Source organism: Ciona robusta, chromosome 4 (genome assembly GCF_009617815.1).
Source record: "Ciona robusta chromosome 4, ASM961781v2".
Taxonomy (NCBI): Eukaryota; Metazoa; Chordata; class Ascidiacea; order Phlebobranchia; family Cionidae; genus Ciona; species Ciona robusta.
Window position 1 is genome coordinate 5,418,141 of NC_143238.1, and position 1,116,356 is coordinate 6,534,496.

Here is a 1,116,356-nt window from a genome sequence, read left to right on the forward strand (position 1 = left end):
CTCAGCCTTTCTCTAACTGACACATGTAGTAACATGCACTGGCCTAATGATGCACAGAACAGGACATTTAATCTGAAATCCACCTTTCGTGCGTTCTACATGCTATGCTACTGGATTGTGGCGTGTTTGTCGAGAGATGATGCAATCACACAACAACGGGGTTAATCAGTTGAAAACGTAAAGCGAGGAATATAAATTACTTTGAAAAACTTACAGAGCCTCAGAACAGACTTTAAAGCGAGGGCGGCAAACCGGCACTAATCGGAGAAAATAGTCTTAACTACAAATCATAGCGACTAGGCATAAGTTATTCTGTATGTATAGGCTAAAATATAAATCATCTAAAACGATAAACAGCTTCCGATAACCTTGACCTTTATAATACTGAGTAGCCTATGCAGGAACTTGCTTTCTAGAATTGCATGCTTCGTTGGTCAAGCCCGTCGCATAACTATATGCCCTTACACCTTACGCAGGTCGAGAAGTTGTTTACTCGTGTTGTTACTTCCTTTTTTTAATAAATAAACCAATATTTTTGCAAAAACAACAGTGATAAATATTAATCAACATTTATTTCGGAAAAAAGCTCAAACAAAAACACAATATAGCAGGGTGGGGGAAGACAGGACACTTTTCGCATAGGCCATAGAGTATCTAAAAATACTAATGGTGTTTTTAACAATTAAGGATGGTCTATGTAAGTCGTGAAGATACAATTTTTTATAACTTTCTAAATGTTCTTTGTTTACTACAAAATGGTAATAAAAGGGGTCTCATCTTCCTCCATTCTACTATACAACAATCTGTACAGCTGAAATATATTTTAAATCTACATAGTGATACGTAAACACGACATTGCTCTGTTATTAATTGCAGCTTAAAAAAACGATGTTAGTTTGGCGTAAATAGTACGAATGAGCGAAGTTGCGAAGTTGAATATTTGCTGCATGTCCAATAACCGGTTCCTGACGATGTCACAACCGACCAATATTTTAGTGTGAGTGTGGTCGACTCGCCAATAAAATACAACAACCGCATCTTTCGTGACCGTCGTCATTTCTTCTTTGGAGAGCATTCCGTCCAGGTTGCTGTCGAACTCCTGTGTACGGTAGTTCTTGTAATGGAATAAACTAAGGTGGGTAGGGTGGGGGAGATGGGTCACCTTTTCATTCTATTTTCTCGTCCCATGTGGTTGTAAGCAAAGAACAATCAAAGAATTATAAAATCGTATCCTCTCACAGACCATTGGTAATTGTTTCAAACAAAATCCGGATGTTCAAATATTTAATGCTAAATGTGTCCCGTCTTCCCCCCTACTATATTACACTAGTGGTAACTCGCCAGCGAGTACGGTGTGCGGCATGAAACAGAACACTCATATTATAACAACTGACTTTGACCGACCACACGAGGAAGAAAAAGTTACATTCATTCCATTATTAAATAGCAGATAGTTAGTAAGTTCACCTCTAACATAATTGGAAATCCCTCGACATTCGGCATTACGAACTCAGGAAGGTTATCCCAGTCATATTCCTCGATTTGGGGTAAAATACCTGAAACAATACAGCAGCCAAATATATACACGCTTATACTATGATACAAACATCGCTACTGGCTCATTTTACAGCAAAAAAACTATGAACTACCACTCATACAGCGAACTACTACCATTCTGTGTGGTCAAGAATACTCGCAGTCTGCCAGCTGCTTCATCTGCTGTTAAAAGTCCATCAGAATTCCGGTCCAGGTGGTTAAAGAACGGCGTGGCATGAGCAGCATAGGATGGGTACACGCTTTCCAAGTTGGCACCTAAACTCGTAAAAAATTTTAACCTTAGTCAATAATTGATAATTAACAATCCTATGTACCTCCAGCAGCGGATATGAATCCAATCAGAAGAAACACATTCTTTACAATATTCATGAGGTCCGTTCAGCACAGACTGCTCAACTGTCTAAGAAAGTTAATAGACGATCTATAGAACCATACGCTGAATGATAACAGAACTCCTGTTAGTTATATGTGTAACTGCATCTGTTATTGCGGTGAGACTGGCGGGCGTACAGTGATGTGCAGTTATAGCTGAACTTGCATTTCTCAACTAAGCAAACGCGACATCGAACCCAGCCAGTAAACAAGGCATTAATAGATTACTAATGCAAGATAACTGGGTCATATAATCTGTTTACATGCATACGTCATTTCGAATTCACCGGGCTTATATATATTTGATGTGTAAAGTACGAAATGAAGTTCAGTGCACTATAAAGATAGTAAGATACAACAACTAACATGATAAATTGAATACATAATGATACAAATGATGTGTGCGATTAAAGGCGATTTAAGGTCACAGTACAAAAACAATATATTTAAGAGCATTAAAATACTACAACAGCTTTAGCAACAAACAGATTAAAATATTTAAAAGCATTAACATGGTACAGCATACTTTATATTGTAATTTAAACCACCAGTATAATAAAAAAACTAAGGCCTAAATCCCAAGACCCCTGGCGTGTCTCACTGTAGGACCTCACCCATACAAGATTAGAAACATAAAACATTATATCATAGTTATATATCAGCATTCACTTTCATTAGGGCAAGATTCTTTTTCTGTCTCGAGCGGTTTTGCTTCTGAAAATTAAGCTGTAGGTAATTCACTTTGTAATTTATGTATAGGTTGAACTAAAAATGTCTTGCAAATTATAAAAAAACTAAATTATATAGTAGGGTGGGGGAAGACGGGACACCTTTAGCACATAATATCCAAATATCCCGATTGTGTTTTAAACAGTTAACAATGGTCTATGGGAGTCGTGAGGATGCAGTTTTAAAATTCTTTGAAGGTTCTTGGTTTACTACCAAATGAAACAAGAAATTCTTCCCCACCCTATTATAAATATGTTTTTACCTTGAATTAGATTTTGAGTGGTGCTTGCTGGTGAAACCTCATTATCAATATCAGATAAAAGAAGAAACAAATCTTTCTCCCTATTTTTTCTCTCTCTTGTCAACACAGCAAGTCGTTGCTCAAATGATGCTCCACCAATATTTTCTAAGGAACACAAATTTGAATAATAAAAATTTAAGTCTAATGATTTTTAACTGACCTTGTATCACTGAAGGGGAAACCCCAGATGACGTTTGCTTGTCCGCCTTGACTGAATCTGTTCACAAACATTTCCAAATATTTTCAAAATTAGACCAAGTTACATACATTGAGCAATATTACCAAATAGCCCGAAATATGAATGCATAAGTTGCATCGCATTTATACCTGTTCTTTCTTTTGATGTTTTCGCAATTTTGTTAAGACTTTTTACTACGAGTGAAAGTCTTGAAACTTCCAACAGAAATCGCTGATGCAAGAACATAACATGACTCAGCACAAATGCATTTTTTGCACGTAATTCAGTGTTAGATAGTCTGCAAAAAAACATATTTAAAATTGTTAAAATAATTTTTTCAAACTAAATGCAAGTATTTTTTTAAGCTTTGTCGCTATATTCTGTCTTTTCGATTTAAATATTGCTAAACCTTAGCTACCGTAACCGAAGAGACAAATAAAGTTATTATTAATAATATTATTATAAAGTTTTTGTATAACAGAAACATATGTTGGAAAAATGATTTGCAAACACACAAATTACATGACAGTGAGCCAAACACTCACTTTTCCCCTCGTTGATTTTCAAGAAACTCCAAACCTTTCTCGATGCTTGAACATGTTATTTCTATTCTGCTAACAACTTTACGAAGCTGAAATTTTAAATAAAGGAAAAATAAACAGATTGTATATCATATTGAATATGATACACATTACATACAATATACTTACACAAAATCCCTATGGTACACTCATAACCCAAAACAAAATCGCTATGTTAATCTCATAACCCAATATATCACGTTTAAAGAGAAAGCAAACCTTGGATAATTCATCTGGTTCCAAAGAAGAAGAATTCATCACTTGGTCCGTCTTCCTCAATGTTGAGTTCTTTAAACTGTGGATCTTCCTTCGATAATCTTCACTATCGCTACTACACAGGTTCGAGATAGGAAGATCTATTTTACGAATCCCAAGCACCATGTATGTGACTGTGTCAACTTGCGATGATAACTTGTGCAACTGGTGTATGAAAAATAGGTATGAGGTTTACTACACTTTATACATATAGCATATAGGATATAGAAAGTTATGAAATATTTATGTATTTTTAAGGTTGAATTTTGGTGACAGACTGATAGGCATAACCAACAAAAAACTTTTTCAAAAGTGCTTCTTTTTCCAACATTTTTTTGCCCTAAAATCACATTATGTTAGACATTAACAGTAATCAAAGAGTAATAACACATACTTTTGCAGAGCAGGCAACACACAAAACATGAATCCAAGAAATTTCAACTTGATTAGTTTCATGTTTGATGTCTGTTTTCTCAATCCTTTTTTGCAGATCCTAAAAATAGTTTAGGTCTTTTACCTTTTTTACAAATATATATTTTTTATTTTTTACAGTTTAGGACGTTTACCTTTTATTACAAAAATATTTTTTTTAGAAAAAATAGTTGAGCTCTTTAACCATTTTTACATTTTTTTTTGTTTTTTACAAAAATTTCTGCGTCTTTTAATGCTTTATAATAAATTTCACCTTTCTGGTAGCTGTAACATCAGATGAAACATTCCTGCATTCTGTGAGGAGTTTCTGCACTTTATCCCCAACCTCACTTGATGTGGATTCACAATCAGAATTGTGGGGCAAACTTTTTGCGTTTGCCTTGTTGTAAAGATACACTACGTCGTTGAGGAGAACTCGTAGCGTTTCAGTGGTACGTATGAACATTACTAACCCTTCGTTAGGCTTAAGTAGTGGGGTCTTGTTTTCTTTGATTGTATCACAAGTTACATCTCCAGAAAGTGAGAAATAACGCTTGAAGAAAGTAGCTTGAAGTGGGAAAATTTTCAGTGCTGCCCCAAGTATTGCATGAGCAGCATTGGACCAAGCAAAACATGGGGAAGATAAACTTGATTTGTCAACACTGTCACCTTCATTTAGGTCAAAGTGGACTTGGATAATGCTTAGTGATTCATTAAGAGATTCCTTCCATAGCAGTATGGCTTTATGTAGGGGTGTACTGCTTGAAGTGGACTGAAAATAAGAAACAAGGCATCACTGTGCATACAGTCCAGTTTTCAGATGGAATTTCGGACAAAATAACAAAACAATTACACAGCCTAAATGAATTAGATTATTACCTAAATATTTTAACATAAGGAGAAATTAAGTAATACAGGCATGTAGAAACACTTTAAGGGCAGATATTAACCAAGCTGAACATATTGGCGATCTCAATATATCATTAGACACCAAACTTACATCATCTGTAAAAGAAGGTGATTTTTCCACGTTTTCAACTTGTAATGTAGAAGCTTGGGAACAAGATGCTGAAGATGAAGCAATTTCATCAACAACTTGATGCATTGCTTCTAGCTGTGGATAGATTTTAAAGTCATAAAAAAGCATTATATATGTAAAAATATTGAGAAGTCTGGGCACATCAGGATTGCTGCTGCAGCCCAGAAGATATGAGTTTAAGGCTCGAGACTGCTACCATTGTAGATATGGAAATAACTTGAACAAGACACCCATCGAAAGATGACATACTCTGATTATATATCAATATAGGGTGGACGAAACATGGATCTATTTAGAATCAAAAATATTAGATTGCCAGTTCTCTTTCAGACTCTAAGTGTACCTGGCAGCAAGAGCATATATAACATATTAGTAATGTTAATTAATCACCTGTTTTAAAATATCTGTATGTTTATCATCTTTTTTATATTGGGTTAACAAATCTTCAGCTAAAGGTAGCAATCCATTACCAAATGAAACAAGGTCAGTTGATTCTTTGGCTTTAGCAGTTGGTATATCTACATCAGGCCTGTTTAAAATGTAGTATTTATCAGAATACACTATGATATGATTGTGTATGGAAAGGTGTAAAAAAGCATTTTCAGTAAAGTTGGCACAACACTTTAGTTTCTAATTAACAAGACAATATTGTCCGTCTCTATAATCCATGATATGCAAACTTAAATATAAGTAAAATACAACTGCTTCAGATGAGCAACTTTGAGGTCGTACGAAGTTATTAGTGGTTATTATTTCCTACCCTGAAGTTGCAAGCAGGTCATCAACATCATGAAAAGATGAATCTTTTTCTGTTTGATCATTCATGAATCTTATTGGGGAAGTCTCTGCTTCAAAACCCAGTGCTGCCAGTTTACTGTTGAGCATGTGCATGTTGCTAATCATTCCTAGAAAATTAAAGATTGTGAAACACTAAACCCAAAAACTACTTAAACTGCATATTATTGCATGAATAAATGAATGTAACCTGCTTTATCTTCGCCTGGCCGGAAGATGACAGTCGTTAAAGCACAGGTCCTGTTTTATACACCTTGTGTCAGCTTAAAGGTTACCATGTATGTTACTTTGTGGGTGATTATTCTTTTGGGATTTTTTTTCAATTGTTTTTTGGGAGATAATTTGAATAACCTATTAGTGACAGCTGGGTTGAGGCAGTTAATACATTCAGGGTATAAATAAACAGTATGAATTCCATCAAAAACACAATATTTTTTCGAAAAGACTTACCGCACAAATCAGACTTGTTTGAAAAATCTCTGAGTCCCAATCTATCATAGCTTGTTATATCGGGGTGGTTAGTTTCAGTTAAAAGCGCAATTTTCGTGGCAGAAATACGTGATTTTAACACAGATGCTGAAGCCAGGAATGCCTCTTGAGAAGATAGACAAGCCATATCTACAATAAGTTGATTGCTGCTTGCTGTGAATTGAGCAATGCCCTGTAACACATTAATGTATTTGAAGTCCTGTTTGACCACACCTTTTCTTGGTTTTGTCTTGTCACTTTTTTTGATGTAAAGCAAGTCTCATTTAAAATATTTTAAAATGAATAAGCGCTTAACGAATTAATAAACATGAAATTTTACACAGGATAAGTCTTTTTCCCATGTCATAGGCATAGGCGCATAGCTATGTGGTTCTTGCCTATATTGTAACTGAGAATACCAGATTTTATTCGAGATACCGATGGCCTATATCTCAGGTCCTATAGCATGAAATGTGTTGCAGGACCTTACCCTATAAAATTCGATTCTATTCTATGTGGATGAGATCCCACAATGTGGCACGCCATGGGTCCTAGAATGTACGCCAGTAAAACTCGTATAAGATTAACTAAATAATAATACTACCTCTCCTAGTTGTTTAACATGTGCAAGTACACCGTTCCTATACAAAGGTTTGGTGCTGTCTTCCACAACAGATTGGGCAACTAACAGAAGAAACTTAGACTTGCCGGTGATAAAAATAGCATGCTTGGACAACATTATATCATCTAAGTTCACAATGTCTTCATTACACCTGTCAAAATCCCTACAAAAATATAAAAAATTATATGATGCAAAAATTATATGATGCTTAAAAACCTAATGTTGTAAAAAAATACCTGAACACATTGTTTTCTATAGAGTTTGTGAGTTCAGTAAGACTGAGTGCTTTTGCGCATGATTTGACTACAAATTTCACGGCTTCAATCCAGTCTGCTTCAAGTGAGGTGATGGTTTCACCAACATTGTCCCTCTTCCGATCATGTATCAGAGAAGTCAATTTTTCAGTTGCCAACTGAAATGAAGAAACTGCATGTTGTAGCTGCTGATATAAATAAGCACTTGATGCGGAAAAGCTAGCAAACTTTGCAGCTTCCATCACTTCATTACAATGAACATTAAAAGCTTCCAGTGATGCCTCCAGTGTGTTTAGATCAAATCCCCAACCCCTATTTTCGGTCAACACTTGAACCAGCTTTTGAACAGGTTCTGTGGTCATTGCGAATGCAAGTACACACAAGGAGGATACAGAGGACTCCACAGATCTTCTCAAGCTTTTCAACTTCCCTCTCACGATCCGACAAACTGCTCCAAACTCGGAAGAATCCTCTTCACTAACATCGGATGCAAAACTTGACGAAAGGGAAGATGAGAGCTTGCTGATTACACAACTCAATTCAATAAACTTCTTACTTTCTTCAACAAGGTGATCAGAGCTTTTACTAAGTTCTGGAAATCTATATTTAGAAAAATCTTTAGGTAATTCAGTAATCAGCACAGTATTACAGTAAAATGTCTTTTTACAAGTTTATGATAATCTACTGCTATATAGTGTATAGCAGATATGAAAAAACTTATGAATTACTGATAAAACCTTTAGGAATATTTAAAAATGTCACCAAAGGTGGTTTATTTAGCTATTTCTAGCAATTATAAATTTAGTAATTGCATAAAAATGAGCAAACCCAAAGCAAAACTCAAGATGAACTACTTTAATACTACTTAAGATTTTAACCATATACCATCAATATTAATTCAACTAAATAGAAAATAATAACCAATAAATTTCAACACACTTACTGCACTAAATATGAAGATAGTAGCATAATATGATGGACCAAAGATTGAACAGTGGTTTCCAGCTCAAGGCAGACCAACTCATTCCTGTTCTCAGGTCGAAGCATTTTGTCAAGTGATTGTACGTGAGCAATAAACAAACCAATTTCTTCCCCCTCAGATAAAACATGGCCAGGCCTTGCTTTTATTATCTCCACTATATCATGGATACTTTTGCGAACCTAATGTAAACAGACATGATTTAATGTTGTTTAGTTACCGCATACAACAGAATGGTGGAGCAGCATCAGATAAATTTTATTTATCTCTTTAAATACAGTACCAAGAATCCAATTATTGAAATTAATAAAACAATAAAATTGGAGTTAGCGGCAAAACGATAGTGGTTAAAAATAGGCTATTGCTAATCGTAAAAATTACTTTTAAAAAAACTTTAGACAAAAGTAAAGCTGCTTAACCAACATCAATACATAAGAAAACACACTGACATAATTTTGGGGAATGTATTCTGTAAGTCCTACCTACTTAGGTTTTGGAAAATCTTTACCTGAACAACTGCAAATTCCTTTGCAGAAACAGCTTCATCATTATGTGGGTACTTGATAGCCATGTTAAGTGCTGTAGCAAGCATGGGCATGGAATGCTTTAATGCAGATACAGAACGTTGCATTTTTGTTCGGGATTTAGAAGAAACAAGATCAGAACATCGTTTGTTTGCAGCAGCGTGTAGTTCGACAACAGAAGAAGAAAATTTTTCGAAGTTTTCTGGCATTAAAACATGGTTTATTGCACTAACACCAAACAACTGTATAGTTCAGTCTTCAGTTATTGAGTTGTTGGGTGATAGGTTAAGGTTTTATGTCCTCTTTTGGCAAGAATTTTTAATTGTAAGGATCTTAACTAAGACTGACCCTTTTTTATCTAAAAAAAACACCCAATGAGCTATTACATAAATAGATCTTCCAGAGAAGCATAAACAATCATTTTTAAAATAGTTAGCTTTGATCAAATAATAGTTAGCTAACATGAATAAACCATTAATCTTACTTACCAACTAGTTGTTCCATTGATTTAGCAGCAGCAAGGTTATGCAGCAATATATTGGTTTCATTTGACTTGTGAATGATTTTCCTCACAGCAGCATTATCAACACATAGCAGTAGGATCACTAGACACTACAAATTTAAACATATATTAACACACACATATATGATTCTATTTGAAGAAGAGACTGACGATGTCATTTAGGCAAAATAGATATCTTTTATACAACAATAGGTTGGACTTGATTTTTGTCTGGTAAGTTTTCGTAGCACCAGTTCCTTACGCCTACAAATGTTTACTTCCGTTACCGGTATTACAGTTTATAAATTCATCTAAATTAATATTATATTACACTGATAAAAGCATACCTGAAAGCACTTTGTTACAGAATCAGTTATGCTTAACTGAGGATTGGAAGAGTTTTCTGAGAGAAAAGTCTGCAAAACAATAGTTTTTATGCTAAACTATTGAAAAAGTATTCTGTTACCTATGCTACTAGGCATGTAAATAACTACCATCCAGCAAAACTTTATCAGATAATTATTTTTTCATACAAGATGAGACGTTCAAAGAATATTTATTGAAAAATTGCAACAATTAATGTATTTACAGGAACTTGGCAAGTTAAAAGCATTTTCTCCCCAGCAATTAACAAGTTCTGACCAGCCTGATCTATTTCTTCCAACACACCATGGTCACCTCCATAAACCTTTTCGGTTGTTTTATTTGTCACCTACAATAAAGTGTTTGTTTAGGTATTGGCTCAAGAAGCAATGGGATTTTGTAAACAAGAGACATTTTTATACTGAAATTTTATTCTGCAGTGCATCATTTTTTTCATGATGCCCCAATTATAAAGCATGAAATAATATCAATGCTAGGCAATGGTGACTCTATTGCAATTGTTATTTTATAAAAATGGTCATGAAGCTTTATAAAATGTTAAGGTGGTTTAACTACAAACGTTTCATTATACAACACAATTATTGAAAAACTGTATAACACATACCTGAACAAGTTTCTGCAAAGCTGTAAGTGTTTCTTTTGCAAATACAACAGTATCTGCAGAACTTGGATCTTCTGAATTCGAGTGATGGCTAAATGTTGTTTTATTTGAATATGAACCAATCAAGAGCTGTGTCACCTGTGTGTTTGGGAATATTTAGTTCTTGTTATCCTTTTGCATATTGGGCACTGCATGTTTTTGTAGGCAATCTTGGGGCACACATTTTTGTCTACTTTGCACACCTTTTCAGTATATTGACATAATATTATAAAAGGTTCGTACAACAAATGAACGTTTACCTATGTATGTTAAAAAGTTTGTTACAAACCTTCGTAGCAATTGAAGTTACGATTCTCTGCATTGACGCCGTTGGTAAAACCACTGTGCCGATATTAAAAGATTTTCCATGATTCGGTATTATATGTTTCAGGTAAGACACGTCCGAATTCATTCTGTTGCAGCGTTTACAGCTTAAAAACTGCTCAAACGCGACCAAGAAATTATTTTGAACGTGTTTACTCAGCACCGGCGAACCAACTAAGCGTTGGAAATTACTGGGACAACCAAACTCACTATAGCGTGACGACTATTTATCGGGGACAATATTTGCGTTTGTAAAGTGTTTTAGCAGAAGCACATTTTATATGCTATGTTTAAACAATAATCGGAAAGGAACCATAGCCTGCATTATAAACTTCTTAATAAAAGGCTAAAAACTCTCTTTTTAGGGAAAACCAAACCAAGAACAAATGTACAGATATAACCTTTATTGAATTTTGAACACATCAATTTTTGTTTTATGAAATAAAGAGAATGAAAACAAAATTTGATCAATCAAGACTCATCACGTTTCACACCTGAAAGAAATGTAAAAAACGAATCAAATGGGTTTAATGCAGCAAAGGACTTGGCATTTTAAATTGGGTGAAATATTTTACATTCTAATGCATGTGTGGTTTGTGGTTATCAACACATGACAGGGGAATTAAAGACATTATATTACTACTTAATGTTATCACAGTTTATTTATCAATGAACAAAAGGTATACTTTCGAGATGTTTATCAATACTTTTGGAATTTGGGCCCACTGTTTTTACTTACAATACTCTCATAGTACAATATCCCAAGGTTTTGCTAATGCGAGCATATTTAGTCATAACTCAACGGGCATTGTTTAACCTTTTGACTACCATTATTTATGTTTAGCTGGTCTTGTTAAGAAACAGTCTTACTAAATTTAGAAAGAAAATGGTATCTCATACATACACTGCTGATTTTATAAAGTCTATAATAAATAATACAAAACAAATTTACTTGGGTAATAAACTTCAGTATTAAGCCTTTGATGACAAGTCTTTCTTCTTCTTTGGTAACTGTCTGTGTGGAACCAGGCATACCACAGAAATATGGGAGCTAAGAGTTTAACATAATATAAAGGTCTGTGCAGAAAAGTATATTGACTTGTAAACTAAGTTAAAAGTTCAAGATGTTATGTTGATTATGTCGTTAAGTTAGTGTCCCTACAACAAGTTATTTGTAATATAATTACCATAACCTTGATTAAGTAGACCACTTTACAAATGCATAATAATAAAGCACATGAAAAAAACATATTTACTGAGCCCAATCAATCCAAATGCGACAATTTTTTCTCCATCTGTGTACAACGACTGTCTCACAAACTTGCTCCATTCTAATTAGGTGGAACAACAAGTTAGAAAACTCAAGGCAGAAAGTAGATCATAGCTTGCAACATTAAAAAATGGAATTCTTGTAGAACTTGTGAAATTACATACGAATATGCAGCCGATGTAATAAACTAATAATAATCATATTAAATTACCATGTGGTTTAGCTGGCCCCCCTGCAAAGTTTGGTTTGATCCAATCAGCATATCCTCTTACTCTTGTGATGATTGGCTTCTTCAATAAGGCTGTAAAAGTATGTAGTGTATAACATGCAGTATTAGTATAATTATGTTTCAGTTTACTGTCATATTACATTTTATATACTTACCATGAGTTCGTGCCCATAAGAGACGTGGGACAAACGACATGATGTCTTACAAGACTTAACTCACGTCTGTAAAACGGTTACGATATCATTATCATGAACCGATTTTAAGTCAAACCACACGAACATTTTTTTTTAAATTTAATAACAATATGAGTTAAATATTAAAATAATTTAATTAACAAACTGATGACGCATAACCTCAACTTAAATATCAAAATAAACAAGTGAACATGTATATGAACTACATTCTAACTGCAATTACTTAACACCTTGGTACCATTTGTAATTGTTCCTTGGAATTCGTCGCGATATTTGACCCCTATTATTTTCTACTTTCTTCCTGCGTTTTCTCTCGATTGCCTTTTTCTACCTACAAGGGAGATAGCAAAAAGAGCGACTGCAACTTCTTTATTTTAGCTCCATGCAGGGTCTCTACTTTTTAAATACATAATTACGAATTGGTTTATTGGATCCTAATTTATGTGTTCATTCACAAAACTTTAAATTAAAGTTTCGTGCTTATCCTTGCACGTGTGAATGGGAACGGATAATTAACTCTTTTTATTTGGTATGGCACCATACTATAACATAGGCTACCTAAATAAATACACCTCAAACACCAATCTAGAACACACCTTAAATTGTAACATATGTCTCTATTTGTTGACAATTACAAAACCAACATTATTTTATCTCTTACAATACACTTTCTAAGTCAACTGCATGATTACAAAACATTAAAAACAACAACATGAAGAAATAGCAAATACAAATAAATTGCACAGACAACACACTTGAAAAACTACAATAAAATATTGCACTACACTAAGTTCTTTGCAAAGAAACACAGAATTCGGAATTTACAGGACGGAACAACACAGAACTAAACAGGGTGCAGCACCCATAATGAGTTTCAGAATATAAAGTAAAAAAGTGCAAGGAAAACTGCATCTTAGAAAATCTTGGCAGCAGTATTTGATAATAATCTGTGTATAAATTTGATCTTGGTGCAACACCTGATAAAAATTTCCAGCAGAAAATCGAAAGCATTTACAAAACTGTACCAACCACAGAATATTTGGTCTTGAAAAAAAATGCATAGTTTATTCAACTGCATCATGCGCGGTCAAAATTTGGCACAAATCGCCTACTCTGAGCAACCAAGTGTGAAACATACTACCAATCTCTGTACTACTACTATTGGGGGATTGTGAGTCCTTGGAATTGGTGGCTAATGTCGCAAGAGGTTGGTACAAAACTGGAAGCAATTTGCTGAGAACAGAATCAGGGGCAGAGATCAGTAACCGCAAAGTTGCTATGACAGTATTGGTCCACATCTGTGAAAAAAGTGTAATCATGTAATATGTATAAATAAATATATATATATATATAGATATAGATATACATTTAATCCTAACACAACACACCTTAAACTGATAAAAAAAAGAAATAATTTAGCACAAAGTTACATACATGGTAACAGTAGGCATGAGGTTTGTAAAACAGAACACCCTTGTAATAATGAATGTTGTTGCCTGCCATATAAGAATAAAATAAGTTACATCTATTCACCTCGTGTTCAACAGATTTATTATCAGCAGGCAAAGTTAGAGTAGAAAAGCTTTCATCTAATTGGTGTTCAATTGTTGCATTATTGTTGCTATGGTTACTAGACACTGGGTTCTGCAAAAACATTAATAAAATTATTAGTGTCACTCTACTTACAAGTAGGGTTATTGAATAAAGGTTGTTAAAATGGATATATATAACTACCTGATTAATTATAGTAGTTGCTCCTTGCTTTTGCTTGTGTTTCTTATATGCACTCACTAACAAACCAATGGTTTTCTGGCCGGCAACTTTATAAACACGTTTGTCCATCCATGATTGTGTAAGTGGCTGTAAGAATAAATGAATATAATACCGGTTTAATATTGATTAACAGCAGTATAAACTGTACTAACCTGCTTTGGAAGCCCAGTGCTACTTGTATCTGCAGAAAAAAAATAGATGATAATTGCAGTTTCCGTTTATGGAAAATATTAAAACACATTCTTACCTTTGATGTCAGATTTTTTAACATAGGTCATGTAATCAAAGTTGATTGCATTTTCTTCGGTGTCAGGTTTCACTGATTCCTTAACTGGGCTCTGTATTTCTTCAGTATCACTGCTTGAAACATTGGAAACCGTTGATTTGGTTGGCGATTGTTGCAATAGCAGCAAAGAGTCGTTGCTTGGTGAGGTTACATTAGCACATGCAATCCAAGGTTGGCATATCTCAAGCAATAAGCAATACAAAGCTTCATATGGCCATTTGTTGCTAAAATATTGGCCAGAGTCAGAAGCAGTGTTCATGGAATCACTTTTAAGCTCATTGTAGAGTCTCAGTTTGCTGTTACCGGAGCTTGGAAGAATGTTTTCCACTTGAAGAAGAGAGTTGGATTTGCGAACAAAGCAAGAAGCAGGGGAGGGAGTGAACTTAGTGGAATCAATGCTGTGTGTTGTAAGGGATTGGCAACATATGGATAAGATGATACGTAGGTATGTCTTGAACGTGCTGGAAGTGAACTGAAAATAACAACGTAACTTGTTAATGCTCTGTTACTTCTGCTACCGGGCGTAATGTAATAATCTTTCAACGTCTCATCTGGTATGAAAAAAAGTAGTGTATTATGGATGTTTTGTCTGCCATCTAACAGGTAACTTGTTAAATCTTGGAAGTTAAGATTAAAAGTCTTAATACAAACGCTGCAGTTACAAGAGCTTGCAGAAATCTGTCACCTTTGGTACAATTAACATGCACAGCATAAGAAACTGTACCACATACAGCTTCTTATGCTGTTATAATATCAAATTTACCTGGTATAAATGAGCAGGAGTATAAAACTTTGCAAGTTTCTGCACAAGACGTTGTAAAGTAGGAATCGAGTCAAAGTTTCGAGCAGAAATATAAACTTTTGCGACAATGCTGGTCAGTTCATGCACCTGAAAAGATTTACATGAAAGGGGCATATCAACAAATTATGAAAATATGTATGTAGATAGAGATGCTCAAATGTGATCTAAAGGGTACCACTAAAGTTTCAATAAAGAAACAGCTTCTTTTTTGAGCATTTCTTTCAATACACAAACTTTAATTTTCGTTGGTATTTTCTTTCAACCTTCGCTTTTTAGTCACAAGTGTTATTTTACCTGTGTTGAAGTCATATAGTAGAGCAAGCTTTGATTATTCTTTCTATCAGTTTTTTCATTACAATTTGGTGCGTCACCTTCAGTAGTTGAATGTAGAGATGTGGTGCCTGGGTGTATTTGAAATATTAAAGTATTATTATATATAGAATAATTAAGTTGTTGTACTTAATTAAATATCCTGATTGTGTTTTAAACAAATAACAACAGTCTATGGTAGCCATGAGGATACGGTTTTATAATGCTTTGAATGTTCTTTGTTTACGACCAAATGGGACGAGAATATAGAATGAAAAGATGTCTCTTTTCACCCCACTATATTATATTCCTTCATACCTGATGCAGCATGTTGGTTACTTGCAGAGGTTGCTGTCACACTTGATGCAGACTCCCACACTACTTTTTCATCACCAAGTAATAATAGTTCAATGCATTGAGTTAATAGTTGAGTGGATGAGATATCGCATGCTAGTTCACAAAGTGGTGTTCTGAAAAATGTAAAAACAAAAAAATGCAAAAAGTTATATGCTTTCTAATACTGAACAGATTGGTGTAATAGACCAATTCTGGCCTAAATCTCATGTTCTTTACATGTCACGCTGCAAGACCTCACTCACATAGAAAACAACATTGAAGATTTTGTATATTTATAAGTAAGATATAAATAACCTAAACACTCACTTATGTTGTTCATCAGATGATTGGTTGATAATTGTAACTTCTTGGTGTTTAAACTTTTGAGATGGAGCAATATTTGAACAAGCCTGGAATATCTGTTCAAAAGTTCAAAATGGTAATATTTTAAGAAAAAAGAACTAACGGTTTCAAATGTCAGTGTACCAACAAGATTACAGAAAAAACACCCAATTTGGTTATAAAAAAACACATTTTAATCAATAATCCCCAAAGCTGAACCATAAAATATACTGATAGAATTAAAAAAAAACATAAAAACTACTGAGATGTTCTATATTACCCTAGATAGCAAAGAACCATCACAGAACTGTGTCCCAGTGTCCTGTACTTCAACTGTCATTGCATCCAGCACCCCACTACTACCTTCATACATGGATGTAATATTGTTAAGATGAGCAAGACATTCATTCACTGCATGTGGTAAACTGGTGCATAGATCGTCGATCATGCGTGAAGTCATGTGACTGGAGTTGCTGCTGATCATGTGACTGTAGGAAACAATGATCCCTACATTAGTATTTCTGGCAAAAAGATGCTTTTTATGGAAGAAATGTTCTACATAAAATAATTTTCTAAATTGAAAACATAAAAATGATTTTCAGCATTACATAACATATAATCATGTTACAGTATTACATAAACACACAAATACTTTTTGCACAATACATAAAACAGTTAACACACACATCATACTTACCGTAAACACGAACAACCTAATTTAGCAAGAGGTTCTTTCTTAGTTCTAATACAAGCATAACAAAGATTCAAATAAGCAATCCATGTGTTCTCCATAACTTTATTGATTGGACTTGAATTTTTATCTTCCATTTCTTGGTTGTCAGGTGATTTCAAAAACCTGATTGATAACATTGTTTTATTTTCATTTAATTTTTGATAGCAGCGCTTGGCTTAAACTTAAAATCGTTTGGCAACAGTAAAAAAGCAGAAGAGCAATCATGTAATAGCGGAAACAAAAAAATACTAAATTGTAATACTGTATTAGTATTTGAATAGTTTGATCGTAGGATCGACTGCATATTTCTTAAGGGTGATTAATTTTTTCACAACTTTATACAATTTTAACACATTACACATAATTTTGTTCTTGTTCTATACAAAACACATAACATACATGGATATATAGTTTGCTGCCATCTCCATAATTGTTCCAAACATAAGTTTATAATTCATGAGGATTCCACTTGATGATAAAGTTGTGTTATTGTCAATAGATACAAGTCTGTTCATCCACATGTATAAGGTTGGTATACATGAGTGGAGAAGTATGTGGAAGCAATGCATGGGACCTACGAGTGGGAGAAAAGGTTAAATAATGTAGATTTAATTGTAACATGGACAGTTTAAATTACTAATGAATTATTAATGGATACACTTTTCTTAGCATGCAAGTAATATTACACAATACAAGCAGTGGAGATTCGCTCTAACTTGGATTTGATAATAGGGACAGTTTTACTTGGGACTTACTCTTCGGTACGAATATAAATTAGGTTTTTTCCGAATTTGTTAACTAAAATTAGGGATGCACATTACAGAATAATTAGGTATTCTAGGATATCCTAGAATACTTTATTTCGAATCTAGAATTCCGAGTCTAGAATTTCGAATCTTTTTATATTTATAGAAAAAAATAATTTTACCTACAAAAGTCAGTTTATTGACTCTTTCATAGCAGCCTTGTAGGATCATGAGCTGTAAAATGATCAAAAGTTGTACTATTGGGTAGTTTTTGCGTCATGAAACATATAGCAGTCTATGAAAAGACAGTACGAAACGTTTACCTCGAAAGTCCCACAAACACAAATTTTTTTTTTCAAAATTAATAAGTTTCAAAAATTGTTAATATTGTATGTGAGATGACGTGTAATTACGTCATTAAACAGAATACCGAATCCCGTAATTAGATTCGGATACAAAAGGATTCGAATCTCATGGATTCGAAATTCTGTAATGTGCATCCCTAACTAAAATCATTCAAGAGTTAGGAACAATTGCAATCATCGACCAAGCAATAATTCCACATACCTGGTTCTTTCCAACATTTCTCCAGTTGTTTACAAAGTAATTGAAGCACATATGCTTGTATTGATTGTTGGCTGGTTAGTACACTGGTTGTTAACCCATCCATTAATGCAAACCAAACATGTAATAAACCTGTATCATCCACAAGTGTGTGGGGTGGTGGGGTAGGCTTCAATACATTATCTGTAAAATGTGGTTCATTAAATTGCAGCCATTTTTATTATTGCTTGCAATAAATAATTTAAAATGAAACATACACCTATAGGCACCCAAGATCACAGTATATAAATGCTATTGTTTTAATATCTTACTTAATAGCGACACACAGAACTAGATAAACAGGTGATATTGTATCAATTACAGCTTACTAGATATATTTATGATTCATTTTGTCTTTCTAACATATAAAAATTTTCTGGTGAAAAAAAATCCATTTATTAAACAACATACCTGAAGTCACTTCTGAACTTTTAGTTGGGAAACACTTTTCAGTTACATTACACAAAGCTGTTATTTTATCTTCTATAAAAGCTTCCCAGCATGGTGTGGTTAATGCTGACCAAACTGACCCATCACCTGTATAAGACCATTATGTTTATATAGGAAACTTGACATTGTACTGTTATAGGCATATGTGTTGTGGGCAAAATATATGTAGGCAATTACTCCAACATAGTGTATCTTATAGGTTGTTCAAATTGTCAGTTATACTTAAAAAAAAAAAACACAAAATAGCTACCCACTGTATTTGACCTAACTAAACAAGTCAGGTATTTACGTGTAAGTTATAGTGTTAAAACTTAGACCTGTTAGAGCTATGGTTGTACAACAGCATTTTATTAGTATCATGAGCAAGACAATTTTATGTCTAATTAAACAATACAGTCAAGGTGTTATTGTTGTTACCTGAACAAGATGGCGTCACATCAATTTTTGAGTTTTGAAACATTTCTGAACTTTTATTGTTGTGCATTCGTATCAAGATGTCTGCTACTTCTTCTAAGTATCTGAACAAAAATGTTTCAAATTACATTCAGACTGCCTATTATATTAGACTTCCACTTTTTCAATGACTAGTAATCAAAGTTTTACATTCAAGACTAGCCCAGGGTTGCAGCCAAGCATTACATACACAGCAACCCATGTTATACAGTTTCAACATTACATTACTAACACTTATTTTGCACTAATAATATTTTAAAAGACCCACCACTTCATGAGGGCTATGGCACAATACATACATAAAATATATTAAAAAATACTAACTGCAAAATGGGGCTAGCAGATGTCACTGTCATTTTCCGGGATCCATTTTCTGCAAAATAAAAGCATAACATAATTAAAATTCAAACAAAATAACTAAACATTTCGACTTAAAAAACACCAAACACATTAAAGAAGAAGCCTTTAGTTAGATACCTTCATTTGTGGTAAGTATTTTCATCAAGCATTTGATGCAATCATGAGCTGCGTATGCGAATATAGATGCTTGCTTTGAAGCAAGGAAGAATGAATGCAAAACATCAAGCACAGGAGAGTGTTGCTGTAGATCAAATTATTAGGGTTAAAACTAAATTATTTATTGGGGTTAAAATTAACAAAATCAAATCTTCATGGAGTATAATCAGGATGGAAATTTCAAACTCATGAGCATATTATTTAAAAATAAATTAGACATAAAATTCTTATAAGGTAAATGCAAAAATATGGGCAAATGACCAAATCTGGCCTAAATCTCAGGTTGTCGACAAGGACCTCACCCATAAAAACGAAAAGAATGCTAAAAGTAGGACTTGTGTGTTTTAAATAAATAAAGAAAAAAGAAAAGTTTATTTAACTTACCGCAGATCGCTGATGTGGAACATTTGCATTACGTAATGCATTAAAGAGAGGTCGCCAACCGGAACATAACTGGTTTGAACAGGATTCAACCAGCTGGCTGATGCAGCTGATGATCTAAGGGGGCATAAATGTCATAATAAAATAATGGTATTATCAGGCAATCAAGGTAGCGACAATGTTTTGACACATTTAGAGATAGTTTTAACACTATTTTTGATGAATGAAAGAAAAAGAAATCAGGATTAAACGAGATAAAGGTAGTAAGTAGAAAAAGTAATTTTAATTTTAATTAAATATGTATACTATATACTAACTCTTAAGGTTCTTATAGTATTTAAAAATCATGCGAATAAAATCTTAGATACCTGATCTTGGATGACAGCATCACAGTTCTCGAGTTGCATCGATCTTTCAAAAGGACGAAGAAGAGCCTCGCTGAAGTAAAAGTACTTTGGCTCCTGGATCTTCCAAAGAGTGAGAGGATGCGGGGATGTTGTGGGATCAGATGAAGAGAGGATGGAGAGAATTGCATCGTGGATGAAAGATACAGATTGTTTTGCAATCGCTGTTTCAGGGTGGCATGTTGCCTGTATATTGGGATATATTAGAATGGCCATGTACTAGACTTTTAAAACATAGTACACAAGTAAGATGTATCAGCTGTTCGCTAAATACTATAAGACTAAAATTAGGCAGTGGTTAATGACAGCAACAGTCAGTATCATGGTAACTAATTTCAACAATTTTCAGTAATGGCTTCAAAAACCTGCAATTAAGTAATTTTGTATTTCAGGAGGCTGAACAAAGCAATTTGTGAATTAATTTAGTTTAAATTCAAATACTTACATTAGACAGATGTGGTGCAGCAAAGTGCCAAACATTAGTAATATGAAGTAGAGGTCTTGTAGATGACTTAGTGCATCTAAGTAAACATTCACCCAATCTGTATAATAATGGGGTGCCACGACTTTCTTTTACTGTGGAGAAAAAGTTAATTATGATTTATTAAAACAAAACACGTTGATTCTAATGGTAATTATAATAACTTTATGTGTCTCTCCGATTACGGTAGCAGAGATTTAGGAATATTTTAAACGAAACATAGATATAGCGACTTCTTAAGTCTCTATTTAAATAAACAACCGTGAAACTTCACTTGAAAGTTTGAGCAACATCTATCGTATGTCACAGTAAGCAAAAATTTGATTGCAATTCTTTTATAGTTTTTATTCATTGTTTATTTACAATAACATTTAAATAATTTCAAAGACCAAATAAAAGATACAAAATATGCTATACATATTACAGCACAACCCACCATTTTGAACAACTTTTCCACCAGCAGGGAACAGTTGATGATTAGATGCTTGGCATAGATGCCATATAAAATCAGTGAGAGTTCGTAAGTTTAGCTGTTCAGCAGCCTAAACAACAATATGTTATTATAATAGGTCATTAAGTCATTTAATATAATATTATAATATATGTCAGTCTGAACAGCAATATGCTATCATAATAAGACCTTTTAAAATAATATGATAACATATCTCAGCCGAAACCATTACAGTAGGTGTATACTAACAACTAACATACATATTTAATTACAACTTTATAACAAATTTCTGTAAAACCACTGTATTGATTTATCTATTTGTGAATGCATTACCTGCATGTAAGCTACTTTTTATGCTTGCCTAAAATAAGATACATTTTGTTAGCAATACATATTACATACAATTACTTTTTATAGCAATATATATCTCTAATACAAATGTTTACCTGTTCCAATAGTTTTTCAATTTTAGCCGACAAAGAACAAACAGCTTGCACTGTACGAATAGGTGTCAAGAATCCAAGACTTGTAGATTTAGCTGCTCCAGATGCCAATGTATCCCATGATAACTCACAACTGTTTTCCTGAAAAATAACAAGAAAATTCTTATAAATTTGCTGATAACAATATATTTATAACTTAAAAAATCAAAAATCCTTTTGATAATTATGCATACTGTGTTAAAACCACATTGTGCTTAAAATTTGTGCGTAAAATATATATTATACCTTTCACATATATTTAAATAAAAAGGTATGTCACAACTCACAAGCATTTATGTAATTTAATTACCAAGTGAAACATAGAGTTTAAAGGTATTTAAATATATATATATATAGGGAGAGAGAGAGATTTATATAACTATATATAGGTATATAGATAATGGTTACGAGGCTTACCTCAACCAAGGTTTGAATATCAGTATCATTCAACAATGAACTTCTTGAAGGTCCAACATCACGGTTGAAACTTGATGCTTTTGGATTGTTGAAGCAAACATGATCTAAATATGCTATGTATGCTACAACTCTGTGGGATGATACAGGAGTTACATATATGGTTTAACAAAATGCAGAAGGATACTGTGTTTAAAGATAAGTAAAAAAAGACAGTGGTTTTTAGAGCAAGACAAACATGGTCTAAATATGCTATGTATGCTCCCACTCTGTGGGATGATATATGAGTTATACATACATGATGTATTATTTCGATGTATCAATTGACATTAATTTTGTTTTATTTTATTCTATATGGGTAAGTTCTTATAACAAGACACATCAGGAAACCTAAATGTAGATAGCTGGCATATTGCTCATATCTATGTTGCTATGTTGCTATGTGTGATATATTTATGTTGCTAATTAACTTTTTTTTAAATACGAAACATACTTAAAGAAAGCTTCCCAACATTGTGGTGAATGACTTGCCACTTGTAATGCAACGTCCAACACAGCATCCATACATAACACATGGCAGATGTGGAGTTGTAACTCATCACTGTCATCAGGATCTGTAGTTGACACAAAAGGTTACGACTAATTAACAGATATACATTTGTTTTAAGAGCCGTGGTTGGAATTAATGCCATACATCATATATTGACTACTTTTTAATTCAGAGAAGAGAATATGCTTTGAAACTTGAATATTTTTAAAAACAGCAAATTTCGGAATATATATAGATTTTTCATTCAGTCCACACAAAATATATAGTTCTTTTAATTTTTATATAGAGTTACTCTGATGCTATAACAGTTTATGGTTAAAATATTGTGTCCATCTACATTAAAAGCCATGGAGAACTACCTGTTGTTTTGTTGAAGTAATTAAGTGGAACGCAAGCTTCTACCATCTGTGTGAATACAACACCAGCATATGAATACAGCTCTGTTAAAAATATAAAAGAAATAATAAAAACAGTGGATATAGCATTTATAAACAGAATTTAAGTCATTCTCTATATTTCTGGCCAGTTTAAGATCTATACAATTATACAAGCAAATTAAATGGTTTTAAACTTAAGAACCTAAACATGTCTTTAATATAAAGTTGCTATCTAATTACAGCTCTGACTTAGACAGACATCTCTCTCTTCTAGAAGAGCCTTAACTTTACCTTTTTCACACAAAACTCTCATTTACTTTACAAACAGAGACCTTACCTAACTGTGAGCTAAGTTTGACTGCACATCTTAATCCTTGTAAAGCAGCATCGATAGATTCTCGCTCGTATTCGCTCCTGCACCTCAAAGATGATGGGGAGAGGATGAGGAAGAGAGATGTTGCGATCCCATCCTGATCCCTGCAGCTGCGGAGAGGTTGACGAAGGATTTTGAGGATTTTATTCCAAATGACGACAGATACTTGACGACCAAACTCAGATCCTGTGAAAATAATGTAGTTAATAATAAATTGTTTAAAGTCATCAATTTATAAAAAAATGTATGTATTTATTAATTCATACAAAAAAGGTTAAAAAGTAGCATACATTTTTTTTAAATACCTACTACAAAAATAAACCACAATGTGTTTAAATTATGTGTTTAAGTGTATAAGTATAATCACCTGCTTGTTTCGCAATGTTCTTTTTACTATTTGAATCTGTGTTATTGATATTTTTCTCACTTGAGTCAACTTCCAATCCATCTATATCTGAAACATAACATAGGTTAAGTAAGTAATATGACATACTGACATCTCAACTGATCAGAAACATTTAAGTGTAACAGCATCATTTAAGGAGGGGAGACAGGGATAGTTAGACACATTCCTATGAAACACATTTACCTTATTGGTTCCAATGTTTATTGATTAATGCAGTGTAGAAAATTTTAGGGCATACCTGCCTATTCTGCCACCCCAGGTTTGGCGCCTTTGTAAAAGTTATAATTATTGGTCCATCTTAATAAATATACAGAAAATCTGAATGAAAAACAAGCAATAGTAAAATATGTTTATCAAATCACCTGTTAACACACATACAAGCATCGGTGCAGTGTTTGTGATATATCCAGCATCACCAAGTAGATCAGTGGTTATGATTAAGTTGAAAGTTTCCGACAACCAAGAAGCGCTGAGGTAAGCCCCACTTGATTGTTGGTAGCCAACCCATTGGCTCTGTGGAATATATTTAATATTTTAAAACTTTATTGGTTTAAAATTTAAAAGAGCATTGCATTTTGGAAAACGCTGCAACTTTTAGGGGTTATGGATAAAAGGCAAACTCTGGTCTAAATTCTAAATATCATGTAAATACTCTTTTAGCGGCACATCTGGTAAAACCGTATTGCAAATATCAGATGATTCATTAAAAGATTATTTACATTATGCCTGTTAGCAGAAGTAACAGAATATTATATAGTTTTTTAATTACCTTTACACATGGCAGGGTTTCATTTGTTCCATCATAATACCCATTCAACTTTAATCGTAGTGAGAGAAGTAAGATTGAATATGAGAGTGTATATAAACTATCTGCTTGTACATACATTGGTTTAATATGCCAACTTCCATACATATCTGTTGGGAACAAAAAATTTATTACAGTGCTGAGGTGATAACCGTGATATGCTATACCAAGTTTTATTCTGAAATGAGATGCAATAATTTGCCAGTTTCTATTTTAAAACCACTAAATTTACACTTAAAAATATTGTTAGCGTAAAACCAAAGGCAACATTTTTCTGTTATAAGGGTTACAGAAACTGCTAAGAATCTTTAATAATAATATTATTAAATATGAAGTAAAATAAACAAGTTTTTTCATTCCAGTTCCAACTCACCACAGCAAAAATGGGAAGCTGCTTTTTGTAGAATTTGGTCGACAGAAGCAACATCTGGACAATCCAGTAGTTGTGGCAATAATTTCACCAATGAATTAATGTGACGTTGGGATAATATGCGATTCCTTTCTTCTTCAGCTGAATCTAGAACTAAAGGGAGGTTACTTGTAATGAATTCCGCCAATCTGACCCTAGTGCTCATAGAGTTGAACGTTTCTTGTACAGTGAAAACATAGTAAGAATCTGGTGCTTTGAAAATGTAACAGACAAAAATCAAGTCTAATCAATAGCACCAGATCTTTAAAAAAGGAGGTATATGAATATTGAAGGGGAAAAGTTCCCAAATAGGTACATACAGGCACCAACAACCTTTTTAAACAATTGTTATTCCATATGGTTTTTAAAACAAATTTGTTGCATTTGCACCAATTTTTTCACTAGTATATATAACAATTTTGAAGAAAGAATAAACAGCAATAGCTTACGCTGGCTATCCACTGCATTTTCCATGGGTAGAACTGTATCTTCAATATATTTATCAATATTCTCTTCATTGTCTAAATCCTGCTGGAATGCATTTTAATAGTTTTTACACAATTACACTACCTTTATAAGAAAAGTTAATTACTAGCAAAACACCTTTAGAATAATTTATATGTTTACCCACAAAATTTCTGGCAAGAATATTACAAGACAAAAATCATTTTAGTTGTTAATATTTTAGTTATTATATATTTTTATTTTTTATGGGTGAGGTCTTCGTCCCTGGGATGTAGACCACATTTGGCCAATTACCCCAACACCTGAAAAGCACATTTATGCGCGACCGGTGCCGCGACACAGCACTGCACTGCACTTAGACGCGTATAATTTTTTGGTTAGCATTTTACCTGTTCTTCCTGCACAATAGATGTGGTTGGTGTAGTGCTAGCACTTGTGTGTTTGTTGTAAGATAATGGGGAATGAGTGAAGTATCTCATCATGCGGTAAAGCTTAGATGTGGGAGGTGTGCCTGATGTAAACAAAGAATTACAATACAGTATAATGTATACAAAGCTAATGATCTAATTACACGGTAAAGCTTAGGAAGTAGGCACTGTGTCTGATGTGGTAATGTTAACACCAAACCCTAACTTTTTTAAACAAAATCCAATAAACAATATTGTTTTTATTTAATTATTTTTTCTAGATGCAGTTATAAGCCAGGTGGTGTGATTCTATTCTATTCTAAAAAAGTGAGACCTTACAATGAAGCCCTAAAACGTTGATACTGAGTGTAATAGTAAGTTATAATAACAACAGTGCTCTGATTGTAACACTGAAATAATCTTTGTTCACTACCAAATACGACGTGAAAATAGAATAAAAATATGTCCCATATTTCCCCACCCGACTATTTATAAAAAAATTACGGCCAACATCATTATTCTACCTGATGATTGAAGATCTTCTTGATCCTCAGCTGCAGATAGATAACAAGGTGATGATGGAAGACGTAAATCCTCAGATGACACCCAGATGTCGCCTTCTTCTGATAAATAGTTTTCCAATTCATCACTTGCGATACTATCCTCATGGGATTGGGAAATCTTAAAAAGTAAATAGGTAATATCGGTACAGAAAATACAAATATATTAATACAATAAATAGGTTTTACAAAAAGTTATTTATTGATATTTCTATATTTGCATAAAGAGTACTACAAATGTTAAAATTCAATTTGCAATGGCTTTCTATCTTTCCAATCATTTTTTCAATACATAAAAATTTCTCAAAGCATAATTTGAAATTACTTCTGCTTCCTCTTCATTCCCATCCATACACTCCTCTTCAACATCTTGATCCCCGCATCCATCTTCCTGATCCGTGTCTTCCTGTATAGGAGAAACAACCTCCTCATCATTTCCACTCAACTCATCATCAGATAATTCACTTTCCCACTTGCGCTCAGAAAAATGAGTCACCTGGAAAAAATCAACTATCAATGTAAAATGTGACTTTTTCTCTCGAAATATTATCACTCAAACTTTGGACATATTTACCACAGTAATGGTAGAAAATTAAATGTTTTATTGACAAATTCAAAACAAACAACAGAAAAGTTTTAATTATACAAAAAAAATACGACAATACTTGTAAGAAATCACTACAGTAGTACTTATAAAAGTTAATATAATGCGGATACTGTTGTAATAATTAAAAAATACACATAAATTGTAATAATGGTATAACATTGCAGTTTGGATTATGACAGATTCAATGGTGCATATAATCAATGTTATTAAACCCACTTGTTCAGTTCTTAATCCCTCTCCCTTCCTAGCTCTTTCAATGGTGGATAGCAGTCGATTCACGCTTGAAACACACAACTGAATATTCTCCATTTGTGTGCTGTTTTCACGTCTAACGATGCTTGACAAAAGTAACGCTTGGATGATTCTGTTGAATAATTAGGTTCAAGGTAACATGGCAACAAATGCTTAGAAAAGTGTTCAGGATTAAGTTATACAATTTTAGAATGGCACACTAATGTGACTATTTATAAATTACTTCATTTTAATTGAAACACAGTTTCTTAACACAAGTGTGTTTCACACTGCCCTAATGAGTGAGATACAATTTAAGCAATTGACTCAAGAAAAAAATATATATTCTGCTAATATAATCTACATGAAATGTGTGATAAAGTTTTCTTCTTTTTTTAATAAGCATTAATTAGACATACATTAAAAACTTTGATATTCAGTTAAGTGGCAAATATTTTACAAAGAATGTATTACTATGTTATTGGACTAAGTATAACCACATACTGGAGATCCTATTGTTTACCATACAACCTACAATAGCTTCCATATTTACCCTTCATTCAATAACGAAAAACCTATTTGTTCATGTCAAGGGTGTGGTTAATAAATTGAGACACTACAACAAATAAGCTTTAAAAACTGAAGTCTGAACACGAACAGTGAATTCCACTGTGATACTATCACTGGAAATTTTAACATGATTTGCCGTAGAATGTTACCCATATAGAATGGAATATTCTTTACTTACATTTGAAGAATAATTTGTTGGTTTTGTTTTCCCTTCATGTCATGAACCAAGAAAGGGCCAGCAAGGTCATACAATACATCTGGTGACGTCCATAACTGGAAAGACACATATTAACTCGAGAAAAGACATGCACACTTAGCATTAGGTTTTGGGAAATAATAAAAAAAACAAGGTAAATGGGCATAGCCATTAGAGATTTTAGGTTGCAGCATTTCCCTTTGAAAAGTTAGTCAACAGTTTTAATATCACGTCTGTGTTTAGTTTTACTATAGTTTAATCTGGCTGTTATATACACTGTTTGGTCTTGATACACTTTTTGTGATGGCACAGCTTTATATATTTATTCCACACCTGGTTTATTATTGTATATGGAAATCCGTGTCTTCTACACGCAGGTGGTGACAACAGGTGGGTGAATATGACGGCTATGTGAGGTCTCATGGAAGCCACACAACCCAACAAACGAACAAGTTCAACACATAACATTGCTACTTTACGATGCACCATCAGGGAAGGAGTTACATAGAAGTCTGTATGGAAAACATGGGTTATTAGGTATAGTTTAACCCAAAGAAATTAAGAATGCCTGGTGACACTGACACGATATGCTATGCTGACTTTTGAAACAAATGTGACAAACATTATATGTTTTTGCACCACTTTAAATCTAGTTTACGACACTGTAAATCTTATATATTAATTTCACCCCTAAAATGATTAAAATGTTTAAAATGTGATACCTAGGGATATGTGGTTCAGTTATACATGGGTTAAAATCACCACATTTGTATGCTTGACATGCTTAAACCTAAATAATTAATTCTAATGACTAACATGTTTAAATATTAAACAGTTTGCCTAATAAAACACTGGTTCTGATTCAAATGGCAGGGACAAATGAATGAATAACGCCCTAAAATTTGCTTACTTTTCATTTTTCGCCGTTTTGACTTCTTTATTTTGCCAACTTTTCGTTTGCTTGAAATGCTTAGAACAGATGTCAAGCATGGGCACAAGATGTGACTGGAAATAAATAAAATCAAACATTACCACTGTATAACCGCAACTGACAACTGTGTAACACTATTTTAATATCTTAGTCTGTTATCCACAGTCTAGAAAATAAATCAATACTTTGTACATTAAATACAGATTAACGGCTTTCAGTTTGTCATTGCAGTTTTATTTTATACTTTTTTATACTTCTTTTAAAGGGGGGAGGACCACAAAGTCCTTCTTCACAGCTGCACCACTGCCTGTGTTATACAGAGCCTTTACATATAACTTTATTTTGTGACATACCTCACATAATGACAAAAAGTTGAGTTGGTTCGAACATAATTCGACCGCAAAGTTTTCAGCACCGATAACAAACACTCGAGGTGTAATGCTTGTTGAGACTCGAACTCAGAACGCTCAATTTGTTGAGCAAAGAACTTTGCTAATCCTGTTACATCCACTAAGTTGTTTACTGTAAAATAGAAACTAAAGTTAATACATGTGTTGTCCTAAATAGAAAATAAAACAGGTTTTCCATTCAAAGCCATGTAACTGTATAGATAATTTTTTGTATACACAACCAATCCACCATTAAACTCTGCTTTCAAACAAGTTAAAATATCTATCATAACATTATCCCAACATACCCTGGTTTCCCTTTGTATTAACATCATTTATTGCAAGTTTTTCCACAGCACGACTTGATAGAGATTCAGCCGCACACATCACACCACTGTCAACATTCTTACCACTACAACTTGATGTACAGAACTGTAAAGTAAGTTTGCAATAAATATGAAATTTGAACTATTTAAACATGATAAAAATTTACATTGTATAAATTCATAAAACGAAAAATATTATCTTTGTAAGTTCTGTGTGATAGAAAAAAATATGGAAAGATTATGTAATTCTATAAGAGTGTATAAGGTAAGAAGTGATTAACAGTTAAAAGTGAGAACTTCACTCAAGCACTGTGCTGCATTCACCTGCTGTAGTATACCACCACCATTTAAATTCAAATTGATTATAATAATAAGTAACCTTTAACTAACTTCTGCACCAATACATGTTATATATATATACGATAATTTGATTTTATTATTAAAGAATTAACATGAACATAGAAATCACCGAATTAAAAAGAAATGAAAATATTCAAGAGAAGAATTTGCAGCAGTGGGAAAATACCATAGCTGCTAACAACTTGCCATTTTATGATTGCTTGTTTTAAAAACATATGAGTTTTTTTGATTGATTAGGAGATTATATAACATAGTATTGATCAGTTTAAGATTACGAGAATAACGAAGTATTTTTACATTAAGCTCTTTGCCAGAAACTGTTAATCATAGTGTTGGGCATTTTTTGATTAAGAATTTTCATCAAATCACTGTAAAAATTCAAAATTCAAGTCCTACAAAAAATGCATTTTCTTGCAAATTACTGCAACCTAAAGCTACTTTCCCACCCCTGCTTTATATCTAATCTCACACCTTTTGTGTGTGGAGTGTGTATGCAGCACAGAGCTGGAGCATAGCAGAATGAACCATTGGCTTGTCCTTGTGCCAGCATGCAAGGCACATCTGTACCACGAAAGAAGGAACAAACTTGTGTTAATACAAACTAGACATGACGGTGAATTATCTAAATGATACAGTAAAAGTGAAATCAATTTAAGAGGTAAAAAAATTAAATGAGTGAAAACTGAGTAGAATAAACACACATGAATAAATATAGAACTATGACATTGATTTTTTAAATGAGGGACAAATGTCACAATTCAGTTGATAAATTATCGCTAATCTTAGTCACACATTGGACCACAAAAGTGAGAGTAAACACAAACAAAAATATAAAACCACACAAAAATAAGGAAAGTCAAGAAAAACCAAAAGAAACTAAAATAAATTATATAGCTACCTGGACGATTTTAATGATTAGTTCACCATCAAAACTTGGTACAAAGTCACAACAAAGTCCAAGTAAGATTTTAATCCCATGGACTTGCTGTTCTGCATTCAACAGTGGTAAGCATTTCAAGGAATCCAGAACCTGGACATCATAAATAATTTAAAACCACATAGTAAGATAAATCAAATACAAAGGTCACAGATTATCTATTGATTTTCGAACCTGTAAAACAAATATTCTTGCATCCATAGCATCCAGTTCTTCTTCTCCAGTGATGCCATCCAGGTAAGGATGGAAAACAACATGCTGGAAATAACAATACATATTACAACACAGCTTATCACCTGGTAAACATTGTTTTTTTAAATTAAAATGTTAATTGCATTTTGATAGGTATATTATATATTATAAAAAAGGCTGATTAGTGAATATATATACGATCTCGTAGTATTTTTTTGAAGATCTGTTTCAGACTATGTCTATGAGGTAGTATATAAAACATGTTTGTTTGTAAAGTGTCATGTCAATCAGTCTGAAATTGGAATTCACATATTAACCATGGTGTTTAATATATAAATACGAAATTTGCATTTAACTACAAACCGTGCACAAACAGTCAAACAGTAATCACCTCTAATCCTTGAAGAGCAATTTTGCTTAAGTTTGGATTATGGCTCTCCAATGCATCTTTAAACACAGACACACATTTTTCCCTGTAATGTAACTTGGTATAAGCATAAGGAATAATATACGTATATATGTTTGTAGATAACACGCCAGCATTTAAACATGAAATACTATGCAAACAATTAATGTTATATATACAGAGTTTGGATTATACAAACAAAACACAGCAACAAAATTGCCTTTAACGGTTCACACAATGAGAGACGTGGTAAATTGATTTGACTATTCGTTCGCCCAATAAAAAACGATCACTTTTTCCAGCAGTGACACGTTTGATTGTATATTTGTATATGAGAATGAACAACACACTTTTAATCTCACCTTATTTGCCAGCCTTTGAATGCATACGATAACTTCTGCGTGTCTAAAGTATCAAGAGTGAGTTGCACGTTTTCGTATATGGGGCGGTAACGTTGAGAACTGGTGCTCTGCGCAAGGATTTTTAAGTGATTTTCAATTGATAATCCTGCCATTTTAGCACCTATGAATTATTTCCATCTGATAATAAAACGAAGACAGACTCAATTATAAAGACTGCTTGCCGAATCAATTCCTTTCAACGTATTTTCACGCTTCACAAACACACAGCTGTTCTGTGTTTACATGTTACATTAAATCATGTAGAACTTAAGGTTACATTCTGTTAAAAAATCGATACTGGCAGTGCTGCCGTTCAAATAAGTTTTCACAGTTGACGTCGGCCAGATTTTAAAGCGCCAAGTTGGACTGCTGCATGAATGGATTGACCCCCTATCGCTACCTAATAAACAACATTTATCCATGAAAACAGACAAACGTCATATCAACAATTACAAATTATTCAAACAAGTGGTCAGCGGAATCTTGTGCGTTGAATTATACTACGCACGCGCAGTAGCGTCTCGGCGCGTGCGCAGAAGCTCCCGGAACAAATATATCAATCGGAACGAATATATCATGACACCGGAGCTATATGATACCGCTTGCTTCGTAACTGCAGCCTGCTGTTGCCAGTTTCGAAGAACCTACCGGTGTGGGCGCGAGTACCATTAAGGGCAGTAACTCATGGGTTGCTCATCCTACTAACTTAATATAAACCTTTTGGAACAAAACTTTAATCAAATGATGGTATATTGGTATACAAATATATTCAACACACATCTGTTATGGAGAAAGTAGCATGCATGAAAGTTATGTATATGATAAGATTATAAATCATAGTTTCTGCCACGTTGATATATTGCACTGTTAGTTATTCATTATTGCACTACAGTAAAAGCCAAATTATTCAAATATTTATACAAATAGTTAGTATTGCTATAGATTCAAATTTGTTTAGTTGTTATATTCTTTATGGGATGAAAATTTTGTTGTTTGGGGTGATTGTGGTTGTATACATATTATATGGTGTAAATTTTATAGACTGATTGAAGTCCCTATATCACTATGCTAGGTAAGCCCATTAAAACTAAAAATGCAAAAAAACAAAGAATTTGGTATAAATACATTATAACATAATACACTGGTTATATGAAATACATAATAATTCACGAATTTTTGAGAATTTAAATAAAAAAACATTTGGCAAGTTGGGTAATATACTGCAATAAAGGATGGAATCATGCAAGCATAAAACACAAGTTAGTAGTTGTTTTATGTAATGCCTAACTTGGCGGAGCACATCATGTTAAATTAATTCAAAAATAGATTCATTTTGAAAACTATAGATGTAACATTTCTTTAAAAAACATTGGTTTTTATTAACCAAACCTCATCCTATGTAGTGCATGGAGCAACAGAAGAGGAGACAATAAACATGAGGCTCATGAAGCACTCATGATCATGAGTCATGAGTCGAACCAATTATGATCATGAAACAGTCATGTCCATGAAACAATCACGATCATGAGTCCTCATCACTATCAGCATCAGCATCCTGTACATTCTTCCTCACACTCACAAATCCTCGCCGAAGATTTTCCAACTCCCGAAGTTCGGCGTTCACTTTTTCGAGGTGCAACGCACGAAGGCGGTGAATCTTACGCATCGGGAAATGGTTAAGAGTTTGGAAGGCGATCTGAGTCAATGACCTGAATGATATACTGTTTGTCATGTATTTGGTTGTGTAAGTCAAATAAAACATATTTTAGAGGTATCTTGATTATACAAAATATATTAGCTTAAGATTTTATTCAACAAACATAGATTATACAAACGAATGTAACATTTTTAATAGAAATTCAATATTTGTCATCCCATATAAGTATAACTAAGAATTTGCTACAAGTTGTTAAATTTGAGCGGTAACCTCTACGATAGATTGCAAAATACACTTGGTAATATAATCATTATATACCTGACATCATGCATGCGGTGAGACATAACACGAAGGAAGTTAAAAATAGCGATGTAGTCGTTCAATTGAAGAATCTCTTCTTCCACTGATTTGAAAAACGCAAGACCAAATCGGAATAAGACCTAAGATAAAATCATTTAAACGAAAATAAAAATGTAAAAAAAATTAAATAGGTAAAAGGTAGCAGAATATTTATTTTGCAGTATTGCACACTGTTTTACCCAAGTTCTTGGCACTGGTAATAGGATTAAATACTTATAGTTGCAAGATTTAAAAAGCAAGTGATGCTCTTAAAATAAGATGTGATTTTTAAATTACTCTGAAATAATCATTGTATTCTAATAATGGCACATCTTGGCATACACCAATGTAATATGCCTTTCATGTAATACATCTGGCATTTACGAAAATCTCGTATTAACAATTCCTGTAGTATTGTACACATATTAAATTATACACAGATAAAACATAAATATACACAGACAAATATAAATCACCTTGCTTCCTTCATATAGCAACACATCCCATACGTGAAGCATGGTCTCAGCTGGTATATTATCACAATATATGCAGAGGAACCAGTTGAAAGTAATAAGTGAAGTGTCCACATTTGCTGCTTCAAAATGTCGATGCAACCGTGGTAGTTTCTCAGCTAATAAGTCACGGAAAACTCTCTGATCAGCCTGAGAGGGATTTAGGAAATTATTAAGTATAGGTATTTAGACTTTTAAGTTGATGCTGGTTTAAGTAAAGGGGTATGCAACCTAAAAGGTGTGTACTACCATTTTTCTATATGGCTACCTTCCTGCAAGTTACTAACAGATACTCAATACTTCATTGGAATTGTTTCTGTTATTAATGTCATAATACCTGTGAAGTTATTTAGGCAAAACCATTTTTCAAACAAGGTACAGTATACAAAAAAATATTTTGGATTGTTTTGGATTAAAAACAATTGTGGCTTATAGAAGTATATAAGGGTATTTAGGACATTTATGATCACATATCATTTTACTTTATTCTACTTTCTGATTTTGATCATTTTGACTTATGTTTTGGAAATACAAGTCTAATATGCCTAGAAGCAACAGTACATACAATATCATATCATTTTACAATTAATTTTCAACCTGTGAAGCAGTGAGAGTCATGCTGTAATAATCCGGTGGCATAATCTGTTCCACCACGGCCACCAGACACCAGAATGCATCTTCCTCACACAGGTAGAGTAACGCTACAGCTGCTACACGGTTAAGACCTTGGCAATACCTGTGTATATTGGTAAGTATTACTGTTTTTTCAGAATTTTATATTATAAATTGGTAAAGGTGATTTTTTAGAGTAAAACTGCTGGAGGCGCAGCAAGGGGGGTAAAAAAGTCGCACCCCCTTCTTTTTTTAAATTGAAAATTTATATAAAAATTAAAAACAAAATTTTTTTAGAACTTTTATTTTTTATGACTGTGCCACTAGGCAGGTACTGCATTTAAAAAGCTGTGGACACTTTGAAATTGGGACACTCACCCAATACTTGGGTTATGAACACTGTACGCTCGCAGAACTCTCCTCAGCTGTTCCACTCCACTGCACGCCATGGATGCAAAATGACGATTGTTGGGAAGAGTTCGAAGCAGGTCAAGTTCAATTTGTTTGGAAGGTAGTTGCGCTTCTTTGCTTTCTACTAACTGGGAGTAATATGAACCACCAGAGTCCAAGCGATGCCTGGAAAAATATTTCATAAAAAAAAATTAATAAAACAAGTTTATTCAAAAAATCATAAAAAAAACATCAAAAGTAAAAAAATAGATGAAACAGAAGATTTGTTGAAAAAATACATTTAATATTTATGTATACTTATTTGCACAACATATTTATTAAAAACCTGAGTTGAGAAATCCTTCGTTCCACCATCCAGCTCCACACTTGTGGGCGTAACTCGTGTGGAATTCCCATTCGAATCAACATTTTAAGTTCTTGATTTCCTTGAAGCTCTCTGTGTGGAAAAATGACATGAACTTATTTTGCACTTTAAAGGCTGTTTATAACTTTTGCTATATTTTTCTATACTTATCCTAATTTTGGATGCTGATGCTGATTTTGAATGGCATATAACTTCTGCCATGATTTTAGATGTGAACTTGATGAAGTGAATATTTTACATATCTACCCACTTGTTGATTGACAGGTAGTTCTGCCACTTGATGGCAATAGAGGCTTTATGCTGACTCAGCGAATATAGAATATCTGAAGATCTCTTCTGTAACCTGGATGCAGTTGAGAGGAGAGAAGTTTCCGTTTCATCTTCAAGAGATCGACTGAATCCAAATTCATCCCATTTACTTTCTCTGCGTCAATAGAAATAAGTATAGAGATGTGTAATATATATATTTATGAGTTTTTAATTTGAATTTTACTCTTTTTAATTTCTATAGTAAAAGTATTATAAAGTTGGAAATAACTAAACACACGTTTATGGAAAGAAAGTGTACACAATTGTCAATTATCTAGAAAACCTATTTATTCTTTTCTGTAAAATATAAACATGAAACTACATAAACATTAGAGAAGGTCTAATTCTTTGATAACGATTTTAAAACCAGCTTTTCTTTGCTTACTTCTGATCCTCCTTGGTTGAGTTTTCCGCAGCATCATCCAGCGCTTCACTTATCAAGATCTTCATCATTTCTTTCCGATCCGCATCCGAGGATCCGGCGATCTTTGTGCCAGAAACTGTGAGTCCTAAACTCTCTGTTCTCGGTTTGTTCATCTCCGAGAGTAGAACGAGGTATTTGCTGTGAAGCTGACAATATTCTGCTTCTTGTTGTGAGCACTGTAAGCAAAGTAACCAGTGTTTGCTTAGATTCCTTTTTTGTGGCTATTATAAATTATTAACAAAGCATTGGTTTTAAACTTTTAATCTTTACCCAATGTTGTCACAAAACACACAGAAACATTTCACATTTGGCTTTGGTAACCAACTTTTATAACCAATAATATTTTTGTGGCTCACTAGTTATAGGTGACCCAGCAAAATCAATGACCCCATTCAAGTCTCACTGTATTAAATCAAAGCATTCGTCATCACATTGTTGATTGAAAAATAATTAGCAAACCATCATATTTTTCTATACATAGCCTGTCAACAATACAATAGTTCATTTAACTAAGGCATTCCAAAATAAAACATAACAAGACAAATGCCATACGTGCTTTAAGAGTATACAACTTGGAATATAAGTATTTTTACTCACTCTGTCTCTTAACATTTTTATTTTCCGAGTATCGAGTTGTCTCAGGTTTGCCAGCTCTAGTATCTCCATGTTCAAGAACTTGTTCTGAACTGTATATCCTTCAAGTGTGTCCTGTATATCGTGTTGATAATACATAGTCGCAAAACACTTTTTACAGGAAGATTACAAAAATGTTCATTTCGATGCAAATGTACATTACAGGAAGATTACACGAAATGGAAATAAAATTTATATTATTTTACAACTTTATCCAAAGCTGGAATAGTTAAATCTTTTGACCAAGCATACACTTATGTCATAGGCGTTTTATGATAATATTGTAACCTATTTTTAAATAAAGGCTATATAAAACATAGGGTACATAGTATATAGTTACATAAATCGATGGTTTAGAAACATAACAAATGACCTAATTCAAATGAATTTTTTATTAAACTGATAGTTAATTTATTAAACACATGGTTTCCCACTTTAAGTAAATCCACATCTTCTGCAACAGGAGCAACCATGACAAATTCCTCACTTTTGTTTTCTTTTAATGTTGAGTTCTCATTTAACAGGGACTTGTAAGAAGATTCAAGTTCATATACCTGAAACACACAGAAAACTGTGAGTGAAACAATTTTAACACTTGTACATTAAAATATATAAACGGTTTAAAAGTAAGCTTTTGTAACCATTAAAGATTGGCTAAATTGAAACAACCTATGCATCACAGTTTAAATATATTTCTTGAATGCAAATTTCCAATGATTAAAACACTCTATATTTTAACCATTAAAGATCGGATTAAGCATTTTAAGCTGCCAATAAGTTACCCACCTCATTACTTAGTTGAACTAAAACTTGATCCTTTGCTGTTATCATTTCATGCAACATACATATCTGTTCGGTCAGTTCAGTCTCCTTTTCTTTGGATTCATTCAAATTTTGTTGAAGACTTTCATTTTTCATTCTGATCTTGATCAGTTCAGATCTTAGATTGCTGGTAGATTTTGTGCCACATGTGTCTAAAGAAGAAATACCTTTCCGTGAATACTAAGAAAGAGTTAGGGGTACATTAACTTTGTTATCCTCACATAAAATGACACAGACCAAAAAAAGGGGAGGCTGCACCACTGTTCCCATACATGGCTTCTCAGTAAAAACTTAGAGAGAGCGGTAGTGTGACATGTGCAAATTCATAAAACCCAGTCTAAGTTACCAAATACTAAATATTTAAAATTGTAAGTTTTTGTTTTTCTTTTTCAAAAAAGAAAGAGAACTTGATAGTTGAAAACCACAAGAACTTAATAACTAATCAAATAAATAGTCTTTCACTTACTTGGGTTTGGATTACTTTCTTTTTCTTGTAAAGCCAATTTCAAAACTTGAACAGTTTCCTAATAGAACATGCATGTCATAAACTTGAAATATGAAACACCAAATCATTTTTTTAACACGATGACAAACCTCTTTCGTTTGAAGACTATTTTTCAACAGCTCCAGTTCTTCATTGAGACAATCATTTTTATTTTGCAAACTTTCAACTTGTGTTTGAATGTTGGGTGTTTTATTCTCACTACTATTTATGCCTTGTCGAATGTCAGTCAATGAACCTATGAAAATTTAAACAATAACTAGACTTTCCTTTTGTAATACAGTATTACTTGCACACGCAATATGCAAAAATAGAAAATATGACAACAAAATATTAGTTGTTAAAATATGGTTCCAATGTTTACTGACCAATGTATTGTAGAAAATTTTTCAAATAATTGTTTACCAGATAATGAGTTCTTTAAACCAAGATCTACTTTGTCTGATCCTCGAACAGAAAAAGTTGGAGCTCGTAGTCGACTTGCACTGCTTCTCAAACCTTTCATTGCAACTTCACCTTTTAAATGAAAATAATATACAATAGAATGAATTACCCTAAAGGGGCATACTAATGTAAAACCAAACTTTGTATATGGATAGAGATGGCCAAATGTAATGTAAGGGTACCACCAAAGTTTTAAAAGACACTACTGACTAAAATAACTAGTTATGGACCATTTTAAATACACTATCAAGAAATATGTCCACATAACAGACATGCAGTTACAAAAGACAAATTAGTCCGTACTTGCATTAGAGATAGCTGCATTTAAACTTGGCATCCGAGCGCTTAAACTAGCCAGGCTACTGTTGGACAAGACATTTAATGATGGTTGTCGTTTCGGAGACGCAGCCGTACCAACCACAGTATCTGGTGGTTGGTCAATATGGGGAAGAATGTTCAAGTTTAAACCTCCATCATCAGCTGAAAGCAAATATATTGGTCATAGATACATTTAGACTCGTATTTACAATATGTGCAATTAAAAAAATGAATAAATGTAACTTAGTGAATCCTAGTGTGGCTGGAAAACGACAGTCATTATAACACAAGTGTTTTAATCTGTTTTATACACCTCATGCCAGCTTGCGAGTTACCATGTAGGTTACTTTCTATATGAATATTTTTTATTTTTTTATATGGATTTTAATTTGGACAACCCATTAGTGATCACTAGGCTGGAGTAATTGCCATTAAGTGTCTTGCTCAAGAAACCAGTAAATAGCAGAAAATTACATACTTACAAGCCAAACCCAATGTACATGCAATGTTAGCATAACATGGGTAATTATGCGGCAATGTTTCAACAGGAAACAATTAAAGCTGATGTCAATACACCTCCTGCATATTTTAACAATAGCGCAACTTATTTATTTTAAAGGCTTTGTGAAATATTTGGTATATTTAAACCATTTTAACTAATTTCAGCCTAGTTATGTAAAAATAAAACATCTTATTTTAATTTCTGTGTAATCCCTAATTAGTTTAATTGTACAAGTATAAAGTAAGTCCAATGATTACATTATATAGGCTTGCTTTGGCTTAAAGTGAAAGCAGTGTACACCTCATTTCCTGTTAGTGTTACACATTCATACACCTAATCATTTATTTATTAATATGCCTAATTAACGGATTTTTACCTTGTTACGCTTATTTAATGCTTTTGATATAAAACAGAGCATTTAAACATGAACTGATATTAGCAAAAACACAACAGTTACTTCACATACTACTATACTTTCTCATTTTCATTTTTCAGCAAGTTTTAGCTTAACAAACGATTTAAAAAAATAAAGAATTTTGAAAAAAAAAAAAACATTTCAAAATATTTTTCTTAAAATATCGCAAAACAGTTTCACTTACTTTGTCTTTTTTTAGCAGGTCCAACAGTAAGTAACCCTTTACAAGTATCAGTGGTGTTGGGAACCCAGAAGACGCTTGAGCCTAATAAAGTTCCGTGCCATTCTGTTTTATCATCTGTGTCGAAAGAATGATTTGTGTTGAATACACGTCGATGAGATTGTAACTCCTGCAGCCACCATAACAATGCTTTGCGGTCACTTGCCTGTAATGAATAATATAACATAATTAAACTGTAACATTTCATCTTTTAGTTGAAATATTCCAGGTTGTACATTTTAAGATTCAATCAGTTGTCTTCAGGTTTTTGTAAAGTATTTATATAGGTATAATTTTTATTTATCTTTTCGAAAACGATAGCGAAGATCATTTTATTTAAAAAACGAAGCGAAGGGAATCAACAGTTAGTAAAAAAAAATGTTCTCATGCATAAAATTGTAACCACGAACCTGCAACCTATGTGTCACATTCTCAGCAGTGATTGTAAATATATTGTCTTGCAGTTCAGGAGCTGTGACGCTAAATGAAGCTTGTCGTAATGGAATCTTACCCAGTGAAGTATTATTAGCAATATCACTGTCAGATGATCTGTAGTAAGCCAACTCACAAGTCTCAGGGGCATAAATAAACCATCTTGATTTCATTGCTATATGAAACAATGTTAAAACATGAAAACTTTGACTTAATGGAATCAGATTTAATTTTTAATAAAATATTTTAACTTTAAACTACGGGTTTAGTAATTTTCTGTTTGCTCTTTTTAAGTCAGTATATAATAAAAATGACCAAACGTGCCTAATTCTCCTATACTTTTAACACAAACCTTAATTTATTACCCAATATCTTTTAAATTGACAAATAATATATATATTAACACAACACCTAGTACAGATTTACATATTGAAACTTATGCCTTCAAACACTCATACTTACTTTTCATTAGTCCAGTGGTTGATATTTTGGTTAAATAGCCGCATAGTTTGCCTTTTTTATTTCCGGATTCACTTGATGAAACAACAGAAGTCAATGAGGAATTTACTTCAATGGAGTTGGTAGATTCTGGTACCTATAACAGAAAAGTAAAAAATATTTTTGTATCATTAATAGTAAAACAGAGTAAATGTGTGGCATTAATGAAGAATCTACGTTACAGATTAGGTTGGTGAAAAGTAGGTCATGGGCTATTGGTTATACGGGTTAGCGGTTATAGCACACCAATTTAAACATGATCCAATCTGTTAAGCCAAGAATACTTTAAACAACATGATCTTTGCTATCGTTTTAAAGAGATACATAGTAATTATGGTATTTAATACTGGAAGTTAAGGTATTTATCAAAAACGTTACCGGTACATTCTGTGTAGTATTTTTATCATTGGATTGCTCACTGTTGGTAAAATCTATCAATACACCAGTTGGGCAGGACATCGTTATACTGGTTCAGTTGGCCGACGCAAAATTTCAAAAATACTGATCTTACTACATTGAATTTTATCTAGAACTTCAGAACTCCGAACTACGGTATTTTTTGCAACTTTCAATTGCAAATATTTGATATACGTGGCATGAATAACAAATGTAAGAAATCCCAAATCGTGCCCAACTGTTCCGGTTTCAGCGCTCACGAGACAGCAACACCTTCTGGTTATTCCCCAAATTAATGATTCACCGATATCTCAAAGTTACCTCGTTTAAATGTCTTACAATAAACACTTCTTGGCAATTAAACTATGCCGTGGCGACCACGAACTTAAATGCTCAAGCATTGTCGTCGGATAATATTACTCAAAATACATATTAACAGGCTAATAAGTTTTGACACAAAAGCAATGAATCATAGATTCTAATGTATTTACAATGTTACATTGCACATGAATATAGGAAATCGTGTGTATAAGAGAAGTAATTAAACAGTTAAATATGCAGCTGTCGGTGTTGTTTTAACATCAATTAGAAATGAACAGATCAAGAGAAATGTTTTGCCAATCTCGCTGATCTATAATCTGAGCGTAGTTGAACGAATGTATGAAGCACAGCTCGATCCAGATTAGCAAACTGATCTCCAGAACAGACCTGAATAAGATATACAAAACTCAAATGTAAAAAAAAACAATTAAAATATATACAAAAAATCTACAAAACATGATTTAATCATAAAATGTACATTGTAAAGTCATGTTTAAATTTCACCTGTCGCAAATTTTCTGGAGCAACAACTAATAGATTGCAAAGAGAATGAAGACTTTCAAACAAAGAGTTCACGAACGGCACCTGTAGCTGTTGGGCACATTTTCTGCGGGAAGTATATTATTTCAAGATTGAGTGAACTAAATAATTTTTTTACAAAAACACTTGCAAAACATTATTGAATCTCAAAGAAAAAAGGATGGAACGTTACAACTAAACCAGAAAATGTGATACAGTTAAATTCTTTAAAAGAAACAAAGCAATTTTTCATACCCGTATTCATTGACATCACATATTGCCATCATACCACCCATAGAACTGAAGGAATATTGCTGCAGATGATCGTATACTAATCTGTATATAATATTCAAATTGAATGTAAAAGCATTAAACATCAATCTATAATACATGCTACTGATAGATACCGGCAACATACTGTTGCAGATTCCTAATTTCAAGGTTTGTTTAGCTTTAAGTGTTTCTTAAGTATTTTTCCAGTTATATCAATATCTTGTTTTATTACAATTATATCAATATCTTATATATACATACATATATAAAAAATAAATCTTATATATATACATAAATATATTTATAATGCTAACTAGTGAGCACTGACTGGTATAGCAGTACCTGTGATATCTGGTCCCGAATTCTTTCAACACAGCATCTACATTATTTCCATCAAGTGATGTCCTCATGGTGTCAATCACTTTCTTCACATACTTGCATAGCTGTAGTAACAACACACAGATAACTAACTTTAGCTTTTAACGCTAAATGTTCAAGTAAAAATAAAAATTGTTATATCTTATATAAATTTAACAGTACTCAACATTACGGAACAATTAAATTATTATTTATAGAATATCACAAAAAAATGCCAAAATTCTTCATCAGGTGTTTAAAGAACCTTACCATTTGACAAGCATTGGTGTATTGTTGTTGGGGTGGCTGGTCGGTGGAAAAATCAGACTTTTTCTGCTCCGTCCTCATAATATGCCTCATCCATCCGATCACGGAGGATAAACATTTATCGATCCCTGTATCTAACTGAACCTCCATCCTCTCCCGGACTTTTTTCTTCCTCTGTACACATTCACTGGGAAGAAAAATCATTGTTAGTTAAAATATGAGGAAACTAAACGGAAATGCATAAAATGTAGTGTTGTTTTCAACCTAGCCTATTCTAATTGAAGTTTTAACTTGAAGTGCTTAGGTAGTAACTGAAGCTCAAATTGTAATTGATAAGTGCAATTAGCTCTATTTAATTAGAACTTGTAATCCAAACTAGAAAACAGTGATTGTACTAACTGCATTAATTTCATGTAACTAGTCATCATAAAGTAGCACAAAAGTAGATACCTATAGCTTGGAGATGCACTAACTAATGGTAGCAATGGGTCGGCAAACTGCTTCTCAAATAGATGGAACACTGTGTTGGTTTGTTGCACAATATCAAGGAAATATATGTTGGGTTCAGTCTGTAAATAAAATTTATTCAGTATTTAACTCAACTTAAAAAAAGAAAAGTTGTTGATCAGCTTACAAGTTAAAGTACATGTGTTGGTATATATATTATGTAAACAAAGTATAAATACATTTTTTTCTAGCCTGTACTTTAATTTTGACCACAAACTTTTGTAAAAGCATAAATGTTTTTTCAAACTTTTTATAAGAGCTAAATTTTTACCACATTCGTTTTTATTAAGGTTCAATCCATTAGTTATAATTATGAAACCTACCTTTGGATCCGATGGTGGGACAGCCATCAACCCTAAATCAATGGCATACTCAATGTGTTGCTTGCATAGGAACTCAAGTAATAAATTGAATATGCGAGTTGCATTAGCAGCCAACTTGGATTGCGAAGAAAGAGTTTTACAACGACCAAATCCCATTTTTGTTTCCTGTAAATGAGTAGTATGAAAGAAAATAAAAACATGATACAAAGTTTTATATCATACAAATTTAGGTAAAATTTTTATTTATATATAAATTAATGTCAATACCTTAACATAGACTTTGCACTATTCAGATAATCATTAGATTCCATATTTTAAGCTGTTTCTATTCGTTAAATGATTTCTCTAAACAAAAGTGTGCAAACCTGTAGCAGATTTATAGCAAGTTCTTGAGACAAATAAGTTTCCCTTGTATTGCTGTCTGTTGAACTGCTGCCCAATCCAAAACGAATGCTCGTTTTATCAGAAATTACAGCTTTCAAGTCCTGAATACCTGTAAGAAACCACAAAGTTACATACGTGATATCATGTAAGTGGGCACAAGCCACAGCCCACAAGGTGTATTAAACAGTACACCTGTGTTATAACGATGGTCATTGCCTGCCACATAAGAATAAAACACGTTCCAGTTAAGGTAATATTGTAGTGATAGAGAAGGTATTAATGTCTATGTAGATACCTGTGTGGAGTTGTTTCTTGGTGTGATTCTTTGAATCATAAAACCTCTGTGATATGAGCATTGCTTTCTCTTTAAGAAAGCTTTCCTCTACTTCTATGTAAGTTTGTAGAAAGGTCTAAGGAAAGATAATGGTTCAAGTGGGTGAGGTACTACAGTGTGGCACGACATGGAACCTGAGATTTAGCCGTGAGTTGCCCATCTACCTCTAAATCTAAATATATACACTGAGTCTGACTGTTGACATTTGAAAAGTTACAGCTTAGTATCTATTGCCTAAAATGACATATTGATAAAACTAATTTTTTGTTTTGTTTATAACTATGAACTAACATGGCAAGTCTAAGAATGTCTTAAACCTAATGTTTTGTAATCTTTGCACGTTTATATTACACCAACCTTAAATATTGACTTTGTCAACTTATTGAGAAAATTTGAATCAGAGCCCAGTTTATATTGAGACAACTTTCCAGAGAGCTCAACAGTTTGTCCATAAAGTTTATGAAGATGCTGAAGGTACCTAAATACATTTTATTCATAATTTAAAACAATGACACAGCAATAACATACTTCTCTTCTAAAAACATTGAAATATTACCAATATAAACGATTTTATTCCTATTTAGCACTACTAAAAGAAAATAATTGATTGTATATTGAAATAATGAAACAACATACACCTCACTTAAAAACATTGTCAAAAAAATATGACAAATAAATAATAATCGGAAACAAAATGTAATTGATAATACATTAAGTAATAAAATGTATTTTTCCAAACAGGTAACTAAACATCTTTAGAACAGGTTTGTGTAATGACTATTATACCTGGCTGTTTTTAGTGTAAATATCATATGCTTAACATTTCAACTTACTTTTCAGGGTCTGTGCTTCTGTGTTCCCTTAGTTTACCACTAACATGTTCACTTAGTTTTGTTTGATAGATTTTCGCAACCAGTTTGCCCATCACTTGCTCTGGAGAGCTGAACACGCTCAAAATCACCTGCAATAAATTACTTTATTGGAATTGATTGAATAAATATGATTTAGACTTCAAGCAGTTATTTATTTTTTTACCAAAATTTAGTATAGTATATGTACACTGAAGTTTTAGTTTATTTGCTACAACTTAACATATTCAATAAACAGCCAAATGTCCGAAATACACTATGGTCTTTCATGCAAGATGAGTGAGTGAAGTAATATTAAAGTAAGATATGTTAAAAGTCATTCACCTTGTGGACCTTTGCACACAGGTTGCCAACTTCAGAAAATATTTCATTGCGATTGTAAAATGAATTTTGAATGCTCTCCTCAATGAAAGCATCAATGCAGTATTGATAACCTTCAAGAACAAAAACAACTCAATAAATATATATATATATAAAATATATATAGTTATATTTACACACACAAAACAAAAAATTGAACATAAAACAAATCCTAGTACTTTCAATATTAAGCTATCTTGTATTTACCTTTGAAATGAGACAGAGTAGAAGCCAATTCCTTCATCTTAGCAACTTCATTATTTTTATGAGCTTCTCGAAACTCATTCAATAATTCACTCTCGATAGTGTGGTACTTCGACACTATGCTTGCTTTCACCTAAAAATAACAGTTTTTATACGACTGTTTTATACAGCAAGGATCTGGTGCTACGAAAACTAACCAACTGTATAATAAAAATATACATATTTCGCCTATATGACATCGTCAGTTTCTGCAAAAGAAGCATAAAACAAAACAGAAGAGTAATAAAATATAGAAACAAATCACAGCATCAGCAACTGCAATCAAAAAAAGCAACTGGGTTGCTTTTGTGTATTATATACTTTTTCCTTTGGGTTTTGTAAGGTTGAAAATTGTATTTCATATATTTATATATATACAGCAACAACATATATATTTTTTATATCAGGTTAAAAATTAATTGTATACCGGTGCAAATCGATCATAAGGTAACTCCTGAGCAATTAGATGAAGTTTATGAACAATATCAGCAGCATCGTGAACTCTATATGGGTTGACAAATGCTTCCGATGTAAATTCATCAGACAGAAACTCATCAAAGTACCTGGAAAATAAGTTGTAAAAAAAACAAGAACACCAATTGGCTGTATAGGCGCCAATTTTTTTTAAATGCAGTGGAGGCAGCGATAGTAAGACATACATTCCCAAAATCAAATTCAAACTTTTTGGTCATAATGTTTACTGATTAATGCAGTGAAGAAATTTCAGTGTAGGTTTGTCTACCATGCCACCCCAGGTATAGTGACTATGAATGACGGTATACAGTTTAAAATTATAAATTTCCTACTTACTTCATTAATTTTAATGCTTCAGCAGCATGAGCACGTGGTGTGTTCACTCCTTCCAGCTGATCACCAAGATGAACAACTTTAGTTGCCACATAGTTGATTCGGTCATCCAATGACTGAAATTGAACATTAGGATATTGGTACCATATAGGATTTAGTGTGTATGTGCATTCGGTGACATGGTTTTAGCTAGTTTGGAGACAAATTAAAATATAACAAATTAACATCAAACAATATAAGAAATTTTACATAACATTAACAACAGCCCCTCCAAATAAAGTAAACAAATACATAAAAATTAACAAACTTGAAAATGGCTGAAAGCAACTTGGTGACTTTTCTGTAGATCAGCAACTTTCTCAACATGAGCTCTGGCCTCTCTTTGTAATGTTGTTTCCAATCGTTCAACTTTTCTTTGTATTCTTGTATCTAAATTCTTTAACTCCGTGATGTGAGCGACAAATTCATCGTGTAATTGCTATAAAAGAAAGACAATGTTAATAAATTTTAAACCAAAAGAGAGTGCAATACACGATGAGGTACGAAGAATTGGCACTAGAGAAGAATCTTATGTTTGTTACAGATTAGGCTGGTGGAAAGTGTTTGAGGTTGGTAGTTGAGGTAACAAGTAATTAGTGGGCAGGGGCTAGTGGTTGGTTGATACGATTAGCGGTTAACAGATGCAGTAGGAGAGGATTTCTAACCAAATTGTTAAGCAATACGGGAGTCAATGAGGTATGATGAAATATAGATACCTGCGGATTAAAACCTTGTGCGCCTCCTTTAGTTCCCCCTCCAGGCGTTCTCCATGCTAATCTTTCAACATATTCAACGGGATCGAAAGGATCTTCGAATAACTCAGCGGAAGCCATGATTTTATTAATTAATTGACGTAACTTACTTCATCATTTAATAACAATTCATTATCGTATTAGCCGAGTTTCTGCCAAAAAATATCTAAAAAAAAATTGTGACATCATAAAAAGTGTTCCCGTAAAATATTTTATATCGGGGTGGATTTCCTTTTACTGAACAAATTCTCTGTAGAATGTTCATACTATGAGCAAAATATTTACTTTTACAATAAACATTGCGCATTAGTTTATTTTTTAACGCCGTGAGTGTAATTACATTTGCACGTCCCGATTACGTCATTCGTGTTTATGGCGCGTAGTCACTATTTACGTTTGTTGTTTTGCATGTTGCTTTCTGAACGATACAACTATATACTCTCACGAAGAAGATAGCAAACGTTGTGAGTCTGGTATGAGCACAATTGATTTGGTGAGCAATAAACTATTCGAAGAAATAAAACAAGAATATGACAAATACGGCGAGTGTAAGTAGTATAACCGTGTGTATTCGCATTTCATTCTTAATAATATTGTGTTATAATGGATCTTATTTTGCAGTGTCGGACAGCCACCTTTCAGCGTGAGTATTTACTGTTTTGCTTTAGTTTTTTATTTAAATATTAACAACTCTGCAAATGTAAACATTAAACAATGCATTACCATTCAAGCGTGCCTGCGTATGCTATGTGTAATAATAATGAACTAATGCGTAATGTGTTGTTTGCTAATTACGTCATGTTGGTTTTTACCATTGCAGCATAAAGTGCATGTTTATATAGAAATAGCTTTATTGATATATTTCCTGTTATGGCAGATTAAACTGTATGTTTGGTCAACCTTTACTTGCTGCACTTGATTTAGTTGATAACTCAGCTGTCACTCATATTGTATCTCCAACTGAGAAAGAGGTTTATCAGGTAACTTGCACTGTTATCAATAATGTAGTGATATAGGTAGCATCCCAACTTTTTTCCTAAGGTATAACTTCATGAGATAAGAAACATTCAAAATAGCTCACTTAACTTTTTTGATCAGGTGGAAAATAACATTTAAATAAATATAAATGTTGGAGTACAAAAACATAACATTATTAGGAGATTTATTGTTTTAGGTGTGCAGTAATTCAGGAAGAATATACACCTGTCCTGCGTCCTTGCAGTTTTGTCCATGTATGTCCTTTGCTTTCGGTGTTATTAAGCGTGGAGAACTAATCACTGTGAGTTGTCATATATTGAGTCATAGCATTTGTAAGCACATGGCGGCCATTTATTACTAAGTATTCTATTGCAGTGTAAACATGTTTTAGCAATTTTACTGAGCAAAGCAATGGGCCTATGCACTGTGGTTGAAAAAAGTGATGAGGAAATATCAATTATATTGTTTCAACAGGAATATTGAATTCTGTACAACAAGCTGTTAAAATGTTAGTATATTTCAGAAAGACATTGCACTGTTTTTATGCCTAGTTGTAATCTGTTTTTGTTGCAGCTAAATTTATGATGGAAAAATCAACTTTAAGTGTGATTGCTGTTGTGTTTTTTGTGGTGTTATACCAAGTGGCTGTATGGCCCCTGCTGTTCACTGTCAGTGTTTTCTGTGTTGTTACTTCTACTGGACTGTATATGCTTGTTGCTAATGGCACATTATTGCCAACTGAAGGGATTATCATGGATCTATACTCAAAGGGTAACGCATAGCATAGGTTTAACAATAATAGATTAGAATTTAAATTGAATTCTTTTTTAGTGTCGGGCAACAATTTACCAAGCCAAGATTCAAAAGAAGAAGTCTTACAAGAGAATTTAAATGACACACCATCTAAATATGATGATGAAATAACTCGTAAACTGCGTGAGCTTACGGGTCATATTGTGAGAGATTTCATTCTTGATTGGTAAGCACTTGTACAGGAAATGATTAAAATGTGTGTGATTGCACTGAGTGATATTTTGCATTGTTGCAAATGTACATATATTCACAGATCCCAAATACAAATTACAAATTAACATTGCAGGTACAACACTGTGAGTGACAATGTTGAATTTGTCCAAGAAGCTTTTGAAGTATTCGAACACGTTCTTACTGAAGTGCGGTCACGAGTTACTGCTATTAATTCTCATACATTCGTCCGTGTTTTATTGTATCGTTTAAAGCGACATTATACCTGCTACAAGCAAGCAGTGGACTATGCACAGTCTGTTAATAACTCTGACTCAACAAGGTAAGGATTGCTGACAACGTTAAACCTATTCTAATTTGCATACAAATGAGTGAATGTAACCTGCTTTATACTCGCGTGGCTGGAAAAGGACAGGCTCAAACATGAGTGTTCTGTTTTATTCTCCCCAAGCCAGCTTATGAGTTCCCATGTATGTTACTTTTTGGGACAACTCATAAGTGACCACTGGGTTGGACTTGGAGCAATATACAGCGTGTTATTCCTGTTCTATTGAATTTCAGAAAAGAACAAACAGTGGTAGTAACTTATGAAAAGCTTAACGGCCATCTTGCCATGTCAAACTTACCTGACACTGAATCTGATCATCTTCGTTCCCTCACTGCTATTCTTCTCAAAGGATTGCTACCTTCAGATTATAAGTTAACAGGGACATCAATGTATCTCGTACGTGAACTTATATCTAGTAATGTCATGCTTGCTGTGGTTGACATGGCAACTAAGCCGGACTGGATCAACACAATGATCATCCGTGTCCTTGAAGATGATGTTGAAGATGAAAGTGGATCTTCCACTTACTCTTCAAGTTCTGAGAGCGTGGAAACATTGGAAGCAGAGGATGATACTCGGAACTGTATAGTACTTCCTCCTATTCCTGAGAGCAGTGTTCACGAGGAACAGCCAGCCACATTCCAACCGACTGAACCCTCTGTTCGATACTCAGTGTCAATGGATAAAAATACAGTGGAGATTGATTTACCAATTCACACTTATACTGATACTGACAATGTAAATACGTTAGAGTTTCAATCGGAACATTTGAATACAATGCAAGATGATCAAGAAGGCTCTGAGTCAATAGAAGTCGACACAGAGTTGGTTCATTTCTCAGACAGTGGGGAAGGGCGTGACAAAAATGTGGATAAAAATTTCAACAAACATACAAAGCTACCAACTGTGGCTTCAGATGATTTTAATTTGCCGGCATTTCCTCCAAGAAGGTACAGTTATATCTTGGTACCAATGCATATAATGTTTGAATTTTACATTTGCTGATTCTCATATACAGTTTAGTTGAGTATGACATGATAAACAGTATTATGGTTATGACATAATGCATTGTTTTTTGTATTGAATCACCAGACATCGGTGCTCTGACTTAATAGCATTGAGCTGTAACTACAGTGAAGATGTGTTATAAGCCTGAAAACTAATCCCAATTCAAGCAGCGAATATTGGATAGTGTATTATTATTAGCAAACAGGAAGATAAATTTCTATAAATTGAAAAACGATAGGTTGAAAAACCTGACCATTTTCCTATTAATTAAAACAACTTTGTTTATATCTTTCAGACCTCGTTATTTTCGCCATATTCGAATCCATGAAGCAGTTACTGTGGATGAGGCATTTGAAGGTGGTGGAAGATACACGTTGTATAAGATAACATACTTTGCACCACCTCATAAACAAATTAATAAAAGGAGGACATCGAATTTTAATCTTTCTAATTCCTCTTCTAATACCATGGAAGCTGATCTTAAGGAGTTTCAGGTTAGATTAATTTAGTATTCTGTTTGATAATTATATTATTAAATCTTTTTAACTTGAAACACACACTGAAATCTGCATAATAGTGAAATGTTGCAAATATTTTGTATCACCTGATTTTCCTTTAAAATGCATAATACTGTCATCTTATCCAATCAATACTAAAACTAATTTGAATTAATAATTCAAAGGTACAAAGAAGATTTCGGGAGTTTCTGACTCTTCAGGATCGATTAAATGAGAAGCAAAAGATCCGGAAGTTGATGACGAAGATCAGAGGACCTTCCAGGATGTTCCCTATGCCCATTGGTAACCTCGACAAGCAATACATTGAAAAAAGAAGAAAACTTCTTCAAGCTTTCATGCGTGAGGTGTGTGAATATGTAGGAGTATTCTATATTGTATATGGGTGAAGTATTTCTCAGATAACCTAGGGTTTTGGGCAGAATTTTAGCCAATAACCCATCACCTACACTAGAGAAATGTAGCCTTTATCTTGCTGTTATGATGTGAAGACCTAACCATTGGGCCATAGTGCTGGTTAAGTATTAAAGTAAACTAAGTCAACGTGCAGTAATTTAAATGACAATTTCCATTTCCAGCTTTGTTCGTATCCAGAGATCAGTGAAACAGTTGAACTACGTCAATTCCTCGCGTACACAACTGATCCACGAATTGCATTTGTAAGGAAGTCTTCAGAATATATACCAAGGTATATATCTAATGTTTAGTAAGGCTGCTCAACCTTTTATGTTTGTTTTATTTTACTGTTATTAAATAGGGAGCAACTAAATCTGGATGTCAGACAAAAATGGTTGATAAAAAAAATGTTGCAGTATTGTAGATATCATTGTGTAATCAAACAATTTTTCGTTTAGATTCGACAAAATGTTCAAGAATGCATTTAATGAATTGATCGGTGCGGCAAGCAACAAACTCAGCGATAAATTCTCCCTTGAACAAGATGATGTTTACATCCAACCACACACACAAATATCTGCCTCTAAATCAATGCCCATTCTCAATGAGTCAAAACCCTCATGTAGCTCCCATAGATCAGCCCACACAAAACACAAAGGACCAGTTACAAGGTTCAAGAACATAATGCTGGGCAAGACTCTTGATTCCGACAAGTATGAGGACGTAGTTCGAGATTACTCCCCATTTACTGGACCTAGAAACCCAAACCTTGTCACATTTGGAAGAAAATGGAGAAGTCCCGAGAATCTTCTAACCAACCGAACTCGATTCTGTGCATCTTCCATGGGAGGACGGAGAACACAGGGTGATGGGTGCGATAATGTTATAAGCTTAGAACAACACGGCAACGGCTTGCTTGGTGATTGTATCTTAGCAGGTAATACAAATGGGGGTAAATGGTGTAGAATGCTACATTATCTTAAGGTATTGGACCTGCACATGGTGTAGCTCTATCCCTAATTGTTCAGTGTATAAAAGGTGGTTTATGCAAGTACCATCCCAGGTCTACCCACTCAAAAGGAAAATGTTTTATTTTGTTAGGTCAAGTATTCCGAGTTGCGAAGATAATCTGGAACATTCCTCTTGGTAAACATTCCTTATCTGTTGTTTGTGTTGCACGATTTGTACAGCAGTATATGGAAATCAAAATTCAACAACTACTTCAAAAAGATAAATGGATGCATTATTTAAAGGTAGGATGTGATTTCATTTTACATCAAGTTTTACATTTTTCCCCTTATTTATCATTTGGGTTCTTTATGTAATTGTTGCAATTTTTTGCAGACATTCCAAAACTCACTGTGGCCTAGTGGCGTATGGGGCGAAACTGACACGAAAGAAAACAAAGATCCGAAAGAAAATTACGACAAAGCTCAGCTGGTGCTTGAAGACACATTTCCTGATGTGTTGAGGCTTTTAGTTGGGGATGCAGAATATAAACAGGGAGTTTCATCCTTGCTGGAGTCCTTCCAACATCCAGTGATAAATCGTCATCTTATTTATCATCTCCTAGACTCCTCACTCCAACTTCTCTTCCCAGATTTTCAAAACATTTTAGCAAAGCGACGGAATATCTCAATTTAGTGGTTCTACCTAGTTCTTAACATTCTTATTTATTAGATAGCGCATCAACATGTAGCACAACTAGTGTAGTATTTATTTAGCAAAATATCTTTGTGTCTCACCAGTTCCTTTCAATGCAACTTGTGTTATTTTCATATCTGCCTGCTTTCATGACATAAAATTCAACTCATCGTTACAACTGTGTCCCTCCTTTGCCCTGAAGAGCAGCAGCCTTACTGTAGTGTAGCATCATGTACAGTATGTAGGTTCATCAGTCTTCAATTTTACTGTCATCCACTGTCCTACTAGCTGGGTAGTAAACTTTAAAACAGTAATCTCCAGATGAGAAAGAACCCTGTTGGAAAGGAGTAGAATAATATTAAATATCTTCATCAAAAACTAATAGAACTATAGGGTAAGATGGGTACATTTAGCACATATTCCTGATAGACTGGTCTATCGGAATTATATGAGGATACAGTTTTATAATTCTTTGAATGCTCTTTGTTTACTACCAAATGAAATAAAAAAGTGCCCCATTTTCCCCTAATATACTATATATATATAGCACTGAGCCACTGACTTACAGGGTTCAAACACTTGCAGTCGATTTGGGTGATGTCAAAAGGTTCTGTGTGTCTGTCACTAAACACGATTACATCTGGTACCGGGTAGAGACTCAGTGCATGATCATGTGACCAATACACAGGGTTGATGTGGATGGGGAGAGGTGATAGATGGCCTTGGGATAAAACGCTCTTCACAAACTGAAAATAAATAATAATGAACTCCATTCATTCATAATACACAATAACACTAAAAAATATATATATTTAATGTTAGATTTAAACAGAAAGACTTACAGTTTAAGCAAGCAGGTATTCTTATGACAAAGTGTAAAATTTATAACAGTTGGTGGCATATACTGCATTGAGGTAGCAATAAAACAAGTACTCAACATGTTTAAACTGTTTATATTTCTACAGCATTAAGTATGCTAGCATGGATGTTGCATGTTATATATTTTGTAGTTTTAAAACAACAGCTGCGAACTTTTAGAATTAATAAAGTTTTAGAAACTGACCTGTTCATTTATATCAGTAGTTGGCCCACGAATTGAGTTTTTGCACATTTTCTTTACAATGTCATCTCTGTAGATGATCATTTCTTGTGTGCAGTATTGAATTCTGCCAAAAACCTTTATTAATGCTTTGTTGTACATATACAAGGTCGGCTAATTACAAAAAAAATAAAAGTATTCAAAAATTATTGTTTTGTTGTTCATATTAAATTTCCTACTCCTAATGCTAAACTGTTAATTTAACTTTAACCCTTGGACATATAGAAAAAGATGAATTGCAGATAAATTAAGAAAGAAACGAAAGACCCTTTCAATGTTTAACCTATTTTTTTAACATAAAATGCAATCTTTCAAACCTGCAAGGGTTTGAGGCAAAAATAGCATTTGGAACTTTTGCACAAAACTCATCTGTTGCTACATCAGGTATGGCAGGCCTTGGTAGAATTTGACCCAAACCATAATCTTCAGGTGATGGGACAAACACCATTTTACTTCTGTTGAATACAAGTGGAAAAAAAATAAAACGATTTTGTGTTGTTTTTTTAACGATTTTGTTTTTTAGGCAAATCTCAGTGCTTTTAAACTTAATCTAAAAATAATTCGCATGCTATTACCTTTAATTAGTGCATTATTAATAAGTTAACTGTTATTATGTTTTCCTAGATTATTTACATGGGTTATCATATCAACTCCAGGGCATACATGCAAACCCATGTTAGGTGCCTATGATTTTATGGTAATTATAATTAAATGTCTTACTGTGCCAGTATAGAAGGAAAGCGTTTCAAAACTTTTGCCAAAGCTTTTAGTCCATCTTCCAAGTTTGTTCTATGCGAGAGTCCGTATGGTTGGGAACAAAATGAACCACAGAAGACAAAACAAACTGGAGGAAAATCTTGAAATCCAATGAACAAAGTTTCCAACTTCTTTATCACTTTTTCCTAAACACAAGAAAAAAGTTGCTTGTTGTATATTTAAGTACTAGAACTTAGTGTAAGTTGATTCTTATAAAGTTTAAAAGCCACACTCTTTAACCAATATTTTATTACAGCTTGACACAACAACGACCATCATAATATTCATTCACATTTCTTCACTAGGTTAGTTATAACTAATATATACTTTGTCAAATACAAACTATTTTCCATGCCTTATGTTATACAATATTTATAAACACAGTTGAACAGACACAAATAAGAAATAATATTTATTTTAATTACCTGGTCTAAAAATACGTCAGATAGAAACACAAACATTGCATCGCTTCTCTCTTGTTCAAATTTCAAGAGTTTTGTAGATGACTTGACACTCGTATGTGAAGATCCTCCAAAAAAATTAAGGTTTCCATAATATGCCCTGTACAATATAGACCATCTTAAATACTATGTTACAATTAACTTATACATGTACACTTGTACAGATTTTGATTTAATTTTTATGAAAGAAATGGAGATTTCATTTAAATAATATATAAGAGGTGTAGTAGGCAATGAGCCAGCTTAAAATAGGTAATAGGCTATCCTACAGCTATGGTGTAATCATGTAATGAACCTATTTTGTGAACCTAGTTGATCCTTACTCTTATAGAAGAGTGGATTTGAAAGTAAATGATTTTCAAATACCAAATACTGTATTATAACAAGGTGACAAAACTTCCAAGTTTTACCTTGTTGTTTTTGCTGACTCGAGAGGAGGAAACCCAAAAGCACTAATATGAAACACTTGTTCATCATACCAACCCTCAGCAAGGACAAAACTATTCTCAGTAAAGAGTCCTGAGTGAAATTTCTATAGTTGCATGGTTAAGGCTTTGATATGTAAGTGTAATTTGATCAACTATGAAAGGAACGGCATTTTAACAGCGTCACCCAATATTAATAAATAAAAAACAATATTAATAAAAAGGATACAGCATTTGTAAGATCCATTTCAACAGCTCCAGTTAAATCTTCAAGATAATATTTGCCCTGAAAGGTAAAATATACATAATTATAGACAATTACGTTACAACTGTCACTAATATTATTTAATATTGCGTAATTTAGAATAGGTTTCTGCCTCATCCTCCAATATAGCCTATAACACATTCATACACAGCAATGTAAAAGCTGCAAATAAGTCTTACCTCTTTCAGTTGAGCAATCATACCAAGCACAATAATGTCTTTTAACTTGGAGGTACAACCGAGTAAATATTCTACGTTTTTCAGCTGAAATTTCTTTGAATTAACTTCATCCAATCCTGTGTTTAAAAAATAGTTTATGTTAAATATATTTATATATATAGCGTATTAAACATTAAATTTACTGCGAAAAAAAAAACACTTCAAGACTTTTTCATTAACTCTCATGCATCAGTAAACATATAGAAACTGGATTTTATTTACATGGTACTAAAATAACATAATTGTCCTTTTTAAATTATAAATAATATAAGGATATTCATAAAAATATACCTGGAATAGGAGGTGTAAACAATCTGTGACGAATTGTCCGCTGATAAAGTACGAGGTAACGATTCCGAAATAGTTCTCCTTTTTCCTCAGCTGATCCAAATAATGAAGGTTTTCCCAAACCAAGTTCATCATTGCTAGGTATGGTTATGTTAAATTAGATTAACTTGTATGGATATATATATTTAAATATAAATATATATACACATTGGCCTATTTTATTTTAGACCATTTTTAGTGAAATTTAACTAACACAGCAATACCCATATAAGATTATATTTTTCACAAGGAAATTTTTTTATTTTTTGTTTTTTTTTTGTGGGGGATTTTCGTGTGAATAAAAAACAGCTTAATAACACAATAAATACTGATTATCAACAGTATGTGCTGTGTATTTCACATCATTTTCAAAAATATATATAAAATAATGTATATAATACCTTAAAAACTTCTTTCTTTCTTTACTGTAAATAAACTTTGGAACTTCAAAAGCATCAATTACTGAGAAGGTCTGACCACTGGGAAATAGTAAGAAAAAAAGGGTCAATTTAATTAGTGCATGTTAAATTTGTCCGCTGAGGGGTGGGTTTTAAGAGTTTTGACCAATATAACAAATCGGAAATAGTGTCCATACCAGACATAACAGACATGCACCCCCCAAAGAAAACAACTTGTAAATAAACACCATGTACATCATATATCATATACACTGTATGACAAACCTGTCCTCTTCATGTGTTCCACAATCTTTAACTGCAAGTTCAAGAACATCACGCTCAATAATATCACTCTCCACTGAAACCAAAACATGCATAAGAAAGTTTGAAAAACTGAAATGTTAAATGTTACAGTTTTGTTTTTGGATTGATTCCAATAGTTTGTCAATGAAGTCTTCTCTTTCAATTTCGTTTATAGGTGCCAGTACTTCAGTTAAAAAGGCGCTTCCTTCACTGTAAGGTTTAAACTTTGTGTTATAATAATAACAAATACCCTAATTTAGAATTGTAGACTAACACATACAATATTACCTTCTTAATGTAAATCCGTTCATCTTAAAAACTTTGACCACAAACGACTTGATTTTCTGAGCCATGTCTGCACATATAGGTCTTATGGAATAACAGAAGCTAAAACGAGGTTAGGAAATATCAGGGAAAACACCACTAGGAATAACGTGCCTTGAATAGTAATTTTAGGAAGACATATAACTTACAAGTATTTAAACAGTAAGCATTGGATTTTATTTTATTTAGGTGAATCCCCTAGTTTTCCCGCGTTATAACTCCATAGAAATCGTATTTCATTCTTGTATATTAAAATACTGGGGACAAATTATAGCAATGTTAGATTGAACATACATCATTCCCCTAATACACGTTATCATTAGAACATAAAAATTATTGTATGATACAAATACTTTAGTTTGGACTTCCCATTACTTTCTTCTACAAGAGCCTTGAAAGACAGCTAGTATTTCTTGAACTGTCTTCTACTACTGTCTATGGTTTTGCATTGAACTTGTAAGCCTACTTTAGCTGTGCCTGTTTTTCTAAACTTATCCAAAGAAAACGCATTCATTTCACTAGCATCATTATATTGTATGATTCTGGACAGTATGCGAAAAAAGCTCTCGTACGTCGAAGTATAAGACGACAGCAAAAACACGACAGCTCGGTGAAAATAAGTTAAAAAAGTATTGCAAGAGATAGCTGTAAGCGGTGCGTGCAAAACGACGAACTCGTTTACTCCCAATAATAATGGTGGTGGTAATGTTTATTTGGATCGTCTAAGTTTTCTAATCAACTGCAGTGCATAATGTTGTAATCAGGATACATTAAACATAGTCCAAGCTAATGATTGTAAAAAGCGAGATGTTCTTTTAAAACCACACTGAGCTAAAAGAAAATGATGGGCATGGTAAAAAAGGAAAAAAGAAATTCTTTTGATTTCCAAGCGAGAAGAAATCTAATTGATCGAAGTCGAGACATTATGCTGCGTTTACATTGAATTAAGTAAGTGCTCAAATCATACGTGGGGTTCAAACCACGCAAAGGTCAATATTGTAGCTCGTGGTATCATAAGTAAAGTTCGGAGTTGCTCTGTGAGTTGCGTTTTGAATCCCCTGCGCTCGTTTTCTCTTTCGATAAAAAGTTTTTGAAGATTGGAGAAGGAGAGCGATTGTTGGAGGACCTGCTAGGGACTTGAAGGCTGCTCCCATGATCCGACTTCTTCGTCTGAGAGGTCCGGAGCTTGCTGGAGTTTGTTGCTGTGAAGTAAGGGGGACTTTAAGAAGAAGCTATTGTGGATTTGGGAAGAACATGCTTGTAAGATGTAACATGTAGTTTTTACATGATATGTAAAAAATTCATGAAAATAAAACGTAAGAGCGAATGTTTCTTAAAAAGAATATTCAATAGGAAATTTATTATTATGATTTGGGAATACTTATCAGATGGAAGATATTTATGAAAACATATGATGTATGGGAGTATGAACACAAGCTGTCATGTGAAGTTCAAAGTTTTGTTTGATTGACAGGTAGATGCAAGTCATGCAAGGTTCATCGTGGGCAACATCGTGCTACTCTGCCCACGTTCATTTATTTCTTGATGCTAACTTACTTCTATACAATATGTAGCCTCTTACTGGACACATGTTGGCCCGATTGACCTGAGGCGAGCTTGGTCAATTTGCTTGGTATCATCTGGTGCATTAAACCAGATTTGCTTTCACCAGAAGTCATTGGTTTACCTTTCGTGCTCGAAGCAAGTTTGGATAACTTGGAAGGAAACTCTTGATGTCTTGGGGCCTGGAAATGACATTGATGAGAAACAAGCTTAAGTAATTCCAAAAAAGTTGTAAGGAAAAGAAAAAGTCGTTTTCTAAAACATTGTTTTTACTTTGGGCAAAAAAGTTTATAAAACTAAGCAAAAAGTATTTTTTGTTATTTACCTGCAATGCTGATAACTGGTTTGTTGCGCTATACTGAAGATGAAGAGGAAGTTGGGAGGTGGATGGTGCAGGAGCGCTCCCGGAGTCTCGTTTTGATCCCGGGAAGGTCCTCGGATAATCTGCTGCAGAAGCGTACGTGGGTGAGGGAGGACCTTTCGTCCCAACATCCGAGGAGGAGTGGAGACTTGAGTGGGACTTGCTGGAGGAAAGAGTCTTCCCGTCTCCGGAAGAAAGACGAAGATCTGTGACATCCGCTCCATTATTGCTATTGTTCCGATTGACAGTGGATGTTGGTAGGGAGGATGTGGAGGAAGAAATATGAATATCATGATGGGATCTTCGCTGAAGATCCCGGAGACGAGCCATCTCTCGTTGATAATCCTCCTTCGCTCGATGAATTTCATCTCTCTGTCTCTCATTCTCCAACTTTTCTTGATGTATCTTCGCTTTTTCAGCCTCAAGTTCTTGTTTCTCAGCAGCCATTGACTTCTGGAATCTTTCGTTCGTTCGATGCCATTGCTCACGCTCAATTTTTAATTGATGCTGAAAAATAAATTCACAGATAAAAAAACAACAAAAAAATCTTAAAACTTTTTTGGGGGAAAACCAAATCACGGAATTAATTTTAATTTTTTTTTTTGATAACAAAATTTCTTAAATATATTAAATTCAAACCAAACTAAATGTTATACCTGTTGTTTTCTAAGATCATCAAGTTGTTCTTGTTGTTTAATATGATTTCTCTTTAATTCAACCTCCTGTAAATTTCCTCCTCGTTTCTTGGAGTTTTTATCTTGAACGAGGAGCAACTGCTGTTGTAGTCTGCAACAAATCAACAAATTTTAAATTTATTTTGAAGAAACACTTTTGTTTAGTATTTGCTAAGAAATAGATTAATAGCAACTGTTTATTGCACAAAACAGAGAGTTTATACAAAACAAGAATTACAGCTTAACAGCATAAAAAAAATCACTATATAATAAATTTAAATTTTCCACTTATTTTTTACACAGCTTAGAGCCTTAGACCTAATAAACTAATAACAGATGTATTTGACTTACTTTTCCATGTGTGTGTCCTGTTGTGTAGATATAGACATGTATGAATGTAGTAGATGACTGAGGTTGGTGATGGTGAGGATTTGATCCGATGTTGGAGGAATGTAAGAGTCACCACTTGTGGATGCGGTGGGAGATGGAGTGGGACTTCCCGATGGTTCGTTTATGCCCTGAAAGATGGGAAATTTTCTTTAATATTTGTATAATTTTTTTTCTCAACATGAAAAAGTTTAAGATGTTTTAAAAATAGAAAATAGAATTTAAAGGAGTTTTATCATTTGTTGGAATTATTGTTTATATCAAGTGTGGTTTTATTTCCGGGAAAGGTGAAATTTTAAATCTTCTTTATTTATTATTAACATGGAATGTTTTGACATGACTAAGAATTGTTTTAGAACAAACACTTTTTCCAATAACATTTAAGAACAACATGTTTAAACACTAAAAAAATGTTGACTTAACTTTTCTAAATTTTTTAACATTTTAATAACAGCTTTTTACCAATGAGAAACTTTTCCATTTTTTTTAAACAGCTAAGTATTGTTGACTAAGTTGACTCACCCATGCCTCCTTGTGGATGCTTCCCTGAGAATCAACTCTTCGAACGAGGACGTCAGAATCAACCAATCCAGAATCACGTTTTGATTCTGATGTCATAGTGGTTTGACTGTTTTGCTCAATAAGTTTTCCCTCGCTTTGTGAATTGTTCATCCATTTGCCTGGTGCCGGAAATTAAAGTGTTTAATTTTATACTTTTCTTAAAAATAAAGTAAAAAATATTATAACAAAAAAATGATAAAATCTGACTTGTAAACAAAAAAAAAAAGTAAATAAAAAATCATTAAAAAAGTTTAAAATGTAATAGTTTGCTCACCTCTAGGGGAAGAAGGTTCCTTTCCGTTATCGAATCCACCAAATGTATCGGAACGTTTAGGTAAGATCGATGGTGATCGTGATCCACTTTCATGTTCACCTACACTGGAGGGTTGGCGGGACAAACCACCTGATCCGCAGAATGCATGCGACATCTTTCTCACTGTGGGAAGGGGGTTGGGTTTAATATTTATTTATTTAGGAATCTTTAGAATTTGTTAATGCAGAATTTTTAAAAAATGGGAAAAAATAAACCCAAATTTAAAAAAGAATAAAATAATTAATTGTTTTTGGAAATGTTTTACAAATATTTTCTACAAAATAGAAATGTTTACAATAAATTACAAGGTTGAAGATAGCTTACCTTGCTCAATAGCTTTCAGCAGAACTGGGGTACCCGGTGGTAATGTTAACTTGTTGTTGTTGCTTGATTCATCTTCGGTGGAAAGGAAATAAGTTGGGTAGTTGAAACTCATGTGTGCTGTTGGGAGGAGGGGGTAAATGTAATATTTTAAATGACAGAAATATACATTTTAAAGAAAAACTGCTCAAAACAATAAAGTATAATTGAAAATAGGAACATACATGTAAATAGAGAAAAATTACTTGGATTTTAAAAAACAACTCCGATTTAAACAATTTTGGTCAGACAAATAAATAATTAAAACAAATTAAAATATTTATCAAATAAAAATTATTTGTCAAAACTTACAAATTGCTGTTCCCCGTTCAACAGATTCAGCTAACGATCGGAAAACTTCCATCTTCTGTTTAAGAAGTCGATTTATCGCGTCATCTTTTTGCTCGAGTAAATCGATCATCCGACGAGCTTTATCCAACTTTTGCTCCTGAAGCTTCCGCTCCTCTTCGTCTTCAGAGGGGATTCCTTCATCTAGGAATAAAATTTAGTGTAAAATTTTGGGAGAAAAAAATCATAAAAAAGTTTTTACTGATTTTTTTACAAACAGAGCAGTAATTTAAATTTCACAAAATCTGCCTTAAATTTTTACTAAAATTATGATAACAAATTTTAAAACATCACGACAGAAAAAAGTTCTCTTTTTTCCTAAACACTTTCAAATCACACTTGACCAGTGTCTTACCCTCTTCTGTGCAGTTTCCCACAGCAGACCTCACAACTTGCATGATGGTTTTACAATCATCAGCTTTATCCACTTTTAATTCGTACATCTGTGAGTTGGCCGTACTGATGAGATATAAACCTTTCTCATCATTTGCCACTTCTCGAACAATCAATCTCATCAAGGGAACTGCTGCAGGCTGTATGAACAAATAGATTTAATACTTTCCAAATTTTACACGGTTTTCAGCATTCTTTTTAACTATTTTACATTAACACAAAAAAATAAACTAAGATGGATTTCACTTTTACAAGATTTATACTCGATTTTCAGCTTTTTTAACTTTTTTCCTTGTTCAGTGCAAATATTACCTGTAAATAAATAGCAAAGCTTTGTCTGCTCAATTTTTTAACTAACTTTTAAAGTCACACACAATGTAGGAGTTTAGGAAGCACTAACAATAATTTTAATCTAAAATATATTTCTAAAGTTGTGATTTAATCCCTAATGCATTTAATTGAATTAATAAACACAATCAAACGCATTCCTACCTGTCCAGAAGGAAATGTATATTTTCCATTATTTTCTTGCAGTAAAACAAAACAGTCGGACAACAATAAGAAGAAAGTTTCTGTAGAGGATAACAAAGTTAGAAATAATTACCCGTACTTCCTATATAAGCTTTATAAATACCAGAAAAAACCTTACCTGTAAACTTCTTTGAATTCGATATTTTCCACTGCACTGCGTTGGAACTGTACAAAAGTTTGCGGTTTCTTTTTAACAAGTCTTTTCTTGCAAATTTGCGTCCTTCTGCAATAAAATACAGGATAAAATAATGTAACCCAAAACAGTAAGGCTGATGTTATCCAAAACAAAAAATATTTAATTTTCATTTAAAAAGTCAGAAACTTTCAAACAATTTTTGGTTACTTTTTCTAATGGGATATAAGTAATTTACTACCAAGCCAAATACTAATATTTTATTTTTTATTCTCACCTTTGAAAGCGGTTGTAGTTTTTGTATCAGTTTTTTCATAGATTTCATACAACAGTTGCTCACGCTCATGAGCTTGTACTTGCTCATCTACATCCTTGGCGATCTCCCGTGATAAATCAAGCGCTCGCTCCAACTCAGCGTAATCCTCTGTGTGGTCTGCGTAGATAAAACCACAAATTAAAACCCATTAATAATTATAAATGTAAGTCTATTTGTCTGGTGTGGAAAACATTTTTGATTGATGTATGAAATTTGTGAAAACTACTATGCAGAAATATGAAATACTTTGCTAAAAAATGTGTTTTAACATAAAAGAAAGTAATTTAACATAAAAAAAAAACAATAAAATGTAACATTGTGTCGGCGTTTAACTGCTTCCTTTAATTTACTGTTTTAAATAGGCTGATCATTACTGAAACAAGTAAAAAATTACGTTATTGCAAAAATGTGTTCTCAGAAATTCCCCTAACTGTCTCCACATTACGTAATACATCTAAACGACGTTGTGACGTAATACTATGAGCGCAAGGATTGCTTTCATCATCGAACAACAACATTAACCGACGTTCAACTTTAAAGCTCTAAAAAAGATCTACCTTTTGCGGGTAACGCGCAGTAACAAACAAAGTAACGTATTTATAACGAACTAACATGCATTCCTACCTTTTTTATTTGAATTTTCCAAAAGCGTCTGCAGCATGATCGGATACTTCGTAACACGCTGAGTGACGAGTAACGCGCACTCGGGAATTCCCTGTCTACGTGTCAGTGGGTTCTTATCACATTTCTGCAACGATTGAAAAGTTAGCGATACATTCGGTTGTCACTCGCCAAGCCTGATAAAGTTTCGGTAAAATTCCGTTGAAAATAACAACGGCAAGGCCCAAGGGAGTGAATAGTTTCGAAACACGCGTATGTGTGCTAGTTGTCAAGGCTGCAATACCCACTGTAGCAGTTTATAAACAAACATTGCGTCCATAGGCCAAAAATAGTTCAGGAAAAATAGGCAATTATTTCTTGGAAATTTTATACAAAACACTTTACAATTGCCCTTTACAATGAAATGAACTCTACACAATACATACCTTGATAAACGTGCTGAACTTTTTATCAGTTTTATAAAGTTCCTTATGAGTTGCCACAATCTCGTTTTGCTTGCAACAGAAATCACCGAACACTCGTTTCATGTTGTTACCGCTCGTGCCCGACCATTGGGCCACGCATATATCGCCTATACCGTCCACAACCTAAAGTAAAGGCAATGTATTATTACTTAGATTAATTATATCAATGCTTTATAAAGTTAGCAACGTTTATATAGCGTATATAATAACAAGTACCAAAACATCAATGTAGTTAGGAAATACCAACCAAACAAATGGTATGCAAGCTTTATGCAAGTATAGCTAACTCTAACTCGTATTTTAGTAGCTATGATACATTGTGCATTCTATTTCAAAACAACTATTGTGGTATTCTGGTATTTATAGGCAACGTGGTATAAGTGCGGCAACTTCTACAACCGTGGGCATACCACACCGTATTAAATTCTAAGATTTGTCCTTATTTTCAATGTCTACATCTTATTGAATAGAATTGTCAATATTTCTAAGAAACGTCTTTAGTTTGTCTTATTTATAACAAAGCAGCAAGTGTAAATGCAAACCATCAGATATGCAGCATCGAAATTTCTTGCTAACAAACTTTAGCAACAAAAACAATAAATATTGAAGCAAATATTGTGCTAGAATAATTACATTATTTTTTAACTAACATTTTTTAAAAATGGATGTTTATTATTCGTAGTTTTTCGACATTAATTTCTCCCATAACCAGACCCCCTTATTCAACTATATACACACCTTTCCCTCGACTTGACGGTCGCTCAATTTCGCTACGAAGTTCGCCACGTAATCTACATGCTCGTCAATTGAGGGAAACAATTTTTCCACAACTTCTGGGTCGATGTGTGCTTCTTTGACCAAACCCCTGGCGAATATCTTTTGCATTATCTTTAAAGTCGTGAGGTAATTCCTCTCCGTCTGAATGAACTCTGTAAAACCGGGAGTGTTTGTTTATTTTACTGTCTGTGGGCGTGAGGATAAACTCGGGTAGGAAAAACAATTGCAAATGCTGCAATTGAGCCGCATGTATTATGCTATACATATAGTATGGTTGGACACCTTTAGCACATAATATCCAAATATTCTAATCGTGTTTTAAACAATTAACAACAGTCTATGGGATTCGTGAGGACACGGTTTTACAATTCTTTAAATGTTCTTTGTTTACTACCAAATGGGACGAGAAAATAGAATGAAAGATTGACATATCTTTCCCAACCTACTGTACATATAGTATATTGAGTAAATCTATCGTATAGATTGTTTACTGCAGGTCGCTACATTGGTTTGGAAATAAACGGGAAACAAACATTCGATTCGTGGATTTCCAACCCATAATTTCTGCGGAAATTCACCCAGGTGCTATTTATACGTTTAGGTGGTCAGAGGTCACTACTGATATAGCGTATACAAGATACAGTATAGAGACTATGGAGTGTGGGAAGATGAAACACCATCATTCCATTTTCTCGTCTCATTTGGTAGTAAACAAGCAACTTTCAAAGAATTATAAAACCGTATCCTCACGACTTCCATAGACCGTTGTTAATTGTATAAAATGATATTTGGATATGTGCTAAAGGTGTCCTATCTTACTCTACGGTACATAAACGTAGCTCCTAACCGAATATATTATCTTGTCGTTTCACATCTTTCTTTGACATCTTTTTCAAGGTTTTCCTGTCCGCCTTTACACTCCATGCCTCGGGCTCAGCCGTTTTAAGGGCTAGATCCGGATCCTTTTCGAGTTCAGCAATGTCCAATGCAGCTATATAAACCGAATGCACAAATTAGGTGACTAGAAATCTATATTTATTTAGTGTCGGGCACCAAACTATTCTAATACTGTTATATATATATTTATGTTTATTTATACACTGCATAATGCGTAGCAAACTATATGACGTGCTTACCTTCGTCAAGGGATTCAAAAGAGGCAGAAATAACGTCTTTCATGCTGCGGAAACAAAACGTTATTTAAAACACTACATCTGGTTGCATTACACAAGCTACACTGTGTAGTTTTTCACAGTGAACATGACATAACTTGGTCATGAGTTACTGCAGCTTTAGTCACACATAATATCATTGCATATTTTTAATGCTGTTGTTGCTTTAACCGATTGACACTTACTGACGTCACATTACGAAAACATTCAAATACTACTTGTAGGTTTATGATGTGAATTGTTGGTACAGCAGGCAACTGTTTCCAATTCCAGAGTTTTTATGACGTGTTATTGTCGTTTTTCCCATGTGTTATTGTCGTTTTTGTGTGAGTAGTTGTCATTTTTGTGAGTTTGTGAGTTGTGAGTTTTTTGGATATTATTGTTGTTGTTTTATGTGTTATTATTGTTTTAAATGGTGCTATTTTTTGTATGTTATGGTTGTTTTGGCATTTTAGTTATAATTTAAAAAGCCAGACTTACTTGTTCATGTATGATACATTGGGGGGCGTCCGGCTGCCTTCGTCGTCATCGTAGTAACTCGATCTACAACGAACACAGTTTAGTTTGTTGTTTATCACAATTAAAATGATTGACCAATTACCTGTTGCTACCACTGCGGTCCTTTGGTACGGTAAGATCGGACGAGTTTGAACCTGTGTTTCTGCGTGAGTGAGGTCCTCCAATAGTCTGTAACACAATAGATGGTGACCTTGTTTCTCTTATGATTAAGGTGATGTCATTTGCGACTTACCGAAATAGGTCGACTCCGGCCTGGTTGTTGGGCATAGTTTGCTGTCGGTGGGTTCCCAACTGTAGATGTATATATGACGTTAATTTAAGAACGCGTGGGTTATATATGTAGATAAAGTTGCGTTTCTAATTCAGTTATGTTACGTACCTGAGTATTGTGATGGCCTGTTTAACATCATACTCTGGGGCCGTTGTATGATCGACGGACGCTGTAAAAGGGTAAAGGGTTACATAATGCTGAAGAAACTGCTTATTTGGTGTTGTATAGCAACACGATAATATGAAATAATCCAACGCGCACGACGCAAGTCAACGTCCCGGTCGTCACGAATGACATTTCTTCTTTGGTTTTAAGCCGAGAACGACATAAGGAGATTTTATTAAATCTTAGATGGCGGTACATTGCTTGAGCAATAGGCGACTTAACGATTACACTTACATGACCAACCTTCTTTCTGAGTCTGACCCTGGACGTAATATCATCTTTACGCGGTGATGACGTGGCCACGACTGAATTACCGTGAGGCATATTTTGTGCTGAATATGCAAGACTGGTATCACCTCATAACTAAGCAATTCAAAGCACGTAATGTTAATATGCCAAACGTGCCCTCGCTAATACGAAAACGGCTTGTCCTGCCAGCTATGTGACAAAGAATCTATTACCTAGCCTTTGTGGAAGTCCTACAATTGCCTGTTTTTAAGCAAGTCTTGTATTATTGAAGGAGCACACTATGAAACTGCCTTTACTTCCGCTAATAGTTTAGCTTTAGCCCACAAGAACCGTGTCACATCGGTACAACAATAGACCGCACAAGCTACTGGCTAACTTAATTCTTATCAAGAAAAATCATAAACTTTTCTCAGCCAATTAAAATGGTAGCTGCCAAGATGGGCAACGCTTGCACCTGTTCTGGGCTGAAAACGCAAGTTACTAGGAAACATTGGGCGGGCGAAAACGAGGGCGCTTAACTTCAAACAATTATAGATCTGAGGACATACGAGAAGACAACACATCAATGCAACTGCGAACGCGTACTGTCCGAACACGCATAGATAAAGTAACGATCAATTAGATCAGGCGGCCAGTCATTGGTAGTTTCCTGGTGACGTATGCTTCTTGTGTAGGAGCGAAGGCATGTGTTTCGTCACAACAAGCAACATGCAATGTACTTCCGGGCAGAGGACGCGTCGATTGGAAGCAAAATAAATAATGTTGTATTGCGTATTATCTAACACATAATAACTCATACAACAAGAAACGGTGAAACTTCGGCGAAAGGGGTAATTTGCGTTGTCACCCTATACCAAAACGTGACTAAAAGCGTTTAGGGAACAATGGTTTCTCATTACATCGCTTAACATATTGAGAAGCCTTAAAATAACTGTGAAGTATTTATACAGGCGCTACGAAGACGTAACTCGGGGAGTAGGCGCAATTAAAGAGAGCATATGATTTGAATAATAACGTTGTTTGTTAGAAGTATGTGACGCATTGCGTTGTGCTTAACCTACAGTGATTGTAACCTACACACGGTCATATAGTTGTAAGGGGACACAGCTGGCCAAGTTTCGGATTATTTCCTAAACCAACTAATTCTGGATATAAACATGGAGAAAGGCATTGTTATTTCTGGCTGCTACTACCGGACGGAAGGCAGTAGCAATTTAAACTCTGTTTGATTGTTAATCGATGAATTAAAGTGCATTGTTGGGTGCTGGGGCTGGCATTGTGCTTATATAAATATACAGTCATATTCTAATGCATACTTGTTCATTATCATTGTTGTTTTGACTTGGATTCGCACTATTATTTCGGATCATATATTTTTACTGTATTCGAGTCACGAGATAAAAAAACTGTTTTTTTTGTATGTATGCACGTCATATTATATTGCATTGTTACGTACAGCATAGACTAGAGGTTGTACTGAGGTCACGGTTATAAACGGGGAATATAAAACATGGTTAAAATACCTTGTTAAAGACAAATACAACGTCGCTTGATTAAACATAGTTCTAATTGAATGTCGTTAAATCCCTGTAATGTCTAGACAGGTTTGGATTTAAGGCTTGGTGTGGTGACACACGGTAAGCTATTGTGTATATGCTAACTTTAATAACTTGCCTACGTTGCCTCCCACAACGTTATAAATTCTACAAGAGCTCTTCGCGTTGGTTTATCTGACACAACACCTCGTCATAGCATCAACAAATAGACCTGTTGTCCACCAGGCAAGATAACATACATGTTTTGCTTACCTGCCCTTTACGTCGTCGGATAGTGTGCAATTCATTTGCTTTAAAAGGCGTAGGCGATAGACTGTACCATATACTCTGGTTTGAAACGACAGCTGTGTCGTCTACTGATTGGTAACTATGATGGGTCGATCTACGTTGTTGTTTCTTTTCTTCCATAATTTAACTTTTGTAACTCTCTTCATGCACTGGGAACAGTGGAAAACTCGCTGCCTAAGCGATCCTGTCAATTTCACTCGCAACCGGTAGCCACCGCTTTGTCTATCGTTATTGTTTACTAAATACACGACTCTCTGCTAGCTGGGCTGAGGCAGTCGCAGTAGAACAGGATGTGGTGACGTCATTGAAATCACGCTAAGACAAACCAACTGCAAAACTTTCTCACTTTTTCTAGAAATTTTCCCCACCGAAACTGACATTCTAAACATACTTTCCAAGCTGGGTTGTAGAAGTATACATAGGTTAATTCACAAGGGGTGTATACGTCATTTTGAACGGGTAAGAGTTGTAAGGTGGCGTATTGACGTAAAGCGTCAAACAGTTTAAGAGGAATTTGTAAGGGCGAAGAGCTTGACCTGACAAGGTAACGACAAATTTAACATTGTTGGAAAGCGTGCACACCTGACGCACTTAAAGAGCGCTAATGTCGTTAGAAATAACTTGCTAACACAACAGCGTGGACCGCGGCACGTATTTTGACGTCACAATGGAATCGAATTTGAAATGGAAGTAATTAGAAACACAGAATGACGTACATTGTGTGCGATTAGACAATATATCAAAAATATGGTTGAATCTTTTTTCGATTTACATATTAACCTGGCACGAACAGACGTACAATCGCTGCAAAATATGAAGCGTTTCGATAATAGTTATTCGCGTGCGGTGCATTAGTTGTTACGGAATTCGTCCAAAACTAGGAATGCCAAGTTGCAACCCAAGCAGCTAATTGAAGCTGCTTCGATCGCAGATAGTGCAATGAATGGCCCGTACCTTGTACCGTTGCCGTAAACATATTTACCGATCGTTATAAATAGAAGAGTAATTGCTGCGGTAAATTAATTACTTTATATGGAGTAATGGGGGCGACTGACCGTTCGGGGAATCGAATGAGTCGATCTAGTAATATACTGCATGAGCATATTAATGCAAATAGAGACATAGCTCTTTGGCGGCACCACGTGAGCGACGTGAAGGTAATTAGACAGCAACTAAATCGGCTTACACGACGACGAGCGTTTATTCTCGCTTACCAAAACAACACTCACCTTATTCGACTTGTTCTTGGAAGTGTTGTTCTCTTTTATTGCATCGGTTGACTCGTATGTTTCTGCAAAGTAAAGGCAGTTTGTTTATGAACACGGCGAGCATGAAACCTTGTTTTCTTTGTTAAAAAACATATAGGTCGAAGTAAATGTGTTGCGACATGAGCGTGGCCTTTAGCTTACCTTTAATTCTGCTAAGACAACAAACAGCGTTGGTAATATGCTAATTAATATACAATACTAATCACTATGATTGTCGTAGCTCTGAAAACAACAAGCCAACTTAATAAATTAAAAGAAAAAACACAATAGTACCAAGAAACAAGAACTAATATAATAATACTCTCAATCTCACAGCTACTATACACTTATACCTCAGAAGGTTAAAATTCACTGTTGCAACCATAGCACTGACCACTATGTCCATAACAACCTTATACAATCGTTCACTTTTATAACTACGTCGTCGTACGTCATACTACATACGGTGGCATTGTGACGTCACTTGTAAATAATGTAACGACGCTGTATTCCATGGAGGCCAATTAAATATTGATGGTACACAGAGCAAGTAGGGACGATCCAGCGCCAGTGGTTTCAAGTGATTTTCTCTTTACCGTATAGTCAGCTGCCTTTGCAATTAACTCTGATAAAACATGAATGCGTCGCTGATTCAACTGAGCAGTTTCTGAGTTTTAATCAAATTTACCATATTACTAATATTAAATTAGCGGTGGTTGTATAGCCTGCTTTCAGGTTTACTTGGAACTAAATGTGTTGTGGACATACACCCGTATGAAGATAATCCTGCAATTAGATCCCTGGAACAGCGAAAACACGACGTGTATAAACACAAGCAGCGCTCGTGTCGCCAGTATCTACAACAAAGATGGCACCATACCTAACCACTCGTCTTGTACCGATTGCGCAAGTCTCTTGAGTAAACAATATATGTCGATTATGCTTGTACCAACTCGCATTAAACCCTGTGACACTCGTATACTTGTCAGACAGGCACATGGTGGGGGGGAAGATGGGACAAACTTGGTAGTAAACAAAACAATTTTAAAAATTTATAAAACCATTTCCTCACGACTTCCATAGAGCTTTGTTAGTTGAACACGATCAGGGTATTCGGATATTATGTTCTAAAGGTGTCCCGCCTCCCCCCACCCTATTATATAACTTAACTGATCTGCAAAATCATACAACTGCTTTTTTGCTAATCATTATAAGTGTAACTTACGCAGTTCTGTCTTAAACACAAAGCAGCACTTTCTAATTCATTTTTTCCACTGTTTTGTTTTACAGGCGCAGATGTGGGAACGAAAAGCAAACACAGTAAGCCTGGTATCAGGTATGCGCTACAGAAGCGTTAAAATCGAATTACTTTCTCAAGGTTAACTGTGAGTCTTATCACGAGGGCGAGACGAAGAAGGGAATAATAAACTACTTTTTGGTTGGGAAAGTAAGATACAGGTGTTAGTTAATCACGTGTAACGTTGGTTTCTATATTGGGAAACACTCGTTTTTTTACGAGGCCTTGTCACGCGTTTATTTCGGTAAATAATACAATAAATCAATAAAGCCGCGGGAAGAGTCTAAAATAGTTTCAGAATTCCATAAATGTAGATTGACGTGTCGTTACATTGTAAAGGCATCGCTTAACATGGTCGCGACATCGTTACGAATTCCTGACTCTACAGATATTAAATGAATACAATTCGGCCTGGAATTTCAGCAACTTTGCCAGACAGGGAGAAATGTGGGCGATAACGGTGGAATTTCAATTAGATTCAAACTGAATTGACGTCAAGTCGTTTTGACAGCTCTGCTAACAGTGCTGCACCGTTGAAAAATACCGAAAAAGATTCTACGAAATCGCGACTTTTTCTGTATGTACATTGTACTGAAGGATTGCAACTCTGTTTGATAGAAGTCTACATAGAAATACAACGAATAAGGGAGCCCTGACTGAGCTAGTGACGTCAACTGTCAATCACTTCGAGAACATGTTAAATGTCGGTTTACTAAGAACTGCAGCGCATCTGTAATTTCCCTGACGATGAAACAAGAAAAATACCCGACGTTGAGTGATACAACGTTCTATGGAAAACGGTGAAAGTATGTTAGCTTCTCTTGCATTTTTTCTCGGTGTAATGTGGCTTTGAAATAATAAACAAACAGCGAAATAATTCGGAAGATATCGGGGTCCAATGTGTACCGGTATTGCGGGAATTCGATTATCAATAGTCATGAAATATCCGGGCACTTGTGGCGCCGAACTTGTTGGTTTACCTTTTTGCCTACCAAGTTTACTAAAAGGAAACTGATGCGACAAACCCTAGGTTCCCACGCTTGCATACTGACAGACTGCATGCTGTCGTGGCAGAGCGAGTCGATTTCTGAAGCAATACTTGCACGGCGTCGTTTACAAGGACGCTGTGTCATAACGTCTGAAGCGGAGATCGGGTTTCCTATACTTGAGATAGCAATTTGATTCGACCTGACGTGAACCTTGGTACTTTTCAATCAACACAACCTCACGGTGAGGTAAAGCAAACACGCTATTGATTCGTCAGCGAATTGGAAACTGCTGAACGTGTCTGATGCTCAAATGCCCTGGGCTAAAAGCGAGCTGCCTCTAACTGGTATTATTATCCCTCGTTAAATTTGCGAGCAAAACTGGCTGGTATTGACGAAATGAACAGATCTCGACGCCCTCTGTTCCTTTGTGGTCGTAACCGCAGTTTGAAGGCTCTGTACTCGCTCCAGATAACCGACAGTGTATCCTTACCAGCAAGCATTTGTGGCACCAATGTACGAAGAGAGAGTCAATATTTGCACAGAGCAATCGGCGCGCCCATTACCCGAGCACACACGACCGCACGGATCGTCATATTTTACAACCGTATTGGCATTAGAATAATGAATAAAAGCGCGATCCAGCCACAAAATACACGGAATCGTAACAACGAAAAACAACGCTGCACAAGGAAAAACCGCGAGAAACTGAAGGTAAATTTGCGCGAGAAACTGAAGGTAAATTTCACAAGTCTGACAAAAACAGACCGTGCACATTGTATTTACCAATCAACCATTAATACGGTTTCTAGGAAACTGAATGCTTGCACACATGAGCCATATATTGCTTAAAGGTTGATCATTTACACTGAGTTAACAAGAAGGCGAACTTCGTTGCCTGTGTTAACAGAACTTACTTTACAAGGTCACTCTCTACATAGTTCACAAATACTGTTTTCAGTGTTTTCCCTACACATTGTTAAACTAAGTCTATCCTTATTTGAATTTGATGCAACCTTATTTCTGCAATACCTCCTAAATCACACATACAAACGCAGCAACTATAATTCTACCATGAATTACACAGTGCACGAAACTTTTAAGTTCCATATAGTCAGTACCAGACATGATAGAAAACCAGCCATGCCGGATGCGGCGATGGGTGTAAACACGAAGACTATGTCGTTGACGCACATGAAATTTAGCCCGGCTTGCCATATAAGGCTGAATTACCATTTCGATCCGCAAAAGGAGCAAACAACAGCGACTGCGCTATTTCTGTTTGCTTCATGCCCCTATGTGACTGTAGACCGCGATTCAAAAGATACGGAATGTCTGCCTTGAGCACACTTACTAATAACGTTGAATGGGCTTCTACGAGCTTTTAAAGCCAATAAAGAATAGGTTAGCTATGTTGAGCACCGCATTCAATTCAGCTCGGTCTCTACTCTAACGTTCTGTAAACGAACTAAAACTCTGAAGTCAACTGCAACCTAGAAGTACTTAGCAAAGTGTGCGTAGACTATACGTAATCCTGCCTTTCCGTATTGAAACTATGTTTCTTATGAGGCAACCTTTGTCCGAATTGCGGTCGAGATAGAATGATCAAGTATTGACATGGGAGTCGAAAATGAGTACGGTTACATTACGTCATAGTTTACATATCCACAGTCACGTGTTACGCGCTGTGGTGCGACATTCTTCTTACTCATTACAGTTCTCTTTATACCATCTGTTTCTCTACAACTGCTCTCACATGTAAGTGCTACTGAGTACTGGTTTGATTACATCATGACATAATATATATAAATATAAGGGCGACTACTTTGTAAAACATTAGTTTTTTTTCCTATACAACAGCTGAACAGTTAAAAAGCACCGAGCTACAGACCTCGTGCTGTTAAAATCCATTAAGCTGTGTGCTACTTTTTCTCACCAACGTTGCTATGACGACTGCTGCGAGGTCAAATACCTTTCCCGGCTCATGCTGAGAAACCAGACGTTTGATTACTGGTTATTAAGCGATCAAACAGTGGTGGTGACGGACGTGGTATCGAATGGAATTTCCCCATTACAAGCAGGCGATAAATAACTGACATTGAGAAGGCGGGAGTTTTACACGCGAAGCATCTTTCGTAGCCGCCAATTATGAAGTATCGAATACGGTGACGGACGCTTCTCGGAACCAGCTACCGTTACGTGCGTGGAACATATTATGACGTCAAGCGAGTATAGGCGTGAGCGACACGGCCCCATGACGCCCTAAAGGTTATTATAAGCGCCTGGCTAAATAAAACAAGAATAGACCGAGTACATGAAAGGTGGTTCGATCACACAATACATGTTATATAATGGAGCTTTATGCCTTTGATGGATCAGAGGCGGTCTAAACCTGTTTGGGAGGGAATTGTGGGCGACAAATCCACAAAAAAAAAACCTGACAAAGTTGGTCAATAAGTTTAACATAAAATCAAACCATATACTGGAAGCGACGGAACATTTTATTTATTTGTTTATAGACGTTGTTCTAGAGAAATGGAAATTAAAATAAAATTTCAATAAGTTTTAAGTAGAAGCTCATTATATTATATTAGACCTGGCCTGACTACAAGCTGAAAATATAACAGTTTCACTAAATTTAGAACGGAGCTGAATAAGTATACACAACTCGCCTATAAGAACTTCACACTTGACTGGTTTCTGACTCATATTCTTATAATATCGAAGGTTATTTATAGACTAACAAAAAAGTACCAACTATAGTAGGGTGGGGGGAGACACCTTTTTATTCCATGTGAACAAAGAACATTCAAAGAATTAAAAAAAAACGTATTTTCACGACTCCAATATACTGTTGTTATTTGCTTAAAACACGATTAGAGTATCTCTTTATTTTGTGCTGCAGGTGTCCCCTCTTATCCCACTATACTCTATATGATCAGTAAAAAACTGCTTACAGAATACGTTCATGCTGATCTGTGGGTTCGTAACCAAGAACAATTACAGGGTAATTAAAACAATTAGAAACAACGCGAGGTTATACGAGCATTTTAATTGTTTAAGACCGCACTGTGGTTATCATTGTCAACATAGACCGATTAAGCCAGTGCAAGGGTTACGTTAATCAATAGACTGAAATGTAAACGGAAATCGACCTTTAACAGTTCAAAGGTTCATTTTAAGTTAAAATTTGACGAAACTGAATTAATGATCATAGTTTTGCTATAAGGACTCCCCTTTTTCTTGTAAAGTTTCCTCTCTATTTCTGGCTTAACTACAAATAAAATATTACTTCACGTTTATATAAGACTGATTTCAGATAAACTTTCTCTGGTACATACTTTCTAGAATACACAACACCTTGTATGTAAATCCTGCGGGCAAAGCTTTTAGAAAACGTTCTACCTACTTGGTTCCGCTGTAATTCTCCTCTGAACAATACAGAAAACAGAAGTGAACTAAACGGCTACCTGGCTGTGGTGCCTTGCGCAACAGCCGTATAGGTAAGATCCTATTTCAGTGGTCGGCGTGGTCGCCCCGTTTGCTAGCACGTAATACCATCTTGAAAAAGCGGCGTCTACGGCCAAGGAAAACCGGAGGCGTGGTTCACCGCTGGCCATTACAGTACACGGGAGAATATAGATTCATATTGGCGGGCTATGGTGGCCAGCAAGCGATAATTAGATGCTATCTGGCGACAAAGCTTGCGTCATGTCTGTTTAACTACATTTAATTGGGAAAGGCCGATTCATTTTGGCCGTGCCCGCACTTCGCTACAGGTCTGTGTGAATCGTCGTGCTTGGTGGATTACATCCATGCATATGTTCGATTACGTAGTTCATGGTATCTTAATTTACACCACAATGCTTGACTAGCGGCTGCACGGTTATTGCAGCCAAAAAAAGGGTTCCGATATGCATTCTGCGCACGGTAGTTCAACAACAAATAAACTATATTTTGTATACCAGCCAAACAAAAGATGCATTCAAATTGTTATCTACATTGGCGGGGTAACTGTTGCAAAACAAGCAGTCTGAAACCGAATCCCATAAGAAAGCTCCTGCAGTTAAAATTGCTTTGTGTCAACAACGAACTTAAACAGTCAAAAGGTGCCGGGTTTCCGAGAGAAAACAAAAAAAAAACTTCAAAAAATATGTCGCCGGTGCCGAAGGGATTAGAGACAACAATGAAGATGGGTGTGTGCTGCCGAAGCTTGCCGGCTTTACAAATAAATGAACTCACCTAGTCCAAAACAACGGCCGGGACTTTCAACACAGTAAGACGATTCGCTAAGCGGCGCAAATCGGGCGGAGTTAATGTTACATCCACCTGAAGTATAATATCGCATGATAGCCGTTTCTAGAATTGACTGCTGGGTAATTCGACCGAACACGAATTCGGAATTACGTTTCAGACAAAACTGATTGCGTGATAGGGAAATCCTCTTACCGAGAAGCAAGGCTAAACATTAAATTTAGCCTAAAACGTTTTTCTTCTAATAACTGTAATCACAATTCTTTTGTCTACCAGTACATACTCTGTCTTAATAAACGTGCATTAAGCTGCCATGTCTGAAGTGTTGTCAAAACGCAGCTAAAATGCAGGAAACGTCTCGAAACTGTCTCCGGTAATTTTAACGAGTTGGGTCAACCCTCAACTAAAACTTGGCTTCTACACAGGATGTGTGAGCGGTTTTCGGCCGACACAGTTAACATAACAAATCGAATACATAACCTAAAGGTCGCGACGAAAGTTTGCAATGGACCGACGTAAAACAATATCCATGTTGCTACGAAACCTACCTTGAGTTTAGCCATTACACACCAAACTCAAACCAATGGCGGCAACTAAAGAAATGTCGTTTGAGTTCGCGTTTGATCAACAACGTTACAGTGTTTCCGGTCTCATTTACTTGTAATTTATACAATATATTTGAAATAGTAATGGTCAACACTGAACGGTTTTATGTTATACAAGAAAAAGGGTTTTGGGTGAATTTTAAGTCTGGAAACACTGAAAAACACCGGACGGCCAGGTTTACTGTCATGCTCGGTTGATTTCACCATTCGTACGGGCACATTATTTTCCATGATCGGTAAATGTTACGCTGCACCTACACGCATATTGCAACCTGCGTGGTAACTAAACGAATATTTATTAATTAATAATTCTAATTTGACATTACATACACAGTGGGGTGGAGAAAGGCGGGACACCTTTAGCACATAATAGCCAAGTATCCTGATCGCATTTAAACAATTAACAACGGTCTGTTTGGGTCATGAGTAAACAATTTTATATTTTTTCAATGTTCTTTTTTACTCCCAAATAGGACGAGAAAATAGAATGAAAAGGTATCATATCTTCCCCAATCCTACTATATACGTGTGTATAAGGAAACATACGTTTTGTTCAAGACCTAAATATTAGCAAACTACGCTTATTTCGTAAGCAAATCAACAACCAAACAACAAGCTTGTTATGCAACAAGAGGCAAACTAAAAGACGCATTTGCATCAGGTATACAGTCACGCTTATTGCGTGTTGTTTGTTTTTACATTAATAACACGACGAAATTAAACGTATTCCGTGTACGAATGATCGTTATCTAATACGAAGACCGTGACGCTATTCATAGAGCTAATTACTTTGCGCAAAAATAGGAAATTATATCAGAATACGTAGAGCTACGTAGACGTGTATATTAGCTTGAGGGGCGGCGATGGTTAAATTACGTATTTCGGAGAATTGACGACCAGGTATACGTGACGTTTTAACGGTCGTGTGTGGCCTCATTCCCCGTTGAAAGATACCCATAGCGGGAATTATAATGATGCTACGTGACAATACTTCGCTCTTTTACAAATTTTACAAAACGCCGCCACACCCGAGAGAGTTATTGGGCAAATAACAGAACTGCCCATACACAATATGAATTACGGATAAAAAACCACGACATTCCTGTAACTAAACTCATTCTGTGCATCATGCGCTTTGAACTTTTGAATTGTTGAATGGTCTCAGTCTTACCTTTCTTGGTTCGTGGTAAGGTGGAAGCATGCTGATGGTGATCCCAGTTTGTGAATACATCTTCGTTATTGTCGTCTGACAAAGGAGAATCTACATTATCCTCGTCCGAGTTAGAAGACGTCAATGTCTCCTGGCGCGCCTTGATCAGCTCGTCGCGTTCGGCGATCTCACGAGCCCGGCGCGATTTACGGCGACCGTGCGGCGACAGAGTCGAGCTGATCCGGCGGAAGAAACGAGGAGAGTCCTTAGCCGGGGAATAGGGCGGTCGGTTGGGGCTTGGGGGCATTGGGTTGGACGAAATTCTGGACGCAATGCTCGGGTTTCGAGATAGCGCAGATTTCTGCTTCCCTTCCCCGCTGCCAACGCTCATATGGTCGTTATCTGATGATTCGACCGAGTTTCTATGATTGTTTGGGTCGCAGTTTATCTCAATGAACTCGGAGTTGTCGGTTTCGCTGGAGAATAGACCGACGAAGGAAGGTTGCCGAGTATCAGCTGCTTTTGGTTCAACAGGGTCAGATAAGTTGGCTTGCTCAAAGGCAAAGTTGGTTAGCTTTGCACGTCGAGCCCGAGTTCGACGGCCTAAAGTCATGGTCGCGAAACCGTTGGATATTTTCGAGGAGATGTTTTCGTTCACATCATTAACCGGCTCCTGCAGCTCGCTTATATTAGGCGGGGGGTTGCGACGTAAACTCCAAGTGTGAAAATTGTTCTTCTTTTTCGGTGGTTTGAAGTCTTGATTGCATTCTGGGTAGCCCCAATGTGGTGAAAGCAAACCGCTCGTGTCAAAGTCCGAACTGGAGCTGCTGTTCAGACGTTTCCTTCGAATAAAATCAAGCAATCCAGACGAAGAGCTTCGACGCTCATGTTCCGATTCCGACTTCTTCTGGAAGACGTTTAGGAACGCGAGGCTGTTTTTCTTTCTTCTTAATCCAGTCTGGGATAATCCGTTTAAGTTTCCACTCGACAAGCGTCTAGTAAACGGCCGCTGATTCTCAGTATCCGTCATTACAACCATAAGTTTCTACTTTATATCACTTGCACTTGATCACTTTAGTTTATGGTGGAAAAGCAACAAATATTAATGATTTCTAACCGAATATGACAAAATGATTGCATAAAACTAAACGTATAGCGTCTGTCTAGAAACCGGTCGTCGCCAGGTAATTTAATAATTATGTAAAACCTACATAACGACAATTAAACCGCTTGTTTTGTAAGATTAGAGCAATCACACTACACGACACACGTCTTCGAGATGTGACGCACGGGCAGTGTGGTTCGAAAACCAATTACATAATCACTCAAAATATTACATAGTGAAAAACAAGAGGGTCGAAAAGACGAGGCCACTGGCCCAGACACAAATGCGTGCGACGGATTCAGAGCATCACCGGTCACTTGGTGAACGATGAAAGGCAGTATTAAAATGCCCGGCTACTCGGGTGCGCAGTAAAACGTATAGTTTTGTTTGACCTTGCAATTTAAGGTCACTTTACGAGCAGCACTCGCGCACGCAATGGGCAGAGGGAAGGCGGGTCGGCGAAATGCTATACTTCTAATTCTACCTATCCACGTTTGTAGCACTGTAGCTATGCATACATTAACTTCTGTTCTACACACTAGTCAACAAGATAAATGATGCCTCTGCTTCGAAAACTTAGTTATTTCAATCACACTTCGATATACTGGATCACGGTCTCTGAAAACTATCGTTTCTCTAAAACGTCTGAAGCTCAAAATCAATAATATTCTTATGAAAACGAAACTGTCGCGTTGTACATTCGTCAATGGAACTTTTTGTTGACTCAATAATAAAAAAACACCCCCTACTTTAATTGCACAATACCGTGGAGTGTGTTATTCATAATAGCTGTAAACATACACCACACGCAGCGTGGACAGAAGTTGACGAAAAAGGCAAAAAAACTCGTCCGTCGTATTTCGTCACTCCAAATTGGATGAGTGGTATGACGTCACTTTTCCTAGCATATTAAAACTGAGTAGCCACGGGCCAAGATTTAACTTGCTAAGGCGCGTTAACACGCCGGACAACAGTAATCCAGCAGAATAGCCGAACTCCGAACCAAATACGAAAGTCAGAAGCTAACAATTTAGTCGATATTGATTCCCTTCGATTTTTCTTCGGATCCATAACTAAGTTGCGGTAGCTGAGTTTCTTTCTCATCTAAAGTTTCCACTACGACCTGGTATAGTAGACTGGTATCGCAGGCTCATAGACACGAGAGAGACGTGGGATTAAAATCAAGGCGGCTTGATCAGAAACGCTAACGGCAATCTCCGTAATAGCTCACTCGAGATGGGCGTACTCCTCTAGCACCTGCAATTGAGGTCCGGCAATAAACCATTCCGATTTGAAAACCGCTTTAAAGTCGCAAAGCAACCGATTTCATTATAAATCGGAATAGTTGAGCGCTTGAATTTGCTGCACCCTCATAAGCAATTACTCTGACGTTTATAACACGCGGAAGCAAGGCTGACTTATTTGACGCAATCAGTAAAACGACCTAATGCATCACTGAGCACCATCGGTACATTTCCGGAACATACGTTTTTAACACAGTCTATGCTATATCTCGTTAAGTGTCCTCTGCGACAGTCTACGGAAACCACACACATTTAACCTTCGAATAAATCGTAAGCTTTGACTGTGACAACGTTCTAATGAATAAAACATACGCTGACTGTCATTGAATCTCGATTGATTTTGTTACTTGGCCCCTGGAGCCAGAAATTTTAAATAACATCATTAACATATCAATAATTCAGGGCTTACAAGTAAATTGACTGCGGTTGGCGGCAGAACGAGGCAGATAAGTAGGACTAACTGACCTGACGCCCTCACTAGCGATGAAGCAAATAACTTGGCGTGGCAAATTGAAGTTTCATTAACGACCTCTGTGATCGACGACGCCTTCCCCGCCTCGCACTGTTAAAATAATATCGAACAGCGCGCTTTGTTTTGACGAAAAGCCGGAGCGAGAAAATCGGCCACGCTCAACTTCTAACAGACGTGTTTAACACTCTATCCTCAAATGAAGCGAAACACGCAAAGTTCACACGCGTAGGTCCCTCCTTGCTATATGAGTATATGGTAATACGTCTCTATTTCATAGAAATGCGCAAACACTTTTAATAGCCAGACGGTAACATGAGCAATGAGAGATAGCGGCAATTGAGGCTGCAATCAAAGTGGTGGAACCACAGACAGTCACCGCACGAACCGGGCCAATATATGACAACGCAAGGAAAAACAAATCTATTTCTAGTTTTGCTGAACTGCGAGTGGCCGTTGGGGAGCGCAGGTTTGGTAAAAACTAGTCTTGGATTGCAAACGACTCTGCATGCGCCTCGGAAGCTATCAGGGACTAATAATAGTGAAGCGGCAATGCAACAGGCCAGTACTCGGACCGAGTGCGACGCTCGGCGCAAAACGAACGGAAACAATCGACCAACACGAGCTCGCAGTGCGTCAGTGGAGATTGTAAAGAACGACACTGACATACGGCAACCACTATGCTGCTTGTACTGATATACACACTTTCTAAATACTCGAACAAAGGCTCAAGTCGAGGAAACAAAACTATACCAACGTCTTGGTTTATTATTCATATTAAGCCTACAGAATCTACAATAAGCTTTAATAGTCGACACAAAGAAATAACTACCGCCCTGCTAATTCTACGTACGCTACACCGACTGTACTGTTGGTAATTAAATCACTTTTACACGCCATATAAACAACAATAACAAGCGTAAACCCCTAATAACTAACACTACGCCATCATTCAATCATATCCGCTTACAGCTGCTTATACACAGTAGATTCGCGATGCAATTTCTGCTTATGAAAAGCGTTTGGCAGTGCAGCTGTCCGGTTACTGCACTCTATAGCCTAGTGCAGCGAAATGCTTGCGTGTAAATAATACGTGTGGTGCCGAACAAGGCTTCCTGTTGCGATAGAGCTTCTAATCTGTTTACAAATAATTAAACACTGTCATTACATAACTAAAGTCAGAGTACAGTACCATGCCCGGTTTTAGGCATGCATGTGCTATCTATTATGAAAACCTATTACTACCCGGTAAAAAAAGGGGAAAAAATGCATTCGCATCAGTATTAAAGGGCACGTTCGTTTTCTACAAATTCTTCGCGTGCGTGCTAATAGTTTGCTAATAATAAAAGCAATGCAATAACTTGGCAAGCAAAGAGGGGAAATACGTTCTGAAGCATGACTCACTACTGACAACGTCTTCACGTAAAATATGCATCGTCATATATTAAATACCGAACCACCTAATGACGCACGAAACTAAAAATAAATCTCTTTGCTGCCAAAGTTGCTACATTAAATAACAGTTAAACGAACTCCTATGTAAGAGCTGTTAATCCTGAGGCAGTAACATAAACTGGCTGTCTGCAACATGTAAGAACACGAGCTATGCTTAATGGTGGCGCAGTTGGAAGGAACCAAACTTCGTTAAACGATCGATGTACCTAACCACGTTATCACAACACGACCGAATTCTGCGTCTCAAGGAAATAAAACTTGACATCCCGAAACGGGACTTGAAAGGGCATAAAGAAGAATGAACGCTGGCAGAGGTTTATTGAGTATGTTTTGTATTGTGTTCAAAGGTGTTTAGAATAGTTAAATGGCGATAATACGCTGTGTTTACTCTGTAATGGTTTATAATAGGGCCGTAAAAGTCCCCGTGGGACGTGGACCGATAACCAAGTTCGTATTTCGTTTCGTTATAAACGTAGATAACCAAGAGTGATTTCGACCTTTGGGAGAACATGTGTAAAAGATACGAATTAACTCTAACCTCGATATTGTATTTACATTCCCACTAAAAGATGATGTAAGCGAAAGTGTACCAGAGTAAAAGTCGGAGATTGAGCGATAGGCGATTAAACGTAGCCATGGGAAAGTTTTGATACTCTCATAACACGACGCAGTTTCCCAACATTTGTGTATCTTGTGTCAGAGATCAGACGTATATCAGAGGGGGGAAACATGGAAAATATACCACAGTTCAATGATCTGTGAGCCTCAAGACCTTTGTCTGACACTTACAGACACGCACTGAACAAATAAAAGCGAAAAAGAGTCGAAAACGTTAAGTGCCTCTACTGTAATACAACCACTGTTCAAAATTGATCATTTGATACAAAAATATCAACTTTACAATTCCCACTTTGTGGTATGCTGTTGAATAGAAGTAGAGTGACATAAAGCGTATAATGTGACCACTCTGTAGGTTTAATTGTGCGGTTTTCAGCGTCGGGCGGCTGTATAAGCAACTGAGTAATAGCATTGCTATTGTGTAGGCGTGTTTCGGTTAATTTCGCTGCACTTTCCAACAACAATAGAACGGAAAGCAGCGGTTGAAACACAACGCTGACTGGTCTAAAAAAGCTGCCGCTAAACAAAGACAAAAACAGAAGCTATTTATACGAGAATTTGACATACATTAACAAAGAACCCGACGCTTGGAATATCCCTATGAACTATATTAGAATACTATGCTCTGAACGCAAATATTGTTCCTAATAAATCTACAAAAGAAAACACTCCACAAACAACAATTACCGCCTACATCGCAGTCACTGGGCTCAAAAGCTACTTAAAAATACGACAGATAATTGATCATTTGTCACTAAATAGCCAACAATTAAATATAACCGACCTTCCTCCTCTAATTGTCTGCTGCTTATCCCGAATTTCAATTCCGCTAGTTGCTTCACTTTGACCTAATGAATGAAAATATGCCATTCGTTTTAGTGCGGATTATATAAACAATTTAGAGGTATGTAAAGAATGTACAAATACCAAAAGTTTTGAATGGATTTACATTTAACATACAAAACTAATTATCGCTGTTCTCCTAAAGTTCAATATTCGTTTTACACTTTTTTTTTCTAGAAAAAAACATAATCCGGATTGACGTTCTGTATATATACCTTCGGTTTGTTCTTTGTGCTGTTGCGCATTTTTTCTAGAAAACTCATTTTCCGAGTGAGAAGCTTCTTGCTTGCGGGTTTAGGGGGCACTGGGGGTGGGTGCTGGGAGTTTCCCTTATCCGAGAAAGGAGCAGGGCTGACGTATGAAGAAGTTTTAATTGGAAAGTCAGGTTAAGAGTTAGAGGTCAGAAGAGACAGAACGAGAGTTAGTGACTACCACCCAAAAACTGTTACTAAAACACGGTGCAAAGAACTGCTTAGTTAAGGTAAGTGAATAGGAATAAACAAAAGTGAATGGGAATAAACAAAGACGTGTGGACATGCATTTGTCATAAGACATGTAGCATCAAACACGGCACACCGAGATGCATGCATGACTCACGCAGACAGAAACTCAGCTAAAGTGAGTTGTGGATTCGGGAGGTCGAACCGTTGTGAGTTTATCGGTTCCGGGTCGTCCGGCTCACTGCACGGAGCCAGCGGAGAAGAAAAGATAAATTAGTGGAGGTTTGGACGTTAGATGGAGGTTAACTACATAGCAGGTGATGTGTATGAACTCTACGTTTGTATATGGATGGATGAAAATGACCGTACAGTGATATTATGACAAATGAAAATGTGAAAAATCATGACGCGCCGATGAAAAATTGTAAATTGAAAGAAAAGTTTGTTTAATAATTCAGTCAAAAGATTGCGTATAATTATCAGTATATTGCTATATAAATATTTACGTACTCGTGTTTCCGAAGCACCTCCTTCAGTGCTAGCATTGAACTCCGGTGTTCGCTGAATCGCCGAAGAAAGGAATTAAAAAGAAATTACATTGAAGTCACTGCACCCATTATAATTATGGTACACACATGTGGGGAAATAAAGACAGTGGTTTGTGCTGCGTGTTTTAATTGGTATACGGTTCATGTCTTACTGCGGGGGAAGATGGGACACCTTAGCAAATAATATCCAAATATCCTGATCGTTTTTTTAAACAACTAACAACGGTCTGTGGAAGTCGTGAGGATACAGTTTTATAATGCTTTAAACGTTTCTTATTTACTACCAAAAAGGACGATAAAATAGAATGAAAAGGTGTCCCATCTCCCCCAACGGCCCTAACCACTATATATATGTGTGTTGATCATGTGTTGATAAAATGGTGTTTCGATGGTTGAGTATGGTTGACATTATATGTACTTGCTTATGGAATAATGAAGAACGTTGAAACCAAACACCAATGTTAAATGAAATAGCAGCTACATTATACGGGACTACAAGTTAAAAGTTATATTTTTCATCAACTAACATAGCATTCAATACAAGGGCAGGTAATTATAGGCCTTTCTTGGGGTATAAGTTTTGACCTGTAGTCCCCTATGAGATGCACAAACACAGCATGTATGGTAGGGTGGGGAAAACGAGGCACTTTTAGAACATAATATCCAAATATCCTGAAAGTGTTTTAAACAATAGGATTTCTAACTCTTTGAATATTCTTTGTTTACTACCAAATGGGATGAGATAGGAGATAACATATTAAAAAAGTCTCCTATCTTCCCCACCCTAATATACCAATAAAAGCACCGATTCTAATTCGGTTTAATTGCATGAAACGAGTTATATGAAGTATCTACGCTAACCACAGCAGCCATTTATTGCGTTATTGCGCCACCTTACGTTCAAGCATAAGAGCAGCTTGTAATATAGTAAGCATGCACACGCAGCAGTTGCTACTTACTCGGTAATGATGCCTTCAGCGATGGTGAAACGACGATCTAAATATATTGGCTTGTATAGGTATTAATAAGTAACACATGTAGTTAAAAACATATGTATATATGTATAAATTTTATTTAAATGTAATCCATAAATAATCTTTGTATCTTTTTTTCTAAATAAAACATTTTTTAAAGCTGATCAAGAAATGATCTATACGGCATATCTGACTTCATCGCGGGCCATTATTTTTCTATTTATATAAGTTACAATGGTTTAGTTAACATAGTTTTACCTGGTGGCTTCCCCATATCCCCAAGTCCACCAACGTTATTGCTGTTGTTTTCGGAGATGCTTTTTGGTCGTTGTTTGATCGGCTGCAAGATTGATGAAAAATATTGTTTTTAAGTAAAATGTTACTTAACTACTTCTACTACCAAGCATGACGTAAAAAGTATTTTTCAAACCCTTATTTAGTATAAAAAAACGTCCCGCATACCGTTCGAGAAGACTTTGTCGTGGTTTTAATTTTTAACATACTTAATGTATAATTGTAAAATAACACCAACTTACCACTTTTAATGAAGTATCACTTTGTAACGATTGAGCTGTGGATAAAGGTAATGACCGTGAATTACATTAATATATATTAGGTTGGGGTAAGATGGTTTAATGTATAAGATTGTACAAGCAGTTAACATATGTTATTCATGCTAAGTATACGAGAGTCACTAGTAAGCTGTGTATGAGGTTAGTGAACGATAGCCAATGTTTTTACAATCCATTATCTTCCCAATTGGTAGTAAAGAAAGAGCATTTACAAAAATATATAACGGTATCCTCACGACGTTAAAAGAAGGTTATTGATTGCTAAAAAAATCGAAAACTATCACACAACATAATGAACGATTTAAACAGCAATTATTTTTTAACATAAGAAACCGTATACCGTTTGATAAAATTTATCTATAGTATAAAAAAGTGTACTGTGTAACTAAGTGTAAAAGACCCATTGCAATGCAATGGATGAGGTTACGGTTAAAGAAGGTTATGCATGCAATGCGTTATGATAAATAATCGTTAGTGTAAGTTGTACCTTGAGTGACTGTTACTGAAGGAGCGACGACGGAAAACATCGTCATATTATTCTTCTCTGCTCGTCGTACTACGGTAGGCGACACCATGGACGTTGGCGGCTGATGGAATAAATATTGTTGTAAAAGGATGAATAATAACCAAGGTTTTTATGCCAATTAAGATAACAGTTATAAAAAATGCGCTGGCAGACTATATTTTGTTGTTGAAATCACAAAACAGATACTCTTGCATGTTACAATTCAATCATCTTTTTTTATAAACAGCGTAGTAGTTCTAGTAAATTTAAAGCTATACGATTCGTATCCAGCATATATCCACGCAGTGTAAAGACGCACTGTAATACCTATATGTTGCTTGGGATAAAAAAACGTAATTACAACGTAAATGATAAAATAGATAATATAATACCTACGCATTTGAACGTGTAAAGTTACATTAAAACGTGGGGAATTACATTAACAGTGAAAATGTCAGTATTAAGTATATGTTGCTTAACGTAAATTATAAAACAAGTAATATATAATATCTACGTAATTTGAAATTGGAAACGAAAAATGATTGAAAATCAGTGAAAATTACATCCACATTTTAGCTCTACTTTAAGGAAGATATAACCGTTTGGAAATCGACACTAAGATTTTAATCTGTCAGACTTAAGCTGTGAAAGCAACCTGTTCGTTTAGTTGCGGTGTATAGATCTACCACAAGTATAAAATAGCATCTTCGTGACTAAGACAGCTAAACAGCGACAAACAAAAAGTAGGAGAAAATAAATTTACAATTGTTGAATATAAAATATATTCCTATATGGCTACATATGATATAAACCCGCTACATTATTTATAAAGAAAGAGAACTCACTTCTGTTTCTTCGGTCTTGCTTAGTTCTTCGTTAGAGTCGTGCTGAAAACTGAATCTGAAACGAAAATTAAATATTTGTTTAAAGAAAAACGTCAAGAGACAATTTAAAACAAAACTAAAATACCAAAAGAGTTTCTTGTATTCGTCTTACAACTCACATATTCGGAATGTGTAAAAAAAAAATTTGCCAAGTTTTTAACTTAAATTAAGCGTATAATAAACAGTACACTTAAAAACAAACTATTTTAATTTTACCTTCTTTGGAGCCCTGGTGACGTTACATCCTGATCCGGAAGACTTTCCGATGAATGCCAACTGTGTCTTCTGTGGAGACCTGAAGGTGAAGGAAGATCTTCTGTTGCTTCTACATCCTGTAACGCAGGTATACGGGTAAGTTAAAGTAAGATTTTAATGACTTTATGTGTGAGTCATAAAGATTGCGATGCTATACAAGTATACATCATTACGTTCGTGAGATACGCAAAGGTCGCCTTTGTTTATGGGAAGCTGCTCAATTTAAAAGGTTTTGTGGGTTTTCGAAATGGAAATTCGTAAAATTACGATTTTTTTAAATAAATTTAAAATTGTATTATCCGACCTGGGGTTCCAGGAATTCCTCAGCTATACCAGGAGGTAGAGCTCGTCGATTTCTTGGCATCACTGGGGTGGGAGGAGCGTAGACGTCGTCCAATGTTTCATCTGAAATATGTATGTAAGAATATAGCTAGCTTTATCCTCGCGTGGCCGAAAAACGACAGTCGTTATAACACGGTGGTCGTACAACTTATGCCAGCTTAGGAGTTACCATGTATGTTACTTTATGCGTGATTATATTATGTATTAATGTGACAGATGCGATGGTATAAGAACGGCTGGGTTATATTGCCTGTGGTTTTCTGTGTTTACATTCGTCTACTGTATTAAAACCACGAACAAATTGCCGTGGAAAACGCCTAGAGAGATAATGTAATAACTTGCGGCAAGGCCGGACGTAAGTGTGGCTTCTGAGACGTGTTACGAATGATATTAGATGTAGAGGTATTACCGCGCGTTGTATAACGAATTGAGGTCACATTAACCGATGTGGAAACCAGTTTTATGTAAACACCATTTTACCGAGATCTTGGGTATCAGGAATTGAATAGAACGTGGGTTAAATCAAGACGGCAAAGCTTTTTGAAGAAGCTCTACTTTACGAGCAACTAACAATGAAGGCCGAGTCACATTCACACTGTGGAACCAATATAAAGGTGTTGTGGCTATCCGGTGGCACACAAGTGCTACTCATAAAGAACCGTTCGTGGGCCAGTGGCCTAGCGGTCTATATTTCCGCAGCGGAGTTTCGGTTCTAAAGCGTGGGCCGCTTGAATGAATCTGCTGTGTGTACACAGGGTCAAATGGAGATAGAGCGACGCGAATTAAAAGCTGGGCGGCAGGGACAAAGGTGAACGAGGAAAGAACGAGGTGCGACGAGACGAAGCAACCAGCCATAAAGCGAGCAAGATGAGCTCTCCCGGCGAAGCGGTTGAGGCGTGAATAATTAATATTATGTAAAAGAAAAACGGGATGCGTTTGCAGGGGTGGTCTAGCAGGGTAAAAGTGCTACTAACAGCTGGACATGAGGATAACCTGTTTAAACACATGAGCAAATTGCGTACACACAGAAAACTGTGTGTTTTTTTACATAGTATTGTATAGTTTACACCATATATAGACGTTTCAAAATACAATGCCAAATTAGAGTTTTTTTTTCCTGTTTGTCCAAATAGCAACTTGATACACTGACTAACGTTGATACAATTATGAATTATGCGAACATTGTTTAAGGTAAACATACAAATAAAAGCTAACCATTTATATTTAAATTTTCTTATTCTGTGTGCATTGGTGGTAAAAGCTAAATAAAGCTTAAATATTTAAATTTTTTCATATTGGCAAAAATTTAAAGTGAAAGTATAATATGGCTTAGTTCATAAATGTAGGCACCTCATGGGAAGGGTAATAAATGCATTGAATTTAATTTTATGACCTTCATCTGTTAAACTATAGTGAAGCAGTAAAGACTTCTTGTACATTTATTTAAGCTGTATTCAAATTGATTTCAATTCTACTGATAGTGTGTATATTTATATCCACAGCACAGACCAATCCAATGTTTTGACTAGACTATAAGAAGGTACACACACTAAAGCAAGCAAAAGTATAAGTACAAGGTACAATAAGGTATGGCCAATATAATAACCCATCAAAGCATTGAGACATAGCAATTAAGTCTTTATACGTAATTACACATTGGTGCTTACCTCCTACTAGTGCTGAGTGCTCTTGTGCTAAATCAGGACACGAGTTGCTTAGTCGTGCTACATCGTTTGGTCCTGCCTGTATATTATAATACACGTTAACAACAACATATTGTTTAAAACAGGGAATCCAAAACATTTTTGCTTCTAACTTAGTTTGTTCTTCTAAAAATGCGATTCTTACAGTTAATACTATATACATGTATGCAATAATTTGTGTAAAATTTATATTCTCTGTGAGACCCCAGAAGTTTGTTAAGACCTTAGTTTTGTAAGCTTTTGTTTCAAACATATTGTTTAAATGACTTACATGTCTCAGTCGTTCAATATCTTTATGACGCAAGTATTGAATTTCTTCACTGATCTCCTGCAAGTGTTTCAAGTTTCCAGCTGCAAATAAAACACAGCTGTTGAAATATTGTGGGCATATTTGAGGACAAACATGTAAGACCGTAATATAGGGCACAGCAAGTAAAACTGTGCCTCAAAACACACAGTACCTTGCTCCGAATAGTTAACAGATTTGACTATTAAAAGATGACAATAAATCTAAACTAAACTTTGCTTAAACTAAAGCCCTAAAACACACAGAAAGTTTTAAATAGTTACTACTTGGACCACGTTTTGCAGACATTTTTTTGATTTGCAGTCAATCAATAAAACATGACAATGGATCTAAACTTACCAAGAACCTCATTACTACTGGTGCTCTCTAACTCCCTTGTTCTGTGCGTATCCTTTAATTTTTGCCGATAATCCGGTTCAAAGCTAGGTGGGAACAAAGAATCTGGCGAAGCGAACTCAGAATCGTAGCTCTCGCTATGAAACATGGACTGTGTACGAGAGGACGGACTTTCTTCTAATGCCTCATCCCAAGTTGAATTCATATTGTATCGTAATGGAAGACTGCTCGACGGCGGGAGAGAGGTTGCAGTAAGAGCCTCAATTTCCTTTTCTAAGTTTTGATTAAAATGTAAATAAAATGGTGTGATGTTTTGCAATGATACTTTAGTGTTATTTACCCTAATAAAGACAACCTGTATGGGATGTCAAAAATGGGTCGCAAATAAATGCTACCAGAGTCATTTTACAAACAAGTGTAATATGACTTACAGCAGCAACTATATATATATATGACAGGATGACATCATAAAGGTTTTATTACTATTTTTACAGAAACCTAACACACAAGGAAAAACAGGAAATTTAAAACTATTTCAGAATAACAAAGCATTGGTATAATTTCAACAATTTGAAAAACATGTGTAAATACTATGTTAACAAGACCGTATTGTAACTTAAGGTTCTTAGAAAAATCTTTAACAGCCATGTTGTAATACCATACATGAAATATGTTTAAGAAATTCTAAAGTGGTTATTTATAGCGAATTAACTCATACATTACCTATAGGGGGCCAGGTATCCAGATAAGGATGTGAAGAAGTAGATATGGTCCCAAAACTATGTTGTTTTAGCACTGTGGTTGGTCCTATTTGTTCTTTGCTTTCCCACCGAATTACACCATGTGCGTGCGGACTGTAAAGTTGGAATGTTTGGTCAATTTTGCGGGCATTTTAGGTAATGAATATATAATATTAGAATGCAGGATGGCAATTGTATCCATTTGCTAAAACCAACTAAAACTTTACACCTATTTGTTGTTTAACTTTTTTCTCTGTACTTCAACAAAATTAGGAAAATTTGATACATTTTTGTGTTTACCGCTAAATCAGTAAAAATTAGACACCCATGACAACTTGAAATATTCTGTGGGAGTAAATGAGAATTGATGATAGTTTGCAAGGTTATAAGACCGTTTTAAACTTATCATTCTATGGGTTGTCCTTCACTAAAAAGCTGTTTTTAATGTTTGGAACCAAACTAAAACTTGCAAACAATAAATTCAAAAAGGGACTTTTTATAGTTAATAGGACTATCTGTTAGTCTGTGTGTAGCTAGCCCATTTTTGGATACCAACGGTATTTCTGATTTGACAAAGCGAAAGAAAATGTTCAAGGCACGTACACACAAACAGGTCGGTGGAAGGTGATTGAATATAATGTGGCACAAAAGAATTCCGCAGACAATGGTTTAAAGGCCACTCATTGAACCTTACAGTTTTCAAGAGCACTTACTCTCCACTGTGATTGCATGGGGTGAAAAAGTTACAACTTAATTTTACTCTAGGAATGATAAATTTAGCTGGACTCTAATACTACATTGCTACACGTAGTATTTGCACTCTTTTTTTTCCATGAGCAGTAAGATAAAAAAAAATAGCAAAAAATAATTTTTTAAAATCTTTTTTTCAACAGGCTATGCTCAATACCAAATAACAGAGGAATGATTACACTTCATTTGTGTGCAGTGAAGCATGCAACTTTTAACAACCAACTGGCTAGAGAACGAAGCAACTGCCACTAATGTTTAGGAATGGCACATTTTGGCTGCTACAATTACTCTAGGGAGTCTTGAGAAGCAATAACACATATACATGGCAACCACAATAGAATATGTTTCTTTAAGAAATTTTGTAAAAAAAAAGAGATTTGTAAAATGTAGATTTTGCAAAATACATTTTGTATCTTTACAGCATAACAGTTCAGGTGATATTCATATTAGATTTAAACCAATTCATTTTGTCAACATACAGACATCAAAATGGAATGTGGAAATGGAAACATGAATTGCAAGTCCTATTAGCTTGTAAAAGCGACAAATATTTCCTCTATTGCGCTGTTAATCACGAAATGTAAGCCTGGGGCAAGCATCGTCTGGAGTGGGAGACACTCAATCACTCAAACTACATATACACAGATGGGCTTTCGTTTCTACATGTTGTATTTATTGTAAGCGAACCAGTAACCGCAACCATACCGTTCAAATGCGTTTTAAACATTATTAAATACAGATACTTATTAATTTCAAATGGGTGAAAGCATAGGGATGATCCAGTAATACATTGTAAGTTTTACAACACTGGTGTATCTTGAATATATAGTGAAAAGTTTAATCTTATTGGAAAAGTCTAAATAAACAAAGCACCTGAGATTGAAGTTCATTCATACATCATTATAAAATTATGTATTCGCTACTTGCTGCAAAGGCTTAAACTATGACATCTACAAATCGCTAAAATCAAACTGTTTTTCACCTAAGCTGCTGTATTATCTAACTACAAACACATAGCATAAAGTAGATTGTATCAGCCAAGCATAAGTCATTCGCAGATAAAGAGTAATAGCTTTTCCTACCTTTTGCTATCTCTGTTCCCACTTATCACCTCACCACTAAATCTCACTCAATACATTTCCAACTAATCCAAGTACAGAGAGTAGTTCTAACTTGGCAAAGTCATAATACAAGGTCAAGTTAGTCACGCTACACAAATAGACAAGGAAAAACTAAATCCTTTACCAAAAACTAAAAAAAAATATTACTAGACCTTTTCCGTGATATCACTATAGACTTGTATCAAAATAATCAAAAAATTAAATATTGAAAGGTAAATAAAGGTCAGGCATAATTTACATCCTATAGGACAAATAACATAGCACTTAATTAGTTATAAGAAGCTTGTATCAATATAATCAAAAAATAAAATATTGTGAGTTAAATGAAAGTTGTTACATGCACAACTTACATCATATATTAAGCAAATAGCACAACACTTACTCTGTTATAAGATCAGCAAGTCCCTCAAATCCTCGCTCCCTAGCAATCGATTCTGCAAGTTCGTTGTGTCTATTCCTCAACGCCAAACACTCCTGTGCTCCGTTTTTTTCCAGAAGAAGAGTAACGAAGGTGGATAAACCAAGACGAGCGGCGAAATGAAAAAGGGTTTCACGCGGAATCAGTTCATCTGTCATAAAATTTTAAAGAACGGTTATTTATAAGAGGTTATAAAATAAATTATACCATAATATCCCTAGCTGGAAAATCCAGTCGTAAACAATGTTGCCTCATTAAAAACAATTGACAGCATAAAAATTTTTTGACAGTTTGATATGAAAATCAATGAACAGTAAATAATGCTGTTGTTTGTGCGTACCGTGGTCACCAAGCAGGTTCCAATCCAAGGGTAGAATTAGATGTTGGAAGGCACTGGTAAGCCTTTCATCTAAGGTAGAAAAATCCTCTTGTTCCAATGAAAAGTTGGGTCCTTGTATGTAATCCCAATCTTCTAAGCTTTCCAGATTATGCACACTACAATCAATAAGTAAGTAAAGGATTAATCTTAAAAGAAGTGCTGCTGTGAAAATAAAAAGGATTCAAAATATATTGAAAGAAAATACAATAAAATATGTAATTATAAATATATACTAGGTTGGTAACAGGCCAACTCATGCCTAAATCCGTAGCGTGCCTCGCAGTAAAACCTCAGCCAAATCAGTCCTTACATAACATAAATCATTACATAAGTCAAAAATGTTTCACTGTACCTGGCAGCCAAGTAGCGAGCAAGATAACAGGTTTGATCAAGGTAATAAGTAAATCGCTCGCTGGCAATGGTATCCCCTTCACCAGAGGGTAGTTGAATATACACAGATACTTCTACTTCTTCTGGTGGCTCATGATCTGAAGGAACAGATTAAAAACTTATTTGGCAAATTTAAACTTATTATTACACCTTTCAAAACTTTTACTGCTACACGACTAAAACTTTGGTTATATAAAAAATGAATTGGTTTGTTAAAGATTAAAGAGGAACTGTACATTATTACAAAGGGAAGAGCAATGGACTTTTTTTTATATTGTAACAGCCTAAATAAGCAAATAAAAATTATAATTGATGCAACAATGAAAATTATTGAAATAAAATGTAAAAAAAAACTCAATAGGCCTCAATTTTCTTCACTTAAATCCTTTTAAACCTTTGCAATAAATATATAAAATGTACATTCAATTTTAACAGCCCTTTCAATCCCAACCTCGCTACAGATATAAATAATATCTATACTGACTAATTCATATTTTGGTCTGGCTCAAACAAATATGTGCTTTTCTAATCAAGCAAACATTGGCCCATATATTAACTAGCCAATATTCACATTCTCTATTACCAATACCAAGGACCTTCCTCTGCCAAAGATCAATCGCTCTGTTAGCCGGAATTGACAGCCATGTGACAAGATGTGTGTCCACTCAATTGATGTTTACTTAACAAACACTAACTGATGAACCATCGCGTAAACATGCATATAATACACTTTAGGTATATGGGTATTTCCTGCACCACACACATAAATATAATAGTACTTTTATGTTCTGTTGTACACCACTGTTAAATAAGGCTAATGCAATTTTCATTGTAAAGTCGGGTTATTAAAACTTTGCTGCTAAAATATGAAATGAATCGTAATGTAAAGTAAACAATAAAACCGTGCAGATAGTTCAAATACATCTGCCTTGTAAAACTATGTTTCTTTAGTTGCATTTAACAACATAGGCCGACTGACAAAACACAAAATGCATATGAAAACTACTGCAACATATATAGGCAGATTACTTCAGCAGAACTGAAAGTCTTTCTGTTATGGCTGTAAACCTCACTGACATCTCATCTGAAGTAATTAATGTTTAATAGGAACCTAAGTGTTTGGCAATTTAATAATTGAAAAAGTCAATAACCTTTTCTGTTTCCGAAATAAACATCCACATGAGGAGAGAACTTTTACTCTTACAGTTTCCGTTATCTTAAACAAATAGAGCTCAGCCCCGGTGGTACATAAGCTTTATACAAGGTAATCTAACTTAATACACCGCTACACGAACTGCACTGACACAAGAGAATGGTGTGCCACTTGGAGACAATTGAAGAGACATTGTCTCCTAGGTACACCTGCCACAGGGTAAGCATCAACACAAAAGAAGATGTTTTTAACACACACAACTAATAAGATGATAAAGTCTCATGTTCACCAGGAGGTTGGGTAAGATGACGAGAATAAGACAAAAATAGAAGCATGAATTTGAGAATCAAATATTTAAGTAATCCTCTGGTTACTTTAATTTACCAATTGGCTTAACGAATTTAACTTTCAGAAACTATTCCTTTAGCAACAATGCAGAAATTTTATTATAAAGTAATTGAAATCATACTAAAACTATACACAATATTAATAGCCTATATAGTGTAGGTTAAGGTGACTTGTTAACAATTGGGTTAACGGATTTATCTCTGGAAAAATATTTATTCTGCAACAATGGTTAACAGAAAAAAAAAATGCAGAAATTGTATTATAAAGTAATTGTGAATACACTAAACCTACGCCTAATATCAAAATATAAATTTTACATACCAAATTAGCCTCATAGAATTAACTGTGTCAATTCTAGCTTTTAACAACAACCTATGAAACATAACAAACAACTTTCTGTCTATAGAAAAAAATTGTCACCCAAAGGAAAGAATATGTAATAGATTGCCACATCATATGAAACATCTCACTTCAAGCATGCACTTAAGAGGAATACACTTCATCTAGTAATAAGTTTACTACATCAGTTTCAACTGCCTACTTACACATTGAAGTTCAGCATAAGAGCGGTAATAGTAAATTTAAAACAACCTCATTGCTAATATCGATATGCCTACTAAAATATTTAGTTTTCTGCTATCTAGATACTACACTTACTGTAAAAATCAACAAAAAATGAACTTTTTTTTTAAACTAAGCTGGGAGAATAAAGTTTCCGGAAAAAATATGCCTGGTTCCGGTACAATGAGCAATCAGGAAAATATTTACATTATTAGACCATTATTTTTTCTATAAGAAATTAGGCATTGATATTGGTTTGGTGCAAGATTGTCCAAAAACATCAATCAATACAAACAGGTTTACCTGGTATAACTGCATGGAAAGCATTGTCTTCAACAGAGACCCTAGCTTCAGTTAGCTGTCGTTGCTTGCTGCCCTTAAAGATGGCAAATGCACGAATATTCTCAGGTAAAACATAATCTTCAGGTAGAAATGCGACTATAAGACCACCTCCCTAATGAAAACGATATCAGTTAAGAAATTAAATATACCAAACTATAATCCCAACATTTAAACTTTTTAAAAACTTTTAGACAAGTCCAATATAGGTGAAATAATGTGTAAAATGTAATTTAAACTTACGTAAACAGGTGCTAAAGTAGGAAGAAGCTCCATCTTAATTGTTCGATTATTCATTGAATTGATCAAAGCATAATTGACAATATTGCTACGCTTGCTTTGCTGCTTAACGGTGTCTAAAAAAGTTAAAGTATGTATACTTTCAAAATGCGCTAAAGCTACTCTACGTCACGCATATAAATACAATGAAAGTTTGAAATTTATGTTGGGGAATACTAAGTACGAAGCGTAGCAACTTCAAGCTGAATCGTACATCATAGACATCCCGTGAAGAATTCATGTATAAACCTTCGGTGGTTTTGAACCTTCACAAAGTTCTTTGTACGTTTCGTTATCAAGAATAGTTGAGGAGACAGCAAATATGCCTTTGACATACGATGTATTGACAAATGTTAAACAAATATTAAGTTATTCTTTAATATATCGCAGAATAACGTGGATAAACTGGCAATGTTTATTGCTATTCAGCGTTTTAAAATCTGCAGGAATTTAAAATTGTTTACAGGTTAAAATCAGATTTTTAACTTTAACAAATCATATCAATTGAAGCTTTTTATTAGTTAAAAACATAACTTAAAATGTGTTAGTTTAATAATAAAGTTTATTCCTAAAGCTTTATAACATACAAGTGGTCCCCGATTTAAACGCGAAAATGTATATGATATCTATAGTCTGGTTTTAACTTTAACGTTTAAGTTGTTGTAACCTTTAAACAGACTAAATTTGTAAAAAAATATGCAAAATAAATAAAATTTCATACATATCTCCAGATACATACTGCTATTATGTAAACGATACATACAAAACACACAAGATAAATTATTTCCCATAATATTTTGATGTGATTTGCTGTTACGCAAACCGAAATGTTAAAGTACCTATTTATTATATAAATCTGCAGCAATCTTTAATTTGGACTTGCTGTTTCCTACTTCCCGGATAAGATTGGTTTGTTTTTATTGACAAGGATTTGTTATTGTTGTGAACTGCAAAACTTAGGCATTAGTACAAATTTAGGGAAACTAATATACTATTTAGAGCAATATAATAACATCGCGTTAGCTGCCGTGTCAATCCAACTGCGCATATTATGGCAAGTGATAAGAATTCGACCAGATACGACACGCTAGAAAATCTTCGCAAAGAAGCGGAACAGCTACGCAAAAAGTTGCAAGCAGATCGAAGGAATTTAAATGATGCCGAATGTGAGTTGCTGTTTATATTTGTTGTTAGTTTAACTCATATCCTATAATAAAGACTTCGGGCAACTGTTTGTTTACTTTTTTAAAGTACATTTGTTATACATATGTCACATTTACGGTTTTAAGTAATGGACAAAGTTAAGACGATATTTGTAACATGTTTTTAGGTGCAATATTTATAACTAAAGTTAAAACTTTAAATGTTTACTTACAAAAACAGTGTTTGTTATGGGGAAAAAGGCAGGAGGTTCACCATCCATTCAAGTGAGATGCCGTCGTATACTTAAAGGACATACTGGCAAAGTACTGGACATGGATTGGTCTCTTGATAAACGTAGAATTGTCAGTTCATCACAGGTAATACAAACAAGCATATGTTACTGTCTCATTAAAAAAATGACCTTTTGGGGGCAAATTCTGACAAGCCAATTTCTCGTAAAAAAGCATTGTAATTTTCAATTTGAGGTTTTAGTAGTTAGAATTGCTATTTTATTGATAAAAGATTGTTTAAATATGAAATCACTCCTGTTTATTTTGACGTTACATTTTACTTCTTACAGGATGGAAAAATCTTAGTTTGGGATGGATTCACTACAAATAAGGCAAGTTTCCTCATTAAGTTTTAATTGTACTTCCTACGGGTCAATACTTAACTGGATTAACTAAACTTGGTTTTCTAACAGGAGCAAGCAATTAGCCTTCCAACCACATGGGTCAATGCTTGTGCTTACGCTCCTTCTGGAGGATCCATTGCTTGCGGGTAAGCTCATGCATTATTAACTGATTGGGAATGATAAACATACTTCAAGGTTGGATAAACTGGCACAAGCAAATACTTGGACTAGTTTTATATATATATAGACTTTGTTCTGCTTGTGGTAGAGGCCTAAACACCAAAAATGGGATAACAAAAGTTGAACCTTTTAATGCAGAGAAAAGATTTAGGCAGTTTAATGCAGAGCAACTTTCTTTTACAGTGGCTTGGATAACAAATGTTCCGTGTTCCCATTAAATTCTTCTTCTAATTCATCAACGCTGTCAGTAAGCAACAAACAAAACCCAGTGTCATCTGGACCTGCAGACACTGGGGCAGGAACTATTATGCAACAAAGAAAAGTGGTTGCTATGCACACAAGTTACATATCTGCATGCACTTTTACCCATTCAGATTACCAGGTACATTGCCAAAATTTTAATTGTTTTACTAATGCATCACTTGCATTTGCAGAACAAATAGGCCATGGGTGCTGCATAGTTGTGTATGCATTCTACACAAAATATGAAATTTTAATTGTAAAAAATGAATTATTCAGTAATAGGTTGAGATATCTCTATTTTTCCAACCCAGATCTTAACAGCTTCAGGAGATAGCACATGCGCGTTATGGGATGTGGAAAGTGGACAATTATTACAGAGTTTCCACGGTCATCAATCTGATGTAATGGATGCAGCATTGTCGCCATGTGAGACTGGGAACTTGTTTATATCAGGGGTAGGTTGCAACAAAAACAAAACAAATTTCTCTTTTTTTTTTCCATATAATTATATTAACTTTTTTTTCTTTTTAATTAGGTTATCAAGAAATATTAAAAATTGAAAAGACAGGATATATATCGACAAAACAACAGTTGTTAAAACACGCTTATAAACAAATTTACATTTAATTGGAAGAAAATAATGTTATAAAAACAGAGCTAAATATGTTTTGTAATGTGTCATTGGTTCTGCAATAGTTATTTGTAAATTGTATTCAAAAAATAGACTTTTTGTATATGTAACCATAAGCAGGTCTTTTAACCCTTTTGTGGTTGGGACTATAATGAAAAAATATATAAATATTTTGATATTGTTGCAGGGTTGTGACAAGAATGCTTGTGTATGGGACATGAGAACCGCAAAGTGTATTCAATCCTTTCAAACACATAACTCTGACATCAACACAGTCAAGTATGCTATATACATCTATATATAGTTTCATGAATCTAACTTATTTTAATATTTCTTCAGGTGGTTTCCTACTGGTGAAGCTTTTGCAACAGGTTCTGATGACGGCACGGTAAATGAATAATATTGTTTCAATTTTTCTTATATAGCCTATATAAATAAAGTATGTTCTCAACCAAATTTTACATGTTTTCAGTAACCATAAAACTCTAATAAAATTTACAGAGTAACAAGTAAAGACTTGATGCATAAATGTTTAAACAATAAGCGGTTTTATACATATCATTCACATGAGGTTTCATCTGCTTAGTAGCTATTCAATTAATACATTTTGTTTCTGCTTAACAACATCGATATAGTTATCTTCAAAATTTGTTGCGAATTTAAATTAAAACAGCTTTTAAGCGGAAATCTGAATTGATTTTATTTATTTTTCAGATTAAAATGTATGACTTGCGCGCCGACCGTGAGATAGCTTGTTATGAACGACCAAATGTCTTGTTTGGAGTAAATTCTGTGGATTTCTCTGTCAGTGGTAAGACAACATCACCAGCTGCATGTGTTTGTTATTTTATTTTTTTCTTTGTGGGAGGGGTCTTAAAGCCAATGCGCCTTGGGAACAGATTTAGGCTACAGTTGGCCCATTGTCTCAACATAGGCAAACCTTTAACAGAGAACGTTAAACGATTTTTTACAATGAGTATCTTTTATTTACAATGACCATGAGTATTTTTTTTCTATTAAATAAGAAAAAATTAAAGGAGAAAAAAACATTGAGTATATTTCAGGTCGGATTGTACTTGGTGGTTACAATGACTACCTCGTGCATGTGTGGGACACAATTACCGGGGAGAAGCTGACAGCGTTGTTCGGCCACGAAAATCGTATCAGCTGCTTAAAGATGTCTCCTGATGGCACAAGCTTCTGTACTGGAAGTTGGGATACAACTTTAAGAGTAAGAATCACTTTTTAACATGTTTTACATAAAATTAGCTTTAAAACAAAAGCACACATGTATATCTGTAATAAACTCCATCAATCTGACCCTGATCTGGTGGTCATAGAATTGAACAATTCTTGTCCAACCAATTGATATAAGAGATATATATTTCAAATAAATGGCTTTGTCAGTGCAATGATTTCGTAGACTTTACACAGGTAGATTAATACACATGTATATTGGCGTATGAAAAAAATAGAATGTTTTTCTTAATTTTTTTTCAGTTTTTAAAGAAACGTGTCTCTAAATTGTAATTCACTACCGCCCTGATTGCTTGCCATTCAGTTAATCCTTATGTAATATTAAAGATTGTAATCTCCCTTATCCTCATTCATTGATTCTTTCATATTGATTAAAATTTAAAACCGAGTCTTTCCTTTACAGATATGGGCCTAAGTCCAAACCTGCCATAGATACATGAAAGACAAACTGTTGCTTCAATTTTTGTCACCAATTAATCAAAGGTAGACCATTTTCTTTACGTTGTTTCGAATGTTTCCCAGTGTTCACTGTGGTTGAAAGATATTGCGTACTGACAGTACAGTGACTACACAATCTCTACCACCTTTATTTTCAACTCTTGCCAGTGTCAGTGTACCAGTATACCACTTGTAGTTAACTCGAGCATGAGATTACGTTTTTTTCCAAAGTCTAAAGCCCACTGCTAAATCATCTTCAATTTTCATTAAAATTTTACGATTTTTTATCTATCCTCAGATACAGGAACCTTTTTTTTGATTCCTTACTGTTTTTGCTGTCTTCTTATCAAAATGTTGCGTAAATACATTATCCCTTTGTTTTTTATGTTGTGCAACGCCATTTTTTATGTTGTGTACCACTTCGAGTAGGGGTATACCTTTTCAAGACTATTTTTCAAATGTTTAATCAGTTGTTTACTTTATATGATAATTATAATCTTTTCTGTCATAGCAACAGTTTTTTCTAAGCAACATAAAAACAACACTAAATACGTAACTTATAACTAAAGTAAAACTGACACTAAATCTCAATTTATCCCCCACTTGTATTTTTCCGTCCGTCTCGATTTAATTCCAAACCAATGTAAAAGCTGATATCGCCTGGGCTTGCCAACCACATAAAGGACTTTGCACCCATACACCATAACCCAGTAACCTTCAACAAGCTTACACAGCATTAAGTTGCTCCAAAAATCAAAGCTTGCCGTTTTATACGTTGTACTGAGTTCTATTATTTATTTTGTCGTTTGTTCCGTTTATATTGGCTATATATAATTAGCAAGGTAAAGATTCCTTTGTTAAAAAATCGCTTATTATTGTAACTTGCCCGTCAATGACACGTCAGGAAAACATGATTTAATGGACCTAGTTTCTTTCTAAATTACACAAGGTTTTTCTACGTTCAGCACATTGCAGAAGTGTTACTGAGCACACACATGGCGTTTCGTGATATCTTGTGTTCGTGTTTTTATTTGTGGGTATCATCAAGCTTTGTTCCCGTGCAATATATACTCACCACATTCACCGATTAGCGATCTCTTTGAGCGTCAATAAAATCAGCGATTAAATTTGTTCTCTGAATCAAAAAGCTAAGATATCAAGTTATCTAGATTGGTTTGAGTCGCAGGCTACCGTAGCTCGTTTTTCGAGAGCATATACGAAGCCAAATATTAGGCAAATATAAAAGAGCATTTATTAGACATTTTCAGGTGCCATGGCATTACAGTTAGCTTGAGGCTCGACGCTCCTACCATTGTGAGCGTGTGTGTTCTTGGTTAAGACAATTAACATAAATTGCTCCAACCCAGTGGCCACAGATGGGTTGTCTGAATTAGCACTAGCAGCCATGCTAAAAGAAACCAATGCCGTGGTAACTCAAACAGGCATATGGTATGAAATAGGACACCGGTGTTATAACGATTTTGTCCTACCGCGAGAAGATACGGTACATAGTACATACATAGTACTACGGTACTTTCGTCCCTATTTAATCGCTAAGATAAGAGACAATTAATCGCCGTGTGTTAGGTAGAAATGTAAACAGACTTGGGAGACCTTCTAAGTACTTTAAACGATGGTTATTCAAAACTGGATGCTTCAATATAAGATTGTTTGCTCAGACTGAAGGCTATAGTTTTACACAGACTAGAGGATAGAGTTTTATAGTGCTACTTGTAGTAGTCTTTACACCTCAGATATTTATTAGAAACGATGGCGTTTACTGGAACATGGGTCCAAACATCAGCGGAAAATGCAGATGGTGTTTTGAGATATGTAGGTAATAAATCACATTGTTTTATTTATTATGCGGTGACTGTTCAATATAAAGTGTAGGCTATACGGCTATAGGAGTTCGAACTGCATATTCACCATATACCATATGTTGGATATTTATGCTTTATGTACTTATGGTGTAATATTAACTACATCACGTGAAACTGGTAAACGGTATCTGAATGAATCTGTAAATGCACGAAAGTAAACGGCGTTGGCAAAACCGCTTCACTGTAACATACATGTTTACTTCTTTATTCTGGCGGAATTACACTTCGTGCTTGCTTGATGTGAGTTACCATGTGGGGCTGGTTTAAAGGTAACCTGACTGGCGATTTGGACAACCCATTACTTTGAAGTTAAGTACCCTGTAGCCTATATACCCAAGGGCACACGCCGACAATGGAAACAAGGCGCAAATCTATAAATATCATTCAGTTACGAAACGCGATCTTTAACTGCTGTGTAATACAACGCTACACGACATGATTTCATATGTCCTTTGCGGTTACAAAGTTTGTAGTCGTATAATAACGCCTTTTACCTAAATTTACATTTACACATGTAGGCATGCCAGTGGAACAAATCAAAGAGATGACAAGTCTTCCGGTAACCGTTGAATTAAAACAAGACGGTGATAAATTTTTTGAGAAGTTTACCGTCGGCACAAATGTTATGGATGTATTTTTTCATGTTGGAAAAGAATCTCTCATACCTCTTATAACAGGCGGGGAAGTTAAGGTGATAGGGAATAATTTAAAATCGACTTTACTAGTTTAGCTTTATATTTTGTAGGGTGGGGGAAGACGGGACAACTTTTATTCTATTTTCTCGTCTCATTTGGTAGTAAACACAGAACATTTAAGAAGTTATAAAACCGTATCCTCACGACTCCAATTGACCGCTGTTCTTCTCCCACCCTACTATGTCCCATATTCTCCCACCCTATTATAACATGGTTTCTATATTGTATCGCTAATAAAAGTTACATTTAACAGACAGTTCCAAGGTACGATGGTCCGAACAAAACCGTAGCTGAATATGACCACAGAGGTGTCCATTACTACGGGTATCGTGAACTGTTAAGCCCAACAGAATTCGTGGACGTAAGTAGTCTAGTCTACCAGATATATCAGAAAGCACATTTCAGTTTATATTGCTGATTCACATTTGATAATTATTAAATACAGCAACCTACATGCTGTTTAACAGAAATACACGTAAATATTTTTGCATTCCGACTAACATTTTAAGGCCACTCAATAACGCGTTGAACTGTTCATGACTACATGACACGAGGCGTATTATACACCATTCCTTCAATAAATTTAAACTAATACGTTTTTTTCTGTTGTATTTTCATCGATATTTTTAAATAATTATGCTATGTTTTAAAAATTGTTTAAAACAAGATTTGGTTGCAGCATATGGATCTAGACCACGGAAAATGCATCACCAGATATTTCTTTACTAAGCAAGCATGAATCTGGAAGTCATGGTGTAAAGTGTATTACTCTATTTGAATGTACGTTTACATTTACGTTTATAATGGTAGCTTCGTCATGTGAATATTAGCCAATAAAACAGAAGAAAAATATTTTGTTAAAGAGTTGTAACATCTTATTTTATTATGTGGATGAAGCAGATAAGCAGCTTACCCTAAAAATCTGACTTTCAATCTAATATACCAAGTATGTTTAAACAGTATATCAATGCTTTTCTATACCCAAAACAAATATATACATTAAAAATGTCAATATTAGTTTCCGTTAGGCATAATAAATGAACAAAAACGCCCATATGGAAAAGTATTGAATGGAATCGAACAATTTCAAAGCATGACGTAAGCTGGGTAAACATATTAAACAAATGCACAAACCAAATAAAAGCATGGAAGATGACTAGACCGTGAGTTTGCACAAAGCTAAAACTAGAAAATCGAAAAGATTATTCCCGCTTTTTTGAAGATGTGTTTTACGTATATGAACGTGACTGGTAATCGGGTGTTCGGTGCAGAAAACGGTGAGGAGTCAACGGCTGTGGTTGCGTGGTGTGAGCAACAATTTCAAATTAAAAGCGCACTTGAGTCTAGGAGTTGGAACAAAACTAAAAACAGAGCAAAAGCTACAATTTGTTTTCTGTGTAGTGAGATTATTTTTGACAGTGTAGATAAGTTCTTACAAATAAGACTAAAGATATAGAACCAAAGCCCATAAAAATCATTGAATAGACAAGCTTAACCGAATATGGTTACAAAATCTTAAGTAAAATAAACACAGATTACATAATGCGAAAACACGCTTGTCCAAGGTTCGATTATACCAGGCACGTACGATCTACAACCAAAGCTGAGCAATTAAAGCGTGTAGTTAATTTATAACCTACTGCGATTTTTTCCTAATCAACGTAGGTTAAATAGTGCGAACCTGCAGCGTTAGGTTTACTCTTATACAGAACACTTGAACCAGAGCAATGGCTTTCACAGGAACCTGGACACGAAAATCAGTTGAAAATGGATTGGCCGTCCTACAGCATATTGGTGAGCGAAAGTAGTTATCTGAGCATATAGTTTACCAAATGAGATAACAAAAGAGAATGAAAACATGTCCCATCTTACCCCAACATTTTCTATTTTACACTTAAAACATAAGAGCAAAAATGCAAAAACAATATATTGTTTTTTGTTTTTCAGGCTTTCCACAAGAGAAGATCGATGCAATTAAAGACACCAAAGTTGTGATCGAAATTAAACAAGACGGAGACAAGTTTGTCGAAAAGATGACACTTGGAACAATTGTGTCGAATACTGAAATGGAAGTTGGCAAAGAATCGGAATTCAAACTTTTAACTGGTGGTTCTGTGAAGGTGAGGAAAAAGTTTTTCGTGACTTAATTTTTAAAGACGTGCTGGTGTATAGGTGTTCTTGTCTGTGGTGTTAATTTATTAAGTGAAACGTAGGTTTGTCGAAATCATTATTCAATTGACGACTTAACGAATTACGAACGAAGAAACCTATATACGACAAAATAAAAAAAGGAAACTACATACGCCAAAACCGGCGCATTAGTTCGGGCACCTTGAACCTACACTGACCCAGAAAAAAATCGGTAAAATTAATCTCAAATTTAATTTCAATTGTACGTTTAACATCAGGCGGTACCAGTATATGATGGTACAAACAAAATCACGGCACAATATGAACACAAAGGAATTCATTATTCCGGCTACAGACAACTGACGAGTCCAACCGAGTTCACGGACGTGAGTAGTTTTATTGAAGCAAGTCTAACGTAGTGTTTGTTTAGTATAGGAAATTTCCACTTCAGTTGCTGATTTATGAGCGTGTATATTGGTAATAGAGATTACATGACACTGGGTGTAATTTAATACTTTACTAGGTGCGGAAATTAATAATTACAGAATGTGACGAAGCACTTACAAACCACACTGTAAATATTTAGGAGTTTAAAAACTAATCGGAGTAGAATTTGGACTTTTACGGATATTTTAACAATTAAAAGTAATAGAAAACACTCTTGCTGGATGTACAGCTATAGTATACGAATCATATTAGTATCGTATGCAGCTACAGCAATTTTTTGTCAGCGATTTAACTTTTTGATACTTTACAGTACGTCGACTTGGACCATGGAAAAGTTATCGCAAAGTTTATCTACACCAAGTCGGGATAAAAACTCTTACTAGCTATGTCGCAGAACTGAACTCTTCTCGAAAATAAAAAAACTACTGAAAAATAAAATAACTTGCATATTTTTTTCGTTGCGTGTAAAGAAAGATGTTCTAATGTTGTCCTGCGTCGTGGTGCACATGGTTACGGACTCCTAGGCACCTCACTGCAGTTGTGGGCATATACATTTCCTAAGACACGGTTGCTGGAACCCAGTGGTTCCTTTTTGGGTTGGCTAAATGTTAATTTATCCGTATTCTCAAGACTCCCATAGACCGTTTAAAACCCGGTCAGGATATGTGGATACTATGTGCTAAAAGTGTCCCGTCTTCTCCTATATTACAAAGTGAACTGCTATACTTACTGTAGATATAGTTCTACGGAAAATGCAAAAATAGAAAACCCAATTACCAACAACGTTACGCATGTAGTAACTCGTAAACGGGCTCGAGGTGCATGTAAAAACACACGAGTTGTTACAACGGTGGTTATTTGCTCCGTCGTGCGAGCGTAAGAGCTATGTTCGTTCATTGAATATTTGACCTTGACAAGGCACCATCTGTAGCCTATTTTATTAACGTGACTGTCGCACTGCGGAGAAGGTTTTGCGAAAAGGAAACGCAAAGCCAAATAAACGGCTGTAATCAATTTTATTTTAACTGAGAAACATCTTGCTTCTGCTGGTCTGCTTCGATTCGCTTTTGTTTTCCACTTTGTATAGCCAGTTGAAATAGCCTACAATAATTGTGTTATTGATGTTCACATAACAAACTGGATTGCTATACTTACTGCAGATATAATCCTACGGACTCTGGGCTGTCGTCGTTTCCAGGAACAGGGTAAGTTATCATGGTAGGGTTAACGTTACTATCTACAATACCAACTGTCGCTATTTTCAGTTTTCCGCATTCAGCAACTGCCGGGTGCTCTTGGTTCATTACGTCTTGCAAAGAAAGAAAAATGCAGATATCGGGCAACCTTACCGACCGATGCTGTGAATGAATGAATAAATGTAACTTGTAACTTGCTTTATCCTCGCGCGGCCAAAAAACAACAGTCCAAAGCACGAGTGTTCTGTTTCACACACCTCTTGCCAGCTTACGAGTTTCCTCTTTATGTTACTTTGTGGGTGTACACAAAGTATGTGATTACGGCAACGTATGTAAACACAGTGTATACTACAGCCCCACCTTTTGACCCATATTAAGTAAAAGACCTTGTTGCCATTCCCTTGTATGCGCGTATTCACCACAGGCTTTCGCAGCCAATTCAACAGCGTGACCATGTTGTTGTGACCTCATAATGAACAGAATAATTCCCTTTAAATACGCGATGTGTGCTACGAAGTTAAGCGCTCTGTGCATGTGCTCTAAAGTTTGGTCGAGGTCAAATATATCAACTCCAAGACGATTTCCGTACAGGTATGGTTGCATGTGCCTGGTACAGATCAAATATTACACACGATACTAAAATAAATATACTGAAAAATAGTCATGTATGCGTACACTTTTGTACAAGCACCCACACTTTAAGTTAACTTTTTAATGGCCTAACATTTTGAATTAGCTGTTGCTAACCTAACATTTTGAATTGTTGCTACTTATAAGTCTGGCTATGTAAGAAAAATATTGCCATATCTCATTTAGACTAATTTTAAATGTATGTTACCTCAATCTGCATACCTTTATATGCGTCTTAGGACAGGTGTTACTTTATATGTTCAACATTTTGAATTAGCTGTTACTGCCACATAAATGTTTGACTATGTAGATAATAAATTACCGGATCTCATTTACTTATTAGACTTATTTTAAATGTATGTAACTGACAATCTGCTATCAAAGAGATCGTTTATATGGAAATTTGACTTACTCGTTTCTTGATCCTTTTTTGTGTCCAAAATAAACTCGAGAAAAAAATAACTTCTTCATTGTGACAAGGTTCTTTACTCCAAAGAAATCTGGATGTTGAAGAGGATCTGTGATCAGTTGCCTTTTCTCCTTGTGTAAGATGGGTGAAGGATCTTTACCAGTTTGTTGGGGTAGAACGGTGGAGAAATGTTGGCAGTTTTTATGTAAAGTGTTCATTTGAGACACACATGTATTGCTATGGTATGCGTTTGGCACTCTGGTAAAGCCTCTCCATGCTTTGTTCAACATTAAACAATGTTTCATTATTTATATGAACTATAAAATCTGGAGAAATAAAAAAAAGGTTTTGAAATTCAAAATTTAAGGACAGTTGGACAAAATATTGTGTTTCAGTCAATATTTTTGCATTTGCTGAGTGTGTCTAAATCCACATAAAATAAAACCTATAACAGGATGAATCAAAATTTTCAACATGGTAACATAAAACTGAATTAAATGCAAATGGTACAATATCTAAATAAAGCAAAAGATATTGCAGTGTGTGTAAAATGATGGGTGGAGTTTCAAGGAAATTAAATAGAAACAAAGTATTTTTGAAAAGGGATTGAGTCATTGAGTCACAGAGAAAAGTCTTCAGTACCAACACTGTCCTGCAGCAACATAGAATTGTGATGATAATTTTATATTCATAGGAAAGATTTCATGAATCATTCATTAAGTTGTTTAATGAGCACATCACGATCACGAAGAGCTTTCCATGCAAGGTCTTTCTCTTTCTTTAAGAGACTTCTCTTCTTTTGACGAGCAGCCATTACCCTTCTGTAGTGTTCCATAACCTGTATAAACGTAAAAATTATGAATTAAATCATATGAATAACTTTTATAAACACTTAATGAACATTCATATAATTTAACGTATAAAAACACACATTTTACATACAAAAAACTGTTTTTTTAACTGTATATTGGCTACACATGAAAAATCACAAATAATATATATACATAAAAAGCACTGTGAAGATTAAAACAACATTTTGCCTTATCTATATACAACAGATGAACCTCACTTCAGTATTAGCAGATTCAATCTTCTTTTGTATTTCCTGTTTCTTTAATTCTTCCTTAGCAGCCAGTAGTAGTTGGTTAAGAACATCTTTGTTACGATTGCTCACAACTTTTAACTCATGTTGACACCTCATCAGCTCAGTGAGGATCTCATCTTCTTTCTTCGAATCTGCTGCATCAGCTTCAAGTATTCCTGGGACAAGGGATTCAAACAATGTAGAAAATCCCATTATTAATATTATTTGCAAGTTAAAGAACTAGTGTATGATAATGCATGGTCAGTATCTTTATGAGTTTTGTAAATTTAGAAACTTCAAAAAAAAAAGACAAGCAGTCTTATATATGCGTGCCGCGTGGCCCATCTTGTATGAGAGTTTTATGAACATAAGCATTTTAAATTAAAACATAGAAAAAGCAGTAGGACTCTAAGATAAAAGAGGGTAAGTTACCACTTTAAGCTATGTAAAAATCACAAAAATGTAGTACATGACAACCTGTTCTTTAGCATAAACTATGTCTAAACATGCTTTGGGTATTATGTTTTTGTTAAATCCTAGTTTTAAGAGGCAGGAATGCCTAATGCAGCTGACTGAGCTACTCATACAGCAGTGCATTCAGTAATGGTGATTCCGACTGCATAGTACATGGTATTACTATTTTGCATTAACCGAATTAGGCTAGTAGCACCTATACTAACGTACCATAGAATAAATGAATAAACTTACCTTGCTCAATTAACTCCATTCTGATTCTTGATTCTAACTTATGAGCATGTGGTATTGGGGGGAGAGATTTCATTGGTTTGGAATAATTTCCACCTTCAGTTGCGTCTAATGATCGTACTGTAAACAGAGTAGTGATTGAAAGATATTTTATTGAGTTTCTACAAGATTTTGGTAATTAGTAATAAAATTAAGCAAAAATATGAGGTAATTGACCAAATCTGGCCTAAATCCATAAGGATTAAAAAGCAAAAATATGAGTCATATTCTATGCTGTATAGGTATATAGCAGGGTATATTTCTGGTAATGCAAGAACACATCGTTAAAACGTGTTAAAACATATCAGTAAATACCATTTTACAAATAAATGGGCCAAGAATGCAAACAGTTGTTACACCAATAATGCTGGTATAATTTACAAAGGGTATATTCGAACAACTTAAGTACCTGAATCTAACATTGATTCATGATCAGGAGGTGCCATGATATTCTCATCAACAAATGCTGATATTAATCTCTTAGTAAGTGATCCAAATGGCTCTGAATGACTTTGTTCCCTGAAATGACACAAATCCAACTAATTCTACTTGCAACAAAGTAAAACAAAAAATCTTATTACACATATCTGGGTAATTCTTTGTGCCAAAAGTAAAAAACACTGTTTTATATATCTGTATTTTTTCTTACATGAACTGGTTTGCTTTTTTTAGAACAGCTTCAACGTTTGATTCTGGTTTTTCATGAGTTTTCACGTTTGCTCGGTTTCCTTCACTTTGTTCCTCTTTCATGTCCTCTATCGCCCACCGCTGGCTAAAGTGAGTGCCCAAAGCAGGTACCTGGGTTTCAAATATAAATATACTTTGTTCATTGTATGCCTTATCATACAGAATCACCCATACATATATAAAAAATATTCATTACAGTATCTTGTCCAGGTGGGCCAGAAAAGTGACTACAATAGTCTAAATGATGTGAAACAGTCAACTCCTATAGTAAAATTAATTATATATTCTATTTTCTATGCGCAAGAACAGCGCCAAGCATTAAACCCAGTACAGTTACGATACCTAAACCACTGAGCCTCGGCACAGGACAACAAACCAATAATAAACCTTAGACAATTCCATACATACATTGTAGTAATCGTTGTCATCATCTTGTTTAATCATTTCCTCCAGCAATCTCACAGACTCATGGTTGATTGGTGAACAATATGGTTCAATTGACTTCCAAAATCGACTTGGTGTGTCATTTATTGGGACCCTGGGTGGTTGGACCATCTGTTGCTCTTCGTATTCATACTCGTATTCAGATACCTTTGGCTGTAATTGATATATGCTTGTATTAATGGAACACATGCTATAAGACCTATATAATGTTACGAATTTTTTTTAGTTTTGCAAAAAAAAAAATTATATAGAATATAGGTATGGCAAAAAAAAGTTTTTAATTTAAAAGAAAATGTATAGGCCTATATAGCCTAACTGATTTCTTAAATGAAATTATCTCGAATAAACAGCACACACATTATTTTTTATTTAAAAAAATAAAAACATGAAATAAAGGCTAAAAAACATTTTGTTTACCGGCAACTCTTTAACTTTGATTCTAACCACCCCAGCAGTATTACTACTGGATCCAGGTGTAGTGGGAACGATGTTGTATCTTGATTGAGAAGGAGAGTCTGAGGACTTGAGTTTCTTGGCTGGTTTATCCTCAGAATGACGTGAACGTTTCAAATCAGTATCTTTCTATATTGAACATATATATGGTGAAAATTAGTATTTTGGTTTTAAACCGACATTCAAAGTTGAACAATTTAAATGGATTAAGCAAAATCTTAGATTTAAAATAAAGATGCTAATATTTTGCTTTACCCAGCTAATAACATTAGGATTGAAGATTAGGAAGTTTTACTTTTGTGTATTGAAGGTTTTTTTTTAATTTGCTGCAGAAATATATATGTAGATTTAGTGGAGTTTAAAGTGGCATTACTGACTACTTGGTTTTATAACATGATGCATAAAATGACAATGATAAAAAAACCGGCAAAAAACGAATATTGCTATTAGCCTACATTACCAATTTATGAATTTTTTTATCCTTTTTGTTGTCATTCATATCAGACAAAACAAGAATCTCGGCTTGGAGCAATCTCATCCTGCGGGTGGCAGCAGCAAGCAAAGTTTCGAGATCGATTTGTAAACCGTCGATTTCTTCAACTTGAATGGGGTCGTCTTCATCTCGAGTTAAAACTGCATTAACGCTTTTATTAAAAGATTTAACAAAATAACATTTTGCTAACAGCCATAACGTAGTAATTAAGTAAATGGTTTTTCTGGTAATAGTCTAAATTTTATTATACTATTGTTTCGATTTGTATTTTAATGAACAAATTGCGTTTAAGTAAATCATTGTTTGTTTTATTATTGGTAAATTTGATTTACACCAAGAATCCAATAATTAAGCACATTTCTTGATTGATAAAGAATTGTAAAATTTCCCTTGTGTCGGTTTTGCTGAGAATTCGCTCACCGTTAGTATACTGTTGACAATGCCTTGGGTGATCAATCGGAGCTATGTCAGGAAATTTTAGACCGTCTTTCTGATCGCTCATCTTTTTATAATTTTTATAAATTAAACTGACTAATTAGATAACAGAATCTTTTACATAATAACTTGCGTCTGTTTTAACAAAATGTGATTTTGGAAAAAAATCCCCCAAACTGTTAACGTACGGATAATTTAAAATAGAAATATCATATTTCTAAATTTATTGGGTATTTAGGAATGACAAACAAGTTATTGTAACAAAGAAATAACGCCAAATAAATAAATATGACACTACTGCAACGACACATCACAAATTTACAAAAGACACAATAAAGTATTCCAATATATCATGATCATCATATACACTTTAAATAGAAAAAATAACAAACGAACTTTTAAACTTGTGGTAGATAAATTAATGTAGACTGTACTTGAAATATGTACAAATATATATTGATCCGTAGTTACGTAACGCCAATGAGTAATGTTTACAAACACCCACACCCCCCTCACGTGATCATCACAAGAGCAAAGCCAGCCAATGAAATTGTCGGATTCCGCGGTTCAATTACCTGTTGCCTGAAAAGTCAAGTTTCCCATATAGTAAAGTTCATCGGTGTAAAATTATTTTAAGATTATAATAAAGTATGTATTTGACAGAATAGTATTTGTAGAAAAATGTATTTCATTTAAGACAATTTGTAAAGGTAGTCCTACGAATGTATTGTAACTATATAGTTTATAGGCCCTTAATCATTGTATTAACTTATTATTTATGTTTTACAGTGGTTTATTTTCTTATGTTTGATTATGTAATAGGTTATTAACACACTACACTGCCTGCACCCAGGCGCTTACTGTTATAATATGCTGTGTGTATCGATACATCAGAGCCGAAGTGTTTCAAACAGCTGGAAAAAATCGTCATCCTGTACGTTATATACTACTGGTACTAAGCAAAACACTGCGGTTAACCCGCCAAGTTATGCTGGAGCTGCAAGGTATGGAAATACGGCATGTCTTTGCTATTCACCACAACTGTTATCTAATTCTGCCAAGTCGGCGTATGTAGCAATGCGCACAAAATGCCATCAATGCCTCAATTCGGTGTCGGCTATTCCAACCAGGTTTATAAGTTACAAGCGGCCCTGGGACTCTTTGTTTAACAACACAAATACACAAACAAATAAGGCAATATCTGCCCTATATGAGAAGCCAGATACTGCCAACCACAAGATCATCCATGAGGATTATGTAATGAACTACGCCTCACACACTCTTGGTAATCATACAGGGCGTAGCTCTAATCAATCATTTTCTACTGCCCCTACAAAGCAGAATATTGTTTTGCCTCAATATAGCTTTTCAAGCAACATGTCTCTGCCCTCTGAAAATGATTTCAAAGATGATAAATTTAAGTTACCAGAAAACCTAAATGACGAAGAAGAGACTGAAACTTTATCTCAAAAAGAAAGTGATGTAGAGAATCCCATAGTGAAACATTCACAATATGACCATCTTATTTCATCAGTTAAAAAGCAACAAGAAGCAGAGCAAGCATTTGAAAACACGATACTTAGTTCTTTGAAAAGTATGGTTGAAGCGCCAATGAACAGTTTTATCAGTCTGTTATCTCGGGCAAATCTTTTTGAACGTGCTGATGAAAAAAAAGCGAATCAAAAAAAGGGTCAAGGTGAATTGGAAGGTTCTGCTGTTGTACACAGCAGTGGAAATAAGATTAAAAATGAAACAATCCCAAAAGAGGAAACTCCACTTTCCTTACTAGATAGCTTGTATCAGTACGTTCCTTATGTTTTTTCTAGTTCCGCCACAAGTGCTGTAGCCCAAGACAAGGAAGCTCAAAAGAAAACATCTAATATTCAAGTAAGTGTCATAAATACTTTTCACTTAGTTTTAATATACCAATTTCAGTGTAATATAATTTGTATGTTGTTATTTTAAATAGGCGGATAGAAATCAGCTAGGACAGCGAGTTAGTATCAACAATCGCACCAGATATCTTATTCAATGCATAAAAGACACCAACAGCATGCTCACGTTATCCCAGCGTGTGGAAGAACTAAAAGATCATCTGATGCGATTTCCTGACACAAGGATTACAGCTGTAAAGGTGATGTAAACAGAAAAAATGGTCAATATGAATGAATGTAACTTATTTATCCTTCATGGCAGGGCAAAGACGGGCGTTTTATATTAGAAGTTGTAAATTTAATAGTTTCATGCCTAGTTTACAATTCCAACGAATGTGTTATTCTGCTTCTCTTACTATGGGACACAGTGTGATATATAAATTGGCTTCTCTGGTATAAAAACAATGGTATAACAATATTTTTTTTACATTTGTTCGTTTAAATTAAACCTAAGGAACCAACTGTTATATGTTAAACACTTTATTTTAATATTTAACAGGAAAATGCAATCCGAGAGATCATGCACATATACAGAACCACTTATGACAAAGACTTGATACCGGTGTTAAGAGTAACATTGGCAATGTTGGGTGCGGTGGATCCTCCCAAAAGAAAAGGAATTCGTATTCTAACTATAGATGGTGGTGGTTGCAGGTAAATATGCATAAATATATATAGTACTGTCTGTGGAATAAGATAGGACATCTTTAGCACATAGTATTTAAATATTCTAATTGTGTTTTAAAAAATAAGAAAGTAGAATAAATGAAATGGTGCCCCATCTTCCCTCGCCCTACTCTATGTATAATTAAAATTGTGTTAGTGTTTTCATATTTTTTTAGTTTATATAATGTTACCGGGCTAACATTATGCCTAAATTCAATTTACTGTGAAGCGATTTGTTTACTACTTTTTTGTTTTCAGAGGTGTTTTGTCAGTAGAGATATTCCGTCGCTTGGTTGAGTTGAGTGGTCAACCAATACATGAGATGTTTGATTATATATGCGGTGTAAGCACTGGTGCTATACTTGGCTTCCTGTTGGGCCTGAAAAAAGTACCAATTGACTCACTGGGTCCTATGTACAGGTTAGTAAAAGGAAAATATGGTCTCCAAGTAGTTAGGAAATAGTAATCTAAAACAATCACCCACAAAGTTACATACGTGGTAATCTGTAAGTGGGCACAAGGTGTATGAAATAGAAAAATCGTTACATCGACTGTCATTGCTCCACCAATCCATTAATGAATATATTGTATATGCCTTGTGTTTTTATTGTAACATTTGTTAGCTGTATGCTACAAAACAATATTTGTTATACAGATCATTCAGCTCACAAGTATTTGACCAGAATAGACTGGTTGGAACTGGCAAACTTGTTATATCACATGCATTCTACAACACAGAAACCTATCAAAAAGTTCTCAAAGAGACAATGGGTAAGCATTGAATGGATGTGTTTAGTAATATTAAGTAAACTACCTACTTTCCAGTTTGCAATAGAACCAAACTCTTTTAGAATAATATATAAGCTAGGTAGGTACACTTAACTAGTGTAAAGCAATGTTTGTGTTTGTGTTTTACTATGGCAGCTTTTGTTATTGAGGAAAACGTAACAGACAACATCCTGTTTTGTTTATATAGGTAGTACAGTGCTTATTGAGACTGCTGGTTATGAAGATACACCAAAGTGTGCTGCTGTATCAACACTGGTCAACAGAATGGTTCTCAAACCATATGTGTGGAGGAATTACAGGTTCTCACGTTTTACTCTTGTATTATTTATTAAACAACTTTCAAAAGCCATAACATAAGCTTTTATTACAAATATGACAGGTTGACAGCTCATATGTAAAATGCTATTTTCAACTCGAATGTTTCACTTTTAAAAACTAAACCCATCTTTAGTGATATAAAACAAAGCTTTTATTAAACATTAACTCATTTTATGATGTAGAAAAAAATATTTTATTAAACAATTACCATTTTTATTAACTACTTTTTAAGCGTCTATACCTATTTTTCATGAAGTAGAATTGTATTAAACAATAACCAAGTATTTTAATTTTTTCCCAGCATTGTTCCTGGCACCCGACACACACATTGGCCAGGTACATGCAGAGGTAAAGTGTGGGAAGCTGTACGAGCTTCTTCTGCAGCTCCCGGCTATTTTGAAGAGTTTAAGAAAGGTCCAAACATTCACCAGGTTAACTTTAGTACTTTGTATATTATCTAATATTATCTAAGGCTGGTTCAATTTGTACCATACTTAGAAACAGTAATCCTCTTTCAAGCTGTTCTGTTAAATGTAGTTCATACAATTGTAACCCACAAATAAAGTTTAGCCTGTTTTGTTCAGCTTGCATAATGTGAAGTTGTTTTGTATTACTTATACTTACAAAATTTACCCGCAGCTGCATGGTTTATCTCTTACACTACTGAGATAATACAATTATATCTTCTATATGACCCTCATATTCATATTACAGGACGGAGGGTTATTAACAAACAACCCGACTGGAGTGGCATTGAATGAATGTAGTTTGTTGTGGCCACATTCCCCCATACAATGTGTGGTGTCAGTTGGTACCGGGAGATATGAACCAACAGTTGGACCAACTGGTGATCATTTTCTTAGTCTGAAAGATAAGTTGCTTAAAGTGGTGGACAGTGCAACTAGTGTATCAGGTACTTAACATACTGATTACTGCATGTATGCTCTGATAAGGTATATCTTCGTCTCTCTTTTTTTTATAATAATGGGATGGGCTTTTAGTTATTACTGCCACATTCATAATTACCATACGTTATCACTCTGTTCTTCCCATGCTAATCAAAAAAGTCACTGTCAAGTTGCAATTTTTATCTATTAAAACATTAATTTGAAATTTCACTATAGCTGTGATTGTCTATTGGCCTGTTTATGATCACACAGTTAACATGGTTTATATTTATCAGTAATAAATCTATAACAGAGGTCCACACCGTGATGTACGACCTGCTTCCCCCTCATACTTATTTTCGATTCAATCCATTTATGAGAGGTAAGGGAACCTGTAAGACCTTTGTTTAAGGAAGTTGTAAGACCTTTGTTTGATAACTTAATAATAGTTGTCACATGTGTTTGGATAAAGTCATTGTAACACAGGTGCTCTGTTTCATACACATCATGCTGGCATACGAGATACCTATATGTCACTTTGTGGGTGTTTTATTATTATTTTTAATAGTGTATTATTATTTGGTAACAGTGTCGAGCTACGAACCCATAACCTCTGGGTTAAAAACACACACCAACCATTGTCTGACACTTCTCTAATTAATGTGAATGAATGTAACTTACTTTACCCTGGCATGGCTTGAAAACGACAGTGCCATCGTACGAGTTCGTTGCCATGTATGTTACTTTTTGTATTTTTTGAATTATATGGTTTCCATAGAGCCACTGTTGTTGGACGACTATCACCCTGATAAATTGGACTTGTTAGTTGAAGATGCACACGAGTACATTGCACGTAACGAACATAAGTTTCAAGCATGCGTTGATACTTTATTGGGAAAAAAAGCCCACAAGACAAGATGACGAACATTCGATGCAGTTTTACCTCATACTTCTTATTTGGTATTGTGGGCTATGTTGTGTTACTTTGCACTTTTATAAAATGCTGAATTAATTTATGACGCAGATTTATGTTGTATGTAAGATTTATATACCTAAAAAGTTGTATGCTTTCTTTTTGTTTGCTGTTTTACTCATTGGCAATATATTACAAATTCTTAACGTGGGATTGTCTGAAAGCAATCTAGTACATTAATATTTTTTTGAGTTAGCTCAGTATGAACTAGACAGGATTAAAAACAATTACTTTCAAGTAGTAACTATAACCAGAATATTAGCTGGACTTAAATACGCCGGGTGATGCATAGTAGGGTGGGGGGAAGATGAGACCCCTTTCTATTTTCTCGTCTCATATGATAGTAAACAACGAAGATTCGAACAGTTATAAAACCGTATCTTCGCAACGCTCATGGATCGTTGCTAATTGTTTAATTTAAAGCATGATCAAGATATTTGGATGTTATGTTCTAAAGGTTCTCGGCTTCTCCCACCCTACTATGAATTAGTAAACAACAAATTAACATTCTTTCGCTGGTTAAAAAGATTAACAAATATTTCGTAAATAAGAGCCGATAAACCAATGCTTTGGGTGGGCCATCCGAAACTCAAGTGATCCTCACTTTAATTAAAAACACTCATACCGAGTAATCGATACACGAAGTAGCGTTTTAATAAGTTCAGCGCGCAAAGTATCTCTCGGTAAATCAACAGGTATTGATCGAACCCAGGGCATAAGTGATGATTTATCAAAATCTTAATAATAAAAGCCAAATCAAAGCGGAAACGCATTCCGACGGTGAGTGGTTAACTAGTTTTTGGATGAGATAGCGTTGGACAGTAGGCTAATGTTTTGGCTTGCAGTGCGAAAAGGATTGTGCTATATAGGATTATAAATTTTAAACTTAAAATATCATTTTGTGGCAGTAGTTACCAGGTGTTGTTGTTTCAATTGAACAGAAGACTTGTATACCTTGCCTATTTTAAAAGTGCGACTAACCCATTAACATTAGTCTTCTTAGCAAAAGCGCATACGCGCCAATATTTAGTTTGGTTAGTTGTATTGTTCTACATGGGTGGGGCTGCAGCGTGGGGCGCTTATTACTCGGTTCATTACCCCATTAGCACCTAAGGTACAACCGCATAAACCTCGGCACCTGTTGAAATCTGTCACTGGTTTATATAGTTAATACGATAAAACTTGCCGTCACTAAATTAGATTTATTTTTTCAGCGCTTTCCTCATAGCCTACACCATTTGGTCGGGCGACGAACTGGTCGTACTAAACTTTAACTGCTATTTGACCCAAATATCTATACATCGAATCATAGAATATGGGAGATCGTGAACGTCGTTCGTCGTCATCAGATTCATCGAGCAGTTCAGAAGGAAAAAAATCACCGAATAGAAACCAACGACTAAACCAAACAAGAAAGTTTCGAATACCTTCTCATGCTGATGCTGTTTTACAGGTTGGTGGAAGTACATGGGGCGTGTAGTGTCTGTTTTTATATATATAGACACGTAAACACAGACATAAATGTGCCCGTGGCGATTATGAAATCTGCTTAAGAGAATGAGAAACGAAAATATTGACTTTATATAAAATACGTAGAACAATTAACACGTTTCTGAGGGACGTTAAATATCCAGTAATCTTGTTTCAGGATATTAATTTGTCTCTGAAACGCAACTATATTCTAAATTTCATAATCTACAAGTTCATTCACGCTTGCTCTACAATATCATTAAAACTCTTTATTTTTTTCCAGGCGTTGAACCATCAAAGAACACAAGGAGAATTTTGTGATATAACTGTTCTTGTAGAACACCAACGCTTTATGGCACACAAGTGTGTTTTATCTGCGAGCAGTGACTACTTCAAAGGTCTGTTATCCAGTGATAACGACGGTGTATTCCTCCGCCACATTACTGCTGAAAGTTTTCGGGCTATTTTAGATTTCATGTACACGTCGCATCTTCAATTGGAACCAGGTCACGTACAAGACATTCTAACGGCAGCAAAGTTTCTCCAAGTAAAAGGAGTTGTGTCGATTTGTTGCAGGTAAGAATATAATACAATCTTTCACTATACTGCTTGGTTCATGAATGAACGCAGCTTGTTGTATCCTCACATGGGGGAAACGACAACCGTTATAAAACGGGCGTTCTGCCTACCAGCATCGTCAGTTATTTGAATAAAAAAATAATTTGTTATGTTTCCGTCGCGGGGCAACTCAAAGTTAAGACGATATCCCATTCTCATGAACCTAATAAATGTTTCAAATCAATCCATTTTTTCGTAACCTGACGTCAGTCATAGACCATTGTTAGTTCTTTATAAAACGATCCTGATGTTTGGATATTACGTGCTAAGGTGTCCCGTCTTCTCCCCACTCATTCTCACTTACAAGTTACAAAGTACATGTCATGCACCTTTGTATAGGCAACTGCATTTTGTATTATAAGTATGTATGGTATGTTTGCAGGTATCTGGAATCACAGATTAAAAATCTTTCCCGTGACTTAGACGAATACACGAGCAGACACCGAGACCCACCTTTGCTTTCAATCGATGGACAACTCTTTAAAAACAAGGATGCTTCATTCCCATCGCAACCACACATCACATATGACCCTGCGACTGGAACCTTCGCCCCTGATATATCGATGGTATCACAACCTGTCAATCTCTCACCACAGAAACCAATTTTCCAGTTCCAACCGACAACCCAACAACTACCTACATACGGCATCCCCCAACCAGCACAACAAGCAATACCAGTTGTCCCAATGACCGGAGCAACAAACCGTTACTCAACTAACGGTATGCAGTTCGACCCGGCTATGAGTTACTCTCTCAACGACCCAAATTTCGCTAGTTGTCCTCCAATTATATCCAACGCACCAGCAATGAATCCCAAGTTACAACAACAACCGTATATGCCAAACCAAATTTCAGTACCGCCATGGACAAGTTCAAAGTATACACCTTCGTTCTACCCCTGCCAAAACATGAAGAGCAGACGTACACCATTAGACCCTGGAGTCACCAACCCGTTTAACCAAGTTTCATCTCACCCTGTCCGTCTTCCACCAAAACCAAGCACCAACAACAAGCCGGCAAATAATATGTTCTCGTCCCAGTCAACTGGTGGCAAAGGACGACGACTTCCCACGCACTCACGCCGCAAGCCAAACCACGCTGCTGTAAGTGACAAGCTAGAATCTAGACCTAAATTTCAAAATCCAAACCTTAAGAAACCGCCGCAAACCGGCGAGACAGCCTCACAAACTCCTCTTACGAGTAACGTGGTACTTCTGTCTTCAACAAGAGCACCGAAAAGCGCGAAACGACAAACTGCGACGCCCGACACTATGTTTGATGTCGAAGCAGAAGACAGATATTGGGATTCTCTGTCAGTTCTAAAAACTTTTAGCAAGACATAGCTGTCTTGATTTTGCATCTAATTGCTATACAGCTTTGCTGATTTGAATGTATCACTGCCTTTATAGTTTAAGCAATCAAATCCATTATATCACACTGCTTCAAGTAAAAGATAGCCATATACCCCTTTTCATGTATCACAACTTTTATAGCTTAAGCCGAACCCATTATATTATACTACCTGAAGTAACATATGTGTAGATTCAGCTATTTTTTTATAATGTTGCCATCATAAGTTACTAAGATGCTTCTTATTATAGGCATCCACTGATTACGTGCCAACATGCTATCGTCGTCGATGAACGCATTAAATGGGGAGCGCAGAGCAAGATTTGAGTCACTGAGAAGAGATAGGAGTCTTAACCTGCTTGCAATAGGCGCTATTAGACTGTACGTAGCGAAGAGTAGGCTACGCTACGAATGTAGTTGCCAGAATTGTTGCATATATTTACTATCTTAAAACAGCTTTTGAAATTTGAAAAATCGTTGATATCATATACAAAGTAAAATCTGAACAAATAATTAAAGTTTTTTTTTGTTTTGGAATGGCAAAAATCAGTGCATTCCTAGATATAATTTGCCAAGCTACAGCAGAAAAAAAAGCGTAAGGCGAAAAAGTATTAAATCACAGCCTACCGATATACTATAGGAAAATAGATATTGACTAAGTGCAAAATAAAGTCTAGAATACGTGTGGCCTCAGTGCTCATAAAAAGGTGCATGTATTAAAGCTAATAAAAAGTCCCTAAACGGGACAAAGAATAGCAAAGTGCAAAATAGTTTCAAAATACAACTATCATGCAAACATCTGCTTGGCATAAAGCTGTGTGATAAGGCCTAAAAACATCTGGTAGAAATGTTCACACAACTGCGCATGTAGACGATCTTATTTTTAAAGTTTTGTTTTGAGAAGACAGGGCAACATTACCCAAACTGCTGTTTTCAGGTCTGTCTCCCACTGGTACTCTGGGTATCAACAAATAGTTTTGGATGATATAACCAAAGTCGGTGGTTAAGATAATGTTGGCGTCATTCACTGCAACAATGTCGGTGACAGTAGCGTACACATATTGTGAAGCAACTAGTTCGCCTGTAAATATTTTTTTTTAACAATTTTGCAAAAAAATATAACATTATTGGGACTAAGGGGTAAAAACAGATTTTGTGAGACTGGATGAATATTATTTGTTGTTTGTAACAAAACGTCATAGTAAACGTAATAATCAAATGCACTATCATGTATTATGACGTAAATATATTCAAATCGGAGACCTGGATTTGCCTAAGAAAATCTTTTAAGAAAATATTGTATTTAGGATTCAGTTTCAGGTTTGCATTTTTTTTCGAAAATGGAAACCGCTTCGAAAGCTCCGCTGTCATCTATTGAAGAAGACGAGTTGCACGATATGTTTGCAACCGACGCCCCGACTACCAAAGTTGGAGCCAGAAAAACAACGAAGGTAACCATATTGCGAATAGCAGACCATGCGTTAGTTTTTTGCCTGAAATGATCTTAAATAGAAAAGTGGGCTTTCGGCATCACTTTCGAGGCAGTCGCTTGCTTCGAGAGGAAAGTCTCGGATGCGACTGCCCTCGGATAGAGGGGGAAATACGGAAGAAAATTTAGGAGGATTAAAATTAATGCTGAAGAAAACAGAATCTATAACACAACAAGAGACGCACAGGCCATTGACTTCGGAAAAGGTAAAAAATAAGTTTTGTTCAATAGAAACGAATGTTAGCATGTCAAAATAAGTATGATTAATTTATTGAATCATAACAAGGGTTCTCTATTTTAAATCCCATGTCCGCCCTACGAATTATACCACGTGCTACTATAAGGAAAGACACGTCAACATGATAGTTTTCGCACACACTGCCTGTCTATAATATTAACACCAGCGTTTAAGATAACCCATTGATTATTTTGAAACACTTTGGACCAAAAACGGTTTATCTTTATTTTTATATCCAGTCTAAACTTCCTCCCATCGGACATAAATATGTGGTTGGAGATCAAGATCTTTCGATATCTGGTGTACATGACGATAGCTCGACTGTGCACAGGGTACGCCCATCAAGCCAGAGGTAAAAATGGCCCTTTTTCGCTGTAGAAAAACTGTCAAGAAAAAAGGAAAAACATTTATACATGAGAAAATGTTCTTTAGTAGTTTAGAAACCAAAAACGGTCAAAGTTTAGTGACACTTTTTCGTATGGAAAATCTTAGACATCGTCGAACGTGCTTATTAATCTACCGGTTCGGTTCACTCGATTTTTAAAGAAGGTTTCATTTATATGGGATTATTATTTTTCTAAGCAGAGGTGGACCTCATTTGGTATTCGACCAAGATAAATGTTCATTCGTTGTAACCGTCGACCCGGATGATGCAGCATTATCTAAAGATATCGCAGAACTACTGAAAATTCATTCGCTGGGAATCCCAATAGAAGTAAGTGCAAAGTGAGGAAAATACGATTTAAAAGCGAATAATAAAGAAAAGAAGACCAACTTAAAAATGCAAATACGTAAATCGTTTTACGGACAATAAATACAACGTACTTTTACATATTTTTAGATTTCATTCTACCCAAGCGATTACCGTAAAGGCACAACGCCCGGTGTTCGAGGTGTCTTCCACTGCAGTCATTGCCTGGCACATTGGCAAAGAACAGGGGTGCTGCGACCGTCCTGCCATAAGGTATATACACTATAAGACCAGACTCTAAATCTTCTATTTTTTTTTATATTGACAACCTTCTTTATATATTTTTTTTATTGAGACAACATTTTATATAGGTTAGTTTTTTTTGAAAACGAAATAAGATGGTAAGTTTCACGGGTTCCAGCTCATTGTGATTAATATGTAAACACACAGCCAGCAGATTTAACGAGAGGCCCAAGGATTGAGATGAATACGAGTGATGCAGCAAAGTTTCTTCAGTCGCTTAAATATAAGAAGAAGTTCTTGTCGAACGAAGAGCTAGAGAAAATTCTGCCACTGCTCGGTAAAGCGAAAAGCGACGAAGAGAGACGACGTATATTAAAATCACTGTCTGAAAAAACGGACCACGGTAAGTTCTATAGGTCTTCTGTCATTTAATTGTATTTTTAAGTTGCGGTATGTTTAGAGAGTAATGAGGACGGTGGCGGCAAAGAGAATAAGAATAGTAAGACGAGTGAGCAAAAGAAAAAACGTAGTAAACAACTAACCGCACGGGTCTGCCAATCGATGAGGCAAAGGCTCTTCAATTCAGGAAAAACTGACAAGACCTCCACGCGCGAAACTAACGTGGAAAGGGAGAGTGACAGTGCCCAATCTGGACAAAGCCTGCAGAACAATATAGACGGTTCTGTGGCTGCAAGGGACGATGGACAGGGGTTAATTTCTAGTTCAGATACACATTCTACAGTGCAGAATCAGGAGTCTGCGGAACAGTATAACCGCGACGTTGATAATACCATCAAATCAGTTGGTCTAAAAAACAAGGATGGCTCATTTTATCCGGGATTTTTCTCCAAAGTTGAGAAAGAAATATCTGATGGGAATAATGCAGATGGCGGAACTCCGTTTCTCGCAGAAGGACGAATAGATGACGATGGATGCTACCATGAATTAAGCGAACGGGAGTTAAAGGAACAAAACTTGCCGACTTTAGAAGAAATTGCTCGAAAACAGGAGCATACTGCTTCAGAATCTACCAATCAAGAAGAATCCACCACCAGTCGACAGGAAAATACGTCGGTTGACGTTTCTGAGCGATTTAAGCTTGCGTTTCAGGATGGACCAGAGTTAAATTTAAAGGAGGCCATGGGCAGTGGTATATGGCACACACAACAAGGGAACGAGTATTATCTTCCCGGAGTTTTCAACGAAGACGGTCAGTTCATGGCTTCATCCGCTATTACTATTGATGGGCATGTAGTACCTGGAGCGCGGAATACCAAAGGGATGTTCGTTCCATTTGGAAGTTACGATGAAAACGGGGATTTCATTGAACAAGATCCTGACCCTAATTTGTCGCCGGAACTGCTGGAGGTTGCTAGGAAGATGAAGAGATCAACTGTGTGTCCGGATGCGGATCGTATAGATGCGAATGAGTGGAAATGTGTCAAAGAAGGAGTGACGGTGGAGGACCCGCGTCAAATCACGGTTTACTCGACTCCGGGGCAGGACGAGACTTCGCAAGACGCCGATGACGAATACAGTGTGTTCGTGGGAGGTGAAATCGGACCAGATGGAAACTTTTATCCTTATGGAAGATATGACGAAGCTGGGAATTTTATACCAGGTAATTTTGATTATAAAACTATCCATAGATAGTAAATGTAATAGGCCAATCCTGGCCTAAATTCCAAGCCCAGCGCAGGGCGTGCCACGCTGCATCCAGGTACAATAAAAGGTACAGATAGTTTAAAAAAGTATTTAAAAAAGTATTAACAGTGGGAATCATTTCAGGGAGTGAACCGATTTCGCATAATGGCAAAGTGAAGCAACTATCCGATACTCAGCGTGATACGGACAACTTGGACGATTTCTTAAGCAATCTTGGGATACAGATTCGTGAGAAAACCGACGTAGAAGTTTCACATCCTGCTAACAATGACCAGAAAGGGAATGTGGAAGCATTTAAGCGAACGTCTTCGGTGATAGAAGCAACCAAATCTGTTATGGATCACAAGGAGGTATAAAGAAATTTCAACAGATATCTTAAAACATGTTGGTTTATCTTTTAGAAATAACACTATGAAAAAGGGGTATTGCATTATAAACAGTACGTACGTCTTTTATAGCGAAGCACGGAAAGAGAATTTAGTGAGAATGGCTCCAGTCTCCAAGAAAGTAAATCAACCGGGTCAGTCGGAAAAGGCAGGGAATTAAAAACTCGGGGATCAGAAAAAAGCAATTCTCGTCAGCTTAACACCTCGTCCTCGAGGAGTCTGAGATCGCAGAATTCGTCTCGTATTTACAACAGGTTTGGGCAGAGACATGTCATCTCTCAAGTCAACCAGTTTCCCAAACGGATTGACTCTAAACTGCCTTAAATTTCAGAAACTCAGGCGAATTATGCAGAACACCAAGTGTAGCATTCATTCAAGAAAAAAGTTTGGAAGAACTGGACAAAACAACTTCCGCTTTAAAACGTCCACCAAGCGCTGCCAGCAAGAACAAAGAGGCCCTTAATCCTTTAGTTAAAAATCGAACGGGAAAACCAAACACAAGGGCAGGGTCTCTCGCTGAGAACTTAATAGGTGAGTTTGATTTCACAAGCAAAGTACATTTAGACTAAATCTTTTGGACGATTTCCCCCTTACAATTTAAATACAGGTACGCCAGGAGACAGCGAAACCTCGCAACTAATAGCAGGCTCCCAGACTGCCTTTCTTCGAGAACAAACGACCAGACCACAGGTTTCAGATCCTACAAAAAGCAAAGACGCGATTGGAACTCGGACAAGTTCATACGGGAACAATGTAAGTCCACACTAACACATGTCATCTTTTATCCGATGGACTATTGAGCTACGTGTTATAACCAATCGAATGAGTATGAAGACGAGGATGGGGAAAGACGGGACACCTTAGCACATAATGTACAAATGTTCCTTAAATGTGCAAACCCTGGTCCTTTTTTAAAAAAGTAACAACGGTCTATGGGAGTTGTAATGATACGAATTTATAATTCTTTGATTTTTTTGGTTTTAATACCAAATAGGACGAGAAAATAGAATGAAAAGGTATCCCATCTTCCCCACCCTACCGTATGTTTGAACATTCAGGAAGGGATTTGTAACGAACATAGTGTTAAAACTGTGGTTGTTAGTTGACGTCGTTATTGTTAAGTCATCACAAACCGGCAATAACTTCCCGTTACAGCCTTTGACTGACCGGAACAAAGTATCCCGATCGAGCATGGATAAAACTCGTAGCGTGGAAACTGTAACTAGAAGAGTGAGCCAACTTTCAACATCGGATAGAAAAAATATTATCACTCCAGATAGGAGGAGAAGTTCTCAATTAAACATGGATGGTATGTCATAGATCATTTTAACCCTACCCAACGTGTTAGCCCATATGTGCTGTTTCATAGGGCCAAAGATGAACACCCCTGCTACGGTAGCGAGACAACGTGAAATTGAGAAAAAGACTCGCAAAGAGAAAGCAGAAGTAAAGGCCAAATATCAAAACGCAGCACATCACAGTGCATTAAGCAGCGGCGGTGCTGAACAAGACCAGGCAAGTTTATTAAATGTACAACTAAGGGAAAACTACGCCACACGCAATGCTACTACACACTTTTAATACGTTAGGCTATGTAAGAGGGTACAAAGCCTTGATTTTGCAAACATAAAAGCGGGAAATATCTCATCGTTGTCTACTTCCTAAAACTCCTTACCTCAAAGCTCTCTACTTCAGGTGTAAGTTTCTGTTTAAAATGGCCGATAGTTCAATGGTCTGTAGGCTATTATATTGGCTACATTATAACTGGATTTGAAATTTAAACACAACATAAAAACTCAAACAATCTTTATATTCTATCTCCGTACACATTACTCAATTAATTTCATACAGCTGGCCCTCGGCGGCACTAAAACTACGAGCAAAAGCACTCTGAACGCTGGGCAGACGTTAAACAGCTATCTTCCTCGTCAAACAAGCACAACAGAACGACTTCACAAGATGCGTTCAACGACGGGCAGCAGATTCAACATGGCGGGTAGAACGACTTCTAAAGGTCGAATGCGACAGAGACCATCGTCCAAATTTCTTAGAGATCTACCAACGATCGACCCGCTGGCGGATGAACCACAAGGAGCAGAAGCAACACAGGCAAGTTTCTTGTGTAATTAGAAAAACTATAAATCTTATACTTTACATTTTATTAATTACTGTTTTGATAATCTGACACTATTGCATAACTAACAGAGGCTTAAAATGTAAGCAAACGATATAACTAAACAAGTATGTTGCAACTTGCAAAAATAACAATTTACTGTTTTTGGTAAACTGGTTAATCAACTATGTACCTTTTTTTATTTAACTCTGCACTTAAATGTAAATATATTGGAGCAGACCAGTGATGCTAAAAAAGAATCAGATGAAAAGATGCCCGTATTCAGTGATGATGATGATGAGTTCGATTTTTCCGACGTTTCAACTTTCTCGGAAGAGGAAGCAGAAGACTTTACAAATTCAAAGAAAAAAAGTTTCTACTTTCCGTTTCTTGGCGAGTTCACGATTCTAAACTTTACAGAGAACTTTAGATTCTCGTATTTTGCTGTGCCTGGCTACGTGAAGGATCATAACCAGAAAGTAAAAAAGGGGATACTCAAACTGCCGGTCATTAGTGAGAAAAAAAATGAAAAAACTAAACCCAGACAGCCGAAAGAGAAGAAGAGAAACAACCTGCTTAAGCGTATAGAAAAGCTTAACCAGATGGGGACAGAATGACAGACCTGTAATAGTTCTATGCTCTTATTATTCAAATATCTGTAACTCATGTATGAGTTGGTGGTGTTAGTTTCATAGTTTGTGCTTCAAATTACATTCTACTAACCTGTGTTTGTGTTCCAAACCTTAATTGACCGTTCCTGGGATCCAGTAATAACATAGGAATCAGATATGAATGCAGAACATGTAACTCCAGTGTTGAGTAGGGAATCAAATAACATTTCTTGGTGCAACTTCCATTCTCCAGACTAAAAAATAAAAACACATTTATAAACTGTTCACTAAGATAAAAATCTAACTTAAATCAAGCAAAGATTAGTAAAAGAGCACAATTTTAAATTCCTTAGTAAAAGAGCACAATTAAATTGAACCACAAATTACTTGTGTAGTTGGAAAAAGTGCACAAATATTTACCTTAAATTTCCATATTCGCCTAGTAGCCCCTTCAGAGCCTGAAAACAGCATCTGCCGATCACTTGACAAAGTTAAATTTGTAACTTTGCTCTTGTGTTCTTTCAATATGACTTGTAAAGTTACTTTGGGAGAAGAACTAGCTGCTAAATGCACGGAAACAACACTAATTATGCCTGAATTTACTCCAATAAATGCAGTTATATAACCAGAGTTTTCTGGGGAAAGTGAAACAGCAGTGACAGCATCTTCTATACCAATACTACAGGTGAGACATTCCATAACTGGTTCAAACCCTTCTGTTTTCATAAAATGCAGTGTTTCCATATCACCATTTCCAGTTACAGCAAGCAGTTGACTACCATCACTACTCAGTGCTAAAAGGGAAACACTGGAATTTGAGATTGATGTTGTTTGCATTACTTGATGGTCAACACAATGAACAAGCTCTAAATCGCCTTTAACCGTGGCACAAACTATGTAGCAAGAATCTGGTGTAAACTTCATGCATGTGATCTCACTCTTCCCAGCTCTCATTACTTTTACATTGCTTTTTAATTCAAGATCATGAATAATGAGATCCTCATAAAAATAGCAGATGTACTTTCCACAACTACTAATTACATGATTTCCTAATTGAAATGGAAAGGATGGTGGATCCTTTACTACTTTGGTGCGATTCAGGTTCCAAAGTTTCACATAGAAAACCTAAAATAAAATTTTACATTTACGTTTTAACATTTTTTTCTAATAAATATGTGGGTGAGGTCCTTGTCGAGGATCTGGGATTTAGGCCAGATTTAACCTATTGCCCACAAAATACAAAAATGGCAAAAAAAGATTAAACAAACTATTTTCTATTTTTTTGCTATAGGCCTATACTATACGTTAAGGCCCTGCCGTTCATTGCTCCAATCTAGTGGTCACTAACGAGTTTGTATTAAATGGACAGCCATGTTATAACAACCGTTGTTGCACTTCCATGGAATAATTGGTAAATGACTTTCATTTATAAAACACAGTATCACTCACATTTTTAGATGAGCTTGCCACAATGTTTCCAGACAACACAACATGATCTACAGGAGCTCCCATGCCACTCATGTTATCAGCAAGTGTGATCCCATCCTTGCCAATGGTCCAACATAGCAGTGTATGATCCCTACCACCACATACCAATATATCACCAGTTTTATTGAAATTCAATGTAGATACAGAATCATGATGGTGTTGCAAGACACTTGTTTTCTGTTTAAAATAATATTTATTAAATAATTTTAAAAAATAAGTATATATAAAACAATGAAATATTATAAATAAACAGACTTTTTTGCTTTCATTCAACTTTATTTGCACTAGATGAAGGCCAGATTTTCAGAATTTATTTACAAAATATCTCGGATATTTTCGTACAAACCTTTAATTCCTGTCCTTCTATTTTCCAAACATGTATTTCTTTTCCACAACTGAATGCAACATAACCTCCTGCACAAGCGGACACCTCTATATTGGTATCAACATCATATGAGCTTATCAAGACACCTGAGCTACTGTTGTAAAGATCAACTGTCCCATTATTGAATAAAGACATTAACTTGTCTTGAATCAGAAAATTTGCCACAGAAAAAATGCCTGAATTTTCATTTTTCGTTCCATTATTACCTGTCGTGGTGTCATACATAGTGTTCCCTGTTAAAAACTTCATGTTATTGACACAAAAAATAAAGCAATTCTTAGTTACATACCTGTTTCTAAAGACCAAGACATAATAGCACCGTTCTTATACCCTGCTATAACAGCTTGACCACAAAGTAAAATATTACATGAGAGATAATTTGATTCTTTTATGGAGTGCTGGATACTTGAAGAAGACACATCCCAAATATTGATCTAGAAATAATAATGAAAGTAGTATATATACCTTTACTGTTATTAAATATGCTTTTTAAAAATAGAACTCTAAATTTAAAATTTAAGTGTCTATAGCCAATTACAACTGAAAGAGTATGTTGTGTGTTTTTTTTTACTATTTTGTTTGTGGCATTACACTACTTGCCGGATGGCATACGAAACATGAGAAACACACTACGTTTTTTATACTAGATGAGCCGCTAAAATTGTACACATCCTACCTGTTTACCACATGCAGATACAAGTACGGTACCATCATCATTCAATGCAAGGTTACAATGATAGGTATGTTCTGTGTGATCCTCCACCATGGAAGCTACAATGCTTCCTGTATCCCAATTCAATACTTGCAATGTATTATCAGCGGATGAGGAAGCCAATCTTAAACCTGGGGTTGTATAAATTAATACATTACTATGTATAAGTTTATAAAGTTTCAGTTTTACAAATTAAGTAAAAAGTTATTAATGAGAATATACGGAACAGCAGAATATCTGAAAATACAGAAAGGCATGATGGCTTACCTAAATTGCAAACAAAAAACTTCTGAAGATATAACTACATCATTTTGTAAAAAAATTCTTACCTCTTGTCTACAACTTTCAGAGAAGTTACAAGCTTCAATATCTGGTGGGGTCTATGTAGTAACACCCAGGGAGTAGTAAGGTAATAGGCCAATGGCCAACCCTTATGCAATGTTCTTATGTATATCCCTGGTGTTACCGCATGGACCTCACCAGATATTGAAGCGTGCCACTTCCCGGGACCCATCACGTGCAACGCTGTGGAACCTAACAAACATAAAATAGGATTATATCCTACCTGCAATGGCAAAGCAGAGCACTGTATCCTTATGTAGATGTATTGTGTGTAATACTTCATCCACACCTAGTTCCCATATCATGATTGTCCCATCACGGGAGCCGGCAAACAATGCAGATGCATCACATGAAACTTCCATGCATGTGACAGACTTGCTGAAACCTGTGAGTGTGGTACGCAGTGGACCACCTACAAGAAAAACAAATACAAGATAATACAACAGACATAAATATAACTAATACAAAAATGGTTGGTAATTACAGATTTACTCTTTTGAACGAATGAATGTAACTTGCCTGACCCCCGCGTGGCCGGAAAACGACAGTCCTTATATATATATTTTTTTATTCTTTATGGGTGAGGTCCTTGTCAAGGACCTGGGACTTAGGCCACTAAAAACAGAACACCTGTTGTTTAACAGTCGTTATAACACGGGTGTTCTGTTTCATACACCTTATGATAGCTTATGAGTTACCAAAAATGTGACTTTAGAAAAACTTGTTTTTATTAAATTTTACCACTGACTTGTCAGTATGGCTAACATTTTTGACGTCTACTAATGTGCCATCAGCGCTAGTCTCTAAAGTGCAATTAGGACATTACAAATTTATTCCACAAAATCCTTACCAGGTGGGGGAAATGAACCACATAAAGGGATCAAACACATCTTGTTCATTCTCTTCAGGAGCTGTTCGGACTCCGTTACTAGCTTCCCAACTAATCGTGGGAAATCTTTGGTGAAGTAAGCCAACCTACCAATCATTTCACTACATACATGGTTCGTAACTTTACCTGCAAGCAAAATTATGAATGTAAAAATATTTTTGACAGTATGATTCGTGAGAGACTGATTTCTTTTTAGGTAATTTGAACCACATCTGATATCGGTGTTACTTTTATTATTTTTTATTTACTATTTTTCTAAATTGCCCATATTAAACACTAACACTGTTAAAAATATCTAGCATATACAGATATCTATATACCTGGAAATTCCAGGGTTGGCTTAGCAAGTTTTAAAGCATTTCTGATCAATGTGATTTCAGTGTCTGGTTTCTTTGAAAGTATCATATCATAATCTTGAAGCATTTCTGTAAAATCATTGTATGAAAAAATATTTGCTAAATTTTGTATTCTAGTAATCTATATGAATAAGGTCCTTGTTGAGGACTTGGGAATTAGGTCAGATTTGGCCTATAATCCCAATAACTTACTGTAAATATTTTTCACATTTTCCTACCTTTGATTGAAAAAGCTTCGATTTTGTGTGTTAGCCAGTCTGCGCTAGAGACTACCACATCATTTAATTCTTGCCACATGCCGGCGCTTAAGAGTTGAAAAGGGAGTTCATCCAGTTTCCGAAAGTTGAAAATTTTCTCAGTAAATTTTAGCGGCTTTAAAACAAAGTTACAATGTAAGCTAAAGTTACAAACTGCAAAAATAGACTTTAAAACAAAACAATAACAAGTGAGGCTAAGCTACAAAGTGTAAAAACAAACTTTCATACAAAATGACAATTTAAGCTAAGTCACAGGGTGTAAAATTGGACTATGATACAAAAATTAACAAGTTAAGCTAAGCCACATAGTGTAAAAATGGACTTTTCTCTTACACACCTGTGTTGCAACATTCCTGTTGGCTTTCATTTCTTTGTTTTTCCAAATATTTAATTTCAAAGACTTCTTCTTTCCATCAGACCACTTCCCAAGAAAGTACTCCGCGATATTTTGGTGAACTTTTTCTTTGACATCACTACCAAGATATCTTTGCCTCGCTACTTCTATAAATTGTCTAAAAATATTCATAAACATAATAAATTTTAGGAAATACAAAGTTTTTTTGTGTGGTAAAAATTATCAATAACAGGACAAAAAAAACACCATTAAAAATAAAAATGTAATTAAAATTGCATTGTGGCTAAAATAATTTCTGTTAAAAATTAATTGTTCATACCTTTTAAGCTTAACAACACCAGTAGCCTACATAAAGAATTATACCATAACCTACCTATGATAAAGTGCAAGCACAGTGTAACCAGTTGACTGTCTTTCCACAATATCAGCTCCCAAGTCATTTCTTAGTCTTGTCCACAACAATGTTGGAATACGAACCACATTATGCGATGGTGGGGACCAATGTCGGTATGAGCAATCTAATACTTCATTATCGAGTGAAAGCAAATCATTTAACTCTGCTTCACCCAGACCATTTCTAAAAAAAAATGTTAAATTTTATGTTAAGCTGATTTTTTTGTCTTGTGCATTTAAAAAATATGGTAAATTTTATATAAAACTGACATTTTTTAAGTGATGTCGTGGCACAGTGATAAGTGTGTCTGCCTCTAGCCAAAGGGTACTGGTTCGAAGCTCGACACTGCCACCATTGTTTTGTGGGCATGTATGTTCTTGGACAAGACGCTTCATGGCAATTACTCCATTCCAGAGATCCCTAATGGGTTGTCTGAATTTTCAGCCATACATTAGTGTATGTGGGGTGTGTGAAATAGAAAACCGGTGTTATACCTACTATCCTTACCCCGCCACTCAAACATAAAAGTTGTATCATTCAAAGAGTTTCAGTGTACTCAGAAACATACAGTTCACAAATTTCCAACCTGGATGCCACAAGATAGCCAATGGACCTTGCTACAAAGAGTTCTCCGTGTGTATTCTCAAGTCGTTTAAAGAAAAGAGAAATTGCCTCCTTTGCCGACTTCCCAAGATAAAGAGAAGATACGTCAGTATATGATTTCCATAACCTTGCTTCATCAAAGGCAAGCTGTAAGGGGAAATAATTTTTTTTTTAAGTAGTTGGTGACAAAAATATCACTTTTATCTTAATTGGAAAAATCATTACAAAACTAATGTATAAAATATATATAAAATGGGTGTTATACCGAGCAAAAAACCTGAACTTGTAATCTGTACAGCAGTACAGGGGTATATGAAGAAAAGGAATATTTGGGAAACAGAAATATGTTGTTATTGGGACAAAACTATAAAAGACAGAAATATTACGTTTTACTTTAATTGGAAAAATGATAACGAACTTCCCCTAACACTTAAAATGTAGAAGACACAATTTTTACTGACATAAACCCCTAACACATATGGGTATGTTAAAAATCATTTACCTTTAAATAAAGTGGTTGTGGAGATTTCACAAAAGCGTCCATCACAAAATCATGTTGTGGTTGAGTCAGTGTTCTTCCCGAATCTTTCAACCAAGTGTTTAATATCTCACACCCTGTCTCTCTATCAAGGTCTGTCACTTCAGTGAAGTTAGAGCTGGGCAGTGTTCGATGTAAGGTGTCCAGTATACCAAGATTAGGATCAGGTAGTGTGGAAAGTATGATGTGAACATGAGGTGGCAGATGTTTGGGCAACCAGTTCAATCTGTTATCACATAAAAATCTATAATAAAAAAACTGCTTATTTGTTAAGTTTATGCTGAGTTAAATGGAATACATTTTATATGAGACAACTATAACAGGCTATTATTTATTAATAATGATATCTTATCATGCAGTCCAATCCTTAACAGGTGAGGATAAATAGGTGTATATCATTCATTTATATATCCTCACTATTCTATAATATGTTCGTCCTATTTCGTATATCCAAACCAACTTACAAGTTACCAGAATAGAAATGTACTGATTAAAAAGGTATAAGGTGTATTTAGACATATTTCAACAGCTCTCTAAATACCTGTGTGCACCATCAAGTTCTGACAGCTGGTCCAATGAATCAAGGAAAATATTAAGTTTTTCTCCTAGATGTGTTTGAGTGTCTCCTCTGCTTATTACAGCAGATGCAGTGGCCAAGACTTCATTAAACTTCATAACAAGTGACGTAAAGTTTTGCAGCTCATGGTAAAGAGGTGGAGGTGTTGGTATTAACTCGCATATTTGCAAGGTAATGGACTGAAATTAGATAACTTGTGTGTAAAACGTGGAAAAAATAAATTAAAAGTTTGTTGAAAATTAATTTTACAACAGTCACGATTCGGTATTAAGATTTGCGTCTAAATTAAGTTAGTTTAAAAAGAATTTAGTAATTTTGACAATTCTAAACTGATTTTCTATTGGGATTTTTTATAAAACAGCATCCACTTATGTTGGCAATCTCATAAGGAACCGGGTACAAAATATAGCCCAACCTGTAAAACACTGTGTATGTTTGATGAATGTGGAGAAGTTCCCAAAAACCGATAAACCAAGGATTCATTTGAAGACATGTTTCGTCTTGAATCGACCAGTTTTGCCATCAGTGCAGTTTTACCACGTCCTGATTCACCAAATGCTACAACTGGGTGGCTGGAAGTATCACCATCAAGCTTGCTCAAAATAGTTTCTAAAAGCATGAAGTAAATCAAGTTCTATATCATCGTTCATGATTTTGACTGGGTTTTATAATGTACACTAGATACAGAAGATTTGGTAGATAGTGAAATTAAACATTTCCTTTCAAAAATATCACACACAAGGTAACTGGCACGAAAACAGAATATTCGTGTTATAAAGACTGTTGTTTCCGTCCACATGAGGATAAGGCAAGCTACAATTATTTATAATGTATACACACCAATAAGTTGGGACCTTCCACAAAAAGACTTTAGTTTTGTCTGAGCAAAAGCTGCATGATGTATCACTTCATCGAAAAGTAAGTCAGATTTTTCCGCTGCCTTTTCTTCTTGTTTACCCGAGTTAGATACAGCTTGTGAAATAGCAGTTTTGAAGTCAGTGACAAAATCATGACAAAATTTTGTAAGATATGCAGAATGACTTTTAGACTTCTCGGTAATGCCTGAAAACCCAAATAAGAACATCATACATAAATGTTCATTAGGAAGCACTCAAGCATATGTAACAAGTATAAGAAGTTCTCTTACCCTTTCCTGCAACCCATTTGACTTTGTAGGTTTTCACCAAGCTGGAATTGCCCTTTGTTTGACCAAGTTGGGTGACTTCAGCCTTCAGGTTATTTAAGAGATTCTGAAAAAACAAATTTAGGAAAAGATACATACAAATTCCATGGCTAATGCTATTGTAACACCAACCTATTAATGCTGCATATATATATACCTGTGCTTCAAGATCTACTTCTGTATTTCCACTCAGATCAACAAAATTACGAGCAGCTGTGTCAGAGATATTATGTTGCAGGTCACTTATTTCTCTTTCGTATAAATATGTAGCAGATCCAGCGCTGGAGAAGAGACCTTCCTTTATTTCAAGTTCTGTGACTGCAAAAACAAAGGAATAGTAAGACAGAATTAATATGTTTGTATATACATATATATAAAACATATTTCACAATATAAAGGACAGATTTCATAATAAAGGCGGAATTTTACAGTAAACACATTGTTTTGATTATTACAATATTTTATAATTGGTAATACTCTTTTGAGTTGAACTTATTGTATCCATCCTTTAAATACAGTAATGATACTAGAAAGCTGTATTGCAAAAGTGTACCAGATTCAAAGAAGTGTTCTCCTTTGATTTTAACAAGCAGTTTTCTTCTCCTGGCTTCACTCGCACATTTACGAATAACATCCGCAAGTTGCTGTGATGTATCCGACCATTTCTGCCTCTGAATATTTCTTTCTTTCTCATACTTTACATCATCATCGTTAAAATGAGGATATTCCGAGGTAATGGGCTGAAGAACATAGTGTACTGGAACAGCATTTGCGTCTTTTTGGTACCTGAGGGTATTTATCACATTTTATGCGAATATTTTTTACACAATTTTGGGCTAATTGGGCATTATAAAATGGTAAAGCTTTGTGAATTAAAAACACATATACCATTTAGTCAGAAGATTGGAGGATGTGTAGCCTTTCTCATTAGCAATAACCTCGAATTTATCAAAGTTTTGAACAGAAATAGTAGAAGGCACTGGCCGGTAACCATATCTGTTCCCCAAGAATGCCTAAAAAGGGTGATGAAAATAAAGGTAAACATATATCAGAAAAAAAATTGAACAATATATAAAATAGATTGCAAATGTTGTAAAATTTGATTGTAATTAATTACCACAAAAAATGGTCCAATAGACAATCTCTTGCAGGTTTTTATTTCATCAAGGCAGAGCTCACATATTGAGTGATCAATCATTGCTGAATCCTGTATACCCCATCTCATGTCCATTGCCTGTTAAACAAACTTATTATAAAAATACTATTTATCTCTTCCAAAAAACGATAGCAAAGATTAGGTATTTGAAGAACGTAGAGAAGGAAATCAACAGGAAAATAATATTTTTTAAAACGCTCTATGGATAAAATGTGTGGGAAAGGGTGTCAATTCAAAAGCGTGACTGCTGTTAAATGTGTGTTATGATAGGTATAGAAACATCATTATTTAAATGCTATTACTGTACCTGGAAATCTAGACCAAGTTTTTGGCAAAAGCTCCGCAGGTCTGGGTAAGCTTTTTCAAGCAAAGTATTGCGTTCGACCCTCATGTCTGTTATTTAAAAAAAAGTTATACATTATCTAGAGCGACATATACATTATCTAAATTAGCAAACTATAGGTACAAATACAGACAAATATATTAAACACCTAAAAATGAAAAAGGTTGACAAAACATTGTTTATCTAAAGTGTCCTAAACTAACATTTTTATGAATGCAGATAAACATATTATAAACTTAACATGTAAAACTTTATGTGGCATTAATGGATTTGATTATGAATGTTGCTATTTATGGTCCAACTTACCAGAAAATGTTGAACTGACAAATATGCGCACAACATTCGTTTGTTCCAGTCTGTTCAAGTTAACTTTTCTACCTTGAATCAAAATAATTCTTTCCTCATTAGCATCTTTGGTGTATTTTGTGTCGTCCAAAAGTTTCGGCATGATGAAATATAATAGCACAACTCTTAAATCATGAGTACGTCAAACTTGCGCTTCCCATCATACACTATTGAAGCAAGTAGGAAAGTAAGCTAAAATATTGTTTACGGATCGGGTGACGATCTATTGTTGTCTTTTGTATTATGAAGGTAGGGTCTACTTCTACCGTCACAATAGAATAGGGCAATCGGCTGTAAGCGTATTGTGGTTTTCGCTACGAATACGAACATTTTGGTAATACGTACCGATGCGTTCATACTGGTAATGGAATTTCGCGCCAGACACACATAGCATGAAAGCGTGCTTCCAAACGGTCCAACGGTTGGCTGATTACCTTCCGACGTCGAATACCACCCGATTCGACTCGTGATTAGCCTTAGACATGAGAGAAAGTTCGACAAATATTAGCGCATGAATGGGCGCAAAATAATACTTTCATACCATAGCGGTACGCGATTAACGCTATATATGGTTAAGTGCGTGATGTTGATTATAAAGCGAAAACGTTAGGCATTTAAATTATGACATTGGCAAAACAGTTAATTAGGGTTACCGTGTCCGTAGGTATTTGCAGTGAATTGTAGACTTGAAAAAGGTAAAAAGCATTAGTTTGGCAACATATTCTTGCTTTGTTTTAAGTTATTAATAGAGTACCAATTACCAGATTTGGTTCATTCAGTGCACCTTTTAGGCTTTTTATTCCATCCAAAAGATGCAGATTGTACTAAAGAACGTAAATTTGTGCCAAAAGTAGCCCTGCTGTATATTTAAACATTCCCCAGTCAATCTTAATAGCAATTGACACATTCATAATTCAGTCTGTAATTGCTTAAAAACAGGTTGAGCGTTACCTTTTTTATATTTGTGTTTAGGTACCGGCTACTTCCCCTCCGTGACTATTCACCCCGCTACTTCCCCTGCGTAACTATTCACCCCGGTTACTTCCCCTCCATAACTAACTAACTATTCACCCCAGCTACTTTCCCTCCGTGACAATTCCCCCTGGCTACTTCCCCCCATGACCATCCCCCCGGCTACTTCCCCCCCATGACCATTCCCCCCGGCTACTTCCCCTCCGTGACTATTCCCCCGCTACTTTCCCCAATGACCATTCCCTCGGCTACTTCCCCCTCATGACCATTCCCCCGGCTACTTCCCCTTCGTGACTATTCCCCCTTGCTACTTTCCCCTGTGACAATTTCCCCGGCTACTTCCCGCCATGACTATTCCCCCCGGCTACTTCCCCTCCGTGACTTTCCACCCGGCTACTTCCCCTCCGTGACTTTTCACCCGGCTACTTCCCCTTCGTGACTATTCCCCCGGCTTTTTTCCTTCCATGACTATCCACCCTGGCTACTTCCCCTCATGGCCGTTCCCCCCGGCTACTTACCCCATAGCCGTTACCCCCGGCTACTTCCCCCCATCACTATTTCCCCCGACTACTTCCCCTCCGTAACTATTCACCCGGCTATTTTCCCCATGACTATTTCGCCCGGCTACTTCCCCCCATCCCCATTCCCCCCGGCTACTTCCCCCCATCACCATTCCCCGCGGCTACTTCCCCTCATGATCATTCCCCCCGGCTACTTCCCCTCGGTGACTATTCCCCCTCTGTGACTATTTCCCCCCGGCTACTTCCACGGTTCCACCCATGACTATTCCCCCCAGCTACTTACCCCATGGCCGTTACCCCCGGCTACTTCCCCCCATGACTATTTCACCCGGCTACTTCCCCCATGACCGTTCCCCCGGCTATTTCTCCCCATGACCATTCCCCCGGCTACTTCCCCTCATGACTATTTCACCCGGCTACTTCCCCCCATGACCGTTCCCCCGGCTATTTCTCCCCATGACCATTCCCCCCGGCTACTTCCCCTCGGTGACTATTCCCCCTGTCTGTCCCACATGAACCAATATCCGGTGTGTTCACGTTTAAACATCTTTTGTTTATTCGAAAAACCAGTACTCCTGCTCAATTGATACCTTTCATTTAAAAAAAAACTATAATAGCTATATAATAAAATATTAATACCAAATTTAGCTCTCCGCTTTATGTGACTTAATGTGTCTATTCCACAAGAAAAAGAGAATAAGCACGAAGTGCTAGGAAAACTTAAAACAGAGGTTCGAAAAATCTACAATGAAAAATATTATGAGTAATTATTTAAACTGTTATATTGCTGTCAAGATTTTGTATTGCAGTTTCTAATACTTAAAATTTAATCTTTACAGCAGAAGCTGTTGGGCAAACAGCAAGAATGCCATATTCGAAAATCTATGAGTTTTGATTGAAAATGAATGGTTTGCCCGGTGGGATACCATTTAAATGCCCGTCCGGATATGGCCCAGCAGCATGCAAGAAATTGATTCAATATAAAGAAAATTTGAAACTTTTGCTGCACCAGTAAGTGTTTAGATTTTTGGAAATAAGTATACTGTGAGGCTGTGAGCCATGGGTTTGGAAACTTTTTGGCTAAGATTACATTTTGCAAATATATCTTGGTAAACAAGTACAAGCAATCAAAATAATTGTCACCTGGCATTTCCTAGCATGCTTGTTACGATTGGATTATTTTAGTTGATTGTTGTTACAAATGGATTGTTATGTTATGGAAAGTCACGAAAAAAGTTGTAACAATCATGCCAAGATTGAATTTATCCTATATCTGGATTCACATAGGTTCCTCGTTCCAGACCCATGGTTTAAGAAAGCAATAATACATGCATATACATAGGTATGCTTTAAAGGTTAAACTATGTTTTGGTAATGAATTAGGAAAAAAGCTTTTTCGATAGTACTTTGATTTACACTTTTAGTGTGTCTTTTGTTTGTGGACATGTACTCAGTTTACATTCACTTTTATTCTTGTTATCATATAATAAAGGGGTTTGAAATAGTAGTATTTAATTTTTTTCAGAGAAATTCATATAGAATGCAACCAAATAAAGATTGTGATGGAAGAAAATAATGATTGGCTGAATTCCAAGAAGAATTGGACACGGCCATGCAGGAAAATTAAGTTTATATAGTAGAGTGGGGCGGTGGAGTACGATAGTTCTTCTTTCCATTGTGTATTTAAACAATTCTTTCTACTGTGTATTTAAAAAAAATTTCTACTGTGTATCTAAACATTTTTTTCTACTGTGTTTCTAAACAATTTTTTTTACTGTGTATTTAAACAATTCTTTTTACTCTGTTGAACTGTGATTATGCCAAAACTATTACAACATATTTTTATTCTGATCGTAATAAAGGATATTTTATATACATATTATTGTAGTAAGTCATCTGAAACATACCTGAATCCTTATTACGCACACATATCTGTACAAAGTATAATACAACTGCACAGGCGGACATAGTTTTTAAAATCTCCAACAGCAGATTACTCATGAAATTTCGCAATTTTGTGCTACAGTAGGGTGGCGCTGCAGAGCACTTATGCTTAGCCTGTTATCGAGCGTATATCTTCGCGCAACAGATGGAAGTTGCGGTAAATTTGTGTGTTTATGAAATGTATACCCCGGACTCGTGTTCCTAACTTACTTCGATGTTCGAATCACCGCCGCACGTTCGCGTTTTACCCGACCTAAGTTCGATGTTGGAAATCACCGCCGCACGTTTGCATCTCACCCGACCTGAATTCGATGTTCGAATCACCGCCGCATGTTCGCATCTCACCCGACCTGAATTCGATGTTGGAAATCACCGCCGCACGTTCGCATCTCACCCGACCTGAATTCGATGTTCGAATCACCGCCGCACGTTCGCATTTCACCCGACCTGAATTCGATGTCCGAAATCACCGCCGCACGTTCGCATTTCACCCGACATGAATTCGATGTTCGAATCACCGCCGCAAGTTCGCATCTCACCCGACCTGAATTCGATGTTCGAAATCACCGCCGCACGTTCGCATTTCACCCGACATGAATTCGATGTTCGAATCACCGCCGCACGTTCGCATCTCACCCGACCTGAATTCGATGTTCAAATCACCGCCGCACGTTCGCATCTCACCCGACCTGAATTCGATGTTCGAATCACCGCCGCACGTTCGCATCTCACCCGACCTGAATTCGATGTTCGAAATCACCGCCGCACGTTCGCATTTCACCCGACATGAATTCGATGTTCGAATCACCGCCGCACGTTCGCATCTCACCCGACCTGAATTCGATGTTCGAATTCACCGCCGCACGTTCGCATTTCACCCGACCTGAATTCGATGTTGAAATCACCGCCGCACGTTCGCATCTCACCCGACCTGAATTCGATGTTCGAAATCACCGCCGCACGTTCGCATCTCACCCGACCTGAATTCGATGTTCAAATCACCGCCGCACGTTCGCATCTCACCCGACCTGAATTCGATGTTCGAATCACCGCCGCACGTTCGCATCTCACCCGACCTGAATTCGATGTTCGAATCACCGCCGCACGTTCGCATTTCACCCGACATGAATTCGATGTTCGAATCACCGCCGCACGTTCGCATCTCACCCGACCTGAATTCGATGTTCGAAGTCACCGCCGCACGTTCGCATCTCACCCGACATGAATTCGATGTTCGAATCACCGCCGCACGTTCGCATCTCACCCGACCTGAATTCGATGTTCGAATCACCGCCGCACGTTCGCATCTCACCCGACCTGAATTCGATGTTCGAATCATCGTCGCACGTTCGCATCTCACCCGACATGAATTCGATGTTCGAATCACCGCCGCACGTTCGCATTTCACCCGACCTGAATTCGATGTTCGAATCACCGCCGCACGTTCGCATCTCACCCGACCTGAATTCGATGTTCGAATCATCGTCGCACGTTCGCATCTCACCCGACCTGAATTCGATGTTCGAATCACCGCCGCACGTTCGCATTTCACCCGACCTGAATTCGATGTTCGAATCACCGCCGCACGTTCGCATCTCACCCGACCTGAATTCGTTGTTCGAATCACCACCGTACGCGTTCGCATTTCACCCGACCTGAATTCGATGTTCGAATCACCGCCGCACGTTCGCATTTCACCCGACCTGAATTCGATATTGGAAATCACCGCCGCACGTTTGCATCTCACCCGACCTGAATTCGATGTTCGAATCACCGCCGCACGTTTACATTTCACCATTTGCATTTTTCCTATAGCATTCTTAGTTTTTAATAGGGCCAATAGTTCAACTTCTATCTGTTGCGTGAAGTGATACACTTGATAACAGGCCAAGCATAAGTGCTCTGCAGCGCCACCTTACTGTAGCACAAAATTGCGAAATTTCATGAGTAATCTGCTGTTGAAGATTTTAAAACCTATGTACGCCTGTGCAGTTGTATTATACTTTGTACAGATATGTGTGCGTAATAAGGATTCAGGTATGTTTCAGATGACTTACTACACTAATATGTATATAAAATATCCTTTATTACAATCTTTTATTCATTATTATTTGAATTTTGAAGGCATCTGTTACCAGTTAAAATATCTCTCTCTCTCTCTCTTTTTATTTATAGTAGGGTGGGGTAAGATAGAACATGATTTTATTCTCTTTCCTCCTCCCATTTGGTGATAAACAAACATAAAAATTTTTTTTTTTCTTGCCTACGCTATGCCATCTTATTCCACCATACTATAGTTTATAAGGGACTTAATGGTTGACTGTTTTAATACAACCGCCAAATGTTGTGCACCGTCCGACACTTCTTCAACTTTACACTTGATAGAATAGAAGCTACGTTTTAAGACTTCTTGATCTTACAACACAGAGAATTTTAGATAAAATCAGTTTTACATAATGTTTTATTCACATTCATCATCATCATCATCATCACTTTCATTAGTAACAGAGTCCAGTGCCTCATTTTATTCACTTCAATTAGATCACACATAAAATCCACATAAGAATTCTTTGTAATTAAAGGCGTTCGTGGCTCTGTATCAACAGTAATTTGGCTCCAGCTCTCTCCAGCATTTTGATAAACCCATTCGTTTTTCCTTGTATGTCTTTGAATCTAATATCAAAATACAAATTAAAAATGAGTCAATTTTGAAAAAAGTTCATTGGGTACAAAGGTATAACCTGTGTCATTTCTCTCCATATCATTTATGATACCAGTTGCAGAGAAATCACTGGTGCATGACTTTAACTTGTTGGTATGTGAACATGAAGGTGTGTGTGAACATGAAAGGGGGGTATGATTTAACGTTTGTGCCAGCTAAGTAGAATGTGTCATACAACAACGATGTAGATTTTTTTCTTTTACCCGGAACTTTAACTTTAAATGGACCACATCGTATCTTTATTCTGTAAAAGAATGTTATTTAATATTTACATAATAGGCCTCGCCCATCATTCTATCATAGGTTAGTTATCATTAAACTATAAACACTACAACGTTAAAATATAAATAGAACTCATTTCAATCTCATCATTCTAACTTTTACTTACACATTACACCAATTGTACAGAGGGTAACTGGTAAAGCGACGGAGGGAAATAGTTACAGAGGGGAAGTAGCCGTGGGGAATGGTCATGGGGGGAAGTAGCCGAGGGGAATGGTCACCGAGGGGATGTAACCGGGGGGAATGGTCATGGGGGGGGAAGTAGCCGAGGGGAATGGTCACCGAGGGGATGTAACCGGGGGAATGCTCATGGGGGGAAGTAGCCGAGGGGAATGGTCACCGAGGGGAAGTAACCCGGGGGAATAGTCACGGAGGGGAAGTAGTCGGGGGGAAGTAGCCGAGGGGAAAAGTCACGGAGGGGATGTAACCGGGGGGGATGGTCATGGGGAGGAAGTAGCCGAGGGGATGTAACCGGGGGGAATAGTCACGGAGGGGAAGTAGCCGGGGGGAATGGTCACCGAGGGGAAGTAGCCGAGGGGAATGGTCATGGGGAGAAATAGCCGGGGGAATGGTCATGGGGGGAAGTAGCCGGGTGAAATAGTCATGGGGGGGAATAGTCACGGGGGAAAGTAGCGGGGGGAATGGTCATGGGGAAATTAGCCGGGTGAATAGTCACGGAGGGGAAGTAGCGGGGTGCATAGACACGGAGGGGAAGTAGCCGGGGAGAATAGTCATGGAGGAATTAGCCGGGGGGGAATAGTCATGAGGGGAAGTAGCCGGGGGAATAGTCATGGGGGAAGTCAGGGTGAATAGTCATGGGGGAAGTAGCTGGGTGAATAGTCACGGAGGGAAAGTAGTGGGGGGGAATGGTCATGGGGGAAATTAGCTGGGTGAATAGTCACGGAGGGGAAGTAGCTGGGGAGAATAGTCATGGAGGGGAAGTAGCCGGGGGGAATAGTCATGGGGGAAAGTAGCCGGGTGAATAGTCACGGAGGGGAAGTAGCCGGGGAATGGTCACGGAGGGGAATAGTCATGGGGGAAGTAGCCGGGAGGAATGGTCATGGGGGAAGTAGCCAGGAGGAATGGTCATGGAGTAAGTAGCGGGGGGGAATGGTCATGGGGTAAGTAGCCGGGGGAATGGTCATGGTGGGGAAGTAGCCGGGAGGAATGGTCATGGGGGGAAGTAGCTGGGGGGAAAGGTCATGGGGGAAGTAGCCGGGGGGAAAGGTCATGCGGGGAGTAGCCAGGAGGAATGGTAATGGGGGGAAGTAGCCGGAAGGAATGGTCATGGGGGAAGTAGCCGGGAGGAATGGTCATGGGGGAGAAGTAGCCGGGGTGAATAGTTACGGAGGGGAAGTAGCCGGGGGGAATGGTCATGGGGGGAAGTAGCTGGGGGGAAAGGTCATGGGGGAAGTAGCTGGGGGGAAAGGTCATGGGGGGAAGTAGCCGGGGGAAAGGTCATGGGGGGAAGTAGCCGGGGGGAAAGGTCATGGGGGGGAAGTAGCCGGGGGGAATAGTTACAGAGGGGAAGTATGAAAAACAAATATGAAAAAGGAGACCCTCAACCTGTGTTAAGATTGACTGGAGAATGTTTAAATATACAGCAGGGCTACTTTTGGCACAAATCTACGTTCTTTAGTACAATCTGCATCGTTTGGATGGAATAAAAAGCTTAAAAGGCGCACTGAATGAACCAAATCTGGTAATTGGTACTCTATTAATAACCTAAAACAAAGCAAGAATATGTTGCCAAACTAATGCTTTTTACCTTTTTCAATTCTACAATTCACTGCAAATACCTACAGACACGGTAACCCTAATTAACTGTTTTGCCAATGTCATAATTTAAATGCCTCACGTTTTCGCTTTATATTCAACATCACGCACTTAACCATATATAGCGTTAATCGCGTACCGCTATGGTATGAAAGTATTATTTTGCGCCCATTCATGCGCTAATATTTGTCGAACTTTCTCTCATGTCTAAGGCTAATCACGGGTCGAATCGGGTGCGAATACTCAAAGTACACATGACGTAGAACTTTAAAGTCCACAGATTGGACATTTGCTTATGCTAAAAGTTGAAGTTTACGATGCAAACATTTCATTACCAAGAAATTTGTAATTAGGCTGTTTATTTCGATTTCAGAAGAAAGAATTTAGAACATTGATATACGACTAGGCCACTTTAGTAAACTGTCAGTATGGGTACCTGGCCGCGCGTTATACTATTCGGAGATTCTTTAACCCAGCATGGTTACGAGGGTTTAGGTTGGGCAGTGCGGATAAGTAGCCTTTTGCAGCGAAAATGTGACGTCATGAACAGGGGATATTCTGGTTACAATACTAATTTCGCGGTTAAAGTGCTGGACAAGGCTTTGGATCAATCTCTTTTGCAGGTAAGTGTTGAGTGTTGACACAGATGAAAATTTAAATGTACAATAAATTTACAAGAAATTATAAAGATAAAAACAATATATTGTTATAATATACGATATATTATACACATGACTTTATACACAGATAAAACATTATATTATTATGACTAAGACTATACTGTAGTGTATATAACACACACTTTTTTATTTAGAATGTTGCAGTAATCACCATATTCTTTGGGGCAAATGACGCTAGCTTGGAGGACATGAATAAATGGCAGCATGTTCCATTGAATGATTATGAAGACAACCTGAAGAAAATGATCAAACATTGTGTTGATCATGGTGTTTCTAAAGAAAAAATAATATTTATATCCCCACCACCAGTAGATGAAGCTGTGAGTTCTTTTGTTGTATTGCATTACAGTGTTATTCTGTTAAAAAAGTGTGTATTGATCCTGTTTCACGTTACTTTTCAGTTGTGGTTAATAAAAATGAAGGAAATGGGGTTACCATATGACACATCAGATCGAAAATTGAAAGTGACAGAAAAGTATGCTGAAGTCTGCAAAAAGGTTAAAGTTGTTTCAACTTCAGACCTATATACTATAAATTACAGTAGCCAATAATACTATTTTTAGGCATTGGTACAGCATGGATTCATGGTTCATTACTAACATAAACTTAATGTTTTGCTAATTAAATGTATAGTTGAACGTTTTCTTTCTCTTTTTCTAGGTTGCCAATACGGCTGGCTGCAAATATATTGACTTATGGAGTGCCCTGATGAACACTGCAGACCTAAAGAAATATCTATCTGATGGTTTGCATCTAAATGATACAGGCAGTCTATTATTAGCAGATTGCATTACCCCTGTTATCCAAGAATTGACCAGTCATTTACCTATGCAATTACCTGCTTGGGATGTGTTTGATTTATAGGCGAATAAGTAGTATATGTGAACAGGTTTATTTCTACTTAAAATATTGAAGTAATTCTTGCATATAACCATGCATAACTTACACTACAGCATATGTTCGGTGGTGATATTCGTATATTACTTTCTTGTGGTATAACCATGTATGGTTTAACTTAAAGAAAAGTTCATCCACATATACATACAGTACACTATTGATGAAAACAAAAATAAAAAGCTTAGGTTGTATAGTTTAAATATACCTTTAAAAATAACGATATAAATACAAGTTTTATCATCCAGCACAGATTAACCAGGAAGCAGAATACATAATAAATAAAGTTGTTAAAGAACCTTACGGCATGCTTTTTATGCTGCACCGCTTAAAAGCATTTGTGAAGTTCAAACTGTTTGCGTAGTTGTACAATTATTGCACAATCTAGACTGCCATATTTAACCCCAATGGATTACAAAGGTGGTGTTACAGAAACCAATTTAAAAGGAAGATGATTATCTGCTTCCAGCTTCAGATGAAGGTGGAGGGACTGATGGTGTTGTATAATCACGTATGGATGCCACATCACTAACATCAGATGCTGCTATGGATCCATTATTTGAATTCAAAACCTCACTTTTGGTTGATTGTTGTGAAGTATCTCTGCACAAATAAAGTTTAATTAGGAACTTTGATAAAATAGAAGTCACATTAAAAGTTTTACAAATTGGGATGACATAATACGTTTTACCACCTAAAGTTTACACCATAATTTAGTTTTTTCTTGCTGTTCTATGTCTAAACAAATAAGCTAGGCTAAATTATAACAAGTACAGGATAAACGGTAATGATAAACATTTAAAAACCCCTAATAACTTACAAAACTGTGTCAATGTGTTTGATTACATCTGATGCAGAAGTCTCTGCATTTTCTGCCACAGAGTTTTCATTCTCTCCTGCAACCTCTACTCCATAACTGACATCATCTTCCTCTGTTCCATCATCAGGATTGACATACACAGCTTCCAGGGTTACTGATTCAACCTGTCATAGTTATTGAATAATTAACAATAGTACAGATAAAACTTGGCTGTCAGTTCTTATGTTGGTTATAACTTTAATAGTGATCAGGATTTGTTTATGAAACAGTCACAAATAGGATTGGAAAACCAAAACAAAATTTTAATTTTGCTTGATTTGCTACAAAGTTGATGTGCATAAAATATACACAAATCATTGTGCGCAGTGTGTACACAACAGATGCATTACATCATCTTGCACTCAGTTTTAGACATGACAGTTGGTAATGGTACTGTTGTATTGAGTATTGCCATATCTCATTTGCATTGTAATGGATGCAAATATGGTTTAAACCACAAAATTACATTGACCTATCTGAACAAACATACTACCTGTTGAGATAATGCATCCACAGCATCTTGATGTTTAGCATGGCGTAGGTCCACCCCATTTACAGATAGGATAGCATCCCCTACATACAAACCACCTGTCCTATCTACAATTGCCCCTTCGTGAATTTCAGAAACAAGAATCGGTACTCCATGTTCACGACCGCCCTGTGTTAAGACAAGTTGTAAAGTTCGTGTGTTTTGAGTCCGTACAGTTTGTTAACATAAAATAGCTATTAAGATGTGTGGAAAGCCAATTTTACAGCAGTAATGCAAACATGATTTTTTTATTACACTGAAATAGTTTACGACATTAGTAAATACTGGTTAACATGCTTACAGTGATGGAAATGCCTAATCCTTCTTCATGTGATTTTTGAATTGTAAGTTTCCTCACTTCTCCAACACCATGGTTACTGACTGGCACAGGTTGCTTGAAGAATAAATATGGATTAATAGTTTGTCCACGCAGAATCCCACTATACAGTTACAGCCTACACCTCATAACATAATTTTAATTTATCTTTTCAAAAATGATAGCGCAGATCTTTATGTTTAAAGAACAATTAGAAGGAAATCAGCAGCAAATTACCGGTTGTTAAAACACACTATAAATAAATTGTGTGGGAAAAAATTAAATTAAAAAGCGTGGATGTTACTTGCACCCAACACTAAACAAACAAAGTAGCACTCCAGTACCACAGTACCTGCTGTTTAAGCTGGCTTGGTTGTTTAGTGGCTCCTCTGCATGCACGTATAACTGTTTTGTGTCGATGTAGGTGAATTTCAGCCTCTAATTGATGCCACATCTTCTCAAAGTTAGGAGGTTTAATGTTCCTGCCAAGAAGTTGGATCTGCTGTATTCTGTAATACAAGTGTTGAATAATTTATTAAACAGCTTTCGTTATGCCAAAGTAGAATACATAAACTTATTTACCTGGCCCTATTTCAAGTGTTGCTAAGTTTTAACAAAACTTATAAAAACAAATTTACTACTTGGAAAATAAACAGCATTATCATGACGGTAAAACAAGCAGAAGAAAGTTTACAAAGCTTTAAAAGACCTGTTGTTCTGTAATATAACAAACACAATAAAAGAAGCATGATTGTAGTATACAGGTATTCATTGTGTTAGCAACAGGTATGACTGTGAACAGAAGCTCCCACCTTCCTGCCAGCTCTTTATCCAAATACTTGGCAGCCAATCTTGCGCCATATAATTCGCTTTCCAAAGCTGCAACTTTTTTGGTTATCGCGTAGTTATCTTGTTTCAGATTATTAATTTCTTCTGAATACCTTGCTTCTTTTCTTGCATTCATACGAAATGCCTCTAATTCAGTATCCTATTAAAAAAAAAAAAAAAACTGTTATTTATTTAAACTGTAATTCCTACAAGCACTTATAAAAATAAGAAAAGAAAAAGGTTTAATAAATCTATTTGTGAAAGTGTTAAATAATTTCAGTTTAATTAAAAAAAAACAATTATTTTTTAATAGATTTTCCTACTTACAAGTTTATCAGTGATAGTTTTTGGGTTAAAATTTGCGTCTGCCGATGTCGCCGTGTGTAGTTGAAGTTGTAATGTGTGTAGTTGACGGACGAGGCTTGAAGTTTCAACCTTACTTGCTTCAAAATTTGCTTGTGCAGTAATCAACTCTGTTTTAGTATTCACTGCATCTGCCTGCAACAATTACTCCTGGTTTTAAAATATTGTTGTATCTTGTTTACGGTGTACATAGTAGTAGTACATTAAAATTATAGTTAACAATTATGCAACACCTTTATATCAGTACAGGACTTCGGTACCTGTACATGAAACACAGATTTCTAGACAGTTTCAGTACAAATATTACAGCCCATAAATATGACACAATTGTCTTTATTTTAAATGTTTCGGTTTCAAAATTATCCTCAGACATCAGAGAAGATTATAGATTTAAACAAATGAGTACAGGACTAATTTGAGTAAGAGTGCAATTAGAATGAGTCTTACAAAAAAAAGAAATCGTGCAAATTAGTCAAAAAGTACTCAAATTAAACATAAAAATAAAACATAAATATGCTACCTCCAGTTTTGCATTGGTCTGTGCTGTAGTTTGTGTTTTGTGGCAAAGCTGAGAGAAACATGAACTCAAAGTATTCATCTTTTCACGAGCCTCCACTATAACCTCATCGCTCTCGTCAAATTCTACTTCCCCGAGCAATACATCAAGGTCAACAAACGCTTTATCGAATTCCTTTTCCAATACTTCCAAGCAGTGAAACGTGGCCGCAGTATTAGACATTTTTAAGCACTGTTGTATTGCTGTATACCTACTATATAGCGTCCACGTCACAATACTGACGTATTCTGTGCTTCACCGCATACCTTTTGCATATAACAAAATTATAAATAAATGCACAAAAAGAAACTTCCCACTTCAGCTACAACGGCCAATACACAACATGACGCTTACAGTTACAAGTAATAGTCAATACAACTGTGTTTATTTAAATAAAACGTTTGAAGCCTGGCCACAAATTTCGTGAAACCCGAGTCGTGACGTCACAAAATCCCGACTGGTGTAATTTTTCAAGAGAGCGATGCTTGAAAAACATACTGTACAAAACAAATTGACGAAGCGAATATTTTAGCTTGTATAAGATCGTCTCGCTAGCGAAATAAACACCTTAACACTGTAAGTTAGGAATATTAAATGTTTGTTTTACAAAACAGAGAGAGTAAACTAAGATCTAAAAGTGAATATTTCCTGCCTTTTTCCAAAGCATGTATACTAATTATTATATATGCTTTGCTTTTTCTTACGTTAGAATCAGTCATGCGTACAAATAACATAAAAAGAACTTCTCTCTTATTTTCGCGCTCTCTCTTCTCCATTTCGGCGAGTAAAGCTGTGTTTATAGGCAGAAAACTTTCGGTAAAGTGAAAGTTACTTTTCTGGTAAAGCAGAGAGAGTATTTTAACATACATTCACACCTTTAAGTTATTTTAAATGTGTGTAGATTATTATTGAATCATTTTTAATGTTGTTTTGTTTTCAGAGACTGTTCTCTTTTAATAACATGCGGCGTATGCAGAAGTACTTTCTGTTGCTGTGTACCGTCCCTGTACCAATCCTTTTGTGTATAGCATACAACCCCACATTTTGCTGCAAAGAGGTTGAAAACAAGCCTGAAAAAGGATGGTTTTTCAGCAGAAGTATGGACTCTATTGCTCTTCAATTACATGTCCATAAAGAAGCAGATAATGATAAAAGATTGAGCAATATTTCAAAGTCTGTCGTAAACATGGTATGTTTTTCTACTTTCATATGTTTTTTTAATATAACAAATGTAATAAGTCACACAAGTTTATCATTGCACTAACATAGGGTATCATTATAGGATTATTTTGATTTTTTAACCTTTTTACGAATCTCTAAATATTTTGTTTCTAGGATTCGGGAGTCAATCACAAAGCTGTACGGAGGAGCTTAACTACCATATGTAACCAACGTCATAACTTTCCTTTTACTTTAAATAACCTCACGAAAAAGCAGCGTCATATAACCTTAACCCACTTGATTGTAAATGACAAATATAAGTTTTTATATTGCTACACACCAAAGGTTAGTTATAAAACATTATTTTTATAAAACATTCTACTACCTAGCTAATGTTATTCTCATTATGCAAAGGTGTGGCTTTTTTATGTGGTCAGTAAATGTCTGCCTAACGGTATTCCTATTTTTTAAATATTCGAAACGAAAAGGTATTGCATAAACCACTAATTGGGTAAATAGCATCCTTAACACTAACGGTTATTGCAACAAAAATATTGAAGTCACCTGGTCTAATTATCACTTAGCATGCTTGTTAATGGATTGTCACATTTTACAAAATTTAAATAGGTCCACTCTAAATAATAAGCCTACTCTTGTAATAAATAAATATTCAGCCTAGACAAGATGGCAGGTCATATTTAGTGTCAAGTTTGATTTTGTCCGGGGTTAGATTAACATTACGTTGTGTCTGGAGTGGTGGTTTAATGGTTTAGTCGCTTGCATTGTAACCGAACGTTACCGTGTCAACGCTCAACACTGCTAATATTGTCGCGTATGTTTCCTTTGACAAGACACTTAACGAACGTTGCTCCAAACCAGTGGTCACTAATAGGTTGTCCAAATTAACAGTCATCTGGAAAAAACAAAAACTGTGAAGTGTCCTGCAAAGTTACAACGGATTTTAACAAAAACCTTTTAAATTACCTTCTTAAGTCCTGGTCATCTACTGCCTAGTGGCCCCATTAGTATTGACTGATGGCCTGCTGAGTATATATTTTTTCACCACATGTTAGTATGTTATCACTCTCTAATCCTGCACTGCATGCATCAATCCTTTAATATTGTATTGAATGCTAGGTGGCATGCTCTAACTGGAAAAAAGTTATAAAGGTGTTGTATGGAGAAGTGGATTCTGCTGACAAAGTGCACCAGCTCGACCATGTGCATGGGTTCAAGTATCTTTCTGATTATAACAGGACTGAAATACAGGAACGACTTGAAACTTATTATAAATTTATGTTCGTTCGAAATCCCGTAGAACGCGCGCTGTCCGTGTACAGGAACAAATTCAATGAAATTGAAGCGTTTCATAAACTTTATGGAAGCAAAATCTCCAGCATGTATCATCAACCAGAACAAGTAAGAAAATTGAAAATTTTAAATGCTAATCTAATCAGCCACCTCAGGCTATAACATGTTACAACTAATACTGTTTAAATAGGATTTTAGAATATGTAATGTTTATAAAAAGTTTGACGCTAATATTAATTACAATAGAATAAAGATTTGGTGGTACGAAAACATAGCAGGCAAAAATCAATTCAAACTAATTTATAACAAAATACATATATTTTGCCTAAATGGCATTGTCAGTCTTTTATTTAAATTGAATGCATTAATTACACCACATTATCATTAGATCAAATTCTACACTGTGTGTAGTGCATAATAATAATATTTGTTGCATATTTTTAAAATTTTAGTACCGTGGAAAAGTTCCTGGTGATGATGTTACGTTTGTTGATTTTTTAAAATATATTTCAACTGGTATTGATGAAACTGATATGAATGAACATTGGATGCCAATGTCCACGTTATGTCAGCCTTGTGCAATTTCCTATGATTTTATTGGAACATATAACAACATAGAAGAAGAGGCAGAGGTGAGATCTTTTACACTATAAGACTAATATCACTACACAGTGGCACAGCCAAAGATTTATGAAAAATATTTTTATCTTGTTGCGGCACTGTCTGAAAAAAAAAATATATATATATATCTTTTTTCTGAAAAATTGGTTGGAGGAGATTTTTGTCGGTTACGTTTTAAGCACCAGATTCCAACATCATTTGCTTATTTGGTCCTTAGATTGTTCTTCGAGCAATAAACGCCCCAAAAAATCTTCATTTTCCTCACCGTCAGCCTTGGTACAAGCCTACCTCACATAACTACATTCAGCATTACTTCTCGTTGATACAACCTTCACTATTCCGACAATTTGTTGAGAAATACATAACTGATTTCAAAATGTTCTCATATCCCTTGCCAAGCAACCTGACATCAGTTATTAACCATACAGTTTCCAAAAGCCATTACTGATTATAAAATGGAGATAGTATTTCATCATTTCCATTTGTTTCAAGATTTTTTTGTATTTTTAAATGAACATTCAACTGTTTAACCCATGAAACATTTATCATAAAAGTTCAATTGGTTCTTTATAGACAAACTTTCATTTATAATGGTACGTTTAGTTACTACATGTTTCAATTTGGTTGTGTGAACTGTGAACCATATTTAAAGTATTTAATATACTTTTAGTTTTGCACTTTTTAATGGTTATAGCATTTTTTGTGGTAGGGGTTTTGTTGCAAGATAGTAATTTTTGTAAGTAAATCCGTTCTCAATACTGCATGCCTTTGTATGCAAAACACACAAAGATCTGTTTGTCTTTACATACATTTATTCCGAGAATACAGTATTATTTTACAATTCTTTATTCTGTATATATATACATACATGTATAAATGTGTATATACATGTATATATTATTTCCAATTACTTTTTCATTTTCACACACAGCTATGACAACCCCACAATCAGGTTGTATCCCATAATTCACACCTATATTGAGGTCAAGCAAACACAAAATAACAGGATGTCTACAATAGCACCCTATTTTGCAGGATTACTCTGTCTCTGTTTTTTTCCAGAATTCCACGATTATCATTTTACACAAGAGTTTAATTTTAAAACCTGTTTTTATGTTCTTGGTTATGATACTTAATTCTTTGTAAAGTGCCTAATTTGCTTATTTTTTTATTGTCTTATTGATGACTTAACTTGTTTTTTTTTGTTCATTTATACGACTGCCGAACCGACATAAACTGCTTCACATCAGAACACATCAATGTCCAGCATCATGTGTTTACTTTAGTTTATAAGCTGCCAGTATGTTACATACTTTTGCTGCTGTATTATGCATTCCATATAGCTTTTTCTGTTTTTAAAAAAATCATTGTACAGTAATATGTTGAACGTAATTGTTTTTAACACCTGAAATGATTTTATAGTCAGTATCCCGCCATTGCATGTATAAGCTAATTCTTCTTTGTAAAAATCTTTGTCTTTCTTTGTAAAAAGTGTTTAGTATGGTAGAAAAAGATGGGACACCATTCTGTTATCTCGTCCTATTTGGTAGTAAACAAGGAACTTTCAATTTCAAAACTTTACGACTTCCATAGACCATTGTTAATTGTTTTAAACACAATCAAGATTGTTGGATATTATGTGCTAAAGGTGTCCCGTCTTCTTCGCCTTACCACAATATTAGTAGCGTGTTATTCTATTTTTTTCATATTTTACCTCAAGTATTTAAATGCAGCATACAACTTAGAGCAGTCCACAGCTTTTAAAATCAATGTTTACCGAAATGGTACCATTCTGTGTAAAACCTTTTTCTTATTTTATAGAAAATTTTAGTGATTAGATATAATTTTGGTTAAAAGCAGCTTAAAGTTTTGAACTGCAAGCTTTTGATTTAAACTGAACATGCTACTGTAAAAGAGGTGAATCTACATTTCAATGGAGAAATTATCCTCACACTGGTTAGTGCATTCATTATAGTATATAAGTGGGGTGTTACTTCTTCTACCAGACTTAATGTAAATAATATTTTTAACAGCGCATCTGGATAAAACGCAGTGTATTTAAAAAATTCTATTGAAAATCTTGCGGGATGACATTCGAAACGTTGGAAAAACACTACGTTTTTTGACCAAATGAGCCACAAAAAGTTTTTTAATTGAGTGGTTATTAAATAAAATATTGTACTGATTAGGTTTGGTTTCCTTTAAATTTTTATACAGTGGTTATTCAAATAGTTGCAATCATAGGATTGTGATAGAAAATATGGCTTTTGGACAATCAAAAGCTTTTCTACTATTTATTTAAGACCTAATGTAAAAATATATAGTAAATTTTACACCAACAATTTTTTTTTAAATTTCTAATTTAGGTGACGAAAAGTGCTGAGTCGTGGCGATGTCCCACACTGATGATTACTCAGCAAAACACACGGTGTCGCCAGAGGTCAAAAGTATCTCTGCTAAACGACTGTACCGGTAAGTCTTTTAAAAACTTGTTTTCCTTATAGATAGGTCTTTGTCAAGGACTTGAGATTTAGGCCTTCCTCTCACTACCCTCAACACCCAGGATTTTGGGAGGTTTTAAGATAACCCTATAGTATTTTTTATTTTATTATTTGGCTCTTCTATTGAATTCTAATTTAATCAAGTTTAACTTTTTATTTCAGTCGAGTTGTAGAATGTGTTCGAAAACTGGACCTTGGGCGTCAACACAGAAGAAGTTTGATCAGTCTTTTTCACCCTGAACAAGTGAAATTAAGGTTTGAACTATTTTAAATTAATAACACTACATTCCATTACTTCCAGGCATAAATACCCTGATAAAGTCTTGTCAAATGGCAGATGTATGCTGGAATAAATTTACAGTTTTTATCCTGGACAGGCCAAAAAAATCTATAACAACCATAATAACATTATAATTTCAGTTTACAATTTTGTTTCACTACTTTCACATACACTTGTCCTGCTGCAACCAGAGGTGTTAAAACACATTTTAAGTATTTACAAGTATTCCATAACATTTGTAAACTATCTTTATTTTTGTTTCAGGCACAAATTACGAGAAGCATGCGAGAGATTAATGTTCACGTATTCCAGTGATTATGGAAGGAAAGCCGAGGAATTGTTATGGAGGAAAGTGTATTATGATGTCATACATGCTGTTAAAAGTGGAAGAAAGGTGACTATGATGTCATAACCTGTTTTAGCATCTGTTAACGTTAAAATTATTTTAAAAGGATTTATTTAAAACAATCAGGTGTGTATAATAGTAATAAAATTCAAATTACATAACATTAAAAAAAGTCCTAAACCTACAGAAAGTTAAACTATAGAAAGTCTAAAAAGTTGGGTGTTCCTTACTTTACAGAAGCTTAGCCGTCACTCAAAACTTTTTTTCCTAAGTCTAACTTATTATTTTGCTCAGTTTCAGTCGAATGCTCCAGGAGCATTACAGCAGCATCACCTGCAACCTCATTTTCGTCAGTTCCTCTACTCTGCTGTTGGTTATTATCATTATCTTCTGCTACGTCTGCAGTCCAAGGTGAAGACAGATTTGGTTTGTATAGATCTTCCTCTTGCTGATAAACCTCTTCAGAGAACTACAAGAAGGAAAAATAAAGAGGATGCTAAAACTCAGGTAATTATAAACAAATAAGTGAAATTTATTTTGTCTCTTCGGTCCCGATAACTAAGAACAAAGTTTACTTCTGCTAGCAAATATAATATATATATGTAAGAACCAAAAAAATCTATTTCATTATTTTTAGATTTTTTAAATGAGCAAAAATACTGTATTTAGGATACAGAAGAGAAGGAGATTGAATTGTGGGTGAAAGCAACAAGTTATAAGATACTGGTGTGCCTTGGTGATCTGAGTGAGTATCAGTTTAAATGCAATAACATGAAAATAATTTATAAATATTGTAAAAATAGTCAACAAAATAGTCATATGGTGGTTCAGTTTTTTTCAATCCCTTTTTTCTCAGGTCGTTATCAGATGGAATTTGGAGGTTTAAAATCGCGTCCGAACAGATTCTATCAACTTGCCTTACTTACTAAACCTGGGATGGGAATGCCACATAATCAGTTAGCTACGTTGGCTGGCCATCAGTCTTGGTGGGGCCTGACTGCCACTTACCATTACTGCCGATCGTAAGTTGATTTTCCGTATTATTGAATATTATACTGCTGTTACTTAACTTTTTACTATATTAGGTGCAACAACCACCCTTTTAACTGACACTCTGTCCCACAGTTTTTATCCGTAGCATATTTTAACGACTGTCGATTTGCTGTACATTTCCTTTTCTTCGTTATTTAAATAACATGATCTTCCCTATTGTTTTAAGAGAAGACATAAAAAAATTATATTATGTTATATTCACTGACTTTTGTGACATAACTTAACCCTTTACTCTATTCATTGAGCATTAAACTTTTAATTCTATAACTTAACCATTTCAGGCTTTACGCTGAGCAAAGCTTTGGAGGGGCTGAGGGAAACTTGCAGAAACTTTTGGATCGAAATAAGAAGTTGTTTTACCAGCTACCAACTGATGCTTTGGATGGAATTGTCGCAACTAAAGTTTACAGGTACTTTGGGATTTTATGACAAACTCTTTTGTGTATAAAATGTACATCTTTACAACAGAAAAGAACACACAAGGATATTCATCATTTCATTTCTTTACCTGTGTGACTTACTCAGACCGAAAACTTACTCAACAGATGTGGAAATATCAGGTAATCATAAACTTCATCCACATAGTCTAATTCTGCATTATATTATAGGTGTAGCAACCACGCTTTTACTTTCAATTAAATGTAAATATGTTTTTAACTGTAAGGGTGTTTTAACAACTTGTTTTGTCACTCCAGCCTGGATTTTCGTTTAATCTTTTTAATCTTTACTACTGTAATCGAAGAAATAAATAAAACCATTAAACTATTTACTATTATAATGGTATTATATAAATACCACACGAAGGCATACCAACTAATATATTTATTTGTCCAGGTCTTTGCAAAAGATTAATCGATGCCCTACATGTTTGTCTCAACAATATGAACTTGGAAACTGACTTTATTGAAGAGGATTTATTTGAAGGTGATTTTAGTGTTGAATATATACAGAACATTCAGTAGTAAAGTCTTGTCCTATGACAGTAGAAATATTTGAAAAACGTTTTTTTTATAGTTTTTTACATTATGCCTGGTAGCATAAGTAAGAGAATATACAGAACTCTTTCATTTGAATCGAAAGTTGTTTTATTTGAGATTCTCTGTAATGGGATGTGTGTATTGAGATAATTTAATTGTAGCAACATTGGATGGTATACTTAAGGGAATAGAATGTGGTTTGTAATCTAGTTATTAAATGTAAAGGTATAACTTGCCAACATTTATTTATGACTGAGTAAGTAGTTCTTGCATAAAGTTCAACTTTTTGCTCTGCAAATTACTGGGCCTAATTTAATTATAGAGGCATTATGCTTATACTATAAAAGGATACAGTTTTCATATATATATTTATGTCATGCTGTTTTTCCTCATGTAAGTGGCTGTTGGGTAATATGGTACATTATATTTTTATACAGCATTACCTATTAATAGTAACATTGTATTTTCATACAGCATTACCAAATGGTGACATTGGCCAAGGGCTGGGCTCCAGCAAACAAAAATCAGGAGACAATAGGTACGACTATGTTACCTGCTGAAAAAATATTCAACTAAATTTTAAACTTTTTTTACCCCAGACACTCCAACAAGTCCGGCACATCAGTTAATGTTGTAGCAAAGGCAGCTGATCACAGGAAACAACAGAATTTACAACACCGTTTAAATGGGGACATTGTGTTTAAAATCTGTGTGTTGTGTTTGATGAATGTACATGATCTTCAGGTAAAACAAATTGGCTGTTAATTACTGTGTTTAGCTGAGTTAGTTATTACCCTGAAAATAAAATAATGTATGTTTTCTTTAGTTTTTTATAATAATTTTAAGTGCAGTAACAGTGTGTCTTTTCAATTCTTGCTGTACTGTTCTATATACCAATGAACCAGTCACTATTTTATGAGGAAATACCATGTTATTGTTGTTTATTAAACTGTAAACGGTCCCCGTCAAATATAACATTGTGACAGCGAATGCTGAGATCTAATATTCCTACTAACCACTGCTTACCACAGGCTTGTAGATCTAATAGATCTTCAGCAGCAATAGCGTTTGCTTTAGCTTTCTTTTCTCATGTTCTTGGACATGTCTGCCAACAAATAACAAGTGATATAAAAGGTAGGGCAGTACTACATCTATTAAGATTCCCAATTTTTTCTTTTACGCAACTAAATTTTTACTCATTTTATGTTCAAATGTTAAGCAGTTCTATTCTATGTGGGTGTCAATGGCCTGGAATTCATTTCAGATATACCCCCATTTTCAATAGTTGGAAATTATTAATGCACTCTTTACTACGTTATTCAATAATTCAAGTGTTTGTTCATTAGAAACCGAAAAACAGAAAAGTGAAAACCTTCCAAATGGTTGCACCGACACCCAGGCTGATGGTAAGAAATTGTTTCTAGAATTTACTATATCTCAAAACCCAAAATAATAAAAAATTTGTTTTCCTGCAGGTGACCACTGGTCTGCGGCACCGAAGAGCAAGAAGAACAAATCCCGAATGTTGACCAGGAGAAGAAGAAGAGTCTCGGGAGCGGAGGATGGTAATCTGAGTGAAGGAGAAGACTCGATCGCAGCAGGAGATCATGGTATTTATCTTCAACCAAAATATTATTTTTATTAATATTTTAACTGAATGTGCACTCCACTTTTTACAGTATGTGTGGCTTGTTTTTAGCACCCATTTTTTGCTACATTTATATAAATTTGTTTGCTATTTATCTAAGCTGCAACAAAGGAAATGAAATTGGGCCTCATACACAATACTTTTATTACCATTTGGTGGATCAGAAAATAAACTCATTTTACTTACATTAAAATATATAACATGTAGTTTGTAGAAGGTTCCAATCTCCACCTTTTATTTGTAATTTGTCTTTGATGATAAAAACATCATCTTTTCCTCCAGCATCCGATTCTGATCCGATTGATTCAAGTTCCGAGGATGACTCTTCCTATACCAGCTCCAGTGGATCAGGGACTCGATTGAGTCAGGAGGACCTCTCCTCCCAAGATGAGGAAGATCAGTTTAAAACAGATGAGAACAAGGTTCGCGGAAGAAGTGAGAAAATAGAGGTTCAACCTCCACAGCCAACTCTGGCAGTTGCAAGTTTACAAGATCTTTCAAACAAAATGTTTCAGGTGAAAAGAAAATGTTTTGTGACATAGTTTGCATTTTCGTTAAAATAAATGTTTTTGAAGATATTTTTACCTGAAAATATGAATTATACTCCTAAGTGTGCTATAATGTAGCATTATGCTTTAATTAGCTCTTCAGCAATTTTTATTAATTTTCTGCCATCATTTGTCTGCCAATTTTTCAGCATTTCCTTCTGTCTCATCAGATAGCAGACGAAACATTAGTACAATATAATTCAAAATTATGACATCACAGCAGTTTTATATATCTATTACACTATTATCACATTTTTGTAACATATATTTATATTTTGATTAAGCTTTATTTATAATTTGGACCATATTTAGGCTTTTATTTAATCATTTCAACCCAACTATGAAACAATAGTACAATATAATTCATCATTTTACCATAACAACTTTTACTACCTGTTGTATTATTATCAAATTACTTTTATTTGCGTTTAGCTTTATTTTAAATATCTTTTCAACCAAACTAATGTTAGAATTCCCTTCACAGCCAACCAACCGCCATAAGATAACACTCGCCCCTTCATTCTTACAACACCTCACTCCAGCAACCCCTGCTATTAAACCAACCCCACCCGTTGAGGTAACCCAACCAAAGATAAATGAGATAATAAATGAAGAAATCAAAGTTGAAACAGGAAGTAACGATATTCAAGATGATTCTATAACCGACAAACCAGAAGTAATGGATTCTAATGAAGGTAAAGTTCATCTATACTCGCTATTCACGCATTTTACTACATTATTTTTTAAAGGTTGGATGATTATTTAATCTATTCCTATTTTTTGTAAAAAATTTTCTGGGCCAGTGGTTAGGCACTTGCATTGCAACCGAAGTATACCTGGTTTAATGCTCAATGTTAATACTACTGATGGTTTGTGTAACCTTGGGCAAAACACTTAACAGACATTGCTCCAACCCAGTGGTCACTAATTGCTTGTAGAACCCACAGAAAGCCACCCTGTATGACTTCACAATGGAATAATATTCCTGGACTAGTGTTTTGGTTGTATTATTAAATTTCCACTTTCATCTATTTTTTCCCTACAGGGTTTCGAATCTTACAAGTGATGTCACAATACCATTGTCTTACCTCTGTGCTCAAACTGCTTGCTGATTGGCTGTCAGCAAATGAGGGTGTAGTGGGGGCGTGTGCCAAGAGCTCTCGTGCTTTATGGAACCGATTAGTTCAATTAGTGGAAGTTTTACCCACAGAAAAACTAATGTTACAAATTGGTGAGTTCAAACAGTTATATCAAAGCAATGTTTCAATGTTAATCCTAAATATTGATCTGACTCGAACTTGATGTGAATTATATGAAGTGTACACTTGACAAAGAGCACATGAGTGCATTTAATGATTAATAATCAAATGTTTGATTAGCAATTAGAGTTATAATGGTAGCTTGACATAAACCTACAACACATTAATTCTATTTTATCTTCACTTACTTTTTATCATAGATTATAAATAAATACCCACCAACTCAAGTTATTTATTTTAGATGAGCTTCAAAATGACAAGATATCAAATAATTTTCTTATGCAAGTTATTGACACCTCAAGTCCAACAGAAAGTAAACCTGTTGAAAATGGTAAGAACTTAACATGTTTCGACAACAACTGTATTCTTTAATCATTATTTTCATCTTTTCAGGCAAAACTGATGAAACTGAACCTGCTCGAAAAGAGAAAGGTAAATCGAAATACTCTCAACTTATTTTCATTTTGTATTTAAAATCTGTTTACTTATTTTTTATAATTTTTACAATTTAAACGACCCCTTAACACAAAAAAGTGTTTCCCCTCATTTAATTACAGATTTTTTGAAGTCAGTTTTTTATAAATAATTATTTTTTTTATAAATTTTTTTTATAAATAATTATTTTTATTTAAACTGCATTTCGCCACCCACCGCTACATACTGTTTTTTATTCTTGCTTCTTAACATTTTAACATTTCCTCGTTACTTCCCAGCCCCCTACCCCAAACCCAGCCCATGGAGACAGACCATACCCCTTCCTGAAGATTACGTAATAGCAAAGATGAATGCTATAAAGGATCCAAGCTCCAAGTCATTCATAGACACAACTTTACCCTATCAAAGTCTTACCAATTTACAGCAGGTAAGCTTGCTTTTTGTTATATTTATGATTATTTATTTTGTTCCATTGTTATCTGGGTAAAATCTGGCTTTATGTTTTTAAACTAAAGTATTTATATTTTTTTAAGAACATGTCAAATAGGCAAGCTTTTATCAATTAATACCTGTTTATAAGAAGTATGAAACATTACATTTTTAATCCAATCTTTTTTTGTTACAAATAAAAGTAATACCTTTGAGCTTTTTTAATATGATTATAAAGCAGACTTTAACCATCAATGCTACTATTTTTATATCTATTAAAATTTTTTTTTTTTAGTGCATGATTCGTACATGCCGATTACGTCACTTATGTCGCACCCTCGCTTCTATGGATGACGTTGAAGTTGACGTCATCAACTCTGACGTCACGATCGGCGACGAGCATTTCGCTGCCCCTGAGGAGGAAACGGTTGACCCCCAGATGGAGCTAGAGGTGCGTGACTTTTGAATACACAAATATTCTCTGGAAAGTGGATTCTACGTAACGACATTTGGCGCGCGATATTCGGGAAAACAAACATGACGTCACACATAAGAATCCTAAAAACAGGGCGCAATCGTCAATAGATTTTAATATCCCTCCCCCAATATTTGCACCGGCAACAACTACCAGGAACCGCCTGTGGTAAATACGGAGCGCATGTGTTTGCCGAGCAATGTGTGCACTTACACAACATAACCGCATGAGTGCAGAGGTTTCCCAGATGCTATTACCTGTACGTTGTTGTCGCCTCGCTATATCGCATACCCGGATTCTATTTAACGCCTTGTGACCAGGATACCTGGCTTGAGCTATTCTGCGCCTTTTAGTTTAATTGCTTTGTTTTCCGAGCAATCCCCCGAGACTTAACAAACACGGGCGATGTCCTACGAAGTTAGTTCACAAATATTGACTGACTGGCGTAATGCTTTCCCTCCGTACCGCGCCCGGGCTGTACTAGTGTGAAGGGCTGCCCGTTATGAACATGGCTTAGTTTACCCAACAATATTTACTTACCGTCGAATACATGAGCCATATCACCCACATACGTTGCGCGAATTTGCTTCTTTTATTATGAAATTTTGTTACACCGTAAATCACAAAGAAAAAGTAACTCTAACTGACAAATGGTTAAATTTAAAAATCTACAGTATTTCTTATGAAGTAAAAGATACGTGAATGCGGTATAAAATGTTCTGCTATCTCATGTTAAACTATACGAGATAAATATCGCCAGAAACATCAGACTTCTTTCCAGTTTCCAGCTGCTGATGTTTACAGACAGATATCAATGTTGTTCCATTGCCAGCCATCCCAGGCCAACGATAACGAATCACTTAACAAGCTCCAATATACATGTTCGTTACGAATAGCAGCTCAGTTTAGTCCCTAATGTACAACATATATGTAGCAGGATATTTACTTACACGAAACCGACCCCAAGGTTCAGTGACTCGCAAATATTTATTTTGTGTAGCATTCGAACCTACTGCGTTCGCCGAGTCATTGCGAAACATAATTTGTCATTAGTTTGCTTAAACCTTCGGTACAAGGCCATACACACATACCCTCTGTTCCATACTACGTGTATGCACCGCGACGGTAAACAACATTGATACCCAACGCTACCACACTGGGTGATAATCGATCTAGTTTCGCCCTTACTTGTTTACCTTGCAAGCTTAGTGTGCCATCAGTAGCCAATTTATCAATGCCACAGATTGGTTAATCATACAACTCAAACATTACACTTGTTAGCTGCCTGTGGCTTCTTGTTTAATGGCCTTCTAACATATCCGCAATACATGTCGAACACGGGAGTATGGAGTCGGAACTACAAGCTTATAAATGCGATGTTTGCGCTTGTATATTTACAAATCCTTTCCGTAGTTTAAAACTTTACATATAATGGTAATCTGATCTTGTAGGCTGTTAATGGGTTTAATTAAAACACAATCACTATAACCGACGCATGCTACTGATTATGTACCAATCAACGTATGCCACGTCTACGGTACACCTATATATAACAATAACATACGGTACTGTGTGGGAAGAAGGATACCGTTGGCACATGTATTCCACGTTTTTTTGTCATGCTTTTAACAAATTAAAACTCTGGTTTAGAAACGTGAGGAAATGGTTATATAATTCTGTAAATATTATTTGTTTACCATCTCAAATGCGACGATAAAGGAGAATGAAATCATGGACCATCTTACCCCAACCTACTATATATCACAACACAGGCTGTTGAATTAATGGTTCACCTATATAACAAATACATAATACATTGTTACACAGGCTGTAGAAGCAATGCGTAAAGCGCGTATGATGAAAGACATGGCGGCATCGAGACTCCGAAACGAAGTTCAACTTCTAGAAACTTCTCTCGGTGCTCCCAAGTCACGTGACTCTGCACTCTGTCTCTACCTAGTGGTTGATACGTCATCAATGTCACTGGAACTCCCCCACATACGTCGTCTTGTCGCCAGCGGTCGATTTCTGGTCGTGATTCCAAAAACAGGTGACGTCATCGTGGATTACGTCATCATACATCATAGTGCTCTTTTTAACGTGTATATTATGTTCAGTTATCGATGGCTTGGACGCGATAAAGAAGGAATCCCAGGGCGCGCGAGACGCGATACGTTATCTGGAGAGCGAATTAAAGAAAGGTAACCGGTAAGTGAACCGATGTTGTGTTTATTATTCTGCGGCCGATACGAGGCGCTGGTTTATATTTAGATTATCGCTCGTTTCTCGCGCTGTTTCCGTCCCCGACCTTTCATTCCAATAACTGATTAGTCACGGTGCTCGATCATCGTCCAACTTGGTTTCGCACCCGCGGCTCATGGCCTCGATGCGGTGCGGTCACACCGGAACAAATAAGCGATAATCTGCGGCTAATCGAGCGAACAGCGTCCCGCCAGATGCGAGTTGTTTACCGTCGGTGCAATCTTGCTGCCCACACTGTCTTCCGTCACCGCATTGGCTGTTTTAGAAAGGAGCCGCCTCCCTTGTTCGTTTATATCCAACTCAATTTTGAGACATGTTTTTCGCAACCAACAGGGACGCTATCGTAACCGCTATCTACGATGGCCGTTCGCCGCCGCCGCAACCCCGCACGGTTCCCATTTAGTCGCTCGTTTTTCACCACTTGTTTAGACCACACACTCGTCTCCTTATCTCTCGCCCTGTGTTTGTTTTCCATCTTGCTCGGACGGTAATATGTTGTCCCACGCAGGGGAACGACCGTAATCCGAGTATTGATCCGTAAAAAGCACTCGCTCGCCCGCGCAACCACCTCTAGCCGGTAATTTGTTGCAAATCCCTAAAACCGTTGATTACTGTGAGCGCACCGGCACACCGAATTACCGTTTAATGAGCCGTGCCCTCCGACTCGCAGACAACACAGTAGCGCAACAATGGCTCTTAACAACGAGTAAATTCCAAGCCTATACAGCATAATATTGTGTTAGAAGACTTCTGCGAGTCGCATTAAGTCGAATAACGCTGCTCAAATCTACCTATTGAGTCATCTCGATTGCGATAACACTTAATTGCTATTCGCAGGTTCATCCGGGCGCAAAGTAAAGACGAGCAAGTGCCTGGTGTGGATGGGGAGCCGCCCAAGCTTCGTCGTGACGACGTTGACGCATGGTAGGTCAACAGAGACTGCTGGTGTAAAAAACGACATCGATTATACAATTTATCTTTTCCAGGCGTTTCTACCGCATCGTGGAATGCTGTCGTTTTCTTATCCAAGCCGAAGCAAGGAAGTCAGGCACTGAAGAAAAAGATCACGGCGGTAATAGGATTTACTCAGTCCCGGCCATTATACTTAAAAACGGCTACAAAACAGTCATCTAAAAAAAATACTCACAACGTAACATACATGGTAACTTGTAACCTGGCACGAGTGTTTGAAACTGAGCAACCGTGTTATAACGACTGTCGTGTTCCGGTCACGCTAGGATAAATCAAGTTACATTTATTTTTACATTTAACTTTATTCCAATTCTTTCCAGATCTTGTGACCATTTTAACATGCAGTAGGGAGCAGCCAACGCCTCGAAAATCGACCGCCATTGCCGCTGCCAAAGCACATGGCATACAGGTGCTTATACATCTCAATCAACTATACATGTGCTTATACCTACACTATTCAAGTTTTAACTTACGTGCGTTATCTTTCCCGGTATGCTAATCTATACAAATGACTCTATACGCGGATAACTCTTAGCTCTAAATTAACACCGCCCGTATCATGTTTAACCTAATACCAACTGACAGGTGAAAAGCGCCACCGTCTTCAGCAAATCTCGAGCGAAAGCCTCAAACCATCCTCAACATTGAAACCGACACGTTAAAGAGAGGAACTTTACCGCCACACTTCTAGTAACAGGACCCCTCATTACAAAAGAGAATCTTACACTTTCGGATTTTTTAATTTTTCCTGCTGATTTTAGCGAACAATTTCCACACGCGAGAATATAATAAAGATTAATCAATGAGTTGCATCCTTTAATAATGGAGATCAGTAATTATTGGTAATATCCCGAACCGACCAGTTGCTTCCGTTCTTGTTTATCAAGGGGTATTACGTTGCAAATTTTACAAACAGCATATAATGTATGGGTCTAGTTAGAAAAAAACTGACTGTATGTTTCAATTGAAATTAGCTCCATAGAAAAGCAGCGTGTGAAGTTTCAATATATAGTGTATATGGTCAGCTTATAGAAACTGTTTCAACGTTGTTTTGCGGGGTATTCAGGTTTTTGCATTCAACGTTGAATCAGCTACAGACCGTCACAGCATCCTACTCATATCACGTATACCCGCTTACCGAACTATCGGGCTGTGATCCAGATTATTGCTGTCATGAACACGCGACGGCCCTGACAGGTTTACTCGTTCATTTATTTGCTGTAAGAATTTAGAATCCGGATGCTATAGTTCAATGCGCGCCAATCGATCTCGGTATTGGATGCTTTTGCCAGGTTTTGTTGGTTTAAACAGCCCGTGACGCAGCGGTCAGGTCACAACGATCCGATACGGGTAACACAAAGGGCCGTATTAGCGCGGACGGCGTGGATTCGAAGTCTTCACGATGCAACGCGTTGTTCTTCGCGACTATCTTCAACAGCTGGCGGGCACTTCCTCGCATCTCGCGCAGTTAACAATTAACGAATGAGAACTGACCTACGAGCGCTACATTGTTTTCAGGCAACCCGCTGATTGCTTCTTCGGAGAAATGGGGCAGAAACGGCTTGCCAATCACCGGTCCAGGCGCACAAAGCGCAGGCTCGCTTGATGGAATGTTAATAATCATTACACGCCGACAACCCTTCTGTAATCCAGTGGTTATTGAATCAACCCGTATCGGCGCGGTCGCCTCCCAGTTCGTTGTTGGCTAATCAAGCCCTTGGGCCGCTTCACTCAGAGAGAATTTTAAGCGGCCGTTTGAAATTACAGCGCCATGCTCGAATTTCCTCACATTCGTCATCACCGCCGTTTCACCTGTCAGTTTAAACGACGCGAAACGGAGGCAACAGGAAAGCCTAACCGCCTGCCTCGTTTCAAAATGGTCGGTTTCGTATGGCGTGTTGGATAGACGACACTTTAATATGTTAAGATTAAAGGCCCGTTGACAGTGACGCTTTTGTAGGATATAACAAATGACGCATTCGTCTACCCAACGTTCTAAAATGTTTTTCTTTACAAAATGTGCGTAAACCCTACCAGTCATGATGTTACGCTTGTGTAGATAATTGTGTCTCGCCGTATTTGGCACAACTGCCACTCCTAATTTCACGAACTGCGAAACAAAGCGCAGATTGCTGTTTCCCCGAGTCTCCCTGCGGCTACGCCAACGCAGTCAATACCGACCGATCCGAGCTCCACGTGGAGTTGATTGACAGCGCGCTGCGGCCAAAGCAGCCGCCCGATGATTAGTCTGGAGCGATTCTCCACGTGGAGCACTAAACCACAGAATTTAAAGAAACGAAAGAGCGGAGAGCGCGGTGGCGAAACGCCTCGTGTTAGGTTTGCGGTGCGAGGGAGAAGGCGGCATTATTTAGGATAAACCTAAACGTACAGACAAGCCAACGTTTCAAGCTTTAGTAGTAATGTAGTAAGGTATATAGATTATTTTTTAATGTTGACTAGTTACAGCCAAAGGTTTATACAGGTTTTAGTACTGTTTATGTTTAAGAGTGGCTTCGTTCAAAGATATGGTAAAGGATTCTGTTTCCCGCTAATTTTGTAAATGTCAGTGGGACTAGGGGTGGGATTTGTTAAACTGATAAGGTTCAGTTGTTCCAGTTATTTTGATTGATGAATGTGGTTTTTACAATCTCCCGTGTTTTTACAATCGGATTGACGTGTGTTCATAACTCGGTGTATGTTTTCAGTCGGCCGGCTTTTGCTGCTCGTTTTCCCGCGGATGAGCGAACTTATTCCTGATCTCTGCTTAGCGAATTCTTATTACTGTAGCACCTTTTATAGTAACAGTAGTGATTGATCTATGACTACTTCTCTTTGGTAACCTGTGCGTCGAATAACTGAAGCGCAAAGACGGAAATAATTTCGAATAACCAACAAAGAAACCGGAAAGACGAAGGATTTACCTCGAACACGGGACATGTTCCCAAACAGACCCCAAGTAAGTTCTCATTAATCATTTTTTTATGAATACAGTAAAACCAAACGTGAAATATCAATTTATATCAATGGTTATACAAGCAGGTGGGAGGAGATGGTTATCGTTTCATTCCATATTCTCGTCCCATTTGGTAGTAAACAAAGAACATTCGAAAAGTTGTCCCGTCTTCACCCGCCCTACCATATATTAATTGCAGTTACAACCCAGTACGATTAGTGTTAGTATAGTCTTTGTGTGTGTTTTAAACAGAAACGTATGGTCAGCCCGAAAACGTGGTTTATTATCATTCTCGTCATGATTTATGTGTTTGGGTTTCCGTAGAGCGAAACTGGTTTTAGCGGCGTGTATTTGACGATAAACCGCAATCTTCGTTTACACAGGCGCCTCCTGGGCCCGGCCAACCATTTGGCAACATGATTGCTGAAACATGCGACCGAATCAAGGAAGAATTCAATTATTTGCAAGCTCAACACCACAAGTATGTATGCATTGTGTCCCGGGGTATTTTACAATGAACTATAATTTTACGCTTTGGAAGCTCGGGAATTTTTATGCGTCAAAGCCTCGTATCAGTATAAAGACTTGGCGGGGCCTTAAATAGTGTTTACGCTGCTCTCGGCCGAGTAATGGGCACCGTTAGAGTTCAACCGTTTACTTTTCGCTTGTGGGCAATGGCGGTATGCTCAAACGAGCTTAACGAGGCGGTCGATGCCAAATTGAACTGAGCAACCTTTATGCAAAACACACAATTTAGGTAATTTTCGCAATGAAAGATATTTATTAGCTTCCTCCGTGGCGGCGGCATCGTATTTTAGTATCGAGTATCGCATCGCTGCGGCTCTTATTTGCTTGTAACTCTATCAGCTCGGATATACCGCAGCCTGTTTCAACAAGCTCGTAATAAAAGTGAAGTAGAGATGCACATATGGCGGTCTTTATGTAACAGCCAGCACCCCTCATGCCCTGTCCGTGCCCTCGACCCTATATGCTCGTAAATGACGCCATTAATAATACATTACAGCCTCAAGCTAGATCGGGAAAAACTGGCATCGGAAAAGACGGAAATGCAACGCCACTATGTGATGGTAAATGCAAGAATTAAATTGGCTCTAAACCAGCTGCTGTTTAAAATCAGGGAAACTCTAACCGATTCTTTGTTTCAGTACTACGAGATGTCTTACGGATTGAACATTGAAATGCATAAGCAGGTGTGAATACGTTTTTATTATACGAATAATTATACATCCAACTATATGTACAGTATTGGCGTGTCTATTCCATCATCATGATACGGATAAACAGCAGCAGTTAAACCACATCTGCGTTTAATCTGTCAACGTCCTTTGTTTGTGGCTTAGCGTGTGTTTTTAAATCAAGTCCTCCACAAATAGCTTTACCATTTATTTTATTCAGACGGAAATAGCAAAGCGATTGCACGCCATCATATTGCAAGTGATGCATTACCTGTCACAAGAGGTAAGTCTAAATTACAGCAGAAAGTTTTTCGTTTAACTGGGTGTTTCCCTGATCTGGTAATAGGTCGAAGCTGGCACCGCTTTAACAGAAATTAATAAAAAACGACTTGGCCAAGATGCCCCCTTCCGCCTCGCCGTCGCTTGTGGCAGGCCTCTTATTGCTTCGACCTACCATAAATTAGATTTCCAGATACGAAATAACTTGAGCATCGATTGCCCGCCACTGACTGCTATTCACGGCCGCTGTATTAAAGGATTAAATTTCTGAGCCCATTAAAGATCGGTCGCCGCGACCGCGCGCATGGTGATGCGGGTTGCTTTCGTGCAGCCAGTCGATTAGTGCGACACGCTGCTTGGAAATCGATCCAGCCTCGAGAGGCTGCTCCGCCAAACGAAGCGTAAAGTTGGAACGCATCGAACCCCAGTTCGATCGATGCCGAAGAACCCGTGCCCGCTATACAACGAGGTTTTGGTATCGTTAGCGCACCCAGACGTCTCAGAGAAGCAGTTTCTCCCATCGTAATGGATTCTCATCGATCCCAGTCTCCTGCGACCAAAGTGATCGGCCACCACACAGCGCAACTTTTGCCCAAGACGGCATAAATATTCCCCGTTTTGGCCATAGCTCTCTCCATGACATCCATTAGGAGTGCTTCGATCGGGCTTTTGAATTCCCGAAAGGCGTTGCGACCACACAATAATTGTCCAGGAGGTCGAGAATCCATGGCCGATCCCGCCATATCGATATTCGATTTTACATCATCTTTATCAAAGCCGGCAGACACCTTTCAACGCGTCGACGTTTATTATCGCCCGAACTATTTAGTATGTGCGGGCGCGCGCTCATCAATCAGCGTTTATTTTAATCGAAACGATTAAGATTTTAAACTGACGTTCGAATTCCAATTTTCAGCAACAACAACAAGTCGCATCTGCCGTGGACCGCGCAAAACAAGTTACGATGCCCGAACTCAATCAAGTCATTGGCGTAAGTGGAACATTATGAGATTAGGACTTCAATTGCATGCCATCATAGCTATTATACGTTGTTTCCAACATAGCAGGCTCAACAAGGGCAATTCCAGCTCCACCACCCGACAGCTCCCATACCCGGTATGCCCCACCCTCCAGGACTCCCTCCTCCCCCACATCTTCCCTCCTCCTCCGCAGCCGGACTCCTTGCGCTCTCCCAGGCTGCTCTGGGCGGAGTGCAACCTCCTCATCCGTTAAACGCGGCAGCTGTTGCCGCCGTTGCAGCCGCAAAAGAGGAAATGCGAGGCACTGATACCGCTGCCGGTAAGTTATTCCACCCCTACACCTCGCGCGTTTGAAGTCTGCTGATGCGCTAATTAGGGAATGGCTGGCGGCCACTAATTGGTGCTTTGGTAGATTTAGCGGTCGGCGTGTTACGGCTCATGATTACAAAGATTGTAAAATCGATTCGTGTTGTAAGATTGGAGGTTAGACTCGCGCAGTTATGAGCATACCATGATTTAATTACGCAACCACATGCAAAGGTAGTTATAGCTGCCCGCATGTTCTGTTTCCCGGGACGGATTTGCCGCCATGTATTTTTAGATCGAATCACACCGGTATCCAGTTTCGATCAGATTGCGCAGGCTGCTTATTTCATTCTGTATAATTGCTTCGCATTATAAACCCATATGCTAAACATTGATTTAGTTATCGTTTTATATTGACTGTCATATTTGTATTGAAACTACCCAAAAAAATCTATGATTTAAACACCTATAGGTGTAATTTTTGTAAGAAACTCGTCTTTAATTTTTTTAACACAGTTCTAAAAATGTATTGCTTTGAACTACCGGTAATTCCTATCTTAAATTTTCTGTGTATAGTATATTACATATAGTTTAAATTGCTGTTTCATCCACAGCTGCTGCGTTTGCTTCTTCCTCAGCAAGAGATCGGGAACGTGATCGGGAACGGGAGCGAGAAGGGAGACATGTGAGTAGTAGCTGTTATCATCGCTTGATGAATAAGCCGCCGTGCTGTGCGTACCGCGTGCTTTGATTTAGTGGTCCATGGGTCTCTGGTATATCTTCCGCCGTTTAGCGCGGCTCATGTTCCCGTTCCTGTGACGTTTTGTTTCCGCAAGTCATTCAACGCCGATTCAACAGACCGCGTACACACAAGTATTCGATTGTTGCAAAACGATTTTCGAGTGTTCCAATGTCCCGACTGGATCGTCACAAAACGTGACGTCATTCCTTCTGTGTTCGGTGATCTGCTACCTGAGATCCTCGCTTTGTGCTCACGCGTCGTTCCCATAGGCTCTATGCCCACCAACGGTCTAGATAGATTTAATTATAAGGTGTAATTATGGGCCCTCAAAGTTTAAAAAATACGGCGTGATTTTAAAAGTCAGCTTGGCGAATTAACTTTTCTTTGGTTGTTTTCGTCGAAATAGCTTCACAGCTGCACGTATAACATGCGGGATAACACGCCCGATTTTCCTGTTATTCAACAAGCGGATTACGCATAAGGGAAATTATATTCGGATGTCGTAGAAAGTGATTGATGCCAGGAAGTCGAACTACTCTACTGGATATCACTGGCAGACTACTGCCGTGCTGTAAGATGAATGGTAAACACGAGAACGCTCAAATACAGACAACCTGACCTTAAAATGCTTCCGATATCGACTTCGTTCTCAACCGCGCACCCACTTTAACTCAATTTTACGAGAGTGAGCCTCATATTCGGCAATAAATTGGCAATCGAAGCTATTTCAATACAAAAACGTCTTGGGCCTAAATATAGCGAATATGTTCTCAACAATCTTGCCATGAACAACAGAACAATTTCCCAGCAATACTGGCGATATTACTTCAACTAATCATCCTCGTGTTGCTAGCTGGCTTGTTCTGTATTGAGGAAATAGGAAACGATTAATTTTCGTATCCGAGTACACACGGTATAACTGAAATGCACTCAGACACCCTTACAGACCATTGTAGCATAACGATGATTACCTGATATTGTTCATTCTAATCTCGTCGCAATTTCGTCATTTTCATAAACGTTCGTCCCGAGTTTCCAAAACAGGCGAAACACAATACCAATACAAGACGTGGCGATAGCACTTATACTACGTTTAGGTTGCACTGTATTATATGCAACCGTATAGTGTTGTTGATTCTTTAGAATATGAGTGTCTTGCGTGGCGTAAACACTCACTGCTGTGGTATAATTTATTTACTCGCAAATAAACACACTCCGGCAAAGCGGGATTGCGGAAACATAGAGGTTTTTAAGCGCATTGAATGATTGATGTATAGGGGCACGACCTGACCAATTGCCGTTAACCACGAATTTGAAGTACGTTGGTATTCGTTTCATCCGGAACTATAACAACCACAGTTTGAAAACTCCCGAAGTGCTCGTACAGAAAAGTACGCCCTTTATTTGCTCGATCGATTTCGCCTCTCCGGGCCTGGTCGTCGGGTGGTCTGTCAGCAGCGCGTGATTACCTTAGGGTTAGACTCAAACTCAATTAACCGTGGCGTGGAGCCGGGGATGAAATATTTATGTTCGTTTTCAAGAAGCGACTTTAATCACAGCGAACGATCGCGTGTTTCTCTCCGTGCGCTTGTCAGAGCTCTGGTGCGATGTGGCCCTTGTATTGACGTAACAAAATAAACACCAGTTCGGCCATTGTTGATTGAGAAGTGCGGCGACGAGACCGTGTGTGCCTGTGTTTTATTGGACCTCAATGGGCGGCCACACCTGGGTGACTACTTCGGGAAATAATTAGTTTTGCTACTGCGAATTCAGAAGCGCGATTCAGTAACCCGGCAGCTGGTTTGAACGAGGAAACCCAGTTAACAAAGGAGCTCTAAATCTCGTTGCTGTTCAATACAAAGCACGGATATAGAGATTCATAAACGCCCGCACCGCTGGCTTGCGGCCTTTCATCGCTAGATCCATTCACTCAGCTGCCAATAGCGTTGGTGGCCAAATGTTTGGATAAACGGATAACTCGGCGTGACTCTTTCAGTTCCGGACCACGGGCAACCAAGAAGCCGTGAACTGAAAGCAGCTTGGCTCAATACAGCATGGCGCCGCACGTCCGCGTATATCCAGCACGCCGACCCTCAAATGCTCATGCACAATATGTATATAGCAGGTTGGACAGAGTAATCCTTACAGAAACGGCTCTTGTATCTATAGTTAAACATAAGCACGCACGCGTTCACCCGTTGCAACGTTGCCATACGACTCCAGTTACCAAGTACCTTAACCCACTCGCCGAAACTGGAGTGGTATCGGTTGCTTTAGACTGCAAATGCTCGTGGGAAGTTCTGCTGTTTGCTTCGATTGAGCTCGTTTGGAGCGAGACCAGATACGGTCGGTATAGCACAACAAAACAACCTTTCCTCGCATGCTGTGTCCGGGGGGCGTCGCCGAACAAACTGACGAAAAGTTTCACGGCGTCTTGCGAGTATTGACGTTAAGTGCACGTGAACGGGGCGGAACGCAACCCGAGATTAAAAACAGCGCTGAAAAATGACTTGGTCCGCCCCTATCAGACGTCTTTCAGATCCTGTTTCTAAATTCATGTTTGATGTGGTGGAGTTTAACAGCTCACAATCCATCAAAACCGTCGGCGCTTTTTTATTGTTTTCAACGCCGAAGTGGTGAGCCATTTACTTAATGTTAAGTGTCGTCGACGCCCCGCCGATTACTGTAATCGAAATTTCTCTTCAACCACAAACTGTCACTGACCGGTTAACAACACCATCATCGACCCGGAATAAAAGACGTATGCTCCGTCACGAGCGGGCAGTTAGCGGTCTGGCGTATAAAAAAACATTATAAGGTGACATTTGACGCACAAATTAAAATCGCGGAACGAATGAGTGTGGAAACGAGACACGTCGCTCGACGGCACCATGTTAAGCCAATTCGTGATATTGTGACTCAAGCCTTGGTGTGCCTCGTGGTCGATCAAGTATCTAAATGACGGCGCGGCGTGGAACCATTTCTTTACCGTTTTCAATGAAAATCTGCACCAGTGTTTGTACTTACGTGTACATAAGTCGTGTTGTTGCAAGTAATCATGTCCGAAAAGCTAATCTCTTTCAGGGACGTCATTTAAGATCAAAGTTTAGCAAAGGCTTGTTATTATGTTTACTAACGCAGTTTTCAGCCATCTTAAATGGGTCTGAAACCTGCGTGTTATAAAATACTATCTGTCGCTTTCCCACACCAACACGCGGATAATAAACCGCAGAAGTATCTCTTCTTCATCTAATCCACCACTCGCGTAAAATCGAGACGTCCGTGAGCAGGAATGGCGTCGCGTTCTTGGTTACATCGCTGGAGTTCGTGGTTTATTTTAGACGGTAATTGAAACCGCCAGACGAATAAAGAAATTCTTAACAACGGTAGCCACAGGTTTTAAGTGATCTGAAACCACCACGGTGCTATGCTGCGACTGAGCACCGCGCAAGTGTGCGTTTAATAACCGTGCACTTAATTCGCCACGCCGTTGTGAAGTAGCGGCCTCTCCGCAAGCACTCTGGGCGATTATAAGCCAGTCCGACGTACCCATGCACTCGAGAAGTGAGCAGACAGCTATTGGTTCCGTGGTAACCGCAATTCCGGATACTTGGCGCTGTAAAACTCGACAACCAACGCCAGACTAATCCTTTCTTTAGTCTTAGTAATCTTGAGCCTAAAACTTCCAATGTAAAGTGAGAACCGTCGTATAACATCCGTTTTGTTTCCAGCCATCGGTGTCCCCTGCTGCGATGAACGGTTTTCCCCGAAGAGAGGACTTCCCATCTCACAGCTCCGCTTCCCATCCACCTCATCCTTCCTCTACAGCGAACTCCCGTCCTCCCATCGCCCACCATCACCATGGTAACAACCACCATCACGATTCGGACACACCAAACAAAAGAAGGAAACTCGAAAAAGAGGTTTGTGTTAAGCGGTTTAATCGGCACTTTATGTAGCAGGGCTTACGAAGACACCTTTAGCACATAGTATCTAAATATCCTGACCGTGTTTTAAACAATTAACAACGGTCTATATGGGAGTCGTAAGGATACGGTTTATATAGTTTTAAAATGTTCTTTTGTTCGCTACTAAATGGGACTAGAAAATATAGAATGAAAAGGTGTTCTATCTTACCCCACCCTACTATATGTACAATATGATTTCCTATTCCGCCCGTTTTTATAATGTAGTCAATATTTAAGGAATGTTCAAAATTTATATCAGTCGACACGAACGGATTGAATAAGGCGATAAATTTACCTCGCGTTTTCTTGTTAACATAGCAGTATACGCACGTTTTGGGTTATATTAGTCTTTGTGGTGAATGAGCGTGATTATAATTTATTTCGACTTTCATTACAGCAAATCGTAAAGCGCCGTTTATGTTGTAATCAAATGTCACAGTTTATTGTAGGCTAGCTAGAGCGAAACACGTAAATGATGTCGGCAATTGACGTTTATATTGCTATTACTGTGTACGTTGTTCACACAGTTGGCATTTACAAAACAAATATCAACGGAGGCAAATTACCTCTTAGTGATATTTTGATATTGCTCGATCCCACGCTTATTATGCTTTGCTAAATCAACTGTCTGTTTGTTTGCCAAAACGACAAACTAATGCGGCGCAATTTACCCTGCGAACCCATAACTGCCTAACGTCCTGTTAACGTTTTCTGAGCAGCCAAACTTTCTCCGTGTAATTTAGTCCAAAACATGACAGACACATAAATCAAACAACCACACACGATCCGAGTAAAGAGAAAGGGAAACAAATTGAGTTACACCTTTCCCGCTTTCCGCATACATACATAAAGAGGCGTTAATGTTGTGACTTGTTTTCAGGATTCGGACGCCGAAAAAAGCGACCACGAACTAGTTGTGGATGTCTCCAACGACGTAAGTAGAAACATTCTAACACTTGATTGTTTATATTTATACCGAATACTGTTGTCAAACCATACGAACTGGAAATAGTGTAATTTTACCCAACATCGTCGGGTTCCGTTTGCGCTTTCACCCAGCATTGATTACTAAGAATAGGTGCAAAGCACTCGGCCAATAACGCGTTTATGTACGCAATAATAGCTCCTGTAAATTCGATCTTTACGATCGAACATCCCGTCACGTTCGTTTTCCGGCGCCTCAAATCGATATCTCGAATTTAAGGAGCCGTGACCGGCAAGGGCGGGTCATACCTTTCAATCGATCCTTGTTGATGAGAAATTTCTCATTACAGCGCGTTATAGTGACATATTTCAGATTCGCGGTGTCTTTAGTCTGAGTAGGCTTAACGATGTCGCGGCTCACTCTCAAACAATACACTCCTGAGCGTAATACCACTTCGTGTTGGCTGTTAACCGTTTTAGTACATCGTGTTTGAGGTTAGGTCACTATCCAATTTTCCGCTACAGTGATTGCCAAATAGCAGCTTATGGGAATCGTATCCATTTCACACGTTGACACTTCAACTCTTGTCCTAAGTTCCATGTTTTACCTCCTGTTCTGTTACATCATCGCGGTTGTGTTTCCCAGCGCTGTTAGAAATCAAGGGAGTCGAACTCTACAATTGTCGTATTCAACCCACGCAACAAAACACGCGGCTGTTAAAATTAACTTTCTCCCTCAGTCTCGGTTCACGGAAAACGCTGTGGGCGCGTACAGTGACGTGGTTAGCTCCGAACAAGGAAAATCGCGAAGCGCGAAGCTCCTGTTTCGTTTGTATCGTCGTGTGTATTTATCGTGAATAGAGAGCCACGTCACGCAATGGCCTGGCCTTTTATCTGAAGCTAGACAACAAACATGGAACGCTCTCGGCGAGTCGCTGTCATCTTAGTCGGCCTTATTTTGCGATGAATGTGCTCTGTAAACACAGCCATCGTACGACAACGGCTTAATGGCTATCGTAGCTAACGACCACTGCCTTGTGATACGACGAAGACGAAATCGCCTTAACAAAGCGAACCGATCTAAAGAGAAAGTGTTTATTTTTGCTCGTTAAGTACCGAAAATATCTAAATTTCCGCCCTTTGTGTGCCGGCTTCGGGAGCCATTGTCGCTTTGTTGCTCAACGATCGTGCTTTCGTACAAGTGGATGGCTATTGAAACGAACAGTTATAGAAACCTTATCGATTACCAACACTTAATTGCTGTCAGTCTCTACGGAATGAAACTGCAGGCCCTCTATTATGTCTAATTTCAATCGAAATTGAATTACAGGCTTTGCCAATTCGTGTCATTTCGCCTTTAATTTGATTTAACTCCTGATTGGTTGGCTTACAGGAACGAAACAGCCCTCTTAATGTCGACCGACACTCGCCTCGTGAAAATGGCATAAGCGAGCCGTCTAGCGGTCACCCACAGCCAACCAACAACCACCAGATGCCACCAAGGAGTGTTGCGGCGTTCCCCCACAAGAAAGAGGTTTCAGGCAATCACACGGGACCAGGGAGTCCAGCTTCGGTCGGCTCATCTGGCAGTGGACATTCAAGACAATTTCAGTAAGTCCTCAAATCGGTATTTAAGTTTAGTGAATTTAAACCGATTTAAACCCGAGTATGAATGAACGTAACCTATTTATCCTCGTGCTGTTAATAACACAAGTGTCCTGTTTTACACGCATTGTGCCCTTATATATAAGTAAGTTGCAATAAGACAAAAAGAAACTAAAACTCATATATCTTTAAATGTTTTCACACGATCACTAAACGAATGACATGTATATGTATCATTGATGATTCATATTCCATCAGACCTAAACAAGAATTAGTTCATCGCGAGCAATCTTCGAAATCCGTGAGTCCCCAAGCCCGTCCATCAAGCATGCATAGTGCTTCAGGTAGCCCCAACCTGCCAAGACAACCTAATGGTCCTCCCCGTTCTATGTCTGATGCCATGGGTTAGTATTATAACTTGTGGATTTACCATTGCGTATACAAAAGGCCTCCCTTTTCTTCCTGTGTTTGCATTTTTCAAGGGGCAATATAGCAGGCTGTGATTTTATGCAACATGTTTTCATTTTTTTGTCCCATTTGGTATAGTAAACAAAGAACACTTTCAGAATCATATAACCATATCCCAATATCTGTAAAATATCGTTCTTGATTTTTAAAACACGATCAGAAATAATATGCGCTATAACAGTTTTATATATATGTTATTTTAGAGTGATTGGTATCTTTAAGCGTAATGTACACTAAATTTTATTAATGCCTCTTGACATTTTATTTCCATAGTTCGACCACCAGTATCGTTAGCTTACGGACCAGCAGGATACCCTGGCATGGTCCACCCTGGTATGCCACAAGGCCACGGGTTGTATGATAACCTACATGGACTTCCACCCAACGTTAACCCAGCACTTGCAGCAGCTGCAGCTCACTACAGGTAAGAAACAGACACTTATAGCTTTATCAATATCCATATAGTAGGGCGGGAAAAGATGGGACATCTTTTCATTCTATTTTCTCGTTGCATTTGGTAGTAACGAAAAACATTCAAAGATGTAATAAACCGTATCCTCACAACTTCCATAGACCGTTGTTAATTGTTTAAAATGTGACGATTAGGATAAATGGGTATTATGGCTAATATGCGTCTCGTCCTCCCCACCCTATACTATGCACCATTGAATCTCTTTATACTCACTCATGGGTATTAAAATAACTTAAATTTTCACACAGTTCACGGTTTTTGTTAAAGTTTATTGTAAATGTAAAGGAATGTTGTAAAACACCTACTGCTTGACATTCCAGTGTAATGGATAGGAAGTAACAATACGTTTAATGTTATAGGAACCCAATTGCCGGGTACGATGCACGAGGAGGAATACCACCACACGTTATGCAACATATGACTAAACCGTAAGTGTATATTACAAGAAAGTTAATTTTATGTTGTTTGAACAAAGGTTGTTCTTGTGTATAGAGGAGTTAATTTCTTAAGTAATCGTATGGCTAATTGGGTGATTTTCCTACTCTATTTATACTGCAAAATCATACACACACCAGCAACAACTTTAGTGTTTTATTAAAATCTCCTAGGTTTCGCCAAAGCGTAGTATGCTGTTTTTATTAATTGTCAAGTTTAAAAAAAACAACCGCTGTTTTGCTTTTCAAAGGGGTGTTTCATTCCATGTCAGTGGAGAAGGGCAACCTCCACAGCCAGTCCAGTTCCCAGCTGATGCTCTGATTGGACCGGGTATTCCTCGTGGAGCAAGACCCCTCCTAAGTTTGTTGCATGGTGAAGTTGTTTGTGCTGTGACAGTGAGCAACCCGACACGACACGTCTACACTGGTGGCAAAGGATGCGTCAAGATTTGGGATATGAACACATCTAATGGTGTTACGGGTGGTCCAGTCATCAAACAGACACCAGTGTCGCAACTAGACTGTCTTCAACGTGACAGTTACATTAGATCTTGTAAACTATTGCCTGACGGTCGTACGTTGTTAGTCGGTGGAGAAGCAAGCACGTTATCAATTTGGGATTTAGCAGCTCCAACACCATGCATAAAGGTTAGTAAATTAAACTATCAGCAATTGTGGTTTACTTCCTTCGCAAATGATCAACAATGTTAATGTTTTTAGGGAGAACTGACATCCGGTGCGTTAGCCTGTTACGCTCTCGCTATCAGTCCAGATTCGAAACTGTGTTTCAGTTGTTGCAGTGATGGAAACATTGCTGTATGGGATCTTCACAATCAGAAGGTTATTCGGTAAGTTGCATTGGAATTAGAGCATCATTCGTTTGTTTGCTATAAGGGGGTCTAACAAAACGCTTTCTTCAGGCAATTTCAAGGTCACACGGACGGTGCAAGTTGCATTGATATTTCTCCTGATGGTACAAAGTTATGGACCGGTGGTTTGGACAATACAGTTCGATCATGGAATCTAACTGCTGGAAAACAACTTGATCAATACGATTTCCCGTCGCAAATCTTTTCGCTTGGATATTGTCCGTCGGGCGAATGGCTCACCGTCGGGTACGTCTCTTGACATTAATATGACTTAGACTGCTATTCAGTCAAAGCTGATCGACTTGTTATTATTTAGAATGGAGAACAGCACAGTTGAAGTGTTGCACGACACTAAACCAGAGAAATATCAGCTCCATCTCCACGAAAGCTGCGTCCTTTCCCTCAAGTTCGCTCACTCAGGCAAATGGTTTATCAGCACAGGGAAGGACAATATGCTCAACTCATGGCGCACACCATACGGTGCAAGTATTTTTCAGGTATGCATATTTATAGCAGGGTAGGGGAAGATGGAACACCTTCTCAATCCATTTTCTCGTCTCATTTGGTAGTAGGGTATAAACAAAGAACATTCAATAAATTAGAAAACCGTATTTTTACGACTCCCGTATTATATATCACATAATCTAACCTCATCATATCTATTGCAGCACAAAGAATCCTCGTCTGTCCTTAGCTGTGACATTTCGCTTGATGATCGATACATCGTCACCGGCTCTGGTGATAAAAAGGCAACAGTTTACGAAGTTATGGCATAGTGGGGAGTTGTATTTTCGTCCCAATGCCCACGAATACGATGCCCTTTCTATCTAGTCTACATTTCTGATCGAAAGTTCTTATTCTTTCGAAAAGTTAAAAATAAGCTGGAAAACGTGTGCATGTTGGAATTGGTGAACTTGTGGTGTTTATTTATTTTTCTGTTTCTTACAGTCGTCCTTTTGTCACGTGTACTGCAGCTGCGACCTTCTAGGTTTAGGCTTTTCTCTTTTGTACAGGTTTCAGTTCAGTTGTGTTTAATTTAAAAACTTCAGAATGCGAATTTGTTTCTAACTCACCCTTGTTGTACATATTTCGCCAGCGATTTCGACCTGTAACGTGCATCGATTTAAAGTCTGCGTACTACCGAACGCGCAGAGAAATGCAGGAATTGATTTTATGTTTACGATGTCTCTGCTTGTGTTTCGTCACGAATCGACCATATGAAAATAAAGGCACGCAAAAATGAACTACTATGTTGACACAGACTTATTTCTAATTTATTCTGTAGCATTATCTTTGGCCATTGACTTCTCCAGTTCGGCAGTCTCCTCTTCAAATTCCTTTTGCATTTTAACTGCGGCAACTGACATTTCTTTGGCCTTTTTTAGGTTAAGTTTCTTATCCAACTCCGTGGCTTGCAAGGTTAACTCCATCTGAACAGTTTTCGCTCGTATGGTCGTCTCGATATATTTTTCCTGTTAAGCGAGTACGTTTATAACACTTTAATTGCAAACCCGGGGGAAGTAAGTCGCCGTGACTTGGTCACCCAACACTTTTCAGTTCTTTTGGGCTGCCAGAATTGATACTCACATAAATAAAACAAAATTCTTTACCTGATTCTTCAACAGTTCATCTTGCAGTGCGTCTGTTTCCACGTACAAGTCATCCAAGTTGATTTGGCTACACCGAATCCCGTCCATAATGATTTTTTGACGGCTTAGAACAAATTAAGCTAAAAGTCTTTATGTAAAAAGTCACTGATGGTGCAAAACGCTAATTTACAATTTCAGTTGTGTAATATTAAATTCTTTTACTGAAAGCTATAATCCAGAACCAATTATGACGTCACATATCAGGGGTTTATTATCCATCGAAAACGACTACATGCACATTAATACATAAATTTCCTCGATTAAATTATATTTACTTGTTTCACATCATAAAACCAACAGATTAAATTACTTTGTTATACTCGCTTTAGAAAGCGAGGACGCAGTGCATAAAGTTAAAATTAATATTTTTTGATAGAATATTTCTATGAGTTTCTGATCTCAAATTAATATTATGTTTATGAGTGTTTGTTTATTTTAGCTTAAACATGCAGCAAACGTTGTGTTTTGTCGTCTATTTTGGGTTTTTCTGATTGCGTAAAACGATTAACTGCAAAGATATTGGTGCTAGTGAGGAATCCTCCCCCCCTTGACCACAACATGTCGGATATGGATGATGGTGACTTTATGTGTGATAGCGATGTAGATTACGACTTGGTAAGTAACGTAAATGATTCTTCACAAATTATGATGTTAGTGACCCCCCTACGTTATCTGCTATACTTGCTAAACGTAACAACCAACCACTAACTCGTTTAACCTGTAAAACCTCATTTCCACTAGCCTCTAATCAATAACCCCTAACAACTACCCTCCTTAACACTTTTCCTCGGTCTGATCTGTAACATAAAGGATTTTTTACTAGTGCGTAAGCTCTTATACTTTATGCATATAACTCACTGGTGTAGTTCACAGTTACATTTTATTTGCAGGAATATTCAGAAGACGATAACTCAGAACCTGATGTTGACTTGGAAAACCAATATTATAATTCAAAAGCTCTTAAAGAGGATGATGCTGCTTTGGCACTTGAGAGTTTTCAAAGGGTATTTTGGTGCTAGTGAAGAGTCTTCCTCCCCTACCTTATTTGCTAACCACTAACCCCTAAAACCACTAACTACTAACCCCTATAACCACTCACCCCCTAACCATCAACACCTAACCCCTTAACCTAGGGGTTAGGGGTTGGTGGTTAGCAAATAAGGTGGGGGTGGGAAGATTCTTCACTAGCACCGGTATTTTGAGCTTTTACTTTGATGCTGTTTCTATTTTATGCAAACATAGGTGTCAATTATATTAGGTTTGTAGTAGTGACAATAATAATGTATTAGTTTTGGTTAAAAAACAGCTTTACTGTATTGCATTCTTGTTGCATTTGCTATATAGTAGGGATGCACATTACAGAATTTCGAATCCGTGAGATTCGAATCCTTTTGTATTCGAATCTAATTACGGGATTCGGTATTCTGTTTAATGACGTCATTACACGTCATCTCATATACTATATTAACAATTTTTGAAAGTTATTAATTTTGAAACAAAATATTTTTGTGTTTGTGGGACTTTTGGGAGTAAACGTTTCGCAACGTCTTTTTATAGCCTGCTATACGTTTCATGACGCAAAAACTACCCAATAGAACAATTTTTGATCATTCTACAGCTCATGACCCAACAAGGCTGCTATGAAAGGGTCAATAAACTGACTTTTGTGGGTAACATTTTTTTTCCTATAAATATAAAAAGATTCGAAATTCTAGATTCGGAATTCTAGATTCGAATTAAAGTATTCTAGGATATCCTAGAATACCTAATTATTCTGTAATGTGCATCCCTACTATATAGTTTTTAATTGGTGTAATCTCGAACTAATATACATGAGTAAAGTCCTACAATGCAACTGTGCTGCCTTGTTTTTGCTTACTATATCTAATAAACACATTGTACCAGGTGCTCGACTTAGAGGAACAAAAGGGAGAATGGGGGTTTAAGGCTTTAAAACAAATGTCAAAAATCAATTTCAAGCTTGGTAGATATGAAGAAATGATGAGTAGATATAAGCAGCTTTTAACGTACATAAAGGTGACATAGAAACACAAATGTGTGTTTTAGTTATAAAAATGTTTTAGCTGTAATATTATAAAGACACAAATACTGTGTATTTTTTAGATTTCTGTTGCAGTGATCAGCCAAAAAGCTGAAAATATTTCTGAAAATTGTTTATATATATCGGCTATAGACATGTTATAAAATAGTTTAATTTCAAATTTATTAACACACAGAGCGCTGTGACGAGAAATTATTCTGAAAAATCAATTAACTCCATTCTTGATTACATTTCAACATCAAAACAAATGGACTTGCTTCAACATTTTTATGAAACTACACTTGAAGCATTGAAGGGTATGAAACACCATGCTTGGTTTATTTCTAAACTAACAACTGTTGTGTTTTAGATGCAAAGAATGATCGCTTGTGGTTTAAAACGAATACTAAACTTGGGAAGTTGTATTTTGATAGAGATGAATATAATAAATTAGCAAAGATACTGAAGCAGTTACATCAATCCTGCACAGTAAATATTTGTTACATGGTTTTGGAATGCTACTATAAACTTTTTACTCTACTGTTGCAAATACAGTACTGATTTGCAAATATAACAGAACCAAATAAAGTTGCTGCAATTATAATAGAGTATCACATTCAGAAACAATTGTGTGTGTGTGCAGTGGAATTTGTATCCACCTGTGTCAAACTAGATTTTAATGCCCGTGTCAACTACATATGTATAGGTCTTGTAGACATTGCATGTTATAAGATTTTATTTCTTCTTTTTTTAAGACACAAGATGGCGGTGATGATATGAAGAAAGGAACTCAACTGCTGGAAGTTTATGCTCTTGAAATACAAATGTACACGGCACAGAAAAACAACAAGAAACTCAAACATGTTTATGAACAATCTCTTCACATCAAATCCGCAATACCCCATCCTTTTACAATGGGTGTGATACGGGGTAATGTTTATTCTTTTAGTAGAGAACAATAGATCCGTGTTTTATTTACGGCGATCTTTTATAACTGTTACTTATATTTTATATGTCATTTCACATATTTAGGTTTTGACAGGCCCAGTTTATTGTTTTGTGTTGTAAATTTACACCATTTATTCAATTAGTCTACATTTTAAATTTTAACTGTTTTTCTTGTGTAATATTTTATGACCTGGTGTCTCATATGCATTGTTTAGACTAGTTAAAATTTCCACATGTTTTTTTAGAGTGTGGTGGCAAAATGCATTTAAGAGAGGGAGAGTATGACAAAGCACATACTGACTTTTTTGAGGCATTCAAGGTAACTTTAGACCTTCACTATGTTTATTAGTTACCAGTTAGTATACTCTTGTATTTAAACCTTGCATGCTTTTAGAACTACGATGAGTCTGGTAGCCCAAGAAGAACGACATGTTTGAAGTATTTGGTGCTAGCTAACATGCTTATGAAGTCTGGTATCAATCCATTTGACTCTCAAGAAGCAAAACCTTATAAAAATGATCCAGATATATTAGCTATGACAAATCTTGTCAGGTGAGAATACCATATTATAGAACGTACAAACTAACATGGCTTACTTTGACATTTAAAAATAATCTTTAATGTGTAAAATTGTATTCGACTGTTATTTTTTTGCAGTGCTTACCAAAACAATGATATTGCTGCCTTTGAGTCTATCGTTGCAGCCAACAGAGCAAGTATAATGCAGGATCCTTTCATTCGTGAACATATAGAAGATCTTTTACGTAATGTTCGAACACAAGTGTTATGTAAACTTATACGACCTTATACAAGAATTAGGATTCCGTTTATATCAAAGGTATGAGTCAGACATTACGTTGCTATTGCGTTAATGTGTAGGAGTTCGTTAATCATTACCTTAATGACAGATTAGTCATTTCTAACTTTAAACAACGGAATAAACATACTCTGTGCACTGAAATTTACTGTGCATACAAATTCCCTACAAACAAAGTGCCTACAAATTTTAATGTATAATGAAATATTTTCCAATTCGATTTATAACCAAAATGTTTTTTACCAGGAACTTAATATTGATACAGATGAAGTGGAGAGTCTGTTGGTTTCTTGTATATTAGATGGGTAAGTGGCTTATACATCAGGTTTGTAGTTTGGTACGATATTTGCATTATCAAGAAATCAAATAATATTTACAGATTATGATAAATCTGTGTTTAACCTTCATCTAAGCCCACCATAAAACATTTAATTTCTTGAAACATAAAAAATGCTTTCCTGGATTTAACACACAATTCCTTGCTTATTCACAGAACAATACAGGGTCGTATTGATCAAGTAGAACAGGTCCTTGTAATTGATCAACACAATGCTGCGCTGGCGTCACGCTACCATGCCATTGATAGGTGGACGGAACAATTGTCTACGTTACACCTCGCTGTAGCAAACCGATTGTTCTGAAAGAAAGGGTTGTAATATTTATCCTTATTTCGACAATCCTCAAGTGAATATGGGAGTGGTGAAACACAATCGTGATGGATTCTATGCCTTGTTGTGTAATTTATACAACCAAAAGTTCAGATCACCATATTTAAACCCACACCAATTGAAGTTACACTGATTATATATTTATGGAAAAATGTCACAGTCACAAAAATATAAATGTGGCTCACATTTGGTGCTTTCGATTTCTTAAGCAATAAATCATTTGATTTCTCATAATATAAACGGAGTTCTTTTGGCTTTGACCAAAATATCGTTTTTGTTTTTGAAAATACAGTATTTATACTCTGCGCGGTTTTTGATTTCAGCAGTAGGCTATGCTATTTGCATACAGTCTGACGTACGCGTAAGCTCCGTTTGTACAGTACAGTTGCCAAAGAGAAAGGCAAGGTAGGTAAGCAACCTGACGGTGCTTGTATTTTTTCGCTGCCAAGCTGTGTAAGTTAGGGTGTTGGTGTTAATTTTAGTTCAGCTTTATGTCAATCTACAGTGGTAATTGGATGACATCTAACAAGGCTTTCATGGAAGAAGGCAACGATTCGGACGTGTGAGTATTGTAACTTTAAATTTAAGCCACGGGACTGCCTTGGTGATGAATTATTAAGAATTCAGAAACTGTAGTTGATAAATTAAGTAAAATGAATTTCTAAGTGTACCACTTGCTTACAAAACTTGTATTAAGAACTCGCACGGAAGAGCATGTTGCCTCAATAGTTCTACCACAACAGGACAGCTTAGACAGGCGTCGTAGTTCGGTATCTTCTTTTCCATCAACAATTCCAGTGCGACAAGAAACACAAGATGAACATGATCAGGTAAATGCTAACTAGCCCTTATTTACTTGATTGCTGTATTATTAAACGAAAAACTTCCTTTTAGTCGGAACGAGCGTTTCGATCAGAATCAAACAGAGCATGTTGTTCTGACACAACTAATTTTGCAATGACCATCCCTGAAGTACCTACAACAGATACATGTGATGATGATTATGAAAATTCATTTTGTAAATCTCCAGAACATAATGTTCATTGGCAGAGACATATAGCTGAGGTATTTGTATTACCGCAATATTGTCTTTGTCTACCCTAACTGAAAATCAAATTAGGTAAAATCGATTATTATCATTGGGGATGATTTAGAAGAATTAAACAGTTTAAAACTTATCTGTCATCTTCGAAGAAATAAAATTATTTTCATCCTAGGTGCATGCTGTTGTTATGCGAAATCAAGGAACATCAAAAGAATCAGAAAGCTATGCAAATGATGAAGGCACAGTCTATGAACATGTAGAAGATTTAAAAAATGGTTCTGAAGGTTCTTTTGTCAGCAAGTATCGGTAAGTAAGCTAAAATTCCAAAGTGTGCTTTTTCTATATTTTTTACAGCTATAAATCCTAACATGACAGTTGCAATTTAGCACAGCATGCCATCGTAAACATTAAGGGCAATACTAAAGACAATAGAAATGATGGGTCATGGATGCGCTACATAGGCTATACATAAAAATGTTTAAAAAAAAGCTAAAATAAAAATATATCTGTAAATTTTATATTATCTACTCTTTACAGAGTAAAAGAAAAACAAACAGGCGAAACAATTAGGTTTGTTGCTGGTAAACGAATGGATAAGAAATTTTATCCTAACTTTGAAAAGGAAATTAAAATTGTAAAAGATTTGGATAAATACAGTCATCCCAATATTGCTCGATTTGAAGCATTCGGTGTAAGTGCTATATTCTAATTGTATTTTTTTACTCATTATTATATCAAATTTCATTAGCCTGTTTTTGCAGAAAGGCAATGATAAATTTGCTGTCCTTTTTACCGAACTGTGTGATTTCTCATTAGAGGAGGTAAGTTGTTTATTACTAACGCATTTAGTTAATCCTATGGTGATTCCAGGATTTAAAACTTTGAACATTTAATAGATTATTAGGAGTTAGTGGTTGGAAGCTTTTTAAGTTATATTAATTTTATTTATTATTCTGTTAGTACATCAGCGGAAAACCAAAATTAGAGGATTGTTGTACAATGCCAGATTCCTCCCAGATTTTGAAGTATGCAGGGCGAGCGATTAAATATTTACATGGGATGCATATCTGTGAGTTTAACAACAACTACTTTTGTATATCAATATCATAGTATAATAACTATTTTCCATAAAGTTTGTTGTATAACTGCAGTGCACTTGGATATAAAGCCAAGCAATATGCTCTTCAAAAAGGGATCGCTAAAAGATGGAAAGCATTGCTATGTTTTGAAGATCATTGACTTTGGCTTGAGCAAAAAGATAGATCCTGACAGATCTTGCGCATCAACTTGTGATGTTATGGGCACAAGGAGTTACATGTCACCAGAGCACCATAATCAAACTCCTTTTAAACCAGTAGTTGTTGTATATTTAAATTAAATAACTTCTGTTCATACTACAATATTATATTAGACAAAGGCAACCGACATGTTCTCACTAGGGTTGTTGTTTTATTATGTATTAACAAAGGGAAAACATCCATTTGGAGCCAAAGAAAATGCAATTGCATTTCATATAGAAGAATATATGGAGCAGCCCTCTTTGGAAGGATTGGTTTTAGGTAAGGTTAAAGAAATAATACTTACTAACATACTAATATGTACTTTAACTGGGATATGTTTGGTAAAGACAACAAAGAGGATGAAGTTCTGGCAAGAGATTTGATTTTAAGAATGATACAAAAGCTTCCTGAGGACAGACCAACAATTGAAGAGGTTGAAATACATCCTTACTTTTGGAGTTCTCACAAGAAAAAAATCTTTTACATGGTAGATACTTCCTTTATGTTTATTCACTCTCATTGTATATAAATATTTTAAAAATATGCAAGTTTGCTTTGTCATAGTAGCTATTATACAAATTTATTTTTTCAGGCTTCAAATGATGTCATACAAAAACGCACAGATGATGCAAAGTTTCTGAAATCTTTGAATGAAGTAAGAAAGAAGAATCAGGATGGCCAACTAGAAGATATGACAATAGAAGATTTAAACCTTCCCAAAGAATGCTTATATTCTCCTAAAAAAACAGACAAAGATCAACAATCCCCAAAATACAGCAATGTTGAGACATATATATTGTTTTTGCGCAACTGGGTAATTAATCATTTACAATCTATGTAATTTTATTATTACTTATTTGACCCTTGCAAGAATCCATCGCTACTTTTTACATTTAGCTTTTTCTGACTCTTTAATATACTTTTTAGCTTGTACATTGTCGACCTGATGAATCAAAACAGCTTGAACGACAAAAATCAAGAGAAGCTCAGCGTGAACATCTAACTGATGATGTTGAGATAAGACTACCAAAGTTGACAAAGCCTTATCCACGACTTTTGCATCATCTCTATTACTTACTACAGAAAGAGAAGAGTTTCAGAGATGCATTTAAAAAAGATGCCAAGTATGTTAATATAGTGGGAGTAAGACCGTTTTATTTTGTTTTTAGACATATTTCCCTAATTTATAGATTCAAAACTTTCTGATAAAGTGTGGGTAAAGTGCACACAGTAAAATCATGTACAAGTACGAGACATTAAGGTAATTTTTACCTTTAGAATCGACCTTACAAAAGTGACTTCGGTGATTTGGGACCCAAAAGTGAAAGCTACAGCATGATGTGTTTCTGCTGAGTACTATCAAAATAATGCATTATTGAGAATTCGATCAAATATGAGTTATATTTCATGTGGTGAATTATGCAATCATGAAATATCTTTTAATGTTTTTTTAGGTATGTGATTATACTTCAACTGCACTAATTTTTACATATTCACCGTTTTATTTGCCTTTTACATAGTTGTTTTGGTATAAATAATGATATTTGATATTTTGTATGAGTAACATAAAACAACAGCTACACTACATACCATTACCCAGACATACAACTACTGAGTGTAATGTTAACATTGCCAATTATGCATATAGTACAAAGTTACGACACCCTTGGCTGGGTCTAAACACTCTCCTTGGTCTGTTGGACACCCATGGTCTGTTGGACACCCTTGGCTGGGTCTAAACACTCTCCTTGGTCTGTTGGACACCCATGGTCTGTTTTCCACCCTTGGCTGAGTGCAAACACTCTACTGTTAGAAAAAGAGCACAGGTGGATGTTCGCTCTTACGCACTTCTTATGAGCATTACTAAGCCTATTAAGTGTTTTGAAAGTTTAATGTGTAGTTTGCTTGATTAATAAATCGATGGCGTCCAACACCAAAGCCTTCGAAGATAGTAGCAAGCATAATAACACCGCAAGGTAAGTAATTTATATACTTTCTGTGTAGCAGGAATAGTTTCGAAAATTAACTTTTTAAAAGTGCTTTGTCACCTTATCTCCAAATTTACGTTTGACATTATTACGTCGATGTAGATGTCGTCTTACGAGTTGCTTTTTCTATAATAAAATTATAAACTAAACAATGAAGGAAAAGGTACGCAGCCGGCAGCTCTATGACATATGTTTTTTAACACAATGGAACGATGACCATCAGCAAACAAACAAGAACATTTGTGATGCGAAAGGCTTGAACCCAACGTTTAATTATGACATAATTACCCGCGTTCAATATTAAAACGCAGTAATATTACAGATACATTATGCCTAAAATTTTCACTTTTAGGTAGGCTACTGTTATAGGATTGTGAAGCACAACTATACCTTATGTTGATTTTTTCACCTAAACAGCGGCTATTAGTTTATTACGAATACCGAAGGGCGAGGACACATTTTGACCAGATAGTTCCTATTGTTTATTTTAACGTTAAAAACTAAACTTTCTCTGTTTGTGTAAAAATGACTTATTTTAAGACTGTTTTTGAATAATTTTTTTGGTTAACTAGTTGCTGTTCCTCTTCCGAATATGGTTCTACTGACGATCCTGCGGCCAGTGATGCCACCGTTTCTGGGCACGATCGTACGGACATTACACCTTCATTAGAAGCTAATTTGACACAGACATTTGGGAATAATGACTGTAGGTTTATTTGGATTGGTGTTTTTTTTAATTCTGGTGCAGTTGCTTAATTAAATATTTGTAGACGTTGCAATAGTTGATTAATAAATAATAATTGTATAAACATTTTTTAAGGTACCAACTCTACACCCTTAAGGCATCCTTGGTAAGTATCTTGTATGAACAAAACATTAGTAACTGTAACTAACTATATTTTCTTGCTATATGTATACTTGTAGGAGTATACCTCTAACAGATGATCAATATCATGATGTACGTCCTGTGGATCTGCAATTGAAAGGCAGTTCGGTATGCCTGTATGTTTTGTTGGACTGCTAAAATAAAATTACGTTGTTTTGTAATAAAGTGGTTCTAATAAAATTTCTGTTGTTTTTAGACCACAATTGTTACTTTGCGAATAACCAATGGTGAACGCGTCTATGTAAACGAAACTCTTGGATTCGGTATAGAACCCATATGTTCTTTAAAACAGGGCTCTGAAGGTTGTAGAGTCATGATTTATGGGTAAGTGATTTTAATACATATAGTGGATGGGGAAAGATGGTACACCTTTTCATTCTATTTACTGGTCAAATTTGGTAGAATATTCAAAGAATTATAAAACCACATCCTCATGACTCCCATGGACCGTTGTTAATTGTTTAAAAGGCGATCTAGATATTTGGAAATTATACGCTAAAGGTGTCCTATCTTCCCCCACTCTACTATATTTTTAATAAAAATATCCTCCTCTTACTAATTTGCAGATATAAGGAGAGAGACACCAACATAAACAAGTTTGTTGCTGGTAAACGGATGGATAAGCAATGCTATCCCAGATTCCAGAAGGAAATTGACACTGTGGCAAAATTTAGTGATCATGATAATATTGCTCGATATGATGCACACTCCTGTGTATGTCCCATAGTGTAGTTAGTATTTGTATTCTTGTTCCTTTTTCATTAAAATCAAATGTTTATTAAAAAAATATATTTTGAAACATGATAATATTATATTTTACAGTCAGACAAGGAGTTTGCCGTTCTTTTTACTGAGCTGTGTGATTTCTCATTACAAGAGGTTAGTTGTTTTTAGATAATAAGGGTTCAAGACTGTTACCTTGTAGACCTACGTGTCCTTGGGAAACACACTTGATGACAATTGCTTCTAGCTGGTCATCTCAACAAGCTGTAATAAAATGAAAAAAAAATATATATATATATCACCCACAAAAAGATGTTGTGCTAGTTTGTTGTTTTCATAAGTTAGTTGTATTTAACCCCAAACTGAATTTCTACTAATTTTGTTGTTTATTTAGTTCTGTGAGGAAACCTTGAAAACCGAGAAATCTTGTCCAATGCTGAAACCAAAGGAAATGCTGAAGCAAGCAATACAAGCTATTAAGTACTTGCATGGCCATAATGTTGGTCAGTTCATTTAACAAACAGATTTTACATTGAAAATGTATTCATGTTTTTTTGTTTAAATACAGTACATATGGATATAAAACCGAGCAATATCCTGTTTAAAAAACGAAGACTAAGTGCCAGTAAGGAATGCTATGTTCTAAAGCTGATTGACTTTGGATTGAGCAAACATCTTAATCCGGACAGTTCGACATCAGTATCGCGTGATGCTGTAGGCACAAGAAGTTATATGTCACCTGAGCATTATAAAGATGGTTTTAAACCGGTAATTAATTTATAATTAAACTTCGGATTCCTTTTACCTATCTCACATTTTTTTAATTAGAATCCTCGAACAGACATCTTCTCACTGGGGTTGTTGTTTTATTATGTTTTAACAAAAGGAAAACATCCATTTGGTCCCAATGAAACTGAGATTGCTTGTAAAATATTCAAATACAAGAAGCAGCCCTCTTTGGAAGGATTGGTTTTAGGTAAGGTTAAAGAAATAATACTTACTAACATACTAATATGTACTTTAACTGGGATATGTTTGGTAAAGACAACAAAGAGGATGAAGTTCTGGCAAAAGATTTGATTTTAAGAATGATACAAAAGCTTCCTGAGGACAGACCAACAATTGAAGAGGTTGAAATACATCCTTACTTTTGGGATGCCGGAAAAAAAGACTCCTTTTACAGGGTAAAATCATTTTGTTACCTGTAGTACATAAATGTTAAAAATTTTTTCTTTACCGATCATTCAAGGCTGCCGATAAGATTATTAATCTCGACAATCCATATGGGAAAAAAGAAGTGAAAGTGGAAGGTAACGATTTTTTGGCATCATTGAATAATTCGAGGACAAACATGAAAATAGATGATCTTAACTTACCCCACACCCCGAAGTATGAAGGAAAGCGAAACAAACAAACCGGGGAGCTTCCGGATATGTATTACAAGAATGTTCAAACCTATGTTAGGTTTGTAAGGAACACTGTAAGTTAAACTCATTTTATGAATCAGTATATTCTTACAATTACCGGAGTTGTAAATTTATAGCTGGAACATTGGGATGATTGTTTCGCACATTTGAAAAAAGAAGAAAAGGATAAGCTTCCTAAGAAAATCGAAGATAGATTACGAATGTTGACTTCGGCATACCCTGATATATTGCGTGATCTCTACTATAAACTGGTCACGGATGCAAACTTCCAAGATAAGTTTGGAGAACTGGCCAAGTATGTTTTCATATAACATTAATCATAATTTATAAGTTCTTTTAATATTAGCACATTGCACTAAGTATTTTTGATGTTTATATTATAACAATAATATTTTTTTTATTAATTAATTGGTATGGAGTGTTGTTTTTTTATCTGGAACACTTCTGTTGTTTAGTATTTGCAATTTAGAAACATGTCTACTGGGCTAGTAAGTAAAAATGATTGTATTTTATAGAATTGACTTAACAAAGGTGAAATCAAAAATCCAGGATCCAAAGAAAGATGGCGCAGTATAAGCCTACCAGATGATTTTAGTATTTCCTTTAATTTTTATGCAATTGTGATATTTTATACTTTTACCAACATTATGATTTGAGGATATCCTTCAATTAACATCACTTTATATGCAATTGTGGTATTTTATACTTTGACTAACATTCAATTAGAAGTTCCACTGCACTAACTTGCACTTGGTAATGTTTCAATCAGCTTGTATACATTACATTTTAACATCAATAATATTGTATATAAGGTTTTGCGTAGTTTTTACCAATAGAGATAGTAAACTGTATACCCAGGGCTGCTTTGTTGTTGTTTTTAATGATATTTAATATTGCGTATGAGCGACAAGGAACAACAGCTAGACTACATAACAGTACCCAGACATACAACTACGGTAACAACAGATTCGTATTTTAGTATATGATACTGAAGGAGCTGCTGCCATGTTTTATCTTCATAAGTTTGAGTACCAAGTTAACCTGGTTATTGACCAGAACACTATGTGAAAATTCATGTACCTATGTTTAGTACAAATGCAAGTTTCAAGCAGGAATTGGTGGTTTGGGAGTGCAAATATAATTGGAGCAGCACAGAGTAAACAGCTCTCAGTGGAAACAACAAGTAAAAGCTGCTGTTCAACAAAATTATGTGAAGAGTAAAAATTAAAAACGCGTCTGGTAGCAAATTAAAACGGGCAAAGGATAAAATATAAATCAAGTATGCTATGTACAGATTATTGCGCATTGAGCGAGAACAATTAAATCAACATTGGCATGAAACTTTATGGTATTTGGTTTGCTCTTACAACTTTTTAGTTATGAGCAAGAGTTAAGTCATCAAAAAACTTCGTATAACGTGGCTTTCTTATCTCCTGATCCTGTTACGATGTATTTATCATCAGAGGAGATATCACAACTTAAAACTGATGAAGATTCCTTGGTCTGATGATAAAAACAAACAATGTTAACATGTGACAGTACTGAATTTCAAAAAGAATATATATACTTAAAAAACACTACATTTCCTGAACGGTGTACCACAGTGCATTCTAAACAAGGAAAGGACCTTTACAAAGCTGTAAGAATAACTAAATGTACCTGGAAAACACTAGCACCGTATGGTGTGCGCCATGAGTTGAGCATATTGTCCTTCCCTGTGCTGATAAACCATTTGCCTGAGTGAGCGAACTTGAGGGAAAGAACGCAGCTTTCGTGGAGATGGAGCTGATATTTCTCTGGTTTAGAGTCGTGCAACACTTCAACTGTGCTGTTCTCCATTCTAAATAATAACAAGTCGATTAGCTTTGGCTGAATAACAGAGTAGCTTATATATTAATGTCAAGAGACGTACCCGACAGTGAGCCATTCGCCCGACAGACAATATCCAAACAAAAATATAAGTATTTCTTTATAACTTAACGATTATAAGATATTATACCTAATTTTGTTTCACACTTACCCAACTGCAAGCCAGTCTTCTGTGGGACAATATCCAAGGGAAAATATTTGTGAAGTAAAATCGTATTGATCAAGTTGTTTCCCGGCAGTTAGGTTCCATGATCGAACTGTATTGTCCAAACCACCAGTCCATAACTTTGTACCATCAGGAGAAATATCAATGCAACTTGCACCGTCCGTGTGACCTTGGAATTGCCTGAAAAAAATACCAAATTTTGCAAATGTTTTTTTGAATGACATGTAACTTTTGGTTAATCAGAGATTTATTATCTGCATATAACTTATATTTACCTCACTATCGTATGATTGTGAAGATCCCATACAGCAATGTTACCATCACTGCAACAACTGAAGCATAATTTCGAATCTGGACTGATAGCGAGAGCATAACATGCAGGTGCTTGGCATGGCAACTCTGCCTGTAATTAAACTAAATAAGTTTCCTATACATTTAAATCCTAAATGATGATACCTTAATTCGAGGTGAACCAGTAAGATCCCATATTGATAACGTGCTTGCTTCTCCACCAACCAACAGCGTTCTTCTGTCTGGTAATAGTTTACAAGATCTTATGTAACTGTCACGTTGAAGACAGTCTAGTTGCGACACTGGTGTCTGTTTGATGACTGGACCACCCGTAACACCATTAGATGTGTTCATATCCCAAATCTTGACACATCCTTTGCCACCAGTGTAGACGTGTCGTGTCGGGTTGCTCACTGTCACAGCACAAACAACTTCACCATGCAACAAACTTAGGAGGGGTCTTGCTCCACGAGGAATACCCGGTCCAATCAGAGCATCAGCTGGGAACTGGACTGGCTGCGGAGGTTGACCTTCTCCACTGACATGGAATGAGTGGCTACTGCAATGTAAAAGTTCGATAATCAGTCAATTTTATCTCTAAAAAAGATATAGTGAAAACATGATATTGTTGGTATCAATCCCTTTTAAAAATGTTGATATTTACTGTTTTCAGCACTTACTCTTTTGTGTGGCCGGGCACCGCAGGTGGAAGCACCCCTGTTGAGTTTCTCATCATTTGGTTGTGGATGTCGTAAACTGAACCTGGTGGGTGACTTCTCGCTGCTTGAAAGGCAGCTTGTGGGTTGGCATGGATGTTAAGAGCAGCTGGATCAACTGGAGGATGGGAGCCAGGGATTGGCATGTGGGAAGGACCGAAAGGAGGGAAGGGAAGACCAAATGATCCAGGAGGTCTTGGATGAACTATTGAAAAAAAAAAATTATTATTCTAATATTTTTACAAGTTGAAATATAGAATTTCTGTAATGAAGGTTATCACTTTTTGCAACTTCGGGTTGAGATTTCTAATTCGCCAAATATTTTCTTCTGATTGTTAAATAATCATTGAAACCTACCAAGATCATCACTTCTTGCTGGAAGTAAAGGAGGACATGGCTGTGATCTCGGACTCAAGGATCGTCTTCTTACATGGCCCACCAGAGATGATGGGGTGGGACTTCCTGATGTCTTTGACTTTGGACTGTTGGATTTATCACTCTGAAGAAACAGTAATGTTTAAACATGCAGAAGTTAAAACAGTTCATATCACAAAGTGGAATTGTGCTTTCTTTATTTAGTTATGAATTCCACATAAGTGATGTTTTGATACTATATAAACCTAACTATATTAGATAATAAAGAGAATACTATATCTGATTTGTCCAATTTGAAACTAATCTGACATACAAGAGCATTATCCTTGCTACGAGAAGTAGTGGTGGAAGAAGCTTCTTTCTTCACTGAGTTGTAATTACTATTCACTGAACCATTGGTTGATGGTGTGTTGGTTGAAGGGCTTGTTGTTCCACTTCTACTTGCAAGTTGTGTGCTGGAAGATACAACATTCTCTCGTGGCGATCTGAAAATATTGTTGATTTTAAGCAAGTCATAAAAAGTGACTTAAACCCCTAAAGAGATTTGGTAACACAATATACTAAGCTAAAGTATAGCATCTAAGGTAATTATAAAAAGAGAATTTAAAACCTCCTAAGACACTAAGTAACAACATATGAAAATATACTTTGTTCTAAGGTATAACATCTGAAGTAATTCAACGGATATGTAAACAATATTTCAATGGCTCTTCTGCACGACTTCGTCAGATATGTTCCAAATTTCTTACCTTCTGTCCTCATTTGTTGCTGTGTCACGTGACCTAGGTGTGGGTGATTTAGCACGAGCGTTGTTGCTCGATTCATCGGGTGAAATGTCATCATCAACCACTACGTTTGTGTCGCTCTGGTCACTGTTCTCCTAGGTGGTGGGATAATGAACAGTTATGACATGTAAAGAAGAATATTTAGTATAGGTACTCTTAAATTCGCTCTTCAGACTCTTATCTCTGTCAACATAATTTCAATTTATAATACACTGATAGACATCTGAGAATGACGTCACTGGTGCAGTATCGTTTAGAGTAGAAAAAAACTGTAGATTCCGCTCAGTAATGAATTGAACATCTATACACCAATAATGAAATTCGACTTCAGTTCCCAAATAAGGTTTTGTGTTCATGCTTTTAATGTATTAAGAACTCACAAGTTTAGTTTGTTTCTCTTGGTCTGGTTTGTGTCGTTTATTATTCGGGGTATGACTCCCTTGGTCAGATAAACGATGTTTCTCTGTTGAAGTTATTGCTGGTGATGATGAAGAATTCTGTGAGAAATCAATTGTAATTATATTTGGTGAATAGGGAGAGATAAGTAAGCAATTATGTTACTGTTTCTATAGGAATGTCCAGTTGCATAACATTGTGTGAAAGATAAATAGTGTACTTCATTATGGAAGTGGTTCAAGATCTGTCGTGTTATTTGTAAAGCAATCGTGGGCGGTTCCGTGTTGAAGCTATTTTTAATTTCAAGCCGTAAGTGGCGACTTTGATCGCTGCCTCATTTAATTGGCTCATTTGGAACGGAAAGTCGCGTGAATGGTCGTAATAATTTACGGTATTTCGGTCGTTTAAATGAACCAACGAACGGTGAGGGTGCTTAAAGCCCGAGCTGTAATCGTAAACGTTGCTTCAAGTGCCACTTGTTCTTAGCTGCGCTTCGTTCAATGGCTCGCTGTCTGCAGTTTGAAGAGGCCTTTTACAAATTGAACAAACCCGCTCGGCAATCTCGTGGCCTTTTAATCTGCCAGAACGAAGGACGTTTTCAGGGGCGATGGGGTCGCAATGGATACTTACGCGCGGCGATCTCCGTTGATCGTTATTTATTCGTCGTTCCTACGCAATTGTGACGTAACAAGTGGCGATGGAGAGCTATTCGGCCGTGATGTTGAGGTACTCGTGTGAAGTGGTTTCACTCGAGCGGGTAAAGCGTCCTCGGGCGGCTTAGCGCTCGACGGCAGCTGATACAGCAAAGTCGTTGTTGATGTAGTGCACGGTTACACGGGGAATCCGGATGAAGTTTCAACGTTGACGGAATTAGCGGTGCGCAGTTGGCAAAACAAGGCGCTTTGTAAGATTTCGGCTCACTGACGCTACGTGTGTTGGGTGTTGTGTCGGTTTGATTGGGGCATTAAAAAGTCAACTCGTCATTTATTACTATTTTCAGCTCACTAATGGTGGCATTTAAATAAGCAATTTCAAAACAATTACAGCTTTCATCACCACGCTGTGCTGGGCGAAGGCGAGATGTACTTCCTCGTAGAGAAACTAAAACTGTTACATCTCTAGGGAGCACTCTGCGGGCGGCGCAAAGGAAAGATAAGACGAGCCGAGACTTGATTTGATTACATGGGACTGATTCGACAATTACCCATCCGGGCCGACTAACATCATACGACAAAACAACTGTCGTTATCCGTTCCCTTGGGGGCTGTAACAGCTGCCGGGTTCGCCTCGCGGCCCAATCTGGCATGTTTAATTGCCGAAAACGCCCTTCGCCTTAGTGGCGTTGATATCGCGATCAAATTGCGGTTTCAGCGGTGTGTGTTTGAAATAGTTTTGCTGTTAAATTACCTCCGAGATTTGAAATTGACGAATATAATTTTGTTCGGGCTACGTCCCATGAGATGCGCACGTTTGAACTCGGTGAGGGCGGGGTCGCACTAAGAGCACGGTCAGTGAAAATGTTTTCTGCGCTCTACGCTTACCACATACCATATACGGTCTGCGGCGGTACATGCGTCAAGATTAAGTGGGATTTGTTAAACAATCTGTGGTTAGCTTTAAGTGTCTCGTTTTTCCCGATTGTTTGGTGTTTTCTGGTCGTGTTTGGAAGGATATTGTGGTTGTCGTGTTATTGCATGGCTCGGAGACTATTATGGGAAAGATAAACAAAGGGGACGAGAACTCGCGTACGAAGCTGCAAGCTAAATGGATATACACGAGCCGTTCATGCAATATTCACGACGTGGGAATATAATCTGACGGTTAGTCGGCGGTAGCGTGAATTATTCAAGGCCCAATAATGAAGCGTCAGCCGCGCCGCCGCGAGCCGTCTTCAGCGAATTTGGCGTTTGCGATTGCGTATTTTACACCAGTAAGTGAATAATTTATTACCAAGGATCTCGCTGCAACAGGATCGAACCCGGAAAGCCAAAAGTGTTCGCGTCGCGTATACCACATATCGTATATTTTAAGATAGCCATTGAATAAGTCGTGGGGTATCATTGCCACACAACTACTGGTGGCTAGGTCGTGATGTGGCCGGAGATAACGACTTGAATTGGTTTTAAAATGACCCACGATTACTTAACGTACACCTGATACTTTAATAGGCGAATTACGAATTGCAAGGAATAGACCTCGTAGAAATGTCAATAAAGAACATGTTAAAATCAATGCATCATTTTGCGGTAAAGGTCGATGTGCAAATAAGATAAAGTTTGTCGCAAAACGTCGGCTTTTCAATCATTGTTTGATAAGAAGGCAAAAGTGACGGACGTTTGGTCGGGAATCGAACGATTTCTCCGATAAACCTGATTTGGATCGGCAACCTGCTGGGCGGGGTCCAGGTTTTATCAACTCAATTAGGACAAAATGAGTAATTTGGGGCCGAACGAGGCGAGAAGAAATAAGCGTTATCGGATTAGCGGGAGCGAGGCGACCTAATCCTGCTGCCCGGATCGATTGAAAGTGATTAGGCGCTGGGCGACAGATTGTATTACTCGACTCCCTTGGGACTCCACGCTGAATGTAAAGCGAAAATTGAGATTGAAAAGGCCGCTTTGATGTGATATTATTCACAGAATCCAGCTTACTGCGCGATTTAGTGATGGGGGAGGATTTGTTCGGATAATCCTCGAGCAGAAGGGAGATTTTCGAGGCTTTTAGGTTTGGAGGTTTAATTGCGCCGAGGAAGATTCAATGTCGAGGCGCTTTTTAAATCTCCTTTAATTTCTTCCGATGGGTGTAAGGAATATCCGAGCAGGCGTGTGAGATCAATACTGCGCGGAAAATTTCCGTTCCGTCAAAATCGTGATGGGACTTGACGCCTATGTTGTGTAATACTTCGACTGGGAGTCTTTAGCCTGGATCGGGACCGACTCCCCGGGGAGCGCGATCGATGCGAGCCGCTGATGGAAATATAATCCCGATCACGCAACATTAACACGCTGTTTCCCTCGCTTGTTAGTTTCCTCTAGCATACCGAGGAAGGCGAAGTTTAAATTGACTATAAGCTGGGATCCGGTGACTGATGGCAGCTTGGCGGTATTTATTTGGAATCTTTTCCCGACCGTGGTTGACCTTAGGACGCGTGGGAATTGGGGAGTGAAGGTTTAAGACACAATCACAACAAATTGATGAATTTTGGCCAGTCCAAAGTAAAAATTAAACACAATTGACACTTTTAAGGTTTAAAGTTACTAATCATCAAGAACAGTTATATCTTTTGATGATTCTCCACATTTGAAGTTGTTAAAAGAATTATTATACTTTGTATCCTAATGCTTGGTGCATAAATTATATTAAATCTATATTGTGTACAACTCACCTGACGGCTGGTAGCTCTTTCACGTTCCCTTTCTGTTTCAATTCCGTTCCAAACCGAGCGTAATTTGGGAAAAAGGGATAAAATAATTAGAACTATATAACGATAGAAGCCTAGATTAAGGTATGCCAGTCTTAAGCCAAGATATCAATTATACATAGGAAACGCCACCTCTTGCATTATTCATTGTTATACTCACAGTTTAAGTCAGCAAAGAGTCGACTAACTTAATCGGTGCAAGGTGGCGTCGATAGTTGTGAATATTGCAACGAATGTTGTTTTGAAAGGATATAGAAAACTCAGGCAGATAAAATGCCTATCATGACATGCACCTCAATTTTACGGGAACGGGGAACTGTTATTTTAAGGATAGTGTACTGCATTCTAAAGGCATACCATCTAGGCTTTGCATAGATGACGTACCTTGTTCTCCTGGTCGTCTAGTTTCGTCTTTGTTGCCTAATGAGCCCATTAGGACACCACCGGGCCCGCTGTGCCCACTGCTTCCTCTCATACCAACATGTACAGAATGGTGGTTAAGGAGCATTGGGTGAAGTGCTAGAAGGTTGGCGTTTGCCACTGACGTTACTGGGAGGACCCCGGGTACGAATCCCGACGCTGAGTGTGGCGGTAGACCGGACGGTGGCATTCCATTAGCCGCGAATGCGGCGGCCATCGCTGCGTGGGCGGACATTGACGTTGGGTGAGATGAACCGTGACCAGCGCCACCAGAGTGCGCCATTAGGCTCTGGACTTGGAGTTGTTGCTGCGTTAAATCGAATTACATTAGAAGCTGTGATTAGGCTATAACGAACGAGTTTTTAGGCTACGTCTCTACGGAATAAACCTCATTGCCGCAGCATTTAGACATATAGGAAGCAGAAATCACATTAATGGCACTATTTGAGTTGGTGTCCTATATCTTACCCCGATAATTTGATTAAGCTCGGGCATTGTGACTTGCTTGGCGCGTTCGACGGCAGAAGCAACTTGTTGCTGGTGCTACAAGGTGAATGCAAAGGTTAAATATCGAGCGCTTTGCTGTGAAGATCAATTACAACACGACTTACCTCCTGGGACAGAAGCGGAATGATCTGGGCACATATAATACCAAGTCGTTTTGCTATCTCCGACTGTTGGTGGAAAATAAATTGATTAAATCGGTTGAAGCATGAAATATGGACGCTCTTGGGAGAGAGATTGGAACTACGCTAATTTTCGCGTGACTACGGGTATACTGGTAATTAGGGTTTGGACGACGGATCTTGCGTCTTATGAAGTATTGCATATCGTGTTATTAGAGTACATCAAGGAGTAATACGAGACAGGTGGCCGAGCACTATACACACTAAATCAACATATGGGTAAAGCTGTTGTCGCTGAATATCGAAGTAAACAGTCCATACGTTGAATACACGCGCTGTTTCTTCTACGTAACGATGTCAACTTAAGGTCCTGTAAGGTTTATTCGTTATGCAACAGCATTAATAAAGCCCACAAATTTTACACTAATGAAAGCGCCGGGCATTTACTCTCAGAAACAGTTAAACTGGAAAATCCGGGACGTTCAAATTGAAAATACATGGTTTCAACTTATTATTTTTAAAGAAGGTATTATAACCGTCCGCACAATGACATCTCGGGCGTTGGTTTGTGGATAAGAAGGCCACAAAACAGGAACCCGAGTAATAGGATTAGTTTGACTTAAGTTATTGTTTGGTGCGGTTTCAGCAAGACGCTGGAGTGGGCATAAGAAAACAGAGATAAGTGGATTGGATTGGAAGATTCACTTTGTGGTGGTTATTAACACGAAACGTTGCTGGTTGACTTTAAAAAATGCTCCCAATTTAAACGTTATGTTGAAATTGAAACTACATTTTGATATGAAATAACCTGATTTTTAAAACAGCAAATGATTTTTGAAACAGTATGGCAAGTTTGAAATGAAAGTGTTGTATGTGTGCGTTGTTAAGGAAATTTAACCCGGAACTAAAACACAATCCCGTTTAGGAAAAACGCGTCACAACCGCCGATCGGCACAACCGTAAAACGGCCACTTAAGCGAATGAAGAAAAAGCGATTTGGGTTGTTTCGTAAACACGGGCCCGCTGTTGAGCAGATCGCAACCATGTCGACATCGTAAACACGCGCAGTGTTGCGAAGACTTCCCCTGCTATTGTGACACGGTAGAACTGCGGATTTAATTTCTGTTGGGTGGTAAAGCTGATTTATGTTTGCTGTGTGCCAAGCGAAGCGAATTGTGGTAATTTGGCGAATATACGCGATTCCTTGGCCTGCTGCTGTGTATCATGGTCAACTAGGAAAGTAGCGATGCGTAGAAATCTTTGTATAGGTGGGGCGGAAGAAGGGACTGTTTAAATAAGCTGGGCGGATCGGCGACTGCTCGTCGACAATAGCCGTGTTGACAAAATTTGTTCTTTATCTTCAAACAAAAGGTTTTATTATCTCGTGCTTGCTTTGAACAGTTTGCGCGGTAACCGGGGTTCGAAAGCTGTGAAATAATATGACGGCTTTAATATGTACGAATTGTAACAAATGACAACACACCTAGATTCCTTTGTTAACTTGACATTCAAGTATGATTCGTCGACATTTCTCAGCCACCATTGGGACAGGAGAGAAGCATTATATATACACAAACACAAGGGATATATCCCTATAGGTGTGGCAACTTACACAACGCAGATTTGTTTCTATAGATGTGGTGTGCGACAAGAGGCGTGAGCTACGATTCATGAGTGAGAAAGCGTTACGGGCGTAAGTGAGTCGGAACGTAACGACCAAGAAGTTATTTATCCCAATGTAAAGGCGTGTCTCTGATTTACATTATATTGGATAACACCGCATATATGCAGCTCTTAGGGGTCTATTGACGTGTCTGTTAGACTTGGTTTGAAATCAGAGGTTTGGGACGTATTACAAATAAATACCGGAGGGGCAGCTGCGCAAATACCGCTACATATTTAACATCAGGATAGCAAGAATTTGTGCGGATAAGATGTCCTGATAAGCACAATGTTTCCAAACATACATGCCAACTGTCTTGCCGATAGGTGAGCAATTTAATTAGCAGTCAATCATGACACAGCGAGCGTGCCCAGAGGCCGAGATTAGGCGGAAGTCGTGCGGCAGAAACCATAAGCAGGTAACACTGCTAAAGCACATTTCCACAACATGGCTACGAGCTTTGTCGGCCACCTAGGTGCTGCACCTTTTAACAGATCGTGGCTGCTATCTGATAATCTGCTGAGCAAATGCGTCTAATTTTGAGCCAGTTGTCGACCAACACACAGCGCATTGTGCTGCTAACCGCTAATTCTTTAACCAAAACAAACTGCAGTGGGATCGTATTTTAGCCAGGCTTTGGACACAGTTTCGACGTTAATTTGGAAAATCGTCGGCTTGACATTTTTCCCGGAACAGTTTTATGTACGGACTGATTTATATCCATAGAAACACGGTGTTTTTAAACGAAACACGAGAAAAATTTATTAGCATACCAGAAACGGCACTTACAACGAGGCTAAACAAACAAACGGTTTCGGATCTAGTTATTAAATAATGGGACGATGGAGTGGCTGTTGCAAAGTTTGTGTTGCGTCAACAAATCCATTGTAGGATTAAGCGATGTTGTTTGAGTGTGCAGCACGGGATTGTATGCAAGGTACGCGGAAGGATTTTGACAACGATTGGTGACTATGCGGTGAAGGAAATTCAACACAGAAGCATGGATATGTGTCAACGGGGTGGTGGCTAAAAGCCATCGGTGAGCAAACCCGTTTCACGCATGACTTCGTACTAGTATGTAACCCGATAACAACGACAAGCACGAGAATAATGTATGTGTGTGGTAGTTGCTTGAAGGGTCTCAGATAAGGCTCGCTAAGTCGCACAGTCACGGTAGGTTGGGATTCGTTCACATTTCGATTTCTTGCGGTGGCTAAGTTTGGTTAAGCGCAGCCATACAGCGTGTTCTGCTATGCCATAGACACTGATTTTGAGATAATTGATTTTCTCTTAAACAGAAGGCCGGGGAGCCGGTGGGGGCCGAGGCGATTGAGAAAATTTTTGGTTTGCTTAAGCAGTGTTTACATGCTGGTGTTTTCTTTCTATCTTATCTTACATGGGTTGGCGCGTTCCTGACGCGGCCACACTAGACGTTAGGGCTCTCTGGGCGACGCCAGCCACCGCCTTAGAGTAATTACAAGATAAGCGTCTTGCTGGAAATCCAGAGGGGTCTTCAACCACTCGAGCGGCAGCTTACGAGAATGGAAATACGAAACACGCACACACGCACTTCAAACGAACGCCAGCCAAAGTTTCTTGAGAAGCACAGACCGCAGACAGGCCACAAGCAGCCTTTGCGGTGAGCGCGTTGGACGACTTTAACGACTCTAATTGAATTAAACGCGGGTATAAAGAAGACCTGAAACCAATTAAAGTTAAGTCAGAGCAAGCCTTAAATAACCGCATACGGAATTTCCTGTTATCTTATTTAGTTGTTCCGAATCGAAACTGCAATATATAGGTTGTGTCTTGGAGAATTGAATCGAGGACAAAAGGATGACGTGTGTTATACCAGGCAAATGAACACGTAATATTCGGTTATGAAGAAACGGCTGTCCAAACAATAAGCGAACGGTTCTTCCGCTGTTGAGTGAATTTTGGTACTCTTGAGCGTCGGCACTCCTTTGTGGAATAGGCGACGATTTGTACTCGACATAACGCTGAACCACTTGAAAATCTTGAGCGTTAACAACAGGTAAGCGAAGCGACACAATTCTGCAATTGCGTTGCTGAGGTGTTGGACACTCGAGGCCAAACGGAAGTTTTTGCTTGGGTGTGTTGGTAGGACCATATATGTCTGCGCATGCGAGCACGCCGGGTTATTTTTAGCCAAGAGTGGTGCTTACGATAATAGTAAAGGGTCGCGTCTAATTGAAGAACGAACTTGGTTAAGTTGCGCAGAGATTAGCGCATTAGATTGACAGTAATCTGCTAATCACAGAAGATCGGACTTCGTGGTGGTTTTAAACACGATCATTAACATCATTATGTATGCGGTGTAAACTACATCGCAATATACCTACAAGGATTAATATTTAATGCACAAATATGCAGACGCGAATGTAGGACTGCCGAACAAATTAAAACAGATGTCAATCAAATAAAACACATTACCTGCTTATGCATTTCGACGTTCAAACCGTACGACATCTCGTAGTACTGTAAAGGAAAAGCGTGGGTTAGAGCAGAGTCTTGTGCCACCGTTCCGCCGAAAACCAGTGGGCTGTTAATTTTTTGTCGTGGTTTGTGTAGTAACACGGAAAAGCATTCTATGTGGGTTAGGCAGCTGTTAAGCGTTGCCTAAGCAGTAAACGACAGTGTTGTGTTACAGCGCGCAACGTTTGTGCTATAACTTCCTGCAAGGCAGCACGTAGAGTGTCATCAAACAAACAGAAGCAGTCGCAGGGGATATATAATGGATTTGACCCGGCAGCTTGATTACTATGATACAAATTATTTATTTGGAATAAAATCACATAAAGCTCAAATATGCGCGCATACTCTTTTCGGCGTATAGGGGCTCGTCTGTCGTATGGCAGTTAACAGAAAAAAAATAGGGTAATAGTTTCGTCACCCTGTCATAGTCCAATCAAGCTGTATTGATTAACGAATAAAGCGGCTGGTAGCTCTGGTGATCGGTGGCAATTGTGGCAGAAGGAAGGAAACAATAAATCAGGAATTGCCTCAGCAGTACGGACAGCATTGCCCACTCTATTCAGCTTAACGTAATTACAGGCAAATGTGGAGGGTATAACATGCGGGAAGTCGCATGGTTTGTTAAGCATTGAAACCTGGCTGGTGCTTACCATTACATATTGACGCTGTGTTTCTGTCTTCTCTGTGGCAAGTTTTTCACACTCCATCTTTAGACTAGTGGGAATAAATGACATTTATAAATACAGAGTTAAATTAGTTCATGCCTTATGTGGTTATTGTTAAATGAATGTTAAATATACCAAAGCATTTCAACACACTAGCACAAGTGGGTACCATCCATCAGCTTAAGTATTTTAAAAGGTAACAAGCCATTCTGTTGAATAAGTACACAGGTTGGCTAACATTGGTACCTTAGCAAACATAAAGCCTTTGCTTGCACAAGGGAAAATGGATCAGCAAACAATTAAATAAACTATAGGGACCTATTGTGAACCATATTTGACTCACTACAAAGAGGAATGACATAAGGCCCACTTTACAAGCATTTACAGAAACGAATTATTCCAATTTATATAACAAATTGTGTTAATAATTTAATTGGAATTGTACATTAAAGCTTTGGTACTAATATTAATTAATAGGATTCAAAGAACAAATTAAATGCCGAGGGGAAAAATAATATACACATGTTCTTGGTAAAACAGAGACAATTTGAATGCAACAACACTGTTTGGATCATTATGAGTTTTATTGCCTATTGACACAGTACCTATGGTTGTGTGCTTGAAGATAACTAAAATCTTCTTTAATCCGATCACAAAACTCTGATATGCTCGTCTTAAATGGCTGAGCAGAGCCAGGGCCCTGTTTGAAAAACAACATCATAAATAGATATTGTGAAACATTGCAGCGTGTGACTGCACTGTGTACTTGGGTTTAATCATTAAGAACTTTAATTAGATGACAAGTTTAAACTAAATAGTTTTAAACAATGATCAAATTTGCTTTATAGAAGCTTTTCCACTGGGTTGGTCCACAGACATATCCCATCATTTCTATTTGTTGGTAGAGGTAACTGCTCACCCTTGAATAGGAGGCGTTAAGTCAACAGCTTATACACACAGCGACAGGACTGTGCTACACACACACACACACAGTAAATTTGCCAAAGCATGATACAACAATGATTCTTTCACTCTTGTTTGATGAGAGACACATACTGTATGGCTTTCGGAATAGGAAATTAAACGGTTAAACCTCTAAAACAGATGGAAAATATATTGCTAATGTGATATAATAATGTTACCTATTTTAAATTTTAGAATGCGATCAGATAAAAACTCCTTGAAGACTAATACAATTTTTATAGTTTTATGTTTTTATAAAACTTCAACTTACTGGTGGCCGATTAGGAAACATATTCTATCTTTAACTTGAAACTTCTTTTTATAACTTTTTAAGTGGCTTCAGTTGTTTATTCCATGAACAAAAACCTACTGATGATTAATATTAATAAGAACCTGAAAATAATGTAAAAATGTGTGGGTCCCATTGAAATTTTAAAACACTTTTATACATACAGTACCTAATATACTAAAATTGAGTTAGGTGTAGGTCAATATATTTAAAAGGGTAGTAAAAATTACCATATGCAAAATCAAGTTTAAAGGTTCACAAACAAATAAAAGAACAGTTTAAGTACCAAATAACACTGTATAAGATAGTCTGGATTTTACAAGATACTTTCTTTCTGGTTAAATACAGAATTAGGCGATGTATTTCATCAAATTTACATGTTATTTATAAACATACAAACTGTTACCACTCATAAGTAATTGTGAAACAAAGCTGGAAATGGTTCCCAAGCTACCACACAATTTGTGCCCCACTTAAACAACGATTGAAATAGAGACTGTTTTGAAGAGTTAAAAGTGTTTTGATTCCCCTTGAAATGCAATACTTGAGCACCAAGCATCCACCTCACAACAAGAGTGTCTTTAAGACCTAAGAGAGGTAGAGACACTGGCATAACTAAGATAAAAACCCACTTCATTCCTGTACAGGAATAATAGGCAACCTCTGCATTCTTTATTTAGAAAGGATGTCATAAACACTAAGAAGTTGCTAGCTTTAGTTGTAAAGATCCGGGTTTGAATAATTTATGACAACAAAGAACATAAATAGTGTGACTTCTTTTTTGACATATTAACAATCATTTGTAAGCTTGTATATTATATCTAATCTTGTTTAAGACTATAATCGACACCGAATAAAAAGTACAAACAACAACAAGGCATACTTTTGTAACAAAATACAGTAAACTAGGATTATAATGTAGTCTATATTAACAATAATGTCTTCCTACACATACCACAGTCTTACTGCGCTGACTTATTAATAAATTCGACACAGCAAACAAGCACATTACAGTGGAGACAACAACATTAATCATCAAGACAGTTCAAAACCCATAAGATAAGAAGAGTTACCTCTATAATCAATTATATTTATATGAATACTGCTCACTTCCTCAGGAGATGCATTAGTTTCAATTAATCAATAGTCATTACCTATAGGTTTAAATATAAACTCAAAATAAAAAATTCTACAAACTTTTACTAAGAATATGCCAACTTAATTAGAATTTCAACATACACGCATTAGCGCATACTAAAACACCCACGCTCGTTTTAAATTGTTACTAGACAAAAAGAAAACCACAATATGACACATACGTCTTTTATCTTAAAATCAAAGTGCTTGAACCAGTTGGCGTAATCGCTTTGTTATCAAATTCAAGCTGTTTCCTTGTCGAGCTATCGAGCCCAAGCGACATATTTCTAGTGGCTGTAAGTGGATGAAACAGCGTTTATACGCGATCGGAAATACCAGTTATTATCAATCTAACACTTCAGCGTAACAGCACGTACAATTTATAATGCGATAACATACCAGTTCAATCTAGCACAATTTTAAATTAACAATACTATATTCTTCTTTTTAGGCAGTCTTACATTTATTGTAACTGTATAAACGCCCAACTACACTGCTACCTGCTGTCTTTCCCAATTTAGAACACTTATAAAGTCTACTTGCGCTGTTGTGTTTGCAACTATACAACACCGAAACCTGGATCAGCAACCACATGGTACGCCAACCTAGACACCGCAGCGAAGCGGGCGAAGAAGAATTCTGTTCCCTCGTTGAAATAACATGCAGAGACAAAAAAGGCAACGCAACGTGGAGCTCTCAGTTTCACGAATGAAATCCTGTCTGGTAAGTCGGAACTGTCAATCAACTCCACGTGGACTACAAAGTATTGACACTGTTGGCAGGCAAGTAGCTGTTACAGGCTTTACCTATGAACTATTAACATAATACCCAAAGAAACTTTGTACACACGTATGTATGTGATTACAAAGTTCATTTAAACATTATGCAAGTACACAGAAATCGCGTAGCTTTCACAGGGTTATATTTCTTGTACCGTAGCGACGCAATCAAGGTCATTAATATACCAAGGTAGGTACATATTACCTAATATGTATGCTAATGCCTAATCACAGTGTAAACAGAACATATATTTATAGCGATACCGCAGAATGTGTTAAAACATTTAGTGTATATGATTTGTTAACGCATTGTTTGCCAAAGCTCGCATTTGTTGATCTGCCAAACTGCATCGACCAGGAAAGGCATTCGGTGTGTGCGAAGTCGATAATTCGCTACGGTCAATACTGCTTTGAAACCAAAGTTGTGTGAATGTATAGGCCTACTTACTATGTTGCAGACAACTCATAATTTTCAAGCGTAAACTGAATGCATCGGATGCGCTTTTATGTCTGTATGAGATATTGTTTTGTATTATGGGGCTAACAAACAAGTGACGAGCGTTTGACATGAAGTACCTTTGTTTTTTCTTCTATGGTTGCTATGTAAAATAATATGTTATTTCATTTATGCATAAAGTAGGCTGTAGAAAGATGAGACATCTTTTTATTCTATTTTCTCATCGCGTTTGGTAGTAGGCCTAAACAAAGAACATTCAAAGAATTATAGATTCGTACGTATCCTTACGGCTCCCATAGACCGTTGTTAATAGTTTAAAATACGATCAGGATATTTAAATATCATGTGCTAAGGTGTCTCATCTCCCCCACCCTACGATATCAAACATGTAAAAGTATAAGTGGCAGCATAATGTAGGCTACAATGCATTAAATAAGGCAATTCTACGCAATGCACAAAACTTTCCACTACTCTTTTTTCGCCAAGTGATGTGTTTAATATCCATATTTTCACTCTTTTTAAAAAGTGGAAATTACCAATTGTACATTGCTATTTACTTATTGATAGGTAAAGAAAATATTTTATTTCCAGAAAATGTAATACACTCTGTACGTATTCGGACTCTAGTCCAATGTCCATATATAAACGTCAAACGGACTTTTCTCTAATGTTTACGTATCAGAGTCCGCATATAAACATGTTTATACACAGACTCTGGTTTACACCAGAGCCATAGAAGTGTTTATACGACTCTGGTTTACACCAGAGTCGTATAAACACCGAGTAGTCCAACTGCCGTCTATGTGTGTCCAAAATAGAGCAAAAGTGGTGACTTTGACAATGGGTTTAAACGAACTTGTTAAGTTTTGTTTGTGTTTTCCTATTGTGGGAAGGTGTAAAACAGCTTCTATTTACCTTACCAAACATTTTTTAGAAAAAATGTATAAATTTAGCCGCATTAAATGACTAAAATGTCGCAAATCAACCGCTTCTAATTCTAATTTTTGACTTTTTTTGACACAGAAAACAAATAACACATGTTTTTTACATTTTTCAACCTTTAAATTTGTTTTTAGGCCCAAGTTTTTCTGTAATTTACCGAAAAACAGACATTCTCCCTATACCTACTGTGTTATTTTGGACCCAAATTGCCGTTCAATTTGTGTTTTACGTAACAATGGGTTGGACTACTCGGTATTTCTATGGCTCTGGTTTACACGAGGAAAAAATATCAATCACGATTTTCCTAACTGCACACCACAACTTGACATTGGACAAAACAAGGTTTGAGATAAAATTTCGTTAATTTTGCTAATAGGCTATCCCGATTTCTTAAAACTTGAAACTTGTTGAACATAGTACTCCCCAAATAGTTGCTCCCCGTTTTACATTGTTTACAAGTAGACGATGTCTATTGTTCAGTCACGTGATCTTTTTTTTTTATCTATTGCGCGCGTTTAATTTCAGATATTTGTTCAATGTTATGGTATGTTTATGCGAGTTTTTCTTTTTACTGGAGCACATTATAATCAATTATACGAAGGAATACAGTTATTCAATGTTTTATATCGCAGTATTTATTTGCAGCAGGCAACTTGTGTGGGTATACGGCAAAGTTATTGGACGCAAATTCGGTACCAAGTTAAAATAGATGCCACGTTGTACTGCATATAATTGTACACACATCACTCGCCGCACCAATGCTGGTGACAATGGGGGGGTATCATTATTCAAGTTCCCCAAAAAGGAAAAGCTTTGCCAGCTGTGGATTCAAGCCTTGGGAAGAGATGATTTGAATGGGTTTACCAGCAGTCAACTAAAAAGTCTTGGTTTAAGAGTTTGTCAATTACACTTCAAAAAAGACGATGTCTATGAAAAGGTAGGCTGATTGAATTTTCAAGTATTGAAGTTTTTTGTATTTATATAAAAAATATGTAGTATTATATAGGTTTTAATAGCAAAAAAGTGTAGACTATTCTTATGTATACAGTATACTGTAATACTTTTATTGTTATGCACCTTTCTTTAAGGAATCTAAGCATTTTTTAAGGAAGAATGCTGTTCCAATAACAACGTCGAAAAATAGAAAACCGAAACTGAATGTAAATGAAAAAAAAGGTAAAAATCATTTATTGTTATATTTAAAATACATATATGTGTTAAAGTTGTACTAAATATAACATGGAGTGTGTTTGATAATAGTATTTGTCCTGGCCATATATTAAATATTTGTAAACTCAATGTTAATCTTGTTGTTTTATTTACAGTAACTGATGAATTGCCACAAGAAAACTTTGTAGATGAAACTACTAAAGAATTGGGACCTGCAACCCCTGTTAATCCGTTAAGCAGGTTATCTGTACAGGTAAAACTATGGAGTGATAATAGGGTTTCACATAATGATGTCTATAATCCCTTATGTATAGGAGTTGCGGGACTCACTTTGTGATGTTGATACAATATGGTATTGTGCTGTACCCATGTGCAACAATAATTCAAGGCAGCATCCACATCTTGGGTTCCATTCACTGAATTCGAACCAATTATCAAAGATTCCTACGTGCAATGAAAAACGAGTCATATATGAATGGAAATATTTCTTGGAGGAAACAATGAAATTGTGGAAATTTGAACTAAAAAACCAAGTATGATATGTAACATATACTAGGATGGGGAAAGATGGGACACCTTTAGCACATTATATTTAATTATCCCGGTCGTTTTTTAAATAATTAATAGTGGTCTATGGAAGTCGCGAGAATACAGTTTTATAATTCTTCGAATGTTCTTTGTTTACTACTAAATTGAACGAAACAATAGAATGAACAGGTGTCCTATCTTTCACCACCCTGCCATATACGGTAGTATGGGCAAACACAAATAACAAAACCCAAAACACAAATAACAAAAAAAAAACAAGTATGATATGTAACATATACTAGGATGGGGAAAGATGGGACACCTTTAGCACAAAATATCTAAATATCGGGTACCCTCAAACGATTAACAAGGGTCTATGGGAGTCGTGAGAATACAGTTTTATAATTCTTTGAATGTTCTTTGTTTACTACCAAATGTGTTGTAAAGTATGGAAATGTATCTTCTCTAACCCTATTATACATTATTAATTATATACAATACACCCTGTTACTGTAATGTTGGTTACCTAAACATCTTTCCATTACTGTAATACCCCATACTAATCTTTTATTGTTATCTTGAAATAATATAGCTTTAATAAAGTGTTTATGACAGCTTTATTTTTAGATAATAACCAGTCAAGAATATAAAATTTGCTCCGTTCATTTTAAATCAAGCTTATTTGACATTCAACCGGATTTAAATAGACCTGGCAAAGACGTTAAACTTAAAATCTCAGCATCTCCATGTTATGATCCAGTGTATTCAAGTTATGTTCATGCTAAAAGAAGGTAATTGTTTTGTTTTTGTTATTTTAGTATAATGGTGGTTCATTCTTATAGATATAGAACTTTGGCATGACAAAATTGTCTTTCACATCGGCATGTAGAAGGTTTATGGGAACATTTGAGCATGTTTTAAAATTTATTGAAACAAATGTTTTTATGTTTACTTTTTTCATAATATGTCTTAATTATTTCTTTAGGCTTGACACAAAGAGGCCTCTGGTCCCGCTAAAATTTATCCGGGAAAATCAATCCACGGTAATGTTTTACTTTCTAACTAGATCAAAAGCATTAGTTAATGGACTTTTTTATTATTAAAATGTAGATCGTGGCATTAAGTTCCTTTAACCATGTATTATTTTTTGTTTAAATCTTCAGTGCCAAGATTCAACAGCTGCAACTAGTAATAGTTTGGTGATACCATACTCTACTAATGAAGACTTTTTCCCTCCTTCAAACACTGAGATGTTTCAACATTCTGAAGACACTCAGAGTTTAGAGGCTACATACACAGAACACTTAAAGTTCATAAAAACTTTAGATCTACCTCAAAAGCCTTCCTTTAGTACATTTTGTAAAATGAAACGAAAATTAGCAAAAAGCAACGTAGCACCAACTTCTGCATACACTTCTCAATCTTTCCTCCAACCTAGTAAGAACTCAGTTGGAAATACCCAGTTTGTTTTTATGCCAAAAAATGGCCAAATGAAACATCAACAATCTTGCCTAAATTCTTCACACACATCATCTTTCAGCAGTGATTTCCCAAGTATTAAAAAGTTAAAATTCGTACAGGCTCACGAATTACCAAACTAACCTTGGCTTTGAACTTTTAACATTGCATGAAGCTTGGTAATGGTGTGACTTCTTAAAGGATGGAACTACACAGACCAAGGTTCTTTTCAATATAGTTTTCTATAGGAGTTATACAGCTTGTTAATAAATTTTTAATAGGTTCAGAGTTTTTTTTGTTAAAGATGGTATTATTCTGGAGTGATTTATATTTTACAGACAAAAAGTTTGTTCAGCTAGTGATAAAGTATTTATTACTGTGCAAAGTTATAAAATAAATTTAGTTTATGTTACTCAGTGTGAGTTATTTTAACACTGTTTACTTTTTTTTTATTTTCGATGAGGTTTTGTTTAAATTGGAAGTAGTTGTGTGGATAGGGATTTTTAGCTTGTTTAGGTCTCAGTCCGAAGATACCTTTTGTTCTCTGGACAAATTGAAGATTTCGTCTGCGACACCAAGTTATTTTTTGCACCAAGGGTACTGGTTTTACTGCTGCAGTTGAAGTATTTGTTCACATTTCCAGTATTCAAAAACTAAATAGTGTCCGCCATATTCGATCTCTATGCACGTCTAGTGGACTTTCTTTACCACGAAAGGTTCTTGGGAATGCATGTTTTGGATTGTTTGTATTTTTACGAGCTCGTTTTTAGTGAAAAACTTTACGATTAACCTATGTTGAATATACCAGAAAGACGTGTAATTTAGCTAAACGTAGGTTTAATTGATCCTGCAAACATGGCGGGGGTGTACGACTCCGATGAAGGAGACGATGTAGAAGGTTTTAACATTACAAACGATGATTTGATGAACGAATTCAATCCAAATCGTCCGAGATTCCGACAAACGAAGGAAGATTCCCTATACGGTATATGGGCTGATCAAGAAAAAAGCGGTTGGAGGTAAAAACAAAAGCTACCAGTTGTATTTGAATGCTGTAATATAATAGCGTATTAGTTTAAGCAGAAAATTAACTCTCAATTGCTTTTTTATACCAATAGTCTTCCAATTACATAAATAAGCTGTATTAAGCTAAAGTTGTCAGTTCTTTGTAGATAGTAACTCTGTAACTTATATATAAGGTGCATCAGCTATATTTCAAAAACTTGTTAGGATTTATTAAACACTTTATTTGTACCTTTTATTTCCAGTAAATTCAAGAAGAAAAGCAGTAAGTATTCTGAACCTGTCAGTTTTGTAAGTGGTGGTCTTAAAGATGAAGATGGACCTCCTATTCCTGAAGATAAAATGTCCCAGGAAGATACTGAAGAAGTTATAACAAAAGAAAGGTAACCGTTCATACTTAGTGGTCAAATTTTTGTCTATTAGGTTTTTATAGCACTAGAACTGTTTTTTGGTTCTTAAAAAAATATTTTTATTATGTATATTCTTATAGCAATAGCAGCGGTAAACTTTTATTTCCAGTAGTGGGTCGTTCAAAAAATCATCAAAAACATTTCAAACTACGTCACAAAAGACTTCAAAAACAAATGACAGCAGTGGAAGCTACAGTCTTGCTACAAAAGGGAAAAAAGAAAAGGTTGATTCACAGTTTGCTAGTTTTGAACGACATACAAGGGGGATAGGTAGGGTATTTAAGACTTTTGTGTAAAACTTCTTGGTTTGTATTCCAAAGATGTGGGTTTGGTTAAGTCAATGTTGAGTGGTTATGACTTATCCACTAAAGATTTGTGGTTATGTCTGTATACATGTGCGCCATAGCACATTGGTTAGCGTGCCTGCCTCTAACCCAGAGGTTGTGGGTTAAGTAATTTTCTGGCCACCCAAGAATAAAAAAATTACATTCATTCATTCATAATTCATTTGGCATTTCTAATTCCAACACAACCCTATTTTTAAAAATGCATTCACTTTTAACACTTCTTTCCATAGGTATGAAGCTGCTGACAAAGATGGGATATAAACATGGGAAAGGTCTTGGCAAAGGCAACCAAGGAATCATAAATCCTATTGAAGCGCTCAAAAGAACAAAGAAAGCTGGTCTTGGAGCTGCAGGCACAGAAAGAACAAAACAATCTTACATTCATTTCCCAATGCAAGATTCAGAGGGAGAAGAAGAAGAAGAGTTTAAGGTAGGTCCTCTATTACAGCATCTTTCAACCCCAATTAAGTTACCAAAAACTCAATGCAATAAACTAATCTTTTGGAACACCAAAAGATATTTTATATTAATAACATAAAGTAAATTTGGACCGTGTTCTATGAACAAACTAAACACAAGGCTATTACAGCTGTTTTAAAGTATAAAGTTTCTAGATTATTAAACTGATAAGTTAATGCTGATGGAAAAAGTTGATTTCTTTCATCTTCTTGTAGTCGGAATTAGCCCAATGGCGAAAAGGCTCTGAACCAAAGACAAAGAAACCAAAATACAAATACAAAACAGTGGAAGAGCTGACTAAATCTGGGAAATCAGTAAAAAAGAAAAAAGATTCTCCAGAAAGGGGGCAGTCTATTCCTAACCATGTAGCTAATGTTAAAGTCATTGATATGACAGGGAAGGAAAAGAAAGTATTCACAGGGTAAGTTAAAAATCCTGGGGGAAAATGGAACATCTTTTTATTCTGTTTTCTCGTCCCATTTGGTAGTAAACAAACAACATTTAAAGAATTATAAAACCATACCCTCACAAATCCTATAGACTGTTGGTAATTGTTTAAAACACGATCAGGATATTTGGATATTATATGCCAAAGAAATATCATCTTCTATATATAATTACTTCTCATATTGATGATCATTACCAGTTATCATGCGATTGCTGGAAGAGTAGCCACTGGATCGGATGTTGAGAGCATAGACGAAGATGAATATGAGGAGGAAATGAGGAAACGAGATATCTTCTCATGTCCGGAACTTCTTCATAATCTCGATACGCTCATTGAAGACACAGAGCAGAAAATTTTACTCGTAAGTTTGTAGAAGAAAGTGTTTTTTATTTGCTAGCAAATATGGCGCTAGTTTCTATAAGAAATACCTAGTTAATATTTTTGGTAATTTAATAATATGAGTATTTACAATAAATTAATCAAGTTTTATAAAAATATGGAAACTTTTTAGGCGGATCGTCAGAAACGTTATGAAAGTGATCGTTCTGTGAGTCTTGAACATCAGAAGACTAAACTTCAAGAAACTTTAACAAAAGAAGAAGCAGAAATTAATAGAATTGAGGTTAGTTTGTTAGTTGTCCACTTGTCCTGTGGTATAAATTAACAATAAATAATAGATGTTTTTGATTTCCAAGTGCAATACAACAGGCTGTTTGTAACAGTAGTAGCACAGCGGCGACATAGCCTTATAATAAATCAAAATTCCCATTGCCCACAAATATATTGGTAAACAATACCTCTGGGGCTGTGGCACAAGTTTTGTCCACACTTCACGTAACTTTTGTTGCACGTAACAAAACCCCAACTTTAGGTTTTTGCTTAAAGGTAAATTTCTAACAGCTATAACTTTACTATAAAACTAAACCTTTCTTTCCACCAGACTGTCCTACGTACAATATCTCAATGTGAGGAAAGGTTAAAATTGGATGAAAATTGTGAGGTTCTGCTCAACCATTTCGCTGAAGTGTTCGCTGAATTACAAGTTAGTATTCTGCTATAATTTTCATCTGTATTATCTGATATGTATGTCTGCATATAATGAATAATAAACTTTGTTTTTCCACAATTGTTTTTTTTTGATAAACAACACCTCAACTGTAATTACGTCCATCACGAAAAATCCATACCTATACAATACCTCAGCTTATTGTTGTACTATGAATGTGCCACAGTACTTTTATCCAAAAGTAATTCAACCATTCATTAAAATTTTATTTCCAGGAGAAATATTTTGCTGAATATCGAATGTTTGAACTTTCTGACCTTGCTTCTGTGATGGTTTACCCGTTAATAACAAAGTACCTTGCAAAGTAAGTAGAGAAGAAATGATTGGACATTATTTTTTTGTAAAATTTTGGATTCTAATCTCACCTAGAAGGTGTCAAAATTCTTTGAACAAGTTTCAATAAATATAAATAATGCTATTACCAATGACATTGAGAATCAGGTTCTAAGAAAACGTAACAGAGAAAATTTATGTCTCCCATTCAAACATTGACAGTGTGTTTTAAATATTTTTTACACAGCTAGCTGAGTTTCTGTTTTCTGCTGCAAATTGTAAAAGTCTGTTCAAACTAATGTCATACACGCACATATGTTTCTCATATGCACACAAATGTCATATGAGCACATATAATATACACGGTAATACACCCAAATATAAACTTCCCTAATATAGTTGGAATCCACTTAACAAGCCAACATATGGAATAAATGAAATGAAAAGATGGAAATTACTTTTGGAACTTGACAAATCTTCATTTTCTATGCAGGTTCTTAACCTTAACGCAGTATATTAGTTGGTAGTATGTTATGCAACTTATAAAGTATTTACAGTTCTTTTTAAAAAAAAAACAGTATGCTCTTGATTGGTTCGTTAACAAATTAAAGAGTCAGTTATTTTTTCCGTTTGGCCTAATTTCCAGCCCCATTGCCTGCCCCACTGTAGGTGCTCATCCTTACAGAAATTGTATGCTAGATTTCAGAGTAACATGTATATGTTGCTCAAGCCAGTATATTCCTTATAGAGTGTCTAAATTGTCAATCATACATTCCAAAAACATCTCTCTCGGAATCCCTACTTTCAAAGTTGCATACATGGGAACTCGTAAGCTGGCTCGATATGTATGAAACAGAACAGCTGTGTTGTAACGACTGGCATTGGCCTGCTAGGCAAAAAGAATTAAGTTAAATACATGGTAACTTGTAGGCACGAGCTGTTAACAACCGTCGTTATTTTTAGAATGTATCTGAAGAGACTGACGTATACCAACACATGATGTGGGACGTATGGATGCCACATGTCAGGTCTTCCATCTTATCATGGGATCCTCATGATGCAGATCCAGTCCTTAACCTCATAGAGAGTTGGATGCCACTCCTCCCAACCTGGATGATGGAAAACCTCCTTACTCAACTGGTGGAAGATTTGAATCACTTGAATTTCATAATTCCTATATACTTTTTTCTATTTCTTAGCATAGTACACTTTAATTGCAATTAAACAAGGGTCTGAAAACAATGTATGACGTGCAATACAAGAATATTACCCTACTTTTTTTGGTTTCTCTGCGACATTTTATACTTTCAGTTAAATTTTTTTTTTAGTTATTATTTTAAAGTTTAAATCAAAACAACCCCCTTTTAAACAGGTCTAACATGTTCAAATCACAAAAGTTGAGTTTTTAAAAAGTAACTCATATGTTTACACTGTTCCTTGATCCAGGTGCTTCCACAACTACAGAAAGAGGTGGATTGTTGGAATCCACTTACAGATCCCATTCCTTTACATTCCTGGATCCATCCTTGGCTGCCACATATGCAGGAACGACTTGAACCATTGTAAGATGGGGTAACTATGATTGCTACAGCATCTAATAAGCAGTGGTTCCCAACCTTTTTTAGGTTAAAGTCCTCTGATTTAAATACATATATATATATTTTTTTAAACAAAGTCAATGGTCACGCCCCCACAAAACCCAAATAACCACCAGGTTGGAAACCACTGTTGTAGGATGTAACTGTTGATACAAGGCAGAAGTATCCCTCAAATCAGAAGAAACTGCTGCCCAAAAATTTGTTACTTTTCAGTTTTCCCACATTTAGTTTACTGTTTTATGTAGAGAATTTTTGTATACACACATAAGCTTTTGTTACCTTTTTCTATATTTCTATATCCACACATAACACATTACATAAACACTTTGCGTTAGCATTAGTAATAAACCGACCCTATTAGTAACAACCACATTCCCTAACAAAGCAAGTTTCTTACTTACCAATGCCCCCATTTTAAACCCTACCCTCCACAGATACGGCCCTATTCGTCATAAACTGTCCCTTGCATTGCAAATGTGGCATCCACGTGATCCGTCAGCAAGAATCATACTTGAGCCATGGCACAAAGTATTTTCAAGGGGAAGTTGGGACGCTTTTATTATTAAGACAATTCTACCCAAACTTGGTAAATATTTACTTTGTATTTAAATTTCAATCATGTATGAATGTAAGTTATTCAAGGACAGTCCTTCGACTCCTTATAGCAAGGTGTTTTGTATTATACACCATGTGCCCGCTCATGAGTTACAATGTATGTGACTTTGTACCTGATTATTTTTTTGGATTTTTTATTGATTGTCTTGTTTTGTAACATGCATGTTTTCTTATAAATGTTGGAATGTTAGGTTAGATTATAGTTACAGATTTAATGCATTAGAATGTAATCTAAAGATAGAGTATAATGTAAAAATAGATATATACTATATACGTATATAATATTATCTTTTGTTGTAGCCAAATGCATGGAAGAATTTATAGTTGATCCCCGTAAGCAAGATCTAAGTGACATGGAATGTGTTTTATCATGGAAGGTAAATATGAATTAAACTATTGCTATTATATCATATTCCAAGTTCTTCAGTAAACAAACGATTCAATTTTAATCATGGTAGTGTATATATTCCAATATAGATGTATTACAAAAATGCATTCTTAATAAAACTAAACCACTGAACTGCTGTTTTTTGTCCTCAATAATGAGCTCATTCATATAGAATATGGCTGTTTCAGTTTGCCTTTTTTTTCTAACTAAACCATATACCTTTTTAGAGCCATAAGTGGCACGAGGTGTGTGAGGCTAACATTTGTGTTATAATAAATATCGTTGCCCCAAAATGCAGAGATAAATACGTTACAACTATTCATTCACCTTCCTAGAACCTTGTACCCACTGCCAGTATGGTTGGAATACTTGAGAAACATTTCTTTAACAAATGGTTGAAGGCATTGAGTGCTTGGCTAAATGGTTCACCTGATTTTGATGAAGTCACACAATGGTATCTTGGATGGAAATCAGTTTTCCCGGAGCCAATTATTTCCAATTCATTTGTGAAGGTAAGTGCATGATACATTTTTTATTCTATATTTTATTTAAATTGCGATTTTTTACTGTATTGGTATATGGATAATTTATATTGTAAATTCATGTAACCTAATAAAATTGTGTGTTTTATTGTGTCTGTATATTGTATTATTGCTTGTATGGTTCTTTTTGGAAATAAATTACAATGATATTTTCTACATAATAATATTTTTTGCAGCCTTTTATTAAGTTTTCAATTTTCTATGTTGGTAATCGACTTGGTATAATGGCTAATAGGTGGCTAGGCCAACATTCAAGGTCTCATGATGTGCTTTGTCGCATAGGACCTCATCCATACAAAATAACTATCTACATTTATATGCCAATTACACACAGGATCGATTAAAACAAGCATTGGAGATGATGAACAGAGCAGCAAGTGGTCAACATAGGAACCATGATTATCATCATGAAACATATGAACAACAAGACACAACTCCAGTAAGACATACTTTAAATTTTGCTTGTAAAGTATACTATACAAAAACACTTGAATGCAAATACCATGATTTTAGATAACGTTGGTCTTTTAGTTGTTTATGCTTACCTGGGTCGTAAGTACAGTATATTGTAAGTCTGCTGTGTAAAATACATAAACGCGGATATTTAGCTATGAACAAACTTTTTATACACTTCATCATTTTGATCAAATATTGCCCACAAAGCCGAGATAATATGTGTGAATCAACCTTTTACACTTCTTTTGTCTGCTGTACAAGACACAGAATAGTGAACATTTAGCTATGAATAAACTTTATACATCTTCATCATTTTCCTTATTTGCCAAGTCTGCTGTATAAAACACAGAATAGTTTATATAATAGTTATGAATAAAATTTTTATACATCTTTATTAATTTGTTCATTTATCACTAAGGCCCCTCCTCCCAAGATTGCGGCTTCCTCCGCCTCCTATTCCGCCATCCCATCCAGTTTCAAGGATCTTATTCAAAAAAGAGCAGAGGAAAGAGGTCTTCTATTCCTCCAACTTCCGAGGAGTAGAGATGGGCAAACTCTTTATAAACTTGGAGGAAAAACTATTTATATCGATAAACAAGTTGTATTCATGAAAATGGAAAATACTTTTATTCCTGTTTCGTTGCAAGAACTGTTCGACAAATACTAAGAATCCGTTGGGGTTTCATGAAGAGTTTTGCTGCCAAGTTATAGTGATAAGAAGAGGACCTGTTATTAGAACCTACGTTTTAAAGACTGGGCTCTAATATAGATATATAAACAAGCAAAGGCCATACAAGTTTTACTATCATGCCAACTTCATGTTACAAATTGGTTGTTTTTCAATATGTCTTTTATTGAAAATAAAGTCACTTAGACTGTTTAATAAACCTGCTGTCAGGACTTTGCTATTTTTTAAAATAGTTCCTGGATTGTTTAAAAGTGAAAATTCAAGCTGCAGGCAATTTTTGTGAAAAGCTTGTAGTGTAATGTTATATGCATTACGATAACACAAGAATAAAATGAACAGTACAGTAAAAATATAACATCATTTTGATGTTATATGCGTCAGTTGGCAAACTAGTGATGCTGAATATGTTAAGTGCCCAAGTGGTAAAACATGCCAGAAATATGAAAACGGAACACAATTTGGCAATATGTATGAAAAATCGGATAAAAACTACTAGTGCGTCTAGTACTGTCATAAAACAATGCACAACTGATGTAATTAAATAGGTTTGTAATTGACTAAAGAACAACTTTGTATTTTTACTCCAACGACCGTGGCCTGGAAGCTGCATGCTGTGTTCACCATTCACTGGTGTAGGTTTGTGTGTGTTCACTTCTCCCTTCTTCCTCTTTCTGTGGTTTCAAAGTCTGTGTTGTCTCCACGCCCGACTGGAGAGTTCTGAAGATGACACCGCAGGATTAGAAAAGCAGACTGACGGATAGAGCTTAACTTACCCTGCGGTTAAAAAGAGGTGGGGTGGGCTCCGCTGGCTGGCTCTCCGGGTTAAACACGTCAGGAACAACAACATTCTCAATGTTATCTCCTGGTAAATCATAAGTCTTGGATAAACATTATCAGTTAAAAGCAAAATGATACGCTACTCATCATCATTAGTTAAATTTGAGCATAACGTAAACAGAATGCCTTTTACTTATCGTTTCTACTGAGACAGTGATTTACAACGTTCTTAACTTATCTTATAGCTTGCAATTCAACTGTGTTTTGTGTTATTATTTTCTATTTTGAAAGTGAATTACTATAAACTTTAACTGACAATATAAATAAATTGACGGAATTTTATCAGATGAGTCTTTTAATGTGTAGTTATATATTTTAGCTTACAATTCAACTGAGTGTTTTATGTGTTTTTTTCTATTTTGACAGTGATTTATTGAAATTTTATAACTGATATTTTAAATAAATATATGAGAAATAAAAAAATTAGCGGATAAGTCTTTAATGTGTAGTTATATTTTAAGTTTAATTCAATACCTTCTACTACGCTCAATATGCCATTCAGCAATTCTTGCTCCAAAACCAAAATTCGTGAACTTAATCTTTCTATCGTGGCTTTCATTTCAGTGACATCTTCAGCAATCTGTCATGTGATCATTGTGTAATCATGCGTATACATTATGTGCAAGTTCAATGCAAACATGCCTATAGCGTGAAGCAACAGTGTTTCATAATGCTTGCAAACTCACATCACCCTATGTTTATATTTTTACATTCTTATGAAGTTTGGCCAGCATTTGTGTATTGTGTTTTATTCACCATTTGGAACCCATGTACCAGAAACTGTGGCAGTATTGCTTTTATCATTGCTGTACAGCTGAGTAGATCTCTCAAGGGAACTTACACGTTCCCTTAGATCAAACAAAATAATGTTCATCCTCACAAAACAAGATTTAACTTTTCCCTTCAGTTTCTTAACTGTTTTCTAATACATAAACTCTTATTATACACAGGGTGTTAGGTTGAACGTATTTACAAATTCAGTATGCTTACCGCAAGTGCAGCTGTTCTGGTTGCCGCCTGTTCAAAATCGAAGCATTAATTACAGATCATAACAAGGCAAGTATAATGCTATTTACAAATTTAATATCATTGGAAATAGCACACCCTACCTTTGGAATAACACCAGGTGTTCCAGGTGGACCAGCTGGACCTTCTGGCCCTCTTTCTCCTGGTGGACCAGGTGGACCAGCGATTACTTCTCTTGGAGCAGTTATTGATTGAACTGTTATAAAAATACAGGATCAATTATTACTTGTAGTCAAAGTACATGCATAGTTACCAATTAACTGGTATTTACTGCATTGAATTGTCTTTTTTTGTACAGTTTTACTTCTAATAGATATGCATACCGATTCTGTTATTACTTATAGTGTACACATGTAATATACAAATAATAATTACCAACCAAGCAACGATCATTGCATTTACTTTTGTTTATTTTTATACAGTTTTACTCCTAATTAATAGCCTACATATGAAGATTGCTTTTTTCTTAAATGTGTGTATTTACCTTCATTTTGTTGACTTGTTGTTACAGTAAAGTTAAAACCTTCCCCACCACAAGCCGCTTGACACTCCTCTGGAGCCATGAAGTTGTTCTGGTTACCACGACAACCACCGTACACAAACACAGAGCACAGTTGAGTCTCGCTGTTGAAGTAGTAACGATAAAGTGACGCCCGGCATGGCCCTTCTTCCATGGGAGTTGCGCAAAACTCAGCAGGAACCACTGTAAGTAATAGATGTGATTTATCTTTTATTGATGGAAGCTTGAATTTAGCTATACAGTTTACTTTGTATTTTTTATATTTTTTTTACAATGTGGGGCACCACCATAAAACCTAGCATTTAGGCCAGGGTTATCCCATTACTCCAACACTAAGAGTGCCACAGCAGAGTGTTTACTGTTTGGACAATAATGGCCTTCTATGTATGTACCTAACTACGGTTTCTATGTATGTACCTAACTAAAGTAACTACGGTTTTAAGTGACCGACAGTTAAGGTTTTATCAGGTAGTTTTGCATATCCTTTTGCAGGTAGCATATGAATAAAAATAATAGCACTAGCACATACTTGGTGGTTCTGATGAAGTAAGTGTATTAGATCTTGTTCGAGCAGTTTCTCCTGTGTTTCTTTCATATTCAAAACTGACATCCCCTCCACAAAGTGCTTGGCATTGTCTTGGTGTTTCGAAATTGTTATCATTTCCAGCACACCCGCCGTACACAAATATTTGGCATCTGTTTGTAGTTGGGTTGTAGTAGAAGCGAGGTATGCTGCCTTTGCATGGGCCTCTTACTTTTGGCAAGTGACAGGCTGTAGTAGGATCTAAAAAGTCAAGTGTGTAGCCATCAGAAACAGGTATCTTCAAACTGTTTTCCATACATAATAAACAAAAGATTTTTAAAATCAGCGAAAGATTTCAATTAGGTTTGTAATTTTATTTCGCAGAGAATATTTAAATGGAAATATAGTTTGGTAGAATTTAAAGTTACAATACCTGAGGCCTCTTCAGTATAAACAGGTTCTGCGCCGCCACATGTATCCCTACATGCCCACGGTGTCAAGAAACGATTTTCGTTTCCCCTGCAACCCCCATAAGTAAAAAGTCGGCACCGACCAGCGTTGGTATCAAAGTAAAACCGAGGCATTCTTGCCTTGCAAGGTCCAACTAATTTCTCTTCTCTGCATCTTCCTGCTTGTCGTGGCCGAATATCATCATCTATGAATTCATAGCAGTTTTAAATTGAGTTCTTCATGTAGTAACAAGATCTTTTTGATTGTTACGAATATTTCAGAATAATTGTTTTATTTTTTCTCAAAATGCAATACTGCTTTTTTGGAAATTATACTACAAATGCAAGACTATTCGTTATGAATATTTCAGAATATTTATTGTTAAGTAGTTTGAAGTATTTGTAAATGTTTAGGTTTGCTTTTTATTAGTTTAACAGTATTTTCATGCTTCCTCATACACTATGCACCATACATTGTATCTCTTCAGCTTATCTACTAAACTGTTAGCGTAGTGAGAGTGACACCACTAGTTTTACTTCTAGGTAAAAGCATTATAACGTATCGGCACAATGCTTTTACATTAAGTGAGTTAGGTGGGAGTTAATTGGAAATGAAAAATAAATGGAATGAGACTGTGTGAGTAAAAGGGAGACATGCTTGAGCGATTTTAACCCACCTATGGATACCAAACTTTCTGGGGGCGGGGCTTTAGTACCTAAACCTGGGTATACAGGTTTACCCCCACAAACTCGTTTGCATTCAGTGGGGTCGAAAAAGCGGTTTTCGTTCCCCCCGCATCCGCCGTATGTAAATAGGTGGCACATACCGGTGCCCGAATCGTAGTAAAATCGGGGATTTGAACCCCTGCAATCGCCAGCCATTACCGGGTGGTAACAACGACTAGGTAGATTCGAATCTATAAATTATTTTATATATGTCACACCAGAAACAACTTTCCAAAATTAGTAAGAATATAAACAATGGGCCCCTTTGTAAGAATATATTTTATTTTACAATTTGTCTATTTTAACCTCAGTGCACTATAAGGTACATCTTTTTCTGATCACCTAAACACCACTCGTTTATGGGGTACTTAGGTGAAATATATTGCCTAATTATCTATGCTTAAATGCACACGACCTAACCAGTTATGCATTTACTCACTTCCATTTCTTGGTGGAGAACGATTTGGATTTGCAGCGTCAACACACAATCTTCTACAATCGTCTGGAGAATCGAAATTGTTTGCATTTCCTTCGCAACCTCCGTACGTAAACTGACGGCAACTTCTCGTTCTTTTATCGAAGTAAAACTTAGTAAATCTTCCCCTGCATGGTCCTGTGTCTTTTCGTAGTTTGCAAACAGCATCAATATCTGGTAAACATAGATTATTAGTTACTTGCATAAAACAAGCGTGATATTTAAAAAAACTCTGGTAAACATATATTAGTTCCTTACAGTCTTACATAAAATGAGCGAGATATTAAAAAGCCTTAACCAAGAACATTATCTTAATTTTTATATACAAGAATATTTGTTTTTATACAAAAATATACATATAGCCAAAAGATAAAATAAAAACACAGTATACAGATTGACCAATAAATGAACAAACAACAACACAGCCTAAACTGTAGAGTTGTTTGTATTTTTATGTAATTTCTTAAAATTACTGTATTGGTGCATTCGAGTGTAGAAAACGAAGTTCTTTTTAAAAATTCACATTTAAAATTCACAAAAGTTAAGTTAAACCTTTAATGTGCTGAAGCATTTATTCAGATTGTGTAAATGTCCTGACTTGTTTAAATGCCATAAATTTTGTCAGAAGTTGCCGCTATTATAGGATGGGCTATCTCAAGTGTTTTAAAATAGATAACTAAAATAAAAACGGATAACGCGTAAGTTGATCCTGGGCGTGAAATAAATTTCATTATTTAAAAGGTTAAGGAGCTGGGCCAATACCACTTCAAGGATTTAATAATAGACTTGACTGTTTTAAAAAGTTAATAATTACATCATTTGTTATGTGATAAGTTTGCCTGCCATTTACTATTGTCACTTCACATTAGTGCGATACTGACTTTGTTTGGTCTTCCTGGGTGGCATCATTATAACAGACCCCCCTTATCTTAATGGTTTTGACAAACAACAGTTGTTTGAGATATTGAGTCCTTTGTTTTATCGTTACACACTTCATCTGTAACTTGACTCCAAAATGTTTTGTTTCAATTTACCAACTGTCAAACAAAACTTTATGACTTGCAGAAAATTGGTCAATTCTTTAACAGTGATTTTATCAAGAGTACTATTATAATTGATTGCAGACACACAATGCATTCTGTTCAATAGACCCTTTGAGAAAAGGATTGTGTGCAAAAGAGTTTATTACCATTCGCTTATGGCTGTGAAGTTTTTTAAGACTTCCCTTATTGAAAATTCTTTGTGTATTGTAGAAATATATGACATTCTTTGTAAAGCAAGCCTTAACTATCCACGTATTCTGCTGTCAGTCACTCAGAATATATTATTTGAATTTGAGGGTCCTGATAAACATTGTGGTGAGCAAATAAACACATGCTGCGTCAATTTATTATCACCTTAAACACAGTCATAAAAGTTTGACATTCTATATAATCCTATGTGGTTGAATGAATAAACAAACCAAGGATTACAAAGACCCCTGGATATTAATATCATTGTCACCAACAATGGACCCCCCATGCTGATAAAGACATTGCTATACATCCATTCTTCTTTACTTTTCTCTTTTAGGTGTCATTTTGGAAATAAACGTTGTTTTTGTTTATCAATTTTTTTTAATGTGAAATGTAAATTTTAATGTGCTATGCAGCTATGGAACTGAAAAAATTACATTTGCACCAGTAGAAATAAAACAAGTAGCGGTAAAAATAAAACAACCTGTTTTAAAAGAAAATGATCAGTATACTAAATCTGTTAATTACAAATTCTTAAAAGTACCGGCAAAATAAAACAACATAATTTAATATAAGATTATTAGTTTTAAAACTTACTTGTGCTTGTCCTTGGTTGTGGAGCGATGGGACATCCAAGAATATCCATTCTCATCTCGGTGGTTGGTGCTGGAGTATCTGTCTCATATGTTGGGTAAGTTGAATAAAGCTCATTTTCATCTATTTCACTTGTGTTGTATTCTGTATTATCATCAGAACCATCGGTGTAAATATCTCCACTGCTTTCTGTAATCAAAAATGAACTAAATTTACTTTTGGGCTTGTAATAAATTCTTCTCTTTCAATATACAAGGATTTTATTTTGCAAGATGAAAAATTAAAGCAGATCATATTGCTTTCTGTCAACCACTGCCTTCTGTGTTCAAAAATGAATTGCATTTACTTTTCACCTTGGAATAAAATCTTCTTTTTCAAAGGCATGGCCATCAAACTGTTGTATTCACAGAATATTTAAAACATTTCAATTGAAAAACCCTATTATTAGATACGGCAAGACAGTGATGGCTTTATGCACTATGCGCCTGAAGTTACTAAATATATGTAACTTTATATGTGATTGATTTTTAACTTTTTTGCCAATTTTGCCAATCATTTAGTTTTGCTTACCGGTAACAAAATCAACTTCTTGGTTTGGGCAACAAACTTTACAACAATACCCGACTGGTTTGTACGTAAAACGACATGCGATTGTTGGGCAAAGAATTTCAAAGCAAGTGACAACTCCATCTTGGCATAAACATTCTTGACAATCTTCAGACTTCCATAGCTCGTTGTTGGATCTTTGCTGCCCTTGGTACATACAAGAGTTTGAACCTGCCAAATAAATGGAACAATTTAAATACTAGATTTATTCAAAAACAGAGCAGGGTTAACAAAACGTATCTACAGCTAAATGATTTGTTTCGATCAAAGGTTTCAAACAGATTTCTAACTAAAACATCTACTAAAATCATCAAAATCAATAGAGTTTTTCAGTGTGCTGGTATTTCTAAATCTACCAAAAGCTTGTTCATGCTTGACAAATTAGGAGCATGACTTTACATAAAAAATATAAATTATAACGGCATGCGAATGATCACCACAGTTTAAATAGCACACAAAACATGCAGTTGACAAATTATTAACACCTTTAGGAAAGCAATGCAGAGGAGAGGTGACATGTGGAAACTGAAAATGAGAAAAAATCACCGATAGTTAATATTTTTGATAAAAATGACATGAAAAAACAGAACTTTACATTTTCTGCTAATTTTTTTCTAATTTACATCTCAGAGAGGCAACAGCAAAACACAGCAAAGCAAAAGCACACGGGTAACATGAATTAAAACAAACACAGCAAACAGAAACCATATTACTTTGGCGCATACAAATTACTGCACCGGCACAACGATTAAATGAGCAACAAAACAAACAAAATCGTTGATTAATTGGGTTATTCACGCTAATGACAAGATTACGAAACGTGGATGATATAGCTACTTGCACCAACATGACCGCTACCTGGAATTAACACCAATTACAGTGGGCACTTTGTTAAAAACATTTACATATTTTGACCAGTTTGATTTTAAGCTTTTTGTCGGGATTGTAAAGTTTAATTCTGTTTTATAGAATCATGTTTTTTTTCCTTTTTTTAAAATTTTTTTACTATGATTTTTTGATTAATACCAAAGAGCCCACATGTGGTGTTACTACCAGCTACCCTACTCCAAGATGCAGCGCTAACTCACCGCACTCGGAAAATATCACGTCATCCACAGCAAGTAACTCCAGACCACCAGAGCCCGGTCTTGCCTCCAGGATCACCCGGTATGGCCTCTTATAATCTGGTAGTGGGACGACAGCTCGAAGCCATACATTGGTGAGGTTGTTTGGTGTTGCAGTGAGGTTAAGAACTGGGAATTTATAAGCAGAATTGCAGGGCAGAAGGTAGACCAACAGTCCAGCATCTGATAGACTGTGTCCACGCACAAGATACCGGAAAGTCATACAAATCCCATGAAGATCGTTTGAGAAAAATGGACTTGCAAGCTGAGCTATATTTGCCTGATGATTTCTTGGGTTGTGAGAGGTAGGTCTTCGGTATATGAGAAAAAAATCGTCTGGTAAACTTTCACCATTGACTGGTGCTTGAGGTAGAATAGGTCCCTCATTTTCCTGAGGTATATCAGCAGAGTCTTCTGGAGATGTTGTACTCCAGTAATCTTCTCGTAAGAAGTCCATCGCATTTTCAAGCGTCCATTCTCCCCCCGGAGGCCGAGGAGAGGATTCAAACAAACAAAACGTGCCACCTTTTCTCCCAGGACCATTTCCTCCCTCCAACCCTTCTCCCCTCCTGAATCTTCTTCCAGGAAGTGAAAGCGTGTTCTCTTTATCAAAATCACAGCTCAATTCAGTAACTCGTCTCCTCCAAAGTTGACTTGCACAAAAATCAACCAACAAAGGGCCAGTCCAGCTTGCAGTTGATTTTCCAGATTGAAGATTTGCCGTCAACTCTTCTGCATTCAATTAATTAAGAAGAGCCAAGCAGATTCATACAGAAAGCAAAGATAATCATGCATTATGACAACACAATAATAAAAGCTAATCAAATCAACTGAAATAACAAAAATTCTAACCAAATTTTACATTAAATTAAAGAACAGATGTTTAACAATATGAAAGCTTGCCAAGCAAAAGCAAGAGCGAATGTGATTGAACAGAAAATGTGAAATTGGCAGCTGTGTGGAGATGGACATCAAACAGCCGATATAACTGCAGTACAGGCAACCACTATTCTCATTTCACAACAAACACACAAACCTATTATCTGAACCCCCTCCACTTTTCTTGGGTAAGCTGCAGAGACTAAAAAGTACTTTACTTAACACAGAACACATGGGACCCACACAGACATTACTGCGCAACGAATATAAAAAAGAAGTGCTTTTGGTGCATTTAAATAATTGTGTAAACATATTATATTCCCGTAAACCTGTTCACACATACAATTCTGTGCTTTCGCATAATAATACTAAGAAAACTCCGGGTGTGCAATTAATATGACACATAATGCAAACAGTGTTTTTGTCAAGAAATTGTGATCAAAGCAAAGACAACATAGATTTCAAACAGTGTTTATTTTGGCAGATCAAAAACCGCATTCTCCCACCACAGTGCCTGATAACATCTAAACTAGTATCGTTTCACGCCAAGAAAAACTTTATGATTATTAGTCAGCAAACAGAACGTGACTCAAATAATAAGGTGACATAAAATGGCTTTAGGGTACCTAAAATAAAGATTACAAAGACACCTGTAGACTGTATTGCACATGCTACTTATACTGATTAGGTTTCATTTCTGTGGTTTAGAATTATATCAAAACCGAGAATTAAGCTGTTTCTTAATTCGTGTGACTGAGTAAATTATAGAGTGAAACACCCTATGAGGTAATTAACCTTGCAAAAAGCTATTAGTGTGACTTACTTGGTTCAGTTGGAGGGGGTTGGGTTATTATATTGTTCGGCCCACACGTGCACACTCCTGGTGGGCCTGGTGGCCCTTGTGGCCCAACTGCTCCCGAAATGCCCGGTGTTCCACTAATTCCTGCCGGACCCTGTATGCCTTGTGGACCAGTGTTTCCTGTTTCACCAGCCGCACCCTTTTCTCCAGTGTTGCCTATGATTTTAAATGAAGATGTTTAAAACCACTAAAGTTTAATGTTACCATCTTATGACATTCAATAAATGCAAGAAAGTTTTCTTCTTAGTAGGGGTTTTCCCAATGTATATTCCCCTACAAGTCAACTTTTAATCAACGTTCTTTTTTGGACCTTGGTTTTCTGTATTTTTAAACATTAAATACAACATTAAAGGAATATTAAACCCGGAAAATCGAAATTGTTCTCGTCATTCGTATATGGCATAATACAAACGCCGTTTAATACGTTTTATGGTTTAATCGTAATTTCCTGGAACAACGCAATTATGGTAGTTTAAACCAGAAGTAGTTTTAAACATCTATAATGGCAACGACTTTATTAGTTGTTTGTCCGTTGGATTTGTCGTCATCGTTGTTTTAAAGCTTAAGTGCAGGACCACACTTGTGTTTTGTTTGAACAGCAGCGGAGTACAAGTTGTACGAAGTGGTTTGTAAACTCAAGGTTAATTAATAGCCGCTAAGAGTTATTTGCATCGCAATTGGGTCAATTTCTTTATCGTTTGATCTAATTCTAAAAACACCTTGAAACGACGTTCCCCATTCAGCGATATACTCTCTGCCTATCGAGGGTTGGTGTAAATGTATACCAATGATGTTTATGTCGCGTAGCTATGTTCAAAGGACCAAGGACCACTGGTGGTGTGACGGGAAACAATCAAGTATATCATTCACTCACTCATTCAAGTATTTAAAGATGGTTAAATTATAAATACCTCTTTCTCCCTTCGTCCCGGCATCGCCCGTTTCCCCGCGCGGTCCCGGAGCACCTGTAAAATTATTTCTTTTACATGCAATCAATTTATATACGTTGTTAAATGTTTAAAACACGATTAGGATATTTGTATATTATGTGCTAAAGATGTCTCATCTTACCCCACAGTACGATATTAGAATAGGTCTCTTGAATGCTCACCTGGTAAACCAATTTCTCCTTGTGGTCCTTCCGCTCCTGACGCCCCCTTCGCTCCACGACGACCCTGTCGACCATCTGCTCCATTACGCCCGGGCAGTCCTTGTTCACCTTTGCGACCAGGAGTGCCTGAAGCACCAGGGGGTCCAACACGCCCGGGTGGTCCACGAGGGCCTGCAGGTCCTTCTGGACCACGTGATACGACGCCACCAGAAGTTTGGGAATTTCCAGCTTCTGAATTACCAGATATCTAAATTTTGAAAGAAGTTTTAACTATCGTGTAAACAGATTTGTGATTTTTTTCGTAGAATGTTACCCACGTTAATATAAAACAACATATAGTAGGATGGGGGAAGATTGGACACCTTTTCGGTCTATTTTCTCGTCCCATTGGGTAGTAAACAAAGAACATTCAAAAAATTATAGAACTGTATCCTCACGACTCCCATAAACCGTTGTTAATTGTAAAAACACGATCAGGATATTTGGATATTATGTTCTAAAGGTGTCCCGTCTTCCCCCACCCTACTATACTAAATTAACGCGCTATCTTTGTTTCTGCGTTTATTCCACACTATTACCGATGAAAAATACTAAAAACACGATAATATATTTCCCTTTACGCAGGTTTTAACATACAGCGTCTAAAACAAGCTGGCGCGGAATTCTACATCCGTGTTTGCGGACGAAATGTCTACAGATTTGCTTGTATAATGTTCCTACCACGGCCAAGTGACACATGACAAGAGGATCAACACGCCAGGTGCGGATTGTATTTGTACATGAGGTGTATATATCATGTGGTGAAAACGACTTGACATGTTAGACTCAGATAAATGACGTGTCTTGATGGAGTTTAGCTGTTCTGCTCATATTTTATGGCTGTTCCATCAAGTTTGTGTGTTAACATAACATTCCAGCGCATCTCTAGGCCACAGTATAGTGCGGGAAATTCGCACATCTTATACGGTTTACATTTTCAATTTCTAGGGTGTGGTTTTAGCAATAGTTTACACAAAACTTTACCATATTGTTTTTAAGACCGCAAAGTTTTTTTGGAAGAATATATCAAACGCAGCATTTGTTTGCTTCTGTTTATTGTTAAGTGTCAACTACTTACCCCACGAATACGATTTCCTCACTTACTTGAAGACCCTTATCAATATAACGCATCTATAGCTGCCCAGGTAGTTTACAAACCCGTCACCTTTTATTCCGGTGAATTCAAAAAAGTCAAACGAGAAAATGGGAAAAAAATTTGTCACGCTATGACGTAGGGTCGGAAGGTCATTTTATAAATCTGCCCTTTGCCATACTGCTATTCTTTCGCGGCCTTTTATCTGAAACTAAGTCGCTGAAGGCTAAAGATTATTTTCAACGAAAAAAAAAAACTTTAAAACTTTTTATTCACAAAAGGCTAAGTTGACCATTTTGTGAGTGTTATTCCTATGAAACACTATACATTAGTGTGGGGAAAGATGGAACACCCATTAACTCGATTTGCAAGTCCCCTTTGGTAGTAAACAAAGAACATTCAAATAATTATGAAACTATATCCTCACAAACCCGATAGAGCGTTGTTAATTGTTTAAAACACGATTAGGATATTTGGATATTATGTGCTAAAGGTGTCCCATCTTCCCCCACCCTACTATACATTTTTGAAAATTCAAACTAAAAAATGCAGCCCCACATACCTGTTGTGATAGGAGATCGATTTGCTCCTGCAAGTTGCTCAAGCTGCTGCAGTTGTAGCATGCTGAAAAATAAAATAAAAACTTATATTCCACAATTTGTGACTTACAGTTTCCTGTATTTTAAAATATTGGCGATCGCGAAGTAATTAAGAATGACGACACTTCCTTTGATTTGTCGCTTGGGAAGCGCTTTCTGACTAATTCAATGTTTTTAGTCGTTTAAAATTCACGAGGGCTTTAAAAATTTAAGGGTTGGGGGTTTGAGTAATTTTTCTCTGCTGCGTAAACATCTGATGCGCTGCGGTACCCCAGCTTTGATAAAAACCTAGCGTAACCGTTTTGTGACGACATATTAGAAGCTTCTGCGTGACATCGCCGGATTCACGCTAATTGAAAAGCGACAAAGGCGCCCAGCTGCATAGAATAATGACGTCAAGCTAAATAAACGAAGCGTGACCGACGCAGAAAAAAGCAACAAGACGAACCGAGATTTTCCCGGATCGGTAAATTAGTGTTATTAAGTCCTTATGATCGCATTAGAAGATCACAATTCTAAAACTAATTCGCAATTATGTTCCGTGAGTTTAACAGCTTATGGTAAAAATAGACAATATGTCATTATGCCCTACAGGCCCCAACCGACAATTCTGGACGTTTTGAGAACTCGCTAAACCGCGAAAGAGATGGTGCATAAGTCTGAATGCATTTTGCAGTTTATAGGCTTTCAGTAATGGTTATAATATGCGCTGCTACTTAACCCGCCTGCCACTCAGACCACCCGGCACTCAAAATAGAATTTGCGTTATTCCGCGGTTCTATAGTGTAAAGTGCGGTTCGGAAATCGCTTTATGTTTCGACAAGCAGTTGCTCCGCCGATACCACGTGACTTGGAAATCACTCAACCGTGGGAGTATGCAGACGGGCGCGACAGGTTCGTGGAGCTTCCGATTTGATCTGCTACCCGTTTACTTAAGGCATATAAAACATTACGCAGCCACCCTAGATAGATCAGTTCCTACATAAAAACTGCTTTCAACATAAAATTGTCTTTACGTTTAAGTTATACAAACAAAGTGTGAATAATTTCGTTTCGTTTCCGTAAATTTACAGCTACTGTCTTGTAGCTGTACACTTGCCCACACCAGGATATGAATCACGTACTAAACAAAGTCTGTTGTGCCAGACAGGGAGAATGTAACATACTGCTTACAAAGGGGCTTTATATTTCGTCGAAGGGTCGAATGCTAAACATATTACGTTGTGTTTGTGTGATAACAAACAGCAAATCGTATCAATGTTGGTCTAACTCCATACAGTGCAGATTTAAGACCCGAATATCGTAATCCTAACATCCACTGTTAGTAAGAGATGACTCATGAACGCACCCCGTATTTTAAACCGCAGATGCCGCTTTCAAGTGGCAATTAGCGCAAAATATTAGTAATTACACAGACCCTTTGTAAAAGGAAGAACTCTCTTTGTATCCTTAAGACGGTACTTAAAATGGACAACGGTTTCCGAGATACACAAAGTCTACATCCGCTGCGGCGAGATAGACAATATCCAAACCGAAATTGAAGGTAATCAAATATATTACCAATGTATTCCAATGTATTTGGCTGTGACAGGAAAGGTTTTGTCTACCTCCATTTCCTTGAGGATATTTCGATTTAGAAAATTGGATCAAAAACCACAGAAACAATAACTCTAACGGTTTTCAATCTCCCGCTGCGTGCCGAAATGTAAACGCAAATGTTTTTGTAATTTTTGCTCGTTCCGAAGTGACCGATGAGTGTACAGTGGTGTAAACAACGCTGTTTAATTCAGCGCAGAAATATAAGCATACACCGCGTATGACCTGCTGTACTGCAACATTGTAAATTAGAAAATAAAGAGACAATGATGAAATTTCTATTCCCATAAGCCTTAAACATACGACTCAAACAAAGGCGGAGAAAACGCAAAGAACAAGTTACGTCACCGTGTGTTTAAACTTACGGTGATTATCCTATTTACGTAAATAAGCTCAACCAATCCGTTATCAGCACTGACAGCATAAAACCATAGTATACTGAAGTGATAGTACGCTAACGAGACCACGTGACCACTTTTCACGCATGAGTGCACAGTTGCACATCGCCCGACAGTTCAGCCAGACAGTGCAGTATAACAGTGCAAGGCAGAGTCCGTATATAAGCATTTTTATATGTTTATATACGGAAAAGGATCGCGAAAATTGTTGTATAATGTACAGTGACACATTTTTAATAGTTAAGCGAATTTGACTGATCGTTTGCGAAAAGAAATTACATTTGTAGCCAGATTGGAAATAATCATCATAGAATAGCTATAGCTTATAATATACAATGGCCTCTGCTTCATCCAGTACTGCACAGTGTTCTAAAGATATTAATGTCCAAGAAGAGTTGAACGAAAGTTTTCTGGACGACCTATTTGCTGATTCTCTGACAGGCAGCACCAGATATAAGGACTTTACATGTAAAAATATCAGAACTTATGCATTGAGTTCTGATCCAGCAGATATTGAACCTACTGATTTCGGAAAAAATTTTAATTCTTTTTGTAAAAGAGTCTGTGAAAAGGAACTGTCCAATGATGGTGAACGTATCATTTCTAATATTATGGCTGAATTTGCAATGAGCGGGTTCAAGAACCGGGACAAAGTTATAGCTAAATTTCCACAACATTGCAACAACGCATGCAGTTTATTCAAATCGGAAAATAAAAATTCAATTGCTGCCCACAACTTGTTAAAAATTTTAAAAGAAATAATGCAATACAAACCCCCTGTTGTAAACCCTGATGGTTGTGAATCTATTGAAACTGAAATTACTCCATATGTCTTTTCAACCATTGAACATTTAGGAGGTTACACTATAAAAAAAGCTTTGAGTTTTTTTCCATCAAAAACCAAAATGGTGTTACTACTCCAAGGTGACGAGCGACGAGGGTCTCTTATTGACATGATGGAGAAAGTGCCTGGACTGCTTAAATGCCCATCTGCAGACTACCTGTATGTGCTCCAGCAAATTTACGTCCTTGCTGTGAAGGAAACACACAAAAATCCAAGGGAAATTGATTTTAATGCAGTGTTTCATAAAATATGGAAAACAACATTTATGAAAATATTTATCGATCATTTGCTGGATATACATGGTGATAGGGATGAAGAGGAGGAGTTAAAGAAGATTTTGGTTTATACAGCGGCCTTATTTATTAGATGCATATCGTACTGTTTTTCACGAAAGCTTTTGGAAAAAATCAAGAATCAGGCTGTTAACAGGTCTTCTGGTTTCAGAGGTCACATGAAAAAGACATTTAAGTCTGTACCAAAATAACGATGGGCCACCGGTGTGAGATTTTTGAACATTTAATTTTATTTTTTTATCCTATAATCCTAATATTGATCTCAAGGAAGGGCCGCTGTCCTGCTTCATCAAAAAAAAACCCTTGATAAATGATGTATTGGGTAGGGATAGCAGGACACAGTCATACATCGACACCGTTGTTTTAATCCTATAATTCTAATATTGATCTCAAGGAAGGGCCTCTGTCCTGCTTTATCAAAAAAAAACCTTGAGAAATGATGTATTGGGTAGGGATAGCAGGACAGATCGACACAGTCGAGGCAAAAGGCTAATTAAATTTATGGATAAATACTGTGTACACTAAATACAGTGTACACTATTTTATTAGTTTAGCGGACTTCGTTTACCTAAATTACATTTACAGCCAGTATTAAAATGTCTGCAACACACTGTGCTGTACCGAATTGTCACTGGACTCGACGAAAGTCAAGAAAGTTGAACGTGAGGTGGGGACTCTTCACCGTATATAGGCCTGATTTAACCTGTGATGAAGCTGAAAGGAACCACCGACAGAATCTGACAGATTTTTTATTAAGTATGCGGGAAAAGAACAAAGAAAAAATAAAGCAATGTGTTAAAATAAAATATAAGCGTTCATATATTTACAAATGTGTGCCGGGAAAACGACAGTCGTTATAATACAGGTGTTCTGTTTCATACACCTCGTGACCATTCTCGATAATTCTGTTATTTATAATTTTATATGCTCCTGTTTAGTTAAAAATACTACATTAACTGCTGTCCTCTTCATCCCTATCACCATGTATATCCAGCAAATGATCGATAAATATTTTCACAAATGTTGTTTTCCATATTTTATGAAACACTGCATTAAAATCAATTTCCCTTGGATTTTTGTGTGTTTCCTTCACAGCAAGAACGTAGATTTGCTGGAGCACATACAGGTAGTCTGCATATGGGCATTTCAGCAGTCCAGGCACTTTCTCCATCATGTCAATAATTGCATTAGAATTGTTTCCGAAATCTTCAATAATTACAGTGGGTTGAATATCTGCCAGATCAGAACTCAATGCATAAGTTCTGAGATTTTTACTTGTAAAGTTCTTATATCTGGTGCTACCTGTGGTTAGTGAATCAGCAAATAGGTCGTCCAGAAAACTTTCGTTTAAGCAGAGGCCATTGTATATATGCTACTCTATGATGATTATTACCAATCTGGCTACAAATGTAATTTCTTTACGCAAACGATCAGTCAAATTCGCTAAACTATTAAAAATGTGTCACTGTACATTATACAACAATTTTCGCGATCCTTTCCGTATATAAACATAAAAAAATGCTTATATACGGACTCTGCCTTGCACTGTTATACTGCACTGTCTGGCTGAACTGTCGGGCGAAGTGCAACTGTGCACTCATGCGTGAAAAGTGGTCACGTGGTCTCGTTAGCGTACTATCACTTCAGTATACTATGATAAAACGCTCTGTGACCAAATAAAAAATGCGAGTTTTAACGATCGAGGTGACCTTACGTCCAGCACGTAATAACTAAGCAAATAAACTTTCAAAGCCGCTAATTTCGACCGACCAAGCTTCGATCTCGTTAGGTAAACAGCCGGAGTCTTTCTACTTTTGAATTTGCCGTCATTTGTATTTTTAGCGCCGGCAATCAACGTCCGAGTACAACTACTTTCCCTTGTGGTTTCCGAAATCGTAAAAAAAACGATTAGGTCAACGTTTGATTTAACAAATGCCGCGTCTAGACGAGCAAAACCAAACTTATCTCCGCTAAATAGGAATCAGAGGTAAAAACGAGTAATTCCCACAAAATTAGCCTGTCTATATAAAAAATGGTTGCGCTAAAATTGTGGAAATTTCAGACAGCTCATACGAAGCATGACAATTTAAAGGACGTCTGACAACGCTGGGAACTATACTAGAACTGCGGTCACTATTATTCATTAGATTATAGGCCTACATCAAATCCCCAACAGGTTTATGTTTTGGACCAAAATAAGACAAAGTAAATTCTCGATGATCCTAAAACCAATACTCTTGTTTGGTATTTACATTTCACGCTAAATGTTTCGAAACGAAGCATGAAGTATAAGCGGTTCAGAGCGAAAGCTGCTTTCACTGCAAATACGCATACGAGCTGTATTGGTTTGCATGACATGAATTATTGGCATACCGCAACATAACTACTTTGTTTCCGCCCAGATCTAACTATAACACATGTGTCAGCTATTGCTATTTTTGAAAACTTGTTGACCTGACTTGAATAAAATGTTAGTGGTTTTGTGAGAATTTCGTAATTTTCGGATCGCGTACAGCTGTATAGAACAATGAGAAATGAACTATTAAATATGGGTGAACACTAATTTTAATCATTTTCCCTGTGTATGACACAATTTTGTATATTTCCTACTTTTTTAACAGTTAATTATTTTTAGAGTCGCTGGGTACGGTTGTATAATGCTTAAATGCTGCTTGTTAACTGCCAAATAAGACGGTAAAAGAGAATAAAATATGGGTCATATTACCCCAACCACCCATATACACATTATACACAAAAAAAACTTTACACAATAATTTATGTACGAAGAAAATCATTTTTTAAACAATGATGATTTTGGGCCAAAGTGGAGACCCCCAAGTCAATGATGGGGCGTTTTACGGTACCAATATGCGGTCTTGTCTAAATTTATTCTATACACGAAAGCGTTTGTGGTACTATGTAACATGATGTGTTGCTAACTTACCGTTTTCACAGTTATCGCCAGAGAAACCAGGACAGCATTTCCACTCGTCAGTTGTTACACTTTGCAGACGGACAGAGTAAGTATATCTGCTTGCTACAACGTAACTGAAATTACAAAATGCAGTTTAACAAATTTGAAATATATACAGTTTTTATCCAGAAATAGACAGACGTCTTTAAAAATCGGAACCTTAATTACCTCACAAGGGTATTTGAATAAATTTAAAAAAAATCAGTAAAGCGCCCCCTCCCCCCAAAAATGTGAATAAAACATAAAAAAATGTGGAACATAACAAATATTAATGCTGCAGGTTTTAACCACATCAAGCCGCCAGGAGCTTTTCAGCATTTTTGTCAATACAGTTGCCTACCTGACTTTAGGATTACAATATAGTGATGACCACGGGCACTGGGACACCACGCGTTTGAGGTAGGTCTGAGTCCCATTCTTAAATCTTTGGGGAACAAGTTTTACTGAGGGGTAGGAACAAAATCTCCCGCTGTATACGTTTCTCTCTGCACCCCGAGGAGTATGAATGCTTGATCTGAACATAATAAGGTTTCAATACAGAATGTTGCGTTTTTTGTTGACTTTTATGAAGTCTGATACGAAATGCTAAACATGCTGCTAATTTTCGAATTGATGGCATGACAACAAGAGAATTAAAGATTAATTTGGGCATCTTCTCCAAATTAGTGGTGACAATTTATAGGAATATGAAAGATATTACGATCAGTGTAAAATGTCCCAAATAAGAAACAATAGTTCGTAATTAAGAACTCGGGCTTAGCTTAATATTGTAGCCTACTCCACATGGGCGAAGTCCTATGTGATAAAACCGCTGGGAGATCTAGGATTTGCAGAGCCAGCATGCGATGTGTGATGTGGGGGAAAGCTGGGACACGTATAGCACATAATATACAAACATTCTGATCGTGTTTTAAACAATTATTAACGGTCCATAAGAGTCGTAAGAATACGTTTTTATATTTCTTTGAATGTTCTTAGTTTACTACCAAATGGGACGAGAAAATAGAATGTAAGTGTCCCATGTGACTAATATAACACGTATGATGCTTAAGTACAACGTGGAAAAATAGGAAAGTCGTTAAGGGTGGTGGGGTGTTTGGTATGTGAAAGCTTTAAGTTAGAAAGTAAACAGTTCAAGGTGAAAGTTACCTCACTTTGACGTCATAAGGCAAGAATGTGGTTTAAAAACGTTAACTATGCTGTATTTCGTGTTCTACTTAACATATTGCGTAACCATATATAGACTGTATATAGGCGAAAAAAAGATTTTATTCAATTTAATGTTACTCCAAAAATCACATTTGTTATACGCGGGTTATCTACACACAAATCTAAAATTGTTTATTTTATATCAACTTGTATTTTTTTACAAAGAAATGTGTGTTCTGTAAGTCGTTAAAACCGAACACAAAACGTGTAAAATCCTAAAATTGAGTCTGAAATCCGCGTGAAAACGAAATCTGATGATGGTTACGATATTCAGATAACGGGTATCAAATGTCGTCAAGGGTCCGCAAAATGTGGCGACCTTAACCTACAGCAAGTGGAAATTGTCGCACAAAGAGAGGTGCGAAAGCTCGCGCCAGCTTAACTACGATAATTGTTTCCTGTTGGAAAGGTTGCGTCTTGAGAAAAATTGCCAGTTTGCAAACGAAAAAGGTCAAAAAGAAATGTTACAATTATCATGCAAATTAATCCAAGTGCGCTCGCATGCAAAATATTCAACATGCATTAAAGATACCATGCGTGAAATATGTTCCATGCAATCCGCATCTGTGACATAGTTACGCTGTGTTTTAAAAGCGTTCATTTATTGTATTCGGTGACGAAGTTTGTGGGAATTGCGTGAAATAATGTATCATACGCATGCAATTGTCGGTTTTAAACATGCGTCATTGCATACATAGTAATTTGCACACACAGTTAGGTTGGTTTATATGTGTGTGTGTACCTTGCTGAATTGCGTTGGCTATATACACCGTAGGAAGGCCTATGCAAAGAATAGAGGCTAGAGGAATACGGTCCGTATGCATATCTAAAGCAAAACACAAAAGAATTAGCCAAAGCATAATTTATCTACCATTACACTCACATACACAGTTTCGTCGGTAAATTGCACATAATGTTAAACAGGTTAATTTGGCTTATATATTACTTGTACAGTTATTGGCAGTTAGGCTTACTTAGTTTGCAACAAGCACAATACACCAACACACCGCGATATTTATTACTAAGTATAGTAGAGTGGGGGAGACGGGACACCTTTGGCACATAATAACCAAATATCTCGATCTTGTTTTAAACAATTAACGGCGTTCTATGGGAATCGTGAGGATACGGTTTTATAATTCTTTAAACGTTCTTTGTATACCACCAAATGGAACGAGAAAATAGAATGAAAGGTGTCCCATCTTTTCCCATCCTACTATATATTACAGTCTCTCTATATTAGAAACAACAAACGTTCAATTTACAAGTTCTGTAAAACCAACTTTTACATTGCAAACGTGATTTGCTCCAATAAGCTTTCTTTGATGCGGTCCGTAACATAGGCGGTCCCAGGTTTAAAGAGACCATTCCGACTGATACGGTATCTGCACCGCTGGGTTATGTCTCAATTTACAAACCAGACAGCAATTAGGGCATGACAATCAAGAAATGAACTATTGGCTTATTCAGTTTCTTATATCAAAGCCCGACGCATAGTGTGACCTTGTATTTGTACAAATCAAAGGCAGCCAAGTAATACGACATTAATTGGGTAGTTTGATAAGGGAAATAACAGAGCAGAGCTTCCGTTTTGACGTTTCCCGTCTAGTGTTCTGAACAATACAGAAAATTGTCGAGTCTCGACGTGTTTCGACATCTGTTCCAAAACTTTAATTTCGGAAATCGGTAGCTACGCCTTTGAAACGGCGACCCGCCACTCGTACAATGCGTTATGTTTGTTTTTGTATAACCAGTCAGTCGTCTGCCTTTATAGATGTGACTCTAACTCGTTTGGTAAAAGTCAACATACCAAAGCTCAAGTGTGCTGATAAGATAACCTTGGTTATGCTGCGTTCACTCATACTGTACTGTCAGTTATAGTTATGCCAGTGCAAGTTTAAATAGACCGTTTATTGAATGCTCTGTAAACGCGTATATACATTCTTAGCAGGGGTTAAGCGGGTTCTATAAAACTTAATTGCGCACGTGTGAAATAGCTTCGACATTTTTTGCATTCTGCAATTTCTTTATTACGCGGTCGCCTTACTTTAGTTCGTGTAAAAGATCTTTATTTATTACGTAACTTAACCAAACAATGGGACCAGAGCGGTGGAACTCCCTATAAATACGTCATTCAAATTCGATGTTGCGTATTAAATTAAACTTTTTGACACAGGTTGCTGCCTTGTACTGTCAATTCAATACCACACAACCACGTGAATTAGATACCTACACCACATACTTAGGATTTATTATGTCACGTCGGCAAGATTGCGGCCTTAGCAACATGTATTTGCCATAAACAGGTATTTGCCGCACAATCCGGTGCCGGATACAGTTACGGAAGTTATGCGTGTAGCTAAGCTAGCATTATACACACAAGACGTACATTACCAAGTCCTGTTGGGCAGAACAATATTCTGTAAGTATGTGTCACTGTGGTTAGGGCAAAAACGGCGCCAATTTTGGTAAGTTTATAGAATTCACAAATTTGAGCTTTGTATAACGACGTTTGGACTTACCGCTGTAAGTTTTACCGAGAACTCTGCTGTTTTCGAGTTCTTAACAATGTTTTGATTTAAGATAAATCGGGCCAAGATGGAAGTGCAATTAAACATGATGAAGGGACAGACATATCCGGATATACGCGCAATTATTTAGCGCTGTAAACTTAACAAAGGGGCTCGTTGAGCCGCCGAGTCCCCGCGAGCTAGTGCAGTTCTGTAGTCCGCATAACTCTACTTGTTTGCACTACAAACACGAAGCAGTATGATCGACACGCTATTGTACGCACAAAACCGAAATAAAACCGAGATTCGTGCTAAATTTCGGTTTAAGTAGATTGCGCATACCGCAACCGGAAATGTACATTTAAAAGTATAAACTTGAAAGTTATTTTTGTCGTTCTGCTAGATTTGCTTACGGAATAAGTCTAATTAAACAAAATTGAAAGTATATGCCAGAACTCGGTCAATAGCGGTGATAAATTATGGCCAATTACTCTAACCAGCTTTTCACCCGTCGCCAGGTTCGTGCGAAATGTGCTTTTCTTCGTTTTCCCACATATTCATATCGTGAGCGGGGTTTTATTAAACTATTCGAACAGGGAGTGCTCGCTAAAGACCACTTGCTCGGAATAAGCTTTTGTTGTGGTACTTGAGACAGGGTTTTCTCTTAATATACTTGGCAGAACGTACCACCGCACTCTTTTAACAGCAGTGCTTCGCTATGCGAGCTGATTTTCAAACCAATATTGCATATATATCCATTACTTAAACTCGGTGGGCATTTTTTCAACTGCGAGTGTAATACTAATAAATCTTTTATGTGCTGTAATGAAATTTGTTCCAACTTACCCATTGCTGCGTGTAACCCTCGATTTAACTGCTGCTTGTTCGGAAGGCACTGATGCTAGCAAGATAAGCACAGCGATGATATATTGGGGCTTTTTCATCGTGATCTTAACCTTCAAGCCTTATAATTTACTAGCCTATCTAAAATTTAAATCGCTAACGTATATCACTACTGTATGAACAAAGGCATCATAAGAGTCAATTTCGAGTGGGTTTTAATAACACGCTGTCAACTTAAACAACAGTTTGGTCAATTCGTTTCTATTCTCTAATCTCCAAAATCTAGTTACTGTTGTAGTAATGGTATTAAAACCCTTTCTTACGCCTATATCTGTACACATTACCTAAACTCGCGTTGTGTCCTTAGCTGTCGTTCGCCAACAATCTATGTTTTAACTGCTGGTGTGCGCACATAACCGACAGAAAACGACGAAAGAAACTTTTTCTCTTCGGTTTCAGACTAAGCAAAGGTTTAAACTTTTTCGTGGCGGCAACGCAAGAGGGTAAGCGCGCGCTTGTATTACAGGCAAACAAGCTTTATTTACTTTCGGCAAACCACACTGCCCTGGAACAGAATATAAATCGGAGGGTGCCTTACTGCTGCTATATAAAGCTGAACACTCTTATTTTTTTCACCCACCGGTCATACCTTTTAAGGTTAGCAGTATAAAGGCCAAACATGTAGCTGTGTGATTGATATTACTATTTCTACCCATACCTTTTTGTATCAAGTGGTATAAAAGTTCATGACCTAGATATTCAATGCAATGGCTAGGCCTTGCATTGAAGGGAAGTGATCGTAGTTTAATTTGTTCTAATTTATTCATTGCTCGGCCTCCAGAACGGTATTCAATTGCAACGTTGCTAGCGTACGTGATAAATCAGCATGTATTACAAATTTCCGAATACGCTATTGCAGTGACTCATTATCACCGATGAAATATTGGTCTTTATATAAGGAGGCGAATTGCAAATTATGCCAAGCGTTGCTCTTTATCATTACGTGGAATGTTTAAATTAAAACGAATTGGTTTGAACAATGTGTATTGCTAAGTAAGGGGGTTAAGCCTAAGATGGAAGAATTAAAAACTTCCTTTGTTTTAAATTCAGCAAATATTATTCTTGCACTGCGTTGTTTGGTAACTCTTTTAAATAAAACAAAATATATTGTAATCAAGCGTTTTGACATTTTGATTACACTCTGGTTTATAAACACCGTTATTTACTTTCCTTGTACTCTAGTGTTAGTTTAAAATAACCAGTGACGAATGAATTTACCTTATTTATCCTATCTTGCATCGAAGTTCGCCATAACACGAGTGTTCTGTTTAATCCAGCTGTTTCCTTTCCATCGCTTGTTTTGCTGCCAAATTTCTAAAATCGTTATCCGAATACGTCACGTATTTATCGACGCCAATACATAGACGTTCATCAAAGCTAAGGGTCTTGAATTTCAATTCCCGACGGTGTCAATCCAAAGGCTGTACGGAAACAACTGTGGGATAAAACAACAACAACAAATTGGTGGAATGATGACACCAAATCAGGAAATTATAAGGATCAAGAAGTTTACATGGGAGCCTGTGGTTAATATAGTAGAGTGGGGAAAGACAGGCACATGACATCGTGTTTTAAACAATTAACAACGGTCTATATGGTATAGTAGTGAGGATACGGTTTTATATTTCTTTAAATGTTCTGTGTTTACTACCAAATGGGACGAGAAAATAGGATGAAAAGGTGTCCCATATTTCCCCATCCCACTATATATAGTGTAGCAGTGTGTTTGTGTCCATAAGAATCCGCCTCGCTAAGTTTCAAAGAACAGACTGTCATTTAATCTCACAGTCGCACCTGCTGCACAGCGTGATGAATTGTACCGGCGGTTAAAATAGAAACCCGAACCGGAAAACCAGTAAACTTTGCGTCCGTCAGGTCAAGGGTTTGAGGGAATGCATGTGACGTCACTCGGGAGAAACGCACATCCGAAAACTTCCGAATTCGTCCGGAGAATAAATTGTGATTCATGCCGCTTGGCGGGAACCATGATCACGTGTTATGACGTACGGCATCGTTCGATTACATGTGAACCCCCTACCGCGTGAGGATAATATTTCCCCTTATTTAGAGTTCCAGGAACCTGAACACGTGGGCGGAAAAAATAAACTGAATATGCTAAAATTTCCAAACTACATATACATAAGTATTGAGAAAAAGTATGTTGCGTTATTTCGCCTACGTCACAAATTATGCTAAGTAAGCATGTCGTTTAACCTGTCATCTGCATCGCTGATATTTTCTCATATCTACACCCTGTGTATAGGTAAACTAGTTCGTTAAGTATTTTTATTTTGACATTGATGAATGCATTGGTTTTTGGTGAGAAACCAAGCAGAAAGCGCTTCTGTTTTTAAAGAGGGTTTCTTCATTTAAAATGTTAATATTTTACTAAGTTGGAATTTTATATTTGAAATAAACAACCTGTTATAATTTCCCGTCTTGTCGGAAATTGCGTAACTACGAAAATTTTACCGGAAACTACGTAACTACGTTGGTCAATGGTTTCTGTTACGTCATAATTCAATGGTTGTCAATGAGTTTTAATGATGCTGACGTCCTTTATTTGGTAGTGCAGGTGTTTAGCGTATATGTAGTCACGTAATTCGTTCACACGCATGCAACGTGATACTACCCGGTTTAATGCATGTGTTGCTTGGTGTCCAATATGCCCACCATTCAAATCGCCCCGATACACTTCGGTTATACGTTAGTTTTTTGCGACTAGGTTGATATAGTTTTAAAACGTATATCGTATTCCTATATAAATACGTTAGGCAACCGAAACAAATGACCTTAAAAGGGCTACGTTGCAAGGGGTTGAGTGCGTCTACTCTTTGTGTTTCATATCATACAGTAGAGAGGGATAGGACACCTTTAGCAACCATTATCTTATGAGAAAAGTGATACATTGCCGAAGTATATTTTCCAGATTATTGCGGACATTATCGTGACACGCGTTGTGCGATAGTTTAGTAACTGTTCTTATTGCTAAGATTCAAACTATATTTACTTTTATCATTTAACTCTGTGTCTCCCCTAGCGTTCATTTACAAAAACCGTCGTTGAAGTCCCATGGGGATATGCGTGTGCTGCTCAGCGGTCAGAACACGCTGATTTATTGGAATAATCTTGTTGTTATGCATGTGACAGCCATGACAGACGTTCATATTATATACTTACAGCCAAGACAGCTTCGTCGAGATATGCCCAGGGGAAAAGCGAAACCGATTTATTGGTTTTGGTTAATTTAACCTTTGAATAGAAAGGTTATTTAATGCTTAAATTATTCATTTGCACTACTCGCATGTCCGTGTGATGTTACGCCTTATCATTAAACAAAATAACCCCAATTTGCATCCGTTTTGCTTTAAGGTGTATGCACAACGGTACACGTCAAATTGGGGTCAGATTTTTTATCGTGCACTATCAGTACAGGAATGAAATATGCATAAGCATGAGTCACGGTGCTTGCCTCACGACCCTGTAATATTGCAGCCCACTTCAGTTCAAGGACAACACTCTAAAACCGCGTTTTGGCGTTTATTTTTCCCTATAACTCCCGAACTAATACCTTAACCTCAACTATAGTTGGGTGGGGGAAGATGGGACATCATTTCAACATTCTAAGTTTTATAAAATCATATTCTCACGACTTTCCTAGACCATTCTTCATCGTTTAAAACACGATCAGGGTATTTGGATATTATGTGCTAAAGGTATCCCGTCTTTCCTCACCCTACTATAACAACTAAATCCCATACCTTGCGACCTGTCAGCTCCGTTTTCAAAATACATTTTACATTTTGCTTTTGCTTTATTTATTTAATTATAGCAACTTTTATCACAACACATAAACATGAAAATGGAATTCTTAATAACGACTAATAGTGAACCCAGTTGATGGTGATGATTAGTCTATAGTTTCATATGTACATTGTTTCTCCAGCAGAACTTTACATTTCTGACATACTGTCCATAACTTGATCGTTGCGAGACAGTATGCAACGAAGCATTCTTGGACCGAGCAGTCCACTCTCTGAAACAGAATGAATGGTTTAATAAAATCTACATACAGCTTTAGACTTTATTCTTATTTATCCGGTTAGTAGTCAAAATATCAAACTTTATGATAAGTATATACACAAATAAGTGCCTTCCAAAAACATGTCGCATTTTCTTGATATAAAGAGCGTATAGTTATTATAGCGTATAGTTATATCGAGCGTATAGTTATTACCACTAATGATGAATTTCAAAGAAATAATAGGGTATGTATATGCAAATACACACAAATAAGGACCAATTACTTCAAGTATGACTGACGAGTTATTAAAATTTCGAAAGTATGCCATGAGTTAATTAAAATATAGAAAATATTTTGAAGTATTTTAATTGATATAGTAGCTTGGGGGAAGATGGAACACCTTTTGTACATAATATTGAAACATCCTGATCATGTTTTAAACAATTAACAACAGTCTATTGGAGTCGTAAGGATAAGTTTTATATTTCTTTGAATGTTCTTTGTTTACTACTATATGCAGTAGGAAAATATAATGAAAAGATGTCCCATCTTACCCCGTTCTATACTATATGGCCAGTGAAATTTAACATCTGTCGAATACAGCTGCGGCTTTGACGTACAATTTGTAAATATAGTAGTATATTTTAATAGGCAAGAATCAATAGCACAATTTTCCATTCAAAATACCTGGTCAGATTTCCGAAGGGTTTCAGATTCACACCTAATTTAACTCACCATAGACAACTTTGTGCACCAAATTGTATTTACTTATACGGTTATCGTGTCGAAATATAAAAAAAACAAATTAGGTAAACATTGTTTTCACCTTTTACTTCGAGAAACAAGGCAAAATCTTTAGCAAGGTTTTCCATTTCTTCGTTGTCAAGTGGCATTGATTCAACATCTAATAAAGTAAGTTTAACGCATGTTAGAAGTTTGAAGTTAACGAAAAAACTTCAATTTAGGAATAACAGTTGCTATTGGTTGTCGATATACCCTGTTTATCAGGATGGCAAAGGATTCTGTAAGGTTATTGCGATTAACACCCAATATTCGACCTTAAAATGTGTTACTTATTTTCGATTATCGTTCAATTAAAATTCCATTATTCATAAATCTATACTGCGCATGCAAAAGTGTCTTTATTGGTTTGTAATTATGACTTAAGTAGTCGATAATGAAATCTAGTTGCGAGTAACCGAATTAAAAAGAATTCTGGTGGCAAATGTTAAAACTTACCTAGAGAAGAACCGTCCCTCTTTTCGAACAGTTTTCGCAGCGCTCCTGAAATTTATTGTTATAAGTTTTAATTTTGAGATAAAAATCCAAGTCTTGCTAGTAGTATTCCGCCCTTATAAGTCTCATATTGAAGAATACTGTATCTAGAAAAATACTTATTACGTAATTTCGGACTCTTTGTCAGAATTTTATAAATCATGAACGGTTGTAAGGAATGGCAGAAAATGTATTAATTTGTCGTTTTACCTAGTCCTGCGTTGTATCCAACGCTGTTAAGTGTCCATCCTCCCTGCCCACGAAACGGGCGTTTCGCGGTAGCCGCCTGAAGAAAATGTATGCAATTTAGCATATATAGCTATACAAAAGAAACCGACTAAACCACGTTACGTAAACCTTTAATTTCACGTTTAGTATTATCCGAATAAATTTTGTTTGATCTATTTGCTGACGGTAACGAATCTCGCAGTTATATGAAAAGACAAAAAGACGGGGAGTAACGGTGAAATAACAGTTGCTACATATGACACTCTCAAGGTAAGAAAATAAACCTAAAACCTTATTTTAGACAAAAAATTAAAAGGCGTTGGTCGTTACACGCAACAAACAATATATCGCGTTAGATAAAATTAAATCAAAACTAATGTTTTAACTGAAGAAAATGGGAAACTAAAAAACGTATCTACATAACACACTGAATTATTTTATAAGCAACATCTTACCTCAGAGTTCTCAGCGCACAGAACAATGCTAATATAAAGGACAACAGCGAGGCTGAAAGTATATCTTCCGAAACTGTTCATTTTTCTTGATCTGAAAATATGTTTTTTTTATAATTTTTTGACCTTTTTATTCCTTGCTAAAATACCATAAAAAATATTAATGTTTATATCTAAGTTAAGAAAATAAATCTGAAAAAAAAACATTTAAATCTAAGTTTAAATAACTTGTAGGAAAACAACGCCGCAAAATTTACCTGTTAAGGTTGCAAACCGGCTTCTTAGTTCGATAGTGATCGTTTCTTAGGTTGGTGTGCCAAATATTGAAAATACGCGGTTTATATAACCGACCTGGGAGATGGCTCATTTTTTTCTTTTTGTCCCAAGGCCACCGTTGTCGTATTCCAATCTCTGACGTCAGTGGCATATAGGCGTCACGCATGAATTAGCAGAACTGATTTGTGGAGATATTTTAAATAATGCATTTTCTGTTTTTGCTTAAAATTCCGAACGTGTTAGTTCGTTTTATCGCCTTGTCAAAGTTCACGACTTTAAGTTTTTTTCCGCGTCGATAAATAATTTATTGCAGTCTTTAAAAGCATGTTGACAACACCCCGTATGATCAACTGCACTGCACGCCAAAATATAATTATAGTAGCATTTTGAAATGTCTTAAATTGGCGCTATTTCTACATCACTGCTAAGGGTTTGTTCAAAGTAGCGCGGGGTAAGACAGAACACCTTTAGTACATAATTTTCAAATATCTCAATCTTATTTTAGGCAATTAACAAGGGTCTATGGGAGTCGTGAGGATACGTTTTGATAATTCTTTGAATGTTCTTTTATTACTACCCAATGAGAAGAGAAAATAAAATGAAAAAGTGTCCCACTTTCCCCACCTTACTACACTATTTAAACTGTCCTACTATTTATTCATACGCCACAGACGGCATATAATATGACGAACTGATAAAGAATGACAGATTTATTGGATCTGAATGTTGTATAAATAAGTTACAAATCACATGGGGTGGGTTCTCAAGGTCTGTTTTCTTTACGTGGAAATAGAACAAACCGATTTAGCAAATAAAAGGTCGCGTGTTCGGGACATATGTCGTTTATGCTTGGCCGGAAATACAAATAGCGATATTCCACACATCTGTTATGTTTATGTAGCTACGGCCTTGGCACAATGCCACGAATTATAATTACTGAGGCGTTCAATGCTAAACTTATTACGGTTATCGTGTGGAAATATTCAAAACAAAATTGGTTAAACGTCGTAAAAATTATACGTGTTTATAACGAGACAAAGAAAAAATTGCTCTGACCGATTCTTATCTGTTCCACTATATTCTATAAAATACGTTTGCTCCCCACAAAAGTTAATTACACAAACCATTCTTACTTTTTATAAATAAGTAGTCTTCTTTAGATTTTGTTTGTTGGATTTTAAACTTGCCGTGTAAACATAAAAACGTAAACTTGAGAAAATGTTTAAGCAGTAAAAGTTTTAGATCTCTGATACAAATTATTATTATTATTAATCGATTGTATAATCTTGTATCTTCTGTGAATTGATTATGTGCTTTACTTTAGGTAGATTAATTGATTTGCAACTATTAGTATCTGAATACTGCAGCAATGGAAGTTAACATATATATATAGTAGGGTGGGGTAAGATAGGCATTTTTCATTCTTTTTTTCTGTACCATTTGGTAGTAAACAAAGAGCATTCAAAGAATCATAAAACTGTATCCTTACGACTCCCATAGACCGTTGTTAATGGTTTAAAACACGATCAAAATATTTAAATATTGTGTGTTAAAGGTGTCCTGTCTTCCTTAATCCTGCTATGTAGTAGCATGGCCTACTCAATACATTGAGTAGGCCATGGTAGTAGGGTGGGGTAAGATGGGCATGTTTGCATTTTTATTCCTTGTACCATTTGGTAGTAAACAAAGAATATTTACAAAATTATAAAAATGTATCCTCACGACTTGACATTTAGTAATAAACAAAGAATATTTACAAAAGCATAAAATGTATCCTCGTAAGTGTTAACGGGATCCCATCTTACCCAATAGCACTGTGGCTTCAAATAATGAACCAAACTTTAAATAACGCGTAGTTTATTCTGGCTACAGCAGGCTGCACAGTTGGTGCGTAAAACGCAAACGACATTGGTATAAACATACATCAGGATTATCCAAAAACAGCGTATACGCAGCAGCTGTTTTAAACAGATAAAAGTCGGTGGACGCCATACCACATGCGGTTAAACGCAACGTTGGTTTTCACATTTCAGTATACAATTTTTAGAATTTTCTGCTTTTTCAATAATATACAATTATGTTTTTTAATAATAACCAATTTCCCATTTTTCAATAATATACAATTATCTGTTTTCAATAATATATATTTTTCTATTTTTAATAATATACAATTTTGTATTTTTCAATAACACAATTTTCTGTTGACGTGTAAAGAACTGTTGTTTTGATCGTCGCAATAACAAGAATAGTAATGCGTGAATACCCTTGAGTAAAATGTTAATAACGTCTTGTTTGTGTATTGACGTACTATGCAATTACTATATAGTAGGGTGGGGAAAGATGGGACATCTTTTTTTCTATTTTCTTGTCACATTTGGTAGCAAACAAAGAACATTAAAAGAATTAAAACAATACATCCTCACGACGCTCATAAACCGTTGTTAATTGTTTAAAACACGATCAGAATATTTAGATATCATAGTATTCCATCTTACCCCACAGTATTAAATGTACAAATAAAATCAATTTGTCTTTTTGGGAATGTTTTGCCAAATGATAGAACTGTGACTGTGCTTGTGGAGTGCCCAATTTATCAAAACTGTCAACTTTGCGGTGGCATATATGACGTATTATGCCACTTATTCCTTCACGGCATATACCGTATTGATTACAAAATAATTAGACCACTGCATGCAGGATTAAGTAACCTCGTTGGTGGAAAGTGGTGTGGTATAGCTACTTCTTATTAAAAACAGATTTATACGGTTGCGGGTTACCACATGCGTTATGGGCCACTTCTGGGTAATATTGCCCAAAGCTTTGTGGTTAATTTAGTTCTCTAAATGTTCATATTTTGACAGTAGAGTCATTAACGTATTCGTTGCAAAAATTAGGATTTTACTATTACGTTATGGAATTTTTAAACGTAGCTACGATGGGCAATGGGTTTCTTTATCCCCTTTGTGGTTAATTAAATGCCTAAATAGAAATTAAGGTGTTTTCCCAGTAAGACTATGTCACGAAATAAAAAAGAGCAAATTTCCATCGTGTTTACGTTTAGATGTATAGATTAATCTACATACAATATTATGACACCGTTTTAAAGATGTTCTGTTTTTATATACAGTCTATTTTGACCTCATTACGTCAACTACAAATACCTTGATTGTAGTTTCTATAAGTTTACAGCTTCAAGCGCCGATTTTAAAACTATTCGTATCTTTAATCCTGCTGCTGGAGCAAAACACAACACCTCGCTTTGAGCGTTGCCTTAGATGGGGAGCAGTGTTCCCTGTGCCGTTAGCGTCTGCTGGTCAAATATTATAGTAAAGGAAGAGTATATAAAAATTAGGAAACACTTAAAAAAATTCATTTCGACCCGCAAACAATGTTAATTACCCTCCCCGCTTTTCTTGATTTACCGCACTTCTGTAACTTTAACATTTTAACTTGCTGCAGTTGCAGGACGTGTCACTTCAGATGAAGCTCGTTGTAAACCATGCTGGTTGGATTATTTGTTTCTCCTGCAAGACATAAGTTAAGTAGTATATTATCAAACTAGTTGAATGAATGAATGTAGTTTTGTTTGCTTATGCAAATATTACTATTCCAATATTCTATGTTTAAAATAAGTTATTATAGCTATAATGTTATTATACAGTATATAGTATTGTGCCTTGTGTTTATATTATTCTTATTTTATTATTACTTTATTTCTGATTGACAACTTTTTTTCGGAATCGACGTCGCTTATTTTTCCGTAACTAAATACGTCACTCGTGGCTTGAAATCGTTTACATAATTTATCCGTTCGTAATACGTCACTCAAATGACAACGTGTCTTAACCGTGCGTCGTATTCGCTTACGCTCGCAATAACACGTCATAGTTACGCTCTACTGCGCGCTTGCGACGTTACGTTTCGTTTTTTTTGTACGCATGCGTTATGCGACGTTTTTGATTTCATGTGCCCCCATGCGCGTTTTGCGTCTTTCCAAGGCACATTACTAGCATATCATATCTTCGCGTTATAAGCGCTCATCATATGTATGTGTTATAAGCGCTCCAGCGATGTAGGAAGAACAAAGAATTGGTAAGTTAATTCATATTACGCATTGTTACGTACACCATGCTATTTTCTAGAATTTGAGATGTGACGTCTTGAAGTGGTGATGACGTAACAGAACAACCAACTTCGTAAGTTGTTTGTTTTTGTCCTCAACTAGCTTTTATGTGACAGGCTATTATTTTTAGAATATGATATATATGTGACGTCACAGAGGATTAAGCGGACCATCGCACATAAAGAAGAATGAAGGTGATAATGACATAATAATACATAAACAGACAATTACCGATTATATTTTTGCAGAAATATCGGCACTAAGCTGCAGAAGAAAAGCACAAGGTAAATGAATTATCATTATTGTTTATCATTAGAATATCCTATTTATACTCGCCTCGGGGGTAGCGGGGCATCTTCAGTCTTTACCCGTGGTGTGTTCTGTTTCATGCACATGGTGCCCGCTAACGAGTTACCACATACGTAACCGTAGTCTAATAATACAACTTCTTTATTAAACTATGATGTATCTTTGAAGGTGATTTTTTCATATTTTTGTGTATGGCTGGCAGTGTATAAAATCCGTAAGGAGACCATTAATTGCAGCCTGGGACGTTGCTGCTAAACAAATAAATAAATAAATGTTTTTTACCGTAAAATGTTTTATTTTTCATGCTGAACTTTATAGGAATGTATATGCTATAGTATAGGGTGAGGGAAGATGGGACACCTTTTCATTCTGTTTTCTCGTCCAATTTGGTAGTTAACAGCAAGGATAATGCAAAGAAATATATAACCGTATCCTTACGACTCCCACAAACCGTTGTTAATTGTTTAAAGCACAATCAAGGTAATTGGATATTATGAGCTAAAGGTGTCTCATCTTCCCCCACCTTACTATATGACGTTTTTTCAATTTGTATCGTAACTATTTTGTTTTATTGTTTAGCCGAAGAACAAAGACGAAAACGCCATTGAAGGAAATATGGTTTGAGGTTTTTAGTTTTGTGTTATGTGTGTTTGATTGCGCTGTTGTGTTGTCAGCTATATTTCTGCTAGAGCTAATTTTGCCAGCTTTTTTTAGTCAGTTACTACACAGTGCATTTTGCATATCAGTGAAATATATACAATGAAACTGTGGCGAACATCTTGCTGGATCGGATTTTGTTCTTGTACACCCTATTCAGTGTTTCTTCTGCAAAGATCGAATCTTTCTGCGATTCTGTATGTTCCTAATTAGTTGGTAAGAACGACATGTTGGTACACAAATACTCGAGTAATTTTAACGCGCAGTATAATATCAACGCATGAATGTAATTCAATTTACCTAAAATTTCAAATTCCTGATGTAACGTCTCTATTAACGATATAGTTTATAATATAGTATAAACTCAACGTCAAGTAGCGTAATTGGGAGGATGGCCACGTCACAATTATGCTATGACGTCGATACGGTGGGTCAGAGCATTGTCCTGACCCTGCGTTCGGCGCGGTTACGTCATCTCGATTGAGTTACGTCACGCTTAGGTTGTTGCGCTGTAAATATTTAGGTCACTGTCAATGCGGTTCGTAGCAATCTGACGCAGTTTCGTAACGGTCGATGTTGTGCGTAATATCCGGGCGATTAATATACTGTGTGAAGATACGGCGAGAGTATCGCGGTATCAACATGGCGACTTAACATTTGATTTGGGACATGCGGAGCTGTTGTTGGCTTCGACCCCTTGTGGTCGAACATTCAATATGGTGTACACTGCGTATGATTATCCTTCAGGATTTGAACCCCATTTCTTTGTTCATGTTTCAATGATATGTCCGCGATAAATGTAGATATTTTTGTCCCCCTATTTTTGGTATGAGTGAGCTGTTCTGTGTGTTGCATGTTTTATCACTTTTTATATTTGTGCGCATTGTTGTACTTTTTTTAATCTTTTTGTTGCGCACATTTTTGTTGCGCACATTGTCTATGTGCATTCGTCGTGCCATTTTTATCTATGCGGTTTCTTTAACCTGAGAGGACAGTAACATCCCGCAAGGGTTTCTCACCTAAGTAGAAACCCACTAGCATTGGCTGGGGGCTTGTCGTGCCGTAGTGGCTTTCCACCAACGCCAGTCACATAAACAATGAGGGTATATTAATCTTGTTATTATTTTACAGAAGGCAATTTTATAGAGGATCTTACGAATATGATGTTTATAATCTATCTGTTGTCTTAGACTGATTGGCTCTCAGTTTTTTAATTGTAATGTTACAACTTTTTCTTTGAATGCATGTACTAGATGTAATGCTAAATAAATTGATGTACAGTTTAGGCATTTATTCTTTTATTCTTACAAACAAATTTGCGAATGCGAAGAATAAACTCGTTTAAATCTTTCCGCATGTAGGCAGTAGAGATTCGTAAAAAGTTAACTATTGTCCTTCTTTTGTATTAAACTAAACTTTGGATTTGTTGTTTAGTATAACGGAAGCATTCGTCGACCCTTTTGAAACGCCGTTTTGGCGTTTACAAAAATATATTGAAAAATTCACGAAATATTATTTGTAGGTTTTTATTCAATACTTGGTGTACAGCGGATAGCGGATTAATTCTGAACGCTTTTCTTTAATAATTCAAAGCCCAGATGGTAGCCTAATAATTGCGTCGCAGCTGCGTTGTCACTTTATTACTTTCTTTCGAGACAGCCATGTGATTTTCGTGAGACAACCAGCAGTTTGACAGTAGCCAGCAGTTTGCAATTGATTAAAATCAAAGGACGGTTAAACATGGACAGCGAGTTTAGGGCGTTTTAAAGGCGTGTGCGTATTGTTTTTTTACTAAGGGAGTAGGCTTTTCACTATTGCGTTCAGTTTAACTTTATGGATTTGTTACTAGATATATTGTAAAGCTGCCAATAGTGGATACACCTATAAATAGTATTATTCCAATTTCAAATAAGATCAACAGAATGTCGGAGACCGAAAATCCGACGAGTCAGCAAAGCGAACCTGGTACGTAAGACAACACGTGTGTTTTGTTTACTCTTGTTTTTGCTGAACAATTTTGACGTCGTTTTTCAATATATAACACAATATTAATTTATATTCCAATAAATACATCATATTTGCTTTTAAACTGCCGAATAAAAAACTTCTATACTTTTGAATATTTTAATTTATAAATAATAATATATTTTCTGTAATTTACATACACAGAAGAGTTGAAATTAAAAAGACAAGTTGGATTAGTTGGCGGCATCAGTCTTATAGTTGGGACAATTATTGGATCTGGAATTTTCATATCCCCCAAGGGAGTATTCCTCAATGCTGGTTCCGTGGGAGCTGGATTACTTGTAAGTTATGTAGTTTATTTGGGTGTCAGTGAAGAATCCTTCCCTACACTAAATATAACCACTAGCCCCTGCCCTCCAAAATCATAATGCCTAACCACCAACCTCTAACCCACCAGCCTAATATAATATGTAGCGTACTGGAGGATTCTTCACTAGTGGCCCCCATTTGTTATACAACATAAAGTGCCCCCATATTGATATAAATCCTTGCCTTATTACCTAAGGATACTAGGTGTGTAGCGTGATAATGGTACCATTATGGGTGTGTGTGTCTTCAGGACATAAAACACATTGTTTTATCAGTGTGACAAAACTTCAAGTTATATTATATAATATATATTTCGAATCAACTTTCAAATTTAAATTGACCAATCAGGTTAATAATGTGCACCAACATTTTAATCTTTGCAAATATGTTTAGATATGGTTTTTCTGCGGAGTTCTTTCAACATTTGGAGCTTTGTGCTATGCCGAACTTGGAACCATGATCCCAAAGTCTGGCGGAGAATTCCCTATCTTATTAGAAGCATTTGGTCCCATACCTGCTTATCTATTCGCTTGGACAGCTACAGTTGTTCTCAAGCCTTCATCATTGTGCCTTTTATCGCTTACTTTTGCAAAGTATGCGCTAACACCTGCTTATGGTGGGAAGTGACATTATTTTTTATCTTTAATTTAGTAAAAAATAGTAAATATGATTTATGTAATTTTAAAAACGAAATCTATAAAATCAAAGATAAACATGACATGATGTACATTCTACAGTTTTACATTGTAAGACACAAAGAATGAAATAGGGACACCTAAATATGCGTCAAGAAACAGTATGATATATGTTACCTTAAATTTAGTTAATATACAGATGTATTTTTGATTTTTTGGTTTCGTTTACTGTGGTTTCAAAAGGGGATATGTAAAATTGAATACCATATAGGATATAGCCTTCTATAGTTTACAGTTTTACAACAATGTGTGTTGGGGATAGAATTGGTATATGTATACATAACATTCATATTGCTACTCGATCATACAGAGGAAGTTGAATTGATGGTAATCAGGAAATACTGTATTACCAAATACAATGGCTTGGTGCACTGTTTCACAGTATACTACAATATTTTGTAATAAATTTACTAAAATTAACAAGTATTTTAATATCATGAAAATGTCACTTTCAGGCAACTGTGACAGCGTCCCAGAATCCGCCACAAAACTTGTGGCCGCTTGTTTGATTCTCATAGTTGTTTTTATAAACTGTGCAAGTGTGAAGCTATCAACAAAAGTCGTCACTTTTTTCGGCATTGGAAAAATTCTAAGCTTGATTATTATAATTATTGCTGGAATCGTACGACTTGGTCAAGGTAAGGAGGCTTTGTTCCCAGGCAGTAATTTGAATTTTATGTTTTTTTTCTTAATTTACAAAAAAAAGTAAAAGTAATGTAATGTTATGTTTTCTTAATTTACAAAAAAAACCTAACATTAAATTGCAGGTTACACACAAAACTTCCAGAGTTCATTTGAAGGGACCACACCTGGTGTACGTGAAGTAACACTTGCATTCTATCAAGGTCTATGGGCTTTTGACGGTTGGAATCAACTTAACTATGTAGTAGAAGAATTAAAGGTACAAAGTACAGTTTCAGGCTAATATGTAGAAGATAGAATAGGTATGCATACAACTAAAGGTCAAAAGCACAGTTTTATCATGTATTTCCACCTTTTTAGTTTTTTAACTTTACTTTTTTTACTGATTCACTGTTTTTGTGTAAACACAATGTTTGATTTACTGTTTTTGTTGCTTTAGAGTTTAGAGTAAACTTGGCCAGTATTATGAGCTTTTGATTTTAATGTAATGATTTTTTTAAAGTATTTTTTTAATACGCTAACAAACGAATTGCGATTTACAGAATCCTTACAAGACCCTACCTCGAGCTCTTGTTGCCTCCATGTTAATTGTAACCGGTCTCTACCTCTTAACCAACGTCTCCTATCTTACTGTGATGTCATTAGATGAAATTTTGTCGTCAAATGCTGTTGCAGCTGTGAGTACAATTTGCGTCATTGCGTGATGTATATATATTAATATTGAAGCCCTAACTGTTAAAAAAAAATTTAAAAAAATAATCGCAAATAAAACATGTTAACAAAAAAAGTAAAAAAAATACTCCAAAAATTACCTACCAAGCGGGTAAAAGTATAAAACAGAATGGCTGTGTTATAAGGATTGTTGTTGTCCTACCATGTGAGGACAAATAAGTTACATTCATTTATCTCAACGCTTTGGATTGCTTACAAGTACACATATGCGTTTCAGAGCTTTGGCGAAGTTGTCTTAGGTTTCATGGTTTGGATTATCCCGTTCTCAGTTGCAGCATCTGTGTTTGGAACATGTGTTGGTTCTTGCTTCACAGCTGGTAAAGTTGATTTGAGCAGCTGTGGTTTTCATTTCCAATATTGCAGTTGCTAAATTAAATTCTTTGAAATGCAGTTGACAGTCTAAACACTATACTATAGTTTGATTTTTTTCTTTTTTGTTTGGTATTTTGTATTAGTTTGTTGTACTTGTCGCATAATAATTCAAATGCTCTCTTGTTTAACTTGTTATAAATGACTGTGTCTTTTACTGTAAGCCATCTGGAAATGATAGTATTTGTTGCCTACTTGCTAAATTTTCTAGTCCAGAATCACAACCATCAATGCATCAAAATGACCACTTACCCTTAGATAACTATTGTCATATTAATTAACACTTGCGTGTAAATGGTGCAGGTCGTATATCGTATGCTGCCGCAAGAGAAGGACATTTCAATCAAGTTTTAGCAATGGTTCATATTAAACATTTCACCCCAGCACCTGCAGTTATTCTGAATGTAAGTTCATATTCAAATACTTGTAATATAATATAGTAGGTGAGGGAAAGATAGGACAACTTTAGCAAAAAATATCCAAATATCCTTATTGTGTTTTTAACAAATAACAATGGTCCATGGGAGCCGTTAGGACAGGGTTATATAATTTTTTGAATGTTTTTTTGTTTACTACTAAATGGGACGAAAAATAGGATAAATGGTGTCCCATCTACCCCATCCTACTATACAATAATAACTTTATTTGTCCCTTTGATTACAGTAGCGAAGATGTAGAAGTATTTTAAATGAAAAGACAGGATATAGTGACAAAACCACAGTTGTTTACAGTTACAAACATATTATTATTTAATTGAAAGAAAATAAGCGTGGTTGCTGGTCAAAATCAAGGAGATTTTTAATGCACATTTTTTTTGCAGGGCACAATTGCATTGCTAATGGTGATTCCAAATGACTTTGATAGCTTGGTGAACTACTATAGTTTTGCAACATGGGCATTCTACTTCACCACTTGCATCACTGTTTTGTACTTTAGATACAAAATGCCAGATCGACCTAGACCAGTTAAGGTAAAACTCCTAATTGTTTGTTATAAGTATTATTAAAGTAAAACTACTAAAATATTTAATAAAAGTCCTCAGTCCTGTGTTACATTACATACATAAAATTTGCTGGTTTATCCAACATTTAAAAAAACACTGGTTTTATATTTAAATATATTTAAATTAGCATTATTGAACAAATCAAATATTGCCAATGAATTGTGCATATTTCTTTTAATTGCATTGAGCCAAGGGAATAATTAAACTACAGTTTTAAACATTAAATTTTTACCAACTGGATCAATATGAATAAAATCACAACAATCCATTGTTTGACTGTATAATTAATGCAATTAATCTTAATGTTAATTTGAATGGGCCATTAGATTCCACCTACAATGTTTTCTTTTTGATTAAGTTTTATTATAAAGTTAATGATTAATTTAATTAAGTTAATGGTTGAATGAATGTATCTAATTTGTTATCTTCTCATGGCGGGACAACTACGATCTTTATAACATGAATGTTCTGTTTTCTATACTTCGTGCCCGTTTATGAGTTGTAATTATGTGGGTGAATATAGTGTTTTTTATGTCGGGCTGACGATTTGAACAACCTATTAGTGACCACTGGGTTGCAGCAACTGCCACTAATTGTCTTGCACAAGCACAAGGACAAATCAACAACGGTAGCAGCGCCTAGTACGCCCTTGCAGTCCGGGGTGTTGGTGGTCAAATCTGGTCTAAATCCCAGATGCTTCATAAGGACCTCACCCACAAAAAATTAAAATAGAGTACGCCCTACAATTGTTCCACGGGGCCAGGATGGTTAATTTAACTTTAATTCACATATATCTAATACACATTCACTTTATCCTTAGGTGCCATTACCCATTCCGATCATATTTTCTCTGTCTTCCTTGTGCTTAGTGCTTGCCCCAATAATAGATGACCCACAAATACAATATCTAATTGCTGTGGTTACAATCTTACTTGGACTTGTGTTTTACTTTCCATTTGTGCATTTTAAGTTGAAAAGCCAAGCAATAAGTAAGTATGTTTAAAAACAAACTGTTTAATTGTTAAATAGAGAATTTCTAATGATTTTTTGAATGGTTTTGTTTTAAGTGTAAAGTTTTAACGAAAACCTTTTTTTTACAAAATATGAACACATTTTTACAGAAGATTTGTTTTGAATGAAAAGTTTTGATGATAATCTTTTTTTTTCAGGAAATTTCAACATATTTTTGCAGAAGACATTAATGGTTTCCTTACCTGAAGAAACTACCGTCTGAGATAAAAGTTTTATATTTCGGTACAAACTGTAAAAGTTTTATTAACTTTCGTTAAGAGATTGTCTAAATGGATCTCATGCTATATGATATGCGTTCTAGCCAGCTTTTAAGTTACTTAATGTTGTAACGGCTAGTGTACTACAAGACATTGTGAAAAGTCTTTTGATGTTTTGAAATTATAGTTGTGATTAGCAGTAGCACTGTATGTATTATTGTATTTTCATTTAATACTCTCTCTGTGACATTCTAAAACTAACTGAGTATTGTATTTATATGGATCTGACCAATTCATTTAATAATATTTATGTGATATTTCATTCTAAAACAGACTTAAAATTTGTGTAATGTGTTTTATATTTTGTCTGATCAAGTTTCTATCTTCCAATCTCCCAAAGCACTATCTTTACTCACTGTATTAACTGTTTAAACGCAAAATACTTCAATGTGTGGATGTTTTTCTTTATCGATTCTTCAGCGGATTATTTTAAACTCAACTGTTATTTTTAAATGACATTGTGCTATGCGTATGTTAAAATACAATAAATAATGTGGTATCTATAACTCGTGACATAGAACTGCTAGATTGTTGATCTCATCTGTTAAAATATCAAAATCATTGTTTTATTTGATAGGAAATAAAAAACTTCACAGTTGTAAATTAAGAAATATGAATAAATTAGTGATCAAGAGAAAGCTGCTTGAAATCTGATGCACTGCATTCAACCTGGGAATAAAAATTTATGAAAAACTTTCGGAATTAAGGTAAAAATCCTTTATATTATATGTGTGTTAGGGGCTACAGTATGGGACACGGTATGGGGACCAGAGTTTGCCCATAACCCCAACATCATATATGCACATTCTGTTATATGTGGATGAGGTTCTCAGTGTTGCACGCCATAGGTCTTAGGATTTAGGCCAGAATTTGCCCATTGCCATTACCCCTAGTTTTTTAAACTATATAGCCTTGAATAAGTTTTACCTTTATGTCTGCTACACAGAGACTTGCAGCACGCTTTGGTTTCACTTGCACTTTATTTGAATTTTTTGATTCATTTTCTAATTGTTTTGGTTTTACGTACACTACAGTTGTGGGCGGACAAGACGATTTTCGTTTCATTATACCGTGTTGTGTATCTGGAAAAAATGTTTGTAGTTGGTTATTCCAACCTTAAACAAGTATTTTCCGAGTTTTTGATTGTTTAGTAAATAGTTTTAATCTTTTATTATTTGAAACATCATTAAATCAATTTTGTGAAAATTATATTTCTAATATATGTTTATTCCTGCCTGTTTTATAATAAGGGATAGCTTGTGTTGTACATAGTAGTATATAGTAGGATCTGTGTTGTTTTATTACTTCTAGTTTAACCAGGGATGGCATACTCGGCTACCGACTAAACTAGTCGCCGCCTAAATTTGATTTTGCTTATTTAGTCGCTCGACTAAAATTTTAGTCGGCCGATTTTGACCGACTAACTTCTGTAATGAGTAATTCACAGAAACTTAGTCGGCCGACTAAATGTGAAAAACCACCAACCAAATTTTATTTTTTAGTCTGCCGACTAAAAAAACGCGGTAACCAATAGTTACCGCAACCGACTCGTTTAGTCGGTAGCCGAGTATCCCAGGTTGGGTAACATGTCTAAGTTGAAGAAAATTATGCCAGCTAAAAGTATAAAAATGTCAAAATATTTTGTTTGTTCATTTAACAACTATTGTAGTGATCAACAATATACCATTTTTTGTTTTAGACTACTATGTGTTATGTTATAATGTAGATACGCTTGACAAAGGTATTAAAATATGCAAAGAATCCGACTTACTGGTTATATCTATGGCTGATGTAGATGGAACTTTAGTTTGTGACGATAGAACTTTTTTTAGATCTCGCACCCACTCTTGTTTGGTGGTTAGTGTTGGGGCTTGCAGAGTATAAACATGTTCTCGTCCTTCTGACCATATTTCGAATTTTCGTGCATCGCTTTTTATAGTGTCAGACATCCCAGCACTTCCCATCTAATCATGTTTAATGAAAGAGAAATGTGGCAGTTTGGAAAAAGTTAAATTTCATATATTTCGAAAATTGATTTTTTGTTTTGATATCTATGTGTTTTCTGTTTATACAAATGGTACTTTTTTGTACAGCAGTTGTAATGTTAAAATAATGGTTACCTTGTTGTTTTGGTATACATATTTATGCCCTCTGTTGAAAGACTGTAAACATGTATATTCTAATTTAATAGACCATTTAAGCAATGCTTAATGTGAAAGATTGAAATAGTATTCACCTTAATTGAGTTTTTATACAAATATTGCAATCCTTTAACTTTTGCAACTGGGGATATATTTGGGTTGGTCGTCTTGCTGTGTTCATCATCTAAATTCTCAGCTGTTTGAGCTTTACAAATAAGTACCTCATCATCGTAGAGAAATAAATGACGTTGGATTAGTTTGCTGCGAATAATTTAGTTTATTTATATACCTGAGACTATATAACAAAAATATACGTAAGACAAACTCAAAAATTATGTTTTTCGACAAAAAACTGTCTTGTAACTTGTAAAGCATTTACCGAAAGTTTTATTTTTATTTGTTTTACCTGAAAGGCTGAAACTATACCAAAAATAAATAAAATAAATAAAAATTCTGTTTTTTTAATGAAAGACTATATTGTAAGCATTTACCTAAACCGTGGCCTTTTTAGACTCTTTACTCTTGATTTCTTATGATCAACTTGCATTGTAAACTGCCCTTGTAGATGCAACTTCCCAAGTAATGTTAGATCACCCTATAAAAGTATTGCTGTTTAATGAAAAAATATATCTTTAATTACAATAACAAAAGTCATATTAATTAGCATGTTATAATTGTTTTTATAAAATATCTTTGATTATAAAAACGCTATCAGAACATACCAATGAGATGGGAAGTAGTAGAAAACAACAGTCATTATAACACGATAAGGATAAAAGAAATAAAATTGTATTATTTAAAAGTGTGGCTGTTAAATAAAAGAGTTGTGTTGCCCTTACTTTGTAACCAGTGATCATAACTTGATGCATTCCATCATTTACTGATTTAAGAACTTCTAACATAGCTTGGACGGCTGCCTGGAGTTCTTTTAAGTGTGTGCTGCTGTACTTTAGCATTTGCTGTAAATGAATAAGACAAAAATAACTAGAAAATGTACACTATGCTGAAAACAATGTTTTATGAAACGAGAATATAGCCAGAATTTTTGCTTTAATTAAATTTATAACTCAATGCAAATGGAGATAAAGAAGCTTTAAATGAAGTTTTCTAGGGCTTAAAGAACCTGTAATAAAAGTTGGTATTTCGTCACTCTTTGAACTGGCTTCAGTAGGAATGCACTCAATGATAAACGGTGTCCCAAATTCTTCTGGCATTGTACAAAGAATGGATGTTGTTCACCCACTAGATTACGAAGATGCTCAGATTTGATGCTGTTCTGGCAATACTCGGAGTAGATCTCAAAATTTTCTTTCTGTATTTGAAAGATTTTGTCAAGAGTCTGACTTTTTTTCAAGGTTTTTGCTCCATTAATTTACCTTATCCAAGAAGCACTTTCCAACACTAGATGGACAATCCATGCATTCATCTAATAATGCAAGAAATACATTGCCATGGAAATCATATATATCTCCCATGTTGCCTAGCAACACTTTTGATTTTCCTTGCAATACAACAGGAACATCTGAGCGTTCAAGATCATCTATGGGTTGTCCGTAACCCTGAATATATCAAGTAATTAAAATTGGCAACATTTTATAACCCTGAATCAAAAAACATCCCAGAATCAGTGAATAGCCCTGAATCATAAAAACACGAGTATTTAAAACTGGAAACTTTCACTTAAAAAAGATAAAAAGAACAGCAACTATAAATATACCAAGTACTAAACACTGGCAACTTTTTAAAAGAGGGAGCAGCCATCAATCACAACACGACACATAGTCTTACCTCTACAATGCTCTTGAGTTCTGTGATGTATGTTCTCTCAGTTGACACCAATTCTTTCATAACATGCCTAAAAATTGATTGAACAAGTTCATGAAATAGTTTATCTATGCTTGAAGTTAAACTCCCTAAAGCATCATTTTGAAGCTGTCCTAAATCTGTTCTTAAAATTAATTAAATGCATGAAATAGGAATACATGCTTGTAGCTGAACAATGCTTGTAGCTGAACAATATAAAGCAATTTTATAAAGTTATTCCCAACTTTTACTTACTGTTGCTTCAAAAAAAGATTTTCAGATTGTTTTTCAACCTTAGGATGGTGTGTCTTACGAGTTGATGGTGGAGATGATGAGACTTGATTGTCTTCAAGTTTGGTAATCTATAAAATGTCCCAGCAAGTTTGTTTTTCGTAATGTAATGTTTCATAACGATAACTCTACTGTTCATCATAATGTTAAATAGATACAGTTGTTTAATATTCTCATACACCGAATAAGCCATTAAAAGATTATTTACATTATTCCCGGTGGCAGAGCTAACAGAAGATACAGATGTTTGGTAAAGCAGTGATTATTAGATATAAAAATGAAATACATTTAGAATTCTTACCACCAATCGTGAGTTTCTTTTTGTTCCCCTCTTATAGTTTGCCAAAAAACAAAAATAAACAGACTAGCACAAACGATCAATAATTAAAAATTTTTTTTAAATATATTATTTTTACTGTTAAGTTTCAAATACATTATGACAGTTGTTTTCCGCAACACGAATAAAGCAAGTTACATTCATTTATTCGTAAAATATGATAATAAAATAACAAAGCGAACATACCCCATTTTGTTTATTTTCTCTGTTTACTTCTCGCTTGCTTGTTTTGGGTGAATCAGTTGTCTTTTTCGATGGTTCTACAAGTTGTATGGGTCGATCTCCATGTTTTGTTGTCACTTTTTTCAAGCTTGCTCTACGTTTCTTGTAAAGTTGAATTACTTCATCTAACCTTGATTTCACATGGGAAGATAGACCCTTAAAGATAATTGGTTTAAATAATTAAATTTAATCCTTTTTAAACATCTTTTTAAACCTTAATTAATATTAAGATATTCAAAAAAAAATTGACTTCATACTTCTTTAACAACAGTGTTATTAAAAGCCATGAATGGTATCACCCTTAGTCTTTGGTATATAATAATAAATCACCTCTGCTTCAGATGACCAAACTCTTCCACAAAGTTTACTGGCATCAGAATTCATAATACCAATGATTTTTTCTTTATTTTTGAACCTTGTTTCTAATTCATCAAAAGCAGACGTTGCACCATCTAATGTCAAACTTTTTTCAAGGACTTGACCAGCAAGAAAGGACATTCCATCTTCACACCACTGTCGTACCTGTTTAAGTTTTGTGTTATACAATTATACTATCAGTAATATGTCCATTACTAAATACCATTAGCCACTTGAATAAATGAATAAATCCCACTTGTGTATATTCACAAGTCATAAGTCTCAGAACAACTTGAGATATTATAAAGGTTTCCTTTTTTTTATAAAGTTTGTACTTTTATGAGCTACTATGACTATTGCTCATATTGTAGCCCTAGTAATGTATTGAGGTCTTTTATATGTAGATTTAACCTTCAGCTTATGCTTATAAACAAGCTATACCATTTCTTTCAATCGATCAATGAAATTTATGTCACAAACCTCATTGATTTGGGTGAGAAAAGTTTGGTAGGATTTCACCGAATCCTGAAGTCTTGAAACTTCTTCATTAATTATTGAAGACAAGTTGCTAAGCTCATCTGTCTTAGGTTGGATACAGTCTACTGCATAATGGCCGACTGTAACCAGATCTGAACCACTTCTTTGCACATTTTCACAAAGTGTTAGACATTCCTTTGAAACAAAACATAACATAAAAATTCAAGATGCAAAATAACACACTGAAAAAAGTTGTTTTCAAATACGTTTCCACGTACTTTACTTTGTTGTTCAAGTCCAGTAAGATCACTTATAAGACTTTCCATCCACAGGGCTGTGATTCCAACACTTGAGTATTTCATCTCAATCTGTTTCTGAATTGATTCCAGCTTGGAACATACTTCTCTATAATCCTAAAAAAAATATTATTAAATGTTATGATTCATTAATAAAGACACCAATGAAAAAATTGTTGCAATTTTTTATTGCTCCTTTCTTAATTGGCCACTTGAGTTTTTATAAAAATATTAATTACTCCTTGAGTGTTCAATACGTTATTTTTGGTACAAATCAATTATTGGACCATTTACATGCAGATGCTTCTTTTCCTTATTATACTTGAACAAAAAGATATATTTTAAAACATAACATAAACACTATTCTACCTCTTCAAAGAGCCGTAGTTCTAAACATTGTTTCATTTTCTCCTTGTATTTCAACCAGAAGTTCTCAAATGTAAGATTTGTCTCAGAGATGAGTGTTGCATAACTGGAAAAAGTCAATGAATGAAAACGTAACTTGTTTGGTTCTTGCATGGCCGAAAGACGTCATTAAGCATAAGTGTTCTGTTTCATACACCTCATGCCAGCTTACCAGTTATCAAGTATGTAACTTTGTGGGTGAGTGGCCGGAAAAAGACAGTTGTTATAACACAAGCGTTCTGTTTCATACACCACATGCCAGCTTTACCCAGTATGTATCTTTGTAGTTGTATATAATCCCAAACAAGATGAGGTTCTGTGGGAATAACTTACCATTCCATGAGGTCGGACTCTACTGCATTTACATCGTTGATGTTTAAGTTTGAGATTTTATCCCTTAGTGATTTTGCTTCTCTCTCCAAACTAAGAATTTCCTCCTGTATGGTTTATATAGTGTTTGTATATATTGATATTGGAGTAATGGGCCAGTTGTGGCCTAAATTGTAAGACCCATGGCGTGCTATGCTACGGGACCAGACCCACATAGAATAGAATGGGAAGACTTGGAGTTTTCTACTATTTTACAACTTTTCAGATAATGAACAACACATTTAACATACAACATTCAATATTAAACATTATTTGTCGAAATCAAGAAAGTTATTTTGTAGGGAAATCTTACTTTATGTGTGTTGGTTTTTATCTGTTGGAAGTTTATAAGCACAGCTGCTGACTTGGAATCATTTGGTAATTCACTTTCAGCCAGAACACTCCCATAATCTTCAAGTGATGTAATAATGGTAGTTGCTTTGGTAGCAAAAGTTTCAACAAGCTGAAAATAACGGGCATGTTATCAATTAGCGCATACACAATTTTTGTTCTTAAGTTATATTTGATGCTACTTATAAAAAGTACATTGGGGGAAAAATATGGGTCTCATAGTCTTATCAAAACTATTTACAAAAGAGATTAACCTTTGTTTTTTATTTTACATGTGATTTAATTATTCTCATTTAATATGAGCAGTTTAAATTCAATCTCTAAGGTATACTTGACTTTACCATTCTGTTGTTAATCCACATTGAATGATCATAACCAAAGGTGCCTTGAAAATCCTCAGTTAAATCAGAAGGATGAATTCGCTGATGTAACTCATCCAAATGTGTCAACATTTCAACCTAAATGAGTATAATTTATTTACATAACTGAAATGATTAAAAAGAAAAGCAATTTTGATTGTAAAAACAAATTAAATGTAATTGATTTACCAAAATCAATTTAAAGGAAAATAGAACAACATAAATTATTTATGTAAATGTTGAATCAGTTGGGTCTTTTAATTAGAGGAACCAAAACAACTGTAAAGTTTGATGAAAAATTGATTATCTGAATTTGATTGAAAGCACACGTACCGGTACCTTCATTGAAAAATCATCTTTTTGCCATCGAAACCCAATATTAGAGATAGCGCCTTGGAAGAAACCTTGTGGTCGTAAAACAAACACGAATCTAATGTTGCCAGGAAAATGTTCCTATAAAATATGCGGAATGAGTAAAACTCTTCAAAAGAGGAGTAAACAAGCCAACAAAATCCAAAGCATTAGAATATTAGATCATTGCCAACTGTATTATACTATATAGCAGTCTGGGGTAAGATGGGATATGCTAGCATCTTAATCAAACATTTCCTGATCGAAAAATTACAACCCTCTTTTAGAGTCGCAAGGCTACAATTATGTAGTTCTGTAAATATTCATGGTTTACTACCAAATGTTACGAAAAAAGAGAATGAAAAGTGTACTATCTTGCCCTACTCAACTATTTCATAGTACTGTAGGTCAGGTTCTGTTTTGTAAAGACGTTTGAAATTTGACAATTGCGATTTTCGCTGACCTTTGTATTCGCATCGTTCCAATCGCATTAAACGTTTTGTTTTCACTAAAAGTGTAATTAAGTAATTTGTATTTACCGCGAGTCGTATAAGCGTTCCTCTGAGTGAAGACCACTTATCCCTCCTCCTGTCCAAAACAATAACAAATCCAAGATCGGCAACAGACGCTCTGAAACATTAAACAATTAATAATAACGACGCCATGAAATGATTACCTGTATATAGAAGTACATAGGGCATGTGCATTATATATCCTACGAAGTAGGGTTTAATAACTTTAATCACTCCGTGTATATGTTAATTGCCCTTTGGGAACAAGTTGCATAAAAAAAACGTTTAAATTTACCACAAGGGTAATACCCTAGGTTGAACTATAACTTTGACTTGTCCATATAGAACCATCGATTTTACTGCTTTACAATATTTTTCATTTATCTCAACCCACTGTTGTTATGGCGGGCTTAGATAAATAGCAATACAAACATACTCAGTAGACCTGTCGTAAAACCAACATTCTGTGAATTGCTATGATAACAGAAACCTGTAAGCACTCTGGGATAAATGTTTTTCATTCTTTACACAACTTTCACGTTTTGGGGTCAATGCCAAAATGACAACTGTATAAAGATATAGTAGGGTGGGGGAAGACGGGATACCTCTAGCACATAATACCTAAACAACGCTCTACTGGAGACGTGAGGACACGGTCTTATAATTATTTAAACGTTCTTTGTTTACTATCAAATGGAACAAGAAAATAGAATGAAAGGGTGTCTCATCTTCCCCAACCTACCATATGGCTAAATGCATCGACTAAAACATATGAACCTGCATACCTCGTTGTTTGTGTTAAGTAGAGTAATGTGTTCTTAAAATCTTCGTCCGGAATTTCATGTAGACTTGGGTAGTGTGGGAAGCAAATAACAGGGCAACCGGATACGTCTTTCCCTCCGTGTATATAAACGTAGCATTGCTGTAACTGGTGACGTAAATTCGCAGCAGTCAATGTACAAGGGTATCCATCACTATTGGAAAACGTCGCCGAATCTATAGAAAAAATAGCATTATTTTTGTAATGTTCCGTATATATTGTTTTGATTTTTTGTTGTTTTTCCTCCAATCCTATTAAAAGCGACGTACATATTTTGTTAGAAGCTGTATAAATTAAAAGAAAGAGGCGTTCTCACCAATAATAATAACTTTGCAGTAATACAAGCCAAATAGGATTGTATTTTTAATTAAACAATGCAATGATACGACTGTTCTAATCTTTCGAAGAGACACATAAAAGTGTTTTCTATTATTCAGTGTGTACCAATTAATTAAAGTAATACGCGTGCAGTTTCCGTATTTTATTTTCCAATTGATTTGTTATTGTCGCTAGTTTCCTATATTGATTTGAAATCTGCACTAAAGGGGTGACGTCATTCAGTTACAGCAGTCAAACGCGGCCGATGTAAAAATTCAGAAATATTCGTGAACCGTCCAGGGCGATGTATTAAATTGTGTCTCAAAGGACTCCAAATTAATCATACGATTACATAGAAGGCACATATGCGATATTTGATATTAGGAGAATAGGATTATGAGATTTCTATTTGATCGCGCAACTCTATATTATTAATTCTGATTTCATTTATACCTGAGCGTTTTAGCAGTAAGTTGTTAACCTGGAATAAAACCGTTTTACAGTGTTACCCATCGTGTATATGGCGTCGTATATATTTACACCCATAAAACCATATGGCGAAATCAGGTATCATAGTAAACAAGCGAATCAAAACAGTTAATTTTGTTAGGTAAAAGTTGATTAGCAATCAACTTGATTTACAAACGTGTACCCTTTCTGGCGTTCGATCCTAATTTCCCATGTTTTCTGACGTCTGAACAAGCGGTTATGAAGTCATAATAGCTTCTCATTTCATCAGGAAATATGACCGAACTCTCGCTGGGATTATATGACTCGTGTCTTTTGGAATTCCCACTTTCTTTGTCCACGTCATCAATCGTTTCCCAGGATACGAAATTCCGCTCGAAAAATCCCAACTCTGTAGACGCGACGTCACTGAACGACCGAAGACGCCATTCCGCGTTTTCCAGTGACGGCATGTTATCAGGAACAGTGATATTCCGAGAAATTGTTGATATTTTTGATAACGTCTTCGTCTGAGAACACTGCAACGAAAATCCGAGCTCTACGTCATCAAGAGAAATTGCTGAATCGGTGACGTCACGGGTGATTTCCCCCTTTCGTGAACTTGTATCACTGTCCTCACTGACGTCATCGCTTAATGTTTCTGACCAAGTACTACCCACGTGACCACGGTTACGCTCCATTGAGCAACAGCCAGTGGAATTAACTCTTCTCAAAACATCGATTTTGTTTGACGAAATGTCTGGTTCGTTCTCAGAATAAGCCCTTCTTAAGATTAAACTTTGTCCTTTGCCTTTCGTCTCGATTGACGCAAGTTGTTTGTTCAGTAATCCTCTCTTCCAGGACAAGTTCATTTCTAAGCATTTCTATGATTATACCAACCCCATCTTGGGCCTACTCTAAGCTATACATCAAAGGATTTTTTATAAGCACAATGTATTTAGGTACATACGAACTTCTATCTTAATCCGAATACGTTAGACTGTTATGTGACGCGTATCTTCTCTTCGTCGAAAACTACAAACAAAAAACTGTATATTGGCCCTGATGCCCGTTAACTTTTACGAGCACATAAATACAGCCAGGTCGATATATGCAAAACACAATATAACGGCTAAAGTGAACAGTCGTATACGCCTACAGCGTTACTAAATGTATTTATTACACTGTTGAAAGGTGAATTATGTAGATAGACTTATCTAAATACTCGCATAAGACCTCGAGGTGTGAGTCAACACGACTCCGTGACCCTGACTATGCTTACCTGCGTCAAAGTTTCTCTTAAATTAATATTTGCGTAACATTGTATAATAACGAAGTCTAATGTGAATGATACACGACAAAGAATTAGAATTGAGCCCCTAGCTGGCCGTTTAGCCTCAAAGGGACAACTGTGTTTATTGAAACTTGCACTTTACGCTAATTAAATGACCTCAAATACCTTTAATACCTTCTACACCAGTATTTAATTTGTTATTCATGACTCTTGTTTTGTGCTGTTGTAAATTTTAACACTGTGGTTTCCTACTAGTCACACTACAGTCTACCACGCGTGTAAAGCATTTTGTGCGCTTGAAATTATAAAGCGCACTTACAGACGTATGTGTTTATTCTAGCCTGCTGTCTATACAAGTATATACACGAGGTAGTGTATAATTAATGTAGAACCTATACTACCACGCTGTAAGAGCTTACGAAACTAAATTAACTCACATCCATAAACCGCACTTACATACTAAGGTGTCATAAAACTGTAGTGTGGATTTTAGCGGTCTCATACACTCCTATTTAACCTTTTATTCAGTCAATTACCTTTTAAATCGAGTTCCTAAAACAGGTTAACAACGCTCAAGAGCGTCCAAGGAATACACACTCGTTAAATGAACTCTTTCACGTTGAAAACAACTCGTATATAGCGCACATGAAAATTTCAAGTGGTTGTGTAGTTGTTGAACCGTGTCAATTTTATTGATTTCTACAAATTTTAGCATATGGCGTTCCCAATATAATCTGAACTAAATGTCTCTGAGTGACTTGGCGCAGAGAATTTAATACAATTTTATAGTTCATGGCACATTGCTTTAATACCCGTGACTATTGGCCAATTGACTGTCCACCAACAGGGAACGCTTATAATATACACAGGAGCGTTCTTCTTTATACTAGAAAGACAAGAGGAAACCGCAATATACACATTACGTACTAATGGACCGTGTTGCACCTATACACATTAAACTGTAGCATAACTTAAACTGTAAGTTTAATTTATAATTAAATCGCTGATTTTCAAACCCACGGTATATATATTCTGCAGCTAATCATAAACAAAATGATTTCAACATATTTTTATATGTGTCTGTCTCAAATCTGTGTAATTGCAGCTAAATGAATCGTGTACGTCTCACCACTTTGCATCTCTGTTAAACCGAACTGAACCAACTATGTTAGCTGGCCACTCTAAATCATAAGTGATCATCAATCGTTATAACTCGGACAGTAAATTATAATAACCTAAACAACCCAGAGGCCATTACAATTGCGTGTAAATAATGTAGTGACGGCCAAATCCGATTTCGCTAATGAAATAATCCTGCTGTCACGTGACCGGCACGTGCAGGTCCTGAACCTTGGTTCTAATCTTAATATAGGGAAATATTGGACACCTTTAGCACATAATATCCAAATATCCTGATATTGTTTTAAACAATTATCAACAGCCTATGGGATTCGTGAGGATACGCAAATAAGTGGACATTGGCGGGTAAATGCATCATAGGGTGTTTGCGATTAGGGGGTGTTGCATAATAAACTTTGTTTTTTATGGCCTTATATTATGTATAGTTAACTGGTATTAATTGCCCTATAACGTAATTTAGATTGACCTAGGTTTGATTTCGATCAAGATTTAACACCCGAACAAAATACTCATACGGTCTCCACTGATCATAACTGACTGCAGAAATGGTTTTATCTTTTATAAACCGCGGTAAACCATTTCCTGAATGCGCTGTACCACAGAATGCAATGTGGGCCTGGTTAAAACAAGATCGATATACAAAAATAGTTGACTCACCGAATTTTCTTCTCACTGCTTTTAGCGTCTTCCACATTTCTTCGTTAGTTTCGTCTTGCCAACTGTCACTCACTCTAATAGACTATAAAGATATATTGCTTTAATTTAATAATAACTTCTGTATTTATATTCCGGTAATACGATAGTATAGTAGGGTGGGAGAAGATGGGTCACTTTTCATTACATTTTCTCGTACCATTTGATGGTAAGCGAAGAACATTCAAAGAATTATAAAACCGTATCCTCACGACTCCCATAGACCGTTGTTATTTATTTAAAACACGGGATATTTGAATATTATACCCCTATGTGTGTCCCGTTTCACCCCACATGAACGACAAATATGCTGAAACAAAACGAACGTAAAAAACTACTCATTTGCTCTAAATAAAAATAACATCCACAATGTCATTGTAATAATCCAAACTAACATACAGGAACGCCATGCAACAGTTTCAAATTTAAAAACTGACTGCAAATATTAAGCTACGTGTTTTCGGTCACAGATTACAATTACTTGGTTCCACTTATTGTTTCAGGCATGTTATGTTCTTTCTATGTTCTCTCTATAATACGCATTAATTTAATATACGAACCGGTTTCATTTTCGAATCTTCAATCCTTTCCATTGTAGAGTAGTCCAAATATAATGTGCGTACGCTGTCTGAATTCACCATGCATATAGAGGTGGTCCTGTAACGATCCGCACTGAATTATTGATCAGCAGATGCCCTGTAGAAGGCATAGGGCGTTCAATGGGAAAGTCAGACGCAAATTAAAGAGTACGGCGCGACATAAGAATAGAATTGCTAAAGTCTAAATTATAAAATCGATTTAAACACGGGTACGAGTTGAATGAATGTAATTTACCTTCAGTTTGCTTTCAATACGCAATGTTAGTGTGTATAAAGTAAGCTGTCTAAATAAAATAATGCCTATGAGATACCCAGGTTATCCTGTACGTAATTTATGCCCATGACGAACAAAATTGTGTCTTTAAGAGAGATGAAACGCGTATTAAATGATGTAAAAATGTTTGTGATTCAGATAAAATGCGACGGACTTTTAAAATAACGTGAAAAATGTTATAATTTTTAGTGGGGTACTTCGTTATTTAATTACTTGTAGTTCTGTAATTTCTAAGTTTATTTTTAAACAGGGTGATAAGAAATCTTCATCCAAAATGAGAAATTGGGAACCAACGTCATTATTAAGCAATCACTCTACCCTACGATGATAAGAAAGACAGCTACTTCGAACTTAGACAAACATTTCTCAGTAATAAAAGGTAGACCATGACAAGGCACACCCAGCTATATTTAATATGAATGATAGGCAATACGGTAACAATTTACACAGTTTTAAGTGCACTTTTCAATTGCTTTTTTACATGTAGTAGAGTGGGGTAAGATGGTCCATATTTTCATCCTTTATCGTCCCATTTGTGCTAATGGTATCCCATAGTATATCGTATAGTAATATGAGCAGAAAAAGTATAAAGGAATAATAGAAAGGTAAATATAAAGTAATACCTGTAGATTCTGTATATAACACCCATGTTTATACATTAAAGGTAATAGGGTAAACCATTTTCTCTTAAATAGTGATTAAAAAACTTCAGGGTAAAAATGGTGATTCTTCATGGTGTGCTCTATTGCGCCACCATGCGGTGAATACTGAAGAGTTAAAAAATCCAATAAGAAAAAGAATAAAAATATAAGAAATCATGAGAAGAAAAAATTGATGGCGAGCGAAAAATCCTCTCCTCTCAGTTGGTGTGACAGTTTTACCAGATAATACGTTGGAAATGAGCTTTTTATCAGCTTTAGGTGCAAAGAGAGCTATGTATTTTACTCGGACCAGTTCGTCGTTTCGGACTACAAAGTATTTATCCGGGATTTGTCCTCCTTCACTACCCTTGATGTAGGAGCGATGTTTGGAAGACTTTTGGGAAGAACAAGGATCAGAAGAGCGATTCCGGAGGTTGGAGTCCTTGGAGTCCTCCTTTACCGCTTCCACGGAGCATTTTACATCCGGATGGTTAATCAACTCACAAAGAGCAACACAACTTATTGAGTCGCCAAAGAAGCTGTTGGACCAAGCTGTGCCTGTTGGACTAAATGGTGCGGATACTTTGAAGCTACTGGAGAGGTAGATCCCTTCTCCAAAGAGTGTAACCTAGAATGCAAATATAATCATTTTTATCAGGCATATTTTGGGTTTACTACAGTAATTTCCACAGTAATTTTTAAATATAGCCAATATGAAAAAAAATCAAATTGCTCTACTCTGTGTAAACAGCAAAGTATAGGTTAGTGATATTTTGTTAAGAGTAGATATATTTTTAACTTAGCACTGCTGTTTACAAAACCTTTGTAGCAATAGTATCTTATTATATGGCATTTGAATTCCCCCCGAGTTGCATCTTAACCCATAATGAACTCTCTTTCAGTCCTTTTATAATAACTTACCTTGTTCAAGTTATTTCGCAACCCGTTATGCAATATTGAATGAAAGTTTTCGACCCTACTTCCATGGTAAGCGTACATTAAAGAATGTTCTTCTGCAAGTTGCTGAAACTTCTCACTTTTCTTGTCGTTATAAACAACTTTGAAAAGATAGTCTGGAGCGTGGGGTGGATCAATGTCTGCTGTCAATTCGGTGAACTTTTGGAACTGTAAATAAAGGAAAGATTTTATTTTGTCTCCTCGAACTAATGAAAGTTGAAAGCAAAAAAATTGGGAATTCACATGAGTTGTTATAACAAGATAAATGAGAAGTAAAATGTATTTAATTAAATGGGTGACAATTACACAACTCCAATGCTTTAGGGTTATGCGAAGAAGGGTTTATAAAACAAGATCTAAATTTCCCTGTTTGTATAAATTGATCAGTTACTTATTTGGCAGAATCACCCCTCAATCAAGTAGCATGATTTCTTTAACAATTGTATTAATTGTTTAGTGTTACCACCCCCTAACAGACATAAAGAGATTAACTTTGAAAGTATATTACAGATACATGCATATATAAAAACCTGCTATGTTTTTTACCTCTTTATTATCAGCAAGTGTGAGATGAAACGTCTTTGGGTTGATGACCCACTTTAATAATTGGATGGACTTTGGATTAATATGATCTGTATTGTTCCATTGTATCTTGTGCAAAGCAGGTAATTTGGTTGCTGTCTTTATCTGAGAAGAAAAGGGGATTAAAACGTTGTGAAAATAGAAAGAGGTAGTTTTTAAATATTTACCAAATCATCAAACGCTTTTTCTTGATCTTCATTTACAAAGAAAGGTGGAAACGGTCTTAACAAACTGTCTCTTTTATAGTTAAGTGCAGCAGAAACACATAAACTATACAGAAAGTCACAGGACACAATGTCCATATTTCTAACACCTAGATCAAAGAAAATCATGAATTGGTACTAAATTAAACGAGTTTCGACACAAAAACGATTTTTAAATGAGGTTTTTAAATGAATGGTAACACCAACTGGCAACTATATTAAAATACAATGAAATTTTCCTACAATAAAAATCCACACAAATTAAAATCTAAATCATTAAATAAACAAATAATAGATATGCCATGCTACAGCAGATTATTCAAACTAATGACTGCTAACCAAACAAATGATTTTAGAATAAAAACAGATATATATGTGAAAATCCTTACTGAGTAAATTAAGTACAATTATTCACATAATCTCTAAATTTTTATACAGATCTCTACTGCATAGTGCTTAAACACAGTTATACCGCTGTATGTGATATATTATCACATTGATGTACAGTGGTTATAAGTATTAACACTGTATAATGTACAATTTACCTAAACATTAATTAAAAACTGATATACTGTTAAATTCACCACTCTTATGAAAAGGGTGTAAAATTACTTAGGGCAATGATATAATTGAACATCGTTGTGCTGTGAATTAAACATTTAATTCTGATGTTTTCGTTGCAAGAATTTATCATCAGTGACATTACAAAGTTGCTTATATTGATCAGCAGACACAAAATACTTTGACATGGCAGCTTTAAATTCATTTAACGGACACATCACATCACTACAACCAGGCAGGACTTGATCCTTATTCTGGTACAATGTTTTCACATAATGACTCTTATCAGTAGTTGATTCATACAGTTCAAATGTAATGTTAGCACCATATGGCGGCCATTTTGAATCATTTATATTCAGAGTATGAAGCAGGGGTATGAGAGTTGTGTCATGGCCAGAAAACAGCATTAACTTATGTTTTTCTTCTCCCTTTATTTTTGCATCCATGTTTTCCAGCAGTTTGACAAGTAAAGGACCAGATGCAAGTTTAAGACTTATGTCTCTGGAATTATAAAACACATTGTTACGGTTGGAGTAAAACATTTTAAATTCACTGTGAAGATGCCATGAATTGATTGTCATACTTTTTTCACATAAAATAGATAACTTTTTTTCGCATAAAATAGATAAACAAATGTCTTATCTGCAGACTGGTGCAGTTATAACTTTTAAGTTTTTAAAATTTGCCACGCCCACGAACTTAGAGTTTAGGTTTTTGTATAACTTGTATGCTGTAGTCTTTATGAGTGAATTTGTAAATTAAATGATCCATGCTTGAAACTGCTTCCAAGTAATGTCAATTTGTCTATGGTAAATACAAGTCTTTAATATATACAAATGCATACAGCTGAAAGGGAATGTATCATTTAATTACACAAGTTTGTAGGTGATGTCATGTCAAACACCTAAAAGTCCTAGCTGTCTGAACTGCTACCAATCTAAAAATCATAATGACTCTTGGCACACCTTGATTCTCCATGGCCAGCAAACACATAATCCATGATACGAACAGAAACTTCATCCAAATGTTCAAGTACATCAGGTACATTAAACTCGGGAGGAAGCATGTTATGGAACTTGTGTACAAACAAACAGTCGCGTAATGTGACCAAGTGTACGTTGTATTCCAGTGATATGTTTAATCTACGCTGTATGTCTTCTCTCTGAAAATGGGAAATATGTGAATAAATTTAAATGTTTCGATATGATAATATAGGGAAATTGGTTATAGGTCTATACCATTTCGGCACTATCTCATTACCAGGAAAAATGTTTTAATGTATTTTTGTTATGTAATTAAGGTTTTAAAGTCCTAACTACATAGTGACTACATTTGTCCAGTTATTTACAATTTAAACAAAAAAATTGCCATTAATACTTACAATTTCTTTAAATCCTTTGATTAAATCTGGATTTTTCCACACCCATCTGTTCAACTGAACAATGTAGTTACAAACTTGAAAGTTGGGATATAAGATCTCAGATTTGGATGCAGCAACGTGAATTGGGAAAGCTGTTTGCTGCTCAGGAAACAGACCTAAGAAATATTGGTCATAACATATGGTTACTTCATCACTTGTTAGCCTAAAGTAGTGTATAGTATTAATAACCTTTTTTTTTAATTTTATGACATGGGTATTAAATATCATATCTAAAAATTAACATACGAGTATCCTTCACCTAATACCGCTTTTCCTTATATTACATTACTTAAAGAGAAAAAGCCAATGACTATAGTAAAAATAGTACATGTTTATTTATTTTGATAGTGTACTGTTGTGTAAAAAACAAGTTTTACCAGCAAGAACGCATCTCACAGAATCAACAGTCCTTTGTATGGCAGTTGATCTTGCATATACATCAGATTCATCTTCAATAAACTTTACATTTGACATATAACGTGCTTGCAACTGCTGACCAAGTTGATAGAGTTGTTCAGCTCCTACTCCTGTTAGTAAGCCATGGTTATCTGTACCATAGTTACCAATGGTGAGCTTCAATTTAACTGTTTCTTCATCTAAACCAACTGTTTGGTATGGAATTATAGTATGTTTTGGATGCTTCATTTGTTCCTCTGTGTATTCAATCTTTGGCAAATATTCGGGGGATAATAATGGAGTCCGTGCACCATGACGAAAAACAACTTGGACCAACTTAAGTCGAAATTTCTCATCTGCCTGTTTAAGGCATTGGACTTGACCATTTATTGAATTTTTCTTCCAATACATATAACTGTGAAATGCAACAGTAGCAGAACTGAACGCAAAAATTTGCTTTGACAACGCCATTTGCATTGCCTTTGTGAATAGTACCTATTTATCCTGCTATAACTTGAATGTCATATATCTTTGGCACTAGTGAAGAAGACTCGGTACATAGCACTAGCAGAATAGGGTATTGGGAAGTTGGAGGTTGGTGGTTAGATAATAAGGTAGGGGAGGATTCTTCATGGTGCTAGTGAAGAATCTTCACCCCCACCTTATTTACCAAACACTAACCCCTAGGTTAGGGGGTTAGGTGTTGATGGTTAGGGGGTTAGTGGTTAGCAAATAAGGGGGGGGGGGAGACTCTTCACTAGCATCTTCTTCACTATATCTTCAAATATTTATAACTTAAATAATATTCGTTACATATTTAGGATATACAGACTGAACAGGAACAGACACTTTTACTTACATTGTCCACAGTTATACATTTGTTACTCGTTAATGTCTGTTATACTCTTGTAAAACTGTAATATCAGTGATAACTTTGCCATGAATAACTTAATACTAAATGTTTATAATCAATCAACGTTTGATTATCTACCTATTAACAAAATAGCGAAACCACGAACCGTGATTGAGATTTGTCTGACGTTTCACATTTTCCTCCGAAGCTAAAAAAAGTACCGAAATTGAAAACAGATCTCCCTAAAGAGATATAACGTTGTTTTAGGGGCTTGAAGTGCATGTTTTCGTTAGTGGTATTTAAATATTTGTTTACAGTGATACTGTTTTAGTTTTCATTTACTAATACGGTTATACGTTTATTTCTATGAAGTAACAATTAAGATTTACACGTCACTTTAAAGAATTTGTATTGTAAAACGTATAATTCAATGAATTGCACTGTTTGTAATCCAAGTAAAATATGTTTGCCGCGGGATAATTTCCTGGTTTAGGCATAAATAACCTATCTCGAAGTAAAGATTAAGAGCCCACAAAGATGCCTCCGAAACGGAAAGTGGGCTCAAAACCAAATGAGAGCAAAAATGATCCAAAACCCGAAATACCTCAGATTTTCCTAGCAACCGAAAGTAGCAGCGATGTACCGCAATTTTCGGTTCAAGTTGATGATCATGACGTTGAGGCGTCTACCAATAACCTCACGAACAATATGGTTATAGCATCGGAACCAACTGTTAGCTATCTCGCTATGAACATGGACCCGGGTCTCGTCCGGAGAAAAAGTCAGCAGTTCGAAGCAAATATTAAAGCAGAAGAAGAAGAACACGTAAGAGAGGCGTTAGAAAAGGAACGAAAACAGGTCGAGAAGCTCGTATCATCCCGTTCAGTTACACAAGGGAGTATTTCCAGCGCCATGCATTTGCACCCAGATAAGTCGTCTTTTAGACGGGGCGTGACGGGCTCAATGTCGATTCCAATGAATAAAATGTCCCTGAAACTTTACGGTAGTGAAAAAGCAGTGATTGAAGAACAGGAACGTCTGAAAAAGGCCGGAAGCTGGATTATTCACCCTTACAGTAATTTTCGGTTTATATGGGACTCGTTCACTTTGGTTTTATTGCTGGTCAACATCATTTTAATCCCGGTTATCATTTCTTTCTGGAAGGACGACGATTCTGCTTGGTTGCCATTTAAAGTAAGTGTCATCATGTTCCCAATATATACTTGTTCTTTTGACACCACTTAACGCTTTTAAATGTTAGTTACAACAATTTCACCAAAGGCTGTATCGAAGTATTTGACAGAAAAACTGCATTTAGATCCAAACCATGCTTTTCCGTGTATACCGTAATATAAATATCGCGTCAACACCTAACGATTTCAGAACTCTCGTGCCCTCTCCAAACTACACGTAACATCATCGTTTCTGACTTAAAATCGATTAGGCAGGCTAAGCCTGAACGATTGAAATAAAGTCCTTGTAAAAACACGAATACGACCTTCTAATACAAAAAACAGACGGCTGCAGTAAATTGCATATAGCACTCTATAGTCTACTCTATATGATATTTAAAACCGTTCTTGTGGAGCACTTAATTGATTGGTATCAATCGCTTCTAACACTCTGTGGGCATTTTATCGGATTTTGTGATAACCAATATTGGATTATTGACAAGAAGACGTATTATTTTACAGTTTTAAATGTAATAAAACCGGCAAACCGGGCTTGAGACCACCCGAGTTTTGTATGGTGTATATAGATCATACCGAAATTACGATTTTATGGCCATATAGAAAGAATGTGGTAAAATTGCGCCGACGTAATAAATCGAACAACTTAGACGTCATTGACGCTTTTGAATGTGGAAAATGTAAGATATTAATTTTGTTTTCCAGGCCGTTTCCGACACATGGTTCCTGACCGATATTATTATCAATTTTCGGACTGGAATTGTAATTGATGGGCCAGACAGTGAAGTGATTTTGGATCCGAAACAAATACGAATGATGTACCTTAAAACTTGGTTTACCATTGACCTTGTCTCAACTTTTCCTTTCGATCTGGTTTTTACAATAATCGTAAGTATAGACTCGTAGTATACATTATTTAAAAGCTTGGACAGAAATGTGAATACATTTGTATGCATTGATTTAATAAAGATAATCGATGAATGAAAAAAGTGATTCCAACTAAGTCAATATAACTGAAAACATAATATTCCAATTATAATTACTTTTTTCCACAGGACGGGGCCTCCTCAATGGCAGAGACGGGCCTCAAAGCTCTTAGCTTGCTCAGATTCGCGAAAATTCTCGCTCTGTTGCGCCTCCTGCGGCTGTCGAGGTTCATCCGGTACATGAAACAATGGGAGGAGGTGACGTCACGATACTTTTGGATATTTTATGACACCTAACATTTAAATTTACGAGAAAACATGTAAAATCTTTTTCTACGAGCAATCTTTTTAGCCAATTTCTCGATTTTACGATATTATTTGTCTACTGGCAAATGTTTCAAGTTGCGTATGCCTGTAAAATTTCTACAGATATTCAATTTCCAATACGAGATGGCGCTTGCTTTCGCTCGAATATTCAATCTTATTATGCTAATGTTGTTTATTTGTCATTTCAATGGCTGTCTCCAATACATGGTTCCTATGTTTCTCGACTTTCCGGAGAAAACGTGGGTTCGAGACCGTAATCTTCATGTAAGTTTGTCAATCAATATAAACCAACCCTATTTAAAACTATACTAAGTATGTTACTAAAATTTATCGCTAATTTAAAATCATATTAGTAACTCATTGTATAGTATGGTTGGGAAAGACGGGACAATTTTAGCACATAATATCTAAATATCCTGATCGTGTTTTGAATAATTAACAATGATCTATGGCAGTCGGTTTTAAAATTCTTTGAATGTTCTTTGTTTACTACCAAATGAAACGAAAATAGAATCAAAAGGAGTCCCATCTTTCCCCAACCTACTATACGTTATGTTATACACGGCTACATAATTTAGTGCGTGTTATATATGAACCACATAATATAGTTTTTAACATACGTCCGCGTAAAACATTCGTACCCTGGATCACCTAATGCACAATAATACAAATTTTCAGTTGAGCAACGTTACGATTTGGGAGCGATACTCGTGGTCAGTATTCAAGTCCACCAGCCATATGCTTTGCATTGGATACGGTTTGTTCCCTCCTCAAGGCTTAGTTGATGTATGGGTGACATATGTTAGCATGTGTTCTGGTGCAATGTGCTTTGCTCTCTTTATTGGCAACGCAACCTCTTTGATTCAATCCATGGACGCATCGAAAAGGGCTTACAAGGAAAAGGTAACTTTCGTCAATAGAATATTGATTTGCGGTGTGTAATGAACGACTCCACAAGAGAAGTACATTGGAATCGAAACATATCCATAGATTCCGTAAATGCATCTGATATGACAACATTTTCTAGATCAGTTATATACCTATGGGAATTCCTTTTTTATATTGTTCTCACTTGTTTAAAGTTATTGATGAATTGGTTTTATGTCATATATTGCTTCCATACGTGCTGGTAACTTGCAAGCGGGCACGGGCGTGTGAAACAGAACATCTGTGTTATAACGACTGTCGTTGCCCGCCACACCAGGGTAAATATGAAACATTCATTTATTCAACAATATATATTAGGATGAACATATAAATAAAAGCTTCCAAGCTTCCCAAAAGATTTTCACTTGACGCCTAAACTTATTTTGGTGACAGAACTTTAAAGTCACTAAACCCTAACTCAAACCATATCTCTAAGTACATGCAAGTGAAGGAATACATGCAATTCCGCAAACTACCTTCTGGCTTACGTCACCGGATCTCAGATTATTATGAGAACCGATTCCAAGGAAAAATGTTTGACGAAGAACGGATTCTGACAGAATTGAACCATAACTTGAGAGACGAGGTAATTGGTACCAATTCATCTTTCAACAGTTGGTATATAGTACAGGGCTACGAAATCTTTATTATAAAGTGTTAACAACCAAGCTAATGGGTCTGGTTTTTGTTGTTTCGCATATCTGTAAATTCGTTTCGACTGTCGAACGATTTTTCCGCTTTTATCCATAGTTTTGGATAATAAAGGAAACAGATATCTCTGAAATAACGCCATTGCCTACAGAAATATGGCAGAAATACGGTTCAAAACCTATTAACCCCCAATGCCTATACATTTAAGCAGGCGAGACTCACTTGTTATATATTTATACAGTAACAACTTTAAATAATCATGTATAAACCATACTGATGCACTCACAGGTAATACAATACAACTGCAAAGATTTGGTCGACCAAGTTCCATTTTTCAACGAAGCTGACCCAAGTTTCGTGGCCGCAATGTTGGGAAAGCTTAACTTTGAAGTTTTTCTCAATGATGAAGTTATTGTCAAGGTACAGCGAGTTTATTGTTAAAACCAGTGACTAAGTAATATTGTATAGTACTGTGGGGCACGATGTGATTTTCTTAGCACCTATGTCCCATGCTTCTGGATCGTGTTTAAAGTAAAAGTGGTATTTTTAATATCTTTGAATATTCTTTGGTTATTACCAAATGGGACGAGAAAAAAGAATAAAAACATGTCCCATCTTACCCTTCCTACTACACCTGTTCAGCTTGCGTACCGACTTTAGGTGGCTGTACACAGTATCCGGCATGCGAATTCGCTTGCGAAGTCTTAGGAAAACCCATTACCGAGTTCCGCATGCGGCAGCGAAATCCGGACAAAACAGACAAAACGGACGAATTCCGGATACTGTGTACAGCCACCTTAATACAGTCGTCTTCAACAGAATGACAAAGTTTGTTGCACATGTTTAAAAAGTACATTGCTTATATGTTATACATTATTACTGTTTATTGCAATAACGTATTGGGTCTATTTTCATATAGGAGGGAACAGAAGGTAAGAAGATGTATTTTATCAACCGAGGTACAGTCACGATCAAGTCCGCCCAGCATAAAATTGAACAGAGCTTATCTGATGGATGTTATTTCGGAGAAATAGCGTTACTACAGGTATGGTAGTGGAATTAAAATACATGGTGGGGTGAGATGGGACATATATGGGAGATAATCTTTTTTTTCTCTTTCCTCGTCCCGTTTGATAGTAAACAAAGAACATTTAAAGAGTTGTAAAATCATATCCTCACGACTCCGATAGACCATTGTTAATTGTTTAAAACACGATCAGGATATTTGGATATTATGTGCTAAAGGTATCCCATCTTCATTGTTTGTATTGAAATACAGTAGGACGGGATAAGATGGCACATATATGATTGGGTCCCTGCGATATGCCATCTTACCCCACAGTAATACATTCGTGGTTTTGTGTTGGAATGACGTATTTTTTCAGCAAAACCTACGACGAGTTGCAAGCGTGACAGCCGAGACGTATTGCTACCTATACTCACTGTCTGTAGATGATTTCAACGAAGTTCTGAAGGAATTTCCAAGACAGCGAGCCAAGTTACAGCATGTTGCACAAGCTAGATTGAAAGGTACGAATATGTATGTCATTTATTTACCCTTGCAAGGCTGTCGGTATAACACGGGTATTCTGTTACATAAAAGTACATTTTAAGCCAAGCGATAATTTTAACTTAAGGTCCCAATACTAATGTATATATAAAACTTGTTTGCCAGTTTCAGTAAGTGTTTTTTAGCAGCAACTTGTTTTTACCAAAACAGATAATACCGCTCAAGATTCTTTCACGTCTACATGTTCTATAATACCGCTAGATGGTCCCCGCGAGCGCAGCCAACCTGGAAGCAGCAACCTTAGTGAAATAACCGAGGAATCATCGGGAATGTTAGACGATTACAACAAGTCTGCTAAAAAGAAATAAGCACGCCTATTGTTAAGTGTAAATTTGTGAATACAGAATATACAAAACAGTCTGTGTGGTTTATGTTTCTATACTGGGTTCAACTCGTTTTAACCGTATGTGCCTAACATTTCCGATAAACCAATCTGTTTATAATTAAAGATCTGTACTAAAACGTATCTTTGCCATGATTTTGACGTCGTTTACTGGATCAAACACCCGGCAGAGAGTAAACAGTGATGCGAAGTAAGGGTGTATTGCTTTGACCATTTGTGATTGCGAGCTACGTTGATTGCCCTGAACGCACAGGCGGGCAGTAATTATTACGCGGCGCTTTTCGCACTTCTTACACGCCACTTTGTTCTTGCTTTTGGTTTCATAGTGACGGCTTGCATTCGAGTTGGATGTTGTAACTGTTCAGTATATTTAAGGCTGTTGTATGAAAGTGTTAAGCATAAGAAACGGAACATATATTTCCATACGGGATATTTGACAGCCATGCTTCAATGACAGGATTTATATTTTTACCTAAGTTACAGATAAAAACGTTGGCTGTTTCCTAATTGTATTAGGCGGTAAACTATAGGATGTTACCGAAGAAAATTTAAAGCACGTCCAGCATTGTTTCTGGGTTGGCAACGCCTCATGCTTATTGACAAATCACAGACTACAACAAACCCATTAAGCTATTACTACTGATCTTGTTCATTCAACACAATTCAATCATCGAACCCAAGAATAACCTTCAAAATCAGTATTGGGAAATTCGACTTAAAGACCAAATAAGATGTTATGGATATCACACCAAAACGATCGTTTATACCTGAAACCAAAAGGTAGGTTATTGTAAAGACATAGACTATTACAAAGTAAATTTTGGGTATTATGTAAATTATAAGCCATCAGTACTGTTTGGGTTTCAATTTGGTCTTTAATTTCAGATTTTAACGGTTTAATTCAAAGTATAGTAACGCTCTATGTTGTGTTACATTAAAAAAAGTTTTATTGGATACCCCGTCCAAAATTTTAGCATTCCCACTCGCGTACGTGTTAGGTGTAACACCCGCTCGTCACCGCCATTTATATATCGCTGGCAATTTGTTTGTTCACTAAGCAACGTCAATAATTAAATAAACAGAAACCCATAACGCTTCGTGTTACGCAGTAAAAGAGTTACGAGAAGCAATTCGTATTAAAGACTAAACGAGGCCGAAGAATTTTGTGTAAGCGTTTTACAGCCAGCACGTGTAGGCTAGAACATACCAGGCCGAATTAGAAACTGTAGTTGCCAGACATAATGCGTTTGTTTTACAAATAAGATGTTTTGAAAAAATGTTGGTCTTAAAATGCAGTAATTTTTCGTCTGAAGAAACGGAAGTGGTAAATAGGTCAAAGGTCAAGTTTAAGTTAAATTAAAGTAAAGTTCCGGACTTTGAATTGTTCTTGTCTTCGAATTGTTCTTGTCTTCGAATTGTGACGTCACAATGTAACCGACTGACAGCGAGAGGGGGACAGGTTAAATAAAAATATCGAAGCGTCGACTCGTTACAAGAAAGTCAAATTTGCTTTCAAAATTAATCATAATAATTTGTTTAAGCCGAGCCCTAGTTCCAGTCTGGGCGCTATATGTATGTTACGTCCGCTCAAGTGTAGAGCACACATACGAATATTAAAGCCAACACAAGCTATATCTTCCTTTAATGTATAGTTTGGTTAATGATAAATGAACAGACCAACAGTTACCCAGAGTTACTTTGAGTTAGAGTTGGGCATGCGAGATACTTTAGTCGAAGCAAGTAAATAATTTGATTGGGATCAGTTGCACAAAGTTATAACCCATTATCGGAATACGAAAAGCAATCAAAAAAAAGTCTACGAAGTTTAACATTATATATAGTAAGATGGGACACCTTTATATATAGTAAGATGGGACACCAATATTCAAATATCGCAATCGTTTTATTTCAAACAATTAGCATCGGTCTATGGAAGTTGTAAGGATACAGTTTTGTAATTCTTTGAATGTTCTTTGTTTACTACCAAATACGGCGAGAAAATAGAATGAAAAGTTGTCCCATCTTTCCCCATCCTACTATATGTGTAAATAGAAATGTTAGATTTTTTCAAGTCACTGAACTGCTGAAAGTTCTAAGGTTAAAAATATTACTTAAAATTGTAGGGCTGAAAAACATGTCCATTACTTCTAATGTATAACAAAACGTGGTATACTTCAACTTTGCAGAATGTTTTTTTGCGTTTAGTATAGGAAACGATGCAAAATCACATATTTGTCAATTTATTTGTGTCATGCGTCATTTTGATGACGTTGACAGGAGGGGGCACGGTGGGTCAGAATCAACACAAGTGCAATATCAACCCTGGATTTAATGTTACTTACAAATTCAACTTCTGGGTGATGGTACCGTTCCTGGAGCCTTACAAGTTTGGTCGCGAAAAAGTTATCCCGGCAGTAGAACGCGCTTTGTTAGATGCTGTAGAAGCTTCGTACCGAACCTATGGCCTCGAAGCCGGGACCATTTTAAATGTAAGAATGCAGTATAATATGTAATGTAAAAAGGAGGAGCGCTAACGCCTTTATTCGCACGTAAGCGCGCATACCAGTCTAAATAACCTTCTAAACACGTTACTTACACTTTCGTATTTGGCATTGGATAACATTTTTGGAGAAAAAAATCCATTCTACTGACTTTTGGTTGAATGAAATTTAACTGTCTCTTCGCTTAAGATAACGAAGAACAGAACAATCTAGGGCGGAAAGGCAGTGGTAACGGTAAAACAGCAGTAACATGTTTATGAATAAAGCAGAAAAGTAACAACGCGTTTGATAAACAGACTGTTACACTCTTACATTAAAATAATTCGCATATTATGAATGAAGCCATATATACCATTTAGTGTTTGCAGGTGTAAATGGATATGCACAGTAAGGTGTGTATTATTTACGATGTTAATTGGGTAATTTATGTGTGTGTCAGCTTGTATATTCTCGTGATAGCAACCGATCCGGCCCAGCACCAATTGATAACTTTGTGTAAACAACTATCTAATTACTTATACCGATAATGTGAAATATATGAAAGTACGAAAACCCGCAAACACTCAATGAACAACATGATTAATTGCTAAGTAAACCATGCATGGTGTTTGAACTGGAACGGCTGCATCAGCAAACACACACGCAATAAACGTTAAGTTCATTAAGCTCAAGAATAGTTTAAGAGAATGGCTAATAAAATCACGTCAAGCAGTAAACCATGACCTATAGTTGCTTATATTGGTGTATTTAGGCTTGTCACGTTTGCAAACGATAAACGAAAGATTTCGTTCTTCCGGAGCCGTGGAATATAGTGGTTAGCGCGCTTGCCTCTATAACCCGGGGATAATGCTGTTAGTCTTGTGGGCCTATATGTTTTTGGGCAGTACAACTAACGGCAATTGTTCCAACCCAGTGGTCACTAATGAATTGTCCAAATTATTAGCTATGCATAAAAAAGAAAAAATCATCCCCAAAAAATAATCCCCCACAAAGTAACATATGCTGGTTACTCGGAATCTGACACGAGGTGTATGAACACCCGTGTTATAACGACTGTTCGTTTTCCGGCCATCACGCAAGGATAAAGCAAGTTACATTTGTATTCAAACTTTTTACGTTTCAGTCTTCTTTCCACGTCAAATACGAGAATACAGAATGTGACGCTGACGTAGCACCGAACGTTGCGTCAGACATTCATGACGTCAGTCTCGTCGAAGAAAACTGTACCGATGTTGGCCAGCAGTCACGTGACATTGACGTCTTGGTTGGCATGTCATGTGATTACACGTCAGGAAGAGTTGCAACGTTGGCGAATCATTGGAATTGGCCGGTTGTGTATCCTGGCACTAGGTATGTAACAACCAAATCATATATAGTAATACAACCTTACAGGTTTTAATTTTGTTTCGCATTTGTTTCCAATAGATACCGGTATACTGTATATGAATCATTAGGGATATCTGTAATACATTTCAACATGCCAATCGCATTTAACATATAATTCTACATGGACGGGCCAGAAGACTTAGGCGCGAGGGCCTTACATGGCCTATTACCCCAAAAATAGGATAGAGATAACCTTAAAAAAAACGTAGAAATATATGCCATATAAAACTAAACGCACTTTATTCATCCCATGTTGCCCATTATATTTCAGAACCAGCACTTTAAACAACAAAGATCAGAAGTGTTGCGAAACGTTAACAAGAACTGGAATCACTGCGACTGACGCTGGCAAATTTGTCGTTAAACTTTTCCAGCATTTTGATTGGAATACTTCGGTCGTTGTGTATAGCAAGTATGTATGTGTTTGTGTGTTGTACGATAGATATGTTTGAACCACAAAAATTAGATTTTGAAGTACCAATCTAAAACGTATAGTATATATGTGTCATTTTAAACTTTATAAAAATCTTTGATTTATCATTAGCTGCTACACTTGCCTGGACGCGCTTTTGAAATTATTAAGTACGAATCTTGCACCTTTTAAGTTAGGATAGCGCTATAAAGACGGAAAACGTTTGGATCCAACTCATCGAAGGATTTTTGTTGAAGGTGCTACCCTCGCAACCATTAAAATAAAATACTCCACGTCCTTTCAGTTATAACAGCCATGGCGCCCATCTTAACTACGACTTGAGCACTGACTGTGGAACAATGTTGAAAGGCGTAACCGACGAGTTCATTTACAATGATTGGACAAAATACACAAATTACAACATTCTGTCAAGAACAACCGATTCTGGTATCGAGGATGATGTGACGTCGATACTACAAGAAGTTAGTGACAGCGCAAGAGGTATAAGAACATTGTTAGCATTTTCAAGATTTTTAGAAAAGTTAAATTATCATTAATATTATAGTACTGTTGGGATACTGTTGACACCCAAAGTTCATATTTTCGAATCGTGTTTTTAACAACATTTTTTTAAGTCGCAAAGCCACAGTTTATAACTCTGTAAATATTCTTTGTTTACTGGCAAATGGGACGAGAAAAGATTAAAAATGTGTCCCATCTTACCCCAGCATACTATACTAAAACTAGACCTTCTACAAAACTCCTAAAGTCTTAGTTTTACGCACCAAACTTGTGTAATGTTTTGCAGGCCATACTTTTATCACGTACACGCAGCGTCACTTGGTAATCAAATTATTCAGTAACGCAAACCTGACAAAAAGGAAATTTTACATTTGTCCCTTAAATCATCATCGTAATAAAACCGTATATTTGCGGTCTAATATTACATAGAAGAAGCGTTATATTAGCGTTGTATTTACTGATAATTTAATTTGGCAATCATATGTAAACCTTAGCTCTAACAGTCGCACAATATTGGGGTATACGATATTAAACAAGGCATAATATAACCAAAAATCAATAACACGTCTGTTGTCCGGTAGCCACGCACATAGTTCGTGTATAACGCTCGTATTTGTACTTTCATTCAACATGAAAGTGGTCACTGGTGTGCGTAAAATGTTGGTTTTCTCGTGTAAATATTAAAGCAAATAGCAATAAATCTGTAACCGACGATCGCTACCAAGACCAAACCAAAAAGAGTGATTTATTTGCTTTACTTCCGTGGTGGTTGCTCCAAACACGAATCAACACCAGCAACGTATTAGTATAGATAGAGCAAAAAAACAATTTTTGTTCGGTCACAAATTCAAAATTTAAAAATTGCCACTGAATGACAACTTATAAAAAAATAAGTTTTTATGTATTGTTACAAGTTAAGTTATAGTTTCGTAATTAACATCAAAAGTACATCATTTACACAAATATTCGAAATATAGTCTAAATCGGCCAAAGGGCGTAACAATATTTGCAAATTGTTGCCAAAGGGCGTAACCAACGCGTAACAATATATGTTTCCAAAAAATGCGTTTAAAATTTCTAATTGTGCAAGTACAGCAGTTTCTTGTGCTCTTAGGTGTTAGTTTTTAATGTCATTTTGTCGTGAGAGTACTGTTTGGTTATATAATATTGTTCGGAAATTACTTCTATTAAAACAGTTGCTAAAGCGGAGACGAACGGAGCTACTATTTGATTAGGGGTTGGAATTGACAATTTGTCTTTGCTGGCATTACTTATTAGATCACCATCGGTATGCCGCATTAAAATTAAAACAAATATGTGACGCATTCAACGTGGTAAAGTCAAGGGCATATTAAACGAAATAAAGTTTATATGAGCATATTTAAACACCGGCGTTTACTAGATTTATAACGTATACTCTTTGTTAGTGCAAGGTCTATGTGACGTAATACAACGTCACAAATAATGCTGTTCGCTCAAGATGTTTGCTGGAGAAAATATTTTTAACAATATTTTCATAATTTCCGTTGTCGTATCGAAGTCCATTTTAATAAATATTACAGGTCATTCTTATAGGAATGTATTTACTTTACCATAGCCGTCTATGGTTCATAATGGGCCATTGACCCGATTACCAGATGACACATAAAGTTGCCTAATCATTATATTGCGCAATTTGTCTCAGATGCGTTGAAATGTAGTTAAGATAATTTAGAGACTGGAAATGCATAGAACTGGTTTGTTTCGTGACTAAATAATTTTTTTAGATAAATGTCTACAATTAGAGTGTAAAATTATTCGTCGCATTATCCCGGGTATATTTTTTCATACCGTTATTAAATATATATTTATAAAGCAGAATGGGGAGAGATGGGACACCTTAGCTTATAATATCGAAATATCCTGATCGAGTTTTAAACAATTAACAACCGTCTATGGGAGTCGTGAGGATACAGTTTTATAATTGTTTGAATACTTTTTGTTTACCACCAAATAAGGTGGGAAAAATAGAATAAAATTGTGTCCCCTCTTCCCCACCTTACTATATATCTAAATAAAGTTAGAAATAGAATAAGTGGCAGCAGCTCTACTACACAAAAATGTTGGGCAACTTGTGTTGTTTTTTAAACATAAGACGTGTTGGTATTCCAATGACGTACTTGGTTAAAATATTAGTCAAAAATTGATAACCTAACTTTCGACTTCCCTTACTTACATACAGTCTGTTAATCAGTGATTGGGTTACGCAGACGAGGACGTGTTGGTGGCTCTCTGCGTAGATATAGCTAGGTAAATATAACTAAATCTGTCGGTGATTTTAAAATATGATTTATATAAATGTTCTGTTTTATGCGGTCGTAATGTGTATGTGGGGTCACTCTGTCTTGTACAAGTAGTTTAAAATGTCGGTCAAATGGTTTGTGTTAATTGCAGTATATGGGTGAATGCAACTTATTTATTCTTTCGCGGCGGGCAAAGACAGTCGTTCAGACAAGTGCCACACACACCTCGTGCCCACTCACAAGTTACCATGCATGTAACTTATATTCTAGATAAAAAAGTGGCACAAGAGCTTCCGGTAAAAATGGCGGCAATTCTATTTTTAACATACGTGACGAAACCATGTACCAGATGATATTCAAATTTAAAAACCGCCGAATAAATATCTAACAAAAGAAATTCGTATATAATGCTCCTAAAACAATTACAAGGAAACACTTAAAAAACCGCTCGGTTAAATTTGGTTCACAATATTGAACCTAATAGTCAAGTGTTGTGTTAAGAAGGCGCACAACATTTACAGGAAAAATTGACTTAAATAAACGATGACTATTAAACGGAATCTCCCCAAATGTTTATTAAGTAGACCATTGCACGTCTAATATTGACATTTGTTGAATTTTCTTAAACAGTATATATCAGAGGTTTCGATAAAATGGTCTGCTTGCGGTTTATATAACAACCAGACCGATGGCTCTGGGCACTGTTTCTTCAGTATAAGAGCGTCCCTGAGCACCTTTTTTTAAACAATATAATATTTTACGTGCGTTAACCAAATAAGCATGGTGGGTCGGGTTAATTCTTTCATGTTTTCATTCTATTTTCACAGCGTTGTTAATTGTTTAAAATACGATCAGGAAATATGAAATATTATATGTACATAACAATGCTATATCTGTTAACATCTATATATCCTATACAGTTTCCATTTGGTGTGTTGGGCGTCAAACCATGAGACGGGTGATGCAAGCCGCTCAAAAGATGGGAATGACAGACGGCGAATTCAGCTTCATATACCTTGACTTCTACAACACAAATACTTCGTATAATTGGTCAAGCAACGATGACCATATGGAAGCAAACACTGCGAATCCCAGTGTTAACGAGACAATCAGTAAGTACTTTATCGGTGTATAATAGAGTGGGGGAAGATGGTACACTTTTTAACCTATTTTTTCATCACACTTGGTAGTAAACAAAAACCATTCAAAGAATAATAAAAACGTATCATCACAACTCCCATAAACCGTTGTTAATTGTTTAAAACACGATAAGGATATTTAGATGTCCCGTCTTCTCTTACCCTACTAGGTTTGTAAATCCTATTATAATCTATGTTTTATGAAAATCCATGTTAAATTTCACAGACGATCAAGAGACATTGGAAGCGCTTCGAGCGTTACAGGTTGTCACTTTACGCACCCCTACCAACACACAGTATCAGCGCTTCTCTGACGACATCAAGCGGACGTTGGAATTGGTGGATACGCCAGAGTATGGTCAATATGTGAATCCCTTCATAGCACATTACTATGATTCAGTTCTGCTTGTGATCAATGCAATATTACAGTGAGTTCAACTTAACAATACAACTAATATTAGCGTGGTAGGGCGGGAAAAGATGGGACAGCTTTATGTTCCATTTTCTATTCACATTTGGTAGTACAAAGAACATTCAAAGAATTATAAAACCGTATCCGCACGACTTCCATAAACCGTTGCTATTTGTGTAAAACACGACTTGGATATTTGATTATTATGTGCTAAAGGTTTCCCATCTTACCCCACCCTACTATATTTTACTTTTATTAACTACATTCAGTGGCAAACTGTCGTAAAACTTAAATTACATTGAATAAAATAATGGTATAGTATTCTAATAATAACGATTCATCAATCTGTAAAACTATATAGTTAAAGCATGCTGACGGCTTATACCGACAGCATATTATTCGTTTAAAGTTTTAACTTTAATTACATAGCATAATATGTATCTGATCAAACAGCAAGATTAAAGTTTATCCACTGTTGCGACGCCGCGCATACTAACCGCCAACTTCCCCTGTCGTTTGCAGTTCAGAAAATGTTTCATTCGTATTGATTTTAGGAATGATGGATTGTAGTTAGATAGGTCAGGTGTCTGCTTTGAGCAAGGCGTGGTTTACGTTGTTGGTTTTCATGTCTTGATTGATATCTAAAGGGCAAACATGCTGCTTAGGAGAAATGGTCACTGTCCAGATTAAAAACACCCTTTCATGTTTTTAACTCGAAACAAAGTACTTGTATACGAAATCAACAATTACAGATGCTTCGTTGTACGTTATAATGTTGTTATTTACATAAATCCGTTATATAGTAGAGTGGGGGAAGACGGGACACCTTTAGCACCTAATATCCAAATATTCTGATCGTGTTTTAAACAATTAACAACGGTCTATAGGAGTCGTGAGCATACGGTTTTATATTTCTTTGAATGTACTTTGTTTACTACCAAATGGAACGAGAAGATAGAAGAAAAAGGTGTCCCATCTTTTCCCGCCCTACTATAATGTTTTATACAGTGGGGTGGGAAAAGATGGGACACTTTTTAGCTCTATTTCCCCCTCCCATTTAGTAGTAAACAAAGGACAGTCAAATAATCATGAAACTATATCTTGACGACTTCCATAAGCCGTTTTTAATTGTTTAAAACACGATAAGGATATTTGGATAATATGTGCTGAATGTGTCCCATCTTTCCCCACCCTACTAGACATAAATGATATATATCCTTTATTCAATAATTAGTTCGACCTGATTTTTGTCTGTTACATTTTTGCAGCACCATATGCATACATAAATCCCTTCATTTTAATTTACAGAAGCATCTGTTCCGGCCAATACAACTTTGATAATGGCCGTGAATTTTCGCGTCGTTTATGGAATATGAAGATTGAGAGTCTTGGTAGGAATGTAACATTTGCAGCAAACGGAGATCGTATATTGGACTACTCGCTAATGGATATGGATCCTGCCACCGGAATATTCAAGGTAAAAAGTTTTCGGTGGCAACAGTATTTTAACTGCTGACATTTTTTCTGCTTTTTTAGTTGTTTTGCTGATGTTAAGACTAAATGCCCAGGCAGCGTATTTATAGCCTGCGATGTTTTTAACTAAATGGTTTTAATGTTTTGAACACCAAAAGGTTTATATTCTGGTTAGCTAAACCAAACACCGATAAAGGGCCACTATAAATTAACGTGACGTTAGAATGATCAAATGTAACTTGCTTTATTCCGCGCGGCCCATAAAATGACAATCGTTATAACAAGGATGTTCTGTTCCATACACCTCGTGCCCGCTTGCGACTTACCACGTATGCAACTTTTTGGGAAGTTTTTTTGGAGGGGTCATTTTTTTAGATATAGCTGATAATTTGGACAACCCATTACTGACCACTGGGCTGTAGCAGTTTAGTTACATAAAGTTTTCCACATTGCAGGTGGCGTTAAACTATTATGCAAACACTGAAAGATTTGAAGAAGTTTCTGCAGTAGATTGGCCTGGAGAAGTTGTACCACTCAACGTTCCTTACTGCGGATACCAAAACGAAAACTGTTTAGCGATTATAAAACCTGATAACAGTAAGTTTAACCTTGGATTTTCGGTTGGTGTAAATGCGTATATAGTACTGCGGGTAAATAACCGTGTGCACTTACCTTTTACTTTACTTCCAGCCATTTACTACATAATCGGCGCATGCGCTGGAGCAATTCTTATTTCATGTGCAGTGACCACATTTCTTTTCCGGTAAGTAAAAACTCACTAGCTTTTCTTTATAAACCAATGCAGGTTTTACATTATAAAGAGTAGGCCTATATACTGTTTAAGTTTTTTAATTCATGAGATTTAGTAAAACCGAAACTGTTATTCGTTTAATTTCTACGAACTCTATAGAAAAATGCGACGTGAGAAACGCCTACGGATGATGGTATGGAAAATCAAATGGGAAGAAATCGAGTGGTCGACAAGGAGGCGTAATTCGTCGGGAGGTTCGCGGGTAAGTCGGAGTCTCGTTTTGATAAAAATAATCATGGTGTAAGCTATAGAGTTAAAGCTAGTTCAGTTAAAACGTATTATAACAACATACGCGTATAATTTATGGCAGGATTCATCTCAATCTATCACGAGTAGCAACGGGCACCCTGCAGTTCATTTCAAACAACTCTTCACGAAGACAGGGGTGTACAAGGGGAATATTGTTTCAGTAAAAGAACTGGGCGAAAGAAGAGTCAGCCTCGCGAGGTCTGATCTAATGGAATTGGAATCGGTAAGTGAAAAGATCGTTTCATTTAAACTCTAGATTTGAACCTATAACTATTTCTGCGGTCACCTATAAAACGAAGGGGAAATCGGCCATACCGTTGAGTTATCTCTGGCAATATATTTACCTATATACGTCCAATAACATTTTAACATTGCTGAAGTACCTTGCTTACACAATGTGCTACGATGAGGCTTGTGTCTATGCCCGATCGAGCCATTAGCTCGATGTAAAGCATAAACGTCACCCACAAAGTTACATATATACATGGTCTCGTAAGTTTGCACCAGGTGTATGAAACAGAACACTTGTGTTATAACGACTGTCTTTTTCCGTCCACATGAGGATAAAGCAAGTGGCACTTATTCATTCATTTATTTCAACTTAACTTTCCGGCGCCGTGGCGTAGTGGTTAGCGCGCCTGCCTGTAACCATTAGATAATGGGTTCAAGGCCTGTCGCTGCTACCATTGTGGGCGTATGTGTCCTTGGGCAAGACACTTAACGACAATTGCTCCAACCCAACCCAGTGGTCACTAATGGGTTGTCCAAATTATCAGCCATACATGAAAAAAATGAAGAAAAAAAACAAACAAAAATAAATAATCACTCACAAAGTAACATACATGGTAACTCGTAAGCTGGCACGAGGTGTTAAACCCGTGTTGTAACGACTGTCGTTTTCCGGCCACGCGAGGATAAAGTAAGTTACATTCATTCATTCATTCATTCAACTATGTTCAGCTATACGCAATGGATCATGAGCATATATGTAAGTTCATTGGAGCAAACGAGGAACCTCCACACGTTACCATTCTATCAGAGTATTGTTCCAGAGGTTCTCTTCAAGATCTATTGGAAGATGCGACTGAGTATGAGATGGACGACGTGTTTAAGTAAGTCGTTATCAACACTAAAGATGGTTCGTTTAAACAAGCGATTCTAAAACTATATGAAGTTAATTTGCAAACCGGGTTTAACTGTAAATTGTGGCGCTACTGCAATTAAAACGTCGTTATTCTATTAAATTAGAATATTCCGGTAGGCTACGGCCTGTAAACCAACACTGGTTAGAATTATATAGGTTTAGTACGTATTGAACTTTACCCATAGTTACCATTGCATCCGATGGAATCGTTTCAAAGTTTGCATATTTACTTTTATGCATAAAAATAAATGTAAAAGTACAGGTTTGTTTGAAAGTTATAGAAACAAGCGCGAGGTGTGTGAAACAGAAAGTCCGTGTTGTTATAAGGACTATATAGTTACCCCGTCTTGCGAGGGTAAATAGGTTACATTCCTTAATTTTAATTTACAATTTTAGATATTCGTTGATTTGTGACATAGTAAAAGGGATGACGTATCTACATCGAAGTTTCTTCCAATGTCATGGCAACCTGAAATCTTCAAACTGTTTGATTGACAGCAGATTTGTTGTGAAACTTACTGATTTCGGATTATCGAAATTTCGTGACGGTTCGAGGACAGATAGCAAGACAGGGTTCAAGTATTATGAAAGTAAATTGTACAACATTTTACTTATTTATGAAACTATCAAATAGCTATAATATACCCGTACGTTAAACAGTACCCATAAATACACTCGAAGTAGATTTTTATACCCCCCCTCCCCCTAAAAAATCACCAACAAAGTAAAATACTTTGTAACTCGTAAGCGGGCACGAGGTGTTTGACAAGTAACTCCCTTGTTATAACGACTGTCGTTTTCCGGTCACGCGAGGATGAAGTTACATTCCTTCATTAGTTTACATGAAAATTGCTCCTTTTCAGACAAACTGTGGACTGCTCCAGAGCTTTTGAGGTTACAGACTTCACATGGAACACAGAAGGGTGACGTTTACAGTTTCGCAATCATCGTACAAGAGATCATGTACAGAAAAGGTGTATTTTACACTAAAGAAGAAGTAACAGCACAAAGTAAGTTAAACGTTTAAAAAATTAAATAAACCATGAGATTATGTTTGAATAAGAGACTGATAATGCCATTTTCGGCGAAAGATCTCACAAAATTCATTTTATTTGACTTTATTTTTGTCGGTTACATATTTCATAGCGGTTCATCACAAACTTCTGTCTATTTAGGTTTGTTATACTTTTTAGATATTCTGCATTACGTGACGTCACCAAAATCTGGGGAAGCCCCGTTTCGCCCAATGTTAGATGATGATGACGACACAATAATAAACCCAGCCCTAAAGAAGTTGGTGAGAAAATGTTGGACGGAGTTCCAAAACGAACGACCGACTTTTCAGGAAATCCACCGAGAAATGAGAAAGTTTTATAAGTAAGTGTGTGGCAAATTTATGTACGTTATAAGAAAAGTTATATGGAAGAATTAGAAAAGATGGGACACATTTCTATTTTTCCGTCCCATTTGGTAGTAAATAAAGAACATTCAAAGAGATATAAAACCATATCTTCACGACTCCCATTGACCGCCGATTTTTTTGAAACGCGATTGAGATATTCACACATTATGTGCTAAGGGTGTCCCATATTACCCCACTCTATAATATCTATAATTTGCTGTAGCGATACAATGTAATTGTTCTGACTGTGTGTATAATAACATCTGAAAAATTACCTTTAGGAAACACATTTGTGCACTTTTAGTTACAATATATTAGTTACAATTATATTTGACCACGTTGAAATAATTCCTCCCTATCATTTGTTCAGGGAAAGGAACTTAGTTGACAGCTTGCTTGAACGCTTGGAACAATATTCTCAACACCTTGAGGACAAAGTTGAAGAAAGAACGGAACAATTCAAAGCAGAAAAGGAGAGAGCAGATTCCCTGTTGTATCTAATGCTCCCAAGGCCAGTGGCTGACAGACTCAAGAAAGGATTCGTAAGTTTGATAAATTACTTCTCTATTGCTATGTACTGAATTTCACTTTTAAGACCCGCTTGGGTGTAAAACGTATACTTCTATAGTCCCACGCATTATTGCGCTTATACCTCTCATCCAGAGGTTATGGATTCAAGGCAAGACGATGCTACCGTTGTCGACGTGTAACTGCAATTTCTTCACACCAGTGGTCCCTTATGGAATGTTAAAATTGTTGCCCATTTATTAAACAAGATAAAAAAATCCTAAAAATCCCCTTTTTGGTAAATCGTAAGCGAGGTGAATGAAGCAAAGTTTCACATATTCATATATTTTGATGACCTGCAGGCTGATTCGTATATTGCAATTAATACAGCAATCTTTACCCAACAGAATGTTCTACCAACAAGTTTCCGAGAAGTGACAATTTTCTTCAGTGACATCGTTGGCTTCACTGCCATCAGCCATAATAGTGAACCAATGCAAGTCGTAACGATGTTGAACGACTTATACACCATGTTTGATACAATAATCGACATATTCGATGTATATAAGGTAGATACACACACGCTATTTACTAGAAATCCTTGTCCACAACATATAGTGTTGTGGGGTAAGATGGGACACTATTAGCACATAATATCTAAGTATCAGGATCGTGTTTTAAACATTTAACAACGGTATGTGGGAGTCTTGAGGTTACAGTTTTGTAATTCTTTGAATGTTCTTTGTTTACTACCAAATGGAACGAGTAAATAAAACGAAAAGGTACCCAGCTTCTTCCACCCTATAACTATATCGGTTTAATAACCAATGCTCCAACGCAGGGGTGTCGTATGGGTTGTTTAAATTTTCAGCGACAATGAAAACAATCAGTGGAATTATATACATGCGTAGTAACTCTTAAGCGGGCACAAGGTGTATGAAGCAGCCCCACTGTTATGACGACTGTCGTTGCCCCGCCACGCGTTGATAAACAAGTTACATTCATTTATCATGTTGTTTCGTATATTCAATACCGAAAATAGAAAATGTTCACATTCCATCAGTAATAAACTCAGATATATCCACGCGGGAATTACCTTTGAAGAATTTACATAAATCAAACTAATTGCTTATCCAGGTTGAGACAATAGGCGATGCATACATGGTAGTATCCGGGTTACCACAGGAAAATGGAGACAACCATGTCCGAGAAATAGCAAGGATGTCACTCAATCTGATCAAATGTGTGACCAACGATTTCAAAATCCGGTAAGTTCATTTTAAATATGAAAATTCTGTAAAACTTTCCGAAACTTTATGATCTTTCTTGCGGTTGTGGAAAAAAATACTTATTTTAAATACGTGGTAAAAGTTATTTTCAGTCAAAAGTTTCGATATGTAACTTTAAAACGTATTTTTACATCACTAAAGGTGGTTTTTGGTTTAAAACCGAAACGTTTGAGATGAAAATCGTAACATTCACTTGGGCTACCATGTTTGTATTGAAACTGACTATAGAAAGTGCGTGTTTCTGTGTACATAATCTTTCTATATAAAACTACTGTATAAGTGCAAAATAAAAACTGTTTCAGACTTAGCGCAGTTTTTTTTGGGGTCATTGTATCTCTTTTTTCGCGGTGCGTCAAGTATAGACAAAATACGCTTTAAGTAAAGAAATATTACGTCATTGTAAACCTACATTAGTTATGAAAGATAAATTTCCAGTAAACTGAAATCAATTTGGTCTATGCGTTGTAGACATATGCCAGATAAGAAGCTTCAACTTCGTGTGGGGATGCACACCGGCCCTGTGGTTGCTGGGGTGGTTGGCCTCAAGATGCCAAGGTATTGTTTGTTTGGTGACACTGTCAACACAGCATCGAGGATGGAATCGAACGGAAAACGTTAGTAGTTTTATCACAAGTACTGTGTGGTGTGTGGTAGATATAGGGCTGTACATTGAGAATGGTTCGATTGTAACAAAATAATTCTTCACAACCACGAGTGTTTGGTTAAAACGGTGACGGTGCGTTTATACTTGATACGTCATAAGACAAAGCAACAAACAAAGGAATGATTATGTATTACGTCATACAGCGCTTGCCATACACGTTTCTCCCAAGTCGAAAGAGGTTTTGGATCGGTTTGGAACATTCCAGCTTGCAGAAAGGGACGATGAAGTGTTTTTAAAGGTGATTATGATCGTTAGAATTTTGGGCAAAGTATAGTAGGATGGAGGAAGACAGGACACCTTCAGCACATAATTACCAAGTATCATGATCGTGTTTTAAGCAATTAAAACGGTTTACTGGCGTCGTGGGGATACGGTCTATAATTCCTTGCATTGGTTACTACTAAAGGCGACGAGAAAACAGAATGAAAAGTTGCCTCATTTCCCCAATATAACGTATACACGAATATCGGTTTTGAAATCTGTAACTTCTACAGGGCTTGGGAACTTGGAAAACCTGGTGGTTAGTGGGGGAAGATTGCGACGATGAAGAAGTTGAAGCAGCGAATATATCTGCCCAGCAAATGGCGTCTTATAGAGTACAACAGATGGGGAAGGTGTCAAACACTTCATCGAGGATTAGTGGATCGTCTGGTTACAACACATCTACGGAGTTTGAGGTGGAAGATTACATTGATGATGGTCGGAGAAGATCTTCAAATCTAAATGGGCCTAAAATAAGAAATGTTTCAACTGTTTCTGCTGATGGTATTCTTCAGCATAACAGAAGACATAGATATTCCGATTACTCGATTCAAAACTTTAAACACAGAGACTCGGTCAAGGGTAGAAGAACCGGGTTAACTGTCGTGCCAGAAGTTGCTGTAACAGAACACGGCAAATCTCCAAGAGAAATCCGAAAAGAACGGATGAGGCAACGATTGAGAAGTCTTGAAAACAATGCGGCGAAAGATGAAACTATTGATGTCGAATTTGTTTCACGAAAAGTTCAGTTTGAAGACAACAAGTTGAACGTTCCAAGACTTCCTAAAGACAGTGGTATTGAGATGTATGAAAATGTTGCATTCGTACATCTTCGGGACAATACGACTGAAGAATCCGACAGATTGTAACTTAATGGTACAAGTAGTTTTGTGTTGTTTTCCTGAAAAGTCGTTATCGGTGCAATTTGTACATAGTTGTCAACCAAGGGTAAATGTTTTGAAGGTTGCAGAAAGTTCTTTTTCACTCACTGTTGGTTTTATCGTTAATAAACTACAAGAGCTATTAATATTCTTTACGAATCTTAACCGATGAAAAGCCACTTTGTTGCAGTTAGTGGCTTTTGGCATTGGCAATGTATAAGTGTTGTTGCCCCGGATTCTGTCGTATTCGTACCTTCATCTTACAAAGAGGGCAGTATGTTTGTCGATTAGGTATTACTGTGTACAAATACATTACCAGAAACCACTGATAGCCACTTCTATTTAGCGTAATATAAATCCAGTAAAACCACTTATCCACAATGTCAATAGATTTTGTTTACCTCATGTGATAATAAAGGTATGAATATATAGTAGGGTTGGGGAAGATGGGACACCTTTTCGTTCTATTTTCTCTTCTCATTTAGTAGTAAACAATCAGAATATGAATATCATGTGCTAAAGGTGTCCCATCTTCCCCCGCAGTTTTCTACCATTATGTAGATCATCAACTTTTTAAATATTCACATAACGATATTCCCATTAACATAACTATTTGCATAAATTGTTTAAACTACAAACAAAACAAGTTACCTCCCATGCTACTATGGCTGTATACCACATGTACGATCGACCACAAAATCAGACTTGTTCAGCTGCGCATTAATTGGTAGTCGGGCAAGTGTTGGGCAATCTCGTCCATATAGTTTGCCCGCGATAGTGGTCGTTAATTACTAAAACAACTTCGCGTTGTATGCTCGCTTGAAAAGCCAACAGTAAACTGTCACATGGACAGAAGCCAAAGCGGCGTTCCATAAAACTTAAACAATATACGTAACCGAGCAGGACTGCCCCTTACGCACATACAAGTGACCTTAACGTGATGATGATTAATGTTGGCTGCTGGGTTAACTTGTGAGAAATGTCTGTTTAAACTTCCAACGCTGTTTGTAGGCGACACATTTTCTTACTTTTAAAAATTCGTAATCCGTGCAGTTATAGGTCCACTTATTGTTCTATAATCTATTCCACTACTATTAAGATTTACACGAAAATTTAGGAATATTACTGTAAACAAGATAAACTAAAAGAAAACGCTAACGTTTTTCATTACTGCTGCGATTTTTACAAACCTAAAGAGTTGCTTGTCATACAAGTGTTTTTCAAGTTGGTTTCTTGTTTCTCTTTAGATAGTGGTTTTGAATTAGGAAGTTTGGTTTGCGCTTAAATAGCGACTTTGGTTACCATGTGTGTGGACCCATTGCACCTTGCTCTCAAGACTTGCATTTGACTGACATCTGCTAATATTTTGTGAGCAGCCCCACGGGTGGTTGCTGGTAAACGATACCACTTGGTTGCTGAGCAAATACAAACAAAGAGTTATGTATTACACTTTGCGTACTTTCGATAAGCCCGCATTTTACCAGGATAGCCTATTCGCTAATGTACTTATAAAGTAATATAAATTAGTTCGTATAGCATTGCATCCTTACTGTAAGTTTTCACACAAGAATCGTTCAACTCTATTAGCACGGGATCAGGGTCAGATTCGCAAAATTTGTTACAGTTATATATACGTAGTTTTAGTATATACCGATTCCTTTTACGTTGTTTTAGTGTATTCGGATGAGCAATTGTATTGCAATGTTTAATTTCGTTCTATAAATCTATAGATTAATTTGTAAAAAGCAATTTCTAGTGTGGTGTTATAGTTTCGTTTAGTGAGATCCTACTTTTAGAAAGCGGGGCTTATGATACACTAACGCTTTATATTGTTGCCCTTATGGTTACGTAATCACATTTTATTTTAAGGAATTCTGTTGTATGACATTGGTGATTGAATATGTGTGTTGACGTTAAACCATTAGCGCGCTTTGATAATGAGAATGTCGTCTATTGCGGTCTGTTAAAGTGAATAGTCATGTCTGTAATACATTAATCTGGTGTCGTCATTTTACTTTGTGGTAATTAGCGGCCAGGAAGACGTGGAAAAATGTATGGTTTGCGTAGAGAAAAGTGACGTAAATATCGAACTTTGTCGAGACTTATGACGTATTTTAACGGTACTACCATTGACGTAGATAGCCTAAGAAGTAAGCTATATATATACAGTGGCCAAAACTACAAACAAGTTAATTAAAATGTCTCTCGAGTTTGCGCTACTAAATAACAGGGGCATTTCGATGTAAAGATTGCGGTTAAACAAGCATAAAGAGAATTCGTTCAAAATTACTATCTTCGCGCGTAGACACAGCAGTCAAGACGTATGCAGCAGGAATTATAGCAACATTTGCTACCGCATATGGGTATTAAAGCAACGGTGACCTTTTGTACACCCACAAATGTATATTACAAGTCAATGGCGTGGTAGCAACCGCAAAATAGTTCACCTTCCAATTGCTAGGCCAAAGTAGAAATGCCCATGGCGAAGCGTGAGACATCTGCCAATTACATTTTGTGCTCATTATATATCGCAAGTGACGACACACAATAAAAAGGGCATGGTATCGGCATTGGCACACAGCCAAGTTTAAGTAACGTTGATGAGGTGTTTCTATTAAGCCTGGCTTATCCTTCGCGTGTAAAAACGTCGCCTAATGTGTACATTAGTAACCGAGCATTGTCAGGCGAATTAGCAGGGATGTATGTACAAATAGTAACGTCGGACGTATGGGAATTAGGTATACATGTTACATATTAGCAGTAGCGTGAGTTGGCATTTACCCGGTGACAGAATGAGCGTCATATGAGGCAGACGAAGATAGATTTATTGCATTTTTTGGTGACCAATACCAATAATGAAATTTTTCTTGGAGATCAATGTTTGCTTTTTGCGGTCCTACAATCGCTGGGCAGTGTCATAATCACTTCTTTGGTCACAGAAAATAGCAACGCGAGGCCTTTGATGACAAATGATGAAATTTTTGTGACAAATTACGATGGCGGGGACACCTGAGCACAGCAGCACGCAACTTTCACTGGCGTGTCCGGTCTGCGAGAAGTGCCCGGACCAAGGAGGTAAAATTTCAACTTTTCTAAAAATAGATTATCCAATTATATTTTCGCCGGGCTTTATCAGAACAACTTCCCAGAAAGCAAATTAAAAATATCCAACCTGATTTTAGTTTCGGTAAAACTTTGTAAAGAGAATAGCGCTGCATGTTTCTTCGTCTGATGTTCAGTTTAAACGGCACCAAAAAGATAGAATTTTCTAATTAATTTTATATACAATTTGTTCTTGGTCACAACTGAAGCAAAACAATAAAATATATGACATTTATTATCTATCGTTAACCGATGGACCGAAACCGCAATAAAAACAATATAATGACACAATAAATAAAAACAGCAAACAAACGAAATTGGAATTCCCGTGCCACGTAACTGATTAAACACATTATACAAACGAAATATAAAATGAAACATACGAACTTAGTGTGTGGGAACTATGTTTAAAACGGTTGTGTAATACAAATAGGAATGCCTAAAGGTGTATATATAAGTTGCTTAAATAAAGCTTACGTTAGGCGGTCACGTACTATGTGTATAACACGAAAGAATTGCCCCACACCACACAACGTATCATTAAACTATAATGATATGTTTAAAATACAATTAACTAATCAATATTCGCAACACTTTTCTGATCTTTGGATTGACACCACCACTTAGTAGGGTGGTGGGGCAAGATGGGACATCGCTTTATTCTATTTCCTCGTTCCATTTGGTAGTAAACAAAAAACATTCAAACAATTATAAAAAAATATCCTCACGATTTCCATAGACCGTTGTTAATTGCTCAAAACACGATCAGGATAATTTGATATTATGTGCTAAAGGTGTCCCATCTTCCCCCATCACACTATATATATAATTAACAAAAATTCGATACAAGCTTAAATGAGTCACGTTATAATTTTGTACAGTAGAGTGCGGCTATTATTTCCGGAGCGTTTGTATACCGATATATAAAAGTCACCCGACGTTGTGTATTTTTGTTAATGATATAACTAGTAAAAAACTATAACTTTATAAAATTTAAAAACTGTACTTGCTGATGAATTCACAAAACTGTCTATTACAAAATGGCGTACAAGCGCGCTTGGCTGTAATTTCCCTACAAATCTGCGGTAAGCCGACTTAAGTTGACTTTCCGGTTAATAGCAGTGTGCTGGCGGCTTGTATTGCAATTAAAACTAATATCTGTATCAACAGTATGACGACCGCGTTTCCTCGACCATATATCATGTTATACATGCGACAATATAAGCACGCCTAAATCGTAGGAACGTTCATTGAATCATTGAAACAAAATTTCTGCTTTTAAAACGTTCATTTTATCATTGAAACAAATTCCTACTTTTAAAGTAATTAATCGGACTATATTTTCACATAAGCTTAGTGTTGATAGATACGGAGACTTTTAAAGTTGAAATTGAAATATGTTTAAGGAGAAAAAAGCACGTGTTTTTAATGCAACAATGTATTCAAATATACAGTTTGTTTAAATAATATAAACGCCCATTTAGGCCAGCAAAATGGCGCAGAGAACCTGCCAATCGCTACGTTAGTATATCGCCATGTCAGCACTTGGTTAAGGCTATGTAAATGGACATTATAAACTACCTTGTTTAGCTACACCCGGCGTTGTTGGACAAACATGAGAAGTTGATAGCGTTGTTGGTTTACAATAAATGCAACCCTATAACACAAGAAACAACGTCGTATAAATTTAGTAATCCGCTATGTCCGGTATGCAGAAATGCGGTATTGCCCAATTTCGCGCTAATATAATAGAGTGGAGAAAAACGGGACATCCTTTGCACATAATATCCAATTATTCTATTTTAATCAATTAACAATGGCCTTTGGGAGTCGTGAAGGTTTAAAATCCCTTTAATGTTTTTTGTTTACTACCAAATGAGTCAAGAAAGTTGGCGAAAGGTGTTACATCTTCCCCCACCCTATATTGCGACATTGCTATAACGGGTTACATTGAGGTCACGTGTAGAATGATACCGTGATAGCAAACACTTTGGCATCAATACAAATATATACACGTTGGTTTTAAACTTTCGCAACACAGGCGGCTGATACAAGAGATTGCATAATTCACGACGTACTGCGCCCAAATGCCTATATGTGTAACGTTTGTGCAGCGTAAGTAACCTTGATAAGTTCTTACGGAATAATGTAACGGAAAACTATGGTAGGTTGGGGGAAAATAGGACACATTGTTTTTTTTATTTTCTCGTCCCATTTGGTAGTAAGCAGAGAATATTCAAAGATTTATAAAACCGTGTTCTCACGACCCCGACAAAACTTAATTGTTCACGTTTTTTGGCTGCTAGTGCTAAATAAATATGTCCCGTCTTACCCCACAGAACTATATATGTAGTCTATTCACAATAGCCACACATACCAATTAATATGTTATTATTTTCCAGAGCTGTGGTACGTCATCGGAGCACTTTGTGCTGTGGCTTTGATTCAAACCTTCGTCAGTTTATTTATTTACAGGTAAAATACAGCAATGTTAGCGATACCGTTACCCTTTTAAGTGTTTTACCGTATTTGACAACGAATATAAAGTAGGTTAAACGGTTCATGTTTTTATTCTCTGTTATCGTTCATTTGTTATTTATTGCTTCCCTACGACTCCAAAAGCGTGTTCCAACGGCTGTAATGGACCGTTGCTAATGTTCAAAAACTCTATTAGGCTATTCTGGGTATTTTCTGTGCCACAACAGTATCGATTTTACCCCTACCCGTACGACGATTAATGGTTTGATCGCGTGCAACGTAAATCGCTATCAAACTTTAATATTCAAGGTAAATATTAAATAGTTATGAGCCAAATATACAAACAGATTGTATAAACAAGAACAAAATTCTCGTCTTACAATGTGGAAAGTGAAAATGAAAGACATAACGTGGGGCAAAGCGGGTGATTCTGCTACCACTCCAACTAAGGTACGTGTGAAGGCATATTGTTATCGATTCTTTACACAATATAGTATAGTGGGGTAAAATGGAACACACTTTCATTCTCTTTTCTCGTCCAGTTGGTAGTAAACAAAGAATATTTATAGAATTATATAACCGCAAGCCTTACGAGTCTAAAATGGCGTAGTTAATTGTTCAAAGCACGTTCAGGAAAAGTAGGATTCGGGCGCTGTTCTATCTTCCCTACGGTACCATATGTAAACTGCCCCATAAAGTTGTATTTGTATTTGAATGTTTCGATACTTATTTGAATGTTTCGATACTTATGAATTTACCTGCCCATTGTAAATTCAGAACCCTTTACATTGCGCAGAATCTCGCGACCAACAACGACATTATAGAAGCCCACAAACAAATAAGAGACTGCAAAGGTAAAGAGTTTATCACAACCGCTTTCTACAAAGGCAGGATTGTAGCTGTTAAGAAATTGAAAGCTCGAAGAATTTCGCTGGAGCGGCCGAGTTTGTGCGATTTAGACCAGGTAATTAAATTCCGAATGGGCAAAAATATCATACCAAGACACAAGGACCTAACGGTCGGTTCACTATATATGCTTCGACCCTGTTGGTATAAAAACAGACGAATGAATGTACATGCTATCATTTTATTAAACTCAGAATACAGAATTGTAATTGGTTGGTTTAAATTTATTTCTATGACGTCACTCTATTGTTATTTTCCCCGCCATTTTTCAACTGGTTTTGCGTCCACGTGATAATCTTGCCTACTATTTTATTTGACTGCAGAATTACCGCATGTTTACTTCGAGTTTAACTGATTTTTTATTCAACAGATTTTTATGCTTAACCACGACCATGTATGCAAGTTTTACGGTGCAAATTATGAAGGACAATATACCTCAATACTTTCTGAATATTGCAAAAGAGGTTCATTGCAAGATTTGTTTGACCACCACGACAAATGGGATGATTTCTTTAAGTAAGTTATTTTAACCTATTCGTTGGATTAAAATATTATGTGTTCCGGTTCTGTTTGTGCAATGTTAACAATACTGCCCAAAGACACTTGTCCTCCAGTATGTTACAGATTAAACTGGTGGAAAGTGTTATAGGTTGGTATTTAGGGGTTATCAGTTATCTATGTGCAGAGACTAGTGGTTGGAGGTTTAATTCTTAAATTTACCGTTTACACAGTTTCAACATTGTTTACAAAACTAAAACTTTCTACAAACAATAACAGCATAGGCTTTATTTTTCCCCAGAAATTCCTTGATATTTGATATTGTAAAAGGAATGCTCTACCTTCACCGTAGTCCATTGCGCTCACACGGGAACCTGAAACCTTCAAATTGTTTGATTGACAGCCGGTTTATGGTGAAGCTGACTGATTTTGGTCTCATCAGTCAACGATTAAAGCTCATCAAAAAAAATCAGGGAGAACCAAAAACAGCAAGCAGTCGTAAGTGAGTGTTTCATCAAATAACGTCAAAATTTATAAGCTAATGTATTAAGCTTATTTCAGTTTTGTTATTACACTGTCACGTGTCACCATATACATCACCTTTTCAGTGTAATTTTTTTTGTGCTTAATGTGTTTGTATTTTTTCTTAATGTCATTTGTGTGTTTTCTTAGTGTCAAATGAAATGTGTTTTTTTCTTTAACCATATGTAATTACTAATTTTGTTTGCACATATTTGCATATACTTAAACTGGTATGCCCCCTGGAAGTTTAAAACTGTGCGTTGGTTAAACAGCTCTTGAGCATGAGCTTGATGAGCTAATCACATGTTATATTAATCAACACAAGTAAACATTACTAACCCACCAAAGCACCAGATGCCAATCAACTTATTTGTTCATTTATGCAACCCAACCTGGCTATAAGCTACTATGTACATTGATCATTTCTAGGAAAACTGTGGACTGCACCTGAGATATTAAAATCTGTGATACCTCCCCCTGAAGGGACTCAACGAAGTGACGTGTATAGTTTTGCAATTATTGTTCAAGAAATATTGGTTCAAAAGGGACCATTTTACAGAAAAGACAAGCAATACAGCCATGAAGGTAACACACCATTGTAAAAAAATTAACTGAACTTGTTTTTTCACACATAAAATTATTGTAAAAGTAATGATATTAACGAACCATGTTAACTAAACAAGTTTTTAAGTAAATATTTTATTATATATACATTATTTTTTTTGATAGAAATCATCGAATTGGTGATGTCATCAAACAACAAAGAACCGTTCCGTCCTTCATTGGAAGACGATGATGAAGTCATAATTGATCAACAATGGAGAAAAACACTTCAAAGATGTTGGGCTCATAAAGCAAAAGATAGACCAGGCTTTCATGAGCTTGAGCACTTGCAAACTTCCTTTCAGAGGTATGCTAATAACATCCCAAACATCAACCATAAATTTTTATTTTTTAAAGATAGCAGAATTAAAACCTGTTAAAAAATTACTCTGTATAACATTATAACAAATTCTTTTGTAGAGAGACAAACCTTGTTGACAGTCTGTTTCAAAGACTTCAGCAATATTCGTACAGTCTTGAAGAGAAGGTGGAAGAAAAGACAGAGCAATTCAAAGCAGAAAAAGAGAAATCTGACAGTCTTTTATACCAAATGTTGCCTAAAATGGTGGCTGAAAGACTAAAGATGAATTCTGTAAGTAAATTTGGCACAGTCAACTTTGTAATGCAATATTAAGCATATAGCAAACACCAAGAGTGTATTTTTAAAATGCATCTGTCAACAGACTGTTTTCCCCACCATGTTTATTTTGTCGATAGTTATTATAACTTGAAGTGTTTTTGTGCAAAGTTGTTTGCACATTCACTAAACTTTGGTTAACAAGGTCATGCTTATCAATAGTGAAGTGTGTTGCAAATTATAGGTTTCTTATCACTACAATTGCATGAAAGAAATGCAGCATCAGCTGCAAACAATACACAAAGGTTGCATAATCATGACAGTGACAAAAAATATTTTCGAAACAAAAAAACAACTTCACTTAAAATTTAAACTATTTAACTTTCAGGATGTACGACCAGAATCTTATGACAGTGTGACGGTTTATTTCAGTGACATTGTTGGCTTTTCTAACATTTGTCATAGAAGTCAACCGTTAGAAGTGGTTCGCATGCTGAATGAACTATACACCATGTTTGACCAAATCATTGATGGGTTTGATGTGTATAAGGTTGGTGAAAATATGTTTTAGATTAGGAATTTTCTTACAATAATCGGTATGTCACTATGGAAACTTTGTTTTGAATGAATAAATGTAACCTGTTGATTTTCTCATTACAGGTTGAAACAATAGGCGATGCGTACATGGTTGTATCTGGTTTACCACAGCGCAATGGAAACGATCATGTGAAAGAAATTGCAAGGATGGCTTTGTCACTAAAGGATAGTGTGTCAAATAACTTTGTCATTGAGTGAGTAAATCAGCCATTTATATTTTTGTATAATTAAATTTAATTAATTATTTTGTTATTTAAGTTTCCTTTTATTTTAACAAAAATAATAAACAATGTGCACTCCTAATTACGCATTGTATACTGTTTCTTTTTAATGCCATATATGCAAACAATATGATTCATATAGTAGGATGGGGGAGGATGGGACACTTTTAGCTCATGAAATCCAAATATCCTGATTGTGTTTTAAACATTTAACACCAGTCTATGAAAGTCGTGACGATTCGGTTTCACAATTTTCAAATGTTCTTTGTTTACTACAAAATGGGACGAGAAAACAGAAAAAAAAGATGTCCCATATTTCCCCCACCCTACTATATAGTATATGTTTTAGGCATCTACCTAATGAGAGGCTTAAATTACGAATTGGGATTCACACTGGTCCAGTTGTGGCTGGCGTTGTTGGAATGAAGATGCCAAGATATTGTTTGTTTGGTGATACAGTGAATACTGCAGCCAGGATGGAACAAACTGGGAAAGGTTGGATAAACGAACAAATAGCCTATGTATTGCAATCAGGGTGTGTGTCTACTGTGTAGGACACTTTCATGGTGTGTGTCTACTGTGTAGGACACTGTCATTACCCCGTCATGTTGGGGAAAAAAGGTCGTTTCTTTATGCACGTTTCAGATTTTTATTTTTTCACAGAACTACAAATACATGTGTCACCCACTACAAATAAAATTTTGGAAAACTTCGACTCATTTTTGCTGAGAAAACGGAGATCGCTTGTTCATTTGAAGGTATTGTCTTAGATTTTAGATACGATTTACTTTTTAAGTACTGTTTAGTAAGACAGGACACCTTTAGCACATAATCTAATCGTTTTTTAAACAGTTAACAGCGGTCAGTAGGAGTCGTCACTCGTCAGGATACGGTTTTATAATTTTTATAATATTCTTTGTTTAACACCTAATTGCACGTGAAAATAGAGTGAAAAGTATCTCATCTTCCCCCACCTTACCATATGATTTACTTTTTAGTATTCATATTGTAAACAAAAGGCCATTGCAGGGTTTAGGTGACTGGGAAACCTGGTGGCTACTTGGCGAATCCTCACCACACGTCATATCACATGAGTCGTCTATGACGTTTAACGATTCGCTTGACACGTCCTTGCGGCCGTTGGATGAAGAAGTAATGTCACTTGAAGCAACAGAGAGCATTTCTTCCTACATGAGTGTGTCGTCAGACGCTGGTTTAGTGTCGGACGATTTACCAGAAACAAATGACGTTTTTTCCTATGAAAACGAAAGCGATAACGTTCGAACTAGTCACTCAGGTGACTTGGTAACCGGGGAATTCCGATATAGCGGCAACAGGCGACGATCAAGTCACTGCCCACCGAGATACAGAAAATCTCGACTTTCGAATCATATGAAACGCCGGCGATCCGGCACTGTACTTCAGCCTGTAATTGACGCCCTAACTTTAGAGAGCGATGTGAGTTATAAGAAATTCCAAAACGTAGATACGAATACAGTAACAGGAGGGACGAAAAGGCGAACGCGGAGGAGTGGAGTAACTGGCCATAATATCTCAATGGAAATCTTCTCGATTAGCGAAATATCCACCGCCAGGGATAGTGGTGTGTCGTTGGCGTACGATAATGAAACTCTTGATAATGATACCAACAGTTAATTTGTATACGCACGTTTATATTTATCAGGGTTTTATGTGTTTTATCCAATGCAAGTTTACAAAAATACAATCGTGTTACTGTGTATTGTGACCACTCAAAATAAAACTCGCAACATATACTTAACAATTTCCCATTTTGTGTCCTCTACGGTAGGTTTTAGGCCAGAATATCCCTTATGTGTTTAAAATGTTCGCAACAGAAGCACTACACCCCGTTTTCCTAAGAGTTATAACATTTCTATGAAATTGTGACATCGGCGAATGATTTGATTGACAGATTCCTAAATCAGCAGAAGACGTAAGCTGAACAAAGTTTGCGCTGACAAAGATATGTTATGTTTCGTTATAATTGCCCAGAGCACAGGGATATAAAACAGTTTGAATATTTTTCATAATTGTTCAAGGTCTGCCTAGCCAACTCACCTGTAACAGCGTTGTTTCATATTTACAGAATCCTGTCGTAAATTAAACATAACATGTCTGAAAAACCAACGGAATCGGACCATTTTAAAGGATGGCTGTGGAAATGGACCAACTATATAAAGGGATATCAGCGGAGGTGGTTTGTTTTGTCAAATGGATTATTATCATATTATAGATCGCAAGCAGAAATGGCGCATACTTGCAGAGGTACCATTAACTTAGCAGGCTCGTTTATTGTAACTGAGGATTCCCATAATTTCATGATATCTAATGGAGGAGCTCAAACGTTCCACCTAAAAGCAAGCAGTGAAGTCGAGAGGCAAAGATGGATTACCGCGTTAGAGTTGGCCAAAGTTAAAGCAACGCGTCTTGCGGAAAGCGATGATTCATCCGATGAGGATAGTCTTGTTATTGTCGAAAATCCTGGCCCTTCTGATTCATTGTTACAGTCTGAAATGGAAAAGAACGACCTGCGCATTACTTTGAGATCTTTAGTTGGGAAGCTAGATGATTTAGAAACTTGTAATGACTTAATTTCAAAGCACGGCGGGGCACTTCAAAGAGCATTATCCGATCTAGAGAGCTTGGAAAATAACCTTATTAGTCAAAACGATTCTTCTACCTTGTCAAGTCGAATTAAAACTGTTAATGAAAGAGCGACTTTGTTTCGTATTACATCAACAGCTATGATTAATGCTTGTTCAGATTTCTTACAACTTGCCCAAACTCAAGGCAAGCGTTGGCACAAGTCTATTGTTCATGAGCGAGAACAGCGTTTGCGGCTTGAAGAAACAGTTGAGACACTTGCTAAGCAACATAATACTTTAGAACGTGCTCTACATGCTGGTACAGGACCTCCAAGACCCGACCCTGGGAGCAATGATAAAGATAACAAGTCAAAGCAATCTGACGAAGCCGCCTCTGATGACGAAGATGAATTTGTTGATGCTTCGGATAAAGGATTTACAACTGAGTTTGTAAAAGAACATAGGAAAACCCCAAGCACTGCATCCAGTTCTTCTATAGAGCAGAATGGCTCTTCTATTGCCCCAGTTGCATCTGATGAACAAGACAAGATTCCTGGGATGAATGTGGAAAAACGAGTGAGAAGAAAGCGCATTAAGGATAAACCTAACTACAGTGTTAATCTGTGGAGCATTATGAAAAATTGTATAGGGAAAGATTTGTCCAAAATACCAATGCCGATAAACTTCAATGAGCCTCTCTCAATGCTACAACGTTTGGGGGAAGATTTAGAGTATTCAAGCATCTTGGATCGAGCGGAAAAATGCTCAACTTCTCAGGAGCAAATGGCTCATGTAGTTGCCTTTTCCGTGTCCATGTATTCAACTACTTTGTACAGAACTGGGAAGCCTTTTAATCCACTATTGGGGGAAACTTATGAGTTGGACAGAAGAGATGATCTTGGATTTCGAGTAATTTGTGAGCAGGTTAGCCATCATCCCCCAGCTGCTGCAATGCATGTGGATTCTGTGAATAAAAGTCAAAATTCTGGGTGGTCTTATTGGGAAGAAATCACCTTAGTCAGCAAATTTCGCGGAAAGTATTTAAATGTCACCCCAACAGGAGTTGTTCATCTTAAATTTCATAAAAGCGGGAATTATTACACTTGGAGGAAAGTTACCACCACTGTGCATAATATTATTGTAGGGAAGCTCTGGGTGGATCAGTCTGGTGATGCTGAGGTGGTGAACCATACTACTGGTGATAGGTGTAAGCATAAGTATTTTCCCTACAGTTACTTTTCAAGGGAAACCCCACGGAAAGTATCAGGTGTGGTGGTTGATGCGAAAGGGTTGGCTCATTACGTGGTGTCTGGTACGTGGGATGCACAGATGGATTGTGCTAAGATTGTAACGGTAAACAATGCAAATAAGTCCAAGCCACTGTATAAGACGCTCCCTTCCAAAAAGCTTTGGCAGACACATCCTTTACCTGTTGGCGCAGAGAAAATGTACTTCTTCACTGATCTAGCTGTAACTTTAAATGAGCAGGAACCAGATGTTGCTCCAACTGATTCGAGATTGCGGCCGGATCAAAGAACAATGGAAGAAGGGAATTGGGATCTTGCAAATGACCTTAAACAGAGATTGGAGGACGCACAGAGAGGAAGAAGGAGGAGAAGAGAGGCGGAAACTGCTGCCAAGAAAGCTATGGGACAAGAAGTTGAACCTTACAAACCTGTGTGGTTTGAACCTAAGAAATGTCCTTTTACTGGTGAAATAACGCATGTGTTTAAGAATACATACTGGGATAGGAAAGAAGCCAAGGATTGGTCTGATTGCCCAACTATATTCGAGCTACCACAAAATGACTCTGATGAACAATCTGAAACCGGTAACAATACTCCCTAAATTAAATGTTTGTGGGAATTAGTGCAATAATGGTGAAAAGTATATTTTATATTGTTTTGAGTAAAAAATTGCCAGTGAAAACAATTATTTACCCTTTGCCATAGTTTGAAACAAAAGTTTTTACAAAATGATGGCTGGCATAAGGTAGGCTATTAATTCTTTATCAGAATTAGGATAAAAGCGAGTGCAATACATAATCCTCTTTTTAAATGCTTATAAACTAATTGATCAGCCAAATATTGTTTAGAAGAATTGATTACACCAAACAAGTTTTTCCCTCCTTCATGTATATCACTGTCTTCTGTTGTAAAAATCTTGCCTTGTAATACATTTGATTCAACAAAATAATTTATTTCGATAACAGTTAATTTGGGTTTATGGTCTAAGTGATTGAAAGTGTGAAACATTTTTAAGCAGAAGTCAAAGTTATCCTACAAACTATTCTGTGATTCTATGTTTGGTTATTAAACCACTAATGTCTTGACAGTGGTTAGTAGGCATCTGAAAAACTGTTTCAATAAAATATTCATTTTGCTTTAGGCTAAAATGCTATCTCAATTTGCAAATAATTGATTCTATATTCATTTCTAAAATTTGTATGGCATAGTCATTGTTCAAATCAGAGCTTTAATTTTATAAGATCCCTTTTCTGTTGTAATATAAACTTTAATTTAGATTTTACATCTAAATGCTCAACCAGCATGCTGAAAAGTATATATCACTTCAACTGTGTTACATGTTAAATGTACAACTTGTGAACATTTAATTCTATTCCAAATGTACCATTATATGGCACTCATGATTAAACTTTTGTGGCTCTTATTTCCCCTTATCAGACTCTTTCCTTGCTGTGTGTGTACAAATGGCATCTATTTAAATCGCAGCAGTTAAAATTTGTATTCAAATCTTGTTTGGTGTAGAGTACCCTGCAATTGTTCATATTTTGGTGGAAAGAATGCAGTTATATATTCAATTGTCAAATTTAATCCTGTTGCCACTAAATTGTTCTATCACTAAGTTTAATTGTGTAAGCCAGCATAGGCGCCAAACCTGGGGTGGCAAGGTGGGCAGGTTTACCCTGGAATTTTGTGCAATGCATTTATCAGTAAACAGTTAAACCGAATTTGTTCTTTAGAAATGCTCATCCTACTCCCTGTCACCCCTGCATTTTTAAAAGTTTGGCGTCTATGTAAGCCAGTAATATTTCATTGATTCTTGTACTTGCTCTAAAAGACTTTAGTAAATATTTTGCTTCATCATTATGGAAATATCCTATGCTGTGTTTAGTAGCATGCAAACTTATTATCGGTTGGGTTTTTCTTTATGCTTCAAATTCTAGGTCATGGCTAGTAGATAGAAAGGGCAATGTATAAGGTGCTTCTTGCTTTTAAACAAATAAATTTACTGTTTCCTGATGGCCAAACAAGGATGGCTAAAGTACAGGCAGAAAGGAGGTAAAAAATATCAACAATTTATTAAATGTTTTTGTCTTAGTACATATGGAACCTAGTTTACGTTTAATTTTTTATATACATATAATGATAGAACCTAATCAATGTACATAAAAGCCAAATACATTTTCTACCACAGGGTTAGTTGGTCGTATTGCTGGTTTTCGTGAGCATCGCTTGTGGTTTGTTTTGTACGAGAATTGCACCATCAGCGGGTATAAAGATGAAAATACGGGAACTGCGAAACCGGACGTAGTTTTTGACCTGAGACACTCAGCAGTGACTATTAACCAAGAGGAGAACTATCAATTTGAACTGATTAGTGACAAGTAATTATACCAATAATACAAGTTAACTATAGCAATGTACTGCAATGTCTACTTATATTTTACTATTATGTTGAGTTCACATTGCTATAAAATGAATTTATATTAGAACCCAATTTTATTTCTTTTTTCTGTTATCTTCGTATTTTTTGAACAACAAATTTTGATCATCTAAGGTCATTACTGTTAAGCTATTCTTACTAACTGCCACTTTTTTAAATTCCAGACACAATGTGGTAATGCTGGCAGAAGATTATGATGATGTCAAAGATTGGGTGTCAGCAATTCAAACCACACGAAGTATCGCACATGGGGTTTCCCCCGCTCCTAAGAAAACTCAACGCAAGACTTCAAATACAGTAAGTAGTGTAACAGGTTTTATGAGTTTTTAGAATAATTTCCCCGTAAATTCGAGCAACATTTCAAACTTCTTACTCTAATACTGTTTTGAGTAAAAGTGGGAATAATAAGGAATTATACTACTAGTGATTTCATTTTGGTCGGAATGTTGTGTTTATTTATTATACATAATAAATATATGTATAAAGATTTATGGTGTTATAAAATAGAATGTGTTTTTGGGAAATATTGTTATCTATATAAATTGTTTTTTGCCTTTTATTGTTGTTGATTGAGTTAAAAAGGTGCTTATCCATCTACTTACAGTCTAGCTGTTCCTGGCTTTATTATTAGCTTTATTTTACTTTTGATAATCCAGTAATATTGATTTGCAAAACTGTAAACCCCTTAAAATATCCATAAACTGTCAGCTAACTAATCAATATTTTTTTCTTCCAGTTATCTTTTGGTCACATTTTGCTTCATTAAGAAACAGCTTAGCAGACAAACAGTTTATTTTAGGTTCAGCTTAGATTTGTTGATTTTCATTGACCTTAATAGGTTTTGTTTGTGGTTTAATGACTACTTCAGTTTTGAGTGTAATTGTGACTGTGTGAGTGTAACAATGGTTTTTGTATCTTTATTTCGGGTATTTTTGTAGGGGGGTGTTTTATTTATACATGCAACATGCTCTATCTCTCTCTCTGTATATAGGGATATTAATATAAGTTTTTCAGTTCTTTTAGTATTTAATTTAACGATTAAATCACAGGACTCAATTTCAATAGAAAGTGGATCGTATAAAATGTCTATGCCACCAAGTCCTTTAGATTCAAATTCGAACGGTAAGTTTAATACCTACTAGCTTGGTAGTGATCCAGTTAGACATAAAAGTGTATATTTCCAACAATCCAAGTGTACACATTCCAAAGCCAAATTCTTAAATATTATTCTTTGTGTTAAAGTATGTTATTGTATATGGGTCATGTGATAATAAATGATTTCACAGACTGTGAATCTATCTGTATAATGTAATGAATTAAACAGTAATCTTTATAAGGTTATCGTTATGCTATAATAGCCTATTCAGTACTTACACATGTTGTTTTTAGTTGACGAATCAAATGCGTATGTAAATTCATATGATGACTGATTAGGATATAATCAGCATAGCCATAAATCATAATTATTGACTCACTAAAACTCATCCATTTACACAAACATGCTTGACAAAGTGTGAAACAAAGCAATCACAACCATAGGCGCCACTCCTACAATTACAGGCCAGCAGCTGGCCAGCCTACCCTAAATTTTTTTGCACTGCATTATTTGTAAACATTGGCATCAAATGTGTTTTAAAGGAATGCTCCTCTAACTTTCCCTGCCTCCCCTGCATTCTAGAAAGTTTGGCGCCTATGTTTACAACATAATTTATGATGTATGCCGATTTATACTTTTTACAAACATGCTTGACAAAGTGTGGAATATATCATTCACAAAATAATGATCATGAATTCATGATCATGATACACCCAGGTCATGGGGATGAATATGAATGGGACAACCCGATCACACCCGCCGATCCTTCCCCTGTTTCCTTATCGAGTAATATGGATGAACAAGGAACATTATTCCAATTATCGTGAGTAATAATACCTATGTGTAAGTCTGATTATATGATGCACTATATGGAAATTAATATGTTGTGTAAAGGTACATGAATGTTTTATAAATATATAATATATTCAAGTGGGGTAATAAAGACAAATTCACTAACTTTCATTTTTGCTCTCTAAGTAATGCATTTAAAACAATCTGTCCAAGCGTATAAATATTATGAAGAATAAACCTGTACATAATTTTATTACAACAAGTCAACAACAAATGGTTACTGCGTTTGTGTATATTCCTTTTTAAAGTGACTCATTTTTGTGAATAACTGAATGTAATTCAGTGTTCAACTCTGTGACCGAATTCAGCCCATGGCTATAACTTGTCATACAAAAGTCTAAAATCATACCAGCCACATAAATACATAACCTGTGTTAGGTAAAAGTGCATACAATGGTTTAAAAGGGCCTCTTGCTGTATCTTCGGTGATAAACATTCTAAATATCTAAAAACTGTATTTTAATGTACATTTTTTTATGCAAAGAATATACGTATACCTTTACCCTACACCTGAGTAGGAAAAGGGACCAAGGCTATCTTTCTTCACTGTACGACCTCGACCATATAGAATAAAAACCCTATAGGTTAAAATCTTTTCTTATTCTTTCAGTAAGGAGTTATCTGAAGCAAAAGCAGAACTTACCAAATGTCGCGACCGTATCACAAGTTACCAGGAAGTTCTCGCGTCCAGAGATCAACAATTATTCGAAATTCAAGACCAGATTAACAACCAAGAAACAAACGAAAAGTAATTTGGTATTTTTTTCTAATAAATAATAAATTTTAAAAAATCTGCAAAACATGAATAAATCTTAAAATGTTTATTTCAAATCGTTTAAACTAAATAATAAAATGTGATAAAGTTAAACAGTTTTATTTAAACTCTAATTGATATTTCATTCAAAAGCAGTGCTGAAACATAATTATAAGGTTGAAATTGCTTTAAAATTCACATGTTTTTATGTTTGTGGTTCACGGTGGTCTATATAAAAAGGTGTGTTCGCATGCACTTTAACAAATCAGACGTTTTAGAAACAAATGAAAATTTTTTTTTTTTTTTTTATGTAGAATGGCACTATAAAGTGTAGAAAAATTTTTAGACTAAAATTATTTCAAAGTTCAAATGTGTTTATACTTGCAGTGCATGAGTTATATATTGTATGTGCGCATGTAGTTTGACTCACAGTAAACTTTTCATCCAGTCAGAACAGTTATTGTGTTTCGAAACTATGATGTTCACTTTTTGTCACGAACTTTAAAATTTCTATATATATCTATCTGCAGAAGTCGGGCGGTTACTTCTGAAGGTTACCATAACATGGAGGAACAAGCTAGATCATACCGTGAGCAAAACTGTCTGCTTAATGAAGAAGTTTTAAAGCTGCATCAAATGTGTCAGAAGTACAAAGACCAAGCTCATCAGCAAAGAAGGTAAGAATGAATAATTATTGCTTTTGGCATTCTTTATATATATTGGTTTTTTTTGCATTTCCGGAAAGTTTGTAATATTTTTTATTTCATTCTTAGGAAGTTCGGAATGTTTTTATAAAAGTTTAGCAATTTATTAATTTTTTTTGTATTTTTAGAAAAGCTGATAAATTGGCGATTGAACTGCGTAGAACGCAGCGTGATTATGTCAGTGTTATGGGCCATTGTGTCTATCACCCACTAGTGGATGTAGAGGAAGACGTGAGGTTCATGGTATCCGAACCCAATCGACACGTCGCTAATTTGAAAAATCTTTCGAAAACTATGAAATCAGAAAACGATCGGATTCTGGGCTGTAGCATTCCCACTTTAGGTAAGCTGTATTTGTTGTAATGTATAATCAAAAGAAATGCTGTAAATATAAAAAGGTTTTTTCTGTCTGGTTTAATTTGTATACCTGTATCTTTCTTTTATTAATGGGGTTAAATCATTTTTATTGTATTTTGTAGCACCATGTAACAGTTATACCACTACTTCAAGCTGTAACTAACTTTTGTTATTTGTTTCTACAATTGTATGGAGAGTTGTGGACATACTGTTAGTCACACTACCAGAAATGCACTTTATATTTCAACCAAATATTATAGTTTATCTCCAGCACTGTGGTGTTTTAAAAAGACACCCAACAGTTTTTGCCATTGGTCACCAATATGTTGTAGCACCCAAGTGTAAGTGTGATAGGCCAACTCTGACCTAAATCTCTGATACCTTAATGTGCCATGCTGTAGGTCCCACCCATGAAGAATAGAGTAAAATAAAGCATTATATTTACAATTTACTTTCCAGGTAAAACTGAGCACACAGACATGTTTGGCTTTATCCACAACTTACCAAACGAAGTGTTACAAATTGAGTATTTGTGTAGCCATCTTACTGAAGCATATGATGCACTTCTTGATGCATCTGAAGAAAATCAAAAATTAGTCAAAAAATGGAAATCTTTTATGCATGAGCATTCAGAAAAGGTAGGATATCTATTTTTAAATAAAAAAATAAATACACAAAAGTAAAAAAAGTTAAAAAGGAAAAGAAGTGTTACCACATGTGTTGGTATTTTACAACTCTTCCATAATTTATATAACTTCATTCATATTGTTATATGTTGATTTTTTTCAGTCCTGTTGATGGTGCGTGGTACTGTACGTAAATCAGAATATAATCCCTATGTAAATATAACCAGGATGCTTTACTTTGAAATCCCAGACGCTTATTTTTAATGATTAACTCCAGCTGTGCGTGTGGTATTTAATAACGGAGGCTTTGTCATAATTTGTGGTTTAAAAGTAAAGAATGTAGATTTACATATTTGTTTTAAAATATTATGTTTAAAAATAATGTAAAACTAATTTTTTAAAGCTGTATCTGGTAATTTTAATATTATTTAGAATTTCAGATTATAAATCAATCTTACTTACACCATTTACACTAATGTATTTATTGTATTATAGTAGGGTGGGAGTAGATGGAACACTTTTCATTCTATTTTCTCGTCCCAATTGGTAGTAAACAAAGAACATTCAATAAATTTTAAAACCGTATCTTCACGACTTCCATATAACTTGTTAATTGTTTAAAACACGATCAGGATATTTGTATCTTATTTTCTGTCACCTTCTCCCCCCTACTACATATAAATACTTTATTATATAGAATTAACCTCATCATATTTTCTCAGTTTGAAGTGACGCCCCAGCTGCAGAAGTTGATATTACAATGCATGCCTGCTCACTACCGCTCATACATATGGCAGAAGTTCATTCATTATTATGTGCTTGAGATAAAACAAGGGAGAGGGGATAGCTACTATGAAGAACTTCTTAAACACCAGGAAATATATAAACTGGACCGGGTATGTCATATTTATGTTTTTCTAAAAAATGGTAGTGACGGCTGATGACACTCAAAAAAGTTCAGTTTGGAAACAGTTTTAATACTTAAACTGTGTGCCAAGACAGTTTAGAAACTAAAGTAATAGCTAAAAATTTGAAACACCTTGGCTAAGACATTTCATGCTTTTCTATTTTATTATTGTACTGTACACTACACATGACAATCTAAAAATTTTTTCAGGATTTCTCAAAAAGTTTTAAACAAATAATGATGGATGTCCCACGTACCATGCCTGGTAATCGGGACTTCACCACACAAGATTCACCTCTTCGTGATCGTCTTACTAGAGTCCTCACTGCATTTTGCATCCATGCCCCGAAGATCGGATACTGCCAGGGGTTTAACTTTCTCGCAGGAGCGTCTCTTCTCTTCCTTCAGGAAGTTGATGCATTCTGGTGAGTTTGGCAGACGGAAATTTACACTGAATAAATTAGATTGTAATTTTAAAAATAAAGAGTTTATATTTTTTTTGTAAATTAAAAAAAATGGTTTAGATTATATATTTTAAAAAACCTAATTAAAATGTTCATAAAGGAATATACTGTAATTTTTTTATTTAAACTATATATATATATATTTATGATATCAGTAATATAAACATACAAGTATATATTAGAATATTTTATTAATCAAAATTATTCATGGTATCGGTAAATCAAATGCATTCTTAGTTCATCAATTGCATTTTTATTGTTGTCTATTTAAAACAATTAAAATTATCCCCATTTTTATGCCCTGGAACTATTTTTTTCAAAAAAGTCTTTAAAGTCCTTTTATTTTATCCCAGGTTCATTATTGCTGTAATTGAAGTGATTTTTCCCGAGGATTATTATCGCAATGGTTTGGCTGGTTTGCTGGCAGATCAATACGTCCTACAGAAAATCATCCCACTTGAAATACCAAAGTTAAACGACCATCTAACCAAGTACCCAGAAGTTGATATTGCAGCCGTGACTACAGGATGGTTTCTCGGACTTTTCTTTGACTGTTTGCCATTCAAGGTAAAGAATTAGTAAAATAAAAGGGATAGTTTGTTGAATGATAAGTCTCGTTTTTTAGATTCTAAAAATCGATGTAGTATGTTTTAACATTGGATATTAATGATTTTCTTAAATAGTGATATGCAACATATGCATGTATTATTTCCATCATTATTGGAAAAACTAACGGAGCAAATTGTGCCATAACTACAGTTTGACGGTAACTTATTACAAAAAGTCATAGAAAACTTTAAAAAATCTTATATTCTTGTGAAATTTATCAAGCACTGTTTATTTGTTGCTTATAAATGCTTCTGTATTCTTTATTATTAATCAGTGTAATGCTCATTCACCTTACGGTAATCCACCAGACTCTTATTCGTGTATGGGATTGTTTCCTTGCATTTGGCCATGAAGCAGTGTTCCGCGTATCTTGTGCCATACTTAAGCAGTTTGAAGACCGTCTGCTCGAGTTACATGAACCTTCTCATCTATTGCATGCAATTAAGAACATACCAAAGCTATGTACACACCCAGAACAACTAATCAAGGTGAATTTTTTGTTTGGTATGTTCTATTCTGCAGGGTGAGGTTTTACACTATGGCGCGTCGTGGTTCCTTAACCTCCTAGCATTTGGGCAAGGATTGGGGCCTTAATTGTTTATTATTACTTTATTTTTAAATGATAAGATGTGATAGTTCCAAGTAATTTACTTCTGAAGTTCCGAGTAATAACTATATATAGTTTTCCTTTTTTACATTTTTTAAACTTTATTTGTGGCTTAATTTCAAACCAATGTTATATAGAAGACTCCTATACGGTATATTTTATAGTTTGAATATATATTATCAAGCAATTATTTGCCCATTTTGTGGTCTTATTTTGGTGTGTGGACTTTGAATAGGAAGCGTTTGAAGGCCTCCACCATTTCCCATCATGGAGTGAGATCAAGGAGCAAAGAGCAAAATTGGAAGTTGAGTTGATTGAAGAGCATGAGAAGAAGATGCAGCAACGAAGACATTATGATGAAAGGATGATGATGGTGGGTGGTTGGAAACTTTTTCATGCGTGTTCATAAACCAATGCTGACTTTTGACAGCAGAATTCACAAGTTCAAACGCCTTAGATTTGCTGCAGAAAATAATCTAGTTGGGGATTTTCTTAAAGACTGTAAATTTGATATAGTTTGTAACTTGTAAGCATCGGTTGTAAATATTTAGCAGATAAATACTTGACTGCCACAGTAATCTGTCAGACATTGTGTATAATAAACCAGAGCATTTCACTTTGGACACACAAGGGTGTTAGGGTAATGGGCTAAATCTGGCTGAAATCCAAGGACAAGGACTTCCCCTATACAGAATAGAATAATAAACCATAAGACAGCATTTATAGGCCAGATTTTGCTCATTACCCATGGAACATATAGGCCCAACAACCAACCAGGCTCAAGTCCTATTATGTCACAAGGGGAATAGGCCTATTATGTCACAAAACATTGTAAATTTTAAACTTTTATTATTTACAGCTTGATCATTTTGAAGATAGCAACATCCTCCCTCGTAACGAGGATAAATGGAACTTTGAATGTGCAACATCAACACCTAGTGGATTCATCTTGCTATCAGCAAGCAACAGAATGACGCAAAATTCACGAATTTACATCTCAGATTGCGCGAGAGATGCTGCGGAACTACTTGCATTGCCTGTGAGTTGAGATTTAAATTTGTATAATTTTTTTTTTTGTAAAAACATAATTTGAATTTGTATATTTTGAGAAGTTATTATGCTGCTTTTGAAGAAGTGGTTATTTGTTTACTTTTTAAGCATTTTAAACTATATTTTTGTGCGGAGAGTTAGTCTGAGTTTGAGGTTTGAAAGATTTTTTTTGAGGTTTTTTTTTTAAGTTTAAAATTCTAAGTTTTGTTATAAAACTTAAATTATTTAGAAAGTATATATGCCAGTTTATTAGAAAGTATATATACCAGTTTTAATATGAATATGTTTTGTTGCAGATCACAAGTTGCATTATGTCAGTGACAGTCATCGATGATGATGTCATATTGGTTGGTTTGTTTACTGGACAATTACAAGCTTATTCACTTTCTAAATGGTAAGGCATGTTTCATATCACCTGTTATTGATAAATATGACAATATAGTAATGTGGGGTAAGATGGATACCTTTAAGTGCATGATATTCTGTATTTTCTACTATTTTTTAGATTCATGCGGGTACAGTTACACAATCCTGTAAATCTTCTTTGTTTTTCATCAAATGGGACGATAAATGTGACTAAAGACATAAACCATCTTACCCCAACCTACTATATGTACATTTAACTCATATATTATATGTGTGTTTCTTCAGTAAAAACTTGTATTAATATGCTGAACATAAGTATGTCCCAGTCAAATACACCTATGATTATTATATATATAGAGTGTTTAAATATTATACGTGTACAGTTGTATATGTTGGAGCATGTCACTATCTGAAGCTGTCCTTACTATATCATCAATGAATGAAATGTTATACACTGGAACTGCTGATGGAAAACTACATGTTTTAAAGGTGAGACTGTAAGATATTTTTCTTTTAAAAATATTCTTTTTAAAGAAAACGGTTAGTTTTTTTATTTTATTTTTTTTTATTTTACCTATATACACTAAAATTTATCTAGTTTATTTATTTTGTTTATCAATGTGTGATATTAAACTCTACAGGTTGATGAAAGTGGTTTTTCCAATAAACCATCGTTGGTTGATAGTTTAGAACTAAGCAAACGACCAACTACGTGTATATGTTGCTTGCCTGAACAAGAGGTGGTATGGGTGGCATCCGGACCTGCTATTTATATCATCAATGCAGGGTAAATTGGTAGGATTGAATGGTATTGGCCAGTGGCTCAGCCAGGGGGTTTGGAGAGCCGCCACACCCCTCTTTAAAAACTTTATTTTGGTAATTTAAACCCTCTCCCCCCCTCATATTTGTAGACTGAAACCCCCCCCCCTTTATTTTATGTCTTGCTGAGCCACTGGCTTTGGTACTAAAATAAAGTCAAAATTGACAGGTACTGCAGAAAAGCGTTCTTTGATATAGTAGAGTGTGCATAGGCGCCTACATTTAAAATCAGGGTAGTTTTTGGACCACATGCCTTATATTGTTTTATTCTTTATTATGTCTACCTGGACTATTAACATAAGGTATCATGTCATTCGTAGGTATACATACATATTCTGTATATTCATGTTAGCTTTGTTAGGCCTATGACGATGTGTGTTAAACCCAAAGTAATGATATTTTAAACTTTATTATTCTAATACGGATGCGCAGAATATAACAACAACTGACAACAAACTTAATTTCAGCACAAATGAGACTGATGGTTTCTTTCTCATATCTTCAAAGTTGGAGCATGTATCACTAATGAAATTAACCAACGATAACAAGCATGTTTGGATTGCCACTCGTGGTTCTCATGTTCTACAACTACGAAGCACAATTTCCTTCAGCAGCCCCGCTGTGCTGGTGTATGATGTGTCTAAAGATTGTAAATTAGCTTCTACATATCCCATGATGGTAAGAATTAGGTTTTCTGTTTGGTAACATTTTATTCCTAATTGTTTTTCTGTTTAAACTTAATTATTTCAAAACCTTATTAAAAGTTGTTTTTTTGTTTAAACTTATAGTTTAAAATTTGATTTTTTTCCCCTTTTTACAAAAGTTGTTTAATGTTTGTGCTGTTTTAAAATTGCATTTAAAAAAAAGTTTGTTATTTAAAACCCCAAAATAACAATTTTTTAGCCAGACGAGGGGGATCTTGGTGCACCGCGTCCATGCAGAGTAACATCCATGCTATTACTTAATGACGACATGGTATGGGTGGGAACAGCTAACGGTAAAATCAAAATATATCAACTACAAAAACAGGTATATTTTTCTTAAAAACATGATTTACTCCCAAAAACCTAAAAAATGCATTATGGAACCTAATTTCTGTTACTTTCTATTGTTGGGTGAATTTTTCATTATTTTGTGGGATAATTTGTTTTTTAAATGTTTTTAAGGCCAATTATATTAGCCAGTATGCAATCTATTTCCATGTTTTCCTTGTCTATTTCCCCAGGAGGTATTATCACCAGTTGATCATGAATCATATGATCCATTATCATGTGATACACCACCATCACATGAAATTGAAATCACTTTTAATCTACAAAACACAATTAATGCAGCTACAAAACCAATACGATGTTTAATTGAAAGCAGGTATGATATACATATTGTGTTATAGTCATATAGTAGGGTGGGGAGATGGGACAACTTTACATTCTATTTTCTTGTTGCATTTAGTAGTAAACAAAGAACATTTAAAGAATTATAAAACTGTATTCTCCTGACTCTCATGGACCGTTGTTTCAAAAACTGACCAGAATATTTAAATATTTTGTGCTAAAGGTGTCCCATCTTCCCCTATTCTACTATATTGCTTTTTGAGACAGGCTCAGGCAGTTAGTATTTGGCAGCATCAGTATTTGCCCTTTAACTAGGATCAAGGGTTAGTGTTTTCAGTGTCAGGTATATTTATTCAGTTCAGGGTTTTCAGTACTGAGTTGTAATCTTCTGAAAAAGGTTATCATGTGGAATGTGTTGCAGTGACCAGTGTTAGGTTAACGCATGAATAAAGTTAACAAGTATATTGTAAAAGTCAACAAATTGATTTTTGGAATGCATTTTTTAACTTGTATAGTCAAGCTGATTTAAATGTAGTCAGTTGTTTTGTGTTTATAAGTAAAAAAAGATGGTTGTCTCTTAAACTGAACATTTCTCCAGGAAAGAAGAAGATTCTGTGGTTTTATCTTGCTCGGGTAGCTATGGTGATCCGGACACCATACTTCGGTGGACTATGGATGCTCAGAAGATGCAGGATGAAAATGAGGAGCAAAATGATGAGGACTCTGTCCCATCTCGAAGCTTGAGTCTCCCAGTGTTAGTAGAAGCAGGGTCAAAGGTCATCGATGAGGGTGAAGGTTCAAACTCGTTGGGGTCAAGTTCGAGGTCATGTGAAGCAGACGCGAAATCTGAGACCGGGGTTGAAGACGCTACTATTGTGTCGTCCGTGAAAACTGCTATGAGAACTTATCGTAACAAACCAAGGATCAAAAGGTTTATGAATATGTTAAGTACAAGTAACACCACAAACCAGTGATGTTCCCTTGTATATGGATGAAAGTATTCACACACACACACAAAACCCTGTAGCTTACACATCTCTGCTTTGCTTCTGCATTTGTATATGACTCTTATAAGAGGTACATTGCCATATCACGAAGAATTCCTGTGCTTTTAGTGTTTTGCATCGTGCTGAACTGCAGACCTGCTTTCCGCCATATATACCAAATCAAGTGGTTTTTAAAATTCAATCAACGACGCATCAGTTTCAAGTATTTCCCAGTGTATTATATTTTTGCATGAAATTCAACCTTGGCACGCTGTGATTTAATTACGGTGACAGCCACTAAAGTACTTGTTTTTATTTTAAGCAAATGTTTTTAAACAATGAAAGGTACACCATTATCTCTGCATGCTCGTAATTAATTGTAGCTCTTTTTTATTTTATGCCACTTGCTGTATGGTGCAATAAACCAATCTTGATTAATCGGCAGTTTTTTATTTACGATAACAGCTTCATATACCACCACCCTATACCAGGTGCAATTAAACTACAGAAGACCATTGCACATATTGACCTAGTTAGCAGAACTAAACACGCGAAATATTTGGATACAATTTAGCTGAATTTTCTGCGAAGCCAAAAAGGTGAGTTCGATTTATGTTTTAGTTTTAATCTCTGCCAAAAATTTGACCGCAAATAAATATGTACCATGCCTGAAGAGACTCTGCTACAGTGCATTAAATAGTATATGTAACATTGGATATCGGTGCAAAACAGTCAACTTATTTCCACTACTTGCTTCATATTGTGTTCGCTTTCACTTTCTACAATTCCTCTTTTTTCTCTTCTTTTGCTTCTTCCTTCTCTTCAGGTTTTGCTAGATTAAAACAGGTTTTAAGGTTTTGCAAAAGGTAATTCGATCAAATAGTATATTAGCAAGTTATACACTGTGTGTATATTAGAGTTCAGTGCAGTAAATCAATGTAAAAATGTTTATGTAGGTGCAATGCATTTATATGAATATGGTAAACAAAATCAAGGTAACATTAAAATAAATTGAAATAGATATTGTTAATGGCTACAAAACAACAGAAATAGCAACAAAAATCGGTACATTATATGAAAAATAGTTATGCATTAGTCCAGTGCTTTATAAACTACTGCGGCTATGTTAACATGATTAGTGCTAGTGAAAAAATAAAAAAACACAGTGAATTTTACGATGAGCGAGTTTATAACTCCTGATGTTTCATGTAAGATCTGGCAAGCGAGGTTGCAATGCGATCAGTTTTATCGGAAGCCCACCACATACCAGAGAACAAGATACTTAGAAAAAACAACAATGTCCAACAAATGTTGCCACTTGCAGCCATTGTTCCTATGAGGCAAATGATAAGCGCAACTGATAGCTGCTGAATATCTTGCCAACTAAGTTCAAAGTCTTCTTCGTCATCTGTATTATCATGTGAAGCTACATCACTACGATCATGATGATTTTCATCATGACCAGCATCATTTTTTTCCGGCTTTCTACTGAACTTTTCTTCGTCACTACTTGACTTCTCACCATCTTTGTTCTCTTCGTTCTCGTTACGTTTAGGGACATATCGGGAGTAGATAGCTGGATCTGGTTGGCATTGGTTGGAGACAGGGTCACGACGGAAGAATCGAGCACATTCACATTTGTAATGGCCGGGTGTGTTGACGCACACCTCGTACATTCCAAGGCACACTGCCCCACTCGAGCATTCGTCAATGTCTAAAGTTAGACACACTCCCTTAGACTTTTGAAATTAAACACTTTTAGTGAACATAAATACAAAGAAAACAATGAAAATGGAGCAGGTAAACGTTCAAACTACATGATTTTTCAGGTATTTATATTAGACTTTTTTACAAGGACATGCATCACTTGAATGCACACCACATTTAAATCCTTACACATTTCCAAATTTCTACATTTCTTTAAAAACGCTATTCTACTACTGCTGTGAGAGCAATACTGCATCGTACAATGTAAGCGATGCTACTACTGGTTTAACCTTGACACATATAGGGCATTCTCATGATAGATCCGGGCTTGCAAGAGTAGCAATGTCTGTGAGATGGACCAAAACACTTGTCGCAAACTTTACTACAAACTGAGGAAAACATTTAACATATTTTGACGTTTCTGTTCAAGCAGAAGCAAGGTAAAATAATTTAACATGTATTGTATTGAACAATATGAGGTATATGATGTACATGCATAAACACAGTTACGTTTGCAGTAGTTTAGAAGCACTGGACGCTCACAACGATTAACTTTGAAATAACAACATCAACCAAACACACAACAGCGATGACAAAAAATTGCATAATAGAATAAAAAATCGTTAAAACATATCCTACCTTCACATTTATAAGAACCAGCGGTGTTTGCGCAATATTCTCCATCACCACATAAGTTTTGTTGTTCCACACATTCGTTGATATCAACACATCGCTTCACACCATCAACCTCTTCTTCTTTGAACCCATCACGGCAAGCAATACATTCGGTTGCATTTTCCCCAGTACATGTATCGCATGACGGGTGGCAACCTTTAAAAAAATAAATGTAACTTGTTTAACCTTGCTAATGTAGGAGCAATGACAGTCGTTACACAAGCGATCTGTTTTATTTTTTAGTATGAACCACTGGATTGACCAATAACTGCTATAACTGTTAAGTATCTTGTCAAAGGAGACATATGCCAACAATGGTGATGGAAGCCATGTAAACAATTAAAATATAACAACAACATTGCAGTAAAGCTTTAAAAACTTTTATGTAGTACAGTACTTGTATGTTGTTATATTATTCCTATGCTGCAAATATACACTGTACTTACTTTTACAAAGAATGTAAGTATCATTTGAGTGAATTTCAAAATGATGATCAGCACATTTGTCGCAGACATCACCAGTGTATTCTGAGTCACAGACACACTTTCCAGAACCTTCTCTGTCTCCAGCGCCCTGTAATAAAAACAAACAACATGTTTTATGGTTCACTGTGAAAGGTTATAAACTTTCCAATTGCCACTCACTTCACATTTTCCTCTTCCAAAGCAAATTTCATCGGAATTTCCTTTTGGGCATTCTGCAGAAAAATACATTGGTTACAATTTTACAATAAATCCACACAGTAACTTTCATATACAAAACTGGTACGCAAATTAGAACTTAAAATATAATGACTATATTACATACCACCTTCACACTTGTCTCCAAATTTGTTCTCTGGGCAGCATGCTAGAAAAAAAGGTAATTGTCAAAATATTGAAAATTGAAATACATACAAAACACAGAAATTCAAACATTGCATGACATGGAACTTAACATACCATATTAAAATACATACGAAAGAGCATAAAATTTCGGTCAAAGCTGCAAAGTTTCGTGACATGCAACTTACCATTAACAGTAGTGATACAAAGGTAAGTTCTCAGTGGTTTATCTTCATTTTCACGGCTGTGGAACAAAATATACAATTTAATAATACGTCCAACCAAATCAGTGGTAACATAGTATATGTAATCATAAAATATTCACACTTACAATTTCTTATACCACGTTTCAATTGCTTCTTCTTGCTCTTCTAATAGCTTGTTACACTTAAAATCAGACTTTTCGCAAACTTTTTCCAAGATTTCTATAAGTCGAGTTTCGCTTGTTTTATATTTAAGGTTCTTTTCTTCCCAATCGACGTCTCCACCCTCAAAATTTTTTCCTTCAGTGTTTTCCAATCCCTGTGAAAATAATGAAATGTATTTGGTAAACTGATAATTTTCCTAAACCAAAAAAATGTTTGATTTTTACCATTTCTTAACTTAAATGTTGTATAAAGTAGATACTAAAATTCTGTTGCATAAGAAGGGTTTTTGTTAATTATTTATCCAGACTTTCATAGTCAACAAAACATAATTTTTATTTATCTCTTGGAAAATGATAGCGAAGATCATGTTTTTTAAATATCGAAGGGAAGGGTTCTATAGCAAAGTATTATATTTTACTAAAATTGTTACCTTCATAAAAGCAACAGCAAGTTTTTCACAGACTTCGCAGTCAGTTGCCGCATTTGTGAATGAAAATAGTAGAGTAATGGCAAGAAATGTGTAACAGAGAACACCCATGTTCGCACTTGAGGTAAAAATACTGATAAAATGATTCACCAAAAGGTCTTTTGCACCACTGTACACCACAACGTTATAAAGACTCTATCTACACTGTCACCTTAACCTAGAAAACGGAGAATTCACAGCAAACATAAGATTATTTTTTAATGTTAAATTTTAGACAAAATACTGTAGTTCTATTAAGAAAAAAGTTAAGTTTATGTAGCTATGTTACGTCTTATTGTAGAACAGTTTATTGTTCAGGCTGCTTACGTAAGCTTCTGTTTTTATGCGCTGCTCAAGTAACCGGTAAGTAAGTAATCTCACTCTGATTTACTTTTGCCAATGTTAGCGGCTATATATCAGTGTAGATTGTTTCAAATTATAAATTGCGGACAAAATAGCGTTCTAGTGATTTTTTCGCGTGGATATATTGATTTTTTGACGTCACCATATATACCGGCAAATACAGTCCGCGTGTCCTATTTTTTAACCAATCAGAACTCGACAAATCCAGCTGTTGAAGCACATTACTAGAGTCAAGTGGTTTGTTAGAGCTACTACGTTGCAACGCGGCTGCCATATGTAAAGCTATCATATAAATTATTCAAGTGTTAGCGGCTGGTACTCAAAAATTAATACCAGCAACGTGGCTCTTAGGAAATCGATTATATGTAAGGACCATTTCGCAAGGATTGATAACTTCTGGGTTGTGAAATTGCTCCGGTTAAATCCTTTGCCGCCTAAACCAAACCGTTCGCTCGTTCTCGTCCAAGTAACAACAACGCCGAAAGAAGTTTACCTTGCGATCTTAACGTTAACTAACAATACGAAAAGATACATTTTACATGAATACGTTAAAAGAACATATCATGCGTTTTACTTTGGGCTATCAGTTGTAGAAAATGTACTTCTCTTTCCTTAAAATAAACCAGTTTTGATTGGTAATATTTTGTTTAATTTTGCTGCCAATAGATTTTTTTAAAACAAGCTCACTTTGAACCGTGTCCTATATGCCCGCTAACCCTTCGGTTTATTCCAATACGCATAAATGAAGATCGTCCAAATGTAGTGTACTCAGAAGCGCGTTGTACCGTGCAGATAAGAATCGTGAATGTATCTACACGTCCAGCCCTCATTCCGACTGGATCGATACCCCTGCGCGTCTCATCATTGTACCAAATAAGTGAATCAGGACAAAACGTCTATATGTTTTAATTAAAACCTCCTGTTTGAGGGATTTATACTGCTGTTTTGAAGCATTCACTCTTAACGTGGGAATAAACCATGTTTACGTTCGGCGTATAAGCTTAGTTGTATTCGTTAACCAGACAAAAGTATATTGTCCAAAAATGCAAAATGTGTTTCAGCAAGCACTTTTAAAGTAAATCCCATTATAAGAGTATACTGGTATACACAAGGTGTGATCCATTTCTACGTGCATAGAAACAAAAACGTGACCATTTCTAATAGCCGGCATTAGTATCCTAAAGGCAACGATAAATACAATATTGTTTTCATTAGAATTTTAAAATTTGTTGAAACCGGTTCCCATTATCGTCCTCTGCTTCATCGAAGCGATAAATATTCATAATCTCTTTATCAATATCAGAATAATACACCGTACTGTCTTTCACTTTATAAGTTGGGTACATCCCGACTTCACCCGTACGCCTGGTTCTCCCTCGAAAATAGCCATTCCATAGGTTTGTGTCAGTGTAAATTATATCCCCGATTTTTAGCTCGATTTCGTGGGTCGTGGCGTTTGCTGTGTGTGGATAGATTGCCACTTGAATCCTGTTTGGGTAATCAACTGCACCGTAGCTATAATCGAGCGATGCAACGTCATCAGAGGCATCCAGATGCTCGGCCTGTCGCAGTTCGTACGCTGCAGATGTCACCTGCGTTGTATAAATTTGATAAATGATTTTTTTTTGTTTCTTCGGTTACGGTAACCATGATCATAACAGTTTTCAACGGTAAAGAGGCGGGAAGCAAGAGCATAACGACGGGCGTTCAATTCGTCCATGTATATAAAACAGAAGTACAAGTTTTATTCCATAATAGGAGCCACCGTTACACCCTAAAACCGCATTTGGCACCGATGAAAACTACACCGTGATTCAGAGATTTTATGATAAAACAACAGCAACCCCAGCATATTGTTTTTTTGTGGCTTTTTTAGTGTTACTTTTTTTGTATATTAACGATTATAGAATCTGTTAAATAAAAGCGCACTCACCGAAGATGAAAGTGTTCCGACAATAAAATCACATTTCGATAACAACGCTGTATCAATTATAACTTGTTTCAGTCCCTCCAAAGTCTCACGCTTTTCCAAATCAACCGCCGTTTCCGAAAATTTTCTGTTTCCGATAAATGTATAACCCGGATACCTTTACGATAGGAATTTGAATTATTGCGCCGGGTTTGGTGGTATATAGTAGGGTGGGAAAGACGGGAGGCCTTTAGCACATGATATTTAAATACCCTGATCGTGTTTTTTTTTTTTAAATAACAACTGAATATGGGCGTCGCGAGAATGAGGTTTTATAATTCTCTGTATGCTTTTTGATTACTACCAAATGGAACGAGAAAATCAAATGAAAAGGTGTCCAATATAACTAAGGTGAATAACATAACTATAGCATTTGCTTATATAGTAGGATGGGGGAAGGTGGGACACCTTTTTATTCCATTTTCTCGTCCTATTTGCTTGTAAACAAAGAACATTCAAATAATTATAAAACCGTATCCTTAAGACTCCCACAGACCGTTGTTAATTGTTTAAAACACGATCGGGATTTTTGGATATTATGTGCTAAGGGTGTCCCATCTTCCCCCACAGTACTGTATATAATCTTTTACATGAAAGTTGTTTTTTTAAAGTTACCCGGCTGTTTCTTTCCAGACTTCTGGATCATCTGTAGCCAAGAAAACTCTCCTTTCCACCGTTTCAACTCTGTTTTCCTTCTCCAGTCGCATCTCGTATTTGTCGTACCAGTCAGCGACGTGTTGCATGTATTCTGCTAGTGTGTGCACTTCACTATCTTCGCCAGGTAGATAGATCTTGTCAGTTCGTCGTACGTGGACTCTGATGGTTTAATGCAATATACCGTTAGCATATTTGGCCATCACCATTTCCAAGTAGGTATATTGTATAGTACTATATGGGAGAAGATATAGGACAACATCCAAATACCCTGATCGTGTTTTAAACAATTAACAACAGTCTATGGGAGTCGTGAGGATGCAGTTTTACAATTCTTGAATGTTCTTTGTTTACTATCAAATGGGACGGAAAAATAGAATAAAAAGGTTTGCCATCGTCTCCTCCCTTATATACATATTAGTGTAAATAGTATTGACCCGTTGCTTTTTTGATGTGAACTTTGTTGGTCTATTGATACACGGACCGCAGTTCGGTTAAATGTACCATAACTCAGGAAGTGTGGGGTTACGAACAACAATGCCTAGAACATCACTGATAGACTAATGAACCATTGGCCCGAACGATAATGTTACGAATATATTACCAAATTGATTAACCTACCCGACAATCGGCTTCGTAAAATCGACACGTGTGGCGAGTGCTTCGTTTATTTCATTTTTCATTCCTTCAGTTGGCATTTGCAGATACTTGAGCAACTGGCCGGTCCACCACGCCTTTGGGTTGCCATGGAAACTTGCTACACGCGACCAATACTCATCGGTTACACCTGGAGGTTTAAAACCCACAGCCGTTGGAATAAATTCAATCTTCATGAAAACTTTCTTGTGCTCAGTTATGTTGCGGGACAAATTCTCTGCGCAAGGTAAGCTGTTGTTTACCGGTTAAACAAGCAACCAATACATTCCTTTATATAAGTAGCGTGGGGAAAGATGGGACACCTTTAGCACACAATATCTTCATATCCTGATCGTGTTTTAAACAATTAACAACAGTCTATGGGAATCGTGTGAATGCGGTTTTAAAGTTCTTTGAAAATGTTTTGTTTACTACCAAATGAGATGTGAAAATGGAATGAAAAGGTGTCCCATCTTTTCCCACCCTACTATATGTACAGTCCGGCATAATGGCTATAGGGCGCTTGTATATATAACCCATCAGACAAATTGCCCGAAGTAAATAAAACAAAACACGCGTGTTATAAAGACGCCGTGGAACCAGGATAAATAAGTTACTTTCATGCACCCTTGCGTTGTATATAGATTAAATATGTTTAACTGAAATACCATTTCTGCTACAGTACCATAACCACACGAATTTATAAGCAATAAATCAAGAGTTTATACCATTTCGCGGTGCGCATTGTGTTAATTGACACAAGACTTCCGTCCATCCTTTCAGGTTAGTTGGCGGGGGACATGAACTTGTTTCTTCTATTGGGAACTCCCCTTCTTTTATATCGGTGGAATAAATGGAGTTCGAAAATCCAGCGACCAGTGTCAAGTTATTGACCATACTTTGCTCCAAACACCCCGCTAGGTGGCGGAAGGCACAACCATACCCGCACTCGGTAAGTGGGACATAGAATTGCGGTGCTTCGTCGCAATTTTTCGGATACTGCGCAAAATATAAAAGTTTTTACTCCGGGTGTATGTTTTTATTCCCGTTCAGTGGTGCTGTTCATTAGCATATGGCATATTAGGTCTCGATTCGTTAAACACCCGTATACATTTAGTCTACCTGCAAGTCGACTATTTTGGTAATTAATTCCTTTTCCGTTTCTTTAGCAACTTTTTCCTGCCACGGTCGATCAAAAGCAACCAAGTCTTCCGCGTCAATCATGAGGGAACTGTGGACAGAAAACAGTTATTTATATGTTGGTTAGAGAACTGTTGGCAACCTTCTAGTTGGTTGGGACGAATATAAACTGTGAAGATTAATTAGTAATGCACAGGAGGTCGGTTTAAAGAAACGTTCGCAAACTTAAGTTTGGTTGAGAAGAATAGCTATATAGTAGAGTGGGGGAAGATGGGACACCTTTGACTCATAATAACTAAATATCCTGATCGTGTTTTAAACAGTTAACGACGGTCTATGGGAGCCGTGAGGATAAAGTTTTACAAAAAATCGTTAAATGTTTGTTTACTACCAAATTAGAGGAAAAAATAGATTGAAAAGGTGTCCCATCTTCCCCTACCCTACTATACATTATACGCCACTGGATTAGAGACATTCTTAGCCATCAAAATATGCAGCGTAAATTAATGCATTGACATACTATACCAGCACTATATTCAATTGCATATTGACTTGTTGTTCCTATAACGTATGAAGCATATGATCGGTTTCAATTACAGTATTACGCCTTCAATGGGGTGCATGTGATTACGTTACCAACTTACTGGTGTCTTAGCTTTAATTGCTTTAATGTTTCCTGTACACGATCAGTGATATCTTCATCGTCTTTCAGACCGTTCAAGCCATGTAAAGTTGCTCTCCACATTTCTGTGATTTGATTCTTAATTCTCCTCAACAGTAATACCCGGTTTCTCATTTCTTCGGTAACTTCAAAGTCCGGTGATGTACTCGTTTCTATAAATTTATTTATTATAAGTTAAAGCTAAACGCAAGTAGAAGTGGACAAATAATCACTGAGACCTAAATACGACTTACAGGCAGTTATGAGCCTATGAGTTTAAGCTTTTAATCATTTGCTTCGTCGTTGACGTGATATTAGCGAAACAATCTATGTTACACAAGACCAAAAATGATTCTATTTGAGCAAATTAATACAATATAAAATGTAGTTTTAATCTCTCGCCTGTATCTTTTTGTTCGTTTTGATCATTATCCACGTGTTGTACGACACATGATTTTGGCTCTGATACTCTAAAATAAAATTAAACATTATTTTTAAATTAATTACAGATCTAACGCATATATGCGTACAGTACTTTGCAAACCTTTGCGCTAGCATCCACGTCAAAATACAGAAGGTCACCGTACCAGTCACACAATATGTGATCAACAACCTGTCGCTTATTCTCCTCTTAACTTTTTCTTTTGCCATCGGTTTGCTTATGGATTTCACTACGAAAGTTTAATCTATTTAGAAACTGATCCCTGTAGTGATGCTGTTACTCTAAAAGCGAATTTCGTTACAAGGCTGTATAGTAGGCCTATAGGCTTGCAGGAAGCCATCCTAATGTGCTAGGTTTCCCGCTTACATCCCATCCCGGAACATATGGCAACCAACTACGTTTGCAATCGGCAAGATTCCAAGCTGTTGCTTCCGATATTTATTTAAAGATTTTTTCATCAACATAAAAGCAAAAGTACGTAAAGTTTGCGCTAAATACTTTAGGCTTATTGCAAATTTACTCAACATTTTATACCAACACACGCCGGACCCGCAACAACAATATAAAACGGCGTATGCAATATGTATCTTCGAAATGCTTTAATTTAGAGCTGATAAATAAGCTCATGGAACGCAGAAAGAAACATTCTACAAAGATTTGGGATTTTACGTACTCCCCGAATAAAGTCGTGAAAAACTTTGATTTCAATTAAAACAACGGTTCGGTTAAAGTTGTTGAACCGTGAAAATTCTAGCATGGATCGTTCTGGAAGCATGAGTTTAAATTTCTAAGATTGAGAGGGTAAGTTTTGCAGTGCAAGGTGTTGGTTGTTTAAGTTTTCTGTGGAAATGTTATTGTTTGTAAGCATGGGTATCATTTGTATTATTTTTTTGCCCAAAACCGCATCAAATTTTCTTAGTATTTGATTATATTGTGTTTGTGTTTAAGACAAAACTTTGTTATAATACTGCTCAAAGTGCGCCGGTCAGGTACCGTGAGTTTTTATTTTAATTGGTGTTTTTTTTTTAGTTTTTGTATTTAGTTTATTTAAATTAGCTTGCTGCAAAAATGGCACCTATGAAAATGGCCAGACGGCCCACCGGCAAGAAGGCTCAGTTCCAAGACAAGGAAAAGCCGACTCAGATCCGTGAGAGCAATATTCAAGCTGCTAAAGCCGTTGCTGACTCTGTTAGAACCAGTTTGGGACCAAAAGGCATGGATAAAATGATCCAGGACGAAAAGGGTGATGTTACAATTACTAATGATGGAGCTACTATTCTCAAGCAGATGAAAGTGCTTCACCCAGCCGCCAGAATGTTGGTTGAATTGTCTAAAGCCCAGGATGTAGAAGCAGGAGATGGCACAACTTCAGTTGTTGTTATTGCTGGAAGTCTTTTAAATGCTGCATCGAAACTTCTTGGCAGAGGTATCCACCCCACTGTCATTTCAGACGCATTTCAGAAATGTTCAGCAAAAGCTGTAGAAGTTTTAACCAACATGGCAAAGCCAATAGAGCTTAGTGACAGATCTCTTTTGCTAACAAGTGCAAACACTTCTTTGAATTCAAAGGTTGTTTCACAGTATGCTGGCATTCTGGGACCAATGTCTGTTGATGCAGTGCTGAAGGTAAACACTTAATACTAATAAACTACAGTTTTAGTTAATTTTTTATATATATAATATATATATATATATATTTAAATTTAAATATTGTTTTTTTTCAGGTTATTGATTTATTTTTGTTTCTTTCAGGTTATTGATTTATTTTTATTTCTTTCAGGTTGTTGATTCTTCAAACCCAAACAACGTTGATCTTCGCAATATTCGTGTGATTCCAAAGCTAGGTGGTACTGTGGAAGACACAGAAATGATTGATGGACTGATCTTGAGTCAGAAGACCGCATCCGGAGCTGGAGGCGGACTTCGTCGCGTGGAGAAAGCTAAAATTGGACTCATTCAATTCTGTCTATCTCCCCCCAAGACAGATATGGAGAATCAAGTTATTTTGTCTGATTACACTCAAATGGATCGCGTTCTTCGTGAAGAACGGCAGTATACTCTCAATCTGGTAAAGCAGATCAAGAAGGCTGGATGCAATGTTCTGTTCATCCAGAAATCGATCCTTCGTGATGCTCTCAGTGATCTTGCTCTTCATTTTCTTAACAAGATGAAGATTCTTGTAGTAAAAGATGTAGAGAGGGAAGATATTGAGTTTGTGTGTAAGAGCACCGGCTGCAAACCTATTGCAAGTATTGATCACTTCACATCTGAGATGTTGGCTTCAGCTGAATTGGTTGAAGAAGTCAATGTTGGAACTGGAAGAATTGTGAAGGTTTGTCATTGCTTTTATTTACTCAAACCAATGCCATACATTTTTATATCCACCAACTCTCGGAACACATGTTAGCCAGTTTTTAGAAAGAACTGAACTCAAACAAAACCTGTTTGGGGCAACTTTAGTTAAAATAATGTCAATTAAAGTTTACACCCAAATAAACTTATAGATTTACCTTCAGACAAAATCACATAAAGGCTTTGGGCAAAGTTTATTCATTAGTTGCATGGTGATTTTTAAAAACCTAATATTTCTGTATGTTTATAGGTAACTGGTTGCAGTGCCGCCAGTAACACAGTTTCAATCCTTGTTCGTGGGTCAAACAAACTTGTTCTTCATGAAGCTGAACGTTCAATCCATGATGCTCTATGCGTCATCAGATGTTTGGTAAAGAAGAGGTTTATCATTGCAGGAGGTGGGGCACCTGAGACAGAACTTGCTGTGCAGCTGCTTCAATATGCACAGACACTTAGTGGGATGGAGGCTTATTGCTTCCAGGTAAGTATTAGTTTATTTATCCTAAAAAATATGTTTTAGAACAAATTATTGCTTCCAGAAGAGTATTAATAATCGTGAAAGGAAATGGTGTCGAAAATTGTCGTTTAGGCCTTTGGCAGTAATAAAACTGTTTATCTATATATATATATATTTATGTTTTTACCTTTTTTTAACTCCTCACAAATCTATCTTTTATTGATATTTCATATAATGTACTGAACATATTAATCATGTTTCAGGCTTATGCTGAAGCTCTAGAGGTTGTCCCTTACACTCTGTCTGAGAATGCTGGTCTTAACCCAATTGCTACAGTTACTGAGTTACGTAATCGTCATGCTAACGGTGACAGCGGATGTGGAATCAATGTAAGAAGAGGAGGAATCTCTGACATGGCTCAGGAGAATGTTCTCCAACCTCTTCTGGTCTCCACCAGCGCTATAGAGCTCGCTACGGAGACGGTCCGCAGCATCCTGAAGATTGATGACATCGTCAATACACGAGGCCATTGAAAAGTGAAACAGTCGCATTAGCATGGAGTAACCAAGTTTGTTTTTTGTAGCATGAACTGGTCGTTACGTAAATCAAGTTCAATAAAACTTTATATAAAAGCAAAAAGAAGGAAAATTGTTTAGCCGGACAATGTAATATATTGCATTATTTCACATTCGAATACAGCCCATTGTTGTTTTCTGTTTATGTAACACAATTGTCTGAACCCACACATGTATTATTAGAATTTGTTTATTTTTTGTATGAGGTAGGGCTTCTAGTATTATAGCGTTCTTGTGGAATGTGTGACTCTGTTGAAGTTTGGTGGCTATAATTGGCAAATTGGGTATTACTGAAGAATCTGTCGGTACGTTAAAGATTAGGCTAATGGGAAGTGTTGGCCATGGTAGTTAGGAATCACTAGGTTCAGGTTTAGTGGGTAGCAGATAACGTAGTGAAAGGATTCTATACTAGCACCAAGTGTTCTATGCTGCGGATTGGGAAATGGAGACAGGTAGGCAGTTAATTGTTAATCATTTTAAACTAGAAGCTCTATGGGGGGTGGGTGATGTTGTTGAATACCTTTTCCTGATCTTAAGAGTGCAAAATAGTTACCAATAATACATAACATGTATTACCCGACAGTGTGAGATAAAAGCGATATTGTCGAGAAAATTTGTTAATATTATTCGCAAAAATATTAAATACGTTCGTTACTGCGCTTCTAACTAACGCTAAAACGATTTTAACGGACACTCATTAATATGATGGAGCGAAAATGGCGGTACTAAATATGTAAAATACCTTGTCCAAAACAAAAAATTCTCCCCACAGTTGTGTGGTAACCGCCCCCAAACTGACGGAGCTGCTTCAAAACAAAGAACCGGAAAGGAAGTACTCGCTAAAAGAGTCGCGAAATAAACGTGGTGTCACATTTACTACCGTTGCGCGGGTGGTAAAGTGTTATCTTAACTGCAGTTCTTTCGTTTTTTAGGTTTTTCTTTTTAAATGTGTAAGCGTATACTGTTATTTTACCGTATAGTTGTGTTGTAGACTTTATTATTATGATATTTGCAATGATTTTTCAAGGTTCCTACATATATAAGTATGTTTATTACTATTTCTGCAGATAGTTGGTACAGGAGGCTTGATGTTGGTGTAATATTTCGATCATGAAATTTCTAGTTGCATTTTGCTTGCTGCAAATTGTAGTCGCACAGGACGCCGTTATTTCTAACTCTGACATTGGAAGAGTCCCAGAGATCCAGGGCAACATTGTGCAGCAAAGTATCATTCAACAAGATAGCGCAAATGTGGTAAAGGAAATTCCCATCGCAGTCTCATTTCCACGTGGAAATTACCAATGGTATATTCTTTAAAGCATTGCTGTATTTTCATGTATTCTATTGCATTGCAGCCTAATACTGCATTGCCAATGTTAGACAATATGTGGCCACCCCTTTAACCCAATAAGCTATTCGTGGCTTTTTTTCTTATATAGATTCATTATCATTCTGTAGTAAATTTCTTTTACTCTGTATTTTTAACCATTTTGCATTTTTTTGAATATAAACTATAGATACAAACACTTCAGTCCACCTATGCCACATTTTAAAAATAAATTCTAAAAAAAGTCAAAACCAAAATTATTCATCTATTAATGTCGTTGATCATTGCTTCTCTCCACTGTTTTGTCAACACATTGTGCAAATGTTCATTGCTTATTCAGCTAGTGAAAAGTGATTCACTATTAATATGATTTGAAATGTTATGATTATAAATGTTTTGTGCGTTATATGTTCAGTATATTAAAGTAGAGCAGGGCAGTATCAACTATCATTATATATATATATACATAAAAGCCTGTTTCTGTTGTTTATGTAACTTAAATCTGCTTAGTTGTTTTATATCAGAAAGCATACCATGACTTCATTTATTAAAGCCTTGTAATCATTTGTGATGGTTTCTGCTATACTGTTAGTGTTTTACTTCATTATGTATGAATACCGCTTCTTTACTTTTTAAAAATTGTGTTAAAGTGGTTTTCCTAACATTGTATTTTGAAATATATAAATAATTTAAAAAAAAAGTATAATCCTTAAACTTTCATATATAGTATAATATAGTTACCTTATAATAGGTACTGCATGTCCAATATTATAATAAAGCTTTGCAGTTTTCACATCCCTATGTGAAATGTAGTCTGATGATAATAACCACAGACAAACATATATACACCTAATAAAAATGTCTTGTTTCAGGTTTTTTTCCTTCATGGATTCTTCAAGAATCTCAACTTTTGTGATCGCCATATTACTCATCGTGTATGGCAGTTTCCGGTAAAGTTCTATTTTCTAATAAATATTCTTAGAATAGGAGTCATATTCTGCCTTATATAAATCTGAATCAGTATCGGGGAATGATTGTATCTGTATGGGAAGGATTATGTAATGAGAAATTGGTAAAATAATGCATTTTATTTTTATGTTGCTGATTGTCTTGCATTACTTTTGTTTCTACTTTCTACAACCATTGTAGTAAATCTTACCATTAAGAATGTACCATATCTCATTTAATATAATTAGTGATTACCAATGTCAAAGCTTTAATATGTGTATGTTTTGTGTGTAAAACATTTTATGGAAATATAGAAATATAATGTTTTTCACACACAGAACATTATATTTCTATATACTGGTACAGTGGTACATATATATATCCATAGAATATTCCATGTTATTGTATATGGCTGGTGTGTTAATATTGCATTAATTACAGTTTTCCAGTCTTCTAGGATGACATTAACAGTGTTTATTGTCTTATATATAAACACACGATTATTCCCCCTGGGATATAATACATTACTACCTGATCCAAATGTGTATCATATGTTCACATACCCTACTGCAGACAGGAAAGGCTGCATTTATCCTCATTTAGTTCTCATTTTACCCATTTAATTGTTTGCTTGTCCTCAATCTGTCTTAACTTGATACCTATTTCCTCTGTTCCTTTGAGACATGTCAGTTTTATTTAACTTATATTGTTTAAATTTCATCGCAGTTCATTAAATATGGAGCATGAACAAAGTGCACGTGAAAAAAGTGATATTCTAAATAGTGAAAATTGTAAGTATACCATTTGTTTTTAGCTTAAATTTTTTCAAAGCGCATGTTATGCGTATTTGAAATAACCCAACGCTGTGTTTAAATCGTGTTATCGATTCCCAATCGGTTTGTTCATTTGTGAGAAATGTCTTGAAATACAAAATAATTCATACAACATACATTTTTATTCCTTACAACACCTGTTCCTATTTGGGAAAGATTAATCGCATTTAGAAACTATAAAGTATCAATTTTTATTGCAGTAGTTAAAGTTATAGCATTGATGTTGACACTCCATCCTCATAACTATGTTGTCTGCCATAGTTTGTCCCCAGGCTAACTTACTACAGAAAAACTAACCAGTCCTTCATATTTTTGCTGTCTTTCTATTTTGGTTTACAACACAAGTTCAAACTAATTGTATCAGGGAAAATCTGTTTTGTTTCTCCCATTGTGTATTTTAAAATATAGGCGTATTGCCCATATACAAAAAAATGTAAAATTCTTTAAAAGTTTGTTTTGTCCCTATTTGTGTAATCAAAAACTAATATTTGATTAGTTTGCTGATTTTCTTTTTCATTAAATGTTGTTTATAATCATTCACCTGGCACATATATTAATTATGTATAAGTTGCTGATTTTATTCATTATTTATCACCTTGCTCACTGCCAAGTATAGATTAAACAAAACCATTGCTTTGCGAATTTGTATAATATAACTTGTATTATTCTAAGTTACTCTTATGTAAGTGTCAAAAATGAAAATCAAGTATACCTTCTGCATAAGCACGAGTCTTCATTACTATGATGTCATAAAACATGGTACTGTTATAGTGTTATGTCATAGTTTATGAACGTTGGGGTTGTTAAGAAATCCAAATGTCACTTGTTTCATATAACATCTGTTGTATGAATAGTTGTGAGGTCACATAGGTCTCCAAGGTAATACGCACTTGTGTGGAGCATAACAACTGTTCATGACTATGCAACATCCATATGCCAGCTGTCATACTTCATACATATTTACTTATGTGTAACTTGTGTTTTTATTTGCAGCCATGTTTCAACATTTATGAATATGTATCTATGACTTCAGTTGTGTATTTATTTACAGCAATGTTTCGCCATATACATATTTACCAATGTGTAACTTCACTTGTGTATTTGTTTACAGCAACGTTTCAAACCATTGATACAACACAAGCAATCTGCCTTCCCATTGGTGCATCTGTTTCACTTCTCATTATGTTTTTCTTTTTTAACTCCATGCAAGTGGTGTTTGCAATTTGCACTGCCGGTAAGTTAACTTACAAAAAACAAATGCAAAGTTATATTTTATAATCAAAGTAACTTTAACCGATTGGTTTTGCCATTTACTTAATTCAATATATATTGATATATATAAATATTATATAATTACACACGCCACACACCCCTTTATTCACACACCTATGCAAATAAAAGGATATTAGCTATATATTTATTAAATTCCATTAAGTTGTGGTAAAGGGAATTTGAACTTATTAATTTTTATTTATAGAAAAGTGTTTTACCCTGTAAGTGGGTCAATGTATAAGCATTATATTAATCATATTTGTATTTCACATAATTTGACATTGAGTAATTTTAATAGAAGAACGTTTGTAGTTTGTACAGCTTATTGTAAAAGCAGATGTCCATAAGCAAAGCTAGGATGGTATATTAACCTAAGCAAACAGAGACTTGTATGTTCTTCGTGGGTTTTCAAACAAGCTGACAATATTACTTTTTATATCGTTATCAATATTTATTGTGTTTACAGTTTTAGCTGCATCAGCGTTTGCTTTTCTTATGCTACCTATGTGTCAGTATCTATTAAGACCATGCGGATCCACTAATAAGTGAGTGACATGTTTTAGCTTAACTTTACAACTTTGTGCCGCTATTTGCATGTTAGAAGATTGGTCACAAGCTGTTTAAATCTAATTTACAGAATAACATAACCTGGCCTAAAGCATTTTACTATAAACTAAATTACACTTTAGACTTACCAGTATAGGCAGTAGGAATATAACACACATTGTGTGACTGTTTATGTCCCCTTGCCATTGTATTCACACCTTTTAATTTTAATTTTATAACAAAGTTTAATTTTATAACGTTTAATTAAATTTTTATTTTTATTTAAAGTTTAATTTTATAACATGCATTACACTTTAGACTTACCGGAAAAGACATTAAGATTATAATATTACATTGTGTGACTGTTTATGTCCCTTTGCTGTAACAATCATACCAATTTTGTTTTTTGCAATGCATTATTTACATCAGGTTATCATTTGGTTGCTGTGGAAGATTTACACCTGCTGAGTTGCTTTCATTGGCGTTATCCATTATGTTTGTATCAGTGTGGGTATTTACTGGTCACTGGATATTAATGGATGGTGAGTTTTGATAACTGCTGTGTAAACATTGATTGTATAACTTGCTTTATTCTCGCGTCGTGGGAAAAAAATAGTCGCTATATAACACGGGTTTTCTGTTTTTAACATTACTATTGGTAACGTAATTTAGAGAATCTCTGTCCAAATAATGGCTGTTAAAATACACCAAATGTTTGGGTAAAAAAGTATTATTACAAACTAAGAATGTTGTTATGTAGTTAGTAAAGATTTGTTACATTATGTAGACCATAACGAACGCGTGTATGATGTTATTGCATTTATGTATGTCACCAGGTCATGCTGTCACCAGGTACTGGTACAAGACATGTAGTGTCCAATGTGTGTGTTTACGGTTTTATTATGTTTTGACTCTTATTTTACAGTTATCCAGCTGCTATTTTTATTCTAGCATTAATTTGTTGTTATTTTACAGTCATACCAACTGCTATTTTAGTATTTTTACTCTAGCGTTGATTCGTTGTATTGTACAGTAACTCGCGTTGTACAACATACAGCTTATTATTTTTACTATGGTATTAATTTAATTTGTTTGTTATTTCTCAGTAACTCTTGTTGTACACCATACAGCTTGGTAAAGTTCTAACTTGTTTCTTTTCCAGCACTCAGCATGGGTTTATGTGTGTCCATGATTGCTTTACTGAGACTGCCAAGTTTAAAAGTGTCATGCCTCCTGCTATCTGGTCTTTTAATCTATGATGTTTTCTGGGTTTTCTTTTCCTCGTATTTGTTCAACGCAAATGTGATGGTACAAGTTGCTACAGCACAAGCTGATAACCCGGTAAGTAAAGTAATCAAGTTACAATTTAATTTCAACCATATAGGGTATATATATAACTTCTTTAAGTCTCCTTTTTTAAAAAAAAACAACAATTTCAACTGAAATCTTAAGTGAGGTCTCATTAAAATCACAAGTTGTTTTAATATAAAGTTGTGATAGCTGGTGAGATCATACTTTAAGTAGGTTTTACAACACTATCGTTATGGTTTAAAATTTTATGTTTATTGTGTGCTAATGTGTGGCATGTGACTTAAATTAGGTTGTAAAAGTCTTTAATCTTTTTATAACTGTTTGTTCAGTGATAAGCAATTCTTAGGACTCAGTTAGACAAATATTTTATTTGCCAATTTCTTGATTACTTAACAGGTTGGGATTCTTGCTCGTAAATTCAACCTCGCTGCAGCAAAAGATGCCCCACAGTTGTCTTTACCCGGCAAGCTGGTATTTCCAAGGTACATTTATTTTAAACGACATTTCAGCATCTCATTTGGTTATAAAAATCGTTGTGTATTTCCGACATCACATCTGGTACATTAGTTTTAAATAGCATTTTAGCAGCTGTTATGCTATCTGGCATAATGTAAATAATTTTGAGCAGCTCATCTGGTGTAAAAATTGTAGTGTATTTCCTACGTTTCGTCTGCTATTCGGCAAGACTTTATAAGAAATGTTACAGATGGCAAACGAAACAACTGAAATACAAGTTTTTTATACTAGCTAAAAGATTATTTACATTATGCCTGGTTTATTAAAAGTAACATAATTTTTTAAACATAAAAGTAACAGAACTTTATTAAAAGTAACAGAATACATTAATTTTGTAAAACTTGTAAAAATTTTGTAAATTAATTTTGTAAAAATAAGTAAATTATATCAGATATAGATGTATGTACCGAATTCTTGGCATCATTAAGCTTGTACACAGCAGACTTAGTGGTTTGGGAAATAAATAAATTATCATGTTATGTCTGTAAAGAGAAATACACCATGTGAATAGCATATCATTATTTCAAGTAGACATGCCATTCATTCATACAGTTACTGCTTATTTCATCCATGATATTACAGTATTTTCCTTTGTTCAAGTGATATTTTCAAATACATAATTTTCATTTTTTTTCAGTGCTAACATCCATTATTAGCAATATGAAAGAGCTTTAACTTGTTAATATTTAATATTTTATATAAAGGAGCAAAATTGTGTTAGCCTATATTTTATTTCATAACCTTTTATGACATATTGACTGCTATAATCTGTATCAAATCACAAAACTCTACCTTTCTTCATATATCAAAAAGCTTACAGATAATACCTTTCTCCTTTCCTTGTTACAAAACCTATCAATTCACACCAAAAATTAATGAAACTTAATTTTGGATACAATTCATATAGGTATCCCAAATTTTATTCCTATTTTTAAGTTATTTTGAACCGCATACTAACCTACTTTCCGTGTAACATAATATATCCATTACATAAAAAGCTATTAACCAAGCATAATTTTGTGAACGTTTTTTATTAAAAATTAAAATTCGTTTTTAATCTTGTACAAATGTATAAAAAACATTATTAGCAAATTAAATAAGTAACACAATTTTTGACCAGATTTTACTTTTCAGTTCATTTGACCCCAACTCAACAAATGATAGATTCAGTATGCTTGGTATGGGTGACATTGTCATGCCTGGTCTCCTGTTATGTTTTGTACTCCGATACGATAATTATAAAAAGAGGAAGTTAGAAGGAGAAACATATGCCCCGTCCTCACCTGGGAATCTTATTTACAGAGTTCGATATTTTCACTGCACACTTGTAGGATATTTTATAGGTGTGTATATCTGTCTTAATGTAATTATCCGTTAGTTTACTCTAAATTTGATTTTGTATTTTTGCAATCATTCAATCACTTTAATATATTCTTCTGATCTTTATTATGTTAATTGTTGTTGTTATATTATTTCTTTTTAATTTAAACATATAATAAATGATGAATGTAACTTGTTTTATCCTTGCTTAGTCGGGAAACAATACCCGTTATAAAACGAGCGTTCTGTTCCAAATACCTTGTGGCAGCTTACAAGTTACCACTTACCATGAATGTACCTTTGTATGATTCATTCTTGGTTTTGCAGTAATTTAATTATCTTAATATCTTCAGCTAGTTCCTTTACATTGTTAAACATTTTATTAATTAGTTTCGTTTACAGGATTAGTCACGGCAACTGTTGCTTCGGAGATAAACAGCAGCGCACAGCCAGCTTTATTATATCTTGTGCCATTCACATTACTGCCACTTGTTACTATGGCTTATATCAAGGTTCGTATATGTTTAATAAAACCTCTCATATTGCAGTGGGAATATGGGATGTACATTTTTAAGTGGCTACTTCGTACATGAAGTCTATTTAGCGTTAAATATGTTATGATTCTATCTCTATGTGAATGAGAGCTTGCAGTGTGGCACGCCATGGGTCCTAGGATTCTGGTCAGGATTGATTCATTACCCCATATGTTATTATTACAATAAGTTATATGATGTTATTTTACTTTAATAAACGTATTGGCATGTATTACTAAGTAGTGGCATATTTTCACATCTTTTAAATTCTATTTAGCTTTAGATATAATATGATTCTTGCACTTAATTCAACGTGTTTTACCGAATGTTTAATTTGTTGCCATATCCTGTCTTTTCAGTTTAAATACTTCTATCTAAATCTTTGCTACCGAAGAAACAAATCAAGTTATTATTCATATATTTAATATTATTAACTGCTATATTTACTTTGATAAACAGGGTGACCTGAAGCAAATGTGGAATTCTCCTTTCAAAGTTGTAACTCAGCGATTTATTGAAGTATGATGCAGCGAAATACTAAACTAGTTAAACATACTAGAACATTACTGATCATGACTAGAACAATACAGTTTTCCGATTTGTTTTCTCGCAAAACTATTTGACTCTGATCACTGTTCCAACTATATGTTACAGCACAGTTTCATGAACGCACTCCTGTTTCTAGGATATACAAGTAGTTGTGCAATTCATTTCCTGTTATAGGTGTTGGAATTGATTTATGCCACAGGCGTCCACATTGTAATTTCATATTAGCTATTAAGTATAAATTTGAACTGTCATTTATACAACAAAATCGTGTTTACAAACTTTTTCACGTTTACTTTTACATTTAAATGTGTATCATATACCTTATCACCAATATTTGGGACATTTTGTCGCTTATTGCAGTGTTTTTTTCATGTTGTTTTGTAAGGAATACATCATGTTTGTGTACTTAAATGAAATAGGTGTAGTCTAATCATTTAGAAAAAAGTATAGGCAGTAAAATCTAAAAATTATTTTTGTCAAGGTCTTATTATAACCATAGGTATCTAAACATATGTTTAGGTATTTATTTTATAACCCAAATGTTTCAATTCGGTAATAGCAGAATTTATATACGAACTCTCAGTAATAGATATACAAAAGAATTTCGTATAGTTTGGTTGTGTTATAATGCGCTATATGTAATAAAATAAAGAGATATTCAAGATTTTTTGTTACGTAGGGTAGCTTACATCGTATGTGATTTAGCTTATGTTATGATTTCTATTTTTTAATGGGGATTTCCCGTATGACGACTATAGTTTGTCAGTTGTTTGATTTGGTAATAGATTTAAAATTAAAAGAAATATAAAATTGTTGCAATGTTTTACTCTTGGAGTATAGTGTTCTCTGTGGCAAAATTTTAATGTTCAACCATATTTAAAAACAAGAATTATTTCTGTAGCAAGCATTTTTAGGCAGGCGTATTATTTTAAAGGACTTTAATTTTAGATTGTTTTGTATAAGTTAACCGTTGCTGCTAGTTGCCTATTAGCGCGATGGCGGAAAAGCAATCTGGTTTAAAACCTCCGTCGAGAATAGGAAAGCCTGGTGCAATATTAATGGGTAAGATGAGTGGGAAGTAAAGCCATAACTCGTATATAGGTCTTAATATAATTTGTACTTTCTTTTCACCTAACTTTTTTCTTATGGAAAGTATGTTTTAATGCCTTGATGTATGTATATATATGTTTAATGGATAATGTAGCCTTTTCAGCATTATTTCATTATCATAAATTTTATATTCATTATCATTTCAGCATTTCAGCATTATTTCATTTCATATATCTTTACTCTGTTATTTTACTTCATTACTTATTGTGGAACATTTAATATTTGTGATACATTTAAACCAGGAACAAAAAGTATTCCTGCACAAAAGGCACCTTCATCTACAAATAGTAACTCCAATGCTGCATCGAACTTTATTATAGGTTTGTATTTTTTGAGTCAAGTTTTAGTAATACATAAAAAAGTTTAAGGGTTTAAATCTTCCAATTTCAAAAATTAGTCTAAGAAATAAATGAAGGTTAACATTTTTTTAAGAAAAATATTATTGTATTTTTATTTGAATTCATTAAAATATATTTTGAATAATTTTAGGTGACAAAGTAATACTGAGTGGGTCAAAAGTTGGTCGCATTCAGTTCTTGGGTGAGACAGAATTTGCTCCTGGTCAATGGGCAGGTATTGTATTAGAAGATGCAGTGGGAAAGAATAATGGATCGGTGGCTGGTGTGCAATATTTTCAGGTTAGTGTTTCATTTGGGTTAATTTAACTTTTACTTTATTTAATTACTATAGATTGGTGTTTCACTTGTAAAGTGTTTCAGAAGAGTTGTTGTTTCTTTTTTTTATGTATTGTCTACTTAGTTTGTAATTTCTGATATATATACTGTTATACAAGTAATGTACTGATTCAGTACGGTAATAAATGTGTATGTTTATATAGCCTACTGAAATACTAATAAATGTTATAAATATACATGCAAATTTTAGTTGAAATGTTATTATACTTTTTTTTAAAATAGGTAGTAAAACTGTTTACATATTTGTCCTTTATTATAAATACCAATTTTAGTTAAATTTGTGCTGCTCTCCTATTGATTGGTTAATGGGAAACGTAACTCTTTACATATTCTTTATTCACAGTGTGAACCTATGCATGGTGTGTTTGCAAGACCAAGTAAACTGGTTCGAGCAAACAATGAAACTGCTGGAAACACCACAGGTGTGAATATAATGCTGGTTGTAATGTTTGTTATATTTATTTTGAAAGCTAATGTATAAATACTTTTAGCTTTAGTGCCTGAATGTTTGTTAGATTTAATTTATGTTTATGCATCTGTATTAAACTGTGATGTCTGAAATACTGTAGGTTTTAAGCTTTTACATTAAATTTTTCTGAATATAGTTTAAATTTTAAATCAAAATTCAGATCTAATATTCTGCATAATCTGTTTAACAGCACAGAGCCAATGAATGGTTTATGTAAGACACTTATGCTTCTAATCTGTTTAACAGGCAAATCCACAGTTACTACAGTGAAACCACCATCTACATTATCCAAACCAAAATCAGCCACTGCTGTCAAAACTGCTCCTCTTACAATAGCTAACCTCAAAGCATCAACCGGTGAAACTCCTACTCATGAAAGAAAAAAAAAAGGTTTTTACTATTTACCTGTGGTGTTCATATTGTTTGACAAAGTGCCACGGCACAGTGGTTAGCAAACCTTACTTGATCCCCAAGGATATGGATTTAAGACTCGAAGCTGCTTTCATTGTGGGCATATGTTTGCTTGGACAAGACACTTACCGTTAATTACTTCAACCCAGTGGTTAAGGAGACACTGGGTTGTCTAAATTTAGCCATACATAACATAACATAATTGTCCACAAAGCTATTATTCGTAAGCAGTGTATGTAACAGAACACCCCTGTTCAATACAACTTTCATTGCCCCTATAAATAAATCAGTTACTTTTATTCACTCTATCAGGTATAAGAAGTCCAGCATCAAGTATTCGAAGCTTAAAGTTTGGAGGTTTAGGTGATGCTTCTAGTGTTCGTTATAATGAAGATATTAAAGTAGGAGACAGAGTTAATGTTGGTGACTCAAAAGTTGGTAAGTTTCTCCATATTATCTGCCTTAATTAACCTACTGATAATACAATGATATAATAAACGTTTCCGTCCTAAAAGCTGTATGGTTTAATGTACGTCGTTTAGTTGTCAGCACTCATTGTTATTTATCCGTTTTCTGCTTTTTAAGTTTCCATAAAAACAACTTTTTCTGTTGTCATTAACTATTATTACTTTTTCATATTTCTTTTATGTTTTTTTTTTGTGTTTTCAACCATTATATTGTAGGAACGGTTCGTTTTGTTGGTGAGACTGAGTTTGCGAAGGGTTGTTGGGTTGGGATTGAACTTGATTCAGCGCAAGGGAAGAATGATGGATCTGTTGCTGGAAACAGGTGAAGTTTTCTATCTATAGTTAAACTTCATCAAATAAATATATAATTTTTATTTTTAATAAATCAACTATAAGCGTATTGTTTCTTTAGGCAGTCTAGTTGATGTACTAAAATTGCAAATCGAAGTTCTGTAAATACCACATGTAGTCAAGCGCAATCATGTGTTACAAATAAAGAAATAGCATTAACAATGCAATAGTAACAAAACAATACAACAACATAACAATATTTATGATATGTTTTGATGATAACAATTTTACCTTTTATTTCCAGGTATTTTACCTGTGAGGCAAACTTTGGGCTTTTTGCATTACGCCATAAAGTTAAAAAAGTGACTGGAACTGGTAAGTAATTATGTATATCTCATTCAAGATATAGATTTATTCTAAATTTACTTTTATAATGAGATTTCACTGAGTATTGAAAATAGAGATACAGACTGTGTTTATATATATGAATTTGGATTTTTCCTTTAATAAAATTTTCTCTTTTAAGTGGCAAAGAAAACAGCACAGAGTGCCGTAAAGAAGAGGCCGACAGTTAAATCACCTGGCAGTTCAGCTTCATCTGTTAGCAGCGTAACTTCAATACCAAGTCTACGCAGACCATCCAAGGTACCTCAGTAATCTAATTCATTGCACAATTTATTTATATCATGGAGGCACGGTGCTATGAATATTGATCTGTTACTGTGAATACTAGAATACACCATTGTTATACAAAATTACACTTTACAAAAGACAAAAACAAGAGTAAATTCCTTTTCGGAGTAGATTCTTTTTTGATCTTTTTTATGTCATTTTTTTGTTTGTTTGATTACTTGTCCCTATATTAGTTTTTGAGCCTTTTTTTCCCCACAGTTGCAGTCGGAAGTATCTTCCAGATACAAACAGAAGACGGCAGCTACTGGTGTGCAAGCTCTGCAAGAAGCTTTGGTTGAGAAACAGCAACATGTTGAGTCCCTGATAGCTGAGAGAGACCAGGAGAAAAGTGAACTTATGGAAGTCAATTTAACCGCTGCGATGAAACAAGATCAACTTAATAAACTACAAGAAGCGCATGATCAGGTATATTCATTAGAAATTTAGGGGTAAATTCTCTTTCCCTTTTTGTAACAAAAATATTTTTATTAAAAAAGAACAGTTTTAATTAAATAAACATAGCTTTTTGATGGTTAATCGAGGTTTTGGTGATTGACTGTATATTAAATGTACTGACATAAAATAATCCTTACTTTTTTTCAATTATTTTTATTAATTCATTTGACTATGGCTTTCATTTTTCAGTTTGTGAAAGAGAAAGAATCTCAACTTGACCAACTCCGGAGGTTGGTGGAAGAGGCGGACCTCGAGAAGGTCAAGTTGGCTCAGGATCTTGACGAGGAGAGAAGGAAAGCGGAGGATTATCAATTCCAACTGGAGGAGGGACAGATTATCAAAGATGATATGGAGGTACGTAGAATAAGGATTTTGTATGTTATATATTTGTTTATATATGTTTGGGTGGGAATTTTGTATTATATATATATATATATTATTTTTATATATATATTTATATATATATATTTGTTTGTATACGTTGGGAATTTTGTATTATAGCACTGTAACAAAGTTGTGTGTTTGGATAAGACGTTATATGAATAATTCATAATGTTTAAACTTTTTTAATCAGTTACCACTGACAGTTTAATCTCATAGATTTCTTATTGATTAGTTGTGAAGATATTTATCGATTTTGCTTCTGTACATTGAATAAACAATCCATATTTACTAAATACAACATTAGACAAGTTTTTATTTACTCTTTCTATTTATTTTTATAAGTTCTGAAATACAGACATTGTATAAATGTTCCGAATATTGCTTATGTATAAATATGAACTTGCATGAGCATGGTTGCTTTTGTGCCTTACCCATGCATCCAAATGCTTAACCATGGTTTCCAACACAAAACACCAAACACATAATTTTCTGCACCCCTTAACCGCAACCCAACCCAACCGCAACCCAACCCAACCTAATTCTCTAGTTTACTTCTACCCTTACGCCTTACCTTACCAATACTGAAGGGCAAAACCCAAACCCTGATACCTAGGGATGCACATTACAGAATATTTATTTCGAATCTAGAATTTTTTTATAAAATTATTACTTTTATAAAATTGTTAAATTACGTTAAGAGATGACGTGTGATGAGGTCATTAAACAGAATACCGAATCCCATAATTGAATTCGAATACAAAGGGATTTTAATCTTACGGATTGGAAATTCTATAATGTGCATTCCTACTCATACCCACAGTCCGTGACAATCATTCTTGTCTATGTTGTGAGGTCTTTCAGCCATTAACAAGTCACCCCGATACTCACAACCCATTAGACCACTTGGTTGTGGAAATGTCTATAAAGTGTCTTGCACAAAGACACACACACTTATTGATATCAGTATCTGTCATACCTTTTCACCTACAACCCCATAAACCCCTTTTGAATACCCCATCCCCCAATCTCATACACCTACCTCTGCCCATACACCCCAACCCTTAATACTCCAACCCCATACACCCTAAGAAACCCTTAAAACCCCATACACCCCACCCCAATACAGGCACTACTAACCCCACTAAACACAGGCCGAGTTGTCAAAACTTCGATCATCTGTCACCGAGCTTAACTCTGGACTTCACATTGAACGAAGCAAGTCACTTAGCTTACAAACAAGCTTAGAGGATACTAGGGTAATGCTCTAAATCATAAATAGAACCTGTAGAACTGCTACAATAGAAAATGATGTAAAAAAATCCAAACTTGCTCAAATTACAAAAGTATAATACAGTAGGGTGGGGAAGACGGGATACCTTTAGCACATAATATCCAAATATCCTGATCTTGTTTTAAACAGTTAACAACTGTCTATGGGAGTCGTGAGGATACGGTTTTATAATTCTTTAAATGTTCTTTATTTACTACCAAGTGGGACAAGAAAATAGAACTAAAAGGTGTCCCATCTTCTCGCAACCTACTATATATTAAATTAATATATTGGTTTTATTTTTTGCCTTGAAATTTTGAACTTGATGAACACACTGTGAGATTGTTGCCACACACATTGTGTGATATCATTATTTCAACTGTGCATGTCTGACTGCTAATCTATTTGAACTTTTAACTGCATGTAGGTTTTGAGCCTGAATTAATAAAATATAATAACATGGTATGGCCATATAATCCACTTTTAAAGGCGTCAAACTTTTTTAAATGCAGAGAATGCATGGCTAGTTAAATGTACATTTGTATGGTACAAATCTTACTTATTGGTTGTAATGTTTGCTAATTAATTCTGGGAAAATCCCGACGCAGGCCTGCCTACCCAAGTTTGGCACCTATGCCTTCTGTTGAACCAAATATTTTTGCTGAATTTTGTTAAATATTTAATTTAAACCGTAATGGTAAAAAATTGACGAGGTTAATTTGGGAATTATTAAGTGATTGAAACCACATAATGTTGATTATGACATCACACCAGGCGTTAACTGTTGATGATAAATCTGAGTTGAATCAACTCCGCATTGAAAGAGATGAAGCGCAACAACAAATTAATCAACTAAATCAACAAGTTGAATCCCTAACTGTAAGTTTTGGTTCATTTTTTTTGTTATGGAAATCTTTATGTTTTCATGGTATTATATTTGATAGGATTTTACGTTACAGTTCCAAGTTGCTGAGATTATATAGTACAGTACAATGTCTTTTACAGAACCTTTTATATAGCAAATTGTTAGTCTTTGTACAGAAATGCTCTGTGAACTTTACAGTCTGTACAAAAAAAGTGTAAAGATTAGTTTTAATAACCCTACCTCACATCTGCACATGTATTATATCTATTATTCCAAACCACAGGAGCAAGTTAACAACTCCCCAGTGTTTGAACTTGAGGAACAATTACTTGAATCAAAGTCATCATTGGAAGAAACAGAAGCTACAATTGCCCAGATGAAGATAAATGTTGAAACAGCTGAACAAGAAAATATTAAACTTAAAAACTTAATTGAGGATTCAGTAAGTTGTTTTGTTTAATTTTTTTGTGGTAATGTTTTTTGTCAGTACTTTGTAGTAAATTCTCTCATATACTTGACTTTTATATCCAGTTAAAGTGCATTAGGTAGGCTCATTAGTGTAGAAATCTACACACCTGTCTTAAAAGATATTTTTTATTGCCCAAAGTGTTTTCATAAAACAGTTTATTCTAAAATTTGGGACCATGTTTTTCCACAAACAGTTGCAGAAACACAGCGAGGAAACTTCCGAATTAAAGAATCAGTTGAAAATTCTTGCGGAAAAACGTAACGAACAGTTTACTGCTGTAGATGCAGTGGCAGAAAAAGAAAGGTATTTAGTTATTTCAAGTTTTATTTTCCATTAAATTAATAAAACAATTTAAGCTAAACCACCATAAAAATGAGAATTTAAACATTGTTTGAATCTTAACTTACATAAGCACATTCACTTAAACTTTTACGTTTTTGTTGCTTTTAGACAAATCTCATCATTGGAGCAAGATCTTCTGAATGCCAACCAATCTTTGGAAAGTATAAAAGTAAGACTTTACTCTAATACTTTATATTCTATATCCTCATGATTTCTTAGCTTTATACACAATACCATATCACCATTGACATGCCCAGCATTGTGGCACGACATGGGACCTAGGGTTTAGGCCAGGAATGGCCTATTAAAACCTCTGTCAGTAGTAACCATCACCCCAACACCTCAATCTAATATTGTATTCACAATTTACTAGGACATACCCGCTCCATTATATTAGGGATTTGGGAACAGAAGGATGATCACTGATTTTTTTATTATTAGGAGGAAAAGAAGAAAACGGAAGAAGAGGTTGAGAGGATGATGTTGGAGATGAAGTCTCTCAATGAGGATCGGGAGAAGTTGGAGCAAAGTTGTAAAGAGGAGATAAAGCAGAAGATCAACCTCCAGGAAGAGGTTGAGAGGTTCAAAGAGTCCTTGGATGCAAAAGATGCGGAGTTTGGGAAGATCAAGATCAGTTTAGACGAGAGGTTGAAGATGATTGAAGAGAAAGATCAACTTTGTTCGCAACTTAATCAAAAGTTGGATGTTGCTACAAGTTGTCAACAACAGGTGAGAATTTGTGGAAAATAGATTTTAAAACATATTTTTTTGTAGCTATCTATTCATTTGTAAATTCTATTGTATTATTATACGTTGGTGAGGTCCTTGTTGACTTAGGATATAGACCAGTTAGTTTCATGTTCCTATATGTCTGTTTATAAAATTGTTGTTACGCCTTTTTCTGTTGATTGAATTCTTAAAATTTAACTAGCTACTTAAAAAATTCACTGTGTTTGTTTGGCAGTTTATGAAACACCATTTATTTAACTTAACTGTAAGGATCTGGGGTTACGAAAATGACTTTGGTTGGACTTGTATGTTATCTGTTAAGTTTCATAACACCAGATCCTCATTTAACTGAATGTTTTAAATTCAGCTTCAAACACAACTTGATTCTTGTAACGAAACATGGCAACAAAAGTTCAATGAATCAAATGAAAAAGTTCAAAATCTGGAAGCTACTCATGAAACTGCTATGCAAAAGGTAAAGATAACTGTTAAAAATATTTTGATACAGGAAAAACACAATTTTTTTATGTTTGGAGAAGTTTTTTATTGAATATGCAGCTGTAGTTTTTACTTTTTATAACTAGGAAGTTTTGGGCATATTTTATCTATAATAGCTTGTTTTTGTTCAACCAACTTTCAATACTGTACTGTAAAAGAAATAGAAATTATGTAATAATCAATGCTAAACAAGTACATTCTGTTACATTTATAAACATGAAGTTTTAAGCATATATTATTTATCGTATGTTTCAATGCTTTTTGTTTAGCTAATTTTTATTACTTTAAGGAAAGAGCTAAACAAAAATTATGTAATAAACAATGCTTTATAAGGCTAGTTAAAACTTCTTGTTACACTGTTCAACCAATTATTTTGTCACAGGTGGAGACAATAAAGTCAAAGAATGAATTGTTGACGAAACAAAACGTCGATTTGCAACAAAACCTGGATGTTATGAGTAAACAAACGGGAGACAAAGACCAGACTTATAATCAACAATTGTAAGTTGAACATAACTGTTAATTCTTTGTACTACATATTAGGAAAATCTAATTTCTTTTTCTGTTATTTATACTAGGCATATCATAACAATACTCATTTTAAGAATGACTTAATTTTTATGGCAGAAGATATTTTGGTATTTAATAAGCAAGACCTTTCTTTTTAACCTACCAAATTATACTAAACATTTCTAAAATTTATGAAAAATGGTTATATTCAAGAAATTTTACAGAATTTTAAAGAGAAAGTTTCCTGTCAGACTTAATACTTTAAATTTATTTTTCACACTCAATCCTCAATGCTTTTAGAACACGCTAAACCATACATTTTTTTAAACCACTCTATGATTTTCTAATCACAGACAATCAGCAAGAGAAACTATAGAACAAACAACAAACGATCTCATTCTAGCGAGACAGAAATTGGAACAAGTCGAAAAAACAAACCAAAAATTAAATGAGGTACCCTCACTGTAGAAACCGTTGCATTTTGAAGTAGCTGTGGATGGTTGTGTTTGCACTGACATCTTGCTGTAGTCATTTAGATGTTTTCATTTTAATCTAATAATTTAAACAAATATGCACATTATTTGCAAATTTGGCATCATTTTTCTTCAAGCTTTTTACATAGTATGTTTTAAATGGTTCACATATACATACAATAGCAAGAAACAAAATCACATTCATATAAAATAATATAACTGAATGCTTGCCACATACATGGTAAGTTGGGCAAAGCATTTTTTAACCACACCGGACACAGGCTTTGGAAACTCAACTAAAAACACTTCAAACTGAAGAAGAATTGAGGAAAGAAAAAGAATCAAATGTTGATGAATTGAACCAATTGATTTTAACTTTAAAAGAGGTAATATCAAATTATTTGAAAAATGGGCCAACTTTGTGGCCCAATTTCCAGGTTTCATGGCAGACCACGCTGTAGGAGCGGACTTATATAAAATAAAATTTAAAAACAATTTTAAAGGCTGTCTATTCATCATTAAAAAAGTTTAATTTAACGCAACATAGTTTGCTAAACCTTACTGCCTTATTGTTCACCTGTTTAGTGATATGGTTGCAATACTGAAATTGCATCATTTATATTACATGCATTTCGGATAATTGGTCAATTCTGACCTAAATTCCAGGACCCATGGCATGCCACACTGCAGGACCTCACCCACAAAGATTGGGTTATGTTTTATTTATGCTTGTACTTTTTTCAGGCTGCCATGAAACATGAAACTATGCAAGCTGAGCTGAATGAAAAAGTGGAAACAAAATCAAAGGAATTAATATTGCTGTCAACTAAATATGAAGAATTAAACATGCAATACAATGTAGCTGCTGAAGAGGGAGGAAACCTAAGAGAAAAATGTCTCAGTCTTGAACATAAAGAAACCCAGCTTGAAGCAGAAGTAAATAAATGTAGAACGGATTTAGATGAAGCATCAAAGCATACAGAGTCTTTGTTGCAGGAGCTAAAATCCTGCAAGGAAAGATCAAAATCTTATGTAGAGGCAGGGGACAACTTGGCGGGGGAAATGGATGATTTGAAATCTGAACACGATAAGCTGCAGAAACTTCTAGAAGCTTCAAATGCAAAAGTATCTGAACAAGTTAAACATATAAAGGAGCTTGAAGGAAGGTGTTCTATGTTGGGTGAAGATTTAAAGAGTTCTGAATCTGGCAAGGGGGAAGTTATGCTTGAGTTGCAGAACTTGAAGTCACAGAATGATGAAATATTTAAAGAGCTTAATGAAGCTAAATTGTCAATTGAAAAGTTGCGATCGGAAAATGTGGAAAAACAAGAAAAGATGGAAAAAATAGAGGCGGCTTATGCTCAAGATGTAGCAGAAGTAAGTTTTGTTAGAAATTAAGGATATAATCATATTTATACTGTGTGAATTTCTATGTTTTTTGTTATCATTTAGCTATGAATAACCATAACAATATACCGATACAGTAATCACTAATCGGTATTTATTATTTCAATGCTCTTAACCTGTAAAAGTATGTTTATATTTTTGGTTTTCTAATTATTGCATGGGTGTTGTTATTAAATTAATACTGTCAAATTATTGTCTATTTTTGCTTAAATCTACTTTCCAAACAGATGAAAAACAACTTTGAGAAACATGTTCAAGACCTTATGAACCAAGGTGAAGTTTCTTCACAAGAATTATTCACTTATAAACAACAAACAGAAGAAGAGAAAAAGGCAAAAGAAAAACTGAAATCTGAGCTTGGAAGTTTAAACGAAAGTTTATGCTTGGCTAACCAAGAGAAAGAAGATTTATCCATGCAGTTGGAGAAGACTGCAAGTGATGTAGAGGCTCTTCAATGCTCCTTGAAAGAGGAGAGAGGGAATGTGGAAAAACTTGAGGAAAAGGTTGCGGAGGTTGAATTGGTTTTGGGAGGAGAAAGAAAAAAGTTTGAAGATGATAAGTTGGGGATGCAAGGATCTATTGATGATCTTAAGAAGAGTCTTGAGACTAAAAACTCTGAATGTGATAATCTGCAAATTAAGGTGAAAAAAACGGAATCAGAAAAAACTGAGGTTCAAAAATCATTGGAAAATCTGAAAATGGATCTTAAAAAAGTTAATACTGAGTTTTCTGAAGTAAAATCAAAGTTAGAAGAAGAAAATAAAGAGTTGGAATCAAAAAATGCTGAACTTGTAATTTCTGTGGCTGATTTGAGTGAAAAATCTCACCAGGTTTCATCAGAGTTGGATGAACTAAAATCTAAACATGAAACTTTACAACTGTCAGTTCAGCAACAAAAACAGGTAATATTAATTTTTGGAAAATCAAAGTTTTTTTTTATGGGCAAACTGTATAATGTAGTTTTTTTTATATTTTTGTTACTCGGTTCCAATAAAGATTGATTCAAATAGTTTTTGCGAAGTATAATTTCTATACTTTTTATTGCAGAAAGAAACAGAAACTTTATCTTTTGTTGAAAAACTTTTGACACAACTTGACATTGAGAACAATGAATCATATGACTTACCTCAACAGTTTGAACTGATGACTTCAAAATGTATTGGATTGCTAGACGAATGCAAACATCTTGAAGAGACGTATCAGGTCTGTGAAAATGAGAAGACCAATGTGGAGAAACAGTGCACTGAGTTGAGTGGAAATTTCTCTAACCTGGAAATTGAGTTTGAGGGAATCAAAACTGGGATGTATGAGGAGAGAGCTAGGGCAGAAGAATTGGATTCAAAATGTCAAGAATTGACAGAAAAATGCGAAAAAGTAAATTCCGAAAACGTTGCTGTTACTGAGGAGCTTGAAGGCTCAAGGCGGAGCTTAAAAGAGATGACAGCACAGTTGTCTGAACAGACAGCTAAGGCAAAGAAATTGGATGCAAAATGTCAAGAGTTGACAGAAAAATACGAAAAACAAAATTCTGAAAGACTGGTTGTTACTGAAGAGCTTGAAAGCTCAAGGCGAAGCTTAAAAGAGATGACAGCTGAGTTGGCTGATGTGAAACTACAGAAAGAATTGCTGTCAACCAATGCTGAAGATATTGATGCCAAAACTATGCAAGTGAAAGCTATGTATGATGAAGTGCTGCAACAGAATGATCAGTTGTCTGTTCAATTACAAACTGTTGTTACTGAAAAAAATCAAATACAAAGCGATCTGGAAACTCAAGTTAAATCTTCAAATGATGAAAAACAACAAAGTGAACAAGTAAGTTAAGTTTTACTACAATAGTCCAATCCAATTGAATGGAATGTAGTAATTTACCCCAGCGTGGCGGTTCAAAAATAGTCATTATTTATGACACAGTTGTTTTGTTTCAAACACGTCATGCCGGCTTAACAGTTACCATGTGTGTAACTTTGTGGGTGATTGTTTGTTTGGTCTTTATTTTTTGGGGCTTCATAACGCCAGACATTCTGTTTTATTTTAAAGTTTGTTTTGAATTTTTTTTTTAGAAAACTTTTATTAATACCAATTTTTTTAGAAACTTGTTCAAGTTGAAGAAGAATTGACGCAGTTGAAGTCTCAGCTTGAATTGAAATGTGAAGAAAATTCAACTTTAGATTCTCGCTATTCAGAACTTACGAGCAAACTTGAAAAGTTGGAAACAGAAAATAAAAAGGAAATTGAAAGTCGAGTTAAAGCTGTTGAAGAAGCTGAAACTAATATCAGGAAATTACAAGAAGAAAAAGATGCAATCGTTAAACAGTGCAATGATTTTGAATCTGAACTACAAAGTACGCGTAGCAAATTAGAACTCACTGCCTCAGAATACGATAATCTGCAAGTTGAGATCAAAAAAACTGAATCAGAAAAAACTGAAGTTGAAAACTCATTGGAAAATCTAAAAACTGATCTTGAAAAAGTTAATTCTGAGTTTTCTGAAGCGAAATTGAAGTTAGAAGAAGAAAATAAAAAGTTGGAATCAAAAAATGCTGAACTTGTTATTTCTGTGGCTGATTTGAGTGAAAAATCTCACCAAGTTTCATCAGAGTTGGATGAATTGAAATCTAAACATGAAACTTTGGTTGCAAGTTATGATGAAAGTAAGAAGAACAAAGATGAAGTTGAGAGGAAGTTGGATCAAGTCAATCAAGATCATCTTGCTGTTTTAAGTGAGATGGAAAAATTGAAATTGGAAAAACAAAATCTCGAAGCAAGTCTTTGCGAGAAAAATCAACTTTTACAATCGTCAAGTCAGGAACAAACTCGGGTGAGTTGAGTGAATTTCTTTTTACATTCATTTTCAATGTTATTTGAAAAATACTTTTAAGCAGTTTGTATTGCAGTATAGCTTTCCTTAATTTAAATATAAACTGAAAAATGTTTATGGAGTATTAATGATTGTAGATATTTATTTTGACATTTTTTTTACAATTTTTTTTAGTATTTTAATTTTCTACTAAAGTAACCACCCTGCAGTATTAGGGTAATAGATCCAGGGCTCAGTTAATGTTGTGTTTTATCATTGGAGAAGGTAAAGTATGCTATACGAATTGTTAACAACATGTTTGGTTTACAGAAACTTGTTCAGGTTGAAGAAGAATTAACGCAGTTGAAGTCTCAACTTGAATTGAAATGTGAGGAAAATTTAACTTTAGATTCTCGCTGTTCAGAATTCACAAGCAAACTTGAAAAGTTGGAGACAGAAAATAAAAAGGAAATCGAAAGTCGAGTGAAAGCTGTTGAAGAAGCTGAAATTAATATCAGGAAATTACAAGAAGAAAAAGATGCAATCGTTAAACAGTGCAATGATTTTGAATCTGAACTACAAAGTACGCGTAGCAAATTAGAACTCACTGCCTCAGAATACGATAATCTGCAAGTTGAGATCAAAAAAACTGAATCAGAAAAAACTGAAGTTGAAAAATCATTGGAAAATCTAAAAACTGACCTTGAAAAAGTTAATTCCCAGTTTTCTGAAGCGAAATCGATGTTAGAAGACGAAAATAAAGAGTTGGAATCAAAAAATGCTGAACTTGTTTTTTCTGTGGCTGATTTGAGTGAAAAATCTCACCAAGTTTCATCAGAGTTGGATGAATTGAAAACTAAACATGAAACTTTGGTTGCAAGTTATGATAAAAGTAAGAAGAACAAAGATGAAGTTGAGAGGAAGTTGGATCAAGTCAATCAAGATCATCTTGCTGTTTTAAGTGAGATGGAAAAGTTGAAATTGGAAAAACAAAATCTTGAAGCAAGTCTTTGTGAGAAAAATCAACTTTTACAATCATCCAACCAAAAAGTATTAGAGGTCTGTTGATTTTTTTTCAAATATGGTGACAAGGTTACATAGGGGTGATTTGTAATCATACCTTATTATTTATATGTTAAATAAAGGGGTTTAGCTTAGGTTTTTATGTAAAATATAAGTCTACTCTACTCTACTTAGGTATATTTTATTATCTGTAAAAAGATAAATAAGTATATAGTTACCTCAATAAAATACAACTGTTCAAACTTAAGATTTTACAGTTATAAGACCTCCAAACACTTGTTTGTTTTAAATCTGTCTACAGCAGTTTCATACAAACTGTTAAAAATGCCATAAAATAGGATTTTTTGTAAATTAACCATAGCACATTGCACAATACACAGGGGAGGGGCTCAGTTTTAAAACCCTGGCCTATGCTTTAAAATATAAAGTACTTTTTTCAGGCATACATAGGCATACTAACATAAACTATTATTCTGTAGAAGTATTGAACCTTAGAAGAATCACATAGCGTTTCATGATCGACAAATTATATCTTCATTAATTCATCATTTAGTTTTACCAACTAAATTTGCGAGCTCTTTTCAGTTGCACTTTTCTTTGATTCTTTGCTCTAATCAAGTAGCTCTAACTAGATTTAATATCCACTTGAATGGTTTTATGTTTTGTTAACTTTTAGCCCGAATGTTGTAATACAAATTTTATCCAAATAGATTTTTTTTTTAAATGCATATTTCAATATATATATATATATATATATTAAAAAGTTAAATTGTTAAAAAATGGTGAATACTAATTTTACATTTAGTTTTTGTATGTTTTGGTATTTTTATAAATATTTTAATATATTTTTTGTTTTGTTATAATTTAAGACCCATACCACCACACCACGTGCATAATAAAAAATTTGTTAAATTATTTCTTTCAATCTAGGATGCATCAGAAATACAGAAAACCTTGCTTCAATGTCAAACTGAGAATAATACTTTAAGTGAAAGAATCATGAACGTCGAAAACGAAAATAAAAACGTAATTTCGCATATTTTCTTATCTTGCACAAATTTTTCTTACATTTTTTTATGTGTTGTTTCAAACGAAAATAAAAACGTAATTTCGCATGTTTTCTTATCTTGCACAAATTTTTCTTACATTTTTTTATGTGTTGTTTCCTATGTATAGTAGAGTGTGGAAGATGGGACACCTTTTTAATTTATTTTCTCGTCCCATTTGGTGGTAAATAAAGAACATAGAATTCTACAACCGCATCCTTAAGACTTCCATAGACTGTTGTTGTTTAAAACACTGTCAGGATATTTGGATAATATGTGCTAAAACTGTCTCATCTTCCCCCATCCCACTGTACCAACTTTTTACCATATATCAACACCATGTAATTTTTTATTTTTTTTCATAGTTTAAAACTGAAGAGGAAACATTGCAAGCAAAGGTCAAGAAGTTAGAAGCAAGGTATGATATGGTTATAGATTCTCATACAAACATGTAGTGTGTTGGTAGTGATAGAGACCTAATTCAAGCAACTGTAGTAGCCGGTGCCGTAATTTTGCCAAAATTTGTAAATCTTGAAAACTTCATTTACAACAATTATTTAGTTAATGTAGAGAATTTTTAGCAAACTTGAAAATAGCATTAAAATCCATAAATCTGAATTTGTAGCTGTTATTAATAAATTTTGGTTTTAACAATGTAAAAAGATTTTATCTAAAACAATAGCATTTGTTGTCAACCTATAACCTGAATTTATTCTGAATTTACATAAGTTTTCTTACACCAGTAGTTACCTAGTTTCATTAATTGTTTGAAATTAGATTTTCAATGTTTCTTTCAGTTTAAGTCTGAGTGTTACAGCAGAAGAAGAAAGGTAAAAATATTGAAACAATAGTTTTGCATGCTTTATTAATATGCATGAACATATGCTGTGCTAAACTATATATCAAAAAACAACATTTTTTTGTAAATTTTTATATGCTGTATTTCTTCTCTATATCTTTTGGTGAGGCGCACCATGGGACCTGAGATTCAGAACATAGTTAATTTTTACCCAAACACTAAAAATTGTTGTATTTCTTAAATCCTACCATAGACCAAGTGCGTGGTGACTTAAATTTTTAAAACTCCACAGTAAAAACTCCATACATCCACAGTAAAAGCTCCATACATAAATGAGCCATTTTATTCATTTTAACAAAGTCTTCCTGTAATCCCAATTCTTCACTATATGTGCATTACTATTACTACATTAAAGTTTGACTTAAAATCTTTGATATCCAGAGAAAAAGTCTTGAAACGAGAATTTGCGTCTGAGCGTGATTCGCTTCAGCGGTCGCTTGACATCACCACTAAACTTATCGAGGAAAGAACGAAAGAAGCAGAAAGTTACATTAAAGAGGTATGATGTTAAATATTTTATTGCTTTATTTTTAAACATGAAAACAGAAAAAGACGCTAGCTTACAGATTTAAACTTAAAATTCCGATGGATAAATATTTTTAGACGTAAATATCAATTTTTTTAATTTATTTCTTAGTTTTATAACTTACTTAATTTAATGCATACATCAGTTGAACTCTCATACTTCACCTTTACATCTTACCAGTTTAGAAGCACGTACACAGTTTTTGAACCAAGCATACATTGAGTATACGCATAATTATATCTATGTCGGTTCAGTCTTATATGTATAGCATGATTATTGCATGTGTTCTATGTATAGTATCAGTGTTTCATGGTTACTGTTGAATTCGTAACTATTTTAAGATTATGTATTTTCTTATTACAAGTTCTATTCTATATGGGTAAGGTCCATGTCAAGGCCTGGGATTTAGGCCAAACTTGGCCCATTACCCCAACATTAAATATGCATGTTCTATTCTCTATGTCTGAAGTCCTGCAGTATGACATGCCATGGGACCTGAGATTGACTCGATTTTACCCATAACCCTAACACCTAGGAATCTTTATGCAAGTCATTTTCATGTGACCAGTGTAACTCCATCCACAACAAAGTTCCTACTAACCCCACCCACAATACATTACACTGTATATCTTTTTTATATCATGTCCTATCGTCTATCGTACCGTGGGACCTGGGATTTAGAGTTGGCCTATTATCCGAACAGAGTTGGCCTATTATCCAAACATTAAAAAATGTTGTATTTCTCTAATCCTACCAAAGACCAAGTTCACGATAACTTTGTGTATCATACCATACTGCTTGTGTATCATACCGTACTGCTTGTGTATCATACCATACTAAATACTTCTTCACGTTTAGATTACTCGCTTAAAATCTGAACAAGTTCTTGTAAAGACGTTGCAAGACCAAGTTACAAAGTTGGAGCAGCAGAAAGTTGAATTGAATGTTCAAGTTACGACATTACAACAGAGTAACCATAGCAACCAACTTTCGAATAACCACCAAGTTGATAGTGGGGGTATGTATATGTTTGTGTGTGACTGTTCTTGTTTCTATACTATATTGGTGAGGTTTCACAGCATCGGTCCTAGGATTTAGGCCAGGATTGGCCTATTACCCCAACAGTTAATTAAGTTCTTTATGTAAGATGACACATACAAAAAATAACTTTATTTGTTATTCAGTGTCTTGCCAAAGAAATATATAAAAATTAAATTTAAAAAAATATGTAAAGAAACGGTTTTAAAAAAAAATATTAAAAAAAGATTTAAAATAAAAGAAATATTAAAAATTTGAAAGAATTTAAAATGTATCTTAGAATCTGCATCCTTTTTAAAGCAGGTGGTGATGCTGGGCAAGTTGACTTTCTCAACAAAGTGATCATTGATCAACAACAGAAGATAAAGATGCTCACTGATAAGATTGAAGAGTTAGAAGGAATGATGGTGGATGATGGAGCTGGGGGGGAGGAAGCAGAATATAATAGGTGGGAAGATTGAATATTTTCTCATTTAGTGATGTTTGATTGTCTGTTACTAAAAAATAGCTTTAAAATCTGAAAAAAATCACTCACAAAGTAACATACATGGTAAACCAGCATGAGGTGTATAAAACAGAACACCCGTGTTATAATGACTATTTTCGGCCAAGTTAGGATAAGGTAAGTTTAAAAAGGAAAAAAAACTCTGTTAAAGTTGACTAAATATGAGGAAACTTGATATGGGAACTAAAATATCACAAATGGGAGATTAAAAATTGTCTAACAAATTTAGCCGATTTCTGCTACTGATAAATAACTTGGTATAAATGTGTTTTAGTTCTTTATTTTATATGGTGCTAAGAGCTTTGTATTTAACCGTGTTTAAAGTATTTGTAGTACTTCAGTTTATGGGAAATCAGCAAATTAAAAGTCATTTAAATATTAATCTTTAAAACTGAACCAACATTTATATGTCTAAGATTAGAACCATGTAACTGACCCTAATTTTGCTAAAAATAAAATTTGTTATTTTAGCGAATCACGAAAACTTGCCCCTCGATTATTTTGCGATATTTGCGATGTATTTGACGCTCACGATACGGAGGATTGCCCGACGCAGAGCATGATGGAGCCAGATCCTGCAGGGGCGTCTCAAAATTATGAAAGGGGGGAGGGAAGAGCTTACTGTGAGGACTGCGAAGGTAACTGCCATTTTTAGGGGTTATTATATGGTTTGGGATTATTTAGGGGGTTAGGGGTTCTATTCTTTGTGGGTGGGGTCCCACTGCCATGCGAACGATTAAAGCCAGAGTTGGCCCTGTCTTTAGGGGTTAGGGTGTATGTTTAGTTTATGGACATGCATATGGGGTCTTATTATGTTAATTATGGGTTGCTTTAGGGGGTTAGGGTTCTTTTTTACATAGGTGAGGTCCTCCTTTTAGAAGTTAAGGTGTATGTTTATTCGGAATTTGTGTAATGAACATTTGTAAAAGTAAGAAGTTAAGAACACACAAAATGTTGGATTATTTGCAGCATTTGGTCACGTGGTACACCAATGTTTTCTATCGAGTCAACAGTAAAAGTATAAAGTGTGTTTTAACTAACACAGCTACATAATGTGTGTGGTGTATTAGCTGTAACTTCATTAACTTTTCATTGAGTTTTAAAGTAGTAAAATTAATCAGAGTAAAATAACATAGTTTAAATTTCTATATGTTTTTTATGTTCTCGGATTAATTCATTTTTGGACATGTTTTAGTTTTATTGAAGTCATTTTTTTAACTGGAAAAGGTTTAAGTAGACATATTACAGGTTTATAAAGCATCATTTATCCTGTAAAAAGTTAAGATATTTTCGTTCTAATATAAATGAAAGTTTTATGTAAATTAAAAATAAGCAGGAATAAATTAATTAGCGTTAAACAACTGCTATAAGTTGTTGTTTTAAACCCAAAATAATTATAATTTTTTATTTACTAATAGAAACATGAATTCAAAATAAGAAAGAGACAGTCAAAGTTTTGTCTTTATTATACTTTGTTAGAATTGTGTAAACCTGATGCAAGTTGGATGGTATCAACTATTAATATTAAACACCAATGGCGCATTTGTAGATATACCTCTATACTCTATGGTTTCCAATTTCCATTTTCTCTTCAGTATTTGGGCATTGGACAGACGATTGTGAAGAGCAGCAGATTTTCTGAAGATCCTGTCATAACCTGGGAGTTCCATTTCTGTTTCTTCATATTTTTATTGTGGCTTTCATGCACTACCCTGCTATCTTTAGCTGACTCTTTTCTTAAAGAATAAATTGTGTTCCTTTACTGCAGGTACTATAGTTCATTGTAAGTTTTTCAGATAATTTCTAATATATTATTTGTTCTGCCTCTAAGTCTAAAATATTAAAAACTTGACTTTTTCACCCTTTGTTTCAAAACACACTCAAACTAATTACGTCACTGTTTGTTTAGCAACTTGATTTTTAAAACATTTTTGAAATTTAGATAGAAAAGCCATAAAGTGTAGGGCAACAACGTGTTAATATATTTTACATATACCTTGTTTTGTCTTATTTCACAGCAAATAAATGACTAGTTGGTGGAATGTGGTGGTCGTATACTGCGAAAATGTGATGTATGAGCGCACATAGTAGGGTGGGGGAGACAGGACACCTTTAGCACAAAATATCTAAATAGCCTAATTTTGTTTTAAACACAGTTTTATTATTCTTTAATTGTTCTTTGATTACTACTAAATAGGACGAGGATATAGAATGTAAATGTGTCCCATCTCCCCCACCCTGCTATATTACCTGTTCATGTAGAAATATGTGAAAGTCGTTTTTTTTTTTCTGAAATTCACATCGGTCGGTAATTTACTAAATATGCTCATTTTGCCGGTTTTCGACTGTTTTTTATAAAGGGAATAACCTGCATGTGCATTCTAATAAAATATAGCGTAGGAGTGCAACCATATACCGTCATCGACCGTGGGCGTAAAGTTTTTTTTACCATTAAGTTAGATACGCCTTGCTTTTTAAATTATGTTTACCGCGCATACAATTATCATCAGGTAAGAACGCAAGTAGAAGCATGCTGTTGAACTGCGACGTAACTCAGGAGTTTTGTTTCACATTCTTTCGTAATAATTAGTCCTTGCACGCGTCGATTCCGCCTTTTTCCTGCAGTACGTTTCCGTTGTTTTTAGGCTTGATTGTGGATAAGGTTCTATATTGTACAGTGTGCGTGTATAGGTTTTGATATTTCTGTAACGTACAGTAAGAGTTCTGTATAGTTCTATGTTTTGTACGTAAAAGCTCCGCGAGTTTGTTGTTGTAAAGATAGACATGTTATTTTAAATTGCTTTGGCTCTTACAGTAATTTATATTGTAAGGTTTATAACTAAATGGTCCATTAATATAGTCTAAAGCAGAAAGGGTATTTTGAACCACTGTTAATCGTTTTAGATCACTATTGTTTAACTACAGAGCTATATAAGCTGCCATGTTTAGACTCTGTTTGACCGTGAGTTCTTGCTAAAGTTGTATTCGTCATGTTAGCGTATCATTAAGGTAGAGCTGCTACGTTTACTCCTTGTTTGACCCTGAGTTCTTGGAAAAGGTGCATTATGTCTGTAAGCGTATCTGAATACATTCAGTTAGTTGAAATATACGGTCAAGCCAAGCTATAGGCATTACACTTATTACGTCATTTTGCATCACGCTGTTTCCAATTGCTATGATGCTTAAATGTAGATAACATCTTGTGCAGATAAACTGCTTGCGAGTTAAGGAGTGGTCAGCATGTAGTAACAGTTGTTTTTATCCGATGTATGTTTATGGATCCATTTTTATGTAAAGTTTATATCGTAGTTAAAATACAAACGTGTCGTTTTTTACTAAAAATATCAACTACTTTCAGTTATACAATGGTTCTTAAACTTTAGCAGTATTTCATTCAGTATACAATAAACTACATATGTGTACCGACTGCAGTCTACATTAGCACATATACAGTGCCTAATAGCAAACTTTACGCACTACGATATAGTTACGCACTACTTGACGTGGGAGATGGAAATTGAGGCCATGATTCCCCTGTTATTTGGGTATCTGCTGGCGTTAACAACAACTGAAGTTGTATCATCTAGTTTAACAGGTAAGAAGTGTATAATACGTAATGAGTGTGGGGAGATGGGACACCTTTAGCACATAATATCCAAATGTCCTGATTGTTTTTTAAACAGTTAACAACAGTGTATGGGAGTCGTGAGGATACGGTTTTATAATTCCTTGGATGTTTTTTTGATTACTACCAAATGAGACGAGAAAATAGAACGGAAAGTTGTTCCATTTTGCCAACCCTATATACCATATATAAGCTATACCAAATTGTTTGCCTTTTTTTCTTTTTCAGTACCCACAACCTATGTGACTGTGCTGTCAATGCACCCTTTTCAACATACGACAAAAACACATATCGAGGTTCCGATGCTGTAAAAGCTGGATGGTGGAGCAAATGTGGTCTCGATACGATTAATCTTAATGCAGATCTTTACTGTTCTGTAACTATATCTAGATTTACCCCAGGCCAAACTAATTATATGCTTAAGAATACGCAGTCTGCAAATTCGAAACCCGTTATCTACACCGAAATGAAATTTCTTTCCACATAAAAAGCGAATCTAAAATTCAGTTTCCGCCATCTGTCATCGTTGTAGCGCAATACGGGGTAGTTATAAAACACCCACATAAACATTTCTACGTTAAAATAATGAAGAATTGTAACTATATGACGTGCCGTCAGTTTAAGTCTTAATACCCCTACTTGTAAACACATACCGTGTTTTATCATTGAGATGTGCTCTGTATGTTTTAACGGCCACTGCAGGTGTTGAGCTTGTTTATATATGGTGTCTAAATCTGTTCCCTTGCACAATGTAATGCATATACAGTAGTACTGGGGGTTATAAGATCGGATACTGATGTAAGCTTACAAATTCCATATTTTCTAATCGTGTTTTAAACAGTAAACAACTACCGTTTTAAGTCACACGGATACGGTTATTTAATTCTGTTAGTATTCTTTGTTTATTACCAAATGGGACGAGAATCTAAAATGGAAGCATGTTCCATATTACCCCATTCTACTATACTGTTTAAACAGTATATGTCGTTCTGTATTTAATCATAGTAAAATATAATATTGCATAAATTGATTTATCTCTTCAAATACAGTAGCGAAGAATCAGTTAATTTTTTGAAACGACGAAAAAGGGGAATTAGCTGCCAGTGGTACGTACCAAACTTCTTATTGTGACTTTCAGTATTTTGTCATTTTATTCCGCGTGATTCGTGACGTAATTTCATGTGATCACTGGCGTTTTAAAATACATTTGTTTGCTTTCCTATAGGTTACATACAACAGATGCGAGATAACTAATGTTTACTTTACAATTACATCATCACTGCTGTGCAAGCCGAATGTTTGAGTTGGTTATTCATTAAGGAGAAATATATATTAACAAGCGGACTGGCAAAATACCTTTGTCTTTATGTATATGGTATTTAGTGGCTAACGGACAGGCCAACGTTCGTACAGACTTTCTGTCCCTTTAATTTAGGCATAAAATCGGGTAATTTAGAAAATGCAAGAATGGAACAGAGGCTTCAAATTATGTATATAGTAGGGTGCGGGAAGATGGGACACTCTTTGTTTAATACCAAATGGGCGAGGAAAATAAAGTGAAAAAGTGTCCCATCTTTCCCACCCTTACGCCAACGAAATTGTTTGTTTTGAAACGAATTATTTTTTATAAGGAACCTTTTTTAAGGTCAATTTTATAAGGAACCGTTCTTGAAGCGTAAACGTATCTGGAAAAATATATAGTAAAACATGCAGACCAACGTTACTTCTACACCTGCCGTTGCCACGGAATCGTTCGTACCTTATGTGACGCAACAACCGCCCTCTGCATCAAGAAATATGTATCTCAAGGCATTTCGTGGAATCGGGGTAAAAAATAAGTTGTCTTAATAATAATATGTGTTTTATAGGAAATAGTTTAAATTTGCGACGGAAATTTTTAACCAAAGTTTGAATTCTTTCCATGTAAATCTACATTAGAGTGTTGGTTCTTGCGTTTCCTACTGCTGTACGCTTTAATATTACATGCACTGCATTAATACAACAAATATACGTTGACTATGTTTCACTTTGCCGGCTTAACAATCCGTAAATTGGATATAAAATATATATGTGTATGCCGGCGCCGTGGCATAGTGGTTAGCGCCCCTGCCTGTAACCCAGAGGTGATGGGTTCAGTGCTCGACGCTACTACCCTTGTGGGCGTATGTATCCTTGGGCAAGATACTTAACGACAATTGCTCCAACCCAGTGGTCACTAATGGGTTGTCCAAATTATCGGCCGTATATACGTTTACCGGCCGTAAGTTACATCACATATGTTTAATACATTTAGTAAAATGCCTTAATTATCTACTTTAAAGATATCAACCAATTTTAAAGCCGCTACTCGAGTTATTTTAGCTACACCCCCTATGAAATAAGTCTGATGTTTTTTTCATATACAGATAAGCGAACTGGTGATGGGATGTCTTTGTGTTTTGCTTGGAATTGTTGGGTTGGTTCTTCCGTTTACAAGGAATTATAGTTTATCTCAATGGCTGTTTGTTACGGCTGGGATTTGGGGCGGAATGTTTGTAAGTTTAAACAGCTATATAGTACTTTGTGTATAATTTTAATGTTTACTGTATAGTTATAAATATTATTTATACAGCTTTTAAAACTCTAGTATAATGCGATATAGCTCTTTGAAAAAGTATAACAAAGAGATATTCGTACAATTATTTGTTTTATTCATTTAAAGAGATATTAAATATATTGCACATTGTAAGTGTTATACAAATATGCTAGTAAAGTGCTACATCATATTACATAAGTTTAACAAGCTACAGCCCATTAACTAGAAGTATCTGGTGTCTATAAAGGAGAACTAAGATACCACGTTTTTTAAAGCAAATTTAAAAGGTATTTCATTTAACAGATTATTGTATCTGGAGCTCTTGGAGTTCAATATGCTAAGACACCAACCAAAGGCATGGTAAGTTGATATGTATAATAGAGGTACACGGGTGCTGTTTATCCTCACATGCTTAATAGAGTGAATTCCACCTCCTCTAGTGCAATGCATTCCAGCGGTTTTAATTACGTTCAGCACCGCGCCAACTTGTAATCTATATTCCTACGTTTCTCGCTTTATTTCTATTTGCCACGTTACTCAGTATGTTGGTTCATGCATTTAGTTTGTCGTTGATTACTTTTAACCGTTTGTTTAAAATACGTTTATAGTAGGATGAAGGTAGACGGGACACATGTAACACTATGTATATATCCTGAACAATTAACAAAGGTCGATGCGAGTTGTGCAGATACGGTTTTATAATTCTTTGTATGTTTATTTTTTACTGCCAAATGGGACGACGTGATAAATAATGTATTAGTGGCTCATCTGGTATAAAAACGTAGTGGATTTCCAACGTTTCGTCTGGTATACGGCGAGACCTTATCAGGGAATGTATATAGTAGAGTGGGGGAAGATGGGACACTTTTAGCACATAATATCCAAATATCCTGACCGTCTTTTAAACAATTAATAACGGTCTATGGGAGTCGTGAGAATACGGTTTCAGAATTCTTAGAATGCTTTTTGTTTACTACCAAGTGGAACGAGAAAATGGAATGAAAAGGTGTCCCATCTTCTTCCACCCTACTCTATATTGGAACCTGTATCCTCTGAAACATTTTAAATTTATTTTGAATTTGTTTTTATTTTGTTTCAGATGGTTGGAAATTTGACTATGAGCGTTATCTCGGCAGTGATGTCATCTTGTGTCGTGTCGTTCGAAATCATTGCCGCCATCGTCTCAATTTCCCATGAATATAGTGGCGGATATTATCATTATCATCAGGTATATGTTTTAACTGACGTGGTTAAACTCTATCGTACCCATGCGTAGGCATAGCCTACGCCTAATGTTTATGAACTTAGCGTGAATAACCAACAATTGCATAAAAAGTATGTTTTCCATGTGGAATTTGTGTTGTTTCTGTATAAATATTTAGGGTGTGTGTATTTTTTTTATAGCGAGATAAATATTTCAAACTGTAAATAAGTGAATCAATAAAAAGATAAATATTGATTCAATAGAATAAGCACAGCGGGTGCGAGATATGCGGAATGCCCCACCTAACTATATTTGGTTACTTACAGGAGCCAGTTCTGACTTCAATTCATAGCATCATAGCAACGTTTGGGTTTACCGCATTTATCCTGGGTATCGTACATTCTGCTTACTGCTGTAAAATCAGCTGTTGTAACAGCAACAAACATAATTATCAGCAACAAGTAAGACGTATGGTAGGGTGGGGAAGATGGGACACCTTTTCATTGTTTTTTCTTGTCCCATTTTATAGTAAACAAAGAACATTTAATGGTTTATAAACCGTATGCTCATGACTCCGATAGACCGCGATCGGGATATTTGAATATTATGTGGTAAAGGGCCCCGTCGTCATCAACCCTACTGTATAAATAACTAGATCTTGTCTGTTTATTGAACGTTGCTGTTTACAAAAGTAGCGTGAACATATGAAATCCAATACGGATTTGTAAAATCATTCTGCGTTATTAAGTTGTACAGGCATGCATATACTGTTTATTTTTTCTCGCAGTTAATTCTGTATCTTATAGGTTGTTTCAATGACATCAGGTCAAGTCAACTTGGCATGCAATACCCTGGGGCAATGCAGAATGAATATCAAGTAAACCAACAAATTCCTATTGGTAAGTAACGCCCTTACTTCAACTTTCCATTCCACAAAGCAGTGTAAAATTCCTGCGCGGTTTGTAATTTATAAAATGTCGTAAGAGAGATATAGAATTATATTTGATATTCACAACAGGTTTTCGGACGATACAGGTTCCAATATACGCAGAGCCTCCAAATCCTATCCAGCAATACCAGGTTTAATATACATTTGATGTTTACCTTTATAATTGTAACAGCATGTGTAAACACGATAAAGCGAAAGGCATTTACGCCATCCGTTTTCAGTTACTATGACAGGGACATATACAAAACATGAATACTAAAATACGAATGTGCAAATTCTTAACCATGAGTAACCTTTAGTTCATACTAACGCTTATAGTAGGGTGGGTAAAATGGGACACCTTATCAATCTATTTTCTCGTCCCATTTGGTAGTAAATAAAGAACATTCAAAGAATTAAAAACCTCATTCCCACGACTCCTATATAGACCGTTGTTAATTGTTCAAAGCACGATCAGGATATTTGAGTATTACACCAAAAGTGTCCCAACTTGTGCTATGTGTAAAAGCGTAAATGATTGCATCACGTGAAGACCTTGATTACTTAAATATCGTTGCATCACTTTCACTTTATGTTTATCCACAGCAACAACGTACAACGATGGGCGAAACATCTGACGAGCCGCCATATTACATGGTATATGTTTTATCTAACTATACTAAAACCCTGTATAACCTTTATTTGTATATTTTATCAGAACAATAAGAAGAACAGAAGCGGGTTGTGAGATAAAAGATTCTATCAAGGAAAAAAATAATCACTGTATAAAGTGCTCTGATCATATAGTAGGGCGGGGAAAATGGGACCCCTTTTTATTCTATTTTTTGTCCAATTTGGTAGTGAACAAAGAACATTCAAAGAATTAAAAAACCGTGTCCACACGATTCCCATAGACCGTTGTTAATTGTTTAAAACACGATCAGGATATTTGGATATTATGTGATAAAGGTGTCCCATTTTACCCTACAGTGCTATAATATATCTTTACATACCGTCAATTGCCAATGGTTTTGTATTATTATAAGATTTACTTATTGTAAGTTTATTGCAAAGTAATATTTATAAAGTGATCATATATTGCTTAGAGTATTAACCACAAACTATTTATTTTAATTTGAAATTATAATGTCTCAGTCAAAAATCGTGTTAGTGTTTCCGAATTTATGGATCGCAGTGATATTTCTTACTGTTAAGATTGCGTAGTATTCCTCGAATGGCAACACTGGCGCTTTTTTTCGTTTTACCATGTTTTGTCAAAATTCCCGAAAATGTAATAATCCGAACACGTCTTGTGACGTCACAAATGTTACGTAAAGTGTGGTCCGGGACGCTGCTCTAACGGCCTACCGCGACTGACCAGACTGATGTAGGATTTCTTAACAGTTTAATAACATATAAAAACTACTATAATAAAACGATTAGAACGGTAAGGATAACGCTCAAACACTATAAAGTTTTGACCAACGTAACCGAATACCACAAGGTTACAACCACGTTAATCCAATACACAATACAACGTTTCTACACCATATACACAACGAGAACTGCCGATCTTATCAATCTTTGGGCTGATGCAAGTCAAACAGAAGAAAAAGGCGCACTCGCGCCACGACGACCAATCATGCTTAGAGGTTAACAAGCGCGAGACGTATCAATTCAACACAAAAGCCAAACACAAAATGGAAGTAAATTGGGAAACAACACACAAGAACGCCACAGCAAACCACACACAAAAACCAAAACCGTTCAACGCTAAACGAAACAATACGTTACACTCCCCCACTCATAATGATCCTACTCCTGGAGGATTTTTAACAATACAACAACAACAACAAAAAATTATAAATAAAAAACATTACCCGGGTAGCGTGTTGATCTGTGTTTTACGCGCACCGGCCGCGCACCAGCCGTGCCTTCGGAACAGATCCCATCGGTACCAAGGCTAGCTCCCCTGGCGTCTACATTGTCATTGTGCTCATCGTGCTCATCATCGTGCTCGTCATCGTGCTCGTCATCGTGCTCGTCATCGTGCTCGTCATCGTGCTCGTCATCGTGCTCGTCATCGTGCTCGTCATCGTGCTCGTCATCGTGCTCGTCATCGCGCTCGTCGTCGCGCTCATCGTCGCGCTCATCATCGCGCTCATCGTCGCGCTCGTCATCGCGCACATCGGTCGTCGAGGGTTCCGCCGTGTGACTTAATACATGGCCCCAGTAGGGTAATGACGGTTGTGGTCGCGGTGATGGTTGCGTCTCGTCGCAACTGTTTCCATTTCTGTTTGCCCAACTTTGCCAAGGAACCGTTGTGGGCTTAAGCCTGTTGTAGTGTACCGTTTGTTGTTTGCCGTCGCTATCTTGTATAACGTAGTTGACTGGGCCATGACGTTTGATAATCTGAAAGGGGCCTTTGTATGGAAGATGAAATTTTTTGCATTTTCCAACCGGCACCGCTGGGTTAGTTAACAAAACTACGTCACCGAGATTCATTTCGACTCCGTGTTTCTTTTTGTCGTATTGATTCTTCATTCGTTCCCGTTGCTGTTCTAATTTCTCGCGAACTACTTCTTCTGCCAATAATAGTTGTGCCTGTAACTCTTCTAAATTTTCTCCGGCTGTGTGGTTTAGTGTCGGATTCATCAAGTCTGCTGGGAGACGAAGTGTTCGACCTGTCAACAGAAAATGAGGTGCGACGCCAGTGCTCTCATGCTTACTTGAATTGTAAGCGGCTACCACGGCTGACAATGCATTGTCCCAGCCCTTCTCGTCCTTTTGAACGTAGTTTCGGATCATGGCAGTTATTGTTTTATTATTACGCTCAACTCCACCATTGCATGCCGGATGATAAGCCGTGCTGCGAGTTTTATTACTCCCCATGAGTTGAACGAACTCCTGAAACAATTTACTCTCAAAATTTGTACCTCGATCCGAGTGTATAGTTTCTGGCACTCCATGTACGGTGAACCATCGATGGTACAACAGGCTTGCTGTCTCCTTCGCTGTCTGTCGACGCATTGGCCAGGCTCGTACATACTTGGTGAACACATCACAGGCGACGAGTATGTATTGGAACCCTAGTGATGTCATTGGGAGGGGGCCAAGGACGTCAATCTCGATCCGCTGCAACGCTCTTGTTTCCTGTGATGGTACTAAAGGTGCGGTTAAATTTTTGGTCGGTCTTTTGTTCAGTCCACAGGTTTTACACTGCCGACAATAGGTTTGAACGTACTCTCGCCACTGTGGCCAATAAAATCGTTCCGAAATCTTTCCCAGAGTCTTTGTCCTTCCCAGATGTGCCCCACCGTGTGCTACATCGTGAAGGGAAAACAAGATTTTCGGACGTAATTCCTGTGGTACTACAATTTTATCTGTTACACAGCCGGGTATGGTACTGACATCGCCTCTTACGTATATAACATCGTTTTCGAGTCTTAATTTCTGAAACAGGGTCCAATAATGACGAGATTCTGAGGGTAGTTTTTTAACTTTACAGTATTTGGGTCTGACTCCACGTTCTAGCCAGCTAAAAACCGGGGCCAGACATTCATCGCTACGCTGGGCTTCGCGTAATTCGGTCAAAGGGCAGCCCCATGAAGTAAGTAAATCAATTCCACATACCTTGCGAATTTCATTTTCGTTGCTTGATATCTTTTCCTCCTTGACGTTGTACGGACAGTTGTCGTCCTCGTCTCGTCGACTCAACGAATCAGCGTTCTTGTATTTGACTCCTGCGCGATGTACAATCTCGAAGTTGAATTGGGCCAAGTATTCTACCCAACGGGCACATTGCGCGTAGATTTCCCGAGATTTCCATAGCCATCGGAGAGATGCGTGATCTGTTCGTAGTGTAAACTTCCGGCCTAAAAGATAGCATTTAAATAGTTTTGTTGCAAAGATTACTGCGAGTAACTCCTTTCGCGTGGTAGAGTAGTGTCGTTCTGCTTTCGTGAGTGTCCTGCTACCATATGCCACCACATGTTCTTTCCCGTCAATGACTTGTCCAAGCACGCATCCCAGGGCGTGGTCAGAAGCATCTGTGTCTACTATGAAAGAACGAGAAAAGTTAGGGTATTGCAGTATAGGGGCTACAACCAGCATATCTTTTAGAGCGGAAAATGACTGTTGACATTCGTCTGTCCATTCGAACTTGCGTCCTTTCTCTGTAAGCTTATGCAACGGTGCGGCAGTTTTTGCATAATCCTTTACAAACTTCCGATAATACGAAGTCAAACCAACAAACTGACGTACCTGTTTCACTGATCTGGGTACCGGCCACGAAGCTACAGCTACAATCTTGTCCGGATCACAGGCTATGCCATCTTTAGAGACAATGTGTCCAAGAAATCGAACCTTTTCTTCGAACAGGTTGCACTTCGATGGTTTCAGAGTGAGTCCCGCATCTTCGATTCGGTTCAGCACTTCATCTAATCGTTGTAAGTGTTCATCGAAATTGCGTCCATACACAACGATATCGTCCAGATAGGCCAACACTCCCTTCCATTCCATACCTGTTAATACTATTCGCATAAGATTTTGAAATGTGGCTGCGGAATTAGAAAGGCCCATTGGCATTACGGTAAATTCAAACAGTCCCGCGTGACTAGCAAACGCGGTTTTCTCTGTTGAATCTGCATCCATTGGTATTTGCCAATAGCCAGATTTTAAGTCCAGCGTTGAAAAGAAAGTGGATCCGGCCATTTCGTCCAAGCTGTCATCGACGCGTGGTATAGGGTAACTGTTTTTCTTAGTTACCTCATTTAGCTGGCGGTAATCAATGCAAAAACGTGGCTCACCCGACTTTTTCCTCACCAAAACAATTGGACTTGACCACGGAGAAGTTGAAGGTTTTATCAAGTTCTGACTTCTCATTTCCAAAATTATATCCTCGATCTGCTGTCGCGTGTGGTGTGAGGTTCTTCTTGGGGGCTGCCTTATCGGTCTTGCGTCTCCCGTGTCGATGTTGTGTTTTACCCAGTTCGTCTGACCTAAATCTGTGCTCGAAACAGAAAAGGCATTGGTATGGTCGTGCAACAGGCGTTCTACGGCTTTCCTCTGTTGTTCATTAAGTTTGTCACTGAGGTTCACGCCGTCGACCACCAACTTATGTTTAGTTACAGCAGATTGATTAAGGTGTTTGCGGGAAACTGATGCGACACTGCGCCTTGGAGCGTTTCGTTCGTACGCGGTTTCTCTTTTGTTACATCCTAGTACTACACAAGTACTAGGGGGACAGTCCGACACATCACCATACGCAGATATGGGAACAATGGATGCAATCCGCACTCCATTCGGTATACACACAGGATCATTCGTAAAATTTGCCAATTTTACATGTACTTCATTATTTTTAACTGTCGTAATACCGTTGGCCGTCAATAAACCGAACCGAGAGCAAAACTGCTCGTTTCTTTCGACAAACGCCGGGAATTCTGGTGTAAGTTCATTATTTACTCCATGTCGACTGAATAAAGCACGTACTATTACCTCTGTAAACGCAGGAACTTCGACTTTTTCAGTTACACATACTTCATGACACTCCGGGATATAAGGTTTGGACAAGAGTGGGACGTTGGATTTCGGCGTAGACATCAAGTTTGATCTATAACACAAACGGCAATGATTTTGTTGCAAAAAGTCCAATCCCAGAATGAAATCGTACGAGATATCTCTCGCAACGTACACCTCGGATAACGTTTTCAAACCGCCGATAACTAGTGTTAGTTTCGTTTTACCCAGTACAGTCACCGATCTACCATTCGCACCAACGAATTTAACATTAGGAGGAAGTGGAGACAATCCGTTTTGGGGTTTCAAATCCATATATTTATCATAATGTAATAAAGTTACAGCTGAACCAGTATCTACGAGAGCGGGAAGCATCATATTCCCGATCATAACGTTTGTAAAGCGGTATAGGCTCACCGTTTCTTCGTTTCCTGTTCTGTTGGTTCGTATCTCATTTCTTGCGGAGTCAGCACGAATATTTCGTCCTGTCGAATGCACCTTGCTGTAAGGTTCTCGGTTATTGAAATGTCCATTTCTCACAACATTATCAGAAATCGTACTGTTCCTTACCCTTGGTTGTAAGTTTGGGCAAAATCTTCGGATGTGTCCGTACTGACCGCAACTGAAGCATTCGCGACCAGCAGTTGGGGTGGGTCGTGTTGGTACGTTTCCCACTCGTGATGCTCCAGATGAAGCTAACATGCGCTTCATGTTTTCCAATTCTAACCTCATGGTGATCAAGTCCTCCCTCGTCGTGTCTACTTGTTTTGTCACGCTTTCCTTTTTGGGAACATTCGCAATAGGAGCTACTTCCAGTACTTGAGATGAGGATTCTGAATTGATTACAAGCTCCGCTGCATCCCAGAAGTCTCGGGAGTACCCTATTTTCTTTGGTATTGAATTCGCCAGTTCTTTGTCGACCAGGCCATGCACTAACGCCAGATAGAGAACTTCGTTACGCATGCTGGTTTCCTCCTCGTCCGCGTACGCGCGGGAGCCGAGATGCTTTAGGGCGTAGACAAACTCGCGCTTGCTTTCGTCTCGCTTTTGTTGGCGAGTAAACAGCTCGGAGCGCGTCTTCTCTCGGTGAGGCGTGCCGTTGATCACTGCAATAGCTCTTTCCACGATCGTTTTGTAGGGCAACTTGAAAATGCAAGGGTCTTTTCCCTGAATTTGCCATTTTAGTTCATTGTCTATTGTCGATATAAAGAGGTGACGCTTAACCTCTTCACTGGCTTTCACGCTCTCACAGTAAGAATTAAACAACGCCAAAAAATCCGTTATATCTCCGGTAGGCGAGTAGGACGGTGGTGTTATAAAAAGATTAAAAGCCATAATATCAAGGATAAAAATCGTAAAACGCTAAAAATACTCTAAAAGCGATATATAAAAGAGTCGTCGTGGAGTCCTCGCTGTGCTGAAATACCTACAACAGTCAAGCGGTAACAGCGTCCTGGCAGGATCGCCAAAAGTTGTTACGTAAAGTGTGGTCCGGGACGCTGCTCTAACGGCCTACCGCGACTGACCAGACTGATGTAGGATTTCTTAACAGTTTAATAACATATAAAAACTACTATAATAAAACGATTAGAACGGTAAGGATAACGCTCAAACACTATAAAGTTTTGACCAACGTAACCGAATACCACAAGGTTACAACCACGTTAATCCAATACACAATACAACGTTTCTACACCATATACACAACGAGAACTGCCGATCTTATCAATCTTTGGGCTGATGCAAGTCAAACAGAAGAAAAAGGCGCACTCGCGCCACGACGACCAATCATGCTTAGAGGTTAACAAGCGCGAGACGTATCAATTCAACACAAAAGCCAAACACAAAATGGAAGTAAATTGGGAAACAACACACAAGAACGCCACAGCAAACCACACACAAAAACCAAAACCGTTCAACGCTAAACGAAACAATACGTTACACAAATTAAACGCGCGAGCCTCTCGCAGGCAAATTATCGTCTGTGAGCTTGAAGCACGCTGCATAGTTAAACGCGCAATGAATAGATTGGCAAAGGATTCTTGATAGCAGTTACAGTTAACAACAAGCCGTGTATGATGGTCAGTTTTTCGTGGTGGTAGTTGTGGTAGTAGTGCTATGTTTTTTATCCAATTGTTGATCTAATTTTAAACTGATCAGAACAATATTACATTTTTTTTTAGAAAATTTGTTAGTACGTATAGACGCAAGATGCATTATTGCTAGAATACAGTAGGTTATCTGTTCAAGTTAAGATGCGATATGGGAAAAGTGCTCAATGACGCGGATACAATACCCTGTATATAGGAATAGATACATATTTCTCTATACGTATCGTATATATACCAACCATGCCAGAAAAAGATGCCCTTTTCTGCAAAATGGAACAAAATGCCCTCGCAAGAAAATGTCTCCGGAGTTCAGGTAATGTAGGTTTATTAAGACATGAATTTAAATACGATTGTGTTAAAAATATGTATTGTATTATACGGTAACTACGGTTCAAAATATTTCAGTCGTCCGCCGATACTTCGTTATTATTCTTTGTATTTGCTCGGTTTGGTTCAGCGTATTTGAGTGAAACATGTGTAGGTGAATAGCAAACTATAGTTTGATGTAACTTATGTTCACGTACGAACATAGTATTTTGGTTGGTATAGTTTCTACTACGGCTATTGCTTATAAAATAAGTATAGTAGGGTGAGGGAAGATGGGACACCTTTAGCCCATAATATCCAAATATTCTGACCCTGTTTTAAACAAGTAACACCAGTCTATAGGAGTCGTGAGGATACGGTTTTATAATTCTTTGATTGTTCTTTAATTGGTACCAATGGGGCGAGAAAACAGAATAAAAAGGTGCCCCTTCTTCCCCCACCCTACTATATCATTCCATTTCCAGTCATGTATATAATTATAAAGGTTTTAGTTTATGCAATATAGGTGAAGATAGTTATTGTTCTACACCGGTTCACAGTGCCCTAAATATACATTTACCAAACATATATACGTGGGAATAACTTGTCTCAGTAAAATTCAACAACCAATTTGTCCGAGTAAAAAAAAACGGAATTTAATCTTTGTAATATTTTTCCTGTTAAGTATATACACTTTTGAATAGTAGAAAATGTGCTCTGATGAGCTTCTGTTTTAAAGAATATTGGTTAAATTTGCTGTCTAGTTATGTTAAAACAGAAACTGATTATAAAAAGGCAATTACCACAGTTCAAATAAATTAACTGTACATACAAATACAAGAGCATTATTTACCAATAAGTTACTTAAGCAGATGCATATTTAAATATTGAAACATCATAGGCTAAGAATTTTAATTGAGTTAGTTCTGTTAATATGTTTTACTCTGCCACATTAAGCCATTAATATTTGATTAATTCTTGGAACTTATTCATGCATTTTTGTTTGTCTTACCAATGGGAGCAATTCAAGCAGCTCATATAGCTGTTGCAAGCCATTTAATGTATAAAAAAAATTGAGTCAGTTAATAATTTTACATAGTGAGTGGGGGAAGATAGAACACTTTTCAATATAGTTTTGTTCCATTTGGTACATACTTTCAAAGAATTATAAAGCCGCATCCTCACGACTCCCATAGACCGTTGTTAAGTGTTTTAAACATTATCAAGATATTTGTATATTATGTGCAAAAGGTGTCCCATCTCACCCCATAATACTATAATACAGTAAATATTGCTTTACCTTTCGTTTTACTTAAAAAGATTTTAGATAAGCATAAACAGAACAAAGGTGATGGCAGAGGAGCCTGCTGTCCAGCGGATACGCCAAGCATGGGAAAGGGTACAGACAGCAAATCCGATTCGTTATCATACCGCAATGCTCAGAATTGGGGTAAGATTTGTAAATGTTGCTACGTTTGATAGATGAGCAATTTAACTTAACATATGTCACTGCAGATGGTTTATTCTTTTGTTTGCCCCTAAATGGCATTTTGACTTCATTGCAACTTTTAGGGCAGTTTCAAGCTTGCATAACTATGTAATTAAAAAAAACATTACTTAACGCTAGTTCGAGTTGTTATATATATATATATATATATACATATATATATATATATATATATATATATATATATATATATATGGAGTTATTTTGCTCCAACCCAGTGGTCACTGATTGATTGTCTGAAATCTAAACTATCAGCCATACATAAAAGCCATGAACACACGTCTTGTTCTTTTCCTTAGATAATTGAAATTGTATTTGGAATTTCGTGCATCATTCTTGACCTAGTTGTGTTTATTGTTGGTAACACCAGTGTTACTTACTATGATTACCTGCTGTCAGTATATTCCTTGAGTGCGCCAGGAATCTGGGGCGGAATATTTGTAAGTCCCTATATGTGTATTGCCGTGTTCGGCGTGTTGCTTTTGTTATTAGATATTGTATAGTAGGGTGGGAAAGATGGGACACCTTTAGCATATATTCTTTAAATATCCTGATCGTGTTTAAACAATTAACAACGGTCTATGGGAGTTGTGAGGATACGGTTTTATAATTCTTTGAATTTTCTTTGTTTACTACCAAATGCGACAAGAAAGTAGAATAGAAAGGTGTTTTGACTGTTGCTATTTATGCTATACAGGTGATAGTAGCTGGCTCTTTGGGAATAGCTTTTTCAAGTGAAGCGGACACATGTGCGGTAACTATCGGTTTTAGTTTTCTTAATTAAACATCAGTCGTATTATAAATTAAACTTGTTGTCTACTTGTAATTTTTCAGAATGCTGCGATTGTGGTGATGAACGTAATTGCTGCATTAGCTTCATTGTCGACGTTATCACTGGAAACACTCGCTACCTGGTGTCCAACAGTTGTGAAAAATAACAACGAACAAAGTGGTGACTGCTATTCAGTAAGTTTAGTGGGGTGGGGGAAGATGGGAACCTTTTTATTCTATTTTCTGATCCCAATTGGTAGTACGCAAAGAACATTCAAAGGATTATAAAACCGTTCCTAACGAATCTTTTAGACCGTTGTTAATTGTTTAAAACACGATCAGGATTATTGGTATATGTGCTAAAGGTGTCCCCCCTTTCCCCACCCTACTATAGTAATTGTTTAGATTGCCGAGTTACAAACTCCAATAGCACGCTGAGTTATTTTTTCATAATTCTATTCTGATCACATTAGTTTTTACAGCACGGCTCATTAGCTTCACTACACGGCACCACAGCTGGGTTGGGTTCCATTTGCTTTTGTCTTGGTATCACGCAACTTATTTTATGTTACAAACGATCTTGTGGTAACCAAACTACACGGGTAAGAAGCGTGATTAATAAAAACGGGAGCATTCGGTCCTCTAAAATTATTACCGTCAAATTTCGACCTGGTCTATTTGTATAGTTGGATGTATGAACATAGAATCAACCTTTAGTTTTAAGATGTTAAATGTAGTAGTTTGACGACACAATGATGTTTTACCAATGAATATAAGAATCTTTCGAATTATACTTTTTATTATTACAAGTTTTATATTTCCATATTAGAATAAAACAGACTGTATAACCATAGTAAACTGAAGTCACTTCATTATACTATGGTATTACCTAATCGTCAGTTTGTAGCAATAGAAAAAGTCTTGCATTCGCGTTCGAGAATTCACTACCTCATAACAATTGCAATCAAAAATATTACACACATGAATGCGATTGGTCACGTTTACACATTGTTCAACTCCCCCTGTTTTAACTTTCAGGTTACGGATGATATAGAATTTGAGGTAGAACAGGTAGATCACCACGTTAATCCTGTACCTCCCTCGCCTGCACGTCCCTCCCCAGCAAACATTACACGCCGGGATGCAAGTGTTAACGTTTTAGTAAACGCTACACGTAATAATATTTGCCAAGTACAGAATACCGTGGAAATCTGTTAATTTATATATCACTCAACAACAACTCCGCATATACATAATATATGCGTCCTGTTTTAAACACCGGTTAAACAAGAGCTAAAACAAATATACTCAGCTAAAATAATCAAGAGCCACCTATTTCAGTTTGAAAGGTTCATTAAATAGCGAGGTTGGTGATATGATATACATTTAGTTTAGGGAAGCAGAATAACAAATTATGTTTAACTCCTTCACCTTGTGGCTTTTAAGTTTTTCATCATAAACGCACTGGGAAATAAACGATAATTAAAGTTGTTTAAACACCTTCTTTCTACTGCATTCTTACGGAAAGCAATTAAAAGCGCAACATAAAAAATGCACCGTAACTTTAATTGTCCTGCAATTTTTGGACACAAATGTACATTCTTCATAATACCTTTTTATGGTCTTTTCGTGATTTCGTGATTAAACCAATCGGGGTGATTCATCGCAGTATACGTCAGAAAATGCAATGCTGTTTAAAAAAAACTCCGTAATAATCTGTTATAGCATATAAAAATAAGTTGTTCGTGTTTCACTTGTACCCGACGTGGCAATTAAACGTTTTTAAAAGTAAGTTGTGTGCTTGTTATATATAGTGATTAAACATTTGCGTAATTGCTGTTACAGTAGGGTGGAGGAAGAGGGGACATCTTTTCATTCTATTTTCTCGTCCAATTTGGTAGTTAACAAAGAACATTTAAAGAATTATGAAACTGTATCCTCACGATTTCCATAAACTGTTTTAATTGTTTAAGATACCACCAGGATTTTTTAATATGTGCTTAAGATGTCCCATCTTCCCCCACAATACCATAGAGTGGGGTGGGGAAGATGGAACACCTTTTCATTTCATTTTTTTCGTCTCATTTGTTAGTGAACAAAGAAAATGCCAAGAACTATAAAACCGTATCCTTACGACGCCCATAGACCGTTGTTAATTGTTTAAGATACTACAGTTTTTTTATTAGGTGCTTAAGGTGACCCATCTCCCCCCACAAAACAAATATGTATTTATCCATACACATTGTTGTAACTACTATCATGCACTAACTGTTCGTCCCAATTACGTAGATTTATACAGTTTTCATATCCATATTGCATGACAGATTTAATATTACTTTATGTTTTTCTGCATATTTATGCGTCGTCTAACTCCATGCCCTATGCTCAAGCACTATGGACGAAGGAGCGACGAACCTAATTATTCCAAGGAAAATATGGAAGGATTCAGGTAATGACATCATAAATGTTCATTGTAACATAATAGTAATCCGTCTATGCATACACATGTACTGAATTAAAGAAAGATGTATTGGAAAAAGCACTTACGCAACCTATGGCCAGATTAACGGTTAAACGTAGGTCTGTTCTTTATAGATCGTAACGAATCAAAATCTTGATGACAAAAATGCGAGTGATACGAGTTTCTGGGTTATTCCTTCTTTTATACTACTCAATTTAAAGTGATTTGCTGCTGGTAAGTTGTAACATTTTCGATTTTTTACACGAGTTAAAGCAAATAAAAGCGAACTTTAATTCTTTAGCTCGCTATAGTTAAAGCGAAACTTGTGTATCGGAACTCAGAGGCAATTAACCCTGTCAGATTGGCATATACATCAAGCTTGTTTAACATTGGTGTAAGTTTGTCATTATAAGGATTATCTGTAACTGTACAAATATTCACGTTCTATGAACGCCTTTGAAGCCTTGCATATTAGGTTGACCTATATAGCAGTTCCAATAAAACTGTTTTCATAAAAATATTCACAGATTTACTCGTGATAAAAGTGGACAATTTATAAACAAATATTGTCCTTGAATGTACACGTAAATCATTATCATAAGTGTAAATATTAAAGTTGAAAGTATTGCTTTTTAATATTTGATTGGTAACCATGGTTTCATCAAACCATATAGTCTTAACACTTACCTAGAGTATAGGAGCTCGATTTGAAGGTACATATAAATGTTTAGAAAATAAAAAATACTATTAAAGTAAGTTTCACTTAGGCGACCAAAAGCAATGCAAGTTTCACCACAGTGTTCGCCACAAACAACAAGATGGAGACGCTATGCCAACGAAATACGTGGAATTGGGGTAAGTTTGTGGCTTTATAATCTATGTAGAGTGTTGCCATTGCTTATCTTTAGATATCTGTAAACTATTTTTAACATTATTCAGTCAACATTTAACGATGGTATACCTTTTTATTCTATTTTCTCGTTCCATTCAGTAGTAAACAGAGAACATTCTAAGATTATAAAACCGTAGTCCGGCCATGGGTATTTTATTACCAAATAACTACAAACAGGCTCTTCTTCTATTATACCTACAGTAGGTCGGGTTTTGGGACATATGGAAATATAATCAGATTATACATAGTAATACGGGGTGAGATGGGACACCGTTAGCACATAATGTCCAAATATCCTGATCGTGTTTTAATCTGTAACAACAGTCTATATGGCAGTCGTGAAGGTTTATAATTTTTTAAATGTAATTTGTTTACTACCAGATGGGAAGAGAAAATAGAATAAAAAGGTGTCCCATCTTTCCCAACGTAATATAGTTATAAGCAACTAACGGCGGTCGTTTTACTTCTTTCCCAGGTCACTGAAATTGTGTTCGGTACTATTTGTTTGAGTGTCAACATAGCGGCACTCGTGTTCAGCTACTACTGGTTTCCATATAATGATGATTATCATTATTATTATTATTATAATCCGTCATCGTATTCATGGGTCATGGCCGGAATATGGGGTGGGATTATAGTAAGTTATTTTACGAATAAACGATAATGCGAATGCTTAAATTAAGCAGCAGAATATTAAAACGCGTGGAATAACACACCTCATAATTAAATAGTTTAATATGGCTGGTTAATTAATAGTACCACAAAAAAATTAAAACTCATATATTCTATACAGGTGATTATAACTGGTTCATTGGGCGCAGCATATCCAAACCGGATGACCAAATCTGCGGTGAGATAAATCGAGTTTGATATTTTATACAAGCTTATACCTCACTACAGTTTAATTTGATCAAAAACTTTTACTTAGTTGAATGCAAATCTTGCGATGAGCATACTTTCTACTTTGGCCTCCGCTACCATTGTTGCAATGGAAACCATTGCCGCTATTTGTCCAGTTATTGAAGTATACCATGACGGTTTTGGATATTACCAAGGATACTATTGCTACACGGTATGCTTTAAGAAATATAATTTAATTCGTTTTCGTTGTATAGATTATAATTAACTTGTTTGTTGTATAGGCATTTGGCAATCAGTAGTTAAAGTAGGGTGGGGAAAGATGGGACACCTTTTCATTCTATCTTTTTCGTCTCATATTTTAGTAAACAAAGAACAATCAAAGAATTATAAAACCATATCCTCACGACTCCAATGAACCTTTGTTGATTGTTTAAAACACGATCAGTATATTTGGATATTATGTGCTAAAGGTGCACCGTCTCCCCCCACCCTGTTATATTACACGTGTGTTTTGTTTCATACTCTTTTCTCTATAATGTATTCACACAGTAGACCAAATACCTGAACAACATATCCTGATCCTTTCTCTGGGATCTATAATTTAATTTATATTTGTTTTTATTGTATATTACAGAATGCCTTATTGGCTTCACTACACGGTATCACAGCTGGGTTTGGATTCATTTGCTTTTGTCTCGGTATCAGCCATTCTGCTTACTGCTGCAAAATATCTTGTGGTGGCAACAGTACCAGTCATACCCAGGTATATGATATTTGGGTATATTGCTTTGAATGAATAAATGTAACTTACTTTATCCTCGCATGACAGAACAACGACATCGGGTGTTCTGTTTTATACACCTCATGTAAGTTACTTTGTATAGGTGATATGTTTTTCATTTTTTATGTACGGCTGATAATTTGGACAATCCGTTCGTGACCACTGGGTTGGAGCAATTGCTGTTAAGTGTCTTGCCTGAGGACACATACGCCAACAATGGTAGCAGCGACGAGTCCAGAACCCATTAGCTTTGGCCGGGTTAGAGGCGGACGCGCTAAGCACTTCTATTAACGTTAGAACATATCTTTGTTTAGTAGTATGTAAGCAGTCATTTGGAGATAGTGCTTTGTTTGAAGAATTTGGCCAAAACCAACAAAATCTTGCTGTCGCTTTCAGGCGTTGATGATGCAGGGAATTAATGGGCAAAACCAACCAATTCAAGGAATTAATGGACAAATTCAACCAATTTATGGAATTAATGGACAAATTCAACCAATTTATGGAATTAATGGACAAATTCAACCAACTTATGGAATGAATGGACAAATTCAACCAATTTTTGAAAATAATGGACAAATTCAACCAATCCAGGTGTACAGTGGACAAAATCAACCAGTGCTGTATCAAATTCCTGTTCCGTTTAACCCTTACGGTATTCCTCCAAACCAGCAGAACCAACCAACAACAAGTGAGTCAGGAATTCCTGGGTTTAAACTTTATAAATGTTACTGTTGCGTTAAAACCTTACCATGTGCCGCTGTTTTTAGTTATCCATTTATTATGATAAGAACCGTCTTAGTTGGCAACAACCATATAGGAAAGTACTGTGGGGTAAGATAGGACACCTTTAGCACATAATATCCAAATATCCTGATCGCGTGTTTTAAACAAATAACAACGTTCTATGGGAATCGTGAAAATACGGTTTTATAATTTTTTGAATGTTATTTGTTTACTATCACGTGGGACGAGAAAACAGAATGAAACATTGTCCCTTCTTCCCCCACCCTACTATATATTGCCGTTGTTTCCTTCGTTAAACTTGCGGTTTTAACCGAGACTGTAATATAGATAACCAAGAATATAGTATTCTTAATTTTAACGTTAGTAAGATTATCTAATACTTATTTTACTTTCTCCACACATAGGTGCTCTTGTATCAGATGGTCCTGCCGCATACACCAACCATTTGATGCAGGCAGAGGTAATAAGTCTTAATTTAACTGTCTTTCAGATGATCTTGCTGTTACAAAGTATAGTGTATACAAAAACGCAGTTTCTTACGTAAAGGAGATACCCATTTAGTCACTCTGTACCAAGGTTGATTAAAATCTCCCGTTTTAAACTATTTTATCAAGAAAAAAAATCAAAACAGAATAAAGACTAAAGACCATGCAATTTCTAATTCCAATCTTTACCTAACCATACCCCATATCCTTATCCTATTGTAAAAAAGCATTGGTCGCCTTAACCTCCGGCGAAGCGACAGGCTCCTTAAACTGGGAAGGTCCATATGCAGTAGCACCCTGGGTGTTGGGGTAACGGGCCAATTGTGGCTTAAATCCAACGACCCATGGTGTGTTACGCCGCGGGACCTCACCCACATAGAAAATGCTATAGTAAAAAATAATCTAAAATAATTTATACTGTATTACCTATAGGTAAATATACCCGGCTTGATTCAAGAACCCGCACCGACGACATCAGCTACTTCTGATGCTTAACAACTGTGTAAACTGTAAATACAATCTATAATAATTTTATTTTTCATGTCAAACACGTTAAACACTATTTTGATTATACAATTTTAATTATTGGCTTTTATTACATCATATGCGTAAACTAGAATATCGCTGGTATTTAAATGTTTACAATGTGTTTTACCAGCGGTCGAAGTTTTCAGTTGTTTTGCTCCACTCAAATTTGACTTCTGGCACCACTGATAGTTACTGTGTGTGTTGAAAACGCATGCTTTTTGTGGTGCCTTTCATATTCAACTTGGTCTCTTGATTCAAACGAATGTAACTTGCTTTATCCTACGTGGCCGGAAAACGACAGTCGTTATAACACGGGTGTATTACAGTTGCTTACTTGCCGATCGGCTTTTTTGTTTCGCCATTTTGTCAAAATTCCCGAAAATGTGGAAATCCGAAAACGTAGTGTGACGTCACAAATTAAACGCGCGAGCCTCTCGCAGGCAAATCATCGTCTGTGAGCTTGAAGCACGCTGCATAGTTAAACGCCGTGCAAGGAAAGATTGGCAGGGTTTGTTAATACCAGTTAGATTGAGTTAACGAGTACAGTAGGGTCATGCTAGTTCTTCAGTCAAGTTTGGTATTTCGTGTTTGGTTACTTTTACTATAGCTTACTGAAACCTTCTAACTGTTTTGTTAGAAACGATTTTTGTTAGTTTCAGAAATATCTAGACATAACCTTATAAAAGGATATTGGTTCATTTTGAACGACGTTATCATGAGATTTGGTTCAAACATGAAAACTTTGAAGTATTCTAAAGATAGCGCAATCACTACGATGGAACGAGCTTTTGTGTAATATGGAGTCGCCTATAGGTAACTATACAGCATTTATTTACGTATTGTACTAAATCTATTTTGACACCTATGTTGTAACATAGTTATCGCCGTTATCGGCAAACAATAATATTTCTAAAATTAAAGCCCTAGTCAGAGCCCAAGGACAAACCTTTGGCAATCTTGTATTCGTATTATATAGTAGGGTGGGGGAAATATGGGACACCTTTTTTTATTTTCTCGTCTTATTTAATAGCCAACAAAGAACGTTCAAAGAATTATAAAACAGCATCCTCACAACTCCCGTGGACCGTTGTTAATTGTTTAAAACACGATCACGATATTTGAGTAATATGTGTTCAAAGTGTTCCATCTTATCCCACTGTACCATATGTACCACATGTAAATATACTGCATAGTTGGCCTTTATTGAATTGTTCTTTAATGCTTTAATTTTTTTATTATTTGCAAATGTTGATTTTATAATAAGATTATATATTAACTCATAAATTATATTTCTATATATTATTTTCTACAATCTTTTTTTTTATTTTAAAGTTCATAATGCTCTTATCGATAATAAAATAGATACTTGTAGAAAAATATGCAATTAAAACGTTGTGCTACTTGTTTTGGCTTTTATAACTGTATATTTACCACAGTCCCAAATGGTTTTGTTTTCTGACAACCCGACATCCTATCACCGGTTCACCTACTTTTGTGTGCATAGCGCATACAGTACTGGCCCATGTCATGTGCACGTATGGAGAATTGTTACTGTGCCTGGTACTGCAACGTTTGTTCAGTTAGAAAGGTAATTTCCAAGCTTTACAACCTTGTTAAATTAAAAATTATTCTGTCAGATATAAGATATAGTTCGGTTTGACTTCCCAGAAAGGTATAAGACAATTAAGTTAAATTAAAAAGTGTTTTAAACTACAGAATCATTACCAAGTTGGGCCTATTCGATATTTTACAATACGTTGTGTTTAAAATGCAAACACCGATAAACCCAGCCCCACAGGTTACAATGAACACCCTAATCCCAACAGCAGGACAACCAAAGTCAAGCAATAAGTATGCAGCTGAATTTCGTGGAATCGGGGTAAGGTTTGACTAGTAATAATATAACTTTAACTCAAGGTATAGTGGGGTGGGGTAAGACAGGATATATATTTTTATACAGAATAGTGTTTACCGTATCCTCTATCCCATTTGACCCCACCCTACTATATCATTCAACACGCACCGGTTATCAAATCGTGCAAAAATACACTCATTCATTTTTGCTGTTTCAGATAGCAGAACTAGTATTCGGATCCATTTGCTTCGTTTTAGGCATCATAGGAATAGTTCCTCCATTACTGCGTGAAGATGCATATGACGACGAAGAGTTATTATTGGTAGCGGCGGGAGTATGGGGTGGCGTTTTTGTAAGTTAATTTAACTCATATAGTTAAAGAAATAGCAATATTAGAAATATTAAGGTTATCATTTATATTTTCATTGCCCATTAATTTGACTCGAATAGTTTAAGTTTATGATTTATCTTTTTATTGCAAGTTATTTGATGTTGACATCAAACGTATTTTCGTATATATCTAACCAGTACATTTCAGCTTTAATTACAACCACCAAAAACATGTTTATTTTAGATAGCGGTGTCCGGGTTATTGGCATTTCTGCACTCAAAGAATCCAACTAGTTGTTTGGTAAGTGAGTCATTTGAACTGTTTATTGTTTAAAATAGAAATACCTTACGTATTAATAACGATTGGTGTCCCATATACCTTTTGTCCTAGTTATAAATTTTATATTTAAAGTAAACAACATCTTGTTATAGAAAAGGATAAAACGGTGTCTCATCTTCCGCACCCTATACTCGATATATACATAAAAGATACAGGTTAACGTCGTAATCAAAATCTAATAATAAGCAAAATTTTTAGTTAGTTTTGCATGCTTTTTTAATTACAAGTATCTCGTTTAGTTTGTTTATTTTCGACATATGTGCAGTTGAAAGGAAACTTGACAGTCAGCATTCTATCAGCGGTCATGTCAACTGCCATCGTTATAGTCGGGGCGTTTTCAGCCACAAATACGTACATTTACTGCTATGACTACGTTGAGAACCAGTACCTATGCCAGGTACAGTACATTGTTGTTTTATTGTGTGTTTAGCAGCCACACTTTATCTGATACTTTTATTCAAGTAGTTTTTACCTTAACGTGAGTAACGACTGTCGTTTTGTTGCTAATTCCATTCTCTTCGTTTTACCAATTAATCTGATCTTCTCTAATGTATCTGAAAAGCTAAATAAAATATTTTATGTTTTGTTTACTAACTTGGGTATTTGCTTAAATTAAATACAGCAGCAAAGTTGAGTACCAAGACTATATTGCAAAATGAATACTAATTTGTGCACTGTACGCACATATGTGATATATATTATACTCCTGTCGGGTAAACAATTTCGGAGTCCTATTATAAACTCCTGGTATTAAATTAGATCTTTAAGACGAGCAGCCTTTACAATATAAGTTAAATCTGCGATAACGCTTCTTTCTTCCAATTAAACGTAAATATGTTTCTACTATAAGCTTATTTTAACCAATGTCGTTTGTCTCTATATATCTTGTCTTTTTATTTATTTTCTAATTCTAAATCTTTTCTAGCATAACCTAAGCTAAGAGACAAAAAAAGTAGTTATTATTATTAAACAGGACATGTCGCTTACTATATTGCACGGTATAACTGCCTTCTTCGGACTTGTTTCTCTCTGCCTGTCAATCACACAATCTGCATATTGCTGCAAAGCTTCATCTGGAAACAACAAGCAAAAGCAACAAGTAAATAGTTTTACAGATCACCAGAAATAACATTCTAGTTATTTTTTAATGTTTAATACTCGTGGCATAGTAGGTTATAAGTGGAGGTAAGATGGTACATTATTTAGTTCTGTTTAATCGTGCCAAACAAAAAAACATTTAAACGACCGTATAACCACATTTTCATGACTTTTGAACGGACCTTTTCTAGTTGTTACAAACGCGATTAGAAAATATTGGATAATATATGTTATAACTGTATTTCATCTTATCGAACAGTATTATATATTCTTAACTTAAATTGTAGTGGCATGTTTTTCTGTCCATATATTTATACTTTGAGTTCTTCTAAAACTGTCCACATTATCGCAGGTGATGTCACTGCAAAACCAAGGTCACATAAACATGGCTTTGCAATACCCAGGCGACGATCCATCACAGCCGAACGTTATATTTCCCAACCAACGAATGCCAATAGGTAAGAATGGATCACCATGAACGTTCGTGCCTATAAATCTGCATTCTGGAAAGTCCATCACGTTGTTTAGTTAAAGACTATATAGTTACTCTAGTTGCAGAGACTGGGGATGCTCTTTAGGCAAAAAAATATATATTTCATTATATAGTCGAGTGGGGGAAGATGGGACACTTTTTATTTTATTTTATCGACCAATTTGGTTGTAAACAAAAAATATTAAACGAACTATAAAAACGGAACCTCATGACTCCCATAGACCGTTGTTAATTGTTCAAAACGCGATCAGGATATTTAGATATTATGCGCTAAAGGTGTCCCATCTTCCCCCACAAACAGTACTATATATTGGTTGGTCTTGTTTTTTTGGTTGTTACCGGATCCTTACTGTTTTTCTTTACAAAATAATCCTCCAACTCTATGAGCACCAGATCAGGGTTAGATTCTTGGTACTTATTACAGTTATTCTAGTATTTATTGAGCTAAACTATATAACGTATTGTCGTTTTGTAGGATATCGTTCAGTTTTGGTGCCAATATATCCGGAACAAAATATGTACGCAGCGAATGCAAACCAAGTAAATTGTTTACTTTCTCAGTTTGTTTTATAATCCTAATTATATGAACTGTTTATAGAATAACCAACGATCAGCCTTTATGACCGAGCTTAACACCGAAGAACTTAAAGCAACGTTTGGGGTATGTTATTTATAGTAGGGAAGATGGTACACCTTTTCATTCCATTTTTTCGTCCCATTTGGTAGTAATAAACAAACATTCGCAGAAATATAAAGCTGTGTCCTCACGACTCCCATATGAGCCGTTGTTATTTAAGAAAAACACGATACGGATATTTGGTTGCGTCCCAAAGGTGTCCTTTCTTATCCTACGCAACTATAGGCTATCCTACACACGTAAATAATTTACGTTTTTATGTACAGATGTCTTCTTCTGACAAAGGCGATATTGCAATGTGGGGCGAACCGCTGCATTCAAGTGATGGAAAGCAGGTAATATGACTCTTTCTTGAACGCTTGCAATACTTTACCATTCTTAATTATATGGTGCATTAAACTTGATTTACAGTATATTAAAGCCTATTTTTCTATTTTAGAGCGTAGAGAAAACAAGCGGACTATAGTGGCAGAATGCGTCATTATTTCTTCATATATTACCAATCTATCCTCAGTTTTTAAACTTGTACTGTGTAATAAAATCGTAATGGTAAATTAAAATGGCAAGATACGAAATTCAAATTGTGATTTTATACACCCCGTTCTGTAAAAAGTAATCATAGAAATCACATTTGTCATGTTTCCCGCTAAATTTCCGTCATAATTTCCAAAATCGTATGTGTTTCGTTTGAATGTTGTTCTTTAAAGTTCGGTTTTAAATGTGGTGATTATAAAACTGTAATATTATTTTGCAATGCTGTGTTTGGTTGTTGTTGTGGTACAACATTGTTTAAGATCTAGAAAATTAATCAATTTACACGCAAAACGTTCGTTCGTGGCGTAGGTCGTAACCTATATTTCCGTGGTCGTAACATATATAGTTCAAGCATACTTTTAGTTAGTTTCATCAATTGGGTGCACTAAGCACTTACCTATAGTTAAGTACTTGACAGAAGACGCTTTGATATATAGGTTATAACTGTTATTAATGTGGTTTATTTTTTGTTTACATTGTAAGACAAGTTGAATAATTAACGGTAAACAAAATGGCGCTAGCGAATATGTTTTGTAGAGTTTGTGAGAAAGAAGAACCAAACCATATCTGCTTCACGTGTGTTAACCCACTGGAAAGTAAGAAATATTGGAACAATAATTCAATATATATTTATATATTAAAATAACTTGTATTATATATGTGTAATCCAGACTGCAGAGTATGGCAGGTGCACGCGGGATTTTTTTACAGACTTTCGGTTATGCACGCCACAATTTGTCCTACGCACGCCAATTAATTAAACAAAGAAAAAAATACGTATTAAATTAAGTAAGATTTCCTAACGTGGCTTGAAAATGTACATGCTTTGCACGCAGATTTTAATGATAGCACGCGCGAACGCGAAAAATAACCGTCTTGCACGCGCGAGATCTCGTCAGGAACTGCCATACTTTGCAGACTGGTGTGTAATACAGTTTTTAATATGAAAAATGTTTTTTTCTATTTTTTTTGTGTTTTTTTAAAAATGTACAAAACAATTCCATCTCTAATAATATTAGTATTATTGTGGTAGTGGTTATTAGTTATATTTAACTCTTATTATTTATCTTTAACTTTCTATATATTTTAGTTATTATCTTTCACTCTATATATTTCAACACAGAAGACAACACGTTTGCTGGGGTGTTGTTATGCGAGCAATGCCGGGTTGGGTTCCACTCCCAGGGTTTCTTTTTGGGCCATGATATACAACCTTTAAAAGATGATTTTAAGAAGAAAATGTATTACGAAAGGGTCAAAGCTTTACGCATGTAATTTGGCTTAGATTTTAGAACCAAACAGAATATTAATATTATATTTTTCGTAGGGAGGCTCAAGAAAAAATAAAATTAGAAATTTCCAGGAAAAAGAATTTAAAGACGAAGATAATGGAACAGTATGAAAAACTATGTTTGTTATATTTTTACAGTGACCACATTTTAATTTTTTGCTTTTATTTAGACCTTAATTTTATATTTTTTTCATACTTTCCCAATATGTTTGTTTGCCATTGGCATAATTCGTATAGAATGTTGAAGATTACAAATCCACATACATATAACATGTTGACTGTAGCTAATACTAATCAGCTGTTTCGGTAGATTATATTTAAATTTTAAAACAGTGGCAGCAGAGCTGCATCAGGCATTTGCAAACTGTTTAGGACATATTGGGCAGTAGGCATGTAGCTTTAGCCCAATGCAAAGAAATTTGAAACATTCTTTGACCCTCATTAATAGGGCTGAATTAGTATTTATATTTTAAGTTCCAATAAAAATTATTAGGAAAACTAGCAATAACAGGAATGCATATTTTTATATTTTAACAATAGAACAAAGCAAGCCCATGCTGAAGTCCATTCCAATCTGCTGGAAATTTACAATTCATTTCTAAAACAACTAAACTGTAAGGAAACGGAACTGGTTTCAGAAATTGATGAATTTACAAAAGAAACGAACAGTAAACTTGATGCTGAATTAGAAAAGTGGAAAGAATTGGAAAATAAAGTTACAACTGTATGTTGATTGGAATTGGCTGGGAAATAAAATTTTAACTAAAAATAACCAGACTGACATACTCGTGAAAATACTGGAAAACTTTGGCAAAAAACATTGAATAAAGAAATATTTGAAAAACATAATTGGTCATAAAGTTATATATGGTTTAACTCATTAGTGAGCATGGAGTGTATAAAACAGAACCCTTGTGTTATAATGACTGTAGTTGCATCAAATTCATTCTATTTCAAATCAACAGACATTTGCAATGATGCTTGCCAGTCTTTCAGATGATAAATCAGAATTCAATGAACAAGATATTTGTACAGTGGTAAATATAAATATACTGTTTATATAAAGTATATGTATATACTTATAAAAGTATATGTATATACTTATAAAAGTATATATATATACTCTATCACTGTGTGGTAAATTAAAAATACAGTAATCAGATGACCTAAAATGTTGGTTTTATGTTTTGTTCGGACATCGTAATTTACTAATTTTTCTAAATTAATCTGATTGTTTTCAGCTTGAAAGTAATGCAGCATTATTAAACACGGCTTTGATAGAAAGAATGGATAAAGTTGTTGGTCCGTATGCCAATATTAGCCCTTGTTTGGCAGATAAAAACACTCAGCTATTTGATATTTCTGCAATATCTCTTAAATCTATTGATTTTTATACGGCAGGTAAATTTTTATTTATGTTTTCAGTTTAATTTATTTATATTTTCAAATAAAGTAACAAAATTATTGGGATGTCTTGTAACATGTTACCCCAACTTTTAAAACAAGGTTGACATATATGTGTCCATGTAAACAAGCAGAGCAAAAGTATATTGAATTTAATGAAGTCTTGTTATTCATATTATCAATAAGAACCCCTGTGTTTGGTGACTACTAGTTAGAGTATTTATATAAGAAAATCACTGCCAAACTTTTGAAACAAATTTATAAATATAACATATATATATATCCCGGCGTCGTCCCGGCGCGGTGGCGTAGTGGTTAGCGCGCCTGCCTCTAACCCAGAGGTAATGGGTTCAAGGCTCGTCGCTGCTACCATTGTGGGCGTATGTGTCCTTGAGCAAGACACTTAACGGCAATTGCTCCAACCCAGTGGTCACTAATGGATTGTCCAAATTATCAGCCATACATAAAAATGAAAAAAAATCCAAAAAAAATAATCACTCACAAAGTAACATACTTGGTAACTCGTAAGCTGGCGCGAGGTGCACACCCGTGTTATAACGACTGTCGTTATCCGGCCACGCGAGGATAAAGTAAGTTACATTCATTCATTCATATATAAAAGTAGTAAAATTCAAAATCCAACTCTAACCATTTGTTTAAAATGTTCTTTTAATCTTTTCCTGCATTTAAAGCAAAACATTTAAACATTTGATTTAAAAATTTAACTTATATATCATGTTTGTTGATTTTTTTTTAGAAACAATCTGGGCCAACCCAGCCATAATGACAGATGTTTCTTTTGAGTTGAACGATGGATTTGAATTTGATATTCCAAAACAATTTCTTGGCAAGCATATAATGAACCATCGCACGTTATCACTGTATCTGCCCCATCCTTCTATAGTAAACCATGGGAAGTTCATCTTGGGGGTATTGGAGAATTATATAATGTAAGTAAATTAAATAGAACTTTTTAAAATCTAAAATTTAAAAAAGAATAAACAAACTTAAATTTTGAAAATCTAAAATTTAAAATGTGTGGGTTTTCCATATTGTCAGCCTTGCACAAAAAGTCCTCAAAATATAATTATTTTTAATAAAGGTATATACATGACAGTTCCTAAGGAGGCACAAGGTGTAAAACAGAATACGTTGATATAACTGCTGTCTTTGGCCAGCCACTAGAAGATAAAGAAGTTGCAATCCTGGTTAAATCATTCATTTAATACACTGCAACATCAGTGTACTATTTATTAACTTTGTACCTGCTGGTTACGACTTACCACTTCTGATATTATGTGTGTTTTCCTTGTGTACAGTTGACCATTTGTACAACCAGTTAGTGACCACTGTGTTGGACCAACTAAGTATTTTCTTTAGTGTCCAATACACCAAGCTGAAGCCATCTCTGGTTTAAATTTAAGCTTATTCCGCTCTGCGGCCTCTGCCACCAGTTGCCCATTTAAACAAATAAAAATAACGATGTTTTTCTACAGGAATAAAGTAAATGAGGGCATGCTTGCCTTAATCAGTGAAAAAGAGATGCCTTTGTTTAATGAAAAACTGGTAGTGGCCAGATGCAAAACTTTATCAAAGTTTTTCCGCTGTTCTTTTTCACTCCCTGGGCTAGAGGATACAAACCAACACAGAAATAGGGTGACAATTTAACTATGTTTAGTTTAAAAAATGTCTTTTTTTGCATTTGTTACTAGTTAGTTTAAAAAAATAAGCTCTCGCGGCATGGCACTCTATAGAACCTCGTATTTAGGCTGCCTTTGTCTAGTGCCCTGACACCTTATTCCATTTTCCAATTCAGTTTTATTGATTCTTTTTAAGTTTTGTTCAGTAAATGCAATTACACCCAAAGCTATCAAACATAGGAAACCTCACTGATAAATGTGGTTCTATGTGTAGAATATAATATACTTTAGCACTGCTTGTTTGTATAAACACCTTAGAGAAGGTAAAAAGCTGTATTACAGTGTATAACTGGGGCACTAATGTCTCCATAACCTTTTAACTATGATACAGGGGGAAATGATCATTCATCATCCTGATGAAGAGAATGAAGTCTTGAAAAGAATATCGCCAAAAAAACTTGAGTTTTTTAAACCAGATGAAAAGTTGCTGCAGATTCAGCCACTTGTAAGTACAGTAGTGTGTGTGTGCTTGTGAGAATGCTGGTTGTATAGTAGGTGGGGGAAGACGGGACACCTTTAGCACATAATATCCAAATATCCTGATCGTGTTTTAAACGATTACCAATGGTCTATAGGAGTCGTGAGGATACAGTTTTATAATTCTTTGAATGTTCTTTGCTTTCTACCAAATGGCACAAGAAAATAGAATAAATTGGATATTTATCTTCCCTCACCCTACTTTACTGTATAGGCTGGATAACTAAAACCTGTTTTAAAATTCTTTGTTAAGATAATGTTCCAGTTTAATGTTTCCTAATAATTTTTTAACCGTCACTTAACACAAATTTATTAACATCGTTCAATTCAATAACTTGGAATATTTATTAAAAACTGAACAGAAAAGGATTAACATTAAAATAGCAGAAATAATATTCCATATATGTAGCAATTAAAAAGCGTGGCTGTCACACCTTATACACTAACAGTGAATCTTTTCTGAACACTTGTTTTTACAGTGCGTTCAAGTAAATTTTACTAAATCATTGAACACAAGTGCTATACCATACGAAGTCAAATTAAAACTGAAGCGTTTGTTGGAAAAAGGAGAATCCATGAAAGTAAAGCTGATAGAAAAGGTAGCAACGCATGTGGTATTTTATCTATTTATCTTAGTGTAACAAGATAAGTTATATACATTGTTTCATTTCATACACGCCTTACCTGTTTTAAATAGTTGTTACACATGTAGATTTCAACAATTTTTAATTGGCGATTGGTTTTGTGTAAAAATTAAACATTTCATTAGTTCATGCAATTTTCGTTTTTAGGTAAAAAGTATTTTTAGGTAAAAACTGCAAAAGTATTTTTAGGTTAAAACTGCAACAATGGCTTGATATCTAGGCTTCTGTTTATATGGAAGTCACTTAAATAACTACCAGAGCACAGCATAGTATTACTTGTCACAAAACTAGAATTTTGGTGTATTTTTATAGGCATGGCATACAAAGAAAACATTTTAATTTCTTGTTTTAGAATAAGAAGGATGGATTAGATATATGGGAAGCTCAAGTTACCGTGGATGACACAGAGTTTAACGAACTTGTAGTTAAAGGTGAGATTTTACAATTTAAAGTGGCTATGTACCATATAAAGCACCCATGTTGTTCGAAAATAAAAAATAAAAATAATCAACCACAAAGTAACATACTTTACTTACAAGCTGGCATGATGTGTATGAAACAGAACACCTGTGGGCTGTGTTATAACGACTGTCGTTTTACTGTCATGCGAGGATAAAGTAAGTAAGTTCCATTTATATATGTTACACATTTCGGTTAGCGCACCTGCCTCTAATCCAGAGGTTAGGAGTTCAAGGCTTGTTGCTGCTACCATTGTGAGTGTATGTGTCTTTGGGCAACAGCAGTTGTTCTAATCCAGTGGTCGCTTATGGGTTGTCTAAATTGTCAGGCATACATAAAAAATATAAAAAGTTCACCAAAGTAACATACGTGGTAACTCGTAAAAGAGCATTAGGTTTATAAAACAGGACATCAGTTTTATAACAACTGTCGTTGCTTTGCTAGCTAGAATAAATAAATTACATTCATTTATTTTTCTTCATTGTTGATTTAAGTTAATTAAATATATTTATTCACAGCTGAAAAGCAGAAGACCAATCAAGTAAGTTTTTGCTCTTATTGATTTCCCCTTTGGGTTTAAATGGGTGGGGTGTTCTAGTACAGAACTTCTCAAAGTTTTTGCCACGACCCCTTTTAATTTTCTAACATTTTCATGATCCTTCACAGTTAATAGAATAATAAATGCAGTGCTTTATGTTCTTGGTATACACTCGGTGACCCCTGAAGTTTTTTTTCCAAATTTGTAAACCCGGTTCTAGTATATAGGTAATGATTGTATCGTTGTTATGCTGTGAGTAAAATATTGTGAAAATGTTGTTTGCTGTATACCTGAGTTTATAATATAAGTGTGTAACAGTTTGATGTATTTATAAGTTGCATTCCTTTAACTATCATTTTTCTTGGCAGCTTTGCAAAGACGTCCGTCTGCAGAACCAAAATTTACCAGTAGTTCGAGAAATTGTTGAAACTACTGATGAAGTAAAAGAAAAATCCACTTATGCGTCTCAAAGTGATAAAGATTGTAAACTGGAGATCAAGTTGGACGAACAAAAAGCTGAAAATAAAGAAAATGTTTCTAATGATCAGGAAAAGGTTTTGGTTGATAAAGACAACAAAGATTCTGAGTTTATTGCGGTTATTACAAGTGTAGAGTCAGCTTTATTGAAGGAAAATTTAGAAATTGCAACCAGCAATGAAAAAGCTTGTGGTGAAAAGATAGCTACAAGTGAACCAATTGGAAGTTTAAAAACAGGAAAAGGTGTTTAAATAGATTTTTTATATTCTCTTTGAAACTTTTTAATAGTTTTTAAACTGTGGGTCGTGAAATCAAAATTGAAATAATAATTTTTCCTATTTTTAGTCAAGAGATTTTCCCGCAAATTGAAAATATTAGTTCTTCACATTGTATGGTCATAAGAGTTTTACTCCTTTACTCCGAATTAAAACATTTATTTTTTATATAAATCTATTTGTGGCCATGAGAGTTATACTCCAAAAAAATTTAATTTTCAAATCTACAAATATTTTACAAATTTGTGTTAAAATTTTTACAGATTGCCAACAGACCGTTGGTCTATCTGCGCTTGCGCAAGATTACATTCAAAGAACAACATCCTCTTCTCCTCCTCGCATCCTCCCTGCTCCTGAAAACCAATCCTGGGATGTTCATCACCTATCCTCTTCTCTTGGAAATCCTCAGATGAATTTTCAACCTCCAGCTGCATCCCTTGCTCCAGAGTACCCTCTCCTCCAGTTTGCTGGGAGCGGAGATCACAATATCATACAGCAGTCCGGATGGGACATCTCTTCCAAACGGTCACTTAAATATTTCACTCTCATCTTGTTTGGGGAAAACTCAAACGAATTCATCAACATTGATAAGTAAGTCTTGATCTTGCTTTTCTAACATTATATATTAAATTATAGTTGTCAGTTTTCTCACCATCCATGCGTTTTGTAAAATGGGAGATTTCAGTGTCCTATTAAAATTATTATGCCATTTAAGTCTAACCAATTGTCAGTCTCTCATTCACAGCCCATTTCTTTACATATAATATCGACACACAGTGTGTGATAACTGTAAAAGCCCATTTCTTTACACGTCCAACTTTACCAACACTAGATCAGGGTCAGATTGGTCGAATTTTTTACAGTTAAATGTGTACTTACTAACCAAATGCGTTTTTGACATCGTTAGTTTCTTATCCGAATAGAATCTTGTATAGTTATCTGTTAATCTTGTGTTGTATATTTACAGCATGGGGGAACCTCCACCACCAGTTAAACTTGCATGGCAGCAAGCAATACAAACCCAACAACAACTATGGGAAGGCTTACCATTTGAGTTGTTTCAGCATATACTTGAATGCGAGGTAAGAATATATAGTAGAAGGGTAGACAGGAAACCTGTAGCACATAATACCCAATTATCCTGATTGTGTTTTAAACAATTAACAACGGTCTATGGGAGTGGTCCACATACGGTTTTATAATTCTTTCAATGTTCTTTGCATACTACCATAAAGGACAAGAAAATAGAATAAAAAAAATGAGTCCCATCTCCCCCCACTCTACTCTATATTAAAATATCAAGGCACTAATGTCATATTATATATACTATGCTACATTATATTTACCTCTGGGTTAGAGGGTGGAGTGCCAATCACTTTGCCACAGCGGCGGTCCGCAACTCCTTTTTATGAAGGATAAAAACTATACAGCTTCGTTCGTTTATCACATAACACAGCCCTGTACACTTCTCCAGGTTGAAAGATTCCCCGAATTGCATCAAGAATTCTACAGATTCCGTGTCCCCATGGATATTAGCAGCTTGCCAGAGCGCATGGGACTTAATTTCAACAGTTACTTGAAAAAGTTCCCGGAAATACAGGCGAGTGATTAATATATATAAATTCTGGTGTCTGTGGTCATCATAGTTTTCGACCAAGAAATATCTTTGCAGTAAGGTTAAAACTTTGGAAACATGGTTTCTTATTTTAAATGTAAAAAAGTTTGTGGCCATTTGATTAGGTGTGGCCGCTCACTACACAGCAGTTGTTTTTATTAGTTTGTCTTATTGACAGTGTATGGTTTGTTATTAATATATGTGCAAAAAAGTTTAGAGGTTTTGTTACAAATCTTTGCTATTGGTTTATGTTTAATGTTGTTACTGCTACCATTGTGGGCGTGTGTGTTTATGAGCAAGACACTTAGCGGCAATTACTTTGTCCCAGTAGTCCCTTATTTTTAGAGTTGTCTAAATTTGCCATAGATTAAAAAACAATAATCACCTACAAAGTTATGTATGGGGTAATTGATAAGCGGACACCAGGGGTATTAAACAAAAAAGCTTTTAAGTGTAAAATGTGACAAAGTGTTAAGTGTTATAAAGACTCCGTGCCCTGCTATAAAACTAATCAAGTCACCTTAGTCGATTTATTAATTCAATATTTGGGTAGTTTCAATAAACGATAAAAACAAGTTACAAACTTGGCATTTTTAACAGCGTGCATTACATTTTATGGAGGGAAATTTAACACAAAACCAAAATCCAAATAATCTGCAAAACATGATCAATCTTAACCCAATCGTAAGTTACACTTTTAATAAAACCAAATTATCTGGCTACTAAGTAATTTTATTTTTGTGCAGATGTTTCCTAATGCATCCGTACAAGGTAAGCATTTTGTATTTTTTTTACATTTTTATGCAAGCGGAAATTGTATTTTTCGCAGCGAATCCTACAGTGGTCCTGGAAAGAAATAATAATAATGTGAAAGTACCAAACAATGTAAGATGTGTTCTGTTTTCTTAAGTTTTAAATATAGTTTTAATTAAAATATTGCTGTAGTTTAATTTTGTTTTGTATGGATGTATATGTATTATATATATATATAATATGTGTATCAAAATTATTGATAAAACAAAGAAAAAAAGTTTGGCTAAGCCTTAACAAACGACAATCGTTAAGACTACGAATAATTGTTAAACTACGGATAATTTTTGTTTTAAAATGTTGTTGCCACACACATTTCTAATATTTCTATTTTCTCAGAACCAAAGACAAAACATACCTGGCTTAAATGCTGAAGCTACAAACCCTGGTAAATAATTTCTATCTATTAAACTTAATACACTTTTCCAAGAGAACTTATACATTTAGAATGCGATATTGTACTGTGGGGTAATATGGGATACACTAACTCCTAAATTCCATATTTAGTGTCTTAAACAATTACCAACGGTTTAAAAAGTTGCAGAGTACGGTTTTTTAATTCTGTAAATAATCTTTTTTGTTAATGGGACGAGAAAAGAGAATAAAAACATGTCGAATCTTACCTCACCCCACTATATGCAAAATGTGCATTTGCTTTGTTTATGAGGAGTTTATTTATTAATTCTGTTACTGTAAAAGCCATTCAGGTGCAGTGCTGCTTTTAAAACTAAGTATAAAACATAGAACCAAAAACCAATCTGTAATAAAAGGCTAATAGACTGTGAAGTAAAATTACAATCACCTACAAAGTTGCATATGGATAAATCATTTAACTAAGCACAAGGTATATGAAACAGAAGACCCGTGTCATAATGACTATCGTTGCCCTGCCACACGAGTAAATATTGCATTTATTCATATTTCAACCCATATTTTCACCACAGCACTCCCCCTTGACGTTTCATCATCAAACGACTCCCAGATTTCAAACAGTGAACAAACAAACACTTCCGTTGCTTCATCTGAAACAGGTAAACTGTATCCAGAAATACTTTGTACTATATTGGTTTATGTTACAAATTACTATGTGTCTGTAACTCTTCAGTAAAAAAAGCATAACTTGTTTTGCCTTTTGTATATTTTATATAAACAACATAAATTTGGTTCTTAGCCTACTGGTTCTATTGGCAGTTTTGTACACATTCTTCTAAAAAATAAAAATGCAGTAAACTGTAATGCAAACGTACAAACTCTTGTACGTTTAACGTATTGATTAAGAAAAATGCAACCAGCACTTCGAATAAATAAATGAAACTTATTGAGTTATTCTAACCTCACACGACAGGTCAACGATAGTCCGCACTAAGTGTATGAAACAAAACACTGGCGTATTATAACAACTGTCGTTGCCCCGCCACGCGATGATTAAAAAGTGACATTTATTTATTTTTATCCCGTTTCACCATACTCCGTCCCACAGCGTCTTATTCCAATGTATCAGATGCTTGGCAAGAAGAAAACGACAAACCAAAAGTCGATAATGATCGCCATAGCAACCGAAGCAGAAACAGTTCGTTTGACCGTCTGTCATGTGACGGCACTGCTCATGGCGACCGTGGAAACAGAAGATACACGTCAAGGTAACGTCTGTTTTAACTTTAAACTAAGGATATTTTGTTGAGTAGGGGTAAAGGTAAAGTACTTTGTACACAATTACAGAGTTGAACGTATGAATCCACTTATTTATTCTTGCGTGTCGAGGCAGTGACAATCGTTATAATACAGCTGTTCCATTTTATACACCTTAATAGCGCCTTCTTAAGAGTTACCACATAGTAATTTTGTGAAGATTGTTTTCGGGGGATATTTTCTGATACTTTACAGTTTACAGTTTAGACAGCTAGTAAGGGCGGCCCACTTAGTTTAATATTGCTGTTAAGCAACGTCGAGTCTGGAACCCGCCTGCTGTGGTCTATAGAGGCGAGCGCTGTACCCACTATGCCAAAGAAAGGTTATGTAATTTGTTCGATAGCCACCGATTAAAGCAGCCCCGATTTATAAGTGAGCATTAGTTTGGAAACAATTTTTGGGTAGTAGCTAACTTCGTGTGTTGCTTATATTTGTCGTTACCTGTGACGTAGGCAATCTACTTCTTCAACTATGTGTTACAACTGCAACGATCGTGGCCACGCAACGACTGCATGTCCGCACCCAGTATCCAGAAAAGGCAACGGTTCTCGAAACCGCAGGTATCATAATGTTTGCGTAATAACCGCATCACTTTTTACGCATTAACGCCTCCCATTTTCAGGCATGACGATTCTTCTCGCCGCGGTAAGAGGCAGTGGCGTGACCCAAAACGAAAGTAAAATAATAACCCGGACTTCACTTTCCACAATGACCTGCTTTTTTTGTATTACACATAATCGTGTATTCATTTTCGTTTTTATTTTCTTTGCACATTGATTCCTCAACGCTGTGCTGTGTATTTCGTTCGCGTTCTTCCTTCGTTTTTGTATCGAACCATAAGCGTATCAGCTTCTTGGTTGTCATTTCTGTTTCTCCTTTTTTTTCAATCATTGTATGAAAAATACACCTTCAGTTTAAAAGTAGTGTGCATTTTTATAACTGCTTTTATAGTGTTCAAAAGTAAGCCGCTGTCAGTTTTTCAGAAATTTATTTTCTTAGAGTAAGTTCGTTCTTCTATCTTTAAAGTACGTACTCTATTATCTATATAGTAGGATGGGGGAAGATGGGACATCTTTTCATTCTATTTTCTCGTACTTTTGGTAGTAAGCAAAGAACATTCAAAGAATTATAAAACCTTGCACACGCGACTTTCATAGACCATTGTTAATTGTTTAAAACACGACCAGGATATTTATATATTGTGTGCTAAAGGTATCCCATCTTCCCCCACCCCACTATATAGGTGCATACGGTGCTTTGATATTAATTAGTTATATAGCTACTTACGCCGCATGTTTAAATATGATCTTCAATCCCCAAAATAACCGGATTTCCACCATAAATGTTGCAGTATAAAATAAAAAGCTCAACTATACATATATACCTTCGTTTACACTGCCTATTTCTTTCCTAAAGCAGGTTAAAAGTTTACGCTCAACGCGGTTTGCAGAGTTGTAACTATAACTGGAAAATCCATAGATTTGAACAAGTTCGTTTTATTAAGCATTTTATGTACAGCTAAACATGGACATCGTATGTTTGTAATAAGGTTTAGTAGGAGTTGTAGCTATATTCAACACCTACAGTGGAAACTCACATAGTGGAACCGCTATGTTATAACTTAGTCCTATCGACTCCTATGTTATACATTCCAATTCGTTGCCTTGTTGGTTTAATAGCAATGACAAAACCAACCACGTTATTGCCAGCATTGGCCGTGGGATATCCAGGATACCACTCCGCATAACCACTGCTCCCGTTGCGCATTCTCACCACGCCGTTCTGTGAGTAAAACGTCGAATAATTCAATGCAGCATACCGATACTCGCCAGAGTGGTTAAAAATGATAACACTATATTGTTCATTAAATAGAAACACTATATATTAGGGTGGGAGATGATGGGACACATTTTCATTCTATTTTCTCGTCCCATTTGGTAGTAAACAAAGAACGGTCAAAGAATTATAAAACAGCATCCTTACGACGCCCATAGACCGTTGTTAATTGTTTAAAACACAATCTGGTTATTTGTATGTTATGTGCTAAAGGTGTCCCGTTGTCCCCCCAAAAACAAAGTACCAACCTCGTATGCGGAAGCCAGCCACACTTCAACGAAATCACGGTTCGCGTCTACGTAGGAATTCCAGGCATTTTTCACGTAATTGTAGACAAGGTCGTACATTTCTTTACTTTCGATGTCAATCAGTTGCCCGTCGTAGAAATGGCAAATATTTTCCGATTCTTGTTTTGTTGTTCCGTAGCCAGCTGTGTAGACCAGCTTTATACATCGACCGTGGAAAATCAATCCTGAGCATCTCGCTGTAAAAAATAATTATTAAGCCTCGTACTTATTTCTTTTGCTCTAATAACTTCTTCAACGCAACAACTTCTTGTGCTCTTTACATACTTACTGTAGTTTTCGACCAATTGACGAATTTTTGTTTCAATTCTGTCCCAGTCGACTACTGCTGGTGGACCTACTGGACCAGGATTACCAATTGTGCCAGGAGGCCCCCTTTTTCCAGGTCGACCAGTAGGTCCTCGTATTCCTGTTGAGTTGTGCGGTGCATTGATATCTCTTGAATGGAAAACTTCATTGATAGATTTGCAAACTAGATACTCTGCCGTTGTCACAACTATTGGAGCTACAAGCAGCAGATATACTAACTTAGAAGCCATCGTTTAAGCTGGAACTAGGCTATGTAATTCCTGGACCGACTTGTCTCTTTTATACTGGGAAGACGCACCCTTAATTGCCATATAAGGTAGGTTTACTAGAAGATCGATTCGCGCCAGAAGTTGCCATTTATGGATCTTTTGTGGTACCTGTTTACGTTATGCAACTTACCTTATAAGTTAACCTTCCTTGTAAGCTAACTTGTTGGTTCATGAATGAATGGTTATCGTCTACAGGCGTCAGGATTATTTTTACCAGATACTGAAAATACTTTATAAAACTTTCCATTGCATCTAGTGTAAAGTACACATGAAACACAGTATAAATTAATAACTTATAGTACACAGTAAACCGATTCAAACCCACCTAAATATATTTTATGAATCGTGACAACTGGCATTATTAGTTTAATGACTATATATTACAAGTCCGCTTGGAACAATAACAATCAACGAACCGTAACAATTTGTTCAACCAGTCAAAACCTTTGTTATTGTTGTGGTAAAGTCTAAGGTGACCCAAACTTGCCCGTAATTTAGTCTTGCTTTGACATTAACCATTATTATTTTCTTAGTGTCATAAGCTCTGTGTTTTGCCTTTGTTAGCCTAGATTCCTTAGCGTTGTAAATATTAAAATAGTCGAACTTTTAGCAGACGATTTTAAGAAAAATAAAGTGATCATTTTGCCCGAATCAATTGAATTAAAGACACTTCTTTCAACTGGTGAATTAAAACATAAAAACATGGAGGAATGAACATCATGTGACTATCTTTACTCCAAAATGTCAGGAACAACTTTTTCTGGTGAGAATAAAGTGCAACAGAGCAATAGGAGGAGAATGGATAGTAGCGGTGGACGATGTGTGAAACCTGAACCAGCCAAGTAAGTCAAATACTTGTGCATTATTATATGTGCCTCGCTGTTACCGGGTATGTTATAGTGCAAAATATACCTAGGGATGGCATTCTCTGCTACCAACTAAACTATAGTCGCCGCCTAAATCGACTGACTAAAATTTAGTCAACTGACTAAAAACAAATGCGGTAACCAATATGGCTGCGATCAACTAACTTAAGTTGGTAGCCGAGAATACCATCCAAGTTTTATACACCATATGTTTTATGTTAAGTGAGCATAAGCTCATCCACTCGTTTCCCATTTTTTCACAACACAAATTAAGCAAGCTAGTTTCTATTTATTAATAGGTTAAATCACAAACAAATTACCATGATCGACAAAGTTTGAGTAATTTGATTTCTAAATGCACATATTTCTACACTATTGAGTACTAGGGAAGCAGGGAAGACTGCCTTTGTCAGGTCAGGGCACACAAATAAACAAACATATTTGCTTGAAATGAAACAACTGGAGTAAAGAACTGGCCTATAATGTAAAGGGGTGGATTTTTCACATTTTGATTTGTAAATACTTTTTGTACAAAACATAAACTAGCTTTTGGATTAACCATATTTTGTTTTGATGTTTAATACACTTCATCATTTTATTTTCAGTGGGAAGTCTTACATGGAGAGTGTCTACAACTTTATCCATGATTTGAGTCAGGTCTGTACATTCTATAATATGAACATATATACTTAAATTCAGTGATGAAAAAGTCTGTTGTGTATGGGATATAAAAGATATTTGCAAATATTGTACAGGCCTAAAATATTGTTAAATCTTTAGAAAATTAGCTCATTTTTTTACCATTTCACATCTTCTTGTTAAGGGAGTATTGCCACTGCCAAAAACAGCTATCTAATGAGATAACTATGTTTACTAGGCATACACTAAATCTGCAATACCTGATGAGAAAGACACAATAACATGGGCGCGCTTCTGTTCCTACCCTGATGCTCCTGAAGTAAACGAAAGCTCCATTAATCCACCCATGTTGCTACTGCTGGGTTATTCTAATGGAATACAGATGTGGAACTTACAAATAAATGGAGATGCCCAGGAAGTGTTCTCTTTAAGAGATGGCCCCGTCAAGACGGCATGTGTATTACCACCACCCCCTGCATCAGGTAAATCGCAGAATAATATACCAGGTCAAAAAACGGCGCCTTAAGCGTCTCTTCTCCAGCCTATAGTTTATGTGTTTCTCTATACTGCTACCAATTCATGATGTGTGCCTCTTAGGGCAACTGCTCCAACCCAGTGGTCTTTGATGCTTATGGCCCTCATGGGTTGTCTAAATTGTCAGCCATACAAATAAAAATAAAAATTCTAAAGCAAAATTTTAAAAATAATTTTTATTAAATTGAACTATTCAATAAATAATGCAACACATACAACAGGCACGTACAAGTTACAACCACACATATTACTATAACAATTGCCTGAGGTGGTACATTTAAATATCTATTATTATTATTTACAGATATCATTGACCAACTGCAAGAAAAAAGACCATTGATTGCTATTTGTCTTGCTGCTAACAGGTATGTCCAGTGGCGCAGCCAGGGGGGGGGTTTAGGGGGTCGCGACCCCCCCCTTTTATAAAAAAAAATATATATTTAAAAAAAAAATTTTTTTTTTTGAGAATTGAAAATTAAAATTTTTTTTTTGAGAATTACAAAATTTTTTTATGCGGCTGTGACTTTGAAAACGTATAGGTTCGTTTTAATTAAAACATGCACTACGTCGAGGCTGTGGACTATGCTTCTGAAATCTGATAATATCGTTTTTCAACCAACGAAACCAACAAACCTTTAACGAAAACGAGATTTTTATTACGCGATAACGTAAGTATCAAATGTTTTTTGTATACAAAGAATACGTTTACACAAGTAACTTTAGTCTTCTTGCTTTTTGCTGACTAAACTGCATAACAATTTCGTCAGAATCGATATTAACGTCTTGATGAACTGCGAGCAATGCCAGACCGTTTAGGCGTTCCTGTCCCATTGTGCTGCGAAGGTATGTTTTCAACAGTTTTAACTTTGAAAACGATCTTTCCGACGATGATGTTGTTACAGGAAGGGTCGCTATTATCTAAAAAATACAAATCGTTCGTGGATAAAGGTCACTTAACGAAAAAGAAATAACGCGCTACTTACTTTCAGAAGTGTATGTATATTTGGAAAGAACTGAGGATTAGCGGAAGCCAATGAAGTTAAAATATCTACTGGCAGGCTGTCAACGTCTGAATTCTTCCACTTATTTTGCCAGAAAGTTATTTCAGCCCCCATATCTTTAACGTTTCAATAATTGAATTAGCAAGCGCATGTCCTGACATATTTTCCACAGCCACAAAACCCAAGAAGTCTTCTCTAATTTCTGGTTTATTGTCGTTGGCCACCTCCACATAACGGACACAAATAGACAGTTGTTCGATTAGCGAAACATCGCTAGTTTCGTCTGCTAGAACTGACTAAAAGACCGCATCTTTCACCATGCATTGCCGAATGCTGCTCTCGTACAAATTAATAATTTCGTTCTGGACTTGCCAACTAATGTAGGTTGCATTACGCGGGGAAGTTTTAATGTGATCTAACAATATTTTATCTCCAGAAGAATATTTAACAATATTTTATCTCTTTTGTCCCCAATATTGACCTCAATGTTTGACGTCGCGTGCTAACTTTCCCACAACGTGGTCCGAGATTTCTCCCGTTCAGAATAAAGAAACATTATATCGCTCTAAATTAGTGTCCGAGATTTCTCCCGTTCAGAATAAAGAAACATTATATCGCTCTAAATTAGTGTCCGAGATTTCTCCCGTTCAGAATAAAGAAACATTATATCGCTCTAAATTAGTGTCCCAGATTTCTCCCGTTCAGAATAAAGAAACATTATATCGCTCTAAATTAGTGTCCGAGATTTCTCCCGTTCAGAATAAAGAAACATTATATCGCTCTAAATTAGTGTCCGAGATTTCTCCCGTTCAGAATAAAGAAACATTATATCGCTCTAAATTAGTGTCCGAGATTTCTCCCGTTCAGAATAAAGAAACATTATATCGCTCTAAATTAATGTCCGAGATTTCTCCCGTTCAGAATAAAGAAAGGGGGGGTTTTCAAGCGAAAAGGGGGGGGTTTTGAAAAAAAATTTTCGCGCCTTACGGCGCGATTGAAACCCCCCCCTTTTTTTTTTCCTGGCTGCGCCACTGGGTATGTCTTACTGTTATTCCAACCATTACCAAATATGACAAGTAGGCTATTCTGTATACAATGAGTATTTTATGCTGTGTTTTAAATAAATATAAAATGAAGTTTAAAAAAAACTTGATTGTAAATTTCATTTGCAGCTAAAGTTAGGTTTTTAATGATCACCAAAACAAAGAGTTTTTTGTTCTACATCATAAATTATTTACCAAAAGATATTTCTAGCATTGTTCTGTTGTTACTTCTCATCGGTCACTTCTTATTGATTAAGGCTGTGTTGCTGCAATATGCAGTAATTTAATGAGTATTACATGTGTTTCTGTATTATCTAGCAGATTTCGGATACCCTGTTCAATTAGTTACCTTATACAATATATTATATGTATTTTTCACATTTTTTGTTTGCTATTGCTGCCATGCATATTATATTTGTCCATAAACAAAAGGCTAAACAGAACATCATGAGTCATGACGATCTAGCACAGCGGTTCCCAACCTGTGGGTCGCGACCCCAACTGGGGTCGCCTGACAATTTGCCTGGGGTCACCTGAGGCCTTCTGAGAAGTTTAGAATTTCATTAGTTTAGAAATTTAGAAAGTTAACTCCTAACAATGGGCAGCTCACCACAGAGCGCATCGCGATTTTACTAGAGTACTAGACAAACCAGAACACCCTGGGCCTCATTACAGGATTTTCGTTTAATAATGGCAAATATGCTCGGAAAGTAAGATTTTAACGGCAGTTTAGCGGCCATGAAAAATTACAGGATTTACTCGTTTGATTTCAGGTTATTCATTACGTCACAAAGGCCTTTACCATGAAAATAAAAATTTAATTGCTGATTGATGAGATGCATTTAAGCAAAAGTTGGACTTGAGGTCATGATTTTATTGAATTCCCAGCATCAACCATAGTAGCCTATACGATAGCTAGCCTAGCCTACATAACTTTCAAAAGCGACCCAACTAATTTTATCCTTGGGGTCACCGCAACTTGGCAAATGTTATAAAAGGGTCACGGCACCAAAAGGTTGGGAACCGCTGATCTAGCACAAACTGTTGGTCTTAAAGATCACCTATATAAAATGAACAATAGATCTATTTAAGACTTACATTTTTAGTGACTTGTGTTTGTACGTAATTTACATCTGATTTAAATAATAATTTGCTTTCATACCTGATACCTCTATGCAGTTTTATCTATAGCTATACCTCTATGGTACCTGAGGTGACATGCACCGCAATTTTTGAAACAGTGGTCACATCATATCTATGTATTAATTCTTTGAACGGGTTTTATTAAGTGTCTGTGCATATGAGTATGAGTAGGGTCAATGAATACAGTATTGAATAAACTAATCAATGATTTCCATGTTTAACGCTATGAATGTAATTGTATTCAATAATACACACAAGATTTTTTTAGTTTTCTAACTTTTTAATAATCTTTATTTCTAACCTAATATCATACCTGTTAAATTTCTTTAGAAGATGGGACTCCTTTTCATTATTTTTTTGTCTCATTTCGTTGTAAACAAAGAACATTGAATTATAAAACTGTATTCTCACAACTCACGTAGATCGTTGTTAAATGTTTACAACACGATCAAGATATTTGAATATTACGTTCTAAAGGTATCCTATCTTCCCCCACAGTACTATATACCAATACTTATCACAGCCCTATCTTCATTTTCCCAAAACTCTTACTTCTTGTTTTCCTACAGCAAGCAGATGTTCGCACAAGTCACCATCCGGTCCTTGAGAAGCGGAGACCAAGTAAAGAGGTTAGACTTTCCTTCAGATGTCATCAGTCTTCATGCAGGACCTGCTCCTCTTCTTCTTGTTGCTCTCAAAGAGTCAGTTCATGGCTTTGATGCGAGAACTCTTACACAAGTTTTTATACTGAACGGTGAGTGCAATTTTTATAATTTCCTGAAGTTTTATAATAATATAAAAAAACAACCAATTTGTTTTACGGTATCCATGCTGTGAAAAAATTATAATTAAACAGACCTGGCCATGGAACTATAAATTCTATTAAAATTTATAAATAAATTTATAATAAAAGTTGAAATCAAAACACACACCGGACTTTATTGGTTTAATTTCGTTTCTTTTTTCCAGGTTGCCATCCAAGTGGAGGATTCATTGCTAATCCAATATCACTTGGTAGAAGATGGTTGGCTTATTCACCTTCTATAGTAAGTATTTGCAACACTTATTACTATTATTATTTGCAATGCTTACAATAATTACAAAGACATGCAGGTCCAACAGACAGCATAATAGCGATGATTGAATGCAACTTGTTTATTTTTGGTGAGGGGCAATAAAAGTTGTTGAACCACAAGTATTGTGTTTTAAACACCTCTAGCTCATTGACACATGCCTTCTTACTACCCTCACTTTTAAGTTAAACAAATATGGCAATAACAGTCGGTATACCACATGTCCACATGTGTTTTGTTTCATACAAGTCTTGCTTATTGACGAGTTACCACATATGCAAGCAGCAAGCAGGTATCTATTGAAATTGGGAGAATTGCCAAATCTGCTCCAAATCCCTTCTTCTTATTAGCTACATAAAAAATAGTGCAACATGCCATTTACAAGTTACTCCATATGTAGTTATGCATTTTGTTACTTCTGCTACCAGGCATGACGTAAATAATGCCAGGCGAAGGGTCGAAAATATACCACGTTTTTTTCAACCTGATGAGTCAAAATTTATGTAACTTGTTTACCTTTAAAATACCAGTGCAATATTATAATAAATATTTTTCTCTCCCAGCCACTACCAGGCTTGCAATCATCAGGGGGTGTGGCGGGGGATGGAGTCCCATCGTATGTGGCAACTGTGATTAGTGCAGCAAAGGTGAGTTATTTCTAAGGATTTGAGGGTCGTTTTATTTCTTGCTGCTTTCTAACATTTTTTTTCTTTTTTTTTTCTTTTTTTTGTGACTTTTTTAATAGGTAAACTTTTCAAATAAATTGCCGTATAATAATAAGCCAAGCAAATATTTTCTTAACATCCTGAATTGTATTGTTTTTTCAGTAAACAGATGTATTGATAAAAATCACTATGTACGTTAGTTGCCAACGTTTAAGCTGCAGTTAATTTTATTGTACTTGCTAAAGAAATTGTATTGCTAATTTGACAATAAACAAATCTATTCATAACGATAAGCATTTTACATGGATATTACTAAAACTGATACGGTTTCAGTTATAGCCTACCGTTTTTAGTTACATTTCGAGTTTCAAATGCATCTGCTTAATATCCCTAATATTTCATTACAGACGATCGGCAAAGGGATTTCCACGTTCAGTGACACAGTTAACTGGCTTGCTGCCAAAAGTCACCTGACTGGCACCAGCGAAGAAGTCAGTCAAAGCACGTCAGTGTCATCGCAACGTGACCGATCGTGGGGTTCAAGAAAGTCAACAAATACAAACGGGAGTGTGGAGCGTGGTTTGGAAGGCTCTATACCAGGACTTGTGTCTGTTATTGACCTCCAAAAGTTCTGCAATATGAAAGTAAGTAATTTACTCAACTTTAGCTACATTTATTTACCGTGTCTGTAATTGATCTACAAAAATAGTGCAAAAGTGAGAATGTTGATCTAGCATTTACATTTAAATAATCTTCCAACGGCTCATCTGGTATGTAAAAACGTCGTGTATTTTCGACGTTTCGTCTGCCACCCGTCTACTTATTCTTGAAACAGTGAAATTTGGATATTTTCCGACGGTTAAATAACAATAATTCAGTTGGTATTAACGCATGAAGAATGATATTTCCACATACTGGTTATTCATTTATCCTTTAAAACAGCAAGGATCCTCTAAAAAAATAACTTTTCTCCGTGGCACATTTGTTATCGCGTCTGTCAATAGCCCAGAGGAAATGGGTTCAAGACCTGACACTGCTATTGTTGTGGGCTTTTTTGCGCAAGACCTTATCGCCACGTAGTCTTATATGAGTTGTCTGAACTGTGATTTCTTCCCCCCGAAGTAAAAACAGTTAAATATTCATTCAATTTTAGAACTTCAACAACGATCTCACCGATCGCGAGATGGAGCTAGAGGTCGACTCTAGCAATTTGATCGCTCACTTCGTCGCCCACGCCGGTCACGCAGTGTCGCTGATGGAACAAAGCGCGTGTGGTCGATTATTGGCAACAGCAGACCAGCTTGGCCATGCGTTCCACGTTTTTTCCATCTTGCCCCATCCCTGCGGGCCAACACAAGCAGCGGTCCATCATCTGTATACCTTGCGTAGGGGTGACACTTCCGCTCAGGTAACGATTAAAACTGTTGGTAAAAAATATACTGTTAGTAATTCCTATAGTTCAAGCAGCAATTCAACAGTGTTATAATCCTATACTTTAAGCAGCATGTATTTTGCCGCCCAGTCGTACTTCCATTTTATACGTTACGAAACAATCACTATTTATATCTGTGTTATAAACTGTGGGGTAAGATGGGATACCGTTAGCATCGAGATGCCATATTTCCTGACAGTCTTTTGAAGAATAACAACGCTGTTTTAGTGTCGCGGGGTTACAGTTAAACAATTGTGTAACTATTTTTTTTAACTACCAAATGGGTTCAGATAAGAAAACATGTCCCATCCTACCCTTCCCTATTATAAATTTATGCCGAAAATAAGTACACGGACTGGTGATCTGACTCAGTTAACTTTACGCTACGTTACCTTTAACTAAAACGTAAACAGTTTCGCGATTCTTAAACCACGTTATAAACTCGTAATTACAGTTTTAAATTTCCATTGTTCGTTATCTAACTTGGAAATTCCGGCGCAATGTTTATGCTTGGGGATATGAGAAGCTAATTTAGGCACATAATGGCTGCTTACAACGGTAACTAACGAAGCGCTGAATACCCACACTGCGCAAATCTATATCCGAGGTTAATCACTTTTAATCTCAACTTAGTTTTATTACTCATTAAATAGTGTACTGGTTACATATAACGCTAAATAACTCGACGCGTGGTATGTATTTGAAGTGACACATAAAAGCATGGTTTGAACGTGTTAGCAATAAAAAAATGGGATACCGTATAGAGTTGGGATAAGATGGTTACATTTGTACTTTCTTTTATGATGGTCCCATTTGTTATTTAAGATAGCATGTGATCAGAATACTACTACCGTATCCTTACAACTCGCGTTTTTAAATGTTAAACACAGAATTAAGAATTGGGAAATATGGGATAGTATGTGCTAACGGTATCCATCTTACCCCACACTACTATATGTAAATTTCATGTTAGAAACCCGGCTATATTTATTCGTTGATAATTATAATCTGTATTCTGTATTTAGCATTTAAGTAGGAAATGGGATTAATGATTATCTTGCTCTTAAGCTATATACCGTGGCCTACTTATAACATTTTAGGTAAGCCATGCTGGCTATACATAATTTGAACTGCCGTGTTCACTATTTTACGTACAACGGTATTCACTTATAACTACTAATTTTACTTATCGCCAAATACTTATAGAAATCTATATATTACAGGTCCAAGAGCTGAGATTTAGTTGGGACAGTCGATGGTTATGTGCCAGCACCCGTCGGGGAACTTGCCACGTTTTCCCTGTTGCTCCATACGGGGGAAATCCTATAGTGCGAACCCATATATCGGACAGGTAAACACTATCATCAGTCTTGCAGTCATAAGCGGTACTTAGTTGCTTATATGACGTACATTGCCTATAAGACGTATGCATGCGTCAGCGTAATTTTTCTTTCAGCTTCCAGGTAAGCAGCTATTGTGACGTAATGAAATGTCTATTGTATGTAAGCACCTCCCGAGCTACGCCCCTTGCTTTCTCTGTAACCGTTACAGTTGCGTAGAAGCACTGTTAATACTTACGTACGAACGTAGCTTGGAGTTTTTCGTTGTAAGTTTGCAACTACTAGTTAGGGAAGCCAAACCTGCTATTAGAAAATGTTCAAGCAGGATATTTGTAATCGACATTGTGTAATAATGCGCGGTAATTACAACCTTCCTTTTCGCATTTTTTATGAATTAAACTTACATAACCGTAACAGATGCCGAAAACCAGGGCTGTCGTAAAGGTAAAAAATAGGTATTTCACTGCGCCAGTTAACTTTTATCGCAAAACGACGTTCGAATTTTCATGCATTTTCCAAAAAAGTTACATAACAAATGTAAAAATGCAAAAGGTTTTTAACTTTGCCTTTACATTAGGTTGGTGAACCGATCTAGCCGTTTCCACAAAAGTGCGGGTCTTGATGACATTGAATATACTGAACCAACCCCCATTCCAACTTACAGACCTCTATCAGACAACCCTACACCATTATCCCAGGGAATACTAGGCTGGCAAAGTGGGTGCTTTATGTTTAATTGCTTGGTCCTATACGACCATAGTTAAGTATATGTAATATATATGTGTGTCCCATAACGGTGTATTTAAGGTTGGGGTAAGATGGTCGTTTGTTTGTGTACTTTTGCCGGCTCATTTGGTGGTAAAATATTCATTTACCTGCATGTATCTTTACAACTTTAAAATAGATAAGTTTTTAACGGTATCCATCTTATGCCACAGTACTATATGCTGAATGTTGCTCTCTGCAGTAAAGATACTGTCATTTTTCTTGGAAAACAACATTTTAATTTTATTAAACAATAACCTATGTATTATTATGATATAACCTATATATATATATATTATTATTTTCCACACAAAAAATACTATTACCTATACACTCCATTATTCCAATATACAATAACATTCAAACTTTTTCTCAGCCCACCATCGAGTTCTCTCCCCGAGGTCACTGACCTCTAGTAACCCGAGGTTACCCCCCCTTCCCCACCCCGTACTGGTGAATGCATTAGCTCACGTACGTTTGGGTCACGCCACTTCTGTCGCAGCCAGTCTTCCCGCTGTTCTTCCTACCCAATCCTCCTTCATGACGTCATCAACTGACGCCAACGTATCTACGTCACTGCCGACAACCGCTGACGTAGTTATTGCGTCACACTTTCTCAACCTCACGCAAAAGGATCGGTCGGTTAAAGGTAAAGCATGTTGGTGATGTTTGATTTTACTTTTACATAAGTATACAGCCATCGCCGGGCAAAATGTTCGGCCGTTTAAAATTACACGAGTGAGAAAGTCTGATATGACTCCTATTTGCTAAGCTGTACTTAACTCGTGCTCTATGTAATTATGTCGGTCTTAGTTTAGCATCATTGGAAAAGCGGTTTGAATATATATGTACAATGTGTGTATGGACTATATATTTACTTTAATAGGTAACTGTACTGTTCTGTAATTTAATATCATAACGATCTACTAAATACGTCATTTGTACAGCATGGCTGCACTTTAAACATACCAACGCATTTGCCCATAACTTTGTTATAAGTCTTATATTATAAAGTAAATAAGACGTTGATGACGAAATTGTTAAACCTAAAGCGTATTTTAAAGAAAAAAACTTGTATATCACGTATTTTGAAGTGTAAATACGAATGTTACGAAAACATTTTCTGTATGTTGTTTTAAGACGTTATTGACAGAATTAAGTGTTAAACGGTGGATTTTATTTAGGTGTGTATTCGCCCTATAAGCAGCTTTTTACAGTTCAGTTGAGATTGTATTATTATTATTGTGTAAGCAATGCCCATGGTTAGGTAACCAAATGTAACGTAATGTCCTCAAATCAAATGTAATGTCCTTATTACGCAACGCAATTCTTCCGTGAAGCGATCGAATGGCAAAGAATTCTATTTTAAGTCATTTTCTCATTGCATGATTCTAGGCCCGGAACAATTAAATTGCTACGAGCAGTTCAGATCATAATTACTGACTAATTGCTATATCGGTTACGTTTTCTGGCTATGGTACAAATAGTTAAATTATGCACGTATTTGTAAATATAGTCCATAAAACACTATATTTTGCCCCACAAATCATAGCAGTGGCTATAATGACATGTCTCACCTTTTTACGTTATATTAGTTGCATTTTATTTAAAGCGACCGTATATAACATGTCTAGTCATACATTTTTCGTGTTTTTTTTTAAAACAATCGTTTAGTGCGTACTGTGACGCAAGCAGGTACCACTGTTACGTAAGTTTTAGATTCGTCACCAGATCGACACGTTGTTTTTTTCCATAACATTTTTATTATGGCAGTACCCAAAAGTGGGAGTATCCCGGCAAAAAACAGCTGTTATCGCCGAACTCATGTTATTATATATACACTGCATGTTAGATAAGCACGATAAAATCAGTTCGTTTTAAATTCTTATCTAATCTTAAAACCGAACTATCGAACATAGCTTATGGGATACAGAAATAGCTTGTGTAATATTACTTGTGTCATGCGGTAAAATTGACCTGTTTCCTTTCGTTGGTACAAGCTACTTCGTGCTTGGTTTGTTTATTACCCGTTTTTTCCAAGAATCAAATGCTGTTGTTTGTTTGCTTTATGTTCTGCAGAAAGCTTTATGTAAATTAAGAAGTCTTATCTATTTGGTTGTGTATGTATATTTTGATGACCATGTTACTGTTTCTACGACGGTGTTTTAAACTGTGGGCCATAAACACAATGCCATCGGTTATGTGCTGTGGGGTAAGACGGGACACCTTTAGCACATAATATCCAAATATCCTGATCGAGTTTTAAACAAATAACAACGGTCTATAGGAGTCGTGAGGACACGGTTTTCTAATTCTTTGATTTTTTGTTTACTACCAATTTGAAAGAGAAAACAATAAAAAATGTTTCCCATCCTCCCCCACCCACTATACGGTTGCATTTAAATTTTCGTAATTTGCAGTTGTGAGATTACTCTTCACACAGTAACCATTTATTTCAACATGTCTTAAATAGTAGGTAAAAATGTAAAACCATCCAAAATATTGTCAAAAAGTTTTTTCTATGTTCGGTTCCCGCGACAAGGATTAGTGCTACGAAACGTAACAGACAAAAATCAAGTCCAACCAGTTCGCTATCCGAATGTTAGTAATATTTATCAGTTAAACGCATGACGAAATCGATACGTTGGCATGTCCGCTTAAAATCAGCAGACTGTAGCAACTAGTTCCATTACCTAAATACTCATGGGGCGGAATTATATATTCACGCTTTATAATATGTTAACAGTCGAGACTAATAGTATACAGCATTGGAAGTTTAAACTCTCTCTAGGCAATTCCGCCTATTTTTCTTTTCAATTTTATTCTTTTTGTTGTATTACTACCCCAAATTGTGAAGGTCTGTCGTACGCTATATTTACCAGCGCCCTTAAAGTTTTTGGAAAGTTCTTCGCTACGCTGGTAAGGCTTTATTAGGTAGAAAAGACGCCCGTCCTGGCTATTACAGGCCGAAACCTCGGCGGATTATTGGGCCATAATGGCGCCTGTCATGACTGGTGACATTGCTGAACTCATGACGGTTCTTTCGTTTCCTCTTCGGGGAGAACTTGACTCGGTATTCGACCACAGCGTTTCATAAGCGGTGGCGACGTTTCGAAACAACTGCTTATCGATAAAACTGGTAATAAGCAAGGTATGCGCATAATGTATAAACACGCGCATTAATGGAGAGTTGATTCACTCCGTGATAAAAGTGAGCTATTATAAGGACCTGCGACATTTGCTGGGCGAGCAGGCGCAGTTTACCAATCACAGATTTGGCATTTCGATACCAGCACATGTTGGTGTGCTTCCAAAAAACGATGACGTCATCAGTGACGTTGTTTATATTAGTAACTTTCAAAGTCTATCCGTTGAGTCGTAGAAAATGCGCAACAATGTGCAGCACAATTGGTTTTGTACTGAGATAAGCCGATAGTCACATTTAAGTTGAGATTGCAGACAAAGATACATTTTCTCTCAATAGTTGCCATTCGAAATTGGATCGTCAGCAGATAGAAATCCGTTACAACTATGAGTTTAACTGAGGTTGTTCGGGCGTCTCTTGGCTTTAGTTTAAATTTAGAGTAACATCTATTCGATCGCGGCTTTTTTCTTGACATTGAAGCTTTTTTGATTCCTTGGTACTGCTTATATATAACTAGGATGGGGTAGGACGGGACACTTTTAACAGAAGCTAACCAAATATCCTGATCGTGTTTTAAACATGTAACATCCATGGGAGTCGTGAGGATACGGTTTTATAATTCTTTGAATATTATATGTTTACTACCAAATTAGACGAGAAAATAGAATAAAAAAGGTGTCCGATCTTCCCCCACACTACTATATATCGACCTAGTACTTGTCAGCCTTATATTGCATGTGTTTGTGGTTTATGTGTGTGTTCCACAGCTAATATTAGTATGTTTAAGTGTAGGGCCCCAGGTAGACCTATTGCCTACCAAGGTTAAAACATTCGTGACGATTACATAACAACCGGTCCGTGCCAAAATTATTACTCTGACTCTTTTGAGTCATACAGCTATAATTACGGTTCACTCGGAGCTATAACCTGAATAATGTAAAATAAATTAATATGGTCAAGCTAGCGTCCGGTAACGTGTCCAATAATGCAATGTATTTTTAGAAAACATCAAATTTAATTTTATGATTCAGTAATTCAATAGCGGCATCACAGACTGTTTAAATTTGGCCATTGTGTCGTACGCCTCCGGTGTTACAGTTTAAAGATTACGTTTCTGTGCGTCGTATTTTTGCTAATATAGGTTTGAGTCCAGAGGTGTTTCTGTTTAGAACTGAAGCAAGCGTAACATATCTATATGCTTCTAGATAGCGCTGTTAAAGTACTTTTTAGTCTAAAACTAGTGCGTATTTAAAACCTTTTTTGTAAGTTGGCGGCAGCAATTTTTGAAATTTTTGATTAAAAAATGAATATTTTATTAAACTACAATTACGCGACTCAAGTTATGTTTTCATTGAGGTTCTAATCGTGATCTTGTGTAGCCGTATATAGAACACGGTGGTTTCGTGACGTACTTGAGGTTTGAATTGTCCAGCGTCAGGCGTTAATAATAAGGGTCTTCTATAGGTTGTGTTTGCTCCTATTTCAAGCTACCATTTCTCTGAAATAATCAATAGATTTAAGGTGGCGAGATAGAAAGTACGACTGTGCTTTCAGATTACATTCCAGGTTTGTCGAAGTTAATTTTCGGCATCGTTTAGTTGGGCAATATAACGTTTACCTGGAAACTATAAAACTATTGATGTTTATAACGTGAAAATGGTCTGTTCAGATTTAATCTGAAAAACATGTTACATAATTCAAAAAGCGTTCATTCTACCGTGTAAAACTGAAAAACAAACGCCATAAGGGCGAGTAAAATGCAGCAAAAATATTTTGTTGATTACCTTCCTCCCTAAAAAAATTAGGTACTTCTATCTTTACAATAATTGAAAAACATTTTTAGACGTTTTAAATCTCGAACCTTAAACCTGAATTCGTCGGCGTCGAAATTAGAAAATTGATTTTTTCTTAAATGATCCGTTCTGAACCAACAATACACAGCACCTTTAATTCACAGCGCGCATTGTGGTGAATGTCGATTTTTTTATGAAAACGTTGTATTATCGTCGCGGTTTCTTTTGAATCAATAGTTCCCCTTTTTAATTGTAACTGGAAATTTTAACAGGGCCTAAAACAGCTTACATTTGTTTCCTTCCGTGTGCTTTCAGTAATGTACTGCGATATCAATTGAGTTACTGTTTTTATACGCGGAGGTTTACTGTATTTATATGTAAACTGCTTGGCTGGCAGGTATTTTATTCTCAAAACAGCTTTTCGGGAAAAATATTTTTCGGACCTACGTTCGAAGTCCAAACCAGGTCGCCCTATAGGTCAAAATCTATTAGTCAAATATAAAAAGATATAAACTAGGATTTAGTTATTCAGTCCGTATGTGTTTTGACCGTTGTTTTTAAAATGCGCAATGCCATAAAAAAGGAAGTGTGATGAATCAAGTTGAGTCAGAATATTGTGCTTGGCGTATTCTACGCAGATGTGTATCACGTATTGGGTGTTTTCAGCCATTACGACCGCAGTAAGTAAGGTGTAACGCGTTACTGCTGGTTTCGTTTCACATAGCAAATCCATTATCGAAAAACTGGCGACGAAAAATTGTCATTGTAAAAATTAATCCGGATTTTTGTGTCGGTAATTTCATTGTCGGGTATGTGTGATTTTGTGTCAGGTGAACGTTAATCCGAATAGAACCAGTTTAATCCGGAAAGTTAAAAGCGGTCAGTTGACCCACAGATGTTGTACCCGGCGATTAGCTGTGTTTTCCATTCTGTCAATATCGATTAAATTAACTAAGTCTGTCCCCACCGGTCAGTCAATTACAAATAATTGGCGACACATTGGAGTTGGGTCTAATGTTTAACGTTTATTGTCTCTTTACCCGTCATTCAGTTTTCGTTTTTCTTAAGAGAAAGGTAAATAGTGAGAACTGTTCTGTTGCATAGGGCGCTACCAAAATAGATATTGCGACGTCAGAGATTGTGGGTGTCCCGACTTACACACGTTAAAATTACGTTAGCTGTGGTGTGCGTAAGTTAGTACATGCGTGGGACAGTTAGAAACGCTTGCTTATAAAACGAATCCGATGTAACTGTTATTCTAGCCCCCGCTACTGTTAGAGACAGGGCAGAATAAACAGATGGGAGACGAGTTGTATTTGCATATGTGCTATTTTTAACCAGCAAGTTGTTTGACGTTTGGTGACACTGTACGTGCACAGCAACACAGGTGTTTATGTTCTGTGAAAATTCGCGCTCGAAACAGAATGAAGCGCACCCGTATGTTATTGCAGTACTGGATGCTCCTGGACCACACCGGTACTAGATGCGCAGTTTTTATTATAGACCTCATCAGGTAGTTTTTATAGTTTGTAAACCTCATGCTGGGAATCGTATTAGAATCTTATTGTTCAGTCAGTCAGACCTAGGATTGGCGTCTACGGAAGTTTTATTGTGCCTTCCCTTGTTGTTGGTGCTAGACAACTAAGTTCACGTAGTTGTATTAACAATGGCAGACATAATTGTTCTAGAAGGTTCAGACAGCATCACTCGATACAAAACGTGTAGACACATCTCGTTCGTATGTTATTTGTATACAAGCTTAGCTGTCTGAATCGCATTGAGTGTTGTCATGTAAAACACGATATTCTATAAAACCCACGATCTCTTCTATCGGAATCCAGTCCTCCCCTCAACACACGACCTGCTGAATAATTTATTTATTAATTTTAAACAAAGAACGTAAATTAAGGCCGCTGATTTTGTTTAAATTCGGAAACGGATCGGGAGAATTTTTACGCATTCGTCTTTTTGAGAAAAGATCTTACAGGACAGGTTAATTATAAGCGTGTTTAATTCGGTTAAATATAACCCCTACATATGGATTCGGTGATAAAACGTCATGGTCCCGCCCCAGGGGGCCAAAGTACGTCGATATGTGCCATGACGTCATACTCCTGACGTCACGGTAAACCCGACTGTGGGAAATCTTGATCTGAAGTTAGTTAATAATTGTCCCCTCTGCACCATTCTCTTCACTCTGCTTGTGGGGTCGGCGGGTTAACAGTTACAATACCAGCTAGATACGTCTCCTATAAGAAATAGGCAGTAAAATAAGATCGGGTTATGTAAGGGAAAGGTTCAGTTTACTTTAGCCGAGTGCTTAAGTCGTGAGCAAATATAATCCGTGTAAATTCGGTGTGTGATAAAAACGTGATTACAAATAGAAGTTTGATATACTTACATTCGAAGTTTATAAAGCCAGGCGCTACAAGAATTAAACTGATCTAATGTGTCTGTCAGCGAAAGGATTTGAAAAAGCAAGAGAATTTGCTACAGACTTTTAATAAATGAGTTTAGGAATTTAATATTTAAAAACTGTTTTCAACGCTGTGTAATGTCTATCATCGGTTAAATTAGACACAGCTTCGTGAATTGAGTAATTCCTCTGCGGTAGTTGTTAAGAATCGTTCAGCATATAAGTCCTTATGAAGTAATTGAATAGTTATTTTTACCAGTGACTTTATTTAGATTTGTGACGTTTTTTTTGTGTCAGAAAAACGGTTGGTTTTGTGCCAAAGGGCCATGTAGTCTCATCAGTTCTGTAATTACATTCTCGCTGTGGCAATGTCGAGTGCTTTCTTGTTAATGTATGTCAGTTGTGGGAAACGGTTTATTTAAAGGTAGGTTTATCCAATTCTAACCAAAGTGGTAAAATGGGCCATGCAACGCTGTTGACTGTAAGACAACGGTGATGGAATCCTGCTGCGGTTATCGTTATGTTTCCATGTTCTAAGCTGTCGTGTGTGACTGTGCTTTGCTTCTTGGGCGGTACTTTTGTTGTTTAATTCACTGCAGGAAGTTGGACGGGGTTTGAGATTTTATTGCTGCACTGTGGCGGCTGATGGATAGTGTATGAGCCGACACGCAACTGTTTGACAGGAAGCAACGCAACGGGAAATCAAACGCACCTTGTTTGAGTATTTGCGGGTATGTGCGGCGCGCCGAGCAAGCTCACACACACGCGCAGATACCGCTTGTAGAGTGTGTGTACGTGCGCAAGACTGTTATTAATAAACCTTTAGAAACGCACGCCGCATGCAACATCAGTAATACGTATACCGCCTATCGAATTTGGGCGGTGTATTTTGCTTGCAGTAGTGCCACTCAACGCACGCAGACGGGGTAAAACAGTCCGGATTTATAAGTATTTCTAGACCAAGAAAGCGCTTCGAATGGGGAGGGTTAGGCTGAATTAAGATGAGGCTTATATATCATGTACTTTTCTTGGAGATTGTAAATGTTACAGGCATTACATTATTTCTACATTTTGTTTCAGTCTTTCTCGACTTTAGTCGGTCACTTTTTCATAGTTTATAAATTGAAATACTTTGTAAACCGCTGACCATGGGATGTGCTGCTTCACGATCCGATGAAGAAAAGGGGTTAAAAAAGACTTCAGATATGATCGATAAGCAGCTCAAGAAGGATCAGGAAGCTGCAAGAAAAGAGGTGAAACTGCTCCTCCTGGGAGCCGGGGAGTCAGGGAAGAGTACGATCGCAAAACAGATGAAAATTCTTCATCAAGACGGTTTCTCTGAATCTGAGAGAATCAATTTCAAGCCGGTCGTTTTCGCCAACACTGTCCAGTCTATGGTTGCTATATTGAAGGCGATGGAGTCTCTTAACATTCAGTTTGGTGACCCACAACGTGCCGATGATGGCAAGAAACTGCGTGCTGCTGCCGGCCAGATGGAGGATGTAGATTTAGCTACTGACATCGGGCAGTCGCTGAAGCTTCTGTGGGCAGACGACGGCGTGAAGGAATGTTATGGGCGTTCAAGGGAGTACCAGCTGAACGACTCCGCCGCTTATTACCTTGATGCTCTGGACAGAGTGTGCGAGTCTTCCTATATACCCACAGAACAAGACGTGTTGCGAACAAGAGTTAAGACGACGGGTATCATTGAAACTACGTTTGAATATAAGAACCTCAACTTTACTCTTATTGACGTCGGAGGACAAAGATCAGAGAGGAAGAAATGGATCCACTGCTTCCAGGATGTAACTGCCATTATATTCTGCGTCGGGCTCTCCGCTTACGACCAAGTTCTCGCAGAAGACGAAGAGACGAACCGGATGCGAGAGAGTCTTAAGCTATTTGAATCAATCTGCAATAACCCGTTCTTTGCAAACACATCCATGATCCTCTTCCTCAATAAAAAAGATCTTTTCGAGGAGAAGATCGTGAACTCTCCTCTCACTATCTGTTTCCCGGACTACACCGGTGACAATGACTACGCATCCGCATCGGACTACGTCCGTGAGCAATTCGAGCTGCAAAACAAACACGCCGAAAAGAAGGAGATTTACACGCACTTTACTTGCGCTACGGACACCGGCAACGTCCGCTTCGTATTCGACGCTGTGTCCGATGTTTTGATGCGGAAGATCTTGGACACCGTTTTTGGATCCGGCTAAGTGTAACCGAGGAACACAGGAACCGGAACTTGATCAGGGCGGGCCCAGAATCACGGGGAGGGGCCAATTGGTCCACTGTCGAAAAACTTTCAAATTAAACGCCGCATCGACCGTACACCGCCACAAGAGCTTATAGACAATTTTATTTATTGTTTTGAGCGAAGTATATTTTATAAGAAAAATCACTCGTCGATTGCAACGTATTTGTCGGCGTCCTATTTCAACTCGAGAATTTCGTTCTTTTGCTTTCGAGTGTCTGTCCCAGTCTATCTGTACATTTACTTGTGGTTGCTACGTGTTTATGTTTACTATTTGCAATGATAGCAATGTCACTATGAGTTACTGGACCGCAAAGTATCAACCTGAGGTCTAATATTTACCACCGAGAATACGAATTCATGCCAACGACGAATGTGCAAATATTTTAAGGCTGTTTACCGCCACCCTTTATTTACTGCCAGTGTTATTTTTCCTATTAGAAAACATCACTGCAAAACGTTATTAGTTGTCACTTGTGCGGGCTCTCTCCACCGGGACATAACAGTCTCGTAAATTGAATGTCTTGTGTATGGAACACAAAACCCGTCTCCGTCTCGACGGGTGGTAAACGAATCCACATACTTGTGTTTAATGAACTCTTCGTTTGCATTCAATAGCGAATTTTCCAAATGTTAATACCCGTGTGTTTTGTCTCATAACATACCAGTGTCCTTGGTGAAGATTTAATATCAAAATCCGCATTTACAGCTTGTCAATAACGCTTAAAGCGAGCCATAGGTAACATAAATATCCCAGCGCCATAACATGCAGCAGAGCCTGTTATGCTCGCAGTAACAGACTCATTATTAATGCAAACGCTCACTAGTAGGCAACACAAAGTTGCCCATTGTCAGTTCGACGTATTGCTCAGTTTTAAATCGCCTACGTCATTTCCTCTGCCAGAATACCACAAACACAATGTAGCCTCAACAGCTTAAACAGTTTTCATTATTCAATAGTCTGTTTCAATTTATTAAAAATGTATTGTTCAAGATAAATGCGCATTTGTTGGGCACTACCAATTTCTCCATTAAATTAAATGCAGACAGCGTGCAAGCTGGAATTAATTATTAAAATCTTCCGTATAAAAGTTGGACCAACAAAATGCTCAAAGAGTACGAATTTTAAATTAAGTTTAACAACAATCCTATGACGCAACTCTGTTTGTATCTTACGGAGAAAAAACGTAATTGTTTTCGCAGTTGGTGTGTTGAATAGGTCAACGTCATGTCTCCTATATGTCATACAAAGCTTTTAATGTGCTGACGCATAAGTAACATACAGAACACAATATATGAACAACAGGAACCAGTATTCAAAAATCAATGGTTCCGGTTTTTGTCGGTTCCGCCCCTCCTACTCTTTGTTAAAAGCTACAATTGTAAATTTAATGATCGTGAAATCGTGTTGTGAATACAAGATAATTTTACAGCTTCGCTAAATAATAATATTGTGTTATATATTTTATATAATACAGATATAGTATGTTGGGGACGATGGGACACATTATCATTCTATTTTCCCATTTGGTAGTAAGCTAAGAACATTCACAGAATTATGAAACCGTAACTTTGGACTCTCACAGACCGTTGTTAATTGTTTAATACACGATAAGGATATTTGGATACTATGTGCTAAAGGTGTTCCATCTTCCCCATCCTGCTATAAAAATGTTACACAATACACGCTTATGTTATACAATGTAGCCTAATGTAATTATACAGTCCTGGATTATACAATACAGATCTATCTACGTGTACAGCCTGGTCGAATAATTCGATTGCAACTGTGTTGTGTATATTGATATATGTACATTCACTGACACACAGTGGCGCAGCTGGAAAAAAAAGGGGGGGGGGTTTAAATTATTCATTTTAAGAGAAAACAATTTAAAAAAAAAATATATATATTTTTGGTTTTAAAAGGGGGGGTCACGACCCTCGAAACCCCCCTGGCTGCGCCACTGCTGACACACTTTACAGTAAACACAGGGTTCTATACGTGCTCTAGGTGTCAAATTGCTAATGTTTCACACAGTTTTGTTTATTTCGCAACACCCATAGGCATTCGGCTGCTTTTCCCTACACATTGTATAACAGCCTTAGCTTTAATGACGTGGTAACGATTTCTGATAGATAGAAAATCAATGCTAAGTAACAATTTGATCAATATACGCGCAACCGAACACGTTAAGTGAATGTTAAACTCCTGTACGGGGGTGGGTTGCGAGATAGAGGCTGGAGTTTGTCCTTCTAAATAACATTTTTTACATTTCTCCCAAACCAAACAGACTTTTATAATAGTTTTCGTTAATTAAACGACCACTGGCCGCAGATATATAAAACTAAAACTCCTGAAAAACAGTGATATGGGAAGCGTGCGATAAAAACCCATGTTAACACGGGTATTCTGTTATTCTGACATTCGCCAGCATGATAAGTTTTTTACCCGCGCCTTTATTTTCTTTGTTGCGAAATCCTACGCTGTGACGTCACTGTTTCCCTCAGGGGCTCCCACTGGCGGAAGGAATGTCGCGTCATCTGCCGGATGTCAAAAACTCCTCGTAGTTAGCTCTTCCGGCTTCCTAACCGAATATCTGCTTGAGCCTCGTCCACAACACGGCCTGCCTAAAGTATCGGATGATTCCCCAGTAGAGTTGTTGGCCACCGCTCGTCTTTGTTGGCCTCTTCAAAGGTGTGTGGGTTGTTTTATTATAGTAGGGTGGGGAACATGGGACACCTTTCTATTCTATTTTCTCGGCCAATTTGGTAATAAACAAAGAACATTTAAAGAATTATAAAACCGTATCCTCATGACTCCCATATGCCGTTGTTTATTGTTTCAAACGCGTATTTGGACAATATAAGCTAAAGGTGTCCCTCCCTACTGTATGTTTTTGTAGACTGACAACCACCATATACAGCTAAGCAATCTGTTTCCTGATTACTGATTACTCAACTGCGTTCACTTGCATCGTTTGTTTGTTATGTATGCTTATCCCAATTTTTACAGTAGGGTGGGGGAAGACGGGACACCTTTAATCTCGATGTTCTCGTCCCGTTTAGTAGTAAACAAAGAACATTAAAATTGTTATAAAACTATATGCCCATGACTCTTATTGACCGTTAATAATTGTTTAAAACACGATCAGGATATTTGGATGTTATGAGCTAAATGTGTCCCATCTTCCCCCAACCTACTATATGAGTTGAGTATTACAATTAAAAATAGCTTGACCATTTATATCCTGCCTGTATCAAATTATTATAATGCGAATGAATTTAACATATAGTTATATCGTGCCTTCGTGTCAACAGACTTTCAACATGGAGCATCGTGTCTTTACCAATCCCAATTAAAAACGAGTTGCTAGCCATGGACGATCACTGTCGTCAGTTATACGAGCTGCATCGCATGAGAAGCAAAAGCAACGAGTATACTACCCGCCCGCAGAATGTCTCTGACGTCACGGCTACAATTTCCTCGAAAAATCCGGTCAAAAGTGAACAGCCCAAACGTTCGCGACCCTTCAGCGCCCAGCAGCGGAACGCGGTTCCCGGTAGCGCCGTCCCTAGGGGGCAACCGAAAGCTAAAAAGTCGAGTTCGATGTCGGAGCAAGACGCCATAAGGATGAACGGAAGACATGGATCAGATGAAGAGAGAAAGAGATCGAAATCGGATGCAGGGGTGGCCAGTGTTGCCGGGGATGAATGGTTGGCACAGGTAAGCTTTGTTTTAAAGGTTAAAATATTTGTTCGGGAAACACTGACGGTTCCTAAGATTAAGTAATTATGTGTTTAAATTCTGAAAATAGTTTTACAGCATATTTATGTATAACGATTAATGGACCAACCAGTACTGTCTTTTCCAAAACTCCCAGATAACGTATACTCTCACATAAATTGATTACGTTATTACTAAGCATAACGGACCAGTTACTCGACCAGTCCCGTCTTCCCTCACCCCACTATGATGTTAAATATATACTAGGTTGAAATGGTAACACATGAAGGTCCAGCCCGAAGATTGTGGATGGGGCCTCAGTTCAACTTTAAACCTCTCCTATCAACCAGCAGCACCCATGTTCTATCATCTGTATCCAGGTGGCTGTTACTTTTACTTACTATACTCCCTTAACTGTAATAAACACACTAACTTTTTTGTGTGTAAAGCTGTAGCATTCTGCTCTGTACATTTTTCCATTTTTTTGCACGATTTTTTAGGGGTATTTTACATTTTTCTCGATTTTCAGTGCACTCCTATCAAACCAGCAGCACCTCGTGGACGGTGTATCTGCTGTTGCTCCACCGTATGGTGGCGCTGTGTCAGGGGAAGATGTTTACAACGAAGAGCTTGACATTCATTCCTTACCGTAAGAACTTATGTAAAAAAAATTGAATTCTGCTCAAAAAGTTAACGCCAAACAGATAATGATTGGTATATGTGTCCTTAGGCAATTGCTCCAAACCAGTGGCTTTCTTACGGGTTGTTTAACTGGTCAGCCATACAGAAAACAATCACCCACAAAGTTACAAACGTGATAACTGTTATTGCTCTGCCACGCAAGGAAAAATCGGTTACATTTATTCATAACTATTTAAGTGGTCTGGTTTTATTTGGTAATGGCCAAATAAAGTATGAAAGAAGTCCTCTGCGAAGAACCTTACCCGTAAAGAATAAGCCCTATATTTTACCACATTGTTTACCCCTATAGAATCCATTCACGGTCGGAGCCTGTACCCACACCAGCACCTCGGTATGCTGCATCGTTTGACGACGGTGATATCTCGTCAGGTTGTTGTACCACGTTATCTCGTATTACTATTGAAAGTGGATCTGGTAAGTAATGTACTCTATATGGGTGAATATTATGCGTTGTATATCTATTCTATTGTGTATGGGTAAGGTTCTAATCGAGGACCTGGTATTTATGCAAGATTTAGCCTATTACCTCAACAACCAGGCTGTTTATGCTCTTTATTGGAATTTATTTAAACAGCTTTCAAAGAATTATAAAACCGTTATAAAAATCTTCATGATTCCCATAGACCGTTGGTGATTGTTTAAAAACTCGATCAGGATATTATATGTTCTAAAAGTGTCCCATCTTTCCCTACCTTACAGCATTTTAATCAAAACACTTTTGTTTGTATTAAAATGGCTCGAAGTCTGAACCAACCCGCAATGTGGAAAAGGCTAATCATTAAACTAACATGTCAGTCGTTTAAGCCGGAACTTCAATATAAAGTGGCGTTTGTTATGTTTGAATGAAGTATTTATATCACAATTGAACTGTTGGTTTCATTAATCCCATGGTTATGTTAAGATTCCGTTATCAGCTATTCATTCTTTATATAATATATCATTACTACGCGCCAGGGCGACGCACCATCTCAAGTAAAAGACGTCTTACGCTGTTGATATCGCAATCAACGGTCTTTAGTGGCGTCAGTCGTATCTCACAGCACAGCTGCTGCTCAAACGCGCCGAGAAATTAAGCCCAAAAGCCGGCCTTACCCCCCTACCCGGCACGCCCCGCTAGCACATATTGTGTCGCGATCATTGGCAATTGGATGTTATCACGCGACTCTCATCGCCCATCCAGCTGTTGTTTCAACGTCTAGCGCGTCCAAGAACGTTCAAAGAGCTCCCAACCCCCACCAACCGCATTCCCCGACCTGGCACGCGAAACGACGCGTTGTTCCATCATCGCCGCTGCGATTTTTCCGGTCGCTCAACCCGATGCACTGAGAAGTAGTTGTTTTTACGCCGCCCGGCGCCAATTCTTCGATATCGGCCACGCACTGCTAGAAATCGTTGGATGACATTTGTCAAGGATCACCCGCCGTGCAGACACTCGTTCTGTTGTTTTAGGAACCGCCCTGGGTCGACCCTCTGTCACGTGACCATCTGTGGCAACTTATGTTTTCCAGTTCTTCAAAAAAAAGAGAAAAAAAACGCTGTGTATTTGATTTTAGTACATATTTTGCTTTAACCACAATTTAGGTTTTCATTGGGGTGTCCATACCAAAAAATGGGTTATTTTTTTAGTTATTGACTGACCCAACTATAATTCAGCGAACGTGTAATTATTGTCAGTTAAATACACCTCTAAAGAAACCGCATAATACACTTATGGTGTTCATATATTGACGTACCGTATTTTACTTCCATTTCCTCGCCTAATTAAGATAGTGGATCAGCTTTTGTAACCGCGTCAGTATAACCTGTTCGCCCCTACACCCGATAAGCATCGTTATGCAAACAAGGAACATCAAATTTGTAATCTAAAGCAAACCATACACGGTTGGGGGCGAATCTCACACCAACGTTAAAACCCAGAGCCTCGGTTTCAAATTTGATTCCCTGGCTCTCTGCTTTCTTCGCCTGTTCGCTTCATTAACACAAAGGTGGCACGCAGTGTAAAGGCGAGGCCAAACAACACCCCCTTGTTCACTTCGACTACCCTACCCGCCGATGCTAATTAAACCCATGTGATTGCCCCTTTTACGAGAGCAACTAATGGATCGCGTTCACGGCCGTTTCCTGTGGCCTGAATTCGCTCCTCGGAACGCTTTTGTCGCGCGTGCCAGCTTCCGGCGTTGCCCCAGCGCAGGAAATTAAATTCCTTGCTTCTGTGTTTGCTTTTCGGACCGGAAACTACCGAGCCGTCACTTTCTAACACCGCGTTCACGCCCCATCTCGTACCCCAGCCGGCCCCCTACAAAGCACTTGTATTCCAAGTTCATTTAGCCGCCCTTTGTGTTCTCGCTTCGCCTTATATTGAGTAACGTGCGGTTGACTTGAATAGCTTCACAATGTTGCTTCACTATCCACGACTTAAACATACAAACCTTCAGAAATGGTTTCACGCATCTTGAGCACCTGATTTAATAATGTTACATTAAATTACATCATCAAACATGCGCATTTATTTCCCAAAAACTACCCCACAAACAAAAGATTTTCGTTTTTTTAAATGGAATTTTCGTCAAAAAGTGCCCATCAAAACCGTTCAAATTATTTCCTGTCACCTTATTTTCGCATAAATGCCACCCGAATAATGAAAACTCGTCTTGGATCATCGATGTAACTGTCAAGTCATCGGTTAAACAAACATTATCATTGACCCAACCCAAGGTAGTTATCCTAACCACAGTTGAGCGACCACAAGTTCCCCATGCTCCCATAGCAAAGAGATTAGCTCGCCTAACTTGACCTTCACAGCTAAACCGATATAAGGTTTCGAATTCGTTTTCCGTGTGCGCTGGTGCGTGGGGTGAGAGCCATTTCTAGAAACACTTGTTTAGCCTTTTTGTCACCGTGGCGAAACGTAGCCAACATACGTATAGTGTGAAAGTACAGTCGAATAATGCACAAACGAGATCCTATAGCAACACAAATTAAAGCGCCCAGAACTGTTGTTTAATATATTTTAAACATATTGGCTGTCAATCTGTCGTATTTGTATTGTAACCGACCAGAAATTCCGTGTTTTATATAACACCCCAAAATATGTTTTTTTACACTGCCTTTGCACAAATATATATAAACTCTTTCGTGTTTTACACTCCTAAAAGCAGCCTAATACATCAAATCACCTACAAAAAACAGCCTTGTATTTTTTTGGTAATTTAGAAAACTTTTAAACTTTTATGTATTTTCCATACAAAAAGGACATACCAAGAGAATACAAAACCTATAAATCAGCATAACAGCTTGTATTTGTCAGGTAACTTTGACCGTGCGGCTCATATGCTTGAAATAAACGCTTACGGGTCACTTGAAGACAGAAGGTTGTCCGGTTACACACTACGTGAAGGGGAGGAAAGATTGAAGGAACGAATTGCTGACGCAATGGTTGATCTGTATGATGACGTCACGAACCAACCAACAATGACGTCATCAACCCCATTTCCGTCTACGTCACCGGTAGCAAAGTACAGAGCTGATTCAGGTTTGTGTTTTCGCGCAACGTTTTTTACTGAACGTTTTAGGGATCGTATATTTGAGCCAGGGTTGGCGTATTAACCAACACAATGCTTACAAAATACATAATATGCTGCTTCAAAAATAAAGCCATTGAAGCTATTATTTATGCTTAAGATTTGGGTCGCTATGGAAAAGGCTACGAATACCAACGGCAATATAAATATGTGTGTCTATGACGAACATTAATGTTTATAATTCATATTTTTTTGAATTATTACATGGGGTCTAGTTAGTACAGTGTCCAAATTTTATTGGCACCAGTAGAAGGTATCGAAAATGGCCGCTATATTTTTTTATATTCTATGGGAACAACTTCGTCTATACCAGAGTTATCTCGTAGAAAGCCTATAATGTTATTTAACTTGTGTTTCTCAGATACAGCGGACTACGGAGTCGATTTAGTGACAGAACACTTCGAGTTCAGCAGAGATGCTCCTTCTATACAACTACCTAGTGACGTGTAACTTTCCATGACGTCACAATGCGTCACGTGGTACACCTGACGACACACTACGTGCAATATCCTCTAAACCCTTCGAGCGTTAAAAAAAAAAAAAACAGTGCAAATTCGATAGAATAAAAATTACTGTACTCCTTTTCTCGCCTCAGCGTGCTAATTCAAATTTACCTTAATACGTTCGCTTTGCCTCTCCAAACCCAATGCGCTCTAGTGTGTACAAAGCTCCCAAATTTCGTGTAAAAATTTCCTTAAAAAGCTGGTGGCCGGGTGTGTTCCTACGTTTTTCGACGCCGAAAAAAACGTTGCTTTATTTTTCCAGAGGTCTTTCCTATCAGATGCTGTGGTGTTTTGAGGAAACTTTGCTGTCGTTTTATTTTAACCTCTTATACCCCAGATACACTTACAGAGTTTTTATATAAGGGCGACCCAACTATAGATTAGTTCTCGTTTTATCGTTTATTCCACTTTTTAATGAAATAATTTTCGGCAGTATCCTTTTTCAACGATGAAATTACGTGACGTCATAGTTTGATGACGTCATAACTTTCTGTTAAAAGGCATTGTCTTTGGCCAGTGTTTTTAAACATTTTCTGAAAATTGGGCTTAAGATTATGTACTGTGAAAGTAATTAAGAAAACCCAAAAAAACTGGTGTCTTAATTTGGACAGATTTCAAGCCATAACTTTCGACTCCACCTCGCTTGCTTTAAACTCAAAAGTTTCAGTGATGCCGGGTGTGTTTAAAAGCTTACATTTCTCCACCATAGAGATTTATTTTTTCCAAACCTTGAACAAATTTTGAGTTTGCAACAAATGCCTTTTCATTAAAATATCGGTGTTTTATTTCCTGTATTTTTCCAGTTTCGTGTGTTGTTTCTAAATGGGAGACCACAGTGTAGAATTCCCCCTTGTAACTTGGTATATTTACAATAAAGATATCGTTAATGTCACTGGCTACAAGTTGATGGGAAGAGATATGACACCTCTTTATTCTATTTTTTGTCCCAATTGGTAGTAAACAAAGAACATTCAAGGAATTATAAAAACCGTTTCCTCACGACTCGCATAGACCGTTGTTAATTGTTTAAAACGAGATCAGAATATTTGGATATTACGTGCTAAAGGTGTCCCATCTTCCCCCACAAAAGTATATCTCTTTGAAAACGATGGCGAATATTATGTTATTTCAAGAGCAAAGAAAGGAGAATCAACACCAAAATAACAGTGAATAGGAACTTAAAAATGATGAAAAGTAAACCTATTTTCACACCTGTTTAAAATAGACGCCAAAATTCATGTCATAGTTAAATTCGTTGACATGTCTATTAAATTCGCGAGAAATTTCTTCAGTCGTGATCCTATTACATATAGAACATGGCTGGATAGTTGTGCGGTTCAACCCTTACCACAAGACGCCAATCATATAAGATCTTGCTTGAGATAAGCTGGAACCAGCAGAGTAGCTGTAATGAGTCGGGTGGCGCCAATGTATTACAAGGTAACTCGTTAAAAACGACGTTGTCTGCATACTTATGCTTTCAAAACCATACTTCGAAAGGTGCTTGCATTTACTACAGAAATAAATGATAAATATCAACATTTATCAGCCATATTACAAATAGGAGGATTAGCTAGGCTCAGTTTTATTTAGATAAACCTATCATCTCAATTGGTTATCCGAGCACCCATTTTCGATCACGCCGTACCCTTCATTATTGCTTTAACAGCGTCCCGACGCCAATTTGTGTAATAAACCTTCGCTATTATAATGCTGTAGGATCGTTATTTTACTCCACCCACTCGTCTATAAGTGTCAAATGCTTCCGAGCCAGACATATCAAATTATGGAGAATTTAAGAAGCATTTGAGGAATGAATTTTTAATTTCTTACGAAATACGCGAGACTTCTGTGAACCGCTACGTGGCGCTATATGCCTTACAGGTGTGCTACAAATACTTCGAGCAGAAAGCTCATATGATCTTGTTGCTGCTTTCAACCTGGTATGCCTTGATACTTTATATATATTCGACGCTCCAATAAACAAAGCACGTAATGTGTGTACAATCAATACATAGGTATAGGTAATACACATTTAAATAAACTAAGTACAGGTACCAAATAAAACATCTTATATTTGCACTTATACATGTATTTTATTAGTTTTATATATTTAACATACTAGTTTCAATGCAACGAGTCCAGAGCATATAACGATCAAACGCATTCACTTTACCGCAGTAATACATAACTTCACGCCCTCAGCTGATTAGATTGCACCACAATCCACGCTTTCGTTGATTATAACACGCCACAATCTGTACTTGCTTCGACCAACACGCTTCCAACTTATTTACAGCAATGTTTTGCTTTACTGTGCAGTACGTACAGTGTAGATTTGAATAGTTCTGACAGGATTTGGAACTATGCATACACAACTGTGTATTATACTGCTAAACGGTATAAAGATATACACTTATAAGAAGTGTGTATACCTAAAGCTATTACTCTTATATTATATTGACATTAAATTTGCATTTTTATCTGTGATACCCTATATAGGAAACTGTTTAGTCACTTCATGCTACAGAACAAATGCTGCGGTAACTACATTGAAAGCATGGATTACAACGAACCTAATGAACCAACAAGAAGCCGCGCATAATGTAAGTAATATTCCGAATCAAATGCATTGCTCTGTGTCACTTGATATGTTTTTAACGACATTATGTGGTATTGCACTGTGTGTGGGCTTATAAACAATTTCAGTTTGCGTTTTTGTATATACACCAATAAAACGTTTTTAAAGTTAGTAAAGTGACTATACGTTCGTAGTTGTTACTTGTGTACATGCCAGTTCTATATTAGTTAGATAAAACTAAGTAACTTTTTTCCAAGTACACAGTACTGTTGGGTAAGATGGATATCGTTGTAGCACATACCAACGTCTACTGTATACTAACTTTGGCACATACTACCCCAAGCACATTTTCTTATCGTATTCTCACCAATTAACAAAGCTGTTTTAAAGTCGTGACGTTAATGTTTTATAGGTTTGTAATATTCTTTGTTTACTACTAAATGGAACGATGAAATAGAATAAACAACAATGACCATCCTACCCCATCTAATATATGCAGATACTGGATATGGGCATTTTTTTCAATCTTTTGTCTCAACTTATTTGGCGTGGATTAATTAGAAGCTTACGCGTTTAATATTCACGTGTTAACAATGGTTTAGCCACGCTTAGCGACATGCTTATTAATATTAATCGCTTCTTTTCACGAAAGGCGGTTGCACCGACGACCGTATTGTTACGTCACAGGATGTAACAATTGCGAGTCGCGTGGCGAAACGTCGCATTCTGATAATCGGATTTAGCGGCAAGTATAATAAGGACGTAGACGCGCGTACTCACATGTGTTTGCTGCATTATTCATTGAAAGGAAAGCAACTTGCATATGGACCATCTTGTCTCATTGGTTAAATTGTAATAGTACATACATTGCCTTTATTCCGAGTTGCTGTTATATTCTTGCCCGCGCCCTCTTCAACCCATTTAACAGGCGTATGCAGGTAAACCCCACTGAAAAAATTGCTTTTTAAAATGTAAATTGTTGTTTATTGCAACTCAAACAGAAAACATTTTTTTTAAACTACGCTTGTTTTTCGTATTGTAAATGATATTTGAAATGCGTGCGTAGACTCAATTTAACACAGTTTCAAATGAAGTTTATACTTTGCATTCCAAGGTTAAAACCGCGTTCATTTGAGGGAGTTGTTTGTTTAGCCGACTTTAATTGAAATCCTTGGCTTCCAATGATGAATGGTTGAAGTTTACAAATACCTTGACTTGAACGTGTAAATACATTTAGAAAATTCATACAATCAGTATGTTCTGAACAGGATTTTTTTGTCTTTTTTTCTTGACAGAAATTGACAGACTTTCTAAGTTTTAATAAAGTCGATCATGTTGTTTCTGTCGTCGATTTTAGCGCAATTTTGCTCGAATCTGTGCACAAAGGCGCCAGAAATTGCTTTGTCGCGGTTCGTCGCCTTGCAAAGCGATGTATTTGTTACGTCACAATCGTACCGCAAAGTCGCAATCTATACACATCTCGAAATCGCGTCGCGCGAAACACGAAGCGTGCTGTGTTCTATGTTATTTGTTGTGAAAGGATCCCACCTACCCGAATGACAATTTTCGAAACATTGTTATAAAAACGATCTTATAATTTAACATAGACCTTCTTCTTATAGCGGTGGCTTCTATAAACGTCAGTGGAGAAATTAATACGCGTTAAGCGTTGGAGAGACGAACCATCTTTTTATATATAAACTTTGGGTTATAAAAATGAACACCGTTAGCACAAATTATATTTTCCCTAATCCTGTTCTAGGCAATTTCCAACGCTAAGTCGTGAGGATACGAAAATATAACTCTATCTATAAAGTTTCTTTTTTACTACCAAATAGCATGATACCAGAGAATAAAAACATGACCACATTGCCAAACGTTGACCAAACCTGCTATCCTTTTTGACAGAAATAGCAACCGCATACATATAGCATTGGTTTATGAAGAATTGTATGGAATGTGTATTGCGTGTACTTCATTGTGGGCGTCATAGTTGTAACTCATTTATAAAACTTTCAGCCACTTAGGTCGCTCAACCCTTTTACAAATCCTGGACCACCCGCGAACTTAAAACTATGGTTAATTTGGTTGAGCCGGGATTTGGTGTACCGTAAAGACTTGCACAGTTATGTTATTTGAAAGGATTTAAAAATATTGAGTTCTTCTATTGTATTTATGGAAATAGCGGTTGTCGAACCCAGGCTCTTCGGTCTTTCGTGATTTCGACAATAATGTAAAGCGTATACGGTCGCCTGTCACGTAATTATGCTCAGTTTGAAATCTCTGTCGCGTTTTACATCATTCTGTGTCTCAGGAATGCGATGTTTATGTCGTTCTTCCTGTTATTAAGCCTGGTGACCGTGGCTGTTCCTTCCTGTCATAAAATTGCGACGATTCTCCACTGACAAGTTTCTCAAGTGTCCGGACTTACGAAAAGGCGTTGCCTATAATACATACGCGTGTTTCTAAGTGGTCCAGGCGCCTACGGAGCCGTAATTGAGCGACCAGCTTACAACATAACACTTTGTATCGTCGTGGTAGCGTATTGTCAGACACACGGTCGTTATTTGGAGACATGTATCTGTTCAGAACGCGAGCAGGTGTAACCGAAAAAGGCAATGCAGGTCGTCATTGAATTGTAATTACATCGTCATAACCGTATATGTGAAAGCAAATTTGTCAAAAACGTCACACACTTAACTGTCAATAATTTTTCCAATGAAATGTGATTATCGTAATTGCTGGCTAAAAGCTAATGTTACGGGAAATAATGTACGTAAATATATACCGTCATATACAACATTGCATTTTCATATTTAATGGAAAACATTATGTATAGTAGAATGGGGGGAAATGGGACCGCTTTTTCATTCTATTTCACGTCCCAATTGGTAATGAACAAAAAACATTGATGAATTATAAAACTGTAGCTTCGCGACCCATAGACCGTTGTTAATTGTTTAAAACACGATCAGGATATTTGGATATTATGTTCTTAAAGTGTCCAATCTTTCCCCAATCTACTATATTATAAACACCATAATAACCTATATATTTATCGTTCATGCATTCACCATTGCTAAAACTTGAGTAAAAAACTTTAACCCATTTGGTTTTATTATATAAACTCAATAAAAAATTGACTGTTGTTTTCTGTTCAAATTGTATAAGCTTAGTCGGAATGTTAAGTTATAATCAGTCTGTTTTAATAATGCTCTTTATTATATTCAGCATATATTGGTCTATGTCTATCTATAAAAACATTTAGACTCAATATATATTACCAATATATTTGTCGCTATTATACAACAATAGTGTTTGCTAAAAACACAACAAAACGTATTAGAATAGTTGTTTTAATTCGAGCAACAAATGAAGTTCTATTTGAATAGCTTTTCGCTGAGCGTTGTCGCCATTTTGACTCGGTCTGTTAAAAACTACCTGCCTCTGACGTCATTTGCTATAGGTAATCATTTAGGCGTAACAAAAATTCTTTGTTTTAAAAAGTAAATGTTTACACTTTGTGTGAAATAGGATCTATTTATGTATTCGTTTTGAAATAAATTAAATCTCAGTTTTGACTTGTATTATATTTGTCTACTGTATTCCTTTGTTAACAAAATACAATATAGGTTGATTTAACCATAAAAAGATAATGCTTTAGAAATACGGGTGGCCTCTATAGACTAAAATTAGACAGTTCAAATTTTTCTTAACCGTTTCTATCTTCGTCACGTCAACGAATTATTCAATTCACAAGATTGTTCTACAGTTTAGATCTATTTACATGTAATCGCCTTAAACCAGTTTGGTATAAATGTTGTATAGCTGACAATACATCAGCTATACATATTGTTTTTACAGCTCATTTTCGTGTTTTTATTATCGCATCAAAATGTTGTAAACACAAAACAGTCTTACATAAAGGCATTATGTAAATTACTCCGGGCAAGATGGGTATATTTGGTTCATAATATCCCGTGTACCTTTAGCCTATATAGCGCATAATACAGTATCCTGTATTTCCCAATCCTAGAACGCCTTTTTGGAGTCGCGTTGATAAGGTTATTAATTCTGTAAATTTTTTTTGTTTACTACCAAATGGGTCGACAAGATGAACTAAAAACATAAACCATCTAAAAAAACGTATACCATTTATTCGATTTTAGAACTTAAAACAGTACAATGTAAAAGCCTAACTGCTTACATTCATTTATAGTATTTACACGTTTTCAGTCACAAAATTTTAGTGATAAAGTAGGCTGGGGTAAGATACTTTATGACTTGATTTTAATTTTGACCAGCCGCATTGTGAGTTTTCTGTTTTCGCGCAGTGTACAACTACATTGCCATTCATCATTCTAGATTTGCTAGCGCGTACAGGCACCAGTAGACAGCCATCTGATTGTTTCTTGTTGTGAGAACAAAGGGTTTTCAATGGCCAGTGTTTCCGGCAACACAATTATTCTTAAACCATCGTATCAACCTTCATTTGAAAAACGATTTTTTGAAATCAATTGTGTTTTTTCGGTTTCGTATTATCCCGTGTTTTTAAGATTTAGTTTTATCATTGAAAATTCCGTAAAAACGTGGGCATACGGTAGAAAAATGTTCTGCGCTAAAAACGGTTTTCGCATCCAGGGTTTATAACAAAATGGTAAGACATGTATATAAGACGCAGAATATACAGTATGTCCTATAACAGTATATGTTCTCAAAAACGACGTTTTTCAATAAAATATTCTTAAAATGGTCGTTTTTCGTTAAACTATACTGAACAACACATTTTACGATACGCAAAAACGTAGTTTTCCAATAAAAATACGAAAAAAACGATATTCCCCTATGGCCTATACAAAAACAAAAATAACAAAACCATGCGCCAAAGTTAAACCTTGGTGTTTACATATAAGAAGCCAATCATGGCATACAGGGATTCATATTTGAAGATTTGCAGCCGTGGCGACGATCGATCGGTCCAGCTTTGGTCGAGGCATTGATTAACATCAATTTGCGGCGGGATCTCGCCTCCGAACGCCGATTATGTGCTCAGTGTTGGCGCCGTAGTCACTGAAGCTGGCGCGGCAGGGCAACCCCGTTTCGTCAGATCCGTTCCCTATTTATTTTACACTTTATGGTCGAATGTTGATTGAGGTTGTGGGCGGTAATGTACTTAACGTATCAAAACATGTTTAGTTGCTGTTTTGGTTTATATGAACATTAGGAACATGTTTTGTTGGCGTTTGAGCTGAAATAGCATTTTTGTTTAAATGTAGAATAACATTAAAAGTGTGTCTTGTGCCATTTTTGGAAAAAAAATATCGGTAATAGTAAATATTTTGTTATTTTCTTATTTTCCATATTTAGTACTAACCTACGTACATAAAGTTCATTAAAATATAGTAAATTCTGGCTGGGCACTGTAGTTTACTTGACGCTTCAAGCAAAATGCCATTTAAATATGATCTTTTACGAGAAAAACAAACCAAACCGAGATTAGGTGTTAAATTAGCTTTATATTTATATACTTCTTACCACACGAGGCCGCCAAAGAGCTGCAACACAAGAGGTGCGAAAATCCCCGATAAATTACGTCATTAAAGTTTGAACGACGTCTGCCTTACGTCCGTTATTTATGTTACGATTCAAAAATACGTGACTATCGCGCGTATTTAATTTAAACGTTGTAATAAATTGTAGCAACAATACACGTAACATTGATTATTATTTCATGACGTAATGTTAAATTAAACAATTTGTTAGTACGGATAGTACGGATTATAGTGTAAAGAGAAATAACCCATTTTATAAAACAGCGAAGAATGTGCATACATATACCCCTTTTCAAACAAAAAAATATTTTTTTATATAAATTTTTTGTTGTATAGAGTCGGACAGGAGAGGTAAAAAATAATCCGTACCGTCTACTATGGTTGTCCGTATTGTCGGTAAAATGGCGTGAACGCTCGGTGTTGTTGGTGTATTCACTAATATTCATTATCTTGTAGCTGCAAATAAACTTGGCAGGTAAAACTAAGTTTCATAAACAAATTATCTCAATCTTTTGGATGCCATAGTCGCTCCCATGGTAACAAGAGATCTGTCTAAATAAGCAGTTGTCTCCGCGCTCCTCTTTGCGGCTGAGAATCTTTATTTCTTTCTTTCTCCTTCCCACTCAACAAACAAACAGGGAACTCGCGAGCGCGGTGTCATGGCCGATCACAGAGAACAAATTCCGTGATCGCTAAAATCTGAGATCGAAAAAGAAAACTACAGGTTTGATAAAAGATCTCTTTTCCAGCGTGTGAGATTCCGTGTCTGCTTGAATGTGATTAAGTGCGCCGATGTGGTTTCGCTTGCGTCGGTTTACCATCAAGTTAAATTGCGAAACTGCCGTCAAAACTTCACACCTTCTATCAACAAGGCTATTATTATCTGTTTAATTCGTCAAGAAGATTGCGCTAATCGGAGCGGATCAGTGCGCCCAGCGGTCGCTCAAGAGCCCTCTTTTACACCTAACGTCCTTAAGTGGCCAGATAGGCGTCAGGCCGGCGCCAGTACGACCCATTGCCGCCCTTCTTAATCAGTTGAAGAGCTGTTCAGACATAGCACGTGTCGGGCGGCGTAAGAATGGTTCATCAACGTTGTGCTGTTAAGATTACAAGCTCTACAAAGCACGGGGGTTGATGTCGTTTTAACTCTGCATGCTTTTCTACTGTTTTATCAGCCGTTTTACATTTGTCAAAATTGTGTTCTTTCCTGGGCCTTCCCGTATTTCAAAACCTCAGATCTCGGCCGGGGTCACAATCAAGTCATCTATCTAGCCTAAAAACCATGGCTGTTCCAGATACCGGCTGTAAGAGGTCTATGGAAGTTAAAACATGTTCAAACGGGTGGCTGGAAAATTAAGATGTATGTCGCCAGTGTATGGGGTTGTTCTAAGGGACACTAACGTCCGATGACGCCGTAGTTCCGTGTAAACAATCCCTATTTGAAGCCACTGCGTTGTTGTAAGGAGGCGGCGAAATTGTCAAGGTGTAAAAACCGAGATCGGACAAAATCTGCGCGTGAAACTGCTCCCAGCTCCTCTTGGTTTGTTTCTTCTATTCTCTCACTATTTGTGTGAGCGAGAAGGTGGCGCCGCGAAGGCGAAGCTACAGACGCGTCGTTTACAAGAGATGTCGATTCTGACGTTAAAACGGAACGATTACGTCATCTTGTTTATTAATCACGTGTCAAAATCTCAAGATCTCTTGCTCGCTGATGTTTATTTAAAACTTTGGCCAAAATGCGGTTTTTGTGAGCCCAGAGGTACTTAATGAAAAAAAAAACGGGAACAAAAATGGCCGATTTATTTCACAGCGTCTATTGCTGAACTTGAAGTAACCTTGTAACGTTATACAGCGACGTTTTTTATAATCTTTCGCATATTTCGCTTCTATAACCCTAGCCGCTGTAACTACTTGATCACGGGCCGAATGCTCGTAATAGTGTTACGCCTGACACCTTAGGCGCCAGTAGTCTGCCATTGAACAAGCTCAAAATGGCCCCGAAGAACCCTTGACGACCCATACCCTAGCACTTGGCGGAAATTGCCTCGTGCCCGTCGGTTGCTACTGGTACAATGGCGTCCTACTAATACTGCAGCTAGCTGTCAATCTTCCTCTAAGCTGGCCGATCTAATCAAGCAATTATTAAGCAATACATAAATATAGCACTTTGGCTCTTCCCACACGATGAATGGCATTTAATTAATGAGTGTATTGATGTAAATATAGCAGGGCCCTTTTATCTTTTCGCTGCATCTAAACTTGAGGAAACAATAAATTTTCGCGAAAATTAATATCAAATATAAACAATTCTTCACAATTAAACAGTCTTTTCTTTATTTACAATTTCAGTAATTTTGAAAATTTGATTATTTTGTGGGTTGGAAAAAATTTCCTAGTTTATACCATCCAGCAATATGTTATGTAGGTGATAATGAAACGCATGGGAAACCACAAGGGCATTTAATTAAATTCAGATGTTAATGAAACGTCAAATGCGACAGAGGCTTATAAATATTTCAGTAAGGCCTTTATTTTCTGCCATGTAAAATAATGCTAGAATATGATTTCATGTCAAAGCGTTAGAAACACAATCATGAGTACTGCTCACACCTACCCGTGTTGAAAGGGGGAAATTTAATTAAAATTGTGTGTCAGTTCTATAATTGGATTTTTTTAATTCGTCACAATATTTTTTGATATTCTAATTAGTTAAATAAAAAATATAGTTTCATGGGGTAAGATGGATACACGCATTGTTTTATATTTCCTAATCCTGTGTTTAAGAACTAACAACACTTTTTAATAGTGGTGCGGGTATGGTTATATAGCCTTTAAAATACTCTGTGTTTACTACTAAACGGTATGACAAAAAATAAACAGTTGGACCATTTCACATACACCATATATATGGTGAACTGGAACAATAAACTTTTGTAAACGATTTAAATATACTTGAACTAACTCACTAAAATTCTAAACGAATTTCTGTAATTAAAACAGAGTACTATAGAGACGTATTATGTTCCCTGGTACAATTTCAACATGGCTAAGAGTTTGTGTACTTTGGTTAATCGGAATAAAGGGTTCGAATTTCAATCTGTTTCAACCCGATCTTTCCAACGTAAACATTTATTTTCGGTAGCTTGCTAATACAAAGACAGGCGGTACGACTTCGGAGCAAAAGATAATCACTTTGTTAGTGGTTAGTTAAAATAAAGACGGACTGGCGCCGTATACAACGACCAGGCGCCTATGGGAGGGTAGGCCACTAATACGTAATCATATCGCTTAGACGATCTCTTTGAGTTATCTCGTGTTCGTTTCAGTTAGACCCTGCTCGGTAATCATTAGGCTGTTTTAAAATTTCCCTCGAGTTTTCTGACGTGGAGAAATACGCTCCACTTTGGACTAGAAATGCAACAAAATGGCCAGGGTTGGATTACTGTACTAGCTTGGCTCGGTTAGGCTGAAAATTGCTGGGTATTTGGGTAAGACCTTGACTTTCAGTCTCCCAAAACGAAAACAAACTTTTTTTGTTGTATTTTTCATGTATTGCTTTGTAATGGAAGAAGAGCGAAATAAACCTTTACTGCACAAGACGAATAAGCTAAAAGCAAAATATCTATAATCCCAATGCTCTTAAATTGCACGAACTATCTCTAAACACATTTCCACATTTCTAAATCGCTACCTAAATTTAAAAAGGCAATTAAATCGCCTCACATTCATTCTACATAACTTGTCTTAAAATCCAGTAAGGTTCGCAACAAGAAAGATATAAATAACGGCCACGATCACAACAGGAATAAACGTTAATAACAAGAATATGAAAATAGTGATGTTACTACAGCGTGTTCAGATAGGAATATAAAAATGTGCTGCTTACGACATATATAGGGGAACATGTGAATCCACGCACGTTGAGCACGAATTACGGTTTGAAACAAAAAGTTGTAGAAAAAGCAATGTTCGGGGTCTGTGTTGTTCAGCGGCAACGACTGTACGTTTTACACACAGTACGTAATCGGGGCAAAATGAGGTATAAAGGATATAACATAGAATCAGAAATATTCAGTCTTTGTGTACCAAGTTTACAAATCTGTGTTTAAGTTACATTTTTGTGTCTCATCCAATTTAAAATGATTCGTGTAATGTTATTGTAAAAGATTTCTATTATGTAAGAAAAAGTATTTGAAGTTAAATTATTGAACAACTTTTCGCCCCAAAGTTTAAATGCACACTTTGAGGTATTGCGTTGTGCTTAACAGCTTGAATGGTAAACTATGGGAGCTAATAGTAGCAAGATACAAAACAAACCTTGTGCATTATCAGCCGCTCGTTTGTGTTATGCTTTGTTTACTCTTAACTCCTCGGAATGACGTCTTGTTTTGTCCAAACCAGAAACTAAATTTTCCATGTTTCTTAATTCCTGCACAGCGGTGCCAATGGTAGGACTCGGGTAGGTGTTCGATGATCTTCGGCATGGCTCTGGTTTCATCCCGTCCGAAGACTCGGATATGGTTCGGACTCGGGGAGCCGGAGACGAAGAGGATGAAATTGGTGATCCTGAACCGGATCTTCTTCTTTGACTCGGCTCAGAGGATTCGGATGGCTGTGGGCGAGGATGGTGCGAGAAGTCAAAGCGGTTTTCCGAGGATTCGGTGCCCGGACCGGATCTGAAAGGATGGAAGCCGAAGAAGGGCATTGCGTATGGGGAGAACCGAGAATTTTTCGCACTGTTCGAATAACTGGTGCCCACCCTCGGTGAGGAAGATGGAAGAACTCCCGGAATGTGAAGAGGCGGTGAAGATGGATCGGTGAAGCTTTTGTTGAAGGAATGTTGCTGGTGGTTTGACTGGCGGTACAACCGGTTAGCGAGGGACATGGGCGACATAGGTCTTCCGGAGGACCCGTCCACTCTTCCCCCGGGTAAAGATGAAGAAGACGCCCCTGCTGCTGGAGATGGAAACCCAAGAGCTGCTGCTGCGGCTGCGGATCCGTACGGGAAGAAGTTTGCGTATGGATTGAACGCGGAGAGCGGAGGAGAGTTGGTGAACAGTGATGAGAAAGGTTGAGATGTGGATGGCGCTCCTAATCCTGCAAGGAGCTGGGATCCGGGGTTCTGAGCGGAGGGTCGGTGGAGCGATGACATTCCACCTGCGTTTACCACAGCTTGTAGTAAGGCTGGGTTGAATGCAGAACCGAGATGAGAGTAAGGGTTGCTTGCTCCACCTGCTGACATAGCGGCTGTGAGAGCACTCATCTGGCTCGGGTGTAGGAATGGGTAAGCCGCAGCTGCAGCACCGGATAAATGGGGCATGAATGCGTTTGGGTAACCTCCCAAGCCTGTTAACCCAGGGTGAATCGGGATGGGTGACGTCAGTGTACTCGATGACGTCACTGGAGAATCTTTCACCCTCGGTTTGATGGGCGAATGGGGTGATCTTCTGTGGGAAGCAGCTTCTGGAGTTTTCTTTAACGGCGATGTTAAGGTTTCGCGTCTGAAGACTTCGTTCTTCGATTTTTCATCGTTGCTCATATTATCGTCTTCCGTGATTGAGGTTCGTGATTTTTTTGATGAGCTCTCACCAATGATCGTCTCACTGTAATCCGTTGCTCGCTTCTCGAGCCTGGTTGGTGACGTCACGGATGACGTACTTCCGCCACTGTTATTGGGACGTGTGTCGTCATCGGTGGACACGTTGCACTCTGCGAGAGATTGTTTGCTAATTAATGCTGTTAGAAGTTTAAATGTAAACTTCACATGTGTGCTGAGTAAATACAGTCTTAACAAGTAGGCCTTGATATTGTCTTTATTTTTTACCATGCACTTAAAATGCAAGTCATAAAATTCTTAAACTAAAACGAGCTAAAATTTAACTTTTACAAAATTATATTAAAAAATATTTAAAAAATTTTTTTATTAAATTTAAAATAAACAAACAATGTTTTAACCGCAAACAAGACGCATATAAACTGTACACATAAATATTCGTACCTGATCGTTCAGAGTTGGAGTACACACTTGTTTGACGAGTTGGGTTGCTTGCTGCCTCCTTGTGGTTGCCAACCATTTGCTGTTGCAAGTGGAAGTGTTGTCTTCTGGCGAAAGAACTCGTTAATTTTTGTGGCAAGTTTTATATGTTGGTATTGTAAATCGTATTGGGTTGTATGGAAAATACTTCTGCTATTACATTGCTGTTATAGAGGATGTGTATTTGTAATTTAATATTTGATTTTATTGTAAATTTAGTGGTGAATTTTGTACTATATTCAAAGATTGTGATTGTAAATTTATTCTGGTTATCCAATGTTAGTTTTAATCACCTTTTTTCACGTTTTCCGCTCCCTGAGTCTCGAAATCCCTTTGCGAAGGGGTTGTGGTCGATTTTCAGCTGGGTAATCTGGAATAAACAACAAAATTAAACCAATGATCCAATACCAGGGTTAAGGGGTGTGTAGTTATATGGATAGTAAAACCACTTAACCAGATAATGGTATCAACGTGAGGTTTGTGGATTAACTTGTAAGTGGTAACCATTATATATATGGGGGGTACTGAGCGTGAACCTAATTTTCTTATAATGGGATTCGATATTAAAATACTGCTGAAAAAACTAAGACAACGTGTCCTTATTGTCCTTGTGTTAAATCTGACAGATTTGCTGCGCTTTAAACGATGGATTAACGCACGGGGCGTGATCGAGCGGCGCCGGTCTGTCTCCGCGGGAAAAGCAACAGAGGGCGGCGGCCGAGTGAGAAAATATTCCCGATCTACAATATACCTGCGAAGGTACACAGGGTGTCTGCTTATCTGTAACGACAGAGACAGATGCGATGGTAGCGCTTGGGGTTGGCGACGATCTGACGCCGTTAATCCATCGCCGATTTGCAGTTCCTTCTTCCCAGGACTTCGGGGGAATGGGGATTACGGTAGTCGACGAAAAATAATTGTTTCGGTTTAGTGCTATGTATTACTCGACCACCAAAGATGTGAAAGCCACGCAGTTGATCTAGCGTTAGATTTCGCCCCTTCGTGTTATTTGTTCTTGTCACATTGCTTATAGATTAACACTTACGTGTCAGAGAATAAACCGTTTTATTTTATAACTAGTCCCACTAAGTGTCATAAAGTACAATACTGTGCTGGGTGGCAAATGAACTTTGTAACGTATTTAACTACCCTGTCTGTCCACACATTATAACGTTTAAATTCCTATGCCTATTTCAGGCGTCATTTTAAGGGCTTTTTGAGTGGTTTACAGGAAATGTTTGTGTTTGAACACATTGTCCATGTTTTCTGGCCGGGGAAATTGCAACGTCTTGTCTGGCGAGATTTCAGAAACTAGGCGATAGTGCGTGTCATAACACATGTATTGCGCCAGGTGTGGGACACTGTACATTAAAGCTAAGTTCCCGAGAAGTGCGTGTCGTTGAATTCAACTCACAGAGGAGAATGAAGGCTAAAACAAATTGAACGACCGCTCCTACCATCTTATCTGTTTGTTTTGATTCGCAATCGCACCCTTGGTCAAGTATGCTGGCTGTCTACAAAGCGCAGGCGACGTGCTAGCACAGCTTTTGTAATGGTTTTGAGCCACCTCGAGCGTGTAGTTTGTTTCAGTTTCATTTCCAACGCAAAAAAAAGAATTTCAGAAATGAGCCATCCCCACTCGCCGGTACTTCAAAAGTCTCAATACAAGCGAATGTAACAAGATTTTCCGATTTCGGTTTCGACTCCCCGCTTATTAAACTTAGTATCTGATATCTATGTTTTCATAGCCATTATGAGATCATAAGGCTCAAGGCGCTAACACGACGTTGCTTTGATCTAGGAGAGTGTAAACGTCGCCGCCACCCTAGCACTTCAAACAATTCATAGAATGTTTCCTAAGTCGACAAAGACGTGTGTCGTATTCGCAGTGAAAGCGTTAACTCTCTACTTGTAAGTTTCAAGCACATGACGCCTGGCGTATAAACACGTCTTGGACAGTAGGACTTCTTCCCACACGAACGTAATAGCTGGGATTCTAAAGATGCTTACATAACATCTCACTATCGGGTGGGATCAAACATAGGCGCCTTTGTAAGTGGCAGTCGTGACTCCTACAGAGTTAGAGTCGCCAGTGTTAAGATACCACGGCGGCCAGAATTGTTCTGACTGTTGATAAGGAGGCAAAACGACTTAAAATCGCACGGTAGGCGTAATAAGTAACTTGACGGTCACCTTCTCGTTCTGGTATGCTGTCACTGCGATGAACTGCATCTCCTTGAACACGTACGTCCTGAACGCACAGTACGGAAGCTTCGCAAGGTCCCCACACCTCACAACGTGGAAGCGTGGCTGGTACTTGTGCATTGAGTTCAAAATGGTCTGCAAATAAAAGCTAGGAGTTAAAAAAAAGCCGACGCTCCAAAGCCCGGGAGAGCGAACTTTCCATTAGGTTAATAAACTACGTTCGGGGTTAACTGCACAATCTGTGAGAAGCAGACAATTAACCGTGCCATTGATGTAAATCAAATTTGTTAATAAATATCTTCTAACACGTGCTGAGACGCCGGCATCTCTAAGGCGTCTAACACAGAACCGTACGTTAAGCCTCTTTCTCCCTATGGACCCCTGCTGGCTGCTAACTGTTCATGGCGCCAAGCTGACCTTAGTATGGGCCTAACCGGCCACAAGAACGCTTTGACGAATTATGTCCCTTTCAAACTCGGGTTATGGCACTGAATATAACGCTGTAAAACTCAGCATGGATATATCAAGGGAGGCATGTCTGGTAACGCGTCCAAAGCACTATGTACACGACTGGAAGATCGCTGGTACAGCCGGCTGGGGAGTTAGGCGCCCAACGAACGTTAAAGCTCTCTAGCTTTTATATACCGATACTGAGGGTTTAGAGCAATGTCTGGACACTGAAGGGCATATCCGGTCAAGGGAGGAAAACCTCGAAACCGGACCCCAGTTCTTAATTTGCTGCACTGGCCTCCAACTAAAATATCGTCGAGGCTGCAACTTTACAACCCAGGCCAGATATCCCTTGGCTGGTATTTGAATAACAGGCCTGTTTGGTTCGTTACTATTTAGCAGAGAACCAAAGACCGCGTATGTTGTTGGGGTTACGAACGCGCCGTATCGACGCCTTATAAAATAAGCGCGTAATTTGATTCGCATGGTCGACTCAGATCGGGCTATGATAACGGTAAGGCTCGTTGCTGCAGTGACGTCAGGGCCTGCTACGCTTGCTTATCTTATTCTGTCAACATGATTCGGACCCCGGGTTTTGCACGGGCCCCAATTTTAGGTCTTTTGGGCGTGTTAACCACTTTTAGCTCCGAACTGTGTAGCCAATAATTGAATTGAAGGAGCGCTAACTGGAGCTCACTTTGTGGCTAAAATGGCCTTATTTAATCAAGGCGGTGATTCGACGGCTAATTGGTATAAGTGGGCAGTCAGCGCGCGTTAGGCAAATCATGGCAAAAGTAATAAAGGGGTCTTCATATTCGGTGAACTCACAAAACAAAATGGCGGGTAATAGTTATGAAGTGTGCATTAAACTTGGGAACTTACATGGCCATGAGGATCCGCGATATTGTTGGTGAGCTTGAGCTTGTGGAACGACACTCCTGGTCGGTTCATCCATTGCTCCCCTGTTGCCGGGGAGTCTGGGTGGATGTACATCCTTTTGGGGAGCTCGGGGTCCGCCTTCCCTGCTACCATCCATCTAGAGTTGTGGAACTTGTAGCGGCAGTCGTCGGCCGACACGATGTCCATGAGCATAATGTACTTGGCAGTTTTGCTCAATCCGCTCACTTTAACTTTGAACGATGGGAACATTCGTCTGCGTGAGAACGTCGGTTTAAACAGAGTGAAGACCCCAAAACAAATGTTCAAACATAGCGATTAATAGATAAGAGAGAAAAGCGGAGCATAATCTGTTGTTTTAATCAAGCGTGGTACGCGATGTGCTGCTGTTCCCCACAGCGTGCTGTAAGATTATCGGCTGTAGGCAGCAGTCTGACAGGGCGACAAACCGATTACTTGATTTTACTGACATATCCCGATCGTTTGGTTCCTAGATGTGGCGAGTTGTGGGAGTAAAACAAACAGGCTTCCCCGGCGTGCCCCGCAGAGACAATGCCGAAGCGTTAATCGGGTTTGCTTGGCCCGGATTATGTCTACTGATTAACCGGCTGACAAGAATGCCACTTCGCAACGAAAATCTGCCGGGGTGAAACAATTTCGCAGTCCGGAATCGCTTAGTAACGCAGCCCCCCGCTTTTCCCACAGGACCTCGAATCCATGATCTGTCAGGCCAGAACGCGTTACCGGGTTGGCTAAATAAGCGCGTTTGGCTTAATCGCTCTCTCCTAAAGGATTCTAATGGATATTCACTGTCGGGATCATGTGAAAAAATGACAAGTCTGTTATTTAGCGGATTCATAAACCGCGACGTGTCAAATTTGCATGGCAAGCTGTACGTGCCACGTGTAGCTGCGGCGGATAAATGGCAGCCCTAACTTTTTGCCAAGCTTTTTGGCTTCTTAATTTCACTCGTATTCAAACAGTTTCTAATCCCAAGTCGTAATCTTGCGCTCCAGCTCTCGCCTTAATTGCAAAGTCGGATTGTACGGCAACCAAACAAAGGAAAAGTTATTAGAACGGTGTTTGTTTACCGTGCTGATTTATTACAGTCACAACGGGAGGCCCTTTCTCCGCCACAGTCGTATATTACAAATGGGAGATTACAATTCGGCTCAAAACGTCGTATTTGTTCAGAAGAGCGGTCTAATTTAGCCATACAATGGACACGCGCGTATTAATCAATAATTGGGCATTGCGGAACAACCATGCTACTAATTACTATTTCTTGTATACCAGCAGAAGCCACCACACGAAAAAATACTCAAAAGATTAAAGAAGTTTATTCAGCACGGTTTTATGTTTGTTGAACCTATGGTCTTAATCCTGAAGTCGTAACACGAAGCCTATTAAACAAATGAGCAATGATGCATCGGCATTGGCTAATCCAAGCTTGATTTAAGACATAGTTTACGCCGACGGCTAGTTAGAGTTTAGATTACTGACGGAATTTATTGTTACTATTTTACCGGTGTTACCGAACAATTTTAACGTTGTTTTCGCTTTTCCGCGTTGATTAGTTGTAAACCTACAGTTGCCGGATACGCGGTGATGTAAATAGGAAAAAATGAGCGCGTAAACAAGCCGACTGCTGTTTCCTGGCGTTCACGCTATATTCTCATGTTTTCTCGCTTACGTACGATAACACCAGGGCGAAAAAAATCGGAAATGCTCACTTAAGTGACAAATGTTTTTGGCCGCTGTGGTTCAACTGGTGTGTCGCTACTTTACATCGAAATGGCACGAGCGGTGTCAATAACAGTGGCTATACAAAGCACACGGGGGTGCTGGAACTTAACGTCCACTGTGCTTATGGTTTCCTGCCAATTATTAGAAGGGAGCATTGGAAGTGGACCAAACTGAAAAACTTCCAAATTATACGACGACCGTACCTAATTTGGAAGTCACGTGACAACGGGCAGTACCGTGGCCATATATGCTTTAAAAACGCGGGTTTTTGGACTTTTATATATTAGAGCGGAAAACTGAATAACGATATTGCTTATATAAGTTCGACAATTTTCACTTTTATAAGTCGTTTGTTATTCGGGAGACGTGTTTAAATTTCCCCAATTTGTCTTTAATTGAGCAATTTCGGTCACCGCTAAGCGTTGGTCGGTGCTTTATTAAGCGAACATTTACACGGGCACGACACGAAGATTGGCGGCTGATCTTTCGCCGGCTTGTCACATAAACAATACATTTTAATTTTACAACTTCAGCTCAAGACTCGAAATTTATCGTGACATATATTATTTATAAATCGCAGTTAAATTTTATAGCTTTTTTAACGCCAGGAGAACTGGATTACATTTAATCGATGCAATCTTGACGCCTGCCTCTTTTTGAATGAACTTTTCCAGTCAAAATTCTCACGGATTTAACATTAAAACGTTTTAGTCGAGGTTACCACCCTTCAAAGTTAGGAAGCAATACGTCACTTTGACACTTCGCATACTACCTGTTGCAGAAGGCATGCGGTTTCTTCGTTTTGGGTGGTTTTGCCGAAATTATGAGCCCTAACCGAAAATTGTTTTTTTTCCGCAGAGTTTTGCTACCCAGACGATATTATCGCCAAGCGGCGGCGAGATGGTGCAACGATATAGAGCACGGCCGATAAAGGACATCCCTGTGTTAAGCAGATCACCGGAACAAACCAATTTCACAGAAGACACGACGAGCAGACGTACACTGCTCATACCACCGCCACTTGTTGTATACGAAAGCCTGCCAGCCAGCTAGCGTCAGATGTAAACGGTAAGCCGCCTTTCCTAATTTTGTTTATCGACCGTGTTAGCGGTAAGTCCATTTCCTGGTCACTTTATTGTGACGAAAGAATATCCGCTATGACGTCACATACCCACACATGTTACTTCCTGTTTCAGGAAAGTTTTAATAATCTTGGTTTACCAATTTCGCCACCCATACTAATATAGGTGTGTAAATAGGGAATCTGACAGCTACACAAATTAATACTATTAGCTTTTTGTTCTATGGGTCACATTTTAAATCAAACATATGCTTCCGTTATTTCGGAGAAAGGGGGTAATAATTCAAACTTATTAATCTTTATAGTGCCAGAACGGCCGCAAAATTATGATATGTGACTTCTCCAATCAGAAACCCAAGTCGTTAACAAATTCATTTCCACTTGTCACTTCTAACGTTTCCCATAGGATATCTCCAGCACATAAGAGCCAAGTTTTAAACGGACATTGCGTGCCCGACGGCTTGTAACGGTCGTTAAATGGATTTTCCGACACTGTTCGGCGTGGGATAGACGTTTCATTTGTGTGGATTTATCGCTTAACTTGCAATAGCTATATCGGCCGATCGGGTCTGCCGTTAGCACGTTATTGCGTCAACTCTCGGGAGACGCAGCGTCCGGTGAACAATTTGTATGATGGTGCTTAGCCCATATGCACATATGTGAGCGCTGTAATGACGATTAACTAATGACAAATGCAAACTGACGACCGCCGAGTAAGATTTACTAACCACCACGCATATATAGCCAACGACGCCAATTGAATATACTTTATCACTTCCCCAAAATAATAGCACATTTGCGTTTTTAAGTAAAAAAAAACTAATACTAAATCGCAGCCTTCTGAGAATTTTTTGTCCACTTAAATGACCACTATGTCGTCAGGTGTGGTCTTTGTTACGTCACAGACATGGCCTTGTCACCTGATCCGTTAAAACGGCCAACATGACCGACAAGGTCACTCACACACAAATACAAATATAGACCGTGTGATATCCCTTTTATCACACGGGCATTAGGTTAGCTTTGCTGTTTTTAAGCGACAAATACAATTTAAACTCCAGATTTTAATCGTTTTTTTAACATAGTAGGGTGGGGCAAGATGGGTCGTGTTTTTGTTCTTATTTTTCCTTACATTTAGTAGTAAATAACGATTATTTACAGAAATATATATCCATAACCCCAGGACTAAAAAAGGCGTTGTTAATTATTTAAAACATGATTCGGAAATATAGGTTTTAAGTGTTCACTGTGTCCCGTCTTACCCCACAGTAAAACATATAACAGACTTCTATCCTAACTTGCAACTATGTATTGTAGTACAGCCATTCCCACGTTTGAGTTTTACATTTTACTTAGATTTGTACAGCACTGGTACGTGAGAAAATAGCGCATTGTGAGTGTCAGGATATTCCACACATTATACAACGAAAGGTGCAATTTAAAACGACTCTATTACCAGTAGTTCCTGTAAGGCGGTGGTATTAGTGTAAGGTCGCCTTCCAATACGCCATACATTCACAATGTGCATGTTATAATTGACAGTTAGAACTATAGTATACATGGACAGATGTTTCGTATTCGCAAGTGAACGACTTACCCCGGAAAGAAAGGAGATTATACAATTCAACCATACGCCATGTGAATTAGGAACTAGTCTAATTTACACGAATTATTCCCTTGTCTATTTTTCCGCCTAACATATCTTTTCACACCGAGATCTGAGAGATTTAGGAAATGGCGTTCGTTTAGTTACACCACAATAAGTTGTAGTAGGCATAACATTGTAATTTACCGGTGGCGTGTTCTCACTTTAACTTTTAAGTTATCGCTGGTTGCGTTTTATCAGCTTAGAACCGTGTCGGTATATTACTGCATGTGTGTTTAAAATAAAACAAGAGCCATATTGTGAAAATACACGGGCACATTGTGGTAACGATTCAATTTTAAAATAACTATAAGTGGCCGTTTTAAAATGGTGGTACCCGCAAAAATTATTCTTTTATATTTAAGTAACACTTAGGCGTCTTTTATGTTGGGTCAATGCCTGTTTAATATCATAGGCATAAACCCACGTGGCTTTAATACAGCGTGCCTGGTAAGCTTAACCATTCGCTTTGAACGCTTGAATTATAAACAAGAGTAGTCGTCGAACGACCCGATCTGCTGTTTCGAACCCAAACAAGAGCGAGCGCCGTCGATTAACGAATTGGCGTCAGTAAGATTACGAGATGGCGGGCGGCGGCTATTAGCGACCGATAAACGAACATAATCGCACCCCGGACTTGCGAAATCCGTCGCCTTTAGCGACTGCCGGGCGACTCGAATGGGAAACAGGCCTTTGCTTGGTGGTGAAGCGGCGGCGCGTGAGCGGCTATTACAGGGCGACAGGCATCGACGGGAATTCGGTAAATAAATAGATGTCGAAGATAAGCGTCTACATGAGCGATTGCAAGCCGACGACGCTGCTATTGGGTCCCGAACTGCGCTAATTATGTTTGATGGATGGTTACTTTGGTATCAAAATTCACGCTTAGCCGCTGTGTAAGAATACAAACAAAGACTCCATAACCCGAGCGCCGAGGTTGCTCACTTGAAAGTTGCGGTGGGCTTAATCTCTGGCTTATAGACGGGCAATGCGATAATGTTTGTTTTTACCGAGGTCATTGAAACGTCAATCGCTGCCAAGGTTTACTGCTATCCCTAGGCATTATAATTAACGATTAAAAATCCGAACACAATCCCTCTTTATGAAGCCACACTGCGTGCCATACAGTCATACGCTGGACAACATGAGATGATGGATGAATGCAACCTATCATCTATAAATTTCCGGCTCGATTAAGCTTGTATATAGTTCCGATATAAAATGGACACGATAAGAAGATTAAGTTGAGAATTTTCTTCGCTTCAATATTTAGGCGAATTTTTAAAATGTTCAAATCTGCCAGAAAATTCAAAAACTGATTTATAGCGGCCGTTTTACGAATTAAACTATTACACACCTACACACATGTTCCTATTAATCGACATGTAAATATTTTCCCACTCCCGTGTTATTTTAATAGCCTTGTATGTTTTTCCACCCACCTGTACGCAAGCACTTAACAGCGACCACAATGTCCCAATTATACTTAAGCTGTGAGAATATGATTGATTTACCAAAGTAAAATCAACAGTGCGGAGTAATAGCAAATAATTTTACCTGATCGCCGGTTCTAAGGCGTGAACTAACGATCCCATTCAGCACTCGTATTAATTTGCTGAGCGAAAACAAAAGGCGTACGAAATTAAAATAACACCTTTTTATCGCCTTTAAATTGCGTCGTGTTTCTTCCCGCCCTCTCCGACCGAGCGGCGCCTCACTTCGTCGAGCGACAAAAGCATGAGTGTCAAATCAAACAAGTAATTCCCGCTATACAATCAAGCTGCTAACAACGAACTGTGGCCCGGGGGGTGATGGCCCAACTCGGCAAGCAAGCAAATAACGTCTCGATCATCCAATAGTTACTATACCCCGCCTCAGGTCCCTTAAGTTTAAAGAATGTCTGGATTTCCACCAGCAATGCAAAATTGATAACACCGAAAGATGGCTGACAATTATTAAACCGCAATCGTATAGGGAAATTCCAGCCCACGAGGAAAAACTAAAATTTTTAAACTGTCTTGTAAAATTAATGCGAATAAAGTGTGCTTATGAATGGTGTTTAAATAATGATTTCTGTTTTGTTTAGATTCTAATGTTGTGTCTTGGGACGTTTAGACCACATTGGGCACAAAATAAAGTTTGTTTCGTTTGCGGTTTGAAGTGTTGTGTACATTTTGCGGTTCCGCGTTACATTCGATAGCAAACTGCGACCGTTGTATAAGAAACAAGTACTCGCTTACATCCACAACGATTCAGGTCAGGAGAACATGTGATTTCTATGTTTAATTGTTGCCAATTAATCTAATGCGTTCGTTTATTGCCGTGTCGGTCAGACTGATGTATGTTTACAATATCGGCGAAGTATATTCGCGCGTGGCGAATTAATACACAGTGTAAGCGCAGTACGTTACGTATACGCTCGCTGGTATCCTACTGTGTAGGTAATGGGCAAAAGCGGTGTGCAATTACCTTAAGCGTAGGTGTATACCTTGTCTCATAATTATAGGAAACGCACTCATTAAATTCTGTCTTTGCGACATTGTAATTAGCAAACCATTAGAAACAGTGACGTCACCAGACGGTCAATTTGCCACTCTTGCAACGTATGCTCAAACCGCGACCGTACATTTCACTTTATGTTAAAACACAAGGCTACCTAATCAATACCGCCCGGCGAGATTAGAGCATCAAAATTTTTTAGATTCTATTTTAGAAGCGATAATTATTGTAAGGTTGTTTGTAATTGAAACTCTATATAAAAGTACAAGGTAAAATTCAAAATGGCGCGGATGTGTTACGGCTCTGATTTCAACTTGCACTGCTTTATCATACATATCGTCCACCATATTCCTGCTGCGTGTAAACGCTACTAATAGGGCATATACCTCCTAAAAGTATGGTATACAAAACAGTCCATCACGTTTTAAGCTTTGAGTGGACTTATTATTTTACATTAGCGTTAAAAACCGGGGCTCGGTCGTTACTTATAAATCTAAATTAGAAGATAACGTTAAATTGGGGATACGCGGTTAGATTCACTCGTTATCGTTAAATCAACTACGTGGATTAAATAACAAAATAGTTGGGCACGCCTTATGTAACTGTCTCTACCACTAGATAGTCTGGTTAGACCGTGGGTTAGGTTACATTGAACAAAGCGAACACTTTCTAGCGTTTGTTGATTTGTTTTATTTCAAGTAATTTAGATCCAATATCGAAAAGCAAATACACTTTTAGTCGGAGGGCTTTTGTTTACATTTGTTATTGAGTTTTGGCTTGTATGTAATTGTGTATTTTTGTATAAAACATTTAAACTACTATTCTGTCGTACACCATTAAGTAATAATTAAATACGCAAGTGCGTTTAATCGCAGCTGTAGTGACCTGCCCGAGACGTCTTAATAAATTTCGGGGACGAAGAAAAATACTCCCGAAGTCAAATTACAAAATGGCGCCGGCTTCTCGGTGCCGTTCTACGAACTATCGATTAGTTTCACATTAAGCTGTTCTAGACTTAAAGATTACAAAATATGGCGCAGTTCGTAGTATAGTGCCCGTAGTACAAGTTATTTTTAACCACAATTGACGTAACAGTGCTTAGGGCACGTCGAAATTTTGTAACAAGCTGAACAAACTACGCAAGGATATTAGCAATATTATGGCGTATGAACACAGCTGTACTCGTATTTATTCGGACGTCGTCCACTTTGAAATTAATCAGAACCTTCCCCGCATAGGAAAAGACAGGTGTTATGCCTTATCTATACCAGTGCGTGATATTGCTACCACATTCAGCAGGGATGACACCTACGTCATAGAGGGTATTGTATGCGCACCTTCCCGCACTCTAACTAACAATCTGGAGGCTTCCGCCACTGTAGTTTGCCTTATTTTGTTTGCTCATATTCCCTTTGCTGGCACCGACGGTGTACTTAAACCTTATTCTTATGAAAGATTTAATTTGGAAAATAACCGGAGTGATAAACCAACGCCGCTATTTGACATGCACTTTCGAGGGCGTTTGAGATTTAAAGGAAATATGGCAATAAGTATTTGACTTACCGTCCGGTTTTGGTGATCACCATTTCAGTTCCACGTCGGTGAAATTGCTCCCACAGTTCCATGTTATCGAGATCGACCTGCGGGTCATCCGGTTCGTTATCATCGGGGTCCGGAAGTTTGCCCTGCGGCAAATCGTGGCCCTGAGCCCCGCACAAACTGCGCTCAAACGCCGATCCCAATCCGGCTATGGAATTCGCGCCTTTTGGGAACATAAGCGAAGGAGCGCAATGTGCCATTGATAAACTAGGAAGATATGAAGGCGGGAAAAACGGGAGGTCGCTCCCAGGACGAGAAGGCATCATCCCGCTATGATTATAAGCCGACATAACTGCCTGGAGGGGAGAGATGGGTCCTGGCTTCATTGAGTCTTGAATCATGGGTGTTGGAAGATTAAAATGATGTTCCAACGGAGAAGAACTTCTAGTTTGGTCTTCGCTATCGGTCAAACACATTCAGAGATCTGAGGTCCACACCAACACTTTAACATGCTATAAACCGAACCTATATTTTCAAAAGTTTTCTATACAGTTCTTACGTTTTCAATCTATGGAAAAGTTGAGTTCAAAGGTTAGTAAACGGATAGGCTTTCACTGTATTATAAGCAATCTGTCACTGAGTATTATTATAAAACTTATAATATACAATCCATGTTGCTTTCCACTTTTTGAAGTTTAAGCTAAACATACTTCTCACAACAAACCACAAACTGAAACCTCTTTGAATAGAAACACTCCAAACACCTGCCTTAAAACACCAAGACTCGAGCTCAGCACGCGTCCAAGTCCAAGTGTCCCAGTCTATTATGATGTGGTGTATGGATAGCGAGTAGCGAACCAGAGTCTCACTTTCCCTTTTTCTCGCGGCCGCGAATTGCACGTTTTTCGCTGCCGACGCTTCTCCCTTTTTCGGCGCACTCCGCCATCAAAGAAGGACGACGCGTGTTTATGTAAGGGAAATCGGGACTCCTAATATTTGACTTCCATCACCATTAAAGTATGACGTAAATACCAACCCCCCAAAAGTAACTTTTTACACCGTACGCACACCCAAGGCTAAGGTATAATTTTCGCGTTATAAAATTGGAGTTCAAAACATGTACCGTATAAGTTAAGTCTTAATTTCCTCATGAGTGACTCTATTCGTAGGCGTGGCGTCCGTGTTCGAGGTGTGAAGCAAAGATGAAAGCGTAGCCGGCGTTGAAATGGGATTTACATATCACATAAAGATCAGACTCCTAGTCTGAATGACGCCGTACATAGGGTACAGACATCAGATGCATTTATGCAGGCCCGACACTTTCAACCGCCTGTTAACGCATGACAGGAAAGGGAATAAGCGACGCCCGAATGTCTACGATTCTAAATACCGGTTTCACACCAACCACGATGCTTTGTTCACCGACAAATCACTATGACACATTCTAACCATCCGAGGCAGGCGACAAAAAGAATTTCCAGCTCTGTCCGCTTTACGTTTCACAGCTATTCAGCTACACAACTACTGTTGTGAATCGCCGCCCTTTATTTTGCGTGGAAAGTCGATGACAATTTTTAGCGTTCGTTTGCGTAAAATACACTAAACGCTTTAATTCAACTATTACCCAATCAGCTAAATATGATATTAAAACATCATTTTAACAAATTCAAGAATAAAAAATGCTTTAGTTCGTTTTAAAAAATCCGTATTCGCGAATAGTTCGGTTTGATTCCTCGAGTTCACACGAGTAGCCGTTCAGCTGTCAATCAAATAAATCGTTCGCTGCCACTTTGAAACAAGTTCACTAGCGCCGCGCAGTGGAGCAAGCGCTACCAGTATTGATTACTTTCGTAATGTAATTGAAGTACTCGCTATACACGTATCCACATACGAGTGATTCCTACTTTACCATCCTGGCCACGTTAAAAAGTATACGTGTCAATTACTGGAAGCAATTATTATATTAGATATGACGCGTGTAGTGAATTACTTATAAAGTAAACATACAATAACATAAGCTCCTTCTATGCATAGCAGATCACTTTTTAGGAAAACTAATTAATACTCAGCGAGACTGACGACTGTTTTACCGCAGTTTGAAAATACAAAGTTTCGTGAATGTTTTTTAGGCGTCTTCATTAACCACAACTGTGTAGAGGCATATTGAAATATGTGTATATATTACAGTTAAGATCGTTGTTGATGCAGCAATGTCACATATCTTAAAGTTCGTAACCAGTAACGGAAGGACTGTGCTGTTCAAAAAGTTTAGCGTTATTTAAAAAAAACGTAAAAATAAATAGTTAAGAAAACTTGCCTTTGCCGAAATTCTCGTTTTTTAACTTGCGATTTTCATTCAAAAGGCAAAATTCGCGCATTTTTCATAATATTAGGCTTTGCATAAACTTTACTTCGAAGTTTCTAATTCAAGGTAATATCATATTTTCATTAGACGACCCTCTAACATGGATTACCCATTTTGCGCTTTCCGCATACTCTAAAGACGCTTGCATCCTGTTTTCCTGTCATCACCGGTGACAAAAATAATATTTCACGTCGGAGTCGATAAAATTTACTCTGGAATCAAATACTATCAGCGATAAACTGGCTTATGTGCATTAAGCTTCCTATGCACGTTAGATACGTTTAACGTTTTAACGTCATCTGCTGCAAATGCATTATACCCTTTATCCGATTGCTAAAGGATTATGTTGAGAATATGAAAATCGTCATTTCTTTGCAATCCCAATCACTCCCAACGCTCATTAAGGACCTAATGCTTCCTCTGCTTTCAATTAAAGCGCTCGTTGACTTCGGCAAGAATTAATCTCGATCGGTATCAATAATCAACCGACCGTGCGCCCGAGCCGCTTACAAGGAATCGGGTGTAATTAGTACGCCTCATGCCCCACCTTGAATAGTATATAGTACTGTGGGCCAAGATGGGACACCTTTAGCAAACAATATCCAAATATCCTGATCAGGTTTTAAACAATTAACAGCAGTCTATGGGAGTCATGAGAATACGGTTTTATAATTCTTTGAATTTTTCTTTGTTTACTACCAAATGCGACCAGGAAATAGAATAAAAAGGTGTCCCATCTTTCCCCACTCTGCTATATATACGTGCAACCTCGCTATATTACTCGATATAGCTTCCCGCCCCCGATTTTACCATCAAGGTTTATAATCCTCGTAATTACACCCGAGGTCCAAATCCTCCTGCTAATATTTTCCATACATCCAAGCCGTATCGGAAATCGTTAATGTTTTCTCGTACGTATCCCACTCAAGCAAGATCTGTGTGTTTTATTACAGTTTAATAGAGCGTACATGACGAGGGTGTATGGTCAAGACGCGACAGCTGTCACATACTTGACATCGATAGAAATGCAATATCCTAATAACCCAAAAACGCCCTATACACCACATATATGCCATTTAATTCCTTGCTAATTTTGGTCATCCCAATTTCTCTGGGAAAGTGTCGCGATTCCCTAAAGGGAAAACAACATTGGTGTTTTTATTTTATTTTATCGCCACATTTAACAAATCATATTTACAGAAATATATAACCGCAGTCGCGCCACTCTAAAAGGGCGTTGTTAATTGTTTAAAAACACGGTTTAAAAATATAGGATATATGCGCTTAAGGGATGCATTCTACCCCACATTACTATAAAACTTATTTACCCTCCCCTACAGCTTATATTTCTGCTACATTTCACCACTTTTAATTCACATAACTATATAACGACTGTGAGGTAAAGGGTTTTAATATTTTACAACTTTCTCTTTGGAACTATTAACTTCCAGACCCATAAAGTGTCTAAACAGTACCATTGTAATTTGTACCAGCATTATATTAGCATTATTATTCGCATCCCTCAACAAACTATACAAAATCTTTTAAACAATTGTATCAGATTAGCTATAGGTAATATAGGTTAATACATGGGTCAGGCCTAATTATATCCTAATTATACTTTAACGTGTCCTATCGCATAGGACCTTACCTTTATTACCTATATAGAAGATATAATCATATATAGACCTTTTAAAAAGCAATCAAATACCACACATTTTTTTACCAAATCCGCACTTTTCGAAAAAAATCAGAAAATTTTGCATACCGATCTGCCTTCCCCTAAGAACACCAATTCTGTTATTGGTAAAGCTGTTCCTAATACAAAATGAAATTGAACTCGTTGTTACAAAAATCGACTGTGGGTTTTGATGGTGTATGGATCTTTGGAGGTTACTAGCCTCTCGGTAACGATAAAACGCAACGACGAAGAAAACGAGCGATGGCTGCTTTTAATTGCGCCGTGTTGAGCTTGGGCATTAAATCCAGCAGTCACAAGACACCAATGTTATGTTTTATTTCATACTGAACTTGTTGTCATTCTGCAGCACCGTGTAGTCTTGCAGCAAAATGCGTATATAGTACTCCGGGGTAAGATGGGATACCTTTAGCACATAATTTCCCATATTTCCTAATTCGTATTTTTACAATACAACACTCTTTTATAGTCGTGAGAATATACGGTTACAGAATTCTGTATCAATATTCTTTGTTTACTTCTTAATGGGTGAATAAAACAAAAGGAAAACCTAAACCATCTTACCCCAACCTACCATACACGTTGAAATAGTAATAATAATGACAAAACGTTTTGGGCAGATAATAGCTGTGTAACATTAAATTATTACATTTGGTTACCGAATGCAAAATCCCCGTATAGGCTAATATGTTTCCTTCATAAATTTCATCACCACAATTTCACACGCACTGTCACGCCAAGATATTATATCGTTGCGTATAAAGCTTGGGAACCCCACCGAATCGTGTTCAAAATTGCGCTTATGTTTGCGTTGCTATAAAGTTCGCCCCGGGTTTAGTAATTGAGGTGTTACAATACGAACCAACCGCAATAACCGCAGCCAGAACCGGATCATAAATTTTCGATTTCTTTGGCACAAGTTATTCTGTGCAAACTTGTCGATATTGCCTCATAAATAGTGGACGCTTCGGCAAACATAGCGTGGCCTGGCAACCACTGACCACTCCGTAACCTGAGCGTTTTAACGACGCCCATAGCGACAAGTTTTCTTTTCCTTTTATTTGACCGGTGCTCTGCGCTTCCGTGTGATATACGACGGACTCGAAAATTCCCAACACCTGTTTCCAGCTGCCAGGCTGCGCGCGGTTGATCAATGAAAACATAAATTAGGGCCAGAAATCGCGGCCACGATTTACACTGTTACCGCGCCCACACCCCATAGGCAAACTTATTGATAGAGAATCTGTTTTTCTTACCCTCGCAGCTCCTAAACGTACATGACTCATGTAAATCACGTAGCTTTGTGTTTCAGTATCCCATTATATGCTCGCATGGGATGCCTGAATATATAGTAGGGTGGGGTAAGATGGGACACTTGTTCATTCTATTTTCTCGTCCCATTTGGTAGTAAACAAAGAAAGTTTGAATAATTAGAAAACCTTATCTTCACGACTCCAATAGAGCGTTGTTAATTGTTTAAAACACGATCAGGATATTTGGATATTATGTGCTAAAGGAGTCCCATCTTCCCCCACCCTACTCATCTATATGTGGGCCTATATCAGCTAACTTCTTATAATAGTTTTGTGGGTAAATAGAACAATTAACATGGAACCTAGAAAACAGTTTGCAATGTTTTCGTACCCCATGCTCCTTGCCCCGCTGTCAAAAAATAGTTTTCAATAAATTATTCGTTTTAAATCCGGGCTGCAGCCACATTTGCAATTCATTATTATATTTAGCTGCATGTTTCAGGCTGTAATTTTGGGATCGTTTGCAGGAATTTTTTTGAATTTTTTGTCGGGTCAACACCAGAGTCACCTGAACCACAAAACGACATGGAAGGCGATTAAAGAAGCTTTTAAGGAAACCTTATGTTCCACAGGTTAGCGCTCTTTGGTTTGTTTGCTGGAGTCTTGTCTCTTGCTGATCGTTAAACTTTGTTTACCTTCGCAACACGAGTGAGTTATTCGTCACACGGGCGGTCGGTTTAATGGAACCTGCCGATTACATTATGCCTCGATTTGCTGCGCGGTCCACCGTTCTCTGTGTGTAATCAACGACGATCTAAGTGTACACTGATGTGTCCACTATGGGTGTTGCTATCGGGACGTGATATACAACATACTTCTAACGCGATCGCCGATGTCCTTTCTATTTTACTAGACTGGCGCCAAATTGTAAACTAAGCATACATCGTTTAAGGTTTTAATGCGATTAATGGGCCCGATGTAACTCGTTATATCGCGACAATTACTTTACCGTGCCCGCCCTACAGGTGTTAACCATATGATCAAATACATATTACGCCGTTGACTTTACAACACTGCTTGTGGTTTTATCGTTGCCGGGTTTGTGTATTTCGATCATTACCACAATGACCTTAAACAAACAGGACCAAACATCAGTGATTTCCATTATCTGAAACGTTGTCCCAATCACGCGGAGCGTCGGTTTACGAGCACACAGCGCTATTTATAGCCTCTCTTCCACGTTTTATGGCTCCGTCGTCCCCTCCTTTACTCGCGGTATATTGCGTAGTATTTAAGCCATTAATCGACTGTGTTCCTGAGTTAGCTTTCGCCCCGAACATGGAACGCTGGAAAATTTAAAGCCTTTGTTGTTGCGTTATTTACGACGACATATAACGCGGCCTCTTCTATTGATAAGACTGACCATTTCGCTCGCCCTAACTCGCCCAAGCTCGTAAAACAAGATCCCCGATGCAGTTCCATCATTATAGTAAACGATGTTATATCTCGACCACATAACGACCGTGGCTCCCACTTACATTACGCCATTTAATATTACTATCTGGGGCATAGTGTGATAAACCATAAAACAAATGTGCAAGTTAAGCCATTCTTTGTAAAATACATCAGTTGACCCAGATGTCGTTTAACGACGGTGTAAATATATTTAATGCTTGGAACGTAAAGAGAAATCGTATTTTAAATCCCATTGTCTGTTACATTTATGGACGTTAATATCTCGTAGAATCAGATTTAAAAAATACAAAATTTGTTTCACTTTACGCCCCTTCTAAACTTTTTTTCTGAAAGTTGCAATTTTTATAGAATTTTTAAAATTTTACAATCAATATGTTTTCTGTGTATAAGCAGCGCTATTTACTTGGTGTTGATACAGATTGTCGAATATAGATTAACCCATTGACCTTGTTAGCGGGTTACTTATACATGTATATATTCACATTCTCGCATCCTATGTGCGAACGATCGCAAGGTCGTATAAGAGTGTGTAACAAGCTATCCCCCTCGGACATATGTCAATACGTGTATACATTGTAACGTACACGACGCGTGCAAACTGTTCGAACACTTTGCGGATAGGAAAGGATGCTTAAGTGGCAATTTGCCACGTGCTCGCCTTTCCACGATCGCGTATTAAGTGCTATTGACCTCCAGAGTAATGGATGCACTTCCGACTTTAGAACGCGACGAAACAAACTAAGGATATGTCGTTGCTTGTATTAGATGTACCTTTGATATTAAAACGTTCCTGTCCGCTTCCTGTTGTGTTTCAGCAATAACGGTATACACTGTGGAATAATTGAACTTCTATACGGTATATGATTAAGGAGTTGTCATTGAGATCTATATGATTAAGACTTGCTGGCTTTTTAGTTGGTGTGTTTTAGAATTGTAAACAAAATAGACAAAGACAGCTGATTTCAAACGAACTAGCGATTTCTTAAACACAGAAATGTCTGGCTTTAATTGATCTCTTAAGAAATAGGAAGGCCCGTTTTTGCACCGTCGTCAGTTTTTAGCTGTGGAAATTGTAATTTAACCTTAAGCTGAACTCAATATACGCGTCGAAGTCCGAAATGCCTTGCAAACGATGCCCGGAAATTTTGATAAGTTTGCACCGCATTATGTTTGTGCTTCCAGTGTTTTGATGTCGTCATACAACATGCAATCGCGAGAATCGCTTCCTGGTAACGTGACACTTCTGTTTTGCGACAGTAAGCATTGAGAGGCCACGAAACCCCTGAACTTCCAGGTCATATCAATTAGCAGCCACATTTCAAATAATTGGTGGCGGTAAATATCATTCCAACTCGGGATAATGCGTCAAGAGTGGAATCAAAACGCGGTCACGTTAAGGCTATGAAAGGTTCACATTCATTTTGTTGCTGCTGAAATCAAATGGCTGCGAGATTTTTGAACACTTTTGCAAAAGCCCTTCTGCCAATTGAAATATAGTAGAGTGGGGGTGAAGGAACACATTTAGAACATATTATCCAAATATCATGATCATGTTTTAAATAATTAACAACGGTCTACGCTAGTCGTGAGGATACGTTTTTATAATTCAACTTTGAATGTTTTTTGTTTAAAGGAGAAAAAAAACATGAAAAGGTGTCCCATCTTCCCCAACCTTGCAACCTATACCTACATGCAAAATATTACACATGTATCACCTCATTATTTAAAAAGTGTAAAATGTTTGTAACATTCTTTTTATTCCGTAAAGGTCCTGCAGCATGGCAGTACGACAATATTACGTCTTAGAATTTAGACCAAGGTTTGTACGTTACCGCAAAATGTAAAATTAAGTTCCATCATGTTGTTTTTGTCCGGTTAAACTTTGGTTCCTATAATTGTTTTCAAAACACTGTTATAGTTACTGTGTTACAATCAATCTTGTACATCGTGCACTTTATTAAACCATAAATGGGGCGAAGAATCAATTAACAACGTCGGCAGTCAAAAACACGGGTTGATTAAATTTATTATGACATAAAGTAATCGCTCTAATTTGAAATATCATAATTATGACGTCACAGAGCAATTGCGGCGCCTTGAAAGTAGCGAGCTGTCGGTAGGTCATGGGGTCGAGAATTTATCGTGACGCAAAACAATACCATGGTTTGCGCCTTGACGCTTACTGGCTTCGATTTGGACGCGTTTTTTTGCGGTGTACGCATATTCTCCGCGTATTGGCGTCCAATGAGGTATTAGCAGCCAATCAAAAGGTCAAATGGCGGTGCCTGGGCCGTGCCGGTTGGTCGGAGTCTTGGTGACCGCTACAAATGGGATGTAAACGATTAATTTTGACGTAGGATAGCATGTTTGAATCAACAACACGAGTACAGCGACACGAAAAGGAAATAAATGCGGTTTCATAGTCACGCTATCCTCATGCTATGCACGCTATGTGTGAGCATCTCATTTTCTTCTTAGCTACGTCCGATTTTCACCCATTTGAACTTTAACAAATATAAAACAGTACTTATCAATGGACATCTTATACTAGAGCATTGAATGGATACATTTAGCACATAATTTCCCATATTTCCTCACCGTTTTAACAACGCTATTTTATATACTCGTGATTTACCACAAAATGATGGGACGATAAAAGATAAACATGCATTATTTTACCATAATCTTAAAAAACACAAATCCATTTTTAATTTGAATAATCCAACACGACAGTACTTTGAGTTTATTTGACACCAAGTTAGGTTGAAATCTTGAAATATAATCCGCAACTCAAGGTTCGGGAAACAATGAGTTTTGAAAAAATACTCAAACTGTGAATTGGTTTTGGCTTGACTTCCAAATTACGGAGGAATTTGCCTGCTTTTTACGTTCAAGTAAATGAGCCCGTGAAAATGCAGTTACCGTTAATTAGATCGGGAACGTTTAAAGTTAGTGATAATTGGATTTGTTGAAGCGTTATTTTGTGGTTGGCTTCAGCACTTAGCTTAACAACACAAAATCCGATTCATTTACCCGACCTGTAATTTGGAAGAAATATTTCGCAAAAAAAACGCCTACAAATATTTGTTGTGAATTACCATTGTTAGCGGCATACAATTGTAATCATATTTTGGACAAGTTGACAATTATTTGATGCAACACAAATGAAATGTCGGTGGGTATAGTAATAGAAATATTGATTGGTTTTGTAATATACGCCGTGAAAGAACGTTTCCTTTAATTTGGTTTGTGATGGAAACATAACGATGCGTTAACCTGGTGCGAAGTTAGCGGAGTGTTAACCCTCTATTTGTGGAATGTTAAGCCGAAGCGATGAAGTCACCTTTGTTTGTTAGAATCGGCGCGCCGAGGCCTTTCTGCTCGGCGCCATCACGCACTTGTCGCGGGAAATCCGATCCCCTATTCCCGCGCGTAACTCTCCCCGGAAGCCGAAGTTCCCACGATTACTCTTCCTTGTGTCGCCTCCCGTCGGCTAAAATCCACCGATCCCAAAAATCAACTTTACGAAAGCGCAAAACGCGTTAAAATGTTTAGGAATCTGCCTGGAATGCCCCGAATTCGAAGCCCGCATCATTGACACACAGTCAGGCGTCAAGTAACACGTTCTTATCGCGCGCTCTCGAAGCGGAGGTGTCTGGGGTTGACTCTGTTGTTCCACGATCCTTTGTCCCGAAGTGGTAAGTTTGTTTAGCGGGCCCATCCGACAACACAACGGACAAGCACTGAATCGAGGTGCGAAAAGGAGACGGCTTCTACAAGGCCTACTCGATTACAATACGAAATAAATCCCACCCCATACGATGGCGCCTGTCACGTAACGATTACGACAAACAATGGAAAGATCGAAATATTGTTCATAACAGCCTAGTATTGCAATTAAAGGCATGAAAAAAATTCACGCACAATCCATTTAAAATTTAGATAAGTTTTTAAGATCTGCAACCAATTATTGTCTAAAGGTCAAACCACCGTGTTTGGCAAAGGGTTAAACACAATTAAATAAATTTAATATAAACATTGCCGTGTAAACCGCACCTAAATCTCAGGTGCGGTAAATTTATATAATAACCTGCGTCTTAAGGGCTAATTTCCGCCTAATTCTGTCAAGAAACTCCGCGTAGATCACTGGTGTTGGTCCTTTTGTTACCCTATGTGTAAGAACAGGTGTAAATTTCAGTCAGAAATTTGAACAAAGGCGTTAAACAAATATCGTACTAACCCCTGACCCTTAACCGTTATACAAGTCGAACTCAGTGTAACTGAAAACCACACAACGCCACTTCTTATCACTCCAACATTTTATTGTCATTTGGGTTTATATTTTGGCAACAGTAACATGCACAGTAACTATAATTATCAGACTTCAAAATACCTTTAGTTCGGCTGCGTGGTTAATTGGGTAAAATGCCTATTTTTGGCCATTATACTTCGCAATTTTTTAAGCCAAAAACAACGCTTTTTTCGGGTTGCCTTGTTTTAGGTGTATATAACATAACGATATTTAATTCTTAAGCGTAGGTGTTTTACTGTTCTGTATAGTTGCAACTATATGTTGTTGACTTGAGCTGATTTGTTCTCGTGACGTCATTCTTATTAGCCTGGTGTGTCGAGAGCGCCGCAAGTGGTCGGTATCACGTGACACAGAGTAATCAACATGAAAGCGGAATTTTCGTTGCGATTTCCAGCAAATATGGCTTAAACTAAGTCGTTAGCTTTGGTGTGCAAGTGGGCACGAGGTGTTGCTGTAAAATTGCTTTAATTGTGTTATGGTTTGGAAAAGCTCTGGCCAGCAACAGCAATTGAACGGCTGCACGACTGAACAAAGACGTTAAGCGAATATACGAGGCTCCCGCACCCGCCCCGGCGCTTGGCCAAGTGAAAAACATCACTGATTTCAACGTAAAAACACTTCTTACCGGCCGCCTGCCGCACTGGGCTCAGTCAGCTGCGAAGGTTGAAAGGAGCTAATCGTTGCTGGCGCCAGTAGCAGCGCGTGTGATTAATTTCCAGACTCGAAAGTCGGTTGCGTCAAGCGAACGAAAACAATTTACGCGAGGGACTTACACATCATAAAGTTAGCTGGCGACAAAGAAAAGATTGCGACACCCAATGCTACATAAACCCGCAATTTACGCACCATAAGAACTTCTATATACCAGTAGTGAAAGTACATTATATTCATACAACGTTGTGTCTGTGAAGTTCCACACTGGTGCCAACCCTTAGGTGAACCCGCTATCTTGCATTGCAATCTAACTCCATCATTGCGCTGTAGTAACCACTAAAATAACGTTAACTCTTTGCGGGTATAAGGTGTTGTAGTCTAACACGACTTGAATGTAATTTCCCTTTACAGTACTGGTTTAGTTTGAAATGGGACACGCTATTCGTACTTCAACGAAAAAATAATTAATTATTAGCATTTCTACGTTACCAATACAATTGATTTCAGGTGGTTTTAACGATAAAACACCGTCTTGTTATAAAGTTCAAATAAAGTTATGTAACAGCTTTTTTAACCTTGATATAAAGAGGTTAGAATATGTTCAGGTTGTTAAGTTTTGCCCTGTAAAAAGTGCGCAAATAATTTCCCCGATCGTCGATCTTTTCATTGCGTCGTTAATAATTTGAACGATCAGATATACGACGTTTTTTGAGTGGGGCGGGTAAGATTCCACTCCATTGATTTTAATAGAACGTTTAAAAAAGACTCAAACCGTACATTTGTTGGTGCCTGTAAATCTTATGTACGGTGGGCATATGTGTGTTTGATACCATCGCGGGTGTCTAAACTAACATGCGTTAATGAGGTCATTCAGTAAGGGCTCGTTAATCTATCACTAACGCTGTTTGTGGTCACTGCAGTAAATCTCGCTTCAACGACGGTTTACTGCCGATCTTGGTAAGCATTGCACCGCTGCTTTATGATTCGCGTGGCCATTTTACGAGAGTTTTAGCGCTGAATTTATGGAATTTACAACCGTGGAATGCGAAGCCAACCACAAATAGAGTTGCCGATAGTTTACAGTTGTGGTTGTTTTGAAGTCACCATGGAGACTTCGCCAAATATACAAGTCACGTTGATGGTTCTTTATATGGTGTATACAAATATGTTTGAATGTCCCATGACTCTTCAGTTACGAATGCCTGTACTGCATGGTAATGTAAATAATCCAAAATGTTTAGGTACATTGGGAGGCATGTATTTTGTGGCGTTTGAAGGATTCGTGTGTTTTTGGAATCCTTGCTTTACCACGTATGCATAACACGGCGTAGCTTTGGGGCGTGTGCTTATTTTGCGGAGCACTAGACGAACATATGGCTCGTAAAGCCTAAGAATCACGGCATGGTCATGAAAAATGACAACTTTCAAAGCCTGGCCGTGTAAACGCGGCGAAACAACATTATTCTGTGTCGTGCGGTTTGTTTTATTTTGTGTAATTCCTGGCCCATACGACCACACAATTCATCTTTACGTCATCACAAATCCATAGGTTGACGTCTTACATTGTCAGAATCCGTAGAGATAGCTAAACAGTCGCTTTCCCGTGTACTGTGTCAAGATTACTGTGATTCAAAGACAAACGGTCATTAATTATTCAAGATACTGATGGCAACAAAGCTTCCCAAGGCGCGAAAGTTTGGAAGATTTTAAAGATTTCTTCGATCGATTCAACGCCTTTAATGGACCGCCACTCATTTTAAGATATAGATCTAACGTGTAATTGCTTCTAATAAGAGCACGAATACGTGAAAATGTCACTACCAAGTTTAGTATCTCGCTAGCACAGTAGGAAAGTTGCAGAATACTATACGGTTCTCCGTTCGTTTTTTGAGCTTTTTGACTAGGAAATTACTCATGTAATTACTATCTTCCTTTAAAATATTTTTACGCGGAAGGTGTCTTAATGAATAATTTTATTCACACTTTCCAGCAAGGACAGTCGATCGCAGCGAGGCGCCGAAAAGCGTCGTGAGAGATATTCCATGTTCTTGGAGCTTGGGAATCGACCGCCGCAAGCCATTACCGTCACCACCGCCAGCTTCAGTGGTAAATTATTTTAATCTCATCATTTTACTAATTGAATCAGCCCCCGAAAGTCAACGTCATTTGGAACGAAGAGTTTTCGTTGACTTATTATCTTAGAGGTAGGTTAGACGTGTCATCTCCGTGACGAAAGCGAAATTCCTTGTCCGCATTCCCTCCGGTATATACACAATCCAAGCGCAGACATTCCACGCCATAAGATTCCAAATAGAATTCACGTAGATAATTTTCATATACATTTCTAACACGAAAATCATCCTTGTTTTGTGTGTCAGGAACTTACATCGACTTCTGGTGCGTTGATTAAACGAGCCGAGGTCATTTTTCAATGTTTTACATGATTTTAAAACGGCCTCTTCATTTTTACATTTGTTTTAAAACTGTTGTTTATATTCAAATGACACAAAAAATACACATGGCGATAGCCATTAAAACTTGCCTACGATACGTTTATAATTTAACCATGTTTTTTTGTGTTTAACAAGTACATATCAAGATAAATGTATTTTACGCACAAAACCCTTTATTATTTTACGTTCAGAGAGCACCACCTTGCGGATTACAAAATCTGTCTGCAAATGTACTGCAAATAGACCAACATTGCCGCGCTACTTTTAAAATTATGTTATGGATCAAAATGTACTAATATTAAAATTTAGGAACCTCCCAACTAACACTCTTACTTTTTATATTGTCCAACATATTACTGGTTTGTGTATTTTAAGCATTAGAGAGTTTCTTTAAGAAGCCATTTGGTATCAGATACAACGGCAAACGTCATATGCAGATTTCGGCCATGGAAGATCAAAGCGCAGTGAACGAAGTACTAAACTATATTATAAGCGAGGTAGAGTTGGTAAATCCTAATGAGCCAGGGACCAGTTCGGAGGAACCAAAGTATAAAAGTGTTAGCTGTTATTTATCTAGTTTACCGGGAACAGTTTCAGACGATAAAATTGTAGCTAAAGTTATGGAAGAGACTCTTTATAAAGTACAAGAAGAAATGCAGCACATAGCAGCCAGTGTAGAAACGTCTAGCCCATTTCAAAACGATGCTATTTCAACAGCTACATCAAGTTTTGGTTTTAAAGATGGAAAATTCTCATGTACAAAATTAGCTCTCACAAATTCCGGTCAAAGGAAAATACAATTCAGTAATTTCTTTCAGCGTTTAAAGCGAAAAGCATGCTTTTCTAATTCTTCAGAATATGACAGAATTGGACTTTTCAACAAAAAGATTTGCCTGGATCAAAAGTTCAATGGAAATACCAAAAGCAGGAATTTAATGTTTTCAGTTGAATCACCAATGTTCATATTCCAGTCTAAATTTCTTAACCCATACCAAAATCAAGCAAATCAAATTTCAAAGCAAAAACCAAACACTCAATTGCAAGATGTACCCAAACAACTGGAAACCAAACACACATTCGGAAAACCATGCACAAATCCCATGCCACATGTTACTGAAGCTTCTGTTACAAAAGCAAGCTACGGTGTAGTTAACAATATAGCTCCGGCTGTTAGTTTCAGCATTACACCAGAAGTAGTTAACATGCTTGGTCAATTACTTGTTCCTACTGAATCTTTACAAATAAAACTTTTTACCCAAACTCCTACATATGTCACCAATGTACAACCTATTTTAAACATCAGACCTTCTAAAATTGAAAACTTGCAAACAGAGGAGTTACCGACTAATGTTAAACCTGTTTCAAACACCTGTTCTTCTAAAATTGAAAGCTTGCAAACAAAAGGGATATCCACTAATGTTAAACCACCCCTCGCCGAAACTTCTATTTCACACAACATCCCAGAAAAGGCAGAAGATCAAAAATGGCTCAGCTTTGTATCAAACGAAAGGTCAATTAGTACAATCACACCAGGTGTACAGGAGGATTTCAGAAAAGTAAATGATGATAAGCAATCTCAATTTTCTTTATGTGGTGCTGGCAATATAACTGAAGATTTCGTAAAAGTTAATGATGATAAACCAACTCAAGTCTCATTATATGATGTTGGTAAAATACCTGATGGGGTCATTAAAGTTAATGCTGATAAACCCAAAGCCTCGCTGTCCAATACTGGTCCATTACCTGATGAATTTACAAAAGTAAATAATGATAAAACATCCCAAGTCTCATATGATGCTGGTAATCAAGAAGTTCCTTCAGCCAACCCAATCTATTCAAATGAAAGTTCAGTTTTCAACAGTTATGATAGCTTGGAGAAGTTACAATTATTCCCGGAGTTGGATATGAAATCTAACACTGCGTTAACTGCCAATTATACTAATCAACATCAAGAGCCAATAATTAACATCTCTTCTGGTCAGCTTGTTCAAAGGTATATGTTAAATTAAGTTAAATATACATAGCCTATAATATATTTATATATATATATATTAAGTTAATAATATAAAAAGTAATAAATACAGGTAAGTGATAATACACAAGGATACAATTTTTAAAATTCAAATTTACATATAACATTTTTAAATTATAGGTTTCATTTGACATTTTGTTTACAAAATAATAGAAAAATCTTGTCTTGATAAGTTAGATAACTAAAAAATATATTTGGTATATTACAATTGTATATCCATTAGATATATTTGTTTTATGCATTTAGAGATGTCAAGCTTGGTTCTAAAGAGTTGTCCTGGAATCCTTGGGCTTGGAAGAAAATGGGGTCAATTGAAGAGAAATGTGTTATAAGTCATGGTAAGTATAAGTAAAGCTTTAATTTTATAAAGGTATTTATGCAAAGCAATAATTTTGGTTGATTTCATCATTATAGAATCTTGTGAAGTGCTTCAACATGAAACAGAAAACATTGAGAATGATGTAAGAATGAAATATTTACAAGAACAATCTGTTACGGATGCTGTTGTGCCTCAATTTGGAAAAGAAGCAAATCAAGATGAACATTATGTGAACATTACACCTCCACAAAGTTGCAACCTTAGACATAATGTTCCTGATATCTTAATTCAAAGTAATGAGAACTTTGACCAAGAACCTACAGTTAAAAGTTCTCCTGTTTTATTTGAGGATATGCCACTTGAAGATAACTCTTCTGAAAGCAATCTTCTAACACCTTCCAAATCACCAATATTCTCTAATGCTCAAGATGATGGGAAATCTCAGGATAGCTCAAACTATCTGAGGAACACACAAGAAATCTTTGAAACTCTAACACAACATGCAACGGTCCTTGAAACTGACCAAACTTCAAACCCTAAAGACAAATTATCTAAGCAACAAATACTTGAAGAAGCATCAATTCTCATACCCCCTACACAGTTTAAAGATCTTGATCAGAAAGTACCAGCATGTATTAATGACTTGGATGATTACATTGTACCTCCATCAGAAATGTATGTTCCTGATGCTGATGATAAAGATACTTCTGATGATGATTCTTCCCAAGAAGGGGTTTTTGATGGGTGAATATTTAACTTTTTTATTGTAGAAATTTATGTATGAATATACCTTACTTTATCCTCACCTCTTCGGGTGGCAGGAAAAACAACATTCAGAAAACACAGGTGTTCTGTTACACCTCGTGACAGCTTACCAGTTACCAAGTATGTTACTTTGTGGGTGATTATTTTTTATAAAAGAAAAATGTGTAACTTTATTTTTGTAGAAATGTATATAGAGGCTGAATAACAATGTGATAGGTTATAGGCAGTAGAGCAGTCATATTTACTGTTGTAGTACATAAACATCTCTCTCTTTCAAAAAAAGTCCCATTATACAGCTGTATTCCACCCAAAAAGTAAGAACCCTGAAATTTTCTTGCCCTTTTGTGCTGGCTGTACAAATGGTTATATCGATGAAATAGCTTTCTTATCTTTTTATATTTTAAATACAGATTGCTTAACTATGACATTGGTTTCAGTACGCGAAAACCTTTGACAGAAGGTAAGTTTCACTGTTTATTTAATATTCACGTTTATGAAAAATCTTAAGTGTCTTAGTTATTATACCTTCACCAAAACTAGGACATCTGCCTTGGTGTAGTAGTCTCTTCACACTAGACACAACTCTTACAATTGCATAGTTTCTCTATGGAGATTTTCAAGTACCAATTTTCAAATTCTCTTTTTTTCGGCAGCTCCAGCTAGATTAAGTCGGGTTCAACCACTTGTAACTTGCAATCGACCACGAAGGATTGGATTGTCCAGAAACCAAAGAGTTCCAAGCTTACATTTACACAACAACTATTGAAGTATGTTTATGCATTTAAGTTTCCTTAGGTTTTTAACTTTGTTTCTTAAATCCATGCATAGAAAATCCTTTAAATAGATTTTCCTGTAGTTGAGTATGAAATTTTGCATAAGAGTTTATTCAGTTTTTCAAAGCTTTTTATTTAAGTTTATTTTTGTGCATTTAATCTTTTACATTGCAGTTCAGTTTTAAAAGTTGTTCAATTTTTTGTTGTTTTTTGATCAGTTTTATTTCTTTTTAAGAGCTTTATAAAACGTTTGTGAAAGTATATAGTGTCAGCTTTATGCAGTTTACAGTGTTTGTTTTTGCGGAGTTTTTAATTTTATTGTTGTACTGCCCTGTTTAGTTATTGTTCTACTGCCAGAGTAAAACAAAAGTTGTATCGAATGTGTATTTTTTGTGCAAGTACAGTATTTCTATTATTGCAGGAGTAGGCAGAAAGACAACTTAAAACTTAGAAAGTTACAATGAAAAAATAAATTGTGTGCAGTCGAACCACGTTCTATAGAAAACTATAAATAGGTCAACAGTTCTGTGGAAGTGTATGTAGGCATTTGGTTTGTGTAAATAAGTTACAATTAGTCCTACATAGTAGCCACCTAAAAAGCTGAGAAAAAATAAAAATGAAGTTGAGTCAGTCGTTTTCTTCCACTTCATCAGGCAAAGTCACAAAGAGAAGTTTTTGCAGAAATATGTTGAAAGTACCTGTAAATTTTAGAAATAGGATTTCGGTTTAAATTTTTACAGTTTTTTTTAAAAATAGACAATTTCTAGGTACAGTAATTATACTTTTACTGACGTAGAAGTAGCACTAGTTTATATATTTAAAATACTATCAGTTAATTACCACAGTTCCGGAGTATATCCGTTAGATAAGACTCCAGCCTCCACTGTAGGATATTATCAAACCGCTTTTAGATAAGTCATAAGATTAACATTAACTTACGTAATTTTTTACTTCTTGCTTTGTAATGTACGAATGGAAAGTAGAATGCCAGACCCGACATGATGAACATGAACGCGAATAGATAATGAATTTTCGGGTCGTCTATGATGGGCGCCATCACTAAACACACAGCTGCGATACACACTATAATGGGAATAAATATCGGCACCTGTAAAATAAACGTGTTTTAAAACATTACATTTATACTACCAAACAGAAAAACAAGGGCCATTAATTCGATTTCCAATCACAAAGCGTATAGCACTGTGGGGTAAGATTGGACACCTTCAGCACATAATATCCAAATATCCTAATTGCGTTTAAAACGATTAACAATGATCAATGAGAGTCGTGAGAATACGATTTTTTAAAGTTCTTTTTTTACTACCAAATGGGACAAGAAAATAGAATGAAAAGGTGTCCCATCTTCCCCTACTCTACTATATAGTATCAGTGGTGGACTAGTATGTTGTATTGGTATATGATTACCTTTACTGGTCTTGGGTGATCTGGTAGTTTGTATCTAAAGTAAAGCAAAGCTGCACATGTGCTGCCATGAAATATCCACATAGAAAAGCTAAAGTAATCGATGAGTGTGTCGAAGTCGTTTGGTATCACCATCAAGATAGCGATAAAGCCCTAAACAGTAGTTAGCATTTAACAAAGTAAGATTGAACTCAAACAAGAGTTTGGTGTGAAATTTAGAGACAGCCGCTCAAGATTCGTTTCTTTTTTGTCCAGAGAGATCCCTGGCCACGATAAAATCATGAATCAAGCCGGCGGCATAAGCAAACGTTTCCACAATATTCTTGGTTATACATCGAGCATGGTTTATTAATGTTGAAGTATACTTACGTTTAGAAGAACAGCAGGAGCTGGTGTCATCCTCTTAGCGTGTAACATGGCCAACACTTTGGTAAAATGACCTTCTCTTGCGGCGACATACGAAATACGGCCAGCGGTGAAGCACGAACCGAGGCATGTACCGAATACTGACCAGCATACGAAGACGGGGATCACCCAGACCATTACACCAAGTACAGTATCTCCGAAGGTCTAGGGAAAATGATATCATTTTATTAAATAGGGGACAATTCTCGTTAGCTTGCATGAGGTACATGAAACAGAACAACCGTGTTATACCGACTGTCGTTTTGGCCATTTGAGAATAAAACAAGTTACATTTATTCAATGTACAAATGGGACATTGGTGTATCAATGCTTTTTTACATTAAATGGTCAAAAATGTTTTATTTTCCGCACTTACAGCGGCAACAGCTGGAGAAGCGAGCAACTCTTGCATAGACATTGTGGTGAAATAGGCAACGTTGGTTAGCATATAAAGCCCTGTTACAAGCGCCATGGCTGCAACTACAGCTCGTGGGAGGTTCACATAAGGATTCTGAAAACGTAAAATAAATTTGTTACTCGAAATTGACGGCCAAGAAATTTATTCTAATATTGGACACGCATGAACTTGAATCAAAAATTAAGGAATGCATATGGATGTTTGTTGCGAGAAACGCAGTCTTTAGATTGATTTTAAAACAGGTTAGAAACATGCAAAGTTTATCTTTACAAAAGTTCTGTATCCCGAAACATGTCTCCAAAACACCATCTTTATTACAAAACAATTTTGAAAACAGCAATACAGTGAACCCGCTCAATCAGCAGACCATATCCGGACAAAATCAAACTCGTTCGATTAATCTACTGGTCACATTTTAAAGTGGGCAGAAAAACTGTGTTGGCAATATAATGTCCACACCTTAAGTTCTTCGATTACGTAATTCAACTGGTTCCAGCCATCAAACGCCCACAAACCCTGGTAGAAGCCAAGTGCTACCTCTCGCACTCCAGGTGCTTCGCCGTCAAACGCATTTTCGAAGTACTGTGTATGACCTTCGGGACAAAACAAAGCATATAACGCATGATTGGTAACGCAGTGGATCAGTTTAGATTTAAAATGCAAGATACACAGACTTCCCAAGCTGAATATCAGTATGACTTATACCATGTACGCATCATCTACAATGCATTTCTGGAAAAAAAAGTTTAATCGTCAATATCTCAGACAATACTCGACTAATTTTGGAAAACTTGGTATTGATGAATTCGGAATTGAACACACTTTTAATAAGACATGGCTACAGGATCAAATTAAGGACCTTATACACAGCAGTGCACTATACCCACCCTGTGCCAGCATAACAATTCCACCGATAATGATGATCAATAGACTGAGAACTTTCCCAAAGCTGAAAACGGTTAAAAACTGTGTTGACAGTTTTACGCTGGCACAGTTTATGAATATGACGATCAGAATCACCGCCACGGCTGTGAACTTGACGGCAAGTTCCGATGGCTCGCTACATTCGACTGTAAAATAAACAGAGATTGATTTGTCATGTTTTCGTGGATCAAAGCATGGTTTCTGTGCCGGTGCTTGATTAAGGAGATTTGATTGGCAGATTGGACAATTTGACATTGTATACACTTCTATACAGTACTGTGTGTGTGTGTATTATACTGTTTTCTATGAAAATTCGACACAGTGTTGACAAAACTTCTAAATCTATCAAAAAGAGCGGGAACGAGCTGTACGAAACAGAGAACATCGTGTTATAACGACTGTCGTTGCCCCGCCATGTGAAGACAAATAAATTCGAGCAAGTATATAACACCTCGGAAACTTAATTAAAATTTTGCTTACTGTTGTATGCTGGAGCAAGTGCGTATTTTGCAAACGTGAGCGATAGAAGCGCTAGAGAAGACGGTTTTAGCACAACGGTTGACGTCCATGCAAACAAATACGCTGGGATTGGTCCAAAGGCTTCTAGTAATATAGGAAACTCTCCGCCAGACTTGGGAATCATTGTACCAACTTCAGCGTAGGATAGTGCGCCAAACGTGGCAAGAACACCACAACCCAGCCAGATCTGTAAAGTGATAAAATGGTTGCGTTGATATGTTTTTCTTTAGCTGCATTATTCGTGTACTGTCAGAAATTCCAAAATATACTTTTAAACGATGTTATATCCTGTCATGCCGTAGAAACGTATCCATATGGAATAATTTTAAAATAATAATCCTAATAAATAAAAATTTGTTTTAGGCCAGGTAAACAAAAACTCTTGACATAATACGATGCCCTATACATTACAGTGCGTAAAAAGAGTGCATGTATTGTGAAACAAAATCTAAAAAGACGCTTAAGCCAAGCGGTGCTACATTAATACAAAGCTTATTTCATTTTCTATCAATTTTTATTCTCTGCAGTCATTACAGCAACTAAAACAATAATTCAAAATTGACCAGAAAACCCGCGCCCAATGAACCAGCGTTGCGCATCACTCCCTTCGGCGAAACGAAGATACCAGAACCAATCATCGTTCCCACAATTAAGCTGATGCCGCCAACTAAGCTCACTTCTCGTTTCAATTCAACTTTTTCATCTGAGAGTAATTTTCCAAGTGAGTTAATTTGTTTACACATAAGGACTGTTGACGTATATGTTTAGTAGAGAGGGAGGGGTACTTTTTTATTCTATTTTCTCGTCCCATTTGGTAGCAAACGAAGAACTTTCAAAGAATTATGAAACCGTATCCTTACGACTCCCATGGACCGTTGTTAGTTGTTGTGGTTGCCCCGTCACGGGTGGATAAGCAAGTTTCTTCATATACTTTCCCAATAATAAGTCATTACTTTCCGATTATTCTCTTTTACATGGTATAGGTGAACTTTGTATACAAAAGGGTAGACGGGGGACACCTTTACCACATAAAATTCAAATATCCTGACCCTATTTTAAAAAATTAACAACGGTCTATGAGAGTTGTAGGGATGCGGTTTTATAATTCTTTGAATTTTCCTTGCTAAGAAATGGAACGAGAAAATAGAATGAAAAGCTGTTCCATCTCCCCCACCTTACTGTATCATATTGAAATAACAATGCAATGTGTAGAAAAGCATTAGTATTAAACGACTCGCCCCCTGGTAAATGTATCGGTTGGTCACACATCAAATGCTACAGGCAATTTACGCGTCATCACGTTCAAATCTGTTTATTCTGTTTTTCCACACTTTTGGTCAGGGAATTTCAGCTTTAAAGATCGAAAGATCTTTATATTGTTTGTATTCACATATACAACACAATTGGCTCGGAACCGTCTTAGTGTATTTACGTGCGAAGCACGATGTGTAATCATAAGTAATTTTTACACAAAGTATATATGTTCCAAGTAAAAACGCTTCGCATGGTTAAAAATGAAAATAAGTATAAACGTAAGACGTGTGCCAAAGAAACCGCGAACTTAAACATGTTGTATTGTAAGTTAACAAAGCATGTAATTACCCTTAGGGATTTTGTTCTCTTTGTTTTTGGCAAGTCCCTTTTCTCGCCTGAAATAAAAAAAAATCGAAAGTTAAAACAAAAAATAAAATATTGTTTGAAAAACTAATTAAAACCGCTTAGCAGAGTAAACGTTTTATAAGACTCCGTATTATCTCTAATTATTAATTTAATACATGAATGATTGGTGTACAAGTGTTACTACAATTGTTTCATATATTATTTAAAGTAATTGCTGATGCAACATGTACAGCATAGTTATAGACGACGTACAGCGCACTTGTATGTACTATTGTAAAACCAACGCGTTCTAACTATATATTGGTGTAGCATTAGAGCATGATGAAATGTTACAAAGTACTAAAGTGTTCTTGACGTGGAAGTTTATTTATTTTAGAAGTCATGTTAGCTGCTGGGTATACACACAGCTTAAGGCATCCGCATGTGTGGTTTCTGCTAAATATACCGATACGTTACAATACAGCGGCTGCTCTATACTAGCTGTACACACCGTACCAACTTTTCGCGGAGCTAATTCTCCGGTTGCGGTTATATAACCCGCCGATTTTCTCTCCAACGAAATATTGCATCATTTCAAAGTAAAACCAAGTCAAGTTCAACGTTTTGGAACGAAATATTGTAGAAACAAACCAATACAATACTATACGGTAACATGGGATATAGTTAGCACCTATAATAGGTATATAAGATATAAGTATAGGGTTCAGTAATATTCTTTTTTAATACCAAATGGAACAAGGTACAAAAATAAACTTGTCCCATTTTACCCCACTTTACTATAAAATAAGTTTAAAGTTGTCATAAAATTTACAATTTAAAGTATGATGCCACACCATTTACCTTACTATGTGTTGACTTGTGCCATTTTCGTCCATGTTGTCTCCACCTGTTGCAAACCAAACTGATCAAACCACTTAAAAGATCTAAATCGACAAACGTTATAACATTGTGTTCCCTCGGGCGTTTATTGCTGCAATACGGTTACGCCGCGACACCGGTTGTGACAATCCATATCATGGCGGAAACGGTTTTGTTTGTAACAATCAGACAAGCAAATTTGCATTGTTTAAATTTTTTAAAACAATTATGATCGTTTTATGTTCGTCTTTATATTTTACAAAATACCATAGCCTATGCTATGTAAAACTGTCTGTTTAATATAATATAGTAGGGTGGGGAAAGACGGGACACCTTTTCATACTATTTTCTCTTCCAGTTTGGTAGTAAACAAAAGACATTCAATGAATTATAAAACCATATCCTTATGAATCTACCGTCATTAATTGTTTAAAACAAGATCAGTTTATTAGGTTATTATGTGCTAAAGGTGTCCCGTCTTTCCCTATTCTGCTATATATGATATGCTCGATAGATAACTCAAATATTATAGAAGACAATTCAACACGTTCATATACATTCGTACCAATGCACAGTGACTGGTCTAAGATCTGGTGTTATTCGAATCGTATCACAATTGCTTTATCGCGAGTGCTCACTGTACCTTTCGTATAAGTTCATATGCGTTTGAAGAAAAACGCTCTCGTTTTGCCCTGTCACGATTATTCAGCGATTCTCATAGTGACGCAACTACGCACATTGTTAGGCATGAATGGGGTATTGTTATACGATGTTTCCTGTGACATCAACTATAGCTGAATAACCAACGAAAATACTGTGGGGTGACATGATCACTATTTTAACATAGTGTACCAGAAATCTTAATCACCTTCAAAATGGCAAGGTTCTTTTTAAGATTCGATTATATATAGTAAGGTGGGGGAAGATGGGACACCGTTTAATTCGATTTTATTGTACAGTTTGGTAGTAAACAAAGAACTAACAAAGAATTATAAAACCGTACCCTTAGACGCCGAGACACTTGGATATTATGCGCGAAAGGTGTTCCGTCTTCCCCCACTCTACTATAATGTTTGACCATTGTTTCTTTCTTACCAAATGGAACGAGAAAAGAAAGTGAAAACATGGACCATCCTACCCGAGTTATTATATGTGACCAATATCAAATCGATTCATCCTTATTTTCTTATTAAGGCCGCAAACGTTCCTCTTGATAAGGACGATTAGTTTACAAGTAAATGTGACCACCTGTGTGACGTGAAGCGGGAGAATACCTGTAAATACGATAACGTAAACGCTTGCACGGCATATTAAAACAAAATCCACACAGATCGCTAGTGCAGTGTACAAAGTCTCACGACTTTGCGTCAAAACAACCTTATTAACTGTATTTTTGGGATAAAATTGCTTTCAAATGGCAAGAGCTATTTAAATTGCGCGAAGTGTCTGGCATTACTCTTGTGTGGTTTACCGCGCGTAGCGACCAATTTTAAAAGAGCCAAAATTCCCAAGCGTGACGCTGCGAATTTTTAAGAGAAAATAACATTGCTATGATGTGTCATGAAGTACTCAATGTGTATTGAATTGACCGAAGAAGGGTAAAGTTGGTCCGAAAGTGTTATGTCACACACGGATAATGTATTATGTTTTACGTTTCGTTTTGATCTCAATAATTTCAATCTTGTTCAATTATCTGTTGCTCGTCCGTCGTCGTATTTTACAGAATATGCCAAATTTAAAGTTGGTTGTTTTTTTGGCGTTCGTAGCTTCTTTAACTAGAACGCTTAAAAGTGAAATAAATGAGATTTTTTGTTTAAACTGTTCGAGTTTCAAGTATACAAATATTAGAAATCATTCCTCGATTTAAAATAAACACTTTTGTATGTACTTTAAAGATGCGGGTTCAATTGTATATAGACAATAACTCGTTTCAGTTTTTCAAAAAACTTGGTACGTCTCTCGACTTGGTACTTCTTTATTTTAACCATAACAAATCGTATTAATGTTTTTAAGATTATCGTTTATAAATAAAGTTGGTCATTGTCGTATGTAGATGCATCGAAACATTTTTACCGATATGCTATGGTTTTGTTTTGTAGTAGGCTGGTGTAGGATGGCCCATGTTTCATTCCCTTTTATCGTTTCAGTTGGTGGTAAATGTATTTACAGGATTATATAACTGTATGTATTCTCAAGCCTCTAAAAGATTTTTTTTTTATTTGTTAAAAACACGACCAGGAAATGCCCTGGGATGTTATGTGCTAACCGTATCAATTTCACCCCACAGTATATTATTGAAGTTATACCTCGGTCTAACAGGAGTTATTTTACTTTATGCTATTAATAAGTTGTTATTTAAAAAACAACCTTTGGAAGATGTCACGCTTATATGCTTGCTTAGGTTATTTAATACGTATTTGTTATTCGTTTGGTTTACATTGCACAAAACCAATTATGGAAAAGTTAAAAATGTGTATTAGTAACGCCTCGTTTTAACCTGTAAACCCGAGGACAAACATTGACGTGTTATGAGTCAGTATCAGACTAGTTCCCTGCGCCCGTGTAAATTTTGATGACGCTTATGCGGTGGGGTGTCCTGTAAAAGGTGTATGCAGAATATTACGGTGGTTAGCAGTCGCATGGCCTATTAAAATATTCGTACTATGGTTGCAGATTTTAAATGGAATTTTTGGATGGAGAGTTTGGAGTTGTGTCGGAAATTAAAACACAATTTAGTAGGTCACGCTTTAGTCTCTATTTCAAGACGATTATTCAGAACTTTATGAACGTCTGGTTCGTAGTATGCGTGTTTTGCGTCTTTTTTACACGACGTTGTTTTGTTACAAACAAATCGGCAGAAAAGGAGCGTTTTAGTTACAAAACATCAGTTTTCTGCCAACATTTATTGTGGTTTTGAGCCTGTAGAATTGTAACCGCTTTTCAAGAAAGAACCTATTTAAGTTTGTTTACTATATAGCTTATGCAAGTTAAAAGGCAGAAATATGCACTCTGACCGAAATTTGATAGTTGTTTTTATCTTCAATAAGCACCCGATTTTGTTTATATAGTAGGGTGGGGGAAGACGTAACACCTTTTTAGCACATAATATCCAAATATCCTGATCGTATTTTAAACAATTAACAACGGTCTATTCGAGTCGTGAGGATATTTAAATTTCTTTAAATGTTCTTTGTTTACTACCAAATGGGACGAAAAAAATAATGAAAAGGTGTCCCATCTTCCCCACCCTACTATAGTTGTTTTTTTATATTCTTCATCTTTTGGGATGACTTAGCTTTTAACCAATTCCTTTTCAGCAGCTTTTAGTGTAAAAATTTTATAAAATAGCCTACTTAAACGATGTTGCAAAAAATTAATCTACTTTCATGTAAAGTAGGACTACTTTTGGTATTGTTGCAATTTAACTGTTTAACTGCCGTTATGGAAGGTAAGAGTTATTAGTAATTGAAACTTAAATGTTTTTGCGCTATACGCTGTACGGTTATAGTAGAATTATAAGCTAACGTTAAATACGTGTTGTAGTATGATTCACACACTGTCTCTAATGGTTTGAAATGTACAACGTAGGCTATGCAGGGTGTGCTATATATATTCACGCATGTAGGCGATGTCATATTTACTACACAAATTCTCCCCGACTCGAATTATCGAAATTATTTACGCGAGTTTTTAATATACGAGGTAACTCGTGGGTGGCACGGTGTATGAAACGGAACGCTCGTGTTATAACGACTGCTCTTGCTCCCCCACGGGCGAATAAATAATATTTTACATCCATCATTTATTCGTTCATTCATAATTTACACCAAAATGCAGATTTTTATACAAAAGCAGTGTGCATTGTTTAACGCTAGGCCTACAGTTCTATAGTAGAGTGGGGAAGATGGAACACCTTAAGTAATATCCAAAAATCCTGATCGTGTTTTAAACAATTAACAACGGTCTGTGGCAGTCGTGAAGATACGGTTTTACCAAACGGGACAAGAAAATAGAAAAAAAAGGTTTCCCATTTCCCCCGCCCTACTATATTTAAGCCAACTCTAGCATTCGTAAACACTTATAGGTGAATAAAATATAATTTTTAAAATGTTACGTTTTTTTCAATTATTCAGAAAATTGGCCACGGATGACGTATTATCAAAATGACGTCACTCATCTCGGTCGTAGATACAAACTATCTTCCAAACAACTCGATTTCCCATTGGCTGAGCAAGCGTGTCGTGACGATGACGCGATACTTGTGGTTGTCAAAGACAAAAACCTTTCTGACGTCATAATTAACATGGTTAACGCGAGTTCATTCAATGGGGAATACCCGAACCTGAGAAAAGATGGTGTTTGGATAGGACTTGAGTTGGTTGATAATAAACACGGGTATTGGGCGGATGGAAGCGTTCTTAATGAAACTAGGTAAGTAGATATAGTAAGACGGGACACCTTACATAATATCCAAATATTCTGATTGTGTTTTAAATTATTAACAACGATCTATGGAGTTGTGAGGATACGGTTTATAAGTCTTTGAATGTTCTTTGTTTGCTATCAAATGGGAAGTAAATTAAAACGGTGTCCCATCTTTTCCCACCCTACTATATTTATGTTGTGCATATGATGATGCCTGTTTGCTTTATAATCATTGTGGATACTCTAATTACTTTATTGCATTGATATATAAGAGAGTGGGGTAAGACGGGACACTTTTCATCCTCTTTTTCTCTTCCTATTTAATAGTATACAAATGGTTATATTATTGTGTAGATATATTAATACATAGGTCTCAAATAAAATAGGTTGTTGTTATTTGTAAATTATCGAATTTTGTTTTGACTATTTTCCAATCTTCGCTATTGTAATCTAAGAAGCAAATAAATTTAATATGTTATTATTACTGTTTGCACTAGAACACTTGGCAGATAATCTTTATTTTTGTACAAGGTTTGAGAACTGGGCTCAACCACCAGACACAAGGAACGGACATTGTGTCCAGTTGTGGGGTGCTTATCTTTGGAAATGGGATGACACATATTGTGATCTGTCTAAGTTCTTTATATGTGAGGACAAAGGTGGGAGAGTTATGTGTGGTTTGTTAAGGCTGTAGCACCGTGGTTAGCACGCCTGTCTCTAGCTCTCGGGGTTATAGGTTCGATGCCCAGTGCTGCTACCATTGTTGGCGTATGTGTCCTTGGCAAGATGTTCTAATCTAGTAGCCTCCTATGAGTTGTAAACCTTATATTAAAAAATACACTTACCAAGTTATAAATATATGTGTGGTATCTTGTAAAAGCTATTAATGTAGGAACATGAAAAGGGGTAGTACTGTGAGTTACCAAATATTCTTTACCTTTATCTTATGCACAGGCGCATCTTATGCAAATAATGTGTTTAAGTAATAACTTTATAACATTATGATTAAAGCAATGAATTTTAGATCCTACGTCATACACAAGTGAGGACGTGGGAATGCTGGCGACTTCTATTCTCCAATTATCCACAACACAAGCCAATACAAGTATTTTGAACCTTGTCGCGAGCAAGTTGAATAATCTGCTTGAAATAAATGAAGATATCGAAGACGAAACATTTTCAAGCAAGGATGTTCTGCTGGCAGTTGATAGAGTGGCAAGGAATTACAATTTAACTACAGAGGTAAGTAGGGAATGTTTAACTACTTTAAGATTGATTAAGGTCTTGTTACTGACCATACTGTGATCATTCTGTTTGAATAATAGACTGACGATGCCATTTAGGCGAAATATATCTCTTTTAATATAGGCCTATAGTTGGTTGATCATGATTTTTGTCTGTTACTTTTCCGTAGCACCAGATTTTTACTGTGTTCTCTCTTTTAATGGGTGTTACTGTCAGCCATATTTTGAAATAAATTGGTTCGATTATGTACGTTTATTTTATTTGTAAATATGTTTTAATGACTGTATTTTTAACACTAGTCTTGGTTATACTTTTTATACCTGAATGAAACTTAGGGGCTGTTATCTAAATTCTAAGACACAAATAAATCTTTTGTTTGGTTCCATTTGTTGTTTATATAAGTCTATAATTTTCTATATTTTAAACAGGGAACCTTTACTGCAAATTTCACCAATGTAGAAGTTACCATTACAAATGAAAAAAATGCAACTGATGGGTTGACACTTGGGGAAGATATCACCACAGAGTCTTCAAGCAGTGTTTTGTTATCAAATCAACTTATAGAAGAAGCAATTAATAAGATGGACAGTGAATTTCAGATCAGTTCATTGGTTTACAGGAAAACTGGTCTTTTTGAACCTCAAAACCCTGACTATTCTGCATTAAATTCAATCCCACAAAACAGAAAGTTTGGCGATGGTCCCATAGGCCAGTTATACCCAACCATTATGACGCATGTTATATCAGCAGATATACGCAACACAGTAATGCAGGATCTTAAGCACCCTGTGTTCATTTACCACAATATCCCTAATCATCAAAACTTCACACCCAAAATAATAGAACCGGATGTTAAAAGCAAAACTGCTGAGCTTTGCGTTTTTTGGGACTTCAATGCTAACAATGGGGATGGAGATTGGTCACAAAATGGCTGCTCAATGATAAACAGTTCATCTATTATTGGATCTTCTAACAAAACACATCTTGTTACATGTTCATGCAATCATATGACACACTTTGCAGTTATACTGGTAATTTAAAATAAATATTTTGTGATTTTATATTGTGATGTAAGAATAATAACTTTATTTGTCTCCTAAATAGTGGTAGCAAAAAAATTGAAAGAATTTTTAAATGAAAAGCAATTATATAGCGACAAAACAACTGCTATTAAAACACATACGAAATTATGTACTTAATTTTGTTTATTTCAGAGACAAAAACTCTATTTGTCACTCAATTACTGTAGCAAAAAAATAATAAATATTCAAAAGACATATATAGCAACAAAACGACATTTGTTAAAACACTTAACTTTGTACTTAACTTGTTTTATTTTTACAGAGCACAACATTAACCTACGAACCACAGTATCTTACCATGCTTACAATAATTGGATGTTCCATCTCTATTATTTGCCTTCTTGCCACTCTAGGCACCAATTTATACTTCAGGTAATTAAATTGGATTTATTTCTATTGCTTAAGTACATGGTTTACAAATTGCCAGATACAAAGCTAAAAATGGCATTCTTTAAATGTTGTAATTTTTTTAATATGCTATTACAGGGTTAAATTGCGACATAACTCAACCAGTATACTTGATATGTTGCCATTAACTATTATACTGATGTAGGCCTATATAATGCATTTAGGAGCTGTTGGTTTTATAAAAAATAATATACATATATATCCTAATTAAATCTCTATGTTTTATTGCCTTTTAGCCCTACAATTTTTATGTGACCCGTGGGTAAGGTCCCGCAACAGAGTATGCCCTGCGTCCTAGGATTTGGTTCAAGATTGGCCCATTACTCCAAATGTTTGAGTTTTCTTTTAATATTATTTGATTCCAGTAGCACATTGGTTGTGAAAGCACTTCTCCTATGATTTAGGCCAAAATTGGCCCATTGCCCCTTTTTATTAATTATTACATCATGAGTGCCAGGATTAGCACATTACCCAATTTAACTCCCATACATTCACACTGCGCTAAAATAGTAACATTTTTGTTCCAGGCAACTTCGAACAAAACTTCCGCAGCAAGTTTTGATGCATCTTAGTGGGAGCATTATTCTGCTCAATCTTTTATTTCTAATCGGGATTGACCTAAACAAAAATGACACCAGCTGTTTCGTAGTCGCTTTATTCCTACATTATGCAGTACTGCTGGTGTGGTGTTGGATGCTTGTTGAAGCTGTCTTCTTGTTCAGAACTTTAGTGATTACTCGTGTTGGATCAAGTAGTGGGAAATGTTTTATTTGGTCGGCTGCGTTAATCAGCTACAGTGAGTGCAAATTGTCGAAACTTACTTTTGTTTGACTGTGTGCAAAGTATAAATGATTTTTTTTTAATTTGATAAAAAATATTGGTAAAAAATATGTTCAGAAAAAGGACATGGTAGCCTAAAAGTAAAAAACATGAAGGGCTAAAAATTAGGCACTTTGTAAAAAACTTGAGAAAACATTTAAAAAAGGCATTTTTATTAAAATTGATAAAGTAAAATTTTTAATTTAATTAGATTCTTATATTGATACACCTAAAAAAACTGCCACAATTGAATCTCAAAATGCACAGTCCAGAGCATTTTAACTAAATGATGAAGTGTGATACAATCAAATTCTTCAATTTAAATTCTGATTCATTTTTCGAAATATAACTTTATCTCTAGGTGCGCCTGCTATTGTAGTTGCTGCAAGTGCAAGCAGTCTTCCAAAAGAATCTTATCAAAGTATGAAATATTGTTGGTTGGCAAGTGACCCCCTTCTGTATTCAATTGTGTATCCGATTGCCGTCATGCTGTCACTGAACCTGCTCATATTTTTCATTGTCATGTACAATATAACATACCGTTCGCAGGTGGGTGGCTTGTTTATAACTAGACTTTTTAACTCATACAGAATCATTTGAATAAATGTGAATTATCTATCCTTAATTAGGGGCATTGTTAGGTGATAAATACCATATGTCAAATTTGTTTCGTAAATACTTGTCACCATATATACACAGGTTTTGGGGGTAATGGGCCAATTCTGATCCAAGTTTCTGGTTGCATGGCGTGTCACACTGCAGGACCTTACCCACATGAATGATTGATTGTGTTACCCATATAGAATAGTAGCCTATATACAACATTCAGTAAATACACTATATCACTGCTATGTAATATCAACATACTAAAGGACTTAAAAATTTCTAATCTAATTCAATACCATATAATTTTAACAGATGTTCAGAAAAAATGTAAACTTGAGAAAAATATCCCAAGCTGTAAAACGTGCATTGTGTATGCTGGTAGTCCTTGGTTTAGCATGGGTTTTGGGGTATGTTATGTTGTTAAGTCAGGACAAAGCAACAAAAGACATCTTCACAATTCTCTTCACAATTTTGAATTCTTTACAGGTATAATATACCATGTTAATCTTTATTAGTTTGTTGCAAGACAATCAAGAAGTCTGGCCTCTTTACTACTGATACTGGGGGTTTTGAGCTGGAGTTTACAATAGTTTCAAGTGTAACAGCTTTGGATGAGCCACTCTGGGCCATTGTTTAAACCATAAGGCCTAATGGGTTGATTAAACTGTTAGGTACAAAAAAAACTGGCAGTTCTTCTGTTTGACATGTTTTTATTAAATTTTTCAGTAAAATTGTATCCAAATAAAAAAAATGACTGCCGCTACTTCAATTTGACATTTTTAATGTAAAGTTTCCCCACAGGGCTTTTTTGTATTTATCTTGTACTGCTTCCGACAAGAGAATGTTCGGAACTTGTGGTTGAGGCCACTTACAAGACGATACCAAGTTAATGTGAAACGAATTCGTTTTCGAAACCGAGCACAGAACTTTACTAATGACCAAACACAGGTTAATACAGTTTAAATATTTCGTTTTGTTTTCTACCTGGCATAGTCTCTAGCAGTCTTATTTGGTCCTTTAAGAATAAAATGGTAGTTTTATTCTAATGTTACAATAGTTCGATTTAGACTTTTTGACCTGTGTTTAAAAATTTATCAATTTTTTCATTTCCGACTTCTACATCTTAAATATTTTATATTTTTTCATTTATTCATATTTATTCTGAATATCTGTTAATGTGAAAAAGACCAAATCTGATTACCTGATGTTATAGGATGCTACTGCAACTGTTGATAATGTTTCACGTACAAGAAAAACATCTGAAGATATTTTATCCTCACGACCAGGAAACAATATGGTAGGTTACAATAACCAAGTATTCATCTACACAGAATATTAGTTATTGCATCAGTATAGCTGAAGTTATACTTTATAAACAAAGGTCCATAAAAAACACTGACAGATCAGACAAAAAGATAGCATTATGTGCATTATTCTTAGTAGGAGAAGTAACAGAATATGTGTAATAAACCTTAACAAAAATTGTTTTTTAACAATTTTTTTTTTTAATAATTTTTGTAACTTTTTTAAAATTATTTTTTATTTAATTTTTTAAAGGTTGATACAAAACCAAAGCCTGCACAGCGATCTCATATCAACACCCCACCCCCTCCTCTGCCTGTAAAAACTTCAGTTGATAATGAGAAACCATTCCGAAGTGGCTGGGCATAATACTGTGCATGCGGACTTGTGCAATTGTTTATTAATTTTTATTAATGTATAATATACATAAAATGTAAATACATTTTATTTTATTCAATCAATCAGGTATGTATGCTTTAAGGTATTTTTATTGTAACTGGCTACTTGAACAAATTTTTTAAACGTTTAACTCAGTAAGGGCAAACTACATTCAAATTGTGAATACAAAAATACTAAATGAATCCATACCAGTGTTTCACTACCTCTTTTATTATAACTGTCTAGCTAGAACCTGACAATTCTTGAAAATAGGCTTCATCACATTGCCAGTTACAACAGTCGTTATAACATGCATGTTCGATTGACAACAACATTGCCAAATCAGTATTTTTCTGTTACAATGATGATTCTTCATATAGTTAGATTCTTGTAGATGTCCAATTATTCTATTCTATTCTGTATGGGTGAGGTCTGTGAGGACCTGGGATTTAGGCCAGACTTGGCCCATTACCCCAACACCCTTGTACGTCCGGAAGTGACGTGCTTGCGGTAGTGAAGTTCTCGTTATCATGTTCCGACTCCAGTGTTCCGATCAAGTCCCGTTTTTTGTCCCGATTCTTGACCCGTATATATAGGACTCCATCTGCAGACTATTTCTGCGAATGTCCAATTATAGAAATAAATAAATAAATAAATAAATAAATGGCTAACGTGGAGATTACTGAGTCCTAATTGTTACAAGCTTGTAGTTTTGCATAGATATGACTCTTAAAGGTATTCCAATTAAAACCTGTAAATGAATTCCACGTCAAGAGTGAAAATCTTAATCCACAAGGGGTAAGTTGTTCCTAGATTTTTAATATTTAGTGTAATATATGCTTGCTTATTGTTTTATTGGTTAACATAAAGCTGTTTTAATTACACAGGTTGCATCAGTTGTTAAAAGAGTGGCTCTTTTAACCAGAGGGTAGTGAGATCAAACCTCTCTGCTGCTACCATGTTCCAGTGAGTATTATTTAGTAACTAGCGAGTTATGCAAATCAGCAGTCACACAAAAACAGTTCCACGCAAAGCTTTTACACTTACAAATAAGTTCTGAGTGTATGATGGCATTGGGTGCATCAACAAGAGATATTATATTCTGTATGACAGATAAAGAGAAGTTGGCAACAGCTTTCCTTTTTTTAACTATTATATTTCAGGTTTCAGGCACACATACATAACTTTTATGCATTTTGCTTTTATTGACAATTTGCATCGTATAAAAAAAGATTAAAAAGGACATAAACAACTTAAGAGAGTCATAAGGTATTACATTTTTGTTATCACTTTCCATATTCATAAGTACAGAGTTTTAGAATGGCAGTTGGTGTATTTACCATCATGGCCGAACAGAATACTGACAATATAATTGCAGTTGGTAATATACTTATTGTGCAAACTACTGTTCCACATAATTTGTACAGCAAAATGGTAAACAATTTTGTGAAAATCTTTTATGAAGTCTTTATAGCATTATCTTTATCAACCTTGTTATGATGACTATATTTTTTAAGGCTCAGGTTTCATTGATTAAAATATATTTTTATTTCATACAAATAGAATATTTGTGCTAAAAAACCAACTGGACCAAATAAAATGTAGCGTATGTACAGATATTGCGACTATGTGCGTTTAGTAGTTACGGTGGCCATATAAAAGTTATCACACAGGTCGGTTACTGTGTACATGTATGCGTCGCACTCGATGTGATCTCGATGAGTCATCTATGTCATCGTCGCTTTGACAGTTATGTACAGACCTCTGCACAACAGGTTCCCCTGTGTTCGAGTCAGTACATGCAATCATGTGTGGCGTGCATGGTCGATCTTGTTCATACAACAGAATGTTTAACGTTTCTTCATATATTCTTGCCTCAGGAAATTCAACCTGTTGGTAGAAAGAGGAAGTTAACACAAACAATGTAAAAGGGCAACAATAATGCAAAACTAGAATCTTAGCGGCGTCTTTTTGTATTTTAATTGTGATTACAATTTTTTCATTATTTTTAAATTTTATTATTATCGAGTACTAAAAGTCCACACTTCTTACATAACATCTGTGTAAACTACTTTCTATAAATCACAAAAACCTATAAAGCATACACAAGTACCTTTGTTTGTTTTCTATCAGTTGCATACACAATTGAAGTACAACATATTTCTGCAACTTTTCGCTGGTGGCCGTAAAACGACCAATCACAGATCTCATCTCCAATAATGTCTTTCATGAATAGAATGCGTCCGTTGAACCGTAAAGACAACTTGTCAAACAATTCAATGTTTTTCAACATGTTGTCATCTGACGAGCTAAAAAAAGTAACAATTTTTTTGGAATATGTAACTTATAATTAAAGAAAAAGAAAAAAATCAAAAATTTCAAAAAATTACCAGCTTAAAAAGGTGAATCCTCCACCATTGTGCTTATATTATCAGTTAATCTTCTTATTTACAGTCGTGTTACTCATGTATAAAAGGCTGGCAATTTGTTGATATTCAGATATTTTGAAGATAAAGAACTGCATACATATAATAACTTGTGAGTCAATGTGTATGGAACAGAACACCCAAGCTGTAAGGACTCTCATGGCATCACTACACAAGACAAGTCACATGCATCCATACATTCAACATACTTGGTATAGGAGTATTTATTGTTTCCACGATTATACATAAACTTGACGATTGGTTTGCTTGTTTTACGAACTAACTCTTGTTCTTCCTTTGGTGATGTAACAATGGGTACTCGACAAATTGGATCTGCGTCTTGATTCTTCCTTTCAAGTGAAGCTTCACATTGGGTTACTAAACCTGGATTTGTAATTGAAACATACATATATAATATTATTGCTATGTGTGTATCTATACATATATCCTAGTAAAGACATATTTTTTTTACATGAAATAGAATTCCTGTTCCAATAAGATTTTAGACTTCAAAGATTGAACATTCATTTCTCAGGTATTTATCATCTATAATACAGTACAGAATAAGTCTGAAACTGCACAGCTTGTGCTTGGTGAACTATTTTTATTATTTTAACATGAAACAATCATATTTAATGAGATATACCCAGTAATAAATTTAACAATGATTGCCTAATAAATCACCTTGAATTAAATAATTTTTTGCTTAAACATAATCTTATTTGAGAAGATACCCACAGTTTAAATTCAATATTTGCTGTTTATATGGTTCACCTTGTATTAAATAATATTTAGCTTCCGCCAATAACTCGGCAATTTCATATCGATTGTCGGGTAATGTGATTGATCCATCTCGCAGATAATTCAATATTGCACTAAAGTGTTTTCCACAGCGATCAATTAATATCCAACCTAAAACAATGTTCTTTAATATGACTTATTTATTCTTGTGCTGAAATGACAGTTGTTATAACATGGGTGTTCTGTTTCATACAACTTGTGCCATTTACGAGTTACCATGGATGTAACTTTGCGTGTGTACATAATCTAAAAATACAATCCAGATTCAGTGTAGCCAGCAGTTAACAAGCATGTAATGGGCTTTATATTTCGGCCCTTAAACAAACTTACTTTTTGGTACACTAATTTTTTAAGCACTTGTACATTAAAATGTTACCTTCACTGTCAGTAAGTACGACCATCCTTCCACTAAACATTGCCCTTAACATGTTGTCTTCCTTTGTTAATGTGCCCATGGTTGTATAATGTAATGACCCGCCAACATTTAGCTTCACATATTTGTTTGAATTCATTAAAGATGTAGCAGAGGTGTCTGAGTTTAATGACGTTTTACTTAGTATTTTTTTACACTTTTTTTTAAGTAATATGAATTTATTACTTTATATAACAAAATGTCACATTCCATATGCACATGCATCCAGCTCAGAATGTTGAGTGTTTTGCAAGGTAGAAACAAAATGGAGCTCTCTTAATGACAACATTACATTTTAACAAGATTTAATGATATATATACAATGACTTATGTTTACATATATTTATATACTTAAACACAAGACTGCTTACCTGCACTTTTAGAAGGTGAGAGTCCGGTTGCATAATTCTTTTCCAACACTGAGTTTGCTTGTATCTGTGTTGTGCTGGCGCAGGCGATTTGATGGAGTGCATTATTTGCAGGTTGGGCGATACCAGGAGTTCCTTCTTTTACAAGGGCGTGTACTTGATGACTTTGAACGTTGGCCGGAAAAGTTATTGATGACGCTTCGTGAAGAGCCATAGCTCGCTCAACTTTCGTTTCCCTGTTGTTATATTCGTTTAAGCCTCTACACACGTTTATGGGGGTTATTTCGTAAAGTTTTAAACGGCGTACTTCTATTTCCACTGAGTCAGATGTATTTGTTTACTGTAGTTCCAAAACACGCCCAATGGGTTCCAGTGGAGCCAAATAGCGCCCGACAAAGCGCAACAGGGCGCTATATTTGTTACAAGTTTATCAAGGGTTACATTAAAAATGTTTGAATAGTGAGTTTGGGTGTTTTACTGTATTGAAAAATGTTATTTGACCGTTTATCAGTTATTTAATGATCAGTCCTTTGTTTCCAAACATGCGACTTTATAAATCAGCTGACATGGGGTTATCGCTATAACCGCCAACAGTTCCGCATATCAAAACGGATTATGCAAATGCATAAAATCACGAAAGATACTTTTATGTTCTGCTTTTAAGGTTTCGGGTGATAAAAATTGTTTTACAATCGCGAACTTTGTTAAATTGACTTTGCGGACTGTAAATTTATTAATTGATTCGGTGACGCTTGTCATCAATATCGCACCGCAAACACAAAAGGTTTCTCTCTGTTGTTTTGTTAAGGCAGAAGGATTACAAACGGCATTAGTAGGAGGAAGTATTTTATTTGTAATGTTCTCATTTTATCATGAAATCAGTGTGTATACAGTTTATTTAACATAGACTTTTTTGGTGCTAATGAAGAATCCCCTAACTTATGACCCCCTATAACAACCACTGACCCCAAACTACCAACCTCTAACATTTCCTACGAGCCTAATATGTAACGTACTGCCTCCACTTTTTTTACCTGAAAGCGTGTTTCAATAACTGTTGTTTTGTTGCTATGTCCTGTTTTTGCTACTGAAAAGACAAATAAAGTTATTATTTTTGCAAAGTCTTCAGATATATACTGGAACATTTGAACTTCTAGTTGTGTGACACTTCTGTGTAGAGTTTGTGGTAAACTGCACTGAAGTATTTAAGATGACACAGTCTGTGGCTCAGTTAAAAGCTGAGTTAAAGCATGTTTCCCTGTTATTTCCAAGATCTCATGAAACATTTCAGGTTGTTCACTCCAGTGCTGATGAACTATGTTGTCATTTTATTACTGGGCCATCTATTAAACACATAATAAATTGCACCATATCGGTCAGTATATATATATATATTTTTTTTTTCTTCTTCACATTAAAATATCACATTAACCACTAAAAAGCTTCCAAAAGAGTATTGACTGTTTAGCTATATTTATATATTTATACATTCTACTTTTATTTCAATAATTCATTCTGACAATATTGCTCTAATATATTTATTTACATATGCCTGTCCTTATTTCTTCTTTCTGTACATGCAAATAAGCTTCTAAATGTTAATTAAACTTTAGATACAAGAATAAAATTGATGTACTACCGTTTTGCATGTCACTATGCCTATTACATAATTTCAATTAAATTAAACTACTAATCTGACAAATATATCTAATTGGCCTGTATATATATATTAATTTATACCTAAAAAAAAAAGATTTTTATATTATGAAGTAAGAATGTTATTTGACTTATACACCTAAAAGCCATTAGTGTGTTTTATGAAATATAAATGTAATGATATTGACTGTGAATTTTTTATTATTATAGGAAGCATATCCAACTGCCAGGCCGATGTGGTATTCAGAATCTGAAGATAAAATTGTGATGAAGGTGTTGGAAGATTTGTCGGAACATGATTTTGATTCCCTTACACCGGTACAGATTTGATATAATACTGTATAAGCCTATACCGGTATTTATATACACATTGTTTTGTTGTTGATTGTAGTTGATTGAAATTATCATGTGTTCCTGTCCAAAATGATAACATAGATCCAACTCTAAATAACAGAGCCAGAAGTTTGACATAATGACACTTCAGAATATTTGGAATTTATTTCTTAAAATATATATAATAAAATGTGTGTCAATGCATGTTTGCATGGAGCTTACAGTAGCTGTAGGCTCTTTATTTGTGCCACATATTGGCTCACCGGTGGTTCAACCTGTGTGCTGAGACCATTTAGTTTGTTATTTATGGCTTATTGTAAAGGCACGTGTGTATTGTGAATTAATGTCACTTAGACCATTTATCTTTGTATGGTCACGGTGTGTAGGTATATGAGTTATAACAAAGGTGTTCTTCTTATACGTTTATTTATCTATGTCACGGAACATAGAATATTCTTTATTATAATTGCATTTTTATTATAAAAGTACTGAAAACTTTTTAAATATAATTGATAGGCCATCCATAAATTGTAAGTGCACACATGGCCTACTAAAGATTTAGCTGGTGCACCTGATATTGAAATTATGTCAGTTTGGCAAAAAAATTGACTTTCTTCCATGCTTTAACGCTGGTATAAAACAAATCTATAACCTTTACTTGTTGGTGCAATAAATTAGTATTTTTCTGGAACAGTACTGGTACCATCAGCACCATTTAATGACGTATGCTAATAATGATATGCATGCATTGCATGGTATGTTATTACCAAGAAATGTACCTCAAATAATGATCCTGAACAGTGTTATAAATCATACTAAGGAGAAATGACCATTATTTTAATATAGGTGATGACACTAGTAGTAAAGTGATAATAAAATTTATTACTATTGGTGCAATTTTTAGGGGTCCGCATTGCGTAAATGAGTTTTTTCTTTGTATCAAAGGAAAAACAAAAGTAAACAACTGTAAAAATTGTGATAGAAAACATGTTATATAACCGAATTTTTCGACCAAAATTTATACAGACTGAAATATTATATATATATGTTCATTTTCATTCAATCTTTTAACTGCTGATTCTACTTGTTTACAACAGCTGCCAAAAATGATTGGCTTTCTTGTTTCAAACCTCTGCAAAGGATTCAACATTAATTTACCTCGTCAGTTGTTGGATCTTGACAAGAAACCTGAACCAGTGGTAAGCCAACTATGTATTGTTTGTTATTGTTTAAAACATAATTGACTTAATGCGGGAATATTCAATTGTGTACACTTAAGCATTATGTATTGGCTCCCCAGTTGTCTGCTTTAATACAGCCTTCAGGTGTCTGTACAAGCAAGCACAGTTAAAACATACTAGATGCGCCACATATATCAATGACTGATGACTATGGTTGCATATTAGCTTTTATTCTTTTATTTTTCTTGTTTACCAAATCTAGGATAGAATAGCCTATGTGTTATAGTGCATTTGTTTTATTGCACTACATTTTGTACTTGGCGAATTAGAAAATTATATCTTGGCTTTAATCTTGCATTATAAACATGAGTAATAGTTAAGGCGCCAAAATCTTAAGCCTTTCTCATGTTTTCAATCAAGGCTGTCTTGTTTTACATTTCCTTCCTTAATTTGATTGAACAATTATTAACAACGAACAGCGTGCTTCAACCTTTCCACATGTATGTTTGGTACATCAAACAATATATGAACTAAAAATGTGTTAAAGTAAAAAGCATTTCATCATTTAAGTTAGGCCATTATCATAATTATAATCAACGGAAAAATTGACAGAAACTTTGATTTTGTACTGCTAAAAAGTAACACATATAAAATGTATGAGTAGTTTATATTATTGTTAAGTACCTTTCCTTTTATTTTTAACATGGTAACATAATAATAAACATAATATACGATATTAGGAAATGGACCTTCAGTCGGTTTCAAGCTCCGATGAGGAAGATGATGATGATGATGTGAGTTTTTATCACCTTGAAACAGTTTGTATAAAAAGTTGAAAACGCTTGTATGGCTTTTAAACCTATGAACTATACCCCCCAAAATAGTGTAAAAATATAATATGGATAGTTCTTCAGCTCTGTAAAATTTTCTTTGACAAAAAGAACAAATAACGCACACAAAACAGTGTATGCAAATATAAGTGATGATAACTCGAAACTGGTACTGTTTTAAATGAAAAATTAGAAATGTAGATTCAGCTAAGTAAGGACTGTCTGTATTTCAATTATAAAATTTGACTTTGGTTGCCTTTTTACATGAGCTGTACACAAGTACACCTGTAATATATTCTTTGCAGTTTGCACAGGTGTGTATGAAGCTTTTAGGTAAAGGGTTGAAATTATATATGTATATCAATATATTTGATATTATAAAGTTTTAAATCCTAATTTTTCCATAGTTATTTGGGTAAAACGTAAAATTCGGTTGAATAACATAGGGGGAATAGCCTTTGTTTTAATGTGAGGCCTCTGTAGTAATTAATTGTTTGGTTTTCCGCATTCTTATCATAGTAGAGGATACAACCCGGAAGTATGGACATAACATGCGTAAACACCATGTTATTGTAAAAGCTGTAGCATATTTTGTTTCTCCTTTTTGTATTGTATGTTTGCTCTGTACATAATGACTATGAGCTTATGGGCTGTGATCAATTCATAAATTCACCTTAGGATTATGTGAACTAAAAGCAGTAAAATGTACTTTTGTTTTATTAATGTATTTTGTATGCCAGGATTTTTCCAACACTTTATAAACACAGCAGGACTAGGATTCTGTTTGTGGCACAACCTGTTTTTCAAATTAATTATAGCCACAACATTCTAAAACAAAACTGTTAAAGAAGCTATACTTGGGACTATACATACATTTTAAGGGATTTTTAGCAGTACGTTTTATTTATTATTTTTCCAAAATTTTTTAAATACTTTGATTTGATTTTTTTAGGATGATGTTTTACAAGAAGATGTTGCGGCTGAAACAGCAAAAGCTGAGAAGGAAAACAGCGACATTTCTACTGAGAATCTCGCTATACTTGATAAAATACGACAAACACAAAGGAAAGATTACATCGATGTAAGTTTAACATAAAAAATTGACATATTTGAAAGAGCACCATAACGAAAATCGTATTGACATAGAACAAATAAAAATGGAATACAATGGCCTTATGACTACCTTTAAACATAAAAGTGACATCAAACAAATATAACTGTCAGACTGTCTTTAAAACATAATATGACTAAACTTGATATACAATTATTGGTAAAAAGTTTCTACATTACTGTATAATTTAAGTAAATTTAAAACTTGTAATTTTTACTTACATGGTTATTTTCAATCAGGGCCGAATATCTGGTTCCGTTCAAGCATCTGATAGATTACTCAAAGAATTGAAAGCAATTTACCGGTCAGAAAGTTTCAAGCAAGGTGTGTGAAATATAGTAAATTCTGTTCAACTTATTAGTAGTTAAAATTACTTCTTAGTGTTACACTTTGTGAATGGGAATGCAGTACCTAACTAACACTAATATAATAACAGTAGGGGACCTGTCATACTCTGTCTTAATAGTTCACCTCACAAGCCACTGAAGTTCTGTATTGTTTAATACACAACACTGCACATCAGTTAGCAACAGTTACATGATATAGTAGGATGGGGGAAGATGGGACACCTTTGGCACATAATATCCGAATTTCCTGATCGTGTTTTAAACAGTTAACAACGCTCTATGGGAGTTTTGAGCATATAGTTTTACAATTCTTTGAAAGTTTCTTGTTTACTACCACATGGTACAAGAAAATAGAGTTAAAACGTGTCCCAACTTTCCCCATCCTACAATATGTCGGCTTTAACAGTAGGACAGTAGGCTAATAGCTGTTTTTTTTATCTAAAATCACTAAAACATATCATGTCACTAATTTTCACATGCACTCCTAACATTACACTTATTAGTAAGATAGTAACAAATATGATTTAACAATATTATTTTTGCCTTGCTTGTTTGTATACACACTTAAACAGTAAGGTAATACTAATACATATTTTTTAAAACTAATACATATGTCACATCCTACATCCATAACATTACACTTCTGCTCCCAGGTTGTTACAACGTTGAACTTGTGAATGATAGTTTGTATGAATGGCATGTACAAATACTCAAAGTAGACCCTGATAGCCACCTGCATGCTGATTTAAAGGAATTGAAAGCTAACGGGGGCCAAGCCTCGATAATCATGGGTGTTTCATTCAGAGACAACTTTCCGTTTGACCCTCCCTTTGTAAGAGTGGTGTGTCCTGTTTTAACTGGAGGGTAAGTCTACTGAATCTGTTTCTAGAATTGTATACAAAAGCTTTAGATTCATTAATTGCTCTTCACGGTATATATATTTCATATCGTGTTCATTTTATATTATAAGATTTTTTTATACCAAAGCTTTAAAGATATTTGTAAATTTGTAAGAGTGGTGTGTCCTGTTTTAACTGGAGGGTAAGTCTACTGAATCTGTTTCTAGTATTGTATACAGAGTATTTAAAATAGATTTATTAATTGGTCTTCACCATATATATATATATATATACATATATCATATCTTTTTGTTCTATTATTATAAGATATTTTAATACCAAAGCTTTAAAGATATTTGTAAATTTGTAAGACTGGTGTTTCCTGTTTTAACTGGTTGGTAAGTCTTATTTTCTACCGATTCTGGTTCTGTGTTTTTCATTATTTTAAAACATTTTTTTTGTCATAAGTAACAAAAAGAACTTCTGTTGTTTTTTTAACTTACGTACTCATACAAAAAAAATAGTGTGTAAAAATATAAGTGACAATAACTCGAAATCGTTACCAGTTGAACAAAAAAAAATGGGAATGTAGATTTAGTTCTAGTAATGTATTATTGCATACGTAGGTAAAGATTAAAAATTCTGTAATTGCTTTCCCCCACACCATATAAAACATATGTGGTTTGTTCTTAATTGTTTATAGATTAGGATATTGATATTTTGATATTAACGTTCATTATCACATTTATTTTAATCCCAATGTTTTATCCTTTTTTAATATACAATGCACATAATTCAGAATTTTATATTTATACAGTTACACACTTAGTTGTTTGAAGGAAGTTTTAACAAACATTATACCACTTCAAAAGAATTATACTACTTCAAAAATATACCCCTAAACTACACTTAAAAAGGTGTTCGTTACATTATAAAACCTGATGTATTATACTTCTTCCAAAGTTCTTACGTCTTTCTAGGTTTGTACTTGGGGGTGGGGCAATATGTATGGAACTATTGACCAAACAGGGTTGGAGCAGCGCTTATTCAATTGAGTCACTTATTATGCAAATAATGGCAACTCTAGTCAAGGGCAAAGCTAGAATTCAATTCGGGGCATCATCTGTAAGTCGATACCTTTGTTAAATAATTAACCAGCTCCTCTTATGTTGCTTGGATATTGCTTGAGCTATTGAGTGTTCCAAGGTATTAATGTTAAGGTTAATCTATTAATCATTAGTGAATATCAATTGTAATAAATTTGTTTTGTCATTTGTAATGATTTTTTGATTTTTTTAGGTGTCTCTCTGAAGTCTGAATTTCGTTTGCAATATTTGCCTAATATTAGTCTTATTGGTAGGAAACAGAATATTTACAGAATTATCTAAATGTATTCTCACAGTAAAAAGACCACTGTTATACCACAGTTCTATATGTTGATTTAAAATATTCCAAAAAATCCCAAATTTATTACATTAATACATTCCAATTTTATTAAATGATGTTTTTTTTATGCCATATGTGTTACAGTCGACATACAGTCTATCAAGAGCTCAACAATCCTTCCAAAGATTGGTTCAAATCCACGAAAAGAACGGCTGGTTCACCCCACCACCACAAGATGGTTGACCGAGCTACGCATCATGAACTGTATGAGCTTGAGCTGGCCAGTAGCACCAGGACGGAGAAAACTTTAGGAGGGTCAAATCTGGCATGGTGTCTTAATACAACCACATATAAAAGCAATAATTTATGAAGAACAATCAGGTGAAATCGAAAACAAATGTGCTAACCAAAGGGTAGTATAATATGTACATTGTTCTTAATTCTAATTACTAGCATGTATCAACGTATAGCGAGTGATTCACTAATATAGGAAACCTGGATTTTTTGTTTTTTTGAACTCAATGCATTCTAAATGTAAGTTCTGCCTGCCTTGCTGTTGGCAAAGCGCAACAAGCATATATAGTGCCCTTTAACTGACCTTCTTCGTTTTTCTACACTGTTTTATTTTACTTTTGAGCCGAAACGTTGGACACGAGCCAAAGAAAGATATAGTGACGTGATAACTCCTATTATATTAAAGCCCGGTTTAGTTCAAAGTAGCAGTTTAAATCTTAACAGTGTGCAATACATAGCATCAAACTTTCTCACACAATATGTATAAATCGGTCAGTAATTTTATCTGGTTCGCAATAAATGTGTTTTAAACTTTTGGACGTTTTAGTATTAGCTAACCCATGGTACTTAATATTGATATATAGTAGGGTGGGGGAAGATGGGACACCTTTAGCACGTAATATCCAAATATCCTGATCGTGTTTTAAACAATTAACAACGGTCTATAAGAGTCGCGAGGATATAGTTTTATAAATCTTTGAATGTTTCTTGTTTACTATTAAATGGGATGAGAAAATAGAGTCAAAAGATGTCCCATCTTCCCCCACCCTACTGTACTAAGGTTTTATCTCTGCTACTATTGTTGGCGTATGAATCCTTCGGCGGTCATTGCTCCGAACCGGTGGTCGCTAATGGGTTGTCCGAGTTGTCAGTTATACAGAATAAAAGCCACACACAATGTTACATTCGTAGTAACTGAAAATCGGGCACGAGGTGTATAAAATATAGCATCCATGTTATACCAACTGTCGTTGTCTGGTCACGTAATAAACAAGTTTTATTCGTTCTCTATGCGTTGGTAAAAACCATATTATGCAGCTGGTATGACCAGTTCAGAACGTGCTCTTACATGATATATAGTATGATGGGAGGTCTGGCTCATAATATTTAAATATAAGGATAAGTTTTATAATAATTTTTTTTTATAATAAATGTTCTTTGTTTACTACCAAATGGACCGAGAAAATAAAAAGGTAAGGTGTCCCATTTTTACCCACCCTACTATACAATACCTAGTTGATTGTGTTGAACAGGTGCAGTGTGGTAATTGGGTGCTACCATTTAATGTATAAATTATTTTCAGTTTAGTTCAAGTGTTCATAAAACGTCTCTAATTGCTTCAAGCAATCAGCACGAAAACGAAAGTTAATTGAATTCCACGTTTTCGACGACGTGGATTCGAAAGCGTGTTATTCCTGTAACCAACAGACGTTGTAAGTTACGACCATTATATAGTAGCAATTATCCACTCGTTAATCGGAAAATGACAGGCGTTAAAATGCGGTTGTATTCCTGTGTGTCCCGTCAATAACACAAAGCTAAAACTAGTCAACGTTGAACAGATGGTTTCGCATTACATGTGGGAATATAAACATGCGTTGTATAAAATATAAATAGTATCTGCCATTTGACAGTTTAAAGATTTATTCTTATTACAGTTTGGATTCGTTTAAAATGTATTTTAGCTGAGTGCAATATTTTACCATCTCAAAGAACTTATAGTTTTCTTCTGCAGGCTCGCATAATTGCCTCTTATCGGTTTATAGTTGTGTATTAACCATAGCCTATACTGCCCTACTAGAACGTATAGTAGAAGATAAGGGAAGATGGGACGCCATTTTATTCTATTTTTTGTCCAATTCTGTAGTAAACAAAGAACATTTAAGGAATTATAAAACTATATCTTTACGACTCCCATATACCGTTGATAATAGTTTAAAACACGATCAGGATATTTGGATACAACATGCACTAAAGGTTTCCCATATTCTTCTCTAAAGTACTTTGTGTTTATTGTATAAACAATATCTTTTTGTGTATATGTGTATTCTTCGTAATGTGCTAATACTAGCACATTTTATTGATTATCCCCGCAAACTTTTAACGAAACATAAATACAACGGCATGAACACGCAATTCCACAACACCGGATCTCCTGAAGAACAGGCACCGTGTAATCGTACACCCCTGTATAATCTGATTGCGCATATACACGTATGCCGCCCCAGGGCAAAACTCAGAGTTGCTTCCATGCTGCGATATATATATAGCAACGCATAGTTTAATATTGCACACTCGTGACTGGCAAAGGCTGTACAAAGCTCGCTTGCCAAATAGCTGAAGAAGCTTACAAGTGGGAAGATATAGTTCCGCAGTATGAAGCTGTTCGTTATGATCATGTGTGTGAATTATCACATATTTGTCGCCGAATCATCCAAGGTAAGCCCAAATGTTAAGCAAATGTTTTATCCTTATGTGTATAGTAGAGTGGGGAAAGATGGAACATTTTTTCATTCTATTTTCTCGTCCCATTCGGTAGCTAACAAAGAATATTCGAACTTCGAAGAACTATAAAACCATATCCTTACGCGACCCACACATAGACCATTGGTAATTGTAACACAAATTACCAAAAAACACAAACAATAATTTGGATAAAATGTGTCAAAAGTGTCCTCTCACGCCTTAATAGCGCTGCCCAAAGTGAAAGCTATTTCTCTTTAAAGGAATGTTTAAATTTTTGTGAACATATGTTAAGTGAATGTGCTCATTTATTTGGCAGGTGAATAGCAACAATGACCAGGTTGAAAAATCTCCGAAATTTTCAAAGGACGTCGTTTTCCCTCCAGTTCCCCCAGAGTATTGGACAGGTAAGAATTTTGTTTACAAAATAACACAGCAATGAGTATAATGATAAAACAAGTGGATAATAAAGGCGACTACATTAATTTATATAGGAATGTGTTCAAATCAGAAAATGTAATACAGTGGTGTAAGATGGGACATTTTTAGCAGATGATATCCGAATGTTCTGATCTTGTTTTAAATAATTGGCAACAGCCTATGACAGTCGTGGGGATATAAGGTTTTATAATTCTTTGACTATTCTTTGTTTACTGTCAAATCGGACGAGAAAATAGAACAAAAGGTGTCCCATCTTCTTCCACCCTACTGCAAGTTATTTTATATATATATATATATATATATATATATATATATGCAAGTTATTTTTTCTAGCTGACGGCGAATGTGCAGACAACCCAACGTTTGTGGAAGACTGTCCCGTTTGGGCAGAGATGGGATTTTGCGACAACGAGGAAAAGGGGAAGCAATATGTAAAGTGGATGCGTAAACATTGCATGTTAAGTTGCAAGATATGCGAACCTACATCGCAACCGCTGAAAATAGCGTTGAAATTATGCGCAGGGGTTTTGGTACTCATTTGGTTGGCTGGATTTATTCGCTTTCCAAGGGTATACTCTAGCAGAAAATGCTTTAAATTACTTGTTTCAATGGGATTAGCAACTTGCATTTACTTTGTATAATTTATGTTTTTTTAAGCAGATTTTAAACGAATTTCAATGCTTTATTTGTGTTTAATATATTTCATTTACTTTTTTTTCTATTAATGCCATGTAAGCCTAACCCGCAGTACACGGCAATTTTACCATTTCTTCTTTGTTAGTTCTTACTTCATACATTTTGTGTACACAGTTGAAACAAAACGAATACACCCAACTGGAAAGTTGACAAAAATCAATTACTTTTATTTGATTTTGAGCAATGTTTAATTGCTTTCATTCGCAAAATCAGAAAACAAGAAATGTTAAAATGCTTCTAGCTATATATAAAAACTGCCCTTGGCTATATAATTAGAAGGATAGCTGTAGAATTTGTATAAAACGATCAAAACGCCAACAGCTCTTTGGAAAGCACTTGTGGCAACTTAGTGTAATGACGTGTCATGAACGTAGCCAGTTTAACTACGAGTCCCTATAGAAAAATGTGCGTCGCGTTGTTTGTTAGAAGAGTAAAGGTTACGCAGAGGACGGTGTGTATTACTTCGCTACAGTTCTATGTGAAGGGAATCCTATGATTAAGAATATTAATGTATGTTTTTGTAACTTTTGCTTTAAATGCAGAAGGTAAAGTTTATTTGGAACACGTAGGAATGTAGGATCCCGAAATATTGTGCTGCTGAAGTCCGATAGTTATTTTAATTTATTTTATTTACTATAGTTTTAATGACAAAATGGTTATTTATGTTTATATGGCTCGCAGTTTGTCGTTTTATTGTTTAAAACCAAAAAAAACTGTAAATCAATCTGTACACCATGGCTCTTTCAAAATGCCAACAAGTTTTCAGTAAACTTCGCCAATGCACTAACCTAGCTTCTGTATATGGAATGAACAACAAACATGTACAAAGACAATGTAAGTACATTATAAACTAAGAACATGAATGTAACTTACTTTGTCCTTGCGTGGCCTAAAAACGACAGTCGTTATAACACGGATGTTCACATATACTATATACACCTCGTGCCAGCTTACGAGTTACCATGTATGTTACTTTGTAGGTGATATTGCGTAAATATGCGTTATGTTAACTCATTATGAAATGTAGTATATAAGGGGCTTCCTGAGATTTTGTTCTGTGTGGTTATACCCTGAAATAATCAAAAAAGAAACCAATCTGTGTCAATTTAAGTTATTTCCTAATATGGCTTGGAAATGAACGTGTCAATGCTACTTGCCAATTTTTAATAATAGAAAGCGTTCACTGCACTTGAAAAAATGATCATCTTGCACAAGCATTCTAGTTAGTACCTTTTTTCAGACTGGCTAATCATTAGACCTAGTAATTTACAGAACACCCAGTAGGAATATGAATATAACTTTTCCCTGCTTGTTCCAGATACAACTGACAAGCGAATTCAAGTTGCGAATCCCGTTGTGGAGATGGACGGAGATGAAATGACAAGAATCATCTGGGAAATGATAAGAGAAAAGGTAATATATGTTAGAATAGTTTTATATTATGATAAAAAAGGTAATATTATGCTAGTTAATCAGGTTTAAAAAACTTCATATATTTCTGGCACAAGGTTCAAACGGTTGATGTGAAGTTGTGGCAACCACACATTTGTAAGCATTTCAGTTAGTTTAAACTTTTTATTTGCACTATAGGAAAGAATATTAATACCAAACACATTTTTTTAGTGAAATTATTGCAGGTGGTGCAAATCTGGTAGGCAAATAGTAAGAAATCAGCAGTGTGGAAATGTTTTTGAATCCAGGACTATCCTATTACGTTATAAAGAAATTATCTAAACATTCTATGTTGAAAATGCATGTAATATGTCATATATAGATTAGTAAAGTCAATATTGTGCTAATTTTTCCTAAGCTTTTAATGGCCAGTGTTAAAATTTAAAGCAAACTTATTTATATTCAGCTTATCTTGCCTTACATGAAAGTTGATTTGAAATACTATGATCTTGGAATGGAATATCGAGACCAGACCGATGACCAAGTTACCATTGACTCAGCATTAGCAACCTTGAAATACAACGTTGCTGTGAAATGTGCAACTATTACTCCTGATGAAGACAGAGTTGTGGGTGTGTAATGTATTGTGTATCTTGATCTTATGTCAATACTGCTTTGTTTGCATTATCAGCATAAGCGTTTGTTTTTATCACATAGGCGGCAAAGTGTAATTTATTTTGCTGTACTTGCAAAAGGTTTTTATTAATAAGTTTATTAATTTCTTAATACATTATGTAAATTTAGTACCTCATATTTTATTGGTATAAGATAGTAACATACAATACAGCTTACAAACAGATTCTGCACAATATTTACTATATTATGTATGACAAATATAGAAATAGAACTATTTATAACACTGTTTTGGTAGGTCTCTTTTACATTGGAATTTGGAACACTCTTGTTCATTGCTTATGCTAGATTTTTGCATTGTTTAAATATGTTATTTTAAATTGCCATCTTAAAACATATCACTTGTGAGTTGTGATCACTATTATTGATTGCTTTTGTTGTATTTTTGCATTACTTTCTTATAATATTTTAATTTGTTCTTGCAATTTTTTAATATCTGATTTTCCCCACAGAGTTCAACTTGAAACAAATGTGGAAAAGTCCGAACGGAACGATCCGTAACATCTTGGGAGGAACCGTCTTCCGTGAACCGATCATGTGCAAAGTTGTCCCGAGGTTGGTTCCTGGTTGGGAAGAGCCAATCGTGATAGGAAGACATGCACATGGTGATCAGGTGGGAGCATAAAAGGTGGCATTTTTTAATTTAAGCATAAAGGGTGCCGTTTTTTAATTTAAGCATAAAGGGTGTCGTTTTTAATTGCCAATATATACTTGTTTCTCTTGGCGCCCACATCAGTGTAGTAGAAGCCATTTTAATACATTATATATGTCACCCGACTCAGTGTTTAAATCTCCGGTGGCATGTTGGCTTACTTACGCACTCCTAACATGTTAGATTTATTATACCAGTTGTGAGAATGTTTAAATCCTGTCTTCTTTAATTGTGCATTCCAAGGTTTGGTACAGAACTTCATTTTTCATGTATACATTCTAGAATATTATTTAGTTTTATAGTGTTTCCACTTTTCTTATGTGATTGTAGTTGAAAATTACTTGTCATAGTTTTACATTTTCATTTTTTTACGTTGCAGTACAAAGCTACTGACTTCGTAGCCCCAGGACCAGGAAAGCTTGACCTAACCTACACACCTGCTAATGGTGGTGCACCTGTTAATATGGAAGTGTATGACTTCAAGGATGGTGGTGGTGTTGGCATGGCCATGTACAACACTGATGCTGTGAGTTATGAAAACTTAATTACATAGGATAGAAATTTTGTGTTTTTTTTTCAAAACTGTTTTTTGCACGTGATTTAAACTTAAGGGCAACAGAATTTTAAAGATAGCGGTAAAATACTAAATTCTATAGTTTTTTTTTCCTTTACAAATCAAGATGTGCAACACAGTGCAAGTATTTAAAAACTTTTGTACAGTACTAAGGCTGTGAGTTATGTGTTATTAATATATATATGATTCTGTGAGTGTTTTAAATTTTAAATTTTAAATATTTTTAATAGGCTATAGGATCATTTTAAGCTAGCAGCAAAATACTAAATTCTGTTTTTAATTTTCTATATAAATTAAAAATGTATAACTTTTTTGTAAAGTTGTCAGTTATTTGGTACTGTGTACATGGTATATTAAAAAGTAGTCACAATTGATAATAATTCAATTATGTTTTGACCTACCTTGATGAAACGAATCCTTTGTTTTATTTGTATGGCCCAGTTTGTACCCAACAAAGGTGGAAAAGGTTGCAAACCTTTTGTTAAAAAATTATAAATAGAACAACACTTGGGAATGAGAAGACTTGAGTGTCATTGGATTGGTAGTCGCGTCTTTTCAATTGTTAACATCCTTGTATGTTTTGTTTTATGCTGTGGGGTTGGGTACTGTTACCATATAAGATACAATATCCCAGGTTTCCTAATCACTAGTTGTGAGGATTTAGTTATAATAATTCTGTAAATATTCTTTGTTATTATTATTACTAATTGGAACGAAATGAATGAGAATATTAAAATGAACCATCTTACCCCAACCACTATATTTATATATATATATATACATATTTATTATTTATATAAAACTAAGACAGTTATATTTTGTAGCATCTTGTGAATAAAAAGTTATTTTAACATTTTTCCATTTTCAGTCGATCACCGACTTTGCCCACAGTTGCATGCAAGTTGCTTTGCAAAAGAAATGGCCTCTCTATATGAGCACTAAGAATACAATCATGAAGAAATATGACGGAAGGTTCAAGGACATCTTTGAAGATGTTTTCCAAAAGTAAGGGATGCAATTTGTAAAAAAATATATTGGAAATTTTACCATAAAACGAAAAAAAACTAAAATTACATCTGTTAAATGAAAACGGTCTAAAAAAAAACAAGTTTAAAAATATTTTCATTGAAACTAGCAATCAGTATGTCTTACATTAGTGAAATGGTACAATTTTTTAAATAAATATTTTAAAATTTTGTCAAAAATGAGAAAGTGCTAAAAATTACACTTGTTTAGTAAAATTGTTCTGGTTTATTCAGGTTTTTATGTTTATTTTGTTCATGCGTTTAACAACTGTGGTAAACATTCTACCTTTTTTTGTTACACAGGAATTACAAGAAAGATTTTGATGCCAACGGTATGTGGTACGAACACAGACTTATTGATGATATGGTAGCCCAGGTTCTTAAATCATCCGGTGCATTTGTATGGGCGTGTAAGAACTATGATGGGGATGTTCAATCAGATATCCTGGCTCAAGGTAAAGTTTGTGTTACTTGCATGGTAAATCAACCTGTATTGCTTCAATGAATTTCGTTACAGTCGTTATATCACTTTTATTTTGTTACGTAATTCCACTTGCTGCTCAGGACTAGAGGTGACTATTCTTAACCATTGTAACTTTGGCACCAAACATGCCTAAGTGTCAATCAATTGTGATAATTTAAACTCGTGTATATATGAATGGAATATGCATGTATATATATATTGTTGTATACAAGGTTTTGGTTCCCTTGGTTTGATGACCAGCGTGTTGGTTTGTCCTGATGGGAAAACTGTTGAATCTGAAGCCGCCCATGGCACGGTTACCCGACATTACAGGGAACATCAGAAGGTCGGTAACAATATGTTCGGATTTGTATTAATTCCAAGCATTGTGATGATATAGGCGCCAAGCCTGGGGTGGCTGGGATGTTGGGTCTACCCTAAAATTTTTGCTCTTCAATAATCAGAAAACATTGGAACCAAATTTGTTCAATATGAATGTGCAACTTATTTTTAAAATGAAACAAGGGGGCAAAGCTGGTTGTAGATTCCTGTGAAACAAATCCAACTTATTGGTTCGAATGTTTACTAATTGTTGCAGCGCAAAAATGTATTTTGCCACCCTTGGTTTTGTGCCTGTGTACAAAACCTATTATATGATAACTTTGGTTTGTGCATAACGTTGAATAATAGGGCAACCCAACCAGCACGAATCCCATCGCTTCCATCTTTGCATGGACTCGTGGTCTTGAGCACAGAGGCAAACTCGACGGTAATCCGGACCTGGTTAAATTTTGCCAAACTTTGGAAAAGGTTTGCGTAGATACGGTTAATAATGGAGTCATGACAAAGGATCTAGCAGGCTGTATTCATGGCCTTAAAAAGTAAGTTTAAAACTTTTTTTTCAGTAGTTGTAACTTTTACATAGGCTTTAGTTTCCAGGGAAGCAGGGTAATTAGGGTATATCACACGTGTTGTGTTTTATACACCTCATGCATGTTAAAAGTTACCATAAATGTAAATTCTGTTACTAATTTAACTTTATTCTTTTATTTTCAGTGTTAAACTCAATGAGCATTACGTCATAACAACAGACTATCTGCAAGCTGTGGAAGAAGGCTTGAAAAAGGCGCTTTAAATTATTAAATTTAATCCAACCGTTTTTAAATAATAATGATCAGTTTTAAATCGTGTATTTGCTGTCTAACCACTTCACCTATTACCAGCATAACAATTAGGTAATGGGAAAAAAATCACTGTCAAATTAATTCTATACCTGTAGTTTTCTCATTTGTTTTAGAAAAGGGATAATTGTGCTATTTGCCGCATAGAATGAAATTTTTGGGCGAATTTCAGGTTTTATTTCATTTCGTGCCTTGTTTTTATGATGCTGTTTATTGATCAGTGTCAAAAAACTTTTCAAGCAGGTTTTATTAAAGGAGCAAATAAAAAAACTACCATTCGAATCTTGAGTCCTTGTTAGTTCTTTTTGATCGGATGATATTTTATATAGTGAGGAAAAATCGTGTAAGGGGTTACTGTTTTGTACTTGAATGAATGAATGTAACTTTATCCTCGCGTGGCCGGAAAACGACAGTCGTTATTTATTACACGGATTTAACACCTCGTGCCAGCTTACGACTTAATGTTACTTTGTAGGTGATTATTTTTTTGGATTTTTTTATGTATGGCTGATAATTTGGTCAACCCATTAGTGACCACTGGGTTGAAGCAATTGTCGTTAAGTGTTATGCCCAAGGACACATACACCCACAATGGTAGCAGCAACCAGCCTTGAACCCATTACATATTAGTTACAGGCACGCGCTATTCACTATGCCACGGCGCCGGATACTTGAGCAAACAACCAGGATTATTCAAAAATGACCGAGCGACATCACAATAATAATACATTTTAAATGGTAAAAAACACGCTTTCCACATTTGTACACTTTAACATATGGCGCAACGATGTAGGCCGACTGCACCTGTTCGTTTTCCTATGTTGTGCACTGAGAAGTGTTTGAAGCAATACGACTAACTCGCATAGTCCGAAACCAGGGTCGGTTTCTCTATAAAGGGTAAATGCTTCTGCTTAACAATCTTTTCCTGTTTTCCTGTGGTATTTAGCTCGAACAGGGCTATCTTTTACAGTTTCCATATGGCTTTTGCATTGAATACAAAAGCCATCTTATCCCCTGTTTCGGTATACGTAGTACAATGTTCGTAATACCATACATATCTATGCCTATGTTTAGGTATCCATGGTCAAGACCGAATTGTGGTAAGCGCGCCTCGCCGCTCTTTTTTCCTCGCTTAAGGAATCCAAGTAATAGCATACTATATACGTTGTATGTTAGGAGAACTCCGTTGTAAAAAGCGGTGCATGAAAACGAGCAATGCTAGTCTACAATGCAGTTTAGGTGTGACATGCATTAGGAACCACGTCTCGTATTTTCCAGTCGTCATAACACAAGTGTTTATACATACACCTTGTGTCCGTTTTGCAGTTATGACATATTACTTAGTAGCGTGGGAGAAGATGGGACACCTTTAGCGCATAATATCTTAATATCCTGATTGTGTTTTAAACATTTAACAATGGTCTATGGAAGTCGCGAATATACGGTTTTATAATTCTTTGAATGTATTCTTTGTTTACTACCAAATGGAACGAGAAAAGGGATTAAAAAGGTGTCCCAGCATACCCCCCACCCTACTATAGGTAACTTTGTGTTCAGAACAACCATACCCGTAAACTGAATATATTTTGCTATGTATTGCGAATTTAGGTAAGAAGGACAAAACGCCTCGGGCTCCTTTTATGCTGTAAGTGGTGCCTATAACGATATCATATAATGTTTGTTCTTTTTGAACTGCGAATGTAATGTGTAGTTGCTAGCACGCAATATTTACTTATTGGTGCTTAATTAATATGAGATATTGACATTGTATAGCGTAGTTCGATTGCTATGGAGCCTATAAACCAAAGCGGCAATGTTATAGTAGTTATAAATTATTTCAATTTGTTGAGTTTCTTCCTCGAATGGTAATTATTAACAAGTAGAAGTGTTGTCGCTGCGGTCAATTATCCCTGCATTCCGATTCGGAAAAGCGCTGTGTTAGCTCGCCTGGGCATCTGTTTAAAATCAGCTGTTAGTACCTGCCAGCTATAAGCCGTATGTTAATTGGTGTAGTTAGTTTAGTTCTTAGGTTTTCCATTCAGTTTTAGATACCGATAGAAAAAAGACTTGTTTTCTTTTTGTTTAGGGATTTAGTTATAAATAAGTTTTGCGTTTCATGGTTCGGAAAAATGTAAATTGTAGAAAATTACAGCAAATCCGTTTAACTTGAGCTGTAATTACTGTAGTACTGGTATAACCAACTGATTCGTAAAATATGAGACGCACCATTTCAAGGCAAGTTATAACGCCGCCAAAAACGCTGAATACAGATGTTAGTAGAGACCAACGTCGAGACCGTTGGCTCAATAGGGTATCATTGAGAACAATTGTATCCGGATCGTTGGCATTGAATGATCAAATATTGTGATACGTAATGTGGCGTCACTTAGAATTGCAGCAGGTGCAATACTGTTTTTTTTCTTATCAAACTTCAGAACCTTATGAAACTTTAGAATTAAAATTGTACTGTGCTTAGAATGAAAAACCCTAAACAACTGACTTGACGGTCGCGAGCTCAGTGTGTACTGTATTTAGAATGGACAGCCATACATGTAACTTACTTACTTAATCCTCGCGTCGACGGAAGACGACAGGTCGTTGGTTTATGCGCGTATCAATATTGAGTAAGCTTATTTTACCGCAATATTATTAAATCTAGTTTATAAAATAAGTTTTAATACTTTATGGTGCTATTACTATCGAAAACCTATAAAATTAATACCCGAAAAAGATTAGGCTCTTAAAAGTAAAACTGCGTACTTTCACCTTACTTTTCTTTACTCGCATTATGCGAGTAACAACCAACCTCCTACAGCAGATGACACGCTTATGACGTTATGTGTGTTAACTTTTTGCGCGTAAATATGCGAGTACTTACGCGCATAAAAGTGACCATGCAAAAAGGGTATTAGTAACTGAAAGCTGCTTTAGGTTTTATTGGATAATTTAACTCAAATGTACTCTCTGACTTTTAGGTTTCTGTACGAAAATTCTTATAAACTACAGTACTGTATTATCGTGTAATAGGTTTGTTTATTATACATTATTACTTAAAAATTGCTTTTTCCCGCCTAAACGAAACCGGTCAGTGATAACTGTTACAAATTGCTGGTAGGCAGTGGTAGTACGAAGAATTTAGGTGTCAGTTTAAAGAAACTGGCTGTTCTGTGTCACGGTATTACTTGCGAAACAGCTACAATAACCCAGTTGAGCTGTGTAAGAGCCATAGCATGAAAGTAAGTTGTTTTTAACTTCTACAATCTAGATTTTTTACCTCTGTTTTTAGTAATAGTATATGTAATTGTGTCTATCTAGTTATTCTAGTATCTATACGTTATGAAGTCCCTGTGTCTACAAACTAGTGTTAGCTTTAGCCGAGTAAACATTTTTATGGGTAACTGAAAATAACGGCAGATGTGTAATTCGCGTAAGAAGTAAATACACCATTATTTTTGTATGTCGTACCCAGAGTGTTTATACACGGACTCTGGTCGTACCCATAGCCATACTACAGTTAATGTAGCTTGCTTGACACGAGTTTATGCTATTTTGTTTGTTTTTAAACAAGAGACTGACGATGTCATTTAGGCAGAAGATATATAAAATAACTGTTATTATCCAATCATTTCGACTTAAATTTTTTCTGTTACGCTTTTGTAGTACCAGATCCTGTACCAACTGACAACATTGTATAAAAACTGACGACTTTTGTTATTTGTAATATAAAACCGTGTAGTCTATCATATTTCACAAAATTAGTTAAATTGACAAAATAGATTTTCACCATCGAGAATATTATGTTTATATAGTAGGGTGGAAAAAGATGGGACACCTTTTTAATGTTTTTATTATTCTATTTTTGGTAGTAAACAAAAAGCGCTTAACAAATTTAAAAAAAAACTTATTCTCACGACTCTAAAAGTCCGCTATTATTTGTTTAAAACATGGTCAGGATGTTTCGATATTATGTGCTAAAGGCGTCCCGTCTTCCCCTACCGTACTATAACTTACGGAAAAGAAAAAAAGAAGCACAAAAAATAACTAGCTTGTTCGTCCCTGAATGGGTCAATCGAATGGGGTTGTTTGGTCTCGGCACATAAACTGTTTGTACAACATCCTTCCGAATGTTTACTATCTAATGTGCATTCAGTGTATAAGAACTATACGTCGCGTGTCAGTTGGGAAAAAAGTGGTGTGAGGTCTGACTGCATGGTTTAAAACAAAACAATGGGAGTTTTTTTGTAATTAGAAGGAAGTTTATTGTATATGCTATAGGCCCAAACCGATTTAATTAGTATCTTATTTTTCTGTTAAAGTTACAATGTTGTATTTAATCAGTTTGCGTGTTTTGATAGTTAGTCTAAATAATTATGAAAGTACAGGGAAAGGACAGAACTCAGATACATATAGGGTGACGGGTTTTGTTATTTGTGTTTGCCCATACTACCGTATATGGCAGGGTGGTGAAGAATAGGACACCTGTTCATTCTATTGTTTCGTTCAATTTAGTAGTAAACAAAAAACATTCAAAGAATTATAAAACTGTATTCTCACGACTCCCAGACCCTTGTTAATCGTTTGAGCGTACCCGATATTTAGATATTTTGTGCTAAAGGTGATCAGCTTTCCCCCACCCTACTATATGTGTTATGTGTTTCGCAATCATACCTGTGCCTGGTCATATGCTACAACCCACGAACCTAGTACACACTTGTTCGATGACTTAATCATTTACAAAAACTACACATCAGAACATGTCCATGAAAGGTCCAAACATGGTTGTGTGTTTTGCAATATACCATATGATGTTTTGTTGTCTGTATCTATAGGCAGTAGGTTATCGGTACAGGTCGTGTTAAAATGGTACAGTAAAGAGTGCGCTTGTCATTTTTATATATAATTGGATGGGGAAGATGGGACTAATTTTTGTTCCACTTTCTCGTCCAAATTGGTAGTAAACAACGAACTTTTAAAGAATTATAAAACCGTATTCTCGTGACTCCAATTAATTGTTTAAAACTCGATCAGGATATTTGGATCTAATGTGCAAAAAGTGTCCATCTTTTCCCACAGTACTACAACTCAAGACTAAAATCAGATTATGTTTTATTTTTTAGGTTGCTATAGAGATGATGTCTTCTCGCAAATATGCCATATTTATCTGTCTGACCATTTTAGGTTTATTTGCGACTTACCTTATCTCTGAAAAGACAAATATTTCGACCAATTTTGAGCCAAACAAAAGGGTTGGTGAGGTAAAACACTCAGAGTCAGTTATAGTTAATTTTCAAAATTTACTACAGCAGTATCTAAAAGTTCCGTTTGGATCTAAAATATGGAGAACTTTTTATCCCGAGGTGGATGCACTGTTAAGATTAATAGAAGACAACAAGTTGAAATGGCCAGCTCCTATTACAAAAACGACGTCCGCCAATTTCACAAAACTTTCGGTAAAGAATCGTGCTGAAGGATACATAGTGGGGGATACTGTTGTCGCAACTATAGAAGCAAAGAATGGACTGGGAGAGAGTAAACAACATGGCGGGGATTACTTTTACTGCAGGTTGGTTAAATTCAAAATCCTTTTATTTACTTTTTTAAAATGTAGCTTATGGGTTGAAACCTCGTCGCTGCTACCATTGTGGGCGTTCGCCTATAACGGCAATTGCTCCAATAACCCAGTGGCCACTAATAGATTGTCCAAATTATCGGCCACACGGAAAATAAAAAAATTCCCTAAAATAAATCACCCACAAAGTAACACACATGGTAACTTGTGAGCTGTGGCACGAGGTGTTTGAAACAGAACACCCATGTTATAATCATTGTCGTTTTCCGGCCACGCAAGGATATATAGCAAGTTTTATTCTTCCATCATTTTTTGACTGTCGTCTTCAGATTAATGAGCACAAGTGAGAAGGGCGATATATTGAACACCGGTTTAGCGTGTGACATAATTGATCACGGCAATGGATTTTACACAGCGTCCGCCCCACTGCTGTGGCCGGGTAGTTCAACATTGTTCGTGGACCTTGTACATTCAAGCGAAGCAGTTGTGGCGCTTGCTTTTGAAAGTGCAGCAAGCTCCGCCAAGGACATTCACTTTGTTTCCACATATCCCTCTGGAGAGGAAGTGGACTGTAATGTTGGCTTAAAGCCGAATCCGAGGTACCTATAACTTACTGATCATCACAGTTGGTTAGCGCGCCAGCCTTTAACTCACAGAGGTTCTGGTCTCAAGGCTCATCGCTGCTACCATTGTGGATGTATGTGTCTTTGGTTGGGCTACCTTTCGGCAACTGCTGCAGTCCTGTGGTTATTAATGGGTTGTCTAAATTATCAGACATCATAAAAAAAAAATAATAATCACCAACTCGTAAACTGATACTATGGGTATAGTGCGAAACACCCGTGTTATGTGTTATAACGTTAGTAGTTTTCAGCCACGCAGGGATAAAGTAATTTACATTCATTTATCTTATCCCACTTTTTTCGCAGTCGTCCCTTGTGCAATCTTTCCCACCCGGAAAAAGGTTCTTCGTGGTTTTGTTATTCCGACAGTGCAGGAAACTGTCCCGATGTAACTTATACGGAAACCAGATACGACAACCGAGTTTCGTTTGTTGGAACAACCCCACTGTTTGACCCAGCAACTAATTTCAAAGTCCCAATACAAATGCAAGGCAATGTATTTCAAGTTAAGGATTCCACGTATACGAGCGATATATTAAAAAACTTACCTAGATGTGAAACGGAATCTGGCGTGTCAGAAAGATCATTTGAAAATAAAGCTGGATTTCAAAGTGGATTTTATCTGAACGGTCAGTGGCAATCTCTTCAATGCGAACCACGCGTTGCCACATTGCCGCCGGAACAATGCTTACAAAACAAAGTGATTTATTGTCTTGGCGATTCAACTATGAGGCAATGGTACTTTGCATTGAAGAAACATCTACAACTAAACGACAACCCGACCAAAATGCAAGGGAGACCTAACCAAGATGTATGGCAAGTACCCCGCGTTGGATACAGACCTAGTCATAACATAACTGTATATTACAGAGCCCATGGGTTACCTTTACATAACCCAGGACCCCCCGAGTCGCATACTTTTATTGTGGATACTTTGAAAGAAATCGACACGGCTAATGGGGAAAATACTTTAGTTGTGATAAATCTAGCTTTACATTTCCAACTAGTAGATCCTCTTTTTTACATACAAAGATTACAAGCTGTAAGGAGTGCTATACTTGAACTACAGCGACGCACACCCGGTGTTAAAGTATTTATACGCGGTTGCATCAGACATAGAAATACGATGAAGGTTGTGCCAACAGAATGGTATAGTTATAGACTTAACAAAATCCTCCGAAAAACATTCGCATCGTTACCGGGTGTAGGTTTTATTGATGTGTGGTCCATGACCACCGTGTTACCGAACCTTGAAAACATACATCCCACGGACGAAAGGGTTTGGGATCATATTCGGCTGTTTATGTCATATTTCTGTTAAAACAGACTTTGATTTAGTATTTAGTCAATAATTTATATTTCTTAAATTGCCATTTGTTGCATTGTGCTGCTGCTTCTAGGTAGTTTTTTTATTTCGTTTATTGTATTTCGTAAATATTGTGAAAACAATAATTATACTATGCCATTGTTTTTAATGGTTCCATTTTCGATACTTTCAAATAAAAGAAACTTTTACAAAATGATCGAGGTCTGTTAAAGAATGTAGCCTAGAGGCATAGAAATCAAATGGGGTAACTAAGTTGAGTTATAGGGTTGGAATTCATTGTAGCTTCTAATACTATATATTAGGGTGGGGGGAGATGGAACACCTTTTCTTTTTTGGTCTCATTTGTTATTAAACAAAAAAATTATAAAAACCGCATCCCCACGGCTCCCACAGGCCGTTGTTGGTTGTTTAAAACACGATCAGGATATTTGGATATTATCGGCTGGAGGTGTCCCATCTTCCCCTTTCTATTAAATATAAGTAAAATCTCACACACGCAAGTGTACACGAACAATTGATTTGTTGCTTCTACTTCAAATTGGGGGGTGAAGGTCACCCAAAGTAACATACTTGGTAACTCGTAGGCTGGTACGAGTGTATGAACATTCATGTTATAACAACGTTTGTTTTCCAGCCACGCGAGGATGGAGTAAGTTACCTTCATTCATGGTTCCTTGGCTACTCAAAGGTATTGTTACCGATGGGTGGTTATAAATAAACAATAAAGCTATATTGCACCTATTGCGTTTTAGCACCCTTGCCAATTAGAAAGCAAAGTCAATTAGGTATATACGACAATAAAAGTGATGAAAAATTAATACAGGGCTATTGGTAAAGTCACTAATGCATTTTGCCTTTAAAAATTTAAAATGTTTATAATATCGTTCCGAGAAACAAAATTTTGTTCCGAGATTTCCGTTCTCGAAACGATTTGTACAATATTATTGTTCATAATAATTGAATCAAATCTTTATTTAGGTAAAGTTCCTAACAATTTAATTTTTATTTTCGTAACAAATTAAAATAAACCGTTCCGAAATTTATTTAACCACTAGATGAAAACAGAGAGCAAAAAAAAAACTTTATATTTTAATAGGAGACGATTCAATTTGTCCGACGCCGCAGCACAGTTGGTTAGAGTGCATGCCTCGAACCCAAAGGTAATGGGTTCGACCCCAACGCATGATACAGGTATCATGTGTGTGTACTAAAACTCAAAAAAATATATTTTCGAGGAAGGCAAAAATGTGAGATTGGACCCGAACGCATGATACCGGTATCATGTGTTTATATCAAAACTCAAAAAAAATATACTTTTTGCAAAAGTTGAAAATGTGAGATTTGACCCCAACGCATGATACCGGTACCATGTGTTTGTATCAAAACTCAAAAAATATATTTTTTGCAAAAGTTGAAAATGTGAGATTTCACCCCAACGCATGATACCGGTATCATGTGTTGGTATTAAAACTAAAAAAATACAATTTTTATGAAAGGTCGAAAATATGAGATTGGACCCCAACGCATGATACCGGTATCATGTGTTTGTATCAAAACATAAAAAAAAACAGTTTTTACAAAAAGTCGAAAATTTGAGATTGGACCCCAACGCATGATACCGGTATCATGTGTTTGTATCAAAACTTAAAAAATACAATTTTTACAAAAAGTCGAAAATTTGAGATTGGACCCCAACACATGACACGGGTATCATGTGTTTATACCAAATCTCAAAAAATACGATTTTTCGCAAAAGTCGAAAATGCGAAATTGGACCCAACGCATGATACCGGTATCATGTGTTTTGTACCAAAACTCCAAAAATATTTTTTTCGCAAAAGTCGAAAATGTGAGATTGGACCCAACGCATGATACCGGTATCATGTGTTTATACCAAAACTCAAAAAAAAGTTTTTTTCGCAAAAGTCAAAAATGTGAGATTGGACCCAAACGCCTGATACCGGTATCATGTGTTTGTATCAAAACTTAAAAAATACAATATTTATGAAAAGTCGAAAATTAGAGGTTGGACCCCAACGCATGATACCGGTATCATGTGTTTGTATCAAAACTCAAAAAATACAATATTTATGAAAAGTCGAAAATTAGAGGTTGGACCCCAACGCATGATACGGGTATGATGTGTCTATACCTAAACTCTCAAAAATATTTTTTTCGCAAAAGTCGAAAATGTGAGATTGGACCCCAACGCATGATACGGGTATCATGTGTTTGTATTAAAACTCAAAAAATACAATATTTATGAAAAGTCGAAAATTAGAGGTTGGACCCCAACGCATGATACGGGTATGATGTGTCTATACCTAAACTCTCAAAAATATTTTTTTCGCAAAAGTCAAAAATGTGAGGTTGGACCCAACGCATGATACCGGTATCATGTGTTTGTATTAAAACTAAAAAAATACAACTTTTATCAAAAGTCGAAAATATGAGATTGGATCCCAACGCATGATACAAGTATTATGTGTTTGTATCGAAATGTAAAAAATACAATTTTTATGAAAAGTCGAAAATGTGAGATTGGACCCCAATGCATGATACCGGTATCATGTGTTTATACCAAAACTCAAAAAAAATTTTTTTCGCAAAAGTCGAAAATGTGAGACTGGACCCCAATGCATGATACCGGTATCATGTGTTTGTATCAAAACTTTCCAAATACGATTTTCGCAAAAGTCGAAAATGTGAGATTTGATCCCAACGCATGATACCAATATCATGTGTTTGTATCAAAACTCAAAAAATACAATTTTTTTAAAAAGTCGAAAATGTGAAATGGGACCCCAACGCATGATACCGGTATCATGTGTTTATACCAACACTCCAAAAAATATTTTTTTCGCAAAAGTCGAAAATAGGAGATTGGACCCCAACGCATGATACCGGTATCATGTGTTTGTATTAAAACTTAAAAAATACAATTTTTACAAAACGTCGAAAATTTGAGATTGGACCCAACGCATAATACCGGTATCATATGTTTATACCAAAACTCAAAAAAAAAAATTTTTCGCAAAAGTCGAAAATGTGAGATTGAATCCCAACGCATGATACCGGTATCATGTGTTTGTATCAAAACTCAAAAAATACAATTTTTTATGAAAAGTCAAAAATATATGAGATTGGACCCCAACGCATGATACCGGTATCATGTGTTTGTATCAAAACTCAAAAAATACATTTTTTTTAAAAAGTCGAAAATGTGAAATTGGACCCCAACGCATGATACCGGTATCATGTGTTTATACCAACACTCCAAAAAATATTTTTTTCGCAAAAGTCGAAAATATGAGATTGGACCACAACGCATGATACCGGTATCATGTGTTTGTATAAAAACTTAAAAAATACAATTTTTATGAAAAGTCGAAAATGTGAGATTGGTCCCCAACGCATGATACCGGTATCATGTGTTTGTATCAAAACTTAAAAAATACAATTTTTATGAAAAGTCGAAATTGTGAGATTTGACCCCAACGCATGATACCGGTATCATGTGTTTGTATCAAAACTTAAAAAATACAATTTTTATGAAAGTCGAAAATGTGATATTTGACCCCAACGCATGATACCGGTATCATGTGTTTATATCAAAACTCCAAAAAATATTTTTTTCGCAAAAGTCGAAAATATGAGATTGGACCCCAACGCATGATACCGGTATCATGTGTTTGTATAAAAACTTAAAAAATACAATTTTTATAAAAAGTCGAAAATGTGAGATTGGACCCCAACGCATGATACCGGTATCATGTGTTTGTATCAAAACTTAAAAAATACAATTTTAATGAAAAGTCGAAAATGTGAGATTTGACCCAAACGCATGATACCGGTATCATGTGTTTGTATCAAAACTTAAAAAATACAATTTTTATGAAAAGTCGAAAATATGAGATTGGACCCCAACGCATGATACCGGTATCATGCGTTTGTATTAAAACTTAAAAAGTACAATTTTTATGAAAAGTCGAAAATATGAGATTGGACCCCAACGCATGATACCGGTATCATGTGTTTGTATCAAAACTTAAAAAATACAATTTTTATGAAAAGTCGAAAATATGAGATTGGACCCCAACGCATGATACCGGTATCATGTGTTTGTATCAAAACTTAAAAAATACAATTTTTATGAAAAGTCGAAAATATGAGATTGGACCCCAACGCATGATACCGGTATCATGTGTTTGTATCAAAACTTAAAAAATACAATTTTTATGAAGAGTCGAAAATGTGAGACTGGACCCCAACGCATGATACCGGTATCATGTGTTTATACCAAAAACTCCAAAACAATTTTTTTTGCTAAAGTCGAAAATGTGAGACTGGACCCCAATGCATGATACCGGTATCATGTGTTTATACCAAAACTCAAAAAATACAATTTTTTTAAAAAGTCGAAAATGTGAAATTGGACCCCAACGCATGATACCGGTATCATGTGTTTGTATTAAAACTCAAAAAATACAATTTTTTTAAAAAGTCGAAAATGTGAAATTGGACCCCAACGCATGATACCGGTATCATCTGTTTATACCAAAACTCAAAAAATACATTTTTTTTAAAAAGTCGAAAATGTGAAATTGGACCCCAACGCATGATACCGGTATCATGTGTTTATACCAAAACTCCAAAAAATATTTTTTTCGCAAAAGTCGAAAATATGAGATTGGACCCCAACGCATGATACCGGTATCATGTGTTTATACCAAAACTCAAAAAAAATTTTTTTAGCAAAGGTCGAAAATGTGAGATTGAATCCCAACGCATAATACCGGTATCATGTGTTTGTATCAAAACTTAAAAAATACAATTTTTATGAAAAGTCAAAAATATGAGATTGGACCACAACGCATGATACCGGTATCATGTGTTTGTATCAAAACTCAAAAAATACATTTTTTTTTAAAAGTCGAAAATGTGAAATTGGACCCCAACGCATGATACCGTTATCATGTGTTTATACCAACACTCCAAAAAATATTTTTTTCGCAAAAGTCGAAAATGTGAGATTGGACCCCAACGCATGATACCGGTATCATGTGTTTATACCAAAAACTCCAAAACAATTTTTTTTGCTAAAGTCGAAAATGTGAGACTGGACCCCAACGCATGATACCGGTATCATTTGTTTGAATAAAAACTTAAAAAATACAATTTTTATCAAAAGTCGAAAATGTGAGATTGGACCCCAACGCATGATACCGATATCATGTGTTTGTATCAAAACTTAAAAAATACAATTTTTATGAAAAGTCGAAAATGTGAGATTTGACCCCAACGCATGATACCGGTATCATGTGTTTGTATCAAAACTTAAAAAATACAATTTTTATGAAAAGTCGAAAATGTGAGATTTGACCCCAACGCATGATACCGGTATCATGTGACTATATCAAAACTCCAAAAAATATTTTTTTCGCAAAAGTCAAAAATATGAGATTGGACCCCAACGCATGATACCGGTATCATGTGTTTGTATCAAAACCTAAAAAATACAATTTTTATAAAAAGTCGAAAATGTGAGATTGGACCCCAACGCATGATACCGGTATCATGTGTTTGTATCAAAACTTAAAAAATACAATTTTTATGAAAAGTCGAAAATGTGAGATTTGACCCAAACGCATGATACCGGTATCATGTGTTTATACCAAAACTCAAAAAAAAATTTTTTAGCAAAGGTCGAAAATGTGAGATTGAATCCCAACGCATAATACCGGTATCATGTGTTTGTATCAAAACTCAAAAAATACAATTTTTATAAAAAGTAAAAAATATGAGATTGGACCACAACGCATGATACCGGTATCATGTGTTTGTATCAAAACTCAAAAAATACATTTTTTTAAAAAAGTGGAAAATGTGAAATTGGACCCCAACGCATGATACCGGTATCATGTGTTTATACCAATACTCCAAAAAATTTTTTTTTCGCAAAAGTCGAAAATATGAGATTGGACCCCAACGCATGATACCGGTATCATTTGTTTGTATAAAAACTTAAAAAATACAATTTTTATCAAAAGTCGAAAATGTGAGATTGGACCCCAACGCATGATACCGGTATCATGTGTTTGTATCAAAACTTAAAAAATACAATTTTTATGAAAAGTCGAAAATGTGAGATTTGACCCCAACGCATGATACCGGTATCATGTGTTTGTATCAAAACTTAAAAAATACAATTTTTATGAAAAGTCGAAAATGTGCGATTTGACCCCAACGCATGATACCGGTACCATGTGATTATATCAAAACTCCAAAAAATATTTTTTTCGCAAAAGTCAAAAATATGAGATTGGACCCCAACGCATGATACCGGTATCATGTGTTTGTATCAAAACTTAAAAAATACAATTTTTATAAAAAGTCGAAAATGTGAGATTGGACCCCAACGCATGATACCGGTATCATGTGTTTGTATCAAAACTTAAAAAATACAATTTTTATAAAAAGTCGAAAATATGAGATTGGACCCCAACGCATGATACCGGTATCATGTGTTTTGTACCAAAACTCCAAAAATATTTTTTTCGCAAAAGTCGAAAATGTGAGATTGGACCCAACGCATGATACCGGTATCATGTGTTTATACCAAAACTCAAAAAAATATTTTTTTCGCAAAAGTCAAAAATGTGAGATTGGACCCAACGCATGATACCGGTATCATGTGTTTATACCAAAACTCAAAAAAAAAATTTTTCGCAAAAGTCGAAAATGTGAGATTGAATCCCAACGCATGATACCGGTATCATGTGTTTGTATCAAAACTCAAAAAATACAATTTTTATGAAAAGTCAAAAATATGAGATTGGACCCCAACGCATGATACCGGTATCATGTGTTTGTATCAAAACTCAAAAAATACATTTTTTTTAAAAAGTCGAAAATGTGAAATTGGACCCCAACGCATGATACCGGTATCATGTGTTTATACCCTGAGTCGTATAAACACCGAGTAGTCCAACTGCCGTCTATGTGTGTCCAAAATAGAGCAAAAGTGGTGACTTTGACAAAGGGTTTAAACGAACTTGTTAAGTTTTGTTTGTGTTTTCCTATTGTGGGAAGGTGTAAAACAGCTTCTATTTACCTTACCAAACATTTTTTAGAAAAAATGTATAAATTTAGCCGCATTAAATGACTAAAATGTCGCAAATTAACCGCTTCTAATTCTAATTTTTGACTTTTTTTGACACAGAAAACCAATAACACATGTTTTTTACATTTTTCAACCTTTAAATTTGTTTTTAGGCCCAAGTTTTTCTGTAATTTACCGAAAAACATACATTTTCCCTATACCTACTGTGTTATTTTGGACCCAAATTGCCGTTCAATTTGTGTTTTACGTAACAATGGGTTGGACTACTCGGTATTTCTATGGCTCTGTTTATACCAACACTCCAAAAAATATTTTTTTCCAAAGTCGAAAATATGAGATTGGACCCCAACGCATGATACCGGTATCATGTGTTTGTATAAAAACTTAAAAAATACAATTTTTATCAAAAGTCGAAAATGTGAGATTGGACCCCAACGCATGATACCGGTATCATGTGTTTGTATCAAAACTCCAAAAAATATTTTTTTCGCAAAAGTCGAAAATATGAGATTGGACCCCAACGCATGATACCGGTATCATGTGTTTGTATCAAAACTTAAAAAATACAATTTTTATAAAAAGTCGAAAATGTGAGATTGGACCCCAACGCATGATACCGGTATCATGTGTTTGTATCAAAACTTAAAAAATACAATTTTTATGAAAAGTCGAAAATGTGAGATTTGACCCCAACACATGATACCGGTATCATGTGTTTGTATCAAAACTTAAAAAATACAATTTCTATGAAAAGTCGAAAATGTGAGATTTGACCCCAACGCATGATACCGGTATCATGTGTTTATATCAAAACTCCAAAAAATATTTTTTTTGCAAAAGTCGAAAATATGAGATTGGACCCCAACGCATGATACCGGTATCATGTGTTTGTATCAAAACTTAAAAAATACAATTTTTATAAAAAGTCGAAAATGTGAGATTGGACCCCAACGCATGATACCGGTATCATGTGTTTGTATCAAAACTTAAAAAATACAATTTTTATGAAAAGTCGAAAATGTGAGATTTGACCCAAACGCATGATACCGGTATCATGTGTTTGTATCAAAACTTAAAAAATACAATTTTTATGAAAAGTCGAAAATATGAGATTGGACCCCAACGCATGATACCGGTATCATGTGTTTGTATCAAAACTTAAAAAATACAATTTTTATGAAAAGTCGAAAATATAAGATTGGACCCCAATGCATGATACCGGTATCATGTGTTTGTATCAAAACTTAAAAAATACAATTTTTATGAAAAGTCGAAAATATGAGATTGGACCCCAACGCATGATACCGGTATCATGTGTTTGTATCAAAACTTAAAAAATACAATTTTTATGAAAAGTCGAAAATGTGAGATTCGACCCCAACGCATGATACCGGTATCATGTGTTTATATCAAAACTCCAAAAAATATTTTTTTCGCAAAAGTCGAAAATATGAGATTTGACCCCAACGCATGATACCGGTATCATGTGTTTGTATCAAAACTTAAAAAATACAATTTTTATAAAAAGTCGAAAATGTGAGATTGGACCCCAACGCATGATACCGGTATCATGTGTTTGTATCAAAACTTAAAAAATACAATTTTAATAAAAAGTCGAAAATGTGAGATTTGACCCAAACGCATGATACCGGTATCATGTGTTTGTATCAAAACTCAAAAAAAAATTTTTTTCGCAAAAGTCGAAAATGAGAGATTGGACCCAACGCATGATACCGGTATCATGTGTTTGTATAAAAACTGAAAAATTACGTTTTTTCGCAAAAGTCAAAAATGTGAGATTTGACCCCAACGCCTGATACCGGTATGATGAATTTGTATCAAAACTCAAAAAAATACAATTTTTATGAAAAGTCGAAAATGTGAGACTGGACCCCAACGCATGATACCAATATCATGTGTTTGTATTAAAACTAAAAAAATACAATTTTTATGAAAAGTCGAAAATATGAGATTGGACCCCAACGCATGATACCGGTATCATGTGTTTGTATCAAAACTCAAAAAATACAAATTTTTTAAAAAGTCGAAAATGTGAAATTGGACCCCAACGCATGATACCGGTATCATGTGTTTATACCAAAACTCCAAAAAATATTTTTTTCGCAAAAGTCGAAAATATGAGATTGGACCCCAACGCATAATACCGGTATCGTGTGTTTGTATCAAAACTTAAAAAAAATACATTTTTTATGAAAAGTCGAAAATGTGAGATTGGACCCCAACGCATGATACCGGTATCGTGTGTTTGTATAAAAACTGAAAAAATGCGTTTTTTCGCAAAAGTCAAAAATGTGAGATTTGACCCCAACGCCTGATACCGGTATGATGAATTTGTATCAAAACTCAAAAAATACAATTTTTATGAAAAGTCGAAAATGTGAGACTGAACCCCAACGCATGATACCAATATCATGTGTTTGTATTAAAACTAAAAAAATTCAATTTTTATGAAAAGTCGAAAATGTGAGATTGGACCCCAACGCATGATACCGGTATCGTGTGTTTGTATAAAAACTTAAAAAATACAATTTTTATGAAAAGTCGAAAATGTGAGATTGGACCCCAACGCATGACACCGGTATCGTGTGTTTGTATAAAAACTAAAAAAATACGTTTTTTCGCAAAAGTCAAAAATGTGAGATTTGACCCCAACGCCTGATACCGGTATGATGAATTTGTATCAAAACTCAAAAAATACAATTTTTATGAACAGTCGAAAATGTGAGACTGGACCCCAACGCATGATACCAATATCATGTGTTTGTATTAAAACTAAAAAAATACAATTTTTATGAAAAGTCGAAAAATGTGTGATTGGACCCCAACGCATGATACCGGTATCATGTGTTTACACCAAAACTCAAAAAAAAAAATGTTTTCGCAAAAGTCGAAAATGTGAGATTGGACCCCAACGCATGATACCGGTATCATGTGTTTGTATCAAAACTTAAAAAATACAATTTTTATAAAAAGTCGAAAATGTGAGATTTGACCCAAACGCATGATACCGGTATCATGTGTTTGTATCAAAACTTAAAAAATACAATTTTTATGAAAAGTCGAAAATATGAGATTGGACCCCAACGCATGATACCGGTATCATGTGTTTGTATTAAAACTTAAAAAATACAATTTTTATAAAAAGTCGAAAATGTGAGATTTGACCCAAACGCATGATACCGGTATCATGTGTTTGTATCAAAACTTAAAAAATACAATTTTTATAAAAAGTCGAAAATATGAGATTGGACCCCAACGCATGATACCGGTATCATGTGTTTATACCAAAACTAAAAAAAAAACGATTTTTCGCAAAAGTCGAAAATACGAGATTGGACCCCAACGTATGATACCAGTATCATGTGTTTATACCAAAACTCAAAAAAATATTTTTTTCGCAAAAGTCGAAAATGTGAGATTGAACCCCAACGCATGATACCGGTATCATGTGTTGGTATTAAAACTTAAAAAATACAATTTTTATGAAAAGTCGAAAATATGAGATTGGACCCCAACGCATGATACGCGGGTATCATGTGTTTGTATCAAAACTTAAAAATACAATTTTTATGAAAAGTCGAAAATGTGAGACTGGACCCCAACGCATTATACGGGTATCATGTGTTTGTATTAAAACTCAAAAAAAACAAACAATTTTTATGAAAAGTCAAAAATGTGAGATTGGACCCCAACGCATGATACGCGGGTATCATGTGTTTGTATCAAAACTTAAAAATACAATTTTTATGAAAAGTCGAAAATGTGAGACTGGACCCCAACGCATGATACCGGTATCATGTGTTTGTATCAAAACTCAAAAATAGATTTTTCGCAAAAGTCGAAAATGTGAGATTGGACCCCAACGCATGATACCGGTATCATGTGTTTATACCAAAACTCCAAAAAATATTTTTTTCGCTAAAGTCGAAAATGTGAGATTGGTCCTCAACGCATGATACCGGCGATATCATGTGTTTGTTTCAAAACCTAAAAAATATATTTTTTACAAAAGTCAAAAATGTGAGATTGGAGCCCAACGAATGATACCGGTATCATGTGTTTGTATCAAAACTCCAAAAAAATCCGATATTTTGGCCAAGTCGAAAATATGAACGTTTTGTTTTGGGTTCATGAAACTTTCTTCTAAAATCAATATTTTTATGTATAGAAACGACCCTTTTGTTTTAAATGGTATTTTGCTTAAGTAACATATATTTTGTTCAAACAAAAATATTTTTTGTCCCGAAAACAATATATTTTGTACCATAATCAAAATACTTTGTTCCTAGTATAAAAGGCATTTCCTGAATGTCAATGTCCTGTGTTTAGAAAGTAGTATATTTCGGTATACAGGTAATTTTAAGATAGCCTGTGCACGACAATAAAGGGCATGCGAAACTAATTCAGGGCAATTTGGGACCAAATTCAACAAAATATCGGTAAGGTTTTTTTAAACATTACATGCAATATGTAATATCCGCTCAGTCAATTGGTTATTGAGAGTAGCTGTGTGACTTTGATTTTCATTCAACCCTGAACCTTCTTATTTGTTAGAGTTGACTTTGTTGTACAATGTTTATTCCAGGTCTTTGTTTGAGCGTTAAAACTCCCTGTCTAACGGTTGCCGTCTCTTCGCCTTTTATTCCCATTGAGAACAAAAACAAACTGTTCCTATTCACCAAAGAGAAAGCTACACTGTATTAAATTTCCTTACTGGTGGTACAGTTTGAATTATTGTACGAAAGTTAGGCCTTAGGTTGGTAGATAAGATTTTGATTTTCTGTAAAACGTACATTATTTGAAAATGCGCTAAATTTAACTATAGGGTACCGCTGGTGCTGATTTGTATAATATGAGCTCTTGATTACATATGCTCAGTTTGCAAGGCGATAGAACATAAAGATAGGAAAGGTTGTTAGGTTAATAGAGTGATTGCCGGTGGACGGTTACAGCTTTGGCGATGCTGTTTAGCGCTGAGAGGGATTTTAGTGCAACCGAATGGTCCGGATATACAAAACGGTTACAAGTTTGCAAGCAAAGAATATATCACTGTTTTTCTACATTAAGCTGGCGCCATTCAACATTTCGAATTCGGTTCAAGAAAATATTCGTCGTTCTTTTTGCAATGTTGTGTCTTATGTTAATGTGGAAAAACACCCCGGTGCTTTTTAAATTATCGTCACGACCATCGTTTACGTAAGCACATGTATGATTTTTCTCTAAACTATGATAGTACGTTTGGTGTTATAAAATGACAACTTATACGTAAAATACTTCTGCCCTGAATCCCAATGACATCACCCACATAGCATAGAAAGTCTGTGTAAACAGAACAGCAAGTGTTTGAAATAGGTTTATGACCGTGTTGCAAAAATTTCTTTGTGAACAATTCAAATTATTTGAGGCTTTAGATGTTGTAGTTTACAATAAACAACCTCCAAGACAACTATAATTGACGCTAATGGCTTACTATTGTCAACCTTCGACGCCTACCCTAAGAATTCCGTGTGTGTTCCATGCAAATAGTGAAAAAAAGTTAAATTTTATGACTTCGTTTGTAAAGGTAGCCAACAGTAAAGTTAATGTCAATAAGAAATTCGAGGAAATATTGAATAAATGAAACTTATTTGAGCGTCAGGTGGTGCAACGAAGGTCTATAACACTGGTGTATTTTGCATAGACCAAGTCACAAAGCGGATCTAGTGTCTGCGTATTAGTTCAATGCATTTACCTTTATAAACAAAAACACTACTTATTTATCCTCGCGTGGCGGAACAGCGAACGTTTTTATAATACAGGTGTTTTGTTTCATACACCTCGTGCCGCTTACATGATACCACATACTCTGGTATATGCTGATATTCCTTTGTCTTTAAAACCTGATTAGCATTGAATAGTTTTAAATAACTCTAACGATTTTTTCATATTAAGATGCCCACCGTGCGAGACCAACAAAAAAGAAACAACGAACGGAATTGAAAAGACGGCGGTAAAGAAAGATGAACCGGGGTAAGTCGAAATGAATTGTAGTTTTTTAAGATGGTCGAACTCTTTCAGATGGAAAATGAAAATTAATACACAAAACAAACGTTTTTCTGTTTATAGTATAGTAGGGTTGAAAAAGATGGGACACTTTTTCATTCTGTTTCTCGTCCCGTTTGGTAGTAAACAAGGAAAATTTAAAGAATTCGTGAACCATAATCACGCGACTTCAATGGATCATTTCATCGTTTAAACACGATCAGGATATTTGGACATTATGTGCTAAAGATGTCCCATCTTCCCCTATCCTACTATATGTAGGTGTAAGATAATTCAGGCTTTTATTCTCTTTTATCGTCTCATTTGGTAGAAAAATAAGAATATTTACAGAATTCTTATTCAGGGGTTCTTGGTAGCCTTTTCCTCACATATTATAACAATACAATGGGGTTAAGATGGATACCGCTAGCAAATAATATTCCGTATTTCCTAAGCGTTGGTACAACCAACAATGCTCTTTTATAATAACAAGGATAAGGTCATATGATTATGTAAATATAGTTTCTACCAAATGGGACGGTAAACGAGAATAAAAGCACGAACTACTTGCACCTACATACTATAATAGGGTGGGAAAATGGGACACTTTTTCATTTTATTTTCTCGTGCTATTTGGTAGTAAACTAACAAAATTAATGAATTATAGAAACGTATTCTCGCGACACCTATAGATCATTCTTAATTGTTTAAAAAACGATCCGAATATTTCGATATTACGTGTTAAAGGTGTCCCATCTTCCCCCACTATATACTATACACAAAAATATGTTAACGTCATAGTTACTGATTATCCATTCGAAAATTTGGGCATGTTGCTACTTAGATCCGTGGACAAAGAGGAAAAGTTAAAAAGTACGAACGTGTTAAAAATGTACGAAAAATGATAGCGTGAATCCCCGTGTATAGCGTAATGGGATTCTGACTGACCTTTATTCTACCTGGTCAACTAAATTGTAACATGATATGTAGGTTACAGTACACAAGAGAAGTTAGGGCAATGTCCGGACATGTTACATTGTGTTAGGTAAAGAAAAAATAGAACCACATAAAAACTGTAGGATTCAGATGGGACACCTTTAACGCATAATATCAAAATAAACTGATCGTGTTTTAAACAATTAACAATGGTATATGGGAGTCCTGGGGATACGGTTTTATAGTTCTTTGAATGTTCTTTATTTACTACCAAATGGAACAAAAAATACAATAAACAGGTGTAGGCCCTCCCTCTCCCCACCCTACTTTATATTAGACTGATCTATTCTATTCTATGTAGCTGAGATGATTGTAGAGAATCTAGGTGTTAGGCCAGATTTGGTAAATTAGCCCAATATTGGACCAACAACACAAAAGAAATACATAAAAACCTCATCAGTAAAAAAAAACGTAAAAAAAATAATATTTTGTTTTACAGCCTGCTGCAGCGTATAATCGGGGAAAGTACAACGGTAGGGCCCCCGCCCGGGTTGCCCCCACAAATGTACATGAATAACTTGAGTGAACCGAGACCTCGGGTTGAATATAATCTTACGCCGTGGAAAGTTTTAGAAGAAATTGACAAACCTATCAATGCTAGCAAGTGCTCAAATATGAGAAGAGACAAACTACATGGTAAGTGTCAGAGTCCGTGTAGTAGGGTGGGAGAAGATGGGACACCTTTAGCACGCGATAATTAAAAGTCCTGATCGTGTTTTAAACAATTAACAATGGTCTATGGAAGTCATGAGGATCCAGTTTTATAATTCTTTAAATGTTCTTTGTTTACTACCAAATGCGATAAAAAAATAGAATGAAAAGGTGTCCCATCTTCCCCTACCCTACTGTATGTCAACATGTTTATATATACAGACTCTGGTATAAGTATGAATCATTATTATAACGATGTTCTGTTTCACACACCGTGCCCGCTTACAAGTTACCACATATTTAGCTTATTTATTCTCGCGGGCAACGACAGTCGTTATAACACGGGTGTTCATACATCAGCTCGTTCCAGCTTACGAGTTCCAACATATTTAGAGGATTATTATATATCTGTGTTATTCGTTTCCAATGGTTAGCGATTGTATTATAAGCGGTTTGCGATATATAGTACGGTGGGGGGAGATGAAACACCTTCTTTATCTTTTCCCATCCCATTTAGTTGTAAAAAAAGAACATTCAGAAAAATATAACCCGTATCCTCACGACTCCCGTGGAACGTTGTTATTTGTTTAAGACGCAGTCACGATATTTGGATGTTATGTACTAAAGGTGTCTTCTTATAAATAAAATTTTAACTAAAGCAAAATTTTGATAAACACAAGTCTTGATATTTAACGTTTAGTATATGTAGAGTTACCAGTCATACAAAGTTGCTGTGTCTTACATATCCACGCGGTACATAATACGAATTCTCTCCTTGTAATAAAACACCAACTATTCGATCACATGAAAAAAATCGGCGGATGTATTATAACAATGCCCCTCCTATATGATTACACCAATGACAACCCACTGTACCTCCCCATATTTATTCTGTCACTTTGACCATGTTATGGCGTAGTGGTTCAGGGCTACCACTGTGGGTGTATATGGCAAGACACTTACCGACAACTTTTATAACCAAGGAGTCATTCATACGCTGTCTAAACTGTCAGCCATCAATAAAAAATAAAAGAGAATCATCCACAAAGTTACATAGATGGTAACTCGTGTGGACACGAGGAGTTCAAAATCGAACATCCGTGTTATAACGACTGTCGTTGCCACCACGCAAGGTTAGAGTCACATTCATACACGCCCTAATCATATAAAAACGAATATGGGCCCACGTAGTAAAAACAAAATTAAAAACGTTTAGATGTTTTTTATAAAACCTAAGAATTAATTTTTCAGCACCTGAATGGTCGTTCGTAATCATGGTAAAGTCACGTGCGAGCAATTTCGACAGAAGAGCCGCCATTAGAGCAACGTGGGGAAGACTCTACTTTCTTAACGGCGTTCGCATTGCGAGTGTGTTCGTTATTGGAGCTGTTCTAGACCCTGTGCTGCAGGAGAATATACAATTTGAAAACGACGAGCACGGAGATATACTGCAGTTTGAGGGGCCGGACGATTACAAGTGAGTTCATTATAGCAAAGTGTGTGGTAAGATGGATACCGTTTGTACATAATATATAGTGTGGTGCGAAAAGATGGGACACCTTTTTATTATATTTTGTCCCATCAGATATTCGTAAACAAAAGAACATTCAAAGAATAAAAAAAAACATTTTCTTACGACTCCCATCGACCGTTATTAACTGTATAAAACACGATCAGGATATTCTGATATTATTTGTTGAAGGTGTCCCGCCTTCCCCCCCTCCCCCATCCTACTATATGACTTTTGTTACTGCAGTCGAAAAAATAAATAAAAAAATTGACGACATGGCACGTACAATGGGTGGTATAGTTGGCTTTAATAACGTATGTACATTATGCAGGAACATGCCAATCAAAGTGCTGACAGCCATGCAGTGGGCTTCGGCAAACTTGCCCAAGGACTATATCTACGCCTCTTCTGATGACGATTTTGTCGTGAACTTTGTCAACATCATCGACTTTATCCGAAAACAAGTCAACCTACAGATGTATAATAACAGAGACAGTAAAACACAGCAGTCCGTGAGCGCCATACGGGAGTCGCTACCTATATATTGTGTGTATTACTTGGATAGGATAAAAGGACCGAACAGAGATAATACAAGCAAGTGGTATACGTCGGTGGAGGAGTACCCGGTGGAACGCTTGCCGCCATACTGTGGCGGTGGGTTCTACTTGATGCCTGTGGCCATGACAGCGGATTTGTATGAGATGTCTCGAGTGACGATGGTCCTTTCCATGGACGATGTATGGGTCACTGGGATTCTGAGGCAGAAACTTCAGCGAGGAGATGAGAATGTAAAGAAATTAACTCTGCCTGATAAAAATCGCCGCGAAAACGATTTGTGGACTCACTTATGGGGGGATTATGGGACTAAGAAAGACATCGCAAGATTGCTACCTGCTGCGTGGTCTATATGGGAGAAGAGGGTGAAAAAACGACCCCACTGCGCTAGAGCAGAGTCGGTGACACCGTATCCATCAGCAAACCCTTTGTTTATATTCGCAGGCGTCCCAGTACCGTTACAAGCGAAACTGGAGCAGGTGTGGGGTTAGGTGAAGCAGGGTTTCATGAGCATCTCGCGCTTATGAAACACACGGGCTCGCTAGGTCAGTATGTGACATACATTTTTTACGCAACACAACCCGAATTTTTTCTCTAACATAGAAAATTTTTACCTATCTAATTTTATAACAATAGCAAGGTCATAATATTTAAAAAAACGAACAGAATTGAATCAATAGAAAAACGGAAGTAGTTAAAACACGCCATGGGCAAATAGACGAGAAAGAGCGTCAATTAAAAAGCTTAGATGCTGAAACTTATAACTATTTAAATTTTCATAGCGCACATTCCAGGACACACGCAGTATAAGAATGACCGTTTAAAGCGCTTACCTCAGGTTAGAGCTGAGTGGCAGGTGATGCAATACGTGTTATTGTAGTAGGGTGGGGAAAGACAGGACACCTTCAGCACATAATATTTAAATATCCTGACTGTGTTTTAAACAATAAACAACAGTCTATGGGAGTCGTCAGGATGCGGTATTATAATTTGTCCCAACTTACCCCACCCTACTATCGTTATCATATGTTGATACACACACGTACTTTACAACTTTAAATTACTATATATTTATTCTCGTTACAATATACGAGTCTTATACACTTGGTATAATCAGCCCATTTTTTTTTCTTTGTGTTTTTTTTTTACAAAATTTATATCGTTGTGCATGAAGCAGCATATACTGCAGACACAACTTGCATCAAAAGTTATGGCTGGCTTGTTCATTATTTGCAAATTTTACATTTTATTTTCATTTTATTGCTGGAATATAGAGTCAGTTGACCCATTTACACTGAAACTACTATTTTTTACATATATAGCAGCGTAGTACATCCGCTAACTGTAACGACCAATTCGCTTTGTTCGAATATATCGCTACCTTTGCTGCGAATACGATTTTCAAACAAAATACAACTTTTGGCTTTGTTTATTATCTTCTCACCGTATTTTACACGATTACGTTGTTGATCCGAGCTAGAAACTTATCTGGGTATATATAATAACAAGGAGCGTATATACGGGTAAGGCATTCATGAAATAAAATAAACGTTTCAAATTATTAAATGGAATGGGTTGAATTATGCTTGTTGTGGGATCAGAGATTTTAGGGCAGATTGAGCGGTTATATACATAGTGCATACTGCAAAAAAGTCTGGTTAGATAGGAGTCGTTCGTTTGCTCTGTTTAAACGAAAAAAAAAGCGAAAACGCATCAATTTAAAGGAAACTTTTTACGCTGTAAAGGTATTTTCCCGAAAAAGTTGAATTAATTTTAAGCGCGAAAATATAAAGATACGCTTAGTTTTAAATTTGTTTTAACGGCGAAAAATTAAGTCAAACACAAAGCGATCACCAGCCTTTTGATTTGGTTTAAATGCGTATGTTGTAAAAACGGGGCTCAACGGTTAATGTAGGACGGTCGCTTTGTCGGGGTTGGTGGGTATCTATATATAAAGGAAAATCGCATTGGTTTCGAATAAATTCAATGCGATGCTCAAGGAGTTAATTGCCAGGCGGTTTGTACATCAACTAGAAGTTAGTGCAAGCTTACAAATAATTGGCAGCATTCAGGTCAAAGTTGTCGCCGTTTAAGATAATGCTGGTTCAAATATAACAAGGTTATGTATGGCCCGACCGTTTAAATGCAATCTATTCGCCAACCATACAACTGTTTGGCAATTAGTTTGTGATTAGCTTGCCAGGCAAGGCTAACTCGGCACCGTTGCCTGGCCGATGTAACATTTGTAGTAATAAGAATATATATATGTATATAGAGATGGAAATTGACAGCCGCAAAACTGAGTATTCATAGACACGTTATACTGCATTCATTTCGAACCGCTAAATAAGCTATACCGCCACAAATGCAATGCGTGCAGTCGAGCTCCGTGTTAAAGTTAGTCGAGATAATTTGCCGGCTTATAATCAAATCTATTCGTCGCTAACGTCGACTACAGACTGTAGTTGTGCTTCCAGAGCTGCGATCCTACGGTTCTGTTTGCGGACGGTGGCCTTCAGTTTAGTGACGTCCTCCAGTATTTCGGTGATGTCAACAGTTTGCTGCGAGTAAGTGTAAATGTGAATTATAATATGGGTTTAACTTATTTATCTTGGCGTGGCGGGCTAACGACAGTGGTTAAAACACTGATGTTCTGTCTCATACACCTCGCGCTTACGAGTTACTAAGTATGTTACTCTGTCGGTAATTATTTTTTTAGATTTTTGGCCGGCAATTTAGACAACCCATAAGATTCCAATTGGTTTGGGCAATTGCCGTTAAGTGTCTTTCCCATGGACACGCATGTCCACAATGGTAAAGGGGTAAAGTCTCTAACCAAGGGCCTCTGGGACTAGAAACAGATACGTTAGCAATGGCCCACGACACCTGTATGAATGCTTGTAGTTGTTTGAAAAGTTGCTCTGTAGAACAAGAAACACAAATGATTCCATTCTATGTGTGTGAGGTCCTTGTCAATGACCTGAATTTTAAGCCAGATTTGGCCCATTACCCCAAAAGGGCCCAAAACAGAAACGATAATAATGAACTTACGGGAGAAGCGGCATCTTTCTGACCGTTCTGTACAGCTTTCTTGGTGAATGTACGAACAGGTTTGTTTCTCTTTGGTTCAGCACCAGCATCAAACACTAAAGGGGAAACAATGTATTGGAAACATAAGGCTATTTTGACCTTGGTGTTTTTCCTGTCTTTAAGTCAAGAGCATTTTTTGATTCGTTTTTCAAGTCAAGACCATTTCGCAATTGTTTTTTTATAAGTCAGGACCACGTTGCGATTGTTTTTTTTTAAGTCAAGACCATTTTGCGATTGTTTTGTTTAGGCCAGGACTATTTTGTGATTGGTGTTTAAGGTTAACGGTGTGACAACATGTCACCTCAATTTTTAAAACAGGCTGGAATAATGTTATAATTATTAAAATAAATTTTAGGTTTCGCATTGAACACCAAACTAATCAACAAGATTCCTTATGTTTTACAATTAGGGGTATAAGTAAATTTTAACAATATCACCGCGTATATACGAAAAAATTCACTAAGGAATTTTACTAAAAATGTACAAATTTTACCAATTTTTTATTAAAAAATAATATTACAAAATTTACTTAGAAAAAAAGAAAGGTCAGTTGACGATATAAAACCAAGCATAATATGATCAACACAACTTACATTCCTTCATGTTCATCATCTTTGGCTCAGCATTCTTACCACTCGCCCAATCATCTGCTGACAAACTTGACTCCCCGCTAAAACATGGAGGGTAAATGTCATCTTGGAAAACATCGGACTGTGGGAATATAAAAGCACTTTTATGATCATCCATAAAATAACATTCAATAACTTTTCGCTGCTACCAAACGACAAATGCTTCAACCCAGTGATCTCTAATGGGTTGTTTAAATTGTCAGCAAAACAAAAACAATGACCCACAAAGTAACATACTTGGTAACTCAAAAGCTGGCACGAGGTGTATGAAACAGAACACCCGTGTTATCACGAATTCACGACTGTCATTTTCTGCCACACAAGAATAAATAAGTTACATATGTGGTAACTTGTAAGCTGGCAAGGGGTGTAAAACAGAACATTAGTGTTATAAAAACAAATGTCAACCTCACATAACAGAAAACTTGTAACTTGAAACTGCTATTATATTTGAAAAAAATAGCAGCAGCGCATTATAGTACCAATAGTGCAATCATATTCAGCTTTGGCAGTTAAAAGATATTGATAGAAAACAATTAAAATTACCTTGCGAGGAACAGTCAAACTAAGTGGTTCAATCTTGTTGTTGGTCAACTTGTAGAACCTGTACAAGTGCAAGGTAAGTATGTGTAGTGGCGTAGCCAGGGGGGGTTTAGGGGTCGCAACGCACCCCATTAAAAAAAACAATTGTAAATTAAAATAGCCCTTTATTTTTTTATTTTTTTTCTGGCTGTGCCACTGAGTGTGTATACGTTTCTGTAAGTTCTACACAACTACAGTGTAATTTTTGAAAGGTCAGGTTACCCATAGGTGCATTATCATTGCTTTACTTATTTCTTGTTTAACCTTCATGTTACTTTGCCAGTGCATTTATACTTTGAACATGGGTTTGGGCATTTTTCAGGGCATGCGAATATACCCATGCGAGGACTACAAGCAACAATATGAAAATAGGCAACAAACCAGGGGATGCAGAAATGGTGAAGGTAACCCGGAAGTTTTTCATCACATTAATCAATAAATGTTAGAAATACAAACCGATATGGAAACTATTTTAAAAGAATGGTGAAATTACCACCACTGTGCCACCCCTGCACTTTACAAAGGTTGCCGCCTATGTCATACTGGTAACAACAATAAACAACCTATGTAGTCATCCAGTGAAAAGGTTGCAAAATTGAGTCGGCAAACGTGGTATGATTACACAGCTTCCTGTAAACCTATTTCCCTGCATTAAGTCTCTCATTGGGCGTTTTATTCCTAATTTGGAAGTACGTTTACACCACAGGACAGTATGTGTAATATTAAGTTCCCCACTTAACACACAGTTGTTAGCGTACTAGGATCACGCCAATTAAATTAACTTGATAGATAGTATAGTGGGGTAAAATGGTATACCTTAGCTGTAGCACATAAACCCTGAATTTCATTATTGTGTTTTGAAAATTTAACAAGGTTGATTTAGAGTCATATTGTTAGAAACTAAATTAAAAGTTCATTTTTTATCATACTAAACACATTTGGACAATAAAATAAAAATATGTCCGTCTTACCACCCTACTATATGAGTGAATACTCACTTGGCAATCTCGTGTATCCGTACATCGCATGCCCTCTTTGGGACCCAAGCTATACCTTTTTGACCATCAGCGCCAGTGTGTTGGTTGAGGAAATAAACGTAGGGCTCTTGGTCAGTGATCTCATAGTATCGGATAGTGGTATCACCCTGGGAAAAAAAACGCTCATTTTACGAGAGATTTACTAACGGAAAACAAATAGCAAACATCTGACACCAACGAATACAGAAAATATTGCTTTTAGTGTAAAGACTATGAACCATTGCGCCCAGGTATAGCAGAAATATGATAAGTATTTTTTGCTTTTTGGCAATGTACTCAACTCATACTAATATTTTAATGTTCCATTCAAGTTGCCTTCAGCACTGCAGTAATATTGGTATGTGAATAAATTAAAGAAAGGCCATATCAGGTTTATTGCTTCTAATGGTTATATATGTAAACATGCCATGCCTAAGAGTAAACATTAAAATGTAACCACCCATTTTAACAAAGAGAGCAGCTACCATAGCAACGTCACTTTAGCAGGAAGTGATATACTTCCTAAATCTCTTGCGCACCCAAACAGCAATACAAGCCGACAGGCCACTTTTGCTAGCTACAGTATTTGTATACAGTATACAATAACCAGAAATGGTTCTCAGAAAAATTAAACGCAAACAAATAACCAGGATCTGGTGCTAGGAAAAGAGGAACAAACAAAAATCAAGTCCAGCAAACTGTATAATATAAGAGATATATATTTTCCGTAACTGGCATTGTCAGTTCTCTTATTTAAATAGAAAAACAAACAAGAATTATTAACTTAAAATGGCCAATATCTTTGCAATTGCAACCGCTATTAATTTGTAACTCATTTTAAAACTACTTGAGATAATGAACATTGTAAATGCAAGATTTGTTTGTTTTGGCATTATTTTAAACATTAACTTATACACAACAGAGTTGACCTGCATTACTGTTTGAGTCTCAAGTAAAACTAACTAACACACATTGTCTGCTCTAATGGGTTCACAAAATCTATGTAATATTTCAAAAAATATTTAATCTAATATTTTTTTTGTTATAAAAAAACTTATGTACAGTTTTCCACTATAACTGTGTAACATTTCAATATTTCATACTATTGTTTTGCTGTGGAATATGCCAAAATGTACAACAACACATTTGGTAAATTCACAAGATAAAAGCGTATATAAATAACAATATTCATATACAACAAGTAGACATATCTGGTATTATTAAAATTATAAAAGGGACTATAACTAATAATATTCACAATATAACAAGTATACATCTAGTTATATTCAAATTATAACAAGAAATATGACTGACCTTAGAAGTGATGTACACGATACTGGTGCATGGATCATAGAAAGGAAATATGAAGCCATTACCAGAGTCGAGTTCTTCCTCAGTAAGAGGTTCGCTATCATCCTGAACATTGATGGTGAAGGTTTAGTTTCATATAAACATTAAAAGATTGAAAGATATTCTTATAATTAGTGGTGTTTTTTTAATTTTCCAGTGTAGAAGTTGATAAAACACAGAAGTAAATTGGTATAAATTAATCACATCCCACAATTTTTTGGGGGACGGGGGTTAACAAGGAATTACATGTAAATTGCAAAAGGCTCAGGTTGCTCAGCTGTTTGCTTCTGTTTTATGTGGGTTAGGTCTTTTATGGCACACCATTTGACCATGAGCCATGGTGGCCCTAAAAACTTAAATTAGGTGATTAAATATGTGTGGTATAGTAACTTTATTTTTCTCATTGCAAATTATAGATTTTGCCAATCTGTACTAAGTTACAAGGGTGACAAGAGTAAATTGTATGTTTAATGGATGTTAATACAGCATGTACAGCCATGTATGGACAGTTTATCAATAATTCAGCACCTTTGGACAAAAGCAATTCAAGTAATCAACTTTGTACTGAAGATTAAAATTGACATTTTGTTTTAGAGTAGAAATGACAGAAGCCTAATTTACCAATTTCCAAAGACTGTACATTCTCATGGCTCCATTGCTTCCAGTCAAGAAGACTTTATCATCAGTAATGAAGATGCAGCGGATTGGTTTTGGACTTTTGAACACGTTTAGTTTTTCCTAAAATAGTTACAACAGCTGATAACAAGGATTTGTTGCTACGAAAAACAGACAAAAAATAAGTTCAACCAATTGTTTAACCGTCAAGCGTCGCGGAAAATTTTACGAGATTAAAGGAGTCATGGGCAAAAAAATTGGGATTCTCTGTGCTATATTCAAAAGCCCTTAAACGGACAGAAGTAACAAGTTGTATATAATTTTGTAATTGAGGAGTTTTTCACTCCAACATTAAAGTGAGAGAATACTGTGTTTTAGAATTCAGGAAAAGTTGTCTAAACAAGTAAAAATAGACATTACAATTTTAAATATGTAACGACGTACAACGTTTGGACATGAATTCCTTTAGTTTTGACAAGTATATTTGATTGCATTGCACAGATAAACCATGTAAACAAACACACTTACGTGCAAAAGTTCGCTTGACCTTGCATCATACACACGTAGTGCCTTGTCCTTGGTTGTTACAGCGAATGCTGTTCCGTTATGATTCCAGCAAACATCATACGGCATCTCAGGCGCATCAATTACATTAACTGTGTCTCCAATTTCGATATTCCATACACAAATACGGTTGTCGCAACCTATGTAAATGCAATGCTTATGTTGTAGCAGAGTAAACGGTATGTTTGTGAAAATTCTTTTCTATGTAGAATGTAGGCGAGGTCCCACGGCGTGGCACCCACACTCTAGGTGTATAAGTGTAACACTGTAACTTATTTATCTTTGGCAAGCTACTCCGCCAAACACAGGCGCCCACAATGTTAGCGTCATCGAGCCTTGAACCCATAAACTCTTGGCCAGATACAGACGTGCTAACCATTTTGCTACAGCACCGATTTGTAAATGCAGGGGTGACAGTCATATACATAAAATCCTGTTAAAAAAATTTCACTTTATTTGTTCTAATATTTACTAATTAATACAGTGTGAAAAGTACAAGGGCTATGCCCATCCTGCCACCCCAGGTTAGGCCCTAATTTAGAAACTCTCACTTAACCTCAAAGAAACTATTTTACAAGCGCAAGCTACTATACACTCATCCATCATTAATGCAATGACTGAGAGTAGATGGGAATTACTGCAACAACATCAACCCTAAACCTTAATAGACTCATCCTGTATGCACAACTTGTTTGGCTTGAACTGTAGAAAACTTTGGCTTAAATTTACATATCCTGTATATATAATAAATTATTTAATCTAGAGAAAAAACTAGTTCAATAAATATATACATATCTTTCAAATGTAATTAAATGTTTTATAAAAAAAAACATATATAAAAACTTGAATAGGCCTAACATACCTGCTGTCAATAAAATATTCTCAGCAACAGGGTGCCATCTTAGAAGGTTAACTCTCTTGGTGTGCCTTGAGAGAGTTATTTCTGGTGTGTTTTGTTCAGCTTTTATCCCCTCATCAGGAATCAACCAAAGCTGGAAATATCAATTGTAGTTTAGGGTCAGATTGTTTTTTAATTTTTAGTGAAAACTGAAACATTGTTTAAGAACTGTACCCATACAAACAAACACTAGGAACCTTATTGATTAATGTGGCGAATGCAACATACTTTGGCTCCGCTTGTTTGTATAGAAAAGTACACACTATATTTTGTTAATTAACGCTCTGGGCAGGTAGTTCATGTTTAATAAGGCAAAAGCTTATCTTATACAAATGTATGTATTGGCCTGTAAACCCTAGTGCCTTTGGCTAGAGGAATAAACTGGCTTGGCAAATTAACATTGGTTTCCTAAACTAAGCATCAGTCTAACCTATTTTGGAATGTTTAGTAAAAATCTTTTTAGTTTTGTAATTTACATTGGTACATTTAGATTCACACATCTTATGACTTTGGATTTAAAGATAGATGGCTGATCTTATCTTTATATGTATAGTAAGCAGGGTTAGTTACATGCACATTTCTGTGAATCAAATCTCTATCTGATTAAGTTAAAATACATCAGGCTAGATGTAGACTTGCCTACCATGCCACGCCAGGTTAGGATTCCTATCTATATTATAAGAGTAACTGTGATTTTCATCTCTAAGGATAAAATATTACAAGTTTAACGTCTTTGCATTGTCACTCCCACCTTAACTTCTCCATCTTCAGAGCATGTTGCCAGAAGATTGTCATCAAACGGAGAAAATGCGAAATCCAGGACAGTGGATTTGTGGCCTGTGAAGTTGGCTTGCTTTGTTGAAAGCCTGCCTGTCTGTAGAACAACAGTGGTTGTTAACATATAATGAACTTAATGAAAGTTGACACTTTTTTCAAAGACTTTGTAACTTTAACAATATCGTTTAATATAAATTCCCTACCTTTATTACAATTGTATAAAAACGATAAGATATATTATATGTAAGCAGGTAGTACATTATACCCAAGTTACTTAGTGGAAACTTCCAAGAAGGCATGAGGTCAGGTGTATAAAACAGAACACCCATGCCCCATGTTATAACGACTGTCATTGCCTGCCATGTAAGGATAAATAAGTTGTCTTTGTGAGTGAGATCCTAAACAATAGCACGTGTCATGAGACATGGGGTTTAGGTCAGGATTAGAACATCACTTGTAAAAAAAATAAACAAGTTAGTTTTGTTCATTCATGTATGTTTTATATACCTGTGTTACTGGCAACACCTGAAATGCTCCACCTCCGCCTGACTGAATAGAATATGCAACAAATTTCCCATTAGCTGCACAGAAGCAAGCATCTGTCCTGTTTTCTATTGGTTTTAGGGCAGTGAAGCAGTTGTCCTGCTTGGCTGGTTTTCCAAACACGTGCCTGTACTTGCTTTGTCGGACAATTGACTTGGACATATTTCAAAGTTGCTGGGTCAGATATTACCTACAAACTAATTTACCTGTGGAACTAAAGGGTAATGTCAAATTACAGAGATCATAAGAATTATAACAGCAACAATACAAAACATGCTGTAAGACTAACTATTTTTGCCATATATGGAAAATACAGCATAACCTTATTGTTTTTTGTAGACTGCTGCTATAAATTTATATAAGGCAAGAAAATACATAGTTTAGCAACTAAAACCACAGTTGTATAATATGCTAAGTCTATAAAAGTGTAAAAATATTGGTTTTTCTATAACCTATAACAAAATAGCAACTAAAAAACAAAGCATTTGGATATTATAACATTTGTCTTTCTATTTCGAAGAGAAGTATACACAAAGCCAAATCAATATGAAAAAAAGTTTTTATAATAATTCTAACATCTAAATTAACTTTTCAACTAGAAGTCTACAACTGTTATTTTTTTAATCATATTGCAAACTAATACTCCGTTAACCTGTGGTATACGCACTTACGCATATTGTTTAAGTACCACACAAAATAATAAATGAAAACTCACTATTATAAAAAAGGTATATACATTAGATATTATAAATACATTAATAATACCGTTTTAGTTTTAAAAAAACGAAACGCACATCTGATTTATGTACTACATAATCTCTCGTTTATGCCTTTATTAGTTCTATGGTCTGCAGTAAAGCTTATACCGTATAATCGTATTTATTACCTACCGCATTACCGGTTTCGGAAAGAAGATCTGAGAACTGACCCGGCCAATCCCAGAAGTCAACCATGCATAACGTTTTCCGCAAAGATAGATATCCCGCACCTGAGACACGAGACAGGAAAATTGCACAGGCGTGCGTTTAGTTGGTAAGCCTCTGGGCATCGGTCGTTTTCATGACTCTCACGTTAACTTGTAGCAAATACGTTATTTGATGATCCGTAAGAGCATGTACTCGCTCGATAGACTCGTGTATCATCGTCGTAATCGTGTTGTTCATACCGCCTTAGGTGGGGAAATATGTTGTAAAATGTAGGGCGGAGAAATCGACACATCAGCAGTCTGCACACCCATAGTCGCGTTTAATAACTCACTTCAACATTTTTTAAACGATTGTGAAGTTATGATACACAGGCACACATATAGTTTTTGGTAATAGGTGGTTCGATTGTCACTAATTTATGGTATAAGTCAGAGTCCATAAGTTAGTTTGCAAGCTATTTCGAATGCTTGCCGCGGACTTCTACTAAAAAATGACACTTACGGCTTCGAAATAGCTTACAAAGTAACGCTTGCTCCAATTTATCGAGTGTGTTTAAAAAAATCTGCTAAATTAACCTTTTGACGAACACCAGGGTAACATAGGATAGCAACTTTTATTCCGAAGTTATAACACGTGATTCGCCGTTTAAAAATATCCTGTCGAAACATACTCTAGACCTAGACCACGGCCCACTAGAGATATAGCAGATTGGTTTTGCACATATTTCGCTTAATATTCTTTAATTTAATGTAAAAATTGCTATCCGAGACACAAAAACTCAAATTCTAACCACTGGAGACCCGCGTTTAGTGGGGAGTAATAAGCGAAAAGGACGCATGGTAATATCAGAGCAAGCGTAATGTTACAAGCAATTCGTGTATCCATAAACTTGTAAAAGAATAACGTCTATTTCCGCCGGTTCATTCAGAAAAATAGGACTTTTAGGTTTGCCAGATTAATTTAAATATAAAACAGAAATGCTCGAAGAGGCGTTTGAAGCTATTCGTAGTGGTTTTCCACTCGTTTTGCTTGCCGTCGTGCCAGCAATGGTTTTGATAATTTCTCCAATTGCCGTCGTGGATGCCGCTCATGAATTTACCGTCTATAGAATGCAACAATATGATTTACAAGGAAATTCCTATGGTATGCAATGTATCTAATTATTAGGGCATAACATTTCACATGGACATTTGTCACATTTATATACGTTTCTTTGGTTACAGTTATAAAATAAAAATCTTATTTATCCTTAAGTTATAACACTGGTTTTCTGATCCTTCGAGGTTGTCTGAATAATTTTGCCACTAAATTACGTACACCATTATTAAAGAAGGGTGTTGAGTGTATGAAACAGACACCCCTGTTATAAAGACTGTCATTGCGCCACCACAGTCATTCTTTTAATCACTCTAACCTGAAACACAATAACAGGTTGCAAGAGTGCAGCGATCAGTGCCGAAGCAAGAACCATTGACTCCTCATCAATTGCACGAAAATGTGTTTTACTTCGAGCTGATGAAGTAGCTCATGGAAAATACCTTGAAGTCCTGGACCGAGGTCCAAGCTCCGTTGTAATATTGCTGCAAAGTAATATGTCCAAGGAGGAGGTACAGGTGGGTGGTGTTGCATTCTTTGAATGAGTGAATGAAAGTGGGATACGTAACTTATTTATCTATGTAACTTATGGCGCGGCTACAGCAGTTGTTACAACGCGATGTTGCGTTTCATACACGTTGTGTCCGCTTACCTTGTATTTAACTTTGTGGGTGGTTCTTGTGTTTAGGCCAGAATTGGCCCATTATCCCAACACCCACGACTTTTCTTTGTATACCAACTTTAATTATTGTAATCTTTTTTTACAGAGGTTCATTTCATTTGAAGCAGAGCTATTGGCTCTCGAGTCCAACATACCTGTCTACTTTGCTTATGAGAACGAAGATTTGAAAGATGTGTACAGCCGGGTATGTGGCTTCATATTTGTGTATTATATTAAAGTGTTTATTTGTATATTTCATGGAAAATATGTCCAGAGTGTATGCAGAGTATGGCAATTTCTCAACAGGTAAAAAAAGACAGCAGATTTGGCCATTCTTTTCAATCTAGCATGTGTACAACTGCCCTGCTGTTATACACAGGTTCCAAAATTAGTTGACTAACTGTAACAGCAAGTTTTACATTAATAGGTCTCTCATTCAACCAAACAAGAATCTGGATCAGCATTGCAGGCAGTCGTGGACTCTGCTACGTCTGTGGGTTATCAGCTTGTTACTGTGAGTCCACAGAACAAAGCTTTACCAGACCAGAAGTTGGTAAACATACAGGGAGTGTTACATGGACTTGGTGTAGAAGACCAGCTACCTGCTATTGTCCTAGTAGCGCATTATGATTCATTTGGAGTTGCTCCTGTAAGTATCATATCGTTATAAACAATCTATTAAAACTAAATGAACTACCAGCCTCCTGCTGTTTTAAAATGTGCAACCAAGTATTTAGTTTGTACATTTTAGTTCATTAAGTTACAATCCTAGTTAAGCCACTGTCTTTTCTGTTTGTGCCTTTTTTATTTAAGCTGTTATGTTTGTATTGTAACCAGCCAGAAAATCCATGTTTATACACTGAATACACAGTACAGCTTTCCTATACAACCTTAGAGTTACTTGAAATACACTAAAGATAACCTAAAATATTCTTGGGGTAATAGGCCAATCCTGGCCTAAATCGTAGGACATCCCTGGGGGACCTCACCCACATTGCCACATAGAATAGAACCTAAAAGTTAACCCTCAATCATGACTTCTTCATATTAGATGTTATCTACTGGTGCAAACTCCGGTTCAACAGGAGCGGTAGCAATGTTGGAGATTGCTCGTATACTTGGAAAACTTTATTCAAACTCAAGAACCCATCCAAGGTTTGTGTTGTATAGGAGTTCTGTGTGTTAGAACATTTTTCGTTAACTAGTACCTATTATTATTAAAGTTGCAAACAGATTAAAGATGGGCCAGTAATATTTTATTTATGTGTTGGAAAAATAGGTCAACTATAGTCTTAACCTTATTGGCCTTCCCTGTTTGTAAATGCATTGGCAGCAGGGACTAAAAACATTTTTTGCTAGGCTAAAACACATAATGTTATACTGGTTTTAAAAGCAAGTCACTCCAAGCATAAGCTCCTTGTATATAAAATGGCCCAGAAATATTCATAAATCCCATAATTACCACTCTTCCTATCCCAAGATACAATGTCCTCTTCCTTCTATCTGGAGGTGGGAAATTCAACTACCAAGGATCCAGGAAGTGGATTGAAGATGCTGCAGACACAACAGGCTCTTCTTCATTGAGCAACACCAAGCTTGTCCTCTGCATGGAAGCTCTTGGTAGTGAAGATTCAAAGTCACTGCAGATGCATGTGTCAAAACCACCATCCAGCAACAGTGTTGCTCATTCTATGTATTCTTATATGGAGAAGGTGAGATTGGTGTGGATGTGATATTTGAAGCATAGGCACCTAACATGGGTATGCAAGGTATGCATGCATACCCTGAAAAAATAGGGAACTTATGAGTACCCATACAATTTGTATGATACAATTGCCTAAACGATTTACTATTACACACAAAATGTCATAAAATAAACAAAATAAAGTAGTGGTAGTACCATGATCAGCCAAATTCACAATTAAGAGTAAACAAAGAACAGTCCAAGAATTATAAAAACTGTATCCTCACAACTCCCAAAGACCAATGTTAATTGTTAAGACACAATCAGAATATTTGGATACATGCTAAAGGTGAAACGTCTTCTCCTAACCATAGGCGCCGAGTACGCGTAGGCGCGGAGGCGGCGCCTACGTACGAAATAATAGCACGGATGCGGCCTCCGTACACGAATTAAAAAAAAATATGTATTTTTACTAAATTTATTAATATTTTCGTATTGTTCTCATAAAAATATACCATTGCGGTAAAGAAAATCAAATTTAACGACGTGACAATAAGAGAACGGATATTTAGGCATGCGTTGACCGCATGGTACTTGGTCATGCGTTGACCGCATGTGCAGAATCTGTTATATAGCTGTTACGTATGCGTAATTGTCTTATTTACGTCACAATCGTCACTTTGAACATGCGGTAATCATGCTTGGAACAGGTTAGTAACGTTAGTTTAAACCAGGTTCAAACAAACGTTGTTGATCTATCATTGTTAAATGATAAAGGTAGTTAGATTAATATTCATTGTAGATGAAAGTATTCATTGTAGATGGAACAATTCTTTACTTGATCGCAAACGTTCAACTTCAAACCTGTTTTCAAGCTCCCGCTGGCTAAATAATCAAGGGGACAATCGCTATTATGACGGACACAATCAACGTGTGAATTACTATTATCTCGTAATTAATTACCTGGTCAAACAATCGCTATTATGATGCAATGAATCCACGTGTGAATCCCTACTATTTCGTAATAACTATGCTGCTTGGCTGAGGAAAACATCGTAAATATACAGCAGTGCTACTTGTGTCTTGTGGAACATATTTAGGTTGTTTATTACCGCCTACATTGTTTAGAAACTTTAGAGTAGGATAATATCGTCTGTTTAGCCCGTTGGTTGTTCTTCATTTTCCAAGTAGCTAACATTGAATGTGTTGCTTTGCCTTTGTACGACGACGCGCGAAAAGGCTAAACTACGACGCACGTGGACGTTAAACTACGACGCACGTGGACGTTAAACTACGACGCACATGGACGTTAAACTATGACGCACGTAAAGGTCAAGTAGAAAGCACGTCGCCTCGAACGAACGATTTATATATCGGTCAATCTTGCAAATACGCACGGGGAAAGGATCAACGCGTAACACTAACGTCCAGCGTTGAGCAAGCGTAAAATAACGTCAATGAAACGCCGAAGTGTTATGACGTCACGATTGTGTTACGTCATAATAGGCTCCGCCTCTGCACTACATTTCAAAACTCGGCGCCTATGCTCCTAACCTACTATATACTGTTTTATACAGGCAGTTGAAAGCCACCCTGATTATGAAATGTCGATGGTTCATAAGAAGATCCGATTATCATCAGACTCGTTGTCATGGGAACATGAAAGATTCTCCATACGTAGATTACATGCGGCAACTTTGTCATCTCTTGCTGAGCATACAGTGAGTATTAATCTGGTGTCTGGAAATAAAAAGTAGTTCTATACATCAGTGCTCTTTAAGCGGGTGCAACATAGCCACTTTCCTACAGTTTTTTATATAAATTCTATATTTGCATAACTGGGAATCGAGAAACGTCATTAGTTTTACGTTAAACTTAAAGTAATCAGGGGTGCATGAGTTCGTCACAACAACTTTAGGGGTTCACCAACCCAAAAAAGATTGAAGAGCACTGCTATACATATTACATACATAACTACAGAAAGGTTGGCTGTGTCATGGTAAATAATTTTTTAGTATATCATTTGGCGTAAAAAAAAACAATGTGTATTCCAACGTTTTGTCTGCCATCCATGAAAAATTCACATTTCTTAATAAAACGTCAAAAATACACATGTTTTATACCAGATAAGCTTATAAAAGATTGTTTACATTATGCCTGGTAGCAGAAGTAACAGAATAATTATCATGTAATATGTATTATGTTGTACAGGACCCTGCAAGACGCTCCATTCTGGATACCAAGGATCAAGTTTCAGTTGACAATCTGGTTCGAAATATTGGAATTATTACAGATTCCCTGATACGGCAGTTATACAACATCTCGCATGTGAGTTATTATATTTAACACTGGTTGTTATAAAGTAGGAGATATTAATATTCGATCCAAATTACATAAATATGGGAACTTATTATTATTAATAAATTGGTGAATCAACACACCAGAAATACCGCATGCAAGTTATATTTAACACGGGTTGTTATGAAGCGAATTAGCAGCTATTAATATTACTTTAATCTAAATTACCTAAAAATTATGAATTTTAACCACTTTTGGTACCAAAATCCCGTAGTTTTTTAAAACAATTCAGAATGTTTCAAGTTGAGACAAACTTTGATATGCTGGTGCTGCATTTTCCAAATAGTTTTTTTTATTGGCAGAATGACACATTTGATCTGATGACTGGAGACTTATCCGTGCAACGTGACAAAGTTCAATCATGGCTTGAATTCCTGTCATCACAAGCTAGGCCAGCTCAGGTATTTTGGCAGAACAAATTTGCCGGAAGTTTATATTCAGATCTGCAATAGCTTAATGTTTTAATGCTGCTCACTCCTAAAATTCTTTTAAAAAAAGAGTAAAAAAGATCAACAATGGGTGAAAGTTGCCCACACGGAAATTCCTCTGGGCGACTTGTTAAGTTTGAAATTAACGTTGGTTCCTCTACACCAGGTAATGGGAGAGGATCATGCCGTGGTCACTGCGTTAGCTACAGAGCTAAGCAATCATGTGAGGGGTGTGCAAAAGGTTGCTTTCAAGGCAGACAAAAGGTATTGATATTGAATTTATCATTTCTAAACTTTTTTGTTATTCCTAATTGGCAGAGACTGAAAAAAGAAATACTTATAAGTCCGTGGTTTTTAAACTGTGATATGACACCCTGGTATATCACTTAGTTCTCAAAGTCTTCGCATGCTGCCTGTTTTTTATTGTACCAATATGAATATATACAACTTCGGTAATAAACCTTGTTCGGAAATTCCTGTGTTACTGGTCTGCAATAAGTCCAGCAAAGGTTTCTTAAGGCCTTGCAAAAAACAGTTTTAGAACTGCTGCTACTAGCAAGTAACAATTACCATTCTCAATGGGCCAAGGACTCTGTTTCTTAAAGATAGTTATTTTTTCAGAGATCCCGAGTTCATGTTCTACGATGGATTATCGTTCCAGATGAGTGCTTCCATTGTACGATCCGCTGTATTTGATCTCTATGTGACGGTCCTCGTTGCTGGTTACATTACAACAATTTACTTCTTCGTGATGGTGAGTATTATAAAAAAAACTGTTTTGTGATTATTTTTACCAGTTTAGGCAGTCTTCTGTGTTACAACATCTTCAGCTGGTATATTTAATTTTCCCGAAGCAAGTATTTAACGGGAGATTATTCATAAGAGTTTTTCAGGGTGCTGTTAAAGCAAATGTTTTAGATTTTTTTATTAAAAATTGGAATCTTCAAAAATTTCATTTCGTAAAGCTGCTGAAATCAGAAATCCCATATGTTTGTATAAGAATCAATTGATATCAATATATAAAACGATGTTAAAATATATATCAATATTTTCACAGAAATTCAACCTCTTTCTTTCCATGGTGAAAAAGGTAGGAGCTTTTCAAAAGATAAAGGTTCACTGAGCTTAGTTATCTGAGTAAGATACAAATGACAGCCAAGACTTTACACCATTGAGCTAAGTTGTAGTTTTCTGCAGCCTAGTCCAAAAAAAACAATTTAAACATCAGTTTTGTATCTATGTTTGTGCATGCGTTTGAAATGTTTCGTCCATTTTGCAACAAAAATTGTTTTAGAGTCTGCTTTGTGCACAAAACGCCAAACAAAGTCTGACCAACTGTGCATATGTTCAACAACTCACTGTCTCTTTGTGCTAATTTGTTAGGTTGTTTCAAATTTTACCGTCTATGCACAATAGGGGTATTGTAGATGGTTAAGTTTCTGTTTTCCTCCTATACCAACCATGGCGTACAATAAGCAGTAATTTGTTGCGAATTTTTATTCAATATGTTATTTAATTAAACAATTCAGATTGAAATCTAACGTGTAACCCAATTTTTCTTAATTGCAAGCAATACTCTCACTACCAATAAACGAATGTTAAGACCCAATCTCTTATATTCAGACCACACCTGCTATATATACATTACCCTTCAAGCTATAATCCCACACACAATGGTCAAATAATACATAGGATTAACAATGTCAACATTGGGTTAGGAATCCAAGGTTTAGCTCTGTTTATCAGCCACCTATATAATCCACATAACAACCATCAGTGTGTTTAAACACCTCAATAGCACAGCCTACTTTTACTTGCGTACTTTGTCACAATGCCTAATTACTTGGCGTTGTGTAAATGTGGATAGTAAGCTTTGTGTATTCCGTTAGAAGAGTGCACTTGCCCCTTTGAAGTGCCGGCTGTACTTTAAAGGGCAAGCTCTTAACTTAGTCTTGTGCCTCAGCCAGAAATGCTCAAGAGTTTCTAATTTAAGCAGAAATAAAGGGTGTTTAATTGAAACAGTAACTGATTCTACAGTATGTCTTGTGCCACAGCCAGAAATCCGCATAAGTTTTAAAATCAAGCCGTCAATAGAATGTATAATTGATACATTGACGAAATGTATAATTTTTCGTATCATTTTCCGTTTGTGTTGAATTTCTCTGAACCATTTCCAACCCAGTGTAGTATAATAGGCAGCTGACAATGGAGACTGGTGGCTTCTTGTTTCCAATTGTATTGTCTGCTTGAAAATGATTTGAGGACAAAAGAGAGAGCTGATGTATAAGTCGTTGTCATTCCTCCAAATCAACAAAGTAGTCTTGATATTTATAGCAACATCTGAAGTCTGTACTTGACAAGGTGGAATTGTTATGGCAGCAAAAAAAGTGAGGTACAAGACAATAGAATTTAGCAATAAAGTGTTGTGATTCGATAAATGATCGTTTTACAGTAGATGATCAGTTTTGGGAAGAAATGGACATAGTAGTAACAGACAAGGTACAATTGTTTACAAGTTCTAAGAAGAAATATTATTCCTGGTAAAAACAGCAGAATATGTTTAACTGAGATATTCCACTAAAATTCAGTAATGTATCTGTTTTTTTTAACATAGGCATGTACTTTGCTGCAGTGTTTTATTAGGTGTTTACAAAATGAGAATCGATCGTTCTGTACCAGAAGACAAGAGAACAGGAGTGTCCGTATATTATAATGATTATAAGAAAAGGCTGTCCGTTGATTGCGCAAGACCAATTCATAATTCTGGATATAGAATAAATAGACCACACCCACCCAAGGTAAGATGCGGATTTTTATGTCTGATAATTTGGACAACCCAGTACTGACCACTGGGTTAAAGCAATTGCTGTTAAGTGTCTCACCTAATGACATATATGCCCACAATGGTACCAGCAGTGGGCCTTGAATCTGGTATCATCGACATCGAGTTATAGGCAGGCGTGTTAACCACTTAGCCGCAGACGAGATGTGTTACCTTACCCTAGTGGTTTCCAACCCAGGATGGCATCGTGAGAGACAACATGTAAAAGTTAGATTTGTTTATAGAAACATGCATCTTATTATACCTGCGTTATAGAAAGTTTAAAAGTTTCATTATGCCAGGAACTTATTTATGCTTATTTAATAACCGAATTAATGTTAAGTTAAATCACTCAATCGGTGCGCGCAATATTGTTTTTTTAATAATGATGCAAGATTTTTGGTTTATGTTTTTATTTGTTCTTTTGTTTAACGATAAGACAATAAGATCATGTTAAGTCATCTAAATTCTCTAAATAGTTTTTCCAGGGCAATATGATAGGTCTTACTTTTACACAGCCATGTACACAAAGTTTAGTGTCAACAGTGGCTTTAAATACGGGCAATGTATCGAACACAAGTTACCATGGATATGTGGGTCTTTAGTAACCAGATATGACATACATAGCCGCACATTATGACACCATGTTTACTGTAAACAAATGATAAAAAAGGCGATTTGACCTAAACGAACCTGGTTTTCCTATAATAGAAAAAAAAATGTTTACGTTTCAACGTGTTTTCCAAGATGTTTCATCATTAATTTGACTCCAAAGTATATATCGCCCAGATTGCTACCAGGCTTGATATGTTTTGATTGTTTTTAAAGACATTTTTTTGGAATAAAAATTTAGGTCTATTTTAATGAGTTAGGCAATAAAATAAATAGTTGTATGGAATTTTTAAAAAGGCATTTGAGATAGAAGGAAGCTGCATATAATGATATAGTTTACAAACTTTTAGGAAAGATCTGGTAACTAAGTGGTTAGGCTGAAAGATACCAGGTTCAATGCTTGATACTGATATGGTTTACAGTGTATGCGGACGTTGCTCCAACTCAATGGTCACTAATGGCCTGTATCACTCTGCATTGGGGTAATGGGCCAACTCCTAAGATGAACCCATGGCATACAACATTGCAGGGCCTTACCCACATAGAAATAGAAGCTTGTTGTATAAATGTCAACATGGCTCCAGGCTGGGTGTTAAAACCATTTACCACAACGTTTTAAGAAGTTGCTTCGGCCACACAAAGGAACCATATATATCTATTTCTATAACCAAATGTTTCTATTTACCTTTTTTATTACAGAATTTCCTTGACCCTCACCCTTCTATAAGTGACCAGGGCTTGCAATTTCAAACTCACTTAAGAAAAGCAGTGCGAAGATACGTGGATAATTTGTATGTGAAAGCAGAAGAGAATCCGCCTGACAGGAGTTATAACCCACAACCTGCATTTAGTGTCAACCAGTCATATAGAGATTCACCAGATACACCTTTAACTGCAGGAGGTAATACCAAGCAACACTGCTCAGTGGTTAAGCACTTGCAATGTAATCAAGAAATAGTATGTTAAGTGTTTGGCACTGCTTGGCTATGCGTCTTTGTTCAAGACACTTAAGGATATTGCTTCAATAAAAAACAAAGACATAGAAACTAACAGCAAAAACACTCTAATAAAATATTCCAGAAAAAATAACACTTAGAAAGTTTAAAGTACTAAAATTGATCTAGAACCCTAATCCTATTTTATTTCAAACTTATCTTTATTTTATGCTTAAACCCATTAAATCTATTTATAAATTCAGGAGAATCCAGTTTATTTAAAATTGTTAATCAAGTTATATTTCTCATAGCAAACTACAAAAAGTCACCTCAGTTTTACCCCTGCAATCAAACACTAAACGTTTCATCTTATCCTCTGAACATAGTTGGAAGAAGTTGTTCTGCCCAACCTGCTAACTCAATTAAGGCAGAGAGGCAGCCACCTCTTTATTTACAAGGGGAAAGCAAAAGAGACAGTGAGTCCCCTTTATTATATTCCATGACCTCTTTTGATATTCAAGTGATATTAAAAGTATTGTGTTTCTATGTTGTAACTTAAAGGTAGGACTCTGGAACTTGTGAGCTACCTTTAAAGGAAGGTAACCTTCAGTGGGTGTCCCCTTTGTACGCCCATACAAACCATTTGTATTGTGCTCTTGTGTATGCCACACTCACAAAGGGCAATCTGTAATTGTACACTACCCTTTCATATAATGTGCTTATGCTTATCATTAGCCGGTTATTCAATGTGAATGTGAATGATACAGTAGCCAAGCAAGACGAAAGCAGAGATTCAGGTCTATAAGAATTAAGTCTAAACATGCATAGTGTGCAAGAGACAAAGGCTAAATTGCACTATGAAAAGTCAGAATCCAGTGTTGACCAGGTACAAAAATCTTTTAAAATGTTACTACAGTGTTGCCAGCTGTTAGGTTAGTGCAGTGGTGACCAAAATGAAGCCAAAATCCCACCCTGAAATGATGAGATGGAAACTGCTGAGGGGAATGCCGCAAGTGTCACCTCATGTTGTGGAAGCAGCAAAGAAAATGGCACCGGAAAAGCTGTGGCCGCTTATTGGTAGAAAGTTAAACAGGATTCTATTTATAAAAAGCAAAATGGGCAAACTTTGGCTTAAATCATAAGTTCTATGGCATGCCGTACTGTAGGACCTCAAGTCTACCGTTACAAAGTACAATTTAAGTACAATGTCCGGCGCCGTGGCGTAGTGGTTAGCGCGCCTGCCTCTAACCCAGAGGTAATGGGTTCAAGGCTCGTCGCTGCTACCATTGTGGACGTATGTGTCCTTGAGCAAGACACTTAACGACAATTGCTCCAACCCAGTGGTCACTAATGGGTTGTCCAAATTATCAGCCATACATAAAAATGAAAAAAAATAAATAAAAAAATAATCACCCACAAAGTAACATACTTGGTAACTCGTAAGCTGGCGCGAGGTGCACACCCGTGTTATAACGACTGTCGTTTTCCGGCCACGCGAGGATAAAGTAAGTTACATTCATTCATTCATTCATTCAATTTATTGCATAGGACATAGGAGTGGGTAGGGTTCTTCTGTTGGGCACTTGCGCCATAGGGTTTAGGCTGAACAAAATTAAACCTAATAGATTCAAAATTCCCATTGATATTTTTGTCCCAAACACTAAATGTTACTTGATATTTTTGTCCCAAACACTAAATGTTACTTTTTTTACAGGATCAGTAAGAATAAACGAGGAAATCCGGGAAAGTTCGAAGCTTAAAGTTACCAAGCCACAAAAAGGGTCTTGGCAAGCGCCATCCTCTCCTTTGCCAAATCGTTTACAACCCCACTGGGTTAGGTAAGTTTGCCCGTTTGCTACAAAACAAGTACATTGGAAAATCAAGAGTCAAATACATGGATGGTAAAACAGTTTGCTTTGGCCTCTTTGGGTTAAAAACTATTGCAATAATTCTTTTAAGTTTTGGTTTACCAATCCATTATAACGGGTATATATATATTGTTTTAGGTGGTAGCCAGTTTTTATCTCAAAATGTTCCTTAATCTTACTGATACACACAGTGTTAGTTTTGATCAAAAAAATGTAAATTCGTGTCCAAATTAAAATTCACAGAAAATACTGCATTACCATGAGATGATATGTATAATCCAAAAACTAACATTGATTATCCACAAACACTTTTTCTACTTTGCTCCACAGTCAAAGCAAACCAAAAAATAAGCGAATCTCTTCAGCTCCACCCGGTGTTAATGGATACACACATTACATTCAACAACCGAAACGAAACATGCAGAAACATTCGGATGATATGACTGCAAAGATGGAAAAATGGGCCAGTGGTGCAAGCAACTATGGTGTGTACACTTTTAATAAAATTTAATGTTGTTTTTGTTTTTTTCTGTCGCTTTTGTTTGTTTTTTTTTAACTAACCACTGGAGTCTAGTGACTAGACCCTGACAACTAACCACCAACCTCTAACACTTTCCACTAGCCTTATCTGTAGCGTATCGGAGGATTCTTCACTATAATGCCTAATATTCCCATATTTTACAGAAAAACAAGTCATTTACAACATGCTTGCGCAAGTCAGGCCAAACAATACCCACTCACCTAGCACTCCATGCACTTTCAACCAAGACGGCGCCGATCAATTCGTTGAAGCCAACGTACCGTCACCAGAATACAACCAGCCATATGAACAGTATCCATCATTAACCGATTACAGCAAACGGAAGAAGCGAAACGTACATTCGGCTCCAATCAAGAAAATGGGAGGTATGGAATTACCTTAATAATATATGAGGTCTAGTCTCATTCTTTAACACATTCCCTAATGTCTGGCCGCATCTAAATGTAATATATGTAAAAACGATGTTTTTATCTACAACTGTTATCACTTGTGTGCATTCTCAAAACCGCGTTAAAATTCGAATACAGTCACGTGTTTTACGTCATAAGTCAAGGGTCAAGTTTAAAGGTAAAAGCTAAAATAATAAAAAATAATAATTTTCTTGAATTTTATCTTCGATATTGTATTTAAAGGTCCAAAAAAAGTAACGTTACGTCACAGGTTTAGTTACGTCATCAACCCAGCACCCACCACGTGACCAACGGATTTACAGGTTAAAAGGTCAAGACACCAGAGTCGACCCATCTCCAGAAGAAGAGAGGCATTTGAATGGATACATGAACCAACTACAGTGAGTTACACACTGCATATTAACAGTGGTCCTTAAAACGTAAATGGATATATAGCTTTTTATTCTGCTATAGCCATTAAGAGTATTCGGCTTAGTACGCCTTGTGTGTTGGGCTGTGGGCTAGAGTTGGTCCTTTACCTGATTTAGGTACTTTTAGAACAGTGATGTGTTTTTATTAATGGTCCAGCTCTGGCCTAAATCCGATGTACCAGGCCAGCTTCGCCGTAGGACGTTATCCATATAGAATAGACAATACAATAATGACTGCATATAGGGTATAAAAGTCGAGGCTCGCATTACGCATGCGTCTAGGCTGTTTGGAAAACGTTGCTTGTCTCTACTGATGCAATTACATTCTACAGACAAAGTCAATTCCATCAATCGAAAACAGATCGAAAGTACGCGAGGGTTCCGATGCATACTTATATGCCTCGACATTCGACTGGCGCTCAGGACTACCAGGTATTGATATGGTTCATATTTGGATAATTTATATACGTACGGTGGTCAGCCTTCAGCCCAGAGTTAGTGGGTTCGAGGCTCGCTACCGCTACCATTGTGGGCGTCTGTCCTTGGAAAAGACACTTAACCGCAATGCATCCATTCATCCAGCACTATATAAAAAGGGACAAAAATATTGTTTTTAAAGGTCTAGTATGTATAGGCCAGATTAAGTATTTTTCCGCAGAGTTATAAATTGACCGAAACCTTTATTTTGGCAGTGCAAGGTGAGCTTTTTTCAATCGGTACGCTCTCCATTCAAAAACCATTTCGTCATCCATCCTGATTTTACATCGGAGACTGTAAAGAAACGAAAGCCGTGCAGTCACACAATCACGCATTTCCGTTACTAATAACTATGATCAGTTTCGTATCTGGCACTGATCTGGTGCTTATAAAGTTGGACGACTCTCGTAACGAAAAAACAGTCAGGATTAAGTGCTGTACGAAACACGAAAAAAATACAGATCCTTGGAAGTACCACAATTATCTCTGACTATTCGATGGACATAATTTTTGTTTGTTACTTGTAGCACTTGACCCAACTGTTATATGGTTACCTTTTTACTGCGCAAGTGAGATTTCATTATACCTGTAACGTTATTTCACAACACTCGTGTATAAATTCATCGCAATCTGTTTGTTTAAGTCAGTATTGGGTTTACCTACCGTGAATATGCGGCTGCCTGCGCTTTAGTGCAAATTATATTAGGCTTCGGTTAGTTCTCTGTACTTAATTTAATTTTTTGTGTCATCTAATAAAATTTAACTTAATGCGAACTGGTGTTTTAAGAAACTTTTGTGTTTTAGTAGGATTGGAGGAGATAAGACACCTTTAGCACATAAGATCCCAATATTTTCTCATCATATTTTAAACAATTAGCAACGCTTTTTTAGAGTTGTGGGCTATTTGTTTATATAATTCTATAAATATTCTTTTTTTGCTATCAAATGGGGCGAGAAATTAGAATGACGGCACGTCCCATTTTCCCCACTCCACAGTATGTCCCTCATACCAATTACATTAAATACACCCAGGGTATAACAAAATAATCGAACGTGTTTTAAAAGAAAATTACCAACGAAATATGCATTGTATAATATCTCAACACGGTGGGTCCATGGTCGCATTAAATCCATATTAAGATATCCCATATTGAATATCGACTAAACTGATGATGCACCTGCTTTCATAAACCGCTATATTGATTGTATTCGCCCACCATAGAATAGGCTGAACAATACAAAACAGCACTGGGCCTATGGACACTGAGTGTATATATTCTTGCGTGGCGGGCAAGTTTCTAAGTTATATACGGGAGTCCTATTTCGTACACCTTATTTTAGTCCAACAAAGCGAATTGAATACGTATTTAAAACCATAAAAAAAAAACATAAAAGAAACAAATGCACAAAAAATGTTTCCCTAATAGGCAAATATTACTTGTGTCCATTGCTTTTAATTTTGTGTTACTTTTAAATCTGTTTCGCCTACGTGACCAACATATTCCCCAGAAGCTGTTTCCCTAATTATGCTGTTGTTCATTCGACATCAGAAGTTGGTGTGCATAGCTTGTTGTCCATACAACGCCCCTGTTTTCGTCACGTGATTATAGCACGCACTAAACAAGTCAATATTTGCTCTAAGTAAACGAACATGTTCCCGTAATCGGAGGAAGCGCTGCCTCAAACAAAGTAACTACTATTGTTGTTTACAGTCTCGTTAAAAACAATACGATATCCTTTATTTTGAGGTAACATCGTTAAATAGGTAGTGTAGTGGCGCAAGCATGTATTATGTTATTGGTTAAAATTGTTATTGAGCCTAAAATCTCAGCCCCTTTGACCTATACTATATATCGTTGTACAGTACCTGAGCCATATTTATGTAACATAAAGCACGCATTACATCAACCCAGTGGTCACTAATGGGTTGTACAAATTGGCTCTCACAAAAAAACACTTGACAAAACGTAAGCCTATAGTGTTGTAACTTCTGAAGTATAGCTGTAAGCAGGGATAAATAACTGTCTCTTATTAGCGTATATAGTGTACGATTAATACGCTCCTAAACGTTGCCTAGAAATAACTCAATTTGAGCTCCGTTTGATTGTTTTCCTCGAATTATTAGCAATTATACGACCTTGTGTACGTACCGACATCGGTCCCTAATTACGTTGTAGTACACCAGCCATGTCGCCACACCGTTCAAAGTTGCTCTGTTGTGTACTTGTGTCTGTGTATTTCGGCTGGGAATAGCGCCGTTTCTATACCCAGCAAGAATCAAGGGCCCTTCGGTTTATTTAGGCTGCCTTTAAGTAGATTTAAGTGAATCTGCCTAGGTTTCGTTAAAATTGCTTCTTCTACGCAAAAAGCAACGAAGTTTGCTTATTTTAACGATTTACTTCCTACAATGGCTTGAACAAATATAATTTTCCACCAGCCTGAAGCAACGTATTGATTGGCACCGTCTTGGCTCCATAAATATTATTTCGCGGCAGGGTTGCTGGTTGAAAACATGTTCATACTGATCATGCTGCGGCCAGAGTGGTTTTCATTTATTTGGGTCAACACTCGTGTACAGGCTATACGGTGCAGAGCGAATTGGTAAATGGTAAACTCGTTCTACAACACAAAGCGAGGGGTATTGTACATCCATGCGCCCGTGAGCGAACGCGCGTTAGGCGACGGATTGCGGAAAGAAAAAGCGTAGGAAAGACATCGTCTCGTAACCAGCAAGAGGACAAGGAAAAGTGCGGAATAAATGAAAGAAGTTACTTTAAACGGAACATGCCATACGGGCTTAAGGGGGGACTCTTGTAGAAACGCCGGGGTAAATTATGAAGCAAATCATCTTCCGGTTGGAAATGGAAAAACAGACTAAGACAACGAAGAAATGCCAATAGATAAACACAGCACAATATAGAAGAACCACGCACACATATATACGCACATACACACAGTGTTCGTGCAAACAGAAAACAACATACGCGCCATTGGAAAGGAAACCATCTAGTTGAAAATGCTGATACGAAGATTAGAATGTCGCTTCTATTCATTACTTCTGTTTTAAATAAATCTATGTTTTTTAAACCATTACAGTACGCTAGGGTCACACAGACGGGCGCTGGCGTGCAAAAAAACAAGACAGCTATGTACAAATAAGCGTGAGAATAAGTAAACTACTGGAAAAGTTTCCTTTTTCGATTCTACAGGTCCCGATTGCGACACACGAACCCAATTTTAAGTTGAAGCGTTAACAGTGAAAAGAAAGGAAAGACGAATGATACATCAATACTAAAAGCGGCTACGGCCAAACCAAGCAAAAAGGAAAAGATAACCAAAGGCAAACAAACGAAACGAAGGAAGAAATGCCCATGAAGCGTAGAGTAGTTTGTACTTGTTATGATATAAATGAAATATCCGTTTATTTATACGTATGTGTCAAAATAATAGTGGAATTATGTTTTACTTGTAATGAATGAAATATAGCAGTTTATCTATGTGTGTGTGTGTGAGAGATAAAAGATTTGTCGTGGCCAGTGTTATAAAGATTGGAATGTAAGATAGAATATCCGGCGGTTTCAGTCCCGGAGTAAAGTAACATTAGCTTGAAAACGATAAAAATCGTAACGGTAATCGTCCTGCGACCTTACATGTAGGGAACCGTGTGAATTGGGACGTCCATGTAGATGAACAACGTCGGTCTGATGCTTTAGGTAAATAAGAAGTAGCTCATATCCGGGGTCGAGCAAAGTTAGCTCCATCCGTTATCCTTTATCATGTGTATCAACTCAATGATGAATTTCCCTTCTTTGTATTTCTGGCTGTTTTCATATGCCCGTTCCTGCATATAGGAAGCGCGTGTTATAAACAATCTATGTTTTAAATACAACCGAATATTATAAGGTGACTCATAGCATGTCATGCCATATTGCAATGTGTGGACGATATAGTTAACTTATATAAGCAGTTTTCTATAGCGTGGTTTGTTTACGTCCAAATGCCGCGAGAACGGGAAATCCACCGAATTACCTTCTATTGAGCGCCTATCCACCGTCCAACCATCTTCTAAGAGTCATAAATAATATATAAGCATCAAACAAGCCGCGTGTAGGAAGGTAAGCGCCCATACCACGCCTGTATACAGAACTGCTTCGTTAGCTCAATTTTAGATTTCGATTTGTACAATTTCTATAGTAAGATGGCAATCTCAAAACTGAAAGCAATTTTTGAAACGAGGAAATTGCTATTTGCCCAGCATACACATTCTCTTGTCTTGCTTCCTGGTACAAAGAAATATGGAGCGACTGTCGAGCTCCAGTATCGATTAATACAGAAGGTAAAGCTACCTTGGACGACTGAAGTTAAATAAAAACGAAATACATCTGAAGGGATTGAGCATATGTATCAACTATACAGGTACAAATGCCTATTCGAACAATATATGCCATTGCCATATATGTTTTAATGTGGAGTTGTGGTTATACAGTGCCATGGTAATAGGAAGGAAGGGATACACTATACAACCACCAACCCCTTTGTGGTTAGCGGATCGATTAATTGATTTGCGCGCCCAGCATTTGGAGATCGAACACTAATTTTGTGCCGCCGGCCAGCTGATCGTTTTAGCCCAATAGAATTGCTGAGGTAAATATAAACGTTAATGTTGTGCGTGCTGACGCTGCAACAGCTATGATTTAGTTGTGGAAAACTACTGGAAAATTTTAAATAAACTCGAACGCATTTCTTTGAAAACATTGAAATTTTGATAAAATCGCACGCGAGAGACTTTACCACAAGCGCTATCGGTCGTTCAAATACCAAAAGTTCCTGCCCTACCACGAATTGCAAACCCGTGGCATTAACAGAGCTGCAAAGCTGCTGTTTGAGATTATACAGCAAACAAATCCAAAGCAGAGATCGACTACGACCTATTATTAATCTCATTGTTCCTTTAAGAACGGAGCTAAAATAGTACGGGGTAAGACGGAAATAACTTGTCACGTATTATCCCATGTTTTTTTATTTTTTTAACTATTAGCAACTTTATTTAGGGTCGTAAAAATAACTAATATAATTCTGTAAATATTCTTTGTTTACTACCAAATGGGACGATAAAAACAAGGAAAATATGGACCATCTTACTTTAACAATATTTAAACATTAGGACGAAAAGGATAGGCCACATAACGACACTCGTTATGGTTATACCAATAGAAGCTGCTTAAATAATAAAACATGACGATCAGGAATACGCAAGGGATTTCATGCCCATCATCGCAGTAATCAACATGCTTAATGTGATTAGGATGTGGCAGTTATATAAATGACGTAAAAGATTAATAAAGTAGCATGCGTAATATTATATTTGCTTATATGTGTGGAATTCGATACGAGTATGGTATCAATTGAACAAAGAGCTCGTTGGTGGTTTTGAATCCGCCTATATAACAACGCATAGCAACGTGGTTACACAGAGAACAGCGCAGCCTAAACGTGGTTCCTACAAAACAAAGAACCTCAACCACGTGTCCAGTGCAGTGGCCCGTGACCGTCTCATGTGACGTCACAGGGCGACCGCGCGCCTGGCACCAGGGTGATGGAAGTCGCGAGAGTTTGGCGATAATCGTTGAGAGGTTTCGAGGCAACGGATGCTATGCCCAATATTTTGGCGATAAAAGTAGTCGGGACCTTACGACTGTAATTGAGATATCCTCGCGTATGAAAGGCTACGAATTATCGGCTAAATGGCGCTCTGGTTGCCGATACATGTGGTAACTAGAAACGGCGGATAAAACTTTAATCTTGAGTGGCGGAGTCGAAACGAGCAGTTTCTTACGTTTCGCATTGAAATCAGTGAGCAAGAATGGTCATGCCCACAACTGTAGCTTCAATTCCTTTCAAACGCAATGAGAACTAAAGCATCGGCTATTTATACCAGACCCAACCCACATCCGAACCCCCACGGTTATTAACCCCTTTGTGGGGAACAAAGGCCCCAACCCCCCCTTCCGTTAACCCGTTCTCACCCCGTCTCTCGTAAAAGATAGCGAGTGAAAACAATATCAGAGAAAACGGTAGCTTGCCCAATTTTCGGGTCGGTTTCCCGTTCCGTAGCAAAACACACACAACGATAAAGGAGAGCGAACCGAAAATGGTCAGTCTGTCGTCGATGACACCAAGCTGTACCCGCCAAACCAGCCTTATCGACGCATCATGTTATCCTTTCACGTGGTGATGCATATTAGTCAGTATACGCGACATACGCCTTGGGCGGGTGTTATTTTGGTACGCAGTTCAACTCCGACAGGATATCCTTTTATAAATCGATGCTGCTAGCGGGCTGAGTCACGATAATAACTAGCGAGTAAAAAAATCAAAGAACCATCAGTCCTTAGTTGTCTGCATGCAGCATGTCACATACGTCATTTGACGGATAAAAGCCCGCTAGGCAACGATCTCATTATTATTATCATCATCATCGGGCTATTAATCCTCGATTTCCACCGCGTATTTAATTATCACGGATTACGACACGCACGGTTTTACTCACTTACGTTCTCTGACTTTACTAAACGCGCCAGCCGAGCAGCGTTTAGTGGTAATCCCTACGTGTTGTGAATAATAGATCGGATATTGGGTTATAGGGTTGTAATTAAACTTACGTATTTCCATCCTAGTGTGGTCTTACAGCACTTGCAGTGAATATCAGACACTGCGTGCATTCCTGTGAGCAGAAGTCGTTCTTGTGGGATCCCACTGTCCACGTTTACACTGTGGGAAAAAAAGATTTATTTCCTGTTCTATTTGGGTAAGGTTATACGACATGGCATGGAATCTGAGATTCAGGAAAAGTTGCCCCATTACACTTATACCCAGTATAAAGGGTTTATTTTTTAATGTTAGTGTATTATAACATACATATATCGTAAATCAGGTGTTAGCGAGGTGGAATTATTATGTTAACTACCACTTAACCTATTTCTTATATTCTTATGGTAGCATAATGTCAAGTGTTAATATATGGTTATACCAAACAAAGCCGTTTCTTTGGGGGGGGGGTGAAAATTAACCCTGTTAAAGTAGTTTCGTGCCGCAATTTGGTTTTATGAAAAGATCAGCTGGCCTACGTGCGTCATAGCTGCGCACTGGTGAGAAAACGCAGCGCATAAACCAACTGCGGTTGCTATTCATGGTAAAACAACTACGAAGCGGGGAAACCTGTTTCTGTGAAAAACATGGGTTCCCAGATTTACAAATTTCAAATGAAACGGTTGGTTTTCGACAAGGTCCTCGACAGCTTATACGCGGTAACGACATTTCACCCTAAATAAGGTTGCATAAACTCATTTAATATTTAAACATGTTTAAAAATATATGAACGCGTTAACGTGCTTACGGAGGATACGGAATTATCTGGCTTGACAGACGCCCGCTGGCTTACAACCTGTAATTAGGTAATTAAGTGGCGTATCGCATCAATGGGCAACGATCCTGCTTGTGCGTTAATCGCCGTCAAGGCCTGACAATCAACGTTGAAGTTACAAGTCACCTTAAGTTCACATTGGCGAGACAACCCAAGATCACGATTTGAAACGACAGCAGATTTACGAGCCTCACAGAGGTGGCCGACACGCGGTTTTTTAATCTAGTTTCCCACGTTTTAGCGAGCCAACGCAACGTTTCTAACCCGAGACGGGTAAGGTATAGATCAATAGATAGAAGAGAACCTGGGACGGCATAGCCAGCCTGTTTTGAACCATAATTCACCAGACCGATTTCTTTTCTGTACGCCTGGTCTGATGTCTGTCTGCACAAGGACTTAGTAATCATTTTTTGCCGAATTGTATCCTATTTTTTAAGGGGTTTTATCTACACAGCGTAACCTGAAACCTGATACTTGGAGATGTTGACTACAAAACAGAAGTAACTGCTGAAAGACAGCACATAAAATTCCTCAACAAAAAAACAAACATAGTGAAAGATATAAGACATAAAAAATGTGTATTAACTTGATTTTAAAGCAAGTATTGTATATCTACATATGGTACCTTTAGTCATTTAAAATATCACATTACACATTTTAAATACAGAAGAACAAGAGATTCGTGTTGCATGTATTATTTATAAACTTGAACTAAATACGTCACAGTTATTCTACCCAATCACACTACTGTATATGTTATCCATAAGCATGTCCTAACAACTGTGGCTTTGCTGACTCCTATGCACTCGCATAGTCTTATTGGAAAAGACTTAAAAATGTACTGCTGTAGGTGTAGCTAGTACTAGTTAAACATGTGTAAATACTATGCTAGTATAGATATGTAATGTGTTAAAGTGTGCCTGCTAATTAATTCATTAAACAATTATGTCAGAAGGTAAAATTGCATGCAGACCCAAATTGTCAATTGCGTTTCACGAAAGCAGCCAAATTGCTGTCTACATCATGACTAATTTAAAAGAAGCAAACCAAAACAGGGAGCTCGAAACAACAGACAGGACTAGTGCTCGCATGTGTGTGTAGGACAAAACATTGGTTTATTTTTATTTACTCAGTTTCATCCAATAAAGATGGGTCAACAATAAATTGGAAATGATTAACTTTTATGTCTGGATATTGAGCAAGGGGGGTGTGTTGCTGAAACTAGAGGGTCAAACAAGTGCAATATTTAACTATTACAACACCCAATTAAACTAAATTGCAAAGTTTATTATCTTGTTTAGTTAGAATTTAACTTACACTTCATTGAAGAGATAGGCTCTGCCTTGGCTGCCTTGAAATGACTGAAACAAAACATTTATTTAAATTTTGAATACATATTTTGGAAAGTTAAACATTAGGAATCATAATAATACATAAAGTTCGAAATGTCATGAAAAAGTGTGTGTTTTATTCAAAGGGGCTGCAAGTTCAAAGCTGTTTATTTCAAATGTGTGCATATATTTTATGATGGAACTATATTGGCTATTAAGTTAAGCACCATGCAAATATTATGTGCTATCTAGTTCATTCTATTTATTACTAAAGGGCTGTATATTATAATGAAAAAATATACCAAAAGTTTAAAAAATACTAAAGGTGTGTGTATTATACAGAAAAGTGAGAAAACTACATAATTTTGCCATTTTCAATAGACAGTTTTAATAAATTTTTAAAGGTGTGTGTATTATACAGAAAAGTGAGAAAACTACATAATTTTGCCGTTTTTCAATAGACAATTTTAATAAATTTTTAAATTGCAATCCAAATGTTATCTAACACACATATATATAATACTTACCTTTGATATTAAGTCTGTATGACCTGCAAGGTGCGCTCGGCAGTGAACACAACTGTAAGTTCTATGGCATTCAGAGCCAAGGTAATGTTGAAATGTCTTTACCATTTTGTCGATTGAGTTTTGCGATGAACTTACAATATATTTGAGGTCAGGATTTTTTCTTTAAAGTCTGTTTAGTGTCTTTGCTGTCGTTTTTTCAAGAGTTCAACAATCTCAAGAGAAACTTGAAGAAAAATCATACAAGTCAAGGAGAAGATATTACTGTACAGTATTATCGCAACCCATCAATAGAGGAGTAGCAGAATATTCTGCTTAACCCAGCAACTAACTGTAAATGTAAAAAAATATTAATAGAACCAAATTCACACATAAACAAATACCCAAGGCACTATACTAATGCATATAGCTGTTTTGATAGAGTTATACTGTATTCTATTTGTTTACAATAGAGCAAACATAATTCTAGTAACGGTTAATTACAAGAACTGGGCTTATGGTCACAGCAAGCCTAGTTCACTGCAAGGTCCCTGCTCTGCGGAAGTATAAGCTCGAGTGGGCTTACCAAAGGCAATGGTACAACGCTCTGTCCGTGCTCTGCGCCACAACAACACGTTTAGCGAGAGGCGTGTGGTTGCTGGCTGTCTTTGTGTGTTCGAGCTCGTGCTCTCTGTTTTCTCTTAAGCAGCTGCTCCGCTGTCTGCTCTGGTTTTTCTCTTTAATTTTCCCAGAACTGAACCTAAGCTGTAGAAATCAGCTGGCCGTTGCTCTGATAATAAAAGAGCGCACAACGCTCGCGCTGCCATTGGTCGATCGTATAAGAGGCAGGGGACTATTTCTGATGGAAAAAAGGTACTGGTCGTACGAGCTTCGTCTCGCAACGTCTCATATCAGCTGTTTTTGACGAAAACAAACGGTTGCGACAGAAACGTTGCATGACATTACCGAAATAAAATAGAGCGGGTTTCCGCTTTATTTACGCTTAAAACAATTTTTTGCTGTATTGATAATTTCCCGCGTATGAGTAATATTACCAAGTTTCTGCCAAAAATAGGTATATTATAAACCAAATACCCCTTTAGTATAAATGCTAACAACTAAAACGTTTACAAATGTGTTCAACCGTTCTTAAACTGTTTAACCGTTTTAAAAGTATCTCCAATCGCTACATAAACTTAAACCATATTGTTAAACTGCCACAGGTCATAACAGACACCATGATGTGGCTAACAGTGTCATTATGTTGTGTATTGTAGCCAAAGTTTGGTGCCCACAGAAATACGCCTTGGGGTAAAACTGTAAGGGAGAGATATCTCTAATGTCTAGGAATGTTTATCTGCTCTAATATTTGTTTGTATGAAGTAATTTTAACATATAACCAAGGGAATAGTTACACTATATTCACATAGTAGGAAATTATTACTGGGATTTTATTTGGGCTTTTCAAAACTTAATAGTGTGAAATATACATTACTTTATATTATGTGTCATTTATTGCACTAACATATAACACATAAAAGTACCACATTCAAAGCATAGGTAGTAATAGTAATTTAAATTAACATTTGCTTATTTTAAAACAAAAATCGTTTAACACAAAAGTTACATAGAGAACATATAGTTATTTTATATTCGTTAGGTTTACATTTTTTAAAAATTAAATTTATTTTTGTTGCTTTAACATACAGAAAAAATAAAACTGCTACACTGCTAGAAAAAAATTAAAAGAAGGAACTGCAACTTAAATGATTATAACAACTTCAGAAAAACATATACCAAAACTTAAGTACAAAACGAACTGCTTCATAAACATAAAAATCTATTCACATAGTACTTGATAATAAGAAAATAAAAATGAATTTGCTACATTTAAAGTGGTATACTTGATTCATATTTTAGTAAAATATTCTCGGATTTATAAAAGGCAGCCATTGCATTTGAGGTTAATACTTTTAACTCATGCTCTCTGTCAGGAGAACAAGAGAAATCGTCAGCTGATGCTTCATGCAAAAATCCATCTGAGTTTTTGTCACATCTATACCCAGGATGGCACATTAGCTCACAAATTGCACTGCGCTTATTTTTGTATATATTGGCTAGAGACCTTTGCAATAGAGTGGAATTCATAGCTTTGCCAACAAAATTCAACCCAATAAAATGAGGCGTGTATTTAATGCACTGTTGGTCAAAAATAAGAGCAGCAATTTTTGATTCCATTTGAATTTGTTCATGGAACCGCACCCTTGACTCAGGCATCCCATGATGTAATATTGAACTTATATCTTCCACAGGCAACCTAGTATGTTTAATTCCTCGTTCTTGTAATGTGATTGCAAAAGCATTCCTAACCATTGGGTGTACATGTATATGCTGATGACCATCCACCCTGTCAGGCATTCTACCAAACTTTCTCTCAAACCAATTGATTTGTGAAATCAGCTCTAATTTAATTTCACTTTGTAGATAACTTGTATTTTTCCAAGAGGCTGATTTACCCAAGAACATATCATCATCACCAACTAGAGATCTTACTTTGTTAATATCACTAGTAGGTTTTCCCTGAGTTATATTAAAGTGCAAAGACACCGGTATGTTATGTAGCAAGGCAAGGTTTACGGCATCCTCACTATGCTTACAGTTAACAAGTATAGAAGCAGCAGATATAGATTGTTTTAGGAAGCATTCAACAATCCCACGGTTGCGCTGATATCCGTATCCAAAGTCATCTGCCACAATCAAAAGCCTTTTCATCGTAGAGAATTTTTGGATAAAATAGATGTTTTTTTGGATAGTAAACACGGAAGAACTTGTTTGTTGAATATCAATCAATTATTTCTGTGTATGAAATATAATTTAACAAATTTACATCGTAGTACAACTACAATATGGCACTGATATCATTGATATAATGAGTTTATGATATTTTCAAATAGTTTATACAAATTACTTTAAACTGATGTAGAATTCAGAATCGATGCCTCCATGTCACACTTTATCCCACATGAATCTGCTGCACTCTGAAATTGTAAGCTAATGTAAATTTATACACACAACATATAAATATAAGATCACTAAACTATAATGCTAAAACGTATCTTAAAAACGAATGTTTGTACAAATTCTATGTTCTACGACTAGGTCTCAGGCTTAACCTAATGCAAATCGTACCCTATAAAGTATACACGGTTTACTTAATCTTTGAATACGCTATGTTTTAATAAAACATATCTATATAAATAAGTAACTTACCACGACCCTATCTGTAATTTATCAAACCAATCAATTCAAAAAATTTCCGTCCTCTAACGGGGAAATTCCCCATACTAAAACGTCACTAAATGTTAAATGCCATCCGCTAAAATGACAAACTATGTCAGTTTAAGCTGAACTGTTGCAGAGGCAACTTTAGTTATTGGCGGTTTTTGCGTAAGTAGGAAACAAAATTGTGCTACATAAGCTGTGGTAAGACTTTAATATTTTATTAATATTAAAATTCGATGCAGAATGTTTATAAATTCTTGAATTTCTGGCGGAAACCGTTAAAGTTTCACTATAAAAGTTAGACAAAGGGGTTTAAAACACCTTGCATGCTGAGATGGCTACATTGCCAGCTTCTAGTTCTTTTATGGAAATGATGAACGAAATAGTTTCAAATGACCAGAAACAGCAATCAGATGGTAACATTTGTATAAAATATTTTGTTTAGCTTGTTTTGTAATGTGACATAAAACACACTGTATGTTGCATATATCAAATGGCTGGTTCCTGTTTCTACTTTACAATAATTTAATCTGTAATTTGTGTTATTTAATAGAGCAACAATTGATTTTTTCTAAGGGTGAGGTCCTTGTCAACCTTGGATTTAGGCCAGACTTAGGTGATTTTAATTGTATGAAACTTAAATGAAAATATAACGACAAAAAAACATGATTTAAGATATTGTTTTTCTTCATATCAAAAACAATAATAATACCTATTTGCACTTCACACAATACAGGCTTTGTAAACGTTGCACCAATTGCATTCTGGACACAAATATTTGCCAAGTACTTCCTCCATGCAAACAACCCACATCATGATGATCTGCTATTCTATGTTAAAAAGACGGAATCTTTGGAATCTCAGGTCAGAATAATAATCCAATTGACTTGAATAAAACATTTACAACTTTGTCACCCAGTTCATATTTTATTGTGCCACACTGAGGAACCTACCCACATAAAATAGTTATATTAGGTACCATATATAACTGTCATGCTCAAATTAGGCAAATTTAATTCTGTAGTCTTTTCAATCCTAACCGTCCACACAAGAATAAATAAGTGATAAAATAATGTTATTACTGTTAATGGCATATTCTTTTAAGGGCTTAATATGCTCGTTCCTGTATAAAAACACAGTGTATTTCCAACGTTTCGTTTGCCATTTGTCAAGATTTATCAGTGAATAATGTATTCTGTTTGTCACTTCATTAATTTGTTATTTTCACATAGAATGAAGTTGTGGTGTATAGGAGAGAATCAATGAATGCCCCGGGTCTGGGTGACCCAGCTTATGATTGGACAGAGACTGTTTATCTAAACATGATCATACAACAGGTATTATGTATGTTTGTGAGGTAAAAGAAAAACCTTGGCTCAAGTAAACATTTATATTTCAATAAAGATATGTAGTATTCTAATACGCTTAGCATTGCAGAAATGCAGAAAAAACAATCCCCTACAAAGTTACATTGGTGGTAACTTGCAAACCGGCATGACGTGTATGAACACCTGTGTTATAACCACTGTCGTTTCTGGCCATGCGAGGATAAAGCAAGTTACGTTCATTTATATTTAAACTTTGAAAATGACTTTAGATGGAATACACTCTCACATGCGCTATATGCACAAAGGCAGAGACTGGGAACCCTAAAGGAGATGTGACAGTACATAAAAAAGTTTCACAGGTATAAAAAACCTTGTGTTTTAAAGTAAACCCACGTGGTCTAGCCACTAAAGTTGCCCGCCATTCGAGGATAAATAAGAACATTTATTTTTTCACATATTGTAAAAAAATCCAGCAGTTTAAAACTTTAAATTATAAGTTTAATATACAATATATATAGTTCAGGGTCTAAAAACAAACTTCTTTAGCATGTCTATGCTTCACCAAGCAGGCATAATATGGAGAACAAAGAAGGAGGAACCGAAATGTCGTATCCCAATATATTCTTCACTATTGATAGTTTCGATGAGGTTAGTTCAATCATCAAGTTTTGTTAAAAGTCCTTGAAATATTAGATTGAATATTTAACTCATCTAAAAGAAATCTTGTATTCAAGTGATTTTTCCCTAATGTTTAAAATGTTTCTGTTTTTAATGTACTTTTTTTCACTGCCAAGTGGGATGAGAAAATAGAATGAAAAGGTGTCCCATCTTCCCCACCCTACTAAATATTGATGAGCCCTCATTTTGTAATGCAAGATTACTTACATGGTTTCAAAATTGAAATTATTACTGCCATACATTGTATTCCGCCAGGTTTGGAGTGACTTGATTTTACATGAAGGGGAAATAGTTTGTGTAGAAGTTATTGCAAGCGATAAATCGAAAAAACTCAGCAGTGTTATATTTCTTGGCTCGGTCAAATATGATTCCTTGGTCAAGGTGTATGAGAGAAGGGTGAGTTTTTTTGTAGCAGGATTTCTAATTAGTGGGTGTTGACTGTTTGTGTACTTGGGCACTTAACTGTCATTACTCCAAACCAATGGTCACTAATGGGTTGTCCAAACTGTCAGCCATACAGTAAAAAACAATTACCCACAAAGTTACACATATGTGGTAACTCATAAACAGGCACGAGGTGTATGAAACAGAACACCCATGTTATCGTTTTCCGGCCATGCAAGGATAAATAAATTACATTCATTCGTTGAAGATTATAAATACATACAATGAACTGTTCACATTTATTAGACAAAGGCTCCAAACAAGTTCACACAGTTCATGACACTTGGTTTATATAAAACAAGTGACAGCGTTGAGTTTGTAAGAATGAAAGGCCCTGGTGGGAAAGGTTATGCGGAGATGGCTATACAAAAGTCAAACTCAGATACTGCACATTATAAATCAACTGAGGTGAGTCTTCTGTTTTAAACTGGACGTTCTTATATTTTTTTAGCGACTGAATTCTTTACTATGTATTTTCAATTCCTGATAAAGTCTTACGGGATGGCAGATGAAATTTCGGAAACACACTACAATTTTATACCAGTTGAGCCATTAAAAGATTGTTAACTAGCGTCTATGGATATCACACATCAAAGCCTACATAATACATTCTGTATCCATACATATACAGTGTAGATACAATATATTATGTTATCCATACATATACAGTGTACAAGTGATGAAAGCAAAGCATCCAGCAGTACAACAACATCAGCTTCATGCTCATTACATTCATCAAAATCTGAATCATCCATCAATGAGCCTTTAAGTGGAAACAAAGATTTTCCTACAGCTGTTTACTCTAAGTCAGAGCAGAGAGAAAATGGTAATGGATTATTCTCCTGGAGTTAATCTGCATATTCATGTGTCAGACTATGTCTCTGAGCATTTTATATAAATTGCATATTGAGAAGGTCATGTCTCAATCTCATAACATATATATATACCTCATGCTCACTGTAGAGGTATAACATAGGTATCTTCTGATACACCAGACACACATGATCTATTCATACACCTCATGCTCTGTTAAGTTATAGCACGGTTGTCTTCTTATACATCAAACACCCCATTATAGAGTTAAAACATGGGTGTGTTCTCATTAAAGTTTAATCCTTTCCTTAATTTTTCCTTAATTTTAATCCTTTTCTTGCAGTATCTCTTCCATCATCCCCTCAAAGAAAACGAGCTTCAATTCCAACAACAACCATGGCGCTAAAGACTCATTTAACTTATGTCACTCTACCATGGCACAAGATAATACTTGGTAGGCTAAATATGAATAAATGCAACTTATGTACTCTTGCGTGATGGAGCAAGGGCAGTCTTTACAACACGGTTGTCATGCTTCATACACCCCCTGCCTGCTCACGAGTTACCACGTATGTAACTATGTGGGTGATTATTTGTTGGGGGATTTTTAATTAATTTTATAGCTTTTGGGTATAATCTACCATTATTGCTACCAGTGTAATAATTAAAGTTGAGACAAAAAAATCTGGTTCTATTACATGGCTTGGTCTTAAATCTGTAACAACACTTAAATAAAGGTCTTAGCTGTATTGAGTAAAACTATAAAATATTACTTTTAATTAATGTGGTCTGCAGTTTACAATATGGTCTGGAGTTTACAGATCAAGAAGTCATAGAGGCCGGGAGCCTAAACAGTTTGCCACCTCTTTCTATTATTGGTTTTCATTGTTTTTCTACAGATATTTTGCAAACTTATGAAAAACCAGGTATATCGAAACGACCAGCACTTACCAAAGGAGAAGGTGCCAGTAGCTGATCTTATTTTGCTAACTATCCTATTATTATGTTTTTTCATCTTTTCTATTTGTGCAAAAAATACAAGCTGAAAATGCTTGCTGAAACTGGCAGTCTTGACACAGCTGTTTAGGTTTGATTGTGCTTATAGGTTCACAATGCATTAATGTAAGCAACCCAATGCCTCCTATTTATCGTCATCTTCCAAATTGAAGTTGAGTCCTAAATTAAGGCTTGGTGATTCTGGTACCTATTTCTAGTACAGGATGTTTAGAAAGTCACTGTACTTACATATTTAATAAACTGACATGTTTCAGTACAGAATTCTAATCTTAAATATAAATGACAATTATAATTGATGTTAAAAGTGACCTCTGTTAGCATCAGTACAGCATTGGACCCTTCTTATTACAAATTATCACAGCAGTGCACAGTGACTTTCCGAACACCCTGTATGATAACTTGCTGTGTAATTGAACCCATCAAATAGTCTAAACTTTGTTTAATCATGGGTATTAAACCAAATATCTGATATTAACTGATATCCAACCCAGAAATTCAGCTACCACTGTTACCATAGGCGGATTCTATTCCCTTTTAGTCTAAAATCGAATTACTTTCGATTTATGGCAAAAATGCAACATTTTGATTCGCCTATTCCGAAATAAGCCAATATGTAGCTATGTGTGTATTGTGTATGATTCCCATTCAGATGTAAAACCATCTTTTGTATTTGTGCCTTTCCTATTATTGTGCAGTCACTGCTTGATACTGTGCATTTAATGCAGTGTTAATTGTCTTCAATTAGAGTGATTTTCTATCCTCAATATATTTTGCGTATATTTTTTTCATAAATATTGCAACAGATCCGTAACATGCAGTAGCGTGGCAATCTAGCACATACCATCAATATATAATGATGAATGTGCAAATTTGTATCATGATTATTAACTCAATATATCAGCATAGGTGTCTAACATAGGTATACAGGCCATGAAATAGGTTTTGTGAATATTTTGGATAAACATATCAAAAAACAAACTTGAGATGTTACATTAAACAGCCAACAGTAGGAAACATGTTTTAACATAGGATATGGTCTAAGGAGCACCCTGGTTTCCAAAAAGTAGGAGCAGATGTTTGTCAGGTCTTAAGATATTAACATTGTGTATAAAAGTGTAAAAAACCAATACCCTATCTCTACAGTTACACCATTATATTACACATAGTTAAGAAACTTTTTGCACCACATTAGCGTTAACAGCATCCTTTATTTTTTTCTTCTTGTTCATCATTGATCCAAGTGTAACGATCGCCAATGCTGGAATAAATATTAAGACAACCTTCTATAGCAAACTGCATAATATATATCGGGGCATCCAGTCCCTCAGCCTTAACCGCTTAATTTCTACCATATATATATTAGGCTATACATGCAACACATAGGAAAAATTAAGGACAAGGTATATGATTGTAGACAACATGTATGTTGTATAACAGGGCAATATTCTATTCTCTTTAAGAAGACCTAGGGTTTAAGCCAGAAGCCCAACACTTTTGTGATTCACACAAAAACATACAGTGGAAAAAGAATAAACTATATTTTTTTCCTTGATTAAACATTTAAACCAATTGTAGAGGAAAATAAACCCCGGTTAGGGCCAGTAGTGAAAGTTTTATATAGTAGGGTGGAAGAAGATGGAACACTTTTTCAATCTACTTTCTCATTCCATTTGGTAGTAAACAAAGAACATTCTAAGAATTATAAAACCGTATCCTCAAGACTCCTATAGACCATTTATTAATTGCTCAAAACACGATTAGGATATTTGGACATTATGTGCTAAAGATGTCCTGTCTACCGCACCCTACTCTATCATTAAAACAGTTTGAATAAATACCTGTGAATGCAAGTGACCAGAGTAAGTAGGGTGGAGAAACTTGATTGGCCAATATTCGTATCTGGTTGAGCATTTGAACCACATTACTTTGTGGTGGTTGTTTCTTTGCGAAAGGCTGTAATAGGAAGGTTATTTTATAGGACTAATAAAATGTGATCCCAAAGTCAGGCCAGGCAACTCTGGGGCCATATCCCAAGTAGAAATAAATGTAACTTGCTTTATACTTGTGTGACCGGAAAATGACAGTTGTTGATAATTTGGACAAGCCATTTAGTAGTCACTAGGTTGAAGTAAATGCCATTAGGTGTCTTGCCTAAGGACACATACACCCACAATGCTCAACTTAAAGTTACTATGTAAAAAAGACACTCAAAGTACAACCCAACTTACAGCAGGCATCATATTATGATGGTTTAGAAACGCAAGCAGGTCAACATTATCCTTTGTAATAGGTGGTGAATATTCCTTCTGCAGCGTACGTGTCCACCAGGCACGAGGTGCACTGTTGTTCTTATTAAGCTTTGTATAATGGTAAAGGTAAAGTTGTGAGCGAATATATTTGGGTGGAGAAACAGGATACGGGCTCCGCGTTCTATCCATTAGGTCCAACACTGTAAATATTGAAATTTTACGTCCACTGCTTGAGGTATATGTGGGGTAAAGGCAAAGGAATGTTTAATATGCCAAATATCTAAAAAAAGGGCATTTTTGGCCGCATTTATCAAAAATATCTAAAAATAATACAGTCTTGTACACTTCTACCATATGCTCAGTAATCCAAAACCATTTTTTCCATAGGAAAAAATTGACACACAACTTATATTATATTATAGACACACAATTTATATATTTTTCTTACATATATATTACATGAACACAAACAATTATACGTTTTTTACATATTACATAAAAACGTAGTTTAATGCGCCAGCCGTTAAATATTACACTTGCAATAAAATATTACTCGTCCCTAAAAAGTTAAAGCCTGATTTTTAAAGTTACATTTGTTAAAACAGACAAATATATCCAATAAATGAAATAAAGTGATCTACCTTCATTTTGTCCAAGTAGTATCCTGTGCATTAAACTTAATATCCAGGGATTGTGTTGATAGCTTGATAGTGAAGCAAACCACATCTGCCAATCTAGTCTTGGTTGGTGGGGTGCTGGGATTGTATGAAGGTTATAAGCTGTGGCTATTAATTTTTAGCAGCTCATCTAGTGTAATATGCCTTTCAACAACAGTTTGTTCTGTTACTTCTACTACCAGGCATATTGTAATTAATTATTTAGGAACTCATCTGGTTTAAAAAAGGTAGCTTTTTCAAAATTCATCTGCCATTCGGCAAGACTTCATCAGGAAATGTGCGAGTAATAACTACTGGAACAATCAGAAAAAAAATAAGGTGTAGCTGAGTTACAATGACTGATGTTATACCATACTTTTATTTCGCTAATGGAAATTTTAGGAGAGAAGAAACAAAAAGTCAAGTCAATATAATAAGAGGCAAGTTTTTAAAAATCTTATATTGTGGAATAAGTTCTAAGTTACCTGTCCATGTTAAAGGGTAAGTTCGGTCCCCTGGTTTGTAGTGGAACTCATACTCCTGGTTCAATTATTAGTTTAATATATTAATTTAACTTCTTTATAGTGGGTATAGGTCAGATCATTAGGTGTAAAATGGTCCATGTTGTCATTTTCTCTTATAAATAATAATGGTTGTCGGAACTGTCAGCCATGCAAAAAAAACCAATCATAAAGTTACATACGCAGTAACTCGTCATTTAGTAAAACAACAATGTTATACTGGCTGTTTTTTTTGGTCTCCACCACGCAAACAAGTTACATTCAATTCAACTCAACCCTCACCTTCCATGGTCCTTCCAATGAATTGCTTCCTTCAATAACAACCTCAGGCCTCCCACCAACGCCAGTCATTCTCCTGAAAAGACCGTACGAGTGGGTGAGATCAAAGGTTGAACTCGATCGGTGCCAACGATGGGCTATGGGTGACAACTCACGAGAAACTGAAGGCTCCAAGCTACACAGTGGTACCTATGTTGAGATATACAGGAATAATGCACTGGGTTAATAAAGGTTTCAGTTTCAGATAAACTAATAATATAGTAGGTTGGAAAAAGATGGCACATCTTTTCATTCCATTTTTTTGTCATTTGGTAGCAAGCAAAGAACACTCAAAAAATGATTAAACCGTACCCTCACGACTTCCATTGACTGTTGTTAAATGTTTAAAACACGATGGGGCTATTTGGACCTTACAATACAGTATATGTATTCTTGTCCCCAAATGAACTTCTGCGGGACAAGAGTCGGGACGGAAAACAAGACTTGGGCGGGACGCTGGAGTCCGAATAAGAACAAGGAACTTAGATTTTTCGATCGTACAAGGGTGTTGGGGTAATTGGTAAATTTGGCTTAAATTCCAGGTCCTCAAAAACCACACCCATATAGAATAGAATGTGCATATACAATGTTGGGTAATGGACCAAATCTGGCCTAAATCCCTGGTTCTCAAGAACCTCATTCATATAGAATAGACTATCAAAGGTTTCTGTTTTAGATAAACCAAGTACATATAGGCTTACCATTGAAGCAGTTAGAATAAAAACTGAAGGCAAGATGATAATTGACAGCTTGATGAGGTTTGAGACAAAAGTGAACAAAGTTTGTGTTTTTCCAACCAACACCCTGTGTATAGAAAGTAGAGTGAAGCAGTTCTGATATACAAAGTGTTCGGAAGGTCATTGTGAACTGTTCTAATAATATTCCAAGGGAGCAGATAACTGAGGCATTTAGAAACAAAATAAGAAGGGTCCAAACCCTGTATTAAGGCTAAGGGAGGATAGTTTCAACATCATTATAATTGTCATTCATATTTACATCTTAAATTCTATACTGAAACATGTCTGTTTAATTATATGTTTTTATTACAACACGGGTGTTCTGTTTCATACACCTCGTGCCAGCTCACAAGTTAGCAAGAATGTAACTTTGTGGGCAATAGTTTTCTCAGTTATGATGCAAACACCTAACCACTTGGGACAAATAATGGGGATAAGAACAGTTTTTACCTCGAGGAAACATAAAGCGTTCTAAGAACAAATAAAAACGAAGAAGCAAAAATGATTCTTGGCAACGACCATTTCACAAAGGTGTTGAACTCTTCTTTGTTGAAAGCTTGAAATAAATTAAAAACTCACATTTAAAAAATAGATTTAGGTTACAAATTCTTTCTAATATTTATTAATTCTTTGTATTGACAATACTTAAATAAATGAACACAATTTATTTTGCCTCTTCGGCCATGATAACGAAAACCGGAAAGTTTATAAAAGCCAAAAAATGAGTAGTAACGCTAAAACAACAGTTGTTTAAACACGCTTATTGATTAAACAAAAAAAGAAAACTTTGGTATACAACTTACTTAGTTTAAACTTTCCATTGTATGTGAACAGAGTAGACATCACATATATGAAAGTTGCGAAGATACTGAGGTTCAACAAAACATAGAGAATATTCCATATTTTGTTTCCTTGCACCTCATTTTGTGGCGGATTTCCGTTGTCTAGAATAGAGAAATATAAAGTAATTGTTTCTTGGAGATTAGTTTTGACTTTCTTTATACATAGTGTTAATTTTGATGTGTAAGAAAATCACTAGGTTGGAGCAGTTTTTATTTCTAGCAACAATTACAATGGTGGCAGTGTCGAGCCTTGAACCGCTAACCTATGCTATGTCGCCAAACATCCCTTAAAATACCTCACATTTTAATACAGTATAACCATAATAGAAAATTTACCCAAAAATTTAGTTAGTTTTGGAGTAATAGACCAATCCTGGCCTAAATTCTAAGTTCAATGGGATACCATGCTGTGGGACCTCACCCATATAGAATAGATAACCAAAACAATTACCTTTCTTTTCGAAGGACAAACATCTGGATAAGAATGATAGATGGTCATCATCGAATAACGATAAACAAAGTACAACAGTTAGAATGTTAAAGAAGTTGTAATTGCCGGTCAAGTAAATGGCAACCATGAGAAATATCTGGGAAAAAAGTTTAAAAAAATAACTTTAAGAAAAAGATTTAATATGCCCGCATAGGTTCTTATTGAATATTTTTATTGGTGTTCAATATAGTTTCATTTTACTAATGGGTTGTGGCAGCACTTTGGGTGTCCGGACAATAAGCCAAACTGAGACCTTTAACCCAACAAACATTAAATACAGAGAACACAATACTTAAATACTTTAAGACTGTTGTTGCCCGGTACACGAGGATAAACAAGTTATATACATTTAGACTTAAAGTGAAAAGTAAGCATTAATGATAAATAAAACAACATCTAACCTGAGCATAACCTGCAAACAATCGTAGCGGCCGCAATGGTGCAAAGAAGAAGAATGGTAAACATATTTCAATAATATAAGTCCCAATCACTGAGAATTGTTGAACTGCATCTGGTAGTTGATGAGCCCACCATGCTAGTGGGGTAGGTATGCACTGCACACGAAAATTATTCAACAAAGGTTAGTGGTTCAAAAAGAAATGTAAATTTTTTTATTACCTGTGACTCGTAATGGTAGTTCAATGCTGTAAAACAAAAAAAAGTTTATAAACAAATTAACCCTTTAGCTTGAATAAATATAACACATTTTTTCTCACATGGCAGGGCAATTACAACCGTTATAACACGGGTGCCATATATTTACAAAATAAGTAACTTTGCAATGATAGTGGTTTTTCTGTATGGCCGACATGAATGGTAGTTTTGGTTATTTTTTTGTGTGTGTGACCAAAAAAATATGCGTACCTGTAAGCCCCCACCAAGTAGGACATTGGCTTGTGAGTTTAACTACTCCAGATGCGAACATTAGACGAAATAACAGCCACTTCACCAACCAGAATGGTATCTCCTTGTGGATACTGAACATAAACTATAGTTATTTAATAGTTAGGTATCAGCCATATATACATAAAAAGCAAAGCTACAGAAGTGGTAACTTGTAAGTTCGAGGTGTATGAAACAGAACACCTGTGCCAAAATGACTGTCGTTTTTTCCAGTCATGTGAGCATAAAGCAAGTTACATTCATTAAGTTTAAATCAGCTGATCCTGGCAAACTTTATTACCAAAATAAATTGCTGACCTGTTTTGGATTTAAGAATTCAATAAGTATATCTTACTTGGCTTCTGTTTTGGCATCAGAGTTCTTATTAGATAGAGGAGCAACCAGTATTGATAAGAAACCAACCTCCAGTAACAGGATATCCCATTGAAACCAAAGAAAAGTATCTCCAACCTGAACAAAATTCTTACAGGTTTGTTTTTCTCTTTAAATACAGTAGCGAAGATCAAATTATTTTATAACAAAGAAGAAAAGGAATTAGCAGAAAAATGACAGTCTTTAAAACCATTTGAGTAAAAAGGTCAAATAAAAGCGTTGTGGCTAAACGCAGAGTCAACGGACTTGCAAAAATGTTTCAATATATATTTGTAAGATTATTCGGCAAATTAATAATTATGTTTAGGTGCTAAATTTTGAAATTATTTTGCAAATTAAAAGAACTTTGACTAACCTTGTACACAGATAGATAGAACAACCACAGCAAGAAGTATGTGGGCATTGTACGAACTCTTTTCCATATCATACATACAAATGATAGCAGAACACCTAAACAAGCAATACTCTAATAATTGATATAAGTTAAATTTCTAGTCTCTACTAACACACCTCTGTGTTATATTTAAATATTCGTGAGGTCCTGAAGTGTGGCATATAATTTAACCGGAGATTAGGCCGGAGTTGTCCTATTACCTCAACACTCAGGGTGCTACAACCTAATGTGGTCACTGGGTTGGAACATTGTTAGTTCAGTGTCTTGCCCAAGTATATATACGGCATATCGTATGATAATATGACCAGCACCAGTAGGTGTATTATCAATACCTTTTGGTAAATTGTTGTGTTTTATAAAATGCAAAATTTTAGCACACTTTAGGTTAACATGAAACGGGCTGTTTTCTGCATAGAAGAGTGTATTATATTATAAGAATATTTGGTAGAAAGAATAGAAGAATTATATAAGAATATTTGGTAATTGCCCCTCTGCACTTATGTGGCCAATATAAAATTTCGAAATTTTAATACAAACAAAATCTAACCTAAAATACAAAGTAGCTCCATGGCTAAGTGAGGCTCAAGTTTTATAAACCATAACAAAGTTGGTTCTTTCATAAAGTAGGACTCTGCAGTTTGAGATGATTGCTTGTTCTCTTTTATCATTTGTTGCATCCAGTTATGAACCGGTTTGATGCCATTTCTGCCATAAAGACCTGTAAGAGATAAGTAGGCTATTAAAAAGACATATAACCACTGTCCTGTATATATATATATAAGTGGCGCATAGTAGTAAAAAATATATTACCAGTGCACAGTGGTTAGGGCACCTGCCTTTAACCCAAAGGTTCAGGGTTCAAGGCTCGCCGTTGCTACCTATGCGGCTGTATGTGTTTTGGGGAAAGACACCATAGGAAAATTGCTGTTGCTCCAACGATTTAAAAAAAATGTATGAAATATATATATCCCACACTAAATTTGTGATTTGTATATTACAACACTCCTTTTCCTGCATATATTAATTTAACTTACACACATAAAAAAGTACTGCAAATAAATCAATGATGAAACATATACAGTAAGATTATAAAAGCCAAAATGCTAGCTAATTAAATCGATTCATTTTACCTGGTACTTGAACATACAAAGAGGCAAATGCGAACATAAACGTGAACGCGATCAGAGCTAGAAATAGGTCCCTTGTTCTTGCTGTTTTATCCATTTTAATAAACCTTTACTATTCGCAATGTGTACACTTATTTCGTTGATACTGTAACACCTACAAACATACAACACACAGTATTTGAATCACTTAAACTGCTATACCGGTATATCCTGTCGTTAATATCGTTATTAAATACGGGTTTTAAACGGAAGTTGGGCCATATAATGCAACCTATGGGCTAACATTGTATTTCTAACTCTTTGAACGCAGCCAGACACTTTTCTATTGCGAGAAAAACAAGTGGGGAAGTAACACGTGTAACTTCGGCGCCTGCCGTTTTACTAATAGGCGTGTGTTGTGAAATTAAACCGCAGGAAAGCATTTTCTCCTTTGCCAAAACGCGTGCAAACTACCAAAATACTTTTCTTAAATTTTGTGTATAAACATTATACCGTTTAAATGCCACGCTTTGTAACCGATTCCTTTTTATTCATTTTCCTCCAGGCATGATGTTATATAAACCAAAGACATTGAAACCAAATTTAATCTCTTTGTTATAAAGTATAAATCAATGACCTTTTTTGTAATCAAATGGATAACTAAAAGACATGTATTTTTGCTGACAAATACACTTGACAAAAAAAACACGGAATTGGAAAAAGTGTTTTATTAGTTTAGCTCATTCCGATCATTTTTGTCAGTTTCTTTCTGTAAGATAATTTCTCATAATCCTCTTGTTCTCGTTTCTCCTTTGCCAACCTTTTGAGTTCTGCAGTTCTGACTTTATGAATTGGCATTTGATGTTCCAACTCAGAACTGAAAAAATAATTGCTGTTTAAATACAGCCATAACTAGTTCTAATCTGATTCAACCCAGTGGTCACTAATGGAATGTCAAAATTCGAAAATTGTTAACCCTACACAAAATAATCACCCACAAAGTTACACACGTAGTAACTCGTAAAAAAGCTTGAGGTGAATGAAACAAAACCTCTCATTTTATGACTTTAAATACTGTCCCCTAAGCTAGGAATAAAATACATTCATTTGCACATATACGTTCCACCATACTTTTCTATATCTGGTTCTTGGACTATTAATTTACGATCATGCTCCAAAATTTCTTCTTCTGTTGCTCCCACATTATTTTGAATGGACTTTCCATTCGACACAAACTTGATAAGCATTTTTAAAGCTTCATCATTAATTTCTATGACTCCGTTTTCGGTATTCTCCTCATACAACTAAAACAAAGAGTTTTTATATTTAATAAAACATATCGTATAACTAAAAATAAAGGATTTGTATACTTAAAATAGAAATAAAAAGCTGGGATTCGACTGATAATAGCATTAATAAGTTAAACAGATTTAGAAATTGGGAACTAAACTTTAATGGAATATATTTTACATGATATATCAGTTAACTGTCTTGCCCAATGACACATTTGGTGTCAATGGTAGGGGTGTTCAGAACTTGGCATCTTTTAGTTACAATACAACTACCTAACCCGTTAACCACTCGGCCAGAGCGACAGGTTTAAAAAACCCATGAGCACACAGATATGCTAATAATAACAACCTTATTTCTCTTTTCGAATACGGTAGCGAAGATTTAGAAATATTTTAATGAAAAGACAGAAAATAAGCTTGGTCACTACACCTAGCAGACAAATAAGCCATTTAAGTTTAATATTTTTAAGTCAAACTTCTAATAGAAACAAAGTGTGTGTAGATGCATACCTGAAATTGTAAAAACAAGTGTTTTACCTTAACATCAGTTTTTCCATAGCAAAGGTTTCTGTATGGATTCTCATCAACATTGTCAGGGTCGATTGCAATTGTGTTAAGTTGGTAGCAGAAGAATGACAGGAATTGTCCATCAGTAACAATATTCTGCAACATAAATGCCTAATTATTGAACAAAGTTTGCAAGTGTTGCAAGACCAAAATGTCCGTGTTGCAGGACAAAACAGCAGTCCTTTAGGATCATGAAAACAAATACGCGGGAAAAACCCTTAAACATTTACAATACAAAGTAACATACACGGTAACTCGTAAGCTGGCACAAAGTGTATGAAACAGAACATCCCTGTTATAACGACTTTTGTTGCCCAACACACAAAAATAAATAAATTACATACGTGGTAACTTGTAAGCTGACACAAGGTGTATGAAACAGAACATCCGTGTTATAACAAATGTCGTTGCCCGCCACCCGGGGTAAATAAGTTACATTTGTAATAAATGTTATTAAAGCATTACCTGTGAACAAAATGGCTGAGTTATATCCTTGTCCATCCAATGGCCAGCATAATGTGCTTGAGCAGCCGTCCATACCCAACCACTCATGATACCATGACCCTTTAAATGCTCATCAATCTCATCTGTGATGTCACAATGCTCCATATTTTCATTATACCAATCTCTGGAGTAACTGAAAAAAAACATTGGGTAAATCTAAAAGTCGATGGTTGATAAACAAACCAAGGATATTAATAATAACCATATTTGTCGCTTTAAATATGGTAGCGAAGATTGAAAAAAATTCATATTACAGTTTAGTTTAGGGGCACCGAGCCCATAGCCTTTAAAATTGAATTCAACAGCATGTAAAAGTTTCTGTAATTGGAGCTATCTTGTTTTCATTTTTACTGAAGGTAATTTTAAAAGAGGCATTTGTTGGGAGTAATGGGCCAATCCTGGCCTAAATCCTAGGACCCACAGCTTGCAACGCCATGGGACCCCATCCATATGGAATGGGACCTTATCCATATGAAATAGAATGAAAGAAGCATTTTCCTTATACAAGAACATTTAGCACCCCAGCAGTTAAGTTTTAAACAAACAACTTACTGAATTGGAAGTAATGAAAGTTGTGTATGACCATATGGATGTGGGTTATATATAGGAGGAGCTAACTCCTCTAACATATCGGCATCTAACGCATGTTGGTAGTTTGGGTCGATGTCTCCTCCATTGGGACGATAACCTGGAATCAATAAAGGATTATTTTAACAACGATTTTAACAACTGTTGTTTTCTTCCTATACCCTAACTTTTTGTTTAAAATGATTGTAAAGCTTTGGTAACGTAATGAAGAGACAAATAAAATCATTATAATATAACTATATTATTTTATGTCTGATACAGAAATTATTGTATTTATACTCAAGCAAAAAATTGAAATCATTAGTACCCCTTAGGTAATGGGCCAACTGTGGCCTAAATATAAAGTCAAGTTAAAATGAATCATTATCCTCGCAGATGAAAAAGGGCAGTGGGATAAGCAAACCAGGATAAAAGAGAACCAAACAGACTTTGCCCATTACCCCAACACCCAGGGTGCTGCCTCATGACAGCTATAAAAACAACTAGATGCATGAGATTCATTTTTTTCTGTAAAATACTCATTTAGTATATATAGTAAAAAGGGTTTAATCAAAGCTTAAAAAATATAACTAAGCTTTGGTGTGATGCCTCACCTGGAGTAATAGTGTTTCTGTACTTAAGGAACGGCCTCCTGAATACATGGGGTGTTGTATGGAAGGTTGGGATCCTTCCTGAACAACTCATCTCTTCGAGACGAGGAGTAAACTCCGGAAGTTGCTCAGATGTTCGGATCTAGTAGATGACACAGAAGGTGAGAAGATTAAAATGAAAGAAATGGATAAATATAAAAACATCTTTAAAACAAGATGAAACATACAAAATGCACTACATACATTGCAAAGGACTGGCATATTTAAAAGTATGGTTGATTTACTTCAGTTTTATAATAATTTTCTGCCTGACATATTATTATTATTGTGTTAACTATTAATACCAATAATTTAGCTTATTTACAAGCATAATACACTGCACCTATACCTGTATTAATGGAGTATCATGGCACTGGTAAGCCACTGGTAGATCTTCAGGTAAAGTCCATTTTAAGAAGCCACGGCCTCGAAGCCAAAACATGGAGTTCTCAGGTTTAAGGTCGATCTCACAGCTTGTGAGTTGTGGGTTGGAAGAAGACAATATCGCGACAATATATGATATCGTTTCAGTCATTAATTTCTCATCTGATGTGCGCTGAAAGTTGGTCATTAAATATCAAATGAAAGGAAACACAGTTTATGGAACCCGTCAAGTTTTTACAACTATTACTATTTAACTGCCTCATATAATTTAATAATTATTGTCACAAAAGTATTAGCCGACTACACAAAAATGGTGCCGAACTATATTGCATTCACCATATTAATTAATTAGGTTTCATGTTTTTGACAACTATGTTTTGAACTGCATAGAACTGCAAACAATGCCCTCCAATATTTTATTAAAAATCCAAAAATTGTGACAGTTCTGAATATCAAGGTTCAATTTTAATTATAACAATAACAATACGAATTTGTTGTAGATTTACTTACTTTGGTAAAAGTATTTTGTTCTGAATTTTTCAACTCATGATTCCTCAACAATAATCTGTCGTTTACAAACTCCCTTAAACTGTTTAAATGTTTCTCATTCACAGGGGCATGCTCAATGTTGAATGGCATCCCATGAACATATTTTGTGTGTGTAAGGTATTGGTAGTAATAGGAAATATTTGGCGCTGGAAACTCAAAATTGAAAGACTCAATCACATATTTTTTTAGGTGAAATCGGTCCAGATATAACTTTAGCAGCTCGCGAATCTATAAATATATTGTGTTAAAGTTAAACTCTAGACAATAGGTGTATTTGTTATATAAAATGATCATTGGAAAGTTCAATTTTTGCCAAAAAGGTTAGCCCAAAGAACCTTTTTCCGCTTTCGTTCTTTTTCTTTGCAAGGAGTTTTTTTTTTATTATAAAACACTTAACAAAACAACATTAATTACCACGAACCAACTGCCACTTTGCAAAGTTTACTTTCAAATCACCGAAATTCAGTGATTTATTTAGAAAACTAAAACACTTGCTATTTCTTTCCGATCTAACATGTATATATCAGCAGAATTTATAAAAAAGAAGTCAATTTACATTTTCTGCTTGGAACAAAATGTCTCTTTTAGATTTTCTGGTAATGGTGAAATCTCGGTCCGGTTTTGGACAAGTTTCCACCCATTTGCGATAGAGAACGTCATACCATCGTTTGTGTTTCCATTCAGCATATTGATCAACTTGGGTTGGGTATTCTATATAAAAAGGGGGCAGTTTTAAATCTAATATAAAAACTAATTCATTGGGTATTCTATGCAACAGAGAGAAGTTATTATAAGTTTAATATAAAATCTGATACATTGGGTATTCTGAGTAAAACATAGTTTACAAATTACAACTTTTTATTTATTTATTCGAATACAGTAGCAAAGATCAGGTTATTAAACAAAACAAAGAGAAGTAACAACAAAACGACAGTCGTTTACAGACACACTGTGGGTAAAAAACTATCTTGAGTAAAAGTGTCAAATAAAAATATACGTTACCCCACGGTTTTCTCATTTCTTGTGCAGTGAGTGGAATATCATACAGCTTTTTTGACTTGAAATTTGTCTGTGCTAGTCGAGTCTTAATACTGCGGTACGTTGGTTCTCGTACCGTCTTTGGGTAGTGTACGCATGTTGTTTGGGAAATACGTGATGCGCCAATGTATGTTACTGGTTTGGGCAACAAAACAATTCGCCATTGAACGCATCTTGCGCAAAACTTTCGGCTTAAAGTCATGTTTTTAGCATTAGACTGGCTTCAGCTAAAATTTTGTATTATACCTAAGGGTTTATTCATGCGTAGCAACCTAAGTCATGCGTGCTAAAACATAGAAAACTTAAATAAATCAGATTTAAATATTTACAGGCATTAAACAATTATGTTTGTAAACTTGAATAGTTTTAGTTTATTTTTGAATTATATTTTAATAATTTATAATGTTTATGGCAAAATCAATCTGATTTTATGAGGCAACGCAGTTATTAAAAAAATTTGGGAAGTTTTCTAGTTAATGTCCTTTCATTAGTGCTATGCTCTCTTACTTTCGCGTGACGTTTTCAAAATAACGTGAATCAGCAATTCCGATTTGTAAACGTGTTTTAACTTTGTTTATATATTTACCGTAGAGCCAATGTTTGGTCTTAATACAGGTCTGTAACCCGCTGAGTAAATTCAAACTGAGATTGAGTTGTTTACTTCTGCCAACCTTTTTCTACTTCTAAATCCGCTGACTTGTGGACTTTGAACTGACGAATCTCTCAACCTAATTTCAACACCATTGTTTTTTACACAAACTGTAAGTGGTGGTCTAATTATATCTGTACTTGACTGTGTTTTATATTAGCTTTCAGTGTAGTTTTGCTGTTTTTAACTATGCAGTTCTATTTTTGACAATTTACATAAAGATCATAAGAGTAAAGAGTATAATAAAATGGGCAAACAGATTGGAAAGGGCCTTTTATATAAGGATATAAACAAAGAACACTCTTTGTCATATAAAATATTGGTAAGAGTAAAGAATGTTCTGCCAAACGCTAAAACCTAACCGATGACCCCTTGTTTTGCCAATTATAAATCAAGTCTTTAAAGTAGAGCAACATTGTTTAACAATGCCTTGTCTGGTGAAAATTTGTTTTTTTCTAGGTGGAAAATTTAAAACTACCCCTGTGCTTACTATATTTACCGTTCTGACCTTTCTATAACTGTATTTTGTATTTTTTTGACTCCATGTTTGCTAGATGAATTATTGTAAGCTTTTAATCGTAAACAGCATCAACAAAATATCTTCAATTCGTTCAAAGTCGTTGCTTCCAACCATCGTTGATCCGAACTCCATCATTGAACATCCAAGGGTTGGAGAAGAGCTTCGTCTTGTTATTGAAGAGGAGGAAATGGGGAATAATAAGTTAAATGGTTCGTTATAGGCTTACAAGAAACATCTTATGTATACAGTGACTTTATTCTAGCAATTACCGGATGTAGGCTATCATATATATATATATATATATTTAATATAAATTTATTGTTAATTGTTCATTTTTTTAGTTTGATTTAGTAATTACTAATCATAACACTGGTATTCATACACCTTGTGCCAACTTACGAGTTACCATGTATTTTACTTTGTCATGATTTTTAAAATATAACCTAAGCATCTGTGCAGGTTCATCACGTTTAGCGCACGACACTGTAATGCAAGAGTTGAAGCAAAAAGATCGAGAAGAAAGAAGTAAACTTGTTATTTGGAAGCAGCCGATTACTACACTGCAGTATTTTACTTTAGAATGCATTTCAAAGTTACACAAAGCATCAATAAAGTATGATATTGTATTTTATAGCATAGTTACTTTAATTGATCATTTTACGATGTAACTGTGGATGATTTAATGGTTTAATTTAAGGTCAATAGTGGTTTAATGTTCTTTTTAACGTACTAGTACACTTTCTGTTCATTCATATATGGTTGAAAATCAGAACCTCCAATTTAAAAGCGTCTATTTGCACCACTGATTAAGATTAGGAACCAATGTTCTATAGTTCCACACAAATATTATTGTTATCAGCATTTTAAACTTTTCCCCATTTATTAAGCTTCTATGTTGTCCCACGTAGAAGAATGTTTATAATATTAGATATACATTTCCTAGAATAATTCCCTGTTTAAACCGAAACCAGATCTTATAATCTATTTCTCAACCAGTGGCACTGCGGTTAGCACGCCTGCCTTTAGCCTAGTGGTCACTAATGGGTTGTCACTGTCAGCCATGCATAAAAATAACATTAATAAAAAACAATCATCCACAAAGTACATGGTAACTCGTAAGCTGGCACGAGGTTTAAAGTAAAAAAAAAGGTTTTTGTTTTCCACCTTTGTTTAATAAAAGATATATATATCTCTTTATATTTATATTTCACCTGAATGACATTGTCAGTCTCTTATTTAGATCGAATTATCCAGTCTACTGCAGTTGGCTAGTTTGTTTGTAATTTATAATTTTCATATTTAACTTTCAGATTGAGAGAAAAGAAACTCACTGTTGCAGTTTTTACCATTTTATCAATATTTACATATTTGTTGTGTGTGACGGAAGGACCGCATTCTGAGGTAAGCTGATATGCTCAACTCACAGGCACCAAACTTGGGGTGGTGGGTGGGCAGGCCTGTAACTAAATAAACATTTTCCAAAAAACTGCCAAGCCTGATTGAATTTTAAAATGCACAGACCGGAGTGTTTTAACTATATGATGAAATAGGTGACAATTACAAACTTACATTCTTCTATTTAAACTCTGATTCATTTTTTGTTCAAGAACTCTGCAATTTTCTACACGGCATTAATCAGTAAAAGTTAGAACCAATAAGTTAGTTTTTTTCACAGAAATGTGTGTTTAACTATCACTACCTCACCTGTGTTTTAAAAACATGGCGCAAATGGTTGCAGCTCTAATTTAGATATATTTATAAAAACTTTAAATAAAAATTCACAGCTTATGTTGTGTTTATGTTACATTGTGTATGAAAGCTTCTGTGTTTAATTGTATCAGTTTTAAAACAACATTATTTGCTTAATAATAACAATGTTCTTTATATTAGTATTTCAGTTCATGGAGCAAAGTTATAGCATGGTGTGGATACTGGGTTGGACTCGGTATCTTGTCTTCTGTGGGGTTAGGAACAGGTCTTCACACTTTCCTACTTTACCTGGGACCTCATATAGCTGCAGTGACACTGGCTGCGTTCGAATGCATGTCCGTCAACTTCCCTCAACCCCCCTACCCAGACCAGTAAGTTTATTGGATCAGTTTTATGTTTGAAACAGAACATCCGTCTTATAATGACTGTAGTTGCTACGTCATGAGAGGATAAATAAGTTTATTCTTTATTTTATTCCCAGACCAGTGAGTTTATTTGGTCAATTTTACTTTGAACATATGAAAACATAAAACATATCGTATCCAAAAAAATAAAACATGTTTTAAAAAATAAAACAGCTTTATTTTTAAAAAAAGACCTGCAATTGCTTCAACCCAGTGGTCACTTATGAGTTGTCCAAATTGTCAGCCATACATTAACAAGAAAATACCCCCAAAAATCACCCACAAAGCTACGTGTGTGGTAACTTGTAAACGTGTACAAGGTGTATGAAACAGAACACCCCTGTCCCCTACTATAACCACTGTTGTGAAAACACCCCTACCATAATGACTGTCTTTTTCGACCCCAGAAGGATAAATTAGCTACATTCATGCAATTATTTACCACTTCCCTATTATTAAACTAATTTAAATTATATCCCTTTCTCTCCCAGGATTATATGTCCTGAAGAAACTGAACCCACTATGAGTATATGGACCATTATCAGTAAAGTTCGGTTAGAAGCTTTTATGTGGGTGAGTCAACCAACTACAAATACTTAATTGAAACATCAAAACTCAAACTGTATAAACGCAATATTTTCATTGTGCGGGCATTGCTAATACACTTAACAGCAATTGTTCCAACTCTACGTGTTATAGGTTAGGGGTTTTCCTTAATTTACAACTAAATCAGCCATTAAAGAATAATGGAGATGGCCCAAAATCCCAGGTCTCTTGGCTTGGCACGTTGTGGGACCTTGCCCGCATAGAATAAAAGGTTACACTGTAAGTTATAAACGCATCCATCCATTCAATCTTTCAAGGGAGCTGGCACAGCTATAGGCGAACTTCCCCCTTACTTCATGGCACGAGCTGCCACGTTGTCCGGGATTGATCCCGATGATGAAGATTATGAGGAAGCTGCTGAGATGTTCGAGGATCATCCGGATGGTGATAACTCGATCTCCACAAGAGCAAAACTAGCGATGAAGAAGTTGGTTCAAAGAGTCGGATTTTTCGGGATCCTACTTTGTGCTTCAGTAAGTATAAGCTACCAAATCTTACACTAACTCTTGTGTGCCATGGGATGCCACGCTGTAGGAACGCACCTATATAGAATAAAATAATAGAATGTATATAATATACTACATATACAATGTTCGGGTAATGGGTCAACTGTGATCTAAACCCTAGGTCCCATGGTAGGACACCCTGCAGGACCCCAACCATATAGAATAGAAGTACAAGTTACATTAACTCCTTCATGTTACTGTGGTAACTAAGCCTAATGAGTTGAGAAAATACAAAGAAAAATGCAACTTAACAAAAAATAATTAAACAACTTTTTTAGTAAAAATGTAAATGGAACTTTCATTTTACCAGCATCTTGTCTACCATATGGCAACAATCTATAAACCAAACACTTTTCCTTTCTAGATCCCAAACCCTTTATTTGACTTAGCTGGTATAACATGTGGTCATTTCCTCGTCCCATTTTGGACGTTTTTCGGCGCCACATTGATCGGCAAAGCTGTGATCAAAATGCACATACAGAAGATATTCGTGGTCATGACATTCAGCAAGCACCATGTTGAAATGCTCGTTGACTGGATGGGGTAAGATATAAAATTCTATGTACAGTAGGTTGGGGAATGATGGGAAATGTTTTATTTTGCTTTATTATCCCATTTGGTTGTACACGAACATTTTTTTACAGAAATATATAACTATACCCACTCGACTCTGAAAGTAAGTTGGTAATTGTTCAAACACAGGAAATATGGGATTCCGATCCTACCGCACAGTACTATACTCATGCGACTGTCCTTGCCTGCCACACGAGGATAAAAATTACATACATTGTAACTTGTAAGCAGGCACAAGCTGTATGAAACAGAACACCCGCTTTAAACAACTATCGTTGCCCTGCCACTCAAGGATAAACAGCGTCAGTCGTATATTCGTTCATACGATAAATATATTCCAAGGTCCCTTCCATAATGTCACACACCATGCATAATTTATTCCCCGTATATTTATCACTACGTTTTAAATTCTCACTTTAAACAAAATTCTTTTGGCCCAGATACTTACCGGTGATTGGCACTTCTATGCAACTGCCCTTTAAAGATTTTCTTAAAAAGCAAAAGGAAAACCTTCATCATAAACCTGGTACACACATAGCCACGGTAAGTGCATTTGTGTGTTGACGTGTGTAGTTTATTATAGCGACACTCACATAAATCTATAACCCGTATGTAAACCTCTAAACGGCGACGCCAATACGATTGGTTTTGAGAGCCCCCTTAGGATTTTTTTAAAACTGTCGATTTTAAACCAAAGTCAAAGCTAAAAAGAATTTTTAAACAAAAATCACTTACAATTTATCGATAAAATTCTATATACGGCAAAGGTTATACAGCTATTTTTAACATAGAATTTTATTTTAAACATAAAACATACGGCTTAAACGAGAATGATATAAACCTATATACGGCGAAACAGATACAAGAGTTGTATTTTTTAGTTTTATAAGTTTAAAAAAAATGTTGTGTTTTCGTAGCACCAGATACACACCAGCATACGTTGTCATATGTTTTGTTTAATTACCGTCGCTGTAGAAAGCTTAATTGAAAGTGCGTTTATACGAACCTACATGAAAATAGGAAATGGGTTGTAATTGTAGCTACGTAATACATATTAAAACAATGTTTATAAAATAAACAGACTTTACTAAACTGTACGAAAATACAGGGCGTATTTATTGAAAGCAAAACACACATACGTTCGTTTGCTTGCGTCTATATTTGCATTGATTGGTGTAAGCATGTGGCGTATTGATTTTTAAAGCAGGTGCACTCAGATGTCAATTAAAAAGGTTCCTATTAATTACTAATTAGTGTATAATCGTTGGGAGAGTGGTATAATTTATATAGAACGTAAGAAGTCTAATTGATAATCTTAAAATTCCGCATATACAAACTGCTGTTATAATAAAACTATCTACAACATCAACGCCCTTTAATATTATTTCAAAACTTTCAAAATTGCTCCAAATTAAGTATATAATATACGTGTTATGTTAATGTCTTAATTCAACACAACAACACTTACAAATCCCCCCCCCCAAAAAAAATGTTCAAACTCGTATCCTTATGTGTATATACTTGACAGTCGGAAAGCTGGCTGCAGTGGTTCTTCGAGAAATTAATCATCGCAATGGTTCTTTATTTCGTGGTTTCTATCGTCAATTCAATGGCACAGTCTTATATGGGTAAGAAGCAGAAGGAAGCAAGGGAAAAAAAGACTTCAAAATAATCCAAAACTTTTATCTGCTGGTGCATCTTGTCTACAGTAAACATGAGCAACTACTGTTTCCTTAACTGAATTTCGCTTTTATATTTTAAAATTTGACCGCTGTTAAATCACATGGCGAAATAGGGTTTAAAATTAGCCGATATATGGGTTAAATCAACGTATAGGAGACCGTATGTTTGCCTGCAGTAACTACTGGCTGCTGACATCATAATTATTATTTATTTATCGAAATTACTGTGTTGGTATAAAATATAGGGCCAACACACAGCAATATTAATATATAGTATTTCTATATTGCCATGGAAACCAAATAATGACGTAAGTTGCTACACCCTTTAACAGATAGAGTGCAATATTTCTGCTGCCTTAGATAAAAACGACTATTACGTCTGCTATGATGATGAAACACGGGCCAAGCAATGCCCAATAGGTATATTTTAGCGATATTATTTGCTTGTGAGCTGTCACCGTTTTGTTCATTTTAAACTGAGGGGAATGTCGTAATACAAGTCTACTGAGTGAATGGAATACACGGGCTATTGGTTTCTAGTTAACTGAGCGCTGGCGAAATGTAGAGTTCAAAAGTGGGACCTTTGGCCAGAGTTGGCCCGTTACCTTCATCATTTTCCACAATGGTAGCAGCGTAATACTTCGGACCACTAACCTCTGGGTTAAAGACGGGCGCACTGTGTTACAAGTTAGTTAACTTAGCTCCAACGTCATATTACCACGTCATCGCCTATGTATTACCTTGTCGCTACGTTTCGTAGTAGGGAACCTACGTTATTAGGGGCATACGAGTAAAAGTTTGTCATCCATTTATCTTTTTATGGTGCCGCAAGTTCTGGGTTGAAGACATATCAGCAAACGTACCGAATTTATATGAATATATGTTACTTACTTTATCCTTGCGTTGCGGGGAAACGACAGTCGTTATAGCACTGGTGTCCATACACCTCGTGCCACCTTACTGTGTGCTACTTTGTTCGTGAATATTATTTTTATGTATGGCTGATAATTTGGACAACCCATTATAGTAACCACTGGGTTGAAGCAATTGCCGTTTAGTGTCTTGCCCAAGAAAACATACACCCAAAATGGTAGCAGTTTGCCTAGAAAATAGTGATGACGCGTTGTTAAACGAGAGTGGTTTGTACAGATAATAAGCGCTGCCCAAGCTTGTTCTTGCTTAGTAATGAGAGTTATTTTTAAACAACAACCCGCAACTGAGAACCAAAGCTTAGCCCATAAACCTGGTGCAAACGATCTTATTTTCCTCGTAAGGTATCCAGAGTTGAAAAGTTACAGTTATATTAAGCGGTTCTTGGTAGGCCAATTGCTGACATACTGTTTCATAATAAAGCGCATATAAGGGTGATTTGTCTCATTTTATCACGCAATGCACATATACTATACATAACTGTTAAAAACACGGTTGGTGACTGACTATATACACATTTTTTACCATCATACGAAAGCAGCATCGGTCAAATTCAAGTATAATACACATTTAATAATACTTTAACGCACGTAGATTTGCACGGAGAAAATAAGTCGCTTAAATTCAACACAAAATAAATATATAAATTAATATGTTTTGTTGCGCTGTTTAAAATAAAGTAGTAACTAACCTATACGTTATATTTGCTAATAATTCAAAGTACGGCTGTTTTATTTAGATTTGATTGGTTGAAATAAACGGACTGCGCATATACTGTAAAAACGATGGTTACATCAACTTACGTGTAGAAGTATTTATAGGGTGGTAACCCGCAACTTAAATAAAAGAACCACAGTGACACGTGCCTATTTTTGTAACGTCGAACCAATACATAGTAATATGGGGTAAGATGGATACCGTTAGCACATAAATTCTTATATTTCCTAAATGTGCTTTAACATTTAACCACGCTCCTTTAAAGTCGTATAAGGATACGGTTTTATAAATATGTGAATATGTTTCGTTTACTACTAAATGGGATGTTAAAAACCATATTATTGAACCATATTACCCCAACAAATATAGTCTGTAAGATCGCGTACAGAATCCATATGCTGCTTCAAAGGCGAGAATATACTTTGCTATATAAGTGAAAAGATGGAATAAGTTATGTTATAAATATACAGATTGTACGTTGTAGTTGATTTAATATTCTTTCGCACAATGTTGCTTGTTTGGGTTCGTGTTGTTAATATTTGCAAGGCTTTAAAAATACTAAATTGTATGCGGGTAAAACGTGAAGGTTTTTATAAAGCTTTTAAAAATCTGTGTTTTAACCAAGACTGGATTACAGCCGAATCCACTACCCGCAGAATATATTACACTGTTTGTTGAAATGAGAGTCATAAGACATGTATAAGAATAAGCATTTACAGAACGTACGGTAACCCGGAACAAACAGATACCAAGGAGGTAAACATATTAGTAGGATGAGGGAACATAGGACACCTTTAGCATATAATGTCCAAATATCCTGATCGTGTTTTAAACAATTAACAACGGTCTATGGGAGTCGGTTTTATAATTTCTTCAACGTTCTTTATTTACTACCAATTAGGGCGAGAAAATAAATTAAATAGGTGTCCCATCTTCCCCACCCTATTATAACGAACATTTCAACTCGGATTGTCAGTTTGGAAACCCGTAATATTGAAGTCAATTTATCCTAGAATAGAATGCAATCCTTTTTTTCTATAAAAGGATTCGTTTTTGAGTCAATACCGGTCAGTAGTGGATCGTTTGCTGTGTTGTCTTGTATGAACGACATCAGGTCTTTGCTGCCTTCAGAGGTCTGTTGGACACAAAGCAGATTAGAGTCTTGGCTTACATGGGTTCTTATGTATGTGGTAATGCGTTTCGTTGAGCATAATGTGATTGAATGAATGCGCGTATTTATCCTCGCATGACACTGCAATAGTGGATAAAACACCAGTGTTCTGTCACACACGGCACCCCACTTACGATTTACCACGAATATAACTTATTTATCGTCGCGTGACTAAGCAACTACAGGTGTTTTAACACAGGGTGTTCTGTTTTATACAACTTCATTCACTTTCTAACGTCCCCAAAGCACTGGCATTTGTTTGTAAACGATTATTATATGTCCAGTTTGTCTAGTACTCGACATAGTGATAGTTTTGATACCAAGAAGGTCTGATATTAAAAAACCTCAACGCTTATAACGTATGCTGCAGCAATGTAGCATATGCAATATAGGACACATGTGCAGTGTCTCCAATTTAACTATGCATAGATGTAGAAGCGCTGGTCATCAGCACAGTCATTCCTCTTAATTAATAGTTTGTGGATTTTTTCTGCTAAGGTTTAAGATTTGTGAATACTTTTTATTAAGGTTTTTGAATGTTTTTTGGGTTTAAGTCACCAAGTCAGTACACAAAGGCTTAGTCTATGCCTGATAAGTATAACCTTGTACATTATTCATGGCCCTTGAGATAACGTCAGACAATCAGTAAAGGCAGAATAATAACCCGAAGCCAGTCCGGGTCTACATGGGCAACATACATGTATCCTCCTGGGGTAAATATTCTGTGTGGCGCACCACTGTTCGATCCTTGTCATTCGTGACAGCCAAGAAATTGCGTGTCTGCTGGCGCAAAGATCGTACAGTGCTGCTATAGCCGCTTTATAAGTTTATGTCAGTTTTAAATAATTTACGTTGTTTATTCGAATGTGATGTATTGAAAACAGTGGCGTATACACTGGGAATGCGACGATACAACATCTTACCGCGCATTATTCAACTCACACGGCACAAAGTTATATACGTGGTTACTCGTAAGCGGGCACGAGGTGTATGAAACGAAACAAAAGTGTAATAAAGACTCCCGTTGCCCGCCACGCAAGGATGAATAAATTACATTCATTTATTTAACCCAAAAAAAACAGAACTAGCGGAGTTATCACTACGTGCACATTAAACGAACTTGGATAAATTTGCCATGAAACCAATAATTTAAAGACTGAAAGCGTTCGCGTTATCGACTGGTGATCGATTTTTGTTTAAACCGTTGGAAGGTATGGTGTAGTGCGCCCGATGCTCCATATGGTGATGCGAGGTGCTCGCCTGAGGGGGAGTAATTAGTCCTTGACTAATTACCTTCCCCTGAGGTTGCGATAACTTGGATGCTACTTTAGAATTGGTTCCGATCTATAAATCATCCGATCAATTGCTGGCTTAAATTCTCATGTGATTCTTATGGGATCGCCACCGTGTAGGCGCGGAAAGTCAATGCAAAACGCTGATTGAAAATTCACACCAAGGCTTATATTCTATATAAAGTAGGTTCGGAAATATGGAATAATATGTGATATAACTCTACCTATGTGTTCCATCTTCCCCTACCCTACTATATATATATATATATATTGCATCACAAGCCTTGAGGTCTTACCTTAATTCTTGAGTTTGCGGATTCCCTTTGTAACTGTGCAATGTAAATCTTCAATTCGTCAGCATTCATAAGCATAAAGGGGTCTTCTTCCACTTCTGACATTTTCTTATGTCTTGTAGCTTAACCGCAATTGTCTCTGATTTACCACAGTAAGAATAAGCAGCTGTCCTACCACTCTAACGTGTTTAAATTAACGCAAGAAACGTCGCCCAGTTTCGCCGAAATTAAACGGTCTTTAATTTCTACACCTATTACCTGATCAGTAAAAAACAGGTTACAGTCTGACCGGGCCACCGTTTCTTGTACCAAGAAACTGCGATAAAGTGAGCGCCACTTTCGATTACTATAGCATAAGATCATCCATATTTCATGCAGCTGCGTTTTGCATTGAGCCGCTTTCTTCGGCTTAGCGTAGCAAACTGTTTTATGACGGAAAGGTTTCAAACCGCTTTCCCTTCCACGCGCTTTATCCTACACTTGCACCTCACCTCTGAAGCTGCAACAAACCGACAAATATCGATTACTTTAAAATCAGTCGTTCCTTCGCGATTGCAGGACACTTGATGATTTTCTACTAATCCCCTTTTCAATCTGCCACGTCAATAAAGTAGATTCAACGTGTTTAATCATCGTTTTACATATGTTGCCTATCCGTCATACACGTATATGTATAATGTATATATATATATAGTACAAGTATCCCTATATACCACACTTTTCAATAAACAATCATAGTTTTGCTTACTATGGTTATCCCACTACTTTTAGTTGCTACCACATCTAGCCGCACCAACAGTTTCGGTATCGCTTGCGCTTTAAAATAATAGAAGGAACACCGAACTCGAAACCGTTGTGCATGTACTGTCTACCTATTACAATGGACCAGCAGGCTGACTACGTTTACTGCAACCATAAGAATATATCGACGTGGTGTCTGCTGTTCGGCGCTCGTATACCCGGAAAAGCGAACAGTGTAGGTTGGGCTAGACTACTGTACACTGCGCCTACACAATAAAAGCGAGCTAAGGCAAAGCTAGAATGAAATATACGACTTTGTTTGTGACGGTTCTATATACGATTTTACTTTTGCTGTTTTGCTGTTCAAACAAATCGTTAAACTTTTATTGACTTCATAATAATTTAGGTACATCCGCGTGCTACGTATAAAGGTATACGCTTTTAACTTATAAAAAAACAACTTTTCTGCAGCCGCTACTGCGCCTACGCCGTCGGCTTATATCAGATACAAATGCCCTGTAGCGTAAATCATATTGGACTAAAGTTTATTTAGCGCACAAAAACAGGATCTTTAAACGCTAAAACGAAAGCAACATGAATTGCGCATTTAAAACAGAAATTGGCTATCCTGCGCATTTGAAACAAGAATTGGCGCATTTATTGACAAAAGTGGATAGAGCGATAACATAAGTCAAATGTGGTTTCGCAATTGTGTGTTATATCTACAATTTAAGAGTGCGCTTAAAAACCGTATGCTATGTACCATATACAGTAGGATAGGGAGAGAAGGGACACCTATTCATTTTATTTTCTCGTCCCATCTGGTACCAATCAAAGAACATTTAAAAAATTATAAAACTGTATCCTCACGACTCCCATAGACCGTTGTTAATCGTTTAAAACACGAACAGGATATATTCGGATATTGTGTGCTAAATGTGTCCCATCTTCCCCCACAAACTATATGTAAATTGGGTTGCTGAGTTGTAAAACACAAGGAAATGTAATACCAGGGGAATATTCGTTGTGTATTTGAATTAGTTCATGTGTCCATATATCCTCTACATCTTTGAAGTTATATTTGAACCGGAGCCGTCCGAAAGTCCGCTAGAGACGCTCTTCACCGTGTCGGTTCGTTGGCGCTTCGTGCCCAACTCTGGTATCATTGCTGGCGTGTACATCTCTTTTGTGTTATACTCCTGCAGAAAAAAATACTGTAAAAATCCACCATGTCTTGAAAACTTATATGTTAGACTTAGCGCAAAACGCGTGTGTTGTATAGAAGAATCGGAGAAGGAGAAACACTTTTTATTCTACTTTCTCGTCCAATTTGGTAATAAAATAACATTAAAAAAGTTATAAAACTATATTTTAATGACTCAATATACCGTTGTTAATTGTTTAAAACACAATCAGGTTATTTGGATATTATGTGGTAAAGGTGTCCCATCTTACTCCGCAGAAACTTAAACTTTTGTAAAACGCATGCGCTAATACTTTGCGCGAAACGCGTACGTTATACCATAAACCCCCACCTTCAAATTGTCCATGTCAATTTCCCAATCCCTGTATTCCTCCCCAACCTGACATCTCATGCAATCTCGAAACGATTGTGGAATCCACTCCAATAACCAGTGGTCGAATATTGACGTCACCAACTTGGGATTTATTTTCTTGCGGTCTCGCCAACCACCTGGGGACGGAATATCTTTAATTGGGCACGTAAGTGTCCTTATAAATGTTTTTGACAGAGAGTTGTTCGTCGTCACGATATTATAAGTATATAAAACCCCAGATTTTATAAGTAGTCTAAACCCCACAATACTTTAATCCCTTTTCTTTTTAAAGTTTCCCACCTTACCCCTACAGTAATAACACTTACATGTCAATAAGCTTAACACAAGGCCGATGACAAGCGTTGTACCAAACCCAACACAACTGTAGTATACGTATGAAATAGAATAGAAATCAGCGATAGCTGGTATTTCAGGTGCTACAGTGGTTGTGGGTAATGGTGTGGTTGCCGATGTAAAAGATGCAATCGTTGCGTTGCTTGTAATGTTTACCTAAAGTTAAACATTTTTAACTAATTACAACGACATAAAAATTAGTGGAACATTTTTAACAAACTACAACAAAATATCCGCATGACAATCAAGTGTAGGTATAGGAAATTGACGCTGGATCAAACAAAAAAATAGGCTTTTTTAAAAAAGAAATTACCCACAAAGTACATTACATGGTAACTCATGAGCGGGCACGAGGTGTATGAAACAGAACACCTGTGTTCTAACGACTGTCGATACCTTTCATGCGAGGATAAAATAAGTTACATTTATTTGTATGGAAAAAGAGCAAACTACAAAAAAGCATATAGTACTGTGGGGGAAGATAGGACACCTTCAGCACTTAATATCCAAATATCCTGATCGTGTTTTAAACATTAACAACGGTCCATGGTAGTTATGGGAACACAGTTTTATAATTCTTTGAATGTTCTTTGTTTACTACCAAAAGAGACGAAAAAATAGAACGAAAGGTTGTCCCATCTTCCCCCACCCTACCATATAACGTGTTATGTTTCAGAAAAATAGGCTTGCAAATACGAACAAGCTATAACATAATTTACATTCATTCCCAACGACAATCCTTACCACTGGACAGCCGCTAATATCAACTGGTAGTTTCCGCACAAAAATAGGATCTGGTGGATAAGTTTTGCTTCCAATGTAAACCCATGTTGATACAGCGAGACCTGACAGTAAACCCACGAACGCGCCCTGAGAATACGACAACATAAATAACTTTAAAAATGTGTTACTTTTGCTGTGTTTTTTCTGTAATTAACACCACCCTTTTACAATGTTAAGAATACGGTTATAGTAGGGTGGGGGAAGATGGGACATCTTTAGCACATAATATCTAAGTATCCTGGTCGTGTTTTAAACATTTAACAATGGTCTATGGGAGTCGTGAGGACATAGTTTACTAATTTATTGAATGTTCTTCGTTTACTACTAAATGGAACGAGGAAATAGAGCTAAAAAGTGTCCCATCTTCCCCCACCCTACTGTATATAATTCTGTAAATATTTTTTTATTTACTACCACATGGAACAAGAAAATAAATTGAAAAAATGGACCATCTTACTCCAAACTACAATACTGTACAAACCTAAAATAAAGTAAAGAAGTATTACAAAAACATGTTTAAATTTACTCACGATTGAATTAGCGAATGGGAACATCATTCCGAGGGTAAACAAACCAACTAACGGTCCGCCAACCAACCCCAATATACTGAGCGCCGCCTCTAGCACGCCACCTAGCTGTGAGGCTAAGTAAGCCATAGCGATACAGAGGCCACCGTATATTATCACCGCGCCTGTAGAAATGGATGTGTTATGATATAATTTACCCAATTTTTAAGTCAATACGTCTATGTGTTTTAATGAATGAATGTAACTTGTTTATGCGCGCGTCGGCGGAAACGACAGTCGGTTTTTACACGGGAGTTCTGTTTCATACGCCTCGTGCCCGCCTAACTATAAAACAGAAGACCCTTGTTATAACGACTGCCGTAGTTCGGCTATACAAAGATAAATCAAGTTACAATTATTCATTTAATCAACTTGTTTATCCTCGCGTAACAACAACAAAAAATAACATTTTTTAATAACAGTTTGGGGTAATGGGCCAATCCTGGCTTAAATCTAAGCACCCATGGCGTGCCCGCTGTTGGACCTCGCCCACATAGAATAGTAATTGTAAAAATTATTGACACCTTTTGAAAGCCATGTGTATGTCGTTTCTGACCATTTTGTTGCTGGTTTAATAAAGTCCTCCACGGTGACGCATGACATCGCATTAATACCAGATGACACGGTGCTGTGTGTACAAACGGTAACAATCGTAAGATATGTAGTTATAAATAAAGTATAACTGTGTAGTAAGATGGATATCGTTAGCACATAATATCCCATTTTTAACAACCACCAGCGCTATTTTAGAGTCATGAGAATAAACGGTTATATATTTCGGTAAATTTTCTTTGTTTACCACCAAATGAGACCAGAAAATATAGTTTAGACCATCTTACCCCAATCCATGTTTCTTACCTTAAACTGCCCGAGAATACGCAAGACACAACCAACCCAGTGAGACCAGGATAGTCTTTGAATAATTCGAGCGCCATATACGGCAGCAACTGCAAAAACATGAATGAATGAATGAATGAATGAATGAATGAATGAATGAATGAATGAATGAATGAATGAATGAACGTAAGTTCTTTATCTTCGCGTTATAACGCGGATGTTCTATTTTAAACACCTCATGCTCGCTTACTAGTTACCAAGTATGCGTAACTTTGTGGGTGATGGGTGTTTTCTATAGCCAACAACCCATTAGTGACCTCTGAGTCGGAATAATTACCGTTAAGAGTCTTGTCCAGGGATACATAGGCACACAACGGGGTGTTCTATTTGATACACCTCGTTCTTGCTTACGAGTTACCACGTATGTAACTTTGTGGGTGATTATTTTTAAGGGATTATTTTATGTTTGGCTGACAATTAGAACAACCCATTAGTAACCTCTGGGTTGAAGAAATTGCCGTAAGAGTCTTGTCCAAGGAAACATACGCCCACAATAGCGCAGATGAAACAGATATAAATGAAGGATTTTAACGTACCTGGTCTGAGGCACCGACTCTGCCAGTAGATAGAGGGTCACAGTCATGATAAAAAGCGTACAAGATGGCGCCGTTCATCACCGATAGGCTGATAATTATAACCAAGCCGAGCCAGTTTAAATATATCGCCCTGTACAATACAATGTAAATATTATAAGACATTTATATGAGGTTGGAAAATACGTCGTAACAAAGGGTTTAATAACAAAAGCTAGAAATCTATATTTAACATCAGCAGAATTTTTCTGTTTATCGCTATAGAACAGTTGTTAAAACGCTCGTTACTAAATTAGATATTACTGGATTCGAAGCTCGGCTGTAGCTTTTATCGCACTGTGTTTTAACAACTGTTATTTTTCTGCTATTTCCTTATTCTTAGTTTTATTTCACCTGATCTTTGTTACTTTATTCAAAGATCTAATCTGAAATTATGTTGAAAAAGATAAACTAAAACTATGTAATTAAATGCTGTTCCCACCCCTTTGCTTGGTTTACGCTTCTACAACAAAGGTATCGTTGAACTTGTGACTGGCTTACAGCATAAACACCAAGCCATAAGAAGGTCCCACCAACGATGATGCTCCAAAATGTATGACGGTACCGTGGGTCCAAATCGAAACTGAAAGATTGAGTTTAATTATAATGGTTTATACATCAAGCGGACGACTTTACAAAAAAGGGGTTCAAGGTTCGTCACTGCTACCATTGTATGCGTATGTGTCCTTGCTGGGCATGACACTTATAATCGCAGTTAATTTAACCCAGTGGTCACTAATAGTAATGGGTTATCTATAGAGTCAATCGCAGATTAGGTAACGTAAAAATCCGCTCAAAATAACCACGCAGATATAGTTATTTAAATGGCTTGAGGTTTACCAAACGGAACACCGGTGTAATAAAGACCGTCATTGCCACGCGAGGAAAACTGTATGTTACTTCCACTCGTTTATTTATTCAAGGTACAGTGTCTAGTAATAGCATTTTATATCTGCGATCTTGGCGACATTATTTACTGACCATCGGACCACTATCAGCTAATCTAATCTTAGCATACACGACCTAGAAATGTAACTTAGCAGGTTAAACATGGATATTATATTCTGCTAACACCGGTAGGCAGGTGACCTAGATTTAAACCACGACCGTGTGTTTGAAGATCAAATAAATTCACTCTGCCTTTGATTGCTTGTCGTGACGTACTGAATAGCAAAACCACACTGGCACGCTTATTTCGTATCCGCTTTTGGTTTGGTAAACCGACGAGTTATAAATGTGACTTATTTGTTCTCGTGTGACGGAAAACGACAGTCGTTATAACACGGATATTTTGTATATATCATACACCTCATGCCAGCTTACGAGTTACGTATATGCAACTGTATAGGTACTTATCGTTTTTACTTTTTTTTAATGTATGGATGACAATTTAAGACTAGTACCCACTTTGTGGAAAGAATTACAGTTAAATGGTATGTATGTAACTTTGTGGGTAATTGTTGCTTTTTTGCTGAAAATTAGACATCCCATGGTCACACATATACGCTCATAATGGTATGTCAAGGTAAACCAACTTACTGTAAGAAATCCACTCTTCCCCCTTCTTCACAAATCTTCCACACATTCTCGTACCCTCCTAACACTACACTACCACGTATTGTAACAGCAAGGAACCCACACAGCATAACTACTGCTTGGAACACGTCGGTCCATATTACTGCCTTAATTCCCCCCTGTGGTTTAAGTAATGCGGTAAGAGAGTTGTTGGAATGTGAGTTAATTAAATTAAATACCAGAGTTGTGTAGAACGTGCAAACCAACCCAGTGGATAACACTGCTGACCATAAATCGAAACCAGTCACTGTAAAATAAGGATTTTCAGTAACTCAGTGTAAGTTACCATATGCTGGGTGCGACAGCCGCGCCTTTTAACTGGCACAGCTAAACGACAGTCGTTAAAACCTGCTGTGGTAAAACTACCTGAGTAAAAGAATCAAAGAAAATCGTTGCTGCTAAAATTACAAAACAGTATAACTCCATACGGCAAGACATCTTTATTTTTTTACAGGAAGGCTGTTTACTAATGTATAGTATAAGGTGGGGGGGAAGGCTGGACACCTTTAGCGCATAATATCCAAATATCCGGATCGTGTTTTAAACAATTAACAACGGTCCATGGGAGTCGTGAGGAAACGGTTTTATAGTTCTTTAAATGTTCTTTGTTTACTGCTCAATGGGACGAGAAGGTCGAATGAATAGGTGTTCCATCTTCCCCCACCTACTACAACATATTCAGTGCTTACCAGCGCTAAGAGCTAATGATGGGGCATATATGACGATACCAACATAAAATATAGTCTCCAAGATGAATGTAATCGTCGCTAAAACTCGTACTGGTCTGTTGAACCTTGCTTCGAGGTACTATGGGTGTATGAATGGGTTAACGTATGTGACGTATAAACCGATGACGTATCAAAAAACTGATAACGTATTAGATTAATGGAATATTATACTAATGACGTTTTCGGATGACGTATTACACTGGTAACGTATAAACTCATGACGTATTATACGGATGACGTATTCTATTCTATGTGGGTGAGGTCCCGCAGCGTGGTACGCTATGGGCCCTAGGATTTAGGCCATAATTGACCCATTACCCCAACACCCGGGGTGCTACTGCATGGACCTTCCCAATTTAAGGAGCCTGTCGCTTCCCCGGAGGTAGGCGACTAGGGCTTTAATGGTAATGGATGGAAGATCTTTACGGATGACGTATACTAAACCTAATTTGATGACGTTTCACTCACCTCATACGTACTTGATATACCCATGTGGTAAAACGTTGGAATGTAAAGCTCGGAAGTTACGACAGCAACGATCAACATGGAAAGTAAAAACCTAAAATATAGACAGGATATAAGTTATAATGACCGTGGTTGCCCACCACGCCACGCGTGGATGGATAAGCTTCGTTTAATAATAGCTCGGTCTTGGTCTGTCACCATTTTTCAAAGTCATGATGCATTGGAAATCTACGCAGTAATTCGTAAGCGGGCACTTTGCGAGGTGTATGAAACAGAACATCCGAGTTATTTTTGCCCACTACGCGAGAATATATCTTTGCCCACCACAACAAAATAAACAAAATACATCGGCGCTGCTTAAAATATATTAAAACACGGGCTTGTAGTTCATGCCACCGCACACTTACCACCAGTACATGGTACCATATAAATAAACCTCCGCTGGTGTCCCTAACACTGTCACTGCTGACATAAAACTCACAGAAAGAGACAAAGACACCGGGATCATGCCGAGGTTCCTGTGTTTAATGGGAAATGTTGTTTCTTACAAAGTGAATTTTAATATATAGTAGTGTGGGGAAAGACGGGGCAACTTTAGCACATAATATCCAAATATTTTGATCGTGTTTTAAACAATTAACAACAGTCTATGGGAGTCGTGAAGATTTGTATTTATAAATCTTTGAATGTTCTTTGAATGTCCTTTGTTTAATACCAAATGGGACGAGAAAATAAAATGAAAAAAGGCGTCCCATCTTCTCCAAACCTACTATATATCAGGGTGGGGAGACGGGGCACCTTTAAAACATAATATCCAAATGTCTGATCGTATTTTAAACATTTAACAACGGTCCATGGGAGCCAAAAGGAAACGGTTTTGTAATTCTTTGAATGTTCTTTGCTTACTGGTAAATTGGTAAGAAATAGGTAGAAAAGGTTTTCCATCTTTCCCTACTATATTTAACTATTAATAAACTTGGATCTTGGTTTGTCAAGTTACATATGTAGTAACTCTCTATATAGAAAACCGAGGTGTATATCATACAGAAAACCCATGGAATAACGACTGTCGTTCTCGGCCACTCGAGGATAAATACAAATATTCATTTATCTATAAACAGGGAGCAGGAAAGTAATTTATCATTATAAACCCCCACCTCCCGCCGAGTAAATATCCCTCCGTTCCCTCTGTAGATCTCCAATCCTTTATTGCATAGAATATCCCAATGGCTGCAGAGATTCCCAGAGTGACGCCGAACACTGCGTAATCGGCGACGGCTAGGGTAGTAGGCACGGCCGACATATCTTTTTATTTATAAAAAAACTAAAAGCTCAAAATCTGCCTGAAATGAAATCACTCAGTAATAGAAAGATCGTTCAGAAATGGACATATGAAGTTTGTAAACAAAACCCCCGTGTTTTAACGACTGTCGTTGAACCGCCACGCGAGGAAAATTGAATTACATTTAATAGCCTGTTCATTCTTATAAAAAAATTAAAAAGGCCAAAACCCATATATATATCTACCCATCGATAATAACTCCAAAATACTTTTAAGCTTTTTGAGCTCTGAGCCAGTAGTTAGGGGTTGGGAACTATAAGACAATGTTATATACAACATTCTCGGTGCAACCTGATACTTAAGTTAATGCTGCAAAACGTTGCACTTGAGCTAAACTACAATCCTTTATACTCCCACGGGTATACTGACCTTTCGTTGGACTGCTGTAAATTTGCTCCTCGTATAGTAGGCTTAAATAAGATAGTTCATATTTTTATCATTCTATTTTTACGTCACATATAGTACTGTGGGGAAAGATGGGACACATTTAACACATAATATCCAAACATCCTGATCGTGTTTTAAAAATTAACAACGGTCTATGGGAGTCGTGAGGATACAGTTTTATAATTCTTTGAATGTTCTTTGTTAACTACCAAACATGTCGAAAAAATAGAATGAAAAGGTATCCCATCTTCCCCCACCCTACTATATTTTAATAAACGTATATATTTACAGATTAACTAACTGTATCTACACGGCTCTAAAATACCGTTGTTAACTGTTAAAAAAAAACACGATTTAAAAACATGGGGTATTATGTGCTAACAGTATCTGTCTCACCCCAGAGTGCTAAAACGCAATAACTGATGCATGCATTCTACTTTTTCAGTTACGAATCCACACTCTGTAAAACACCAAACCAAAGCTGGCAGCGCGTAACGAAAATGCTCTCTGTAAACAGAATGTCCCTTTTGTTACGCCTGCCATGGATCAACGTAACTGCTTAAATCTCTCACCAAATACACACTTAACCTTAAATTAAAGAGTAATAACTGCCAGGCTTGCGAAGTTAAAGAGATTTTGTCACCTTGGCTGTTCAATCTAGGGCAGACGAATTCCTAATTGCTGCAGGAAATGATGGTCAACCGAAACTACTATATGTTTGTACAAAGGCATAAAGTGAAGTGGCCTAATTTGTTATCTAGAGTGCTTGTAGTAACTACAACTACGCTTTGGCCGAACACGAAAGCAGGGGACCAGTTATCCATTGAATTTGCTGCGTTGTCAGTTTCAGCTTATGCCATGGCAGCTTCTTTCACGACCACTTGACAATTATCACAGACTCTGTTGAACCCTGCGCTGTTTTAACCTTCTAGTAGTTTTAGACATACCGCTCATATGCATTATAGTACTGTTGGGTTAGGTTGATACCGTAAGCAAATAATATGTAATCTTTTCTGATCGTGTTTTAAACGATTAACAACACATAATTTGAGTCGCAGACATACGCTTGTATAACTCAGTAAATATCCTTTGTTTTCCAACAAATTAGACAAGAAAAAAGAATGTCCCATCTTACCCCACTTTACCATTATTTTAAACCTCCAAAATCGCTAAACCTTTTTGTGTTATAGCAGTAGCCCTACATCCATATAGGCTTCGTTATATAAAGCGTTTTATCATTTACTAGAAATCCCAATTTACAACAAAACTTTATACTGAGTGTGCTGTTTTTTGTTTGCAATCGTAAACCTTTATAGCGTTTTGCGTCTTCTCGTGTGAAATTTTAACTTGCCGACGCATTTGTGTGCATCAATGACGTAGGCAGTAAAAAGATATTGTTTGATCAGTAAACATTCCGGAACGAAATGCCCGGTTTCATTGGACGTATTACTTGTTTTCTTAGGGATTGCAATAACCACAACTCAGCAATGTTTGTTAAAGCGATTCGCAGGAAATTAGCAAACACTAAAATTTATATGCCTATATTTCTGTGGGGTAAGATGGATACCGTTAGAACCTAAATCCCATATTTCCTGATCGTGTTTTAACAATTAACAACGCGAGGTGTAAGTAGGCCTTATACGATTATAGAATTTTTTAAAAACCTTTGTTTACTACCAAGGATGGCGAAAAAAGAATGATACGTCCCAGCTTACCCCAACCTACAATATAATGCAAAAAACGCATGAAAGCATGCTATGAGACATATGTAGTTTATTAAATATTGGGTGGGGTAAGATAGGACACCTTTAGCACATATTACCCTGATCATGTTTTAAACAATTAACAACGGTCTATAGGAGTCGTGAGAATACGGTTTTATAATTCTTTGAATGTTTTTTATTTAATACCAAATAGGACTGGAAAATACAACTAAAGGCGTGTTACATCTTCTCCCGCCCTACTAGATTTAGCAACAATACAGGCACTGTTGGAATAATACGAAAGCTAGTTTCGGGGATTTGTATTTGTACCTCGCATGCATAATAAAGCATCACCTGGTTGTTGGTTACGGGTTTTGGTATGGTAAATGTATGACGCACCTTGTGTACGTCAGCATAAAAATGGCATGCAAAACAACGTGGAAGAAAATCAGTCATTTGAAACCCCAGATGACGTCAGTAATTAGATTTTACGCTCCAGTGCACAGGGCAAGTTCGTAGATTTGTCTGAAAACCTGCTGTTTTGTGACTTGTTCGGATTGTTAGTTACTTAGTACACGTCATTGATCAAACGTCATTAAACAACACGTCATCAATGAATACGTCATCATATGATGCATCACGAAAGAAACATTTAAAAAAACAAGCGCAAAATAAACCGATTTTGAATTACACGGATTTTAGCTTACCAAGGATATACACGTATAGCTGTATAACACGAAACTTAGTACCATCGCAAATAAGCCTTGTGTTTTTGCACGTATTTTTTATTTTGGACGGTTAGAATGTGACAAGTAGTGATGAAAAACAGCGATCTAGTATATACTGTTTCTGTTAATAGGCTGATTACACGTGTTTTATAAAACAGCTCTCCTTTATTTGGATACTGACGTTTCGACGTCGCATACAGGTCGTTTTTATCAGGTGGAATGAACTTTAACCTGATGAAAACGACCTGTACCGTTACGGCGTAAGACGATATGTAAATAGGTGTCGCAGGAGCTGTTTTACGAAACCAGCAGTCATTTAGTTTTCTTTAAATAAGGAGATATGACGAAAATTTGAATCGACAACATAAAATATAGTAGGATGGGAAAAGGCTGGACACCTTTAACACGTAATGTCCAAATATCCTGATCGTGTTTTAATCTGTAAAAACAGTCTATGGGAGTCGTGAGGATATGGTTTTATAATTCTTTGATTTTTTTGTTTACTATCAAATGGGAAGTGAAAATAGCATGAGTAGGTGTTCCATCTTCCCCCACTCTACTATATAAGCAGTCCGATTCCGTGGCGGAACTTTACGGAAAAGGCGGAATTCCAACTAATATAGTGCATAACAGAATATCATCTCCGTTGGTCAATCGTATACACAGTTGCTCGGCGTGAGGCGGTTCGTGATTTATACTCGTGGGAATACATCTGACCGTAGTCTCCCCTGACACTCACGCTTCGTGGAGGTAACGGAGGGGCTGTCGCTGTTTCGTGGCGTGTGTGACCTTGACCTGGCAACCGTTTACTTTTGGCGTGATTGTTAAAGTTAGAACTCCTACGGTCAGAGCAATATTGAGAGTAATCGTTGCTGTCTGTCATTGGACTCCTTGATTTTGAAGCTTCCAACTTGGAAGACACGGCGTTAACAGTTGTTTGTCCTTTTGGTTGTGGTAGTGGTGAAGTTACATCCTCTGTTGCCTTTTTCTTTTTTTGTTTCTCTTCTTTTTGAGCCGAATCTTTGGATTTTGTTGGATCTGTTCCAAGATTTTTCATTTTAATATTCAAGTCGCCATCTTTCTTCTCGTCTTCTTTTGTCCGGTTACAAATTCGTTTAAAGAATCCGCATTTCTTGAGTACAAGCACGATGATAAACAAGCCCGCTAACACGCTCACCATAATTACGACAATCTTAATTTCTTTCGCCATTTGTGGGCGCCGCTTCCTCGGGATGTATGGAGCGCGGGTCGTCACCTCAACAGATTCTGTAATATAAGAATAAAGATAACGTATGTGACTACGTGGTAAGACGATTTTTCTTTTATTCTTTTTTTTCGACCCATTTGGTAGTAAACAAAAAACATCCAAAGAAAAATTAAACCGTATCATCACGATTCCCATATACCGCTGTTAATAGTTTAAAACACCATCAGAATATTTGGATAGTATGTACTGAAGGTGTCCCGTCGTCCCCCACCCTACCATATATATATTATGTAAGACACTCTTGACTTGTTTGTGTAATTTTATGACATTTATTACACTTTAAATGACACAGCAAAAGTTGTTAAGTTTACAGTCCGAACAACCAAAACGACAAAATCACTTTTCTTTGTTTTTATGAAGCCATTTTTAGACGTAGATCATATGTTTATGTTACGTGTGGTATTTCTGCACTGCTAATTTTACATTCGTAAAAAGGTGTAAATCAGCGTATCAAATGAAATTAACACGCCGCTTAGTCGAACCAGTGTAGCAATTAAAATGTTTAGACTTTATAAGCAGATGTGTTGTCTGATAGCCTGGGGGAAAGATCCTCAAAATCGGGTTTAGCATAATCTTGCTGTCAGTGAGGTTAATCTTACATGAATCACATACTGTTAACATTTATACCGTTAGCAAATAATATCCCATAATTCCTAATCATGTTTTTAACAATTAACAAAGCTCTTTTAGAATCTTGGGACAAGGTTGCATAATTCTGTATAATGTTTTTTTTTTCTTTATTCACTACCAAATATGACGATACATAGGAATGAGTATACATTATACGGGTGATGTCCTACGGTGAGGTATTTAAACCTTATCTGTCTATTATTCCACCAATATAAAACTTTATAAACCGCGCAAATTTTACAAAGATACAAAAAAAAGGCATAAAATATTTAAAAAATATATACAAAAATATGAATTACCAAAACTATTTATAAAATGGCCGCAAAAAATCAAAGTTATGTTTACTTACGCCTTCTGTTATATCTGGGGGTTTGGTTTGCCATTATTCTGTTGGGCCGCCTGCTCGGCGCGGGGCTTCTTGGTCGGCTTGGCTCCGGTGGGAGGCCCAGATTCCGTCTTCTGTTCATTTCTTCGATTCGCTCACTTTCTGTGGTCGGCCTTGGAGGTCTTGGCCTTGCTGGTCTTTGGTTATTTAGCGACAGCCGGTTAAGAACTGAGTCAAGGGTGACATATGATGGTCGTTGTGGCCCAGCTGGAGCGTTCGCTGGCGGGTCGCCTGTATATTGTTATTGAGTGACTTCATTTGAAAAATAGGAACAAATAACCGCACTTATGGTATGTTTCTATTCTATGTGGAAGTGGAACATAGACCATCTTACCTCAACCTACTATGTAGTAGTGTGGGGTAAAATGGGACACCTTAGCACATAGTATTAAAATAACCTGATCGTGTTTTAAATACTCAACAACATTCTATGGTAGTTGTAAAGAAACGACTTTATAGTTTTTTAATTTTCTTTGTTTACTACCAAATGGGTTAAGAAACTAAAATAAAAAGATTCCCCATCTTCTCCCACCCTGCTGTATATTTATAGCGTTACCTGGCATGTACGGTGTATCTTGTGTTCGCACCAATCGTGCCGAGAAGCCCCGGTATGTATGAGACCTTGCATCGTTGTTTGAATGAAGGTTGATACGTACGACGTTGCCTGTATGAACACGCAGTAGTTATACGAATGTGAGTTCAAAAAGGCAACTATCCGTACAGAAAAATCACAAAGAAAACATCCACATATACAACGTTACATACGTGGTAACTCGTAAGCGGGTACGAGGTGTATGAAACAATACACCCGTGTTATAACGACCGTCCACCATCGTTGCCTCACCACGCATGGGTGTATGTATATGTATATAATATGCGCACCAATGCGTTACTGTATATGTAATGTCCAATATACATACCTGAAGACACAATAGTCCGTGGGACATCAGTACCACAAAAAGTATAAACAGACCCCGGTTCGTCTGCGTTCTTCTCCCCATCCATAATATTAATCCATTGAACCCTGCATGAACCTGTAGGGTCGGCTGCAGCAAGTTGAAAGTTTGAGAATTCAACTTTGATTCGATGCCCGACTTCTGTGTGTAGCCTGAATAACGCAATAGGATGAGCCAATGGATGTAACTTATTGCTCCAACCCAGTGGTCACTAACTGGTCAAATTATCAGCCATACATAAAAAAAAATCGAAAAACTATTCACCAACGGAGAAACATACATGGTAAATCGTGAGCTTGCACGAGGTGCATCAAACACAACACCCGTTTTATAACGACTGTCGTTTATCAGCCATGCGATGATAAAGCAAGCTACATACATAAAGGATGGGGAAAGATGGGACACTTTTTCATATTATTTCTTGTCTCATTTGGTAGTAAACTAATAACATTCAACGAATTATAAACCGTTTTCTCACGAGTCCCATAGACTGTTGTCAATTGTTTAAAATAGGATCAGGATATTTGGATATTATGTGCTAAAGGTGTCCCCTCTTCCTACGCACTACTGCGTATCTATATATACCTCCACATGCATTGCGTTTGTGGCGGAAATTTGGACGGATATCGCGGGCTCTGAATGCTCTTGCTGTTGGCTGTGACGCGTTCGTAATGTGTGCAACCTATTGACCAAAGCATGGCATTAAAGCATAATGTACATTTACACGATATCCAATGTGATGAGGTCCTTGTTGAGGATCTAGGTCTCTAGGATTTAGGCCAGATTTGGCCCATTATCCCAACACCAAAGAATATACAGCAGGAAAATAAAATGTAAAAATTACACCGAATATCTTAGTATATGGGTAAGATGGTCCATGTTTTTATTCTTTTTTATCGTCCCATTTGGCAGTAAGAGAATATTTACATAGTTATAAAACCGCATCCTAACGACTACAAAGGGTTATGAAAATATGAGATGTTGTGTGCTAACGGTATTCATTTTACCTGGAGTATGCTACTTATACACACAAATGAGAATTTTTAACTCTGTAATCGTTTAAACAGTTTAATACACATTTATAAATTGGTAGAGATATTTAAACGGCCCGAATTGACCATCTAAAATAAACCAATGTACCTTACAATAGAGACTTACTTTCGCTATGTCCACCACCAATAAACAAAGTAAGCATTAACATAAGAAGAATTCCAATAAACTGCTTCTCCTGGCCCAACATAGTAGAGCCTCACGTTCAAGTTAAACTGTCCAGAACATCCAATATATCTTCCTATAGCTACTGATGTCGTTTTGTTGCTAATTTTCTTTCCTCGTTGATTAACTTAGGCTGGTTTTCGTTTCTAAATTTAAAGAAGTCAACAAAAGTGTTTGTTTTGTATATACAAATTTCTTTTAACTGGACAAGTTATAATATATGTGCCTATACCTCAGAAATCTGTACTCAAGTACAACACACAACCGCTGACTATCGAAACACGTCGTTATGCGCCTGTTAACCTAAAACCATAGACGCCTGGAGCAAGACAACGAACAATACAGTTCCGTATTTGTTTTCTGGTTACAGCACTAATTAGACAACTTTATGTCCTATTTACAACACCCACAAAATCCTCTCTTCTTAAAACATTGACGGGGAGTTGTAGTCAAATGTTGTAATCGATAGTCTTTACTGAGCTGAATTTAAATGTCCATATATTTTATTCAAAATAGTACCGTTTTCCATTAATCGTCACTTATGTTTTATGTTTAATTATAAAATTTGACTTCAGTTCTCCTTTAAGCCGTAAATATATAAACAGATAAAGAAACCACCTTCAAAGTCTTACGTGTTTAGCCTCAATAAGCAACCAGACAAGTTTTGTACGTAGAACATATTATCTTAATAATACGGCACGCTTGGCTAATTATAAGTGTCTGGCAATTAAGTTCCAAGAGCATTTAATTATTTCTTGCGTTCGTGAAGTTATTTGCACAGTCATTAAATAGCTTCCAAGACCGATTATATATTGCTTTAAATGAATTTTAGGCGCATACATTTAATACATCGTATATTAGACTATTTTGGTATATTTTTATATTATCAGTGACCTCTTGTGCGGTGGTCACTAGGTGGCGTAGCTGAGTCGCAGCATCACTGTACATAGCGACGCATTTTATGCGAACTACGTCACAAATACAATGTTAACGCATTGTGTGGCAAGAAGATACCGGTTCAAATCCTGTCTCTGCCACAAGCGGCTACCGTAGTGTAGTGTATGTGCCCTTGAGCAAAACACAAAATAGGAGTTAAATTTTGTCAGCCAAAAACATTTCAACTGATTTGAAGAGAGTATCTTTCCCATCGGGACACTAAAGACCGTTATTTTGGTTACGTTGATATTATGTTATTATGTAAAACCCAATTATGTTATCTATCTATGGTTTTGTTTTTGTTGTGATATGGATGAGCAGTTTTGTCTGCGTTCTCTCCTTTATATGCGAGAGAGATCCAAATGGCTTAAAAAGAAAAAAAAATAAATAAGAGTGTCAGAAAAAATGGTACTATGTAATGAAATAAAGTAATTTCGTTACAAAACAAAATACGAATCTGTCTTACTGTCTATAAAGGATGGTACAGAAAGTCCAGTTCTATTTAATAATTACCAATATAACGTCGGTTAGATTAGCGGTATAATGTCAGGTTTGCGTGTTAGAGCTGCGTGGTTGCTATAGCATAATTGTTTTGTCTTTTTAAATGAGATAACAGTATTAATATCAAATAATAAAAGTGACTGCTAAACCCGATATTTATAACTAGCACATATCTTAATAATCTGTATATATATTATCACTAGGGTAAAAAGAATAATAATATTTTGTGAAGCTGTAAGTGTAGTTAAATTGTAAAGTACTATCATTTTTTAAAGTAAATTACATTCAAAGTAAATTGTAATAAGATTCACTAAATATAAAAGGACATTTTTGTTCTACATTTTACCTTTTTTACAAGTGCATAGATATTTCTTTATAGGAGTATTAGTATTTAAAGTTTATATAGTTATTTAATAATTTCATCTTGGTAACAAGTGTCAAGATGGCTTCGAACTTCGCAACCAATGGAGTTTCTGTTGGAAGCAAAAGTCCAGGTAACCTGTATTAATGTTTATAAAAAAACTGGTGCTGACAATTATTCCCTTGAATTATCTGTTGAACACCAGCATGTTGTGCCTGTTTACGCTGTCAGTTCCTAAAATCAAGTTTGGAGAATGTTACTAAGAGTTTTTGGTCCAATCTACAGAATATGGCAGTTCTTAACTAGATCTTGCAGGTGCAAGTTGGGTATTTTTCGCATTCGCGCATGCTTTAATTAAACAGGCATGCAAACCACATACATTCCCAATTTCCATGAAGAAATTCTACTTATTTTAGTACATATTTGGTTCCAAGCTTTATAATTGTCGTGCGTAGGGCAAATTATTTCATGTACAACAAGTAGGCCTAGTGTGTAAAGTTGTAAACAAAAATCGCCCGTGTCAGTATGATACACCAAGGCTCAGATTTACCCCTAAGTTCACCTACTTCACCTTAGTCTATTTAAACTAATAAATAAAACTAATTTCTTACCCAATTTTTATTAGTCCCTGCTAGTTCCAATATAAAGTTAAGTTATAGTTACAAATAGTAAAAATACAGATAAGCCCCGCTACTGCATTTTAATATTTCTGTACTATATAATTAGAAAGATTTATAAATTACTCTTTCGAATGCTAATTGTTTGTTTTGGTTTTCTTGTGAATTTATTCTTGGTGACTGTTCATGCCTTTTGTTTACATTAGTTCTAATTGAACCATAAACAGTGAATGATAATGTAGGCATAGCATAACGGTAGTCCTGTATAACTTGCCTAGGTAATTAGTTTGAAACTTATATTTTCGCAATGTATAAAAACAAGGAATTGCAAAACAGCTTTCTATCAAAATTCATTTAAATATTTGTACCTTTGTGTGTATGTAGTTTTGCGTTTTGGTACACCAGGCAAAGAATGTTTGTTTAATAATAATGATAGTTATACATTTAGTAAGTATCTGTAATAACTGCATGTGTGAGTGTACATAGCGGGCTTAATGGATATACCAAATGTTAGTTTAGTCATTGAATTGGCATGTCGTAAGAATTTTTGATCAAATGTCAAAAATGCCTTTCTCTCATATTCATCTTGTTTACTTGAATAACATGCAAAAAAGAAAAAGGCAAACCAGTGACCAGATGATTTTGTGCACTCTTGAGACTTGGAGTAGTTAGTCATCATTATGATAAGGACTGTATGGTGTGTTTGACTTTATCTCTCTTGTATAATTCATTATACCAAGTTTCTAACAGAAACGTATAGAGAAAGTTCCGCCATACTGTTGTAATTATAAGAGAGTTTGTGATTTAGCCCTTGGCTTATTATTGTCAAACCGCTTCAACTGAAGCTTAAAAGGTTTGTTCAGCTTTAATTCGTTGTTGAAATAATTTATATGAACTTTTTTAAACTAAGTTTTTGTTGATGGCAGGTATTTAATTGTTTTTATAACAAGAAGTTTGTTTTTAGAGCAGTCCAGCTGCTTTTAACTTGATAATGTTTAACTTAGGAATTATGTATATCTGACAGATTTTGATATAGAAACAATTTGTACTTTTTGGGGGGCTGTCATATATTTTAATAGGCCTATTAATCTATTATACATGTGTATCATATGCTCAATGCTGCATAAGGTGGTATATCATGCTGTTGTTTTCCCTGGGTTCAGTTTGAATTATAATTGGGCAAACATGCATTGCCAGCTCTACAAACATAACCTTTGAATCAGGTTATAATGTTCTGTAGTTCAGCGTGGTCAGCACTTGCAAGTATATCTGCAGCTAATTAAAGGGCAAATTATTTCATGTACCAACTAAAAAAAAAAAGTCCAACTAAAAAAAAATTTTTTTCTTTTAATAGTTTTTAGTTTTAACTATTTTTTTTAATTTTTATTTTTTTAGAAGTTCTTTACATTACTTTTTAATTTCAGTTTAACCTTTTATTTTAGATCAAGAGTTGTCTGAACATTTTCATTCAGAAAACAGTAATTCCGCCTCAAAAAAGAATTTTCCTTCGTACCCCAGGTAAGGAAAATTTGTTTTTATATTTTATATATATATATAGGTATATATATGCCATATAATATTATAATTCTGTACATAACATCGATTAGTTGTGTACACAATTCTGTACACATTCTGTACACAACATTGATTAGAACTTCAATTGTGTGAAGTATGGAACTAAATCCTAAGACCCATGGTGTGCCATGCTGTGGAACCTCACGTTCTCACCCATATAGAATACAAAATATTATATATGTATATATTATATAATATATATATTGTTATTTATGGCTTATAGGTTGCGTTGTTTTTTTAAATCCTGTGTTTAAAGTATTAGAAATCCTGTAAACTTACAGCATAGCCTATTATAAGCATAGTTAATTTGTCTTCTGTGGTTCTTGCTTTTAATTGTAAATTTAACTCAAGTAAATGTCACAGCCAACAGTTCATACGTCGTGGCATGACTTGTCAGCCAAGTAATACATACATGACATGTGACATGACACTTATGCCACACGACCTCATGCTTCTTGCTTCTTAAATGCTACTAGCCGCCTTTTCTTTATAAGTAACTGTCATTTTTTTTTAGAAACTTTAACAAGAAAAAAGTTGACATGAATGACTATAACAAGATTGCAGAGGTAGGTTATATATTATTACTTGCTTAGACTGCCTGGTATGAGGGTAGCAATACAAAAGTAGATATTTTTAAATTTTAAATGTGCGTTAGAATCTATTTATATTTCAAAATTATTATTTTTTTAAAAGCTTTAGTTTTAACTGTTAGGTAATGTATCTAAGACATTGCAAGTTATTCAGAACAGTGATTACTAATTTTCTTCAGCACTTGTTAGATGCTAAAGGTTTCTTAAAAACTTAGTTTAATCATTCTTTAGCATCTGTTCTCTGAGGATATGGCAGGTTGTGGAGATCTCAGTTCAACTTGTGAACTAACAGATGAGATCCCAATCGTACAGCAAGAAGAGAAGATGCATCTTGTTAATCGACAGATAACACAAGACTTTGAGTCGTAAGTTGAGCATTTATTTGTGTGGATGAATGTATTAAAGCAATGGTTCTGAATCTGTATATTTATTTATTGTAAATTCATTAAACAAATGGTTTTGCATTTGGTTCTGGTTTTGGTGATGTTTTGTTGAAAGAATGAATGTTTTCAAGCAGTGTTTATCAACTTACGGTAAGCCAATGAACTGCACAGTTATCATTGATGATTGATTATTACAAGAAAAACGTTATTTCCCGCAGTTCTGATAAAATCTAACGTTTTATGTTTATCTCTTGCAAAATATTACCACCAAGTTTTACTTTTTTAAAAGCTTAAGGATATAGAGCTTTTGAGTGTATAGTTTTGTACAGTATAAAAATATATAGTATAGGGCAATAGGCCTATTGACTACTCCTAGTTAATACATCAATTGCCTATAGTATATACATTTTTTCCATAGTATATATATGTATAAAGGCAAGGGCACCAAACAGGTGTATTTACACAAATACACGTTTCCCCGATATTTCTTAGCAAAACGGATAATTTTTCTTGCGACATGTGCCAAGAAAGGGTGATGTACGGTGTTAGGTTATTCATGTTTCCTATTGTGAGTGGTAGCCGTAGCTTAGTAGCCATGCACCCACTGTTGTTGTCAGGTTATTACAATTGCTGTCTGTGTGTCATGTACAATTGGTATGTATGCGTGGTAGACACATTTGTCATTTCACTTGTATGTGTGTGCCTATACAGATAGACACAATTGTTATTTCAAATCATTCTATATTGGGTAATTTTATTTTAAAATAGAAAATACCTTTCAATTTAAATGATTCACAATGGTATTTACAGTGGTTTACAATAAAATACACCTTTCAGCTTTAAGGTTTATCAGCACAGTTTTAGGAATATCAATTACAATGTCATATATTAATATATAAAAGTGATACAAAAGTATCTTTTTACAAACTATTTTTTTTAATTTGCCGAATAGTTTAAGGAACTCATTATTAAAATACACTCTATATCTTATATATATTCCTATCAATACAGCTTTATGAATATGCAATTAAAATGTCATATAAAAGCCTTTGTTGTGGACCAATCAGTGACTGCTGCAACCTTGTTGCAAGTCCTAATCCTTTTTTATTGATTTTTTGCAGTTTTTTCATGACCCCCTTTGTAGCCAAGTAGAAAACAATCAATGAAAGGCATTTGTTGCAGAGTATAAGCTGTAAAACCTCTCAAATATGTAGTTTCATTAACTTTGCTTAAATTTTAGAAATCTATTTTTGCTATGAAAGTGGTCAGCCAGTCAAACCTATATAAAAGTAATGCTAAAGTAATATTGGAGTTTTGCTGTATATACTGTGTTAGGTTCCATTTATTCTAATTGGTTTTGCTGCGACAATTTTTAAGGAGAATAAATTGAAAAGTACAAACTAAGTTTTTGTATGTTGTATTATTATTAAGCCGACAAATGGTGTTTTCTATTTAACAATCATTAGGACAGTGTTTATATGTAAGCTTAATATTATTATTACTGTTTATGAATATGTTGTTGTGTTACCTATGTGATATTAACATTGTTTGAGATTATTTTCTATTAGTTCTCACATGCTACCTGCATTAACGCTTGTGTTTTTATTCTTTGATTTCTGAATGCTTGGACCTGCACCCTCTGCCTCATGTGTGCTTCTAACCCACATGCTTCAAATTAACAATTTCGCGTGCCCGCTTCACCCAATACACACAACCTGGGACACAGTGCAAATGGCAAGCACTGGAAAGCATTGAAACATACACTCATGGCATCCCGTAACTTCAAGCCAGCCGGTAGTGACCACGAGGATAGAGACAACCTCCAAGTCCCCACATCTGGCGCGTCCTCTGTAGACGACAACGTTGCAGGCGGCAGCTGTAGATATTATCCTCACAAAGCTTCACTTACAAGCCAGCATATGTTACCACTACCAGTTCTAAAAGAGTAAGTCAATTTTAAGCATTAGTCTGACGTAATACGCCAATTAAACACAACTTTTGTTACATAATATATCGCTTTAATGTTTATTAATACCTTGATGTACACATTACAATATATCTGTGTAAACTACTCAATAAGTTTTTCAGTGTTTTTTTATGTTGGTAAATTTTTTCAGTGTTAACTTTTTTTATGTTTGCCTTAACTTTTGATTACCTTTCAGACTGATGATATGTGGCGACCCTTCAAGGTAGTAGTTTCGTACACTGTAAGAGAGTGCGTTACATACAGTGCGCTAAAAATCTAATTTAAAAAAAAATTAAAAGCAATTTAAAAGAGCTTGCTTCTGGAGCTTAATTTGGCATCCAAAGTTGTTTTAATATGTAGTTTTATCGCGCTGTATATCTCCGCAGTCTCTTATACCATCACACAAGCACCATTGCCCATACATTACTGCGGTATCAACAGTGTGCAGAGTGCATGTAGCTAACACAGGAATAGCCTGTAGTGTGTTTTGATTAACGTTTTTACCCTATGTTAAATCAGTTGCGAACTTAAAGGGTCATACCAAGGAAAAATAAAAACTTATAAAAAAAAAAGAATTTTTTAGATTTTGAAACTTTAGTAGTACTTTTAGATCACATTTGATCATTTCTATTAGTACACGTCTTGATTTTCGTTGGTATGCCCTTTAAGAAGTGGACAAAACTTAACGTTTTTGTGAAACTCTTAAACCAGTGCTTCTAAACCTTTTAAAACCACTTCTTCCATAAATAGGCATAAAATAATAGAAAACTGTTAATATTAATTCATTTAAAAATTATAAAACATAATAAATAGTCTTCAAATAGCTTAAACTCCCTTTTATAAGTATAAGGTGAAGGTCCAATAAAAACATTTTAGGATACCAATAAGGTGGTTGAACCATCGTAGCAATCGTCAAACGAATTAAAAGGCAACCAACTTTTTGGGTGTAACTTATGGGTTAGAAGCACTGTATTATAAATGAGAAATCAGTTAAACTTATGTGACTCAAATTTTTCAGTAGAACTAGCTTTGAGACATCAATAATAACTTACCCATTGATTACTGACTATATTGGTTGGTCATTTCTGCTTTCATTTCACCAATAATGTAGAAGCATCATTCTGCTACATATACACCCATGCAAACCAAAACAAACCACAGTTCTAAACAAACGCATTACCGAATGTTCACAAAATTATCAACAGTGCTTCATAAAGAGTTCTGACAGCTTTGTAGCATTTGCAGTTGCATGGTGTTTCATATTAAATTATAAACTGGTTCAATTTTAGCAGGTTTATGTGGTCTCCAGGCCACTTATGCTACCAGCATTACTTGTATTTGACTTTTATTTACTTTTTTAGCTTCTTTATATAAATTTACTTTATAATTTATAATTCATTTTGAAATTGTATAAAGTTGCTTTATATATATCTTAAAATTATATAAAGTTTTTATATTGTATCCTAAATTTAACATTACATACCATCGATTTATATTATTTAGAAATATTACATAAGCTTTTTTATAGTGTATCTTAACATAAATTCACTTTTATATTGTGTCTTAACCACCCCCCTGCTTTACATAGAAAAAGGGTTGGAGATGCCAGTGTAGCTTCAGAACTTAATGGGATGGGAGATTTCCTTGAGCAAGATTTTCATAGGATTGAAATATCCGGCGATGAAATAGCTGGGGTGAGTGGTAATGGTGTGATTTAAAGTTGAGTAACTACTTGGTGTATTTTACTCGCTACCTCGAGATAGCATGCCCACATGTATTCTTACATCATGCACAGAATATTAACGCTTTGTTGTGGCGTGTTGTACGCCCAGTCATTAATTTAGTTGGTAGTATGGGAGTTACTTTGTTACAGCATTTACTTTAAGTTGGTATATAATACTGTTATTAATATTGTTTATTATTGTTTGTATACATCCATCAGGTTAGTTTGTTAAACTTAAACAAATAAGTTACTTCATCACACTACTTTCATATCGCAGTGAATTATGTTTTCCCACTTTTTTAAAAAAACTATTGTTTAGGTGTAAAACTACAGTGCTACATCACATTATGTCACTTCTTTTTTTAAATATGATGACTTGTCAACCCAGGAAGTCATATATATATTACACCCCTATGCTTTTGCTCTAATGTTTCTCATCTTCACGATATATGCTATTGCTTTTATGTTTTAAATTGTTTTAATATTCCAAGTTGATATTTGCTTTTGACATTTCAAATTTATTATTTCAAATCGATATTTGCCATGTTCATATTATACATTGCTTTATAATGTTTCAACCTTTAAAGGTTCCGTTTAGAGATTTAGAAGAAGCATCAGATCATCTAACAGAAGCTTTGCTTATAAGGGAGAAATACATGGAAATGGCCCACCATAAGTCTTCATTCACAACTGAGAAGCATCTCAGATTGGTATGTGTGTTTTATATAGAACTGTAGGGTAAGATGGAACACTTTTAACACATAGTGTCCTAATTGTGTTATAAACAATTAACAACGGTCTGTGAGAGTCGCGTGGATACGGTTTTATAATACTTGGAATGTTCTTTGTTTACTCACTGTGACTACTAAATGGGACGAGAAAATAGAATGAAAAGGCGTCCCGTCTACCCCCACCCTACCATAATATGGTTGTGGTTAGGAAACCTTAATTAATGCGGCGTGATGCAATATACTCTCTCTACTAGTTTGTAAAAACACACACAAGACTGTAATCTTCGGCACCAAACTTGGGGTGGTAGGGTAGGCAAGTCACGCTGGAACTTTCTGCACTATCTTAAATAGTAAACATTACAGCCAATAAGTTATATTTATGCTATAGTACTCTGTGTCTAACTTTCTTACCTCCCCTGCATTTAAAAAAAATTGGTGCCTATGTTTATATGATCATGTTATTTGTAAATATTATTAACCTCACAGTGCCAAGGTAAAGATCCTCCTCAGTCTGACACCTTTGATGAATCAGGAATAAGTAAAGGTACGTTGTATTGAATATAAGAATTTAAACAATGTATGAATATTAAATATATAACATTTCATACTTTAGTTAAAACAGTATGCTACTTCTGCTACCAGGCATAATGTAAATAATCTTTTAGCTGCTCATCTGGTATATTAAAAACATACTGTATTTCTGACATTTCGTTTCCTGATGAAGTCTTGCGGATGGCAGACAAAACGTCAGAAATACATTTTATTTTATACCAGTCACCAGATAAGCTGTTATAAGATTATTTACAATATGCATGGTAGCAGAAAACCTACATTGAAGTTTATTTAGTTTAACCTTACAACAATACATAGCCATTTAAAGTCACTTGCAGCCATTAATTTGTTAAAATAGCTTGAAATAAAATATGAAGGGGGGGAAGGGTTTAAAAATATTTTTTATAATTTTTTGTGGTATAGACCCCGGAACCCCTTGCCCCTTCTGGCTGCATCACTGTCACTGTAAACAGTTTATTGTTTTATTTTGGGTTCCTTTTTTATCATTTCAATTCCCCAGATGCTCCCTACCACCCCCCACTTAACACTGAGTGCCCATACACAAATGTCGACCCAAAAACTTTGCCGGCTAAAAGTGAAATGAAGGTTAAAATTGTGGATGGAGTTTTCAGAGTTTATGAAAATGAAGCCAGTTTAGAAAGGCAAGTAATTCCACCCAAGAACATTGTTTCGTAATCTTTTATTGCTCCCAGCTTGTTTATATATGCAATTAGCACATAAAGCAACTTCTACAAAACTTTTATTTTACCATTTTACAGCAGTACTTTTCATATTCACTGCTTTCATATTCACTCACATAATAATTGCTTTGTAAATATTGGCCTGTAGAAGAATCAAAGTTATGGGCAAGGGTCTACTAACCCCATTTAAGCAACCTATGGCAAGTTGACCATTGGACACGTCGCAGTGTGTCTTTCTACCAAGTAGTATATACAATTCTATATGGGTGAGATCCCGCAGCATGGAGCACTATGGGTCCTAGGATTTATGCCAGGATTGGTCCAATACCCAACTAGTAGTGTATATAATGAATATAAAACTCTTATGCGCTTCATCAATGCTTCTTTACATAGACTAAATTTGATGGTTATGTTTCAAATTGCAATAACTTATATTTTGTGTATAGCATTTCACAAAAGTGATGAACTATGTGTATATTAATTAATACCATGTCTGCTGTGTTTTTAAACCACCTACTTAATTCTGTGATACTTCAAAGGTTTTTTGTGGCAACGAAATTTCGCCTGACATATATTTTGCAGCAATTTTGGTCCGCCTACGACTTTTACTTATATTTCAATTAATTTTGCATGAATCACGGTTCTAGTTACACAAGCAGCGTCATTATACCACAATAAGCTTTATTCATGATGACATGCGTATAAATAATGCAACGAAATGCCTGGTTTCCTGTATGGGATATTAACATAGCACTAGTTCTTTGATTTGAATTTATATGCTTATATTTATCATAATATGAATACTGATTTAAGGCACCTTTTTAAGCCTGACCACTTTTAAAAAATATTTTACAGGGCACTGTCTTAAAATATTGTAGTGAAATGACAATGAAATTGTATGGAATATAAACATACAGAAAACCTATATTTTATTATTAAAAGAACACAGTATTTTATTCAATTTTAAAATAAAATAAAAAATTTATGATAAAGTGATTCTAGACTTTTTGAGCTAGACCGCTTTTACCAGAAAATTCTCAGCAATTATAATTAGTTTGATATTAAGAATATACTATTGAAATTTTGGACACTAAACACCCATGTATAATATTACCAAAATACACTGTTTACTGCTAATGTGATATGCTGAAATTCCGAGTTTTTTTAGTGTGATATTATTTTGTTATAACAACGCCCACATTGGTAAGGAAAGCACTGGTGCGTATTTTGATTTGTTTTTAGATATTTAAAAAGCATTTTTTCATAGGAACGAACCATGGGACATGCCCTACCCTGATCTACAGGGATTTATTCACGACCTTAACAGAGTAATGGCAATGACTGTGGATGGTCCTTTGTAAGTTTCTGTTACTTCTGCTACCAGGAATAATGTAAATATTCTTTTAACGGCTCATCTGGTGTAAAAAAACTTCTTAAATTTTTTTTAGAAGGGTAAAAAGTGTTGCCACAAAAATGTTGTTTTGGAGGAGTTTAGCTTTGTAGTTTTTTTTCGAAAGTTTGTTTCCCAAATAATAATTTCGATTGTAGGTTACTAGGTTTTCTGTCACTTCTGCTACCAGGTATAATGTAAATATTCTTTCAAGGACTTATCTGGTATGAAAAATGTGTATTTCTGAAGTTTTGTCCGCCATCTGGCAAGATTTCATAACATTTTCTGAATAATGCAAGGATGGTACTAGTGAAAAGTATAAGGGGGGTGGGAGATGAACATGGGGCAAAAAAAACAGAACATAGTTTTATGGCGATAAAAAAGCGCCAGATTTAGGGAGGCAACTGTTTTGTAGAGGGGACAAGTGTGGATAAGTTTAACAGGATATGCTGTTAAGTAAAGTTTGCCAGCTTTACTTGACTTATTTTCCACCTATAATCTTCATTCAATTCAAACTAATTGTTTCTTGCAGGAAAACTTTCTGTTACCGACGTCTCTCCTACTTGTCTTCCAAATTCCAACTTCATGTTTTGCTCAACGAGACCAAGGAGTTAGCTGCACAAAAGGAGGTCCCACATCGTGACTTTTATAACTGCAGAAAGGTAAAGTAACTGCTGTGGTCGCGTCATGTATGTTCTAAGGTTTAACATGAGTGATTCTCAAACATTTTAAGAGGCCACAAATTAGTTTGTGTAAGTTTCTGCTGTACTTGCGGAATTGTTACTTAAGAGACCATTGGAAGCATGAATACATGGTTCTTAAAACATTATGAGTCCTTATGCAAAATTATGTAAACTTTGAATGACTTTTTGTTAAAATTTTAAATGTTTATATTTCAGTTAAAATAGTTAGTTGTGACTTGTGTCTTACCCTGTAGGCTGTTTATTCACGGTGACTGTATTTGTGAGAACTAGTTTGCTATTGTGCATATTCAACAAAGCATTGAATGCTTAAAAAAATCCTTAAACTGTCAAACCTATACATTAACCATTAACTACACGTCTACACATATACATGTCGGCACCTATAGCTGTCTATCTATGTTAACATAATATTCACTCCAATGAGTTTAAACCACATGCGTTGTTGTTGTTGTTGCACAACCAGACGCTAGGTTTATATTTAACTTGTGTCGCAATCTTCTTTGAAAATTTGCAACACGGCTCCGCTGGTGACCTCTAGAGCTTTGCTGGCTTGCACAATTGCAAGCAGTTCAATTAAAGATATGATTGCCTTTTACCACGATAGCTTAAGCCAATGCTAAAACAATCTAATCAATCAGTTTGTGTTCAATAGCTCATTAAGTATAAGTGTGTTTTGTATGTCCTTGTAGGGTTAGTGACCAACGTTTTCTAACCATTTTAAACTACACATTATCAAGTAATTGTACATTACATTCATACATTTTACCACAATACAACATATGCTAAAATTTTTTGTTGAGTGTTTTTAACTAATGAAAGCTACTACTAGTTTGTAAACATAAACAGTTTAAGAACCACTGTTCTAATGTGTCTTCATACATAGTAAAAAATTGATGGTTGTTAGGGTAATGTGACAACTCTGGCCTGCATACTATGCCATACAGTGTAATATTGTTTCAAAATTACCCATAAAAAATTAAAAGATTTTTTCTTAACTTTTTTTCTAGGTTGACACTCACATCCACGCATCTTCTTGCATGAACCAGAAACATTTGCTTCGTTTCATGAAGAAAACAATGAAGAAGAATGCTGATGATATTGCCTATACAAGGGATGGGAAGGATTATACACTACAAGAGGTGCATGGTGTATTTCTATATATGGGGGGTTCTTGTTGTGGACTTAAGATTTGGCACATTACCCCAACATTGTATATGAATATTCTATTCTGTGTTATGGTGAGACTCACCATGGGCTCAGGGATTTGGGCTAAAGTTGGTCCATTACCCCAACACCCAAATTGCTTTCATATGTCTGAATGGAACAAACTCCACATGTGACTACGGATCATAAGGTTTTATTAGAAAGCATTAAACTTGTTGTCTTCTGCTCATAAATCTACAAGTGTTATATTAACATTTTAGTTGAATGTTTTATTTTGAGATTGTAACCATAGTACATTATAACCATACTTTGTGAACCCTGCATGTGTGTCACAGTGTGTATTCTCACATAGTTTACTATAGGTTGTAGCCACATGCCACATTACACTGATTTTGCGATGTAAGCTCAAAAAGTTTGCTTACGCGTCACTCCAAATCAACTTACCAAATATTACGTAATTCATGTTGCAACATACTACGCACATTAACTTTATGGCATCTCTGGCATCCAGCAAACATATATTACCCTGCCAAACATTCCACGCCCATATAATTGTTTGCTTAATGTTAATGTCAACAGGTATTTGATTCTCTCAACCTCTCAGCCTATGACTTGAGTGTTGACAGCTTAGATGTCCACGCTGACAGGAACCTATTTCACAGGTGACTATATCGTCTCATATAGTAGGGTGGGGGAAGATGGGACAACTTTTGATTCTATTTTTTGTCCCATTTGAAAGTAAACAAGGAACATTAAAAGAATTATAAATCCTTATCCTTACGACTCCCATAGACTGTTGTTATTAATTATTTAAAACATGATCAGGATATTTGCATATTATGTGCTAAAGGTGTCTCATCTTTTCCCACCTAAATATATATAAGATGAGGCATAACATAGTATATAAGTATGGAGCTCTTCTGGTAAACAATCCCATTACTAGATATATAAGATTAGTTTCTAATCCCCTGATAAAGTCTTGCCGTATGGAGGACAAAACGTCAAACTAACAAATCACTGTAGTCACTGCAAAAGGTGGTAATGACTTTAATGCTACTGTAACAAAACAATACTAATGGTAACGAAATAAGGCTAACTGTAATAAATTCTACAAATCTGACCCTGATTTGGTGCTGATAGAGTTTGACAATTCTTTTTGCAAAGAAATACACCAAGGATCTGGTGCTAATAGGTCCATGTAGAAATAGGGCCATGTTGCCCATGTACAATAATACCTCCAACCCCATATAACCTCCAGGTTCGACAAGTTTAACTCCAAGTACAACCCCATCGGCCAAAGCATTCTGAGGGAGATTTATATCAAGACTGACAACCGCGCTGGTGGAAAGTTCTTTGCTCATGTTATTAAGGTAATACATGTAAACCTAATATGCTTCTGCTTATTCTATGTGGGTGAGGTCCTTTTAATCAACATGGCATTTAGGCCAAATTTGGGCCATTACCCCCCCCCCCGAATCACCACCATTAACCAACAACTTTATAAAGTATAAGTTATAATGCAGGGCCCCGCCCTTAGAATGCTATATATATAAATATTGTACCCAATGGCGCAGCCAGAAAAAAATAAGGGGAGGGGGTTAATCAAAAAAAATTTTTTTTTTAATTTTCTTTTTTTAAATTTTATTTTTTTGGTTTAAAAGGGGGGGGGTCACGACCCCCGAAACCCCTCTCCTGGCTGCGCCACTGATTGTACCCCATGTACTCACACTATATCATGAGGTATAGTGAAGGAGTAAATCAGTTAAACCACAGGTATAGTAACCCCAATTCTAATCACCACCACCACTTACAGGAGGTAATGGACGACTTAGAAGACAGCAAGTACCAACAATCTGAGTTACGTTTGTCAGTGTATGGTCGATCTAAAGATGAATGGTTGAAACTTGCACAGTGGGCGGTGAAACACCGTGTGTATAGCGATAATGTGCGTTGGTTGATACAAATACCTCGCCTCTTGTAAGTTGAATATATTTTTGATAACTTTTAACTTGATTTAATAAAAAACAAACTAACAATTTTGAGCTTAAAAGCCTTAAATTAATAATTATTCTGATATATAAATTTTTTTTTTAGGCTTTAAATAAAATTTTGAAATTTTAAAACTCAGTCCCAAATAATAATTCAATCTAGTACAAAGCTAGTAAAAATTATTTTTTTGTGTTTTTAAACCTATATTTTAGGGTTAACTTTGTTCACTTAATAACAGCGACATATACAAGGCCAAGGGTTCGCTTGAAAACTTTACACAAATGTTGGACAATATATTCAGACCTCTCTTTGAAGCTACTTTGGATCCTCAGAATAACCCCGAGATTCATCTGTTTTTGAAACATGTCAGTTTAAATATATCAGTAATAATATGCCTATTTGTGCAGTGTGGGTAATGGGCCAATGCTGCCTTATCAGAGGACTCAGAAAGTACTTGAAGAGATTCATTTGTTTTTGAAATACGTCAGTTTAAATATATCATTAATATTATGCCTATACTGTGTGTGTAATGGACCAATCCTGCCCTAAATCCTAGGACCCATGGGGGGCCGCGCTGAGGGCCTCACACACATACAATTGAATGCCTAATTGTGCAACATGTTGGTTAGGACGTTTGCCCCAACCTAGTGGTCAATAATGGGTTGTCCAAATGGTCAGCCATACTGTCCAAATGGTAAAATAACCCAAAAACATATTTGGTTTTAGTTTAATGGTCACCTTACATTTAACACAAATCAGCCACTTTAATCTAGTTTAAACCGGTTCTATCCACAGGTAACCGGATTTGACTCGGTAGATGATGAGTCTAAACAGGAACATCATGTGTTCACGATGCAATCACCGAAACCTGATGATTGGACAGCCATAGACAACCCCCCATACTCATATTATGTTTATTACATGTATGCTAACATGGTGACACTTAACCAACTTCGCAAGTAAGTATTGTGGTAATCCATGGTTTAGTACCCTGCCATGGCTTAAGATTACAATGCATGCATTGTAACCGAAAGATACAATGTTTTACTAACTCTCCAAATTAACTGCAATTATCATTAAATCCATCATATGACTAATGCGTGGTAACTCTATATATTACCACGTGTTTATTACATGAGGATACATAATCCCACCACCCCAATTAAACATTACAGTGATATATGTTTAGTATCAACTGACCAAACATATACGTGGGTACACAATGTTCACCTACACGCTTACAACGCAGTTTTTTAATTTAATTTTAAATTTTTATTTTTGAATTTTTAACAGTGTTTCATCTTATTTTTATATTTCGAATTTTTATTGAATTTTTTGCAAATATTTCATCTCATTTTTTTAAATGTGATGAATGAAATTAATCCTGTGCAACTTTGCAGGGAACGTGGAATGACTTTATTCAACCTACGACCTCACTGTGGGGAAGCTGGGCCTGCTCATCATTTGGTTACCGGGTTCATATTAGCTGAGAATATCAGCCATGGTTTACTATTAAGAAAGGTGAAGTATGTGCCACACATAATATTGGAACGCTTGTCCCGACCTAGAGGTTTCAGGTTCAAGGCTCGTCGCTGCTACCAATGTAGGCATTTGTGTCCACAAATTTTGTGGGGCTGCATACCTTAAAAAAAATTAACTAAAAATGTAATTACAACAAAAATATGCTCAAAGCAAAGAATATTTAATTTAATAAGAAATTTGTTGCTGACTTCTTGATAATATACCCGTTATACGAGGTTTTATTGAAGTTTCTACAAAACAAAGTAAATTAGAATGGTTTGACAGATCGTCAAGCAAGTTAGGGGTACCGACACCGGTTCGCAGACCTGCTACTGGCATAGACCACATTCTTACTTTAACATTAAATTTCCCACCCAGGTACCAGTTCTACAATACCTCTACTACCTTGCACAAGTTGGTATAGCGATGTCACCCCTCAGTAACAACGGGTTATTCCTCAGTTACCATAGAAACCCATTACCCGACTACCTGGCTCGTGGTTTGTGTGTCTCACTATCTACAGATGATCCATTGCAGTTTCACTTTACAAAGGTTGGTATATATTTTACTTCATGCATTTAGTTGATATTTTGGCACAGTGGTTAACATGCCTTCCTCTAAAACAGAGTTGTCTATATTGTCAGCACACTCACAGAAAAATGCACCAACAAAGTTACATAAGTGGTAACTCGTAAGCAGACACTAAGTGTGTAAAACAGAACAACCGTGGTATAACGAATGTTGCTTCCGGCCACGCCGGGATAAAGCAAGTTACATTTAATCATTGCATACATTTAGTTTATACAACTCACGGTTTAATGATTTTAAGAGGGTCAACTTTACTATGTGAATAGAGTTGACCCTCTATAAAGCAAGTTACATTCAGATAGAATATTAATGCTATCTTTATTTTCCACCCCAGGTTAATATAGTAGGGTGGGGGAAGACGGGACACTTTTAGCGACGAATATTTAAATATCCTGATCAGATTTTAAACAGTTAGCAACGGTTTATTAAAGTCGTAAGGATACGGCTTTGTAATGTTTTGAATGTTCTTTGTTTACTACCAAATTAGGCGAGAAAATAGAATAAAAAGGTGTCCTATATCCTGATCAGATTTTAAACAGTTAGCAACTGCTTAGTCGTAAGGATACGACTTTGTAATGTTTGGAATGTGCTTTGTTTACTACCAAATTAGGCGAGAAAATAGAATAAAAAGGTGTCCCATCTTCCCCCACCCTACTGTATAATAACACATATACCTTGTCCTATATACAGGAACCACTGATGGAGGAATACAGCATTGCAACACAGGTGTGGAAGCTAAGTCCATGTGACATGTGTGAGTTAGCTCGCAACAGCATAACTATGAGTGCTTTCCCTCACGAGGTAATGGCACTTTTTTATAGGAAAATATGTTACAATTTTTTTTTTCACTTAAAAACTTTTTGGGGGTATTTTAGGGTATTTGAAAATTTGTTATTTAAAGATTTTTCTATAGTTTTATATTTTGTTTTTAGAAACTTTTTACTAATCTCACTTTTTACCAATTTTCAGTGGCTTTAAATGTCCTTTGTGTACTTCCAAATGGGACCAGAAGAGAAAGCGTCCCATCCTCCCTCCCCCCTACTATAGAGTAGTATAAATAAATCCAACATTTAATCATTCATCTTGACCAGGTGAAACAATATTGGCTTGGACCACGATACAGAGACGAAGGAGCTCACGGTAACGACATCCGACGTACCAATGTACCGGACATACGAGTATCTTATCGACACGAGACACTCGAAGCAGAATTGGCATTAATTCTTGGCACCGCGCATGCGCAGAACACGAAATCGTCGAGCGAGTTCGGGTCCCTTTAAAGCAATCAAGGATCCCAAGTTTAGAATTCATTGATTCTTCAAAAACCACGTTTATTTAAACTTTAACGTACGAGCAATTTTTAAATAAGAGGGAATTTTTTTATGTAAAAATTGATATAATAAACGCATTAGAGCTAGCTGCGACGCTCCAATGGGCAAAACAAAATCTTTTTTTTCTGCTGAGTGAACGTTTTCTTTGTTTCATGTTGCTGGTTGACACTCGTTTGCTTGTTCATCCTCTTATATATAGTAGGTTGGGGTAAGATGGTCCAAATTTTCACTCTATTTATCGTCCCATTTCGTGGTAAATAAAAATATTTACTCAATTATATAACCGTTTCACTTTAAACAGCGTTGTTAATTTAAAAAAAAAGATTAGGAAATATGCGATTTTATTTGGTAACGGTATCCATCTTACCCCATAATACTACGTTCTTCCCAATTGCTTTTCTGTCAAAACTTTCCAAAACAGCAAATATTACGCGTCAGTAACCGGCTTATACTGGTTCGTACCAGCTGTGTCCTGTCTATACCGGTTTACATCCTGAATTTCGTGCTGTTTTTCGTGGAAAATCAATCTACATGATTATCCACACGTTTAACTGATCTATCTCGTAGAAAAGAAGTTTCTGTTGTTATTATTCCGTGTCAAGGCTCTTACGTTGTTGCAGTTTGTACTATTCGCCTCTTGTCGCTGTATATGAAAGTGTGCAATTGTTTCAACTATAAATTTTACACCAGTTTCAATTAAGCTTGTTATATAACAGTGGTTAGCAGAGGCAGTTTTCATGCAATATGGGATTTCTTGTCTTCGTATTTTATCTTCTGTTGATAACATCTACTCTCATTCAAAGTCAGGTAAACTATATTATCCAGTTTTTTCGTACAAGCTTGCCACGAAATGTGATTTGTGGGTGTTTACTTTATTTTCATATTGTTATCTATGGCTGAAAATTTAGACAGCCGTTAGTGACCACTGGACTGAAGCAATTGCTGTTTGTCTTGCCCAAGGACACATACGCCCACAATGGTAGCAGCGACGAGCCTTGAACCTTCTGTTCTTACACCCGTAATTATTCTTATTAAACCACTGTTTTTATACACAGGAAAGCGAATTTCAATTTCCTGAACCCAAACCCATTCAACTGACAAAAACACTCGACATTGGACATGGTAACCAAGCTTGGGTGTTAGACAACGTAATCACACCACATGATACCCAAATTATAGAATCAACTTTCCCATTCGATTTCGTGGAATCAAAAGGATACGTCTTCGTATATCAGGTAACGCAAGGCATATCTTACTATATCGTGTTTGTATGCTTATTTTATACGGGTGAGATTCTCTGTTGTACCAAATAGCCGTGTTACATACCGGCGCCATGGCACAATTGTTCCCCGGAAGTTTTGGGTTAAAGGCTCGTTAATGCTATTCTGTGCGAATAATTCCTTGCGCAAGACACCTATCTACAATTGCCTATGGGTTGTCTAAATTGTCAGCCTCACTAGAAAACTGAACAAACATACAGAAACCCACACAAAGTTACATGCGTGGTAACTCGTAACAAGCAGGTTCACAGAGGTGTATAAAGCAGAACTTCCGTATTATAACCACGAAATAGCTTCTGAAATAAATGCGTGCCAAAACTGCAAATCAATACACGAATTTTGACTTTTCGTTGGTAGGCTATGTCCCTTCAAACATTTGTTTTATTTTATAACAATTCCTTTGCAGAATTATTCAGCTAATATTCCACGTGAAGATTGGAACTTTGGTCTCCCGCCCTGGTTAAAAGAGATTAATGTTTCCCTCTTTCAACAAATGGAACTATGGAATCGAACTCAACCTTTCGTGGAAAACATCCTTCAAAAACCGGTAACGTGAATGTTTTTATGTGTGCCGTATGACGGTATAGGTATATGTTCTATAGTAGTATGGGGGAAGATGGGACACCTTTTCATTCCATTTCCCGTCCCAATTGATAGTAAACAAAGAACATGAAAAAAAATGTAAAACCGTGTCCTCACGACTCCCATAGACCGATGGTAAATTTTTAAAACTCGATCAGGATATTTGGATAATATGTGCTTAAGGTGTTCTGTCTCCCCTACCCTAGTATATATTACTTTTGCGTGCACTCCTAATAAATACCGATATCACATAATATTCTATACTTCCTAATCGCGTTTAACAACGCTCTTTTAAAGCTGTTACAATACGGTTTTATAAATCTGTAAATATTATTTATTCGGTACCAAATAAGCCGACACAACAGAATGAAAACGTGAGCAATCTTATACGCAACTAATATATATCTTTTACGTAGGTCAGGTTAGAAAGAGTCCAAACTGACTTTATCGGTTCCTTAGATCCCATGACACCAATGAAAAGTCGCTACTGTGAGGAAGGCCGTTACTTTCTATCCATGTTTTACCACAGTAATTGGAAGTTGAACAGTTATGGGCACGTAAGTGATGTCGTTTTTCAACCTTACTGTATCATCTTTGTAAAACGCTAGACGAGAGCATTTATTCACCAAACAAACTATAGATTAGGAAACTCTCGTCCAGGTTTTAACGACTGTCGGTTTGTTGACATTTCCCTTCTTTTTAATTTCTGTTTAAAATAATCTTCGTTAACACTTGCGAAGAGATATATAGCAATTATATGTTACATGTACGGTGTGTTATACGTTTTACAGGTTTCATTCTACAGCGAGTCCCACAACCCGAACATCACAGACGAGCCTCGTTTAGAAATAACATCTTCGGTTCATCCGCATGGACTTCGAGGCATACTATGGCCATCATGCCATGTAACGTTATTCCGAGGGCCAAGTATCAACCAATACAAAGGGATTGAAAAACTGACGCTCTGGTTGAACACAAATGCTGAAGGATCAGCACGTATGTAACTTAACATAATATAAAGTTGATTCATTTCTTAAATATACAACATCGAAGGTCAAATGAATTATAACAGCTTTTTAATCAAGAAAAACGAAAGCGGGTGTTTCATGTTTTTAGAATTTTACATTTCCTACATTTTTACACATATAGCGCACTGTATTGTCGTTCAGCTGGATTTATGCTATGTATAGTATGAGATGAGGGAAGATGGGACACCTTTAACACGTAATATCCGAATATCCTGATCCGGTTTTAAACATTTTACAACGGTCTATGGGAGTCCTGAGATTACGGTTTTATAATTCTTTTAATGTTCTTTGTTTACTACCAAATGCGACGAGAAAATAGAATGAAAAGATGTCCCATCTTTCCCAACCTACTATATATATATATATATATATATATGTTAAAACATCTTCAGGTGCCTTTTTTTTAACTGATATTTTACGCACTTTTTGTCCACAGCGAGTTTGTACAACTGTTGCTTGGCCATTGATTCTCTTCACTTCGTTCTTAAAATAACATGATCTCCGCTATCGTTTTCCAAAAAGATAAATAGAAAGTATTACCATTTTTATTATACTTACCACAGCGGACGTCCCCACGTCCATCACTCAGTCGAACGCAGATAGCAAGGAAAGCATGAGGAATTTTCGCTTTCCTGATCTACACCGTGTCATTAACTACACGGATTGCCTCACGAGAACAACTTACGATGTAACCACTAACAAGTAAGCAAACGTTATACCCTTATCTTAATACACAGTAATTTACCTATGTGGTAACTTGTTGGCTGGCACGAGGTGTATGGAACAAAACATTCGTGTTATAATGACTGTTACTGCCCTACCATGCGAGAATAAACAAGTTACATTCAGTATTTTACACACGCAGTTACATATATGGTAGCTTATAGGCGGGCACGAGGTGCATGGAACAGAACACTCGTGTTATAACGACTATCGTTGCCCCAGCCGTGGTGAGGATAAATAAGTTACATTCATTCATTAACTTGATAAAAGCACAGATGCTTTACTGCAATTGCTCTAACCTATATATTCTAGGCCACACTCCAACCCAGTAGTTACTGATTGGGTCCAGCACTATGTCCTACACCGCATATGTAAAGTTGCATAAGTTATTATAGAGCCATGCAGGCACGTTAACCACTGAAAGACGGCGCCTTATTTTGAGCTGTTAATATAATAAACCAAAACTTATTGCTATACCATTACTTTACACATGACAGGCCGATTCATGTGCTAGATGGCGTTTTCAACGCTGAAGAACTAAAATCCTGGAAGCGACTTTTATTTCGGAAAGGAGCCAATAGTAATGAATGGGATAGTTCGATTGTAGAAGACGGAGACAACGTTAGGTGGTTGTGCTTGTATGATGTAAGTCAATTTTTTATATATTTTTCATAATAATAAAACTTGAATGAAGTGCGACCACCGTTGTGGAGTTGCGTGTCTTTGGGCAAGACACTCAACGGTAATTTCTCCAACTGAGTGATAAATTGTTAGTTGGCCACAGAGTTAGATATACCTGGTACCTCGTATGTGATCACGAGGTGTATGAAACAGAAAACCCTTGTTATAACGACTGTCGTTGCCCTAACACACGAAGATAAATAAGTTACCTTCATTTAATCATTTATGCATTCATTCATTGATTCATTCATCCATCCATTCCCTTATTTATTTATGCATTTATACCTTCACGAATTTGTTCATTTATTCATTCTTGCATTCCTTATCACAAGGTGGACGACTTCGCATCTTCAGATATGTGGAAGCGACTGCAGGATGTTCTCGCTTTTGTTTCCAACGAAACAGAATGGATGCCATATGACGTGGCAGTCAACTACCTTAAATCATACGACAACACAAGAATACATCCTGACGCAAAGGAACATGAGGTCAGTGGACCTGTGGCCGTGGAAAGTGGTTGTAGGGCTAGTCTGGTCTGACTTTCTGCGCATGCGTATAAAGTGGCGTCGTGGCGCAAGCGCAATAGTGCCTGGTTCAAATTTAACTGCCTGCCTAAATATAGACAACGGTTGTAACGTCCGTCTATGTACCAGAAGATATAGGCTTTTCAGGTTCGATTGCTATTACTATTCCTATGTGATTATAACCGAACAGCACGAGCTGTACGAAACTGAACACCCATCGTGACTGAGTGGTTGCAGTGATAAGGGCTTGCATACTGGATGTTCCCAGAGTTACTGTGGGCGTATCTGTCCGTGGGCACAAACTGTAAGGCATAAGAGTACCATATATAGAAGCGACGGGTACAGTAACAGTAAAAATACACCTTTTTAGTCTTTTAGATAAACAGAAGTACAAAACTTAACATAACATATTATAACTTATAATTTCACCTTTTATCTTAAAAAAAACTTATATTGAAAAATGAAATTAAGCAATACCAATCTTACCTTATCTAGGTGGAATACACACTTCTGTTGTACCTAAGCGAAGGCTTAACACCTAATGATTATGCTGAGACTAATTGGGTGGTTCACCAACCCGACGATGGTGTACACGGGTATTTAGGACGTGGTGGGGAGGTCTTCGAAACCATTGCTGCTGTAGCTCCTAAGTTTGGCCGACTGGCTGTCTTTCGAAGTAAGATATTTATTTATAAAAAAAATCATGAAAATGTTTTACTCTAACGGATTTTACGCGATTTTTTTAAAAGCTGTTGAATTTTTTGAACTTTGATTGTACCTTTAGGCTGATTTAGACCACATTTTAGCATCTCTATATACATATACATTTTATCATTATATGTTGGTAAAGTCGCTATATATAATTCTGTAAATATTGTTTTTTTGACTACTAAATAAGAAAAGAAAATCATAATAACTCACACGATTTATTTACCAGACAATGTAGGGTGTAACGGTCACGCATTTTGTTCTTCTTCTTTTTATCAATAAGCGTGTTTTAACAACTGTTGTTTTACCTTTACTACCCGTCTTTTCGCTTTGTCAACTCTCTTGCTCTTAGTTATCGTGGCCGAAGAGACGAAATAAATTTCATTCATTCATTCATTCAACAGACAATGTAGAGCATTCTGCCCATCCACCCACAGTGAGTTACATCGGTGGTCGTTTCTCTTTCGCGGTCAAAGTTACAAGGAACTTGAGGTTAAATTACATCAAGCGACTTTATGAGAAACTGGAAAACCTTGAAAATATGAATAAACATTACCAAAGATTAAACAGGTATATACAGTAGGCGGGGGAAGATGGGACTTGTTTACTACCAAATGGGAAGAGAAAATAGGATGAAAAAGTGTCTCATCTTTCCCAGATCCACTATACCATACATGTGGATAGATACAGGATAATGTGCTGTCGGTTTTGCAGCCGGCCAACCGGAGCCTTTTACACAGGTTCGCCATAAGACCTCGCCCATATAATAGATTAGAATGATTATGGTAATGGCCGATTATATAGCCTGTACATCTACATTCTAATTTAATGTGACCTTTGTTACTGTAAATCAAAGGATTCTGGATTAAAAGTTTACCAGTTAGAGGCCGGCGTCGTGATACAGTGGTTAGCTCGACTACCTCCAAACTAGAGCCTCTATCATTGTTCTTATCACGTGAGGTTGGGGGTACAGGACACCTGTTATAATGATGTCGTTGCCTTTGCCAGCCAAGCAAATTAAAAACAAGTTACATTTAGTATAACCACAACGTTGTTTTCTTTAGGCAACTAATGTTTGGATTGCAAGACGAGCCAACGCCCCAAGCATTAACAACTGAATTCTTGGGGGAACTACTACAGCGGGTTACTGATAAAGTAAACGAGCAGCGTAGCGATCATTTTTCAAGCATAGAAGAACAGTTTCTCAAGTCTACATAGAACACAAACTACGTTTTGGACTAATTTGTTGCAATTCAGGCAAAATGAAACAACATTTTGTACTTTAATGTGATTTAATCAAATGATATATATATATATATATATATATGTTTACTGGTTGGTAATTGGCGAATTTGGGCCTATGCTTATTAATTACTTTTTATTGGCAACGATAGTAGTTACACATGCATATATACATACGGTAACTCATAAGCAGGCACAAGGTGTGTAAAACTGTGTCATGGCGACTGTCTTGGCTCTTTCTGCGAGAATATATGCATTCATTCATATTGAAAAACACAGACGATATTTAAACATGTTCAAGAACAAAATTTTAAGAAAAAGACTCCCCGTTACGTTTTGAAACATATGTGGGGAACCCCCATGGCGAGTTGCAGTCAGTTTTGAGATTAAAATCAAATTTTGAGATGGAAATATGAGTTGGTAAAGTGCTTTTGATTACAAATAAGCCGCCCGCCATGGAGCTAAACGTAGAGGTTGTTGATCGAATAGTTGAACGACTTAAAACAAATGGAATTTTTGACGAAATGCGACGAGATTGCTTGGCGGACATAGACACAAGGGTAATGCATTTATTGTGTTGTTTTAAAACCTTTGGCGAATATCTGGTATTTCAGCAGTGAACATGAGGTGTATGTACATCATGTATGTTCGCCATATAGTAAATAACACTCGCACAATATCTTAACAGCCAGTATGGAGTATGATATTTGTAAATATCAAAACCGATAAGTTAAGAGTCCTAAGACAGTTTATTATGTAGTGGCACTATTTACTGCCTGTAATTTTAGAATAATTTCACTTGTGTATTACGTTGGTTTATTGAAATATCTTTATTTAAATAAATATTTGTTTATTGCCTTCAACTTTGGCATAATTTTTGCATTTATTGAACTATCTTCAGTTAAATAGATATTTCTTTATTTGCAGCCAGCATTTCAAAACTTGAAGCTTCGTATTGAAAATTACGTCACATCCCTTTTATCTGCTGAGGTTTGGACACCAACACTAAATAAAAATCAACTTCGATCTAAAGTTCGAATGTCAGTCATGCAGTAAGTACTTTTAAAAATACCAATCATACAAACACTCACATATGTGGCAACTTGTAAGCAGGCACAAGATGTATAAAACAGAACACTTATGCTATAATGAGTGTTGTTGCCCGCCATGCAAGGATAAATAAGTTATATAGGTGGCAACTCCTAATCTGACACGATGTGTATGAAACAGAACACCCATGTTATATCGACTGTCATTTTCCAGCCAGTAGGCGATAAAGCAAGTTACATTTATTCAATTATTTTTATGTATTTCTATCTTTCACAGATCTGGAATGTTGAACACAGGTGTTGAATACATTCTACACCAAGTTGTGGATTCAAAGATGTATTCGGAGTTTCTCCCAAAGATTGTGGAGTTCATGCAAGATAATAAGGATTTGGTCCAGGTAGTGTGTGTTATATGGAATATTACAACTGTGTAATATAGGAAAAGTAAAGTATTGTCGCATTGTAAAAAAGAACAGGAACCATCTTATTCTAACCTACAATATATAAGTACCAATTAGGTCAATAAACAAGAATAAAAAAATGACCAATTTACCCCAATTTACCACATTTTATGTAAATAATGAAAAATAAACAATTTCATATTAAGATAAAAAAAGAAGATCCTGAAGAAACGATTATGGATGAAAATATTAAAGAAGAAGAAGAACAACTTCCTCCACAGGAGGAAGAGGAGTTTAATCCAGGAGTGGTTGAAGATGTTGAGAATGTGGAGCAGCCTCCTGATCCAAAGGAAGAGGAGAGAAGTGAGGAGGAAGGGAAAGAAGAGATAGAGAAAAAAGAAGAAGAAGGCAATTCTCCTGAATCTTCAAGTGTAAATATGCATTAAGTTATAACTTTTAAGCCATTTTAAGTTATGCTTAACCTCTAAGTTAAGCTTAAAATGCAACCGTGGAGATGACAGATTGGAAAAGTTGTCAGGTAGCTTGTGAGCAGGCTGTCATAACTTTTTTGAATCTAGCTCAAAAATTAGCTTTTAACATTTATTAATATAATAGTGTAATTACTGTAGCATTTAACAGAATATATGTTACAATGTTTTAAACAATAATCTTTTTTTTAATAATTTTTTTTTAATAAATTGTGTTAAGTTAGCAATTACATTATTCTTAATATTACCCATTCTAGCCCACTGCACCAGCAATACCTGAAGGAGCAGCGAATACTTTACGTAATCTACTCCAAACCCTGATGGCAAGCAATCTACAAAATCTTGTTGCGTAAGTTGGATATTAATATTCCGTATAATATATAGTAATATACTTGATGCTAGGCATATTATACTTGTATTTTGGCTTTTCCGAATTTTGCTGGCTGACATCCTATTTAGAGTGTCATTATCAGGGTGAAATGACTATCAAACTTTTGGTGAGAATACAAGTATTAATCTTTCTTATTCAAGTTTCTCATTTTTCTGTTTTATATCGCACACACTCACTCGCAGTGTAATGTAAGTCATTATACGATATACCTATGCTAATTTAAAACACATGTAAGTTGTCATACATATGGGCTATGTTAATTTTAAACAGTTTTATATGTTAAAATTTTGGTCCATTTGTTGATACTTACAGTAAGACACATACAGTTAAAATTTTCACAAAGTTTTCACTTCATTCTGTTTAAATTTGCATCTGCTAAATGGTCGATGTCATATCGGGCCAGTAAGTTTGAATTTTAGGCCAATTTTTCCTATTATTTATTAGTAGTTACTGATTCAATAAATAAGTTTAATGTAGTTTATTGTATTAGACCTGAAGAAGAAGAAACTTCAAATGTTGTTGCTGAGGAAGAAAAAACAGGTTCGTGTTGTTTTGTGTTTGACCGAGATTTTAGTATTTTTGAATTTAACCAACACATTGATAGCTAGTTTTATGAAGTGTCAACAAAACAATAACCTTAAATTAGTTGCCCCACTTTTCACAGATGTTTATATATAAGTTGATTTTGACCAGAACTTTGTTATTGTTTTTGTCATGTTTAGCAACCACGCTTTTTAATTGAAACTTTTCTACTAAACTGCCATTGTGTTGCTAATTGCCTTTTCATTGTTTTGATTAATTGGGTCTGTGCCATCTTAATCAAAGAACTTGTTCTATCCAGGCAACTCCCCTTCTATTGATCCGGCCCAGATTGAAGCTTTTACTGATGATGAGTCGGATCAAACTGAACCTGTCAATCAAACACAACCTGTCAATCAAAGTAAAGATGAAGTTGATGAAACGAATGTTGAAATTGAGAGTGAGTTTAATTTGAATGAATGTAACTTATTTACCTTGTGTAGCAGAGGCCGCGACATGTTATAACACGGGCGTTCTGTTTCATACACTTTATGCCCACTTAACAGTTACCACGTATGTAACTTTGTAGGTGATTTATCTTTGTTTCTGTTCGGCTGGCAATTTAGACAACCATTTGATCACTGGGTTGAAACAACTGTTGTTAAGTGTCCTGCCCAAGTGTACATACGCAATATTCCCACAGTGGTAGCAGCATCTTGAACCTGTTACCTCTGGACTAGAGGCAGGGTTGCCAACTACTTCCCCGAGATAATGAAATACTTTGTTTTAATTCCAGGTTACGAACCAAAGACTCCGTCGCAAGTTATTTCTCCCTATTCAGGGGATTCCCGAGATAGTGTGCATGAAACAATGGATAACACTGAGGTAACAAAGTTTGCTCGTTGTTTCATTATATGTCAACTATAAGACTTATCCATGCATTAACAAACACAAAGTCACTTTACCACCTCATGCTTGCTGCGGAGTTGCTTAAGTTTTTGTTTACTTTGAAAACAAATTTTTGTTTATGTTGAAAATCTATTTGTTTACGTTGAAAAATTTCTTCCGGAAAATACTGTTTATTGGCGAGCATAAGGTTTATGAAATCTTTGTTGCAGGAGGAAATTGAGGAAGTTGAAGAAGTGGAGGAACTACAAGAGGTTGATTCATCACAGGAAATGTAAGTGGTGGAATGAACCTGTGTGTTTTGGGTAAATTTTTTGTAAATCTTGCTTGTGTGTTTGTTTGTAGTAAATTTTGCCTAAATCCCAGGGGGCCTCACCCATACAGAATAGAATGTATGTCTTTAATTTTTTTTTTATATGTAGGCGCCAACTCTTCTAAACACAGAGGATGCAGGGGGTTAGACGCCCAATTCTGTGTAACAAATCTAAAAAACTGTTAACTGATTAATGCAGTGCATAAAATTCCAGGGTTGGTCTGCCTACCCTCCCACCAAAGGTTTAGTGTTTGTGGTTTGAATACATAATGCATCATATCAGGGGTGAATCCAGGATTCAACTCTATTTTTAAACTTTTGTTGGCTCATTATTAACACCCAGAAATTTAAACCAGAGTCGGTTTATTATCCAAACACCCACTCTGCTACCTTATGAACCTGACCAGATGTTTAAGCTTGTAACTTTCCAAAAACATGATCTTTATAGCGGGCAGATGTTTGTCGTTTGGGTGATTGTTTATTTATCGTTGGTTGCAGAGAAGAGACTGAATTAGTCCAACAAGAAGAAGATCAAGAAGAAGTACAGGAAGAAGAACAGGAAGATCAAGAACAAGAAGAACTACAGGAAGAATATGAACAAGAAGAAGAAGAGGAAATAATTGAAGAGGAACAAGAAGAAGACATTGTATGTTTCTTTGTTGATATAGTTTATATATTTGTACAGTAACAATGACAGATCATTTAACTTTGAAGGTCCAAGAAGAGGAAGTTGCTTCTCCTGGGGAGGAGGGAGAGCAGGAGCAAGAGGAGGAGGAGGAGGAGGAGGAGGAGGAAAAAGAGGAAAAAGTTGGAAAAAGTAAATCTCATGTAAGTTGTGATGTTTTATTAAAGAGCATTTCACCATTTCTACTTCATACAATACATATGGTATATACGTTGTATTATGTTATAACAGATATATTTACAGCAGGTTTACTACTTTAATATAGTGTTTCCATTCTATGTGGGTAAGGTCCTTCAGCATTGCGTTTCGTGGGGCCTGGAACATGGTTTAGGCACATTATGTTCTTATGACTAAAATCCTGCAATATTGGACTTGAAATTCCACCTTACAACAATAACTTACTGAGGTATATTAATTTTCGTACAGAAATCTCGATCAAAACGCGAAAAGAAGCGAAAACATAAACGACGGAAACGACGCCATCGTAGTTCAAGTTATGAGAGCAGTAGTTCAGGTCGCAGGTCATCTGATTCTGAACGAAGTTTCTCAGTGTAAGTGTATCGGATATTTTATAGGGTATGTTATGGGGTGCAGGGGTGGTTTGGTCGTTTATATCTTTGTCGGTGGGGTTGAAGGACTTACCCATTACTTTTGGTTGGTTTGGTCATTTATATTCTCGTGGGTGGGAACTTTAATGACTTATCCATGGTTGCCACTCCCATCATGCCCACAGATCAGTTGCCAAAGCAATTGCATTGTGTGGATAAACATACCAGGCATACCATTTCAACACTTCTTTAATAATAATACTAATGTACAGGTCTCACAAGAAACATAAAAAGAAAAAGGGAAAAGAGAAAAAGAAAAAAAAATCTCGCGGCCGTGATTCGAGTGACTCTAAACGACCGGACTCACCTACTGAGTTCCACAGGTGGTTAATAACAGGAAACATGCAGTGTGTATGAATCGTATCTTTACGCACACTTTTGTTTCTATTGAAAGTTTTCTTTGGTAATAATTGAACATAAATTGCTTGTTTGTCTGCTAGGTGTAGCGACCGCCCTTTTTTCTTTCAATTGAATAAAAGTATGTTTTTAACTGTAAGAATATTTTAACAACTGTTGTTTTGCGCCATACCCTGTCTTTTCTTTATTTTAAATACTTTGTTTTATCACAGGTTAAGTACATCTCCTCACCACAGTCATAGATATTCACCGCAGCATCAAGCTTTGCAGGTAAGAATGGGTGTTTATATATATATTTATATATATATATATGGTGTATGGGTGGGTTCTGTAAATCTCATGATCACATATGTGGTAACTCGTAAGCTTGCATGAAGTGTATGAACAGAACATCCGTGTTATAACCACTGTTGTTGCTCCCTCCTGCTACGCGAGAATAAATAAGTTGCACTCATTCAATTATCAATAAAATTACGTACAAGGTAATTTGTAAGCTGGCACTAGGTGTATGAAACAGAACCCCCTTAACATTGACCCGCCAGGCAATGACAACCACCATCTCATTATTCGCCCCATAACCCTCAATTCTATATGGGGTCCTGCAGCATGGCAAGCCATGGGTCTTAAGATTTATTCCAAAATTGGCCTATTACCCAAATAACCCATTATTACAATAAACATGAAATGTATTTACAGTTCCATGAAGATAGAAAAGATCCTTTGTTTCCACCAAGTTCATCACAGTTCAGGTCATTATGACCTCACTATGCAATTTGTTTTATCATAACCATATGTTCCCTATGTTAACTTTTATATTTTTTTGTTATTTTATGCTTTTTTTAGTTATTTTAAATTTTATGAAGTTTAAGTTTAATAAAAAAAATAAATTAAAAGAAACTTTAATAAAAAATTAAATTAATTGAAAATAAAATTTAATAAAAAATTAAGTTTAAGAAAAATAAATTAAATAAATATAAAATAAAGTCGAAAAACTTTCCAGGCCTTCATACCCGGGTGATCACCATGAGGGGATTCACCCGATGGAAGCTGCGTTTCACCCACGTTTTTCACCCCCACATTACCCCAACCATCGCAACTCACCACCCCACTTTCCACCGCCTAGGTTCGGACCCCAATTTAACCCCTCCCGACCCCGAATGCCACCTCATTTCCATATGCGGGGAGGCTCGCCACACCGATACAGCCCCACTTTCGATTACTTTCACCCAAGACCGGGGTACGACCCCCAGCGGTCCCCCCCACCCAATAGAAGGTTCTCACCCCCACCTAGATTTATGGGGCATTTCCCCCCCGGCCCCATGCGTCCCTTTTCACCTGAAGACCACCCCAGATTACGACACATGGGGCCCCCTAACTATCACGGGACACCCCCGAGACCCCCAAATGACTTACACCACCCGATGAGATAAAAAATTTATAAAATAATAATTTGCAACATCGCAATTTTTATAAAATGACACAACTTTTTGACTTCTTCCTCTTCTGCTCCGGATCCCTTGCTCCTGGATGCGGAATCTCCGTCTGCTTGTTCAGGATCAGCTCCCGCAACCTCCGGAAGCAATATTGGATCCCATCCAAGTCCAAACCAACATCCAGAGTATCAGTCCTCCCATTTAAGAAGTCTTGAATAAGTTGATCAAGCTCATTTTCCTCCAAATGAACAGCAGGAGCATCCGTGCTCGTTTTTGATCCAATCTCCTCCCTAAGGATAGAGATGAAAAAGATGATCCTGTTCAAGTTTTAAAAAAGAGGTGGGAAACTATGATTGAAACCAAATTGCATGTAAGGCAAGCATCTCTGGCTTCCATATAGGGTTAAACAGGAATTTACAAAGGGAAGTCCAACTCTATTTTAGAACATTTTTGTATGCGCAACCCACAAACGAAATATGTGGCACTTAAAGCAGGTATTTCATGCCTTAATAACATAAAGGGAGGGCCCATACCCTTTGAATACACCCCTTGACCCAATATATAATGTTTGAATCTATTTGGTCCCCTCCAGCACGTCTCCATTTTCTGTGTAGTGTTATAGGAGTCCTATGGTTTTTTCGATTTGTAACAAAACAGATTGTGCCATTACTTCTTAACCCCCTTTAAAATGCCTAAACTGCAATCATGACTTTAAACATTTATTTCTATTTAATAATGAAGTCAAAAATTGAACTATTGCAAATCTGGTTTTTCTGTTCGTTATAAAAGATAACATAAGCCCTATGGCTGCCATTTGCAGGGCTGTAGTTTGTATTTGTTTGAGATAAATGGAGGTTGTGGTTTTACGTTAAAAGTCAGATTGTACTTTTCGAGGAAATTGTTTTTTGCAAACCAACAATTTCACGAGCTACTCAGATTAGTATCTTCGGGGTATTGGAGATTAAGGCGACCTGAAACATTATTGTTCCTCTAGTGGTCAACTACAGTCGTTCTAAGACAGTGTTCGGTTTCATACACCTCGTGCCCGCTTACAAGTTACCACGTATGTAACTTTGTTGGTAACCTATGTGTTGTTCATGATAATAAGAGGTTCGAAACTTAGTGAAGTAACTTACTTTAAAAGTTTTATCTCGTCTTCCAATCTTGCAATCATCGCATCTGAATCGATGGAAATATTCGCTTTCACTTTATTTGTGATCTCTGCCACCCTCTGTGCGAATTGACACGTCGAAACACTTTCCTCTAGATGTCGCTTTTGAGCACTGATTGTCGCAACCATAAGCGTCCGTGAATTCCCGCCCAAGCTGTCACTCAAAACTTGAGTGAGCAACGAGTTCCTGTATGGTATATGACGTATTGTACCTTTGCTTAATGCAATAATAACCTGTTGCAAATGGTGGAGGGATAGGTTTATATTTCGAGCTTCTGTCAGTAGATTTTGTTTCAGTAAATGTGACTTCCCAACTCGTTCTGACCCAGCAAGGTCAACCAAGTTTACTTTTGCGTTGAGCGTTGTTTTGTTGTCTCCGTGCCTACATTTTACACCAATCGAAAATACGCAATGCGACCTCGATGACGCGTCATTCAGGTGCGTTTCCGCCACCTTGCGGTTGGTGTTACCGAGTTCAAACCACCGCAAGGCTTCCTCCTCCGAGTTCACCGTCTGCACGGATAAATTCCTTAGATTAAGTCTGTTTCTTGCATCTTTCATCGGTGCGACTCTTGGCAACTCATCAGGGTGACTTTTACTTCTTCCTTCAGCCAACAAGTCGTATCCAACTTCTTTATAAATCTCAAGATATGAAACTGTGACTGAAACCAGTTCTATGTCATTTGTAGAAGAGTTAAAAACGTCTGACAGAATTCTAGAAATAATCCCTGAGTCTTCTTTGACCTCTAAATAAGGAGAACTTGTTGGTGACATTTTTACTTCATTTTCTTGCGTAGAATTTTCGATTGTCGGATTTTGTGTGTCTGAAAAGTCGCCTTGTTCTTGTTGTTTTTCTTCTTGGTTATTTTGTTCTTGTTGGTTTTGTTCTTGTTGGTTTTGTTGTTGTTGCTTTACATTTGGAATCCCCCCGTTTTGTGTTTTTCTGATATCACTTTTTGACCTCCGTCTCTTTTTCCGTTTCTCAACCACTGACCTTCGGTTTGACCTTTCTACGTCATTTCCGCTCACAGTGTAAGTTTTTCCAGTGGCCGTTTGTCCGTAAACAAAGAGAGTCGCGTTGAAACCTTGGAACGCGCTTTCAACAAGAGGCCTTCCTGTCGCTTCGTATATTTCACTCTGCGTCGCATCTTGGTCAAAAATTCTAGTGAACGCGAATTTGTGTGACGTAGCCGCATTGTTTGATTGTCGCGTCATAGACTGCAGCGGATTCTCGACTTCGAGTTCAGCGAAGTTCGAGGTGTTTGTGTTCCTTGCTTTGTATTCGATTGTTTCGTCATCAATAGCCGGTCTGACGCGACAAAAAACGTTTATATTTTCACTTGACATGTTCCAGATGTAGGTTGACGTTTATAAATGTTAACTTCTACTAACCATGTTTGATGAATTTAATCTGTTGGTAGTTGAATCAAAGTTTGTAAAATTCAAACCAAGTAACTGTTATCTGCGATTTTTAACACTATATGCCTGGTCTGCTTATCCACACACTGCAATAGCTTCAGCAACTCGACTGTATGGGCATGGGAGTGGCAACCATGGAAAAGATACCTAAAGTAGAGTGGGGGAAATGGGACACCTTTTCAATCTATTTTCTCCTTTAATTTGGTAGTAAACAAACATTCCACGATTTTTTGTAAAACTTTTTCCTCACGGCTCCCATCGACCGTTGTTAATTGTTTAAAACACGATCAGGATATTTGGATATTATGCGCCAAAGGTGTCCCATCTTCCCCCACTACTATATATCGCTCCAGCCACACGAATATAAACTAAAAGTAAGTCATTTTTTCAGGTGCTTGTTATAATCCAATACGCCGATAGAACGTCAATCGAGGGCAGATGTATACGAGATCTCTATGTAAGGTAACGTATTCTTTTCCTGTCATGTCAGGATATCGGGTAACCCATATATATGTAGTGTCGTGTTTCTCACGTTGTAAATAATTCACGTGAAAGTTACACAGGTGTATGTTTCAATCGTAACCGACTTTTAAACTAAGACAAATATAAAACCCACATAGTTTAATTAAATTACCCCCTTTATTATGTACAGCTACGTAATTTCGGCCCTTACGCAGTGACGTCACCTGCTAATCCTGTTTAATCAAACACTTAAACATGTTTCAATCTATGTTTCGCCTAAATTATATCGTTATAGACTGAAATATATATCCCATGAATTATACAATTTGCTAGACTTGATTTTTGTCTGTTACGCATTTCGTAGCACCAGATCCTAACTATGCTTCTTAACAAAATATTCAAGGAATTTATTACAGTTACTTTGTTCGTTCTTCTAAGCAACTTATTTGCTTCATTCTCCATTTACTTGGGTATTTCGCCTGTCAGTATATAAGCGTTGAGGCTACATCTCGATCATTTTATATCTATGTGCTGTTAGCTGTCTTATTACTACTTTCTCGTGGTTACATACTTGTCGTCAATCTGTTTCACTTTCAATTCCCCTCAAGTTAATTGAAGGGCCTTTTCATTTGCGCCAATAACCCGATCGTACTACCTTAGATTGAATATGTTTTACATCCAATTTGGTAAATTAGAGTCTATTAAAAATCGTTAAGGTTGGTTAGGTCTACTCTATATAAGCAATCTTAGAAGCGAGTGCGAGAAATGGTTGGTGATTTAAAAAGGGGCAGCAAGGAAAATAAGAAGCAATGATTTAGGCAATATTTTATGTTAAATGTGACGAAGAGGCGTATTGGTTCGTATAGTTACGTAATGCATTCATATAGGGTGGGGGAAGATGGGACACTTTTATTCTATTTTCTCGTCCCATTTGGTAGTAAACAAATAACCATATAAGCATTATAAAACCGTATCGTTTTAACTACCACATACTACTGATAATTGTTTAAAATACGTTCAGGTATATAGATAATATGTGCTAAATTAAGGTCTTCCCCCTTCCTATTATATACAACGTTTATATGCAACACAGTAACATACACAATTTTACCCCGATGTAACAACATTAATGTGAAGGATACCTCGTTATATTTGCTATCGGCTATGTCCATCTCACAACGACTGCCCTTTAAACTACGACTGATATGCCTCATAGAGTATAGCTTATACTACTTCAGGCTATATATCTACCAACGCGCTACGGCTTCGAAAATAATTTCCAACGCAAGTTAAAAGTATATAGTAGGGTGGGGAAAGATGGGACACCTTTAAAACGTAATATCCAAATACCCTGATCGTGGTTTGAACAATTAACAACGGTCTACGGGAGTCGTGAGGTCATAGTTTAATAATTCCTTGAATTTTCTTCGTTTACTATTAAATAGGACGAGAAAACAGAGTTAAAAAGAGTCCCCATTTTTCCACACCCTACTGTGTTAATACACTTCGAACTAGAACGCCCTAATTTATCTATCCAGGCCGAACCTCTTCATTGAATAAGTAACTACGGCAACTTAAATATAAATAAAAACTTCCATAAGTGCTTTGAGACCAAATATTTAATATCAACTAGTCGAGCTTACATAAATACAACGACAATTGTCCCGTTTTGCGGTAACTCTACACTAGCGTTTGCTTTGTTGTAGCGAGGCACAAAAGATATTTGGACGACGGTATTATCCTTTGTATACAGATTTAAGCGTATTTTCAATTGCTTAGTCATGGACAAACCCTTTTCACATAGCGTTGGTAAATAATTGCAAAAATAATTGGGTAAGGGGAGACGGGACACTTTATCACATAATATCCAAATATCCTAATCGTGTTTTAATTTAAACAATTAACAACGGTTTATCGAAGTCGTGAGGACACGGTTTTACAATTTTTTTCATGTTCTTTGTTTACTACCGAATGGGAAGAGAAAATGGAATGAAAAGGTGTCCCATCTTCTCCCGCTGTAATATATATTTTTTAAATGTACGTCAAAGTTACTAGAGCAACCATTTTATCTACTCGTTTTGTTTATCTTATATAAAAACTATTCCAGTATTTACATTTAACTAATATAAATAATGTTTAAATGGTTACACAAATTTTACACATCAGTTATAAATATATTGTGTTTAATAATACTACTCCCCCAATAGAATTATCCCGTTAATGCTGTTTCTGTTTAATTGCTGAAGTGACGCATGCGCAGAAGATAAAAAGCGGGGAGGAATAAAAATTCTAAAAATATCATGTGTTTTGCATTAGTTATCTGTTAATGCGTATTGATTATTTCAGCAACTTACATAAGAATTTCTTTGGTTTTATCTGATATTGCTTCGACAAAAACTAAAAGAAAACTGACGTTTTAAGGTTAGTTTACTTAACAAAATAAGTTAGTTGTTAGTTTAATATTTTTAAAACATATGTTTTAGTATTACAAATATGTTGCTGTACCTTTTATGGTTACACTGTGTGCATTCGTTTGTGTTTTACTATTTTTTGTGTGAGTTATACAAGTAGTTTATTTGTTGGTTACCAAAGATCTGCCGCACAACTGCTTTGCTATGGGGTTTTGCTCCTCTTGTTTAATTAGTAGAGTGCAGTGGCCCAGCCAGGGGGGTTTTAGGGGTCGTGACCCACCCTCTTCAACATTTTTTGTAGATTGAAACTCCCCCTCCTATTTTTTTCCGACTGCAGTCGCTACACCACTAGTAGAATGCCCAAAGGTGTTGAAAAATGGTAGCCGCACTTTTCCCTCTTTATAAGCATAGGCTACTATAATAATACATGGGACTATACAAAGAAGACGGAAAAATTTTTCCGCTAGAGGCGGTAATTATTTAAATTAAAAAATACGAAAATACAAACAAAACAGCACTACAAAGTGTTAATAAGTGTAAAACAAATTAATTAAATAATAAAAATACCTTTCCAAATACATAAAACACTAGTAAGAACATATTTCCCACATTAGGTCGGTTATATACGCTCTTTCGTTGTGTTTACTGTCGTCGAGTCTGTGGTGTAGCGGTTTGCGTGCGGTCGTAAACTCTCTTTGTTTCATTTTTACCGGGTTCGAGTCCCGCACAATAGAATACTTTTTTATATTTTTTTTTTCAAGTTTTTTTTGTTTGACGAGTTTGGGGTTAGGAGTTAGGGGTTAGGGGTTAGGGGTTTATATCTTATGTGTATAAACCGTGAAACTAACTGCTTCCCATAAAATAGAGAAACGAATTTGTCATCGCCTCCTAGCTGAAAATTTTTTCCGTCTTCTCTGTATAGCTCCATGTTATAATAATAGGAACATCCAACCAAGCCAGGTATTTTACTCCTATTTAGCACAATAGTTTCAAGGCTCGTTGCTGGCTTGCTGCTATCATTGTGGGTGTATTTGTCCTTGGGCAAGACACTTAATGGCAATTGCTGTAACACAGTGGTTACAATTTCACAAATAGGTTGTACAAACAGAAAAAAAACAACTACCCACGAAGTTACATACGTGGTAGCTCGTAAGCTGACACGAGGTGTATGAAACATAGCACCCTTGTTATAAAGACTGTCCTTTTCCAACCACGCGGGGATGAAGTTTATTTATTTACTCAATGTTTGGAATTGGCAGCCCATGTCCATTAAATGTTGTATGCTAGATTTTCGGTGCTAGTGAAGTATCGTGTTGATGGTTAGGGGGTTAGTGGTTATAAGGGTTAGTAGTTAGTGGTTATAGCAGTTAGGAGTTAGTGGTTAGCACATAAGGTGGGGGGGAACTCTTCACTAGCACCAGATTTTCTTTTCATTAAATGCTGTATGTTAGATCAGTGGAAGTTTAATGGAAATCCCATAAATGCCCAATTCTTCTTAATCTGGAATACTTTCCTAGATGAATCATTCATCCATCCATGTCCTTTAACCCTTCATTGTTGAATCTTAATGTTAATGTGTGTTTATTCTTTATTCAGAGTTGCATTAACTCAGTAAACTGCACTTTGTTTCAAATTTGGTTAATTTTCTTTGTGAAAAGGGCACTCCAGTTTTTATTTTGCCATTATTTTTACCTAAGTTTTATCGACAAAGGGCTATATGGTTTTAGGGGACTCGTTGTAATTTTTGCTTCATTTCTGTTAAACAGGCTATTATTAAAAAGTCTTTAAATTCAAGGTAAGTTAATGTTTTGGTTAAGCTTTGTTAACTGATGTTGTCTCGTGGGTGTCTCTTTCAGCCTTGAAGCTGCGTCCTGAAAGTATTATTGTTTTAAAAGTTCATAAATGGTTTATTTGTTATAAAGACAGTTTTTTGTTTTGTCTCGTGTTTGTGTGAACTACTGCTCTGTTGAATTCTGTTAAAATAGAATATTTGTTTATTTGTCCTCTCTTGTAGTGTGTTTGTTTTACACTAATATTTGCTAAGCTATATCTGTTCATCAGTATTTCCTGCAAGAATAAATGAGAGCGAGGCGGCAATTTAGAAATTCTGTTATTTTGACCTTTTCAACTTGATAGTTCTGGCTGCACTGTTCGGAACAGCATCTTATTTTCACAGTCTTTGATGTTTTTTACTTGTTTTAATTCCTATGAAGTTAGTTTGAAATGTACTTTGTAGTCTTCAAAAAAAAATGAAATGTAATGTAAAAGTATGTTGCAAAGTTTAATGGAATGTTTTGCTACTTTACAATATGTTTATGTCTTTTTATATATTTGCTTATGTTTTGACAACCTTGGAATCTTATACCTCTTCATATCAACTTCTCATCTCTTTTCCCCTTACAAGCTGCTTTACAAAAAGTTTTCAATTACTTTTGGCTTAACCAACATGTCTACACTGGTTTTTCAGTTTAATTTGTGTGCTCGCTTTATAAAAATGCGGTTGACCATTTCTTTCACGTTTTATTACACAACAAATTCACCGTTGTATCCAAAACTACGGGAGGGCTTGGTTTATTTTCCAGCTCAATGTTATATTTATCTCACTGAGGATAATCTTTGGTTTATCTTAATCCTTACAGAAGTTCAAACCACTTGTCTGGCTTCTCACAATTAACCTCGGGTATTTTCTTTGTTATATTTGACAGACAATGGACCAATACCGCGATGGGCGATACCGACAACCAGGGGTAGCGGACCGCACGCCACCAATGCCCAACACTCTATCTGTGCGTTCTTCAATGCCTACTTATTCACAAGGTGGCAGCAGACAGACCTGGAATTCTTCAAACCAGTATGATTCTTCCAGCTATAGCGAGGGCTACTACCCTAACCAGCAATCAGCAAAGCCAGAAAGCCAATGGCAGGAAGGGCCTAAGTCTGCTCGTCCTGTGGTGCCCCCTGAAGTGAAAGAACTGATGAAATCATTAAATCTTTCCCCCTCTGACCTTCAGAAGTTGAGCCAGCTACCAGATAACCAGTTATCTGTCGATAATCTTGCTCGTGCGATTGGTAACTTGAAGCAGCAGAAGGAGAATCCACACAAAGAACAACAACAAGCGGCTGCTGCCGGTATGCGTTCTCGTCAGCCACAGACATCTTATAACCGCGATTCTTCTTATAACTCCCAGAGCATTCTCGGTGCTGCCCCCGCTGGTTATTCTGGCCGATACTCTGACAGTAGCCCTAACCCTACTTTGCGCAACAAAGTAGGTGGTATAAAAGTTACTGTGAAATCAGTAGCTCCTTCCCCTAAACGTGACCAGCAGATGAATTACGGTGATCGTTCTTATAGAAAGGCAGACACTTATTATCCTGATCAATCTTACAACTCTAGTGCACCACATAGTGGTGGTTATGATGAGAGCGGTTCTTACATGAGGTCACGGGGAGGTCAGGTGAGATTCTTTATATTTTCTTTCAGCTCAAAGTCTTAAAAGAAGATTTCTACCTTGGATTCTTATCAAGACTTCTTGGCAATCATTGTCGCTTTTACAGGAAGTTTAACACGTAATATACCATTACCACCAGTGGCGCAGGCAGCTTTGAAAAGGCTCCACAATGCTTAGGACAGGTCTGACATTAGTCAGAATTTGGGGGTTGTTGATTTTGGCCATAAAAAGGTTTATATGGCTATGAAACCACCCCCTAACTGCGCCACTGCTGTACAGTGAACATATGTTGCTTCTTTATCATTGTTTCCTTTTATTACAGCAACAGACAAGACAGTATGAGGAAGAGGAACAATATGGCCGACCAAGAATGGAGGTTAGTGGAGTAATATATCCTGCTAGCCAGATTTTACTTATCTGTATTTTGTTTCTTTCAATTTTTGCTGACTGAAGTTTTGACATCTTTAAATCGTTTCGAATACAAACAAACAGTTGCTTAAAGATTTCTTTCACACTAAATTTAAATCTTCGTTGCAGCAACCTCATTCTTCACCACATGGTGGCCCTCAAGGGCGAGGTTTGTTAAAAAGACCCGACTCATCGTATGCTAACGATTCTCCGGCACGAAAACAATCGAGATGGGAGAAGCCGAAATCAAGCGGATTGCTTGGTAAGATAGTTTAGTTTAATTGTTTAGTTTACCTCTGTTTTATATGGGTGAGGTTTTTGTCTAGGACCTGGGATTTATGTCAGATTCAGCCCATTACCCCAACACCAACACCCAGAATGCTGGGAAAAATAAATTTAGTTTAATTCTAAGCTATTCTTTATCCAGTTTGTTGCCTTTGCAGTTTTGTATGGCAAATATATAAGTTTATTATTAAATTCCCATATTTCCTATTTACTGTTTTAATATTATATTTTAATATTAATTTGTAACAGGCAATGTTTTAATATTAACTTTTATTCTCAAATATTGTACTGTTTAAACAGGGAACCCAATGCAACCAAATTCACTTGGACTTGAAACATTGGCTGCATCAGTGGGTCACAATGCTTCACCATACAATGTCACTCAAGCTGCTCTTCTTAACCCATTAGTTTTGGTAAGTGTGGGAATAATAGTAAGGTGGGGGAAAAACAGGACACTTTTTCATTCTCTTTTACTGTTCTATTTGGTAGTAAACAAAGAACGTTCAAAATAATAATGACTTACATAGACATTTGTTAGTTGTTTAAAACACAATATTATTTTTTGTGCTTAAGGTGTCTCATTTTTTTACAATAGTTATGTATGGTCACAGACTAACAGTTGTTGTAAAACTATTTGTAATAAATTCCGCGAATCTGGTTCTGATCTAGTGCTCATAAAGTTGGACGATTCCTGTAACGTTATATCAGGATCAGGTGCTACGAAATATGTATCAAACAAAAGTCAAACTAATTATTTTCTCTGATATATATTATACACTATGAGTTATGTATGTATGTTAATAGTATATGCATTGGCAACACATGTGTTATATCAACATTATAACCAACATATAAAGGATGACAATATTTACCTTTTCATCCCACTTTAGTTTCTATTTAGAAAGAGCGTTTTATTTATTTTAATGTAGTACATCATGGTTGAACTGGTGTATATTGGTTGAAAATATCTCCAAATTAATGGGTAGAGCAAATTCAACAAGACCCATTTTGCAATTTATTTCACTTAATTTTCATGTTTTTATTGTTTTCTTCTTTGTAAATCATTTCCTGCTTGAACAGTTTTATTGGGTGAGGTTGGGCCAATAAATATGCACAACTGCCGTTACACTTTATTACTTTCATTTTATTGAAGTATATGTATGTACGATTCCCATTTGTACATAGCAACATAAAATATTATGTCATCTTTTTTTTTGTCTACAGGCCCAACAAGACCCTAGCATGCTTGAAGCTCAATTGAAAGCAATCAAAGCATTACAAGCTGGCAGTGTTGCCATGAATAGACAAGAACCTTCATTTGAACATAGAGATCATGGTACTTACATATGGGCTATCCCAATAGAAATAACATATGGGTTATCGTATTGAAATTTACATATAGACTATTAACAACTTACATAATGGGATTATGGCCCTATGGGCTATCCTTTAAAAACTGACATATGGCTATCATGTCTGATTGACTGACCAGAAATTGTGTGTTTTTGCACCTAAGTTACAGATTGTTTCTCTCACACAGATAATGAAATGGATAACAACAACAGAGGACGAAGACAAGATGGAAATATAATATCTCATGTTTTAAAAGAGGTGACATTTTCACTTTTTTATTAATCAATGAGGTTCTCTATCTTTGACGTTTATGAGTGTAACTGTATTTTAACAATGTCACCTTAGATTTTACCCTGCTGTTAGGTGTTTATGCAAACAAGCAGATCCCAAGTATATATTGCTTTCACCAGATTAATTTATAAGATTCCCTATGTTTGATAACTAAAGGTGTACCTGCATTTTAACAATGTCACCCCAGTTTTTTTGTTAAATATTATTAAAACATCTTACTCAAAGAACCTGCATAGCACTACTTAGTACTAGCACTAGTCCAATTCATACTAAGTGCTATAAAACGCAACCCTATGATTATATTAATAAAACCTGTTTTTTGTTTCCATTTTATATCTTTTTTGTTTACAAAAATGTACAACTGATTTGCTTGTATAATTACACCCATAAGTAACAAACCTGTAATGTTGTCGTTTCCAAATCATCATACATCCATCTTCTCCCATCCGCAGGTAAACGAGATGCGGAAGATGCAAGGAAGAGTTCTCTACCTCCGATATAAATCAAACAGGATCATGGAATCCGATCTTCGGCAGTTGGCGGAGGCGTTCGGGAAAGTTACGAACCTTTTGACAATAAGAGCAAAGATCCCTAATGGATATCATCAGGTTAGAACAGAGTTTCTTAACCAGGGAGTGTGGTTATTGGATGTCATCGATTTAAAATGAATGCGACTAAATGGAGCACGAAGTTAATATGACCCTTATTTAAATAATGAGTAAGGTCCCACTGCGTTAGAGCAGAGTTTCTTAACCAGGGAGTTGGTGAACTCTTCCTGAGGGGTGCAATTACTGGCTATCATCAGGTTAAAATGAATGTGTAACGACAAGAAAATTAGATGACCCTTAAATAGGGCAAAAAGTTAATATGACCCTCGTTCCACACTATGTGAGTAAATACTGCAGTGTTGGAGAGTTTTTAAACAGTGGCGAGAACTGTTCCTGGGGGTGCAGTTACTTGTATAAGTTAAAATCAATGGGTATGTAACTTGTGATATTTAAGCAATTCTAGAAGGGGGTAGCTGAGTTGGTGGGTGTTTTAAAAAGGGGTGCAGCAAGAGAAAAGGTTAAGAACCACTGGGTTAGAATGAATTTTATTAAGTAATCCAAGAACAGTAGGAATATGACTCTTATGTTCCACAAGTGTTTGTATATCATGAGAGGAACGATTGTGTAAAATACATAAACTAATATTTAACCTCAGGCATTCATGGAGATGGACCATTGGGATTGCGCGGCTGCCATGTTGGAAAGATACATGACAAAGTCTCCTCTTATTAAAGGATGTGTGGTTATGGTTCAAAAGTCTAACTATAAAGATTTAAAACTTAGATACGCTGTAAGTTGTATATCTTGTGTTTGTGTTGAATTTGTATTGTTTTGAAATAGTTAAGTCTATATTTTATGGATTAAATGTATAGTAGGCTGGGGTAGGATGGTTCATGTTGTTTTACTTTTATCAGTTCATTCAGTAGCCTAGTAAACAAACAATATTTACAGAGTTTTGTAACCGTATCCTCACAACTCCGAAAGAGTGTTGTTACTTGTTTAAAACCAAATTAGGGTATATTGCTAGCGGTATCCATCTTACCCCACAGTACTATGTTTTTAAACCACTATGTTTTTAAACCACTGGCACAAAGCTGAATGTAAAATTACACATACATAATTTTCACATTTATTGATGCTTAATCTCACACCTATCCACGTTTTGCAGCAAAACAGGGGACCAACAAAAAGAAACCGATCTCTCTCCGTTTCTCCAGTTCGAAAGTAAATATATATTTGAAATTTCTATTGTTCCATCAAAGTGATTGCTTGATGCAGCATTTTGCTAAAATCGTACGCAATTTATAGCTATAGTACCGTGGGTGCGCAATAATGCAATGGTGTTGGTCTATCTTGTGTGTGTATGATCCTTTTAATAGCACTGGTGCTTTTTTTGTAAACCTATTGATTTATAGTTTATACATTGCCAAGAGTGCTAATTCAACAACTTTTTTTTAAATGATTTTTTCTATAATTTTTATTTATTTTGTTACTTCTGCTACCAGGTATAATGTAAATATTATTTTAGCAGGTTAACCGTTATTAAAAACATGGTGTATTTTTGATTTTTGTCTACCATTTATTATTTCTATGTGTAGGGGTACAACGCAGCTTGGAGATAAAAGAGGCCGCGATGATCGCGGTCGAGATGCTCGTGAGGACCGACCTGCACGAAGTGCACGGGACACTCGGGATGACCGCAGTAGAAAATCATTGGAAAATTCGCGTTCAAATAATTCTGCAGAGAAGAGAGTTGCTCCAAGAAGTGAAGAAAAAAGAAGATCAGAAAGAGAGAGGGTGAGAAAAAGTTTTTTTTTATAAAAAAAAATCATTTATAATGTCTTTGTTAGGAATGTTTGAATATGCCCTTATATTTTTACAAATTTACAACACTAAAGATAGTTTTAGTTTTTAACCAAAAACTTATATTGTTCGAGTAATTTACATAGTATGTCCATAAAAATTGGGGTTTAAAAAGATAATAATTTTTTTCTAAATTGCATTTTAGTACCAAAAAAATTTTTTTTTTAAATTTGCATTCATGTTCAGGACTCTGGGAGAAGAAGAACTCCTGATAAGGATAGAAGGAAGAGAGAGTCTCGAAGATCAAATGAGAGGAAGAGGACCACGGATCGTAAACCAAATGAAACAACATCCGATGCCAATAAATCATCTGATCCTAAAAAGTCCTCGGAGCAGAAGAAGTCTTCTGATGCTGGAAAGTTGTCAGAGAAGATTGTTGAAAAAGAAGAAAAAGAGGAGATTAAGATGAAAGAAGAAGAGAAGCAAGATGGGGAGGCAGGGAAAGTCAAAGATGAAATTGGTAAAAATTTTGTTAAAATATTTAAACAAATTTTTAAGTGTCCACTTATGTGGGCTTCATATGGTTTAACGACTGTTGTTGCCCCGCCATAAAGCAAGTTACATTCATTCATTTAACAATTAGGTTGGTTTAAACTTCTGTAGTTGATATTTTAATTTAAATTGTTGTAGATCCCCTGGACACGATCGCTGATGAACTTGCTCTTCATGATGAGTTTGTTCTTATGGACGAAGTTGGATACGAGCCATCCAAGAAGAAGATCGAGAAGAGTGATCTCTCTGATCTTGAGGGAGGAGTCCTTGATCTTGAGAACCTTAACGTGGATGTTGCGGAAGATAAAGTTGATCCGGAGGTTGCAGAGGATCAGGGATCACAGGATGCTGGGACTGAAGAGGAGGAACAAAAGGATGAATCCACAGATGATAAAGAAGATCTGGCTCAGGTAAGGGTGTTTTTACTTGGAATCTTTCTTACTGTTCTCCAAGCTTAATTATGTATATGGTATGATAGTAAACAAAGAATATTCAAAGAATTATAAAACCCTATCCTAATGACTCCCATAGCCCGTTGTTACTTGTTTAAAACACAATTAGGATATCTGGATTTATGTGCTAAATGTGTCTCGTCTTCCCCCACCCTCTTATATATTATGTAAATATAGAGAACCAAGGTATAAAGAGTGATTTTATAACATCAGTTTTGATTACAGGAAGATAAAGTGAATGAAAAAAAAGATGAAAATGAAAAGAGAGACGAAGTAAATGATGAGGAAGGTGCTGGGGAGGAGGAGAAGGTCCAGGAGCGACTGGACGACACGGAGCAGAAGAAAGAAGAAGAGTTGGATTCTAAAGGTGGGATTTATATTCGATTTTAAGGTTAAAGGGCATTATTGCAAATTTAATGCTTGGCTCATTTCAGCAATGGATGCACTAGCATTTTGCACTGCTTGTTTGTCTTAGCCCCTATAGAGCAGAATATCATTCTAATTTCGATAGGGTTGTAAGGATTTTTAATCCTAGCTTGTAATATGTTTAATTACCTTTGCATGGGAAAAGCTGATAAGGAGTGTCATATTTTCAGCAAACGTTTTCAAATGCGTGGAATGAAAAAAAAGCAAACAAATTTTTAATGTATTGTTATGCTACAGGTGGTTGTATTGTATGTGTGTCTTGTCTGCGCAGCTATATTCTTAATCTGCTGGGGATAATATTGCCAGCTATTTTAGTCAGTCATTACTACAGTACATTTTGCATGTCATGTCATTACAGATAGAGTGGATGAACAAGAAAATGAGATTCAAGAAACTGGGATGAATGATGGTGGGGAGGCACGGGAAGATGAAAAAGAAGATCTTCCGGTGGTTGGAGTAACACCATCCAGGGAAGGGAGTCCAACAGAGGATTTAAAAGATGTGGAAGTTGGCAAAATGGAGGAAGGGTCACAAAAGGAAGAGGATGATGTGGTTGATGCTGTGACAGGTGTGGCTGCTTTTTTACATAAAAAATGTGTTTTATGTGACCATTATATATGATATAGTGGGTGTGGTAAGGCGAGACTCCTTTGGCCCATAATATCCAAATATCCTGATCATGTTTTAACAATTAACAACGGTCCGTGGGAGTCATGAGGATACAGTTTTATAATTCTTTGTTTGTTCTTTGTTTACCACCGGATGGGACGAGCAAATAGAAGAAAAGTAAAAACATATTAATCCTTTTTTTACAATATTTTTCTTTTTTGCAGAAAACCTGAAAGAGATAAAAGGGATGGAAACTAATTTAAGCACGGTATGTTTGGGCATTGAGATAGCAACCATGGACAGGTCACTCAAATTTAACCCAAGACAAAAACTAACGAAACTAATTTTTGATCACCAGACTGATCAAGATACCAACAACACAACTAATAATCATATCATGAGTCATGATGATCCTGATGATACGGCTCATGACACAGACAATCATATGAATGAAACATCACAATCACATGATTCAGATGATAGGAATGAGAATCATGAAAATACTGATGATGTAAGTATTATACATATGCACCAGATATTGATATTATATTGTAATGAGCCATTCGCAGTTTCGCTGTACGAGAGCCCGTACTTAGACTTGCATGGCTTAATCTGATATTGTAATAGATTATTATATTACGAGATTTTGTTTTCCTAGCACGAGATCCTTACTGTTCGTCCATATAGTTTTATTATATGTGGATGAGGCCCTACACCATTGCTTACAAGAGGGCTTAAGATTCAAGCCAGAGAGGCCCCTTAAACTACTTTCACATAGTTTTTAACCACATGTTATAAAACATATAACAACATTTCCTATTAAAAACAGGTAACCAAGTTAAAAGAAGCCATTTCTATTACATTAACTTACGTAGAGAGTGCACAAGAGCATTTAACAGCTCTTACTAAAGTTACCAAAAACGTAAGTTGTGTATTCTTTATGCTCACTGAGTTATAAAATTGGTGTCTTCTTAGTTCCTATACACTAGACATACTTGGTATATTCAAAGACCTTATGCTCACTGTCGAGTTATAACATGGGTGTCTACTTATACACTAGACACACATGGTGTGTTCATACACCTCATGCTCGCTGTCTAGTTATAACATGGGTGTATTTTTATACACCAGACACACATGGTGTGTTCATACACCTCATGCTCACTGTCGAGTTATAACATGGGTGTCTACTTATACACCAAATACACATGGTGTATTCATACACTTTACATTATAGCATTTGGTCAGCAGGCACTCCTGGCATAATGTATACTGTATTATGTTTGGCGCCGAGTTGGTTATTTATATTTCACAACAGAAAGCAGCGCAAGCGGTAGCAAAAAAACTTCGTCTTTGTCTTGAAGAAGCTGCTTCTAGTTTAACTTGCGTGGCTGATGACGTCAAAGGGGAGGAGTAACATTTCCTACAACTAAGTTGTCAACTTGTCACTTTGTGTTGATTCACTTGTCAGTGGATTATTCGTTCAAAAGTTCTGTAAATAAAATTTTCGCCTAATATTTTAACAATGTATTGGTTTTATGATATCACAAGTCATCTATGACGTCATTTCAGCTTGAAATATTTAAAAATGCAGGAAGACCTAAATGTATATCTATATAAATGAGTTGTTGTGTTCATATTAAAACTCATCAGAAAGTCTATTTTTGCACCAAAAGTATATAGGTTGAATCATCATTGCTTACCTGCGTTACAAATTTTTGCATGTAGCGTTATACAACGAAACGCAGCATCATTGCATAGGCGCGATAAAAACATCTTGTGTTTTTGCAGCTAAAAAGTTATAAATTGTAAGATTAAGAGGCGCCAAGCTTGGCTTCACTTCTATAAATACTTTAGCATTTTTACACAAAAAACGCAACTTTTATTGCATTAGTATGAAGCTATAAAAAAAACACTCTAATCGTGTTTATATATGGTTTTGTTTTTTACCCAAAGCACTTGAAAATGAACTACAAAGACTTGAACAAGTTTAAAAATCGATCTATCGTACTAGCACGTGAACCTACGGTATTTTTAATCTAACGTTCAAGGGCTTTATGCCAACGTTGTACTTGGTGGTTGGTGGAAACGAACACTTGACGTTATAAGAGTTTGATCGTGATCGATATATGCGGTTAATTATGCGATGGCATTGAATTATAATAAAAAGGTATAGAACAGCGGTTCTTAAACTGGAGTCCGTACGGCAGTTTTCAGGGGGTTACAGCATTTTACAGTTTTGGAAATGGTTTTTAAAAAAAGTTTTGAAAAAATATTTCTTCAAGCAATAAGTACGAATAAGAAGTATGAAAAAGTACGAAAGTGTTGGTCACGTTTCATTTGCATAGTACGGATATTGTTTTAATTTTTCGATTCTTGTACAAATTTCTGCAACTAAACATTAGTTTTTAATGTTCAGTGATCCAAGAACGGTATAGGTTTTGTGTTCATTTTGACAGTTTTTTTTTATTATCATTGCTTGGTACTTTTGTTTTGGGCTTTTTGAATCGTGTAAGAAATTGCTACTAGTAAAAATGATGCGTCGAAACTTTGGGCATCGTGCAGTTGCAAAATCCTACCCGCAAGGTGGCGGTAGATGCTATGAGCAAAAGCAAGGACCTGGTCCGGCTCGTGGAAGATTCGATAGTTTAGTGTCCAGCGTCGCCGTGCGGAAAAACGCTCTGGAGTTAAAAATGTTGGAATCGACGCTGACAACTTTGCGAAACCGAGAGAAAAAGGCGCTTCGAGAACTAGAGAACGAAATGAGGAAGTACAGACGCGATTTAGACGATATGACGTCATCGGCGGTGACGTCACGAGACGTAGAAGCCTTGGTAGCACCGGTTGTACATGATGAGGTCATATTACGTCAAGTTGGAAAGAAATCTTCAAAGTTAAAAGTTCGGATTAAACCTGTGGTGAAAGAAAGGTAAAGTTTGTTACATTCGGTCACTCACCAAGTAACATGCTTGGTAACTGGTAATCTGGAACGAGCTGTATGAAACTGAACACGTATGGTATAATGACTGTCGTTACCCCGCCTTGCGACGATAAATAACTTCTTATCCATTCACACGGTTACGCGTGGTAACTGTTTGCCCCAAACCTTAAATCGTAGCCGCTTTGGCCAAGTCACACATTAGGCATGGTGAAGCAACCTAATAAATTGTTTTGTATACAACGATTAACAAGATGCTCGATCTAATCTTCACGTTTATTTTCCAGCGACAACAAAACTACAATTGATAAACAGGCAGCAAAACCCGCGAACACAACCACAGATTTGAAACAATCAAATAAAATGAAATGTAAGTATTTAGCGATAGTGGCAGGTTCGTTTTTGCCCCAGTATTTACCCAGCACTGCGGGTTTCAATTTTGATACTGATTTACTCGTTTTGTTATATTCTCGCGTTTGTATAGTTCCTCTAATTCTTTTTTAGAATGAGATTCCAATATTTTACATTTTTATTTCAGCTGCAAATAAAAAGAGCTCACTCACTTTTCCCACTCTTGTTCTCCCCGAGCATAAAGAGAAACCTCCTCCCCTTACCCCTCTCACTCCAGAGCCAAGCTCCTCCACAGATGTTGCTCCTGCTGCTCCTGAGGAGAAGGAGTTTCCTCCCACTCCTCTTACCGACTCCATCGCAAGAACATGTGAAGAATATTTCGCTCTTCTTCGGATGGTGAGCGAACGCGCGAAGCTGGATGACGTCATACCAGAAGAGCCTGCTTTGTTCGACAATAATCAACCAGGAGTTCCCCAACCCGCGAAACCATTATTACAAACACAAGATGAACAAACAGCATTGTCACGTACTAACCAACATCAAAGACCACCAGACACACAAACCTCATCTAAAACAATTCGACTTCACGATAATTCAACTCAGTTTGAAACCAAATACGTACCCAATGACGTCACGGTGACGTCAGAACCACGCGTTTTGTTACCAAGCTGGTGGTTACGTCAGAATAACAACAGACAAACGGAAACAACAGGATTATTACGTCATACAACCGAAGTCGCGGTAAACACCCTTCCAGAGGTCGTGGACCAATCAGAACAAACCGGGAACAACGTCATCGCTGTTGCCAAGACAACTGTTGACAAAAGAAGAAAGTCACGTGATAGCCGGACGAAGCTCAAAAGTGAGTTTAAATATTTTGACTGTTTAGTGTACAAAAAGTCGTCAAAACTTTATTTATTTGTTTAAAAAAAAGTGCAGGGTATTTAATGGCAATTGCTCCAACCAATTGGTTCGTTATAGGTTCATAAAAACATTGACTCACAAAGTTACACAAGTGGTAACTCGTACGCGCGCACGAGAGGGGTGAAACAGAACACCCATGTTATAAAAACCGTTTTTACACTCCGTGCGAGAATAAATAGACTCACTACACTCACTGGCAGATAAATATTAAACAATATTGTAACTATGCAACAGGTAAGGAAGTCATCAAGGCAAAACCGTGTTTGACGTCATCTTTGACGTCATCCATGGAGAGTGAATACGCATCGAGTTCGTCGAGCGATCGTCACACTTTCATCACAGAAAGTAAGAAAAAAATCCGATCACGGTGCGCCAACTGCCGGATGAATGATTTTGATAAACAACCTGCGCGGTGGATTGGTAACCAACAAATACCTTTTTGTGGCCCAATTGTGACATCATCAATGGGAAATGACGTCAGTGTTCAGTACCCGTCTAATGTGAAGTTGTTAAAAGCCCCTGAGTTAAAGAAATGCGAAAAATGCGAAGTAAAGAAAGCGGAACCTTTGTCTGTGGGTGTAGGTGTACAAGCAACGGGGGCAGATGTGGCGGGGTCCGAAAAAGTTGACAAATCCACGTCATTTGACGGTAATTGTGGTCTTGAAAGGCGTAGTACTGTTGCCGACGAGAAGAGTTTGTTAAATGTTGCGGGACATGTTTCTGAAGCACCGCAGGATCCAAAAGAAAGTATTGCAACAGCTGGAATAACTCCAGAGATTACTGGGAATATTTTAAAAGGAGAAATTTTAAGCCAAGAAATTAAAAAGGAATCGCCAAAAGTTAAAAAGGAAAACACAGAAACAAACAAAAAGTTGTCGAAGTCACCAATTTTAGAGTCAAGACCAAAAACTCGCGTTTTTAAAATCGAACTTTGCGACGTGCTAGAGAAGACATTGGAAAAATTCGCGCCCATTCGAGATGCGAGGCCATTGAGCAGTAGACGCATTCGAGGAATGCCCACTATGATGTATGGGTGCCCGAATGTTTCTCGTTCTAATTCTCACGCGAGCACCGAAGCGACCACAACTTCTAACTCGTGTGTCTTCGACGAGGTCGAGCGGAATTTTTACTCCCGCAAGATGGCGGCAATGAGCAGAGTTGAATCAGACATGCTGGCAGACAATATTTTTTACCGGGAACAGATGGGTAAGAGCCCAGGAATCAGATTAAACAAGCAACGACGGTTCTACGTCCCCGCACACCTTATAGAGGAGAGAGAACACACCCCGAACGTTCAGACCTTCCCTACACCACGAACCGGGAAATCCACAGCTCCAAGCTTAATGTTAGGAACCGAAATCTCAGATTTCATTCAAACTGGCTCTGGCCTCAGTGGGGACTTCGTCACGAGGTGGCGCCGAGGAACAAAAAGCGGGGAGAGAAGAGAAATGATGTCACAATACAAAGCGCGCGATTTAACCCAAATGGAATTGCCACCGGAAAAAGAATTAAATTACAGGTGTGATCACATTTATGTTTGTATTTGTTCTACAGGCAAATACAAAGAGTTACATATTTTATAACCTTGTGGCTTCTTACGGATTACTAAACACGTAATTTTAAGGGTGATTGTTTTTTTATGTATGGCTATATGGCCTGGCCTGACTGGCAATTTGAACAACCCATTAGCAGCCATTGGCTTGGCGCAATTAAAGTTTAGGGTCTTGTGAACAATGATAGCAGCGACAAGCCTCGAACCCTATATGGCTTAAAGGCAGCCGATAATTTCGAACAGAATATTTTTTTTTTTGAATTTTAGTCACAAATAAAACAAAATTTCATTTTGTTTAAAAAATATTTTTTTAAATTCAGAATAATAAATTCGAGAGAATTCTGGAACGAATTAGAAGAAAGGAGACAAACATTTGATTGTGACGTCACAATATCGAAGAACGAACGCCCAACAACTGCGACTATGACGTCACAGATAAATTTACCGAAAATAGACCCCAATAATAATGAAGGTATGCAGCGCGGTTGTTTGTTTTAATAAAGGATTGTTATAAAAACATCGCTGTGGCGGGAAGGGTTATTTAATTTTTGAACCACGCCTTTATTCGATATACTATTGCTCAAGTAGTTTTAGCCGCATCGTGTTTATAACGACTGCTGTTTTGGTGCTAGTTCCCATCCATTCATTGTTTTAATTAACCTAATCTTCGCTGGAGAGATAAAGCGAGTTTATGTTGTGTTAAGTAAAGATAAACTACGTTAATCATACTTACTGCTTGTCTATAGTTTGCGTGCGGTTTATAGCGTGCCCGCTTCTAGTACGGAGCTGAGGGGTTCGAAGCTCCAATCTTTGCTTCCTTTTGAATAAGTGAATCGTTCTGTTTTTTTTTCCAAATTAGATTTGTTTTCTTATCTTTTTTTTTAACAGATTTTTACCGAGGCAACCACAGTAGTTACAACGTCACAAGAGATCTCGTGACGTCGCCATTTCAAGTTGAGGTTGTAAACAAATGTACAACTCCGCGAATGGCAAGTGTCACACCGCCCAAAGAAAGAGTTAAGACTCCAAACAATTTGCCACGAATGGCAAGTTACCAAGAAGAAGCTACGACAGCACCAATGGCAGGTAAACTATTGGAAATTTGTGTATGTTGATGTACCTTAAAGGGCATTGTAATTCTGACGCACATCTTTTGTCCATATGTTCTTAAAGGGCCTAAACACACCCCAAATGTACTTCGCTTTAATCGATAGAGTGTGTTTTTCTAATTCCAACGACACCTTACTTGTTTTAATCGGTTCTGTATAACCAAAGATATTCCAGCTCAAACACCGTGAAATTCAAAAAACTGATTTGAAAGTTGCGTGGCGAAAAAAATTAAGAAGTGTACTACCCACGTGACAAATACGTCACAAAGTTGTTGAAGCGTGGCCGCTCTCATTCAGAAAGGCGAGAGGCAGTGTTTTCAGCGAAAAACGAGAGAACTAAAAAAACGCAAAAAAGCACAAAAAAAACGCAGGTTTCGCTTTAATGAATGAATCAGTCACGTGACTAGTACGTTCCTACGTCACAATCACGAAGCTCGTAGTAAAAAAAGGATAGCGCTAGAGATCACTGTTTGAGAACGAATATCTCCGCCTATACTGGACCAATTTTAATAAGCAAAGTATTTTTGGAATCAATAAAACGGTCGCTTTATGAATTTACCATAAAAAATAAAAGTGACGTGGGGTGTGTTTAGGCCCTTTAAATGGTCTGAAAAGGACCGAAGTTTCGTTTGCAAATTTGCACATTTAATTAGTGACGTCAAGTCGCAAAATTCCTTGTTTACAGGAGTTAGAGAAATACAATTTCCAAAAATGTCTTTGTTTTTGAAACGCGAAATTCGACCAGCTGACCCCTGGGAGCTTCCCAATGCGACAGATCACAGCATGGAACACCTAGCGCCGTCTAGCGGATATAGAATTAACTTCTTTGATTCGTCAAAAGCCCGGGCACAGCAAGCGGGAAAAAATAAAGGTGAATCAGGTTATAGTCGGTTTTTTCACAAAGTTATGTAAACTTTGGGAAATTTTAATATGTAGACACGAAGCGCCTAAAGATAAAGCGTAGACTATATAGCTGCAGAACTTAAAAGGGGCCTTACCCACATAGTATACAGCAATAGTGTTCTCTTTTCATTTTGATATTTTTCTAGAATTAAACGCTGTTACCACTCAAGCACGAAAAGTATCAACTACAGACAACGACTTCGATTCAACCGAAGCTTTGGCGTCGGAAAACAACAATGACAAACCTAAAAATAGACCAAGATTAATAGCTAAAAGAAAACTGTAATAAATCGTTAACATGCTAAGTGTTGGTATGTAGTAGGGTGGGGGGGAGATGAGACACCTGTTTAATCTACTTCATCGTCCCATGTGATAGTAAACAAAGAACATTCAAAGAATTACAAAACCGTATCCTCACGACTCCCATAGACCGCTGTTATTTGTTTAAACACGATCAGGATGTTTTGATATGATGTGCTCAATCTGTCCTATCTCCCCCACCCTAATATATATTAAAGATTATCTAGATTTCTTCAAGTATTAAATGATTAGCTATTCCAATTAAAGGCCATTCATAAGTCAGTGGAAAATAAAGTCGTCTGGTTTGTTTTCGAACATGGTCGACCGTGGCAGTAAAAGGGGTTCATTAAAATTGTCCTAAATGTAATACGTGCTTATTCATTAAGGCTTGCTCTCTTGTGGGTTGTGTTTGTTTCGTCAGGTGAACGGCTGCAGGCATACCGATGTGCATTATGTTAGCTCGTCAGTGTTGAGACTGTTTATTTAGGCCATTCAGTCGTATTCAAAAACTCCGCGTTTTGTACACAAAACACAACACACTGCACATTTAATAGGGTGTCCATTTTGTGCACTTGGTGTCCAACGTGTGTGCTGTGCGCACGCTGCACGGAAATAATGAGTATTGAGATTTTGATATTGACTGTGGTAAATGTTTTTTTTTTCATTTTGGCCAAACGTTTTGCTTATTCACAGCTGTTATGTTTACATTTTTGCACGAAAACTTTACAGCATAACTGTAGCGGGTCATAGTCTAGTAGTGCGCTGATTCACTCGCACCGTTTACTTTGCTGTGATATTATTTGCAGAGATATTGTAATGTGTATTTAGAAAAATACTACGCGAAAATACATGTTACTTCAAAATGATCGACTGGAACTTGGTTGTGCAACCACTTTTAAGTGGAACAACTAAAACAACTGAAACAGACTTGAAATATGTAAAAGTGCTCACTGAAACCCTAATAAACAAGTAAGTTAATTCGTAATATCAGATAATGTAGGGGGAAGATTCTTCACTAGCACCAAAAATCCTATGTAAAACATAACTTGGTGCAAGTAAAGAGTCTTCCCCCACCTTATTTGCTAACCACTAACACCTAACTACTAACCAATAACCGTCTAACCCCTATAACCACTAACTACTAATCCCTATTACCACTAATAACCCCCTAACCATCAACACCTAACCCCCTAACCACAACCACTAACACTTTCCACCAGCCTATTCTCCTATGTACTGAAAGATTCTTCACTAGTGCCTAACTTTCAAAAAATCATAAATATATTGCCACATGCAAATGTCTATATTTTCTTCTGCTTTTCAGCAAACAGAAGATATTGACTCATGACGCTAGTTTCACCAGCTTCTATGCTTCGTTTATGTTGTTATCTGGAAACTATCTGTCCAAATGTGATTCAGGTACGTTTTGTTTATAAGACTGTACTTTTTACTATACAATGTGGAACAAAAAAAAACATTTTATTCGCAACGTGCTGTTATGTTTTTTTATATTTTTTAACCTGGAAAGAATTAAATGCTAGCCTATGCTGTTAATAGTAAATTTTTTACATTGTTGCATTGATCAAAATTAGTTGTTGATCATTTTCAAAACCAATTTCTTTTATAGTTCTCAAGACGTTACTGAATCAAGTAACGGATGCATGTCATGTAGTGTTGGAGTACTGCGTCTCCCACTTTGATGGTTTTGGATTGCCACCAAATGCCACTGTTACCAAACAGCATTTGATGAAGATACTACGAGCATTATGTGGTATGTAAAGACATTTATAAATGTTTTTTAGTTGTTGTTGTTTCTGTAAATAAAGTTTTGAACAGTCTTAATAAAGTTTTGAGCTGTTTAAAACTGTTTAAAGTTATAGCCTATGTTTTTAGAAACCGATTTGTAGTAATACCATTCTTTTTTTTTAAATACCACCCATAATTCTGATGTTTTGTGCGCACTGGTTACAAAGCACTGCTGTAGCACCTTGGGTGTTGGGGTAATAGTCCAATCCTGGCCTAAATACTTGGACCCAAGCTGTACCACGCTGCAGTACCTTATCAAACTAGAACAGAACTACTGTAGAGTGTAGACTACGTCGTGATAGATAAATAATGTTGTGTTTTGTAAACAGAGGGTGAAGGCTTAAGTAATGCTGATGAAATGATCCTGACAACTTTAATTAAATCTTCAAATCTTCCAATGTTGGTCATCAAGCATGAAGATACAGGTAATGTCAACTTTAAATTCAAAGCTAGTGAATCTATATTCTGTTACTTTCCCCGATGAAGTATTGCTGTGTGGCAGAAGAAACGCCTGAAATATACCATGTTTTTATTACAGATGAGCCGTTAGTGAATCTAATTTGTGTCGCAGTTTATATGTGACCTACAAAAACAAGTCGCAAAAACTGTTAAAACGATTGGTGATTTGCCAATAACGACCTTATGTTGTTTCAATTAAAAATTGACGTAAAAATGTTATTTCAATTAAAGGCCCCACATTACCAAGTGATATAAAGATGATTGACAGTGATGCTGCAGAAGATGGAAAACAAGACTCCCCCCTTGATATGTTTGCTTTCCTTCAAACCAATGCAGACGTTGCAGATAGTGGTAAGTTTTTGGGTTTGAAAAATGGAATAGTAAGGTGGGGGAAGATGGGATACCTTTTCATTTAATTTCCTTGTCCCATTTGGTAGTAAACAAAGAACATTTAAAGAACTATAAAACCATATTCTCACGACTCCTGTAGACTGTTGTTAACTGTTTAAAACTAGATCTGGATATTCCCCCCCACACTAGTAAAAATAAATAAAACTAGATTAATTTAAGTTTATATAACTGAAATAAATTCCAAACACAATAAAATTACATTCATATCATCCAAAACAGGTAAAGACGTTTTATCCCAACTACGTTCCTCCAATTCAAATGCACTTCGTATTCTTGCATTACAACATAACTTACTCAACAATCTGCTCAAGCTACCTTTATTGTCTCCATACCTGGCAAAACACAACACTGTTGTATCAGCCATTGGACAACACGGTGAAAAACAGCCAAGTTTTGACCTCTCATCCACAAATGCCAAAGCAGTGTATTCAATGTAAGATTTTTAACATTGTTTGTTTAACTATTATTAATTAATTATTAATTGTGTTGAAAGTGACCCTCGTTAGTCCTAATACAGGCTTGAACCCTTCTTATTTTGTTTCTAAACACCTCAATCAGCTGCCCCCCTTTTAATAGACTAAGAACAGTGCACACTGACTCCAAACACCGTGTATATGGGTGTTTTAACAATGCCCGTGCATTATCCATACGTAAGGTTTTTTTTTATCAGATTTGGTTACTCAGCCTGTTTAACTTTGTGGTGTTAATATCATATTCTGTATAAAAAATATCATCTTATTTTCTGCACTAAAAAATATCATTTTTCTACTAATCTTGTAAAGTTTAACTCTTTATAAATCCTTTGTGACCTAATTCTACATCTTAAATTCTCACCATTCATTTTACCATAGGCTTTCCCAGTTAAAAAATGACATAAGCATCATTTGTGATGCAACACACACACCATTGTTCCAACCGAGGGACATGGCGCAGTTCAAATCCAACATACAACTTGTACTTGGGGGTTTATGCTGTGGGTTTGAGGTTGTTGTGGCAAGTGCTGTACTATATAAAGGTAGGTTAAATACTACGATACCATGGTATACCACCTATTCTATAACAAAGTTCAATGTTTTTGTAAAACTAATGTATTTTGACTGCATTTTTAAATTTATGCTTTTTGTTGAAAATTCTGTTAAAAAGTCATAAACAGGAAAACTATGGGAACTACTGTATTTTGCCTTCATTTCTGCATTTTACGCCCTTTTACTTTATTTACTCAATGCAAAAACTGCTTTTCATAGCTGTTTATAAGTTTTTTAATAAAATTTGCCACCATGCATTTTTACTTTACTTATCCAAGACAAGAACCTATGTTATATATTGGACAATTTACTGGGCATAAACAACTGAATACATTACATTTGTTTGTGTAGAATCTGTGGAGCAAGGAGTTTCACATCAGAAGGATGAAAGCATTGAAGAAGCTGGAAGTTTGGTGAAGACATGTGTAAGTGATGCCTGTAGATACATGCTTGCTAGTGAATAATATTCCCCCTACAGTATCTGTTAACCACTAACCCCGAAATACCAACCTCTAACAATTTCCAGCAGCCTTTTCTGTACCTGACGATTCTTCACTAATTACGTAAATAACTATTAGGTGCTTATTTTACTCAACCCTAAATACTTAATCAAATCAGGCCATCAATATTTACAAAATATCTGAAAATTTTCAGATTCGTGCATACCAGACACTTTGTGAGTATCTGGATGAATCCGAACGCTTCAGCTGCGATGTATGTTTCAACTTTCAATTCTACGCTTGCCTACATCTGTTATCTGCTTTAACTTGTGTGGACCAAGTGTTAACTGAATGCAACGCAGCCAAAGATACAATAAAGTTCAGGAAAGCAAGAAATTCGTGGTAAAAATGTGTTTTTTATTTAAAATCAGCTGTACATATATTTGTTTATTTTTTTACAAGATCAGGTTTTTTCTTAGACAGAGAAACTGATCTTAAAGTCATGGTCAAACTCTATATAGCAATTCTATGTATATAATGGGGTAACTTTATGCAAAATAAAGGACACTAAAACAATTTTACTTTTTTTTGTTTTACCGTTATTGAACATTTTTTGGGGTAATTTACAATATAAGAACATATTTATAAGTTACATTTATTCAATTTGTGAATGCAAATAAAAAAAAGATTTAATTAAGTATTATATTATTTATTTAGTTTTGTTTATTATTCTTAGCTATACATTGGCAAGAGCAATGACGTCACTACTGGTTCATGAGATCTCGGATATTTTGCAAGAATGTGATGGTGAGGGGGGTTATAAAAGTGATGTGACACCTCTTTCAACACTGTCAAGCGATGTTGCAACTCCTAATTCAGCAACTGCTATACTTGGATATTTCACCAACAATGTATGCATGTTTTTATTTACTTTTTTATTTATGAAACCAGAAAATAGAATGAAAAGGTGGTCCATGTTCCCCCACCCTACCTTTTGTTGGTTTTTGTGCTAATCACAACTTAATTTATTCAATACATTTCAGTACCAGGTGGTCTCTCTGCTAGTCAACTCAGCACATGCTTGCTTTGAAGAAGTTCATTCAACAAAACAAGTGAAACATCAACCAGAGAGTAAGTTAATAAGTTATTTACACTATTGTAATGGATTTTAAACATAATAAGTAGCCATGGCAAAAAAAGGGCAACTTGCTTGGTGTCTACCAATGTCTATTGAATTTGGCACAATAATTTAGACAACAGAACTACCAATGTTACCCTAAATTTTGCTTAAAATTTAAATAACATGGCCAGTAGTGCAGTTGGAAAAAAATAAGCTTGGGGTTTCAAAAAAGTTATTTTAAAATATAGCATACAGTATATATACACAATTAAAAAAAAACAACTTTTTTTTAAGGGGGTTGTCATTGCCCCTTACCCTCCCCTGGCTACTCCACTTAACATGACTTAAGATACCAAAATTTGCACAGAATCATCCAAACATGATTCCGGTGCTTCAGATGACGATGGTGATTGCACTGACGACACATACGACTGCACAAGCTCTAATGAAGAATCAGATTCATCTGCTGGTATGTTTACGATTACGGGTGCAAGAAGGTGTAAAAACATGGGGAACCTCATTAATTAATGTGTTTGTTTAATATTGTAACTGTTGTGGTTATACGCTGGTATAGTAAAATAAGTAAAAAGGGGAATATTGCCTACATTTCTAGCTTTATACCACGGTGCAAAGTTCTAACTTATTTTTGCGCCTAAATGTTTTTCCTATAAAAATTCGTTTTTTAAAAAAGCCACAGTGCAAAATTCTCTTAACCCCACACCACAGTGCAAAACTTTACAATCTTAAACCAGATACATCCAGTCTTGACTCGTATATTCTTGGTGAATATATGACCAAGTTATTATCTGGTGAGAACTTCTACCCAGCCCCTATTTGCATAATACCTGCTTCACAATTGCCATCATTGGAAACATCAGCAAGATCCAGCAGGTATTCTGAACCTCAATATTTAATATTTTGTTATCAGATATTTATAAACATGATAGTATGAAGGTAATGCATGAATGAATGAATATAACTTGAATGTAACTGAATCTAACATGAATTGTATGAAGCAGAACACCCGTGTTATAGGAGCCTGTGTGGGTAAAGAAGTTTTCATTTATTCAGTGACCCCTAATTGGATAGAAATAATAATAATAATATAAAATAACAATAACTGTTATTTGTCTCTTCGATTATGGTAGCAAACATTTTGAAATATTTTAAACAAAAAAACAGGATAAAGTGACAAAACAACAGTTGTTAAAACATGTTTACAGTTAAAAACATATTTATATTTAATTAGAGGGAAATAGTCAAACGTTTGGTTGCCACTAGTTTATAAATCTATTAAAATTCCGTGGTTAATCGTGAGATTTATATTTGATTTTCCAGGGCTCATAAACATCAAGTATCTGATCAAAGTCAAGCTGAAAAACCAATCCCGTTTTTCCCTTTGATTTCAACCCAATCTGGTGTAAGTGGCATGAACGTAGTTTCTATATTTATCTGTGAAGACAAATTGTTTAAATATTACTTCCATGTAAACACGTTTATCCTGCTGCATAACGGTTCACAATCTAAAAAATAAGGAAGGGGTATAAATTTACATTTTTTAGCTGCGTCACTTATTATTAAATGTTATTTACTTTTAAATTCTTTATCCTCAGATTCTTGACTTTTGTGGAAAGTTATTCCGAACTCTAGTTGTTCGTTTTCTCTCCTCGCAAAATTCCAGTGTTTCCACCTACTTTTTCTCCAGCCTTACTTCGGACGTTTTAATGAAATTGATATCTATGGTACAGATGATTGACGGGGCCTCAAATGCTGCAAAATCTGAAGGTTACAATTGTATATACTGTTTTTTCTTTTTTTCTCAGTTAAACAAAGACTCAAATACGATTGAAAAAAAAAAAAATTTTTGTTTGTAATTTAAAATCGGAGAAATAGGATTGTGTATATTATTTCTATTGAATAAAATGGCAATATTTAAATAAATCAGAGATTTAAAATAAAAACTTCATAAAAAAGGTTTTGAATTTAAAGTCTCAGGAACAGAATTGTATATACTGTTTTTGTAATTGAAGTAAATAAATCCCATGTTGTATTTATCAGGCATTGAGCTTATGGGTCTCTTGAGTAAAATCGTTGCAAAAAGTTCAGCAAAAAACGCAAGTGACGAATTATTGAAGATAATATTGGAAAAGCCGAAAAATAGCTGGCTGTTACTTGGACCTTATGAGATGTCTATACTTGCTCAGGTAATGTAATGTAGTATGAATGTGATTGAATAAATGTAGTATGAATGAATGTAGCATTAATGTAATGTAACATGAATGAATGTGAATAAATGAATGTATCTTACTTTATCCTCGCGTGGTGGGGCAACAACAGTCGTTATAACATGGATGTTTTGTTTCGTGCCTGCTTACGAATTGTTCTGTTAGTAACTTTGTGGGTAATTGTTTTTTTGTGCATGGCTGACAATTTAGACAACCCATTAATGACTACTGGGTTGGAGCAATTAAGTTATGTGAATACTGAATATAATATGGGTTTCAAACAATTCATTTTATACAAAATATTGGATTCAGATTTTAATACGAAGACAGCAAGAAGCAAGTAAGTCATCCAGCAATGATGAAGCTGTGTTGAACTTCACCAATCTATTAGTGGATGTTTATTCTGTAAGTTAATGGTTTAGTTTTTTGTAAAAACATGACTTTTTTAATTTTGTTTTTCATTATTACGTTTAAATTTTCGTAAAATTAAAAATTGGTGTTTTTGTTAAAAATTAGTACTTTTGAATTTAATGAAACTTCAATCAAAAATTTTCTATTTGCAACAGACATTGAACAGTAATAATGACGATTGTGACGTAATGGCTTCAATTCTAATTAAACAAAAAGAATACTAACGGAACAGTAACAAAAAAGGCTATGTAAAATAAACGTCTAATTTTTTCCAAATGTTATTGGTAGGGTTTGCATGATGATGTTGGCTCCAATGTAAAAGTTGAAGTCTTTCAACTTGTTGTTTTCCTCTTCCATACATTGACTGCAGATGCAAAGAAAGCTTTCTTTAAAAAAGTAAGATGATCTAAAGGGCTGTATTCTGAGGTCTCGTATCATGGTACGCCATGGGTCCTAATATTGGGGCCGGGATTGACCCATTATCCCCTAATGGCCGATACCTGTTTTGTGAAATGGCTATGCAAAAAACAAATAATTTTAAACTGATCAATAAGTTTCAACTTAAAACAATAAATATTACAACTTAAACAATAAATATTTTAACTTAAATAATAAATATTAAGGTTACAAATGCCATCGTGCTTCTTGATGAAAAAAACAAAATCCCGATCTCTACGATCCGGTTAACCATTCTCCTGGATCACCTGATCTTCCATTATTCCTCTCCTCCAGAAGAACTCATGAAACAGGTAAGGATTAATGAAATGTCAATGATGATCTTTTGGAAAAAAATAAAATAAAAAACAATAAAAACATCAAACTTAATCAAAAAATAAAATGTGGAGTGGAAAAAAAAAAGTTATAATTTGTTTTTGGTGTTTTGTTCTAATCACAGTTCCTATTACATTAAAATACTGACAGTAAAAATAACTGTAAACCTAAAAGCAAGCTGTAGCTTGTAATTTGTATTGTAATTTGTATTCCTAAGGTCCATTGGAACTTTTTCCTAATCCACGGCGTCCTTTCATCAACGGACGTTACTCAAAACCTGACAACAAGAAAAAAATACGATTCTGTGAAAAAGTTTTCTGCTGGCTTGGCTGACAAGAGTTGTGACAATTCGCTGCCACCCAGCGGACCTTTTAGCACACAAGAGACTGGGGATGGTGGGAAAAGTAAGAACTCCTCAAAGGAATCATCTTTCTACTTTGAATTAAGTGCTGGGGCCAGGGAGCCTTTTGCTGAAGAAAAGAGATCACCGGATAAAATGGTAAGATTTTTTTAAAATACACACACCATGTGCTCAGCTACACATATTATGTGCTCAAATACACGCATTATGTGGTCTCCAATGAGATAAAAATTAAAAAGATTTCCATATAGAATTGAAACTGGTGATTCACAGATCCATATAAAGTATATAATACATGGCTATTAAAGCCCCATATAGAACTTCATAAAAAATAGTTGTTTCAGCTAGCTGTACAGTACTTGATTCTGTATAATTAAACCAAGCTGTAACTCTGTTTGTCCTTCCTCAGGCAATGGAAATACTTTGCGAAGATCCTGAAGAATATGCACAAGTATATGATGCATTACTTGGTTGCATGGAAGCAGGTAGTTTATACCAGCATACAAAACCAATGGTGGGGAAAAACAAGAAAACAAGACCTGTTAATCAAGGTAGGATATTTATTCATGTTCAATATGGCCGAGTTACTGTACAACCCATTTGTGATTACTTGGTTGGAGCAATGTCTATTAGATGTCTTGTCTAGAGGCATTTGCTGTCAATAATAGCAGCGTTGAGTCTCGAACCTGGTACCATTCGGTTATAATGCAAAAAAAGCGTATTGTATTTCCGACGTTTTTCACATTCCCTGATGAAGTCTTGCCAGACGTAAAATCAGTTATTTTATACCAGATGGGCTCCTAAAAGTTTAATTCCATTATGCCTGGTAGCAGAAGTAACAGAAGAGATATGTATAAATAAGTAAATAACCTTATAGCGGCTTATTTGGTATAAACATAGTCTTTTTCAGACACATTCATTCATAAATTACATTATGCCTGGTAGCAGAAGTAACAGATTACTAATGTAATACATTTGTAAGTTCATGTTTATAATCTACATTTGTAAATACAGATGATGAATCTTTACCTGCTACTGAAATAATTCATTACGCATTCTGCATGACCTACAGACTGGTGAAGAATCTACCTTTAACTGACCAGTTTAAAGCAAGGTATTTCATACATTCTATTTTATGTGGGTAAGGTCCAGCAATGGCATGTCATATCTCCCTAGGATTTGGACCAGGTTTGGCCCATTACTTAAGAGGTGTTTTATACATACTGAATTTGCGATAATTTCTAACAGAATATATCTCCTGTCGAATGTTTAAATGGCTTTTTATGTTTCTTTGGGTTGCTTTTCTTGTCTCATTTGGTAACAGATGTATTGCTAGTACAGCGTAGAAGAATTCTAGAACGAAAAATTAATTAAAGTTTAAATACAAGTGACTGTATCACATTTCATTATTTAGTTAAAACGCTTTGGACTGTACTTTTTGAGATTCAATCATGTTTCGCAGTTTTTTTTTGTAAAATATTTGTTTCCTTATATATACATTGAAGTGTTGTCCCTAAACTAGAATAGTTGTAACACAATAGGCATTAAAACATACACAGAATAATAAAAACGTTTACACCATTTGTTAAACATAACAGACTTGATTCATACATCCCCAGAACCAGAAGTACAAAAAAATTGTAAAAAAAGTGTCAAAAATAAATTTAAATATTCACTCAGCAGTTCTCATAAGTTTATTTTCATATATTTTCTACAGGATTGAAGAAAACAAAGTTTCGTCCTGTGCTGAGGTCTTGATTACATTTGAAAATGCTCAGAAACAACAAGAGAAAACACCTACTGTCGTACATCAGTTACTTAACCTAACTCAATGTTATATTGATCAACACTTCAATGTATATGATGCAAACAACCATCCTACTATACTAGAGGTAATTAATTGTCTAAATTATTCCTTATAATTTCTTAAAAGCCAATGTAGTGCTACAAAAACTCAATCTATTGCTATAGAAACATAACAGACAAAAATCTGAATGTCCAAATTGTCAGCCATACATAAAACCATGATTAAAAACTCATCCACAAAGTTACATACATGGTAACTTGAAAGCGGGCACGAGGTGTATTAAACAGAACGACTGTCGTTGCCTCACCACGAGAGAGAAGTACTTTAAACAGACTGTTATAGAGCAATTTAATTTTATAAAACTCTTTTAGAAAACCTATGCATTTTCTTGGCTAACTTATTTTTTCTAAGCAAACACATTTTTTCTCTCATCAGCATATATAACACTGTTATAATTTTCAGATGATGGTTTTGGAATGTGTTCTCACACAAATAAAAACCTGGATACCTGAAGAATCAGACATGGAAAAGTATGAGAAAGATGCCACAGGCCTATTGACTGCATTGCTTAGTTCTCTCACTAAGCATGCTGCATTGAGCAGGTGGGCTTCTTTATCACAATTGAGTGGTAGTGGGCAATCCTGGCTTAAATTTCAAGACCCATGGCGTGGGACTTCACACATATAAATAGATGAAATATCAATCTTTAAATTATGAACTAAAAACTGTTTTAAACAATTAACAACGGTCTATAAGAGTCGTGAGGATACGGTTTTATAATTCTTTGACTGTTCTTTGTTTAATACCAAATGGGACAAGATGATAGAATAAAAAACTGTCCCATCTCCCCCACCCTACTATATAATAAAAAATAACAATAAAGAAAAGGGTTTAAAAAACTTTTTTTTCCCTATTTAAAAAAGTTCAAAATAACCTCAATTTTTCTGCAAGGTCCAAATTTCTTGAGCTTTCTGCTGGCAACCATAGCGAGGAAATGCATGAAGGGTCAAGTGCTTCAAGTCTGCATGTGTTAATGCGTTATGCTAATACTGAAACCTCGGAAAATACTGCAGCTGGAATAAAAATACTGATCCCCGCATCTCTCAGTGCTATTTACGATCAGTGGAGAAATTTTAAACTGGAAGCTAAAGATAAAAAGGTTTTTATTTTTCACACCAATGTGGTTGTATGAATACATGTTCGCCCATGTATATAGTTTATGTTTTCGTTTTGATTAAAGTTGTTTTGTAAGAAGTGTATGGAGCTATTCCCTAATAGTGTGTCTAATTTACCTGTTAAAGGAAAAATATTGTATTGTATGATATTTGGTCAAAAAAACACATTTTTTATCTTTTTAATTAATAAATAAACCTTATATGGAAATGGAAGTTTTTAGGCTGCATGATTTTTTAGCGTTAATGTTTAATTTTGACCCTTTTTTTTGTTTTACACTTTTTTTTTCTGTTCAGACTAACACAGTGAACCAGACTCTTGAAAACCACTTTCTGTCAATCAAGAAAGACGGAAAGAAAGATCAAAACAAACTTTTCCTCATGACATTGTTTGATGTTCAGGAGCCCATGGTAAGATTAAAGTTGTGTTTTTTAGAAGCTGTTTCAGTGTTTGAAATTCTGATGGTACATTTAGGTAACTTTGGTGCCAACATAGGTAACTTGAGTGCCAACATAGTGGTCACTAAAAGGTTGTCTAAATTGTCAGCCATAAATAGAACAAACAAACCCACAAAGTAACATATGTTGTAAATTTTAGGCTTTTTATAATAATAAATTACATTTTCAGCATTTTTTAACCGTTTTTTTTTTTAATAAATAATTTATTTCAGCTTGCTTTGTGTCAAAAACTGATCAAGATAAAGAAAGGTAGAAGCAAACAAGAAGTGACTGAAATATACGGGGTTTTGGTCCCATTGCGTTCTGATATCTCATTCAGTCATTGTGAAGATCAGATTGAGAGAATCTTACAAGGAATAACTGAAAGTGTATACGGATACCAACTCATGGATACTTTACACTATTATACACTCAAGGTATGCTGGTTGTTTTAATCTTGCATATTTTGTGGTGTTTATTTACCAACATACCCAAAAATAACAACACACAAAGTTACATATGTGGTAACTTAAAGTGTATGAAACGTAACACCCATGTTATATCGACTGTAATTCCTTCCAGTCTCCCACACAAGGATAAAGCAAGTTACATTCATGTACCGTTTTAATTTTATCTAGCGCACTTCCCTATTTTTTAATTTTTAAAAAAAAATTTCCCACAGGGTGCTTATGAAATATTGGTGAGCCATATCAATCCAAAGACTGGCATTTCAAATGAAAATGTTGCTCTGTCTTATCTGCTTTTATTGGAAAAGTTACTCGACTTTGATAGTATGCAGAGGTGAGATAAAAGGGTTAATGCTTTAAGCTCCTACAGTGGTGCACAAAAATGGGCAGTCATTTAGATTGGCTTAGTGATTATTAAATAGTCTTTTAGCGGCTTATCTGACATAAAAATGTTGTGCGTTTCCAACATTTTGTCTTCCATATGGCAAGACTTTATAAGGAAACACCAGAAATACACACCTTCAGTGTAAATATTTTTTTGGTGACTCATCTGGTATAAAATCACATCCTTTGATGAAGTCTTATTGTATGGCAGATAAATTTGAATTATAAAATGTGTGTCAAACCATTCTTCCCCCCTGCATTTTAAAACATATGACGCCTATATTAGTAGTCATTTATTATTATATTAAGCAGTTCATTGATATGCTTGGTGTCATGTAACTTGCAAAACAAGCTTACAGCTTACAACCACTGCCGCAGCCAGGGTGGGTTTCAGGGTGGCTATACCATTTCTTTAAGAAAACTACAAACAATAATGTATTATATGATTTATATCCACCACACAGAGCTATGAACAAGTTCTTTGTTCCTGAAAATAATGAAGAAAGTTCAAGTGAAAATACTGACGACAAAATTGCTTTTAAAGGTGAACAAACTATCTCTCCTGCCCTATGTGTTTTATCTGCATTCACCATCGATTTATTATTATCTTGCTCAAGTTGCAATGAGTAAACATATGCAGCCAAACGGCTCAGCTATTTATTTTTAGTAAAACTCCCCTCTTTGCCTAACACATGTCTTTCTACACGTTGATTCAGGTACTTTAGTACAATACCCCCAGCCTGATGTCTGCCGCTGATATAACCAACGTTATATTTTTTTCCAGCTAGATAAATGCTGTTTATTAATTAAGGAGTGGTTCTGAAACTTTTATTATTTGACCCCATTTCCGATTCCCAAACACTTTTTTTTTCGTAGATATCCTTAGAAAATCTGTTTGGTTTATCTGTAGTAGCTCTACAGTCTGGTTAAAACATTTCATTCCTTTTACTGTTACATTTATAAATTAAAATATTACTCAAATTTTACATAATGTGAAATTTTACCTGTTTGTGAAATTTTACTTGCAGGTTGCGTCCCCCCCGTCAAAGGTGATATAGTGAAACTACTACAAAGCAACCAGATGCTTTCTACTTCCGATTATTCAAACAGATTGCTTCAGTTTATTGCAAGGTTATGTCGGTTAGGTAAGTCGGTTTATCTTGATTGGAAGTGTTTGAGTTATTTTTTTGATGCACTTTAAAATAAATCAAATGTTTAAAAAATTTTTGGGGGGGTTGTGTTGTCTAAATCGTCTTTTTATGGAAGTTGTCAAAATTGTCAGCCATAAGGGAAAACACACCCAGAAAGTTACATACCTTGTAATTCGTAAGCTGGCACAAGGTGTATGGAACTTTACTGTATATATATTATAAATAGGAGGATCTCATCATAAATATGGATATCTCAAGTATTTGTTTTACATTGCAGCCAATGGTCCTGATGCTGAAGCATGTGCAAGGCTTGGACCAGTGTGTGCACAGCTATGTAACTTCAACCTTGGCTTGCATGAAATGCGAAGTTGGGTCGGCCATTTTGAACTTGACATGGTGTCTTTGAATGGAGAGAATCTGAGGGAGGAAATATCAAATGCATTACTCACACTCTCAAAGTTTATCGTCAGCAAAAACAGGTAAACAGCACTATCTTATTCACTGTATCTGTATGTATAGGCGTCAGGTTTTTTTGTAGTAAAATCTGGTGAGATGTTGTTAAAATACACTCTTGGTCGTCAAACATAGGGAACCTCGTTGATTAATGTGGTGAATGCAACATAATTTAGCTCTGCTTGTTTGATAGACTCCAAGGTGTTCCTGCTATAACATGATATCACCTGAGTTTTAAACCTTTATTGACATTATACTCACATAAATTTATGCCCATGCTGCTGTGTTTTGGTTACATTTTTATTCTATTTTATAAATATTACGTTTTTATTCTGTTTTTCAAAAATTACTTTCTTTCCAGCCCTGTAGACGAACAACTTGGCTTGCCTCTGTTAGATGCAATCCTTCCCGCTGACATCAGTCCTGAGGTTGCCATGGAAACACTCCAGATAATTTCACCAACCTTTATGCAGATACTTGCTACCCTAGCTAACTCTAGAAATGGAAGCGGACATTCCAAACTGCTCGCTTATGCCCTCTGGTGGCTCGACGCTTGTGTCGTGATACTAAAAAAGGAAGAGAACACAAAATTACTGTACGCTGATGCCGAGGTACAAAAAAAATATAGAAATAAATAAAAATACATATTTTTTACTTTTTTTTCTTAAGAGGTGAATTAAGAAAAATACTTCATTTTTGTTTTTAAAAAAAAGAAGTTATTTTAAAATTTTAACATTTTATGAAAAACATTTGGCCTAATTATGATTTAGTTAAAATATTTTAACCCTGATATATGACCAACAGAACCCAGTTGTACGATCACTCTCTACATGCAGTCCATTACTTCTATATGTGGCTGACCTGCTTACTGCACTCAGGAGGAAAGATAAAGACCAAATAGAGTTGAACACTGACGGTAACAATTTGTTTGTTATCAGTACATTATTTCTGAGAAACCATGGGTACTGTATATAGGGTTTTTTCATATATACTGTGTAAAGGGGTGCTGTACACGATATCCGGCATGCGAATTGGCATGCGAAATTGCATGCAAACCCATTACCGAGTTTCGCATGCGGCAGCGAAATCTGGACAAAACAGACAAAATGGACAAATTCTGGATACTGTGTACAGCCACCTTAAACGGGTACTGAGAGCAACATTTCTATGCATTGCATTAATGTGTGGGAATTATCTTTTACAAAATCCCCCTTTGCCAATGCTGACTTAAGTTATTCATGTTTCACAATGATGATTTTTCATCACGGTCGCAGACAGTGGCTGAGCCAGGAAAAATTAAGAATGGGGGTAAAAAAATGTAGGTGAAGTTCTGACTGCGCCACTGATTATAAACCATCATCTTCTTGTTTAGTCACCCTATTTAATTATTTTTCCACACAATCCCCACATTTTTTGTGTTCAAAAAGGGGTGTTGTGACACCCAAACCCCCCTGATTAAGCCACTAATCACAATTCTTCATCTACTTTACCACAGACCTCTCAGATGATGAGGGAGGAGAGGATTTTGAGGATTGTGATTTTGAGGAGGATGAGACCAACATCTCTAATGAAGAGGAACCATCCAACCAAGAAGAAGATGGATTGTGGAATAAGTTGTGCACGTACACAGTTACACAGAAGAAGTTTATGAACCAACATTGGTAAGTGTTGTATTTATAAAAGCCTTCATGGGTATCCTACTTTAACTAACCACTAAAAATGAACATTCTTGAATTGCTTGAATTTCATAAAAACAAGGACTTCAATTGCAACATATATTTATAAAAGTTTATGAACCAACATTGGTAAGAGTTGTATTTATAGAAGCCTTTCTGGGGGTTAGGGTAATGGACCAACTCTGGCTTTAATCCCTGGTTCAATAGAGGCTTTAACAGAGAACCTGATATAGAATAGAATTTTCATGTACAATGTTTGGATTAATGGGCTAAATTTGGCCTGAATTCCAGGTCCTTGACAAAGGCCTCACTCACATAGAAATTCATAGGCGCCAAACATTTTAGAAGTTAGATTTGCATTCATTAAAACCAATTTGATGCCAATGTTTACCGATTAATGCAGGGCAGAAAATTCCAGGGTAGGCCTGCTACTGTGTCTAACTTTATTGGTTTTCTTTATTTAGTGAATTTATTTCAATTTTTTAATCCCTTTTTCTCAATTATTTTAACCACTTCTTATTTAGTTGTTTATTTCAATATATATTCCTAGGTACCACTGCCACACATGTGACATGGTGGATGGGGTTGGTGTATGCACTATCTGTGCCAAAGTATGTCACAAGGGTCACGACCTCTCATATGCAAAGTTTGGATCTTTTTTCTGTGATTGTGGAGCAAAGGAAAACAAGTCCTGCAAGGTGTGTAGGAATGTTCATATAAGATGGGACACCTTTAGCATAAAATATCCAATAGTTTCTTAATTCAAGTTCAACTGTTATTTATTTAGCACACAGGATATAAACTAGAAAAGCTTCTTATTTCTTTTTTTTCTTATTTGTTCATAGTTTTATCCATACATCAATAGTTGTTTTAGGGGGATTGGACTAACTCTGGCCTAATTCTCAGATCTCATGGTGTGCCACTAATATATATATTATTTTTTTATCCAATTAACATTTATTTCAATTTTTTCCACATCCAGGCTTTGGTTAAAAGAGTCCCAGGAAGCGACAAAGTGGCATCAGGGATCTCGGCGTTCTCCGACCCATCTCGCCCCGCATCAGCGTGTACATCGTCCTCAACTCTTGTACCCCCCAGTTCATCTACATCCGCAACATCTAATGCACAGGACAAGGTAATGCTGGGTTTTGTTACTAATGGTATCCCATCTTACCCCATAGTCATGTGCCATCTTACCCCACAGTTATGTGCCATCTTTCCCCACAGTTATGTGCCATCTTTCCCCACAGTTATGTGCCATCTTACCCCACAGTTATGTGCCATCTTACCCCACAGTTATGTGCCATCTTACCTCACAGTTATGTGCCATCTTACCCCACAGCTGTGTGCCATCTTACCCCACATTTATGTGCCATCTTACCCCACAGCTATGTGTCATCTTACCCCACAGTTATGTGCCATCTTACCCCACAGCTGTGTGCCATCCTACCCCACAGTTATGTGCCATCTTACCCCACAGTATTATAAGACATTTTACCAATGCTTGAAATATACTTTTTACGTATGTAATATTTGTAAATAAAATTACAATTTTTTATACTTAGTAGTAGTACCTTGTTTGCAAATTTTAGTACTTTTTAAATTTGTAAATAAAGTAATTGTTATACAATATTTGATATAAATCGACTCTTCATTTAATAGAAAACAACAGCAAAAGTGGAAGAACAACCAACTGCTGTAGTTGCTGCTAAACGCTTGCAAAATATCATCACTAAACAAACTAAGTAAGTGTAGTCTAATCGATTTCTTATTTTTTAAAATTGACAATTATCGTGTGAATGCCCTAGAGTATGCCCATTCGCCCTATAGTTTGCACAAACTTTTGATTTATTTTAAAAAGTATTAAAATCCTATAATAAATTATCCCCAACAAATGTTTTTACTTGCCTCTTCTAACCTTTATTCTTAACAAAAATTGTTTTTTTAAAGTCGAGAAAAACGCAAATTGTCTTTTGACTGCCCTCTTGTGGTGGATGGATCGCGGAAGAAGTTGTTGGGATTGCTCCGGATCGACGGGGAGGTTGATGAGAGCGTGGAGGAGCAACCGAGGATCAACGGGATCATGAACACTTTGTTACAAGTCCTGGATGCGATGAGTGAAGTCGTTCAAACTGACCAGTATAAACTTAACTCTGGTAAGTGGCGTGTGTGGGCCCTATCCATCAAATGTAAAACATACTTGAAAAGCCATACACCTGGCAGCAAAAGTATATATTATGGTTCCAATTCATGTTAATGCATAAAGTTGTTCAAACTGATTAGTATGAACTCAACTCCGTCAGTGGGGTTTGTGGAACATATTATTCAATACAATGCAGAATATTTGTCAAGGGTTATGGAATTAATCTTTTTGCCTCTCGTCTCGCAATGATTCTCTGAAGTCTTGCTGGATGGCAGACGAAACATCAGAAATACATAATTTATACGTTATACAGCTAAAAGAATAATTAGCCGTTAAAAGATTAATTACATTATGCCTGTTAGCTGAAATAACAGAAAAGATATGAATATATAAGTAAATAATCTTGTAGCCAAGCGGCTCATCTGGTAGAAAAAACACTGAGATATGTCCCCAGTGCAACAGTATATAGTACAGTTATTTACAATTCATGTTGTTAACAGGTAACAGTGCTGTACGTGCCCTCAAAGTACTACAAGATCTGCACACCATGGATAAGCCTTCTCTTAATGTTGATAACCTGATGGTCCCTACACTTGGTTCGCAAGAAGGAGCGTTTGAAAATGTGAAAGCAAACTTTACTGGAGACCAAGTAAGTTGCTTTAAATTTGTGCAAGCTACCCTACACCCTAAAACACTAAAGTGTCCCACTTTCACTTTTAAATGTTCTAGTAACGGTTACTTAACTCTGGTTAAAAACCTTACTCCAGAGCCTTACCCATGTCACATAGAATGGTTTTAAATTGATTAGTGGTAAAACAGATTACCGAAATGGTACCAATCGATTGACCACAAGTCTGAAAGTATTCCTGGTTTAGTCCCCACAAATGGGAGATTTTTTTTCTATATTATACATGGTAAAATATATTTTGGAACTGAAGCTTTTTGGGCAATGGCGCCTAGCATGATTGCAGTGAGGTGTACTTAATAATCAAAAAGCTGAGATTATTCCCTTGTTTAATCCCAGATGCTCAAGAAAAATGAGTATACTGATTCATGCCTTGGGAACATTATCTAAATAATATTTTTCACATTCATAGTTTTAGAATTAAGCATATATATCTGCTTGTATTATGTAGTTCTCTATTCTGTATGTGTGAGACCCAGGATTTAAGCCAGAGTTTGTCCATTACCCCAACATTATATATGCACATTTGATTCTATATTAACGTGTGAGTATTTTGGCCTCATTTGGCTAATTACCCCAACACCCTGTGCAAGTCAAGTCCCTTATTCCTTTGTGTTCTAACAAGAACCTGTGTTTCATCATAATTAATGTTTATTACATAACAGGGTCAAACAATTCGTCAGTTGATCAGCGCTCATCTAGTAAGAAGAGTGGCAATGTGTTGTCTGTCTGCATCAACAGGTAACTTAACATAGAGATTGATAGGAAATTTTTATGTTAAACAGCAAGAAATGTGGGCACTAGTGAAGAATTCTGCTGGTATGTTACAGATTGAGGCTTATGGAAAGTGTTAGAGGTTTTAAGTTTGTGGTTATAGGGGTTAGTAGTTTTATGAGTTAGGGTTTGGATTTTACGTTTAGTGGTTAACATTGGGGAGGGGTTTTCACTGGCACACAAATCTGCATAACCTTATATAGATTCTTAATATAAGAAGATAAAAATTCTAATACATTTTATAATAGGTCGGCGCCAGCACTTAGCTGTAAGCCATGAGAAGGGAAAAGTGACTTTACTTCAACTCTCTGCGTTGTTAAAACAAGCTGATGCAAGCAAACGTAAACTTACCTTGACAAGATTATCCACAACTGCAATGCCATTTGCGGTGGTTACATTAACAGGTGAATATGTGTTTGTTGAATTCTATTCTAAATGCGTGAGGTCCTATAACATGGCATGCCATTGGACCTGAAATTAGACTAGAGTTGCCCTATTACCTCAACATTAATTATGGGGTTCTGTTCCATAAAATGAGGTCCTCCAACATTGGCGTGCCTTGGGACATGTTAGTGACCAGTTAGAGTAATGTCTGATAATTATCTTGCCCAAGAACAAATACAAATATTAGTATCGATATCAGTGCCGAGCATCTAATTCTGTATTCTGTTACTTCTGCTACCAGGCATAATACAGCTGCTAAAGGATTATTTGTAAAAAAGCCCATTCAACCACAATAAACAAATTACTATATTCATAATATTAACACAACTCATCCACCCAGCCAACCCATGTAATGAAGAAGTTCTTGCTGTATGTGGTTTGAAAGATTGCCACATTCTCACATTCGCTTCACAAGCTGCATCATCCGCACCTGCGGGTTCCGTCACCCAACACCTTGTTCTTCACCCACAACTTGCTACAAACAACTATATAATTCGAGCTGTATGGCTACCAGCATTTCCAGCTTTACTGGCGCTCGTTACATCTGACTTTATTAAGATATATGATCTTTCAAAGGTGTGTGATATCTCTTAGAGGTGGTGGGCCGGCCAGGGGAGGTTTGGATGTCACTACCCAACTTTTTTTTAAAAAACGATACTCGCTCTTAAATTTTTTTACAGATGTACCGCTGCTAAAAATCATACAATCTAGGGTTGCAGAATAAATATGTTAATTTTTCCCCCAAATCACCAAACTGCTACCAATATTAAAATCTTGCCCAGCATTTTACAATGAGAACTGTTTACGAGGTGTATATATACCTTTTATACTTATTACAGACCAATACTTCTAATTCTATTCTTTGTGGGTGAGGTTCTTGCCAAGGACATAGGAGTTAGGCCATGATTGGCCCACTAACACCCTGTCAGTATTAACCAACACCTTAATATAATATTCTATTCACATTTCCCAGGACATACTTTCTCCATTATATTACCTCCTGCTACCAACTGGTAAAATACGGGATGCTACATTCATTGGTGGTAAGAAAGGTATACTGGATACTTGTATATTAGTGATGTCATCAACTGGCCACATCTACACACAACTCCTATACCCTGAGTCACTTGCCGTGCATGGAACATTCTACCTGACCAATGTTTTAAATGTGAGTATTTGAATGAATGGAACTTGCTTTATCTTGGCCAGTTTTGAGAATTTGTTCATTTTTTTGTGGCTAATAATTTGGACAATCTTGGCATGGCAGAAACAGCAGTTGTTATAACACTGCACGTGTTCTGTTTCATAAACCTGCTGCCAGCTTACGAGTTACTAAGTATGTTACTTTGTGGGTGAATATTTTACAGGAATTTTTTATGTGCGGCTGATAATTTAGGCAACCCATTAGTGGCCACTGGGTTGGAGCAATTTGGGAGTAACATGGTGCATTACTTGCATCGTCACAATTGCTGTAATGTGTCTTGCCCAAGGACACATATGCACACAATGGTAGCAGTGAGTATATAAGTAAGAATGCACCAAGACAAATCAAGACACTATTATTTGGCCAGTAGTAATGTAGTTGCCCAGCACTAAGTAACAATAATGTTATAACCAGTGTAATAGGCTGGCGTATTAGCTACATAAGGTTTATAAAAATGAAAAAATCTCCCCCAAAGAACAATCACCCGCAAAGTAAATTACATTGTAACTCGTAAGCTGGCATGAATTGTATGAAACGGAACATCTGTGTTATAACATGCCATTTTCTGTCCACGCAAGAATAAACCAATTTATATTTTTTTATCCTAGGTTGAACACATCAACTTAAAGGAGAGTGCTGGACAGTTAGCCGGAGGTGGCGTATCCATATTTTACTCTCATATGCTCAAACTTCTATTCTTCAGCTTTGCAACAGGTCGTAACTTTGCAGTGGCGCTCACTGCTAGCCACGATGCTGTGACAAAAATATTCCCAATCGAGTACAAGGTTTGTATCAACTTGCAAAAACTTTATGTTTTTTTTATTATGTCAGCCATACGTTAAAAATGCTTTAACTGAATATAGAATACAACCTCCACTGCAAAAATCCTTACAACCCATTTAAACTACAGTGCAGAGTATTAAAATTACTATAGTAATTCTAGAATAAACTACAGTCTAATATAAAAATATAGCATGTACGTTGCATGTTTCAGACCAACCAATCAAAGATTTTTAGCCTGTATTCTATATATATATATTTTTATCTCTACTTTATTTTTTTTATCTATTTTTTTTCAGCCTATTATCCTTTTTTCTTTATCTTTATTTTATTATCTTTCTTTTTTTCAGCCTTCAGGAAACAACAACAGTCGTAATGGCACAAGCACCATATACGAATGGTCTGAAGTGATCAACCATCCTGGCTTGCTAACTTGCTTCTCACAAATAGGTGGTTGTCCCATGGTTCTTATGGTGGAACCTGACAAGATAATGATGCAAGAAATCAAGGTTAAATTTTTTTTTAACCATTTTTAAGTCGTTTTCAATTTTTGTTTTTTTTATAAGTTTTTTTAAGAATTGTTTTTTCTCTTTTTTTCTAGGGTTTGTTTTTAATAAGTCTTGTAGGTTATAAAATCATTACACTAATTTTGTAAAACAGTTTTTTGCACTTATTTGTGTTGTATAGGAAAATGAACTTTTATGCATATTTATGTAAATAAATTTATACCTAAAAAAGTCTTTATACCAAAAAAATGCACTGGAAAAATATTCATGTCAGTATATGTCATTGCGGTTGCTTTATATTCCAACAAATTCAGATGACATCAAGTAAATATGCTTGACAGTATATATAGTCTGTCATTGGAAAAATATGCCAGTTATTTCACTAACTTTATATTCCAACTAAATCAGATGACATCAAGTAAAGCAAAGTTCCAAGACCTTGTGGCAGTCAGACATGGTTCGTCCGCTGTAGCCGACCCTGGGGATAGAACCACTGTTATAGTTCTATGTGAAGATGGATCATTACGTATCTACCTTGCTTCGGCTGATAACACAGGATTCTGGTTGCATCCCAGGCTTCAACCAACTTACATATTAGGTAGGTCCTTAACTTTCTTGGGTAATAGGCCAATTCTGGATTAAATTCTTGGACTCTTGGCATGCCATGCTGCAGGACCTCATCCACATATAATGACCTTACTTTTACAGAATATTAATATGAATGTAACTTATTTACCCCCGTGTGGCCTAACAACGACAGTTGTTATGTTTCATACACACCATGCTCCTCACCCATTACACCATGCTCCTCACCCACTGTAGTCTAATGAACACTGAGCTAGTTATGACACGGGTGTTATGTTTCATACACATCATGCTCCTCACCCGATTAGAATGGAATATGTATTGAGTTAGTACTGTAGTCTAATTAACACTGAGCTAGTTTTACATTCTGTAGTATATGTAACAAACATTTGCCAAATTTTTACTGTTTATTCCTTCAGGAAATGGAAACAGAAAACACTCAGAAAAGTCCAAGAAATCTGTATGTAAGTGAAATTTTATTCTTACTTTATTTTTGTGTCTATCTGATCAACGTGTTGTGGTAAAAGCCCTTTTAAATTTACATATTCTAAAATTTTTTATGCAATTTTTTAAAATATTTTTCATACATTTTTTGTTCATTTTCAAAATTTTTTTTGTAGAATTTTTTTGTTAACCTTTTTCTTTCAGCCACTGCCCAAGACACAGAGGAAATAAATTTCCCCGTTGATTTCTTTGAATCTTGCCAACTATTTAATCAAATGGACGTTGAGTTTAGTGGTGACTTGCTGGAGGTGTACAACGCAGCTCAGATTAAGAACCGTCTCAATAGTACAGGTAATGTAATTAGATGCCGGTGAAGAATCCTCCCCCTACGAACCGCCAAATGTAACTACTAACCCATTTAGCCCCTAACCACAAACTACCAACCTCTAACACTTTCCATCAGCCTGTACTGGAGGATTCTTTACTACTGCCAGCAATAACATAACATGAATATATAGCAATATTCTGTATATGTATATCACTATATGCTGTTGCCACCAAGTGTATTATAAGTCCAAATGGATGTTCTGTTAGTTCTTTGTTTTGTGATCTTAAAAAAAACAGCATTTCCTCTGGCATGAAGACTTGTATGCAAGCTTTACTTTATATCTTTAAAGTTATTAACTACTACAGTTTATATTTTGTAAAAACTCTGTTAATATAAATCCATGTTGTCAGACATTGAAGTCCTATTTAGATCACCTTTATCAAGTTTAAAAATAAAAATGTCGGTACAAAATAAATTTGGCATTATAAACTACCTTTAACCCCATTTTACAACAAAAACCTACAGATACAAACTACTTGTATGTGTTCATAAAAACCATGTTTTTTTAATTGTCTTCTAGGAATGTACGTAGCAGCTCACGGCCTCTTTAGTATTGAGATCATCAATAAAAACTCCAACATGGTAAGTTTATGGTGAATGCATGAAAGTTATTATCATACCGAAAATTAAAAACTTTATAAATAAATTCCTGCATTTAATTGGTATATATGTTTGCAGTATACATGTTTTGTTCACATTTGTTTGATATATTCAGGAATGGTTTCAAAATGAAACTTTTCCTATTGTATTTAATAAGAGTAACATTGCAAAGCCATGGGTTCTAGGATTTAAGCCAGTTTTTGCCCATTACCAAAAAATCAAATCTATGTATACTGTTTACTTATTATGTCATCAAAGAAAACTTTTTTCAGTAAAAGTTTCTTTTAACTAGAAGACTTACTTACTTATTTTGTCAGTTTTCAACTGATACACTTCATTCAGAAAACGATCTGTTTTACCAGAAGCTTTTACTTATTATGTTATGTGTAGTAGCAACAACAGCACATTACTTTATACAGGTTATAACTGGACTTCGTGTGTTGGTTGGCAATCGCGGAGGCCTCACTGCCCCAACGTGCGTTTATATAAACGACCGATATGTTTCATTTGGTGCATTGCTGTCAAGATCTCGCTGGTTTGACTTACCACTTACTAGAGCTGAGTCAATACAACATGCTGCAAAGGTAAGTTAATATTCTATCCTATATAGGTGCCGTCCTTGAGGATGTAGCATTTAAGCCAGAATTGTCCTTTTATTTAAGTGCTTTTGTTTAAATTGCTTACTTTTTAAATATTTTTTTTAAAGCCTGAAAGAGATTATTTGCCGTTTTGATTAAAAAAAAAATGTCGTAAGACATATCTGTAAAAATCTTCTGGCTTTAAAAAATACTGGCAAAGATATCTTAAAGTCCTAATTATGCCTTTTAGCAATATCAATTATGTTTTTGAATTTGTTGTGCAGATTGTACTGACATGTAGTTCCTCTGAAGACCCTGATGATACAACCATTGTGGACAGTATAAAAGTCTACGGGAAAACAAAAGAAGTGTTTGGATGGCCAATTCAAGAACCACCATCAGGTTAAATGAGTTCTTAATATAACAGACATTATCGTTAAAATTCTGTTTGGAAATAAGTGTAAAAGAATGATTAGAGGAATAGAGCTTCTGTCAGACAAAAACTAATAGAAGTTGGTGTTTAACTCTTTGGGAACGAAATATAGTTTAGCAAATTTTCCATATTTAACGGACTGTCACATACTGCTCTCTAGCAACACAGGTGTTTGAAGCAGCCAAAAACGATTCATTAGACTTTTGTTATTTGGAAAAAATGCTAAAAGACTGTATTTTGGTTTTTAAAATGGGCGTACCCATTTAAATTGATGTTTAACAAATTTGAAGGCACCGCCACGAACACCGGAGCTTCGACCATAAAACCTGGTGGGAATAAAAATAAATCAACAAACGAGAATATTGACACTGATTCCGAGGTGTCTGGTGAATCAAGTGAAACTACTGTGGCTGCAGATCAAAGTACAAGTGAGTTGTGCTGTTATAATTTGAATGAATCAATGTAACTTATTTGCCCCTGTGGCGGGCAACGACAGTTTATAACATGGGGGTTCTGTTATAGGCATCTCGTGCCCACTTAGGCCCTTTTTACCCCAGTTACCACATATGTAACTTTATTGATAATTGAATAAATTTTAACTTGTTTGTCTTCGCTTTACGGGCCCAAGACAGTAGTTATAACACGGTGTTATACAATTTCATATACTAATATGTATGTATAGTATATACACGCTCGACGTTCCTAAATATAACTTTAAAAAATTACCATTCATACACCAATATCAATATGTATATATAGTGTAGTATATACATGCTCGACACTCATTAATAAAATGTACCCATTCATTGCAGGTATGGCTGATGATATTCTATCATGCTGCTTGACTGCTTTACAATCTTCATTCCAAGACTTTTACAAGGTGAGAAAACGACCCCATATGTTGTATGTTAATCTTGGGCCAATCCTGGCATAAATTCTAGGACCCATAACGTGTCACGCTGCGGGACCTTACCAACATAGAGTAGAGTATAGCAACATTAATGTATTATTTTCATATTGGACTAGAATCTAACCCATTTTTTTTTTTAGTTTTAACTATAAGCTTTTTTACTATGGGGGGTTATTTAACCATTTTTCCATTCTTTATCTCAAATGTGGTATCTTTTAAAAATTGGAGCAGTTTTCTATTCTTTCAGCAATATGTTAACATGTTTAAAAAAAATTGGTATTTTTTGTCCAAATTTATATAATTTGTATTGGCATTATGGGTTTTACATTGATATAATTTAAATTATACTGCTTCAGGTCCTAGTCACACTCATATATATATATAGACCAGATTTATCCCAATATATATATATATATTTTTATAATATAGTAACTCGATCGTTTTACACTCATATAATTTAGATTATACCCTCAGGTTCTAGTAACACAGTCAACACATTACAAAGCTGCAATGTTGACTTCTTGCTTGCTTACTCAACCATTACCACTTAAAGTTCAAAACGATGTCAAACAAATTATGGTGAAATTGTTTTCATCCAAATCTGAATGCTACAAGTACCAGGTTGTAAAATACAAGAATTCTGTTAATTATATCCATGTACAGCACCTATTACTTTACTCTTGGTATCTATTAATTTACTTTGTTAATTGTCTATTAACTAAAGCGGGAATCCGTTATGTTTACAGTTACCACATTGTTACTTTGTTGGTGATTAAAACCAAGCAATTAACTACTTTGCTCAACAGCACATAGACATAAAAATACTGTTTTATGGAACCTTTATTTTATATGGGTGAGATCCTTGAGGGTTTAGGCTAGAGTTGGCCTATTACCACAACTTTGTATATTCACATTTTATGTTATATTATTGTAGTCATATGTTAAGGTATTTCATAAGACTTGTAAATTTAGACCAGATTCATCCTAATACCTCAACACTCTTTTTATAGAACCTCGATTTTATATGGTTGAGGTCCTTAAGGATTTAGGCCTGATTTGGTTCATTACCCTTTTTATAGCACCTTATTAATATTATTTATTTTACTTCTAGGATGGTTTGTTACTAACATACACATCAAAAACTCTCGCAAACGAGCTTTCTCCTGCTGAATATGAGAAGGCTGTTCCTGCCCCATGTCCTCTTGTAGATGAGGATGGCTTCCAACGTATTCTGTGCCACCTGTCGCAAATAGCAAGACGAAGGCCACTAAATATTACAAATCTCGGTAAAAATATCGAGAAATCAGATGTACAGGTTCGTAAAACGACTTCAAAACAATAACTTGATAATTTATTTGTGGAAACTTTGTGATAATTTACAAGAACTTTATAATAATATCTTTGGGATAATTCTTATGTGAAAACTTTGTGTAATAATTTATATCTGATAGTCTATGACTGCAATTTTGGACAACCAAATAATTGACCATTCGGTTAAGCAATGTTCGTTAACTGTTTTACCCAAGAACCCACGTTTTTATATCGCTAGCAGCATTAAGTATTAAAACCAGTATTTTTGTGGTGCATAACATGAACTTTATTTGGAAACCAAATCTTTTGTATAAACTTATGGAAGTTATAATTAAGTTTAAATATTTTAGATTATTGACCTCGAAGCTAGCTCACCTGAGGAAGATGCATCAGTTAAACAAGACAAGTAAGCAAGTTTTTTGCATCTCATCTTGTATAAAAAAGACTGTATTTCTGAGGTTTTGTCTGCCATCCTGCAAGACTTTATTAGGACTATCAGAAATACATTTATGTTTTTTAATTACTAAGTTTTATACCAGATGAGCAGCTTAGGATCATTTACAGTATGCCTGGTAGCAAAAGTAGCAGAATACGGTGTTCAGTTTTTATATAAACTAGTATTAGAAAATATGTTTTCTGATGAAGTCTTGCCGTAAGGCAAATGAAACGTTGAAAATACTCTATGATTATTTACAATAGGCCTGGTAGCAGAAGTAACAGAATATGGACTAAATTTTTATATAAACTATTAGGCAAATGAAACGTCAAGAATATGATTATTCACATTAGGCCTGGTAGCAGAAGTAACATAATACTAACATTGCCACCACACAGGCCTGCTGACAATGGTGAACTACATGCACAACTTCTTTCTAAAATGATGTCGGCATTTTGGAGATTGCTGTCAAACAAACCACGTAGCAAGCTACTTACACCGCAGTGCTTGCCTGGTCTTACAAGGATTGAAGTGACAGTCAAAGTTATGGTGGATGTTATTCACGCAGTGTCAGGTAGTGGGTTATGTACCAGTGTTGGTGTAGAGTTACCACATATAAAACTTTGTTAGTTTTTTTCACCTGTGTTTGTCCACTACTCCCAAAAGCAACATCGGTACTTTTTTCATCGGTACTTAAAATTTATGACAAACCTATATAAATTTTATGACAAACTTTTAAAATTTATTTAAACTGATACAATTTATAATAAACCCATAAAATTTATGACAAACTTTAAAATTTATAATAAACTCATAAAATTTTTATTAAACTTCTAAAACTTATGATAAACTTATAAAATTTATAATAAACTCATAAAATTTATGACAAACTATAAAATTTATAATAAACCCATAAAATTTATAATAAACACATAAAACTTATGATAAACCCTTAAAATTCCTAATAAACTTTTCATTTTTACAGCGTCAGTTCCCAACACAATAGACACAGTGGTTGGCATCTACTTTGACCTGTTATCATGCGAGAATCCACGAGTGAGTTACGCTGCTAAATCTGCTCTTGTGCGCCTCCTAAGGGTAGAAGGGAGTGCGGAGCAAGGGGAGATGGGAAAGATGAGAAGGTCGAGTAAATCTTCAGATACTCCTCCAAGCACAAGATCCACTTCACCACCATCCGTGGAATCCTCGGCTCCAACTCCATTGGTGATCAATTAATCATATATTATATTATTATTGTTTCCCCTTGCCCTTTTACAATAACTTCTGTTTTCAATTCAAGTTTTATTCGGTGCTAATGAAGAGTCCTCCATGTACGTAAGAGTCCTCCATGTACGTAACCACTGCCCCAGACTCACCCCATATAACCACTACCTAATAACCCCTAACTACCAATCCAAATACTTTCAACCAGCCTAATCTGTAACCTATCGGAAGATTCTTCACTAGTGCCTTCTATTTTGTCAAAAAATCAATATTTTCCCTTTTAAAAATTTTCTTCCTCCAGGTGATGCAGGAGACACAAACAATCCAGGACCGTCCTGGCTCCCACATCAGTAGCCGAGGAACAGCCCAAGGAACTCTGGATGACGAAGATGATGATGACGACGACGATGATGACGAAGATGATGACGACGATGACGACGATGATGATGACGATTTTGAAGATATTGCAAATGGTAGTTATTTGTTTTTAGCAATGTCCGGCAGAGTGTATTCGCTGGAAAGTCAAAAGCCCCGCTTTTCTTTGATGTTTTTTCAGTCACCTAATGTGCCAGATGTGACTATGCTGATGATTTTAAACTTTTTGCCAATGGTAACTCTTTACACGGAGCAATGTTCAGTAGGGTTGTTTCATTGAGGCAGCAAAAGACTCGGCTTTTTAAGGTGTTTTTTTTTCTAGGGCCTATATTGTGGTAATGGGCCATTCCAAGCCTAAATCCCATGGCAGGGCACGCTGTGGACCTCACACATATAGAATAAATTGCATACAAGGGGTAATGGGCCTACCCTGCCCTCCTAGAAATTAGCTGTGACATGCTCCCCTTGCTTATTATAACTCGCTTACTGTATATATTGATACAAAGTTATTACTAAAAGCATACACCACAGATGACGTAGCCATGGTGATAGAGGAACATCTCATGAGGAGACACGAGGATGAACCAGATAGTTTGGAGCTTGAACATCCAGCTGGTATACAAAGTCAAGTCCAATATTTTCAACAAGTAAGGAGTAAACTAATGGGTCAATCATGGCCTAAATCCCTAGGAATATCTCTATAAAAACAGCAAAGATTTTTTGTTACATAAACAACTATGACACATTCTATAATTGTGTGTTTTAGAACATTTTTTTATTATTTTCTGTAACATTGTTTTAAAACGTTTTTCCATAACATTTTCTATAACATTTTTCTGTAACATTTTTTATAATCTATTCTATAACCTCTTTTTTATAACATTTTCCATAAAAATTTTTCTAACATGTTTTAAAACATTTTCTATAACATTTTTCATACCATTTTTTAATGTTTTTTACATTATTATATCTTTAACATTTTCTATAACATTTTATCTTCAGATCCAAGAGATGATGTCAAACTCTGGTGAAGATCAACCTTCTAATGAAGAAAGATTCATCCCAAGGAGTGACAACCAACCTCCAGCTGCACGGGAGGACCCAAGAGACCAAGATCAGGATGAACGATCTCACTTTGATATGATGCACGTTATTGCTCAAGATGGAGAGAACCAAGAAGGTCTCATAGATTGTAAGATTAAAAATATTCCCAGCGTCCAGAAGTTCTGGAGGGTTCACACTCAACAAATTAATGTTTTTTTGTAAAAAACAACTATATTACCAAATTAAACTCTACCTGCACTAACAAAATATTTTTTTAATTTGCCAATTCTTGTTAAAAAGGGGGTCGCAGGCTAAGAGCCAAAATACAAGTATAATATGCCTGACTTCCCAGTTTAGCCCTTTTAACTTACACATTATTATAATCCCCAGTCTCGATGGAAAGACAGGAGCGACAGGATTTTGAGAATATGTTGATGGGGATGGAGTTTCCTCCTCTCCTCTTGCTCCCGGATGCAGATGATGAGAGGATGGTGGAATACGCGATTGCTCTCAGTCTTCAACAGCAAGAGGTGGGAATTCACTTGTGTTTTAAAATTAGGATAAAGTAACTCGCATATTTATTAACAGACATGTTTTAGTATAGAATCCAGGAGGTAAATATGAATAATAATTATAAATGATGATGAAAGTGACCCCCGTTAGCATCAATACAGGCCCCTCTTTTTTTTTTCTAAACACCTTAACCAGAAGTATAAAAAAATATTAAAACAGTGCACAGTGACTTTCCTAACACAATGCTAGTTCTAATGCAAAAATGTTTTAAGATATATTGTAAAATTATAGCATTACTATATAATTCTATGTAAAATGTATTGTGTATTTCAGATGTTTTGTCCGCCATCTGGCAAGACTGAGTGTATTCTATTATATGGATAGAAGGTTTTGTGTCTGTTTACCTTATCAACTTATTTCTTACATTTGCAGCAAGGGGCAGAAGCAGCAGAACAGAATCAAAGTGATTCCCTCCCAACTGATAATCAGGGCAACGATAATAATGAAAACAACGCCAGTTTGTCGGAGAGTGAAACTACATTTGTTATAAAAGAAGAAGAAAAAGTGGATGAAAATGTGGTATGTTAGTTTAGTATAAGAGACATTTGTTGTTCTATTTGAATAATAGACTGACAATGCCATTTACGCGAAATATATATTCTATTTTACAAACGGTTGGACTCGAATTTTGTCTGTTATGTTTTTGTAGCACCAGATGCTGAAATTTGTTGTTTATTAATTTGTTGTTTATTAATAAGATCCCTAGGTAAGGCTTGTCATGGGACCTAAGATTTCTGCAAAATTTTACATTTGAATGTTCTGTATGTCTGGTTCATGGTATTGCTTTGTGAAAAAATCGAGTAATACCAATTATATGAATCTTAGGTTTAAAAGCAATAGGAGACAAGTTTTTAAAACATACCCCCCAAAAAAACACATTTAGAAAAAAAAATTTTTTTGTAAAATGTAAAAAAAAATTTTGCGAAACTATAAAAATCTCATAAATTTCAGACCAGTGTTCACGCTTCAACGAGCAAGGAGGAAACTCGGCAGCGAAACAACGGAATTGGTGAAAAAAGATTGATGGAATTACGATTAAACATTTTGTCCAAGTTATTCTCAAGACTCAGTGAGATAGAGAAACTTGGAGGGGAAAATAGCATTCCATTCTTTCAGGTATGAATATGCTGGTTACTGTTGTTTGCTTTACAAATTTTATAAAAAATTGTTGTCCAAATTGTCAGTCTAATTTATAAATAATAATTTTTAAAATTGTTGTACAATTTGTCGTAATGGTCTGTCCAAATTGTCAGTCATACAAAATATCAGGAAATTTTGGTGTAATTGTTTTTCTATTTGGGTATAAACACATAATATCTGAATATCCTGATTGTATTTTAATCAATTACCAACAGTCTATGGGAGTCGGTTTTATAATTCTTTAGATGTTCTTTGTTTATTACCAAACTAGACGAGAAAATAGAATGAAGTGTGTCTTATTTTTCCCCATCCTACTATACCAATCACTGCTGTGGATTTGTCATAATGGGCTTTACAAATTGCCAGTCGTACAAAAATAGTTTTTAAATTTTGTTTTTTCCTGTACCATGAAATGTAATAATGTATGTAAATTTAAAACTCATTTTACCGATTTTTCAGGTGGTGGCCACTCTTATATCAACATTAGATTTCACTGAACAATCACATAGTGATTTACACCGACATATAGTGGTTACCATCATCAGTCATCTTAAAGAAGGTTGCCAAACCAGCGGATCAGTGAGCATGGCACAACGTACTCCTACACATGAGGTAAATTTATATGAGAATAGATTTTGTTTTTAATTCTGGGCAAAATCTGGGGTAACATTCCTGCAGTTATGCTTATAGGCCAGACATTTTTATAATGAGTTCAGTCATGTTTTGCATTTTTTTTGTAAAATATTTTTTTAGTTGTTGTTAATCCTATAATGTCACGGTTACCGCTGATTAAAAAGCTAGGGTGACATGTGACACCGCATGCATTTTAATGTTAAGTCACCATGCTAATAATGCCTACTAAGCATTCATAAGTAAGTACCTAATGTTCATGACTGTACATTTTGAGATTCAATGATATTATGCAGTTGTTTTGTAGGTTTTTATTAATCTTTTAGATCTACAGTTCGGAAAATTAGGAACATATTTACCTGTTTATCCCCATCATATGTGAATTTTATACCTAAAGTTACATATGTATAATATATATATGTTATGCATAAAGTTACATATAATATATAAATGTAAAACCCAAAGTTACATATAATATATGTATATGTTATACCTAAAGTTCAATATACTATATGAAAGTTATTCTTAAAGTTACATATGTATATTATATGGGTGTTATATGTAAAGTTACATATATATATATTAATATATTATATAGATGTTATACCTAAAGTTATATATAATATATAAATGTAAAACCCAAAGTTACATATAGTATATGGATGTTACAACTAAAGCTACATATGCGACAAACTGCATACAAATAACCACTTCCTTCACACCAGGTGTATGTGATTATGATGCGGTTATTGAGCGTGATGATGTCAAAATCTGTTCTCGTTCCCAAGAAAGATGATAAGTTAGAACCAACATATGAGCAGAGTGGAAATGTTTATTCACAAACTGCATCTATACTTGCGGAAGAGAAAATTATTGACCTTTGCTACAATTTGCTTAAGTAGGTCCCTTTATTATTATTATGCTGTCAATTTTTAGGCTTTTTTATGTATAGTAGGGTGGGGGACGATGGGACACCTTTAACAGATAGTTTCCAAATAGCCTGATCGTGTTTTAAAGAATTAACAACGGTCTGTGGAAGTCGTAAGGATATGGTTTCATAACTCTTTGGATGTTCTTTGTTTACTTCCAAATGGAAAGAGAAAACAAAATGAAAAGGTGTCCCATCTTCCCCCATCCTACTATATTAATATTCTGTTAATTTTTAAGTTTTTTTTATGTATTAATATGCCGTCAATTTTTAAGTTTTTTTTATGTATAAATATGCTGTTAATTTTTTAGTTTAAGTACCGGCAAACATGATATACCAGTAAAAAGATATGATCTATTGTTCAATCCAACTGAATAACTATGACTTTTAGCCTACTAGGAATTCACCTTAGGGTGGTTTATGCATTAATTAATTAAATAATTTGATTTTTGTTCGTTCTGTTTCTGTAGCACCAGATCCTTATTAACTAAACTACCAACATATAGATTTAAATAATAATAGACTGACGATGCCATTTTGGCAAAATATGTATCTCTTTTAATATACAATTGGTTGAACATGACTTTGTCTGTTACATTTTCGTAGAACCAGGTCCTTACTGTATTTTTTACACAAGAGTCATCAAACTCTAATGAGCACCAGATTAGGGTTAGATTTGCAGAATTTTTTACAGTTGAATATACATGTCCAGTAATATACATCCAGCACTTTGTATCACGAGCATTGGGAGTTCCAAGAAGTTGATCAGAAACACACGGACACTTCAAACCCAACTAGCGTCTTACGTACAACAACACGACATGTAGCTGCAGATATGTCTCCCTTCTTCCTACACCAGTATGTACAGAGCCATATGGGAGCCATATTTGAGCTCTACCTCCGCCTAGTGACTGAGATGTCCTTCAATCTCGCTTACCAAGTCCGGAAGTTTTCGACAGTTTCGGACACGGATGTTACGTCTTTGTTTGGAACTCAATGGAAGCAGTTGTTATCTGACTACATGATGTTCGCATACGTTCCATCGCTGTGTAGAAAAAGGGCAAGAAAGTTGTTGCTCTACATTACTGGATCAAAGGTTCATGCATTGCCTGTATATTTACCAACATATGAATAATATTACTTTGTTCTAATTTTTTAATGAAGTAATCTGCTATATATTTTTTTTCCTTTAATGTTAGAGGTGGAATCTGGTTATTAAAAAAAAATTTTTAAGTGATATTAATTTCTTTTATAGGAAAACTACCGAGAACAGCGTGACTTGCATGCTCTTGATGCTTTCGTTGGTGCGTGCCAAGACTGCTGTAAATTCAATCCATTGGAGAAGACTCACTCAACTGCTGGTCTAAATCTCGCGTATGATGATCTAATTATTCTGGTTGAAACTATCAAGAAGTGTCTTGCCATCGCTGAAAGTAGGACCAAGAATTGGCAGAAGTATTGCCTTGTGAAGAAGTCTTGTATTCCCTTGTTATTAAATATGAGCATTAGAGTGGATGAGAATGTGGCGTCTGTTGTATTGAAGCTACTACAATGTGCTATCACACCTAATCAAGGCTCTGAGAAGAAAAAGGTTGTTAAAGTCTCTTCGAAAACATCGGCGAAAGATTCGAAAACTGACGTCCACTCTTCGAGCCAAGCGGGAGATCTGATTATGAGTCAGCAACTTTCAGATATCATAATGGAAAGTATAGATGACACAGCACTTCTGAGATTCTTGACGCATTTTTTGCTTGATATGAATTCCACGAGCTTCAGATGGTGTGGCCATTCATTGGTCCTTGGTTTGTTCAGGTATTTAAAATGTTTCATTTTAATTAAAATGTAATTGTTCTATTCTATGTGGGTGAGGTCCTTATCAAAGATCTGGGATTTAAGCCAAATTTGGCTCATTACCCCAACACATATGTAAATAATCTATTAGCGGCTTTTCTAATATAAAAATTTTCGATGTTTCGTCTGCCATTCGGCAAGACTTCATCAAGGAAAGTAATGCAACAATACACTCAAGCAAAAACATTAAATAAAATATATTATATTTCTGTAACGCGACTAAACTTTATATTTTTGTTAGAAACACGAACACATCTTCCCAACAACGCTTACTTCGAACATTGTGGCTAATGTGGCCTCTAGTGCCCTCTTATGGAAGGAAAGCAGCGCAGTTCGTCGATCTTCTCGGCTACTTATCCATGAACAGTGGATTATCAGAGGTAAGCTTATGTTTTTAATTAGGCGTAAACCATTTTATTCAAGAGCTCTGCTTTTATTCCTATTTTTTTAACTACAAATAGTCCTAAACAATTTAAGCTCTTTTAAACTTGTTTTTTAAGTATTTACTTTTTCTATTTTTTTAGTTTTAATTTTTTTCAATATTTTTATCCTGTGTCTTCAGACCGAAGCAAGTCAATACACAAGTGCTACACTTAAACTACTGCAACAAGAAAACCAACTTTTATCAAATCACCGAAACTCTATCCTTTACAACCAATTATCAAGTGGGTGATGTTTTTTTATCATAAATATTTTTTATCTTCCGTTTTGGAAAACTATGCTGCTCTGTAGCATACATCTAGTGCTTGCTTATACGTTACCAACAACTTTTTTATTTTTTTTATATGCATGGATGATAATTTTAGCAATCAAAAAAGAACCACTGAGTTGAAGCAATTGTCGATAAATGTCTTATAAATGTTTAAAAAATCATAATTTTTTTTAGAATTGCATATTTTGGGGGGTTGCGTTTGAACAATTTAAACAATACCATTTTTTCTTAGACTATATTTAAACATTATATATATATTTTTTAGATTATGTTCAGTTTGATGGCTTTTACCTGGAGAATGACCCATGTTTGGTTTGTAACCAGCCCGAGATCCCATACACCAACATTAAGCTTGCTAGTCTTAAAGCTGATACTAAATACACAACAACGCAACAAATCATTAAGCTTGTGGGGAGTTATAACATACAACGGGTCACTTTTAAAGTGACCGACATCAAACGGACAAAAATGGTGATTATTTGTGCATCAGAATAACACTGTCATCATATGATTACGTAATATTAATTACTTGGGGTAAAATCAATGATAATAATAATAATAATAATAATATGTATATAAATCCATAAATGTAGTGTATTTTGTATTGACAATGCTTTAAAAAGCAGACGAATTGTTGGAAATAGGCTTTGTTTTTCATTATATAAAAGTAATGTTATAAGTTAATTATTTGCACAAAACATGTTATAAATGTAAATATAGTATATTGACAACGTTTTATAAAGCAGATGAAACGTTGGAAATACCCTGCGTTTTATACCAAATGAGCCGCTATAAAATCATTTGTAATTCTTGCCCGCTGACTAAGATCATTTACACTTTAACAGATTCGAACAGCCGTCATGTATTACAACAATAAGAAAGTTCCAGCAATCGTGGATTTGAAGAACAAACCATCGATGTGGCATCGTGCTAAGTCGGTCACTGTACCTCAGGTATTTTGTCATACAACTTTGTATTTGTTAAGTATTTGTAATTTATAAAATATAATCACTGTTTTACATAATGAGTGTCGTTTATTCGGCCACGCAAAGATAAAGTAAGTTGCATTCATTCATTTATTGGCCAAATAACAACTTTGTTAGTTTTTATTCCCATATGAAATAAAATACCTCATTTTTTTAATTTTTAAATTAAAAAATTTGAAGCTACCTCTGTATTTCCATACACCAACATATACTTACAGGGCGAAACTGAAATCCGATTCGACCTTCCCCTCCCAATAGTAGCAACCAATCTGATGTTGGAGTTTACTGATTTTTATGAGAATGTATCAGCTTCTGTTGAAACATTACAATGTCCAAGATGCAGTGCTTCAGTGCAGGTGTGTAACTATCTAGTATTGTGTATGAACCTTTACTGTAACTCTATAGTATGATGTATGTACCTTTAGTTTTGTGTATGTACCTTACTGTAACTATATAGTATGATGTATGGACCTTTAGTATTGTGTATGTACCTTTAGTATTGTGTATGTACCTTTACTGTAACTCTATAGTATGATGTATGTACCTTTAGTATTGTGTATGTACCTTTACTGTAACTCTATAGTATGATGTATGTACCTTTAGTATTGTGTATGTACCTTTACTGTAACTCTATAGTATTGTGTATGTACCTTTACTGTAACTCTATAGTATGATGTATGGACCTTTAGTATTGTGTATGTACCTTTACTGTAACTCTATAGTATGGTGTATGTACCTTTAGTATGGTGTATGTACCTTTACTGTAACTCTATAGTATGGTGTATGTACCTTTACTGTAACTCTATAGTATGATGTATGGACCTTTAGTATTGTGTATGTACCTTTACTGTAACTCTATAGTATGGTGTATGTACCTTTAGTATGGTGTATGTACCTTTACTGTAACTCTATAGTATGGTGTATGTACCTTTACTGTAACTCTATAGTATGATGTATGTACCTTTAGTATTGTGTATGTACCTTTACTGTAACTCTATAGTATGATGTATGGACCTTTAGTATTGTGTATGTACCTTTACTGTAACTCTATAGTATGATGTATGGACCTTTAGTATTGTGTATGTACCTTTACTGTAACTCTATAGTATGATGTATGGACCTTTAGTTTTGTGTATGTACCTTTACTGTAACTCTATAGTATGGTGTATGTACCTTTAGTATTGTGTATGTACCTTTACTGTAACTCTATAGTATGATGTATGGACCTTTAGTTTTGTGTATGTACCTTTACTGTAACTCTATAGTATGGTGTATGTACCTTTAGTATGGTGTATGTACCTTTAGTAATCTGTATGTACCTTTACTGTAACTCTATAGTATGATGTATGGACCTTTAGTTTTGTGTATGTACCTTTAGTATTGTGTACGTAACTTCAGGTAACTCTATAGTATTATGTATGTAACTTTACTGTAACTGCTACCATTGTGGGCGAATGCGTCCTTGGGTAAAGCACTTACCTTCAATACCCCAACTCAGTGGTCACTCTTAGGTAGCAAAATGGCTTGTCATCTAATTAGTGACAAGCATGAATGGATTAAATAGGTTTCTAAATTGTAAACCACATAGAAAAAACAATCACCCACAAAGTAACATACATGGTAACTCTACAAGAGGGGGTTGTATGAAACATCTGTGTTATAACCACTGTCATTTTACCATACACGCAAGTTACATTCATTCATAAACTATGGATATTTCACCAGCTAAATACCTACCGTATTAACTCTTTATACTTTGTTCCAGGCCAACCCTGGTATTTGTGGCAACTGTGGAGAGAATGTATTCCAATGCCACAAGTGCAGAAGCATCAATTATGATGAGAAGGACCCGTACCTCTGCAATGTTTGTGGGTTCTCTAAATACGCCAAGTTTGATATAACGGTCACTGCTCGTCCATGTTGTGCTGTTGATACAATTGGTGAGATTTATGAAATATTCTCATATTACTTTTTTGAATTATATGACTTTCTATATTTTGTTCCTTACTCTTTTATTTGAACTGGCCATAATTTTTTTTTCTGTTTTAATTAGTAAAATATTCGGATACCTCTTTTTGGATTTATATATAACACTTTTTCCACTTAAAAAGGAAAAGTTATTAAAATGCAGTTTGAACAAAAGAAATTGGTTTCCACCCCTATAAATTTTTTTCTGTCGCTGCCTCCTCAATTCTAATTTTAATTTTCAAAATGTAGAAAATGATGAAGATCGTAAAAAGATGGTTGCCAATGTTGTTACATTGCTTGAAAAAGCTGACGCTGTTTATAGCCAGCTTAATTCACATAAACCAGGACTGGAGGAACTATTGTTACAAGTATGTTGTGTGAATAAAACTCATAGTCTGAATGAACACGGTAAATGAAATGGAGTGAATGAAATGGAGTGAATGAATGAAACTCATTGTCCGAAACACACTGGTAGTAGACATTTTGTTTCAATAAGTTTATAAAAACTTGAACGTTATATTAAAATAAACACTATCATTTTTCTAACAAAAAACATTTTTTCAGATTTCCAACAATTTTTGTTTTTTCAGATTTCCAAAGTTTCCTCTGATTCCTCGTCATCCCAGGATCAGTTCCCCGCATCCACAAAGAAGGACACAAGAAGCTCCCATCCTTTATCATTGTCCTCCGGGACTCCAACAGGAGCATCTTCTTCACTTAATGCTCCAGTGAGCAACAGCATACAACAACTTGCAAAGAAATATTGCGTGGTGAGAAAATAATGTTGTTGTTTTTATGGGAAAATATATATATTGGTATTATTTATAACTCTTATTGGTAGGTTCATTTATAACCCCCACTCTTATACACAGGGCTGCAAGACTTTATTTGAAGAATTGTCAGTGATAATGCGGACTGTACTCGCATCAAGAAGCGAGATATTACAATATGATCTTCGCCAACAATCGGCTGTTACTGGTTCAGATGTAGATGCAAAACAAAGGGTATGTCATGTTATATACTATTGCTGTTAGGCATATTATATTATACTTATATTCAGACACATGGTACATTATATATTACATTATACTGGCAGGAAAATGGGGGTCATGTTGTTACATTAAAGCAAGAGTATTTATTACTGACCCAGAACTTTCACATTCCTTTTGATGACAGAAATTAAATACCCGAAACAAAAACCTGCCTGAAAACTTCACGTAGGCAAGATATTGTGTTAAGGCTCTTGAGAAAGTTTCACTAAGGAAAACCAAACAGTTCAAATATTAAGATAACAGTTTCAGATAGCAAGTTACTAAATTTTTTTAGCGAGCACCTACTTCCTCTTCTTATGAGAGCGCTCCTGATTGTTACGGATGTGCATCGTCGAGCGCCCAACAATGCATCACATTGCTCCGAGCACTTGGAAGAAACGTCCATGCCAAACCACTTCTTGTAGCTAACGGGATTGTCCAGGAACTTGTGGCTTTTAACTTGAGAAGAGGATCAGCTAAACTGAGGAAACAGGTAATGGAACAGTAGAGTTTTCAGTTTTTTCATTTATTTTTTTTATTTAAACTGGCACACTACAATTTCTGTTTTTCATCAAATTCAGCTTACAAAATAGTAATTGATTTTACTAAAATTCAGTGCCAAGCCTGAAAAGGAATAGTATTTTATAAATGAATGTTTGGACTTGGAATCTTTATTTATAATTAATTTATAATTAATGCATTTTAAAGGTTTTAAACAGTTATTTTAAATAGTCATTTGTAATTTCGTTCTAAAATAAATATACCTAAACTTTATGGGCATCACTGCAGGTTCACAGCTTACTGGGTGAACTCGTGCATAATAATGAAGTGGCAACACTGCAATTGAACGATCTATTATTATCTCGCATCACTGGAGCCATCAACCACCATGGAGATGACCTACCAACCTCAGCTGTGGCTTGTGAGATGCAATTGTTGATGGCGATGCTTAATGTGAGGGATAACTTGTGGCAGCTGCGACTCAGAGCTGGTAAGTACATTAGAATGATGGAATATTAAACCAACTCCCTGTAACCCAGGTCCCATGCCATGCTATAAGATCTCATCCAATTAGAATAAAACATGCATACACACAGTGGCACAGCCAGGGGTTCATAAACCCCCCCTTTTAAACCCCAAAAAAATTGTATATACAATTTTAGGGAAATGGGCTAAATCTATTATAATACTCAGGTTTCTTGGTAAAAGATTTAACCCAAAATTGTGTGTTTTATATTTGTAAATAAAAGTTGTTGAGCCTAAGTGTCCTTGGGCAAGACATTTACCGGCCTTTGCTTTAAGAGTAGTCACTAATAGGTTGTCCAAATTGTCAACCATACAGACAAAACACACCCACGAAGTAACATACATGGTAACTCATAAACTGGCATGAGGTGTATAAAACAGAACACTTGTGGTATTTATAACAACTGTCGTAGCCCCGACAATTGAGGATAAAGCAAGATACATTCATATATTTTCACACAATATCACCCATATATACTTAATATATATATGTGTATATAAACATTATTACCACTTTTTTACAGCAATGCAGTTGTTCCAAAGAGTTGTGAAGTTAAAATCACCAGCAGTGGTGGAGAATGTGACTTTGCCTTGTATGAACATGCTCAAGAAACTGGTATGTTAAATTTATTTTTAAACTTTTTTTGATATAAAAGTATTTTTTGACATTGAAAAAAGTGTTTTTACTGAAAAATAAAGCCTAAACGGTGGTGTTAAAAAGGATTGGTTATATTTCACATCAAACTTACACATACTGCTACTTTTCATTTTTTGTGTAATGAAAAATCATCCAAGTTATAAAATCCTCCATATATTATAACTTCAATTCTATGTGAGTAGAGTCCTGCAGCGTGGCATACCATGGGACCAAAGATTTAGGCCAGGATTGGCCCATTACCCTAAAACCCTGGGTGCTACCGCATGGACCTTACCAGATTTGAAACCTGTCCCTTCCCCTAAGTTAGGGACAAGGCTCCATAGTATTAGATGGAAGATAATCCATATAGAACTTACACCTTACACCATTTTATCAGGTATCACCTAATGTGAAGACAGAAGCTCCAACCAGCAATGTATCGGTAGAAGCAAAGAAATGGTTGAGTTCTGATCCAAACCACCAGTTTGACGCTTGGAGTAAAAGAAGCAGACACGTAGTAGCTCCAGGTAGGCGTGCTGTAATTTTAGTTAGTTACTACCAATGGCGCAGCCATAAAAAAATAAGGGGGGTTTTAATCAAAAATTTTTTTTGGTAATTATTTTTTGTTAAGCATAATGCACAGGCATAATGTTAAGCACAGGCATAATGTAAATAATATTTTAGCGGCTTGTCTGGTATAAAAAATGTTCAATTAATAGTTATGTGTATTTAACTGTTTGCTAATTTTTCTTACATATAAATTTAAAACATATACATACAGTTGAAACATCTGCTGAATCCAACAAAGCTTTGGTTCGTGAAAAGTATCTCCAAGAGAAGTATGTGGCTAAGTGGAAAAACGCCATTCTGCGCAAGAAAAAACAGGTTTTCAATTATCTTTATTTAATGTTAAATGGTGGCAGTGCCAAGCATAAAACAACTACCTTTGGTCCACATGTGAGCATTAGGCAGTCTTCCAAATATTTGTTAATAAAAGGTGTTATAAATAAATGATCAATTATAAATAATGTTGAAAGTGACCCCCGTTAGCCTCAATACAGGCTTGGACCCTTCTTATTTTGTTTCTAAACACCTCAATCAGCTGCTCCCTTGGAATAGAGTAATAGACTAAAAACAGTGCACAGTGACCTTTCAGACACACTGTATCATTTGTGAAGAATACCCGCCTGTCCCCCCAAAAAACATTTACCACCAAAGTTACATATGCAGTAACTCTTAAGCTGACACGAGTTGTATCATTCGAACAGTGCTCAGTGACTTTCCGAACACCCTATATATGCTTCACGCACTGGGTTGACTGTATATGTTAATATATGTTCCATAATATACATCGAAATGTTGTTTTATTCACAGGAATCGAGCAAAGTATCGTTATCTCGTCAATCCTTCCTCCGTTCCCTCGTGTTCTGTCCATCATCGAGGTCGGTAAGACAAGCAGCTTGTGCCGTGCTGACAAGCCTTGCTAGAAACACAAGCAGAAAACCACAAGTTCTTGATTTACTAACAAGGTAAGACTTACCAACAATGAAAATAATATTATAAGGTGTCCCTTATTTTCCCCACCCAACTAAATAATACTGTAGGAGAACTTAAGTTGTGTAATTCGATTCTGTATAGGTAAGGTCTATGGGGGCATAAGACTTGACAGATTTGGTCCATTACCCCAACACCCTTAATGAGTTGTGGAATCATACATAATGCATGGCAGTCATTATAGCATGGGCGTTCTGTTTAACAAACCTCGTGCTTGCTTACAAGTTACCATGTATGTTGCTTTGTGGATGATCATATTATTTTTTCAAACTGTACACCACATATTTTACTTAACAAATTTGATCTCGTATATTTTATAACACAGTTACTTAAATGAGTTGGGCACGGCTGGCGAAGCAGCTTTCGAGTTCTTGTCTTTATATCAAGAGCAAATAAGACCAAAGCAATGGAGGGTAAGTTGCATGTGTAACATTGAATTAGCACAATTCACATTTTGTGGTAGATAAATCTTGTAAGGTTTGAGTAACAATTGGGTTGTGTTTACTTTTTTGTTCCTTCGATTGAACAACCTTTTTATATGTGAAGTTTAATGTACATGTGTAAGGTTGAATTACCACATAACAATTTGCATCGTGCGATAGATCGTGTAGGAGTTGAGTAACAGTTGGATTGCTACAACAGAGCAGCAGTTGTTGTGTCAATAATGGTCATATTAGTGAATTTTCAAGCTCATTTGAAATCGTTTTTAATTTAGCCCTTGGCTCCTTTTCTGCTTCAGTTAGAGCTGCTAGTGCTTGCAAAAATAGGTTATTTTAAACTCAAAATTACACTGTATTACTTCTGTTACCAGTCATTATGTAAATAATCTTTTAGCTGCTAATCTGGTGTAAAAAGAGTCTATTTCCAAGGTTTTCTCAACCATTCGACAAGACTTTACATGCCCTGATGAAACCTTTGAAAAATACACCACGTTTTATACCCGACAAGCCGCTAAAAGATTATTCTAAATGACATTTTCGAACTATTTCCAGGTGTACCTTGCAGCACGAGGTGTTCTACCATTACTTGGTTCACTAATACAAAAGGAAATATCTAAACTGTCGGCACTTGAAGATACAACACTGAACCTACATCTACAACAAGGGTATGCTCTTAAAGAACTTACAGGTAACGAAAAATTCTTAACATTAGACGATTATTGTGAGAAATAATTTCTTTTATATAAAGATTTAAATATAGTGGCATTTGGTAGCAAACAAAGAACATTCAAAGAAATATAAAACTGTATCTTAACGACTCCCATAGACCACTGTTAATTGTTTAAAATGCAATCAGGATATTTCGATATTATGTGATAAAGGTGTCCCATCTTACCCCACAGTACTATATAAAAATATTAAAAATTATTTTTCAGGTAATAGGCTTCATAACTTATAGTTTTATTAATATTTTACTAAATTCATAAAAATATTAGTTATTAGTAATGTTAAAAACTAATTTCCAGAGTTACTATCCGAGATGGTCCAAGTATCATATGTTCGTCAACATTACAAGAGCAACTTAGTTGGTACGGTGTTGAACAGTTATCTAAGCTTGCGTAGGTTGGTGATCCAACGTACCAATCTTGTGGATGATGCTCAGGATATTTTGCTTGAACTTTTGGAGGATTTAACAACAGGTTTGTTGCGAACGTTTAAGTTGATCAAATTTAAATAAAAACATTTTTCTGAAAAATAAAACAATACACTATTTAAAAATTATGTCTGTAAAAAGTTATCTTTGTTTTTACTATTTCTGCCAAAAAAAATAAAAATACCTCTGTGTAGAAAAACTACAGGAAAATTAGTGTTTTTTTACTAAAATAAAGAAATTGTTTTTTGTTTTCTCACCTAATTGTTGTGTAATATATATATATATATTCTGTTGTTGCTTTAAATTTGTTTAAACCCAGGCACTGAGAGCGAGACTCGTGCTTTTATGATGGTTTGCATCGAAGCAATCAAGAAACAAGACACAAGCGATCTTAAAACCCCTCAATTCATCTTCGAAAGACTTGCGAATATTATTTATCCGGTAAATAAAAATGTACTTCAGCATTATACTACAGTGGTTCTATTCTATGTGGGTTAGGTCCTTGTCAAGGATTTTGGCCAGATTTTGCCAATAACCCCAAAATGCCACAGTGGTTAGTTCAGATAGTGGATTAAATGCTTGATTTTTGCAGCGTTGTTCTTGGGCAAGTCATTTTGCTTAAACCAAGGGGTCACTAATGGTTTACTCAAATAGTCAGCTATACAGAATAGTTTTTTATTATACAATTGGTTGGACTTGATTTATATCTGTTAGGTTTTTGTAGCACAGGTTCCTTAGAGCATGTAATGTTTAATTTTTAATCTTAAATCCCCAGGAGGAGAATGACACAAGTGAGTTCTTCCTCTCACTGGATAAAGATCCGTTACAAGAAGATTTCCTACAAGGGAGGATGGTTGGGAATCCTTACTCAAGCAATGAACCAGGGCTCGGTCCTCTGATGAGGGATGTAAAGAATAAAATATGTAGAGGTAGAGACTTGTTTAAGTAAACAATCTTTTAGTAGCTCTTCTGGTATGGAAACATAGTGTATTGCCACTGTTTTATCTGTCATCTGGCATTTGTAACTAATCTTTTGATGACTTGTCTGATATAAAAAGTCGTATTGTTTTTCCACTGTTTTGTCTGCCATTCCACAAGACTTCATCAGGAAATGTAACACAACAATACACGCAAGCAAAAACAGAAAAGTTAAAAAAAACATTGCGAAAAATTTTTACAGAAAAATTATTTTTATTCAAATACTTTCCAGATTGTGACCTGATAGCACTACTAGAGGATGACAGTGGCATGGAGCTGCTGATAAACAACAAGATTATTGCATTGGATCTCCCAGTACGTGATGTTTATAAGAAGATATGGCTGCCCAACCACAATGAGGTGAAAGTTTAAACTAATTTCTGTTTTCATAGCACCAGAAACGTAAAAGGTTTAAATCCCACAATTTTCAACATTTTATTTAGTTTCTCTACATTTTGTGTTTGAATCTTATTTTCACAGAAAAAGTTTTAAATTCATTCAATTTTTATTTATTCGATTTTTTCCACTTTTTTCCTTGAAACTTCTTTTTTGGTCTATTTCTTGGTTTGTGTCTCATTTTCTAATATTTCGAGATCAACTGGCTGATCAGTTTTCTTACTTTTTTGTTGGGTTTTCCTAAAAATGTCTCATTTTCCCACATTTTTGTTAAAATGTCTCATTTTCCCACATTTTTGTTAAAATGTCTCATTTTCCCACATTTTTGTTAAAATGTCTCATTTCCCACATTTTTGTTAAAATGTCTCATTCTCACCAACAGGCTGACCCCATGCACGTAATCTACCGGATGCGTGGTTTGCTTGGTGAAGCAACGGAAGATATGGTGGAAAGACTGGATTCCGATAAAACTGATCAAAACGAGGAGGAAGTTTATAAACTTGCAAACGTGCTAAGTCAGTGTGGGGGGATTGAGGTAAATTGAATAATAAATATGGCTGCATACGCATGAAGTTGGGTAGGCTCCTATTCTATGTGGGTGAGGTCCTACAGCGTGGCAAGCCATGGGGAATTTAGACCAGGATTGGCCCATTACCCTCACTTCCATAGAATACAATATATGTATGCAGGCGCAGTTGTAAATTGTATTAAAATATGTTTGATGTGATCATATACTGCACATTATTTACATTTCTAAAACTCAATTGCCGTCATTTGCTTCTGATAGTTTAAAATGCAATTCATTCGTTGTTATGTTTAATTTTAATGCAGTGCAAAAAAATTGCGGGGTAGGCCAGCTACCTTACTACCCCAGGTTTGGCGCCTATGCCACGCTAGTAAGCAATTATAGGCATTAGAAAAAGTAGTTCGCTTCAGGTTGTGCCGCAACATTTTGCGCGATATTTCATTGTCGTTGATTCGGATGTTAATTCCAGCACAGCAGATGCTTTGTTCGTGTTTCGTGCGTCGTCATAATTATTCCTGTTCAATTTTGCCTCGATTGTGTTTTTATAAATCCCATGGACTAATGTAGTGAATGAATCGGCAACGTTTGTGCATTCTAATGCCGATGTTTCAACGTATTTCATCCCGTTACTGCTGGCAAAAGTCTTAGCTTGCGGTTCTGTGATTTTTCTGACACCTTTAAGATCTATCTTGTTGCCCACCATTAGAACCTGCCATGAAACAGTGGTTAATTAAATGAATGGAAAGAGGATTAATAAAATGCCAAAAAATGAATACGTAGGTATATAAATTACCCCTAAAAATAGTCTTTTCATAAAAAAACAATCAATTTCACAAAGGTGCGTTAAAATGGGTAAATTGGTATTTGTCTACTGCTAATTAACATAACATTGCTAAATAATAAAACTTCACCTGGCATGTTGGGAGAGTATAAGCTTTAATCTCTGATAACCAGTGTGCGATATTCTGGTACGATTTCATGTTTGTGACATCATAGACCAGTAGAACACCCACAGCCCCCCTGTAATACGCCGATGCAAGCGCGCGGTATCTTTCTTCTCCAGCCGTATCCCATAGTTGGGCACATATGCTACGTGCTGTATTAGAACATGGGTATTTTTGTTAAAAATATGATTTCATGTGGATTTTTTCTAAAATTTAATATATTTGATTCAACTATGGTTTATGTCCCTTTTATTCCCAAAGTTTTTTTAGGCTTTATACAAAACTTTGTCAGTTGAAAAATTGTCAGTTAGTCAGTTAAAATGTTGTAAAAATTGTTTCATTCAAATCTTACATTCAACTTTGATTGTTTTTGTTGCGAATTCGACTCCAATAGTTTGTCTACTGTTCGTTGAAAACTCATTCCTTGTAAAACGAGCGACTAGTTGACTTTTGCCAACCCCCGAGTCGCCCACGACGACCACTTTAATTAGATAATCGTAATCTACGAATGGACTTCGCGTTTGGTTTGTTGAATTTGCCATATGTCGTCTGTTGAAAACAAAATATACTTTTAAACATAAATATACAAACATATTGCAGCTCAAAACATGCTGGAAATGCATTTAGCTGTAGTTGTAACCAATATAAAAGCTTTTGTACATAAGTTTACAAACATAGCAGCGGAGTCAAAACACGCTTATTCTAAAAATACATAATGCTATTTGTTATAGTTGTAAACCAAAATAAAAGCTGTTACATTATTTGTGGATTATATGACATATAATGTTGGTGTAATTAAATGTATTAGATAACTGTACAGTATAAGTATATGTGTACTACATGTTTGTTTCATATGAATGTGCGTATATAACTATCCCAGCCTCCCCTGCATTTTAAACAGTTTGGTGCCTATGTGTACAATCAATAAAAACATATAACTGCCACTAGTCAGACATTAAACAATAAGGTAATCCAGCTACTCAAACATGTGCTTAATAAATCTTACGTAGTGTGTGTACTCTGTAAATATTCAATATGTATATATTTATCTTACACATTCAATTATCGGATGTGGTATTCATAAATTTTTCTCTGTCAGTGTATTTATAACATAGCTTAATGCACCTGTGTGTATTATTTCTTAACTAAAACGTGCTCATGATAAAAATACATAATGCCAGATACATTTGCAAACCAAATTGTAAACTTTTTGCATAAATACACATTTTATTTATAATATATCTTAATGCCCCTGTCTGTATTAGTTTACCTATAATTTACATGCATTGAGCTATGTAAAACTATTATACACAATTTATTCTTAGAACCAGCTAAATTGAATTTAATCTTTTAGTTAAATGCAACATTGCCAGTTATCCCATACACTGCCTTTATCTGTATTTTATAACTTCACACAATACTCTATAGACCGCTACTCAATTTAGTCTTACAACTCTACATTGAATTTGCTATTCAGCTTAACTGCCCAACAACACATTAATTGTATTGACTCAATCTTCTGAGAATTACATGGTGTATCTGCCAATCATAATAGACTGTTGCGTGATTTAATCTTCCCCTTAAATGGTGGCTTTATATTCAAACAACTAAACATGATCTGCTTACTATAATATATAGTAGGGTGGGAAGAGATTGGAAACCTTTAGCCCATAATATCTAAATATCCTGGTTGTGTTTTAAACAATAAGTATACAGGTATATAATTCTTTGAATGTGCTTTGTTTACTACCGAAAAGGTTGAGACAATGGAATGAAAAGGTGTCCCATCTTCTCCACCCTGCTATATAGTATGGAATTTGAGTGTTAATACCTCATCTTACCCCACATTACAATATATTTTTTGTATATATTTTTTAAACTTTTGTGGATTTGCCTGCCCTGTATTTGGTATGTTGCATTTGTTACATATATATAACTTATGTTTTCTTTTTATTTACCGTTATGTCCATAGATGCTTTATTTAAAATATAACTACAATGTTGCATATAAACCTTAATTACCTAATGTTACTATAAAACAACACTGTAAAAAATATACATACACAGGCAAAAAAGATATTACCTGTTAATTATACTTCGCTATCATCACACTTATCATTAATTATTATATTGAATAAAAACCTTTAAATATAAATATACAAACCTGTACACATTATCCATAAGTATTCAACCTTGTACTTTGTATAATACAAACTTCCCAGCTTTTGTAGATTTATCACATTTAAATTTTTGTGACAAGTGCAAAATTTTTAAAAACTATTCTGCCAAACTGCCTAAATATGTCTGAAAATCTGACTTGTGAAATGACACCAATATTATACAGAACACATATCTGTCCACAGTCTGTTTCACAATATCACATATAAACCTGTTCGGTCTTGTAACAAATTCTGCAAAATTGTCTAAATATGCCTGAAATATTTAATGTGTATGAATACTTATGTAATAACACCACTATTATACACAACATATCATAAAACACACATCTGTTCACATACTATTTCACAATACACAACAGCTAGGAGTATTCTCTGTATTAGCAGGTGTGTTATTCTAACGTATTCTCCGTTTAGTTTGATGACGTATTGACTTCCTTCCTTACTCGTGACATCTCATTTACTCGTGTATAAACGCAACACCAAAATGAAAACCTTTATATAAAAATAGGTATATATATACATATAAAACATACATATATAAATGCACAATACCAGCTTAACGCAACACCAAAATGAAAAGCATTATGTAGAAATGTGTACCATATATAAAAACATACACGTGTATATGCATATAGCAGAAATGATCAAGCAATACTGTTGTATAGGAATATACAAGCATATAGCAAAGCAATTTAAAACGTGCCAATGATAAAACTACATAATGCCAGATATATTTGCAAACCGAATTGAAAACCTTTTATATAAATATACAAACATATAGCAGCTTGAAACATGCTAATACTAGAAGTAGAAATACATAATACTAGCTATGCTTACAAACCAAAACCCTTTATTCAGATAGATATACACAAACACTAAATAGAAACTAGAACATGCATAATGTTGTTAGCTGTAGTTATAAACCAAATTTAAAACCTTTATACAAAAATATACAAATACTATGGAGCATCTAAAACATGGCTATGTAAAAACTATACAATAACTACACTATGCAAATTAATGCACCATCGTTGCCTGTTGACTGTTATTGACCAGTGGTTTAAATCCTTATGGGTTCATAAAGGAATGCTGATGCTTTCATTCCAGTTAATTGTTGCACAATTGGCAAGCCAAGCGTGTGTTTACGCACGGCTAATTATCAATGAGGTCATAACATTGACGGGCAAGTGTCTGCTACCAGGAATAAACACAACAATTAATTAATTTGTAGGAATAAACAACAGGGAGTAAACAACTGCACTAAATAAGGCTTCTATTTCTATTCTTTATGGATAAGGTCCTTAGGACCAGGGATTTAGGCCCGATGTGGCCCATTACCCCAACATTGTATATGTACATTTATTCTATATTGGTGTGGTTCTTGAGGACCTAGGATTTGGTCCATATTTGACCCATTATCCCAACACTAACTGACATGTTCGCAAAAGTGAAGTCGCTCACACATTCATTATATTTTTCAGGTCATGCTGTCTCGACTTGAATCTGTCCACAGTTTAATCCATGGCAGGCAGTTGGTTGATGTGATTTTAAAGCTAATGTCCCATGCTGTGAAACTGAAGATAAACAGACAATATCTTGCCCAACCAAAGCTTAACACACTCAATACTTTACTTGGGACTCTTAACTTGGTAAGTGGGCAGTCAATATACGCTAAGATGGGTGGATATTGAGGTTAGAAAACACGGTTTTATGGCAATATTAAATCCACATATTTATATCTAATTTTAAATATATCACTGTTTGGACTTATGTAAGCTAGCATGAGTTGTATCATTAGAACAGTGCACAGTGACTTTCCAGTCACCCTATATAATCCCTCGCAGTGACTTTCGGAACACCCCCCTGTATAACCCCATATCCTCTCATCTTCCAGGGATTACAAGCACGTGAGGATGGAGTATCGATGGTTGAACAACTCCTCCACATCATGGAAAGCATCCTTAAGGAGGCTGCGTCCGATAAAACTAAGAGTGACATCATCAGTCATGACCTCACTACTGAGGAATTTACGGGAGATAATGAGAAGTTAACATTGCTGCTCCAACAGGTGTGTGCTTATAATGTAACTTAATGGCTCTATATTATTACAGGTTAAATATTTGCTTCTATTCTATGTGGGTGAGGTCCCACAGCAGGGCATCCCATATTTTTCCTACTATTTAAGCATTTTTTTATTGTAGCGTTCATATTTAGATGTGAACATTATTTCTAATGTTCTATCGAATATGTATTGTATTGTAACATTAATTTTACACTGAAACAGATGTTATACATGGTCTATCATAAATAAATTTAATAAGTCACACTTGCAAACATGCAGATCGACAGCGAGTTCGTCCAAACACATTCCATTATCTTCCAAGGTATCTTACGCATCATACCCGTCCTATCGTTTGGTGATTCAGATCGAATGCAAATGTTAATTGACCATTTCAAGCTTTATCTTCACTTTGAAAAGTAAGTTTGACTTGTTTGTGGTAACGGGCAAACTATGGTCCTATGGCGCGCATTAACATAAGACCTTACAGATATAAAATGTGCAAATACAATGTTGGGGCAATGGGCCAAATCTGGCTTAAATACCAGGTCTGCCTCCTGTCAGTACTAGTTAATTTGTTATTCTGTTACTTCTGCAACCAGGCATAATGTAAATAATTTTTAATTTTTCATCTGGTATAAAAACTTGTGTATTTCTGACGTTTCGTTTGTCATCTGACCAGACTTCATCAGGAAATGATTCCCTAACATGCTACGTTTTTTTTATGGGTTGTAAATTTGTCAGTCATACTACATTTGAAAAAAAAGTCAATAACTTACAAAATTGCATGGTACCTTGTAAACGGGCATGTGGTGTATGAAACGATCATAGACGAAGATAAATCAAGTTATATTTATTTAACCTAGATATGATGAGAGCCACACTGATGATGATACTTTGTATTTAAACTGCTTCTGTGAGATAGTAGCTGGTATACAGTTCAATGCAAATGGAAATCAATTGAAAGATCTCATTGTGAAGAATGGAATTGTACAAGAAGCACTCGCATATCTTAACACACATATACCAGAGCATAAGAAGTATGTAGCATGTTGTAAAAATGTGTTAATTTTGAACATTTTTTTTTATGCATTAGTTATTAAGAATATATGTTTAGTTCTAGACCAGAACTTATTTTTAAACTAAATATCTAATTTAAGCAGAAAAGTAATGATCAATATTGAACAGAACCATTACTGTTACTAAGTTTATCATATAGTAGAGTCATTTCCTTTATATTCACCCACACAGTTACATATGTAGTAACTTGTACGCAGGCAGTAGGTGTATGAAACGGAACATCCGTGTAACGACAAGGATAAATAAGTTATGCTACATTCATACATTATATCCCTTTACTACATAAACCCCTATAACCCCTAACTACCAACCTCTAAACACTTTCCACCAGCCTAATCTGTATTGTACGCAACAATGTTCATTAGTGCCTTACAGAATACTAAACATGGCATCCCTAATATGTTAATCTGTATAACGCTGGATAAATAACATGATATTTTGTTTAGTTTTGATGCTGAAGATTGGAAGACCTTCACTTCAAGACCTGGCCTTCCATATTGCTTGCGCATGCTTACAGGGTTGTGTACAAAACATCTGTTAACGCAGGAAATGGTTGGAGAAACTGCCATCCCTGGGTTGCATAGACTTGAACAGGTTGGTGAATGCCACATTGGAAAGAATGTCATGCGAGGAAGATAGAATTTTTGATTTTCTGCCACAATCTGAACAATTCTTAAGAAAAGCCACGCACAGGACATTTGTAATCAATTCGGCCATAAAAAAACTTCATAATTCAGCACAAAAATCGGTGCAATTAAAAAATTATTTTAGAGGAAAATCCGCTTAATATTCTCTTGGCTCTGTGTGATTTTTTTTCTAGATGTAACAACATAATGTATATTCCAGGTGGCAACGGAAGGAGGGATTGGTTCTTTATCCGAGAATGTTCTGGAAGCTTTACAAGAACATGCTGAGGTGGCTAAGCAAGTTAAACAGGTAAGTTTGTCAATATTTTAACTACTTTTTGTGGCTACTTTTTTATTACTATTTTAACTTTTTTGTTGTTTTACTATTTAAAATTTTTAGTAAATATTTTAACGACTTTTTGTTACTATTTAACTTTTTTCATGACTATTTAACCAATTTTTTGTGACAATTTAAACTTTAAAGTTAATCATATGTCGGGGCAAAATGAGATACTATTCTTGTATCCTATTCTATATGAGTGAGTTCATGCAGCGTGGTATGCAATGGTCGTAGGATTTAGACATGAAAGTATGGGATACTCTTTTCCAATCATTGCCCACTACAATATTCATTATCAATCAATTCCTGTCTATTCATATTGTTTCAATGATATTGGTTGCATCATTATAATAATAATGTAACTTTGTCTGCAGGTACGTCGTCAAACCAGAGAAGAGAAAAAGAAAAAGGCAATGGCAGTTCGTCAAAAACAACTTGGTGCTCTTGGTATGCACACCAATGAAAAGGGACAAGTATGTTGTATTTTAAAGTAACTGTAATAAATTGTTTCATTATATGTAAAAAATCTGAAAAAAAACAATTACCACAAAGTTACATTTGTGGTAATTTATAAGCGGGCACGAGGTGTTTGAAACAGAACATCCGTGTAAGTGTAACGGCTGTCATTTTCCGGCCATGCGAGGATAAAGTAAGTTATATGCGAGGATAAAGTAAGAAACAGAACATCCGTGTAAGTGTAACGGCTGTCATTTTCCGGCCATGCGGGGATAAAGTAAGTTACCTTCATTCACCATTATTCCAGGTGATCTCGAAATCCTCCATCCTCCAGCAGATCACGGAACTTGTTGAAGAATCTGGACTCACATGCATTATATGCAGGGAAGGATATAAGTTTGAACCTAAAAAGGTGACTTGGATATTTATCTTTATTTTTCTCTGATTACGCTTTATGACTCAAACGTCTTCATTACATTGGCTTCTTCTGAAGTTTTTTAGAAGCAGTATGTTATAATGACAATTGTTCCTCTGCCAAAATTCAGGCCAGAGAGTAAAAATAAATATGATTATAATATTAATATGCCTAGCAACAGTTTACATTATAAAAAGCAATGTGTATTACTAACTTACTATGGTTACATGTCTATTTCACTATATAATATAATACAGGTTCTTGGTATATACACATACACACGAAGGTGTCCTCTTGAAGAATTTGAAAATAAATCTCGCAAACAGCAAGGATATTCCACTGTGTCTCATTTCAACGTGGTTCATTATGATTGTCATACTGCTGCTGTAAGTTACAATTATATGCATTTTTAGTTTCTTTTTTTCAGCATTTCTTTTTAGTTCTAAGTGTTTTTATATAAGCATGATTTACATGTATTTCAATCAATTTTTTTACTGTGTAGAGCACTAAAAAGCTAGTACCTCTCTTTATATGGTTTTGTGTCTGTTTTAAAGGCATAAGATGCCCCATACTAATAGGCGTATGTATCCTTAGGCAAGACACTTAAGGGACATTGCTCCAATCCAGTGGTCACTAATAGGTTATAGCACCCTGGGTGTTAGGGTATTGGGCTAACTTTGGCCTAAATCTCAAGTCCCATGCCATGAAATGCCAGAAGAACTTATTCTCACAGAAGAAAACAATATATGTCTCTCCTGTAATGAATTTCGCAAAACTGACCGTGATCTGGTGCTCATATATATCTCTTATATAGATTTGGTTGGACTTGTTTTTTGTCTGTTACGTTTTCGTACCACTAAGTCCTTACTGTATTTCTCCTGGTTCTTTGTAGTTTATCATAGCTTTGTACAACATACATATGTACATAAACAGATACACATAACAACAGCATACTGTAATACATACACAGATATACATAATTCTACTGGTCATGCATTAAAGCAGCATCTTTTTGCACAAAATAAAACCTTTTGTAAATACGCAGGTGCGCATGGCAAGAGGAAGAGAGGAATGGGATTCAGCTTTGCTGCAAAATGCCAGCACTAAATGTAATGGATTGCTCCCCATGTGGGGAGTGCATGTCCCGGAGTCTGCTTTTGCATCTTGTCTTGCGAGGTATTTTAATGGGAAAGTATTCTGTGATAAGGAGGGTCCTAGGCTTACAAATGACCAAATACATGGGCAATATCACGTATTAATAATAACTCCTATTTTTTTCTCGAATACAGTATCAAAGGTTGAAAAATGCCTCCCGGCCCAAAATCTAGGTCCCATGGCGTGTCACGCTGCGGGACCTCACCCATATAGATTAGAATATTTTATTACTTTAAGATAATGGGCCAATCTTCGCTCAAATTCTAGGACCCATGGCGTACCACGCACAGGACCTCACCCGCTTTGATTAAAACAGTCTATACAGTATATTAATACCTATCTCTTACCCTCATACTATCCCATGCACTAGACACAACACTTACATACAAGAAGCCACCAACCAGCGTGAACCCAACTTCCACAACACAGTACATGACCTGAAACTTCTTCTCCTGAGATTCGCCCATGAAAGATCATTTAGTGAGGAAACTGGGGGTGGAGGGAAACAATCTAATGTTCATCTGATACCTTATCTTATCCATGCTGGGCTCTATGTTATAAACACGTAAGTTATTTTATTGAAACAAACATTTAAAGGTTTTATTTTATTTATTTTAAGCTATTTTAAAAAACTGCTTTATTTTATTTTGATCTGTCGTTAAATTACATAAGTTATTTTATTAAGTGATATATGTTCAAAAGTTTTTATATTATTTGGGCTATTTTAAGATATATTAGGAATTTTTGGGAAACATTTTTGTTCAGGACTCGCATCCAGTTCCGGGAAGAGCTCTTGATCTCCGAGTTTTTGCTCCAACCTCCAGATAAGTGGGTTGAATCTTCCTATGAAGTTGAGGGTCCTCTCTTTCACGCTGCTATCGTCCCGTTTGTACGAGGGGCAAAGAAATGGAAAGAAGACAGGTTCGGTTTTGCTAACTGTAATTCATTTTATGAATCTGGCCCTTATCGGGTGCTCATAGAGTAGGACGATTCTTGTGTAAAGAAATACAGTAATAAAACCTCTTCTATTCGAATAAGAGACTGACGATGCCATTTAGGCGAAATATATCTCTTTTATTATACAATTGGTTGGACGAGATTTTTATCTGTTATGTTTTCAAAACACCAGATCTTTACTTTATTGGTTATGAGTGGGAATTATGAAATGGTGGTGGTGGTTTTTATTCAATGTAAGTAGAGTCCTACATCAGATATTTAGGCCGGAGTTGGCTCATTACCCTAACATTGTATATGCACGTTTTATTCTATATGGGTCAGGTCATACAGCAAAGTATGCTTTAGGGCCTGAAATTAAGGCCACAGTTGGTCTATATTGTTAGTTTATTGTATGTTTATATGCTCTGTATTGTCTTGATTAATATAACGTATACTTTATCCAAGGGTGAGGTTCCTACGTAGGTTGTTGGTCCTTGCACAGACTCGACACACCTCAACCTCACAAACCAACAAACTCACAGATCGTGAGGTGAAGGAATACAACGTGTATAAACCATACTTGTTGTTCTGGTCGTTGGTGGAACTCATTGTGACTGTTCAATTCAAGGTAAATCATGTTTTTATATAAGTGGTTTTGAAACTTGTGTTAAAAAGTTGTATTAAAAAGATATGAAATTTAAGTGGTTTTAAAACTTAAAAGTTGTATTAAAAAGATAAGAAATATACAATAAAACATTCTGTTACCATTGCTACCAGGCATAATGTATTATTTAGCAGCTCATCTTGTATAAAAAAATGGAGTATCTTTACGTTCCATTACATTCTCTGATAAAGTCTTGCTCAAAGCCAAATAAAATGTCGGAAATAGTTTTTATATTAGATTATCCACAGAAATATAATTTATAAAAAAAAAATTTATAATAATTTGTTTCCAGAATGTACCTGATGAAGGAGGTAGTCCGTCACTTGCTGAATATATCCGGCATAATGATTCACAACTCTTGGAAACTGGTGAGAAAATGCTGCAGAAATTCCAGGTAAGGGAGTTATAACCAACATGGTGGGGTTGTGGATATGATAAGGTGTTATGCAAAATCTGCTGGACGCCTGTTTTTGAATATAGAACTGTGTTGTTAGTTTTTATTCTATGTAAGTAGGGTCCTACAGCAGAGATTTAGACCAGAGTTGGCCCATTATCCCAACATTGTATATGCACGTTCTATTCTATATGGGTGAGGTTCTATACCATGGCACTGCGACAAAATCTGCGGAATGTCTGTTTTGTTTAATGGCATAGGTGTATTGTTTAATATGGGAGTGAGGCCCTTGTCAAGGACCTGGGATTTAGGCCAGATATAACCCCTTACCCCAACACCCATGTTATAACAAATGTCGTTGCCCTGCAGTAACATATAGTAAGGTGGGGGAAGATGGGACACTTTTATCACATAATATTTAAATATACTGATCGTGTTTTAAACAATTAACAACGGTTTATGGGAGTCGTGGAAACATAGTTTTATAATTTGTTGAATTTTCTTTGTTTTCTACTAAATAAGACAAGAAAAGAGAATAAACATATGTCCCATCTTCCCCCACCTTACTATAACATTCATTTATTCATGAATGTTGTTTTAAATTGACATTGTTAACAGAGCGAGTACCTTGTTTGTGAATCTCTTGATGAGTTTATTGATGTAACGGGACTCCATGAAGATATCGAAGGGGACGTCACTTCTTTCATCAAACAAATCTTTGACTCAGTCCCATAAAATATATCCTTGATTTGCATATACCCAGTAAAACAGAGTGTTGCATATTATTTAACTTGCTTTACTATACATGCTTGCTTGCTGGTGATTAAGTAAATGATAAAATGTGTTTCGGTCGAATTTCCAATAATTGGTCCAACTTAAAAAATGCCTGTTCAACAAAAAGGGTTATAAGTTGCTTGGTGTTTAAATCTAAACGAAAAATTGGCTTGTACAGTTTGCTTGATGTTTGGTTTGTGTTGAAAAATTGAAAATTAAGAATAAACTATGTCGTGATGCAAGATCCTACTGGTCATAATGTTTCTCCTTGAAGTCCCTTCTAGTTGATGCCGTAATTTATTTGCTTCTTTTACCTAACATAATTTTTATTAATCTCTTTGTAAATAGCGAAGGTCATGTTATTTAAAGAACAAAGAGAAGGAAATCAACGGCAAAACAACAGTTGTTAAAACACCCTATGGAAGCAAGTTTGGGAAACAGTTTCCGTCTAAAGGGGTGGATGTTGCATTCATATTCTTTATGAATAAGCTCATTAGGCAAGACCGGGTGTATAGGCAAAAGTTGGCCAGTCATACACACTTAGTTATTGTACTAGACGCACGCGCTAGAACTAATTGCCAACAAATCCTGTTTTATTCGCAATTTCCGTGCCAACATGCATTATACGTGTAGGCTATTAATTTCTTGTTTTATGGTCGTTATTTTTTATGTACAGTGCGGGGGGGGGGAGATAAAATATCTTTAGCACATAATATGTACCAAATGGGACGAGAAAATACGATGATTATGTGTCCCATCTTTCCCCACCCTGGACACAAAATGTTTACATTTACCAAAGGCGAGTGTTTTTGTTTGGTTCGTTATATAAATGGTCGTCGTTGCTTTGGTAAGTATCCTGTGTTAGAATGTTGTTATTAATTCAACCACTAACCATCCATTACTGTAGCTCTTATACTGTTCCATTAGTACCATAGTCACGTGGAATCACATCCTACAGCTAATGCTTCATTCATCATAGAACGTGCAAATGAAAAACAACAAGGCAGTCGTTCGAGTTACAATTTTCAAAGGTAAATATGCTTGTTTTATTATTTAGTATTGCTATGTTGTGCTCGTGAAAAGATTCGATTCAGTTCTGCTCTTTACTTTGACTTACAGAGTTCGAGTAAAATAACATGACTTTTATTGATCTCTTTTAGTACAGTGGCGAAGATCAAATTAATTAAAATAACAAAGAGAAGAGTATATTCGCATCAAAACGGCAGTGGCTAAAACAGCACGCTAGAGGAAAAAATACATGAGTAAAAAAGTAAAAGAAAATCGTGGCTACTAAACCCACAATACGTTTCAACAGCATACATGTAATTCAGTAGGAAAAGACACGAATTGCAAAATAACGAATCGGTAAATTAAAGCGTTCACACCTGACGTTTAGTCGGAGCCACTTCAGTATATTGACAATCAGCAGTTCTAGTTAAATATTAACCAACCAAGTCAGTTTAGACTAGCCTTACGAGACGTCTCTTAAAACGATCAGAAGCAGAGTTATGTAGAAAGGTTGGTTAAACTGAACCAGAATAGAACAGTATGCAACATAGTTATTATTTTAAGCTTTAGTTGGGCATGTAGCACTTACTGTGCGTTTCGTACTTTTAAATTATTAATCTGACCTTCATACTAAGTGTAGTAACATTTACAGAAAAGGCGGAAACGTCCATTGTGGGATTCTAATTTGTCATGCACGCAATAGGCTACGCGTCACTCAACTTTGAATAGTTTCCATACAACACAACGGTTATTCTGCGTTACCGTGTTTAATGTTTTATATGCTAAAAAATATAAGACTAGTCATGAAAAACATGAGTCTTAGAGTTCGTTAAATAGCAATACTGTACAATGCACTACATATCGGTAAGTTTACGCTTATACAGCTTATTCGTGACGAAAATGTCTCGTATAAAAGCTCGTTATGGTTAAATGCGTTGAATACTCTGATCTCAAGTATTCCACATTTTATGATTGAATTTTATTTGAACAAAGTCGCGGGCGTTTTCGGGTACGTGAGCCGCTATAGCAAACCAGCGTCCCGTGACAGCAAGCAAAACACCATACCACCTGAATGTCGTTTAATCAGCGACAAATAAGTCAAATATCTTTGCTTACAGTGGCGAAGATAAGTTGATATAGCACAGACCTGTTTAGCGTTGGTAAGAATCAATGTTTTGTTTTAAATATGAACAAACTTTGTATGCTATATTAATTAGGTTTAAGGAGAAATTACAGCCCGATTGAAATCGATATTAACGCGTTTTTATAAAATACTGTTTTTGCTACCTGGCTTCTCGTGTAAATGGTTCGTTAAAATAAATTAAGTGAAAGTCTATATTTATAAAACACCTGCCCAACCTGACAACTCTATTGATTCTTCGCAGGTCCAATTAGCAGTCTAACAAGGCTATTTACGCCTTCGGTAAAAATGAGAATTTCTCGTAAAATTCCGTGCCGTAATGCGACCAGTTGAGTTTCAAAATGGAATCTGTGTCATCTTCTATTCACAGTTGCTCATTATGCGAAAATCGTATCAACTTATCCGCAGAATGTTGCTGTAAGGACTCGGAAGAAGATATATTTGAAATTAAAGAGGATAGACTGTTAAAGGTATGCAAGTTACATATGTTGTAACTCGTAAGCGGGCACGAGGTGTATGGAACAGAACACATGTCTCCTAACGACTGTCATATTCATTCATTCACAACTATTGTATATAGATACTTCTACCTGTGTAATTTCTACTGCTATCGTGTTTTTAAAGACTGTCGTTTTGTTATTAATTATCGTCTCTTTGCTATTTTAATTAATCTGACCTTCTGTATTTAAAGAATAAATGATATTTATTTCTTGGTATTTCTATACAAAGAAGTGATAGGTTTATTAAACGCATAACAGCGTAGAAATTCAAGCACATAATTTATGTATGCAAATCCCCATGTTGTGATAAAGAATATACGCAATGAGTGTTCTAATGCACTATCGGTGTGGGTATACGTGGCCAAAGAAGTAGGTGATTTTATAAGCGCAACTATTATGTATATACAATTATACGTCGGAAACCAGTCATAATGTAAATAATCTTTTAGTGGCTCATATGGTATAAAAACCTTTATTATATTTTGAAGCCCTGTCGAGAGGCAAACGAAACGTCGAAAATACATTACGTTTTATACCAGATGAGCCGCTAGAAGAATATTTACATTATGCCTGGTAGCAGAAGTAACATAATATGTACCATTACTTTTATATTTATCATAATTGATTATTTTTTCTTTTATTTTGTATTTTCAGCGATGTAATCTCGAATCCGGTGACAAAGTTTGTGCAAAACACCTCGAGAAAGTAAAGAGTGGGATCATCTTTGGAGGAAGCGGGATCGGATGTTGCGCTCCTTTTCATTTGGGAACACCGTCGGGAAAAAGGCTTCGATCCGTACCTAAGCCATGGAGGCCTCACTTCGAGAAAAGCGAGCCAAGCCCTAGACAGAATCAAAGGTAGGCTATATATAATCTCTGTGCGGTTTATGTAAGCTTGTCTTCGTTATTGAGAACAGATAGCACAAGACAAAGCGCAGACACACCAGATACGCCGTGCACGTGTAGTATAGTATATAGGTCTAATGTTGGTATGTTCACAGTGTTAAGAGCATAGCCGTATATTGTGTTTGAGTAAATCAGTTTCGACGCGAAGTGGGAGAGAACAGACTGCTGTTATAGCATTTTAAATGATTTGTTTACAAACGCAGGTTTCGTAGTCGTAATATTTAGACAAATGCAGGAATTTTCAATCAACTTTTAGCTGTAATGAAATTTATTTTACAATACTGACACTTACGTAAATTATATTAACATTATTAGAATTTCGATTTTTTGTCAAACCCCTTTCGATTTTCGTTTTAATCGTTTTCATTTTAAATTGCTTTTTGTGGTTTTAACCAAATTGAATAATTGGTTTTGTGTACAGGTATATGCCAACTCTGCAAATTTGCGACCAGTGTTATAACATTACAATGGATATTATGCATAGTGCCAATAAACCGGACGATGACGACGTCACAGATAATGATTATGACGTAATAATTTCATCGCCTCAAAACAAGTGAGTATAGGTTGGTGGAATCGGATTATTTTAAATTAGAACTACCACTAATCCATGATAGATATGATTGAGTATATGCATAAGATTGGATAATTGCACTAATTGTTACTACTTATATATTGGTCAATTTTTTATTACATTTTTATTTGTATTTTTACAATGTATAGTAGGGTGGGGAAAGATGGGACACCTTTAGCACAAAATATCTAAGTATCCTGATCGTGTTTAAAACAACTAAATGTGGTCTATGGGAGTCGTGAGAATATAGTTTTATAATTCTTTGAAAGATCTTCGTTTACTACTAAATGGGACGAGAAAATAGAGCTAAAAAGTGTCCCATCTTCCCCACCCTACTGTAACATAACTTATACGATTTGTATTGAAGGTACATGAGCCCACGGAAATGGGTAAGTTCGTTATCCATGCAATGTATGGGTGGCAGCAACTCTGGGAGCACTTGGTCATTATCGTCCACACAATCTTCCCGTACGCAACCTACTGGAGACTTCTTATCATTATACGCAGCGCATACAGAGAATCCGAGTCTCCCTCAGCCAATACCTGATTCGATACGAAGATTTTTCAGACACAAGTCGAAAACGCCTGTGAATTTTAATGGCTTCGATTCGTTCAGCAATATTTCGACTGATTCTGAAACGCCAAGAAAAAGAATGCTTAGACGGGTGAGCACTGCGAGTTTGAATTTAAAATCGCCGGATTCAGGAGAAAAAGAAGACGAGAAACGCTTGTGTTTTAAAATCAAAGACGAAAATGACGTCATAGTATCTTCGGCTCACGTCTCGCTTGAGCGAACACCGTCACCGACCAATCAGAGCGCGAGTAGCAAAAGACAGGCTCAGAAAATAAGCCCGCCAGAAAAAGAAGGCGATGAAATTCTCTCCAACGAAATGTTAACGAACAGTTGTGATTCGGGCTGCGTTGAAGCTCAAAAATCGATGCTTGAGTTAAACTTGGACGGTCCTGCCATCATTAGCGCTCAAGCCCCTTCCGGAATCGCAGCGCCTGGAAAAATCGATATTGCTGATGTTAAGCCAGAAGAAATTCAAATTCCAGACGACTCTATTTGTTGTGTGAACGTTGAGTGCGACGGACGCGTGAAAACTACTCTGGAAATGGACATTTCTGACTTTCAGTATTTTTCAACGAAAATTGCACCGGACGGGCAACAGGACCAACAGAAAACAGCGCAAGAAACTTACATGGATAATTTAGCGGAAAGTTTGGCCGGAGAAGTCGTTTCTTTCGTCTTGAACCGGTTTTCTCCTAAAAAGAATGAAGAGTCGCCCACAGGCGCCGAGCAGCAGGGGGCGAACGTAGAAACATTTTCCGGCGCCCTTGCCCATAACATTGTACAGTTTGTGCTGTATAAAGGCGCGAATAAGAAAAGTGAGGATTCTTGTGACCATGAAAGTGCAACAGTCGTTCAAACTTATGGAGACAAACTGTCTAATGCAATTCTCCGAGGTGTAAAACAGGCCCTTCGTAAAGTGAACTCGTGCGACCGGTGCGGCGAAGTCTTGTTGAGAGAATGCGCTAACGTAGTTATGTACGCACAACAAGCGGCTGAGGTTATTACCAGCACGGCGTTAAAAGAAATTGTCAGTCGCGAGAACTTAAAACAGCCGCTAGAAGAAAGGGCGGCAAACGCCTCTGTTTTAGAAGCATACCGTGATACGAAAATAGCTGAAGAAACCAAGGCATATTTCGAAAACGTCCCGAAAAACAAGGAAAACATATTAACGTCCTGGGTCGAGGATAAAAAGTGTTTCCGTTCCGTGATTTCTGTAAAGGTAAACGGATACTCAAATGAGAAGCCGGAGATTTTAAAAGAAAAACCTGGGAACACTGACGATATTTTTCAACGGTCAGGCTTACAGATGAATCCCAAAACTGTGGAATGTTATATTGAAGATCTCTACCCAGTTACACGTTCACTATCAAGTAGTTTTCTCAACGAAAACACCGAAGAACCTCCCTTGCAAACACGACAACGTTCTACGTCGATGGAGTCGTTTTTCTTAATGCTGTGTACGCCTGTGGCTAGCGATGAAGGATTAAAAGGAAATGCAAATGAAGCGGTTAAAGTTGCTGTTTCGGGGAAAGTTTTAGAAGCTGAAAATGTTCCTGAAACGACAGCGCAGTCAAAAGGTGAAATAAATTCTGCTGTTGATTCTCGGACCGATAATGTTATTTGTTGTGATTCAAAAAGCTTAAGTATTGATGACGAAACAAGTGAAGTTTGTGACGTAGAATCAAACTCCACAAACGGCTCGTGGGAAATATTGGATCTCGATGATAAAGATATTGCCGAAAGCTCAAATCAAAATTTAAAGAATTCTGCTGCATTGGCCGAAGTACAGTCATCGTCCAATGTAGTGAATGCTAATATGGAGATTCCTATTACACCCAGTACAGATACAGATACATCTATGTCATCGTGTAGCGAAAGCGACGCAGCAGAAAGCACTGCCAGCGAGAAAATTGACAGCAATTCGATACAATGTACATTTTCCGAGGACAATGCCCACGAAACTGACAATGTTTCGCTAATTTCGACCGAGGAGGTAGCTGTTAATAAAGAAGAGAGAGAAACTGTGGAGGAAAAACTAACCCTAGTTCACACGCCAAAGGAATTTAGCTTATCTTTGCCAAGTCAAATTCTACATAACAAAGAAGCTTGTGACAAAAATGCGGTTTCCAAACCAGAGCAAAAACCCGATTTTCTTGACCGCACTTCAGCGCTTTCCATTACCAGCTTTTCCGATATCGATTGTATACCTTGGGATTCAAAACAGCAAGTAAAATATGACACGGGATCCCTGGGCACTACGGCAAGTCAACTGTTAGACAACCATTCAACTACAGCCAATGTTTTACCTGATGATCCCCCAATTGAAAAAAGTGAACAAGAAAATTTAAAACAAACAGAACCGGTTGGCAGCGAGCAAAACAAGCCAGACGAAGACGTGCAAAATATTTCTGCATCACTCTATGCCAACCTGAATGAAAATTTTGAATACGAAAATTTAAGAGAAACAAAACCAGTCGTCAGCGAGCAAAATCAACCTAACGAAGATGCTGTGCAAAATCTTTCTGCTACCGAGACACCTGAACCGGAAGAAGTAATAGATTCAGTTGGCGCGCTTTCTTTTGCTGGTGACTCCATCGCTAAAGTTCTCACACGTCGTAGAAGAGGTGAGTCAGATTCAATTTCATGTTGTTGTTCCTGCTGTGGTCGCTTTTGTTATCTCCTTTTCAATCTTGCGGTCGCAAAAGCGGCTTTCATTTTACGCAATGAAAATTTAAAGTAAAATATATGCTCCCGCACGTCTGGTGTGTATATTTTTTATACTGTAATGTACTTCTGCATAAAAGCTAAAGTATTAGTTTGATTTTCAGCTTATTATTGTTTAACAATACATATATTCCACCAAATCTTATTTTATGGCACCATTTACCGTTTTTTTGCAGCAAAAATCTAACGTAAGTTTTTGTTTTTTAAACTGACGCTAATCTTTAAAACTGACGAATTTTTTGTTTAAAAACTGAGTGTATTTTTATTTGTTTTCAGCTGCGCAATTCATGCGAGCGGCAAGCGCTGCTGTTCTTGTGAGAAAAGCAAAGACCAATGAAAGCGCGAACAAGAGTGATCCGGAAGACGACGACGTGGCTGAGGCCCTTTGCGATGTGATGGATCTCGTTAGTCCTCGTTTACTGCGATGGAAACAGAACATTCTATCAAATGAAGGAGAAAATGACAGAGGACGTGGCTTCAACTCGATCCTGAAAGGCGTTGTTATAATTTCTGTTCTGGGAATCGTATTCTTTTCTTCTTGGAAATATTTTGAACTTTAATTCTTCAATTTATTCGTACAGTAATTGAACGCAATCCTGCGTCTCCTCAATTACATAATCTAAATATCAAACGCGGGTAGGAGTATGAAACAGAACACCCGTGTTATAACGACTGGCTTTGCTCCGCCACGCGAAGATAAATAAGTTAAATTCAATCATTCATTCGTAGTCCAATCGTACTAAATTAGCTTTAAACACTTTAATAGATTTTAAAAGGAACCTATTCGAATGTTTATTTATACACCTGCATTACATAAAAGCGCTTAATTTCATCATGGTACTCTATTTCTATACTGTAACTGTATTCTGTATAATTTATTTGTCTTCATAATTCGCATTTATTTATATGTACGCAATGTGGTCTATTTATTAATTGTGGTAATATCATCATACTGTTGTTTCCATGTTTCATGTGGATTATTGCTGTGATTACACAAAATTTGCCCTGAAAGTGTGATGATTAATGCCCAAAGCATTAGATTAGGGCATTAGGTAGTCAAGGAAAAAAATACACGCAAGTTGATAATCGCTTGGGATTGTGTACCAAGTTACTACGTCATTATCTCTGGAAAAATGATTGAATGTACGATTTCACATGTAACAGATGGTTTAGGTATAATATAATATAATAGAAACAATGCAACATGCAGGTCAGACAATGCGCAAGATTTGCAAACATAATTATTAACTGGGGTTTTTCTATGTGGTGGGACCATGGTCTAACATTAGTGCTCTTGCTTCTCTACTGCTAACCAGACATACATTGGTGCACATGTGTGCACGTATAAGAATTTACACAACATTCTGATTTAATTGTTTTATGTAGGCTATGTTTAGTTTCAATGTTTAAATGGCTCAACGTTTCGTTTACACGACAGTGGCGCCTTACCCATACTTTTATTAAATAAAATAGGGTGCTAGATGCTAGTAAAGAGTCCTGTCAGGCTGTCAGTCCTCTCCTACGTTAAGTAACGTTATCTACTATTAAATATTAACCCCTATAAATATAACCACTAACTCGTAACAGACGTAACTCCTAACTAATAAAGTCCAAATTACCAACATCTAACTCTTTCCACCAGCCTAATGTAACGTACCTTGTTTTTTAGTGGAGGATTGTTTATTAGTTTTGAAAATAACGTGTCCGTTTAGGCTCAAATCCGTAACCCTTATTTTTTATTACACAGAATTTATTTTTCAACGGTTAAGATGCCAAAGAAAAACAAAACAGATCCTGATGCTGTAACTGATGTACAGAATGGTGCAAAACCGGTAGAAAAAAAGACTAAGAAGAAGAAAAATTCAAAGAAATCGTTTTTCGAAGAATTGCAGGAAGATGACGTGACAAAAGAGGAAGCTGTTGTTGAAAAGGAGAAACCTGCCAGAAATAAAAGATCAAAAGCACCAGCTAAGGATTTGGTTCAAGATATGAAGCAGGTTACTATTTCAGAGAGGAGTAAGGAGGAAAGAGAGGAAAATGAGGAGGAGGAAGAGCAAATTCAGGATTTTACTCATGAAGATGGTCCTGTGAATGAGGAGCTGGAAGCAGACGAAGAATTAATGAAAAATATGACGAGGAAAGAAAGGAAGAAGTATTTGAAGGATTTGCAATACAAGAAGCAACTTGCAGAGATGGAAACTCAAAGGACAAATGACGAGCTTGGAAACTTCTCTGTTTCTGAGCAAAAGTCGTCCAGTTCAGCACAAACTTATGAAAACACATCTGATATTAAAATTGAGAGTTTCTCCATTGCTGCTAAAGGTAAAGATTTATTAAAAAATGCAAATCTAACAATAGTTGCAGGAAGGAGGTATGGCTTGTTGGGACCTAATGGAAAAGGCAAGACGACCCTGCTACGACATATAGCAGCTCGAAAACTTTCAATTCCCGCTCACATTGATATATTATATTGTGAACAAGAAGTAAAAGCAGATGAGACGCCTGCTATTGAAGCTGTTCTCAATGCTGATACTGAAAGGTTAAGACTACTTAAGCTTGAAAAGGAACTCACAGCAAGACAAATGAAAGGAGATTTGTCTGTCCAGGATGATTTGAAAAAGTTATATGAGGATATGGAAGCCATTGGTGTTGATTCTGCTGAGTCCAGAGCTCGGAGGATTCTTGCTGGTCTTGGGTTTACGGCTTCCATGCAAAAACGTGCAACTCATGATTTCTCAGGTGGTTGGAGAATGAGAGTTTCTCTTGCTAGGGCTTTATTTTTAGAGCCGACTTTGTTGCTACTTGATGAACCTACCAACCATTTGGATTTGAACGCTGTGATTTGGTTGGATAATTACTTGCAAAACTGGAAGAAGACGTTGCTTGTAGTTTCCCACGACCAGGCTTTCTTAAATAATGTTTGTACGGATATTATTCATTTAGAAGACCTGAAACTAAATCCTTATCGAGGGAATTACTCCCAGTTTAAGAAAATGCACGAGCAGAGGTTAAGGGAAAGAATGAAGGATTACGAGAAGCAGGAAAAGAAGTTGAAAAGTTTAAAAGCGCACGGTTCATCCAAAGTAGCTGCGGAAAAAAAGCAGAAAGAAGCTCTGACAAGAAAGCAGGAGAAAGGACAAAAAAGAGGAGCATCTGTGATGGTGGAGAGTGTGGATACAACTACAGAACTTATCACCAAACCAAGAGAATATGTTGTGAAGTTTTCATTCCCCGACCCTCCTACACTAAGCCCTCCTATCCTTGGTCTACATAATGTCGACTTCGCATACGAAAACCAACCTCCTCTGTTCAAAAATATCGACTTTGGTATTGATATGGATTCACGGATAGCTATAGTTGGGCCTAATGGTGTAGGTAAATCAACTCTGCTGAAACTACTGTGTGGTTACCTGGAGCCAACTGTTGGCGAGTCCAGAAGAAATCCTCGTCTTCGTTTTGCTTATTACAGTCAGCATTCTGCTGATCAGTTGGATTTGGACAAATCTGCCACACAATATCTCAGGGATAAGTTCAACTTAGACTACCAAGCTTCAAGAAAAAGGCTTGGCTCTGTTGGCTTGGTCAGCCATGCTCATGAAATTCCTATTCGGGATTTGAGTGGAGGACAAAAAGCAAGAGTTGCATTAGCTGAGTTAATTTCTTACGCACCAGATATTTTAATTCTTGATGAACCAACTAACAATCTTGATCTTGAATCCATAGATGCGCTTGCTGCTGCTATTAATCAGTACAAAGGTGGGGTCCTTATTGTTTCTCACGACGCTCGACTTATAACAGAAACCGACTGCACTTTATGGGTCGTGGAAAGCCAAACTGTCAATCAAATCGAAGGTGACTTTGATGATTATAAACAAGAAATATTGGAATCTTTGGGAGAAGAGGTTGTTCAAAATAAACAGTAAATTTATGCGTGATTGTTGATTTTCTGTTTAGGTGAAATTTGCAAAGTTTATTGTATTTCTTGCTTATTTTGTCACTTAAATTATTGTTTGTTTTCTGGGTACTTTTAAAATTTAGGATAAATGCAATGTATCACAATTTAGTGTGTATGTATGTAAAATTTTTTCAGTTGGATTTTGAATTGTTTAGAATGCATAAGATATTGATGCAATCAAAATGTTATCTATTTTAATATGTTATTTTCAAAATGTTTCTCAAAACTTTTTTTATTCAGTTAAAAATGTTAAAATGTAGAAACAGAAAACAGATGCATTTGTATATCAGTTGAAGGATTGTGTATTTCCTTTTTCATGTGTGGTGAATAATTTAGACAAAGCTTTACAATAAGAGAATAAAGACAACCAATGTTTACATACTTTTGTTCCATGCAGAGTAAAAACTAAATAAGTTTTAAAATGGATGAGATTGAAAATGAAATAATATCCAAAAAACTTCCAAGAAAAAAGTATTTTCGTCAGCGAGCCCATTCCAACCCACTTGGGGACCACAATGTAGAATACCCCATCTCACCCAGGACTATGGATTGGTCAAAACATTATCCAGCTTACTTTGTTAATGAAAAAAGCGAGAATAACGAGATGGAAAGTGACGACATGACAGTGAGTAGCATAATGTGTTATAGTGTTTTCAACTTTCTACATCTGATCTGAACACAGTTTGATATTTAGGGCATCTTGTATGAATTTGTTCTTAATATATGGTAACACCAAATGTTGTATTCTATCTTAGTGATTTTTACGTTGTCAGTTCCCAGTATGGCTTCTCAGTGATAACAATTTAAGTAATGCATGCATATGCATAGTGTGCTAATTAAAACACAACTGCCTAATGCTATCTTTATACTTGAATAAGAGACCAACAAAGCCATTTAGGCGAAATATATTTCTCTATTATTTATATTATTCAATTTTGCTGGATTTGTTTTTTGTCTGTTTGTATTTTGTAGCACCAGATCCTGATCCTGCGTAACACTTACACAAAACAGCTGTATATTTAAAATAACACTTTTTTTACTTACAATACATTCTATTTTAGGCTCGTAAAGTAGAAGTTCTTGACATCGGTTGTGGGTACGGCGGATTGTTAATTGCATTGTCAAGGTTGTTGCCGGATACTCTCATAACTGGCATGGAGATTCGCGTTAAGGTTAGGTAGTTTGTTTTAATGAAGTTGAATGAATGTACATGCTGGCACAATGGTAGCAGCGCCGAGCCTTGAACTCACAACCTAAGGTTTACCAAATGTGCCACAGCGCGGTAGTTAGCTGTGTAAAAATATCATCCGTTAATTATACTTCTGCATGGGTGTTTTAGATAGTTTTGTTCTAATATTTGACTCAATGTACTGACTGCATGTATATGCTCCCCCAATGGTAGCTACGTCGAGCCTTGAACCTAAAACCTTGGGGTTGAAAGCATGGGCAGTGACCAAATATGCCACGGTGCGGGTAGTTAACTGTGTTGAAATATCATAACGTTATTAATTTTCTGCCTGTTTGTTTAACTTAAAGTTGGAACGTGTTTAATATGTGGCAGGTATCAGATTATGTACAGGAAAGGATCCAAGCTTTAAGGAAGGCCCATGTTGAAACTAAGGAGTTTCAAAATGTTGCTTGCATCAGAACGAACGCTATGAAATACTTACCCAACTTCTTTTCAAAAGGCCAGTTAAAAAAAGCCTTCATTCTTTTTCCTGACCCCCATTTTAAAAAGCAGAAGCATAAATGGCGTATCGTTAGTTCTACTCTCCTAGCAGAGTATGCTTATATTCTTTGCCAAGGAGGTCTTCTATACACCATTACCGATGTATTAGAAGTACATGAATGGATGGTAAAACACTTTTCTGAACATCCTTTATTTGACCGTGTTGATGACCACGAACTAAAGGACGATGCTTGTTATCAAGCTATGTTCGTTAGCACAGAAGAAGGGAAAAAAGTAGCGCGAAACAACGGCGAAAAATACCCTGCGGTTTTTAGACGAAATGATTTTGGTTTTGCTGGAAAATCTTCTTGATGCCAAATCCCGAATCATGCAATTGTTATTTCTTACGTTGTTTACATTCCCGAAAATGGAATCCAATAAAAATAATGATGTCTTCATATTGGCGGAAGTCTTAGCTTTACAAGTTATATTGGTATAGATATGCTAAATAAAAGCATGTAACTTGATTATCTGGCTGTGGTGGAGCAACGATAGTCGTTATAACAGGAGCGTTCGGTGTTATAAAACCTTGTTTAACTTTTGAGTAGTTATGATCTGTTTTATAAAATCATTCGTAACTTTGTGGCTGGTTTTTGAATTGGTAAACTGTTTTAAGGTATCTAACATTTGCATAGCACATAAGAACAACGAGGTTGGAGCAAATGCTGTTCGGTGTCTCATCTAAGGACAAATACGTCCACAACGATATATTGCGCCATGTTCTTTGTACCTGAATCTTTCGATCCAGAGGCGAACTCTGTTGCCACGTGTAACGCGGCTCCGACTGGTTTAGTATGAGACTTTTCAATATAATTTCCCATACCGTTTTGTGGTCATCAAAAACATTCGAACAGTTATAAAACCGTATTCTCACAACTCCTATATTGACCGTTGTTAATTGTTTAAAAGAAAAATGGTTACCCCTCTTTTACCCCACAGTACTATAGTAGGATGGGGGAAGATGGGACACACTTTCATTTTATTTTCTCACTAATTTTGATTGTAAACAAAGAATCATAAAACCCTATCCTCCCGACTCCCAAATACCGTTGTTAATTGTTTAAAATACGATCAGGATATTTAGATATTATGTGTTCAATGTGTCCAATCTTCCCTCACTTTACTATATATACTATATAGTTTTTTTACCAATGTATTAATGCATCTTTACATGGCATCAAGCTGAGTAGAATAGATCCCCGAATACAATCGTCCACTCATATTTTATAAGATTATATTTCAACCGCTTCAAAATTTCAACAGCGGTTGCGCGAAACACGTATAGTGGTATAATACAAATCGACGAAAAAAACGAACATACAAACTTTGCTGGGGCGTAAAGCTAAAAATATCCCACAATTTTTTGCAGGTCGTGCCCGTGTTTCGCCTCTTAGGTAGTTTCTCTCTTAGAAATAGTTATACGCCTTTAGTGAAGATACGATGATAAAAATAAACCACAGCGTGAAAAGAAAGATTCCACTCGCCCACTTAACCCGAGTGCTCCCACCGAGTTCCCCGCCAAGTACGTACCTCCTGAAAATTACAATTGTTAGTACAATTTGACATAAAGCTTACTCTTTGTTTTAATATTGTGTTTATATTTCGCATTGTAGTTTGAACGGCGATTGTTTTCTTGGGTAATGGGCCAGTTCTGGCCACAATCCTACACGACTCGAGGCATACCACGAAGCGGGACCTTACCCACATAGAGTAGAATATATAATTTGAACAGCGATAGTTTTGAAAGAAATGGGCCAATTCCGGCCTAAATCGCCACGCCGCGGATCCTCACCCACATAGAATAGTTTGAACGACTAACCTTAATATTAGGAGCACAACACAAACTGCCCCAAAGGAATCGAACAAAGTAACAGCAAAGTCGAGTCCGTCGGTATCTACGATATATTGGCCTCCTTTTACAGCGAAATACATCGTCCGTATGACCCAGGGCAAACCAAGGCCAAGAAACACATTCACGCTGTTAAAATAAAGTGTCGATTATTGTCCTAGGTTCGATTATGCGTATAGTTTGAGAGAAAGTGATGTTTTTATATTTTCTACCAGAATGGAAGAGCAAATAAAAGTTATTATTGTTGTGCTGTCAATCAAAGTCAGTCAACTGTGCAGTCAAAGTTTTCGGGAGTGAACACGAAGAACGCATAATAAGTAAAAGATACATTATAATAATTACCCCAATGTAACTAAAAAAAAACGATTTTACCGTAATTTCCTGATGTTTTTAAATTTCAATGAAAAACAACATAAAAAACATTGAAAAACATTATATTCACACTGTTTCAAACAGCCTACCTATTACTCCCTGTTATATTCCCAATAGAAGCATCAGCATAATCATCTTGTAAAGCTGCTGTTCTTGAAGCAATTGTATCTGGCAAACTTGTTCCAAGCGCAATGATCGTTATCCCAGTAACTTGTGTTTTTAATGTCGCCACACATCCCAACAGATGTCCAAGCTGAAATCGTTGGAAGCACGTTTAACGTAGAAAATAAGCGAGAATGAACGAATGTAATATTATCCTCGCGTGGCCGGAAAACGACAGTCGTTATAACACTTATGTTCTGTTCCATATACACTTCTTGCCGCTTGGTGGTGATGTTTTTTTTATATCGCCGAGTTCAGACAGCCCGTTATCTTGCATAAGGACACATACGCCCTGAACTGCAGCAGCGACGAGCCTTGAACCATCACCCGTTGGATACAGGCGATCGTGGAATATAAGCTAAGGCTTCACGGTATTACCTGTTCTATAATAGCTGTCAGGCAACCAATCATTAGAAGAGATATGATGAAGGCAGGAAATCCTCCATAGGCATGACGTGTAGGTGCAAGTGCAAATACAATTTTCCACGGCATTGAAATGGCGTGCATGAGAAAGTCCGTATTGGAAGGCGGGGATTCGTTACCGTAGTCGTCCATCTCACCCCCGACTATCATCGCACTAGGATAAAAACGCATTTTATATACTGCTGCCGCCAGGCATATTAACCTGTGTTTTGACTCTTTATCAAGAATCTTGCTTACCGACGTTTAAACATCCTTATTTATGAGCCAAAGCCGATGGGAAATTTAAACCTCACTAATTTTTGCCAATTAAGAAAGGTAAATTTCACGAAAACCTAACTTTGTGCTAAGCTATAAAGCATAATTTGTTCTATTCTATGTGAGTGAGGTGTCATGCCATTGGTCTTCGGATTTAGGCCTCGTTTGCTCCATTACCCCAAAAACATAGATTGTACTCACTTTCGAATTTGGCCCACCCATGTTGTGTCGTTTTCATCGATCAAGACTCGACTCATGCTGTTGATTCCTAATCAAGATTGAACAAAAATAAATAGATTAAAGAATATGAAACAGAAAACGCGTGTTATAACAACTGTCGTTGCTCCGCCGTGCCAGTATAAAGACTTACTCTCGCATGGCAACGACAGTCGTTATTAATGTACAACGTTTGTAATAAACGTAGTGAGGATGCGGTTCTTTAATTACGTAAATATTTTCTTTGTTTACTACCAAATGGGACGTAAAAAAAATTGATAACAAATGATATCTTATCCTAAACCTATCCCACTATATCTTGTCCGAACGCTATAAATAACGTTTACGCCTTTTATCCGAAATATTTTAAACTTTTTCCGATCGTGATCGAAGAGACGAAATAAATGTCATTCATCTCCTTACCTCCAGCTTCAAGGTTGATATTCACCACTGCCGCACTATGTTCTCCGAGATGCGAACCTTGGCTTGGATTTCGTAGAATTATCACGAAGTTCTTTGTCTCCTAGAATTGTAAACAAAGTGTTCTTAATGATCCTTTAATGGGTTATCTTGTTTTAAAACCGTAGTATATTTCCCACGTTTCGTTTGATTTCACTTGTCGGTAGGAAGCGAAAAAGAGCTAAAGCAGACGTGTATGTCGAATCATTGGTAAATTTCACCCACGCTTTATTAAGCGGGTAAAACCGCCTGAATGGTAGCCTATACTTGTAAACTGTAACCGCATTTTTACCGTTCTGTTTTATGGCAAAAAAATGGTAATTTCAACGCCTTTCGTTTATTTTAATCTCACACATATCGGTACCCACATAGTACTTACTGTAATATCTTTATTTATCTCGATCGTGATTACTTTAGAAGTTTCCTGATGTTTAAACTCAAGTTTCCCGCTTGTATGAACATAGTCTACACCGAGATCCATGGTTTCACCGCCATGTGCTGTCCCGTCACTTCGAGTGATGGATATCGTTAATTACATCGTATAATAAGTCTCATATAACATTACAATGACTTGCAACAAACATACAGCAATTGAGACGCTGTGCGTGCTGCTCCCAAGTAACGACATTTATGTCATGTTAAAAATACAAACCCAGTATCGGGTTTCTTATGTTGGACAATACGTACAATAGCTTTGTGAATATATAGTCCAACATTGTGCGTGTACTTACATGGTTGCGTAATGTACAAAGACGACCCCGTCGCTCCCGCACTGACGCAACACTGTTGCGCTGACTTCCCCCTTTTCCATATCAGCGTAAAGTTGAGATGTTTCTAGAACAAAATCGCCGGGCTCTGTGGGCAAAACATGGAACAGATGTTACGCTGCATTATATATTCGATTTGAAAAGGAGACTCACGGTGCCATTTAGGCAAAATATATACAGTACCGTGAGGTAAGATGGGACACCTTTAGCACATAATATCCAAATATTCTGACCGTGTTTTAAACAACTAACAATAGTCTATTGAAGTCGTACCGTTTTATAAATCTTTAAATGTTATTTTTTACCACCAAATAGGACGAGAAAATAGAAAGAAAATGTGTTTTTAATCAAAAACCAGCAAATGAAAAAGTTGTGTCAGTAATAAAATAAACCCGTAGATAATTGTATTCAACCTTGTATACGTACTATCATCGTCAATAATGGTGACTCTAGAAACAGAAGGATCTCCAAGCGTTGCATCCCCACTTGGGTTCTTGAGTATGACGTAAAAATCCGTGTCCGGATAATATTGATCGTCGTTGATGATCGGAATCGAGATTGATTGAACATAGGTGTCTTCAGGAAAGATCTGCACCACGCAAAAGATTAATTTCTGAATGCATGCCTTATCGATTCGTAAATCTGAGCGTCTCCTTACCAATGTTCCAGATGTGTATTTAAAATCCTTGTTTATCTTGGCTGTCCCTTCCCTGGTCTCATAATCCACCGATATAACGCCTGGCATTATCTGTGTGTCGAACTTCCCGTTCGCATTCGTAGTTGGGATTACGGTTTGGCCTTTCGGTCTAAAAATAACAAAAACTAAAATAAATCCGCAACCTTTTACCAACACATTAGTGGGTTGGGGTAAGACAAGACACCTTTAGCACATAATATCCAAAGTCCTGATCGGTCCATGGAAGTCGTAAAGATACGGAACATTCAAAGAATTATAAAATCGTATCCTCGGCTTCCATAGAACGTTGTTAATTGTTTAAAACACGATCAAAATATTTAAATATTATGAGCTAACTGTGTCCCATCTTACCCCAAAGTACTGTAACACTAGTTGGGGTATATATCCCATCTTACCCCATAGTACTATAAGACTAGTTGGGGGTAATGGCCAATCCCGGCCTATTTCCAATGTCATGCAATGAGAGCTTACCCACATAACACCACTAACCTTTTCCTACGATGCAACAAAACATCGATGGTTAATTCTCCCGCACTTTCCAATGTTGAATATGCAGAGGAAGCAAAAGCAACATTCCCACTTGACTCGTCTGCACATAATGTAAATATCTATAAATCAGTGGTTCTTAACCTTTCTCTTTATTTTTTTTGATGCCCAAATGAAGAAAACTGCACTTATGCGCTGACGTGTCACCCAAGCAAATGGTTCTTAACCTTTTCTTGCTTTACCCTTTTCAAATCACCAACAATTTATCGAACTTCCCTTTAGACTTACTTATGTAATAAAATCACTGTATTCTTCTATTTCTAATACCACCTTGTTCTCGGCTATTCTTGTTTTTATAGAGTAGACCTAACCAAGCTTAATAATACAGCACCCCCGCACCCCCTATAGGATCAGTTCTATAGTTAAGAAACCCTAATCCAGATGAATGTATCGACATTAAAATCAAAAACTCAGATACCACACACAGCGCCGTGCCGTTAAGAATTATTTTAACTTTTGTCGCGTTTTAGTTTACTGCCATGCCTCACAAACAACACACACAAACAACATTTACGGCGTTTCTTACCCAACATGTCCATTGTAATTGGGTACGCTTAAAATAGAAAGGTATTATAGGAGTGTTATACATGGAAAATATTTATAACGTCAAACTTACAAAACTAATGCAATTTATGTTCAAAAAACACGGATTTTCTGGTCAGTTTGCCATGTTCGTATTGAAAATATTACCAGAACTGTTTCTATATTATTAGAACTGTTTCTATTTTTTTACAATGGATAAAGTTGCTGTATAGTTTTATAATACAAAACAAATGCAAGTTATTACAATTGTTAAATTGTTTCCACTATTTTACCTTGAATAGCGTTATTGTTGCTGTATAGTTTTCTTATCGAAGCAATTTTCGAAACAACCGAGAGTAGTTTTGGATCATTCACCGGCAGCTTTGGAGACGGTTGCAAATTTAAATTAATTGGTTTTCTCTTGCGGCCGCCAATCGACCAAATGGCTGCGTGGCGAAATCTGAGTCGAATAACAGAGTTTTCGTTATGCTAGAGCTAGATAACAGATAGCCTGGTCGCTTTACGTCATATATACATAGGTGGCCTTGTGGGGGTAATTGATGGTCAAATCAGACCTAGATACCAGGTCCTTGGCTAGGGCCCAACCCACATAGAGTATAGTAGAGTGGGGCAAGATGGGACACCTTTTCTTTCTATTTTCTCGTCACATTTGGTAGTAAAAAAAGAACGTTCAAAGAAATATAAATCCGTATCCTCACAACTCCCATAGACCGCCATTATTTGTTTAAAACATGGTCAGGATGTTTGGATATTATGTGCTAAAGGTGTCCCACCTTCCCCCACACGACTATATGCAAGTTAGATAGTCAAATAGGTTTGCAGTGCAAAAAACACAATTTAAATATGGAAAATGGCATTAACATAAATGAGAACGTGTTCTGTTTACCGTCGATATACTTTATGGTTTGATTGAACGATTATCAATTTGACCGGATATTCGAATGTTTGTTTCCTGTTTATGTCAAATATAAAACGCATCTGCAGTAGTTAGCATAATCCGAGAGCAATCAAAATTATATTGGCAGTCTTCCTGTGTGGCAGTTTTTTTGCGTTTTCTGGCTAGTTTTAGCGTTTGATGTTTGTTAAAACGAATATTACAAACACGTGAATTTCGTGTTTGTAAGAAAACACTATTAAGTAAATTAATTAACGGAAGAGGAATTTCAATAAAATATTATGTTTCGTAAGGACAGAAAAAGATTGTTCGGTTTTAAATTAATTTCATTGTGAACTCAGTTTATTTCATATGATGAGCCTTTATTTGCACTGAGGGTGTAAAAAAATTTAGATACGAATTTGAGTTACAAGCTCCATGAAATGCACTTCGAAAATTGTTAACCGCATTCTATGCTAAGAGGTAGTAAATTTACAGAACACCAGAAAACGATATAACATGCGGAAAAATCAATATACGGAACGAAATTTCGCTTCAACTAATCGCTCTCGAAATCGCGAATCAGCGATTTACCGCTAAGTAAGAGAAGCGTGATTAAAAACGTTCTCGTGTGTTTCACCATTATGATGTGGTCGATTCTAGCGGGAGTTCTTTATTAGAAACAGAAGTTTCTACAACCGAAACTAAACTGTAGCCTATATAGTAGGATGGGGGAAAGCGGGACGCCTTTTTATTCCATTTTCTCATTCTACGAAAGTGCAAACTATGGCTTTTAATGTACATTAGAAGATCCAGCAATATATATATATATATGTGTGTGTGTGTGAAGCCCGGTTAAGGTTTATATTGCGAAATATTCAGCCATACCTTGCCCTTGCAAACGCTCTGTAAGCGGGTTCAGGCTCCACTTGTCTTCTCTCGCTTTCTTTTCTTCCGTTATCCTTCTTGGATATACTTGCCAACTCAATCGCTCTACATGCAAAGTTGGTACGTTAAGTAAACATAATAATGTCCAGCGCCGCGTGGAATAACCCAGTGGTCACTAATGGGTTGTCTAAATTGTAAGTCATGTACAAAATGAAACAATCACCCACAAAGTAGCAAACGGCATAAATCGTAAGCGGGCACGAAGTGTATGAAACAGAACACTCGTATCATAACTACTGTCATTGCCCTGCCACACGAAGATAAAACTGTTAACTGCTGTTTGTAAAATCTGGGACAACAAAATGATAACTGGATTGCAATTCATTCAAGGTAAATATTTTTTGTTTACATCGGATTTGGTTTAGACATTGACTTGAATAAATGTCTTTAGTATCGAACGACTTCTTAGCTTGCATTGGTTTATAATACGATAACTCGTTTTAACACATTGTGTTTCAAAAATTGCATTCTAAAAAATCTACACAACGCAAAAGCCATACAAACCCAAAAAAATAAGAGAATTTGTTGTTAAAAATAAGAAAGAAAATTATGATTTGATTTTAGAGATATAGAGAATGTATAAAGATTGAGAGTTGAGTTGTGTGGAAATAAGTCCCGTAAATAACAAAAACAACTGTTCAACGAAAAAGTATATGTTTGGCCACTTTTTAAGTGCCCAACAAGAACAACGCTTTGGCGAAAAAGTATCATGGTCACTTTCGCGCTCAATAAGAACAACTGTTTGGCGAAAAAGTATCTATATACGGCCATATACGTTGCTCAATGAGTTTATAATGTTAAACTTACGCTGGATTAGTAGGTGCGGCGATAGAAACACGACGTATATGTCGTTTAAGGGCAGGACTGCCCATGTTTGGCGTTCCACCGCAGATATCTCCATTAGAAACAGAACAAACACCTTCACTGTTAATTGAAAGTTAGTAAAGCAAACTGTTTGTTATATTTGCTTAACACTGTTAGTGTTTAGTTGTTACATAATGTTAGACTATACATAATGTTAAGTATACCACGCCGTTAGTTTACAAACACATAATTTTAGTAATGCTATTCATTCACTCAAAATATATTCTGCTACTTCTGCTACCAGGCATATTGTAAACAATCTTTTAGCAGACGAAACGTCGGAAATACACTACGATTTTTTATACCCAGATAAGCCGCGGAAAGATTATTCATAAACGTGTTAATTTAATTGTTTCGTGCCAAAATACGTAAAATGCCAAACGTACTTTGTCCAGTTCATTTTTCGACTTTTCTCTGGCGATTTCACCCCTACTGCCGAACCTCTCCTAGAAGACAAACCATTGACCATCTGTAAAGGAAAATATTGATGTTTTTTTTAAATGTTAAAATTTTTAAGATTCTAGCCTATATACAGTATATAAGATTTCAACCACAATAGGTCCACTGCTTCACCGGTTATAAAAAGTATCACTTGGATTGTCCCATTCTTTCCATTCTATTCTATAAAACTTAAGTTTACAGGTACTAAGTTGAAAAAAGCAAGGGTAGTATAGTAAAAATGGGACAAAGTCGGAAATAAAACACCTTTTCATTCTGTTTTTCGTATCATTTGGTAAAAGAAACAAAGAACATTCAATGATTTATAAACCGTACCCTCAGCACGGCTTACATAGACCGTTGTTAAATGTTTAAAACACGATCAGGATATCGGATACTATGTATAGTAGGGTGGGGGAAGATGGGACACCTTTTCATTCTATTTTCTCTTCCTATTTAGTAGTAAACAAAGAAAATTCAAAGAATTATGAAACCGTATCTTCACGACTCCCATAGACCATTGTTAATTGTTTAAAACACAACCAGGATATTTAGATATTCTGTGCTAAAGGTGTCCCATCTTCCCCCATCCTACTATACTAAAGGTGTTTCGGCTATTATATGCTAAAGGTCGGATACTGTATGTGCTAAAGGTCCCCACCCTACTATGTGTCACTTACCGCTGGATCTTCGTCCCTTGGTTTGCTGGCATCTTGTACAGAGTTCTGACCTCGTAACTTATACATCCACCACCCGTTGTCCTGAGCATATGCTGTGATCACCAGCAATGGGAAGAATATAAGAGTCAGCCATGCCTCCCATGGTTCCACCACGTTGGGTGATGTCCATAACATCACACATAGAAGCCACACGTAAGCCAGTAGCGACCACATTGATGTAAGAATAAAAACCCCTGAAAGATAAAGTTTTATTGCGTGGGGTTAGAAATATACCAGGCGTGATCACGTTGCCTTTATAGGCGCATGTGTCCTTGGGCAAGACACTTAACTTCTCCAACCCAGTGGTCACTAATGGGTTATCTAAGTTGTCAGCCACACACAAAAATACATAGAAAACCCCCCTCTCATCCCCAAAACTCGAAAAAGTTACACTCGTAAACAAGCACGCGATGTATATGAAACAGATCACCCCTGTTATAACGATTATTTTTGCCCTTGAAGATAAATGGCTTACATTCATTCATTAAAATCACGGTTCTCTTAAAATCGATTTGCTGCTTGAATATGATCCAAGTATAACAATGTATGCATTCAAAGAGGAATTAAACGTCCAATTTGTCGCGGTTAACTGTCTGCCTATATACAGGCATACACCATGTTATGAATAATACATAAGAATGCGAATTATGGGCGATGAAATGGGTATGAAAATAAATGCAAAAGTTTTTCAAGAAATTTACAATTTCGAACAATTTTAGTCTATAAATAAATTATAATTATATTCGATCAAGTAAAGTATTATTTCACAAGCTACTTATATAAGTCTGCTCTTGCGGTTTTACTTTATGTGGAATCGTTTTGATGAATTAAATATGAGTGTAAGATAATATAAACGCTTCCCATTATATATTCAATGGCCCTTTATAATTTATTGCAAAAAAACTCCAATTGTTACAATTTAAATTTAATCCCATTACCACTATACATAGCTGGTTTTACCTTTGCTCTATATATGGTTATTGCACCAACGAAAACGCCCATTTATAGATGTAGATTCTATTATGTGACGGATTATCGCGTTTGAAATCTTTGTTAATGTTAAATGGACATACCAACGAAAAATCAGGATTTGTGTTTTGAAAGAAATGCTTAAACGTGATCTAAAGATATGACCAAATTTTAAATAACGAAATAGTTTTGCCGATCGCGTCAAAATCGCGAATCAAACCGCTTAAAATAAAGAGAAATCACTCTAAATTTTACGCCCGCGAATAACGGTTGTGTTTCAAAGCTATTGTGATATAGTAGGATGGGGGAAGATGCGACACTTTTAACACATAATATCCAAATATCCTGATCGTGTTTTAAACAATTAACAACGGTCTATGGGAGTCGTCAGGATATGGTTTTATAATTATTACAATTTTCTTTGTTTACTACTAAATTGGACGAGAAAATATAATGAAAAGGTGTCCCATCTTCCCCCACCCTACTGTATAGTTTAAAACGTAAACAGTTGGATTCAGAAGGCCATGCTTTGACGGGACTTATAATGAAAAGCTTTTATTTATATCACAAGAGTTGTCTTGTGTATTCTATTTGCTTTGTCCGCATTGTCACAGTTTCACTACATTCCCTGTCACACAATAAAACAACTTTTCTTTGTATAGCCCTACTGCCGATGTTCATATGTTCATAAAGTCGGACGTGTTTGACTTGGTTAAGTGTTCGGAAAAACCACTGTGCGCTTTGTTTCTAAACACCTCAATCAGTAAATATATAAACTTTATTAGAACAGCGCACAGTGACTTTCCGAACACCCTGTATCCTCCAAATGATAGTGCTAATGCAAAAATGTTTTGCGATATAATCGTAATAGTATATTTCAGACGTTTCATCCAGTCTAAATAACACACGCCACTCTTACACCCGAACACTCACCTAACTCTCTTATGCTTTTATGGCTGGGTGAGGGAACTGAAATAATGCAAATACCAGTTATAACCAACAAGTTAAATGCCGCACTGCCAACTATTGTGTAGAACCCAAGACCTCCGCCCTTCGCTTGGTTTCCACTCAGGATTTCGTTTATAGTTTCCACTGTAGCAAGCAATATCTCGGGTGCACTGCTTCCCAGAGCTAAGAGAGTCAAGTTCGCTACCGTTTCGTTCCAAACCAGAACCTCTTTCTTAGTATTTTCTCCCAGTTCTTCATCCCAAATTATAATCGTCCTCTTTTTGCTTGTAATCACCTGTTGAGCAGAAACAGGTTAATCTTTTTAAAAACATAGTTGTTGTCGCTTTGTTGATGCTTTATTAGTAGCATACCAACCAAAAAACAAAATTTGTATTTTAATAAAAACGCTCAAATGTGATCTAAAGGTACCACCTAAGTTTCAAAATACGGGACAGTGACGTATCTAAAAAGCGAGATAATTTGTAATAATATGGTATATATACGTATTGTTTATGAGAACAACTTATCATGACATGGTATCTGTATTGTTTAATAGCAACATAAGCTCAAGCAAAAGTGTTATATTCTTAAAATGGCATGATTTGGCCCCGAATGTTATATAGTTAGTTGGGGTAAAATGGTCCATTTTCTTTTTATCGTTCTATTTGGTAATAAAAAAGTTAAAATTACAGAGTTATATAGCGTTGTTAATTGTTAAAAACATGATCAGAAAAATCTGGATTATTATTTGCTATCGGTATCAATATTATCTCAAAGTATTAGATATCTATGCAGTTTTCATGCTTTGGTGCAAAATCTATCTTGATTATAACGATTTTCTATCGTTGTTCGGGTAGGGCGACTAATACAAAAGGAACGCTAAAAATCGACACCGCAAAATGTAATCATACATGGTAAAAAAAGCAAACATAGTAAACACAACGTTTGCTACTATTTATTATCTGTTGTTAAGAATACTATATAGTAGGATAGGAGGAAGATAGTATATTTTTTCGTCCCATTTAAACAAAGAACATCAAAAGAATTATAAAACCGTAACCTCGCGACTTTGAAATGCGATCAGGATATTGGGATATACTCTGTGCTAAAGTGTCCCATCTTTCCCCACCCTACTATAATTTATAATGTAATATTAACGTTGGGGGAATTAGCGGTTACACGCAAAGAATAACGGAAACAAAAATAAACGTCTCTCACCTCAATGCTGGTCATGAATACATCGCTACCAATCGCAACCCCAATGAACAGATAAGCTATCGCGATGATATAGATAAACCCTCGAAACCAAGCCGGCCATAAATTTTCCGCGGGTATCAGAAGCCAACTTTGGCAATATGCGTCCGTAAAGTTCCCAGTTTCATCTATAGGGACGTGCTCTACCACGAAACCATTGGAGTAATAGGAGATCACGTCCGTCGTTGCCATCGTTTTTAATTTCTGAAACTACTTAAAAATTAACGCCGTTTCACCAAGTTGTTGGCTGCTACTGTTGTACTCGAAAGTTCATTTTACTTTTGTGATTTGATTTCTTGCTTCATTGATTTATATTCTGGATCAGTATTCACTTAAACAGCTCGTTTTCCACCCTCCACACGGTAACCAGTAAAAATTAGTTAGACTATATCGGCATAGTAGGCTACAGGTTTCCGACTTTCTGTTATGAAAATATATGATCGTCAAAACAGTTCTACTACATGCTGAAGATGAGCGAAAAGTTACTGCGGTAGTTTTTCTTCTATTGCTCTGTTTCAATAAGTCGTTAAAATATCTTTTCACGAATACGATTGCCTAAGTTTACTTTATGGTAGACCGCCGCTTACTTCTGTGTTAAAATTTATGCACTTTTAATAATAGTACTTCCTGCACTGCCATACCTACTTAGGAACGACCTTGCCCTAAACGCTGAGTTATTTTAGGACTTATCTTTATCGGGAGAAGCGCTAATCCACTGTGTTATAAAACCCAGACTGATCTACAAAGGCGAGATGGCCAGTGTGTAGGAGACATTCAGTGCACATTTCTTTGACAACACAATTCTTGAACAGATTCAATCAATAACTGAATGAAAAGCAACATAAGGAGATGCTCTGATCTAACCATCGTTTGTCATGTAAAGCGGTACAGCTGTCAAGCGCATCTATATATTCGCGTTTCACCACTGACGTGATTCGAATATTAAACTCGTCTGGGTTCCACTGGTATCCAGTTTCAAGCGCGATTCAAAAATACATATTAAGTGTCAAAGCGAGTTGGGTTCGACACTGTGTTACGGAATTCGGTCTTTAGCAAATGACCTGTAATACGATGACCTATGAATACTCTTTATTTGCTTTTACTTTGACTGAATGGTCACTTTGTTCCTTCACGATATTTTTAACCTACATTTCTTTCCAGTCGTAATTCCCAATATATATAGCATTGTGAGGGAATGTGGGACACCTTTAACGTATAGTATCCAAAAATCCTGATCGTGTTTTAAACAATTAAGAACGGTCTATAGGAGTAGTGAGGGTATACACTTTAAAGTTCCGTATTTGATACCAAATGAGACAAGAAAATAAAATAAAAAAGTGTCCCATCTTCCCCACCCTACTATACTTTTTACATTTTCCTGTAACTAAAGTATTTTAAATACACAATTCTACATTCTTTTATTATCAATAATTTAACTCGGGAGCTTAATTTAATTCGTCCGATTAATACACTTGCTTTAGCTTCTCTCTAAACACGCCTGACTGTGACAACTCCTGAAACAGGAAGAACAATGTTCAGGAGCTGTACAAACCATAAATGGAGCAATCTGTAATGGAATATTAATGTCTTCGTTGTTGAAGAACGGCCGCTCAATAACTGACCCTTTCAAATCGGATAGCAACGTATAGGAGCTCACGGGTAAGCATTACTATAAACGCACATATGTTGCATTTGACCGTAGTGACCTTTCTGTTTAAAAAACCTTAGAATTCCAAATCGGGCAAAAAAGCGCACCAAATCAGATATACGAAAAAAAAAAAAAAAAAAAACGAAAAAAAAAATTAAATTAAATAACAAATTAAAGTTTAAAAAAGATTTTCGTTTGACGAGGTACATAAATAGGGTGGGGGAAGGTGGGACACCTTTAGCAAATATTATTCAAAAACCTTTTTTAATTCTTTGAATGTTATTTGTTTACTACCGAACAGAACGAGAAAATCGAATGATAAGGTGTCCCATCTTTCCCCACCATATTTATGTACCTCGTCAAACGAAAATCTTTTTTAAACTTTTAAGTCTTTACAAAACAATATGTTCATATAACCTATTAAACGCCTAGCGACAATTTTAACTTAAATTTAAAAGTGACATGGAAAAATCAAAAGGCTCTTTGTGAATACGGTTTATCTTCATTATTACTTGGTGACCACCCAAAGCTTCTATATAGTCCTCATTATAAAACGGCAATGCTTTTGCGTTTGTGCTATGACGTCACGCCAAAGATAATTCAATTCTTTGACGTATACCATGCCACCCAGTGGTAAAACTATTTATTGGTGTAGCAACCACGCTAATTTCTTTCAATTAAATGTTAATGTGTTTTAACCGTGTTTTACCAGCTATTGTTTTTTATTTAACCATATCGATGTAAGAAATAAAAGTTAGTATTACTGTGCCGTGTGTTTGAGAAAGTTCTCTTTACAACTTTGCTTGCATGTGGTATTCGTAGACCAAGCTATCAATGTTGGTGTCTTTAGATTACCATTTATAATGACAATGCGTGTTTTAACAACTGTTGTTTTACCGTTACTAGCCGTCTTTTCGCTTTTGTAAACTTCCGTTCTTCGTCATTGTGACCAAAAAGACAAAATAAATTTTATTCATTCACAATAATTTGTCTAAAATTGGTAAAAATGCGTTGATAAAAAATTACGAACATCATCGTCATTTTTTATGAAGTGACTGCGTGTCACTCATAGAAATCATATATGTTGTCAGCTCGTCGTCTGAAAATGATCCTGTTTGCTACAACCCCTTTTTGGCGTATGACGTCATTTTTATTTATGCAAGTGTTAATGTTGCGGAAAGAAATGCATTCACTCATTTAATCTTAGCATTAGTAAAAATCCAGGGTGTTTTAAGCTCTTGTTTGCTTCAAAATGCAAAGATATGTGTACCAGTTGCACTGCAGCTGTGTAAAGCAGCACCTATATGATATACTGTCCAGGATGTTTTGATATTTGTATAGCATAATAATGACTCACAGCGCAAAAGCAAACACTAAAACTTTAACCTTATTTAGTGTTTATTTAGCGTGTTTCGCTGCCCGCATGGTGTTAAAACTCTCCCCCTCTCAACTAAAATTACCTGTTTCAGAGACTAGTTCGGTTATTTTGAGTTAAAATGGGAGATTATGAAAAGATAGCTGAATATTTTGTGATTGCTGGACTCACAGAGAGTTCTTTGCCTTTGGATGAAGATTTAGCTTTTCCGAATGCGCAACACAAATTAAGTGATCAGCGAAAAGATCCAATTACAGATATTTGTGTGATTGACAGGTAGGTAGTAGGTTAATCATCACATGCCAATTAAAATGTGTTAAAATGATTGGTGGTAGTATAGAATTTGGGGTGCAAGTGGAGAATCTCCCCCCTCACCTTATTTGCTAACCACTAACCCCTATAACCACTAACCCCCTAACCATCAACACTATACTTCACTAGCACCGAAATTGGTGTTAGTGAACCCCCCTATGTTATCTGCTAATCGCAAAGCGTAACAACTAACGGTGAGCCAAATAACCCATATAACCACTGACCCTGCCCCCTAACTACCAACATCCCACACTTTAACCAGTCTAACCTGTAACATACCGAAATATTTTTTATAAATGCCAAAGTTTTCCTATGTTAAAGCTACATTATAATTAGTTTCTATTCAACAGAACACTTGAAGAAACTTGCCCACAAGACTTCACCTGCATTGAATTGACACCAACTGGATTTCCAGCTGATTTAAACCATGGAAGTCTTACCGCCCACAATATATTTTTATGTTACAGAAGGGGAAAGGACAAACCACCTTTAATAGACCTGGGGTAGCCACTAAATATCATCTATTGAATGTGTGCAGATTACAACATTCTATCTAATTTGCCCAAACTTTTTACATGTTGTTGAAAGTCCATTTTTAATTTGGTGCAGAACTGCGAAGTGCAGAACATGGCTTTGTTTATGTAGTTTGCCCAAGCTTTTGTATGTCATTTAAAGTTTATTATACTAGTATTAAACTACTTTAATATCTGTTGTAATAGTTGTATTTTTATTATATATATAAATGTTTTTAAACTGTTTAATTAATGCAATCCAGAAAATACTAGCGTGGCCTGCCTTCTCTGTCACCCCATATTTGGCAGCTAAGATTAACATTTTTTAATTTATTTACCAGGGTTTACTATGAGGGTTTGGAAACAGTAAGATCTGGTATTTCTATTCTGGAAACAACTCCTGCTGGCAGATCAGGAAATGTTAACAATAAAAGTGGTAAGAGTTGTAGTTTTATATATATATATATAAAATGTAATCACAGGTCCAAATTTTAAAATGTCAAGGTACCCTTAGGAGTTTATTACCTTTATTTGTAGCTTGTCACAATATTAAGGTTTATTTGGGAAATAGACTGATCATTGCACTATCACTACTGAATAGTGTTTATTTTAAGACATGTTTGTATGATAGGCTAGTCAATTGTTTTTGCATTTGTACTAGATGCTCATGTGGTCATGTATATATACCATATAATATACCTATAAATAATATTTTGCAATTAATATGCCATGTTCAAGTTTAGAATACCAGAAAAATAAATTAAAAATAAAGATATATATTAATATATATATAATATATATCTTTATATATTTCTTAGTTTTCGTAATTTTTACTTGGTAAATAAAAATGTGTTGGTTTTCAAATTATTCAATTAACATTCCCATTTTGTTATGACATCTTATACAACGGTGTAAGGTGACAATGCAAAGAGTTAGCAGGCAGACTAACTATCTTAGGGATTATAATATAGGTTTAATATGCAAATTTATGTGCTAGGCACTAGAAATTGGGCATATATTTCTGTTTAAGATAGATTTACTCTTATCAATATCATTGAATAAATATTATAAATTATGCCTAAAGAATTTAGTTTGTAAAAGGTTTTAAAATGCTGTTTTTATTTGTGTCCAAATTTGCTAAATGCAGTTCATATAACATACATTCATTTTGACATACTATTGGCATTGCACTTGTTTTTAATGTATGTAATGATGATGTATGGGTTATGGGACATGTATTGCTGGTAGGCCGAATATGTTAAAATATTTGTATTACCAGAGTAAGTGCAGTGAAGTAGTAATAATGCAATTCTCCACCAATTGGTAGAGTATAAACTAAACTGATTTATTACCATATACTGTCATTGTTTGTTTACGTTTGTATGTCATGACTTTTGGCAACTGTTAACTCTAACTTATGTTGAAGTCTCTGAGCGTGCCAGAGAAATAGGATCTTCTCTGTACAATAGAGTTTAACATCAATTGGGAAATCTTAATGTAGTTTTATATATTATAGGCATGGGAAGTCATCCTATTTATCTGACCTACAGAAGAGCAAAGGAAACTGCGCCACAAAACGCTCTTGCTGTCACAGATATTTGTATCATTCTGTCAAATAAAGCTGAAAAGGCACCTTACGCCTTTTGTCAAATAGAGAAAAATCTAAACAAAGGAATTGTGAGTATATAGGCAACTTATTAAGGTATTCATTGTAAAGTTGTGGTTTCATTTGTGTATTTTGTTTTATAATACAGTTCATCCACCTTCATCAAACATATGATTCATTGTAATGTCATATAATAAAATGTTAAATTACAATTACAACCTTATACCCTGCAATTACCATTACATGACTAACCCACAAAACTTCTGATGTTAACATGTCTTAAATTACAGCCTTAAATGCAGAGAACACTAATTATAGTGTTGTTAAAGTAGTGCGTTGCTTATTATGTAAAGGATTTTTCTGTTGTATAGAAAATATTTTGGCTACAAAAAAATTTGGCCTGTTAAGCTGTTATATTAAAAAGGCCAATTTTAATGTGGCTTTTTGTCTAAATGTGGAAAATTTTGTTTTAGAAAAAAGTGGTTTATTATATTGAATAGGCCTATTCTTTATAATAACTTTTGCTTATACCTTATAGGAAAATTATATATTTATTAATTTAAAATAAATTTGATTTTTTACGTTGTTTAGAAACAGTTTTGGGTAATATAAAAATCTGGTTTATTTATTTTAGATATTAGGTTGAAGGATATGTAGGTGAATCAGAATTATCTGAAATGAAATCACGCGCTCTTTTTATGAGTAATGATTTCTTTTCTCCCAACCCATATTCACATTGTGTATGATTTTGTTTTGAAAACAATGTAACTGTAACTCTAGCAAGTAAGCACGCTGGGTTTCATGCTTCAGTTATCATGTGATGTTTATATGTTTCCAGATCGGGTCAAATGTTTTCCTTTGTTATAAAAAGTCAATGAGACAAGTGGATTCCATAGCATTTAAAGCAGGTAAGAAATACATCCAAAATAACACTTTTGCAAATTGAAAGAACTTTTTTTTTCAAATTTAAACATTTTTAAAATTGCACCTTTTTTAAATTTGCACCTTTTTAAGTTTAAACCTGTATTTAATGCTGGCTATTTTTAGTCACCACTGTAGCCTATACACTAATGGAGAACCAGTTTTATGGTGTATGCAGTTCTTCTTTACCTATCTTCCATCTAATATATAACAAGCCTTTTATTCACTTTTAGGTGCATACATCTAAATGAACCTTTTTCTGTTATTTTTATTTTTTTCTTATTGATTTTTACGTTCTACCACCTGTAATGTAGGTTTTATCGGACGTAATTGGTTTTGGTCATATACATCTTTTTGTCTAACAGTTAGTCTTGCTCTTCTTATTATTTGGGCGACTTTTTCCGCATAGCCTACATCAATTCTTAATTCTATCATATATTCTATAGTTTCTTTATTGTAATGCAGGTTTCATTGGCCGGTACCCTGCTGATGATTCTGCCTCATTTTTACTCCCTGATTCTGTCCCTTTATTCTGCTTACCCATGGGTGCAACAATAGAATGTTGGTCAAGTAAAACGCGACACCCACTTCCAACTTTCTCATCATTTGTCCTCACAACAGAAACATCAGATAAGGTAAAACATAAACTTTTCTTTTGATTTATGTTTTCTAAGGCACTAACCTCTCAAAGGAGTTTTTTTGTGTCAAAATAACTGCAAAAGCTGTTTGAATTTCAAAATGTACAAGGCATATTTTAAAAATATTTATTTAGTTTGTGACAATATTTGTTTTATTAGGCCTATTTAATTTGTGAATTACCCCAATTCAGGAAAAACGGTAAATCAAAGAAAATAATAGAGCTATATTGTCCACTTTGGGGTAATGGGCCAATCCTGGCCTAAATCCGAAGACCAATAGCAGACCATACTGCGGAACTTCACCCACATAGAATAGAAATATATATTACTTTGGAGTAATTAACCAATCCTGGCTTGGGACCTATGACGTGCCATATAAAATATAATATTGCTCACCTAAGCTATATATTGTTTCCCAGGTGTTTGGAGCTGTTGTATCATTCTATGAGAGTTATCCTGAAGAAAAACTCACAGACGATCAGAAATATAAGCTTGGTATCTTACGTGGGGACGGACAAAGGTCTAAAACCCCAAGAACCATCCACACCAACAAAGCTATCTGCTTGTTATCAAGATGGCCCATGTTTTCTGCATTTCGAGACTTCCTAATGTATCTATATCGTATGACTGTATCACCCATTGCCCATCAAGTACCAGTGGAAAGGTATTAATAATATTTTCTTTATTTCAGAAAAAAAACAATGTTAAACAAATTTGGTACCCAATGTCACATTTAGTTGCTACTTGCTAAATTGCATTGTCTGCAATTGGGCAGAGTTGACTGTGTTTTTAATGCCTGTTTTAGTGTTTTATTTATTATTTCTCTAGATCTATTGACTGCAAGTTTGACTGTATCCAAGAAAATATTACTAGAAATAACATTTTCAACAAAATATTATCATGTTGCTGTGTTAAACATCCTAAATATTTTTGTTAAATTTATGCAATTTTAAACAAATTTGGTACGCAATGTTACCTTTAGTTGCTTAATTGCTTCGTCTGCAATTAAGCAAAGTTAACAGTGTTTTAATGCCCTGTTTTATTTATTATTTCTCAATAGACCTATTGACTGCAGGTTTGACTTTATCCAAAATAACATTTTTCACCAATTATTACCAAGTTGCTTTATTAAACATTCTAAATATTTTTGTTAGAGTTTATGCACAATGTATCAATTTATACTGTTTTCTTTGAAAAACAATTTATACTGTTCTTCCACAAAAATAGAATCTTTATTATTTTTCCCTAATAACTTTATATGATTTTGTCAATAAATGTTTTCTGTTCAATCAATGTATTATTTTGTTTGTTTTTTTACTAAATTTTAAAGTTTTTTTTTAAAATAAATCTATGTATTGTTCATCTATAGACACATAGCACACTTCATGCACAATGTGCCTTTCCCAACCTCTCAAAGACCAAGAGTACAATACCAGGTTTGCCATCGTTTATGACTTCTCCCTATACTAACATTGTAAACTTTATAATCTAAAATTTTCCTTGTGGAATGCTATTTAACCTAATGATATCTTTACTTCAATTATTTTATTTTATAACAAAAAAAACTATCAATTTGTTATATAAAAAGTTTTTATTTTATTTTACAAAAAAACTAGGTACAAAAAAAATAATATATATACATGTCTGCAAAAAAAATGTATAAAAAATGAAATTATATAAGTGTTTTTGTTTCAGATGTCTCCTATGCACACAACAATAATCACAAGACCACAGATAACACCAATTCCATTAAGGTACAGTTCTGTTCATGCAGTTTTGTAATATTATTACATTATGTGTATTTTATGAGTTTAATTATATTTGATGTCGGTGAGATCCTTTTCAGGGGCCAAGATTTGGGTCATATTTGGCCCATTACCCACAACACCCAGTATTTTATTTATGCTTTTATTTAGTTTTATACTTTTAGTCATAATTGCTATTTTTCATATTTTAAACACTTGTTTATGGTTTGATCCTCAGTGGAGCATCTTTCCTCGCTCTTCTGGACGATTTGGGTCCAGAGAACACCCTAACGCTTCTTGTCCTCGCACTCACTGAGCATAAGATTGTCATTCATTCACTAAGACCTGCAGAAATTACTTGTGTAGCAGAAGCATTGATTACTGTAAGTGTTTCCACAATATTTGTTTCATTTAAAACATGAATGAACGAATTTAACTATTCCTTGCATGGCGGGGTAACAACATTCGTTATAACACAGGTGTTTTGTTTTATACACCTTATACCTGTTTACGATTTTAAAATTAGTTTTTTATCTTTTAAATGTATGTGATAGAAGCAGTAGCACGAACCTTTGGGATAAAGCCAGGGGTTACTAACCACTGCCCTGGTACCGGAAAAACATGGTATAATTTGTTTCTTTCCATTTAAACCAACTTTATTGCCCAATGTGACTTGCAGTTGCTCTGCAATTGAGTAGTACAGTTCACTTTGTTTTTATTGCCTGTTTTACTCTTTTATTTAATATTTCTTTATTGACCTAATAACTGCGCGTTTACTGCCTCCAAGGAAATATTATTGTTTGTTGCTAATGCAAAACTTTTTTTTGAGTCTAATTTTACATTGGTTTATAAAACAAATATATATAATATATATATTTTTTCCTTATTGAAAATAATCTCTTAGCAGTTTATCTGGTATAAAAAGTTTTGCCGGATAGCAGACAAAAAATCGGAAATACATTACGTTTTACACCAGATGAGCCGCTGAAAGAATATTTACATCATGCCTGGTATCAAAAGTAACAGAATGTTTACTTTTGGGGTTTAACAGTTACTAGTTTTGAATGAAAATTCGTTTCCTATCCAAGCCTATGTACAAGGAAACCCTCTTATATCATTCATTTCTATATTGATTTTTAATTCCTTTCCAATCAACAGTTATTGTTTCCATTCAAATGGCAATGTACGTACGTCCCACTTTGCCCCCTGGAGATGGGATATGTAATGGAGGCTCCATGTCCATTCATAGTAGGGGTGGATTCAAGATATTTTGACATCTATGAACCACCATCTGATGTTGCTTGTGTGAACTTGGACACAAATAGCATTACAATGTAAGTATGGCTAACATTATAGTTTTCAGAAATCATGAACATTTTTGCCACCAATGAATTCATTATGCTATTTAGTGGCAATCCTTTAGCTGGCCCAGTTTTATTCTGTAAATGTCCAGTGGACTATTTTTATAATTAAATGGGTTAAGGAAATAATATTAGGATAATGAATTTAATTCTATACCTATATGATAAATCCGAAAATTCTTAATTGCTACTTAGCATTTAAGACAATGGGCAACTCGACATTTATAAATATATTCGTTTATTATAAATTGGGATGCACATTACAGAATTTCGAATCCATGAGATTAGAATCCTTTTGTATTCGAATCTAATTACGGGATTCGGTATTCTGTTTAAAGAGGTCATCACACGTCATCTCATATACTATATTACCAATTTTTGAAACTTATTAATTTTGAAAAAAAAAATTTTGTGTTTGTGGGACTTTCGAGGTAAACGTTTCGTAACGTCTTTTCATAGACTGCTATACGTTTCATGACGCAAAAACTACCTATTAGTACAATTTTTGATCATTTTACAGCTCATGATCCTACAAGGCTGCTATGAAAGAGTCAATAAACTGACTTTTGTATGTAAAATTATTTTTTCCTATAAATATAAAAAGATTCGAAATTCTAGATTCGAAATAAAGTATTCTAGGATATCCTAGAATACCTAATTATTCTGTAATGTGCATCCCTAATTATAAACCATTATAAACATGATGATTTTCCATAGGACCTCTTTCATATAGCATAGAACACAGACACATTGGAATCAGTGAATCTTATTGAATGTATTCAAATAATAAAGCAAGTCACAAATTACTAATTATAAAGACAGTCACACACACCATAAGAGCCACGTATGGCTTTATTTTGTAATGGAAGAATATATAAATCAATTTTCTGCTTAATGAGAATCAATTATATTTAATTATCATTTTGTTTCTAAATTAAATATTGCCAATTGTCTGGAGTTTGTACAGTTTGAATGCTCAGACTGCTAATAAAATAGTGACAGTATAAAAAAAAAAAAAAATTTGAGTCAAAAGAAAAATTGAGTCAAAAAGAGTCCATTTTGCATTTTTACTAAAATATTGCGATTTTTGTAATAAATATTTGCTAATATACAATTTTGCAATTAAATTTCGCTAATTTTCAATTTTTGCCAGTAATTTTTGTTAAGATCCAATTTTGCGTTTAAATGTTGGTTTGCGACTAAATGTTGCTCTTTTTCTTCAGGATGGAGGAAAAGAAGAGCATTAGTTGGAAGCTTCTTCCAAAGAAACCAGCCAAGCTCCTTAAATCAACTCTTCAAAAATACTTTAAGGAGGTAAAGGAGTGCCCACGGGAGGATTCAAATGGAGGGACGATGATGTCGCTTCAAGATCCTGATATTTCAAGGACAGAGCGCCACCGAAAGATAGACCTTGCGATACAAGTATGTGATATATAGTAGAGTGGAGAAAGATAGAAATGTTTTCAATCTATTTTCTTGTCCCATTTGGTCGTAAATAAAGACCACTCGAAGAATTATAAAAAACCGTATCCCAACGACTCCAATAGACCGTTTTAATTGTTTAAACCTCGATCAGGATATTTGGATATTATGTGCTAAAGTGTCCTACCCCACTATATATGCTGTTGGTACCAGGCATTTTAACAGTTTAACAAAGACATTTGGACAATTTAAGTAATCATAAAATCGATAAAAAAAAGATTTTTTTTGTGTCCAAAGTTTTAAATACAAAATAATAAAGTTTTTAGTCCAAAAAACTCCATATTATTCTTAGGAAGCCGTATTGAAACTCACTACATCGATGATGAAAGGTTATCGCCAGTTTCTCCTCCCAATTACTGAGGCTCCTAACTCTGGTACAACTGACCCATCTTCACTATTTAATATACAAGGTGTGTATATACGTAAGCAGTGGCACAGCCAAGGGGTAGGGTTTGGGGGTTATTCCCCTCACCTCTAAAAAAAATATTTATAAAAGAAAAGGACCCTCTCCCCTCTATTTTTTTCTGGCTGCATCACTGTATGGAAGCCTAGAACAAAAAGGGTATCTCCTGTGGTCCACAGACAAAACAAATGCGGACCTTTACTACTGTAAAGAACAAATGATGGTGTTTAAGTTACCCAGCCTGTTTAAACTGATATCTTTAACTGCACCATTATATATGTAAGGTCCCACTGCATGGCATGCCATGTGTCCTAGGATTGAGGCCAGGATTGGCTCATTACATTAATATCTTCAATGCCTATTTCCAGTATCATTCTCCCATGAAAAACCTTTTCTTATTACATGAAAATTGTTCCCATGTTAAAAGCCTCTTCCTACTATAGGAGTATTATCCTTGGTGAAAAAACTCTTTTCATCACAGAATTTGTTCGCTCCCGTGAAAGATCCAGTCAGCGCTTTTTTAATTCCCTCGTTGGAACTCAGCTCTTCTCCTCCTTCATCGAGGAGCGATGTTTAACATCCTCCACTGGTATGTCGGATGGGATCTCGGGAAGATCAGGAAGTCTCGTCTTCTTTGATGAATGTATAGATCGTCTCACACCAGACCATGATCACGTACATCTCATTGAAACAGATTCACAAATAAGGTAAGACATTAATTACAATCAGGGAAAACTGGGTAAAATTTGTTTTTTTAAATGTTTATTATACATTTTTTTAATGTGTTTTTTAAATATATGTTTTCTTTTGTATTTTTTTTTACTTTTACTAACATTTATTGGGTTGAAACTTTATTACTTTTTGTCTGCTGCTGGTTACAACTTGTGTTTCCTAAACAGCGACCATACTGTTATGATCATGCCACCTGATGAAAAGGGACTCCCACCTGGAGTGGGGTACCAATACACCACATTTCCTGACCTAACGGATGAGTTGTTCATCCTTAATGATGAAGATGCGGGGATGAACAACGACGGCTCCACACGGAGCAGAAGGAAGTCTGAGACCTTCACATTTGGACATCGAACAAAGCAAGAATTAAGGACAATGCAAAAGGTGTGTTTTTTTGTCGGGTAATGTGCCCACTGTTGCCTAAATCCATGGTCCCATGGTGTACCTTTCATATAACCTCATTAATATAAAACAGAATGTGCAAATACAGTGTTGGGGTGATGGGCCAAATCTGGCATAAATCCTAGGTCCTCAAGGACATCACCCATATAGAATGGAATGTGTGTCCACCAGATGAGCTTCTAAAGGCTTATTTACATTATGCCTGGTAACAAAAGTAACAGAATATACATATTCTGTTTCAGTTCACAACCGTAGCAGCATCAAACAAGCTATATTTGTAACAGGAGACTAGTATTTCAGCAATATTTCAGTTTCACAAACTTAATCAACCACATAGGATATAGAATAGAATGTTTGTCTTTAAAAGATGATTTACATTATACCTTGTAGCAGAAGTAACAGAATATATATTTTCTGTTCCAGTTGTCCAAGTTCCACAGCGGTGATCCCCAACTTTGGGCCAGATTGTTAATGAGCCATACATATGGTGCATGGTTTGCCTGCTTACCTGCTTTTGTCATTGAATGTCGTCACAAATCTGCTGCATTACGAACTGCACATGATGCCCTGCATAGTCTAAAGGACAAAAACTGCATTCCTTTACCTGATGAAACATACTACAGGATGCTCCTACACTTATGCTCTGTATACAACAAGCCAGCTCTTGCTGTGAGAGTGTTTCAGTTCGTACGAAAGACTGGGATCCAATTAAGTGCGATAACCTATGGACTTTATAATAAAGCTGTGTTGGAAGGGACATGGCCATCTTCTAATAGGGATGGGTGAGTTTCCATTTCAAATAAAAAAGCTCTAATTAACTATACTTTTAGTTGCTTTTTTTTATTTTAATATTTTTCAGTCTTACGTGCAACATTACCGCATACAACCTTGGCGGTCCCAATTTTTAGCCGAGTGCTGAGCGCTATCATTACTTTATAAACATCTTCGGATATTTGGGGTAATGGGCCAACTCTAGCTGAATCCTAGATCCCATGGCGTGCCACAATGGGGGACCTTAAGTTCATAAAATAAGATAGAATAATAAACATCTTATAAAAGTTCCCATAGAAAAATTTAATGTTGTCTTTTTTTATAAATCTTAATGCAAGCAATAACAGTAACCCATGGCACCTCAATAAACATCTTGACATATTTGGTGTAGTGGGTAAACTCTAGCCTTAATCCTAGCTGTAGGACCAATAGCGTGCAACACTGTGGGATCTACTCATACAGCATAGAAAAGTTTTCTTATATAAGTTCTATGTTCGACACCTATCTTTCAGGTATATGCTGTGGTTAAAACTCCGAAACGTATTTCTTGCCACGAGGAAATTCCGTTACGGTCTTCGTCGTTACTCCAAGATGGCTGGGTCAGATGTCAGCTCCGATCTCGATTCTACGAGCCATGCGAGCGTGGAGAGCAACCACACGATGTCTCATCCTCCTCCTGTTCCGGATGTTCGTGTGGAGGAGCCGGATCATCCTCCACAGAAGACACAAGAAGTAAGATTACAATCGATCACAAATGAAGAAGATTGTAAAAGCACCGGTGAGTTGATGTTTTAACTGATAAATTTAACCAATCATTAACAAATTAAACTTAAGTTTTCATTGATAAATGAAGCCAATGTTTAATGTTTTAGTTAATAAACTGAACTATTGAATTTAGTTATTAACATTAGTCAGGTTATATTCTGTTACTTCTGCTACCGGGCATAATGTAAATAACCTTTTTGCGGCTTGTCTAGTTTAAAACTAAGTGTAATTCAGATGCTTTTATTCGGCAAGACTTCATCAGGGAATGTAGTCAAAATAATTTATATTAGCTTCTACATGCATTAAGTGGTTAACGAGTCATACCAATAAATATCAAAATTTTGGTAGTAATACTTAATGACTACTGTTAAAATTGTTCCACTTTTTGTTAAAACTGTTCCAATATTTGTTAAGCCTGTTCTTACTGATAGCCTACTTAGGTGGACAAAGTGACCACGGATACAACTCGATGCCTAAAGAACAAATAAGACGAGGTTCTCCACACAAAGGATTAAAAGTTACACAAAGTGTAAAGGCAACCCTTACTGAAGAACAACCACAAATTCAAGGTAATTTAGGATGAATGTTTGGCGCAGCCAGGGGGTTCGAGACTTGCAACCAACCCTTTTATAAAACATATATTTTATGAGTAATATTTTTTCGGAAGTATTTTTTTTTGTGTGTACATATAGTGCCTATTAAGTTGAATGTACAATTCCGTTTATTCCTTTCAAAACGGTACCGTTTTCGAGTCATCGTCATTTATATTTGCACCAGGATATCACTGGTGCTTCTTTTTTGTGTGGCCTCCTAAACTTTTAGTCTTATCTTATTTAGAAGGTCATTGTCAAGGACCTGTGATAAGGGCCAGATTTGGCCCATTACCAATAATATTTTTGGAATAATATTAGTATAACAGTGTTATGTATTCTATATGTTTTAGTCTTATTTTATTTAGAAAGGTATTGGACACTAGGTTTGACCCATTAGAAGTAATTTCACAATGTTAAAGTAAATGGGTGGTTTTCATTGTCACGTTATTGTCAAGAACCTGAGATTTAACCAAGATTTGGCCCATTACCCCTGCAGTAATGTTGCAGTGTTATATATTCTATATGTTTTCCATCTTTTTTAGACGAAAATTCCAAAAAAAATTTGGACTAAAATTCCATCTTTTTTTGACCAAAATTTTTTTAGACCAAAATTTTATTGTTTTTATCTTCTTTAGACCAAAAGCCTCCTTTATCCCCCTCTATATCCCTCCATAACTCCAACAACATGGGTAGAAGTGTGAAGCCACCTAATACACTAGATATCCCTGGACCCCACGGGGATAGGATTATTGAGCAACATACCGATCCCGGGTTAAGAAGCGATGAAACTTTAGTGAATGGAGAGGCAGGAGACCCCATGGCTGTGCTGCATATGGGGAATAAAAGTGGTTAGTTGTATTCTATATGCGTGAGGTCCCACAGGGTGGTATGGGATTTAGGACAGGGTTGACCCATTACCTCAAAACATAACCCCTTTTACCCCAACACCCATAGGAAAGTGGCATGTTGGTTGTTGTAGCATTGTAATTGACTTGCCGTGTAATTAATAATGTTGTCCAGTGGTGCAGCCAGAAAAAAAAGTTTCAATCTAAAAAAAGACCTTTAATTTACGAATACAAACAAATATGTTTGATTTACAAACAAAGGTGTTTTTGTTGGGGGGTTCCGAGTCCGACCCCATGAAACCCCCCTGGCTGCGCCACTGCTCTTGCCCAATTATTGCTGATGTATGGCCATTGTTACAGTAATAATTGGATTTATCTTCACTAGCTTTGGTATTAATGCATGTAATGGTAGAACTGGGTGTGAAACATTCAGGATTTCAAACCATATAAAAATTTTCCTGGTGATATAGAATGGTATAAGGTGTAGGATTAGGGACTTAGCGTAGCATATGATCTAGGTGTACGGAACATATTCATAACTTCAAATAATCGTATAATCTCATACTCCAAATTTCCACATCTTATACCCATTACTCATATTCATACAAGGCACACGCATACAAATTTTAACAAGATATTGCAAGCAGAGTTGACTAATTATAGTTGCATTTATAAAACAGTTATAAACATTTGGTCTGCATCTCCAAGCTCTTCCAAATACCAAATCATATAATAAACCCCAAACTGCATTAATATTATTATTATAACAAACCATATAATACACCTCACGCACAAAATTGGGGGCTTTATAATACACCCCCCCGCACACTGCATGTTTTGCTTATCTCACTCAACTAACAGCATCAGGAGAGGTGATCGGACACCGACCTCGTTCTATCCCAGTGTCCCCAGCTCTACATCGTAAACCAGGCCACAGCAGCTTCATGTTCAAGTCGATTGGAAGCACTGGAAGCACTGGTGGTGCGTCCGGTGACTCAAACACAGCATGCCAAGATAAACAACCGACTAACAACCCTAATGAAAATCTTTCTTCTAACAAAACTAACGTTATGCATGGCAGCAATGGTAGTAAAAGCACAGAATGTAGTGTCCAATTAACTACTAATCAACTTTCTCCAATCAACAATCAATCCAATAAAGGTAGAGAATTTAATTCATGTAATTTCATAATTCTAATTTGCTTTTTTGTGGTAGTTAACAATAACGTATTTTTTTCTAGTTTTGAAAAAAAAAATCCAGTTTTTTTCTATTTTTTTTTAAATTTATTTTTCTAGGTTTTTAAAATTTTTCGGTTTATTAGTGATAAATTACACTCTCCAATGTTATGTTTTCTGTAAAAACAGTTTTTATAAAATGTAGAATTTTTCATTCTTTCTTTTTAAAAGTTTTTGTCTTGGAAAATTAGTAATTTTTTTTAGATTTTTTTTTTAATTATTACGTAGCAAACTTTAATTTAAGTTTTGTTTCTTAAAAAACACTTAAGTATTTAGTTTGGTATATATAATTTTAGTTTTGTTGTACTAATAACATGCTTTCTTTGCATTATTTTTTCAACTAATATCGAAAGCCCAATAATTTAACATGTAACATCCAAAATCTAAGGTCTTCCATTAACCCCTGGTTTGTCTGGTCAAGTTGCCGATGATGTTTTCGAAGGAAAAGAAACTTCTGATGAGAACGTGGTGGGTTGAAGTCAACAATTTTATTAAACCTAATTTAAATGCAATATTTTATTGTACAAATGTTTTCGGAAAAGTTGTCTATTCCATTATTAAGATGTTTTTTTATTTTTTTTGTACGTTTTGAGATTCAATCATGTTTGCTTTTTTGTAAATTTTTATTTAGTTTATAATTTTTTTTTTCTGTTTTGATGCTCAGTAGTGCGACCCCTGAAACCCCCTGGCTGTGCCACTGCACATAATGATAATTAAATTTCATTCATCCAAGTTTCAGCAGCGTAATCACCTTATTTCCCTCGCAGCACAAAACTCAAGTTTCTAAAACCTCACCGAAACTTGTGAATGGGGCAGCGAAAACCCCTGGTGCTTCCCCTGCTACACCAGAACTCACAAACCTCTTTGGAGGAGACGCTAAGTTTCTCTCGAGCCTCAGTGATTCGGATCAGCTCCGATACCAAGAGCTCTGCTCCCACAGGAGTCCCAGCATCAATGAGTCTTCTGATCTCCCAAGGAGTCCAAGATACGCCTCCCTTTCAACATCCAGGACATCAAGAGGAAGAGCAAGCACATCTTTGTTCCCAGGTTCGGAGGAATGTTAGAAATTTAGAAATGACAAATACCCTGTCAGGATCTGGTTATATGAAATACAAAATATACAAAACACCAACAAATTGTATTATATAAGATATATATAGTAGGGTGGGGCAAGATAGAACACCGTTAACACATAATCTCCAAATATCCTTTTCTTGTTTTAATCAATTAACAACAAATTTTATACCAAATGTGTAACAATATTACCAAAGTATTAATAACCATATATTGAACTCCCAGGTGGTAGCAATGCAGGGGGCATTAGCCCACTTATCGGGCAAAAGTTTTTGTTGGAAAACAAACAGTTTGCGGCAAACCGAAGCAACTTTGATAATTTGACGGCTGACGATATAATGTCACCGGGTAATTCTCCATCTCATACAGGGAAGACAAGGTAAGTTGGAGAAAATAACCAGATATACACAATTGCTTTTTTGACTTTTCCGTATTAAGCGTATTAGGAAGTATTTTCAATTTTTAAAAACATATTTTTTTGGCCTAATATTTTTTACAAAAAAAGACCACAAATAGTATTTATTACCTCCTGGAGTAGTTGTTTTGTTATTTCTGTATTAGGTAAATTAATATCTGTATTACTTTTTCGTATAAAGTTCCTTAATAATCAAATATGCAAGAAGTTTTTTTGTCTTCTGTATTTTTAAGTTCTATGTGGGTGAGGTCTTTGTTGTGAACCTGGGTATACGCCAGATTTGGCCCATTACCCCAACCTGTTACCCCAGTGTTGCTATCACAACACTCATCATAAGTATTTATCCCCCCCAAAATATCAAAATTTATTTGCCAGCAGCATCCTTGCGAGGAAGAACCGATCACCGAGTCGGTTAATTGCTTCGTCACCATCGCCACGGAAACGATCACAAACAACGCGCGTCATTGGTGGGTTTGAAATTTAAATTGTCCAATCATGAGTTAAATATTTTTAATAAATGTTTTAGACAGTGGTTAAAAGGTTAATTTGACAATGGTTATAAAGGAATTGGTGCATTTTATATATTGAGAAAAGTGATATACTGGTGATACATATTACAAATTACAATCCAGTAGTATAAAAGAAATACTGTATGATTTAATAATGTAAATGTGATTGTGAATATAACATAACAGTGATACTGACAAGTTTTTTAAACTTTCCTGATCAAATACATGTATTCTGTTATATTTTCCAGGTAGTAACTCACTGGTTGTAGTAGATGGTGTAGCAATGCTTACAAGCACTCCGTTGCGCCCTGTTGTTGAAACTACAGGTACGTGTACGTTATATATTTATATTAGGTTGGGGGAAGATGGGACACTCTTTGCTCTATTTTCTCGTCACATTTAGTAGTAAACAAAGAACATTCAAAGAATTATAAAACTATATCCTCACGACTCCCATAGACTGTTGTTAATTGATTGAAACAGGATCAGGATATTTGGATATTATGTGCTAAAGGTGTCCCGTCTTCCTCCATCCTACTATTATATGTATTATATTAATAATGTTATGTATATGTGTATATTTGTACATATATGTATAATAATAAAAGGCAGCCCTTAAAATTGGTTAGTGTAATTCTTTAGTGTTTCATCTGGTAAAAACGTAGTGTAATTCCTTTGTTTCGTCTGTCATATGGCAAGACTTTATCAGGGAGTGTGGCTTGCCGGACAAAACACCAAAAGTACACCATATTATATATATTTTAACCATTCACTATCATATTTCAATTATCCATAAACCCACAGCTCCTACAGACCCATTGTCCGCCACCGATTCGAGCAACGCTGGAAATCCAACTTCACTTACTCGTAAAACATCTGCTCCAAACCTTAACAAACAAAGAGTGGAGAGACAGGACATCAGCCACCTTGCAACTGACCCACTGTCGCCTTACTCTAAAGGAACTTCTCCTGAAGTTGTGGAATCTGTACCAGTACCAGGAATTTCTATGAGTATGTATTACTATTTGAAGTAATGGGCCAGTTCTGGCCTAAATCCTAGGACCTATGGCGGGCTACGCTGCAGGACCCCATATAGCATAGAATAGAATGTATCACAATTGGGAGTCTGGGACCCTGGTATAATGTTTTTTAAATATAAAAAGAAGAAAAAACATAACTAATTTAAAACTTTTCTCAAATTTACCCTTACAAATTATTTCAAATTCTCACTTTTCAAAAGCTGCGAAGTTATAGTAAATTTTTTTAAAACCAATATTTTTAATTTTTTTTTAAATTATTTTTTTTTCAAAATTTTTAGGTCGTTCCACAAACAGTTTAAGTCGCCACCTCGTTGATGAAATTGAAGACTATTTGAAGCGAGACGAGCTGGTTCGATGTTCCTCGGATGCCACTCTCATCGCTCATCAGATGGAGAGGGTGGAAAAGACAAAGAATGAAATTAATGCTGTAAGATATATATTTAAATATAATATGTAGAGATTAATACTGTGAGATTTTGTGATATATTATAGTGGGGTGAAAGATGTGTAATCTTTTTATTCTATTTTCTTATCCCATTAAGTCTTAAGCAAAAAACATTCAAAAAATTAATAAACCGTATCCTAATATAATGTATCTATATGTATGGCTATAATGTACAGAGATCAACACTAAAGTTTTGATATATTACACGTTTCACTTTTTATATTTATATTTTTATTAGAAAAAAATGTCCATTACCCCAAAATTTCTGTTATTGGTAGTAATTTTAAAAATAATTGGTTAAAAATTGTTCTATTTATTTGCTTAGTTACCAGAGGTGTTGAATGAAGATGGAGAATCAAGTCCGAACACTCAGCGTAAAAATGAAAATATGGGTTTAGTCAGGTAATCTGTAACATTTGTAGTATGTAGTACTGTGGGGGAAGATGGGACACTTTAGCACCTAATATTCAAATATCGTGATCGTGTTTTAAACAATAAACAACAGTTTATGGAAGTCGTGAGGATATGGTTTTAAATTCTTCGAATGTTCTTTGTTTACTAGCAAATGGATCGAGAAAATAGAATGAAAAGGTGTCCCATCTTCCCCCACCCTACTATATATATATAATTTGGTATAACACATTGCAGAAACAAACAGTTTTAGTTTTTTTAATATTTCTATTTTTTAGTAAATGTAACATTTAATTTGAGTGGTTATAAAGGCTTGGGTGCATTTTATATATTGGTAAGAGAGATATACTTATAGTATAACAACCCAACAGTATAAATAATGTAGATTCTTATCTGTCTGTGCAGGTGGAGGCCTAATGTGCTTATCTGGTATAAAAACGTATTGTATTTCTGACATTTCGTCTGCTGTCTGGCAAGACTTTCTTAGACAAAACAAAACTTCGAAAATGGACGACCTTTATTTATAGCGGTTAAAAAACTAAAATAACAATGTATATATATATAACATAATAGCCGTACTGACCAACTTACTATAATTTACAGATCCAACACTTTCCACAACGATCAATCCACCCCCTCTAATACTTGGTTCAGTTCAGGCTCAAAATTCAACAGTTTATTGAAAGCCACCACAGTTGGCATGGCAACCAAAGCAAAGAAGGTCGCCTCCAATCTCGCCAAGGATCTAAATGAAACTATGCAAGCAAGTCTGGCATACTATACACCAGAAAAAGTAAGAAAATTTATAAAAAGTTGTTTATTTTAAGTAATAGAAGTGTTTACCCTCATAGGATGGACCTGAATAGTGAATCAAAACAAAGGCAATTTTTTACCGAAAAAGTCAAAATAAGTATAATATTAAAAAATATGTCTGGCACCAACAAAAAACATTTAAAGCACGAACAAAAGCAAAGTTTGGTAAATCACGTTCATGATTAAAAACATATTTACATTCAATTTTAAGAAAAAGATGATCGGAACACCTAGCAGACAAAATAGCCATTCATATTTATTCTGTTATTTTCTGCAGATCAAAGGTTCATTAACAGACTTAACTGGTAATTCCCAAGAAGACATCAGACCATCAAATGAAGAACCATCAGCTAAGCGGAATCTTGAGGCCAAAGGATTTGATCTTTACAGCAGTCAATCGAGTCTAAGGAGCAGTGATAGCTTACACAGTGCAATAGATTCAAAACCGGGTTTGTATATTATTGTATTGGTTGGTTTATACAGTGTATTTATACGAAGTTAGGCACATGGCACGGATACTGGATTTAAACCCGCTGTGGGCGTATGTGTCACACAACCCCTTAGTGACCACTGGGTTGGAGCAATTGACATTAAATTCTTTCCCAAGGACACATACGCCCACAATGGTAAAAGTTACAGCATTGCTGGAATGTGTTTTAATGCCCCTCATGCTCACTGTCAAGTTTCAACATAAGATAGTTCTTATAAAACATTACAAAAAACAATTAACCCCAAAGTTACTTCGAAAGCAGGCACGAGGTGTATGATAGCGAACACAATTTCTTTACAATTCTTGGTACATTTTCTTCAAATTTTTATTGTTTCTGATTTTAAGGTGATCGAGTGAAACGGCGACCTGGTGGTAAACATCGACCACAGAAACTTGAACGACCTCTCAGTATGCCACAGTTTGGTAAGTAAACATGTTATAATACTGTGGTTTTCAAACTGCATCAGTGGTGGGGTAGCCAGAAATAAGAGGGTGGTGGGTCTAAAAACACTTTTTTTTAACCTTCAAATAAAAATTTGCAACGATAAAAGTTCGGAATCCATTTTTCTAATAGAATGTGGAGTAATGATTTGGTACTAACGAAATGCATTGAGATAATGGGCCAATTCTGGCCTAGAGCATAGGACCCATGACGTACCAGCTGTGGGACCTCACCCACATAGAATAAAATGCTCCATTTTAATAAATATAAAATATATATAGTAATAAATTAATTACAGTATTGTAACTTAGAATTTAATTTTTACCTTTGGTTTGACACACCCCGTTTTTATTTTTCCTGAGGATGTCATGTTTATGCTGACATCTTAATATGATGTCATAATGAGTTGATAATCTTTAGATTCTGGAAGTGGAAACATTCCTCCTCTTGCGTCATCTTATCTTTCCATCCCCGGCGTAAATTCAACCGATCCCAACATCACGTCATCCATGACTTCTTTAAACAATAAAGTAAGATTGGGCTTATTGTGAAGGGTGCTAGGATACGTAACAGACAAAAATCCGATCAATTGTTTAATAAAAGAAATAAATTTCGCCTTAATGGCATCTTCGGTATCTTAAAGTAAGAATGCGCTTACAGAAAATTTGTAATATTTAAAAAGATTTTACAATAATTACCTTAAAACAATGTTAAATTAAAGAACAATCTGCCTAATTCTAACTGTAATAAAGTCTGCAAATTTAGGTTGTTATTTTCTGTTTTAACTTTTCATTTTTTATTTGTTCCTGTTTTCATTTATTTCTTTTTCATTTCATTTATTTCTTTTTCAGGTGTTATTTTCTGTTTTAACTTTTCATTTTTTATTTGTTCCTGTTTTCATTTATTTCTTTTTCATTTCATTTATTTCTTTTTCAGGTGTTATTTCCTGTTTTAACTTTTTTATTTGTTTGTCTCATTCCAGGGCACATCAGATGTTGAAGTAACGATCAGCAGTTGTTCAAAGTGCCATAAATGCGGAAGTCTTGTTTATGATGAAGAAATAATGGCTGGGTGGATTGCTGATGAATCAAGTCTGAATACTCAGTAAGATTTTTAGTGGGTGGGGTCCTACAGTGTGGCTTGCCATAGGGCCTAGGATTTAGGCCAGGATTAGCCCATTACCCAAATGCTATTTTTATAGCTAGCAGAACAAAATCAATTTTTAAGGGATATTTCTTGAAATGTGTTTATCAAATAATCTTTAAGTTAAAAAAGGACGCCCCAAATTATGAGTTCAATCTGTTTTAATCATATTGGCAATCTACCTTAAACTGACATGCCATTTAGGATATCAGAAGAGCCACCAAATATGCAATTGAAATACTCTATTTTTTTTTCTGTGTTTAAAATTTTTTATTAAAATTATTATTTTATTATTTTGTTTTATTTTTCAGTTGTCCTTTCTGTAACTCTCTATTTGTGCCATTCCTTAACATTGAGATAAAGGTAAGATCATGTTATACAAGCTTTTATATTACTTTGGTTAGAATTAGGGCTACCATATTACTAAATGCTTGAAAAAATGTTTTTTTTACTATTTTGTCAAAATAAGTGTTTTGTTTTTTTGTCGGGCAATTTTTTTTATTTCACTGTTTTGCCAAATTAACTGTTGTTTTTTTTTGAATTTTATTTTGAAGTAAATTTTTTTTTTTTCAATTTTTTTTGTAGTATTTTTCTTAACATTGATTACCAAGCAATAACTTTATGTTTCTATAAAGGATTTCCGGCAGTCCGAGTCCAACAAATTCCACGCTTCAAATTTCCTCTCAACCTCACATGAGAAGATATCGGACTCTACAAATAAAACCACAGAATCTCTTTCACCAGTTGCTGAAGGCTATGCCGGTTCATTTGTCCTCCCCCTCACACCAGATGCTACAATACAGAGCCCGGACTTGCAGCAAAATCAAGCTGCTGATAAGTCATGTGTTGAACAATCAGAACAGAAACCACAACTAATGCCCACACCCCCCAACACACCACTACTGATTGATATCGGGACCACCGACACCCAAACCACCCCCACTACACCAACAAACAGTAATTTTAACTCGTTGCCAAAGGATTTAAACCCAACTCCATCATCAAGGTATGTTGAATGTAACAGCTATTATAGCACGGGTGTTCTGTTTCATACACCACGTGCCAGCTTACAAGTCACACCGTATGTAACTTTGTGAGTAATTATTGTTTTAGCAGGTGCACTAACCACTGCCACAGCACCAGATACATAAAATTATTCAATTTAACTAAACAAAAAACATTGTATTAATGAGACATTTATCATTAAAATATATTGTTTAAGACCGTCTAGGTGTTGGGGTAACGGGCAAACCCTGGCCTTAATCCCACGTTCTATGACATGCCTCACCATATGATCTACCCTTACAGAATATAAGTGTTTAATTACTGTATTTATAACATGAGCTTTATATTACAGTGATAACCCCCCTCATTCTCCATTATCAAACAAATCTTCTGCTACAGAGGTAAGCTTACATTAACATTTGTATTGAATAAATGAATGTAACTTAATATTACTCTAGCGTGGTGGAAACTACTTTTGTTATAACACTGATGTTCTGTTTCATACACTTCATGCTCGCTAACAAGTTAACTTTGGGGGTAATAATTTTTTTAGATTTTTTTTTCTGTATGATTGACAACTTTGACAACCCATTACCAACCACTGGGCTGAAGTAATTGCCATTAAACAGTCTTGCTTAAGGCCAAAGACTTATATGCTCACAATCGTAGAAGCGGCCAACTTCGAACCCGTAAACGCAGGCATGCTACCATTATGCCACGGTGCTTGACATTATCTCAATAATACAACATAGTCATCACAGGAAAGCCACAGTGCAGGGATGAGCCTCGGAGACAGCCAGTCTGAGTTAAACGGGCCATCTGTATCTCAGATACTTGAACCAGTGACCGTTCCCTACCTAAGTTCACTTGTTTTGCGAAAAGAATTGGAAAATCTGCTTGAATACGAAGGAACAAAAGTCTTACTGGAGCCTGGTTTCGTTGACCATCATCCTATTATATATTGGAACTTGGTGGGTTGGTATTTAGGTTAATAAGCTTTTAACATCGAGTGTTTATTTATACACTGCTTGTTAACTGTTGGATTAAATAAATATCCTTTGCACGCTGTGAGTGCAACAGCCACACTTTTTAACTGGCACTCTTTTTTACACTTTTTATCCATAGTGTGTTTTAACAACTGTTGTTTGGTTGTTATTTCCCTCTTTTTACCTTTAAAATACAATGATTTTTATTATGCCCAATTGCCCAATTTCTAGGACGCATGATGACATGCCACACTGCAGGGACCTCATCATATAGAATAGAATGGAATAAAATAAAATAGTTTTTCGAAGAGATAAATAAATCGAAGAGATAAATAAATCTTATGTGATCTTCCAGGTTTGGTGCTTCAGGCGATTGAATCTTCACTCGAATCTTTACAAGATTTTACTTCGATCGCAACTTCTGCAACAAAATTCAAAGGTCCCCTCCAACAAAAAGGACAATGTTGTCATACACCTCATGTGGGATAACCTTAAACTACATTTGGATGGAGACAAACCACCTTTATATTGTGCCTGGCATCAAAGTAAGTGGTATTTAAATAATGTTGCAATTGTAACAAACATTAAGAGTAAAATTTGGCCAAAATTGTTGTAATTATAAATCAAATCAAAATGTTTCGTTAAAGTTAATTTAGCCAAAGTTGTTCTAATTTTTAATTGTGACAAAATCTTTATTACCAATTAAATTTTGCCAAATATAAGATCCAATGTTAATTATAAATTGCGTCAAAATTTTTTCTTTATATTAAAGTAAAAAAATCTTTGTTTTTCAACAAAATATTTCTTTTACAGTAATGACGAATGGTCCAAGTGAAGAATATCAATCGTACTCCCAATCTTTCCTCTCCGATATAAAGGAAAGCATCATGCAGGATGATGTGTTGGGGCCATTAGTTGCGGTGCTAAACGAACTGAATGTACAACATGGGATTCGCAGAAGTGCTTATCGGGAAATTCTCTACTTCATTATTGTAGCTCTTGGGAAAGCTTCAATCGACACAAGTGAGTTTATATTTGAATAAAAATATGGACGTTGCCATTTAGGCGAAATATTTATATTATATTATACAATTTTGCTAGACTTGACTTTTGTCTGTTATTTTTCTATTTGACCAACAGACTGCTGATGCCATTTAAGCAAAATATACGCCCTTTTTTATGGACTGCTATGTCATTTTTCAATTCAAATTTCGCCTAAATGGCATTGTTAGACTGAAATATATATTTTATATTATTCAAATTGGTAGACTTGATTTTTATCTGTTACATCATGTTTCCCAGATGCTTACTATGTAGGTTTTGTATAATTTTTTATGCTAACTGTTTTTTAATGCTAACTGTTTGTTATATTATGAGCATAGCCGTACACCTCATGCTTACTGTTGGTTAAACTATATATGTATTTATACACCTCATGCTTACTGTTGGTTACACTATATATGTATTTATACACCTCATGCTCACTGTGTGTATATATATATACCACTACATTCCCCAACACTACTACAGTTCCTATGTCAAAATACGACACCATTATTTTAAATTACATTTTTTACATTAAAACATTTATGAGTTGATTCGGCCGAATTTATTCAGCACAAATGAACCAATATTCGGTTTGGGCCGAAACGTTTTTTAACGATTCGGTGCATCACTGTTTTTAAGTACATTTCTTACATTAAAATACTTTTTATTTCAGTTGCATTTGACCGTGAATATCGTCGAGCGTTCGAACTTCTCAGTCCTGCAGAGCGTGCCCTCACTCATAAATGCGACCGTCCACCAAATGATCACGCAATTGACTGCCGTGAAATATTTGGTGAACTCGACCTTTATAAATAAAATAGCACGCCAATATTATGTTGTAACAATCGTCACTGTGACGTTTAAGGGTGCTATAGTGGTTGCGTATAGCTTTACATTCACAAGTTGCAAGCTTTTTAATATTCGTATGTTAAAGGGTTTTACCGTCGTCTAAATGCGTACAATGTTATAAACAAACGTTGCAAAATTGCAATGTGTTCGTATTGTTTAATGTGCTTTTGTAACTTTAAATTGCCGTCTCAACTAAGTCGTGCACAATTTTGCAAAAATATGCAAGAACAAACAAAGGAATCAGCTTTGTGTTTATTTCTTTGCTAGTTTTTCATAACATTAAAATATTGTTAACCAAAATGTCCTATTATCGTCAAATAACGTTGTATATGTTGATTTTATTTCAGTAACTGCCATATTTTTAATTGAAACCTTAAATTTTGAGTCAATTTGGTTGACACAGTCGTGGTAAAGCTGCTTTTGCATGATATATTTAATAAACGCTTATCATGATCGTGTTTTTGTTCATTTAATTCAATGCTTGCAGGGGTAGAACAAAATTGTCAAGCTTATTTAAGACTATTTGGGAAATATTTAGGCTAAAAAGTAATTATGTTTAAGTTTGTCAAGCTTATTTTAGAATATTTAAGAAACATTTAAGGTAAAAAATAATCCTGTTTATGGCCGTTAAAACATATTTAGTGAAGGAAAACATTTTTAGTAAGGGAAAAAAAATGTCTAATTCGGGTATAAAAAATGTCCCAATAATTAGATTACTTGAAAATAAGAATTTGCATTTAGATAAAAAATAATATCGTTGTGTGGTTTATTTTTGTTGATTGTAAAGAAAAAAGTTAAGAAAAAAAGTTTAAAAAATTCATTGACTACGTTAAGAAAAAAAATATCGTTGTGATATTACGACGATTTTATTTTTTTTTCTAAAAAACATTTTAATATTCAAATAATTTTATTACAATCACATTAACAAAAATAAAACCACACAACGATAACTTTTTTTTTTATAAAATAAAATTTTCAATTTTCAAATAACTTTAATACAAACACATCAACCACACAACCACACAATAATTTTTTTTTTTCTAAATTTAAAATTTTAATTTTCAAAAAATTTTATTACAATCACATCAACAAAAATAAACCACAAAACGATAATTTTTTTTTCCAAAATAAAATTTTTAATTTTCAAATAATTTTATTACAAGCACATCAACAAAAATAAACCACACGACGATTTTTTTTCTGAAATAAAAATTTTAATTTTAAAATATTTTTATTACAAGTGAAATCAACAAAAATAAACTACATGAAGATATTATTTTTCTTATCTTAACGTTGTCGATGCAATTTTTAAAAAAATTTTCTTAACTTTTAGTTAAAAAAATAAAAATTTTAAATTTTAAATAATCTTATTACATGTAAAATCAACAAAAATAAACCACACGACGATATTTTTTTTTCTAAGTGAAAAATTTTAATTTTCAAATAATTTTATTACAATCACATCAACAAAAATAAACCACACAACGATAATATTTCTATTTTCTAAATTTAAAATTTTAATTTTTAAATAATTTTATTACAAGCACATCAACAAAAATAAACCGCACAACAATATATTTTTTTTCTAAAATAAAAATTTTAATTTTAAAATATTTTTATTACATGTGAAATTAACAAAAATAAACCACACGACGATATTATTTTTCCTATCTTAACGTTGTCAATGCAATTTTAAAATTTTTTTCTTAACTTTTAGTTAAAAAAATAAAAAAATTATATTTTAAATAGTTTTATTACAAGTAAAATCAACAAAAATAAATCACAGAACGATATTTTTTTCTAAATTAAAAATTGAAATTTTCAAATAATTTTATTACAAGCACATCAACAAAAATAAACCACACAACAATATTTTTTTTTTCTAAATTTAAAATTTTAATTTTCAAATAATTTTATTACAAGTAAAATCAACACAAATAAACCACACAACGATAATGTTTTTTTTTCTAAAATAAAAATTTCAATTTTCGAATACTTTTATTACAAGCACATCAACAAAAATAAACCACACAACGAAATATATTTTTTCTAAAATAAAAATTTTAATTTTTAAATAATTTTATTACAAGCACATCAACAAAAATAAACCACACAACAATATTTTTTTTCTAAATTTAAAATTTTAATTTTCAAATAATTTTATTACGAGTACAATCAACAAAAATAAACCACTCAACGATAATGTTTTTTTTTCTAAAATAAAAATTTTAATTTTCAAATATTTTGATTACAAGTAAAATCAACAAAAATAAACCACACAACGATATTATTTTTTTTTTAAATAAAAATTTTAATTTTCAAATAATTTTATTACAAGCACATCAACAAAAATAAACCACACAATATTTTTTTTTCTAAATTTAAAATTTTAATTTTCAAATATTTTATTACAAGCACATCAACAAAAATAAACCACACAACAATATTTTTTTTTCTAAATTTAAAATTTTAATTTTCAAATAATTTTATTACAATCACATCAACAAAAACAAACCACACAACAATTTTTTTTTTCTAAAATAATTTTTTTTAATTTTCAAATAATTTTATTACAAGCACATCAACAAAAATAAACCACACAACAATATTTTTTTTTCAAAATTTAAAATTTTAATTTTCAAATATTTTTATTACAAGTAAAATTAACAAAAATAAACCACACAACGATATTATTTTTTTTTCTAAAATAAAAATTTTAATTTTCAAATAATTTTTTTACAAGTACAATCAACAAAAATAAACCACTCAGCGATAATTTTTTTCTAAAGAATTTTTTTTTAATTTTCAAATAATTTTATTACAATCACATCAACAAAAACAAACCACACAACTACATTTTTTTTCTAAATTTAAAATTTTATTTTTCAAATATTTTTATTACAAGTACAATCAACAAAAATAAACCACACAACGATATTTTTTTTTTCTAAATTTAAAATTTTAATTTTCAAATAATTTTATTACAAGCACATCAACAAAAATAAACCACACGACGATTTTTTTCTAAAATAAAAATTTTAATTTTAAAATATTTTTATTACAAGCACATCAACAAAAATAAACCACACGACGATTTTTTTTCTAAAATAAAAATTTTAATTTTAAAATATTTTTATTACATGTGAAATTAACAAAAATAAACCACACGAAGATATTATTTTCCTTATCTTAACGTTGTCAATGCAATTTTTAAATTTTTTTCTTATTTTTCAGTTAAAAAAATAAAAATTTTAAATTTTAAATAGTTTTATTACAAGTAAAATCAACAAAAATGAACCACACAACAATAATATTTTTTTTTAAATAAAAATTTTAATTTTCAAATATTTTATTACAAGCACATCAACAAAAATAAACCACACAACAATATTTCTATTTTCTAAATTTAAAATTTTTAATTTTCAAATAATTTTATTACAATCACATCAACAAAAATAAACCACACAACAATATTTCTATTTTCTAAATTTAAAATTTTAATTTTTAAATATTTTTATTACAAGTAAAATCTACAAAAATAAACCGCACAACAATACATTTTTTTTCTAAAATAAAAATTTTAATTTTAAAATATTTTTATTACATGTGAAATTAACAAAAATAAACCACACGACGATATTATTTTTCCTATCTTAACGTTGTCAATGCAATTTAAAAATTTTTTTCTTAACTTTTAGTTGAAAAAATAAAAAAATTATATTTTAAATAGTTTTATTACAAGTAAAATCAACAAAAATAAATCACAGAACGATATTTTTTTCTAAATTAAAAATTTTAAATTTCAAATATTTTTATTACAAGTAAAATTAACAAAAATAAACCACACAACGATATTATTTTTTTTTCTAAAATAAAAATTTTAATTTTCAAATAATTTTTTTACAAGTACAATCAACAAAAATAAACCACTCAACGATAATGTTTTTTTTCTAAAATAATTTTTTTAATTTTCAAATAATTTTATTACAAGCACATCAAGAAAAATAAACCACACAACGATAATGTTTTTTTTCTAAAATAAAAATTTTAATTTTTAAAAAATTTTATTACAAGCACATCAACAAAAATAAACCACACAACAATATTTTTTTTTTCTTAATTTAAAATTTTAATTTTCAAATAATTTTATTACAAGCACATCAACAAAAATAAACCACACAACGGTATATTTTTTTTTCTAAAATAATTTTTTTTAATTTTCAAATAATTTTATTACAATCACATCAACAAAAATAAACCACACAACAATATTTTTTTTTACTAAATTTAAAATTTTAATTTTCAAATATTTTTATTACAAGCACATCAACAAAAATAAACCACACAACAATATTTTTTTTTTCTAAATTTAAAATTTTAATTTTCAAATAATTTTATTGCAAGCACATCAACAAAAATAAACCACACGAAGATATTATTTTCCTTATCTTAACGTTGTCAATGTAATTTTTAATTTTTTTTTCTTAACTTTTAGTTAAAAAATTTAAAATATTAATTTTTAAATAATTTTATTACAAGTAAAATCAACAAAAATACACCACACAACAATATTTTTTTTTCTAAAATAATTTTTTTTTTTTTTTTAAATAATTTTATTACAAGCACATCAACAAAAATAAACCACACAACGATATTATTTTTTTTCTAAATTTAAAATTTTATTTTTCAAATAATTTTATTACAAGCACATCAACAAAAATAAACCACACAACAATATTTTTTTTTCTAAAATAATTTTTTTTAATTTTCAAATAATTTTATTACAATCACATCAACAAAAATAAACCACACAACAATATTTTTTTTTACTAAATTTAAAATTTTAATTTTCAAATAATTTTATTACAAGCACATCAACAAAAATAAACCACACAACAATATTTTTTTTTCTAAATTTAAAATTTTAATTTTCAAATATTTTTATTACAAGTAAAATCAACAAAAATAAACCACACAACAATTTTTTTTTCTTCTAAATTTAAAATTTTAATTTTCAAATAATTTTATTACAAGTAAAATCAACAAAAATAAACCACACAACGATAATGTTTTTTTTTTTTAAATAAAAATTTCAATTTTCGAATACTTTTATTACAAGCACATCAACAAAAATAAACCACACAACAATATATTTTTTTCTAAATTTAAAATTTTAATTTTCAAATAATTTTATTACGAGTACAATCAACAAAAATAAACCACTCAACGATAATGTTTTTTTTCTAAAAATGTTTTTTTAATTTTCAAATAATTTTATTACAAGCACATCAACAAAAATAAACCACACAACAATATATTTTTTTTCTAAATGAAAATTTTTATTTTTAAAATATTTTTATTACAAGTAAAATCAACAAAAATAAACCACACAACGATAATGTTTTTTTTTCTAAAATAAAAATTTCAATTTTCGAATAGTTTTATTACAAGCACATCAACAAAAATAAACCACACAACGAAATATTTTTTTTCTAAAAAAAAAATTTTAATTTTTAAATAATTTTATTACAAGCACATCAACAAAAATAAACCACACAACAATATTTTTTTTTCTAAATTTAAAATTTTAATTTTCAAATAATTTTATTACAAGTAAAATCAACAAAAATAAACCACACAACGATATTATTTTTTCCAAAATAAAAATTTTAATTTTCAAATAATTTTATTACAAGTAAAATCTACAAAAATAAACCACACAGCAATATTTTTTTTAAATAAAAATTTTAATTTTAAAATATTTTTATTACATGTGAAATTAACAAAAATAAACCACACAACGATATTATTTTTTCCAAAATAAAAATTTTAATTTTCAAATAATTTTATTACAAGTAAAATCAACAAAAATAAACCACACAAAATTTTTTTTTCTCATTTAAAAATTTTAATTTTTAAATATTTTTATTACAAGTAAAATTAACAAAAATAAACCACACGAAGATATTATTTTCCTTATCTTAACGTTGTCGATGCAATGTTTAATTTTTTTTCTTAATTTTTAGTTAAAAAAATAAAAATATTAAATATTAAATAATTTTATTACAAGTAAAACAACAAAAATAAACCACACGACAATATTTTTTTTCTAAATTAAAAATTTTAATTTTCAAATAATTTTATTACGAGTAAAATCAACAAAAATAAACCACACAACGATATTATTTTTTTTTCTCATTTAAAAATTTTAATTTTTAAATATTTTTATTACAAGTAAAATTAACAAAAATAGACCACACAACGAAATTATTTTTATTCTTAACGTAATCAATGCATTTTTTTATTATTAACTTCTAGTCAATAAAGATAAAATTTAATTTAAAAAAAATATTACAAGTACAATCAACAAAAACAAACCCACAACGATATTATTAACACACTCTGTAAACCAGATTATCGTCCTGTTTCAATATCGGGACTTCCCGTTCAGGATCCTGCAAGCAATACAGAATTTGTATTAAAATTGGATATTATTATTTAAAAATCGTCGGCTTTAGTTTGAAAGCCACTGCACCACGACAAGGTACCGACGAGTTAGCAGTGGAAATGTGTTTGTTTTTAAATTTGATTTTGTGTGTAATTGTGTGTTTATGCAACGCTGCTGGGTTGACAACTACTGACATTCTGCCTGCAACAATTCTAATATAACTATATAGAGAAATAAGAAAACCTGTAAAAGGAAAGAAGAAATTCTACACCCTAATGTGTGGGGGAATGAAACCATTTGCCACCTGTAAGAAATGTGTTTCTGTTTGGAGCTATGCCCTACTTAAAAGAATAACCCTAAACCCAGCATTGTTGCGCAAATTTACATTTTATGGAGAGCCTCTTCGTGGTAAGTCAACAAAAATACGGAGCGTAAAGGGACAGTGCGATTAACAAAAATGATACAACACACGAAGTGCAGCTAATCTTACCAACGAAAAGTTGGCCCACGCTCGAGAACTCCCCCCTAAAGCCTTAACGTGCTAGTAATAAATTCACGGTACCGTTCACCAGTACTACAATTTGTACCGTACTGGTGTTGAAGCTTTTGTTCCATCCACTCCTCTCTGCCGTCTCCGTCTGCAGAACCCGGATACAATTTCAATCTTTGCTTCATTCTTGTCTGTTTGAAACAGAGGGTTAATAACTTGATATTTCTTAAATAACAAACCCTTCGCCATTATAGGCCGCGCTAAAGACTGAAAACCAGTCTTTATATAAGCTGCTGTGGACAAATGTGTTACCCCCAAGAGCATTGAAAGTCGGAACGCAAACCTTACCTTTGTATTTCGGCAGCAAGGTCGTAGGAACGTAGCTCTCCCAGTGTGAACATCCGCGCACAAAACCTGTTCCTGAAACTAAACCATTAATCCCCTTTCCACAGTAATAATACTTCACAGTAGAATAATATTTACAATACAATAACATACAATATTGAATATACTAATTAAGCCGCCCCCATAAGAGTAATAATATATTTTATAATAGAAAAATAATCCCACTATACATATATATATAAATATAGTATAGCATACAATACTGAATATAATAGTGCTTATAATACATCCCAAATAAGAGCATTAATTTACAATAACATTATACGACCACACACAAAGCTTCAACACAACCTTAAAAAAATGAATTAAATTAACCTAAAACCGACAAAAATGGCCCACTGCGGCCAAACAATAAATGAAACCGACTCGGTTTAACAGGAAGCATAAAAAGCCAACCTCGGCCGACACAATGTGGGTCGAAAGCCCAACAATAACAACAACAACAACAACAACAATAACAACAACTGCCAAATCTGGCGACCAACAATGCGCAACAGAATGTGCAAATCAAATCAAGAACGAAATTAGAGCGTTTAAAAAGCTCAAGAACCAAACTAGAAGTACAGCCATGCGACATCAACACAACATCATTCCAACATGAACGACCAACAAGTGAGATGCAAACTTGCAACAGCAGATTAACACTAAAATTTCAGCAAGGAGCTCAGGATAAAAAAGAAACCAAGAATTCCTATTTTTCGTTAATTTCCCAAATCTTCTTTTCTTGTTTCTTTATTTATCCTAAAAGCGCGAAATTGCTCCCAATTTTGCAGGAATTTGCTCATTTTTTCGGCGTTGATTCCGTAATTTAATTATTACAGGCGCCAGTGTTTCCGATTAAAAAATGTCAGTGTTTCCGAGATTTAGCGCCTTCAGTTTTTCTGGGCATTTTGTAATGTTTGTTACGACATATTGTAGCAACGTATGTTATTTCATAGCGCCATAATAGCGCCGTCAAATATTTGCAAAATACAAGTCAAGGGTTTTGAGAGTTATATATAGTAGGTTGGGGTAAGATGGTTCATATTTTCATTCTGTTTTATCATCCCATTTGGTAGAAAACAAAATGTTTACAGATTTATAATCGTGCTGTCCTTGCGACTAAAGAACGTTGGTAATTGTTAAAACACGATTAGGGAAATATGGGATATTATTAGGCTAGTCGTGTTCATTCTACCCTACAGTACTATGCGCGTTTTTCTTAATCTTCGCCAGCGCAATCAAAGAGACAGATTAGAGCCACTTAGCGCCACCTCGCGAGGAAATTCCAGCGGCCCAGGTGTGATTGTGGCGGTCAACGCGATGCTATTGTGTCGTCACACCTAGAATCGTGGGAAAGTGTTCCAATACGTTGTCTCGTGCTAGACACGCGATCGATGCTCTATGAGCGCAAACCCCTTCGAAGAACAAAGGGAAATGGGCGTGGCAACAAAACTTTTTTTCCTTGAGGTACCGAGAAGATTTTTTAAAAAGTGACCTAAAATATGGCAATCCGTGTCCCGATGATGTTAGCGGTTCGAATCCAGGGCGTGGAGGTTTTACGTTCTCCTAGACGCCCATAGAATGGCGAGAATAGAAATATATAATTCTGTAAATATGTTTTGTTTACCACCAAATAAGACGATAAAAGTGAATGAAAACTAGGACCATCTTACCCCAACACTTAAACTATTACTGGAAGAGAAGCACTGGTACACGTCATGCCGACGGTCACGAACGTTCATTTATAAACGTGAAGTACAAACGTTTTGCTTAACTGAGACAATACCCAACTTCGTCGCGACTTGACGTCGATTTCTCTTTGTTTTATTGTTACAAAACAACTGCGTCATTTGATTTTAATTATTCGGGAAAAACAGATCGAATTCTTGAATTTGTTTGATTTCCGGTTTTGAGACAATGATTCAAACGATACCTACGTAACAATGGTCAGTGTCACGCAACAAACGGTCGTTTCTTTATTGATTGATGGTTTTGTTTCGTAACAATTAATGTTTCGATATCGCGTTACCTGTGACCTCATAATCGCGATTGTAAGTTTGTTTAAAGAACAATTGCTGGGGTCGAGTTGTTTTAACCCTCGTATGACGTAACAAAGGAGTAGAAGCGTGAATCGTGTAATCGCGATTCGCGACAAACGAAACTGGATCGTCGTTGATTCTTCATCTTACGATGAATTTAAAACGATTGTAAAGTCAAGACGACAGGATGTGTTATTATGACGGAATATTTTTATTATTTCGTCATTAATTTAGTTGTTACGTCATATTGATTGTATCAAACTTGAATGAAAAGATTTTTTAGTAGATATAGTTAGTCTTTTTTACAGTCGTGAGGATATGGATACTATCTCTGCAAATATTCTTTGTTTACTACGAAATCATGGGCCATCTTACCCCAACCTATTATATTTATTTCGTCATTAAATTAGTTGTTGTAGGCGCTGAATCTAAATAAATACTGTAGAAAATAGTTTAAGATTGTGACGTTATAACTATAACGTGCAAGTGTTTGTTTCGTCATAATGGATAATCCGGATACTTGGGACATACGGTCTGTGACGTCACAGGAGACAGATCAATCGGAAACAGCTGATTCGAAGCCGGAAGACGCTGATAATGACGTCACAGTTAAAGAAAAAAAAGGAAAATTTTCGAAACTTTTCAAAAGTTTGGTGAACATTGGTCGTGGTGACATCATAGCTAACAGAGTGACGCCACAATCGTTTGATTCGCCACGTCACAAGTTTCATTCTGAAGAATTACCGATGCGTGAACTTCAACAAAGTTCATTGACCTTTAATAACCCCGCGTACGTCACACAGACCTCAATAGACGATTATTACGTAACAAACCAAGATGAATTATTTTCGAATATGAACAATAAGAGCAATTATCCGATCACAATCGATTCTTCCGAAAATGACGTCAATCATCCATTCCGTAAGTAAATATGACGCCACCAACCTACGTCATCAACCGCAAACTGAAAATCATAATGGGAAATGTTCAATTTATTTAAAAATATTTCCTGACACACTGGGTAACTCGCCTGGTCCAGAGGGCACAGGTTCGAGTTTTGATGCTGCTACCATTTTGGGCGTCTGTGTTTTTAACGGTATTTTTTTACAACCCAGTGGGCACCTATGGGTTTCCCAAATTGTCAGCCACACGAAAAATTCAAAAATAAATTCCCTACAAAGTTACATACGTGGTAATTTGTAAGCTGGCACGGGGTGTATGAAACAGAACAGCCGTGTTGTAACGGTCATCGTTGCCTCGCTATACCCGAGGATGAATAAATGAATGAATGAATGTAACTTACTTTATCCTCGAATGGCCGTAAAACGACAGTGGTTATCACACGGGTTTAGCACCTCGTGCCAGTTTACGAGTTACCATGTATGTTATGTATGGCGGATGAACAAGCCTGCCTCGGATAAATAAGCTACAACCATTGACTTATCTTCAAGTGTCATGGAAACGACGGTTTTAAAACAAAGACTGCCATAGACAAAAAGGTTACATTCAATCAACATTCATCTCCAGATAAATACAAGAGTGACGTCAGTCCTACGTCATCAGTGACGCATGAGGTTGGGTTCTGGTCGCTGGTGAAGTTTCATTCATTCAAGTTATGGCGGCGAACGTACAGACCGGATACCGCGTTCCTTCATTATTGGCTGATGGTTGTAACAATAGCTTTATTCTACAACTTGTGGACGATCCCGCTTAGAGCTACATTCGTAACAGGTTCGTGGCGTTTCATATTCTATATGGGAGAGGTCCTATAGTGCGAACAGACATGGAAAATAAGATTTAACCTAGCACGGAGGGTGCTGGCGCATTGCTATATTATAAATTATCAGGCGAGGTGCCCGCATATAGCTAGTATGTTACATATGCGGTAACTTGTAACCTGGCAGGAGGTATATAAAACAGAACAACCGTGTTATAACGACTGCCGTTGGCCCGCCATGCGAGGGTACACCAAATTAGAAAACACTGATATAATCGATATGTGTATTACTTGACTTTGTAATGCAAAAATAAATCACAAACATATCACAACTCAGTGAAATAAAACGAAAATACTGTAGAGATTACAGCGAAAAAAAATGAAGCTAATTCCGAAGAATTTTTTTATAGTTAGGATACCTTTCTATTAAAAAAAATCCAGACGTTTTTCAATCTGGCTGGTGACATTTTTACTAAAACTTGTTGTACTCAGACATCCAAACACCCTGGCAGGGCGTGTGGTTCGCCATGGACGCCATTTCTGATCTCATCTACGTGATTGACATCTTTATAAAGTTTAGGACCAAGTTCCTGAAAAGTGGAATCTATATCAATGGTATTTATATATACATACATGAGCGTTAAAGAAAGCAATTTGCTTTACCCTTGCATGACGACAGTTGGTATAAGTGTCTTGCCCAATAAAACATACCCACAACAGTAGCAGCAACGAGCCTTAAACCTACGGGCACAAGGTGTATGAAACGGTAAACCTGTGTTATAACAAATGTCGTTGCCTCGCCCTGCAAGGATAAAACTAACAAGTTCATACAATAAATATTATAACTATATATGTGTCCTAGTGTCCATATATATATCATACATCAAATTTGCGACACAGCATTCCCATTAACATACAAATTAAACTAACATTGTAGACCATAACTTAATCGTCCGGCATCGCCTCCATGAATGGACGATCCTCTTCGATGTGATCTCCATCTTCCCATCTGACCTTTTCTTCATCTCCCACATCAACCCTTACTACAGGATGAACAGGATTGCAAGATTCTACAGAACAGTAAATATAAATGAATTTTACTTTTTTATCCTCCAGTGGTGGGGCAACAATAGTCGTTATAACATTGGTGTTGATACACCTCGTGCCCGCTTACGAGCTACAAATATATAAACACTATACTAGTTCCATATATAGAGTGGTAAATATGTTCACACCTAATGTACACTGACAGGCATTCATAAAATTAAATTCTTCCACAGCTGACATTCATAAGGATGGTTGAAAGCAACACAAAGTTTCCAAACATCTGGAGATTCCTGAACCTTATGCATAGTTACCTGGTTATCCTGCATTACAATGCTTGTGTCTATTTTACATTGTCGGCTACTAATGGATATGGTAAGTAATAAATTGTTAAGAGCTTTTAGCAGCTATAAAAAATAGTGTATAAAAAAGTCATGTATTTCCAATGTTTTATTTGCTATACAGCAAGACTTCAGTAAATATGTCTGAAATATTCTACACATTTTTTTAAAGCTCCTTTTCAACATGAACGCCCAACTTTTTTACAAAAAAATCATACAGTGGGTATTTTTTGGACCTATGGAACATTTAAAAACAAAAAAAACTCCAGCTAATGGATTGCCAGCTAAACTTTACCTCACAACCCACACTGTTGTTATCAATTCACTATAACTTAAACTTCATTTTACAACGACCAGGTAACTTACTTACGAGCTGGTCTTACCCCGATCCAAATTTGTTTCCGGAATACGGGTTTGTGACGCGGCAGTATTCCTACTCTTTCTATTGGTCGATAAAAGTGCTGACACTGGTTGGGGGAACTCCCTTACCTGAGACAAATTGGCAGTAAGTAATAAGTTGTTTTTTTTAAGTGAGTGTTTTAAAACATTCCTAAACATATGTGCTATGATATTAGTCATATGAAGGAATGTAACTCTTATTCATGTGACGGGGCCAGTGGATTTTGTTATATCATGAATATTATCTTTTATACACCTGTGACCGCTTATTAGTAACCACGTATGTAACTTGATGGGTGAATTTTTTTTGGGGGTGGGACTTTTTTATTTTTTTTTAATATAAGCCAATCAAAGTAATAATCATTCGTTTTTTAACTCAGGTTCGCATACACCATTCTCCTTCAACTACTATCCATCATTCTGGTGGCATTGTTTATAGGTAAGTTATGTATCACGACATCAACATATAGTACTGTGGGGAAAGATAGGACACTTGGTTGTGTTTTAAACAATTAACAACAGTCTATAAAAGTCGTGAGGATATGGTTTAATAATTCTTTAAATGTTCTTTGTTTACCACCAAATTTGACTAGAAAATAGAACGTGTCCCATCTTCCCCCACCCTACTATATATAAGAGTAACACTACACCCATGAGGAGTAGTTTCAACTTTGACTGTTTGGTGTAAATTAAATCTCCACGTATAAATTAGGTATATATTTAACCGGTATCAGACTACATACACAAAAAAAACTGAGAAAAAAAAAATTTACCTGGAAAAGTGCTTTTGGTTTTAAAAAGTCGTTTGAAAATTTGGCATTTCTGTCAATGTACAAATTAAACTTTTCCTTGGTATGCTCCCTTTAAATAAAAATATAAATTCCAGCTTACATGTCAAGTCTTGTGCATGGACAACTTTCCCGTAGAATGACTTTGGAAAATGAAATCCAAACAACAAGGAATTACTTTGCAAGGACAAGTCTACCTGAGGAATTAAGACACAAAGTTGAATTGTTCTATCAACATATGCTCAACCAGTAAATAACTTTTAAGCACATATTGAATCCTTTTATTAGCTGTAACTTTTATAGCAGGGTTTAACCATATTCTAACTTGTTTTTTTAAAGTTTAAACTAATTTAAACTTACTTTTACCATATTTTTAAATTTTCCCACCAATACCCCCCATACTTCCAAGAATTACTTTTAAAAATTAAAAACATGTTTTTTTTCAGTTCTGAGTTGGGTCATTTAGACAAAGGACGACTATTACGTCATCTTCCTTTGTCTGTGAGAAATGAGATCACAAACCATGATTGTTACGCAGCATTTAAACAGGTTTGAGCAATTTATGTTTATTTTTAGAATAAATTGGTAATTAATAAGCCGTCATGCGAGGGTATTTAAGTTACATTTATTCACTCATAAAGTTACATATGTGGTAACTTGTAAGCAGACACGAGGTGTATGAAACAGAACACTCATGTTATAAATATTGTTGTAGCCAGCCGCATGAGGACAAATAAGTTACATACATAATAACTTGTGAGCGAGCACAAGTTGAAAAAAACAGAACCCCTGTGTAATAAATAACACATCTCCCACATTTAAGTTACAACCATTCATATTCAGATACCTGAACTGATGAACTTGAGCTCATCCACTCTAAGAAGGTTGATTGGAAAGTTGGAGAGGTTGGTTTACCTTCCTGGGCAGTTTGTTTATAAAAGTGGGGAACCTGCGCGGGAGGTTTACATTGTGGGAAGTGGTGTGCTACAAAATATAAGGTGAGCAAAACTTGGTACTTCACAGTCTATTTTATATTGATTATCTCTTTCAATTCCATGGCTGTAGCAGCAATATTTGCAAAAATGTAAATGTTAATTTATTTCTTTACCAAAAAATGGTAATTCAATACAAAACCCATAAATTATAATATAAGTTTCAAATCCACATATGTTAGGGTAGGGAAAGAAGGAACACATTTTTATTCCATTTTTTCGTTTAATTTGGTAATAACAAAATGACATTCAAAGAATTATAAAACCGTATCCTTCCGACTCTCATAGACCATTGTTAATTGTTTAAACGTTAGTCAGGATATTGGGATTTTATGTGTTAATGATGTCCCATCTTCCCCCACCCTACTATATTCTGTAAATGTCGTAACTACTATATGTGGAAGTCCATCTTACCCCACAGAACCATAAAACTTTATTTTTTAATTACCAGAGAAATTGACGGCCATGTTAACCTGGTCCTTGACGGTGAAATATTTGGGGAAGAGAATTTCCTTTCCATGCATCAGACATTAAAACGTAGCAGCAACGTTACTGCTTGTGGCTACACAGAACTGTATATGCTGAGAGCTGCAGATGTAATTGAAGTTCTGAACCTGGAAGTCTCTGTAAGTTGTAGTTAATTATAAAATACATTTTGATACAAAATAAAACATCTTGTAGTTTTAATTTTATTTTATAAAAGTGAGGTCTTTGTTTAAGGATTTAGGGCCCAAAAAACTTTATTTTAATTAATCCGATAACAGGCAGTAAAACAGCTGTTGCTATGTCAGTACAAGAAATAAAAAAGTATATCTAAAAGCAACTGTTTTCAAATATTGTTCTAGGTAAACCGAACAGATTCCAACTAAAAGAACATTTTAAACGCTTTTAATGTTGTTGAATATAATTTCTTAGTCTAAAAAATTAACTATAATAATTTGATTGCATCTTTTGATTATAAATTATAATTCACAGAGCCATAAATCTATTGGTTCCACTGCTAAAAAGTCAACAGCAAAAACACAATCTATCAGTGGGGTGGATGTTAGTTTGGAAAGCACAAGATATACAACAATAACGTGAGTTATTATTATATCACAATTTTTATTAAGCATTTTGAAAATGATTGCAAAAGTCATCTTATTTAAAGAACGAAGAGAGGGGAACAGCAAAACAACAGTTGTTAAATACACTATGTATAAAAGGGCAATCTGGCTTAAACCCTGGGTTCTCAGCAAGGACCCTACGCATATTAAATTCCATTCTATGTTGGTGGGGTATTTGTTTCCAGGCTAGATTTGGACAAAAATGCCACCCATATAGAAACTAAAATGCACCAAATATTATTACAGGTTGCCTTTTTTTTAAATTATGAAAATTTAAGTAAAAATTCCTAACATTTCAGCCAATCAGACGACAGATCAAGGTGGACACATGGTAGCTCACCCGACAGTGCTCTACCTCCCTCTCCTGGTAGGAAACAAGAAGAAGAGGTGAAACTTCCGAAAAACATTGGCCTTATAGTTCGTCCAGACATTGCCAACAAATTGAATCTTATCTACCAACAAAACAAAGAGCATTTGAAATATTCTTTGGATACTTTTTGGGTAAATTTATTTTACTATTTTCATCACTAGAACTATAACGTGCATAGTCGTCATAATTTATTTGCTAAACATAGTTGCGTAAAATCGCTTAATTAACAAGTAATTAATACCTACACAGCTCCAAAGTCAAGCACACTACCAAAAATCAGGCACCCTTTAGTTAACAGAACTATTTGGCCTATTTTAGGTTATGGAAAAATAAAAATAAAACGATACGTGCTTATTCATTAGAGCTATGCTCTCTTGTTATAATTTTTATTCTAACAGAACCAAGAAATATCAACATTTCAACAACAACTCACCGAAACCGACAAACAGCGCGACCGACGCGTTAATGACGTCATCAGAGATAAAGATGACGTCACTGAGAACGATGTCACAACTGATCCATCTACGTCATCAGCTGAAAGTTTAGCAACGTCTGAAAAGAAACAAAACAACTTATTTACGAGAACGGTGACGTATTCGGGAAAAAACCGTAAACGAACAGTGTTGCCAGTTTCGGCAACGAATTCGACGAAATCTAATTCAAAGTATAGACGACCAAGTGCTATACAGGAAACACCGCTTGATGTTTACGGCTCTCTTGTCTCACTAAACACTTTAAAATGATTCTACTTGACACATATATCGCTTTTTAATATTGTTTACCGTATTTTACCGTATACCGTATCCTCTGTGTATTGCAGACTGTACTGCGTGTCAAAAAAAATACATATAGTAATGAAAGAATGAATGTAACTTGCTTTATCCTGGCGTTGCCGAAAAACGCTAGATAGTATCTGTTATATTCCGTATGTTACTTTTAAAATATACCTTGGGTTTAAAACATCTAATAATTGATAATGGATATCACAAAGGGTTATATTCCGACATGTGTGGACAAGTATCTTGCTCTATGGGTAAAACTAAAATGCGTGCAGAATAAAAATCGATACGATAAACGGTTAGCGCTGCATGACGGGTTGTCTACATTATCAGTCATACAACAACAAAGAGATACCATGTTACATGCTTGGTAACCCATAAGGGCACGAGTTGTACGGGACAAAACAGCCGTGTTATAACGTTGGTCATTGCCCGCCACTCAACACATAGTTTCCGGCGGTCATTAGACCAACAAATAAAGTTAAATTTGTCCCAAACTATATAAATGACGTGTATAATCATAACATTGAAGATTATATATATAGTACCGCGGGGGAAGACGGGACTCTTAAGAACACATTGCGCTTCTATAATATATATATATTAGTTCCACATATCCCAAATTTAGATATATTACTGACATGTGACATAAACTATGGAGGTGTATTTCTTAATATGGGTTAACGGGCTAGAGTGCTAAATAAAATCGCTGTTTCGACAGTTCTAATTTTATTCGTCAAATTCAAAACAATGTTGGAGTTATAGTGGTAAAGTTTGGGATTTTGTAAGAGGTAACAGTTTATTAGATGTTGTTGTGGTTACACGTTAGAAGTTAATGTTTTAAATTTTTAGTTAGAACAGTCTGTTTTGGTGTGTCTATTTAAATTTATGGTTTTTAAATTACACGAGAATCATAATCAGATCGAAGAGGTGGTACGCCAACTCCTTAGCCCAGGTCGCGTGGCGTGGCTTGATGTAAGACCACCTCACCAATACAAAATAAAACTGAACCAGCTAAAAAAATGTATTGCCCGGATCATAGTGTACTGGCTTACATGACCGCGTTGTATTTATGTTTAGTTAAACGCAATATGAATCATACAGCGATGACGAAGTGACTCCGCCAGCAGTTCAATTTGAGCTTTGCAAAATAACTGTAGTACTTCCCGTGTTTTAATTGTAAGCGAAACGGTAGTTGCGTACTGCAAATGAGTGTTTACCTAAGCTAAGCAATATTAGCGTAGCAGAAATGGTTTAAAACACGGTACCACGTTAGTAAAAATGTGTATAGATAGACAGTAGATTATAGTATTGTGGGGTAAAATGGGATATATTTGGCACCCTAATGCGGTGTTTTCCCATCGTGTTTTGAACAATTACGAATAGTCTATATATGAATCGCAAGGCTACGGTTATAAAATTCTGTGAATAATCTTTGTTTACTACTAAGTAACTAAATGGACAGGGAAATAAGATGAAAATACGTCCCATCTTATCCCACCATCTGGTACGGCTAAATTTAGTTGAGGTGAGAGTTAACAAATGAATGAACAAGTGTTCATTTAAGCGTTGATGAACATAAAATATTCATGTCCGACGTTATAGTTGGCTTTCATAATCGCAAAGCACACATAGTCGACCTCGGGAATAGTTTGAAACTAGGAAATATGTAATAGACAAAAATCAAGTCTAAGAGTTTGTATAATATAAGAGATATATTTCACTTAAAGGGCATCGTCAATTTTTTATTTAAATTGAATTTCCGAGGAGACTATAGTATAGCTTGATAGTTAAAGGAAAGTAAAAACTGCTCCGCTGTTGTCACATTTTAGAAACAACTAGAAACCGTAATGGGCATTAGAGCGGTAGTGAGGTCGGTAATAGTTTTAATGCTATTGAATGACAGGCAATTATCGGCAAACGGTAAGTCTTCATGCGCATTTTTATTTCTTATAACTACATTAATAATTACTAAATATACGACAGGGTCCAACATTAAGTGTGCACTGTATTGGTCTACATATAGTTTTCGAATTGGCCACATATTCCCGACCCCTTTTATATTCATTTGGCTTTGTACTCTTAATCCTAATTGGTATAACTGGTAACTCGTGTATACACTTAACCAACAGTGCGTTTTCCAGTATCCTTCTACCGTTCCTTTGCATTTCTTGGTTAAAACTAATACGTAATGTAACATATTACGTTTTTGGAAATAAAACAAAATATTCCTAAATGTAGTACTGGTGGGGTGAGATGGGACACCCTAGCACATAATATCTAAAAAAAGTGTCCCATCTTCCTTCATCCTACTATATTTGCTTTAGTGGTCAGTGTACTACTACCATGCACATTATATACAGTGTATATTAAATACAATATCTTTACAGATAACTTATACAACACTATCATCAAAAACTACGTCCCACCAGGATCGGCCGCGTATGAGGTACTCCATAAGGAAGTTAATAGTTATACAGTAGGGGGGAAGATGGGACACCATTTTAATCTATTTTCTCGTCCCATTTGGTAGTAAATAAAAAACATTCAAAGAATTATAAAACTCTTCTGATTTCCACAGACCGCTGTTGATTGTTTTAAACACGATCAGGATATTTGGATATTATGTGCTAAAGGTTTTTCATTTCCCCACGCAGTACTAACTATGTACGGAATTATTATTTGTTTCATTACTATGGTGTTCATAGCATGGCCACGTCATACGCTATATGCAACGTCCGTGTATATGTAGCGTTGTAACGTTATGGCTTCCGCGATTGTAACAGGAAGTATCAACTGTTCTGGGTATTTTACAGTAACCGCGCTTATTCAGTTTTTTATAAGCCGCGGTGGTTCCCATTAAAACGTGAGCTTGTATGTCTACACAATAGGAAATAAATATTATTGAGTGGGCTATGTTACAATCACGGCCTACTATGTAACGATACAAGGCTCCAGTCCTGTAGGTCTGAGGAACCTAAACAGATTTCGATCGCCAATGTTTGTAAATGGGAAAGAAATGAATCCTATTCCCTCTGGTCTTGCTTTTCGTGGGGTTTTTAAAGGTAAAAAAGGGTCCCACGATAAAATGGGTCCCCTGCCACACTGCAGGACCTTACTCATATAGAAAAGAATGTAACGTTGTGGGTATAATGCGAGTTATTTCTAAATTGCAGAACGCTAAAGGAAATCTGGTCCAGTACCGACCCGGTGATATTTTCATTGGCGGAATGATGCGTGTACATAAGAGGGGGACGGGCGACAAGTGTTCAACTATAAGTGACGATGGAATTCAATCCGTTGAAACGTTTAACTTAGTCTTAGATAAGGTATACACTAATGTAACTTGCAATATCCTCGGGTGGCCGGAAAACGGTAGTTAAAACACCTTGATAATATGCTGGTAGTAACTAATTATCCCGAGGTTTTATTGTTTTGAACAAGGTAGAACGTTTACAAAATAAAATGGTGTCAATATTTATAAGTAAATTCTGGTCCATGTAATGTATTTAGATAGATGCCGTATTTATACACAGGATATTTATTTAGGTAGACACAACATGGGTTCTTAGTAACCGATGACCAATATACACAAGTACGCGTCTTAGTAACTTTCCTATTCTACATTGTGTTATGCATCCTGTTTAGCAGCATGCCGTGTGATAGATCATATCCTGTTAAAATGAATATCGACAGCTATCTCCATCGTTTATGCAATATAGTTTATGCTGCTACCATTGTGGGCGTATGAGCCATTGGGCATTTTCGCCAATGGTTTGACCAAATTGTGAGCCTTACTTACAAAAAAGATAAAACTATTACCCACAAAGTTACATATGTGGTAACTCATAAGGGGGCAGGGGGTGTTTTAAACAACACTCGTGTTATTACGACCGGCGTTGTCCCACCAGCAGGAAAAAAACAGAACGGTGGTTATAGTATAGGGCGTGGGGGAAGATGAGACAACTTTTCAATCCATTTTCTCGTCCAATTTTGTAATAACAAAGAACATTTAAAAATTTTTTAAACCTTATCCTCACGACTCCAACAGGCCGTTGTTAATTGTTAGAAAAACGATTAGGATATTTAGATATTATGTGCTAAAGGTGTCCCGTCTTCCCCCACCCTACTATATTTTCGTGTATTTCTTTTCATGTTTTCACGGGTATTTCGTATTTTTTTATACACATGTTAAAAAAATAACAGCGTCGAGCCTCGAACCTGTAGCCTAGGGGCGATCAATGCATGCACAAGACCACTATTATTCATTTAATTAATTACATTTTCATGCAGGTTAACGCGGATAACAGCATCTTACGCGGAGTGAAACTCGGCTCCCTGATGATCGACACATGTGATATCGACACTCATGCTTTAAAAGGGGTAAGATAACTAATACGTGTCTGACTGCGATGCGGTGCCGAGACTTTAACTTAAATGGACTTTCCAGGTGTTGGGGTAATGTGCTAAATCTGGCCTAAATCCCAGGCCCTTGACAAGGACCTCACCCATAAAAAAAGGAATTTTAAGTTCGTCTGGGTAACGAACGTCATTGCACTAAACGGCGTTGCACGAAGAGCTATTTTTAATAGCTTAATTAGGTCACACTATTTACTGCGTGTGTGTTTTGTATGCCAATTTTATCTGAGAAAATGTCATGAAACATTACGCTCGAAATTGCTAGGGAGCTACATAAAACTAAAACCTCAATATAACATTCAAATACATTTATTAAAATTACAGAAAATGATACGTGGTACGAGGTGTTTAAACCTGGCGCGAGGTGGGTGAAACAGAACACCCTAATGTTATAACGACTGAAATAGTTGCCCCCGCTACGCGGAGATACGTTCCATAACATTTATATTAAATAAACAGAGAATCTATTTAATTTAACATAGGCTGCAAGTTTGCCGAGAGCTGTTTAAAACTAATATTAACTCTGGTCCAAACAACTCTCCTAAAACCCGGTTAATATTAGGACCTATTTTGAATTAAGCTTTATAAAAAAAAAACATTTTAGATGCGATTCTGAAACGAGAATAAACAAGTTAAATTACATACGTTTATTCATTCAACGCAAAATTAATTTTACCCCACAGGCGGTTACAACATTTCTCCCCCTGTTCCTGGGTTCGAACTCCGACCCCCCTGGCTCACAACCCGTACTGCTAGCAGGAGTTATAGGCGCGTCATCTAGTGCAGTTTCAATCCAGACAGCAAATCTTTTGAGCATCTTTAAAATACCGCAGGTAACTAGGTTTATCTCTTTGTAAATTTTACGCTTGCGCTGTGACAAGAAGTTAGCGAGCACAACAGAGTTATCAGGCGAAAGTTTGACGCTGCTACCATTGTGGGCGTATGTGTCCTTGGACAAGACACTTAACGACAATTTCTCCAACCTTAAAGGTCACTAATAGGTAGTTGTCTAAATTCTCAGCAATACATTTAAAAAAAAATAAGAAATACAGAAAAAATCACCCACAAAATTGAGCACGTTGTAACTGGTAAACAATTCGGCGCCGTGGCATAGTGGTTAGCGCGCCTGCCTGTAACCCAGAGGTAATCGGTTCAAGGCTCGACGTTGCTACCATTGTGGGCGTATGTGTCCTTGGACAAGACACTTAACGACAATTTACCCAACCTTAATGGTCACTAATAGGTAATTGTCTAAATTATCAGCCATACATAAAAAAATGAAAAATTCCCCAAAAAATAATCACCCACAAAGTAACATACATGGTAACTCATAAACTGGCACGAGGTGCTAAACCCGTGTGATAACGACTGTCGTTTTCCGGCCACGCGAGGATAAAGTAAGTTACTTTCATTTATTTATTCAGGCACGAGGTGTATAAAACAGAAAATCTGTTTTATAGCGACTGGGCTTTAATTAAATTAGTTTCATTCAACTTGTTTATCCTTAGTCTTAAACCCTATATTGTTTATATTGCGGATTCATGCAGTTGTTTTTCCCCAGCATCATATGTGTATAGTCGGCAATGCAAATTTGCATGTATGTTTCACTGCATGCTTGTTGTGCACAAGACATGCCAATAAATAAGCTCATATTACGTCATAATACTTTTTATTACTCATAGCAACTGAGTAAGACGTTTAAGAAACTGTGAATAAGAATGCAAACTGGAAGATTTAAAATACCAAACTATTTTTAAATATAGATTTGTATAGTGATAAAAGTTTGAGGTGCACCTCTAAGAGTTGACTGTTATATTATTTATATAAAACTTTATACCGACGCCAAAAAGACTGTCTATTGCGATCTGGCAAAACTTCTACTTGTCCTTGATCTAAATTCCTCATCGTAATATTAACTGGAAATACATAACGTATAGTAGGGTGGGGAGATGGGACACTTTTTCATTCTATTTTCTCGTCCAATTTGGTAGTAAACAAAAAACATTCAAAGAAATAACCGCATCCTCGCGACTCCCATAGACCGTTGTTAATTGTTTAAAACGCGGTCAGGATATTCGGATCTATGTGCTAAAGGTGTACCAATTTCCCCGACTACTATATGTATAAAACTACACCTGTGTAATACGTAAAATTGCACTTAATTTTTCCTTCCGTGGCAGGTAAACGACAGTTGTTATAACACAGGGTTCTGTTTTATACATGTACCAGCCTTCGTGCTAGCTTACAAGTTATTACGAATGTAAATTTGTGTTTATTTCTAACTTCGTATAGATCAGCCCGTGGTCCACGCATCCGGATCTTAGCAACAAAAACAGGTTTGCTTATTTCTTCCGCACTGTGCCGAACGACGCCATACAGGCCGAAGCAATGGTTGATCTTGTAGCAGAAAGAAAGTGGAATTACATGTCTGTAGTATATGAGGACGACTTGTACGGTATACGAGGAAATCGAGGTAAAGCCGTCGTTTAAGGAAGTTTAACTCTTATCTTTAAATATTTATGTATGCTACTACGGAATAAGAAGATACGGGTGTATAGTTCTGTAAATATTCTCTGTTTAATACCAAATAAGACGAAAAACGTAACCAATATAACGCTGTTTAAGTTAAACGAATGACCGCAGTATCTTCTTTATCGTTCTGTGGCGGGTCGTTTAATATCGCTATATCTTGTCTTTTCCTTTTAAATATTTGTGAATCTAGTTAGTTATTGTAATCTAATAGACAAATAAAAGCTATTATGTAGCCTATACTCTTGCAAAAGTTTAAATAAAAAAGCATATTTTTAACTTAAGATATGGCGCCCTAAAAACAATTAGAATATTCTATACAATACAGCTTGTACTGTTGTTGTAAAAATTCAATATTTTTCTTTATAGAGGTTGACATCGCTGCGAAGAAACGAGGTATTTGTATCGCAGTATCGAGAGCATTACCTCGAAACCCAACTAAGGGAGATTACAAGAAAATAGTTAACGATCTTATTAACGTAAACAAGGCTAAAGGTAATAAAACAAAATAAGTCCAAGCCTGTATTGATGATAACAGGGGTCACTTTCAACATCATTTATAATTGTCATTCATAACTACCTCCTGGGTTCTATACTGATACATGTTTGTAAATGAGTATGCAAGTGCACAGTGACGACTTACGAACACACTGTGTATACAATATTCTATCACACAACCAAAGTTTTAGCCACAGCTTTGTATATCTCAGTTCACGAATATACAGTAGGGTGGGGGAAGACGGGACACCTTTTAACTCTATTTTCTCGCCTCGTTTAATAGTAAACAAACAACATTCAAGATATTATAAAACTATATGCCCACGACTCCTATTGACCGTTAGTAATTGTTTAAAACACGATCAGGATATTTAGATATTATGTGCTAAAGGTGTCCCATCTTCCCCCCACCCTACTATACATATCTTATGTTTAAAAACATTCTGTATACCTTACAGCTGTAATCTTGTTCACGAAACTCAACGATGCAGAAGGCATTATAAAAGCTGCAGACGAAAACCCGCAGTCACGTGGTCGGTTCTTATTTATTGGTTCAGATGGTTGGGCGGGACAAGTCCCAAGTCAGAGGTTCAAATTTACTTATATAGCATCATTAAACCGTGAGTATGAGCTAAGTGTGTATAGGGAATGAATGTAATTAGTTTATCCTAGCGTGGCCGAAAACCACAGCTTACGAGTGATCGCATGTATGCTACTTTGATAAATCATTAAGGGGAGGAATTTTTTCTTCGTTTTTTCTTACATGGGTGATAATTTGGACAACCAATAAGTGCAAAATATAAACAACTAATTCATTTGTTATACTATATGGCTGTCTATCAAATACAACTGGTAAAATGTAAACCGTTACCCTCGTATATGGTGGGCCCCATGAAACGGAGATAAATCAATCATTTGAACTTTCCTCGCAGAGTCACTGACTTTTCAACCAAAACGAAACATAATTACGAATCTACGTCCGTATATGACGAACCTAACACTTGCAAATCATCTTAACGCGAACAGAACTCCCAGTACACGGAATCCATGGTTCGCAGAGTATCTAGCTTCTAAACTAAAGTGTCAGCTTCCAGGTAATTACCCGTTAGGTAGTTACCCACTAGACAAACTTTTCTTCCAACTGCAATTACATGCAGTGTGTTCTGCTTTATCTAAATACTTGCAACCCACTGTTGTTTTATTCAAGTATTTGCACAATTATATAGTAAGTTGGGGTGAGATGGCTTCCAATCTACTTTATCGCCAACTTAAAAGTAAACAAAGAACATTTACAATAATATATAGCCGTGGCCCTGTGACTTTAAAAAGCGTTAATAACTGTTAAAACACGGTCTGAAAATGTGGGTTTACTTTTCTAAGGGTGTCCTACCTTGCCCCATAGGCCTATATATATATATATATATATATATATATAGTAACCTGCTATAATTAAATATTTGCAACCCATCAGCTGTGAGTTCCTTATTGTGGATGCGAATAAATGTATTGATTCCAAATAACCAAGAGAAGAAAATTAACAAACTCAGTGTAATGAAATGTAGGCGTTGCTATATTTATATGGAAAACGTATCAGTTAAAACTGGTGGGTGCCGAATTTTTAACATTTCTATTCCCAGGTTCAATAGTAAACTTAACAGTTCGAATGTGCACGGACAACGACAAGTTAGACCCGGCAACGTACACCACACTAGCTAAAATGCAGGTTATTATGAAGATGTATAGCGACGATGTACGAACGAATGAATGAATGGATGAATGAATGAATGGATGAATGAATGTAGTCCAATTTATCAGCCATACATAAAAAAATGAAAAAATCCCCCCAAAAATAATCACCCACAAAGTAACATACATTGTAACTCGTAAGCTGGCACGAGGTGGTAAACTCGTGTTATAACGACTGTCGTTTTCCGGCCACGCGAGGATAAAGTAAGTTACTTTCATTTATTCATTCATTCAACTTACTTTATCCTCGCTTGGCCGGAAAACGACAGTCGTTATAACACGGGTGTTAATACACCTCGTGCCAGCTTACGAGTTACCATGTATATGTTACTTTGTGGGTGTTTTATGTAACATATATATACATTTTTGCAGAGTGTTGCAGACGCTGTATTAGCATTAGCGCATTCGCTCGATAACTATCTTCGTGATGCGTGTAAAGGCTTACCAGGGTTGTGTGCAAGCGTGAGGAAAAATGGAACTAAATTACCTCAAAACGTTTACCCTTATCTAAAGAACGTCACACTTAATGGTATGCATGTCATATACCTTAAGTGTTATATATTTTAGTGTTATATATTATTAAACACCCTCTTCAGTATACTATGGTTAATATTAGGGTAACTTTTGTTATTTCTATGGTTTTAAAAAATATAAAAGTAAGAAAGTATGCTAAACATGAATAAGTTATGTTAAATTATCACTTTAAACGCTTACAGCTGACACTTATGCCCGTGTGTAATGTTTGAGGTTGAACCTTTCTGGCACATTTAAATAAATATAATACCCTCGTATTTGATGCGTTATCTTTAACTTTATCTAAACTGATAACGTTTAAGTGCTGGAAAACTAAGCAAATATTTGCCCATATATGTATAACGGTTTTAACTATAATATATAGTAGCGAGAAAGATGGGACACTTTTGCACTTTTTTCGTCTCATTTGGCACTCAACAAAAAGCGTTAACAGAATTATGAAACCGTATCCCCACGAATCTACTGTTGTTAATTATTAAATCACGTTCAGAATATATGAATAATATTTGCCAAAGGTGTCCTATCTTCCCCCACCCTACTACATTCCCCATAAATGTGTGGTCAAAAAGATAAATACCAAGTTATGTTATGTTACGCAGGCATAAATAACAACACATTTCGCTTTGATGCAAACCAGGACGGTGCAGCAATCTACGATATTGCGTCATTTTTGGGAGAACAAAAATGGAAGAACGTTGGAATATATCAAAACAAAAGTGAGTCAAATGTTCTCCGTTTTGTAGACATATTTTTAAAAATATAATTTTAATTTAACAATTTTTGAAAAGTCAGTATTGTGCTGCGCTGCTTTTTATCCTGTGCGCAAGTGGTGTAAAAACCATACGATTTATTACACACATCATATAAATAAATATATATAAGATTAGGAATTCGTGTTCTGTTGCGATTTAATAAAGTAATTCACACACGTTGCTTCTCCATAGGAATTTCGTGGTATGGGAGATATAACGATACGATTGACGTCACTTCCGTGTGCAGCCAACCGTGCAAGATCGGGGAAGCGAGAAAAATTGAATCTTCGGTAAGTCAAAAATAAATAAACTGCTCTTGTGCAAACGCAAATTTCGTTTTGAAACCGACTTTTTTACTCGTGTGTAACTGGTATATGGTATTTTACGCCAGACTGATTTTACCGAATTCAAGGCTCGACGCTGCTACATTGTCGGTATGTTCTTTGTTTATCACCAAATGAGATGGAAAAATAGAATGAAAAAGTGTCTCTTCTTTCCCCACTCCACTATATATGTATGGTAAAGTGCATTACAGTATAGCAGTGGTGTGGGGGAAGATGGGACACTTTTATCACATAATATCTAAATATCCTGATCTTGTTTTAAAAAAATAACAAAGGTCTACGGGAGCCGTAAGGAGACGGTTTAATAATTATTTGAATGTTCTTTGTTTACTACCAAATGTGGCGAGTAAATAGAATGAAAGGTGTAGCATCTTGCCCCACTCTACTATATAAAAGATTGCAAAACTTAAATTAACTTTTATCCGCAGGTTTGCTGTTGGCAATGTCAGGCTTGCTTTCCTGGTCAATACGTGAGTTCTAATGGAACAGAATGTATGAGTTGTCCTATCGGGCAAAAACCGAGCGCTAACAAAGATGCATGCGTTCCATTGGCTATACGGTGGGTTAAATAAACAGTTAATGATGTTGAATGAATGTATTTATTATCCTCGCGTGGCGGGTAGCGACAGTCATAACACAGTCGTTCTGTTTCATACACGTTGTGCCTGCATACGCGTTATCATACGGGTGCTTTTTTGTAGATGATATTTGAGACAACCCATAAGCAACCAATTTGTCGGTCCTGGAAAAGGACACATACGTCTACAAGGGTCGAGCCTCGCATAAGTAACCCTGATGGGCTCGTGGCATGCACTGTAATCATTTGGCACGGTGCCGGACTCCTGTACTGTTTAAATTACCGTTTTTTGATCCCCTACTTTTCCACAGTGTGCTACAATATGACACACCGTATGCAATCGCATCTTTAATCGTAGCGGGGTTGGGTATCCTGATGACGATAATGGTTGCTACCGTTTATTACACACGACGGGATACACCGATCGTAAAAGCATCGGGCAAAGTAAGTATGAAGAGATGTAACTTATTTATCCTCGCGTGGTAAGGGCAACGACAGTCATTATAACACGGCTGTTCATACACCTTGTGCCAGCTTATACGAGATACAACGTATTCAACTTTGTGGGAAATTATTTGGGGGGGTGAGGAGGATTTTTTTACGTTGTATATATATATCTATAATTCTGTAAATATCGTTTTGTTAACTACCAAATGGGACGAAAAAAGAAATCAAAACATGAGCCATCTTACCCCAACTTAGTATATTTATTTTACTTTTTAGGAGTTATGTTCGTTTATTCTCCTCGGATCTCTCATGTCGTTTGCAAATGCTTTTGTTCTGTGCTACCCTCCCTCAGATACAACTTGTATAATTGCAAGGTTATTTTTATGCTTTGGTCCTACCATCATTTACTCTGGCTTGCTAACGAAGACGATACGAGTTGTGATTATATTTCAATCCAAGAAAGTTCTCCCGCCAGAGGTAAGTTAGTTATGACGAATACAGTAATATATATATAGTAGGGTGGGGGGAGATGGGACACCTTTAGCACGTGATATTTAAATATCCTGATCGTGTTTTAAACAATTAACAACGATCTATGTAAGTCGTGAGTATACGGTTTGATATTTCTTTGAATGTTCTTTGTTTACCACCAAATGGAACGAGTAAACAGAATGAAAAGATGTCCCATCTTTCCCCACCCTACTATATTATATATACATCGTTCGAACTACACGAAAAGTCCGACCAACTTGACGCGTTCGATTCACGGCTCCCAGCCCATCCACAACAGAAATAATGCTGAACGTAAAATTTATTTATCTGTTCGATTACAATAAATACGCTTTATATAAGTACAACGTATACGCAGATATGGCTACTTATAGACAAAATAACAGTTGCTTAAAACATACTGGAGCCATTATTGCAAAAGGCCCCGCCTACGTACAACTGAATTGACAAATATTTTTGTTTCCGTTTTGTATATTTAAACATTTTTTGTTTGTCTGCTATTGTATCTACAGTAGCGTCTGGGGTTCTAATCCTTTTGTTACGTATTTCGTAGCACCGGATCTTTACTGTATTTCATTACATAAGAATCGTTCAACCCTATATGAGCACCAGATCAGGGTCGGATTGGTGGAATTTATTATAGTTAAAGGCGACGATACTGTTATTAATAAAACGTTTTTTTCAATTTTAGGTCAAAATGTTCCTTCGACCTACATACCAAATCATAACAATGTTCGCATTTACATTGCTGCAAGTTCTGGCGGTGGGAGTTTGGTTTGGGGTGAGGCAAACCCCAGCAGAAGTAATTTTTCCTTCGTCTTCAGTCGCGTTTAGAAGTTGTAAGGATTTAGAAGATGTTTCTGTTTTAGCTGGGCTCGTGGTCCCAGCACTACTTATGCTTGCGTGTACTGTGTTGGCAACAGTTAATAGGAATGTACCGACCGGGTTTAATGAGACTCAATATATTGGTACGTTCATTAATATAGTACGCATGGTATGTTGCCTATATAGGCGATGTTACATGTACGTTCTTTCGTATGCTCATCTAAAGGCCATAAATCCCAGGTCCTTCACAAGGTCCTCAACAACATAAAATAACATAGAACAGAATAACTCTGTAACCGTTCACACTCTATACTTACAACTAAAAGTATAAAGTATTCTCGTGCTGGCTTTTAAATAAGTTGTCATAACTCGTAAGCTGACACGAGGTGTATATAAACACCCGTGTTATAACGACTGTCGTTTGCCGACCACGCGAAGATAAAATAAGTTACATTCATATTCATATACTGTTATTAAAATATCTGTGCAGGTTTTACAATGTACGCTTCCTGTGTAATATGGCTTGCATTTTTACCAATATATATCACCAACACTTACAACTTTGGAATCAAGGTAAGTTCTTTAGCGTTAAAGTATTAAGGTAATGCGGAAGCTTTGGCTTTTAGAGTTATTGGTCTGACTTAATTTCCACTCTGTTTTAATTCACATTACATTTGTGGTTATATAGTGGGGTGGGGGAAGATGGGACACCCTTTCATTCTATTTTCTCGTCCCAGTTGGTATAGTAAACAAAGAAAATTTAAAGGTGTCCCATCTTTCCCCACTCACTATACATTACCCTTTATGCGCATGCGCAATAAGATTAAGCAAGAGAAAGCGAAAAGAATATGGAGAGTTCAAATGCACTGTTTTTAAGCAACAGACTAAAAAGCGCCTTTACCTGCTATCAAACAGTTGTTATAACCAAAGTTAGTATAGACTATAGACCAAGTTAGGAAACGGCGCTCGTGTCCGCCATTATGGAGCCCACAGAGCGTGAATCGCCTATACAAATGCATGGTCGGCATGTGTTTATTTAGTTCTTGTAAGCGATACAAAGCTAGAAAACACGTATAGCGGTTGTTTTAACATTAAAAATATAATTTCTAATATAAATCTTGTTATATAATATTAAATCTAGGAATTGTGAAGTAAATTAATATTTTGACTGTTTTTTCGGCGTACAGTGTGGTTTAACAGGATACTTTACGTTGGCGATTAAATCAGCTTAGTTTACATAATACGATAATAGTATATGATCATACCTACGAATCTACAGAGCTATTCTTTACTACATTTATAACCCAACATGAGTGGACATGCAGCTTCAAACTGCTTAAGTACTAGCAGATAAGGTGTTCGCGTTTTCCGATTTCATAAAGACCCGTAACGCAAAAAAGGTAGCTTACTAATTCAAGCAGAGGACCAAAAATAATAACTTGGTATTGTTTTCCTCAATGTCACTTTGATATTAGGCAAATTTTACACAGATACCTTAAGTTTCGTTGCCGGGTATACGTGTTAAGTTTGTGAGCCAAAAAGTAAAATCACGGCAATTTACATGCAAAACTGCAGCTAGATACACCAGTTTATGGTAATGTTATGCGTTTGTATTTATGGTAATGTTATTTTTGTTTGTATTTTTATATTTTAAACATGTTCTTTTATGTTTTTGGCTAGTAAACCTGATATTTTCTGTTTTTTTACTCTTTAATCGATTGAGTGTTCAATAAAAGTTGATTATTTTTGTGAGGTTTATTATTGTGATAAGATATAACATTAGTAGAAAACCATTTTTACGCGCAGAAGTGCTTAGTTTTTAAAAAATCGCAATATTTAAACGAAAAACAGCACCCAGCAATGATAAAATGCTATACCGTGGGCTCCGTAATGGTGGCGACTATGACGTCATAGACGCGAGACAATGGATAACAAGACTCGTTGTTTTACAATCCGTTTCCTAACTTGGTCTATACTAACTTTGGTTATAACCGTTGGCAAAACAGACGAGACGACATACATACGAAACTACCCGGTTACAACTTTGGCTTAATACAAATATCGGTCGCATATCTACTAAAAACATTTTCTTATGTAGCATCGTTCATATACACATCACGTAAAAACAGTATTAAAAATACGTAAAGGGCATATACAGTATATATGAAAACAAACACAAATACAACTTACGAAATGCTTTGATTTTAACTCAGCAGCAAATCAGCAACGACTTGTTATCACTGTCATCACATTTCAGAACTATTTAAATGCACCTAACGAATACACCACCAATTACTGCAATACATGTAAATACATGTGAATACAACATCTCTACTGTTCAGTATCTAAAACTAAAGCCTTCGCTATGAAAACGCTGATAATATCCACGCAATACCAAACCGCATGAAACAGCTGGTACTGTAGTCCTGAACTAGCAACGCCGTACTCGGACACAAGTCCCGTGTTATTCTGATTGCATCAGCTTTCTGTACAACACGGGGAAAATAATAATTGCTTCGTCATGTTATCGCGGGTAGTTCGTTAAGTAACCTTACGCTGTTAAGACACTTACGTGTCCACGCGCTGATTACGCCACAGTAATGACAATACTTACGTCACAGTAATGATGTTGGTTTTTTAATAGTGGGGAATGTTGAAACCCGTTGATTGCTATTTCAGCATTGAATTGTAGATTAAATCAGAATTAAAAGAAGATACAGATAATGAGATATTATAGGACCTTAATTATCAGACGCACCGACCTTACATATAGATTATGATATACCGAGTTACTTTTTACTTTTGGTAAATGCTGACCAAATGATTTCTTAATATAGATCGCTTCACTTTCCATCTGCCTCAGTCTCAGTGCAATCACCGTTCTAGTTTGCTTGTTCGGTTTCCGATGTTACGTCATTTTATTTCAACCCGAACTAAATACACCCAAGACCGTAATGTCTTCAACAGCAAGGCCATCAAGGTATCAATAAATATGAATGCTTCTTTCGTTTTTTTATGTATAGTTAAAATTTTAACAACCCATAATAAAGGACCACTGAGTTTTAATGTCGTGGAATGCTGTCTTGTACAGGAAAAATACACGCCCACAATAGCGACACGTCGAGCCATAACGTTTTTCATCTTACCTCACAGTATTCTATTTAGATTTCGTAAATACCTAATGAGCTAAATGTAACCAACCAATTCCCTTTCAGCATACAACAGTTGCCTTCTAACACCGATGCGAACAAAACTCCTAACAACCTGACAACGGCGAACCATCAGCCACAAAGTAATCATTTATACACGTTTATACAGATATATTATGAACATTTCTATTCTGTGTGGGCGAGGTCCCATAGCGTGGCACGCCATGGACCCTGGGATTAAAGCCATGATTGGCCCATTATCCATACACTATGTGCATAGTTTTATAAGCAATGATTTTTTTCTTCTTTTTTTTGTGTATGCCGAATAATTTGGACAACCCATCAGTGACCACTGGGTCGGATCAATTACCTTTCAGTAATTAAGCGTATAACAGCACACTCAAAAAAATCGGTGATTTATAAATCCTATTTATTTAGGTCAAAACTCTGTCTATAACAGAGCCCCTCCCAGCACCTCGTCTTTCCAGATGACACCAATTGAAAACGCCAAGTTGTAAACAAGGTCTATACGTATCACCCCATGTACTTCTATGCCGATGAGATTATAAGACAACGCTCGTGAACGAATGAACGTCACTTGATATTGAAATTAAACATATATATCACTGTAATAGAGGAAGAATTTCATACGAGTTAGACCGTATAGGGATTGGCTGACAATTTAAACAACCTATTAGTGACCATAGGATTGAATTAATTAACTCGTGTCTTGCGCAAATACATATATGCTGCCCAGAATAGCAGCATCGAGCCTTGAATTGAAACTGTTCGCTAGAGGCATACCAGTAACTATTGTGCCACGGTACCGAAATGAACCAACTTTGGTCCAAATTCCAGGTTCCATGGCATGTCTATAGCGTTAGGATCACGTATGTAAAAATAATTTTACTATTATTGAATGTTAAACTTTAACAAACGGTGTCAAAGGTAAAGTTTTGTATAAAGAGGCCTGTGTACATGATTATTTTTGCTTTTAATTTTTTTCATATTTTAGTCTTCTCGTTGGAATATATTCAAAGTATGGTGGGGGAAGATGGGACACATTTTCACTATGTTTTCTTTTTCCCTTTTGGTAGCAAACAAAACGCGATCAGGATATCTGGATATTTTGTGCTAAAGATGTCCCATCTCTCCCCACAGTATCATATATGGAACAAATAAGCTCTTTTTTTAATATTGTGACGCAATGAGTAAAATTATCGTCGAACAATGCTCCACTTTATTGGATGTTTCGGCAATATAGAAAGCGATCGTTACAAAATTTACTTTGCAATTATTTGCGGTAAGCTGTCAAAATCACGGAGGGTGTTGTAACCCGATCTTCGGTGTCTTATAAGTTGCTACCGTTGTACGAAGACCGGATCCCTATATACGTTATATTTGCTTACCACCTGCAGTGTATACAGACATCATAATTGCGCCAGGGACCGCCCAAGTGTTAAACTGTAATACGCAATTAAGAGCCTGGACGAAGCCTTTGTTATAAGGCGAATTTATATTTAATTACAAAATTTATCCGGGCCATAGTTTATAGACCCCGACAGCTGTTTATTGTGCGTAATATGTCGGCGAGTTCGCAAAATAAATAAAATTTCTCCACCGACCTTTCGGTCGAATTACAAAGGCCCTTTGTTTCAGGGGTTCAAAGATTCGCAAGGTCGCTTGTGTTTCTACGAAGCTGTTGCTCGAGACACAAATGACGAATTGGGTCGACCCCAAGACAAAGAAATGGCCTATTCCCTGCCAGGGACGTTTCGCCTACAACTTGGTCTTTTCGCCAGTTCCGACCGACGTTACTTCGGCGAACTTTCCCGCAGAATCGGCGGCGAAATGACGATCAACCACGCGACCGTGTTTACTGCAATTACGGGTAATCGGATTAGTGAAGTCCATTAACCAGACCTACAAACATATAAAGCTTAAGGGCGTCGCTTCCAGGCCACGCGTATACGAGTGCGGTCCATGTAATTGAGTTGCCGGAGAAATGACAGCGGTACCGCACTTGATTGATTGTAAAATAATGATTCGCGGCTTTCTATAAAACCCAAGAAATTGTCTCGGTTCATAATTGATTATTAACGCTGTAGAAATGAGATAATAGTTTTAAGTTTAGAAACCTACGTAACTTAAGGGGAAGAAAAAAAAAACAATAAAAGAAAAAAAATAACAGTGGAGCTTTATATATCATATCTTTTTACCCACGCGATAAAAAGTAATTTCCGACCGTTTATTCATTCTTTTTATAAATCGGCTGATCGAAATCAATAATAAAATTGTGCCTGTCAGCTTGGTAATGTAACTTGTTTCATCTTCTAGTGCTGGCGAACGACAGTCGTTATAACAAGGGTGTTCTGTTTAATACACCTCGTGTGTTACTACAAGTTACCACACATGTAACCGGTTTTATCCTGTCGTGGTAAAGAAACGAAAGTCGTTATAACACAGGTGTTTTGTTTCATACACCTCGTGCCCGCTTACTTACCCCATATGTAACATTGCCTTTTTTTGGTGTAGGTAAAAATAAAAATTTAAAGTAGCAAAAATAAGTGGCCAATAAACCCGAAACTGAAATATCCGGTCGCAAATCGGTCGATTTGAGCAGCAATGTAAACTAAAACCACTCCTGTTGCCGTTAGTAGCGTTCAGCTACACGGCCCATTACAACAGCGTAAAGGAAGCAGTGCGTTTTGAGCGACATGTAATGTTAAAGGGCCGTGATGACTTGTGGTTGAAACCCGAGTCCTGTACATACCGCATGACTTGGAATTCGGAAGCGGATAGTTACCAAGGGAAACCGGGTTCAAAACCCCACCCTGTGGCTTTGGTAAACCACAAGAGTATATAGAGCGATTCGCCTGCCTTTAAATTCAATACAAAACATGGTGATACAAGTGCAGTTGTCCGCTTATTATTACTTGCATTAAAAACGTACGGCAATATTTTGTTAAAATTTCTTTTTGATGCGACTAATGGTGTATGACTTATATTGTAATCAAGTACGGTTCGAATCGTATGAGCAGAAACCTGTTGTTAATCACGTAACACGTGTCTAAAAATAGCGGAATATTTCTACCAAGCAAAAGGTAGCGGATCAAAAAGCCACCTTAGCTAGCGGTCTCTCGTCTATTTTAGTTGCATTACGAGTCGAAACCTTATGAACTCGGGCACGGTAACCCATTTTCCCACGTTCCCTTTCGCTTATAAGGTTCTTACTCTGAAGAGAGTCCGCACGCACTCTGTGCTCGCTGGGTGGCATCAGCATCGGTAAATAACGCGAATGTAAATCGGCGACTGCTCCATAAAAGGCATTAACAGTGCCAAAGGTGTCGGAGGTTTATATAAGGCCGACGATAGCTTGTAACAGTCGCTTTTATCAGCGATCGTCGACAGGTGAGATCCGACGCGTCTCAGCCGAGAGTTAACCGACTACTGACGCACATAAATAAACGGCTCATGTCCCAGCGGCTTGCCAGATAATCTTTTCCGCATCGTGATATTATCATAGATTGTTTTGCCAAGGAGGATTAGGATTTGCTCAATATTTTTCAATATAATTCTGAAACAACGATGCTGAAACTCATTGCTGTTCTGTGTTTCTTATATCTCGCTGTGTTGGAAGTTACAGGAAAATCCCTGAATCGGGTCCGACATCAAAGCACCGTTGCGCAAACACCAGTTGAGCAAAATGTCCCGTCTGGAATAAAATCAGGGAGCAGTCCTTTTGACGACACAGCAGCAAGAAGTGTCAGTGGTGCAAGTGAGGGCATTTTCGTTGTGCCGGGAAATCCAAGAAACAAGCGACATAAGCGCAAACGACAAGCGTTTAGGAACCGCAGTAATTTAATGGGAAGGCAAAGAAATGAAACATCTAGCAACCCTCGAACCAGCATGCTGGAACATTTCAGTTTCCCAGAGTCGTATGGCGACACCATAATCACTACTCCGACAGCATTTGCCAGAAACGGTAAGATCAGTTTATAAAAAGCAATGCGTTGAGATTGCGGCTTTTTTACCCATTTGTCCACCCTTTTCGTGGCCCAAAAAGTTCAGTTTGAAAATCTTTTTTTTTTCGGGCGCGTTGGGACCTTGGCGTCAATAAAAGATCGGGTTATGGTCTGATTAAAAAAAACGACTTCTGGTTTCAATTTTCAAACCAATTAAACTTCAAACCATAAGGTGAATCGAATTTAAACATTTTCTTTTGTTTTAGTCGATGGAAGAGGTGTCTTCCGATTCGAAAGCGACGATTTTGCTAACATGGATCAAAACATGCGGTTAAGAAAAGCTGAAGTATACGTTGAAGTAGTGGTGGAAGAGCCTTCCCATGCAGCAACATCGAGAAGAGCCGGCCGGGCTCGGGCTTCCGTTCTCCGGAGAGATGTCGAAATTCTCCCGTTCCTGATTCCGATCCGACAAAATGGCGATAGCGGCTTCCTGGAGGCGATCCGGGGTAAAGCCTGGGGCTACCGGGTACTTGGAGACAGATCAGCGAGCAGGAATAGAGCAAGTCGCCCGAAATCATCGTCGCTGGTACGCAGATACAGGTTCAATGTTACGCAAGTCGGGATCACAGGTTCTGGTGATGAAACGACTTCCAATCTTACAGACGAAGACATCACAAACGCTGATCTACCCTTGCTGTCATCTTGGAGATTGCCCGACTTCGGGCTGTCTCTTCTCTGCCGCAGAAGGCGCGAGATACTCCCATGTTTAAGGCTTGGTATCTCAATATACGGGGCTCCTTATATCGCAGTAACAACCGCAGTATTAGAACACGAAGACGACTACGGTGCGAGGTTGAAATGAGAATATTAAATTCACAAAATTAAATTATTTTCTGTTCTAATATTGTACCGGTTCGTTCGCTTCGAGCCTCTTCTTAAACCAGGTTTAATAAAGACCTACTTCGACCCCCGCTCTTGTTGTAAATATGTTGTTTTTCTACTTCTACTATGCCCTTAAGTTTCAATTTATTTTGTGAAGATTTTCGTTTTTGCGCAATAAAAAATTGCGATCTTAAAAAACGCCTTCATCGATGCTATTTATTGCAGCATGTGATTTATATCTAAGAATAGCGAAGATCATATTAATTAAAACGGCACAGCAGACAGGAATTAACAGCAAAACGACTGTCATCAAAACATGTTATAAATGTAAAAAACACAGGGGAATAAACCTTTGTAAAAAGCTTTTTGTGAAAAAATAAACATTTCTAAAAAGTGTGACTGGTAAATTCAAACACACAAGAAACTCAATAAGCTGCAAACACTTATTGCAATCAAATTTGTATAGTGTAGAAAATTGTGCTTAAAGATAATACACGGGCAAACAACAACACCAAACTCAGAAAGCCGGTTATTTCACAGGATTTAGTGGTTTACATATAAACATAGAGAATGTCGTATCGGATTATAAGTCACCATTAAACCAGGTGTGTACGTCATAAGGTGTTTATTTTACTGGAAGCTTTAAACCATACGGTTGTGGATTGGTATGAGGATTGATGAGTATAGACGTAAAATGTTAGTATAAGAATTTGTGAGATTTTTGTGGCTTTAGTCGATAGAATTCACAGCCAATGTGTCATGTTCACAACCATGGAATTATACTGTGGGGTAAGATGGATATCGTTAGCACATAATATCCCATATTTCCTAATCACGTTTTAACAATTAACAACGCTATTTTAAAGTCGCAAGGATACGGTATATAATTTTCTAAATTCCTTTTTGTTTACCACCAAATGGGACGATAAAGGAAATTGAAAACATGAACCATCTTACCCCAGCCTACTATACAGTAAAGGGTAGAGAAAGATGGGACACTTTTCATTCTACTTTCTCGTACCATTTGGTAGTAAATAAGAAAACATTCAAAGAATTATAAAACCGTATTCTTACCACTCCATTAGACCGTTGTTAATTGCTTAAAACGCGATCAGGATATTGATATATTATGTGATGAAGGTGTTCCATCTTACCCCACGGAGATACGCAGTATTATGATGGTCATATAGTAAGCCATAAAGTGACTTGGGATGTGTGTTTAAGTTGGCCGTGTGTGTTTAAGTTGGTACTAGTTTTATTTCCCCACTCATTAGGTTGGGAGAAAGTGACTGTCGCTTGGTGTACGTTTGTCATCGGTCGCGTGAAATAGACGGTGAAGGTATTTTAAGTAATGCGTGCTGCCTGTTGTACGTACTGCGTGCCTATACTGGGGTATACGAAGGGCGTAGCTCATATCGACTCGAATATCACAAGTGACGAAAGAGTTTTGCGTCACCCTATAGCGGCAACGCCCCGTATTGCGTGGGGTCGGGCGCTAGAAAGTAAACGGCCCGACCTGGGGTCTTTAGTTCCCGCCTAGATTTAGGGATTTGTCGATGTGCCTGACAGCCAGGAATCCGTGTCATGAGAGCGAACATTTGACCCGAATCGTGAAAGTTGTGAAACAGGAACTCTTGCGGTCGGTGATTCGACGTTTGTGGGGAACCCCGTTTTTACAATTACAAGAAATTTATAAAAAGATCAAGCACTTAAACTTGAAAGATTCGTCATAGAAAATAATCCAAATGATTCATAAAATAAATCTGAATATACAACTATAGCTATCTAAACTTGCTATAAATATGTTACAACGTCATTAATCTGTTTTACCAATATAAACCTACGGGCGATTTAGTTCGGATAAAGTCGCATTAAACAAATCTAAAGACATTCATTCATCGTCGTTTGGCGGAGTAAAGAACGTCGTTTTAACACGGATGTTTTCTACACCTGCTTACGAGTTACCGCATGTGCAACTTTGCATGTGTTTTTTCGTATATGGCTGACAATTTAGACAACACATTAGTGTCCACTTAGTTGGTGTAATGATTTGTAAAGAAATATGATTTCGTCTAGTCATATAATCCTTCTCTATCTAACCAGTCACGTGATAAACTGACGCAATTTCCATTTAAAGTATTGCCGACATTTCTACCAAATTACTTATTTTAAATTTGCTGAAATCTGATAAGAAACTAAATGTTTGCCGGTTTGGAAGTTATGTTAACTGGACAATATCGGTAATGCCATCAGAGGTTGATTGACAAGTTATCGATATAACTTCGACGTGTGGTTGTCTACGTGGTGTATTTGGCAGATAAATCGGAACAGCAACGGTTAGAAGGCAGACATAAAACTTAATCAACTTAAACCCACGATCTGATATATATAGTTGACTGGGGTAAGATGGAGACCGTTAGCACATAATATCCCTTTTTTTTCTTAACTGTTAAAAACGCATTATTTGGACATTATGTGCTAGAGGTGTCCCGTCTCACCTCACAGTACTGTATAGATTTAAAGAGCTGCCCCTTTAACAGAAACGTGGGATTTGACAGCTGTGTGACATTTGGAAAATATTGCGAGCTTTGGTTTGGCCTCTGCTGCTCTCTTTAGCGCCATTTCCCGGCGTAAAGCGTCGTAGTTCTCCATCGCTATATGTCGCTGTCGAACGCGTTTTAGAATTCGGTTTGCGCAGATGCTTTGTTGTGACATGGCGTATGGGTCTTGCTTGTCTTCTCTTTTAGAATCGGACCCGTCGTTAGTTTCGATCGTTATAGCGTGAGGCGTCTTAATCGACTTGCCCGATATGAGACAGGTAGGGGAATGTTTGCCAAACTCAGAGGTTGGAGAATATATCTCGTGAAGGAATTTTCTCATGGACGGTTTGTAACCAAGATGGCGGAAAGTTTTCAAAGACACGACTGGTCGTGCGTGCAAGTTAGCGGCTGTGGGTTTACAATCTAATGTTTGAGGGCTTTGCGGCAATGAAACTTCAGCTACATTCTGACTGAACGGTTGCAACTCCGTTACAGCAGCTGAAAGCATCTCTCGTATGGTTTGGCTTTTGCTTGGAGTCAAACTGTGCAAAGATTGCGACAGAGGGCTGATGGCTGTGGATAGAACAGAAGACTGATTACTTCTGCTCGTCTCTATTGCTATCGCCAAAGCGTCTCCAGGATGATCTACATCTTTCACAACATCCGAGATTGACTCGCATCGTTTCTTGGACCGATCTTTTGCTCTCTTGGAAGATCCTTCGGACTTCGAATACTCCGGATCAGAGTCGTGAGTCGTTTTCTGCTTATCCTTGTTTTCTTCCAGGGAAAGCTCGACCACCCGACACATCGTCTTCTCCATCGCATGTAAAGGCGGGCAAGGCAGTCGCTGTTTATCATATGAGGTATAACGAAGCTTTGGAGGGTCGACATTGAGTTCTGTAACAGTAAATTACATTTAATAAGGGGGGGGGGCACCTTTAGCACATAATTTTTGCCTCGACGCTTTAATTTCAAATATAGTCTTAGCAAAACTCGTTAACGTACCAGCTAACTTCTTATTTTGCCGACTTTGTTCGCCAGCGGCAGTTGCGAATCTCACAAGATCATGGACTCCAAGTCCCGAGACATCCCGCACGGGATAATGTTTCATATCGGGCAGCCGGACGTGTTTTCTCAGCGGAGATAAATTCAAATTGTTCCTTAGCTTCCTTGCCTCAGGACTCGCGATTTCTCGCTCTTCGCCGGATTCGCTGTTGACGTCATGATTTATTTCTCCGAGATCGGCCGCAGCATCTTGAGAGCTGAAGAATACGCTGTTTAATTGATAGCTCTAGTGCTCTACCATTTGTAGGTAAGGTGGTGTTGGGAGAATATATATTGTATATAGTAGGGTGGGGGAAGATGGGACACCTTTTCTTTCTATTTACTGGTCACATTTGGTAGTAAACATAAAACATTCAAAGAATTATAAAACCATAACTTTACGGCTTTCATAGATCTTTGTTAATTGTTAAAAACAGGATCGGATATTTAAATATTATGTGATAAAGGTGTCCCATCTTCCCCCAACCTACTACACGTAACACTACGTCCCAAGGAGAGCGTTTTACACAAGTTGAGTATTTTTTTGGAAAAGAAGGCTGCGAAAGGATGCGCTGCTTGAATAAGATCATTTGAACCGTAGTCGGGGGGACGGACAGGACTATTTTTTAAAAGCCTGGTATTTTTATTTTAAGTTAACTTTAAAAGCATGGAAAGGGTGCTTCATCGTATTAAAGTCTGGTATTATTATTAGGTATATATACATACACGCGCACTGTGCTTACGTTGTTGCTTGCACTGCTGGACTTGAAATGCTTGACCACGGATCCTTTTTACTGAAACATGAACAAACTTTGAACATGATGTGTAAATGCATTATTCGATATAGTAGGGTGGGGTAAGATGAGAAATGTTCTCATTCTTTTTTATCGTCCCATTTTGAAGTAAAGAATATTTTCAGAGTTATATATCCGTAGACCAGCGACTCCAAAGGCGACATGAATTGTACAAAACTCGTTCAGGAGTTATGAAATTTCGGCGCTAACAGTATCCCATCTTACCATATACAGTACTATACATTAATTGAGTAAAATATAGGTATTGTAAACAAATTTAAAACGTTGGATAAGCAAATGATGGTCATTCACCTTAGACCTAATCTGTAGTTGACTAGTTTGCTTGGTAGACCAAGGCTCTCGTACGCCTTTTCTATTTCCTCAGGCCCGTATGTTCCATGGCATGAACAATCCTTATGGCCAGCTGTTAAACGATCACGAATATGTTGGTATTCCCTTATATATTCATGGATGTCGGGGTAGTAGCGAAAAGATGACCCTGTTAATGTATTACGCATTAGACCCGGGTTTCTTAACCAGTGGCCTGAGTACTGTTCTTAATGGGTGCAGGGCAACACGTCAAGCAGTAGTTTTTACCGTTTTTTTTTGTAAGCGTTATTACTTCGGCCCACTTTCGTGACATTTATATATTATTCTGGTGTCTTAGGATAATTTTAATGTGTTTTTTTGTAACAGGGTTAATTAAGATTCATCATTTTATTTTCAGGGGTAACGGCATTAAAAATTTTAAGAATCGCTGCAACAGCTTAAAACAACTGTTGTATTGCGATTGATTCTCAACTCTTCGTTCTTTAAATAACATGATCTTCGCTATTGTTTTCGAAGAGATAAATAAAAATTCTTTTATATTAGCACTTGCTTACTTTCTTTTGGAGACGTCAAGTTCTTGTTACTTCTGTTATTGTTACCACTTGAGCGTTTCTCCTTTTTCTTGTAATAATCTTTATTCTTTGCTCCCTTTCCTTTCAACGACGACCTTCGCTTTTTCGACTCTGAGCTTGTCGTCTCGTCCCCCCATGGAGTTAAAGGGCTACTTATCCGAAAATTAAGGTGTTTCTTCGTCACTGAACCCTGCTGATCCTTAGGGGGTTTAGACATCGGTTTCTTACGGACACTTGACGGGAAATTACTACCTCCGTGCCCCGCTGTGATATCATTAGGAGCCATTGGTTTCTCACGGATCAGTAAGTCTTATTATTGTGTTATAAATGGGTACAAAACCCGCGCCCCTCCCTTAGTAAGATCTGCAATGATTTTGAAACTCACATATAGTACTGTGGGGAAAGAAGGATACCATCAGCATATACTATTATACCTTGTCATGGTCATATTTTTACCAATTAACAACGTTATTATAAATTCTTGAGAGCACGTTTATAAATTCTGTAAACTTTCTTTAATTTCTACCAAATGAGACGACAGAAAATATAAACATGAACCATCTTACCCCAATCTACTACAAGGCCAAAGCTACCTTAAACAAGGCCTATATTGTATAAACACTTTATATGGCTGTTTAGAAAACAATAGCTATAACCTATGCGACATTATATGACTTCGTAAGTCAGTACATGCTACACAACAAAGAGTACCGAATGAAATTTGACCCAGCGGTCACAACATGGGGCGAAAAAAGACGTGAACGGTTCAGTGGCTTCATAATATTGGATACGTTACTTTACTACAATTGATACAACACTAAATAACCATAAACAACACTGAAACTCACGTTGAAATATATAATAGCACTATGTACTAGCACTTATTGGGCAGTACTTGATTCGACTCCATTTATGGCTAACCAAGTTTTATAATGACTGGATTAAATGCTTCTCTGCTGTTGGGCTTTACCAAATATCAACTTCTAATTGAAACGCAACCGATATTACACTATAAGGGCGTATAATAGCACTCAAAGGCCCGCTTCACATAAGTGATTTGATTAAAGAGCGAACATATGAGATGACATCTCATGTTTGCCCATATTGGCAGCCGGGATAATCAATAGTCTTATAAAATAGCATATAAAGGCACGGCACCATGTGAACCTGCTGTAGATAAGAGGATACAGCTGGAAAAGACTCTTGTCGTTTTTCTTTGAGAGCAATAATAAAATGTTTGGACATCCAGCTGCCTTAATCTGGTCAAAACGAAAACGCCAACAAAGCGGTTATAGCGTTATAACAAGCGCACGTGGACGTTAGCCCGCGTATGTGACTAAAATAACAAACCGCTGTTTTGATACGACGTCGCAACAAGACCATTTACAATGCAAGACAAATCAAATACACAGCCCAACCGAAAACATTCGGCCGTCGCTGTCGCGTTCCTATTTAACTTTGAATGGTCGTGACGTAAACGAATGGCAAGTTAAACCAATAAAACTGATCTCCTACGTCAATTACAATGTTTGTCTATTCGTGTTTGCTAGAAATATGTTCCGTATTATCTTAGGACACGGCAAACAAGCCCGTTTACACGAAAACAAGTGTTGTAACTCTAGTAACCCTAATAAACAACGTATCTTTTATACAAGCTTAGATTTAAACCAATAAAATAATTTTATTCTGCTTACAGAAGTGTTTAGATCCAAAAGATATGCTTATAACGATAAGTAAGCGGGTAGGTAAACACATATTGGGTTTGGGGTAAGATGGTTCTTGTTTTTATTTTCTATTCTTGTCCCATTTCCTAGTAAACCAAGAACACATAAAGAATTATATAACTGTATAGACTCATTATTCCAAGGAGCGTTCCTAATTGTAAAACAAACGATCGGAAATATGGGATACCATATGCTAATTGTAGTCTATGTTACCCCAGAGCAATATTTTACGTTTCAACTATATGAATGTCTCTATATATGTATTCCAAAAACCCTTCTAAGGTTTGACGCTTGAAGAGTTAAAATACCTTGCTACGTATTCACACATAGCCTTGCAGAGACCATCACTATTATCCACACAATACACTTTACTGCCTATCTTTTATATCGCTTTCAGTATAATTTAAATGGCTGTCATCCTATCTTCTAATAGTCTTACATTCCAATTCTATCGTTTAAACCAGCGTACGCCTGTGTCTTTCTATTATATAGAATACAAAGTCCCTTTGCTATACTTGCTTTGTTCTGCAGTGTTTGATTCGCGGCACCACGCACAAATAAACGATTCGACTATTTCTCCGAAACGAGATAGCTATCAGCTTTGTTGGTAATACGCACCTCCACGCCCAGTTTCGGGAAGAATCAATATCGGCGGCTTTATCTTGCTCCCAAACTTTGTAAATGTGTGATATAATAGTATAGGGTGGGGAAAATGGGTCATATATTCAGTCTATTTTCTTGTCCTATTTGGTAGTAAACAAAGAACATTCAAAGAATTATTAAACGTATCCTCACCACTTTCATGTACCGTTGTTAATTATTACACGATATTTGGATATTACGTGCTAAAGGTGTCCCGTCTTCTCCACGACACTAGAACCTATATATATATACCAAATTCAACGTTAAAAGAAAGGCAATAGCTTGTTTTATAATCAAAGAATCCGGTTTTGTATTAGGCCTGCGTTACTTAAACAAAACCAATAGCCCGGCGTCGTGACTTGAGCGGTCACATTGTTACCAAAGGAGTCGATGGTGGTACCATTGTGGGCATATAGGCTATATACGTTACTTTCTTTAACCCAGTGTTTCCCAACCTTTTTCACCCCGCGTACCATTTCGAGGTTTTATGCTGTGCTCGCGTACCACCTACATAAGTTACGCGCGCTGAAGGCGGTCAAAAAATTCCCCCACCTTTTATGACGTCATAATCGCGTATTTGACCTATGCGAGGTGTAATAACAAATTCTATTAAACTAGGTAGCATCAGCCAGGGTTGATGGGATGCATGGAATTGTTTTTTAACCACCAGTCACAAGAAGAACAACATAATGAAATAACAACAAAGAACAAAAGTCAATTTATTTAATTTTAATGCGATGGCTGCATTTGTTTATTTTCCACTAGCTGGTCGATGCGTGGCATACATTTGCTCACAGCGCATCGAAAGTCATGCATGGGCGCAAAAAGTCGGTTTCGTTTCTTCGACTTGATAGTCATCAGGGATGAAAATCCTTGCTCGCACTCCCACGTTGAAGGGAAAATTAGCAGCTGGGGAATAGCGTGAGAAGCTAGCGTCGAGTACGAGGAGGCCATGCTAAGCCAGAAGTTTATTGGAGAACAATCTTTGTGTTTCGTCTTTGCTGTCTGGTCAGCCTGGATATCTATGAGCTCCTCTTGCTCCCCAGTCCCGACAGGCAGGTCGGCTGGATCAACAGAGAATGGATCGGTCATGTAGGCACAACATGTCACATCCGGAAAGTAATGCCTCAACTCAGCATTGAGCAGTGAGAGGTGATCAATGATTTCATGGGAAACTTCATCATTGGGAGCGCTGTCAAGGGTTGTCAAGAATTTAAACATTCCGTATTGCTTGCTCTCCACGTTCTTCTTCCAGAGGTCCAACTTCAGGACAAACGCTCCCAGTTTTGAAATAAACTCTGCGACAGTGCAGTTTGGTCCTTGAAATGACAGGTTTAAGTGGTTGATGGCTTCGAAAATGTCTGACAAGTAAGCCAATCTTATGATAAATTCCTCGTCCTCCAGATATTTTCGAAAATCGTGATCCTTCTCCCTTAAAAATACAAGTAGTTCATTCCTCAATTGAAAAAGACGCTTTGTTACATTCCCCCTGGAGAGCCAGCGCACCTCTGTGTGATAGACAAGGCAAGTGTGATCAGAGCCGAGATCTTCACAAATCAGCTTAAACAGCCGGCTATTTAGAGCTGACGTTTTGACAAAATTTACCATTTTGATAATTCGGTTCAAGCACGATAACAACTTCGGTGGGAGCACCTTAGCGCTAAGGGCGAATCTGTGTATGAAACAGTGAACACCGGTGACGTTTGGTGACATAGCTTTCACATGGGCTTGAAACCCAGACTTTCGACCAAGCATAGACGGAGCCCCATCTGTCGTGCATCCGATTAGTTTTCCCCAATCCAGTTCATTCAGCTTGAAGAAATTGTCTAAAACGTTGAAAACATCCTTTCCTTTTGTTGTACTGCACATCTCTTGGCTCAGCAATAATTCAGTTTTCACAGCATTGTTCTGCGTGAATCGGATGTAGACAAGTAGTTGACAGCAGTTGGTAACGTCTGTCGATTCGTCAACTTGTATTGCAAACCCAAATTTTGAGGCTCTTACTCCCGCAATCACTTGGTCGGTAATGTCAATTGACATTTCCTCGATACGGCGCTTTACAGTGTTGTTAGAGAGGGACACACTCTCTAACTTTGCCACAGACTCCTCTCCCATCACACGTCTGACCAAAATCTTTGCCGCTGGCATTATAAGAGACTCTGCGATGGTATGAGCCTTCATGCTTTTAGCCACCAGAAGAGCGACTTCATACGATGCTTTGACAATCTCTGCCCCCTTCTGGTGGAATAGGCCAGTTTTGTCCAAGCGCTGCCGCTTCACGTTCTCCGCAAGTCGCTGGAAGTAGCTCTGATCTTTGTTCTTCTTATCAGCATGGTTCGTTCCAAGATGACGTTGGAGCAGGCTGGGTTTCATGGACGCATTGGAAAGGGTCTTCATGCAGACCACACATTGCGGAAGAACTTCTTCTCTGTGTTCGATTGAGATGAAACCATATTTTAAATACTCTGGATTATATTTTCGCTTGGACATGATATAAAATTTAGCCCGACTTATACTAATCTAATGAGACAAAATAGAAGTAGTGCTAGGGGTGTTCAAATTGAACTATGGTATCTGACTCCTCATAATGACCGTTAGCCGGTCATTATGACCGTTAGCGTCTTCAACAGTTGCTGGTCAAATAACAGTCCAACAACACTAATATCAGTAGGCCTAGCATACATTCTATTCCCGAAAGAATCTTAAGCAAAAACTGCCTTGACTTAATCGTACTAAACACGCATGATTAACTTAGCTGACCCTATGCTTTTCTGCCAGTACCAAACCTTCCTTAAACAAACACCCACGTTAGGCTAACTCACTGCGTGTTCCAAGTCCAACCTAGACATTCTATGACGTCACAGTGGTGAGAGAAAAAAGAAAAATCTTCAAAAAACTCAAAATCAATCCCACCTGAACTAAGAACTCCCTTTGGTCTAATAAAACACAGAATGTACTCGCGTACCACCTGGAAGACTGTCGCGTACCACTAGTGGTACGCGTACCACAGGTTGGGAACCACTGCTTTAACCCAATAGTCACTGGCGGGTTGCCCAAAATATCATACAGACACCAATAAACGGTCACTCACTCATATATAGTGGTGTGGGGGAAGATGGGACACCTTTAGCACATAATTTCCAAACATCCTGACCATGTTTTAAACAAATAATAACGGACTTTTAGAGTCGTGAGGATACGCTTTAATAATTCTTTGGATGTTTTTTGTTTACTACTGTAGCGGTTGAGGGTGCTCCGAGCACAAATATTTAATATATATAATTATCTAAATTTAACTTAATGCATAAAGATTGAATTTTGCGTTGTGTAACTTTAACAGCTGGCCAGCTGGCATAATGTGTATGCGCCTGGATTGTTTCCTGTAACCCATGTATAACAATGCTTCTTTATATACAATGCTGGGAGACTTTGCCCTGTGACAGTGCTGAGAGACTTTGCCTTGCTGTATAATGTGTATAATGTTTTCTCGTGTATAACGCTTCCTCTCGCCTTGGGAGTTCTCGCCTTTGAGTTATCTCCTTTATAAGCCCTGCCCTGTACTGTACAGCTAGGCAGTGTGAGCCTGGACCAGCCAGTTGGAGGCCGGAGAGTATCGTGACGTCGTTGTTGTTTTGTCGTTGTAACCCGAACTGTTTTGTTGAATAAACTGAGTTTTGAACCTGGACATGTTATGGAGTCGGACTGTGGGCTAACGTCTTATCGCTTGACGCCCACAAATATCACTTGACGCCCACAAATGGTGAACTCGCTGGACACGCCCTTCTCGATACAAGTCTGCAACGAATGGTCAACTGAAGTACCGCACCCACAACAATTGGTTGAGCCCGCTGGACAGGCCCTCCGAAGAAAAATCAACGGTGAATTACTGTGTTTTATGTTTTATAATGTGAAGTTGGGTCAGACCACGACCCCAACAAGCTTAACAATTAAAATGGGTTAACCCCAACGAGCAATTGCAGGTTGCATTGCTATCTATCCTCTAGTCATATGTGAGTTGACACACTCACGGGCACCACTAATCTACGTGATGAACCTTACGCCTACTATATTACCTACATGTGAGCTGACACACTCACGGGCACCACTAATCTACGTGATGAACCTTACGCCTACTATATTACCTACATGTGAGTTGACACACTCACGGGCACCACGAATCTACGTGATGACCCTTACGCCTACTATATTACCTACATGTGAGTTGACACACTCACGGGCACCACTAACCTACGTGATGACCCTTACGCCTACTATATTACCTACATTGTGAGTTGACACAGTACTCACGGGCACCACTAATCTATGTGACCCATCCATATCTCATTTTCTCTCCTTCATCGTAAGCTGCGTAGCCAGCACGTCGCTATCAATATTGCAGTTTTATCGGCAATATAATGTATTGTCCCAAGAATTTTAATGGAAGTTACCGTGTTAGCGTACCCAATACCGTTTTATTCGTATACGTTATTCAATCTCTATTGCAGTAGTACTTTCCCCAATTTGTTTTTAAGAATAAGCTGCCGCTGGAGCACCGATCGCCTGCATACCCCACCTTACATGATTCATCATCACAAAGGCACGCGCAAGTACAATCAATCTCCTCATCGAGCCTAGCCTACATACTACAAAACAAAAGGTGCCGATCTGCAACCTACAAACTGTCGTGAAAAGTATCCTGCTGAAACAGGGAAGTAGCGACTGTCGTGAAAAAATCCTGCTGAAGCGCAGTGAAGTAGCGACGAACAATTTCAAGATGAGGTACAATGATAACTATGCGCGCGTATGGCCTGCGTAGGAAAACATTTTTCGGTGGGGCCAGCCTATATGTAGCGGTTGAGGGTGCTCCGAGCACAAATATTTAATATATATAATTATCTAAATTTAACTTAATGCATAAAGATTGAATTTTGCGTTGTGTAACTTTAACAGCTGGCCAGCTGGCATAATGTGTATGCGCCTGGATTGTTTCCTGTAACCCATGTATAACAATGCTTCTTTATATACAATGCTGGGAGACTTTGCCCTGTGACAGTGCTGAGAGACTTTGCCTTGCTGTATAATGTGTATAATGTTTTCTCGTGTATAACGCTTCCTCTCGCCTTTGAGTTATCTCCTTTATAAGCCCTGCCCTGTACTGTACAGCTAGGCAGTGTGAGCCTGGACCAGCCAGATGGAGGCCGGAGAGTATCGTGACGTCGTTGTTGTTTTGTCGTTGTAACCCGAACTGTTTTGTTGAATAAACTGAGTTTTGAACCTGGACATGTTATGGAGTCGGACTGTGGGCTAACGTCTTATCGCTTGACGCCCACAAATATCACTTGACGCCCACACTACCATACGGGACGAGAAAATAGTATGATAAAGTGTACCTCGTAAGCTTGTTCTAGGTGTTAAATAATGAAAAAATCAGCTAAAAACTCGTACATGGTAACCCGTAAGCTGGCACGAGGTGTATGACGGATGTGTACTATCGTTGACCCACCACGCGGTGATAAAAAAGCGTTATTCGTTCATTGTCCCCAAGTATCACAAGAACAAAATAAGTAAGAAAACAGTCAGAGAATCTACTCTACATAAACTGGAACCTTCTGCTCTGATTAACCTTCAATACATTAAATATTGTGGCAGACCGAAATGAACCACCTATTTCTGATTGATGTTGATTTTCTTACAAAGATAGTTGTACAGATTTGAAACTTCTTCAATAGCAGTGATGAGAAGAGTCATCTAAGGTAGAAGGAAACAAATGGAGCTTGCTTCTGTTCTTTATGGGTAAGGTCCTGAGGACTTGGGATTTAGGCCAGATTTGGCCCGTTACCCATCATGAAAGCTTGCTTCAAGTGGCATAATACCTCAGGTATGCAGAAATATAGACTACAAGATAAAGGCATCAGTCATACAGATCAAACTCCACTCTCTTAGCGGAGTAAAATGGAGCATTAGGTTTATCAACTCTTCGGACACGAACCTCATCGTTGAAAAATCCTTTGGATTTCCATTCCTGTACCAAGGTATAAAGAGTGCATATCAGTAACATATGTGGTAACTCGTAAGTTGGCACAAGCTGTATGAAACAGAACACCAGTGTTGTCGTTTTCCGAACAGACGAGGATAAAGCAAGTTACAAAAAAATGTTGGGTTAATTGGTGTAGTCAGAAAAGTATTTTAAATGCAGTGGAAGCAGGGATAGTAAAATTTACAATCCTTGGACAACTTGTTTCTCAAAATAGAAATAAATTTCAATCAAATTAGAAATAAAAATGTTGTCAGAAAATCTATGTTATACATGAATATACATACCTCCATATTTTGTGAGGAAAACGGCCCAAAAAGTTCTGTAGTTGATTCGGACCATTTATACTCCCACTTTACTGAGGTATCGGCTGTAAACCAAAGCAAAACATTTTTTACATTAAATCAAAAAAACTTGTTTAATTAAAGTTTTATACTAAAAAAATGTTTTTAATTTTTTTTTAATTTATACAATTTTTTTAAATTTTTAAACCTAATTATTTTTAAATATAAGTTCAGCACAACATTGCCAACCTTCTGTGGTGATTTCTTTGCTCTTTTCCCCGTTTTCCGTCTTCTTTTTCCCTTCCTTTTCATCAATATCATCGGCAAAAATATCAAGTTCATCTTCTGCAGTTGGTGCGGGGGGAACCTCCTTGCTTGCTTTATCAGAAACACGCAACTGTGTGGGAAGACAAATATTAATAAAGTTCTTAAGTTTTTCTTTGTATTTTGGAAAAACTGAGTGGAAAGAAAAATAATTAAATATCAATAAAGTTTGTACACTTCTTTGCATTTGAGGAACAAGTTACTTAGGTAAATGAAACACAAATTTTCCAGTCAGCTTTAATTTAATCCTGTCATGGAAATAAGCTGAGTTTGTTTTGAAAATAAGAAGTAAAAAGTTACAAATACCACGAAAAATTACAATATCTTGCAATAATAGGCTAGTGCCCAGTGCTAACGTATAAACACGACATACTTACCGAGTTTAGCCTAAACTGCAGTTTTTCAAAAGTATCGGAATAAATATCATAATGTCCGGCTCCAGTCATCTGGTCAACTAGTTCAGTTAGTTCAAGAAACTTCTTGTTTCGCAACTTTTCATTCTCATCAGATTTATCTTCGTTCGCTGCAAGTTAGGTAGAATATTAAATTGACAGACTTAGACCTGAAACCTTGGAATTACAACGCAAGCCAAAAAATTTTTGCAAACTTAAAATATGTGCAAAAGAAATGTTTACACATGCTTTGTGGGTTGCAGAAACATGTTTGGGTAATCATTACAGTTTTTCCTTTAAGCTCAATTAAAAACCAATGTACCTGATGCATTAAAATCACGAACAAATATGCTCAAGTATAAATAAAATAGTTCGAATTTTTTGGCATTAAAATTGCAGAATCAAGAGCATATTGCCAAACCCTGGTCAAAAGCATTGGCCAATTGCACTTAATGCACCAAAATCTTCAATAAACTGCCCTGTGGCCCCAAAATAATAGGGATTTTACCAAACCCTATTACAAAGCATAAATATCCCAGCAACAAAATAATAAATACCTTCGGTTGGCTCTTCCACTTCCATATCATAAACCTTCTCTCTTTTCCAAGAGCGAGATTTATTTGTTTTGTTTGAATTATTTTTGCCCCCAAGTCTACGGAGACCTTTGCTTACTGTTTCACCTTTCTCAAGCAAACTAACTATGCCTTCAATCAGCTGTGGGGATGGAAGGGTTTAATTTAGGAGGTTAATTATGTAAATTTTACTAATTTATACTGTATATGAAAAACACAGACACAGACATGTATGGTGTTATAATGACTGTAGTTGCCTACCAATGAAAGAAAAAGAAAGCTGACTGCAAAGCACTGGACTAGATTATTTAGATTTTAATTATGTGTCCTACATATGGGCAGCAAGTAAAACCAATCAAGAAATGTGTTTTCTGTGTTACCTAAACTAGAAAATGTTCAGATAAATCCAAACCTTGAGTTCACTGAACTCTGATGCGTCATTTTCACTATCGCTGCTATCCTCGTTAGTTGGTTCAGGTTGTGAAGGCTTTTTCTTTACTTTAACCTAAACATAAGTTGAACTTTATTTGAATGAATGAATGAATGAATGTAACTTGCTTAATATCTGTGTGGCCGGGAAACCGAAGTCGTTATAGCCTAGGTTATCTGTTTCATATACCTCGTGCCAGCTTACAAGTTACCACGAATGTTACTTTGTGGATGATCACTGATCAGCTTTTCTCAATCGCAGCCATTGAACACTACAGACTTAGGTGCGTTGCTAAACTACCATTAAATATCAAGAACTTCGGAAAAAAGGCTCAGAATAAAAAGAATATATATATATATGTCGTTTAACTTATAAGATGTTGAAAGAATGGACTTAAAAGTTTGAGAGGCAACAGGTTATAATTAAATTCCAAAATTCATAAAAAAAAATAACCAAAAAATTGGGAAAAATGTTAAAACCAACTTATCATTAACTAACCCAGTCAATGTTATCCAACCAGTTATCCCTGATTTCTTTTTCCTTCTTGAAATGATAATGTCCTTGTGTGTCGAAGTCACCTTCCTCCATCTCCTCCTTAAGGTTGAAGGGAGTAATCCTTGCTTCTCCAACTTCTTCATCTTCTTCAATGTCATCCTCAGCTCCTGTTCGATGTTGAAAGGTTATAATACTTTTAGTTACATACGTGGTTAGTAGCGCTGCCAGGTGGGGTTCAAATATTCGCAACCCAAAACATAATTTTTTGGAAAAATAAATCCCCTTTCCCTGTTTTAGACTGAAAAAAAACTTTGTACTAGTAAAGAATCCTTCAGAACATTACAAATTAGGCTGGTGGGAAGTGTTAGGTTTAAAAAATAGAGGTTATTAGTTAGGTGTTATATGATTTTGTATTAAAATATTGGATACCACTCCACCTTCAATATCTTCCTCCGTTAGTTTCTCGTATTCAACTTTTTCTTCTTCTTCCTCATCACTGTCAAGGCTGTGGTCTTCCTTTCAATGTAAAATGGAAATATGTTAAAACATAAAATTGATAAAAAGGTGTTGGATAGGGTGCCAGTTAATAAGCATGGCTGTTGCACCAACATATGGTGAACAACAGGCTGTGCTACTGAACAGTATGTTACCTTAAATCTTGATCCAGGGGTTGAAGCCTTTAACTCTTCGTTGACATTCGTGTCCTATAAATACAAAATACTGAATAATGTTACTGTATTAGTGTCGCTACCTAATTACAAGCTTTAAAAATTAAAACTGTATAGACTTGATTGGACTGCTGCATCTGCAAACGCATACAACGCTTAATATACAAAGCGTACAATATATACAAAGTAATTGTAAGGTGTACAGCATAACTGCTATTGCACACCATTACTATACTGCAGTCAATATCAACACTACAGTCAGGGGCTCAAAAAGAAAATTACAAAACGAACCTTAGACGTCGAGGCAACGTCTTGTCTTCTGACTTTAACAGATCCGGACGAGCCTGCATTTTCGTCGAACCTCACTCTTTTTGACATATTAAGTGGTATATTCTGAAACTATCGAAGAGGTGCTATACAGATACAAATTTATAAGAGAAAAATCGGAATTTTTAACATATAACGAGATTTTCAAAAAATTCGGAAAATTTATTTTTCGAAGTGCTAAGTGATCATTCATGCGTTAAGAAAACATAGACATCTTATAATCATCGCAAATTCTAATTATTATGCATTGTATTGCTGTACATTTGCAATCCAAATAAAAACAATATTTGTGTATCAGACCTGTAGTTTTACTTAAAAATTGCATATTCAGAATATACGATTCGAAATTTATTAAAGTGTTCGATAAAAGCGTTTCTTTGTTTATATCTCCTTGAGGTTTTTCCTGACCTTTCGCGTAACCGAGATCGTACAGCTGTGTGTGTTGAGTGTAGCGTTGTGTATAGGGTAGATAGAAGCTGAGCTTAAACTTAATTTACTTAACTGATGCGATGTTTTAAGTTACGTATATATTATAAACACGTATGATAATAACTGTGTCTGTTCTGGACAGTGGACTTATACCAAAACCATATAACTTATTAATTTGATGTGTTTTTCTTTTTGGCAGAGAGATAAACGTTTAATGCGTGGTGATATCTAATTAAAATAAACATGGTGCGTTTCTGGAATTAAATGGAAATGGATAAGCAGATTAACCTTGCAAATATGTATTGGCAATAACAAGAAGACACTCGAGGCTTGTGACAGGGCATCTGGGACTAAGGAGTCTTAACAGGTCCAACAGAATTTCTTTAAAGAACACATCAATTGCTGGCAACATAATTTATCCATAATGGAGATTGCTGAACCAGATAAGCCCATTGGATATGGAGCATTTGGAGTTGTGTGGTAAGCTTTATTTTGTTTGTTTTGATATTTTTGGCTTTAAAAATTCTTCTATTTCTTTTATTTGTGTCTCGTTATACCTGAAGAATAACAGTGGCAGATATTCAGAGACGCAGGCAGGAGTAGTCGCTCTTTAATAAAATATGCTTTGAAAACCAATTTGTTGTGCACAAAGTTTGTCAAACTATCACAAATAAATAAATACACTATTATATTTCAATTGGACCATACCCCCTTTAAGAAAACATGAGAAAAGGGTAATTTAGAAAAATATATAGTTTGTGTAGCTGTTCATTACTCAAAATAAGTAAATAAATCCCTCAATTACAGGGCAGTTAAGGACCCAAGAGATGGAAAACAAGTTGCTTTGAAGAAAATGCCGAATGTTTTTCACAACATTATGTCCGCTAAGAGGGTGCTGAGAGAGTTGAAGATGCTTTGTTATTTTAACCATGAAAATGTAATGGATATATATATATTAGAGTCAGAGTGTATAGGCTACTGCAAAAGTTATAAATGTTTCTTTATACCAATTTGGTTTTGTAATGACTTAAAAATCTGTTACTTGGTAAAGCCTGTTTAAAAGCGGTTTGTTTGTTAAGCTAAAGAGCCTATTGTTACATACATCTGTAGTGTGTCTTGTCATAGGACTTTACCCATATAAAACAGAATATAATGTTCTAGTTCAAGCATTTTTTTATTGGCTGAAATAGAACACCTAGTCTCTGCTACATTACGTTGCTGCTAATCAAGAATTTTTGTATATTATACATATATTTATTTTCTACATTATATTGCATTTGAAGTTTTCAATTTGTTTTATTGTGTGTTCAGGTTCTATCAGCAGTTGATGTCCTTCCCCCTGTTGACAGCCCATATGAAGAGATGTATCCTTTGTTGTTTAACCTTATAATAATAGGGGCAGTACAAATACAAGAATATATATAGAAAATAAAACACCCTGGGGAAAATAGGCCAATTTCGGACTAAACCCCAGGACCTATGGCATGCCACGCTGCAGGGCCTCATCCACATAGAGTAGAAGAGAAATAGAAAATAAGTTAAACTTTCGAAAAAACAATTAACCAATGCACCAACAAACATATATGGGATGATACCTCGAACAATAGTCTTGGCAATGCATTTTACAACTGTGTGAGGCTACAGTAAAGCTATACATACAGATATTTAATAAAAATAGAACCATTTTACTGCCAGATTTGCGGCTAGAGGAGCACTCATCCAATTAAATAAAGCCTTCATTTTTATTGCGTTCTCTTTAACTTGTAACAATAACAAGGTACGTCATCACACAACTGATGCACACAGACCTTCACAAGATCATTGTTTCCCAACAATCCTTGTCGGCTGACCACATTAGACTTTTTCTATACCAAATTTTACGAGGTTAGGCGAGGCGAGGATAGTTCAATGTCTGGCCTCAGCTAATAAAATAGCATAACTCAGTCCATTTTTCAAATTAAAAAAAAAAATTTATATAAAACTGTATATTTTTTTTAATTTACGATAAACATTTACAAATAATTGACAATTTTTTTTACAAATTTTTTAAAATAAAGTTTTTTTAATTTACAAAAAAGTTTTTTTTTTGTTATTTAAAGTTACCAAATGCATTCCTGTTTTTGTTTTACCAGGTGTAAAATATTTACATGGGACGCGAATCCTCCATCGAGATATAAAACCAGGCAACCTTTTGATAAACAGTGATTGTCGTTTGAAGATTTGTGACTTTGGTTTAGCAAGGTTGGAAGAACCAGATGAATCAAAATACATGACCCAAGAAGTGGTTACGCAATACTACAGGTATGTTACACAATGCATAGTTGCATACCACACTATTGTGTTGTGGGCGAAGTCCAGGGTGGAGCTGCATTGGTTGTATGAATGACCTACTTAAAGCTTCCTGGGTGTTTGTTGGGGTGATGGGCAAAATCTGGTCTAAATCCCAAGTTCTTGACAAGCACCTCACCCATATAAATTAGAATAGCAAACAAGTAATACACAATGCATATCAGCAGTCCCGTTTTTTAGGAACTTAAATTAGATTTGTGTTTGGTATAAATGTATTTTTCGGGTGTGCTTGCAATTTCTTAATCACCAAGGTCTGATATTCAGCAGTTTAAATATCAAAGGTCGAAATTAAAGAGCTAATCCTACATACATTATGTGTTTAATAACATAAAATTTATTACTTTTATGAGTATGAACAAAACACAATATCGTAAAAACAACAGTCGTTAAAAAAATGGGGAAAAATTCTCAATAAACTGAGGTCAATGTACTTGGATAATAAGCCATCTCTGGTCTATATACCAGGTCCCATGGCAGGCAGTATATACACTATTTATAACAGCGGTTCCCTAACTGGGGTTCGTTAAGCAGTTTCAAAGAGTTTGCAATGTGGAGCAATAATCTTTGATTGGTGTAGCTATTTCATTTTTCATGTAGCATTCTTTGATTTTTATTAAGCCGCAAAATATCACAATAATTGCAAAGGGTCCATTGGGCAAAATTTTAAAAAAGTTTTGGATCTGCAGATCTATACAGAAATGGGTGTTGATGTATTATAATACTAAACCTTTCACAATAGGGCCCCAGAATTGTTACTAGGAGCCCGACATTACGGGACCGCAGTCGACATTTGGAGCATTGGTTGTATTTTTGCTGAACTTCTTTCAAGACGTATTTTATTCCAAGCCAACAGTCCAGTCACCCAGGTGAATACAAATGCACAGAGTTTCTGTAGTGCCCAGTTATCCTGCTAATTCCCGTTTGGAAAAAATGTGACTTACTTTATCCTCGCGTGGCCGGGAAACGAAAAAACGAAAGTGACCGGCAAACGAAAAGACGCAAGTCGTTATAACACGGGTGTTTGTACACCTTAAGCCAGCTTACGAATTACCACGAGTGTTACGTGTTTTTGGCGTTTCTTTTTTTTTGTTTTATAAAGTGCTGACAATTTTATTTTTGGTTATACCCTTATACAGGTCGACATGTAAAAAACTGTAATTGTTTTGTTTTTATATATAGCTGACAATTTTTGTGTAATGTTATATCGTTACTCTCCTAACAGATCGACATGATATACAATCTACTAATGGATTCAAACATCAGCTCTACTCAGCAATTCTCTCAACGTAGTGGCAACCCTGCAAGGGACATGGAGGCGAGAGCACAGCTGTATCAGTCCGTGTCTCGCATGCCAGCCGCACCTAGTACCTTCTACCACCTTGCCCCTAACATGACGCACGAAGCAGCTCATCTGATATCCAGACTTCTTGTATGGGACCCGGTATGTTGAGTGTGAATGGATGTAACTTGCTTTATCCTCGCGTGGCTGGAAAAGACAGTCGTTATAACACGAGTGTTCTGTTCCACACGTCTTGTGCGCTTACGAGTTGCCAATTATGTTACTTTGTGGGTGAATATTTATTTTTTTATGTATGGCTGATAATTTTGAAAACCCATTAGCGACCACTGGGTTGAAACAATATTATATATTTCGTAATAATTAATTAAATTCCAGACCCATTACGTGTACGTCGTTGGGCTTATCACCATGTAATAAAAAATGAGTAACTCAGTTAATTTAAGCGCGCCTAAAATATTCATGCTATTAACTGCTAGGAATGCCACGAAACATGACGTTCGCGTCTTAAATCGTCTTTAACGTGACGTTCGCGTGTTTAAATGTATTTTAGTCAGCGCTTGTAACATTTTGAACGTGCACTGGGCGGGCCACATAATTACTGTAGTGGTATTTAGATTTTAGATTAAGATACAACAACAAATCATGCAGTTTGGTATCAACTGTACAGCGGTTGCTTCTTCAAGTATAATTGTAGTATAATAGGGTGGGAGAAGATGGTACGCCTTTAGCACGTATTATCTAAATATCCTGACCGTGATTTAAACAATTAACAACGGTATATAAGAGTCGTGAGAATATGGGTTTATAATTATTTGAATGTTCTTTGTTTACTACCAAATGCAACGAGAAAGTAGAATGAAAGGTATCCTATTTTGCCCCGTCCTACTATCATATGTAACGAAAAACAAAGCGATCGGGTAAACAAACCAACTGGCCCTAAATTCCGGTTTTCTGAGGTACCTCGCAGGATAATCTCATCCATATACAATAATAAGAAAATGGGCAATTCAAATTAGCAATTAGGTCGAACCTACAACCCAGGAGGTCCTACGTATTACAATGACGCAATCATTGTTATTTAACAATCCATTGTTACAGAACAAACGCGTTTCTTGCGCTGAAGCATTACGTCATATCTACCTCCGTGAAGGCAGGCTACGCTACCACACAAGTTTATGTCGTTGTTGTTGTATAACAGCGGAGGGTATAAGACACGCGGCAGATCATGATTTTGAGCCTGTACCGGATTCTGTGTTTGATGATTCCTATGAAGACGAGCTGAGAACTGTAGATGACGTCAGAAGTAAGCATTGTTACGTAGTTTATGGGTTTGTGACGTCTTGTCGTAAAACAACACAACAAAACGATGCTGATTAGTTAGAAGTATCGATGTTAATAATGTATATTTGCCATACATATGCATCTTATTCTATTGTATATGGGCGGGTGACTTGGTTAAATAAATATTTAGAAAAAAAAATCATTTTTTAACCAAACAAATCGCCCTGTTTTACGTAAGTGACTAACGCAGTCGTTACAGAGTGGTTTTATTGGGTATATAGTAGGGTGGGGGAAGATGGGATACCTATTTATTCTATTTTTTTGTCCTATGTGGTAGTAAACAAAGAATAATCAGAATACTATAAAACCGTATCCCCACGACTCCCATAAATCATTGTTAATTGTTTAAAACATGATCAAGATAGTTGGATATTAGGTGCTAAAACTGTCCCATCTTCCCCCACACTACTATACAAACGGGAATGGCTTCGTATTGGTTTATGTTTTGCATATTAGTTGTTACTCCACACAGATGCAGTGACAGACTTCATCAACAGCCAGCCATGCGGACGGAAGGCTCCACTTCGTATTAATCCAAACAGCGCAGTGTTTCCAAGATTTGTTGCTTCTACCGTTGCACATTCCCATCCTGTGCCAACCTCTACGAAAATGCCGTAATGTGCAACACTGCTGTTTTACTGAGGCCTATGTAAGCTTAACTGACCAGGAAGAGATACACATCAAAATGTTATTTGCTCAAAATAGCATACAATTAATACGTAATATGAGTTATAAAAATTGTAACCTTAACATTTTTTTCAGTTTCGTCTTTTTACGTGTGTATTTCGCGGGTGATTTTCGGTGCTGTAGTTGTACATACATGTTCTCTGTCGTGTGCCTATAGTTAACAGCATAGGCAATTGAACACACGGTGCATTAACCAAACACGCACTGCTGCTAGAGATTGTCTACTGCTTATAAGCCCACTAATGTTGCAATGTTTTTACCTTTTCCCTTTGCACGCTGCCCAGCATGTCACTGACCGCGTGCATGAGGTCTTACCTTGTCGGTACTCCCTAAGTAAGCCATGCCACCGGCATATTGCTACCTTTGTATAACGACTGTGTTTTAATTGCGATTTAGTAGGGCGGCCAAGTCTTTGTACCGAATACACATTTCCTATTGAACTTTCGATGTGTGATCGTCGTTTTACTGTTTTACTTGCTGTCGTTTTATGCGTGTGTTTTAATTCATATTACCTGTCGTATAATCCCTTCGTATCACCTTGTAATCGGCGATACATTACTTACCTATCGGCGTAAATGAAGCGACGTTGGTACCAGACACTGTTTTTACCAAAGCACGCTAATCATTACGTATTGATCACCTTATTGCTGGTTCATATGGGTTTGTTTTCATATTGAACTTAACGTACAGTGCTATTAATACACTGCTGCCCCACCTAATTGACTGGCAAGCATATCAGTCTTTTAGAATTACAACTATCTTCGCCTGCAGCGATTTGCTGTTCTGTGCACAATCGCCTGATTTTTTTTGTATTTTTTATCGTGTTTTAAGTTTTATTAAAATACCTGTACAGACCGCAATTACCACACGTGGAACTACAACATCTGATTGCATCCCGTACCGTGTTTTGTCGCCGCTTTTTTTCATCAAATCACTTTTGTGTTTTTTATCTTTTCATTTGTACCATTGTGATTATTTGTATTAAAAGAGATCCAACCTGTTTGCCCTGTAGCATTATAACTTTGCATTAGAACAAGCCAATGACAGCCAAACTCCATTTGACAAGTGCCAAAGACAAAAATACAAGTTCTCATCTACCTATACACGACTTAGCCATGTAATCCAAGGTAAAACAACTTCTAACCTCTCGGGAATTACTAAGTTGGAGGGACAGTACCAGCGAGTGGATAATAATAATCCCCTTGATTTACAGACGTACCCGCGCGAAAACAACAACAGCAGAAAAAATACGTTATCTTGCTACTGCGTTTGACTGGACGGTGTTGCCATTTGCTTGGAGAAATGTATCGAATTAAGGTGTGTCTGGTTTTGTGCTTTATCTGCTGTATAGTATCAGCACAAGATAACGTAGGTATGTAAGCGGTTTCATACTTTATCATAAAGAGTTCTGGTTACAGTAGTTCATGTTATAACTCATGCAATTGCCTCATTATGCAAAAAAACTGAAATTATAGCAAACTGCAACAGGACGTTTAAGTGTGCTTTGAACAATTAACAACGCTGTTTTAGGGACGTGTGAGGGTACGGTTATATAACTCTGTAAATATTCTCTGTTTACTACCAAATTAAAAGATAAACGAGTATGAAAACATGTATCGTATTACCGCAATGTGCTATATTTAAATAAAATATTGGTTTATTTTAGATTCGTATTGGGGAGAATGGCAAGAATGGTCCGAATGCTCCAACGACTGTGGTGTCGGGGTTCGAGAGAGACTCAGGCCATGCGAGGGCGCTGGAGAGTGCGACTATACCTGCGATGGTTGCGAAGATTTCCAACAAGAGGATTGTTTGAATGAACAGCCTTGTCCAGGTAGTGTGGATGTTAATGTAGAAAACTATAAAGTTGTGTTTGGCGGTTTATAACACAGATCAACTGTTGCGCAATGTGCAAGGGGGCAACTATGGAGCATACTTACGGGTAGATAAACACTAAAGTATATGGGCTATCGGAAAGGATGTCTGCGGTTGGCACGTAATATCCCATATTTTCTAGCTATGTATTTATTAGTTAAAACGCTCTTTTAAAGTGGCGAGGAAAAGTTTATCTAATTTTGTAAATAGTAGAATGACAACATGTAACATGTTACCCTAAATCTACTATATAGCAACAATATGATCGACATTACAGTCTAATTATAGTACAGTAGGGTGGGGGAAGGCGGGACACCTGTAGCACAGATTCTCCTAATATCCTGATCCTGTTTTAAACAAATAATACGGTCTATGGGAGTCGTGAGGATGTAGTTTTTGTTTCTTTGAATTTTCTATATTTATCTACCAAAAGGGACAAAAAATATATTGAAAACATCAACCATCTTATGCCAAGCCTACTATATAGAGTCAATATGAACGAAATTACAATATAGCTATAATACATATAATCCCCTTTAAAGAATGGTCACCATGGGAAACTGTGGACGATTGCAATGCTACTTGTGGTTGGGGGAACCAAACAATGACAAGAACATGCGATGACGTAGGTTGTATTGGGGAAACGAAGAAGATAGAAGCTTGCTGGGTTGAATGCAAGTAAGTGTGAAAAATACCATTATGATAAATGAATGTAAGAATGTAACTTACTTTATCCTCGCGTGGCCGGAAAACGACAGTTGTTATCACACGGAATTAACACCTTTTGCCAACTTACCAGTTACCATGTATGTTACTTTGTGGGTGATTATTATTTTTGAATTTTTTTATGTGTGGCTGATAACTTGGACAACCCATTAGTGACCACTGGGTTGGAGCAACTGTTGTTAAGTGTCTTGCCCAAGGACACATACGCCCACAATGGTAGCAACGTCGAGCCTTGAACCCATTACCTCTGGGTTATAGGCAGGCGCGCTAATAACCACTGATGCCACGGCGGCGGACGTTTATAAGATAGCACAACACTATAGATTTTATATGGGTGAGGTCCATAACGAAAACATAAGATTTTGAGTTTTTCCATTAACCCAACGCCAAGACTGGTTTCATTGGTTGACTGAGATTTTGGGTGTCCTTTAACAACTCTGTTTAAATTAAACTATTCCATAATTTTCGTTACATATGTGTCTCGTAAGCTGGTACGAGGGGTTTGAGATAAGATGCTTCAGAAAGAATGACTGACGTTACTCCAGAAAGCGAGAAAAAATAAGCTTAATCAATTAATTCTTTCGTTCATGTATATACAGATCTTGCGATAATGAGATGTCAGAAACAGATTGCGAAACGTATAAAGTTTGGTGCCAGATTTCCCCAACACTAATGACTCGTTATTGCCCCAAAACTTGCTCGATGTGCGATCGGACATGTTCTTGCCAAACTAGTAAGCCATCCTTACATTTAGCCTATGTTTCTTGCAAAGTTTGTTTTACACTGAACTAGTTAGGACTTTGAAGTATCACGCCAACTGCTTACGCTTTCGAAACGTAGTTCTAGTGCATTAAACTATAAAGTTTAAGTCTAGCCCTGGTTATAACATACCTATATACATCTATGAAATATATCTGTATTTTTACATTATGTATCTATTTATAGGATAGTATGAGCCTGCAGTTAAAACCAAGCTTTAAGTATAATACAACCACAATATGATACTGTTTAATTACATAGAATGGTCAAGTTGGACACCATGCACTTTAACTTGTGGCGGTGGTGTCAAATACAGACAACGGGATTGCTCCAATGTAGAGGATAGATGCGGCCTCTCATCCAACATGGAGGTCCCATGCAACACACAGGAATGTAGAAGTAAATACAAACTTATTACATTTGCATAGATCCTACATTGTTTATACGTCGGGCAGGTTGTATGTATGGTAGGGTGGGGTATGATGTGGACACCTATTTATATTCTCGTCTCATTTAGTAGTAAACAAATAGAATTCAAAGAACTAAAAACCGTATCCCCACGACTCCCATAGACCGTCCAACAAATTGAACATATTATAAGATACACACTTTGGCGAAACGACATCGTCTGACCCTTATTCAAATTGATTCAATGTATATATGTGTAGTTTGTTTAATTCCTTTTATCAACATTAAACTGCATATTAGATTGGAGTTCATGTTCCCGTACATGCGGCTGGGGTACACGGCACAGAAGACGGGTTTGTCCACCGAATAACCCACTTACATGCATCAAGACACAGATGGAATATGAAGACTGCAAGAATATGGACTGCCCACCAAGTAAGGGGGTGTTGGATAGATACAAATAGTTTGTTGTTTTGCAGTTCTTGGCCCGGTTGTCGTTGCACTGTGGCCATATATCCAAATACTATCGGGTTAATGTTGCTACCATTGTGGGCGTGTGTCCTTGATCAGAACATCTAATTATGTCCCCCAACCGGTGGTCAGTATTGGATTATTCTAATAGTCAGCCGCAGACAAGAACAGATAAAGCAATCACCCACAAAGGTTTATGTACGTGGAACACACACGCATGAAACAAAATATAACGTGTTATAATAACGTTCGTTGCACCGCCACGCGAGTATAAAAGGTTACATTCATTCATTCTTGAACTTCGTTATAGTGACCAAGCAATCCACACTGTGTTTTTCCACAGAGAGTTGTCCACGCGGTTCATTCCCAAGGTATGGAACCAACACAAAATGTTGCACACCTGACAATGAAAACTGCGGTAGTTTCTTCGGGAATGACAACGATATAGTGGGAGGGGTGGCAGCGGATAAAAGGTCATGGCCGTGGATGGTAAGTGTAGTCGATGGTTCGAAATCATATTTGCGCTGGTAACGCCTTTGGTGCTTTCAAACATTATATTTTTAGGACAATTATTTTTAATGACAATTTTTTTAGTCGAAATGTTTAATTTATTTGTTTTTTTATGGATTCTTTTAGCTCAAAGTACAAAGTATCATGTCCGTACTTATTTGGCACCGTTACCCAGTAATAAGAGCTCCCGCCTCTAAAGCGGCACAAAAGTACCAAGTTGTTAAATGCACAAAAGTACCAAGTTGACACAGACAAGTTGAACCAAGTATTTTTTAACTGCAGGCTTTATAACTTTAGCAATTTATTCTAGTTAAGATTAAGATTGGGAAACCCGAGAGGTGGATCGTTTGCTTCGTGTGGAGCAAGTTTAATTCACAGTCGTTGGGCGATCACTGCCACTCATTGTATTCTGTAAGTAAACTAACATAACTCGTAATGTTTTGTTTCCTTGGAATTTGTCCTTAATTAGTTGTCAAATTGTCAACCATAAAGAAAAAAAGGTTAACTCGTGAGTGGGCACGAGGAGTATAAAAAAAACATCCGTGTTATACCGACTGCCGTTGCTCCGCCGCGCGAAGTCAAAAAGGTCTTTAAATAAAACTGTTTCGTTGTTACAGAACATTCACCGGTCCACGGCAAATCCTTGCGATTGCTTCGCAGACAAGATACGTGCATAAGGTTTACAAACACGAAGGCTTCTCTAGCTGGTTGGAGAATGATATTTCATTGCTTGAGGTAATACATAACCGTATTATTGCCGTTGGTAAATCGTATGTATTTGGATGCAACAGCCACGTTGTTTAACTGACATTCTTTCACACACCTTGTATCCATAGCGTGTTTTACCAACTGTTGATTTTATTCTCTTCGTCATTTAAAAAATATTTAAATAACAATTGGCTCGTTACCCCATACCCTAGAATCCTCATTCCCAGAATTTTTTTTAGTTTAAGGAACCATTCGAGTTCAACCCGGAGACAAACATTGCTCCGGTCTGTCTTCCCTGGAACGAAGAGACACCGGACGATACGCAGTGTTTCGCTGCAGGGTGGGGAGCAAGTGAGTTAATTGTATGCCAAATATATGTAAAGGGTGGCACGCACAATCATGAGGCGTTCCATAAACAAGTGTTCCAAAATTACTTAAGCAGATGCAGAGCATATAATCTCAGTCAATTTGTTGCATTTGGGTTTAAACGAAGTGACATGCAGCTCATGAAACGACGTTTCGATGGGTTTCCGTCTAAAGTCCAGCCTTAGATTTGCGACTACTTTGCCCTTACGCAGTTGAATTTTAATATGTCAACACAAATTTAGAGAACCGATAGTGAAAACAGAACACTTGTGTTATAACCTTGTCCTTACACCACCACGCAAAGGTAAATTAGCTATACATTTATAACTATTTTACTACAGCTGATCCAGCGGATTTACGTCCGAGCAATACGCTACAGCAAGTGAGACTTCGTAATTTGAACATGGACGTATGCCGCTATGCGTATGACCAAGCACCTGGCGACCCATTCCGTATTCCAAACGCTGATAAACTAAACGAAACTACGATGATATGCGCTGGTCGGTTAAGAGGGGGTGCAGATACTTGTGCGGTAGGTTATATAACTGTGTAGAGTGGTATTGTAGTTATAATTGCCTGGGTAATCCGAGACAGAGAATGTCAGGTTTAAGGGTCGAGGCTGTCACAATTTTGGGTTTGTCTGTTCCTAAACAAAAACTTAGCGGCTTTTATTCTTTTTTATATTTTTTTGATATCATACAAAACAAAAGTAGCACACTCCGACGTTCATTCTGCCACCCGGCAAGAATTTTGATGTAAATACACGTTTTGTTAAATGATATGTGTGCGTTTTGTTGCAGGGCGACAGCGGAGGACCTTTAATGTGTCAAAGGTGTTCAACATGTTCGTGGTACATTGCTGGTATAACTTCCTACGGTACTGCTAACTGTGGGGCTTCTGGTCGGCCTGGTGTATACACTAAAGTCCTGGCATATGAACCATGGATACGAGAGACCACACGAGGAGAAATACAAAGGATTCGAGACTTTAGAGGGAGTTGTTCAATACAAATCACACTGCAGTAAAACTTGAATCTCGTTGTATCGTGTAGTTTTGCAGTTATGGTTTAAATGTGTGCATGTACAGAGAACTGTAAGTGCTCCAGCTGTGTTCCCTTATGGGTTGTTTAAATAGCCAACCATACATATTTTTGATACGAAAACTAAGATATAATATGCACAAGCGGTAATTCGTAAGCGGCCATGAGGAATATGAAACAGAACACGCGTGTTATAACGTCTGCCGTTTTTCAGTCACGCGAGGATAAATAAGTTGCATTCATTTATTTATTCTTTCAAAATTAAACACAGTTTAGCTACAACAGCACGCACGTACTCAGAAGTAACCTGGCACTAGATTTATAAAACAGAACATTATCCATGTTATAACGACTGTGTTTTTCCGCCACGCGACGATAAAACAAATTGTATTAATCGTTGTCGATGAATTGCCGCATCGTGCACTCTCGAGCTTTTTCATGATAGACATAATTGCCTTTTTCCCCTATCGGGATTTTCCCTTGTGTAACGAAATAAACAGACTTCACAGCACATTTGACACAGTGCAGACATGTCGCAATCGGATACGATACCAGTTTATCTTGTGGCGTTTTAACATTCATATTCAATGTAGTAGTTGAAGAAAGTTAAGCTTATATATAAAATATGTCTGTGAGTAAGTTAAGAGTTTACGACCATTGCAACAACACCATGCAAGCACTACACATGTAAGTTGGAGTATTGTTCTAATTTGTTTAAATAAGTAGTATAATAGCTTGGGGTAAGATAAGATAGACTAAGATAGACCATGTTTTTATTCTCTTTTATCGGCTTAAGTAAAGAATATCTACAGAATTTTACTGTACTCTAACTACTCGGTGTTAACTGTTAAAACCTGGCTAAGAAATACAGAATAATATGTGCTAGCGGTATCCCATATTACCCCAAAATTCAAGACGTTTACACAAGGTTTTAACCTGATGCGTAAACAGGTATTCCTTTTTTAGTCATGTAAAAAAATTACAACTTGGAATATTATTCCAGGCAGAGAGGCAATAAGCTTCACTGTGATGTCACAATATTAGTGGAAAGACAAGAATTTCCCGCCCACCGATGTGTCTTATCTGCCAGCAGCGAATATTTTAACAAGATGTTTTCAACAAAGGTATTTTAGCCCTCACTTTTGCTACCAGGCATAATGTAAACTCATCTGGCATGATCTGGTTCCAATTGATCTGTGATTAAACGAGGTACAGCATCTAGTACGCGCGAAGAGGAGTACGATAGGACCAGACCCACCTAGATCAACACTTAATAACTCCTTTATTAGTAACTTGACAGTGACGTAACGATAACGATAGCAGAATTTATGGCTCAAGGCGTCCCGAAACATGGCGCACCCATCTTTTATACAGACGAGAGTTGTGAGAAGAAGGGAACACGTCAGCCTCCAGGCTTACCGCCAGTCACACATAACGCAAATACAGATACAATGTCTGGGTATTGAGCATAGTTCACCATTGGGCATAGTCCACACAGTTTCCGTTGTCAGGCAATATCGGTACGTGGACTCACACAATATCATTAAACCAGTAAACATACCACATCGTTAAACATGGAATTACAACGATAACATTATTATCGCCCGCTTTCACACGTCGATCACTACAATATGAGCAGTAACTGTATTCAATGTTGGGCAAAACATTTAAGGGCAATTGCTCCAACCTAATGGTCACTAATGTCTTGTTAGCAACCATACAAAAATCTAAAAAATACCAAGTGTATATAATCTTTGGATCCGAAATGGAAAAGTCAAATCAAACTGTTTGATAAATTGATATATTCTTTTACTAATCTAAGGGGTTCCCTAAACTGTTAGTCATATAGAAAAAATGAAAGTCAATCACATACCTGTATGAAAAGTATGAAAATAGATGTTCTATTCTGTAAAGTTGAGGTCCTAAAGCGAGGCATGCAATAGAAGTCCTAAACAATAATGTTATTTTTATTCTCAGATGTCCGAGCAGTTTAAGAAAATCATTGAAATAAAAGGAATCAACAAGAGAGCAATGGCACAAGTTCTTGACTTTATTTACACCGATACGATTGAGTTGTCTGTGGAAAATGTACAAGCAGTTTTACACACTGCTTCTCTTATGCAAATACAAGGTGTGAATTTTGTTTAATAAGTTTGGAATTAATGGCATATTAAATTTTAAAACTTTTCAGTACATTTTCATTTATTTAACCTCTAGGGTTTAATGGGTCCCATGGATTACATTGCATAAACTGTTCAATGCATTTTTATGAATGTGGCTGTCATTGCTCTGTCATGCAAGGGTAAACAGTTACATTCCTTTATTCATGTTGTTGGCAGATATAGAAAAAAACTAAAAAAAAAATCCAAGCCATAACCATACAATAATGAAATTGACAAAACTTAAGCTAGAAGCGTAATGAAAATTTCAAATAAAACAGGTATTCATTTTCCACAACCTAATTTGAATAATTTATAATTTATATTGCATAATATAGTTTAAATTTTTTTAAAGTAAATTTAAAAAAAAACAGATACTAATGGATCCTTACAGCCATAATGAAATTTGAAAATAAAACGGGTATTTTATTTTCCTCAGATCTTCTCAATCTTATAATTGGATATTTATTTGATGAAATATCTGGTGAGAACTGCTTACATTTCCACAACCTTGGTCGACTTTATTCGTTGGAAAATCTCATGAAGAAGGCAGAAGAATGTTGCCTGGAAAATTTTGATACCGTTTGTGTGCAAGACAACTTCTGTGAGATAAAACTTGAGGACTTTGAAAAAATTCTGAAATCGGAAGATTTGATTGTGAGTTTAAAAGCAAAGAAATATGTTTTTTTGTCAGTTTTAATACAAACGTAACATTCTATATATATGACGGAACTGTCTTTATTTTAAAACAATTCAGTTTAAATATTAAAACAAACTTAACATGAATCCCAACAGCAATAAGACTAAATAGGAAGAATGAATGTAACTAATTTAGCCCATTTAATGATGCAACGACAGTTGTTATAACACAAGTGTTCTGTTTTATATATCTCATACCGCCTATGAGTTATCACGTATCAAACTTATTTAGTGTTTTTTTTACGATTTAAAAAACATTTTAATGAATGGCTGACAAGTTAGACAACCATATACTTGGTGATAATTATTCTTGGGTTTAATTAAACTTCAGGTGGAATCTGAGACAGTTGTGTTCGAGTCATTAATGCGATGGACAGAGTATGATCTTGACGCACGAACAGATTCCTTCCAAAGAATGTTTCAGCACGTTCGCTTGCAATTACTGGATGCGGAATATATCTTTAAGGAAATTTTGAACCAAGTTAGTTGTTTTCTTGGGTGCAACAGCCACGTTTTATAACCACAGCCCACAGCCTATCTATTCTTTGTGGGGGAGGTCCTGGTCAAGTAATTAAAATTTTTATTTCATACTCTTTACCACACTTTTTATTCATTGCGTGTTTTAACAACTGATGCTTTTCTGTTTATTAATTATTAAAATTTCCCCTCCTTTTGTTCTTTGTCCTAACCTTCTTGAAATGTTTGTTTCATAGGAACTTGTGAGAGTTTCTTCAGTATGCAGAGATGCAATAGATTCTGCTTTATATTTCCATGTTGATCCATCTCCTTTCATTGCTCAGAAATACAGAGGAACTTTACCAAGTATGTAGAAATGTCTTCGCCTATTTTTCAACTGACGGCAACTGTGATTAGGATGTTAGGTTTCATCATAGTAACCAAAAGTTACCATGTTCGAACACTAGTCTGTCTGAACAGAAAAAAGACTAAAAACTTGTAAACGAGCCTGAAGTTTATAAACAAAATATAAGTTTAACTAAGTTATAATCTTTTATTAAAGTCTTTCCTCTTCATCTTTGTAGCTGGAAACATTGTTTTTGTCCCGTCCAGTACTGAGTTGATGGGCAAAGTGGAAATGGCTGATGATGAATGTAAATGGTCTTCAATGAAGGTTAGTGTATATTAGTATGTGGGAAGCATATGTTCATCATATTATGAAAGTGTACTTGGAAGCACTTTACCTCTGTTGCTGTTTGGCAAAATGGCACACTGGGCATATTGTTCCTAAAAGCTCTGTTGCTAAACTGATAATAAAATACAGAAAGGATCTTTGGATCAGGTGCTACAAAATGTAACAGACCAAAATCAATTAAGTCAAACCGAATGATTCGACTTGATTTTTTCCGCTACATTTTTGTAGCACCAGGATCCTAAATTTTTTATATACCTTACATAAGTAACACACTTAAATTTAAATTGCAGTTGTTTTAACAGTTATTAGGCAGGGGTGGTACAGATGTGGTGGTGGGTGTACAGGACGGGCACTTGTGTAGTTTTGGTGGCTTTGATCGTCCAAACCTAAACAGCAACAACTGCTCTTACCCAACTACTTCAGGAAAACACTTCGACGGTCGTAGCTGGAAAGACATGGCGCCAGCACAATGTTATCTTGCAGGATCTGCTGCCACTTTTATTGAAGGTGATTTGTGGATTGTACAACTAATTTAATGGATACAGATTTTAAGCACTTAGTAGAAACATTTGTATACCATGTGTTTCATATCACCAACATATGTAGTAACTCATAAAGTGGCACATATATGGAACAAAACACCTGTGTTATAACAGTTGTCTTTACCCACCATGTGAGGATAAATAAGTAACATGGTTATTGTATTTAGATAAAAATGGTGTTAGGTCTAAATAGTTTGTTTTTTAATTAGAGACGTGGATGAATGGATTAACGAGTTCCTGGATTTAGTTGCTAGGTCAAAAGTTTAAAACCAACTAAAAGTTTTTAATTCCCAGGAGACTTATTTGTGTTTGGCGGTGTACGTTACAAACAACACGGCAACAGAGTTTTCTTTGCCAACTACATATCTATGTTCACACCTTCACTCAATACATGGACCTATGCCAACGTTGCCATTATATTTCGCACCAATGCTGTGGCTGTGTCTTATAAAGGTAAGAATATTCTGTTACTTTTGCTACCAGGCATATGGTGACTAATATTTTAGCGGCTTATCTGGTATAAAAATTTAGTGTATTTTCAGTTTTTGCATTTAATGAAAATTTCACTTTTTTTGGATAGAATAAAAGAAATAAAAACAAGTTTTGGTAAAGGTATTTAAGTGGAGGAAACAATTAATTTGTAAAATTGGTGCGTGGCTGTTTGCTTTAAATATCCTGCCATTGATAATTGACCAAATTCAACAGAGGGTTCCAGCCGTTACACTTGAAATGCCAAAGCACAGATGTGTGTATCCTGTATACAACTATGATCACTCAGTCATAAAGACAGACTCCCATGAGAGTTAAAGCAGTCTCTACTTAACATTATAGCAACCAAATATGCTTTCATGTGACTGAATGTGTGTGAATCGGTCTAACTGATAAATTAAACCCAAGGGTTTTGGCATTCAGTAAATAAGTGAGTGCTTTCATTATCTCAACCATGTTCTACTCTAACACATTGTATGTGTATTATAAAGTCCTTTTTAAAGTATTACATGTCATAAGTCTACAAAACAGTAACCAAAGTACAAATTTAACCAGTAAAAGACACAAAGTTTCGTAAGTGGGAACTCGTAAGAGAACACTTGTGTTATAACGACTCTAGTTGCTTCCAACCCGAGGATAAATAAATTACATTCATTTATTGAAAAAATAAAGGATAAAATGAAAAGCTTTTATTGAAGACCCTAATTTTCATGCTATTAATGCTTAATTTATACATTTGTGTCTCAGTATAAACCGACAGTTTTTATAATGCAGACACTGCTTACATATTGGGTGGTTTTAAACAAGTAGAAGGAACGACATTAAACCAAAGCAAAGGTATGTCTTGAAATATACATTATGTTGCTGAATATGCATTTAGTGTAGTAGGTTTTCCAGTTACTGTATATTTTGTATTGGGCGTTTTTACACCATTTTTTAATAGAGATTAGTAGAGACAGTTCTTTAAAAAGTGGTGGCATTGCTAGTATATATGTGTACACAATTAATTATAGAAGCAATATAGGAGTCAACATTGATGTTTTTAGGTAAATTGTAACCTATATATATATCTATTTGTATGAATACTCAATAATAAGTTTTACCTGATTTATTTATGGTGGATAGCCCATTAGACTTAATTGAAAATTTGGCATCTTTTTCTACTGGTACTTCTTTTTGTTGTAGCCTGCTCTGATGTTGAAATATACAAGAAAACCAGGAAAGTTATGCATCTTGGCAATCATATGGTGCAATCAAGGGCTTCATTTGGGGCTGCTGTATGGGATGATAAAATATTTGTTTGTGGTAAGATATCTTTCATATGGTGCTATGAAAGATTTGAATTATTTAATACATCCAGTTTATGAGAATATAGTATAATCCACTAAAATAGGTTAAAAATACTGTGGTCATTTTTATTTTAAACATAAACAGATCGCAGACAAAAACAATGGTTCAATAAAATTCTTGTAATGACCAGAAATACAACTTTTTCATTTGTTTTTCTTGCTGAGCAGTTGGTAATCTGGCCTAAATATCTAGGGTCCTCGACAAAGACCTCACCCATATAAAATATAATTTGTTACAGCCAATGTTTTTGTATAGGCGGAATTGGGGACGATAAGACTGAACTGAACTCATGTGAATGTATGAAGATAGAAAGTGGAGTGTGGACATTGTTCACAAGTAAAGTGCCTCGCCAGTTTGGTAGAGCATCAATTTGTTGTGTTGGGGATCACATTGTAATTTATTGCAGGTATAAAATATGTGATAAATTGCAGGTGTGGTACATATATTTTAATAACCGTGACAGTTCATTTCTGTAACAAAATTGTAAAGGGGCTTTGATAGGGATTTGGGCTCTACTAATGCACACAAAATCTGGTTTGCAAAATGACATGACCAGTGACCACAAATTATGTTTTGTTTTGAGCAGGTTTTTGTCAAAACGTTGAACAAAAATGATTTCTGCATGCTGTAGTGTGGTATATACCCAAAACATAGAGCATATTTTTCTCAGTAAAGGCAATATTCCATTGCATTAATAGACTAATAGTCACTTAATAAGTATTTGCTTAATTTATTTTTATAAGTTGAAATCTATATTGTTTTCAGTTCAAGCCCTGGTCAGTTGACAATATATGATGCTTTGAATGATAGATGGATGACCATACGAGAGGTTGGAAAAAAGTTGTTCCATGGAATAGGGCATATTATGTTGGTGCCAAGTTAAATGCATATTTATTTATTTACAAAAATATGATTATTTATTATGACATGAAAGTATCGTTGTTAAAGAAGGTTTGAGTTTTTGTGACAAGTGAAATTATGTTTTTGGGCAATGGTGCCTTTAAATTTATTTTTAATCTGCCAAATAAAATATATTTATTCTGAAGAGTAGTGGTTACTTACTTGAAATTCAGTGGTTTTTAAAGATGCTTGTGTGGATGTAGGCTATGTCACTTGTTATAGCTATGCAGAAAAACGTCTTAGGTCATTTTTGCGCAGGGAAATATAAATTATCTTGCTAAGAATTTCTATAGTCTTTTAGTATTGCATAGTGGGATTCCCCTGCCTAAAAATTACCAAGGTGATCCTAGAATACAGATATTCTAGCGGCCATTTTCGATACCTTCTACTGGTGCCACTAACCTAAAATTTGGACACTGTACTAACTAGACCCCAGCGGTACCGATTCTGAAATCAAAAATTTAAAGTTCGAAAAAATATTAATTATGAATATTAAAATTCGCCATAAAAACATATTTATAAATTTTTCGCACGCACCAGCTTTGAATATGTTGTAGCGCTACTTAATACCTACAAAATGAAACATTTTTTTCTTCAAAAAAATGGGGGCTTGGGTATGAAATATTAAAAAGTATGACCATAACTTGAACCATATAAATATTAAATTTTCAATTTTTTTTGCAAAAATATAACTTACGCATACATCTATGTTGGTCACTAACATACCATTCCCATTAAAAAAATAATTAATTTTAATTTTTTTTAATTATGAATATTAATATTCGTCATAAAAACATATTTATAGAATTTTCGCACGCACCAGCTTGGAATATGTTATAGCGCTACGTAATAGCTACAAAATGAAACATTAATTTTTTCAAAAAAATGGGGGCTTGGGTTCAGAATACAGACAAGTATGAGTCAAATATCTCAAATCATATGAATATTAAATTTTCTAAAAATATTCACGAAAATATAACTCACGCATACATCTGTGTAGGTCACTAACATATTTTTCCCATTAAAAAAATAATTAATTTTAATTTTTTTTAAATTATGAATATTAATATTCGTCATAAAAACATATTTATAGAATTTTCGCACGCACCATCTTGGAATATGTTATAGCGCTACGTATTAGCTACAAAATAAAACATTTTTTTCTTCAAGAAAATGGGGGCTTGGGTTCAGAATACAAACAAGTATGGTCATAACTCAAATCATATAAATATTAAATTTTCGATTTTTTTTGCGAAAATATAACTTACGCATACATCAATGTTGGTCACTAACATACCATTCCCATTAAAAAAATAATTAATTGTAATTTTTTTTTAATTATGAATATTAATATTCGTCATAAAAACATATTTATAGAATTTTCGCACGCACCAGCTTTAAATATGTTATAGCGCTACGTATTAGCTACAAAATGAAACATTAATTTCTTCAAAAAAATGGGGGCTTGGGTTCAGAATACAAACAAGTATGGTCATAACTCAAATCATATAAATATCAAATTTTCGATTTTTTTGCGAAAATATAACTTACGCACATATCTATGTAGGTCACTAACATATCATTCCCATTAAAAAAATAATTAATTTTATTTATTTTTTAATTATGAATATTAATATTCGTCATAAAAACATATTTATAAAATTTTCGCACAAACCAGCTTCGAATAGGTTATAGCGCTACGTATTAGCTACAAAATGAAACTTTCATTTCTTCAAAAAAATGCGGGCTTGGGTTCAGAATACAGACAAGTATGAGTCATAACTATAATTCCTTGTTCATATATTTTATTTGCACGAACGCAAAATTATACATATAATAAAAAATAATATAATAAACAGTAAATACGTACATTCAAATGTGATGCTTTGCATTTAAATAAAGTCTTCGACTGCCGCACCATTTACTTTATCCTATCCGTACGTAAGTATAGAAACATCGAGAATTTAATTTATTTGTTTCAATTAATACAAAAGGTTTTTTGTTCTTGAAGCCTCTAAGATTTGGGTTTATCTTTTAATACGATGCAGAATTAATAGAAGTACGATGCAGAATTAATAGAAGAGTAAAATGTGAGGAATAGTGACCAAAGATTTAGTGATCTCCTCGTTGTGTGTTCGTTGATCATCGTCGGATACCTGAAGAATATAACTGAAAACACATAGTTAGGCAGTAAACAAATTATTCAGAACAATTGATACAAAACCATTTAACGCCGATACGTTTAGCCTCACTAGGTATTTCCTCAGCGACGCAGTCAAAATGGAGCCAAGTCTTGCACTTAGAACAACAACAACAACAACATGTTATTGCAAAACAAATGTTTAGTTACAAAAACAACTTTTGTTTTTTAAGTTTGAATAAAAAAAAGTCAATAAACGGTAAAGTGACATAAGTTATACAAATATTCTTCACAATATTTGACACCCATCCCCGCACCAAGTTAAGGAAATTAATGTTTTACTTTTTAGTTATTTAGTGGAACTATTAGATTTCCGATTTTAATTTGAAACAAGATGGTATTACTATGCTTTTATGACGTATGTTAATAGCCATATTGAAAAATCTTTGGGTGTTTTGGTGAATAAAACTTGTATAAAAAGAACCGTGGTGCAGTACATAAACTTTTCCGCATTTATTTATTTTTGTGAATGACATGTACGTCGATTTATGCGCGTATAATTTTAGCGTTCGTGCAAATAAAATATATGAACAAGGAATTATAGTTATGACTCATACTTGTCTGTATTCTGAACCCAAGCCCGCATTTTTTTGAAGAAATGAAAGTTTCATTTTGTAGCTAATACGTAGCGCTATAACATATTCGAAGCTGGTTCGTGCGAAAATTCTATAAATATGTTTTTATGACGAATATTAATATTCATAATTAAAAAAAAATTAAAATTAATTATTTTTTTAATGGGAAAAATATGTTAGTGACCTACACAGATGTATGCGTGAGTTATATTTTCGCGAATATTTTTAGAAAATTTAATATTCATATGATTTGAGATATTTGACTCATACTTGTCTGTATTCTGAACGCAAGCCCCCATTTTTTTGAAAAAATTAATGTTTCATTTTGTAGCTATTACGTAGCGCTATAACATATTCCAAGCTGGTGCGTGCGAAAATTCTATAAATATGTTTTTATGACGAATATTAATATTCATAATTAAAAAAAAAATAAAATTAATTATTTTTTTAATGGGAAAAATATGTTAGTGACCTACACAGATGTATGCGTGAGTTATATTTTCGCGAATATTTTTAGAAAATTTAATATTCATATGATTTGAGATATTTGACTCATACTTGTCTGTATTCTGAACCCAAGCCCCCATTTTTTTGAAAAAATTAATGTTTCATTTTGTAGGTATTAAGTAGCGCTATAACATATTCCAAGCTGGTGCGTGCGAAAATTCTATAAATATGTTTTTATGACGAATATTAATATTCATAATTAAAAAAAAATTAAAATTAATTATTTTTTTAATGGGAATGGTATGTTAGTGACCAACATAGATGTATGCGTAAGTTATATTTTTGCAAAAAAAATTGAAAATTTAATATTTATATGGTTCAAGTTATGATCCTACTTTTTAATATTTCATACCCAAGCCCCCATTTTTTTGAAGAAAAAAATGTTTTATTTTGTAGCTATTAAGTAGCGCTACAACACATTCAAAGCTGGTGCGTGCGAAAAATTTATAAATATGTTTTTATGACGAATATTAATATTCATAATTAAAAAAAAAATAAAATTAATTATTTTTTTAATGGGAAAAATATGTTAGTGACCTACACAGATGTATGCGTGAGTTATATTTTCGCGAATATTTTTAGAAAATTTAATATTCATATGATTTGAGATATTTGACTCATACTTGTCTGTATTCTGAACCCAAGCCCCCATTTTTTTGAAAAAATTAATGTTTCATTTTGTAGCTATTACGTAGCGCTATAACATATTCCAAGCTGGTGCGTGCGAAAATTCTATAAATATGTTTTTATGACGAATATTAATATTCATAATTAAAAAAAAATTAAAATTAATTATTTTTTTAATGGGAATGGTATGTTAGTGACCAACATAGATGTATGCGTAAGTTATATTTTTGCAAAAAAAATTGAAAATTTAATATTTATATGGTTCAAGTTATGATCCTACTTTTTAATATTTCATACCCAAGCCCCCATTTTTTTGAAGAAAAAAATGTTTTATTTTGTAGCTATTAAGTAGCGCTACAACACATTCAAAGCTGGTGCGTGCGAAAAATTTATAAATATGTTTTTATGACGAATATTAATATTTATAATTAATATTTTTTCGAATTTTAAATTTTTGATTTCAGAATCGGTACCGCTGGGGTCTAGTTAGTACAGTGTCCAAATTTTAGGTTTGTGGCACCAGTAGAAGGTATCGAAAATGGCCGCTAGAATATCTGTATTCTAGGATCACCTTGGTCTAAAAATTCAATTCGTTTACTGAATGAGTTAGCAAGTAGTTTACCAGCGCAGTTCAGTTTAAAAATTCGTCGCCATATATAAATATTAAGACTTTGTTATTCATTGCACTACTCTTTGATTGCAATAATCTGAATATAAAATAATATGGAGGGAAAAGACGAAGCTAAAAGATGGAATTGCTCGCAGCAAAAATTTGCAAGTCAAATGCCGAGAGGGACGAGGCTTGATGCTTCAGGTAATGTTTAACGTTGATTCCATTCTACAGTTACCGTGATTACCCAACTTCAACCTTATCATATAATTTTATATGTGTGTAAAAAGCAAATTTGGCAGTAGTAGAAAATCCGAACTGATTGATAGGGGTTAGTAGTTGGAGGTTAGTGGTTATACAACTTGATAGTTAGGGGTTAGTGGTTAGCTTAAGAAATACTGTAAAGAATAATTCTCACTACCACCACAAATTTTAGGTAAAACCGCATATAACCCCCCCCCCAAAAAAAATACTGAATGTAAGTAGTTTGTAGCAAATTGGGTATTTTACTAAAGATGTTTTAAATAACCTAAAAGGTGATAACTAATTAGCATGTGCAAAATAGGAAGCAAACTAGAGGTCAAAGGCGCAAGGAATTACACTTCACAATCGTTGTGCATTGAACAAAATGAAATGTTTGAAGACATTGTGTTACGGGGTATGCGTGCTGATGGTCTTTCCACAAAACTTGGTGTAAAAAACAATAAAGAAAGTATTTCCAAGGTACGGTACTTACTACTTACTATTTTTAAAAAATCCAAAAAATAAAAAGTAACATACAAGGTAATTCGGAAGCTGGCACGAAGTGTATGACATAATATACCCAAATTTAATTTAATCATGAATGAATATCGAAAAGTGTTTTTTTTAGTTGCCCACCTATGTTGCTGTTAAGAGTTAATACGCTGCTACCATCGTGGGCGTATGTGTCTTTGGGCAAGACACTTAACGGCAATTGCTCCAACCCAGTGGTCACTAATGGGTTGTCCAAATTATCAGCCATACATAAAAAAATAAAAAATTCCCCCATAAATAATCACCCACAAAGTAACATACATTGTAACTTGTAAGCTGGCACGAGGTGTTAAACCCGTGTGATAACGACTGTCGTTTTCTGGCAACGCGAGGATAAAGTAAGTTACATTCCTTCATACTGTGAGATGGGTGCAAATCAACTTGTACATTGACCACTCCAACAAAATATTTCAATTTATTTTAGCTTGTAGGAGGTTTATTTGGCAAGGACCATAGATATGACGTTGTCATGTCTCATTACAACACTAAACGGCAACGAAATAATTGCGCCAAGACCATCTTTGCTACTATGACTGGAGAAGAGTTAAAGGTAAAGTTTACAAATTAAATGAAATCATATTTAATTATGCACAGTAGTGCATGTTGGTTCGTAGCTTAGGTTCTATTCTATATGGTTAAGACTAGGCACATCAAGGGCCTGGCATTTAGACCAGAGTTGGCCAGTTACCACAGAAAACTTAGATATCAGCGAGGTCTTATAATTGGGCACAGGGGATCTGGAATATATAAGTCACAAGTTGCCAAATCACCCCATCTGTATAAAGACTACAAGTCCTATGCTGACACCATAGGACTTTTACACTAAAGTTGCCCCGTTGACCCAATACCATGTTAACACTTAGCCCCAGATATACTTATGTGTTTAAAATTTGAATTAACCAGATGATACGAGCAGAAATGTTCCCCACCACAATTGATTTACAAATCCGCAACAATCTTCAACAATTCTTTGAAACCCAACGACATAAACTGAAAGATGCAATTGAAGTTTTGTGTAAGGTAAGACCATTAGTGATATATTAAACTTATAATAGCCTAATAATACATACTGCCTTATGCTAATAATTATTCCTAAGCCAAATCCAAATAATAATTTTAGTTTCAATTTAAATTTGCTACGCATTAGAATGTATGATAACTAGACAGTAATAATTAACTTTTTTGCACTTAATTAACTTTTTTGCACCGGTAAGGGTCGTAAAAGGTATTAAGGGTCGTAAGGGTCGTAAAAGGGTTAGAGATGATAAACTGTCCCATATAAGCTTTAACTAAACACTCTGTTTCAATCAAAAGAGAAGGTTTTGTATTTATATACTTTTAAAATGTTTAGAAAAAACAATTTAAAGTTCTGTTTTGGGAAACCGGTTTTAAATGTTGTTATGTTTGACACTTTTAAAATGGTATGCATAGATGTTCAAAAATGTTTAGAAACCCGTATTTTAAACACCTTATTCTTCTTAACAGATGCAAGAGACCTTCAAGGAGCTTGCACCAGTAGCTGAACTACTTTCAACTCACAACTTTCAAACTCGTGGATTCTTTGTGGATGTTTTGGTCAGCATGTGTAACTTTATCATAGTAAGTTTAACCATAAGCATGATAATATGAATACCAGCGCAACTACTTTAGTTTAATATGCAATTCATACTTTTTTATGGCTTGTTTTTTTATGGATGACAATTTAGAAAACCCATCAGGGACCACTGGATTGAAACAGTTGCTGTTAACTGTTTCGCCCAAGAACACAGGGCCCCACAATGTTAGCAGCGACGGATGATTTAGAATTTTTGTATTTTATATTTTATACAAAAATTTTTGAATCAGATGAAAATGTTCGGCCACTCACAACATGTATAGTAGGGTCGGGAAGATAGGACACCTTTTTGTTCTATTTATCGTCTGATTTTGATAGTAAACAAGGAATATTCAAAGACTTATAAAACTGTATCCTTATAACTCCCATAGACCATTATTAATTGTTTAAAACACGATCAGGATATTTGGATAATATGTGCTTGCATCTGTTAAGAAGAATAAAGTGTTTAAAATACGGGTTTCTAAGTTCTTCTCCCACCCTACCATATTTTAATTATTCCCCCCCCCCCACTCCACCAGCAAGTACTTGAAGCTGTCAATGATTTTGGAATCCCAACCGACACAAGCCAACCTGAACCTCAGTATAATGCTGGCAAGGATGCCAATGTAAGAATTGCTTATTTGAATATTATTATTGAATTTTTAGTGACTTCTACAGTTTATCCTGCCTTTTTCATCTTTTCTCTAATGTTTTTGCTTGTGTTACATTCTCTTATAAGGTATTGCCATATAGCAGACGAAATGTCGGAAGTACACTAGGTTTTTTTCATACCAGATGAGCCGCTAAAAGGTTATCTACATTGTGCCCCATAGCAGAAGTAGCAGGCAAACTTGCTTGTATAGTATTGAGTGCAGTTTCTAAAATACCTTGCACATCCAGGACACCACTGTGGCAGAGATTTTACTCTCTGTTGGTTCGAACCCAAACTACCTCAACACTCCAACTCAGGCCCCTAACTCTAACCCAGTCACCAATGATACAACAACCAAACCAACCACAGTTATTATTAAGTCAAGTGATGTAAATGGAAATAACAAATCTAACACTGCTGATGGAACACAGGTGAACTTTTTCTCCACTTGTGTCTTGTTTTATACATGTGATGTGGGTATTATGTAAAGTATTGAACTACTAGGAACTGTAAAAATTTTAATGTTGGCTCATTACATATTATATATAAATATATTCATTTTGAATGAATGAATGAATGTAACTTACTTTATCCTCGCGTGGCCGGAAAACGACAGTCGTTATAACACGGGTTTAACACCTCGTGCCAGCTTACGAGTTACCATGTATGTTACTTTGTGGGTAATTATTTTTGGGGGATTTTTTTTATATATTGCTGTTAATTTGGACAACCCATTAGTGACCACTGGGTTGGAGCAATTGCCGTTAAATGTCTTGCCCAAGGACACATACGCCCACAATGGTAGCAGCGACGAGCCTTGAACCCATTACCTGTGCGCTACAGGCAGGCGCGCTAACCACTACGCCACGGCGCCGGTATATAATTTTAATTTTCTGATAAACGTAGAATGGAAGAGTTAACAAAGCGAAAAGTAGTAACAGTAAAACAACAGTTGTTACAACACTCTAAAAATGAAACAGAAATAACGTTTTGGATAAAAGTCGTGACCGTTTTGGTTTTACTTTATTTATCCTGGGCTAGATCTAGGCATGCTTACCACTTTACCACAACGCCTGTGATAGTTACTTACATGCATGCCTTCTTGCATAGATGGAAGATACATGTAAGGAATGGACAACTGTTGAAATGGTTGAGGGAGATGGACAAACAAGATATTTGTTGGTGAAAACACCAAAGGGTGAAGACGGAGGCATTGATGCAGAGAAACTAATACAAGTTAGTAATATAGTCATTTCTGGTATATAAAACATTAGTTTGATAATTTTATTCCAACCTTTAATCCTATAAAACCCAACCTTTAATCCTATATATTTCACGAACCCCCCTAATGGCTAATACTCTGTACACTTTACAGTTGCTTCATAATAACGAAGGTGTGGTTTTGGACAGCAATAATGTACAGACAACACAGTTCTTGAATAATGTTGAAAAATCTGACTATCTTGTACAAGGCGGTCAAACTAACACACCAGCCACACAGAGTACAGTTGATACAAACCAGCAAAATCCATCCACTGACTTAGTGGAGAACCAGCAGGAATTGAATAAAGCAGACAATGAAGGTGAGGTTTTTCTATAGTAACATGATGCTTGGGCTAGGACCAATCCTGGCACGTTCTCCTTTAGTGACGATGCAAGTAATGCACCATGTTACTCTCAAATTGCTCCAACCCAGTGGCCACTAATGGGTTGTCCAAATTATTAGCTGCACATAAAAAATCCCTGTAATGTAATCACCCACAAAGTAACATACTTAGTAACTCGTAAGCTGGCAGCAGGTTTATGAAACAGAACACGTGGCATGTTATAACAGCTGTCGTTTTCCGACCATGCCAAGATAAAGTAAGTTACATACATTCATTTTCAAAAGTTGGTGTAACATGTCGTCCCAGACACCCCTGTTATTACGCCTATAGCTTAATTATAATATCTACATTTGCAGAAAATTCTCCAAACGTAGATGATGATGACCCTTTGTCAAGAAAGAGAGTGAAACTGAAATGATGACGCAAGTTACAATGACGATCACCATATTACATACAGGGTTAAGAAACTTTGATGTTGTTGACATCTTTGAGACTTGGTGAGAAAAAGGCTTCAATTTCTTAATAAAGTTTTTACGAAAAAGAAACTCTTAATGCTTTATAATAACTTGTTCCTTAGTAAAATAGTGGGCGTGTATGAATAAGACACCGGTGTTATAGTGATTGTCGTTGCCGAGGTTAACACGTGTTCGATCAATGTTATTCACACAGCTGCGATGTGTTTCGGGAAAGAGATTGTATCCGGGCATGAAACAAGATACCCGTTATAATGACTGCCGTTACCTCGCTACGCGTGTATGGATAAATGACATAATAACTTTATACCTGTACAGGGGAATCTATATATTCTTTAATATGCATTTATAAAACTTATACACAAACATACACCCGTTCTTCTTGTATATTTAAACAGCGACAGTTTCGTCACAAAACATTATAAACTGCAAACACATTGAGCAGCATAGGGAAAAGAAACTACTAATAGCGGCCGCTTAAGCTTCTTATAGGATACACGACAACCGTGAATAAACGCGCTAAGCCTGTGTCCTGATATTAGACACTAAGTGCATGGGCAAACCTTAGACGGGGAGAACCTGAATACTAAAGCACTACACGGTACACATAATATAACATTTTCTATGTATAAATACGGTCGGTTAATTACTCATGCTTTATCGCGTAACCGGTTAAACTGGAATAGTGGCATTGTGAAGCTTACTGCGGTCAACTCGTTCAGCAATGCTTCAGTCATGTGCTACTGGAGAAAATAAACACTTGGCATAGTGATGGGTACAACTTTGGTACATAGCACACGCATATAACATTTAATTCAAATACTTTTCAACCCGACTCTGCGTCGCTCGGTGCGTTCGGTTCTATCGTAATAGCGCTGCGCACGCTGCCTGCGTTTATGCTTTGTTCCGAGTCGGACGTCACAAGAGGATCAATTGTGTCGTCACTAACGATGCTACCGTTCTCTTCGACGTGGATTTCCGGCGCTGATAAACTTCCCACGTCGCTTAGCGTTGGTACATCGTATGATGGCAGATGATGCTTTATTGCACGGTTGGCCTCTATCGGTTCTCGTATACAACGCTCCGGGATGCCCTTAAGCATATTATCAACCGCCTCTACACCTTGAATTAGACAATGGTCCAGGTCGCCAGCCTCGTATTTAAATGCACCGAAGCGACCGCGGCTCCAGATGTCTTTGGCTTTAAGCCACCGAAGTGCTTCATCCACCTTCACAAACATGAAAAACAAGTTTAGAAAGTATCTTTGGGGCAATTGGCAAAATTATGACCATGTTTTAGCCCTGCTTCATATAATAATAAATGCCATGTTTAAACGAAGATAAAACACAGCATTTACGTCATGACTTTGTGGTAAATATTCCGTTGCAACTAATATAACACATATTGAATACATCTCTTCGTATGGCCGCGAAGAGGGGAAAGTTCGTTAAAAGCTACGCTGCGGGTAAAATTCTATTTATGAAAATTTGTTATAAAAGGCATGGGTTCTATACCTATTAAACACCGCCAGAAGAATGATACTAATTAGGAGATATTTGCAACAAAACGAGAACTTACCCTTTCATAGCCGCCTATGGTAGGCAAGGGGTAGCCGTGGGTCATTTCTGTGAGATGGATTGAAACAATTTCGTCATCGTCGCGTAATAGACCAACAGAACAAGCGTCTCTTATGACGTCATCAACTAAAACGGGCGGAGATAATATTAAACAATTTATAACACTTTCCACAAGTCTAATCTGTAACTATTGGAGGATTCTTCACCATAAAGTAACCGAATATCATATTATTGAAACAACAAATAGAAGGAATCAAAACGTTCCTTGCTACTTACCAACTGTTGCTTCCTGGATTGTTTTCAGCGGTCCCCCGCTAACTTCGAGCATTAGAGACCAATAAGGTCCAGCCTTCTCTTCAGTGTTTTCCTCATTCGACGCTGACTTTGCCAACCTTATCGTGTGTAGCTTAGTATCAGGGGGTGGGAGACTATCTGGGTCGTAGTTTGAGAAGACGCAAGCTCGGTGAAAGATAGTGTCGGATTCCGGGTAATAAATGCAACCTGAATGGAAATTTTACATAAAAGAAAAGAATTTGATAGCGAAAATCAAATTAAATAAAACAACGAATAATAAACGGCATTGGTAAACACGCTACGGGTAAAAATACAGTTAAAATTTGAAGGAACGTATGGCGATCTTATACCCTAACGCTAACCTATACTATATAACCGCTTACAGTGAGTTATGAAGAACAGTAAAAGACAAAAAGTAAGAAAACAAAAAATAAAGACGAAAAGATAAAAAATGTATTTTAATTTTGTAAATAGCGAAAAGACAAAATGAGAGTTTTTTAAACTCGTTAAAAAAAAGATGAAAGGTTATAATGCTATATCACCTGAAACATCCGTATGGTTGGTGGCGCCTCTAACGCCCAAGCAAACAACGAAGAGAGATGAACTGACCATATTCTCAGCTAAGTCTGAACGGCCAGAAAGTTCAAGCAGTGATGTCAGAGGCATGGTGCTGATTAATTGCTTGTATCTGTAGTGAGAGATATGTTAAATGTTGACGTAATTGGCTCAAATCACAGATGCGCTGGCATGACTCGCCGTATAGTCCCACCCATATAGAATGGAGAAGAGTAAATTCTAAATATATATTTCATATCACGGGATTGAATGAATGGATGTATGTATATTTTTTATCTTGGTATAACACGGGTATTGCGTTTCACACATCGTGCGCACTTAAACGTACTTTGTGGGTTAATATGTTTTGGGGATATTTTCAATGTGAATACCAAATCTCCTGGCGACCCCGCCGCAGAACCATATAGATTTTTCTTGTCATTTACGCTAACTCTTTCGGTTTTGACCATTGTTGGTTTAGTCTTTCGCGGTCGTGTGTCCTGGTTCATTTACGTGGCTTATACAAGCCATGTCATGATAAGATATCAAACATTTACGTGGCTTATACAAGCCAAGCCATGATAAGATATCAAAGCGATACTCAGTTTAAACTCTTTCTAAAACGAAAATCCTGAACAAATCTGGAGGAGTCAAAACAAAAAACGTGTCTTTTAAACCACAAACTAATACCTTTATGAACAAAACAAAAACAATATTTTAACACAAACTTCGACTGCTGTCCTGCTCCCCATTATCTCTTTATTAACGTGAGTTCACATGAAATATCATCAGCTTCTTGACAAGTAACAACGTTGTTTTAAAGTCGCGGGGTTGCGGTTATATAATTTTATAAATATTCCTTGTTTTCTACCAATTGGGCGATAAAGATAATCTAAACATGTCCCATCTTACCCAAACCTGCTATGTGTATAATATAAGGAAACATAGTCGGTGGGGGAAGATGGGTCAACATTTTCTCGTCCCATTTGATAGTAAACAAAGAAATTTCAAAGAATTATAAAACCCTATTTTCGCGACTCATATAGACCGTTGTTTATTGTTTAAAACACGATTTGGATATTTGTACACTATGTACCCAGCAATTAAGGTGACCCATTTCTTACCAACCTACTATATTGTATAAGAAATACATCTTACTTTATCTCCAAGCCTCCCTTTGTAACAATCTTTTTCTCCTCGATATCAAGCTCAGATATTTCATTTTTAAACCTCACGTTCGACTTGGGCAGCGATTTCGAAATGCTTCTCCACACGCCTACCAATCCCCCTTTGCTTGGATACATCGTTTCAGCTTCTGTTCCCCAACCTATATCATACGTATATAACGGTTATCATCGACATGCTTTGTATAATGCATTGGTTATCAAACTATTCGTCTCTTTAATTTGTCGTACACTACATCGTTTTGTCGTATAATCGTATTTTTAACACCAAACAACGCTCTTTTAGAGTCGTCGGAATATGGGGAACAATTGTGTAAACACTCTTTGTTTAAATGGGACGATACGATACTACTGCGCATGCGCGACATCTTCCATGAACAAATATTATGCGACATAAACATCACATTGAAACGTATCAATCGTCTCTTGAATAAAAAATACCTTAAAATTGGCCATGTTACCTTCTAAAAATATTGACGTTATAAAAACCATTTACCTTATAAACATATAGCCTACTAAAATTAGCCCAATTTATTGATTTCTACTAAATCAGTTTCATATCTACCTGGATCCTCTTGCTCGTCGTTCATAACGCGTTTCAAATCTTCACTGAGATCAGCTGGGGGTATTTTGATCTGAACCCAGTCAGATCTTAACTTTCCTGTAGGGTAGGCCCACGATTTGAATATATAAGGACGAAAGAACAAATTACAAAGGGTCTCCCCCCATTCCGATACCAAGAACTCATCTAAATTGGCATGTTCTTTATCTTTATCAGCTTCCTTGGCTTCCAGCTTCGCTTTTACAAGATCCATAACACAGGCTTGCTTCTCTGATACTGGCAACCCACCCAGGTTACTTTGAACTGGGTATTTGACCAATTTTCCTCGAATATAAACGAAGTTATTCCGTTTCCTTGTCTCCATAACACGGCCGTTATCCGGGCAGTAAAATGCGTCGATCATTTTGTCGAAATACTCGTAATGACTGGACAGCGTTTTGTAACCATGGTCAAACCGAAATCCTTCTGAAGTTTTAATCGACCCAGCTAAGCCTCCTGGATATTTTTCAGCGTCCAACAGAAGCCAATTCTCGTATCCATATTGTTTTAACCTAAAAGAGAACGTGTTTTAACAATATGAATAAATGTAACTTATTTATCCTCGCGTGTCGGTGCAATGAGTCTTTAATTAACATGGATGTTCTGTTTCATACACCCGCCCAATCATATGAGTGTAATTACATGCAACAACAAAGTTCATATTAGTTTACATATAGCAAATAATTGGATATTATTATAACAACAGCATGGTTGCTGAACAACATAACATAAATTCCTATGGATCTCGAAAATCACTCTAATTAAAACAACGAAGAAGAGAAATCGTGTAATTATGGATAAACGACAATCATTAAAACACGCTGTATGTAAAATATATAAGTATCAACTACCATAAAACACCAGCAATAAAAATCCGGAATTTGCCTTAAAAGAGATATAGTGGTTGCGTATAGCTGCAGTCTACCGTATACCAGGAAATACAAAGCGGGGGCTATAAATAGAAACTTTAATCAAACCTGTACGCTGCACCAAGCCCAGTCGGTCCGCCGCCTATTATAATTACATCCACTTGTGCAGCTTGGCCTTCTAACGTGTTTCCCATAATTAACCTACAGGCAAGTTGCTGTAACAAGAAATACGTAAATATATAAAACTAGGATTTGAAAACACAGTAGGTTGGGGTAAGATGGGACACCTTTCCATTGCATTCTATACTATTACTATCTTGTTCTTGTCCCATTTGGTAGTAAACAAAGGACATTCAAAGAATTATTACACCACATTCTTACGGCTCCTATAGAGCTTTGTTATTTTTTGTTTAAAACACGATCCGGATATTTGAACATTATTCGCTAAAGACGACCCATCTTACCCGATAGTACTGTATATAAAACTGAGCTTCTTTAGTAAGTTTTAATACAAACGTGACAGCTCATATGTGTGATACGTTTTCATCTAAAAATTTCGATTTAAAAAAACATGTTTTTAGTTTTAAACCGAACGTTGGAATTTGTATCATACACATGGGCTGTCATGATGTAATATAGATACAACTATAGATCAATACACACACAGTTCAGAATACGATAAAGATTAAACGCGCATCGCTATAACAGTTTGTATGCTTTGGATCAAAGGTACACTCGAGTTGAAATACGTGTCAACGCCAATTCGCACCGGTATAGGCAAATACCGGTATTGTTATTCAGACTGTACAATCCAGTAACGCGTGACTGCAGAAAACTTTGGCTCTGCTACTAGTTATTGCATCATATATCGGTACAAATACAGCTTATTACGCCTCACTGCTGTTTTGTTTGCACACTAAAGGGATCTAAACTGTTCTGTATTAAACTGTTTCATAATTTCGACTGTTTAATTTTGTTAAAATAAGTATTTTTTTAACTACAAACTAGATTTTATTATTTCGTTAGAAACGCTACCCTGATCCCTTGTGTAGTAAGATACAGCCATGTTTGCAGTTCCAAAATTTAGTAAAATACTCTGCTATTGTGTTCTCTACACCTGTTTACTCTGTTGTTGAAACGAAGCTATGCTAAATAGGGTACAGCAATATATAGCCTGGTTACGGATGAATAGCTTCCTAAACACGCGATGCTCGATTTTCCAAGCCGCTGGGACGGCTGGGCTTTGGGTTAACTCGTAACATAAAGCAAACAGAGTCATTCACGTCACGCCAGGGAAAATTGGGGGCTTTCCGAGCACGTAATCGCTAACGTTCACTTTCGTGGTAAAGATTCAATTCTCCTGTCAGCTTGAAACCTCAATATAACTAATGTTATAACTTTGACATTATCCACGCTTCGGGTAACTGTAAACTCATGAATTCGTATACCAACTTCGGCAGTACAACACTTTTCCCCTTACCTAACTTTAACATCCGCTATGCTTCAGGTAACTTTAAATTTTTAAACTCGTTTACAACAGCAGTGTACTGTCAACCCATACAAAACAGTAAGCAGACAATTCGGTTAGTAGCTATAGCTGTATACAGTTGTTTGTTCTCGTTAGCGGCAATAGCTAGCAGCTTCCTTTTCAAATTCACACAATGGTTCAGTACAATAGGTGTATGATCATTCAAACCGAAACCCGTGACACGTATACACTAAAATGCAACTGAATTACCGGTAACTGTGAGATTGTGTGCACCGAATTTGACATAATTTAAAGTACACCTAGAACCGGCTTGCTGTTCTGAACTTGAATAATACTACTGCAATGCTTCTACTTTAACGAGTGTTATAATATAGGGCTGCGGGGGCAATTCGGAAAGCATTCTCATCAGTCAATTAGTAATTAGCATACTCTAATGACAAACTTATGGCTAATAGATTACAGCAATGACACGACTTCCTTCAAACCACTGCAACGCGTATAACTCAAATAAATTACGTTTATATTAGCACATTACCAAAGCTAGTGCATAACTAAAAAGGCACACAAGTTCTCAAGTATGTTTGTACTTTAAACCAATATTCTGTTTGTTTTTCATGGGATCTCGTCAGGTGTATACACAATGCCACTTTCATGGTATAATTTCTTCTATACTACTCCTATTAAATTACATTCTGCACACGACTGTAATGTCTACACATGTATTACTTCTTCACCTAGAATTGCGAATGCCTGCAGGCATTTAAAACTAGTTTTTCTCGAAGGGTCAACTTTTTCGCGTGGCACTGATTGTAGTAACTTTCGTAGAAATATGCTGCATACTATAAGACCCTTTATAACACGCCCTAACTGCATGCCCTTGTAAAACTAAATCTATATAACTGCTTATACAGGCAGTTAAACGCCTTCTTGTGCTACTGCATTCTGCTAACGAGCTTAAAACACCATTGCAGTCTTCTAAATTAGATTTAGCTAAACAGTAGTTTTCGTATTCGTTGGTAAAGCGTGGCAGATACTCACTCCAATAACAGGAAAAGGATATGACAACTGAACATATACGCTTTGTGCTGCTCTAAGACGGTTTATTCAATGCAATAATGCATGACGCCGCTATGTAATTATTAAAGCAACTTACATTGCAAATATGTGATTAATATTGTATCTTATATTTCATATTCAGCTCAGTATAAAACAAAGCCTTTGTAGGTCTTTTTGTTGATCCAGTACAGAAATAGCTGTTTATAAAGTATTTTATGACATGACAGACTTATCTAATTTATTTGTATTATAGCCTATACGTTAATCTAATTATTATAAATAAAGCCTTATGTGACGTCATAAGAACATGTAGCAAACATTCAGAATGAAAATTTTAGTTCACCAAGCAACGAAATGAGTTCTGTAGCCGATGCAACGACTGTGGAAATAGTCTGCGAAGAAACGAAAGCGAATACTCGACCCCAAACTCCAGTAAGCGATACAAAAAGCTGGGATAACTTGCCGCATGTGTCGCTGATCAAAATCTTCACATATCTAAAAGAATCTCAGCTGTTGGAACTTCAGTTCGTATGCAAACGCTGGTATGATGTTATACGGCATACGCCCTCGCTTTGGCGAGAGAAATATTTTCGTTTCTCGGGCCGAGAACCACGGGACTTGACGCACCAGCCATATAGATATGCTACTCATTTTATTAGAACGTTTGGAAAATACCTCCACGTACTAGAGTTTAGACTACATAGTCCTGTGAGTACAGGGGTGTGTAAAAAGTTCCAAGTTTGCGTCAAAGTTTGTCTAAATCATCTAGCTAAGAATCGGGCTCGGATCAAAGTCCTGTCATTACCTATGTTACAACTTGACCGTTCTCAATGGATGCTATATAAAGAAGACTTTTGCTCTGCATTGGCCAAGTTTTTCTGCAAAAGTCAGCACAGTATGCGCGACGTATGTTTGCGTGGGGCGAGGGCAAATTTTGATGACGGTTATAAAGTACTGTACGCTATGGGTTACAACACTGGTGACACTGTAACCCGTCTCGATTTGGAAGATTTTTTCGGCCGTACTCCGACCCCCGTTTACGATAAACCACAATTTGTAGACTGCTTAAAAAACTTCACAAACCTTCAGGAATTGGACCTAAACTACAGCTGTCTCTCTGAAGAATTATTGGACGGCTTGGCCGAAAAACTGAATCCTGATTCGTTAAGATGGTTTTACATAAAAGTATACGCGTATGACCCGCATAACCAAGTTGTGTGGGGGCACTCGTGGGGAGCTCTGGTCAAAAAGTGTCCATCATTAAAAGTGAATATGCTATTTCAACGGGTCATGACCTCTGACGAGCACTTTCGTATTCTGCTACCTCAAATACCACTGTCACAGGTGAATTTGATCTTAATTCCTTTTACATGCATTCATTCAGTCTTAAAGTGAGTTTTTTTTTATCAGCACGTCAAAAACTGTAAGCTTTTTTATTTCTAAAAGAAGTCTTAAACTAAGTTTTTTTTTTATCGTTTGGGTAAATCCAAACTAAAGTCTAAAACAATTCTGGTAAAATAATTAAACAGACTTAAATAAACTTATTACCTATATACTGTGGGGGAGATGGGACACCTTTTGCACATAATATCCAAATATCCTGATCGTGCTTTAAACAATTAACAACGGTCTATATGGGAGTCGTGAAGATATGGTTTTATAATTTGTTAAAAGTTTTTTGTTACTACCAAATGGGACAAGAAAATGGAACGAAAGGGTGTCCCATCTTCCCCACCCCACTATATCTTTTCACCATACAGTAAACCGAGTAAAGTGTCTTGTTAAGTATTTTCCCTATTAATTTTATTCAGGTTTCGTTTGACGGATGTTATTTCGCCGATCAATCATGGCAACTTTACCCAACCATTACAAGCATTCTACCTCTGTTTAAAAAACATCTTCGGCGAATTACAATAGGTATAAGTTAGTTTATGAGCATTCCAATGCTATAAATGAATGGATGTAGTGGGGTATGGCAAGAGGGGGTAACTAAGGTAGAAAAAGAGGGGCACTTTATTTTATCGTCCCACTGGTTAGTAAAAAGAACATTCAAAGGATTATAAAGCCATGTCCTTATACGACACTTATATAGACCGTTGTTTTTTGTATGTCTTACATTTTAATGAACTACATTGGTTCGCAGACTTGCCGGACACAAGAGAAGTCTTTGAAAACGAGTTGCTAACTTTAATACAGCACTGTGACAAACTTGTCTCTTTGAAACTGTATGCTTTCATTACTTCAAGGTTTGTAGATCGTCTGCTACAAATGGTGCAGGACGGAAAGTCGAAATTGGAAATTATTAAGGTAGATTTGCATTTCAAATGCTTGATTTCCACTTTTGTATTATGTAGCCTACTGTAGAGATGATTGCGCTAATGGGGCAATTATAACGTGTAGCAGATAATCATAACGGGCTACCGATCAAACCATTATGTCCACGTGGATCATGCATATACATTAAACCAATTAGGTCCGAATAGATGTAGCTTAATCTTTTTGTTTGCCAAGCATATAATGACTATAACCATAGACGGTGCATATCAAATACGGTGGTCAAAAACAAGTGGGAATGAGGTGTGTAAAACAGAACGCGGGTATTATTTAGTAGGGTGGGGGGAGATGGAACGCCTCTTTATTCTATTTCCCCGTCCAATTTGGTAGTAAACAAAACAAATTCAATAAGTTATAAAACTGTATCCTCAAGACCCGTAGATCGTTGCTAAATGTTTAAAATACGATTAGAATATTTCGATATTTAGGCTGTGTGCGTAAGGTATCCCATCTTCCCCCACCCTACGATAACTACGGTCGCTGCCCCGCGACTCGACGATATATAGTAGAGTGGGGGAAGATGGGACACCTTTAACACCTAATATCCAAATAGCCTAATATCCAAATAGATCGTGTTTTAAACAATTAACAACGGTCTGTGGAAGTCGAGAAAATACTTTTTTTATAATTCAATGAATGTTCTTTGTTTACTACCAAATGAAAAGAGAAAACTAAACGAAAAGGTGTCCCATCTTCCCCCACCCTACTATACATAAGTAAGCGACATTGAATGGATATACCTTGCTTTATCTGCGCGTTAAAGTTACTTTTAATCAACACGGATATTAAAAACTTGTAAATAGACTATTTGAATAACCCCTATTTTTCTATTTAGATTCGTATCTACCTCCGTGACTACGACACACAAGACGAGGAATCTGAATTAGATCGAATATTCGCCAAATATGAAAGATTGGTCGGCGGCGATTTAAATTACTATGCATCATGTGTTACATCTATTTAAATATATTAATAATACAGTGTATTTTTTGTACGGTCTTTAAAGGGAAAATAGCAACGCAAAAATTTTCTCGTGCTTAGTTATGGCTTAAATACGACTTCCTACTGAGAACAGGGATGGTATACTCGGCTACCGACTAAACTAGTCGGTGGGTCAATGACAACGGTGGGTCAATCAAACACATTGAAACTATACTTTTAGACAACTAAAACACTTGGTTTTAATCTGTTTTGAATCGATTAGGCCATTAAAGGTGTTTTAACCGTTGCGTGTCCACGCGTATGGCAGGGAACTGTCGGTTGCCACGATCAGTGAGCCATGCAGAGTCACGCCATCGCGCAGAGTCACGCCATCGCGCAGAGTCGCGCTGAGCGCTCATTATGATTGTGACGTCATACGAGATACGTGCTGCGCGAGTTCGAGTAGCAAAGGCTTGTAAAACATTTGCGGAATAATGCATTACCAGCATTCGTGTTAACAGACATAGGACAGCTATTATATAGAACAAACTATGTTTTTTAAAGCAGCTAGTTTTATACTAGTTTTGAATTTGATTAGGCTGTCTTTTATAAACTGTACAAGTCACGATCACGACGATGATACAATCGGTAAGAACCATTTGTTAAAGTTTACAGAAATTATACGATTTAGACCTTTTGTATTATGTATTTCTAGACTCTTTTCTGTGCAGAAAGTGTGGGGAAACGATTGCAAACCCAAAACAGTTTGCACATCACCAAAGCCCACTTGCGTTGAAGTGCTGGAACGAAACGTTACTAAACATACCAAAGGTTAAAATTCAACTGTTTCAAAATCCGCAAAAGATGCAATTTAATGTTGTGACTTTTTCCACTGCCAATGTTTATGCACACGAACAGGTACAGAGTTTAATATAGTCAACTTTTCATACCACCCTGGTGGGTGGCATTTTAAATTTACATCAATTTGCTTTTTTTAAATAAGTTGATCTTCGTTACTTTGTTCGGAGAGAAAAATTATGTGTATGATTCACTGGCATTTTTGCACAAAAATAAACTTTTTAACTTAATGCTTTTGAAATAAAAAGATTATCAGCAAAACATAATTTGTCAACTAATTTTGTCAATGATTTTTCGGAGCTCATTTAAGAAAAAATTAAACTTTTTATTATAATTTATAGGCATTTTCAGAAGCTTCTTGGTTCCCTGGTTATGTGTGGAGGATCACTACATGCCCGCGCTGTCATTCTCATCTAGGCTGGAAGTTTCAGCCCGTTAATTTTAATCATGTGACACATACAGAACATGAGACTTTTGTTGGAATAATTTTAGACAGGCTGCTCGAAAATAAACACACAGACAGCGTTTTACTTGTGCCAGACTCATATAAAAGCTAGTACCAGTTATATATTCAGTTGAGATTGCAATACATTGTAAATAATTGCTGTTTTGTAAAACTGTTTCGTTTTTTTAATACTTCTATTTTTCTTGTAATGATTGCACTAGCCTATACAGATTTTGGTGGCTTGTAAGGTGTTGTATAAGTTATATGTTCATTCTTTTCTTTCAATCATATTAGGTTGGTTAGGCTTAAGATTCTATACTGGATGATTATATAACCGCATTTATGTCGGAGTTTAATTGCTGAAATGTCGAGTTCAAGTTACAATGACTCAAGTTTTGATCACCTTAGTGACTCTCCATCCCACATTGATGTAGAGATGGCTACGAACACATTGCAAATATCAAACCCTTCAAGTGCGGCATCCTCTGTGCCAAACACTGACGAGGAAGATGAAGACACAAGTGATAAACATCATCAATCGTATAAGGAGCGGAGAAGAGAGGCGCACACCCAAGCAGAGAAGAAAAGAAGAGAAGCGATCAGGAAAGGATATGATGAACTTCAACTCATTGTCCCTAACCTGGTCCAGCAAGCGGATGTTATAGGATCACAGAAATTAAGCAAAGCTGTGATTCTGCAGCGATCACTTAACTATGTGGAGTTTCTACAGCAGCAAAAGAAGAAACAGATTGAAGAGTTAAACCAGCTTCGTAAAGAGAAAATGGCACTTGCTATCATGAAAGCAAGTTATGAGCAAATTGTGAAGCAACAAATGAAATTCAGCGATGGGGCGCAAGGAAAAGTTTCAGAGGAAGTTAAGTTCAATATTTTCCAGCAAGTAATGGAAAAATTATTTGTGACTTTTAACTCAACAATTACAACCAATACATTTCAAGATGTCTCTCATGGCATTATTAACTGGATTGAGGAGCATTGTAAGCCTCCTATGTTAAGAAACATTGTGAATGAAGTACTTGGTATGGCATCTAGTACCACGTATTATGGTTCCCAGCGCTTTTGACTTGTTTCTTATATTTAAGTTGCAAAGTTCAATTGTCTATGGTATAGCACAATGCACATTTTAAAATGACAAAATGTACTGTATTGTTGAATTTGTTTTTAGTACAGTATGGTGCTTCTGGCTAACTGATGACAATCGTGTTTTATTATTATTTTGTTTTGTCTTTTTTATTGTCTTTTCTTTCTTGCTGCCTTATCAGCATTTATTTTAATCTGCCATGACTTAAAATTAACAGCCTTCAAAAAGACCTCATAATATAATTATATTGATCTAATGTGAAATACCCACCACACCCTGAAACTTGTAGCCAAGCAGCTGTTGGTAAAAATGTTTGAGAATGTATTTAACATTAACAGCAGTTTTCACTTACGCATTATGCTAATTTAACTTTGTTTCACCGTTTTCCAGGGTTACTGATTTTTCATAGGTTACCAAACTTGCATAATTGTTAAAGATGTCCACCGAATTTAATGCAGCAGCAGAAGCTGCAAAGAATTTGCCAACACGTCCGTCAGATGAGAAACTTCTTGACTTGTATGCACTTTACAAGCAAGCCACCATTGGCGATTGTAATACAGACAGACCTGGGATGTTTGACCTAAAGGGAAAAGCAAAATGGGATGCTTGGAATGGAAAGAAGGGGTTGGCTCAAAGTGATGCAGAGAAGCAGTACATTGCTTTGGTTGAAGAGCTAAAGCGTTAACAACCTAAAACAGACATGTGTTTTAATTATGGCAGCAAAATTATAGCAGTTGTTACAAAATGGTTTTAAGCATTTTTCCATCAATAATTTATTTCTAGCAGCTTTAGTCAACTTTGGTTAATAATTTATCCAGTCTAGTTGGATTGGATATCAGTTTGAAAAACAAAAGAGTGTGTTATAATGTGTTATATTTATGTCTTTTTAAATGTGTTATATTTATGTCTTCTATCCAAAATCGAAACTAATGCCATTATTTCGTCAAAATATATTAACCCATATTATGTGTTGTGTTGCAAAAAAAGACGATACATTCTTAAGATGTACTATTTCCTGGCTAAATGAAATTACATATCTACCTAATGCATTAACCCCATTTAAACATGTGTTACAAATCTAATATTACATAATTGTTGTATGCAAATAAAATTTTAATGTTCCAATTATGCAGGTGAGGTGTACATGATTTTAAACACAATCTGTTAGATAAATTACAGCATTGTTAGGTAATGAGCGTTAGTAGGATTGTACTTCGTACTTTGCACACCACAAACAGAGTAAACTCCACTAAAGTAAAGAAACCTCTTCCAGTGTTAACCCTATACACGAAGAACCCTTGCCCTCTATGTGAGGAGGCCAAGGACAAACTGAGCCCACTTTCGAACAAAGTAAGAAAAAGGTTCATGTTTATTTAAAACATAAGTAACCCGAAACCGTAAATAACATATTAATTGTATAATGCCTTTCAGAGTATGGATTTCATTTGACAGTGTTTATATCATTCATTCATTCATACATTAACTTATATGTACAGTATTTGCCATTCGTAAAGGCCACAGTTGTACACCATGGCCACATAGGCCCCACTTGCATGCAAAGTAATTTTATTTAATCTATACTGCTGTGTTTACGTTTGTTTGTTTTTGTCTATACAAATACACGAAAGGCATGAAATTAGTCATTTTTTACATTTCAGTTTTATCTTGAATCTGTTGACATTACTGAGCCTGAAAACAAGAAGTGGTGGGATTTATATAAATACGAGATCCCTGTATTTCATTTTGAAGGTGAATTTCTCATGAAACACAAGGCCAATGTGGAACTGTTAAAACAAAAAATTGATGACTTTGATAATGCGAACAACTAGATACCAACTTTCTTAAGGTTAGATGCTTTTACCCATGTTTTAAAAAGTGCTCTTTTTGTTCATTATAAAATTAGTGTTTTTATTATATTAATTTTTCATGTTAGTATCTAGTTTTGTGTATTTACACATTGGTAATGCTACAAAGGCAGAACATTTATTGTTACTTTATTAACTTATATATGCATTTCAGTTCCCAATTACACCAATGGCACAAAGTCGTCTTTGGAAGATCATACAACATTCTAATACAGAGGAATTTAATAAGTTTCTCCTTTCTGAAACTGACTGTGATGTCACAGAGCTGCTTCAAACACCTCATCAGAAATCTGGGGACTTTCCTGTCCATATGATGTGCAGACATGGAAAATTAGGGATGTTAAAAACTTCCCATACCTGCTGGAATGTGACTTTAAGTCCAGTTAATTTAGATGGGAAAACCCCACTACATGAAGCTGCTTGTAATGGCCGTGCCAATGTCGTTAAATATTTGCTCAAAAATGAAGTAAATGTGGATCCTTTGAAGAAAGCAGGTTGGACCCCTCTAATGATGGCGTGCACCAAAATCAACAACTTGCCCTGTGTAACAGCATTGGTAAATGCCGGTGCCAAATTGCACTTAGTCAATAAGGTATTTATGTGGTAAATTAAGTATAGCAATGGTGTTGGTAAAAGTCTCATAGAATGTCATTTTCGCACTAACTGTGCATTCAAAGCCAAGTTAAACCCACTAAGTTAGGTGTGTTGTGCTTGTAAGTGGGCACGAGGTGTATGAAACAGAACACCCATGTTATAATGACTGACATTGCTTATCCATGCTAGGACAAAGTAACTTTTCATTCATTCTAGTTTTCTACTAAATCTGACCCTTACCTAAGTACTGAACCTGTTCTTGATTTAATTTACCATTAACTTCATTGTATTAACACAGGATGGTTGGAACTGCTTCCATATTGCTTGTCGTGAAGGTGATATGGAGATTATTGAGTATTTGTTTGACACAGAACCCTGTATTGCCAGCACAGTAAGTACAAATGGAAGGACCCCACTACACACTTCTGCCTTGCATGGGAAAACTGAAGTCTTAAAATTTCTGGTCAACACTGCAAAATTGAGTCTGGAAACAAGAGATGTGTGCGGAAGCACTGCTCTAATGGATGGTGTGCGTAGTGGAAGTGTTGCTACTATTGACTACATAGCTTCATGTGGATTGTCGTTGTTTGATGTTGACTCTATGGGAAGAAATTGCCTACATATTGCTGCCGAAGCTAACCAGAGCGTTTCAATTCAACATTTGGTCGAGTCTTATAATTGCGATATAAATGAAAGAATTAAAGTTGAAAATGGTTTTAAAGGTCAAACTGCTCTGCATCTTGCTTATAAAGCAGATTCAGTTGAAGCTGTTGAGTGTTTAATAAAACTTGGTGCAGATGTGAGTGCGTTGGACAATACTGGCCGGAAACCACATGAAATAAAAAGTAAAAAGACGTTTAAATTCTCATAAATAAAAATTGGTGCCAAGTATTTATGATTTGTTCTGATTTTGTGCGACTTTTTCTTTCACTGCAGCTGGCAGGTCTGGGTTGATGAAGTAAGCAGCCGCAAACTCTCGTACATGGTTCGGTCGTCTTAGAAGAAGTTCTCTGTAATAAAGATATCAAAACTTAGGAATTCATGTTGATTGGGCATAGTTCGAACCAATTTTTTCACATTTATTGCTTGTTATTTCGCCCTGATAAAGACGACTTGAATGGGATATTGAAATGTTGGTCAGCCAAATTATTGCTAGAAGAGTCCGGCGCCGTGGCGTAGTGGTTAGCGCGCTTGCCTGTAACCATTAGGTAATTGGTTCAAGGCTCGTCGCTGCTACCATTGTGGGCGTATGTGTCCTTGGGCAAGACACTTAACGACAATTGCTTCAACCCAGTGGTCACTAATGGGTTGTCCAAATTATCAGCCATACATAAAAAAATGAAAAAAATCCCCCAAAAAATAATTACCCACAAAGTAACATACATGGTAACTCGTAAGCTGGCACGAGGTGTTAAACCCGTGTTATAACGACTGTCGTTTTCCGGCCACGCGAGGATAAAGTAAGTTACATTCAAGAGCATTTTTATTTACATTACAACTCACACAATATATTGGTTTTACCTTAAAAATCCAGATATCAAAACATCAACTTCTGGATGAGTTCTTAAATAATCTTCATTTTGCATTCGTGTGTTAATCTGTGCATAATCATATTTAAATAAAATATTTAATCCACATAAAAACAAACAAAGTTTGTTGGAATCAGAAGTATATATGATCGAACAAAAAATATATACATTCATAGGTTTATTATAAGACTTTTATTCAAATATAATTAGTAACCCCTAAAACGTCGATAAAGAATAAGTTTAAAACGAACATATATGCAGTTTTGTAATAATAACATATACGTAGTAATAAAGGTATTTGGCAATATGCGAACAATATTTTCACCTTAAAACTGCTCAAAGTTGCTTGTTGTTCGTCTGATAAAGCTCCTAGATCATAATCTTCCATTCCATGAGGCGGAAACCGCTGTGGTCTTGCCATTTCGGCTTTAAAATTGGGGAAATTTATTTCAATTTGGACGAAATTATGTTTTTTTTGTTAGCGTACCTTCGTTACCAAGCTGCAAGTCGTCACTATGTAGAAATAACATATATTTGTAACTCGTGTTAAACAATCGGGGTGCGTTGCTTAAACATTCGGCTATTTAGGTTAAATCCAAGTAATTTTATAGAGAAAGGAGTTTTCTGCTAAAAATATGCACGTTCTCTATGTTAGTTTAACAGAAATTGGTTTTAGTTTATAAATAGAAACACGTTACACACGTTGCGGGGCATAAACAAAACCAACCATACTACGCGCGGCACATCACGAAGAGAGAAAAGTAGCGTCTTTCTGAAGTACAGCAATGAAGAGACGTGTAGTAGAGCAGTGTGGTTTCTAAAGACACAGCAGGAAGAAGATGACTCGGATAATGGATAAACGTTGGGTAAGTCCTATTTTAAAATTGCGGTCAAATTTCTAACTATATATTGCGGAAAATTAAAACAAATCTGGTTTTAGTTGATTGGTTTATGGTTGTAATACCTCCGCTCTAAAATGCTTACGGGAAACGCAGAAGACGCAGCACAGCATGCTTGGGTTTGCCCATCTGATCGTCAACTAACTCTACGCTCAAAACTACGGTAATTATTTCGAAATCTTGCAGATTGTTAACCTTATGAATTATTAATGAGTTTAATCTTGTTTGTTGACAGATTAGCTGGAATGTTTTATATTTGTTCCACATTTTTAATAATATTATTGTTTTTCTTTTAGTTTAATTTTAATATGTATATATGTTATAGTTTTCTTAATAAAAATCATATTAAAAAATCCCTATTTAGTGTTTATAATCAACTTATTAAAATCGTATTAAATGTGCCCCCCTTTAAAATCTAAACAACTTTAATAAACCAACAATATATTTCATGTCATAGCAAAATGGTCAGTTGGACCTGGACAAAATGACCCATGCCATGCCACTATGTAGCACTTTACTTCAGGCCCCACTGCATACTATTCATAGGATCTTACCCCCACTACCATGGGCAGCCACCGTGTAGGACCTCACCAAAAATGGAATAAACTTAATTTAAGTTAACCGTATGCTTAATTTCAGAGCTGGGTGGTCAGTTAGAGCTGCACAAACTGACCGACAGAGGCGATCCAGCACGCTTAATGATGAGGAATTAAAGAAGATACGTCAAGTCATAGAAAGAGCAGAAAACATGGATCAAGCGGAGCAAAAACGAGTGGGGTAAGTAGAATAAAACCTTGGTGTTATATCCTAACATTGTGGTGATATGCCAAGCCTGTATTGTCCACCTTGGAGTAAGTGGCCAATCTTAACCAAATCCTAGGACCCATGGCCTGCTACGCTGCGGGTCTTGTCTTAATATACTTCGTTTGGGTATGTGTGTAGTGTTTAAAATACTTTTAATGTAACTCCTATTTTGTTATATATACTGTATTGATTAGCATGTTTTAAATGTGCATTGATGTGATTAAATGTATGTTCGATTATGAATGTACTAGCCCATAAAAGCTACACCTTTAATAATGTATTCTAAACTAGTGGTGTAGGAAATGGTATTTGTTAAATTTTGTTAATCGTAATTGTTAAACACACTGATTTGTAATTAGAAATATGTTTTGTTATTTAATTTGCATTTTATATTATTCATTTTTAATGATTTTTCAAACCCTCTACAGAAAGCTGGTGCACAGACTTGATGATATGAGAAGTAATTCAGCTGGTGACGGGAACTTACGATGTATATTATGTGCTGAGGCATTTGGGAAGCTAATGGGAGCTTCTTCATTTGTTTGTGTGGATTGTAAAAAGGTGGGTGCCATTACTCCCATGGATTAAATTCATATTGAAAAGATTAATATATTTTAAATTGATTTGTTTATTCTTTACACTGCCATTAGTAGTACCCGAGTGTGGTAAAGTGGTTACCGCACCTTTTAAACCCAGAGGTAATGGGTTCAAGGCTTGTGCTGCTATCATTTTTGGCGTATGTATCCTTGGGCAAGAAACTTAACAGCAATTGCTCCAACTCAGTAATCCAAATTATCAGCCATACTTAAAAAAAAGTACTCCGTAAAATTTTTTAAAATAAAACATTTTTAGAATGTATGCAGCAAATGTTCTGTTGAATTTTCCCCCCATTTAATACGTGGATCACACTCAATGGATAGCAGCCGTGGAAGGAGCAGCAACCGAAAGTCTTCAACTACCAAATGGCTTTGTAAGATATGCAGTGAGGGCAGGGAGTTGTGGAAAAGATCGGGTGCTTGGTTCTTTCAAAGCTTGCCAAGGTATTTAAGGGGATTTGGGTTTATTTTGTGTGAATAAATGTAACTTGCTTTATCCTCGCGTGGCTGGGAAAACAACAGCTGTTATAACACGGGTGTTCTGTTTCATACACCTTGTGCCATCTTGCCCAGTATGTTATTTTGAGAATGATTATTTATGAGTAAGGGACTAAGGTGCTACAGTGATGCACTTTTAGGCCAGAGTTGACCTCTTACCCCAACACCCAGGATGGCACTCCAGATTTTAAAGGAACATCTAATGTTTTATAATAAATATACATTATTATGTACATATATTTGAAAAACAAAAGCTTTGGTAAAGTACAATAAAACTAAAAAAAATGTTATAAACTAAAAATGTAAAACAAAATTGTACAACACATAAATTTATAAAGTAGATGCAGTTATTGCAATAATTTTTCAGGTATATACTGCCAGAACAGACATCTAATGGGATGAACCAAAACTTCCCGATCCGTACGTTAGGTAGCACCATTATCCCTCAATCCCCTGGATCTCCAATGCATAAGCCAACCAAAGACTTTGCTACAACACCTACATCTACATACACACAACATAAATATATGGGTAAGGTTTATGAGTTGTTTCCCATATGTTGCATAGGTTGTTAGATACATGTCAAAATCTGTGGTCTTATTAATTTTTAATTCTTTTTGGAAAGCAATCCATTTGACAGCTTTATTTCCACTGCCTTGCCAGCTTTGAATAAAATAAATCTTGTTTTGCCCGCAGCATGTATAATGCAATGTGTTTGTAGTTTTAAGCTTTCCAAGATTGCCAATGCTCACATATTAGCTATGGAACCATTGCTTCCATGTATTACTAGCATGCCCTGTGGTGATAAGCAATTAAACTTTGTTTATTTCTTATTGGCCCTTAAGCAGCTTGAGGCTAGGCAACTAATACAATAACACAGCATGTTGCCTGTAGGAATATATTACTACTGGTCCTTAGCAGACATTTTCTTTATGTAGTAAAATACTTTATACTGATGGCTGTATTTTACTTCAGTTTTAGGATTAAATTATAGTTAAACTACTTTTATGGAAATAAAGGGTTAACTCTGGCTTAAATTCCAGGTCCCATGTTGTGTCACGCTGTAGGACCTTTAATTTTTTTATTTAATATGTTTTTTAAATTCTTTAGCTTCAAAAACACATTTTCTGTCTTTAACATATTTAGCATACACTGTCACTAGTGATCAATGGTTTAACAGCCATATCACATTTATTGATTTTAGCTTCAATTTGTAAGCCTAAACTAATGCCACGGATTATTTAATCAATAAATATGAGATATTTTGTTTACCTGTGTGCACTGAGATGCGTCAAAATCTATATTTCAAATTTGTATATGTTTGTGTAGCGCATATTACTGTTATAAGATTAATCAACCCTTTTATAACTTATTTTATAACTGTGTTAAGTTATCTAAATTTAATGGCCCTTACTACAAAGCAGATAACATGATTAATGTACATTAAAAAATTTAATGTTTAATATATAACATAAAGTTTCAGTTTAAATATAAGTGAATTTTATTGGAAGACCTTTGGTTCTAATATCTTTAAACATTTCTTACATACATAAATTTAAAATTGGTAACGAACATAATTTTAAAAAATATATTATATATATATATATATATATAATTAATTTTTTTGTCGCACTGTTGACACCTGGTTCAAAACCTGAACTTGTAAAAAATAATTTTTGGAAATTTGTAATTTTGTTTCAATCAGTCCGAAGAAGGTCGTCCAGCAGTGAGAGTTCGGACAGCAGCGATATTTCAAGTTTCGGAAAACCTGCAAGCTTTTACAAAAGTAATTTAATATTTATATATAAGTACTGTGAAGCGAGATGGATACCGTTAGCAAATAATTAATATCCCATACTTCTTGGATGTAGTCAGATATCTGAAATGTAGCCACACAATTTAATATATACAACACAAGTACTGTGGGGTAAAATGGATATTGTTAGTTAGCACATAAAATTACATATTTCCTATTTGTGTTTTTTCACAATTAACTCTCTTTTAGAGTCATGAAGATATGGTTATATAATTCTATTTATTTTAATTACCACCATATTTTATGCGTTTTTTACAATGCCTTTAAAATATTACTGGAAAACTGTCAGCATGGCATGAGGTGTCTAACTACTATATTGTATGTTATGTAACTTTCAGTTGTTATAACACGGGTGTTCTGTTCCATATAAGGTGTATAACAGTATAACCATATTGTATGTTACGTAACATGGTGTGTGGAAGTAAACACATTGCTTTGTTAAGTTGTATTAGGATAAAAATTTCTCCATTTATCTCTCATTGTCAAAGTAAACAAGACTTAAGGTCACATTGAAAATCACAGCGCCTTCTAAAAGCTCTTAATGCGCCATTTGTTGGAATAACGACATAATTTTGACATTTGAATACTTGAGTGCAGACCTTTGCTTCCACCATAACTCTTTGTTAAAGATAAAGCTGTTTTTACAAAGCTCTTTTAAACCACCTTAAGGTTTGTATTCATGTATTGAAAAAAGTTGAATTTTTATTATACAACCATTAATTTAAAGTGGGTGTTATTTTCATTTTCCCACTTTTTCTAAAATTACGTTTCTAAAAACAAAATTATCAGGTAAAAAATTTTTTTTTTTTAATTTAAACCAAGTGTTAATTAAAATCATTTAAAGTTTTAATTTTTTTAACTTTATTTTAATATCTAACCCAAAGTATGTTTTACAGAAAGCGATTCAGCGAGCATCACAAGCAGCACAAGTTACACAAACAGTAACGACGCTTCTAGCCGAAGATCGGAGCAAATTTTGTTCGATAATAATCCAGCGCGCTCAAGTAAATACAACTTCCAATACAAACAGCTTAGACTTAAATCCATAATCCACACAGCTTAGTTCAAATGATTTTCCAAGTAAACTGTCTTTTGATGGATTGGGCATCATATTGTGTTCTGTTCAGTTGAATACATTTTTTTGTAATGTACCGTTAGGTTATTGCTTTGAATCTATTGAGCACATGACACCTAAGCAGGGTAAAAGCTGTTTTCTGTGTTAAACTGAGGTGCTAAAACATATATTGTAACCTGTTTCTGAAGTTTGTTTATTATATATGTTTATTACATGGCATTTTTAACATGATATTAAACCGCCAAGTTTTCTGATCTGTGAACAACAACTGCTAAATATCCTTTATAATATGTTTGTTGTTGTTGTTGCGTGGCATGTTATAATTCTTAAACAGACCTTATGGAATTTTTATAAAATGACTTTTTTTTAATAATCTTTTTTATAAAATGATCTTTATCTGCAAGACATAAGGGCATGACGTTAACTGTTTAATTACCCATTCACTCATTATAATATTCTTTATATTTCCTCACAGATGGGTTTGCTGCGTTATCGGGCAGTGAAAACAGTCTCAATGTACCAGGTGGGGCAAGGAAACGTAGAATTTCTGGCACCAGGAACCGACAGCATAAGAAATCTGTTGGAGATAAATCAATAGAAGACATTGGTGAATAGAATTATTTTATTTTTAGTAAATTCATTAACGCAGTTCAATAACAGCTCTGATGTGACAGTGTGTACATTAATTTAAAGGCTGTGTTGCGCAGCAGATGGTATGTATTGTTATTTCTTGAACTCTAGTTTAGAGCTTTTTAAACTGGTGGGCATAATGAACTTCAGGGGTCACTGAGAGTATGCCAATTATTGAACCATACACAAAGTACTACATATAATATACAATTGATAACCGTGAAGGGTATCGGGAAATTTTAAAAGATTCAAACCAAATCTAAATAAGTTTGAAATGACTGCTGTAGTATAACTGTGTTGAGTGGAATGAAAATTTACCATCACCAACATTTGTAAACGCTTGTCTAGTTGTCTTATCTTGTCTGGCAATGATTGACTAGAAGATATGATTAATGGCTGTTGTTGTCTGTTAAGATAACCTGTAAACAGCAGCTGCTCCAACCCAGTGGTCACTAATGGGTCATTCATTACATTACATTCAATGGGTTGTCAAAATTGTCAGCCATACAAAACAAACGCACTCACAATGTTACATACGCGGTAACTTAGAAGTGGGTTTATCCTCACATGGCTGGAAAACAACAATTGTTATAACACAGATATTATTTTCCATACACCTCGTGCCAACTTAAGGTTGACCCTGTATTGCACTTTATTTTTTATGTATGGTTTTGGCTGACAATTTTGACAGCCCATAAGTGACCACTGGTCCGGGGCAATTGCGGCTAAGTGTTTATTGCTGCGCATATAAACATCTTTCACACATAAACTATATTCCAGGCACCAACAACCCAGACATGTGGAGTTTACATTCAAGTGGTGTCGATGGAGGAAGCTATATTGTTGAAACGAATGCAAAAAATGAAACTTTTACTGAAAATACAGGTATTTTGATATTGAACCTGCTTTTCATTGATTTGTATTGCATTAGGTAAAACACAAGACAATAATATGGAAATTGTTACTTCATAAAAGCTATATTGTTGAAACAAATGCAAAAAATGAAATTGTTACTGAAAATACAGGTATTCTAAGTAATATGGAGTCTTAACTTTTATTGATTCTTATTGCATTTAGTGACACATAAAGCAATAATGGGAAAATTACTACTTTATTAAAAAAATGTTTTAACATCTCATTTAGTATAAAAACATAGTATATTTTTGAGGTTTCGTCTGCCATTCAACAGGTTGAGTCTAACTTTTATTAATTGGTGTTGCATTTAATAGGAAGGCAATAATTACTTTACTATTGAATAGATAATCTTTTAGCATCTTGTCTGGTATAAAAATGTTGTGTATTTCCGGCATTTCGTCTGCTAAAGACATCATTAGGCCGCAAAGGTTATTTACATTATACCTGGTAGCAGGCGTAACAATATACTACTTTACAATCTGTACTGACAAGTAAGTTACTTGCAACAAAACTATTTTACTACTTTACCAGCAAAAAATATTTATAATACAGTCAAATATATTGGATAAAAACTAGTAACCCCACTGTTTATATAAAACAAAAACTGCGATAAAAGCCGAGTCTGGTTTTGTATATTCATTCAGCCAAGATTATGCTTATGTTTATTGTTTACCATGGCTGTTGTAGCTGTTGGTAAACTTAAAATGGCTAGGAGTCATTTCATGCAGCCTTTTGTAGGTGATGCTACTGTACTTCTTCCTTCCTGTTTCTTACCAGTGACCATTATTAACCTGAATACAAAGCACCTTGCATTGAATTGTTTGTTACTTCTGCTACCGGGCATTATACAACTGTTTAAAAAAATGAAAGTTTTATATACCATGTGTATGATACCATATTTTCTGATGATACATGGAAAAATAACATTACACTTTATTTGTTGAAATTCCTATATCCCTTTATGTAATTTTAATTATTTGTTAACCACGTTAAGCCGTTAAAGACCACAAATGTATTTTGCATCCCAAGTTTTATTAATGCGCATCTTGGCCAGTTGCTATTGCATGCATTATGTCCAACAGCTGGTATTAAAGTATGTGTATTACACTGAGTGGGTAACCTCATTTTATATTCATAATATAGCCCAGTTGGTATTATATATGCATTATACATAATGCCTAACTTTATTGTATATTACATGCATATCATGGGGCAGTTGGTGTTGTAGTATTATATCCAATTGCTGACCTCATTTGCATAATATATGTACATCATAGAGCAGTTACTATTGTATGTGCTACCCAATTATAAGCTACTCAATGCTAACCTTATTGTATATTAGATGCATATTATGGGGCAGCTGGTAACTTGGTATTATATATATAGTAGGGTGGGGGAAGATGGGACATCTTTTCATTCCATTTTCTCGTCCAATTCTGTAGTAACAGAGAACATTCAAAAAATTATTAAACCGTATCCGCACGACTCCAATAGGCCGATGTTAATTGTTAAAAAAACGATTAGGATATTTAGATATTATGTGCTAAAGGTGTCCTGTCTTCCCCCACCCTACTATACATTATACTCAATGGCTAACTTTATTGTTCATTGTATGCATATCATAGAGCAGTTACTATTGTGTATGCATATTATACCCAATAGATAACCTGATTGTATATTACAGCTGGCCTTGGTAGTTTGGAGTTCACCCTACTACACGACTCCCACAAGCTTGCATTGTATGTCACTGTGATCCGCGCAAGGGTAATTAAACTTAACAATAGCCATTGTTGATGCATAATAAACCCTTTGTTCATAAGTTATGACTGATGTTTTTAATAATAAGTTGAATGCAAAATTAGCAAGGTTCATTTGGTAGCAATGGAAGTGGAAAATTACTGCAATAAAAGTTTTTTAAAACTATGAATCAATTTTTAAAACTGCAGAATATGGCAGCTTTTGACTCCATATAATTTTAAACTATTTTTTTTTTAAATTTTGTCTTTGATATTAGTAAAGAATCCTCCTTTATGTTACAGATTTAGCAAAATAATTGGAGTTTTTAATCCAGGTTTTAATTCAGTATTTAAATTTCACTCTTTTCAATTTTTTTGCTTTTGTTTAATTCTGTATTTAAAATTACAAAATTAAAAAAACAATTAAACTTAATTGTATGTTTCACCTAGAGAACAAAATCAAATCTCCAACATTTGAATGCAAATTTTAATTCTGTATTTCAATTTTTTTCTGTATTTCAAATTAATTTTATTAAAAAATTCTATCACACAGGGTCTTAAAGCAATGGATATCAACGGGTTCTCTGATCCTTATGTTAAGCTCCACCTTTTACCAGGATCCAAGAAGGTACATACATACATACATATGTACATACATTATTAAACATAGTGTGGAATAAATATTCCATGCCTAACGTGACTAACAACCACTGAGACTAAGGCTTACAAATAACACCAAACATGACACAGGATGTGAAACCATATATAATGGAAATGTGGTACATTTTCAAGGCTGGGACAGTATATTTCTAACTTAAATTATTTATTCCATTTATTTACTTTTAAATAAAATGTTATTTATTGAAAAAATAGCCTACTTTAAATTCTTTGTTGTTGAGCAGTCCATTTCAGACAAATTTAAATCATTTATGAAAAAAGAACATTTAGTTTTAATATGAACATAACAGACCATATTCAGTTTAAAATAATAAAACCAATATCACTATGTACTTGAATATATTTTAAACCGAAAGGTTTGAAAGTAAAGACATTTATGTCAGGAATATGTTTGTATTATGTTTGTATTATTACGTTTGTATTGGCAAGAATTCATGTGTATTTGCACCAAAGCACATTTACTTTACATAATGAAACACAGCCATGTACAATGCCAGCTACCCAATGTAATTTATCACAAATTTTAAATACGTTTATTTTTCTGCCAGCTCGGAGAGGTAAGCATCAAATATAAATATTTCCGTTCATTTCTGTCACCATTTTCATTTTCTCATTGTTTAATTTGTTTTGTGAAACTAATATATGCATTCACTGTTTAGTCCTCACCAGTGTTTACTCTTAACTAACTTTTCATAATATCTATTCAGACTTAAAAGATTACTAAAATTAAAAACCTTGCAAAACAGATGTTACACACTACAAACATAAAAAATACATGTTGAACCTAGAAAGAATGTAATACAACACAACTACATACTGTAGCCCAGTGCTCTTCAACCGGTGTGCACGGTGCACCCTAGGGTGCATCAAAATATGCCAGGGGTGCACCAGAACAAAAGTGTATTAAAGGGTGCATCACAAACATCAACAATTTTCAGCAATAATATTCAGTTTTTTAAACATTTTTAACAAGTTTAGCCATTTTTCTACAATTTTTTTCATATGAATTCTATATTTGCATCACTGGGAATTGTGAAACGTCATTAGTTTTACGTTAAAGCATTCGGGGGTCCATGAGTTTGTTGCAACAACTTTAGGGGTTCACCAACCCCAAAAAGGTTGAAGAGCACTGCTGTAGCCTATATTAGACTTTAAGTCTAATATAATATCCATATACACTTCAATACAATATACACCAGGTGCATTTTCTACATAATGGTCTGAAAAGAAGGAGCATTCCTAGTTTGTTTCATAACAAGGCAAGATGCCTTGCTATAATATACCACACTATTAGTGTAGATGGATGGCACATGCATCTTTATTAGCTTTTTGCTTAAACAGTAACTTAAATTAGTAGCTTTTTATTGCAAAGTGTTAAAAACAGTAGGCTTTTGTAGCTCAGATTACCAGTTGTTTTTATTTATTGAGTTTTTTGATTGAGATGCCACTTTAAAATCTTACTTTAATTGTAATTTGATGTAGCACGAGTTATTTTATCTTTCTGAATTTATACTTAGAAAATAAACTGAAATTTTATCATTTCCTTTAACATGCAAACATTTGGTGTAAAGGTCTAAATTATATTTTATTTAAACTAAAATTGAAAACAAAGTTATAACTTATTTAAATCTGGGGTAAATCCCAGACCCCTGTTGCCATATTAAAGAATATCATTACATTTTCCATATTACCACATGTCCACGAACTAACATAACCCATTGCCGTGCATTAGTGTAGTTTATATATGATACAAAATCACCATTGAAAGATTTATTTGTTTCTGTGCTTGTTTTATTTATATTGTTGTTTTTGTTTCAACCATTAGCATACACAATCAATGAATGCTTAAATCAATGCATGGTTGCTTCAAATTTCCTGATTTTCTGATTTGTTGTTTAACTACAATGTAGTATATTTTAAATGGCTGTAGAAATGAACCTATAAATTACTATAAATTATATAATAGGTTGGGGTAGGATGGGACATGTTTTCATTTTATTTCCTCATTTCTTTTTGAAGTAAACAAAAAATATTGAAAGAATTATAAAACTATCTCCTCATAACTCTCATATACTGTTGTTTATTGTTTAAAACACGATCAGGATATTTGAATATTATGTGCTTAAGGTGTCCCATCTTACACCATTTACGATATCCTATAGATTGAATAGGTTCTATAATCAAATGAAATAAAGACCCTTCAAATATCTCAATTGACAATATAGTAATGAAGTTGCATTAATGTGTTCTTGATGATTGGATAAAGATGTTAACACATGTTCTAATGCATTATTTTCATGTTTCCTCACCCTAGTGACACTTAAATACTCACTCAATACTATAATTTTAACCGTCTGTAATATGTGTTTCTTCCTGATAACATTATCAGTCTTATATAATTAAAACACCAGGCCTAATCAATTATGTGTGGAAAACGATTTGGATTTAATATCACAAACTGTACATTTTTATTAGAAACCAACACCTGAAAACGTGTTTAATTATCATAAATGATAGAGTGATGCGCCAACTCTGGCTTAAATCCTAGGTTCCATGGCATGTCACACTGTAGTACATCATCCTTACAGAAATCATAGAAATAAAGACAATAATACAATATTTCTTAATTATGTAGTCAACTAAAATGAGGACCAAGACGAAACAAAAGACACTGAACCCGACATTTGATGAAACCCTCACATATTGGGGGGTTACGGACGCCGATATTCAAAAGAAAACTTTACGTCTCACAGTCCTGGATGAAGACAGGTGAAGTTATTATAGTAGGGTGGGGTAAGATGGGAAATGTTTATTATTTTCCTTATCTTGTCCCATTTTTATTATAGTAGGGTGGGGTAAGATGGGAAATATTTTATTGTTTTTTCATACTATTTTTATTATAGTGAAGTGGGGTACTTTTTCTGTTAAATTTATGTTACATGTTTTCACCCTTTACTTGTCCCATTTGATAGTTAAACAAAGAGTATTCACAAAATTATACAAATGCATCATCATGACTCTAAAATGACATTGTTAATTGTTGAAAGCATGAAATATATGGGTTTTGGGTGCTAACATGTTTACCCTACAGTACTTTACTTTCTGTACTTACATTTTCTTCTATCCATCAGACTTGGAGATAATGAATTCATTGGTGAAGTAAGGATTCAATTAAAGAATTTCAACTTAACTCAAACCAATACATACAACATGGGACTCACTGAACATCAGGTCGGGTTTGAAAGCTGTTAATGAGTTCTTCTTAAACTTTGGGGAGTTGTAATATTTATAAAGACTCTAAAGTTGGGAGTCAAATGCTACCTAATACCAGTTGTGTAGGTTTTTAAATCGTAAGATTTTTGTTAAGTGCCGAAGTTTTGTTTATTTAAGTGTGTTGCAAAAAAATGTCTTATGATTTATAAACAAAGTAACAAACATGCTTTCTTAGCAAAGTGTGTGTATTGTCAACCGCATGTCTTAGAATTATTAAAAAATCTAAATTAAAGTTAAAAACATGATATATATATATATATATATATATATATGTATGACTAGGTTCTCCATAATGACCACACCTATATACCACTTTTTGACCAACTAGTTTAAACTGGTTTTAACAGGATATAAAGGAAGACGAAGATAGTAGTGAAAGAGGAAGGATTATGGTGACCTTATCCTACCAACCACGCGATACAATGTTAGTCGCAACCATTAACAGATGTTCAAGTCTTCTTCCTGTTGCAAGAACAAGCACAATTGACCCACAAGTTAAACTGTAAGTGGGAACTGCTTGTAGGAGTGATTTAATCTAATCTATATAAGCACACTAGTTATTATGACTGTTAGTTTTTGGCCACCCTAGGATATAGATAGTTAATATACATTATACATTTGTTTATTTATTTAATAAATACAATTGACCCACAAGTTAAGTAACTGCTTGTAGGAGTTATTTTATCTGAACTATATAAACACCCATGTTACGACTATTGTATCCCAGCCACGATAAAATAAAGAAAGTTACCTTCATTTATTCATTCATTCATAAAAGGTCAAAAGCTCAATGAGAACGTGTACTTTTTATATAAATCCTAAAAAACTTTACATGACCTTTAGCTGCTTAAAGTCAGAAGCAAATCCTTCTGAGTTCACCTTCAAGAAAACTGAGCGTCGAAAGAATACGAAGACCTCTAACCCTGCTTTCAATGAAACTATGAAGCTACCATTGCCCGCACAAGCCCGTGAACTTGTTAATTGTTCGTTGGATGTAAGTGTGTGGGACAAAGACACCTTTGGGAAGGAACATCTTATTGGTGAGCGATACTTCCATACATTAGGCAAAATATTTAATTCTTTTAGTTTTCCACAGTTTTGTTCTATGTAGGTAAGGTCCTTTCTATACTTTTTATATTTTCTGTTTTATGTTGGTGAGCTTCTTTTCTACACTTGTTATATATTCTTTTCTATATGGTTGAGGTCCTATAACGAGGCATAGCAGGGGACTAGGAATGTAGTTTACAGTTGGCGTACTAATTCCTTGCATTGTGGGTTTGATTATACAGTTCATTACCATTGCAGCACATAACATACAAATATAAACCTAAGCATTACTTTATGTACTCCCTCCCAGGTGCTGTGTGCTTTGGTATTCACAGTAAAGGTGACAAACTAAAGCAATGGTTCAACTGTGTAAAGAAACCTCAAGAAGCACACGAGATGTGGCATTCACTAACATTACCAAACGATCCAGAGAAAATTAGCAGCCTAGCTGAAGCAGGGAGACGAAGCAGAACTCCACGTTTCCATAGAAAACTACATTCATAGCTGCTCAAGATTGGCAAGTTTTTATGATATTGTTTTAACATGACATCTCTATGTGTGATAGGACATGTCATGGGACCTGGCAATTAGGTCAGTGTTGGCTCATTGCCCAAACATTGTATATGCACATTTTATTCTATGTGGGTGAGGTTCTTCAGTGAGGCACACCATGGGACCTGAGATTTGGGCCAGAGTTGGCTTATTACCCCAACACACAAGGTGCTACTAAATGATACAACACAGCTAATATTATAATGACATTTTAACCATGACATAGTTTTATTGGAAATCTAGATTCATATTTAAAGTTTATTTTTCAAGTGCACATATATGTCAGTACTACCTAGTTGCATTTTATATTGCTTAATATATAGTAGGGTGGGGGAAGATGGGGCACCTTTTTGATCATATTTTCTTGTCCCATTTGATAGTAAGCAAAGAACATTTAAAAAATTATAAAACCGTATCCCCAAGATTCCGAAACACATTTTTGGGATATTTTTGTGCTTAAGGTGTCCTGTCTTCCCCCACTGTAATATATATGACTCTTAGAATAAATAGCGGTGATATTTAAAATATACAGGTTAAAATATATTTGTCATCAAACTTTTATTGCAAACACATTTTGTATTTAAACAGCTGTTTTAGTAGTTATTATAATATGATATTTCTACTTGAATGTTTAATTATGGTGTAAAGGGTTGCGAAAGAATGTAATTTTGTTCATGATTTTTTAATTTATTTATGAAAATAGTTTTGACAAATAATGGAAAAAGCGGGCACATCTTAAGTCTTTAAATTAAAAATCACTTTTATCACGTACTTACATTTGGTGTTAACTTTTTGGGTGTTTGGCTTTTATTTATATTTCCACAATATTGTAATTGCTGTTTATTTTCATTTTATGTTTCACCGTTTTCTGTATATTTCATTTAAGTTGTTTTTTACATTTAGTTCAGGCACAATATTTCTTTTTATTCGCACAGTTGATGTTTTAAACAAGTTTTCCACCGGTTTTACATTCACGTATATTGTGTTCATTCATTTTACCACTTGCTTATTTGCACATCTGTTGATGAAAACATGGGTGTTGTCACAACAACCAGTTTCTGGTCTGTGTGAGTTAAATATGTTCCTTTACACAGTACCAATATATAACTATATATATAGGCAGCATTTCTTTTATGGTAGTGGTTCTTAAACTTCGAAACCTGTTTTTATTTGTAGAACATAAGACAATTCAGGAATATTCCCTTAAGTATGGTAGAGTGGGGGTGAAGGGACATCTTTAGCACATATTATCCAAACATCCTGATCGTGTTTTAAACTATTAACAACATTCTATGGGAGTCGTAAGGATACGGTTTTTGTTCACTATCAAAAATAGAATGGGAAAAATAGAATAAAGGGTGTCCCATGTCTACCGCACTCTACTGTATCATCTTTTGACTAAATTTCACAATAATAGTTTTATCAAATGGGTGTCTGGGTCTGGCTCTAAATGTTTAAGAAGCACTGCTATATGGATTGCCAGCTTATATCCAGTGCCATGACATTTTCCAATGCAAAATGTAACTATTGTTGCCTTTTTTCTGTGTTTTCTGTAAATCTAAATAAGCTTAATGACAGTTTTACTGCCCAAAACTAAAGTATAAAACTGTGAAAAGTGTTTCCGTGTTCAGTGTCACTTTGTACTCTTGCTTTTAGAAGTCACATTGTAAATGTATATGCAGCCTATAGTGTATTATGTTAAGTACAAAACTAAATGGTGAGAAATGTGATTCTATTTGAAATCTGTTCAGTTTAATGCCCTTTTTTGATCGGCATATTTTATGCCTGTGCTACTATTAATAATATAGTAGTACTGTTGGGTAATATATAACGTTGGGTAATATATAACATATTTTCTAATCCTGTTTTTAATATGGTATCCCAACCTACTATATATTGTGTTTCCTACACCTCTTCTGTGGGGTAAGATGAATGGTGTCAGCACATAATACCACATATTTTCAGATCAGGTTTTTGGCTTAGAATAGAAACATGAACTTCACCCTACTATACAGTGTTTCCCCTAAACCTTTATCTTCAGTTCTTCAGCACACACAACAACCAATCCATTTTTACCACAGCCGAGCAAGTACTTTCGCTATCTGTTATATTTTCCATAAGGACAAGATATATACATGGCAACATTACATAACCATACATTAAACACATGATACATGAACATAATGTAAAGGTGACTTTGCATTTATTGCACATCACACCCTACACATTATATTCCATACAAAATAATCATCTAATATCCAATTCCATCATGCAGGGGCATATTGTAAAGCCAGACGATCAAAATCGTTTTCCTAAAAACAACAAGAAACAAGTTAGTTGTGAATTTAAAACCAAAAACTGGGTTTTAAGATCTGTAATGTTAAACCAAATTGAAGAATTTCAAACAACCCCCTTAGATTACACTAACAGAGTTTAAGGTACAAAACTTTTTTAATGTATAGATCATACAAAAGATATGATCTATACATTAAATTCTATTTCAACTATAAATGTCTAATATACATTTTTATATAATATATATAACATCCCTTTCAATCTATTTTCTCGTCCCATTTGGTAGTAAACAAAGAACAATCAAAGAATTATAAAATCGTAAGTTAATTGTTTAAAACCTGATCAAAATATTTGGATATTATGTGCTAAAGGTGTCCCTTCTTCCCCCCAGCCTACTATAAGATATAATATGGAATCTTGATTCCTACCTTGATAGTTAGTTCTTGCACAAACCTATGTGCCCTGTGAGAATCTTTCAATTGTGAAAGATATCTGCTCGTTACTTCCGGACCCTTCCCATTATGTTGTGACAACATGATCATGTTGATTAGAGTTTCGGGACAATTGCTGTCCTGCAACAATAACACTCTTACTTACTTTTGTTTATTTTAAAATACTTTGATGTTTTTTTAAATGAGTGATGTTAATCGGCTTGGGCAGTGGGACTTGAGCATATTTTGTTAAACTTTCTTTTCTATGTGGGTGAGGTCCTACAATGTGACACAACATGGGCCTAAAGATTTGGGCCAAAGTTGGCCAATCACCCATTTAGTATAGTTTAATGTACAAAATCAGTCTAGATTTCCAAAAATGATAGCAAAGCTTAGTTTAGAGTTAAACCAATATGATTATATTAGAATGTTTAAGACAAACCTTGTCCATTGCTTCCTGCAACACACTTTCTGCTTCATCCCATTTACCTTGTGCCATGTAACAAGATGCCTGGCCATTTAACAGTAAGCTACTGCTCTGGTTTTTATCAGCCATTTCCTGAAAGTACATGCTGTGTTTTACACCATAAATATTAAACAAGAGTGTCTAATATTTATAAACTCCAGAGCATTTGCAGGTGAGATTGTAGTCCAAGACTCAGGAATTATGCCACATTTGGCCTGTTACCCGAACTAGAACAACCAGCTAAATGACAACTAACTATTTCCATATTTCTCTTTGCTTCATCACAGGTCGTATAAGTATCAACAATATACTATGTAAGTATATATTATACTTATACATAAGCCTGGGTGTTGGGGTAATGGGCCAAATGTAGCCTGAACCTAGGTCCTTAAATAGGGACCTCACACATATAGAATAAAGACAGGAGCCCAATGTAAGCCAATTCAGACAACAAGTGTAGATGAACACTCACCTGGAATATATAGTAAGCATCTTGTAACTTTTCCCCACCAACCGACATATTGAACCACGCCTGTGCAAGTTGTGTGAGGGTTGAATCCTCGTCGGCTTCCATCATTGATTTCAACTCTTTCCTGGTTGGTACAAGTTGTATATTTAGTTCCAACAAAATTTTGGGGGTAATGGAACATTCCTTTCCTAAATACTGGGACCCGTGGCATGCCACACTGCGGGACATCACCGGCATAGAATAAACTGAATATTTAGAATCTAGAAATCTCAGTCACTTTTTAGGTGGAGGATCTTCACTGGAGATGAAAATGTTTCCATGAATTCTGTATGCACCAGCTACACAAATCTTACTTAGCCGCAATATTTGTTTTACCTATAAATAAACACATTTTGACTTACTTTGCGAGATCCAATCTATTTATAGTGAGCAGGATTTGAATGGTGAGAGCTGACCTGTTACAAAACAATGTTATACAAAATGCAACTTTCACAGTATTATTAAACTGATAAAAAATATGATTTAGTTGCAGAGTCCAAGCCCAAAGTTTATTACAATTTACAAGGTATTGGTCTTCAGCTACTTTATCTGCTAACATTTAAACTGTATATAATGTAATACTTTTTCCTTTTTGGCCTTTATTTTCCCTTTAAGTTTAAAATAACAGGGAAATCTTCACTACTACCCATCACCCAATAACAACAAATAATACCCTATAATGTATATATTATAATTATTAACAAACTGCAGAACTTACGCCTCCAATGATTCCATGTTATGTAACGTGCGCAAAGCAGCGTCGTAATTTGCTTCATGATAATAAATACTCGCTGCCATAATGGGAAGAGTTAGATTTTCAATGTCAACGTTACCGGACATCTTCTCTTCAACAGTCTGTATATAGATCACGATGTGTTATATTATAAAATGTTAAATATTTAAAATAAAGACTAAAAATAGCAGCACTAATAAATTATAAGTTGATGTATAAATGTCTTATGGTTATATTATAAAACGTAATATTAAAAATACAACTATAATGGTAGCAGTGCTAGATAGCAATAAATTCATGTCATTATTTTTGTTGTTGTGTTGCACAAAAACATGCTGACTTATAAAACACATTGCTGTTTGGTTGTGTATGCTGAAAATGGTAGCTTAATATGCATCAAGTTACTAAGTATCCTATAGAACAGTTGAATACCAGACATCAGAGGGCCATGTAAAGTTATTTAACCCTCAATATTTACTTGGCAAGGCCCAGATATTTGAAGATGAAACATACCCCTATATACTTAAACTATATAGGTCTATATACTTTAAGTTTATCCGCTGCTGTTAGAGAAGTAAAATTTAACCCGCACCTTTAAAACTGCATCTTTCTTTGAAGGGTTAGATAAATAATCTGCGAGAAGCCTCACAGCTTTAAGCTCTTCAGATGCTGAAGATTTTATTTCATCCAAAACGACGCCAAACTTTCGCTGGCTGATGTATGCACGGTACATGAACACAGCGCATTCATTCTTCTTCTGTTGTGAACTGACCTGGAATAAGAAGCATTTTTTTAATAAGTAGCAACTAAATGTGAGAAGCAAACAAATAATGAACAAGATCTTGATTTAAGTTTAAACTAACAATATTTTAATAATCAGACACATAATATGCAAAGAAAATTAGAAACACTATGTTATTCGAGTCAGCATGTTCTCACATTTTGCAATTTAAAGGGTTGCATTTGTGTTTTCATTAACTTAACAAATAAAACTAAATTGTTACCTTCACTTTCTGTGCTTCGTTAATACATTGTTGGTACAAGCCGATGTAAAAAGCGTTTTTAACGTCAAAGAGTTCATCGATTTCGGACTGTGCCATTTATTTATGTATTGTCAAGCGTACAGCTACTATAGCGCCTAAATTAAAGATCAATTATAGTATATAAGTATTCGGTAATATGGGTTATTCAAAAGATTAGTATTCAATACACAGTAAGCGTAAAAAAACCTAAAACCTGTTTCACAAATCGGTTCGTAAAATAAGTTACGCGTCACCTTTTATAACATGAGAGAGGTTATTGCATTGCGAGGCAAATTTGGTTGACATATGAGAATTTAGCGAACTGTGCCAGGTGGGGTTTATCCATTTTTGCTTACTAGCAGAAATATATTAACAATATTTGTTCTAACAAATCATTAAATCGTATGATTCTATTTTAAATTTAAAACACAAGATAATTTTTAAGTGCAGTGACACGCGGGAATAGCCATTTTAAAATCCCGCGCGAATTTTAAAACGGACTGCCTTTTATTACGTCATAAAGGTTACACGATGCAGTTCAATGTACAATATTCTTTAAAAACAATGTTATTGATTTGTGTTTATAACTTTTTTATTCTATATAATATTTATACAGGCGTTAGAAAGTGATATTGTACGAGCCAATAATGGCAAGTCAAAGTTCGGACTACTTTTTTGACCGAAGTCAGAGTTTGTTTCCCGATTCGCAACAAGTTTTCAGCGGCATCGGATCAACGCCACCCCCGCTTTTTACACAAGATTCTACCCAGCGAACTAACAGTATGTTGTGTGCTTGGTATAGTTGCATAAGTTTTCCCTTTTTATGTCTCCAAATCGGCTTGATATATGGTTTCATCAGTTCTAATGTTTCTTGTATGGTTTTACATTTGCACAACTTTATTTGATGTTTTGTTCAAAACGTCACACGACATTCTGATACTATCACCGCTTCACTGTTTAAAACAATTGGTGCAGCACAGCTTATTAACAAAATAACTTTATCTTTAGAAAGATCCTTCAATCCTCCATCTAAAATTCAAAGTGATTTTTGTGCAAGGTCCAACAGGTGCATAAAATAGTTGCAGACTTCAGATCATATATGTTATTATGTTAACATATATTTTGCTTGACGTTTAAAATTTCTTGCACTGTTCCATCTTTTTTGCACTGTTCCAATTTGCAATATTAGGGTGCAATAAAACTTTTTTTTTTCGCAACTGGTAAACTGCAGTTAAAAATGAATATATACATGAAACTTAGCTACAACAAAAGCAAAATCAATGTTGTTGTCCATTATTATTTGTTTTTATACTAATTCTAGATTCTCCACAAAGACCTAACTTATATAGATTAGAATAGATCAATAGAATATCAGTTATTAAATTTCTAACTTTCTTTTGCAGCAGAAACACCACAAAGCCTGGCAATTCAAACCAAGGTTTTTGCATTCCTGCTTCTCCAATACCTCAGCCAGAGCTACCAAAATTTCGAGCACCGTTTTCGCAGCACACTGTTAGCCAAAAAGTGACGGGCAATGGAAAACTACACCATTTCCCATCTACCCTAGCCCCTGAAGCTTTGTCTAGAGTTGAAAATTTTATCAACAAAAGAAGAAGTTTCCCAGCAGCGAGTCAATCACAGAAGAAAACATGGCAGGCTCCGAAAACAGCTCCTATCGATCTCAGGTCACCTCCAGCAAAGAAAGAAAAGCTAATGACGGTGCCTGAGACACCATTTGTGGTAAATGAGAAGATCGCAGCATCCGAAGAGAGCTTTGATCTTAACTTGGATGACAGTGATGAGGAAGATAGAGGAGCGATCTTCGGACCTTCGCTGAGAACACCATCTTGTGTCCAACTTCCCCCTAAGAGGACACCTGGTGGTCGTATGAAGGACGGAGTGAAATTACGACCAATCGAAGAAATTCGTATCCTTTATAGTTCGAAAACATTTTTAATTCAATTTAAAGAAATATATTTCATTTAGACATTTCTATATACATGCATTGCATTAGTGAATCCGGTCCAGTGATATAGTTATACATATTAATCTAGAAATAATTGTCAATAATCGGCTAATTTTTTATTCTGTACTAGGGTTTTCCTTTGGCCCTGAGTTGAAGTTAATCTTTCCTTAAAATAATATTTTAACAGCTGACAAATATCGATCGGTTTTCAATGGAATCCCATGTTTTAATGTGGTGCAATCAAAGGTAAATAATAAATATGTTCCTTCCATATCACTATACCAGTCGGCCTATACTATATGCATATATTAATGGATAAGATGGCTATAATATAGCCTATATAAAAGTTTTATTAGTCATGTTAATTAGGAGCAAATTGTATTATCTTTTGTAGTTTGAATTTTTTTTATAATAATATGGAATTGGCAGTACCATAAAACCGTTTTTCTATAAAGCATATAAAACATCTATATATTCCCAAAAGGTATAATACCTTTTATTAAAACTGGTAAGTACTATAACTAATATTAAACCTATAAAGTAACCTATGCTTTTACTATTAAAGCTATATTGCCAGGTATTTGAAGATGCTTTGTACACCAACAAGCCATTAGTGGTGTCTGGTGTGTACTCCAACTGGTATGCTTATTAAACCCAGTGGTTTGTCATAGAGCCTGCTAACCCTGCAGCTGTCCTGTGCCCTAAGGAATTAGGGGCCCACTATAATACTTGATAGAAAAAAGTGTTTGCATTTGCCATTTGTTTATTACACAATTAACAAAAATATGTAAAATATCTTAAAATGCCACTGATTAAACCTATATTTTTATGGCAGGTATTTGAAGATGCTTTATACACCAACAAGCCGCTAGTGGTGTGTGCTCCAACTGGTTCAGGGAAAACTGTGATATTTGAACTTGCAATTGTAAGGATGCTCGTTAATAGTGGTGGGAACCCACAAGGGAAACGTAAAGGAGGAAACAGCATGTCAAAAGTTGTTTATAGTAAGTTACATTATTGTTGACAGTGAATTTTGTGGTAATAAATGTGTGATATAAAGATTTGCATTTTTTTCATAAATATTTATCTAGTTTAAGAAAACATAAATGAGGAAACAGCATATGAAAAAGTTGTTAACATTAAGTCACTGTATTGTGGCCAGTGAGTTTTACTGCAATAGGGCCAACTCTGTTCTAAATCATAGGTTTTGTTCTTATTGCTGTTTACAATAGCAATCCCTAATAACTTAACTCAATAAACCCAAACCATAGACCGTGACCTATATCATGCCTTGTCAAAGCTCCTTACCTATGTAGAATTGAAAACATGTTATTTTAGTCAGGCCGTTTAACCTACACTAATCACAATAATGGTACTTTCATTACCACTGTTTTACTTTTCTATATTGGTGATACAATCCCACATCAGTGCGTACAAGGGAAGCTGAAATTTAAGCCCAAATTGGCCAATATACAAAACTTACGTTAATTATTAAGTGATGAAGTTTTTTCCTCAATTTGTTAAAAGTAATTTGTTAAAACACTGGTGATGAAAAAAAAACACTGGTGATGACAATTACAGTGGCTCCAATCAAAGCACTTTGTACTGAGAGACATGAGGATTGGTCGAGGAAATTCTCACCTCTTGGTTTAGAATGCCAGGAGTTGACTGGGGATTCGGATATTGATGATTTCTGGCAACTTCAGAAAGCCGACATCATCCTTACCACTCCTGTAAGTAACGTTTAAATTACATCGCATTAAAAAACTTTAGGTATTCAGCAAACTGAGGACATTTCCACAGTCGGCGATGTAAAACAGCGGCTTGCGCACCTGCATTTAGCCAAGAGGTTACAGTTTAAAGCTTGACACTGCTACCATTTCGGACAAACTTCTTAATGTCTTCCACACAAAGATAAATAAGTTATACTTATTCAAAAATGAAAATATAACCTGAAAACGTAATCTAGTTTTTTTAATTTTAAAAGGTAGAAATAAATACCACAATAAGTGCCAAGATGTTGAAACTCGTTTTTGTTTTCCAGGAGAAATGGGACAGTATGACACGTAGATGGAGGGACAACACGTCACTTGTTAGGAGGGTCCATCTGTTTCTTATTGATGAAGTTCATCTCCTGAATGATGAGGCTAGAGGTGCTACTATGGAGGTAACCTGTGTGTGGGGTATAGGGGTAAAACTTTTTAAAATGCAGGGGAAGCAAGGGTAGTTGTACACCCATTACGTATGAAATAAATCTAAATTCTCTAAATTCAAGTGTATTGATGAATGCAGTGCACAAAACTCCAGGGTAGATTTGCATGCCCTGCCACCCCTGGTTTGGCAAGTATTTGATTAGCAGGCAGATAAATCTCTTGCAAAATTTTTGCTAATTTCTTGAAAACCCCAAGATCCGATTAAATAATTAGTTATTCTACATAGTTTTCTTGATTTAAACATTTAAATCACCCAGGCGGTAGTAAGCAGAATGAAGACCGTGCAGTCATGTTCAAACGCAGGCAAAGATACAGGGTTAAGGTTTGTGGCAGTGTCAGCTACTATTCCCAACACAGAAGATATAGCAGAGTGGTTGGGAACCTCTGGCCAACCTGCAGTAGCGTTTGAGTAAGTGGAATAAAAACAGTGAACATCATATGTGTATATTCAGAATAGATACAAACCATTAGTTGCATAGACCTTTTATTTAATGTGGAGGAGGTCATTTACCTTAGATCTAGGACAGGTTTGACCCATAATCCAATGCATAGCCTTTAGCTTAGAACATTTTTAGAAGCTCATTTTGCATAAAAAACTCAGTGTCTTCTCAACGTTTTGTGTGCCATCTGATCTTGGCATCCTTTTATTTATCTATATCTAATGTTTATGTACAGCATGGATGAAAGCTACCGTCCAGTAAAGCTAAGAAAGGTGGTGTTGGGTTACCCTTGGTCTTCTAATGGTTCTGAGTTTAAATTTGACATCAATTTAAACTACAAGCTTGGTAATGTGATCCATACATATTCTGAAGGCAAACCAACATTGGTGGTAAATATGAATAGAATTAATATGTTAATTTTATTTTCTACCTTGGTCTTGATAATAAAGATCAAAAAAATTAAAAAAGGTGAAATACTAGGATTATGAGTAAAACAGAAAGAGATAATTAAGGTTTTTGAAGCGTGACTGTTACAACCTGAAACATATAGTAAAATATAAACATTGTTTTTCCTTTTGTAAAAAAATGAGGATCCAATTTATAAATAAAATACCAGATAGCTGATACCAAGAGTGCCAAAATGACATTAATATTTGATATGTTTTCAGAAGTAAAAAAAAAACAAGCAATGCTAAAGTAATTAGCTCTAAATTTTACTTTCTTCAATAATTTACTATAAAAGCATTTATTTAACTAAAATACCCATTTTCTACAGCTTGTATAAACAATTTTTTTTTAGTTTTGTTCAACAAGGAAAAGTGTGGAGCAAGCTGCTTCAACTTTAGCTAAAGACCTTAAGTTCGTACTTGATGCAACTCACAAGCAAACGTTAACTAAGGTGGCAAACATAGTTAGAAATGCAAGGTGAGTTGTAAAATTTACAACATTTTAGTGTATAACTTATGGTGTTGAACCTTTCAGTGTGTAACTTGTTGAACTGTGATCTTACCTTGTTAACACGTGCAGGATCATTGTCATGACTTGTTTTTGATAAACAAGTTACATTGATTTATATTACTTTAATACGTTTAGTTAAATGTTATTTATTTAATTTTGACATTGTCTCGTCTGTAGGGTGTAACGGTCATGCCTTTTATCCAAAACATTATTTCTTTCTTTTTTATCAACAAGCGTGTTTTAACAACTGTTGTTTTACCGTTACTACCCGTCTTTTCGCTTTTTGTCAACTCTCTTGTTCTTCGTTATCGTGACCGAAGAGACGAAATAAAATTTCATTTATTCATTCACTGCAGGTTAAAAGACTTGTTGGTTGCGTCCTTGTCCAATAGGCAATATCCCTAACAAAAATTAGTAATTAACCCACCCCGGGAATCAATATTAGGCCATACATTAAAACACGACTGTCGTTACCCCACCACGCTGGGATAAATAAGTTGCATTCATTTATTTACTGCAGGTTAAGACAGTTGTTGGTTCTGTTGTTATCCAATATACCTAACTACAAAATTGTAGGTTGTGCCCTTGTCCTACTTTCAATATACTTAACAGAATTTTCCAACCCAATGATCAGTTTTAGGCAGTGGCGCAGCCAGAAAATAAATAAAGAGGGGGTTTAATCAAAAAATTTTAAAAAAAGTTTATTTTTTTATTTAAAACAATAATTTTTTTTTGGTTTAAAAGGGGGGTTTCACGACCCCTAAACCTCCCTGTCTGCGCCACTGCTTATAGGCCATGCAAGAATAAATAAGTTACAATCATTTACTCACTGCAGGTTGCGAGAGATGTTGGTTGGAGGAATAGGTTACCACCATGCAGGGTTGGATGCCCATGATAGACATCTGGTTGAAGAAATATTTCTCAAAGGAGACTTACTTGTTTTGGGTGAAAAATATTTAGCCGTGTTAAGTGTGTTTAGATGTAGTTTTTGCTTCTAAGCACACACAGGGTGCAGAATGCTCAACCTACATTGCCTATTTCAAAATATTGAAAGTTTAAGCTAATTGAAACTTTGGCTGAATTTTTTTTGAGTATAAAGTTAAATGTATTTTACTATTTAACGTGTTGCATTAAACTTAAACAAAGTACACGAGACAAACCAATCTATTGAAACACAAACTGTTATGCATTTGCGACACACCCTTTCGAATTCGAACTCATATTCATTTTAGTAAGTACCAGCACCCTTGCTATGGGTGTGAACCTCCCTGCACATCTAGTAGTAGTGAAGTCCACTTGTCATTATGTGAAAGGAACATTTCAAGAATATACACAATCGGAAATATTACAGATGACTGGCAGAGCTGGCAGACCACAGGTAAAAAATCTCCTACAAATTTACATATTATGTGGTAACTCGTAAGCGACATAAGGTGTATGAGACTGAACATCTGTGTTATAAGGACTGTCCCTGCCCCACCATGCAAGGATGAATAAATTACATTCAGTATTTCACACGCAAAGTTATATATTTTTATGTGGTAACTTGTAAGCGGCACACGGTGTATGAAACTGAACATCCGTGTTATAACAACTGCTGTTGGCCCGTTATATTTAGTATTTCACAATAGGTGGTAACTCGTACACAAGGTATATGAAAAAGAGGTAGGCCCATTCAAGTTATACCTGTTAACTTCAAGAATATTACTATATATTTTAAAGGTGTGTTCAGATTTTGGTAAGGTTGTTCATAACTGTTTAACATCTTATTTATTTGTACCATCCCTTTTTAGTTTGATGAATCCGCAACAGCAGTTATTATGACACGAGAACATTCAAAGAATCTTTATCAGAATATTGTCAATGGGTCACAGAAGATTGAGAGTTCTCTACACAGGTTAGAGTAGTATTCTATAACGAGACGTTCGTTTTAAGTTGAATAAAGCCTATGATCAGTTTCGTTCACTAATAGGTTTCCGACACCTCATATCGATCAAACCTGGCACCCTAAGGATTTCGATACAGGTGTTTAACCAATAAGCCATGGTGCCGGACTAAATATTCAATAACTTTTAGTGTAGAATTTACTTGGTTTTTTAAATGACTAATGTTTTTTTTTAAATCAAACTCCCCTAGCATGCTTTTTTTAACTTTGTTTCAGGTTTTGGTGGGGAAATAAGATGTCCTGCTTTTCATTTTATTTTTTTTGTCCCATTCGATAGTAAACAAAGAATACTCAAAGAATTATAAAAGTCTATTCTTAAGGCTGCCACAGACTGTTGTTAATTGTTTAAAACACAATCAGGATATTTGGATATTATTTGCTAAAGGTGTCCCATATTCCCCCACCCTTAATAACCAACCTTCCCCACCACAGCCACCTTATTGAGCACCTGAATGCAGAGATTGTGTTGATGACAATATGTGATGTATCGGTTGCACTGGAATGGATAAGATCTACTTTCCTTTACATTCGGTTGCTTAAGAACCCAACACATTATGGTAAACACCTTACAAGCTTTTTATTTGTAACTTGACATTTATTGTTTGTAAAATGCGATTATAACCTTACAAAACAGATCATACTTAAAAATAAAAACAATATAAAATTAAAGATAAAATATAATTAACTGATGGCAAAAAAATCTTTTTTTTTTATAACCAAATTCCACATTCAGGATATGAATTAAATTTAAACCTGTAAAACAAACAAAAAGTAATAATTTCTAAAACTATTCTCTAAAAAAAATAAAAAAAATTAAGATAAAACGTAACGTGGTAACTAAAAACAATCCTATTCATAGCAAGATATTCTACATTCAGGATATCCTGAAGGTTTAACGAAAGAAGAAGCAGAGTCCAAGTTACTGGATCTATGTTCGCTAAACCTAAGGCAACTCCAGTCCTTTAACCTCATCAGCATAGATAAGGATGATCATGTTATGCCGAATGAACCAGGGAGACTAATGGCAAGGTAAGGTGTAGTGGCCACACTTTTTATCAAAAAGCGATATTTTTTTATCAACAAGCGTGTTTTAAACTGTTGTTTAACTTGTTTTACCGTTCTATTTTTTGTGGATGAGGTCCTTGTCAATGACCTCGGATTTAGGCCAGATTTTGTTTTACGGTTATTACCTGTTTTCGCTTCTGTAAACTCTCTTGGTCTTCGTTATTGTGACCGAAGAGACGAAATAAATCTCATTTTCTCAAGGTATTGCCTAACATTCGATACCGTGCGCAAGTTCGGTGCTCTAACTGGAACTGAGAGTCTGCAAGAGATGGTAAGTTGGTCTACATTACAGTTACAAAACAGATTGCTCTTTCCCCTTTAAATATATTCTTGTATCTAAAACAGTTCTACAGGAAAATTTGCTTTTTCATGTAAACGATTTCGCGCTCCATATGATTTATTGAAACTATCAGAAAATATTACTATTTAAGGTTACCTGTACATTGAGAGTGAAAAAAAGATTCCACAAGTGGAGTATAAAAAGATTCAAGCACTGTAGCACTCTTGTGTTTGTAGTTCAGCCAATTTTTAAACAATATGCCATAAAAAAATCTAACATAACATTAGTTTTTAAAAAGTTGATGATTTGTAAACATTTTGTATGCCATGCAGAGATTTAGAGGATCCAAGTACTCTGTTACTTCGAAACAGCTTAAAAACTACTGGTGTACATTTATAACACAAACATTACACTTACACATATAATATTACACAGGTTGAAATTGTATCTGGTTGTCAAGAGTTTCAAGAAGTAACTTTACGAATGAATGAAAGAACCACCCTCAATAAAATGAACAAAGATAAAAACAGAATTGTGATAAGGTATATTCTGTTTAATTTAATAAAATTTATAAATTACATGTATACTTACATGTTATTGTTATGTGATATTTTATTTTACACTTCGTTGTAGTTTCTGTTACTATTTTGCTTTTGGAAATGTGTAAAGTTCATTTATGTGAATAATTAAATAGAATTGTAAAATTAAAATACTTATGACACAAAGTTATATTGTTTTAAGTATTCTTATGCAGTAGTAATGTGGGCTCCAACCCTGATTTTTTTTTTACTATTTTTTGTGTAGCTTATGTTACCAAACACAAATTGATATTTTTATGAAAAAAAAAAATTTTGATAAAAAACTGACACAAATTATTATTTCATAAAAAAATCAAGGTTTCCAATGAATGGGCGAATAAAAACAACACAAATGAAAGTTAGTTGTTTGATGCAAGCTACTTTGGGTTGTATGAATATACAAGACTTTGCTCTATCACAAGATGTGACAAGGATATTCAGGTTAGATACATAAGGAATTAGGAACGGATATATATAATGTACATATATATAATGTATATTAAAAATAGTTACTTATAACTTACAGTTGCATAACTGGTAAGCAGGCTTGTAGTGTATAAAACAGAACACCAGTGTTATATGGACCGTCGTTACCCGGCCGCGCAGAGATAAAGCAAAATTTTTTCAAACCACAGCTTATTTATAGAAATGCAGTTCGTGTTGCTCGTTGTTTGGTGGAACTCCTTATGCTGAAAGATGATTTTAAATCTTTGTTCAATGCTGCGGTGTTGTCTAAATGTATAAAGGCAAGACTGTGGGAAAACTCAAGGTAAGTTGAAAGTATGTTTTATGATGTTGTAGTGTTTATAATGTGGTATATCTTATATTCTTATGTGCCTTTGTATTATTTGAACTTGGAAATTTATTATTAATATTGCCAATGAAATTACCTTAAATAAAAAAATTAATTGCGTGAAACTCATACCATCATGAATGAATGTAAGTAACTTACTTTATCCTCGCGTGGCCGGAAAACGACCGTCGTTATAACACGGGTTTAACACCTCGTGCAAGCTTACGAGTTACCATGTATGTTACTTTGTGGGTAATTATTATTTTTTTATGTATGGCTGTTAATTTAGACAACCCATTAGTGACCACTGGGTTGGAGCAATTGCCGTTAAGTGTCTTGCCCAAGCACACATACGCCCACAATGGTAGCAGCGTCGAGCCTTGTACCCATTACCTCTGGGTTACAGGCAGGCGCGCTAACCACTACACCACGGCGCCGGACCAAAATGAACCTATTTCATAAACACACTTCAAATATTATAATTATCATGAAAAGAAATCGATCTAATCATAACATTTCATTAAACTCATAATCATGTGTTTTTAACAAATACATGACAAAACCCCCAATAATTCACTATAATAAAAATATCGGATCTAATCATAAAATGTGTTTCACGAAATTCATGCTCATTAAACTCATGATCATTTTTATCACAGATGTAACAATTATTAAGACAATACCACTAAAAAATTGATGATCATGAAGAAGATGGGACACCTTTTCGTTTAGTTTTCTCTTTCCATTTGGTAGTAAACAAAGAACATTCAATGAATTATAAAACCGTATCCTCACGACTTCCACAGACCGTTGTTAATTGTTTAAAACACGATCGGGCTATTTGGATATTATGTATTAAAGGTGTCCCATCTTCCCCCACCCTACTATATCATATAATTTATATTCTAGATATGTGACAAAGCAACTTACGAACATCGGAGCTACTTTATCATCGGCGCTGGCAAACGCTGGAGTCTCAACATTTTCACGAGCACATGAGATGAATCCTCGTGAATTGGAACTCATCGTGAATCGTCATGCACCATTCGGCAATCACATGCATGATGCAATAACTCACCTACCACAATATGAAGTGCGAGTGGAACAGGTGAGGATTTAAAGGACATACCAATGAAAAATTAACTTAGTGCATTGATATAAAAGCTCAAATATGATCTAAGGTGCCTGGACTTTGTTGTGTATGGAGTCTGGGGCAGAGCAGCACTGTTCACATTAGCGACTTAAATAAAGCTTCCTCGGTCTTGGGGTAATGAGCCAACTCTGGCTTAAATTTCAGGTCCCATGGCATACTGTAGGACCTCACCCATATAGAATAGAACGTGCATATTCAGTGCTGGGGTAATTGACAAAATCTGACCTATATCCCAGGACCTTACTCATATAGAATAGATTTCCTTGAAACATTGTATCCTACAGAGCAAGAAACATGGAACAACTGAATGTACAATCACTATACAAGTGCTGTTAAAGAATGCACAAGATGTTAAGGTGAAGTCAACAGCGGGGAAGAAACATACATGTCTGCTGCTTGTTGGTGCGTAATAATAAGAATAACTTTTATTTGTCTCTTCGATTACGGTAGCGAAGATTTAGAAATATTTTAAGCGAAAAGACAGGATATAGTGACAAAACAACAGTTGTTAAAACACGCTTACAGTTAAAAACATATTTACATTTAGTTGGAAGAAAATAATTGTTTAGTTGGGAGAAATTAACCTTATACAGAATATTTTCTATATATGTGAGATCCTGCAGTCTCCCCCGACATGCTAAGCTGTAGGATCTTACCCCTTATCGAATAGCAAGCTGTTTGTATAACTTCAGATAGCTTAAAAAATTCATTGTACATATCACTCTAGTTTAAAAAAGCTTGATCTAAGTTAAAAGTAATTGCCAACTCTGCCCAAAATTCCAGGCTCCCTGGCATGCTATACTTTAGGCCCTTACTCATAAAGACGGAACACTGCCTGTACAACTGAATATAGCATTAACGTCCTTATATTCCAGGTGATGCCGACAACAAAGCATTACTTAGACAGAAGATATCGGACACATTGTTAATATCAACCAACGACAATACATGGATTCGTAATATTAATGTGACGCGTGCATTGAAAGGAGACGAACTTAGTGTCAACCTTATCAGTTTAGAATGGGGTGGGTGGCATCAATAAACAAATGTAAATTATTTATCCCCACAAGGGGGCAATGACAGTTGTTATAACACAAATTTTCTGTATTATGCACCACATGTCCACTTAGGGTTATGTAACTATAAGTGATTATTTTTTTGCGGGTTTTTATGCTTGGCTAACAAATTCCATTAGTGATCACTGGGTTGGAGCAATTGCTGTTAATAGATGTTGTAAAAATGCCATCCAAAAGTAATGTTTATTTTTGCTCTAAAAAAATTCATGCACTTATCAATTATATGCATTATGTTTCTCTCCATATATCAACAAAGTATTTTCACTGCACAGTTGGTTTAGATGTTGAAAGCACGTACACCCCATACTATCTGGGACCACGCAGGATGGTTGCCACCACCTCAACCATTGTTAATAACTCTAACACACAATCTCGCTATTTTGAAAAGAAAAAGTAAGTTAGTGTAAATGAATGCAATTTATTTCCTCTCTTCGGTCACGATAACAAAGAAAGGGAAGTTTTACAAAAGTAAAAAGACGAGAGTAATGGTAAAACAACAGTTAAAACACGCTTATTATTAAAGCCGAAAAATTAAATAATGAGAGTTTTGATTTAAAGTAAGTTTTGGTGTGGAACTTTACGTATATAGGAACTACCATGGCTTAGTTATAAATAAAACAAAAATAGAAGGTTTATGGTTCAAGGCTCACTGTAGTGATTATTAGTTTAACACTCACTGTCTTAAATATGTGATATGTAGACTTTACCTGCACACCATGTGTAACAATCACTCATTTGAATCGTTCTATATAAATACATACATATGCATAGAAATACTATAGTATGATGTATTTTAAATTTATGCACTTAATGTTTTATAGAAAACCATGTCGTCATCAATGTAGCAACAAACGTATGTGTGCGCACGACTGCTGTAAAGTGGGACTAGCAGAAGGTAAGTGTACTGTATGGATATTTGTCTTCATATAGTAGAGTGGGGGAAGATGGAACACCTGTCGTTTCTACTTCTCGTCCCATTTGTTAGTGAACAAGTAACATTCGAAGAATTAACTATACTCCCATAGACCGTTGGTAATTGTTTAAAACAAGATCAGAATATTTGGATATTATGTGCTAAAGGTGTCTCATCTTCCCCCCACCTTACTATATAAAGCATATAATAGCCTTGATTCTATAATGCAGCGGTTCTTATTCTTTTCCTTGCTGCACCCTTTCAAAATACCAATCAATCTCGCACCCCCTTCTACAATTGCTTATATAGCGTAGACCTAATGCCTTACCAACCAAAACAACAAACTGGATTTTAAGTTTTCCACAGACAATGTTGGTGTAGTGGAAAACCATGCAAGTTTTATCAAGAAAATAATAAATACACCCAACAAGCAAGTACCACAGGTGTGTTGCTTTATTTTTATACTTAATGTTTAATATGTAAATATAACTTTTGAACAAAAAAATGTGAAATAACCAAAACTTCGAACAAAATGTGAAATACGTAAGTATAACTTTAAAATTTAAAAAAATAAGACTTTTTTGCCCGGAGAAAGTACGACCTAGATTGATGCATTTTGTTTGAGCATCAGAATTAGCAGCCAACGCCAGGATAATGTAAGTTTCATTCATTCATCCACCATATACAGGGCTATCAACCAAATGTTGAACATCTTCAAAGGTTTAGGTTTGGGAGGAAACCAAAACAAGAAGACAGCCAACAATACAACCAAGTGGTTCCTTCTACTCCAAGGTTGGTGTTTAAGAAATAATTTTTACACTTTTAAATTACCCACAAAGTTATCAAGTTACATACATGGTAACTCATAAGCTGGCACGGGGTGTATGGAACAGAATTCCCTTTTTTTAACAATTTTTTGCATCACCACTCAAGGATAAAGCCGGTTACATTCATTTAGAATTTGTTATCAATTATAATCGTAAGCTGACACGAGGTGTATTAACACACGTGTTAAAAGGACTGTTGTTTTCCAGCCTGGAGGATAAAGTAAGTTACATTCATTTAGAATTTGTTATCAATTATAATCGAAGCTGACACGAGTTGTATTAACACACGTGTTAAAACGACTGTTGTTTTCCAGCCTGGAGGATAAAGTAAGTTACATTCATTTAGAATTTGTTATCAATTATAATCGAAGCTGACACGAGTTGTATTAACACACGTGTTAAAACGACTGTTGTTTTCCAGCCCGTGAGGATAAAGTAAGTTACATTCATATATAACGCCAATATACATTCCAGCACAACTATGGGTTGGGGTCATTTAGATTTTTACTGCAAAGTTCAGAACCAAGAGCAAGCTGATGATTTGCAACAACAAGATGTTAAAAACTTCGACTGTAATCAACCAATTCTACAGAGTAATCCACAGTTTCAACAAAAAAATCAACCAATTCCACAGTTTCAACAAAAAAATCAACAAATTCAACAGACTACTCCACAATTCCAGCAAACTTACCAAAAAAATCCACCAACTCAACAGATGAAGCAACAATACCAACAAAATCAACAGACTACCCAACAATTTCAACAAATCCCTCAACAAATTCAACCAAATCAACCACAATTTCATCAAATTCAAAAAAATCAACAAAACCAACCTCAATTTCACCAAATTCAACAGAGTACTCCACAATTTCAACCAATTCAACAAAAACAACAGACCAACAATCAATTTCAACAAAACCAGCAACAAAATCAACCAATAGTCTCCCAATATCACCAAGAGAACATACAGCCCCAACAGAATAACCATCAATATCAACAAAGATATCAACGTAAACAAATGTCGGCATTCGATAGAGAACAAGCTTCTTATGATGTGGGTTTGTTATTTTATCTTAATGCAAATATAAACAAACTTATTTCTATTAAGTTATACTTGGTTTAGGAATGAAAAATACAAATAAAAACAAACTTGATATTTAAACTTTCGGTTAGGTCCTTCAAAAAAACTTCATCATTAGTATGAAATTTCAGTAGTTGAATTCTAAATATTCTTTTCTTATTATAGAACCAATAACATTTTTAAAGTGAATGCATTTTTTTTATAAAAGATTAAATACATAAAATTTGTAAGTTCAATTTTTTTCCTATATTAAAGGATTTAATATTTTTTTATAAAAGGAGGATCAAATATATAAACTTTAAAGTTATTTTTTACATTACATTAAATATTTTTTTTATAATAATTTAAATTCATTTGTTTTATTCGTTTTTTCTTGTGAATTCGTTTTTTGTGAAGGCGTTTTTTTTATAAAAGATTAAATACCTAAAATTTGTAATTTTTTTTTTAATTATTAAAGGATCAAATAAACTTGGGCGGGCGCATCCACACACTTGATGATGATTCTCCCTTGTATAAGGAGCGTCCATTACAACTGTGGACCGAGAAGGGAGATTCACAAGGTTTGGTTGCTGGTTCGGATGAATAGTGGCACCCAATACACTTATTTATAATATAAATGATTTTGTATAAATGAAAGAATAGAGATGACACCAATGTTAATGGAAAAGTGTGGATAAATAAACGAGTGAATGAATAAGACTTTGCCGAATGAGTATTAATTTGAGTGGTGGCTTTTCTTTAAACTCATAAAATATGTGAATGAGTGAATTTACATTATAACACTAGTGTTCTGTTTCATACACCTCGTGCCCACTTACGAGTTACAACTTTTAAAAAACTGGTCTAAAAGATAAGAAGAATTTCTAGTAAATGCTGACTTAAATATTTCTTAATCATTTAGAGCTTGATTCAAATTCATGGAACCCAAAATACAAACTCAAGCAAATGAACTCAGTTCAAAAAGATGTCGAAAAAAATGTAAGAATTAATTCAATTTTCAACCACAGCAAATTATCTGCATTTTAAAACTCAACAGAACAATGAAAACTATTCAAATGAAGACATCTCAACTAACCGAATGGGGAAGGTATTTGCTTGGAAATCGAACACAGGACAACGAAGTTCATTTTACAACCCTAATCCCCAAATAAATGACAAGCGAAGCTCGGTACTAAACACAGGGCATCCGTATACACCACTTCTACCACACGATGTCCCTACCGCGCTACCAACAATATTACCATCACAGAAAGCAATGAGAAAACAAACAATAAACAACAACCAGCATATGAAGTCTTACTCAAGTTGTGTTCCAATACAACCACTTAATACACATGTACAACCATCCTTTCAACCAGGCCAAGCTACAAGCTTCTCTAAAGCAGGTGTGTTTAATATTTTTATTAATAAAAGCAGGTAATTTTAAAATTAACTTGGTGCAAGTCAATTAATAATACACATTATACCAAAAAAATTAAAAATATCCAAAAAAGCATCACTCACAAAAAACCCTACATAGTAACTCGTAAGCTGGCACGAGGTGTATGAAACAGAACATCCGTGTTAAAATGATTATCGTTTTTAGGCCACGCAAGGATAAACCAAGTTAGATTCACAGATATCTTGTTTATTGGTTCAATTTCCACAGATACAGATACCACATACCTTCAACAACCAATGCTTCCTCAATACAACAACTTACAAGAGAGCTGTAAGAAGCGAGTCACCTTTTCAGGAATAGAACAGGTCAAAATAAAGTTGAATGTAATGAATGAATGCAACTTACTTTATGTAACTTATTTAACTTACTTTATCCTCGCGTGGCTGGAAAACGACAGCCGTTATTACACGGGTGTTAATACACCTCGTGCCAGCTTACGAATTACCATGTATGTTACCTTGTGGGTGATTATTTTTTTTTGAGATTTTTTCATTTTTTTATGTATGGCTGATAATTTGGACAACCCATTAGTAACCACTGGGTTGAAGCAATTGTCGTTAAGTGTCTTGCCCAAGGACACATACGCCCACAATGGTAGCAGCGACGAGCCTTGAACCCATTATGTTGCCTAATTTTTTGGGAAATGCTCTAATAATAAATGAAAAACTAGAAGGGCAAAAGGGCACAAAATATTATAGCAGTAGTCAATTATTGATGACACATGTGTGTCTTTGGACAGGTCACCTAAAAAACTGTACTTAGGCAAGACATTGCTCCAACCAAGTGGTCCCTACTGGGTTGTCGGGTTACCTTGTGTTTATTAATACATAGTAAAGTAATTTCATTTTTCCCCCATCCAGGATGAAGAAGAAGATCTTCTGCTCCATTGTGACTTTGATCTCGCATCTGATGATGATGACTTGATAATGTTGGAAGCTTGTGAGAGAGCAGAGACTTCGTATCACTCAAACAACATCCAAGACCAGGAGGATGGATCAAATGGGAGAAATGCTGGGACAGAGGAACAGTTTGAGGTAAAGATTGTGACGTTGTGTTTCTAAGTGTTAGGGTAATGGATGAACTGTTGGCTACTCCCCAGGTTCCATTTAACATGTGTGGTAGGGCAATGGCAGTCGTTATAACATGGTTGTTTTAAACATCTCATGCTCGTTTAGAATTTACAATGTATGTATGTAACTTTGTCTTGGCCTTGGGGCAGGTATGTGCATTTCATGCCACGGCACCTTGCATTTCATGCCATGGTACCATATATTTCATGCCATGACACCATATATTTCATGCCATGGTACCATATATTTCATGCCATGACACCATATATTTCATGCCATGGTACCATATATTTCATGCCGCGGCACCATGTCTTTCATGCCACGGCACCATGTACCTCTCCAGCTCTCAGAGGAGTTAGCTGATGTTGGAAGTTGGTCTCCAGTTCCTGTGGATGAACCATCAGAGGTTGGGAGTCCCCACATCATGATGAATGAAGATGAAACTCCCTGCATCAATCACCAGTCCTCTTTTCACCACTTGGAGGCCATCAACAGGTGAATTTATTCTCTTTTTTAGTTATTTGGGTAAAAGATTTTTATTAAATTTTCTGCATTTTTTGAAAATATTATGCAATATATTTAGTTGTTATGGGCCAACTATGTTGTGCATCTCAGGTTCCTTGGTGTGGCTCTAGGACTTTACTCTATAGAATAGAAAGTTACAGATTTTATTATTACTTTAATGTGATAACACAGAGACAAATATTAGCGCAAAATATCAGTTCTTGTTATGATGTGCTATAGTTGAAAAGGTTGAGTTCAAAAACAATTTAAAGGAAAAGGCAGTTTAGCCATTTTAACTAGAAAAGAACCAGTTTAATAGAGAGAAAATATAGGATAAACACAGTTAAGCACAGTGGTTAGATCAAGTGGATTTTTATTTCAGGCCAAAATCAGTTCCAGCTGAAAATGTGACATCATTTGATTTCTGGGGAATTCCCAAAGCGCCGGACAAAGTTAAAAAGACTCATGATTTGGCCGATGCTCGAAAAATGTTTGATTCTATTTTTGATGGAATATTTTAATAAATTGTTACAGTTTTTATTTATTGTTTGTTGAATGAAATAATTTGTTCACTGCCATTTGATTGTTTTATTTTTGTTGTTGTTTCAGAGTTTTTTTATGAAATGAAAACTAAATTGTTGGAAAATAAAATGAAATGATTTTCGCTGCAAAAGCAACACTTTTTGTTTGGCACAAGTTATGAAAATTTAATTGAATTGAATTCTGATTTTTTAGAATTAAACTGGTATAGTATGAATTGCCTTATAAGAACATTGAAACGGAAACGTCACGGGCATGTTGCGGACATTTTTGTTCGTCGCGGAATTCTGAATGCTTGTTGCTTTTTTAGTTTACTATAAACACTGGTTTAATACTATTTAACTACAATACCACTAAGTATTTTGTTACTGCTGAACTTCTAAAAACCTACGACACTTTCTCTGATTACTGCGATCACATTTTTGTTCGTTGCCGATGTTTTTTTGTTTGCCTACGCATTTTTTTCACATTTTTTTCTGTATCACAAAAGTTTTGCCAGATTGAATTGTATTTGCTCAAACCAACGCTATCACAGAAACGTCAGACGACTTCACAAAGTTATAACAAGATTTGACTTCAATTTCCTTCAAGACTATTTATGTCAAAATGTTTAGACGGCTGATATTTAACATAGCAGTAAAGCAAACACAACAGAATTAAAGTTTTGTGAAAGCGTGCGTGGGTTGGGAGGGTGATCACTTGAAGTTAGATGCGGCTGCACCGATTCCTTGATGGCCAGCAATCTTCTTGCCTGGCTGGTTACGTTTCGATTTCGAGAACTTGCCCATGTACTCGTTGACACGCTGGCGAAGCTGGTTGATCTATTCAGAAATGGATAATTAGAATATGTGTAAACTCACCCTATACGGGTTAAACCGACCAACGGTTGTATGATTGAAATCGCCTTTGCAACGATGGTATTTATAGCACGGGTGCTTTGTTTTATAGACCACATGCTCGCTTACGAGTTGCTATATACGCAACTCGGTGGGTTATTATCATTTGCTTACGTCGTATTTCTGTCGGTTAATTCTTTGCTCGTGATCGTATTTCTCTTCTTCAAGCTTGTACAAGTTATCCCACAATTCTTGAGCCTTCTCCTTGAGTCTGTAATGCAATACAACGCAATTTAAATTAGACTTATAAACATGATGGAGCACTGGACGACTGGTTTAAACTCAGAACTGGTTTACATGGCCACATAAAGGATTGCAATGACTTTTGGCATTAGATTACGAAACATTTATAAAGTATGAACCAATAGTGTTAGTGTTACTGAATCCCAGCAAAGATATCAAGGCAAACTAATGATGTGCTATAAGATACATATTTCGCCAAAGGGACCATAACCAGCGTCTTATTGAAGTCGGACTTACTTATCATCACTAAGATGATCAATGTTGAGTGGCTTCCTTCGGTCAGCCAACAACTTCTTCTTCTTTTCTCGGTCGGTTTGTCGCTTGTTTGGCTTGTTCTTTTCAGCCTTGAAGGGAAGGAAAATTATATTGAATTTAATGTTGCTTATTCTATATGGGGAGGTCGTACACTGAGGCAAGCCATGGTCACTGGCTTTCAGGCCACATCATTTTACCATTGACTTAAACCTATTACAATATATAGGACAGTTTTACGTTCATTGGCAAAGTGTGCTTCCTCTCTGTATACCCGAAAACTGGTGTTTATAACCGTATTGTGTATACAACAATTTAACTTACCCGAGCCAAGTATCCACCATAATGGAGAGACATGTTGGCGATCGCTGCCTTCTTTCTTGCCTCCTCTTCTTGTCTCTTTGACTCTTCTTCTTCTTCTTTGCGTTTTCGCTCTTCCTGTAAACGGAACATCGTATGAAACATTTTGTAAACCAAAAGATAGTTTGGTTTAAACGTTAACCGAAAAGTTTGAGATGAAATCATAGCATGAAACTGACCAAAGAGAAGATACATATTTTAATTTTTGCTACCGTGATCGAAGCTATTACAAACAAAGTCATTATTATTGTACAAAGCACCCACCCTTTCTTGTGCCATTCTCTCTCGTTCCCGATCCTGTCGGATGCGGATCTGTTCAGCTCTCTTGCTCTTTCGCTCCTCAATTCGCACTCTGAGCTCCTCAATCTCCTCTTCGTCTTTCTTCCTCTGCTCGAAGTGAGCGTTGATCAACCCCTGCAGTTCAACCATATCTTTCTCCATTCGTTTGCGGTGGATGTCCTCAAGATCGACAAGTTCGCCATCAGGGATCTTGGGTGGGATCAACTTTGGGATTGAGAGCCTGAAATAGAGAAAGGGAAGATTAGAATAAATTGTTTAATATTACGGTAAAGGGCAAATTAATGAATCTTTTATTAAAAGTGAAAACATATTGGAACACAATTCAGGCTAAAAGGCAAACAAGATAAATGGAAATTGAAATGTAATGGGTGATTGAAAAATACTACATCTTTTGGAGAACAAATCTAATCATATGTAACGGATATTGAATTATTTTTAAGGGAGTATAGCCTACAGGGATCAGCATAAATAACAAACTGTGGGGAGTAAAACCAATCACATATATCGGCACCCATTGAATTGCTGTATAATAATGTTCACTCACTTTGGTGTCGGTGTTGTCGCTTGCTGGGTTTGCTGTGAAATCAATGAAGACAAGTTTAAGCAATATAAACTAATACAAAATATATTGTGGGCTCAAAGCCACTTAAAAATAAAGAAGGCGAAATTTTTAGAATTTTTGAAACTTTTCAGGACAATTTTTTTGGTCGTATTTTAAAGTTTTTTTTAAAGCGGCAAAGCGGAAGCGGATATGACGTGTTTCTACCTCTTCTGGTTCTTCAGTAGTTTCTTCTTCTTCAACTTCCTCGACTTCTTGAGTTTCGATCTCCTCCTTCATGACGTAACGGTGACGTAGCGATGACGTAACGACGACGAGAAGATGACCGAATAGAGTGAAAGCAGTGATGTGAATTAGTGACATGCAATTAAACAGTGTGTGGATTTGTTTATTAATATTATTTTGGGTAAAAATACAGCGATTTTGTTGCTTGGGGACTGATAAATTTATTTTGATTTTTGGGGAAAATTAATTTTTTGGGGGAGAAAGTTTTGAGCCACCTCTTGGCTTGTTCGTTTTATTTCTCCCGTTTCCTCCTCCCCGTCTTCACCGGAGGATTCACCACTCTCCTCCTCGCTTGTTTCTTCCTTTATGAGGAATTGGGAGGAGGGAGAGGAAATGCGAAAAATACGCGAGATACGTTAGTAAGCATGCAAGTGGAGTTGTGAAAAGTGTGGGAAAGAAAATAAAGATTATGAGAATGAATGTATATGATGCAAAGCATTTTAGCAGTTTGGAAAAATGCTCGTTTTTACTAAAGTCGCATAATTTCTTTAATTATACGAATGGTTGGTGCATTTTATCGCATTCAGTTTAACGATATATGGGAAATAAATGGGATTTTTAAAAATATTTTCTTTCGAGAATATTTTTATTCGACTAACTTACAACTTCGTTATTATTTTGTTCGTCGGCATTACCAAGGCATTGTTCTGGCTGGGTATAGATAATTGTTGAAAAAGGGAAATATGGAACATTATGTGCCACCCATCTTACCCCATAATAATATAAAGTAAAGTTAGTGTAGTTGTCTTACCTCGCTGCTGTATTCTTCTGAGTCCGACATTTTTGAGCAAACGGTCAAGTCAGGTAAGAAAGTCTAATCAAGTTATAACCTGGTGATGGAAAGAAAACAACATGAACTTATATGGTCACTGGACCATGGGTGCCGACCGCGGCACAATGCGCCGATACCACTATGACGTCACAGAACGACAGCTGAAGATACGTCTGTCTACGTTGCTGGCTTATGACATCACAAGCAGATATTCGACTGTGCGAAACATATTTCTCGAATACCTTGGTTTAACCAAATTAATCTAATTGGCAAATTTGCACCGGTGAAATATATTACCGAGTACGTCACTATGACGTCACATTTATGCCAAAGATAAACTTTCTGAACTGCTTTTTCTATATTGAATAATTGTTGCTTGGTTCTGTATGAACATATTGAAGCTACAACTTTAAGACCTGAGAAGCTGATGCTTTGAAGTAGGAATGGAATGAAGCTGAAGCGACTTCGATAATGATTATGTTGCTGCCGACCAACCTTTTATAGAATAAGACTCAACCTTTTTTTCAAAACCTGTCGTCACCTTTGACGTCATCGTGTAGGTGACGTCACGATTCTGGATCGCAAGGTGTTAATGACAATCGAAGCGGAGCTGGGATCGCTGCTTGATACTCGCAATGCATTCGACCGTTTCTCGCCTCTTACTTTCTATCTAGGCCGCTTTATTGCCTCGTATTGTAATACCAGCATCTGGTTGCTATCAGGGTGTCTTGCCTGACTATCCAGGCACCCTGAGCGTTGTATGTACGAAAATAGTGTATAATGTCACGTGCCAAAATACAGCGCTCCTATTGGTCGGTTATATCGAAGAGTGACGTAGGGTTTGAGGCGACGAGCGGCTGTTGGAGCTTCAATTAGCGATTAGTTGGCCTGGCACGCGGTGTGTGCGTGTGATGAGACATAAAGCATGATTGAGTCTTCAGTATGTGCGAAGTGATGCGAGTGTCAGTCAAATGTATGTAGCAATGGCTGTGTTTCATATTTACGGCTGACTCACATAGCGGTGCGCATGTCGGCGTAATAATAAACTGCATATGTGAATGAAACGACCAACGTAACGACCGGGACGTCTTGAAATCAATTAAGCCCAAAATTAATAAACAATGTCACATTTGACACACGACACAAGGAGACTGCATTACTGTTTTATTAAATTTGTAAAACTAGTTGCCATTTTTGCATTGCTATATAGTTAAAACGTAATCCATTTAAATCATATTTTGTATCCATCATTGTGCTATCCTTTTGCTTATAACATTACCTTACTGCCATGCATGTCTGGAGTCGCATTGCCTAGAAGTGCCCTAAGACATTAAAACATTTGAAAACGCTTGAAATAAAACATTATATAGTCGTGTAGGAATCTGGTTCAAAACTCGTCAGCCCTATGGGAATACATGCTTTATAATTTTCACTGACTAGTTATAGATCTCTAGTTTAAAATTGCGGCAAGATTCAAGCCATTTAAGATTCCAAACTAAAATAAATTTGAAGTTATACTTTACTACACCTTAAGAATGTGGTAATACTTCGTCACAGTTGCATAGTGTGAAACTAGTAATTTGTGGAAATTGTGTTTGATCAAATCGGGACTAAAAGCTATATTGTAATGATGATTTATGGTAATTCATTTTATCTGCTATAACATGGGTGTTATGTTTCATAAACCCTGTTCTTACGAGTTTATGGATGACTTAGTTTTTTGTCATTAGTGACCACTTGGTTGGAGAGCAAGGATACATGACCACAATGGTAGCGGCATCGAGCCTTGAACCCGCTAACCTTTGGTTGAATAGATGTATCCATTGACAAGTAGGAACAAATAAGAACAGATACGCGGAAGTAATTTATTTTCACCATTCAAAACAAACAGAGAGCTACATTTGGTCATTTATGCTTCATCGATTTGATTCAACAAACGAGCTATATATTATATAACAACGCAGGTACAACACGCAGAACTTTTTGCAGTCAAAAGGCAACAGAGGCTGCTACATTAACACGCGTGTGGGTGCGGGTGGCGTTTCAAAGATAATTGAGACTAGCTTCACGATTAATAGGTTTTTGAAACTTAAGAAAATTAAATTTGCTTCAGAATTTTGCACACGAGATTGCTGGTTGGAAAACACCGAAATTTTCGCTCGTTTTAACATAACAACCGCATTATAAGAAAAAGTTCAGAAGAAATGAAGGTCTAAGTACGAGGATTGCCACGGTTTTCCAAATCTTTAACCTGAATAAAATAACAAGTTTATAACTTGAATAAAATAACAAGTATAATAACAAGATGCTTTGAGTTATTATATAGTAGGGTGGGGGAAGATGGGACACCTTTTTATTTTATTTTCTCCGCCCATTTGGTAGGAAACAAAGAACATTCAATGAATTATAAAACCCTATCTTCGCGACTTCCACAGACCGTTTATTAATTGTTTAAAATTAGATCAGGCTATTTGGATATGATGTGTTAAAGGTGTCCCATCTTCCCCACTCTACTATACATGTAATTATAACTATGGTTAAGCTCCTGCAGCAAAGAACGTCAACAGACCTGAGGTCTGACCAGATTTGGCCCATTACCCCGATATTGTATATGCACATTTTAATCTATTCTATGAGAGAGGTCGTACAGCCTTAAAAAAGAACAATTTTGCTGTTGAACTCAAAGAATACTCTTAGTGTATTTCCGAGGTTTTGTCGGCCATCTGACAAGACTTCATCAACAGATGAAGGTTTGCATAATTACTCACAAAGTAACATGCATGGTAGTTTGAAAGCTAGCACGAGGTGTACGAAACAGAACACTCTTGTTATAATGACTTTCGTCTACGACCGACCATGAGGATAAAGCAAGTTACATTCATTTATGGTTTACACATTCACCTTGTAAATTCTGACGATCCAATGTTCGGTGGTGTAAGCTTCATCCAAAACATCAAGTTCAAAATCTTTGTTTCCAATTTCTGCGTTACGTACTCGATCGTAACCAGTAGGTTTGTCTGTAAGGTGGTAGGTTTTAATGGAAAATGGGGGAATTTTTAAATGTACATTATATTATTCTATTTTATGTGAGTGAGGTCCCGCAGCACGGCACGTGGTGGCTCCTAGGATTCAGGCCAGGATTGTCCCATTACCACATACAGATTCTTATTTAGAAATTACGGTAAAGGTTTTTAATAGACATCGCGAGGTATAAACGAATGTCATAGATATTTATTCAGAAACTAAGATAAATTTGCGAAGGGATTTTAATCTGCAAGGGTGAAGTCTTATGGCAAGAACCAATTTGGGGTAATGGGCTAATTCTATCCTGAATGCTAGGACCCTTGCTGTGACACGCTGTGGTACCCACATGGAGTAGAAAAAGGCACAATATGGGTCCTGGGATTCTACTATTTAATTCCTTGCGGCTATATGAGTACTATACGAGTCCTGGGAGGGAATAAGATACATTGATTAATATTGTCAGTTATTAAACTCACTTTGCTCAGTGTAGACTTGTCCAAACCTGTAGTAACACATTTTGTACATCATGCAGTTTTGAAGAACCTGAAACAAGGAACAGATTTGTTAGTTTGACACATGGCCAAATTGTAAATCAAATTATTTTTTGCAAAAAGGCCATTTTATTTATTTATATTTTACACAACACATGTTAAAATTTTCCAATTATTTTTTGCAAAAAGGCCATTTTTTTTATTTATATTTTACACAATACATGTTAAAATTTTCCAATTATTTTTTGCAAAAAGGCCATTTTTTTTATTTATATTTTACACAATACATGTTAAAATTTTCCATAAATTATTGTTAATTAATGAAATAATTGAAACCTATTAACAACGGTCTATGACAGTTGCGAGGATGCGGTTTTATAATTTTTGGAATGTTCTTTGTTTACTACCAAATGTGACGGAAAAATAGAAAGAAAAAGGTGTCCAATCTTACCCCACCTCACTATACTACACAATAACAACTTTAAATTGGTCACATATTATGAAACACATAAATGAATTATTTTCACAAGCATTCATACCGGGGATCCTTCAGCATCTACTCTGAACTCGCCAGTAGGTGTGTAGTAATCAGATTCCTTGATATGAGCTCCACGGTCAGTTGATCCACCGATACGTACCATCCATAAGAACTTGTTGATATCTTTGGGAGTACTTATATTAATAATCACCAACAAGTATACATAAGTGGTAACTCGTAAGCTGGCATGAAGTATATGAAGTTAATATTTCTATAATAATAACCCAGTGTTATATATATGTGATAACTCGTAAGCTGGCATGAGGTGGGTGAAACAAAACACCCATGTTAAAACGACTGTCGTTTTCCGCCATGCAGGGATAAGCAAGTTACATTCAGTCAGTTTGTCACCCACAAAATTACGTATGTGGTAATTCGTAAGCGGGCACAAGGTGTATAAAACTGAACACTTGTGTTAAAAATTAAAATGACCATGCTGGGATAAGCAAGTTACATTCATTTAATCACCGACAAATGTATTTTTGTGTTTTAAAGTAAGCACAAGAAACACATAGATGAACATACCATCAGATGAATATCCAGTTAATCCGCCAAATATGACAAGAACATAATCCACATCAAGTTCGCGCATGATCTCATAAGCTTTGTCCTCTGTTGATGCCATAGCCTGTGGTGGGTGAAGTATTAGATTGGGGTAAGATGGTCCAAATGTATGTAGTCAATTGGGGTAAGACGGGTATATTTAGTAAGTTTGGGTAAGGTTTTTCACTGTTGGTGACCTTACCCATATAGAACAAAAATTTAGACAATTTTTTACCCAAAAAATAAAAACATAAGACAAACAACTGTGACCAGCAACAAATCAAAAACTTTGCATGAAAATTTTTTCTAAACTAAATACATCATATATATAGATATGAAATAGATATGAAGCATCTTATATATATTACCTGTCCAACCCTAGAGATATGGGTGTTGTTCCATGTGTTATTATCAACAAGGATAGTTCGGTTTGCCATTGCTGTTATTTGGTATCCGTAATCCCACCATGACATAACCTTGGCGTTCTAAACAAAGAAATAAAAAAGTTTTAATAAGATAAAAAATCTGTGTTGTAAACTTGGTTAAGTAAATTTGAAAAACTTAGTGTTTATCAAATGTCTTAATTTAATAAAAAAGTAACAATTTGCATAATCAAATATTAAGGAACAACATTCCTTTACATTCTAATGAAAAAGTTAACAAGTTTTATTAAAACCATAGAAACTATTAGTATTTTTGTTAACTACATTTGAAAAAGTAGTGTAGTGTCTATCAAATGATTCATTAAAAAGGAATAACTTTCATAATCTAGGCATCTCATCATGGACCTAATAGTTGTATTTGTTTTAAATACAAGGAGCCTTGACAAGTTTTTATTATATTAAAAAATTGGATATGGTGTTTTTTTTTGTTATAATAAAATCTTAAGGATCACAAAGTACCCTGTGATTCAATAAATTTGTTTTACAAATAAAAGGCCTCAGAAGTAGCAAATTGCGTCCTCATATACAATCAGTCCGCTGAATTTAATATCACATCATAGGCCTGCTTAATTAAACATGGTTGGAACTTATTGAAGCTAGAAAAAGATCTCCCATTTGTGGGGACTTCCTCACCTCAGGTGTGTTCTGTCTGAGCCAGTAATAAGCTTCCCTGAAGTCGTCAAAGATGATACGACCACCATCTCCACCTCGTGCACTCAGGACAATAGAAGGACTTGAATAAGCTTCCGATGTTACCCACACACTGTGTGATGCGAATAGAGAAAGCAGAATGCTCATAAGTAGAACCATACCGGTGGAAATCTGGGACAAGAATACACTTTGCTTTTGGGACTGGGTTTATGAGAAACAAAGTTGATTTTACACACAATATGACAAGAAAAAGCTAAGACTGTCTTCTCCAATTTTATGTTTAAAAACATAGTTTGGTTAATTAAAATTTAATGAATTGCATAAAAATCCAAATTTTTAAACCTCGTTTTTAGCAGGGTATGAGTTGTCTGTCTTCACTCTTCCTTTCTTATCTTTCACAACAACAGTGTCAAGATTTTTCATAAAACTTGTCAGGATATGATTCACACCAATGCCAGCAAGAACCGCCATCACAGGTGCAAGTACCAACATTAGACGCACCTGGTGTAAACGGGGGGTGGGGGTTACAAACCTTTAAAGACCAAACTGTACAATGGCATTAACCTATTTAGCAGTTTTTGGGAAAAATATTATTAACAAATTTAACACATTTTGAGAAAAATACATTCATTTCAAAAGAACACAGAGAAAAGGAAATGTTTGATTTTTCGTGTTAAGTATTTTATAAAAAACAAAATGTATCCTTTATGAAATACTTGGCTGCTCCGCTGCAGCATACAATGGGTAACCAAGGTCTAAATGGGTTGAATGTATTTTCCTACTTACCATCACGGCAGCAAAGTACATGCTGGTCACTCCATATAACACAATAAATAGATTGTAATCGGTCAAGTTCTTAAAACAAACGTACAATCCAACTGCAATGATAATGTTATTATTAGTGTACTGGAATAAATAGGGCTGGATTTGTGGGACTAGAAACTTGGGAAATGTATAACTTTGTAAAATATAAAATTTAAGAGTTACCTGAGATATCTCTAATTTTTTTCCTTTCATTAAATGATTTTAAATGGAGAAAAAAAGAAAAAATGTTAAATTTATAAAATGATTTTAAACGTAGAAAAAAAGAAAACATCGTCAAATTTTTAAAATCTTTTTTACTTTACCTGGAAACATGAATACCAACATCTGGAGATCAAAATAAAATGACGACCAAGTAGTCGGCTGATGTTCTGATACAGAAGCAATGATTGGGATATTGTTCTTGGCGTAACTTGGGTCAAGGAGGGAATAGAAACGTCCCGTCCATGGGGCGATCTTACCTGTAGGAAACGGTGATTTAATGAGTGATTGTAAGGTTTTGTGATCAGGGTTTTGTGGAATGAAAAAAGCTAACTTGAATCTTAACCATACAGTAAACACGACTTGCTATGCACAGTATGCAGTAAGCAGTGACAGTTTTTTGAATAGTGCTACTTAAGCCAAATATTGAAGCTATAGGTTAAAAAGATCACTAATCCTGTGCGTAAGGGTAATGGGTTAACTCTGGCCTAAATCTCCTGGAGTGCCACACTAGCTAGGATCTCTATTCTTTTCTGTATGAGTAAGGTTCTTGAAGACCTGGGCTTTCAAATAGATTTGGCCCATTACCCCAACAACACTGTAGGACCTCACCCACAATAGAAAGTAGAAACCACTTACCTGATAGTGTAAGGAATGCAATTGCTCCGCCGAAAATGGCGATGACAAGGTAGTATAATGCTTGCCAGAAGATGGCGTAATGAGCCGCTGAGAGACGACTTTTAAGGAATGCAACGAAAGATACAATCTGACAGAGACCAAACACACCAAGTGCTCCCATGTGCTCAGAGGTTTGTACTGGCTGTAATGGTAAAGATGAAGAAATTGTAAAAGTCCGGCAACACTGCATAGTGGGGCAATAAAAATATTCTAAAACAAAAAAATAGAAAACAGTTAAACAGGTCGAAAATTTTAGCGATTGTTTTACATGTTTTACCTTTTGTGTATGGCTGACAATTTATACCAATATTGACCACTAAGTCTTGCTCAGATACACAGACTTACAATGATACACACAGACAGCATTGAACCTGGTATCCTTTTAAAAATAACCACTGTGCCAAAGCTAGAAAGCTACAGTTGACTATCTCAAGCTTGTTGGTAAATTAGCACAAAGCCTTCAAACAATTTTTTTGTTGGTGTACTAAACAAAAAGCCATTAAATAATTTTACCTGAAAACCGACGAAGGATATTTGCATTGAAAGGATTGTCCCCACACAATAAACTGTGGTATAAGCCACGTATATACGGTGCGAGAATCTCCCGGTGACAATACAAGCAAGAACATGGATTGGGATCAAGTTGATTAGAAAGACGTACCCTCCCCATGACGAGACCTGGCGTATGAATATCAACAGTTATAAGGATTTATTTACAGATAAATGTGAATTTCCAGTTTTTAAAAAATTGGATTTAAAAGCAGTCTATTATACTAGGGTGGGCAATGTTTGATTTTTTATTCATTGTTAAACATATAATGTTGTTATGCCATGTCAAAATCAGACAATGCATATAATCTAAAAATACAACAGATGTGTCACATAATAAATGTTCTATTCCATAATGCCACAAAAATTTTCGTCAAAGGCATTATATGAATTAAATTTTTATGGTATAAAATTAATGATATTGTTAAAAGTTTCTACAAACCATGTAAAAGTAAGCAAGTGAGCAGAGTACGGCCCAGAAAACACTTCCCGTCTTAACTGACTTGATCCACAGCGTGTAAGTGAACAACATACAGAAGATAGCAATACCTTCGTTATCATATGAGCCTGGAAAAAAATCACTCAAAATAACATATACAGTAATAGTTTTTAAAATACATTGGTCAACAACAAAAATGTTGTTGTAAATATAACACTTGACACTGATCGTAGCAGTAACCTTAGGGTTGCCGGGGTAAGTCACACAAATATTTGAAACAATGGGCACCATAGGCGCCTAACGAGGTCAGACAGGTTAGTTGGGCACCATATGTTTCAAAACCAAGTTTCACACTTAAACAGCTTTAACACCAGACAAGAGTCAAAATGTAATGCAATCACCACATTAATCAATTAGGTCCCGCATGTTTGACAAACAGATGTAACACCTTTATAACAAAGCTGTTAATCAATTTTTTTGCCTAACACTTGCAAATACGTTGTGTTCTATTATTTTGACGATAATAAAAAGAGCTTAAAAAACCCTTATGTACAGACCTGCAACAGATCTTGAGATATAACCCGGCACAATAGCCATGAATGCTGCCGCCACTAAACCAGCTCCACTGTTGGAAAGTTCCTTAGTAAGGTGGTATGTTACAATGGATGTGAATGAAGAGAAGAGAGGAGCAAGGAAGACACACATGTTCCGGATGTCGATAGTGATGTTTAGGAGATGAAGGACTTTGTAGAAAGCTGCCGCTGTTACCATCAATCCTTGGTGGTGGAGATGGTGTTAAAATAATTCAGTAAAAAAATAAGGTTTATTGGGCAAATGATGACAATGGATGACCAAGAATACATTTTAAAATACTTTAATTTGAGGTTTAAAATTCAAGGGGTAATGGGCCACCTCTGGCTTAAACGCAAAGTCGTATGTCAAAGGACCTCGCTGTCGCTATATTATGGTGTAAAAATTTGCAACAACTATAAAAGCAGGCAGGTTTTTAACATGTAAAAAAACTAAAAATACAGTAGAGCAATTTTAGTGAACTGACTTATCTATGCCAAAACTTTCCCAAAAAATACAATTTGTCGGGAAAATTCAAACTCTGATCATTTAAATTATAGAGAGAATATTTTTTTCATGTTTTTATACAAAATATTTCATCTCCAACCTGGATAAATAGTTCCACCAATGATACGACCAAGTGGGTACCAAGCCATTTCATCAAACCAGTTATGGAATTCATAAAATCCTTTCTCGGCCAAATATCTTGTGGTCCGGTAGTTAAAGTAAGGATCAAACTCGTGGATGACGCTTTCAAACCGAAGGACTGAAAACAATCTCACGCAGAAAGCTGGAAATGTGAAACATTGCTGTTAATTAACATTGTATGGCTATAGAATAATGACAAACATAGGTGTTAGTGTATTTTAACAATGTCTTGCCAGAATTTACTAAGCATTTCAGGAAATATGAAAAGTTCTTGTTAAATAACATTGTAGGGCTTCAGAATAATAACAACTATAGGTGTAAGAGTTTTTTAACAATGTCACGCCAGAATTTACTAAACATTAAAAAGTCCCATTGACACAATGCAAATATGATAATGAAATAGGCGTATACAATATATATGAGCTATAGTATAACAAATACATACCTAGTATGCAGCAAATAGCCAACACCAGCATCTTAAGCAGGGTGTCTTGCTTTTCACTAGACATTCGGAAAAATCCAGTTTTGACCATTTTTGTAATCTGCACAAGATTAAACAACTAGTTAAACAAAATTTTATATGTTATATACTTGTTTATTCTCACATGGCGGGGCAACGAAAGTCGTTATAACACGGGCGTTCTGTTTAATACACCTCGAACCGCTTACGAGTTTCCACGTATGCAACTTTGTGGGTTATTATTTAATTTCGAGTTTTACTTTAAATATTTGACCTTTCGAAAACACACAAACTAAAAACAGCAGCGGGCCTACCGTACTGGCAAACTACGTGTTACAATATGATATGCCGCTGACGCGAGTATTTGCAATAAACAAAACGTAAAACGCTAAAAAAACATTGCTTAATTACCTTGGTCTTACTATTTTCAGTTGCAAAATATTGTTGTAGTCAGTCCAACAACCTATAAAATGTACGGAAAACAGAAAGAAACAGCTAACGTGTTGTACTAGAGTCAAGATACGCGCCACTGAATGTTACACGTCTACCGGTATCTTGCGTCACTTGCGTAACTACGTGTCAACTACGTCATCACGAAACAAACGTACTCTCTACCGCACCGAGACTGCGCGGTTAATTTATTAGTCCCCGAAAATGTAAACATGGAGCTAAAATGGTTTAATAGTATTAATTTGGTTTTAGTTAGTATCGAGACAAAGTCATTGACTTTAAATAAATACGTTGATATAATTATATCTGGCGCCGTGACACAACGGCTAGCGCGCCTGCCTCTAACCTAGGAGTTACGGCTTCAATGCTCGTCGCTGCTACCATTGTAGGCGTATGTATCCTTGTGCACGGCACTTAACGGTCGTTGCTCCAAACCAGTGGTCACTAACAAATTGTCGGCCGTTCAAATAAGTTACATAGGGGATATCTCGCAAGCGGGCACGAGGTATATGAAATTGTATTATCACGATTTCCATTGCCGCCCGCGAGAATAAATTGGCATCATATCATTCAATCACGTTTGCTATATTTACTTGACTGTTGTACAGTAAAATATAATATTACCACCTTTGTTATTTCTTTAAGTAGACGAATTCATAGGCGCCACTAACAAAAGTTTTTGTAGTGTAAAGTTACAACTGAACGCAAAAGCAGAATTACACTTATGGTTATTCCCCTGCATCGCTTCTTCTTTGAACAGACCAGTTGTTCTGGTTCAATAGTAGTCGAATCGAGTGCAGCCAGTGGAACGAAGTTCCTATAATAGGTATGCAGCAGAGCCATAGAAATACCGAGTAGTCCAAGTCCAACCCATTGTTACGTAAAACACAAATTGAACGGCAATTTGGGTCCAAAATAACACAGTAGGTATAGGGAAAATGTATGTTTTTCGGTAAATTACAGAAAAACTTGGGCCTAAAAACAAATTTAAAGGTTGAAAAATGTAAAAAACATGTGTTATTTGTTTTCTGTGTCAAAAAAAGTCACAAATTAGAATTAGAAGCGGTTAATTTGCGACATTTTAGTCATTTAATGCGGCTAAATTTAGACATTTTTTCTAAAAAATGTTTGGTAAGGTAAATAGAAGCTGTTTTACACCTTCCCACAATAGGAAAACACAAACAAAACTTAACAAGTTCGTTTAAACCCTTTGTCAAAGTCACCACTTTTGCTCTATTTTGGACACACATAGACGGCAGTTGGACTACTCGGTGTTTATACGACTCTAGTATGCAGTGGGTTGGGAAAGATAGAACAATTTTTCATTCTTTTTATCGTCCCAAACCGCAAAACAAGGTTGGTGATATCTTTTGAACAGACGAGTTGATCTGATTTAATAGTAGTCGAATCAAGGCAGCCAGTGGAACGAAGTTCCTAAAAGCTATATCGTAGGTTGGGAAAGATGAGACATGTTTTCATTCCCTTTATTATCCCATTTGGTATAGTTAACAAAAGTACTTACAGAATTATAAAACCGCAGCCCCACGACTCTAAAAAACAGTGTTAAAAAGATGATCAGGAACCGCTTGCTTCTATTTTTAAAACAACGTAGGTTGTGTCAGTAAGTGGGATAGAAACTATATTCCCGCCTCTGGTTATTTCCCTATTCTTTATTCATCTTATAAAGCTTATTTCACTTCAACCACATTGAGGATAAGTTGTAAAGTTTAACTGTTAGTTAAAAGATGTACAAAACTTATACAACGATAGAGAAACGTCCGAGTGAGATCAGATTTTCGCAAGATAGCATACATCATAAGTTTCGCAGAAGTTCTTGTCACGGTGAAGACAATGTGAATGACACGCTTGACAAAATACTTTCTGGGCAACTCCTTGCAACTGATCTGCGTCGAATTGAAGTAGCAGAAAAAGATGGAGAGCTTTATACTTTAGGAAATCGTAGACTTTATATATTTCGTGTTCTCGAATTAAAAGGAAAGTTAAAGACAATACGCGTTAACGTTGTTTCAAGTCTTCGTCGGGGCTTAACGACGATAAATGATGGCGTGTCAATTTACATGAGGAATGGCGGTGGTACCAGGGATCATGCACATGCTGCACCGATACCAAAGCCCAAGTAAGTGTTGTATTTAATAATCGTTTTTAACTTTTCATGTTTTTAAATTCCTTATCTGCTATAGGGAGATTGTGCATAAACTGTTGGACGAATTGCTGCTCCAAGTTATAAATTCTGCAAGTCAACACACCACAAACGAAGCGGGCACAAGCATGAGTGTTAGTAAAGTTGTTCCTGATGGTAGCAAAGCAAAATCTACAGATGTTGTTGGTAAAAATAGTGATGACGCAATTAAAACAGACGGTGCCATAGGTGAGTCAAGTGAAGGCGTTGTTACAACATATCCTGACGTCATCATTTCCTCTGACGTAGCTGTAGTTGATGCTGCAGTGTATGAAGTATGTAGTGACCTTAATAAGTCCTTCGAGAAAGTCAACAAACCTAACAACTTAAGTGATGGTGACGTAGAAACCCAAAATGATGACGTGGCAATCAGAGATGATGACGTGGTAACCAGAGATGATGATGTGGTAACCAAAGCTCATGACGTGGAAACCCAAGATGATGACGTAGTAACCAAGAATGACAACGTGGAAACCAAAGTTGATGGCGTGGTAACCAAAGCTAATGACGTAGAAACCCAAGTTGATGACGTAGTAACCAAAGTTGATGACGTGGAAACCAAAGACGTCATACCATCATTTGATAGTGATGCAAATATCTTTACAGTCGAAAAAGATCGCACGTCACACCAGTTAGGTAAACGTAGGCATGTAGAACTTGCAGGTGAGTTCTTGTGTGTTTGGTCAGTATAGATCGACGTAATGATACTTCCTATACACAGATACTGCGTCTGCTGGCGAACCAGAAGCCAAACGATCAAAGACATAATTATACTGAACTTGTAGTGTTTATAGGTTGTGTATTTATGTACCCTGTTTAATCTATATAATCGTTGCTTTACGTTTTCTTCAACTCGTTTCCCAGCTTGGTAATTATTAGTTCAAACCGTTACTAATTTTATATAAGTTTTATTTTTCTTTATTTGTATTTTATTCTTTCCGACGCTTCAAGTGCGTTTTTGTAAAACAAAACTAGCGTCACATACCCAAACACCCAGTGTTGGGTCTTAAAGTGTATTGCGAAAAACGCGACGATAAATAAGCGCAGTGTGACAAATGTAAACATTTAACAAGCCATACACGATATAGTGATGTAACATCAATAAACGACGAAGCGTTGATGCTCTTTACGTCGTTTACGTCATACCAAACCCACGCCATGCAAAGGCAGCGTGGGTTTACATCTGTCGTTGTAATGGCGTCATACACGCGTCGGTGGAAGAAAACAAAGTCACTTAAATGTAAAGTGTACAGTTGGACCCAAACCACCATGACGCGTGCAAAGTTAACCTCATCCTCCAGCAGAAGGACGACTGTTGCCTGGTCGCCATCGCGCTGAATTAGAAGGCCCACCGCCTAAAGGACTGAAATCTACAAATAAAAAGCAGAAGTTAAAAATTTTGTAGCCTGCTTATAAGTTACCACATATGTAACTGCAATTATTTTAGGAGATTTTTTTTAATGTATGGCTGACAATTTTGACAACGCATAAGGGGCCACTGGGTTGAAGCAATCACTGTTATGTTTCACCAAATCCAAACACAACTTACCACTTGATCTTAAAGGCTTGGATTCTTTATTTCTCTTAATATGTGACTGTGTAGCTTGGTTGGGGTCTGGTTTCTTTTGGAAAAAAAGTTATTAAAAGTTAACTATCGCAGCAGGAAAAGAATAATGAGCAGACATTAAAAGTCGTTCAGTGCCGACATTAAGACAGCACCACTCAATTTCAGAACTGGTGAACTTGTTTAGTTATAGTTCATAGAACTGTTTATCAACTCTTGCAACCCTTTGAATTTAACATAGCAATATTAGCCAGTTAACGAACAGGTACAATATAAAGGTATTTACCTGATCTAACTTCTTAGAAGTCTTTGATTGAGTTTTCCCAGCTTTAAGAGCATCATGGTCATTTATCTTCTGCATTCTTTTTTGCTCTTCTTGCTGTGAGTTTAAAATAAATTCCATAAATTCAGATAACAGTTGGCAAGTCGGCCAAAATTAAGAGTATATATATAAATAAAATGAATGTTGGAAAGTTATAAGTTATAACACTTATGAAATATACATACATGAGATTACAGTAAAGAAAAGTTTATTATGTTAATATGTTATTACTGCATGGAAACAGAGACAACATTGTTTTACCATTACCACCAACATTTTCGCTTTTCTAAACTCTCCTGTTCTATGTTATAGTGAACAAAAAGACAAAATAAAGACCCTTGTCTTCTCATAAGATGTTGTCTTAAGATACAGGCTTTGATTTCAGGGATATAAAGCTGCAATGGTATCAGTATAAAGTCACCACAAATACTTCACCTCTCTCAATCTTTCCTCGTGCTCGCGTGCAGCTGCATCGTGCCTGTCTTGCAACTTTTTACGAGCGCGTTCCATTGCAACACTACGTGCTTCCACTTGCTCTGGAGCTAATAGGAAACATTAGAATGTAACTTGCTTTATCATCAGGTGGCCGAAAACGACCGTCATTTACAAGTTGTCATGAATGTGACATTGTGTATTTTGTTTTAATTTTACCATGTATTTGTTCAATACAAATATATTGAATATCAAATATTATTAAAAAATTGTGTTTTAAAGACCAAAAATGTTACTGGTCTTTGGTTATCTGGTTTTGGTGCAAATATTATTGCATTTTACATTTCAATTTCAAATGATATTTAAATTGTATTTTACAGACCAAAAATTTTACTGGTCACCAGCTAAAGGACTGTCGATTAGTGGATTACTACTTACTCATGTTTTCTGTGTCATCATAATATGTCTTCCTGCGCCCAAACAAATTCTTGACTGATTTTTCAATATTTGTCCAAACAAACATGGCTGCAACAAAGCCAAACAACAAGAACCAGCCATAAGCTTGTAGGAATGCTAAACCTGGGGAAAACATAGCAATTGTGAAAATGTCAGTACTTATTAATTTATTATACAACACAGTAATTATGAAAATGAGAACTTGTTATTTCAAAATCCATAAATACTAAGTTGAAGTTTAGTGTAAAATGTAGAGGGTGCATTCTTTACTATCACCCACAAATCTTGTATTTTTATACAGGGAAAAATACATTCAGGTTCAATAGAAAGCAAATGATAACAGTTAGATTTTCTACTGTTTTGATGATAACAGCAAATAATAACAATAAATTTCTACTGTTTTGAAACAAAAATTGCACACAACATTAAAAATACTCAACTACAAATAAAAAACATGTTCACCTTGGTTAAAAACAGACATCATGACGTACGGGTTTTCATTTATTAAAGGTCCTTGGTTCCCTGCATTTCCAGCAGTATTCGGATCTCCAGGAGCTTCTAAAATGTCCTCGTCCATTTTTACTGTTAGACTACGTACTAAGAAACAGAAAAATATAAAAAATTAAGCAAAAATCGTAACGTTAACTATAATTTGGGATAAAAATTGTTAAATACGTACTAAAGACAAAAAAACTAATAAAACCTAAGAGAAAATTCCTTAACAAGTATTAGTAAACAGAATCCACGTAAGCATTTATTTTGATGAGTCACTGGTAATAAGAAAATGCAAAATAATTCTCATAGAAATCATAGCGAAAGAAATGTATTCATCCCCAATGCAAAACACACACACATACATATTACATTCGAACAGGAAATTAAACTGAATAAAATTGTTTCATTGTTGCATTTCATCAATATTGTTTGTTCGAAGGCCTAAAGTAGGCTACTCTACTATTTTTAACAGCAGGACAAGATGTCCAGATGCAAAGTTCAAACTTTGCTTCGATTTCCTATAACTTTCTTAAAACAACATTACTAATAGTTAAAGATTTCTTTTTTCGTAAATACGGAGACAAAAAAGTCCGCATTCAAAACTGAGAAGTCCGTATTCGGTCCGTGGTCCGCCGGTTGCTCTGGTTTAAAAAGTGCTTCCGGGTCTGCGCTCCCACACGTCGATTTCCTCAGAGCGTTTTTTCTCACGGCGCTTTTTCCTTGTGGTGTTGCAATTCGGAAAAAGCGCGTGCAGAAAAAAATAATGCTCCGCGTGCTGTTGAGTGTCGTAAGCAAATGGGTTTACTGAATGATAGAACCAGAGTAATAGAACACTGTCACATAGTCAGTAAGAACTAGACTGGAAAGTGTGTAAGAACAAAGTGTAGCGGAGAAAATTTTAGGAGAAGTTTATATTCATTAGATTAATTATGCAAGTTAAGAAGACTTTATAGAGCTACTATATGAAACGATTACCTAAAGATATTGTTAACTGAGACCGATGGTTTTGTTAAAAATGTAACTTGTTTTATCCCCGCATGGCGGACCACCGAGAGTTGTTATAGCACGGGTGTTCTGTTTCATACACCTCGTATCCGCTTTAAAGGTAACATATCATTTATAACAACCAACTAGACGTTGTAATTTGCATCATGTGCCGCCACATCTAAACTGTCTATATTAGAATAGTATTTTAAGCATTTGGTATCTATAGTGGTATGTTTTCATATATAGGTTATTGGTGTAAGATGGGAAATGCGGTCATTTTCCATCTTACCGTTCAACTTAGTAGTAAACAAAGCCTATTCACGGAATTGTATAGCCGTATCCTTCCATCATATTTTGTTAAAAACACGATCGTAAAATATGGGACATTATGTGCTGCAGGCATTCCGTCTTTCCCATACTTGTAACCGTGTATGTATAACTGTAGTCTTGATTTAATCAAATCCACGTTCAGTTTTGTCTTAGTTTATTATAACCGCAGTGTCGACAATGACAGTTAAATGACATTCATTGGCTTATCACATTTGACTAGAATATATACAACGCACAAAACTCCACGGCACGACAAGTTTCGTTCAGCGCCCACACAACAACAATAACATGAACTTGCTACAGTGTTTTATCGAGGCTGCCTCTCAGTAGGTATAGCAGCAATTAAAAAAGTTAGGTTATTGCAAGTACAACTCTCGGTAAAGCTTCAAACTACTCTGTCTAGCGCAAGTATAATATTACTGCATCACTACTTGCAGCTTACGTACACAAAAAAGGACTAAAATCTATCTATACAATATACTAGACGACGACCAAGGTATTTTAAGCACATAGGATAAAGTTTTTCTCGTAGTTGAAGAATTCTCTCGGGTGGTATATATAAGAGTGAAGAAATAATACGTTGATGTCGAAGTCATATCTTGTTTCGTGGTTAGGTTTGGTTCTTGTACTTTTAATTTACCTGTGACAGTATATATTATAATATTTAAATTTTATATATGTGGGGAAACAGTGCAAGGTTTTTAATATCTAGTAGGCTGGGAGAAGTGGGACACCTTTTCATTCTATTTCCTCGTCCCAGTAAACAAAGAACATTAAAAGAAATATAAAACCGTAACCTCACGACACCCATAGACCGTTCATAATTGTTTAAAACACGATCAGGATATTTGGATATTATGTGCTAAATATGTCCCGCCTTACCCCACAGTACTATATAGTTACACCTGTTCATTATTTAGTCCTTTATATATTTTTACCAACCTGTTCTTGTGTTCTTTGGTAAGCTTTCCAAATCCATTCTGACGCAGCAGCAATATTATTAGATCTCTCATTCCCCTTCACATGCTCCCCTGCCGTTGGTACATGGTGTCCCATTTGTGCACCTGTGTGACAAAACAACCATTTAGTCTGTTTTCCCGCCTTTTTGCTTACGTAAGTTTTGGGGACGAAAAGACAAAATACGTAGCCATAATCTATTTTATTCAGTCAAATCTCCTTGGCTTCTGTAACATCGTATTTCTATATAGACACAGTACGTCCTAGCACTATACCAATCAAGTCACAGTAATTAGCCCCCGGTCCCTTAGCGTAACAGAGCGTTTTGATAAAGTAAGAAATGATTGTGGCCGCGTACCAGCCAGTATTTTGGATATTGGGTAACGTCAATCTTTTACACTTTTTCAACAGGTGAAATGTGTAATAGGGAAATGCATTTAAATTTGAGACATGTTTGAACTAACCTACAGAAGATGGCGGAGCATGACCATTCGGATGCGGCAAAAGTAATCTAGCTGCAGCTGCATTGTGAAGATTAAGCATCCCGTTCGCATGAAACCTCGACTCTGCTGATGCCTTCGCCCCGATCAATCCTGAAGCAAGCGCCGCGTATTGCTGCAATGTATACAAGGTATTTAGATCATTTGCTTGTTTCTGTTTTTACATGTAGTTGTCGTTTTAGCAATCCCGATGCTTTATGTTTGCAAGTAACATTTCGTAGATAGCAAAACCAGACCCATCGAGTTCAAAACATCGCGTTATAAACACAAAAACATTAATATATTGCTAATTGTCTTGCATAAATCGAAAAAGCATTGTGACCTGTACTTTGCAAATGTTATATATTGGCACGTCGCATTTTGTGTATAGGTAACCTTGCCTATTAGAACGCAGAATATCGTTAATGTTAGGCCTTACGTACCTGGTAGATTAGGGCAGGGTCTGGCACAGCTGGTATTGGGGGAGCTGCTGGTCTCGGTCTTATAGCTTGGCTTGGTGGGTTAGAGCTAGAGTTCGAAGTATTTTGCATCCAAGGTGAAATTAATGGGTTGTCCATCGAGATACGTCTACCGCGCCGTGAACCCCCTGCTCCCCAGACGTGCGTGCCCATATGGACCTAAATAAGATTGTAATATATAAGCACGTGGAGAACGAAATTAGCAGCAAAACATGCTACGATTTCTCGTTAAGATTATTTTTCAAGCTGACTTTACATGTTTAGGTTATACTTACTCAACGCCCATGCGTAATGTATTATGGGGTATACAAATATATCTTTATGGTTTGTAGTGGTTGCATACCTTTAGGTTTCCTTTTGTTGTAAATGCTCGTCCACATACGCTGCAAGCAAACGGTTTTTCGCCTGTATGTGTTCTGTTGTGTATCTGCGTATAATAAATGTATAAATGAATGAATGTAAATTGCTTTATCCTCGCGTAACCGGAAAACGACAGCCATTATAACACGGATGTTCATACCATAGCGAACTTAATACGTGTTCATACACATCTTGCCAGCCTACGAGTTAGGTTACCGTGTATGTTACTTTGTGAGTGAATATGCTTAGAAAGATCTGCTGGCGTGATAAGGTGCGTTATTTACCTGTAGTGAACTAGCCGATGAAAACTGTTTCTGGCATATATGGCACCAATGTCTAGGATAGGTCCGCTTTGCTGTGGATTGGCCGTCGCTACTTTCGCTTGGACGCTGTAATTTAAATAAAGTTTAAGAAATTTGCGTAATTTTGCCTTGTTTGTAAATAATATCCAACAAAATAAAAATTCACGTTCCGTTCTATTCTACGTGGGTAAGCTTCTGTAGCGTGATATGTCATAGGGCTTGGGATTTGGGCAAGACTTGGCCTATATTACCCCAACACCCAGGGTGCTATACTGTATCGACCTCAGTAGATGTTGAAGCCTGCCGCTTTCCGCAAGGTGGCGACAGGGACCGTTCACATTAAAACACCAAGTACCCATATTATGTACATGTATATACTATAGCAAACCTTACCTTTCTTTGTAATGCTTGTTGGTTGGAATTAACGATGGTAGCGGGCGAGTTTACAGGACTGTTCGAATTCGAGTTAGCTGGAAAAAAAGTTACAGAAATATGTTAAAACGCCGTCACTTTAGAAACATGGTAAAAATATTAAAATATGGTAAAAATATGGTAACCATGGTTAAAAATACATGATAAAAATATGGTAAATTGGGTAACATTTAAAACATAGTAAAAAAAAGTTTTCTCGAAGATAGTAAAACGCCAATTTATTTTAATTTTTTTCTTACCAGTTATAGGAGAGGTTTCAACCGGCTCCAGTAGGTCGTCGTCCACCTCGTTGATATTGTGTGTTAGTAAATGTTGCTTTAGGTTGCCTTTGGTGGTAAACCCTCGCTCGCAAACTCGGCACAAGTATGGTCTTTCCTTTGTATGAATTCGTAAATGTATCTAGTTGATGAATGTAAATGCGTTGAATGAAAGAGTTGTGGTTTTAGCTCCACATTGAGCACAATTTTGTAAATGGGGCACCTTTAGCACCTATTTTATCGTGTTTTAAACAATTGACAACGGTCTAATGAGGGTCGTGAGGTTACGATTTTTTATAACTCTCCGTCTATTACCAAATGGAACGAGAAAACATAACTACACGCGCAGTCATACCTATATAATATATCTTATGCCATCTGAATAGTTCGTATGTTACCTCTAACGCGCTTTGGCAGGTGAATGGTTTGTTGCAAATCTCACACGATGTCGTCATCTTTCTTGCCCGCATTTCGCCCTCTAGCGGGTTCCGCACGTTCATTAGTGGCATTCCGCTTGGCCGCATTATGGCGCTGTTAAGAAAGGGTGAACAATAGGTCAAAAAATGTACATCAATTTTTTTTCGTGCAAAGCTCTCTTAAATTCCAAAAAACAACATATTTAAAACATTAAATAGATTGCGCATTTTATCATATCGCTGGTTTGAAAATTAAAAACACCGAGTAGCAAAGTTTTATCTGAAATAAACTTTATCGTTACCTGTTCGACGCGAGGTGCGCAAGAGCGTTCAGTGAGTTGGATGCAAGTTGAGGTGGCGATTGAGAAGATGGGCGATGGTTGTCGTGTCCCATCATTCCCGCATTAGAGTACATTGATGAGGTGATTACACCGGGTGAGTTGGAGTTGGAGCGCGTCAGGTCGAGAGCTGATATCCCTGATGTAAGCGGTTTGGTCACGATGCTGTCGCTTGTGCCAGGTAGCGGTAGACGCTCATTTCCTTTACCGTCAGGTGGGGATAGAGAGCTAGGTTCTTGCTCGCTGTTTACACGTTCTTCAGATTCATGCCGCAAATGCGGAGAACCAACGGGAACTACTCTGTCGTCGGGTTCCGAAAAGGTTTCGCGATCCGGAGACCTTTCTTCGAAAACGTCGTCGCTTGGCTCTGATGTATCGGCGCCTCGGTTCAAAGGCTGATTCTCGATCTCAGTTATTTGGGCCGGCATGCGGATGTCGTTTTCACCAATACTGGGAGGGAATTTGCCTCCAAACGCTAAAGGTATTTGTCCCTCGCTGTGGCGACCGTGTAGGAAATGAGCAACTGTGAAATAAATAATGTTAGTCGAAGTTTGGATAGTTGTTTAACGTTTACTCTGTCGCTTTATATATAGGAAATTGAATGAATGAATGTAACTTATTCATCCGCGCGTGGTAAGACATCAGTTGTTATAACACGGTTGTTCTGTTTCAGACACCACGTAAGTGCCTGCTTATGAGTTACCACATACGTAACTTAGTGGGATCATTATGTTCAGGTATCTTGTTCATATATTCACATTAGTAGCAGCGGCGAACTCACCTTGTTGTTGTTGCTGACTGTGCATGTACAGATGCATTTGCATGTGTTGTCGCATTGACTGCTGGTCCATAAACCGGCTCCCGCACAATGGGCATTGTAGTGACACACCACGCATAACTGAGGGGTTGGTGGGAGGAGATGAACGTAGTTGTTGTCTATGAACGCTGCTGTAATGGGTACGCAAGTTTCCTCGAGTAGTGAAAGCCCGTGAGCATAGGTCGCACTTGTATGGTCTTTCGCCTAAGGATATTAACGTTTATTATATAGAACTAAACTAAATACCGTTAGCATCTAAAACCCTTATTTCCTAACCGTGTTTCACAAATCTAAACAACTTCGTTTAAGAGTAGTTGGACCACAGATATATATAGTAAATTTTCATATTTAATACCAAACCAGACAAGAAAACAGAATGAATGTCTTCTCCTACCCCACCCTGTTATAGATATTAGCTTTTAAATTTGACTGATCTATGGTACATACCTGTGTGCGTTCTGTAGTGCAGTTTGAGAGCGCTTTGGCAGCTTAGAACGCGATGGCAAATATGGCACTCGTTCTTTTCCAGTTCCTTCCCCTTGTCGATTTGGTCAACCAGTTGTTGTAGTTTCGATGTCTCAGAAGGAGCATTTTGCCTTTTGCTCGCTTCTTCATCATAGGTTGGCCGGGATCCCTCGCTCATGTGGCGGGGAAGAGCAAAACTTGGCGGCGACGATGACTGGTGTAGTATTCTTGAACTGTTATATTGGTTCTCCATGTGAGATGAAGACATTGACCCGTGTTGTATGTAAGGGAAGCCAGCGCTTTGATCGTCGTTGTTGCTCCTTTCTTCTTTAGGTTGGTCGAAGCTGGCCTGTCGGTCCTTTGTGTTCGAGGTTGTGTCTTGATGTGAGAGATCTTTTGTTGCATTTGTATTCACAGAAATCTGTGTTTCAATGGGCCTGTAGAGAGCTGGAAGAATATCAGACTTGTGTATTAAAGGTGGGGGGATGTGTTTGTCAGGTACTGGCACTGGAAGAGCGGTGTCGGGGTCTGGAACCTCTGTGAAATCCGGGATAATTGACATGCCGTACGGAATGCCAGAGCTCGTAGGGACGTTGTCTAAGTATTCAGGTATGGGGTTGGCATTCATTTCAATGTGAGGATATTTTTCTTGGTGCCGAGAAAAATGGACTTTTAGATTCCCCTTTGTTGAGAAGCGATTTGCGCAGATGTTGCATTTGAACGGCCGTTCGCCTGTGTGTGAACGCAGATGAATCTGCAGCGCACTCTCGCTACCGAAAACCTTCTGGCAGAAGCGACACGACCTCCTGCTAAGCGATTCTTCAGCAGTCCCATAACCCCCTCCAGGTTGATTGGGATCGCTGTTCATCCCGGAGCAGTTCCGGTAAAGGGGTGGCTCTTGAGGGTTTCCAGAGGGTTTCCTTCCTCCATAAAACGCGTTTTCCTCCTCTCCATTCTTCGTTCTACTCTCTTGCTGCAAAGCTTCGTTCATTTCCATTTCAAGATCTTTAGCTTTGGGCAGCTGAGAAACTGTTTCGCTTAATTTTTCCACCGAAGTATTATTTGCATTGAAATGACGGCCAATGGCCGCAGCAACTGACGGCAGTAAATTGTTTCCCGGCGTATGAGTCCCTGACATTGAGGCGGCAGCGGCTAACAACTGCTGCATATTTTGCAGCTGAAAACCGTTAACTCCTGGCATGCCAGACGAGGGAAATATAGGCGGTTGGTTGCGTGTTGCTGCTTGTGGGTTCGACGCAATCACTGTAAGCTGCAAATGTAGGAAATTGAGCATTTGAACCTGATACATCTGCTGTTGTTGTAGCATCCGAACTTGGTCTTTTATTTCGTCCAGTTCTCGCCCTTCGTCGTCTGAATCGTTCAAACTTTTCACTTCATGTACATCGTTAGTCTGCTCCCCTGTGTTTCTGTTTTGCAACGTCTCTTTCTCCCCACCTTGCGATAAGTTCATCATATCGTCTTCAGTTGAACTCGTACGAACATTCTCTGTCCGATAAATTAGATTTTCCGGACTTGTAGGTTCTTCAAGCACTTTTTCTATAAAAAAGGACATGTAATTAGAATACATTTGGTCCAAAGCATTGACTGTATAAAACAACAGACCAGAGACTCAAGAAACTATCAAGACCTTTTTGTATGTTTACCTTTTTAATAAAGATGAATTTTCGGTTTAGCCCTAATAAATAAAGTTATGCTTATCCATTAAAAGAAACTAAAGTAACAAACTACACCAGTTATATTCAAGTTGACGACTGCCCTTGCTTTTTGACACCGAGTTCCTCAATGTCTCGTAAAGTAGATGATGCACAACGGTTATTAGATTCAAGTGGAATATCAGAGAGAGCCCTTTTCCCCAATACGAGGAACTTTGCCCCATGTTAAAAGCCAGATTTAAAACAATAATCTTCCCACCTTCTTCTTCTTCATCTGGATGTTCGGGTCCACTGGATTGAGCGAATGGAGAAGTCCTTTCTTCTTCCTCACTTTTCATGAAGGTTGGATGAGAAGGAATCTGCTCGTGGTGATGGTTTGAACTCGGGAGGGATTGAGTTACAGCAACTGTTAATGTTGTAGAATAGATTAAATTCTATATAAGTGAGGTCCTGGGTTTTAGGCATTACCCCCAACGCCCAGATTACTTATACAGTAGGGTGGGGGAAGACGGGACATCTTTAGCACATAATATCTAAATATCCTAATCGTTTATTTAACAATTAACAACGATCTATGGGAGTCGTGAGGATACGGTTTAATAATTCTTTGAATGTTCTTTGTTTACTACAAAATAGGACGAGAAAAAAGTATCAAAAAGTCTCAACCGTTTACATTATGCAGTATTGGTAATGGTTTTAACAATTCATACGTTAATATACCATTTGGTTTACAAGCGTCAATGCGCAACCGCGTTGTAGATTGAAAGTAATTGCTTACCGTTCATTGCGTATCTCTTGTCGATTCTGTAATGCTGTCTCTGCGTTTAAAATCACACAATTAGCATTATCAGTATACGAATCTAAATCACAACAGTAATACACATATGTGGATGTGGTTGGTAATTATAAACCGGTAGTTTCAACCTACCCAGTCGCTTTCCTTTGAATAATCAGCACGATAGGGTAGCGAGTCGGCTTCTTCGTGGAAGGCCAGTTTGCAGTCCGGTGTCTTATCTCTGTTTTCTGCAAGAATCAATATATTGCGATTATAAATTCTGTCGCTGCGTTTGCCTCGTGTTGGAATTTTTTCAGACATAAAAGCCCGCCGGCGAAACCAGGCTTTTAGAGGCAAAAGCCATATAACGTACCCGCCGAAAAATTAAGTGGTTTCGATCTTTGCCGTGTAGCGTTGCTTTTCCATGTTGGCGTTACGATAAACAAGATTGTTATTCATTCCGTGTTTTTGAAGCACGGAATGTTTCATAACATGGCGACGCCCATGCTTACTTCTTAGTCATAAGCGCGTCCACATAAAAGCATCGCTTCGTGGCGTGAAACACAATAACACATGTACGCGGTACTTCTAACGTTGGCTTCAACATTTCTCGCCCTTTTTGTTAAAAGCAACAATATTGTTTCACCGTTTGTGTTGTTTAAGTAAAAACCGGCAAAGTGCCGAAGCCATTGTCCTTAAACCAAAAATCGAAGACCGCTCCATTTACCCTGACAGGGCTCATAAACGATAAAGCTGGTATTACTTTTACCCCGCGCTCATAAAGTATGTCGCTTTAATAAAATTGACATCGAGCACTATAAAGAGTTTAACCAGACATGAGCTCCTGCCTTTTCGGTGCTCTGCGCTGAGGCCGCGGGCTCGAGGCAGTATGTCATCTTCAATCGATCTGCTCGATATTAAACATTCGCCATTTTGTATCGAGCCATCGCTACGGTTCCATTTTGATATAAAGTAGGGTGGGGGAAGATGGGACACCTTTAGCACATAATATCCAAGTATTCTGATAAGGTTTTAAACATTTAACAACGTTCTATGGGGGTCGTGAGGATGTAGTTTTAGAATTCTTTGAATGTTTTCTGTTTACTACTAAATGAGACGAGAAAACAAAGCTAAATGGTGTCCCATCTTCCCCCACCGTAATGTAGCTCCACCCTGAACCTTATATCACAAAACATTGCGCTGATATTACCAACAGTTTGAACGTAAAATTCGACAGGGAAACCCGCTGTAACCCAACACCCGTTTCTACCTGCCTGCTTCGGCACCGGCAAACAGAGTAATCTGACACCCCGCTTCAAGAGCGGCGATTTTCGCACCAGCAGTAAGCAAAGGAAGCAGCTACTGGCCCTCCATGTCGAAAATCGCGCAGATTAGCAACGAACCGTGTAACCTTTGTTTCGACCACCGCAAGCTTAAACTGCTGTTGTTGCTCGACGGTGATGCGCGTGTCTACAGCCCATGTGTCCTTATACCAGGAAGTAAACTGTATTTTGTCGTTTACAAACCCCCTGCATGTGCAGCAAAACCGAGCGGTTACGGCGTTGGAAAAATAACTGGTAACGGTGGCGTGCAAATACTGAGTAAGCTAAGTCGGTGGGAACGAATTACAAACTACTCCATACGTTGTCACATATGCTGAACTAGCTCCGTTGTAATAAAGCAAGGTGGGGTAATATGGAACATGCTTTCAACCCATTTTATTACCCTATTTAGTAATAAACAAAAAGTATTTACACAATTAAAGGGGCGTTGTTAATTGTTTAAAACACGATCAGGAAATATGGGATTCAGGTGCCAACGGTATCCCATCTTACCCCACAGTACTTTATATACAACCAGTATCGCCATTCATCTTTTCTCTTTCGTCTCACTGGTCAGTCTCCCATGAAATGAGTGATCATTCGTGGTAACACAATATACGCGATGGCAGTATAAGGAAATTTAGCAAAGGTGTTTCTATTGCACAGCACGACCACTTTTAAACGTGGACAGTCTACTGCTGGGCAAAAAGCTTAGCTACAACTACGCTATGCGCGCTAAAACCAAACCTGAATTTAAACTGCAAAGCTTAAACTTGCTTCACAACTTCCAATAGGGTCGAGTAAAGTCAATTTTTAAAAACATGTTTTACCGATTTTTTTGTGTTAAAGTTACATAAAATAATTTGTATTTTTGTTAAATTTGTGGTTATTGTAGCTGTTGTAATTTCTATGCTTATTTTTTCTTAGTGAGAAATAAGAGTCACCGCAACACTACTATAGTCTATATGGGTAACTGAATGTTTTCTTTTGAACAGTCGATGTAATAGCAAAGGTATATTACATTAGTGTATATAGCAACTCACAATGCTATCGCATTGCAACGGTTCGCTTTGTAAAACTACCACAAAATCCAATGATAAAAATGACACCATAGTTTTGCATGATGGTAAACATCGAAACGGGAGCACTGCGCACGAATAACTTTGTTTGTTACATTACAATGCTCATTGTACGTTAGATTGTTGCCTAACAAGCAGTATATGGCCGAACGATCGAATGACAACCCGCATTTTTCTTTCTAAAGGAGCAAACCACTCGTTTGGTCTGTTCGTGTTTTCTGCTTCACTGATTTCGTAATTCAAATCTAATATCTCATGTCCGGATGAGAGATTGGAGACTAGAACGGCGACATGGGTCTATATATCCCCCCCCCCTCTTACCGGTTTTAAGGGTCAGATAATTTAATGCAACTTAAATCCGGTGGTCAGGCCCCTTTGGTGTGGTTTACCCGAGTTTATGAAATGGTTTCTAGTTGGCCGACGACGCTGTAGTTTGTGGTCATTCAATCACGCCCAGCGACCCGGAAAATCTCCATATTATGCCCGCCGCTTGCTAAACATTATACCGATCCATTGAGACAGTGCCAGTACAGGTGCCGAGCAGTATATTATTTCGTAATAATCGCATAGCGGGTTTTAACTTCCTGCATCGTCGCGCTCAGTCGCGGAACTACGCTGTTGGTTTTCTAGTTTTACAGAACTGCGGGCGCGCCAATGCTTTCAGTGTAACTCAATCTCTGCTCATCAAATAGCAAGCTTGTATGGTACGGCGCTTTTGGGTGCCCAGGATAAACCCTCACATATGCGATTAGTCCGTCATAACTAAAGGATTGCCGGCAACGAGGCGAGGCCTGCCACACAAGGCGTCGCCATATTCAGCGGCGCAATCCGTCGCCACATTGACGATAAGACTCGTCAGCTTATAATAACTCGGTAGCGTCCAGTGCAACAAAACAACATGAACGATGGACAGCAGAGTATGACGGGCCTCCCCAACGGTTTAAGTGCCACCAAACCATGATTAACGTGGCGTGGCCGACCGCGAACGGCCAGCAACAACGGCGCCGTTTAGACTGCTCGAACCCGGCCATTTAGCCCACTTCGTGCATGCATTAGTCGCATTAAGAGGTTACTAGCGCCAAGCGAGGTTTACATAGATGCTTAGCCCTTCGCTCGTTCCAACGCATCAGCGCTGGACATCTCGTTTTAAATGAGGGGCGTAATATGGATGGGTTTGCGGCGAAGCGACCCGGAACGCGCACTGGACAGCTTATAATAAGTTTATGGCGTGCTAGTTCTACAAGCGGAGGGACGGCAGGAGATTAAAATACCTGGCCGGTGAATTCATGACAGGAAGGGACTACGTTCCTAACTAATCCACCGTGTCCAGATTTGGACCATTTCAAATGACAAGCAATTACGACTTTTTGATGAATGCGTTTATCGTATTACGTTATCGTTATCAGTATAGGCTACTAGATTTCATATAGTAGGGAAAGTGGGACACCTTTTCATTATATTTTCACGCATTTGGTAGTAAACCAAGAACATTTAACGCAATATGATACCGTACCCTTACGACTCCTATAGACCGTTGTTAATTGTGTAAAACGCGTTCAGGATATTTGGACATTATGTGCTAAAGGTGTCCCGTTTGCCCGAATTTTTATATGTGCAATTTTGAGCAGTATTGAGTGTTTTGTTTTTGTCAGATATTAACATAGCGCTGTTTTCCTGAGTTTGTTTCCGTATAGTCGCCATATTTGCTCAGCTGAATGAAAGAACGTCTCGCAAAGGAATCGCCACTTCTTATTCTTAAATAATTAGCGCAAAAATCGAAACGCAGCACCAAGTACTTTATGCTGGTACCGAGTGGCTTTGAGTGTTGTTAACGGGTCGTCGAAGTAAAGTAGTTATGCTTAAGTTATGTACGAATCGAACCGGGTCACGCCCTTTCTCTTAAGTTCACACGTACCGGGTTTTGTGCCGGCAAGTGCTAATCCACTTGATCGGAATCGTTGTGCGAAAAGAGTATTATCCCATTTCCCCTTTACCGGGTGTGGGAGAGAGCCCATCTCTTTCACTCGGACTCATGTTGTGAAGGATGGGGCGAATGGATAATTGTCCCAATCGGTGTGAAACTTACGGTGGGCATATTCGTCATCGCCAGTATGAAAGTATCCGTAGAATCACGCGGTTAATTAACGAAACCACTCTCCCCACTTGAACACTCTAAGACCAACTAAACTGTGCGCCTGAAACGCATTCAAGTCTCTGGTATCGCGAGCTGTAATTTCAAGCGGGTAAAGATGTTCAAACACTCAACTAACTCGGGAATTATGTTTCCTTTCATGTCACCAATCAGCATTTCCACGCGGTTTTAGAACCTTTGAGACGACGATAAATTAAAACGATATTTTACGCGGAACCAGAAGCACTTGGACACTTCTGTACAAACACACATAAGAATTTAAGACAAGTAGCTTTTGATGCGCGGCTGCCACAACGAGATGCCGTGACATGCGCCACGAAACATCAGCCACAAATATCATACAACCCCCTATTGTCAGTTGTGATAGCTCGTTAACGATTCAGTATCGTTATGATTCAACCTACAGGTCAAGTAGCTGCCAACCCGTGTAAATTGCTGGATATCCGAAGCAAGCGTATATGAGCACTTGAAGGTCATATCTCGTCGCCCCAATCTATTTTAACGTCTCGAATATATATTGTAAGGCCTGTCAATCGTAAAAGAGCCAGAAATCGCGTGTGCGACAATCAGGGTTGCTTGGAATCGATTTCCGGCAATATTAAACTACGATACCGAGATATAGTTGTCGCTTGTACATGTTCGGAATTGAAAGCAATTTTCCGCGTCTTTCGTCGCCCAAAAATATCGACTTTGCCTTATCTTTAACGGGCCACCCAACAAACCTTAATGGAAGCACAGACGTTCGTTTTTTTCATATACCCAGTCGAAATATGGCGTGGTATTGGACGCCGGTCTGCTCAGCGTCAGATTCGGCCAGTTTATGACATTCGTGTTGATAAGCGACGATATGCTTTCGGCAACCGAGCGGTCGAGCCCGATTTCGGTGCAAAGCCGACATATTTATAACACACCAGTTCGCGCAGCGGATGTGTTAGCGTAAGCACAGCAGCGAACAGACAAAGTACAGCACCGCAGCAATACGCGGCTTGTCTGATCGGAAAGATTGTATCTGCACATAGTTCCTGTTGGTGTCGCGTGTCACTATAGCGGGGCTCCATCTATTCTTAAGAAATCGACGCGGTTCTACCTAAAGCCCCGCTAAGAATAAACCGCTTTGCTTTTTAATAGCCCTTGTTGTTTATATGATATTAAACACTACTAGTGCTAACCATACACAAAGCAATTACTGCAAGGCCACTTTCAACACGGCCCAACCGATGCGACCATTGTTTTAATACCGTTCCTTACACAGTATTAATCATAAGAACACAGACACGGAAAGCACATCAATTAATATTGAAAGGTGGTAAAGTCATGTAAAAACACGGCCCGCTCAAATCGCATTAAAACTAATCGATGCAGTAACAACAACGACGTCGAAGCTCACTTGGATTAATACTCGCTTCAAATCCACTGACGTCATTTTAAGTGATTCTTCCCCGATATTTGATAAAACAATGGGAATCGTGGACAAAGCGATCGCCTTGTCCTAACAACTTAAAAAGCTGTTCCATAGTAAAGTCTACCACCACATTTACTCGCGTACAGTTTACGTTTTTAAATTTTTTTTAAGGAACCATATTTATTACACACTACTTGACACGCAACTAAATTATTTTTTTACTTTCTTATTTTCAACGTCAACCTCGTTCCACTTACGTTTACAAATTCGTAGATCAAATCAAAACACGTTCCACTTCACACATACTGTAATTTCATTCAATTTCTAGTAAAGTTTTGAAAGTTCAACCTGCACCACAAGTGGTATATAATGCCATAGAGAAGTATGCGTTTTGAAAACAATTTTAGTATCTGCAATTAAACGGTCATAACTCAAAATCGCGACAAATCGGGCGAGAGTAATACGCCATGGGTTGCAAGCAATACAAACCAACAACGGTCCTTATTTCGCTGTGTTTTAATTCACTTGTCAGTTTTATGACGAACATTTATTGCCGATGGGTCATAACGTTATAGCGGTCATTTGAAGAAATGCCAAAACACATCATATATGGTTATATATAGTTTTATGCGCCATTTTTTAAAACCAGGACTTAATTTTATTAATTTATGGCGAAAAACTCCCCTGTCTGTACATTGAAGTTTGATTAAGTTTTTTTATTTTAAATATTTGGCAAAATATATATATAGCAGGGTGGGGGAAGATGGAACACCTTTAGCACATATTATCTAAATATCCTGATCGTATCTTTAATAATTCGCAACGGTATATGAAAGTCGTGAGGATTTAGTTTTATAATTCTTTGAATGTTCTTTGTTTACTACTAAATTGGACGAGAAAATAGAATGAAAAGGTGTCTCATCTTCCCCCACCCTACTATATGTATAAATGTTTTCTCTATTTATTATTGTCTACATTTTCTCTTATACGTAAAAAGATTTAACACCCCGATAAAATAGGCAAAATATTACATAGGTTTAAGCCTATCTTTCCTTTTAAAATGAGCATTCGTGTCTTGCTTTCATACTCAGTAACCGTGTCGGTATTTCATAAGCATAAGGTGTACAACAGGCACGGTATTTTAAAATTATATTGTTATGTTGTGGTCCATCAAAACCGAAACCGAACAACACAGAAAATACGTCGGTTTCCTCAGTCAAATAAATACCAGTAAGTCAAAGCTCTTTTGCTCATGACGTTTCATGCACCGATATCTAGCTTAGATTAAAAGCAACACCGACGAAGTAACGCTTTGAAGGCGAGGTGTATGAAAATCAGGCAAGTCAAGCGGTACACCGACAAGCAAAACAAAAACAACGCCAGGGCAGTTTCGCTTTGCGTAAAAGTGGTGAAGGTTTAATTGAATCGTAAGCGTCGACTTTTAGTTGGCAAATTTTCAATCAAAATGGATCTCAGGCGACACAGTTTACTTTGATGGCAAAAAAGTCAAAATTTAGGATCTTGTAAAAAACATGGCGCCAATAAATAAAGCGTCGTCGATCGTGGCCCTATATAGCCATTACCTCACAAACCCATGGTTAAGTCATACCACGACTTTCTCATGTACCGTGTCCTCGTTACAACTTTCCCCCCTGAACGTAAAAGCCAGGTGTATGAATGTCAAATATAGCCGATTCGGAAAGCAGAAAAATCTTTGTTGTTTTGACCTTTCGTCACTTCCGAGTTAGTTGATTTTATATTTTAAAATAAACACCCGTGTGACGTCACATTTTAAAATAATTAAACACTTACGTTCGAATCCCAGGTTTCAGTCTTTCACCTTTTCAATCGTCGCATACAGCATTTAAACAAATTTAACTTCACTGTTAAAGCTAAAAACACGAGACACGTTATATTTTGTCACAAAGGGAGAAATGCTAAAGTGCTGCTTCTATAAAACCAGCTATTACTTAACTATTCAGTTTTAGTTTGCTCTGTAGATTGACCTTCGTGTAAACTTACACTGAACTTTAAAAGCATTTATTACTCGGTTTCTCTGCCGGATGGCGAGGTCATAATTCATATTTCGTCTGTGAATACCACAGTTAGTACCTGCCATTCGGCCAACGCTGTAGCTTGCTTGATTTGATTCACCGCATCGTGCCATAGGCGTCTGATAACATGACCAGTAATAATAGTGTCGGATAATTGCCTCGTTCATGTGCCTGCTTAAATGCAGACAAACCATGGGCATCAATCTGTTCTATACAATAGCCGAGATAAAAAACATGAGTGTGTATCCTGTCCCCGGGAGCCTGAATTGTTGCAACGTGAGCATCGTCCTGTGTATATCTGTTCTATTGGCGCGACTGTGGCATATTTTACCTGACACGAAGCATTTCTCCCTACATGCTTAGAGTTGTCCCTAATAAATGTATACTAATAGGTTTACACCTAATGCAGTCTTACTCGGTCGTGTACAGTTTTCTTAGCATGACTGGATGTAAACTTATCTAAGTTTTGGTGAATCCTTTTTGCAATAAACCTTCAGCCCATCCAGGTTTCGGATGACTGTCCTTAAAATTACTGCGAACTTTAGAGTCGTACAGAGCGCTTGTAACAACGTGCCGAATGAGAAGTGCGTTTCACGACAAAGGCAATGGATCTGGTGTTAATATTTTATGACAAACATGCTGCATTATATTTTAGACAGATTTGGAAAGGTCCAATGCAACGAACAATATTTTAATCTATTGACCAACAAACTTGCACCCTTGCTTTAAACAACACTCGTGGTGAAACTCTTGCTTTAACTAACATGTGCGCCATATATGACGGAATGTTTATATTTATAACCATAGACCTATCAGTTCTAACAATTATTTTTAAACAACTCATTTCCATCTCCTGCAGTCTACCTGCCGCGAATGCAAACGAAATAGCAGAGACTTGCTACTGTTGGCTTGCATAGTGTTTTTTCACACATAAGCCCCATGTAAACACGCATTGTTTAATCATGGTCTGTCGCGTTCCTGATAGTAACTCATAAAACCAAATAAAAAACCCTTATGCAAAATGTTTTCAGCCACAACGAGGCAGTAAAGTCACTGACAACAAGGTCAAGGGTCCATTAATCGCTACTATGACCATTATATTGTCTCTAACGGCCGTGGTTGGTCGTAATGCGTAAATAAAATTAAAATCCTGCGTTCCTAATTGACCACTTCAATATTTTACAACCGGTACAAAAGACCTTTAATAATATAACTAGTTTTGAGGTTATCAGTCATAAGTTGATGATATCATTTTGTATTTATACGAAAAACACGCATGCGTCATGAGCTTTGTAATTAAGATTACGTTGTACAAAAAAGTTAAGTGTTTTATTCTGTTTTCCCTCTGAAAAGTCTACATTTAAAGTCTTGGGGCAATTTCGTCTTAAGTTTCAATACTCAGTAGCGAGCGGGATGTCTGCGCAACACGGTTGCCGAATAAGCAATTCAAAATGGTGGTTTAAGGTCGATCCACGATACGCGAAGGAGATGCGTGGACGTTGGTGGCGTTCGACTTGCCGTAATACAAGTGCAAACGACACTATTTCTGATCTCCCGTTGTCACTTCAGCTCTTGCGCGTACGACAAAAATCCAGGAAATCTTCCGACGGGGGTCTATCGAGCTCGTTTCGGTAAGCAGTCACATGAGTGTCTTTCCTTCGTCCGCCCGATTTCCTATATCGCCCGCTAATTAACCGCACATTTTGCTTTGTCTTAAACGTTTTGGGGGTGTGTAATAGCCCGCTTCTCGACGAAAAGCGCAGGAAAAAGCGTGGCAAAGCTTCGTGAGCCGCACTTGCAAGTATTTATTCGAAAATTGCAACCAATGAACACAAGAAAAACGTCTTACATTTTCTGACGAAAGTTCCACGTTGCGCTGAGGCCTATATCGAACTAACAGACTACACACAGCATTTCTCGTCAGTTTATTTCGCTTTTAATCTAAACACGTCACCGCTCACTTAAGTGGTATTTCGAATAGCCCGTATGCGACTTATTGAAAACAAAAACTAGCCCGCGGGTCCCAGGGCTACCGGGTTACACTACTGAATGGAGCATGTCGACTCGTGTTACGCCATAAGGGTAAGAAAAGGGGGCGCGGGTTTTAGAGCGCTAACAATAGTACCATGTTATAATAGGTGATAATGTTAACTCGAAAGCAACACCGGCTGTTAAGACTTAATATCCGTGAGTGTGATGACGCGTAAAACTGTTTCGCTCCTCACAATTAACTAGAATGCACGTGTTTTTAGCCACTGTCTACAGTAAACAACACCTTCGTAGCCACAATACTGCAACAGGGGCATGCCTCGAATTCTGAGTGACGTACCGCAATTTAGGTTGATAACCTGCGCGACTATAATAATAATAAAGGGTCATCGTTCGGTTAATACGCTGAGACTGCACATAATGAAACTTTCTTATAATGGCGTCCTTGTGGGTACGTCCAATAAAGTGACTGACGAGGGAAATTGCACGTTTGGACCACTCTGTCATCATCTGCCTATGATAGCGAGGCAGAAAAAGTTATAAAGACAGCGGGCAGCTTATAATTTGGTCCGGACCGTAATAAAATCGCCATGCTTATTACCACAGCCTACGGTTCTAAAGCAGATGTTTTGAGAAGTCATATAGCGAGGTCTCGGCCGGACAGGAAGCAATTTACTTTTCCATCGTTGTCCGGAAAATTGCAACAATAACTTCACAACCCGATACTCATACGCGTGTCATAACGGTAAGCACTATATCAACTGCAAGGGCGCGCAGAGATAATAAACATGCCATGAAACATCGCATTTATATCTTCGAAGTCCGTATATAGGGCGCTCTTAATAAGTTACAACTACAAACGTTTGTTGACTTATTTATTGACGTTCTCGTACGTTGAAAAGTGATTTTTATTTTCCGAACCGACGTATTGCTTTTCCCTGTTGCACGAGATAGCCGCACTTTATTTAAACGGTTATGAGAGTTTATTTTTTCGAGACTTGATTGCAGGAGAAGCGGCCAATGGGCATAAAAAGTGGTTTGTTTTACATTATATACTTGCTCGCAATTGCATGAATCTCGGTCAGGTTAAGACAACAATAAACCATAAGCTTTTCGAATTGCAAACACGGAAAGTCAAACGTTGTATGTTGATGTCAATCAACTGCTTGCCATGTGCATCTCCCCCTAAGTGGTTATATGCATAAGCCGTATATGTGTATATGCGTCCTCAGGGATTATTGTCTTGTTATGCTAATGCCACGGCCTGTCTCTGCTTTCGGTTTCCGAAAATCGCCGAAGTTTTCCGAAACATTGCACCTGACCGCAAACGAAGAAACCGCCCTACATCGAGCAATGTAAGGCGCAAGTTCGGTGTGCGGTCAGCGGGCAGTCATAATGCAGAGTTGGGAGTCGACGCCGCTTTATGGCCCGTCTGTACATAGGGTTTGCGTGGCGGCGAACATGCCTGCTCCATGAATCATTTAACGAATTATAAATAATAATTCATACAAGACCCCGTGCACCGAATTATGGAAGGACGCGCAAATCAATTGCGACGTGCCCGACGCGCGAACATGACAAAAAATAGCCGGCGAAAAATTGCCGAATCCCGGGCGCTGCCGATGCGACACGAGAATGCGACGGATACGCGATGTTTCAGCTCGCTTTTGTGACGTGCGGCACCTATGTTTATCTCATTATGATTGTCCATCGATTTTCGGGAATATCTCCACGTTTATATTGCATTAGTCTCAAGTCGTCCCGGCTTCCTACGCCCTGTACCGCTGAATACATCAATTTTATTGATATTTATTTACATAGCACGAAAATTCGGTTTAATCTAATCGGCTAACACAGATCAATCAGTGTCATTCCTGTTTAGGAATTACAAGCTAGCGCGGTGAATAGCAACGTTGGCAGAATTTCCCGGATTTTCTACATATCTCATGTCTCCGTTGACACACGAGAATATATTCTAGAAATATTCTATTATGTGCGAAAGGACCTACAGCGTAGGCCTAATATTTCGGCCACAGTAGACCCATTATCTCGACACCCAGAGATGTACACATATACTCTTAATATTTCCGCTGGCAAACTAAGAAAATATTTTAGATAACACCACTCACCCTGCTCTGATGGCACGTGTTGGTCGCCGTTGGTAAAGTCCGTCCCACTTTCCTGATTCGCTTCGTTTCGCTTCTGCCTCGCGTACATTTGCCCGACCTCACGGCGATCACCGGCTGTGTCGCTTTTCTCAGACATCGACCAATCTTCCGCCATCCCGCTGCGATTTGAACCCTCAAACCCGGCAAAGGTCGGCGCATCTTCCCTGACAGAAAAATCGCATTCCGGTGCACCTGGCAGGGTATTGTCATTTCCTATGTCTCCGACGCCGGAAACTAGCTCCGGTTCTTCTGATCCGCTCATTTCGATCGACATTTCGTCGCGCAAACTTGGATTCTCTATTCCTTCAACCAAAGCTTCGTCCGGCTGTCCAATCGCGGTCAAATTGTTCACTTCTACTTCGTCTTGTACTTGCTGTGGGTTCGACTGCTTTCTACGCGACATGCTTTGTCACCCCGAACCAGGGCTTTGCCGTCTTCGACCTAACTCGGTGTAATGGCGTTGTTTCCTGTGCTTCCGACACTTAAGTAGCCAGAAATCAGCAATCACAAGCAATGCATACACATCTGTGTTCTTCAACGGAAACAACACACACACCTGAAAAATAATTCTTAGATAGTAAAACCGCGAAGCGAAAACAAGGCACTATGACGTCATAACTCTTCTTGTTGCCGCTACCGAAACAAAGGAGCATTCTTGCGAAACAAAGCTAACGATCTAAGGACTATACTGTGACCACGGATAGCCCTCGGGTCAGTTATGGCGACTCACTCTTATTATTTATTCATATAAATTAAATATCACCACCTGTCATGGAAAATGAATACTGGGGCTACTAATTAAACTCAAGACAGAGAACCAAATCTTTCTGTAAAAAATACTCTGCCTAAAATCAACGTGTTACTTTTTCGGAGCGTCCAATGCGTGTGGACGATAACTACGAGTGCTCGCCACTGTTCCTTGCCGACGAGTAAGCCCATCTAGCATCTACCCGAAACTGACCAACCAAAGAGTTTTTTATCCGCAGTAGGGTCGGAAGAGAAAAAACTACTAATGACGGCCGTGTTTGCACGATCGGTTTGCGCGCGTCGTTTTATGTTGTCGCGAAGTGTTTGTGCGAGCGCGCGGCGACGACTAACATATCGATCCGATCCGAAGACAGAAGACAGCGTTTATGTCGAAATAAATAAGCAACTGGTGACGTAACCGGAAAAGTTGGCAAAAATCACGAGGGTGCTCTTTTTCGATTTGACCAAAAAGCTCCGGCTTAAGTTTCGATTCATCGTAATCATGTCATACAGCACTTTCAAAGCGTGGTTTCTGCAACGGTTAGCTAACTTCTGCTTATTAATCATGATAACTGGATTAGCTAGCCCTTACGCTGTTACCGTGTGCAATTTATGCTCGACTACACTATTCAGGATTCATAAGCGGCTGCTTACTACAGCGTTTGATCGAAAATGGTAAATTCGAAGTTTTTTCGCGATCGTCGTTTTTCTCCGTTGTTACTTTATACTCTGCCGTCAACCAGGGCCGGGTTATCTGTCTACCTTTTACAAACAAAAGCTCTCGTCCCTGACAAACGACCTGCATGCCGAAGTGGACTACCGATTGCATTTAATGAACAAGGCAGGCAATTTCCAGCCGACTTAACTCGTGCAATGTGGCTTTTCTGGTTGCCTGCTGTGGTCAACGTTCATGGGTGGAGCTCCTACGTCACTGGCCCCGGAACTTTAGCTGGACCTTGGAAGAGGGTGAAGGCTGCTAATTAAATTTACTGTCAAATTTTGGGTTATTTTCAGACGCGCTAATTCGATGCAATTCGTGGTCGAACAGACGCGATAATTCGTTTTTGCGGCCGGCCGTATTATTTTATTCCTTACTGACAGATTTAGCGTCTTTTCTTTTGATATTAACTAACGATTTTTTCGTCAATATCGCAGAATGGCGACTCACAGCGGTTGCCATATACCGGAGAAACGTTTAAATAGTTGAAAAAATCCGTAATTTATCGCCAAAAATCGATGCTAACGGCGTTGGGCTTTGCATTTGCTGAACACGCCACCACGCATGTACCCTAACGCTCAAAATCCAAGATCGAAAATTAGACGGCAAACTAAAATCATTTTTACGACGAATTTGCCATAATTAAGTTAAACGTAGCAACCCGGCACGAAATCGCCGCCGCAGTAAAAAGCAGTGCCGGGACAAACTTGCACAGTAGGATGGGGGAAGATGGGACACTCTTTAACTCTGTGCTCATGAGCCCCATAGACCGTTGTTAATTGTTTAAAACACGATCAGTATTTCTGGATATTATGTGCTAAAGGTGTTTTCCCCCACCCTACTATATATATAATAGGGCCATGCAAATGCACCTCTAAGCTTTTATAAACCCTTACACAACAGTTGTACCCGACTCACCAAATTCGTTTGTTTTTCCACCCCGTACAGTTTACACTCGCGCTGTATAAAACAGTCTCCAAATTTTAATTCCCAAAGACCATATACAGTTGTAAATTTTTTACTATCTTGTCGACAGTCTGTTCCTCGTATACCATCTTACGCATATCTAGTCATTCACCACTAGCTCATAAATACCACATTAAATTCCAATTAAACTTATATAACTTTTCAAATATAGACAAATATGCTCAACTATAATCGGATGGGGGAATATGGGACATCATTAGGGTGGGGGAATACGAGACACCTTTAGCACATAATATCCAAATATCCTGATCGTGTTTTAAATAATTAACAACGGTCTGTCTCATCTTCCCCCACCCTATAATATATATTCAGTTTACTCGCAATGCAAGTAAAACATATTTCAAACTGTATCTGAAACTCCACAAATAATTGCATTACCATATAGTATGCTAATAAAACTATGTTTTTCAAATATTTTCATGGTATAAGTACCTACTATCTATTGTTGTTTCTTCGTCTATTTAACTACCTTGGTGTTACATAGTTAACCTTAGTTTAACCGCCTCATGTAACGACCTGCGCCTCATATGACCATAATATACAAAACGCTCGTTTCAAATGCACTTTTTATCTTTCTGAATGTTGCTTTACGATATTATATTACCCGCACATTATATTCATGATATACTCGTCTCTTTATACAGGGGTCAATGGCCCCGCGTATGTTTTACTCGCAGCTCGTAATTCGCAGTTAACGATCATTATAAGTATATAGCAAACCATGTATAAATGACAAGCGATATGACATCTATGGTCCCCCTGTCGATTTTTTACATAATCACAAAGCATCGCGCTTATTAGCTTTAGTCGGTTTCGTAAATTTGTATATTGGCGCCAGGTGTATTATAAATGTGACAAAAATCTTCTGGCATTTGTCGTGTAATGGTATTATTTATACGTTGTTATTTTTGAATTTTACGTCACACAGTGCACTCAATCATAAATAACATTATGACGTAGCAATAAAATCGACGGGATAGCTCTCTTGAGGGGTGGGGAATGGCGGTCGCATACATGGAACAATATGATTCTATGCATGACCGAAATATTCGCAATAAAACTTTTTCGGGTCATAAAGTGTGTCCGCGGAGATGCGCATACCCGCAATAAAAACTAATCCGAAACAAGAAATATCGACCACCGAAAAATCGTATTGGTAATGTAGGACACATATAGTAGATTGGGGTAAGATGGGACAGATTTTCGTTCTCTTTTATCATCCCATTTGGTAGTAAAACCAAAACATTCAAAGAATTATAAAACTGTATCCTCGCGCTTCTAAAAGAGCGTTGTTGATTATTAGAAATAAAATGAGGAAATATCCATCTTACCTCACAATATACGATATGCCCGAATAAACAATAGTTATATGCTGTTATAACGACCATAAACTGTTTCGTTTACGAGGTTAATCACACAGAGGTATGCCTTGTACGAGCGCTGCTGGGAACCGTCAGTTATGATAATATATCAGAACCTCACATAACCCATGCAGCTGGCAAAATAAAACGGTGCTTATACACTCATAAAGATGCAATAAATCTTCGCGTGTGACCTACAGGTCATTTATTTATGAAATAACCGACTTATGGTATGATGTAGTAAAGTTAAAGTATCTCACATGCACATGATACTTTTTACATAGTAGGATGGGGGAAGACGGGACATCTTTAGCGCATAATATCCAAGTATACAAATCGTGTTTCAAACAATTAACAACGGTTTAAGGGAGTCGTAAAGTTAACGTTTTTTAATTCCTTGAATGTTTTTTGTTTACTTCCAAATCGGACGAGAAAATAGAATGAAAAGGTGTCCCATCTTCCCCCATTCTACTATACTCTTCTATTACCTGCATATAAGCGTTGTATATGGGAGATCTTTTTAAATTGCTTTTTTTGGCAGAAAACCACTAAAAATAAGCCCACCGAATGGTATGAGTTATAACGTTGATAATGATCTCATATTCGTCCAGGTGCGTCAGCTGGGTGTTTGTTTTGAAGTATACCGTTCGAGCCGCCGAATTTTTCATACGTTTCCCCCACATTTGATTGCATCCCATATACCAACGGCGGCGGGCGACATTTTTCATAATTTTTACAGATGAGGCGTGAAACAAAACCGATTTTTTTGCGGATTTTTTTGCGCTGCAAAGTTTTAGAACGCCGTTTTTGTTTTTGAAAGTTCCTTTATTACGATGAGAAAAAATGGAAGGTAGTTATGTTTTTGCAGTCATCTATTTACGTCGCAAATTTTTCGTTTTTCTTACTCATTACCACAACATTGGTGTAAACGTGTATGCAAGAATCTATAACGTCGCGTACTTAAACATTTTGGTATCCAAATGCATCACAATGGTTATAAGTGGGCACTAAGCAACATACGATACGTCCACACCTTTGCTTTTACGTCACGACGTATAACAATTCGATTATCCCTAATTCGATTTGACCGATTTAAATAACAGTAGAGAGCTGATGGGATGGAATTACAAAATGTTTTTGCTTCTATTTTATACCTCTAACTAATATCAGGCAAGCAGATCTTCTGTAATTCTATGAGGAAAATGGTAGAAATGTATGCATTGCAAGTCGCACTGACGCAAAGACATTTACGGATATGCACATTTTAAACTATCTTCTTATTCAGAAAAACAGTATGTATTTTTAAAATGAAGCGCTTCCACAGTCAACATTAGAAGTTATAGTTAAAAATAACGAAAGTTTAAACCACGGCTCCGCTCATTAGCGTTTGTGGTATATTTGTCCCCCCTTATTGTTCATTCTGCATTAGCGATTCTTAGTGCTGTAATACCGAGCCAGCGTCATTTCGCTTAAACAGAAGGCGCATTAAACGGCATTTGCTGATTTTTCTCGCACTGTTAAATTCTCTCAAACAGCGCGATTTATTTCCAATTTTTGGATTGCTTTTATATAATTAACGTCATGTAAGCGCCCGAACGCTTGGGCATGCCGTAACATGGCCATGAAAAATTCATCTGCTGGTGTCTCTGTCTTATTGGTCGCTTTCAGAAACTTCGCAACCGGATTTTGGTCATCCATTTCCGAGTTTTTCGCGCTTCGATCTGAGCCAAGAGTCAGGATCGAATCTTTGCCCGATCGACTACGGAACAAAACTATTTTTCATCAAAATTAAAATACGGCGACGAAAACCGTGTCACGTATTCTTCGAGGCCGTTTTCTCGTTCACCCCTCCTGAGAAGCGGGTGCTTATAAAAAGCCTAACGTTGTCACCACTTTGTGTTGATCGACAAAAGTGTTTTATAACAAATTAATTTTCTCGTTGCTAAGTCTCGTTAAAACGCCAACATTGTCTATCAGCATTTGGGCAGAAGATGTAATTCAGGCGCCAGAACGTCGCGATGAGTTTTAGATTTGTTTTTTTGGTCGCAGCATCTTCTGTGTTTTAAATCGCGTCCATTTAGCATCGCCTTAGTGGGACGTGTCGGCGCAGGCATCACGCATATCGATGTTACTCTCGCAGTACAAATGGTATTGATAATCAGAATAAAACTATGCCCGAATAAATAATTGATGACGATGTATAATTCAGGAAAAATCATGCAAATTATGAATGAAAAACACGGCCGTATAATGAGACCACTGCATGATTGCCGGCAATAGAAATTCTCTTCTGAAAAGCCGTCAGCGCATTGAGTGAAAACCGGCGGATGATTAAAAGCGTTTTGTATTTTAGCGCCGGCTGCCCCGCCACCTTCGCCACCCCATGCGCCTGCCGGGGTGAGCCACGAGGAGGATGGGCGTATTTGTCATAAGCGAATGCCCGGTTTGATAAAAAGTGACCAATCGATGGAAACTCAATCGTGGTTGTTATGAATTATAAATGAACGCAGTGGACAGTGCGGTCACTCGATATTAATGCATTCAGATGTTCCAATATAGAATCAAACTCCAACCTTTTATGTCAATTTTTAAGTGGCCATTAAAAGCTTGTTTGGATTCCCCATTCGAAGCCATGTGTATTAAAAGAGCGCGAAACGGACTGTGGTTTCGTCGCCGTGCGAGCACTTTGCGTGGCGTCTCTCAAAGGCAGTTTCTCAATGCGCTTATCTGACCGTCACTAACTTAACATGCATTAACCTCCCAACGGGCCTTTGCAAAATCTGTCATAAGGATCTTCGTATGCCTTATGTTTCAAACACAAAGATTACTAACGACCCATTACCTTCGGTTGGATTGTTACGTCACAGAGCGCGCTCGGCGGGTCCAGGGGTCACTGCGGTGTCAAAACGCCGGCCGGACGTAAATGATACGGTTTTAATAGAACTATCGCACAGTATCGAGTTATAGGCCAAGTATATTGCCAAGATAACAGATTAAACTATAGGAGGTTTTGTGGCTCGCATTTTAAAATTATATATCGTCGTTTTTTCGCAAATATATAGTACTGTGAGATAAATCCTTGGTAAAAAAAATCCCATATTTCTCAATCATGTTTTAGCAATTACCAACGCTGTTGTAGCCTACGGTTTTATATTTCTGCAAATATTTGTTATTTTCTAAATGGGATGATGAAAGAGAATTAAAACCCAACCCACTGAATATTAAAAACTCCTTATATTTAAAAATATGCCCAACAACCTAACAAGATCAAATGGCGACAAAGTGTTCGGTGGCGACCCAGGGGTTGAGAGGCACCATGGTATGGTAGGGCATGTAGGAAATATAGGTAGATACTCGAATAAAATATGTTTAACCTAGCTGCAGCGTCGTATGGTTGGTCTATTTTTTGCCGATTTTTTGCCGATTTTTTGCCGATTTTTTGTCGCTGCAAAAATCTGCTGTAATGCCACGGAATTTTTTAACGTGGATTCCCGATCGATCCGCCCGCTGAAGAATGTAGCTTATCAGTTTATTCATTGATTTAACGAGAATTTTACTGCCAAACATGGCTATCCAAATGTCACATTGAGGTTTATGGAGACGAATCATATGCAGCGAGGTCCAAGCAATTTTCCACTGCCTGCGATTAACCGGCGATTTAATTGCAATTACCTTTTACGGCCCGTGCACCGTTCTTTAATTGGTTTATTACAATCGAGAGGGACCTGCATTCGTTACAGTATCCTTACTTTTATTGCATTGAAATCGTTTATGTTATTTCTATTTCTGATTGCGATCGACGCTTCACGCCTCATTGCGCTTCCATTTCTCGCTTCATTTCATCTTTGATCGATCAGAAGTCGCGAATGATTATACCCCGACTTTTGCAAATTGCCCAGCAAGCCGTAATAACCCGAGCCCCCGTTTTATTTGCCTCATGCCCACAGTCGAGCCCACTTTCTGGCCTTTGTTTACCGTCGAGCAGTTTGCGCAATCGTGGTTCACTAGAAATCACTACATTGCATGAAATATAGTAGGGTGGGGGAAGATAGGAGAACTTTTCATTCTATTTTTCCGTCCCGTTTGGTAGAAAACAAAAAACATTCAAAAAATATAAAACCGTTTCTTCACAACTCCCATACACCGTTTCTAATTGTTTAAAACACGATCAGGATATTTGGAAATTGTGCGCTAAAGGTGTCCCGCCTTCCCCACCCTACTATGTATTGTTCGATATAAAACAGTTCGTTCGATATAAAACATGTTTAAATGTAAAACTTGCTTTTATATGCCGACATACATTTTTTCTGCCCTAACCCCCCTACCCCACGTACGACCTTACCCATATAGAATACGTAACAGCCCCTTATGTCTCAGGGCAGGGAGAACTAAACGAATATTTTACGTTGTTTTCTATTTAATTCGTTCACCACTTTAATTGACATTTAAACCTGGTTAAAACTCCCTATCATGAAACAACTCAAATATTCAATTTATTGCAGTTTAAAATCGGCCGGATACCCAATAAACGTTCCTCAAGCGCGTGGCAGCTCCTACGCGCCATGGCGTCTTTCATCACGCCACAGTAAGGGTGGTGGTCCACGTCACGAGTTTCCACCTCAAAATTGGGAACCGTCGTAGTTCGAAAAGTACTTGGTGGATTCTGTTCACACACAGTGACAGTCTGGCGCCAGAGGTTTCGGGTTCGACTCCCTCTGCGGTAAGTCTTTGGTGATCTTCGTATTTGCTGTTATGTACCAAGCTAAGGATCAGCATAATCGTTAGCCAGTGCCTAAACACGGACGTTAGAAAAGCCAGAGCGGTAATTGCGTCCAAAGTCAACTTAACAACATTTAAAATCGATTCCAATGCCATTATTGTAGTCACAAAAATACGGTCAAAATTCACTCATATTTTGGCCTGTTATTTCACCTTAAAATGGTTAATTGCATATTTGTTACCGGGATAAACAATGGCGTGTGTGACGTCATACCTATGCATTTCCCATGGTAAACTAACCCTGGTTTAAACTTTTTCTGCATGCGAATAAATTTCAAATAAACGCCGTCGTCGCCTTTTGCGCCGAGTCGCAGAACAAATAAGTCATTTTCCCATCGATTGGAAGGAAAAGAAACAAGCCCGATTTAGTCTTTTAGTCGCTTGACATTCGGTGGAAACCTGATTAATTTCAGGCCGTCTTTATACCGCCTCATGTCCCAAGTTTTAATTTCATTTCTGCCATCGACCGTCGGCGAGCCGAGGCTTTTGCATTGCGACATGTGGGGTTTCGCTATTTCGCTCGCACATACGGAATTATGTCTGCACCAATCTAGGATCGAAGGCAAGCCGCTACTCACTCGTACCGATGCTGCTTAGCGTAAACTGAACCACCAATAGCGAGATCCGAACCAAACGGTGTGAAAAAACGGCTCAGCGGGCGAGGGCGTACGAAGTGGTTGGAAAGATATATTCAATTTGCGCTGTTCCGCACGCCATTTAGAGATCGATGAAGTGTGCATGTTAATAAATCGAATCCTTGCTGTAATCTAGTTACATCTGTCCCGATCTATTAATGAAAGCTCGGCCCTCGCGTTTGTTATTATTTGGCCCAGAGCGCCGACATTTCAGAAGGGAATAAACCCCCCTTGCTAGCTCAACACGACGATTATTTCTTTTTGTACAACGTTTAATTTAGCCGCGTACAAGCTAGATTGTTAATTAGTCCGTACAACAGTTGGATTTCAATCGCCTACTTCACTGACAGGCGAACAAGTGAATTAATTAATTAGTTTTGGACACGTCTTTCAATGCAGGAGACCGAAAAATAATTAAATTGTTTGAAACTTTAGAAATCGAGATGTGTTACTCACGCTTTAGCCTCCCGACCTTGTAAAATAAATTACTCTTCCGTTGCGGGGTTTAAATTACTTTTTGCCGCCGGTTCGCGCATTTTATTCATCATACATGACACGCATGTCAACTCTTTTCTGTCCGGACTCGCAGCCTGGGAGCGAGAACGGCACAAAATATCAATATTTGTGTTAAACGTAACATTTGGGGGACTATTGATCCAAATGTGATACAAAGTTCAGATCAAGCTTGAAAACGTTTTCTTCATCGTGATAGAAAAAGGGATCTATTTAAATTTGAATTGAAATAAGTTTTATGCGAATAGATTTTTGCTTGTTTTCGCGGTATATTTTTGTTTTCGCGAAGTCTTTTTAGTTTCTAGATTATAGCACATTTGTCTATAGGATACGAATATATAATTCTGTAAATAATCTTTGTTTGCTACCAAATGGAACAATAAAAGAGAATGAAAATATGTACCATTTTACCCCACCCTACTATATGCCTGCTACTATTGCTTTTGATTTTATTTAAGAATCTGCCGGTCGCACTTTAAACATACAAATCCCTAAAAAAATGGTCGTTTTAAATTCGCAATTTATTTACATTTCTGACACTTATGTTGTTTAATAGTGACTTGTTTGTTGACTTGATTACGTTGGACGTAAACGCATGTTCACTTGGCGTTCAAGCTTGTGTTTCTGTCAGCGCTAAATTTTACATGTCAGTTGATATAATTTAACTATGTTCTTTGTGGTATATAGCTTAGTCGTTATAGTTTAATCCAGTTATTGATTAATTGTTAATGGTATTAATGCGAACTCTTTAAAAGACCGCTACAATAGAATTAAATTTAGTAACTCCGGATTTTCTGGTTCTTAATTCAAACTTTTTAAATCAAGTTGGGCTTGCGCGCCACCTACTGTCGACGTACAATTGTAACCAATACTGAAGAGGGCGTTAAAATATTAAGCAGTTCTTTCTAGTATATTTTGTGAAAGAACGAGAAAAATTAAAGAAAATTAAAGTTTACACAAAATTACAAAATTATTGCCTAAAAATTGAACGAGAAAAAACACAACGCTAAAGTTTTTGCACATTTTACAATAATTGAGTTACGTGGAACTATATATGGTTTAACAGAGTAAAGCTGGGACTGTACATTTATATTAAGCGGCAGAGCCCGGCTGATGTTTAATATATGCGGGGCTTAAAGTGGCAGGCGTGCAGCACCTCTTATATATTTTAGCATTGTACATTGAAGTCAAGAAAAACACATTTGCGTCACAATTCAAACATATTTGCAAAAAATATATAAAACACGTTCATGCTTAACCTAGGCATTGAAGCAATAAAAGATCGAATTGTTACTTAGCATAGTTGCTGTTTCAAACGAGTTCGTAATAAAGATTTAAATACTACGAACGTTGAGGTTCGAAACATAAGCACTGATATTTTGCCGCTAAAAACAAATTTAATATGCGGATGTAATTTAACATAATTACACAACTTCGCAATACAGATTAAAATTCCACACAGCGTCATATGTATTCAGATGTATTCAGATGTTTTAAGGCATTCACATAAATTGTTCTATGAGTAAAAGACCATTTACCCTATAAGCCAAAACATGTATAAAAAGGCGAGTTATTTTAATATACAAATGGTATTTTGTTCGAATGCTCATTTAAATATCAGTTTCAAGACTGAATAGATAGTAAGTATATTCTACAATAGCGAATACCAGGCCTATATAATAGTATATTTACAAATAGACCCCTTTAAATAATTTTAGTTTTTTTTTTGTAAAACCGTTAGATTAAAATAAACGTTGCGAGTCATGGTAAAATTTTAGGCGTGTTCTAATATAATGGATACATGGTAGGATGGGGAAGATGGGACGCATTTAGCACATAATATCCAAACATCCTGATCGTGTTTAAACAATTAACAACGATCTATGGAAGTCGTGAGGATATAGTTTTATATTTCTTTGAATGTTCTTTGTTTACTACCAAATGGGACGAGAAATAGAAGGAAAATGTGTCCCATCTTTCCCCCACCCTACTTATACATAATGTCATTACCAACACCCGAAGAAGTAACAAAATTCGTTATTTAATATTATTGTTGCTAAATATTTTCCAATTTGTTCGTTTTTTATAAGATGAGTGAAATGATCGTGTACGAGTATTTGTATAACCATGGTTAGATATTAGGACCAGAGCTTATTGTAATTAAATTTATACAATCTCGCTTTAAAATCGGAATTACCGGAGCGCTGTTCTGGTAAACTTAAAATAATTACGAGCTTTCGAAAAAAAAGTTTCAAGCTAAAATCCAACCCTGGTTATAATACTTTGTTCATAGGATTTGTGTAGAATTTGTTACTTAAATATTTGTTCGTTTAAAGCGGTTGTTCGTATGTAAGCAATGGCCAAAATAATTCATATATATATATATACAGTGTACATGTGCGCACTTATTACCAACTTGTTTATCGCCTGAACTTAAGGATAGAAGAGCCGTTTGTAACGGATGTTCTGTATAGTACTGTGGGGTAAGATGGACACCGTTTGCGCAAAATTTTTCTAACCATGTTTTTAAAAATTACCAACTCTTTTAGAGTTGTGAGGGTACGGTTATCTAACTCTGTAATTAATATTTGTTTACTACCAAATAGGACGATAAAAACACGGACCGTCTTACCCCAACCTATACAATATCAGTATATATACATGTCCATCTTATATGAACCTGTCCCCATCGTAGTCGTTCCCTCCTTCACCAGACATGCTGCTTCTTGCATATCCGACCCTTATACCAACGGCTTGCGGGTAACCCCTGGGATAACGCCCCCCACCACCGTGCCCACCATGGGTGCCAAAGTGCGGCATGTTGCTGGATACTCTGTATTCCTTTGTAATATCTTGCCCCCTTTGCTTCCATGCTTCTAGAATCTTCCTTGCACCGAGATGGTATAACTCAATCAGGTTGAGCACGATCATTATAAGCCCGGTAGCTGCGAAAAAAATAGAGTCAAAATTATGTTACTTATTATGTCAAACAACTTTTTTCTGTGACGAATGTTTTTGACTTCAAACGATTAATGCTAAATGTTTGCTATTAACTTGTAATAGAAAAATCTGGGTATTTTGAAATAACTCGCCGTAATCATAAACTGTTTTTAACCGACGCTGTGGCTCAATGGTAAGATTCGACGCCCGACGCTGCTACCATTGTGGGGGTATGTATCCTTGGGCAAGATATTTCAATTACTTTAACCCAGTAAGGATGTGGGAAAGCTGTTAATTGTTTAAAACACGATCAGGATATTTGGATATTAGGTGCTATATATAGGTGCCCCATCTTTCCCCACCCCACTATATGCATCTTTTAACAACTTACCAAACATGACCCACAACATAATCGTCTTCTCTTTTGGCCTTGACACAAAGCAGTCAACAACGTTAGGGCATGGCCATCTTGCACACTTAAATAACTCTGGAACCCAGAACTTAAATACATATATATTGAACTGCAGAACCATGAAGCCGATCTCAACAGCAAGTCTGCACACGACCTGTTAAAACAATAACTTGTTCATTGCCGCTTAGAAACTTTAGCCTAAGGATTGGCAAGGCAGACACTTAGCAGTAACCACTAACAGGGTGTAACTTTACCCCGCGCTTTATTGGTTTTCTATCTTGTCGTTGGTTATTCAAACACATAAGCAGAAGATGTTTTACTTATTGCATCACTATGTACACTGTTACATCACCTGAACCACGTAGGCAAGCATGAGTCGTGACGGAGTATCGGAGTCAAGTTTAGTAGCGACGACTTTGTCATCGTCTTTATCTTTTTCAGGTTCTTTTTCTTTCTTTTCGTTCTTAACAAAAAAAAGTTTTTTAAATGAATAAGCTTAACCTGCAAGACATAACATTTCAAGAAATGTTGCAGATTTATCAATCTTTATTAACACATATAGAACAAACATGTTTCAATAACTCGTAAGCCGGCACGAAGGTTAGGAAAATTATGAAAAACAGACCACCAACAAAAAATGTACAAAGTTACATGCGTGGTAACTCGTAAGCGGGCACGAGGTGTATGAAACAGAACACCCGTGGACTGTCGTTAAAAAAAATAATTTAAAAAATCATTTTGGCCCGCATTACTTGATAAAAAAAATACACAAACTTATTCATACATACGTAACCCACATAGTCGCTACAATTGGCGTTTAGAAATGAATTACATTTAAACAACACTTTATAATCCAGATTATCCTTTAACTTCCGAATGTTTGAATTACCAAGAGAGCTTACAGCACCCCACGGTAATTTCTACAATGATTGCAACATGTTGCACCATATGTGTAAGCTTACATATTTTGTATACGTGTTATATGGCAGGGTGGGGAAAGACGGGACACCTTTTCATTCTACTTTCTCGTCCCATTTGATGGTAAACAAAGAGCATTCAAAGAATCATAAAACCGTATCCTCACGACTCCCATAGACCGTTTTAATTGTTTAAAACACGATCAGGATAGTTAGATATCATGTGCTAAAGGTGTCCCATCCTCCTCCACTCTACTATATTTTTTATGCGTTAACAATTCATTTACCTTTTTGACATCTGTAACGAATGCATCATTTTCAAGCGCGTTGTAATCTGAAATATGATTTATTATTGTAAGATGTGTCTATAACTTATTTATAGTAGATCTGGGTAAAATGGGCCATGCTTATATTTTTTCTCGTCAATTGAGTAAACCACAATCGTTATAACACGGGTGTTTCGTTTCGTTCCGCATACCCTCTTACGAGTTACAACGTATGTAACTTTGTGTGTGATTTTGTTAAAAAAATGTTTTGTTTTTATAATTTTTCTGGGGCAGGGTATTTCTTGGTTTTGTTTTAATTTATGACTTTCTTTTTATTACACTTGCATCTTAATGTCAGTACCTGGAGGACCAGATTCTTCCAATCTTCTTCTTCTGTCCGCCATTGCCTTCTTCCTCGCTTCTTCCTTTAACTTCTTCGCTTCTTCTCTCATTTTCTTTTTCTTGTCCATTTCATCTTGCCGAAGTTTCTTAGCCTGGCTGATCTTTGTCATCTTATGAGCCGTATAAACCATGAAGATTATTGTGGGAAGAGACACGCTGAGGATCTGTGACAAAAATCTTAAGTTCTGGCCGCATAACTTAATGTAGGTTACGGGTTCGAGGCTCGATGCCGCCACTATTCTGGATATGGCTTTGGGCAATACACTAAACAACAATCGTTCTAACCTATCCTTGTGCAAAACAATTACGCCAAACCAGTGCTTCCTTATGAGTTGTCCTTGTTCTTAGCCATGTTTTTAATTTCCCACCCTATACATTTCTATATGGACAATACATCACCATTGTGGGTGTATATGAGTTATCATACACGACTCTATAGACAATTAATTGCTCCAACACAAGAGTTATGGGTTGTCTAAATCTCATTCTCAGGCATATTTTCATTTATTTTTTCCCTTATATTTTTAACACGTAATATAAGGTACTAAAGGGGAAGATGGGACACTTATAACTTATATATACAAATATCTTTATCGTGTTTTAAATAATTAACAACGGTCTATGGGAGTCGTGATAATAGAGTTTTATAATTCTTTGAATGCTCTTTGGTTACTTCCAAATAGGGCGAGAAAATAGAATGAAAATGTGTCCCATCTTCCCCACCCTACTATATAAACATATCTTCTCACCTGTAAAGCCCATAGCCTGATAAGGGAAATTGGACTAAAATCATTGAAACAAATATTCGCACAACCAGGCGTCAGTGTATTGCACACGAAGGACCCCTGCTCGTCACCAAACACGGTATCAGCGATTGAAACCACCATCAAGAATCGAAGCACGAAGAAGAAAGTCACCCAAAACTTTCCAACAAGCGTCGAGTGTTCAGCCACTTGTTCCAACAGCTTTTCTACAATGTGCCACGCCATTTTGCTTTGGTTTCTTTCTTCTTATAAATATATTTAATGTACAGGTTTTAATCCAAGTTTTGTTCACAATCTCTCTATATACAATCTGCACCAACCGATGTAAAGTGAGGTTAAAAAGCAAGATCGGGAAATCAGCGCTTCTAACAATATTTTTTTAAACTGATGTTGCCGCATGGCAAATGGACATAATACTGTGGGCTGAGATAAATATCGTTCGCACATAATATCCGATATTTTCTAATCGTCCTTTTAACGTTTAACCTCTTTTGAGAGTTATCGAGAATACGGTTATATATTTAGGCAAATATTCTTTGTCTACTTACAAGTGGGACAAAAAAACACACACAATATTTTACGAGATGAAGACACCATATTGTCACAATATTCTTTTTCAAAGTTCGTTTTATTTTTTTACAAATTTAATTTAACAAAAACGTCCGTCGAAAACTTTTAACAAAATCTGGTTATTTCAAACAATTAATGGTCTCACTTAATAAATGATATATTTTTCTAGTTTTCTTCAACTGTTCTCAATTTCCGACTTTGTTTTTTTAGTATCTTAGTTAGAAGCAACTTGCGTTTCTTGTCTTTTGACTCATTAAATCATTACGACGAGTCCCCATAAACCCACATTTTCATTCGCCCTCGTATATCGCAACGTCTGCCAGGCCAGCGCATAAGTTACACCGCCCCACGTATATTTGTCTTACGAAAGTTAATGATTAGGCAGACCAAGGTACATACTTTAATATTGATCTAAGAGACGATACTGTGCTTACTTTGTGAAACATGGGACAAAGAATTTGTCGTCTAGTTGCCATATATACAACATAAACTGACCTCGCCCACGCACAAGTATCTAATGCAAACGTAAACCTTTTAAACAACTGCTTGCGAGTTAAAAAAAATATAATTTATTTATTTTTTTATAAAAAAAACGGCTAAAAATGTACAGTCATTTAAAGTTTACAAATGCTTACCAACTTTTTACAAGTTTCTAAAAGGAATTTTAAAAAATTACATTCACTTGAAATTTACGAGCGCCTATAGTCTGTTATATATTAGTTTCTAACACTATCTTTTGACAGAAACGAATATATCCCCCCCCCCACGCACACGCGTATAATGGTTAAAAATACAATGGTCGATCCGAAATTGTGCATCTGGTCCACAGCAGACGCAGACTATATGACATACATGAGTGTTATAAGCAATTCACGTACACTTGCGAAAATCCGTTGAGCACTACGTTACAAAATTGAACAAAATTTCCAAACAACATATTAACTTGTTATGTAGTAGGATGGGAGAACATAGGACACATTTTCTTATCTTTTGCTCGTTTAATTTGGTACTAATCAAAGAACATTCAAAGAATTATAAAACCATACCCTCGCGACTCTCATAGACCGTTGTTAATTGTTTCAAACACGACCAAGGTATTTAGATATTATGTGCTAACAGTGTCCCATCTTCTCCCACCCCACTATCTGAATCTTCTGTTATTCTACTCCGCTGTTAAAATCAAAACAGCAGAACAAACCATTATACCAACGTATACACCAAGTTTAAATCCGAAATAAATTTAATCATACTTTAAAAAAATAACAACTAAAACCCTAAAGTAGGTAAGACGCGAAATTCGTTAACCATTAGCCTGGAATTAAACGGGCTCAATCTGATTTCTTCCGATGGTAAATACAGAGACCATTTGAAAAAATCTTTTTGAAAAAAATCTATAACCCACCAGCACGTTGCTTGGAGGTTTGTTTACCAAACCCACGCTACTGAATGGTAAGAGAGCAAAGAACAAACTTAAAAAGGCTGCGAACATGGAGGACAAACTTTGTATAATAAGGAGCCTGTTTAACAGCGTTAAGAAATAACTATACTGCGCAAATATAACGTTTACACGAATCCTTATACACAGGCGAGAGTTTTGCTCGATCATAGTTAAATATTCTTGAAAAAAAATATGATGACCTGGTCGTTCATTTTTAAAAACATAGACCGCGTTTTTCACATAAAAATATACGAACGACAAGAGTATTTTCAGTGTAAAACTAGATATAGTACGGTGGGTGAGATGGGACACATTTATAGTGCATAGCATTTAAATATGTGTTTTAAGCAATTAACAACGGTCTATGGGAGTCGTGAGGATACGGTTTTATAATTCTTCGAATGTTCTTTGTTTACTACCAAATGGAATGAAAAGTGTCCCATCTTCTCCCAACCTACTATATTAATGGCAATTAAATCACCAAATACAATAAGTATATTAGGGACAACGTCCTGTAGGAGAAAGGCGTTAAATTGTCATTCAAGTTTACATTGAAAAAGATTGCGCAATCACTTATAGTGATGCTGTATACCCAAGACCCAGTGACGTCACATGACGAGCAAGGGTACGCCTTGGGCAAACATAGGACTCTCATAGACTTTGTTACACAGCGTCACCCAGGGATACAAACGTTTTATTTGTCCAAGACGACGATTTATTTTCTTTTCTGATTATAGATGCGAACCTTCTGTACATTAAGCAATATTGAAACTTTAAAAAAGCTACAAAAAGACGAAAGCGTTTAAAGTCTTATTTCTACTACGTTTAGACATAATATTTAATATAAGGGGTTTGCAAATAATATCCCCCTATTTTATATTTTTTCTTACGTTAAAACAAATATTAACACTTTTTAAAAACCAAAGGTATAATGTTGAAGAGATGTGGAAGATGGGACACATTCTCATTCTATTTTCTTGTCCCATTCGGTAGTAAATAAAGAACATTCAAAGAATTATAAAACCGTATCCTCACGACTCCCGTATAGTGCTGTTTTTTGTTTATAACACGCTTAGGATATTTGGCCATTATGTGTTGTAGGTGTCCCATCTTACACCACATTACTGTACTTTAGGAAAAAGACGAAAACATTTCAAGGTCTGAGTTCAACTGCGCTTAAGCATAAAATTTAATATAAAAGGTTTGCAAGTAATATCCCCCTGTTTTAAAACCTTCTATACGTCATGCCCGCACATTGCCACTTAAAAATAAACACAAAAAAATCTTATTTCGTCTTTACGCTTTAGTTGCAAAGGGTTAACAGACGTATACGTATTATATATTATAACATTTTTTCAAACAACTAAAAAAATATATTAATTCAATCACCGTTATACGAATACTACAGACGCAATTCTTAATTTACCTTTACTATATACAACCTTAACTTATCTATATACGAAACCCTATGTATACATTTATATGTTAAACCGTATGTACATCTATGATGTTATGTAACTCGGATCGAACACTCATACACCACTTAACACTTGTTGTTAGGACGAATATTGATACGTTTGTTTTAATAGGGTTGGTGTATATGCTGAACCACTTGAAACGGGTAACGTCTATACTTGATAAGTTAACTTATATCTATATACTTTTAACCACTCCTTAATGGTATAACAAAGTCACTTATATTTATTTATTTGAGCAAGTTAAATTAACAAGTCAAACATATTTTTACGAATATATGACAAAGGATATTTACAGAATTAAGTAAACGTATTCTTACGTCTCAAAAATAGCGTTGTTAGTTGTTAAAAATACGATCAAGAAATATGGGATATTATGAGCTAATTCATCTTACCTTACAGTACTATATATTGAGTTAGCGATAAACATTGCTAATTCGCTTAGATAATTAAACAGTCATTATATCTGCGTTTGCTGATTTGTTCTTGTCAATTGTTTAAAACATGATTACATAAAATAAGATATCATGTGCTAACGGTATTCATATTACGTCCCAGTATACTGTTAATTGACATTATATACTAAAGTTGTCCCACCTTCCCCACCTTCCCCACCTTTATTCTATATAGTAGGGTGGGAAAGATGGGACGTATTTTTGTTCTATTTTCTTGCCCAATTTAGTAGTAAACAAAGAACATTCAAAAAAACTACAAAAACGTTACCTCACGACTTCCATAGACCGTTGTTAATAGTTTAAAACAAAACCAGGATATTTGGATATTATGTGGTAAAGGTTTCCCGTATTTCCCCACCTTTATACTATATAACTGTCCATATATATATCCTTTTTAACTGTTTCTTATTTCGCTTTATACAATTCTGATTTAAACTCCATCACGTCCAACACGTTGAATGTGGTGGCATCGTTTAACTAATGTAATGTTGCCACACGTAATGTAGCTGTACTGATAAGCAGCTTATACAAGCTTCTCCCCTGCGAAATGTGATTCAGGGCGAAGCAAACCTCACATATGTGTAATCTGCAAAACAATTATCCCTTGATCGGAAATTAGTTCTTTGACTTACATACGGATTATAAACATGCGATACTAGTCGACTATTGAAGGCGTATTTAAAAGCGTGTAACTAATTATACAGTGAATGAACAAATGAATGAATGTAACTTGCTTTATCCTCGCGTAGCTGAATGGGTGTTCATACACCTCGCGCCAGCTTACGAGTTGCCGAATGTATGTTATAGTCCTCATAAAACTTGTGTATTTTAAAAAATGAATCAATGAACTTTGCTCGTTTATCCTCGTATGACGAGGCAACGCTGCTACGTCGTTATCCAATAGGTTTACCATTTGATACACCTTGCTGTGCTCGCTTATACGGGAGGGCATATACGGTCTCCGAAACTTAGATATAGTAGGGTGGGGGAAATGGGACACTTTTTGCACATAATATCCAAATATTCGATCGTGTTTTGAACAATTAACAACGGTCTATGGAAGTCGTCACGAAAGGGTTTTATAATTCTTTGAATGTTTTTTGTTTACTACCAAGTACAGAATGTGATCGGAAAAAAAAGGAAATGTACCCCATTTCCCCGACCCTACTATATCGTTTGCATAGTTTGAAACATCTTTATAGCCAGCATATATTTCCTCTTGTGATTGCCGCAACGTTTAAACAAACATTGCCCTAAACTACAACAATGAGTTGCATTGTTCCATAATTAGACCACTGATTATATACTACACTGCAAGGCTAGTATACGCTTATCATCGCTGCTAAACTTGATTGATCGAACCTATACGTGCATTGGTTTAACCCGGACTTGTGCATATTGGTTTAATACCACACCGATGGTAAAGGTTTTGCTTACTAGACAATTTTTAATTTGACGAACTTCTCGACTGCTTATTAACTTCTTACTAAATAAATAGGTAAAATATACGGGACGAGAAAATAGAATGAAAATGTGTCCCATCTGCTATACGTCTTCCCCTACCCTACTAAAATCTGTTTAAAAATGCACACGCTTTTCTGGATACAAAAATCTTATTGAGTTCCAAACTCCAAACACCTTACCAAAAAAGTAGCTCATACACCTATGTAGCGTTACGTGTAATGCATGAATGTACATACAGATATAACGAAATACCATTGTTGTCCCATGGCCCATGATTCGTACACATATACCGGTTTGTTATGCATTTTATTGCTTTACACTATACATTCATTGGTGTATGGGGTAATGTCCTATCGTATGCAATGGGTATTTAAACTATACACTATTGTTGCGTGGCTTTATTCAGCTATACTGCAGTTAAAGCATTCAAACTAAAAATAGAACAAAACCCTTGTACACACATATAAGCTTACGCAACAACTACAAAACTAAGACTCATTTAAATAGCATTTATGACTGTCTCATATCGTGATGGTGTTGTACGTTGTAGTCGATATAAAAGCAAGTATGTATATATATATTTAAATATCAACTTAGTATAGTAAAGTGGGGAAAGTTGAGACATCTTTTCATTCTATTTCCCGTCCCATTTGGTAGTAAACAAAGAACACTCAAAGAGTAAAACTGTAACCCAACGATTTCTATATATACCGTTGGTACTTGTACAGAATATTTGGATATTGTGCGCTTCAAGAATAATACTAAATAAGCGAGTTGCTGTATCCAATAAATGTGTATTTCGCCAAATGGTTATGATAGCACTGGCTATATCCTGTTATGATGCAACGAGAATCGTTCAACAATATGAGTGCTAGATCAAGACCAGATTTACGAACATGTATCAAAGCTATAAATCCAAGCTATTAAAATTCGTTGCCATTGTTTTTATAGAGAACAGATGATACACAAAGTGTTATGCTGTTCCTATTCGTATTGAAGCATTCGTTACTTCTCAATGGCCGCAAGATAGCTCCGGGCTAAGTTGGTTGCGCTATATAACTTGATGGGTCGAAAACAGCTTGCTTACTTGAGATAGCGAATAAGATGGAGCCAGTGGCCATCGCATTTATTGTAATTCTTGGAGTGGAAGGCGCTGTGGTCGCAGGTTTGGTGACTTATTTATTACTGAGGCCACGACAAAGAAGTAAGTAGAATGGTATTGATATTTATTTTATAATTTTTAAAACAAAGAAAGACGTTTTTGAAAAATGATTGAATGAATGAATAAATAAATGTAACTTATTTTTCATCGCGTGAAGGGACTATATAACATTCGTTATAACACAGATATTCTGTTTCATACACCCCATCCCGCTTATACAAGTTGCCATGTATGTAACGTATTTATTCTTGCGTGGTGGAGCTATATGGCAGTCGTTATAACACGACTGTTTATAATGGCAACCGTGTAGTTAAATGCTATTGAATGTTTTATAACTATGAGTTAGTTTGTATTTTCGATTTCACAACTTTATTTCTATATAACTGAACTATTAATGTATTTATTGTGACTTTAAAGATTTATTGTGTTGTTTTATTCCTTGTTCCTGTCACGCATACGTAAGACTTGTACGTCACGTAGGTATGACGTAGGTAACCCAAATGCCGAGTGTTTCATTAGGAATTATTTAATTATGTACTTTGGTTTGCTTACCACAAAGCGCTATCCAAGGCACACGATCTCAATTAACCAAACCTGCTATTACTTTGTCTGGACTTGGTCTAATGCAGCCTGTACGCCGTCCAAGATAATATACGCCATTTGCTTTGCGATACATTGACCTTCGGCGGAGCTTGAAAAATTCGCCTGAGGCTGCTTTGAGAAAGCGTCTCGCATTTGTTTTCAATTTGCTCTCGACTTAATTTCCTTGTTCAACCTTCGCACGTTGACGCCACGCACTTATACATATTATGTCATAATCCTATCCAGAAGGCGATAACTTAAAACCAGAGAAAGAGGTCGCAACAAGATATGGCGAAGTAAACGGTGACTCAAACGGTTACGTGGTCGTCGAAGTAGAGGTACCTGTTTTATTTAACATTAACAATATCCCAATATCACTATATCAAAGTTGCCATCGCCTCAAACCATATATTTCTTCGTCCTCAGCCAGAGAAACCGAGGCCACCATCTGAAGCGGAGTCTTCGTTACCAGGTTGGTATACCAACGACTGCTGCGTGAACCACATGTTTAAAGTCTCTTTAAACTAAAAAGTTGTCTATCTAGCTTTATACACGTTTATACCGCAGTTGCTGGGTATTGGGACAACCGGTGTAAGAATCACATTTAAAGTTACAGATTCTTTGTGAAGAATACTCCTCATTTTTTATTATACTTTGGTAGTAACAGAATTTAAGTATTCCTATATCATTTAATCATTATACAGCAATACACTACAATTACATGATTTGTAACTTTTACAATCAAGATAAATAAAAAAAATGTCATCTATGTAGGAATATGGTTTTGCCTGCGAATTCAAACGGATTAAACCAAAACAAAAATAAAAAAAACACAACGACTAAATTACCCAAAATATTTTCGAACTTATATTCCTCAGAACCGACCAAAAAACCCGTTGTTGAAGATGATGTTTCAATTGATATGGAACCAGAAGTTGAAGCTGCTCCTCTCGTTAAGAAGGAACCTCCATTTGAAAGTGATAATGCCTCAACTGCTACTGAGGTATGCGTGGGTTGGGTTTGTTTGTTGAGTTTAATTAAGTTTAAAACGATTTTAAACTATTTTCCATACAGTTTATTTATAGCGTGGTTTACAACTGTCGTTTTTCAGTTAATGCCTTTCTCTTGTTTAATAATTTGGTTTTTGCTACTATTTTTACCATACAGTTTGTTAGTAACTTCCATGTACTAAACGACATTTTGCTGCTAATTCTATTCTCTTCGTTACTTTTAATTTTGCTACTGTATGGGAGGAAATAAACTTTACATTATTTCTTCAGCCTGAAAGAGAAGCAAAGGAAGAAAGGGTGATTCCAATAGATGCGGATCATCTAAACAAATCTCCTGAACGTAAAAGTAATCTGGAGGATACTGACCTGGAAGATAAAGAAAAACCGTCTTCGTCGTCCTCGTCTTCTGAGGACACAGATAGAGGAGACAAGGATCAACTTCCTATAAAAGAGGAACCAGTTGAAGAGGATGTACATTCTGCTCCGGTAGAGAAAGAGTCTCCTGCTCCTGAATCTTCTTCTTCATCTTCGGAGGAAGAAGATGCGAAAGATGAAAGCCCAATAAAACCGATCCTTGCAGTTGAGGAACGGGATCAGAAAGCTCCCGGTGATAAACCAACCTCATCTTCATCGTCTTCTTCAGAAGATGGTGATGATAAAACTTCTCCAAAGATCCAGTCCTCAACATCATCATCATCAGAAGCAGAGGTTGTGGTTGCTCCTAAAGTTCTTCCTCGCACCATCATCAAACCTCCTTCCTCTTCATCTAGCTCCTCAGAGTCCGAGAAAGAAAAGGTTCCACCAAAGATGAAGAAACCAAGAAAGTCAAAGATTCAGAAATCTTCTAAAGATGCTGCTCCGTCTTCTGATGAGGGAAAACAAGTTGTAGCAAAGAAGAAACCAAGTTCATCTACGTCTTCCACCTCGTCTTCCGAAGGAAAAGAAGTTAACAGGAAGACTAAACGTAAAGTTCGATCCAAGCATATACAGAACATGGAGGTTACTGAAATCGTTACAGAAGAAAATGTAATTGTTCGAAGAAACAGAAAAATTACAAAAGTTCGTGACGAAGATACTTCGTCATCTTCTTCAGAGAGTCCGGTTCGTTCACAAAAGAAGAGAATAAAGAAGAAGGATTATTCCTCCTCGTCAGAATCCGAGAGCTCTTCTGACGAAAAGAAGAAGGTTGCTGTTAAAGAGAAGAGAAGCAAAAAGAGAAAGAAGAGAAAGGAAATATCATCTTCGAGTTCCTTTTCATCCAGCGATGAAAGAACAAAGAAACAGGAATTATACTCAACAGAGTACTATTATGACGTAACAAAGAAAGACAAAGAAATAACAACTACCATTATTGAAAAATCGACGTCTACACATCATGACGTCATTAAGCACCACGTGTTCAAAGAAGTTGTCACTAAAGATGCAGCAAGTAAGAAGTTCTGTAGATTTTCTTATTTTAATGGAGCAGGTAGACTAGGGAAAAACGTGTTAACTTTATTACTTCTGCCTAAGTGTCACTGATTGGTCAAAGCACAATGGGCGTGTCAGTGCAACTCTGTCCTAAACCCAATGTTTCGACATTGTATTCATGTCACTTTTAAGGTCTTGCCAAACACATGCGCTCACAATGGTAGAACCACTATGAGCCTTGAATGTATAACCTTTGGACTAGAAGGGCCCGCTAACTCCTGTGCCCGACGCCAACTATTTCTTTTGTTTTTTTATCAGCTTCCAAGACATCCAGCAGCTCATCTGAGGACGAATCGTCTCGTGAGATCCAGAAGACTCTGCTTCAAGTTCCTCTTGTTGAGAGGAGGAAACCCCAAATGGTGTCGGTTGGAGTATCAGCTGAGCATTACAGATCTGGTAATACAGTAGGGTGGGGGAAGATGGGACACATTTTACTTCTATTTCTCGTCCCGTTTAGTAGTAAACAAAGAACTTTCAAGAAATTATTAAACTATACGCTCATGACTCCTATTGACCGTTAGTAATTGTTTAAAACACGATCAAGATATTTAGATATTATGTGCTAAAGGTGTCCCATCTTCCCCCACCCTACTATATACAATAGTTTACTATTGTTAGAGAAAGTACGATGGGGGAAGATAGGACACATTTTCATTCCATTTTATCGTCCAATTTGCTAGTAAACAAAAACAATCAGGAAATTATAAAACCGTATCCCCACGACTCCCATAGACCGTTGTTAATTGTTTTACCCAAATTAGGGTAGTATTTGTTAAACGTGTTCAGTCTCCCTCACACTACTATATAATTGGTCTATTGGTCTAACCTTTGGTCTAACCCAATAGTCATCAAAATAAAAAATAATTTCCCGCAGTTACATACAAGGGCCTCATATTTTGTCTTGATTTCATATAGAGGGATACATAACACCAGTCCGTAGATCCCCGATGATGGTGTCTGAGTTTACACAGACGAGGTTGGAGGAATCGTCATCGTCGTCATCGTCTGAAGAAGACGAGAAAGTTACACAAGTCAGTAAAATAAGTTTGAAAAATATCTTTTATCTTTTAGCACTTACTTTGTTACTTCTGCTCAATGTAAATAATCTTTTAATGGCTCATTTCGTATAAAACGTAGTATATGTTTGAGGCTTCGCCAGGCAAGATTTCAATATATATATATATTGTTCTGGCAATTGTTTGTTATGTGACGTTAAACCTGCCTTTCTGGCATCGCGGATCGCATGAGAATGATTAGATCAATAAAAACTTTCGTAAAAACTAACTTTTCCTTTTTTTAAAACACATGATGTCATCGTTTACACCTGATGCTCGCTTACGAGTTAGGTCTACCTCAAATTTAAGTTTCTCCGCCAAATTAAACTTTCAGGAACAAGTGATAGAGACCAAGTCCAGCAGCATCCAGGTTGAACTAAACAGGAAGAAGAAGAAACAAGAGGTCGTGTCGTCATCTGATGAAAGGAAATATAGGGAGGTAAATAATAAATATAGTAGGGTGAGGGAGAAAGGGACCCTTTAACACATAATATCCAATTGTCTTAATCGTGTTTTAAACAATTATAACAACGGTCTATGAGAGTCCTGAGGATACAGTTTTATAATTCTTTGAATTTTCCTTGTTTACTATACCAAATGAGACAAGAAAATAGACTGAAAAATGTCCCATCTTTCCCAGCCATCTATATGCTTTGTATAAATATACCGTTAATCTTACTCTGTTTAACAACCAAACGAGTAATTACCCACGAAGTTACAAGCATATTGGTAACTGGTAAGCACGAGGTGTATGAAACAGAACACCCGCGTGTCATAACCATACTGTTGTTGCCTCGTTACGCGAGGGTAACTATAAGTTACATTCAACCATACATATATTATACAAGGTTGAAACAAGGACAGTCAGCACACAAGTTGATATTCAGTTGCCAAGTTCTTCGTCATCGTCTTCAAGTGAGGATGAAAAAGTAACAGAGGTTCGTGTATAAAGTATATGTTATAGATCAATTTGGCTTATATATGTAGTAGGGTGGGGAATATGGGACACCTTTAGCAGATAATATCCAAATATCCTGATCGTGTTTTAAACATTTAACAACGATCTATGGGAGTCGTGAGTATACGGTTTTATAATTCGTTGAATGTTCTTTGTTTACTACCCATTACCCTGACCCTACTACATATGTGCTATCGTGTGTGTAACGAAATGTATATTTTAAGCTCAACAAACCTCTTTTGGGAATCCTTTCTTGGTGGATTTGGCTTTTAAACATTGTAAAACGAAGAAAATTGTAACAGAAAAAAAAGAGAAAAATTGTACTAAAAACAACAAAAAATTGTAACGGAACATCGACAGTGGTTATAAACCGGTGTAAATATATCTATAAAATACGTCATCATCAAGTATCTTAAAAAGCTAAATGGCAGCCTTTACAGTGTAGTTTCAATGGAGATTTACACCGTTTAAGACAGCATAAGCGGTAAACTTTAAACCACCTTAATAAATCAGTTTTATTCCTACACAGCTGCAGGCGGTTGAAATGAAATCATCGAATATTCAAGTTGACTTGATGTCAAGATACGTTTCGTCATCGTCTTACACATCTACGAAGACTGTAGAAGTATGATATTTTCTAAACAATTGAAATAAATATATATAATGGTGTGTCAAAACATATGGGGCATTTTTAGCACATAATATTAAAATACCCTGATCGTGTTTCAAACAATTAAAAACGGTATATGGGAGTCGTAAGGATGTTTTATATTTGCTTGAATGTTCTTTGTTGACTACCAAATGAAACGAAAAAATAGAAGGAAAAGGTGTCCCATCTTTTCCCATCCTATTATACATTCAAGACTAAATGTCAATTTGAAACAATTTTAAAGTGAGAGCAAAGAAATCTCGAGCACATATTAAAAATAGATGACTTACACTAATATACTCACATTTTACTTTTCGAAAGCTTCAGAAAATAGAAACAAGATCAACTAAAATACAAGTTGATTTAACAAATAAAGAGTTTCAATCGTCATATTATTCTTCGGACGAAGACACCAAACAAATTCGCGTAAGTTTCCTATTAACAATATAGTTTACTGTGGAGTAAGATGAACACCTTTCGCGCATAATGTTATAATTCTTATAATGTTTTATGTTTACTACCAAATAGGACGAGAAAATAGAATGAAAATGTGTCCCATCTTCCCCCACCCTACTATATATGTTCAAATTTTAATTAAACAAACTGGCGTAAGTATTCGCGTTTATTTTGGGGGAAAGTCACCATCAGACATTTCAGTCTTCTTAGAGCGAAAATGGCCAGCGCTGTAAAAAGTTGTGTTGGTTAAAATTGCTTCCGAAACGTTATATCTGAAACATTATATCTTAAATAGACTCAAACGAGGGAAATGAAATCGGCCACCGTACAAGTTGATTTACCAAAGAAAGAAATTGAATCTTCATCTTCTTCGGACGAAGACGCCAAACAAATTAGCGTAAGTTTCCTGTTAATGATATATAAGTTCAAGCATGTTTAAATAAAAAAAAACTAGAATGTATGAATGCCTAGTTCTGTAGTACAAACGCTATATCTGGAACGTTAACCGTAAAGTTAAGGCAGAGTTTGTTTATAAATGAAGGAACGGGTAGAGTTTGGGAAACGGGGGTTTAGTGTTTTAAGAAGATTTTACCAATAACGAATGGTTGAGAACTAATAGTTTATTGCAGTGTTCACCAACCACAATTTGTGTTTAAGTTTATGCTAGAGCAAATACGGCCAGCGGTGTAAAAAGATTTTGTTGGATAAAATTACTGCTGAAACGTTATACCTTAAACAGACTCAAACGAGAGAAATGAAATCAGCCGTCGTACAAGTTGATTTACCAAAGAAAGAAATTGAATCTTCATCTTCTTCGGACGAAGACGCCAAACGAATAAGTGTAAGTTTCCTGTTAATGATATATAAGTTCAAGCATGTTTAAATAAAAAAAACTAGAATGTATGAATGCCTAGTTCTGTAGTACAAACGCTATATCTGGAACGTTAACCGTAAAGTTAAGGCAGAGTTTGTTTATAAATGAAGGAACGGGTAGAGTCTAGGAGACGGGGGTTTAGTGTTTTAAGAAGATGTTACCAAAAACGAATGGTTGAGAACTAATAGTTTATTGCAGTGTTCACCAACCACAATTTGTGGCCTGTTTAAGTTGGTGCAAAAACGGCCAGCGGTGTAAAAAGATTTTGTTGAATAAAATTACTTCTGAAACATTATACCTTAAACAGACTCAAACGAGGGAAATGAAATCAGCCGTCGTACAAGTTGATTTACCAAAGAAAGAAATTGAATCTTCATCTTCTTCGGACGAAGACGCCAAACGAATAAGTGTATGAGTTTACTTTCTAGGTCTCTAGTTTAAATCGTACTTTGTCAAAGCAACGTTTTTTAGTGGATATAATCTTATAGTACAAGGTTTCCCCCTAGTCACCAGTCACGATTATACTTGACAATTTTACTCAAGAAGTTTTATCCACAGCGTGTTTTTAACGGTCGACGTTTTGCTGTTAAGTCCAGTTTCAAGTTACGTTGCATTATATTATGTTATATATTACATAGACACAAGCGAGTGAAATGAAATCCGCCACCTTACAAGTGGATTTAAAGCAAAGAGAGCTAGCTGACGTAGCCGAGGAAAACGAAGACTCAACCACTACTATTACAACGGAGGAGATAATCGTAACAACAACTACTAAAGAGCGAAGAAGGTTTCGTTAGAAAATAAAAATATCCAAAAATAATTACCCACAAAATTACATACGTGGTAGGTCGTAAGCGGGCATAAGGAGTATTAAACAAAACACTCGTGTTTACTGTCGTTGCTCCGCCAAGCAAGACTAAATAAGTTGCACAATTTAAATCAAGCCTTTATCTTTAATAATTTTCTTTAAATTACCTAATAAAACGGGGAATTTGGTATGAAAACAGTTGTTCTTTACTTCTATATGTTACGTTATATACCTGGTAGCAGAAACATTATAATAGGCAATTAAAAATTAGAGTTTTCTCTGCGCTATATATTTGACCAGTATTCGCTATCACAGCTAAAATACTCATGTTATTTTAGAGGTAGCACAATTTCTATTGTTTCAGAAAATCTCGGCAAGATATTCATTTCTTTTCCGGGTGGAAACGTAGGGTTACGCTGGATGATTTATTCAAAGCTGGGGTGGTGACGGAGTCCACCATATCTAAGATTGAAACAGGCAAGTTTTATCTTGTTCAAAACTACGCCATTGCAACCACGCTCACCCCTTGCGATTCTTATACGTTTGTATTTTAAGTATAGGGCTTTAGTTAGCTGGCAAGAGGTGTATCAAACAGAACACCCGTGTTATAACGACTGTCGTTGCCCTCCATGCGAGGATAAATAAGTTACATACATGGTAACTCGTAGGCGGGCACAAGGTGCATGAAACAGAAGTCCTTGTTATAACGACTGTCGTTTCCCAGCCATGCGGATAAATATAAGTTACATTCATTCAATTGCTCTGCATTAAAAGCAATAACTGAAGCGATGTGGGCATAACCAGAACTAAACACCGCTATACCCTTGACATTCCTAAACGTGCATACTTTAAAGGCGAACTCGAGCAAGCAGATGTTGAAAAATCTCTCAAGTTGTATTTGGTTGGTGAAGAACCAATTGCCGGCCTTCTAATGTCGGATTCTGGACGTAAGGTTTCAATTTACGATGCGTGGAAACAGGGTCTTATTAGAAGAGGTATACATGCATTGGCAAAACCAGCTAAAACACAAACCTAACATAGGCGTATCAACCTTTAAATGTGAAGACAAGGCTGGATTTTCTATTTTTATATAGTATAGGGTGATGGAAGATGGGACAACTTTTCATTTTATGTTCTCGTCCCATTTGGTAGTAAACCAAGAATATTCACAGAATTCTCACAGAAAAACTATATCCTCATGGCTCCCATACACCGTTGGTAATTGTTTAAAACACGATTTGAGATATTTGGATATTATTTGCTAAAGGTGTCCCATCTGCCCCCCACTTTACTATATTTTTTTTATAAATTTTGTACCAGTATACCAGTTCAATACAAACTTTAATTATGCTAGGTTTCAACAACAGTGGAATATTAGTTTTCTTATCCTATGAAGTATGAAGGCACACGAATTTGAGTTTAAGTCGGTTTTAATACGTTCATATTGCCTCAGGTACCTCAATCAGCTTACTAGAGGCCCAAGCCGCCACAGGACGAATTATTGACGTGAAAACAGGCGACAAACTGTCGGTGAATGAAGCGTCGGAGAGAGGAGTGATTGACAGCCAATTTAAGACCATTTTGGAAAGGTATAAATGAATGAATGTAAATTGCATTATCTTTGGGTGGCCGGAAAACCGCAGTCGAACTCTAAACATTCTTTGTTAATTACCAAATAAGTTTTTTTTTTATTCTTACCCCAAGCGATTATACTAAAATATACTTCATGGGCAGTCAAAAACGTGTTCATACATTCTAGCGATAAATGTAATAAGCTATATTGTTTTGAACAGAGCTGAACGAGCTGTGTATGGATACACCTCCAGGACAACGACTAAAACTTTTTCTTTGTTCGAAGCCATGAAACGTGGGCTAGTGGTTGAGAATCATGGCATACGACTTCTTGAAGCTCAGATCGCTACTGGAGGTATAGAATTGTATACAGATTGCTACCGTGTATGGATGGCTAACGTACATTTGTCCTTTATATGGATTGTATGTATTTGTATACATACGCACACTTTCCTTTCTGTTAAAAGTTTAAATTGGGAATAATTAAACATGAATGGCTAGTTTGTTAGTCCGCTAGGTGGCGACCACGCTGCTTTCTTCCAATTAAAGATAAATAAAAATCCCCCCAAAAAATCACCCACAAAGTAACATACATGGTAACTCGTAAGCTGGCACGAGGTGTTAAACCCGTGTGATAACGACTGTCGTTGTTCGGCCACGCGAGGATAAGTAAGTTACATTCATTCATTCATTTAAATATGTTTTAACTCCAAGTGTTTTCATTTCTGTCGACTTATCGCTATATCCTGTCTTCTTTTGAACTTTGCTTCTGTAACTACAGAAATGAATAATAATTATTGTTATTATTATACATGTTAATCATTTACCCAGGTATTGTGGATCCGAATGCCAACCATCGGCTGCCGGTAGAGGTCGCCTATGAGCGCGGTTTATTCGATGAAAGATTAAACGATATTTTGCAAGACCCATCCGATGATACCCGAGGATTCTTCGATCCGAACACCGAAGAAAACCTGACGTACCTTGAACTTATGGAGCGGTAAGTGAAGTATATGGAAGTATACGATGCTCTGGTTCAGTGGTTGACGCTTATATCGTAACCGAGGGTACCGAGTCCAATGCTCGATACTCATTAGGCGTTTATGTCCATAGGCAGGATACTTTGAAGACATTGCTCCAACCTAGTGGTCACTAATTGTTCGTAGCACCCTAGGAAGTTGGGGTAATGAGTCGACCCCGTCTTTCAGTTGTCTTAGTGAAGTTTGCAAACATTTTGTATTTTGCCATCAAATTGTTTTGTCATACTAAATATATGTATTGTAGTGCTAACTTTGGTTTGAAGCTAACACGTAATCATCTTTCACTTTATAAAGTTGCGTGATTGACAAAGACACGGACCTTCGATTGCTTCCATTCAGAGTAAAGAGTAAGAAAGCTTCCAGCAAAGCGTCAAAGGTAAAAACATGACAAACAATATTACAAGCGACGTTGCTAAATGGTTAGCGCTCCTGCCTCTAACCCAGAGGTAATGGGTTCTAGGCTCGTCGCTGCTACCATGGTGGGCGTATGTATCTTTGGGCAACACACTAAACGGCAATAATTGTTCCAATACAAGGGTCACTAATGGGTTGTCTAAATTGTCAGCCATATATAAAGGACAAAGTAAGAAGTTACAACTAAAATAAATTTCGTGAAACTAGCTCTGATTTAGTGATCATAGAGTAAGCCTGCTGCGTCGTTTGTAGCACTATATCTAAACAGTATCATGGGTTTCATTATAAATCCGTGTGTCTTGAAATACGAAGGTATAGAAGGGTGGGGGGGGGGGACGCCTCTTCTTTCGATTTTCTCGTATCATTGGATAGTAAACAAAGAATATTCAAAGAATTATAAAACCGTATCACAACTTCCATAGACTGTTGTTAATTGTTTAAAACACGATTAGGATATTTGGATATTGTGGAGTAAAGGTTTCCCATCTTCCCCAGCACCCTACCATACATAAACTTTGCGCGCCCATTATATCAGGCATATATCTCTAATTCACTACAAGTTTACAACACCGTGATTTATTTACGCCATTCATCTCAAACCATCGTGAAGCTGTCACTAAGTTAAGCTTCCATTACTTCAACCATAAGGAACGCCATGAGCGTGTAATTGCAATTGCTTCTATTTTAACGTGGCGCCGTAAACCGAGATCTTTAAATGTCTCCAACCGCCGCAGGTTGTGTTTGAATCAGCTACCCGCCGTCAAGTCTTGCTACAGCATATCGTCGATGCTGAATTGGTGGATTCAAAGACGGCGAAGAAATATGACGAAGGGGAAATGACGTCAGAGGAGGTCAGCCAGATGGTGGCGCAATTAAAAGTTTTTGTTGATGGGACTTCACCAATTGCTGGGATAATTAATTCAACGACAGGTGACAAACATGATACATTTTGTCATATCACAAAATCTTAACACAGAAATTACATAAGAGCAAAGGCCACTAATAAGTCAATACATTTTGAGAGCAAGTAAACAAACAAGCCACATATCTGTATATTTCAAATACCACACAATCTTAAGCTTTTGTTTGGTAGGTTTAATAAACACGACTGTAACGTTTACTGATAGCGTTTCTAGTACAAGACACATTGCATTTTATTTTCTATAAGTAAAGCCCTACATATAGCTACGCCTCTAAATCTTGCAAAAGGTTCTTTTCCGGAATCACACATGACATTTAGTAGACATGTTTCATACTCTAATGATAAATAAATGATCTTTTGCTTCTGCCATTACATATATATTTCGTAACTCTTAGCGGGCACGAGATGTGTGAAACAGAACCCCTGTGATGTTATAAAGTCGTTGTCCTGCCGGGCGGGAATAAATAAGTTACATTCCATCATTTAATAATCCGCAGGTGAAAAGATGAGCATACAAGAAGCCAGTAGAGCCGGACTGATTCGTAAAGGAACAGCTTTCGAATTATTAGAAGCTCAAGCCGCTTGTGGGAAGATTATCGATGTGCAGTCAGGCAAGACCGTTACCATAGAAACCGCTGTGAGATCGGGACTTATTGACAAGTAAATAAATAATTTTATGAAGAACTTTTTTTAAACAGTAGGGAAGGAGGGTGGAACACCTCTACCACATTATTTTCAAATATCCTGATCGTGTTTTAAACAATAAACAACGGTCTATGAGAGTCGCGAGGACACGGTTTTATAATTTATTGAATGTTCTGTGATTACTACCAAATGGGACGAGAAAATAGATTGAAAATGTGTCCCATCTCCCCCCACCCACATACGTATAAACTATTGGCCTGTCAGGAATATTTGTTGTTTCCAAACGAAGTTTCCATTGTTTGGCAACACAGCAAACTTCTTTTATGGGTTATCCAATGAAAAAATCTCCACCAAATAATTACCCACAAAGTTACATACGTAAAAATGGGCACGAGGTGTGGGAAACAGAACAGCCATGTTATGACGACGTCGGTTATGCGAATCATCAATGGAAAAAAAGCTGTTTTAGGAAACAAGAGCTTCTCTGCTTTTGATTTATTTATTTTATGTTGTTTTCTTACAGTGAATTTGATGACGTAGTGTCACGTGCCAATCGAGCTGTTGTTGGATACCGAGAACCATTCAAGCGTGAAGTGCTTTCTCTATGTGAGGCTATGGGGCGTCACCTCGTGGTCGACCGACACGCGATCAGGTGTGCATAAAATAGGATTTTTTCAGTTTCCGGGTTCTGTTGTAATATTGTTTTTTTAGCGGGTGAGGTCCTTGTCAAAAGCCTTGGATTTAGGCCGGACTTGGCAAGTTATCCAAACACCCTGTACAGAGTTTAAATTTCTGGGTTCTGTTTATACCTACATTAAATTATAATTAGTCCAGATCCCAATAGACCAACATTTTCCCTTGACTTCAAACATCATACGCTAAGTTCACTCTTACCCAGGTTGCTGGAGGCGCAGATCGCAACTGGAGGAATCTTTGATATCAACAGTCCTGTACGAATAAGTGTGAGCGTAGCAGCTAAGAGGGGATTGCTGGATTCAGTGTTAGCAAGGAAGTTGGAGAAACGAGAAACCACGAGTTACTTTGATCCAGTTACTGGGGAGAATCTGAATTACTCAGAACTTATGGGAAGGTAAGACATATATCGCGTACAATGAAGTATTGGGTGGGTAAGACGGGACTCTTTAGCACATTATCCAAATCTTGAGCGTGTTTTAAACAATTAACAACGGTCAAATGTCCGTTTTGGCAACACTATAGCGGACGAAACGTTTACCGAAAAAGCCTAAACAGTCTATAGTAAACCAAGTCGCTGTTTAGATGCGTTTTGGACAAGGACACGGGATTGCTTTTCCTGATGGTTGAAGGAGGAACTGTCACTCAAAATGTTCGTCCGTTTGAACCGGAGCCCGAGTCGAAGAAAATTCGAGAAAAAGCTGAACCTAAAATTACGACAGAGGTAGCTGGTTGTGAATGTATGTGTGTATGAATGAATAAATTAATGAGCGAATGACCGAATAAGTGAATAAATGAATGGCCGATTCCATTTATCCTTACATGGAACATTGGTATATAATTTTGTAGCGCTCAGCGCTTTTGTGTCAGTATATATACCAACGTTAGTAACGTATACTGTAGATAGAGATCTAATATAACCTCAGGCGTTAAATAAAAGTTGTTCTTGTCCAGGTTGTTGTTGGAAAGCAGAAGAAACGGAAATCCACCTCAAGAAGATCAAGTAGCCGTGCAGGTTAGTTGTGGATATTAATTCAGTAATAAGATATAGTTGGGGGGAGGGGGCAGACGGGACACCTTTACCACACATAATATCCAAATATTCTGATTGTGTTTTAAACTATCAACAACGGTCTATGGGAATCTTGAAGATATGGTTTTATAGTTCTTAAAATGTCCAGTTTTACACACCTCGTACCTGCTTACGAATTGGATTAAAGCTTTGCCGTTTAAATGTTTTGCTCAGTGACATACACGCCGACAATGGTAGCAGTGTCGAGCCTCGAACCCATACCCTCAAAGTTAGAGTCAGTGCCAATCCACAAAACCTTAATTGTAATATTATTATTTCCTTCCTAGCTTCCCCGCCGCCAGCAGCGATCCCTAGCAGCCCTCCTGCGATCCTAAGCCGTCGTGTCGTCATTGTTGACCCGCAAACACAAAACGAACTCACAGTTCAGGAAGCTCTGGAACACAAACTAATTGACGAAGAAACCGCCAACCAGTTGATGGCACAAGAGGGCGACTTTCTAGAAGACGGGGACAAATAAATGACATGAGTTTTTGTAGGTAAATACGAGTAATATGGTACAGTGCGGTAAGAAGGGACACCTTTAATTAGCACACAATATCCAAATATCCTGATTGCATTTTTGTTTACTATCAAATGGGACGAGAAAACAAAATGAAAAGGTGTCCCATCTCTCCCCACCCCACTATATTCACCAAACTGCACCTTATGTTTTAAAACACGATTTTCGTTTTATTTCGTTTTCATTTCACAATGGATTGCACCGTTTTAATGTTCTTTTGTTTGCATGTTATTTCAAACAAACTTTTCTAAACACAGGCAAAAAATAATTACATTTTTTGGTATAAGTTGATAAAACATTTTTATTCACATCGCATCAATTTGTGTTGCACTATTTTACATTCTTTTGTTCGAATGTTATTTTGCTTAAACTGATCTTAAACGTTGTGTTAACTAAGTTCTTTTAAACATACATTTGTTGATATCACCGCCAGCTTATTATTTTGCATGCTCGATTTATATACATGATATTGTGCCCGCGAGACGTCGCTAAAGAGCCACGTCCGCGTTTATTTTGCCATACCGCGATTAATATCCAAGTAGATGCCGTTTACAAGTCAACTGCGCAATTTTACCGCAAGTCAATACAAGTAGAATGCATGCTGCAAGTTAATGTGTATTTAATGGTAAACATTTGCATTGGGAAGGCACTTATAATAATGGTAAGATTAAAGCGTGTTTGTCTCATACCTAATGTAAAATACTTCAGCACGTTCTGCGGAATACTTTTAATTACCACAACATGATTGTATAATGTATAGTATGGTGGGGTAAGATGGGACACCTTTAGCACATAATATCCAAGTATCTTGATCATGTTTTGAACAATTAACAACGATCTATGAGAGTCGTGAGGATACGGTTTTATAATTGTTCAAACGTTCTTTATTTACTACCACATAGAACGAGAAAATAGAATGAAAATGTGTCCCATCTTCCTTCATTCTACTATATATCGGTCAAAAAGTTTTCTGTTTTAACCAATTACGTCAATAATACGTTTTAACCAATTACTTCAGTAAACAAATTTCTCGCAAGAAAAATCGCTAAATTTCAGTGCCAAATTTTCCGGCACATACTTGAAAATCTGACCTCTGCTCTTGACTAAGCTAAGTCGCCCCGAGCAAGAATAGGGAAGCCGCAGAAATTCGCTCAAGAATTTATCTCAAGTCTCTGGTTTTAGCTGCAAACCAACATGGAAGGCGGGTTGATTGCGATAACTGCGGTTCTAGCCGCACTGGGGTCGCTTATTTTGTTACTAATGCTTATTATCTTCTTTACGTCCAAGAATAAAAAAGGTAAGTTTGTTTTATTTTCGTCTTTTTTAAAAATATATATGTCAATGGAAGCGCGATACTTTGTCCTGCCCTGGGCGTGTCTTCTCTGCTTTCGTATAAGATGGCATATTGTTGCTGCATTGGTTTAATTTTACCCTTTAACGTTAGTGGCGTGTTTTAATACATGTAGTAGGATGGGAAAAGATGGGACTTTTTATTCCATTTCTCGTCCCATTTGATAGTAAACAAATAAAGAATTATAAAACCGTAACTTCGCGACTCCCATAGACCGTTGTTGATTGTTTAAAACACGGTCAGGATATTTGAACATTATGTGATAAAGGTGTCCTATCTTCTCCCGCCCTAAGATATTACCAATATTTGTGCAAAAATTTAAAATATGTTTGTGTGCTTTGAACATTTGTGTATTTGGATTGTAGTTGTTATTTTAAGACGGCAAACGCGTTAATTTGTTAAAAAAACTCCGATCTAAAATTAATACGCGGGTAACCCATAAGTAAATGAAAACGTTTAAAATCTAAATAGCAACACGTTACGGTAAACAAGGATTTATCTTAAAGCCAATCTCTTCTAACGGTTTCAATCTAAGAAAATGTCATCGTAAAACTATTTTTGATATTTTTATTACCGGGGCTAATGTAATATTAGCGCAAACACGACGCAGCGTTTATCTCTCGAAACTATTCGCCCGCAGCCATGCTAAGATGACTGATTATATCAAACATTGCTAGTTTAAGCGCGTTCTTATTTGTAACACAGCTTCCGATGCGAGATTTAAAAAACCGCAACCGAAACATCGGTGTTTTATTTTTAAACTTTAAAGATAAGCACTTTTTATATTAAGACTTTTTTTAAATAAAAGCAAAAAATGTAAAAAATTCATTTTAAACTTAGCCAAGCTTTTTTTTATTAAGAATTTTTAAATTGAAGGTCTAAAAAAATGTGAATTTTTATTATAAAATAAAAATTATATAGTAAAAAAAATAAATGTGAAAACTTTACAAAAAATAAAATATTATATTTACTTATTTAGATGACATTGAAAAACAACCAGCGGTAAACGGCAAACACCCAAACGGTAAGCAACCAGATGAAGATCGAGTGATTGAAGTCGAACCATTAAAACAACCCAAACCCCCAGACGAAGAAAAACAAGTTCGTTTATTTCCTTTTTTTAACTCTTTAACATTTTTTGATCATTTTCGTGCCTTATTTTTAAATTTGTTTTTGGAAATTTTGATTTTTTTTATTTACTTCGAGAACTGTTTTTTCTTTAATAAAGTTTAAAATTTTATTATTTTAAAAAATCGTTTTTTAGAAGGAGGTCAAGACGAAAGTAGAAGTGGAAACATCTTCGATTCATTCGTCATTATCTTCTTCTTCTACGTCATCATCGTCTACGTCATCATCTTCTACGTCATCATCATCTACTTCATCATCATCTATGTCATCATGCTCCCAGGATAAAGTAACCACCATAAATGAAACAAATCAAGAAGAAGTTCGAGAACAAAGGTATTGCGTTGGGGGAAAGATGGGACACCTTTTCATTCGATTTTCTTGCCCCATTTGGTGGTAAACAAAGAACATCCATTTAGTAGTAAACAAAAAACATTTAAAGGATTATAAAACCGTATCTTCACGTCTCGTAGACCATTGTTATATTGTTTAAAACACGATCATGATATTTGGATGTTATGTGCCAAAAGTGTTCCGTCTTCCCCCCAACCCCCTTATAAATAAGGGGTCAAGAAGAGACAAAATAAAGTCCTTTGTTGATTTTTTCAATTATGCATTCACATTCCTATTTATTTATTCACTTGTCCGTTAAATTTGTCCTATGTTTATTTGTCCATACATTTATTCATTTATTCATTCATCCATTTATTCCAAGGGACGAACCTCCGATTGTAGTTGAAGCTTCTCAACACGAAGCTCCCAAAGAGCAAAAAGAGGAGAAAGAGGAACCGGAGGAAAAAGAGAAATCGTCAAGTTCTTCGTCGTCAGAAGAAGAAGACGAACAGCCAGGTATGGAACTTAAGATTTTATATATTGGTGAAATGCTTGTATTCTTGCTTGTATTCTTGATAGTAAGTCGTTCTGTTACCCATAAGGTTTGCTATTATACGGGTAAGTGGCACTACATTGCCGCAAAGGATCTGGAATATAAGCAACAAGGGGATAGGTACTTGTTGTTCTAAGGCTGTGTTACCGGTGCCATTCGGCAAGAGCCGGATGGCGATAAAACATCATAATAAATGAATGAAATTTATTTCGTCTCTTCGGTCACGATAACGAAGAACAAGAGAGTTAAATAAAAAGCGAAAAGACGGGTTGTAACGGTAAAACAACAGTTGTTAAAACACGCGTATTGATAAAAAATAGAAGTAATGTTTTGAATAAAATGCGTGACTGTCATACCCTACAGACAATACAATGTAAAAATTTTGAAAAGAACATATAATTAAACATATTAAGGTTCTAATTGGAAGAAAATACACTATTTTTTTTATACCAGATGATCAATTGAAAGAATATTTATAAATAAACTTATACCATGTTAGTCATAGCGCCCCCATCGCCACAAAAACCTGCAACTCCCCGTTCATCTTCTTCTGACGACAATGAGGTTGTTCTCGAACCTTCCACAAAAGAAACTTCGTCTTCGTTATCTTCAGATACATTGTTGTCGTCTTCCTCGTCCAGTGAGGAAGAAAACGAGAAGGAAAAAGCTGAAGAGGTATTTTGCACTGTTGGAAAATCACAGAACAGTTTTGTAGAACTTAAAGGTAGAAAAATTCACAGTGTTAGAAAAAACACAGTTTTGTTTAGACTGTTAAAAAATCTTTCTAAAACAATCATCCACAAAGTTACATGTCTGATAACTTGTAAGCGGGCTAAAACACCCGTGTTATAAGAACCGCCGTTGCCCGCCCCCGAGGTCAAATAAGTTAGTGAATCTTTTTCTTTATTTTAGAAACCAATCAAACAAACCTCGGTTTCCAAGATCGTAGAAAGTTTCGACCAAGCTCAAAATCCACCTGAGAAACCACTGGTGGCGCCAAAGAGGTCAGTGAATTTGGTATAAAATGCCATAACATATATAACGTGGGGTAAAGCATACCCCTTTAGCACATAATATCCAAATATTTTAATCGTGTTTTAAACAAACAACAACGGTATATTAGAGTTGCGAGGATATGGATTTATACCTCTTGGAATGTTCCTTGCTTGCTACCAAATGCTTTGAGACAAGATAATAGAATGAAAAGTTGTCCCATCTTTTCAGACTCACCTATACAGCATTTTTTACCTTTTCGAATACGATAGCTAAGATCAAACTAAATAAAACAACAAAGAAAATGAAATTGGCCACACTACAAGCAAACGTGGTTTAAAAAGAGACAAATGTATTTAATTTTCATCTTTATACGTTACAGGAGGTCTAGGAAAGACGTTCATTTTACTTCTGGTTGGAAGAGAAGAGTCACCCTTGACGATTTATACAAAGCTGGTGTTGTGGACGAGACAACGTTGGAGCAAATAGAAGCAGGTATAATGTTAGCTACTGAGAAACTAGAATACAAGTATTCTGTTACTTCTGCTACCGGAATAATGTAAATAAACTTTCCGATGGCATACGAAACAGAAATACGCTACGTTTTTCATACCAGATCAGCTGTTGAAAGTTTTTTACATTATGCCTGGTAGTATAGAAGCCAACAAAGCTTTCTTATAAACCTACAAGCGGATATGTGGTTACTCGTAAGCGGGTACGAAGTTTATGAAACACAACACTTGTGTTATAATGACTACCGTGCCCCACCATGCGGATATAAATGATATATTCATTTCTAAACAGGAAAGATTGAAGAATCGAGTATTGAAAATTCACTGAAGTTGTATCTGGTTGGTGAAGAACCGATTGCTGGCTTGATAATGTCCGATACTGGCGAAAAAATTTCCATTTACGATGCATGGAAAACCAAATCTTTAATACGAAAAGGTATGAAACCTTTATGTATTTTCATATTTTGGCATATTTCCCCAACACATAGGAAGCTTTATGTAAGTCCAAAGCGCACAACAAATTAAGAATATGAGGGATAGCTACACACCCATGTTTTCTAAATTACTTTTTCCTGCATATATTTGCGTGACAAAAGCCAAACAAGACATTTTTGAAAAAAGATTAACATTCCTGGCAGCAACGGAATATACCTACTACATATTACGCATTGACTGGATATAGTATGTGGCGATTTCTCGGCTAATTTACATAACTTAAATTTTATTCAACTCTTCGACCACTGTAACCTATCTTTTACGTTTCAAGGAAATGCGATAAGTCTGCTCGAGGCTCAAGCTGCTACAGGTAGAGTTATAGATCCTTGTACTGCACAGAGAATGTCCGTGCAAGAAGCGAGCGATAAGGGGTTGATTGACAAGCAGTTTGAAACAGTGCTATTACGGTGAGCTATATTAGAAGACATTTAGATTTTAAGTAATATTGGTTCTAAGTGATGGCTACAGTATGCTGTCGCCTATGTATAAGTATAGGGTTAGTATAAGTGATGGTTTTCACGAAATACGAATAAATTTCACGAAATATGAAAACAATTCACGAAATACGAATAAATTTCACGAAATACGAATAAATTTCACGTAATACGAATAAATTTCACGAAATACGAATAAATTTCACGTAATACGAATAAATTTCACGAAATATGAATAACAAATTTCACGAAATATGAATAACAAATTATATATAGTAGGTTATAGGCTAAGATGGTTTAAGTTTTCATTCTTCTTTATTGTCCCATTTGATAGTAATCAAGAAATATACAGAATTAAATAACCGTCTCCATCACGGGACTTTAAAAGAACGTTGTTAGTGAAACCACGACCACGACTAGGAAAATAGTGAAACCACGACCACGACTAGGAAATATGGGACAGTATATTCCAACGGTATCCATCTTACCCCACAATATTATATACTATATATGTCTTAGTGCTGAACGAGCTGTTTATGGATACAAAACCAAGCTAAGTACAGAAACTCTATCTTTGTTCGAAGCCATGAAACGTGGGCTAGTGGTTGAGAATCATGGTATACGACTTCTTGAAGCTCAGATCGCTACTGGAGGTATAGAATTGTCTATAGATTGCTACCGTGTATGGATTGCTACTGTAAAAGGAATGTATGTATTGAATATGGATTGTGTTGTTTATGGATTGTATGGAGTTTCATATAGAATGCGCAAATTAGTACTGGAGGTATTAGGTCAAAATAAATACAACTAATTGTTTGTGCTTATCTGGTATAGAAGCTAATAATTTTATTCTAATTTCTGTCATTTGGCAAAACCCCAAAAAAGTCTTACCGAATGGCAGACGGGACGTTATAGTAAAATTTTTGTTTTAATTTATTAGAAGATTTGAAAAACTGCTTTTCATTGTGCCTGTTAGCAGAAGTATCAGAATACTACATGTTAACTATTTCAATACAGGAATCGTGGATCCGAATGCCAACCACAGGTTACCGGTAGAGGTCGCCTATGAGCGCGGTTTATTCGACAAAAGACTGAACGATATTTTACAAGACCCGTCCGATGATACGAAAGGATTCTTTGACCCAACCACTCAAGAGAACCTGAGTTACCTGGAACTAATGAAAAGGTTTTACTACTTAACTTGTCCCTTCTTATCATCGTAACTGCGAAACCTGCTGTAATCCGATTAAAATCTACTCGCATAGTGATGTAAACAAATACAGCAGTGAAATATCCTTTGCCATTTCTTCACAGGTGCGTCATAGACAAAGACACAGGACTTCGTCTCTTGCCTTTTAGGGTTAAAAAGAAAACAGATCCAAGACCGCCAAAGGTAAAAAGCCAATAAATGGAACTGCGTTGAATTTGTTTGTGTTTTAAAATTGATAACTTAAATGAATGTAACTTACTTATCCACACTTGACGGGGCAACGTTATTCGTTATGACACGGTTGGTCTGTTTCATTCACTCTTTGTCCTAACACCACTGAATGAAACCATACATATACACTGTATGTTCTGTATGTTCTGTATGTTCTGTATGATAGTATATTATTGTTACTCAACTATATATACATGGTTCGACGTCGTTGTTTACAAACATATATAATGACGTTTTTATCTACCATTAAAAACTGACTGAACAATTTGTTCCCTGCTTATAATATGTTAAAACTTGTATAAAAATTGTTTCATGTTTAGAATATGTTCTACAGATTGTATTCCATTCCGAATCCAAGAGACCGGTTACCTTACAAGACGTTGTCGATGCCGAACTAATTGATGCGGAAACTGCGGAGCGGTTTGACACACGGAGGATGCTGTCGTATGAAGTTAAAGATATGATCAAGCAACTAAGGGTGTATGTGGATGGGAAGCCACCAATCGCTGGGGTATTGAATAGAAGTACAGGTAGGTAGGGTTAGTGGTTGTTGTGCTTCAGTGAACGGGAAAATGTTATTGTTGCAAAGATGGGTCTTTATGGTGCTGTTTCATGTCTATATTATATTTTGTCTTGACGTAGAAGTTCTACAGTAAGGCATGCCAAAAAAACTGCTGGGATTTAAACCAAAGCTGGCCTATTACCTCAATAGTGTATATGCACATTCTATGCTTTATGGGTAAAGTCATGCAACGTATGTCGCCATGGGACCTGGGTCATTACCCCCACCATACTTTAGTTTTAGCACACATATTATGTTACGTGGCCAAAAAAAAACATTGATCTTCAGGTGAAAAGATGAGCATACAAGAAGCCAGTAGAGCCGGACTGATTCGTAAAGGAACAGCTTTCGAATTATTAGAAGCTCAAGCCGCTTGTGGGAAGATTATCGATGTGCAGTCAGGCAAGACCGTTACCATAGAAACCGCTTTAAAAACAGGCCTGATTGACAGGTAGAATTACCATGCACTTTAACACGAAATTATCGTTTTACTAAACCTGGCCGTATACTGTATTTGGCGTGTAAATCCACTTTTTTCGCTTGTCTGTCGAATGTGTATATCCTTAGGCTTTAAGTTTGGATTCTAAATTTTATAATTTTCTTTCAATACGTGCGAATTCGCCTTTTGTATACAGCAGTGGGGGGGGGAAGATGGGACACCTTTTCATTCTATTTCTTATATATCTCATTTGGTAGTAAGCAAAGAACATTTTAAGAAATAGAAAAAAACGTATCTTCACGATTCCCATAGGGCATAGACCGTTGTTAATTATTTAGATCACGATCAAGAGATTTGGATATTATTTAATCAAGGTGTCCCGTCCTCCCTATTCTATTATGTCAACAGTTTTAAAGAGTTTTCTTTCATTTTATAGAGAATACGAAGACGTTGTATCTAAGGCTGGACAAGCAGTTACTGGATACCGAGATCCTTTCAAACACGAAGCTTTGTCGCTTTGTGAGGCGATGGGAAGGCACCAAGTTGTTGAACGACACGGTATCAGGTACATGCACCAAGTATGAAGAATATAAAGCATGAATTAGATGGTTGGGTAAAACACAAAACTAGGATAACTGGTTTCCACCACCAGGTTTGTCAAAAGACATTATACCAAAGCATAACAAAATATAGAGATACCTGGCATATATTGGGTTGAAAAGAAAAGTGGGGAAAGATGGGACACTTTCAACACATAATATACAAATATTCTGATGGTGTTTTAAACAATTAATAACGGTTTATAGGAGTTGTGAGGTTTTATAATTCTTTGATTGTTCTTTGTTTACTACCAAGTGGGATGAGAAAATAAAATGAAAAGCTATTCCATCTTTCCCCACCCCATTATATATCCATTAAGTTTGTAAAGTCAGCGACGCAAATTTTCTCCGTTATATAAATAGACTTCTGGAAGCTCAGTTGGCAACGGGAGGGATTATAGATCCGAAGAGCCCGGTTCGAATCAGCGCGGCAGTGGCCTTGAAGCGAGGTTTGATTGACAGGAACCTTGCCTCACAACTGGACCAGCGTGAAACCTCTAGCTACGTACACCCGCTAACGGGAGAAAATCTGAATTACTCTGTCCTTATGGAAAGGTACGAACACTATAGCTGTTATAGTATGTAAGCTCTCGAAGTTGCTAAAGCATTGTTTATCCCATATTTTGTTATATGTTTGGCGTAGGAAAATTCAAAATGAACATGATATAAAAGACAATTGTGATATATATATATATATGTATGTGTGTGTGTGTGTTATGTGGGGTTATGTCGTAGCACCAGATCATTACTGGGGTTAGGTTTGTACTGAAAATGACCAGAACAAAATATTGTTATATTTTAGGACAACATGTTTCGTTGACATAAAAATATTTCTTTTGATTTCTCTATTGTGAAAACGCCCACAGTTCGTGGATATAACCAAGCTTCTGTTTTAGATGCACAACGTTCGATGATATGCTGTTGTTACCGGTGGAAACTGGAACTGTAACACCGAATGTTCTCCCGTTTGAACCGAAGCCATCAGGTCGAAAAATCCGCGAAAAAAGTCCAAGTCCGTCCAAGCCAGTGGTAAAGTTAAAACTCTTCATCCACAATATGCTATAAATAGAACAACGTTATCGCAATAATCTAATGTTCTGTTCTGGTAGGTGTATCGGACATACAATATTAAATAAGCAGCACGCATCTTAGCATGTTTTAGTACGGCTGTTGTTTACCGCAGATAACATCGATTGTATGCGCGTTTTTTCTCTAATAGACAATAATGAAATTAACATCAATTAAATATCGTATGGTGATCCATTCTACTAAATAAATGATGTGTATTTTCCATTAAAGCTTATATTAAGGTCTGTCGATTTTTCTCCGTTTTTTTGTTAGTGTGTAACCTTTTTTTAAATATTTTTTTTTTTAATAAAGTAAAGTTATGTAATGTATTTTGAACGTTGTGAATCTAAGCATTTATTTCCGTTCAAGGTAAAAGCAAAGCGAAAGAAGAAATCGTCTATGAGAGGGAGTCGACCATGTACGTAAAATAAGATAAAATGTATAGTACTGTGGGGGGAGATGGGACACATTTAACACAGAATATCTAAATATCCTGATCGTGTTTTAAAAAAACTGCCGAATGGGATGAGAAAGTATAATGAAACGGTGTCCCATTTTCCCCCACCCTACATTATATATCAATTGTAATTACGAAGAACAAATGAATTAAAACAACCACGAGTAGGGATTTATAACAATTAATAGAAAACTACTTGACGAAATGTGTTATACTATGTATGCATTAAGTGTATGCTATATGATATATTACAATATCCTTAAGTATAATGTATGTATATTAGGACGGGGGAGATGGGACACCTTTTCATTCTAATTTCTCGTCAATTTGGTAGCAAACAAAGAACATTCAAAGAATTATAAAACCGTATCCTTACGACTCCCATAGACCGTTGTTAATTGTTTAATACACGATCAGGATATTTGTATTTTATGTGCAAAAGGTGTCCCATCTTACCCTACCTGAATACATTAATTATGTCGTGTATTACAATATCTTTTACATTCCACAGCTTCCCCAACAAGCCGTCGTGTTGTGATCGTTGACCCGAACTCTGGGAACGAGCTCACCGTGCAAGAAGCCCTCAAGTTTAAACTGATCGACGAACAAACTGCAGCTCAACTAATGGCAGAGGAAGGTGACTTTGAGGAGGACGAAGATGGAAATGATTCCTTGCTCGTGCCTGGGACGTCTAAAGAATCAAAATAACGTGTTATGAAACATTAGTTTATAGTAGTGTGGGGTAAAACGGGACACCTTTTGTTATATTTTCTCGTCTCATTTAATAGTAAATAAAGAACATTTAAAGAATTATAAAACCTCCCGACTTCTATAAACCGTTGTTAATTGTTTAAAACACGATCAGGATATTTGGATATTATGCGCTAAAGGTGTCCCATATTCCCCACCCTACTAAACTAAAGACTCGAAATGACATACCATCAAACATACTAACCCCCATACAGTGACATTGTCAACACTCCCAAGGTTTGCTAACAACCGTTTAAAGCGTCATGAAACAACGGTAGTTTGTTATATAGTACTGTGGGGTAAGATGGATACCGTTAGCACATAATATGTCGTGTTTTCTAATCATATTTTTAACAATTAGCAACAATTTTAAGAGACGCGTGGATAAGGTTAAATAATTGTGTAAATATTTTTTGTTTACTACCAAAGGGTACGAGAAGAGAGAATGAAAACATGGGCCATCTTACCCCAACCTACTATATAACATAACGACTAATTCAGATTAGGTATAATGTAACAGGTGATTTATTTTTATTTTGTTTTTATAACTGCCTCATTTTTTATTCACAGGCCCATAATTAATGTCTCTGAATGCTACAGATTTTATAAGGTTTCGTTTTCCTTTTATACTTGATCCGCAATTTGTTGCAATCAGCCTGCCAGAGCCGACGATGCGTGTCCCACGTAAACAGCGCTTTAAAAACTGCAGTTTTAGTTCTAAGTCGAGCTCTGTATACGTAATAGTAAAAAGCGCGAAGAAAGGAGCTCTCTGACGTCATGCGTCCAAGGAATTTTCGGGGCGCGTCAGTTCTTAAGCCGATCTCAACTTTTCCAAGCATTTGCTTTGCGTAGACGTTTCAAGATGTTGTTTAGAGCAATTGTATTGTTATTGTTTGTTGGTACAGCGCATGCGCAGCAGCCACTTACGTATACAGAAGCGATAGTTGTAAGCATATTTGGAACTCTGGGAGTTGTTCTACTTTGTATCGCACTTGCCTTGTTGTATTTTAAACTAATAAAAAGTAAGCAATAACATCTAAATCGGTATAAAAGCAGCTTATGTTAAAATGCAATAGAATACTTCAATATATAGTAGGGTGTGGTAGATGAGACACCTTTTTGATCTATTTTCTCGTTCCATTTGTTAGTAAACAAATAAAATTCAAAGAATTATAAAACCGTGTCCTCACGATTCCCATGGACCTTTGTTACTTGTTTAAAACACGATCAGAATATTCGGATATTATGTGCTACAGATGTCCCATCTCTCCCCACCCTACTATATAAGATATTATAAAGCTATGTAATATAAAGATAGCATGTTTCCCGGCACACTTATCTCGTGAATTTAAAAGCTCCGTGTGTTTGCTCTACTGGTTATTAACTTGGTCTTGGAGTTACGTTGATTGATATGTGCCTAAAACAATACGCCGTCAATCCACAAATAGCGCTTATTAAAGCGTGGGTGTCTGTAGTTCGCTATGGCCATGTTAACAACTGTTTAATGTGATGTTTTACAACCGTGGTTTTAGAAAAGAAGAAGCGAAATATCTCCAACTCCAATGACGTTGGACACGACAATCCTGTTCTATCAAATACTGAAGGTAACATTTGCTTTGCTACCTATTACGTATGTCGTATAGTTACGGTTGCACTTAAAACCGCGTTGAGTGTAACACATACTTATATACCTTGAAAAAGTACTTTCGCCTAAATACACATATAGACACGGCCTACTAAATTCGTATGTTTTTTAATGCGTTTTTTTTCATTACTGCTACCTTTTTTAGGCAAAATAAATGACGTAACAATTGAAAATAATGGTGTTTGGCCTTCTAATTTCAAACGTAAAATGTGAATTATCAGGCCGTATCTCTAGTTCTAGTAGGATCTCTGGTAGGCCGTGATATAGACCATGGTATATTATAGAGTTGTTTGAATATGTTCGTTTTCCTTTATATACCTTCTCACAACATCGCATTTACATTGCCACCGTACAGTTATTTTGAAATTAGACATACAACTTATACGTTGACAATGTTCTTTTAACTGTAACGCCCCTATATCAATAATTTTAGACACAACAGACGCAAACGGAAAAGATCACAACGTCGAAAATGGAGAGGTACAGACGAAGCCACAAGAACAAAATGCGCAAATGGTGAATGGTTTTCATTAAAGTTTAACTAATGAAGTTTAAAACCTTGTTAACATGTTTTGGGTGTTTAGGATAACGCATTACAAGCAAAAGAAGTCGATGTCGACGTTAAGACGCCTACTGATGATAATGTAAGCATTTTAAACTCACTTGAACCTATACTTATAACATGAGATACCAAGCTCATATAAAATCACAAAGCGTTCCCACTAGAAGTCATAGGGCGTATCGGGTCTAACACAGACATGTTGTATTACAATAGGACGTCTTCACAGTGTTGTTGGACGAGAAAGAGTCGCCAACCAACGGGTTTGATTTAATGCCAGGAGAGAATGGAAACGTGCAAGTGGCGAATATACGTAGGAATGGCCCAGCACACGATAAACTGAAAGAAGGTATTAGAATATGAGATTTTCAAACACCCACAAAGTTACATACGTGGTAACCTGTAAGCGCAGGCACGAGGTGTATGAAACAGAACACTTGTATATGATTATTTGAATGTTCTTTGTTTACTACCAAATAGGACGAGAAAACAGAATAAAAAAATGTCCCATCTTTCCTCACCCCATTATATATAGTTTCCCACCAACGTAACGGGCATACCCCTGTGCCATATTTACAAATTAAACCAAGTCTGTCTACAATTTTAACTTAGGTATTACTAACATTTCGTGTGATATTCCAGGTGATATCATTGGAAGTGTGACCGTGTTTTTCGACGACATCACATACCAAGATGCTCTTACATTACTCAGTAACTCCGCACCTTATAAAGTGGCGATTACTGCAAGCCATAATCAAAGAAAGGTATGCTGTATGATTCATACACCCACATATAACAGGTCAACTATTTTTGTTACATAGGAACCGGACACAATGACGGTAACGGATGAATTTCAAGGTTAGAATTTGCTTAATCAAAAAAATAATAACTTTATTTGTTTTTCGATTACGGTAGCGAAATGTGAATATTAATTCATTTTTATAGAATCTGCTGCAGACGCCATGCTACACGCTGCACCAGAAAACAGGTAACTCTACATGATATATAGTAGGGTGGGAAAAGTGAGACACCTTTTTTTTCTCGTCCCATTTATATACAATGTATTATACATCTGTTATAGTATGCAAATAGCGGGTGCAGACTTGCGCGCTTTCTTTCAATTACTTGGTATTCTGTCTTAAATAGGTATTTTCAACCCACTGTGAGTTGCTTTTTATAACTCTTAACATGCTTAACCGATTCTTAGCGTGGCATAGTCACCATCTTTTTGCTATTACCTTCAATCTCTTCGCTATGCTAAATAACGTGATCTTTGGTATTCAATACACATATAAATAAAAATTATAAATATGTTATAGTATAATCATAGTTCTATATAAGCCAACAAAAACCGACGTCTTGTATCTCCCAAGGTCGCCTGAAGACGTGGTAATCCCAAGCAACGATGAGGTTCCAATCTCATATGAGGAACTACAGACGAAATCTCCCCCTCCTAATATTGGAACTGTTGTTTTGCTTAAAGATGATGAAACAAAGAAGTCGAAACTTTCGCATCCCTCTATAGACGACGACAGCAAAAGTACGAGCTCATCGTCCAGTTATTCTTCTGCGAATGATAAAAATGAGCATATTTACTCCAAAGTAAGCAGAAGGGCGTCAACAAGCAGCAGCAGCAGTAGTAGCGATTCTGACGACGAAGATAGGCGTAAAGGAGGTGTAGGAAAAGATATAAACGGAGATAGAGAACCAACAGATGTGGATGCAACGCCAGTGGTTGCTGGTACAATAGCGACTGAAGAAGATAACAAAGAAGGTGTATTACATCCAACGCATGTTAATATTGATACAAAGCCTGCTGTCAACGATGAACGGAACAGTGAGGACAATGAGAAATCCAGCTCCGAATCCTCGGATTCGGAACCTGAAGTAAACGATCCGAAAGGCAGGTCTTCTTTCAGTGATCATACAGGAGGCGATGATGGCAGCAAGAAGAAGGTGTCGAGCTTCGAGTCTTCGGATTCGGAGACTGAGACCAAAAAGCCCGAAGTGAAGACCAGAAGTAGTTCTTCTTCTTCTAGCAGTGATGAGGAAAACAACGATGGTAGGAACGGGAAGGAAGAAAATAGCTCTGTACCAGTGACGGTTTCACAACTAAATTTTAAGGACACGCATAGTTCGTCCTCGTCTAGTAGTGAATCGGATAAAGAGAGTAATATTTCCCAAGATGAAATAACTGAGCTTAAAATAACTCCTGTAAAGGCAGGTGCAGAAACATTGGATGCACCATCTACTCCTATTATGACTCCAAGCAAAAGAAGAGAGGATATTACGTTTACTTCAGGGTGGAGAAAGGCTGTTAAACTTCTTGACTTGATTCGAGCAGGTTTGGTGAGAGAATCGACTGTCAAGAAACTGGAGTTTGGAGAAAAAGAAGAGAAGGACCTCGAAGATGAACTGCAGCCGTTTCTAAGTGGGAGGGATCCAATAGCTGGACTCTTGGTTGAAGAAACGAACAAGAAGATTTCGTTTTATGATGCGTGTAAGAAGGGGATTATACGAAGAGGTACGGCTGTTAGTCTACTAGAAGCACAAGCAGCAACTGGGAGTATCATTGATCCCAACTCGGCGGAGAAAATGTCGGTAAAGGAAGCCACAAATTGTGGTTTGATTGACAGGCAATTCCAAGCTGTACTGGAAAGAGCAGAGCGAGCCGTATTGGGGTACAAGAGTAGACTCTCCACTGAGCCCATGTCTTTATTCGACGCGATGAATCGTAAACTTGTTGTGGAAAGCCACGGTATACGGCTCCTAGAAGCCCAAATTGCGACCGGCGGAATTATCGACCCTTTTGCTAACCATAGACTACCGGTAGAGGCCGCCTTTGAGCGCGGTTTGTTCGACAGGAGGTTGGAGCAAATACTCGAGGACCCTTCAGATGACACGAAGGGATTCTTTGATCCAAATACCAACGAGAATCTTACGTATCTAGAACTCGTGGAACGCTGCGTCACGGACGAAGAAACTGGCTTGCCACTCCTACAACTTGTAAGCAAGGAGAGGAAGAAAGAATACTTGTCAAAATATCAACCCAAGTTTCTGTCCTAAGTTTTTATACGCAGAAATTATTATATAATAGGGTGGGGGAAGACGGGACACTGTTATCACATAATATCCAAATACCCTCATAGTGTTTTAAAGAATTAACAACGAACGATGCGAGTCGTGAACACACGGTTTTATAATTCTTCCTATGTTCTTTGTTTACTTCTAAATGGGACGAAACACTGTTGACCCATCTTCCCCCACCGACAAATGGGTCAAGAAATTAAAATAGAAAAGTGTCCTAACTTTCCCCTACTCTACTATATTATATATCGCTGCTAATGACATGTTGCTATGTACCCTGTGTTTACATTGAGGCAGAATTATCTGTCGCTTGGCTGTATAGAAATATTCGTTTTGCTTTGCTTTTTTATCTGTGTAATTTTGGGGGCACATAGGCCTATAGGGACCATAAAGATACTTTTCGTCCAACAGTTTGTGTTGTCGTTCTTTGCCGCAATTTTTTGCATTTCTTTATAAATAATTTCCGCTTTTTTCATCTCATGACGAAATTAAATAAATATATATATATTAACGGATGTTATAGTATTTCTTTAGACTTATAACCACTTATATCAGAAATTTAAAATCGCGAATCGTTGTGAACTTAGTCTGTAACGCCACAATGTCAAACTGACGTCACAATCATGCCGCTATATCCAATCCTTGAAGCTGATTGGTCAGATTGCTCACGTGACCGACGCCTCGCACCAGCTGATTGCTCCGCGCATAAAACGCTTCTTCTACAAAGTTACCACGTTCTCGCAGTTTAGATGAAGTTGGTTCCACATCAGGTTACAAGTTGGAAGGTTTCAACAAGTTTTCTTGCAAGAGTTAAGTATTGTTTACTTACTTTAGTATTATATTATGACGTATACTATTTACAATAAAATATAACACAGTAATACAATGCACTACATTATAATATACATTATGTACAATAATATAATTGTACAGGTTTTGTGCCTTGCGTTTATTACTTTATTATATTAACTTTTTAAATATTTTTTATAACATTCTGTTTCAGGAATCGCGACGGTTCTTTATTACGTCACTCGCGACGTCACACGCAATATCTCAGTTTACAATCGCTGCGTTCTATTACGTCACAATCCGATACAATCGTTTAGATTTCGCTTTCTATAACTCGAATTAATGTTACGTCGTAGGTTTTGTTACGTCATAGATGAACAACATGCGAATATTCTATACGCGTGGTTTTGCGGCGTTTTCTTTTTCATGGGGCCCCATGCGCGATTATCGTCGACGCAAGGCACATTACTTGTATATTCTAATTATACTTCCGCTATAAGCGCGAAGCAAGAAGATCAAAGAATTGGTAAGGTATAAACCACAATTGGCATTATTACGTACATAAGCTCTTTTCTAGAAGTATTGGTGATGTGACGTCACAGAGGATCAAGCGGACCATGGCGTGAAGCATGAATGAAGGTAAATATGACGTAATAATATGTAAGCGGTAGTTTAACGATTAGTATATTTGCAGAAAATTCAACAAAAAAGCTGCCAAAGAAAAGCGCAAGGTATTATATATATTATCAGCGGGTGATTATTGCTAAACGAAAATACCATTAGAAGTTTTAAAAGTGTTTCTAACATTTAATGTGCAAGTATTAAAATGTAGGCTTTGTATAATTTTAGTGTTATTGCTGAACGTTTACGCACTATAATAGGTTTTTACAGGTTCATTACAATTGAAGCCTTTTTGTAAATTTAAAAGCAATACATATATGTACCAGTTATATTAGTTTGTTATTGATTTCAAAGTGTTATTAACACGATCAGGAAATATGAGATTTAGGTGCTAACGGTGTCCCATCTTACCCCATAGTAGTAAAATACCTATAATTGATAAGGCTATGTCGTAACTATAACGTTTGCCTTGCAGTCGAAGAACAAAGACGAAGCCGCCGATAATGGATACACGGTTTGAGGTTTGAGTATTAAAAGTATATGGTGTGTGACAGTGCATGTGTTTGCGCTGGTGTATTCTTATTTTGCTGGGTATACGATTGCCAGCTATTTTTAGTCAGTCACTACTATAGTGCGTTTTGCATGTCTACGGAATATATGCAATACAACTATGGCGAGTATCTTGTTGGATTAGATTTTGTTGTTGTACACTCTATTGTGTACTTCGTTTACAAAGGTCGAACCCTTCAGCGAATCTGTATTGTCCTAAATCGCTTGGTAAAAAGGCTATGTTGGTACACAAATACTCGAGTAATATCAACACGCAGTATAATATGCGTGCATTTAAAGTCAATAATTCTCCATTTAATTCTGTAAAATAACTTCTTGGCCCCGATAATATAAATATAATTCCAAAAACGTCATGTAGCGTGATTGGGACGATGGCCACGTCACAATTACGCTACGGCGTCGATACGGTGGGTCAGTGCATTGTCATGACCCTGCGTTCGGTGCGGTTACGTCAGGTCGAGGAGCGTAACATCCGGACGGTATTAATAATGTGTGAAGATACGACGAGAGTATCGCGGTACAAACATGCCGACCTACTTTTTAATTGGGACATGCGGAGCTGTTGTTGGCTTCGACTTCTTGCGGTCGAACATTCAATATGATGAACACTGCAAATGAATATCCTTAGGGATTTGAACCATATTTTATTTGTAGATGTTTCTATGATTATGTTCGCGTTAATTACTTTTGTGATCGGGTCTCCTTTCCGTATGATTGAGCTGTTGTGTTTGTTGCATGTCACAGTACTGTCTTTGCACTCGTACTATTTTTGTCTTTATGTTAGACCTATGTGCGTCTTAGTATTATTTTTGTCACTGGGGTTTCTTTAACCTGCGTGGACAGTAACATCCCGCAAGGGTTTCTCACCAGAGTAGAAACCCACTACCATTGGCTGGGGGCTTGTCGTGCCGTAGTGGCTTTTCACCAACGCCAGCCACATTAAGTATGAAGATATTTTAATCCTGTTTTATTTTCCAGAAAGATATTTAACAACGAACTGAAGATTTTAATATTAATATTTTACTTGTGTTTTGCATTGTTTAATAAACTATTAGGAAAATAATAATCTGTTGTGTTACTGCGTTACTATATTAAAAGACCCCTTGCGTAAAAATTCTTTAGTATTATATAAAATGTTTTTAAAATACAAAATAACAGCAGGTTTTATACGATTTCTATGACAATATTTTCGCGGTTTATGTTCAACGAAGCGTGTCCAAAAACACTTTACAAATTTTTGCGTTTATTCATTTTAGTGAATATTAGCACGCGTTGTTGTTGTTGTTCCGTATGCTGTTTTACTGTACATGGCGCAGCCTGCCTGGTCGAACTGGTTAAGTAAGATCGTCGGCCAGCCAGATACATGGAAACTTGCCAAACTGGTTTAGCAGCAGCCTGCTCCAGCATTCTCTAAGCATTAACAATCACCCACAATGTTACACACTTGGTAACTCGTAAGCTGGCAAGAGGTGTATGAAACCGAGCACCCGTGTTATAACGACTGTTGTTGCCCGACCATGCAAGGATAAAGCAAGTTGCATTCCTTCATTACTTTTTTGCTACTATACTCTTGTTAAGAATTACGCTATGATTATTACAATTCTCATTAAATGCAATTGATTTAATAATTTTTATGCTTTTTTTAAAGGTGTTAAATTAGCAAAAATGGAATCCGTTTTCTGTTTCGAAGTTGCAATTGATTGCTTGAATTTACGAAATCGAGTGAAATGCTTTGTACCATACATAGCTGTTGCATTTCTTGACTTTCCTACCATCTTACTGTATGCTGAGAAGCCAACAACACTCTTGCATGGAAATGTTTATAAGTTTACGAAAGGGAAATCATGTTTGTTTAAAATGAGCCCAACAGAGGTGTATGAGAAGCTTTTAAAAACCCCAGTTTATGTTGTAGTGTTGGACAAAGGTGGGGATGAGCAGAAATGCATCGGGTCAACCTCCATTGAGCTAAAAGACTCAATTAAAAGAGTATTAGGCGACCTGCAGACTAATAGTCTACACCAAGCAACTTGTCATGGGGAAAATCTAACAGTACCTATAATAAACTATGCAAATGCATGTGTGGGTGCTTTAAAAATAGCTTATAAGCTAACAAGTCTTGGTCATTCAATGCTTCCTCATTTAGCATCTGTGCCCATAAGTTATACAGTTCAAGAATTGACATCTAATATAGCTGTGAAGAATGTGGATGTCATGCCACTCTCCACAGTTGAAAATGTGATAACCCCTCCACCTCTTTATTATAAAGCTGAGCCAAGTAATAAAAAGGCTTCTGGTGATGCATTTGAAACACCCAAGACAAAAGATGCATCTACAGCAATGTCGGTATCCACCAAGACAAGTGAAGGTGAAAAAAATGATCCTATTACATTAAAACAAGAACCACCAAAACCCACACTTCATAACACAAAAGGAAAATTAATATCAATAGAAACATATGCAGATCGAAATACTGAGGCAACTCAAACGGACATTATAGCTTTAAAACAATACCCCATCCTCAGTGCTTTGGTTAGAGAGGTTCTTCAATTAAGTATTGGTAAAGAAACTGAATTGGACGTAAGAAAAGTTTCGGAAGATAAAGGAATGAAACAAGATTTGCAACAATCTTGTTTACTAAAGCCAAGAAGCGGTGCTACTCATAAAGACAGGCCGACTACTTCTGCTAAACTTACAAAGTCAAACAAGAAGTATCCATTGCAGTATGGGTTAACAAAGTCACTGAGACTTAGAATGGCTTTGACAACAACTGAAGAGCACAGGCTTTCAAGTACTGCTCCTAAACCAAGGAAGCATGTTCCATTGAAAAAGAAACCTGCTTCCGGAAGATTAAAAAAGAAAAGTGGAACAAAACCAAAGCGAGAAATGGGTATTATTGACAGGGAGATAACACCGGAGCCAGAAATAGCAGAGGTTATAAACGATGATCCATCTTATTTAAAAGATGCTGACTCTTCTGGACAAGAAGATCAAATGAAGAAGACAAGGAATATTGGTTTGGGGTTGGAAGATCTTGTAATAGTGAGAGAAATATCTTCCCCTAGAGCACAGAGCAGACAGAGCATTGAAATAAGACTCCCTACCGCTCAGGAAGAGAAGGAGAACTCAACTGGAAACTACACTTACTCCGATGACTTTGATGATGAAAAGTCATGGTCATATGAAAGAACAACATCTGTTTTGACAACGTTCGAGATGTCTCCTCAACCCACTGTTCTTGATGCAGTGAGTGAGGCGGAGCAAACAACTAATGAAGTTACAAATCATTTAACTGTGGATGTTTCACCGCAGCATACAATCTCAGATGTTTCACCAAGTGCCACCTTCGCAACTACACCAAGAGAAATGACAATGGATGATTTACGTAAGGACATAACATCCCCACAGTTTGCAACATTCACAGTAAACCAGTCTAAAACTAAACACGCAAGTGAGGAGAGTTATGAAGACTCATTTGAAACCTCTAAACACCCATCACCACGACAAGAATCATCAGCAGTTGAAAATGATTCCAAACCAACTGATGACTCGGCATCTGTTGCCACGACGCTCTTCGCTCATGACCTCCCTGTTCCTGCTCCTTCTTCCGATTCCCCAGTGATCCGATCTCTTGCATCGGAGCCAAGGATCAAACCGCGTCCTCCTAGTCGATCCCAGTCCTTATCTCATGAAAAACTCCATCGAAAGTTCCGGATGAGCACTGAGAGCTCTTTCCAGATGTCGGAGCCAAGTGACATCCGGACTTCTGATCTCGCGGACATTAAAACATCTGACATCATCAGTGAGCTGAATACGTCAACTGAAAACAATTCCCCAAACGCAAGCGATATTTTGGGACGAAAAGTATCTTTTCCAAATTTATGAACTATTAAAGAAAAAACATGAAAATAATTTTTAAATCCCAATATTTTTTAGACAGGTTAAAAGTTTTGTGTATATTATTATGTTTTTAAATTGTTGTAAGCTTGTTTTAGTGTTGTTCAAAACCTGTTTATTAATTTCGATGGAAAAGCATTGCAATAGGCAACTGTGATTTGACAGCATGAATATTAAATATTATAAAGTAAAGACAACATAACTTCATTGTAAAGTGTCTTGCTACCATATGATGTGCTCAACAAGTTGCAATATATAAATATCTTTTAACTGGTACGTGTAATTAAATGTAATCTATTTCTTTGTATTTTATAGTATTTTCTAAATATTTATATACAATATTATATATATACATTAATACGGTAATACCACACTCACTTTATATATGTCACTGTTAGTGTTTCATATGTTTTCATTTATTCTATACAAACTTGTAACTTTTATATGAAATTTAGATGATATAGCACCTTATAGTTAGTAAATTATGTTGAAATTGTTGGTTTTACTTTCTTTTCTCATCCCAACCTGTTATTCCCATCCACAATGCATTGATACGCAAGCTCCATTCACGTAGGTTTAAGTTTTAACCTTTTATCTTATGTGTCATTTGTGTCGTGTGCCATGGAATGCCATGTCATCCTAACGTTTGAAACAAGGGTAAAATTATATGATTATGATTTATCTCCAAGTTTATAAGCAGCTCTTAGTCACTGCATTTACAAACAAGCTTATTGTGGTAGTAGTTTACCGCTAACTCGTCTCGCCTCGATAACATTCAGGCGCTTAACGCTTTTGTTGTGTCGTGTTGTACGCACAGTCACCAGTTAGTTTAGTTGGTACTGCAGTATAGTGAGGTGTATAAAACAAAACACCTGAGTTGTAATAACTTCTGTTACCTGGTGTATGGAGACAAGTTAGTTATATTCCTTCATTCATTCTGTCCATATCACACGCAGGCCTGAAGAGACGTTCAATTTATGCCTTGAATATCAAAACTTTGGTTGTTGCAATGAAGATGCTGCTATTAATGCAAGATTCAATGAGATTATGAATTCTTTATCAGTGAATGAAACCAATGAGTGTGTGAACTTTATTCAAAACATTCTCTGTCAGGTTTGTGCAAATTATCCTAGTATTGCGATCAAGCATTTGGCAACTTCAGTTTAAAATTTTCCTATGTAAAATTTAACAACTTTTCCATTAACAAGATTTTTTTGCCAATATGCATGGTTAGAAAAATTCGATATGTTTTTTTGAAATATTAACTCTGTTTTTTTTGGGTCATCTATTCCCTTTTCCAACAGCTAGGCAAGCACATTACAGAGGATTTATTTTTGTAATAGTTGGGTAATAATCTCACAGATTTCAAACTCTGTATTGTGCATCCCTACTTACACTTGTCACTTATACACATATACTTCCAGGTTTGTTCACCATACGCGGCTCACTTGTACGATGCAGAAGGAAGTTCAGCTCCCAAAACCTTCCCCTCCTTGTGCCCAACATATCTTAATGAATTCAACCAAAACTGCAGTCATCTTACCTCACTTTTGACTCTTGACTCGCAGTCTGGGGTGGTTTCTTATCAGAACTCCACATACTGCTACCCTGATACACTAATCAGTGACACACGTACTACAAATCTAGGAAACTTAACTTCTGACGGTAAAAGTTCCCTTTGCTTCTATTTTTTACAATATTTTATCATTATATGAAAATCTTTTTTTTACAAAATTTTAACGTTGTTAATTAAATTTTTTGTTGGATGATTTATTTTTGTCCGTTACGTATTTCATAGCAATTGATCCTGATCGCTACTGTGTTACCATGTTACATACCTTAGGTTTCTGATTATCATAGTTTATCCAGGTATTCCTCAACCTGTATATCATCAATTATTTTATGATTTTTGGCATTAATTTCTTTCAATTATTTAGTGTTTGACTAACTAACCATTTTTTTAAACCGTAAACATAGATTATATATATATATAAATATTTGCAATTAAAAAAAATTTTTTTTTGTAGCCAACTGTGATGTACTTTGTGTACAAGAAGTAGCGAATAATTTTTACACGTCAACCTCTGCCAAACCCTCAAATGATGGAACACATAGGTACCTGCTATCTTTTCATTTTAATAAAAAAACACTATCTGTGTTTTTTTTACCATAAGGAATCAAAGATAAATCTATTGTAGTGAATCCACTAAGAGTAAATCAAGGCAGTTGTACTAAAATTATATGATATGCCAATCAAGGTGTAAAATGCAGTGTTTGGATGAAAAATGGCAGTATTAGGATTTTTTATATCATGCCTCATTAGAGTCACTACACTGCTATATTGTCTTCATGTTATTCACACTGGTTATTCGATAGTACTGCCAGAAACCCCAGGTGTCTACTAGTACTGTCCATGCTCAAACATTGATCTTTTATTTCTGTTTACTGTTGCAGCAATCCTTATACGTAATACTGGAGTAATTTATTTTTAGAGTTTTAAATATGAAATAATTGATAAAATACCAGCGCCGTGGCATAGTGGTTAGCGCGCCTGCCTGTAACCCAGAGTTAATGGGTTCAAGACTCGTCGCTGCTACCATTGTGGGCGTATGTGTCCTTGGGCAAGACACTTAAGGCAATTGCTCCAACCCAGTGGTCGCTAATGGGTTGTCTAAATTATCAGCCATACATAAAAAAATGAAAAAATCCCCCAAAAAATAATTACCCACAAAATAACATACTTGGCAACTCGTAAGCTGGCACGAGGTGTTAAACCCGTGAGATAACGACTGTAGTTTTCCGGCCAAGCGAGGATAAAGTAAGTTACATTCACTTACATTACATTACAAATAATAAAACTTGAAATATATCAGGATGTTCGTTGTTGAGCAGAGAGGAGTTATTTGGATTTACCTTTCCAACTTTACAAAGGTTTATCCTCCGTTTATGGATTGGAGACCGAGTGTGTTTGCTCGACCAAGGTTAGCATTATACGCTTAAAATTATTTATAAATAATTAAATAATATTACTTTTTTTACTTTACAATTATAAAACTTTTTTTTAATTTTTTAAAGACTTTTTATTTGAGTATGCCATACCCCCAATGCCATAATTTTTTTATATAAGGTGTAACAGCCGCTACAACAAACAGGTCCTCACAGATACGTCTATAGCCCCAAGTGTTGCATTATATGTGGTTTAACAGTAAGTCCAATTGAATTGTTTTTCCCTTTCTTTAATCCTTCTGTCTTTACTTTATATTTAAAACTTCATAATATTACGTTCGTTCCAGAACATATGATGAGCGAGGACTTCTAGATATCGCGTTCCATCCACAGTTTCGTGAGAACGGTCGTTTCTATATTTACTACACCAGGAGACTAAGGAGGGGACACGGGACCACACTTAGTGAATTCACAGTAAGTCTATTTAAAAACTTTGGGCTTACAGTAAGGATCTGGTGCTACAAAAAAGTAACAGACAAAAATCATGTTTAACCAAGTGAATATAGGGCGTTGTTTTATGTGGTGCAGGGTATGCAAGGCTATACTGAGAAATATTACCCATTGTATACAATATATACTGCGGCAGAAGCAGCGCGTTCAAAAGAGAACTGTGAACTGTCATTAAAGATAGATATTTACGTCCTGTCAACGTTCGTCTCAGACTCTGACACGTTATAGTAATCGCTTTATTGATTGTGTAGCTATACTACTTTATGCAGTAAATTAAAAAGAATATTACATTATTATAAAGACATTCTTTATTTTCTAAGTCAGCGCAGAGAAAACAAATGTGACGCTCATACACAATGTTCTGATCTTGTGGTTGGTTATAGGCAGTGGTCACTTTCCTCCCAATTGTTATATTATGAAACGCTCTTTCTGGCTGCATGCGTGTTTGCGGAAAAAAAGGGCTGCCATGACAGCAAAACAGCCCCTCTAGTTTCGCCTTTGCCTATATATATATATATAGGCAAAGGTGAAAGTAACAACATACTCATGCTACCAACATATTATTGTTGCACCCCTGAAATTTTATCAAATTGTTGCCACCGAATACAGGTCTCTACAAACGACATGAACATGGCGAACGCATCCAGTGAGAAAGTCATATTGGACATCAGGCAGCCAGCGTTTAACCATAATGGTGGAAACATATTATTCCATGAAGGGTTGCTATATCTTTTCACTGGTGATGGAGGGAAAGCAGGAGACCCATGGGGAAATTCTCAGAATAAGTAAGATAACTGTAATAAATTCCTCTTCTATTTAACAGTGTTTTTGATACTATTATATGTTGGCGCTATACCAATAGGTTGTATAGTTTATCCGACTGCTAACAAACAGTGTTACTCGTTTTATTTTCAACGATCAAAAGTAAAATCACTAAAAATACATGTAACAAATTCCGACCCTGATCTGGTGCTCATAGAGTTGGACGATTCTTGTGTGAAGAAATACAGTAAAACACCTCTATTTAAATAAGAGACTGACGATGCCATTTAGGTGAAATTTATATATTTTATTATACAATTAATTGGACTTAACTTTTATCTGTTACTTTTATATTGAAAGTGATGAATCTGTTTATATTTTCTATTAAATTTCAATTCCAATTTGGTTTTTATTTATTTAAATGCAACACAAGTACACAATATTACATTTACTAAAACTTATACCAAAATAAAGATATTAACACTTAGAAAAGTACTTCTTGGCAAAGCACTTCGTATTGACGTGGATTCAACGAACACAACGTACACCATTCCCCATGATAACCCGTATGTATCTGACCCTAATGTACGAGAGGAAATATTTGCTTATGGTTTACGCAACCCATGGAAATGTGCCTTGGATCGTGGAGACCCAACCACTGGTGAGTGAATTGTTTTCTATGGTTTTGTGTAAACTGTATGAAGGTTTTACCAGAATAGTCATTACGTTACATTGCACTTGTGTTAAAATGACTGTACTTCATTGGCGACGCTGAAATAAAACAAATTACATTCATTAAGACCAAGCCACTGATGGGTTGTTTTCTATGGTTTTGTATGAGAGTAGGTAAATTTTAAAATTAACAAAAAAATGGTGATTTTAAAACGTTTTTTAAGCAAACATCCAGAAATTCCCTAAAGGGCAGCTTAAACATTTTTTTTAATCTCTATTTTAAAATATTTTTCAAAAAACAAGCAAATTATTAAATCATAAAGGCAACAACCTAAAATAGTTTTGCTCCCATAATTTTACATTAGTTTACAGCTGTACTTTAAGTTATCATTTTGTGGTAGTGGGCCAATCCTGGCATAATTTCCATGCCATGCTGTATTGCTGTAAGACCACCCACGTAGTTGTAGAATAGAGGGTGTCAATATGTAACTTACTTTTACAGGCGCTGGTTTTGGTCGAATATTCTGTGGTGATGTGGGCCAGGATGATTTTGAGGAAGTTGATATTGTTGTTAGTGGTGGAAACTATGGCTGGAACCAATTAGAAGGACACGCTTGCTTCAGAAAATCTTGTATTCGATATCGTGAGTGGATGTTATTTACCGAATGTCAGCTAATATATAGTAGGGTGGGGGAGATGGGACACTTCTAGTATGTAATGTCCAAATATTCTGAATCTTTTTTTAACAATTAACAACGGTCTATGGGAGTCTTGAGGATACGGTTTTATAATCCTTTAAATGTTTTTCGTTTGCTACCAAGTGGAACGAGAAACTGTCCCATCTTTCCCACCTTTCTATAAAAATACCCACCATCTTCCAAACAATTAACAAGTGGCATATAATCTGTTTTTTTACCCCAGCTAAAAATGCTGATGACAATCTTTATAAACCAAGTGTTGTTTTATACACTAGAGTCAGACACACTGTGCCACACTGTTAAACATGCATGCATAGACATTACATACAGAAACTGACTTAAGGTGGCTGTACACAGTATCCAGAATTCGTCCATTTTGTCTGTTTTGTCCGGATTTTGCTGCCGCATGCGGAACTCGGTAATGGGTTTGCATGCGACTTCGCAGGCGAATTTGCCTACCGGATACTGTGTACAGCCACCTTTAGCTTATGTGCCTAACTCTCCCTACCTTCCCTATAGTTTTGAATTATGGCATTGGCATATAAGCTGTCTCATATTTTCATCCCAGCTGACAATGTTGAACCCATTCATGTATATGACCACAACGTCGGTCGTTCCATCACAGGTGGTTACGTTTACAGAGGCTGTGATTCACCTAATCTTAACGGACTCTACATTTTTGCCGACTGGTTTAACGGGTAAATATGTTTAATTTGAAGGTACATTTTTACCATATATACCAAATGTATATTTTGTAACAACCAGTTTTTGCTGATTGGTTTATATTTTCACTAAACTGGCCTAAATTATATGTCTTATTTTAAGGACATTACAAATAAATTAGAATACTGTATTGAATACAACTTCATTGTTTGTGTTTAATTTAGCATTTTTGACAACCCATATAGAATTTTAATTTTTTACTGCATTTGTTAAATATTTAATTTTATAAGATATTTATTATTTACTTCAATAATTACAGTAAAGTGTTCAGTTTAGACTTGATCACTCCATTTAGAATATTTATAAATTATATTTTCCTGCATTTGTTCAGTATTTAATTTAAATTAATTAATAATTATTACTTCTTTTATTACAGTCGTTTATTTTACCTTCGTGAGCAATCTAATGGTTGGATTAAGCGTAACATTTGCATGGGAGGGAATGACTATTGTGTGGGGAACGGGTTGACGGGTTCTTACTTCAGATATATTTCATCATTTGTTGAGGATGAGAGAGGTGAGCGTTGGATTGGATAACAGTGTGGTTTAGAAGGAAACTCTAAGGTGGAAGCTTTTAAACCAGTGATTCCTAAACTGGGATCCTAACAGCAGTTTCAGAGGGTCTTCACAGGGTTCAGCACATAAATTGCAAACAAATCACAAAATATTCTACAAAAAATAATCTATTTAGAAAAAACTTTTAGGTGATAGTAACTTAAATTAGTTACGCCCTCAGTAATTAGATTTGTAACATGATAACTCTATTTTAAGTTATATTTGCAGTACATACTATTCAACTAAGAGCCTTTATTCACTTAATAGGGTAAATATATCAGAACAAATTAAACTACTAATGAAATTTTAAAAATAATCTAAAAAAATAAAGTTTATTCATTCATTACATTCAACGTGATTATTTTAGGACTATTATCATTTCTAATTGCACTTTCACCAAAATAAAGGTGAGGTTTACTTTCTAACTACCAACCAACCAAATAAAGAGGTGTTTGGTGGTAGAATGTACAAGATAGTTGATCCATCTAGAAGAGGAAGTCCTACCCAGTGCAACCAGCAAGTAGTTAACCCTGTTGTGTTTAATGAAAACAATACGTTCGAACATTACCAGCCAATAACAGGTAAGATGGCTCATTGAATTATTGAACATGATCAGATCTCCCATCCATTACCATTATTTCAACTTTTTGTGTGATAATTTTTTTATCAAAAAGCCTTTGTCACCTACCCTTCAGGGAAGTGGCAGACTTTAACATCTGGTAAGGTTGTGCTGTCCGCACACTAGGTGTTGAGGTAATGGGCCAATCTTGGCCTGAATCCTAGGATCGATGGCGTACTACGCTGGACCTTACCAATATAGAATAAAAATAGACCTGCTTTGAAAAGTAGTTCAAAATGCAACTACATAACCACATCGTATAATTTTACTTATTTAATTAAATTTGTTACAATTTTTATTTACCTTTTTTAAATTTTGTTTTAATGGTTTAGAAAACTCCCTTGAGGTTCGTTTGGTGAACGACCGTGATGGACAACTTAAACGAGGTCGGGTTGAGATTCGTAAACCTGGTGGTGTATGGGGGACGGTGTGTGACGATCGATGGGACGTGAAGGATGCAAATATAGTGTGTAAGATGGCTGGGTACAAGCGTGCACGACGTGCTTTCTTAAGGGCTTACTTTGGCCGTGGAAGTGGCCCAGTGTACCTAGATGACCTACGGTGCCGCGGAGGAGAAATTTCACTGCTCAACTGCGCGCATACTGGTTGGGGTGTGGCCAACTGCGACCATTCTGAAGATGCTGGCGTTATTTGTATATAAAGCTAAACTATAAGCTGGTGTTAGCCAACTCTGCACTACTTTTATTGTCCTTTGGTGCGTCACCTCTTACACAGCTTTTAAAGCCACGGACTAAAGTACTTTTTTTTATAAATTTAAATCGCAACTGACTATTAATTTACAATGCAAATGTTGCTGACTTATTTTATTCTGTATAGGCGGTGTCTTTCTTCTTACACAACTGCTTACTTGCCTGCCTTTTAAAAGGTTTCCTAAAATTTCTGTTTTAATTTCCCCTATTGCGCTTATGTATCTAATACCTCAGTTCATTTAGATTTAAATTAGTATTTCTTTCCATTCTTGCCAAAATGTTCCCTTTTCCGAATCTTTGCCGCAGTATTAATCGGTGTTCGCATTTTAACAGATATTTGGGTTAAATTAGGTGAACAGTTTATAATGTTTGGTGAGAAAGCCTTGGATTTAATACGTGAAGTTCATCGAACCAGAGAAGGCTCACTTAGTCCATACAATGTAAGTAATGTTTCTATTTCTCTAAACAGCCGGTAAAAGTAAAGATGTTCCAGGTTTAAAGGCCTGTGTTGGTGTTTTAGTGTTTAAATACAAAACTGACGATCTCATTTACGTGAAATATATCTATATATGTTATTATACAATTAGTAGGACATGTTTTTGTTCACTAATGAGTTGTCTAAATTGTTTTTAAAAAAACACAAAACGTGGTAACTCATTAGCTGGCACAAAGTGTATAAAACAAAACATCTGTGTTATAACAGTTGCACAAGGTCCAACAATGCAGTTTCCCCTTCTAACTTATTGACTTAATTTTCACCGAATTGTGTCATACAACGTCAAGAAGTTTATTAATTTCCTTCTTTATCAATAGGAAGATGGTGTTCGACAAGTCTTGGAAGAAATGCAAGTTTTGTACGAAGCCAACCAACAAGATGTGTAAGTACATTATGTTGTGTGTGGGGTAAGATGGGACACCTTTAGCACATGATTAATATCCAATAATGCGGATTGTGTTTAATCAATTAACAAAAGACTATGAGAGTCGTAAGGATACGGTTTTATAATTCATTTAATGTTCATTGTTTACTACCAAATGGGAGAAGAAAATGAAATAAAAAGGTTTTCTATCTTTCCCCACTTTATTACATATACAATGCAATTATTCTACTGTTGTTTCAGCGCTCAACTTGTACAAAACGATTCCGACCAAACCTCTTTAACTGCTGTTCAAATACGACACGACAGTTTGCAACGAAACAAAAGATGTTTGCTCGCTTATTTGTGAGTTACAAATATATTCTTATGTTCTTTTACGCTATGTATCCGTATGTATGCCTGGGTTGATGGTTTGCTACGCATCCAGAGGTAATGGCTTCAAGGCTCCTCGATGCAACTGTTGTTTGCCTATGTGTTCTTGGGCAAGACACTTAACAACAATTGCTCTAACCCAGTGGCCACTAATGGGTTGTCTAGTTTGTCGGCAATAATATATATATATATAAAAATTGGTGTATGTTGGCCACATAAATTCCCAACATAATTCTTTTCTTTTCTATCTATGACACAAACTGTTCAAAATTGTAATCCATATTTATTCATGCTTTTTAAAATGGACATGGTTAAACAAACTAAATGGTTATAATTATAAAGTTTTATAATAATATCCAATCCAGATACAACCGATTACAAAAGATCCGCGCTTTACGTTGGGAGTTTGGAAGTGTGTTGCCTACTGATGTAAGAGGGAACATGTCTCCAAAAGAGGTTTGTATCATTTGTATGTATTTGTTTCTTTATATAGTAGGTTGGGGGAAGATGGGACACCTATTATTATTTTCTCTTCTCATTTAGTAGTAAACAAAGAAAATTTAAAGAATTATTCTAAAACGGTATCCTCACAAGTCAACTCCCTAGACCATTGTTAATTGTTTAAAACACGATCAGGATATTTGGATATTATGTGCTGAAGGTGATCCATCTTCCCCCAACCTAATATAAACGTACCATGTGTCTACTAATGGCCTTGTTTGTTTGAGAGACTTATTGCTGGTGACTAAAATAAAAATATGTTGGAACCAAACTCACAAGGTTACATACCTGGTAACTCGTGAGCTGGTGGGAGGTCTATCAACACCCGTGTTATAAGACTGTCGTTATCCGGCCATGTGAGGATAAATTAAGTTACATTTACTCAAATTCAGAACTTAAGTTATTGTTGTCGTTTCAGATAGAATGGTTCACCAAATACAACCGTGCGCTCGCAAACTACATGAGATCACTTGAGAACGGAGGACTTGATCTTACTCAGGTTTTATATTTTCTATTAGCTTGCTAGCATGTATTGTTGTGGCTCATGTAAGTGAAGCTGTCACATGGGCCTCAATTCTGTTACTTCTGCTACCAGGTGTGATGTAAATAATCTTTAAGCAGCTCATCTGGTATAAAAACGTAGTGTATATGTGTCACATTTCTTTAAGTCTTGCCCGGTGACAGCTGAAACATCGGAACAGAATCCTCACAGGGCCGGATAACGGAAACACACTACGTTTTATGCCGGATTAACTGCTAAAAGATTATTAATCTATGCTTTGCTAATGGCAAGCAGTTCTGTACTTTCTTATAGGCCATAGACGGTATTTTTTATTATTGTAGTTAGATGTTGTACACATGTGTTCTGTTTCATGCACCTTGTGCCCCTTTACAAGTTACCACATATGTAACTTTGACAAGTTACCACATATGTAACTTTGTGATTGTGGCTAAGTGTCCTGGTAGCAGCGATGAGCCTTTAACCAATAATGACCTTTTGTGCCCGCTTAGTGTTAACACTTTTTTGGACGTTTACGTTTAGACTAAACTTATATAAACTACCACACAGGACTTGCACCCTCCACAAAACGTTCACATTGAAGTTCGCTGTGTAGAAGATAAAGGTGAACTTGAACTGGACGATGGCTCAAAAATTCTCCTCAAAAAAAATTCTCTTCATTACCTACCGAGGTCTCAGTGCGAGCATTTGATACGACAAGGTGTCCTTAAACACGTCACTTGATCTCAGCTTTTCTACATGTTTTATTGGCCACCCGAGAAGGCACACACACGTTAGTTAGTTCTCATCATACATTGCACAGAGACTATACTGCATGGCAGGCATCTATAATTTTACAAAACAGTGAAAGGCACGCCTCTGCCTGAGTTCACGAAGCTCGATCTCCCATCTCAACCTTCCAAGGTTATTCTCACATCTCATGTTCCCTCCGGTAATTCTCCCACCTCTCATCGTCGCTTTCATGCGTGAGATATCTCTTCCCAACCTGCTTCTCCAACTGCCGAAGATCCTGCCAGCATTGGTAGTCCTGCAAGAAATCTTTGTTTAATTCTTCACAGAAAAGTCACCTTCGCATAAATAGAAGGAAATTATATCACAATTTATGGTTTCATTTAAATAGATTTTGGCCAGCATTGATGATCCTGTAACAAGATTTTTTGTTTACATCTTGCGTAAATAAGGGAGCTAATCCACGATTGATGTGTTTATATTCAGGTTTTGCGGGATTGATAATCTTGCAAGCACAATCTTTTATTGTTAACCAGCTCTTCATTTTTTACTTCACTGCTTTCTCATCCTTATACTAACATAAAAAAGAGTAAAATACAGTTTGCAACAATTTCAGAGATTCCGAAAGTTTTTTACTCTACTTGCGTAAAAAGAAAGAAGAAGAATTGAAATCAAAACGGACATTATTCTTCATTCCAAATGTTGCAGACCTGTTTCTATTCTATGTAGATGGGGTACTACAGTAAGACATGCCAGGAGCAGGAGACATGAGTTTAGTAGTACCCCAAACCCCAACAACCAGCACAATGTTTGTGCGATAATCTCTAAGCGGGGGTTAAGTTTCTTAATAACCTCTTACCTGCAGCCAAATATGACTCAGTGTTTTGTCTACACTCGGCCGTTTTCGTTTCTTCACTTGTAGTAATGATGCAATTAGATCTACAGCTGTGGGGTGAAAGACGGTTATTAATACTGGTGTGAACTCAAGATTCGTCCAGGAGACTTCTGGTATGCTATGGCAGGGGTTACTTCAACTGCCTCTAGCTCAGAGCTTACGGGCCCAAAGCTGCTATTAGTAGGCGTGCGTCCATGAGCAAGCGACTAAACAGCAATTGTTTTAAAAAATAATCACCCATGAAGTTACATCGTGACTCTGAAGTTTCGTGTTATAACGACTGTGGTTGCCTCACCGTTACGAGTATAAACGATTAACCAGTTACTCTGGTAAAAGTCTAATGAAGAAAACAATACAGAAATCCAACTTACAATCTGTTCCCATCTCACTCCAGGGGTTAGGAGGATACATGAAAGCAGCGTTTTGTATTTGTTGATTAATATCTTCGTCCTCGTTGAAAGGAAACGTTCCGGACAAGCTAACGTAAATAATAACGCCGACCGACCACATGTCCAATGAACGGTTGTAGCACTGAAGAAATAAAGTGGTTTAAATTAAAGAAGCTTTTGCTGTCGGCGAACAATATTTGTACACGTTTTTTTCAGGAGTAAAAATGTGGATTTCGACAAAAAAAAGGCGGGAATAAATACGTTAAGTGTTAATGTATGCTACGTGTTACGTCGAGCGCACGTATACATCACGGCGTCGATGCTGTTGCCCAAAAGGTCTGTCAGTTACACAACAACAATAGTTCAATATCAATGCTGTGTTATAACAATGGATAAAAATTCACCCACAAAGTAAGATAGTCGGTAACTCGTAAGCTGGGACGAGGTGTATAAAACAGAACACCCGTGTTTTACGACCGTCGTTTTCCGAAAATCCGTTTTCTGGCCACGCATGGATAAATAAGTTACAACATTTCATTTGTTTCACCTCTTTCCTAAGCACTTCAGGGGCGAGGTATGCGGGCGTCCCAACGACGGATCTTCTGAACGACTTCTGTCCGATGATTCTCGCGAAACCGAAGTCACACAGCTTCAACTATAAGAATAACAACGTTATTTGTCTCTTCGATTACGGAACCGAACGAAAAGACAGCGACAAAAGAAGTCGTTAAAACACGCTTATGGTTAAAACAGATTTACATTAATTTGGGGAAAGAAAGCGTGGTCGCTACACCTAGCATGCGAACAGCGAGCCATTTATGTTAAATTTTTTTCTAATTTACACAAAAGAAGTCGTTAAAACACGCTTATGGTTAAAACAGATTTACATTAATTTGGGGAAAAAAAGCGTGGTCGCTACACCTAGCATGCGAACAGCGAGCCATTTATGTTAAATTTTTTTCCAATTTACACTTCTAATGGAATCAAAAGTGTGCTTAAAGACACGTAATATGTAAATAAGCAATTAAGCAGCTATGCGTATGGCTAACCGCGCTTTGCTAAAGCTGCTAACGATAACAATTATAAAGGAAATTAAATAAATGGCGGTTAGTGGGCTATTCACCTGTGGGAAAGGGTCGTCGCTTGAAAGAAGAACGTTTTCCGGCTTTAAATCGCAATGAACAATATTTTGCTTGTGCAGACAACGAAGTGCAATAAGAATCTGCAATGAATGAAATAATTAATAAACAACTTTATTTTGGTGTAATGTTGCGGCGGAAATTATTAATTTACGGGAATTCAAAGACGTGTGGAGATTTCTAACGCCATTATTTTAAATGTAGAAATAAAATGGGCGACAGCAACCTATTTCTTGTTGCATGATTCCGATACAACAGTTATGTGTTGAGTGTTCAAAGACAGAGCAGCAAAACTATAATAAGTGTAACAAGTGCGTCTCGCTAATTCCAAAGCTTTTGCCTAGTACCGAAAATATTTAAAACCAAGATACGTATTTTCTAGCCAGCAACAAGAGACTGACGATGTCATTTAGGCAAAATTTATTTATTATACAATTTGTTAGACTTGATTTTTTACTGTATTTCTTCACACAAGAATCGTCTAAATCTAGGAGCACCAGACCACGGTCAGATTCGCGGAATTTATGACAGTTATAAGCGTTTTAGTGCTTGTAACTGAGTCGGACTTTTTTGTCTGTTACGTTTTCGTAGCACCAGATAAGGTTAAGATTCGTGGAATTTATTACGTTCTCGTGACACCAGACACTTACTTGAGATATTAAAAACTTGGTGATACGTTCGGGCAGCCTTCCTCTTTCACTTGACAATATCATCTCCAACATGTCTCCTCTTAACTTCTCCATCACTACGAATATCTGCTCCGGTGTTTCGAACATATTGAAGAGCTTCACAATACCGGGGTGGTCAAGTGTCTGCGTGGAAACGGTTGGAAAGTTAGTAGAAACGACGGGAACACTCCCCTGATGCGTAATACGTATTAGACACGTCATGCTTTATTTCTATTAAACAGGTGCTTAAATTTGAAACATTACAAACTAGATAGAAACAAAAGAAAAATCAGCACTGCGCGTTTAAAATATGTTTGATACGATTCTTATCTCAAACGTTTAAGTTTTAAAAACTAAAACCATCTGCGGTGATTAAAATAAACGCTCTGGGGGAGAGGATGGGACACCGTTTCGTTCTATTTTCTCGACCTATTTTGCAGTAAACAAAGAACATTCAAAGAAATATAAAATCGTATCCTCACGACTCCCATGAACCGTTGTTAATTGTTATTTGGATATTATGTGCAAAAGGTGTCTTTTCCCGCCCTACCATATGTTTAAAACGATTTTCATCCCAAACATTTCGGTTTAAACTAAAACCATTTTCAGTGATGCCAAACGTTAAAACAAACGCGGTAAGCGAACCATCTTCCCCCAACCTATTATACGATGTTGATACATACCTCTAAGATTTGCACTTCAGTACGTAGTTGGCTTTCTTCTTTATGTTGAAACCGTAGCTTGTCAACTACTTTGATAGCAACGTCAAAGCACCGTTTCCGATGTTTTCCACCGTAGACTATCCCGAACTGACCAGAACCGAGAACTTCATCAGGAAACACTTGGTAAATCTATTTGGTCAACACTGGGCGTTACAGGAGATAGTAATTAGGGATGTGCTGAAGTTGAAAAAGCTCGGGTTCGCCGAGCGCCGAGCTTCAACGAAAAGCTCGGCACGAGCCCGAGCCCGAGCACCTATGACGTCATCAAGGAGAAAGGCGTACGAGAATGCGTTCCTATTCAGCCGAAAAGCGCCGCTAATCAAAATATTACAGAACACGTGGTTTGCGGTTAAAGACGCGTCTCGCTTTTCATAATTCCTACTGTTGCAAAATGTAAAACTCATACAAAAAATATTTAATTAAAAAATTATTTATAACTGTTACAGCCAGTGGCGCAACTGACAAGTTTCTACGCATGTTCATCTTGGATAATGTAACGATTATTTACGTCAGCATAAACCTTTACGATCGTTACATCACAAACGAGATTGTTGGAAAACAATCGTGTTTTATTCGCTTCCATACGATCTGTAGCTTGTGTATAATTTTTGTTTCTGATGATTAGTTTAATGCAGGTAAATCGCGATTATGTGAATTTTAATTGGTGCAAATATAAGAGCAAGTAGCGACGCTATCAGTAAATTGGAACCAACATAAATTGTAATATGATATTACAAAGTATCGTCCCGGTCGAGCTTGGACAGAAGCCAAAAAAACATCGTTTGATGGCGCCGCACGAGAACCAGAGTTTCATTACGTCATTTTTCACGAGAATAAATTCACAACGATTGCTTCGTTTGTTACGTGTGGAATGTATGCTACCGCATGCGTCTTCCTTTATTTCATACGCCGGCGCAGAGTGTAAAAATGTGACGCTGATACACGATGTTTTGATCTCGTGTTTGGTTGGGCTGCCCAACTTGGGCAGTGGGCACATTCCTCCCGATTGTTATATTATAAAACGTCATAATTAATAGTTACGTTGCGATAGGACACGTGACGTAACAATTGAATGAAAAATTGTTCTAATTCCAAGCGAAGGAATGTTATATTGAATGCAACGCGTGTGTGTGCGTCTTAGCACTTTCTGGCTGCGTGCGTGTCTGCGGTAAAGGTGGCTTAGGGGTTGCAAAACCCTGTGGTTGCAAAACCGTGGTTGCAGCAATTTATATTATTTCATTATAAAAAAGTTTAAGAGTTTTTGGCTTTTTATTTAAAATGTGATACGAAAACATTGGGCGCTCGTGTAATTCGACACCTGCTGTAATTCGATACGGGCAAATTCGCTGACGTTGCGATTCGTTACTTGCGAGAGAGCAAATTCACAACGAACGAAAAATAATTAAAGAGAAAGCTACGCTGACCAGTCTCGTTATCTCTTAGTAGCTTCACTTTTTTCATTTTTAATATTTTTCGCTCTCGCGTGCAACATTATAGCATAAGGCTCGGCGCTCGGCCCAGATTTCAGCCGAGCGCCGAGCGTCAAAAAAGGAGACGCTCGGGCACGAGCTTTTGAGTTCGGGCTCGGCTCGGCACATCCCTAATAGTAATTGAGGTTTATATCATATATAAATACTCGTCAAAAACTTGAGATAAGAAGTATAGTACTGTGGGATAAAATGTAAGCAATATCCCGAATTTCATAATTGTGTTGAAAAATAACACCGCTCTTTTGGACAACTAAGGGGAATGAAAGAATGAACTATCTTGACCCAACCTAGTATTACGAAGTGGTGCGCAAACCTGCAACGAAGATTCAACCAAAATGTCGGACATTGGGACCCCATACGTCCATTTAATTACCGGTTGCTACTAGCTGATTGACGTATACGGGGGCATTAGTTAATAGCAAAGTATTTCATATCTATAAAACTTCTTTCTTCACTCATCCAAATGGTTAAGAAGCAATCAATGGATCTACAATTACGACCGCGTATTATATCTGATAATATACAGCAGTCAGTACTGAAACCACGCCTTTGGGGTAACGGGACAACTGCGGCCGTAAGACCCCCCCCCCCTATATATAATATAACATTTGCTTTACTTACTTGACTAATATCGGTGGCTTTTGAATCTTCTGGGTCTCTCGTTAGCGATATCATGACTGAAACCTCTGCGTATAAATCGTATTATTTCCGCGAGTCTGTTAACTTTAAATATTCCTTACTTCGTTTTACACCAACGGCCGAATCTTGCTGTTTATCTACTGGTGTAAGCGCTTGGTAGATCTTCGTATGCCAATCAACGACGTTCTGCGACCTTAGGTATAAATATACATATGTAGGTAGGTTGTGCGTGTATTGTATATGCATGAACGTTAAGGGAAATGGTGAAACAGAACTCGCTAAAAATAAGGTTCAAACACACATTAGGGGACACGTTACAGAACCATAATATCAACTTAGTAATTAAATTCTACTGAACGGCAAATAAATGAGCTTAATGGTGAACGTGCATAAAATAAATGCGTATTAATAGATCAATTTCGACCTAAATGCGTTGTAATGATGTTATATAATTATATCGTGGGCAGCGTATGTTAAACTAATATCATTACCGGGCCGATGGACAAATATAATGAAACACACAGTGGGATGATACAGTGTTATTTACATCATCACAACGGTATCCCATCCTTCCCCACAGAAATATATGGGAATTTGGAGCTAACGGTGTCCCATTTTACCCGCAGTATCACATGAGGATTCAGATCCCAACGGTATCCCATCTTACCCCGCAGTATTATATATGTCATATACAATTGCCGACATTCGTAAAACAATAACGAGCTTACATTTCCCCTGTGTCATCCCTGACCAGAAGCTCCAACCCTGATGTAAGAATCTTAAAGAAGTGAAGAGGTTCGCCAGGTTGTAATCTACTAACCATCACTGTACTGAGGATCTCACTCAACTGGATCTCCTGGAATTAAGAAATGTTGATAAAATGAATTTGACGTCACGAATAAATTGCTAATATAAAAAAAATAAATTGACGTCAAAAATGGAGTATCCTGGAATTGATCCTAGAAGTGACACAAAACACATAATGGCCAAATCTTGCCTTAATCCCAAGAACCTCACCCATATACAATAGAGCAGTCTGTATACAACTCATAATATGCTGGTTGGGAAACGAATTTAAACTTGTTAAATCTAGTAAAACGGAGAAATGCTAAAACCGAATTTTCACTCATACCGGTTCCAAATTTCTCGCACAAAATTAACTTAGAATTTGTTTAAAACCCATGGTTTCGACTGAAAAACGTTGGTTTAAAATAAATTTAAAAAACCTTTAAATTTTTATGCCAGAAGATGGGTCATTGTAATAGCAGCAGAATATCTACCTTTACACTACCAGTTCAAACTTGTTTAATGCGGTATAAACCGGAAAATTGGCAGCAAGATCAAAAGATAAAACACAATGCAACGTCCGTATGCTAATTACATTGCGTCACAAGTTGTTTAATGTGGCCTAAACCAGTTTTATCTGGTATATAGTCACGGGGGATATAACTCGACCGAGCGGCGCCGAACTGTAGCATTGCCGTGACGTGTAAGAAACCATTCGTTTACTCTGCTCGCTATTGATTCCCTATGTCAACATACGCGTCGACGGATTCCGGCTTCAGCTATTAATATTCGCGGAGGGGCTTTTATGGACAACGGCGGGGAACGTGGCAGCTTGAGCGGCGCAGACAGGTCCACGAAACCCGGTTACCTTGAAATAATTGGCTCCAGTTTCTGATCTGTACATTGTAATGGACTTCGTGTCAAGTCTCCAGTAGTGTCGTTTACACTGCGAAGTAAACGAGAAATTAGAACACATAGGAGTATAAAAAAATTAGCAAATATATAACAAAATGTTAGCTTGGCTCTGATAAAACATTAAACAAAAATGGCACTTTGTTAAAAATATGAAGAAAAATAAAAAAAAGTTGTCCCGTATTCTCTTCCCCCACCCTACTGTATATTACAAAATCTTAACACCTAAATTACATTTGTCCCTATAGACCCAATGACCATTAATAAATAAACAAATGTTGACAGCGGATGTAAATATACATGGTCTGTAATGTTTGTATTGAAACTGGCAAGAAGATATAAACATATTGATATGCTCTATGCTGTTATTACCATTGCATCCTTGTTCGTAAAATGAATAAGCCATCCGTCTTTCAGCACCGTGCTTGACCGTTTCTTGGTTTGTTTTATGGACTGAACGACTCGCATTAACGGAATGTTTGGAGCGTCCGAGCTGAAATGAGATGACAGTTATTCGATGCATTCGTTGCCCTCGGCTCTTTGCAAGGTCACCAGTGCCAAAGGGGTTAATGCGATTTTCAAGGCTGAAACGTGAACAGCGTTCGCAGAATTTGACCGGCGTAAGGTCGTTACAGTTAAGGCTTTATATAAAGTCAATTTAATGCCACGGAATTTTAAATCATTGTAGTGGTGGCAGAATTAGCGGGGAATTCTCACCAAATAGAAACTACCTATTTCAAAAATTCGTAAAAGTTGTAAATGTGTAAGATTATTGACCAACTATGTCCAACAACCCAAGTCCTTTAGCTCACCGTACGACCTCACCCATATAGAATAGTATGAGCATATACAATGGGCCAACTCTGGCATAGATACCATGCATCACCCATACAGAACGGAGCATATAGTAGGCGGGGACACCTTTAGCACATAATATCCAAATATCCTGATCGTGTTTCTAACAATTAACAACGGTCTATGGGAGTCGTGAGGATACGGTTTTATAATTCTCTGATTGTTTTTTGCTTACTGCCAAATGAGACGAAAAAATACAATAAAAAGGCGTCCCATCTTCCCCCACCCTATTATAAAACACCAACTCGCTCACCTTTCAACGGCCATCATGTTATTCTCCGTTTGTTCGTCTTCATCCATTGATCTGTTAGGAGTCGGAGGATCAAAGGGGTCCTCCGACACTTCCATTCCATCATCACTGTCCATCAGGTCTTCTCCATCTGCCTCGGAGTCTAAAAGAGGGCAGATTATGAAAGATATTCCGTTACTTTTGCTACCAGGCATAATATTCTTTTAGCGGCTCATCTGGTATAAAAACAGCGTGTTTTCGATATTCCGTATCTTGCCGAACGACAGACGAAAAAACAGTTGTGCTAACTATGTAATAATGAACAGCAGCTGATTATTGAGTTGCCTTCGTGGTTGGTCCGTACATGCGAATGGCTATGACTGTTATTTTTAATTTGGTTGTTCGAATTGATTAGCTTCGTTGGTTAATAACTGGGAAATTGGTTATGTCGCTACCGGTGAATATGAGACACAGTTGGTCGAATTTCATTACCTGGCATTTTGTTCGACCAGATTAACGAATCGAACATCGTATCGTATATGGTCTCGTGGGATTATAGAGGCTTTGTTGTACATGATACGTACGGGATATATAAGAGGTCACGTTGAGATATTTAGAAATTAAATTTGGATGATGTCCATTTGTTAATATCAGCTTGAAATATTGCAAAGCAAGGTCGAACCGGTTTGCGCCGGATTAAACCGGTTTTACGTTGTTTGGGGCGGTCAAATCAATATGGCTTTACTAAAATTGAAGATTGCGTGTGTGCAAATGTTTTTTTGTAAAATGATTGAGATTGTAACTCGTTGTTGGATGCCGGTTGCTACGGATGTGTGTTTGACCCAACCCATATGTGTCGTCGTAACAGTTGCTACGAAAGTAATGTGAATAAAATTCGTGTGGGCGGAGGCATTATGACGACACATGAAGCGTGACGACGTGCGAAAATTACTGTGCTAGGCGCAACAGCATCGTAGTGACCTTGAGTACGTGAAGTTGACTTATTCGCTCGTGATAATGTGGTGTTATTGGCTAGCACGATGTTTCCGCTTTCTACAATGGACCCGTTTATCTGTGTTGTTTTAGGCGGGACAACAAAGCATACCACGTGCCCGGTAAAGAACATTCTTATCAAGGCCTCAATCCTCAAGAACAATAGCAATCATTGGCCTGAGAACCTGCGTTGTGACAGCCGTGTATTCTAAACAATGTCGTCTATTCAAAGGAATGAACCATGACAGAATTTTAGGTGCGACATTTATGCAAAGAATTGATGTACCGATACTACACAATAACGGATGCTGCGTATTACAACAGCGCAAACACGCGTTACATCGGTGCCGGAATGGTTGAAATACTTTGTGTGTTTTTAACGATTCCTAAGACTCAAATAATGCATTGTGACAACGACAGTTGCAGCGAACGCTTTGTTGGTGTTGTTTGTTACGTAACAAGCCATTCCATTCGTGAACTCGTGTGGATAATAGGTGGAAACAATAGCGATCTTTCTACCCCGCTATCGACTGCGGCTTGTGGCAATCAGTGGTTTATAGGAAGGAGCGGCGAGTATAAAACACATGGTTTTACATGTGGCCATGTAAGCTATACTTGTCTATTATTAATGGCAACTACTCAAAAACGGGAATGGCAACATGAGAAGTACTTGGGAAACCCCTATGTATAGTTTATTAGGTGAATATATTGTCCGAAACAGAAAGTGCATCTTACTTTTGGTTTCTTCCTCTGGGCAATTGGCGGGAACTTCATTTTTACATCGTTTGTGGCAGTTGAACTTGCAATCTGTGTATAAAGAGTTTTAAATAGGGTCAAGTAATGGTTACATATGGACCATACCTTTGCATTGAAGGCCTTGCTTGAAAAAACCTTTAAGAAGCTTCTTGCAGTGCATGCAGACTGTAGGTCGTGTGTATGTGTGCACCTGTCGTACAGAGATAATTTGTTTGCTAAGTTCTGTGTGCGTGTGTAGCGTGGTCCCTGTTTTGTTGGTTCGGTCCGCTCACCTGAAAAGTGTGGGGAACACGTATCGCCGGTGATCGCTCCATCCAAAGCGGGCGGCAAGAGTAAGTTCGGCTCGATCTCTGCGAAGGATGTAGACTAACCACCTGGTGAATGTGTACGAGGTTTGAATTAGCACGGTTGGTTGGCAATGTATAAGCGAGGCTTACCGCTATATACACACTCAGACAGAATGGTGAAGGGCTGCAGAAAATCACCTTAACTTGCGACTTACCATGTTATGGTTCATTACTTTCAAGTGAATTGTAAAAATGCAATTGAAATTTGCTTATGCTTATACCAGTACTACCACATTAAAAAGATTTTCGTTCATTTCTAGACAGTGAATTGTAAAAAAATGGAGGTATTGAATTGTTGAACATATACCACAGTGAATAGAGGTTCAAGCTTGCCATGCAAAATACAGCAATAAACTAACTCCGCCGCATCATATTACACCAATGGTAAGCCGTATGTAAAAAGTAATATACGACAAGTTATTTCCTTACCGAGGAAGCCACAGAATCTTGCAAGGAGAGCGTGGAACCACCGTTCCAATTTGTTTGCAGCGATGTTGACACGGATGCTTTTCGTTTACGAACTAACGTGCAATCATTAGGGATTTTGTAAGCACATCGTTTGTGGTAATTCTGCCCACAACCTGTAGAAATCGGTTACAACTTTAATATTGCAAGTTTAACACAGAAATGATAAAACACGAAAGGTAGACACGAAACGCACTTTTCTGTTGGCTGTTAAGCTCATATTATTAAAAAGATTCAGACATGTGTACATAAGTACATTTAAAATTGATTGAGTATTAGTATAACCTTCAATCTTCATAAGGAATATACCGAAAACCTTATAATATCTGTCACCAGAAACTACATAAACTATTGCACTCTATATCACATTTGAACAACATACGCACATAATTAGTCAATAGACTTCCCACAGGTTTCGATGCGTTCTGCTTTACATGTTCTATCACTAAGCGGTAATTACCGTGTGGTCAAAAATTACCCAACTGCTAGCGTTTTCGTACCGGCACGCACACAAATAAAGAGACGTTAATTGGAAAATACCGGGTTTTCCGTCGGTTTAAGACGCGCGGAGACATTCTGTTGTAAATACTTACCGTCACAACGAAGTCCTTGTCGTACTATCCCCCATAGCATTTCACCACAATAGTCACAGAACGCTGGTGATCGGTAGGAATGCACAGATAAAGTGTGAGGGCGTATTTTCATGTTTTCATCACCAAACTCGGCTGCAAAGAAGAAATTGTCCATCTAGTTTTGCACTACAAGGGAAAATACTAAACAAATTGACTTGTAAAAACTACATGGTACAGTGGCTTAATTTGCGCCAATCGATTTACAAATTGCAACAGCTGTGAATCATGTAGTGACATTATAACAACAAAACGGAGCGCAGTGAATAATTGTAAACGGCCTATTCGAACTGGCCTCGTTTAATTTAAACGTATGAGCTCATAGAGTATTTACACTATGATATCACGCCTGCACACGGTTGGCGTGACAGACTGGGAGTTAAAATTAATTGAGATTCCGTGGCTTAAACTAGAAGAGAGGCAATTATGGCAGTCTGTTGTTTAGTAGGCCATTAACGTAACCGCCTTGTATTTCACGACTAGAGACGCAGAGGCCAGCGCATAGCTGACCACGCCTTTGCGTAAGCGTTAAAGATTTACTGCGCCAGTATAACCCGCCGTATATGGCCTCAGGCATATTGTGTACTGGCCACATATGGTTGAATACTCCAGCCATAGATTGCTCACTGACATTGTGATTAAGTTTACAACCGGGGCTGTTGTAAAACGCACAAGAAAACAACACACTAATAAGTTAATTAAAGAAGTAATTAAGTCGTTTGGTTTTATCCCATAAGACCATTACCATAGCAATTTCAGTAACAAAATAAAGAAACATCCTACACAAAAACATAAAACCTAACCTAATAACGAATGCTTATGCCTTATGCCATTCATTAGAATCCAATTTGTAAATGTTAATTTAAGTCATTCTGCAAGGTATATGAGTTTCATCCTATGCAATTAGTTTTAATTCTAGAGCAGCCACGTTGAAATGGTAACTACTATGTGGTTACATGAGTTTATCATTGTGCAAACAAAGTTTAAAATCTATGACACAAAATGATTCACATGTTTAACATTTCTAAAACTGCTTACTTACAACATGGGTGGTAAACAAATTCTTTTAAAGGCATTTAATTTGCATGCTTTTAGTGAAACATACACTGCATTTACTATTTAGTTGGTACAACAATAACGTAAAACTACATACAAGGGACAGTAAAGTTTAATGGGTTAAATGGAACAGTTTAATAGGCTAAATGGAAGGCTAACATTTCAATGATTCAGTTAATAAAAATTGGACCAAGTCTGGCCTAACTACCAAGTTGCTTTGCATTCTATAGGACCTCAACCATACAGAATAATGAATTGAATAGCAAAAGAATAGAATGCAAAGTTTTCAAAGCAGAAGTATGTGTCTTTAACATTGAAAAATATTTAAAACAAAGCGGTTACAGTCAAATGCTTCAGTAGGTGATAACTTACAATCTTACATGAAACCACAATGTTTAAAGTTAAAAGTATATGCAACTTACAACGAAAACACAATAGGCGAAAACAGCATTTCTCAGCTGGTATAACTTACATGAAAGCACGATTTCAATGAGAGACCCTTCTCTTACATCCTCAGGTGACTTGACAACTTGTAAGATGTTATCGGAAGTAGGATGGTGGTGGAAAAGGTAGATTTGTTGCGCCAACCTTAAACATATTTGAGCTTGGGGAAACTGTGACGAAAAATGCATTTCATTGAATGACCAGAAATTGAAAATTATGACAAGTTTTTTGGTTATTTATTTTTAAGAAGATTTGAACTTTCAACACAGGATTCTTAACTTTGTCCTAAAAAAATGATAAATTCTAATGCTTCCTGATAGAATTATTGGTATTAGGAAGTCAAAGGTGGACCACTGTTACCACATAGTAAACATAAGATCACTTTCAATTTTAGGAGTAAAGAGTGACTATGAAAAAGATAACCTTTCGGTATCATTGACAGTATGAATTATTAAATTTTATGTTAACACCATGTTAATTGGAAGAATTGTAGAAATTAAAGCTAAGATAATAACATAGTGCTAGTTCTAAAATAGGCATGATTAGGTGAAAACTTACATATATTGGGCTGAAAGAGAGACTGTATCAATAATTTATGACATTATTTAATCATAGATTAAAGTCGTAGACAATGAGTTGTATTCACACAACATAAGAAACATCACACCTGTTTTTCAAGCACGGCAACAGCTGCTTCTTTTAATGCAGTAACGGACAGTTCAGCTCGACGGATAGCAACAGGCTCTCGGTGGAATCCGATTTGAAAATGGAATTCTAACACGGACTCCGAAGATATTGATTCTTCAGTAATGATTGTAGTTTGACGATCGTTGGAAAACATTTCCAAGCCAACATTGAACAATGATCACGATTTAAATAAAATGGCTAAATAAAACCATACAAAAGTAGAAAAATACTGAAGAAACAAAAAGGCTTCATTTAATAATGATAATAATACAGTTAATAAATGTGAAATATACATTAAACATTCATTTATTAAAATACATATATGTAATAACTATTGAATTAGGTTATTGGGACAATTTTTCATTATGTACCTTTTTTACTCAAAAACACTAAAACAGTTTTCTATTATAAAACATATTTACTAATATGGTACTAAAATATTCAAAAACTCTGTTTTTAAATAAATATCAATAATAAACAATAAATTTAAGGTAAGCAACGCTTTTTTAAATATGTAACTTGTATAAGTTTATAGAGGTATCAATACAACTAGGGAAATAGCTCGGTATGGCCTTGTAAACTTAACATCCTCCTTGGGTGTAATAACTGTCGGCTATTTATTAACTTTTAGTTTGCTGAGAAGCCAACAACACAACAACTGGGTGCCTATACTGTTAACAAACGACTTAACTACCCTAAGTAAATGATTCCAGTTAGTCAGGAAGTTTGTGTATACGGCTACTCGCAGCTCGCACGACGCAGAATAAAAAACAAGCAAACTTTTCTCGTATTGGCCGTACAGACTATGCACGATAACTGGCGACGAGATCACACCGTAGCGCCACTTCCTGTTGCTCTTTTCTCCCTGAATCTGTGTAATAAAATACACCAGACATGCTTACTATGGAATGTAATATAATACTGTAACAGAGTCGCTAAGACTATGTACGTAACTTTGAAAAATACTTCGTATAGCAAAGTGCTTCCGATTGTAAATTTAAAGTTTCAACGGCTGGAAAGTGTCACCTAAATTGTACATGACGTTTCTGTCTTGCACATGAGTGAAAAAAGCTTTCTGTACCGGCACTATTCTGGGAAATATGATCAAATCGTCCTGCCCAACCCAGTGTCCCATCCTTTACAGGCATAAACACTGACGTAATGTTTTGAACGTCACAATAAAATATGGTACCCGCCACTGGAGTGTGACGAGACAGCTAGCATTGTTACGTTGCGTAGGTGACTTGGCACACATTTGGGGAATGTTTTTGTAAGCAAGACAAAAATGCATAAATGGGAAGAATAAACAACTCTGTGGTCCCCAGCGACGATGAAATACTTAGTAAAAGAGGTTATAAATTGGACCGTGTTCTCGGAGAAGGCAGCTATTCAAAAGTAAAGTCCGCGCTATGGAAAAAACCTGGTAGTAACGAAACTTTGCAAGTTGCTATCAAGATAATTAATCGTACAACTGCCCCGCAAGACTTTATTGAACGGTTTTGGCCGCGAGAACGAGATTTAATGGAAGTTTTGCAGCATGATAATGTCATTCAGATGTTTGACATATTTTCTGAAGCCAACAAAATTTACATGTCGCTAGAAAGGGCGACACACGGAGACCTATTAGATTACGTCCAATTAAAAGGTCGCCTTGGAGAACAAGAAACTCACAAGTATTTTTCGGAGATGTGTAATGGTATAAAGTACCTACACGGACTACAAATCGTTCATCGAGATTTAAAATGCGAAAATATGCTTCTAACTGCACAAAACTCGATAAAAATTGCCGATTTTGGTTTCGCAAGAAAAATGTCTAAAAGCGAAATAAGTAAAACGTTTTGCGGCAGTGCAGCGTATGCAGCTCCTGAAGTTCTAAGAGGAGTACCTTATGAAGGAACTTCATCTGATATCTGGAGCCTCGGAGTTATTTTGTTTATCATGGCATGCGCGCTTATGCCGTTTCGGGACACCAGTCTTTCAAAAATTCTGAAGGATCAGAAAAATACGCCCAATTTTCCGGAAAAACATAAACTCAATAAGCGGTATTGTCATCTCGTTACCAATATACTAAGGTACGACTTGAAAAAAAGATTTAGCCTACAAGATATATTGCATCACGATTGGCTGACAACTATATATAACAAACCAAGGCCAGACCCGTCTGTTAGCTCAACAGATTCAGGAATTGAAAGCGACAGATCTCTTTCTATTATATCGTCAGAATTATCAGAACTATGTCCGTCGTAACGATTAAAATCAACAGCAACAAAAGGGTTTTAAATTTCTGATTTATTTTCAGTGTCTGATGTTTCGGGTTTTTGCAAATCTTTTATTTCTGTCTTTTCCTCGATGGAAGCAGGTAGTTTTTTGGGTGGAATGACTTTTAAAATGGCAGTTTTCCAATCCTGTAGTTCTAGGTATGCGAGAAGAATTTCAAAAACTGCAAAGTAATAAAAATATTGTTACATTAATAGTAGAAAGCATGTAAGCTTATGCCTATTGTGGTATATATAAATTACTCTTTAACAGAGCGCATAATATACAGTTTAACAACCTTGTTTATGGCTGTGTCCCATCTTTTCTTACAGGTTACCATGTATTGTACATTGTGGCTGATTAGTTTTTGATGATTATAAAGAAAATAAAACTGTAAACTTTCTACAGAAACGTTTAGTTTAAATTTTATAGTAGCTTTACCATGATTGACAGTTAACACTTTTCTAGTCTTGATATCAATATTTTCATCAAGTGGCAAGCGTGCTGTGGGAATTTCTTTCTCTGTGCATAGTTTGTGACAGAGACCCTGGATAATAACATATAAGAATTGAAATTTTTGGGAAGCAGTAGCAAAAAGTAAACTATTTATAGCACAGAAGGGAAGGGAAAGTAGCAATGAATCTGACAGCCAATTAAAACACGCGAAGGGTAAAAACTACCTCAAAAAATTTCAAATAAAGCCATAGCTGCTAAACCCATTGGAAAAAGTGTAGTTAAATGTAAAGGTTATAAACTGTGATCCTGTTTTAAAAATCATTTTGTGGCTATATCCTGTCTTTTCGTTTTAAATGGTTATTAATCTTTGCTACCGAAATCAAAGACACAAATGATTGAATGTAACTAGCTTTATCCTCCCATGGTTGGAAACCACAGTCATTATACCACGGGTGTTCTGTTTTATGCACCTCGTGCCAGCTTACAAGTTACCAAGTATATAACTTTGTAAAAGATATATACATATTATAATTATATACATATTATCACCTTTTCATGATTATGATCCACTAGCCCACCTATCACGTAAACTTTTCCATGTTCAATGTTACTCAACACATTATCTGATTCCGCTGTCAGATATACCAGATCTTCTTTCTTAAACCTCTCCAAAATATCAGCATCAAAATGCATGTCCCAGTTTTCATGAGATGGATCCAAACAAGCCTTGAGCTTCCCTTTTAAACCACATAAGTGGTACTGCCATAAAAATAAATGCAGCATGTCAGTTACCACTCGCATACATTACATTAGAGGTGCAACTATAGTATTATACTGTTCATGAATTACAATATGACAAAACCAACGCAAGTAATATAATACACAGTTATTTTCTAAGCTTGAATTACTTCTGTATGTTTGTTAAGAATTCTCTTACCATATTTAGGTGTGGCAGCTACAATTTTAATGAGCAAAGTTTTTGTTTTCTCTTTTTTCTTCTGCTATTTCATTAGATTTGTAATAACCCCTAATACTCGCATTGTCGCATACTACTTAAAAGATTTTTATCACATTTAGTTCTTCAACCATAGCTGTTGAACAACTGATACAACATACAAATGTATAGAAGGGTGGGGGAAGATGGGACACCTTTAGCACGTAATAACCAAATATTTAGATTGTGTTTTAAACAATTAACAACGGTATATGGGAGTCGGGAGGATACAGTTCTATGATTATTTGAATTTCCTTTGTTTGCTACCAAATGTGACGAGAAAATGGAACGAAAAGGTGTCCCATCTTTCCCCACTACATGTATAGTGTATTCCCCACTTTCCCCACTACATGTATAGTGTATTCCCCACTACATGTATAGTGTATGTTATTAGAGCAATTTGACATCTAGATTCAATACATACCTGTACAGGGCAGGATGACCTTCTATTTTCCTTATAACTCCAAGCAATTTGCTTTCCAAGTTTCCCAAGATCCCTGATGGTCATTATGTCATTGAAACTCGCATCTATAGCAACGTGATAATGACTTTCAAAGTTTTCAGTTGTCGTAATTTTTTCCAGTTTTCTCTTTTTTGTTCCGTTCAGTTTATTTCTTTCTTTGTAAATAAGTTTTCTCTTCTTGCGGTGTTCTCTGTAGATAAATGATGTCAAGCCTTATGTTATCAATGTTTGCAACAATACAAGCTAAATAACAAATTAGCATAATGATATATACCTACTATCAAAGTCAATGCATTTACGGGTAATCCGTTTTATTATTACTGAAAAGGTGTTTATTTAAAAATTAATGTGTTCATTTAAATTTATTTAAAAATTGGGTGTTATTTAAAAAACCTTATAACATTCGTACTTTATTGTCATAAAAAAGCTTAGATTGCAATTTGCAGTCTTCTTTAAACACAAAATAATGAAAACACACAATATGACTTAACAACATGCTGTTTTACAGCTGTTGTTTTGTCGCTACATCCTGTCTTTCGTTTAAAATATTTCTAAATCTAATTGAAGAGACAAATAAAGTTATAATTACTATTACATACTTTCTTTCATCTGCACTTTCAAGCCACTTGACTTGTTTATTTATTTTCTTTTTTTGATTCTTGGATATTGTATCATCCGCAAGTAAGAGTCTCAATTCTTCTAAAGTTTTATCTGAACATAAATTAAACTGTTTATAAATTTAACATTTATGCCTAAATTTGCTACAGCATATTAGAAATTAAATGACAAAATGAAGTTAATTTTTGTAAATACTTGCAAATAAGATATAAAATAAATGACAAAACAGTTTAAGTTTGTATAATTAATTTTATAGAAAATACTTTGGTATTTATGCTTTAATAGAACACTGTCGTCGTCTTCTTCAACATTCTTTGTTTTCTCTTCTAAATTCTCTGCTTCCGTCATCTTATGAATTGCACCAATAATTTTATACAGACCACGTTTATACCTATGCTTATAATGTAGATATATAATATGATGATTAAAGGTTTAAGTTATCGTAACAACCAGAAAAAAGAATGAATAAATTTAAAGTTCACACTATGGCATTAACATGAAGGACAATTACAATTATATTACTGTTTAGTGTTCATCATGTTAACTTTGAAAAATCATGTGTTTAACTATCAATACCGTTAGGTGTTTAGTTTTCTAGTATCGTTTAGATTTAAAAGGTTTGTTATAACTTTCAATGAACTTCATATCAACTTCATTTGTTTTACACATAGGTTCAGCAATTGACATTATTTCACCAAAAGATAGAATTTTAAAAGACGCCAAACGCTCATGGCTTGCAGTTTCGTCATCTCTTGCAACTGTAACACAGTGGTTTTCATCTAGCATTGATTCTTCAAAGACCCAGTTCGGTTGAAGATTTTCATTAACATATAAGCGTGTGTCATTTACAAGTGTTTTAGATAAAGGCGAAGACACTGAAAAACTGAGAGACTGCAAATCATATGTAATACCAGCACCTAAGGCTTTGACATAGCTCTCTTTTAAACACCAATGACGGTAAAAAGTTTTCATTTGATCATCTGCGTTTGTTGGTTTTCTGATAGATTTCCACTCGTGAAGGGTGAACTGGCGATGCATAAGTTTGAAAAACGTATCGTTGTCGCCGTGCTTTTCTCTTACGTCCATAATATCGATTCCAACGTTGTGTTCATTGTGCGCTACCACAGCCGCATAATCGCCTTGATGACTTGCGTTAAAGTATATCTTATGTACATTGTGGACCACAGGGTCAAGTATTGGCTTTCCCTTTTCAGTTCGTGACAGCTTAAGATCGTACCATTTGACCCCCAAACATTTGCAGAGAGCATATCTAAGCAAAAGTCGTGCAGACAAGCAAAGCTTTGCGTCGTCTTTGAAATAAAACTCAGAAATACGGCGGCACTCACTACTCTGAATGCACTGACCAACTAACGTCCAATCTGCTACAGTTGGTGCCCACGCAGCTGAATTAAACGCATATTTACAAGACAACATGATGGTATTTTACCTTTCACAAATTAAAGCGGTTGATTTTCTGGTACCTCTTCGGGATTTCCCTAAAACAATTATGAAACATATTCGTCCCCAGTAAAATATTCGTGTTTTATAGCTCAAATTTTTTAATGGAAGCACTGCAATGCGAGCAATAATGAAACAAACAAGTTATTTACATTCCGAGTCTTCAACAGCTTCGTTAATTTTCACGCCGTTGCTGTTGCTGTACTGTATTTAACTATAGTTGTTCTGTATGTTCTATATTTAACTTTCCGAAACTACGTTTTTCAGAGAATAGACTATATAGGAATTAATACAACAGGAACTGACCGATATGATTAAAATGTAAGCTCCAGTTCATGACATACACTCAAATATAATTGCTGCACAGAAAGGTAAGTCATATAGTCATGATTTAACCAAAGAGTTTAAACCACATCTTTGATTTAACCGAATTCGCCTGACATCGGTCACTTTTTAATTTAAATCGCTTCAAATGGGTTACTTAATAATGTATAATTGCCGGCAAAAAAACACAACTTCGCGGTAGCATTAATTTGTACAGAAAACGCAGTGTTGGCCTACGAAAAAAAAACGCCTAACTGAAACAATATAGGTTCAAAAAGACATTGAATAGCCTACAGTTCGCCGCATATTATAACTCTTAGAGTTGATCCAGTTTTTAAAGATAAATTAGGTTCAATCGCAATCAAAAAATACCTAATTATTTTGTCTATTTTCGCAAAGCGCTTACTATCTTGCACCCCACGAACGAAAGTACAACAGATAGAACGCTAGCTGACAAAATCATTTCTTTTTTCATCCGAATCATAAACGGGTGCTCCCTTAAAAAATCCTCTATTGAAGAACCGTCCTTATTTTTATGAGCAATTTGTTCATCTGGTGATTCCACGCCCAGGAATTTACACAGAGGTTCCCAACCTTGTTTAATGTTGTAAACTAGAAGCTGGTCTTTCGGGACTTTCTGTAATATAGTGCGGTTGGACAGAAATAGGACGCCACACCTTTTCATTCTATTTCCTCGTCCCAGTTGGTAGTAAACAAAGAATCTTCAAAAAATTATCAAGCCGTATTCTCACGACTCCCATGGACTGTTGTTAATTGTTTAAAACACGATCAAGATATTTGGATAGTATGTGCTAAATGTGTCGTATCTTACCCCACAGTACTGTATATAAAAACGCAATGTTACCTACCTGCTGCACATACACGTTGTGCATTCGGTAACGACTTCGTGCGATGTATTCATTGCATGTGACGTTTGAGAACGGAAAAGAGAGTTTCCCAGCAAAAAAATGATGATCTGTTGAAACGGAGGGTAAAAGTTTGATATATAGGGTATAAACTTACGCAACGGTAAAGGCTTTGTTAAACTAGTAATTAAATTTACGTATGGTCTTCCTGGTGCGTCATGCCCATGTATGGCCGATCTATGATATATGCCATTTCGTGATAACTTAAATTTAGCAGGCATCATTTGTCATTTTTATCCTGCTAAACTCGTAAACCTATAAATGGCTGTGTTGCCTCGCCACGGGCAGATAAATAAGTTACATTCAATTTTTTAATCATACATTACACACTGTAGAGTTGCTCAGAGCAGCCCATGCTTTAAGTTCGTATTCAGTATTGTGTTTAGAGGGTATTTTGCTCACAGATATGCCGGCGAAATCGTCCAAATTTAATTCCGTTAGGTGACAGCAGGTGTATCAGTTTTATTGTAAGGTTACTGTTCGACCTTGACATTTGTTTTTCCCAGCTTTTAAACCACTCGTCTTCGCTGTCACGAACCGCCAGAATTACCTATATGTTTCACACATTATTGACTGTAGAAAGAATCCTACCAAAATGGGTATGTAAATAGCTAGATAGATATTATATTACAACTTATCTCTATAGAGCGGGGACAAATCTGACATAAATGTAAGTACTATGAGGTGAGGTGGGATACCACTTGCACCAAAATTCCGTGCGTTCTATAATCGTGTTTAAACTATTTACAAACATCTTTTAAAGTTGCTGGTCTACGGTTATATGCCTCTGTATATATTCTTTGTTTCATACAAAATGGGACGAGAAAGGTGGAAATCCCACCTTACCCCAACCTACTATAACATACTTTCGCGTCTGGGAAAACTGAGAATATTTCCTCCCAGAAGATCGGGATCGGATTATCAATAACAACATCCACATCTTGATACATCCTCCAGAAATCTTCCGCTTTTCCTTTTCCAGTGAAAAACTTTTCCCACTCGTCGCCATGGTAACAGGCATGCTCCAAAAAATCGTAGACTTTGTAGTCGAGTTTGGTTAAAGCGGCAGCCAAACTTTTGGTTCCAGTTTTAGCGCAGCCTACCACTATAACCTTCATTGTACTCCACTAAACTATAACACAACTGCACAAAACAAAAGAACCGTTATACCGATACAGCTTTAATGACTATTAAGTTAAATATTAACGGCGTTGAAAGTACAATATGTGCAGACGATCTTTTCTTTTCGCAAGTACAACTAAGCTATTATGTTCGTTGACACATTTTGGGTTAATTATGGAAAATACTTGAGGCTTTGTGGGTTTTGTCAAGCGCTGCATTGGTCTGAAGTTCATGATAAACAAGAGAGCAGAGCTTTAATAAATGAGCATGGTTTAATAAACATACACAATTTTCTAATGTGAGGTTTAGGTGCACGTTCTGTTGTGGAAAATATTATTAAAAAAGAACAGTTGTTAACAAAAGGTGATTAGTAGGGCACACATATTTGGCCAAAAAAACTCATGCACATACCTAAGTCTGTATAATAGGGCGATTCGGCGATGAACCCGCTATGGGAATTACTTTAAAATATATAGAGCTAGCAGTTATTATCTAAATACTCGAGCCAATGCAAATGAACCAACCACAGCTGTGAGCGTTAAAAGAACAGAAACGGAGATATACATTTCCTTCTGCATTCGTTGAGCTTTCGGGCTTTCCTTCAAGAAAGCTTCGTATGCCTCTCCCAGTTTGTTCTTATGGGGAAACGGCTCGTCTGGGATTTCCACGCCCAGGAATTCGCATAAAGGTCCCCAGCCTTCTTTCACGTTGTAAATTAACAGCTGTTCCTTGGGGACATTCTGGATGTATATAACACGACGCTCAATGCTTAACTGCTATTATGTTAATAGTTTCTACAAACCTTTGGTTATGATTAATTAATAGTTATATTATTGGGACCTCTGTATAGCTGTTGTAGAGTATAGGGCATTTTAATAATAAGATTTAACTGACTTATATAATGCGTTTCTCAGAAGGCCTGGAAACCGTAAAGTTAGCCTTTAAAACAGCCACGTATAATGTAGGTGTCTTAGTGAAAAACATTCTACAGACCTGTGGGACATAAGCAATTTGTTGACGGTAATACCTTCGAGTAACGATCTCATTTAGAACTGTATTTGACAGCAAATATGTCAGATTCCCGCCGTATAACTTACGGTCTGCAAAACAGATAAGATATAGCAGGCTGAGGAAGATGGGAGACTATAACACATACATCCAAATATTCTGATCCTGTTTTAAGCAATTCGCAAGGCTAGTCATGAAGATATGGTTTTATACTTCTTTGAATGGCCCGTTACCACAGAAACCCGCTACCACTAAAAATGAATGGTATCTCACATAAGGTTCTCCTGTAACGATGAAACCTTCTTCCGTTCGGTGAAAACAGATGGATAAGCTTCCATGTTATATTCGTACTCTGCCGTATAACATGTCTTCTTCTACTTTCATACCATTGGTCTTCGTCATCACGGACCGTGAGAATGATCTGTTTAGAAGTAACACCTCAATTTAAACCCATATATTTTAATCTCGACTCCTATAAAGTGTATGGCTGACAATTTCGACGAACATGTTTGTTTGACAATTTAGAACCACTGGATTGGAAATGGCTTTCTCAAGGTCACACTCGCTCGTTGCGGCGTCAAGTCTCGAACCCGTCACATTTTGGTTAAAGGCAGGCGGGTCCAACCAGCACTGTGGCAGACCGGTCAACATTTTTAAAGGTAATTTATAAAGAGGTGTTCTAGACTTACCTTTGCATCTGGGTAGACTGAGAAAATTTCCTCCCAAAAGAAAGAAATTGGTCCATCACACACAACGTCCACGTCTTCGTACATCTGACGGAAATCTTCTACTTTACCTTTACCGTCGAAGAATCTTTCCCACTGCTCGCCATGGTACCAGAAATGCTCTAAGTTATCATATACGTTGTAGTCCAGTTTAGTTAATGCTTCAGCTAAACTTTTCGTGCCCGTTTTTACGCACCCAGCAACAATAATCTTCATTATTTAGAACTGTAACAGAATAACACCATGGGTTTTATTTTAACCTACTCAAATAAAAACATATTTAAACCGTATAGAAGTGGGTTTACTGGATATATATATATGCCTGAACCTGATTATTCAGTCTATATCGGTTCGCCTTTCTTACGCTGTGTATATTCAATGATGATTAGCTGTCTTGATAAACGTTTATGTTATTGTTTTTGTTTCCTGACAAACTGACATTATTTCCGCCACATGACGAACTGTCTCACTGTTATTTTGAATATTTTAACCAGTATACGATAGCGCTGCTTGATATTTCAACGTTGTAGTTCTGTGGTCGTACGTGCCTTTCGGCAGGATACGTAGAGCAAATGTTCCAGCCCAGAGGTCACTAATGGGTTGTCTACGTCGTAAGCCACACTAAAACAATAAAAATAACTAAAGTAAAAGGTTTGCGGCACAGCTAAGCCCTTTAAGCTTCACAGATTAACGAATCCCATTCACGGATTCCATATAGTGTCATATTTAATACCTGTTGTGGCTTTACGTGACGTGGATTTTCTTTTTACAACCTTTATGTGGGATTTCTTTTTTAAACCGGACAACAGCTATACAAGTTATGCTCGATCAAAATTGAAAATAAATATGTACAACTGCTTTTGTGGTTCCCTCTAATTTTTTTCGGAAGGACATTAGAATGGGAAAGACCAAAATACTGAAGAATCGGTTATCCCATTTGGTAGTAAACGAAGAACATTTAAAGTATTATAAAACGGTATCGCCGCGACTCTCACAGACTCTTGTTAATTGTTTGAAACGCGTTCGCGGTCATTTTGCACACGGTCTGTCACATTCATTCATTCTGTCTGTAAGCGACAAGAACAGTCAGTTTTTTTGTCCGCTACATGGCGTAAAAGCGCTAAACGTTTGCGCATTTGTAACATTACGCTTGTGGTACAAGCAAACAAACAGATGCGGTTCGTTTAAATCACTACTTTCGTTAGCTTTATGACTATTGGTGTATTTTATAAGCCGCTAATTTTGGTTTAAATTTAAGAGCACCGGAATTAAAACATAATGGTCTTGTAAAAAAAGAAAAACTTTCTTTATTATTAAATTTGTTTACTTATTTATTTAATGTCATTTCAATAATTAATCAAATGTGCGAAAAACCGCCAAAATAATAATTCAAGTTTACTTTCAACGTCATTCCCTCCCATATGTTTTTCTTAACCAATCAGAACCCGTGTGGAAAACACGCCTCTAGGTAACGTCTCAAAATTAAATGAAAAAATTAAAAAAAAATTGTAAATGTAAAAACACAATTATTCATACTTCAAATGTAATGTTTAAAATTACTCACACCTTTTTACGTTACATTTTGTGACGTTACCTATTAGCGCATGCTGCCGATGGTGATGTAACAGAGCATCATGTTATAAATACGGTTCGGTTGCCGGCCTTTTAGCAGAACGGCGAGCGGTAAATGCGCAGCTGCGTTCTAGTTCTTAATGTACATTTGTCAAGGTGTTTAAAATGCTAGCTTTAAAAGCCGGTTTTGAGTTTAAGTTATAACAGACAGTACGTCCAATGTAGTTAGTAAAGCTGATTAAAATGGTCCAGTAGATTAGGAATAGAAAGAGCTTAAATGGTGTATATTGCTGTCGTTATACAGTTCTGTGCAATATCATTTAACTGATACCTGTTACCATGTGTTTGTTAACGTGTTGTGGGTACAATTTTTTAAAATCTAAAATCAATTATTTAGTGTTTAGCCGTTTTTGTTTATTTTTGCAGATAGCATTTTCAGTTCCTATAAATAGGTAATATATCAAACTAAAAATGGCGACTTGCGGAAGACTCCGATTATTTGACCAATGCCTAAGAAATTCACCTTTCGCAATTGTAAGTAAGCTTTATTTCGTGTCACTGAAGTCACTGAAGCGTTATAAAATATATGGTTCCATGCGCGTACAGTATTCGTATAGGAATTTAAACTACATCGACCTAGTTTTAAGAAGTATCTACTGCATTGAAGCGAAGGTAGACATAACACGTGTTAAAGCTAAAGTTTAAATCGATACGCGCGCCGCAAAAAGGGAAAATTGTACGTAGTTTTCCATGATGCGCCTCGTGAAGCCACGCATGCCTCGTTTGATTCGAAACAGGATATATACAATTTAAAATTCTTCAGTATAGCGGTACCGCGAACCCATACCAGCCAAAAGGTTCTCGAATTACATTGATCGTTCTTACATTGGTTTCTGGATTAAATCAAACGCCAGTGTAGTTTAATACTGTGTTTAAACCACTTGATAAAAAGCGCCAAATGTAGGCCAGCGTCTTGGTTTAAAATTAAAATCGTGATACAAATTGATTTATAGATTAGCGATTCATTTGTATAATGACTTTTCAATTTGCCTAACAATCCTGCATGGGCGTCAATTAATCATATTTACAAATGTCCACTTATTAAAACTAAATCATACGCCACGCAACAGGAAATGACATCATTCGTTACGTATATATTGTAGTAAATATATGTTACTATGTCTATATGTAACACTGCGTCATCATACTAAACAAACTATAACGATGCATCATATTTCTGATAATTTTCTGTACTAAACATTTTCCCCAAAAGCATTAAAACTTTATTTACCATGGTATTGAGAAATGATAGCATTATGTTAAAAACTGCCACCATTGTGGACGTATGTGTCCTTGGACAAGACACTTATCGGTAATTTCTCCAACCCAGTGGTCACTTATAAATTGTCGGCTATATGTACATTAAAAAAAATTAAAAATAGCCACCCACAAAGTTACATATGCGGTAAATAATAAACGGGCACGATGCGTATATGAAAACGAACGCCCGCGCGTTATAACGACTGCTTTTGACCTTTCACGCAAGGTTAAATGAATGTAGTTCTCTCAAATATGACTTTAAATGTCAACTACAAGCGTTATTCCACGAAATGCTATGTATAGATGGTTGCTTAAAACCAGTTACTTACAACAAATTACAAAGATATTTGCATTTATTTCAGATTCAGCGCTTTTCGTCAAGGACAACTTTCAAGGTATGTATTATTTTAATTAATAATATAAAATAAAGTATTTGCCAGTGTATTCCAAAACGTGGTCATCTATTTGGCGAAGTGTTTTATTTGTACTGAAAGAGCATTTCAAAATTGTTGTGTCTTGTGTGTATATGACTGGTAGCAAAATACAGCCATGTTAAGTCGAAAAACTTAACCTTTCGGACAGCATTAGACTTAAAATACCATTTGTATTGTTTGCTATATACATGTAGTGCATGTAAAAGTGTGAGTAATTATCTTACGACCCAATCCTTCGTATGACTCTGTCCATTCGCTTCCAGGCCTCGGATCTTCGGTTGAACTTGACTAGACACCCCGGGCCGAAGCCCGAGGATCCGAACAAATGCATTTTCGGGAAACATTTCACCGACCACATGCTCGCTGTCGAGTGGAACTCGAAAACAGGATGGGGTGTACCTGTAATAAAACCGTTGGAAAACATAAGTCTGCACCCGGCTACGTCGGTGTTCCATTATGCTACAGAGGTAACTAGATACATTTATTTAAGGCTTTTTTTATGTCGTATAATATTATGTTACTGTTGTATTGTATATTGATATGCTTTCGTAGTTTGCTAAGCGCATTTGTGCGGCAATACATTCGTGTGTGGAGAATTATGTGTTGTGTCATTAATGTGGTAAAACCTGTCGATTAAAAGCGGTGGTGTTAAACCGTTCCCACAATACAACATAAACCAACCTATGTTAAGTTGTATTGAGTTAAAAAAACAACAGAAATTGAAACAAACTGCCGGTAAAGTCGTGCTGTATTATATGGGTAATGGACCAACCCTGGCCTAAATCCTAAAACCCATGGCGTGTCGCGCTACGGGGCCTCACCCGTATGGAATAGAAGACTCTAACTTTTTCTTCTTGTTTTACTGTAACAGCTCTTCGAAGGTATGAAGGCCTACCGTACAGTGGACAATAGAATCGCTATGTTTCGACCAATGGAAAACATGAATAGAATGAACCGAACAGCTAAACGTGCTTGCTTACCGGTATGTTATTATAATACAACTACTTCTATTGAAAGGCTGTATGGTATAGTACTACAACATACCAGACACCTGTGTTATTACGACCGTCGTTGCCCAGCCACGCGAGGATTAATAAGCGACAATAATTTAATTAATACACATGTTTTACGGCAAAGCTTTCTCCATTTTAAACATGATTTATTGGCATTTTGCCGTCAAAGGTAATAACCCCAACTAAGTTCAGGTAAGGTGGGGTAAGATGGAACGTTTTCATTCTATTAGTAGTAAACAAAAAACATTCAAAAAATAATGTTTCATAAAAAATATCTCTTGTGCTAAAAAGGAAAATTGACTAATGACCACACCAACGTCAAGTCTGCATGTTTGTTTTACCAGAAAAGCTATTTACTCATATTTGCGTTAGTTTTCTGATGTTGCTAATTATTGTCATTTTGTGCAAGAAAAATTTAGCCCAATTTTTTGCCAAGCAGTTAATGAACACGTACACGTTTTTTTTTAATGTACACGTTTCAGGAAATACGTTTTGCAAAAATTCATACACGATAAAACACGTTGTGTCTAGGTCACCTATAACGTTTAACATATGAAAAAAAATCTGCAATCTGTCTGGCCAAATAAAGCCATCATTTCTGCATCGTCATTGCAGGGCTGGTTTAATCAGAAACGAATCCATTATTTTTCTAGGATGCGTACAACGGTGTGACCGGGTGTACTTAGCCCATATAGCTTACCGACCGTTTAATTCGTAGTTTTGCTGTTACAGTCAATAGTTTATATAGCAGCCAATCATGTTGGCCTAAATCTCAGGCCCTTGGGCCCCGCGGTAGAATTTCACTTCTATAAAATAAACCAACTAAGTCAAACCTCAAAGCATTAACGGTTGATCTGGTATAAAAATGTAGTGTGTTTCCGGCGCTTCTTTTTTCATCCGGCTTATCAGGGAACGTGAACCATCGGAAATGCATTACGTTATATACCAGATGAGCCGTTGAAAGACTACAGTATGCCTGGTAGCAGAAGTAACAGAATATATACACATATATTCGAGTCCGACTTCACTGTTACGTTCATCTCAATTGCCCCACTTTAGCTTGTGTATTTTACTTTAGGAATTCGACAACGAGGAATTAGTTAAGTGCTTGGCAGAGTTGGTTAGAGTGGAACACGAATGGGTTCCGCACTCCACAACTGCTTCACTCTACATGCGACCCACCATGATAGGAACAGAGGTAAAATAAGCCTCATCTACCCAATTTTCTTTGTCAATAACGTATTACATTTTACATTAATTGTGTTTTTTTTAATGTTGTAAAAATCACTGTTTTCATTTGGTAGTAAACAAAGAGTATTCACAGAAATATATATGTAACCGTATCCTAAAGACTATAACATAGCGTTGTTATTTGTTAAAGCCACGATTAGGAAACATGGGATGTTATGTGCCGGCGGTATCCATCTTATACCACAGTAATATAAACGTATGATGTAATATTCCATCACTCTTCAGCCTTCCCTCGGGGTAAACATGTCGTCCAGCGCTTTGCTCTACTGCATTCTATGCCCAGTGGGTCCATACTTTGACACCGGATCTTTTAGTCCAGTCTCTTTAATGGCTGACCCCACTTACATACGAGCAGCTAAAGGAGGGTCAGGGGCGTACAAACTCGGAAGGTAGGAATTCGTTATTGCCTCAGTAAATGTATGATGTTTGGACAACGGTAATTTAGCAGAAACAGTTTAGCAGAAATTTGTCATTCATGTTTGAATGTTTCTTTTGCGCAAGATACAATATATTGTATCTGTATATTATCCAATACTTTAGCAGCTTCGTTGTTGTATTATTTACAAAACTATATAATCATTAATCATATCCCTACGACTCTAAAATGTATTATATGTATCATCTTACCCCACAGTACTTTTTCCAACTAAACCCACATTATCGCATGTATTTACACACGTAACCTCGTTTTACAGCAACTACGGGCCCACGATTCGTATTCAACAAGAAGCAATTAAACGTGGATGTCAACAGGTGTTGTGGCTTTACGGTGAAGATCACCAAGTTACTGAAGTTGGGACAATGAACGTGTTCGTGTATTGGATCAACGAAGACGGAGGTATGCCAAGTAAACTTATATCAAGTTTTGTATGTTTGTTATATATAGTATTGTTTGTTATATAGTGTTGTATGTTTATATAGTAGTTTCGTATGTTTTTTATAAAGTAGGGTTGGCGGAAGATAGGAGACAACTTTACTCCATTTTCTCGTCCCATTTGGTAGAACATTCAAAGAATTATCAAACCACATCCTCATGACTCCCATAGACCGTTGTTAATTGTTTAAAACACGATCATGATATTTGAACTTTGTGTGTTTAAGGTGTCTTATCTTCCCCCACCCTAATACATGACCTTGGTGCAAATACCAATCGTCTGCCCGCTATCATGTTAAAGATAGCGTGGCTGTTGCGATAAACTTGTCGTAGGTTACACCAAGGTCATGTTGTTTATGTCCCAGCTTTACCTTAAGCATGTTTTGTTTTGTATTTTGATAACATCGTCAAGGGTTTTGGCGGTGGTGATTTGTTTTTAAAAGGTCATTTAATGTTATTGGCGGTAAATTGTTAAAGACCATCTTTAAATACACGAGTCTGTTCCTTACATGTTGGTTTAGCAGCCACGCTTTTATTTGGCACTTTTATATTTAAGCAGTTTTTATTTAACCTTTCACGACTTCTCTTAGTGTTAGTGATATGACTTTAATTATCAGGTAACATATTTGGCCCATTATAGTGAAGTTACTTTCTACTTAATACTGGGCAGTATTCCACACTTACATATATTGCTTTTAAGATTAATATATAAGCATTTATCGATCCTTGTAGAAAAGGAGCTTGCCACCATGCCGTTGGGTGAAGGTATCGTCTTACCAGGAGTTACTAGGTCATCACTTATTGAGCTGGCGCACGAGTGGGATGAATTTAAAGTAACAGAACGAATAATAACCATGGCGGATGTCAGCAAAGCGCTCAACGAAAATAGAGTAAGTCATGATATACGTAATGTGTGTTACGCGCTATGTTAGTGCTGACGTACCTTATGTATCACTGATGCGCATTTTTGCTGCGCTTAACAGCGTTTACGTCAAATGTTGTTTCTGAATAAAAACAAATGCTGCGCATTACAAAGTGAATGGCGCGCTTGCTTTCAGCCAGTCAATTGCTCCAACCGAGTAGCCCTTTATGTTGACTAAATTGTCAGTCATAGATTACAGAAAATTAAATAAAAAATAATCGCCTTTAAAGTTACATACGTGGCAACTTGTAAGCGGGCACAAATGGCGTATGAAACAGAGCACATGACGACTCTTATTGACCATGCCACGCGAGAATAAATCAGTTACACTAATTTATTCATTTATTATTACCAAATATGACGTTAACAGATGTTAGAAATGTTCGGGGCAGGCACCGCATGCGTGGTTTGCCCAATCGATAAAATCCTCTACATGGACCAAACCCTTGAAATACCAACTATGGAAAACGGACCTGAAATTGCTTCACGATTTTACAAAGAGCTTACAGACATCCAGGTAAATATGTCGCCTATTTGGACTGTTATTGGAGCTGCCGCGTAAATTACCTGCCGATATAGGGGTAACGGTCATGCCTTTACAATTATTTTTAAACACCGTTTTGTTACACTTGCATGTTGTGCCAACTTTTACGTTTCTGATAGAAGAGAGAGCACTAGTAGTAAACTTAATGGGTCTACCCATGCCTATATAAATCTCCTGCCTTGGCAAGGATCTGCCATTTAGATAATAACTGTGTGATTTGGTTTAACACCAAACCCCCTGGTCGCACAAGTCGCATTATAAGCATTGTGTGTTATGGTATTGGGCTAAAAATGGCTTGAACCTTGGGTTCTTGGAGTCCTCGCTCATATAGAATGGAATACAATTTTATGCGTTTATTCTCCATGTGTTAACAGTACGGACGCATACCACACGAATGGTCATACACTGTGATGGAAGACGCAGGAAAAGGAGATGTCAGCGAAGCAAGAAACAACTTTTAAATCCTGGCCGCTTGGTTTGTCCTTTGCACCTCGTAGTTTTAAATTTTCCAGAAATATTGCTTAATGCCACTGAAGGCGTGATTTTTACGAGCAAGAAAGCAAATGAGTGGTTGTTTCTTGGCCATTTTACCTTAGATAGTACTGGTACATACACAATGAGACATAATATTGATATATTGCATATACACAACTTTTTATCCCAAAAGTTTTAAGGCGTTCCAATATTAAATATTATAACTTTGTTTTAATCGCCGCGAAAATAGTTTAGTTCCTATATATATACTTCTTCGTTGCGACGATACACAATGTAAACTTAATGCAGCTTGGCTGTGGTTTATAAAGATGCATTTTGCCGTGCTTAAAAAGATACACAATGCGTGGTTTCATAATGCTTGCCTGTATCTTACTATATTGTTATTGCGCACCTCGTACCCATTTCCGCTTAAAATCGCGTGTTTTAATGTCATGTCACTTTGTAAGTTGGCCACTACCCAACAGCCTTGTTGGTTTATTTTGCGAACATTTTATAGAAACCCTTTAGTTCATTTGTAAGGACTATTTTAATCTTCTGTGAAAGTGCGACAAAATTCGTAAAAACTGATCGCATATTTATATTAGGACAAACTTCTAAAATGTATTAATTTATATGGTATAGGGTGGGGAAAGATGGGACACCTTTAGCGCATAATGTCCAAATATCTTGATGGTGTTTTAAACAATTAAAAAATGGTCCATGTGAGTCGTGAGGATACGGTTTTATAATTCTTTGATTGTTCTTTGTTACTACAAAATTGGGACAGGGTGTGTCCCATTTTCCCCCATCCTACTATAACCAGAAAAACAATAAGTACCATGTAACAGTGGTATTAATTAGTCCTATGTTTAGACTATTTACTTTTATTTTATGTTTTGTACATTTTTGTGTTTTTTTGCAACAAATAAACAGTTCGGAAGCCTGCAGGCTTCTAAAACGTTTTGTAAATTGCATTTCGTTCAGTCGCAAATCGCAAAAAACAGCCGAGGGCTAAACGGTTAATACAACACTGGTTGCAACGCTGCTTAAAGCAAATCAGTGTAACCTAGAAATCTTTCGCTAAAGTAGCCAAGGTCACCTTCAAAGCCAGTGAAGCGTTTAAATGTTTACAACATGGAATGATATACGACCTGGTACTTTTCCATGCGCTGAGAGTCTATTATTTTCGCGTGACATTTAATAACCCCGTGAGGCGTACGAGGGGGCGTGTCCAGGATGCGCACTGTGATTGGCTTAAATATGCGTGACGTTCTCAACCACCGCTATGAGCTTCCGTGTGTTTTCACTTTCCTTTGAATTAAAACAACAACCCAAGGCGCACTGGCTCCATGGAGAAGTGTTATCATAGTTTACATCTGACGGAGTTTAATTAAGAAGCTGATTTAATGAATGAGTGTGTGTGCGCCACGTGTTAGGGGAAACACCCCTTTTCCGTTAGTAAGAATTTCCTGCTCTTTCTCTTTTCCTCTCGTCTTTCACTTCATTCTCTTTTTTCCTTTTAATGCTCTCAGGCATGTGACTAAGTTTACGTTTCTTTACTGCCCTCTAGCGGATGGTTATTTTTATCATTTGTAAGCTTTGTTTTTTTTTGCAGGACTTGTCGACATAATAGCAGCAGACATGTGTTTTAAGATTCATTAATCATCTTAGCTTAGAGAAGCAGTAAGCTCCGTATTTCAACTTAGTAAAAAAACAAATAATGTCGGTTTGAGCTTTATTTTATTAAGTTTATATTTGCCGCAAAGTTTATATATAAATGGTACTGTGGGTAAGATTGATGCCGCTAACACATAGTATCTAATATTTCCTTATCGTGCCCATCAATCGATTGTCAGTTAAATATAAAAAAAACTCCTTGTTACGGATTGAACATTTTTGTTTGGTAATATGTAAAACGCGGATAAAACATTTTCATAAATGAGACTGAATTACGCAATGAACCGAGAAACCGCACGCTACCTAAATACACACATACACTAAAGCGCAAAGCTACAAGCGAGTTGCTTTTCTCGCTTGCATACTGCTGTGAGTGTGTGCGCATATTCTCGCAGCAAAATGAGTAAAAGGAAGACCATTTCAAAGTCAGACCAAAAAGTTAAGAAAAGTAAAAACGAAGACCAAATTTCAGAAGACCAGTTTGCATATTTAAGGCGAGAAATTGACCCACAACCAGAAGTATACACGACCAAACCTGTTCAACCAACTGAAAAGAAGTTTGGTCAACTGACTACTGAACAAGTTGACGAGTACTTTGATAAGGTATAGAAGCATATAGATATCTATGGTAGAAGTACGACACTTGTATACGCTATTACTGTTTACCACTGTTTTCAAAACCAAGCCATTTGATCGCAGAAATACCATCGGCACATTATAGTATTGTGGGGTAGGATGGATACCGTTAAGATGGGACGCTTTTACAACATAATATCCCAATATCCTCGTTGCGTTTTAAACAATTAAAACGTTCGATGACAGTCGTGAGGATACGGTTTTATAATACTTTAAATGTTCTTTGTTTACTATCAAATGGGACGAGAAAATAGAATAAAAAGGTGTTCCATCTTCCCCACCCTACTCTATACGAGTTCAATCAAGTTAAAATTTATTTACACTAATTCACCTTGCAGGGTTTTCTCGTAGTCAAAGATTTCTTCAAACCAGAACGTTTAAACGTCGTACGCAAAGCCGTGGATGAAATCGTGGATGATTTAGTGAACGATCTTTACGATAATGGAAAAATTAAAGGTCCATTAAATTTGTTACTTGTATTGTTGTGTATGAGATTCTAACACGAGCTCTTGTAAAACGTAACTGGGCAAATAGGTCGTTAATCATACGCGTATACAAATACCGATGACCAAAAGCAATATTGACACCTACATTTCATCCGCAATGCGAGACTGAACACCATAAACGTTATACTAGTTGCTGTAAATTTGCTGCCGGAATAATTTAAATTAAAAAAAAAACATTCTTGGATATATTTAATTTTTCTTCTCCCACCCCTTAGCTTGGCTTATAACGTTTATGCATTTTGGCAGACAAACACTCGGATAAAGACTTTTTCACCCGGCTAACTCACATCGAAAAGCAATTTAAAGGAGCTGGGGTTCTAATGCACAAACGTGGCGTCTTACACGATGAATTTAAAGCTCTATGGAGCGACGACAAACTACTGAACGTTGTAGAGCAGATCATAGGCCCTGATGTGGCTGGTCATCCTGTATGGAACCTAAGGACGAAGGTGGTTACTTCTAATAATGAATGTCAAACTTGCTTATAACACGATGTTAGTTTCATACACCTCGTGCCAGCTTACGAGTATAACCATGTGTGAATGAAAGAATGAATGAATGAATGTAACTATTTTATCCTTACGTGGCGGGGTAATAATAGTCGTTATAACACGGTTGTTTTGTTTCATACACCTTGTGCCAGCTTACGGGTTAACCCATGTATGAATAAAAGAAGGAATGAATGAATGTAACTAATTTATCCTTACGTGGCGGGGTAATAATAGTCGTTATAACTTATAACACGGATGTTTTGTTTCATACACCCCGTGCCCGCTTACGAGCAACCATGTATGTTACTTAGTGGCCGATCATTTGCTTTACGTTTAGATTTCTGGTGTGGTTTGGGATCGAATAAGGTTATTTTAGCGAAAGATATTTATAAGACATATTGACTAATAAAAGTTGTAGTCTGAGCTATATTGGTTGTTTATATGCAGACACCGCATAACGAACAAGCAACTGTCCCGTGGCACCAAGGTTAGTGGTATGAATGTGAGTGAATGGATGTAACTTATTTGTCCTCGCTTAACGAGGCAACTACAGCAGTAGTTATATAAGACAGATATTCATACACATTGTGCCCGCTTACAAGTTCGCATAATAACTATGTGGGTGATGGTTTTGTGGACGTGGTTTCTTTAAAGCTAACAAATTAGATTGGAAGAAGCGTCCGTTAAGAACCTTGACCAAGCACACACATAATAATAATATTGTCAAGCTTAGTGAATATTTTGTTGCACCTGCCATGGCTGTGTTTTCACAAAGTTAATAAGTTATAACATGCGATAACGCAGTGTCTTTATTTATTATCAAACAATGCTTGCTTGACTGTTAATATTAACAGTGTATGTGCCCACTATTACCCTTTTTGCATGGTCACTTTTATGCGCGTAAGTACTCGCATATTTACTCGCAAACGCTTATGACGTTATGTGCGTTAACTTTGTTTTTGCGAATAAATATGCGAGTACTTACGCGCATAAAAGTGACCATGCAAAAAGGGTATATGTCAACTATGTTTACCTCTAGTAGTAGGGAGGGGAAGACGGGACACTTTCATCAAATAATATCCAAATATCCCGATCGAAATTTAAACAATTAACAACGGTCTATGGGAGTCATGAGGATACGATTTTATAAATCTTTGGGTTTTCTATGTTTGCTACCAAATGGAACGAGAAAATAGAATATAAAATTGTACCATTTTCCCACCCTACTATACATATAGTACTATGGGGAGAGATAGGACAAATTTTGTACAAATATCCAAATATTCTGATCGTGTTTTAAACAATTAACAACAGTATATGGGAGTCGTAAGGATACGATTTTATAATTCTTTAAATGTTCTTTGTGTACTACCAAATGGGACAAAAGAATAAAATGATAGGCTGACCCATCTTTCCCCACCCTATACTTTATATACATAACGAGTGAAATTGACTCACAGACAACGCATACATGGAACCTCGTAATTTGGAAGTACATCAGTTCACGGCATGGATCCCACTCGTTGATGCGAATAAGGTCAACGGTTGTATGCAGGTTAGAAAATACATACGTTTATGTAAAGACTTTGCTTTAACTCGTCCTATATTCCTAAAGCGTATTTTTTTCGCAAAAATATAATTATAATCACCATTAAAGTTAGATATACATGGTATTTGTAAGCTGGCACGAGGTGTACGAAACAGAACACCCTTGTTATAATGGCTGTCGTTGCCCTGCTATATGTGAGGTCGCGAAGACATCTATACAAGTTACATTCATTCATTCATTCATTCATTCATTCATTCATTCATTCATTCATTCATTCATTCATTCATTCATTCATTCATTCATTCATTCATTCATTCATTCATTCATTCATTCATTCATTCATTCATTCATCCATTCATCCATTCATCCATTCATCCATTCATCCATTCATTCATCCATCCATCCATCCATCCATCCATCCATCCATCCATCCATCCATCCATCCATCCATCCATCCATCCATCCATCCATCCATCCATCCATCCATCCATCCATCCATCCATTCATTCATTCATTCATTCATTCATTCATTCATTCATTCATTCATTCATTTATTGATCATTCAGTTTTGTAATCATGCAGCTTGCGACTGGGGGACACCGAGCTGGTATAACATTACCTCATACTTGTTGTGCTGGTGGAACCTGGTACGTTGAAATGCAAGAGAAGGATTTGGCTCAGTTGGGAGTTGATGTTAAGGATATAGTAACGTGTGAAGTTCCCTATGGGGGCGTGTTGTTTCTTAATAACGCTATACCCCACCAAAGGTTGGTGAAAATTATTTTTATGTTTTGCAACATACAAGTTAACATTAATTATGACAACGTATACTGCGTGTAAGATGGATACCGTTAGCACATAGTATCCCATGTTTCCCAAACGTGGTTTTACAGCCAACAGCACATTTTTAGAGTCGTATATACGATTCTATAAAAAACTTTCTACCAAATAAAACAATAAATGGAATAAAAACATGAATCATTTTAACCCAAACCAACTATAAAAATGAAAATAAATAACTTTTTATTTTACTTTATTTATTTCTCTAGCTTGGAAAACTATTCCGACATCATCCGTTGGAGTTTAGACTTGAGGTGGCAGCGACCGGACATACATAACGGGTTCTACGGTCTCAAGAAAAACGTCCTCATGAGAAAAAAGGACGACCCAAATTACGTCATCGATTGGGAGGAACTTACGGAAACCAACAGAAGTGAATTGCTGATGAAGAAAGTGGTAAGTTAGTGTTTGTGTCATATGTTACCGTTTGTGTTATATATTGGTTTCACAAAAACACATGTCTTATGTTATACAATATTGTAGGAGAAGGTGGGACATATTTTTAATCTATTTTCTCGTACCATTTAGTAGTAAACATAGACCATTCAAAGAATTATTAAACCGTATCCTCAAGATTCCCATAGACCGTTGTTAATTGAAAACACGATATTTGAATGTTATTTGCTAGCAAACGAGGCGATCGCCTAACGTGCATGTGCAGTTATGTGTCTGTGTAGCTCTATCCTATACTATAGTGTATTAATATCATCGGTTTTAACTACAGGAAGAAGACGATTCCGCCTTCAACCCTGAAATTACGGGGCCATGGATGAAACGATGGGACATAGTTCACCATAATCGTCATACTGAAAATTTTAATCGACACAAAGATTTGTTATCGAGTTGGAACAAAGCTTAATGATTTTCATTCTATTTTATGTGGGTGGAGTCGTGTGGATGGCGCTCCATTGGATCTTTAATCTTGGTTGGAGTTGCCCCATTATCTTAACCGTATCTAATTTTTGTGCTCAAATTTATTTAATATGTTTCATTTTAAATGTACATTGTATGTTGCCATTAATTGCGTTTATATTAGAATTGTGTTTTTAATAAATAATTAGGGAGTGCTTACGGTATTCGTAAACGACTTTCGTGTCATCCGTTCTTATATTTGTCATGTGTTGATTTTTTGTTGTTTTCGTTTTCCACGAGATTTCAATTTTGATGTTGTTGTTGCGTCATTTAGGTTTCCAAACTGCAAATTTTTAATAAAGCTGAAGTGAAGGTAGCGAAATATTATTGAATATTCAGTGAAAGGAAGACATATTTGGCTATGGACACCTCGCGTACTTTGCTAAAACATCTAAACGACAAGTTAAACCCTCTTGGAATGGAAGTCTATTTATTCAAAGTTTCATGGTACAACGAAACAGTTCGTCCGTGTTTTAAACTCCCATATGCAGATAACGTTATATGTGCCGTAGTTCTAACTGTCCCGGCGTTTTTCGAAAGCGCATTTCTGCCCAACGTGGAAAATTTATTGGCGCAAAAGCAGACGAAGGATCCAATCGATGAATGCATTGCGTTCCATTTAAACGAGACTGTTTCGGGCTTGAACATTGGTGGTATTAACATTATGTATGATTATGAAATATTACCAAACCGGAGACCTAAAGTGTTGGTGCAAACTGCAGCTCACGTGGCAGGTGCTGCGTTTTACTATCAGAGGGAGCATGTATTAGAACCTTCAGTTGAATTAAACAAGTTAGAACCATCATCTCATTGTGATGCTGCAGGTGACCGTAATCAAAATAAAGGACACTGCAGGGATAGTTGCAATGCTAAAGAGGGTACATTAGGTTCTATTGACCCTTGGGGGGAAAAAAGAAAAATTTACGGCGTTTGCGTTCATCCCAAATATGGTGGTTGGTTTGCAATAAGAGCAGTTCTTGTGTTCACTGAGTTAGAAGATGCTAACCTCACAAAACTAGAGCCAACAGATTGTGTAAAGACAAGAACTGAAAGAATTGATCTATTGGAGAAATTTAATGGGAATTGGAAAGACTCAACTTATAGAGATGTAATTCAAGTGAAAGAGAAATATAGCGAACTTCAAACACTATATTTTCTAACCCTTCCTAAAGATCGAATGAAACTTTTACAGCAAATTGTGAATAACCAAACAGTGTAATCATAGATATCAAATAACTATATTCTATTTTATAAACTGCAAGTGATAATAGTTTGCACAGACAAATACTACAAGCCTACTATTTTATTAATTTATGTTTTGGACCAAATCTGGTTCTTAAAGGACCTCAACCATACAGAATAAAAACGATTCAAAAGAATTTAATATATAAACCCCCTTAAATAAATATATGGATATGTGGTTTATGGTAGAAAAAAAACATAATCTTCGCTTGAATATTATACACAAAATTCTTGTGCTGTTTTATACGTGTTTAAAATTTGTCGTTTTTACCAAGTTTCAAACATGGATTCCCATTAATTTATTTAAATATATTTCTAATTAATGTTAATATGATGTTTGTTATTGTTATTTAATTCTAAACTTCTATGCACCAGACATCAGTATTAATATTCAGAATTACCTGTTCTTACAGAAGCACTTTAATTAATTTCTGGCAATCGAATAAAATGCAGCATAGTTGATGCTGGTATGAGAACTATGGCTCTCCGTTGTCACTTAGGTTCAAATAAACAATTCCAAATACTGCGAAGTAATATGAATTTTGCAAGAACTGTCACGCACAGTAAACAATGTCTTAATGGCTTGTTACGTAACCATACAAGGACACTTCATATTTATTCCAACTTGCAACAATCAACTATGAATGGAAAACATGATATTGGCCACTTACACAAAACGTATTTATTACAAACTAGACTCAAACATAAAGTGCTTGGTAATTCATTTACCAATTCCTTGCTTTCTAATCCTTCAAAGTCAAATTGGAATTTAAATCTGACGAGAAGTTTTGCGAATTTTTCCTCTTCTTCAAGTGGGGGTAATGAAGATGATGGTAAAGAAGACGATGATGATAAGCCTGTTACCAATGAGAATAATGAACAAGAAGGTATTTATGTTTGTGTTATGTAAAGTATTGTCAACCACACAGAAAAACAATCATGTTGTTCCCCTGCCACGCAAGGAAGTTTTTTGTTTTTTATCTCTAGTTAACCATTTGTGTTTATTGTTATTCTGGTATAAAAAGGTAAGTTTCTTTCTACTGTAAGTTGAAATTTTATTACACTGTTTCGATTGTTTCTTAAATTCTTTGAACTTTTTAGCAAATTTTTTTTGCTGGTTTATGTATATTAGTCCTGTTTTCATCTAACTATGCTTTATTACTCCAGCAGTTGAGCAAGAGGAAAATAAACGTCCAGAAGTAATTTACTCAGGGTTGGGGAACTCTAACTCAGTAGCTTTAAGTGCGTTAACCGTTCCTGACAATTTTCCAAATGTTCCAATTATTGCTGTGAACAGGAACCCTGTGTTTCCGAAGTTTATTAAAATGATTGAGGTGAGAATTGTCTTCAACCAACGTTATAATAGATTCTTTATGTTTATTTTCTTTGCCTAAAATCCAAATTTGACAATGACATATATATATAAATTAAAATACAAGTTTTCTGATTATTTCATTAAATTTCGAATGGCATCAAAAAATCCAATACACTGGTTAATCTCTCATTACTTCTCAAACCATTTTGTTGTCCCCTTTAAAATTCCAAAGCTGTATATATGTTGTCCCCTTTAAGTTGTATGTTTGTGTCCCCTTAAAACTCCTCCCCATTGTTTTTTTTGTATATATGTTTTTAATGTTTTATTCTATAACTATATAACCTAAGCTCTGTGGGGTTTTGGGGATCATTACAATTATGTGCTGCAACATCTTCTTGAACTGAGTGACAGTGAGACTTTCGACACTCTTGTAGCAAATTTTGCCAAGAACAAATGTCTTATTGTTTCCCCAGATAAAAGATCCGAAATTAATGGAAGTTCTAAGAAGAAAGATTTCTCTCTCTCTTCCATATGCTGGTGTCTTTGTGAAAAAAGATGACAATAATGAAGTGGATGTTGTGGATGATCTGGAGCGTGATCTTTACTCCGTGGGAACCTTCGTGCAGATCCATGAGATGCACGATATGGGCGACAAAGTTAGAATGATAGTAATGGGACATAGGAGGTAGGGTTGATTTGAATCATGTTTTTAAGACAAAATATTACTTCTTTTGTGCTGTTGTTGCTGATATATATTTTATAGTAAATAGCTCTTTACATAAAAATTTGTTGGTTTAGTAAAATTTAATTTCAAAAATGTCCGTCTTTTCCCACCCAACTATATAGGTGTCCATCTTCATCCATCCTACTATATATAAGATTACGTTATTGCAATATATAGGTTTTATAATATTTTATATTTTAGTTTATATATCAGGGGAAGGTGAGACACCTTTTCATTCTATTTGTTTGTAAGGTGTCCTGTCTTTCCCCACCCTACTATATCATATATAATATTTATTTTTCCAAGGATCAAGTTATGTGAGGCCATGAGCATAGAAGAAGACATCCTTATTGATCAGAAGCCGGAGGATGAAGGATCAAAGAAAGAAGACAAAAATGAAGTGAAGCCAAATGAGGAGAATCAAGTCACGAAGGGAATATTGATGGGAAAAGTGGAAAATATTCCAAACCCAGAGATTCCCACCTCAGAGGATGTAAGATAAAATTGAATTACATTTTGTGAAAGATTTGTTTCCTAATAAGACTTAAAATTACATTTTCCGTAGGGAAAGTAAAAATTAAAAAAAAGACCATAAATTATATGTTGTGTAGGAAAAAGCGATTTTTTTGATAAAAAGTGTAACACTCATTTGCTACTACCTACTGTTTACTATAAAATCACCCTTGTTAAACAGAATATTACTATTTCTGATTGTGTTCTACTTTTTGGCTGATCTCAATTTTCTTTTTCAAATTATAAGTTATATTTATAGATCAAGGCACTAACTGCTGAAGTTGTGAAAACAATCCGGGACATTATTTCTCTCAATCCTTTATACAGAGAATCAGTGGCTCAAATAATACAGGTAAACATCTTAAATTAATTGCAAGTTTGTTTTTCAAAATTTGTTTTTTTTCTGTTTTTTGTTGTTTTTTTTCATCTCCTCAAACTTTGGTGGTACCTTTGGATCACATTTGAGCATCTTTATCTACACAATCCTCCATTCTTTGTTGGTATAAGCGTTTAACACTGCTGGGTTTAATAGTGAAGAAAAACACGTTTCTTAAATCCATACCATGGTTGCCTCATATTTTTTATCTTTTTCAATGTATGAATAGTGAATATGTATGTGTGTGTTTTACCACAATCCAAATTCCAAATTATCAGCTTTCCATATATTTACCATTTGGTAAAAAATCAACAAAATAGAAATATTTCGCAACTAACAAAGTTATTTTATCGATAAATATCACCTGAATTTCAAATAACCAGCTGTTTATATAGAATTATCATCGAATAAAAACACGATGAAAAATATATAAATATAAATATTTTCTAATTAACAAATTTTTTTGTCGATAAATGTTAACTAAATATCTTTCTAGGCTGGGCAGCGAGTAATGGACAACCCCGTGTACTTAAGTGACATGGGAGCAGCACTGAGCAGCGGCACAACAGATGAACTACAAGATGTATTAGAGGAAATGAATGTAATTAATTATAATTTCTTGCTTATGTTTTGTTTTGGTAATTTGTATGGCAAGCAGACAAAGTAAATTGCTTTATTGGAGG

The 1,116,356-nt window shown here is 36.0% G+C and overlaps 132 protein-coding genes, 7 long non-coding RNA genes and 3 pseudogenes across 242 annotated transcripts in view; 83 read left to right on the forward strand and 59 right to left on the reverse strand.

Annotated features, from left to right (window-relative positions):
- Nucleotides 1-553: 553 nt before the first annotated feature.
- LOC149737014 (uncharacterized) lies at nt 554-2,079 on the reverse strand. Its single transcript, XM_089877011.1, has 4 exons — nt 1,872-2,079; nt 1,672-1,812; nt 1,468-1,556; nt 554-1,099 (listed from the first exon to the last, which is right to left on the reverse strand). Exons 1-4 carry the CDS (start codon nt 1,924-1,926, stop codon nt 878-880), a joined length of 507 nt encoding a protein of 168 aa, XP_089733137.1. The 5' UTR covers nt 1,927-2,079; the 3' UTR covers nt 554-877.
- Nucleotides 2,080-2,204: 125 nt separating this feature from the next.
- LOC149737015 (uncharacterized) lies at nt 2,205-11,158 on the reverse strand. The gene is made up of 21 exons (XM_089876991.1): nt 10,881-11,158; nt 10,556-10,690; nt 10,157-10,279; nt 9,915-9,983; nt 9,554-9,677; nt 9,050-9,267; nt 8,506-8,723; nt 7,545-8,162; nt 7,291-7,471; nt 6,669-6,879; nt 6,184-6,328; nt 5,814-5,952; nt 5,385-5,498; nt 4,659-5,156; nt 4,368-4,466; nt 3,938-4,138; nt 3,683-3,768; nt 3,287-3,435; nt 3,120-3,176; nt 2,921-3,064; nt 2,205-2,643 (listed from the first exon to the last, which is right to left on the reverse strand). Exons 1-21 carry the CDS (start codon nt 11,001-11,003, stop codon nt 2,588-2,590), a joined length of 3,708 nt encoding a protein of 1,235 aa, XP_089733117.1. The 5' UTR covers nt 11,004-11,158; the 3' UTR covers nt 2,205-2,587.
- A 144-nt stretch (nt 11,159-11,302) lies between these two features.
- LOC149737016 (uncharacterized) lies at nt 11,303-12,727 on the reverse strand. The gene is made up of 5 exons (XM_089877015.1): nt 12,570-12,727; nt 12,397-12,486; nt 12,172-12,246; nt 11,868-11,966; nt 11,303-11,409 (listed from the first exon to the last, which is right to left on the reverse strand). The coding sequence occupies exons 1-5, from the start codon at nt 12,607-12,609 to the stop codon at nt 11,387-11,389; spliced, it is 327 nt and encodes a 108-aa protein (XP_089733141.1). The 5' UTR covers nt 12,610-12,727; the 3' UTR covers nt 11,303-11,386.
- Nucleotides 12,728-13,205: 478 nt separating this feature from the next.
- On the reverse strand, nt 13,206-32,722 carry LOC149737017 (brefeldin A-inhibited guanine nucleotide-exchange protein 3-like). Of its 4 annotated transcripts, none has more exons than XM_089876972.1 (45): nt 32,430-32,721; nt 32,053-32,134; nt 31,644-31,727; nt 31,431-31,562; nt 31,004-31,093; nt 30,155-30,278; nt 29,811-29,979; nt 29,437-29,531; nt 28,860-29,038; nt 28,509-28,603; nt 27,746-27,893; nt 27,248-27,418; nt 26,887-27,043; nt 26,345-26,466; nt 25,940-26,018; nt 25,455-25,604; nt 25,046-25,191; nt 24,639-24,789; nt 24,238-24,324; nt 23,835-24,056; nt 23,480-23,560; nt 23,064-23,184; nt 22,574-22,703; nt 22,121-22,258; nt 21,660-21,765; nt 21,188-21,318; nt 20,707-20,928; nt 20,342-20,455; nt 19,919-20,042; nt 19,766-19,814; nt 19,406-19,506; nt 18,950-19,075; nt 18,503-18,682; nt 17,589-17,763; nt 17,154-17,312; nt 16,737-16,944; nt 16,442-16,533; nt 16,097-16,248; nt 15,764-15,870; nt 15,431-15,556; nt 14,629-15,139; nt 14,534-14,562; nt 14,343-14,468; nt 14,142-14,252; nt 13,206-13,906 (listed from the first exon to the last, which is right to left on the reverse strand). In XM_089876972.1, exons 1-45 carry the CDS (start codon nt 32,579-32,581, stop codon nt 13,673-13,675), a joined length of 6,288 nt encoding a protein of 2,095 aa, XP_089733098.1. In that variant the 5' UTR covers nt 32,582-32,721; the 3' UTR covers nt 13,206-13,672. The 4 variants fall into 4 exon arrangements, with proteins under 4 accessions (XP_089733098.1, XP_089733097.1, XP_089733100.1 ...); XM_089876971.1 differs by having other exon boundaries at nt 25,940-26,021; XM_089876974.1 differs by lacking the exon at nt 14,142-14,252 and having other exon boundaries at nt 25,940-26,021; nt 32,430-32,722.
- Nucleotides 32,723-33,200: 478 nt separating this feature from the next.
- Nucleotides 33,201-42,564, reverse strand: LOC149737018 (TBC1 domain family member 2B-like). Its single transcript, XM_089876992.1, has 19 exons — nt 42,261-42,564; nt 41,847-41,979; nt 41,363-41,559; nt 40,917-41,118; nt 39,801-39,977; nt 39,459-39,569; nt 39,146-39,291; nt 39,018-39,075; nt 38,516-38,703; nt 38,164-38,283; nt 37,694-37,804; nt 37,058-37,272; nt 36,614-36,787; nt 36,325-36,435; nt 35,967-36,164; nt 35,574-35,712; nt 34,941-35,126; nt 34,444-34,565; nt 33,201-34,177 (listed from the first exon to the last, which is right to left on the reverse strand). The coding sequence occupies exons 1-19, from the start codon at nt 42,339-42,341 to the stop codon at nt 33,991-33,993; spliced, it is 2,856 nt and encodes a 951-aa protein (XP_089733118.1). The 5' UTR covers nt 42,342-42,564; the 3' UTR covers nt 33,201-33,990.
- A 179-nt stretch (nt 42,565-42,743) lies between these two features.
- LOC149737019 (exocyst complex component 5-like) lies at nt 42,744-48,808 on the reverse strand. The gene is made up of 17 exons (XM_089877000.1): nt 48,598-48,808; nt 48,150-48,320; nt 47,846-47,958; nt 47,463-47,598; nt 47,000-47,129; nt 46,757-46,866; nt 46,397-46,524; nt 45,921-46,041; nt 45,525-45,639; nt 45,211-45,338; nt 44,846-45,010; nt 44,466-44,584; nt 44,019-44,202; nt 43,734-43,834; nt 43,374-43,454; nt 43,104-43,206; nt 42,744-42,986 (listed from the first exon to the last, which is right to left on the reverse strand). The coding sequence occupies exons 1-17, from the start codon at nt 48,712-48,714 to the stop codon at nt 42,879-42,881; spliced, it is 2,130 nt and encodes a 709-aa protein (XP_089733126.1). The 5' UTR covers nt 48,715-48,808; the 3' UTR covers nt 42,744-42,878.
- A 446-nt stretch (nt 48,809-49,254) lies between these two features.
- On the forward strand, nt 49,255-54,664 carry LOC149737020 (sorting nexin-19-like). Of its 3 annotated transcripts, XM_089876993.1 has the most exons (13): nt 49,255-49,276; nt 49,511-49,613; nt 49,987-50,119; nt 50,185-50,382; nt 50,443-50,590; nt 50,711-50,917; nt 51,157-51,873; nt 52,227-52,425; nt 52,614-52,793; nt 53,025-53,134; nt 53,301-53,779; nt 53,944-54,095; nt 54,187-54,664. In XM_089876993.1, the coding sequence occupies exons 4-13, from the start codon at nt 50,193-50,195 to the stop codon at nt 54,484-54,486; spliced, it is 2,682 nt and encodes an 893-aa protein (XP_089733119.1). In that variant the 5' UTR covers nt 49,255-49,276; nt 49,511-49,613; nt 49,987-50,119; nt 50,185-50,192; the 3' UTR covers nt 54,487-54,664. The 3 variants fall into 3 exon arrangements, with proteins under 3 accessions (XP_089733119.1, XP_089733120.1, XP_089733122.1); XM_089876994.1 differs by lacking the exon at nt 49,987-50,119; XM_089876996.1 differs by lacking the exons at nt 49,255-49,276; nt 49,511-49,613; nt 49,987-50,119 and adding an exon at nt 49,808-49,912.
- On the reverse strand, nt 54,531-59,259 carry LOC149737021 (DNA polymerase epsilon subunit 2-like). Its single transcript, XM_089877002.1, has 14 exons — nt 59,027-59,259; nt 58,848-58,948; nt 58,721-58,793; nt 58,439-58,516; nt 58,002-58,135; nt 57,672-57,787; nt 57,457-57,513; nt 57,213-57,334; nt 56,767-56,902; nt 56,306-56,487; nt 55,903-56,040; nt 55,550-55,652; nt 55,053-55,232; nt 54,531-54,820 (listed from the first exon to the last, which is right to left on the reverse strand). The coding sequence occupies exons 1-14, from the start codon at nt 59,089-59,091 to the stop codon at nt 54,737-54,739; spliced, it is 1,569 nt and encodes a 522-aa protein (XP_089733128.1). The 5' UTR covers nt 59,092-59,259; the 3' UTR covers nt 54,531-54,736.
- A 316-nt stretch (nt 59,260-59,575) lies between these two features.
- Nucleotides 59,576-99,931, reverse strand: LOC149737022 (rho guanine nucleotide exchange factor 28-like). Of its 7 annotated transcripts, none has more exons than XM_089876976.1 (43): nt 99,726-99,931; nt 99,447-99,597; nt 97,044-97,179; nt 96,653-96,807; nt 96,277-96,463; nt 94,007-94,137; nt 93,287-93,556; nt 92,912-92,991; nt 92,605-92,680; nt 90,900-91,000; nt 90,557-90,672; nt 90,302-90,356; nt 89,439-89,538; nt 88,916-88,950; nt 88,638-88,719; nt 88,365-88,401; nt 87,368-87,418; nt 87,015-87,098; nt 86,633-86,768; nt 86,359-86,422; nt 72,314-72,375; nt 68,935-68,995; nt 68,788-68,846; nt 68,638-68,723; nt 68,517-68,579; nt 68,001-68,044; nt 67,712-67,855; nt 66,826-67,016; nt 66,049-66,210; nt 65,627-65,750; nt 64,964-65,119; nt 64,672-64,773; nt 64,515-64,594; nt 63,985-64,162; nt 63,594-63,773; nt 63,246-63,362; nt 62,883-63,044; nt 62,570-62,727; nt 62,012-62,178; nt 61,643-61,772; nt 60,951-61,493; nt 60,645-60,807; nt 59,576-60,264 (listed from the first exon to the last, which is right to left on the reverse strand). In XM_089876976.1, exons 1-43 carry the CDS (start codon nt 99,777-99,779, stop codon nt 60,074-60,076), a joined length of 5,424 nt encoding a protein of 1,807 aa, XP_089733102.1. In that variant the 5' UTR covers nt 99,780-99,931; the 3' UTR covers nt 59,576-60,073. The 7 variants fall into 7 exon arrangements, with proteins under 7 accessions (XP_089733102.1, XP_089733101.1, XP_089733105.1 ...); XM_089876975.1 differs by having other exon boundaries at nt 64,672-64,776; nt 99,726-99,929; XM_089876979.1 differs by having other exon boundaries at nt 60,620-60,807; nt 64,672-64,776; nt 99,726-99,927.
- A 692-nt stretch (nt 99,932-100,623) lies between these two features.
- LOC149737023 (guanine nucleotide-binding protein subunit beta-5-like) lies at nt 100,624-105,414 on the forward strand. Its single transcript, XM_089877006.1, has 11 exons — nt 100,624-100,927; nt 101,145-101,281; nt 101,485-101,526; nt 101,608-101,684; nt 101,902-102,100; nt 102,273-102,416; nt 102,780-102,871; nt 102,932-102,980; nt 103,307-103,403; nt 103,657-103,823; nt 104,253-105,414. The coding sequence occupies exons 1-11, from the start codon at nt 100,813-100,815 to the stop codon at nt 104,262-104,264; spliced, it is 1,131 nt and encodes a 376-aa protein (XP_089733132.1). The 5' UTR covers nt 100,624-100,812; the 3' UTR covers nt 104,265-105,414.
- Nucleotides 105,415-105,874: 460 nt separating this feature from the next.
- Nucleotides 105,875-107,727, forward strand: LOC149737024 (fatty acid-binding protein, liver-type-like). Of its 2 annotated transcripts, none has more exons than XM_089877013.1 (4): nt 105,875-106,120; nt 106,689-106,861; nt 107,119-107,226; nt 107,545-107,727. In XM_089877013.1, the coding sequence occupies exons 1-4, from the start codon at nt 106,075-106,077 to the stop codon at nt 107,602-107,604; spliced, it is 387 nt and encodes a 128-aa protein (XP_089733139.1). In that variant the 5' UTR covers nt 105,875-106,074; the 3' UTR covers nt 107,605-107,727. The 2 variants fall into 2 exon arrangements, with proteins under 2 accessions (XP_089733139.1, XP_089733138.1); XM_089877012.1 differs by having other exon boundaries at nt 105,884-106,124.
- Nucleotides 107,728-108,501: 774 nt separating this feature from the next.
- On the forward strand, nt 108,502-109,846 carry LOC149737025 (fatty acid-binding protein, liver-like). Its single transcript, XM_089877014.1, has 4 exons — nt 108,502-108,659; nt 108,813-108,985; nt 109,274-109,381; nt 109,753-109,846. The coding sequence occupies exons 1-4, from the start codon at nt 108,593-108,595 to the stop codon at nt 109,810-109,812; spliced, it is 408 nt and encodes a 135-aa protein (XP_089733140.1). The 5' UTR covers nt 108,502-108,592; the 3' UTR covers nt 109,813-109,846.
- Nucleotides 109,847-110,365: 519 nt separating this feature from the next.
- On the reverse strand, nt 110,366-111,982 carry LOC149737026 (small ribosomal subunit protein uS2m-like). Its single transcript, XM_089877009.1, has 4 exons — nt 111,681-111,982; nt 110,999-111,245; nt 110,598-110,800; nt 110,366-110,543 (listed from the first exon to the last, which is right to left on the reverse strand). The coding sequence occupies exons 1-4, from the start codon at nt 111,980-111,982 to the stop codon at nt 110,459-110,461; spliced, it is 837 nt and encodes a 278-aa protein (XP_089733135.1). The 3' UTR covers nt 110,366-110,458.
- A 20-nt stretch (nt 111,983-112,002) lies between these two features.
- Nucleotides 112,003-116,193, reverse strand: LOC149737027 (transcriptional adapter 3-like). The gene is made up of 9 exons (XM_089877005.1): nt 116,003-116,193; nt 115,550-115,722; nt 115,054-115,218; nt 114,601-114,789; nt 114,155-114,303; nt 113,915-114,024; nt 113,470-113,586; nt 112,747-112,937; nt 112,003-112,515 (listed from the first exon to the last, which is right to left on the reverse strand). Exons 1-9 carry the CDS (start codon nt 116,082-116,084, stop codon nt 112,387-112,389), a joined length of 1,305 nt encoding a protein of 434 aa, XP_089733131.1. The 5' UTR covers nt 116,085-116,193; the 3' UTR covers nt 112,003-112,386.
- A 593-nt stretch (nt 116,194-116,786) lies between these two features.
- Nucleotides 116,787-121,764, forward strand: LOC149737028 (calcium-independent phospholipase A2-gamma-like). The gene is made up of 10 exons (XM_089876997.1): nt 116,787-117,904; nt 117,987-118,151; nt 118,451-118,605; nt 118,876-119,037; nt 119,273-119,388; nt 119,594-119,705; nt 120,026-120,155; nt 120,439-120,637; nt 120,925-120,993; nt 121,390-121,764. Exons 1-10 carry the CDS (start codon nt 116,888-116,890, stop codon nt 121,530-121,532), a joined length of 2,268 nt encoding a protein of 755 aa, XP_089733123.1. The 5' UTR covers nt 116,787-116,887; the 3' UTR covers nt 121,533-121,764.
- Nucleotides 121,765-121,889: 125 nt separating this feature from the next.
- LOC149737029 (uncharacterized) lies at nt 121,890-125,414 on the forward strand. Of its 2 annotated transcripts, XM_089877004.1 has the most exons (4): nt 121,890-123,037; nt 123,338-123,630; nt 124,055-124,775; nt 125,274-125,414. In XM_089877004.1, the coding sequence occupies exons 1-4, from the start codon at nt 122,900-122,902 to the stop codon at nt 125,313-125,315; spliced, it is 1,194 nt and encodes a 397-aa protein (XP_089733130.1). In that variant the 5' UTR covers nt 121,890-122,899; the 3' UTR covers nt 125,316-125,414. The 2 variants fall into 2 exon arrangements, with proteins under 2 accessions (XP_089733130.1, XP_089733129.1); XM_089877003.1 differs by having other exon boundaries at nt 124,055-125,315.
- Nucleotides 125,415-125,448: 34 nt separating this feature from the next.
- LOC149737030 (NACHT domain- and WD repeat-containing protein 1-like) lies at nt 125,449-143,492 on the reverse strand. Of its 7 annotated transcripts, none has more exons than XM_089876984.1 (26): nt 142,727-143,492; nt 142,343-142,548; nt 142,001-142,086; nt 141,655-141,771; nt 141,426-141,550; nt 141,091-141,323; nt 140,695-140,855; nt 140,502-140,604; nt 140,195-140,416; nt 139,770-139,963; nt 139,319-139,533; nt 138,742-139,003; nt 138,223-138,386; nt 137,616-137,819; nt 137,225-137,399; nt 136,849-137,002; nt 136,595-136,699; nt 136,236-136,400; nt 135,609-135,797; nt 135,008-135,174; nt 134,621-134,765; nt 134,293-134,564; nt 133,908-134,123; nt 132,879-133,583; nt 132,571-132,712; nt 125,449-126,103 (listed from the first exon to the last, which is right to left on the reverse strand). In XM_089876984.1, exons 2-26 carry the CDS (start codon nt 142,482-142,484, stop codon nt 125,874-125,876), a joined length of 4,893 nt encoding a protein of 1,630 aa, XP_089733110.1. In that variant the 5' UTR covers nt 142,485-142,548; nt 142,727-143,492; the 3' UTR covers nt 125,449-125,873. The 7 variants fall into 7 exon arrangements, with proteins under 7 accessions (XP_089733110.1, XP_089733109.1, XP_089733111.1 ...); XM_089876983.1 differs by having other exon boundaries at nt 142,343-142,573; XM_089876985.1 differs by lacking the exon at nt 142,727-143,492 and having other exon boundaries at nt 142,415-142,720.
- On the forward strand, nt 127,924-131,054 carry LOC149737031 (uncharacterized). The gene is made up of 7 exons (XM_089876043.1): nt 127,924-128,086; nt 128,144-129,304; nt 129,472-129,698; nt 129,807-129,988; nt 130,066-130,265; nt 130,342-130,487; nt 130,890-131,054. The coding sequence occupies exons 1-7, from the start codon at nt 127,924-127,926 to the stop codon at nt 131,052-131,054; spliced, it is 2,244 nt and encodes a 747-aa protein (XP_089732169.1).
- LOC149737032 (uncharacterized) lies at nt 131,088-132,574 on the forward strand. Its single transcript, XM_089877010.1, has 3 exons — nt 131,088-131,249; nt 131,586-131,843; nt 132,087-132,574. Exons 1-3 carry the CDS (start codon nt 131,088-131,090, stop codon nt 132,462-132,464), a joined length of 798 nt encoding a protein of 265 aa, XP_089733136.1. The 3' UTR covers nt 132,465-132,574.
- A 4,769-nt stretch (nt 143,493-148,261) lies between the features above and the next one.
- Nucleotides 148,262-150,552, reverse strand: LOC149737033 (uncharacterized). Of its 3 annotated transcripts, none has more exons than XR_016384849.1 (3): nt 150,389-150,552; nt 148,560-148,784; nt 148,262-148,491 (listed from the first exon to the last, which is right to left on the reverse strand). It is a non-coding gene; the product is annotated as an uncharacterized LOC149737033 (long non-coding RNA). The 3 variants fall into 3 exon arrangements; XR_016384850.1 differs by lacking the exon at nt 150,389-150,552 and adding an exon at nt 148,929-149,615; XR_016384848.1 differs by lacking the exon at nt 150,389-150,552 and having other exon boundaries at nt 148,560-148,922.
- Nucleotides 150,553-150,583: 31 nt separating this feature from the next.
- On the forward strand, nt 150,584-152,375 carry LOC149737034 (isoamyl acetate-hydrolyzing esterase 1 homolog). Its single transcript, XM_089875988.1, has 4 exons — nt 150,584-151,221; nt 151,413-151,598; nt 151,680-151,775; nt 151,939-152,375. The coding sequence occupies exons 1-4, from the start codon at nt 151,027-151,029 to the stop codon at nt 152,140-152,142; spliced, it is 681 nt and encodes a 226-aa protein (XP_089732114.1). The 5' UTR covers nt 150,584-151,026; the 3' UTR covers nt 152,143-152,375.
- Nucleotides 152,152-155,959, reverse strand: LOC149737035 (Golgi-associated PDZ and coiled-coil motif-containing protein-like). The gene is made up of 8 exons (XM_089875978.1): nt 155,588-155,959; nt 155,032-155,202; nt 154,689-154,864; nt 154,229-154,385; nt 153,862-153,954; nt 153,525-153,689; nt 152,993-153,156; nt 152,152-152,775 (listed from the first exon to the last, which is right to left on the reverse strand). Exons 1-8 carry the CDS (start codon nt 155,804-155,806, stop codon nt 152,628-152,630), a joined length of 1,293 nt encoding a protein of 430 aa, XP_089732104.1. The 5' UTR covers nt 155,807-155,959; the 3' UTR covers nt 152,152-152,627.
- A 572-nt stretch (nt 155,960-156,531) lies between these two features.
- Nucleotides 156,532-160,541, forward strand: LOC149737036 (carbohydrate sulfotransferase 14-like). 2 transcript variants are annotated; one of them, XM_089875982.1, is made up of 5 exons: nt 156,532-156,812; nt 156,959-157,129; nt 157,922-158,203; nt 158,548-158,727; nt 159,648-160,541. In XM_089875982.1, the coding sequence occupies exons 1-5, from the start codon at nt 156,546-156,548 to the stop codon at nt 159,651-159,653; spliced, it is 906 nt and encodes a 301-aa protein (XP_089732108.1). In that variant the 5' UTR covers nt 156,532-156,545; the 3' UTR covers nt 159,654-160,541. The 2 variants fall into 2 exon arrangements, with proteins under 2 accessions (XP_089732108.1, XP_089732107.1); XM_089875981.1 differs by having other exon boundaries at nt 156,533-156,812; nt 158,934-160,541.
- LOC149737037 (nonsense-mediated mRNA decay factor SMG5-like) lies at nt 160,535-172,707 on the forward strand. The gene is made up of 28 exons (XM_089875952.1): nt 160,535-160,672; nt 161,083-161,188; nt 161,380-161,472; nt 161,762-161,891; nt 162,138-162,350; nt 162,513-162,588; nt 162,700-162,865; nt 163,178-163,306; nt 163,365-163,456; nt 163,731-163,820; nt 164,348-164,411; nt 164,473-164,617; nt 164,905-165,007; nt 165,220-165,279; nt 165,349-165,483; nt 165,804-166,036; nt 166,554-166,764; nt 167,115-167,300; nt 167,570-167,659; nt 167,722-167,760; nt 168,042-168,190; nt 168,488-168,643; nt 170,495-170,717; nt 170,785-170,875; nt 171,767-171,853; nt 171,916-172,001; nt 172,222-172,310; nt 172,487-172,707. The coding sequence occupies exons 2-28, from the start codon at nt 161,109-161,111 to the stop codon at nt 172,547-172,549; spliced, it is 3,279 nt and encodes a 1,092-aa protein (XP_089732078.1). The 5' UTR covers nt 160,535-160,672; nt 161,083-161,108; the 3' UTR covers nt 172,550-172,707.
- A 1,572-nt stretch (nt 172,708-174,279) lies between these two features.
- LOC149737038 (transducin-like enhancer protein 4) lies at nt 174,280-188,341 on the forward strand. 2 transcript variants are annotated; one of them, XM_089875955.1, is made up of 19 exons: nt 174,280-174,857; nt 175,238-175,335; nt 175,879-175,942; nt 176,021-176,065; nt 176,271-176,333; nt 177,246-177,320; nt 177,394-177,628; nt 178,230-178,300; nt 182,089-182,280; nt 183,206-183,259; nt 184,643-184,860; nt 185,113-185,258; nt 185,596-185,746; nt 186,154-186,222; nt 186,480-186,876; nt 186,949-187,076; nt 187,149-187,343; nt 187,414-187,594; nt 187,766-188,341. In XM_089875955.1, exons 1-19 carry the CDS (start codon nt 174,837-174,839, stop codon nt 187,871-187,873), a joined length of 2,511 nt encoding a protein of 836 aa, XP_089732081.1. In that variant the 5' UTR covers nt 174,280-174,836; the 3' UTR covers nt 187,874-188,341. The 2 variants fall into 2 exon arrangements, with proteins under 2 accessions (XP_089732081.1, XP_089732082.1); XM_089875956.1 differs by having other exon boundaries at nt 174,281-174,857; nt 177,397-177,628.
- Nucleotides 177,563-182,092, reverse strand: LOC149737039 (uncharacterized). The gene is made up of 2 exons (XR_016384851.1): nt 179,329-182,092; nt 177,563-179,220 (listed from the first exon to the last, which is right to left on the reverse strand). It is a non-coding gene; the product is annotated as an uncharacterized LOC149737039 (long non-coding RNA).
- Nucleotides 188,093-188,990, reverse strand: LOC149737040 (uncharacterized). Its single transcript, XR_016384847.1, has 2 exons — nt 188,708-188,990; nt 188,093-188,569 (listed from the first exon to the last, which is right to left on the reverse strand). It is a non-coding gene; the product is annotated as an uncharacterized LOC149737040 (long non-coding RNA).
- A 303-nt stretch (nt 188,991-189,293) lies between these two features.
- Nucleotides 189,294-193,525, forward strand: LOC149737041 (COP9 signalosome complex subunit 2-like). Its single transcript, XM_089875975.1, has 11 exons — nt 189,294-189,361; nt 189,637-189,750; nt 190,652-190,783; nt 190,984-191,104; nt 191,158-191,276; nt 191,543-191,717; nt 191,981-192,054; nt 192,130-192,287; nt 192,393-192,573; nt 192,799-192,857; nt 193,046-193,525. Exons 1-11 carry the CDS (start codon nt 189,305-189,307, stop codon nt 193,191-193,193), a joined length of 1,338 nt encoding a protein of 445 aa, XP_089732101.1. The 5' UTR covers nt 189,294-189,304; the 3' UTR covers nt 193,194-193,525.
- Nucleotides 193,526-193,571: 46 nt separating this feature from the next.
- Nucleotides 193,572-197,066, forward strand: LOC149737042 (putative serine/threonine-protein kinase irlB). Its single transcript, XM_089875962.1, has 13 exons — nt 193,572-193,782; nt 193,918-194,050; nt 194,115-194,285; nt 194,438-194,571; nt 194,803-194,956; nt 195,027-195,086; nt 195,226-195,334; nt 195,417-195,619; nt 195,677-195,824; nt 195,893-196,032; nt 196,138-196,359; nt 196,473-196,669; nt 196,824-197,066. Exons 1-13 carry the CDS (start codon nt 193,712-193,714, stop codon nt 196,882-196,884), a joined length of 1,803 nt encoding a protein of 600 aa, XP_089732088.1. The 5' UTR covers nt 193,572-193,711; the 3' UTR covers nt 196,885-197,066.
- A 154-nt stretch (nt 197,067-197,220) lies between these two features.
- Nucleotides 197,221-201,428, forward strand: LOC149737043 (serine/threonine-protein kinase/endoribonuclease IRE1-like). Its single transcript, XM_089875966.1, has 14 exons — nt 197,221-197,521; nt 198,106-198,239; nt 198,354-198,384; nt 198,458-198,527; nt 198,616-198,743; nt 198,986-199,133; nt 199,242-199,298; nt 199,537-199,645; nt 199,711-199,910; nt 199,971-200,118; nt 200,187-200,326; nt 200,392-200,622; nt 200,686-200,864; nt 201,085-201,428. The coding sequence occupies exons 1-14, from the start codon at nt 197,466-197,468 to the stop codon at nt 201,143-201,145; spliced, it is 1,692 nt and encodes a 563-aa protein (XP_089732092.1). The 5' UTR covers nt 197,221-197,465; the 3' UTR covers nt 201,146-201,428.
- Nucleotides 201,429-201,430: 2 nt separating this feature from the next.
- On the reverse strand, nt 201,431-217,456 carry LOC149737044 (transducin-like enhancer protein 4). The gene is made up of 18 exons (XM_089875954.1): nt 215,693-217,456; nt 215,064-215,158; nt 214,444-214,507; nt 213,752-213,796; nt 209,620-209,682; nt 209,477-209,551; nt 208,973-209,315; nt 208,553-208,584; nt 205,152-205,268; nt 204,736-204,866; nt 204,300-204,471; nt 203,969-204,110; nt 203,576-203,816; nt 203,061-203,454; nt 202,880-203,007; nt 202,590-202,784; nt 202,229-202,409; nt 201,431-202,072 (listed from the first exon to the last, which is right to left on the reverse strand). Exons 1-18 carry the CDS (start codon nt 215,711-215,713, stop codon nt 201,968-201,970), a joined length of 2,544 nt encoding a protein of 847 aa, XP_089732080.1. The 5' UTR covers nt 215,714-217,456; the 3' UTR covers nt 201,431-201,967.
- A 2,077-nt stretch (nt 217,457-219,533) lies between these two features.
- On the forward strand, nt 219,534-222,469 carry LOC149737045 (uncharacterized). The gene is made up of 7 exons (XM_089875979.1): nt 219,534-219,962; nt 220,114-220,201; nt 220,351-220,448; nt 220,510-220,728; nt 221,351-221,514; nt 221,709-221,766; nt 221,887-222,469. The coding sequence occupies exons 1-7, from the start codon at nt 219,735-219,737 to the stop codon at nt 222,322-222,324; spliced, it is 1,293 nt and encodes a 430-aa protein (XP_089732105.1). The 5' UTR covers nt 219,534-219,734; the 3' UTR covers nt 222,325-222,469.
- Nucleotides 222,470-222,615: 146 nt separating this feature from the next.
- LOC149737046 (tuftelin-interacting protein 11-like) lies at nt 222,616-230,706 on the forward strand. 2 transcript variants are annotated; one of them, XM_089875957.1, is made up of 17 exons: nt 222,616-223,200; nt 223,450-223,587; nt 223,724-223,884; nt 224,192-224,391; nt 224,636-224,841; nt 225,067-225,229; nt 225,380-225,490; nt 225,809-225,910; nt 226,150-226,238; nt 226,607-226,700; nt 227,171-227,347; nt 227,654-227,769; nt 228,240-228,391; nt 228,721-228,797; nt 229,144-229,320; nt 229,685-229,789; nt 230,225-230,706. In XM_089875957.1, the coding sequence occupies exons 1-17, from the start codon at nt 223,037-223,039 to the stop codon at nt 230,471-230,473; spliced, it is 2,481 nt and encodes an 826-aa protein (XP_089732083.1). In that variant the 5' UTR covers nt 222,616-223,036; the 3' UTR covers nt 230,474-230,706. The 2 variants fall into 2 exon arrangements, with proteins under 2 accessions (XP_089732083.1, XP_089732084.1); XM_089875958.1 differs by having other exon boundaries at nt 223,727-223,884.
- LOC149737047 (uncharacterized) lies at nt 230,639-254,043 on the reverse strand. Of its 6 annotated transcripts, none has more exons than XM_089875944.1 (22): nt 253,860-254,043; nt 251,246-251,329; nt 249,635-249,808; nt 249,265-249,368; nt 243,153-243,214; nt 241,459-241,705; nt 241,259-241,312; nt 240,312-240,503; nt 239,646-239,690; nt 238,574-239,341; nt 237,450-237,656; nt 236,883-237,068; nt 235,015-235,224; nt 234,527-234,766; nt 233,834-234,055; nt 233,407-233,661; nt 232,842-233,060; nt 232,441-232,553; nt 232,322-232,348; nt 231,806-231,911; nt 231,268-231,356; nt 230,639-231,211 (listed from the first exon to the last, which is right to left on the reverse strand). In XM_089875944.1, exons 1-22 carry the CDS (start codon nt 253,955-253,957, stop codon nt 231,143-231,145), a joined length of 3,771 nt encoding a protein of 1,256 aa, XP_089732070.1. In that variant the 5' UTR covers nt 253,958-254,043; the 3' UTR covers nt 230,639-231,142. The 6 variants fall into 6 exon arrangements, with proteins under 6 accessions (XP_089732070.1, XP_089732068.1, XP_089732067.1 ...); XM_089875942.1 differs by lacking the exon at nt 231,806-231,911 and adding an exon at nt 232,106-232,253; XM_089875941.1 differs by lacking the exon at nt 231,806-231,911 and adding an exon at nt 232,088-232,253.
- Nucleotides 254,044-257,710: 3,667 nt separating this feature from the next.
- Nucleotides 257,711-260,352, reverse strand: LOC149737048 (uncharacterized). Its single transcript, XM_089875991.1, has 6 exons — nt 260,153-260,352; nt 259,899-259,989; nt 259,426-259,501; nt 259,180-259,224; nt 258,767-258,844; nt 257,711-257,952 (listed from the first exon to the last, which is right to left on the reverse strand). The coding sequence occupies exons 1-6, from the start codon at nt 260,335-260,337 to the stop codon at nt 257,870-257,872; spliced, it is 558 nt and encodes a 185-aa protein (XP_089732117.1). The 5' UTR covers nt 260,338-260,352; the 3' UTR covers nt 257,711-257,869.
- Nucleotides 260,353-267,028: 6,676 nt separating this feature from the next.
- LOC149737049 (b(0,+)-type amino acid transporter 1-like) lies at nt 267,029-272,830 on the forward strand. The gene is made up of 11 exons (XM_089875968.1): nt 267,029-267,225; nt 267,430-267,566; nt 267,988-268,210; nt 268,745-268,927; nt 269,057-269,190; nt 269,474-269,608; nt 269,881-269,980; nt 270,336-270,436; nt 270,853-271,002; nt 271,856-272,024; nt 272,205-272,830. Exons 1-11 carry the CDS (start codon nt 267,183-267,185, stop codon nt 272,267-272,269), a joined length of 1,440 nt encoding a protein of 479 aa, XP_089732094.1. The 5' UTR covers nt 267,029-267,182; the 3' UTR covers nt 272,270-272,830.
- Nucleotides 272,831-272,868: 38 nt separating this feature from the next.
- On the reverse strand, nt 272,869-286,416 carry LOC149737050 (guanine nucleotide exchange factor DBS-like). 4 transcript variants are annotated; one of them, XM_089875950.1, is made up of 24 exons: nt 285,868-286,416; nt 285,272-285,353; nt 281,381-281,591; nt 280,623-280,713; nt 280,066-280,185; nt 279,715-279,831; nt 279,336-279,485; nt 278,987-279,090; nt 278,618-278,720; nt 278,231-278,365; nt 277,956-278,147; nt 277,449-277,640; nt 277,083-277,274; nt 276,861-276,890; nt 276,524-276,630; nt 276,254-276,320; nt 275,842-276,024; nt 275,589-275,777; nt 275,305-275,424; nt 274,957-275,060; nt 274,561-274,726; nt 274,096-274,288; nt 273,252-273,406; nt 272,869-272,993 (listed from the first exon to the last, which is right to left on the reverse strand). In XM_089875950.1, the coding sequence occupies exons 1-24, from the start codon at nt 285,946-285,948 to the stop codon at nt 272,946-272,948; spliced, it is 3,132 nt and encodes a 1,043-aa protein (XP_089732076.1). In that variant the 5' UTR covers nt 285,949-286,416; the 3' UTR covers nt 272,869-272,945. The 4 variants fall into 4 exon arrangements, with proteins under 4 accessions (XP_089732076.1, XP_089732073.1, XP_089732074.1 ...); XM_089875947.1 differs by lacking the exons at nt 285,272-285,353; nt 285,868-286,416 and adding an exon at nt 282,386-284,478; XM_089875948.1 differs by lacking the exons at nt 285,272-285,353; nt 285,868-286,416 and adding an exon at nt 282,386-284,477 and having other exon boundaries at nt 280,072-280,185.
- Nucleotides 286,417-286,569: 153 nt separating this feature from the next.
- LOC149737051 (protein mono-ADP-ribosyltransferase PARP16-like) lies at nt 286,570-288,692 on the reverse strand. The gene is made up of 4 exons (XM_089875983.1): nt 288,528-288,692; nt 288,325-288,465; nt 287,743-287,946; nt 286,570-287,449 (listed from the first exon to the last, which is right to left on the reverse strand). Exons 1-4 carry the CDS (start codon nt 288,690-288,692, stop codon nt 286,889-286,891), a joined length of 1,071 nt encoding a protein of 356 aa, XP_089732109.1. The 3' UTR covers nt 286,570-286,888.
- Nucleotides 288,674-291,523, reverse strand: LOC149737052 (lysophosphatidic acid phosphatase type 6-like). The gene is made up of 4 exons (XM_089875980.1): nt 290,922-291,523; nt 290,506-290,660; nt 290,090-290,286; nt 288,674-289,625 (listed from the first exon to the last, which is right to left on the reverse strand). Exons 1-4 carry the CDS (start codon nt 291,415-291,417, stop codon nt 289,223-289,225), a joined length of 1,251 nt encoding a protein of 416 aa, XP_089732106.1. The 5' UTR covers nt 291,418-291,523; the 3' UTR covers nt 288,674-289,222.
- Nucleotides 291,524-291,620: 97 nt separating this feature from the next.
- On the forward strand, nt 291,621-297,744 carry LOC149737053 (potassium/sodium hyperpolarization-activated cyclic nucleotide-gated channel 2-like). Its single transcript, XM_089875961.1, has 10 exons — nt 291,621-292,987; nt 293,689-293,871; nt 294,039-294,167; nt 294,339-294,500; nt 294,915-295,139; nt 295,600-295,749; nt 296,103-296,234; nt 296,734-296,859; nt 297,200-297,344; nt 297,535-297,744. The coding sequence occupies exons 1-10, from the start codon at nt 292,331-292,333 to the stop codon at nt 297,690-297,692; spliced, it is 2,067 nt and encodes a 688-aa protein (XP_089732087.1). The 5' UTR covers nt 291,621-292,330; the 3' UTR covers nt 297,693-297,744.
- Nucleotides 297,745-298,002: 258 nt separating this feature from the next.
- Nucleotides 298,003-315,208, forward strand: LOC149737054 (atrial natriuretic peptide receptor 1-like). Of its 4 annotated transcripts, XM_089875937.1 has the most exons (22): nt 298,003-298,507; nt 300,005-300,216; nt 301,352-301,578; nt 301,886-302,026; nt 302,331-302,527; nt 305,751-305,942; nt 306,196-306,397; nt 307,690-307,858; nt 308,310-308,451; nt 308,545-308,617; nt 308,765-308,867; nt 308,976-309,137; nt 309,875-310,026; nt 310,455-310,648; nt 310,922-311,068; nt 311,252-311,435; nt 311,831-312,002; nt 312,375-312,536; nt 313,105-313,235; nt 313,725-313,870; nt 314,064-314,158; nt 314,415-315,208. In XM_089875937.1, the coding sequence occupies exons 1-22, from the start codon at nt 298,459-298,461 to the stop codon at nt 315,048-315,050; spliced, it is 3,888 nt and encodes a 1,295-aa protein (XP_089732063.1). In that variant the 5' UTR covers nt 298,003-298,458; the 3' UTR covers nt 315,051-315,208. The 4 variants fall into 4 exon arrangements, with proteins under 4 accessions (XP_089732063.1, XP_089732064.1, XP_089732062.1 ...); XM_089875938.1 differs by lacking the exon at nt 300,005-300,216 and having other exon boundaries at nt 298,006-298,507; XM_089875936.1 differs by lacking the exon at nt 298,003-298,507 and having other exon boundaries at nt 298,574-300,216.
- A 1,803-nt stretch (nt 315,209-317,011) lies between these two features.
- On the forward strand, nt 317,012-326,376 carry LOC149737055 (atrial natriuretic peptide receptor 1-like). Its single transcript, XM_089875959.1, has 14 exons — nt 317,012-318,137; nt 320,567-320,639; nt 320,990-321,092; nt 321,439-321,606; nt 321,919-322,064; nt 322,348-322,544; nt 322,998-323,153; nt 323,298-323,478; nt 323,592-323,763; nt 324,137-324,298; nt 324,409-324,539; nt 324,916-325,061; nt 325,230-325,324; nt 325,596-326,376. Exons 1-14 carry the CDS (start codon nt 318,059-318,061, stop codon nt 326,220-326,222), a joined length of 2,436 nt encoding a protein of 811 aa, XP_089732085.1. The 5' UTR covers nt 317,012-318,058; the 3' UTR covers nt 326,223-326,376.
- Nucleotides 326,377-326,513: 137 nt separating this feature from the next.
- LOC149737056 (oxysterol-binding protein 1-like) lies at nt 326,514-330,359 on the forward strand. The gene has a single exon (XM_089875960.1). The coding sequence runs from the start codon at nt 326,699-326,701 to the stop codon at nt 329,018-329,020; it is 2,322 nt and encodes a 773-aa protein (XP_089732086.1). The 5' UTR covers nt 326,514-326,698; the 3' UTR covers nt 329,021-330,359.
- LOC149737057 (uncharacterized) lies at nt 330,335-342,828 on the forward strand. The gene is made up of 22 exons (XM_089875951.1): nt 330,335-330,474; nt 330,611-330,800; nt 331,024-331,156; nt 331,909-331,981; nt 332,673-332,778; nt 333,418-333,555; nt 334,092-334,238; nt 334,394-334,608; nt 335,082-335,260; nt 335,971-336,144; nt 336,366-336,580; nt 336,973-337,186; nt 337,537-337,716; nt 338,071-338,208; nt 338,695-338,874; nt 339,182-339,279; nt 339,635-339,740; nt 339,893-340,038; nt 340,538-340,748; nt 340,974-341,099; nt 341,296-341,438; nt 342,003-342,828. The coding sequence occupies exons 1-22, from the start codon at nt 330,435-330,437 to the stop codon at nt 342,376-342,378; spliced, it is 3,528 nt and encodes a 1,175-aa protein (XP_089732077.1). The 5' UTR covers nt 330,335-330,434; the 3' UTR covers nt 342,379-342,828.
- A 432-nt stretch (nt 342,829-343,260) lies between these two features.
- On the reverse strand, nt 343,261-346,631 carry LOC149737058 (cysteine-rich with EGF-like domain protein 2-A). Of its 3 annotated transcripts, none has more exons than XM_089875973.1 (9): nt 346,395-346,631; nt 345,928-346,118; nt 345,785-345,840; nt 345,583-345,621; nt 345,417-345,469; nt 345,219-345,345; nt 344,737-344,928; nt 344,388-344,486; nt 343,261-344,104 (listed from the first exon to the last, which is right to left on the reverse strand). In XM_089875973.1, exons 1-9 carry the CDS (start codon nt 346,500-346,502, stop codon nt 343,578-343,580), a joined length of 1,392 nt encoding a protein of 463 aa, XP_089732099.1. In that variant the 5' UTR covers nt 346,503-346,631; the 3' UTR covers nt 343,261-343,577. The 3 variants fall into 3 exon arrangements, with proteins under 3 accessions (XP_089732099.1, XP_089732098.1, XP_089732100.1); XM_089875972.1 differs by having other exon boundaries at nt 345,580-345,621; XM_089875974.1 differs by lacking the exon at nt 344,388-344,486 and having other exon boundaries at nt 345,580-345,621; nt 346,395-346,630.
- Nucleotides 346,632-347,780: 1,149 nt separating this feature from the next.
- LOC149737059 (alpha-(1,6)-fucosyltransferase-like) lies at nt 347,781-352,634 on the reverse strand. Of its 2 annotated transcripts, none has more exons than XM_089875964.1 (9): nt 352,398-352,634; nt 352,256-352,323; nt 351,837-352,026; nt 351,175-351,283; nt 350,781-351,051; nt 350,038-350,290; nt 349,378-349,578; nt 348,727-348,880; nt 347,781-348,385 (listed from the first exon to the last, which is right to left on the reverse strand). In XM_089875964.1, exons 1-9 carry the CDS (start codon nt 352,502-352,504, stop codon nt 348,005-348,007), a joined length of 1,734 nt encoding a protein of 577 aa, XP_089732090.1. In that variant the 5' UTR covers nt 352,505-352,634; the 3' UTR covers nt 347,781-348,004. The 2 variants fall into 2 exon arrangements, with proteins under 2 accessions (XP_089732090.1, XP_089732089.1); XM_089875963.1 differs by having other exon boundaries at nt 352,389-352,634.
- Nucleotides 352,635-353,073: 439 nt separating this feature from the next.
- LOC149737060 (T-complex protein 1 subunit delta-like) lies at nt 353,074-355,864 on the forward strand. The gene is made up of 5 exons (XM_089875967.1): nt 353,074-353,096; nt 353,325-353,921; nt 354,076-354,627; nt 354,898-355,128; nt 355,368-355,864. The coding sequence occupies exons 2-5, from the start codon at nt 353,364-353,366 to the stop codon at nt 355,635-355,637; spliced, it is 1,611 nt and encodes a 536-aa protein (XP_089732093.1). The 5' UTR covers nt 353,074-353,096; nt 353,325-353,363; the 3' UTR covers nt 355,638-355,864.
- Nucleotides 355,865-356,473: 609 nt separating this feature from the next.
- Nucleotides 356,474-365,897, forward strand: LOC149737061 (signal peptide peptidase-like 3). The gene is made up of 12 exons (XM_089875976.1): nt 356,474-356,611; nt 356,751-356,983; nt 357,879-357,956; nt 358,681-358,745; nt 359,899-360,021; nt 360,526-360,604; nt 361,035-361,147; nt 361,768-361,946; nt 362,313-362,398; nt 363,567-363,775; nt 364,155-364,264; nt 364,745-365,897. The coding sequence occupies exons 2-12, from the start codon at nt 356,790-356,792 to the stop codon at nt 364,808-364,810; spliced, it is 1,302 nt and encodes a 433-aa protein (XP_089732102.1). The 5' UTR covers nt 356,474-356,611; nt 356,751-356,789; the 3' UTR covers nt 364,811-365,897.
- LOC149737062 (uncharacterized) lies at nt 365,757-386,191 on the forward strand. 6 transcript variants are annotated; one of them, XM_089875930.1, is made up of 34 exons: nt 365,757-365,896; nt 366,187-366,264; nt 366,434-366,582; nt 366,983-367,061; nt 367,355-367,498; nt 367,832-367,957; nt 368,203-368,308; nt 368,582-368,652; nt 368,804-368,922; nt 369,169-369,375; nt 369,595-369,759; nt 370,941-371,045; nt 371,834-371,938; nt 372,208-372,366; nt 372,587-372,696; nt 372,844-372,904; nt 373,177-373,464; nt 373,832-373,939; nt 374,345-374,463; nt 374,826-374,925; nt 375,227-375,331; nt 375,690-376,322; nt 376,580-377,254; nt 377,400-378,167; nt 378,445-379,173; nt 379,483-380,211; nt 381,106-381,201; nt 381,587-381,639; nt 382,019-382,051; nt 382,462-382,579; nt 383,465-383,624; nt 383,945-384,092; nt 384,621-384,787; nt 385,745-386,191. In XM_089875930.1, exons 1-34 carry the CDS (start codon nt 365,830-365,832, stop codon nt 385,789-385,791), a joined length of 6,927 nt encoding a protein of 2,308 aa, XP_089732056.1. In that variant the 5' UTR covers nt 365,757-365,829; the 3' UTR covers nt 385,792-386,191. The 6 variants fall into 6 exon arrangements, with proteins under 6 accessions (XP_089732056.1, XP_089732057.1, XP_089732061.1 ...); XM_089875931.1 differs by having other exon boundaries at nt 383,948-384,092; XM_089875935.1 differs by having other exon boundaries at nt 378,445-378,456; nt 379,495-380,211.
- Nucleotides 386,192-386,481: 290 nt separating this feature from the next.
- LOC149737063 (membrane-spanning 4-domains subfamily A member 4D-like) lies at nt 386,482-393,138 on the forward strand. The gene is made up of 10 exons (XM_089875990.1): nt 386,482-387,744; nt 388,003-388,880; nt 389,420-389,601; nt 390,180-390,308; nt 390,653-390,709; nt 391,449-391,577; nt 391,880-392,014; nt 392,360-392,452; nt 392,572-392,633; nt 393,088-393,138. The coding sequence occupies exons 3-8, from the start codon at nt 389,482-389,484 to the stop codon at nt 392,432-392,434; spliced, it is 645 nt and encodes a 214-aa protein (XP_089732116.1). The 5' UTR covers nt 386,482-387,744; nt 388,003-388,880; nt 389,420-389,481; the 3' UTR covers nt 392,435-392,452; nt 392,572-392,633; nt 393,088-393,138.
- Nucleotides 393,139-397,328: 4,190 nt separating this feature from the next.
- LOC149737064 (uncharacterized) lies at nt 397,329-399,699 on the reverse strand. Of its 3 annotated transcripts, none has more exons than XM_089875970.1 (3): nt 398,419-399,688; nt 397,981-398,095; nt 397,329-397,487 (listed from the first exon to the last, which is right to left on the reverse strand). In XM_089875970.1, the coding sequence occupies exons 1-2, from the start codon at nt 399,334-399,336 to the stop codon at nt 398,024-398,026; spliced, it is 990 nt and encodes a 329-aa protein (XP_089732096.1). In that variant the 5' UTR covers nt 399,337-399,688; the 3' UTR covers nt 397,329-397,487; nt 397,981-398,023. The 3 variants fall into 3 exon arrangements, with proteins under 3 accessions (XP_089732096.1, XP_089732095.1, XP_089732097.1); XM_089875971.1 differs by lacking the exon at nt 397,329-397,487 and adding an exon at nt 397,786-397,925 and having other exon boundaries at nt 398,419-399,689; XM_089875969.1 differs by lacking the exon at nt 397,329-397,487 and adding an exon at nt 397,724-397,925 and having other exon boundaries at nt 397,981-399,699.
- A 247-nt stretch (nt 399,700-399,946) lies between these two features.
- LOC149737065 (uncharacterized) lies at nt 399,947-404,355 on the forward strand. 4 transcript variants are annotated; one of them, XM_089875985.1, is made up of 6 exons: nt 399,947-400,425; nt 401,746-401,868; nt 402,225-402,365; nt 402,623-402,679; nt 402,760-402,891; nt 403,735-404,355. In XM_089875985.1, the coding sequence occupies exons 1-6, from the start codon at nt 400,366-400,368 to the stop codon at nt 403,912-403,914; spliced, it is 693 nt and encodes a 230-aa protein (XP_089732111.1). In that variant the 5' UTR covers nt 399,947-400,365; the 3' UTR covers nt 403,915-404,355. The 4 variants fall into 4 exon arrangements, with proteins under 4 accessions (XP_089732111.1, XP_089732113.1, XP_089732112.1 ...); XM_089875987.1 differs by having other exon boundaries at nt 402,760-402,877; nt 403,735-403,874; XM_089875986.1 differs by lacking the exon at nt 403,735-404,355 and adding an exon at nt 403,179-403,721 and having other exon boundaries at nt 401,739-401,868.
- A 116-nt stretch (nt 404,356-404,471) lies between these two features.
- LOC149737066 (membrane-spanning 4-domains subfamily A member 4A-like) lies at nt 404,472-407,706 on the forward strand. Its single transcript, XM_089877088.1, has 7 exons — nt 404,472-405,145; nt 405,292-405,391; nt 405,925-406,012; nt 406,525-406,686; nt 406,843-406,899; nt 406,978-407,121; nt 407,545-407,706. Exons 3-7 carry the CDS (start codon nt 405,938-405,940, stop codon nt 407,704-407,706), a joined length of 600 nt encoding a protein of 199 aa, XP_089733214.1. The 5' UTR covers nt 404,472-405,145; nt 405,292-405,391; nt 405,925-405,937.
- On the forward strand, nt 407,391-409,786 carry LOC149737067 (uncharacterized). Of its 2 annotated transcripts, XM_089877502.1 has the most exons (4): nt 407,391-407,673; nt 408,088-408,379; nt 408,840-408,895; nt 409,353-409,786. In XM_089877502.1, the coding sequence occupies exons 2-4, from the start codon at nt 408,094-408,096 to the stop codon at nt 409,413-409,415; spliced, it is 405 nt and encodes a 134-aa protein (XP_089733628.1). In that variant the 5' UTR covers nt 407,391-407,673; nt 408,088-408,093; the 3' UTR covers nt 409,416-409,786. The 2 variants fall into 2 exon arrangements, with proteins under 2 accessions (XP_089733628.1, XP_089733627.1); XM_089877501.1 differs by lacking the exon at nt 407,391-407,673 and having other exon boundaries at nt 407,942-408,379.
- Nucleotides 409,787-410,932: 1,146 nt separating this feature from the next.
- On the forward strand, nt 410,933-414,776 carry LOC149737068 (uncharacterized). The gene is made up of 11 exons (XM_089877075.1): nt 410,933-411,036; nt 411,165-411,327; nt 411,521-411,655; nt 411,878-411,934; nt 412,239-412,370; nt 412,947-413,072; nt 413,424-413,529; nt 414,040-414,104; nt 414,163-414,225; nt 414,468-414,536; nt 414,641-414,776. Exons 2-11 carry the CDS (start codon nt 411,217-411,219, stop codon nt 414,665-414,667), a joined length of 891 nt encoding a protein of 296 aa, XP_089733201.1. The 5' UTR covers nt 410,933-411,036; nt 411,165-411,216; the 3' UTR covers nt 414,668-414,776.
- Nucleotides 414,777-415,094: 318 nt separating this feature from the next.
- LOC149737069 (uncharacterized) lies at nt 415,095-427,034 on the forward strand. Of its 4 annotated transcripts, XM_089877060.1 has the most exons (24): nt 415,095-415,331; nt 415,859-416,006; nt 416,063-416,131; nt 416,567-416,750; nt 416,992-417,063; nt 417,268-417,427; nt 418,188-418,380; nt 418,927-419,086; nt 419,462-419,575; nt 420,087-420,206; nt 420,604-420,682; nt 421,229-421,251; nt 421,617-421,968; nt 422,264-422,591; nt 422,968-423,082; nt 423,475-423,600; nt 424,216-424,299; nt 424,362-424,386; nt 424,445-424,500; nt 424,765-424,813; nt 425,370-425,456; nt 425,906-426,065; nt 426,567-426,674; nt 426,737-427,034. In XM_089877060.1, the coding sequence occupies exons 1-24, from the start codon at nt 415,247-415,249 to the stop codon at nt 426,792-426,794; spliced, it is 2,955 nt and encodes a 984-aa protein (XP_089733186.1). In that variant the 5' UTR covers nt 415,095-415,246; the 3' UTR covers nt 426,795-427,034. The 4 variants fall into 4 exon arrangements, 2 of the variants coding, with proteins under 2 accessions (XP_089733186.1, XP_089733187.1); XR_016384938.1 differs by lacking the exon at nt 424,445-424,500; XM_089877061.1 differs by lacking the exon at nt 424,216-424,299.
- Nucleotides 427,035-427,594: 560 nt separating this feature from the next.
- On the reverse strand, nt 427,595-428,877 carry LOC149737070 (uncharacterized). The gene is made up of 3 exons (XM_089877076.1): nt 428,527-428,877; nt 428,199-428,434; nt 427,595-427,896 (listed from the first exon to the last, which is right to left on the reverse strand). The coding sequence occupies exons 1-3, from the start codon at nt 428,792-428,794 to the stop codon at nt 427,729-427,731; spliced, it is 672 nt and encodes a 223-aa protein (XP_089733202.1). The 5' UTR covers nt 428,795-428,877; the 3' UTR covers nt 427,595-427,728.
- Nucleotides 428,878-429,361: 484 nt separating this feature from the next.
- Nucleotides 429,362-458,350, forward strand: LOC149737071 (BCAS3 microtubule associated cell migration factor-like). Its single transcript, XM_089877059.1, has 19 exons — nt 429,362-429,675; nt 430,305-430,356; nt 430,577-430,820; nt 431,177-431,237; nt 434,629-434,813; nt 435,029-435,105; nt 435,696-435,779; nt 436,205-436,441; nt 436,951-437,205; nt 438,453-438,580; nt 439,147-439,286; nt 439,711-439,983; nt 451,457-451,643; nt 452,267-452,672; nt 452,940-453,052; nt 453,202-453,321; nt 453,664-453,788; nt 456,682-456,906; nt 457,317-458,350. Exons 1-19 carry the CDS (start codon nt 429,575-429,577, stop codon nt 457,403-457,405), a joined length of 3,102 nt encoding a protein of 1,033 aa, XP_089733185.1. The 5' UTR covers nt 429,362-429,574; the 3' UTR covers nt 457,406-458,350.
- On the reverse strand, nt 431,507-432,816 carry LOC149737072 (52 kDa repressor of the inhibitor of the protein kinase-like). The gene is made up of 2 exons (XM_089877078.1): nt 431,856-432,816; nt 431,507-431,790 (listed from the first exon to the last, which is right to left on the reverse strand). The coding sequence occupies exons 1-2, from the start codon at nt 431,985-431,987 to the stop codon at nt 431,578-431,580; spliced, it is 345 nt and encodes a 114-aa protein (XP_089733204.1). The 5' UTR covers nt 431,988-432,816; the 3' UTR covers nt 431,507-431,577.
- LOC149737073 (guanine nucleotide-binding protein G(i) subunit alpha pseudogene) lies at nt 446,782-449,585 on the forward strand (annotated as a pseudogene). The gene has a single exon (XR_016384945.1). The product of XR_016384945.1 is annotated as a guanine nucleotide-binding protein G(i) subunit alpha pseudogene (transcript).
- Nucleotides 458,351-459,762: 1,412 nt separating the features above from the next.
- Nucleotides 459,763-503,914, forward strand: LOC149737074 (uncharacterized). Of its 4 annotated transcripts, XM_089877064.1 has the most exons (9): nt 459,763-460,064; nt 477,782-477,991; nt 489,532-489,636; nt 497,437-499,892; nt 500,178-500,269; nt 500,346-500,994; nt 501,426-501,475; nt 501,669-501,782; nt 503,469-503,914. In XM_089877064.1, exons 4-8 carry the CDS (start codon nt 498,331-498,333, stop codon nt 501,779-501,781), a joined length of 2,466 nt encoding a protein of 821 aa, XP_089733190.1. In that variant the 5' UTR covers nt 459,763-460,064; nt 477,782-477,991; nt 489,532-489,636; nt 497,437-498,330; the 3' UTR covers nt 501,782; nt 503,469-503,914. The 4 variants fall into 4 exon arrangements, with proteins under 4 accessions (XP_089733190.1, XP_089733188.1, XP_089733189.1 ...); XM_089877062.1 differs by lacking the exon at nt 503,469-503,914 and having other exon boundaries at nt 501,669-502,433; XM_089877063.1 differs by lacking the exons at nt 489,532-489,636; nt 503,469-503,914 and having other exon boundaries at nt 501,669-502,433.
- On the reverse strand, nt 469,316-484,452 carry LOC149737075 (uncharacterized; annotated as a pseudogene). Its single transcript, XR_016384941.1, has 6 exons — nt 483,712-484,452; nt 475,163-475,433; nt 473,819-473,965; nt 471,919-471,995; nt 471,590-471,690; nt 469,316-471,300 (listed from the first exon to the last, which is right to left on the reverse strand). The product of XR_016384941.1 is annotated as an uncharacterized LOC149737075 (transcript).
- On the reverse strand, nt 502,159-508,095 carry LOC149737076 (b(0,+)-type amino acid transporter 1-like). The gene is made up of 11 exons (XM_089877071.1): nt 507,940-508,095; nt 507,082-507,128; nt 506,043-506,182; nt 505,441-505,666; nt 504,924-505,106; nt 504,496-504,629; nt 503,995-504,129; nt 503,583-503,783; nt 503,217-503,366; nt 502,728-502,896; nt 502,159-502,486 (listed from the first exon to the last, which is right to left on the reverse strand). Exons 1-11 carry the CDS (start codon nt 507,972-507,974, stop codon nt 502,416-502,418), a joined length of 1,491 nt encoding a protein of 496 aa, XP_089733197.1. The 5' UTR covers nt 507,975-508,095; the 3' UTR covers nt 502,159-502,415.
- LOC149737077 (uncharacterized) lies at nt 506,066-523,351 on the forward strand. 3 transcript variants are annotated; one of them, XR_016384942.1, is made up of 13 exons: nt 511,256-511,405; nt 512,091-512,388; nt 512,914-513,041; nt 513,407-513,624; nt 514,056-514,658; nt 514,972-515,081; nt 515,645-515,913; nt 516,298-516,485; nt 516,855-517,028; nt 517,344-517,490; nt 517,756-517,839; nt 518,100-519,020; nt 519,110-523,351. XR_016384942.1 is itself a non-coding variant. In XM_089877067.1 (12 exons), exons 1-12 carry the CDS (start codon nt 506,137-506,139, stop codon nt 518,211-518,213), a joined length of 2,397 nt encoding a protein of 798 aa, XP_089733193.1. In that variant the 5' UTR covers nt 506,066-506,136; the 3' UTR covers nt 518,214-523,351. The 3 variants fall into 3 exon arrangements, 2 of the variants coding, with proteins under 2 accessions (XP_089733193.1, XP_089733192.1); XM_089877067.1 differs by lacking the exon at nt 511,256-511,405 and adding an exon at nt 506,066-506,200 and having other exon boundaries at nt 518,100-523,351; XM_089877066.1 differs by having other exon boundaries at nt 518,100-523,351.
- Nucleotides 519,408-522,727, reverse strand: LOC149737078 (BTB/POZ domain-containing adapter for CUL3-mediated RhoA degradation protein 3-like). Its single transcript, XM_089877073.1, has 6 exons — nt 522,233-522,727; nt 521,826-521,981; nt 521,423-521,560; nt 520,858-521,032; nt 520,336-520,531; nt 519,408-520,112 (listed from the first exon to the last, which is right to left on the reverse strand). Exons 1-6 carry the CDS (start codon nt 522,441-522,443, stop codon nt 519,888-519,890), a joined length of 1,101 nt encoding a protein of 366 aa, XP_089733199.1. The 5' UTR covers nt 522,444-522,727; the 3' UTR covers nt 519,408-519,887.
- LOC149737079 (ubiquitin-conjugating enzyme E2 Q2-like) lies at nt 523,293-530,745 on the forward strand. Its single transcript, XM_089877074.1, has 9 exons — nt 523,293-523,604; nt 524,096-524,203; nt 525,316-525,417; nt 526,140-526,193; nt 527,182-527,310; nt 527,580-527,664; nt 528,341-528,551; nt 529,507-529,651; nt 530,057-530,745. Exons 1-9 carry the CDS (start codon nt 523,440-523,442, stop codon nt 530,153-530,155), a joined length of 1,098 nt encoding a protein of 365 aa, XP_089733200.1. The 5' UTR covers nt 523,293-523,439; the 3' UTR covers nt 530,156-530,745.
- Nucleotides 530,746-532,478: 1,733 nt separating this feature from the next.
- On the forward strand, nt 532,479-533,966 carry LOC149737080 (uncharacterized). Its single transcript, XM_089877077.1, has 3 exons — nt 532,479-532,645; nt 532,989-533,076; nt 533,444-533,966. Exons 1-3 carry the CDS (start codon nt 532,583-532,585, stop codon nt 533,749-533,751), a joined length of 459 nt encoding a protein of 152 aa, XP_089733203.1. The 5' UTR covers nt 532,479-532,582; the 3' UTR covers nt 533,752-533,966.
- A 401-nt stretch (nt 533,967-534,367) lies between these two features.
- LOC149737081 (isocitrate dehydrogenase [NADP], mitochondrial-like) lies at nt 534,368-540,068 on the forward strand. Its single transcript, XM_089877072.1, has 10 exons — nt 534,368-534,640; nt 535,125-535,219; nt 535,665-535,830; nt 536,344-536,504; nt 536,923-537,069; nt 537,986-538,122; nt 538,446-538,597; nt 538,839-538,951; nt 539,296-539,486; nt 539,662-540,068. The coding sequence occupies exons 1-10, from the start codon at nt 534,541-534,543 to the stop codon at nt 539,738-539,740; spliced, it is 1,341 nt and encodes a 446-aa protein (XP_089733198.1). The 5' UTR covers nt 534,368-534,540; the 3' UTR covers nt 539,741-540,068.
- A 622-nt stretch (nt 540,069-540,690) lies between these two features.
- LOC149737082 (NXPE family member 3-like) lies at nt 540,691-547,501 on the forward strand. 3 transcript variants are annotated; one of them, XM_089877069.1, is made up of 5 exons: nt 540,691-543,022; nt 544,904-545,032; nt 545,090-545,349; nt 545,685-545,954; nt 546,285-547,501. In XM_089877069.1, exons 1-5 carry the CDS (start codon nt 543,017-543,019, stop codon nt 547,297-547,299), a joined length of 1,680 nt encoding a protein of 559 aa, XP_089733195.1. In that variant the 5' UTR covers nt 540,691-543,016; the 3' UTR covers nt 547,300-547,501. The 3 variants fall into 3 exon arrangements, with proteins under 3 accessions (XP_089733195.1, XP_089733196.1, XP_089733194.1); XM_089877070.1 differs by having other exon boundaries at nt 545,093-545,349; XM_089877068.1 differs by having other exon boundaries at nt 544,904-545,349.
- An 11,275-nt stretch (nt 547,502-558,776) lies between these two features.
- Nucleotides 558,777-565,741, forward strand: LOC149737083 (uncharacterized). Its single transcript, XM_089876284.1, has 5 exons — nt 558,777-559,645; nt 560,381-560,458; nt 561,906-562,102; nt 563,369-563,594; nt 563,959-565,741. The coding sequence occupies exons 1-5, from the start codon at nt 559,410-559,412 to the stop codon at nt 564,671-564,673; spliced, it is 1,452 nt and encodes a 483-aa protein (XP_089732410.1). The 5' UTR covers nt 558,777-559,409; the 3' UTR covers nt 564,674-565,741.
- LOC149737084 (coronin-1C-A-like) lies at nt 565,596-574,481 on the reverse strand. The gene is made up of 11 exons (XM_089876287.1): nt 574,211-574,481; nt 573,678-573,800; nt 572,891-573,020; nt 571,993-572,168; nt 571,471-571,587; nt 570,814-570,915; nt 569,482-569,627; nt 568,448-568,505; nt 567,866-567,983; nt 567,234-567,328; nt 565,596-566,743 (listed from the first exon to the last, which is right to left on the reverse strand). Exons 1-11 carry the CDS (start codon nt 574,406-574,408, stop codon nt 566,615-566,617), a joined length of 1,392 nt encoding a protein of 463 aa, XP_089732413.1. The 5' UTR covers nt 574,409-574,481; the 3' UTR covers nt 565,596-566,614.
- A 1,566-nt stretch (nt 574,482-576,047) lies between these two features.
- Nucleotides 576,048-583,007, forward strand: LOC149737085 (BOS complex subunit ncln-like). The gene is made up of 12 exons (XM_089876281.1): nt 576,048-576,315; nt 576,604-576,785; nt 577,035-577,133; nt 577,356-577,577; nt 577,980-578,083; nt 578,409-578,640; nt 580,190-580,333; nt 580,824-580,940; nt 581,273-581,371; nt 581,565-581,662; nt 582,020-582,152; nt 582,456-583,007. The coding sequence occupies exons 1-12, from the start codon at nt 576,150-576,152 to the stop codon at nt 582,519-582,521; spliced, it is 1,662 nt and encodes a 553-aa protein (XP_089732407.1). The 5' UTR covers nt 576,048-576,149; the 3' UTR covers nt 582,522-583,007.
- LOC149737086 (uncharacterized) lies at nt 580,218-586,232 on the reverse strand. Its single transcript, XR_016384878.1, has 3 exons — nt 586,096-586,232; nt 585,517-585,672; nt 580,218-580,352 (listed from the first exon to the last, which is right to left on the reverse strand). It is a non-coding gene; the product is annotated as an uncharacterized LOC149737086 (long non-coding RNA).
- Nucleotides 583,156-590,246, forward strand: LOC149737087 (uncharacterized). 2 transcript variants are annotated; one of them, XM_089876286.1, is made up of 9 exons: nt 583,156-584,196; nt 585,531-585,732; nt 586,078-586,242; nt 587,481-587,604; nt 587,965-588,119; nt 588,319-588,540; nt 588,836-588,965; nt 589,328-589,427; nt 589,688-590,246. In XM_089876286.1, exons 1-9 carry the CDS (start codon nt 584,053-584,055, stop codon nt 589,817-589,819), a joined length of 1,374 nt encoding a protein of 457 aa, XP_089732412.1. In that variant the 5' UTR covers nt 583,156-584,052; the 3' UTR covers nt 589,820-590,246. The 2 variants fall into 2 exon arrangements, with proteins under 2 accessions (XP_089732412.1, XP_089732411.1); XM_089876285.1 differs by lacking the exon at nt 583,156-584,196 and having other exon boundaries at nt 584,213-585,732.
- A 1,763-nt stretch (nt 590,247-592,009) lies between these two features.
- LOC149737088 (protein yippee-like) lies at nt 592,010-599,086 on the reverse strand. The gene is made up of 4 exons (XM_089876300.1): nt 598,754-599,086; nt 598,213-598,256; nt 596,135-596,243; nt 592,010-593,313 (listed from the first exon to the last, which is right to left on the reverse strand). The coding sequence occupies exons 1-4, from the start codon at nt 598,856-598,858 to the stop codon at nt 593,224-593,226; spliced, it is 348 nt and encodes a 115-aa protein (XP_089732426.1). The 5' UTR covers nt 598,859-599,086; the 3' UTR covers nt 592,010-593,223.
- Nucleotides 598,879-602,070, reverse strand: LOC149737089 (carbohydrate deacetylase-like). The gene is made up of 3 exons (XM_089876294.1): nt 602,000-602,070; nt 601,698-601,767; nt 598,879-601,585 (listed from the first exon to the last, which is right to left on the reverse strand). Exon 3 carries the CDS (start codon nt 601,499-601,501, stop codon nt 600,620-600,622), a length of 882 nt encoding a protein of 293 aa, XP_089732420.1. The 5' UTR covers nt 601,502-601,585; nt 601,698-601,767; nt 602,000-602,070; the 3' UTR covers nt 598,879-600,619.
- LOC149737090 (uncharacterized protein KIAA0930 homolog) lies at nt 601,673-607,057 on the forward strand. Its single transcript, XM_089876293.1, has 11 exons — nt 601,673-601,775; nt 602,254-602,427; nt 602,748-602,875; nt 603,244-603,348; nt 603,609-603,698; nt 603,886-603,987; nt 604,273-604,413; nt 604,708-604,869; nt 605,131-605,287; nt 605,618-605,728; nt 606,174-607,057. The coding sequence occupies exons 2-11, from the start codon at nt 602,346-602,348 to the stop codon at nt 606,248-606,250; spliced, it is 1,155 nt and encodes a 384-aa protein (XP_089732419.1). The 5' UTR covers nt 601,673-601,775; nt 602,254-602,345; the 3' UTR covers nt 606,251-607,057.
- On the reverse strand, nt 607,042-615,131 carry LOC149737091 (lipase maturation factor 2-like). Its single transcript, XM_089876274.1, has 17 exons — nt 614,904-615,131; nt 614,321-614,491; nt 613,735-613,829; nt 613,342-613,457; nt 612,969-613,081; nt 612,723-612,748; nt 612,506-612,658; nt 612,066-612,201; nt 611,576-611,716; nt 611,223-611,328; nt 610,737-610,839; nt 610,000-610,185; nt 609,682-609,736; nt 609,182-609,295; nt 608,520-608,740; nt 608,130-608,244; nt 607,042-607,549 (listed from the first exon to the last, which is right to left on the reverse strand). The coding sequence occupies exons 1-17, from the start codon at nt 614,995-614,997 to the stop codon at nt 607,458-607,460; spliced, it is 2,037 nt and encodes a 678-aa protein (XP_089732400.1). The 5' UTR covers nt 614,998-615,131; the 3' UTR covers nt 607,042-607,457.
- Nucleotides 615,132-615,592: 461 nt separating this feature from the next.
- LOC149737092 (large ribosomal subunit protein mL65-like) lies at nt 615,593-620,733 on the reverse strand. Its single transcript, XM_089876279.1, has 10 exons — nt 620,395-620,733; nt 619,949-620,103; nt 619,354-619,620; nt 618,809-619,015; nt 618,424-618,562; nt 617,795-617,930; nt 617,204-617,375; nt 616,709-616,834; nt 616,011-616,183; nt 615,593-615,756 (listed from the first exon to the last, which is right to left on the reverse strand). The coding sequence occupies exons 1-10, from the start codon at nt 620,630-620,632 to the stop codon at nt 615,615-615,617; spliced, it is 1,755 nt and encodes a 584-aa protein (XP_089732405.1). The 5' UTR covers nt 620,633-620,733; the 3' UTR covers nt 615,593-615,614.
- Nucleotides 620,734-620,982: 249 nt separating this feature from the next.
- LOC149737093 (vacuole membrane protein 1-like) lies at nt 620,983-644,252 on the forward strand. 4 transcript variants are annotated; one of them, XM_089876291.1, is made up of 10 exons: nt 620,983-621,191; nt 621,666-621,808; nt 622,059-622,212; nt 622,910-623,000; nt 623,490-623,680; nt 624,205-624,286; nt 624,577-624,792; nt 625,190-625,368; nt 625,839-625,941; nt 626,927-627,598. In XM_089876291.1, exons 2-10 carry the CDS (start codon nt 621,787-621,789, stop codon nt 627,068-627,070), a joined length of 1,182 nt encoding a protein of 393 aa, XP_089732417.1. In that variant the 5' UTR covers nt 620,983-621,191; nt 621,666-621,786; the 3' UTR covers nt 627,071-627,598. The 4 variants fall into 4 exon arrangements, with proteins under 4 accessions (XP_089732417.1, XP_089732418.1, XP_089732416.1 ...); XM_089876292.1 differs by having other exon boundaries at nt 621,697-621,808; XM_089876290.1 differs by lacking the exons at nt 620,983-621,191; nt 626,927-627,598 and adding an exon at nt 641,895-644,252 and having other exon boundaries at nt 621,600-621,808.
- On the reverse strand, nt 628,510-632,161 carry LOC149737094 (guanine nucleotide-binding protein G(I)/G(S)/G(O) subunit gamma-7-like). 2 transcript variants are annotated; one of them, XM_089876302.1, is made up of 2 exons: nt 631,487-632,161; nt 628,510-629,862 (listed from the first exon to the last, which is right to left on the reverse strand). In XM_089876302.1, the coding sequence occupies exons 1-2, from the start codon at nt 631,586-631,588 to the stop codon at nt 629,737-629,739; spliced, it is 228 nt and encodes a 75-aa protein (XP_089732428.1). In that variant the 5' UTR covers nt 631,589-632,161; the 3' UTR covers nt 628,510-629,736. The 2 variants fall into 2 exon arrangements, with proteins under 2 accessions (XP_089732428.1, XP_089732427.1); XM_089876301.1 differs by lacking the exon at nt 628,510-629,862 and adding an exon at nt 629,904-631,242 and having other exon boundaries at nt 631,487-631,925.
- Nucleotides 632,753-641,083, reverse strand: LOC149737095 (sodium-coupled monocarboxylate transporter 1-like). 2 transcript variants are annotated; one of them, XM_089876276.1, is made up of 15 exons: nt 640,878-641,082; nt 640,128-640,238; nt 639,724-639,814; nt 639,217-639,334; nt 638,707-638,774; nt 638,492-638,646; nt 637,395-637,535; nt 636,917-637,046; nt 636,342-636,430; nt 636,008-636,111; nt 635,448-635,608; nt 634,879-635,004; nt 634,107-634,290; nt 633,760-633,917; nt 632,753-633,423 (listed from the first exon to the last, which is right to left on the reverse strand). In XM_089876276.1, exons 1-15 carry the CDS (start codon nt 641,021-641,023, stop codon nt 633,286-633,288), a joined length of 1,920 nt encoding a protein of 639 aa, XP_089732402.1. In that variant the 5' UTR covers nt 641,024-641,082; the 3' UTR covers nt 632,753-633,285. The 2 variants fall into 2 exon arrangements, with proteins under 2 accessions (XP_089732402.1, XP_089732403.1); XM_089876277.1 differs by lacking the exon at nt 637,395-637,535 and having other exon boundaries at nt 640,878-641,083.
- On the reverse strand, nt 643,917-648,717 carry LOC149737096 (uncharacterized). The gene is made up of 6 exons (XM_089876288.1): nt 648,277-648,717; nt 647,704-647,800; nt 647,083-647,270; nt 646,719-646,826; nt 646,127-646,393; nt 643,917-645,146 (listed from the first exon to the last, which is right to left on the reverse strand). The coding sequence occupies exons 1-6, from the start codon at nt 648,356-648,358 to the stop codon at nt 644,518-644,520; spliced, it is 1,371 nt and encodes a 456-aa protein (XP_089732414.1). The 5' UTR covers nt 648,359-648,717; the 3' UTR covers nt 643,917-644,517.
- Nucleotides 648,718-650,107: 1,390 nt separating this feature from the next.
- LOC149737097 (AMP deaminase 2-like) lies at nt 650,108-668,352 on the forward strand. Of its 7 annotated transcripts, none has more exons than XM_089876262.1 (24): nt 650,108-650,264; nt 652,191-652,266; nt 652,838-652,889; nt 653,145-653,278; nt 653,789-653,833; nt 655,023-655,241; nt 655,459-655,485; nt 655,649-655,693; nt 656,851-656,956; nt 657,573-657,695; nt 658,203-658,260; nt 658,789-658,930; nt 660,237-660,326; nt 660,892-661,021; nt 662,071-662,202; nt 662,807-662,889; nt 663,486-663,597; nt 664,041-664,204; nt 664,455-664,581; nt 665,012-665,175; nt 665,617-665,737; nt 666,116-666,289; nt 667,016-667,126; nt 667,417-668,352. In XM_089876262.1, the coding sequence occupies exons 1-24, from the start codon at nt 650,213-650,215 to the stop codon at nt 667,603-667,605; spliced, it is 2,676 nt and encodes an 891-aa protein (XP_089732388.1). In that variant the 5' UTR covers nt 650,108-650,212; the 3' UTR covers nt 667,606-668,352. The 7 variants fall into 7 exon arrangements, with proteins under 7 accessions (XP_089732388.1, XP_089732390.1, XP_089732389.1 ...); XM_089876268.1 differs by lacking the exon at nt 650,108-650,264 and adding an exon at nt 651,426-651,601; XM_089876264.1 differs by lacking the exon at nt 655,649-655,693.
- LOC149737098 (uncharacterized) lies at nt 668,323-674,578 on the forward strand. Its single transcript, XM_089876280.1, has 11 exons — nt 668,323-668,463; nt 668,712-668,891; nt 669,343-669,483; nt 669,935-670,075; nt 670,310-670,514; nt 671,110-671,248; nt 671,767-671,914; nt 672,283-672,438; nt 672,970-673,150; nt 673,587-673,752; nt 674,247-674,578. The coding sequence occupies exons 1-11, from the start codon at nt 668,401-668,403 to the stop codon at nt 674,398-674,400; spliced, it is 1,674 nt and encodes a 557-aa protein (XP_089732406.1). The 5' UTR covers nt 668,323-668,400; the 3' UTR covers nt 674,401-674,578.
- A 249-nt stretch (nt 674,579-674,827) lies between these two features.
- On the forward strand, nt 674,828-682,371 carry LOC149737099 (uncharacterized). Of its 2 annotated transcripts, XM_089876272.1 has the most exons (16): nt 674,828-674,984; nt 675,352-675,476; nt 675,751-675,871; nt 676,081-676,305; nt 676,620-676,711; nt 677,244-677,293; nt 677,595-677,732; nt 678,069-678,157; nt 678,391-678,452; nt 678,990-679,137; nt 679,206-679,319; nt 679,603-679,727; nt 679,997-680,107; nt 680,354-680,411; nt 680,838-680,890; nt 681,142-682,371. In XM_089876272.1, exons 1-16 carry the CDS (start codon nt 674,880-674,882, stop codon nt 681,569-681,571), a joined length of 2,046 nt encoding a protein of 681 aa, XP_089732398.1. In that variant the 5' UTR covers nt 674,828-674,879; the 3' UTR covers nt 681,572-682,371. The 2 variants fall into 2 exon arrangements, with proteins under 2 accessions (XP_089732398.1, XP_089732399.1); XM_089876273.1 differs by lacking the exon at nt 681,142-682,371 and having other exon boundaries at nt 680,838-680,900.
- Nucleotides 681,563-687,893, reverse strand: LOC149737100 (kinesin-like protein KIF6). The gene is made up of 2 exons (XM_089876282.1): nt 682,711-687,893; nt 681,563-681,864 (listed from the first exon to the last, which is right to left on the reverse strand). Exons 1-2 carry the CDS (start codon nt 684,090-684,092, stop codon nt 681,609-681,611), a joined length of 1,638 nt encoding a protein of 545 aa, XP_089732408.1. The 5' UTR covers nt 684,093-687,893; the 3' UTR covers nt 681,563-681,608.
- On the forward strand, nt 687,881-698,739 carry LOC149737101 (uncharacterized). The gene is made up of 19 exons (XM_089876270.1): nt 687,881-687,997; nt 689,743-690,492; nt 690,809-690,862; nt 691,024-691,156; nt 691,480-691,592; nt 692,404-692,515; nt 692,720-692,790; nt 693,276-693,431; nt 694,027-694,161; nt 694,540-694,595; nt 694,970-695,168; nt 695,421-695,694; nt 695,865-696,136; nt 696,404-696,545; nt 696,963-697,172; nt 697,438-697,481; nt 697,572-697,724; nt 698,043-698,135; nt 698,532-698,739. Exons 2-19 carry the CDS (start codon nt 689,746-689,748, stop codon nt 698,628-698,630), a joined length of 3,063 nt encoding a protein of 1,020 aa, XP_089732396.1. The 5' UTR covers nt 687,881-687,997; nt 689,743-689,745; the 3' UTR covers nt 698,631-698,739.
- A 1,662-nt stretch (nt 698,740-700,401) lies between these two features.
- Nucleotides 700,402-701,442, forward strand: LOC149737102 (uncharacterized). The gene is made up of 2 exons (XM_089876297.1): nt 700,402-700,521; nt 700,690-701,442. Exons 1-2 carry the CDS (start codon nt 700,515-700,517, stop codon nt 701,427-701,429), a joined length of 747 nt encoding a protein of 248 aa, XP_089732423.1. The 5' UTR covers nt 700,402-700,514; the 3' UTR covers nt 701,430-701,442.
- A 220-nt stretch (nt 701,443-701,662) lies between these two features.
- Nucleotides 701,663-705,410, forward strand: LOC149737103 (uncharacterized). The gene is made up of 5 exons (XM_089876278.1): nt 701,663-702,945; nt 703,299-703,450; nt 703,867-704,064; nt 704,773-704,958; nt 705,137-705,410. The coding sequence occupies exons 1-5, from the start codon at nt 701,714-701,716 to the stop codon at nt 705,274-705,276; spliced, it is 1,908 nt and encodes a 635-aa protein (XP_089732404.1). The 5' UTR covers nt 701,663-701,713; the 3' UTR covers nt 705,277-705,410.
- A 449-nt stretch (nt 705,411-705,859) lies between these two features.
- Nucleotides 705,860-765,526, forward strand: LOC149737104 (E3 ubiquitin-protein ligase UBR4-like). Of its 3 annotated transcripts, none has more exons than XM_089876255.1 (105): nt 705,860-706,259; nt 706,615-706,709; nt 706,918-707,061; nt 707,426-707,521; nt 707,787-707,906; nt 708,186-708,399; nt 708,818-708,981; nt 709,343-709,416; nt 709,646-709,833; nt 710,168-710,342; nt 710,475-710,562; nt 710,919-711,020; nt 711,304-711,442; nt 711,890-711,971; nt 712,165-712,336; nt 712,610-712,755; nt 713,089-713,181; nt 713,476-713,583; nt 713,811-713,936; nt 714,176-714,457; nt 714,729-714,870; nt 715,334-715,433; nt 716,037-716,211; nt 716,589-716,728; nt 717,078-717,285; nt 717,596-717,709; nt 717,970-718,173; nt 718,419-718,537; nt 719,052-719,131; nt 719,616-719,732; nt 720,016-720,217; nt 720,553-720,802; nt 720,996-721,107; nt 721,687-721,852; nt 722,418-722,565; nt 722,850-723,002; nt 723,530-723,612; nt 723,818-724,023; nt 724,511-724,659; nt 725,361-725,436; nt 725,718-725,873; nt 726,254-726,489; nt 726,887-727,081; nt 727,726-727,902; nt 728,248-728,406; nt 728,812-729,001; nt 729,408-729,452; nt 729,637-729,783; nt 730,341-730,402; nt 730,840-731,004; nt 731,283-731,400; nt 731,722-731,859; nt 732,244-732,311; nt 732,816-732,962; nt 733,453-733,656; nt 734,003-734,058; nt 734,487-734,662; nt 735,074-735,312; nt 735,614-735,785; nt 736,207-736,334; nt 736,690-736,879; nt 737,122-737,261; nt 737,677-737,823; nt 738,256-738,420; nt 738,904-739,056; nt 739,800-739,972; nt 740,729-741,098; nt 741,258-741,814; nt 742,095-742,233; nt 742,416-742,518; nt 742,831-743,036; nt 743,411-743,518; nt 743,770-743,907; nt 745,317-745,491; nt 745,769-745,887; nt 746,110-746,289; nt 746,392-746,523; nt 746,846-747,043; nt 747,340-747,541; nt 748,101-748,192; nt 748,611-748,740; nt 748,995-749,098; nt 749,588-749,742; nt 750,093-750,180; nt 750,760-750,895; nt 751,233-751,406; nt 751,680-751,801; nt 752,136-752,289; nt 752,571-752,698; nt 753,117-753,269; nt 757,865-758,032; nt 758,278-758,451; nt 758,725-758,861; nt 759,309-759,482; nt 759,969-760,116; nt 760,369-760,458; nt 760,863-760,961; nt 761,252-761,356; nt 761,617-761,745; nt 762,405-762,535; nt 762,885-763,079; nt 763,280-763,435; nt 763,916-764,078; nt 764,407-764,508; nt 765,127-765,526. In XM_089876255.1, exons 1-105 carry the CDS (start codon nt 706,153-706,155, stop codon nt 765,241-765,243), a joined length of 15,756 nt encoding a protein of 5,251 aa, XP_089732381.1. In that variant the 5' UTR covers nt 705,860-706,152; the 3' UTR covers nt 765,244-765,526. The 3 variants fall into 3 exon arrangements, with proteins under 3 accessions (XP_089732381.1, XP_089732383.1, XP_089732382.1); XM_089876257.1 differs by having other exon boundaries at nt 705,861-706,259; nt 736,690-736,867; XM_089876256.1 differs by having other exon boundaries at nt 705,861-706,259; nt 736,219-736,334.
- LOC149737105 (ATP-binding cassette sub-family F member 1-like) lies at nt 737,855-777,059 on the forward strand. The gene is made up of 2 exons (XM_089876271.1): nt 737,855-737,868; nt 774,454-777,059. Exon 2 carries the CDS (start codon nt 774,478-774,480, stop codon nt 776,629-776,631), a length of 2,154 nt encoding a protein of 717 aa, XP_089732397.1. The 5' UTR covers nt 737,855-737,868; nt 774,454-774,477; the 3' UTR covers nt 776,632-777,059.
- LOC149737106 (uncharacterized) lies at nt 753,419-757,455 on the reverse strand. Of its 2 annotated transcripts, none has more exons than XM_089876299.1 (4): nt 756,723-757,455; nt 754,557-754,753; nt 754,172-754,356; nt 753,419-753,969 (listed from the first exon to the last, which is right to left on the reverse strand). In XM_089876299.1, the coding sequence occupies exons 2-4, from the start codon at nt 754,744-754,746 to the stop codon at nt 753,667-753,669; spliced, it is 678 nt and encodes a 225-aa protein (XP_089732425.1). In that variant the 5' UTR covers nt 754,747-754,753; nt 756,723-757,455; the 3' UTR covers nt 753,419-753,666. The 2 variants fall into 2 exon arrangements, with proteins under 2 accessions (XP_089732425.1, XP_089732424.1); XM_089876298.1 differs by lacking the exon at nt 756,723-757,455 and adding an exon at nt 756,368-756,686.
- Nucleotides 765,661-773,719, forward strand: LOC149737107 (uncharacterized). The gene is made up of 6 exons (XM_089876258.1): nt 765,661-766,313; nt 767,676-767,901; nt 768,586-768,788; nt 769,258-769,392; nt 769,778-772,608; nt 772,985-773,719. Exons 2-6 carry the CDS (start codon nt 767,773-767,775, stop codon nt 773,266-773,268), a joined length of 3,582 nt encoding a protein of 1,193 aa, XP_089732384.1. The 5' UTR covers nt 765,661-766,313; nt 767,676-767,772; the 3' UTR covers nt 773,269-773,719.
- Nucleotides 777,060-777,084: 25 nt separating the features above from the next.
- On the forward strand, nt 777,085-778,859 carry LOC149737108 (tRNA (guanine-N(7)-)-methyltransferase-like). Its single transcript, XM_089876296.1, has 3 exons — nt 777,085-777,288; nt 777,725-777,835; nt 778,225-778,859. The coding sequence occupies exons 1-3, from the start codon at nt 777,085-777,087 to the stop codon at nt 778,702-778,704; spliced, it is 795 nt and encodes a 264-aa protein (XP_089732422.1). The 3' UTR covers nt 778,705-778,859.
- Nucleotides 778,860-779,609: 750 nt separating this feature from the next.
- LOC149737109 (sodium/calcium exchanger 3-like) lies at nt 779,610-792,193 on the reverse strand. Of its 3 annotated transcripts, XM_089876259.1 has the most exons (19): nt 791,660-792,178; nt 790,427-790,736; nt 788,486-788,718; nt 787,754-787,836; nt 787,311-787,427; nt 786,444-786,548; nt 784,954-785,120; nt 784,665-784,691; nt 784,082-784,181; nt 783,554-783,701; nt 783,322-783,484; nt 782,860-782,983; nt 782,508-782,637; nt 782,093-782,192; nt 781,655-781,721; nt 781,154-781,352; nt 780,703-780,866; nt 780,212-780,370; nt 779,610-779,925 (listed from the first exon to the last, which is right to left on the reverse strand). In XM_089876259.1, exons 1-19 carry the CDS (start codon nt 791,885-791,887, stop codon nt 779,799-779,801), a joined length of 2,751 nt encoding a protein of 916 aa, XP_089732385.1. In that variant the 5' UTR covers nt 791,888-792,178; the 3' UTR covers nt 779,610-779,798. The 3 variants fall into 3 exon arrangements, with proteins under 3 accessions (XP_089732385.1, XP_089732386.1, XP_089732387.1); XM_089876260.1 differs by lacking the exon at nt 784,665-784,691 and having other exon boundaries at nt 791,660-792,193; XM_089876261.1 differs by lacking the exon at nt 787,311-787,427 and having other exon boundaries at nt 791,660-792,190.
- A 2,596-nt stretch (nt 792,194-794,789) lies between these two features.
- Nucleotides 794,790-820,168, forward strand: LOC149737110 (C-myc promoter-binding protein-like). Of its 6 annotated transcripts, none has more exons than XM_089877635.1 (40): nt 794,790-794,994; nt 795,381-795,533; nt 795,884-795,978; nt 797,059-797,219; nt 797,987-798,056; nt 798,535-798,704; nt 799,127-799,371; nt 800,077-800,143; nt 800,403-800,461; nt 800,691-800,835; nt 801,611-801,786; nt 803,037-803,235; nt 803,588-803,705; nt 804,180-804,405; nt 804,598-804,814; nt 805,256-805,614; nt 806,116-806,381; nt 806,800-806,937; nt 807,597-807,809; nt 808,668-808,967; nt 809,430-809,509; nt 809,809-810,088; nt 810,341-810,494; nt 810,906-810,997; nt 811,288-811,365; nt 811,844-812,050; nt 812,358-812,506; nt 812,850-812,926; nt 813,539-813,728; nt 814,026-814,197; nt 814,584-814,661; nt 815,101-815,210; nt 815,663-815,784; nt 816,135-816,186; nt 816,459-816,829; nt 817,181-817,229; nt 817,581-817,799; nt 818,170-818,359; nt 818,628-818,837; nt 819,535-820,168. In XM_089877635.1, exons 1-40 carry the CDS (start codon nt 794,840-794,842, stop codon nt 819,675-819,677), a joined length of 6,555 nt encoding a protein of 2,184 aa, XP_089733761.1. In that variant the 5' UTR covers nt 794,790-794,839; the 3' UTR covers nt 819,678-820,168. The 6 variants fall into 6 exon arrangements, with proteins under 6 accessions (XP_089733761.1, XP_089733765.1, XP_089733762.1 ...); XM_089877639.1 differs by having other exon boundaries at nt 811,853-812,050; XM_089877636.1 differs by having other exon boundaries at nt 810,909-810,997.
- Nucleotides 820,169-826,275: 6,107 nt separating this feature from the next.
- LOC149737111 (uncharacterized) lies at nt 826,276-852,634 on the reverse strand. 7 transcript variants are annotated; one of them, XR_016384881.1, is made up of 11 exons: nt 851,982-852,634; nt 836,265-836,383; nt 835,802-835,913; nt 834,804-834,979; nt 834,211-834,312; nt 833,467-833,560; nt 832,560-832,665; nt 831,722-831,861; nt 831,455-831,532; nt 826,997-831,381; nt 826,276-826,839 (listed from the first exon to the last, which is right to left on the reverse strand). It is a non-coding gene; the product is annotated as an uncharacterized LOC149737111 (long non-coding RNA). The 7 variants fall into 7 exon arrangements; XR_016384882.1 differs by having other exon boundaries at nt 826,997-831,395; XR_016384879.1 differs by having other exon boundaries at nt 831,455-831,593.
- LOC149737112 (cyclic nucleotide-gated channel alpha-4-like) lies at nt 829,578-836,694 on the forward strand. The gene is made up of 14 exons (XM_089876308.1): nt 829,578-829,995; nt 830,602-830,805; nt 831,284-831,406; nt 831,729-831,871; nt 832,072-832,210; nt 832,534-832,681; nt 832,956-833,014; nt 833,462-833,612; nt 833,810-833,912; nt 834,207-834,361; nt 834,807-834,981; nt 835,331-835,434; nt 835,761-835,962; nt 836,230-836,694. Exons 1-14 carry the CDS (start codon nt 829,578-829,580, stop codon nt 836,572-836,574), a joined length of 2,469 nt encoding a protein of 822 aa, XP_089732434.1. The 3' UTR covers nt 836,575-836,694.
- Nucleotides 838,369-853,719, forward strand: LOC149737113 (metabotropic glutamate receptor 4-like). Its single transcript, XM_089876305.1, has 21 exons — nt 838,369-838,533; nt 839,001-839,059; nt 839,787-839,939; nt 840,904-840,993; nt 841,713-841,862; nt 843,322-843,502; nt 843,928-844,053; nt 844,515-844,676; nt 844,989-845,150; nt 845,694-845,779; nt 846,175-846,331; nt 846,936-847,052; nt 847,281-847,378; nt 847,861-847,991; nt 848,321-848,453; nt 848,733-848,933; nt 849,658-849,934; nt 850,282-850,364; nt 852,629-852,771; nt 853,007-853,083; nt 853,379-853,719. Exons 1-21 carry the CDS (start codon nt 838,461-838,463, stop codon nt 853,456-853,458), a joined length of 2,739 nt encoding a protein of 912 aa, XP_089732431.1. The 5' UTR covers nt 838,369-838,460; the 3' UTR covers nt 853,459-853,719.
- Nucleotides 853,720-853,858: 139 nt separating this feature from the next.
- LOC149737114 (uncharacterized) lies at nt 853,859-857,985 on the forward strand. The gene is made up of 2 exons (XM_089876327.1): nt 853,859-856,925; nt 857,172-857,985. Exons 1-2 carry the CDS (start codon nt 856,529-856,531, stop codon nt 857,765-857,767), a joined length of 993 nt encoding a protein of 330 aa, XP_089732453.1. The 5' UTR covers nt 853,859-856,528; the 3' UTR covers nt 857,768-857,985.
- Nucleotides 857,986-860,077: 2,092 nt separating this feature from the next.
- Nucleotides 860,078-865,960, reverse strand: LOC149737115 (uncharacterized). The gene is made up of 5 exons (XM_089876315.1): nt 863,050-865,960; nt 862,478-862,664; nt 862,115-862,165; nt 861,333-861,589; nt 860,078-861,224 (listed from the first exon to the last, which is right to left on the reverse strand). The coding sequence occupies exons 1-5, from the start codon at nt 863,351-863,353 to the stop codon at nt 860,305-860,307; spliced, it is 1,719 nt and encodes a 572-aa protein (XP_089732441.1). The 5' UTR covers nt 863,354-865,960; the 3' UTR covers nt 860,078-860,304.
- A 168-nt stretch (nt 865,961-866,128) lies between these two features.
- On the reverse strand, nt 866,129-868,470 carry LOC149737116 (zinc finger BED domain-containing protein 5-like). Its single transcript, XM_089876313.1, has one exon. It carries the CDS (start codon nt 867,921-867,923, stop codon nt 866,163-866,165), a length of 1,761 nt encoding a protein of 586 aa, XP_089732439.1. The 5' UTR covers nt 867,924-868,470; the 3' UTR covers nt 866,129-866,162.
- Nucleotides 868,471-870,783: 2,313 nt separating this feature from the next.
- Nucleotides 870,784-875,157, reverse strand: LOC149737117 (CD2 antigen cytoplasmic tail-binding protein 2 homolog). The gene is made up of 10 exons (XM_089876322.1): nt 874,924-875,157; nt 874,615-874,668; nt 874,402-874,480; nt 873,968-874,131; nt 873,452-873,544; nt 873,025-873,181; nt 872,453-872,598; nt 872,001-872,148; nt 871,755-871,837; nt 870,784-871,455 (listed from the first exon to the last, which is right to left on the reverse strand). The coding sequence occupies exons 1-10, from the start codon at nt 875,008-875,010 to the stop codon at nt 871,345-871,347; spliced, it is 1,122 nt and encodes a 373-aa protein (XP_089732448.1). The 5' UTR covers nt 875,011-875,157; the 3' UTR covers nt 870,784-871,344.
- Nucleotides 875,158-875,560: 403 nt separating this feature from the next.
- On the forward strand, nt 875,561-882,065 carry LOC149737118 (serine/threonine-protein kinase NLK-like). The gene is made up of 9 exons (XM_089876321.1): nt 875,561-875,868; nt 876,196-876,325; nt 876,700-876,752; nt 877,166-877,272; nt 877,521-877,689; nt 878,477-878,603; nt 878,960-879,178; nt 880,136-880,340; nt 880,851-882,065. The coding sequence occupies exons 1-9, from the start codon at nt 875,813-875,815 to the stop codon at nt 880,994-880,996; spliced, it is 1,212 nt and encodes a 403-aa protein (XP_089732447.1). The 5' UTR covers nt 875,561-875,812; the 3' UTR covers nt 880,997-882,065.
- A 212-nt stretch (nt 882,066-882,277) lies between these two features.
- Nucleotides 882,278-888,440, forward strand: LOC149737119 (phenoloxidase-activating factor 3-like). Its single transcript, XM_089876318.1, has 12 exons — nt 882,278-882,437; nt 882,732-882,899; nt 883,483-883,618; nt 884,266-884,399; nt 884,687-884,824; nt 885,134-885,268; nt 885,648-885,793; nt 886,125-886,225; nt 886,432-886,549; nt 886,762-886,873; nt 887,230-887,420; nt 887,689-888,440. The coding sequence occupies exons 1-12, from the start codon at nt 882,368-882,370 to the stop codon at nt 887,911-887,913; spliced, it is 1,674 nt and encodes a 557-aa protein (XP_089732444.1). The 5' UTR covers nt 882,278-882,367; the 3' UTR covers nt 887,914-888,440.
- Nucleotides 888,441-888,473: 33 nt separating this feature from the next.
- On the forward strand, nt 888,474-895,361 carry LOC149737120 (kelch-like protein 12). Its single transcript, XM_089876314.1, has 13 exons — nt 888,474-888,614; nt 888,931-889,051; nt 889,905-890,058; nt 890,526-890,743; nt 891,117-891,266; nt 891,499-891,607; nt 891,826-891,914; nt 892,238-892,442; nt 892,772-892,930; nt 893,741-893,803; nt 894,152-894,271; nt 894,572-894,722; nt 895,082-895,361. The coding sequence occupies exons 1-13, from the start codon at nt 888,553-888,555 to the stop codon at nt 895,197-895,199; spliced, it is 1,719 nt and encodes a 572-aa protein (XP_089732440.1). The 5' UTR covers nt 888,474-888,552; the 3' UTR covers nt 895,200-895,361.
- LOC149737121 (uncharacterized) lies at nt 889,193-895,520 on the reverse strand. The gene is made up of 4 exons (XR_016384886.1): nt 895,379-895,520; nt 894,070-894,241; nt 890,586-890,722; nt 889,193-889,875 (listed from the first exon to the last, which is right to left on the reverse strand). It is a non-coding gene; the product is annotated as an uncharacterized LOC149737121 (long non-coding RNA).
- Nucleotides 895,521-899,663: 4,143 nt separating this feature from the next.
- LOC149737122 (uncharacterized) lies at nt 899,664-904,931 on the forward strand. Its single transcript, XM_089876320.1, has 10 exons — nt 899,664-899,939; nt 900,301-900,458; nt 900,955-901,080; nt 901,434-901,550; nt 902,016-902,129; nt 902,667-902,753; nt 903,028-903,210; nt 903,890-904,015; nt 904,155-904,362; nt 904,743-904,931. The coding sequence occupies exons 1-10, from the start codon at nt 899,849-899,851 to the stop codon at nt 904,802-904,804; spliced, it is 1,272 nt and encodes a 423-aa protein (XP_089732446.1). The 5' UTR covers nt 899,664-899,848; the 3' UTR covers nt 904,805-904,931.
- A 296-nt stretch (nt 904,932-905,227) lies between these two features.
- On the reverse strand, nt 905,228-910,194 carry LOC149737123 (uncharacterized). The gene is made up of 7 exons (XM_089876317.1): nt 910,048-910,194; nt 909,035-909,582; nt 908,444-908,612; nt 907,273-907,418; nt 906,713-906,937; nt 906,438-906,562; nt 905,228-906,087 (listed from the first exon to the last, which is right to left on the reverse strand). Exons 1-7 carry the CDS (start codon nt 910,131-910,133, stop codon nt 905,686-905,688), a joined length of 1,701 nt encoding a protein of 566 aa, XP_089732443.1. The 5' UTR covers nt 910,134-910,194; the 3' UTR covers nt 905,228-905,685.
- A 144-nt stretch (nt 910,195-910,338) lies between these two features.
- LOC149737124 (F-box only protein 39-like) lies at nt 910,339-915,801 on the forward strand. The gene is made up of 4 exons (XM_089876319.1): nt 910,339-913,828; nt 914,296-914,401; nt 914,628-914,791; nt 915,654-915,801. Exons 1-4 carry the CDS (start codon nt 912,839-912,841, stop codon nt 915,780-915,782), a joined length of 1,389 nt encoding a protein of 462 aa, XP_089732445.1. The 5' UTR covers nt 910,339-912,838; the 3' UTR covers nt 915,783-915,801.
- A 329-nt stretch (nt 915,802-916,130) lies between these two features.
- On the forward strand, nt 916,131-917,336 carry LOC149737125 (uncharacterized). Its single transcript, XM_089876335.1, has 3 exons — nt 916,131-916,387; nt 916,455-916,657; nt 916,939-917,336. Exons 1-3 carry the CDS (start codon nt 916,291-916,293, stop codon nt 917,152-917,154), a joined length of 516 nt encoding a protein of 171 aa, XP_089732461.1. The 5' UTR covers nt 916,131-916,290; the 3' UTR covers nt 917,155-917,336.
- A 64-nt stretch (nt 917,337-917,400) lies between these two features.
- Nucleotides 917,401-918,531, forward strand: LOC149737126 (max-like protein X). The gene has a single exon (XM_089876333.1). The coding sequence runs from the start codon at nt 917,407-917,409 to the stop codon at nt 918,121-918,123; it is 717 nt and encodes a 238-aa protein (XP_089732459.1). The 5' UTR covers nt 917,401-917,406; the 3' UTR covers nt 918,124-918,531.
- A 46-nt stretch (nt 918,532-918,577) lies between these two features.
- Nucleotides 918,578-919,269, forward strand: LOC149737127 (acyl-CoA-binding protein-like). The gene has a single exon (XM_089876338.1). It carries the CDS (start codon nt 918,578-918,580, stop codon nt 918,824-918,826), a length of 249 nt encoding a protein of 82 aa, XP_089732464.1. The 3' UTR covers nt 918,827-919,269.
- Nucleotides 919,270-919,799: 530 nt separating this feature from the next.
- LOC149737128 (ankyrin repeat domain-containing protein 16-like) lies at nt 919,800-921,491 on the forward strand. Of its 2 annotated transcripts, none has more exons than XM_089876325.1 (3): nt 919,800-919,987; nt 920,161-920,598; nt 920,899-921,491. In XM_089876325.1, the coding sequence occupies exons 2-3, from the start codon at nt 920,176-920,178 to the stop codon at nt 921,469-921,471; spliced, it is 996 nt and encodes a 331-aa protein (XP_089732451.1). In that variant the 5' UTR covers nt 919,800-919,987; nt 920,161-920,175; the 3' UTR covers nt 921,472-921,491. The 2 variants fall into 2 exon arrangements, with proteins under 2 accessions (XP_089732451.1, XP_089732452.1); XM_089876326.1 differs by having other exon boundaries at nt 919,800-919,890.
- LOC149737129 (RIIa domain-containing protein 1-like) lies at nt 921,254-922,992 on the reverse strand. 2 transcript variants are annotated; one of them, XM_089876337.1, is made up of 4 exons: nt 922,857-922,992; nt 922,455-922,555; nt 922,122-922,198; nt 921,254-921,610 (listed from the first exon to the last, which is right to left on the reverse strand). In XM_089876337.1, exons 2-4 carry the CDS (start codon nt 922,548-922,550, stop codon nt 921,493-921,495), a joined length of 291 nt encoding a protein of 96 aa, XP_089732463.1. In that variant the 5' UTR covers nt 922,551-922,555; nt 922,857-922,992; the 3' UTR covers nt 921,254-921,492. The 2 variants fall into 2 exon arrangements, with proteins under 2 accessions (XP_089732463.1, XP_089732462.1); XM_089876336.1 differs by having other exon boundaries at nt 922,832-922,965.
- Nucleotides 922,848-938,373, forward strand: LOC149737130 (rabphilin-3A-like). 3 transcript variants are annotated; one of them, XM_089876309.1, is made up of 18 exons: nt 922,848-922,995; nt 923,070-923,191; nt 923,668-923,805; nt 924,261-924,393; nt 924,685-924,872; nt 925,294-925,457; nt 926,632-926,712; nt 927,639-927,746; nt 928,293-928,424; nt 929,228-929,332; nt 931,047-931,126; nt 931,652-931,726; nt 932,976-933,035; nt 934,412-934,545; nt 934,908-935,007; nt 935,397-935,551; nt 935,893-936,089; nt 936,407-938,373. In XM_089876309.1, exons 2-18 carry the CDS (start codon nt 923,106-923,108, stop codon nt 936,598-936,600), a joined length of 2,130 nt encoding a protein of 709 aa, XP_089732435.1. In that variant the 5' UTR covers nt 922,848-922,995; nt 923,070-923,105; the 3' UTR covers nt 936,601-938,373. The 3 variants fall into 3 exon arrangements, with proteins under 3 accessions (XP_089732435.1, XP_089732436.1, XP_089732437.1); XM_089876310.1 differs by lacking the exon at nt 932,976-933,035; XM_089876311.1 differs by lacking the exon at nt 926,632-926,712.
- Nucleotides 938,374-938,738: 365 nt separating this feature from the next.
- Nucleotides 938,739-942,246, reverse strand: LOC149737131 (coatomer subunit epsilon-like). The gene is made up of 8 exons (XM_089876331.1): nt 942,086-942,246; nt 941,674-941,853; nt 941,067-941,203; nt 940,711-940,764; nt 940,313-940,433; nt 939,817-939,933; nt 939,372-939,515; nt 938,739-938,960 (listed from the first exon to the last, which is right to left on the reverse strand). The coding sequence occupies exons 1-8, from the start codon at nt 942,179-942,181 to the stop codon at nt 938,916-938,918; spliced, it is 894 nt and encodes a 297-aa protein (XP_089732457.1). The 5' UTR covers nt 942,182-942,246; the 3' UTR covers nt 938,739-938,915.
- A 226-nt stretch (nt 942,247-942,472) lies between these two features.
- LOC149737132 (putative ATP-dependent DNA helicase HFM1) lies at nt 942,473-961,669 on the forward strand. Its single transcript, XM_089876339.1, has 34 exons — nt 942,473-942,883; nt 943,112-943,169; nt 943,507-944,030; nt 944,257-944,315; nt 944,905-945,073; nt 945,651-945,802; nt 946,114-946,236; nt 946,540-946,691; nt 946,958-947,111; nt 947,522-947,646; nt 948,515-948,624; nt 948,912-949,057; nt 949,473-949,576; nt 950,057-950,181; nt 950,503-950,653; nt 950,891-950,960; nt 951,405-951,511; nt 951,866-951,988; nt 952,194-952,316; nt 953,250-953,448; nt 953,778-953,895; nt 954,369-954,518; nt 954,842-954,962; nt 955,391-955,464; nt 955,849-955,925; nt 956,171-956,274; nt 956,784-957,363; nt 957,848-957,950; nt 958,292-958,368; nt 958,427-958,775; nt 959,039-959,136; nt 959,692-959,865; nt 960,245-960,396; nt 960,788-961,669. Exons 1-34 carry the CDS (start codon nt 942,751-942,753, stop codon nt 960,924-960,926), a joined length of 5,223 nt encoding a protein of 1,740 aa, XP_089732465.1. The 5' UTR covers nt 942,473-942,750; the 3' UTR covers nt 960,927-961,669.
- Nucleotides 961,436-964,746, reverse strand: LOC149737133 (troponin T, cardiac muscle isoforms-like). Of its 3 annotated transcripts, XM_089876328.1 has the most exons (9): nt 964,592-964,708; nt 964,056-964,142; nt 963,763-963,828; nt 963,541-963,572; nt 962,961-963,216; nt 962,661-962,774; nt 962,322-962,428; nt 961,956-962,052; nt 961,436-961,766 (listed from the first exon to the last, which is right to left on the reverse strand). In XM_089876328.1, the coding sequence occupies exons 1-9, from the start codon at nt 964,619-964,621 to the stop codon at nt 961,641-961,643; spliced, it is 915 nt and encodes a 304-aa protein (XP_089732454.1). In that variant the 5' UTR covers nt 964,622-964,708; the 3' UTR covers nt 961,436-961,640. The 3 variants fall into 3 exon arrangements, with proteins under 3 accessions (XP_089732454.1, XP_089732455.1, XP_089732456.1); XM_089876329.1 differs by lacking the exon at nt 964,056-964,142 and having other exon boundaries at nt 964,592-964,746; XM_089876330.1 differs by lacking the exons at nt 963,763-963,828; nt 964,056-964,142 and having other exon boundaries at nt 964,592-964,700.
- A 1,717-nt stretch (nt 964,747-966,463) lies between these two features.
- On the reverse strand, nt 966,464-975,254 carry LOC149737134 (dolichyl-diphosphooligosaccharide--protein glycosyltransferase subunit STT3A-like). The gene is made up of 17 exons (XM_089876312.1): nt 975,081-975,254; nt 974,655-974,751; nt 974,169-974,351; nt 973,549-973,767; nt 972,995-973,119; nt 972,517-972,681; nt 971,965-972,145; nt 971,430-971,585; nt 971,089-971,180; nt 970,645-970,803; nt 970,285-970,473; nt 969,577-969,693; nt 969,191-969,293; nt 968,667-968,788; nt 968,113-968,179; nt 967,514-967,629; nt 966,464-966,863 (listed from the first exon to the last, which is right to left on the reverse strand). Exons 2-17 carry the CDS (start codon nt 974,740-974,742, stop codon nt 966,825-966,827), a joined length of 2,121 nt encoding a protein of 706 aa, XP_089732438.1. The 5' UTR covers nt 974,743-974,751; nt 975,081-975,254; the 3' UTR covers nt 966,464-966,824.
- Nucleotides 975,255-975,547: 293 nt separating this feature from the next.
- LOC149737135 (uncharacterized) lies at nt 975,548-978,448 on the forward strand. The gene is made up of 3 exons (XM_089876324.1): nt 975,548-977,256; nt 977,321-977,982; nt 978,041-978,448. The coding sequence occupies exons 1-3, from the start codon at nt 976,865-976,867 to the stop codon at nt 978,085-978,087; spliced, it is 1,101 nt and encodes a 366-aa protein (XP_089732450.1). The 5' UTR covers nt 975,548-976,864; the 3' UTR covers nt 978,088-978,448.
- On the reverse strand, nt 978,297-980,715 carry LOC149737136 (selenoprotein S-like). Its single transcript, XM_089876334.1, has 6 exons — nt 980,556-980,715; nt 980,076-980,216; nt 979,641-979,747; nt 979,170-979,262; nt 978,869-978,941; nt 978,297-978,689 (listed from the first exon to the last, which is right to left on the reverse strand). Exons 1-6 carry the CDS (start codon nt 980,668-980,670, stop codon nt 978,604-978,606), a joined length of 615 nt encoding a protein of 204 aa, XP_089732460.1. The 5' UTR covers nt 980,671-980,715; the 3' UTR covers nt 978,297-978,603.
- A 1,327-nt stretch (nt 980,716-982,042) lies between these two features.
- On the reverse strand, nt 982,043-1,002,407 carry LOC149737137 (sal-like protein 1). Of its 2 annotated transcripts, none has more exons than XM_089876303.1 (16): nt 1,001,783-1,002,407; nt 989,809-989,903; nt 989,659-989,698; nt 989,140-989,286; nt 987,190-988,764; nt 986,707-986,946; nt 985,890-986,448; nt 985,570-985,702; nt 985,154-985,313; nt 984,876-984,952; nt 984,465-984,569; nt 984,164-984,247; nt 983,785-983,979; nt 983,327-983,477; nt 982,848-982,969; nt 982,043-982,545 (listed from the first exon to the last, which is right to left on the reverse strand). In XM_089876303.1, exons 1-16 carry the CDS (start codon nt 1,002,222-1,002,224, stop codon nt 982,537-982,539), a joined length of 4,134 nt encoding a protein of 1,377 aa, XP_089732429.1. In that variant the 5' UTR covers nt 1,002,225-1,002,407; the 3' UTR covers nt 982,043-982,536. The 2 variants fall into 2 exon arrangements, with proteins under 2 accessions (XP_089732429.1, XP_089732430.1); XM_089876304.1 differs by lacking the exon at nt 1,001,783-1,002,407 and adding an exon at nt 997,423-1,001,740.
- A 10,043-nt stretch (nt 1,002,408-1,012,450) lies between these two features.
- Nucleotides 1,012,451-1,017,789, reverse strand: LOC149737138 (gap junction delta-2 protein-like). Its single transcript, XM_089875996.1, has 6 exons — nt 1,017,248-1,017,789; nt 1,016,458-1,016,662; nt 1,016,118-1,016,164; nt 1,015,266-1,015,376; nt 1,014,893-1,015,067; nt 1,012,451-1,014,506 (listed from the first exon to the last, which is right to left on the reverse strand). Exons 1-6 carry the CDS (start codon nt 1,017,485-1,017,487, stop codon nt 1,014,232-1,014,234), a joined length of 1,053 nt encoding a protein of 350 aa, XP_089732122.1. The 5' UTR covers nt 1,017,488-1,017,789; the 3' UTR covers nt 1,012,451-1,014,231.
- A 5,892-nt stretch (nt 1,017,790-1,023,681) lies between these two features.
- On the forward strand, nt 1,023,682-1,039,173 carry LOC149737139 (uncharacterized). 4 transcript variants are annotated; one of them, XM_089877223.1, is made up of 28 exons: nt 1,023,682-1,023,868; nt 1,024,655-1,024,746; nt 1,024,835-1,024,880; nt 1,025,287-1,025,411; nt 1,025,689-1,026,847; nt 1,027,147-1,027,284; nt 1,027,804-1,027,919; nt 1,028,278-1,028,382; nt 1,028,792-1,028,881; nt 1,029,431-1,029,526; nt 1,029,878-1,029,976; nt 1,030,302-1,030,403; nt 1,030,746-1,030,847; nt 1,031,188-1,031,289; nt 1,031,519-1,031,667; nt 1,032,053-1,032,165; nt 1,032,543-1,032,683; nt 1,033,142-1,033,277; nt 1,033,482-1,033,615; nt 1,034,092-1,034,260; nt 1,034,595-1,034,676; nt 1,035,449-1,035,644; nt 1,036,134-1,036,296; nt 1,036,805-1,036,933; nt 1,037,180-1,037,371; nt 1,037,560-1,037,698; nt 1,037,929-1,037,989; nt 1,038,334-1,039,173. In XM_089877223.1, the coding sequence occupies exons 1-28, from the start codon at nt 1,023,769-1,023,771 to the stop codon at nt 1,038,522-1,038,524; spliced, it is 4,467 nt and encodes a 1,488-aa protein (XP_089733349.1). In that variant the 5' UTR covers nt 1,023,682-1,023,768; the 3' UTR covers nt 1,038,525-1,039,173. The 4 variants fall into 4 exon arrangements, with proteins under 4 accessions (XP_089733349.1, XP_089733348.1, XP_089733351.1 ...); XM_089877222.1 differs by having other exon boundaries at nt 1,023,683-1,023,868; nt 1,029,872-1,029,976; XM_089877225.1 differs by lacking the exon at nt 1,030,302-1,030,403 and having other exon boundaries at nt 1,023,683-1,023,868.
- A 538-nt stretch (nt 1,039,174-1,039,711) lies between these two features.
- On the forward strand, nt 1,039,712-1,050,003 carry LOC149737140 (desmoplakin-like). Its single transcript, XM_089877229.1, has 19 exons — nt 1,039,712-1,039,863; nt 1,040,897-1,041,018; nt 1,041,182-1,041,378; nt 1,041,758-1,041,891; nt 1,042,428-1,042,603; nt 1,042,841-1,042,932; nt 1,043,304-1,043,416; nt 1,043,726-1,043,869; nt 1,044,200-1,044,335; nt 1,044,882-1,045,015; nt 1,045,380-1,045,548; nt 1,045,677-1,045,755; nt 1,046,138-1,046,333; nt 1,046,654-1,046,816; nt 1,047,241-1,047,369; nt 1,047,767-1,047,958; nt 1,048,300-1,048,432; nt 1,048,841-1,048,889; nt 1,049,440-1,050,003. The coding sequence occupies exons 1-19, from the start codon at nt 1,039,761-1,039,763 to the stop codon at nt 1,049,634-1,049,636; spliced, it is 2,658 nt and encodes an 885-aa protein (XP_089733355.1). The 5' UTR covers nt 1,039,712-1,039,760; the 3' UTR covers nt 1,049,637-1,050,003.
- Nucleotides 1,050,004-1,050,418: 415 nt separating this feature from the next.
- On the forward strand, nt 1,050,419-1,055,484 carry LOC149737141 (uncharacterized). 2 transcript variants are annotated; one of them, XM_089877230.1, is made up of 9 exons: nt 1,050,419-1,050,700; nt 1,051,211-1,051,282; nt 1,051,757-1,051,839; nt 1,051,908-1,051,967; nt 1,052,099-1,052,231; nt 1,052,525-1,052,646; nt 1,052,704-1,052,740; nt 1,052,828-1,052,870; nt 1,053,256-1,055,484. In XM_089877230.1, exons 1-9 carry the CDS (start codon nt 1,050,541-1,050,543, stop codon nt 1,054,946-1,054,948), a joined length of 2,403 nt encoding a protein of 800 aa, XP_089733356.1. In that variant the 5' UTR covers nt 1,050,419-1,050,540; the 3' UTR covers nt 1,054,949-1,055,484. The 2 variants fall into 2 exon arrangements, with proteins under 2 accessions (XP_089733356.1, XP_089733357.1); XM_089877231.1 differs by lacking the exon at nt 1,051,908-1,051,967.
- A 2,666-nt stretch (nt 1,055,485-1,058,150) lies between these two features.
- LOC149737142 (uncharacterized) lies at nt 1,058,151-1,061,514 on the forward strand. Its single transcript, XM_089877233.1, has one exon. The coding sequence runs from the start codon at nt 1,058,615-1,058,617 to the stop codon at nt 1,060,829-1,060,831; it is 2,217 nt and encodes a 738-aa protein (XP_089733359.1). The 5' UTR covers nt 1,058,151-1,058,614; the 3' UTR covers nt 1,060,832-1,061,514.
- Nucleotides 1,061,294-1,069,371, forward strand: LOC149737143 (HHIP-like protein 1). Its single transcript, XM_089877234.1, has 13 exons — nt 1,061,294-1,061,413; nt 1,061,800-1,061,956; nt 1,062,268-1,062,508; nt 1,062,871-1,062,958; nt 1,063,717-1,063,824; nt 1,064,137-1,064,263; nt 1,064,909-1,065,084; nt 1,065,550-1,065,722; nt 1,066,236-1,066,376; nt 1,067,000-1,067,129; nt 1,067,531-1,067,670; nt 1,068,116-1,068,289; nt 1,068,660-1,069,371. The coding sequence occupies exons 1-13, from the start codon at nt 1,061,328-1,061,330 to the stop codon at nt 1,068,986-1,068,988; spliced, it is 2,070 nt and encodes a 689-aa protein (XP_089733360.1). The 5' UTR covers nt 1,061,294-1,061,327; the 3' UTR covers nt 1,068,989-1,069,371.
- Nucleotides 1,069,349-1,072,654, forward strand: LOC149737144 (DNA replication complex GINS protein PSF1-like). The gene is made up of 6 exons (XM_089877243.1): nt 1,069,349-1,069,477; nt 1,069,851-1,069,915; nt 1,070,159-1,070,260; nt 1,070,653-1,070,743; nt 1,071,207-1,071,287; nt 1,071,858-1,072,654. Exons 1-6 carry the CDS (start codon nt 1,069,403-1,069,405, stop codon nt 1,072,029-1,072,031), a joined length of 588 nt encoding a protein of 195 aa, XP_089733369.1. The 5' UTR covers nt 1,069,349-1,069,402; the 3' UTR covers nt 1,072,032-1,072,654.
- On the reverse strand, nt 1,072,034-1,086,387 carry LOC149737145 (serine/threonine-protein kinase D3-like). Its single transcript, XM_089877232.1, has 20 exons — nt 1,086,119-1,086,387; nt 1,085,480-1,085,621; nt 1,083,916-1,084,047; nt 1,083,287-1,083,438; nt 1,082,783-1,082,884; nt 1,082,616-1,082,700; nt 1,082,490-1,082,561; nt 1,080,786-1,080,924; nt 1,080,050-1,080,170; nt 1,079,634-1,079,711; nt 1,078,708-1,078,835; nt 1,078,081-1,078,172; nt 1,077,962-1,078,026; nt 1,075,812-1,075,979; nt 1,075,111-1,075,272; nt 1,074,445-1,074,543; nt 1,073,869-1,073,976; nt 1,073,304-1,073,463; nt 1,072,897-1,072,982; nt 1,072,034-1,072,335 (listed from the first exon to the last, which is right to left on the reverse strand). Exons 1-20 carry the CDS (start codon nt 1,086,290-1,086,292, stop codon nt 1,072,219-1,072,221), a joined length of 2,382 nt encoding a protein of 793 aa, XP_089733358.1. The 5' UTR covers nt 1,086,293-1,086,387; the 3' UTR covers nt 1,072,034-1,072,218.
- A 353-nt stretch (nt 1,086,388-1,086,740) lies between these two features.
- LOC149737146 (testis-specific serine/threonine-protein kinase 3 pseudogene) lies at nt 1,086,741-1,088,805 on the forward strand (annotated as a pseudogene). Its single transcript, XR_016384967.1, has one exon. The product of XR_016384967.1 is annotated as a testis-specific serine/threonine-protein kinase 3 pseudogene (transcript).
- LOC149737147 (tRNA methyltransferase 10 homolog A-like) lies at nt 1,088,413-1,091,322 on the reverse strand. Its single transcript, XM_089877237.1, has 6 exons — nt 1,091,189-1,091,322; nt 1,090,907-1,091,018; nt 1,090,269-1,090,497; nt 1,089,400-1,089,609; nt 1,088,836-1,088,941; nt 1,088,413-1,088,578 (listed from the first exon to the last, which is right to left on the reverse strand). Exons 1-6 carry the CDS (start codon nt 1,091,271-1,091,273, stop codon nt 1,088,415-1,088,417), a joined length of 906 nt encoding a protein of 301 aa, XP_089733363.1. The 5' UTR covers nt 1,091,274-1,091,322; the 3' UTR covers nt 1,088,413-1,088,414.
- On the reverse strand, nt 1,091,322-1,092,573 carry LOC149737148 (L-aminoadipate-semialdehyde dehydrogenase-phosphopantetheinyl transferase-like). The gene has a single exon (XM_089877240.1). The coding sequence runs from the start codon at nt 1,092,357-1,092,359 to the stop codon at nt 1,091,520-1,091,522; it is 840 nt and encodes a 279-aa protein (XP_089733366.1). The 5' UTR covers nt 1,092,360-1,092,573; the 3' UTR covers nt 1,091,322-1,091,519.
- Nucleotides 1,092,574-1,092,719: 146 nt separating this feature from the next.
- Nucleotides 1,092,720-1,094,751, reverse strand: LOC149737149 (uncharacterized). Its single transcript, XM_089877242.1, has 4 exons — nt 1,094,500-1,094,751; nt 1,094,036-1,094,183; nt 1,093,577-1,093,683; nt 1,092,720-1,093,344 (listed from the first exon to the last, which is right to left on the reverse strand). Exons 1-4 carry the CDS (start codon nt 1,094,749-1,094,751, stop codon nt 1,093,093-1,093,095), a joined length of 759 nt encoding a protein of 252 aa, XP_089733368.1. The 3' UTR covers nt 1,092,720-1,093,092.
- Nucleotides 1,093,631-1,095,045, forward strand: LOC149737150 (uncharacterized). The gene is made up of 2 exons (XR_016384968.1): nt 1,093,631-1,094,232; nt 1,094,540-1,095,045. It is a non-coding gene; the product is annotated as an uncharacterized LOC149737150 (long non-coding RNA).
- Nucleotides 1,095,009-1,096,770, reverse strand: LOC149737151 (uncharacterized). The gene is made up of 4 exons (XM_089877241.1): nt 1,096,453-1,096,770; nt 1,096,037-1,096,184; nt 1,095,749-1,095,855; nt 1,095,009-1,095,495 (listed from the first exon to the last, which is right to left on the reverse strand). The coding sequence occupies exons 1-4, from the start codon at nt 1,096,702-1,096,704 to the stop codon at nt 1,095,244-1,095,246; spliced, it is 759 nt and encodes a 252-aa protein (XP_089733367.1). The 5' UTR covers nt 1,096,705-1,096,770; the 3' UTR covers nt 1,095,009-1,095,243.
- A 1,671-nt stretch (nt 1,096,771-1,098,441) lies between these two features.
- On the forward strand, nt 1,098,442-1,105,852 carry LOC149737152 (branched-chain-amino-acid aminotransferase, cytosolic-like). The gene is made up of 10 exons (XM_089877235.1): nt 1,098,442-1,098,594; nt 1,099,743-1,099,775; nt 1,100,078-1,100,281; nt 1,100,686-1,100,796; nt 1,101,906-1,102,025; nt 1,102,304-1,102,467; nt 1,102,774-1,102,916; nt 1,103,685-1,103,842; nt 1,104,245-1,104,391; nt 1,104,793-1,105,852. Exons 1-10 carry the CDS (start codon nt 1,098,532-1,098,534, stop codon nt 1,104,877-1,104,879), a joined length of 1,230 nt encoding a protein of 409 aa, XP_089733361.1. The 5' UTR covers nt 1,098,442-1,098,531; the 3' UTR covers nt 1,104,880-1,105,852.
- Nucleotides 1,105,853-1,106,000: 148 nt separating this feature from the next.
- LOC149737153 (uncharacterized) lies at nt 1,106,001-1,111,819 on the forward strand. Its single transcript, XM_089877236.1, has 8 exons — nt 1,106,001-1,107,172; nt 1,107,544-1,107,661; nt 1,107,958-1,108,160; nt 1,108,650-1,108,689; nt 1,109,663-1,109,757; nt 1,110,334-1,110,518; nt 1,110,801-1,110,987; nt 1,111,316-1,111,819. The coding sequence occupies exons 1-8, from the start codon at nt 1,106,969-1,106,971 to the stop codon at nt 1,111,448-1,111,450; spliced, it is 1,167 nt and encodes a 388-aa protein (XP_089733362.1). The 5' UTR covers nt 1,106,001-1,106,968; the 3' UTR covers nt 1,111,451-1,111,819.
- LOC149737154 (cyanocobalamin reductase / alkylcobalamin dealkylase-like) lies at nt 1,111,721-1,113,221 on the forward strand. The gene has a single exon (XM_089877238.1). It carries the CDS (start codon nt 1,111,865-1,111,867, stop codon nt 1,112,720-1,112,722), a length of 858 nt encoding a protein of 285 aa, XP_089733364.1. The 5' UTR covers nt 1,111,721-1,111,864; the 3' UTR covers nt 1,112,723-1,113,221.
- Nucleotides 1,113,005-1,116,356, forward strand: part of LOC149737155 (lon protease homolog, mitochondrial-like) — a 12,436-nt gene continuing 9,084 nt past the window's right edge. The window contains exons 1-6 of one of the 2 annotated variants that reach the window (XM_089877226.1): nt 1,113,005-1,113,632; nt 1,113,913-1,114,079; nt 1,114,534-1,114,745; nt 1,115,091-1,115,277; nt 1,115,557-1,115,649; nt 1,116,170-1,116,274. In XM_089877226.1, the coding sequence (XP_089733352.1) occupies nt 1,113,215-1,113,632; nt 1,113,913-1,114,079; nt 1,114,534-1,114,745; nt 1,115,091-1,115,277; nt 1,115,557-1,115,649; nt 1,116,170-1,116,274 (1,182 nt within the window). In that variant the 5' untranslated portion in view covers nt 1,113,005-1,113,214. The remainder of the gene's footprint in view (nt 1,113,633-1,113,912; nt 1,114,080-1,114,533; nt 1,114,746-1,115,090; nt 1,115,278-1,115,556; nt 1,115,650-1,116,169; nt 1,116,275-1,116,356) is intronic. The other variant, XM_089877227.1, reaches the window with a different exon arrangement.

Excerpts from the sequence above, each read along its gene's own strand:
- LOC149737014 (XM_089877011.1), bottom strand. The coding sequence starts at position 1,926 with ATGAATATTGTAAAGAATGTGTTTCTTCTGATTGGATTCATATCCGCT. Across the intron at positions 1,813-1,871 it reads ATTCATATCCGCTGCTGGAG|GTGCCAACTTGGAAAGCGTG; the intron begins GTACATAGGATT and ends TTACGAGTTTAG. Across the intron at positions 1,100-1,467 it reads GATTTCCAATTATGTTAGAG|GAGTTCGACAGCAACCTGGA; the intron begins GTGAACTTACTA and ends TACCGTACACAG.
- LOC149737015 (XM_089876991.1), bottom strand. The coding sequence starts at position 11,003 with ATGAATTCGGACGTGTCTTACCTGAAACATATAATACCGAATCATGGA. Across the intron at positions 10,280-10,555 it reads CTTTGCAGAAACTTGTTCAG|GTGACAAATAAAACAACCGA; the intron begins GTATGTGTTATA and ends ACTTTATTGTAG. Across the intron at positions 5,157-5,384 it reads CACCTTCTTTTACAGATGAT|TCCACTTCAAGCAGTACACC; the intron begins GTAAGTTTGGTG and ends TCTTATTTTCAG.
- LOC149737016 (XM_089877015.1), bottom strand. The coding sequence starts at position 12,609 with ATGTCGTTTGTCCCACGTCTCTTATGGGCACGAACTCATG. Across the intron at positions 12,487-12,569 it reads CTTATGGGCACGAACTCATG|CCTTATTGAAGAAGCCAATC; the intron begins GTAAGTATATAA and ends ATACTTTTACAG. Across the intron at positions 12,247-12,396 it reads GGGGCCAGCTAAACCACATG|AATGGAGCAAGTTTGTGAGA; the intron begins GTAATTTAATAT and ends CCACCTAATTAG.
- LOC149737017 (XM_089876971.1), bottom strand. The coding sequence starts at position 32,581 with ATGGCAGGATTATCAATTGAAAATCACTTAAAAATCCTTGCGCAGAGC. Across the intron at positions 31,563-31,643 it reads CAAGAATATTTGTTTTACAG|GTTCTGGATTCCTTGAAATG; the intron begins GTTCGAAAATCA and ends TATGATGTCCAG. Across the intron at positions 17,764-18,502 it reads GAAATGTTGGAAAGAACCAG|GTCCCATGCATTGCTTCCAC; the intron begins GTATGTGGAATT and ends TCCCACTCGTAG.
- LOC149737018 (XM_089876992.1), bottom strand. The coding sequence starts at position 42,341 with ATGTCCTGCCCAACTGGTGTATTGATAGATTTTACCAACAGTGAGCAA. Across the intron at positions 36,436-36,613 it reads AACTACCTGTCAATCAACAA|AGAGCTTCAAGGAAATCAAG; the intron begins GTGGGTAGATAT and ends TTTTCCACACAG. Across the intron at positions 36,165-36,324 it reads CGAAGGATTTCTCAACTCAG|GCATCGCTTGGACTCTGGTG; the intron begins GTTTTTAATAAA and ends ATATTTTTCCAG.
- LOC149737019 (XM_089877000.1), bottom strand. The coding sequence starts at position 48,714 with ATGGCTTCCGCTGAGTTATTCGAAGATCCTTTCGATCCCGTTGAATAT. Across the intron at positions 43,455-43,733 it reads TTCGGGACCAGATATCACAG|ATTAGTATACGATCATCTGC; the intron begins GTACTGCTATAC and ends TATTATATACAG. Across the intron at positions 43,207-43,373 it reads TGTGATGTCAATGAATACGG|AAAATGTGCCCAACAGCTAC; the intron begins GTATGAAAAATT and ends TACTTCCCGCAG.
- LOC149737020 (XM_089876993.1), top strand. The coding sequence starts at position 50,193 with ATGATGGAAAAATCAACTTTAAGTGTGATTGCTGTTGTGTTTTTTGTG. Across the intron at positions 51,874-52,226 it reads CCGGCATTTCCTCCAAGAAG|ACCTCGTTATTTTCGCCATA; the intron begins GTACAGTTATAT and ends TATATCTTTCAG. Across the intron at positions 52,426-52,613 it reads CTGATCTTAAGGAGTTTCAG|GTACAAAGAAGATTTCGGGA; the intron begins GTTAGATTAATT and ends AATAATTCAAAG.
- LOC149737021 (XM_089877002.1), bottom strand. The coding sequence starts at position 59,091 with ATGGCTCAGAAAATCAAGTCGTTTGTGGTCAAAGTTTTTAAGATGAAC. Across the intron at positions 57,514-57,671 it reads TGATTGCTCAACTGAAAGAG|GGCAAATATTATCTTGAAGA; the intron begins GTAAGACTTATT and ends TTTACCTTTCAG. Across the intron at positions 56,488-56,766 it reads CTGACGTATTTTTAGACCAG|GAAAAAGTGATAAAGAAGTT; the intron begins GTAATTAAAATA and ends TCTTGTGTTTAG.
- LOC149737022 (XM_089876975.1), bottom strand. The coding sequence starts at position 99,779 with ATGAATAATCGAACAATTAAGATGGAGCTTCTTCCTACTTTAGCACCT. Across the intron at positions 93,557-94,006 it reads GGATACCTGGCCCCCTATAG|AAAAGGAAATTGAGGCTCTT; the intron begins GTAATGTATGAG and ends ATCAAAACTTAG. Across the intron at positions 68,045-68,516 it reads AATGTATCATACATGAACAA|CATGAAAGACGTTATTTCTG; the intron begins GTAAGTCTGGCT and ends TTGTTTCCGCAG.
- LOC149737023 (XM_089877006.1), top strand. The coding sequence starts at position 100,813 with ATGGCAAGTGATAAGAATTCGACCAGATACGACACGCTAGAAAATCTT. Across the intron at positions 100,928-101,144 it reads GAATTTAAATGATGCCGAAT|TGTTTGTTATGGGGAAAAAG; the intron begins GTGAGTTGCTGT and ends TTACAAAAACAG. Across the intron at positions 102,872-102,931 it reads TCTGACATCAACACAGTCAA|GTGGTTTCCTACTGGTGAAG; the intron begins GTATGCTATATA and ends ATATTTCTTCAG.
- LOC149737024 (XM_089877012.1), top strand. The coding sequence starts at position 106,058 with ATGGCGTTTACTGGAACATGGGTCCAAACATCAGCGGAAAATGCAGAT. Across the intron at positions 106,862-107,118 it reads TAACAGGCGGGGAAGTTAAG|ACAGTTCCAAGGTACGATGG; the intron begins GTGATAGGGAAT and ends TACATTTAACAG. Across the intron at positions 107,227-107,544 it reads GCCCAACAGAATTCGTGGAC|CATATGGATCTAGACCACGG; the intron begins GTAAGTAGTCTA and ends ATTTGGTTGCAG.
- LOC149737025 (XM_089877014.1), top strand. The coding sequence starts at position 108,593 with ATGGCTTTCACAGGAACCTGGACACGAAAATCAGTTGAAAATGGATTG. Across the intron at positions 108,660-108,812 it reads GGCCGTCCTACAGCATATTG|GCTTTCCACAAGAGAAGATC; the intron begins GTGAGCGAAAGT and ends TTTGTTTTTCAG. Across the intron at positions 108,986-109,273 it reads TAACTGGTGGTTCTGTGAAG|GCGGTACCAGTATATGATGG; the intron begins GTGAGGAAAAAG and ends GTTTAACATCAG.
- LOC149737026 (XM_089877009.1), bottom strand. The coding sequence starts at position 111,982 with ATGAAACATTGTTTAATGTTGAACAAAGCATGGAGAGGCTTTACCAGA. Across the intron at positions 111,246-111,680 it reads AAAAAAGGATCAAGAAACGA|GCACATGCAACCATACCTGT; the intron begins GTAAGTCAAATT and ends GATCTGTACCAG. Across the intron at positions 110,801-110,998 it reads TACTTAATATGGGTCAAAAG|CATCGGTCGGTAAGGTTGCC; the intron begins GTGGGGCTGTAG and ends ATTCATTCACAG.
- LOC149737027 (XM_089877005.1), bottom strand. The coding sequence starts at position 116,084 with ATGAGCGATCAGAAAGACGGTCTAAAATTTCCTGACATAGCTCCGATT. Across the intron at positions 114,025-114,154 it reads AAAAAAGCAAACCAGTTCAT|GGAACAAAGTCATTCAGAGC; the intron begins GTAAGAAAAAAT and ends GTGTCATTTCAG. Across the intron at positions 112,516-112,746 it reads TTGAATCTGCTAATACTGAA|GTTATGGAACACTACAGAAG; the intron begins GTGAGGTTCATC and ends ACGTTTATACAG.
- LOC149737028 (XM_089876997.1), top strand. The coding sequence starts at position 116,888 with ATGCTGTGTGTATCGATACATCAGAGCCGAAGTGTTTCAAACAGCTGG. Across the intron at positions 117,905-117,986 it reads AGAAAACATCTAATATTCAA|GCGGATAGAAATCAGCTAGG; the intron begins GTAAGTGTCATA and ends TATTTTAAATAG. Across the intron at positions 119,389-119,593 it reads AGTTCTCAAAGAGACAATGG|GTAGTACAGTGCTTATTGAG; the intron begins GTAAGCATTGAA and ends TTGTTTATATAG.
- LOC149737029 (XM_089877003.1), top strand. The coding sequence starts at position 122,900 with ATGGGAGATCGTGAACGTCGTTCGTCGTCATCAGATTCATCGAGCAGT. Across the intron at positions 123,038-123,337 it reads ATGCTGATGCTGTTTTACAG|GCGTTGAACCATCAAAGAAC; the intron begins GTTGGTGGAAGT and ends ATTTTTTTCCAG. Across the intron at positions 123,631-124,054 it reads GTTGTGTCGATTTGTTGCAG|GTATCTGGAATCACAGATTA; the intron begins GTAAGAATATAA and ends GTATGTTTGCAG.
- LOC149737031 (XM_089876043.1), top strand. The coding sequence starts at position 127,924 with ATGAATACGAGTGATGCAGCAAAGTTTCTTCAGTCGCTTAAATATAAG. Across the intron at positions 129,305-129,471 it reads AGCTGGGAATTTTATACCAG|GGAGTGAACCGATTTCGCAT; the intron begins GTAATTTTGATT and ends GAATCATTTCAG. Across the intron at positions 130,488-130,889 it reads CAAGTTCATACGGGAACAAT|CCTTTGACTGACCGGAACAA; the intron begins GTAAGTCCACAC and ends TTCCCGTTACAG.
- LOC149737032 (XM_089877010.1), top strand. The coding sequence starts at position 131,088 with ATGTGCTGTTTCATAGGGCCAAAGATGAACACCCCTGCTACGGTAGCG. Across the intron at positions 131,250-131,585 it reads GCGGTGCTGAACAAGACCAG|CTGGCCCTCGGCGGCACTAA; the intron begins GCAAGTTTATTA and ends AATTTCATACAG. Across the intron at positions 131,844-132,086 it reads AAGGAGCAGAAGCAACACAG|ACCAGTGATGCTAAAAAAGA; the intron begins GCAAGTTTCTTG and ends ATATTGGAGCAG.
- LOC149737030 (XM_089876984.1), bottom strand. The coding sequence starts at position 142,484 with ATGCCGAAACTTTTGGACGACACAAAATACACCAAAGATGCTAATGAG. Across the intron at positions 141,772-142,000 it reads AACTTGGTCTAGATTTCCAG|GCAATGGACATGAGATGGGG; the intron begins GTACAGTAATAG and ends TTTGTTTAACAG. Across the intron at positions 132,713-132,878 it reads GGCGAATATGGAAATTTAAG|TCTGGAGAATGGAAGTTGCA; the intron begins GTAAATATTTGT and ends TTTATTTTTTAG.
- LOC149737034 (XM_089875988.1), top strand. The coding sequence starts at position 151,027 with ATGGGTACCTGGCCGCGCGTTATACTATTCGGAGATTCTTTAACCCAG. Across the intron at positions 151,222-151,412 it reads TGGATCAATCTCTTTTGCAG|AATGTTGCAGTAATCACCAT; the intron begins GTAAGTGTTGAG and ends TTTTTTATTTAG. Across the intron at positions 151,776-151,938 it reads ATGCTGAAGTCTGCAAAAAG|GTTGCCAATACGGCTGGCTG; the intron begins GTTAAAGTTGTT and ends CTCTTTTTCTAG.
- LOC149737035 (XM_089875978.1), bottom strand. The coding sequence starts at position 155,806 with ATGTCTAATACTGCGGCCACGTTTCACTGCTTGGAAGTATTGGAAAAG. Across the intron at positions 155,203-155,587 it reads AGACCAATGCAAAACTGGAG|GCAGATGCAGTGAATACTAA; the intron begins GTAGCATATTTA and ends TAATTGTTGCAG. Across the intron at positions 154,865-155,031 it reads AAACTATCACTGATAAACTT|GATACTGAATTAGAGGCATT; the intron begins GTAAGTAGGAAA and ends TTTTTTTAATAG.
- LOC149737036 (XM_089875981.1), top strand. The coding sequence starts at position 156,546 with ATGTTGTTTTGTTTTCAGAGACTGTTCTCTTTTAATAACATGCGGCGT. Across the intron at positions 156,813-156,958 it reads CAAAGTCTGTCGTAAACATG|GATTCGGGAGTCAATCACAA; the intron begins GTATGTTTTTCT and ends TTTTGTTTCTAG. Across the intron at positions 158,204-158,547 it reads TGTATCATCAACCAGAACAA|TACCGTGGAAAAGTTCCTGG; the intron begins GTAAGAAAATTG and ends TTAAAATTTTAG.
- LOC149737037 (XM_089875952.1), top strand. The coding sequence starts at position 161,109 with ATGTCCCACACTGATGATTACTCAGCAAAACACACGGTGTCGCCAGAG. Across the intron at positions 161,892-162,137 it reads CTGTTAAAAGTGGAAGAAAG|TTTCAGTCGAATGCTCCAGG; the intron begins GTGACTATGATG and ends TATTTTGCTCAG. Across the intron at positions 163,457-163,730 it reads AACAGATGTGGAAATATCAG|GTCTTTGCAAAAGATTAATC; the intron begins GTAATCATAAAC and ends TTATTTGTCCAG.
- LOC149737038 (XM_089875955.1), top strand. The coding sequence starts at position 174,837 with ATGTTCCCAAACAGACCCCAA. Across the intron at positions 174,858-175,237 it reads TGTTCCCAAACAGACCCCAA|GCGCCTCCTGGGCCCGGCCA; the intron begins GTAAGTTCTCAT and ends TCGTTTACACAG. Across the intron at positions 175,336-175,878 it reads TTGCAAGCTCAACACCACAA|CCTCAAGCTAGATCGGGAAA; the intron begins GTATGTATGCAT and ends AATACATTACAG.
- LOC149737041 (XM_089875975.1), top strand. The coding sequence starts at position 189,305 with ATGTCGGATATGGATGATGGTGACTTTATGTGTGATAGCGATGTAGAT. Across the intron at positions 190,784-190,983 it reads AGCTTTTAACGTACATAAAG|AGCGCTGTGACGAGAAATTA; the intron begins GTGACATAGAAA and ends ATTAACACACAG. Across the intron at positions 192,055-192,129 it reads ACTTTTTTGAGGCATTCAAG|AACTACGATGAGTCTGGTAG; the intron begins GTAACTTTAGAC and ends GCATGCTTTTAG.
- LOC149737042 (XM_089875962.1), top strand. The coding sequence starts at position 193,712 with ATGTCAATCTACAGTGGTAATTGGATGACATCTAACAAGGCTTTCATG. Across the intron at positions 194,572-194,802 it reads TCTTTTGTCAGCAAGTATCG|AGTAAAAGAAAAACAAACAG; the intron begins GTAAGTAAGCTA and ends TACTCTTTACAG. Across the intron at positions 195,825-195,892 it reads TTTGGAAGGATTGGTTTTAG|ACAACAAAGAGGATGAAGTT; the intron begins GTAAGGTTAAAG and ends TGTTTGGTAAAG.
- LOC149737043 (XM_089875966.1), top strand. The coding sequence starts at position 197,466 with ATGGCGTCCAACACCAAAGCCTTCGAAGATAGTAGCAAGCATAATAAC. Across the intron at positions 197,522-198,105 it reads AAGCATAATAACACCGCAAG|TTGCTGTTCCTCTTCCGAAT; the intron begins GTAAGTAATTTA and ends TTGGTTAACTAG. Across the intron at positions 198,385-198,457 it reads ACACCCTTAAGGCATCCTTG|GAGTATACCTCTAACAGATG; the intron begins GTAAGTATCTTG and ends GTATACTTGTAG.
- LOC149737044 (XM_089875954.1), bottom strand. The coding sequence starts at position 215,713 with ATGTTTCCTAATCGGCCACCA. Across the intron at positions 202,785-202,879 it reads CACAATCATACGATAGTGAG|GCAATTCCAAGGTCACACGG; the intron begins GTAAATATAAGT and ends TATTTTTTTCAG. Across the intron at positions 202,410-202,589 it reads GAAGACTGGCTTGCAGTTGG|AATGGAGAACAGCACAGTTG; the intron begins GTAAGTGTGAAA and ends GTTATTATTTAG.
- LOC149737045 (XM_089875979.1), top strand. The coding sequence starts at position 219,735 with ATGCCACGTTGTACTGCATATAATTGTACACACATCACTCGCCGCACC. Across the intron at positions 220,449-220,509 it reads TAAGCAGGTTATCTGTACAG|GAGTTGCGGGACTCACTTTG; the intron begins GTAAAACTATGG and ends CCTTATGTATAG. Across the intron at positions 221,515-221,708 it reads TATGTTCATGCTAAAAGAAG|GCTTGACACAAAGAGGCCTC; the intron begins GTAATTGTTTTG and ends TTATTTCTTTAG.
- LOC149737046 (XM_089875957.1), top strand. The coding sequence starts at position 223,037 with ATGGCGGGGGTGTACGACTCCGATGAAGGAGACGATGTAGAAGGTTTT. Across the intron at positions 223,885-224,191 it reads ACGACATACAAGGGGGATAG|GTATGAAGCTGCTGACAAAG; the intron begins GTAGGGTATTTA and ends TTCTTTCCATAG. Across the intron at positions 227,348-227,653 it reads AAAACCTCCTTACTCAACTG|GTGCTTCCACAACTACAGAA; the intron begins GTGGAAGATTTG and ends TCCTTGATCCAG.
- LOC149737047 (XM_089875941.1), bottom strand. The coding sequence starts at position 253,957 with ATGAAAAAGCCCCAATATATCATCGCTGTGCTTATCTTGCTAGCATCA. Across the intron at positions 251,330-253,859 it reads AGGGTTACACGCAGCAATGG|ATATGCATACGGACCGTATT; the intron begins GTAAGTTGGAAC and ends GTTTTGCTTTAG. Across the intron at positions 237,657-238,573 it reads CGTGATATTTTCCGAGTGCG|GTTCAAACTCTTGTATGTAC; the intron begins GTGAGTTAGCGC and ends TTTATTTGGCAG.
- LOC149737048 (XM_089875991.1), bottom strand. The coding sequence starts at position 260,337 with ATGCGTGACGCCTATATGCCACTGACGTCAGAGATTGGAATACGACAA. Across the intron at positions 259,502-259,898 it reads TGTGCGCTGAGAACTCTGAG|GCGGCTACCGCGAAACGCCC; the intron begins GTAAGATGTTGC and ends CATTTTCTTCAG. Across the intron at positions 258,845-259,179 it reads GAGGGACGGTTCTTCTCTAG|ATGTTGAATCAATGCCACTT; the intron begins GTAAGTTTTAAC and ends TTACTTTATTAG.
- LOC149737049 (XM_089875968.1), top strand. The coding sequence starts at position 267,183 with ATGTCGGAGACCGAAAATCCGACGAGTCAGCAAAGCGAACCTG. Across the intron at positions 268,211-268,744 it reads TGCGCTAACACCTGCTTATG|GCAACTGTGACAGCGTCCCA; the intron begins GTGGGAAGTGAC and ends TGTCACTTTCAG. Across the intron at positions 269,981-270,335 it reads TGGTTCTTGCTTCACAGCTG|GTCGTATATCGTATGCTGCC; the intron begins GTAAAGTTGATT and ends TAAATGGTGCAG.
- LOC149737050 (XM_089875947.1), bottom strand. The coding sequence starts at position 283,052 with ATGAACTTGTCCTGGAAGAGAGGATTACTGAACAAACAACTTGCGTCA. Across the intron at positions 277,641-277,955 it reads TTCTCACCCAAATCAATGAG|GTACGACAGTGGTGTGAAGA; the intron begins GTTTGTGACATA and ends AAACTTAAACAG. Across the intron at positions 274,727-274,956 it reads CTAAAAAGGCCACGGTTTAG|CAAACTAATCCAACGTCATT; the intron begins GTAAATGCTTAC and ends AATTATTCGCAG.
- LOC149737051 (XM_089875983.1), bottom strand. The coding sequence starts at position 288,692 with ATGATTTTCTTTGATCTAGGTGTTAGAAATATGGACATTGTGTCCTGT. Across the intron at positions 288,466-288,527 it reads AAAAAGCGTTTGATGATTTG|ATAAAGACAGCAACCAAATT; the intron begins GTAAATATTTAA and ends TTTTCTTCTCAG. Across the intron at positions 287,947-288,324 it reads CACTTGCTGATAATAAAGAG|TTCCAAAAGTTCACCGAATT; the intron begins GTAAAAAACATA and ends CTTTATTTACAG.
- LOC149737052 (XM_089875980.1), bottom strand. The coding sequence starts at position 291,417 with ATGCAAATGGCGTTGTCAAAGCAAATTTTTGCGTTCAGTTCTGCTACT. Across the intron at positions 290,661-290,921 it reads TGTGAGATGCGTTCTTGCTG|GTCTGTTTCCTGAGCAGCAA; the intron begins GTAAAACTTGTT and ends AATATTTCTTAG. Across the intron at positions 290,287-290,505 it reads TCAAAGGATTTAAAGAAATT|AGAGAAGACATACAGCGTAG; the intron begins GTAAGTATTAAT and ends TCCCATTTTCAG.
- LOC149737053 (XM_089875961.1), top strand. The coding sequence starts at position 292,331 with ATGCCTCCGAAACGGAAAGTGGGCTCAAAACCAAATGAGAGCAAAAAT. Across the intron at positions 295,750-296,102 it reads ACCATAACTTGAGAGACGAG|GTAATACAATACAACTGCAA; the intron begins GTAATTGGTACC and ends ATGCACTCACAG. Across the intron at positions 296,860-297,199 it reads GAGAAATAGCGTTACTACAG|CAAAACCTACGACGAGTTGC; the intron begins GTATGGTAGTGG and ends GTATTTTTTCAG.
- LOC149737054 (XM_089875936.1), top strand. The coding sequence starts at position 299,944 with ATGCAAAATCACATATTTGTCAATTTATTTGTGTCATGCGTCATTTTG. Across the intron at positions 308,452-308,544 it reads GATTATAAAACCTGATAACA|CCATTTACTACATAATCGGC; the intron begins GTAAGTTTAACC and ends CTTTACTTCCAG. Across the intron at positions 311,436-311,830 it reads GAAATGAGAAAGTTTTATAA|GGAAAGGAACTTAGTTGACA; the intron begins GTAAGTGTGTGG and ends TCATTTGTTCAG.
- LOC149737055 (XM_089875959.1), top strand. The coding sequence starts at position 318,059 with ATGGCGGGGACACCTGAGCACAGCAGCACGCAACTTTCACTGGCGTGT. Across the intron at positions 321,607-321,918 it reads GTTTGTGCGATTTAGACCAG|ATTTTTATGCTTAACCACGA; the intron begins GTAATTAAATTC and ends TTTATTCAACAG. Across the intron at positions 323,479-323,591 it reads TTGCAAACTTCCTTTCAGAG|AGAGACAAACCTTGTTGACA; the intron begins GTATGCTAATAA and ends ATTCTTTTGTAG.
- LOC149737056 (XM_089875960.1), top strand. The coding sequence starts at position 326,699 with ATGTCTGAAAAACCAACGGAATCGGACCATTTTAAAGGATGGCTGTGG.
- LOC149737057 (XM_089875951.1), top strand. The coding sequence starts at position 330,435 with ATGGCCAAACAAGGATGGCTAAAGTACAGGCAGAAAGGAG. Across the intron at positions 331,982-332,672 it reads TTTAGATTCAAATTCGAACG|GTCATGGGGATGAATATGAA; the intron begins GTAAGTTTAATA and ends TGATACACCCAG. Across the intron at positions 337,187-337,536 it reads TTGACTGTTTGCCATTCAAG|ACTCTTATTCGTGTATGGGA; the intron begins GTAAAGAATTAG and ends GTAATCCACCAG.
- LOC149737058 (XM_089875972.1), bottom strand. The coding sequence starts at position 346,502 with ATGGGTGTTCTCTGTTACACATTTCTTGCCATTACTCTACTATTTTCA. Across the intron at positions 345,470-345,579 it reads TGGAGACAAGTGTGAAGGTG|AATGCCCAAAAGGAAATTCC; the intron begins GTATGTAATATA and ends ATTTTTCTGCAG. Across the intron at positions 344,929-345,218 it reads TACTTACATTCTTTGTAAAA|GTTGCCACCCGTCATGCGAT; the intron begins GTAAGTACAGTG and ends ATTTTTTTAAAG.
- LOC149737059 (XM_089875963.1), bottom strand. The coding sequence starts at position 352,504 with ATGGCAAAAGAAAAAGTTAAGAGGAGAATAAGCGACAGGTTGTTGATC. Across the intron at positions 352,324-352,388 it reads CTAGCGCAAAGGTTTGCAAA|AGTATCAGAGCCAAAATCAT; the intron begins GTACTGTACGCA and ends ATTTTATTTTAG. Across the intron at positions 351,284-351,836 it reads CAATTAAAGCTAAGACACCA|TTCCCTCATGATTGACGCGG; the intron begins GTAAGTTGGTAA and ends TTCTGTCCACAG.
- LOC149737060 (XM_089875967.1), top strand. The coding sequence starts at position 353,364 with ATGGCACCTATGAAAATGGCCAGACGGCCCACCGGCAAGAAGGCTCAG. Across the intron at positions 353,922-354,075 it reads CTGTTGATGCAGTGCTGAAG|GTTGTTGATTCTTCAAACCC; the intron begins GTAAACACTTAA and ends TATTTCTTTCAG. Across the intron at positions 354,628-354,897 it reads GAACTGGAAGAATTGTGAAG|GTAACTGGTTGCAGTGCCGC; the intron begins GTTTGTCATTGC and ends GTATGTTTATAG.
- LOC149737061 (XM_089875976.1), top strand. The coding sequence starts at position 356,790 with ATGAAATTTCTAGTTGCATTTTGCTTGCTGCAAATTGTAGTCGCACAG. Across the intron at positions 358,746-359,898 it reads TATTCTAAATAGTGAAAATT|CAACGTTTCAAACCATTGAT; the intron begins GTAAGTATACCA and ends ATTTGTTTACAG. Across the intron at positions 363,776-364,154 it reads ACTTGTAGGATATTTTATAG|GATTAGTCACGGCAACTGTT; the intron begins GTGTGTATATCT and ends TTTCGTTTACAG.
- LOC149737062 (XM_089875930.1), top strand. The coding sequence starts at position 365,830 with ATGGCGGAAAAGCAATCTGGTTTAAAACCTCCGTCGAGAATAGGAAAG. Across the intron at positions 368,923-369,168 it reads GTCTACGCAGACCATCCAAG|TTGCAGTCGGAAGTATCTTC; the intron begins GTACCTCAGTAA and ends TTTTCCCCACAG. Across the intron at positions 374,926-375,226 it reads CAAACCAAAAATTAAATGAG|GCTTTGGAAACTCAACTAAA; the intron begins GTACCCTCACTG and ends CACCGGACACAG.
- LOC149737063 (XM_089875990.1), top strand. The coding sequence starts at position 389,482 with ATGCAGACCAACGTTACTTCTACACCTGCCGTTGCCACGGAATCGTTC. Across the intron at positions 389,602-390,179 it reads AGGCATTTCGTGGAATCGGG|ATAAGCGAACTGGTGATGGG; the intron begins GTAAAAAATAAG and ends TTTCATATACAG. Across the intron at positions 390,309-390,652 it reads GGATTTGGGGCGGAATGTTT|ATTATTGTATCTGGAGCTCT; the intron begins GTAAGTTTAAAC and ends TTCATTTAACAG.
- LOC149737064 (XM_089875969.1), bottom strand. The coding sequence starts at position 399,336 with ATGGCTTTTAATCTTTTTATAACACCACCGTCCTACTCGCCTACCGGA. Across the intron at positions 397,926-397,980 it reads AAGTTCCTGCGTTTACAGAG|AATTCCCGGCGTTTGTCGAA; the intron begins GTAATAGTACGT and ends AACTTACACCAG.
- LOC149737065 (XM_089875984.1), top strand. The coding sequence starts at position 400,366 with ATGCCCTTTTCTGCAAAATGGAACAAAATGCCCTCGCAAGAAAATGTC. Across the intron at positions 400,426-401,745 it reads AAAATGTCTCCGGAGTTCAG|ATAAGCATAAACAGAACAAA; the intron begins GTAATGTAGGTT and ends AAAAGATTTTAG. Across the intron at positions 402,680-402,759 it reads GTGAAGCGGACACATGTGCG|AATGCTGCGATTGTGGTGAT; the intron begins GTAACTATCGGT and ends GTAATTTTTCAG.
- LOC149737066 (XM_089877088.1), top strand. The coding sequence starts at position 405,938 with ATGCAAGTTTCACCACAGTGTTCGCCACAAACAACAAGATGGAGACGC. Across the intron at positions 406,687-406,842 it reads GAATATGGGGTGGGATTATA|GTGATTATAACTGGTTCATT; the intron begins GTAAGTTATTTT and ends TATTCTATACAG. Across the intron at positions 407,122-407,544 it reads AAGGATACTATTGCTACACG|AATGCCTTATTGGCTTCACT; the intron begins GTATGCTTTAAG and ends TGTATATTACAG.
- LOC149737067 (XM_089877502.1), top strand. The coding sequence starts at position 408,094 with ATGATGCAGGGAATTAATGGGCAAAACCAACCAATTCAAGGAATTAAT. Across the intron at positions 408,380-408,839 it reads GCAGAACCAACCAACAACAA|GTGCTCTTGTATCAGATGGT; the intron begins GTGAGTCAGGAA and ends CTCCACACATAG. Across the intron at positions 408,896-409,352 it reads ACCATTTGATGCAGGCAGAG|GTAAATATACCCGGCTTGAT; the intron begins GTAATAAGTCTT and ends TATTACCTATAG.
- LOC149737068 (XM_089877075.1), top strand. The coding sequence starts at position 411,217 with ATGCAAACACCGATAAACCCAGCCCCACAGGTTACAATGAACACCCTA. Across the intron at positions 414,105-414,162 it reads ACGCAGCGAATGCAAACCAA|AATAACCAACGATCAGCCTT; the intron begins GTAAATTGTTTA and ends AACTGTTTATAG. Across the intron at positions 414,537-414,640 it reads ATTCAAGTGATGGAAAGCAG|AGCGTAGAGAAAACAAGCGG; the intron begins GTAATATGACTC and ends TTTCTATTTTAG.
- LOC149737069 (XM_089877060.1), top strand. The coding sequence starts at position 415,247 with ATGGCGCTAGCGAATATGTTTTGTAGAGTTTGTGAGAAAGAAGAACCA. Across the intron at positions 420,683-421,228 it reads TAACGAACTTGTAGTTAAAG|CTGAAAAGCAGAAGACCAAT; the intron begins GTGAGATTTTAC and ends ATTTATTCACAG. Across the intron at positions 421,252-421,616 it reads AAAAGCAGAAGACCAATCAA|CTTTGCAAAGACGTCCGTCT; the intron begins GTAAGTTTTTGC and ends TTTTCTTGGCAG.
- LOC149737070 (XM_089877076.1), bottom strand. The coding sequence starts at position 428,794 with ATGGCTTCTAAGTTAGTATATCTGCTGCTTGTAGCTCCAATAGTTGTG. Across the intron at positions 428,435-428,526 it reads TCAATTGGTCGAAAACTACA|CGAGATGCTCAGGATTGATT; the intron begins GTAAGTATGTAA and ends TATTTTTTACAG. Across the intron at positions 427,897-428,198 it reads GGCTGGCTTCCGCATACGAG|AACGGCGTGGTGAGAATGCG; the intron begins GTTGGTACTTTG and ends TTTTACTCACAG.
- LOC149737071 (XM_089877059.1), top strand. The coding sequence starts at position 429,575 with ATGTCAGGAACAACTTTTTCTGGTGAGAATAAAGTGCAACAGAGCAAT. Across the intron at positions 451,644-452,266 it reads CTTTGTTGGCCTCTTCAAAG|ACTTTCAACATGGAGCATCG; the intron begins GTGTGTGGGTTG and ends TCGTGTCAACAG. Across the intron at positions 453,789-456,681 it reads TACTATTGAAAGTGGATCTG|GTAACTTTGACCGTGCGGCT; the intron begins GTAAGTAATGTA and ends TGTATTTGTCAG.
- LOC149737072 (XM_089877078.1), bottom strand. The coding sequence starts at position 431,987 with ATGGGGGCTGAAATAACTTTCTGGCAAAATAAGTGGAAGAATTCAGAC. Across the intron at positions 431,791-431,855 it reads ATATACATACACTTCTGAAA|ATAATAGCGACCCTTCCTGT; the intron begins GTAAGTAGCGCG and ends TGTATTTTTTAG.
- LOC149737074 (XM_089877064.1), top strand. The coding sequence starts at position 498,331 with ATGCAGATTTCGGCCATGGAAGATCAAAGCGCAGTGAACGAAGTACTA. Across the intron at positions 500,995-501,425 it reads CAAGAAGGGGTTTTTGATGG|ATTGCTTAACTATGACATTG; the intron begins GTGAATATTTAA and ends TTTTAAATACAG. Across the intron at positions 501,476-501,668 it reads GCGAAAACCTTTGACAGAAG|CTCCAGCTAGATTAAGTCGG; the intron begins GTAAGTTTCACT and ends TTTTTTCGGCAG.
- LOC149737076 (XM_089877071.1), bottom strand. The coding sequence starts at position 507,974 with ATGGACGAAAATGGCACAAGTCAACACATAGTAAG. Across the intron at positions 504,130-504,495 it reads ACGTAATCGAAGAACTTAAG|AATCCTTATGTGAACCTCCC; the intron begins GTGTGGACATTA and ends TTACGTTTTCAG. Across the intron at positions 502,897-503,216 it reads ATCACCCAAGACCAGTAAAG|GTGCCGATATTTATTCCCAT; the intron begins GTAATCATATAC and ends TTTATTTTACAG.
- LOC149737077 (XM_089877066.1), top strand. The coding sequence starts at position 511,318 with ATGTTGCAAAAAATTAATCTACTTTCATGTAAAGTAGGACTACTTTTG. Across the intron at positions 512,389-512,913 it reads AGCGTTCTTAATGAAACTAG|GTTTGAGAACTGGGCTCAAC; the intron begins GTAAGTAGATAT and ends TTTTTGTACAAG. Across the intron at positions 517,029-517,343 it reads CAATTTTGAATTCTTTACAG|GGCTTTTTTGTATTTATCTT; the intron begins GTATAATATACC and ends GTTTCCCCACAG.
- LOC149737078 (XM_089877073.1), bottom strand. The coding sequence starts at position 522,443 with ATGGCTCTTCACGAAGCGTCATCAATAACTTTTCCGGCCAACGTTCAA. Across the intron at positions 521,561-521,825 it reads CGTACTTACTGACAGTGAAG|GTTGGATATTAATTGATCGC; the intron begins GTAACATTTTAA and ends ACATTGTTTTAG. Across the intron at positions 520,113-520,335 it reads CTGATAGAAAACAAACAAAG|GTTGAATTTCCTGAGGCAAG; the intron begins GTACTTGTGTAT and ends TTCTACCAACAG.
- LOC149737079 (XM_089877074.1), top strand. The coding sequence starts at position 523,440 with ATGACACAGTCTGTGGCTCAGTTAAAAGCTGAGTTAAAGCATGTTTCC. Across the intron at positions 523,605-524,095 it reads TAATAAATTGCACCATATCG|GAAGCATATCCAACTGCCAG; the intron begins GTCAGTATATAT and ends TTATTATTATAG. Across the intron at positions 529,652-530,056 it reads TTCAATTCGGGGCATCATCT|TCGACATACAGTCTATCAAG; the intron begins GTAAGTCGATAC and ends TATGTGTTACAG.
- LOC149737080 (XM_089877077.1), top strand. The coding sequence starts at position 532,583 with ATGAAGCTGTTCGTTATGATCATGTGTGTGAATTATCACATATTTGTC. Across the intron at positions 532,646-532,988 it reads TTGTCGCCGAATCATCCAAG|GTGAATAGCAACAATGACCA; the intron begins GTAAGCCCAAAT and ends TTTATTTGGCAG. Across the intron at positions 533,077-533,443 it reads TCCCCCAGAGTATTGGACAG|CTGACGGCGAATGTGCAGAC; the intron begins GTAAGAATTTTG and ends TATTTTTTCTAG.
- LOC149737081 (XM_089877072.1), top strand. The coding sequence starts at position 534,541 with ATGGCTCTTTCAAAATGCCAACAAGTTTTCAGTAAACTTCGCCAATGC. Across the intron at positions 537,070-537,985 it reads CCATGTACAACACTGATGCT|TCGATCACCGACTTTGCCCA; the intron begins GTGAGTTATGAA and ends TTCCATTTTCAG. Across the intron at positions 538,952-539,295 it reads ATTACAGGGAACATCAGAAG|GGCAACCCAACCAGCACGAA; the intron begins GTCGGTAACAAT and ends GTTGAATAATAG.
- LOC149737082 (XM_089877068.1), top strand. Across the intron at positions 545,350-545,684 it reads GGGGATTACTTTTACTGCAG|ATTAATGAGCACAAGTGAGA; the intron begins GTTGGTTAAATT and ends TGTCGTCTTCAG. Across the intron at positions 545,955-546,284 it reads GGCTTAAAGCCGAATCCGAG|TCGTCCCTTGTGCAATCTTT; the intron begins GTACCTATAACT and ends CTTTTTTCGCAG.
- LOC149737083 (XM_089876284.1), top strand. The coding sequence starts at position 559,410 with ATGCTGTTTAGCGCTGAGAGGGATTTTAGTGCAACCGAATGGTCCGGA. Across the intron at positions 562,103-563,368 it reads GAGAAGAGACAAACTACATG|CACCTGAATGGTCGTTCGTA; the intron begins GTAAGTGTCAGA and ends TTAATTTTTCAG. Across the intron at positions 563,595-563,958 it reads GAGGGGCCGGACGATTACAA|GAACATGCCAATCAAAGTGC; the intron begins GTGAGTTCATTA and ends TACATTATGCAG.
- LOC149737084 (XM_089876287.1), bottom strand. The coding sequence starts at position 574,408 with ATGTCCAAGTCAATTGTCCGACAAAGCAAGTACAGGCACGTGTTTGGA. Across the intron at positions 573,021-573,677 it reads CTGAAGATGGAGAAGTTAAG|CTTTGGTTGATTCCTGATGA; the intron begins GTGGGAGTGACA and ends TGATATTTCCAG. Across the intron at positions 566,744-567,233 it reads AGAAAGATGCCGCTTCTCCC|CAAACTGTTGACATCACCGA; the intron begins GTAAGTTCATTA and ends ACTTACTCGCAG.
- LOC149737085 (XM_089876281.1), top strand. The coding sequence starts at position 576,150 with ATGCTCGAAGAGGCGTTTGAAGCTATTCGTAGTGGTTTTCCACTCGTT. Across the intron at positions 576,786-577,034 it reads TGTCCAAGGAGGAGGTACAG|AGGTTCATTTCATTTGAAGC; the intron begins GTGGGTGGTGTT and ends CTTTTTTTACAG. Across the intron at positions 582,153-582,455 it reads CAATTTACTTCTTCGTGATG|AAATTCAACCTCTTTCTTTC; the intron begins GTGAGTATTATA and ends ATATTTTCACAG.
- LOC149737087 (XM_089876285.1), top strand. The coding sequence starts at position 585,342 with ATGGCATACAACATTGCAGGGCCTTACCCACATAGAAATAGAAGCTTG. Across the intron at positions 585,733-586,077 it reads TACACCTTTAACTGCAGGAG|CAAACTACAAAAAGTCACCT; the intron begins GTAATACCAAGC and ends TATTTCTCATAG. Across the intron at positions 588,541-588,835 it reads TCCAATCAAGAAAATGGGAG|GTTTAGTTACGTCATCAACC; the intron begins GTATGGAATTAC and ends GTTACGTCACAG.
- LOC149737088 (XM_089876300.1), bottom strand. The coding sequence starts at position 598,858 with ATGGTAAAGACATTTCAACATTACCTTGGCTCTGAATGCCATAGAACT. Across the intron at positions 596,244-598,212 it reads GCCTATCTCTTCAATGAAGT|TGTAAACGTGGACAGTGGGA; the intron begins GTAAGTTAAATT and ends TTTTTCCCACAG. Across the intron at positions 593,314-596,134 it reads CCACACTAGGATGGAAATAC|GAACGGGCATATGAAAACAG; the intron begins GTAAGTTTAATT and ends TCCTATATGCAG.
- LOC149737089 (XM_089876294.1), bottom strand. The coding sequence starts at position 601,501 with ATGAAAAGGCTTTTGATTGTGGCAGATGACTTTGGATACGGATATCAG.
- LOC149737090 (XM_089876293.1), top strand. The coding sequence starts at position 602,346 with ATGGCTACATTGCCAGCTTCTAGTTCTTTTATGGAAATGATGAACGAA. Across the intron at positions 602,428-602,747 it reads CCAGAAACAGCAATCAGATG|GCTTTGTAAACGTTGCACCA; the intron begins GTAACATTTGTA and ends CACACAATACAG. Across the intron at positions 604,414-604,707 it reads TCAAGGTGTATGAGAGAAGG|ACAAAGGCTCCAAACAAGTT; the intron begins GTGAGTTTTTTT and ends CACATTTATTAG.
- LOC149737091 (XM_089876274.1), bottom strand. The coding sequence starts at position 614,997 with ATGGATAAAACAGCAAGAACAAGGGACCTATTTCTAGCTCTGATCGCG. Across the intron at positions 613,082-613,341 it reads GATGCCAAAACAGAAGCCAA|TATCCACAAGGAGATACCAT; the intron begins GTAAGATATACT and ends GTTTATGTTCAG. Across the intron at positions 611,329-611,575 it reads CAATGGAAAGTTTAAACTAA|CTTTCAACAAAGAAGAGTTC; the intron begins GTAAGTTGTATA and ends ATTTATTTCAAG.
- LOC149737092 (XM_089876279.1), bottom strand. The coding sequence starts at position 620,632 with ATGACTTTAAGCCGAAAGTTTTGCGCAAGATGCGTTCAATGGCGAATT. Across the intron at positions 618,563-618,808 it reads ATGATACTCCATTAATACAG|ATCCGAACATCTGAGCAACT; the intron begins GTATAGGTGCAG and ends GTCATCTACTAG. Across the intron at positions 616,835-617,203 it reads CTCAGCCATTTTGTTCACAG|AATATTGTTACTGATGGACA; the intron begins GTAATGCTTTAA and ends TTTATGTTGCAG.
- LOC149737093 (XM_089876289.1), top strand. The coding sequence starts at position 621,634 with ATGAATTATTGTAAGCTTTTAATCGTAAACAGCATCAACAAAATATCT. Across the intron at positions 624,793-625,189 it reads GGATCCTACTTTGTGCTTCA|ATCCCAAACCCTTTATTTGA; the intron begins GTAAGTATAAGC and ends TTTCCTTTCTAG. Across the intron at positions 625,369-625,838 it reads ATGCTCGTTGACTGGATGGG|ATACTTACCGGTGATTGGCA; the intron begins GTAAGATATAAA and ends CTTTTGGCCCAG.
- LOC149737094 (XM_089876301.1), bottom strand. The coding sequence starts at position 631,588 with ATGTCAGAAGTGGAAGAAGACCCCTTTATGCTTATGAATGCTGACGAA. Across the intron at positions 631,243-631,486 it reads CCGCAAACTCAAGAATTAAG|ATCGGAACCAATTCTAAAGT; the intron begins GTAAGACCTCAA and ends GATGATTTATAG.
- LOC149737095 (XM_089876276.1), bottom strand. The coding sequence starts at position 641,023 with ATGTCGGCCGTGCCTACTACCCTAGCCGTCGCCGATTACGCAGTGTTC. Across the intron at positions 639,815-640,127 it reads TATGGTACCATGTACTGGTG|GTTTTTACTTTCCATGTTGA; the intron begins GTAAGTGTGCGG and ends TCTATATTTTAG. Across the intron at positions 638,647-638,706 it reads GCACGTTCTACACAACTCTG|GGGGGAATTAAGGCAGTAAT; the intron begins GTATTTAATTTA and ends CTTAAACCACAG.
- LOC149737096 (XM_089876288.1), bottom strand. The coding sequence starts at position 648,358 with ATGTTGGGCCAGGAGAAGCAGTTTATTGGAATTCTTCTTATGTTAATG. Across the intron at positions 647,271-647,703 it reads CAAACGCAATGCATGTGGAG|GCTACACACAGAAGTCGGGC; the intron begins GTATATATAGAT and ends TGCGTTATTCAG. Across the intron at positions 646,827-647,082 it reads ACGGACTATTGTGTCTTCAG|GCAACGTCGTACGTATCAAC; the intron begins GTATGTATATTG and ends GTGTTCATACAG.
- LOC149737097 (XM_089876262.1), top strand. The coding sequence starts at position 650,213 with ATGGCTTCGAACTTCGCAACCAATGGAGTTTCTGTTGGAAGCAAAAGT. Across the intron at positions 655,486-655,648 it reads ATATGTGGCGACCCTTCAAG|TCTCTTATACCATCACACAA; the intron begins GTAGTAGTTTCG and ends ATATCTCCGCAG. Across the intron at positions 663,598-664,040 it reads TCTTTGCTCATGTTATTAAG|GAGGTAATGGACGACTTAGA; the intron begins GTAATACATGTA and ends CACCACTTACAG.
- LOC149737098 (XM_089876280.1), top strand. The coding sequence starts at position 668,401 with ATGGGATTTCTTGTCTTCGTATTTTATCTTCTGTTGATAACATCTACT. Across the intron at positions 668,464-668,711 it reads CTACTCTCATTCAAAGTCAG|GAAAGCGAATTTCAATTTCC; the intron begins GTAAACTATATT and ends TTTTATACACAG. Across the intron at positions 669,484-669,934 it reads AAAACATCCTTCAAAAACCG|GTCAGGTTAGAAAGAGTCCA; the intron begins GTAACGTGAATG and ends TCTTTTACGTAG.
- LOC149737099 (XM_089876272.1), top strand. The coding sequence starts at position 674,880 with ATGGAGCTAAACGTAGAGGTTGTTGATCGAATAGTTGAACGACTTAAA. Across the intron at positions 677,294-677,594 it reads TGCTGAGGAAGAAAAAACAG|GCAACTCCCCTTCTATTGAT; the intron begins GTTCGTGTTGTT and ends TGTTCTATCCAG. Across the intron at positions 679,138-679,205 it reads AGGAACAAGAAGAAGACATT|GTCCAAGAAGAGGAAGTTGC; the intron begins GTATGTTTCTTT and ends TTAACTTTGAAG.
- LOC149737100 (XM_089876282.1), bottom strand. The coding sequence starts at position 684,092 with ATGTCAAGTGAAAATATAAACGTTTTTTGTCGCGTCAGACCGGCTATT. Across the intron at positions 681,865-682,710 it reads GACGAGATAAAACTTTTAAA|GGAGGAGATTGGATCAAAAA; the intron begins GTAAGTTACTTC and ends CTCTATCCTTAG.
- LOC149737101 (XM_089876270.1), top strand. The coding sequence starts at position 689,746 with ATGGACCAATACCGCGATGGGCGATACCGACAACCAGGGGTAGCGGAC. Across the intron at positions 696,137-696,403 it reads ATAAAGAAGATCTGGCTCAG|GAAGATAAAGTGAATGAAAA; the intron begins GTAAGGGTGTTT and ends TTTTGATTACAG. Across the intron at positions 697,173-697,437 it reads TGTGGTTGATGCTGTGACAG|AAAACCTGAAAGAGATAAAA; the intron begins GTGTGGCTGCTT and ends TCTTTTTTGCAG.
- LOC149737103 (XM_089876278.1), top strand. The coding sequence starts at position 701,714 with ATGGAGAGTGAATACGCATCGAGTTCGTCGAGCGATCGTCACACTTTC. Across the intron at positions 703,451-703,866 it reads AGACCCCAATAATAATGAAG|ATTTTTACCGAGGCAACCAC; the intron begins GTATGCAGCGCG and ends TTTTTTTAACAG. Across the intron at positions 704,959-705,136 it reads GCAAGCGGGAAAAAATAAAG|AATTAAACGCTGTTACCACT; the intron begins GTGAATCAGGTT and ends ATATTTTTCTAG.
- LOC149737104 (XM_089876255.1), top strand. The coding sequence starts at position 706,153 with ATGATCGACTGGAACTTGGTTGTGCAACCACTTTTAAGTGGAACAACT. Across the intron at positions 711,021-711,303 it reads AGAATCAGATTCATCTGCTG|ATACATCCAGTCTTGACTCG; the intron begins GTATGTTTACGA and ends ATCTTAAACCAG. Across the intron at positions 731,401-731,721 it reads AATTCAAGAACCACCATCAG|GCACCGCCACGAACACCGGA; the intron begins GTTAAATGAGTT and ends ACAAATTTGAAG.
- LOC149737106 (XM_089876298.1), bottom strand. Across the intron at positions 754,357-754,556 it reads AAAAACAATCAAAGTTGAAT|CACGTAGCATATGTGCCCAA; the intron begins GTAAGATTTGAA and ends GTTCTAATACAG. Across the intron at positions 753,970-754,171 it reads ATACTCTCCCAACATGCCAG|GTTCTAATGGTGGGCAACAA; the intron begins GTGAAGTTTTAT and ends GTTTCATGGCAG.
- LOC149737107 (XM_089876258.1), top strand. The coding sequence starts at position 767,773 with ATGGAATCTGTGTCATCTTCTATTCACAGTTGCTCATTATGCGAAAAT. Across the intron at positions 767,902-768,585 it reads AAGAGGATAGACTGTTAAAG|CGATGTAATCTCGAATCCGG; the intron begins GTATGCAAGTTA and ends TTGTATTTTCAG. Across the intron at positions 772,609-772,984 it reads TCTCACACGTCGTAGAAGAG|CTGCGCAATTCATGCGAGCG; the intron begins GTGAGTCAGATT and ends ATTTGTTTTCAG.
- LOC149737105 (XM_089876271.1), top strand. The coding sequence starts at position 774,478 with ATGCCAAAGAAAAACAAAACAGATCCTGATGCTGTAACTGATGTACAG.
- LOC149737108 (XM_089876296.1), top strand. The coding sequence starts at position 777,085 with ATGGATGAGATTGAAAATGAAATAATATCCAAAAAACTTCCAAGAAAA. Across the intron at positions 777,289-777,724 it reads TGGAAAGTGACGACATGACA|GCTCGTAAAGTAGAAGTTCT; the intron begins GTGAGTAGCATA and ends ATTCTATTTTAG. Across the intron at positions 777,836-778,224 it reads GCATGGAGATTCGCGTTAAG|GTATCAGATTATGTACAGGA; the intron begins GTTAGGTAGTTT and ends AATATGTGGCAG.
- LOC149737109 (XM_089876259.1), bottom strand. The coding sequence starts at position 791,887 with ATGGCAACGACGGACGTGATCTCCTATTACTCCAATGGTTTCGTGGTA. Across the intron at positions 784,182-784,664 it reads AATTACAATGGACATGTTGG|ACGAGTCAAGTGGGAATGTT; the intron begins GTAAGAAACGCC and ends CATTATGTGCAG. Across the intron at positions 782,193-782,507 it reads AGATAAATAAAGATATTACA|GAGACAAAGAACTTCGTGAT; the intron begins GTAAGTACTATG and ends TTACAATTCTAG.
- LOC149737110 (XM_089877635.1), top strand. The coding sequence starts at position 794,840 with ATGGGAGATTATGAAAAGATAGCTGAATATTTTGTGATTGCTGGACTC. Across the intron at positions 801,787-803,036 it reads GACACAAATAGCATTACAAT|GATGGAGGAAAAGAAGAGCA; the intron begins GTAAGTATGGCT and ends CTTTTTCTTCAG. Across the intron at positions 814,662-815,100 it reads TCTCAGTATGCCACAGTTTG|ATTCTGGAAGTGGAAACATT; the intron begins GTAAGTAAACAT and ends GATAATCTTTAG.
- LOC149737112 (XM_089876308.1), top strand. The coding sequence starts at position 829,578 with ATGGATAATCCGGATACTTGGGACATACGGTCTGTGACGTCACAGGAG. Across the intron at positions 829,996-830,601 it reads TGACGTCAATCATCCATTCC|ATAAATACAAGAGTGACGTC; the intron begins GTAAGTAAATAT and ends ATTCATCTCCAG. Across the intron at positions 833,015-833,461 it reads TCTGGTGGCATTGTTTATAG|CTTACATGTCAAGTCTTGTG; the intron begins GTAAGTTATGTA and ends TATAAATTCCAG.
- LOC149737113 (XM_089876305.1), top strand. The coding sequence starts at position 838,461 with ATGGGCATTAGAGCGGTAGTGAGGTCGGTAATAGTTTTAATGCTATTG. Across the intron at positions 848,454-848,732 it reads TCGTAAAAGCATCGGGCAAA|GAGTTATGTTCGTTTATTCT; the intron begins GTAAGTATGAAG and ends TTTACTTTTTAG. Across the intron at positions 850,365-852,628 it reads CTTACAACTTTGGAATCAAG|ATCGCTTCACTTTCCATCTG; the intron begins GTAAGTTCTTTA and ends TTCTTAATATAG.
- LOC149737114 (XM_089876327.1), top strand. The coding sequence starts at position 856,529 with ATGCTGAAACTCATTGCTGTTCTGTGTTTCTTATATCTCGCTGTGTTG. Across the intron at positions 856,926-857,171 it reads GACAGCATTTGCCAGAAACG|TCGATGGAAGAGGTGTCTTC; the intron begins GTAAGATCAGTT and ends CTTTTGTTTTAG.
- LOC149737115 (XM_089876315.1), bottom strand. The coding sequence starts at position 863,353 with ATGGCTCCTAATGATATCACAGCGGGGCACGGAGGTAGTAATTTCCCG. Across the intron at positions 862,665-863,049 it reads CTTGACGTCTCCAAAAGAAA|GGTCATCTTTTCGCTACTAC; the intron begins GTAAGCAAGTGC and ends ATACATTAACAG. Across the intron at positions 861,225-861,332 it reads GCAAAATAAGAAGTTAGCTG|AACTCAATGTCGACCCTCCA; the intron begins GTACGTTAACGA and ends TTACTGTTACAG.
- LOC149737116 (XM_089876313.1), bottom strand. The coding sequence starts at position 867,923 with ATGTCCAAGCGAAAATATAATCCAGAGTATTTAAAATATGGTTTCATC.
- LOC149737117 (XM_089876322.1), bottom strand. The coding sequence starts at position 875,010 with ATGTCAAAAAGAGTGAGGTTCGACGAAAATGCAGGCTCGTCCGGATCT. Across the intron at positions 874,132-874,401 it reads AACGGAGGAAGATATTGAAG|GAGCTGAGGATGACATTGAA; the intron begins GTGGAGTGGTAT and ends AACATCGAACAG. Across the intron at positions 871,838-872,000 it reads CAAAGAAATCACCACAGAAG|CCGATACCTCAGTAAAGTGG; the intron begins GTTGGCAATGTT and ends TTTGGTTTACAG.
- LOC149737118 (XM_089876321.1), top strand. The coding sequence starts at position 875,813 with ATGGAGATTGCTGAACCAGATAAGCCCATTGGATATGGAGCATTTGGA. Across the intron at positions 876,753-877,165 it reads GACAGCCCATATGAAGAGAT|GTACGTCATCACACAACTGA; the intron begins GTATCCTTTGTT and ends AACAATAACAAG. Across the intron at positions 878,604-878,959 it reads CCAACAGTCCAGTCACCCAG|ATCGACATGATATACAATCT; the intron begins GTGAATACAAAT and ends CTCTCCTAACAG.
- LOC149737119 (XM_089876318.1), top strand. The coding sequence starts at position 882,368 with ATGTATCGAATTAAGGTGTGTCTGGTTTTGTGCTTTATCTGCTGTATA. Across the intron at positions 882,438-882,731 it reads ATCAGCACAAGATAACGTAG|ATTCGTATTGGGGAGAATGG; the intron begins GTATGTAAGCGG and ends GGTTTATTTTAG. Across the intron at positions 882,900-883,482 it reads GAATGAACAGCCTTGTCCAG|AATGGTCACCATGGGAAACT; the intron begins GTAGTGTGGATG and ends TCCCCTTTAAAG.
- LOC149737120 (XM_089876314.1), top strand. The coding sequence starts at position 888,553 with ATGTCTGTGAGTAAGTTAAGAGTTTACGACCATTGCAACAACACCATG. Across the intron at positions 890,744-891,116 it reads TGAAATCGGAAGATTTGATT|GTGGAATCTGAGACAGTTGT; the intron begins GTGAGTTTAAAA and ends ATTAAACTTCAG. Across the intron at positions 892,443-892,771 it reads TGCTGCCACTTTTATTGAAG|GAGACTTATTTGTGTTTGGC; the intron begins GTGATTTGTGGA and ends TTTAATTCCCAG.
- LOC149737122 (XM_089876320.1), top strand. The coding sequence starts at position 899,849 with ATGGAGGGAAAAGACGAAGCTAAAAGATGGAATTGCTCGCAGCAAAAA. Across the intron at positions 899,940-900,300 it reads GACGAGGCTTGATGCTTCAG|GAAGCAAACTAGAGGTCAAA; the intron begins GTAATGTTTAAC and ends TGTGCAAAATAG. Across the intron at positions 902,754-903,027 it reads ATGCTGGCAAGGATGCCAAT|GACACCACTGTGGCAGAGAT; the intron begins GTAAGAATTGCT and ends TTGCACATCCAG.
- LOC149737123 (XM_089876317.1), bottom strand. The coding sequence starts at position 910,133 with ATGGGAAACACGTTAGAAGGCCAAGCTGCACAAGTGGATGTAATTATA. Across the intron at positions 909,583-910,047 it reads GGGCTTGGTGCAGCGTACAG|GTTAAAACAATATGGATACG; the intron begins GTTTGATTAAAG and ends GTTCTCTTTTAG. Across the intron at positions 908,613-909,034 it reads CGACGAGCAAGAGGATCCAG|GTTGGGGAACAGAAGCTGAA; the intron begins GTAGATATGAAA and ends CGTATGATATAG.
- LOC149737124 (XM_089876319.1), top strand. The coding sequence starts at position 912,839 with ATGAGTTCTGTAGCCGATGCAACGACTGTGGAAATAGTCTGCGAAGAA. Across the intron at positions 913,829-914,295 it reads CTCAAATACCACTGTCACAG|GTTTCGTTTGACGGATGTTA; the intron begins GTGAATTTGATC and ends AATTTTATTCAG. Across the intron at positions 914,792-915,653 it reads CGAAATTGGAAATTATTAAG|ATTCGTATCTACCTCCGTGA; the intron begins GTAGATTTGCAT and ends TTTTCTATTTAG.
- LOC149737125 (XM_089876335.1), top strand. The coding sequence starts at position 916,291 with ATGTTTTTTAAAGCAGCTAGTTTTATACTAGTTTTGAATTTGATTAGG. Across the intron at positions 916,388-916,454 it reads TCACGACGATGATACAATCG|ACTCTTTTCTGTGCAGAAAG; the intron begins GTAAGAACCATT and ends ATGTATTTCTAG. Across the intron at positions 916,658-916,938 it reads ATGTTTATGCACACGAACAG|GCATTTTCAGAAGCTTCTTG; the intron begins GTACAGAGTTTA and ends TATAATTTATAG.
- LOC149737126 (XM_089876333.1), top strand. The coding sequence starts at position 917,407 with ATGTCGAGTTCAAGTTACAATGACTCAAGTTTTGATCACCTTAGTGAC.
- LOC149737127 (XM_089876338.1), top strand. The coding sequence starts at position 918,578 with ATGTCCACCGAATTTAATGCAGCAGCAGAAGCTGCAAAGAATTTGCCA.
- LOC149737128 (XM_089876325.1), top strand. The coding sequence starts at position 920,176 with ATGGCACAAAGTCGTCTTTGGAAGATCATACAACATTCTAATACAGAG. Across the intron at positions 920,599-920,898 it reads AATTGCACTTAGTCAATAAG|GATGGTTGGAACTGCTTCCA; the intron begins GTATTTATGTGG and ends GTATTAACACAG.
- LOC149737129 (XM_089876336.1), bottom strand. The coding sequence starts at position 922,859 with ATGGTTGGTTTTGTTTATGCCCCGCAAC. Across the intron at positions 922,556-922,831 it reads TTTTGTTTATGCCCCGCAAC|CCGAAATGGCAAGACCACAG; the intron begins GTGTGTAACGTG and ends CCAATTTTAAAG. Across the intron at positions 922,199-922,454 it reads CAACTTTGAGCAGTTTTAAG|ATTAACACACGAATGCAAAA; the intron begins GTGAAAATATTG and ends GATTATGCACAG.
- LOC149737130 (XM_089876309.1), top strand. The coding sequence starts at position 923,106 with ATGCTTACGGGAAACGCAGAAGACGCAGCACAGCATGCTTGGGTTTGC. Across the intron at positions 924,394-924,684 it reads TTTGTGTGGATTGTAAAAAG|AATGTATGCAGCAAATGTTC; the intron begins GTGGGTGCCATT and ends AAACATTTTTAG. Across the intron at positions 931,127-931,651 it reads TCACTGTGATCCGCGCAAGG|GGTCTTAAAGCAATGGATAT; the intron begins GTAATTAAACTT and ends TCTATCACACAG.
- LOC149737131 (XM_089876331.1), bottom strand. The coding sequence starts at position 942,181 with ATGGCACAGTCCGAAATCGATGAACTCTTTGACGTTAAAAACGCTTTT. Across the intron at positions 940,434-940,710 it reads AATAGATTGGATCTCGCAAA|GAAAGAGTTGAAATCAATGA; the intron begins GTAAGTCAAAAT and ends TGTACCAACCAG. Across the intron at positions 939,516-939,816 it reads TGCAGGAAGCAATGGACAAG|GACAGCAATTGTCCCGAAAC; the intron begins GTTTGTCTTAAA and ends TTATTGTTGCAG.
- LOC149737132 (XM_089876339.1), top strand. The coding sequence starts at position 942,751 with ATGGCAAGTCAAAGTTCGGACTACTTTTTTGACCGAAGTCAGAGTTTG. Across the intron at positions 945,803-946,113 it reads ACATCATCCTTACCACTCCT|GAGAAATGGGACAGTATGAC; the intron begins GTAAGTAACGTT and ends TTTGTTTTCCAG. Across the intron at positions 953,896-954,368 it reads TACATGTCTGCTGCTTGTTG|GTGATGCCGACAACAAAGCA; the intron begins GTGCGTAATAAT and ends CTTATATTCCAG.
- LOC149737133 (XM_089876328.1), bottom strand. The coding sequence starts at position 964,621 with ATGTCGGACTCAGAAGAATACAGCAGCGAG. Across the intron at positions 963,573-963,762 it reads CTACTGAAGAACCAGAAGAG|CAAACCCAGCAAGCGACAAC; the intron begins GTAGAAACACGT and ends TTGATTTCACAG. Across the intron at positions 962,775-962,960 it reads AGAGAATGGCACAAGAAAGG|GAAGAGCGAAAACGCAAAGA; the intron begins GTGGGTGCTTTG and ends TTCCGTTTACAG.
- LOC149737134 (XM_089876312.1), bottom strand. The coding sequence starts at position 974,742 with ATGGTCAAAACTGGATTTTTCCGAATGTCTAGTGAAAAGCAAGACACC. Across the intron at positions 973,120-973,548 it reads TATCTCAAGATCTGTTGCAG|GCTCATATGATAACGAAGGT; the intron begins GTCTGTACATAA and ends ATTTTTTTCCAG. Across the intron at positions 972,146-972,516 it reads TATCCTTCGTCGGTTTTCAG|CCAGTACAAACCTCTGAGCA; the intron begins GTAAAATTATTT and ends TTACCATTACAG.
- LOC149737135 (XM_089876324.1), top strand. The coding sequence starts at position 976,865 with ATGTACAAAACTTATACAACGATAGAGAAACGTCCGAGTGAGATCAGA. Across the intron at positions 977,257-977,320 it reads GCACCGATACCAAAGCCCAA|GGAGATTGTGCATAAACTGT; the intron begins GTAAGTGTTGTA and ends TATCTGCTATAG. Across the intron at positions 977,983-978,040 it reads TAGGCATGTAGAACTTGCAG|ATACTGCGTCTGCTGGCGAA; the intron begins GTGAGTTCTTGT and ends TCCTATACACAG.
- LOC149737137 (XM_089876303.1), bottom strand. The coding sequence starts at position 1,002,224 with ATGTCGCGTAGAAAGCAGTCGAACCCACAGCAAGTACAAGACGAAGTA. Across the intron at positions 985,703-985,889 it reads GCGCACCTCGCGTCGAACAG|CGCCATAATGCGGCCAAGCG; the intron begins GTAACGATAAAG and ends CTTTCTTAACAG. Across the intron at positions 984,953-985,153 it reads TGAAACCTCTCCTATAACTG|CTAACTCGAATTCGAACAGT; the intron begins GTAAGAAAAAAA and ends CTTTTTTTCCAG.
- LOC149737138 (XM_089875996.1), bottom strand. The coding sequence starts at position 1,017,487 with ATGGCGTGGCACATTGTAGAAAAGCTGTTGGAACAAGTGGCTGAACAC. Across the intron at positions 1,016,165-1,016,457 it reads GGAAGAATCTGGTCCTCCAG|ATTACAACGCGCTTGAAAAT; the intron begins GTACTGACATTA and ends ATCATATTTCAG. Across the intron at positions 1,015,377-1,016,117 it reads TCGTTACAGATGTCAAAAAG|AACGAAAAGAAAGAAAAAGA; the intron begins GTAAATGAATTG and ends TTTTTTGTTAAG.
- LOC149737139 (XM_089877222.1), top strand. The coding sequence starts at position 1,023,769 with ATGGAGCCAGTGGCCATCGCATTTATTGTAATTCTTGGAGTGGAAGGC. Across the intron at positions 1,036,297-1,036,804 it reads AGATCGGGACTTATTGACAA|TGAATTTGATGACGTAGTGT; the intron begins GTAAATAAATAA and ends GTTTTCTTACAG. Across the intron at positions 1,037,990-1,038,333 it reads AAGATCAAGTAGCCGTGCAG|CTTCCCCGCCGCCAGCAGCG; the intron begins GTTAGTTGTGGA and ends TTTCCTTCCTAG.
- LOC149737140 (XM_089877229.1), top strand. The coding sequence starts at position 1,039,761 with ATGGAAGGCGGGTTGATTGCGATAACTGCGGTTCTAGCCGCACTGGGG. Across the intron at positions 1,041,019-1,041,181 it reads CCCCAGACGAAGAAAAACAA|AAGGAGGTCAAGACGAAAGT; the intron begins GTTCGTTTATTT and ends ATCGTTTTTTAG. Across the intron at positions 1,044,336-1,044,881 it reads TTTGAAACAGTGCTATTACG|TGCTGAACGAGCTGTTTATG; the intron begins GTGAGCTATATT and ends TATATGTCTTAG.
- LOC149737141 (XM_089877230.1), top strand. The coding sequence starts at position 1,050,541 with ATGTTGTTTAGAGCAATTGTATTGTTATTGTTTGTTGGTACAGCGCAT. Across the intron at positions 1,050,701-1,051,210 it reads GTATTTTAAACTAATAAAAA|AAAAGAAGAAGCGAAATATC; the intron begins GTAAGCAATAAC and ends CCGTGGTTTTAG. Across the intron at positions 1,051,968-1,052,098 it reads AGACGCCTACTGATGATAAT|GACGTCTTCACAGTGTTGTT; the intron begins GTAAGCATTTTA and ends GTATTACAATAG.
- LOC149737142 (XM_089877233.1), top strand. The coding sequence starts at position 1,058,615 with ATGGAATCCGTTTTCTGTTTCGAAGTTGCAATTGATTGCTTGAATTTA.
- LOC149737143 (XM_089877234.1), top strand. The coding sequence starts at position 1,061,328 with ATGTTGAAATTGTTGGTTTTACTTTCTTTTCTCATCCCAACCTGTTAT. Across the intron at positions 1,062,509-1,062,870 it reads AGGAAACTTAACTTCTGACG|CCAACTGTGATGTACTTTGT; the intron begins GTAAAAGTTCCC and ends TTTTTTTTGTAG. Across the intron at positions 1,062,959-1,063,716 it reads TCAAATGATGGAACACATAG|GATGTTCGTTGTTGAGCAGA; the intron begins GTACCTGCTATC and ends GAAATATATCAG.
- LOC149737144 (XM_089877243.1), top strand. The coding sequence starts at position 1,069,403 with ATGTTTGGTGAGAAAGCCTTGGATTTAATACGTGAAGTTCATCGAACC. Across the intron at positions 1,070,261-1,070,652 it reads AGATGTTTGCTCGCTTATTT|ATACAACCGATTACAAAAGA; the intron begins GTGAGTTACAAA and ends TATCCAATCCAG. Across the intron at positions 1,070,744-1,071,206 it reads GGAACATGTCTCCAAAAGAG|ATAGAATGGTTCACCAAATA; the intron begins GTTTGTATCATT and ends TTGTCGTTTCAG.
- LOC149737145 (XM_089877232.1), bottom strand. The coding sequence starts at position 1,086,292 with ATGTTTTCCAACGATCGTCAAACTACAATCATTACTGAAGAATCAATA. Across the intron at positions 1,082,701-1,082,782 it reads GTGTTCCCCACACTTTTCAG|GTGCACACATACACACGACC; the intron begins GTGAGCGGACCG and ends TCTGTACGACAG. Across the intron at positions 1,073,977-1,074,444 it reads GCGACGACCCTTTCCCACAG|TTGAAGCTGTGTGACTTCGG; the intron begins GTGAATAGCCCA and ends TTATTCTTATAG.
- LOC149737147 (XM_089877237.1), bottom strand. The coding sequence starts at position 1,091,273 with ATGACGGAAGCAGAGAATTTAGAAGAGAAAACAAAGAATGTTGAAGAA. Across the intron at positions 1,091,019-1,091,188 it reads ATTAAAGCATAAATACCAAA|ATAAAACTTTAGAAGAATTG; the intron begins GTATTTTCTATA and ends ATTTATGTTCAG. Across the intron at positions 1,089,610-1,090,268 it reads GGTCATCCTGCCCTGTACAG|TACCACTTATGTGGTTTAAA; the intron begins GTATGTATTGAA and ends TTTTTATGGCAG.
- LOC149737148 (XM_089877240.1), bottom strand. The coding sequence starts at position 1,092,359 with ATGTTGTCTTGTAAATATGCGTTTAATTCAGCTGCGTGGGCACCAACT.
- LOC149737149 (XM_089877242.1), bottom strand. The coding sequence starts at position 1,094,751 with ATGAAGGTTATAGTGGTAGGCTGCGCTAAAACTGGAACCAAAAGTTTG. Across the intron at positions 1,094,184-1,094,499 it reads CAGTTTTCCCAGACGCGAAA|GTAATTCTGGCGGTTCGTGA; the intron begins GTATGTTATAGT and ends TGAAACATATAG. Across the intron at positions 1,093,684-1,094,035 it reads ACGATTTCGCCGGCATATCT|ATCATCATTTTTTTGCTGGG; the intron begins GTGAGCAAAATA and ends CCGTTTCAACAG.
- LOC149737151 (XM_089877241.1), bottom strand. The coding sequence starts at position 1,096,704 with ATGAAGATTATTGTTGCTGGGTGCGTAAAAACGGGCACGAAAAGTTTA. Across the intron at positions 1,095,856-1,096,036 it reads TCGTTACAGGAGAACCTTAT|ACCGTAAGTTATACGGCGGG; the intron begins GTGAGATACCAT and ends TCTGTTTTGCAG. Across the intron at positions 1,095,496-1,095,748 it reads AAATTGCTTATGTCCCACAG|AATGTCCCCAAGGAACAGCT; the intron begins GTCTGTAGAATG and ends ATATACATCCAG.
- LOC149737152 (XM_089877235.1), top strand. The coding sequence starts at position 1,098,532 with ATGGCGACTTGCGGAAGACTCCGATTATTTGACCAATGCCTAAGAAAT. Across the intron at positions 1,098,595-1,099,742 it reads GAAATTCACCTTTCGCAATT|ATTCAGCGCTTTTCGTCAAG; the intron begins GTAAGTAAGCTT and ends CATTTATTTCAG. Across the intron at positions 1,100,797-1,101,905 it reads CTAAACGTGCTTGCTTACCG|GAATTCGACAACGAGGAATT; the intron begins GTATGTTATTAT and ends ATTTTACTTTAG.
- LOC149737153 (XM_089877236.1), top strand. The coding sequence starts at position 1,106,969 with ATGAGTAAAAGGAAGACCATTTCAAAGTCAGACCAAAAAGTTAAGAAA. Across the intron at positions 1,108,161-1,108,649 it reads TATGGAACCTAAGGACGAAG|ACACCGCATAACGAACAAGC; the intron begins GTGGTTACTTCT and ends GTTTATATGCAG. Across the intron at positions 1,110,988-1,111,315 it reads AATTGCTGATGAAGAAAGTG|GAAGAAGACGATTCCGCCTT; the intron begins GTAAGTTAGTGT and ends TTTTAACTACAG.
- LOC149737154 (XM_089877238.1), top strand. The coding sequence starts at position 1,111,865 with ATGGACACCTCGCGTACTTTGCTAAAACATCTAAACGACAAGTTAAAC.